This window comes from Diplotaxodon limnothrissa, linkage group LG1, assembly GCF_057381915.1.
Source record: "Diplotaxodon limnothrissa isolate DT_005_m linkage group LG1, D_limnothrissa_male_GT1.1, whole genome shotgun sequence".
Taxonomy (NCBI): Eukaryota; Metazoa; Chordata; class Actinopteri; order Cichliformes; family Cichlidae; genus Diplotaxodon; species Diplotaxodon limnothrissa.
Window position 1 is genome coordinate 14968286 of NC_140596.1, and position 1153433 is coordinate 16121718.

The window sequence follows — 1153433 nt, forward strand, 5'->3', positions numbered from 1 at the left end:
TAGTAACAAGCAGGGTAGGTCTCCAAGGATGACCATATCTGTTTTAAACTCAAAGTCCTGTAAAGTGCTAATGTGTGGCAGCTTTGCACTGATCACACCAACAATGGTGTTTCGAAGGCCAGTTTTGGTGCTATTTAACCTCACACACACAGACATACATATATGTGCATGTGTGCGGACGTTTGTGTGTATTGCTTCACTATATGTGTGTGTTTTATTCCTGTATCCCAGTATATCAGTGGTGGAGTTCCCTTGGGTTTCACAGGCCTAGTGACACAGACTCACGGTGGTAATGGCCTTTCGAAAACATCAAACTCCCCTGACATACACTCGAAAAGAAACTGATAAAGAGACCAACACTCCAATATGAGCATGTCTACACAAAACAATCAAACAAATATTTATATGTTGGAGTGTAATAAATGAGGAAATTCAATGTTAATTGAGTCAGTCTCTTTTTTACTACTTTTCTTCTCCTTGATCCTCTCTCCCTCAAAATGCATGGAGTTTACATTAATACCAGCAGACCAGACTGCTTGCAATATTTTAACAAATGTTCAATCATTTACTTTTTCTCTGTTCTTTTGCTACTCTCATTTTGCTCATTTTACATTATATGCCTCTCTCATTCACTCATTCGTTTACTTCGTCCTATGCTCACTCTTACTATAAATCACATGCCTCACTTCTATCTCTCGCTTCTTTCAATTTTTTTCCAACATCCCATCCACTTGTGTCATCCCATTGTCCGTCCTTTTCCCTCTCTTTTCCCATTCTCTCCCCCATCCCTCAATCACACAGGGTGTAAAGTGGCTTGGTGGCTGCGTGCATTTGCGCTGCATGTGCAAGCTATAAGAGGGTCAGCTGTCTATTTGCACTTTTAACGTCTTAACTCTATACGATGGGCCATTTATTTTCACTCTCATTTCTCTCACTCCCTCTCTCTGGTCCTATTGCCATCCTCTTTCTCTGTCTATTGCTCTCTATCTCTCTCTTAGGACAGTAAATGTTTTAACTCTCCATTCTATGGGCCATTCATTAAGTTAGTGTACTTTAATAAATAGTCTGATGTGTCACTGGCCAGTGAATTAGTGGCACTTTAAATCCCCCACCAGTGGCCAATAGATAGCTGGAAGGTTTGATATACAGCAGTAACTCTTTTCAGAAAACTAATTAGAGCTTAGAAGGGTTGATATTTACATTAACATGTGTAGTATTAAAAGCACAAATTCTTATTACTGTATAGAAACATGATTTCTAAATTCTAAATTCTCTATATGTTCCATATTCTGCACAGAACAGCTGACAGATTAGACAGACAGCTGAGAAGTGGATATTGAAGTGCATTAAACTTAAATGCTGTTTAATGGCCACCAGAGGGCTACTTCTGCAGCTGCAAAAAAACCCCAAAATTTTGTAGAGGTCTAATGGAAAACAAACCCTTAGCCTTCTTGATCCATATCAATAATTTCCCGATGAGTTTATGCACTCAGCTGCAAACTTTGTTAAATATGGTCTCCATCAGTGTCCACAAGTACAAAAAAGCAGGGTTTGCTTTAGTGTGGGCAAGTCTTGAGATGGACACGTCACTCCCATATAAATGTATAGTTACTTGGCTTTTCACATTCAGACCCACCTCAAACTTACTATCCTACCATATACAAAAGCCAAAATGTTAAGGTTTAGATGAAGCTTTTAACCTAACAGCTTTTACCTTAACAGTTGCCTTTAGCTTAGTTCAGTTCAGTGTTCAGTTTTGTTGGGCTGGGGTTGGCATACACTCACCTTTAACATCTCTCTGGATTCTTGACTAGATTTGCTTTAGCATGCTTCCTGTGCCTGTGGTATCTCAATTCTGTTAGACGCATTATGCAGCTGTTTCCATCTTGTATGCAGTTTGCATTTCTCCATTTTCCTCTTTTGTGAAATAAAAATTTCTACATCTCCACTTCTTTTGTTTTCCACACTTTATGCAGATGACTAAAAATGTGATTACAGTTACAACCTGTTACTTTGGAATGTGTTACACCCGACACTGCTCACCATCCTGTATATGTAAGTAAATGAGAGTCTTTCGTAACCAACAGCTTTGCGTAATCTTCATATAGTTTTCATACTATTTGCATACTGCCCCATGCCCATTTCTTTAGCTAGGTTAACACGTTTACCTCCATGTGAAGCAGACAAAGTGGTGGCAGTGTTGTAAGAGAGATGTCTGTACCTCTAAGTTAAACCATAAAGGAAAAGTCTGTAAAAGACTGTAAAAAATTGAATAATACTGCCTGAAGTCCAAACAGGAATCCAGAAGAGAGGCAGCTTTCCAAAGTGTTGTCATGGTCCTTGGTCTGGTGACCCAGTGTTTATGTTTGGACACTTGGGTCCTTCTCTCACCACTCCACACGTCTGCAACTGCAGCTCTGACGAGTGTTTCCAGAAAATTTGGACTCAAAGAAGAAAAGGAACCAAACAAGTGAAAGACAAGGACCATTTAAGATAAGATGAAATAACCAATAAAAGAATAAGTTTACATTTTTAAAAGTTCAAGCTTTTCCATATTTTGTTTTCTTTACATGCATTTTTCAGATTGTAATTCTTGTATACAAATACTGATACAGTTACAGATTTTTGCATGCAACTGTCATATGCATAATTTACACACAGATTTGTCGATATGTATTGTTTTTAAATGAGACCCATTGAGAGATGATTGCAATTGTTAAACTTGCAATCAACTCCAGATTTTCTTTTATCTGTTTGTCATGGAATCAAAAGGGAACTGGTCAGAAATTAAGAAAAATCTCCAAACAAAATGACATAACTCACAGGAGTATACTTAGCTAGGCACTGAGAGGGAGAACAGATGCTCTGACAAAGACTAAAGGAAAGGCAGCACTATATATAAACACAGAAGGGCAATCAGGGGAGTTAAAATAGCCGGCGAAAATGAGACACAGCTCAGCGGAATCAGATGACAAGACAAAGGACGTAAAACTTAAAGCAAAGCAAGCTACGAATAACTATAAAATAAGTAAATAAACACAGACATGAATGAACTTAATACCAGGGAATTGATATGAGAGGGGTGGAAAAAACACAGAGGAAGCTAAATTCTAATAGTAACACAACAAAGAACAAGGCTGAGTACATTAAAGGATACGTGGGAATACATGAAGCAAATATAAACACTAAACAAACCAAATATCATATAGAATATTAAAATGCACTAATATTAAAAAAAGAAGAAGAACAACAAAAGAGATGAAAGCTTTTAAAGTGTCTTTTCCTCTATGTTTCTTTCAAATCTGGACTCTTACAGTTACTTGTCACATTTATTCTGTCATTCTTTTTAAGAAATAAAAAAATTATGTGCATTTACAGCATACTGGGTTGATTTTAATAGGTGACTAAAAGTGTTGATAGTTTTTGATGTGCCTCAAGCTAATATTATAGCCTTGATGGGGGAAAGGTGACAAAATGTGTGTGTGTGTTTGTGTGTGTGCGCGCACGTGCATGCACTTGTGTATGTGTGTCTGAGACTGAATGATTATATGTATGTGCATTGTCAAGAGAGGCAGGAGGTTAATTCAATCCTATAGAAACACAGCATGGACGGGATTGGACAGCACAGCCCTGAGGGTGTCACTGGCCTTAACCCCAATAGGGGACAGAAAGCGTGCCCACACACACACATGCACACACAATATGGACACTATGACTTGAGGGTATGAAATGTGAAAAGCTTGGGAAAAGCCAAATTGTTTTTATATCTACTTTCTGGTGCATTTCATTTGGAGGCTAGGAGGATAAATGATGAACATGGATTAAAATATATATTTCTATTTATAGAAAATGCTGCATAAAACAAGGACAAGAAAGAAGAGGACATTTAGAGAGAAGCGGTGATGGAGAGCGGTAAGAGGGTTTGAGGGCATGGGGAGGGGACAGGGAAATGGAGAGATGAAGAAAAGAATGAGTGGTGCCTGCGGAGAGTTGGATGTGTGGGATAGGTGCATGGGTGTAGCAGAGAAGTGACCGAAATAGCGAGTATAGACAGCAGGATGACGCAAGCGTCAGAGGAAAATGGAAGAGATAGCCTAAAAATAAGCAAAGCATCAGCACAGCAAACTACATTTTCACTCACACCAGCAAATGTGCCAGCAGTGCATGTTGCTTTGGGAGTTTTTTTTATGAGATTAGATGAATATGCATTGTTTCATGACAGCTACTTTAAATAAGATTTGACAAATGGACTAAAAAGACTACAAAAAATTTGGTGAAGAATTTTAATGCTTTAAAAAAAGGTATTACATCGCGCTGGTGCCAAATTACTGTGGAGCCTGAATTTTTTTTTAGAGCTTCTAAAAGAAGATGCTGCGAATTTTGATTATCACTGTGATCATATGAGTCATGGGGCCTTGGAAGTGTGACCAGCCAGTGACCAGTACTTTTTCACAGATGATAGGTGTTGATTTCAGGGGGTACAGAGAATACGTTTCCCAAAATGTTTAGAAAACGTTACCGTTACCACCAACAATCGTTTTTGAAAGAAATATTAAAAAACTTTTGTGATAAAAATTAATTATCACTGGCATACATACTTGCACACTAAGTGTTGTAATCAAAGCTGGCATATGCACAACAGGCCTTTGTTTTTTTGCCAAAAAAACTTTAAAACCTACTAAGTTATGAGACTTGATTTCACTGCGTGTTCCTGAATGGTAATGTTAAACTTTGTATTTATCTTTTTTTTTTTCTACATTACACAGAAGAAGTAGGTCCACTATTTGGTTGTACTGGAAACTATTGGGCTGTACTAAATAAGCCTGGTGTTAAATCGCACCAAATCACAACAACAGTTATCTCAAGGCACTTTATTGCTTAATTGCATTGAGCAAAATTCATATTTGAAATAAACCAGAGGAAAAAAAAAATAGTTGGTGTTGACAGGACATCAAGAAAGGGATAATGCTATAATGAATTTTTGGTGTTGATGCCTTCTATTTGGTGAAGTCTCACTACTCTGTGAGGACTGTAAAAGATTTGTCACCTAATCTAAAGTATGGTGATCTGACTGTCCAACACGACTGTCTACTGAAGGTACTGGGTGTTTTGGCTCAATAATGCCACAAAAGACATCTTCTGAATATTTTGTCAATGTGGTATTCCTTGAAAGACAAAGAAAAACATGATGATTGAAAACTGTGCTTTTTTTTTTTCATAAACCCCTATTTTTTTTCCCCCTTGTTGTGACCAACTGGAAAAAATGTTAATTACAACAAAAATATACAACAAACACAGATATACAACCGTATATCTGTGGAGATCAGCAAAGTCTTAAAGCTGCAAGTTAGCTTTATGGGTCCAATGAAGGAGCGCTACAGGGCCATTATGAAACAAAGGGACCGAAGGACCGAATTACTGAAACAAAGGACGATCCTTTGGAGCTGTAGCCCCATTATCATGATCCTGTCATCACTGGGTGGGTTACCAAATATCATATGTATGGGAGAACTGCGCCCAATGAACAAGGTGAAGTGAAGTACCATTTGAGGCACTACACACATCCACAAGTTTTTTCAGTGTATGAGCATAAATATGAGGAGAGAGATGTTTGTAATTCTAAAAAAAATGATCTAAAAATAAATAAATAAAATAGGATTTGTGTTGATTATTGGGGTTAAATGATGGAATAAGGCTGACATAGATATTAAAATGCACGACTGTTATTTGTTTTTTTAAAAGACTAATTCAATCATTTAATTTAGTTGTTGTTTTTCTCTTTTCTTCTGATGTTAGCTTTAATGAGAACAATGTACAGTTGGCATACAAAGTATAAGTATTGCTTCTGCATGAGCATCTGCAGTCACTGCTAGTGATGTGTCATAGTAGATTGTATGCTTTGTGTCATTTACAGTGTGTATGTTATATGTGATGACTAAATAAAATACTTGCACTAATTTCTGTGTGAGAATTGAATGACCATGCATATGTTTTCATTTATTTTCCTTAATATCACGTGGCTGAGCTGCAATAAATATGTTGATTTTTTTTTTAACTTCCATCTGCTGAACAGTTATTTCAGCTTGGAGGCAAACCTGTTGTCATAATCATTTTCACTACAAAAAAGTGATTAAAAAATAAAACTAGAATTCTAGTAAGCACTGAGAGCTCATCAGGGAAGGGTATATTTAAAGCTTGTGCAGTTTGTGCAGAACTGACTCACTGTGAAAGGAGCCCTTTTGCAATGAAAATGAGCTGAGTTTTATTATATTTTAAAAACACTGTAATAAAGATAATGATGGGGCAGAAATCTGATTTTAACTGAGTTATGCAGTGTGTGGCAGGGTTATAAGTAGAGTAGCACAAAAACAGTGAAATACAAAAGTCGTGATTCCACTAATTAATATTTTAAATGTTTTCTAAAAACAAAAATCAAATTACTTTTAAAAAAAGTAAAAGTAAAGTAAGATTTGTATATTCAGGTCAAAATAAATTTAACTCAATAAAAACGGACAGTTTGTAAACTTTTTTAAATCTCTTATCTGCTATAACAGTTAGCAGTTGATTAGTTACTCATTCAAGTTTTTTCGAGGGTTTTTTGGTTTTGTGTTTTTTTTCCCAGCTAAACAAATCTGTTAGTACTATTAATTATCTGTGTTGGTGTGCTCCACGTTTTTATCATGGTTCTTCTTTGAACTTGCTTCGGTGGTTTCTTGTTTCTCTAGTATCTTATAGAAAACTAAAGCCGGTGTTATAGTCTCCCAAACAAAGTATGAGCATGAGATGTTTGAAGAACCATGTTGAGTAGACATTTACACCATGTCTTAAAGTTTGTCATATAATAGGTTTGGGTTTTTTAAATTGTTTTTTCAAGACAAAAATAAACAATGCTGTAATGCTCATTGTGGTGTTAGAAAAATAACTCACACAGTATAATATATACTGAACCATGAACTGGGACCTTATGATGTGTCTACTGCTCTGTGTGTGTGTGTGTGTAACATTTGTATATGGAAAACCTAATATTCTGCTCGGCTTAAAGAGAAACATGCAGCCCATCCACCAATTTATTCCACTTTTTCTAATCAGCAGCCAGGCCAAGGATGTCTCCATACATATTCATGCTGCTCTGAAGATTCGGAGACATGATACATTTACAGCCTACATTTAGCATATTAGCCTTAATGTTATTAGACCAGCAAACACAATTTAGCGAAATATAAGTCATACACAAGTAATTTTGAAAATGAGACAATATTAATTGTGCAATTGTCATCCAGTTTTAATCCCGCTTGTGTGATAGCACTTCAATCTCTCGAACTGAACGCGCCTGGCTGAATAAATTAGTACAATCAATGTATGACTAGATTCTTTGTCATGTGGACACACTCTGTGCAAATCTATGCAAATGTCTTATGAGGAGAGGATAAGAGAAACTCTTCTTGGCTAACAAAGCTCTTGATGATCACCGTCTATCTGACACTATGGTGTAATGTCATTTTCACCCTCTCAAAGGAGAAGAAAATGAAAAAGAGTAGGAAAATAAGAGGGATGGAAAACGTCAAGGTTCCAAATCATATATGTGCATGTTTGCCTTTATACTGATGCACAGGATATTTCTGGATGTAACAGTACATTTTATTTTGATACCTTTTAAGCTTTATTTTATATATTTACTTTGTTAAACTACTTGAGAAAACCAGGTAATCCACAAATCTGCCATCATGACAACCTCTTCATAAAAAAAAGAGCAAGTTCCTCAACCCTCCATCCCCCACAATTTCTTTCTTTCTTCCTCCTTTCCTCCATTCACTTTTTATTGTTCTACCACCGTCTTTTCCCTCTTCTTTCCTTACCCACCCCTTTTCCTCCCTACCTCTATCCTATAGCCCCTAGCCACCACCCCTCTCCTCCTTTCCCCTCCCTTTGCTCCTCTCTGCCTGGTATTGATTAGAAGGCGAACCTCTAATCTCCTTAAGGTCATTAGGAACACTTAATTAAAACCTAGTTAGAATGCCTTTGTTCAACCAAAGCAAATTGCAGCTGTTCAAACGCGATTAGTATGATAACGCAAAAACTTGTCGGCAGGGAAAATTATAAGAGAGGATTCTTTTTTTTGGTGGAAATGTTTACACAATTTAAATGCAGAGCTCTTCAGTACACAAGTCTAAACTACTGTATACTTGAGTTTGTGCCTCGGCTTCTGCTGTGTGTGCGTTAAGGGGATTGTTCATAGTTTGCTGGTGGGTGGACTACGGGATGTTTTACATATAACTGGCTTAGACTCGCCTATAGGACTAAAATGTAAAAATGCAACGAACAGAATTTGTTGTGCAGGCCCGAAGAACCGTTTCTGTTGTTCTTTTTACTGTCATACGTGAACATTGTCAGTATTATTCTCTGCCACTCCACCCCACCAACGAACCCCGCCCCTACGGCCTTTTCATCTTGTGCATTTGAACCGGAAATAGAAAATACTCAGAAACTTCACTTTTTATTTATTGCTTATCAAAATTGAATCAGACTCGTTTATCTACATTTTCTCTATATTTTTTTATTTTAAAATGTGATATTTAAATTTGAATTATGACATAAAATGAGATAAAATGACATGAGTCAGCAATGCACATGCACTTTTTGTATGTAAATTACTACCATATCACATATACAGTTAAATATAAACTACGCAATTTGGTTACTTTTGAATCCATGGCTTCATGATAGACCTACTGGGATAATCAACTACTGTTGATATTTATCAAGAGTCACTCAGTGTTAGTGTGGATCCCCGCTGAGTCGAACTGCTGAACAACCCCTCAACAGCCTTGTTTTTTTTTTTTCTCAAAATTAATGCGTCTCGTTTTCATTATTCTTCATAATTTCCTTCCTTTATTTCAACTGGGGGGCCGGCTAAGTGACCTACGCTACAGGGCTTATTAGTAAATAATAATAATAATAATAATAATGATAATGATATACTAAACTTGGAACTAAGCTGAACAATGCTGATCCATATTTAAACTAAGGTTTACTGAGATGGTTAGCAAAATCATTTATACGATTTTAATGGCTTGTTTATTTTCCTGATTGATTGGTTTATTTGTGAGAGACTGCATTAAATACTTATATAGCGATTTGGCACATAGGTTGAATATGTACATAAATGAATAATATATGAACGACATGAGATTATAAATGATTTCCTGCAATTCTTTAAGTGGCCGGAGCAAATCAGCGTTGCCTAGCGACCTTGATAGCGTTCCTCTTTTCCTGTGAGAGCCACTTGTCTGCAACCCAGACGCATCCCACGTAGGTGGGGGGTAAAACATTACTACCAGGCAGGGGGTAATTATTTAAATCGCAAATTAATGCCTTGCTGTCAAAGACAATCTTTGGTGTTCTGTAACAGATGCAAAACGGATATGTCGCACTGTTTGCTCTCATGCCGCCTCCGGGGCTCTCAAGTTTCCGTTACTTGGTTCACAACAGTGTAACGTTTCACCGCCGTTACTTTGTGCCCGGTATCCTGCCGCCTCGGGCGCTGCTGGCCAGATGGCAGCTCGCGGTAATCTGCTTAGCAGCGCGCGCCGCATGTTCTGAATGAGAGAGGTAAGACAGAGAGGAAAAAACAAAACAAAAGCGGAGCTCTGTCAAGTTCAGTTTTTGGTTTGGCTTTTTTCTGTTGAACTGTAACAGGCAAAAAATAATTCAAGTCATGTTTGGAAAGGACTATTTTTTCTTCTGGAGCGGCGTCTGTTACCGCTGACAGACAGGTGTGTGGAGGAACAGGTAGCTTGTTTTGTACGACTCATGTCAGAGCAACAGGTTGAATGTTTGTTGGCGCTGCACTTGTGATGGGGAGAGAGCTTTGTGCGGGGAGTCCGCAACGACAGGTAAATCTCATAGACGTACCACATATTTTAGGCTGTTATCTGCATAGGTTTACAAATTTGCGCAGCACATAGTCTTGTAGGCGGTTTTAGATAAAGTGTAAGCTTTTCTATCTCCTAACGGATAGTATAGATTGAAGCCTGGACCAAGTAATCTAACACTAGAGATGACTGCACTGCTGGCCTCTTTTTGTGCGTCTAAATGCGAAATTGAAGCTGCTAAGTATTGTAATGAAGAGAGCTTTCCGCTAAGCCTCAATTTCCAACAAACTTGTGTGAAAGCCCGTTTGGTTGGATAAAACCTGGGAGCCAGATGCCAGAGGAAAAAGGGCATGTTTAATTCAATGGGAAATGAAGAAAAGGAAAAAGCAATGTAGCAGTATCAGCTGAGCTGTGCCTCCATCAAGCTGTACATGATAGTGTAGGCTTTGGCTAGGGAATAGCCTGCATGGCATTTCACTCTCCCCAGATTTGTCTCATGTTGGATTTTGGTCTGACCAGGTCTCTCTTTCCTTCTCTCCTTCTCTCTTTTCCCTCTCTAGATTGTAAAATCCTACCTATCATGTGAGGGCTTTGGTTACGGTTTTTGTGTGCATGTGTGTGTGTGTATATGTGTGTGCCTGTGAGGGACAGTGTAACAGAGAGCTAAGAGTCATAGCTTCACCCCAGGAGCACTGGCCTGTAAAAAAATGTTACTGTTACCCTTAAAGCATGAAAGCATGACAGTCATCACTTATTCAAATCCTGCTAGAACTCTTCCAAAAGAAATCCAAATTCAGAAACATCTCTCTGCCTGCAGGAATGTTCCAAAGTCCAGACCTGAGATGCTGGATCCCTCGGAGAAACTGATTCTGGAATGTTGTGGAGCGAAAGGCCTGAGATGGACTGAAGAGAAGGGAGACTGGAAAACAGAGGCAGGGGCGAAGGGAGACAATGTGCAAAGGGAAAGGCAAACATGGGGCATAGGACACAACAAATGGAGAATGAACGGAGGTAGAGAATCACTTCGTAAGTTATGTAATGACAGCAAGTGGGGAAATAGAAATGATATGCACAGAAGTTGGAAGGACAAGACAGATGCCTCTGGGATGTTGTCAGTTGCAGAAAAAGAGGGTGAAATTGCACAAAGGGAGAGGGAAAATAATCTCTGGCCTATCTTTCTGTGGCTGTTGTCCCTGAAGAACATCAGTGAACAAAAGATGAAAAGGCAGAACATCATGAGGATGAGGTGGCGTCATATTCTTTTCTGGTTACCTCTCCTCTTCCTCAGCCTCTGTCCAAAACCTGCTTCTTCACAGGTAAGAGCTGCTTAAAGATTATCATTTCTGATTCAGATGCTGTTTAGAAGTCAGGCTAGGGTTACCCTAACCCATTAATAATAGTTCTGTCCGGGTAAGTTGAGGCACTGCTGCAGTGAGTCAAAATAAATCTGAAGAAAAAAAATTATTACATCATTATTAATTTCATCATGTAAACCTATGCTTTTTCCACATTTGTATCTCAAAACATCTTCAGATACATCATTTGCAAAGAGTACATTTTCCAGTTGAACTAATTCAAATAATATGCCTATATATTTTAATTATTTTGCTTGTAAAGGTCTTAATCTTGATAAATACATCACATGCAATTGTAAGAGTTTTCTATACAAAGTTTTTTGTGTTACATTGTGATTGATATTGTTATTATTTCTTTGAAGTAGATTCAAATACAGTATATGGCCTTACAAGTTATTATTGTATCCAAATGTTTGTGGCTGCAGTCCCCAAAGCTACAAAAACATGGCAAGACACCAGGATTAAAGGGATTATCAGACTTTCTCAATCTTTCACAGGGACACTTCCCACGAATGGAGAACATTGCTGCCTTTAAACCCGTGTCGACCTCGCCGCCTCGTTACACCTGTGGCTTTCCAGAGCGGAGCAGCTACTGTCAGTCACCTTCTTCTCAGGCTGAACTGCTCACATGTTATCAGGCCTTCTGTGTCCAAGAGTGTCCCTATAGATCCTCCACGCCTCCGTATGCTCCGCTGCTGCTGGCTGCACACAGGTAGCTTCATTAAGTTCAGAGTAATGTCAGGTATTTTATTAGTTATTTTCTGTCGAAACCTTTAAGGCAAAGCAAAATGAATCAATTAAAAAAATAAAACAATTGACTTATTTATTAAATTGTGTTAATGACATTACAATCGGTGTCTTGCTAATAACTGCAAGTTATTTGGTTTCTTAGGGAGAACATACTGACATGCCTGCACTTCATTCCATCAGGGGTATCTGTGTAACTGAAGACACTAACGACACTCGCCCTGGTACTCAGAGAGAAGCTGGAACCTCTAACAGTTTCGATGGGATTTCTAGTGGATCCAGCAGTTTGTTGTTTCAGCCAGGCCAGGATGGGTGCCTGGTCACTCCCCCTTCACAGAAACTTGGAGCAATGGGTTCCCTCACCTTGGCATTGTGGATAAAACCAAGCTCTGCTAGGGAAATGTGAGTCTGAATTTTGTAAGCTGTAAGAATACAGTTGTCATTGCATAATTGGAGATAAGAATCCTTCTTTAAATCGAATCATCCACTGAGTACTGCTTTTGTTAAAATTGATTAATTATTAGTCTTATCATACAGTTCATTGTGCAGTACAAAATGTTTAGATGGCTTGACAGACAATGATTGTTTACTTCTTAACTCATAAGAAGCAAAAGACAGATGATAGCTGTGTGTGCATGTACATGGCAGCTATTTAATTGTGTGTGTGTGTGTGTGTGTGTGTGTGTGTGTGTGTGTGTGTGTGTGTGTGCGTGCGTGTTATCATATATGTTTTCTATTACTTGAGGTTTGGCTAATCTTTCAGTTGCATCATCCCTTCAAACCCTCTCCTTCTTCTGTAAAGTGCTGCAGTTCTGGTAGTTGTTGGAAACAAAAAAAATATTTAGCAAAATGCATTAGGTTTTGATTGAAATGTTTTCCGTTTGATTGAAAGCCATGTTTACAGTCAGCAAAGAAGCCAATTAAATCAGGTGGAAAAAAGGAATTGGAAAGGCTAGTTCATGAAAAAGAGAAGCCAATCAGATGAAATAGAGGCAGAACATGAGAAGATGGCGTGGCTGTTTTCTTGACAAATCCTATTTAAAAAAAACAAAACAAAAACCTAAATGGTGAAATTTGTTTTGGGAAAAACACCATCACCATTGCAGTAAGTCAGTAAAAGGACAGGTAGGTCTGTGCCCGATGATTGCAACAGGTGAAAAAGACTGAATATCTATTTGATCCAATTCAGGTTTTATTTAGATTGTTCCAAATAACAGCAACAGCCACCTCAAAGCACTTTATATTGTAAAGTAAAGATCCCAGACAATCAGACAACACCCTATGAGCAACCATTTGATTACAGTGGGAAGGAAAAACTTCCTTTTAAGAGGTAGAAACCTCCAGCAGAACCAGCCTCAAGGAGGGGTAGCCATCTGACGAGATTGGTTGGGGTTGAGGGGAGAAAGACAGGACAAAATACTAGGAATGGGTGAAACACACATGAATATTAAAATTTTATACAACCTCCTAGGACCTGGCGTCCACGTATGTGGACATCACATTTTGGGTTATTTAGACCAAAATACTAAATTTTTCTCTACAAGGGCCTGATATCCACTTACGAGGACATTATACTGCTACTGTTCTATCAAAATTTTAGACGAATACCCTCATTTGTGGCTCTTATTTTTCTTAAAAACAAAAATAAGGTAAAAAAAAAAAAATCTGGTAATTCTTTGTTTTTACATTCATCAGGCCCCAATATGCCCAAATATCAAAGAAAAATTAAAAATACATGTAGTGGAAGAGTTCGGGTCTTAGGAGGATAATGTATTTAAATATAGTCAATTATTAGTACTGGGTCTCAAATACTGTTATATAGCATCAGAGTAGTGCTACACTATCCTGTTGTAGCGATGACATATAAACCACTCCTTCTAGACCACTGTGAAGTTTAGTCAAAATGTATATATATGATGATAGTATGACATTAAATATGATTTACAAATATTTACATGAAAGAGAAAGCCCTGTGATATCGATCCAATAACAAGGAGCAGGTCAGGTCTGGTGAGATCAGTATAACCATCAGGAAACAATTAGCTGTCATGTCACAGATATGTTGTGTGTAAGAGACAGTGGATGAGAGTGTGCTGGTATGTTCCAGGCAAGGGTAGCGTGGTGCAGAGTTACACACTCTCAGATCAGCTTGCAATCACATACACATGCACACACTCACATAGACAAGGCGCTTGCCCACACTCAAAGAGGTCAGCTGGCTTTACTCCGCAACCCTATCTCTTCCTACATACAGCAACACTTAAGGCAGGTGATTTGAACAACATGGCATGTCAAGAAATTGAAAGTAAGCTAAAAAAAAAAATACATAATGCCTTTGTTTAAATTCAAAAATTTAGCTGATAAAGCAGGACTAAATTGATTTGGCAGTGAGCTGTTTTTACACTGTCAGACTAGGGATGGACAGCTTAAAATAAAAGTATCAAACTAAATTCAGCTTCAGTTGCAGAGAAACCATCTTATCTTAACTGTAAAAATGTAGTGTCTGCATTAACCACAGGTTAACAAAATTATGTTATGCTAGTAGTGGAAAATGCAGCCTTGAGTTGATGGGCTCGGTCTCACGTTTGTAGTGTTCAAATGCATCTGACACTCAGGTAATGTCAAAGCAATAAAAAGCTTTACATAACTTTATTATATAACTACAGTAGTATTCAAAAGACTTGTAATATTAATTTATCTCATCAAGAAACATAAAATGATCTGGTGAAGTGTCATTATATTGTTTTTTTAATATGATCAGGAACAGTTTGCACCATTTTCACAAACAAGGACAGGTTTCCTGTTTTGTGGATTACTTGGAAATTTTGAGTGAGCTGTTAAGAATATTTGGAGATTTCCAGACATACTGCATTCACTTATTCAGCAGTGTACCAAAAAGATAAGTGTGACCAGGATCTTTACACTAGTGATAGCTCTGAAGGAGCTTTAGTCTAACACCAGACAGGCTACATACATGTTGTACAAACTCTGTGGATGTTCAGTTAAATGTCAGTGTCTGTTAAGTTTAACTCAGATGGAGAATCATTCAGAGATCAAATCTCTCCTTTAAATTTCACGCTGTGATTTTTGTTTGTGAAGTTGTCTGTCTCGGGATTCAAATGACAGACAAGTCTTGTCTTGGTCTGTGGAACATGACACCTGTATGGCTGAATGCAACTGAATGGAAGTAATATCTCCCCCCCTTCACTCACTCTTTCTCTCTCCGTTGCTCTCTTTCTGCTGCTGTCGTTGGCTATCATTCTTTTGTAGTAGAGATGATCATGGCTGCCATCAAAGAAGCCAGATGAAAGGAGGTCTCTATCCTCACCTCTGTCCATCTTTCCTCACCCCACTCTCTGTGTCCCTCCCCCTCTTTGTGATTTCACATCCCTCCCCTCTGAACAATGAACAGACCCAGCCACCTGTTCTTCCAGACGATGGTTTTTACAACACTGTGGCTTTGCTTTATAGAAACAGATTATGGTGATAGTAGTAGCAGTGTGTATGTTGAGTATTGTGATGTACAGTTAGGTACATAGGTATTTGGACAGCGATGCTTTTTTTTCCTCCTCTCTGCATACTACCAAAGTGGATTTTAAGTCCAGCAATAAAGATGTGATTAAAATTCAAACTTTCAACTTCAACAAAATGTTGTAATAACTATTCAGGAATTCAACCATTTTTAGACAAACAAAAGGGCTGGACAAGTTGTAAAGATAAGGATTGTTTGTAGTACTTGAAAATCCTAGAAGTGTGGTACTAACTTGGCTATTGTAGAGTGTTTCTATGTCTTGAGAAACTCTTGGTTTGCTTTTGCAGTATGCCTACTTTTATTATCCATTTGCACTACAAATTGCTGTCCAATCGGTTTTGCAGCAGTTGGCTGAATCTGAGCCCTGCACACCTCAGAATTCATGCTGCTACTTCTTTCAACAGTCACATCCTCAATAAAGAACAGTGATCCAGTTCTACTGGCAGCTATACATTTGACATGTAGTTGATAAGATACTCCTAAACTAATGTAATGTTATCTGTCTGAGATTTTTTTCTCACTAGGTGTTTTTTTTTTTTTCTTTCAGCTTATTGACACTGACCTCAACTTTTCTTTGGACCTCATATTGAGAGCTTTAGTCAATTGCTACCAAATACAAGTTCCATCCTTAGAAATTCACTCCAGAACTTTTATCTGTTTAATTTGTCATTGAATTATGAGTCATGTGGACATGAAGTGGACATGAAATTGACATAAAACCGGTTGTCGGTTACTTGTCAAATTATTTTACCTCTGATAATAGGGGCCATGTATTTAAAATATTTGTATTTTGTTTTTGTTAAAACTCCTTCAATTAAAGCTGAAAATATGCACTCCAGATATCTGGATTGTCTTTATTAAAATTCACTGTGGTGGTCAAATGAGAAAATTACAAAATTGTCTTGTTATCCAATAAACCAATAGGTTGACAGTCTAAAAATTGCTTAATTTTAAGTAAGCATATAGCTTTAAAACAAAGAAGCAAACATTTTTTACTGGTTTTCTGAAATGTGTGTATTTTTTTCCCCACATATATCATTCTTAATATCAGACTGCTGCTCACATAAAATTAAGTTGGACTCTGTGATGTTCAGGTCAATATGTATGGCCAGTAATAATTGCATACCTTCCTTAATAGACACTTTTATGTGTGTGTTAAAGGAAAAGTACTTGAAATAATTTCTGACTCGTGTTGTACTTATAGCAATTTACCTATTGGTGTTTTTTTTTTTTATATTTGTTTTCTTTAGCCTGTCTTTCTATCTTTCTCTCCACAGAGACTCACTTTTATACCTACGTGCTTGTACAGACATACATTCAAATGCTCTTTTTCTCTTGCATGTACCTAACTGTGATTTATAGGGTTTCCTGCTCTGGGTTCATAAAAGCCATGATTTCCCATAAAATGTCAGTGATGGTGGTTAATATGACACGTAGAGAGTGTGTGCGTCTGCGCCTCAGCGTAGCAGCGGAAACCTTACAGTCATGTAAAATATTGATATTCCATGTGAAAATGTCAGAATGAGAGACTGTGTGTAGTGTTGCTCAGCTTCATGGGTGTTAGAGTCCATTCTTCCCTTTGTTTCCTGAGGTGAAGCTTTAAAATTCTTACTGCTAAATATTCATGTGAACCTTTTTGGACTGTCAACTGATGCAGACATAATTGAATCCTTTATTGTTTATGTGTGTTTTTTGTTTCTCTCAGGATGCTCCTGGAGAAAAGTTCAGAGCAGCGGCTGTTTTTTTCTCTGACTGTGTCTGGGGAAGCTATCATTCTGCGATATGGTCAGTCCAACAATCAGACTTCTATGAACAGCTTTAGAACAGAGGGCAGACTAGGACTGGAGAGCTGGACACATCTTGTTTTGCAGGTGAGTAATACATAGTTTAAGTATCCCCATGGTGAGTCGTGTTAAAGATGCTATGGTTGGACACTGTCAGAGGTACATGAATTTGATCGTGTATATTTACACCCAGCCCGCTTGTAATCATTCTACCATGAGTTTTGTTTGTAGCTGCAGTACTTAGGGCTGTGAAAGCGGAATTGTCTCTTTTTATTATAATCTGATTTTCTCTGTCATCCTCTGTGTCTGTTTTACTCTTTCATTCTCTGTCCATCTTTTTCTCATCCACTCTGTGAGCTGGTGGTAATTATACTGGAAAACATCTGTTTTGGAACAGCTGCTGGGGCCAGGGGCATACACATTACTTCAGACACACAGACACAAATGCTTTCCTTACACTTTCAACACAATATTTCAAAAGTCTATGGCCTGAATGAAAACAAAAGCAAACAAGCAAACAAAAAACAAAGCTGCTGAATTTTAGTTACTTAAGTTATTTGGGACTTTTTTCCGTGATTTGTACAATATAACAAAGAAAGTACAGTCTTGCCTATACAACTGTATCATTTTTATTTTACTTAAATATTTTTCTAATTGTTGATTCTTTTAATATTTTTTTTAGATAGCAGTACTTTAGTGCATGTGCTTTTGTACATAAAATTTGATGTATTGGTTGATAATTCTTAACTAAATACATTTGTCTAATTAAGTTATCAATATTTTTTCCCAGCTAAACTTGGCATCTATCGGTACAATTCAAGTGAACTTGTGAGTTTCTCAATGCAGTGCCTTTTTCTGTCTAAATATTTTACATATATATGTACTGTGTGTTTTCTTTGGGTTTCTTTGGTTTTATTCATTTTTATTTCTTTTTTCCACACTATGAGTTGATGTAAGTTTTATATGAAGTAGAAATTTTAGGAAACATTCAGTAAGAAATACAAGGTGGTCTGGACAAAATGAGGCTTTCATTAGCACTGATCACACTAAAATGGCAGGTAGTGAAGTGGAGAGAGTTTTGAGGCCCCAAATGGATCCCTATGTGTGTTGATGTGAGTGTTTCTGGTCCGTTGAAGGGTATCATTTTACAGATTACTCCACTGGACAATCTCTCTCTTTCAGGATCTCTGAATAACACTAAGGCTAGTGTAGGGGGAAAATATGGTTAACATGGTAAGCCTTAAATTCTTGCAACCTAAGTTGTATTTTTTTTCTGTAAAAACAGAACAAAACACAAATTTTAACAGGCATTAGTAGAATTTATCCTGTTAGCAATATGATCTGAAATTTAGCTGTTGAGTACAGCTGGCATACATTTTAGGCAATCCAGGAAAACATCTTCAGACATCAGATAAAGGCCTCAGATGTCTGACCATAAACAAAAAAGCATAACTTTTCCCATCAAACCTCCCATCAGACCTTTGACAAAACAGCATCAGACTAAAAACGGAAAAAAAACGCATCAGGCGATATAGTCTCAGAAAAAATGCATCAGACTAAAGGGTCTCAGAAAAATCAGCACCAGATTAAAAAGGTCTCAGAAAAAGCGACATTGGACTAAAAGGTCTCAGAAAAAAAGGGCATCAGACTAAATAGGTCCCAGAAAAAATGGCATTGGACTAAAGGTTCCATGCTTCTGACTAAAAGGTCTCAGTCAAAACGACATCAGGTTAAAGGGGCTCAAAAAATGGCATCAGATGATATGGTCTCAGAAAAAAACGCCATCAGACTAAAAGGCTTCAGAAAAACCACATCAGACGACACAGTCTCAGAAAAAAGTGAGAAGCTTCCTGCCAGCCAAATTATTTTCCAAGTGATCAGTGTGCGAGACTGGCAGAACATGGCTGTGTCCAAATTCAGGGGCTGCTTCCTTCAAAAGCCACATTTGAAGACCGATTATGTCAGAGTGAAATGATGAAAGCTGTCCAGTGTCATCCAAATGTGGCCAACAAATGCGTCCTACTTTCCTCAGTTTTGGAGGATGGGTCGCACCTATGCTTCGTCCTCCCTATACCAGGATTCATTGCAAATCAAGGTTGAAGGAATTTTTGGGGAAAAATGGTGGATGGTCAAACGAAGTGGTCCAGAAATAAACTTTTAAAAGTAAGTGCTGAGTTTTATCGCCCTCAAATATTCAGCGGAACAATTGTGAGTATAACAAAGACTCACTTTCGGCCAAGTTATGTGACATTACTGATATTGCCACTAAATGTGGGTTAGGTCCTCCATGATTTGGTTGGTTGGTCAGTTAGTTTGTTAAGTTAGTTTCTGGCCAAGCTGAGTCTGTTTGGCGATGTGAAGCCAAATGTACTTAAAGGTTTTGGGAAAAAATGAGCAGACAGTTCACTTTTGACCTGTGGATTTTGTTAAGGAAACAGACAGACTTAACCATGACATGCGGAAGTCATAGTTACATGAGCTCTCATCTTGTAATGAGCAACTGATAATAAGACAGACAGTAAATGGATAAGTCCTCATTTTGTTTCTGCTGTTTTTGGCATGCTTATATTATACAACCTGAGACCGTTACCTTTCTTATAAAGCCCAAGATATCTGCAGGATTCTGTCCTGTTTCCCCTTTTTTAGTTTTTTTTTTCTCTCTGATATATAAAATATTTCCATGTAATTCTAAGAGAAAATTGTGTTTTGATCTGATAGTTAACAGATATTTAACAAAGTTATCTGATTTTGTTGTTAAGTGGCATGGTTAATTTCCTTCCGCAAGTATTCAGAGTCAGGAGAGACTGAAAAACCCACCAGTGAGAGGTGATGAGACAGAGGCTTTCCACCCCTGATGAAACAGCCGGAAAATTCAGCAATGCGAGGAAGATGATGAGGAAGAGGAGCCAGCAGCAGCTCAGAGAAGATGAGAACAAATAGCGGTTCTCTGTAGTTTAGAAAATGGTGGAATCATTTAAAAGAATTTCTAGATGTTTGTTTCTTGTTTGCAGAGGTATCGCCAACACAAAATATAACAGCTTCATTCAGGGAATGACAAAAATAAATTTGTGATGAATCACTGATGTTTTTCCTGCAGGAAAGGACAGGGGAAAGAAGGAAAAATAAAGGCAAGCACAGACAACTTTGACAATGCTTTGATGTATCCAGAATATATTTAGTTAAAAAATGTTCTTAACGAAGTGGGATTGTGTTGGTTTTAGTGGAAAACGTATGCAGCTGACTTAAATAAAATATTCAAAAGAATTGCAAAAAGTTGTTTTTGCAGTTCTTGTCATGAAGTTGTCTAAGTATTTTATAAGGATGTCATGTGTCTGTATCCTCTCTCCTATTAGACCCTATTACCCAAAAAACATCAGCCTGTTTTAATGCTCTTATATCTTTAAAATCTTAAGAAAATTATGATATTGGAACTTTTCATCCAGTATAAGAATATTTACTACATCAGTTTACATTTCATTTTATTTGAAATCTACAAAAGGATCAAATCTTTTTAGTCTACTTTTAGCTGTTACTGTGATATTGCCCTTTAATATAACTAAGTAAAGCTTTCAGACAGTCATACAGGTATAAAGTAATATGAAATAGAAATAAATGCCTTAAATTTGAACTAAAATGTAATATTTGAGACAACAGAGTTAAATTCCACCACTGATAACTTTTTAATGTATAAAAGTATATATAATATAACATAAGACCTATTATATTTGTATCGTCAAAATGAAAAGAGACTAGTTTCATGAGCTACTCTAGAAAACTAGTTTACTAGCTAAAGTTAACATTACTGTTGGCTAAAGGGACTCAGGCCATGGCTGTGGCGTTCTAACATACACCTCTGATGAAACATCACAATTTTCTCCAATAAAAGTAAAATAAATTGCATAAAATAAAGACTTTCTCTATTTCGGTCGTCCACGGCTGTAGCTGCTACTGTCGCGGTTGCTAGGCAACAGGAGGTGCATTGTAGGCTTGGTTAGACCGTCTAATTTAACAGTCAGCTAGTCTTCGCAGGTCCTTCCTTTGCATTACCCGGCCTACTTAGACCAGTCCTTTGAAGGATGCAGGCCCTGACCTGATAACAGCGTCACCTGCTGGAAGCTTCTCTCTGAGGCACTTTAATCAGTAGCATAAACTCAGCCACTTACAACATCTCGAAACACCTTGCTACCATCCTAGCACCTCTTGTGGGGAACACCCCACATCACATCAAGAACTACACCGACTTCACCGACAAGGTCCAGAAACCTACCCTGGACCCAGATGAAACCATGGTGTCCTTTGATGTAGTCTCCCTCTTCACTTGCATACCTACCACGGAGGCAGTGGACACTGTCAGAAAACGACTACAAGAAGACGGCTCCTTGGAAGACAGGACCAACTTCACACCCGATCAGATTTGCACACTGTTAGACCTCTGCCTTACCACTACATATTTCAAATACAACGAGGGTTTCTACAGACAAAAACATGGCTGTGCCATGGGCTCCTCCGTGTCACCTCTTTTAAAGGGAGAGTACCCAGCCATTGGTACAGATATGTAGACAACACCTGGGTCAAAATCAAAACACGAGAAGTGGAATCTTTCACTGTGCACATTAACGCCGTGGATAAAAGCATCAAGTTCACCAGGGAAGACACAAAGGACAACTGTTTGCCCTTCCTGGACTGCGCTGTGCACATTGAAGAGAATGGCAACCTCAACATTGAAGTTTACCGGAAGCCCACAAACACGGACCAGTACCTCCTCTTTGACTCCCATCACCCTCTGGAACACAAACTTGGGGTAATCAGGACCCTACACCACCACCCTACACCCTCTAAGCCTGAAGGGAAAAAGAAGGAACACACACATGTAAAGGAAGCACTTAAAACATGCGGCTATCCTAATTGGGCGTTTATAAAGTCAGCAAAGAGGCACGGAAAAGAAGATCAGACACTAGCGAGGGAGGATAAGAAAGACAGACGCAACAACATTTTCATCCCCTATGTAGCTGGTGTATCAGAGAAACTCAGGAGAGTTTTTCTCCAAGCATGACATCCCGGTGCATTTCAGACCCAGCAACACACTCAGACAAAAACTGGTTCACCCGAAAGACAAAACTCCTAAACACAAACTTAACAACGTGGTGTATGCTGTACAGTGCAGCGAGGAATGCCCAGATCTCTACATCGGAGAGACCAAACAGCCACTTCACAAGCGCATGGCACAACGTAGAAGAGCCACCTCCACGGGACAAGACTCAGCAGTTCATCTGCATCTTAAGGACAAAGGTCACTCTTTCGAGGATGCCAATGTTCACATTTTGGACAGAGAGGACAAATGGTTTGAAAGAGGAGTGAAAGAAGCCATTTATGTCCACTGTGAGCGACCATCTTTGAACAGAGGCGGTGGTTTACGACACCAACTGTCTGCCATCTATAAGCCAGTTTGGAGATCCCTTCCCAGACGCCTTAACGACCACTCACATCCTGGGCCATCTGACCTCAGGAAATCACATGATAGGGTGGGGCCAGGTTTCACAATGAGCTCACCAGAAACCCGGGCTGATTGTGACCCACACCCGCTTTCACACCTTGGCTCATGTGATTAGGTAGAGGATCATCAGGGGGTCCTTTGTCCCTCTTTGGGGGGAAACTCCCACTGGGTTTAAATCTGGGACTCTCCACCATTTGACCTTAGAACTGAAGAAGCTTCTTGGATGAGAGGTGAAACGTCTTCAAGCAACTCAAAGAAGTCCAGACGCTTTTCTTTCCAAGCTCCTTAGACTACGATGACCTGGATGACTGAGAACCTTCACAGACACATTTTATCGGAGACATTTTAGTCTGATGCCATTTGTTCTAAGACCATATTGTCTGATAATGTTTTGTCAAAAGTCTGATGGGTTTTTCAATGGAACATTATGCTTTTTTGTTTATGGTCTGACAATGTTTTCCTGAGACTTGAGGATTTCCTAAAATGTACACTTTAATATATGCAGCTCCATATATCTCTTGGCAGTGTTCAGATGGTTTCCCCCAAGGATTTGTGTCTTCTCCCAGGAAGGCAAATGTGTAAACCACAATTCTATGCCATAAGACACCATACAGTAACTGTTAACAATGGAGAAAAATCTACCGTGGTCACCTTTCTATGTAAACTCAGCACTTCGAGCCTAGATTTTACTGTAAATGAGCGCACGCCGAAAAATGCTGAAAAGGGTTTTATGATGAAGCACATGGCAGGTATAATGAGGTTGTATCTAAAGTAAACACAAATGGCTTAAAATATAAAAGTGGAGGGGACCATGTACAGCTTAAAGTATTAGACAATAAAACAGGATAATACTCAAAAGTCCAGTCTCCAGTTTCAAATAAAATTATAAAAGATTTAACACTAGAAACGGCAAAGGGGTTACTTGGACTCCTTTGGTATTTAAAAATTATGCAACTTTGTTAAAAGAAAATCCATCATCTCATATTTCATGACTTTTCCTAAATTGGTTTTATTCATCATATGGTGAGTATTGGGGTGTATGGGATAAAAAGAAAAAAAATATGACCATTTATGCCTAGAAGTGCTGAAGAAATCGTTTTGACCCTCATACAAATCAGTGTAAAATCCTGTGCTCAACAGTTACTGTGCCTCATATGCATCTTTTGATATGAAGGTTGCTACAGTTTTATTCAGAGCAAGCTATATGTAAATGATGATTGAATAAAGAGAACTGTAGTTGGATAAAAGATAAATAATTATTGTAGTGGTGAATAAGTCGGGAATGGGATATTGAACTGGTGTGCAGTTGAGGAAGGTGGATTACTGGATGCAGAAGCTGTGCTGAAATTATTGTCTAACTGAGAGCAGACTGCAGATACCAGTTTATTTTCAGATTCTAAAATATATTTTATTTTTTCAAATCTATAATGAAATAATCTGAGTCATTTGTTAAGCCCAGAATTGTTTTAGATGCTAATAAAATGTTTTGGAATTTTGTTTATTGATGACCTTGCTTTTCATATTTTTAAAAAGATATATCTAAAATTTTCTTTGTTAATACCATGTGTTCTCAAAACACAGTAAAATAAGTTCCATAATAACTAAAGTGGATGAGTGCTTTAAAGTGAGCTAACAGTGTCAAATGTAACTACATTAATGAATGTACATTAATAGCACCTTCGTTTTGCATTTAAATGGTTGGGAAACCAGGAGTTCTGAGTACGTTATCCATAATGTGCACTGCTTTAAAATGAAAATCATTGTGTCTAGCCTGAAAATTTGACTTGACAGTCTAGTTTACAAGCTTGCTGACTGGTGTTGATGGAACAGTACTTTGGCAGTCTAACATGTTGTTGGCTAAATGTAGTTTTGCTGATGGCTCAGTTGGTTGCTAGCGTGTGTACAGGATGCCTGCCTCTGGAGGTACAGTTGTCATATATGCCTTTGTACAGTATGCTTTATATGTTTGTTGCATATTAGTGTAGGCATGGGAGAGTACAGTAATTTACTAAAAGTGTGTTACGTTGGTGCCCCTTGAAGGTGTTTCAAAACTTTGTATGCGTTTGTTTTTGTGAATTCTCTGTGAATCAGTCTGCCTTTTGTTTAATGGTATGGTGATGTGATCTGCTTTGACCATTCAGAAGAATAACATAATCATACTTGACACTTAAACACCATTCGCATACCCCTGTTCTCCTGCACACACATACACTTATCTACTGGCTTGCTACACAGACACATACTCACAATTCAGACACACACACACACACACACACACACACACACACACACACACACACACACCCGTCATCTGTCGGTTTGTAAAGATCAAAACACCAAAAAAGACAGTCAAAAGGGATGCGGGTTTCCAAGCGCCAGGAGCAATTCACACACACACACACACAGGGGTGCCAGGAGCAAGGTGCTGTAGGGATGCTGGTGCTCCCTAGGTAGTTGTCTTATCTGATTATGGTAACGATGTAGAGAATAGCGGAGGAAAATGTTGCCTGGGGGAGGGAGGGAATGACAGAGGAAGAGAAATGGGGGAAGCGGGGATGTGGCTCAGTGTAGTTAAGTGATAGCTGTAAAGTCAGTCTATCATTGGACTCACCTTTCAGTGAATTTTTGCAGGATATACTAATAATTGATAGTTGTCCATAGAAAAGCATCTGCTCTACAGCTGTGGATGAAGAGTTCAGTACAACTAGTCTCACACTGACTGATCTGTGTATAAGAATAATTTGGTGTGGTTGGTCTTTTGTGTCACAATGTCAAACTTAAATGAATTATTAGAGTCATGGAGCTCTTTACTTTTTTTTTTTTCTTTACTTTTACTTACTCTTTTGTGCAAATAAATTATGTCAGTCTTGAGGTGGATCTACTATAGGAACTGAGATCTTGAGAAAATGCACTTGTTTTCAAAATCTGGAAATGTTACTCGTGCACCATAAATTGTGTTTTTTGTTTACTGAGTTATCGCTGTTGCTTGTTACGTCTGTGTTAGGAAGTCTGCAAGTGTTATCTTTATATGATAAAATGTTGTTATATTGATGACACAGTTTTTAATTGCTTCTACTCAGACACAGGTTCTGTTGTAGCTTCAGAGTGCTTTCATGTTTTTCAGCAATCTCTGCATGGTCTAAGCTTACGTTAAGTAAGAACAAAGTCAGCTGAGTTTGGAAATCCGGGGAAGTGGCTTTTAAAACCCACTGAATTTGTTCTAAGCAAAGTCTTTCCTTTTAACCTCTCTTTAAAGAGCTTGTTAAAGAGCTAAAGCCTAAATTTGCGTCCTCTATGGAGAGGCTTTCTTATGCTGCATTTCTGTTTATGATTGATAGAAATTAGGGCATTTTGTACATGAATGCATCATCTTGGGATCCAAAGAACATAAGCACTGTTTATCAAGGTGCAATAACATTAATTAGGAACACAAAGGCATTCAGTAATTAATCCACAGTGTATGCTTGGGTTGGTTGGCCTTATTTATGAATTGTCAGTTTCACCACCATATCTCTTTCAGTGTGTTTTATTCTTGTAGAAAGCTCTGTTCACATGGAGAGAGAAAACTGCTCATCACACCTACAGATTCATATTGTGGTGAGCAATGGTGAGTGGTGGGACATATTTCAACAATGAATAGTTGCAACAACAAAAAAAGGATCTGATTCTGCCCTGATACTACCGATCTGTCCAAAGTGTACCCCACCTCACGCCCTATGGTAGCCCTATGGTAGCCCTATGGCACCGAACCCCCCTCAACCCTGATAAGCAGAAGAAAATGAATGGATGGGTTGATGGATCTGATTCTTTATGTAGACATTAAAAGTAAATGTTTACAGAGAAAATAATACATAGCAATTATTTATCTTTTAATCCTTTTGGCCTGTAGCACCTTAGCCTTACTGGGCTTACTTGGATTGTTTTGGAATTTACATTGTCTGTAGGTTGATTTGGGTTGCAAGAGAGAAAACGATTTTTAAAAATGCTTTTAGACAATTAACCTTCCTTAATCTGAACAAATGCTAAATGAATGATTGAAGTTCACCAAATTTATGTCCCAGTGTCATAAGTCGTGTGGGAAATTCAGTAGTAGCTGAGCATGATGAAGAAGAATTGTGAGATAAATCAGATACCAATAATATTAAAATTGTGAACTCTTGTCCTTCCTCGCATGGACAACCAGTCACACTGGAAACTTTCATTTCTTGCTATTAAATATAGTAATATATGAAAGTAGAGGATGCACACATTGGCTCAACATATACTTAGAGAGTCCCAGCCATAAAGACAGAGAAAAAAAGTGGGGAAACTGACAAGTTAAGTATGTGTCTGGGTGTCATTCTAAGTTAAGGCCCAGTCAGGATTACAAGGACACACATGCAGACACACATCTGTATCAATGTATTTATTGGAGGGAAAGAACTAGTTGTTCCCATTGCTCTCCAATTTATTCTAAGGACTGTGACAGCTCATCTGTTTCACTAATCTGCTCTTAGACACTTTGGCTGCTAAAACTTCTACTGCATGTCATAATACCCTTAATGAATGTTTTCATGCGCAATTAGACTCTGGCCTGTGTCTTTGTGTGTATATGGACTGGTGTAGACTTGGCAGAGAGCTGCTATTTTGAACTAACTCGCCTGATAACACCACAGTCTTTGGAAACACCCACCTTTATTACCTACACCAAGGAGGTTATGCTTTTGGTAGCGTTTGCATGCACGTCTTTCTTTCTGTAAATGTGATAGTGTGAAAAATCTTAAATGAATTCTGATAAAAGTTCGGTTCATGTAACAATCTATTAAAATTTGGCCTACATCCACCAAGGTCTGCAAGATTAACTTAATTATTTATTGATCAACAGTTGACAGCCTTATAACTTTGAAATTATGATTTTTACAAGTGTTGCGTGTATTGTCAACATATAGAAAGTATCATGTCACACGATACTTTAAAGTAATGTGCAATTTTTGTACATTGCGCTTTATGTAGTCCTGTGTTGTCTACTATATGTCATATGTAGCAGTATGGTCTTGGAGGAAGGTTGTCTCGTTTCTGTGGGGGGGACACAATAAACCTTTGGTCAATATATTGCTATATATATTTTTAGAATGAATAGAATTTCTCCTTTTAAACATCTGATAGTACAGGACTTTGGGCAAAATCTGCTGTTTGTTTAAATCTGACTTAATACAAAAATCCTTTATAATGTTAGTTAATATTATGCGCTTAAAATAAATGTAGAAGTTATGACATGTTATCTATATGTTATCTATATGACATGAAGAAGGCCTTACATGTCATATAGATACAAGCAGATTCACCACACTCTGTCCAATTAGCTTCTCCTGGTTTTGGTTTTGTCTCTGTACCACCTAGAATGGCAGAGAAAGATAGAGATACGCACTGAAGGTTACTTTGTGTTAGTTTATACTTTGCATAAGCATACACTATGTGTACATGCAAGGGAGCGTTTTATGCACCCTTTTGTATGCTCTCTGCATGTGTTTGTGTGCACCAGATTACATGCATTTATGTGTGCTTGTCTGTATGTGTGTGAAGGTGAGGCAAGGTTGTTATGCAGGGGTGAAGTGGACACCTCTATGGTAGCCCTCTGCCTGCTGGCACTGGAGGCAAAAGGGCACAAGACTGGCATCAATTACATAGAGAGAAAGGTGTGTGTGTGCATGCCCATTGTAGATTTTTTTTAGCCTGAAATTAATTAATTAATTTAACATCAGTGGTTTAAGTTAGTGTGTAGTGTGGTCCAGCTTAGTGGTGAGAGCAAGGCATTAATAGAAGCAGGGTTAGAGGTTTCATTCCCATTGGAGCTTGGAGATATGAGAGCTAAAAATGCATCCGGCTAGGGTTCTGCAAGGTGCTTTAGATTTAAAAAAGAAAAGAAAAAGCTTTTCAACCTTGTTAGAGTAAAAGGAGCTGTTTGTTTAATTCGGTTTTATTTAATTCAGGTTTATCGGTATAGCGCCAAATCACAACAATAGTCAAAGTATTCTTTACTGTAAGGTAAAGACCCAACAGTATTCTGGAGAAAACCTTAACAATCAAGCAACCTCCTATTAGAAAGCTCTTTGCAATGGTGAGAAGGAAAAACTCCCTTTTAACAGTTAGAAACCTCCAGCAGAACGAGGCTCAGAGAGGGGCAGCTATCTGCTATGATTATCTTCAACTTTCTTACATTTTAGTGTGGTTCTGTATCTGCCCTCTTGCACCATCATCTAGGTGTCACAAGTAGCAGGGAGAGGAAGCAGTTAGTAGAGGTTTATTCCCAATAAGAGAAAATGTGTTGGAGAAATTTCAAGCTCAACATGGCCCAAACTTAACCTGGTCACAATTCACTGGTGCATCCATGGCTTCTCAGCGAAAACAAGAATATCTTCTTTATTTAGTCTCTAACTGGGCTAAATATAAACAAGGAAGAATTTATTAATTTCTTTTTTAAAATTTTGATAAAACAAGAAAAAACTACATTGAACAGACCATTTTGAGGAAAAAATGTATTTGATTTGTCTCATTTCAGCATCTCTCCATTTTTTACAGAGTAAATTCTCAGTATGTTCTCGTGAATGTTTTTTGTTAAAGGGATCCACTTTGCTTTTTGCTCTGAAAGAAAAAGTCTGAGAATTATGGTCTTTATTAAAAGGTTGGTGTGTCACCCTCTCTCTCTTTTTTCCTCTTTGTCTTTTTTTTTTACCAGAAGATAATTTTCTTTTCCTCCCTTTCTCATTCTCTCTCGCTACCTCATCTATCTCTCATTCTCTCCCCCTTTCATTGTCTTCCCTCTCCACCTTCTTTGCCCTTCCCTCTTTCCCTCTCATTTTACTCACACACAGTCTCTCCCTCTCTCACTCTCCATCTCCCTGGGGACAATTTTCTTTTCTTAAATAAACTGTCATAGCTAGTGTTAAAATATGGGCCTTACATGGGGTGAGCGCGGCAAGGCAAAGGCATGGGGCCCTGGGATGGTATAAAACATGGATAATATGCTGTGAGAGGTAATTGTATCTTTTAGCGCTGAGATGAGTAGAACAAATGTGTCTCCTCCCCATCTTTTCTCTCTCTCTCTCTCTTTTCCATCTCTCCTTCTTTTCCTATCTCTTCCTTTACACACTTCAGCCGTGCTAATATGATAGAGAGAATATTGGCCGTACATCAGAGCTGCTAACAGTTCATAGTGAGTAAGGGCAAGCATAGAGGGGGGATGTGGGACTAAAGAGGGTGGGAGAGGATTGGAGAGTGAATAACAAGGAAAGGGAGGGTGATAACAGAAGAGACGGACTGAGAGAAATGGAGAGAGGAAAGGTGAAAATGTGCCTGAAGATGCAAAAGTGACATGCTGATGACACACAAAGTCAAAATCCACTTACTGATTTCACGTTGCTTGTTTTGCGTGTGAAGGGTGAGAACAGGGATAGCTTGGAATATGGAATTAATCAGTTTCCAAAATATTAAGTTAAGAAAGAGATCTGAGAGCATCTAGTCACACAACACCATGACAAGGCCTCGGTCCCTTTGGTCCAAATGAAAACTTGAACACCTACTGTCTTAAGCTTAATTGTAAGTTAGCCAGCTGGATCCAATCAAGTAATCAGATTTTGATTAAATGAGCTCTTAGGAGCTCTCGCTTCTGCAGAGAGACACCTCTGGCTGCTATCTCCATATCATATATAGAATCAATACATTTTCATGGTAATGTGAAAACATTACTTTGAATTTGACAATTTTAAAGTCACCTTTGGTGGAGTTTTTTTTTTTTTTTCCAATTTTGTCTTCTTCTTCTTAGTCTTTGTTGACCTGACCCAACTGCTCTTCCTCTCTGTGCCCCTATTTTTTTTTTGTTTTTTGTCCTTTTTATCTCATGTCTTTTACATGATGCTCAACTGTAGAATTTTGACAGCACCCAAGCATTACGTTATATTGAACTTGATTCTGTTTAACTGATGGTGACTCAAAACCATCATCCAGCATCATTAGTTTTAACCATTTAAAAACTATTACTATTACTAGGCTGTTTAAATAAGACTGAGCTATAAATAGTAATAGTTATATATTTTTTTCCTTTTATATTGACTTGAATCGCAGTATCTTATGCTAAATATCTTCACCACTGGAGTTACTGGGACTCCTACTTTTGCAACCATATTACATGTGCTCTAATCATGGCCATTACTCTTCCGTATTCACACCAGTTTATTTTATTCTTTGTAATTTTAGTTGCTTATTCCTTCCTTCCTTCCTTTTTTCCTTCTTAATATTAAGAATAATTTTGCCACATACATCTCCTTTCTGGTGATGCCTTTATATACTTTACAAAACATCTCCTGTTATGTGTCACTTATTCTCGCCTGCTACTTTTCTCTAGTCAACAACAGTATTGTTCTCTCATTCACTAAACTCTTCACTCCAAACTCATAATATCTCTTGTTATTTCTCTTTCTCTCATTTTGTTTTTTATGTCATTCTCACTGTCTTTATTCTTTATGTCTCTGTCTTTATTCTCCTCCCCCCCCCCCCCATGTCCATGGCTGTGGAATGAGGTGTGTTATCAGTGAGTGGCATGTCAGTCAGTCACAGGGCAACATAGCCCAGAGGAGAGATGCAGGGGGAATAGAGCCTGGTGAAGTAGGATGTGTGGGGGCTGTGGCAGGAAGTCAGGGATTAGAGGAGGTAGAAAGAAGAGGATGAGGTATAAGAGGAGGAGACAGTGAAGCATAAGCTAAGCAACATGATTGGATTGTCCAAGAAACAAAAAGAAAAGCCAGGAGAGTATAATTCAAGTGAGCAGGGTGGAGAGATCAGGGTAAAAAGTAAAGATTTAAGGTATAAAGAATGATGAGAGCAAAAGAGTTGATGGGAGGGAAGTGTAAAATGTGGGAGAGGGGTAAGGTGGGATTCTGTGTGAGAAAGGTCAAACAGTAACAGTGCAGTGTATATAAACTAGTGTCTGTGAAAAACTTGCATTCAAACACCCATGTGCTCATGTGTACTATCACGCTCAGCTCTGCATAAAGCTTAGCATTCCTCTAGTTGTTAATAGAATAATCTGACAGCAGTAAAATAGGTTTCTCTCTTAAAATACTTTCTTTTTTGAATCATCATACTTTTTATGCTATGCCCTACCTTTGACCCTAAGCATCTTAGGGCATCAAATACATGTTAGCATCAAATACATGTTCTTTTTTATAATAACAAATATATATATAAGCTATGGTAAGGAAGGGCTGCTGACCTGAAAGATAGGATAATGGTGAAGCTGGAAACCTAGACTCTCTGTAGCCGATTACCAAGACTATGTGAAGTACCCTCTGAAGGTCTACTAAAAGATGTGAATGCAGCAATACTTAAAATCCCTACTGTGACCATCCCCCAAACCAACCAGCTGATCTATACACAGCAGCAGTCCTCACAGAGATGTTTGGCTGTAAGATGAACAGCCACAAGGAGCAGTGTCCTACATGGAGAAGGAGACTAGAGGCTAAGGTAGCACAGAGGGAAATTAGCCAACTATCGGAGCTACAGAAAGGTGCGATGAAGAAGGTGCCTAAGAAGTACAGTAAGCTGCCCATATCTGAGGCCTTGGAAACTGCCAAGGAAAGACTCACAGCCTTAGCCAGCCAATTGAAAAGGTATACCAAAGAGATAGAAAGCAGGAGAATAAACTAGCTGTACTTTGCTGAACCATCTAGGGTGTACTCTCAGTGGCAGGGGAACAACATGAGAACAGCCCCACCAAGGCTGGAGATGGAGTAATACTAGAAGAGCATCTGGAAAAATGATGCAACCCATAACTGCAATGCTCAGTGCTAGCTAGTGGAGCTAGGAGCAGACCACAGCAACCTCCTTGAACATGGCCCAGTATCCATCACAGTGGCAAACATCCAAGAAAGGGTCCCAGGTATAGATAATTGGACAGCACCAGGCCCAACAGGATTCACACCTATTGGCTGAAGAAACTGACTGCACTCCATGAGCATCTGGCAGCACAAATGAACCAGCTGCTAATCAACGAGAGACACCCAGAATGGCTAACTGACAGCCAGACAGTCCTGATCCGCAAGGATCCCCAGAAGGGAGTGGGCCCATCCAACTACTGGCCAGTAACCTGCCTCATACCACATGGAAGCTCCTGTCAGGCATCATAGCGGCTAAGATGAACAGGCACATGGGTCAATACACGAGTAGGGCAAGTAACTGGAATTGGCAAGAATAACAGAGGGGCAAAATACCAGCTACTGGTAGACAGAGCAGTCGCTCGAGATTGCAAGAGCACCACCAACCTGTTCACTGTCTGGATTGACTATAAGAAATCCTATGACTTAATGCCCCTCACGTGGATGGAATGCCTAGAACTATACAAGATCAACAGGACCCTAATAACTTTCATCAAAAACTCAATAGGGATGTGACAAACAACACTAGAGGCCAACTTCAAGCGAATTGTACCATCAAGTGCAGGATCTACCAAGAAGATGCTCTGTCTCCACTGCTCTTCTGTACAGGCCTGAATCCCTTCAGTGAGAGCATTTGCAAGACTACGGATACCTACTACAGAATGGAGCATTTGTCAACCACCTCCTCTATATGGGTGCCATCAAGCAGTATGCCAGAAGTGAACGAGACATGGATTCATTCATCCACACAACTAGGGTATATAGCAATGACATCAGAATGTCATTTGGACTGGAGAAGTATAATTGGATGGTAACAAAGAGAGGGAAGGCCGTCAGAACTGAGGGGAATGAACTACCAGAAGGGAACATTGCAGATATCAAGGATAGCTACAAATACCTGAAAATCCCACAGGTAAATAGGAATGATGAAGAAGCCACTAGTGAATCCACAACCACCAAATACCTGCAGAGGGTCAGGCATGTCCTGAAGAGTCAGCTGAATGGGAAGAACAAGATCTACCCCCTGATCAGGTATCCTGCTGAATACAGAAGGAGATAGAAGCCACCAACATCAAGACAATAAAGCTCCTGACCATGCATGGAGGGTATAGCCCCAAATCCAGCACCCTGAGACTGTATGCTAAGCAACAGGTCGGAGGTTGAGTATTAGTGAGTGTCAGAACCACTGTCCAGGATGAGACAACGAATATCCATGATTACATCAGGAAGATGGCCACAACTGACCATGTGCTTAGTGGATACCTGAGGCAGACGAACCCTGAGAAAGAAGAAGAGCAAGGAGAAGAACCCTCGTGGAAGGATAGGCCCCTTTACGGTTTGTACCACCGGCAGATAGAAGAAGTGTCTGACATTCAGAAATCCTACCAGTAGCTGGACAAAGCTGGACTGAAAGACAGCACAGAGGCACTAATCATGGCAGCACAGATACAAGCTCTCGGCACAAGATTGTTAGAGGCTGGGGTCTGTCCCACCAGGCAAAATCCCAGGTGCAGGCTGTGTAAAGATGCACCTGAGGCAATCCAGCACATAACAGTAGGGTACAAGATAGTAGCAGGCAAAGCATACATGGAACGCCATAACCAAGTGGCCGGAACATCTGTGCCAAGTAGTGATAGATATAGCTATACTGATGGATAGCAACATGAGGAAGAATAAACAGGGGAAGCTTGAAAAATACCAAGGCCTGAGAGAAGAACTTGAGAACATGTGGAGGGTGAAGGCAATAGTGGTCCCAGTGGTAATTGGAGCACTTGGTGCAGTGACCCCCAAGCTAGACGAGAGGCTCTAGCAGATCCTAGGACAACATCTGAGATCTCTGTCCAAAAGAGTACAGTCCTAGGAGGGTATAATAGATTTCAAAATTCTGCCGTTTTGCTCATGGTTTCTGTATCATGATGAGCTAAACCTTTAATCTGTGACAGCTGTCTATTTGTAACACCATTTTGAGTATGGTAGACCATACTCAAAATAGTAGACCTTCTAAGCTACAGCCATGGGGTGGCAGAGCAGGTCAGCCACTAATCAGAAGGTCGGTGGTTCGATCCCAGGCTGCCTCCTGGCTGCATGCCAAATATCCTTGGGCAAGATACTAACCCCATGTTTGCCTACTGGTGGTGGTCAGAGGGCCCGATGGCGCCAGTGTCCGGCAACCTCGCCTCTGTCAGTGTGCCCCAGGGCAGCTGTGGCTACAGTGTGTGAATGTGTGTGTGAATGGGTGAATGACTGAATGTAGTGTAAAGCACTTTGGGGTCCTTAGGGACTAGAAAAGCGCTATACAAATGCAGGCCATTTATATAATCATCTAAAAATGTAAAGTTTATATAAAATTAAGGAAATTTGTCTTTCATTTATTATTTTTGTTTAACAATGCTTCTTGGCAATAAATCCTATACCATTTGAAAGCCTTTTTATTTTCCCCCTAAATGGTGTCACATTTGTAAGGAAAATACATTTGTGGGTTGACCAGCAGAGCTGAGCGTGTGGGTTGCACCGATGAAAACTACCAATGCCAAACATCTTATTTTGTTGTTGGCTTCTGGTACCCCAAGTGATGAAAATCAGTTGCCTTATTAGTGCTGTTCAGCAATGAATCCATATTGTGCCTATGACAGTTGGATCGTAGGATCAAAGTGTGGAGAAGACCCTGATTGCTCCACTGATAGGGTACCAAGCTTGGTGGAGGCAATGTGGTGGTGTTGGACAGAATCTACCTCACTGGAAAAACAGGCGTTGTCATCATTGGAGGCATTGAAGAATTTCATCTTGATATCTCCAATCAGTGACAGTCCCATATCTCCAAAGTCTTGACCTCAACCCTAGTGAGCACTTGTGGGGTCAGCTTGGGTGTGCTGTTTGTGCCAGAGTGATGGTTCTTCTACATGCTGCTGAGGCCCCCGTATGTTAAATTTCCGATATGTCTTTTTCCTCTGAGACATCTAGTCATCCAATCCAGTGACACCAAAATAGCAGAATAGGCTGTTTGGCATTGGCAGAGAAGAGTTGACAAGTTGTTGTTTTTTTTTTACTCAACTCTGTTGCTCATTGTACACATGCATTTTCCTTACATATGTGGCACCACTTAAGGGAAAAATAAACAGGCTTTCAAGTGGTAAAAGATTTATTTCCAAGAAGCATTAATGACAAATACAGCACCAAGAGAATGACAAATACAGCATTAAATATGGAATATGTGCAGTGTATATATTTCAAAGGGACATGTTTCAATACATTGCTGATAATTTTACATTAAAACAGGGGTTTTAAACTTTTTTTATCATGCCTCCCACCTGCACCCCCTGCAGAAATTGAACCATACCAGAAAAGAAAGAAAGAAATAGCAGGTTAAACAGGTAATATCACTTGAATGCATGTGGATGTGATGTAATGAATATTTTACAGCTGACTTTTTAAAAAACTTTTTTTGCTGATCCTTATGTTTGGTATTGGTTGCAGGTATTATATTGATATAAAATGAGAATTATTTACAATGGGTAATGTTTTTATATGACCAGAATAGCAACTTTGAGATGTTTTTTACTAGTACTTTCTTAACTGCCTTTACTTTTGTGGCCCACAGCTACGAATTCAGCTTAGGAGAAACACTGCTGTCCACACTGTGTACTGACCCATGGCTTGGCAGGAGTGTGAAAATCGAGAAGAGCTTTAGTCAAAATGCCAGTATACAGATCACTAAAAGCTTTCCACTCAGGGTGTTTCTGGGCTTTTAGAAAGGCTTAGGTGGTACTGTTGCCAGTGGGGTGAGTTTTGCGCCATGAAAGGGCGCTTAAAACTCCCAAAGAGGGCAAAAAATAAATATCACAGTTAAAAAAAACTATTTAATAAATGTAAATTATGAAAGTCAGACTAAAGAGCTATAGAACTCTTTGATATATGTTTTAGGGGAAATATAGTACCTGGAAATCCTTTAAGGCCAACTAAACTAAGGCAATCAGTTTTACCACTGCAGTGAAAATGGGGATAATACAATGTAAAATAAGAATAAATAAAGAAAATGTGCTGTTTCTGTTTTATTATAGTTTAATTTTCATCTAACATCAACTGTGGCATTTTGATCAATGTAGCAGAAGAAGCAGTTTTCACACTGAAGGTATACAGGCCAAAAACTAATGATGCTTCTGCAGCTATAAGTAGTTGCATGGACCACAGTTGGTGCAGAGTTTGAGTTTTAATATTCAGTTTAGTTTAGGACTGAAACTTGCTGAAATCATATATCTTTACAGTTTCAGCTTTGATCTTAATGTGGCAGTTTGAGTTTGCAGGATAGGGAAATAAAACCCATAGTTATCTTTTCAACCAGTCTTTGTAACCATTTTACAATTAATAATTGTTATAGTCGAAAAATTGGTTAGTCGCTTTGTTGAATAAATTGTTATACAGTATAACCCTGGGACATTCAGTTACAGTATGATGCCAAATCAGGTAATTGCTATTCTTGTAAATACATAATTAACTAAAAATAGTAGCTGCTACTTGTGGATTACACTGTATAAATGGATATGCAAGTAGTGGCAATACCTTATGGTGCTTGTCCTCTGTGTAATAGAAAGAGAACAGGTAGAGTTTCAAATGCATCTTTCTTCTGGACACAGTCCAAATGAGACTAGTTATCAACACAAGAATTCAAGAAGTCCTTTTTCTGTTTACCCATATGCTGAAAGAACTCTGAAGTTACACTGGCTAAAAGAGACGAAGAAAGGTGGAGGAAAGGATGAGGTAAAAATACAGATGGGCAGGGAAAAGGAAAACTGGAGAAAAAGTGTTTGTGAAAGCTAACAAAGGGGAGTTGGCTGTGTTTCAAAAGGGCGCATGGCGGCTAAGGAGGATGAAGTGCTTCAGGATTCATTTACATCAGGCCTGACAACTGCCTCACATCATCCCAAGAGCAACACAGCTCTGGCTTAGAGATTCCTAAAGAGGGCCCTTCTTCTAGCTTCCTCTCTTACAGCCACGCTCAGACTTTTCTTTCTCTTCCCCCTGTCTCTTTTTCCCTCTTTTCTTTTTTTCCACTCCCTTACTCTCCTGCGCTCTCTCTTGTGCTCTCATGCGTTTGCCAGTCTTCAATCAGCTATCATGAAAGTGTCTGTCTGGGTGTCTTAACTATCCTCTGAGAGGCAGACACTTGTCTGGGCCTGCCTTCATCCCCTAAAGGCGTTTTTTGACTTGGACTTATTTCTCTCCTCACACCTTTTCAACTTCCCTAAAGAGCTGACAACAAGTGAGAACGACGGGGCAAGATAAACATGAGGGGAAGAGACAGGAAGGGAGATGAGAGGAGGAAGTCATCAAGTGAGAGGGACGAGAAAGTAAAAATGGTTTTGGAAAAGGGGTAGAAAATGGAGAAAATGAAAATGAGGTGAGGAGACTGAAAAACTGAAAAAAAGGTGAAGGAATCAAATGACCTCATGAAGAGGAGAAAGGACAAAGCAAGGAGGACCAGAGTGGAAGAGACGAGAAAGATGAAACAGGAGAAGGAGGGCTCTAGTAAGACAGAGACTGTCACGTCTATCAGTGGTCCCACAGTGTGTTTCCCAAACACAGGATTTGGAGATTGCAGTAAAGGGAGAAAGTGGGACAGGACACATTAAAGTTTTTTTGGTGAGCGGAAGAGGGGTGGGTGGGTGTGTGTGTGAGGCGGGGATGGGGGAGTGATGTCCCTTTTTTGGAAGTATCTTTCTTTTGGCCTGGGTTTGATGTGAAAGCGAACTGGTCCTGCTTTGACGGTGTTGTCTGCTGTGCAGTTTTTAATATTCATGCAGCAGATCAGGAAAGGAGAGGGGAAAGGAGTGGAGAGGAGATTTTTGGTCAAACAGAAAGCTAATTTGCAGCTGAGGCAGTTTAGCCTGAGGCACTTTCTGCTACTGGGGAAATGAGCTGGAAGATTAGCCGTATGTATAATTCACACACACGTAGTCACACACACACGCGCATAGATATGCACTGATGGTGTTTGCACACACTTTTGCACAAAGATGAACAGGCGAACACAGAGCAGCTGCCGCTTTCTAAGATGCTGTGTTACAGTAGTAACCTGCTGCTATGTCTGTACAGCTGCATGTGCCCTTCTGGCCACTCCCTGCAATAAAACTTTTAATGTGATCACTTTTGCACTGTCCTATATATAAAGCTTGGTGTAAAATATACATAGACATTATTTTAAAACATCGGTCAGTTTTCGTTTCTCAATCAAATCCTCAAGCTACTACTAGGTGTTTTTCATTTTTTTAAATATAACTCAGTTATCCGAGTCAGCGTAGTGTACTAGTCACAGTTTTGTGACACTTTTGACATTTTTGTGACCCTACCCTAGTTAATATACACCAGGGGGCTCAGATTTGCAGTTTTGTCATCTTCTACAACAAATGAAATTTAAAAAAACAAACACAACACTACATTTTCAGAAACATTTGTGGCTTTTTTCTTGTTTGTTTGTTTTTTTGTTATTTGTACTACTTGAACACTAAAGTAGCCCCAAATGAGATGGCAGTGCCAGCAGTGGCCCACAGCTTATTTAGGTTTGAAACCCCTCATACACACAGTTCACTGCACAGAGCTGTAAACATACAAGGTAAATATAAAGAATGATTTCATTCTGCTCATCAAGGATATATGTATCTCCCTTTGATGGAAATTGCAGATCCATGACAGACATGCAAATCTTTTCCTGGATGGCCTCAAAGAGGATGGAACACCATTTGACACACAACAACTGACCACCAGGCTTTCTGATGTCAGTGAGGATGGTGCCATGTGGGTGGGACTCAGCTCTAAGGGTAAATATGACTGTTTTTTGTTTTTTTAAGTATTTTGATTTGGGTTGTTTTTTTTAATACATTTTCATGAAATGCATTTGATAAATTTCTTTACTTCAGCACCACATTACAGCCAGATGTTTTAGATGCTTTACTTCCTCTGTTGTGTTGTTTTAAATGTCTATGATGTCCAAACTGTAAAAACACTGCTTTAAGAATAAAGAATAAGCTTCACCTTTATTATCTGAGCCAGTACCACCATCTGGTTTTTTTTTCAGTCCAAGAAGAGAAAAATTACTTCTTAGTTTATCATGTCAGTATATCTTAATATGGTGTCAATGACTGCTTCACCTTTATTTTCCTGTGATTGATTTGTAGTGCCTCCGAGCTGTCTAACAGTCAATAGCAGAGAAATTGAGAGAAAAATGATATCCGTTCATCTCCAGGGTGATAAACGAGTGTTTTTCTTCTCGTTTATCAGTCATTGATCCGTAGTTCACAGCAGGTAGCAGCTGATCAGCTGAAGATCACAACAGAGAGGATGATCAATGCAAGTGATTGGCTTGAGGGAGTGAGAGAGAATCAGAGATGTTGTGCGTGTGGTAGACGGAGAGGGAGAAGGGTTGTTGAACCCAGAGGCTGTGTCTAGAATTCTTATCAGTGGATTGATTATGTAAATACTGATCAGATGTATTGATTAACAGCTATGTCTGTTTTTGGATGGGAAAGTACTAACCGAAAACTGTAAGTACAGCGAAAAGATCTTTAAAGGCCAACTACCAACTCAAATGTTGTTAAGGAAGTGTGATCACTTGTCAAGAAAGTCCTAAATCAGCTGTTAATAATACATTATTAATAACTTTAAGGAGCTAACTTGGTGCAGAGGTGTGAATAATATGTGTCCATATGGTACTGAAAATCTTTATCATAAATCCGTGTAATCCCTAAGATTTTCATGAAACCAAACCAAGGTTTTCCTCACTGTTCAGGGTCAGCATTTTTCATTCAGCGCATTTACATTGGCTAATTACCTTGTTTTTATAAGCTAAGGTTTTTATAATAACAATGAATCTTACTACTCTCTTTATCAAGAATTTTGGGTCGGGTTAACTAACTAACAAGTATCATTATGTTTACATAATGTTGATATCAATATGTATTTTAAGTATTAGTTCTAACAAGTTTCAGTCCTAAATCTGGTTCTAATGTAAACATATTAAAAAAGGTTTTGTTTTGGTTTTTTTTAAATATTTTATTTTTTGCTTTTAAATTAAACACAGCATGCTTATACAGATTCAACTGAGGACAATTACTATATTTAGCATTTGTGAACTTATAAGCATGAAAAAAGGAAAAAGAAGGAGAAAAAAAGAAGAAGAAAAAATTATAACAATATTAACTAACTAAAATAAGAAAACTCACGCGGAGTGTGAGGCATGAATTATGATCAGTTAATTTTTAAAAATTCTAGAAATGGCTGCCAAATCGTACAAAAACTTGCCAGTTTCCCCTTTCGACCAATTTGTATCTGTTCCACCCTAGCCACAGACACCATCTCATTAATCCACCTTTTAAAACACTGTAAAAGAATACGTTTCTTTGCAGCCAGCATACCCATTGTAATTATCTGTTTTTGTGAAAAGGAAAAAGATTCGATTGATGCAAATGATCCAAGTATAGCCAGTCTACCATCGAGTGGCACTTTTTTCCTAAATTGGTTTGAAAACCACGTAAAAATCTGGCTCCAAAAAGCTTTCAAGACAGGGCAATGCCAAAATAGATGTGCAAGGGAACCTTCACCGATATTACATCTGTCACATAAGGGGGATACAGAATTATAGATCCGTTAAGTTTAAGTTTAGAAAAGTGTAATCTGTGAATGACTTTAAACTGGATTAGTTTATATCTGGTGTTTATTGAGCCTTTCTGAATATTGAACAAACAATTTGACCATTGGTCCTCAGACAGAGGAACACCGAGGTCTTCAGTCCGTGTATTCTTAATTCGATCAGAATCAACTGGGATTGTAAAGCACTTTAAAATCAGCTTTCCGAATTATATCAAAGTAAGTATGACTTAGTGGCTTCAGTGAAAAGTCTGAAAAGTTTTGTTGCACAAAATTCATTATTTGAAGAAAACGAAAAAAATGTGATTGAGGTAACTGAAACTTTTGTTGAAGTTGAAGAAAAGACATAAATTTGTCATCTATATAAGTCCTCAATGCATTTCAATCCCTTTTCTCCCCATTCTAAAAACACCCTATCCACTTTACCTGGTTTAAACAAGTAGTTATGTATTATTGGCATTCTTACTGAAAAGTCAGGTAGTAGAGATTTTCTAATTTGACTTAATATCTTTAAGGAGTGTTTAACAACAAAATTACGACTGATCGAATTATTAGAAGAACCCGTGTTAGAAAACAATAAGACCGGTAATGAGGCTTCAGATACTTTTGCTGCCTCTACCTGGAGCCAGATCGGAAGCTTATCATAACAATAATCAGTAGGCAAACCCCACTGCCAGTGCAATAGAGCTCTTGAATTTGCTGCCCAGTAATAATGTCTAAACACAGGAAGACCCAACCCCCCACTGGAAGTATTTTTTTTGATATCGTCTTTGAGCTTGTCCAGCATTTCCAAAAAATTCAATTTATAGAGGAGTTTGGGATTTTTAGAGATCTTAAGGCCAAGATAGGTAAAAGATGTAGTCACTAATTTGAATGGGAGTGAGCTGAGAAACTTTGGGCATAGATTATCTGTTATTGGCATAAATTCAGATTTGTCCCAATTGATCATATATCCTGATAATTTCCCAAAGGGTTTAATGCAATTTAAAAGATTAGGGAATGAAATTTCTGGTTCGGAAAGGCAGATCAGTAAATCATCTGCATGCATATTAACAAGACTTTCAACATTCCCAAATTTAACTCCCTGTATACCAGGGTGGTTTCTTATGTTAATGGCAAGGGGCTCCAGAGCTATATCAAAAAGAAGCGGTGAGAGGGGATCCCCCTGTCTCACTCTGCGTTGTAATTGAAAGGGGGAGGATTTATCTGCGTTAGTGAGAATGCAGGACACCGGACACAGATAAATCATTTTAATCCAATCCCTAAAATATTCCCCAAAACCAAATTGTTTTAGAGTCTCAAATATATAAATGGCCTGGTAAATGGCCTGTATTTATATAGCGCTTTACTAGTCCCTAAGGACCCCAAAGCGCTTTACACATCCAGTCATCCACCCATTCACACACACATTCACACACTGGTGATGGCAAGCTACATTGTAGCCACAGCCACCCTGGGGCGCACTGACAGAGGCGAGGCTGCCGGACACTGGCGCCACCGGGCCCTCTGACCACCACCAGTAGGCAAACACGGGTGAAGTGTCTTGCCCAAGGACACAACGACCGAGACTGTCCAAGCCGGGGCTCGAACCGGCAACCTTCTGATTACAAGGCAAACTCCTAACTCTTGAGCCACGATTGCCCATATAAGACCATTCAATCTGATCAAACGCTTTTTGGGCATCCAGAGAAAGTACTGCTGTTTTAGCCTCTTTTCCATAACCTGAGTAAATTGTATTTAATAATAAACAGACATTATTGAATGACCATCTACCAGGAATAAATCCTGTTTGATTAGGATGTATAATTGTTGAAATATGTTTGCTCAATCTTGTAGCTAAGACTTTGGTTATGATATTAAAAACTTGCTTGGTTGCTGCTTTCTTCTGTGTGCATATATTGGAAAAAGGAATGGTGGCAAACTGCTGTAAGCTGGTTAAGGAATGTTTGCTGTGTTTGGTATCCTGGGACTTGTAGTATTTAACATTGGCTGGTATTGCTGCAGCCAGGACTGTCACTGTTATTTAACCAGTAAGAAATTATGGACTCAGAAACGTAGTAAATATGATAATTGATGCTTTAATCTACTCTATTAAAAGACAGAGAGGAAAAACACATACCTGTTATGGCCTGTTATTAAACTGCCATCAGTTGTTATACCATAAAAACAAAGAATAAGAAGAGAAATGGCTGTAAGTAAGTTAAACACACAGAAAGAAGAGAGAGACACACAGAGAAGAGAGAATTAAGGCTTATACCTTGCATCATCCCAGTAACAATAGGAAGAGTGCTTTTCAGAGGAAGGCATAATCCCATTTCCACATGCTAAAGAAATCCTCAGCCAAAGCCTAAGGCTGCACAACCACACACTGATCTAACACACTTACATCCCATAACACTTCCTCACTTTCCTTCTGTTTTACATGCACATGCACCCTCCCAAAGCACACACACTCAAACACACAATACTGTGGTTGGGCCAAACACACCAAAGCCTCTCTGAGCAGCAAATACAAATACACATACACACATACACAAGCATTTGCACACAGACACTTTCACAGGCAAAGCTAGACATGGCAGGGGTTCTGTCGATGTTTAGAGACGTTATCCATCTTCTAAGAGTTATTGTCGAACCAGACAAAAGTTGGTTGGATACTAAAAGACTCCAGCCTTCTTTTTTGGACAGATTTCATCTTCTTATGTTCTGTCCAACATTGTCACATATGTATGGTTATGTATGGAGAAGATGATGTGTTTGAACTTTACTGTGCTTATGTGTTTGATTTCTTTGTCTTTGGTGTTCAGTCCAGTATGTCCATGTGTGTTTGATGTATTCCAGCATATCTATGCTTGTTAAAGACACTTTGAAGCTTGAGAGGCTGTGTCCACAATTTTTTAACTCTTTGCATGAGATAAAATGTTTTTTGTTTGTTTTGCCGATATTTCTGATAGAATGTATTAAATATAGTAATATCTGAGCTTTAAATTGGCAGTGAATTTAGTTCCAGTCTCACTGTTGATAAGATTTCTTCCTTCAACTTGAGCCATATGCAGGAGATAAGCAGTGAAGTTCTGCTCAGTAATAGTGCTATCTGCAGCCAGCCTGTGATGGTCTTTTCTGCTAATCTGTGTCATTGGCAGCTAAAATCATGTCTTTCTTTGCTGTAGACAGTAGAGAAAACTCCTTTGTTGCTTCTGCTGAATCTCTCTGTGTGAAACTAAACTTCAGATCACTGTGTTCCTGTGTTTGTACTTTTCAATATGAGCCATAGTTTACTGTTTGCTGACTTCTTTCTGTTTACTTAAACCATTAAGTTAACTTTTCCTCCTGTTGCTGCTTCAAAATGAAAGCTTTCTGGTTGCAAACCAGTATCCGTCGCTATGTTTGTGGAGCGTTACTAGCGTTGCACATGTGATCTACCTGATTTGGACATGGTCTCTTCCTGTTTCATGAGTAGATCAGCTTTAAATAAGCTGGGAGGAACAGTACTAACAGTTGTACTCACATTAAAAGTACTCACATCTCCTAGTCTAAGTGACTGGGAACTTAAATTTTTTTTGTTTTCTCTATTTATGAACATTTATTGTTTAAAAGTACTATTTTTTTTAACTTAATTAAATTAATTTGTCATTTACAACTTTATGGCCTTACAAATATCCAGTTTTTTATAGTTCAGAAAATAATTCAAGGTGCAATATGCAACATTTATTTCCAAACATCCTCGTAATACCACGTTGTGTCTCCAGAGGTTATGGTGAGTCACTCCAACAGTCAGTCTGGACTCTGATGAAAAAAAAGTAGCAATACAAAGTAAACAAGTTTTTCTTTTTTGATGCAGTCTATGATTTTGACCATAATAAACTACTGAGCAGTAGAACTGAAAGGTGAGACAGCTGACTAGCAATTGCTTGTTTTATGTACTCCTCGATCTGCCACCACAATCACTACAGCTACCTGCAGCAATTGTGTATCATACATTTTATTATAAAATTTATATTTTATATATAATTGCCACTTGGTTTTATATTGCACTGATTTAAGTACCTTTAAAATCAGTTGTAAAATAAAACACGCATATCACAGCAGAAGAGCTGCTGCATTGTAGCAATTAATGGTTATCTTAATATATTAAACTAAAGGGAATTATTGTAAAAAGCCTGGATACATGCTCTTAAGGTTTCCACAGCAGGTTCATACAAAGAGTGTCCAGTTTAGAGTAAACAATCATTAACCAATTAAAGCCATGCTTTAGCTTTAGCTGCTCTCTAGTGGAGACACGTAAAGACTGGCAGATGTAGTTCGGCTTGTACTGTGAACTTGGCCATTATAAGCAGCTGTGGGCAGCCTCACTTAGCTGGTATCAAGAACCTGATAAGATAATCTACTAAATACTGTGAAATCCTCTCACTCAGTGCCTTCAGTGCAAACCCATTAACACCTTCTTTATGTCATTTCCTACTCCCCTTTCATCTCTCCAGGGTCTAATCAGTTCATTGGACGAATGCAGGACTTTAGATTCTATCCTACCACTTTGACTAACAGGTGAGTTGGACAGAAGGAAGCTGAGAGACAGGTAATGACTGGCTAGTGGGAAAGGAGGGAGGAGTCATAAAATGACCACTGAAAATTAGTTTTTAGGAAAAGAGCTATAAATTATAGCACATACGAAAAGCATTCAATGTCTGTTTAGAGACTGAATAAAGAAAAAAGATTTAGAAATCGTGAGAAATACACAAATACTGAACAGATTAACATAACAAGGAAGTAGAAGTATCATAAAGTGTTAAAGTGAAATAAGGAGGGGGCTTATCATTGCATCTTAAAATCCATACTGCTTCCAGAGGATTTTCCTGAGACTTCAATACAAAGCAATTAGTCTTTTGGTTACCAGTGATGTACTCCACACAGGGAGCAGCTGACAAGATTAGAGATGCACTAAACAAAAGGCTGAAGTTTCAAATTATGGCTTTGATTAACCAGTTTAAGCTAAATGTTTAGTCGAAAGGACATTAACAGGTGCTTTGAGATTTTTTCTTAAAATGGAAATCCATCAGATTTTTGTTTTACAGCGTTAAGTATATATATAAAGCAGTTATATAGTTTAATTTAACACAATTTAATAAAGAATGCTGTTAACTTATATTTTGGTTTCAATTTTGGTTGTTTTCTTCTTTTTTCATATCCCCAGTTTAGTCTGCATGCAATGACATTCTGTGTTCAGAATTTAGGTTTAATGTATAGTTTCTTCCTTTACCAGGGAAATAGTAGAGCTGTATTCAGGAGTCCTCCCTGAGCTCCATGTCCAGTCTGAGTGTCGATGTCCTCCCACTCACCCAAGGGTGCACCCTCTAATTGAGAGGTACAGTATCACAGTTTTTATTTACTCTGTACATTTTTTCAAAACTGAATATTATAGCTGGAGTTACTTTGTAATACCAAAACTAATAATAAATTAGTTTTCCTCTATTTAAAACACTAGTTTTATATTATGCTACCATTAACAGATATTGTATCCCCAATGCGGTTGAGGACACCACCAATGACAGAGTCTTAAGACTGAACCTTAATGCCCATCCACTAAGTTATATCAACGATCAGGACATGGGTACCACATGGGTATCTAAGATCATGACTGCACAGGAACTGGATGAAGGAGTCACTATTACAGTAGATTTGGCTAATGGACAGTACCAGGTAATGCACCTCATTTCAGCCATGAGCCCACTATGTTTTGAGAAACATCCAATTTAAATATTGTAATTTATTTGTAATTTTGGCTTCATTTGGCAAACATGAGACTGTTTTTGAGAGTTTCCCTTATTTTTCCCGTGTTACTGTACTTTTGCAGCAACTATGACAAAGACTGTACAGACATCTGCCTGCACAGAATCTATAGGCCTGGTACCAAATGTTTTTCTTTTGTAGTTTAAGACCAGACCTGCTGTCTGGCTACACTGAAAGGCTAATTCATTCAATAATTTTCATCAGGCACAGCAAAAGTATTGGATAGGTGCATCAGGTTTACTGTAAACTTATTTTTACTTTGAGATTTAGTGCTTGCTATGGATAGTCTAAGTAATGTGATGACCTTATAAGAAATCATTTTATTTGAACAGTCAACTAAATGCCATTGTTGTCTAGTATAAATTTGAAAAGCTGCAATTCAAACACCACAATATGTATCTGCACTTGCACCTGTGTGTGTGCAGTGGACAGTTCTGTCTAAGCTCTTCAATGCCACACACACAGAGGGGCAGAGAGGGAGAAAGAGAGGAAGACTGCTAGATTTTGGCTCTGTTGACGCTGGGGTTGTCAAAAGACTAATTCCTCTTCTCTCTGAACTGTGTATGTGAGTGTGGGCAGGATTTTGGGAGCTGTCCTGATGTGGTCGCCCAACTCAAGTCCCTAGATAAAAGCCACTCTCTGAGGTTTCAAGTATTTATGTTAGTAAGTGGGGTGGGTGTGGGGATTGTGCCGTAGTGGTGGCTTAGTCCACTCCCTACTGTGTAACCCAGTGTCCCAACCCACTCTGTAGTTCTAGATAACACTTAAAGAGAGACACACCTACTGTACACACAGGCACACACGTGGTTTGTATGTGATAAGAGACTACTTCTGGGTGTCTTTTTGAAAAGGTGGAAGTGATGGCTGTCTATTTTCTGCTAAAGTCCTTAATTATAATTTAGATTGTTCATATTGGAAACTCAATAACGACTTTGAACAAAATTGCATTGTTTTAATCTGAACACAGATACAGATTATATTCTTATGTGAGCATGAGTTGTTGAGTTCCATGTTGCATCAGCAAACTGGCATTTTCCTGTGGTGTATTGGGGTAGCTTTGATATCTTAGTGTCTGATGGTATGCCCCAGTGGGAGGAGAAGAACAGTAGAGGGAGTAGAATGAATGACTTTACCTTGTCATGCTGCTTTTTTTTGAGGTTTGCTAACTACTTGCTCAGATGTATTTGTATTTAGCTGAATTTCCCTTTCAGTGCGCAAATTACAAAAAATGTAATTATTAACATTTGTTAAACGCGATGCAACAGAGCACCTGACTAATGTCTTTTAGTGTTTCATTTGTTATCTGTGAAAATGCAGAAAATTAGTTATACCTTTTAATATAGCACGGTGCAAGATGACAGAATTTTTGTGGCAAAAACTGAGGCTTCACCGTGGTAAGCTTTGCTAAATGCTTTCAACTGTATTAGAGTCTACAAGTGAACTGGTGTTCCAAGTCGTATTCTGTTCACGTCAACTCTTACGCCTCTCTCCTTCAGGTATTTTATGTTATTGTTCAGTTTAGTGGCTTCATGCCTGAGTCAGTTGTGATCCAGAGAAGAAAGGCTGACCTCACAGACACTGAGAATAACACCAACACAGAGCAGTCATGGCTGGACTGGCAGTATATGGCCAGAAACTGCAATGTGTTTGAAATGGAGAACAATGGGCCTTTACTAAGACCGGACTCAGTCAACTGTTTGCAGCTGTCCAGGTAGGTTGGATGAAAAGTTCATATTGTTTACTATAAGGAGAGCTTTTTACAGGAAAGCTCAATATCTATTTTTAGATGTTGATAACTGAAGTGAAATTAATTGTACTGCCCACTCCTCATAAAACCCTTTGAAAACCTTCTGAACCATCATAACTGTGTCCCTTCACAGAGGTAAAGGGACACAGGACACCAGGAGGCAGAATAAAAGTCCAAAAATGTAAATCTGTAATTCAAAAGCAGGATCTGATCATATCCAAGAGATCAGTCAACATAGAAAATAATCCATAGGGGCAGGCAAAAAGCAGTCAATTAAACAGTCTAAAAGGTCATATACAAGGAGAACCCAACAAATGAAGTGAAAAACAAAACATTGACAAAAAGTGCAAGACACTGTAGCAAATCAGAAGTGTAACATAGGAGATATATATATACAGGGCCGTGTGACTGGCTAATTGAAAACAGGTGTGAAGGACAACACAGGTGAGACTAATGTGGGCCTGGCATATAGTCATAAAGGAAGGAAAATTAACAAATACAGGAAGTAAAACTGACAATTTCAAAATGAAACAGGAAGTGATGCAATAGAAACCCAACATCATGAATAGGCTCAACAGCATTATAAGTGCTTACATATTTTTTTCAAGGACTGACCACGTAGTAGTGTTGGTCCATGAAGAATGAAAGAGCGTAGACACATATTTACTGGGTTACATCACATTTAGTTCCATTTCTTTTATTATGAGCTTGATAAATACAGCAGATAACTTGTTGAATAATACACATGTAGTAAATTTAAATCCATGCATTCAAAATAAACTAGGCCATTCCTGTTTTGGGGCATTTTTCCTAGTGCACAGGAAATTGCTGGCTGGGCTAGATTAGTATATTAAGAAATACAAACACATATAAAAATACATTTTTGTATACATGTCTCACACGCTGTCAGTTGGCAGTGGATGTACAACTGGAGTTGGAACATAGTCTAACATACACCGTCGGACTAAATCTTGGCATAGCTTCTCGCATCTGGGGCTTATTTGGCATTAGACAGAACAAGCATGAATAGATCACATGTGGCCATTACTTGTTTTTTTACTTGACTTGGCAAATTATATCACATACAACCTTTAGAGTTATTCGTATTACAAAGTTTGGCATGAGATCAGTTTAAATATGTATATAACTATGTTGTTTAATCTAGTATGCTTTTATCATGCTAGATTGAATTAATCTTACAAAACATCTGAGTCCATTGGAGTGTTTGGCTGGATACATTTAGACATGCCTTAGTCAGTTTAGATAATCCTTAAATCGTGTCATTACGAACAGGTAAACAATTATTTTTCTTGATGAGACACCAAAAAAACAAAAGGCAAGTGAGAGGTGGCACAAAATGATTTTGGTAGAAACTCTGATGTGAAGTGTTTTATTAGGCATTAATGAATTGTGTTGTCATTTTGGCAATTCCTTTGTAAAGGCCTAGATTTCTTTCATACTTGTATATTTACATATCAGTAATATGCAGTTTTCTGGGTTATTCATTATCTCATTAGTAACAACTGAAATATTGCTACTAATCTACAAGGATCTCAAATACTGTAGATTGTTTAATACTAGAATTTTATGACAGTATTTTCTTGCAGCCTTCTTGTTTATTGCTATGAACAAACCTTGTCATGTTGCTGGCAACACAACTTAAAACACTGACATTCAAAGATGAAGAGCTTTTGCCCAATGCTTCTCCATATAGTGTTTACAGAAAGATTTGTAGACTTTAAAATGTAGAAGTAACTGTTCTCCAGAAGGCAGCTTTAGGATTGTACTCTATTACTTGGGCCTCGGACCAAATTTGGTGTTTGTGTTCTGTAGTTTCCTGGTAGATGTAATCAATCAATCAATCAATGATTTGTTAGTGCAGCTTTGTTTGTTAGTGATATAGATCTAAACAGTGCTTTACAGCTACTCACAAATATAAATTTTGATTATGTGATTGTGTTTTTATTTTAAAAAAAATCTAATATTTTCTTGGTTTTTTTTTTCTAATTTTGTGTAATGTTTATGTGCATCAGTGACGTGCCCTTCTCAGGAGGTAACATCACATTCAGCCTGCTGACCCCTCAGCCACCCCTGAGGCCAGGTTACAATGACTTCTACAACACACCTATCCTACAGGAGATGGTACAAGCTGCCCAGGTCAGAATACATATGAGTGGACAATACTACACCAGAGCAGTTGGAGTGAACCAGCGACATAGATCCATTGGCATCAGTGAAATCACCATCAGTGGCAGGTGAAAATTTATAAATACTTATGCAGGCAGGCTAATGGAGATCAAGTAATTATATGGATTTGTAAATCATTGGTAGAGCATAGAAACTAAATGACTGGTAAATGTGACATTTGTATGATATTTCTGGTAAGCTGGCATCACACTGAATTTAGAAGTCCTAGCATGTTTTTTTGCAAATTCACAAATTAATATAGAGGACTACTATAAGTGGCATACTTCTAATTGTGATCCTGTTACATCCCAAATTTTACATACTTACGTGGCATAATTGGTTGAAAGAACTATTTAACTATCTTCCCAGTGTTTCTTTGTAAAAGTGAGTGAGAGCTTATATTATGACAAACACAGACCGCTGAGTTTCAGCAGAGCTTTCTGAGAGTAATTGTGAACACATCTCTTCATTAGACTGACAGAGTGACTGTTTTTCATGACTGTGGTAATTATAGGATTATGCAGGAGGCAATCATCTCTAACTCTTTCTCCCCCTCCCCCTCCCTCTAAGCTCTTTTAATTAGTAGCTTGTTACAGTGAAGTAGGAGAAACAGAGATTTAGCTGAAATCTCATCTGTGCATTCTTTATCTCTTCCTGTCTCTCACATCTTTCATTCTTCTTCCATCTCTCCACTGTCGTCATTCTTTATAGAGCAAGTAAATAAGTATGTTGAGAGGAATCATTTTAGCATGCGTGTTTTGTGAATGTTGGCTTTTTTAAGCCCTGTATGTTAGACTTCTCTTAGATTATTGTATTGCATTACATTGTAGCACAGACATAACAATCCTATATTACAATACATCTAAATACAGAAACATTATCACCATGGTGACAGTTTAGAAACCCCAATATTTTTCTGTTCTCTGTTGTAGAAATAAAAGAAATATCTCTTATCTTATATTTTTGCAACATACTGGCTATTATTATATACCTGCACTAGTTACTTTATAGTATGTTATGCCATTTGAAGGATATTGTTTCTAGTGTATTTATTTAATTTAAATATTTTGTATCATTAGAAGAGCAAAAAAAAATTTGAACCAAAAATTTTCAGCAAGTGTTGCAGAACAGAACATAAAAAACATTTCAGTAAGATGTGCCTGTTGCCTACAATTTTACATGTGCATTGCAGACATACGCATTTCATTAAAATCATACATATCAAACTCATTTGCACTGGAAATTAATTTAGCCTCTCAGGATCCAAGTGTAAAGTACATGTAGTATTCCTTCTTAGATACAGTGACAACAAGTAAGCCATAGTGAATAAGTAGTTGTCCTTTGTCAAGCCTCCTTGATGCTCTACTAAGTCACTTCCATCTGCTAAAACCAAAGAGTATTTCCAGTAGTCAGAACACATCAGACATGGACTATGTCCTGTTTTGTGTTAAAATCGAGGAAATGCAACTTTGGGTAGTGCATGGACCTGATTCTTCTGTCTTTGGAGTTCATCTGTGAAAGTGGTTTAGGAGTCCCGCTTAAAGCTTCTTGAGTTTTAGCTTGCTCATCTTCCAGCATTAGTTGTAGTTTTTCCTCTCAGCTGTAAAAGGGTTATGGGCTGTTGTCCTCCTCCCAGCCAGGTGAGCAATACAATAACTCAAGAACAAGGCAACGTTGGCTTTTGAAATTGATACCGTAGGTTCTTCTACTAAAAGTCTTGGACGAAGTTCTAATCTTGAGGTCACGGTCAGAGATCAAATTTTCTAAAAATTTTATCGATGCAATAACTCAAGAAGGAAGTCATCAAGGATTTTCAAGTTGATATCACAGGTGCATCTACTACAAATCTCAGATGGGTTTGAATTCCAGTGACGCTGACCTCTGACCTTGACCTCAAGTTTTCTAAAAATCTTGTGAATGAATCGATGTAGGATTTTCAAACTGATACCATAGGTGCTTCGACCAAAAGTCTTGGATGAGTTCAAATCCCAGTGACCTTGACTTCAAGGTTAAGATGAATACTGAAAATCTTGTGAATGTGATAACTTATGACTAAATTGGTGTAGGATTTTCAGATTTATTAGGAGGGTGAGGGGTAGTACTGGTGGCCATCAGTTTCTTTTTTTCTGCTGTTTTTGAAACAAGACAATTGGCTTTTAAAATGTGAAATGGTAGGCTTCAGGCTGAAGTTTGTTTATTTGTATGCCAACAAAGAAAATTGGATAGGTTACATGGCTGTTTGGTCAAAATGTGGCCCAACTGCAATCCTACTTTGGAAGTTCTCATCAGTTCAGGCTTCATTTGCTTAAAAAAACTGTTTAAATATATTTATTAAGCTTGATATTTTTGGTAAGTTTTTTTTAGTATATATTTTAATTTATTTTATTTTTTATTTTATTTTAAGACAGATCTCCAAAGCAATGAAGCTAAAAAGTGTGTTCTACCACAAATCAAAAATAGTGTATAAAAAGGCTTGGTCAGGGGGAAATGATAGAGATACTTTTATATATATTTCTTATTTGATTAATAAAGTCACCTTTTAACAGAAAGTGGCATTAAGAGAACAAGAGGTGAAAGGATACACAGAGAGAAGAATGAAAGAGAGAAAGCAACTGAATATCTGAATGAATAATTAAATGACTGTCGTGTGCACACGTGTGCGCATGTGTCTGCTACCTGTTATGTTGCTTTAATGATTCTCAGGATGGCATTTATAAATGTTGAATGGAAACTTCCCAGTAGCACTAAGGAGCTCTTGACTGAAGCATTCGGGGAGGGAGAGCTTTTCTCATGATGTTTCTTTGCTTTTTCTTGTCACATTTCATAAGGGAATTAAAAATTTTCATCATCAAAGTTTTAAAACACAGTTTCAGTTTGTTTATTTTCAATGTTTCTCTCTGTCTTTGGGAAGGTGTGAGTGTCACGGCCATGCAGATCATTGTGATACCAGTGTGACACTATACAGATGCCTGTGTTTGCCAGAGAGCCACACAAAGGGGAACAATGTAAGTAACAAACAAACTCTTATATGACAAATCACAACTACTCTTTTAGTAGTATCTTGTGGGTAGTGCTTTATAAATAGTGTATTGTGAAGTCATTAGAATTTCATGTTGACAAGTCCTACATATTTTGGCTCAACATTTGTGGATGGGTTTGATTTCACAATAATTAATATCTACATTTGATCCAGGCACACAGCACATATCATGTTTAAACTTAAAAACACATACACACATACAAACACACACACTCATCACAGAGGAATCCCCTGGGGGAAAACCTCCTCGTGGTCCTAATTAAGCACTTTCCTTCTTAATGACAAAGAACTTCTTTAATAAATTATACAAAGATGTACGTAAGCACGCACACACACACACACACACACACACACACACACACACACACGCGCGCCTACCGTAGCACAAGTATTTATTTGAACACTTTTCTTTCCATCTTGATTATATTTATTCTAATGGTTTTTAAGAGGTTTGGAGGGACTGTTGAGCTTTTTCATCTTTCTCAGAAAATTGTTGAGTAAGCCATCTTGTTTTTGGAATCATGCAAAACCAGGCAGCAACGGTCAGCAGTCAGTGCTTAACAACTCATGATTTTCATGACAGAAAATTAGACCAAAAGTGGATAACAAGTAGAAAAGGAACAGATGAGATCCAAATGTTAGTATGCATGCCTGAAATGAAATCCAGCTTGTTTAAATGCTGACCACAATGCTAATAGTGATGATTGATAAAACTCATTTGATATTTAAGTTCATTTAGAAACGTTTTCATTTCATCACCATATGTAATGGAGAATTGCCTTTATCAATAATTATAGTCTGAAGATTATGACAGAAGTTTAGTTTCTGTGATTATGATTAAACTGATTAAACTGTGTATTCATTTATATCCACTAAAACAAATGGACCTAAAGTCTGCCTAAAGTTGTTTTCATAAAATTTTAGAGAAAATGGTTTTATGTGTATGTGAATTACTGGAATGCTACTTGCAGCAGTTAGCTGGGTAGTTGCTACATAAGTTGTTAAGTAAAATGTAGAGTCTTTTTTGCAGTCTGTAGAGTTTCTGGTTATAGTTGCCAATCATTTAAGGTGAAACCAAAAGTACCTTGTGAGTATTCACACACTGGTAACAGAAGGAGTAGTTTGACCTAAACCATCACTGTGTGACCAGATGTTAGTTTGACTGGAAGCTAATACAACTTGTAAGGTAGTAGTAGGCATCACCCTAAGAAAAACCCCTTGTAGTCTGCAGTGAAATGTTCGATATGACGGCTTCACCTCACTGTAGCACAGGACAGCCTGCATTATTCACTACTTATGTATCATTCATACACCTGTGTCTGTGCATTAGTTTTTGCATGGAGACGCACAGCTGTCAGCTAGCAGCTGTTAAAAATAACAGACAGCCTCCTACACACACACGCATGTATTTAATAATTTTACTCTTACATGAACCTCACACTAAAATAAAAGTTATCACAGAAAGTGCTCTACACACACACACACACACACACACACACACACACACACACACACACACACACAGAAACTAAACTTCAGTCATAATCTTCAGACTATGACAAAAAATTTCCCCCTTTTTTTTCTCCTTTTCTCTATTTTATACACCACATTTGTCGTTCCACTCTTAGGTCCCTGTCCCACCTCCGCCCTCTTCTCTTTGTCGATCGCTCCCTCTCTCACACACTCTGTCTTTCTCTCTCGGGTCTCACTTTAAATAATGTCTCAAATCGACTAGAACAATTACATTCCCTCAGCATGCATCTCTAATCAGTTCTCTTTCTTTTTCTGTTTGTATTTCGCTTCATTTCACTCAGCTGTTTTTTTCTATTCCCTCTCACTCTTTATTGCCTCACTTTTTAAGTATTTAATTCATTCCTATTTGGCTCTGTTTTTCATTTTTCATTCTGTATTTCCTCCTTTTTTTCTTCCTGTCTCAGGTTGATCCATCCTCCCAAGCTGCTTCTTTCCTTTTCTCTCGTACATACATTACTTCTTTTGTGTTGGAGAGATGTAGTGGAATAAGCATGGATATATTTTATGTAAATTAATCTCTACAGAAGCTACACTTCTGTGAAATACATTAGTGTGTAATATGTGCACGTGTCTTTATAGAGTCATTTTTTGTGTGTGAGCCTGTGTGCACTTTCTTTTTTCCCGAACCTGTCCATGTCATCTCTCTGAGTGAATATTCAGGGCCTTTCTTCTGTCTCTGTAATATTGGAGCATAAAAGGCTGTGGGGAATATTAGCGTTTAATATTGCATGCGTTCTGTTGACTTGGATCGGGCTAGCACCATGACGGATGTTGTACTAATCTGCAGAATTTCCACAGTGACATTAAAGTGACAGAAATGCTCAGACATGTGTCAAGATGATCAACAGGGGCCTTAGAAAGCACACTTAAACTCTTTCTCCATCTCACACACACACACTTAAACACTTGTGCGCACTAACGGACACACATGCACTCTCCTTTTGATTCTTTCTTATGTGCACTCTGTGTCAGACTTGATCTCTCATTCTGTCACTCTGTCTCTGTTTGTCTACATAACTGATGGATTCCATCACATCTGAAAGTTATACCATATACTGCATTGTACATCAGATTACTCGGTTTTAACTTGCAAAATGCCTGTGTCAGTTAATGGTTCTTGAACTCCAAATTCAATTTTTGCACATTTATTTTGTCTGAACCGTCCTCTTTTATTGGCACCTGAAATCATGAGGGAAAGTTAAATCGAACTTGATTCAGGACAAGTGAACTAACTTTGTGACTGTGTGCATGTGTGTGTGTCTTGGAAGAGTTAAAGAAAATGTTCTTTAACAATTAGTTTTTACCCCCCTCTACATATTTTTTGAATACAGTTAGGACCTGGTAAAAGGTGATCACAGTGCAGAGTAGTAGTTCATCCATCCTTGCATCTATCCATTTTATTTGGAGGCAGCAATCTGAGTTGAGACGCCTAGACCTCCCTGTGCCCACCCATCAAGACCTTCTGCATTACTGCAGGTTCTGCACCTCTCTGTCTCAGTATCTGCTCCTTTCTATCCTCACTTGTGAACAAAGTTCAGAGATACTTCCACTTGGGGCAGCTTCTCATTCCAAACCAAGATTGGACACTCTACTCTTTTGTGACCGAGAACTGTGGCCTCAGACTTGAAACTGCTAATTCTCATCCTATCCATTTCACACTCAGCTGCAAATTGCCCCAATGAAAGGTGCAAGATGTCAATTGATGAATCTAAAACACACACACACACATCATCTGCAAAAAGCAGAAACAAGATCCTAAGGCAACCAAACTGGACACTGTCCACCTCTTCACTGCACCTAGAAACTCTGTCCATAAAAAGTAATAACTTAGTGGATAGGAGCATCCCTGGCAGAGTCCAAGACCCACTGGAAATGAGTCCAGCGACGCAAACCAGTTTCTTACGGAACATATACAGGAACTGAAATATCCCCATTGCAATGGGCCCAGTACCCAATTCTTCCTAAGCACTCCTCACATAAGACCCCAAGAAATGAGGTCAAAAACGTTTTCCAAGTCCACAAAACACAGGTACATATGTTCTTCCCTTGAATATCCATTGGAGCAGTGTTTCATGCCCAAGATGAAAATTGATCCTAATGAATCTAAGCACTGTCCCAAACTTCCACAAAATGTTGCAGTGGCACATCAACTAGAACAGCCCCAAAACATCCCTCAGTGTGATGTTGAAATTCTGCTTTTTTGGATGGATGTTGAAGATGTCTTGGATCAGGCTTTTTGCCAGATGCTCTATAATATATTTGTCTATACCAAGCCAATTGACATCTTACACTGCCACTGGTCCAACTATGTATCCCTATGTGGTGATCGGTTAACAGCTCAGCGCTCTTCTCTTTTCTCAAGCCATACAGCTATAGATGTGATGAAATTATTACGAAATCAATCATCAACCTGCGACCTAGATTGTTCTGTTGCAGGATATGCTCAAACATAATTTTTGTAGTAGAAAAACTGTGATTAGAATAGAAGTTGCCATCCTGGAAACTGTAAAATTGTTTTGTATTTATATATAATATGTGCCCTCTGAATTGGACATTGAACATGTTTTTCTGTTTCTATCCATGTGTCTGAGAGATATTGATGGCTAGTGACATTAAGTGGCATTGTCCAGGATCTCTGTGGCTCAAGTGTGCCTCAGCAGCAGATTTTCACCTGCACAGGGGTTAACTGGGTTAACTTTAGATACACACAACGTGGATATGTACACACAAATTTGCTCACACATACACAAGCCAGTGCCACGACCTTTCCAGTGAGAGCGTGAAATTGGTCATGGCATTTAGGATAAGATGAGTTGTCCCAGCAGCTTTACACATACACATATAGACACACACTAGCCTACACACACACACACACACACACACACACACACACACACACACACACACACACACACACACACACACACACATACATACACACACATACATACATACACAAACATACACAGTTGCCTATGACAGGCCATCTAAATGTCCACACATCCATTAGAGTAGTCTCCTCACTCAGCAGGTTTTGTCCAAACATTCAAGAGTGAAAATAAGATGTTATCCTCTCCTTGGCTTCACAGTCCAAAACACACACATTCATTCATACTCACACACTCGCACCCCTTAGCTTAACTCTGTTTTTTCTTTTTGCATTAAGAATAAATGTTCTGTCATGAAACTGTTGAAAAAGAAAAACAGTGACATTAAAGAGTCACTGACAGAAATGCCAAACTCAAAAATTAGCTTAGTAAATAACTTTTTTCTGTTGTTTTGGGTTCACAGTGCAGCGACTATGTGCAGAAGATTAAAGCAAATAGAATTAAAGGAACTTAAACTCAGTTTTACTTATGTGCTGTTCTTTTTTTTGCTGTGAGTACTGTGTGCAGATGATGGAGCGCCATCAAAACCTTTTGTATGAGGAAGAGAATGAGCGTTTGCGCTCTTCTTTTAACTGCCAAACACCAGTCCCTCAACTAATTAGCAGGCAGGGAGAGAGAGAAGGTAACGCAATGTTGAATGAAAAGAAAAGAGAAGAAAGAAAAACTCCCCCTTTCATTTGGTATGGTAATATTTCCTGCTCACATACTCACTGTGGCTATGAGAACAAGCAGTTGGGGGACAGTAGAGACAGGGGGAAGGGAGAGAGGAATCGGAGAGGTGGGAAGCAGGGAGAGATGTACAGAGTGATTTGTTTTTCAGATAGAGGGGAAATGAAGGAAGGAAGTGTGGGAAGATAGAGGAGACACAGAGCTAGAGGAGGCAAAAAGAGGAATGAAAGAGTGATAGAAGAGTGGAAAACTCCCGCTCTTGGACTTATCCCCAGCGGATAAGACGAAGAGTGAGATGTAGTGAGGTTTTTCTATTTGGAGTGCAGAAAGAAAAGTACCTTTGATATGTGAAACGGTTTGCTGATAGACCGGCAGAAAAGCACAGACAGATGGGCAGAAAGAGGAAAAAAAAGCATGGACAGACGTACAGGAGGGAACTTATTGTAGGTAAGACATCAGATAGACCTCAGGCCAAACAGCATGGCAGACAGATGAGCAGGCAGAGTGACAGAACAAACAGGAACATGCAAACAGCTCAGTGCTCCTGTGGAATTATGTGTCCCAAGACGTGCCCCTGCCTGTGTGTAGTTGTGTCTCTGTGTGTGTCTTTGTAGACTTGTTTCTTTTTGTCTCTTGTTGTTTCTGTGTTGATGCTTGAATGCATACATCGCATTTCAAGAGAATTTTCTTGCTGTTTCACTAAGTTGTGCCAATAATCAGCCAATCAAGCAGTCAGCAGTCCTCTTGATGCTGACTGCAAACATTTATTTGTTTTAATTGTTAGATGTAATCTAAAAATTTAATGACTAAATATAAAAATACCAAACTGCAAGGGTGCAGACCACAGCAGAACTACAAAGCACTTTTTTGATAAGTGGATCCTTGTGCGGACCTTGTGCATGTTGTAATTATGCTGGCATTAATTTTATTCATGTATCCATTGCTTTTTGTTTTTTGTCTCCTTTTGTGCCCCACATTGTCCCCTGCTTATGGATTATTTCTGGCCTTTGCTTCCTCTTCTGTTTCCATCAGTTTTTCGGTTCCTTTTTACTTGTACTCCGTTCTCTCGCATGCAGCACGAAATAGGAACCTCTTTCCCCATTTTGATCTACTCTCTCCCCCTCCCTCTCGCTTCCCCTGGCTTCCCTCCTCCTCTGTGTGTCATACATAATAGGACCAGTGCAGGTCTGCATGTGTCACACATGGGAGGAACTCCTGTGTTTTTTAATACATTTTTAATCCCACCATTTGAAGCCCCCCTTGTCCACTATAATTTGTACTGACTGCTGAACAAAATCAAAGGGCTTGTACTTGCTGCTTCTCGCCTCTGCTGCACTCTGCTACAAAAAAATGCATATTTTATCACACACACACACACACACACACACATACAACCACACACACCTTGGTATGTTTATTTTGACATGAAAGTGGGACTCTGAGAGAGCGCTGACAGTTACAAGTCATTCCTCATTAGTAGCAGTGATTTCCCTATGCTCTCTGCGTGTGTGTGTGTGGTTGAATGTAGTGTTTTTATTTCTAATATAGCAGAGAATACATCAGTATTATGTGCCATTATGTGTATTATTCTTCTCTCGTTAGATTAAAAATTTCAGTGGGCCTTCGATTTTACAGTTTTTTTACATTTTCTCCACTTGCTCATTTATTTCTCCAGTTTTTACCATCCTGATATCACTCTTTGTTTTATAAAAGCAAACATTTCTTTTCTGGGATGATTTTTCTGTACAGTTTTGTTTTGTTTTAGTTTGTTTTATGTATTTTGTATTTTCACGCTATGACAGCTGTGTAGGTTTTAAGTTTCTGTTAATAAATAATTTTTTTACATGGGTATGATATTAAATGTATTATATTACTTATATGTACAGTTTAAAGTATGTCACCGTACACAAATAAAAAATGTACATCCATATATATTTACGCAATGTAATTGTTTTTCACAGTGCGAAAGCTGTGCACCACTCTACAATGACAAGCCATTCAGGTCAGGTGATCAGCTCCAACCTATGAACTGCCGACCTTGTCAGTGTCACAGCCACGCCCTCTCCTGTCATTATGATGCCTTAGCTGATGACCATCCAGATGAGCATTATCGAGGAGGAGGAGGTGTCTGCGACAACTGCATGCACAACACCACAGGTACAGATTTAGCAAAGGCAAATTATATGCTATATGGCTAATGCAGAGGCCTAGGTTTGAATCCACCCCAATGCTGTTTGGTGCATGTCTACCACAGGTCTTTCTCCCAGTCTTCTCTCCAATATAAACGAATCAATGAAACATTTACAAATGCAGATATTGAAAACCCAGTTAATTTTACCAAAAGATGAGATAAGACACTATGAGTGTTGTGAAGGGCCACTGCAATAAGTTGAACTCAGTTCTTCTCAATATTTATCTCTTTACATCTCTTTATAAGATTATTGGTGTGGTCCTCCACGAGTCCCAGTTTCTAACGTGGCCCCTTGGGAAAATGACTTTCCCATGCCCATAGTAGATTTAAAAAGTGAGGAAAAGATTGTAGAAACACCCTTCAAGTGCATTATGTTGATGTTGTTTAATTACATAGCCTAATCTGAGCAGAGCTAAGGCGAGTGTAAATGAGTAACCCACAATTTGTTGTAACAGTAAAACAATCTAACTCTCGTGTCTTTTGTTACATTAGAGTTGTATAATCAGATGATTCCAGTGATAACCTAAAGCATACTCTGCTTTATTCTCTTGAAAAATAAATAAATAATAAATAAAAGGAAATTAATGTTGTATTCAATACCTAAAACTATTGATTAATACTGAGAAGTCATCTGGAATTTGTTTACTGAGGTCATTTCACTGTGTTTTCTTCATGTCGATGCATTTTACTAATTTGCATGGGCTGTCTTAAATTCCACTTTGTTTTTGTCCTTATAGATACTAATAAACGTAAAGACACTGGTAAATTTAATCGTTCTTATCCCTTTTGGTTCGGACTTATAGCCTCAAATCCCTCCTATGTGTAAATTCAATCATGCAGTAGTTATATTTTTTCGTCAGGCTAAAAAGCATCTTACCATTTAAACAATTATGGTTAAACTGGACATTTTCAGCAGAGGTATCTCTTTTGTGCTCTGTGTGATTTCTATCTATTGACTTTTTTTCACCCTTTATCGCCTTGTTTCTCCATGTTTCCTATCAGGTAAGAACTGTGAGCAGTGTATAAGTGGGTTTTTCAGGCTCGAGGACTGTGATCCCACTTCAGTTGATGTGTGCCAGCCTTGTGACTGTTACACTGCTGGAACGGTCAACGGCAGAATGGACTGTGTGCAGGTAGACACCATTACATTCAATATAGAACGATCTTAATAATCAATACAGGATGTGTATATTAAGACTATTGTAATTATAAATACACTCTTTGAAGTAGTAATTTTACAATAAACATTGCAACACCTATTATGATTGCTGTTAAGGAAATAGCATGCTATTGGTGATACCTTTTAAGCGTCAGCAAATACAACGCAATGGACAAATTCACTTCAACCATGATCCGTCTGTGCAAAGTGAAGAGATATGGTTCTTTGACTCTGTTTTGAAATGCGTAACTTTCACGTTTATAATCTCAGAATACTTACATTTTATTATTTTATATTCACATTTTTATTAGAAAAATTAGAAAAGAAGAAGAAAGTAAAATACCGCTTTACCACGTTAATCTATGATTAAAATCTTTCCCTCTTTCTCCGTTTGTCACTTTCAGATAGGAGGTCAGTGTCACTGTAAAGCTGCAGTAACAGGCCGTCAGTGTGCAGACTGTTTGCCTGGTTGGTTTGGTCTCACAGCCTCAAATCCAAATGGTTGCAGTTCCTGTAACTGCAATGGCATGGGTGTCATGAGAACCTCTACAGGGGCAGTTTCCAGCTGCAACCGTTACACAGGACAGTGCCATTGTAAACCCCATGTCACAGGTAAAAAGATCTCAAACCACTGAAGAAAGCTTAGTTTTTACAGGTGTAAATGGTGAAGGTCTTGTTTTTGAAAGAAATCAAAATCTTGCGTTTAAAGTTGTTTGTGTGTGCATCTGTCAAAGGAGACTGTTGGAGCTGCTTCTTTCAACAGCACTCTTTATATGTAGGTGTAAAACATGAGTTTTTTAGGCATCTTCCTAGATTCCTAGATCCTTTTCCTGAAAGTCAAGCATTGAAGTTGAATGTTGAGTTAAGATAATACGCTGAAAAGGGTAAGATCAGCTATCGTTTGACCTTGGTATGTTAACACAACAGCAAATCACATCGGCTAAAAAAAAAAATTTTTTTTCACAAAATCTCCTTAATAACTTTTTGTTAATAACTTTTTGAGTTTTTGTTATTCCAATGGTTATTTAATTGTCCAGTAGCAGCGTACATAGGAGTGCTCATTGAGGTGTACGCAAAAGCAAAAAAAGTGGGGATACTGGGTCCAGATGAAAAACATGCACACTGATGAACACACACACACACACACTCATATCCCAAACTGTTGTGGCAGCCAAAATAAACAGGCTTTTCTGCTGGCGGTGCTTCCAGCCGTCGTGCTTCTCTTTGTGATAAATGGTTTCACTCTCTCCCCTGTGTGTCTTTGAAGACCAGGCTCATATGAAATGCAAAACCGGCCAACGCTCCTCAACTCAACGCATCGTGGTTATTGCTAAGCCTTGCTATCAAGGGTCCACATTGCGTGTGTGAGTGCGGGCATGTGTATAAGTGTGTGTTTGTTTGTGTTTATGTGTATGTTTAAAAAAAAAATGTATGAATGTGTTCATGCACTTTTGTCTTTGCTTAGCTATGTATTGTAAATTGTAAGAGTTTCTTTGTGTGTGTGTGTGTGTGTGTGTGTGTGTGTGTGTGTGTGTGTGTGTGTGTGTGTGTGTGTGTGTGTGTGTGTGTGTGTGTGTACACACGCAACCCATCAAGGACTAAGCTGGTATTTAAATCTCTAATTCAATGCCAAGTTGATTAAAACAAACTGCTGCAGCCCCTTGTATTTTTCACACTCCTTCTTACAAGACCCATTTAGGTTTTTTTTCTGTCCTTGTTTGTTTGGTTGCTCCCACAGGTATTTTTCAGAAATGAGATTTGATTATGGCAATTTATTATCGCCAAGCTGATACTTTGAGTAGAGCAATGGCAGGCAAGCTTCAGAAGGACGGAATTGAAATGTGTGCACGGAGACTCAGATACACACATGCAGAAACACATGCACACTCATAACAAGGTGCCAGAGTGCAGTGTGTACATAATAGTGTTTGAAATGGTGATGCATGAGCCTGTTAACCAGCTGGCTACTGATAAAAGGGCTGGCCATGTCCCGAACAACACACACACACATATGCACACGTGGACACCTCAGAACAAAATTACATCCTTTCTGTTCTGATCTAATATCTTCTAACACAGGCTGTTCTCTAATGTTCTCACTTTTCGGTCCCTTTTATTGATCTCTTTTTGCCCCCCTTTTTTCTGTTTGTTTATCAAAAGTCTAATTGCGAAAATATGATTCGTAAATGGTGAGTTGGTCAGGTCACTGCTCTAAAAGAGAACACTTTGTAAGTGATGTTTTTGTTGTAAGTGTATGATTCGTTATAAATTATATCATTTTTGGGGGGAAATCTACCTTGAGTACAATATATCAAATCATTGTTAGGTTTCTAACCATCAGTCTGCCAGCCTGCATATTTACCTGCTAATACACTCAGTTGGACATTTGTACTCTACACACACTGACACATATCTTCATTTCACTACTGTAAAATATGATATATGGAGAGAGATATATTCATATCTATAAAATCATTAAAATGGGCAGACCAGGGGAAATGCCAAGTGTCTACCCCACACAGAATAGGCCCCACACACGCACACACATTAACACAGATGTACAGGTATGTTATTATTAATGTGTGTGTGCGCACACACTTTCATACCCACCCACATATGAACACCCGCTCCCTTATAAACGGCTATGGTGACTGCTTTGCCCCCGAGCATCCATTTAGGGACAGATTGCCTGTCATGGAATACGTATGGCGTATTCAAATAAGCCCTGCATGCACACACTGCATAGTTTAACTAGTCGTATAGCCTAAGATTGTTTTTTCTATAAAAACATGCAAATGTATGGACTTTGTGTTTACTAGTATTTGTAATTATTATATGCAGTAATAAACTGCAAAAGAGTGAAAGGAGTAATATTTAATAATGGTGTAATGAAATGCTGACCTAATCAAGTTGAAAGTTAATTAAGACTAATAACTAAACTGAAATGTTAATTTTGCATATGTTACTCTATAGCTCTTTTTGGCCTTTAAAGATAACTCAACTTTTCCTGTTTTACAAAAGATCATATTTTTAAAATTATTTTTCATATCCATCCTTCCATTTCCTATTTTTCCCCCCTTCATTCTTTTCTTGTAGTTGCTTAATTTATTTATTTTCTGCTCAGTAAAATTAAGTGTTTGGCCTTAGGTAAGTGATCCATCATATGTAGAGGGCCTGGCCCTAATGATGGCAGTTTTATACACTCACCCACCATTTCTCTTGCTCTCTCTCGCTTAGACAGACACATACACTTACTCTCTCATACAAAGGTCTGCAAACAGAGGAGTGCTAACTGCTAGTTGGTGAACAAGCGATCATCAATTTGTTTTCTTGTTTCCCATTTTTCTTTCTTAATCTCCCTTTCTCACTCCTGTTTTCATCGCAGGCCTTTCATGTGACCGCTGTGAGTTTGGTTATTGGAACCTTTCCCACCCAGACGGCTGCATGCCATGTGACTGTGACCCTCTGGGTTCCCTCAGTCCATTCTGTGAACCTGAGGGGGGCCAGTGTGAGTGCAAACCTGGCGTCGGTGGCCTGCGATGTGACTCATGCGGTAGAGGCCTGTTTGGTTTGAACCTGGAAGGATCTTGTGCCCCCTGCGACTGCTCACAGGAGGGGACAGTACCCGGGACAGACTGTGATCCTTACACAGGGCAGTGTGTGTGTAAGGCATGTATGACATTTTTACAATGTTTTAGACACTGACTTCCATAAAAATGGAAATAAAGCACAAATTGGAGTTAAAATTCAGTATTTTCTGTTGTAAAATGTTCTGCTTTGATCTTCTGATTATTAATATAATACTAATATAGATTAAATGATAGAAGCACAAAAAGGAAAATAATGCATTATTGCTAGTGTGTGTGTGTGTGTGTGTGTGTGTGTGTGTGGTCAGACAGACCGGTTTAATCCTTGGCTCCTGGCAAATTTTTTGTCCAATCCTGATACTTTAAGTTACAAGTTTAGTATGAAATCTTTTCTTTCCACATTTGTTCCATCTTTCTTTCTTCAGGAACATGTTGAAGGCCGTCGCTGTGATTCTTGCCGTCATAATTTTCACACCCTGGAGCAGCGAAACTCTCTGGGCTGTCTGCCGTGTGTGTGTGACATCAGTGGAACGGTTTCAGGGGGTGTGTGTGATATGCAGACCGGACAGTGCCCATGCAAGGAGGGAGTAGAGGGAGTGCAGTGCACCAACTGTGCTCACAACTACTATAACCAGACTTTAGACGTTGAGAGTAAGAGAACCCCAAACTGCAACTTAAATCCATGATTAGTTACACATTTATTTTTCACTCAATAATAAAACACTCAAATGAAACAAAATTGTTAACAAATTATTTAAAAAGTGCAAATTCATTCAGCCCTACTGATTTTGTTTTGTGTCCTATTAGAGGGCTTGTCCCACGGCTGTGTACCCTGTATGTGTCACCCTAAAGGAACAGTCAGCGGGTCAGTCTGCGACAGTGCCACAGGTCAATGTGTTTGTATCCCAACACGCTATGGAAAGGACTGCAGTAGCTGCCGACCTGGTGAGTTCAAAAGAAGGGATGAAAAAATGATAAGAAACTTTCACAAATAACTGTAGCATAAAAGTTCACCAATAAAATGACTCTGAATTTTGAAAAGGGGGGATGGGTGTTTCCGGTCTAAAGCTTTTGCGTTTTTCAGCCACTCTCTGCCAGGAATCAACCATAAGCATCACAGCGAATAAAATGAAGGAAAAAGCATCCTTCAGTTGTGCACCTGTTTGGGTTAGTGTTGCAGGACAAGAGGTTGCAGTTTACGTATAGTGTCAGTGAAGAAGAAGAGCCTTCATATCATTTTACAATGACAAGTTGGGAATTGATGTGTTGATTAAAATGTGTAAAAATAATGAATAAATAGATAATAAAGTAGACATAAAGATAGAAGCTGTCACATTCTTTGTGGGTATAAGGAAACAGATGTATAATTGTGCTATAATGTCTGATCATGCTGATATTTCAATGCATTTCCGCTTCCATTCCTGCAAGCTGACTGTTTTAATTTCCTTAACTGCCAACTCATGGCAGCCATTCAGTATTTCTTGCCCAAGTGGCTAAATAGAATATCTAATTTGTTTATCATCTGGCCGGCCTTGAGAAAAATAAACTGAATTGATTTGTGATTTGGAACCTTAGTGCTTAATGCAACCTCAGACACAGTTATTGGTTTTGTGTTAAATATTATTACAAATAAATGACAAACGGTGACTCAGTTTAGTTATTAGCAGTGGCACCAAGTGGTTATTTCAAAATGATAGCAGTTGTGCTCAAAATCAATGAAATTTTGATGTCATTAGTGTAGTTCTGAAAAAAAATGAATCACAGTTGACATTGTTTGGCATATGCAACAGACAATTGTGCTCTTACAGGGTTTCTACCATTGTCTGTTTCTGTTTCTCACCGGAGTATCTCTCTATCAAAAAACTTTTGGGAAACAAATAAAAGGCGATAAAGGTCTGGATTAATTATTTTCGATGCAATATAACATGAATGCTTGAAGTTAAATCTTCCAATAGCAGATCCTGGTCTTAGAATGACAAATGTTGATGATGTTTTATAAAACATCAAGCATTATCATGTGGATTTTCAAAAAAGTAAAAAGAAAATTAAGCAAAGAATAAAGAAGCTAAATATTTTTTTACATTTCTGTTTACATTACATTTGTGGCAGCAGTAGCTGAATAGCTGATCAATAGCTGAGTCCATGGACTATTATACCACCTAGGGACCGACTGGGGTTCCAGCACAGGAGCTGTTAAGGCAATCATCATGAGGAATATGAAATGTTTGAAAAATAATATCAACAGGGATGCGTTCAATTACACCGCCAATAGGACAAATCCAGAAAATCTTTGCCATCTCATACCACAATAACTGCATTCATTTTAGATTTAACCTCTACATTGTATCATATTTCAACCCAATATTCAATTCAATTCAATTTTATTTATACAGCACAAAAATCACAACAACAGTCACCTCAAGGTGCTTTATATTTTAAGGTAGACCCTACAATAATACATACTGAAAGAAAACTAACAATCATATGACGCCTTATGAGCAAGCACTTTGGTAACTGTGGGAAGGAAAAACTCCCTTTTAACAGGAGGAAACCTCCGGCAGAACCAGGCTCAGGGAGGGGCGGGGCCATCTTCAACGACAGGTTGGGAAGAGAGAAGGAAGACGGGATAAAAGGCATGCTGTGGAGCCAGAGATTAATAACAAGTATGATTCAATGCAGAGAGGTCTATTAACACATAGTAAGTGAGAAAGGTGACTGAAGAAGAAATACTCAGTGAATCATGGGAATCCCCCAGCAGCCTACACCTATTGCAACATAACTAAGGGAGGATTCAGGGTCATCTGATCCAGCTCTAACTATATGCTTTAGCAAAAATGAAAGTTTTAAGCCTGATCTTAAAAGTAGAGAGAACTGGAAGCTGGTTCCATTGAAGAGGGGCCTGAAAACTTAAGGCTCTGCCTTTTAAATATTCTAGGAACAACAGGTAAGCCTGCACAGATATCACAGGAAAGCATGTAATAGACACACTGGTCCACTGCATGTATTTCGCGCTTTGTTCCACTTTGTTGTGTTTAAATACGTTTCCTTTTTTAGTATAATTTTTTTACCTTTATCTATTTTGGTCTTTTAGTTATTGTATCAATGAGTTATATCTTGACTGCTGTAAGTCTCAACAAACTTTTAGGATAAATGAAGTTTCTTATTCTCAGTTTTGTTTATTATTCTTATTAAGGAAATGACCCTTGAGCTGTCAGACTCATATCAAAAGACTGCAGTGTATAATTAATTGCATGCTCATTACTTTATGTTATACTTATCTTTTCGCAGGCTACTACTTTTCTCCGGATCAGGATACATGTTTGGAATGTGACTGCCACCCCATTGGAGCTTTGCATCGCAGTTGTGAAAGCCAGACTGGACAGTGTGTGTGTGCCCATCCCTCAGTGGGAGGCCGACGTTGTGACCAGTGTCGTGAGATGTTTTTTGGATTCAACCCTGGTCTGGGCACGTAAGTATAAGTTTGTTTCTATTAATTGCACCACTTGTATAAACACACACATCTCATGCACAAATTCAAACACAACAGCAGATGCAGTGTCTGTGAAGACAGTTTACAGATTGCTAGGCAGACATATGACTTACATGAGTTAAGAGCTGCTTTGACCTTTACCGCTCATGTCTCTACCTGCGGGCTGTCTTGCACGCACTCACACACACACACACACACACACACACACACACACACACACACACACACACACACACACACCTCAAACACTTATACACAAATGTTACTTTACACTTAACCTCCATGTGATGGTGGTACGCACATGCACATCCGGTCCTCTCGACAGGGTGTCACAGCAGATAGATGGTGCGCAAACTGTTTGACTAGTGATCCAGTATGTATGTGTTTGTGTGTGTGTTAGCTGACCTTGCCTGATTGCTGTATTCTCCAGTGTTAAAACATTAAAGGATGAGATCAGGCTGTGGCTGAGATCTCCTCACAGTAGAGAGGGATCGGACGATGGAGGGAGGAAAAGCAACAGTAATAGAGTTTACTTTGCAAGGACACTTGAAAAGAAAATCACATGGAAGAAAAGACTTGACTAATAAAACATAAGAGAGAAAAGCAGGGTTGGTGATGTGAGTTGAGTGGGTAATATCAGCGATGCGAAAAGAAAATCAGAGATGCTCAGACAGATTTTGCAAACGGCATTAATGAACAAAATCCAGAATTATCATTTAAACTGGTGTTGTTTGGTTGCTGGTTGTTTGTTTTTTTTCCGTATCACACTTGTAGAGAAAAAAAAGACTAGCCAAGTCATGAGTTATTACTCGTTAATCTTCTGCTGGTCTCTCCACTTGATAAATATCAAGTAACACATGTATTTTTACATGTGTTTAAATATGGATGCTCTTAAGCAAGACTTCTTGGATTTTTTTTTTTTTTTTTGAAGTAGTCTTCAGAAATAGTTCCCCTTGATTCTTAAAGAACAATCCAAAACTCTTGTTTAGATGTTCACTACCTTTTGTTCCATTCTCTGTCAGGATTATGGCACACTACTTGAATAATGTTGATTCCAGCTGTTGAGTAAGTCCAGGCTCAGGGGAGGCAAAAGGATCATCATCATGCTCAAAAATGAATCCACGTGGTTTCAGAATCTGACCGTATTTTTTTGTGTTTGTAATTCCATCCACTTTATTAATATCCACAACACCCCAGACTGAAATGTAGCTCCACAGCATCACAGAGCTTCCACTGTGTTTCACAGATGGCTGCAGACACTCACTGTTGTACCTCTTTCCTAATTTAAGGCAGTTACACGGGGTTGCAAAAAACCCAAAACAAAAAACGAAATTCAGAATTTCCAGGGTCTGAACTTGCCGTGTAACCTGTATGCACAACTTTTTTGCTGAAAATTGGTCCCTGAAAAACTGTGGAAAAAAATGGAATTGGCGTTATAACGTTAAATATAACTTATAACTTATTATTGATTCATAGGTCAGTATATAGTGGCTTAACAAACTGCAAAACATTCTACTGAAACAATCCAGAGGAAAATCTCCAGAAAGTTTGCAAACCTATTGCTGAAAAGCACTAGAAAAAAATTTAAATGGTCAAAAAAATCAGGCCCCTTTAAAAAAATGACAAAAAAATTAGGTATAGCTCAAGGTTTTTGCAAAGTACTATATGTAAATGCAGAATCTCATGGTGATGCGAAGATATTTGGTACCATAAATTTTTTTGGTACTGCCTATGTACCTGTCTCATGTTTGAGACTGGTTGCATAAAAGTAAACAAATGTCTCAATGACATTGTGCATGTTGCTGGAACATTTTCTCAAAAATTAAATAAATTGTACTTCTTTTTGCTATTCTGTTATTTATTTTTTACACAAACACCTTACTGTGTTAAAAATCTGGTTGAATGATATATGTTATATGCCGGTACTCTTAAATACTCTCTCTCTCAGTAACGCACACATCCGGTACTTTGAAGGCTGATGAAAAAAGAAAGACTGGGTGTGATGTTGGTGTTTTCTTTCTCCTTGGGAATGGAGTGAAGGTCGAGTCACTATGGCATTTGTATGTGTGTGTATTTGTGCCTCCGTGTGTGTTTGTGGGAGCACCAGTTGACAGGACAAATTTGCGGCTCGTTATGAAGCTGTGGCTTTTCACACGGCAATAAAGAAGGTGTAGTGTTGTGTGTGCGTGCGTGCGTGCGTGCGTGCATGCGTGTGTGTGTAGTTTTGGGGGGGGGGGTCGACAGAGGGAGAGCAACTGAGAACATATGAGTACAATATGCTGTAGAATTAAAAAAAAAGCACACATGGATAATGTCTGTATGTGTGTGACAGTAACATGGTTTGTACAGTTTTACTCTGCTGGAGCGCTGTGCATGTGTGTGTGCATAAAATCCTCCTGCAAGCAGACTATTGTAAGTGTGTGTGTGTGTGTGTGTGTGTGTGTGTGTGTGTGTGTGTGTGTGTGCACGCGCGCGCACGGTCTGAGGTGTGAGGTAGCTGGCCGGATGATCACCCACTTCCCATCCCCTGTGAGGGTAACACCACACTGCTGACCCAGACACATGCACCGCCAGACACACACACACACATATAGTCACAAGCGCTCACACTTCGACAACTTGAGGAGAAATGCAGCTTTTTTGGCAAAGTTAGCTTCACAGCTACTATATAAGGTGGTGGGTGGGCTAGATGGCAGTGAGAGTCTCGCTCACAGTGTTAGGGAAAAGATCCACCACCTTTCATTCTCACACATGCCCAGTTGTCTTTGAGCAAACTTTTGCAGCTAGATTTAACAATGCACTTTGCTTTCTTTTGTACCCCACCCCAATACAGAAACACACCCGGTCAATAGTATTAACAAAATTACATTTTTTTTCCTACTGTGCAGTTATCAAACTACAGAGTGTGAATTTTATTATGTCACTTAAAATCATTTTAATGATCAAGAGGTTTTTTATGCCAGTGGTTATGTTGTGTATTGATTTTTTTTGTCTTTGCATGTTACTGTGAACCATATCTTTTTAGTTATAAAAGAAAGTGAGATTTCTTTGTTTTTCTTCTCTTTTTAATAAACAGATGCCATCCTTGTGCATGTGATCCAGTGGGGAGCATCAATGGTTCGTGCCATCCGGACACAGGGATCTGTGCATGTAAGCTGTTGGTAACTGGAGATAAATGTGATTTATGTCAACTTGGGGCAAGTCATTTCGATCCTGGGAACCACTTTGGCTGCACTAAAGGTCTGTTTTACGTGTTAATAAACACACACATCAGAGCACCAACATGCCAGTAATCAGCCAGTAATCCTCAGTACATCAGTGTGAAAGTTAACATAGTACTTTTTCTAAGTTTTAATTTGTATTTTGTGTGTTTATTTATATACTTGTTTTTGTCTCTTTCTGGGCAGCACCCTCCCAGCAGCCTGCACCAGTAGGTGATGCACTCAGTTACTCATCTATTCGTCTTTCTTGGCATCCACCGGACTCCCCAAACTCTCACATACTCAACTACACACTCATTAGGGATGGACAGTCAGTGCATACTGTCCAAAGTCGCTATCCTTTTAGTATGTATCGACACAGCGTATCACACACATGTAAATATTCTCTGGTCTTTCTCCTCCCTAAATTAATTTCCTACCTATTCCTTTGTTCTTTCCATTTTAAGGCCCTGAATCTTTTGAAGACATTAGTCTGTCTCCCTTCACCAACTACTCTTACTGGCTTCTAACAGCTAATGTAGCTGGTGCGACAACAAGTGCATCAGCTTCATATCGAACTTTAGGTGCACCACCTGAAGCAGACCAGCTCCATTTAAATCTTGTGGGAAGACCAGGTCCAACTAGTGCTAGCTTTAACTGGAGCACACCACGAAATGATACAGGCCCAGTGGAGAGGTAAGTAAAAAGGGGAAAAGAGGGAGGTGTGGTTAAAGACTTAGAGGCATACCGCTTAGGATGGAAAAGAAACATATGAGTCTTTAAATGCACAAACCATTTTCAGCTGTCACAAATGTGGTAGGAGAAACTGGGATGTGATTTGCACCAGCAGCCTGCTTCCATAGCTTTAAATCACTGTCTTTATTTTGAACCAGTGACCGTACAGTTTACGTGGTATGCATCTTATCCTGTAGGCCTCTGTGATGTTCCAGCACTAGTTTTAACTGAAAGATGTTGAGTGATTGTGAGCAATGAAGAAATACAGACAAAAAGAAATACTTATTACTGTTGTTGTCACACATAGGTTTGTGTTATCCTCCATGGAGTCATCCAGTGAAGCAGAGCCTGCCATTCACTACACAGGCTTATCTACAGAAGCTGTGTCAAGTGGTTTAAAGCCCTTCACCCAATATACTGTAATACTAGAGGTAGGTATGACAAATGTCCACTGTTTATGGCACAACTGAGTACAAAGATATGTATTAATCAGCGACAATGTTACAACCACCTGACTAATGTGGTGTAGGTCCTCCTCATGTTCCCAAAAAAGGTCTAAACTGTGATGCAATCCCATATGTCCCATTGTATCAGGCAACTGGTCCTGTAACTTTGGAGTTGAGGCACCCAATGATTAGACTCCTTGAACTCTTTGTCTTGTCCTATTTTATTACCCTGCTGTAAAAAACAATCAGAAAACAACATTTCCAAGAAGGGGTATTCATAGAATCCAGTCATTAGGGATTGGTTTTACAAAACCTTTGAAAACTTTTCAATTCAATTCAGTTTTATTTAAATAGTGCCAAATCACAACAACAGTTGTCTCAAGGCACTTTACATTGTAATGTAAAGACCGTACAATAATACAAAGAAAACAGAGAAAACCCCATTTTACCCCCTATGAGCAAGCGCTTTGGCGATAGTGGGAGGGAAAACCTCCCTTTTGACAGGAAGACACCTCCCACCGAACCAGGCTCAGGGAGGGGCAGCTCTCTGCTACATCTGCTTCACATTTCTTTGCTCTCAAATAGGAGCACCTTTTTCCCTTTTTATGTTGAGTGTCACTGGTTAATCAGTTTTTGTGAAGCAGTCTGCATTAAACTAAACAAGAAACAGGTGTAACCTTAGAAACCAGTTATTATTGTGAAACCGGCCCCCGATTTTGCTACCTTCTTCCATTTCCATTATTCTTTCAAGATACTTACATGCCTGTAACGGTGCTTTCAGTGGGACAGCGTTCTGACACCATTCTGTCTTAGCCAGTATTAAGGGTTTCTGTCATTTGTGCAGTTCCTCTGTGAGATTGAACCACTTATGTCAGCCTTTACTTCACACATGAATCAATGGGACTTCTATGCCAGTGACACAGTCACTGGTTCATCAGTTGGAGCACCATGGTAGTTACTACACACTGCATTTACGGACCACCACACAAGGCTTGCTATTTAAATATACCGTACTCTTTCCCAGAACCATCACAGTTGTTCACCCATCTGTGTTTTTAATGTTGTGGCTGATGGTAGCTATAGCTTTAAAATAATATAGAAAGTAAGCTTGAACTACTTTTTAAAAATATTTATATTTACATATTTACATTATTTACAGACTAAAAAATAACAATGAAAACTGTTTAACCTTTTCAACAGGCGTGTTCTTCTGGGGGATGCACTTCTAGCCCACCACTGTCTCTTCTGACAGCCTCTGCCCCCCCACAAAACCAGCCCCCTCCTAGAATCACTGCCATAGGACCTCATACTCTGCATGCTTCTTGGGAGCCCCCCAGTGAGCCTAATGGTATGACCACAAATATACACACTCGTATGGTAATCTCATCTAATGTGTAATACTTACTTTTCTGCTTTTTATCCATTTTACATTATTCCTTGTTCTTCTGTCACACCAACTCTCTTCTTGTACTCTTTCACTTTATCTATAACTCTTCTCTGTGATTTTCTCTTGTCCATCCTGGTCACTCCCAACGTAACCCTTAGCATTCTGCAGCAGTATCACTGTCTACATACCATGCATCATAGAAGGTCTCACTGCCAAGAGAAAAAAATTGCTTATAGCTTTGCAATTAAGAATACATTGTTTATTTTAAGTAAATAACAATTGCATTATAATGTTAATGCCTGTTTCAAAATTAATAATACAGTAGAATAAATGACACACATTTTGTACATGAAACACTTACCTAGTGGCAAAGCTTCAGGGCTGTGTCATTCAAGACACATGAGAGTCAACTTAAACCAACTCACACACACACAAATGCACACACACACACAGAAATACACACTGAACTGGAACTGCCTTTTGTAAATCCAGAGAGCTTTGTATTGGCTCTAAGGCTCAGTGTAAAACAAAGCCCTCTAACCTGGGTTTCTCTCTGCCTGTGTCTCTTTTTTCCCTCCCCATCTGTTGATCTGTTTCCCTCGCAGTGTCATATAAAGCTCACTTAATATGGTTTTGTGTGTCATTTCATTGTCATTAGTTAATCATTTAGCATCCTTCTCACCTCTCCATTTTGATTTTGTTCTCTGTCCTTATCAGGCAATCTTTATGTTAGTTCTCCATTTCAGTCGTCCCAGCTCCGTGCATTCAAAGTGAAGCATTCAATGAGAAGTCAAGTTAAAGTAACTCTTTTATAATACGGCTATTCTTGCCTGTGTGGTCAGTGCTTCTGTGAAAATAATAAGAAACTGAAGTGGTGTTCGGGTGGAAATGATCAGTTTTAAAATGCACACATCTGCCTACACCAGTTTTTGTTTTTCCTCATTGAGTTGAGGGACAGACATCATAACGTGCATCTGGTTAGCAGTATTGCTAAGACCTGCTCAGTACTTATTTGCAAATGTGGAGCCTCTCCATAATGGTGGGTTTGTACCTTATTTTTTGCTGTGTAACATGTCTTCTGCTTTTTGGCGCTTTTTGGCACTACTTTTTGCACAAGTTTTTCATTTTTATTTAATTTTATAATTGTATATAAGCTTTTAATTTTTTCAATGAACTTGGAGAGTAAATACTGCTAAAGAATGAATATATCTATTATAGATTTTCTATTTTCCAACATTTAATGATCTACTAGTGATGCAGAGGGATTTTCAGTAAAGTTATTAGGAGTTCCAGAGAGTAGTTTGATTGGCTAAGGATAGTTAACTGTTGTTAAGATTTCTAATAAACTAAATTTGTTGCAGTTGTAGAAGCTACACTTTTTATATAATACATAATACCTAATCATTTAAAGTATAAAGAATAAAAACCTACGTGACATCAAAGAACAGTAAAGGAAAGAAGTAAGAGCATGTTAAGCTCAGGGCAAACAAAGCTGCCAAAACAGACATTTGCATTACCGTATTTGTTTTTATTTATAATTTATATTTCTATCATTTGAAGTGTTATTTTATAACCACAACAATTGAAAACCTTTAATCGTACACAGAGGATTTGTAGATTTCATACTTGTTTTCATGGTGCTCTCTCCTCATTTTAACACAATGTTGTTTTCATTTCAACAAGTCGTCAACAAAACTGCATTGCATCCATTACTATTTACTAATTGTATTCTATGTTTGTTTTTTTTACTTCAACATTTGTAGTAATCACGATATGAATTTGAAAGGACTATTGTTACTATTACTAACAATAACTAAAGTGTTGTGTTAGAGCACAAATAAACTGTGCAGACAGTATTTTCTTAACAAACCCTGCAGCTGCAGCTGTTGCTTTCCTTCTTTAATTTCCTAAATAATTGTTTCGATGAAGAGCTTTTGTTTTAGCAGACATCAGAGGTAATCTCAGAGACTGATTTAACATTTGTTTTCTTTTTGTACAGGTGTTATCACAAAGTATGAGGTCTTTCTCCGTGGGCCAGTGGAGTCACAGAACCTTTCGAGTCTTGCTATTGAAAAGAGGGTGTTTTTCAGCTCTGGTTGGCTGGATCCAAGTGTCTCCTTAAGTTCCAACATAGCCAATAAAAGCTTAATGTCACCCCCTGAGACCAGTACTAATGTAACTGGTCTAGAGGCTTTTTCAACATACCAGATGAGAGTTGTAAGCACCAATATTGCAGGAAGTTGTACATCTGGGTGGACCTCAGCACGCACCATGGAGGGAGGTTTGTATATCTCGTGTTCATGATTTCAACAGCTGACTTTTACTCACTGGGTGTATTTACAGTAAGTTAAGGAATCAGGGAAATAACCAAGTAAAATGTAGTTAGGCACTGTAGCTGTGTGAAACAAAAGCCTTCAGTGGTTAATGTTTTCTGGGCAATTATCAGAAAGGGGCTTGCCCAAAGATGGCAGTTCCATTTCAGTGTTAACGGGCTGACTTTTATCCAGCTGGCAACCATCAATGACTCAGTGGTGTGTCCAGTATGGATTTTTTAAGCTAGGTTTTCCTTTCATGGCCTTCCATGGCTGAATCAGAAAAATCCGATTCTGTATTACACCTATATTCAGACAAAATGATTCGCATTCAGACACTCCAAAGAGCTTGCTTAAAATTTAAATGAGTTAAATTTTTAACTTATGATGTTAAATTAAGGCCTGTCAATAACTGATGGACCCCAGATCTAAAAACAAATTGGAATTGAGTGACATTTTGGTTAAAATGTAGCTACACACCAGATGCCATTGCTGTTGGTTAAATGATCTTTTGTACTATATTAAAATTAGTGAGTATTTGTGAGATAGATTGTAGAAAAAGAAAGCAGGGAAGGAAGGAGGAAAGAAAAACTGTGTGTGGGGGAGGGGAAACTCATTAAGGTATTTGAATTTCAAAGGGATGATATGGCTCATTAGGACTAAATGATTGCCTCCAACGTCACTCTAAGCTATGTGTCTGGATAACAAGCATATGATAACACCATTTTGAATGTGGGATGTGTGTCAGTGTTGGTGCGCGTACATGGGCTGAGTTAGAAAGAAAGAATATGACTGTGGTTATGTCTACCGTGAATCACATTTCACAGCATATTTCACAGTTAGATGGCATCAACAGCAGAATAAAGAATCCTTCTCTCTAATCTGTCATGTAATAGTGGCTATCACAACCATAGAATTATGAAATACTTAAATCCATTAAGACCACATAATATCCACTAACCTCTCTGAATATGTCTTTTTGTTAGAATACAGAAGTTCATGTGAGGCAGCAGTGCTAACCCCTGCATCACTATGCCACTTCAAGAGTTGGCTTAATAAACATAAAAGGCTGTTAATGAATACCTAAAAGTGACTTTAGAAGCAAACCTAAAATTAGATAACAAGTGATATAAGTTGGGGCTTGATTTGTTAAGAACAGAAACACAAAGCCAAGGTATTTATAAAACACTTGTTCCTAATCTTACAAACAAAGACATAACTATAACCAAACACCAGCACTACACATACAATAAAAGAAGCAGCAAATGAATGAATGAATTACTAAAAAAGCAGTAGTTGCACAGAAAATATCCATCATATCAAGCGGTTTGGAATTGTATTTGTACTGATATAATACAGAACAAGGTTAGTTACCACTTGCATGTCTGAGAGGCAAAATCATGAATTTTTCAAAACCATCCTGAGGAGGACAGACCTTTGACCGTTGTTATCCTGGAGTATTGTGTTCTCCATGTTTGTTGGGAAAGTGATGCAACAGTGTATTTAAACTTTCAAACACATGTTACAGGTCTAACAAACTTGAAAATGAATATTTACTATGGCCACCTTTATTTCTCAAAGCAGCCTGAGCTCTCTTAGGTAAGCGTCCTTGTTATTTCTTGAAGCAAACTTCAGGAATTGCTTTCCAGGCTTCTTGAAGGACTTTCCAAAGTTCTTCTTTGGATGTTGGCAGCTTTTTGTTCCGTTCTCTATCATGATGATCCCACACTGCTTCATTAATGTTGAGGTCCAGGCTCTGGGGAGGCCAGTCCATGACTGATAGTATTCCACTGTGTGTTTTTCTAGGCAGGCATGCTTTTACAGCATTGGCCGTGTTTGGGATCATTGTCATACTAAAAAATGAAGTGTTTGCCAATCAGAGGCTTTCCAGATGGTATTGCATGCTTGATCAAAATCTGATGGTACTTTTCTGCATTCAGCACCACTGACTGGATTGCAGCCCCAGACCATGACAGAACCCAGGCTTATCGCCAAGATTCTGATTTTGGATGGGCTAGCGTAATTTGGGCTTTTAATTAAGGTAGTTAATGTTTTTAATACTACTGATTCTATTTATTACAAGCAGGTACATGTATGTGTATAAATTAAGAAAATATTGCTTGATCTTGATTATAATTTTTCATGGGTTTTATATATAGCAAGATAGCCTATCCAATCATTTAAACAGAATTCCAGTTGTAATAAGATAAAAAAAAATATTTGAATGATCACCGTCATATAAAGAAGAGAGAAACAAGGAGAGGACAAAAGAGACTATTGAGTGAGCTACAGTACATTGACTCAAAGGGAGCAGTACACTGTGTTGTAATTTTCAGCACTAACCACGATGTACTTGCCCCCCCCACACACACACACAGATTTTTTTTTTTATATAGATTCAACTAAAGAAATTGGACAAATTATGTCTTTTGTGACAGGCTCCTTGTAACAAAGTGTCTAAAGATACTTTTTATATATTGGGTTATGTTTAGCTAAGTTGCCTACCTGTGTAGACACAACTCTGGTTCATCCCTTCAGTTAGGTGCCTTTTTATGATTGAATCAGGTCATTGTTAAGTGGGTTAGAAACGAGAAATATTCCTATAAAAATGGTCATGTGCAAGGAGTGTACTGAAAATTAGTGAAAAATTAGTGAAACCCCCTCACTTGAAACTGTACTTGCTGTGCTGCAAATTGCTGATTTGCTAAGTATTTACCCTGCTGTAAAATTATTTTTTTGCATTGGTGACTTTGTTTTCAGTTTGTTACAAGTTTGTAAGCTACATAAGAAGAAATTAGCAGGAAAGAGCTGTTGTTCAGAGAGCAGGTTGCGGTCTTCCTCGGTGTAAATGTCTCTGATTAAAACCTTTATAATGCTGCTTTATACATAATTTTGGCTGCATTGAAATTAAATCTGTATACAGATAGACAAATGCCTAATCTACAGACCCCCTGAAAAGTCACAATGTGTATTAGAGTGTTAGCTTGCAATCAGATTTACTTTACCCTGTAATAACTTGTGTGTTAGCTTAGGATATGCTTATGCTCTTTGTGCTCTCTGTAAATAGCTGATCTGTGGCATGGAGGTCTGATAATGAAAACGGTGCAATATGTGTTTCCAGTGCCAGAGTTTATGGCTCCTCCAGAAGTGTCCGCACTGTCGTCTACCAGTCTTAAAGTAACCTGGAGCACTGCTGAAGACCACGGGGTCATCGCCAGAGGACAGGTGACAGAATATCGAGTCAACCTGGTAACCGAACAGACCAACAATCCATATGCCCCTCCGGTTATTAGTCAGGTAAGCACATTCACACATAAAATTGGAAATAATTGCCAGGACAACCTACCAAAAAAAAAAAGAGCTTACCTGGCAGAAATGTAATATACAGCAAATGACATTTATTTTGAAGATAAATGCTTTCGTATTAGGTCATTTTCACTAACTTTTCACAATGTAGGGATTTTCTAAAAACAAAAAAAAAAAGGGATAGTCTCTTTGTTCTCTTCTGTTTCTGTTTTTATATTCCTTGTCCCTGTGTTTTGCAGGTGTTGCATAGAGTGGGCCCATCATCCCATCCAGTTTACGTAGTGAAAGGATTGAAACCTTATCACGTGTACAACTTCACTGTTACACTCTGCACAAAAGCAGGTTGCATTACCAGTCTGCCAAGCACTGGATGGACCTTACCAGCAGGTAGAGCATAAAGATTTATGCAAAACACACACAGACATAAACAAATGCACGCTTCTCGGCAATAATGAAATACTGATAGTTCCCAAATATTGTCCTTTTTAAAGTATAATAGTAGTTATTTTACATAGTGTGGTGTTTGCATAACAACTGCAAAACAAACCTCTGACATATGCACACACAAACAGACACACACACCCAAAAGCACTCAGTCAGTCATCGGGTACTTGAGTGGCGACAGCATTGGTCATGTTAACTAGGGGGGATATTCATGGTGCACGGCAGTAAAAACAATTTACTGTTAATTACAAGGAGAAAAATGTGGCGTAGCACACACTTCCTGCTGGCCATGAATCAAACACACACAGAATTACAGAAACACATATACAATCCCTCTCGCTCTTCTGTGGATTTATAACCTTTATGGAAGTAGGATGAATTAGCTATGTTTAATAACTCAGGCACAAATCTCTGGTGCCTAGATGAGCACTAATTGATCAGTGGACGGTGACATGGACACACACAGAATACTGATTTAATGTCTTTTTCTGTCTGTCTTGATAGTCTGTTGCTTTCTCAGCCCCCCCCCCTGTCCATCTTTCACTTGCTATCTGCTGGGCTCTTTCACTCACACACAAATAGCACATAGCAGCAGAGGAACATGAATCACTCTGAAATATACATATTGCACTCAGAGGCGCACTTGACCGTGCAACACACTTTTCCATCTGTTCACTCACGGTGTCTACGCTTGCTGCTCATGCTATGTTTTTGTCTTTTTTGTTTTGTTTATCTCTTTAGGTGAATAGACAATGGGCGCGCAGAGTTGTAAAACAAAAACCTTTCATCTATAAATACTTGCTTAGGGAATTCAGCTTTTGAACATATTCTGAACAGCTACATCTGTTGACATAGGGAATATTTTCATTTCATACAATTCTCAAAAAGTCATTCCTTGTGTTTATTGTGATGAATGATGCTTCATATTGTAATTGGTGGACTTTTTAAATGTATTTTTAATGGCTACATCTGTTGACACAGTGACAATGTTTGTTTTAAGTGATTCCAAAGACTTCTCTTGACTGTAATACAGTACAGTTCAATATGGCTTATTGTACCCAGTTGACTTTTTGAATGTATTTTTAACAGCCACATCTGTTGCCACCGTTTTGTTTCATCCAACGCCAAAGATGTCTTTTGTTTCAACTATAAGAAATGATAATGGCATATGCCGTTTAGCAGATTTTTTTTTTTTTTAATCTCAAAACAATTTGCATAGCGTTTGCTCCTCCACTGGGTGTTAAGCTTCTGCTGCATCAGATTACTTTTTTTCTTCTTTCAGTTTAGCAATAATCTTTGCACTTGACAAAAAATATTTAACAATAATCTTTAAGACCTCAATCTAACATGCACTGGGCGAATACTGTTACATTCCTTTATAAAAACATGGTAGCATATCAGTAGGGAGTTGTAATTAGAAGAATTATACAAATTCTGAAAAGCTGCTGGCGTCTTTTTATTTTTGTTTGGTTTTACTTCAAATGCATCTGTTGGAAAAGCCTCTTTTTGCATGCTGTTGTTAGTTGTCTACAGTTATGTACTTTTTGGACCACTAATAACCCCATTAGAAGTCTACTGCCAAAATAAAGAGGTTTTTATAAGGCTGGTGGGGTATTGTCGTCAAACATATGGACACCCACGTTTGTCAATATGATAACTTGAGAATGAGGCAGCGTAGGATTTTGGTAGGTGCAGCTACTAAAAGTCTTGAACAAGTTCAAGTCAGAGTGACCTTAACCTCAAGGTCAGAGGTCAAGTTTTCTGAAAATCTTGTGAACACAATAAATTGAGAAAGATGCCATCTAGGATTTTCTAATTGACACTATAGGTAGATCTAATAAAAATCTCAGACGAGTTCAAATCTCAGTGACCTCAACCTCAAGGTCAGAGGTCAACTTTTCTGAAAATCACCTAGAATCTTTAAATTTATGTCATAGATGCTGGAGAGGCTGGGGGTTAGCACTTTTTTATTCATCTTTTTTTTTTTCGTCATTGGAGCTCTTTCCCAGCCTGTAAAATCTGGATTGACTCATTGCTTTCTGCTCTGCTTCTTGTATCCCCCTGCAGAGACAATCTTGGATTATACATATGTGCACATCTTAAAATGTGCCCTTCTAATAAAGAAGTGCCTCAGCACTGGCTACAGCACAATTAATAAAAACCCTTCCTATTTGGGACACCAAACTGTTTGTTGACTGAAACCTTCTTTAGTCAACAAAAAGGTCTCCAGCTTTTCTCTTGCAAGCTGAATGAAAGGAACATGACCTGAAAAAACCTCTGTAGTAGAAATATCTTCACATTCAGTGGTACTCCTCATAAGGTGTACTTGAGCATGATACAGATGCTCTGATAAATCTTCCACACATGACGCTGGGCCATTAGAGCCAGCTACCATCTGCTGTAAGTGAACAGACAGCATCTGTGAATCCACCGGAGTTACACCGAAGCACATGACTAAACATTAGCGCGCACACTGAGACAGACGTAACGACTCAAGGAAAGAGGTCTCCTGTCCACCTGTGTTGATGCATTTGCAATTGTTTCAGTGTGTGTGTATCTTCCCACAAAGTTATTGATCACAAAGTAAAGTGAGTGGCTAATCAGGGTCTGATGGTGATGTTTTATGTATCCTACATCCATAAAGTCTTGTTCTACAAGACATGCACACAGAGACACATACACACGTGCACTCACACTGTAACACCACTCAACAGAACAGGAACTTTATTGATTTACGCATAATTGGCCTGAGGCCCTTCTTGAGAAGAGAAATATGCATGGCAAGGGATCGCCATGTCAATAAGTGGTGTGCTTATGTGCGTGGTGTAACTGTATGCTAAGAGCCTGTTAAGACATGTCAGTTGCTGTAAAAACAGGAAACACACACACACACGCACACGCACAATTGCTCCTGGGAGCTGGCCCATGATTTAGCTGCTTCATTACCATGTCGGCAGCTAAAATTAACCTTTCTGGTGGACTGTTAACCTTGTGTGTGTATGTGTGGTGTGTTTTTCCGTATACTCATCATAAAGCAAGTGGGTTTTGTCAAACTTGATGTGTCATAATGTTAAGTTAATTTCACTAAATGAACAAGCAGATACAATAAATGAATACATGACATGCAGAAAATATACAACCAGATTGTACAATCAGCCTGGTCAGTAAGAAAGAAACTGTCTTTCATGATTCAAACATGAACACACACTCAAACTCTATCAACAACGATAACACTATCCTATAGTTCTGTCACATTTGAAATGTTTTTCTCTAATATGGACATCTGTGTCCAGGTTTTATTGTGTTTTAGACTTGTGTCGAAATACAACCCGGTCATTGCTGGGAACTAATATTAATTTATGCTAGTAGATATTATCCCCAGTAATGCAATAACTGATTAAGTGATCAAAGAACATAAGCTGCTGGATGACATTTGACATGTTGGTGCACAAATAGAGAGAGCATGTTAACTGGCTGCTACCTCTAACCTGCCTGTTAAACACGCATTTCAAGAAGAAGAAACGTGGGTCATATATAAGGAGGAAGGTGCATTCAGGTAAATTATGTCTACATTATCTGGGGGAAATGTAGCTAGGCAGCATCAGATGTTAGTCTGTATGATGGCTCTAGGTATCAAGAAGAGGAAGCGAGTGAAGGCAGAGGAAGAATGTCGTTCAGAGTTTGGCGAGTAGTTGATACAGGCTCTGTGTGGTAAGGAAGAGTCACCAGATGACAAAGAAAGCATAGTCAGGGGTGCACATAAGTGGTTCGCAGGTGCACATGTGCTGTCAAAATAAAAGACGCGCACCAGATAAGAAGTTGCAACGCGCGTTTGCGTACATAAGATTTTCTGGAGAAGGACAGACATTTGTTTAGAACTCTTAAAGATGTCGAAGAAGCAAGCTCCTTTAAGCAATTACTTTGGTGTTCCTCCACCTCCAAAGAAATGTCAGAAGGAGTCCGAACCGCAAAGGAAGCGCGAATTCTCGGAAAAGTGGTTGCAGGAGGTGAGCTGGCTTCAAACAAATGCCAGCTCACCTCCTGCAACCACTTTTCCGAGAATACACATTCTGTCAAATGGACAGAAAGGAAACAGAAGACAATGAGATTTGGCAGTGGAATGAGGAAGTACAAGAACTTATTCAAATGAAGAGGTTAGCAAATAAACAGTGGGATAGTCAAGGGGATGAAGAAAGTAGCAGGAGGTGACAAAGGCTTACAGTGGGTTGTATGTGAAGCTGGACACTGAAAGAAAAACAAGAGAAGAGGAAATGGAAACGTCTAAGAGGGAGGGCAGTGGACTTTTTAACTAGATTTTTGAATACTGTGTGAATTTTGACGGGATAGCAGCAAGGGTAAAGGGTTTATAAGTTGTGAGACCTGTTATAATGTGTAGTTTGGAGATAGTGACACAAAAAAAGACAAGAAGCCAAACTGGAGGTGGCAAAGTTGAAGATGCAAAAATTTTCATTGGGAGTGAACAAAACGGACAAGGCTAGAAATGAGTATAGACAATGTAGGAGAAGCAAGGTTGAGATGGTTTGGACATGTATAAGATGGCGCCGGTGAGGTCGGCTGCCGTCACGACTGCTCCGACCACTTTTTCTTTGTCTTTGTTTTTTAAGTTAGTTTTCAGCGTTTCTAAATCGGCAAAATCATCACCATTGGGTACATTAGGTATGACAGTGACACTCTTGTTTCTATTGGTATACAATGTACTCACAATTCGAAGTTTTTAACTCCGGATCCGAGCTGGCCGAGTGAGATCTCGAGGGAGAACAAAGGGAAGCGGCGGCGGCCTAGAGGGAAGCGAGCCGGCGTCAGGAACAGGCTGAGAGCTCGTGCACACCGCACACCTCTGCCTAGCATCCTGCTCGCCAACGTCCAGTCACTGGAGAACAAGCTTGACGACCTCAGGGCCAGGATAAAGTTCCAGAGAGACATTCGGGACTGCAATCTCCTCTGCTTCACCGAGACATGGCTGAACCCAGCGGTGCCGGACCACGCCATCCAGCCGGCCGAGTTCTTCTCGGTTCACCGCATGGACAGGACATGGGACTCGGGGAAGTCAAGGGGAGGCGGCGTGTGTTTAATGGTGAACAACAACTGGTGCAACAGTGCGAACGTTGTTCCTCTCACAAGCTCCTGCACACCAAATCTGGAACTACTGTCCATCATGTGTCGTCCTTTTTATCTACCTCGGGAATTTACATCGGTCATTGTAAGTGCCGTTTATATTCCACCACAAGCGGACACGGTCACCGCCTTATGCGAGCTGCATGAGGCACTCACACAGCACCAGACACAACACCGGGACGCTGCGCTTATTGTGACGGGGGACTTTAATAGCGCCAACCTCAAACGCGCAGCGCCGAACTTTTATCAACACATCACCTGCCCCACCAGGGGTGAAAGGACACTGGACCACTGCTACACTACGGTCAAGGACGGCTACAAGGCACAATCCCGCCCCCCGTTTGGCAAATCTGATCACGCCGCCATCTTCCTCATGCCAAAATACAAACAAAGGCTAAAACAGGAAGTTCCGGTTCAGAGGAAGGTCGCGCGCTGGACGGATCAATCGGTGGCCGCGTTACAGGACGCACTCGATGACGCAGACTGGGGCATGTTCAGAAACAGCTCCGACGATGACGTCAACGTGTTTACGGAAGCGGTTGTGGGATTCATCGGGAAACTAGCGGATGATACCGTGGAGACAAAGACTATCACAACGTTTCCCAACCAGAAGCCGTGGGTGGATAAAACCATCCGCAACGCTCTGAGATCCCGCACCGCTGCCTACAACACGGGACTCATGACGGGGGACATGGACCCGTACAAAGCCGCGTCATATAACGCGCGGAGGGCGGTGAAAGAGGCGAAGCAGCGCTACGGGAGGAAACTAGAGTCACAACTCCAACAGAGTGACTCTAGGAGCCTGTGGCGGGGACTAAGGACAATAACGGACTATAAAGCACCAACAACCGGTATGACGAACGCGGCCGTGACTCTGGCAGACGAGCTGAACACTTTCTATGCTCGCTTCGAGGCTGCAGCTAAGGTCTCCAACAATGCTAGTGTTAGCGGCGCTAACGGCTGCAGACAGGAAGATACTGCCAGCACGTGCTCGTCATCTCCGAGCATGAAGTAAGGAGAGCCTTCAAGAGAGTGAACACCAGGAAAGCAGCAGGACCAGACGGCATCCCAGGTCGTATCCTAAGAGACTGCGCATACCAGCTAGCTCCTGTGTTCACTGAGATATTCAACATCTCTTTATCTCAGTCGGTGATCCCCACATGCTTCAAAGAGTCCATCATTGTTCCTGTCCCGAAGAAACCCCACCCTGCTTCTCTCAATGACTATCGCCCTGTAGCCCTCACCTCAGTAGTGATGAAGTGCTTTGAACGCCTGGTCAGAGACTTCATCATTTCTTCACTACCAGACACACTGGACCCACTACAGTTCGCTTACCGTCCAAATCGTTCCACAGACGATGCCATCTCTCATCTCCTCCACACATCACTCACTCACTTGGACACTATGCTCTTCATAGACTACAGCTCTGCATTTAACACCATAATTCCCTCCACACTCACCACCAAGCTGGAGCATCTGGGACTCAGCTCATCTATGTGTCAGTGGATCTCCAACTTCCTAACTGGCAGACCACAGGCAGTAAGGATGGGCGGACATGTCTCAGCCTCCACCACTCTCAGCACTGGAGCCCCCCAGGGGTGTGTTCTGAGCCCCCTGCTGTACTCTTTGTACACATATGACTGTGTGGCCACTACCAGCTCCACCACCATCATCAAGTTTGCTGACGACACCGTCGTGGTGGGCCTGATCTCTGATAACAACGAGACGGCCTACCTGAAGGAGATTAGGAATCTGGAGAACTGGTGCCAGAGGAACAACCTCCTTCTAAACGTCAGTAAGACAAAGGAGCTGATAGTGGACTTCAGCACTAAGCAGGAGAGGAACTACCAGACCCCCGTCATCAACGAGTGCCCAGTGGAGAGAGTGGACAGCTTCAAATACCTCGGAGTTCACATCACGCAGGACCTGTCATGGTCCTGTCACATCAACACCGTGGTGAAAAAGGCCCGACAGCGTCTCTACCACCTCAGACGCTTGAGAGACTTCCAACTGCCCTCCAAGGTGCTCAGGAACTTTTACTCGTGCACCATAGAGAGCATCCTGGCGGGAAACATCTTAACCTGGTTCGGGAACAGCACCATGCAGGACAGACGAGCTCTACAGAGGGTTGTGCGGTCAGCTGAGCGCACCATCCGCTCCGAGCTCCCTGACCTGCACTCAATCTACAGCAGGCGGTGCTGGACCAAGGCCAGGAAGATCGTGAAGGACCTCAGCCATCCCAACAACAGACTGTTCTCTCTGTTGAGGTCAGGAAAGCGATTCCGCTCCCTGAAGACCAACACAGAGAGACTGAGGAGGAGCTTCTTCCCGCAGGCGATACGGTCTCTCAATCACACCACCACACAGTACTGACCCACACATATGGTTCTTACACACACACTGGACTTTCTGGACATTGTTTTTGCACAACACTGGTCACTATATTCTTCATTTCCGGTTAATACTTGTACAGCTGCTGTTATTGTGTATATATTTATTTATATTTAGATTTCTTCATACATTCTTATATAGTTCTATATTGTGTATTGTGTATTTTGTTGTACAGTTATTTTATTTTCAACTTTAATTTATATATTTATCTTTATCTTATTCTTCCCAGTTAAATTTACCCTTCATTCTAATTTGTGTTGTACAGTTATTTCATTTTTAACCTTAATTTATATTTTATTCCTTCCTAGTTAAATTTACCCTTTTTAATTTTTCATATTTATTTCCTTTCTTATTCATAGCCTTTTCCTTTTTTGTTTTCTTTAGGTCACGAGCAGTTGTCCAAGCATTTCACTACATATCGTACTGTGTATGACTGTGTACGTGACAAATAAAAATTTGAATTTGAATTTGAATTTATAGAGAAGAGTTAATGGGTATAAAGGTGACTTAAGTGGCTTTGAACATTGCATGGTTTTTGATGTCAGAAGGGCTTTTCTGAGTACTGCTAATTTACTGTGATTTTTATGCAAAATAACTTCTTGGATTCACAGAGAATGGTCAGAAAGAGAGAGAATATCCAGTGAGTGGCAGTCCTCTGGGTGAAAATGCCTTGATGATTCCAGAGGATCATTAAACTTACTTTCATATTGATGTTGTGCTGTTTTGCTGCTAATGTACAAATCTTTTTATTAACATAAAGTTGGTCCTCCTTAGTTGGAGGTGGGCTAAAAAATTGACAGTTGCCACTTTTTGATAAGATATAAGACAGACCAACAATTCACACTTAGAATAATAAGCATGCCTTTTGATTGTGGCAGGAATTACCAGAGCCACAGGAAGAACATGGAAGCTCTGCGCAGAAAGGCAGGCAGATTCAAACCCCTGCATCACTATTCTACCCACTCATATCAAGAAGGAAAATTTATTTACCAACATGGCATACATAAAAAAAGTATTAATTAATTAATAGTACACCACAGTGTAAAGCAAGGGCCATGTTGTATATGTGTGTGCCACTGACAGTGTTCTAAATGTCACACTAGCTCAATATCAATAGACTGGTAAGCTATCGATTGGCAGTAATTTATGGTTTGATGTGCCAAGATGAGGCGCCAAACAAGCTGTCCACTTTGCTTTTAAGGGCTCTGTTAGAAGTCACACTAAAGATAATCCGCATGGTTGTCACTGAAAGCTAATTTACTCCTACCACGAACCATTTAGACAATTACTGAAACACACCCACACATCTAAAGAGAAACACTACAATGAAAGGACACTTAATGCACACACACACACACATCTTTCCCATCTCTACACCGGTCTATCACTTGCTATGCTTTTCCTCCATTCCTATAAATCTGTCCTCCCTATATCAGCTAGTCTCTGGTAGATTTATTTATGTTATGTATTAAAACTGCTTCTCCAGTACCTTACAGTATGTTTCAAAGAGACATTTAATTTAACACCTTGAGTGAGCGAAGGAAATTAAATTGATCTTCTATTAAATGAAAATGGGACTTTTGTGTAGCCTGAAAGAAATAAGCTTCTACTGAAGGAAAGCCCAATCACACAAGGTGTATGAATGTTTTTTGGGTAAATTAGCTGTGGTTAGCTTTTTACATAGACATTTTTTTGCAGAGAAACAATGTATTACAACACCACAGCTCTGTAGTAAAAGAGCACTGATACTGAACTGGCCTGCCTTCAGTCCAAACCTGCCACCCGTTGAGAACATTTAGTTTAATTTGCAAATAAAAAACTTGACAGAAGATGCCCTGACTGTTGAGCAACTGAAATTCTATATCAAGCAAGAGTGGGAAACCATTTCGCTTTCAAAACCACACCAATTGTCTTCTTCATTATTAAACACTTGGAAAATGTTCAAAGAAGAGGTCCTACCAAATAAAAAATAAGCACACACCTTTTTCAAATTTTTTTGAAAAGTTTCATCATTTACAATACAATGGCTTCATATTTCATTGATTTAACATTCACTTTCTGTTCATCCTTTCCGTTTCTTTACTTTCTGCTTCTTAGCACCTTCAGGATTGTCTTCACCTCGATTATATCCAGAAAATGAAACTACCATTCAGATAGAGTGGGACCCCCCTGCCCAACTTAATGGACCATACCCTCTATATCAGGTAAGAGCACTGCCCTACACTCAATTCAATTTTATTTATACAACGCAAAAATCACAACAACAGTAGTGTCAAGGTTCTTTATATTGTATAGTAAAGACCCCACAATAATACAAAGAAAACAGAGAAAATCCCAACAATCATATGACCCCCTATAAGCAAGCACTTTGGCGACAGTGGGAAGGAAAAACTCCCTTTTAACAAGAAGACACCTCTGGCAGAACCAGGCTCAGGGAGGGGCGGCCATCTGCCACGACCGGTTGGGGGTGATTGGATAAAGACAGGACAAAAAATATGCTGTCGAAGAGAGACAGAGATTAACAATAACTAATAATTAAATGCAGAGAGGTTTATAAACACACTCAAGAAGAAGAAGGACTCAGTGCATCATGGGAATCCCACAGCAACCTAGACACATGATCCAACCCTAACTACATGCTTTATCAAAAAGGAAAGTTTTAAGCCTAATCTTAAAAATAGAGAGGGTTTCAGTCTCTCGAATCCAAACTGGAAGCTGGTTCCACAGAAAGGGGACCTAAAGCCTGAAGGCTCTCACTCCTATTCTACTTTTACATACTCCAGGAACCACAAGTACGCCTGCAGGTTATATGATACTATGAGGTCATCAAGGGTGTCTGTCTTTGTTTGCAGCTAAACAGAAATTCACAGTAATAAATAACTGTTTTCATCTATTGCCTTGCCTAGACCCATGCTAGCCACAAGCATGACTGTAGATATGGCCTAAATTAAGTTGAAAAGTTGGCACTCATGTGTGTGGTTCCCAGGGGCTAAAGCTAATGCTAACAGCATGTCAGTGTTTTAAAGTCTAAATCATTCCATACTTGAACAAAGTTAGCTAAGATTCTGTGTTTTCTCACTGGCACAGACTACATTACTTTCTTTTCATGCTGGAAGTGAGAAATAACCCCAGTGTGTGTCTTTGTTTGTCATCTCATCATTCACACTGTGTGTACGTAGAAATCATGAGAACTTCCTGCCTATGATTCCACTGTTTATTCTCTGCCACACAGGTTATGTCTAAAATAGAGGAATAATATTTCTGATACTGAGATTCATGGGAAGTAGTAAGAAAGAGGATCTGTGCCATGTTGAGAGTGCAAGCCCACATGGCCCTAAGTGTTTTAATGGATTTGATATACACATGGTCATCTAAAAACAAAAAAAATCTGCTCAGTTTATTATTTTTGGAAAATTTTAGTATGTGATTTTATACTAAACATAATTAACTACAATTTATGACTGCAGTTATAATTTGAGTACTACCACTATGCTAGATACCAGATATTTATACTTTATCATATTTTGGTTTTTTGAGGTGGAAAGGTCAGATGTCTCTCTCTCTGACCCGCAAGATCCAGTTGTCAGAGGAACAAGATTTTCTGGAAACAGTTACTATCAGTTCCCCAGTGACATCCTTCCCAGCAACACCGATTTTACAGGTAAGAAATTATGTTTAGATGAGTGCAGGTGTCTGTCTATTAGTAAATAGACGGTATGTATATGTGCATTTCTGTGTACTGTGCATGGGAGTATGTGACAGGGTGTGTACATACGTCCCTGTGTTTTTTAGTGTACAGTGACTGCACTGTCTCTTCTTCTCAGTGTTCAAGTGACATTCCTTTAGAATGACTTCCCCAGTCATCTTAAAGGACAATTATCTTTCTGTTTACCAGCATCATTAGAGGGCTGAGCTGCACAGCCAAACATGTTCTGCTTCATCTGAGAACATCACCCAGTCTGACGCTCATAATTAATGACTGCTGATACTAATCAGTGGGATTTGAGCAAGCAAAGCTCTATGATGCCACTTGAGATTACTTCACTGTCCCACACAAACCTTTTGTCACCAGTAATGTATTTTGGTGTTAAGAGAATACCTTTCCAAGATATTTTAATACTGTGTCATAAAAAGTAAAGAAAAAAAAATCTGTGGCCAAGCAGTTTTTCCTAAATGTATGACATATTTCTGGCTTTGAGTAGATTAAAGTTTTCAAATGTGATTCCCTCTATAATCCAATTTTGCTTGATCTAAAATACCAAAGTACAGTATGTTTGCAGTCCATAAAGTAGGCATCCATGTACTCCACATCTTCCATGTTCATGTTCTGAATCTGAAGTTTTAATAGACTTTGTTATGGAGACATATCATATGAAACACTCAGAGAGCAGGCTGGTGTTGCTTTTGCCTTCACTTCAATACTAAATAAGTAGTAACTCAATCCTAGAAGTAAGCTTAATTATTGTGATTGATCAACAAATTCGGCAATCATTTAACATGAAATTCACATTTCCCACAACATTTAATTTCTTATAATGGTTGATTAGACTACTGTGAGAAGGATGTTCTGTTTAGGCTGTACACATTTGTAAAAATTCAAATATTATAAGCTATTTTAGTATATATATATATTTTTTTGATTTTGTAATTGCTTGTTCTTTCCATGCATATACTAAAAGGATGAGTAGTCTCTAAATGTTATGACTAATGCCGGTGTTAACATAGATGTGGCTGAACACAGTGTAAGTAAAACAATATTTATTAAATATAATTTATAAAGCTCACAGTTCAGACAGGATATTTTAAGTATATCTCTGGTCTCCTTTTTGACTTCTGCTGCTTTAATTTACTTCCTTAACATGTCATTTTGTGTACTGTGTTTTATTTTTGCAAACAATTGGTTATTAATATTAATACTGCTTTATTTCATGTTTTTCATGAAAGGCAATTGAATTCTTAAAATACTGAGCGAGTGCGCGGTCAGAAAAACCCGACCAACCTGTCTCCTATATTGTTTTGTTGCTTCTTAATTTTACTTACTGAGTCGTGTATTTTTATCCCAAAGCAAGGAATTCAAATTTTTGATCTCATCATTGCTTCTCCAGTACAAAGGTAAATAGATCTCTCTAAATGCTGCCAGCAAATAGATGATGACTTTTTGTTATTGAGGGGCGCTTCTCATCTCCTCTGCTCTCCTCCTTCATAAAGGGTAATGGATCAGACAATCACTTTCAGACCGGATCTATTCTGGACCATCAATGTGTCGGCAGTCCTCAAACCATCGCCCTTTTACAACCATCAATACTAATAGCATCATCTACAGACAATTATTCCCATCGAAGCGCACGGAACAGCGAACAAATCAAAGCCAAATTAGATTATGAATGTAATGCAGTGTAATGCCCCCTCGAGAGTCAATTGATCAAAAAGGGGAGACTCGTCAATCGTTTTGTCTTGTGGAAACCTTGCAACTCAAGCAATGACAAATGTAACATTTTTCTATGTGCTGAATGTTTGCACAATATTTATCTGTTCAGGTGGACTGCGCCATACCCCACGACGCATGTCACAAAGATTTTATAAAGTGTTCCTTAGAATTGACGTCCTTTTACATCTAAAGGGAACTTTTTGTTTTGGCCTAGCAGCATTGATGCCTCAGAAGATCGTGATGTGCCTTCTATATGAAACAACAAATCATCATTTTTCTCTGTCAGCGTCATACATCATCTTAGGAATATTAATATTTATTGAGGTTCCTCAAGCTTTCTATATCCTACATGCAAACTAAGGGCACATCATTGAGCAGGGTCAATATTCTACATGTTAAATCTTAGTTAAGGTTGAGGTTATCTAGCATGTATTTGCCCTTTCACCTGTTACCTTATGGCCACTTTATTAAAAAATATAAAGATATATTTTTGCCAAATAGGTTCTTTTCCATGTGCAATTACTGTGATAGGAGTGCATGTTTCCATAAATGAAGTCTGGTCACGTGTGTTTAAAGATGCTTCTTAAAGCTTAATAAGAAGCATTAAGTCAATATTTCCCTCACTGAATCTTACTTTAGATAAAACAAGATTATAACTATATGCAGTCATGCTACAATATGAATAACCTCGTAAGTGCTTGTTTCAAGAAATCCATGTTACTTCATTCATCTTATTTATTATGTTTCTGTGTCTAGAACTCTCCTGACTTTCTGCTGTCCATGCTTATATTTGAATTAAGGACATTGGCTCTCAGTTAAGACAGGCATATGTTATTATTTATAAAATAATGTATTTAAATTGAAATGGGTCAAAATAGATTACACAGTCCTCTCTCCTCACTTTAGTAATTCTTCATTGGGCCTGAAATGGGCTGTTTGAAATGCAGATGACGTTCTGCTTATATTTTTGCTAATCCAGATGCATTTCTTTAACCCACATTAAATGAAGAGAGATGAAACATCACACAAATATGTTAGGGGAAAAAACATTAAAAAATGAATGCAGGAACAAATAGACTTGGATAATATCCAGACACATCTTAAACAGCACATTGTTGCAATAGCTGCTACTGCAACAACTAAGCAGGAAAGAGGGAAATGTTAAATGATACAAATTATTTTTCCCTAATTAATATGATTGATTGCCAGGCACTGACGTTGAGAAGGAGAGGGGGAGAAATGTGTGAAGGGAAAGTTTGCACAGACATCATTAGTTTTTCCCCATTTAAAGATTAATCAGAAGAGGCTGGGCTCTTTAATTCTGTCATTTGTATATTTAATGGGCTGCTGCAGAATCTATGGGTGTAATTAGCTAGCTGCCGCGCTCTCATTAATACGCCAGGCTCTGATTAATGCCAGCAGAGAGCTAACATGACTGGAGTTATTCAGGTTATGTTGTGTAGATGATTACACACAACCTCCACTGTTTACTGAGACAGAGAGGAGAAACAATGCACATGAAAGAATACTACCTAATAAATAAAACTACTTAAAACTGTAAATGGCTCAACATAACTAAGTGTTAATGTTTCATATTGTGGAATATAACATGAATCTTCTCGTTTGATTAGGTAACGAGAGTACAACACAGTGCACTGTTTAGAATTAATAATTCATTTTGAAATGCTCCTTTAGTTTTAATTGATTTAAGAGTCGGTTTAAAAAACCGAACTATAACTCTTATTACTTAACATCAAGTTGATTGTGTAAATGTGGCTGGTTGTATGTGCTTATAGTTCACAAAATGTTTCTTGTTTCACTTGTGAAAAAACTGCTGTGTTTTTTGATCAAAGCAGCATTTTAGTTCTCGTATTCAGCATGTTGTAGAAAACGGTGAGGGAGCCTTTTGAGAGTGTGTTTCTTCCTTCGGGCAAACTTTATGACTGGCTCTTTACCTGGTCTTAGAGAAAAACCAAGTTGTCAGTGTGTTTGCACTCATTTTTGCATTGCAGAGTGGAATGAACATACTGTGTTTATGGTCCACTAGTAGGGTCCAACACCTTTCTCTGGTTTAATAAATTTGGATTTTTATGCTTCCAGTGAAAAGGAAATTTATAGTCAGAAACCCACTGAGCACACAGTGGGGAGAACCTTTCAAGTGCTGTTTTTTGCTTTGAGAAAAGACAACTAGAGAGGGGGTTCTTATCCCCCACTGCCCTCTCCGGAAAACAGTTTTGACAATAAATGCTTCATAACAAAGATCCCCTTTCTGTAGTACCTAAACTTCTAAACTTGAAATGTGTTATATAACAGGACTGGACCAAAACAATAAGTATTCACATAACGTAAAAACGTAAAAATAATTACTTTTCGGGGGAAAAAAGCACATTAGAAATATTAAGTAATTCATGTTGGAGTATATTAGTCGTCTTAACATTTCATTAACTGAAGTCGTTGCCTTAAAAATTGTGTGTATACTATTGTAAAACATAAACAGCAACAATTTTTCTGTGCATGTGTTTGACCGTGTGTGGCTTTATTATGCATTCTCTGTAAGTGCTTGCTGGGGTATTGTGTTTGTTCGATCGCACAGTGAAAGCGCTTGTGTGTATATGTGCCGCTTTGTCTATAAGTGTGTGTCTCTCTGTGTGTGTCATTGTGCTGTATGCGTAACAAAATCACCTGTCATGGTGTGTGCTCAGGTTTGTCTGTTGATGGCTCCAAAGTGGTTGTCAGTGTGAAGTAGCACAAGTCCTGTGGGGAAATCTGAAGGAAGTATTGCTGAGCATGAGCAGTGTCACAGATGCTTTACATTTGAGCATGCTTGGATAACACTTTGACTATCACAAAAATGCAGACTCACACAAAAACTGTGTACAAAATCTGTACATACCCTTAATTTTCCTTACACGTTTACTTCCATGTATGGCTTCAGGAATTTATTGACACACTATATGAATTATCAGATTTTTTTATGTAATTTATCCATCCATCCATCCATCCTCATCCGCTTTGTCCGGGGCCGGGTCGCGGGGGCAGCAGCCTAAGCAAAGAGGCCCAGACCTCCCTCTCCCCAGCCACCTCCTCCAGCTTATCCGGGGGAATACCAAGGCGTTCCCAGGCCAGCCGAGAGATATAATCTCTCCAGCGTGTCCTGGGTCTGCCCCGGGGCCTCCTCCCGGTGGGACATGCCTGGAACACCTCACCCAGGAGGCGCCCAGGGGGCATCCTTGTCAGATGCCCGAACCACCTCAGCTGGCTCCTTTCGATGTGGAGCAGCAGCTGCTCTACTCTGAGCCCCTCCCGGATGGCCGAACTTCTCACCCTATCTCTAAGGGAGAGGCCAGCCACCCTTCGGAGGAAGCTCATTTCTGCCGCTTGTATCCGCGATCTCCTTCCTTTGGTCACTACCCACAGCTCGTGGCCATAGGTGAGGGTAGGGACGTAGATCGACCGGTAAATTGAGAGCTTCGCTTTTACACTCAGCTCCCTCTTCACCACGACGGACCGGTGCAGCGTCCGCATTACTGCAGCTGCAGCCCCAATCCGTCTGTCGATCTCCGGCTCCCTTCTCCCATCACTCGCGAACAAGACCCCGAGATACTTGAACTCCTCCACTTGGGGCAGGAACTCATCCCCGACCCGGAGTGGGCACTCCACCCTTTTCCGGCTGAGAACCATGGCCTCAGATTTGGAGGTGCTGATCCTCATTCCCGCTGCTTCACACTCAGCTGCGAACCGTTCCAGTGCGAGCTGGAGGCCCTCACCCGATGAAGCCAACAGAACCACATCATCTGCAAAAATCAGAGATGAGATTCTGAGGCCACCAAAGCGAAAGCCCTCCGCCACTTGGCTGCGCCTAGAAATCCTGTCCATAAAAATTATGAACAGAACCGGAGACAAAGGGCAGCCCTGGCGGAGCCCATCACCCACCGGGAACGAGTCCGACTTATTGCCGGCAATGCGAACCAAGCTCTTGCAACGGTTGTATAGGGATCGAATGGCCCGTAGAAATGGGCCAGACACCCCATATTCCCGCAACACCTCCCACAGGACACCCCGAGGGACACGGTCGAATGCCTTCTCCAAGTCCACAAAACACATGTAGACTGGTTGGGCAAACTCCCATGCACCCTCAAGTATCCTGGAGAGGATAAAGAGCTGGTCCAGTGTTCCGCGACCAGGATGAAAACCGCATTGTTCCTCCTGTATCCGAGGTTCGACTAACGGACGAACTCTCCTTTCCAGCACCCTGGCATAGACTTTCCCAGGGAGGCTGAGGAGTGTGATCCCCCTGTAGTTGGAACACACCCTCCGGTCCCCTTTCTTAAAGATGGGGACCACCACCCCGGTCTGCCAGTCCACAGGTACTGCCCCTGATCTCCACGCAACATTGCAGAGGCATGTCAACCAGGACAGCCCTACAACGTCCAGAGCCTTCAGGAACTCGGGGCGGACCTCATCAACACCAGGGGCTCTGCCACCAAGGAGTTGTTTAACTGCCTCAGTGACCTCGCCCCCGGAAATTGGCGGGTCATTCCCCTCATCCCCAGACTCTGCTTCCTCCTCGGAAGACGTGTCAGTGGGATTAAGGAGGTCCTCGAAGTATTCCTTCCACCGCCTGACAATTTTCTCAGTCGACGTCAGCAGCGCTCCGCCAGCACTATACACAGTGCAGGTAGAGCACCACTTTCCCCTCCTGAGACGTCTGACGGTTTGCCAGAATCTCTTCGAGGCAGTCCGAAAGTCTTTTTCCATGGCCTCTCCGAACTCCTCCCACACCCGAGTTTTTGCTTCAGCCACTGCCCGAGCCGCATTCCGCTTGGCCTGTCGATACCTGTCGGCTGCCTCCGGAGTCCCACAGGCTAACCAAGCCCGATAGGACTCCTTCTTCAGCCTAGTGGCTCCCTTCACCTCTGGTGTCCACCATTTGGTTCGGGGATTACCACCACGGCAGGCACCAACCACCTTGCGGCCGCAGCTCAATGCAGCAGCTTCGGCAATGGAGACGCTGAACATGGTCCATTCGGACTCAATGTCCCCAGTCTCCCTCGGAATGCTGTTGAAGCTCTGCCGGAGGTGTGCGTTGAAGATCTCGCGGACTGGGGCCTCTGCTAGACGTTCCCAGCACACCCTCACTACGCGTTTAGGTGCACCAGGTCTGTCCAGCGTCTTCCCCCGCCACCTGATCCAACTCACCACCAGGTGGTGATCAGTTGACAGCTCAGCCCCTCTCTTTACCCGAGTGTCCAGAACATATGGTCGCAGGTCTGCTGATACGATTACAAAATCGATCATCGACCTACGGCCTAGAGCGTCCTGGTGCCACGTGCACTTATGGACACTCTTATGTTCGAACAGGGTGTTCGTTATGGCCAAACTGTGATTAGCACAGAAGTCCAATAACAGAGCACCGCTCGGGTTCAGATCAGGGAGGCCGTTCCTCCCAATCACGCCCCTCCAGGTCTCGCTGTCGTTACCCACGTGAGCATTGAAGTCTCCCAGCAGGACAACAGAGTCTCCAGGTGGAGCACCCTTTATGTAATTTAAAAAAGAAAAAATTATTTCATTTATTTCATTTAACAGCCCCTAAATCAGAAGAATTACAGTTTCGCTACACTGATATCTTTCACTCAGTAGGATTTTCTGGCATTTTTAGATCTGTGTTTTTTAACTGTGCTTTCACCAACACATAGTATGAAAGCATGTTTGGCCCTTGAGTCTGTCTCCTCTCCATAGGACTGGTGGAGAGTGGGTGTATATATGCAATAACTATGTACTATGTAAAACACACATTTATATTGTCTACATTTTTTTGTATATTGTCTACACTTTTGTATGCACAAAACTGCAGCATTAGAGAAGTTTTTTTTTTTTTTTTTTTTCTAAATGACATCAGAAACAGCAGTATGCGACATTACGTGATGGCAGAGCTTCAGTTCATCCTTTGTCATTTATTTTATTTTTTTTTTTTTTTTAATAAATAGGACAGGGGGAATGAATGAGAGAGAGAGGGGGAGAGAAAGAAAGAAAACCAAAGGGGAGAAGAGACGGTGAGAAGGGGGGGGGAAGAGAGACAAAAAAAAAAAAAAAAAACTCCTGGGTCACCTGTATGGAGAAAAAAAAAAAACAAACAAACAAACAAACAAACAAACAGAGACAGCAAACAACAAAGAGCAACATAATAATAGAGAAAACAAAGCACCATCACAATAAACTAGCTAGTCATAGATATCAGTATTTACTAAGTAATAAACGATATTGTGCAGCACGCAAGATAGACAGCGCACAGTGTGCTTTGAGGCAGCAGCCAAGAAAGCTTTAGTCCGCGTCTGTGAATACCCATGTGTGCATACCTGTGTGGATCAGCATGCTTGCATTCCAAAGGTTTCTCCATGTAATGATCTGCTAGGGAGTGTGGGGGGGCCTCAGCCCCGTCCTCCAGGGTGTGAAGCGGGTATGGAGGAGATCAAAACTCCAGACATCCAGAGGCCCCCAGAACACAAGAGACCATGGAAGACCAACAGAGGGGCAGCCGCGCCACTGTTCCAGTAAGAGCTGAGGAGAGTCCCAGATGAGGGCTCACTCAGCAGCCGCGGAGCAGAAGCCAGGGGGGGTTGCAGTGACGCGCCCGTGAGCTCCGCCGGCCCCCAGCTGCGCCTGAGTGACCGAGCCCTAGGCCGAGAGGCCGGGGGCACCCCACCTCCAAAGGGGGCCCGAGCGAGCCCCAGGCCCCGACAAGCGGCCGCCAAGGAGTGAGCCGGTGTGTACCCGGACGCCCACCCCCAGACACAAAGAACCACCAACACACCGACACCTGAGGGAGTCCGCCACCGGCAGGGGAAGTGGTGGTGGGTGGAGATAGGCCTCCAAACCTTGGAGGGCCTGAGGTGTCCCCAGAGAGGTGGCGTCTGATACCCAACCTGACATATAGACACAGACATACAGGCACACACAGACACAAACATCCATTCCCACCCTCATGCTCTCATATGCACTCACTCCACACTCAACCAACGTGGAGACAGACATAAAGAGACGCTGTACACACAATCACACTCCCCAAGTGTACTCTACAATCCAGGTCTAGGTACCCTTGCCCCTGGAGGGGGGAAGTGCACCCAGACCCAGGTGGTGTTACCCTTTTCCCTGCGGTGGGGAGAGGCAGACCACCCCGACTCCGCAGCAGCAGGGAGGCCCCATACCCCAGACCGCAGTCGGACGGCCAACTCCTCCTACTAGCCCTCCCGCTCCAGCAGGCCGCAGAGAATGGGGGTGGGAGAAGACTCCAAACCTCCCTCCACCCGCTCATTGTAGTGTTGATGCATATGTGTTCTAAGGTGCAATTAAAACCCAGGAGGGCATGGAGCTACCTGCCAAGGAGCAGCAGGTAAGCGCATAGTCCCTCCTGCTAACCCTCAATGACTAAGTGTATTTAAAATTGAGAGGTGGGCAACGACGTCAGGGGTGAGGTATACACCCTGATGGTGATTTGGACTCCGTGATTGTGCCCACCCCCAAGATCCTATATGTATGTGTAATGAGAGTGTGAATAATGTGAATGTCTAAGTTGTGGGATAAAATTGAGGCAGAGGCAGCCAGAAGGGGACAGGGGGGGGGGTAGCCTCCTCTGCACCCTGGTGACATACCCCCACTCCAAGGCCCTGCATGTGTGGGTGGTTGTGGAGGAGCGGGAAGAGGGAGGCAGCTGGAGATGGGGAGGGAAGGAAGGGAGGGGCAGGTAACCCCTCCCTGGGGCCAGCTCCCCCGCTGACCCCAGTAGGCACTCCCACCCTCCGCGACCCGCCAGGGAAGGGGGGCCCAGGCCCATCAGACCGGGGCCCAGTGCAGTAGCGCCCCCCGGCTCCACAGAGCCCTGGACAGTCCACCCAACCCCACCACAGAGAAAACTGCACCCACCCCACCAACCACACATCTTCCAGACTACATAAGACGGTAAACGCCCAGGCTGAGATCTTCCTCCACCTCTCCTGTATCTCCCCCTCCTGCAGAGAGTTCCTGAGAGAAGAAAGCTCCTGCCAGATGTGACCATCCCCCCCACCAGTTGAAGAGCCCCCCAGGCGGCTCGATGCACCGGCGGCACCCTGCTCCAGGGCCGGGCCCCCATGCACCCACCCGCCCACAACCCCGGCAACACACCAACCAGGACCCGAGCCCCCGAGGCCCGGCCCGGGCCCCCGCCCAGAGACGGAGCACCCCCAGAACCCCACGCCCATCCCGGACCCACCCAGGGGCAGCCAGGTTGCCAGGTCAGTAACCCACGTCCGTCAGCACAGACCCTCCCCTAGCCCCGCTGCACGCAGCCGCGAGGAAACAGTCACCTGAGAGCCAACAGAGCCCTCAACCGGACGTGACCGCTACCCCGGGTTGAGCCCCCCAAGGAAGATGCCTCCGGGGAACCCCCCGACGCCCTAAGCCTGTCCCTACCCCCTCACCAATCACAACAGTGAAGGCGGGACCAAACTATGACCCCCCACCCCCACTAGGTGATAGAGCTGATAAAAGGGGCCCAGAGCAATTGATCTGATGTGGTGGCAGAGGCTGTGTCAAGACTAATGTAATCTAATAGATAATTTCTATATTGGTTAGAATTAAGATTATTTTTATTTTTCCAGTTCATGAGGACTGTTTTCTTGGCTATGCATAGGGCAGTGAAAACCATATGGGCGATATTCTTTTCTGAAGTGACATTATCTAAGCTGCCCAACAAACACACTAAGGGGGAGGTTGGAATGTTACATTTCAGACATTTTGATAAGTCTTCACATATCTCGCGCCAAAACTTTTGCACTGGTGGACAGAACCAAAGAGCGTGGATGTAATTGTCTGGTGTATTGCCTTGACAGTGTGAGCAGTTGTTGGAAGATGTAAAGCCCATCTTGAACATCCGATGACCTGTATAGTGCACTCTATGAAGTATTTTGTATTGTATTAATTGCAGACTGGGATTTTTAATTAATTTAAAAGTTTTTAAGCAAATCTGAGACCAGAAGTTTTGGTCTAGGTTGACTGATAAATCTGCTTCCCACTTTGCAGTAGGAAGGGATATTGATTCATCTAATTTAGAAAGTGTTCTGTATATTTTAGATAATAATTTGGGGGATTTAAGAGTAAGAAAATGTGCCGCACTTAGTGGTGTTTGTAATTCAACTTGACTGAGGTTAAATTTCTTTTTTACTATGGATTTAATTTGTTGATATTCTAAAAACCTTGTCTTGTTGATCCCATATTGTTCAACTAGTCTGTCAAATGGAATAAATTCTGTTCCCTCTAATATATGTTCTAAGTATTTAATTCCTTTACAACTCCATTCTGGGAAATTAATCATATTATTGTTTTGTAATATGTCAGGGTTATTCCAGATAGGTGTACGTTTGCATGGGATTAATGAAGACTCCGTTATTTTTAGAAACTCCCACCATGCTGTTAGAGAAAAGCTGATGTTGATACTTTTAAAGCATTCATGTCTTTTGATGTTTGAGCTAATAAATGGTAGGTCTGAAATCTCTAGATCCTTGCATAGTGCCTGTTCAACATCTAGCCAGGGCTCAACTAAGAAGGTATGTTTTAACCATTCTGAGATGAACTGAAGCCTGTTGGCTAAGAAGTATTGGTGAAAATTAGGCAGATCTAATCCTCCTCTATCCTTGGTTCTTTGTAGCGTTTTTAAGCTAATACGCGGGGGTTTATCTTTCCAAAGGAATTTGGAAATATATGAATCCAGAGATCTGAACCAATCTTGTGATGGTTTGTTAGGGATCATCAAAAATAAGTAATTTATTTTTGGCAAGATCATCATTTTTATAGTGGCGACCCTTCCCATGAGTGATATGGGTAAAGATTTCCATCTAGTCAGATCGCCTTCTACTTTCTTTAGAAGTGGGATGTGGTTTAGTTTAGTTAAGTCTGAAAGCTTAGGAGAGATATTAATACCTAAATATTTAATGTTTCCGGATTGCAGTGGGGCAGAGGAAGAATTATGGAAGGAGCAGTTAATGGGGAGAACTGTAGATTTTGGCCAGTTAATTGAATAATCTGAAACTCTTGAAAACCAGTTTATTAAAGTAATTACCTCAGAGAGGTTGGTTTGTGTGTTTTGCAGAAAAAGCAACACATCATCCGCATAGAGACTGATTTTATGTTCTATGTTCTTACATTTTATGCCCTTAATTGTTGTAGCCTGTCTAAATGCTGCTGCTAGAGGTTCGATAAAAATTGCAAAAAGTGAGGGGGAGAGTGGGCATCCCTGTCTGGTGCCCCTCAGGAGACAGAAGCTGGAGGATGTCTGGTCATTTGTTCTGATACGAGCCGTTGGGGAATTGTATAATATTCTTATCCAGTTTATGAAAGAGTTTCCAAAACCAAATTTGTGTAAAGTTGCGAATAAAAATTTCCAGTTAACTCTGTCAAATGCTTTTTCTGCATCTAGAGATAATATTATGGCTTCGATGTTTTTATCGTATGAGTAGTCTATTAAATTAAGTAATCTACGAGTGTTTGTTGAGGAGTGCCGACCTTTTATGAAACCAGTTTGGTCAGGATGAATTAAGAGGGGGGTCATTTTCTCTAATCTCTTTGAGAGAGCTTTGCAGATTATTTTAAGGTCTACATTTAAAAGAGAAATTGGACGATAGCTTGAGGGAAATAAAGGGTCTTTGCCTGGTTTTAGCAGGAGACTAATGTTGGCAGAATTCATATTTGGTGGTAGTCTGCCCTTTTCCTCGATTTCCTGCAACATGCTGTGGAATACTGGTGCCAAAATTGTCCAGAATTCTTTGTAGAATTCTGCAGGGAAGCCGTCTGGACCTGGAGCCTTATTATTGGGCATACTTATCAGGGCTTCCTGGAGTTCACTTGGCGTCAGTGGCGAATCCAATTCCATTGCTTGACTGTCTAGTAATTTTGGAAGAGTTACGTTGTCAAGAAACAGATCAATTTCATTTTTAGATGGGTTTATTTGTGGTGAGTATAAAGTTTCATAGAAATCCCTAAAAATGTTGTTTATTCTTCCAGGATCATATATTGTGTTCCCCGATAAATCTTTAGCAGCACATATAGTTGTTTTTTCTTTATTTATTTTTAGCTGGTTAGCTAGAAATCGACCTGATTTGTTACTGTGTTCAAAATTCTGCAAGCGAAGTCTTTGTATAAGGAATTGTGTTTTTTTATTAATAGTTTCATTTAATTCTAGTTTTGTTTTGCATATTTTGTTCAATGTTTCCTGATCTTGGTGGGACGCGTAGGCTTCTTCTAGTGATTTGATGTTTTTTTCTAATTCCTGAATATTTTTGTTTTCTTCTTTCTTTTTGTGTGATGAGAAAGAAATTATTTTACCTCTCATCACAGCTTTCCCTGCTTCCCATAGAACAGAAGCAGATATTCCGGGAGTGTCATTAAAGTCTAAATATGAAGTCCATTCCTTTTTAAAGTATTTAATAAAGTCTTCATCTTTAAGTAGTGATATATTAAATCTCCAGTTTTTACTTGGCGTAGTATTATTCTTGTGCATTAGTGTTAAAGATACAGGAGCATGATCGCTGACAGCTATAGGATGAATCTCAGTGTCTGAAATGTCACACAGCAGTGAGCTGCTGACCAAAAAATAATCCAGACGAGAGTAAGAGTGATGAACATGCGAGAAAAAAGTATATTCCTTACTGGTGGGGTGAAGAGAGCGCCATGCATCGCAAAGACCAAAGTCGTTCATATACTGTTTGATTATATTTGTGGACTGCCAATTACGCTGAGTTCCTGTTGTGTTGAGCCTATCCATTTCTTCATTTAGTCCAAGGTTGAGGTCACCGCCAAGAATGAGTGTGCAATCAAGGTGTTCAGAGAGTGCACTAAAAAAACCGTGGAAGAATGAGGGTTCATCAACATTTGGACCATATATACTAACAATACATAGTTTTTTGTTCAATATTGATAGTTTAATAATTAGAAATCTACCCTCTGGATCTATAACTGTATCGAGTACTGTAAAATTAACATTTTTATGTATTAAAATTGCTACTCCCCGTTGTCTAGAATTATAACCGGCTGCAAACACGTTAGGAAACTCAGGTGTTTTAAGTTCATTTAAACCTGTGACAGGTTTGTGAGTTTCTTGTAATAAAACAACATCTGCCTGTAGTTTTTTAAGCTGGTTAAATATTTTTAACCTCTTTCCTCTGGTGCCAGCTCCATTTACATTCCATGTGACAAACCTCAGCATGCCCTTAATTGTGCGTGTATGTTTAATGATGTATGCTGGGTGTTTCGTTTAGACAGGTGGAGAGAATGTGGAAACATCCCTTGTTTGTAAATAGAAAGAGAAAAAGAAGTGTGGTGAGAGACTCCATAAGTCTGACTATGTGTGTGAATATTCACTAATATGAACAAGCGTGGCTTGCTTATGTGTCCTGCAAGTCTGTGCGTGCTGTGAGGCTGTTGTGAATGTGCTGCCGTTGAGCTGATGTGTTTGCGTGATCGTGTTGTGAAAATATGTAGAAATAGAGGGTGTTGTTTGTAGGTGAGTGGGGAAGTAGGTGATCACAGCAGTGAAAGACAAGAGAAAGAAAGAAACCACATGAACTGTGAGCGACAACAAAAAAAAAAAGAGACGAAACGGAAACATTCCAATTAAAGCAATGACGGAGGGTGACGGTGTTATATCTGCTATGACATCCTACTGATATTACTAGGTTAAACACATTTTAAAGGAGAAAGTGTGAATGAATAAGAAAAGAGTGTAGCGGGTTCTTATCTGGAGTGCAGTCAGTATAACCACGGTGTGGTGCCGGGGTCGCGGTACAGCTGTCCGTCCACGTAGAGCCGGTCCACAGCGATGACAGCACGGGAGCCTTTCTGGATAAAGCTACGTCGAACTGGGAACAGGACCTTGCGTCGTTCCAGGATCTCTTTGGGGAACTGGTCGTTCACGCTGAAGTCCGTTCCTTTCAGCTCTCTGCCGCGACTCTTCACCTGTTCCTTTTGTTTGAATTGGCTGAATTTGGCCACAATAGGCCGTGGTCTCCCGGTCCGCGACCGCACGCCCCCCAAGCGATGTACTCTATCGAAGTCGATGTTCTTTACGGTGTCCTCCGGCAGCTTCAGGTGGATTTTAATGAAGCTTTTCACCGTTGCCTCTGCGTCCTCTCCGGCAGTTTCTGGAATACCAGAAAACACAAGATTATCTCTCATGCTACGGGCTTGTAAATCGATAACGGACTCTTTTATTTTTTTATTTTCAATGTTTAGCTGGGTCACGTTATCGGTGAGAGATTTAACCGACTCCCGTAGCGTGGTATTTTCAGCGGCAAGCGTTTCCACCTGCCGCTGGCTGAATTCCAGGGATTCTCTCAGAGATTTAAATTCCCGGTGTAAGATCTCCACCAGGGACAGCCTCGCATCGAAACTGGACAATCGCTTGTCGATGGACTCCAGGATTTCTGCGATGTCTTTGCCGGCAGGCGATGTTGTACCGGGGGAGTCTGCCTGGCGACTTCTCTTCGATGACGGCGTCTCGATTTTGGCCGGGGAAGATGCACTCTGGGCCTTATGCATTACTAAATCTTGAAAACAGCGGTCGATGTAATCTTGGAGAGCGTCTAAACTCTCCCCGTTGTCCTCCAGGGTGTTAGAGATGATAAAATAGATGTTGTTAGTTATATGACAATTGATTAGTATATTTGGTAATACTGAAGCTTGGAAAACCTTTGTTAAACTCTATGCTACCATTTGCTTTTTCTCCGCCAAAATCTCCGGCGTCTGACGTCACCTACAACATCACTTCCGTCACTTACCTCTCACTTCCGTCACTTACCTCTCGGCTTTCTCACCCGACGGCCTTAGCATTAGAGAAGTTAAACAGGTACACAAGCAAGATGCAGGAAAAAGCATGATTGAAAAAAATGTGTGTGTGAGTGTGTGTGTGTGTTTTAGATGCAAGGTTAAAGAAAATACTGAGAGGGGGTAATATCTGTAGAAAAGGAGAAAGAAAAGGTAATAAAGAAGGAGAGAGGTTAAAAGCAGAAGAAGGAAAAAGGGTTTACGAGAGTAGGTTAAGGAGGGGTAATGTAATGGTCGTGAATGTAAATGACACATGCCTGCTTGATGTACAAAATGCCCGTCCACTGTGAAGAAGTTTTATTAATTTTCTTTGGATACTGCTACAGTCTTTACTGGGTTTATGTCTGTGTAGAGTAATTCATGATTATCATCAAATTCTTAATCAATATGTGGATGGACCTCCACACACGGCGTTGCACGTTGAAGGCTGTTTATTTTCATTGTGTTCCACAATACGCTTTCTTTGGTAGAGCTTTCCAGCTGTGTCCTTCTACTCTGCACACACCGCTCTCTCGTCAGGTCCCAGTATCGTACTGAAATAGGGATTGCATGACCAGGCGATGAAGAATAGCTGTGTGGGTCACCCTCTCCTGACACCACACCCTGAACCAACTGCTACACCCCTCCCCTACAGCTGAGCCAGATACCACACCCCGCCACATACCCCCATCACCCACCTTAGGCCAGTAAGCCATCTGCACCTGGTCCATCAGGCGCTAGAAGGTGGCTGGGGCTACAAACAAGCTGAACGGAAGTGTGAGAAACTGGTAAAAACTGTATGAAATGGAGAAGGCTGTTTTTCCTTAAATACTCTAGACACTGGAATTTGCCAGTAGCCCTTGGTAAAATCCAGCGTCATGAAAAAGCAATTATTGTCTAACCAGTCCAGGCAGCTTATGAGAGATGAGATGGTCATCACAATGGAGGGAGGTGGGAATAGTGGAGTTTGGCACCTCCAGCCCCAACTCATCTCTCTCCTTTACCCTTTACCACTCACCAGAGAAGTGGTTTCAAGCTCTCTCTGTGCTTTGAGGAGGTTGAGGTGATATATTTGTGTGCCTCCTCCCCTGTTAGACCATACCACTTCATAGCCTACATCCCCCACCTGCCATGTGATCACAAAGCCTCCTTGCCATTTGCCAAGTAACTTTGAGCTAGTAGAGGGGAGTAATATAAGCACTTTGTCTCATAGTGAAAATTGTCTGACTCTAGTCTTATCCACCCGCTCCACCAGCCAGTCAGTCTGAGGGTGGTAGATGCTGGTCCAAACAGATTTAATGCCCAGTAATTCATACAGCTATTTAAGTGTGCGAGACATGAACGAAGTGCCTCTGTCAGTCAGTATCTCTTTTGGGATGCCAACTTGGGAGATGACCTGAAACAGCCAAATGAGGTCCATGCTAATGCACTCAAGGTGCAAAGGCACTTTTGGGAAGGCCAGCTGAGTGTGTTCCTCTTCTGTGTGAGCATCACGACTCACTCAATAAAGCCTATCTTTAATCAATATAAAATGTGGGTAGGCCGACGCCGTGTCAGGGTGCACCATGTGACCATCAGTTCTTATCACTTGGTCAAAGGCTGAGTGTACAGTAAGGTGCCATCACAAGGCTGCTCTAGTGAAAAATCTTCGGTGGAGTGAATCACTGAAGCCGGTGGGGCCTCATGAGGAGGCCCTGCCATCTCCTTCTCTCCAGAGTCAGAGTCACCGCTGAGTGCAGTGCAGACACTACACACCACTAAAGGTTGTGAACACATGCCCACACACTGCCCCAACAGGTTATTAAACCCCGGCCAATCTGTTCTCAAGTTGAGAGCGCCACCTGGGCTTTGCCAGACAGCAGCACCCACTCCTCCTCAGGTCAGCGGCATGCTTCTGCTGTATCCTGAAAGACATTTCCCTCTACATGGGGGAGTAGATGCGGGACAGAGGAACCAGCCCAACACATTTGTCTGGCGCTCAGACTGGTCATGTAGCTATTCCAACACCGCTGCTTGCTCCCAGTACATGGCCACCTGCTCCTATAGTTCATCTGTTTTTCAGATTCTACATGACATGATATTTTCATTTCTGATTTGAACCACTTTTGTATATTAAGTCAGATGCAGCTCACACAGTTTTCCAATGTGGCCTCAGTCCAAACAATCCAATTAGAAGGTAAATGTTTCCGACTGTCATCTGACCAAAGTGCTTTGCCACAAGTGGAGATGTGCTGGCAGATGTAGCACTTGACATTCTCAAATTTATTTCAGGAAAACTCCTCACGTTGTGATCCCAACACGCTCCAGCTCCACATCTGCATAAACCTCCATATCAACTAATGCATGAAACCCTACAGATTGACTTCAATGGCTCCTTCTATGGTTATTTCTACATAACAGCTAGTTCGGGCTACCTTTATTTTTGTTTTGTTTTTTTCTATAGTCATGTGTGGTATACTTGTGTTTTTAAGATATATAAAAACAACTCAAGTCTTTCTTTTTGCTTCTTGCAACCATCTACAGGATAACAATAGATCCAGTTACAAAAAGCAAGAAAAGACTTCAAAACTGTGTAAAAAGGTTGAGATCTGAGCTCTGATAATCTGTATTCATTTTGAGTTTTCTGTATAGTGTCTGACTTCTCTCTGTTTTAAGAGAATTCACACACTAATTATTTTGCAAACACTTGCTTCTGATGAACCCTGGACTGACTGCATTGGTCTCCTCAGATCTTCCCACATGTCTGTTCTCTACTGAGACAGACAGAGCTGAAGAAACACACATACTCACAGACACACACATAAACCTTCTTGGTTTATGTGGTTATGTGGATCTAGTAGTGGATTAAGATCAAATCTCTGATCCATGGTAACATGACAAGGCAGCACGCTGGATGAATGTTTCGTGTGTGTGTGTGCACGTGTGTCTTAAAGGCTCTGCTGGCCTAAGAACCTCCAAATTTCCCACATTACTAAAATGCAAGGATTAATTCTGAATATTCCTCATCATTTGTTTTGTCAGATCCCAAATCCATTGTCATTTTAGGTGATATGATTTTTTAGGCTTCTCCAATTGAAAATAGCGTAACTGAGAATTATCTGAAAAAGGTAGAATTCAGACATTTTAGCAGTTTAGCATTTCCCTATGAGTTTTTAAGTTCTGAGCCACCAATCTTCTGACAGATTAATGCTACATGTATAACTTGAAAATGTAGGAAAGCAATAGAAACTTTTCCTAACACAATTATTGATAAAATGCTGTTTTGAAGGTGGCAACTAAACCGGCCAAAAATTTGGGGATTCAGAAAATGATCAATTTAATTTCATGTTTAATTTCTATCAAAACTTCAGTTTGTTGTGTTATCATATTTTCTCTCTTAACCCTAGTCTTTGACACTTTAAAGACTTCTCTGTTAACTACTTTATCCTACAAGGATAAAGAAAGGAAGGCTGTGGTATCATGAGATAAAAGCAAGACATTACAAGTGAAAGCTTCCAAAACTGTGGAAGCAGGTGTGTCTTCTAAGATCAATCTTCATGTTTTCCCTGAAGTATCTTAGTGGTAAGATTATCCTAGACGGCTGGCTTACACAGGAAATGAGGTCAGCTTAGAGATTTAGTGCTGTTGGGAAACAGTTATTTTGATAGAAATGTACATTTATCAGTCTTCCTCTTTCTTTTTTACTTAATGGTAAGCATTATGTGAGTACATGACGTCTCAGACTGGGGTTTAAACAATCCCTGCAGAGTCCTGTTGGTTCTTGTGACAGTGTGCGTGTATATATACAGCTGTGAAAAAGAAAGACTTCACAAGACTCTTTTGTATGTGATATGGTAAAAAGCTAAGCACGCCACCTGATTCAGTAGTTTGTAGAACCACTTTTGGCAACAAAACACTGTAAAAACAATGTAACTGTAGTCTGTATGAATTTTTGGCTCATTCTTCTTGACAGCATTATCTCAGTTCATAGAGATTTATGGGCATTCGTCTATGGACAGCATTTCAGTTGACTTAAGTTCTGGACTTTGGACTCTGCCATTGCAACATTTCGATTATTTTCTTTTCAGTGATTCTATTGTAGATTCATTAGTGTGCTTGGGATGACTTTAAAATACTTTAATATACAGTTCATGGTCAATGAGTCCTCAGTTCCGCTGGCTCCACTCCCACCGTGCTTGATATTTGGTATATGATGTGCATTATGGCCAAACATCTCACACCTGAAGCCTTTAAACCAGGAAATTGCCCAAACGTCTGCTTTTATAGAGATGACCACACTTACTGATGATCAGTTAATCAAGTGCATTTAATTAATTTAATGACCCTCTTTATCTTGATGCAAGCAGTGAGGGTTTTATATAAAATACATGCTGTAGGCAACCTGAACTTTCTGTGGTCAGCTTTAACACTGAGATAATGTGTAACTCGGAATTAAAATCCTCTTTTAGGCTGTCTCTCTCTTTTACTAAATGTCCATCTCCCCCATCTTGTTCCTTGTCTCCCTTTGTATCAGGTGTTGAGCTGAGTTTTAAGACTCGGGCCCCTGATGGCCTGCTACTCTGCAGCTTCTCTCCAGGAAATCAGGAAGAGTTTTTGGCTGTTCAGATAAAAAATGGACGGCCCTACTTTTTGTTTGACCCACAGGTAGGTAATGTGTTTCAAAAGCGTCTCTGCATAATTGAAACATTTAAATTACGCCGTACTACAACATACATTTTGTTTGCTGCTGTATTTATCTGTATTTACTGATTGTGCATTTTTGTCTAACACCTGATTTTTTTTCCCATTTAATTCTACTCCTTATACCTACTCACTTTTCTCACCTGTGTTTTTCTTTCCTTCTGTATTGCTCTCTCTCCAAGTCTCTTCCATTTTCTCTCTCACTTTCTCTCATCTAATAAATGTGATCTGTAGCCCCTCATTGGTTTCTGTCAGGGAGGCAGGGAAAGGGGAAAAACTTTGAAAGTGTGTCAACGTTTGAATTGGACTGCAATTAACTCATTCCCTGCAGTCACCACGCGCGAATACCAATTGCAAGCTAATTAAGCTTTGCACCCATGCACGCACACATACACACACTCATACACATGCACACAGCCACACAGCCTGACTTTCCTTATCCATCCATACAGACGCATGTAGAAGGGTTAAAGAGTCAACGACTTCGATGATGAAAGTGATGATGGGAGATGATTACACATACTTCCATCAGGCCACCAACTAATTACACACTCAAACAAACATGCACATACACACTTTAGTTTCTCATTAGTATCATTGTGCAATATTTTATCAAAAACTCTTCATCAAAATGTAACTATGGGTTATATCTGTCTATGCAGATGGGTGTATGTCACTGAACAGATCATTGACTATCACTGTTGATTAGTGTGTCTGTGGTTATGTTGCTAGATGTGTGATGGAGTGTATGTGTATCTTCTCCAACTGGGTTGATTCCTTTGTTTAGGCTAGTTTGGAGTAATTAACAGTAGGAGTGGAGTCATGGCTTATTAGTGTTCCCCTAGATACATATAGCTGGGCCCATTACTTCCCCCTATTAGCCTGTTGAGCTAGCCTAATGGGATTACCAATGCAGGGGGGAGGGGGTAATTTAGCATGACACAGGCAGGTGATATGCTCATAAATGCGTGCACATGTGAGCTGCCACACATGCACTTATATCGCAGCTCAAGAACATTTAAGAAAGCATTCACTCAAAATGTAAAAGAGGCAGTTTATACTTTATTGATGCAGGTGAGTAGTGGTTAATGTGTCAGCAACTAGCTATAAATGTACAAGTGCATCCATGCATGGAGCTGTGGTGTCTGTCACATAATGCCAAACATGCGGCGTTTTTCAGACTCAGACTGGTTTAAAGGCAAGAGGTGTTTCTTTGCAATGGCCATAAAAAATTATGGCAAGTTATGACTTTATTCTTTGTTGCTGATTATTATTGTTTTGTCCGATATCACTTATTTGATAGGTCTAGTCATTTTATTATCAGGGCAGGAATCCTGGCAGTTTAGTAATATTATCAACAAAAGAGGAAATGAAATAACTAAAGATTTACTGACATAATGGAGTAAAAAGTCGATCAACAGATGTTTTCAAATTTCAATTTAAGCTTGTGATTTATCCAGGTTTTTCTACACTGAAAACGGGTCTCATAAACTAAAAATCCAAACAATATTATTTTACAGCAACAAATGTCCAGGTAGCGTCTCTCAGTCTCTCAAAGTGTGCAAGTGTAGAGGCCCCACAAGTCATCTATGAGGTGCAGCACATCCAGATAAACCCTCTTTCGATCAGATGGTGACTAAAGGAAAAAGAAAAAAACTCAGAGCAACTTGTCTTCAGGTCAAACTTTATTCTCCCCACATATGCACTCCTTAGTTGTGAGCTAGTGAGACCATCAGACTTGAACTTGAGATGACAAAACTGTGTGAGGCTTTCTTTGACCATTTGTTCCATCTGTTCTTAAAAAAAAAAAAGGTTAAATGCCAGTTTTAGTGTGTGAAGACTTGACTGACATGAGGACAGTAAGAAAGTTTAAACACAGATCTAAATGTCATCTGATGTAGAAGTGACAAACCACTTCATCCTTTGTCGCCTCCTCTCTGTTGAGAGATGGCCACACATGCACACACACCCCACACACATTTCCTTTTCATTCTGTCTGTCTCTTACATGTATTCAGAACACACATAAACACACCAAAACGTCATGCTCATATTGTGTTATAAGCTGCCAAGTATTTGCAGGAAAGTCACAGATGCAGCACTTTGGATAAGTGCTTTATATTATGTGTGTGTGTTGACTTCTTCTATCACATACTGTATATTAAAGAGATTGGGCATTGGGGCATCCAACAGTGGACACACACAAATCAAAGGATGACACCACCTCATCACCAGACCTTTGTTTCATCAAACTATTTGCTTTTAGCACACATATTGTCTGATCCTATAATTTTCCTCACAATATAAAATATCAGTGCTTTTCAGTAAAACCATCTTAAATCGAATGGTATTTATAAATTTATCTCAATATTACTATCCAGAAGAGTTGAGTGCCAATTGCTTCCACTACTATTTTACTATTCTTTGGGCAGGTGCTTGTTTTGTGTGTGTGTGTGTGTGTGTGTGTGTGTGTGTGTGTGTGTGTGTGTGTGTGTGTGTGTGTGTGTGTGCGTGCGCGCGTTAGGAGTTTTAAAAAAATCAAGTAAATAGACTCCTCCCCCATTGTCTTGTTAAGTAGAGCTGTCTAGCAAAGATAGTAAAGATGTCCGAGTCTGATATACTTTGGCATTCATACATTTATTGATCTCATCATTAAATCTTCATCACCACATGTGCGTCTGTGTAGATGTGTGCATCTACCCATACTTTTCTTTTACTACATTACTCTTTGGCTGCTTGCTAAAAGCTGATCACAACAATGACGTCATACTTAATAGGTAGCAAAAAGCCTTGTAACAACACTTTGATGGTTATATGTGCATGTTTGTGTCCTTTTGAAGATGATGTGTGTCTGTGTGATTGGTATCGCTGATCCTTGATTTTTAGTTAGAGTTTAAAGATTTACCTCATCCACGTGTTTTGCTATAGCTCGATCTGTGTCTTTTGAGCCAGCAATCTTAGGTTGTGTTAACTGATCTGTGATAGTTTGGAAAAAAATGTAAGTCAGTGGATATCCTCACACCATCAGTTCATTTGTGCTTGTGTCATGGGTTTCATGCGTGCTTGTGTTTATGTGTGTAGGGTTCAGCGGTGGCTGTGAGCGTACAGGGTGATGGAGGGCACCGCTACAATGATGGACAATGGCATAGTATTAGAGCAACGAGGCAAGGGGCCGTGGGAACAATCGTTGTAAACGATCAATACAGAGGTAACTCTCCTTGTATTCATACTGACCACTGTGTGCATCTGCTCCGTGTGTGGGTGTGTGTGTAATATGCTTATCTACATACATATATCTGGATGTGAATCTTGTGAGGCTGATGTTGATTGTCTGTGTTTTTCTATGTATATATTCTGTAAATCCCCCCACCCTGACTAGGAGATATTATCCAGGTTAATTCCACCCAGTCTGTGTATGATAACAAAAATATTACTGTATCGTATGTGACTAACCAGTTTCACAGCAATGCTCTTTGCTTGTCTGTTAAGCCACTTAGCACTGATCTATAAATATTTCAGTTATAGAAAGCACACCCAATCAAGTGATGAAATAATGTTGGGTTTACAGATGAGAGAAATTTTATTTAAAAAATTAAATCTATCTTTAGGCACTTTGTTACTAGCAGGCTGTTGCATATATGCATTCATTCACATTCATTTATTTTTGTAACAACAAAGTGATTTACGAAAAGCTATTAGCTGGAAACTTGGCGTGGTGTGCAGTGGCTTCTTAAAAATTCAGAGGAAATTGGACAAGTGGAGGACAAAAGAAGGAAAAACGATATCTATAGCAGAGGAACAGTCTCTGAAAGTCAGCAAAGACCTGAAGAATAAACATGGTTGCACCAAATATTGACTTTACTCATTAGAATTGTGCAAAATCTGTTTTTACCTTATATGCTTCCCTTATATGAGAGGTACATCTACATTTTCTTTCCATATATTTCACTGTTCCCCCTGTGCTTTTGTGTCTTAAATTATTCAATATAATAATATAATATTATGTATTCTTTTTATTCTCCACTTCCTCTCTTTTGCTTCTTATTTTCACCACCATCAGGAAGTGCAACAGCTTTAAGTGGTAGCACAATGATTGGTGAGAACATGGGAGTGTTCATTGGAGGGCTGCCAGAAAATTTCATTCTACTAAGACAGGATTCAGGTGGGTTTTCACCTACATATTAAAATCTTTCATGTGGCCACTGGATTATATGCATGTTTTCTGGCTATCTGATATATAATTTAGCGAGGTATACTGTAAGATGACTAGAGGTTTCTGGATCTGATTGAGAGTTGAGCTCATATTCATGCACAAATACTGTGTCTTCTTCCTCATGAAAATCCCTTATTTGACCTTGTGCCTCAAAATGTTGAATAGTCTTTGATTGGAAGTAACAAGTAAACATTTTTAATGTAATCTTATGACTTTTGTTTTTGCTTGTCTCACCAGGAGATGCCAGACTTGTGCGAAAGCGCTTCTCTGGTTGCCTCAGAGATGTGAGTTTTAAGATGTCCGACAGCCCCTCAGAGGAATGGCAAAGTCTTGACTGGGCAAAAGCCACAAAGAAAGTTGCAGTGTATGAAAGCTGGGAGGGATGTCCTCTTCAAACTGTGGATGGAGCCCATTTTCTGGGTCATGGTAGGACCGTAAAGTGCAAAAATAGCATACTGCTATGTTGAAAACCACATGATGTAGCAGCGTATCAGTTACAATAAGCATGAAGTGCTTGGTGCTGTGCAAATATGTGTTCAGATACAACTTTACACTCTTTTTAGTGCTCCTAATGCACTGTCAACACAACATATCTTAATAAGATGCTTGCCGCTGATGTTGGTGGTAATGAGTTTGTTTCATGTTGATAAATATGATGATAAGTTAATTGGCCTCTGTGTGAAAGATCAGGTTCATTAGTGTACATTTCCTCCATTACTGCTGTCTAAAAAGGCCAGCTCATACAGTCTTTCGTCTGTCACTTATGAATAGATGACGGGAAATTTAAATACCTTTTGCACGTTTTAAATTTGACTCGTTCTGCTGGTAAAACTGACACTTTTCTCCTCCTGGTTTCAGGTTACTTGGAATTGGACTCAGGTGTATTTACTGGAGGGCAGATCTTTGATATTTCTATGGACTTTAGGACAGACCAGCTGAATGCGCTGTTGCTCTTCACATACAACACACAAACTGAAGACTTTATGCTGGTAAAAGCAGAGACGTGTTTCAAATTATCGTACTAATGCTGAAAATACTCAAATGAATCTAATGACAGACTTTAACGTTTTCTTTACTGGTTTATATTTTTTAAGGTGGAGCTGGAAGCTGGTCTCTTGTCCTTCATTCTCTCCTCTGAAGGTCATGTGATTGAACTCAGCATGTGGGTGGGGCTTAGCTACTGCGATGGAGACTGGAAACAACTGTCATTGGCAAAACGCGGCTCGCTTATCTCAGCTGCTGTCAATGACTGGGCAGAGGAAGCAAGGGGAATGGGAGGAGCAGTGACGCTGAGAGTTGATTCACCATTATATTTGGGGGGCGTGCCACCAGAGCTCATACATTCTGCTCTAGACAGGCGAAGTCACAAACATGGTGAGATAACATGCACTGAGGTAGTATTTGCATGTCGCTCATTAAAGTGGCAGATGCCAAACCAAGAAAAATGTCTCATTTAGCTACAGTCTCCTATACAGTTCCTTGAATCTCATCATCAAGCATAGTATTTACATATTTTGAGCTCATTGTTTGGCTTTCTTTTCAGTTGGACAAGTTAAAGTACATTTATTTGCAGTTATAACTTGCCTGCTCTTCTGTGTAGCAGAAGAATCACTAAATTAATTAACTTTGACGCATAGCAATCATACTATTTGCTAACATTTGACTAAAATTTAAGAGCATTGTAAATTTGGCATCAGTAAACCTGTGGCATAATTATATGAGTCGGGAAATCCCATTTGACATGTAAAAAAATGGAAAATGCAATTTCCCTGATATAATAAAGATTCCTTCTCACTTTTGCTTCTACTTTTTATACTCTCTCTCTCTGCTTTATGTTTCCTTTTCTTACGTTTCACAGGTCTAGGAGGGTGTTTAAAGGATCTTACTATAAGAAGTGGTAACAGAAACCCTCCCATCAGCCAAAGTGTTAATCTCTCTGTTGCCTCACGCCGTTCTGTCAGAGTCTACTTAGATGGTTGTCCTACCAGTGAAAGCCGGTACAACTGCAGAGGAAACGATTCAGTCCTGGTGTACAGTGGAAAAAAGACTCAAGCCACAGATTATAATCTACAGCCTTTCACTGGTAACACCGCACAGTATACATACACAGTGTCAGCATTACGTTTGTAGGTGTGCTCAATCTTCAGGGAATGCATTAAAAAATAAGAATTATGAGAGTTTTTAAGTACTAAGTTACCAGTAGAGATATTGAGGTTCTATTTCATAACATATTTCATTGTTGAGTGTGTCACATTGAGAAAGCTTTGCCACAGTGTTGTTTTCATTCAAAAGTCTGTTGCTTTTTGTGTCACTGTATAGTTGCTTGATACATGAAGACCTATTTTTATGGCTTTGAGGCACAGCTTCCAGCTATACCATGTTAGCAGCTCACTCTAATTAGTAGTAATTGCTTTTACATCATCATGTTCTCTGATTAAAGCTTACACTGGGGGTATTACTGTGTTGCAACATTATATTACTGACACAGAGATGAATACAAGCTAACCATCCAAGAAGTTCAAATAGAATTTACAGCTGGAAATTACATCACATTAGCTTTAAGAACATGTTATACTTTTAGTGCACTTTTTGTCAAACACAGTTTTGACTAAAACAGTTTTGCCTTGCCTCTGTTTTTTCCTCCCCCTATCCCTAATCCCTTTTCCTGTGTATGAAAACACACATACACATATATTTTAAGAGTACTTGTACAGGTTTGTGGCCTTGGCTGCAGGAGGCTGGGCGGCCGGACCTTGGGAAAGAGGACGCAGCCGAGGCAAAGGTAAAATGTCATTGTGTATGAGATCCTTATTATCATGCTGATATGCTGGCAGATGTTAGCAACAAAATGCATCCAAACACCCAAACTCTACAAGTGCAGTTATAGAATATAACCAGAGTCCTTTAAACGTGGTATCTGCTATAGTATTTTAGTTTGTTCAATGAGTTCTGTCTTGGAATTATATTCCAAAGACAAAGTTACTTGCAAAATGTTAAAAATTTTCCCTGACAGTCTGAAACAGAAGCTTAATTTTCTAACACTGATTTTCATGTTAAGCATGGTGAGGTGTGTTACTGTATGTTCACTTTGTTGTACTTTGTTCAGTAGAGTAAGTCTTTGATCTTGAGAGATTTTGGCTGTAAAACCACTGCTATGTTGTACAGTATGTGAGTAATCCAAAGCCAGTGAGTGATATTACATGTGCCTGACGGTATGAGAGATTGATAAGGCCTCTATAAAGGGCATCACAGTAAAAGGCTGTTAACCCAGAATGGCCTGTGTGGTCCCTTGTGTAATATAAAGCTCCTCGTTAGTAGTGAACAATACACTGGTAGGTCTCGGTACACCATACTATGACCAGAAAGAGGAATGGAGGATCAGGAGGGAGGAAGTGCTAAAAAACATTAAGAAATTAAGAGAGAGCTGGGGATTGAGGGCAAGGGATAAGTGGAAAAGCAGGAGAAGGGAAGAGCAAAGAGTCATAAACGAATTAAAAGAAAAGTGAGAAAATGCAAGGAGATGAAGAAATATGCACAGTGACTGGATATTAAAGGGAGAAAGAAAAGGATAAGAATGCAAGAAAATGGTAAAATTGGTGAATGAAGGTGAAAGTAGAAAAAAACATGAACTTCATAACACAAAATAACTAAAGGTTTACACAAAATAGAACATACAGCCCAAAATAAAATAAATAAATAGCCGAATATCCAGCACAGCTGGCCTCATTTTGTGATATTAAAGATACGAATGATATGTGGATACATTTTCAGATACCGAAGAATGTGTGAGCCTTATGGTGTGTAATAATGTATCTATAATTTCAGTTATTTGACTATTTTAAAAGTTTGCACGGAAGATGACTGGTGACAGAAAATGAAGGTGATTGTAATGCAGAGGATGGAAGTGGGATGGGAGTTGGGCCACCAGAGCTGCTGAGGGTATCAGAGAGAGAAATAAGGGGAGTGTTAGAGAGAAAGAGGGAGGCTGATTGCTGTGAAATATAGCCCAGAATGAATGGCTGGCTGTATTAAATCAGCGCTGAAAAAGTTACTACTCTCATAAATACTATTTATGCTAATGGCGAGGTATGATTTACTGGGCCTATTAAAACACAGAGAGATGGGGAATGCTTTTTCTTTATTCTCATGTCCGCCCATCTTGTTGTTTTGCTTTTCGTGCATATTTTTTCATGTATATTTTCCTGTTTAGATTTTATTTTGACATTTGTTTGCCCTGAACTAATTCCTGTATTTCTTTTTTTATTATTATTCTTAAGATGTATTTTGTTAAGTTTAACTATTGTATGTGATTGTTTTCTTTCTTTAATACCATGGGATTTTTTTTCCTACACAGTCTCATTTTGCATCTCTCTTCCTTTTGGCCTTTCAAGTACCTACATCTGTACCACCTCCAATAAAGGTTCAGAGTTTAAACGCCTACAGTGCCAAGGTGAGCTGGGTGCCACCCACTGGTGACATAAGGGGACTGATTGACAGATATGAGCTAAAGGCCTACAACAGAGACTACCGAGAACTACCACCTGTCAGAGCCACATTCCTGGCTAACGGAAACTTCACAGGTAAAAAATGCACGAAACTATTGTAGTCATAAATATAATGCATACAACGTAGCTTGCCATTGCCAGTGTGTGAATGTGTGTGTGAATGGATGGATGACTGAATGTAGTGTAAAGCGCTTTGGGGTCCTTGGGGACTGAGTAAAGCGCTATACAAATGCAGGCCATTTACAAAGACACATTTTAAAATTTATTTAAGCTCTACACCTCCCCAAAAGTATGTCATCCTTTGCTCTTTGCATTTTTACTCACTATGTGCACTATGTTGCAGAACGTTTTACTGCTTGCACTTTTGTTTTGGATGTTATACTGCATTCTTTTGAGCACTTAACAATCAAACTTAAAACAACAAACAATAGACATCACTTTACATACAGGTAAATTTAGCTTTAGTTCTGTTTGCCTTATTGCACCTGTTGTCCTTTACATTTTAGCCTTTACTAAAAAAGCATTCATAATGTCTCCTTTGCTTACTTTCTTCCTTTTTCAGATTTGTATTTCAGACAAAACATACTAGTGCATGTACTCACTGTCCTGGCCAACCCTGTTAATTTCTCCTTGGCAAGTCCCCAGGTTTAGGAGACTGTCTCCATTTGGAACAAGACACTCAGGACTACCCCAATGATGTCATACCCTGGCATTGCTCCTTTTTCTCTCTCTCTAGCTGTTGCTCACTTTTCGATCTTTCCCCACTTCATCTTTTATGATGATGATGATGTCTGCGTCCGCTGCTGCTATTCGTCCCCCCTCTCATCCACTTCGCCATGTCTCTAGGCAAATATGAAGATGAGCTCTCTGTCTCAGTCTTTCTCAGTGTCTCTCTCGCTGCTTCTCATTCACTCCCCCTCTCTTTGCCAGACATTAAGTCCACCCTGATAAGGCTTCTTCTTAATTTATGATGGCCTCAACACCTGACTGCAGAATTACACCAATGGCTAAAAAACACAGAAAAGCAAATGAGGGTGTAATGGCAGCCGAGTGGGGCCCTGGCCCCTAATTGAATTAAAAGACATGGGTAACAGTAAGGGAGAGTGAAAAAGAGAGACAAGTGCAGCGTGATTGGACACAACGGTGGGGAGACTTGGGAGGGGGTGGAAGAGAAGAGAGGGTGACTTAGAAAATACAGAGAAGGGTGGAGAGGGCCAAGACGGTGAGGACAAAAAACATCCAAAGAGAGACGGCTGAAGCTTTACAATTAGAATAGACTCTCTGTTTGCCAAGCACAGTAGATTTGCTTAGCAACAGCAGCCCATAGTTACAAGTAAAGCATTTAAATTGTGTTGTTGATGCTTGTTGATAAAGACTCAAGTAAAGGATACAAATAGGCCTGATTTGTCACAAAGGACTTACAAAGGATATTTTTACAATCTTTCAGGGCTTGTGTCGAGCAATACTCTATACCCATAGTGTATGTACACTGCAAATATGCATTCTGACATGTAGCTGAGTTAACAAAATTGAGTTTGTATTCTTCAAAGTTATTCTTTTTTAAACGGTGTAATGCGTAAACCTTATTCATTGACATTTATATGCTCCTCTTAAGGTGTGCTGTCGGGTCTCACTCCGTCTACTCGGTACATTGTCACCGTGAGTGCCTGTTCTCCTGTTGGTTGCACTGAGAGCCTTCGTAACAACAATGGTGATAATGATTTGAGATGGAGTATCGCAACCCCAGAGGAAGGTAAGCAACAAACACATGCAAACTTTCACAGATTCATGCACCTATGAACAGAACTTCAGTGTCAGCGTCCTTACCAGTAGAAGAAATGTATGATTCTTTATGCACAGAGACACAGAGCGCAGAGACTTCTAAACACACTTAGATATGTTCAACCTGTTTCCTGCATGAGATACATAGCATATGAAAAAAGGAGAGGAGTGCTGGCACAAGAAAGGAGGAGACAAAAGAGAGGGTAAAAAGCAAAGAGAGGTTATTTGCCAGCTTGTTAAGTCATATAAAAACATGCATGAAGAAAGAAAAAGTAAAAGAGGAAAAGACATATTTTTATGTTATATGTTACTTTAATCTGTACTGGACTAACAGGCCTTGTTGGGGAGATAATGTGACGGCAGAGGTCAGTACAGAGACAGCAAAAATCAATCTGAAGTTAAAGAAAAAAACAGATTACTGTATTGATTTTCACTGAGCACAGAGTTAAGACACTGAAACATGTTAGAGAGACTGGAGAAAGAATTAATTTAAAACACACACAAATGCAGCACAGACACTTTTTTTACTCACTTATCCTTGAGTACAGGCACATTTTTCTTCACCTTATTTGAGATCAGTGAACATGAGATCATAAAATTTTCACGTTTCTCTCTTGGTGAAAACCTTTTGAAAAGTAATCCAAAGCGATGTCACTGTCTAACACCATATGAAATACTGAATTATTTATCGGTGACATTTGATGATATAGAATGATAACCTCTATAAAGCTAAGGCTTGCCATAGTTTTTCTTCACTGTTACTTAAAAGATACACTACGTGTTCATATTTACTCTAGTTCCTTATGCCGATCACTATATTTGTGTTAACATAAAAACTTGATTTTATTCTTCTATGCATCAGTTCCCGATGCTGTGTCTCCTCCAGCTGCAGTCTCATCCCCCACAGCACTCTATGTTAACTGGGAACCTCCAGCAAGGTAACAAAAAATACAGTTTTTACCTGTCCTCTCTCACCTCCATGCTGCATATTAATATTTAACTCAAGAACCTTCACCAATGACGAGGAAGTAATAAGTACATTCTGAATTAGTAGTAAATGGACAGTATTGTAAAACAGGAACAGAATTTGGTTCTGTATTGCTTATATTTTCCCCCAGCTTGAATAAATGTGTAGCCAACATAGATTTTGGCACAAAAACAATATATGGTATAGTGTACACAATATAATAATATTACCTTCATCTCACTTTTTTGTTCCACTGATAGGCCCAATGGAGGCATTACAGAGTACCTCCTCTATCACAACAACCAAATGGTCTACAGAGGGAAAAACAGACAACACAACATCACTGGTAAAGAGGAGAGAGTGCATGTGAGGTTGTGTGTGTGTGCTCCAGCGTAACTGTGACTGTAGAGGGATGGGGCCTCGGAGTAAAGAGAAGGGGAACACTGAAGAAAGGCAAAATGGAGTGGAGGATTAGCATTTGAAAGCAGGAAGAGTGTCTGAGTCCTCACCAAGGGAATAGCACTTTGAAAAAGACGGCTAAACACACACACACATGAAAATGAAGCAGCGGAGAAACAAAGAAAACTAAACATTAGCGCACGTGCATACACACAATTTGCTTTGAAGGCTCTCACTAAAGAGATCTAAATAAGGTATGAAACACATGTCACACAACTGAGCCATGCGCCGGATAGACTCACACATTAATACAATACACATATACACATGGAATGCAGAAATGTGCATAAACACACATACAAACACATGAACAGGACACTCATCCTATACAGCTTTACTGCCCAGCAATGAGTGTCTTTCTAGGTTAATGAAGGCATGAGAGCACATATCATCCCTGCTGGGTTAATAATGCACAGTGTCTGATTGGAAGGATTATGAATATAGTAATTATACATTATTTGGAAGAATTGAATGTGTAACACAGAGTGAGATTACAAAAGATGGTAAATGGAGAATAGGTTTGAAACAAAGAAAGATCCTTAAAGAGAAAGAACAGTGAAGATACAGTCAGGGAAGAGGAGTATTGATGGTTGTAGGTGCAACACAAGTTAATCGTTTTGAACTATCGCTTCTCTCTTTCACTTTTTGGGTGTGTGCATTTGTGTTGCAGGTCTTGGTGTATACACCACTCATGTCCTGATATTGAGTGCATGCACTTCAGTGGGTTGCACCAACAGTTCACAAGTTACAATGCTGACTTCACAGCTTCCTCCTGGACCTCTGCAAGCACCAACTCTTACCCCGCTAGACTCTCGAACTATTTTTGTAGAGTAAGTACACACACACACACACACACACACACACACACGTGTATTAGTATTTGATGGTAATATCTAAGCATATATACGCACAGAACTAGGGTGCACTCACATTTTTAAATTATTCAAAATGTATAAAACCTTTATTTGTATTTTATAAGTTTTGCCTGGGCAGTATACAAGGACAGAGAGAGACTAAGCAAGAGCGAGTCAGTGACCTTCTGCAGTTGTGTTTACCATGCAGAATATTCTTCTACGCTTGACCTTTCACCATTAGAGGGAGGTGACAAGGGAAGATAGATCTCTGTACTTTTTTTTATAATGTTCCCAGTTTTTCTGTATATGTGTGTGAAAGTGTGTGAGCCATTAGCGTTATCCGCTGCAGAAAAAATACATTACTACTCATATGCATGCAGGGCCCTGACCTTAGTCATGATTATGCTGCCCTGTGCCCAAAAAAGTAAAACATGCTATAATTTGCAAATCACTTAAGCCTTATATTTATTTTTAGTTAATCCAGCTGAAAAAGACAGAATGTTTTTTTAATTTCTGTTTGATATACTATATGTTTATATAATAATAATAATATTTTATACAGTGGGGCAAAAAAGTATTTAGTCAGCCACCGATTGTGCAAGTTCCCCCACTTAAAATGATGACAGAGGTCAGTAATTTGCACCAGAGGTACACTTCAACTGTGAGAGACAGAATGTGAAAAAAAAATCCATGAATTCACATGGTAGGATTTGTAAAGAATTAATTCGTAAATTAGGGTGGAAAATAAGTATTTGGTCACCTCAAACAAGGAAAATCTCTGGCTCTCACAGACCTGTAACGTCTTCTGTAAGAAGCTTTTCTGTCCCCCACTCGTTACCTGTATGAATGGCACCTGTTTGAACTCATCATCTGTATAAAAGACACCTGTCCACAGCCTCAAACAGTCAGACTCCAAACTCCGCCATGGCCAAGACCAAAGAGCTTTCGAAGGACACCAGGAAAAGTATTGTAGACCTGCACCAGACTGGGAAGAGTGAATCTACAATAGGCAAGCAGCTTGGTGTGAAAAAAATCAACTGTGGGAGCAATCATCAGAAAATGGAAGACATACAAGACCACTGATAATCTCCCTCGATCTGGGGCTCCACGCAAGATCTCATCCCGTGGGGTCAAAATGATCATGAGAACGATGAGCAAAGATCCCAGAACCACATGGGGGGACCTGGTGAATGACCTGCAGAGAGCTGGGACCAAAGTAACAAAGGTCACCATCAGTAACACACTACAACGGCAGGGAATCAAATCCCGCAGTGCCAGACGTGTTCCGCTGCTGAAGCCAGTGCATGTCCAGGCCCGTCTGAAGTTTGCCAGAGAGCACATGGATGATACAGCAGAGGATTGGGAGAATGTCATGTGGTCAGATGAAACCAAAGTAGAACTTTTTGGTATAAACTCAACTCGTCGTGTTTGGAGGAAGAAGAATACTGAGTTGCATCCCAAGAACACCATACCTACTGTGAAGCATGGGGGTGGAAACATCATGCTATGGGGCTGTTTTTCTGCCAAGGGGACAGGACGACTGATCCGTGTTAAGGACAGAATGAATGGGGCCATGTATCGTGAGATTTTGAGCCAAAACCTCCTTCCATCAGTGAGAACTTTGAAGATGAAACGAGGCTGGGTCTTCCAACATGACAATGATCCAAAACACACTGCCCGGGCAACAAAGGAGTGGCTCCGTAAGAAGCATTTGAAAGTCCTGGAGTGGCCTAGCCAGTCTCCAGACCTCAACCCCATAGAAAATCTGTGGCGGGAGTTGAAAGTCCGTGTTGCTCGGCGACAGCCCCAAAACATCACTGCTCTCGAGAAGATCTGCATGGAGGAATGGGCCAAAATACCAGCTGCTGTGTGTGCAAACCTGGTAAAGACCTATAGTAAACGTTTGACCTCTGTTATTGCCAACAAAGGTTATGTTACAAAGTATTGAGTTGTATTTTTGTTATTGACCAAATACTTATTTTCCACCCTGATTTACGAATAAATTCTTTACAAATCCTACCATGTGAATTCATGGATTTTTTTTTCACATTCTGTCTCTCACAGTTGAAGTGTACCTCTGGTGCAAATTACTGACCTCTGTCATCATTTTAGGTGGGGGAACTTGCACAATCGGTGGCTGACTAAATACTTTTTTGCCCCACTGTACGTGATCCCCGTGGGGAAATTGCTCTCTGCATTTAACCCATTCACTCAGTGAAGCAGTGGGCAGTGTGTTGGGACAGTACCTTGCTCAGAGGTACCTCAGGGTAGCCGTTCAGTGGATTTGAATCCTCGACCTTCCGATCATGGGGCCACCACTCTACCTACTGAGCTATCCCTCATAAATAAACATTCACATATATATATAAATGTTTATTAATCTCGCTGTCACCCCCAGAGTGTGGTATGTATGTGTTCCTCAAGCTTGGATCTTCTACAAGCGGCCTGAGAGTTTGAATGTTTTGTGCAGTATCTTAGCTGTTCCTAGGATTGCACTCTTTTTCCACATCAGAAACCTCTAATGTTGTACCTGGAGTCTGGTGGGTCCTCTCTTCCAGTTTCAGGTTTACAGCTTCTAATGCTCAATGCAGTCAAAGTGTGGAAATGATGAGCCAAACCTTGGCAGAAGAGAACAGTGGAACTAAATGAGCCCCTTACAATGACAAATGCATCTACTAAGCTGATGATGATTGTTTCCAGACTCAAGTTAGACACATTACCAAATGATCTATGACTACCCCAACTCATTGACAGAGTATCGTCAGATGAGATGCTTGCAGATGTAAACACTGCTCTACGCACCATCCCCACAATTGGTATCACTGAAACCAGCGAGCTAATATACACCACTGCCACAGTAATCCTAGAAGCACTTGGGTAAGAAGATCAAGCCAAAATCAGAGAAACCTGGAGAAACATGTTAGTCAGTAAACTGAGGTGCAGTTGGCATCATATACTTGTATTTGATTGTTTAGCATTGTTTTTGTTTTTTAAAATAAAAATGCACTGCAAAAAGATTTCTTACAAAATATTCGTTCTGTGAACCTGTTTAAACTACAGGTCCAGGTAGTTTATACAGGTTGGCTGTTGAAAAGGAAAATTAAATTACCTGACAGAATGCATTGACCGCCACAGTATTCCTATATAGAGTGGGGGAGTGTATTGTTTCATTTCCTGAGCCTTTAAAATGCTTTTGATCAACATATTCACTAGGTGTGGGAAGGCTGTATATTGCCTTGTTAGCACATTGGTAATAGGCAAAGGTTGAGAGATCAGACCTAGTCAATATTACTCTATTGTGTCTGTGAGAAAAGTAAGATAGCTAGGAAAAAATGTAAAGAAATAGTAAAGAGAATGAAATAATTTTTTTTGTTGTTGTTTAAAAAAAACACAGAGAAAAAATCTCTTAAAGAAAATGGGATAGGTGAAGAGAAGGGTGAGAGACTGTGAGAAAGGTTGAAGAAGGCTGCTGGAGGCAAACAAAACAGTATCAGCAGATTTATATCCTGCCCTCACCAAACACTGCCTGACTCATACACATTCATACACAACCAAGCAGACATAGGATCATATGAATACCTATACTGTCAGATATGCACATGGTCACAAATGAAAAGAACCTGATAAAACATTCTGAAACAATCTGAAGTGAATTCATTGATGCATAGATTGTGACTGGAATCATTTTCTGTCGTGTGTGCGTGTGTGTGTGCATATGTGTCTGTGCGTGTTTTGATGCATTTGAAACACCTACTGTAGCATGAAGTACCAGAAAGACTTTTGGCAAAAAAAATATTGCCAACAAGTTCCAAAAAGTTTATGCAGATAAGCTCAAAATGAGCATGTTTAAAGATGAGTGTGGTCACACACACGAGTACTGATATGGGGAGAGCCGATACATAAAAACATGTAATGATGTCCTTCTGAGGACCCAAAAAAGGTCCGATCCCACTGTAAAATTCTCTGTAGTTTATGTTGTTGTGTTGCTTGTACAATTTAGAGAGCAAAAGGAAATATGCAAGAGAACAAAAGTGCAGAAGGCAGGTTAACAGTACACTCAAACCTTCATCATCTCAAATGTTTGCTTTTAAATTTAACATTCAGAGAGGGCACCTGGCTTTTTCACACTACTTTCAAAACGCACTTTTAAAACAATTACCATAGTGAATTATTATACAGATTATTACAATTCCCCTTTGATTCAGTTTTTCAAAAGTGGACATATATCACGCTGCCAATCGACAGCATATAAATCTTATAATAAATGTGATAGATTAGCCACAGTGGCTAATTGTGTGCTAACACACACTCATCAGTCATTCAAAAAATGGCTTTTAATGGGAGGACCCAAGAAAGGAATCCATCACTTTTTAAAATGGCCTCCCTTCGCGACCATGCCAGGTGGGTTGTACTGCCTTCAGGGATTTGTAAGAATTGCAGGACAATTTATAAAGTGTATTTTAGTGCTCCTTTTTTATGACTTTTTTTTTTTTTACTTCATACTTCAGAAAATCTTAGTTATCAAATATCTTATCAGAGGGATTTTTACTTATAAAATGTGTAATAGTTAGTGAACACACTTCACTGCCAGCTTAAAACAGATTTAATTTAGTATATTTGAGTTTGCAAAAAAAACCAAAACATTTTGGCAAATAAGATTTTATCTTTTCTGAACAAAATCATTGTAAAGATGGAACATCTCATTTATGTTGCAGAATCCAAACACATCAAATCTGTTTAGTCATTAGTATTCAAACTTAGAACCAACAAAAGTACAGCAGTAATTATATAAATATATTTTCCTGAGTCGTGCTCTTTCACATTGGCCCCCTTTTTATAACAGCGCTAGATAGTTGACATGTCTTGATTTCCTAATGCCATTTCTGGTCTTTTTTTCTCCTCTTTGCTGGGGATGACCTTCCTGTTCTAAATATAGAAAAGGAGACACCTCAGCCTGACTGTTGAAGGAAACTGTGTGCGCAGTGTGCTGTACGTGTGTGTACGTGCCTCTGTGCACATGTAAGGAAGCCTACCACTGCACTGTGTTTACTTCAGCTGACAGAAGAAACATGGTGATGAAGGCAGACACTGACATGCAGATACTCAGAGCAGTCTGTTTCAGTCGGGACTGCCACAGACACAGACACACATTTCACTCCTTTTTCGCGTCTTATTTTTATCTTGATGTTTTAATTCGAGCGTTGTGCAGACCTCTGCACTTAATGGTAATGTATTCATAAAGTTTGGCATTGCTCACCTGGTCGAGCAGGCAAGCCATATGACAAAGCCTTACTGCAGGGGCCTGGGTTCAAGTCTCCCCAGGATGTTACCCATGTGCTATCACCCCCACTCTCTCCTTCCTTTCTTGTCTCTTACTATCCTGACCATCAACATTAAAAAATGCCAAACATATTTATACGAGTTTACAAATCAAATACTATTATTTATTTAAAAAAAACAAACAGGCATTATTAGATACTAACAGACAGTCAAGACGATTCAAGACGTCCTTGAACCTCATGAGGGTTGCAGTTTAGTTTCATTTGTGAAAAACTCGAAAAGTTGATTCTGTTCATCTGGACATAGCGTTTTCTTAGCGAACAGAATCAGGTTTTGGACATTTACTTGCCTGGATGATTGAGCATGCATCAATTTGTGAAAAACCAAAATGTAAAATGTTTTGATCAAATGTTAACAAAAGCCAATACTTCTATATATTTAAAGTACCAGGTTTTTGCAACACGATGAAAAAAAAAACGTTAAGCAGAGAAGTGATGCAACTAAGTCTACAGGGGTTTTTTTTCTGTTGTATAAAGTCCTAAACTATATTAGATTTTAGGTAAATAGGGAAAAAAAACATAAGTAAATGATTAATAGGAAATAACTGGGAACTGGCTGAATTATAAGTATAGTCATATTAAAAGTGTTTCCCACTGGGCTACAGTAAAGTTTTCACACTAGGATTTTTGAAAAGCAGAAAAGTGAAAGGTCGAATTTATTTTATGTTTATTTTTCTCTTCATTTCTAGGTGGTCACATCCCTCTCAGATAAATGGTGTTTTGGAGTTTTATTTGATCTTCCTGTCTCATGACAGTGCAGAGCGTGTGCTAGCCTATAACAGCTCTGAAGTTTTTGAAGACTACACGCTCCGCAACCTAACCCCTGGAACTCTTTACACCATCACAGTAGCTGTAAGTCCATTGCGCCTTAATTTTGACTTTCAATTTGTTCGTTTGTATCATATTCATTCTTATGTTATTGTTTATGTGTGTGCATGTGTATGTGTGTGCATGGCAGGCTTGTACAGGAGGTGGATGTACTTTAAGTCCACCAAGCCAGGCTCAGACTGAAGAGAGCACCCCTGAAAATGTCCCTGCACCACTGGTCACTCCTTTGTCCCCCAATGCGCTCAATGTCACCTGGACTCCTCCTGACACTCCAAATGGTGAGAGGGTACACACCTACACAAAAATACAAAACCATTGATTTTTTTAAAATAAATTGTTATCAAGAATAACATGAGCATTGAATGAAGTGGAAGAAGAAGAAGAATGTCATGATGATAACAGCATGTGATATTAATAGACCTGAAGAACTGATTAAAAGGTGATGCTATTTACCATAACCCTGTGTCTATGACATAAATACAGATATAAAGGTTTGTCCGTGTTTCAAGGATGCTGTTCCTGTTACCGTGAAACAGAAGATCATTTACATGTGAGTGAGAGGAATCAGTTGAGTCTCCAGGAGTAGAGAAGAAGAAGAGGGAAACAGAAAGAGGAACTAAAAAGAGAGAGCACAAAGGACTCATAACGAAAAGAGAAAGAGACAGAGACAGGGTGAGAGAACAAACAATTTGAGATCGAGACTAATAGAGACCGAGAGGGAGAGGACAGCGCTTCACCAAGCTCCTTTAAGTGGATGAAAAGTGCTCCCTTTTGACTAAAGAGAGAACTGCAGGCTGAAAGAGCGTAGACTCGCTGTGATGGCCTTTCTCTCTGTTTTCTCTACTCCTCTACTCTCTCCTCTTCTCACCTTTGTCTTCTTCACCTGTCCCCAGTTAAAATCTGGGGGGAAAGTGTATTTTAAGAGTCTAAGGTGTCTATTTAAAACAGAATTTAAAGAGTTAAAGTGATCAAAAAAGGAGCAGCGTAACTACATAAGCTGTGTGGTTTATTTAGAGAAGGCAACGAGTGATCCGTATTCTATTAGTGTGATTCTCTCTCGTAATCAAAATTTGCAAAAGACTGATATAATCTTCTGAAAGGGAAATAATAGATATGGATTTGTATTTCTTTCTTTTTTTTTAAATGTTTCAGAATTTAATTCTGTTTTCATCGTCCCACATCCTATAAATCAAAAATCAGTGCATGTATGTCTTCAGTCTAAGGACAGAATGCAGAATTCACCTGTAGGTAGAAAAGAAACATGGGGCATCCCAGTTTGTAGAGGTTAAGAAGTAACGTCTGCATTCTCTCTTGTGAACTGTTAATGCAGCTGTGTTGCATCTCTTTTACTTTTTCCCGATATCGTCCATGGCCTGCTAATTGTTGTTGTGTGTTCCAATGAAAATACACATTAATCAGCATAAGCTAAAACGCTGTCTTTGATAAAAGCACAGAAATACTCCCAAAGACGTGAAATGCATTATGAAATACGTTAGTAGTTACTGTAAAAGAGATTGGCCCCACTTTTTTAAACGGTTTATCTTGATTTCTGAATCGACATAGGTCAAGTCAGCAGATGTTTGCTTTGAAATGAACTCATGTGTTTTAATACAACTCTTAAAGGTAAGTAGTTAAATAGCCGTGAAAATACAGTAAGTTTAAGTAACATTATGTATGACATGGTGCACTGAAAATTATGTATTTATCGATAATCTCAAGGACTATATCAACAAATAGTATATCTCATGAAACCAAATTAATTAAGCGAAGAAAACCCCTTGATCCCCTCCCATTTCACAGTCTCTTGACATACCACACACACTACCACATATTATCAAATGTTACTGTCATGCTCGTTAAAGTATGTGTAATTCCACAATGTGTGTGTGTGTGGAATGTGAATCGTGTGTGTTTTACGCTTAATGCCACATGAGTGCATTTTGCACCATAAACCCTGTGATGTGTGAGCATATTAGCCTGGATAAATTACTTAAAGCTTTTCTCAGTTGATGACAGAAATTTATAACAAGGGAAACACTTAATCATGATTACCCGATTATCTCGTGCTTAAAAAGCTTTAATTTTTGCTCAGAAAAGAAGAAGAGATCAGTACGTTTTTCCTCACTAACTCCTTTTTTTATACAAATGGATGGCAACAACCACGATGATGATGGTGATGGGTTCCAGAAGACCTAGATCCTATGTTATTTTCTCTTTCTCTCTTCCTTCCTCTCACTCTTTCTCCCCCCTTCTCCCCAATTCCGCAGGGATTTGTGGGGGATAATCCTCTCGGGGATTAGGTCGGGGCAACACGCAGACAAAGAGGGGAAATAAGCCTGTTATGCATTCGCTGCTTCATTTCCCAACCTGTCTTTATTACAGCCTATACTGATATGGGCTTATTCACACACACAAGCACATACAGATGTCCGCGCACATATGCACACGCTCTCACACGCATGTGATTGGCCACATTAAGAGCTCCCCAGATGTAGCTTGTGTCTGTGGGTTTTTTCGTGTCTTCGTTTTCCTGATAGGTGTGTATATCTCTATTGAGCAATAATAAAACCCACACATGATTAAAGCAGAATAGACTCTTAGTTCTTAGCGCTGATCTTTTGAGCCCCCTGTATGCATTTTTATTAAGGAAAAGCACATTTGGCACCTTACTGTTTCATTTTTTTATTAGGTGGATGTAATGTAATGTAATGATTGTGCTGGTGTGTGTGGGTATGGATACGTGTGTACAAACTACATATGTGCAGTTTGTCCGTGTGCAGGTTAGAGTGTGCACACCTATTTGCACCCTTATTTGTGTGTGTGTGTGTGCGCCCATTCATCGTAGTACAACTGTCCTTCTTAGGGCTTTTATCCTCCTAACACTCATGGTTACATTTGTCATTTCAGTGCTGTTTCTATCATTGGATCACTCTACCTGACTGGCAGGTCTGCAGCCCCTAAGTCAGTTTTCATTTGCATTGTAATCCAGTGACCCAGACTGCATCCCGTCATAGTAAAGCTCTCTTTATGATTGTAATGCCTCACACTATGGATGCAGTATTATTGCATATGAGTGACCAATCCAAACAGAGTGTAAAACTATCTCAGTATAACTATCTTCTGAAAACCTACAGGAAATGATCTCGATGAAAGCTTGTAATGGTTATGATTAGTTGTGATACTTAACATCACTGTCTAAATCGTTGCTCTTGGTCAGAGGTTATTCAGGGCAGGGGATGTGAGCAGAATGTGACAAGGAGCGGGAATTCCATGTTCAATAGACTTCTTTTATTGTAATAAATACTAAGGATTGTTAAGAAATGTCAGTTCTATTGTTGCCTGGGGTATTTTTTCCCTGTTATTTAAATTTTTATTCTGTCATGTTCTAATCAGATGTGTTCTTTTCCCAGGTATTATAACTAGCTACGGTCTCTGGCTGGATGGAGTTCTCATTTTAAACACCAGTTCCTCCCAGAGGTTCTTCTTGGTGGAGGGACTCTCTCCTTGGAGCCGGCATGTACTCAGGCTGCAGGCCTGCACAGCACGAGGCTGTGGCAAGGGACCGATGGTCAGTCAGTGTTATAGCATATAGTATAACAAACTGTAAGATGCTTTGTCATATAGTAATGCCTTATAAATAATTGTGTTGTTGGTGTTACTGACCGAATATTGGCTTTTGAACTTATTTTTAAGAGATACTTGAGAAAGATTTATATCCAGGGTATGGAAGTAGGCAAAACTGACCGGATCTAATGATCTGACAAAGAAAAAGGGAACAACGGGACTGTTATTGACACACAGGGGAGATTGGTGATGAGAGGTGGAATTAATTAAATTATGTGGGTAAGAAGCAGAAACAAAAGCAGGAAGTAACCACAGCTAGAAACATGAGAAAACTGAACTTTAAAGTAAAACCTCCAACAGCTATTGCTGAAACACTGAAATATGAATACTAATTAAGATGATAGAGACAGTTGAACACAGAAGGCACAAGCAGAAAATAAAACAAGAAACAACTAAAAACTGGTGAGTACCACAGGGACCATGACATGAAACAGCAGAGTATTTTTCAACATGAATTCTAGTTTCTACCAAAAGTATGAAACACAAAACACAACATTACATTTTTGTCAAATACACCCGTCAAATTTAGCGTAGCAAAAGTTTTATAAAATTATGCATGAATTATTTTCATGAGTTTCATTAGCGCTTTAACTAATGCACAAAATCATATGTGGCAATGCCTGCACACACGTGTGTCTGTGTGTACGTGTGTGTCATTGGGAGTCATAAAGGTGATCGATTCTCTCGGCTCAATAACGAGGGTTGGTGTGGCCACGGTGACATTTGGTAGGAAATGCCACTTCATTTTCAACGACGCCTCTGACAACAGGCCATATTTTGGGGCACTTTTCCAATACAGATGCCATGTTTAGTCAAACACCAGGAGAACTGCTGACCTAGCAGAAAAAGAGAAGAGGAGGGTGGGCAGGTGAAGGAGGGTGAAACAGGATGAAGTGGAGAAGAGGAAGAGGTGATAGGATGGGCAGGAAAAGGAGAAAAGGAGTCGGAGAAGAAGGGAATTTCAGGCAAAAAGAGTAAATGATGAGGACAGAGTAAATGGCCAGAGCAAAGTGAGAGATGAGGTGGAAGGGAATCGAAGGCAGCAGAGGAGAGTCAGACAGGAAGAAATGAGACAGAAGAAGACTGTAATGATGAAAGAGGACGGAAAAATGGTGGCAGAGATAATGCCGGCCACTTGTGTAGAGTGGTTTCATCTGAAAATGCTTAGTTTTAACATTTCAGACAGGTTGTATCAGACTGAGAGAGGCATTATTTTCAGTTTTTTGTATTTCTCCAATAGCTGTTGGATGAATGAGTGTTAGTGGAGCTATGATAAAAATGCTACATATCTGTATTCTTCTATGCATTTTGATATCTGTGTTCTTCTAAGGTGGATGTGCGTACATTAGAGATGGCCCCAGAAGGTCCTATACTGTTGGAGCTGGCCAATCAGAGTTCAAGATCTCTCAGAGCACATTGGACAGCCCCTCCTAGAGCGAATGGGAACCTTAGCTACACAATATACTACAAAAGCAAAGGTAACAGCGAAAAGCTACATCTTTATCTTTACACATGCACAGGTCTCATATAGTATTTGCCAGGCAACAAACCCAACTTTATCTGTAAAACATTCACATCACAACTGTGGAAGTTGTAAAATGTGAAAGCCTCATTTTCTGAATAAAGATATGGATATGTTAATAATACACAGTCATTCCTACCGGGGTAAAAAGTAACATATAGATAGTAACATATCTGTTTTGCTTGAGACTCTGCCTATTGTGTAGACATATCCGCACTGTTTTTGGAGGGGTGGGGTAGGGTCAAAAAGGCTTTACAAAGACGTAAAGCCTTTTTATCAAGACCCATAGATAGAAATGGACATGTCAGTACAAATGCAAATTGGAATACACAATCACACTTCTCACTCACAAAGTCAGCTTGCACTGAAAGTCAGCCATGTAATGGGGAAGTAATCAAGAAGTAATCAGTATACAGTAGCATAGAAATGACAAGTTGTTGTTTCTTTTTGATACTGTGTCAATGATTTGAGGAAATGACATGGGAGTATAGACTATAAAAGTGGTATGAAGATAGGAGGAGGAACAAAGTCAAGTTGCAATTCAATAATAGTATAAAGAAAAAAGGGAGATGAGAAGCTCATATTTCCATAGATGGATTAGAAAAGACAGTAAAAACAATGTAAGATATGAGGAGCAGCAATACCACGGGGAGACAACAAAAGCAACAGATAGACTGGACATGGCGAGAAAAGAGAACACGCATATTCTCATTTTTTCAGTTACGCATATTCACAAAGTCTCTCCCTGTCATACACACTCACTGTCAGGCACTTTGATCTATGCCTCACAGAGAACCCAACAGATGAGTGGAGAGAAGGATAGAAGCAGTGTGGAAGGAAAAGAGAGACAGTGTTTCGCTCTAGTTGCCCATAACCTCCTGTTTCTTTGATACAAACGGCCTTCATCAATCCACACAGAATTACGTGTGTGTGGGTGTGTCTGTATAAATATATTGGATAGGCTTGCTTACTATGATTTTCTGATCCCTTTTCTTTGACTATCCTTGCATAACCTCAATATGGAGACCTCTCTCTTTCGATTACTCTCAAGTTAATCTCAGTGGGGGTTTTTCTCTCTCACGACCTCTCTCTCGTTCCTCTTTCCTTTTTCTTTCTTTTTTTATGCATCTCTTACAAGTCACTTTTCTGTCTTTAGAGTGGTAACACTAATAAAAAACATTCACTGTTTTTCATTATCTTTAGCTATACATTGCTTGGCCTAAGACCTTACATGTCTTTCTTTCTCTGTCTCTTAGATGGTGATGGTGCATTGGATGGAGGTACAGCAGCAGGCGTCTGGTTGTCTGTGACAGACCTGCAGCCTTACACTAGCTACAGCTTCTGGATCAGAGGCTGTAATACACAGGGTTGTATTGAGAGCCTGCCACTCAGTGTTACTACACTGCCAGCAGGTACTCACACGCCAAAGACTTTCTTATCATTATTAATTTGATCATTACTAGAACTGCATAATTTTTTCACTGTGTCACAGTTTCAAATATCATGATCATCCATCGAAAGGCTCTAAAGGTTTATCCAACAGGTGCTCTTCATTGCTTCAGTTTACATCGTTCTTGACCTGCTCTTAGCTGGTTACACAAAAACCTGAACTTGCTATGCTAGATCAGCAAAGTTTAGCAGGGGCACCAAGGAACTGTGTCACTCCTTTGAGCAAGAAACTCATATAGCGAAATGCTACTGCCTGGTGAGGTATAGTTCAGAGTAGGGGTGAGGGAACTCCAGGCCTCAAGGGCCAGTGTCCTGCAGGTTTTAGATATCACCCTGGGTCAACACACAAGAATCAAATGATTAGTTCATTACCAAGCCTCTGGAGAACTTTAAGACATGTTGAAGAGGAAATGCAGCCATTTAAATCAGCTGTGTTGGATCAAGTCTAAAACCTACAGGACACCGGCCCTTGAGACCTGGAATTCCCCACCCCTGGTTTAGAGACTTGAACTGCCTGAGTTTGAGTCCACTTCAGACCATTAACTGAGTATCATTGTCCCTACTCTCTCCCTGCTTTCATGCCCACTGTCTGCATTGTCTATTTAAAAAAGGCTGAAACTATCAAAGGTAGATTCTCATAGGTGCAGTTTTCTCATTGCTTTCAACATCCCTGCAATTTTTACCAAATTATTAAACATTATTTATTTTCTCAATAATACTATTTGTTTTTTTCCTCATTTTTTTGCATTTTGAAATTATTTAATCCTTTAATTTAAGTCACAGTTGATCTACAACAAATTAAAATTAAAATCCTTAGAAAAAAAATGATGATAATAGTATGACTGTGGTATTGAAATTTTTCTAAGGTCTTAATTAAATGACTGTTCTAGTAGATTTGTTTCTCACGCCACACACAAAACATGAACTGTGGCGATATTTTTAAGATTACTTTGATTTTAATTGCTGTTCTTGTGAACTGGAAAAGTTTATTTTTATAGCTTGCTATGCAAAGGAAAAAAAAACAATTATTCACTGGAGTCGACATACACATCATTGACTTGACTTAATGATGTGAAAACATATTTCTGATTTACACAGCCTGTGTGTGTGTGTGTGTGTGTGTGTGTGTGTGTGTGTGTGTGTGTGTGTGTGTGTGTGTGTGTGTGTGTGTGTGTATTGTAATCGTGTAGAATAGAGACTGATTGTGCATACTGATAAATGTCAAAGCTGATCAGAGCAGTCTGGAGATAATTGTAACATGCACACACACATACAAACACACACACACACCTATAGACACACATTTTACCACTTTAGCTAATGTTATCAAAAGGGTTGAATATGTACACCCTTGCACATACCACACCCATGTCTTAGTGAGTCAACAACAAAAGACAGACTTAGGAAAGTTCTCCTGTTCAAGTTCAAAACAAAGGCATAAGAAAGTATAAATTTTAAATACCAGACGTTTCCTCTCTTTCTACCTCTATGCCTCTGGCATCTCTTTAGACTTCTATAAGGCAAACTGTCTTGATGCGTCCTTGTTCTATGAAAGAACAGAGAGAAGATAGCAGAGCAAGAGACAGAGGAGCTGAGGAGGAGGAGAGCAGAGAGAGAGAAGTGAACATAAAAGTGCATAGTTTAAAACGATTAGTGACACCTCTGATATTGTACCTACTAACACAGCATGAGAGAGACACAGGCTCACCAACAGTGTGTTTTGCGTGTGCATATCTGTACGTATATGTGTGTGTGTGTATGTCAGAGAAGCAGGAATCATCTTTTGATGAATTAGCTAAATACACACACTCAAGGAATGAACTGGGTCATTAAAAAATCCACTGAATCTCTGAATGCAAATCAGAGGGTCATTTTAATCTAAATCTAAGTTCAGGTGTATCGTATCAATTCAGTAATTTGTTAAATGCTTGTTTGACTGTAAAAGAGCAGGATCTCCATTTCCGCGCTTTCCGTGTATTTTCCTACTAATCGACTGCTCACTCCATTCTGATAGCATTGTGGTGCCTTTCGAGTGACAGGATGTTCACTTGACCTATCCTAATTTGCTTATAATGCTGCCTCTTGAAACTCAGCAGGCTTTTACCCAACTACTGTTGATCTAAAATGAAGACGTGTTTTTTCAGGTGTTTTTTCATAAACACGGGTAAAATAAGAGCAGCCAATTTGGTCTGGTTTGAAATGGAGAGCCTACGAGAAGCAGTCATTAAGTCAAGTGCAGGTGATTGTTTGCACAGTTGTAGGAGAGGTCGACTAAGACTGGTGGTACAGAATATATAAGGTTGATAAAAACTGATTAGAAATAAAGGCCAAAGTTGGTATTAAATAGCCAATTAAGGTAATCCTCTGATATCTGTTGTGTTACACTCATATTTTGTTTTCTGTTTCTTAGTTTTCTGTTTTCCAAGCTTCCTTTCCTCTAAGGACTTAGTAAATCTTGTGAGCGAGAACTGGATAAGGATAGTGACACAATTGCAAACATAGCCACAAATAAGCCTTTAAAAAAATGGACAAGTCACATCTGACACACATACATGGTGATTCTTTAGTTGTTTTGTTTTTTGTTTTTAAAAAGGGCTTTTGTGTCATGTTTTTAAAATCGATGTGCTTTGTGTATGCATTAATATAATGAATGTATACTAGAGGGTTGAGTTATGTTGATGGACCACCACTAAATTATTCTGAATCCACATTGAAAGTGTTATTTTAGGCTTTTCTCACACATCGTGTATGCCTGTGTGCAGTTGTAACAGCCATCTTTAGAATAAGATGTCTTCAGCAATCAGTCTTGTTGAAGTGGACATCGCACAATTTTTGATTGAAGGGTCACTTTATACATCGGAGGGCCTGCTCTTATTTCACATAGTCAACAGTGCAGTCACTCTGATTTCCATCATGTACTTGTTGTTTGCAGCTTATCTCATTTTATTCTGTCTTTGCACAAATGTTCTGTGTTTCTGTTCAGCTATCATATTGATTCTGGCTTGTTTACTGATTTTCCAACACTAAGACTTTACTGTCACACTGAGCTAAGAAGACGTGGACTTTGTGGATTTAATGCAGTGTGTGTATTTGTATGAATGTGAGACTGATGAGTATATCTGGTTGTGCTTTTTATACTCCACACTGTGAGAGGTGTCATTGCGTTACAGTGAAGTTGATCAGTTAGATGAAATGGACATACCTTTTTATGTTTTTTTTGTTTTTTTTTCTTACTCTCTAAATGTCTAATCTTTTCATTTCACCGACTGACTTCCTCCATATTTTTGTACTCCCCTGCTCCTTCTTCTTGTCTTCTTCTCAACATACTTTCTTCCTTCTTAGCCCCTGATGGATTGTCACCTCCAACTCTAGCCCATGCAACTAATGCCAGTCTGAACGTGTCCTGGTCCGCCCCTGTCAACTCTAATGCACCAGGCCCACTCTACTACAGTCTGCAAATGAGGACATCCCCACAGAGGCCTATCATAAGGTGAGAGACACCATAAAATGCAGAGTCAAAGCAGATGGACAAGTTTGCAAACCGTTTTCCACAATGCATAAAAGTTTTCTGAGAAGAGTAGCAATAAAGTAACTGGACACACACACAACAAAGTACACATATTACATACTCTAAATATCAGAAAATGTGCATGTGCACATAGCCTACACATGCACATATAAAGGAGCACATTATACAGCACAACTGTGAATATGTCACTTCAGTAGGACATAACATCAGAAATCCAGAGAGGGAATGACAGGATGTAGAGTCAGAAAGACAAAAAAAACCAAAGACATGGAAGAGAGAGGGAGACACGGGCAAAGAAAGTGTGATAGAATAAAAAGAGGGAGAGAGGGTGTGCATCTGATATGTATTCATTACATGCTTCCTGACAACAAATTGCAATTTAATCCAAGAAGAGGAGGCTCTCATTCTGTGGTAATAAATAAATGACTAGCTACATGTATTATATATCAGACAGCCATGCCCTCCTCCTCCTCTGCTATGGAAATCTCATTGTTCTCTGATTTATTCATTCATTCATCCCTTCTATCCATCTGAAGCTAAATGGTCAACGGTCGCTCATTTATGACAATATTCTTTTACTTTGTCCTAGATTCCTTTGTATGATTATATGATGGGCCAGGTAAGGCATGGGAATAAGATAAAAGGCTATGGAAAAAACTGTACATAATGCATAGGCAGCCAGTGTTTAGGAACCCTATGAAATTTGGGCATTATTATAATGTTTTACTTAAAATATATTTGAATTTACACTTTGGAATCTATTTAAGAAACAAACCATTTTTTTTAAGTATAATGAAATTGTTTTTTTCAGAAACCTTTTGCTTTGACACCTGTAACTTTTCCCACTGAAGTATGAATTACATACTTTGTGACTATTCATGTTATATCTTCACTCCGGGTTACTAGTATAACAATGATACTCGGACCACGACGTAACTTGCGGTATTTATTATAACGGAGCAACTTAACATGGAGCTAGCCCGAGCAACAGCCGAAAAGCATCATTTCCCCTAATGCATCGGGGCAAGCCCACTACGGATCCTGTTATAACCCAAAATACACAACATCTCCTCCCCTCTTACAAAGGATGTACTATGAAATAAACAGGTGATCTACTCACAAACTTCAGTCTTCACTGGCACATGACAGTAATAGCCTCACAAACATTTCACCTCTTATTAACTGTAAGGTTACAACACCAACTCTTTTAATTGCTATCTTGGGGAGTGAGGGTGGACTACCTCAACCTCCCCCATGACCCATGGGGATTATTCTGCCCCGTTCATTTGGGTCAGGTGCCATCTAATAACTCAGACGAACAGGAGGCCGCCGCTCTCTATTGGGGTATCGGCGGTCTGTGGTAACGTCAGTCTGTGTGCTCTCTTGTGGAGCCTTTGTTCCTGACACCGAAGATGTCTCAGTCTCTCTTACAGTCTCCTTTACAGGTGGAACCACTGTTCCTGATGTGGTGGAGTTCTCTACTTGTGTGTGTGAAGGGGCTGACGAGTCGATGAGTGCATTTTCAAGATCTCCGCAAGACCCTTCTGCAGACACTGGTGCGGACCGGAGTAGCTGATCCACGTGTCTTCTCCAGACTCCATCGGCCACCTGAACTGTATATGAAACTGGACCAGTTTGAGCAATGACAGTTGCAGGAACCCACTTGTGTACTCCTCGGTAGTTCCTGGCCTGCACTGACTCGCCGGTGCTGAAGACTCTGCCCTTGACCTTTTGACCCCTGTACATGATTTGTTTCTCTTGTTGTTTTTGTACAGTGTCCTTCACAGTTGAGGGTTTCAAAAGATCAAAGGTAGTGCGCAGATCTCTTTTGAACATTGCGTTGGCAGGAGATGTCCTTGTGGTCGCATGTGGACTATTCCGGTAGTTAAGCAGAAACTTGTGCAGTCTCTGATGCAGTGTTCCTTGGCCTTGTGATGTTTTCAGTGCATGTTTCATTGTCTGAACAAACCTTTCTGCAAGACCATTCGTTGCAGGATGGTATGGAGCTGACGTAATGTGCTGCACTCCATTAGCCTGTAGGAAAGCCTCCATTTCCTGTGAAACCAGTTGAGGTCCATTGTCAGAGACTATCTGAGTAGGAGATCCAAACCTACTGCACATTTCTCCTAGAGCTTCTATGGTCTTTTCAGTGGTGGCTGATTTCATGATGGTCACTTCAGGCCATTTACTGTGTGCATCAACAGCTACAAGAAACATTTTGTCCTCGTATGGACCTGCAAAGTCAATGTGTACCCGATGCCATGGCTCCTGTGGGAACTCCCAGGGATGAAGAGGAGCAAGTGGTGGGTTGTTCCGGACCATCTGACACGAAGAGCAGTTCTTAGCAATCTCCTCGATCTGTTTGTCCATATTTGGCCACCAAAAATAGCTTCTCGCTATTTCCTTCATTCTCACTATTCCACTATGTCCTGCATGCAGTTGCTTCAACAGTTTTGGTCGCAGTGACATGGGAATGATGACTCTCCTCCCCCACAGCAAACATCCCGCCTGAACAGAAAGCTCCGCCCGCTTTCCCAGGAAAGCCTTCAGGTCTACACCCTTACTTGCAGGCAGACCCTTAATGATCCAGTCCAGCACTGCTGCCAACACAGGGTCATTTCTGGACGCCTTTTTCACCTGCACAGCCGAAACAGGTGCTGTCTCTACCTCCCTGAAGTAGAGGATCTCAACTGTGTCAGAGACGGGTTTTTTAACAGGAAGGGGTAACCTGGACAACCCATCTGCATTGCAATGAGACTCCGATTTGCGATACTTGATGTCATAAGAATGTCCTGACAATATCAACGCCCACCTCTGGAGACGTGAAGCAGCAAGAGATGGAATCCCTGTATAGGGTCCCAGGATGGTTGTGAGAGGCCTATGGTCAGTAAACAGTGTAAACTTCCTACCGTACAGGTACTGGTGGAATTTCCGAACACCGAATACAATGCTCAGCGCCTCTCGTTCCAGCTGAGCATAGTTGGACTCTGCTGTGTTTAATGTCCTTGATGCGAATGCAATTGGCCTTTCTTCGCCATTTGGGAGAATGTGGGAAATCACTGCCCCCACCCCATAGGGAGAAGCATCACAAGCAAGCTGAATTGGGAACTTGGGATTGAAGTGGGTTAGCACCTCAGATGCAGTCAGTGAATCCTTTGCCTTTTGAAAGGCGTCTTGGCCGCTTGCTGTCCACTCCCATGCTTCTTCCTTGCGTAGCAGGTTGTGCAGTGGTTTCAGGAGTGATGCCAAGTTGGGTATGAACCGTCCGTAGTAGTTCAACAGCCCTAAGAAAGACTTTAACTGACTGACATTTCGTGGTGGGGGTGCATCCACGATTGCTGTGATCTTCGAAGGTGCAGTGTGAAGTCCATTTGCATCAATCACGTGCCCTAGATATTCCACAGATGACTGGAAAAAGTCACATTTCTCCTTACGGACTCTCAATCCGTATTCCTTCAGCCTCTGAAGGGTCGCATCCAAGTTGCGCAGATGCTCTTCATCATCTGCTCCTGTACACAGGATATCATCCAGATAGCATTGCACACCAGGTAATCCGCTCAGGATTTGATCAATCGCTCGTTGAAACAATGCTGGAGCTGATGTGATGCCAAAAGGCAACCTGCAAAATCTGAAAAGTCCCTTATGTGTGTTAATAGTCAACATGTCACGTGACTGCTCTTCAACGTGCATTTGCAGGTAAGCTTGGTTGAGATCTATTTTGCTGAACTTTTGTCCTCCACTCAGACCAGCAAATAAGTCATCAATCAGTGGAAGGGGATACTGCTCTGCTGTTAATACAGGATTCACGGATACCTTGAAGTCTCCGCAGATCCGGATTCCGCCGTCCTTTTTGGGAACTGGAACGATGGGCGTGGCCCACTCGCTGGTCGTAACCGGCTCCAGAACACCATTCTTGACCAATGCGTCTAAATTAGACTCCACCTTGGGCCGAATGGCGTACGGCACAGGTCTAGCCTTCATAAAGACTGGCTTGGAGTCAGGCTTGAGATGCAGCTTCACTGTAATTTTTTTCATGCTGCCCAGCTCCTCACGAAAAACCTCCTGGTGTTTTCCCAGTATCGCCTGTAGCTGAGAGGAACCATGCGACAGCTTTCTCACCTCTTGCCAGTTGAGTCTGATTGTTTTGAGCCACACACGTCCCATTATAGCAGGGCAGTTCTTCTGCGTAACATACACAGGCAGCTTAGCAGTTTGGCCATTGTATTGAACAGTCACCTCTGCCATTCCTTTCATAGGCACTCGATGTCCAGTATATCCTTTAAATACTGTGTCGGAGGGTTTGAGTGGAAGGTGCTTCAGACATGTCCTATAGACATTATATGACACTAGTGATGCTTTTGACCCAGTGTCAATCTGCATTTTTACAACATGTCCCTCCAGTTTGGGCGTGACCCAAAAGCCGTCTGAGGTTTCGTCCACCTTCAGTATTCGCACAGTATTTATTGCAGACAACACTTCTTCATCTGAGGAGTCATTTGCTCTATCCTCATGAAGCTTAACTGTGTGAACATGTCTTTCTTTTTTGAATCTTGCAGTGCCTCTTTTATTCCCAGGCTTTGAGCCCTTATCCTTGCACCTTTTGTTCCTGCATGCCCGTGCTACATGACCTTTTTTTCCACAGTTGTTGCAATCCATTTCTTTGCACCAGCAATCACTAGCAAGGTGTCCTAACTTGCCACAGCGGAAGCATGGTCCCTGTGCATTTGCTTTACCATTGTCTAGTTTGTGTACTCTGTCTGTAGCATGTAGCGCATGGGCTTCTTTTGATGCCATTTCCATGGTCACACTGATATTAATTGCCTTCTCAAGAGTCAAATCACTTTCCGTGAGCAATTTCTTCTGTGCAGCTTCATTTCTTAAACCACACACGAGTCTGTCTCTTAATGTGTCATTTAAAACATCTTTAAACTCACAGTGTTCAGCTAATTTGCGTAACGATGCAACGAACATTGTGACAGACTCACCCTCTTCTTGGTTTCGCTTGTGAAACTTGAACCGTTCAGCGATCACGAGGGGCTTGGGCGAGAAGTGTTTGGTCAGTGTGTCCACGATCTCTGTGAAACTTTTACTGCCTGGCTTTGCTGGCTGTAGCAGGCTCCTTAGCAGGGTAAAAGTCTTTGGGCCTATCACACTCAAAAAAATGGGCACCAGTTTAGCATCCTGTATGTCGTTAGCCGCAACGAAATATCCAAAACGCTCCGTATATGAGCTCCATTGCTCCGTGCTTTCGTCGAAGGGACCGATAGGGCCAGTAACTCCAGCCATTACTCGGCTCCTGGTTGAATGGCACTCTTCCCCTCACAACTGTTCCTTTTCGTAACGTCTCTTTTATCCGTTTATGTTTTGGTTAACGTCACTTACGGAGTCTGCCCTCGTCGTCCTGTCCGCTGTACATTCCTCCCCGTTTCGCTGAGGAGAAAAAAAAAACGGCATCCACCTTCGCACACCGGTAGCGTCGTCCTACCTCCGGCGCCGTCTAACACCAGGTTAGCGCGAGGCATCAGCAGGAAAAAAAAATGTAAAACTCCAAAGCGGACTGCAGCGTCGGTCCAGACGTCCTCGTCGCCACTTTTGTTATATCTTCACTCCGGGTTACTAGTATAACAATGATACTCGGACCACGACGTAACTTGCGGTATTTATTATAACGGAGCAACTTAACATGGAGCTAGCCCGAGCAACAGCCGAAAAGCATCATTTCCCCTAATGCATCGGGGCAAGCCCACTACGGATCCTGTTATAACCCAAAATACACAACAATTCAGATCCTTTTTTTTTTCACTTCTCACATGCACATCTCTCTGGCCTTAAGTGTACGCTTAAAGGGATTTAATAACTACGTACAATGTTGACATGATTAACCTAAGGAACGTAAGAAGCTGTCCGGTGCTGAATCTCTCTGATGAAGCATTAAAGAGTAACATTTGGTCTAAGGTAGAAAGTATGGTGTTGCATATGTTTTTATTTAAAAAAAATGGTAACTCCTGCAACAGTAAAGCTTTGCTAGTAATTCAGGAAATTTTCCAGATTGGTTTCTTCATCAGAAAATCTGAAAATGAAGTTTTGTAACATCAGATTTGTGTCCACTAAAACACAAGAGCATGCAAAGTGCAAGATCAGCATATTTAAATCTGCTGTCACTCTGTGACCACCAGGTAACAGAGCACATCACAGACCCAAATACATGTCCATGAATGAATTTGTGCTTGTGTCCATCCACTTCTAGGCTTTTGGAAAATGCAACAGACACCTTTTCCTATTACTTAGAGGGCTTATCACCATACACGCCTTACCTGTTTAGAGTGGTGGTCTCGCATACACACGGGAAGACGGCAAGCCTCTGGACAACCCTTCGCACTGCAGAGGACAGTAAGTGGACATACTCACACACACTAGTGCCCAAAACATTTTACATAGATTTGTACAGACAGCTTCAATGCGCATAAACTATGCAAATATAATTTAAAAAAATAAATAAATGTTTCCAATAAATAACCATGAAAACAGTAATAATTTCTTTAAATAAACATGTTACGGGTCAGTGAAACTGCTGTACTGCTTTTTTGTAGGTTACCTATTGGTACTGGTTTCTGGTATTGTTTTGTTGTATTTCAAGGTGTATCTTGTGTCAAGTCCTTCCAAGTTGTGCGACTGACTGCGAAGTGGTTGGCAGTGATAGGCTTCTGCGGTCCACCTGTTTTGCTGTGTTAAAGTTAAACTCAAGGAGTCTGACAGATCATTAGATGATCATCTAAGCAATAGACTCATTAGACAATAAACATGTGGCTTCGGCTTAGTTCTCTTTTTTGCGACTCCCTCCAAGGTTTATTTTATAAAAGTATAAATGTTTTTTCAGTGGAGGTGTGAAATGAGAGGGAGAGAGAACAACTAAAGCTGCAGAAGGTGGTGAAAACACGGGCTCAAACAGCGCTGGGTGAAACACACAGACATGGGGAGTTTCACATACTGTAAGGTGTGTGTCTGTGTGTGAGTGACCTAGCCAGTGTCATTGTGGGCTAATTGCTGTAATAGAATCATATTAGCCACTGGAACAGCCTCCTCAGTGCAAAGTTATAAATTAATTAGTACCACGCTATTATCACATACATTATCATTAAGCAGGTGAGATTTGCATACATTGATACGCACACAAACACAAATGTGTACAAAACATGTATGTGTAGTGTACGTATACATACGCAGTGACACGAAGACAAGTGCAGTTACACATATACCATGACATACCATGCACGCACACACCTATTCATACACACACAACTGCAGCCATTTAGGATGCATTAAATTATGGCCCTGCGCTTTTCTCATTGCTATGCAGAATTGAATTCCCTCTAGCAAACACACACTCACATGCACTCACACACACACAGGGCTTTTGTTACACTTGTTTTTGTTGCACTCGTGTTTCTGTTTGTGTCTTGACTATTAATGCAAGAATGAAAACATTCTTAGTGTCTCTCTGTCTCACGCTGAGAACGTATGTGTCATGCACATGCATAAGTCCTTGGCCTTCTCATCGATAACAGACCTCCTGATGCTCAGTTACGACACTTCATGCAGAGATGCAACACAAGGCTTTGGGATGCTACCTAAACTGCACCCAGTTGCCACAAAGATCAGACAGATTTGTGTATTTATTTTGACAATAAGCATGTATGTAATGGAGCAATCTCTTTGCACTAATGATACCAGCCATTTATAAGCATTTATTCCTGTTCACGACTTTTGGTGTCATATTGGATTCAAGTAATTATTAATAAATAAATGTCACATTTGACATGAATTTTCAATTCTGCATCCTTTAAATGTAAAAATGTACATTTTTAAAATATTCATTAAAATTGTTTTACCATAATAATGAATACAGAATAGGTGTAAAAGTTCTTAATAAAAAAGGGATTTAAACCTATGATGGGAGCAAGCCACATTCAGGCAGATTGGATTTCCCTTACACTGATGTGTAATTTGTCACCGTAAACCATCTTCTTATCATCCTAGCAGGGAAAGAAAAGAGGGGCTACATTCTCTGCTTAATCTCGTCTCTCTCTCATACAAGAATAAATGACAACCTTTTGCATTTCATTTGGTGATGTAACGTATAGTAAGGCTAATAGTTTGAATTTTATATTTGTTGTCCTGCATTTGTGGAATTCATACACGCAGCGTTCATTCTGACATAAATCTCAAATCTGAACACAGCGACAGACATATATACATTCACTGAAAGTCACACACACATTCACACAGTCGCTCAAGTGACATATACTGTACATTTGATCTTAACACACTCAGTCATTCTTTATAGAGTGGTCCTTTGGGTTTATCCTTTTGAAGGAGATCATTCTAACCTGATCTCTATGTGCAAGTGTGAGCTGTAACCTTGTAAGTTTTTCACTTTGGCAGAACACTGTATATAATATAGCGTGTGTCGACACGAACCATTTTTAACACTATGGATATGATCTCACTTTATCCACATTTATATACTGTTACTTCTTTCTCTTACTTCTTAATTTCTGGGTTTTTTTCTGTCTTTTTCTTCTTCTGTTGTAATTCCTTTTCCTTTCTCCTTCTTTCTCTTTTTTTTTTACATTTTTTACAGAATTGTTTCACTTTTTGAGGGTGATCAAGGAAAAAATAGCATAAAAAAGGGGTGAAAAAGTAAAGAGAGGAAAAATAGAAAGAGAAGAAGGTAAAATGAGTAACTGAGGGGAAGAGTGAAGAAAGGAGAAGGCTAATGATAGAACAGAGAAAGAGAGAGAGACTCGTGCTTCCTCCTTTCCTTTTTATCATTCCATTAAAGTTTTATATCTATCTTTTTAATGTAATTTGGTCCCTATGAATTCCTGCTGCTGCAGAACAGACAGACGGCTCCTGTGAACATAAACTCTAGCTGTGTTGGACAGCTCCCTTTCCTCTGTCTACTCCCATGTTCACACCAGCTAAGTGATCTAAGAGTGTGTGTATGTGTGTGTGGGTGTCTGTGTGTGAGTGTGTTATAGAGCGTTATTGTGAGAGTATGACTAAAGAGCCATTTGAATAAAACGATCTTGACCAAGTAGTCTTAGAAATGAAAAGTGCACATGTGTGAACAAAAACATTAAACAACAATAGAGGTTTTTAAAAAAACATTTTTTATTTTTTTTTACAAAGGTAAGTGTGATCAAAAAGTGAAATAAGAAGTGTAAAGCAGGAACCACAACAGGAGTAAGGTTAGGGTAAATGACAGAAAGCAAAAAATCATGTTACTTAATTATTCAGCGGCTACATTAATAAAATATTATCCTACCTTAATTCTCCTGTATTTTGGTCAGTTTGCATTTCCAAGAAATTCTGAAACAATGTTAGCACAATCCTGCTTTAAATTTTACATATCAAAAGCTAACCAATGAATAAATACATGTTCACCACCTGAACTTGTATTTAGATATGCTTTTTGATTGGCTTTCTTTTACATATGGTGTCACAAACAGTAGGAATGCTTATGTAACAGAATTTCTATACTGAATGATTTCTCACCGATTTGAATAACTTGCCAACATAGTTTCACTTTACAGTTTGAAAAGCCAAATGTTGCTTTTCAGTTTGCCTACTCTCTGTATGAATTATGAGGATATACTAGAAGGTTACCTGAAATAAATTAATCACTCCCAGGATCTGAAAAATGTGGAAAATCACAAATGACTGATAAGTTAAAAGTATCATGATGCTTTTAGTAACTTAAAGGCTAATGTGCATCTCATATACTAGTGATGTTATGAGTACAAATCAAGCTTGTGACCTTGGTCATGTATTATCCTACTTCTCATAGCCTCTTCATTGAATTCTAAGGCAGAAATGACATTAAATAATCTGTGGAAAAAGTAAAGATATCAAATGCAGCATACTTTATTTCTTGTCACGTTTTGACACCATGTCGTAAGCATCTTGATAACAGTAAAGCTCAGCGTTTGTCCTCATTATGACTCCTAGGAGCCTCGATTCACCTTCAAAAGCCCAGTCACCCACATACACACATGCCCCCAAACACACACACACAAACACAAGCATGCATGGGACCCTGCGCAAGACTAAAAATAATACCCTTCCTCATCTCTTCACATGGATACACACAAATGTACACACTTAAATATACATGGACTGACCGTTAGCTGCACAGAAACACACATACATACACAAGAAGCAGCATATCACCTACACACCCACAAGTAGACATGCATACACACACCCTCCTCCCTCCCTTTCTCCAAGCCCTTGTCAGTTGATTGTGTTATTACTATGCTAACCAAATCCTTATAAATGTGATTTAAGGCTTGGCGGCCCTGCACTCCTGTTTTAGCCTTCTGCTACTGTGTTTTACTGGAGAGAGGAGGAGTGATAGTGGGAGGTGTGGAGAAAGGTATGAGAGGGGGGAGGGGTGGGGGGCATAGGGAATGAAGAGATTAGAGGAAGGGTAGGATGAGAGATGGAAAGACAGAAGGGTGAGAGGGAGAGAGAATGAAGGATAAGGAGTCAGGGAACCAGAGAGGCAAGTATGCATTCCCTCAACGCTCGTTCCCTTTCTGTCCAGAGAGCTGTAAAGCGTCAGTAAAAAAGAAAAAATAAAATGGAAAAAAGCATCACATGCATCTTAAATGAAAATTTCAATTGAAAAACTTAACAGCCCTTCAAATTGCAGAATTTTACACGCGCCAGTAAAGCCTAAATAACACTCAACACTTAGAGGGAAAAGGGTGGTATGGAGGAGGGGAGGAGAGAGGGATTGAGGGAGGAATGGGGGTAACAACAGGGGTTATTTTGGTTAGTTGATAGGGATTGAATCAAGGTGACTGGATTGTGTTTTGTGGCGAGATTATTTGCAGTTTAGGAATTTCTATTTGTTTACCTTTAGGTGCATATTCAGTCCATGTTTTTAAGTGTCAGTTTTTTAAACAGACATCTTAAGGATAAAAAAAGAGGGCAACATTATATTTAAAAAGACAGAAAGATACAGATTGTCTAATTAGACATTCAACAAACAGGTAGGTTTACATCCCAACCCTCCGCAAAGACAATGCAAGCATGCAGCAAGGCACACATGCATACGCGTAGGCAGACAGAGAGACGGGCTCTTGGTTATTCGTGGGGTTCACTGGACCTTTGGTGGTAATTGAATCAGTGTGAGTGCTGAGTAGAGCTAGCATAAAAACCTGTTAACCCAAAAGGTCAACTCCCTGCATTGTTTATTTAGCAGGGGGACCAGAGAGAGAGAAGAAGCAAGAGAAAAAGAGAGAGACCTAGACACAAGGCATGAGTGGGGGGTCGAGAATGAAGAGAAAATGGGAGCGGTGGTAGAGAAGAGGGAGAGGGAGGGAGAACGGTCAGTGAAAGGAAGAGAGAAGAAGGAAACGGGACACAGACTGAGGGAGGGAGCATTTGTGATCTGTAAAAATCACCCAAGCTTTACATCACTGTTTTTATGCTGTTGTTTATTTGTGTGGGCGATAGAGTGTGTGTGTGTGTGTGTGTGTGTGTGTGTGTGTGTGTGTGTGTGTGTGTGTGTGTGTGTGTGAGTGAGAGAGGGAGAGATTTGCCATCTCAGTGCAGCTATGTTTTTACTTGTGATGGGCCTTTGTCTAACTTGTTTGTGTGTGTTCAAGATTTTAAGTCATTTATTCTCATTCCAAAACATGAGGTAGTGTGAGCGGAAACAAACCTAAGCAATGAGCAGGTGAGATAGCACTATAGTTGTTAATAACTAACAAGTAAATCCGTAATATGCATTATAAAATTTCGTGTGTAATGATATTGCGAAGTTGTGAAACTCACAAGGTCCAAATTCACTATCAAAAACATTTTAAGAAATTGTTGAACTCCTGAAAACGCTTCACCTGCTTCCTACACCTTGTAATAATAGCAACCACGTCAAAATGTAATGCTAAATAGTACTTGATTTGTTCATGTACAAAAGAGATTACTGTCAGACTATTTAATACACGAGAAACAAAAATGAAGTCAAATGCAAGCAAGGTATGAAACGTGGTAGAGGGTATCTCTAATCTTACTTCCCATATTTTTATTCGTGGAGTAGCTTTGAGTGATTAAAAGTTCAAAATCATCCTTATTTATCTTGCGCTGGGCCATGGTGCAGACCTTCAGTTTATCCACTGTCTGAAACAAGATGTTTTAGTTCCAGGAGTCTATTACTTTCAATAGGCTCCTTCTCACAGGAGGTTTGAACGGCAGGTGGGTGGGGCTGCTGGCTAACAGCTACAGCTATATGTCGGATATGGCCGTGTTAAGGATATCCCCTTTCACTGGCATCATACAGAGCCAAGAGTAGAAAAAAACAGTCCAAGAGCAAGACTTTAGAGCAGTCTGGTGTGTGAGCTTTTGCCTCACAGATAGTATTTGTGCATACGTTCACCTGAATAATAAGCACACTAAAATCATAATTGGTCAACTTTAAGATTTGCCTAAAAGACATTCAAAATCTTTTGAACTTTAGTAAGAAATAGGACATCCCAGTCCAGTTACTAGATGTTAGCTTGCATTTAACTCTGTGGGAAGCAAGGCCTCTCAGTTAGTGTGCACATACTGTACTTATACAGCTGTTATCTACATGACTACATGCATGCTGACATACACATATACATGCTTGCACACTTTATCTCTCATACAGTCATGCCTGCATACTCTTAGCCTCTCATCTTCATTCACTCTCCCTCTCTGTCTCTCCCTTACACACAAACATACACACCGCCATCTGGGAAAGCCGTTAGCGGTTAGCGGTAGCACTTAGCGACGCAGCACGCTCCCTCAGTCCGCTCAGTCACCTTGATCTGCTTGCCCTTCACACAGCACCATTACTGCTATACTGCATCGCAGTGGGTGTGGGCATGTGAGTGTGTGCGTTAAGAAGGACATGTCTATGTATATGGACATGCAAAGGTGCATGTCCATATACATACTGCCCTATAATGGACACACAAAGGTGTGTGTCCATTATAGGGCAGTACAGTGGGATATAAATGCCCAGTAAGGAGGGGGGAGGGGGCATTTCCTTCAAATGAGCTACCATAAAGTGAAGTGTCACTCTGAATATCTTCTGTACGTCTTGTATAGGTTCATGTGATGTGATCCGTGTTTGCCATTAGTCTACTGATGTGAACAGCTACCTGGATATTTTGAATATGATGATTTGGGGTCTTGGTGGCACTCACACTTAATGAGAATGACAGTGGACATAAATTTCCTGTCCTGTCCTGTCTCTATCACTCAGTTTGGTTCTCCTGACCTTATGTTTGGTGAATACTGCAAGATTTTCTTAATTAGATGGATGGATGGATGGATGGATGGATGGATGGATGGATGGATAGATAGGGGATTCCCCTGCAAGTTTTGTCATTTCAGAAATGCTAGAACCCAGTTCTGATCATTACAAAGCAGTCTGTGTAAAAGTTGCTCAAGTCTTTACCCCTTGCCGTTCTAAGATTCTATTGCTTCATCCATGATGGTCAGTATAATTAATCAAATTTATCTTTTTACAACATTTATTGCTCATTGTTAAGCTAGAATGTTCCTTGCAGTCCAGTCTAGCCTAAATATCTCACTACTGAAAGATGCAGAATCAAATTTATTCAATCATAAGTACCACAAAATCTATAAATACAACCTTAGTTTGCTCTTGGGAGGAAATTGAGAGAGAAAGAGAATTTTCATGTTAATCCCTTGGATAGGGATGGCAAAATCACTCTTTGTCCTTCTGATGTCATTCTTGATGTTACTAGTCAAATAATTCTTTTGAAATCCCCCCTCCTTGCTTTTTTACAGTCTTTTAAAAGGTTTCTTGTCTTTTCTTTTCCACTCCATCTCTTATTATCATTATTTTTCCTCTTTCTGCAGGTCCAGGACCAGTAGACACCCCAACTGTATCAGGGCTTCAACCTCGTAGTGTATCAATTACCTGGGTTCCTCCCACACAACCAAATGGAATTATCACAAATTATACCCTTTATCTTTACCCCACCTCTGTCACTTCTTTACACTATAAACCCAGTTCATTCTCCAGCATCAGGTGGACTCCTAACCCAAGTCTGCTTCCCAGTACAAAGGGTGCATATCTAAACTCAGGTCATAACCCCAGACCATCATCCAGTCTAACCACCCACCAAGACTCGAGCCACATCGCCATCTTGAAACCTGGCATTGCAGATAACCAGAATGAATCCACTCATGTTGTTGATGTGAGCGAAGGCACCAGTACCTTCTCATTCCACCCCACTGAACCTGATATCACCAGTGTATCTGCCATCCTCTCGGTGTCAACACCACAGTATAGTGCAGTAAACTTTAATACTGAACATTTTATAGAAGATGGTCCATTCCATAGTGCCCCTTCTAGTGCAGCTTCAAGATCAACACCTCTTTCAGTCACTGTTCTAGGGAATACCACCAATTACACCTTCCTCAGTCTACTTCCCTACCAAGCCTACAGCTTCCAGGTACTACATTTTAGTTAATAAACTGCTTTATGGTGTTTTGCATGTAATAAATATGCTAGCTTAGCAGTTAAAAGTGCCAGATTTACAGATTAAAATTCTTGGTCTTACACTGATAACCTTGTAGTCATAACACGTTATGATGTTTTAAAATTTGCTTTCCAATGTCAAGGTGGAAGCGTGCACTAATGCAGGTTGTTCAGTGTCTGAGAGGTCTCAGCATATTCGCACCCTCCCAGCTCCGCCTGAAGGGGTTCCTGCACCTCATCTTTACTCAGATACACCCACATCTGTCCTCTTGTCGTGGGGTACAGCAGAGCAGAGTAATGGACCATTAGAACGGTAAGACAAAATGACATAAACTCTGAAACACTTATAAACTCTTTGCAAAAATACAATATGCATTATTTTTCAAATGTATCTTGTTCTGGCTCTAGGTGGGTGATTGAGCGCAGAGTTGCTGGGACCAAACAAGTCTCCACAGTGGGTCATCTTCTGCCTGATCCTTCGCCTCTTTCTTTCCTGGACTCTTCATCAGCTCTCAGTCCCTGGACTACTTACCAGTATCGACTTGTGCTCCATAATCAAGCGGGCAACACCACAGGTAAGGTTTTGATAACAAGCTTGAGTAAAAGTAAATTCAGTCTGCCCAAGAAGGGACTAGTGCTGCAGCTTTTAAATTGCACAAAAAATGTTTGTTGTTACAGGGCCCTGGGTCAGTATTACCACCAGACCTTCTCGACCCGCTGGCCTCAGTCCACCAAGGATTAAGGTCTTGGGACCAGCAACACTTCAGGTAAGGGCAACGTTTTTTTAAACTGGCTCCTCAGAGTTTCACCAAAATCTTGTGGCTCTGTTATGAGAGGACAGGAGCTCTGAAATATGGCCCGCAGCACACAGTTATTATCCAAATCAGGCATGGTGTTACTGATCCTGAATTACAATATCTCTTAATACATTCAGCTGATAGAAGGTGTCAGAATCATAGAATGTGCTTTTAGAATTTATAGTGTTTATGTTTCAAAGAAATAGTCAGCGTCATTGAGAATCTCTTCAGTTACCCTATGTTTGACAGCGTGGAAAAGACAAAGCAATGTCACGCCGGTTCTTCCGTCTTTCCCTTTTCGGATTTAATGAGAAAGAAAAACATTCAACTCAAGGTCCCCTTCAGAAATGGGAGGGGCTCTGCCCCTGTCTGAGGATGCTTCCTTCCTGTCTGCCATTTTGAAGGAGGGACTAGAGTTAAATTCCACCACTGGCTAATCTCACATCAAGGCCTATCCATGAAAGCCACTGAAACAATATGGCATGCATGCCAATACAGACAGACGCACACACCCATGCACTCACAGACCTACACTAATGCTAACTGGAGAAAAATGCTAATGCCTGTCATCATTTCAGAACCACCCCTGTCATCTATGCAGCAGCACAGCTTTAGGGGTCACAGGTGCAAGAAGGAAAGCGTTCCTTCCTGGTTGTTGCTAATTGGACAGACAGACATGGGGCTTCCTGGTTACCAATTGACCTTGAAAACTAAAAGAAGGATTCTGAGCATCTTGATTCTTTTTTCATTCATTTTTTGTCAATTGCTTTCTACATTTCAATCTGCTACATGGAGAAGAGGCTACTGTAAACCATAACACATAAGGTTTCTCTTAATCAGTATCCTGGTTATGTTTTATTAAATTTGATTTTCTTTTTTTTGAAAGTGTTTGTTTTAAGTTGTGATTCTGTGGTCACGATCTACAAAATCTACAAAAGAAGGACTGAAAAAAGATACACTATAATGTTAGACATTATTCTCTCTCACTTCCAACTGTATCATAGGTCTCTCTCCCATTTAAATATACAAAAATACATATACAAAGGCACGCACACACATATACACACACATTCTGTACTGGCCTTAGCCCTATTGCTCTGTGTCAGCTCGGGGTCTCTGCTGTCTTCACCATCTCCAGATTACATCAAGCTATTCAATCTGTAAATGACTTCCACCACAAAGCACACCCAACACACACTTTGGGAAATGAGCTACCTAACTCAAAATGACCCTGCCCATATGTGGTTGTGTGTATGTGTTTTAAGTTGTGTGTGTTGGTAGGTGTCTTTCTGTGTTAGTGGATGTGTTACTAGGAGTGTGTTGTGTGTGTCCTGTATAACCTCACAGTGTCACTTGTTAAATGAATATCAAGGTTGCATGAGAAATAATTATGCTTGACATTCATTCATAATACTCTCATCAACAGTGACCACTTAATCACCAAAACTCATAAGTCTCAGCCAGCTCTGAACTGATCAGTTATTGTACATGACAGTTCGTATGTAGGTGTTTTAGATTGTACAGTTCATAAATTCGCAAGTGTGTATGTGTTTACAGTGTGTGTTTATACGTGAATGCGTCAACAAAATATCATCGTAAAGAAAGCTGTAATTTCGTATTACGTGAGTGTGTTTGTAAGTAAATGTGTGTGTATTACCATTTGTGTGTGTGCCAGTTACCTTCTTCCTCACCCTGAAATGCTGACAGACTGAACTGTTTCCAAATCAGATGCAGTGCTCAACAGCAGCAGGCTTTTGTTTTTGCATGCAGCAATTCCATTACCAGCTGCTTTCATTATTTTAGCATGGTGTTTGTGCATGTGCGCGCGTCTCTGTGTGCCCTGTTTTAAATGTGATGAAAGGCATCTTCTGCTCAAGTCAAAGTCAGGTTATCTTTACCCACATGACAGCTCAACACACACACACAGAGACAGAGTGACCACCTAAATACTGTTTTCTCACTTATGCAGGTGACTAGTGTCACACCTGAAGACACATGCATTCATTTGCACTCTGTCTGCATCTTTGCACGAGCACACGCTGCAAGAACACATAAATAAACACACACCCTACATCATGACTTCCTGTAGTTCATCCATCTAAAAGCTTTTTTTTTCTTCCTATCGAGAACGTTTAAATGCCCAGTCAGTTAGGACAGCATGGCAGTTGGAAAGGATTAGACAAATTTTCTCAGCACTGTTCAATTGTATCTGAATATACCATGAGAAACACAATGCTTATATCATATACCATTTTTTGTGTTGCAGGTCACATGGTCACCCCCTCTTATTCCTAATGGAGAAATTCACAGCTATGAGATCCGCCTCCCAGAACCCCGTATCACATTCAGCACTAACAATACTTCTGAGCTTAACGCCACTGTAACGGACCTTGTTCCATATACAAATTACAGTATCACTGTGTTAGCATGCTCTGAGGGTGGAGGACATATTGGGGGATGCACAGAAAGCCTGCCAACTCAAGCTACCACATTACCCACAAGACCTGAAGGGCTTTCACCGCTATCAGTAGTAGCAGTCAGTGAATCTTTCCTAGCCATTTCATGGGAACCACCGACCAGGCCCAATGGACCTAATATAAGGTAACATCCATATCTCTTTTTTGCCCCCTTTTTTAACCAGTGATGGCAAAGTAAAAATGTATGTCTTATATCACTTTAAGTCCACATTTGCTTACACGATAATATCCAGCACACAAATGTGGCATTTGGATATGTGAGGTGCTGTTCTACATCAACATCAGGTTAGGTTTATGTCAACTGACCCATTCCTATATGAAATTATATGAAGCAGAAAAAAAACTTTTATAATGTCATTGTCACCAACATTGACAAGCTGAGACTTTGCACCTAAATAGTCTTCTAAGTCGTCATAAAGTTTTTATAGAAAAACATTAGAGGTAGCAGCAGAAGTATAATAGTCATTTTAAACATATTAAAGAACTGTTGCTTTTACTATTAAATTAAGTTATGATTTTTTGTTTTGGATACCCCTCCTGTTTCACAACACACATATAAACTAAGAGCCACTCCACCTGAGCAATATAGTAGCTGCTTTGAAGCAATACAAACCAATTACATCCATTAAAATACTGTCAGTTTAAGGTCACAGAGGGCTGGAGCTATCAGATGGCAGGGACGGTTGCTACTCTGTTGCAGGGCGACAGACAACCTTTCACATTTACAATCAAACCAACAGTCAATTTATAGTCATTGTTAAACCTAACATGCGTGTGTTTGAACTGTGGGTGGAAGCCAGAGTACCCAGAGGAAACCCATGCAGGCAGAAAGAGACCGTGCAAACCCACACAAAAAGACCCCAGATGGCCTTTGGATTAAACCCAGGACCTTTTTGCTGTTATCTTCTGTTTCAAAGTACTTAATAGAAAAACATGAACATTTAATCAGCATTTATGCTATGGATCAGTCGTATAATCCATAGGAATGTAACTAAGTGAACAGAAAGTAAAAAAGGGAAATTCTTTAAATTGCCCTGCACAGAAACATCAGTACATCATTAATTATGTGAAGGACCCAAATCTGTGTAACCACCATTAACTTTACATAATCTGACTTACCCCTGTGTTTTTATTCATTAGCTAGCTTTAGCCCAAAGTTGGAAACCAGACTATAAGAACTAAAATCAGCATGTCGATAATGAGAGACACATTCTGGTGATGTTCAATTGCTGCTGAAAAACTTAAGCAAACAAGCAGATAGGAACACGTTAACAAGCTGCTAACATGAGTGTGCTGGTAATGAGCTAAGTGTTCGGCATTTTTTAATCAGTGTTTTCTCAGTCCTAATGCACATTCTGGTTCATTTTGTTCTGTCCTGTTCTAGTCTGTCGGCGATTAGGCCTAAAATAAAGGTCCATTTTCCTAGTGGGTGATTAAAATGCATGAGCCTGTCTCTCTGTTCTGCTCTGCTCAGCTCTGTGTGTTTGTCTAAGTGGGTTGGTTAAAAGGCGGCATTAAGCCCTTCTCTTCTGATTACAGCAGAAATTAGCATCACTGTAGGGAGAGGAAAACACAAACCCCGCAGAAAAAAAAAACAACGGATGGAGGGGTGTAGAGAGGGAGGGATGAGATGCAGTGAAAGAAGAATAGAAGAGGAGGGAATGAGTGATAAGGATAAGAACCAGTTGAAAATGTGCGTTTAAGTGTGTGTGTGTGTCTGCAAGCATCCATGGGCAGGTTTGTGTGTACAGAGGGTACAGTAGGTGTCTTTATGCTCAAATTAGCTAATGTTGGAGTTAATGGATTCCTAAATATCCAACCGTGTGTGTATGTGTGTGTGTGTGTGTGTTTTCTTTTATTCAAATTTCCCTTTCAGATACAAGTTGCTCAGACGTAAAACCAACCAGCCCCTGGCCATCACCACAGTTCCCACATTAACAGCCCAGTCTCCACCCCCCTCCGAAGATCTCCATCGCTGGCTCCATGTTTACTCCGGCACCAAATTGTTCTACCAAGATAAAGGCCTAAGCAGGTGAGATTACTGAAATGAGCTCTAGAGCAAACGGCAGCGCTGCAGCAAACCGTGTGTGCAGAGCCGATCGGCGAGCTGCTGCTGATGCCGATCTTTTAATACCGCTCAAAGATACATTAAGCAAATATCCCAAAGAATTAAATTGTTTTTCACACAGCGTCCCCTAATCTCAGTTTGGCACTTGGTGGAAGCACTTTTTTTTCCACCGTGCTTGCTAAACAGCTCTGGGTTTATGTCTCCACTGTGCTTTATTCAAGGAGTAAACTGAAAAACTTTTGAGTGTGTCAGCACTTTTCATTTGGCAGGACTTTTTCATGTGATGCAAGAAGAAATACAAGTTACTATTTTAGCACAACTATCAGATAAACATATTTTACTTTATTCTACCAGTATGTGGTTGATTTCCAGTTTAAACTAATGTTTGCACTACAAAGAGTGATGCTGCATCTCTACAGATTCACCCGTTTCCAGTACCAGTTAGAGGTTCATAATGATGTGGGAAACACGTCAGGAGAGATCGTTACAGCAGTGACCATGGCTGGGGTTCCCCTCCACCCTCCATCTCTGTCTGCCTCTACTATCAATCACACTGCTATACAGGTCAACTGGACACAACCATGTAAGATTAACTTTCTTCTTTTACACACTGTTCAGGAGAGGTGTTGAAACTCACAGCGTCTTGCACAGGGTCATGCTTTTATTGTATGATGTCTGTGCTGTCCTGTCTGTTTAAAAGAAAGTGACACCAGAGACTGAAAGTATCTTTTTACTTTCACTGACCTATCACTCTTTTCCATTTCTCTTGATATCTATTTTAGCTTTACAAGACCTACAGGGAGAAGTGGAATATTTCTTTCTCACAGTGGAGTCTCCAGAGCCAAGTCTGATCTTAACTTTCACCCCTGAGATCACCTCTGCAGTGATAAGTGACCTCTGGCCCAGTACCACATATCTGGTGTCATTACAAGTGTCCAACGGAGCTTATAATACATCTAAGGCAGTGGTTAATGTCACCACAGCAGATGGAAGTATGTGTATATTTTACTATTATCTTTGGCAAACAATATTTCTGTTTTGTTTTTTCATTCAGCACATGTTCTTCTGAGGTTGTGATTGTCTGTTTTTGAGCCATGGAGAAACCCGAATTGGGTCATGTACAGTTTCTTAGGACTTTCTGCATTCTTGTGAGAAATTGATTCAGGTTAAAGATCAATTTTTAGCAGCAATGAGTTGAACTAATCATTTTTGGTATGACCAGTTTCTCACATGGCTGTGGAGGAATTTTCAGAGGTTCTTTTGTGGCAATCTGACTAGCAAGCAATATTTCTTCAGTCTTTTTCTAATTGAACTCTCATGAACTTCAATAATTAGCATGAAACTTATATGCATGTTCAACAAGGAAGATCTGTAATCACTCATCTGGCAGCTTTACTGGGTACTTTTCTGTTTACACGTCAACCACTTTCCCACGGTGTCAGTCTCAACACTGACATCATTATTCTAGTCCAATCATTGTCTCGCCTGCCTTCTTTGAGCACATCAGCTCTGCTTTGCATGGTTTAAATCTGTACTCTCTGTCATTCTCCCTTTCAGATTGTTTTTCGTGTAACCCACCTTCTCCCCATCTCCACCTCAGACATCTCAGCCAGAGCTTTATTCAAGCCTCAGTCTTCATCTTCACCACCACCAGCATCTAGACTCTGGGGGGTCCTGTCCCAAATCTGTTCTGCCCTGATTTCTAATCGACAAATACATTAATTTCTTTATCTCTATAGATCATTTCTTCCAAGTGATCTCTCCTTATTGAAATGCTAACTGAGGAAAGGGTCTGAGATGTAGCTCTTGGATTTTTTTGGAGTTTCTTGGAGTGTTGTGTGATCTTGGGATGACTTTGTGGAAGCTTCCACTCTTGAGAGGACTGTGGTATTGTGTTACGTATCTGAATACTCCACACCAGCAAGCTACCAAAACTTCTTCGTTTATAGACGTGATCACACTTGCTGATGATCAATTAATTAAGCACATTTGATTAGCAGCACCTAACAGCTACTTCCTCTCTTAATTCCTATGGAAGCAGTAAAGGTGTACTTAGATTCTCAGAGGACTGTGGAGAAAAAACTTTTCTTTTCACATGACTGTACATTGCTTCAATTCAGCACACTTAAGTGTTGTGCCTGGGTTAACATGGATTTCTCTGCGACATTGTGCTTCACAGGAGATGTTAAACACATCATGTAGTCAGGCATGAAATCAATACAAAGTGTGTGAGGCAGATTTAAGGTGTTGTGAATTGCTTGTTTGCACCATAAGCAAACAAACACACAAAAATTGCACACATGCTATAGAAACACAAGCTTTGTTCTACCACTAACAAAAAAGAGTTCGAATTACTGTACTTTGCAATACAATTAACAGTTTACAATTCACAAGAACGAAGTGAAAAGTCAGGTAGAAGTAACAATGATTTGCCAAAATTAAATACATTTAATTTTTAATTTATACCAAATACCAACATTTACGGTAAGAGACACACAGACATATTACCTGTTGATGCAGTTAAAAACCCGATGTGGGACAATAGGATCACATAAACAATACATCAGAATGCAAAGCAGCAAGTATTCTATTGGTTATTCCATCGAGTAATCAGATAAGAAATACTTTTACCTTCTAATGAGCAATAACAAATATTGAAAAAAGAAAAAACACATCTGTCAAAATAAACTGCTCATTGGTTTCTATTTTAGACATTACAGTATTTTAATAATGTTACTGCATACGACATCGGTATTTACATGCCATATTAAAATTTAATTTAAAAAATAAATAAATAAATGATCATAAATATGTTATTATCAAATAATATAAGTTAGACATGGAACCTAAACTAATTTTAGTTTATAATAATTCAGTGTCCAACCTAAAAGCCCCAACTCAGTGGCTTAGAACTTTACTGGCCCATTTCGTTCTGTAAATATAACAAATTTTTCCCAGGATGGAAAAAAATCTTTTATATTTATATTTTAAAATGTTAATAGAGTTCCATTAATATAATATTATATATTATTTTCTTTTATTATATATTATTTATTACTTTAAATCTGATCTGAAAAATAATGTTATGAAAGCTTTGAAATAAACATTGTGTAGTACACCTCATGCCTCCCTATAGATTCACCCCTGTTTATTGCAGGTGTTGCAGGTCAATGCAAAGTGGTCTCACTTTCTATTGCATTGACCTACTGTCAGCAAGCAGCCTAATTTAAACATGTGTCAGACTAAGTTAACACTTCATTGCCATGTTTTATAGTAGCTTTACTTCTGTTGCTTTACTGTAGATTTTCACTGTGTAAAACAAACAGCGGGTGATGAAGCAGCTACAAAGTTCACTTTTCTTCACATTGGAGTTTGTTAAACAGGTGCTTTGATTAACGGCTGTTGCCGTACATTATGGAAAACCATAACCACCAGAACATTGATTGACATCATTACAATACAACTCTAATACTGCATCATCTGTTCCCGGAGCTTTAGCTGTCTGCATAATCTGTTAATATTTGTAAAATGAACAACTGGCACTCCTTATCAGGATATAAAATCTGGTGCTTTGAGAGAGGGTATTAAGTGGAATATGATTATATCAGTTCTTGGATCTACTGGTATTTCCCTTTTCAATCAGGGTCAGCTTTTAATACTTTTAACCATGAATTGTTCAGGCTATCCAACTGTCATCCCTACTTTTCTCTCCATTTCCTCTTCAACTTTCAGCCCAGTCTCTTAGCATTCAAGAGTTATCTTTCAAATCACTCTGTGTAATCATATGTCAGAGGCCACTTACCACTGTCTATAGTTTTATTTCCATCTTCACTTCCCTCTTTGAAAATCTTTCCATTTCTTTTTTTTTTTTTTCCCATATATTTTTATTGAAATTTTTTATAGTACAATACAAACAAATGTTGAACACCCTCACATTCACACATCCATCCATACATCAAACCTGCCTACATCACATTCAAATGTAGAAATGAGCATAGTTCTCACAGCAATACAAAAATACAATGGGTTTGGATAGACAAGATTCTCCCCTCCTTTCCTTCTTCTTTTCCTTTTTGTTCATAAATGTCCTTCACCTCCACTCCCTAAAATAGTCATATATGGCTTCCACATATTCACAAAGTCCCATTGTTTGCCCTTGGCAATATATGTCAGTCTTTCCAGGCCTAGAGAGATTGCAATTTCCTTCTTCCAGAGTCCCATGGAGGGAGCATCCATACTCTTCCAACATAGCGCAATGGCTCTTCTGGCTTGAAGTAGTCCGTAGTCCAGTAATTTAGTTTTTTTCCCCGATTGCTTAAATTCCCTTGGATATATTCCAAGTACACAGAGTTTTCCTATTAAAGGGATTTTTACCTTAAACACTTCAGACAGATATTTGATAACATCTTTCCAAAAGTCCTGGATTTTAGGACACTCCCATAGACAATGAAGAAGAGTTCCTTTTTCAACTAGACATTTAGTACAGATGTCCGGAATATCATTGGACATATGATGAAGCTTGACAGGTGTTATATAGGTTCTCATGAGCCATTTATATTGCAGTAGTTTAAAGCGTGTGTTTATTGTTTGTTTTTGTGCTTTTAAGCAAGCCTGGTTCCAGTCATTTTCATCTATGTCCTCTTGGATCTCCCTTCTCCAAGCATCCAGTTTATCTGCTGCTGAGTCTTTGGAGGAAAGCACCAGTAAATTATAATATATAGAGAGAAAACCTTTCCCTTTTGTATTCTTAACACATACCTCCTCTATTTTTGTCAATGGTGGAAGTTCAGCAATCCTTTGCAGTTTTGATGACAAATAGTTTTTCAATTGTAAATATTTAAAAAAATGCTTTGGGGGTATTAAATATTTTTACACAACTGATCAAATGTGAGCAGTATGCCATCTGCATATAGGTCTTTAATTTTTTGAATGCCTTTATTTTTCCATATTTTAAATCCCCCATCACTTTTACCAGGCGTGAACTTTTCATTTCCCCAAATAGGGGTAAATTGCGAAAGCGATGGAGGATCGCCCACATATTTATGAGCTGCATGCCAAATTATAATTGTATTTTTCAAGAAAGGGTTCCTTGTAGTTTTTTTTAATATCTTAGTGTCTGAAGAATATAGAAAAGTGTGTAAGGGAAGATCTGGAACAGATTTTTGCTCGATGTCAACCCAGGCTGGAGGTGTTGTTGGGCAGAAATAATGGGTGGCTGATGTTAGTTGGGCAGCCATATAATACCATCTGAGGTTGGGGACTTGGAGACCTCCTCTTTCATAGGGCAAGTAAAGTAGTTGTAAGCGGAGCCTTGCCTTCTTATTATTCCAAATAAATTGGTTAAATAGTTTGTTTAAACTGTCAAAAAATGAAGTTGGTAGAGGCAACGGAAGTGTTTGGAAGTAATATAAAAATTTGGGTAAAATTGTCATTTTTAGGATATTTATCCGGCCTATCATAGATACAGGCAGGTTTGTCCAACGGTTTAGCATTTCCGTGACCTCTCCTACAAGGGGATCATAATTTATTGAGGTTATGTCCTTGAGGCTTGGAGTGATCCTAATGCCTAAATATTTAAAGCCTGTTGTAGTTGTCTTAAATGGGGTGGCCACCACAGGGCTTCTTCTTTCTTCCTCATTAAGAAACATTAATTCTGATTTAGAATTGTTAATTTTGTATCCTGAAAATTCTCCAAATGTTTTTATTAATGTTACTAAATTAGGGATACTATCTTTCAGATTAGTCAAAAAAAATATAATATCATCTGCAAATAAAGAAATTAGATGGTCTCTTCCTCCAATTCTTGTCCCTGATATTCCTGCATTTGCTCTCACAGCTATGGCCAGAGGTTCTATTGCTAACACAAAGAGAATTGGTGACAGAGGGCAGCCCTGCCTGGTTGATCGCTGTAAATTAAAGGGTTTTGATACGTTATTATTAGTTAAAACTTGTGCTGTTGGATGTGTATACAATAATCGGATCCATTTCAGGAATGTTTCACCTAGTCCATATCTGGGGAGCACTTGTAAGAGATAATTCCATTCTATTCTATCGAAGGCTTTGCACGCATCTAGTGATAGCAGCGCAGTGTCCTCCCTATTGTTTTTCTCATAAAGTACATTGAGGACACGTCTTATATTATGATAGCCTTGTCTCGTTTTAACAAAACCTTGTTGATCGTCTGTTATCAAATTAGGCACACATTTATCTAGTCTTCTAGAGAGTGCTTTACACAAAATCTTCGTATCACATCCCATAAGACTAATTCCCCTATAAGAGGAGCATTCAGTCGGAGGCTTATTTGGCTTCAATAAAAGGGTTATTGTAGCTAATCTCAGTGAGTCTGGGAGTATTCCGGACTTATATGACTCCTCATACATGTTAAGAAGTGGCAGTATTAATTTATTTTTAAATGTTTTATAGAATTCCATTGAAAGTCCATCAGGACCAGGCGTTTTACCGCTATTCAGGTCGTCTATGGCTTCTGACAGGTCTTTTATTGTTAAATGACTATCAAGGGCTGTTTTATCCTCTTCTGAGAGGGTTTGAAATTTTAACTGATCAAGAAATGCATCTTGTGTTTCTCTGTTTCCCGTATATTCAGATTGGTATAAAGATTGATAAAACTCTCTGAAATTTTCATTTATTTTTAAAGGGTCTGTTGTTATAATACCCGATTTGGACTTTATGTGGGTGATGGCCTTTTCTGCTTGCATCTTTTTTATCCTCCAGGCCAATAATTTTCCTGCCTTCTCTCCTTGGTCATAAAATAATTGTTTGGTCCACATTAAACTTTTTGCCACTTTCTCTGCTGTTAATTTATCATACCTGGCTCTTAGAATAGTCAGATTGTTTAGTTTAGTGGGATCATTGCTCTGGTAAAATTCTGTTTCATTAGATTTAATTTGCCTTTCTAATGATTTTAATTCTTGGTTATATTGCTTACTCTTGTTGCTACTGTAGCTTATAATTTCCCCTCTTATGTAAGCTTTAAATGCTTCCCACCTAATACTAGCTGTGGTTTCATCTTTATTTATTTGAAAATATTGATCAATGCAAGTTTCTATAAATTTGACAAATGATGGGTCCTTTAACAAAAATGTTTGCATCCTCCATCGCTTTACACCTTGATCAACTTCGCCCAATCTAACTGATAGACATACTGCTGCGTGATCACTAATCACAATACTGTTATACCAACAGTTCTCAACACAAGGTAATAACTCTGTAGAGATAAGAAAGTAGTCTATCCGCGAATGACTTTGATACGAACTAGAATAACATGAAAATTCCCTGTTATTTGGATTCCTTGTTCTCCAGACCTCATTTAATCTCAAATCTTTCATATAGTTAAAAAGTATTTTTCTAGTCTGGGTATGAGTAGTGTCAGTTTGAGACGACCTATCCAGGTTAGGGTCCAGGGCGCAATTGAAGTCCCCTCCTATGATATAAAGGCCCTCCAAGGTTGATATTGTGAGAAATAGATTTTCATAGAAGGATGGGTTATCCTCGTTGGGGCCATAGATATTTATCAGGTTTATTTCTAACATGGAGATACGGCCCTGCACAATTACATATCTCCCGTTTGGATCTGTAATCACCCTCGTAGTTTGAAATGGGATTGACTTATGTATAAGAGTAATGACTCCTCTGGCATGTCTAGTAAAAGAAGAGAAATATACCTGACCCTGCCATCTTTTGGTTAATAAATGTATCTCTGATGCAGTAAGATGAGATTCCTGTAGGAAAATAATCCTAGAGTTAAAATGTTTTAGTCGGTTTAATACTTGTTTCAGTTTAGCTAACTTCCGTATCCCCCTAACGTTCCAGGTCGTAATGTTAACCTTCAAAATGTTCTCTTTAGTTGTCCTCTCCATAAAATATTGTCAGACTGTTCACTTAAATAAACAAAGTAAAGGGAAAATTGAAGAAGCAGGTTTGCACATACATTCACACACTCACACATACCAGATAAAGAACTTGTAAACAATTTCTGATTGAACATTTGCATTTCCTTGTTGGAAATGTCTCCCCCCTCCCTTGAACAAATTATTTGGAGGGCGTTAATCCACATCACTGAGGAGTAACTAGTCAACGCGACCTCTCCAAAACCCCATAAATCAGACAGTGTACACTAACCATACAATGATACTGATTCTTCCCCCACAATAAAGCAAAGTTTACCCTTGGTAGGACAAAACAAAACAAAACAAAAAAGACTTGGGTGAGGTTCAGCTGTTAATCTACAACCCAAAAACGATTGCAATCAAACTTAGAACGAATATGCGCTTAAAAACACCCAGTTATGGTAACATAAGTCCCACATAAATTCGAGCTCAAAATTTTATCTGTCTCTTATCAGTGACTCAATTACTGGTCGGTTATGTTGAAGCAGAGGCAGTCTTATGGAGTGTCTTAATGGTTAACCTGTTGTTTAACCAACTCACTGGTGATGAGCATCCTCTGCTGTTTCCTTCGGCAGATTCTTGTAGAATTTTTCGGCTTCTTGAGGTGTTGAGAAGAGGTGGATCTTCCCACCGTACAGGATTCTGAGTCTGCATGGGTTGTGCTGGAATCCACGGAAGGCATTGATATCAATAAACAGTTTGACAACCGGGTGAAATCCCCGTCGGATCCGAACCGTCTCCGCAGACAGATCCTGTGCAAATGTGATCTTGGCCCCATCATGTGTAATTTGTTGTTTTCTTGCTTCCCGATATACAAGTTCCTTCTCTTGGAATTTTAAGAAACGAATAAGCACCGCTCTGCTCTGGTTTGGTTTCCCGGAGGCAAGCGTGCGATGCACTCGCTCCAGTGTGAATGACTTGTCGGGCGCTAGCCCCAGCCACTTAGGTAGCATGATGTTAATAAAGTCGAAGAGTGATTGTTGCCCCTCTGCTCCCTCTTTTATGCCGAAGATGCGCAGGTTCTTTCGTCGTCCGCGGTTTTCCAAATCATCTGTTTTGGCTTCAAGAAGTGCGATTCGTTTGATAGCCGAGTTCAGTGACGTTTCTGTTTTCTCAAGTGTGCTTTCAACTTCGGCAATGCGGGCTTCGGCCTCTTCGATATGAGCCCCCTGGTTCAATATGTCTTGCTTTACCTCCGAGACTTTACCCTCCAGTGCAGTCACTGCGCTCGCCATCCCAGTCAGTCTTATATCGATGCTGTCCAACTTGGCTCCAAAATCCGACCGGAGTGATTTGAGTTCATCCAAAACCTCGGCTATGCTAGCCATGTTAGCATCTGTGTCGGACGTTGATGGTATAGCGCCTGTCTTGCGTCTTCGGGTAAAGATGTCACACTGTTTCACAGATGAAGCTTTTGACATGTCAGTGCCGTATATTCCAGACCACACTAACAGCATATGCAAGGGTTTTTTATAGAAAGTTTGTACACTGTCCTGAGAGCGACCTCGCTAAGCTGCCATCTTAATGCTTGGCCACGTGACCCCCCCCCTTTCCATTTCTTTTTCCTTTCTCACACATCTCTTCCTTTCTCACTATAATCATATGTCAGGAGCCTCTTTCTTTCGCTCTAATCTGAGTAGTATAATAAAAAGTGCATTAAAAACATTAGAAAATCATTAGGTGCTAAAGGCAAAGCATGGCTCGTTTAACTGAGGGGGCTCCGGAGGTAATTTCATTATTTTACAGCCATAAGAGTGCAAGCTCACACACACACACAGACACACCAAGGAGGTCTGATATATTTTAACTAATGCAGCTCAGCCCTACCAACCATCTTAACACCGCTTGCAGTCTATAGGGCAATGCTAACATCAGAACTAATTGGCAAGAAAAGTGCATGCTTGTCTGTGTGTGTATGAGTGAAAGAGCGCCTGTGTTCAGTATTGCGTTGATAATACCATCCTGCAGTAAATGAAATGTAGAGCTGCAGTTTGGGCTGAGGTAAGTGCTTTGGCAGCAAATGAATTGGGATAACGTCTCGGAGCTGGGTGCATTTTTACTTAGAATAATAAATGGAGTCTATATGATCACCCCTCTGACACACAACCCGTTTCTCTTATCAAATTCCTTTTCCTTCTTTTTTATTTTTCTCTCACACTCTGGTGTTTCTCTCTTTGATTTTGAATTTTGCTCACTGCGTCTGTGATTAATTCTTCCATAGATACTCTTCTTTCTGCATAATTCACTCCTCTCTTTTGTCCCACACTCTCTGAAACCCATTTCTTATACTCTAGTTTACCATCCTTTATTAATCACCATGCAGTAGGAGTTTTACATTTGCTAGAAGAGAATTTTTTTTAAAAAGTCAGCTAAATGAATTACGGAAAGGAATTAAGGGAATTACATGGAAGAGCCACTAAAGAAGAGAAACTATAATAACAGAATACAGAAAGAGGCAGTTATTCTGAGTGAGTGAGGTGATCGTATTGAATCTATTGTTCTTAGTGAAAATGCATTCAGCTAAGACAAGTTAACCCAATTCATTTGCAGCCAATGCACTTATCTAAACCCAGCCCACTGCTCTACATTTCATTTACTGCTACACAGCATTATCTACGCAATACTGCACACATGCAGACACACAGGTGGTCACCCTGCCTCTAAAACACAGTCACAGTTCCCTGTCATGTATGGATATATGGATAGTCTCTGCTTCTCTCTTTTCTCTCTCTTACACACAGACACACAAAGACCTCTAGAGTTGTATGAAAGCAAATATGATATTCATACAATGTTCCTAATTAACATGCATTTTAAAATGTTCACCATGAGGAACACATAATTTTACCATTTATGTCACTGACTAGAATTTTTAGAATTTTAGAATTTGAATTTTTTTACCATTTTAATGGTGTTTTTTTTGTAAAAATAAATAAATAAATACAAGCCCTTTACAAGCAATCATCAAATGAGTTTCGTTGTGAAAGATTAGCACTGATATACTCTTTTACAGCTCTGTCCATCTATTTTCATAACAGGTGGTATGTAAAAATTTACGTGTGTTGCCAAAATTCTTGCTATAATTTTATCAAACATGGTTTCACGATGACATGTCTTGTGTCATGTTTACAGTTTTCATGATCTGAAATAGTTTGTTTTCATAAATGGAGTCAATCATTGTGTGTACCTCACAGAGCCAGAGGGGATGTCTGCCCCAGAGGTGGTTACAGTAAACAGCAGCACAGCACGTGTCCTCTGGATCCCTCCTCTTCGACCCAATGGTGCAGTCACTGGTTACAACATCTATGTTAATGATCGCCTTCATGGCAATGTAGACAACAGCTCAGGGTCATACCTGCTGGGGGACCTACTGCCTTTTACTGTCTACAACATACAGGTACTCATACAAACAAGTGCAAATATGCAAAGAGAGACATCTACTGTAAACATATGCATCGTGTTTTTCTGTTGATGTGCTTTTTAGGTGGAGGTGTGCACAGTATATGCATGCGTACGGAGCAAGGTTACCAGAACTACTACTGTGGAGGACCTGCCTGCTGACTTGGCAACACCACATGCCCAAGTGATAAGTCCCAGGTAATTTACAAATGTACTGCCATTTTTTCATGATAGTAATTTTTTTTCTTTAACTTTCTTTGACAGCAAAACTTTTCTGGCACAACTTCACCTGCTTCCAAGGTGCATGGAGAGGATGAAAGAATTCACAAAGCAGGAACTCCAGCAACACTTGAGGGAAGATAAACAACTTTAATAATTGACCAACGCGTTTTGGTTCATCATGCCATGACCCTGATGAAGGCCACAAGCCGAAACGCATTGGTCAATTATTAAAGTTGTTCATCTTCCCTCAAGTGTTGCTGGAGTTCCTGCTTTGTTTAACTTTCTTGAAAAATTAAAAAAACATTGCTATTTTGTACTGTAAAACTAGATTTAGTGGACAAACTTTAAAGATTGCGATTAGTCTCTCAATTCTACCTTAAAATGAAAATAATCTACTACATTTTCCTCATTATAAAATTTGTTTAGATCATTGACATTTTATTTGTAGCCAGTTAATGGCATATGAAATGTTTGTTTCTCATGTGTGATGCAAACCACATTGTTGCAAATCTTGCACTTGCAGAAAAATGCTGATTTGTGGCTTATTTTTCTTCTAGGAAACTGAGCAAGTTATAACTCTGTATGTTGCTAAAAAGGTCTTTCCTCTGCCAGATGTCAAGAGATTAAAAAAAGGGGGGGAAATCAATAGTGTGAAGTGTATAAAGATACACACACCCTGACACGTAACTCAACTTTGTCAGGCATTAACCATGCATGAACGCGTGTGTATGTTTCAAAGTTTATGTGTGACTGTGTGGGTACAATTGTGTGAAAGGAGTGTGAAGGAGAGCATACCCCTGCCTATCGCTTTCATTTTGTTCTGGTTGCCCCCCTTCTCTCTCTGTCAGGGTGGTGAGATTAGATTGGTCCCATCCAGGCAGACCCAGTGGGATCATGCTGGGCTTTGAGGTTTTAAGACGTACCCTCAGATCATGTGCTGGTGGGTCAACAGGGATCACATCCGCCATGGGGGAGGAGTTAAATGGCACAGGTGGTTTAAGGTTTAGATGTTCCTACCTGCAGTGTCCGGCAAGTCATGGTGTGTGCAGCACATCCTGCTTCCATCCAGACATACAGGTGATTATGCTGCCATCATTTTCTACTCATAAAAATATCTATTCTTTTTTCCAACCATGTTTTGAAGAAGGTCAGGTTAAAACAGTTTTATTCATATTGACATTTGTTTAGGGTTTTTTTTTTCCAGTGTTCACTTTTTTCATCTTTTTTCTGCTATAATCGTCTCTCCCCTGCCCTTTCCACTTCAGTACTTTAGTCTCTTTTAACTAGAAGTTGCCATGAGTAAACATTAAAAAATTTGCTGTACAACAACAATGTGCAAAAGGAGATAGATGTCCAGGGTCTTGGCTGCTGATCTGAAGGGGAGAATGCATAATCCCTCAGGATAGTATGGTCGTCACCACAGAGACCAATAGGGAAGTGCGAACACTTCCTTTTCCATACACCCACTTTTATAAGGGATTCAGAATCAACCTCTCAGTGATTAATTTCTCTAAACAGATTAACTTGTCATCTGCATTGACTTCCATCCTTATGTCATTGAATGCCAGCCAAGTTGGCACAGTGAATGCCTGCTATACATTTCTCCCCACATTACCCAGGGGCAGAAACAGTATCAACAACATATTTACAAGTACACCCACTTATGTACTGCAGGAGAATATGCTGAGATTTAGCACATGCAACATATGTGCTTAAAGAGAAGGGCTTTATTTTACAAATGTGTACACAACACACACACACACACAGGCTGACAGAGGCCTCTCTGCACAGCTAGTCATGTGAGCAATATAAAGGAGTATGGATACATACTGTATTCGTCCTTGTTTAATAGAACCACATAAGTTATTTCCTTAATGTAGTCCCGAGTCCCAAGTAAGAAAAACAAAATGTCAGTGGGTTTTTTATATAAACAAGGAGTGATGGAAAACGTGGAGTTTCTGACTTGATTATGTGAATATAATAATAGAAAGTGCTAACTTGTGCACCATGAGCTCCCAGTCAGGATTGAGCTCCCAAAAAGTACCACTGTACCTTTTAGTCAGTCTAGAATTCATAAAGTTACAGATGTTATATGTTGAAAAGGTTATTTAGAGTCATGGCGTATTTGAAGAAACCCTGAAACTGTTAATTTTGGCATGAGTATTTCATTACAATCATCCTAAAATAAATATCCCCCGCCAAAAAGTTTTAATGGCCTCCTATTTGACTTGCAGTGCCACAGTCAATAATCTCAACTTTAAGTATTTGTTTGAGTTGATTTTATTTACATATCATCTTATACGTTTTTTTCAATTGCGTATTAAACAGGTTTGCTGCAGTGGAGTAATTTACACAAAGAAGCCACATCATCACTGCTGTGAGGACAGCTATTTGAGTTTGAATAACTCCTCCAACCCAGTCTGCTGCAATGGCAAACTAGTCCCATCTCTTCCTGACCATCAGTGCTGTGGAGGATATTATGTCCATGTGAAAACCAGTGAGTTCCAAATTACTTTATGTAGTGTGTTTCCACTAACCTCAAATCTATTGTGTTCTGCTTTCATGGGGTTTGCTCTTCTTCGTGTTGCTCAAGTGTTTACTTCATTTGTCCTTGTCTTTGTAGATGAATACTGCTGTCCTGACCACTCGCAGGGCCGGGTCTCTGTGGGGCTGGGTGACAGCTGCTGTGGGGGGGTTCCTTACTCAGTGACAGGCGGCCAGCTCTGCTGTAGTGGGACCCTTCATGATGGCTATGGGGTCCAATGCTGTGGAGGCCAAATCGTGGATAAAACACTGGTGTGCTGTGGTGATGCTGAGAGGGGTGCAGTGCATAAATATGCTCCAGGTGAGTAAAGAAACACATGGGTCAAAATGTAAGCTAGCATTAGCTGTTGTTTGAGTGTTTTTTTTCCCAGTGTTGAAGACACGGTTGTTTAAGTCTGACAGCCTGATGAGTTGTCGTCGTATCAAATTTTGTCTGGAGACAAAGTAAAGGCCCTTTTAAAAGAAAACTAGTTGCTGTGGTGTAAGAAGGATTTTGTCAAAGTGAAGTTGGTGGTTATGACTTAACGTCTACCTAGGGAAAAAGCGACAGGAGAGTTGAGCAGAAGAAAAAGGTTGAGAGATAGACACATGGTGCAGGAACGTAGGGTCGTTTCCCTTTCTTTCTCTCCCGCAGTGTCCCAAAGCACCCGGATACCATGGCACAGATGGGACTGTGCGCGTGTGTCGGTGTGTTGGTGTGTGTAAATGTGTGTGCCATTAGACATCTTTGTCATGGCAGATGATGATGAAACACACTCAGGATGGCACCGTTGAGGGCACTGCCAAGCACACAGCAGGAGAAATACACACTCATTCTCTCTCATACGCACACACTTTTACACATTTAGACGTTTTTCAGGCGCCCCCCATACACACACACAGAGTCAACAGGGTGCTCTCGGCAGGGTTTGCTTGAGTGTTGAGTGCCAGAGAAAAACACGTGGACTCTATTCATCACACATAAACAATGGCCCCATATGGGCTGGCCTATAGTACTCTGTTAGCCTATCCATACACACACTCACACACAAAAGCTCTACTTACGCAGAAATATATAAATTGCTGATTAAAAAAATTAATAGAAAAGAGTTATTTTTCTTTCTTGGCTGTTCTTTTTTTTTTATTTTTACCCCCAACCTGTAGTTTTTATTGATTGTCAGTAAGACTCTTTTGGAAAGTTGTTAAGTGTTAACTTTCTTCCTAGTAATCCTTTGTAATTTAACATATATTATTATATTCCACCTCATCATGCCATTGCCCATTTTGTCTCATCTTTCTTTTCTTCTCCTCCACTGGATCCTCTGTTATCTCTTCCAGCTGAGCAGGCTATATGGTCATCCTTCATTTGAGGAGGCCTCCCAAGGAGTGCATATGCTCCCTACCTCTTCTTCCTCTCCATCTTCTCTTATTTCTCATCTCCTCTCCAACTCTGTCATCTTGTTTTACTCAACTCGTTTCCCCAAACTCTTCTGCTTCATCCTCTGGTCTCTTGCTCTTCCTTTTTATTCTCTTACCACGTTTTCTTCTAACTTTTCCTCCTCTCTCCCCTCCCTTCCTTTATGTGCCCCCTTCCCATCCACTCATCAGTCATTAGCGTTAGCTTCCCCATTGAGAACATATGGTATGATGGATCGTAGGGCTAGCGGCGCTAGCAAGGCTAAGGGCCATTTGCCGGGTGCATTGCGCTGTCGGGGAGCCCTGGGGCCAGCTATGCAACCTCGACCCCACACGTCTGTTTCAAGACAGTCACACACAACATGCGCACAGCAACACTATTATAGGATAGGCTACTTAACCTTGGCACCACACACTCTCATTTCTCTTTCTCATTGAGTGCAAGGTTTGCTATTTTTAATGATGCAGAGAGACAAATTAATGTGTAAAAGACAGAGAAATGGAAAGACGGAATCAGAGAAACTAACAACATCAGAATATATGCAGGTCACTTTTTTAAAGTGAGTGAGAAACAAAAAGTAACTAACTCTATATTGTATAACATTTTGGTATAAACACTTGCATTGAATGAAAAAATGTCAAATTAAACAACTGATGCAGAAAGAAATGTAAGAGAAGGAGAAAGTATTAAAGAATAAAAAATACTGAGTTAAATGCAAACACACAAAAAAGATCGGAAGTGAGTAATAGAGAAAGTACAAGGAAAAACCCCCCAGAGGAGTGGTGAAGAGCTAGATGGAGCAGATTAAAGGAGGAGTGAAGGGTATCCCATTGTGCCCAGCTGATAGACTAGGTTAGGCTGATGTGATTATGGGGTCCCTGAAGTGCGATCTATCACACATTACCGTCCACACTGTCAACAACCATACACACACACTGCAGGGGAACAGCAATGCCAGGAGACAGCCGTCTGGCAACGGATACGTGTACCGGCTTGTGTGCACATGTGCACACGTAGATAAACACACAAGCATTCAAACACAAACACAGCAACAATCAAGCATCAGTACACACACACCTGTATAAAAACTTGCATGTGATGACACACAGAGTTGCATGTGCTTGCACATTCATCCAAAAATATACACATGGACACATGTGCTTTGGGCTGGACTATTTGATTTAAAATGGGAAAGCTCCCAGTGTAAATCAAATGAAATTGAAGTGGGTCAGAAACTTACCTCATCCAACCCTTCTCAAACACAAGAAATCAACACAACAACACACATCAGTGAGCAGGGTTCAGTCTTTCTTTCTGGTTGTCCTGCAGTAAAAGATTTGGCATCAGTCTTACTTTCATTTTCTGAATTGTCTTCCACTCATTTCCGCTTGGGTATCATTATTTATTATTTCAGTGGCTCATACTGAAATGTTTTAAAGCTGCAGTGACTTGCATGTGTTTTTGTTTACTTGTTTGTTTGTTTGTTTGTTTGTTTGTTTGTTTGTTTGTTTGTTTTCCAACTCAAGCTCCTCTCTAGTGTTACTATCAAATTATTATATACTAATATTCTTTTTCCAGCTTATGACTATGATAATAATAGCACATCTGGAATGTATTCACAATACTTGACATTCCGTATTTTGTCATAATCCACCCTTATTTCTAAAAACATCAAATTAATTTTGACCTCATAATTCTTCACACAATACCCCATATTGACAAAGTGAAAAAAGTTTGCTTAAAATTATTGCAAATGTATTAAAAAAATTAAAAAAATATATATATATTGTAGTTTCTCCCATTTCCAGAACTCATCAGTAGGGATAGGTATCGTTTAGGTTTTATCCGATACCAGTACCAAACCGGTACTTTTGAAACGGTGCCGGTGCTTAAACGGTGCTCGAAACGGTGCTTAAAGAATGAAGAACACAAAATTGGTCCAAAAACCTCTCATGTTCAGCTGTTTTTTTTTGTAAAAAGATAACAATGTTAGCCTTTTCTGCAGCTATAGGGGATTTATGGCATCACTCTTGGCTGGAAGCAGTGCTTAAACAATGGAAAAAACACAAACTTTGTCCAAAAACCTCTCATGTTTAGCTGTTTCCCTCTTTTTCTTTGGTCATTTCAGCCTTTTTGGCCAGGGTGAAGGGAGTATCTGCCATCAAACAAGAAGACAGCCGCATGTAACTACGACAGTGTTTGCTAGTTCACCTTACATGCATTAATTTAATAACGTGGTTAGTGTACTCAACGTAAATTACACACGAACAATATTAAGCTACTCACACAGAGAAGAACGGCTGCTGCTGCCATCATCATCCTTCATCATTTCTGCTACACTGGCAGGGCTAGGGGCCAGGACTCTAATCTTCGGGTTTTTGGGGGATGTTGCTAACTCCGGGTCCGATAACAGGCAGCACACCCGCAGTAGATGTGCTCGGTGTGAGGTCTCGCAGCAAGCTATCAAATACGGCACATTTTTCGGTTTTTAACAAAATGCTATACGTTGCCAGGTGTTTCATCAGATTCCAGGTGTTACCTCCTTTGCACAGTATCGCGTTAAAGCACTTGTTGCAGGCTGCTGAGTTTTTGCTGTGAAGTACAGCCAGACTTTGACCGCTTCACCTTGGGCATTTTTAATCTGTAGCTCTGCTCTAAAAGAACGTACATACCTGGACCCGCTTACTATCCTCAGAAACGTAAAATGATTGGCTAGAATCCAAAGTGTATGACGTCTCAGAAAAAAAAAGCACCGAAATAAAGCACCGAAATAAAGCACCGAAATGTGCGCTGCTTTTCGGTCTGATTACTACCGTTTATGTCAGAACCAGTGCCCATCCCTACTGATCAGTTGGGATGGGGAGCATCAGTGCATGGACATTTTTAGACCTCTCTAGAGATGTTCAGTTGGGTTCAAGTCTTTGTGCTGGCTGGGCCACTAAATTGTCCCAAAGCCACTCCTTGGCTATGTGCTTAGGGTCTTTGTCCTGTTGGAAGATGAACTCTTTCCCCAGTCCAAGGTCCAGACTCCTCTAGATCAGGTCATAGCAAGAATGACTCACAATACATTGCTACAGTCTCCTAGCTCCTGCTGACAAAAAACCTCCCCACAGCATGATGCTGCCACCATCATGTTTCACTGTAGGGATGATACTAGCCAGGTGATGAGTGGTACCTGGTTTCCTATTTATTACATCAGACCAGAAAATGTTGTTTCTTGTGGTCTTGGAGTCCTTTTGGAAAACTCCATGTGGGCTGTCATGTGCCTTTTACTGAGGAGTGGCTTCCATTGACCATTCTACCATAGAGGCCTGATTGGTTGAGTGCTGCAGAAAAGGTTGTCCTATTGGAAGGTTCTTTTAACCTCCTAGGACCTGGATGTGGACATCACATTTTGGGCTGTCTAGACCAAAATACTACATTTGCCTCTACAAGGGCCTGATATCCACTTACGAGGACATTATACTGCCACTGCTCTATTGAAATTTTAAACAAATATCCTCATATGTGGATCTCATTTTTCTCAGAAACAAAAATTAGGTGAAAAAAAATCTGGTAATTCTTTGTTTTTACATTCATTATGTGCCAATCAGCCCAAATGTCAAAGAGAAATTAAAAATGCATGCCATGGAAGAGTTCGGGTCTTAAGAGGTTAAAGTGACCATCGTGTTTTTAGTCACCTCCCCGACTAAGGCCCTTCTACCCTAATTTTCCAGATTTGCCTGGAGGCCAGCTCAAGGAAAAGTCCTGTTGGGATGATGGAGCCCACTGTGCTCATTGAGACCTTCAATTCTGCAGAATATTTTTCGTACCCTTGCCCAGATCTGTGTCCCTGTCTCAAAGGTCCACAGACAATTACAGTACTTGGACTTTATGGGTTGGTTTGTACTCTGACATGCACTGTTAGCTATGGGACGTTAGACTGGTGTGTGGCTTTCCAAATCATGTCTAGTCAACTGAATTTACCACAGGTGGATTCCAGTCAAGGTCTAGAAATATCTGACTGAGCATCTGTGGAAATGAATGGGCTTGAGCTGAGCTGAGTATAAATGCAAAGGCTGTGAATACATATGTACGTTTTATCTTAGTTTTTTAATTTTAATACGTTTTCAAGAATTTCAAGCAAACTTGTTTCACTTTGTTCTTTTGGTGTATTGTGTATAGAATGTTTTGGTGAAAAATAAGTTTAACCCTATTTGGAATAAGGCTGTAACATGACAAAAAAACAAGTGAAGTGCTGTGAATACTCTCTGGATTCAATGTACATTAGTTTTGTGGTGGGAATGTTTCTTGTGGTTGAGAAGATCCAGTCTGTCACCAATGTGGATCCACTGGAGCTTATTGTCCGTCTTGTTTTGTTTTTTTTTGTTTGTTTTTTATCTATCTGTTCAAATAACACTTACAGTATACACCTACAGTATATACCATCAGTAACAGCCAGCCTAATTTCTACTCTGGGCAATTTTGTAGTTTGATGTATTATTGTGATGGGCCATAATCCTTTCCTCAGTGTCCTGAGTTGTTACACAATAACACAAAGTCTCTGTGCTAAATCCTTCTCTTCCAAATCTGCTGGTTTGTTTAAACAGCTTCCATTTCACTTTCAAGTAGATTAAACACTGTTTGTTTTTGGACAAGAGAGCCTCAGTTTTCCCACAGTATTTCCTCCTGTGCTGCAGGTTCGAGACCAACTTTTAAGCTTTGCTCCTCTTTTCTTCTTTTCCTGAGTTTGTATGTAAGATGTTTAGCTAAGACTTAGGTGAGATTAGATGGAGTTTAAAGGAACTGAGTTTGGCGTCTTTGGCCTCCCGTTGGTTCCTGACTCTCCTTAAGTCCCATGCCTCACTGGGCTCTATCATTTAACCTTTATACTTTTTCATTATCATGTCCAGATCTGCCCTTCAACCCCATCAAATCCATCTCTCACTGTGGGTGCTACCATAAATGCCCTCCCCACTTCAATTTTTCTGCAAGTGAGTGAATCTTAAAAAATGTGTGCATTTCTTTAACTCCTTCTCTTACTCCCTCCCTCTGTCCCAGCCCAGCAGGCCCCATCCAGACGTTCAAGGACAAATCTGAATATCCCTTTTCACCGTTTAAGTGTTAAAAGCCTGCCGGTGCCGGGGTGTTATCTTAACGCGCCTTGCCGTGCCATCATCAGAGCGCGTGATGAAAATGGCTGTGATGATGCTAAAAGAAAAAAAGAGGAGGGGGAGAAAAAGTAATAATCAAATATGTTTTTCAAGGGCACAGTGACCATTTGCTGGAGGGAAATTATCCCAGTAGTTAAGCTAGCTCACTCTGAGCCTGGTGGAGTTGTGAGAGTGGATTCGTTTGTGTGTGTAAGTGTGTGCAAATGTGCAAGGTGTATTACTTCAACTTAGTGCATGCATCCTTTCCTTCTTCTCTGTTGCTGAGTGTTTTTGTATCTGTGTGAACATGTGGTTGCTTTTTTACATATATCTTTATGCACAGAGGCATAGATTCTTTGCATGTCCTTTGATTGTTTATGCCAAGAGATTCTCATCACTTTCTCTGTGTGTATGTATTTCGGTTTGTGTATGTGTGTTTATCATTGCCAAAAGCCCCTCATCAATGATGGGTAGCAAATGGCCAACGGTAGTGCATTCCAAACAGCAGCGTCTGGCTGCTTTAGAAGATCGAGTACTCTCTGAACACAGGAAGACATTTCTCTCTCTGTTAATGTATTTATGATGATGGCTTTTCTATTAGGTTTACTTTAATGACTGGCAAGAATAAAACCAGAGGCTGTCAGGAACACAGCACACAGATGAGGTGTGTGTGCGTGCGTGTGTTTGTGTGATTGTGTCTATGTTGTATTTGCGTTATTATATTTTGTTTGTGTTACTCTTGTTGTTACATGTTTTGGATACATTAAAGTTGTAATTTAAAAGTATGCACACACATGCAGATTTACATTTACAGGAAGTGATTACTATTGTATGAAATTAAATATGCTTATCTGATACAAAGATGGACATCGTTGCATTTAAAATAGTTTTATATCAGTACCCTTGAATAACCTTGAACAAGTCCAATAGGCAAATTGGCATTTCCGAGTTTGCCCTGTAATGCACATCTACTAAAAATCTCAGATGAGTTTGAATCTCAGTCCAGGCCAGAGGTCAAGTTTCCTGAAAAGCTTGTGAATGCAATAACTTGAGAACAAGACGTTGTGTGATTTACAAAATGATACCATAGGTGCATGTACTAGAAGGCTGTGGAAAATGAGAATGTCTTTATATTTTTCCCATCCACTCTAAAGGGGGCTATTTTATGTATCATAAAGATCCTGAAAACTTTTTGGCCAGCAGATCGCATCCATTCAACACAGTGCTTGTGATTCCAGTAGATACACCAAGGGGTATTTCAGAAGCATCGCAGAAGGAGCTCTTCACTCTGTATCACCTAAAGTAGCACACATCAAGCTCCACAGAGCAAGTAAATAGTGCAGGAAGTCAAGCACAGGAATGGCATAACGACTCCTGAAGTCAGAGCTGGTGTATTCTTAGAATTGAAGTTGAGGAGAAAACTGGTGGATTAGTAGAAAGGCTTTGATATAATAAAAAAAAAAAGAAAAGTTAAAAAAAAAAAAAAAAGAAAGGTGGGTGGGTGGGTGGCAAAGAGGTGTAAGAGTAAGTAATTGAGTAATTCAAATCCATCAGGACTCTCTTGTGGGGTGTTTTCATATTCTCCGTGTACAGGTTTCCTCCAGATACTTCCTCCAGTTTCCTCTTATAGTCCAGAGTCATGCATGTTAGTTTAACTGGGGATTTTAAATTGACCAGTGGTGTCTAAGCAGAAGAAAACGGAGGAATGGATAGATATTAATTATCATTAGTTGTAATCAGTATGTACTTTAAACCATACAAACAAAAATTTTATATTTACTGATTCTGTCATGAAATTTGTTTTATTTTAGAAGATCTCACTGCATACAAAAAAGAAAATCTTGCTCATTTCATATCATTTAGTTGTTCTTTTTTGTGTTGTAAATCTGTTTAAGTCTTTTAGTTGTTGGTGTCTCCTAGTCCTCATCTCATTCTGTGTCCTTCTGACATATCGTTTAAGCACACATGAACAGCTGCTTCCTGTGTTTCAGTCTTTAGTGAATCCCTGTTGGGTTTTGAAATTTTAACTACTAGCAATCCATTCATTTGAGCTTAGCACTCACACAAACACTTAAAGCGTTTATATGCAAAGATGCATGTACAAGCACACGCCCAGCTGGTAATATTGCTGAGATTAGAAAAAAAGAAAAGAAAGATGTCGGAAAGGCAAGAGGACATCCCGTCAGCTGGGAAAAGAGTATGTGTGTGTGTGTGGATTTGATTATGTGTACGCTTGCTGCCTCAACATCCAGATGTGTGCGTTCCAGGGGAATACTGTGCACTGTGTGAGAAAGTCAATTCACAGTGATTTCATCTCTTGACATGGCATATAGTTTGGCCTCTATGGAGCAGAAAGTACACACACACACGTTTTTTTGTATTTCAAGTTGAAAGAGTTGCTCTTTCTTTGACTGTGATCAGCACAGAGCTGAAAGAGAACGTTTTCATAGGGCTCTGTGCAGTTCTGTGAAAAACTAAGTTCACCCCACAATTCACTAGCCTGCACTTTCAGCGGTATTAACATGAATTTAACGGTTTCTTTATGACTAAATCAGTGTTTCACATCATTCTGGACGAATTTTGGCCCACCCTTCTTTATGATGGTGCTTCAGTTAATTGACATTTGCAGGCATTTTTTAATGCAGAGATCACTTAAGGTCCCGCCACAGTATTTTGAATCAGGTTCAGGTCTGGACTTGGGCTGCGCCATTGCAAGCACTTGATTCTTTAACCCTTCTAATTTATACTTGGTGCTGTGCTTGGGATCATTGTCCTGTTGAATGACCCATCCAGGTTTTAGGCGTCAGTCAGATGGTCGCAGATTTTACTATAGAATACTTTGGTATACAAAGGAGTTCGACTCAGTGACTGAACGGTGTCTACGTCATACGGCTGAAAAACAAGCCCACCCGATCACCCCTCCATTACCATGTTTGGCAGCTAGTAAGGTGCTTGTGTTGAATTACTGCATTTGTTTTTTGCCACTAATATTTGATTAAGTCTTATTACCCTGCATACAAGTGCAAAATTACCATTGTATTCGCTACCCTTCCATTTCTGTATATAAGCAAGAGAAAGTCTGACCGAAGAAACTGAAATAATAATGTCACAAAGGATTAGGCTGAGTCAAGTATGACTTTAAAAAATATTTGTAGCTTCCTAGTAAAGTCAGAAAAAACGAATTCTGCCTTTAGTGCGACCATCACCTAAAATTCAAGAAATAAAAAATTTCTAAAAGTATTTGTCTTTCTAACTATAAATGTGTTCAAATCAGCCACAAATATAAAACCATTGGAGTGAAGATCACCTATCATCTTGTGGTATTGCAGTTCTCTGCTAAGAAGGTTTTTTTTATTCATGCTATACATCTAAAACCTTCTCATGGCATCATGGGGAACAACCCAACAGCAGTAGCTGCCTCCCCAAAAGGACTGTTCGTTGCATTACGTCACAAAACTGCGAATGCTCACCTCGGACATCCCGGAAACCTTTGTGGTCAAGATTTTGGTTTTCTCAGGTTAAATCTACAAGAAAGATTATTCTACTCTTACTTTCATAATAGAATAAATCTCAAATCAAAGACATATTTTAAAATATTTCAGTGGTTTTCCTATTGTAGTTTCATGTAGCCAGTATGTATCTGTCATGATCTATAATTTTAAGTAGCACACGATTTTTTTTCTCCATGAAACCTGCTTCAGCTTAAGTGTGTGCTGTTGTGCATAAACACAAATATGTGTATGTGTACATTCGCTGTGCACTTTGTGCCAAACCCCTTGTAATATATTCAGGTATTTAAAAGTGTTTGGTTTGTTTAAAGTTGTAGAGGGGTTTTGGTCTCCTAGAGAGCTCGGATAACCCTAATCCACAACACACATTTTTATCAGTAGTTCATTGGCAGGACTAAATATTGACTTATCATTAAGTGGAATGACTGAAACCCTAATAATAATTCACGTTGTCTAAGCACCTTGTGTTGACGCGGCGCTCCCGACGCTATTAACGAATGTATGCAAATCCTGCGTAAATCTGAAGATTAGGGCTGAAGCATTCTGTGATGCAAGAGAGAAAACAAGAGGTGTGTGATAAAATGTTGTCTGCACATACACAGCCATGCAAAAAAAAAAAAAAAACACAACCCACACAGCTTATAGAGAGGAAGAGAAAATAGGGGTGTGCGTTTCAAATGTTAACACAAATGAACAGGGATGTCACACATACCCATACACAGATAACGCGTATAGAGACAGGGATTGAATTCCTGCTGAATGCATGATAATACAATAGTGAAGTTTAGCTGCAGAACAGTAAACAAGAGATTCAGACCTATGAACGGTGTGAATACAGAGAGAGTGATAGAGTAATAGTGCAAGGAAAATGGGGTAAGAGGAAGGCAGAGACAGGAGGAAGACATGGAGATGATAAAGAGAAAAGGTAGCAAGTTAAGGAAGTACATGCATGAGGACCAGAGAAATGTGAACATTCAGGGGAAACCAGCAGTTCGTGCAGGAGTTTGCTCACCTTTAGAGAGAAAAAGAAGGTAGATTATTAAAGGTAATATAAGATTAGACAGAATGTGGGGTCAGGAAAAGAAATTCATCAGTGATGATGAAGAAGATGTAAATCCTGAACTTCAGGTCACAACTGATAAACATGGCATTTCTTAGAGTAGGTGAAAGACTTATGTGTTTGAACAGAACCATGTTCGATGACGCAGAGAATGACGGTTCGATTGCTGCAGAGGAGCTATAAGTAAAGCAAATGATTGAAAACTGTGAGATGCAGAGGGCCTGGCGTCCGGATGGAAAGAAGGAGAAGAGGTGAGGATGCTGAGAGGACGACGGATGAGTAGAGAGAAGCTATTTTGGAAAAGTGTTGAGCTGTTTATTTGCGCGTCATTGAAGCTGAAGTAAGGCGCTGGGGGAATTGGCCACCAAGCCCCCGCTCCGCAACAGCTGCCGCTGCTAAGTGAGTTACTAGCCGTCAGACTGCTTTTATGTCACACAATCACATACACATGCGCTTTCCTGTCACATTGTGCCTGTGATGGATGCTTTGAGCATATAATGCACTGCAGCGGCGCAATGGAAAATATGTGCCATTCTGCACTTTTGGCCTTTAAGTGAACTGATTGCTTAAATTAACAGAATTTAATGTGCTGAAAGTGTAAATGCTGATTAGAGTGTTAAATAATAAGTTATTTATCACTCCACAACAAGCTGCATTCCCATTAAAGAGTGAAGCTGTGTTACAAAGCAATGACTTAGTGTTTAATGTGTGCTGTCAAATAAAATGGGCATCACAGCTGGGGGTAGATAGAGCTACAGATCAGCATGTCATCAACTGTTAGGATACATTTGCTAAATACCTCATAACATATAGATTATTTTCACAATAAACTAAATAACCAGTAAGACTGTGGCTTCTTCCGGTCTATCGCTCTGTAATTCAAAATTAGGCGCTTTTACTTTGGGAGCGCTCTCATTAAACTGTGATTAAAATCGGTCTATTTTTTTATCATTGCAGTTAGATCTTTTTCGTCAGCCTGGCCATCCTTTGCTCATTTGTATTTCTAATGCTCCTTCACAGCAGGGAGTTACTGACTCAGCATTATAGTGGGACGTTATTATAACCTTTAATTCATTGCAAAGCCAGAGCTTGCCAGTCTAAACTATCGTCTAAAGCTAATCCATCCAAGCAGCCAGGTTGACTGAATGGTTATCAGGGCCACTAGAAAAAAGGCAGAGTGGAAATTCACTCCGGTATCCTCAGCTGCTGTTAGGTTCGTCTCTCCTACATGCTGCTGTCGGGTTTGCCCTCCTCTCCGTGACCTAACATTCATCAGATCCACGAAAGTGTCAGTAATTTTCAATTTGTATGATTTATGTATGCCAAGTCAAAACAAGTTGATTTAGTTGTTATAGTATCAAAAGATGGCGGTTTTGGAGGAACCCCATGAGCTTAGGGGTTAGACAGCAACCAAGATTCTCCACCTCTCCCTCGGACTGTCATCTTTTTATCATTGCTGTCTAACAAAGACCATAGAGAACCCTTATCAGTGCTCATTGGTGTCTTTTCTAAGTAAAACAAAAATTTTGGGCTTCCTAATTATGCTTCAACATTGGAATACAAACATCTTGTTAAGAAATATTAGGAGAGTTTTCAATGTACCATTAGTCTTTAAATATCCCAACTATTCTTTAACAAGCATAAGCTATTTTTATTGGATCATTTCTTGCTCCACTAGGAATTTCTCCCTTGAATCTCCGTGTACTGCCAAAGTTTTAATTTGTCTGTCATCGAAACCAACTCACGTTATTTCAGTTTGAAATGTGAAGTGCCGGAGATTGTGAAGAAACATACTTGAAATTTGATATTCAGCTGCAAAACATTTACAGGTAAATGGAGTGATAGCATGCATTTTAAATGTCACCTTGCTGCTGAAGGTGAAGTGGTGGCAGACAGACATCACCTATCACTGTCAGAAATGGCAGCTCTCAGAAAAACGCACTTCCTTTCCCGTTGCAGTCTTTAGACAGCATAGCCTGAATATTACTGCTCAGAGAGGAGAAATAGTATGCAGGGGAGGAGGGGATGGAGGAAAGAGGAAGAGGATACGTGGATAAGAGTTGATAAGAAGAGAGGCACAATAATATTCAGAGCAGCCTAAATACTCTTTCTGTTCATATCGGAAAACATAGATTAAGGAGTGAAGGAAAGGGGAGTTTAGAAAAGGAGGAAGGACGAGGACTGAGGCAGTAAGAAAGGTTACAGAGGGAAGAGGATGACAGAAAAGATGAAAAAACTAAGAAGCCCGAATAGTATTACAGAATATCCTTTTTAGTGTAGAGTGATAGATGACCAGGAAAAGAAAATGTGTTTTATGTTATAGAAAAACAGAAAAGCTGATTTTAGACATCAGACATCACAGCAAAGCTGTTATATAGAAAGATAAAGAGAAATATCCAATAAATCACAGAGACGATGCCAGGAGGCCAGCTGAATCCTGGGAGTGTGGGAAGACCTTTGATGGATTTGTATGTTTCTTAAACAGCTGTTCAGACTTAAGAAATGTGGGAATGTCGTTTTATTAAAAATAAATAAATTAATAATTATCACACCATATATATTTTCAGTACCTAAATTTGCACAGCACACTGTAGTGTGAAGTGGATCCAAGATAAATCATTTCCTGGTATGTTAAGATCAGAATGAAAGTGGAACAAAATAATGGCATGATGCATATTCTCTCTTGCTTCAGGTTTCATCTGCTGTGGTCACGAGTATGTAAGCTCTTCAACAACTCTTTGCTGTGTGGGCAATGAGGGATATCCCACAATGCACCCTGCTGGCAATGCCACAGTGACACTCCGCTGCTGTGGTTCAAAGGTCATACATCAGGATCAGGAATGCTGCAGTGGGATTGGCTTTGACCCCCGACGACATGTGTGTGCAGACAGACCCACGCCTGGTCTGGTAATAGAGGTGTGTGATTACGTGAGACAATGTGTTTTTAGTGTGTGTTTTCTTGTTTTCCACGTCATTAACCTTAGACGGGGAAATCTGAAGCACACTGATCATTCAGTCAACCAGTATTTGGCAGCTGTGACCATTTCTTTCTACATCTGTATTACAGATAGCAAAATAAAGGAAAAACCTGATCTGGTTGAATGGTTTAAGTTCACTTTCCCCTTAGAAGGAAGAGTGTAAAACAGGTTCTGAGTGATCACCTTTATTAAAGATGAAGCATTTATATGTCGATCTTTAGCCACAGGTAATCACTGAATGATTGGATAAGTATGAAATAGTTGACAATCACATGCTGACACAAGATGTCAGTTCTTTTAAAAACCGCTGCAGTTCGATTGTCAAGTATTTAAGGTGTGATATTGCGAGCTAGAAAAAATGGCAGGTGGACTTCTGTAGGTTGCCTCCTTTTAAGCTCTTAAAACTACCATGACCTTGTTGACTGAGAACTGAAAGGTTTCAGGTGTTTAGCATCTTCAAGTAGTGTTTCTTCTGAAAGTTTATTAGTGGACGAGAAATTGTAGGATCACATGTAGAAAATAATGTCATAAATAAACAAAAACGTTAAATATTGATCTTATATTATCTGAAAATTGTAGGTGTCACATTTACAAACTGACCTACCCAAAAATAGAAATGGAAATGGAGAGGATAAGACTGCTACACATTAGATGCCCCAATTAAGCATTTGCTAAAAGCCTTGCAGATTGGCTGAAATTACATGAAGGAGCTGATCATCTCCAGCAGCCCAGTGGACATTAGACAGAATTTCTGGGGTTTTTTGTCTATCAAACTTGCTCTCATTGTCGCATCAGGAGTTGGGGACTGGCCCATCCTCCATTTATCAACTGAGGTCCTGTGGCGTTTGTGTGTTCCTAAGCCAGCATGAGATGGCACATGCATGCACACATACACACACGCAAGCAGTGACAAAGGGTAGGAACTCTCATTAGCTCTAATGATGTCATTAAGAGCCATGTATGCAACACAGACACACACACGCTGTATATAGTGATTTTCTCCTTCAGAATATAACAGCAAATAAGAGGATCGTAAGCTTTCATGAGGTACGTTTCTGTTCTAGTTCACTTAAACAAAGTTTTCTTTTCTCTTCTCCTTCATTCATTCTGTCTGTCTCTCCTTTTTCTCTGTGCAGCACCAGTGTTTGCAGGGCGCTGTGTGTCCTGTGGCTGCAGCATCTACAGCTTACTGCGGCTCCTGTGGCCTTGATCCATCTATGACTGCGTGCACATGGGTCCTGTCTGCGCACACACACCCTGAGACACAATCCACAACATACTCACCGTTCATCAGCATCACGCAGGAAGCTCTCACTGCGGACCTGTCTGCACATACAAACAGAAGTAATGACAGTTACAAAATGTTTGACTCACGCAGTCACGCACACACTGACAACAAGCAGCTGAAGGGAAGCATGTGCCCATCGCATGAGGAGGTAGTGTACAGTGGAGATGCCACCGTATATACATTTACAGGTAACTGATGAGCATGTATGTATGTGTCTTTTTATTAGCAATTTAAAAGTTCCTGGGTATGTGCCAGGTTAGTGTCTAGAGCAAGGGTGTTAAACATACAGCCCGGGGATCAGACTAGGCCTGGCGAAGACTCCAATCTGGCCCACTAACCAGTTTTAGTTAATGCAACAACATAAATTTAGGAATTGTTTTGATTGTATTTTTATGTTTTTATAGCTTTTCCTCTTGAAAAATTATTGTTTCATAATTACAGGACTACCAATTTTGTGATGACAAATTTGTTTCATTTTGCTTCTTCTTTAGAGTCCCTGGTCCAGAGTATCTAATGTCTGTTTTACAGAGGGTTTTTTTTGTTAACTGTTGAAGTTTTACCAGCTTTTGGTTTTCTTGTCACATCCTGATTATCACTTAGAGTCCCCCGAGAGCAGCAGTGCCCAGCCTTCTACCTTTCTACCTTTAAAACCCACCTTCCAGCCAAATGGCTGGTAGGCTTTTAGCTAGGCTTTAGCTTCAGCCAAGTGGAAGCTAAATTGTCTAGTCATTCATATGTAAATTAGGTTGTTATCTGGGAATTCTGGAGGGGAGTGGGGGTGTGTGAATGAGGGGGTGGGGGAGCTGCTAAAAGCTGTGAACTTCCTTTTGTGTTCGTCTTGATGCATTCTCAATCATCCAGGGAAATAAATCTCCAAAAGTCACCAACTTGGAGTGCTTCAGTTTGCCATCTTAGGGAGAAATCAACACACATGGGTGTATTTCATTTGTTGCTGAGATTTATTGATAAAAACAGTACAAAAAACCAACCATTTGTACACATATTTACAAATAATAATAAAAAGTGAGTGAGTACATTTCAACATTTTCAGCAATCACTCACAATCCTGGCACTGCCATGGTATCTGTAGTCTGCATTTACCACATGTGTATCTGTAGCAGTGAACACATCGCACAGTGGCATGATTGTTCTTGCATTTGTGTTTGACCTGACACATGGCTCTTTTTCCAGGGCTAGGTGTGGAGGGTTGTGTCCAAAGCAACTGTTCTTTTCTTGCCTTCTTCCCAGCTACATGAGAGTGAGCCAACTCTCATCTGGTCCATCACATCTACGCCACACTTTGTTTTGTTGTAAAGGGTGACAGTGTTTGGCTTCCTTTTGGTAGTGTTGGGAAGCTGGGAAGAAGGCAAGAAAAGAACAGTTGCTTTGGACACAACCCTCCACACCTAGCCCTGGAAAAAGAGCCATGTGTCAGGTCAAACACAAATGCAAGAACAATCATGCCACTGTGCGATGTGTTCACTGCTACAGATACACATGTGGTAAATGCAGACTACAGATACCATGGCAGTGCCAGGATTGTGAGTGATTGCTGAAAATGTTGAAATGTACTCACTCACTTTTTATTATTATTTGTAAATATGTGTGCAAATGGTTGGTTTTTTGTACTGTTTTTATCAATAAATCTCAGCAACAAAGGAAATACACCCATGTGTGTTGATTTCTCCCTAAGATGGCAAACTGAAACACTCCAAGTTTCCTTGTGGCTCAGGAAACTAACCACTCCAAGTTGGTGACTTTTGGAGATTTATTTCCCTGGATGATTGAGAATGCATCAAGACGAACACAAAAGGAAGTTCACAGCTTTTAGCAGCTCCCCCACCCCCTCATTCACACACCCCCACTCCCCTCCAGAATTCTCAGGTAACAACCTAATTTACATATGAATGACTAGACAATTTAGCTTCCACTTGGCTGAAGCTAAAGCCTAGCTAAACACCTACCAGCCATTTGGCTGGAAGGCGGGTTTTAAAGGTAGAAAAGCCAAATGGCTGCTCTCGGGGGCTCTAAGTTTATGCGTCTGATTATACCTTAAACATGTATGTAGTTTTTTATTTGTAGCTAAAGTTATAGCTCCATGTGAGTCACTGTCACGGCGAGTGAGGTGAGCCGTGTGGAAAATAGAGGAGGATCCAAATGCAGGCAGTCGTGAAGGTGTGAAGGTGGTTTATTGAACATGAAAGTAAATACAAACGGCAAATGGAGCTAGAACTAAACTATACTGGGATAAACTAAACTACAGAACACAAACCTTAATGAGAATGACCAGAGGAGAATGATGATGGACAGCAGGGAGAACACACGGGTGAGACATAGTAGATACACAGATGAGGCAGGGTGGAATACACAGACGGACCAGCAACAACAATGACGGAAGACATGACTTAAATACACAGAGAACCACAGGGGAATTACACACAGGTGGTGGACACAGCTGGGAATAATCAACAAGACGAGACAAAGGTAAAACTGAACACACTCACATGAGACCCAGACCTTCACAATAAAACAGGAAATGAGAACACCACACCAAGACGCAGACCTGACACTGAGAGACAGACAGGAAATGACATATGAAACTAAACCCACATCGTAAACCCAGATAAACAGAAACATGGAACTCTAATAATAGAAATCATAATCATCACCAAGACACGACAAGAGAACAAGAACACAATCCCTGATGCAAACTAAAATCAAAACACAATAAACTCAAAATACTGGGTCCAACGGACCCAGAACCGTGACAGTACCCCCCCTCAAAGGGCTGGCTCCCGACAGCCCCAAACAAAAAGCACAAGCACCAAGCCAGGGCGGGCGGAGGGGGCCCAGGAAGGAGGGCCCGAAACACAAAAAACCAGGAGCACGAGAGTCCAGAACCAAAACACGACTGTTCACTAGTCCATAACACAGTCAGGGGGCCGACCATGCACACAGCAATGGCGGCGACGGGCAAACAGTTCTGGGGACCGACCGTGCACACGGCAACGGCGGCGACGGGCAAACAGTTCTGGAGGCTGACCACTTGGAAGGTAGTGGCGGCCACCGAGCAGGTCCGGAGGACGGCCGCGATGCCAGCGGCGGCGACGAACTCTTTCCGGAGGCCGTCCCCGAAGGCCATGATGCCATCTTAGAGGCCCGGAAAACGGCCGGCAGAGGCGAGGCAGAACGGGTCGAGCTGGCTCCGACGGCGGTGTGGCAACCGCAGGATCAGACGAGGCGGGACCAGACGAAGGCGGAGCCGAGGCCGGACCAGACGAGACTGAAGACACGGAGGCCGGACCAGACGAAGGCGGAGCCGAGGCCGGACCAGACGAGACTGAAGACACGGAGGCCGGACCAGACGAAGCTGAAGACACGGAGGCCGGACCAGACGAAGCTGAAGACACGGAGGCCGGACCAGGCGAGACTGAGGTTGAAGCGGAGGCCGGTCCAGGTGAGACTGAGGTTGAAGCGGAGGCCGGACCAGGCGAGACTGAGGTTGAAGCGGAGGCCGGACCAGGCGTGGATGACGGCGACGAGACAGAAGCGGAGGCTGGACCAGGCGTGGATGACGGCAGCGGGACGGCTGCGGAACCTGACGGCAGCGGGACGGCTGCGGAACCTGACGGCAGCGACGCTGCAGGAGGTGATGTGGAGATGTGCTGGCTGGGTCCTCCAGGACCGTCAGCAGGTGTGAGGATGTGCTGGCTGGGTCCTCCAGGACCCTCAGCTAACGAGGCGTGGTGCTGGGTGGGCTCCTCGGGCCCTCCAGCAGACGACACTTGAGGCTGGCTGGGTTCTCCTAAACCCCCAGCAGAAGACACTTGAGGCTGGCTGGGTTCTCCTAAACCCCCAGCAGACGAAACATGAGGCTGGACGGGCTCCTCAGGCCCTCCAGCAGACGAAGCATGGGGCTGGCTGGGTTCTCCCGAACCCCCAGCAGACGAAACATGAGGCTGGACGGGCTCCTCGGGCCCTCCAGCTGAGATTGACGGCTGAATGGGTCCCTCTGGTCCTCCAGCAGAGGACAGGGGTAGAGGGGCGGACTCACTGGAGCTCTCAGCAGGGGATGACGGCTGAGACTGCGCAGTAAAGTCCTCTAATGAAGCCACTGGTGCTGGCATCTCGACCTCTAGGGGTCCAGAGGTGGCTGGTGACTGGCACCCAGCCTCTGGGGAGGCCCTAGAGGGAGCAACTGCCTCTGAAATGGCCAGCTTAAGTGAACCAGCTAAAGTTTGTATGAAGTGTGTTCCCTGCTTGTGATGAGGCTTCGAGGATGATGGCTGGGTTAATGAGTGGGCAGACAGCTGAACTGGTGGCAACAGAGCTATAGGCAGTGAAGCGGCTACAGACTGAACTGAGGGCAGCTGGGCTACAGACTGAACTGAGGGCAGCTGGGCTACAGACTGAACTGAGGGCAGCTGGGCTACAGACTGAACTGAGGGCAGCTGGGCTACAGACTGAACTGAGGGCAGCTGGGCTACAGACTGAACTGAGGGCAGCTGGGCTACAGACTGAACTGAGGGCAGCTGGGCTACAGACTGAGGTGAAAGTAAGGATGGAACAATATGGTCAGAAAAACCAGTTTCAGAAAGGTTTATAGCTTTCCCTGAAGGAACTGACAGAGACAAGAAAGCTTCCCTGACACTTAAATTCCCTATGTTCGTAGTGCTAGGCTCAGCTACTCCGGGCATGGGAACAACAGCGTGAACATAGTCATTAGCACGAAAAGTCGGCTCAACAAAGGCAGTCTTAGGAGCAATGGTCATGGGTGAGACGGAGAAATCCTTATCATGTTTAGAGGAGACACAAAAAAATAGCTCCAGAAGAAATAGACCTAGCATCTGGGTAAAAAGGAACAAAAAGAGTGTCTGCTTCACCCACCACAGCCGACTGTTTTGACATCCTGAAGTCCGGCTGTGGGGTGCCGCGCCGGTGACGCGAACGTCGCTTCCTCCCTGCCGACTGCACCGGCGGGCCGGGCAAAACCTCCGGCGGGCCGGGCAAAACCTCCGGCGGGCCGGGCAAAACCTCCGGCGGGCCGGGCAAAACCTCCGGCAGGAGAAGCTGACGTGACTGTTCCGGGGCGGCCGTAGTCCGCTGCTGCTGGACAAAGTCTGTGGATTCCCGAGCTCGCACCACCCCCCGGGCTTTATGCAAGTTGCAGATTAAGCCTGAAACTCCCTTAAGCTGGCAGAGGTAGGGATTTCCTTCCAGGATTGCCTCGATGGCTTTTAACCCCACCACTCTTGCCCTTGCGTTGGTGGTGTGGGTTACCCAGTCCATCAGGCGTCGGATGCGTGCGAGGTCGCTCTCTCCAGACAAAGCTGCTGGATCCATCTTGTGGCTGGTCCGTACTGTCACGGCGAGTGAGGTGAGCCGTGTGGAAAATAGAGGAGGATCCAAATGCAGGCAGTCGTGAAGGTGTGAAGGTGGTTTATTGAACATGAAAGTAAATACAAACGGCAAATGGAGCTAGAACTAAACTATACTGGGATAAACTAAACTACAGAACACAAACCTTAATGAGAACGACCAGAGGAGAATGATGATGGACAGCAGGGAGAACACACGGGTGAGACATAGTAGATACACAGATGAGGCAGGGTGGAATACACAGACGGACCAGCAACAACAATGACGGAAGACATGACTTAAATACACAGAGAACCACAGGGGAATTACACACAGGTGGTGGACACAGCTGGGAATAATCAACAAGACGAGACAAAGGTAAAACTGAACACACTCACATGAGACCCAGACCTTCACAATAAAACAGGAAATGAGAACACCACACCAAGACGCAGACCTGACACTGAGAGACAGACAGGAAATGACATATGAAACTAAACCCACATCGTAAACCCAGATAAACAGAAACATGGAACTCTAATAATAGAAATCATAATCATCACCAAGACACGACAAGAGAACAAGAACACAATCCCTGATGCAAACTAAAATCAAAACACAATAAACTCAAAATACTGGGTCCAACGGACCCAGAACCGTGACAGTCAGTAAGCAATCTGAACAGCCAGGAAGATTATACCTACTTTTTTTAAGACAAATCTGTAGATGGCCAAGTACCAAGTCAAGTTGCATAAGTTAACTCATTCACTGCCAGCCATTGGCAGTGAATGAGTTAAACCCATTGACTCATTCACTGCAATTGACGGCTATAGACGTCAATGGCAGTGAATGAGTTAAAAGACACAATCAGTTTTGCCACTTGATGAAATTTGATTGTGGTCCAAATATAAGATGACAAATGAATGCATAAAGTCAGCCACATCGCCCTCTAGTTCCCTAGAAATTTAAGTTAACTAGTCTTTAGTATCAGTACTTTTCTATAGGCTTAATGTGTTTTAGTTATAAACATCAAGTATTTGCAGCCCTGCATTGAAATTATTACTTTTCTTCCACTTCAGTTCTCTAAGTCACAATGAAGAATAAGTAAAACGTTACAGCCATCTGTAAAACATGGCGTTCACAGAAACTGCAAGCCTGCAGAAGCCAGTTCTGCATTTACTCTAAATGTGTCAGCCGCTACAATCAAAGGGCTTTACAGACAGATGCCCTTCTGCACACACTCCCTCTGTCACACACACGCACCAAGACAGCTGCTGCAGTGCACGCTAATAGCTCTAACATGGTAACTCTGTCTGCGCTGTACACTTGCGTGTTATTAAAACTTAGAGATGGGCGTTTAAATGCCATTTTCACATTCTCCACTATTTATCAGCCCAAAGGGAGCAGGAACGTGTTTGTGTTTGTGGGCGTGTGTGTCGTGATTTTCAGTCTGTCCACACATTATTTATCTGGGTAGTTATGTCTGTTAAATCAAGACTAATTGTGGTTGTGGATATGTGTGTGTGTGGGTGGTTGTGTCCTCATAAATGATATGTGTTTTTGCATCCAGTTAGTTACTATTTTAGTGTGGCTCTGGAGTGTAGCTCTGCGTATGTGTTTTCATTACTTTGTCTGTGTATGTGTGCATGTGGCATGGGGTGGTTAGGATAAGAGTTTCTAGGCGATGCTGTGACACCATCTGGGCAGAGGCACATAAAGCTGTCGCCACCCACCATACACCAGATGTTTCTCAAGCACACACACGCATGCACACACGCATTCATGCGCAGAGTATCATGCTATACTTCTCTGGGAGAAAAAAAGAAAGAAGTTAGATCACGCCCAGATAGCTCCACATGTGAAGTGGGTGACATAAGTGTAAGCTGTATTATCCACAAGAGCTTTGTATTAACTTAGCTTTTCAATATCTTACAATCAAACACAGAAAAACAGATTGTATTATATTTCTAGGCAAACCTCACTGCTGTTTTTTTCATCTGTACATTTTTTTCTATTTTAATTATTCCAGAAGTACAGACAAGAATCCCAGACTGGTAGTTTACAAGAGACCATTTACACTCCTAAAAGTAATGCACAAATGTGTGCAAGTACAACTATATGTATAAATACTACTGTGCCTGTACCTTTGCAATAGGGTTGTAATAACCTGTCTGTCATAGTGCTTCGTGGCCTGACATTCACACTGGTGATAGTGCTTATATATAGCCAGGGAGCTGCTCCTGACTGTTGTTTGCACTTACGCACCGAACGACAGTTGAGTTTGCTTGGAGTCCGTGGTTGGGGTGCTCGAGAGTGCTCCATCGCTTGGAGTGAAGTGGAGATCTGGGGCACTGCCTCTGGATTGGCAGACTATGGTGGTGATTATCTTTAAGAAGGTTGACCGCAGGGTGTGGATCACATTTTTCAGCCTGACCGGGATTTGTCCATTAGTTGAACCTTGGATTCTAGAGGAACAATGCACTTTTTGTACTGGTCATGGACCAATTAACCAGCTCTTTAGCCTTTCAGGAATATTAGAACTTGCTTGGGAGCTTCCCCATCCAGTCTACACATGTTTTGTGGACTTGGAGAAGGCATTCAACCGCATCCCTCAGGGTTGCCTGTGGGAAGGAGTGCTGCAGGAGTATGGGGTGTCTGGCCCATTGTTAACAGCCATTCAATCCCTGTACAATTAAAATGAAAGTTTAGTCCGCATTGATGCCACTAAGTCAGACCCATTTCTAGTGGGAGTTGGACTCTGCCAGGCCTGCTCTTTGTCACCGATTCTCTTCATAATCATCATGGACAGAATTTCTACGTGTAATCATCTGCTGTAAAGCTTCTGACCTCAAAATCTCATCTCTGAAAATTAGCACCTCCAAGTCTGAGGTCCTCAGACAGGAAAGGGTGGAGTGCCCACTCTGGTTCAGGGATGATCTGCTGCCCCAAATAGAATAATTTCTAATCGTCTTTTTCACAAGAGAGGAAAGAGGAAAGAGGGGCGAAAGAGATTGACAGAAAGATGTGGGGTGTGGCTGGAGCAGTTATTTGGACATGAGAGCTGAACATGAAAGCAAAGGTGTCAGTCTACATTCCTACCTTCAACTGTGGTCACAAGCTTTGGGTAATAACTGAAAGAACAAAATAGTAGAAACAAGCAGAAGAGTGGCCGGCCTCTTCCTTAGAGATAGGGTGATGAGTGCAGTCCTTCGAGAGAGGCTACTTCTCCACATCGAAAGGAGCCAGTTGAGGTGGTTCGGCCATCTAACTATAATGCCTCCTTTACATGTCCTTCCTTGGTTGGCCTAGGAATGCCTCGGTGTCCCCCAGACAAGCTTCAGGAGGTGGCCGAGGAGAGGGAGCTCTTGGTTTCTGTGCTTAGGCTGCTGCCCGCACGACCATGGGGTGGAGAAGCATTCACTTTTTATTTTATAATAGAGATGCACTTTGAGACTTTTAAGTAAAATGGAGAGGTGAGGGGTTTATATGGAATTAATAAACTTTTAATAATGCATTTTTGTCTTTCCCTTGCCCCCTTACTGTCCTCCCGTTTTTTTGACACTTACTGGGAAATAGACAATGACCTGGAGCCTTTTACCACCTATGAGTACAGAGTGAGAGGCTGGAACAGCTTTGGTCGAGGCTCCAGCAATGTTACAACAGTGACGACTACTGAGGACAAACCATGGGGAGTGGCAACACCCCGCTGGAGCCGCCTAGGTGAAAGAGATGATATTATCCAGTTGCAATGGCAAGCACCTGCCCGGAGTAATGGTTTGTATATGTGCATGGATATTACTACTTTAGGTTAGATCCAGTGATTAAAAGTCTTTCTCTGTGTTTGGAGTTCAGCTTGAGTAATTAAATTAATGCAGAGGCAGAAAAATCTAACAGTGGTTACCCAATTATCTTTAAAACTTCACCAGGGGAGATTACCCACTATGCTATACTGCGTGATGGACAAGAGCGTTACCGTGGGGATGAAAACAGCTTTACTGACGTTGGTGGGATCAGGCCTTTCCAGGAATACAGTTACCAGCTGAGGGTCTGTAACCGGGCTGGTTGCACTGATAGTACACAGGTAAGAATTTGTGTGGTTTGATGTCTTGTGATGGTTTAGAGTCGCTACATTTCAACATCACATGTTTCATCATAGCAAAATAAATATAATTTTGAGCCAAAAAAAGGAATGTGCCTTTGATTTAACAGGAAATACTCTCTATTCTGTTGTCTGTTCCAACTCAGTGCTATTTTTCTCTTCTACCAACTTTTCATGTAAAATTTTCTTACTTTCACACAGCAGCACACATACACACACTTTCTAAAACCATACTCTATTGTAGCACCCCATTTCAAAATGACATTATTCCACTGTATGATTATCTAATGGCTACTCTAAAAATGGCCTTAGCTTCACTGAACTAAGTACCACTTTACACTGTAGTTAAGTTCACTTCTTTAATTTTGCTTGAACACTTAAAGGTTTGTAAAAAATGATGAAAGTTAATTTTAGAGAGAGCATTACTTCTTCTTGAGAGAAAGTAGAAATGTAAATGAATGTTGTCAATGTCTGATCACGAACATACATTGCACTTGCAATTGATGGAATAAAATTACCTTAGTGTCAGGCAGGTTTATTCTTGTCCTTGTCACCTGTCTGAATACAAATATGCATTTTTGTATTTTCTCTTAAGAAAATTGTGTATTTACATTTAAACCCTTAACTTCACTTAGGGTTAATTTTTAAAAACTAGCTAAAAGCAATGGCCTGCAGTTGACTACTCTTCTGACTTGATGTTTGACCAGTGAATATCTTTTTACCGTCTCATTAAACCCACGTCAGATGCTGATTTGCAATCATTGTTTACATCATGAAGGTGGTGCAGTCCACAGTTGTTCTGCCAAGCGATATTTTACTAGCCCTGTCTGACCTTTGTTGTTATGAAATTATATTGTATGATGTTTCTACACTGCTTGAACTCTGTTCTGTTCTGCTGCAGGAACAAGCTGTTATTTAGCCATGTTTCCGCTCTCCCCCTGAATGCAAGGCTCTGGATTTGCTGAGCCTACCTGATGGTTCTGATAGTACCCATAATACCTTCACACAACTCCCCCTCCCTGCTATCTCGCTGGCTGTGAGCTGATATCACCACAACAATTAATTTCTCTGGCTTAGTGACGATGAAAGCTCATATTAAAAAATGTCTTTCTGGGTTTTTTAAAGTTAATTTAGCATCTCATTATTGTGACAAGCACATCCTTACATAAAGAGAAATCCTATGGCTGTGCTGCTGCAGGCGTGGATTGAGCGGAGCGGCTAAGATCAAGGAAAAATTGGCTAAATTGTTTGTGAGGGATTGATGGCATATCAATCCCTATTTGTGATATACTGATTTATTTAAGTACATCATAAATTAATTTCTTTGAAAAATAAGACTGGAAAAGGACAAGAGGAATGGTAAATGGTAACAGAGAGATACATGGGATACATAACGTATGGTTATATATGGCAATTATGTTACTGTTGCAAGCATTTCCTGCTGTCTGTAAACAGACTAAAACACATTGTAGTTTGTTAATACTAATGCAACACCATTCACCTCCTACTAAGGACTGATGTTTTTTAATTCACTGGTTCATTTGTTGGCTCTTGTATCCTTACAGAACTTAACAAATAATAGTTGGCATATTGATGATTAATCTGCTAACTGTAAATAGCCAGTAAAGATTTATGGTAATTAAAATTTTTAAAGCCAGAGCAGTTCCTGTCAAACCCTATCAAACAGTGGCTACACAACACAAGACTGCAGACTTTGACTGTGAACCATTAGATTTGTCCTTTTTGTCCTACTGACAAAAATAAACATATTACATAAATATACAATTTCAGTTTCTGCCTGGTGTCTCGTTTGCACTTTTGCAAGCATGCTTTCAGTTCTCTTTGTCTTTCTGTTTGTCAGCACGATTAAACTTGGTGGCAAGGTTGAGCTGAGACAGAAGAAGTCCAGATCTTAAAGAGAAAGACTTTTTAATTGTAGGTTTAGTTCTGGGCCATGAAATAGGACATTGGCCTTGGAGGATGATGATAATGCTAAACTGCCACCATGCATCTTACAGTGATGTGATTTAGTTTTTTCTTCTTTTCTATATTTATCTTACTTACATGGGTGGAGAAGGTTAGGATAGCTAGGATAAATAAAATAATCATTTAAAAAAGTGCATTTTGTATTTACTAGGGTTATCTTTTTCTAATAAAAATTTTTAAAAAATAAAATAAAATTAGGAATGCTGAAACACTATTTATAGTACTTTTCCTGTCTGTGAGTTATGTAGGCTTAAATCACAAATAATAAATTATTGTTTTAAAACAAAATTTTTATACCAGTAAAATCTAAATGTCTGCATGATATTGGATTGTTCTCCTGTAAAAGTATAAAAAAGTAAACCACAAAAATTAAACAAAATAAGTAACTTTAGCGTCACACTGAAGATGTGAGATGTTTTACATGTAGTTAAATGTAGAAAACCTTTACAGATTAATCACTTTTGCTTTCATGCTTCCTTTCCGTAACCACTAAGATAATTAATTCTCACAGTTTACACCTAAGAGCTCAAATTCTTACTGGGGACTGTAGTGCAAATCTGTAGACAGTATCAGTGATGTATAAAATGTACCTTATGTTAGCACTGCTTTAGCTTCGGAGCCAGTTTAAATCTTAACAAGCAAAAGGTCGCTGGTTTGGTTTCAGTTGAAAACACTTGAAACTCTGCCAGTTCAAAAACCTTCATAGCGACCTGCTGTAGCGACCCCTAATAAGAAGTTTTATAAATTCCTTTTATAAAACTTTTTAAACTCATTGGATCATCCTGCATGAAAGCTACTAAGAACCCTTTATACATACAAGTACCATCAGACTACAAGCCCAGTCTTCCATGCTCTCTTTGTCTAACTCTCTTCCTCACACACACACATACATATGTTCACACAAACAAGCGCGCACACACTCGCGGCAGAGGGTAGGAAGGGAGTGAGTTGGATTAGTTTGTACACCAGTGAAAATTGGCCAAACAGTCCCAATTATGGGATAACTTGAGCTAACCTAATATACCACTGCAATTACCTGGCATCAGCCTCCTCACATACACACAAACACACACAGGCACAGACAAAGAAACACAGGCACTCAGGAACGCACACCTGCTGTGACAACAGAAGGTCCTGATCTAATATGGTTGGTCACTTAGAAAGGGAGGAAGAGCGATTGGTCCCTCTCTGTCTTCAAATCCTTTTGTCCTGTTCTTGCTGCTATTTGTCTCCTGTCATTTCCTTGATCTTAACATTGTAGTCCTCAGTTTCTCCCAGCTGTTGTCTCTGCTTTCTTATCCTTACTCTTTCTCACCATCTCATTTTCCTGAGGCTCACAAGTTTCTACTTTTTAATATGAAAAAAGATGGGATGAATGACAAATATTCTTTTCATTTAGCCAAGTAGGTTTATTGCATAATCTGTAATCTCTGCTTCTTTGTATACCCTACACTGTTGATCAGTCATGTTGGGACATATTTTGACTGTATGTGAAGAATTAAACCATTAGTTATTAGCTGATAATTTAGCTTCTTGTTGGCTTTTTGATGTAATTTTATGTATTTGAATTTGTAAAGAGTGACACAAAAACTAACTTCTGAAACCAGATATCATTTATCCACTATCTGGATATTCGTTTCAAATGGGAACGCCCCCTAATGCTAAGTCAAAAGACAAGCCAGTTGTTTGATCTATCACTCCTTTCAGTGAACTATAAAAAATACAAATCAGTGATTATAAGCCAGATGTAATTAATAAGAAAAACTAGCATCACGGGTCACTTAGCTGCTTCCTGAAGGGATCCCACATTATCCATCTGTCTCATCAAGTCTGAGTGCTAATTTTTGTTTGCCAGTAAAGATATGTGACATTCACGGATTAAGTTTTCATTTTTTTTACATTCAAGGAAAATATTGGCAAACACTTGACTGAAGCACACTCTGACTGATACTACACCTCCCCTGCATCCTCCTTCTTCTCTGCTTACTTTGCTGTTTTGTTCTGCCTCTGTCTGTTTACATGTGTACACCTGCATGCACCTGTGTGTGTTTATCTGTGTGCACGCACTTGTGTGTCTCTTTAGTTGTAGTTGCTGTGCTCTAATTGCATAGCACTGTGTGGGACAGGTGGTGGAAGTGCTAGTGACAGTCTATTAAGGCAGGATATCCCTGTTGCCATTAGCAGCAGATTGCCCTGTGATTCTGTGGTCTCCGCATTCACTCAGCGTTCACATGAGCTCACAGATACTACACTACGAATGTACAATACAATGGTCACTCTTATTACTGTACTAAGAAGCAGTAATTTTTTAACTTGGCCTATTAACAGATTGTTTAGTGATTTGTTTTAGTATGGTAGCAGTGATCAGTAGTAAGACATTTTGCACATCCTTTATAATTATTGCATTTCCTACACATTGCATTGCTTGAACAGCTTCCAGTCGGATCCTCTGTCCTACTGGAACGCTAAAGGAAATGATTGGGGGAGTAAAGGCTCAGGATGGAAGCAATACTCTGGTGCTGCTGTAGTTCACTTAGTCAAGCAGGCAGCCCATATGCTGAAAGGCTGCAGGAGTCTGGGTTTGATTCTGCCCTGGGTCTGCCCCTCGTTTCCTCCCTACTTTTGTGTTTGCTCTCTGCTGTCTGTCCTCTCGAATAAAATCCAAGATCCAAAAAGAATTTGAGTTATATTCTAAAGGGAGATTTCTCTGGAAACAAGTTCATGTTCAAGTACAGTAGTAACATTTTATTTTTTAAGTCTTTCTGTCAAAATTATTCAGTTTCACTATATAAATTATATTATTTTATTGTACATGAGTTCATACCAGTAACAGTTCGCAGGAATCACTGCTCTTCCTACAGTATTGTTCAGATTTGAATGAAACCTAGTTGGGTCTTCAGTCAAACTGTGCTCAAGGTCAAGTTCACATTTGTCACTGGGGTCAGTAACCTGTAAATTGTGATGGATCTTGAACTGGATGACCTACTATGTCATTGATATTCTGGTTATTTTCTATAATGCAAGTTATGAATAATTTCTTTTTTGCAGTTTCATTTACAACACAGTAATTTGTGTCTGTCTATAAACATGCTAGTTTTCTTCATTTTTTCTTTATTTTTTTATTAAGTTGCTTGCTTAATGCATTTGTATATTAAAGATCTTCCTCTGTTATTAAAAGACTAGGAATCTTAGAAACAGGACCCTTTTTTGGTTGAAGTTGAAGTAAAATATTTCAAAATTGTTTTATATTTCAGCAACTTTTTCAGTTTTTCTTTCTTTGTGTTTTCTCTGGCTGTTTTTGTTTGTATGTTTCTGAACCTGTGTTTATGTGACGTGCATGTGTGTGTTTTTAGGTGGTGGCAGTAACAGTCCAGGGCGTCCCAGAGGACGTGCAACCTCCCGTGGTAACAGCTGTAAGCCCCTCCTCCCTCCACGTGAACTGGTCTGAACCTACTTTTCAAAATGGAAAAATACAGCGGTACCACCTGAACCAGACTGGTGTTGGAACTATATTCACGCACATCGATGGACCCAGAAATTTCACAGTGACTGGTAGGACATGGCGTATCCTTCTCCTCACTTTTCCTTACTTGTTCATACTCTCTTCCTGTTTTTTTTTCTTGTTACAGTCTTAATTGTACTTTCCTTTTTCTTCAGCTTTGTCCTCCATTGTCACGCTTCTTGTCCCTTCTTCTCTGTCGTGTGTTATTTTGCGTACCGGTTTGTAGAAGCTGTGTAATGACTGAATTTACACCTGATTGCTGCCACATGCTCTCTGTCCTAATGGCCTACACAAACAGAAACATACTGGCATGTATGCACATAAAAGAAAGAAAAATACACGATACATAGAAGCACAATCAAACACAACATGGTTAGAAAGATCACAACACAAGCTGAGGGTCACGTAATTTCACAGTTGAGAGAACAAGTGAATCCACAAACAATCAGATAAATCTACCAAAAGATTGACTCAATGGAAAAAGTCTCAAAAGGGAAAAACAGACATGTTGACTTACCTTCATACTACAGATTTGCACATGAATATGATGGTGTCAGGGCTGGGCGATGTGTGAGTCTTGTTTTATCTACTCCAAGGGGGAGCAGTGTTGTTGGCCTCCTGCCATGAGTTACAACACACATATACACACACACGCAAAATCAAACATCTGTATAAAACACTGTAAAGAAAACATTTACTGTCTCTTATAAAACAGATTATATTAGTGACAAAGGAAAATACAAATCGAATATCATCACTGTGGGTGTAGTAAAGTGTATTTTGGGACTGAAATAGCACTATCTGAAAAATGTTGAGTCTTTCAAAGCTGATTGCATTACCCCCTTTTAAATTTTTATGTATAGGAGTCAAGTGATGACATCTTTTGAAGCTGAATTTCTGTGGCATTTTCTCTTCACAGTTCTCTACTGTGCTCTGTGTTGGATTCAGACCAAGCATCAGCTTTGCCAGTAGCCAATAGACTATTCCCATGGTGCCTGTGGTTGGCTTGTATGGTCAGGAGTTGTGTGCATGTGTGTTTGTATGTGTAGGCACGAAGCAAAGCAAACAATGCCAAATAGAGATGGTAATGTGCTGTAATACTGTACCAGCCCCGTGTGCCAGTGTAAGCAACCAGCGTGTGTGTGTGTGAAATTCCCCTGTCCCCCAGTGAGACACTGGAAAACTTTCAGCCAAAATCACTACTGGGGCAGTCTTTTTCTCTCCTCCTTTATTCCTCTCTCTTTTTATCTCTGAACTTTGCAGCTCTCCTTTTGGAGCACATCCATTTTTTAGGAAGTCAGTGCAATTTACTGGAGTGTTTTTTTGTTTTGTTTTTTACAGCAGTTAGAAGATAAGATTAAAGATCTAAGAACTTTATTATTTGCAAAATAATCCTTATACACGACCACGAGTAGCTCAATAAATAGAAAATAGAGAATTACATGTAACTCAGTGGCTAGTACTTAGTGTGACCCTCATTTTCCCATCAAAAAACTGCCAGACTTCTTGAATAGATTTTACAAGAACCATTCCTCAGAGATTTTGGTGATTTAAGCTTTGTGACATGGCGCATGCTGAACAGCGTATACTGTGGTCCAAAAGGATGGATGTGGATGGAAATAGTTAACAGCAGTTCTCAGGTATGCTATGTCGCTTAAACTGTGCTCAGTTGGTATTAAGGGGCCCAAAATATCCTCCACAGTATTACACCATCAGCAGCAGCCTGAACACTTGATACAAGGCAGGCTTGATTTATGCTTTCATGTTTTCACCAGACCCCCACCAGACAACATCATCCTCTGTTGTCCAATTTTGAGTCCGTGTGAATTATAGTTTCCTGTCCTTAGCTGACAAGAGTGCCACCCGATGTGATCTTCTGCTGCTGTAGCCCACCTGCTTCAAGATTCAACATGTTGTGTGTTCAAAGATGCTCTTCTGCATACTTTGGCTGTGATGAGTGGTTGAGTTAGTGTTACCTTCCTGTTTGCTCTGTCTGACTATTCTCCTCCGACCTCTGGCATCAACACGACATTTTCACCCAGAGGACTGCCGCTGACTGGATATTTTCTCTTTTCGGATCATTCTCTGTAAAACCCTAGAGATGGTTGTGTGGGAAAATCCTAGAAATACTCAGATGAGCTAAAGTTATAACAGTAATTATTGCACATGAAAAAATAAAGTGGCCTGTTATAACGAGAAGGGGATATAACAGGGATAGTGAGATAAATGATATCCAGTGTTACAGATATCACTGACTCTTACAGAAGGAGGAGGAGCTGAACAAAGTGCTGGTCGCTGGTAGAAACAAACTCCTCCTTTCATATTACTCCACAGTGTGGTGTGCAGGGAATGAGATGTATTGTCTGTAATACTGAATAGTTTCCTCAGCATTGTCTCTCTGACATCTCCACCAAAAAATCTGAACAGAATCTAAACATTTTTCAGGCTACAAATAGCTTTAAAATAGTTTTCATGTATTTGTTCATATTTCAGGTTAACTTGTATATTTCATTTGGTATTATTATTATTATTATTATCTTTTTTATTATTATTATTCTTGTGTAAAGCTTTGAGTTTTGTTTTATTTTGTCCTTATTATCCTGTATGGACTAATCTTCAGCCAGTCATAAACAGACAGGCTTAAAATGTTTTACTTTGTAACTAAGCAAAAACTAATATAGAAAAAGCGAAACGGTGAGTTCAAGGAAGACTGAGGCAAAGATGTTCAACAGAAAAAAAAATTAACAGAAGACTGAAGAGAGAAAGGATCCGAGGAGTGACATGTTTTAAAAGGGAGTGAAGGAGAAACAGAGGAAGGAGTGAAACAGATAAAAAGATGGATGGGCGAATCTAAGTGTTTTCAGTGAAATATGAACAGAAATAATTGCTGTGCTATTCCCTCATCCTTAATGTTTAATACGCTATTATTCATCTTCTCTGCATCTCACCACTGTCAGACAGACACTTCAGGATCTTTGTCACACACACGCTCACTGAAACCACAGAAACTGCTTTTTTTTTTAGCTACAACACTTACGATTTTAAATCTTTTTTTATGCAGGATTGTAACTGGATCTGATGAATTCCTCAGACCAAAAATGGCCTCTCTTATTATTTTGGTATGAGAGGTGTACATTTATCAATGAAAGCTCAAATGAAAACTTCCATGTGAGCTTTTTTTAAAAAACAGTCAAGTTCAAATTCATTCCAGCTGCTTGTACCTGTTGCTTTTGAATTAAGATACAAAAATTCTGAGATGTATTTGTTGCCCAAAGCGTCACCCTTTTGGCTTAAAATACACATATATATATACATACATATATATCAGACATTTTAGGAATTTTTTGTTTGCTTGCAGAAAAATCTTCACCGTGATAAAGTGGAGCACTGAATAACAGCACCGTGAGTCTAATAAACCACTATGATGACAGAAATTAAAATTATAGAAAAAAAGCGACTTCCCCCATTTCTTGTTTATCCTTTTTTGCCACAGGAAAAGCAACAAACAGACTTGCATTAATGGCATCCAGAGCTGTTTTAAAAAGTGACACTTTATAGAGAGAATTAAGTACAACTGTACAAAGACACCCCATGTGAATCAATATTAAGTATTGCTATCATTAGCTCACAATGAATTATTGCCTGCAATTATATAGATTATGGCATTAATCATGTGTTTAATTGGTCTTTTGTAGGCTCGTTATTAATTCAGAACTGCAGGGAATAGAGTATGTTCTTTTATTTATTAATGCATTTTCCTCACAGTCCACTCTGTGACTGGTACGCGCTATAGGTACAAGTACGTAGACACCGAAGTACCTTTGTTTAAATGCCGAATATGTCTCAGAAGTCTCATTGTTATAGTATGCAGAAAGTGTTCGATCAAGCCATTTAGCAGCAACACACTATAACCTTCTCAAGAAGTTAAGAATAATTATATGAGGGAAATTGTGGAAAGATTCTTTTAGATACTGTTGATTTATTCAGATGCTGAGTGGCTCGATGCTGCTTCTCTGTTTTTCTTTTGTTGGTGTTTACTTAATAAAAGAAAGGCACAGTTAAGTAAAGTCAGAGTACTAATCAAAAGATAATCAAGCAAAATGAATGTATGTTTCAACATTCACTCTAAGCTATGTTAATTAATGCCAATAAAACTCCATGATGGATTGTGTGTGTGTGTGTGTGTGTGTGTGTGTGTGTGTGTGTGTGTGTGTGTGTGTGTGTGTGTGTGTGTGTGTGTGTGTGTGTGTGTGTGTGTGTGTGTGTGTGTGTGTGTGTGACAGAGAGAGTGAGAACCTGATCTCACTGTTCCATCCCAGACGGTCTCTGCATTAGGGAGCCACAGACAGGAAGTCAAATTCTTAATTATTTAGGAGAGGTGTTATCAAAGCTCTCTTCTCTCCCTCCTCTCTTTTGCGCTCTCTTTTCTTTCATTCTCTGCATCAACTCTTTTTTCTTTCCCATGATAATTTGTTTTTCTTTCCAGTCTCAAGTTTTGTTGTACCACCACGCTCTCTCTCTTTTTCTCTCTTTAAATTCCTTCTCAGCCGTCCTTGCATTTCTTTCTTCTGCGATTTTCCTGTTTGGTTTTTCCACTTTCTCTGCATCTACTCTTTCACTTTTCAATCCCCACCACCCCCGCTCTCTCAGTCTCTCTCTTTCTCTCTGTATCAGGTGACAGGCATGGTATTGCGGCCTGCGCCCATCATCCTATCATATTCTCTAATGCAAACAGAGAATGGCAACCTGTCAATAAAATGCCGTTTTCAATCAGTTATTTTTACTGCAACACACACACCCAACAGCAGTCTCACATTTGTGTCACTTGTTTGCTCTCTTTCACACGTCCAGTCTCTCTCCTTGACATTTTGCTCGAACACCAACTCTCTATCTTACTTCCAGCGTCTCTTAGTCTGCGTTTCCCTCAAACACAAACACCCAGTGTGTCCAACTCTTACGACGACAGGAACAACTCTTTGTCAGTGAGCCGCTGGCTTCTCGCATCCAGACCCCCTCCACCTGTTTTTCACTTCCTAGTGATCACTGCTATAATGATTGAAGCTTCCTCTGTCTTTCCATAATCAAGCACTCGAGCGCATGCATGGCTACACACACATGCATACAAGTATGCGCACACACCAGTATGCGCAGACATGGCATCGTTTCTCCAGCAGATCAACACTGCCCTCTTCAGGACCAGAGTTATAGCTAATTTAAAACATAGCAAGAAACATCAAAGGGGTTCTTCTTTAGGTTTAAATGTATGTGCACATGCAAATCTATGAAATGACAAGTGCATCTGCACTTATTTTTGCCTTATATAGAAAATGGAAGAAGGAACAAGAGAGTCAAGTGATGCTAGACTTTGTAATTGTTTACGTTCAAGGGTGGAATTGATTCATTCGTTTTCACAAGCACGTTCTCCGATCACTCCACACTCCTTCATGGCACGATAATAGGCTGTAATTAATAGGCAAAACTTGAGAATTCTGATGAACTTGTGAGACATTTTGTTACCTCTGAAGCCAACACCACGCCAACAGAAAGTTCTCTCCTCATGGTCTGCCGTAAATTGTTACAATTTTTAGCTCATGTAGGCAGACCGCATCTGTTTGTGTGTGAAAAAATGTAGCAAAAGGTTACCGGTTTTTTTCAGCGTTGCGACAAATGACATCATTGGCACCGTAGATATCATTTACTATGGTAGAGTGCACACATGCAGATACACACGCTTAGTTGCACAGTTAAATAGTGTAACAGAACCTTACGCTTCGGCCCTGGTTCTTTCGTATGGCTGGCAGATTTCCTTTATTTAACCCAAACACAGGGCAACATTGCGAGAACATTGGCACACAGACACATTGATTAGAGCTTGGGTTAAGCGTGGCAGGCTGCGAAGCATGTTAAGCAGGGTAAGTAGTAGAAAGAGACGTGAGGAAGACGCGGTGAAGGCTTCCACTGTGTGTGTGTGTGTGTGTGTGTGTGTGTGTGTGTGTGTGTGTGTGTGTGTGTGTGTGTGTGTGTGTGTGTGTGTGTTGGTGCACATTTTCTTTTCTGTATGTAGTCAACACTGGGTGGGTATTGTATTGTAATGCATACAGCAGCTGGGATACACAGTAAGGTTTCTCTTTCTTTCTCTCACCCTCCAAATATACACAGTTGGAGACAGATTTTGATTATCAACAAAATCACAACAAAAAGATGTTTATTTAAACATTATTTCTACTAAATTACAGATTTAATCTTTGTGTAGTTTAATTGTAATATCTGCATCATTAGTTTATAGAGTTGTCTTTGAACTTTCGTATTAATCATACACATATCGCTCCTTTTACTACAAGAAATTTTAAATCTTTCCATGGAAAAAGTTATGATTCGGTTATTTCTAACTCTAAATGCATTTGTAATATTGTAATAAATGGGATTACTAAATAAATTGTATAGATGTTTATTACTATAAAAACACTTTTAATGACAAATGATATTAAATCAATTCTTCCTCACCTAAAATAACGTGCAAATAAAGAATTCAGCACACTACATTATGCAGTCATCCTTTTGAAATAAAGTCATTTTAGTTCTTTCATTTTCCTTTGGATTTGATTTGCAAGCTGTTGTATGCTGTCAGCTAAGTGAATGACCATAAAACATCCAGTCAATCCCCAATGTCAACACTTAGGATTTGCATTCATCCTCACACTCGCACCTTACATCAGCAATCAGGCAGGAAATATATCTGAAGGAAAAACAGGTTTCCAAAGAGTAGGAAAAAGAACTTTGTTTAGGTACGTGGAGGATTTTTACATTTGCTTCTACTTTTTAAATCCTATTATAAAAGCTGATTTCCTGTGGTTGCAGCTAAAGGACCACTCAGTTGCGATGTGATTTCTTTTAGACTGCATAGCAGGTGCCTATAAATAAATCATGTCTGGACACAGTAGCCTAAACGCATACAGAGGTATCATAATTATCATAGATCAAAAGCTGATGACATTACAGCGTTGGGCCGGTCCTATCCCGTGTCAGTTCCGCGGCTTCCCATCTTTACGTTGTTTCATTATTGAGTTATGGCATGCATAATTTAACACCGACAGATATGGATCCATCCATTGAGAGAGTGTGGAAAGAACAGAGGGAGAGAGAGGGAGAAAAAACAGTCAGGAAGAAAATGAGTGATATCATCTGAGCAAGCATTCCCTTTTTTCTTTCCCTGTTCCATTCTCCCTGTTTTCCAGTTTACTGTTTCCCTTCTTACCCACTTTATCCCTCTCAGTTTATATTTGTGGATTTCATTTTTTGTTGCAAATGTGCAGTTTATTAAAATGGGAAAATGTTTAAAAATGTGGACATGGGTTTACTAAGGCATTGATTTTAGCACATGCTCACACATATCTGTGTGTTACAGGTTTGCAGCCATACACAGAGTATAGTTTTGTGCTTGTGGCCTGTACGTCTGTGGGATGTGGAGCCAGCTTACCATCCACAGGATGCACCCTGCAAGCCAAGCCTGCTGGTATACGCACACGCGTGTGCACACACACACACACACACACACACACACAAATCCTCTAGTATTTCAAATGTATTTTTCAAATGTATGTCTAATTTACAACCCAATGGTTGGATATTTTTTGTTGTTTGACACAGAACAATATCACAGCTTGTTATAATTTTAATAAATACTGAAATGAAGTATGTCTGACTTTTAGTATTTTTGTTTTTACAGTGTACCTTGTCTCTTTTTGATTTCTTCTTTACATCTATGCTCTTTTTTCTGCTCTGATTTCTGCATCTAATTAGTTGTCCCCTGTGCTTCCTCACTGTGCAGTATTTCGTAAACCCTTTAGCTTTTGGCTTTTTCATTGTATCAAGTGTGGACACTTTATATCGTTGAAGTTTGTTGTTGTTGTTTATTTGATTTTTTTTTTTTTATTTGATTCTTGATTCTTCTTGAAATGCATTGCACATCTCTTCTCTTAGATTTCCTGCTATTTCTTTTCTATTTAAATAGGATTTTTTTCTCTTTTCTGCACTTTTTAAGCTATTGTTTGTTGTACATTTGTCCAGTCTCCTTATTTCTTTTATTTGGAGCTACTATTTCTTGTTTTTTGGGCTCACATTTCCTTGCACTTATGCTTGTGTCTCATTCTTACGTAGTCTTTCATCATCTTAAATATACCAATCTTGGTAGTTGGACTGAATATATGGACAAAATATTTAAGCTGATAAAAAACTAGATTTTGAACCATCAGTGTTGCTCATTTTAAGTCGTGAAATTATAATTTGATCATATATATTGTGCATAGCATTTCAGTGCTTTACTTGTTAAACAAACAGTGCCCTTAGTTAACGAACAATAAGCTTTAATAAACAGCCTGGTTTCTCTACACAAAGTGATGCTATTTACTTTTTTGGAACAGAAGTAGGACTGCTGACTAATTATAGATGCAAATTAATTATTTAAGGAGGCTCTCATTTGTTCTTCTTTTCTTTTTTTATACTCCAGGTGTGTGGTCGAAGCGCAGACACCTAGTAATAAACACATCTGCAGTGGAGCTGTACTGGGATGAGCCATCCCAACCTAATGGACACATCTCCCAGTACAGGCTGAACAGAGACAGTCAAACTATTTTTACCGGAGACCACCGTGACCGGAATTTTACGGACACTGGACTCTTGCCAAATCGCAGGTAAAGAGGATGAACTCGCGCTCATTTATACATGCAGGAATATAAAAACGTGTGTCCATGTAGACGTCACACATACAAAAACACTTGACATGCAGCTTCACAATTAATCATCACCGCGTTTGTGTCTTTATACGTGGATCACCCTAATTTAAAAGCATTCCTATCGCCCAATCCACGCCTCTCTCAGGACTGCACTCTGCACATGTCTGTTTGTGTCATTTAATGAGCAAATATTTGACATGCCAATGACTGATGCAAACATTGCCACGCACACAAATTAAAATCACGAATCAGATCTGGCTTTTGCTTGCAGACAGCAGTGAAGCGTTGATTTTGTTTATCTGTTTATTTTCATTTAACCTTTATTAATCCATGTCTTTTTTCCAGTGCGGATGTTCTGTTTTAAATATGGGAACGATACCTTCCACTCCCTATTATTTTGACTCTCCTGTTTCTCCTCGAGCTTCTCTCTCCCAAGACAATTTCTCCTTACCCCAAATAGAATTCCTGGGATAACACCCTGCAGTACTCCAATCTCCTCTATGTGTGAGTGAAAGAGAAAGAAGAGCGAAAGAAGATAGCACTGTATGTGTGTGTGACGTTTAATTTTCCTTAATTCCAGATAGTCTGCCAGGAGGCATACCTGCTCCGACCCTTCGCTTCTCATCGCTTGTCTCGCTTCTGATTCCTTTCTCTTCCTTCTCACCCTCCCTCCCCTCCTATCCTTTCCTTCTTACCTCATTCCCTTCCTCTTCCCCTTCTTTTCCCAATTTAGCCCTGCGCCAAGAATTACACAGGGAGCACCGGCCCCATTATCCAGACAGACTTGTGTGTGCATGTGCAAGTGCGCACGCTCACATGACTTTGTGTGTGTGCGTGTGTACGTGCGTGAGACTGCTCAAAGTGGCCATTGATTATTTATGACAATGTTGATTAGCTGTCACTTTGCTTCAGCAGCCCAGGAAGTGTCTAAGATGACGAGAGAATTAACCTATTCCCTCTGGCTGGCCCCGCAGGACACACTCACACACACACACACACACACACACACACACACACACACACACACACACACACACACACACACACAGAACCAGATTCACAGCCAAACAGATGCAAATGCCTCACTGACCGATTACCTTCTCCACACACACACAATTTTACTTTTGATATCCCAAGGCGCTGTTTACATTTAAGTAAATATCTTCCAGTGATGAAGTGTTTAACTTCATTCTCCCACTGAAACCTTATGCCATCATAAAATTCTCCCTCTCCATCACTCTCAGTCTCTTCTTCACTCTCTTCCTCTCAGGATTTCTGTCCCTCTGTCTTTCTATCTCTCCTTGACATAGTCGGTGTGTCTCAGTGAGCCACATTTATTTATGTTTTGTGTGTGTGTGTGTGCATCTGTGAGAGTAACATATGAGTAGTTTTAATACCTTTTCCTGAGTGCGTTCTAACCCAGTGCAGAGGCACTAATGGCCTCCTGTTTAAAATGCTCTGTACAGGAACAATAACCCAACACCCGCTGCCTATTAACACATGTGTGCTAGAGTTTATAGCAAATTAAAGGCTTTTAATGCTAAATGGTGGCCCACTTACACAGCTAATGTAGGCTTTAGCACCAACCAGCCACACGCTCTTAAAAGGGAAATCTATCTTATGATGTCATTGTCAAAAGAAGTAGAGAGTGGGTCGCGAGCGGCAGCGAGACAAATGAAATCGAGAGAGCAAAGGTGTATAACAAATGTGAAGAACAGCACAATGATAGTTATTACAGATAAATAGAACCTTTAAAGTGTTGAAAACTAAACTTTGCTAGCCTTTCTTCTTTATAGAGTTTGTTGTTTATGTAGTTTAATCAATATATTTATTACAACTTTTAACCTTCATGTTTGTATTTTTTTGTTTTTTATTGATATTTATAATTTATTTATTATTTTTTTATCTTCCATTTCTGAATTGGCTTCATAGTGTAGTAGTTTAGCCAGTCACCCAAAACATCCCCTTGCATATCAAATCGAAATCGAGGCATCGAATGTAAAAAGCTGTGGTGACCTCTCGCAAATAAGAAATCGGCTAAAATAAGCTACTTCCTTCAAATATCTCTACTGTAACCAAACAAATACTTGTGGACTTAATAAAAAATATTTGCACATTTGACTTACTAGATGAAGATGAAGAAAATAATGCATGTGATGACAAATTTCCTGTTGGTCTGAACATACAGAGCACAGATTTTCTTATGAAGTTCATAATCTAGTAAGATGAAATCAATAGGCTTAACTCAAAAAAATAGTTGAGATGATATTATCAGGATAATTAAGGGCTGGTCATATTGCATATACATTAGTAGAGGTTTTCCATTTGTGACTAGAAACATTGGGGAGAAGAGTACTGAAACAAACTGCGATTCACTGTGATTTTCAGGATTTGGTATCCAGCAGTCCTTCTGGCTTTTCAACTTTCTTCTTCCTTCAGCCCAAAAGTATATTTTAACTTGTCTTGTGCTCCATATGGGTGTGGTAGTTCTTGCTAGAAAGAGGTATGACTCTGAGAAGAGAGAAGGCGTGGTAAAAGAGAGACTTTGCACTACTTGTGCAAATTTTTTTCGATTTTTGATGTGTCCGAGAAGCACATTATCAGATATCAGTCATCTCATCAATTGGTCTCTGCTTTAAACCAAGGTGTGAAGGAGGCCTTTATTACATGTTATAAGGCTTATAAGTCCTCTTAGCAAGCAGTGTTTTAATAAAAGTCTTACATTCTTCTGCTAATGCCTCCAGTTCTACCACATAAAAATGCTTCTCCTTAGACTGCACTTGCATGCTGTTTCCTGAGAATAAAACCTACACTTACGTTTGTCATATTAAAAGTAACAAATTGCCCCTGTGGTGTTAGGAGATTAGCGATATGCTCGGTTCATGAGTTGTGTTTGTTCGTGGCTCTTTGTTAATTTGTGCTGCTCTTAGTAGATTGCACTGGTCATTATTGAAATGAACAGGTTGCATTTGCTTTAATGTTAACAGCTTTGTACTGTTAGTAGATCATCCACAGAATTTTCCACTTCAATTGTGGCTTCACACTGATTTACTATGAGCAGAGATTTTGTTGTACATCAGTGAGACCATTGCGTTTGCACAGCTGGGCTGATTTTCATTATAAAAATGCAGGGCAGCTGAACTATCCAAAGTTTGTTCTGGCTGTAATTTTCTTCTACTGCACAACATGCACCGCATCGCTAAGTAGATGCAAATGAACAACCATGTAGTATGTTTTGTAGCATGTGAGTAAGACTTGAGTTGATTGGATGCTTATAAAGGACAAAAGATCACTGCCACAGATGGAAGAAAAGTACAAATAGAAATGTTGCAAAGTGGAAGTTGCTTAGTAGATAAATACACTTGAATACTTGATGTATGGGAATACATAAAGTAAACAAATTTCAGGTCATATACTGACAAATGCTAAGAAATGTTATGGTATATCAGCCTTACACTGTAATGTCTGTGTTGCTTTCTCCACACCCTTCTTTGCCCCACTTATCTATTTAGGTACTTGTATGAGCTGGAGGCTAGTACGGGGGGTGGGACTGGTGTGAGTGACAAATATGTTATACAAACACCAGTCTCATGCCCCTCTGGGATCCCACCTCCGCACAATGTGACAGTGTCAGGCCCCTACTCCATATCTCTTGCCTGGTCCCCTCCTGGTAAGTAGCAATCTGAATGAAAGGACACATGGATGGATGAAAGGCTGGATGGCCCTAAGTGATTTTCTGTAGAGTGTATTAAGTTATTTCACTCAGAATGGTGTCAAAGATTAGACATTTATTTTAAGTTCTAGTTGTTCTCTATCATTTGTATATTTAAATTTGCTCCTTGGAAATACTATTTATATTTTTTAGACATTCCAACTCAGAAACCATGCTTAGCTTGTTACAACTCGTGATTCTTTAGTGCAGTGAATTTAAGTGCTAGCTTTCTTTACAAGGGACATTAAAGGTATTGTTTCATGAAATCAGAAAAAGGGTGGCTCACACCCACAAAAAAGCTCTGAGTACTCACCTTCTGGCCTCTCAAGACCTGGGCACATACACAGGCATACATGAGCATACACATAGGGCTGAGTTTCATGCTTATGGGGCAGTGATTGTCTGCCCTAACCCATCTATCATTGACTATTACTCTCTCATTAGGCTGATTTCCTATCTCAGAAACCGCTTAAAGGGCCAACTAGCAAAGACACTTCACTTAGTAGTGTGTGTGGGTTTGTGTGTCTTTTGTTTTTGTATATTTTTGTCTGTGTTTATTTATGCAACTTTATACGTATTTCATTGTGTATGTGCATGCGTGAATGTGTGTGCGTGTGTGTGTTTGTGTGCACCATTGCAAGATATTTCCATAGGCAGGCCTATTCTATCGTCATTATGGGTTGATTTTAAAGGTGAGGAAATATCGGCTGGGTTCTCACGCTTGGTTAACTCCCTGAGCCCAGAGTCTGGAGTGTTTTCGTCTTGTGTGTGCATGGGTGTGTGTGCATACCTGAGTCTCTTGACAGTGTGTGTGTGTATGTGTCTGTGTACATGCACCTGTGTTCATGTCTTCAAATGCATACACTGACTGCCAAAGCACTGACTTATGGCTATTAAAAAGGCATTTACTCGAGGATCAATTTCTCCATCGCGGTGTTGGTGCCTGTATGTGCGTGCATGTGTGTGTGAGAAAATGTATTGAATGCAGGCTTTTAGCTGTATGGAAGAGAACATGCATGAATTGTATGTGTGTGTGTACACCGTGTGTGTTAAATACAAGATGATAATGCAAGTGATAGGTTTTGAATTAAACCTTTACGGCATTATCACGCCATTATCGCTCACACATAAACACCTCCACGCACATGTGTGTATTATGTGAAGGTGTCTTACCTCAAAGTGTGTCCATTTAAAAACCTGAATGTGCTGAAGTCAGAGATGTGTGTGCAAAGGTTTGTGTGTGCATATGTGAGTTGGGGGGTGAATAATTGAAGTCTTTCATTTGTCTGGTAATCAGTTCGTTCTCGAGATATCCAGAGTTCATGAATGTTGAATAACCCATCACAATACAGTTGGCCTGAATTATGGAAAAACCTCCTGTGAGAATATTAACAAAGTCCAGGGGCATGTGTGTATGGGCGTGTGAGTGTTATCTGTATGTATACATTTGTGTGTTTTTGTCTGGTTCTAAGGCCCACAGTGCTGGGATTGTAAAGCCAAAACTTCAGAAAAAATTGGGGAAAAAACAGCGAAAAAAGTTCTCAGAATATTTTTTTCTTCTTTTTTTCTTATAAATCTATCCCAGTAAATGACATAACCACCTAAAGGTTATCATATTGTTTCTCTTTGCACAGGTCAACTAAATAACAGCCAGTCTGTGAACTACAACATCCTGTTAAATCCAGGGAGTGAAGATGCAATAATACAGCATGCTGGACAAGACCTGCACCTCACTGTGACAGATCTAAAGCCTTTCACTATTTACTACATAAGAGTGCAAGCCTGTCAGATAGGTATATATTTTTTAAGTGCATGAAGTACCGATCAGGTAGATTGATAAAAACTTTATGGCCATTTTACTTAGTTAAGGTGTTTGCTGTTGTGTCTCTAACCATGTACCAGAATTATTTCTGATTGTTTTGTTTCATATAGAGGGCTGTGGAGTAGGAGATGGTGTCTTTGTGCGGACTTTAGAGGCCACCCCAGAAAATCTGCTGCCCCCCAAAGTAAAGGCAAGTGAAGCCAATGTTCTGGAGATTCACTGGTCAGCCCCCAAGAAACCAAATGGACTCATCACCTCCTACCATATATACAGGTAACAGATGAACAAATATAGTACACTGAGACATATGGCCTGGCTTTGCCTTCTTATAAATACCTGTTCTTTTCTCCTTCGGTATTAGGATGTAGTTGTGCTATGAGACTGTGCTTTGTCCAAAGGTAGTCTTGTAGGTTGAAAAAGTGTACAGTGCATTTTTGAGGCATGTCATTGTTCTATATATCGACTCTTCGCCAGTATCATCAGTACTTACACCTAAAGTGACTTTATCAAGTTATAGTGTTATAGTGGTATTCGAGTTTTTTAAACCCTTCTGAATTTTCTATATGTTCCCATAAATGTATCACATAAAATAGAATCAGATTTCAAGTCCTGCTGGTGGATCTATGATTAAAACACAAGAACATGCAGAAGCCACATGCAAGGCTTTTTTTTCACATTCTCATACCTACACTGTGTTCATGTGCTCAGAGTACCAATTCAAACTGTTGAACCAGAAGTAGCACACATGTATCACATACGATTATTACATATAAGATACATAACAATATACATATTTGCCTTTCTATGCAGTAATGGATAAAAGTTTTAGTGATTATACTTTCAGATAAATGTCTACTTAAAACTCTATTTATTGTAACCGTGTGTGTGTGTGTGTGTAGGTGTGTGTGAATGTGCATCATTAATACATGCTGAAGGTCGTGGTCTGCTTGTTGACCAAAGAGTTTGTGATCTGTATGCAGGGTCAGACCAGACTAAGCCCTTTAAGTCCTCAGGAAACACACATTAGCATAGCAGTACACACACACACTCAGTGACACATCTGGCATGATCAGACTCAGGCAGACAGGGACTTGGATAAAACAGGAAAATCTCTCTCTTTCCGTCTCTCATGCACACACCTGAAACCCTACGTAATCAGACAAATGGGCTTACCAAAGACATCAGGGTGCTTGCATCAGCTCATGGCTTATACAGAGTGTTTAAGATGTGATGATCCATTTTTTATCTGAATTCCACACAAACTTAGTGTCTTTATCTTTAGAAAACTGACGTAAATATGTGCAAAATTAAAATTGATTTGATATAGTTGATGTTTAATTAAAAAAAAAGAAACATCACCAAAAAATTGAATATTTACATTTTTAATGAGGTGTATATAGTATGAAAGTATTTAAAGGAAACTGATGAAAAGCTAATACAAGTGTTTATTTTCTCTTAGGCGTCCATTAGGAACAGAGGAGGAGCTGCTGGTTTTCATCTGGTCTAGTGGGCCTCTTGAATTTTTTGACGCGAGTCCTGCTCTTCAGCCCTTCAGCTACTATCAGTACAGAGTTCGTGCCCACAACTCTAGAGGCTCAATTCTGAGTCACTGGGCTTTGGGCCAGACATTAGAGGCAAAACCACAAGATATGGCCGTTCCCATTGTCACTCCTTCGGGTAGGTTCAACAAGTCACATGAAAACCAGTATTTATTAGAGATGACCTCATTACGATTTTCTTTTGCCAGTTTCAATTTACAATTATTTTGTGTTTTCTTTTTAATAAGTATAACTGAGATCATAGTATAGCATCAAGTAAATATCTGAGATATTGATCTGGTTGGTAGTAGTGGAGGGGTTTGTTTATCACTTTTAGCTGCTTTAGTGTTGATGAACTTAACAACAGGCAAATTAGAGGGGAAACAATGAGACAACCATCAAACAGGAATGATTTTACAAGTGGAGGTCACTGGCATTTTTCCCTTCTGATCTTTTCTGGGGGTTTTTTTCTAGTTTTGGATTTAGCTAAATTCATTGTCAGTACTGGTATCACAAGGTGAGACCCCTACAAAACCCTACAGCATCTTGCAGCCCACTGGTGTGAATGTCTCTGACAAAATAGTCAGACTTCATTTGGGTGGTCTGACATCCTCCAGTGGGCCCTTTGCTCTCTGCCAGCACCGTGGAGTCCAGTTGACATTTTCCATAGAATACAAGAATTGGCAGGTTCACCGCTGGTACCCTGGGCTTGTCAAGAATAACAGCAGGTTCACAGTGAGCACATATGACATATCTGAAAGGATCAGTAGAAGGCATGGAGAACAATATGCTGCCTGTATCATCGTTCATCATGGCCGTTTTGGTGCTGGGTCAGCGATGGTCTGTGGAAGCATATCCATGAAGGGACATACAAACCTAGGCAACAGCACCCTGACTATGATTAGGCTGAAATCCTCTGACCCACTGTCAGACCCTACGCTGGTGCAGTGGTGCCTGTGGTCCTCCTAGTTCATGATAATGCCCAGCCTCATGTGGTGAGAGTATGTAGACAGTTTTTGGAGGATGAAGGACTTGATACCTTTCACTAGGCCCACCCTCGCCTGACCTAAATCCAATACAGGGGTGGCCAACTCCAGGCCTCGAAAGCCGCTGTCCTGCAGGTTTCAGATATCACCCTGGGTCAACACACCTGAATCAAATGATTAGTTCATTACCAGGCCTCTGGAGAACTTCAAGACATGTTGAGGAGGTAATGTAACCATTATATCAGCTGTGATGGATCAAGGACACATGTAAAACCTGCAGGACACCAGCTCTCGAGGCCTGGAGTTGGCCACCCCTGATCCAATAGAACCCCTCTGGGCCATTGTGTTTTGGTCCATCCGATGCCAGCAGGTTAAAACTCAGATTGTCCAGGAGCTCAGTGATGCCCTGTTCCAGTTCTGGGAGGAGGAGGACCCCATCCATCATCTCAAGCCATGTAAACAAACAAACTACTGAGTATTTTCAGGGTCTTTGAATTCAGCCCTCTGTAGGTTGATAATTTTCACTTCTATCAAACGATATGGTGTCCTTTCATTCTTAACACATAACCCAGTCCATATCAGTGTTTTGTGTTCATTGAATTTTTTTATTCAGTGTATTTCACCTTACCAAACAAAAGCAAGTGCAACAGATTTGTATAACAAAACAAATTTCCGGTGTATGTTTATGACTTCACCAGGTAACAGGACGTGAACCCTTTTCTCTTTTTCGCTCTTCTCCAAAATTTTCTTTGTAACTGCGTTCATCCTCCGCTCATACCGAGGCTGCTGGGTTGTAGCTGGCTCTAAGCTCTGGATAGTTTCATCCAGTTTTCCTTTGTTACCTCCTTTAAAATGTCCGTGTTCAGTTAGATGACGGTCAAGTGTCTGATTAGGTTTGTTGTCACATATGTTTTCGTGGCTCTCTGTCCCTATGATGTACTTTAGCAAACTTTGTGTCTTGACTCACATTTGCATGACTAACACGTATAAAATTATCTTGTATTGATTTATTGTAACAGTTCACCATGCTACTTTGACAGGTGCGTATTCAGTCCACCTAAAATGGAGTGAACCAGGACAGCCCAATGGTCTCATTTCCCATTATAGGCTGGTTTACAGGAAGCACCAAAAGGACCCTACGCTCAACTCAACTATTGTTACTGCTCTCACTGTAGAGGTAATCACACACACACACACACGTGCATGTCACATGTCATTCATACAATAAATGTAAAGAAATTTGGACTGTACCTGTGGTGCTTGTGCCATCTGTTTGCCAGTGAGGGGCCTGAATAGACATAAACACACGCTGCCCATGGTCTGCTATTCCCAAGATCACTTCCATAATTCTGTATCATGCTGGATGATCTAACATATCAGAAATACCAGTATGAGCATGTTTCCTGATACCAAACACACAAACACACACACATATACAAACACCTTCATTCCCATATATATGTATATTATACATTAACAGCTGCCATCTACTCTCAATGTGAACTGGCAGCTCAGCACTTGCTGGCATCCCCTATCCACCATACATCTATACGTGTGTGTGTGTGTGTGTGTGTCTGTCTGTCTGTCTGTCTGTCTGTCTGTCTGTCTGTCTATAATATAATAATCTGTTTGTGAAAAATTTCAGTTAGTTATCCATTTAAAAATCAAAATTAATTCAAGAGCAACCTGGTTTTAGATAGCTGGGTTGCTTACCACACATAGGAGTGAGTTGTGGTTTAATTCCCAGTTGCCCAGACCTGCATCTTCCTGTTTTTATGCTCTTTCCAGTCTATAGACACAAATACCACAAAATAATCTTTAAGAAGAAGCTAAAATATAAACAACTTGAAAACATTTTAACATAAAATTTTGTATAAAAGGAAGGAAGGAGAAACAGACTGAAAGAATATGGTCAACATTAAAGCAACAAGAGATCAAAGAGGTAGATACAGTAGCTGTTAAAGAAGTTAAGAATGAAAAGAGCTAGAATGAGTGAGATGAAAAAGAGAGGGGGAAGGGATAAAAAGACAAGTAAATGAACAAGCAGGGAACGAGACAGAGTGATAGATAGGAAGGTAAGGAGGAGAGCAAAAGAGAGACAAGGTAGAAGTATAGATCTATATTCTGTCCATATGTGTGGCCTCTTCTCCCTCTGTGACCTTTGGCTTGTCACTCATAATTAATACAAGATGTAAATGGAGACCTTTCACCTTCTCATTGATATGGAACACTCTGTGTTTGTGTGTGCCTGTGTGAGATTGTGTGTGTGTGTGCAGGAGGCTCATTGACATGGCATAGACTTATTTTGGTGGCGGTCATTTGTCACGCAGTTGTCTTCACCACATGCACTGCGTTGTTTAGGAATACACAAAGAGTGTGAAAATTAGAAAGCCTTTAGCTGATTCAGGAAGAGCAGACTTTATCTGAAGGATTACAATTTGTGTTTTGACTTTGTTCGCTTTAGCATCATTAATCAAGGATTCAATGGCAAAAAAAATGCCTAAGTCAGGGGTGTCCTGCGGGACAGAACCAGCCTGTTAGAGTCCACTGGATGGCTTTGCAAACTTTGTTTCTGTCTGAAATGTTAATTTTATCCAACCCAGATGTCTGAATCTTTATTAGTTTTAGAGCCTTCTGACTGACAAAATCATTCCCTGACATGGTCGGGTCAAAGATCTGTGTTGAGGTGTGTCTTCAATTTGCAACAATTTGTGTAGTGTTTTTGTATTATGTAACAATGGTTTCATCTTTGCGAACAGCTGCAGCATCTATTTGTACTTCTAACATTAAAAGAAATGTAGGTTCCTCTGACTTTATTTTACTATTTAATTTTCACCCCTCAGCTGTAAAAGACTGTTGGGTATTGGAATCTTACTGACCTTGCTCTCAAGGTCAAAGGTCAAGTTTTTTGAAAGTCTTGTGAATGCATTATCTCGAGAAGAAAATCACGTAGCTGGATCTTCTAGAAGGCTGAGTGGTAGCACTGGCAATATTTTTTTTCATTGAAATTTAATTTAGATTAAATCGGGTTGATCTAAAATAAGTTTGACAGCCCTGCTAGATTAATTGTAAAATATGGGTCATAACATTAATGTGAAGCACATGAACAGCTTATATTTTGTTTTCATATTAAACAGTCACAAACCAGTCTAGCACTTCTCCCTGTAATATTTTGTTTCAACCCTTATTTAAGTTTTTTCCTCTAAAAAGGGATCCAGTCTTTCACACTCTTCATCCACTTCAATTTCTTTTGTGCATGTAGTAATTGTGCATATGTGCGTGTGTGTGTGTATCCATTTGGTATGTGTCTATTTGTGTGTGTATTGATCTCAGGCTGGGCTGGGAACCCTGCTCTGTGCCAGCTTGGCTGATTAATGGGGTCGTCATGGCAATCGGACGGAATGAGGGTACGAAGCGCAGGCGGCCTGCCTCGCTAGACACCTACACGCCGCTTGGCACACACACTGTCTCGCGCGCACACAGAAATTCACTCTCCATGCTTTACACCTTTCTGACAAACATGCTTGTCACTCATTCTACCCTGTCAGGTTGTTTTTATTGCACGGTGCTTCATGTTTTGGTTTTGGTCGGGTTTTTTTGTTCTCCTTCTTTTCTCTCAAGTTTCTCCTTCTTTGTGTTCATGTGCTGTTGCTACTGCTTCATTTTTTGACAATATCACTTGAGATTCTGGCCACCGGTAATCATTTTGCCCTCAATAGCTCTGGACAAATGCTTTATCGAGTAGATAAAACTCTATTTTCGCTCGTGTTCAAGCTTTCCACCTCAACCTCCCCACAGCTTACTTCTTTTTCTTCTTCTGATCACATCTGTCACTATTTTAATCTCTTTTGCTTTTTTCTGTCTGTTCCTGTGCGTTTTCTTCTTCAAAACTTCCAGTCTCTTCTGTGGCTGATTTTCTTGTTTCTCTTTAGTGTCTCAACATCGTCGTTCACCTTACTCTTATGTCTTCATTTCCCCAGCTCGTCTCTCCACTCTGCCTTCGTCTCTTTCCAGTTTTACTACCTCTTTTATGCCTTTCACCCTTTAACCCTTCTGTATTGCACTCTTTCTTTAGCTACTTCCCATACTCCCTTTGCCCCTCCTTTTCCTCTTTTTCCTGTATTTCTCTCGTGTTTCCCTGCCTACCAACTCCCTCTTTCTCCTCCTTTACTCTGCTGTCCTTTCCTCCCTCCCTTGGCTATTCCAGATGTTACACTGTGGCCCTTGGGATCGCTGGTGAAGAGAGACCACAGGCATATGTGTATTCAAATGTGTGTGTGCGCATTACTTTGTGTGCATACATATGTTTGAATATGGTTGTGTGTGCTTGTGCGCACGCACAACATATCTGTTTGTGTGTGTATAATGCAACAGTGTATGTGAGTGTGTGCGCGTGTGTGCTGTATTAATACATCCCATTGATCAGAGCAGGACCCCTGACAGTCATCATCCCTGAGAACCATCTGGCCGACGCCTGACGCTCCCTCACCCAAACAGAAGCTGACACCCTATTAATCTGCTACCGCCATGCATACATACGTGTGCGTGCGTGTTTCTGTGTGTGTGAATGAATGAATCTGTGACAGTATGTGGAAGAGACTGTGTAAAAGGTTATGTGTTGCGTACACGTGAACATTTTTTCCATGTCTGTGTTTCTGCGTACATGCTTGTGCGTGTCTGTGCTCCACAACTCCACACCGTGCACACACATACGGAGGTATACACGCACCACTCTGCCATCCGCCAACAACAGCCGGCGCTGAAGGGAGCTGAAGGGTGCTTGGAAATTAAGGTTATTACACAAATTGAGCCATATGGTCTAAATATTTCAGAGCTGAAATTTACTAGGCAATAAAAATGGCCCCTACCTCGGTAATGGTGTAAATTACAGCTTAACCACCAGCGCTAATGATGTCCTTCTGTACGCCCCGTAACCAACCGTACATGAAGGACACATTGTTTAAAAAATACCCCAGGAAAAGCGAGGGAGAGAGAGGAAAAGGGAAGAAGGGATGGGGATAGATGGGGAAGGATGAAGTGAAGGGGGGTAAGGAGGAAGTAAAGGAACTGAAGGAAGACAAGACTGAGGGAAAGAGAAATAAAGAGAGGAGTGTAAGAAAGTAAGAAAGTGATTAATATAGAGAGTGGAGAAACAGAGAGAGAGAGAGAGAGCTAGCAGCATGTTTACAATCTGTTAGTTTACCATTAAGAACCCGTCAGAGAGTGTGGGACAGCGAGGGCCAGCCGGCGAACTGTGTCTTAAAGCCGATATGAGGTTTCACAGGGTCTGTGTGTGTGTGTGTGTGTGTGTGTGTGTGTGTGTGTGTGTGTGTGAGTGGGTGGGTGTGTTTGTGTGTGTGTGTTAGGTATGCCATCAGCATGTGTGTATTTAGGCAAGTGTAGTCAAAAGATGTAGAAGGATGGACGTTATCAGAACATGCGGTGTGTTTGTCTCCAAACATGTTGAATATTACATTACAGGTCAAAAAAGAAACAACCCTAAACTCCTGATGTGAGTATGTTCTATGAATTCAATCATTTAGAAATATTTAAGCATTTCAGTGCGTTGGCACTGAGTTTGAGATGAACATATCAGTTTGCAAAGTTCTTAGGTCAGTGGTTCCCAGCATAATCTAAAAGGTCTCCCCTTGATCAACATGACCACCCGTTTGTCCAGTACTTGGAGAGTACTCTAGTTATTTCATTGATTATGTTTAATGAACATTTTCAACTGTATATTTGTTATTTTTAGCTTATAATTTCAACTGTCAATCCGTACATTTAACAATTTCCTGTACTTATTGGCTACTTTCAACTAAAAAATGACTTACTTTTTAAAAATGTTAGCTACCTGTTTATCTAGTATGTTTAGCTAACAGTTTCTTTTTGTTTATCTCATTAAACTAACAATGCCTGCTTTTGGCAAGATATTTTAGCAGTTTTTTCACTTTTGGACTTTTATTTATATATTTGAATCATATTCATTAATTTTCTCTGCCTATTACAAATAGGCTTTCTTTTAGTTAACTGTTAACGTTTCTGCTCCAATATGTTCAGGTCAACTCAGCTCCTCAGGTGAAATGAAAATGTTTTTGGGCTAAAGCTCCACAGGATCCCTGGACTATCTTGCCCCCATAAGGATTTCTGCGTTGTGCTTTTGCCAGCTAATATCTAAAGCAAACATGTGAATGCAATAGGTTTAGCGTCACCAAATGGAGGCTTACTTCCTGATTGTCATGTAGAAGATATAATCAGAAGCACAGGATTCACCTCTGCTTACATTTTATAAATATAGAGGAAGTTTAGAGATTACTAAATCAGCTTAACATAAAGACCAAGCAGAATATTCAAGCTGATTTGGCTCCTAGTAACAAAATTAGCCTACCAACAGTTGTAACACTCACAAATTAAACCTTTCTACTTCCTTTGTATATTTATTTATAAATGCAAGTTAAAAAAAAAAAACATTCTCTCTCACAAAGTGGCTTTGAGACGGTAGTGACTTTTAGGTCTCCAGTGTGACCTTAAATTTGCAACAAGAGAAGCAAATAAACTCTTTAAGATTCGTTCTCAGTCCATGTACCAGAGAAACAAAAACAAAAAAAACACAGTTACGTGAAAGGCTAGCAGTACCTTACGTGCCTGACCTCTTATGATATGTGGCTGTTCTTTAATGTGTATGTGTTACACGTTTTCTAAAGTAACTGTCCAGTTAAGTTTTTCAGCCACAGTCATGAAAAGGAAAGATTCTCCATCTTACTGCAGTTTTATCCTTGAAAGGGTATACTTTTATTCAATTAATGTAGAAGACATACAGATGTTCATACGTGATGGTAAATCTAAAAACAAATAAGTTACATATAAACGGGCAAAAAGCTTTACTTGTTGCATTTAACCCTCTTTTAACTTGCTGCTCAGCAATCCTTTTTGCATCACTTTAACCATAAACCAGCAAAAGAATGTGGCCGAATAGGGATAACAAGGCTTTGCCCTTGCGCTCAGTGACACCCTTTAACAAATGAGGAAGAGAAAAGAGAGGAGGGAAGAGAGAAATGCAGAGCTGAGTGTGCAGAGAGTGAGGAGAGAGGCATGAGGAGGTTAAGAGAGGAGGAGGAGACAGGTGAAGTGAGGAACAAAGGATTAGAGGAGAGAATAAGGAGACTCATATGCAGAGTTTGTTAGGCCCTCGGCCTATCAGACCTCTTAGTTAGAGGTCTCCATCTCTGATTGGAGGGCTCTCAGCATTCTGGATAAACAGCCAAATAATCAGGCTGCAACACTCCCTCCTCTCCTTTCTGCAATCTTTGTTTCTACTCGTGGGTTGTTTTTTTGTTTTTTTTGCAGCTCCTCCCTCTATCATTCCATACTGCCCATTCCTTCATCACTGCATGTCCATCTGGAGTTTCCCTGCTTCTGTGTAAAATTACAGTTTTTATCTTATGCTCATCCACAATGCTTGCCCCTTCATTCCCTCTTCTTCTAGCTTCCTCAAGTGATTTTTTTTTTCAAGTGAGTTTACGTTCTTACTTCCCTATCTCTTCCTGCTCCGTCGCTCCTACACACACACCCTCTTTCGCTGGGTAATGATAGGTTGGTGTTATTGTGTGTCTGTCTGTGAAGAGGCCACACCACCCAGTGTAGTACTCTCCACTTTGAGTCGGTGTTTAGTACTGCAACCACAATATGATGGTCATCACTTTAAAGGAATGCTGAGAGGGTGCGAATGCATGAGAAAAAGAGAAAAGGACTTGCTATATTTGTGATTATTGAGTCCATTCAAATCTGGAGCATGTGGGAGTGTGACAAGTAACTGAATATTTGTGTTTGCTTTGGAAGTGGGGACCATTTAGTTTTGAGGAGTCCTTCCTACCTCTCTGATGCTGTCTCACACCATGGGCATATATATATTTGACACTTAGCATAATGTCTATCGATTGGTAGGGAAAAGATGGCGGGGTTGCCAAAAAGCCTGTAGGATTTTTGTGATTCTGGTCAGTCTGCTGTCTCCATCAAGTGGATTTTTAAAGCGCTCCCATTCACCTCGCAACAAACAATCATTTCATTACTTTTGATGTCTTTTGTAAAGTTGCGATAAAGAAATATTATTTCCTGAAACATCCTCTAATTTAATTATTATTATGTTTGCCAACAAGCAACAATCCCCTCATTTAAAATTGTGTGTATAAAAAAAATATTTTTTACTTTTTTCCCATTTTTTTAACTAGCTTTAAAACATAAAACAAGAGACATTTTTCTATTGCCTTGTTTTATGGAATAAAGCTTATCTGAAAATATATCATTAACATGTTCTCTTATTTTAATTTCACAAGAAATCTGTGGATTTTTAGCATGCTGACCATTACTCATTATAATTTGTCCACTGGTCTTTGGCTGCATAACACACACAAATATAAACACGCGCACACACAAGAATATATATACACACTAAATATGCTGTTCCCGGGGTCCAGAGATGCCAGAGCCAATCATGAATGTCTGTGTGAAGTGGGCATGCCTGTTCCAGACCCCTGCAGTCCCTCTCTACATCTGTGCTGGCCACAGACATAACACATGCCTAATGGCCACTCCGTGTGTCTGTGTGGTGTGTTTGTGTATGTGTGTGTTTGTGTACGTGTCGCACAAAGGTCTCTATGTGTCAGGGTTTGTCTAACGCACCCTGACTAGCAGGGACACCCATGCAGGGCATTTTGCAAACAGACACAGGGCAATTGTTCCAGCAGCATTGAATTAGGCATGCACGCATAAATATGCACACACACACACACACACACACAAACTTGGCTTGAGAGCTTGGCATGGGGTGCAAGAGATCAGTGTGTGGTGTACTGGCTCACCTCAGAAACCTCTGAAAACAATTACTGCTCTCACAGGGCTGGTCAGGGCACAGCTTGTACTAATAGGCTGGACAATTGAATTGAATTGAATGGAACTGAACTGGATGAGATGAAGTGATTTGAGCTGAATTAAGATCATTTAAGTCAAATCTGATGTTAACATGTTTTATCACATACATGAAAGAAGTAAGACACACAATAAAAAAGCTGAAACAGCGTGGTGCTTTATTATCTCTGCAGGAATTAATATGACCGAGCAGAGAAGCCAGAGAAGGCCTGTAGAGACAAACGTCCTAAAGGCAGACCAGTTGGACCCCATTCATCTGTCACTAGGCATTGTTCTTTGATGTATTTTCTTGGGCGCTCATCTTACGTTTACCTATTCTTTTATCATGCGTGGGTTCGATACAAGGAGTGAAATGAAGTGTTTGTGTATGTGCATGCATGTGTGTAGCCATATGCTAATGCTGGTCTGTCTCTGTCTCTCTGCGGGGCCTAGAACTGTGGCCTTTGTGAGATAATCAGCATAATTCTTTTGACAAATACACATGGTTATTCTTAATTAGTATCACACACTGTCCCCCTGGCTGCGGAATGCCTCTCTACCTGAATATCACGCATATCCACAGATGTGCAGTCTCACACACACACACACGTGCGTGAACAGTTCTCGGGACACATTGGTACATACAAAACAAGACGCTCCACATGTGGCCTTACTTGAGTAAATAAAAACAGATACCAGTACATGTGCACACACATGCAGGCTGGCACTTTAATTTAGGCACTCAGTCCACAGGGCCTCTTCTTTAGCTCACACACACACACAGGAGAAGTCAGAAGAAAGATACAGAAGATTGAATAGATTGCTTCTTTGCAGTCAATGTTAAGTTGTGTTGAACCATCTAAGATCCAAGAGCTCTTTAATGTATAAATTAACAAGACCTCTTCCTTTCTTTTCTCTTCTTTCCTGATCATTGTCTCCATTTCTGTACTTCTGTCTTGTTTACGCTGCCTCCCTGTCTCTCTTTCTTTCTCTTGACCTCCCTTTCCCCCTCTCTGTTCTTTTGCATTTTGTATGATTAATTGGTGACTTTGATCATCCGCACACATATGCACCAGCCCATGCAGAGTGAATTTAGCTTGACAAGAACCTTTTCCTTTCATATCTTAGATTGCAGCTTCCCCCGTGGTCCTTGATAGGTTGGCTGTGGGTTTGGGTGGTTTTTGTTGGCAGTTTTACTTCTACAGTATGTAGAAGTATGAGTGTAATACTTCAGTGTTTCACAAAGTGGAATACTTTATATTTTGTGAAGCACTTGATACATGCAGATTACTTACCATTTGGAAGCTGGCCCCAACATTGAAATGAGGTTATAAATACCTATTGCTGAATTGGAAGAAGCAGGTTGGGAACTACAGTCCCAGCTGTATGGTTTTCAGTATTTTCATATATGTGCTCCCACTGATTTATCTAGTGGATTAAATTAAATTTACCTGGTAACTTTCAGTTCATGTCATGATTTATTTTGTAGTTTTTCATGTATGCCATTACCTACGCATTGTCAGATACCTTAAAAGTATTTGCTCGGTGTGGCTGTGTTTGTCTTTGTGTGGCTTTGCACGCTGTGTGTGTATGTGAAAGTGCATGTATGAGAGAGGAATAGTTATTGAGGGAGCTGTTAATGTAATGTAATAGTTGTGTGTTTCAGTGCTACACTGTTTGATTACAGCCTGTCTGCGTGCCTGTGTGTGTGAATTTCACAGTGCTTGATTTTTGAGTGTGTGCGTGTGATGTAGCGAGCAGGCCGTTAATGTGGTGTGTTTCAGTGATAAAGTGTTTGAATGTATTGCCATCTAGAGGCATGTAGCAGAGTCTCCACGCTCCTATAAAATCTGCCAGCGCCAGATGCTGCTATTGACAATGTGCATATGTTAACCGCTTTATAGGCCACATGCCTCACATATTTCACTGGCTTTTAAGGTAGAGAGATCTCTCATTCCTGCTCACTTAATCTGTCTCTCCCTTTTGCCACATCTATCTTTTTTTTTCTCACCCGCTTTAGCTTTCTCCCCTCTTTTTCCACTTCACTCAATCTCTCCATGTCTTACTCTTTCTCTCACCCCCCTTCCTCTGTCTCACCTTCTTTTATTTGCTTCATCAGTTATTAACTTACTCACCTCTTACTTTTTCTCTTTTAACTCTCTGCCCTACATTACTCTACTGACACATACTTTTTTTTTAAATTCCACTGTCTTTTTTTCCTTTGTCTCCATTTCTCTCTCCCACCACCCGTTTCTCTTTCTATCTCTTCCCATCCTTTCCCCACCCTTTCTCGCTCTGTCCCTCCCTCCCTCTGTCTACTGAGAAGTGCTGTGATTTGCAGGAGGATTTAGCTTGTGTCTAGGTGTCTAGGGGCTTATTAATCCTATTTTGCTGTGGATGAAAAATATGTTGGCTTCCAGACATGAAAACAGTGAATACATGCATTCTGGTTCATCCTTGGTGCCAAGCTACGGTGATTTGTCTGGGTTTTCATTTGACTCAGTTTGAATCTGAGTCTTTTTGATCCCTTTGACGCTGCATTGAAGTGGGTTACCAGTTAATCTCTTTACATATGCTCGGTTATGTGAAAGCATACAGTCCTGAACAGACAATTTTAACTGCAGACTCAACTCTTGAAAGAAGTGTAATCTCCTGTGTTGTATATCCACACAAATATGTTCACACACACACTGAAAAACATCACTCTCATACCTGCTTCAAAGCGCACAGTCATAAACAAACACAAAATCAAATAGGCAATGCTACATCCTGGAGCCTGGTGCTCCCAGACTACCATGTCATCGCACGCTAGGGCCTTTTGAAACAACAGTGTGTCTCTTATCAATTAGTAAATGGTGTTCCCTCTGTATCACACACACGCATACACACTGCCCCTGTGTCTGCCAGGGTGTTGGGCTAGGTCCCACTGCCTAAAGCTACTGGCAGACATCCTGTGCCTGTCTCTGTTTGTGTATGTGATATGAAAGGGTGCATGTGTGACATAAACACACAATCTGGAAGCTTTGAATTCACCCATAAGGGACAGCTGTCTGCCTGCCAGTCTCTCTCTCAGTCTCTGCCACTTTTCTGGTGTCTGCTTACCACTGCAGAGGATGTATGTTGAAATGTTGATATGGCAAATCCCAAGTTATGTCATCTTAGCTTGCCATTGTTTCAATGCTCCTTTTCATTCCATGTTTTAATGAGTAATGCTCTGGTTTTTATTCATGCAGGATTTGTTTGTGTAACTAATTTTGTCTCTCCCGTCTCTTGCTTTGGCTCTCTACCCGCTTCCATGTTAGCCTTTATGTATCTGCCATTTTTTTTCCTTCTTAACGCCTGACCAATTATTCTGTTGTCTTCACCCAACCATGTCTTGACCCCACTATTCTTCTTCCCTGTTATCTCTTTCTCCAACCTTTTCTCTCATGATGTTACCTTTTTATCTCCTATCTTTTTATATCACACACTGCTCTTTTTGTCTCTCTCAGGATTCACAGCTAGAGGCAATAGTCTATGGTCTTGAACCATACAGTCAGTACAGTCTACGAATAGAAGCTTTGAATCGGGCAGGTAGGTTGAATTTGTTGAGAAACTAATTTAAAAGATGATTTAGACCAGCTACTGAACACCCCCAATGAATCTGTCCTGTAACTTTTCAGGCAGCGTGTCCAGTCCGTGGGTGGACATTAGGACCCTGGAGGCTTCTCCAGCCGGCGTGCCTAACTTCACAGTGAAGCAGAGAGAGCAGGGCAGGGCGTTACTGCTCAGCTGGGATCCACCACAGTCTCCAAATGGAGTCATCACGGTACATCGATACACATAAGAAAATCACTGAGCATATACCAAATAGTGCAGTCCACCTAAGATAAGATGCAATAGTAACAAGGTAGTTACGGCAATATAGCATACATAGACCCACATGTGAAAGTCCACAAGACCCCCAGAAACATGAAGCACAATATCTCAGTGTAGTTTATATGTGCACAACTTGGTGTATGCTACATGTGCAACCTGCAACTAAAGTCAGTGCTGTTCGCATGTCCTACTTAAACCCATATGTTTCATATTTGTCTTGAAATTTCTCTTCTTTCTCTTGTCTCCTTTTGCAGATGTATAACTTGTACAGTGAGGGGAACCTAGAGTTCAGTGGTTTGTCACGTAGTTTCCTTTTTCGGCGTTTGGAGCCATGGACCGTTTATACGCTGACTCTTGAAGCTTGTACCTCAGCAGGCTGCACACGCACCCCTCCTCAGCGCATTGCCACAGCAGCAGCACCACCTGCTTCCCAGTCTCCCCCTAGGCCTCTCTTTGTTGGCTCAGACCAGGTGTCACTTACCTGGGGCCCTCCTTCTCAACCCAACGGGCCAATTAAAGAATATTTCTTACTTGGGAGGCGTTTGGAAGAAGAAGGGAGTGGGAGAAGTAAAGAAGAGGATATTGAAAGGGGGAAAGTAGGTGAAACTCTTAAAATGTCTAAATTTAGAGTCAATCTGACCAGTTGTAGGAGGGCTTGGTAGAATATACTAGAGCTCCCAGTTTATAAAATATTGTTTTATGTCCTGTTTTTTTATTGATATATATATTTAAAAAATATCACAGTTTACGAGGTTAACAATTAAAATTGCATTAATATTGTGCTGCCAACAGATCCTCTTCAGAGAAGCGTCCCCACGACAGGCTGAAACCTACTCCTATACAGTATATGGTTTGCGTCCATGGACACAGTATGAGTTCAGTGTCTGTACTTATAACCCAGCTGGGCACACTTGCAGCCCTTGGGTAACAGTAATGACCAGACAGGCCCCCCCTCGTGGCTTAGCCCCCCCAACAGTGAGTCATCTCCAGGGCCGGCCCAGTGAGGTAGTGGTGTCCTGGACTCCTCCTTTGGAGCCTAATGGAGTACTTCAGTCTTACAGGATTAAGAGAAACAACATCAGTTTCTCTTTCAGTTTTGACCCCACTGTTCTCAGCTACACAGATGACGACCTCCTGCCTTTTTCAGCATACAGGTATTGCTTTTTTTGTTTGTTTTTTGTAGCCATACTATTTTGTAGTTTCTGGTTAACAACTTTATAAATGTGAAGACCAAACTTCATTTTATTTTGCTTTTGTACACAGCTACTCAGTCATAGCCTGCACGTCTGAGGGATGTATCACCAGTCCTCATACAAACATCACAACTCTAGAGGCTCCTCCTGCCATAGTGGAAGCTCCCAGAGTGGACAAAATCACATTCAATAGTATGCATGTTTCCTGGAGTAAACCACTGACACAGAATGGAGAGGTGACTCAATATGTGCTGAAACTTAACAACGAACAGGTTTATCGTGGAAGAGACCTAAATACAGTGTTATCAGGCCTGCAGCCACATACATCATATACACTGGTTCTGCTGGCTTGTACTAGTGGTGGATGTACTGCCAGTCTCACAATGTCCACTTCAACAGAGGAAGCTCCTCCCACTGGCCTGTCTGCCCCGACACTTAAGGTTGTGTGTTTATCTTTGACTTGTATTTAAAACCTTTATTGCCAGCGTTTATTTTCTGCTAGCGTTGGTTATTTTCTATTTTATAAATTGAATTATTTACCAAATATTAAACACAACTGGGGAATCTGCTTGATGTGCTTTTATGTTTCATTTGAAGGTTACTGGCCCAGAGTCAGTGGAGATTAGCTGGAGACCACCAGAGCACCCTAATGGCATCATCACAGGGTACGAACTCCGCCGAGATGGAGAAGTTATCTATGTTGGCACGGAGACGCATTACCACGACTTCATACTTTTGCCAAGCGTGGAATACAATTATGTTGTCAGGGCCAACAACAGCAGAGGCGCTGTGAGCAGCACAGTAGCCACTGCAAAGACGCATCCATCAGCTCCGTCTGGTGTGGGTCTCCCAACATTAACACCTGTAGGACCAAACCAGGCAAGTCGTCGTTTATTTAGTCATTGTGAGTGAAGCTGAATCAAGATCTTGTTAATGAAAGTTTTTTATGCTGTTCTTTATCTTACTAGGTGAGAGTAGAGTGGCAACCTCCAGCCCGTCCTAATGGAGACCTAGTGAGTTACACTGTTTATCAAAGAGATCCAGTCCAGCTCAGCATCATCAGCAGTGATTTCACTCCACAAGATAGTGCCTTCTCAGAAAGACACACTATTCTTCATGGGCTGGCTCCTTACCACAGGTCAGTCAGTCTCCACGACTCTCCAACCTTTAGGCAGTAAAACACATTTATTTATTATTATAACTGTGTGTTTTTAGATCAAGTTTGACAGGTAGCTATATATGCTCAGTGTAGCTTTTGCTGGTGTTATAGTTCTTTGTTCCCCAAACTGGTTGCAGAAATGTTTCGCAACTCAGTTTGACATTTCAATGGACAATGCTAACAGTAAAACTTCAAAAATTTCCAAAACTGAGGGAATCATGTACAAGCGATTAGTCGCTACAAGGAACAGTTTCACTTGGTTTTACTTTAAAAAAATAATAATAATTTAAAATTCTAAGAATCTATTATGTTTATTTAAGTCTCTATATTATTATTTACGTTCACATGGACAATTAAGCGTACAAACCACAAAACAAAAAACGTTACAGTGTAATGTGAAATGGACAGAATCAGTGATGGTGGCTTTTCAAAGCAGGAAATCAAAAAAAAAAGAAAAGAAAGACAGTCAACTTTTAACATTTTGACAACAGTGTGGACCTACCATTGTACTATGTATTTCTGATTCTGCAGTTGGCTGGCTATTTCTGTGTACACATAATGTGTGTGAACCCACAGGACTCAAAACATGTGAGCTCATCAGCCTTTTCTATATGATGTCTCCATGTTAATGTTCTGTTTGTCCCCTGTTTCTGTTTTCTATTTGTGGGCAGGTATGAGGTGAGGGTGGAAGCTTGCACAGAACTAGGTTGTTCCTCCAGTGACTGGTCATCTATACTCACGCTGGAGGCTCCCCCTACTGGACAGACAGCACCACTGTTAGACCTCCAACCTGACAAAGATACTAAACTACAGACCAGCTTTCTACTCACCTGGTCCCCTCCAGCTCAGCCAAATGGTAGAATCCTGTATTATGAGGTGCACCGCAGACTGGATAGTCCCACGGCCACCCACAACAGTGATGCAGTAACAGCTGTTTACAGGAATTCCTCTACTACGTGGAAAGATAATGGACTCCACCCATACACTGTATACCAGTACCAGGTATGTTATTTGTTTTGGGTAGAAAAGAAGGTTTGAAAGTGTTGACAGTAGACATTAGTAGCCACTAGAATCACAAACATAAAGTATCTTTTAACATTTTCAAATGATTTTTTTTAAATATAGAGGTTGAAGGCTTGATTCTGCAGAGCATGAGTGCCCTGCTTTTTGTCTTCTGCACAAGTCAGAACACACACACGCACACATAAAGCAAAAAGACCACTCTCATGCATCAACTGGTATGACATCCATATACTCGAACAATCGCAGACACACAAACACACGAGTAATCAGACAGGTGTTAAATGGAGTGGTCCATATTCATGCTGTTGTGCTCGTGCATTGGTACACTAATTGACAGGTTAGCCCTTTGGAAGCAACAATAACATTAGCATTCCTGCCTGTCAGACATATGAGCTGAGGCCAGAGAACCGGTGTAATTGATTGAGTTTGCCTGATTGTAGCACCGTCTTTATTTACGAGGGTCCTAATTTATGACATGAGGAGGGAGGGAGGGAGGAGCTTTGGGAGATGACGAGCGGGCAACAGAGCCATTAATCACTGGGCCCTCTGAGCACCCCACTTCCTGATTACCAGCCAGCCAATCGAATTAACTGTTAGCCTCCTTGGTAACAGAGCTTGTACTGGAAAGACCTTTTAATGGTGACCGCTACACGTCCCCTGAGGATTTTCCTCTGGGGAATTGGGATGCATGAACAATGCGGTGTTGAGTATTGGTGAAGTCATGTGTTTTTTGTTTGGGATTTTTTCTGTCCACGTGAACATAAGTGAGTGTCTCAGAGTGCATAGAAACTGTAAACATTTATAGATATTTCATCTCACCATGCGTTTCTCTGTTTTTCTAAGCACTAAGTGATGTTTTCTTAGTCAGTGTATTGATCTGTCTTTCTGTACACACTGTACCACTTACCTGCTTGGTTGTTTTACTCTCTGTCTGCCTGACTTTATTTAGCTGTTATGTTGTGTCTGTTACCGGGACCTCATCCTTTCTCTCTGTGTTTCAGGCGTACACAAGGACAAGTCAGTTCAGTTTAGCACACCACAGCACAGAGAGAGAAATCATATTAGGCTAATTACACTGGGTCATAAGCTTCTATTGACAGCTTTATGCTTGGTTTTAATTACTGCCCGCTTTCACACAACTTAGCCCCTTCACCTCAACTAGATGCACCCGCCAAGTAGTACCGTCAGCCTATCAGAGCACAAAGTTTGATTCCGCAGTCCAGCCTTCCAATAAAAAGGCTGGAATACTATCTGGAAGTTTCCTGAAGTCGTTTGTTGCCATGGTGGCTCATTTGCTGCCACGGAAACTAACAGGGTATATTTTTATTTTTTGTCTAATAAACCAAATCATGGCCCAATGGACGAGGGGAGGACAAGAGAGGAGAGGAAGCAGTAAAAAGTCTGTAGATGATATAGGGACAAGGAGATTAGTTCTGTCTTTTAGCAGTGGATCAAGTGCAAGGTGATCTGGGCTGACTTTAGCTGTGAACTTTTTCTGTCTATGTGGCACAAACTTTTTAATCAAACCACAAAAACCATGCATCTCATTGAAGCATACACTGTGTTGCTACCAGGGTAGGGAAAAGATGGTTGTTGCTGGGTAGAAGTATTTTATTGCTGCAGTTCATAATTTCTTATGGCAGCAGTAGCAAATTTGATTTATACCATCTCAAGCAACAAGTCATGTGACAGTTCCTGCGCAGGATCTAAAAATGCTGCTAAGAAAATCCATTTAGCTGATGCTATTGCTCTTTTTTTCAGCTTGTTTAAGTGTGCTTTCTTTGTTCCAAATCCAAATTTTTATAACAGTATGAGTAAATGTGACTGGCCACAGGTAACACCGTTGCAGGAGAACATGCAATCAAGGCCATAATTAATGTACAGTAGAGAACTAATTACTTCTCAGTTCCCCTCTGTACGCTACTAAAATTTTACAACAGCACATACATTTGTTCATTTACAGTAATAATACTTAGGAACCATTCATATTTACATATATAGATACATACATATATGCTTTAGGATTTGTATATGCAACATTTATCCTATTAAAGTTTTTTTATCTTTCAGTTCTCCAGCAGTTTCTCTTTTTTCATCAGTATCAAAGGATTTGTAACACATAAACACATAAAGTATCAGTATGATGTCAATAACCTAAATAAACATGATCTACTAGTGTGTTTCTATCTTTTTAAAAGATATTTGGACTTTCATTGCATTTTCCTACATATTTAGTGTATTGTTTTCAAATTCGGAGAACATATATCTAAATATGTTTTTTGAAAATGAAGTTTACATATGGCTGCATTTTCTAATGAGTTTGTCGATTCAGAAATATAACCACTGAGCTACACCTTTTGTGTCACTTATAATAACCATGTTTTATCTAAAAACATGCAGTTTAATTGCAAGAGGAGAGCAGCTGCCAGTCTGAAAACACTATCAGTAAAGTGTTAATTTCATATGAAAAGTTTTGATATTCTTGAGAAATCTGTTAGCAGAGCAGGTGATGAAAGCCCAGAAGTTTGCTCTAACATATATTGTGTGTCGTGGGAAATAACTACAATCTAAACATAATCTTATCTGTAGAACTAAACATATCTGTATCTATATACAAAAGAACACCAAGTTTAAATTTCTCCTGATTCCTCTGTTTGCTACCCTGCATCTTGCCCACCTTTCATCCTATCTTCCTTCCCCCCTGATCCCCAGTCGCTCCATCCTCCATTCTTCCTTCCTCTCTCCATCTTGGTCCATCTGTGCTGTCACTTAGATCAATCAGTCTGATTGATCACGGCCTAATTGACTATTATTGAGGTTAATTCAACTCGTAACACCCCTGCATGCACATGCATGCACGCAGAAATCTTGCAATCATACCCACAAACAAAAAACCCACACGCACAGACACACACTTTCAACACTAAAGCTCAGACCCATCCATCTGCCTTCTGCACTACTTCTGACAGGCTACAGATGACTTACACATGCAAATCTCCACCCTGCCTGACCCTGTGCTGTGTACACCTTCTAATTATACCCAAAACAACCACACAAATAAGATTACTCTATGGTGTGTGTGTGTGTGTGTGTGTGTGTGTGTGTGTGTGTGTGTGTGTGTGTGTGTGTGTGTGTGTGTGTGTGTGTGTGTGTGTGTGTGTGTGTGACTCCTTGATGAAGGTGAAAAGTAATTGTCATGCAGATATGTTAGTGGTGAGTTGCATGGTGAAAAGGTTTTGCTCTGACTGCTGATGGTAGTTTTGATGGATGGTCCAGTGAATTGATGTATAACTTTCTGTTGGTCTGGCGAATACTGGGTAATTATGAAAAGCCGTCTTCATCATGAAGAGTTCATAAAATGCATCTGAAATCCTAATGTTTGGGGTAAATAGTCTGTATCACATGTTCTCATTTGCTTTTATACATCAGTTATTGACTTGTGCTTGCATAATGTGCAAACTGAAAAGTTACCACATAACTGATAAATGTGCGGTCTTATCTGACAGGTGTGGGCAGTTAATTCAGCTGGTCATTCAGCCAGTCCATGGGTGAATGGAAGAACAGGGCCTGCCCCACCTCAGGGTGTAGGACCCCCTATTTTTCTGCACGTTTCAGCAACGTCAGCTGTAGTGGACATCCATGCTCCTGCCCAACCCAATGGGATTATTAGTCTTTACAGAGTGTTCTCGCTGGACCACAACAACCACACTCTGGTAAAGAGTCTTCTACTATATTCAGTAATACACTTAATAATAACTTGTCCTTGTTATGTTAACTTAAACACATTTTACCCCTCTCCGTCCTCTCCCTGTAGCTCTCAGAGGGTACATCGCATCCGCAGACACTCCACGATTTACGTCCCTATACCCAGTACTGGGTAGGAGTGGAGGCCTGTACTTGCTATCAGGTAATAATACTAAATGTAGGTTAGGCATTATACTCAGGGTCTATACAACTATACTCGGTCATTAAAGTTGAATACTATCTGGTAATATGTGGTATCTTTGTTGATAGTCTGTGCAGAGTTTGGATGTTCTCTCTCGGTCTGTGTGGGTTATCTTCAGGTCCTTCAGCTTCAGCTGCAGACCAAAGACATGCTTGGGGTTTAGTTAATAAGGGATTCTAAATTGGGTGTAGGCTTGAGTGTTTGTCTGTCTCATTGTGTTAGCCCTGCAACAGATTGGCGACCTGTCCAGGGTGTACCCTGCCTCTTGCCCTGTGACAGCTGGGATAGGTACAAGTCCCTGTTGCCAATCTGATTTAGATAACTGGAAGAAAATGGATGGGAAATATTTATGATTACCTCACCTATTGGTCAAATTTCAAATGCAGATTCAAATACTTACATCTCTTTTGCTGATTGAAAGTCATTCCCGAGTATTGTAGTTGCAAGTGAGGCCATATTTTTTAACACTTTTAAAATCTCTTCTTTGTGAACCATCATCAGTGCTGTAGCCGTGGTCCGCTGAGTGAGCTCCACACTCTTGCTGCTGCCCCAGCCCACCAGCCTCCTCCTCGCCTTGTCACTGTGACCTCCCGCTCTGTTCAGATGGAATGGGATGAGCCTTTGTCGCCCAATGGACTCATCGAAAGGTAAGAGAAAATCTTGAATTACATTTTGTTCTTGAAAAGTGGCGTGAGGCAACTGAAGTTGTGATGTAGCACTATATAAATAAAAATTAACCAAATGGATTTGGCTTAAATAAACCTGTACTTCCTTACTTATTTGAAAAGTGCACATACAAACTAAAAGAAAGAAACCCTATCATCTTGCTTTCACTTACACTCCTTTACTCTTTGTACCCAGCTGTGAGCTTCACTTCAGATCGCCTTGCCCTCAGCCCTCCCAGCCTATACCCCTACCTTGTATTGAAGGACCAACAGAAATCAGTTTTTTTGGTAAAAAGCGGAGCTACAATGTTACAGGTGAATATAAAGAAATATCATGCACCAGTGCCACTGAAAAGTAACACATACAGTAAGAAAGAATCGTAAAATCAATGTTAGGTGATTTAAAATAATAGTTTTTATTCTGTAAGTCTTGATTATGCTGGGATAACTGTTTTGAAACGTTTTTCTGCTTTATGAGTTTTCTGTGACTAACAAACTGCGCAGGTCTCGAGCCGTACTCCACATATGAGCTCAGAGCTGCCTGCTTTAATAACATGGGCAGCACTGCCTCCAACTGGACTACTGTCCACACTCTCAGTGAAGGTAACACATTTATTACTGCTTAAGCAGTCAGTAATATCTAGTTTTAAGAATGATAAAAACCACATTCAGATTTTCTCTTACCATCATTCTTTCTCCCTTCAGCCCCCCAGTATGTATCCCCCTTCTCAGTAGACAGTAACCTGACTGTTATTTGGCTGGACTGGACTGGGTCTTTCTCCCTGAACGGATACCTGAAGGAGTACAGTGTGACTGAGAGCCAGCTGAGGATCTATACTGGCTTCTACAGCTATCTCCATGTTCCACGCATCTCACAGAAAAGTAAGAGCAACATACAGCATACATAACACAACATGTGCACTTAGAGAAAAAAGAACTAAAGCAAGCAGTAAACTATAAATCTTGTAAAAAAAATTTGAATACAGAATGAAGAGCTTTTTGATTAGAGTAGGTATGCTGAAAAAGCTTTGAGAACTGAATAAGCTTCAATTTTAAATCTCTTTCTGTTTCAGTTTGGTCCTTTGTATGAATGTTTCTCACCCACTCTGATTTTATTTGAGTTGCATATTGTAATTAGCCCTACAGGGGACAGAGAGCCTGGTTACCATCATCTATACATGCTTATTTTATTGTAACCCAGAGTTGTTTTCTTTTCTGTCTTTCCCTCTCTGTTCCTCTAAGCTCTGTCATTTCAGGTGACTTGTACCACAAACAGTGGCAGTGCCAGCACTCCCACCATCAGATATAGCCCAGCCACAGGCCTTGGTAACGCGCGCGCGCGCGCGCGCACACACACACACACACACACACACACACACACACACACACACACACACACACACACACACACATTCTTCAATGATTCAGAATCTTGTTGTCTCTCAGATTCTGATGTTGTGAAGAAAATATATATATTAAAAATACAGATAAATCTAGAAAGCTAATTTATTAATAACTTATTCATGTTGTTTTCTTTGTGCAGCTCCTCTTGACCCTGTAGACAGTGGTAAACAGGGTGTGAGCATGTCAGCCACGCCAGTCTACTCTGAACTGTGGTTCATCCTGCTGTTAGCCCTACTGGGTCTATTTTTGCTAGCCATACTGCTGGGCTTAGTGCTACAAAGGTAAATGTGATTCTTGTAAAAGGTTTAGGGCAGCCATAGCACAGAATTTATTCTTCTCTCTTGTGAAATTCAAAGTGCACTAAAATGTACAAGTTAGCATAACTTGTGCAAATAAAACACAGCACGCTTCCTGCAAACAGAATGTATTTTCTGAAACTCCCTTACAGAGCCTTGAGGAAGAATCCATCAGCCAGAGAGCGCCCTCCGCTGGTTATGCTTCAGAAGACAAGAAAAGCTGGGGGAGAGACTTACATGGTGAGAAAAGGACAGGAGATGCAGCACAAAAACATAAAACGCAATTGAGAAAGAAAAAATGACCTAAAGTTTGGAATACGTAAGAGGAAAAAGCAAAGAAGTAAATGAAAGATTTAAAAAAAAAAATAGGTTAAAAGGGTTAAAAACTTTTAAAATCTCTTCTTTGTGAACCATCATCAGTGCTGTAGCCGTGGTCCGCTGAGTGAGCTCCACACTCTTGCTGCTGCCCCAGCCCACCAGCCTCCTCCTCGCCTTGTCACTGTGACCTCCCGCTCTGTTAAAAAATAGGTTAAAAGGGTTAAAAACCCAGGAACTATAAATTCAGTTTCTTAACAGGTTATCCAACTTATGGTTATCTGGGTCTGGAGTGTATCCCAGTTGTCACAGGGCAAGAGGCAGGGTCCTCACCTGAACAGGTTACCAGTGGATCACAGGGCCAGCAGAGAAATAGAACCACAGACTCTCACAGCTAAATTTGAATGACTAACAAACATGCCTGTATACCGGTAAATTTGGTCCACAGTAGGTGATTCATCCATCAACATGCACATTTTGTAAAGAATTACAGACAACAAAGAACAGATAAGCACAATACCGTATAATTGCACTTTTAAAAGTAAAAGTGCTGACCACTCTGAAAATGGTTTTGGGTTTCTTTTTTTTACATACATGCAACTCACGTTTCATTGGTTGTGACTTTAGATCCAAACAACATCTGTTTCATAAAGACGACTAATCATTTTTATCCACTGCTCTGTTATTTTGGTTATTCGTTGTAATTATTTTTTACACCTTAATGTTTTTCCATCATAATACTTTAATTTCTTTCTCCATTCTCTGTCAACCTTTCTTCCTTTAATTTTTGATATTTATCTTCTCTGCTTCCACTTCTTTCTGCACTTCTCTGCGTATACGCTCTGTTTCCCTGCCTCCCTCTGTCTCTCTATGTATCTCCCTCTCAGAGACCCTGTCCTGAGCTGTGCTCTAAGCATCACTCCGGCTCTGTGCTCCTCCCTGATCTTCCCACAGTAAGATTATTTTCTGTTCTTGCTCTCAAAGCCTTAAATGTTTATCTTACTGTCCCCCTGCAGTTTGACACTGTAGCAGACTGTGTTGAGATCAGCAGCGTTATACTTAAAAGCTACACTGTGTACACTGAGGTATGGGATGCTTGATTTAAAAGGGATGCCTGTTTGCGTATGTCCGCCTTGCTTGTGTAAGCATGCTTTGTGTGTGTGTGTGTGTGTGTGTGTGTGTGTGTGTGTGTGTGTGTGTGTGTGTGTGTGTGTGTGTGTGTGTGTGTGCGTGCATGTTACACACTGTCATATGACAGTGGTTGGCTTGTTGTGGTGTGTGAAGGTCTCTTCGTCTGTCCTCAGTACAATGTTGACTTTCTTACATGTAATGAATACAATGATCATTGAAAAAAAAAATTCAGCAAAGAAGGTAAATCAGCAACTGAATATTGTGTCATAGTGTCTCTTAAGGGTTTTATGGCTCCAGCAAAATTACACCTACGGCAACTATTCAGCCATGGAAACCCACCCATGCCATGAAGCTTATGCCAATTCTTTCTGCTGATGTTAATGCCAGAGGAGGTGGGGAACTTTGCGTACTCTATCACTGAGTTGCTCCAGTTCTTTAACACTTCCACTGCAATAATAGCGCTGACAGCTTCTAATGTCTAAGAGGGAAGACATTTCACAAACTGACTTGTTGCAATGGTGGCATCCTGTTACAGTAAGATGCTGAAATTGAGAAAACTCTTAGAATAACAAATTATCTCAAAAATCTTTATAAAGGCAGATTGCAAGGTTAGGTGCCTGATTTTATACACTTCTGAAAATGGGACTGAAAGCAACCTAATTCAAAAATTAAGAGGTCTGGCACAATATTTTTGGCTATATGGTGTAATACCAACAAACTCCCATGTGTTTATTCCTCCCACAATAAACATATTCAGCTGACTTAATTTCACTCCTTGTTTTTGCTGATGTGGCTCCTAATCAAAAAGAAATCCATACCATTGAATATTAGATCTAGAAGTATTCTCTAAGTATGTGATTTGTATAAAAGGCTTTAAACCCCCAAATCAGCCTCTGAATAAAACTCTACTCCTCAGGGTCTGACAGACACAAAGATAGTGAGCAGCAACTCACAGTTCAGCCCCATCTCTGTCCTGCGGGTTCCCAGCCAAGCAGACCTCAGCCAGGCCTACTCCCAGCATTCCTTGCACCGCAGTGTAAGTCAGCTAATTGACAGGAAGTCAATGATGATGGAGGAAGGAAGCTGGGACAACCCACTGGCACACGATTCTGGACTGGTGAGTATGGAGTTATGTTTATTATGAATTTCATTTGTTAACTACAAGTACAGAAGAGAGTAGTGATGAGAATACAAACATTTTATGCTAATTATTCACCAGCCTCCTCTTTTACTATAAAGTCATAAGAATTTACAATATTATGTGTTTAAAGTTTTCATTAGTATCATTGCCTAGAAAATATATGATAAGACTTTAATAAAGTTGCTTTGGGATTGTGGGTTTGACTTGCTCAATTCCTAGATGGATGCAGAATCAGTGAAATTGTACCAGAAAACAGAAATATGGACAGCTGAAAATTGCTTACTTTATTGTTTCTCTGATTGTTTTCCCCTCTTCTTTGATTCAGACCTAAATTTTGCGATCTTGTGTGTGTTTTTTTTTTTCCAGTATGTGGAGGAAGATGAGCTTGTGGATGCCATCAAGGCCTTAAGTTCTGTGAAAAAGGAGCACACCATGTTCACTGACACTCATCTTTAAGACCTGTCAGGTTTCACAGTTGCCATTCAGACCTAGTTGTAAAACAAACTAGTAAAACACTGTTACATGCTATTTGCACAGGCGGTGCTAAATACGGTCTACTCAATTTAAGCTATAAGTTAAACAACACGTGTTATGAGGTATTAATTAAAGCATCATCATAAACTTTCTGTCACTTCATTAGGTATACCTTTTCAACTTCTCATTAACTCACTAAATATTTAATCAGGCAATCATATGGCAGCAGTCAATGCATTTAGACACGTAGACACAGACAAGATGAGCTGCTGAAGTTCAAACTGGCATCAGAATGTGGAAGAAAGGGGATTTAGGTGAGAATGAATGGTTGTTTGTTGTGGTAAAAAATTGTCTGCTGCACAGACAAATCTGCAACAACATTGTGTTTTGCTATCATGTCAATATGGACCAAAATCTCTTAGGAATGATTCCAGCACCTTGTTGAATCTATGCCATGAAGAGTTAATGTAGTTCTAAAAGCAAAAGAGGGTTCCACTCATTACTCGTAAGGTGTACCTAATGAAGCAGCCAGTGAGTGGATATAAGTAATATATATTAATATTTTGACAAATTTCAGGTTCAGAGTTGTACAGATAACCAAACATAATGTGGGAAAGAGAATATAATACAAGTATAATAAGTATAATTTTAGCCCACTTTGTGTATGACTTGAATACAGTTCACATGTGGACACAGTCAGCAGTGACATAAAATCGGTCATTATTCCGAGTCTGTTCGTGATTGTTATCCAGTATGTAGTATCGGACCGTACTTATATTACGGTCCAGAAGAGCCCTTAAAGGACTGTTCTGATTGTATTATGATACACTGTTTGCCAACTGTTAGAGGTTTAGTCGTTTTTGAAAAGTGCAGATTTACTTTAGCTTTTACCACCTGAGACCACCATAGAAATGAATGTTAATTAATCTGAGTCTATTCTTCGTCAACCAGTAATTATGCCTAGTAAGCTTTCCCAGTATAGGAGCTGTAGTTGTAATGAGAAACATGGGCTTGATGTAGTTTTATTATTAAAAAAAATGCCAACTGTTTTCTTTTATGTGTTGAATGTGGCTGGGAATCACAGATGTGCCGTCTGATTGTTGCGATTATGTGAACTTGAAAGCTCAGTCTGAAATTCGGTCAGTTGTGTGTGTGCCGTTCAGTGCAATTTCAGTTTTGAGGAAGTGGCAGTAATGTAGTCAAGTCTTTCTTAGCTGTAAGTCAAGATACACTTTTGGGTTTCAAAGTGCATTCGTCTGGATTCTGTGTTATTTGTGGCTTTTGGTAATTTTCATCCTGCTATTAAGAAGATCAAAATAAAAGTGGCAATTTAATTGTTTAGTTGAGTTTTTTTTAATGCAGAAATGAAACATCGCTTATATTAGATTGAACATAGAGACAGTATTTATTAATAAGAGGTGTTGGCTTTATGTGTAATATTGATGAGTTTGATGTTTTGTGTACAATATTGAAGCCTATTGTATTATTACAAAATTATTTTTCTTCTTTTTTTACATGATGACAGTATTATTTATGATTGTTGTATTTACAAAAGTCTTATTTATAGATGATTCATTTGTCTGTGGTTGTGTTTTTATCTGGTAAATGATAAATTTGACTATCAAAAAAATATTCTTCTAGTGTTCTTGCCTCTCATTTTCTTTTATTTTTTTTACCATAAATAAATGCAGTATTCTTGTGTCAAGCAAATTATGAACCAAATTTTTAAAGAATCAGACCTCTTGTAGCATTTAAAAGATCCACAAATGTACCAGATTAATCTTCAAGCTAATGAGGTTTAAATATGAATAAAATAATGTAGAAATACAGTTCCAAAAAGCAAAATAGCTTGCTTAGAAATAATCCTTAAAATGTATGTAGCACTTTAAATGTGCCTCAGTTGCTGCTTAAACACAGTATTAACAATGGTTAAATACTACTGGATGTTACATAATGAATGAAGTCACTCTATTAAAAGGGGCTCCATGGTGATCTAGCTGAAATGTAGATTTAGGAATCCTCTTTTCTGCTGAGTTAGTATAACACAGAATTGTGCCACCAGCTGCACAGGGACTCAGTTACCACACACACAGAGTCAAAAACACAAGCACAAATACACACAGGGCCGGTGTCTCCATCAAAACTATGCAGCAGTAATTTAGTTTTGCTCCTGCGTCCCTTGAGGGGACATCAAGACAAGTTTGAAATTAACAAAGTGGCAGTAACAAGCATGCCCTCGCTCAAGGACACCAATCTGACAAGGGCACTTCTAAAACATTCACAGCCACATTCACAGCTATTGTCAGCCACAGAGTAGGGGGGAGAGGCTGTGAAAAGAGAGCTTGTGGAGTGATTGTAAGGAACAGTATGGCCCTGAGCCCCACACACACACACACACACACACACACACACACACACACACACTTAGGGTTTTATTAAACTCATAAATCACAATGACGACAGACGCCATCGCAGAGAGGAGACTGTCTGAACAGGAAGGTTAGTGAAATGAGCGCGCTGGGGAGACACACATACACACCTTTGTGACACTCAGACAAAACAACAATTGCGCACTCTTAGTTATCCATGCAAACCTTACCCAGACGTGACTGACTTACGATGTATAGTATTAAAAAAAATAGTGTCAAAATTTTAAGTGGTAAAACTATCAGAAATTCACTTTCCTTTCAAGGATCTCATAATTTTTGTACATTTAGGAATATCAAATCCTAAAAAACACCCAAACAGCATTTGTTATAAGATTAATCCTGATATCACTTTGATGATATCTGCCCAGAAATCTCGACTGAAATGGTTCAAGACCGATGAAACATGATTCGTATGCACTGATAAATAAAGTAAATTGGAATAAAAAGGTATGTTTCTATCTAAATATAAATGTAAATTATGTAAATAGTTGAATATTTTTTAAGAATAACAATGTGAACTTATAAAAATGAAAAAAAATCTGTAATTTTAAGAAAGAAGCGAAACATGCTGAGTATAATCAGACGTTTTAGTGAACACAGTGGTAGTTTCAATTGCACGAACAATGTGACTCTATAGCAACTTAATATTTGATCATTACTCAATGCAGTGGTAAATAATATAGCATAATGCATACACAATGTAGAAAACAAGAATGCACAGGCCTTTTTAAATAAACAGATATGTATTTCTTTGAGCTCATTAGCATCTGGCTGCCATATAATGTAAACATAGCCAGGGGAGGTTAAGGAGCAACAGATAAGAGACACTGCAGAAGATAAACAAATAACTATGTGCAGAAATACTCATTTAACTCCATGTTCCTATAGAAAATATACATTAGCAGGTTAGGTCCGATAGCATGATTATATTAATATAGGCCTTATGTTTGTATGAACAGCGTATACATCAACACACCATTAGACAAATCAATGCATCCGCATCAGGATTTTGTTCTGATTACACGTCCACATTGCACACACTTAATGTATCAAAATGTTACATCTTTGTACAAGCCGTTAGCACACGGTCAGTTCTGTCGTCATTCAGAAATGATTACCAATGAAACATGTTACATTGCTGCTGCTTTTGGAAAAGTGTGATTAATATTTCAGGACATGGTTATGCTAATTAAGGTTGTCACTCACAGATATTTTTTTGTTTCCAACCTATATGGTATGCTTAAAACTAAAAGTACAAGTTACATTTTAAAAAAATATATAAAATCCCCCATCTTGGGAGGAAGTTTCGACTTTCCGATCTTAATGCATGTGAGGGTTATGTGCAATGTAGTCTGCTAATGTAATGTTAAGTGCCCATGTATCAACCACAACATCCGTATCGGACATTTACTGTTCTCAGTGTTGTAATGTTTATATGTTGCCAGTGCTGGCTAAAGACAGTGTGATGAAGAGCTGAAAGACTTTAAAACAGTTCACTTACTTTTTTCATATTCAAGATTTCTTTGTTTCCCTGGAACAAATTGGGGAATTTAAAAAAAAAGCAAAAAAAAAAGCAACCACAACATAATAAACATCAGTATCACTGTCGATCCAGAATTTCACAGTACACTCATCGGTAAATCCCTAATTACTTAATATTTAATGCCACTCTTTACATCTATTTTATCCCGCTGTAAAATCATAACACAATTCTAGCCAACAGCGACGTGGGCAGGTCTGTAACGTGCCTCCACAATGAGCTCCGTCTTCACAAGCATTTGGTCACAATTTCTTTCAATTAAAACACATTAACGGACTGATAACCGCCAAACAAGTTACATAAGGCACTGCAACAGTCATTCAACACAACACACATTTTATACCTGTTTCAAAGGGAGTAAAGTGATGTAGTGTAGGTCCTTGTTTTAGCATGAGTGTAGTGTGAAAATAAAAAAATAAATAATCAGAGTGATCTCACACAGGCACCACTGTGAAAATAATAATAATGATAAAGCAGGAACACAAACGGTTCCTCTTACTTGTGAACTATAACAACAAGCTGACAATAAAATGTGTTCTTTCTCTCTGTTGAGACAAGAACTTGACTATCTATACCACAAAATACTAAAAAGACATTTGCTTTTACTATTTTGTGTAAATATAATTTTTTTTAGCTTCGAGCACTGAATTATCTTCTTTGAATTCCACATATAGATCGTCTAATAAAATACCTCACATTTTTTAACATTGCAGTCCAACGCTTCACACAACTGTTTCAATTTTTGTCTTGTTTGAGGATCAAAGAGCCTGTTGAAACACAATTAGCATCAAAGGAGATTAACAGCGTAACTTGACTGGAACTAACGGGTAAAACTGTGCCAGCTGGAGTGAAAAGCAGTCACTCATCCACACGGGGGTTCGACGTTTTTGCAGGCTGTTATCCACGTAGATTTCAGTTTGAATCGCCCGGGAACCAGAGTTATTCATTTCTGGTGTGCATGATAAATCCACTGTTGCATAGTACTGAGCTGTCATACAACTCTGTAAAGTTGTATCGCCTGCTTGAACTGCTCGCTCTCTATTGGCTTTTTAGTGTTGTTGCTTTAACAACAATAATTACTGTGTCCCAAAGTATTCTAGGATCCAAGTATCTGCCTAGAATTCTAGTGAAGGTAACACATTTAAGGTAAGTAAAAATCGATTGCACGACAAATTGCACATAGTGTCAGAGATGCTTGATATAATCGTGGTCTGCTCAATTCCACTGCTCTAGTGCTGAACGGATGAGTCAGCCAATCAGGTGATCAATCACCAAATGGGGTCTAGTTTTACTGATTTGTTCCCTTTTTATACCATTATAAGTGAAATAGTTTGTGATAGGTAACATGTTATGACACTGTTTTAGACTAAAACATCTAAAATGACTTATATGATAATAGAAGTAACTGTTAGTTACAGATATGAAGATCAGTTTAGATCAGGTTCTGAACAAAGTAATGCACACCTGATATAGGTTATTAGAAACACTTTGAAATATCTTGGTAAATGGTTACTGTTAGTGCTGTGGTATGTTATTAATGTTAATTAGTTCATGTTTTCACATTTAGAAGTGACCGACCACTCCTTTAACCGTACCTCGTCAAACAGACTTTTGTCCTGTTCTTGTAGTGGCTGTGTGTTCCTTAAGATGTTGCGTGAGCAACATCATAAAAGGAAGAAAAACGCATTTTTCTTTCCAGGACTGAGCCAGCAAACGATCTGATTCATGCCTAAAACTTAAAGTGCTAAAAAGATTATCAGAAATCTGTTAAGACAGCCTAAAATAAACACAAACAGAGACAGGAGGAGCATTACTGGCACCTGGCAGATTTTTACGAGGGTGAGTGATCTAAGAAAAAAAAAGAAAAGCATTCCTGCCATGACAGTGATGTTAGCGTTGGGATGTTGTATATTTATGTTGCGCTCAGTATAACATGGCAGCACTCCTGTTGTGTGGGATTTGAAGAGAAACAAACATCCTGAACCATACTTTAACAAGGCTGTTGTGGAGGCGGAAAGGGCCGTCGCTGCTTTTTTGCTTCGTGTTCCTCTTTTGCTCTTAAATTCTGTTATCATGATCACCTAGAGAGTGTACCTCTACGAGATAACTTCCACCGAGAGCAAGAGAAAAGGCGCCCTTCACAGGCTGCTGTCCTGGCTGGATGGCTCAGGTACCAGCTTCCTGTGTCGTGGTGAGGTGGACAGTTTGGTGGGGGAAGGAGAGGCATTTGAAGAAGAGTCGCTCCCACCGCCTTCTGATCCAGAGGGGACAGAGGCAAGGTGTGGAACTGGAGGAGCCCTCTTTCTCCCAAGAAAGCTTCCTTCCAGTACTCCTCTTTTCCTCACACCTCCATCAACCTTCACCGCGTCTCCTCCCGATGCAGGAGCCTCTCCTTCTTCTGACTGAGCATGTACCTTTCGCCTGACGTCACCTCCTGGAATTGGGCTGTCTGGAGGCTGCCGTGCAGATTCCTGACTGGATTCAGCTTTTGTGGCAGATACTCCAGACGCTCCAGCTGTTGTGTTACAGCTTGCACTTGTGGTACGGGAAGCCCACAGCTCCAAGACTGAGGCTCTCCTCTCACTGTCTTCAGGCCCAAAGTCACAAAGAGAGCGGCGGGCATCAGGGGTCTGCCCTGTGCTGTCCAGGACACCTCGAGTCAGGCTGAAGTTCTGGAAGTCTCTATGAAAGCATGATAATATAGACAGTCACCGCTAGATAGATAATGGAACATAATGCAAACAGGGACAACTCAGCATTTCCTGAACTTACATTAGTAGAGCATAATCAAATTACTATGTTATTGAAATGCCAAGCAAAGCGACTATAAAGCCAAGTGCTTCTGTTATTGTAAGGCACCACAAAGTTTCCATCTCTCCCTGCTCTGTCATCAGCCAGAGCTCTTCTTTGGCGAAACACAGCATTGTGGGTGAAGAACAACTGATTTAGAAAGTGGTTAAATCGCACAAGAAAAACACTCAATCTTGCTTACTAGTCTCAATATTGGGTTTTGTTTTTTTGGGGGGGTTTAAGTTTTGAAATCCTAAAGTTATCACCTTAGTATACTCTTATTTGAACCCTTCTAGTATAAGTGTTTGATAAATGATATTTCACCGGTAGCTGTGGAAGGACTCAGTTCGACGAGCACGGGCCAGCAGGGGGCTCTCTCTGTAGGGTCGCACAGCTCCATATGTAGCCTGGGTCTCGGGAATGGGCTCCGGTGCCTGTAACTGCAGACTGATGACAGAAAAAGAAGAAGTCTTTTATGTTCCTTCAAACACATCTTCTGATAATTCAGACGGCATATATAGGCTTGTAACCTCAATAAATGAGTGCTGCCTTTCTAACCTCGAACAGGACTCTCGGAGGCGTGTGTGGTGTAGCAGAGAGGGGGCGGGGCTAATGTTAGGTGTCGCACAGCGGGAGGTGCTCAGGTCGCACTGGTCCAACAGCTGTAGCAGCTCCTCCTCTGTAGGCCCACCTATATCTATCAGAAACGAGAGGAGCCTCATTAAAAACTTACTGTTTCATTAAAACAAACACAACATTCGCCTTCACATTTCTGGCTTTTCACTAATCTCTCTCCTTCCTCACCCTCTTTCTTCCTCTCTTCTCCTTTATTGGCGGTGTCCATCGCAGTGGTCAGGTCCCACATTTGGATGCTGCCATTGCCGTGACCTGTGAACAGATAACGGCGAGGTCGGGACCCCATTCGACTGGAGCCCTCACACTCCCGTACCATGAAGCAAGTGATGGTGGTCCCATCCACTGACTGCACTTCGCAGATCCTGAGACACAAATATGTCATTTACCGGTAGTAAATTTTAAAAAGAAGTGCCAAGATCCTAAAGGGACATTTAATGAAAGAAAAAAAATATCATGTATGTCAGATAATAGGAAACAAAGTCAGATAAAGGTCAGGGGAGCAGAGAGGCAGGACATTGTACCTTTTCCCAGTTGACGAGAGCCTCACAAACAGTTTGTTGGTGATGGGGATCACCTTCTGGATAAAAACTTGCTGATCATCTCTCTCTCCAAAAGGACCTGAAAATAAAAAGCCAACTCAGTGATGTTAAGATACTGCACAAATACTGCAAAAGCCACTACGTAAGGTGGTTAATCATAATTAAATTTTATTCTTTTTCAGTGTCAGCTTCACCAACATATAGATACATTTTCAGTTAAGGTTAATAACGATGATGATGATGACCGGTAACTCTAACCCTATTTTGCACAGGGTGGGATTTGTTGTTTATCTTATCAGTGGTGGATTAAAGAAATTCATGTGTATTACAGTGCAAACACACTTTTTAACTCTCTCACCTATATCATTCCCAGAGCCGTAGCTCCCGTGACTCTCTGCTTCCTCCAGAGACAGAATCTTGAAGGAAGCTAGAGGGGTGGAGCCTGGCTGTGTGGAGATCATCCCTCTGAAACGGGTTACTGTCCACGTCCGAACGTGGTTGTTATCTGCACACACTGACAGACACAAATACACAACCACATAAGATGCAGGCAGCTGTTATCCTATAAAATCCTCTATAGCCCACACATAGACAGGGATACTGCCTGCAACACCTTCCTCACCTGATACCAAATGTTTCTCAGACAGCATGATCTTTGTCACTGGGCTCCTGTGCACAGTGAAGGTCTGAAAGAGCTGGGGTCCTGATCCTACTGTCTCTGGGTGTTGCACGATCACTCTCACTGCTCCACTACTAGTCCCATAGGCTATCTCGATCCAGTTCCCACTCACACCTGAGAGTAGGAGCAGTGGAAAAACAAAAAGCACAATATAAATATGTACAACTAAGTAACGGTAGTTTTTCTGTGGGAAGAAAAACTTGCCCACTCACTGGTTTTAGGTGTGAGGTAGACAGACAGTGCAGTGATGGCGTCATTGGATGGGTCGTGATAAAGCTCGGTCACCAAAAGATCGTTGTCTTTCATCCTCAGAGGAAATTTTTGCATGTCTGAAAAGAAGAAGAAGGTTACATGTTAGCGTGTCTTTGTTGGGGTTTTATAAGCCCTTCACTGAATCATTCACTGACTCAGATCCTGGAATGAATCCTCTTAGTAAATTTCTATCTTTTAGATGGGGGGGGGGGTGGAGGCCATGGTTGTTTTATAAGCATTTCATAGAGAATGATGAATGCATGAAGCAAAAAGACATCTGTGTTTATTAGAACTGTTCCAGAATATTTTACTATTTTGGGGTTTTTTTAGGTATTCATTTTTAATCTGCTTCAGTGCCTGAAATGTTTGATAGGCACAACAGTGATCATCATGGATCAAAGTTACCAAGTTGCTCCTGGTTTGAAGAGAAAAAGCAAGGGCAGTACTGCTTGGCTCACACAGAGAGGAACACCTCTGTCTGTGGCATTTGACAAGAGGTTTAAATGGAATAATGGAATAAAAAAAAAATCCATAAACTGTGTGACAGACAGAGAAAACATAAACCTGTCTGTGTGTACCTATGTAGTAGATAGAGCCATTGTTACAGCCCAGTAGCAGGAAGGATCCTGCAGTGTCACAACTGGTGATGGGAACCACATCTTGAACCTAACAAGAAAAAAAAGGGAACTAAAAATCAGTTCAGTACTGGTGCCTCTCACTGGGAAGCAAATCTAAGTTAAACAAATGCACAATTCAATTATTCAGTATATCATTTTTAATAAACACAAACAAGGAAAATCACAAGCACTCAGCCCGCTCTGTGTTTTACTCACATACGCTCTCCTACCTGCCAGTGTTGTGTGACAGCGTTCCACACTCCAACCTTTCCTGTATGACTGGTAGCCACCAGCTGGTTCCCGATAAAGAAGAGATCGTCAACAGGTACGCCGAGACTGAAAACCCCTGGGGCAGCGCGTGGAGAGAATGAACTTTAACAAAGTTGTAGAAAGCTGGAAAACGTGAATGTAGACTAAAGGTGGAGTCAGAGATTGAAGGAAGTTACGGGTGATACAAAATGGTATGTATGTATACCTATTAAAAAAATCTAGCCTGAAGCTTTAAAATGGGGGGGGGGTTCTGTTTATTTGTTTTTTGTTAGCCTACCTATCTCATTACCGCTGCCTCCATCTTGGATACTCCAGAGGATGATACTGCTTTCAGAGGCGGCAGCCACCATCTTGTCTTTATCTCCGTGTGGGCCGCCCACCACCTTTGCATTCAGTGCAATACGTTCAATGGTCCAGTCAAGGTAGGGAGAGGAAAACACCTGCTGCCATCCAGAGGATTCCTTTATCCTGCAGAGAAAAGAACACAGAAATACTTTTTACCCTCTGATTATTTTTATGCCTTTCTCGTTAAGTTTTTAAATCGAGAGTGACAAACATGCACCTCTGCACTGGAACAGTTGGATTTGGTTAAGATTAAAGAAGTCTGATATATGAGCTTTCATAAATGTGAGCGTACATACCCACTCTTATTACACCTAATAAAATTTTTACCAGGTTGTCCATGTTGTAAAAAATGGATATTCGCAAAAAGAAATAATATTTTACTCTCAGTGTGGACTGTTTGCTTCAGCTATAATTAATATTTGAATCAATTTAACTCGAATAAAACCAAAGATGACAGCTTGAATGCTGGCACTCAGAAACACGAGACATAAAAGACAATGAATGCATGTGTGCATTATAAATTATTTAATGTGTCCCACTTTTGAGCTAGAGCTGTATGAGAAATGTTGTAATATTACCTGTAGCAGATTACAAAGTGCGCATAGGCTGCTACAATCCAGTTGTGGTGTCCTGCTATAATCAGCACCTTCCTAGGGTCAACCATGGGACCTGCACACACAAACAAAACACCATTAACCTCATGTCTGTCATGATACGTTGTGTGGCAGGCAGGGGAAGGACCCAAGATGCAGATTCGCAGACACGGGGATAAACTCAAAAACACAGCTTTATTGCTGGCCACGGGAGGCAATACAAATAAACTAAAACTGGGAAAACTAAAGCATGAACTGTACAAGGGAACCGAACCACGGGGAGAATTACACACAACATGAGGGAGAACACGACGCCGAACAGAGGGAGACTCAGACAGAAATACACAGAGGGTAAACGAGGAAAGTGGGCACACACGGGGAACACAGGTGACACTGATAATCATAACGAGACAGGGCGGGGTGAACTGAACATGACATGTAGAGGCACAGAGGTTCCGACAGGAGGAGAGAGAGCACGGGGAAAACACAGACATAACGGGCTGGGGAAACATGAAACAACCACAAAGGGAGACGAGGGCTCATCAATACATAGAGGGCACACAGGGGGGAGAGAGCCATGAAGGGAAAACACTTAGGGAACAACACAACAGGGCAACTCAGAAGACATGGCCTAAATAAGGAACGAAATACAAAAATACAAAGAACTAAGAATACTGGGCCCACATGGCCCAGGACCATGACAATGTCTTTCACAGCATGCTTAGCAAGACTTTTTTTCTGCCTAATTACTCATTTATTGGTTTCTAAATTACCTAAAATGTGATTCAGATCTCTAAAAGCAGCCAGACACTCTACTCTCTGTTTATTACCTCTAATATGTACATCACATGATACCATCATTAGCAAGGAGCAGACCAATTTGAAACTAGGCTACTTCAGTGAGTGCTACTAACGCGCTAAAAGGATGTCAGGTCATATTAGCTCCAGCAGTGATGCACACACACACACAAACACACTGTACATGAACTGAACTCTCTTACTGGCATATAGATACTGATGTGCCACACATACGACTGTATCATAACTGTCCTTGCTCCTTCACATGCAGTAGATGCACAGTTGTTGGGGAAGGCAGAAGGCAGATTCCTGTTTCTACTGACAAGTCACTTACTACAGTTCCTGCTTGTTTTTTATTCTGAGATTACGCCTACAGTATATTCCACAACTGAGTTTTCACAATTTGCTATAATAGATGTAAGCACATGCAAAATCTTCAGATTATGACTATTATTCATCTTCTGTATTCAGAGAGATGTCGCAGGCTACTTGCCCAGTTTGTGGCCGTCATCTGTTCCAGGCGAGGCAGAGAAGGATGGGTGAGAAAGGGGGCCAACGCGGGTGAAGCCCTCTGCTCCACTAGGGCCTGGCCGTTCATCTGAAGCAGAGCCAATGGGTGCTGATGCGGGGCTTGATTTTCGTGCAGGGATGGCTGTCAAGATTAACAGAAATTTATAAATAAAAATTCCTGCTGACTTTCACTTTTGTGCTGTTCTAGAACTTAAAAGCAGGTTATTTCCATTTTTAAGATATTTTTAAATAAAACCTCAGAAGGATGATCTTTCAGTTCAGTTTCAGTGTCGCTCAGTTTCACGTCTTTACCTGGGGGTGGCAGGTAACCATGGAAGAGAACACTACCACATGATGAGCGGTCCAGTTCCTCACACAACAGCAGGCGACGCACTGCACATGTATGCACGCACACAAAGACAGAGGGGCAGACAAAAAAACAAAGCAAAAAGCAACAATATGCAAATTAGTATTAGGTCATTATCATAATAACATTAATATGGGTTACTTAATATAGTTACTGCTGCTGATTTTCTTTTTCTTTACTGATGGAAATTTTCCTCAGGATCTCGTTCTTTAGTTTGTTTTGCCAAAGTTCATGTCCACTTTGATTCAAATTAGATCCAAGTACTTTGTTCTGTATATACGAAGGTGATCAGCTTTCACTGAGGTAAGCTTCCCATTTGAGTACAGAGACAATGCAGGGAAGTTACAAACACTGAAACAGGATGTAAAACAACATTAGAGTACGTGGAACTAACACTATTACAGCTGCGAGGTTGGTTAAATTGAGCCTCAAAAAAAACATTCACTAAAGAGCAACATTTCACATTAACGACAGCAGCTCTTTGTACTATACTCGTTCCAAAATAAACCCCAACCTACTCAACTATTATGCAATACCTGCTGATATTGGAGACATGGAGTGAACACTGCAAAATGTATTGGCTGCAAAACAGGTTTATTATAAGCTTTCCACAATGTTTGTACTCATACTTGGCTGACTCGGTTTCCTGTTAAAACTTTGTTCCACAACATACCCAGAGGAGTAATCCCATAAAACTCTGCTTCATGTCTCAGGACGCTGATGTTGACACCCCTGCAGAGAGAAACAAACAGCATATTTGTTCTGTAAGTTACGAGGAACAAAGCGACAGAATTACACCAAAAAATAGATATTTTCTGAACATCATTAAGACTGCTCACCGCAGGTCCAGTTCTTTGGTTCGGAGGAAATTCAATATTGGTGCAAAAGCTGTCGGGTCTCTGTCAATAAATATCTGAAAGGCAGAAAATCAGTTGGTGAGGACTGAAGATCCAGTAGTTTGTCGCAAACAAAAGCTGACTAACTATTAAGTCACTTGATTGGAGAGTTAATGAAAATGTCACGGCTCTGGAGAGTTACAGTGAACATTTCTGTTTATTTTCTAACACTTTTCAGAATCCACAACAAATTCTGCAACTAAAGTTATGAAGTCAGAAGTGGCCTTGCAAAAACAGCGCGTCATCCAACAGCAGAGAAGTGGATGTCAGCTCATCTGCTCATCTCAGCATCATGTATCGTACTTCAGAACAGTAATGTGTAACAGACAAAATGTCATGTCCTTTTTTCCCCCTGATGTTGGATGGTGCCTGCAGATGCTGCCCCAGTTTGGAAGCAACAGCTACTCACAGCTCCAGTTTCATCCCGAAGAGTGGAGATCCTTCCACTCAGTAAACTGGAAAAGAGACACACACAAGAGTTCTCCAGTTAGCTAAAGCACATCTCTATTTCCACTTACCACCAGTGTCACCACAACAAGCAATTATTTTACAATAACAAACACTTGGCTAGCCTGTTGACACTGAAATACAAATTATTACCATGTCAGTGTGTGCTGTTATTAACTATGACTATTAAGCTGAAAGAGTCTGCATGAAAAAGAAAAAAAAAAACTTCAGACAGCTGGCAGCAGAGCAGATAGACTGACAGACGGGCAGACAGACAGGTGCCTTGGCAGGCATTTACACTACTTGGTCAGCTGTTGTCAAACTGTGAGCCAGTCCAGTGTTTTGAGTTTGTTACGACTCTGGTATCTGCCTAGCCCCAATCAGCTGTTTAGCCTTAGAGGGTAGGATTCCCTCTAAGGCTAAAATCTGATTTTAAAAAAGCCACACATTCCAATACCTTTATTATAACATTTACATTGAACACTTTTGCACTGAGGACTACTTTATTATGAACCTTTTTCCGGTAATAGTGAATAGTAATTCTAATCCCCTGATATTTACCATCACTGGGATTGTAGCGGGATGAAGTAGGGCAGAAATGACATAATGTAACATCCATACTTAACATTAATTATGTAATATGAATGAGTGCATAGTAATATGCTCACTGAGTCTGACTGCTATATGCATTTAGATCATTTTCTACACAGCAGCTGTAGACAATACAGAGAAGTCACACAATTTACAACTAAAGTGGAGCTTCTTATTTGGTAGCAGCAGTAAGGGAAGAGCAGTAACGCAATCAGCTCCGTGTATTAACCAAATATATCCCATGTGCTTTACAAGAGTCTGGCAGCATTTACAAACCTTGAAAAGAAAGAGTCTGGGATCCACATCAGAGTCTGTCTGGAGGTGCTGAACCTGCAGTATGAATTATAACAAAACACAGTATTGTGAAAAAATAGAAAGTTGCATCATTAAAATCGTTGTGACCACTATAATTAGTGGTCACAACAATGACTGGTGTGGCTAAAAGAAGAAAAAAAAACCTGCCTTTATTATTAAACTAATATATTGTGTATTTTCAGTGTGTACATTATCCCTCGTGTGTAAGAAAGTAGGAGTAACGATCAAGTAAACAAGCTTGTGTCTACTCGAGCTACATCCGTGGCTGTTTGTCCATGTAAACACACATCATTACCCACAGGAGCTCAAATTTCACAAATAATTGCCATCATCTTTTGAGGTGTCCCACTGACGAAGCTTACCTCGTCCCACCGACGTTTAACTGAATGATCTCTCCCATCGCAGGCGTTAAACTGTTACCATTTGTGGCCATGATGAAGTGAACCAGCGAACAGTCGCTGCTCCGTTATGAACGTTTCTGTCACGAAGGCTAGCTTGCTAACGCTCCAGTCCCCAGCTCAGCTGATGCCCCGACTCCTCAGCCTCACAGCCTCTCCTGCTTCCACCTTCCATAAAATATCAGTTATACACGACCTATGTGAATCGCGTTGCTATCATGAAGCCTCCGCATAGTGAGCGAAGACGGGCTGGGAGTGTTTTTTAATCAAAAAGGCAGCCACACAATAATTCCTTTATTTCCCTGCGCGCTTGTTTGCATCACTGCATAGATGTAAATCGTGGATACTAGGTTGCGCAGGATTTTAGCAACGTGAAACAGCTGTACGAGCCAGCTAAAAAAAAAAAAAAAAAAAGGCAAGAGAGTTCCCCTCTAGCAACTTCCGCTTTCGATGAAACCACGTGGTGCCAATCGCTAAAACAATGTTTTAAGGGGAAAATTATTTTTAATTTATAATTAATTTAGTATTGCTAACCGGCACGAGATACGTACGTTTAATTAATTACTAAAATAGTCGTATGACATACAAGCACATATTTATGAAATTACAATGCCCAGTGAGAACTTTTGAACTTGTATCTCATATTAAGGGATCTATCTGGATTGTTGTTCAACACAAGTCGCCAGAGCAAAATGCATTTTATTTTGCACGGTAAAAAAAAAAAAAGTGCAGCATAAAAATAAATACAAAACTGTATACTTGGTAGGTTGAAAATTTGAGATACCTAACTCGGAATTTTCCGATTACTCGATTTTTTTTTTTCAGTTGCGGAAATATGAATATGAAATAGCTCAAATTCAAATAATCACACAGTTTTAATGGTGTTTAGCCTCAACGATCGTGTGATGGAGTAAAAACAAAATCAAAGTATATATCCATCTATATCTATATGTAACCATCCATTCATCTATTATATATATATTTTTTTCCATGTATATTTATATATTTATTTATTTTATTTATTTTTTCTAAAATATTAAAAATCTATATATTGTTCTTCTTTTTTTTATTATTTAATTTGTTTTATCAGACACAACATTTTGTTTCTTTCTTTGTGTGTGTCTGTTAGATCATGCGTTGTTAAGTTTGGATAAAAATATTAACCACTCCCACACAACATCGAGGGGAATTATGGACCCAGACACAGCTAAATTTCGAACTCCGGCCTAGTGCTTTGGACAAAAATAATGTAGCCTTTTTGTGTAACATTTTTAAATTGCGTTATTCGACGTACTCACCGCTCTGCGTTTTCTGTGCGCAAGCAAGCGCTCCTCAAGTGTTGCCCCGCCCCTCCCACTTATGCTGTGCGAAAGGGACTTGAAACCCTGCAACATTTTTTATGGCGAACTAACATTTTTTATATTGCCGTCTCTTTGCAGCTTTTCCATCAGTATGTAACCCTGGGCTGTTTGTTAACTTTGCGGTGCTCTCGTGATCTACGGTAAGACGTTAGTATGTTGCTGTTCAACTTTTTATGTTGGCAATCTGTTTATTTACCTTTCATTAGCTTGTTAGCCTGGGGAAAGTTAGCCAAGGAGTGGGTGGTTGAACTTTAAGCTAACATTGAACACTAGCAGGAACCTAACCAAATAAGTTCACTTACACGAGTTATTTAGTCTCCTGTAACAGTAATGTCATTTTGCGTCTAAGCTATCAGTAAAGCGCAGGGCTTCCTCTCTCAGTAACTTAAACACACAATTATAGGTAAAGAAACTAGAGTCGGAGAGGAAATGTGAATTACAAATTTTGCTAATGCATCCTGAATGCATCTTAACTTCTTACTACTTGGAAAGAATTGTAGCTAATTTATTAGCACTAACGACTCATCCATTCTTCGTGAAAACACCTTTGGATGTTGAACAGCCATTTTTAATCAATACAGATGTTATTAACACACGATATGGACATAAATGGGAATGATTCTCAACTCTTCTACCTCTTAGAACACGTTGTCCTTGTTATATAAAAAAAAAAAAAAACCATAGAAGCCCTCTCACGTTCTATACATATGTGTTATTGTTTACAGTCCTCCCTTCTGATCGCTACGTTGTTGAAAAGCCTGCCTGAGAAGAAGATGGATGTGTGACTCGTTCAAACAGAGAAAGGAGAAACAAGAAAGAGACATTGTGTCACTTGTTTCAACTCAGAACCTGTGTGTTATGATGTCTGAGTCAGAGGAGAGGGGAACTCCCTGTACTGAGGGAAAGCCAGAGCTCACATCAGGAAACATGTCCAGTACTACCCACCAGGTACAAAGTGGACCCTCTGTGTCTCCATCTGTGTCCTCTGTCCAGCCTAGTACTATCTCAGCGACAGAGGATGAGGACGAAAGTGAAGATGAATCATATATTCTGGAAGAGAGCCCTTGTGGCCGCTGGCAGAAACGTAAAGAAGAGGTAAGGGTGGATCATTGAGGTAAACTATAAAATGAGGCATAGATGAAAACAAAATGCTGGAGAGAATAAAAAAAGATGACGAAAACACAAAACTTGAGGAAGGTGTTTTTGATATCTGCTTCATTTTGGTAGTAAAACATCTGACCTCATGAGCCGCTCTTCCCTTTAAATGTAGGTGAATCAGCGTAACGTCCCAGGGATTGATGCTGCATACTTGGCTATGGACACAGAAGAAGGAGTGGAAGTAGTTTGGAATGAAGTTAAGATCTCAGAGAGGAAAAATTTCAAAATGCTGGAGGTGAGGCACATTGTTACAAAGTGATCAGGCACATTGTTACAAAGTGATCAGGCACATTGTTACAAAGTGATCAGGCACATTGTTACAAAGTTCATAGTGACGCTGTGGCATTTTTTGAATTCTATGAGTGATGTCATCGGGAGCTACTTTACAGGAACTCTCTATGAGCAAGTGGAAAAGCAACATTTTGTACTATTTTATTATAACTGCTATGCTTTCTGTCCTTTATTCTTGGATTTAGGAGAAGGTAGAGGCTGTATTTGATAACCTGATCCATTTGGAGCATGCCAACATTGTCAAGTTTCACAAATACTGGGCTGACAAAAAGGACAACGGGGCCAGGGTGAGTCTCAGGCTTTTGGAGACATTGTTTCATATTCTGTCAACTCCATAAGAATTATTACTATTGCCCTGAAATAATCACAGTTTACATTTGAACAATGTCTCTCTTTGTGTTTTCTACACACTTCTTTATCTCCCTAAGGTGATTTTTATTACTGAATATATGTCATCTGGAAGCTTGAAGCAGTTTCTGAAAAAGACAAAGAAGAATCACAAGACCATGAATGAAAAGGTAAAAAAAAAGACTTTATAATACTGCATATGTACTAGAATATATGAAAAGTCTTCTCTAAAGGTAAAAAGTAACTGTGTTTAAAGCCAGAATGTGGGACTGTCTTTCTGGAGCAAAGCGTAGTTTTCATATTATAGTAACAAATATGTGCTTCTTATTATTTGGTTAAATGTCAAGCCATTTTGGAAACCAACTAGAAATTGCTCTGATAAATTGTATGATCCTATAGGCTTGGAAGAGATGGTGCACGCAGATTCTTTCAGCTCTAAGGTCATTTTTAAAAATGTTCTTTTATTTTAATATACACTCACATTGATAGAAATCCAGTACATTGTATGTAATTGTAATTTCTTTTTCTTTTTTTCCTGATATGCAGTTATCTTCACTCCTGTGATCCTCCCATCATCCATGGCAACCTGACCTGTGACACTGTCTTCATTCAGCACAACGGCCTCATCAAGATTGGATCAGGTATAAAATTACACAGGTTTCATCCCCTGCGTTTTAGGTAGTGAAGGCAAAGCAACAGTAAAGGAGTCAAATTATAATAAATTATGGATTAAGAACCAAAGTTTTCGTAGAATTAAACAGGAAATTTATGTGATTTTATGTACAAAAGAACAAGAAACAATGTTCAAGTGTTCAAGTCTTGCCAGTGTTAAATGTATATTTAATACACAGCCCCTATTATTGCTTTTAGTTTGCAAGCTGAGCAGGAAATAGACTTTGAGGAGTTCAGACTTCTTATATAATGGTCAAATCTTTGCCTTGTTCTTGTACAAACCAGTCCTGCACATCATATGAGGGAACAAAAGTTGTGCATAATGTGGTTTAGAAAACCAATTTTCTGAGTGTAAATATGGCTACAGTGACTCAAGTGTAACCACAAAGCCTCCAGACAATCCCACACTAAAGTTTAAACAACAGAAGGTAATATTTACATCGCTAGTTTATGAATTTGGTTCATCTTTTCATCGCTTATCTTTCTTGTTTTTGTTTTTTTGTTTCATTACTTTTTTTTTCAGTTTGCAGTTTTGCTTCTTCCTATCCTATGCTTACTTTTCAGACTTTTCTTACTTTTTCTCTCATCCTTCTGTGTATTCTGAAAATAATTGTCCTTATCTCATTTGCAGTTGCTCCAGACACCATTAACAACCACGTAAAGACTTGTACCGAGGAACAGAAAAATTTGCACTTCTTTGCTCCGGAATATGGAGGTAGATTTTCTCTTATTACTGATATTAGCAATTTATACCTATGATACAGCTCTGTTGGAAAACATGTTTAAACACATGAACTTCAGCTTTCTCACAAAAATATTTTTATTATAGTAACATGATTGAAAAGTCAGGGTGTTCCATATTTCATTTTCTTTGCTTTAGTTTAAGAGAGTACACGTTTTTCTCTTCAAAACCCTTTCTGTTAAATAAAATATGGCAAGCTTGTATTTTTATACAAACAGTATTTTATGTAAATGTATATAACATCAAAGTATTAGAACAATATAAAATGTAAGGAAGAGGTCCTTGGAGGCATACTAAATTCTTATGCCCTATTCTAATATTTTTGCTTATTGCACAGTTATTTTTCCATTGAAATTGCAAGCACAAAGTACTTCATGCAACAGGATCATGTATGCTCTTATTAATATCTCTTTTTGGGTTGGGGTTTTTTTTTTGTTTTTTTTTTTGGTTTTTGGGGGTTTTTTGGTCAGCTGTCAAAGACGCACTTTTGATTATTGGATCATAGGTCTTAGTCTAGATTACGATGTAATATATGTACATGCTGTCTTTTCCCATTGTAGATGTTGATGTTACTACAGCCGCAGACATCTACTCCTTTGGCATGTGTGCCTTAGAGGTGAGATGGGACCCGTAGTATATGATATATAAGAGCTTAAACTGTTTCCCAGAGCTGTCTGTTAATGAGTGCTGATGTGTTGCAGATGGCACTGTTGGAGATTCAGGGGAATGGAGACTCTTCTCATGTTTCTCAGGAGGCCATCAACAATGCCATACAGTTACTGGAGGACCCACTGCAGAGGGTGAGATTCAGTATATTGTGTGTTTGTAGGCATCAGCATCTTTATTCAGTCATGATCAAAAGTTTAACACCTCTTAAAAAAATAGCAAAAAATCATATTTTGCATGGTTGGATCTTAACAAGGTTCCAAGTAGAGCTTCAACATACTGCAACAAGAAATGGGAGTAAGACAAAACATTTTTCTGGACATAACCAGTGGCCGTCTTGAAGCTCCATTGTTCCACTGAAGGAAAAAGCACCTCACACCATTTTTTTGAAGGCCTTCAGTCTCAGATGCTGTCTGATGTTTATGGGGCTGCAGTCTGCACCAGTAACAGCCTTAATTTGGGTTGAGGACCATCCAGTGTCTTGAACGACAGCCAATTAGATCCTCCGGCTCAGTGCTGGTGAAATTTTTTTTTTTGGTTCTTCCAATTAACCACAACCCTCAGGATCATTTAAGAAATTCCAAATGACTGTCTTACTGCGTCCCACCTCAGCAGTGATGGCGTGCTGCGAGAGGCCCTGTTTATGCAGTTCAACAACCTCACCGTGTTCAAAAAGGGAACGTTTTTATTTTTTTTTTGCCTTTGCCATCAGAACGTCATGACAGTGTGAGTATCTGACAGAAAATGACATTGAATCCACATTTTTGCACAGATTTGGCCTCGTGGTCCTAAACATTTGGTCCTAAACTTTTGATGAGGTGTTTCAGTTTAAGCATTACTTTCATTAAATTGCATGCTCAAAAAATGCTTTGTCTCATTCCCATTTCTTCTGTATATTATAGTTTTTGTTTCCTTTTCCTGCCTCCCTCCCTCACCCTCAACCGGTTGCGGCAGATGTATGCCCCTCCCTCTCCTGGTTCTGCCAAATGTTTTCTACCTGTTAAAAGGGAGTTTTTCCTTCCCACTGTTGCCAAGTGCTTGCACACAGGAGATCACCTAATTGTTGGGTTTTTTCTTATGTTATATAGGAATTAATCCAGAAGTGCCTGGAATGTGACCCTCTTGCCAGACCTACAGCCCGGGAGCTTCTTTTTAACCAGGCTCTCTTTGAAGTACCGCTCTTAAAACTGCTGGCTGCACACTGTATTGTCAGCCATCAACGTAAGTCCCTTCCCCCCACCAAAAACAAAGTTTTATCAGGCTTAAAACTTGCAAACCTCTCATGAAGAAGACATTTTTTTAAAACTGAACAAGCAAATTTAGAAACATAACTTTAAACTGCATTGTTAACAGTGTGATAAACATATTGCACTGCAAGTTTCATAAGGTTTTTTTCTGCTAATTCATTATCATCTTTTTGTGGTGTGGTACTGAGCAAAACAGGTCGCAAGCTAGTGTGACTAATGGTGTCATTTCCTGCCTCTTGAACAGATGCAGCAACAAGCATGTATGCAAGTGTAAATTTAAAGATATTTACTTTTATGTTAATTTAATTGCCCAGACATGATTCCTGAGAATGCCCTCGAGGAGATCACTAAGAAACTGGACCCAAACCTGGTTGTTGCCGAGACCAAAGAGGATGTTCAGCTCAAGTAAGTGCCAAAGGCTGATATTCGTGTTGTAGTTTAACTGAACATCTAAAATTATGTTTTTATTTTGCACCTTATAGCAGTAACATCAGTGATATAAAGTATTCTCTAGGTTGTGTAGTAGTAGAACCTACTGCTTATTCAGCAATATAATATAATAGCTGAAGGGTTGTCAAATAACCCCCCGCTATATATATATATATATATATATATATGTATATGTGTATATATATATATATATATATATATATATATATATATATATATATATATATATGTATATGTGTATATATATATATATGTATATGTGTATATATATATATATGTATATGTGTATATATATATATATGTATATGTGTATATATATATATATGTATATGTGTATATATATATATATATGTATATGTGTATATATATATATATATATATATATATATATGTGTATATATATATATATATATATTAGTTTTTTGTATTTTTCATTAATCATTATAATATATTAAATATTTTCTCAAATGGTTCAAAAAAGTACTATTCCCTTTTTTTCTGTAGGCTTTCACAGTTTCCAGCTTTGGAGCTGGACAAGTTTTTGGAGGATGTGAGGTAAATGCACAGCTACTGCTATTAACCCTGTGCTCAAAAATGGGTCTGGCCACAAGGAGGCAGCAGTGGGCCATCTGACTGTTTTTTGTACTGCCTCCACTTATCTTTTAAAGTACTATATGATGTGATACTATTTTTGATATTTTCAGTATCTTAGATTTTGTGGCTATTATTTGTTAAAAAAATAAAATGTTGTGTTTTGGGCCTTTGTCTTCAACTATTAACCATATTTATTGTCAAAGGAGCTTGCAAAGAAAATAAATACACTGATTTATCCAATTCCCATTCTTATTCCATTGTCTTATCAGTTCACTTTGTTTCTTTTTTATGTTTTCTCCACATTTTCCTTTCTTTTTTCTCTCTTTTGATCAGGAATGGTATTTATCCAATGACGGCATTTGGGCTGCCCTGTCCACATCAGACTCAGAAGGAGACTATTAAATCTCCTGTAGTCATCCCTCCAGTCAAATCCCCAACGCCTGAACCTTCAGAGCTTGAGACACGGAAGGTGTGTAAAACAACTTATACCGGCATAATGGACATTGAACTGGCCACTGAATGAAGACACAGCGCATCATATAAAGTTCTATTGTGACTGCTCTTCTTTTTCTGCAGATTATTCAGATGCAGTGCAGCTTTGAGCCTGTCGAAGAGGGAGCAAAGTATCATGTAAGAGTTATAACATTAGCAGTTTTCTCTTTTTATTTTTAAAATAATTCAAAATACAACAACCCTGCTGCAACAACTTGAAATGAAAATAACCTTTTCTCAATCTGTTTCTGTCCTTTTAGCTTACATTACTGCTGAAAATGGAGGATAAACTGAATAGACATCTAAGCTGTGACATGTTACCTCGTAAGATCAACATATTTCATATCTTATTATCAGTTCATATGACATGGTGACACATGTGTAATGAGCTTGAAAAAGCTCAACGCTGTTGTCGGTCAAGTATAGAAAATTTGGAAGACTTGCTTTATAAACACACAAAAAAAAACAATATTTAAAATTTCCATCAGCTAAACCTTAATGGCCTCTGGTAGAGGTTGTAAACATGTCAGACTTCAGAGTGAGGTTTTTATAAAGAATAAGTATTTTGTCGATAGGTTTGCATTTAGGGTTAATGATAGAATTTCATTTGCATGTATTGGTAAACAAGGTTGACGAGGTTGTAAATATCTGAGTGTGATTTTTATTACTTTTAACATGAAGTATCTGTCTCCACGTGTTTGTACTGAGGCATGTAGGAAAGTGAGAGTAAAGTTCCAGAGAGAGCTTGAATGGCGTCACAATGTATACAGTGTGCATGACTATTTTAGGCTGGAAGACTAGCTGTCGCTTGTGTGTCATGAAAATCTTGTGCTTATTTTAAAATTTTATTTGACGTGCTTTTATTAGATGGTTGCCTTACTGGCTTTACAAATGCTGAAATCTGATCAGTCTTCATTATGGAAAAAGAAAAGGGTTTTGTTTTTGTTTTTTTAATTTTGCTAGTTTTTGAAAGACAAGTAGAAGCTTGAAGGGAGGCAAATGAGAATATAACATACAACTGGCAGTGTGATCTGATCTAATGCACATGCACAAACAGGTATGGTAGGCATGTGTAATGTTGCAGGCGTGTGGAGAATGTCAGGCCTGTGAAAGGCTGCAGCTGACAGCTGTCACCTCCTGTGTCAAGATCTGCTCATTTCTTCCCGGGCTTTCATCCCCCTGTCTCTCATTTACAGACTCAGTTTGTCACAGACTCAGTTTGTCACATACTCGCATGCATTCACTTTACTCTATCTCTTTAGCATTTTCTGTTTCTCACACCATATGTCTTCTTTTGGACACTTGCACCCAAATGCCACTGAAATACTTGATGAAACTTTACCTCCACGCGCACCCACACTTACTAATCATGCCTTGTTCTTGCAAGCTCTAACTCACATTGAGCCACTCAGATTTCACCACCTTGCATTTTGCATGGTTAAATCCTGCTACAACATATATACAAGTAAAGCATGTTTACATTAAAGGTAAATGGGTGCTAATTTTGTTAAATGACTTAATACCAGACCACAAGGAGCAAACAAGTGAGGAAGCCTCACCCTGAACTTGAATATCAAGCCCCTCTTCATGTAGCTGGGGCCCATGGGTGTGTTTGTTAATGTCAAAGTTATTGGATCCTCTATCTCCTCCTGCAGCTTGTGTTGTCCCAGCCACATTCCTGGTATAGTTATAAATTGACAGCTGTGTTATTAAAAATTGACAGACCATGACAAACCACACAAAGCACAGAGTAGTGCAGCCACTATAGCGATAATGGAAAAAGTTTCAAAACATTAGGTTATAACCAAACAGGTGGTCTTGGAAGGAAGTAGGCAACAAAATTTGTGATAATACTTTGTTCTGAACATTTTACCAATGTCTTAATGTATTCTGAGCAACCTAGCAATTATGTAAGCACCTTTATCTGACATTTTCTGCCAGTTTTTAGGTAAACAGTGTGTATAGTCGCATATTGCTGTGAAAAAGAAAGAACGGGAGTAGATGTTGACAAACTAGATAAAACTAGATTAGATTTGTTTTTGTTTTTTATGGCTGTAGAAAGAAGAGTTGGGAGATACTAAGACTTCAAAAAGAGACAAACATGGTTTAACAGTTTTTGACCTGGCAGAACCACTTTTGTCCTTTTCTTCTAATTTGATAAATCTCTTCCGGCCCCCTCAATACTAGATGCTTGTTGCCTTATAACATTTAAAATTTGCACAGCCATACCACAAAAATGTTTTAGTGGTGCAAAGAGCAACCAGAGTAGTTGTTGTTTTTTTAATTCATCTTATGTGGTGTGTGTGTGGGGGTACTTAACACTTTTATTAGCTTTAGCTTCATGGGTGTGTGTGCTGAAGTTGTGACTGTGAATTACTGTTACAAACTACATTGGTATGTCTTTCAGATGAGAACTTTCAAGACTTGTCCGTAGAGTTGGTGCAACTGGGCTTAATCAGTGAGGTGGGTTTTTTTTTCCTGTGTTTAAAAAAAAAAAAATCAGTGTGTGTGTGTGTGTGTGTGTGTGTGTGTGTGTGTGTGTGTGTTATTTCCAGTGTTTGAAAGTGGCAGCTGATCATTATTAATATACTCTCCCACACGGAGACATTTTTTTTTTTTACTTTTTTGACAACATTTCTTACTTCCTGACACAGTTTCTGTTATATATTTATTTATTTGTATGTATGTGTGATTATAACATCCTGGGTTGTTGTCATTGTCTTTATGTTCTCTGCAGGTGGACCAAAACACAGTAGCCATTCAACTAGAAGAATCATTCAACCAAGTTCCTCACTAGCAATGGCTTACCAGACCATCGCTCTCAGCCTTGTTACATGTTCTTTTTTGTTACTCAACACAGTGACTACCTGGTTTGCTTGTTTCATTTTTATTTTATTTTTTTAACGAAGCCTTAAGCGATGATGTGACCAAAGGAGAAGCGCTTTCTTACTTCAGGGAATAACATTTCCTAAAAGCTCCCAAATATTAAAAGTAAAGCCAGATGACTCCACGCAAACCTTCAGTAGTAATTTGAAGTTTTTTTATTTTAAAAGTCAAATACATACACGCCTACAATATGTTCATGCCAGATCCTTTTGAATGATTTGGCTATTAAGTTAGGTATGTCGAATTGCAAGCTAAACTTAATCAGTGCTGGAACATTGATCAAGTTTATCACACTTAGTTGCAGTTTTATATTGAAAGCTACACTTTCCTCACAGTTGTATTTCAGGGCAGGGTGTTTACATAATGATTTGCCTGACCTGTTTGTGTTCTGGGAGGAGATGGTGTAAAACTTCATCAGACCTCATTCTGGCCTTTAAGAGTCACACGGTTTTCTTGCTCCTGTTTTACAGTAGAATCTAACACCTGTTGACAGTCAGCAAAATTGTGACTTGGAGGGAGGTGGAGGGATGCTTTTCCACACCAAGGAAATCTAGAAAACAACTTACATCAGTTTCTTCTCGTTTGGCCCCTCGTTACATGATAGAGCATTCCCACCTCTTTGAATTTCAGTGTTTTGTTAGACCAACCAAGTGCCTGTTGCGTTAAATATGTGGAATAGTTTGAAACTGGGTAACAGACACTTGCTTTATTTCACTTGATAGTTAAAAAAAAATCTATGTAATTTAAAAGGCCTTTGGTACACAACAAAATGTGTGTGCATTTCACATTTTGAGAAGCCATCTTACCCTCTTTCTCTGAAAGATGATCTCTTGGTTACTTTAAGATACTGTGAACTCAGTGTTACTGAATTTCTCTTTTATTTTTTTATGGGTTTGCTTTACTGTAGGCGCTCTTGCCTGTAATTCCTTCTTTCATATTGTTTTTATGTTGTTTGGTTTTACCATTTGCTGCTTGTTGGGTTCGCACACGGTACTCTTCCCTTAAGTCGTTCAGAGAGACTTGTGTACTAAACTCATCTGCCATATCTTGTAGAGAGATGACCCAGGCTTTTCTTTGTGTGTTTTATACATGTTAATCCGAAATAGCATGTGTTTTTCTTTATTTGTTTACAGCAACAGCACAGACACCACGCTGATAGTCTCAGCCAATACACAACCCGTTGTGTTTCCGTTGTTTTCTTTGCTAAACAGTGATTTTTGCTAAAACTCGGACCTGTTGCATTGAGCACAGACACTTGTGTAAACACCTTTTACATCATACAGGTCTTGTTTAGACCTGTGTTGTGACCAGGGAGTTAATTGTGGCCTTTTTGTGACATTGTGGCACAAAACTCTTTTTGAACTACTGGTACTGCTGTCTGAAAGCTCAAACAATTTAGGAACTTAAACAGGTAGTAAAATTGCTAGAAAAACAACTGTTGCGTACGATAACTTCTGCTGTGCTGGTATTTTATTAAAAATATACTTCTAAGTGTATTGTAACTAGTCTAGCAATCCGATGAAAAGTTGTTTGCGCTTTCAGACTGATATTTAATCCAATGCTGGTTATTGAGCTATAATATTTAAGCTGTACACCTCTCTGTTGAGATGATAATCCAGTGATTTCAGTGGTCTTTTTCACCAAGTTCAGGTCACTATTTTTCTCCCACCTTCTTTTGTACATAAGTGTTCTGTCCTATTCCATTATTTTCCAATGTCTACATGTGTGTTTGTGAACTGGCAAGGTTGTATTTTCCAAAGAGTTGTTCTCATGCCAGCCAGGAGAATGTAAATGCAACACATGTAGAAGTGGTTTAAAAAAAAACAACCAATGTGATGCACCTGAGTTTTATACTGACTCTCTCTCCCCTGCACCTCTGTTCTCTCTTACTTTTGTACCTTTCCAGCCAGTTTGTGATGAAACTGGTTAATAAGTTATTGTACAGGGTGTGCAGCTTTAGCCAGTTACTCCATGATACCAGCTTTTGGTTATATTTTGAAATTCCTACATTTTGTATTTCAAAGAATACTGGTTCTTACGAATAAATGTGTGAACTGCATCATGACCTTGTGTTTTTGGAGTCGTTTACGAATCAGAGTTTCACAGTTTTGTGCCGGATACACCATTAGTGAGAATTACACACAACAAAGATGCAATGAATAGTCTGAAATGACTGCTGCGCCCTTCCGCGTCCACAGAGGTGCAGATTGTACACAGGTGAGATCGGTGACGTCATACAGGAAGTACTATAGGGGCATACGTGTGGTTTGGAGTTTCTGCTATCGTGCTGTTGAACTGTAGCCCGAAAACTCTGGACATTATTCACAGAAAAACGTCGTTCCCTGCTGAGAGATGTGCACTTTTGGTGAGTTTGCCTGCGATTGTATTCAGGTGCTGTAAAAACCACCGTAGACTGCATAGTAACGACTTCCTCCCGATGTTATTTTCCATCTTACCTGCGGGTATATACCTGACCACCAGGCCTACAGCTGCTGTGTGGATTCATTTGTAAAAGTTTGCCTAATCTATATATTAGCCACCAGTTTCTCTATTGCTTTATTTTAACTTATTAATAGTGGAAATTGGCTTTTTAAACAATCAGAGAAGTGATGGCAACTCGAATAAGTAATCGAGTAAAAGGAAGCACGTCGTTCGTCCGCGCTAACTCCAATCTCTGGCCCAGTGGTCGCTCACAGTTCTTGTTTCACCCGTGTTTGCTGTTACTCGTTATGACGTACAGAATGTATAATAATAATAATAAATGTTTTAGTTGGGGGGGGGGGCAGTTTTCACCACATGTGTATAAAACGCACGAAGAGGTAAATGGGTCGATAAAAGGGTTTAAAAAATGGGTGAGACTTTACAGACATTACATTGTGAAGAGAGACACAAAGAGCTGCACAGCCACACCAGTGTTAGCTGTTTTAGCTCAGATTGTTTTGTCAAAAGAAACCGCATTAACATTAAACATTAAAGTACTTAGTTTGTCCACCAGAGAGAGCTGACAGGTTGATTAACTAACTGATTTATCGGCTTTGTATGCATATTATCCAAGTCATTTATTTATAAATATTTTTTTAATTGTGAAGCTGTAAAAAATGTAAATTTATATACTACAGTTAAAAGCAGGTTCTCTGACATAACTGTGGACGAGTAATACTCAAAGGGTAGGTTTAATCTGAATGCCACGCATACAACAAAAGGAATATATTGTAACGTTCACAAGAACCAGACGGTTGGGGTCTCAGTTTGTCCGTTTATTCGGCACATAAGCCAGCGGGTTGTTAACTCAGGGGGAAGCGCTCTCGAACTACACCTCTCTTCAGCCTGGCACACACACAGAACAACCAGGTCCCCCCCACCCCTTCCTGTACACCACCCTCACTACTTCCTGCAGCCCAACCAAACATGAATCTTAAAGGAACAACAACAGTGTGCAGAGAAAACCAACATGTCACTGTCCAGTAACACTTAACCATCGTTACACTGCCCCCCCAGCAATAAGTTCCTCGTCCCCGAGGGAACGACACAGTCTCTGAGGCGGGGCGGTAGCCTACGTTCCCTCCTTGACCTCCTGAGCCCCTGAGGAGGACGCGGAGCTTCGGGGCTTTGGGGTGAAGAGTCCAAGGGGGGGGGAACGCAGCCCCGGTCGGGGGCCCCTCTGAGCAGGGTCATGGACGCTCTGTACACGTCCCTCTGGAAAGGAGGGGAGGGACTGTCCTCTGTAGGGGGCCATCCGGTCTCTGTGCAGCGCTACTATCCTCCCCCTAGGAGGCAACTGCACCCTGTAAACAACCTCCCCCACTCGCTCTAGGACGCTGCAAGGCCCCACCCAGCTGCTATCCAGTTTAGGACACCGTCCCTTCTTCCTCTTTGGGCTGTAGACCCACACCAGCTCCCCAGCACGGAAGTGCCTCCCTTTAGTGGTGATGTCGTAATTCCTCTTTTGGCGCAGGCCTGCCTTCGCCAGCTGCTCTCGGGCGTAGGAATGTGCAGAATCCAGCCGGTCCTGCAGCTTCCTTGCGTAGTCCCGGCCCGGTGGTGCCTCTGGCGCGTCCGGGGGTTTCCCAAAAGCCAACTCTGCAGGAGTTCTCAGCTCTCTCCCTAACATGAGCAGGGCAGGCGTACATTGGGTGGAGTCCTGCACTGCCGACCTGTAGGCCATGAGGGTAAGGGGAAGATGGTAATCCCAGTCCCGTTGGTGTTCTGAGGTAAGGATGGCTAGCTGCTGGGCCAGCGTCCTGTTAAACCTTTCCACCAGCCCATCGCTTTGGGGGTGAAGTGGGGTGGTGCGGGTTTTCTTAGTCCCAAGGCGTTCACACATGGCAGCAAATACCTTGGACTCAAAGTTACGCCCCTGGTCACTGTGTAGGGTCTCTGCTGTTCCAAAGCGGCTGAACATCCCCTCCACTAATACATCAGCGACCGTCTCAGCCTCCTGATCTGGGATGGCGTATGCTTCCGGCCACTTGGTAAAATAGTCCATGGCCACAAGAACATAGCGGTTTCCTCTGTCTGTGCGAGGAAATGGGCCCATGACGTCCACAGCTACTCGCTCCATTGGGGCTCCTGCTGGTTGCTGCTGAAGCTGAGCCCGGGACTGGTCTTGTGGCCCTTTGTGTGAGGAACATGCATCACAGCTGCGGCAAAAGTCCTCCACATCCCTCCGCTGTTGACCCCAGTAATAGCCCTGGCGGAGGCGGCGAAGAGTCTTGGAGACCCCAAAGTGGCCAGAGCCAGTGCTCCCATGGCAGGCTCCCAGCACAGCTGACCTCAGCGACCTTGGCACCACAACCTGCCACCTCTCCTCCCCCGTGGCAGGATCCTTCCAGGCACGCTCCAACACCCCCTCCTTCAGCCTGAGAGCTGCAAACTTGGCCCACAGCCCTCTGGTACAGATGGAAAACCCAGTGACCTCATCCCAAAGGGGTTGCTCCCCCTTCTCCAGCCACTGCAGGACCGGCAGCAGGTCTGTGTCTTGTTCCTGCCGTGCCCTCCACTCCGCTGCATCCACCACCAGAAGAACCCTGCAGGCGAGCTGTGCTGCTCCGTCTATTGTCGTGAGTTCCCGCTCTATTTCCTCTCGCTTCTCACAGTAACGGCAGCCAGCTGCAGCACATGGGCGGCGAGAGAGGGCGTCTGCGTTAGAATGGTGCGTCCCTGCTCTGTGCTCCACGGTGAAATTGAAGGCTTGGAGCTCCTCCAGCCAGCGAGCCACCTGTCCCTCTGGCTCCCTGAAAGACATCAGCCACTGAAGGGCAGCATGATCAGTTCTGACAACAAATGCTGTGCCGCACAGGTAGTATTTAAAGTGTCTCACCCCCGCCACCACAGCCAACAGCTCTCGTCGTGTGACACAGTAGCGCCGCTCGCTCCTGTTCAGGACCCGGCTGAAGTACGCCACCACCTTCTCCCCTTCCGGTCCAACCTGCGACAACACCGCTCCCAGCCCCACATTACTTGCGTCAGTGTCCAGGACAAAAGGCAGGGCGGGGTCAGGGGGGGCAAGGACTGGGGACTCTGTCAGCGATCTGCGGAGGGTGTCGAACGCCTGCTGACAGTCCTGGGTCCAGATGAAGTCACGGTCCTTCTGCAGCAGGTGGAAGAGTGGTGCGGCTATGGAGGAAAAGCCCTTCACAAACCTCCTGTAATAAGACGCCAGTCCTAGGAAGCTTTTGAGCTGTTTCTGGTCTGCTGGTGTGGGCCACTCGGTAATGGTGTGAATTTTTTCCTCCAAAGTGCTGATGCCCTCACGACCCAGCTTGTGGCCCAGAAACTCCACCTCCCTCCTCATGAAGTGGCACTTGTCGGGATGCAGCTTCAGGCCTGCAGCCGCCACCCTCTCCAACACTTGTCTCAGGGCATCCAGGGCAGCATCAAAGGAGCTCCCGTGCACTAGAAGATCATCCAGGTAAACCAGACACCGTTGCCGTGGGACGCCAGCCAGCACACTGTCCATGAGCCTCTCGAAGGTCGCAGGAGCGTTGCAAAGGCCAAAACTCAGGACTTTGAACTGCCATAGTCCCCTGTTAGTGCAGAAGGCTGTCTTCGGTCTGGATTCCGGGGACAGTGGCACCTGCCAGTAGCCACTCCGCAGGTCCAGGGTGGAAAACCAGGAGGACCCGGCTACTAAGTTGAGGGACTCATCAATCCTGGGAAGGGGGTAAGAGTCTTTCTTCGTCACTTTGTTGAGTGGTCTGTAGTCCACACAGAAACGCATCCTAGGACTTTTTTTCTTAGGCACCATCACCACCGCGGAGGCCCACGGGCTATCAGATGGTTCTATGATGCCCGCCTTCATCATTTCACACAGCTCCCTGTCTGCAGCCTCCTGATGAGCCAGGGGCAGGCGGCGGGGGCGCACTTTAATAGGCTGGGCATCCCCGGTCTCAATGACGTGCTCTACCAAGTGTGTCAAGCCAACATCACTTTCTTTCAGGGCAAAAATGTCACTAAACTCTTTTAGTACCTGCCATAGACTCTCTTGCTGCTGTGGAGTCAGCCCCTCACAGTTCTTTGACCAGATACTCCTCACTGCTGAGAGCCTCTCCTCCTCCTCCTCCTCCTCCTCCGCTCGCTGTTCTGCTGGCGGGTCTGCAGGGGTCTCTGCGGTGGAGGTGGACGCCGCGGCAGATGCTGTGCAGACCGGGGGAGGAATAAGCGGCACCTTCTTCCCATCAGGGAGTACGAGGAGGCCTTTGCCTAAGTCCAGTACACCACCAATGGCTCGTAAAAAATCCAGCCCAAGGATGCAGGCGTCCTGCACGTCAGCCACCCAGGCAGCATAAGACACACCGAGGTCCCCCACCTTGAACTGGAACACTCCCTTCCCTCTCATTGGGGCCAGATCACCGGTCACAGTCTTAAGTTGCACGTTAGTCGGTTGTACAGCAGCTCCGGTTGGGACAATATCGGGTCGGACCAGCGTTGCATTGGATCCCGTGTCCAGCAGGGCCGTACAGGACACCCCCGCAATCGTCACTGGAACATGGCAAAAGCCGCCAACCTGGGTCCAGCCCACAGTGATGGCCGCACCGGGTGGAGGTGGCGGTGGTGTGGGGATGTCGTTCTCCCAGGCCCGTGTACTCCCGCCTACACGGGCCCGTGGGCGTTTCCCTGAACCGCTGCAAGCTTGGGGCACTGCCTGATGAGGTGTCCGACTTGTCCACATCCCCAGCAGCTCTGAGGTCGGCGGTGTGGGCCAGCCCGAGGGGAAGGCGACTGCAGCGAAGCTGTCTGCACCAAACTGCACAGGCCCGCTGGCGTCTCCATCTGTTCCACAGGTGCTGACACAGCCCTCACCACGTGTGCGTCGTCAGCGCCCCCAGAGGATCCTGCAAGCATCTCCCTCTCCAACGCTAGCTCCAGGGCTGCACTGAGTGTGGCCGGCCGAGCAAGCTGAGTTTGCATGCGGAGCTCTTTAGGGCTCAGGGCCTGCAGGAACTGGTCCCGAGCTAACTCCGCCTGCACTGATGGTGGCATGCTGTCATACGCCCTCCGGCAAAGGCACTCGACTTCATGGGCCAAAATGCGGAGGGGCTCACCTGGCAATCTGCGTCTGTTGTGGAACTCCGACCTCAGCAGCACTGGTTGGTTATACTGCCCGAAGCGCCTCTGAAGTGCTCCGACCAGAGCATTATAATCTCCCCTCTGCTCCTCGGTCAGCAGCAGCAGGCATGCAGCTGCATCCTCACACAGGCACAAAGCCAATTGGAGAGCTTTATGTTCCTCAGACCAGCCAGCTGCAACAGCTAACAGCTCGAACTGTGCGATAAACACTTCCCATGGCGTCTTGCCGCTGAACTTAGGCGTTTTTATATTCGCTGCAGCTTGCTGGGCGCCGCCATGTTTGTTTACATCACGTGACGGCGCGCCAAGCGAGGTCGACTCCTTCCCGCCGGAATCGCGGCCGCTGTGCGAACAGTTCCCGAGCCTAGTCAAACCTGGAGAAAATCCAGCCTCGGCAGACAGCCGCAGCGCCGTTTCCCTCACTCCATGGGCGGGCGAGCGCGGACGAACCTCCCTCTCCTCCGTCTCCTTCTTAATCCTGCCCGGCAACATCCTCGTCTCGTAACGGCAAGCGTCGCCGGCAACAGGGTCTCGGGCGTTCTGGGGTTCTTTTTTCTTTCTTCACTTCTGACACCAATGTAACGTTCACAAGAACCAGACGGTTGGGGTCTCAGTTTGTCAGTTTATTCGGCACATAAGCCAGCGGGTTGTTAACTCAGGGGGAAGCGCTCTCGAACTACACCTCTCTTCAGCCTGGCACACACACAGAACAACCAGGTCCCCCCACCCCTTCCTGTACACCACCCTCACTACTTCCTGCAGCCCAACCAAACATGAATCTTAAAGGAACAACAACAGTGTGCAGAGAAAACCAACATGTCACTGTCCAGTAACACTTAACCATCGTTACAATATACATGAAGTAATGAATTTGCTAGCTAGAAAATAAAATAGTTCACATGTAATAGAATCATGTAAAATTAAGTCTGTTAGAATGAGTTTTAAGAAGCAATTTAAAGGAAGTCACTGATTCTGCAAGCCTGATATCCTCAGGTAGGCTAAAGACAAGAGGCCCTGATGACAAAAGTGTCATCTGCAAGTATGCTAATCTGGGGTCAGCGGAAGTAACCCGGGGCCAAACTGAGGCAAGCTTTAAAATAACTGTAAAGATCAATTCTAAAACGTATAGGAAGCCAGGATGGAAGCCTTTCTCCAGGCCTGAGTGTCACAGTAGGTTTTATTCTAGAGATGGTTGTAATTTTAGCAAAACCAAGACTGGACAGCATTTCTATGTGATATAACAAGTCTATTGTTTTTGTATGGAATAGGTAGATTCATCTCCCATAAGTTATATTAACAATCAAACCACCCACTGTTACGTTTCTGTACGTGCCAGTTAGTAATCGAAAGTTTTACTTTCAGATAAGGACAAAGGGCCAAGGAGGCTGATGAGGAAGGGGTTGGCCCTTATAATCATCGGCCATATAAACTTCATCTTTGGCGCCATTGTCCATGGCAGCATTCTCCGCCACATTTCCAAACCCAGCCAGCAAATTTCTACTGAATACACCGTGACCAACATCATCTCCGTCACCTCGGGCTTGCTGGTGAGTCAGTGGTTTTCTTTTTGTGTTTTAAAGTCAACTTGGCACTTCAAATGAGCATGTTGTGAACCAAGCGACATTAAACCTCCAGGAGTTTCTGCCTTCATCAAAACATTTTACTTTAAAGTTTTTATCACACAGAGCTATCTGCAATCACTTTTATATCAGCAGTTCCGCTTGTTTGATGCATGAGAACATCAAAAGCTCACTCGGGTGATTTATTTTTATTTCTTTTTTAACTTTACCTCAGTGATAGTGTTGAGTATGTTTCTAAGCAATCAAGACTGAACTTGCTGATTACAGGAGAGCCGGTTCTTCAAAACAGCTACTTGTCCCTTCGGGGCAGACCTCATTACAATTACAGTCATGTACCACATAAACTTGTTGGGGATAAGAAGATATTAACTTTGTTTTCTTTCATATTTTAAGAGTGTACAAGTAAGACAGGAAGTAGAAGTTACCAGATATTTTTTACTTTTTAATAATGGGCCTAACTTCTGTTAAAGAGCCTGTTTGTTTTAAATTTTAAGTTCTTCTTCTACAGGATTTAATGCATTCATTTAATTGCTGGTAACTTAATAAACCCTGTACTGTGCAAAGCTTAAAGACTGATCTCATCTTATCTCATGATTTGAATGTTACAGAGTATTGCAACTGGGATTATTGCCATTGTGGTGTCAAGGAACCTTAATGTGCTCAAAGTGGTAAGAATTTAATTTGACTTCATCTACCAATATGATCACTTCAGTCACTGACACTTTGCACATCCCCTCATATATGTAATTTCTTTGTACTATCTATTTTCAGCAAATAGGCCTCCTGACTGCATCAATCCTGAATGCTTTGCTCTCAGCAGCATGTTGTGTCGGACTTCTCTTTGCCATTGGTGTCACAATTGCCCACGATGGGAAGGGTTTGATGGTCGGTTGCAGTGACACACAGGTGCCCATCAATGCTCGGTCACCTATTGGTGTCCGATGTCCATTTGATACTACAAGGATCTATGTGAGTTTGAAGTCCCCTTCCCTCAGTGTAAAACATGATTTTATTTTATTTTTTAAAGCATGACATGAGAAAGGATCAACATTTATCTCACATTTTCTCCTTTCCACCACCTCCCATCTCTCAGGACACCACCCTGGCTCTGTGGATCCCCTGTGCAGTGTTTTCGGCAGTTGAAGTGGGACTGTCAGTGTGGTGCTTCATGGTGGGACTGGCTCTCAGGGGGCTGCCACCCTGCAAGAACAACTACATCAAAGAGCAGGTGTGTATCTTTGTGTGGGCCAGATGAATATGCTTGAGGGGTATAACTTTGTTGTGTGACTCAAACATACACACACATACTTGGTCTAAGTCTGACACAGAAGTTATTCATTGTTACTCCTTCTCACTCAGCCATCCTTTAAATAAAGGCTACCTGTAGACATCCGCGCTCACTCTGTCATATTGCAAAAACCAAAACCGCTCATACTCGTCTCATCATGCCTCGTCTTTTGTGTCATTCTCTGTTCTAGTTGGAGGAAGAGGCCCAGTGCTCTCCTCACAGCCGACACCTGATTGGAGAGCGTGCGAATTCCGAACTGTAACTAAACAACAAGTAGCAAGCACATCTAAGAAGGCTAAATCCCAAAAAGCATGACTGCATCTCTGCACAGACTGAACTATTTCTTCTACAGTCATTTAGGGTAGTGTTACTCCAGTAATGTAGTGCAGGAATGGAATGAGTTTACTACAGTTGGCTGCTCACAGCTCCACTTTGTGTGCCTAATTAATGTTAATTTAGTGAACACATCACAAAAAAAAACCCCTATTGACTGATAGGATTCAGCGTTCATGCCAATGTAAGAGACAATATATACAGGTACAAAGTAAGATATAAAGAATGATTTCAGTCCTGTACCCCTACTTGACTGTTTGGGTTTTAAGTGTGCCAATACGATGAAACCTTTGTTCATGAAGGAAAAACCAGCAACAATGTTTTTAGATTAACTCAAGTATGTTTTAGCATGTATGCTTATTTCAGAGACATATAGCTTTTCGCAATATATTTAGTGTTTTACTGTTTGTACAGATGAATTAATCCACTGTGCTGCATTTAAGATGCCTTCAGCGGACCACAGAAAATGAAGTCTTGCTGTTTATGCAAATTGGAAACCTATGATGAAGATGTTATGTAGATTGGAAATTTGTTGTATTGAAAGATAATTGTAAAGGTAACTGAAATGAGCATCTTGGGATGGAGAACCCTATTTGCTTGCTGAACATGCCATTGGTGTGGTTGTATTGTATTTAATATGCATTATAAAGTGTTTTTATATATTCTTTTTCTAATTACATTATTATTTGTCAGCTTTTTGCTTAAATTCTGAGAAAACATGTTTCAAAGAGATTTTAAACTAAAACTGTAGTGAGATTAAATTGAGTATGCTTTTTTTTTAAAAAAGTAAACTTTTTATTGGTGGTCATACATTTGAAGTAAGCAGTAATCATTTTAAGTAGTGTCCAGAATTTTTTTTAAGCCCATGCATTTCACACACATACTTTATTCTGTATCAATTAAACATAATGTGGACTTAAAGCTGTGTGCTTGGACTGTCTTTGTGCATTTAGAGTACTCTGGTTATATGTTAAGTAGTGTTATATTAGGAGCTGAAAGCCAGAATGTGGGCCAGCAGTCTAAGCTGCACACACTGACTCAACGACAGAGGGAATCAGATCAGATCAACCATGAAACTGTTAATCCACTGGCATGTTCAATTGTGTGGAAGGGAATCATAGCTCACTAATCCTGAGGCTATCGGGGATAAATATTGACACTGTGTTGACTGATACAATCAAAACAAATCTGCGTGTGTCACACCGGACACATAGGCTTATATGAAACCACGAGATTAACACGAAGAGTAATAATCTTTGTTGTTTGTTAGCTTCATGTTTGAATTGTGGCGAATACAACAGTTTAAAAAAAAAACTCATTACAATTCAGATTTTTTTTTTTAAATTTCAATGCATTTTGTTTCTAAACTTAGCATACTGTCTTCATGAGGTGTTTTGTACCATTTAGTTCTACATCTGCAGAAAGCCCACACGCACAGCCTCCTGTGGGGCCAATTTAGTCGAGTCTTTGCGCGGTCACGTCGAATCCGCGGTCCCGACATGTCGACTGCGCGCCGCAGTCAAACCAGCTGCAAACAGGGAAACAAACGAGCTGCTGCAGTGAACGGAGCCGGTGGAGCAGAGGACCGCTCGGTGTTTTACACACAAGGTAAATCATTTATTACTGTGATGTTAGACCGTAACTGTGCTGCCGACTCATAATTGAGTGTTCACGAGCAAGGCAGGCAGACTTCAAGGAAAATGCGTTAATTAGAGGAAGCGCCCTACTGCTGCTGCTGGGCTGAAGACACTGCGGTGACAAACGGATTGATAAGCTGTGATCCTGGCGTGTCACCACCGTGTGAGCGCTTTGCCTTAACGCGGCGAAGATGCCGCACTGAAGCCCACCTTTAAAGATTTGTTCCCCCCTTAAAAACAGCCAGCTTTTCCACCCGGCGTGGAGGAGAAGGAAGCTAACGTTAAGGGCAGTGCCCCACGGTTACACAGGTGTTCGCTTGAAGTAGTTACCAATTTAATAGCGATAACGCTAGCTAGCTATGAGCGTTGAAGCAAGTTAGCTCGTGCCTAACGACCGACTGGGAGCAATTCACGCACGTGCGAATTAAAAGGCGCGATGCTGGGTTCTGCTTTATTTGAATGATGCGTGTCTGAAGTTTACTGTGTGCGCGTGTGAAACATCGCAGGTGTGCGTTACTGTTGCCCGGCCAACCTCTCACAAACACTGCAGTGGGGGCGGGGGGAGTGTCAGATGTTCTGCAGGTGTAACGTTCGCATTAGCGGCTTTGAACGAGAGTAACTACCGAGGTTTGCTTTGAACGTGTTTTCAGTTGTCTGCAGCGTAAACACACTGACAGAACACTCATAGACGAAAATCACTAAAAACACAGAGACAAGCCAAGACACTATCTCTAAATTATACTATCACTCATTGTGTCAGGAAAACACAACAATCCTGCACATATTAGTGGATTTTATGAGATATTTAAACCTCGACGCTTGTATAGAGTAGGGTGTGGCTGGTGAGGGACAATACCAGATTTTAATTAAAATCTTTGTATTTTTATTCTGCAGGACCTGCTTGATGGATCTAAACCAGTGTGGCAATTTATTTTTGAAATAACAAAATTTTCTCTGGCTAATGAATTAAAAAACAACAACAAAACAATTCCATGTTATTTGTCATAGAAAGGGTTGGTTTGTTCTTTGAAATGTGTCTGGAAATGAATTAAGAAGCTGAACATTTTCAAGGGCGAAAGAAGAATAAAAGAGACCTCCAGCAGAAGGCTGAGAGTGGGACATACTCTCCGTTTGGAGGTGGGATTTGTTTTTGACAATGGAACCATCAGGTGGTGGAGGAAAATCATATAATGATTTTTAAGTGACAGTTCAGACCCAGAAGAGCACATACAACAGTTGCCGGCAAATGTGAAGACTGTGAGAAAGAGCAGCACCATACGGGAGCGTACCCATTTTGTGGATTTTTCGTTCTCTAATGTGGATCTATTGCTTTAGCACCACTACTGGCACAAAAAATGGACCTATTTCCTTCACAGATTGACTGTGTAATGGTTTACTGCATTATAATATCATTGCTCTGAGATGCTGTGGAGAAATGTCTACATTTAAGATGCAAACACCTCTTGGAAGAGGATATGTAAGAAACACCTTTCCAAAAACTGCAACGACTGATTGCATACTAAGGTTTCCAATCCATTATTTCTTCATGCCTGTCTTCCTGCTGGTCTTCTCCCTGGTTACACCTGCCTATGCCATTCATGTGGAGTCCATCGAGAGCCACAGTGAGTTTACCTGTGAGCCCATCAGACTGAGAATGTGCCAGGATCTGCCTTACAACACAACATTCATGCCCAATCTTCTGAACCACTATGACCAGCAGACTGCTGCACTAGCAATGGAGGTATGCTTATATATGTGTGTGTCTGTGTGTGAGAGTCCTTCATTTGTGTCACAATACACAGGGAAATTGGTTATCTGATGCAGTAAATTAGAGATTTGAGATTACATGATTTTTTTTTTTTTTGTTTTGTTTTGTTTTTTTTGGGGGGGGGGGGGTTTGCTTTTTTTTTTTGGTATAGATTGTCCTAACATGTAGCACAGGTCTTGTTGACAAGGTGTAAAATGCTAAATGGCTACAAAGCAACAGCTGGTAGTTTCACACTGTGGTGTGATGTCAGGCTCAGGACAAAAGGATTTCACACACAGTATAACGAGCATCATTGTCAAGTAAAGGTATTTTTGTATGGTCAGTGAAACAAACCAACTTGGGCAGTTTATTTATTCATCCATCTATCTTCCATGTTTCACTGTTTATCTGGAGTCAGATGGCTGCAGGCTAAATGATCTGTGCAGATGTTCCTGTCACAATCAATGTTTCCAGCTCCTCTTGGGGAACCCCGAGGTGTTCCCAGGCAATTTAATGATTTTTATTTCCTTAATCAAAGTATAAAGGAAAATTGTGCATTATTTGCAAACACAACTCTACCCAAATTGTGAACCAAAAACAGTTGTGCAATTTACCTATTTCCTTTATCATCCAGCTACAGTAACACACAGGTACTCTGGACAGTACTGAAAGCCGTTCCACGTAGAGACAGATGATGAATGCATATTGCATTGTCACACAGGCACTCTGAGTAGTAGCTGAGAGACAAAAGGTGCTATCTGATCCGCTGTACTGCTAACCAATACAGCTTATTTTCATTGTCCTGTCAGTATAAACATTCTCAATAAACACCTCGCAAAATGCAGTCTAAAATGCAGTGAATAAGAGCAGTAATTTTCATTCACACGCTCCATGCATTCACATTTTTCTTTCATATATATATAAAAAATTATTTATTTATTTATTTTTTAATTAATTTTTTTAATTCACTTGTTATAGGCTTTTCAATGTTTGGGATCAGTTAGACATACAAACTGGTCAGCTAATATGCACACTATATATAATGAGAATCATGTCACCATTACAAAGTTTTCCTTACATCATACAGGCATAATTAGCAGCAATAAAATATATTTCAATATGGTGGTTATGGAATTTATTTCCAAAGAAATACTTCTTTGTTTAAGGGCATCGGTTTTAAGCAATAGAGTGGCAAAGAGTACTGTGTTACACACTGTCTGAGAGCAATAGTAGACTCACACTATCCATCTGTATCGTGTTACCTCCCTTTCCTACTCTTTTGTTACTCCCGAAGAGCAAGAAAGGTGTTTCTTGGTGACTACACAATTACTTGCTTGTAGCAACTATTTTTTTTTAGTACCACAGGCAACATATACCACTGTACTTGGGATGTGGACTTGTTTGGGTATATTAAATTGCTTTAGTGCTGCTTAGTAATTCCCTGTTAAAAAGAGGAATGATGAAAAGGATAATTTACTGCAAACAAAAAGGTAAAATCCTTATAGACATGTTCAAGTCTCTTTTAGGGGAAAATTCAGGCCAAGTCGTTATACTCTGCAGTCCTTTGGTCGGTTTGGGGTTTTTACAAATTTCCAGGGCTGTAGAATGAAATCCCATTACACGTGCTGTTTGGCATACTTTTACCCATGTTTTGGCTGCCTTGCAACTGGTGGTCTGTGGTTTAAAAACATGGAACAGTAATGCATACAATCAGTTGAATTAAATCTGCCTCCAGCTGTTCATAGTTGGCGTATTAAATTACCCCTGTTGAAAAGCAGATGAATTTGAAGAAGGCCTATGCTGGCTGTGCTTTTTGCATGTTTAATCTTTGGGGATTTTTATTTTTAGTTCATGTTTAGTTAATATTTTCCCATGTCAAAACAAGATGAATGTCAGGCAAAAGCGCAAGCCCAAATTCTCTGTTTTGCCCTCTTAATATTAGATCAAAGAAAGGGATTTCTGGTGTATTTTATGTCAGGATATGTTGTGCAGGAGACTGTCAGACTCGCTGCTGTCATACGCTTGTTATTTCTCTTTAAAAGAATAAGGGGATTAGGAAAAACAGCTTTATTCTGGATTGACAGAAATGTGTTTTGAATGGATTCTAATACTCCTACAGTCATAGGATTCATTCAGCACATTAAGGAGCATGCAACTGTTTATATCAAGTCAACTCCCAAGCATCATGTCAAAACATGCTGTGTTAAAGATTGTGAGAAGCGTCTGTTGTTGAACTTGATTTGACCCAGATGAAGGAGCCAAGTAACTGACACCCTCAGTCTCCCTGCAGTCATGGAAGAGACAGCTTTCTGAAGATGGTTGAGTAGCAACATGAGCCCTGTTAGCTTCCCTTCTCTGGTCTGCTGTGACCAGGCATGGTAGTCCTGGTGGGATCCCTGGAGGTAATTTAATAATATCTCGTTGGACACTGGCTGCATAATACAAACGTGTGTGCTCACAGGGATATATATGCATATGCTGGTGTTTATGGGCATGTGTGTTAGTGCTCAGTTTGTGAGCCATCTTGAAATTGCATTTGTACTTTATTTGGTAGTGATTACAATTTTTGATTGTGTGCTTTGGTTAGTCTAGTATCGTGATATATAAAACTGGAGTACCAGAACTTGATGGTGAATTTTGTGTTGCATTTCCACTCCTCAAATGTTCCTATTGTTCCAATGCTGGCATCCTTATTTGAAAGCTATAACGTGTTGGCACATTAAGTCATTTTACAGACTCTATGAAATTCTTAAAATTTGAAGTAATAAACACAATTTCTGCAGATTCTTGAGTGCCCACATACCTTACAGCCACTACAGCTTTTCTCTTTTCCAAGAAAACCCTTACTGGGATGATTAAATTACCCTGCCATTTGTGTTATAGCATTATTAGTTGAACTTTCTGCTCTCAGCAGCTGTTCACCAGCAGCAAAACAGTGGGGTAAACACATGAATGTTCTTTGTCTGCATAATTATATTTATACTAAAAGGATGCTTAAAGAGAGAATCCCTGGGCCAGTTTACCATTTTCCAGCTTTACACCAAATTTATTGGGTTTCTCTTTCTTTTGCCTATGCTTCACCACTCCAAGTAGTTTTGTGAAATGTAACTTTGTAGCTTTTGTGTAATCCTTCTGGCAAACAAACTGCAAAGACCAAAGAGAAAACTGGGGGTCTTTTTTGGCACTTGAAGAGGTTTTAAGGCTCAAGTATCTGCCTAATTTGGCATTTTCCTTCCTGCATAGCATCAGTACATTTTAACAAAGATTAGACGACCAGAACTAGTTCTGGTTTCAGGCTTTTGCAAGAGTTCAGAAATTATTTAATAACTGGACAAGTAGAAGTGATTCATTAAGAAGCATCATCAGGTGTGTGTCCATTTGGGATTTTTTTTTTTCTTGTAACAAAATGTAAAATAAACAACTGCTGCCAAAGCTGCGTGAAGCACTTCAGATGCCTTAATGAAACTGGAGCCATTCTAAGCAGCTGTTGTAGTCATTTTTTCGGGTCAAATCACATGATGAATGTTTTCTCTGCCTCAGTGGCAAAGCTTTCGTGTCTTGGCTTTCTTGCAAAGCAGACAAGCAGTGAGCTGTCATGTTATGATCCTGTCTGTTGTCAGTCAAGCTTCTCTGAGTCACAGAGCTGGATTTTAGAGACATTTTTGTATTTGAAATGGTCCTCTGTTGTACATTCGGAGAGTCTGGAGACTTGATTGACGCTGAAAATATAACCTTTTCCTTCCTTTTTAAGTTAAAAGCAGAGCCGTAAAAGGATCTTCCCAGAATGTGTTCATGATAAATCCAGGACACATTTATTTAGCGCTTCATTGACAAGCTCTAAGTACTGATCAGTCTGTTTCATGTGTATAATTGCTGAGCCTGGCTAAGGGCTGATTCAACTCCAGCATTTCCTGTTTGAGTGTGTGTGAGAGAGGGGGGAGGTTAACCGCGCCAGCTGTCATCTCTCACTAGTGCTAACTAACTGCTAATCTCTCGCTCAGTTCCACAATGATGACATTGAGTCCCACAGACCGTCGGCCATCCCATCTGCCACAATAGTCAATTAAACATGATCAAACTTGATGGGAAAGTCAGAATATAAGGAGGGTTTTTTTAAGAGTAAGGAGATGAATTTTAAAATGGGAAAAGGGTGCTTGGGTAACAAATGAAAATATTTCATTGGGAGTGTTGTTGCATGCGCTCACATGTTTCCATGCTTTTGTGTCTGCATTGTCACTTAGGAATCCAATCTATACTGTCCATCTGCCGCAGCATGATAGGGCTCCCAGAGGACGTGGTACTTGAGGTCTGTGCATGTTAGACACAGTTCAGACATATGACATCACAGGGATTGAGTATCATCACTAAGAGATGGAAACTGATAACATGGCTCTAACTTAATCTGGGGTTTTCCTTAAAAGTGGAGATTTATTTCCTGAAAAAGTCTCCCTAAAATTACAGACACGTTATAAATTACAGGAAAAAACAACATCTGCAATCTTAGTAAGGTGTTGGGTTACCATTTGCTGCCCGAGCTGCTTCATTGCACCAGTGATGAAGTCACTACCCGACCATCCTTAGGTTTTTAACTGGGTTGAGCAGTAGTGACTATGAAGGGCAGTTCAAATTCTGGCTTTACATATTAAGGCTTTTTTGACACTCTGTCTCTATGTAGGGGGCATTGATAACCTGCAAGAGACTACTTCCACCATTATAGAAATGTTTCATTATTAAATGAAAGTGATCAGTTAGAAAAACATTTTGCTTTCCAGCGAACCTTCACATTGAGGGGACAAGTGGAACCATCCCATAACAGACCCACCAGATCCCCTTACTGAAGCAGTCAAGGCTGGGATTATATTTGCTTGTGGACATACAGGGGGACAGCTGTGGACACCACAGATTAATAGTTGTTTTCATAACTGTTTTTATGCACACTCGGAGGAGACATAAATTGTTGGGGAATTTTAGTGCATTTCTGCATTGACAAGTCTGCGTGGTCATAACAGATTGGGCGGCCCATGGATGTCTTCTCATTTACCCAAGCACATCCTCCTTACTTTCAGACATGGAAACTATGACACTGCAAAGTGGGTTAAAACTATATTATTTCTACAGACTTTATGTTGATTTGTATATAGTATATCTGCTGTGGATGTAAAGAAAGGTGGCATGACAGAGAGGCTGTTTGGTTGCAGCTAAAGAAAACTGAGCTGGCCATGAAACAGATCTTTTGTTATATATATAAATAAATAACTATGCCTCATAATACAACTGCTGTGCCTGAGGCCGTCAGAGCTCAGATGTCTCTCTGATGCTTGATCAGAGAGTTACCCTTCAAGTTATTAGTTTTGCATTTAATTTTGATGGAATTTAGGTCAGAGGTCATTCACGTCTATCAGCAGTTTTCAATATCAAAATGATTCTTTTTTTTTTTTACTAAATGTAAAGTTAAAACAAGAAATGTCAAAACACTCAGTCCGGCATTTTTGTTATTTTATAACATGGTCAGTAATTGCACGGTGAGAAGAAGGAGCAGAGTGCGTGCAGCTGACTGTGCTTCATGTTGCCACACTCACAAATTGCCAGACCAGAGTGTGACTGTACCTGGCTTCGGGATTTTTTGGGTGACATAGAACATTATTCTGAGTGGTAAAAATAAATGTGGAGTAATTGCTCTAGTTGCCACTGAAATTCAGTGTAATCACAGAGATGTTACTAAGAATTTGCGTTTCTGAGGTCTGAATATTGAATTACTAGCTGTTGGAAAACATCCATGTTAACTCACTGGGGGAACTTGTCATTGCTGATGCTGCATGAATCAACACACTGTCTGACACAGAGGTCATCAAATGGCCGTGGCTGTGGTGAATGGCTATGGATAATTAATGGATAATGTAGACCTTCTGCACACTGAACACTTAATCTAACATCAGTTTCAGCTCCAGTGCCACAACAATAGAAAATCTTTATCGCCTCTTACCTACTATACCTATTTAACTTTTAATTCTGTCCTATTATTGTAGGGTCTTTACCTTTTCAAAATAAAGCACCTTGAGGCGACTACTATTGTAATTTGTTGCTATATCAATAAAATTGATATTGATTGCTATTTGATTTATTATAACTGACCCCTGTCTGCCCTGTTTTATTCTGTGATATTGTATTTGTTTTATTGTTTTGTTGTTTTCTTATCCTCCTACTTACATCATCTAATTTTCTTTTTTGTTCCTGTTGTATAGAATCACTTTTAAGTTAGTAAAGCTCATGCAATATCATTCGATATATTTAATTTTAAGAGAGATTTAAAGAAAGCCTTGTTTTACTCTACAGTATAGCATAGTGCATCTAAAGCAAAATTATATTGGTCGTTTAGTAGGTTTACACCACAAAATCATGCATTTTGGAGAAATCACTTTTAGGCAGAGAACTTGTTTTTATTTACTTCAGTTTTATTACACTTCTTAGTATGCAACTGACCAGAAGTCACTTTTCTTTGCTACAGCAAATGACATTTATGAACTAGTGCTGACATCTTAAACGTATTACCGATAAAAGCTGGTGGAGCGTTTTTGGGTTTTTCTTTTTTCACTCCTCAGGGTTATGCAGCATTCAGACTGAGAAGAGAGAGAGGCTGAATAGTTGCTAAGCACTGAATTCCTTTTAATCCACTGCTGAATCCAGCTTATTTAGACAGGTATTTAAAAAATGTCCAACAATGTTAAGAACTACTATTTGACTGGAGTTTGGGTTGTTAATATATTCTGTGTAATCTGTAAAACATATATTCAAGCATGAGGTCAGTTGTAAGCTCAAAGGCAACAATAGTGTGAATATGATGAAGTGACAAGCAGGTCTTTGCATACTTAATTATTACGAAAAGATGCTTAAGAGCTTTTCCTATACCACAACAACACCTTTGTTTTATAACCTAGTTCAGGAGGGCAGCCAGTTTGAAATGATCTAATGCTTATATACATGCATCCATGTGGGGTTAAATTCCCATTTTACACCTTTATCATGATACCCTAAACTCAGATGTGGTGAGCAAACATTTGGGCGCATGTGTGCTGCAGAGGTAGTTTAATCCGTTGAGGTCACCAAAAGAACTGGAGGTAGAAGAAAGGGATAAAGGGTTAAAGAAGAAAATATGTGGGGCAGTAGAGCAGAAAGAGAATGTCAGAAACTAAATGGAGGGAAATTCTGACAGAGTGACGGGTTGTGTAAAGACTTTAGACTCTACTGTCTCCGCTGTTTGTGTTTCTCTCACCATGGGGTCCTGTCGTTCAAAATAAGACTGCTCTGTTTAAGAACGACCACACTGGGGCTACCAGGTCCCTGCAACAGAAAGTGTGTGTGTGCATGCCAAATCTAGTGAGTTGGAGGCTTGTTGTGCTTAAGTGCGAGCTGTTTTTTTGTTTTGTTTTTTAAACTTTGTGCATATGTGAATACGAAAGAGGGAATTAGTTGTTATAGAAGTGCGTTTGTGAGCATGTGATGGGTTGGTTGAGTTTGTGCTATGCCGTGTGTGTTAGTGTGTGCATGTTCAGAGCATTTGAAGAGGCTTATTACCCTATTCACTCCCCAAGAGAGAGACAGATCCTCATTCAGTTTAAAAGTTCCTGTTTGTTTCAATTGAACACTTGATTATGTTGCTTGTTCTGACAGTCTATTGAAGCCACCAGCCTAAATGAAGCAATCATTTATTTATGTGCAGAACAAAGGCACTGCCTGGCCCTGTTTTTTGGCACAATGTTCCCATCTACATAGCTTCCACTATGCTTATTCACCCTCACAATGCCTCACAATGCTTTGTAAAGAAAGATTTAAGGAGAGATTGGAGAGATTTTCCCGTTTCTCAAACGCTGCTCTGTACCCTGCTGTAAATATAGTAAAACAGATTTTTGCAATGAAAATAAGAACCATAATTGTTTGAATTCCCTAACCTAATAACATTGTCTGTGTGTTACACCAATAATGCTGTTTTAAAATGAAGCTGAAAAAGTTTTAAAGTATCAGGCAAGAAAAAAAAAAAAGAAAACCATATTGCCTAACAATTATCATTCTCTTTTTAAAGGACTTCTATCACCTTTACCATAAGGTTTTACATTTTTATAATGATTTTGTCCTTTTAATAAAAATAAAAAAGGCAATGGTGTAATCTGTAATAAGCTAAAACATATAAAATCATTTTTCCCCTTAAATCCATCTTTCTCCCCCTTTCTTTCCATGTTTATGACAACCATCTGTTGTTTCTTCCAGACCTTCCAGATGATTATGTAATATCAGCTTTGGGGTACTTGCATGGTTTGTTAATCCATCACCTCCACTGCATGTATGCCTCAGTGCACATCATCCTATTTCTGTGTGTGGGTTCTGTACTGAGGTCTATCAGTTCAGTTGACATGTTTCCCTTGGAATTAACACATTAATATAGGTTATCCATGTCTTATGGACTTAATCTGAATGCATGACCCAGCTACAGAACTGTGTGTGGAAATGTGTGTGTGCAACTAGCGAGAGATATTTAACCCAGCTTCACACTAACATACACACATACACAAACACACCAGCATTGATCCCTTTCTCACGAAAAGCCACTCAACACGAGGCAGCTCTAGTGTTTTCAGCTCACTGCAGGTCAGCATTAAAAGCTCTAGCGCTACTAATTGTGCACTTATGTGAGCCACATTCAGCTCTCAATCCTCCAAAAATAGCTCTCTTATACATAAAATATATACAGGATTATTGAATAGTTTTGTAACTATAAAGAACAACTGAACTGCTTTTCAGACATTCTACCATGTTTTGTCATAAAAAGTACGCTCGTGTGTATTGCTGCCTATAGAACTACCAACCTACAAAAAATTGTAGCCTTTTTTTATGCGCACTTTTTAAAAACTGAATGGTATAAAATAATTTTTAAAAAAGCATGTTCTAAGATCACATACTAATGCTAACAAGCAATAACTTGCACTTCGCTTCTGTTTGCTGTATTTTCAACCTCAAAATTCCACTCAATCTGATACCAAGTTAATCCCTCTTCCGCTCCTTCTCATTTTTCCAGGATCTTTTAGAGGTCAGCGTCTTTTACATTGCTGTATCACTTGTAATCAATATACCTGTGCTGTGATCATTATTGTTTTTTCTGCTTCTATGTGGTGTTCTCATGTACATTTTTTTTTTAATTAATTAAAAAAATGCACTGATAGATGCAAGTTGTAGCAGATGGATGCACAGGCGGCTTAGATGGTGTTAGGACATGTGTGGGTGATCTTCTTCAGCTCCATTGTCACACTCTTGGCTCCCCACCTACATCTCTATCATTTCATTTGACCCTCTCTCCTACGCTTCTCAGTTTCTTTTGTTCTCACTTTCACACTTTCTCTGTGTCGCTCCTCGTGCGAGCGTTGCTATACTTTCTGGATGGTTCGCCGATCGAAAGAGTCCTGCCACAATGTGAGTGTGGGTGAACGTGTGTTTGCATTATCTGCAATGAGACATGGTCTTGTGAGAGTCTCTACATCACCTGTTGCCATGGTAGTTAAATAGGCAGAGAAGGAAAGGGAGGAATGGAGGGAGCCAGGCAGGCAGAGGAAGGGAGCAGAGGGAAATTAGATGAGTGCATGCTCTAAAATAAACTGAGGGGAAGGACTGCAAATAACAGGGAAAAGGGAGGAAATTGGAGATTCATACTTGTAGCTAAGTCATTTGGTTGAACAATACAAATTGCCCTGGAGTGCTATTTGTCTTTGAAGATTGGACGAGTCATCGGAAGTCTTAAAAATCTGTGATGTTTACAGTCAGAGCAGTGTAATCACTGAGAAACATGGTGTAGCTGCGTCTCTCCACCCACACTAATGAAACAGCAGTTGCCGGTAATATAATGCATAAGGCAAAGACAACCCATAATTTTCTCTTTCTCCAGTCAGCCATGTCTGCCTTTGCTAGACATCACTGAAGAAAGATGTAATTTCAAGTAATTTTAGACTGTCATAGATAATTTAATGGATCTCTTCTTAGCATAGGTAATACCAGTAACCCTTTCCAACAGCTGATTATATGAAAGATGTGTCTACTCCTTTTTCTTCTTCTCAGTTTGTCTTGCAAGAAATTTGTTCACCATGTTCAGAAAGAGACAGTGTTGTGTTTTGTCTCATCTAATTTGTTGTAAGTGAGATGGGAATTTGCTATAAGTTTACAGTAGGAAAAGCTGTGGATAAAGAAATTGAGCAAAACATGACTGTTTCTGTTAATATAAATATACAGAAACAGCCATATATATTTTTTATATATATATATATGGCTATAATATAAATATGAATATAACATTTAAAGATTGTTGAGGTTTTAAGTGGATAGAAAATGCTTAAATCCATGTTCATTGATTGCGCCGACATATCTTGTGCAAGGCATAAATAATTTAGCACCTTTTCCTGCACATTACAATAAAATGTTAGCAGGTTGATTGAAAAGAAATCAAGGAATGTGCACCACTGGATTATTCACACAGAGGAGATATTGGATGTTTATAGTTTGGTTAAATAGTTTTTGTTGAACATAAAATGAAGGGGGGTGGGGGAGTCGATGAATGCTGATGTTGGAAGAGTAAAAAAGGAAAAGGAGAGGTAGAGGTGGACAAGTGCGTGTCAGCGTAATTGCAGGGAGTAAATGGGAGGCAAGAAAAATAAGAGATGAATACGGGAGAAAGAAGATGGGAGGAGAGGAGGAGGGGAAGTGAACGTGAAGGGGAATGCCATTTGCGGCTTTGTCTGGTCCTCCCGAGCGAACGACGGATAGACATGGATAAACGAACAACTGAATGAAAAGAGGAGAGGGTGTGAGAGAACGCTGCCCCTTCTTTAACTGTCTTTTCAGAGATTAGGGAGGAGAGCATCACAGTGTGTGCAGTTCATCTATTCATGGCCAACGCCTGCGTCTCTCACAAGCATGTGAAAGAAGAGAGGGAGCAGGGACTTAGCCGCAGAGAGACTGTGTGTGTGGATTTCTTTATGAACGCATTAATCACGCGTACATTTTTATCAGATAGCTATGGGATTAATTCTGTCTGGTAAAAGTGGAGAAAAACTAGGCGTCAGTAAGAAAACAGGAGGTGAGCTGATACAAGGAGAGGGAGTATGTAGTCTACGTGACTGTGAACTGCAATAATGCACTTCTCTTGCACAATAGAGCAAGAGAGACAGTGTGATTGGCTTTAATGTATGGGAGCATTAAAGGAGAATGCTGTTAACAGTCTTGAGTATGTGGAGGGATCAAGTGGCAGGAAGAGAGGCTGACGCAAACAGGAGCTTTTTAGTTCCCGCAGTAAGCAGGAGAGAAATACACGATTTAGTTCTCATAGCTTAGTGGAGTGGGGATGTTGCAGGGATGTTATGTTTAAGATGGCTAATGGAAGTAGAGCCGATGTGGTCTGACAGCAATTTGTGCTGCAGGGCCTGCCTGGCTCATTTGAGAGTGAGTTGTGTGTGAGACAGAGATTGGAAGAGAGGAAGGAAAAGAAATCCAGAGCGTGTGATGGTGATGTGTCCAGATGGGCTTTGCTAAGGTTTAGTAGGCAAAAGCTTGATTTGTCTTCTCTAAATTCCCTCTCGTGCATCAGAGGTGAAAGAAGTCATATCTTCTAGCAGTGCATCAAAAGATCAGCATTTTAGTACTGTTAATTTACAGGCAGATTGAGGTGGCTTTATAGAGAAAGTGCGTATAAAAATGACACATTAGTAAAACATATAATCTACAAGTTTCTTAGAGAATTTATTACTAAATGTAAAAATGCATTAATATTAGATATTTCTGGGTTTAACAGCCGTGTAACCAATTTTTTGCCATCACGATTAATATCTAAAAGCTTGTTATTGAGCATTATGTATCCCAATATAACTATTCTGTGGTGAGGGCGGGGGGAAAAACAAAACTCTTTGTGTAAGCTAAGAACTAAATTAATTATTGTGCATTTGTTAGTCACGCATGTCAGAAGGTTAAATTAGACCCTATATAAAAGTATAGGGTATTTGGGGGGAGGGGTTAGAAAAAAGCATTACTTGCCAGTTCAGAAGCCATTTCATTGGAGGCTTTTGCTCACCAGCCTGTCACCTTGATTTGACCACAACACAAAGCTGGTGACAGTTTCAGGAAGTGTGCGTGTGTTCGTCTGGGCTTCTCACACTCTAAACACTCTTTCCAATCCATTTGACTCCCTAATCCACCGAGAAACCGCCGCTCTTTTTCCCATTCCACTTTTTTTTTCTTTTCCCTCTACCCCTCCCTCAACAGTTGACGAAGTGTCTGAGTTTCTGCAAAGTTGGCTAACTGGATTTTCTACAAAATCCACATACGCACACACACATAGACTGGCTAAACTGACTACTCAAAGATATTAGAGATTCAAAAACCAAATGTTCATATTTGGATATGAATCCTGTTTCCTGTTAACTGTTCTTGGCTGCTTTGGAGGGGGAGAGGAAAAGTAAGGAAAAAAAGGGAGTTGGGCAACGAAAACAAATTTAATTAGTTGAATGGCCAGTTGGGAATATTGGACGGCAAGGGTGTTAACTCGTTTGTAATGAGTTGTGGTAAGGCCAGCTTTATTGACATTGTGGTAGAACAATGTTAAGATATTTGAAAAATGTAAGGGCACAAAGCAGCTCACCATCTGATTGTGTATCATTCACAAAAGACATGTTAGTGTGTCATAAGGAAAATAAATGAGAAAAACGGAAATATGTAATGGCTCTAAATTTTTGACCATGGACCATGAGCTTCATATTTCAGTAGCCTAAGGCAGAAGTTTATATAATGTATATATAACACATTGTCACCATTTTATTGAGCTTTCTTGCCGTGCATTCACCAGGTAAGCCCCTTTTCCTTCCCAAGGGACATGATTGGTTGGTGAGCGTGAGGAAGGAAGTGCTTTGATCAGCTATAAAGATTCCAGTTTCCCTTCAATCCTATATTTTTTCCTACTTTTTGATTTTGCACTTTTGTCTTTTTTTTTCTTTCACTTACATCTTTAAATTAGTTTTTGCTGTCGATCTGCTGTTTACCAAAAGTATTGCCTGCATTAGGTGAAGGTTTATCACATGCCTCTTTCTTTCTCTCAGTTTTTCCTTTTTCTTTCTTTCTTTTTTCTTTCCGAAGCTTTTTTAGTCTCCTTTCATTTCTTTCCCTCTCCCTCCCCCGGCTTTCTTTTGAGAGAGAGAGTAAAGAGAAAGAAACTTAATCCCTCTATTGAAAAAGAGGTGGACCAGTCAGGGGCCTTTTTTCTTATTTTGCTCAAAAACCCACTCTGGTTCTCATTCTTTTCTTTGTGAATACTCAAAGTTGCCTGTCCTGAGCACTTGCTCACACACATGTGATTTTTTTTTTTTTCAATTGATTTTCCCCACCATTGTCTGTTTTTGATGGATGGCTAAATTCTGCATGTTGTTCTTACTGTTAAGACTGTAATGTACAGTTTAAATTAAAAATATTGTTATATTTGATTTTAGGGACTTTAAACTATACCAGTGGGGGTGCCACAAATTCAGAAAGCATAAGTTTCCCATGCACAGCCATTGGTTCAGCGGCACTCATGCTGCACTAAGGGCTATGATGAAAGCCAAATTTGTGAATGTTAAAATGTTTCTCACAAATACAGATACTCTGTGACTGAGGTCAAACCAGCATTCATACCATTTTAAAGCTGTGTGGGGGAGATGTCAAATTGAAGTATTGCATGATGGATGGGGTTCTGGAATTATGTTTGGTGACCATTTGATAACTGTAGACTTTTTTTAAGCTATACGCTTTGTTCAACTATGTTCTTTACTGGACACAGTAATTTTTTATAACCTACATTAGCCTTGATTATTCATTACAATATTTTAAATTCATCTAGTGACTGCTGTGTCAGGTTTTTTTTAAAAACCTTTAGGGACTGAGCATAAAATGTTTTTGCACATCTCCAGTTATAATTCACAAGTGTTCAAGTGTGATCTGATCTTCATGTAATTCACAAATATAGAAGACACAGTCTGAAATTGTTTTATTACTTTAGTTAATCAAAGTTAATTGAAAATCAAGTACATAAACATTCTGCTGACAGTGAAGCATTATGAAAGGAGTGTCAAGGTCAGAGTCTAAAGGAACAGCAATTTAAAATTGTATCCAGACGTTTTACAGGGGAGAGTCAGGGCACCAGTGTATGATGTGTATGACAGTGTATGAAGCTTAGGAGAGATTGTGTGATGCAAAAAAAACAATTATTCAAAGTACACAACTAAATCGACACAATGATTGACAAAGATAATTAATATTATCTTTTCTACCCAGGCTAAAGCAATGACCTAAAACCAATTGCGATGCTGCTGGATGACCTAAATAGTGCAGCTTAATTGAGACATGATGAACTAAAACAGTTTTGTGGGGGAGGAATGATTCAAAATTCCTCTTGCTTGTTGTCTGTGAAGCAGCTACAGGGAACATTTTGTTTTTGTATCTTGTACTGTGTGTGTCTTTGTCCCTGTGTGAGTGGCTGTTAAATGAGTTTGTCACATTATGTTTTCTGTAATTGTGGCTCAGTTATCTAAGGTCGGACTGCATTTTAGAATCCATTCGGAAATGGTGGTAATGCCAGAGTTTTCACAAATTTGTTTTCCAGTAGGTGTGCTACTAAGGATTGACATATAGCTGCCATTTAAGGATATAAAAACAAAATGAAAGGAAACATATAAAATATATATATAGAAAAAATAGATTAAAAAAGGACACCACAAACTCTTTAGATTTTTAAATGACGTCAGCATTTTTCCAGCAGCTGCAGACAGCAGTCTGTTGCACAGAGTGCTTGCTCACTCGTGGATGATATGTTTGTATGCATTAAATTGCATATTTCCCAGCAAATTTACTTGGGCAGAAACATGGCAGTAGTTTAAATAATCTGCTTTTCTAAAGTATTGGACTGCAACTGTTAGTTTATTTGTGATATCTCAATAACTTAGCTAACTGGGATATGTAATGGATAAGACTATATGCTGGTATACTGCAGATTTCAATGGAGGTGCATTGTACATTTACTTTGTTTTTCGTGTTTTGTTTTTTTTTAAAGGTAGGTACCTGTTTTCTTAATAGTGTGACTTTATTCTTGCTTCATCATCCTTCCACTATAGACTAAAATAAATAAAACAATGCAGGAAGCAGATTCACTGCAATGGTTGTATCCTCTTTTCCCCACCCTACTCATTCTTCCACATCTTTCCATGTCTTAATAGGCTGTCCTCTCCCCCAAGGCAGATTTGTGGGCTATTCTACTTTCCTTTCCCTGTTCCTCCATCACAACTGACACACAAAATGCCAAGCAATTCACTCAAGTTGCCCACCATGGAAGGCTGATTGCCATCCCCCTTCTCTCTTGCTGGGTGGCACAGTTAGACCACTTAATATCAATATTCTCTTTGTGGTAGGAGATGTGGGGGCAATTGCCCTGACTGCCAAAATAGTTGTGCACACACACACGCTGACTTTTTCAGGCACGCAAGCCTAGCATAAGCACACACACTGGAAACGCAATAAGTGGGACATAGGCTAAATACAAGAACACTGACACATACACACAAGTGCACATGTAAACCTACACGCACTGGCAAAATGGGCAGAATGGGGACATGTAGAAAAGGAGTTGCACACACATTTGCTGTAGAGTTAGTATGAGGAGAAGAAAGCCTCCAGTCGCCCATGCAGTCAGACACACACTCATGCAGAAAGCAGATACTCGTTGTCTAAGTGTGGCCTTAGGCTCGCTGAGTGAGGTGGGAGTTGAAACTGAGGACCAGAACACTTTCAGATTTTATTTGGGTTTTTTTTTTTTAATGGCTTGGAAAGAATTATACTGCACTTTACTGAAAGAGTGCACCAGTACAGAAACGGAGAACGCAAATGGTGAAGTGATACATTCAAGTAAATTTAAAAATTCATTTGAGGAATTTACAACGTACTTGGAGTCACATCACAGAACACTTATCATAAACATTCAAATTAGCAGTGATATTTGTGGCAGTGAGCCACAGTACCATATGAGCCGAATCAAATCCTGAACTGTTTTTTGCAGTCGCTACATCTCCAACTGCAGAAGTGAGGGAGAGGTTTTAAGCTGCTGACAGTTACAGCTTGTCTTGTTTGTCTGTCTTCTATATTAAGCATGAATAGATGTGTCACGATCCTGGGTCTTATGACCCAGTGTTTTGAGTTTTAGTTCATTTTGATGTTTTAGTTTATGTAAGCCCTTCAGGTTCCTAAGTTCATTTGTTATCATGCTTAAGTGTTTCTAGTTCTTATTATTTCCCCCTCGTGTTTCCAACTATGGTAAATCTCCCCTGCTTTTCATGTGTTTCATGTCTGTGTCTTACATTGTGAAGTTTGGGTTGTCATGTCTACGTCTCATTATGTTTCCTGTTTTATTGTGAAGAGGTCTGGTGTTTCTGTGTTCATCGTGTTCAGTTTTACTCTTCCCCTGTGGCGTTGTTATGTTCATGTTGATCTACTGTGCCTTTCTGTTCCATGTTTCAGATCCCTATGTTCTGTCTCCCCCAGTCTGTTAAGTCCACATGTCTTGAGTTCCGTCAGTGTGTTTCCTTTTTTACTTTCACAGTCTGTTCTATGTTAATGTTTCTAGTTTTGCTTCCCTTGCCTCGTCCTGCTCAATTACTCTCAGCTGTGCTCTCCTCCTGTGGCTCATTCCCCCTCGTTATCCCTCAGTGTATTTAAGCCCCATGTTTCTCTTTGTCAGTGTTGCGTCCTCCCTCATAGCTGTGTGATTTCTCCCCGTGCTTTAGTCTCCCCAGTTTAAGTTCAGTACTGTTTTTTGTGTTTCACTTTATGCCAGCATTAAAGCTGTGTTTTTGAGTTTACGTTTCGTCTCCGTGAGTTTGCGTTTGGGTCCTACTTTTGCCTGCACACAGCCGTACTGTGACAGAAGGACGCAACCAGACAATGGACCCAGCAACTCATAATCCCTCCGCTGAACTCCGGGAGGACATGATCTATGCGGTGGAGTTTCTATGCCAGGAATGGTTTGCGCTGCCCTTTGAAGAGTACCAGGAGGAGTTAGCCATCCGTCTGCAGAGGATGGTTTCTGGACTTCCCTGGCTATTTGGCACGCTAAACCCTCTCATCCAGGACTTCCTCGTTTCCACCGTACACATCCGCCCGGATCGGCCTCTCCACTATGAAGACTCGGAGGAGGTTCAGCCCGGTCCGCTGGAGGATTCGCGGGCTGGCACGTCTCCTCCCCCTCCTTCCCGGAGAAAACGGCGTTCACGCCGTCAGCGATCCCGAGCAGCGGAGCAGTTTTCTTCCACTGCTGGAGGGCCCGAGGAGCCCGTCCAGCTTCATGCCACGTCAGCTGGAGGGCCCGAGGAGCCCGTCCAGCCTCAAGTCACGTCAGCTGGAGGGCCCGAGGAGCCCATCCAGCCTCATGCCTCGTCAGCTGGAGGGCCCGGGGAGCCCATCCAGCCTCATGCCTCGTCAGCTGGAGGGCCCGAGGAGCCCATCCAGCCTCATGCCACGTCAGCTGGGGGTTCAGGAGAACCGCACCAGCCTCATGCCACGTCTGCTGGAGGGCCCGAGGAGCCCTTCCGGCCTCATGCCACGTCTGCTGGAGGGCCCGAGGAGCCCTTCCGGCCTCACGCCACGTCTGCTGGGGGGCCCGAGGAGCCCTTCCGGCCTCACGCCACGTCTGCTGGGGGGCCCGAGGAGCCCTTCCGGCCTCACGCCACGTCTGCTGGGGGGCCCGAGGAGCCCTTCCGGCCTCACGCCACGTCTGCTGGGGGGCCCGAGGAGCCCGTTCAGCCTCGTGCTTCGTCAGCTGGAGGGCATGAGGAGCCCGTCTGGCCACCTTCTGCTTCACCACCTGTGGCTGCCTCACTGTCACCTGGTTCTGCCTGTGCTTCGTCAGCCGCAGCTCCAGCCTGTGCTTCGTCAGCCGCAGCTCCAGCCTGTGCTTCGTCAGCCGCAGCTCCAGCCTGTGCTTCGTCAGCTGCAGCCTCAGAGCCTTCATCCTCGCCCGGTCCGGCCTCTGCATCAGCTGCTCCTGCTCCACCTGGTCCGGCTCCGGCTTCAGTCTCAGAGTCTTCAGCCTCGTCTGGCCCGGCCTCGTCAGAGTCTTCAGCCTCGTCTGGTCCGGCCTCGTCAGAGTCTTCAGCCTCGTCTGGTCCGGCCTCGTCAGAGTCTTCAGCCTCGTCGGGTCCGGCCTCTGCCTGTGCTTCTGCTACGCCTGGTCCGGCCTCTGCCTGTGCTTCTGCTACGCCTGGTCCGGCCTGTGCTTCTGCTACGCCTGGTCCGGCCTGTGCTTCTGCTACGCCTGGTCCGGCCTGTGCTTCTGCTACGCCTGGTCCGGCCTCAGCCTCTGCTTCAGCGTCACCTGGTCCTGTGCCCTCCAAGCCTCGGCCGGTACGCCTGACACTTGGGCGCCGCCGCCGCCTTCCGCACGGCCGGCCCCCTGAACGGTTCCCGCCCCGTCGCCTTCCGCACGGCCGGCCCCCTGAACCGTTTCCGTGTCGCCGCCGTTGCCGTCCGCACGGACGGCCCCCTGATCACATGAACTATGACTTTCTGGACCGTCACCCTCCGGGTCGGCCCCCTGAGGAGTCATGAACTGTTCCCTGCGCTCCTGTGATTTTGATGGACATTTTGTTTGTTTTTTTGTTTTTTGGCCTTGTTTCTAGTTTTGCTTCCCTTGCCTCGTCCTGCTCAATTACTCTCAGCTGTGCTCTCCTCCTGTGGCTCATTCCCCCTCGTTATCCCTCAGTGTATTTAAGCCCCATGTTTCTCTTTGTCAGTGTTGCGTCCTCCCTCATAGCTGTGTGATTTCTCCCCGTGCTTTAGTCTCCCCAGTTTAAGTTCAGTACTGTTTTTTGTGTTTCACTTTATGCCAGCATTAAAGCTGTGTTTTTGAGTTTACGTTTCGTCTCCGTGAGTTTGCGTTTGGGTCCTACTTTTGCCTGCACACAGCCGTACTGTGACAAGATGTTTTGCTACATTAATAAGGATACCTGTTAACACTGTCATTATTATCAGTTAACATCGGAGATAGCATTAGATGGCGTTAAAGAATTTTAGAAGAGTGTCAGTCCATTATATCACTATCTCAAATAACATCTTATTTCTGAGTAAAATCCTTGCAGTGAACATGACTCATGTCAGACACTTGAAACTCTCCAGTTTCAGCTGGCACCACCTGAACATATGTACTGTGGGGGTTTTTTGGGGGGGGGGGGTTGTTTGTTTTTAAACGCAGTACAAAAAAGAAATTGAACGCTCTCACACAGTCATTAAACTTCATATCCTCCTTTTAAGGCCTAGAAATTTTTGCAGGCAAAGTTACCACTTGCAAGTTGCAAATACAAGTGTGTGTGTGTGTGTGTGTGTGTGTGTGTGTGTGTGTGTGTGTGTGTGTGTGTGTGTGTGTGTCTTTTTACGACATCTCAATGTAGACGATGCAAGTGTGTGTCATAATTATTTTTGTAAATTGTATATTAATCCGTTTGATTGCTGTAAACACAAAACTGCTGAAGTGATACTCATGCGCTGTCTAATATCACACAGCTGAGGCATGGTACCCCTCCCAGGCAGGTGAAATTGGTGCAATCTCCCTCTGGCTGAATGTTCATGCACTTTGACTCCAACAGTTTCAAGAGATGCCTGCTGATCCTGTGATCATGTTTTTGGCTTTCTTGGAGATTTTTCTTTTTACACAAAGAATTACTGTATCTTAAATTGTCTGCCAGGTTCTAATTATTTGCACCTAACCCTTTTATTCCAGTGTGGCGAACTTAAAAGTGTGATAAATACTTTTTTTTCATTTTAGAATAAGAACATCTCCTAATAGTTCTGCCTTCAGTCTGATGTGTAGTTTGGTAGATGCAATTTGTATACAAATCTGTCTATAATTTATTGATTAATCCTGGTAACATCATACAATGTCCTTAGCAGAGGAAATAAACAGCACAACTAAAATCCAGTTCCTATATTTCCACTGGCTGGACATATTTGATTGGTTAGATATTTAGCCGAGCCTTCACTCTGGACTTCCCCATCATGTCTTGAGGTTTGCACACTATTCAAACAGAAGTGTGTGCTCCTGTATGGCTCCTGAATCATCTTAGAAAACACTGAAGAGGCAAGATTATGTGAGAATTTCTTAAATATTATTACAGCCAAATAAAAGGATCATTTTTCTAGATCAGTTTTCATACCATTGGGCACAATGCATGCTGCTCATTAAATAGATTTTTTTTAAAAAGAAAAGGAAAAAGAAGCATTGGTTGCAAAATTCATGAAGTTGAGTGGTGGCGTGTGCACACACTCACATTTGTCTTTGTGCAATACGCAAAACTGTGTCACACGTCTCATGCACCACTGCATCCATTTACTGGTGGAACATCTCCAGTGTGCAGATCTAGAACACGGCAATTGAGAACGATCAAAACATACTCGTAAGGCCTGACCTCACACAGAAATGAGCATAAAGCACACACTCGCATTTACTGGTGCATGGATATTTTCACAAATGCTCCCTATATGAGGATGCACTGTAGTTGTTATGATAAGCAATCAATGTAAATTTACTGTTTTGTGTCACACAAACACATTTTTTCCTTTACGCATATGCACAATGCAGTGTTATGTGCTGTCAAGCAAGTGTCAAGCACAATGTTATTAAAACTTGAGTGCATCTGTGAAATAGTATTAAGTGCACAAGTTATAATGTGATTGTTTTAATATGCAAGTAATAAGTAAGTAAGTATGAGTTAAATTTTCCTTGTAATTTGTTTTGAGATCTTCTAACAGCACCATGAAGGTCAAAAGTCATCCTTAAACCGTTAAGTCTGTCCCTACAGGGAACAGGGTATATAATCTCCCATGTGTGAAAAGCCCTGCTGTTTGTTTGCTCATTTTACTGACAAATGGCTGTAGCTCCAGCCTTCAGTAGTCTGCCTTTGCTGTCCCCAACTTCAAAGAGATCTGTGGTAATATGATTGCAGCTGTACATATTTCATAAGCCTCTAACTGCTGATGAAATACTGAGTAGTAGTGTAAGTTGCATCTGAAAGATTATTTGCTATCCTTCTCGCTTTCCCTCCATGCCCTTTGATATCTATTTCTGGCTAAATATGAGCCTTCTCGTGTGTGCTGCCGATAGCATTTAACGTCCTGAGCCTGTGTGTAAATGTATATTTATAAGACACTGCATGTGTGTTAGGATCATCCACATACACGTCATGTTTAATAACAAGCTTTTCATGCTGATTAACACTGACTTTAGTGTTGAATACCAGCAGCACGAAATGTCAGTGTTTAGAGGTATTGCTCTGAGAGTAGGATATCACTTATCATTTACTTTGCACAGTCAGTGTTTTTATGTCATAGAGCTTTGCATAGATAAAAATATTGGTGTCAACATTTTATTTATGCATTTTTTGTTCTTTTTCTCCTCCAAAGCCTTTTCATCCAATGGTAAACCTGGTGTGCAGTGCTGATCTGAGGATGTTCCTGTGTGCACTATACGCTCCAGTCTGCACTGTGTACGGCCACGTTTCCATGCCATGCCGATCCCTTTGCCAGCGGGCCAAGGATGAGTGCCACAAACTCATGGAAATTTTTGGCATAGCCTGGCCAGATGATATGGAGTGCAGCAGGTATGAATCTGCTATATTTAAAAAAAAAAAAAAAAAAAATTAATTTAGCTTTATTGTCATTTTAGACTTGCTGAGATGAGGTACATCTGACTGAAACTTATGCTTGATCTATAGTCCTGCATTAAGTCTACAGCATATAGGCTACAGGGTACAGGTTTAGAGCAATGTCATAACCTAGATAACTCTATGTAGTGATTTCTTACCTTGATGTAGATTATAATATTTTTCCTGAAACTGCTGTGTTGATGTAGCCGTAAGGTCATTGTGGAGGCTGTTGTCTTTATATAATTTCTTTTACTTTTTTGGGGGCAGGTTCCCAGATTGTGACGAGCCCTATCCTCGTCTAGAGGACCTGCTAACAGGCTCTGAACCCACTGACCAATCATCAATGACCGTCCAAAGAGATTATGGTTTCTGGTGCCCCAGAGAGCTCAAGGTCGACCCAGACCTGGGTTACACTTTTATGGGCAGGAAGGACTGTTCTGCCCCATGCCCCTCAATGTTCTTCAACCAGCAGGAGCTCACCTTCATCCGATACTTCATTGGAGTTGTTTCCATTGTTTGTCTGTCTGCAACACTCTTCACCTTCCTGACATTCCTGATTGATGTTACAAGGTTTGAAAAGCTGAATGTAACTTCTTTGAAAGTATTAGTATCGTTGCAGTGGAGAAAGACACAAAGTCATTTTCTTTTATCTTCCTCGATAGGTTTCGGTACCCTGAGCGACCAATCATCTTCTATGCTGTGTGTTACGTCATGGTGTCGCTGGTGTTTTTCCTGGGTTTCCTGCTGGAAGGCAGGGTCGCGTGCAACCCTGTCAGCCCTTCCCAGTTCAGAGCATCCACCATAACACAGGGCTCACACAACAAGGTTTTTGCTCATTTTTATGGAATCTGGGGGAGAAAACTGCCTGATTTAAAATTGTCAGCACATTAGTGATGATTTACTGGGCTAAAAACTTCTAAACTAGATTTTAAATTATTTATTTTGTGGTTGAATGATGAGGTTGACGGATGTTTATTTAGCAATTAATAAAAATAACTATGCTACACTTTAAAAATGCTGTCTTATTAACTTCATTACTTTATCTTTATTACACAGTGCAATTATCTATTTACTGACTTAGAGCGCACACGTGTCATGAATTTACTTTTTACTACTCTATAGTTGCAGATTTACAGTTTTGATGACCTTTCCCAAATGATTAATTGATCAGAGGTTTTTCCTCCTGTGTTTCTCTCTCAGGCATGCACCCTGTTCTTCATGGTTTTGTATTTTTTCACTATGGCCGGCAGTGTGTGGTGGGTCATACTGACAATCACTTGGTTCTTGGCTGCTGTGCCTAAATGGGGCAGCGAGGCCATTGAGAAGAAAGCCCTCCTCTTCCATGCGATTGCCTGGGGCCTCCCAGGGGCCCTGACCGTCACCCTGTTGGCCCTGAATAAAATCGAGGGAGATGGGATCAGTGGAGTGTGTTTCATAGGGCTGTATGACATAGACGCCCTGAGGTGGTTTGTTCTGGCACCGCTCTGTGTCAATGTGGCGGTGAGTACAGTTCAGGAGATAAATGAGTGAGTGGGTGGATGAAAGAAGTGGTGAGTAGGATGGATGTGGTGTGAACCGATTAATGACTGCATGAAATAATACAAGTGTGGACATTGGGAGAGATGGATTGGTTAGTAATGATGGGTGGGTCATTAAATGTCTTTTAGACCTGTCTGTCAGTCACCCAACCTTTAAAAGAGTTTTTTAAAGGTTCACTGAGCCTTAACTTCTTGTCTGTCTTCTGTCAGGTTGGCGTCTCCCTGCTTTTAGTGGGCATTGTCGCTCTGAACAGGGTGCGCATGGAAATTCCTCTGGAGAAGGAGAACCAGACCAAACTAGTCAAGTTCATGATCCGGATGGGAGTGTTCTCTGTGCTGTATCTGGCTCCCTTGTTCACTGTGATTGGCTGCTACATATACGAGCACACATACCGGAAGATCTGGGAGAAAACATGGATGGAGAACAACTGCAGGCGTTATCACATCCCATGCCCATACAAGGTAAAAGGATGAAAATAAGAAAGTGCACGATGTGATGGTGTTAACCTCACTAGACAAACTATGTTTCATTTCTTACTAGATGATGTAATAATATAGTGAAACTTTAGAGAAGACACTATCTGTGCTTGTTAAGACGGTGCATGTGTAAATCATTTTTACAGCTGCCAGCTGTTGTGCTGCAACTTTATACTTGGATAGCCTGTCTTAAGAAAAAAAAGTGTCAGAGTAGCTAATCAAATCTGGTAGTCTACAGTCTGAAAGCACATGCTGCCTGTTTTCTCAGCTGCAAACAAATATCAGAGCTCTGTCACTCACAGTTTGTCTGTGCTGTCATACTGCAAAAGTTGAATGGTGAAAATCCGCAGGTGCTCTGTTTTGAGGAATCTGTGTTTTTCTTTCCTTATTGGGGAGGGAGCTTGTCTGTGTCTCAGGAAAGAAAAGTGTAAGACTACTAAACATATCATAAATAATGAGTGAACAAGATACTTCTCCAGTGGAAGGAGTTAACATCAATATAGCTTCCATTCATGCACTCCTCAAATGGTCAGGATTCCCAAGTTGTGAAGTCATCGCACCAACTTAATTGTGTTCGTGTGCTTTTTTTAAGTCAGACTGAGGGGACAACATGGACCGGGAAAAGGCAAAGTACTGCAAAACAAACAATAAAGTGTTCATAGCTGATTTTGATATATAGTTACTTAACCTGTCTGACAAAGATTATCTCTAGAATTATCATTTTTTTAACTAGTTGGTGTATTTGAAGAGTACCTATGCATTGTCTCACAACCTGGCTCACAGGTAGTAACTAGTAAAGGATCATTTTTTTATGGAACATAATTAAAAAGAACATGTTTGTCAGCTAGTCAGTAGTGGGTGTGTGGCAGAGTCTGTAGAAGGCAAATAACCCAAGAATACGTGCTGTAGCTAAGTGGATCTACCGGTAGTTCAGGAAGCTAGTATTCAAATCAGGGCAGTGAGCAAAAGAGACCTGAAAGGATGGAGCTTTTATAACCAAGCTCACTGGGCCCAGGTTTAGCTCATACAGCCAGTTACTTCGATCAGCACCTGTAGAACAAATCACAGCACAAACCACAAAACACAGACACATTCACCACCCAGGGGCCATCGCAGTTACTGTTAGAAAATAACTAATATGCAATAAAGGAATGAATCAAACTTTTCTTACAACTATTTTCAGCAAGTTATTTACTTTTATCTGCCGGATTTTAAGAAAATGCAACTCACTTAGCCAAAAAAAAGGAAAATCATGTCTGTTTTCTCGGTCTGAAACTCAGTTTTTCCGATTATCTGACCTCACATGAATACACAATTACTCAAGAATGGAGCTCAACGGGTTTTTTTGTTTTTTACCTTTTTTACAAGTTAAGTCTTGCCATGTTCTGTAGGCCAGAAATGTATGAAAACACGAGGGAAAAACAAAGTCTCATTTAAAAAAAAAAAAAAAGTCCAATCATATAATTTTTCTGGTTAGCCAACATTTTAGCTAGTTTATGTTAGCCACTCGGTTCTGAGAAATAAAAACAAAAATGTACAATTACTAGTTTAACGTGAAGATGATTTTTAATTGGTATCTGGAATTTAACCAGGTTTTATTCAGATGAGCTCTTACCTTTGTTGTAGCCGGTGACGTCAGAATTGATTACAGTAGTGGGAAGACATTTAGGAACTACAACAAGAACTCCCATGCTTACTTTATGAAAGAAAGCATTGTGGTGAAGTGGTTAGCACTTTCTCTGCACATGTCCTGATTGGCTGGTGCCTTTCACTGTACAGTTGGCATGTTCTCCCTGCATGGGCTTCTTCCCACATTCCAAAGAGACACACGTCACATTAACTGGTGATCCTAAACTGGCCGTAGGTGTGGATGTGAGACCCTGTGGTCACCTGTCTCTCTGTGTTAGCGACCTGTCCAAAATGTACCCTGCCTCTTCTCCGATGACTGCTGGGATAGGCTCCAGCCCCCCGCGTCCCTAAGTTAAGCCGTTAGATGGATGGATAGATGGATTATTTCATGATCAAAGGCCCAATCTCAATTCTCCCCTTCCATTTTTCACTGCAGCTTAGGGCAAGGTGGTCCTCCACGCTTTGTTTGGGGGGCTAGATGACCACTATCCTTCAATTTCCCAAAGAAATGGGATACCTAGGGGCCAAGGGTGGGAGCTGGGATTTGGCCAAAGATGCTGAGTGCTTGGTTGAGAGTGGGTAAGAGCTGGCACTTAGTTGTGTGTGCGGCTGAGTGAGTAGGTATTTGTGAGGGAGGGGAGCAGAGTGTGGCATGCATCATTAGCTCAGCTAATATAGCTCTCAAGACCAATTCCACAAAAAAAAACCAACCTCTCCCATCTTTGTTTTGCTCCGTTTCCTTTTCTCTTTGTATTTCAGTTAATTTTCTCATGCATCTTTCAGCCCCTCTGCTCCCTGGGCTGCTTAGTCACGGTCTGCTGCCAGTCCTCCATAAGGGCTTTATCCTGTTTATGAAGATGGGTGGGAATGCAGTGATTCATATAGTCCAGTGCTAAATTATTAACCAGATAATTGTGCACAGTGCAGACGCTAACATACTCCATCCCTACCTGTGTGTCAGTCAGTTGGATGTGTGCACACACACACATACACCTTTACTTCATAAGGCTTTGTCATTGTTTCCATCACATGTCAAATTGTGTGAGTGTGTCTGTGTGTTTGTGAAGATCATGAAGATCCCCTTTACGTCCTATTACAGCTCTGGAATTTCAATATTGCTGTGTGTTATGTGATCTTTGCCTGGGGGTTTTCTGTGTGTTCTGGGAGAGGGCGCAGTTGCTTGTTCTTGGATAATTGAAGATTCTTTTGTGGTGTCAAAGTTCATTTGAGTTTCTTTCTTTGTGTGTGTTCACGGGTGATAATTTACTGAAGACCCAGGGCTTCTCGTTTTATCTGATGATCTAAATAAGACACATTTCATCTCAGCATGGGTGACAGAGACTTAAGCTAATTAATAAATGGAAATTCTTCTGGGCCCGGGTTTCAAAAACAATAAATCTCTTATCTCACTAAAAGGCTCAGCTGCTCATGGATTTTACCCTCACTGTAGTGAGGGTCAATTGCTTTAATAGCATCTTTAGGAAGATTTTTATCTTAATTTAAAAAGAAAATTTAAAGAATTTGATATCTTAAAGACCACCTAAAGTACAATATAATGGTTTTCCACAAAAACTTTTTAACACAGTACTCAGTGTGTTTGATGGTTTCCCATAGTGAAATTTTATCGGACAGATGAAACCATGATTTGGGATTGAACGACACAGCGTTCTGTTTGTTGTATTTCTTAAAAATCTGGGATTTATATTCAATAAAAAGAGGACCAAGAACCAAATCTCTGCCCTCTGCTAGGAGATCCATCAAACAGCTCGGTTTGTCTAGATTATGTTTGAGGATTTTAGTTTGTTAAATGTTGGTGGATCCAAAGCTTTTAGCATATCTTTCATGTTTAGTTGTCGAGGAAATATTCTACTGCACAATTAGTCTGCCTACATTATAATCGAAGCCTTTGTTCTCTTCCTCTCTCTCCTCTGCTTCACTTTACTCTGTGTTTTTAAAAACTCCATGCTGTGCTGATTAGATGATTGCATCATTAACGTGTGCATTTTATTTTATTTTCAGGTTGAGGAGACCAGCAGACCGGCCATGGTTTTGTTCCTAATTAAATATCTGATGATGCTCGTGGTGGGGATCCCCTCTGTTTTCTGGGTGGGCAGCAAGAAGACCTGTTTTGAGTGGGCCAGTTTCCTACATGGACGCAGGCGCAAAGAGTAAGAAGAGACTGTGTGTCTTTTAATGTTCGAGAGAACTAAATTGAGTTTATCACAACTAATTATGCACTTAGAAGTATCTTGTACTTTGTTTCACATGCAATTTTCCTTCCCTCTCAGTTGTTCAGGGGTTTAGTATCTCTACTGTATTTCCTTTTGTGGTGACACGTTGCTATACAACAGCACATTAATCATTAATCTTCCCTATCCTGTCCTTATCAACTGTTTTCTTGTCTCTTTCCCGTATTTCTTCTTGAATCCTAAATGTCTTCCTACTCCTTCCCCCCCAATCTGTCTCTTGGTTCCAATTTTATCTGCGACTTGTCCCCTGTCTGTAAAAACATCCCACCTCTGACCTCCTTCACCTTTTTCTTTCTGCAGCAGTGGGGTGAATGAGTCTCGCCAGGTGCTGCAAGAGCAGCCGGACTTTGCTCAGTCTCTGCTGCGTGAGCCCAACACCCCCATCGTTAGGAAGTCCAGAGGGACATCCACTCAGGTAGGACTGCAAAGACAACAGCAAAAAGAAAAGCAGGATGGAATTATTTATAAGTGCCGTGGGAGTAAAGTCCAAACATGAATGTCCACAGGTTACGGCTCTGAGCTCTTTTGAAACTGATGAAAGGAAGAGAAGACTGAAATGAAAGATCGTATCTTGTATGCCTGTTTTTTTTTGTCAGCATCTAGAAGCTTTGATAAAGGTTTAATCAGACTGGTGTTTTCATGTACATATTTCTTCATTGATAATATTTAGCCGCATCATCAATGAAGCTTTTCAACCCCTGTGAACCTGGCTAGGTGTCTATCATAATAATAAAAGTAATAACCTGAGGCATAATCTTGTCATTAGATTTGAGTCAAGATCCAAAAGATATGAATGTCTTATGCTGGAGTAATGTACACAGAGCCTTGAGCAAGATGTAGCCTTTTGGATTTGAATATTTACACGTTGTGCAAAGGTGTCGGGTGTTAAATTAAATCTTTAATCTCAGCGGTTTCAGCGCTACATGTGTTTGATCTCTCCTCCTGTAGGGCACTTCCACACACGCCTCCTCCACCCACTTAGCTGTTCTAGACGACCTTGATGAACCAGTTAGAACTCACCACGGGCACCCCTCCTCCACCAGGAGTAAGGCCAGCAGCGTCCACAGCAAGGCCAGCTACCACAGCAGCCTGCGGCGCACTCGAGATGACAGGTAGACCAGGAAATCCACGATGCTCTCGCTTCCTCTCAGACGATGTGAATCAGTCGAAGCTCAGCTTTTCTTTCATTGCTTCTCCCCCATTAGGAGCGATACCGTGGTTTACCGAGGTACAGAGGACCGCAGTTTCCATGGCAGCAATCCACGTCTCGACCATCCGCTCTCCACTCACAGCAGCCTCCATCAGATAGACAGCCACTCGAGGCACAGCAGCCAGCGAGACGTGTCTGTGGCCCCACCTACCCTCATCACACATGGAACGACGGCGAGTGACGGCCGAGCGGCTGAGAACGAAGGCACCAACGCCTGAGACACTGGATCAGTGAAAGGATGGAGACGTGAAGCAGATACACAGCAGTCTGTTTGTTTTCTTTTTTGAGGATGGGGAATGTGTCTCTGAGTGCTGTGTTGGTAATCTGTGGTTGTTTGTGAGCAGTAACCATGACTCCTCTAAATTTTGATGGAGTTTGGCTGTAAGGTGGACCAGTTTGCTCACTGAATTATTTTGAGTTTACACCTGGTCTGCTTGATTCAACAGGCTGAGCCAACAGGAATAAATCCCCGTCCTCTTTTGGTGACACTCGAGACATTATTCAGGGAAAGCTAGCAATGGAAACAAACAGACACTGACAAAGGTGTCTCTCAGTCTGGTTGATAGTGGCATCATCCATATATTGGTGATCATCTTTCAGGACCTATATGAATATAATGTTAAATACCCGAACACTGCCGACTCCACTGCTCTGGATTGCAGCTCTTAATGAGTGATGTTTGTCTTTGCGTGGCTTCAGAAAATGGAAAAAAAAAAATGGGCCTAATGTGAAATTATGGACCTCTCTGTGGTTTGAGTTATTTTTATACTGTGAAGTTTGTCTTCTGCTGCTGGAAGCTTCATTGTGTGTGTGTGTGTGTGTGTGTGTGTGTGTGTGTGTGTGTGTGTGTGTGTGTGTGAGAGTGAAAGTGGGAAAGTGGGAAATGGAGACATGACTAGTGATGTGTTTTTAAATTTTAATTCTCCCCTGGAGCTTGAAGGAGGGAGCTGAAAGACGAAACGTTTTCCACCCATGAATGTAAAAGGGTTGTTTCAGAGAGTGATAAAATATGGCCATGGCTGTAATGGATGATCTGTGCTCTTATTTACATGCACAGATATTTATTTCAAGTCAGCCAAAAAAGTATTTTAGTACTGACATATACAATATAAAAGATGGACATAGCTACCATGTAATCACCCTCTAGTTTGTGAAGTCCCACCTTGAAGCTTCGATGAGCCATCTTGCTGTTGAAACTGGATGTGATGGAAGAAAGCCGGTTTGACTGTGAAACTACACTCATTGGCTAACATCCTGTCAATCACAAGTTATCATTATTATTATTATATCACAAGTTATTTTTATTCAGCGTTATCTCAAATAAGTGGCTGAAACAATAAACCCAGCAGGAAAGTGTTTCCAGAGGTCAGCTCAGAAAGCCCCAAGTTTTTTTTTTTGGCCACCACAGCTATCGCCCCCTGGTGACCGTAAAACAGATTGCAGGTTTAAGGCATTCACAACTGGAAGCCACGTCCATCTTTTATACTGTCTTCTGAACTGTCTGCACTGAGACTTGAACCTGGCAAAGAAGCGATAAGGCAACTTTTTAAACAAGCGAGATAATAATTTACAAAACAAATGCATGCTCAGTGTTTTATAAGAATAAACGAAATAGCAGGTAAAAATCTAAAATATGCCTCCTGTGGCTTTACAATCAGATTAACATACAACCCCGTGTTTTTTACCCTCTGAAAAAGAAAGCTGATTGACGTTAGGTAAGAACAAAATCTGTGCATTCAAACCCCATGACTGCACAGATAGGACTGTAATTTTAAATGGAAACAGATAGCATGGGTTTCCTTTAGGAAGGAAGTGGATTTTTTTTTTAAATGCAATAATCACCAATGTACTATATAAACACCAAAACTGCTCCTGTACATGCTCTGTGATCATCTGTAGTCCTGTTCCTCAGGCTCAAACTTGCCCAAAGAGGTGCAGACAACTGACAGTCCAACATTAGAAAAAGAAATGTTCAGTCATTGTGCTTCTTGTTCTCTGACATTTATTTTCTACTCTGAGCAAAAAGAAATGAATATTGTTTCATGTTCATGCAGCTCCGTTTGGTCCCTAATCCTAGAAACCTGATTAACCTACCTCACCTGGACCCTCAGCTTTCTCTGTAACTGTACATTCATGTTACTGGGTGCTGTTTTTGGAAAGGAAGATACTGATCCTAAACCTAACATGATCAGTTCTGATAAAAAATAACATGTGGTGCTTATTTGTGAAGAATCTAATCTCTCCTCGCAGTAGAATATCTGTAACTGTCTGTCTATCCCACAGTCTACCTCTTCAGTTGAAGCCAGGCTTATCCTCTGCCTTTCGCCGTTGCCTCGCTCCTCTCATCTCTGTCTTGTTTTAAATTTCTCATGAGCAGCTATGTGCTGTCAGCTTGTCTGCCTGCATATTTCTTGTACATAGATTTTTTTTTTTTATAAATTCTGTACTGTGTGATGACTAATCTGCCTCACATCTGCCTCCTCCTGTAAATGTGCCCACGCTAATCTTTTTTTGGACCTACAGCAACTGTCTGTACTCTTACAAGTCGTGACTGCTTACAAACATCAACCGTTGTGCTTTTTACCTCCAAATTAGACGTTGCAGTGAGAGACGCTGTCGTAAATATGTCATAAACTCAACATAAGGAGAGACGATCTCGCTCAGCTGTTTGACGTCTTTTTCTTGTTCACTTACGTTAACATTAATCCCCCCACAGTGAGACACGAGGAAGATTTCTGTCATCCAGTGATACAGCTTCAAAGTGAACTACATTAGCTTGAAAACACAATGGATTTTTAATGATGCTTAAAAAAAATGTGTACCGGTAAGAATTTTGTGAATTTTGAAACTTGAGCTGTCTTTGCCTTTTAATTTATTTGCAGTTTGGAACTGTAACGATGTCTTATACATGCAGTCTAATAAACTTTTTTTAAACAGACTTCACTTGTAGTTACTCTTAATAGTAGACTTGCATATACATTGTTGTTAACCAAGCGTACTAAAAGAATAATCCACCGGAATAAACTTCATTTTACAGACAAAAAGTAAGAAGGAAGTATTACAGAAAATATGGTGAATACTTTTATGTATAAACTGTGTTGAACATGGTCCACTGTGCATGTAGTGTTCATTAATGGGAACTAATTCTAATCTGTTAGGCCTCATTTCTAACCCCATGCTCTCATTCTTAAACTCCATTAGAGTAGCTTTTCATGATTTCTATTTCAAAACAGCCCCTTTTGATTTCACTGAGCGTTTGTAGCCCCTCAGTCAATTTGACTGTTAAAACAAGTGAGTGGAGCTGCTGTGCCTCAGATATTAGATATTCGGGATATCTGCTCTCGGTGACATCCTTCAGAGCTAAGAGTAGAAAGGCTTTTGGCTCTCAGGTACCTCATTATCTCAATGGCTTTTCCAGCTTTAACACAAGCATGTACCATTTGAAAAGTGTATATGACAGAAAATGAGGAACATCATAACAGATCCCCGTCATGTTTATTTACCCAAACAAAGAATTTAGTTTGTAAGAACCTGGTTCTGCTCATTTCATACCCTCAACCGGAATATCTGCAGAGTTGCGAAATTAAAGTGTCAACATAAATGTATACTTTCCTAAAAAATAAAAACCCTGGTCAAGACCAGATTCCTGATCGTTCTCGTTTCCGGCGGACGATGGCGGCCACATCTTGTTTGAGCGTAGAGACGTTCTGTTCCAGCTGCTCCGAGAAGTCTCTCAGCAAATGACTCTGCTCATCCACAAACAGTCTGAGCCCCAGCAGGTCTGACTCCTCCTGGAAAGCACGCACATTAACATCCTGCATGATGTGCAAACAGGAGTGTTATATCCATGGGCAGGATTCAATCTGTTCAAGTGCAATTTATCAGACGTTTTGGTAAATTGCTATGACATCAGCTCCAGTTCTCGGAACCATATTCCTAATGTTTAAAGTCAATAATTCTTTTGGCCAGACCTTAAACAGTTTTCACAACAATAACACTTGCAGATCCTTCACAGTGCTTCAGTTATCATGCATCTATTGGAGGCATAAGCCAAATAACTACAGCACAGATGTAATTTTCTAAACGCAGCAGCTCAAAATTGTTCACTCTTGGAGCTAATAATGTGATGAAACAGGTCAATATTTCATTCTGTGCGGATTCACTATATTAAGGATTTTAAGCATGTCCACATTGTAGTAACACTAACTCATGCTAAGACAGAAGATAACACGTGAATACGTACGCTGGGCCTGTGTCTGCGCAGGCGCTGCAGCTGACCTCTTACTGAAGTCATGCTGTGATAGAAAACCTTCAGAGCGCGGGCAAACTCTGCATCACAGCTGGGACGCACCGAGCGACTACGCGCACCCTCGCCACCTAAAACCAGAAGAGAGAAATGTGTGTGTGTGTGTTTCTGAAAGAGCAAGTCAAAAGCTTCCAAAGTCATATGTGTGGTAGTTTTTTCAGTTCTTTGGAATAGAAACCACAAACTCGTGTATGTTTTTGTTACCATTCCTGGCTGTGTTGAGTTGTTCCCTCAGATTGTGATTCTCTTTCCTCAGTGATTCATTAACACTCTTTAGTTCATCTAAGTCCTGCTGAAGAGCTCTTACTGAACAACTGAGGTCTGAGGGGTCTACAGGCTGTGATAAAACACACACACACTGAATAAATAAGACAATAAATAACTCATGTCAACGTAAACAATTACTCCTAAACGTCTAACTCACTGTGTTTTCTGTTGGACTCGACTCATCAATGATGAAGATGCCATCTGCAGTCATCCGCACACCTTCCAGTGAAGACTTCAACTGAGTGCAGCCCTCTGGGATAGAAAACAAGCACTGAGCAGCAATCTTTAAAGAAACTTTCTATTTCAGCTGTGGCTTTTCTTAAACCTGCATGAGAAATTTAATAATGTGATGTATAATGTACACACGATGAAATTAAAATCCAGTTTAAATGTTTAAATCCCACGCGGTTCATTAAAAAAAAATTAAGCATGTCTTGTTGTTATAATAGCTATCACCGAGTTCACTTACTTCAGGCATAAATAAAAAAAATGTCCATCCTCACCTTGAAGGCCCCAGAGCTCCAGCACCACAGCGCTGCTCTGCAGGAAGTCTAGCAGACGCTGGGAGGTGTGGAGGGAGGCAAAGTGGACTCTGTGATCCAGCAGAGGATTCACGTTGTGCCAAACAGCTGGAGTGTACAGAGGCTGGCTGCAGTCAAATAACCTGAAACTAACAGAGTAAGGAGATTAAGTAATGTCGGAGAGAAGAAAGCATTTCACAACTCTCTTCTTTTAGAAGACGACACGACTGGAGACTTCACGCTTGAGTCCACGGTACCTTTTCAAAAGCTAAAATTATTAACAGCTTCCTCTATGTGCCAGTAAATATATACCAGGTTTCCATCTCCAAGTTCAATAGGATTTAATGCAGTGTACTCTACACCGAGCCACATGTGCCTTACCCAATTTGAACACCTCGATTGCGGGCCTCTCTGATCCAGCGTAAGCCACAACACTGATCCAGGACCAGCTGGAAGTCTAGTCGTCTACCCAGTATCTCTGATGGGTCAATCAGGATGTCATCCTCACCCAGAGGGCTGGGAAGTGCGAACATCTAGTTACTGATATACCTGTGCACTGAAGGTTTGTGTGTCTGTGCATGTGTGACATACAGTCCAGTTGAAGAGCAGGGGACCAGCTGTGTTTGTAGAATGCCTTCCTCTGTGCCCTCTGACCCCAACACCTGCAGACCGGGATCATCACCCACTGACTTTATTTAACTGTCATCTGAAAATACTTTTAGATGAAGATGCCAGTGTGTATGGAGTATATCAGTTTGTACCTCTAGCTGCTCTTCCAGAGGGATGCGGAAGGCCAACGATTGGAGCCAAAGGTGGGCAGTGCCCAGGAGAAGAGGCTCAATTGGATCCCAGAATGGGTCTTTATCTCTGGGTAATGTTACTGTTGACAGCCCGGCTACTTCCTAAAAACATAAAAGTCTTAATAATAGAGTTACTGGTCTGGAAAGGTTTATGCTTTAGGAAGTGCTGACCATCCTAACAATATGTGATGTCAATATAGCGAATATGCACATGTTTTATTTAGCTTAAACATCTGCAGAGATGTAAAGGTAAATACAAGCCAACAAACATCAACATTGTTCTTTCAGCTAACATACATTGTCTCCGCTCTGCTCTGCCAAATGCTGCTGGTAAACCTCTTCCATCAGAAACTTGCGGTTAATAAACTTGGCTTTGGACCACATCCAGACCTGCAGAGTGCATGCAAAGATTGTAATCTTTCAAAGTGACGCTGCAGTTTACACAAGTGACAAAACACCCCATACAGGGACAGACCAACCTGCTTGGTTCCCTTGGAGGTGACTCTGACAACGATGTCTTTCTCTAGATCGTGGCCTTTTGAATCTGACAGTGCCAGATTTTTAATCTCCAGCTTGAACTCCACATCCTGCAAACACAATGCAACACATGGCCAGAATCTGATGACGCACAGGAAACCAAAGATATTTGCTTTCTAGGAACACGTTAAATACAGAATTTTTCACCCTGAGGCCGTGCGTTACCTTGCTCAATTCCTGGCTCATCTGGTTGGCCTCAGCCACCATGGGCATCAATTTGATGTAATCAAAGAAGACAGCTAGCAGACTGGGGTCTGTCTGACTCGATCCAGCACTGGACTCACCTAAACACATGCATGTGAATAATATAATGAGTTCAGTGAGTTTCCTTCAAAAAATAAGAGCCCTTCATGTGGAGTTATTCACGCTCCCGCTCACCCAGGTGGATGCCCTCAGCTGCAGCCAGTTCAGACTGGAAGTAATCGTAATCATAGCGACTCCAGTCATCCCCGCATCTCTCTGATGGATAACCAATGAACAGGTAGGTGCAGTTGGAACCCAGAATGAGGCGATCCTGATAAAAATAGAAAATAAAAAAAATTTATATTTATATATATATATATATATATATATATATATATATATATATATATATATATATATATATGGGTGCAACGATACACAAAATTCACGGTTCGGTTCGATATTTTTTCGATACAAAAAAAATGTTCATGCCTTTTTAATTTGTCATTTATTAAAATTATAAATATATATTTTAACTCAAAAGTACAGTTTTTAAATTTAATGTTGCTGAAACAAAAGTAATTAAAAAAATAAATATCTCTCAGGGCTCTCAAAATTTCAAAATCCCTGGTAGCCCATTGGGCAGGGACTCTTCAGTTTTTGGTAGCCCAAAATTAATGTAAGTAGCCCGAATAAAAAAAGAGAGCAATTTTTTGATTGATGTTTTGTTTCCTTTACAATATTATACATTAAAGCATAATATTGTAAAGGAAACAAAACATTAATCAAAAAATTGTTGAAAAACAAATTACAACATTGTATAAAAATTACAATCATCAACTCAAATACTTGGTTCTAATTGAACATAAATTTCTATGAACTTGTAAGAACTGTGTAGGACATGAATCAGTCTGTGTCAGATCCTGAATTTGAAATTTCCGCTGAAGTCACGGATAAGAGGCAAGTGGAACCAAGATCGAGGCCATTTGCTTTTTGAAGTTTGCAAAGACTGCTAAATTTTGCCAGTGGTAGTTCACTCTTTGCAACATAGTACGCTGTTCTAAACAGATTTTTCAGGTTTATTTTTAGTATGTTATTTGCAATTGGTGTTTGTTCTGGGAAAGATATTGCAGACTGAGCAATAATGCATTTCTTGCATTTCTCATGGGTTCTAATGGGGGCCTTTCTTAAAATGACTGGTCCCAGTAACAAAGGCGCTTGTCGACTCAGAAATCGAGAGAAAACCAACAACACACCCGGCAGAACATTATGTTATTTACACGGGTGCACATAAGTGCTCCGCATGTGCGCATTCGCTGTCAAAATAAAAGACGCGCACCAGATAAGAAGTTGCAACGCGCGTTTGCGTCCATATAAAAAGCACTGTTTTTGTCCGCTAGAGTGGGATTTTCACGGCACATTCCGCACCACATCTCTGTGCGTTCATCATTTGTTTGAAGCCAGCTCACCTCCTGCAACCACTTTTCCGAGAATACGCGCTTCTTTTGTGGTTCGGACTCCTTCTGACATTTGTTTGGAGGTGGAGGAACACCAAAGTAATTGCTTAAAGGAGCTTCTTCGACATCTTTAAGAGTTTTAAACAAATGTCTGTCCTCCTCCAGAAAATCTTATGTCTGCAAACACGCGTTGCAACTTCATATCTTGTGTGCGTTTTTTTTTTTTTTTTTTTTTTTTTTACTGCGAATGCGCACCTGCGGACCACTTATGTGCAGCCCCGGTTATATAGCTCGTCATATTGCAGCCACAGAAATTCTTTTGTCCATGAAACCATAAAGCTGCACTTTCTTTTTGCCTTATAGTCTGATTTGTCATAACTTTTCCGTTTTGTGGTAAGCTTTTCTTTGGCTGTCACTTCTTCACCCTGACCTGTCTTATTTGGCTCAGCAGAACTAAAATATAGATCCTGCTGCTTTTACACATACTCACATAACGGTCAGCGATTCTCTGCGCGATCAACCTCTCATATGTTTAAGCTTGCTGCGGGAGATTTCACTTGTCATGTTTGCATAGTAAGCTAACGATTGATAAGACGATGTCAGAGGAATTGGTGCGCAAATTATCATCACTCACAGATCAGTGCTGTCGCTCTCTATACACAGTTCACGGGATTGCAAAGTGAAAGCAAAAAACAAGCGCAAATTCAAACGCGATTTCAATATGTCACATATTGACAGTGGCTCACCGATGCCAATGACATAATTACCCAGCTACATTTCTGAAAGAATGCAAAAGCATTGACATATATTTTTCCTACAATAGCCCGACGGGCAGGGCAGAGATAGATTTTGGTAGCCCGACTGGCAAAATCGCTAGCCCCGGGACGTCGGGCTAGTGATTTTGCAAGCCCTGTATCTGATTGAGGAATCACTCATCTTTGGAAAAGAGAGTTTATTACAGAGAAATGGCTCTTTCTAAAATAAAAGCAATACTATACGCTTCTTCTGGGCTATATTCTCAGCAGCATATTGTAGCGGGTCAGGGCTGTTCAGGGTTCTGTTTGTACAGTTATGTTTTGTTTATGTTGCCATAGTGACGGGTGACGCCCTCTCGCTGCGACGGTGTGTCCTTCCGGGGTCAGAGGGCGCCCTGTGTGTTGTTGTTGTTGTTGCTATGCGGTTGCCGCTGAGCAGTTAGCTAGCGGCAGTGTTCTTCTGCAGATGTCAATAAACGGCTGTGCTCCCTGGCTAGCTCACGGGAAGCAAGACCAAAGACACCTCCGTCTCCTCCTTGTCTGAGCTCACCACACTGGTGTCAGAAGTGGGATGATGGTGGCACCCCATGTTCTGACCCGAGTGACTTTTCCAGAAGGCACCTGGACATTTGCAGGACTTTGTGTGGGGTAATGGGGTCGTCGGGGACGACTGACCCCCGATTGTTCAGTCTGACGTCACTAGCCGTGTCTGGGTCTAAACTCAGCTGCAGGTCCATATATCAAGCGATCACTATGGCATTACTGAGAGTTGAAAAACTGTCTAAAGTCTTTCATCTTTAATAAAATGATCATCGTTCTGCTCTACCAGGTGTAACAATTGAGTTTAACATCCGGGCATCCATGAAAACGGAATTTATGACATTTTTAACGGAGTTAGAAGTTAGCAGGGAGTTAGCTCGCTAGCTTCTATCTAAATACAATATAGCATGTCCTGACTGCGGGGTTTTGGAAACAAATTAAAACGTACAGCTCTGCTATCACTTCCAGCATAAATGAAGACAGAAAACTAAACAGCAGTGACGTTTGTAGGGTTACTGAAGTTTGGCTAGCTGGTATATAATGATGTGCTACGTGACCGCTTGCGACACAGCTATGTTAGCATAATATAAACAAGCTAACTTTTTTTCCACTCGATAAAAGTTAACGTGAGTGTTCTCGGTGGTCAGGAACAAATGTAATCGCATGGCAGGATGCTGTAAAAGGACCAAACTTCAGCCAGGAGAACAACTGAGATAATCCATCCACAATACGAGGTTAGTCATTCATATACTGCTGCATGGGCTGGGCTGTAGTTACATCCTAAGGTTTTAAAAACTGAGCTTAAATAAATGATTAGTGGTAATAAAAGCCGAGGGAGGTCAACAGGGATCACTGACTGTTTTAGGAGCTTTTTGAGATCAAATAGAAGAAAATGCATAACATTAAACATGTTAACAACACAAAAGTCATATTAAACGCAGACTACTTTAGACCCGGAAGTAGGATTCGTCGCGTCATCACTGAACAACCGGGTAGCTGTTCAGGGTTCTGTTTGTACAATTATGTTTTGTTTATGTTGCCATAGTGACGGGTGACGCCCTCTCGCTGCGACGGTGTGTCCTTCCGGGGTCAGAGGGCGCCCTGTGTGTTGTTGTTGTTGTTGCTGCTATGCGGTTGCTGCGCTGAGCAGTTAGCTAGCGGCAGTGTTCTTCTGCAGATGTCAATAAACGGCTGTGCTCCTTGGCTAGCTCACGGAAAGCAAGACCAAACGACACCTCCGTCTCCTCCTTGTCTGAGCTCGCCACATTGGTGTCAGAAGTGGGATGATGGTGGCACCCCATGTTTTGACCCGAGTGACTTTTCCCCCGCCGGTCGTGACCGGCCGGTGCGCCAAAAGAAGGCACCTGGACATTTGCAGGACTTTGTGTGGGGTAATGGGGTCGTCGGGGACGACTGACCCCTTAGGTGGGGGTTATGTAGCCAGTCAGGGCTGTTCGGGGTTCTGTTTGTTTATGTTGCCATAGTGACGGGTGACGCCCTCTCGCTGCGACGGTGTGTCCTTCCGGGGTCAGAGGGCGCCCTGTGTGTTGTTGCTGTGCGGTTGCCGCGCTGAGCAGTTAGCTAGCGGCAGTGTTCTTCTGCAGATGTCAATAAACGGCTGTGCTCTCTGGCTAGCTCACGGGAAGCAAGACCAAACGACACCTCCGTCTCTTCCTTGTCTGAGCTCGCCACAATATTAAACATATCAGGTCCCCATAAGGAGAATCATGTGCTAACGGCTGTCTAAATGACTCGGGTAAAGTTTGTAGCATGCATGCTTGTTGTTTTTGTCTGCTTCCACTTGTCTTTGCACTAGGATGATGTCGGCGTAAATGTGCAGTCATATTCGTTGTGTTCCCACTAGAGCTGTCAGCGTTAATCTCGTTGAAATGACGTTCACGCCACAACGTGGCAAATCTCCGTTAACGAGCTACCCCTGATCGCCCGTGCGTGGGGCTAGACGGCTAACACGTTAATGAGCTAACTGCACTAACACACTAGTTCCCACCCATGTAATTGAGCATTGCGTGGCACATCCAACATACTGTTTTACTTTAGTCCATGATGCGCTTACCTTCAGGGTCATACGTCACATGAAAACCAAAATAATTCCAAACGCCAGATCTGAATAAGGGTGGGGGAGGTTCAATTTGCCATGTTGCAAGGAGAGCTTAACTTCTGTCTGCTAGCTTGCCCTGCGCTCTTCCTTCTGACTATGCTGTCTACGTTGAACGCTCAGTGGATCTGCGCTCGACAGTGCAGCCTAGGCGGAGTAGTCGAACGCTGATTCACTGAGCGCTCAACACAGACAGCATCGTCAGAAGGAAAGTTGATAAAATAAATTACAAATGTTGTATTGTTCGATACATATGCGTACCGAACCGAAAGCACTGTATCGAACGGTTCAATATCGATACGAGTATCGTTGCTCCCCTAATACATATATATATACATATATAGTGTATACTTTAACAGCATGTCACACAACCACATCATATAATTGAGGTTTGAGTCAAGACCCACCAGGTGCTGCAGCTCTGTTGCCTGGGAAACAGGATTGCCATTTACAATAACCTTTGTTCCTGTCATCGGGGTCAGCGTTACCCTGCGCTGTTCATTCCTGAACACAGCATGACGTTCCTGGATCCTAACGCACATAAAAACAAAAAAGGGGACTGATCCGACTTCTTCCCAGCTCCGTATATTTTTAGTATTGGACTCTGCTGCAGTCTGTTTGCATTATTCACACATCAAGATAATCCTTACTTATGTTATTAATGGATCTCCTCTCATTTTATGGATACCCAGCCTTTAACAGCTTTTGATTGGCTGCCCCTCACAAACAATTTTATGTAAGACAGAAAACTGATGTAAAGAATATTTAGACCCCATCAGTGTATATGCATACAGACGAAAAGACAATTTTCTTATTCTTTGCAATGATGGCAAACTCACCCTAGACCCTTGATACAAATGGACCGTGGGGAGGAGTCACACAGTCCGATGTCCCATTCCCCTAAAGATAAAAAGATTAACATTTCACCAAACATGTTAAAATCTGCGGGACATGTTTGTTACATTAAGCTGTTTAAGCCATTTAACTATCTGGTATTGTCCACCTTTAGTAGCTTCTTCTATCAGGGAGAGAACCATACATCTCGTGGCACAGATACAGAGAGATTCAGATGGACTAACCCTCCTGGATGAAAAGCTTCACCACCCCTGACAGCTGAGCATCCTCGTTGATGTTCAGGATGTAGGGATGCATCTGCATCATCCTCCTCTCCTGCCAGTGAGGACGAGGGAAACAAGAAACATCCATTTAAAGACACTACATACAAAACCTCCATCAAATGCATTTGCAGCCTTTGCTTGTGTGTTTTGCATGTCTGCATCTACGTATGTATCTATGCATGCACCTGTGTGATGTTAGCATACTGTTGCTCCCAATCTTTCAGGGCCTCCTGCACATGCTGCTCCCATAGAGTCTGAATGGCTCTGATCTGAAGCTCATTGTGGGTCAGCAGCTGACGGAGCTCCTCTGAACACACAAAGATACGAGACGACCTGTCAACAGCTCTGAATCCCATTCTGCTGCATTCAAACGCTGATTCTTACTGGTCTCGTCATTCGCCCTGCGTCCCTCCTGGCCCAGACGGCTCAGACGCTGCAACAGTCTGGCGTTCTCTGCCTTTAGTTCTTTAACGAGACGCTCGGTGGGGCTCTCGTTCACCACTGCACGGTTCTGGATACGCTTTGCCCTGAAGAAGTGGAAAAGGTGGAGGGACAAGAAGTTAGGTGTAGAACGACATAAAGGAGAGGCCAAAAAGAACTAAAGTATAAAACGTATATTAAATATGTTACTTATAGAGCAGAAGGGAAATATCCAGAAGACTTTACAGTGCTTATTGTACCTCTCAGCATAGCGCAGCGTGGAGAGAGACTCCTCATAGCAGATATCAGCAGGGCTCAATGTGGCAATCTCAAAAACAAATATATTCAATTTACTTTAAAAGCATCTTCCAATGACTCAACCTCGTATCAAATGAGTGTCCGATACCATAACAGTGCGACTGTTGCCTCCCAGTGCAGACTGCAGCAACTTTGTGAGGGCCGAGTCTCTGTAAGGAATATGGACAACCTTCTTCCCCACCGCAACATCAGCCAGGGAGCTGGAGGAGAGATGAGGGAAGAGTGTCAAAAATACTAAAGTAAATGCAAAGTAAATCAAGTCAAACAGCAGGTCACCTGATGACATTGCCCAGGGTGGTGAGGCTCAGGTTGATGGCCGTGCCCTCTTTGAGCCTATCAGCTTCTGACCCCGATGAACGCTGACGCTCACTGCCAGCCAGGTCCACCAGGTTTATGTTGGACTGCTTCGTGATGCTCTCTTTAGAGAAGATCTGACAGGAATAATATAACTTACATAAATGTAGATTTATACAACATATGTTTGTTCTTGTATTAATTATGTTAACAAATTGGAAAAGTGTGCACAGAACCTCTTTACCTGTTTGAGCTGGAGGATAATGAGCATGTGCGATCGACTGCTGTTGGCGTTCATGTGGGTGGCGGCAGTGGTTCGAGTCCTCGTCCCCTGCTCCATCAACTGCTCCACCTGCAAACACATTTTTCTGAACAAAAATATATTTTTTGGTTTTTAGATTAAACAGCAGCATGTCCCTTTGTATGCTTCGACATCGCCCAGTGTGGTGGGGCTCAGACTGATGGCCGTATCGTCTTTAACTCTGTTAGTTTCTGACTCTGATGAATGCTGATGCTCACTGCCAGACGAGTCCAACAGATTCATGCTGGACTGCTTCGTGAGGCTCTCTTTGAAGAAGATCACAAAGCATTTAATTCCCTAAAAATTCTAATATTAACTGCACATGACTGCAACCTTAGCCTTTGGCTACTGCAGTTGATTGGTTTGGTTTGTATCCTTTTTCCATTCATCTCTCTACCTGAGCTGCAGTCTCGCAGGGGACTGTGCGGAGACCCTCCACATAGAAACCTCGTTGCTGCTCCTCTCTGACTCTGAGCCCGCCCGGAGTCCGAGACGCCCGAGACAGCAAGTCAACCACCTGGACAGAGAGGGGAGGAAAAGGAAGAGTCAGGAAACATAATAGCATCGTAGCATGTATCATATCCAGAGAAACGAATTTGCTCCAAACACCACCTGCTCATTATAGATTTCCAACATACTGAAAAAGACCTGCAGGGACATGAAGAAGAAACACATTTTAGATCATTTACACACTGAATCATTCACAGCATTCTGCATCGTCTTGTGCTTTTCCTTCACCTGACATTGTCTGTTCTCCTGGTTTTCTTTGATGGCTTGAAACAACCGGTCGCAGAGTTTAGGAATCAGGCCTTTGTTAGGCCCATAACCCATCATCGAGTAACTCTTCCCTGAGCCGGTCTGACCGTAGGCTAACAATGTGGCATTATAACCCTGCGCATGTAATTTTAGAACATTTGTTATTAAGAGTTGAGACGTGAGATAGAGAGTATCAGATAAAGACTGAGTGCTACCTGCAGCGCATTTTCCAATATTCCTTCTCCCAAATCTTGGAACACGCTGTCCTGGGAATGGATGATATCTCATGAGATGTAAATTAATTCTTATTAATCTTATAACTCACTTCATATCCATTCAGATTTATTCTGCCCAAACCATCTAGATTTTATCTTGCACAACACACTCCCAGCTCATTTATGACCTGACCTGGTCAGCGTATCTCCCTCCTGGCTCTTCAGGCACATAGATACCCCTGTGGTCTCTTGTGAAACCGCTGTGGGACCAATAGGCATAATCGAAACAGAAAGACCGTCGGTTCTGGGAATCCCGTGGATCCTGGATGGTGATGGAGCTCGAAACCATGGATATGATACAGCGACTGCCCGCATCCCTCTCTCTCTGAGTGAAGGAAGAAAACGAAAGAAGATGAAATGATGGAGAGAGACTAAAAAGAGCTGGGAGAGCAAATGGTTTATAAAAGCATTTATTTTAGATTTCAAGGAAAACGTGAGGGTAAGTGCAAGGGAAGGTAGGAGACACAATAACACACAATTTGAATTTTGAATTTTATATTTACTGTTGTAAATGTTAAAAGAAGCAACAGGATTTATCAGGGTAAATAAAGTATGCAGTATATCAGTGTGGGTCACACCTTAAGAATACAAAATATGAGTATTTAAAAAGCAGACAGCAAAGGCTTACAAAAGAAAAATAAATAGTGGTTATTATAGAAAACATCAGCACACTGACCTTGTTGAACGGTCGGACTCTGACAGCCACTTTGACACAGTCCTTACTGTGCATGTCTGAGACTTTAGCCCTCATGGTGCAGCAGGCGAGTATCGGCACAGGACACGGGCAGACCGACTGATCAGCTCCCTCACTCAGAACAACACAATGCTGTGTCGAGTTACACGGTAACATGAGCGCAGTCGGGGCTGTGTGACAGGAACGCTGGTGTACACTTTAACCTGTTTAACTGAAAACATGGATCGGTTTGCTAAAAGATGGAAGCAATTTTAAGAATGGAAATGAAAACAGAATGGCATTTAAACAGATCCTTGTCTAATGTTATTGATTACTAAAGCACTTCATACAGCTCTAAAAACATAACAGATGTGTAGAAAGTACTGCTACACATTTTATGATCTCCGACTATTCACTAAAGTAATGATCATGAGAGTTGTTATGGGTAGAAATATGCTTTTCTTTCTTTCTTTTTTTTACCCTCTCCTAGCCTCTCTCAGCAAGATGGACCAGAAGAGAAAAGGCTGGTTTCACTTTCACCTCATCTACACTATAAATTATAAAAGAGACACAAAAGCCCTGGGGGAGTACACACAACACACTTACACATGCTTTTATACCAACATCTAAGCCTTCTGTGAGATCAAATTTCACAGCAACAGCTCATGGCAAGTGCCAGTGTAAAGATGCCAAAATCATCCCTTTTTTGTTGTGGTGTTGTGGTGGTGAGGGTGTAAAGCTCGACTGACTTCCAACCTCTGAGGGACCACAGGATGTCGCCTGTGTTATTTTTGTTTTTATTTTTTGCTTTCAGCTCCTGTCAGTAGCTGTCAGCAGTGTAAACTGACATAAACAGGATTTCTGTTTTCTGTGGTTATTTCATTCATGCATTCAAAGACACTTTCCGCAAATTGTCTTTCAAAATAAATTAAATCCAAAATGAGCTGAAGCTATCAGGAGAATGTGAAAAAACCCTTCTGTTGCTTTATCCAAAATGTATATGTGTGTGTTACACTGATACAGACTGAAACTGAAGGGCTGTATCGTAGTGTGTAATACCCATTTCTGCCACAAGATGGTGGAACAAGCCAGGCAAGACGTTTAAAACATGTTCTTGTAAAAATTTGGGGTTGCGGAAGAAGATAGGGATAGTACGGTAGCCCTGAGAGGCCAAACGGACTGCAACTTCAGAAAACAGGTGTTTTCTTTTTACAGCATTTTTCTTTTTGCAGTCCGTTTGGCCTCTCAGGGCCACCGTAGTGATAGGTCTAAAAATCAGCATCAAAAGCTAAAAGCACAGTAATGCTACAGTCACACCCAGGAAGACTGTGGTTGGACGCTGGCGCGACCACGTGCAACGAACATATGAACTTCTCGGCTTTGAAATGGTTGATTTGAAAATGGGGGCCAGGTTAGCAGCAGCTTTCGGTCATTTGCTGTGTTCAAAGTGATTTTAGTGCAACCAAACAGAAATCAAAGTAAGCCTGCTATCAGTTTACAAATGCACGGCTGGTAAACAGCCTCACACCTTTAATGGCTTACATTCAGAAATCAGCCAGAACCTCGTAGACCGAAACAGAAATGGAAAAATTCCTCCATAAACAGTGTGGTAGTTGTTCCAGGATAGCAATTTAACTGCAAAATTACAAAGGTACTTGGCAACAATCTTACAACAAAACCAGTATACAACAAATTGAGTCAAATCCTCCGTTTGAAAGACCCCCGTTGCAGACAAGTTGCTCTGATTGGTGCAGACTGACTGATTGCAACATGCATTTATAAATGTGACAGCAGTCATTTGCAAACTTTTGCCAAACTGTCTGAGAACCTGGCTGGCTGCAGTGCACCTTGCAAACAAAAGTGGTTTCCAGTGATTGCGGGTGTTGCATTCCAATCAAGAGACTCAAACAGGAACCACCGATTTTTCCTGGCCATAAGGAGGCTGACATTCAATTCTTACTCCATCACTGAGCTGCAACATATCCCAAAAAAACCACCTTTCTGGTAATACCAAATAGTACCTTTATGTTGGTGAATTGCACTGAATTGAAAGACGCAACACAAATATTCAAGCTTTGCCATATTTATCAAAGAGCAGTCATCAAAAATAAGACATTCTACTACATTCATCAGAAAATAGCCTATGTGTCAGATGTTGATTACGATGAATTTAATCAAACCTATTAACATGTCCCAAATCAAGTTTTACATAAGCAAACCGTTGTGCAAGTTTGTTTTGTGTTTTAGACAATATACAACACCCCATAACATTTTACAGTCCAAACGTGCTAACAGTGCTGTCTTTCACAGAATATCTCTTAAATCAAGTTTAATTTAAGACTAGGGCATAGGCAGTATGATTAGATGACCAAATGCATTCAAGAGACACTTAAAAATTCAGAATCAACATAACTGTTTATTATTTATTTATTAACTTTATTTGGAACATAGCAAAAAAACCAAAATACTATATACAAATTTAGCAGTAGAAATGTATCTCCACTGGGTTGGTTGCTTTTCTTCTTAAATAGAAAAAACAGCAGGCCTTGAACTTTTAAAAGTAAAACAACAACAAATTTTAAAAGAATGTAAATAAAACCTCTTTAAATCAGAGGCAAGTTCGTTTCAGTCTCTGGTTGTATTAATGGGAGCCTTTAAAAATCCACAATGATTGCTTTCCCTTGAGTCATTCTGCGTGGAGAGAATCAGGCCGAGGGCTGCAGCAGAACATCGAGCACAAAATGGCCACAGACGTAAAAGCGAATGAAATCAAGTTAAAGAAGTACATGTAAACTCCAAAAATATAGTCTCTCACACGCTGCTAACCACCAGCGTGCCTAGTCCCAAAAATAGATTTTTCTGCCTGCATTGCTTTTTTGATTTCCTCCCAACAGGGAAGTCAATCTTGAATCTGCAGCGCTGTGAGGCTTTTGAGGAAATGCGACTGTCTCGAGTTCGGGCATACATTTTTATTTGACAGCTCACAGCTGAGGTGGTTGAAATGTCCATGCAGCCGTCTGAGGTTCACTGGTTAAAAACCGCCGCAAACCTTCCTATAGTTTCTTCCTCCGCGTGACAGGTTTTGTAAAAACTGTGTCCAAGACACGTTTACGTCGAAGGTTCCTGCTGGTGGTCGGTTCCTCTCCCTCTTTAACCCTCCTCGGTGCTCGTGGCATCGAATCGACTGGACTGGGCAGAGGCGAGATCAGTTCGACTTCTGCAAAGGGAAGCGGCGTTGCGACAGCTTTGGATCTGGGGGGATGGAAATTTCAGTTAAAATAAAACCTGCCAATGTGATGTATAATCCGTATTAATGCCAAGACTCAGATTACCGAAAAGCACCACTGAAAGACACAGGAAATCATTCCTGCCTGTGGCCATCTCCCTGTGCAACTCATCCACTTAACACACTGTTTACTGCAACAGCTACACCCTTCTTGCACATTTTCTTTGTTAATATGTGACTTTTATGTATATATATGCCTGTATATACTGTGCTATTCTTAGTTAGTGTATTGTCTGTCTTTGTTAATGTTTGTTTATAATGGAGCACTGTAACAAAAAATTATTTCCCCTAGGGATCAATAAAGTATTCTGATTCTGATATAGATGTTAAATAAACAAAATAGAAAAATACACAGATACAACTGACATACATATGAATATAAATTAAATAATTTATAATAATAATAATAAATTTTCCTTCTTGGTGACCTGTGTATGCAAGTATTTTTACTTGTTTTGCTAACTCGGTCATTAACACCACCACAGTACAGACTTGTAACAGGAAACCTCAGCCTCTATTTACTATTTATGAACATTACTTTATATATATGCGGCATTTCCTGCACCTATCTAGATCTATCTCTCTATATCTATATATCTCTCTGTCTCTATCTATGACAGATATCTAGATATATCCATCTATAGTTTACTTTCATTTTATGACGCTGTATTTTTGCCCGTGTTTCGGTGTAGGATGTAGTTTCTTACTTGGCAGTTCGCTTGTTTGTTTTGCTGCTTTTAGTAGCACCTGCGTCTCTCTCGACTTCTACATTATGTTCTGAAGACATTTCATCCTGGAAAAAAGAGAAAAATGGCATCTTCAAAAGAGCTTTCATTTCATTCATCAGTACTTCTGTTACAACCCTTAGTTATCTAGCTTCTGTAGAGCAGTGGTTTAAACTCTTGTGTGCGCTGCGTCCAACATCCTGGTTCAAAGGCTCATAACTGATAGAATAACTATGACGGGGGAGATATATAAAAACAAAATAAACAAATGCAAAGAGAGAGAGAGAAAAAAAAAAGAGATTCGTTATCTTTAGGATAGAAAAAGAAATCAAGTGTGAACAAAGTTGAAGTTCCTACCTGCACTTTGACTCTGCTGCGAGTGACGGGCGCCTCACGTTGTTCAGAGGAATCTGCTCTTCGGGCTGACACAGACACAACAAAGGGTTACAACCATTTACAGAAAAATAAATAAATATGAAGAAACTGATACTCGGCTCACCTCTTGTTCGTCTTCGCGAGGGGGAATAGATGAATGAATTCTCGCCTGGACTGGATTCATCATCCTCAGGTTGTGGGACCAGCCAGTCTTTCCCCGGGGAGTGAACCTGCTCCACTGATGACTTTTTATTCCTCTTGCTTGTTCTCAGCGCCTTCTTAACCATGGCATCATCTGTTTAAGAGGTTACACTTTTAGATCAACACATTTTGAATTCTACATGCACATCATACAAGTTAAACCAGCATGCAGTAGAATAAATTCAGTCTCTTTGTAATCTTCACTAATTTGAACTCGTTGGTACATACAGCTTCACACCGACTGTTCTTTTCTTCTCCCACACAGCCATATTTTAAGTTAAATTCATACCTTCCTGCTTCTCTTCCTCATCTTTAAGTCTCTTGATAAGGGCATCAGCAACAGGAGTCTTAGAGTCCACCTCCAACGGTGAGTTCAAAAGGGGAAGATCTTCCTCTGGGTGGTCCCAAAGTTTGCTTCTAGTGGGGCGACGGGAGTTGGTTCGACTCGCACTTCTGGGCGGTTCGGGCTCGTGTAAATCTCCTGTCTCTGTTGCGTTTTCAGCAGTCGTCTCTCCTTGTGTCTTTTCTGGACTCTTAGAAAGCGACACAGGAACCAGTTTCACCTGGAAATGTTAAATGTAAAAAATGAACGATGGATGGATTGGGATTGCAACATGTAATATGAAAAAATATATATATAAAAAGGCATGCATGATAACTAGAGGTGAAAATCAAAAATGAAAATAAAAGCATTTCATGAAATATGCTTCAAATATTAAGATCATACTTGAGCAGCCTATCTGCAAACATAATCTGTGCAGTTTTGTAGTCCTGGTGTTAAATAAATATAATCTACAAGGTTCAGCATATCAGTTTTACAGATTATAGACAGCTTTCTGAATTCTTACCTGTGGATATACAGTTAGGCTAATCTGGCTTGAGTGTCGAGTTGTCCGGCCAGGGCTAGGAAGCTGCTCTTCTTTGTCTTCTACTTTCTCCAGCACAGTGGACAAAGTCTCTGATGCTTCCGTCTTTGTCCTTCTGGAGCTCCGTCTTACAGGAGAGGCAAACACCTCATCCTGTTCGTGTTCTTCTTTCACGATCTCAAGCGGCGTCGCCACCACTTCAGTGCTACTCGTAATCCTTCGGCTGGACCTCCTCGGAGTCTTTACCTGAGATGCTGCGTGTTTGGATGGGGTTGGAATCTTTGAGCTTGTTCGTCGACTTGGTTTTATTACGTTAACTTCCTCCTCGTGTTTGACTTCATCATCTGTGGCTGTAGACACCTCACTGCCACTTTGAGTCCTTTGACTGGTCCTTGTTGCAGCCACCCTCTGCGAACGTCTGGATGGAGACGATGCCTTGGAGGTTGACGCAACTGAAGTATTGTTATCCATGACCTCAACCTCTTCGTCCTCTTCTTTTGGAAGCTCTGGCTGTGTTTTGCGGGTACTTCTTCGAGGTGTGCTGGCTGGGACTTTGGTTTCTTTAGCCTGTTTACCTTTCCTAGGTGTACGACTCGGTGACGCAGGGACCAGAGTGCTTGTTTTTGTGTCCTCCATTTCCCTGTCGTCCTCTGGCTCATTTGCTTCCTCTGACAGAGGAGAGATAAAAGTTACCATCCTCCCCCTCGTCATCCTCCGTGTTGGAGTGGAAGGAGTCTTCTTCCTCTGAGAGGTAGTAGGCTCTTGTACAGGCTCTTCATCCAGCTCACTGTTTAAGCTCAAAGCCTGCTTTACAGGTTTCTCTTCAACACTTTCATCTGTTCTCGTGCTTCCCTCACCTATCTGCTGCGTTTCCTTCTCCGTTTTAATTTCTTCATCTTTTTCCTCGTCTGCCTCCATTGATGATTTGCGGTCCTGCAGCTCCTCTTCTTCCGTGATAGGCTCCGTTTCTGCACTAGTGCCATTCTCCTCAGGCTCTTCCCACTCCTCAGCAGGATGGTGTTTGTCCTTTGCTTCCACTGCTACATCAGCAGCTTCTACCTGTGCCAGAGATTCCACGGCTGCAAGACATTCTTCCAATGTAGCTGGGACAGAGACTGAAACAGCAGCAGACTCATGGTCTTCAGTCAACATTACCAACTCTGCAGCCTTCTGCTTTTTAGCATCATCTGACTCTTGGTTTGCTTCAGTAGATTCAGTTTCAAAGTCAGCTTGGAGTTGAACAATTTCTGTGCCATCTATATAGTTCCCATCAACCATTTCAATCTCTTCTTGTGAGGCTTCTTCACACTGGGTGATATCCTGGTCCTCTGTGCTCAAAAGAATAACCTCAGGTTTGGCCAGAATTTCATTAGCATCCATAACCTGATACTGAATCGAAGGGTCACACGATTGCAAATTATTCTCCATAGGTAGTATGCCTATCCCTTTATCTCCATCCTCATCCACATCCAACATCAAGGAGAAACTGCCGTGACTTTCATCAGCCACAACAGTTGGACGAAGCTCAGGAAGATCCATCTGAGCTCCATCAACCAGGCCGTGCTGTCCCTCCACGAGCTCCACGGGTACCAAAAGGGTGGTAGAAGGTTTGAGCTCCATGTATGGCAATCCTTGCTCTACCGCTTCATCTGGATCCATCATTCCATCATCTGCCCCAAGTCTCACCATAACCACTTCACCCTCTATGTCCTCATCTACCATCTATAAATAAGCAAACACAGAAAGTGAGTTTTTATGAAAGATTTTAAGTACAAAATTAAAAAACAAACAAGACGTATTCAAACATTTTGTTCTGTCTGACGAAAATGAAAAAAAAATCCTCAAATGAAAAAGTCGCAAATGTGTCTAAATATTTACACATGACTACATTTTTAAAATAATCAAATGAATTTCCACTTGCTCAGATTGTATACCATCTACTACACGACACACAAAACCCTTCAGGCCTACATTTGTTACCTTCATCTCTGCATTTGGGGTGATCAGAGACAACACAGCAGCCTCCTGCTCCGCTTGTGTTTGCAAGAAGTGTGTGTGGCTCTGCTGTACAAAGGATGGACTGGGTTGGAGGGATGGCAGCTTGTCAGTACCCGGGACCTCCTCAATGATCTCCACCTCACTACCAGAATCTTCTTCTTCCTCTTCCTCCTCCTCATCTTCTTGGTCTGACACTTCCTCCTCATCTTCATCCTCCTCGTCTTCAGACCCAGAGCTAGAAAGGTCTTCACTGTCGTTGACGCTCACAACAGCTATGAGATATTAAACAGAAGCAGAGAAGAAATTTGTAAAACAGCACTGTAATATTAATAGCACCACTGTTGATGTGAAATGCGTGTACAGTTTTCCTCACAGTGGGAATCGGTGCCAGTTGGCTCTGAGGAGGTTACAGAAGCAGCAGACTTTTGGGTGGTAAACATCGGGGGAGCTTCAGCATCGGCCTGCGTCTCCTCTTCATCTTTACCTAAAGGCTCACTGAGAGAGAGTGAGAACAACAGCCATTTTTAACTTCTTGAAAACAACAAGACCGAGTTACATAACATCCTACTGTGAAACAAACTCATGCTAGCAGTACACCGACTGGTAAACAGATTGTGATCATTCTTGTTCCTTTAGAACAGTCAAGATTTAATTCTCAAAACCTGGATAAACTACAGCTTTGGTCCTGGCACCAAAACAACAATTCAGTACTTAAGCAAATGAAACAAGTTATGTTCCTAAAAACATTTCCTTCTCCTCTGGTAAAAAACACAGAACTGAATGTTTGAACCAACGACTAAAAATCTAGTATGATCGGTTTTACAGTTAATCTTTATTGTATCGTATCCTTATGGGTTATGTACGGAGGTGTATAAGGGCCACATCAAGAAAAAAATATATCATTGATCATTTTGAGAATAAAGCTGAAATGTGCAAACTGCCACGTTTGCTACATCCTCTACAAAATTGTTTGTTTAGAGCATTTAGTGAAACAAATTGATCAGCCGTCTTGTGATACAACATACATCCTCTTAATTGCACAAGGGTCTAACCGTCGCTAACCTCACAACTGTCCATTACCAACCCACTCTTGCAAGTTTGTGTTTTTCCGACTGCACCATCTTTTCAGCGTCCTTATACTGATCACTAGTGGTGCAACGGATCACGGTTGATCCGTAATTCGAACCGATCCCACTCCACGGTTCGGTACGCACGTGATCCGAAGATTCGAAAAAGAAGAAAAAAAAAAAGTATGTGTATGGTGCGCGTGGTCAGTCTGTCAAGCGATCGTTATGGCCAGCGCTAGCGGTCCAAGTGGAGGAGCAGAGGAGTTTGCGGCACTTAAGCAGCCCTTTGCTGCCCACTCCGACCGGGCTAAAGCTATTACAAAAGCTACTGGGGTGTTTAGCTGCAGACGGGAGACCGTATTCCCTTGTACAAAACAAGGGGTTTAAACTATGATGAACGTGCTTGAGCCATGCTATGATATCCCGTTGCGCGTCCACTTCAGTGACAAGATCGTACCCAGGCATGTATGAGCAGGAAAAGTTTAAAGTTATGGCTGAACTGTCCCAGGCATCTTCTGTTGCGCAACTACAAATGGGTGGACCTCCAGGTCAACGGAAAGCCACATGACCGTGACCACTCATTATATCACAGCGGAGTGGTAGATACAAAGCCCTGCCCTATACTGCACCTTAATTTGATTTTATATAATTCCGTGGAATGAGTCTTGAGTTGAACGTTTTAATAGGCAAAAAATACTTAAATAAGTTAATAAGTAAATGTTAAAATTTTGTCTTTTTCTTTTTTTGCTGATCCGAAAATTGATCCGATCCGTGACTTAAAACCGTAATCCGATCCGAACCGTGAGATTTTTGATCCGTTGCGCCACTACTGATCACCCTGCTGTGTTAATGTGCTAAAAGAGACATCATTTCCTTCCTTGTCACTAAAACCGATTCTGAAGTACGATTTCACTAACTCAGAGCCTATAGCAATTTTAATTCTCAGAATTTTGACTTTATTCTCAACATGATCAATAATATTTCTTTTCTTAATGTGACCCTAAATACTCCTTCGTAGCTATGACTTTAAACGGCTCTCTTGTTTCTCTTGTTTTTTTTTTTATGTTTACCTGTTGAAGGAAGGCTGGTTCTGTGATGTATTGTGGATTGCTGAGCGGGTGAGTGGAGGAGACAGATCACTACCAAACAGATGCCTCTGAACAAACTCTGTCAGATCTGATGGAAGGAAAAACAGCAACTTTATTAAACTTTAAAGAAACAACACAAAAAGACAGTAATCACCATCATTATCATGTAGTTGCCCAAGAAAAAAAATCATTATTCAATATAATAAAAATCTGGAATCTGAAGTAATTTTAATTTGAAACCAACAGATAAAAGTAATTAGTATGTCTTCAACAATTTTTAGAAGACTTTCTTCACACCTTTTACCACCTCGAGTATCGCGAATCCTTATAGTCTAATCTAATGTGGTAAAATCGTTTAACTTTATCAGTTACAATATAGATTAATAAGTTGAAATGTGGACCTGTTGATTGTTCCAGATCTGCCTCTTCACTTGTCGTTTCAGTTAGTCCAGGAGGTTCAGCATGCTCGCTGAACTCTGTGGCCTCTGATTGGACATCCCGGCCCTCGTCTCTAACTGGGAGATCTTGAGATTCAGCGTCAGTGCTAGAGTCTGCGCTGTCAGTTCCCTGGTCACGATCTAGTAGAATACATGTTTTGTCAAGCAATGTTTGAGAGAAGTACTGCCAAACGTATTTTCAAAATCATGATTTTGGATTTCGGTGCAGTGCAACCTGCTCCAAAAATCAGTTCTGAAAAAACAAACTATAAAAACAAATAAGAATAAATTACCTTGAAGATGAATAGATGTCTCATTTTGGTCAACAATGGCAGCATCTTGCTTGGTGCTTGACTCAACGTCCAGATCATCTTCTTTATTAGACTGAATTTCTTCCTCAGTTTTAGCCTCCTGGTCAAGATCAACTTCCATCACATCCTCTGGTGTATTTTCTTCCCTTACGTCATCTTCTTCCTTTTCTGAATCCTCTGACGTCAGAGGAAGGGTTTGCTCAGTTGCTGGTGAGGCCATTACCTCGGCTGTTGCCGCGGGTTCTTTTTCAGCCAAGAATTTAACATTCACCGTCACTACATCATCATCATCATCATCATCTTTCTCTGTACTGACATGTCCATCCTTTTCCTCATTGTTTATTGAAAGAGGAGCATCAAAATACTCTAGAGTGGTGTCTGTTGACCGAACAGATGTTGTGCTGGTGTCAAGGTTAAAACTAAGATGTGTTTGTGTTGCATCCGATTGTTTTTGTTCTGCAGCGCCTTCAAGGGCGGAGGATAACTCGCTCTCGGAGCGTTTCAGCTGTGAGGGAATTCCACCTTCTGAAGGCAAGAACTTTACATGTGGTTGTTCCCCTTCCTCATCTCCATCTTCTTCCTCTTCAGCAGGCTGTAATGACCAGGTCTTACGTGTGGCCTTGGACAGTGCCGAGCTTCTGGTCAGCCGACTAATCTCACTGTCTGCTGCCATCTACAGAAAAAACAGAGATGATTGGAAGACACAGTTTATTTATTAGACCATCATAATGCACAATTAGTTTTTTTTTTCTTGTTTAAGATAATTAAAAAAAAAAAAAAAAGGAGCCAGGTGGTTCCCCTATTAACATGCTCAGCTAAAATTAGCTGCAACCTCACAAATGGAAAAAAGAGGTTCTGTGTGTTCCACGTGTGCCTTTTTTTTCTTACCCCATTAGTCCATCGGATGCCCTTCTCAACTTCTGGGGATTCTGACTCTTCAATAAAGGTGATACGGTTCTCTTTGCTGCGGATAGGAGGTGTAATAGAGCGACCTGGTGAAGCAGAAGGCGTGGCAACGGGTGTGGGCCTCAGGCTGCTGCGCAGGATGGACTGGGGAGTGAAGGCTGAGAAGACTGGGCCAGAAGCAGCCAAGGCCCGGGCTCGCTGACGAGGAAAACACATGAAAAGTGTGAGTAACAAAATACTAAAGATACTCCACAGTATTATCATAAACTATTAAATATCACAAAAAGCATAGAAAATATGAATACTGTAATCCTGGACTACATAACAACAAGCAATTCTAAATTCATCTACTGACCTTGACAACCTGAGGTGTTTGCAGCAAACAGAGTTCAGGTGCTTTGCTAACACTCTTGGGTGAAACCCAGGCACTGGGAGGTCTGGGAGGGCTGAGAAGAGGCCGAGGTGTTTGACAGGAAGGATGAACCACCAAATCGATCAGCCTGGGAGGAGGAACACAAACATGAATTTAGGATACTGTCTTACCAAAATTTTACATTACGTGGAGTACAATAACCAGATATTTTAATATTTATACAACATATTTTAATATTAACATCTTTATAAAATAAGAAATGAAAAAATAAATTAGAAAGTCAACTTTGTGTCAGATGGACAAACACGTCAAGTTAATATCAACGTTTCCCCCTCATGATCGGTAAAATCCGTATTATACGATTCAGTTTCACTGATGTACCTTGACTTTCGTTTGGAGGTCATGGTGATTGGAGTTCCAAGGAATGGTTCAGGAAGGCCAATGGAGGATGGCTTAGAGCTAGAGCTAGGAACCTCAGCTGCCCTGGGGCTGGAAAAAATGACCAGGCAACAATTTGCAATAAGCAAATTAAATAAATCAAAATGCAAATTATTTTTTTTTTAAAAAGTTAATTTCAAGATGCAATTTTAGTATTTTATATTGACCTGTTAGCAGGAGAGCACTGTGGTGTAGCTCCTTTGCCTAACCACACTTCTTCAATCTTGCTCAGGACATTGTTGATAAAACCAGCCCTGGACATTACCTTCTCTTTAGCAGTGTGTTTGGTGATGGTTGACAGTGGCTGTGGCCGGGACACTGGGACAGAGAAAGAAAAAACATTGTGCATTTGCTGAATAACCCTCTTCGGGATTATTATGATACTCTGTAAATGCTTCAACACAGTCCTGTGAAAACAGGTTTCCACTGAGGTGAACTGCTACAAACATGAAGCGTCTCATTACCTTCTCTGTGGATGGTGTTGGGATGTTGGTAGGGCTTAGCTCTCTCCATTGCCAGTTTCCTCTGAACTCTCGGCAAAACTTTGCCATACAGATCCAGGATGGTGTTCCTGGTGTTGGATCGTTCTTTAAGCTTTGGGTCTCGTTCGTTCTATGATTAAAAAACAAAAGCACAAACAAGAGAACATGGTTAGAAAAAGCTTATTTCTATATAAATCTAATAGTCACAGAATTTCTACCATTTCCATTTTATTAGCTTCTATATGTCAAACATACCACTAAGTTCATTCTCAGGGTGTGGTTGAGCTGCAGAGCAGGGATGTAGTTTGCTTGCTGAAGGTAGTGAACCATCAGTAGTTCTCTGTTCTGGAGACCACCTGTCCCCTGGAGAAACTTCTCCAAACATTCCTAAAACACAAACCAATAACCAGGGATTTAAGCAATAATTTAAAAATACAAAGGTGAAACAATTACAATGTAATTAAAAATAAATAAATAAGAAAACAAATCAGAAATCTCACAACCAACTTTTTATCAGTGCTTTCACCATCTCTCTACCTGTTCATTGAGGCCCAGGGGCAGCTTGAGCAGCTCCTTGATGAGGCCCAACTCCTGGCAGCTTTCATACAGGAAACCGAGCAGCTCAGTCATGTTGAGGCGATTAGAGTGCTGCCGGAGGAGGTACCATGCTTCTATGAGACACCTGGCGGGAGGGCAAACAGATTGGTTAATGAAGATCAAGCAGCTGCTGCATACTTGTAAAGAGATTAAAAGAATTAATAAATACTTTAATGCATTAAACGTACCTGTTGTGCAACAGCACAGACAGGCAAAGCTTGGCCTGTGAAGTGTTGGAAACCGCAGGTTTTGTGACATGGAAGTATCGTAGAGCCACTGACTGTTGGCCCTGGCACATCAGCGCTTGCAGAACGCGCTCATGCTGCCACTCAAAGTGAAACTGAGAAGCGGCTGGGTGCAAAAGAAGCTCAAACGAACTCTGATGAGGAAAAAACGAAGGAATTAACATTACACTTACTGAAGGATAAACATAAAAAAAACCTGTCACATCATGAGGTCTGATTATACATGCACATGTCTCTGAGTTAGCAAAGGCCTTTTCACATAGGACGCAGCACGCAAACCCATTCTTTTCTATTGCTTACGATGCATAATAATGGTTTCCAATCAATGCTTTTACCTGATGGTCATGATGGTCCAGGAGCCATAGGCCTTGTACTAGTTTAATGAGTCCAATAGGGATAGCAAAAGCTGTGGGGAAAGACTCCACTGATGCGCCGTCCTTATTGGGGAAGGAGTACATGACATCTAACAAGAGGTAAATCACCTGGAACAACAGGTCAAGGCTCATACAAGCAAAAGGAATCAAGTTAAAATCTCACTATAATGATCACAGCGTGTGTCCGTTCCCCCAATTTCTAGATGTGCTGATGAAATATACCATATAAACTACCTGGGATAGCAGGATTATCAACGTCAATATAGCCACTGGGAACTATTTTTATAAATCGCTCAAATCCTTAGAAACTATATATATTATTTGGAATAAAATTAAAATCAAAATTAACTGCAACATTAGGTCTATGTTATGTGTATGTTGTTGTTTGTAAATACATTTTTAGTGCATTGCCACTTTAGGGTCACTGGAATGTATTGTCTAACTGTAAATAAGTGTTTAAACAGCAGCATAACAGTGCCTATAATTCATTACTTTGTCATATCCTCCTGAGACCCGACCAATTCATTTTGTCCTCTGCAGTGGACAATAAAAATTAAACTGAAAGATACTTTTTTCCTTCAGTTCTCAGGAGGATATACAATGAATGTGTAGCATACAAAGCATAAGAATAAAGATATGAAAATATGAACAGCGTTTTCACCATCTCACTCTATAAAGTGAAAATGTTTGAATACATGAGTGAAATAAACAAATGATGATAGCCTGTTTTGCTAGTTCAAATTAGTGCTTAAGATGGTCATCTGTGTTAATATTTACTGAAGTTGACTGAAGTTAATGGTCTAAAAATAATCACTAACAATCTAACAGTTGTGTATATAGTGTTAAAATGCATACATGCTGAAGATATATGATTCTGTAAACAGACAGTATGAGTTGAAGGATACAATCGCATGTTTTGCAGCCTCATCAATGTTGTCCAGCAGATATATGTCAAGCAAGGCCTGCAAAATCACACAATTGAGAATCTTAAAAATTATAAAAGCATATTAAATAATAAGTATTGTTTGTTTAAAAATAAAATGAATAAAGTAAAATATAGATTTAAATTCTTACATGCAGCGTAGGTGGTGGGTATTGCCCCGTTCCACCTTCATCCCTTTTCCACAGGTTCGTCAAGCGTTCGCCACACTGGCCAACTAAACCGTCGATCATCAGGCAGTCTGCGCACCACTTGCCCCTGAGAAAACAGCAGGTGGTCAGCATAATCAAAGGAAAACAGGAGACAACTCGTAAACCTGGAACGGGCACATCTCATAGACGTTTGCGTTTGTTATAAAGGAGGCCTAGATTTTAATGCATGTACACCCAAACTCCTTTTGTTACTCACTTGGCCAGCCTGGTCAGCTCCTCCCTGCGTATGGTGTAATAGTTGCTGATGACCGAGTGAGTATAGAAAGGCCTGGAAATCTGAAGAGCATCATCATCTAGTAAAGTAAGGAGAAACATTTTTTAAATAAATACAGCAATAATTTTCTAGTCGTTGCAAATAATTTGAAAATAAAGTTCAAATAAACAAACTAATGAAGACATGTGGACTAGTTACTCCAAGAACCTAGTCCTCCTTGTTTGCTTAAATAACCAGGGGTTAGTTATAACGGACATGTTTCTTTGCAGAAATAAACAAAACCAGTCGTTTTTTTAAGTGCTCTCACATTTATTATATTCACTTATTTAGTGACACGTTGTTAATTGGTCTTAAATGTGTTTCTCTTGAAAAATATATGCTTTTCCATTTTTTCATAGGGGTTTCATTTGATACATTTTCAGATTACGTATGACAGCATCACTTTACCTGAACCCTCAGGGAGCAAGCCAGTACGACAGAACCAAAGGACCACCTGAGCATACTTGGAGATGAGACTGGACACCATATTCTTGTTCATTAAACCCACCAGACCTGAAACAAGAACATAAATGAATGTTAGTGACAAAGGAGCTCACGATCCATGACAAATCATAGTTTATTACAAAGTGTAAAGTATGAAAAGAAAGTGTTGTATATGTTGTTGTCATCACTGTTTGGCTCTATTTCACAATCTAATGAAAATCAAAATCCCATCCATCCATTCTCTTCCTTGGATCACAAATGCAGGTCACACTCGGGACAAAATAATCTCCCTACACCAAAACCACAACTGTGTGTCAAAAGGCTTTGATAAATCAATAAAAAGAACTGCAGGCATTTTTTGCAGTCCATTAAATAAGGTTGTTGACCACACTACGGCAGCAGTTATTCTACTTTTAGTTATTCTACTCTAGATATGGACCTGTAGTCATGGACAAAGTCAAAGATTCACTAAAATCTGATCAACACTCCAGGAGGAGTAGTAATTCTTGTGGCTGGATGGAGACTTTTAAGGTACAGTGCTCATTGGACCTTCGGCCAGAAGAGCTAACCAATCAAAATACACAAATGGCTAAACTTCATAAAAGCTTTCTAAACAAAACTAATCAAAGGATATCGCATTACAACTTAAAAGTACCAATAAGTACCAATATGTGTTGACGTGTCAGTTAAAGCAGTTTCAACAACACGACAGCAAAATATAAAAGTTGTACATGCAACTGTGTGGACAGGGCACCTTTTTGTGTGAGCTCCTGAGCTTCACTGAGCAGACAGTGGAAAATGGCACTGAGGTTACTCAGCAGTCTTTGAGTGTGCTGCAGCAGCTGCATGGTCTGAGGGTCTGTGAAGTTAGATGAGCTGTCAAACAGCGGTGAACCTGCAGAGGATCACATAAATGGATCTATTAAAAATACATTTGCAAACACAAGCACAGGAATGTAAATAAATAAATAAATATTCATTCACAAATAATGTAAAATTCTGACAAGGAATAGAGCAAACATGTACCGGTATCTAATGAAAGGTGCTGCACAGATGGGTTATGCAAACATATGAATTCAAATCTATTCAAATGTATTAAAGGGAATGGAGAAGATTTATACACATATAGTTTTAGTTTATCACTAGTACACATTGAAGGTTGAGAAACTTTTGAAATGTAGTTAAACATCCGGTTTGTAAAAGTAACTTTCTAATTTAATAGAACATGTTTAAAAAACAAAAACAAACAAACAAACAAAAAAAAACATACAGATGCCATCCAGTTCCTCCTTGGTCTGAACTACTTTGTTCCAGGCCCAATCCAGGATGTAGCGCAGATTCAATGCAGAGCCTGGTTGTTCTGTTGAAGGAGAAGAGAATTTGGAGGCGTTAACATCAATATAGGTGGTTACAATTTGTACAGAGAAGAGTTTAGCACAGATTTAATAGAACATACAAGTATGCAACAGGTAAATGTATCTTTGTGAATAACTATCATGTATGCCGTGAAACTGGGTGACATGAGCAGTTTAAATAAATCTTATTTTTAGTTGTACCTTCTGCAGTCCACTGCTTAATGCAACCAGTTATCAGTCCCAAGGAACTAGTCTCCACCGCTGTAGACAAGATGGCATCAAGCTGCTCTTCCTGAAGAACAAAGATGAGAATACAAACGAATAAAAAAAAAAAAAAAGAATATTTCACTTGTAAATTTTTAAGAAAATCTTTTTTCAAATAATCTATACAAAAAGAGGAAGTAAAAAAGTGGGGTCCACGTGACGCTCACAAGTCTGCATGTACCTGAGACAGGCTGGATGGCTGGGTGTCAGCCAGACGGGATGAAAGTAGGCCGGACATAAGGCAGTGAGAGTAGCTAGTGGAGATGGTGTCACTGGAACAAGGAGCAGCTTTCTTCAAAAAACCCAGGGTCTGGTTTTAATGACAAAAATGAAATGATTGTGGGTTTAAAATAAGTTTAACTTCAATGTATGCCTATATATTTAAGAGAGAGAGAAAGAAAACAAACAACACCAACAAAAAAAACCCAAAACAATGATGAGGTGAACAACAAGAAACTTGCCTCTTTCTGATACCCAGAGCATGTTAAGTGCACAATTCCAGAGTTGAGCAAACAAGTAGCATCTGAAATGGAAGAAAGGAAGAAGAGAGAGGGAGAAAAGCAAACCAAACTCATTTGTCATATTATAATTCAAAAAGAAGCATTTTAGAGGCTAATACAAGCTTACATTTTTGCATGTTTCCAAGCCAAGGCTGTGGTGCATGTGTTGTGTTAAACCTACCAAAGTTATAAGTGGTGGGGTTAAAGTACTGTTCTGGTGGAGGGCAAGTGAAGGGAAGGCCCCTGCTCAGGCTGCGCTCATGTACCACCACATCTAGGAAGACATGTGGAGATACCATCTGCACCACTGGATCCAGAGACCAAGCAGCAAGGTATGGACACATCTGCAGAGACTCTCCCGTTCTGCCATAAAACAACGAGTACAAAAATGCATTACATTAATATACTAAACTAAAACATGCATAAAATAAAAAAATGAAAACACAACAAATGTTTTGAAATCACTTACCTTAAAGAGTCTGGCATTTGTGCGTGGTACCAGCGGTTGATGTCAAAAACCCCGATGTAGGTAGACAGACTTCCTTGGCCGTAGGCCTTGACTTGCCAGGTAAAGATGGACACACTGGTGTCTGGAGATGCAACTGGAAAGGGAAAGAACAGAGGATAGATGAAAAGTGTGGTGTGAAGTGATTGAAGAAAGTAATAAAGACGATAAAGTTTAGATACGCTGTGTAAAGAAGGGTTCAGTGCTTTTAAATACCTTCATTCATGCTGTCGTCCCTGTCAGGATGAGGTCTGAATTTCTCAATAGTCTGGCAGCTCAGGAGGCGGGTGTTTGTGGCCTGTGCCCGGAGAGGGAAAGCCGTGCCACTTAAATCCTGACTGTAACGTTCCTCACAATACTCGAGACCCTGTGTGAGTGTAAGATAAAAAAAATGTTTTAAAAAAGGATGTAACAGTTATTAATAGTTAGTATGAGGAATACACTGTGCATTTGCTGGGATCTGCCCAGTATAGGATTCACTATTTGAAATCAATATACATTTATTTCTTATATGCAATACAGACCTCATAGAGGATCTTTCCAGAAGTTAAACACTTTCTTTCACTGAAGGCCAACTGAAGCAAGCGCAGGGTGACCACGTCTCCCTCACTGTGTGGGAGTAAAAGGATGCAGAGGAAAATAAGAACTTGAAATAAACACAAACAAACAAATGCACACACACAGTCTGGCTGGAAGCAGTTCTTAAAAATACTTGTTTGTAAACTAAAGCAGAGTTAAAGGCAAAACTTACAGATCCTGCGAAGACTGGATCGCCCAGAGGTAGCAGCAGTTCCTGGGGTCGTTCTCTGGCTCCTGGAAAGTGAAGGCATATACAGGCACCCTGCCACCCTCTAACTGTGAGTGGTATCTGCAATAAACAATGGAAGAAAGGCAAATGCAAATATAAATATATATATATATATATATATATATATATATATATATATATATATATATATATATATATATATATATATATATATATATATATATATATATATATGCTAAACATGCTATTCTTACTGTTTTGACTCTAGTGGGAACTACAACTTGCAAAATAAACACATCTTTTACACAAAGTCTACGGATAGAAGTCGGAAGAAATACTAGCACTCACTCTTTCTTTAAAGTCTTCATGTTCCACAGCTGTAAGTATCCATCTGAAAATCCTACTGCCAGGTGGTTGGTCCTAGAGATGTACTGCAGAGCTGTGGCTCCAACTCCACTGGGTCCATTCAGCTGGAGACAAAGATGTCTGCCCTCTCTTGTGCTGACTTCTCTTAGCTTGGGGATTTCTGCAGGAGATTTAGTCACTACCTGCAGGTCTGCAAACAGAATAAATATAAAGGGAGAGATTCTTTAAGAAAAAAAAGGACAATCTTTAGTTACCAGAATATGTTTGCATACAATGAAAAGGTGAAATGGGAACAGAAAGTACAGACATCCACAAAAGTATGAAAGCATAGTACACGTCACTTCCTCGTTGAAACTTCTCACCTGAAGCATCAAGTTCACTCTGGTTGCAGGAAAGATCATCGAGACAGAGGTCCACAAGGAGTACGTGACCGAGATCCGTTACTACGGCCGCAATTCCAAAGAACCAGCGCAAACCCTGGTGAAGGTGTTGTGTTGACGTGCTTGCTCCGCCATAATTCACTAATGGCTCAATAGCTGTGATCTAGATGCAAGAGAGTTTTAGAAAAGAAAAACAGAAAATGTTCACGTTAACTAAAGTTCTAGAAACTTGAGTCTAAATGTTAAAATAGTAAAAACTATGGTCAACCCACTCTGCCTGGTATGACAACAGCCTTCACCACTCTTGACAGTCCCAAGTCATAAAGACACAGCACGCTGCCTTCTGTTTCCTCCAAGCCAACCAGCAAACCAGACCTGTTAAAATTAACCAGCAGAGGACTTAACATTTGCACTGTCATTATTTTTATTATGTATGCACTTCATAGTGAACTTTCACTGATTACATCCACATCCAAATGAGCCAAATAAATCATGAAATAAAGCCCGAACCGTTTCAGCCAGCTGAAGTCTCTGGCGGCAAGGACATTGGGTGGGTGCTCCCCTCCGCCACTGAAGCAGTATGCAGACAGCCGTTCTCCTGTCACTGCATGGACCACCTCCAAATGGGGTCCACAGGCCAGCCAGGCCAACCCGCTGCGACCTACATACACAGACAAGGACAGAAAAGTTAAAAGCTGCAGGTCATTGTGCAGTTTAAGCTGAAAGCTAGCCTTGTGATGATAAAGCAGGAAATTACTACAAAAAAATAAACATTTTTAAAAAGGCTTTTGGTATGTCTGATTTTGAGGTGATTTTCTTCCTCCCTTTTAATTACCCGATGTTGCAACATCAGTAACTTATTTACACGGTAAAAGAATTATGTGAAGCAAAATAATTAACAAAAAAAATACTAAAAACAACAAAAGAAATGAAAACCTATGTGTGTGTATGAATGGATTTTTATATTTAAGAAACAATCAGCTTTAACATCTGGATCGCTGTCTGCCTTTATTTTATGATGTTGCAAGTTCTTGAAATTCTTATTGTCCTGCAAAGTGAAAGTTGGTTCATGGATGGAAGCCTGGAAAGATGAGTTACCATTTGCGCTTCCATTCATAACTTATCTGCTCTTTTATTTGTTTGCAAGAACATGCTGAAATTCTTTTCAAACCAAAAATCCATCCAATAGTAAAGTGTGTCAAAGTCAAAGGTCAGACAATATACACCACATGTCCTAAACATGCAGATTAAGCAGTGACTTGGACAAAAAGAAAAAAAAATGTTTTTCTTGATGTCAGACTGTCATAAACCAAGTAGCTCATCAGATTTATTTTCATGTATTATTTAGTGATTCTTTTCCCACCGGGTGATATAGTTTCAATAGTTCATTATATAACATGTTTTCATATGACGATGATGGTATTGTATTTCATATCCTTTATTTGCTATTACAAATAAGAGAGAAGAAAAAAAGGCTGTTAAATGCTTAAAATAATAATGAAATATTCTTACCAACGGTAAACCTCCCATGAAGAACAGAATCTAGCGTAATCTCATCTTCCCCCAGAGCGTCTACAGTCACTCCTGAGAAAGGCAGCAAGCTGCTGGTGACTTGTGCAGTCAGGTCATGCATTGTTCACTGCATAAAAATAAAAAGGAAATAAATAAATGTTAAAAAGATTATTTTATTTACATTTCACCCAATCTTTTGGCCAAATATGATAAAACTATTATTAGATTTTTTTGGGGGGCAGCTTACAAAATGGGCAGAGCCAAAAGGAAAATTATAAAACCAATTTTGTTAATTTGGGTTGAATTTACACAAAAAAGATAGACATTTTATTTATCAAAGGGGTCAGAAATAAAATGCACATATTTATGTCAAATAAGGAAACAAACTCAGGCTTGATTTGTATGTATTCATCTCCCACAGGCGCATTCTGAGCCAGTAAAAACCCTGTCAATAGTCAAAAACATCTATTTCCCTCCTTCCATATTACCCTAGCCAAGCTATTCGCTCATTAAGTAAACACAAATTAAAACAAATTAAAAAGTCCTCCTGAACCCTTACTAATCCCTAAAACCACTTTGGGGTTTATGTGCTTGACCAGGTTTCTACACAAAAGAGGTCTTTCTTTCAAAACACTGCCTGCGCCCCCCCAGTTGTCAGGAAATATGCTGTCAGCAAACTTTTGGACAGCTGGGGCTGAGAATGGGCTTGCTTTCCAATCCACAACTCGTGGCATACAGCTGCACATCTGTTAGCACATTCTTCTCACAGTGAGATGAGAAGTAAAGCGCTATTACAATAATAGAGTAGCCAACCTGCTCAAGTGGCCTTTTCCCCCCTGTTCATAATAACTGACACTACCAAAACATGTAAATTCACAGGTCTACATCAACAGCACTGTAAACTAGAGATTTCAAGGTCATTTTATTTTGTGGTTCAAAAGCTGTATACTCCAATTTCCTCTACATAGTGCAGACCACTCCTAAAACTTTACTCGTGTCAGATTTTTTTTAATGTTTAGTTCATGTTATTACCATGACTAACACAAGTACGCTCATGTATATGCCGTCGACTGGCCCCGTCATTGCACTAGTGCTCCACTAAGATAGCATTATCTGCGTTACTATGTTGTGTATACAGTGCTGACAAAAATTCGTCTGTTACGTTTAGTTTGCACAATAGTACCCAATACCGCCCCCTGTGGCCACATAAGGAAACACGTTGGATTCAAGTGAACTCCCGCGCAACAAGCCTGTAGTCCAGCAGCCACATGCCAGGGCATGAGTTTGAACACACAGATATAACATTTACAAAATAATAAATATATATTCTCTGTCGGAGGCAAATGTTTTTAGAACAACAAAACACTATTGAAAAGCACGTATGGGTTCAACAAACAAACATATAGCGATCACGTGTGTCAACATTTGTCAAGTCTGTGTGACACCTATATGCATTTCTAACATTTTCAACTTTCTACGAGACAGAACATGTACATATAGCGATGATGAAAAATGTGAGACAACATAAAAACATTATATAGCTCCATAAACCACAGTAACCACATGTTGTCTGGCTCGTTAGCGTCTACATGGTATCAAAACATTTGTTTACATTGCTAAGTAACGCACAATGGTGATAAAATTAAAAAGATAAATGAAACAATGCAAGTGTTATCTAGTGCTGGACAATAAGTAGTAGCCTTGATACACTTGCATTAGCAGGTTACCGAGTTAGCTTGCAAGGTTATGCAGGATTACAGTTTATTCAATTTCACCCTTAAAGTTAAGAAAGCTAACTCTAAGGTTAGCCATCTGCATAACTAACTATTTGGAAGTTGTTGCCATTTCATGTAGACTATCAGGTCTGTGCTACAACAAGTCAACTACAGCGGTGACTGAAACTAAAACCATCACGTTTTAACCACTAGTCGAAGGTAAAGTAAGGGTGGCTAGCTAAACTAGCCCGAGGTACAGCAATACTTTCGCTAACGCAGCTAACTTTGTGCTAGCAGTGTGCGTCTAACTTGCGGTATGTTTGTTTTTTCCACCCCAGCTAATAACTATAACTGGCATTTATCATTGTTGACATCTTAGCAAAAACACAGCTCTGTCAGCGACGAGTCTTGTTTTACTTCAATCTGAGTATATAGGTGGACTGATGTCCTTTTGGTGGTTTAGCTTCAGTTAAAACGTAACGCCAGACAGCGCAGTTAGCTTGTAGCTTCTGGCAGCACCGCAGCAGAGTTAGTTTCTATTTAACACAAGTGACGCCCGCATTGTGAATCTGTGTGGGGATTTACTCGGCATAAACTCATTTAGTGAGCCGAGCTGGCCCGATTACATCTTTCCAAGCTGACCTGGAAAACGTGAGGCAATGTGCCGCTAGCTTTTGCTACCAACGTTTACACTACCTGTGCGAGAATGTTGATGGCTATATCAGAGCCACAATTGGTTCGTTTTCCTTTATAATTATCTCGATTCCTTTCTTCCTCTGTCATAATCCGTTGCTTTTTAAAGTACCTCTCCTACCGATAGCCCTCTAGGAGATTCACCTGACAAACAAGCACGAAAGGATCCTCTGACTTCAGGCTCCAACAACGCAGAGCGCCATTTCCACAGTCGAAAAGTGCTCTGACGCATTTCTTCCTCGCTGTGGTTCCGACAGAATAGACACACATCGAGGACGCACTGCTGCCCCCCTCAGTCTGGGCATTGCTTCTGTTTGAACAATAGAAACCAAAACCGGAAAGATCATGACTTTGCAATATCAAACGTCTTCTTTTTCTTTTTTTAGCTGCAGGGTCAACACACGGATCATATGCCGTGTGGTGAAAATGCTCCAATGCGGAGGCAGAAAGGCAAAGCAAAAGCTCTATAATAACAGTTAAGCTCCAAGGAAAGGTAGTGAAGATACATGATTTTGCTGGCATCAAGTCAGGGTGGAGTGGGTGGAGACGAGTGTCAGTTGTGCCTCTGACAAAAAGACAGCAGGGACAAATACTTCGTTACTGTACATAGGTAGACTATTCGGGTATCTCTACTTTACTTGAGTATTTTTGTCCTGACACATTTTTACTTTTACTCCCTACATTTTAAAGCAATTATCTGTGCTTTCTACTCCTTACATTTTCAAAACAGGCTGTTACTTTTAGTTTCACAGATTTGCGGGAAGTTATTGACGTCACTGCGAGCATTCAAATATCAAACTGATTTGAACCTAAACTGTAACACATGAAAGCAGTCCTGTTCGTGTATTATTCACCAGGTAAAAAGAGATGAACGAGGCAAAGTGGTCCGGTGTCTTAATTTATCGATATTTAATGACTGCATGTACCAATAATTAGCTGTTGCGGCCCTTCGGCATCTAGGAGCAAGGGGCATAAAGGGAGTAATATTTTTAAGTGTCACTTAATTTCAAATGCAGTTTCTATCAGCTCAACATCAGCAAACACACAAACTGTATGTACTGTACTGTTTATTATTGCTGGTGTGACGAAGTCTGTTGGCATTTGGCCTTTTATTGAGACGTGTCCATAGAGCAACTGTCAATTACTGGCATGGAAATTATAAACGCTCCAGGATCCGATTGCCTCCAATTCATTTTCCACCCCATCATATGTGAATCAGGGGTATCCTTCTCTCTCATTGGTGGTTGCTTCATTTGCTCACCTTGATGTGGGGGAATGTTTATTACCACTTTCTTCACCATTGCAGAGGGTTTTTTGCCTTTCTATGGTCTCTGTGTGACTGTCCCTTTAGTGTTTATGAGAACCTTCACAGTTCAACAAAAAGTTTTATAACACTTTTTATTTTATGTAAAACTCTGATAAAAGCACATGCAGACAGATCATTAATACTTGAGCTGCTTGAGAAGCGATTTGGCCATGTGTACATTTCCACTTACGGAATAAAGTTAGGTGATGAAACTGCCTTTCATGATTACATTTCATGGCCTGTTTTTAGGTTTTATTATATGCTTGATATTCACTTTTTACAAGTATACAAAAACAAACAAAAAAAACAAACAAACAAAAACAAAACAGTGCAGTGATTGATTGCAAGGCACACCGGTTATGGCTGCATTACTTATAAACAAAACTTAAAACACTCAAAATGTCACAAATCTTGACACTCAGACCGACAGTCAGAGAATAATGGAAGTGTTTGGATGCGATTTCTTCCTCATTTGCTGCTCAATCTTTAAATCAAACTGCTGCCTTTCTCTGAAACAACAACAACAAAAAAAAATTAGTATTTATCAATGAAGTCATTCTTTTTAAAAATTTAACATATGAAAGTCTTACCTGTTACTTATACGCCGCCCCCTGAGGTATTTTTCTTCTGCTGTTTTTACTGAAATGTTGTCCACTCCAGCAATGGCATAAATAATGGCCTGCACAGAAACAAACTCATAACACCTGGACTACAGAAACTGAACTGCATATCAGGAAACATTGCAAACAAAACCTGTGAGCACTCATGCAGGCTTTAGCTCACCTCAGGAAGAAGCACATCCAGGACAAAAGGGACACGATCCATGGATTTCACATCAGCTACGCAGGGGGCGTTGGCCACAGCTGCTGTATAGAGCTCATTTAGGTAGCAGTAGACTTGGTCGAGCTGATGGTCATCTTCAAGGTATATGTTCACCACTCGTCTACGATTGTCACTTAAGAAGGAGCGAAGCCACCTGGACTTCTCCTGTCCATGGATCACAGCCTGTAGGAAGTGTGATACAATGGGAAGAGATTTATTCAATCAATTATAGTTTCTTATGCCATCACATCTTAGTGTGGCGCAGCTCAGATGTCAGATTTTAAAAAGAACTGCAACTGAAATTTTTTTTTATTTTTTATTTTTTATAGCATTCATATGCAAATACTTTCAATATTCATCCATATGTTTGTTTAATTTTTGCATGCTCTGGCACACTCTTTGCATAACTGGTTGAGCTCCTGAAAGTATTGGACATTACTGGGGTGAACTTAAATTTGTAAGTACGGTATACTAAAATCGAGGTCAGCTTACATTCGTTGTGGCCTCTACCACCCGTACTTTATTCAAATAAATCTCCACGTCTTAACAGAGACGGCTTTTGACTTTGCTCTGGTGTCATACTAACAGAGCGCGCAATTCAGAAACGTATAAGAGCATAGGACACCTGGTCTTGATAAATAGTTAGGACAAACAAAATATTGGTACTCACTTATAAGTACCTCTTTGCGTTTACCTAATGGCAAACTAGGGCATTTCAGCTATAAACAGTTATCAGCATCAGCAAATAATAGCATATAATCATGAGTGGTATGTCATCAATCAAGGTAAAACATTAACCTTTATAACAGAAAAATAATATGCATTTGTTGATGATAACCATAGTATTGTACTATATAAATGAAATTAAAAAAAAGTGTTAATAAAAATCTATCCCGATCCTTCTTTCCATTACTATAACAAGGAACTAAGAAGAACATAAATGATGGCAAGTTGAATTTAAATGTCTAGTCTTTGACTATCTTTAATTTCCAGACCTATGTAACTGTGGCAAATGTGATGCTATGGCCAAAGGAGACGTGCATTTGTTTCCACACACTGGAAATAAGTTTAAAATAAAAAACAAAACAAAAAACAAATTGTTGTTTATGATTTAGTTGTTGAAATCCACATTTGGGCTGGTATATGCTGTGAAAACTAATCAAGATTTATTAAAACAAAAACAAACAAACAGACACAAAAAAAAGGATCTCTGCACATAAAAGCAACTAAAGGAATTCAGATGAAAGGTCACCAGTGGCTACATGTTTTAAGTCAGCTGGTCATCATGTGTTTTTTCTAAACTTCCAAGATGGTAACGCCAGCTAAAAGAGGAAGTCAAAGTCAAGGCATATTTGGTTTCCACGAAGAATTACAGTTGAAAGGCTTTTGTTTGGATCTATTGTAACTTCATTAGTAGGGCAGAACAGGGCTCTTCTCTTGCAGCACTTCAAAGCCCTTGTTGTTGATTGGTGTTTCAACCTCACCCAGTCTTTATATGTATTGTGATTCTGTATTGTAAAAACAGATGAAAACCGTGGCCTACAAACGTGCTTGTGCAGTGGGTGAACTGTGAAGCTGTGTGGGTTGGGGCAAACCCACACATTTCTCACGTGGGTCTCACAGTTGGGTGTTCCCACACAGGGCTGGCAGCAGTTTTACCTTTTGGGGGCCCCTTTATGGGCTTTTTAAATGGGCAAACCCACTACCCCCAGTACTGGCGTACCCACACAGCCCACAATGGGCAGCCCACAGTGGGGTCAGGTTAGCGGTGCACTAGATCCGGCACTGTTGCAGTCAATAACTCAAAAGCTGAAAAGTTACATAATTTGAGCAGGAAAGTTTCAAGCCTAAGTTGAGCCACAGAAACCAAATATGAGTTTTCATCTCATAAAACTTTGGTGGCATAAAGGAAAACAAATAGTCCAAATTACTCAGAATATTAAATTATTTTGAGCTGGTAAAAAACTCTGCTTTCTGCTTCTGTTTCAGTTTGGGCTGTCCTAAAAGATCAAAGCAGCACTCATTACTCAGCACTGCTGCAACATTTACATAATTTTAGTGAAGTGACACCAGAACTGTAGCTTTTTGAGGAACACAAACAATCACCCCCTAAAACTCTATCGGCCAAGTCACTGCTATGCACACTGAACAGTTTCTTGGTATACCTATATTGGATTAAATGATATGGAACAAGAATTACACCAGCAGAAAAGCAACAGAGTCATTCATACCAGGAGGTGTGCGTCGACCATGTGTTGCTTGACAATGAAATGTACGAGCTTCTCATTTGCGCGGTTGTGGGCAGCATGGGTCCGATCTGGCAGCAACCTCTTTGAACACCTTATTTCCTTCTGCTGTTCACTAAAGCTGTCCTCCTTAACATCACATGGCTCCTCCATTGTTGAATCACTGATGATGGTTAGTCTCTCTGAAGCTGCCTTTGGATACCTCCTCCTCACAGGATAACCTAAACCAATTCAGACCAGCAGTCAAGAGCAACATCGGGGCCTAGCGAATCTGTAGGTGTATTCAACTTTTTAATTCTGTGCTAGCCTCGTTGAAATTTCTGATTCCAGGTCAAGGATGAAACTTACTCATATCGTGATCAAAGTACTGTATGAAGGAGCCAGAAAATGAGCCACATGCTACAAAGATAAAACATGATTAGTACTGCAGCTAATTCAGTGATATCATCCCAATATTGTTTAAACAACATATCACACACAACAGTGTTTCTGCTTGCTGAGGCATTACATAAGCAACTCACCAATCCGAAATCTGTAGTCGGTTATGAGATCCAGGGACCATGATATTGCAGCATCATAGCTTTCTTTGGCTTTACACTGTTTAAAACCAACAAAAAAGCAAAAACAGTTTACCGTTGTGTCAAGTGAACATTTTCAGAAATCCGAACATACTCTGTGAGCAGTTCTTACCATGAGTTCATTAGCTTCTTCACAGTCAAAAGGTTTCAAGCATTTTAGAGCCACAGCAAACCTTTAGAAACACAAACACCCAACTGAAACGTTTATTTAAATAACATAAATGTAACAACACTAAGTAATGTGCATACACTAATCAGCCACTTCATTGGATACAGTTCAAATTCTTAATGCAAATATCTAATTAGCTAATCACATGGCAATAACCCGATGCATTTAGGCATGTAGACATGACCAAGACAACCTGCTGAAATTCAGACTGAGCATTAGAATGGGGAACAAAGGTGATTTAAATGTCTTTAAATGGATGTTGCTGCCAGTTGGACTGCCATGAATATTTTATAAACTGGACTTTCCCACACAATGATTGCTAGGATTTACTAGGCAGCAGTGGGTGCCACTACTATCAGCTAAGAACAGGAAACCTAGGCTACAAATCACAACGGCTCACCAAAAATTGTACATTTCCAACTGGAGAAATAGAAGATGGGAAAAATGGTGCCTGGTCTGTTGACCATTATTCAGATAGTAGAATCAGAATTTGGCATAAACGACATGAAAGCATGGATCTATCCTGCCTTGTCTCAATGGCTCAGGCTGCTAGTGGTGATGCAATAGTGAGGATTGATATTTTCATGCCACATTTTAGGACCCTTAGTACCACTTTAGCATTGTTTAAATGCCCCAGCCTACTTGAGCATTGTTACTGACCATGTCCATCACCCTTTATCCCTTCCAGAAAGATAAAGCACCATTTCGCAAAGCTCAAATAATCTCAAAGTACTTTCTTGAACATGACAGTGGGTTCACGGTTCTCAAATGACCTTTGGAGTATGGTGTAAAGGGAGATCCACATTGTGGACCTACATGTCCAACCAAGGTGTACTTTGTAAAGTGGCTGGTGAGTGTATGTATCACCTAAAGACAAGCAAGAAACAACAAAGCAAAAAGAGAAAACATCCTACCCTTTCTTTTTCTCAATGATTGAGTCATCAATGAAGATGATACTGGCTTTTCTGTGCTTTCTGTTCACACTTTTTACCTACAGCAAACAAAACAACAAATAAAAAACAAAACAAAAGGTGAGTCAATGTTTTTCATGGGCAATTATTGTCATTTTAACAGTGAACACTTTTTTTGATTCATCATCTAGTAAATTCAAGATATACAATAGTAGGCTGACTGACAGCACGTATCAAAAAAGCATTTAAGGCATTGATTCAATAAAAGAAAAGGAAAACATTAACCAGAATCTGCTAAATTGTGATTTTATCACATGTCACCATTATGTACTCACCAATGCAGGCCAATATGGATAGTTTCTATATTTGTGCCACACAAATGCTCCTTCGGTAATGGATGGGGGCTCTGAAAGTCAAAACAAAAATAAACAAATCAACTCAGTGTCCTGTACCGTCACAGACTCCAGTTATCCTTGTGGTCTCGCTCACTTTCGTCTGTCCGCATCAGGAAACTTGGGAGCTCTTCCTCGTCCTCCTCATCACTTATGTCATCCTTCTGGTAGGACAAAGTAGACAGCTGTTCTTCATGATGACTCAGTTCTATTGAAAGATCCGAAGACATCATGGAGTCATCTATTGTGGAGTTAAGAAGAGACAGAATTAGAGCACACCTTCAGCTCTCCATGCCAATTAAAAACACATGACATGCAAGACAGACTGTGCAAAATAAAAAACAAATGTAAAAAATGTGGCTTCACAGAACTGGCTGTGCTTGGGGACAACAGTACTGAATAATACACTACCTTGACTTTCTGCTTCAGCCTTCTGGAGTTCAAATCTTGGCCTGGAGCGGGAGGATGATTTCTCTTTATTTAAATTCCCAGTCTCTCTTTTTGGCTTCCTACCACGCCGGCACTTGACTGGAGAATCATCGGTTTTACCATCGGTCTGCGTTTGCGTCTTTGTCTGTCTTTGTTTAACCGGTCTCTTACGCTTACGTTGAGGTTTTGACTGTGAATCTACCGCTGTTGTCTAAATCAGAATCAGAATACTTTATTAATCCCGAAGGAAATTAGGACATAAAACAGAACATAACAAAAGGAAACTGAATTCACTGAAGCTATGTGGGATTATAAAAATATATAAATTTCACTTTTATACCATACCTTTATCTGAGTGATGAACTCAGTGTATTGTAGCTCCCCTTCAGGAGGGGAGCCTGAAATGGTTGACGGGACATCATAGGTGGTGCTGTAGACTGGTGTGGAGGTCAAGCAGGCTTCTTGTGCAAACCTCATTTTCTCCCTTTCATTTTTTGGAGTACTAGCCTCTATTGAAAAGACAAGGCCGCAGTCGCTGCAGTTGCCGCTGCCTGGCACAGCACTTGAATCATCTGTGCTGGGAAACAAAACCGCATCTGAGGGGTCTTTCTCTGGCGACTTCTTTTTAGGTTCCTTTTTCCTTGTTTTTCCAGGTGCACCTAGGGGGGGAGAGAAAAAAAAAATCACGTGGTCATTTTTCTACTGTCATTTTGAGTAAATTTGTGTGTTCATATAAAAACATCTGGCTGTCTCAACGACTTTCTAAAATGTAACTCAGAGTTCTCGTTCATAAAAGTTTTGATTACCTTTCATTGCTGTAATATTTGGTGTATTCCTCCTTGTGGAAAGCTTTCCCTGGAGTTCATTGGGACACCGGAATACCAGCGATCTGACATTAATCGGGGCTTATTTTCTTTATTTGGGGGAGTTGAAGGTCCGTAGTAGGCGCCAGGGTGGATAAACCGGTAGCCGCAGTAGCTTTATGCCTGATTTAAAAAAAAAAAAAAGTAAAGTAAGGCGATGTTGCTCAATCGGCATGCTTAGTAGGCCGTACTTTCGCCTTGGATGAGTTTGGCACTAAACGCGATATTCGCAGGTTATTCTTGACATGCGTAGTGAATTCACAAATATGCGGAAAAGCTGTTGTCACGGAGACAACAGTGTCCTGGAACTGGGCGTCTAAGTACCTTTTTAACGGGAAACTCTACCATTTATGAATTTGGGTTTTAAGAAAACCATACATGTGCAAACGGCACAACAAACATTTGAAAAACAAAGTTTAACGGTGCAGTAACAGCGCAACGCCCAAGATGTGCTGCAGGTCAACCAGATAAGAGCGATCGCTTGCTAACAAGACTTGCTCGCTAGTAAACAGGCATAAAAACCTAGTTTCTAACAAATCACAAAGTTGTTCACGGGGGTTTACACAGTTCCGTATTGTAGTTGCGCCACTTGTCACACTAAAGCCATGTCACTATTCCGCCCTTTATATAATGCAATAACGTTGACGTACGGATCAACTAAAACAAGCAATGCAACAAATTAACTGCCGCCAAACTACGACGTAGACCCATAAAAAATAGCGACTGACTGACCACCTCTTCCCGAGTCAAGCGAAGTAATGACAAGAGCTACAACTAGCCACTTACCTTAGGAACCCTAAACTCGGTATTTTTGTGCCACTCGCTAGCTTTTAGCTCCAGTTAAAACCCTTGACATAGTTGTTGCATGTAAACATTCACCGTTACCAAAAGTTGCACGAAAAAAAGGAGTTCCTAACCCCGAAACAAAACCTGCAGTCAATAGTGAAAGCAATGCGTCGTGCAGACAATTCCTGTTAACAAATGTTTGTTATTTCTCGTGGACTGTATACCACACTAAAAGATTTGCCGCCACCATCTGGACCGGAGGGCGTGATTTTATGTCTGAAAAAGCGAGAAGGACACGCTTGGCTGTTCACGGATTTAGTGTTGTGGTTGAGCACAGGATGTGTGCACAACTTGCAGCTATATACTGTTTAGAAGAGATTTTAATAGGCTTATGCATGGGTAGGAGGCAAGAATTAAATAATTCAAATAAAAATGTAATATGAAAAAAATGCCACCCAAACATACCGGGTTTAATTTTGAATTTTTTGAAACTGCCCCCATTTTTTGCTGTATTAACTCTAAAGCGACATTGTCTTCCAATCTCACAAAAAGCTACCAAATTCAATAAGTTATATATATACACACATAGAAAAAAAGACAGTCATGTGACTTTTTTTTTTTTACTGTAACTTGCTTCCAGATCCACAGAGTTTTACAGAGACACATAAAAAAGCTTGTTTTGCTATTCGTGTAATCCTTTTTATTTGTATTTATTTCGTTTTATTCTATTTATTTATTTATTATTTACTGCTGTGCTCTAATTCAGCGTTGAAGCTTATCTAGTTTATCATAGGGGTAGCAGAGTACAACCTGCTTGTCCAAATTCTCGCAGAGCGAAAACCTAGAGACAACCACACAAGTCCACTTTCACAATTATGGGCAGGGAGAACATGCAGACTATACAAAGCAAGGCTACACAACCCCGGATTTGAGCCCAGGACTTTTGTCCTGTTAGACGTGCTAACCATTTGCAAAATTAAAAACAGCATGCCTGTAGGTTTTTTGTTTGTTTGTTTCTTTTTGAAATTTCTGTGTTAAAAGTGTAAGTCAAAGCGACACTACCCAACTGCAGAGCGCTCACAATACCACTTCTTTCTCTAAAATCGACACTCACCTTTAGTGCAGCAAAATCTCTTCTGGTAAAAAAGTGTGAAAGACTAAGCAAGAAAGAAAAAAAGCAAAATCTTCTCTGATTACGCAGTCATTAAAAAGGAAAAAGAGTGGGAAAGGATGGGAAACAGGTCTGTTCAACAGTCTACTTTCACTTACCTGTTGGTGTCTGGTTTCAACCGCAATGCCTTCCTGGGAACAAAAGAGGGCACTGTGTGACCACTCATCCTGTGTTCACATGGGTTTCCTAAACCTTTCCATCACGTAGAAGTATTGCTGCTGCTCATGCTTGGATCTTAATGCTACAGTCCTAGCTTTGCTTTCTACAGATATTTTCTTCAATTAGGGGCTCACCACCCTACAGCTTTACCTGCTGAAAAGTCACAATTGACACTTTTTTTATTTGTTTTTGTTTCTGTTTGACTGACAGAGGTCAAAGGCCGGTGGTTAAGCTTACAGCAACAGGGCTGAGATGTCTTTGACACTGAGTACACAGTTATTTAACATTTTTTAGTCTCGTTGTAATTTGATGATTTTCTTCATCCATTTTATTCTATCTGATACCACTGCCTGCTTGATTGAGAGGTTTTCGGGGCTGTAATCAGGAATTAAAATCCAAGTACTTCCAAGACACCAAACTAAAAAAAATAAAATACAAATAAATAAGTAAAGTCTTTGAAATGCCTCCATTCGTTGGATTTTCCTCATAGAAAATCGGTTTAATTGTTATTTATATGTAAGTATATTTTTTCTCAGTCCATACTGTCCAAAAATGAATCTCGCATAAATACAAAGTTTTTATAGCTTTGGTCAAAATGACTTGAAAGCTTACAATTTTTTTTTAAACACCTTAAAGTTATGTTCCTAAACTCCACCACTTTCCACTTTAATCAGGCAGAAATCCACCTGTCACTCAACTGGCACCTTTGGACGTGCATTGGCCTGAGGCAGATGAGGGATAAATTGGCCCCGCCTTCATCCAGATGTGCGTTCTTGCTCCTGTCTCTTCAGTCAACTGCTGGCTTCGGCGGAGCCGCAGGAAGTCAAGAGGAGGGCGCAGATAGTAACACTCAAAGTACAAACAACGAGGAGATGACTTCTGTAGCAGTGGTCTGAACCAGCCGAATCTCACACGGTCTAGTTAGAGAAGGAGACCTGCGCCGTGCGTCGGAATTTCAGCTACCCCCTGAGGGGGGTGGGGGTGTTTGCTTTACCTGGCCAGCCTGAGACGCAGAGCTGATGGAGAGAGGCTGGGCTGAGTGCGGTGCCACTCTAGAGCGCTGTTGAACAGAGAGCTTCATTCAGCTCATAGACTCTGCTGAAGGGGAGCGGTCTTTTTCACCGACCTGTGTGATTCTTGTGTGCTTTTAGGAGTAATTCGAGGGCTATTTTAGACGCAACAAACCGTGCGGTTTGTTAAGAAGAGACCGAAACCATCTGTGATTTTTTATTGTGTGTCTCTTAGACGCAGCATGGGGATGTAACTGGGTTCATCATGCATCTGGAAGTGGCGTGAGGTTACCACCAGCCCGAGAAGAGCAAACTGCTGGGGCGTGTGGTTAATTGAAATTGATCCGGTGGTCTTTATTTTTTATTTTTTATTTTATTTATTTTTGGATGTGAAGCTGTAGCAGAGGTTCTTTCTCCTCTCCTCTCCTCCTCCCCATTCCTCTCACCTCCAACATGACTTCACTGTCGGGGACTAAGGAGAGGTCTGTGAGCAGCCGGAGCAGAAAATATGGGGTAGGTTATTCATTCCAGCAGCCGAGGGGTGGACACACCTCTGTTCCCAATCAGCCTGGTAAACATTAAAACTTATCATCCGTTCACTGCTGCATGCACTTCATCTCACACTCCACCCATTTTTATAGGAGACTGCCGTTTGCTTCGTTTTCAGGGTGACATAAACATGAAACTTGAAGGTTCTTGTAAGATTTGTGTTCCTACTGCTGATTGCTTTGTGAAGATCACACTTCAAATATCAGTGCTTATGGTGTTATGGTGTCACAACGCTGGCATGCATTTTCACTGAATGATCCCCAGAAGTAGCACTTGCTGAGCACCAAAGTGCTAAATCAGTGAAGACTATTATAGTCACACCTGTGTCACTGCCTATCATCTACAAAGACTAATTAACAATAATTTATAACACGCCGTTTGGCACAATATAACCACCTCTTCATTTGGAGATGATTGAGCGTTCCCATTTATCAGCCTCAACTCTTTGCTGCCTTATTATAGCCCTCGAGAGAAAGATCACAGGAGTGCCCAACCTTTACAGCCTCCACCACATCAATGGGTCTGTTCTCTGACTGGATTTACCCAGCCGCAAAAGATCAAATTCTCCACTCTTTGCTGCTTGTTTGATGTTCCCATGTGGTTGAGTAGAACAAAATAACAGGTCTATCCTGGCTTAATCCTATTTAGTGGTTTATGGAAGCACTCAGTAGGATGACTTGTCGTTCCATTGCAGGAAATGTTTAATGTCATTCTCTGTTTGTAGGTTTTTAACTGAATGTCTGTCTAATTTAATGTCCTAATGTTAGGTAAGACTCCGTCTAATCTTGATCCCTGATCACACATTTCCTGTGTGGGTTATTCACAGGACACTCTGTGTCTGCTTAGCCTTTTTTCTTTTAAGAGAAATCAACATTTTTAGTGTTGATTGTGGAATAACAATGGATGCTGAATCTGTGATTTGGGTATTCATTTTTTTGTTAAAGCAGAACAATTAGTTGTTGAATTTTTAATTAAAGAAATGTTTACTTGCTTTAACTTTATTTCAGAAACATATCTCTATATTAGTACACAAAGGCAGGTGCAGATTGATATACTGGCCATGTGCTGTCGGTGTAATGCACATAAACACAATGATTATATTATATACATATTTTGACTTTCCTGCAGTGACTGTAAAAATTTGCATCTTGGAAATACACCATCATTAATTTTTTCTCTTCGGAAAATTTTTTCTTAGGTCCCTGACACATCGCCGACCAAATCTTCCTCCTTCTTCCCGGACACATGGTACCGAAAAGCCTATGATGAGACCACCCGCTCCGGTACACGCCCCGCCCCGGAGGGTGCTGGCTCCATGCCCAGCTCCACGGGAACACCATCCCCAGGCTCAGGAATCTCCTCACCAGGATCCTTCTCTGGGTCACCTGGGACCATCTCCCCAGGCATTGGGACAGGATCACCCGGTTCGCTAGGTGGCTCACCAGGTTTTGGGACAGGATCGCCGGCCTCAGGCAGTGGAAGTTCCCCTGGAAGTGAAAGAGGGATATGGTGTGAGAACTGCAATGCAAGGCTGACAGAGCTGAAACGACAGGCACTAAAACTGCTCATCCCTGGACCTTATTCCAGCAAGGTAAATTTCTTAGTTTTGTTTGTCCTTCTGTCTTATAGCGTATCTGAAAAAGTGTGTAGGAAGTCACACACAAGTGGTTATGCTCAGTTTCATAGCGTCCAAAAATAACTTGCTCCTTCATTAACTGTGGCATTTGGTCACTGGCACTTATTAACTTTGTTGCTCATGAAAGAGGGGACTTGTAATCATGCTCTTGCTTACTGTGTTGGTGTGTCGTCAGCATTATTGTTGCCATAAATCATAAGGATGCTGTAATTTGTCCAACCCCCATTTGACCAGCTGCAAAGAAAAAGGAGCAGAAACCAAAGAGCCTTTGGGATTTGGGATCATAATTGTATGTGAAGCTGTTTATCCAATACTGTCACTGCCAAAACAAAATGAAAAACATAGGCGAGATCATTTTGATTTCTGTCTTGGAGTTTCCCATTTTGCCTGATTGAACATATTACCAAAATCAATGAGCTCGCTTTAGTCTATATTGCTTTTCTTCTTTTGAGGGAATTAATGTGATGGATTACTGTAAGACACTAACCTCAAAGACTAGTATTAATCCACTTGGACTCCTGCCTTTTCTCATTTTCTTTGACAGGTGTATCATTTGTTTCTGTGGGTAGTCTATATAATCAGTTTTATTTTCATTAGTGCAGCATTTCTCAATAGCCAGGATATTTCCAGGAGTCCCAGAGTGTACATTCACCTGGGCGTACAAATGCATCATATATACAGATATGCAGCTCACATTTCTTACCTTTTCTACACTGAATAGGTTTTCTTATTATTGTTTGTTTTTAAAACTTGATTATGAATTAATGTGACATTACTTATCACTAGACGAATTTAACTTTTGACTGCTCTTTGCCTTTGGGTCTGATGTCCTTCTGCTACAGCTGACTGAATTTTAGTTATAAAACAATGGGCCTCATATCAGACATTGAGTTAATTGGTAACAAATAGGCTTAAATTATATGCCACGGGGCTGATAAGGCAAAGCTGTTGAGTCAGATGTAGACTTAGAGTGGCATAGTGGAATTTGCTGTAAAGACTGTAAGACAACAAGTGGTGTGGAAATGCTGTATTTTTATTAGTTCGAGAGTATGACAGTTGGAAATTGTTAGGAACAGCAGGGGTTAGTTGGGAGTCTCAGTTGCCAGACCACTAATTAAAGCGTCATTTGTGAGGCTGGGTTCATTTCAGGCTGATTAAAGTTCCCATTGTGGCTAACTTTATTGCAGCGTAGAAAAAACGCATGCACAACAATCAGCATTATAACTAGTTTAGGTAGTGTGTATGTCTTCATTTAAAAGCTGTCTCAATATAGACATAAAATAGTATGACCTTACTGGAAGAGGATATGGAAATGAGGATGGCATATAGTGTGTGGGCAATAGTTAGCAATAAGATTGTGGGTGTTCACCTTATTACTTGGATGGGGACTTTCTAAGTGGAGTTTGCCTGTGTGAATTTCCTCTCGGTGATCTAGTTCCTCCCACAGTCCAAAGACATGCATGTTAGGTTATTTGGTGAATCTAAATTGGCAGTAGAGATGAATTTGAGTGTGAATGGTGGTCTGTCTCCCTGTGAGAGACTGGTGACCTGTCCTGGGTGTACTACACCTCTTGCCCAATGTCAGCTGAATTGTCTCCAGCCTGCCTGTGACCCTGAATTGGATAAGTAATTAAAATGGATTGATGAAGACGTGGAAATGAGCTCAATAGTATCAATGAATCTAGTGCAGAAATCTTGGGGTCATTGAATTTCAAAATATCTCATGTGGCTCAAGGGTCTGTTAATAAAAAATAGATTTTATTGACTTGTCCCAATTTGCTTCACTGATTTAACCTTCAAAGTATGAACAGGAGTGGAATTTGACATTGGAAAAAATGTGTTGTATTACATTATTTTACACTGTGGATGCAACACCTTGAAGACTGTGATAGTAGTTTCACACTAAGAAGAGAAAACACGTGTCTCTGTACTTTTAAATCTGTTGTTTGCATTTTTATTTTTAAGAAGTTTCTCATGTGTGAAGTGACTCAAGTCGCTCCAGCGGTTCTTGCATAAATTAGTTATTTTGACTCTTTTTCCTTGGGGTTGGTTCTTTTTATAGTATTAGAGTGTTCGATCCTCGAGTTCAAACAGACACCTGACACTACTTCTTGAAAAGTGTTGATTCAACAGTACAATACCCACAGCTAATGAAGTGCATTAAATCAATATAATAATTTTTTAATAACACCTATTATCAGTAAAATGAATACGTTTCATGTAAGTAGAGAAGTGGTTAAATCCTGAGAAACTTAAAACAACATGTAAGTCAAATCAGTTTATTATAAACACATTTAAAGACAGCAGGTTGACCATAGTGCTGGATAGCTAAAGTATTAAGATAATTTTTAATTAAACCCAAAAAAAAGAAAGAATTTGCACTGTCTTGCTGAATGCCCAGCAGGAAAAATATCAAATTACAAATGTAACCTGCTCTCTTCCTTTCAGCTTGTTTTTACTCATGAGATGAAGTTATGCACGTTATAAAGAAACTTTAATTGGAAGTTGCTAATTCAAGTGTCTTACCTATATTACACGTGTTTTCTGCTCTTGTCTGCGCAGAAACTCCACTGCAAGAGCAGAGGTTAGTTTCATTGATGGAAAAAAAACCCTCTGGGCTGTTACTGAAAAATTTAATGGTTCAGGTATTTTAACCATCTAGAATTTCCTGACTGGTTTTCTTCTTTTTTTTTAAACCCAGACACGTTTTACAAGAATGGTTTAAACTACGCAGGTGTTCTGCATCATGAAACGCTGAACTAAAGTCATTAGTTTGACCTAATAATCCTTCTCCTTCTCCAAATATGCCAGTGCAGCAATTTGGCTTGTGTATTTTGTGTGGGTGTATGGGTTCCTGATGCACTGTCAGCGTGAGACCCCGTGTTAGTCCCACAGGACACTGTGACATATGTGACCCACCGCACAGCTAAAACACAAACACACATCAACCATCTGATTAAACAGCTAACACACACACACACACACACACACACACACACACACACACACACACGTTCACATGCCTTTGTCTGTGTCATGGATCTGACTACACAACGTTATGCAAGTTATGCTTGACCCACACACACAAAGAGTCGTATTACCATTTCTTTAGCCATTGCATACATTGCATTCAATTTCCATAGATTTACCCTTATTGTAGCCTTCAAATCAAATTACTCACTTTGAAATTTAATGATTTTTTTTTCACTCTTCATCCCCATAAAACATAAAAAAAGTCCTCACACTGTGACTGTGTAAACACATTTGTGAGTAGTGTGTGAGTAATACAAGTGCTCAGACATTCACACACAGGGTCGTTAATACTATGCTAATGATGACCTTCGCCGTGCTTACCTTTTGAATATTTTCCTGTCTGGATGTCTGCAGTTCAATGTGTAGGTGTGTGCAAGTCTGCTCACAAACACGCATAAAAACAAGCATCCATAAAATGATTTGTCATTGTGCTTAAATGTCAAGATAATATATTGCTGAAGACAAACCACGGTTTGAATGCTCATCCACTTATAGACTGTGTACGCAGCTATCAGTTAATGTAAACAAGCTGCTTTGTTTGAGGTCCCCCCCCCCCTTCATCTTATTGAAAATGCCTCATTAATGCATTAAATAATTCAAGAGCAGCCTTATTGCTCTTGGCGCAAAGGAGACATGACGGTTTGCAGATGAGGAGAGGGAAGTGAAACTAAGATAAACGAGTATTTGAAAAGTAGGAAAATCTTTTTATTGTCTGATTGTCTTTGTCATTCGACTTAAACGTCCTCATTTAAATCTAAATTCATTTCAGGTCAGCTCGAGAAATTAGAAAGAAAGGCAGGGGGCAGTACAAGCAATGTGTAGTAAAACAGTGCAGTGTAATACATGCATGCTTGTAACTAGGACTCTAAAGCACATCTGGCTACACAGCTGCACTCACTTAAGGCCTCTGTCCTTATTGCAGTGGTGTGTATATCTACATGTCTGACTTGTGTTTGTGTATTCATCCTTTATATACACACCCAAATCATAAATGGATGGAGGGTGATCTGTTTTTGCTTGTCCAGTTTAGCTCAGGAAAGTGGGTCACTATGTGTGTGTATGTTTAAGTCACTAGCAAAGTGACTGTTTTAGATCAGTGGAAAGTTAAAACCATCCATGTTTATAAAGTGAAACGTATACAGTTTCCCACGAGACATAAGAATAGAGCCAAAGAAGGATATGTTTGTGAATATATATGCCCTCCCCAAGGACCTCTTGATGTCAGTATGAGATTTATTAAGATTGCTTTTATCTGTACTTTTTTTTTGTCAATTAGAACATGTTATGTCAAGTACAGTGCACTTAACCGTTGGAGTTTCTTCTGGATATAAATGCCTTATGCACTTAAAATGTTTGTATTAACAGATTCATTGATGTGTCTGCCTAGATGTGGTTGTAGATTAAACATCTGTCAGCAGCTACCAAGGCGGGGATCATTGCAGTTAGCGTGCAGTCAGATTGAAAAAGTAAAGCTTTCTATGATCCTGACATGCAGTGGTTATTTTTTTACTTAGCCTATTCGCTTGTTCACGCCCAAGTTATCATAACTCAGCCAGAAAGTGCAAGCCCGGAGTTATTATCTAAAAATATCCCAGTTCTCTGCTAACTGCACTCTATTTAATTTGTAAAATATGTGTACACACACACACACACACACACACACACACACACACACACACACACACACACACACACACACACACACACACACACACACACACACACACACACACACGTAGAAAAATATTTAGTATACACATCCAGAAATGCATATACTATTATATATTGTACATATATTTATTAGTTTCAGATGTAGCCATTCTTGTATTTTGCTTGTTTACATTATTGTATTTTGCACAACTCTGTTGCTTGTGAAGCTTGCACACAAGAATTTCACTCACATGTGCTGTACCAATGTACCTGCACATGTAATGTGACAATAAAAGTGATTTGATTTGATTTGATTTTCAAAAAATTTGAAAACCTGATAACCTAGCACGTGTTGTGCACATTTGAAGGTACCTAGAATTCATGTATCCATCATTTCAGTGTTTACATATAATTTAGATGTCAAAGCTTTGAAAAATTAACAAGAAAATAAATCAGAAAAGGTGTGAGGTTGTCATGTAAGGGGATATAAAGACCACTTTAGGAGCAGCTTTATGGTGCTTGAAAGGGTGTTTAAAATACACCAATACATCCTATACATTATTTTGTATGGTATAGTATTTGGAACATACATTGGTTCAGTCCTGACTCAACACACTGTATCATATGAATAAAAATAATGGATTTCTTTCACACCGTGTTAACAATAGCTAACTTATAATGTTTGAGGCTAACAGCAAAGCGTCGCATATGCATTTGCTGACCTCAATATTTGAAAGTCTGCTCCTGTTTTATATAAGCAGCCACCATTGTAAAAGTAAATACAGAAAATACAACCCCAATTCCACAAAAGTTGGGACAGAATGCAGTTGTCTGCAAATTTTGTGATCCCCTCTCTTTTTAGAATCAGTTTTCTCTAAAATCAGTTTTGCGCTTTTTCCAGATGTGAAAGCTGCCAGTTCCATAGGCACTACTCCACTCCCAAACTGTGTGAACTGAAGGATTTGAATAGAGGAATGATAACAATCCAGATGAGATCAGCCCGTTTTAATTTTAGCACCAATGAAGATGGTGGTGTTTCTGCGTCTTGATCACATATAGGTTAGCATGCTAGAAGCTAACAGCAAAGCACCACATACGCATTCACTGACCTCAGTATTTGAAAGGTCTATGATTCTTTGCATCATAGAGCTTTAAAGTGCATTTGTGGATGGCACAGTAAACTGTGTTTATGGGTAGTGGTTTGTGGAAGTGTCCCATGCTTAATGCAGTCCCGCCTAAGGGTCAAAGATCACAAGCATCAAAAACTTATTTTCAGTCTTTTCTTTAGAACACAGAGATTTCTTCAGATTCTCCGAATCCGTTGATTATATTATGTATGTTAGAACCCTCATTTTATGTTGAGGAACACTATTCTGAAGTTGTTCCTTAATTTGTAGATGCAGTTTTGGGCAGAGGTTCAGCAATCTGAACACATCTGACACAAAGGATGGAAATGCTAATGCTGTATCAGTAGGAGTGTAAAACGTGTAGATGATGAGAGGTTTATTTGACCATCAGGTGACCTGGAGATTTGAAGCTTATTGTTTTGTCTGCCATTGCCGCCTTTCCAATCCATGAACACAAGTGATGTCGATACACTTGTGGATCTAATCATCTTAACTAATCCCAGTCACCAAGTAATTGTCACCTACAACCAGTGATTAGTCTGTAATTAGTCCACTTATCAGATCAAATGGTGGAGTATCATTGCTCAGCAATCTGTCCTCAAAGGGATATTTTTCTGCACACAGGTAGCTAGCTATCCTATAATAACCAAATCCCATAACACTACAGAAGCAGGCCTCCGGTAACCACGGCAGCTGGTGTTGCCACGGCAGCGACATGTGACAGATGTGAGCGGCATACATATCTCCATCAGTGTTAATGGGTTCCTCGTAGTTGTTTGTGTGTGTGTGTGTGTGTGTGTGTGTGTGTGTGTGTGTGTGTGTTTGAGAGAGATTGATGGGAGAGAAAGTGTTGGGAGAGAGGGTGAAATTATATGAGTTCACATGAATAATAGTGCGTCTTAGTGTGTGTTTTTGGCATATATATATATATATATATATATATATATATATATATATATTAGGGGTGCAACGATACACAAAATTCACGGTTCGGTTCGGTTCGATACTTTGGTGTCACGGTTCGATATTTTTTCGATACAAAAAAAATGTTCATGCCTTTTTAATTTGTCATTTATTAAAATTATAAATATATATTTTAACTCAAAAGTACAGTTTTTAAATTTAACCCTAACCCTTGTGCGTGTTTTTTATTTTGACAGCGAATGCGCACCTGCGGACCACTTATGTGCAGCCCTGGTTATTTAGCTCGTCATATTGCAGCCACAGAAATTCTTTTGTCCATGAAACCATAAAGCTGCACTTTCTTTTTGCCTTATAGTCTGATTTGTCATAACTTCTCCATTTTGTGGTAAGCTTTTCTTTGGCTGTCACTTCTTCACCCTGACCTGTCTTATTTGGCTCAGCAGAACTAAAATATATATACTGCTGCTTTTACACACGGACTCACATAAGCTCAGCGATTCTCTGCGCGATCAACCTCTCACATGTTTAAGCTTGCTGCGGGAGATTTCACTTGTCATGTTTGCATAGTAAGCTAACGATTAATAAGACGATGTCAGAGGAATTGGTGCACAAATTATCATCACTCACAGATCAGTGCTGTCGCTCTCTATACACAGTTCGCACGATTGCAAAGTGAAATCAAAAAACAAGCGCAAATTCAAACGCAATTTCAATATGTCACATATTGACAGTGGCTCACCGATGCCAATGACATAATTACCCAGCTACATTTCTGAAAGAATGCAAAAGCATTGACATATATTTTTCCTTCCTACAATAGCCCGACGGGCAGGGTAGCCCGTCTGAAAAAAATCGCTAGCCCCCGGACGTCGGGCTAGCGATTTTGCGAGCCCTGTATCTGATTGAGGAATCACTCATCTTTGGAAAAGAGAGTTTATTACAGAGAAATGTCTCTTTCCAAAATAAAAGCTATACTATCCGCTTCTTCTGGGCTATATTATCAGCAGCATAAGGAGAATCATGTGCTAACAGCTGTCTAAATGACTCGGCTAAAGTTAGTAGCATGCTTATTGTTTTTGTCTTTGCACTAGGATGATGTCGGCGTAAATGTGCAGTCATATTCGTTGTGTTCCCACTAGTGCTTTCAGGTTAATCTCGTTGAAATGACCTTAACGCCACAACACGGCAAATCTCCGTTAACGAGCTACCGCCGATCGCCCCGTGCATGGGGCTAGACGGCTAACACGTTAACGAGCTAACTGCGCTAACACACTAGTTCCCACCCATGTAATTGAGCATTGCATGGCACATCCAACATACTGTTTTACTTTAGTCCATGACTCGCTTACCTTCAGGGTCATACGTCACATGAAAACCAAAATAATTCCAAACGCCAGATCTGAATGAGGGGTGGGGGAGGTGCCCTGCGCTCTTCCTTCTGACTATGCTGTCTGTGTTGAGCGCTCAGTGGATCTGCGCTCGACAGTGCAGCCTAGGCGGAGTAGTCGAACGCAGATTCACTGAGCGCTCAACACAGACAGCATCGTCAGAAGGAAAGTTGATAAAATAAATTACAAATGTTGTATTGTTCGATACATATGCGTACCGAACCGAAAGCACTGTATCGAACGGTTCAATATCGATACGAATATCGTTGCACCCCTAATATATATATATATATATATATATATATATATATATATATATATATATATATATATATATATATATGTAGTTTTGTGTGTGAGAGAGAGCGATCATGCCCTCCTGATGCCTTTCAGGTGTGAAAGACATTACCATATAAAGAGGGGACTTTATCAATAACAGCAAGATGATGTGGATGGAGGGATATGTGTGTGAAGAGAGGGAGAGATGCTGATGCAGGCTGAATTGTAGAGGTTCTCACTGGGTTTGTGTCAATTTGCCACCATACTCTCCCACCCGCACATTGCAGACATACACATACAGACAGACTCTCTATGCCAATTCAGTAACTTCACTCCTGTGTTTCTAAGAAAGCACTTGTCCTGACATGACATGTATTTTAATATTTAAGTATTTTGGTTGATTAAAATTTGGTTGATATTTATTTCTATCATACATTTTGTTTATACAGGGAGTGCGGAATTATTAGGCAAATGAGTATTTTGTCCACATCATCCTCTTCATGCATGTTGTCTTACTCCAAGCTGTATAGGCTCGAAAGCCTACTACCAATTAAGCATATTAGGTGATGTGCATCTCTGTAATGAGAAGGGGTGTGGTCTAATGACATCAACACCGTATATCAGGTGTGCATAATTATTAGGCAACGTCCTTTCCTTTGGCAAAATGGGTCAAAAGAAGGACTTGACAGGCTCAGAAAAGTCAAAAATAGTGAGATATCTTGCAGAGGGATGCAGCAGTCTCAAAATTGCAAAGCTTCTGAAGCGTGATCATCGAACAATCAAGCGTTTCATTCAAAATAGTCAACAGGGTCGCAAGAAGCGTGTGGAAAAACCAAGGCGCAAAATAACTACCCATGAACTGAGAAAAGTCAAGCGTGCAGCTGCCAAGATGCCACTTGCCACCAGTTTGGCCATATTTCAGAGCTGCAACATCACTGGAGTGCCCAAAAGCACAAGGTGTGCAATACTCAGAGACATGGCCAAGGTAAGAAAGGCTGAAAGACGAGCACCACTGAACAAGACACGCAAGCTGAAACGTCAAGACTGGGCCAAGAAATATCTCAAGACTGGTTTTTCTAAGGTTTTATGGACTGATGAAATGAGAGTGAGTCTTGATGGGCCAGATGGATGGGCCCGTGGCTGGATTGGTAAAGGGCAGAGAGCTCCAGTCCGACTCAGACGCCAGCAAGGTGGAGGTGGAGTACTGGTTTGGGCTGGTATCATCAAAGATGAGCTTGTGGGGCCTTTTCGGGTTGAGGATGGAGTCAAGCTCAACTCCCAGTCCTACTGCCAGTTTCTGGAAGACACCTTCTTCAAGCAGTGGTACAGGAAGAAGTCTGCATCCTTCAAGAAAAACATGATTTTCATGCAGGACAATGCTCCATCACACGCGTCCAAGTACTCCACAGCGTGGCTGGCAAGAAAGGGTATAAAAGAAGAACAACTAATGACATGGCCACCTTGTTCACCTGATCTGAACCCCATTGAGAACCTGTGGTCCATCATCAAATGTGAGATTTACAAGGAGGGAAAACAGTACACCTCTCTGAACAGTGTCTGGGAGGCTGTGGTTGCTGCTGCACGCAATGTTGATGGTGAACAGATCAAAACACTGACAGAATCCATGGATGGCAGGCTTTTGAGTGTCCTTGCAAAGAAAGGTGGCTATATTGGTCGCTGATTTGTTTTTGTTTTGTTTTTGAATGTCAGAAATGTATATTTGTGAATGTGGAGATGTTATATTGGTTTCACTGGTAAAAATAAATAATTGAAATGGGTATATATTTGTTTTTTGTTAAGTTGCCTAATAATTATGCACAGTAATAGTCACCTGCACACACAGATATCCCCCTAAAATAGCTAAAACTAAAAACTACTTCCAAAAACATTCAGCTTTGATATTAATGAGTTTTTTGGGTTCATTGAGAACATGGTTGTTGTTCAATAATAAAATTATTCCTCAAAAATACAACTTGCCTAATAATTCTGCACTCCCTGTATGTTAAATGACCTGAAAAACTAATGCACTTATATCCTACATGGACTGTGCAGTGTTTAGAATTTACAGACAAAGGCACACCAAAGAAAAGTCGCCCACAGAGGTCAAGAAATCTCCCCATATTCTTGTTTTCTATATTCTCTTTCTGTTCACCCCCAAAATGGTGAGGGCAGACAGCTGCTTCTCCTGGAGTCTGGTTCTTCCTTCCTACCCTCATCAAGTGCATGCTCATACAGCATTGTTTGATCATAATAGTTCTTTCTACTGTAGGACTTTGCCTAACAGTTTAAAGTGCCTTGAGGTAACATAAATACAACTAAATCTTTTCAAGAGCTGGGTCATAAATAATCACTATAAACTGATAACAGCTTTGGATGATGGACGTTTTCTGGTTTCCATTTGTAATCCAAGTTCGGTTCATCAATCACGTGAGTAGGCTTTGATTGTGTTCAGGTACATTGCATTTATCTGCATGAATAAACAAGGATGGGCAGAAAAACAGGAAGTCATAAAACAAAAGTGTGTTTCTTAAGCAGGAAGCTGTAAAATATTGACCATTGGCCCTAGAGGCTAAGTCAGCAGACAAGCCAGTAAGTCAGGAGACTGTAGAACTCCTTTCAGCTAACAGATTGAATGCATGCAAATATGTAAAATAACAAAAATAAGTGATGAGCAGGTGTCAGTAAATGTATTGGCAAGGTCTCTTCTAGGAAAATAAATCTATTAATTAAAAAAGTTGGTATTAGAAAGTTGGTATTTCATGTGTGTTAAATTCAAATGAGTGTGAATAATGGTGGAGTACACTTGGAGGCTTGAACAGGATTTCTGACCATGTGTATCTCATTAGGACAATTGCCAGCCCTTTTGAAATAGACCCCTCTGCTATGGGAAAAGCTGGAACCAGCATAAATGTGCTGATTAAGATCCAGCAGGGATAAAGGGTATGGAGACAAAGTGGTCCAACGCAGCACCCAGCAACCATTGTCTGTACTTGCTGTTTCCTTCTCTTATGCCTCCCTTTGCTTGTACTCTGAATCCCCCCCCATCTCATTATGCCTACAAATGTTGCCTTGCAGAGATGAGATACCAGCAACCAGAGGTGGGACCAAGTCATTGTTTTGCAAGTCTCAAGTAAGTCTCAAGTCTTTATCCTCAAGTCTCAAGTCAAGTCTCAAGTAATGTCAGGCAAGTCAGAGTCGAGTCTCAAGTCACTGGTGTAAAAGTCAGAGTCAAGTCACAAGTCTGAAACTTTGAATTTCAAGTCCTTTCGAGTCTTTAAAAAAAAAAAATGAAAAAAAAATGTTGCAGTTATATGCTAAATGTAAATATTAGACCATGTAATTTTTAAATCTGTGTTTTTCTCAACACATGACAAAATAGTGAACTTAGAAAATATACACAAATTGTGAAATTGCACCTCTTTAAAATGCAGCTCAATTAAACCTAGCTCCAAGAATAATTTTCACCGACAGTTCTGAGATAAGCTGCATGTTATTCTTGGATGCGGTTGTAGGACCGGCTTTAAAATCGCATGACAAAAATATCATACACATTAAAAAAAACTGTATCACCAACGTAGCCTGGACAACATTTGCTAGTTAGATGAAGTCAGCTATCTCATCGTAGCATATTTATATGCATATTTATAATTATACGCTTCTTGGAGTGAGTGCATACACTCATGAAGTTTAGTAACTTCAGGTCACTGCAACAAGCCCAGGTACAGTTTACCGACGGATGGGTGCAGGACCTTGAAATGCACCGTGTAGAAAGTAAAGACCATCGTAAGTATCATAAGTTTACCAGTCTCACAAATCGTCGTCATAAATACACATTCGTTAACCGTTTATTAATAGGACCTTTGAGCTCAATGGTAATTAATTAGCAGTGGAAATCATTTCTGGTAGCATCACAGAAATGTAGCAGTGACAATAATACTGTATGCTGTAATCGTACTGGGCAATTAGTGATACAAAACAACTGTTTTATCCTGTGAATAAAAGTATATGTTTTTGTCAATGTACCATAATAACAGAAGCGAAACGCAATATTGTGTCAGGACAATTCACTATTTATGCACAATAAATAAAGGAGCATAGCGCGACAATTTCTGATATAGGTTACTTGCTTGTAACCTATATCACTAATTATGTTAAGAAAAATGACGCATTAACTACAACAGCAGACTGACCTTTGTGTAAATGCTTGGAGCAGACTAACCTGTGAGCTGGAGTGTTCTGGGACGTTATAATGGGTCTTTGAATGGCTGCAATCCAGGCCATCCGTCGCCTCTTTGTTACTTCGGAAACACGGCTTGAACAATTTCTCTTCAACGACGTAATCCGATAACAACCGATCTCTTTACCCGTCGGCTTCCCGTGGCTGTCATGCGACCGGCTATTGCAGTTAATAATACAACAGCTTCTTGACATTTTTGTGTTTCTTTTTATCGCTGTATAACTGATTTTAATTGAAAGCCTGCGTGCGCTAGTACCGCTTGACCGCTTGCCACGAGTTCCCAGAATCCTTTGCGGTTCTACCCGTGAATGACGTCACATTTTCAATCTCTATATAATATGCATGTTAAATTTTATATTTGGGGTAAAATATCAAGTCTTTTCAAGTAAACCGGTTCAAGTCCAATTCAAGTCCCAAGTCATTGGTGTAAAAGTCCAAGTCAAGTCACAAGTCTTAGAACATTTTTTCAAGTCAAGTCTAAAGTCATAAAATTAATGACTCGAGTCTGACTCGAGTCCAAGTCATGTGACTCGAGTCCACACCTCTGCCAGCAACACAGACACACTAACATACAAGCTCTCTCTCTTTTTTTCCAGATGTCACCTACACTTAACAGAAAACATCCCCTAACCTTAGCTTAGCTACAACTAAAGGTCAAACCTCAGCTCTTGCCCTAACCCCAACCTAAACCTACATGTAACCTTAAAGCTGAATCAGAGTCTTAACCCCAAAACAGTCCTTTTAAGTTCAAAGTGGCCGAAACACTGGCATACACACACTCACAGATGTGCTTTGTTTTTTTCTGCAAAACGAGGCTCTAGACTAGAGAAATGAAGATGAGAGAAACAAATATTTAAATTTACGAAAGGAAGGCGAGGAAGAAACCACTCTTGCTCTTGAAGACTGCTCTTGCTAATATTGCTATTATTGTCATTATTGTCACTGACCCAGAGTGGACACACTTAATTAGACTAACTACCCCTGCCAGTAGGCTGCTACATTCAGCAAACTGTGTCTGCGTGGTGACTCCATCCCCTGCAGCCAGAGAAGCTGCATAAAGGTCTGCCTGCTCCGAAATAGGGCACACGATGAATCTGAGTTTGCCAATGTGAATTAAAAAGGAAACTAGTAGGAAAATATGCACATTTTAAAATCCAGCAGATGGATGTGCAAAGTGTTAGTACAGCAGATGCCACTTTGACTCTTGAACTGCAGCCACGGGCTAATTTAAAAAGCAAGTTTGGGAAGTTTTTCCCTAGGGAATTTCTTTTTTTTACTTGGCAAGGCTGTTTCCCTCTGTTTTGTAAAGCATTTGCATTACTTTGTACTAGCAATGGTTTAAAAAAAATTCCAAATTAAGATTCAGTTATGCTTCCTGAAGTTTGGGTGTTTTTATTTGGGTTTCCCCTTATTCCATCTTTTTGTTCACTGTGATTTAAAACAATCTATTTTCTAATAAAGGCCAAAATGAGAAAACATATGTTTAAATGTAAAAATCAGCAGAAATAGAACCAAATTTTACATTTCTAGTACCTCAGTATTCCTCTCAGAACAAACATACTCACCATTTCCACACACTGGCAAAATTGCAACAACAGGCAAATCATATGCATGAGTGCACATACCCAAACACAGCCTGGCACACAACTGGACGGATGCAAACTAATACTAACGTGCACACACCAAAGTACACGGAGATTCATATGAAAACACACACAAATGAACACAAACTGGCATGTGTGAGCGGGTTATTGAGGACAAGTGTGCATTGCAACAGCACCTGCTGCCATGGGGCCCACAGCTACCATGGCAACTGCCTCTCTGTCACCGAGTAGTTAAGCAGCCATCTTTCTGTCTGTCTTGTCCTGATTCTATATATTGGGCATTTGTGTGAGTGTTGAAAGAAAATGTGACATTCTACCTGTGTGTTGTTTACAAACTGCAACCATGGATCTGTGGAAAAATGGCATATATTGCAAAGTATAGCATCTATCATGTATGCATGTATCCATCTGTCTCTATCAGTCTGTTTGTCTGTGTAAAAAAACCCAAAACATGCTGTACCTGTTCTGACACTGTTTATATCTAAGTTGAAAACTTTTCGATTCCATCATCAAGAGCCAAGATGAAAAGTGAAAATGTTCCAGTGTTCCAGCAGCAGCAGGTGCCAGCGCCAGCTCTCTCTGACGCTGTGAAGTCTCGCTCGCTGAACGGTTTATTTGAAGACCTGCTAACCACACTTCTAACATTAGCCAACCTGCTGTCACAAGCTGATAAATCACACAGAAGCATACACATTCACTCATGCAAACACACACCCATACCAACAGTCACAGGCTATCACACAGTTACACATAGCACATCTATCTTCAGCATCTCGCACTAGGAAAATCTCATGACAGACTGAGGTGTGGGTGATAGGGATGGTTTGTATGTGTGTGTGTGTGTGTGTGTGTGTGGGTGTTTCTGTGTGCATGTCTGTGTGTTTTAGTTCTGAACTTTTGAAGTAGGGGCAGTTAACTTTGGCTATATCTCTTCTACTGGCAACTTTACTAGCTAAAATGTGAAAATATACATCTACCGAACTATGATTATGGTATTCAAATCCCATTGTTACATCATTTTAACTTCAATAAAATACTGAGTGTAATTAAAGATATTCTGCTGCCCTCTTTTTTGTAGTTTCTGCATAAGGAGTCATGTGGTTCAGACAGGCATGTCTATGTATTTATTCCTGATGCCGACATTTCAATGATTAGAACTGTGGTCTGGCTATAAAGTGAAGTCATTATAATTCACCTGAACAATACAGATGAAACTAGAGAAGCTTAAAGCAGTATTCAAAGGAGAAAGGATTAGCTTGTTTTCTGTCTCACACACACACACACACACACACACACACACACACACACACACACACACACACACACACACACACACACACACACACATGAAATACAGTAAACTATATTCATGTTTCACTACAGTGCTTGCACTGGCTTGCAGGTTTATATTTAGAATATGAGCTCACCAGTATCTGATCTGTTAACAATCCCTGCTTTTTTAGCCATATGAGATCACACAGTGTCATTTCTGGCTTAAAAATAACAACAAAACAGCTAAACATGGCTTTCAGTTTTTTTGTTTTTTTTACTTTGGCAACAGATTTTCTTTCCCGAGGCCACAATTTTGAAACAGTACACTGACTTTAAACGAATTGACAAATTTGTTTGATCAAGAGTCTCACAAATTTACATTTGAAAATGGACCTTCTCAAGTATATTATGTTTCTCTTTTATTATTTCTCTAATTATGCCCCAGGGAATATTTTTCATTAACATAAACAGGGGAATAGTGTAGACTTTAATAGTGAATGTAATTTAACCTAAAAAAAAAGTCGTCTCTCCCTCACTGTAAATGATCTGCACTCACATTAAATGCCTTACAACCTTAGCCAGAATCTACAAAGTGCTTTACAATATTGTTCTCCTTCAAACACACACACACACACACCAGTGGAGCCTACTGTGCATGCTGCTCACAATGAAGCATATTGAAAGCTGAAAGTATAGATGTGGGAAACTGAAGAGGAGTGGGATGTAGAGAGAGGAGCAGAAAGGATAGAAGAAAAGATGAGTGTGTGGGAAGAGGCGACAGAGTTGCCTACAAAAAGCTGCGGTGACCTTGTGTACTGTGTGACTGTGATTGTGAGTCCCTACAGTGCCAACATGCCTGCCTTTTAGGGTGAAAACTAGAAGCAGGGCTCTGAGGGTCAGCTGGTCGTCTTTTACAAGTACAGTAATGGCATTCCTGTTTTAAATACACTGCACTGTTGGCCTGCAAAATTAGTGCCTATGAGTATTTACATACATTCCTAGCTGAGCTATATACTGTAAGTTAAGAGGCTGACGAATGCCAAAGACAGGATGACAGGAGAACCCAGTGTGTGTGTGTATTTTAAGCAGGACTGTGAGTGTATTGCGTCAGAGGATTTTAAAGGGCAGGAGGTGCAACCAGAACAAGGATGACATTTAAGCAGCAGACAGTTTTCATTCTGGTTCTCATGGTAGATTTCACTGAAATAGTTGTTGTGGCGGAGGCGTGGCCCCGGGCGCAGCTGCAGGGGAGGAGTGGAGCGGAAGGCTCAACGGGGCGGCGCCGCGAGGCTGGTAAGAACAGCTGATATTGTTTATGGACTAATGATGGTCTCCTCCGCTGTGTTTATAGTGAGACGAGGAGGAGCGGCCAAAAAAGATCAGCTGGGCTCGAGCTGACAGACGGTGCGACTGAGTCAGCTGTCAAACTACAAATATATCAATAAACGTGGAAGTTGGCTATACCTGCCTGTGTGTGCGTGCGTCTGTGCTGGGTGTACTCTACAAGTGGTGCCGAAACCCAGGAGTGGGGTGGGGGAATGTCCGACCCACAGGCCACGCCACCCGCCCAGCCTCTGCAATTCTTGGCGCAGATGCTGGCGGAGATGGCGACGATGAGCCGGGATCAGGCGGCCGACCAGCGTGCCCACCTGGCCGCGCTGCGGGAGCAGACGGACCGACAGACGCAAGTTCTGGAACGGCTGGTCGGGGCCGCTGCCACGCCAAAGCCCTCGCCGCTGTCGGTGTCGGTGCCCCGGATGGGGGACGGGGACGACCCACAAGTTTTTTTGGAGACCTTCCGTGCTACGGCGGAGGCTTGCCAATGGCCGCGGGAGGAGTGGGCTCCGCGGCTGCTCCCCCTGCTGTCTGGGGAGGCACAAACAGCGGCCCTGAGTCTGCCTCCGGCGTCGAGGTGCAGCTTCCCGGACGTGAGCCGGGCGGTGGTGGACAGGCTGGGGCTCACCGCCGAAGACCATCGCCGGCGGTTCCGGGCCAGTCGGCTGGCTCCAACGGACCGACCATTCGCCTGGGCCCGGCAGCTGCGCGACGCGGCGGTTCGCTGGCTGCAACCGGGACCGTCGGAGGGCGAGACGAAGCTGGTGGACAAGGTGGTGCTGGAACAGTTCACGGAGGGATTGCCAGCGGAGACGGCGAGGTGGGTCCGGTGCCACCGGCCCGCAAGCCTGGAGGTAGCGGTGACGCTAGCAGAAGACCACCTTGCCGCTGGAGCCGGGGAACCCGGGGACGCCGGACGGAGGCCGAACAAACAGGCCCCAGTGCCGGCCCCGAGACGCCGTGTGCCGGCACCAGGGCAGGCAGAGCGGCTGCCGGCGCTGAGCCCCACTAACCCTTTCGCGGCGTTGGTGCCGTCCAGGGCAGCCGAGCCAAGTGGAGCCGCCCCCGAGCCACGGAGAGCAGCACAGACGCCGGGGCCGGAGTGTTGGAAGTGCGGGCAGCCGGGGCACCTGAGGAGGGATTGTCCGCTTATGGAAGTGGGGCAGGTGTTTCGTGTTGCTGGCGCCCCAGCACCCTCCCCCGGTCCAGGAGGGACATACCGTATTCCGGTAAGGACTCGAGGGGGTATACGCCAGGCGTTGGTGGACACGGGCTGCACGCAGACCCTCGTACACCAAAGCTTGGTTCGCCCCGGGGCATTGCTGGAGGCAGAATGGGTGGAGGTGAGGTGTGTGCATGGTGACGTTCACAGGTATCCCATTGTGCCGCTGTTATTAAAGTATAAGGGCAAAACGCATAGAGTAACGGCGGCGGTTAGCCCGCGCCTGTCGCACCCCCTGATTCTGGGTACCAATTGGCCGGGGTTTCATCAGCTACTGGGGCAGTACGCGGGGGTGCGATCACGACCGGAAGCGGGGTGTAGCGTGTGCGCGGCATTCAGCGGTGACGCGGGGTCGTCCGACACCGACTCCGGGGGGGAGGAGCCGGCGGGTCCCTCACGGGACGTCCCGCCGGCCCCGGAAGTGTCCCCCATGGGTGATTTCCCACTGGAGCAGTCTCGTGACGGCACCCTACGCTCAGCCTTTGACCAAGTGATGGCTATTGATGGTCACGTGGTGCGCCCTGAGGCCGCGCAGACCTACCCGCGTTTCGTCTTATTAAACGACCGGTTATATCGAGTGAGTCGTGACACTCAGACCGAGGAAACACACACCCAGTTGTTGGTGCCGCAGGGCCGCCGGGAAACGCTTTTCCAGGCGGCCCACTATAACCCCATGGCAGGGCATATGGGCTACGAGAAAACTCTGGAGCGAATAACGGCCCGATTTTATTGGCCGGGCATCCGAGCGGATGTGTGCCGCTGGTGCGCGTCCTGCCCGGACTGCCAACTTGTTAACCAGCCGGCCATACCGAAGGCGCCGCTGCGCCCTCTCCCCCTCATTGAGGTCCCGTTTGAGCGCATCGGCATGGACCTCATCGGGCCGTTTCACCGGAGTGCACGCGGCTACCGCTTTGTGTTAGTCCTGGTGGATTACGCAACGCGGTACCCGGAAGCAGTTCCGCTGCGCACCATCTCTGCAAAGAGTGTGGCGCAGGCACTGTTTCAGGTCATCTCCCGAGTCGGAATCCCGAAAGAGATACTGACTGACCAGGGCACGTCGTTTATGTCTCGTACACTGCGGGAACTGTACGAATTACTGGGCATTAAATCTATTCGGACCAGCGTCTACCACCCTCAGACTGACGGGCTGGTGGAGCGGCTGAATAAGACCTTAAAGTCCATGATTCGGAAGTTCATTAACGAGGATGAACGCAATTGGGATCACTGGCTAGACCCTCTGTTATTCGCAGTGCGGGAGGTGCCCCAGGCCTCCACGGGATTTTCTCCCTTTGAACTGCTGTTCGGCAGGAGGCCACGTGGGGTGCTCGACCTGATTAAAGAAAGCTGGGAGGACGGTCCGAGCCCCGCCAAAAATGAGATTCAGTACGTGTTGGACCTGAGAGCAAAACTCCACACTTTGGGGAGGTTGTCACGGGAGAATTTGCTCCAGGCTCAGCAGCGTCAGCAACGCCTGTATGACAGAGGGGCTAGGCTCAGGCAATTCTCACCGGGAGATAAAGTGCTTGTGTTACTCCCTACTTCCAGCTCGAAGTTGCTCGCCAAGTGGCAAGGACCCTTTGTGGTCACACGGCGAGTCGGGGACGTGGACTATGAGGTCGCTCGGTCGGACAGGGGAGGAGCCACGCAGATTTATCACCTCAATCTCCTCAAACTGTGGCGTGAGGTTGAAACCGCTTCTCTGGTGAGCTTGGTGAAGGAGAGAGATGAGTTGGGGCCGGAGGTGCCAAATTCTATCATTCCCGCCTCCCTCCCTTGTGATGACCATCTCACACAGGCCCAGAGAGCGGATGTTGTCGCGTTGCAACAGCGTTTTGCGGACGTGTTCTCCCCCCTGCCCGGCCGGACGTCCCTCATCGAGCACCATTTCGTGACGCAGCCTGGCGTGACGGTGCGTTCACGGCCCTACAGGCTCCCGGAGCACAAGCGAAAAATCGTGCAGAGGGAATTGGCGGAAATGCTGAGGATGGGAGTAATAGAAGAGTCGCACAGCGCCTGGTGTAGCCCCATCGTTCTGGTGGCGAAGAAGGATGGGTCTATACGGTTCTGTGTCGACTATCGCAGGGTGAACGACGTGTCACGCTTTGATGCCTACCCCATGCCTCGGGTCGACGAGCTCCTGGACCGGTTAGGCACGGCCCGCTTTTTCACGACACTGGACTTAACCAAGGGCTATTGGCAGATTCCCTTGTCTGCCGAGGCCAGGGAGAAAACGGCCTTCTCCACTCCGTACGGTTTGTACCAGTTCGTGACACTTCCGTTCGGCCTGTTCGGGGCCCCGGCCACTTTCCAGCGTCTCATGGACCGGGTACTGCGTCCGCACGCAGCGTATGCTGCCGCCTACCTGGATGACGTGATCATCCACAGCGACACCTGGGCGGAGCATGTGCTGCGGGTGGCCGCGGTCCTGGAGTCCCTGAGGGGGGCGGGGCTCACGGCCAATCCGAAGAAGTGCGCGGTTGGACGGAGGGAGGTGCAGTATCTGGGGTACCACCTGGGGGGCGGGCAGGTGCGTCCACAGGTGGAGAAGACGGCGGCTATCGCATCCTGCCCGCGCCCCAGGACGAAAAAGGAGGTGAGACGGTTCTTGGGGTTGGCGGGTTACTATCGTCGCTTTGTGCCGGGGTTTGCGCAGCTAACCAGCCCCCTGACCGATCTCACTCGAAAGGGTGCCCCGGATCTGGTCCAGTGGACGGGGCCGTGCCAGGCGGCGTTTGTGCAGGTGAAAAAGGCTCTCTGTGGGGAGCCGCTGCTTCACACTCCTAACTTTTCCCTCCCTTTTGTTCTGCAGACTGACGCCTCGGACAGAGGGCTGGGAGCCGTTTTGTCCCAGCAGGTAAGGGGGGCCGACCGCCCTGTCCTATACATCAGCCGGAAGCTGGCGGAGCGCGAGCGCCGGTACAGCACCGTGGAGAAGGAGTGCCTGGCCATCCGGTGGGCGGTCGGCTCCCTGCGCTATTACCTCCTGGGACGCTCATTCACCCTCTGTTCGGACCACGCCCCGCTGCAGTGGCTCCACCGCATGAAGGATGCCAACGCCCGGATCACCCGGTGGTATCTGGCGTTGCAGCCCTTTAAGTTCAAGGTGATCCATAGGCCGGGGGCGCAGATGGCAGTGGCCGATTTCCTCTCTCGCTCGCGGGGGGGGGAGTTGGCTCGGCCGGACGGCTCCCCGGCCTCGAACGGGCGGTGGGGGTGTGTGGCGGAGGCGTGGCCCCGGGCGCAGCTGCAGGGGAGGAGTGGAGCGGAAGGCTCAACGGGGCGGCGCCGCGAGGCTGGTAAGAACAGCTGATATTGTTTATGGACTAATGATGGTCTCCTCCGCTGTGTTTATAGTGAGACGAGGAGGAGCGGCCAAAAAAGATCAGCTGGGCTCGAGCTGACAGACGGTGCGACTGAGTCAGCTGTCAAACTACAAATATATCAATAAACGTGGAAGTTGGCTATACCTGCCTGTGTGTGCGTGCGTCTGTGCTGGGTGTACTCTACAGTTGTGTATCAGCTACTGTAGTATTTTTAAAGGCTTTTGATCAAGAACCTCTTTGAATAGGACTTCAATATAACCTAGCAGATTCTTAAAACTAAATCTTAAGTAGCAGATTTTTCCTCTGCTGTCCTTTTTTGTCCTCTCCTTCTTTTCTGTTATCACCCTCTCAAGCCTACTGACCAACAGACATAAATATCATCCACTTCCTCCTAATACTTATCATCCATCTCATCATAACAGCACTCCCTCTGACCTCACATCACTCCTCTCCCATTCCTCCTCTTATCACATGATGGAGGGGGTGAAAGATTAAAAAAATAGATAGGAAAGGCTGGGGAAAAGAAAAGAGAGAATAAAAACCTAGTCAAAACAGAGTTTAAAGAAAGGGAGAGGCAATAATGCTTATAGACTGGACAAGGGTGAAAGAGGGAAAGTGTGTGTATGTGTGTTTGCTTTTTGGAGAGAGAGAGAAGAGAGTGAGAAAGTAAATTGGCTGTTTGTTCCCAGTCTGCGCTTCAATCAGACACAGAGAATAGCCTCTAGCCGTTAAACTTTCCAATTACCTTGAGCAGATGGAGGCTGTGGGCTCGGTTTAGAGAGGTTGTTGTGGTTGTTGTTGTTGTTTACTGTTATCTGCTATTGACTGTACGTCTACCTACATACATTGTCAGAAAAAGGGACAGGGCTGCCATAGAAAAGCAGGGTTCTCCCTTTTTAATCTTTACCTTCACATATCTCTCCAGTTCTTATTTTACTCCTTGTTTCATCTCTGATTGATCATATCTGGTTGGGCAAGAGTAGTTTAGCTGTTCATATTACAGCCTTGTGACTGAATGGTTGTCATTACGAATTCAGGTTTGGTGACCTTGTGAAATGCGGATGAAGTCTTCCCACTCTCAGTAACAACTGTGCTCTTGAGCAAAGCTCTCCAGCCCCAGCTGTTCCCTTTGAGGACCTCGTTGGGCAACAGTGTAGCACTGTGCTTTGCTTTGCAGAAGTGTATGAATGAGTGCTACTGTGCAAGAATGAAGCCTGGAGAAGAGCAAGCACACTCAGTTGACTTTCGTGAATCTTGGCATATTAAATAGCGTTAGCAGGCTGATTGATATACAGTATATGATATATATGATTATAAAGCTGAGTAAACTAACAAACTGGCTTAATCTTTCTGCATTATTTGTTGTTCAAAGTGCAGTTAGCTTTTTCTACCAAAAACATTTCTAACAATTTTAGCTGTTTAAAATGTGTCCTTGTTTTTCCATATTGTTAAACAGAAATATTTTAACAAATGAGTTGGTTGGTCCTGAGTGAAATATATAATCACTAGTTAGATATATTTTCCACAATGAAATGTCTTCACCGGTATATAGAGGTATTGCCCATGTCTGCTGAGGGTAACCTGTAAAGCAGCTGGCTTATGTGTTCTCAAAATCATTTGTAGTTTGTAGGATATATCCAGCTCAGGGAAAACAGATCTACAAAAACTGCCTCTCCAGGGAGATGTTCGCAGTGTTGTTGAAGAGTGCCAAAGATAGTTGTTTAATAGTTAATTAATACAAGAGAAGCAGAGACAGTGAGACATATTAATGTTGGATTATCAGTTTCAGAAAATTATAGTACAGACACATGAACCTCCAGCTTAGGTGATTGTCAAACCTGCATATGTGTCAGTCCTTTGCAAATTGTAACAACATCCTTAGATGTGCTTTATATTCAGAGCTAATATATTGTGCTAAAGAAAGAAAAAAAGCTGAAAATGGTTCTTAAAATCAGTCTATTTTTATTCATCCTGATATTAGTGTTTCTCTTAATTCCTTGTGTCTAATAAGAACTTAACAGAGCTACTTGCACAGCTGCAGACTATTAGTCATGTAGGCAATTTTCCATTTGGCCTTTTTTGTGCTGTTTTTGTAGAGGAGGAACACCAAAAATAGAGGGTAAAAGGGAGGGGTTGACACAAATGACATGAAACCAAAGATGTTGCAACTGGGCTAAATGGTACATATGAACTCACTATCAGGTCACCAGGACACCCTAGTTATCACCACTTTACTTCGTCTGAAATTAGGGGCAGCTGAGTGATAGTCTGGAGCTCTGTAACTAAAAATTGACAATACTGACTGAAGACCTGCTAATCACACTTCTAACATTCAACATGTGCGATTTTTTTTATTTTATTTAAAAAAGGATAGTAATTAAAGTCTTGGTTGTTCATAATAAATGACTTGATATACTGCCTTTCTGCCACACTATTAGAGAGGAAAACTCATGCCATCCACTGGTGATGTGACTTTATATATTGTATCATTTGCCTGCGAAACACATGTGTTTACCTGTTTTTCTCATGTGTGTGCACATACTGTGTAAAGGTATAAATGGAGGTTATTGGGCAGATCTTTACCTTCAGCTCCTCCGGTGCTTCACTAACCTTGGAATGAAAGGATACTAGGGGGGAAAGAACGGATGGATAGGAAAAGTGGAGGAAAAGAGGGGAGCAGAGGAGGAGTGAGAGGGCGTCGGAGAGTGTGTATTCACGTGTGGGATACGGCAAGATGGATTACCCAACCCGACGGGCAATTTATCACTGTCACAGAGAGAGAGAGGGGGCAAAAGAGAGGGATTCAGAAGAGAGGGGAAAGGAAAGAGAGGCAGCAAGAGGATGGGATGAAGAGCTTGGGGAAAGACAGTTAAAAACTAGGTGGAGGACAAAAAGAGGAGAATAAACAATTATGAGCGAATACTTTATTTTGTGCTCAGTCAGACACATTTTTACAACTAATCAAGACAAGGTGTAACCCCATGCCTGGAAAGGGTGAAAACAGAACAGAGAAAAGACGGAAAAGGATTTGCTGTGTGGCTCCTGAAGCATAAGCACATCCTTTAAATGTCCTATATTCTTAGTGACTGAAGCTGGAAAAAAGTATAGTTGTGCAGTCTCTATGTAGTGCACGTCATAAGGCTTGGATCCTTTTGATCTTAATATGGAGCATATTAGCAATATAATGTAAAATCAGAGATTTCTCACCAGGGATAGTGAAGACCTGGCATTTTATTGTCAAGCTCTGATGAGTTCCAATCAGTCAGAACAATAAAACATCCTTCATGCTGCTGTACACGTATCCCCTTGTGTTGCCTAACAGCATTGACCCATTGAAGTGGAAATTCTGTCGTCCCTGGCATCCTTTTGGGGCTGATGGTTGATGGCTTATTTTAGAGCATCCCATACATAGATGTTTGGAGACTAAAGCTATCACAGAGCACCATTTCTGTGGTAGATCTACTAGAGGTGTGCCACAATGTTTACACCTGTTCTCTGTTTGTTTAATCGTTTCTTTCTTTCTGATGTGAACAGAGCGGGGTGTGAAATTTTGCCTTGCTTGCAGATATCCAATGTGAAACAGGCATTCACATAGAATACATTCTCACCTAAATTAACTAGCCATGTTCCCTCATCTATATTCAGGTGCAAACAACTAGCTAATTGGTAGCTAGCTAGCACAGTGAAGAAGATTATTTTTGCATATACCTCATTTACAGTGCAGATGGTGGACTAATTTTAAAAAAAAACAGACTGCAGAGTTTATATGCAGTTCATTTACAGTCAGGAAGCACCATCGATAGCCAGATAATTTAAAAACAGGCACCAGCGAGTAACTTTCACATTTAAAAAAAAGAGGCAGCAATTTAAACAGCTATTTCATTTATAGCACTGGGCACTGTTGTGGATGGGCAGCTAATAAAAAAGCCAGGCTGTCTTCCAGCCAGCTAGCTCATTTACACTAGCAGGGAGCCCGACTGTAAACTTAACTCTGTACAGGCCGGGACAAGATCTGCAGCTCGGGCTGTTAATGAGAAGGCAGCATGCATAACAAACAGTGGATGTACAGATACACGGGCTGAAATATTGATGAAGCAAAAATGTAAAAAGTCTCTTTTAATTCACATAAACACTTGTCCTGTTTGCGTGTGAGAAGGACACAGACAGAGAAAGAGATCTCATCTGTCTGTAGCATCTGTTTCCAGTATTTTACATCCTCTTTGATTGACATTACACACACATACACACACACACGCAGGTCAAGCAAGGCTATTTTGGGACATTATATGTTTGTGGGTGAAGAAAAAAACAACTTTGTAACTGATGAGCACTTAACCTAAGCTAATTCATGGCAGCATGCAGACAGCCAATTAATTATGGTTGTCAATCCCGAAGAGTGACTGCATGAATGGCTGGCTGCAGACACAAATGTGTCATCAACATGGTCTGTCTCTTGAGAGTGTTTTGCCCACAACATTTCAAAGGAAAGTAAGATTTCAAAGAAAAATCCATAAAGACAAACAGATAAAAGCATCAAAAGTTTGTCCTCTTTGAATGAACCCACCCTGCTTTCTTTGTCTCAGAGACGGACTACTCACGGCAAGTCTGGCTAACTAAAGGGCTAATGATGGCGGTGACGCTGATATACACGTGCTCCACTGAAAAATGCGCAGAAATTAAATTTCATGTTGTATCATCAACTTGATTTGATGTTTTATGCATGTTTTAAAATTTTGATTGGTTGGTTGATTGCTCTAGAAGCATGTCTTGGCACTCTACAGCCATCTTTAAATGCACATTTCTTTGGACTGTTATTTTGAAGTATCTTCTAAATTAATACATAATATTTTTTATGTCACCAAGACATAAAAACTGGATATGTAGGATTGCGAGGAAATTCTGTTAAGACCTGCTTAGAAAGTTTGGCATAACATAAGGTTTTACAAAGTGTTTGCTTCCTCTGAAAGTTATGTTTCCACTGCAGTTTTTACTCTTCTGGAATATGTTTTATGACATTGAACACTGTATAAATTGTCAGTCATACAGTAAGAAGCCTTGAAGCCATAACATTATACAATCAAACGTCGGGCAGCACAAACATCCACATAAAAAAATGAACAAGAAAACCCCGAAAGTATCAAGGAAAATTTTGCAGCAAGTAATTTACACCAGAAGTATGTAGGCACATGCTTATGCTAATTAATTTTCACACTGCTGTGACAACACAAACTTTCTAATGCATTTCTCTTTGTTATTAACATGTGTCAACAACACAAGCGAGTGTGTAAATGTGTGCAGGCAAACTGTGTGTCTGTTCATTTAAATGAATGCTTCACAGGATTTATGCACATGTGCTGGTACGCATTTGTGTGTTAGTGTAATAGGTCACAGTTATGTCCTAACCAATCTAACTCCTACTACCATTATTGGATCATCTGAGGGAATGACCAATTAAAAAGGTGATTAAAGGAGACATACTTCAGAGAGGGAAAGAGAGGAGGAAGAGGGGCTGGAGGTAATAAATGAGCGAGAAAGAGGAAACCTTCCGGGGTTCTTTAGTTATTTGTCACAGAGGGGAAACAAAGAAAGAGAAAAGTCTGTGCAGGCAGCGGTTGGTTTGCTTAATATTCTGGCACTTGCGAACATGCTATTAAAGAACAACTTCTGCTAAGGGTTATTTCTGATGTGTGCTACAAAAACACTAATCTTCCACTTAGGTAGCTTTTAAACACAAGGAGTTAATGTAGCTTTTATTAAGTGTAGTGCATTTCAACGTTTTTATCTATCTGCACTGAATTGTTGGTGTGGTTTTTTATGGATTCTTTACGCAGGCTCTATTTGTCATCATGAAGTATTCCCTGCACAAATATTCTTGTTACTTTACCTGTGTATTTTCTTCTCACATTTATAGTTAAGTCTCAGTGGTGTCATAATCGTTTAAGCGGTATATTTTTTTAGGATTAATACAATCCAATATCACATATAGTTAAATTAATTATTGACATTAATAATATTTTCTTTGTCTTGATTTAGAATTTCTGTTTCTATCATTTTCTATCCGTTACTTTTTCTTTTTTACTTTTCCTTGTGTTCCATTATCTGTTTAAGTTCTGGTTTTTAGTCATTTCCAGTGATTTTCGCAGTGATTTTCTCAAATGGACTTCCACTCCTCTTTGTTTTTGTTTGTTGGTTTGTTTGGTTTTCACTTGTGTCTTGTTTGGTTCTCTTAAATTTGGATTTAATCTGCTTTTTGGAAGTTGTCTTTTTCTCCTGTCCCCACTTGATATTTCTGAAATTTGGGGATTTTCTTCCACTTGTATGTTTTGTATCTTGCGTTTTGGTCCATGATGATGATCCATACTGACATTTACATTGACCACTGATTGATTCTTTAATGTTTCTTGGTATAAGTTAGGTAAAAACTACAGTTTCAGCAGCTTTGGTTCAGCTTCTTTGTTGTTGTTTTTATAAATGATTTTTTTTTCTCCTTACAGTGAAGCTATGAATTTGAACTACTATTCAACTGTATAATTTTGGAGTGTGATACCTTTGTGTATGTAACACAAACATACACAGTGCACACTTTTTTAAGGTATACTTTACCTTTTTACCTTCGTTACCTTCAGGACTGCCTTAATTCTTCGTAGCATAGATTCAACAAGGTGCTGGAAACAGTCCTCAGAGACTGCCACTTGCTGGATATTGTCTCGTTATTGGACCGTTTTCTGTAAACCCCAGACATGGTTGTGCAGAAACCCACTCGGAGCATCAGCAATTTCTGAAATACTCAGCCCAGCCCAACTAGCACATTCAAAGTCACTCAAATAACCTTTCTTCCCCATTAAGATGCTCAATTTGAACTTCAGCAGATCATATTTACCTAATCTGCCTAAATGCAATAAGTTCTCACCATGTTACTGGCTGTTTACATACTTGCATTAATGAGTAGTTGAACAAGTGTCCGGAGAGTGTATGTATATGTACAAGAGAGAAAAAAGATGGTATATGTTTTAGACATAATGGTGTGTGAGACCTGTGCTTGACCTTGGTCACTGCAACATTGGGTAAATATACCGTATATGTGCCTATCCATGGGTTTGATGTGTGTGATGTCATTTATAACCTGTGTGTTATTGACCTTCATCCTGCGAAGACGTCAGACTCAATCATTCACACACATGCACACAGTCTCCATCATAACTGCGATTATGGGCTGCCAACAGAGTTGAAATTTATAATATTTTTATCAGTCTCTTATCTGCTCCATGTCTTTGCTAGTTTACATTATTTGAGTGTGTGCTTACATAGAAGTATATGAGCTTATATAATGTGTATGCTCGCTTGTTGTCAGAGCAGGTGCAAGAGACCGTCTGCATCTCTTCTGCATGAATTCACTGATTCCTGACCTGCTGAGAAGTGCCTGTGTGTCTGTGATAGGGTAAATACAGGAGCAAATAGTGGAGAAATGGATGAGCAGAGGGATGAGTGAAGGCATGGGAAGGAAAGATTTATTCTGCTTTGTCACTCATATGGAACTGATCACATACATTCTCCAGAATAAACTGGCAAACAACAATGAAGACTACACATATAATACACGTCAGTCAGTTTTCTGTCTGTCTTCTCTTCCCACCTTTTCTGTTTTCTTAGTTTTGAATGTGATATGATGCTATGAACTGATGCTAAATATAGACGTGGAATCAGTTACAGACAGAAAATAGGAATACAGTAAAGGAGGTGGGTCAAAGTGTTGTCTCATAGTCAGTGGTGGAAAGAGTATTTTTCCATGTATTTGTGTGTGTGTGTGTGTGTGCTTATGAAAGGGATGTGTCTTGTTGAGCTTGACAGCCTATTTTCCTGAATCCTTTACCTCCTGCACACTCACAGACACACACACACACACACAAACAGTGAGGGCGAGCTGTCTCTTTTCATCAAATCTCAGTAATAGCATCCTTCTGTGTCCAGTCTGCACTCATCCACCCACACACACACATATAAACGCACACAGTCAAACACACTGACTGTCAGCCACTAAGAGTTGCTGAGGTCACTTTTCAGTTACGATGGACTCAATCGCCATCTCTCTCTGCTTTTCCCTTATTCTGTCACTCCATCTTTGCAGCGTAGAGCCGAGGATGCGTTTGTCTCCCATGTAGGAGGAAATGAATCACACTCGCACACACATATAGACTATCTGTGATGCTGCGAGTGATTGAGTCACTCACAGAATACTGATGAAGTCAGAGGTGAAGAGATGGGTTGAAGAGATGAATAGGTGTGATGAAAGAAGGAGGGGAAGTGAGGAGAGCAGAGAATATGACAGTTCACAGCGAGAAGTTATTATCAAACTGTGCAAAACACTAAAAATCTCTGTTAATCTGCAGAGTGTTTCATATTGGTGGAATTCAAAATTTCCTTTGAATAGAGCCTACCTTGTCTGGTAAGATACTTAACTCAGCTCAAAGTTATGCTGTTCTAATGAAAGATGAGCTGAATATAACAAAAAAAATGCAGTATTAGTAGGGGGAAAATTGCAGAAATGGGGTCATCGAGCAGGCACAGAAAGTATATTTGCATTTTGTGTGTACAAGGTGTTGTGTTCATGGTCAGCGTTTGCAAAAGCTGCCTGTTTTTTCATCCCCCCTCCCCATCTTTCCCCTCGGAAACCACAGCTCTCCTTTTTTTCAGTCAGGCAGCTTGGCTGCTTCTCAAATCTTAGCTAATTGGGAAAAACAAGACCCTCATCTCAAGGACCATACAACGTGTCCACTTTAATGCTGCTTTAGTCGCCTGTCTGCTGTGCTCTCACAGTTAAGTGTGTGCATGTGTGACAGGGTGATAGAGAAGGGTCAAAAGATGCCAAAAGAGATTAAATGTTCCCTTTTTGCCAATTTTTGGCAAAGATAGGACTTTTCCAATTCAGTACAAACAGGAAAAGCGGAAAGCAGGGTTATTGTTTTGGCACCGATGAGAAGAATGCTTCACAATTTGTTCACAGTGGTTTATTTTATCTGTCTCCCTCAATCATATTTTATAACTAACATGAACAGTCTGGTCTAGTCACAATAATTAGAATGTTTATGTAAAGGCTGTAATGGGAAGATATTACTTATAACATATATAAGAAATGAGAATTTCCATTCTAGAGTCATCCCTATCCCATTTCACGCATGTTTTTACTTAAATGTGTTTAAATGCTCGACAATTCTCTCCTTTTCATTTTGAGTTTGTCATTCTTTGTTTTCTTTTATTGCTTTGTGCTGATTAACTCAGTGGCCAACGCTATTTGACATTGACATGGCATTACACTTTTCTTGGACATCTACAATAAGTTTGAGAGTACAGCAGTTTTCTTCCATTTACCAAAAAGTCCTTTTGGTGATGATCTCAGGGACGAAGAGAAATAGACTCTGTCTAGAGTGAAAATTTGAGCTGCACAGGGAGAATTTAGGGTTCTTACATAAGCATTAATAAAAGTAATGTAATTTGAAACCATAAGTCACTACATTAAGAATACCTAATGTTATCATTTTTATGACTATTAATCATTATTAATGCTTTCCCCCTTCAGTCAAAGCACTTCCCATGCAAAGAAAAAGAAAATTAAAACTGTCAACCTGTATTTATAAATCTCATTGATGATTTACATGTTTGATTTGGCGAATATACCAGGCAAAGGATGTTGAATATGGAGCTGCCCGGCAGGAGGAAAAGAGGAAGACCACAGAGAGGATTCACGGATGTAGTGAAGGAGGACATGCAGAGGGTTTATGTGATGGAAGAGGATACTTCAGAAGGGATAGAGCTGCTGTGGCAATCCCTATAGGAAGCAGCTAACAAGAAGAAGTTGTATTTACTGTTAGGCTTCACCTCAACTTTCTCCTTACAGTCTCACTCCAGTAGTCTATTTATTGCCGCTTGAAGTGTGCTATTATTGTCTCACGTCAGGCAGGAGTATGTTTGTATAATGCTATTACTGCATGTGTGTGTATGTGTATGTTTAACAGCATGTTCTGTTCATTATGCTGCTTAGTTTTCACAAGAACAAGTTACCCTTTATCCATAAACACACATGCACACGCTCACATACTCAGCAGGATTTGAACTCATGCCGCGTGTGTGTGTGTGTATCTTGTGGTCTAGTGGTTTGTTGACATAGTCAAGCAGGCAGTTCTCACATTGAGAGGGTACGTTTTACTTTAAAATGAACACACACACACACACATACACACACATACATACATACAGTGTATTGATTGTAAAGCTACAAGCTTGTCATTGAGAGAGGCTTATTAGGTGTGGCAGACAGGATGTTACATTTATTTTATTTTTTTTCCTTTTTCTAATAGTCTCCTATTATGTTATTAGCATAATAAGAGCCACCAAAGAAGCTGACCACACACACACAGATATACAGTTGGGAAGCCTTTGTGTTAAAGCAGTATTATTTGTCAGTAATGTGATAAACAGCCCATTAACTGTTAATAACACCAGTATGATGTATTGAGCGGCTTGATAGATCCAGAAGGGTTGTTCTGCATGTTTTTATCTCTTCTCTGTCAATCATCTGTCTCAATCTTAATGTCTAAATCTGCTAAGAGATATCCATCGCATGAATATTGATTGGATGCACATATACACATGGACATAGAAATTCTGCATCTCCACAACTCGTGTATTGATTAAACTTCAGTAAACAAAGAATGCCCCCTCATCTCTTTGGTAAATACTGTGCATACACATCTTCTTGGCATGATGTACTGTGATGTTCAGACAAAGGTCCCAGCTGTTGAGACTGAAGTGTTTGCGCATACATTACTGTGTCTTGGGTTATTTAAACAGCTGTATGAATCTTTACCAAAAACGAGATTTGAAAGCAATGGCTCTGAGATGCTGCAGTGCTTGGTAATAGCATCCTTTAGAAAAGATTCATGCTAGGGTGAGTACATCCCGAGGCACATAAAATAGCAGAGAAGTGATGCTCTCGGTTCTTATTCAATCTTTTCTAAGTTAAAATGCCATGAGATGGTTTTTACATTTAACCATGCACTCAGTCTGTAACTATCACTTAGGCAGAAAAGGGAACGAGGATGCGCATCCTGTTACACAAGAGGTGGGCTAGTTGAAAGCAGGAAGGTTGCACTTTGTAGCACCATCTACCACAGGTGTTTAATTGAATTACAGAGCTCTGAAGCAGACATGCACACCACACCTGCATTTGGGTGAATAATAAGCTCACAAAATCACAGTCATTTGAATCCTACCATAAGTCTCAAGGGTCCTAAGCAAAGCTAAATTTTATGAGGAAAAGCCATTTCTATTTAATGACCTTTGCAAGATAAAGACCTTAATGCTTTATGGAAAACCTAAAAAAAAAAAAATTTCACCAGGGTCAAATGAGGTTTAGATGCAGATCTGTATCAGGGTGTGCGTGTGCTTGTTAACTTTGATATTGAGTCCAAAGAGTCATGGCAGGAGATTTAAAGTGGCTTTGCTCTATCCAAGTGGTTCCAATTAGTCTGGAAAAACATATACAGGCTCAACACGCACCTTTTAATATACAAATATCTATGCACAAATGCACAGATAAGTCCACAGAGATTGGATGAATATCGTGATTCTGCACACAATAATTGTTCTCACACACGCATCCACAAAGAGTAACCGGAAAAAAGTTTAAAAAGAGAGATATGAAGGATATAAAAGAGAAAAATAAACAAACTGACCCGTGTTACTTTGGTTTTTTCTTCCATTGCTCATGTTTAACTGTTGGTTTACATTGTGCGCAATATAAATATGTAAGTATTGACTCAACCTATAGTATGAGTCTCTTTTTCTTCACATTTTTTTCTAACCAAAAAAGGCACAACACACTGTTTTTACACCTCAGTGCCTTTAATGCTGACATTTTTCATATGTGGTGTCTGTGTCAGGTTAACTTACCTAAAGAGCTGATTTATCTATTTATCTGTATACTTATTACAGAATCATATCAATCATGATGTTAAAAGTAAGGCTTTTTGTTTGGGTGAACAGGTTGAACAAAGTATAGAGAAAAGGAGCACTGTTTTTCTATAGAAGCTACTTTAGTATAAAGGTGTTAAGAGGACTATCTTTAGAGGAGCACTCTTAAATGGTATCCCAACAGGAAGTGATTTGTAGTAATGTGGCAACCAGATACACTGTATAGTGAGTGACATCCAGTGACTTAAAAGTTTCATGCCAATGGGCTTAAGTGTGACAAGTGAATCTCTTCCTGTGTGGACACCCCTACACCCCCACTGTGTGGTGTTAAGCTATGTGCATGTATGTTTTTGCCTACAGAATCTACTAACATCTAGTGTGCCTTCTTAATGAAATAAAGTTACTTAATGAAAAGGTTATTTATGTATAGTAAGAAGTGTAGTGTCAAAACTGAAGATGCTTTGCATACATATACAGTATAGTTTGCCTTTTTCAACAGCATGTGTACTGATTGGAGTTTTGGGTATTTGATTCAGGAGATATAGTTATTTTCTGCCGGTCTGCTGCTAAATGACCAAAGATTGATGTGTTGATCCTCCCATGGTGTGCTTACTTTTTTAATGTATATGATCATACTTTAAATACAATTAATATTACCCCTGATCTGTTTTTTTTTTTTGTTTGTTGTTGTTGTTAAAAATCACAGATGAACTTTGTTCTGGGTTGTAGTCTCATTTTCCCACTGAAAATATAATGTTTGGATCCCGCTATTTTTATTTCCGATTGTATACATATAATCTGTATACAAATCTTCATTGTATCTCTAGACAATTACCATTTAATGTTATGGTTTATCCATTATATGGCATAAAACAGATGAAATATGTCAAAAAAAAAGAAGGTAAAGAGCTGGTGGCAGTGGAAAAAACCACTGGAAAAAAAAGTGGGTTTTATTTGTTTGAAATTGTATTAATTTAAATGCTATTCCATCTAGTGTGCAATAAATACATTCATTCAACTCTATTATGAGACATAAATATAAAAGAAACAGTCACAATTTTATTTTTTATTGTTTTTCTTATTGCTAAAACTGATGGTTAACTAAACCTTAATGAATAGAAAAGTGGTTGTTTTTAAAATTTAGCAATAAATTAAGTTATTCCTAATTGATAGAAATTAATAATCAAACACCTAACTTTATGTAATAATAAGTGGCTGCTTGTTTATTAAGCAAATATGCTAACAGATGATTCAAAGGTGCAAAGTCACATTATGCATTTCACTTACAACATACACATCAGACTGAACTAGCAAAATTCAGTAAAAGAAAGAAAAAGGGAGGGTGGGGGGGATCGTATAAGGTCAGTTGCTTTCATTCCTGTATGAGACAACGTTTTGCTGCTAGCTTCTGTCATACTTTTATCCTTTAGACCCCGAGGACATAGTGTGTGTCTGTCTGTGTTTTTGTGTGTACTTGTTTGTTCACTTGGTGTGTCTGTCTTACTACACTCCTTCCCTGAGGCTGAATAACATGCTTCTTGGTTTTTCTATAAATATTCATAGTAAAGACTTGTTCAACATGGCTATGATTTCCTCCTGTCTTATCCTTCGTTATCTTAAAGGTTTTCTTAACATATCTCACTCCCAGCTGTTCTTGTTCATTTTGCTTTCATTCAAACCTTCAGTCATGAGTCTAAATGTTTCCTTTTGTTTTTCTCTCCCTCCTTCCAGGATCCCTCATTCTCGCTCCTTCTCCACGATAAACTTCAGGTGCCCAACAGTTCTCGCCGGGCGTGGAACGAGCGTGACAGTCGATGCGATGTCTGCGCCACCCACCTTACTCAGCTCAAACAGGAAGCTGTGCGGATGGTTCTGACTCTCGACCAGTGGGATTTATCTCCAGCCTCTTCCCCTCCAGCCCTGAGTGGACGATATGGGTCTCAAGCACCTCCGGGTCCGTCATCAGGAGCACCAGGAGGGCCTCTGTCACGTGAATGGCCTCCCTTTCTCCCTTCCTCTTCCTCCCCCTCAGCTGCTGCTGCTGCTGCTTCTCAGCCTGCCCACACATCCTCTCAATCCCCTTCTCCGGTTCCCAGCCAGACCCCAACACCAAGCCCTAGCCATGGATCATGCAGTCCGCAATCTCAAGGTGCAGGGCATAGACTGGGGTCCAAGCCCAGCTCTCTGGGCCTCGGAGGTGGAGTGGACAGAAGAAACGGGTCCCCTAGTTCAGGAAAGACATCTGGTGGGCAGCAGCAGCCAGTGACTGGAGTAAACAGCCCTGGAAATAATGGTGGTAGCAGCAGTAATAATGGGACTGGAGCAGTACTGAGCACGGCAGCTCTGCAGGCACATCAGCACCTGAACAGAACGAATGGAGGAGTCACACTCTATCCATATCAGGTAAAACACCTATAGATGTGTGTATTTTGGCGGTGGGAACGTATGTGTCTGTGCGTGTGTGTATCTTGGACTATCTGGACCGATTCTTCCCACAAGTGCATTGCAAATATCACCATGGAAACAGCAGAACTATATCATTATATGATCAAATGATGACAGGCAAGATGGCTAGTCTCTATATGTGAGTCTGACAGATTAGGCAGGAGTTCGGTACATTTACACTGGTCATTTTGCAGGTTTGACTTAACATCCGTAACTTACGTGAAATGTTTGTTCTTGTACTTCAGAAAGAGCTAAGGACAATTTAAACTAAAAGTTTTCTCCTCCATTATAATAAATATATGACTGACTGTCTAGCAAACACAAAAAATGTTATGACTGGGATGTAGATACTGTTAAAAATGTACTTTTTTATAGAGATTTTTGCTGTCAGGGCTTAATATGCTCTAAAAGGACATTTTTCAGCTGTGACACATGCCTCCTGAGTGGGATACATGCATGCTAAGGAGAGAAGGAGAGATAGGAACCAAACACACTGAGTGATGTTAAAAGAAATTCAATTACTTTAAAATCCTTACCACTCAGTTTCTGGAATATTTGTTGATCATATCTCAGTCTGACCCGAGCACAGAGACCCTATTCACACTTGGTTTTGAGATGCGTCCTAGCTGATATGATTACATCCATGTTTATCGTGTGTCTCTATCGAGGCTACTTCTGTTTAGATTTTCTCACTGTCTGCAGCTCAAAGAACCCAGCTCACACATATTTTATCTGACGTTGGTTCGAGTGATTTGGCCTCACAGCATCTCATGGTGGATTTACATTTATGTTTTGCACTTTTGGTCTGATCACCAGCCGAGTTTAAACGTAAAGTATATTAGAAATTCAGTTTGCAGTCCAGTTTGTAGACAGATGACAACATTATACTTTATGTTTTTCAAAGCATTGCCATTCCCAAACAAAGAGATTGTAAATAAGAAGAATATTTATTTATTTAGTCCATATTTGCAAAGACAAACGGTAGCTGTAAACAAACCACGGCAGACCCGATGACAAGTTCATGCTTTTCAGCATCTTTATTGACTCGCTTTCATCAACGGTTGTCGTTTCCACATGGCTGGAGCTTTTCAGCCACCAGCCGAACACACAAACACCAACAACAACAATCATGACAGGAGTTAGCCCACACTTTAAGCAGGCGAGGCGTGGTTGCCGATGCCACTCAGGTGCGTCCGTCTCCCCTGCAGTGGCACCACAGACCACACCCCGCCACAGTAGCAAATTTCTTTATGTGTTTATTTCTACTCAAATATTAGAATGCTAGTTTCTGATGGTTGTGTCTTCTAAAATTGCAAAAACACGTTGTGCAATTAGTTTTTTGCATGCCAAAAAAACACTCTTACTAAGGAGACAAGAGGGAAGCAAAACATGTTGATATCAAGCATTAAGTTAGCACCAAGCAAGATTCAAGATTCAAGTGGAAAATAGAGATAAAAGAAAATGTTTTAGGAGGATACAGGAAGGGAAGAAGCACAACTTCACAAAAAAAGGAGGATGGTAGGAGGGAGAAATCGCCTTAGGTGAACAGTGGTCTAGAGGTGTGTGGAGAGAGGCAGTGGTGCTGAGACTCCAGGGGAAATCCAGAGGTGTGTGTGTGTGTGTGCATGTGTGTGTTAACATGAACGTGTTATACAGATGTAATAATTCATACAGTGATAATTAGGACTCCGGGGACTCTATGTCATACACCCCCAGTCCCTCTTCACTCTTTCATTCTCATTCATTTTCTTTCACACGTACTCTCCCCTTACTTCGCCCCTATTATCTCTCCTGCCGTTCTCACACTTTGTCTGCTTCATATCATTTCATCCGCTCTTCTATCTTGCTGTTATCCCATCTGCTTTTACATTTTTTTATTCAACCCACGACTAGAATCAGATACAGAGAGATGGAGTTATAGATGGAAATGACTTTGTACACTCTCTTGAATTGTTTCGTTATCATGTTCTACCGGTCAGAATAAATTAGGTTTGCAGGCTTTTATGTATTCTGGTATGTCTTTGTGGGAATTACAGTCAAAGAGTTCAGATTTGAAAGAGCATTTCTCTTTTGCTAAATTTCATTTTCTCAGAAAATAAAAAGGCGTTCATTTTTTTTTAGGTTATGAGGTTTAGGTTTGTCTGTCTGTTAGCAGGATTGTGCAGAAAGTTATGCATGAAGATTCCAGCACATGTGGGGGCTTGGCTCAACCTAGAAGTCCGTCCTGCCATCTATTCTCTTCTGCTCATCCTTATCAGGGTGGGCTGGAGCCTATCGCAGCTGTATTAGGGCGAGAGGCGGGGTAAACCCTGGACAGGTCGCCAGTCTATCGCAGGGTCAAAGAAGAAGTCATTAATGTTTTTGAGTTGATCTGGATAACGATCCAGGAGTCTTTGGAAGAATTCTTCACTATTGTGAGACTGAAAAAAAAATCAGATATTTCACATCATATGTACATTTATACACCATCTTTATGTTCAATAAACTGTTGAAACATGGTGTTCAGGGCAGTTTGCATCACTTTTTTCATCCGCTACTTCAATTTTACACATCATTTCATAGTTTCATCGTTTCATGTAGCTTTTTTGACCGTGCTCCACTTAAAAAAATGTTCTTTGATTTCAACTTAGCCAGCATGAAAGCAGGAAGGTGTTTTGCTTTTTATGTGCCTGCGTCACATTTGTTGTTTCCCCATTCATGTGTATGCACATCTCAGTCCTTTGAAAGCTGCCTGAACAAAGGAAATTCTAGAAACTGTTCACAAACGTTCACTTCGACTCAACCATGAACAGATTAGATTTTGGTGGTCAGAGATAAAGATCCCTGTAATGTTATAAAAACATTTTGGTTCAGATGCACATTTTATTTTACCACTTCATAGTGATATCATAAAATTCAGGAAAGAAAATGTGGACATTGCTTAAGATAATAACGTACTTGACAATGGGTCAGATGCTAAATTGGTAATGCTAATCCTGGGTGTCCAAAATTTAAATCCTTTAAAAGTGTTTACCACATCCATTCCCTTCAGGCTACTTTTTGTCTGTTTTGTAATTTGCATTTAGATACACTTTTGAGTATATTTGTGTGTGAGTGTGCCTTGTTGTGTGTGCAAAGGGTTTGGGCTATAAGAGTGTGTCAGCCAGCATGCATACTTGCACATCATTGTGTGCAAACGGCGTATTTTGAAGCTCTGTGTAGATGTGTAGGAACTTCTTTACATGATCTCATTCTGTATTCTGTATATGAATTAGTATGTGCGCTGGGAATTGTAAAATCCTAGTGAGCCTTTGTGTTTCTGGCGAGGCGTCTGCAGTAATGGTGCTTCAGTAGGAAAGGAGAAACGCGATAATAAATCACCCTCATTTAGACTAACGCCTGCCAGAGAAGGTGATGGGGGGAGGAGCTGAATGGAGACATAATCAAGAAAATGAAAATTGGGAATAAAGATGAAGAAATGAAGAGACTAGATTTAAAGAGCAGAATGATGAAGAGAAGGTTTAAAGCAGGACACAAGCGATAATAAGCCGTCGCACGTGACATTTTAACATCACTATGTTTAAACAAACTTAATTCTGGGACATAAGGGTTTGCAGGGAGACAAACTCTGCATTTCTTCTTTGCCTGAGAATTTGATCTGCTTTGCTGCTTGCACCACAAAACAGAGCCATAGCTTCATGTTTTAGCATCAGTGGAGCTTTCATTGGGTCTTACAATAGGAGATGATTGAATGCAGGCCAAATGAGAATTCTCCTCCAACATGCTCGCGCTCTTCAGCAAAGTGAGGGAGACAACAAATTGTTAGGTGTGGCTGTGTGCAGGCAGGAATAGGACCCAAGGTGCAGACTCCGGAGACAGACGTGAACTCAAAAAGGCTTTACTTTGGTACTCAAAAATATAACATAACTGAAAAAAACTCAAAACAAACTTAAACTGGAGGAATGACAGAACACACAGCTAGGAAAACGGTAGATCGCGACACGGACACAGAGAAACACAGGGCTTAAATACACAGAGGGGGCAATCAGGGAATGGGTAACAGGAGGGAAACACAGCTGGGGCAAATCAGAACTGACGAGACCAAAGAAGCATAAACTGAACACACTGAGAAAAGACAGAGACCTTCAAAGTAAAACAGGAAACACATAACACAGACTGAACAAAGACACGGACTCACATGCAGGCACTACAAAGGGAACAGAGACGTGGGAACAGGGCAGACACAAACACTGACTGAACACGGGGATATAGGAACTTAAGATACACATAGACGCGAACTAGACAAGGGGATGCAGGTGATAGGGGAGACAGAGCAACTAAAGACGACAGAGACATAAGCCATAAGACGGAACTCAAAGAAACCAAAAACTAGGAAGTATAAATAATATCAAAAACTCAAAAACCCTGGGTCGACGACCCAGGCATCCTAACACAAATACGTACACCGACAGCAGGGAATGTAAAGCATTTCTGTGCTCAAATGCTGCAGCAGGAATCGGTGGGATTTATGAGAATCGTGTGTCCCATTGTTCAGAAACATTACTCACAACAGCGCATTAAAGTGAATTATTGGTTTAATTCATTTTAATTATTAAAATCTCCAGTAAAGTCTATAGTCAGGGGTTGCACAACAAGAGATGAATTGAGAGAGGGAGGGAGCGGTTGTAGGTAGACAGAGAAAAGAAGCCGCCTGTCTGCCGGCATAGCTGACATAAAATTCTTGCTGGGTCAGCAGTCTAAGAGGTGACTGCTGCCACGTTTTATATTTATTAGGATTGTTTTTCAGTTCCATGGGAAGTCCAGGACAAAAGGAGAAACGAATTCAGTGAAAACAAGTGGAATTTCTTTACTAGGCTGTAATGATGCCTGGGTTATGGAGCCATGGTTTTGAATTTTCTGTGAGTTCATAGTTCATTTTGCTTTGAGTATGTTTTATGATTTCTTTTTTCTTTGTTGAGTCTCCAGTTCTTAGTTCTTCCCTCTGTTCATTCCTGTCCCTCCATCAGTCTTGTCTCTGTTTCTTAGTTCAGTTGTGGCTTACTTCATGTTTTATTTTGGTAGCTGTTGGATTTTTATCTCACTTTACTTCCTTTGTCATTTTCTTAGGTTTAGCTGCATCCTTTTACCACAGGCTTTTTCACCATCCCTAATTACCTCTTGTATAGCAATGTATATTTATATATCCCCAATCAGAGTGTCTGTGTCCCTTGCATTTGTTTTGCTATTTAAAGCTGTTGAATTTTGTTATGTTTGGGTTATTTTCATAGACTTTGTCTCCTGACTCAAAAGGTCAGATTTTACATTACACTGTTTTGTCTGCGCGCCCTGCATTTGGGTCATGCACATAGATGGCAACAACAGACATTTTCACATGGACAGATAATGTTATATTCTTGATTAACACACTTTTTATTTAGCCAAGTTCAGTCTTGTAGACTTGCTCTGCGCTGGTAGACTCACTAACTTTTTAAGTGCACTGACTGTATGTCATAAGTTACAGGCTGAGGACTCAGTGCGGACTTGAGAGACAAATGGAATAAACTGAAAACACGCCTTTAGTTGGGAGATAAAGTAAAACAAAATAACAGAGCCCATTCAAAATCCACCCTAAGGGAAGAAATCCAAAATGCTACACAAAAGGCCAGAAGAGTATACTACAAATGAAGTTCAGACTACCTAGGCTTTCTTCGCTGTAGCTATCAACAGAACCTAAAACTCTGTTTGGAGATGGATCTCACAAAGGTGGTCTACAGAAGTGGGCTCTGTCAGGCTCTGTGTGCAGACACATAAAAATTGTGGGTTTTGTGGATCAAAATGATGGAATGATCCCTGCGAGTGCCACCAGTCAGTTTCTACAAGAAAATCATAAAACCTAAAGAGAGAAAAGCTTCAATAAAAATCACAATTTTAAAATCTTGAATAACAAAAGGACATAAAAGTTGGGGCAATTACACTAACTTTTTCAGTTTGATAATTTTTTAACTTTGATGGATCTCTATTGTTGTAAGGGAAAAAGGTGACCAGTAACATATAATGGTCTAAAGGTCTTTATTTATTTATGTTTTTTATAAGCTGCTCAGTGTCTGAAGTAAATGTCTGAGCCTCTAAATTAAAAGCAGAGTTCAGTGACATGTGGTCCTTTAATTAGTTTGTAGACAGAGCTTCTCATTCTGTGACAAACCAAACTGTCTATAAAAATCACGTCCATATCAAAGGCTCACTTTAGCTTTGCAGGCTTGCTATGGGAGTGTTTTGGTAGAATGAATCTGTGTGTCTCACTCCTCTCTCTAGCATGAAAACGCTAATCCAACATTACCTCTGCCCTCGTGCTGTCCTTCAAGCAGCTAATTGAAAACAGGTTTATACAGTGTGGTGTGTGCGCCTCTGTGTGCGCTTCTGTGTGATTCCAACAGTGGTTAGATTAGCTTTTCTAATTTACCGTGAATCTGTTGCGCCTATTGTGTATGGATTGTTTCCGTTTATCTGAGAGAAACAGGATGTCAAATAAAGAACACGCTTGCAATCATATTGTTTTGTATAAAATATGTTTTTATTGCCAGACTATAATAATAGTTGGTCTACGCATTAGAGAAGTTTGTGAACTGAAGGTTTGACCTACTGTGTAAATCTGGATGGTAGGAGTGGGCAATAGAGCCTCAAAATGATATCATAACATTTCAAGAAAATTTCCAATAACATATATGAAGATATTACAAAAAAAGTTGCCAACAGTAGAAGAAGCATTACAATATAGTAGTGACAGAACATAAGTCAAATGTAAGCACAAAGTAGCCTAGGGAATGTTATCCCAGGGACTTTTAAATGAAATTATACAATAACTACAGTGGCCTTGAGAGGCCAAATGGACTGCAACTTAAGAAAACACCAACAATAAGAAAAACGCTGCAAAAGCACACAAAACACAACGGAAATAGGAAAAACGAAAACAGAAATAGGAAAAAACACAAAGGAAGTGTTTCTGGGGAGACAATAACCCGACGGACCAGTTGGAGAAACCCAAAACATGGTAGGCGTCTTTTTTTTTATGATTCATATAATACTGATGACAGATATTTAGGCTAATAGTTAAGCTAACACACTTACCTCTCATCTTTTCTTTCCTCACAAAACACAAAATAGATCCTCCACTTCTTTTAAGTGTCTCCCAGCGCAATTCTTGGCATATTTTGGTTCCTGCAATTGGACCGTCGCATTATTGTCTCCCCAGAAACACTTGTGTTTTTGGAAATCTGTTTTTTCCTATTTCCACTGTAATTTTTCCTAATACCGTTGTGTTTTGTGTGCTTTTGCAGCATTTTTTGTTATTGCTGGTTTTTTTCTTAAATTGCAGTCCGTTTGGCCTCTCAGGGCTACCATAAATAACAGCCTAATACTGTTGCCTATAGCTTTTTATTTACAGAACTCATTTTTCGCCATGTAACTGCATCTGTGATTTACATCCACCATATGGAGTGTAACTAGTGAGTGCTCCAGCGATGCTCAGTCATTTTATTTGTTTAATTTTGGGTCGCACATAAGCAGCTGTTCGCATATCAACAGATGAAAGAAGATTGTTGTTGCTACCTTAACAGGAACCATGTTCTTGCACATTTTGCGAAGTATTATGCTTTGTTGGGGGTAACCAAACCACTTCCTTCCTGTTAAAGCGACTCCCTCTTTAGGTATTAATCAGCAGCAGCAGCTGACATGCTGCTCTCACTTTCAGACATTTTTGGGCTTGTGTCGTGTGTCCTTGAGAAGATAAATGCATGGCATTGCTATATGACTGATATCACAATATGACACTTTTATATCGTGTACAGATTTAGGCTGGTATTATCTAGTGTGGTATGATATGGCAAAGTCCTACTGGGTGGAAAGAGAAGAGCCAGCTCTTACCTTTAAATGTCAGAGCTTGATAGAGAGTAAGCACAGCTAATAGTCTTCATATTATATGTTTTCCTGTATAAAATAAACCTACATTGCTCTCAGTTTACTTGCTGTTCTTTTAACTGGTTTTCATTTTCAAGCATACTGGCCTCTAGTATGTAGCCTTGACAGTGTTTCTGTGTTTCTGATTTGATTATGTAATATATCATATAACTAAACAGATCTCATTTTCATCTCCTCTCTCCTTCTCTCACAGTCGCTTTCTATCTCTCATGCATTCTCTGGCCAAATTATTAGGAACACCTACATCAGAGTAGAACAACTCTGGCGTCAAATTTACTACATTAAAAATGTGTTTCCAATATTTTCTTGCCCTTTGACATTAAGGACACTTGAGCCTTTAACCCCCTTGCCTCATTATGGGTGTTAAGGATTCAGGTTTACAAATATATCGATAATTTACTCCCTCTCAACATCCATTTCTGTCATTTCCCTTTATGTATTGCCTACGTTTCATGACTGGGTTTCTGTTTCCTCCAAGCTTACTTTCTTTTCCTTCATAGTTTGACACATAAACTCCTGCTTCTGTAACTCTACCACCTCTGTGAGAAATAAATAAACATCCTTCTCCGTGTGCTCACTTCTTTATTTTTTCGCATTTCCTCCCCCACTTTAATTTTGAACAAGCGGCCTCTTTCTCTCTTCCGCCAAACCACTCAAGTAAGTGCTTAGATGGTTTTACAGATTGTGTTTATTGCACCGATAAGATCAGACAGGACCACACACGCGTGTGGACACACAACACACAATTTCTATTCCCCTTATACAAAACTGAAGGTGCAGATTGTATTTTGGGCGCCTGTAATATGAGAAAGAATAAAATAAGAGAGACTGATGAGTAAGGTAAATGCTGGGGAAATGGTGTTTGTGATGTAATGAAGATGAATTGGTCAGCTGTTATTGTTTTCCGAGAGGGGAGTGAGAGATGTGGATTACTGAAATAATATAGAGGAAAAGTGTAAAAGTTACAGAAGTATAGTGTGCTATTGTATTTTTTTTTAATTTAATAACCTGGAAAATCTAATATCACATTTGTCAAAGTCCCGCATTGACTGATACAGTCATAGGATCAGGCTATTTTGTAAAAACACAGTCAGATGCTGTGTTTTTCATTGATTAGCTGCATTATTTTCACCTCTGGCTGTTGCATTATCCTCAGTCATCTCAATTTGTCCTGCTGTTATCTATTTCCTTTTATCTGCTGCTGTGACCTAATATCCCCACAGGAATCATTAAAGTTTCATTCAATGTAGGATAACCTAATTTATTGTAAAGTATAGAGACAGCAGCTCAGCCTTTGTGTCCTGTGGGGAAATCTGAATGGGACATAATTTACTTTAATGAGTACTTTATCCAAAATGCTATGTAAATGCTTTAGCCAGGTGACCATCAATTTTCTGTATGCGCAGCACTCATGTAGGATTAATATGACAGCTCTCAAATAGTGACTGGCTTAATGACAGAGATAAGGCACCCATTACCACACCACTGCTACAGAGAAACACAGCAAAACTGTTGAAATCTCATGATGATTTTAGCCCTGACGGTAGTTTAATTAGTAGTTAATTAATAGTAAATGTTTGATTAATAATTAGGAGGTAATTCAAATAAATGACACTAACAACGCAAGAGGACGAGTTCAAGAGGTGAAGCTTAGCAGACAGATATCAGCTACAGCTGCCTACATCTGTGCACCTGTCAGTCAAAGCTCAGACTCTGTTACAGCTCTGTCTAGACATGAGGAAGCACAACGGAAAGATATAAAGGAGGGTCCTGCCCCAGCTGCCAGTTCAGAGTGTCAACACGAATTTCAAGTGTAATATTTATTCAGCCATGAACATGTAAAAAGAAAGGTTACAATAACTGAAAGAAATTTACTTGCGATTGCATCAAGTGCAAAATAACTAAAGAAACAGATCCGTCTTCTGAGAAACAGATGAGAAAATTGTGTAAAAGAAAAGGTAGTTCACTGCTTCTGCTTCAGTGGTACAATAAAACTGAATTAGTCTATTTGCACAGATGCAGTCACACACACACACACACACACACACACACACACACACACACACACACACACACACACACACACACACAAAAAAAAAAAATCCCATTACAAACCAATAACAGCACTTGGCAAAGTCTCAGATGTAACACAAGGGAACACACAGTCAGCTACAAAAAAGGTGTGGAGGCTGAGGACAGAAGTATAATGCTGTTGTTAACAGTTGCTGAGACCAGACAGTGAGCTGAACCAAGCAAACCCAAGAGTGTGAGCCAATTAAGAGGAGAGGTTCAGATGGACAACACAAAAATCCTCAGACGTGGAGAGAGCAAACTAGTAGATTATGTGATGCTTAGACCTTAAAATACATGCAGCTGCTACAAAGGGAGGAAATTAGCTACACAGACAATAACCTTTTTTAATACCAGGCTATAAACATATAATTTCCATTGTAAAGTTGGGCATTTTAACAGGAATGTCCAAGGATTGACTCACTTTTATAGCCAGCCTTAGGTGGCAATTTGAGGAAAGGCACTTTCACTGTTACTTTAGCTCTGGAATTTGCTGCTTTTTGGAAATTACATGTTAATGAAAAGGGTAGATTACAAAGAACATCAGTGCAAACAGCTCAGCTATACCACATTTGGTGATAGTCAGGGGCTCTGCTGTGATTAGTGTGAATGGCAGTAAAGTGTAAGTGGTATTGCAACATGACAATATTTTAAAGAAAGGGTCTGCTTTAAAAGTTAAATGGTCACCGTAAAGAACTTTCTTCCTGTTAATGCCAGCATGTCTGGCCAAAACTTACAGGTCACCTGAGCACTAATTTAGTAAAAGAAGAGCAATGCCTAACCCGACCAAAGACACACCACATTTGGTGAGAGGTGAGATTGGGTAAGTTCAAAAGGGACATTTTTATCAGCCTCAGCTATACTTGTGTTTACCCACACTAACATTAACATTAACCTGCTACACATTAGCACTGCCATTGTCAACATGTTTCCATGATTTAGGCTTTTAGATCATAGCACCACTAAACATATTGCACACTCTCAGTAGACTCTCCCTGAGCCAGTATCATAGCTGTGGACTCTTAAATCATATGCAGTGACTGTAGGCTATAAACTGGTGTCTCTATGTCTGTCCAGCCTTGGTGGTCTGAACTGCAGCACCAGCACTCAAAGCTATACATTATTAAACCACCTAGTTTGCATAATAACATTGTGTGGGACAGTGGGTTTTTTTTTACATTGTGTTAGTAGTTTTCCTTATTTTATTCATCAGAATTTATGAGTAGCCAGTACAAAAGCGCAGGTAGTCCTGTAGCTCGCTGGACCTTCATTTCATATGTTCGCAGCTCGTTTAATAATGCAGGAGCACCAAGCCAGGTCAGAGCTTTTGAAGCAGCTGTAAATGTACAAAGGTGTGTGGTATATAAACTATAGAGGCATCTCATTTACAATAGGTAATTTATCAAGGCAGCAGGTGGTGAGCTTGGACCCCAGCAGCCCTCAGCAATAAATATAAACACGTTGGAGCTGATTTAAGCGCACAGGTACACACATATGCAGAGACACGCATGGCAAGAGCACATATAGACATATTCAAAGGGACTTCCATTAACACACACAAAAGCTATAATTCCTTTATTGGAGTGTGTGGTCATGATTTAGGTGCTTTGCTGTCTTGATGTAGGCAGCACATAAAGAACTATAATCAATAATCCATATCTGTGTCATGAATGATTTGCTTTAACACACGCATGCATGCACAAACCCATAAACACATACGGCATAGAGTACATGCAGCTGTAACAAACTCACATTCAAATCAGTTAATTGTGCTATATCAGTTCTTCTTAACGTGTGTGTGTGTGTGTGTGTGTGTGTGAGTGAGAGAGAGAGAGAGAGAGAGAGAGAGAGAGAGAGAAAGAGAGAAATAAAGAGAGACTTATTTTTTGTCTCAAGCAACTACCGTACATCAATTTTTTGTGATGGACATGACAACACTCAGTGCAGAACTGTACTGCTGTAAGGTAGCTTGAAAAGTTTCCACAGATACCATGTGAACCCTGAAACAAAACATTAGATATCTAATATATCTAACTGATTAGATATGGCAGGTTAGCTATGTAAATGTATTTTTTGTAGTTATCAGAAGTAAAAAGCCTTACTGCCACTCCAAGAGGAGTGCTAAAGTAACTATTTTAGCAACCATTCCACCTCAATAAGTGTATTTTCATTTCAGATTCTGTATCTTACACATTACATCAAGTTTGTCTTGTGCACTTGATAAAAACAGTAACTCAGTCAAGAAAGCAAATGTAATTTATTTAGAGCATTATGAGTACAAAGGGCTTTCCCTTTTTATCCACGCTGTCTTTCTTCTGTCTAATAAAAGGCAAATGGTACGAGCGTTGATCTAATAATAAATCACAAATATGGATATAGCTTATGATGGCACAACAACCCTGCAGAGAGAATGCAGCTAGATATGTTAAGATTATTAATAAAAACAGGGAGTAGCGAGGAGAAGAAGGAAGGGTCGATCTGACAAAAGTATACATGAGGTTGAAAGAAAGAAACCAAGGAGAGAGTGTCTTTGTTTCTTTGTTTATGTCTGTTTAGGATGCAGACAACATTCTGCTGCTGGTTCACTTTGATCACTAGAGAGGTTTTCTGTACACACACACACACACACACACACACACACACACACACACACACACACATAGGGGCATGCAATAAGTTATCCTTCAACAGGAAACAAAATGGGTGGGGAAAACCAGACTGTGTTCTCATATCTGACCATCTGGAAAAGACAAGGGTAGAGATAAATAGCAGTCATGTGTGTGTGTGTGTGTGTGTGTGTGTGTGTGTGTGTGTGTGTGTGTGTGTGTGTGTGTGTGTGTGTGTGTGTGTGTGTGTGTGTGTGTGTGTGTGTGTGTGTGCGTGCAGTTTGTTTGTCATGAAGTACATGCACAAAGTTAGCACAATCAAAGTATTCATGAGACAAAGTCTTATCACGTCTGACTGGGTGGGAGAAGCGAGCAGCAAATACTGACTCTGCTGCCAGTCTTTGTTTCTGATTTTCCTTCAGTCGTCTGTTCTTGTTCTCTTTCACTGTGTCTTTGATGGGTTTTTACATTTTCACATTTCAGCCACTGCTGTGAAAATTATTGTTAGCGCTCACTGTTAACACTAATGTTGTTAATTGCACACAATCTTTCCAAATCTCTATGAAATTTTGTCCAGTCTCCACTAAAGTCATAATTTCTGTGTGTGACAGCAACACGTTAATACCAGCCTCGGAGCAGTGCCTCCCAAAAATTGGAAATTGTCTCATTCCTACTGCATAATTTATCATGTAATGAAATGTGAAGTTCCCATCAACAGTGTCTAAGTCTCCAGGCCCTGTGGATATTGTTAATTAATTAGTATTTTTATTTATTATTTAACTCTTGTTGGTTTTGTCAATTATAGTAAAAAAGTCTTTCTCTCTCATCAGATCTCCCAGATGATCTCAGAAGTCTCCAGAGAGGGAATTACCGAAGCTGCCCTGAACCGCTACAACACACACTCGCCCTCACACACAAATTCATCATCACATACAAACTCTCCCTCTCACACTCCAGCTGCAACCACCACAGCAGCGACTGCCACCTCCGCCGCTGCCTCTTTCTTTGCCAGGTAAGATTCACTTTACGCACTGAGTGAAAGCCAAGAAGATCACCTCTCTCATCTGATCCATACACTCCACGAATCATTCCAACAAGCAGGCATTGTAATTAAACGTGATCAGGTGCAGTATTGAATTTCTCTCCAGAGCTGTAAATATATCTGAACATCTGCTGCGTTTGTTCTTTTGTATTTAAATTTGACTAAAGCACGGAAAGCCAGGGAATCTGCATACTCACAGCTAGGGCTGCCACGATTAGTCGACTAGTCACGATTACGTCGACTATCAAAATCGTCGACGACTGATTTAATAGTCGACGCGTCGTTTGAAGCTTTGTAAGATCACAAAAGACGCATGAATAAGTAGTAGTATTTAAGAGTGTAATAACGGACTGAAACAGAAGATGGCAGCACTGCATGTACAAGGATGCCAGATGCCGTTAAACCCCGAAGAAGAAGAAGCTGTGTCCCACAATTCATAGTGTGGCCCAGCGCAGTTCAGAATCAGAATCAGAAACTTTATTGTCATTGTCATGAGAACAACGAAATTAAGAATGGTCCCCGATCATTGCATCATCCCTAGCAATATCAAAATATAAATAAAACAATAAAATTCAATAAATAAAATAGATAGAATACTTAAAATACTAATAAGATATAACAGTAAAACATTCACATACATTCCCACACACATGCTTCAGACCGTGCATAGATTAACACAAGAGTGGCGTGATGGACATTTTTTTGTAGTATTCAGATGTGTTATTGCAGTTGGATAACAGCTGTGTTTGAGTCTATTAGTCCTTGCTCTGATTGCCCTGTACCGTCTGCCTGAGGGCAACAGTTCGAACAGGGAGTGGCCAGGATGTGAGGTGTCTTTTATGATGTTTTGGGCCTTTTTAAAACAGTGGGCGTTGTGTAGAACTTCCAGTGTGGGGAGAGGGCAGCCAGTGATCTTTTGGGCGGTGTTAATGATCCCTTGGAGTGCTTTCCTCTGAGCCCCTGTGCAGCTAGTGTACCAGATGCATATGCAGTAAGTTAGAACACTCTCAATGGTGGCTCTGTAGAAGGACACCAGCAGTCTCTGTGTGATGTTATTCCTCCTGAGAATTCTCAGGAAGTACAGTCTCTGTTGGGCCTTTTTCAGCAGCTCGGAGGTGTTCACACTCCAGGAAAGGTTCTCCTCTATATTGACTCCCAGGAAGCGGAAGCTTGCCACCCTTTCTACACAGTCCCCATTTATGAATAGTGGTTGGATCTCTGCCTTTTTCCTTCTGAAGTCTATTATGAGTTCTTTGGTTTTTGAAGTGTTGAGGAGGAGGTTATTGGCCTTACACCATGACGTCAGCTGCTCCACCTCGTCTCTGTACGTAGACTCGTCTCCCTTGGAAATGAGCCCCACCACTGTGGTGTCATCTGCAAATTTCACAAAGATGTTGCTGTGGTGGCGAGGAGTGCAGTCGTGTGTGTAGAGAGAGTAGAGCAGTGGACTGAGCACACAGCCCTGGGGTGAGCCAGTGCTGAGACTCAGGGCTGAGGATGTGTGATGGCCAACTCTGACTCTCTGTCTACGGCCCGAGAGGAAGCTATTGATCCACATGCAGGTGCTGTATGGAAGCCCCAGGTCTTGTAGCCAGTTGCCAACAATGGCTAGTTAGTTTTAATATTACTCTTATTATTCTTTTTGGGTCACAAAATAAAGTTTAACATATTTTCATGCGATAATGTAGCTGTGTAAACCTCAAATATCTGCTCAGTTTATCAAGACACCACATATTTTCAAAAGCGCTCCGACGTTTTCGGAGACATCTGTTACCCACTAGCTTGATAGTTAGCCGGGGTTCAAGGCTCACTAGAGCCCGTGAGAACACCGGACTCCCTGCAAATCGTTTTCAAAGCCACCGCCGTCTTTCGCTACTCAGGTTAAACACGATATATGAGTCACTTAGATAACGTAGAAATGTTATTGTTTGGCTTTTTTTTGTATTTTATTTATTCCTGAGTAAATCGGTTTGGCTGAGAAATAAAGTTATAGTTTTTACACAGCTGAATAAACGTCAAGCAGACAACTGATTATCAGAAGTGTGAGATGCTCGAGAATATACTCCGGTGTCCTGTTATATTTTAGATAGCAAGGAGCAAACGAGACTGAGTTTATTAAACTCCAACGAAACAATCTGCAGATTTCATTAAACTTTAATAAACTATCATCTTGTCTTTATTTTTAGTTAGCACATACCGTAAACACTTCAAGCTGTAAGCTAATGATATTTATATAAGAGCAGATGCTGCTGGTGCAATAAGCTGTACGTTTTACTTCCAATGGATGCATGATCTCATTAGTCGACTAATCGCAAAAATAATCGGTGACTAGTCGACTATCAAAATAATTGTTTGTGGCAGCCCTACTCACAGCACTACCGATCTCATTTAATCGCACAACCATCACTTTCTTGGGATTCAGTGGCATTTTGTAGAGTAGTAGATTTATTGTTGCACAGAAATGGCAAACTCATTAGTTCATTTATGCAAGTCTCATCATTTAGTTTAGTTTGTTCTGAGTTTAAAGGTCCAGAAATCCCCTCATTCAGGACGTCGCCTCTTTATTCTCAATTGGTTCAATGAAGCAGGAGGAATTAAAATAATGGGCTGACAAATAATCTCATTGTAAGATAAAGGTGATGAGAAAATGGAATACTATTATACAGTATAATGCACAAAAGAGTACTCACTTATCTCTTGGTTGGGTTGTGTGTCTATCAACGATCCAGTCATCAGTCTTCGATGAACTGTGTAATCAAATCTGGAGAAATGCAGAGCAGCACAACATAAATAAGACACGGGTAATATGGGTAAATTATTGATGAAAAAACATGGCAAGCTCAAAATGAACGAGTAAATTATTCATGGGTGACACCGCACCATGAGTGTGTCACAGTGTCTGAAGCATTGCTGACATGTCGTATCTAATGAGCTGCCTTAAATCACATTTTAAATGATACTGATGGTTTTCCTTCTCACTCCCTCACACGCGTCTTCTCCCCTCTAAATCTGCAGATAATGAAATGTGTGTGCCTGTGTTTGATATATAAGTGTCGGGCATCAGTGGTGCAGACATAATGCTGTCTATCTTTCAAAGCACTAGCAACCGGTCGTAAATTGTACTGGAAGACACCCAAACACATGCACGCGCTCCCTTCTTTGACCCCATGAACTGCCGAGTATCAAGGCCATATTACACAAACCCACGCACATCTGGTTGACATTACAAACATAAAGCCAGCTGTCTTTGGTCAATTTATGAGCGTGAACCTTGTAAGTGAAAGAATCCAGTTTGTTTAATGGTTTGCCGGGATGTGTTTGTAGATGTCAGTGTCAGTGGGTCTGTTTTATTTGTGTATTTTGTGTCTGTGAAGGAATTCGGTTTAATTGGCAGAGAAATACCAATGTGCTCACCTGGTGTCACCTCTGATTTTTGACTCTGTGTGTGTTTACCTTCAGTGGATGCAGCCATGCAGTGGTGGTAAATCCTTTGCCTATCTTGGTCTTTACTCTCAGATGTGAACTGCATACAGACACTCTTATCAGACACACAGACACACACACACAGGTATACACGCACACAATTTCCCCCTTGCTCACTGTCTGCACATGGCAAAATCCCTGTGTCCGCTATATCTCCACTCACCTGATCCCCTATCTTCCTTCAGGCTCCTCTTTCTGTCGCCTCTCTTTTTTCTCTCCCTTAATTGCTCTCTTCTTCCTCTATCCCCTTCCTTCCTCTCCTATTGTTCTTTCACAACTCTCCTGTTCTCCCCGTTTTATTAACAGTTTCTCAGTTTCTACATTGACCTTTCCTTTACCTTTGCTAATGTGCATGTGAGTAATATCTTTCATTAGTAGCAATCTGTCTGTGAATATGTCACACTCACGCAGTAGCACTACATCTTCCCTGTGCTGCATTGTCCCCAGAGGGTTGCTGGGCCAGAGGATAGAGACATGCGGTGGTGTGTGCATGCTCTTAGTCACTGGGGGAAGGGAGTTTCTATCAGTGAAGGAATTTTTTACTGCATGCTCCGGGGATTGGATCTTTGGGGATTTTGGCTGGCTGTGTGTGTGTGTGCTGGAGGTAGCCGATTAAATGAATAGGTCCCAGGTGAATTGGTGAATTGGTAGGGCGTTGTTATTTTGGATGGAGGATAGCAGTGAGACTGGGGGGGGGGGGGGGCTGTCTCATTTACATCTCACTATCTCTCTTCTGTATTCTTTAAAAAGAAGTGCTCCATCAAATGATAACTGGGGACCAATTAGACATCACAATGGTAGATTGATGATTAAAATATGAGTATAGTGGTAAACAAATTAACATATCAGCTGTCTCACTTTGGGACCACATTTTATGGTTTCTGTTTTGCTCGTGTGTGTTTTAAACTTTTATTTTGACATATGGAGGAAGAGGCCTATTTGCTCTAAAGTGTCGTCACTAGCCCACATTCTTGCCTTTCATTCCTTCCGTTTAAGGCCCGACAGCTTGCAAACAGTGATTTAACACACCATATTATTAACACACTGAAACGAGGCGTAGTGCTAAAACTCTTTATATGTCCTTCAGGCAAACAAAGACTTGATGAGCTAATGAACTAATAAGCAGTGTATGACCTTGGAAACCTCTATAGACCTTTATGTAAAATGCATTTTTTTCTGTGTAGCAGAAGCTACATATTCTTCATTTCATAGCTGAAGGTGGGCATTTTAACAAAGGAGGCTTTGGTTGCTTGGTTAGGAGACACAATACAGAAGAGCAGCAGACATCATAAATTCATTCATCATCTTTCCATTGACCTATACAAATGAACTGACTTGACTTGTCTTCATGTCTTGACTTGAACACAATGTGTATTGATATTTTATAATGCAGCCTTGCGTGCTAATACAGTCGCCTGGGTTAGTCATCTAAAGCAACAGACAGTGCAGGCAGGGTAGAGTGGGTGGAGCGAGTGTTAGGGTGATTTGTGACAGAACGATAGCAGCAAGGGTGAAAGGGAAGGTTTACAAGATGGTACTGAGACCTGCTTTGATGTATAATTTGGAGATGGAGGCACTAATAAAAAAAACAGGAGGCCAAGCTGGAGGTGGCTGAGCTGAAAATGTTAAGGTTTTTATTGGCAGTGACCAGTATGGACACGATTAGGAGTGAGTATATCAGAGGGAGAGCTCAGGTGGTGAGAGGCAAGGCTGAGATGGTTTGGACATGTGCAGAGGAGGGATGGTGGCTATAATGGGGAAACAATGTTGAACATGGAGCTGCCAGGCAGAAGGACAAGTGGAAAAGCCACAGAGGGTTGGTGTGACAGAGGACAATGATAGACTGATATAGAAGAGGAGAGTCATCTGTGGCAACCCAAAAAGGGAGCAGTCAAAAGAAGAAGAAGAAAAAGATGTGCAAAAAGAAGTGATAATACACTGCAGATTATATGGCAGTGTCTTAATTGAGAGCAAGGAGTGTGTCAGTCGTGGATTGCATGTACGTGTCAATAGATAACGTCGGTAAAGCCAGTCTCCTGTCCCTCTTAGCCAGTGCTCTCACACTTTCGCCATCGCTCTCTGTCTCTCCCTGTATCGTCTTCTACTGACAGTCTGCTAAAAAGAATGTAATTAGCCACTCAACCAACAACACAGTCAGAGGGACAGCAGCCATAAATCAGCTGTGTGTGCATTTCAATTGAAAGTTTTTGTAGTTGTGTGAAAGGAAGGGGGTGAAAAAGGCAAAAGCAGCAGCATGTTATTAGCTGGGCTGTTTGTGACCTGTGCTGCTTTTTAACAAGGGACCTAGAGGATGAGAGGCATGGGTGGCTGAGAGAATCAATACATGTGAGGAAGGCTGAATGGATGGTGGGATGGATGGGTGGCTATATAGAGGGCAGAGAATAAGACAGCAAAGCATGAAGGATAAAAAATAATGAGAGAGGAATAAAATAAAGGGTAAGGTATAGGGAATGGTTTAGAGCGAGCGGGATTGAAGTAATAGGAGGGAAGCGAAAGCCGGAGAAGAGTGGAGGAATTAAGGTAATGGAAAAGAGGATGAAGGGATGTAACAGCTGATGGATGGAAAACAAGTGCCCTTCACTTTAGGGTTAGATCGAAATAGATCCACTTAGACAAATCCCAGGCCACTTGTCATTAAATGGCACCAGTTAGGTGTGTCCACCATGCTTCAGTTGTGCCACAGATTAAACTAGTCAGGGTGAGAGGATATAATAAGAGGGTAATAGCACTGATACAAACATGTCAATAGATGCATGTGTGCATTTTGAAACTGATGTGGCTGGAGGATTTAAGGGATGCATTATAAAAACAGTCAAAAAAAAGAAAAGAATTAAGAATAAATCCTTTGTCCAAGAAGCAGCCCTTTCACAAATGAGCATTTAGGCACAGAAGAAGAAAAAAAAAGTTCATCTGCGAGCACTGTGTGTTACAAGTAGGCAGCAGAGTAACCATGCATAAATCCATCATTGTCGTGTCGCATCCTGCAACTCATCCAGCTTCTTCTTACAGTTGTTTTCCTGTGAAAATTACAAGATAGTTTTTTCCCCCAAAAAATCATTTCATGCCACCATATAAACAGAATGGATCCACAGTTTTGAGTCCATTATTACTTTTATCACACAGTAAATCATTTTATGTAATCTTCTGCATTTTACACGGGCAGTACACTGTTATATTGATATCATGAGAAAACCTGTAATTATTTATGATTGCATTTGCTGTAGTATGTAAGCTTAACTTTCACACAGTGTAAAACCAATTAGGAGTCTTCTCATGGAGGTTTATTGCAAACAGTATGCATTCACACACATATTCAAAGTCAGGAACACAGACACACAGCTTCCCACCCAAATCTCCAGGGAGTTAGTCAAATGGTGAAATGCTTCATCGTTCTACGGGTCACCGAATCTCTCCTCTCTCTCTCAGTCTCTCTCTTTTCGCTGACTCTCCCCCTTGCTCTCATTTCTGTAACCTGCCGCAGTTAATTGAAAGCCAATGGTGTGAGAATATGGCTCTTTGACAGAGAGCGTGCCAGAGTGCAAGGTCTCTCATTCTCTTTTTCTCTCTTTTTATTATCTTGGAAATATATATGAAGATAGATTGAATAAAAACTGAGCAGAAATCTCTGCCTGTGGCCCTTTGGAGGTCTTTAATTTGTATCACATTATTAATGCTGTTAGGTAATCTGCCAGTTTCAGTTGTGGCTTGTTGAATTGAAGTTAAAGAAGCAAAAGCTCAAACTCAAGAATTTCTTTCTTTACTAATCCAAATGTAGATCACGTAAATCACTCGAGCACATTTTTGCTTGGAGACTTGCTCAGTTTTCTCTCAAAATGACTCTCACATAACCTCTCTTCTGCCTTTAAGCTCAGCCCAGGTTATATTGAAGCTCTTTGGCTTTAGAAAAATATACTAAATATACATCTGCATTAGGAAATATGAATATGTAGAACAGGTCTTTTGCACAGGACTCTGACCAAGTAGAAACAGTTATTTGACAGAGATTGGTGCTCATCAGTTGTTAATAATGACGTAATTACATTCATTATAAATCAGCAAACGTATATTTTCAAGCTAAATTTATTCAGATAAACAATTTGACTTGATTTGACGCGACTGTCTTGACAAAGACGAAAAAACGAGTGAAAGTTGCTGTGCTTCATATAGAAATCCAGACTGTTATATATGTATATGAGGTATTTCTGCTAGGAAATGAAGCATGAGAGGAGTGTTAGAAACGTTTCAGACGAGAAACAATTGTTCTGAAAGAAGCAGACAGGTAGAAAAATGAGAGCAAGAGCAGAAGTAGAGGAGAAAGAGAGTGAAAGTGAGATTTAGAAGTTTAGAAGTTAAAGCTACAAACGAGAGGAAAGAGGAGAGGAGATAGAGTATATATAAATATAATTTCTGGTGGCTTCTTTTGAGCTGAATGCCGCAGGGAATTGTGTAGCAAGAAGGGAAATGAACCACTCCCCATCCAGATGCTGCTACATATGTAAACAGCAATGTGAATATGCTTGTGTGTACATGTGTTCATGACTTTGTGTGTGCATGAGCTGAAGGATATCGGTTGGGTTTTGCATATTTGTTTTACTTTGGATCAGGATGTGTGCAGAGTCACACTGTATGTGCATGCATGCGTGCCCCCATCCCTCCTCTCCTTTCACCATCCATCTCCTGAAAATATTTGCTGTTTGTTTTGACTTTGTCACAGTGTAGTTTAAGCATAATAATGTGACAGGTTGACTGCTGTCTCTCCTTCTCTTTCTTCCTTTTGTTCTCTGCTTTTCTCTCTCTCAGAGCTGCTCAGAAGTTGAGCTTAGCGTCCAAAAAGAAGAAGCAGAAGACGGCTGCGCTCACAGCTACAGTGACATCATCGCCATCATGTGACCCACCCCTATTTCCCACCAATTTTAGCTCCACCCTGTTGATGGCTCCTCCCCCAGCTCCACCTTGTCTCCTCCGTGCAGCAAACAAGATCAAAGATACTCCTGGACTTGGAAAGGTAACAGTAAAAGAATGTAGTGTGGTCATAAAGGGAAGGAAATGGTCAGCAACAACACTCAGATAGCGTGTAGTGTTTGAATGACGCTTAGTTGGTACTACAGGGTATAGAGTGTGCCAAGGAAATATTCCCCAAACCACTACCTGAGCTCTTGATAGAAGATTTGAATCAAGCATGTAGTTTACGATTGTGGCCTAAGAGTTGGGAGTTCGCCTTGTAATCAGAAGGTTGCCGGTTCGAGCCCCGGCTTGAACAGTCTCGGTCGTTGTGTCCTTGGCCAAGACACTTCACCCGTTGCCTACTGGTGGTGGTCAGAGGGCCCGGTGGCGCCAGTGTTCGGCAGCCTCGCCTCTGTCAGTGCGCCCCAGGGTGGCTGTGGCTACATGTAGCTTGCCATCACCTGTGTGTGAATGTGTGGATGATTGAATGTGTAAAGCGCTTTGGGGTCCTTAGGGACTAGTAAAGCACTATACAAATACAGGCCATTTACCATTTTACACCAAATTCTGACCAGACCATCTAAATGTTGCAGCTGAAATTGAGACTCATCGGACCAAGCAAAATTTTTCTGTCCTATTGTCTGAATTTGCTGGGCCTGTGCACATTGTAGCCTAAGTTTTCTGTTCTTATCTGACAGGAATGGCAGCGGTTGTGGTCTTCTGTAGCCCGTGTGCTTGAAGGTTCAGTGTGTTATAGTTAAATGATGCTTTTCTGCATACCGTGGTTTCTGTCACTACTGTCTTGTACCACTCTGTCTGTAAACTCTACAGATGATTGTGTGGGGGGCCGTTTCCAGTAGGTTAGCAGATCATGAAGCACTGAGAGCAGCCCATCTGGCACCAACAACTATGATCAAAGCCACTTAAATGACCTTTTCTTCCCCAATCTGATGCTCGGCTTGAGCTTCAGGAGATTGTCTTCATGCCTAAATGCAGTTTCTTTTAGGTCACATTCACTAGAAGGTCCCAGGGTATTGTGCACAGTCATAACATCCATCTCTCAACAGTCAAGTGAGGAAGAGCAGAGACAACAAAATGCTTAATGAACTGTAATAATAATAATACCAGCCCACCTACACTAACAGCATTTACTTGTTATATCTTTATTGGGGATGCATCGGGACCTATTAGTGATTACATTACAAAAGATATGCAGTGAATGTGTCCCCGACCACCTTGGCAAGTGGTTTAAGCGATCACATCACAGTCCATTTTGCAGATTGTTTACACTTGTATTTAGTGCTTCCCACTTGTGATCTGATTGCCCAAAACAAAAAAAGGGTCAGAGATCCCAGGGGAGGTATTTGTAAGTATTAATTTTCTTTTTTTTTCATGTTTAGTTGCATTGACATTTGTGTTGGCAACTGTAAAACGATCTGGTTTTAAGAGCTAGTTCAGTCCTCAAAGTATTCAAATTTGATCAAATATTAAGCTGCTGTATTTTATCGTGACCTTGCCTCATTTATCTAAATGTGTCTACTGGCATGCGTGTGTGTGTCTCCTCTGCTGTAACATACCAAAATGTAACCTACCGGTTACCACGGTAACACATATCAGGCTGACAAAAGTCATCTGTCATTGTTGCCAGCATGGTATGTGTATGTGTGTGCGCACATGTGTGCATTGTGGATGCAGTAGAGGGGGCAAACACACACTCGGTTCTCAAGTGTGTGCAATATTGATCGTCCATGTAATGAGTTTTTAGTGCCCCCTCCTCCACAGTTTGAGTGAGAGGCGTGTATGTGTGTGTCCTTCCTGCTAGAAAATGAATGACTATGGAGGACAAAATCAGACATCAAGCAGCAGTGTCCATTACCACACGCAGAGAAAGAAAGAGACCCCACTTGTCCCATTGTGCTTTTGAGTGTGCGCTCACCAGACACAAGCATAAAATCGGTGTGCAGCACAACTGGATGTGCATATTTTTTCTACCAGGTCTTATCTGTTTATTAATCTGTTATACATTTGTGCATGTGTGACATAATTTGTAGGATGATGCAGGTGTAGGAAGACAGAAAGGAGGGTTATAAATGCCTTTACCAAACCAGGGACCTTCAATAATGTGCCATGGGCTGCAACCATTTGGGCACTCTGCCATCGTGTCATTTTAACTCTGTGTGACATTCATATCAAATACCAGATGAGACCCAAGCCCAGTGTCTCAAGTCAGTTCCATTACATTTATAATGAGGCAATAAAATTTTACTTTGTGAAATTAATGCAGGATACTACTTACACCCATTTAGTCAGAAAAACCATAAAATACTGAGAACTCGAACCCTTTCCTACAGTCTAAAATTCAAAAACTCTCAGTACTGTGGTATTCTCATTTCTCGTCTTTGGTATCAAATAAAAGATGGGAAACACCAATAATTAAAAAGAAGCTTTCTCTAAACTTTAAAGATAAAAATATAAAAATATCTAAATATATAATTTTTAATTGTTCTAACTGATTATTTTGTGTTCTCTGTTTTCTACTTTGTCCCTCCTTTGAATCTTTCTCTCTGTTTCTCTCCATATGGAGATGGCAGATGTCTTCTCAGTTGTCAAGGAGATGGATTCATGCTCACATATTTACAGCCATAGTCACAAACATAACAAATGATTATAAGATCGACCCCTGAACAGAAGCCTCATACAAAGTGTACATCAGAAAGCACGTACACCAAAACCTTCTTCACAGCCTCTGTGACATTTTTTTATATGCTCAATATATTTTCTGCCATTTCACCCCACTTTGATATTCTTTTACCTCATGATAGATGTGTACAAACTGTGTTCTATTACAACTAATTTAAACCAACTATGAGCCCCCTACCACGTACGGTATGTAGGGTTTCTTCTGTTGTGAAATACCTTTCCTTAAGGTGTTTAGTGGGGCTTTCACAAGAACAATTTTTTACAACAAGATTACTGCTGCTAAATAAATAAATGAACAAACAAACATAATGGTATTAATGCAATATCTCTAAACTATTAAAAATATCTCATGGTTTATTGTTTTCTCTTGGGACTTAAGTTACACTCAAACTACAAGTGCAGGAAGATGCAAACAGAGTCAGTCAGCAGCAGATAGACATGCCATCATCATGTGATGTACTGGTTTGTTCACTCCACATTTTTGAGGGTTGTTTTTTTTGGAGCCATATTTAGATGGGAAGGCTGTACAAGTTTATTACACAAGTTCGGATACCTTCTAATAAGTGCTGAAGCAACAGACTAATGAAATGCTAGCATTTCGAATCAAAACCGAAGCACAAACTGCCACAGTTATTTGATTTGATTTATTTAATAACAATTTTAAATGTGTATTCACTCACTTGAGCCAGCCTTAAGTGGTCACGAGATGAAATGCAGTATTAAGCACTGCCATGCTGGCTTCACATATATATTTGTATAGAATTCTGGTTATTTCCATTTAACACAAGTAGAAACCAGCATTAAGCTGCAGTACTACCTATTATGTTGAAGTGGGAAAATTGGTGCTGGATGAATCAGTAATCATATCTTTGTTATCATATCAAAATCACAGTCAGCCTTCCTAAACGTCCTTTTCCTTATGAAATTGATCACCGTCTCTTTGGACTAAATTCACATTCAGAAGAAGATAATTCCTCCCCATCACTAATACAGCCAACCACTGCAAAATCGTTAGTGTTTCTGTAGGTGGTATGACCTGGAGGGGAGTTGTACTGAAGTCTGAGGTGTACAAGGTGAACAGGAATAGAGACAGAGCAGTCTTCTGTGGACCTCCTTTACCATCAGAAACATGCCACTGGAAGAACAGTGATTACTATTAGAAACCTGTATCTATTCCTGGAGCTCTACAATCAGACTACCTGCTTTGATTCAACTCTGATAATCTATTAGATCAGTGTCCACCGTATACTTACTAAGTTTGCACCAGGAGATAGGAGTTAGCTTAGCTCAGGATAAAGCAACAGAGGAGGAGAACAATTTCTCATAACCAAGAAAATGAATGGAAGTTGAACCACAAGTGTTTGACTTACATCTTAGTTTCCATACACATGAAACAACCAATTCTGTGTTTTTTGCAAAGATAAACCTCTTTTCTCTTATCTGCTTTTTTGTTTAGGATAAAAATGGGTTATAAAAAAAGAAGGAAAATGGTACAAAAGCAAGGCAATATTCTAATATTTGGAGTATAACAAGCCTCTCCTTTGAAATTAATTGCAGCTTGCCAAGACCTAATCAAACATACAGTCATTCATATTCTGACACTAACAAACACACACACACTTGCGTGCACACATGCTCACGCAAACATATGGGAAGAAAATGGCTGTGGTGACATTTCTCTAGTAAAAATGTCACCTGCGGTGGGGGTTGGTTCCCTGCTGAAATGGCATTTGCACACATTCACGCTCACACATGGGCTTGCATGCTCACATATTCATGGGATTATAGTGTACAATGAAAGCTGTCAAGGAAGCAGCATAGCCCCTGGTGGAAACGTGTACGATACATCCTGCAGAATACATGGGCCTGCCCGTGAGTGTTATGGGGGGTTAGTGTTCTCCCCGATGTTAATATGGCACCAAACAGATTGAGACATCACATTTAAGGCCAGGGGAAATCAACCTGTGCAGGTCAGAAGTACGTGTGTGCTGCAGAAAGAAAGACAGAGAGAGGGGTCCGGCTTGCTCTATCTAGGGATGTCATATTGTTTCTATACACGGTGCTTCTGTACATGTTGGTAAGCTCCATCTCATTTTAATCAAATCAGTCTGTTGGGAACTTTCCATTCAGAGCACTAACAGCAAGGAGAGATGTATATCGGTAGGAAATTAAACTATATATGCTTTATCACTTAGGAAACAATCTATAGAGTACACTGACATTCAGCAGAGACTGAAACATTATCATCTTTGAAGCTGTCAGATGAAAAGCAAAGATAAAAAAATTGCAGAGGAGTTCCAGCGATTGGATAAAAAGGATTTTCATCTATAATTAAGAAAGATAAGTTACACTAAAAAGACTTTCTATGCATCTTAAATTGACTATCCAAAATTAGTTTTATAAGCTGTGAGTTTCATGATGGATTTATCACCAGCTGTCATCAGAAGTGTCGTTTAGCAGTTGAGATAAGCTAATGCTTGTATCGCTGCTAGATTATGGAATCATAATTCTCCACTTCTAAACTGCGTGCATTCGCTGTCTTTTTAGTTTTCGGGAAGAATCTGAAAATATTGGACCTTTTCTTTTTTTTGTTTTTGCAGTCGAGTCTGGAGAAAATATTCTTGTGTGTCATATGTCTGTTTCCTTAGCCACGTGAGCAGCATTCAAAGCCGTACTGTTACTCTTAGAAATACATGAGTATGTCAGAATCAGAATCAGAATCAGAATCAGAATACTTTATTGATCCCTGGGGGAAATTATTTTTTGTTACAGTGCTCCATTTTAAACCAACATTAAGACAAGACAGACAATACGCTAACTAAGAATAGTACAATATATACATATATATACATACATACATACATAAGTCACTTATAAATAAATATTTGGAAAAGAAACATGTGTAGTTGTAGCAGCAAACAGTGTGTTAAGTGGATGCGTTGTACAGGGAGATGGCCACAGGCAGGAATGATTTCCTGTGTCGTTCAGTGGTGCTTTTCGGTAATCTCAGTCTCTCACTGAACGAGCTCCTGTGGCTGACCAACATGTCATGGAGTGGGTGGGAGGTGTTATCCAACATTGTCTTTATCTTGGACAGCATCCGCCTCTCCGACACCACCTTGAGGGAGTCCAGCTCCATCCCCACAACATTGCTGGCCTTACGGATCAGTTTATTAAGTCTGTTGGCATCTGCGACCCTCAGCCTGCTCCCCCAGCATGCAACAGCATAGAGGATCGCACTGGCCACCACAGACTCATAGAAAATCCTCAGCATTTTCTGGCAGATGTTGAAGGACCTCAGTCGCCTCAAAAAATAGAGACGACTCTGGCCCTTCCTGTAAAGTGCTGTGGTGTTTTTAGCCCAGTCCAGTTTATTGTCAATGTGTACTCCAAGGTATTTATAGTCCTCCACAATGTCAACATTGACCCCCTGGATTGAAACAGGGGTCAAGTGTTTCCTGGTCTTCCTGAAGTCCACGATCAGTTCCTTGGTCTTTGCCACGTTGAGCTGCAGATGATTCTGCTCACACCACGTGACAAAGGAGTCGACCACAGCCCGGTACTCTGTCTCATCATCCCTGCTGATGCATCCAACCACCGCAGAGTCATCAGAAAACTTCTGAAGATGGCAGGTCTCTGTGCAGTGGCTGAAGTCTGTGGTGTAGAGGGTGAAGAGGAAGGGGGAGAGGACAGTCCCCTGTGGTGCCCCTGTGTTGCTAATCACCTTGTCAGACACACACTGTGGGAGACGTACATATTGTGGTCTTCCTGTCAGGTAATCAACAATCCAGGACACCAGAGAAGCATCCACCTGCATCGCTGCTAACTTATCACCCAGGAGGGTCGGCCTGATGGTGTTGAAAGCACTGGAAAAGTCAAAAAACATGACCCTCACAGTGCTCGCCGGCTGGTCCAGATGGGTGTAGACACGATTGAGCAGGTAGATGATGGCGTCCTCTGTTCCGATGGCGTCCTCTGTCACAGTTGCCCCAGGGGTACATATCCTCTTTTGAGCTGCCTATTGCACTTCATTCACAGTTTTATATGTGATCTACATAGAGTTACCTGAAGAAGGATAAGAAATTTTATTAGAAGTGTTACAAAGGCTAATATGGGAAGCTTTCACTTGTCTACTCCTTCCCCGTCTCTAACCCATCTTCGTCTCATCTCTTATCTAGTGAAGGAAAAGCCTTATCTTATTCCCACTTTTATATCTACTCTTCTCTGTATCTGAATGACAATGAAGGACTGAGATTTTTTTTCCTTCTCTTTAATCTCTGTATCCAGCATTTTGCACATGTGCTCACTCACAGATTGTGAGTTGACCTTGGGGTGAAATAATAGTCCGACAGCTAATCAATTTTTAATAGCAGCCACGATTCCCCACAGGCCACAAACTGTGTTCGTCTATGTCATGAGTAAGCACGTGGAAGCGCATTTCCGTGGGCCTTTGCATGTCTTTGCACCTATCTGAGTGTCCGGGCTTTTGTATCTAGGTGAGTGAGTCTGTTATGGGAATCCAGTACAGTATCCACTTTGTTCCACCTACTAGCTGAAATATTAATGCTGTCAGTATTGGCAAGCCTGAAGAACACGAGACTCAGACACACACACACACAAACCCACACAGTTAGCATGGGTGTATAACACTCTCGAGGCTATATAATTTAAATTGATGTGTCTTAAATTTGATGATAGACAAGAGAGCCAGTCAGGTAATTCCTTTCCTCAGTAAGAAACGTTCATTTTTACTCCTGACGGATCAATTTTTTTTAAGAAATGCTTGACACACAGCATATTAGATGAATGTTCTCCTCATGCCTGTGCAGGTTTTTTCCCCAGGAAACACAATTTCACAATTTCATCAAAAAACATGATGCCGGGTTTGGCAAAGGATACTTTTAAAGAGTCCTTTTTTCCTGGTTCAGTGAAGCTTACAAGCAGTAATATGACCATTAGAAAGCATATGTATCAGCTGCTATGGATAGTGACTGTCACCCAAGAGCGGTATCGTCCTTCAGTGTTTCATAATGTTTGTAAATATGCAAGTGATTTCTAGTTTAACTTTGTCCCTAGTCAAATATTAAAATAATTAATTAAAATAATCTAACATTGGTATCATATTAAAATGCACATAAGATAATATTGTAAATAATACAACAGCAGTAACGAAATCATTGAAACTCCAGCACAGTAGCTTGTGTTTAATGCACTGTAACAGCAGAAGGTGGAAAGAATAATAAGACAATGAATTAGTAAGCAGCAACCTGCAATCACATTGTGGCTACTACTGCTATGCTAAATGACAGAGCAGTGCTTTTTGATCCTGTTGTTAAGCTATGGCTCAGTCAGAGTCAGATAAACTTAATTTATCCCCAAGGGGCAAATTCCAAAAATTGCTACATTTTATGTAGAAAGAGAAATTTTGGAGAAGTTAAAAGCGTGTTGTAATTCCTCTGTGGCCCATAAGCTAAATAAAGCAGTAAATGTTCTTTAGGTACCTGCACCACAGGCACCTAAAGAAAATCCAGAAGTGCCTAAAGGTGAACATAGAAGTCTTATGTGATTCCAAAACATTAAATTGCTTCATTATTTCACAGTTTCTGGTACAGCAGAGCTCATTTATGTATATATCAAACCTCAGGGTTGTAATATCTCGGCAGTACATCCAAAAGAGAACAGCTAACATGAATGTTCTGAGTCTGCGAGCCGAGGTGAAATGAATAAATTAGTTCAGATTAGAATTGATTGAAGCCTGAACTTTCTGTTCCTATATTGTACTTGTATCGCTCTCTTTGTACATGTGTTTGCACAAATGTCTGTTTCTGCAGTCTTAGGGAACCAATTAGAGCTCAGTCTCGGTCTCTTATTGATTTTCCGGCCAATAGCGATGAAGCTCTGCTGTAAGGGGGCTATCGAGCAATGGTCTCTAAGCTCAGGGTTAGTTGTTTAATTCCTTTCCTTAAATTGGCTCAAAGACTTAATTGTGGTATTTAAAGTGGAGGATCAGGAAGACCTGTGAAGGCCAGTTTTCAGAAATATGTCCTCTTCTTTCTTTTCTCTGTAAATGTGAATCAAACATAAACTCTGACACGTTCGAAAGATGTTCAACCATTTAAGAATTTCTGTTTCAGGATAAAAAAAGAGCAAAGTATTGATGACGTTTAAGGTAAGGAAAGGCGAGCGAGATGAGATGAGAAAATGGAGTGGGCTGAGATATTGAGCATTATGATTTTTTTTTTCAAATAAAGAGACACCGAAGACAGTAGATGGTTTTCCGTCTTGCAAAAGGGAATAACAGACAGAGCAGGATAAAGAGAATATTTAAGGTGAAAAAAGAAGAGAGGAAGTGAGGGTTGCTTCCAAAGAGGGAGATGGACAGAGTTTGAGAGCACCGTGACAGCCGCGTTAGTGTCTGGAGAGTCATTAGTGACCCATTTCTCTCTCAGGCTACATCTTTCTTTCTCTCCCTTCTTTTTCATTAAACAGAGCAAAGAGCCCATTAGCTTTGTGTTCCTCCTGCAAATCTCATATTGGCTGCGCCACATTTATTGATTCACCAGAGCGAGTAGTCCAAGGATCCTCTGAGATTATTGTGGGTGTGGGTTTTTATAAAACATGCAGACAAATGATTTCACTACAGATCTCATCTCAGATTAAATGCCTTAAACTGAGTGCTGAGCCCAAATGTTTCTGAAAAACAAAGCTGGTGATTAAAAGTTGAACTACACTGTATGTAGTGGTACAAAGGGACCTTAATTATTGTGGTATATTTTTTATATTTTACTTAGAAATAGTTTCCCTCTTGATGTTCACCATCATTACTGCAGAGCTTTTTATTGTTGGTATAAAAGGTAAGTGAGGTTAATGGCCCTTGGTGGGTCTTGCGATTTCATTTAATCTTTTGAAAAACATATAGGAACATCATTTTGGCCCCACTTATACCTCAGTCTCACACACATACACGCATACATGAACACCTTCCACACTCTTGGACGTGAGGAGGAAATGGGCTCTTAGGGGGGAAGACTTTATGAGTTACGCCTTGTAAAGCATGCGTTGGTGAAATCCTTCCCCCTAGGCTCTTACTCATGTGATGGGCTCTTTTATTGGGGTCAGGAGAGGGCTTAGTACTGAAGCTAAGACTGTGTGGGAGAGATTGAGCTTGTGTGTGTTGTAGGTATAGATGTTTATTTATTTTATTTGATTTTTTTGGCACAAACATTAACCCAACTTTAAGGCTCAGTATGTTCAGTTTTCTTAAGGTCATCAAACGTTACACATTTATTGCATTTGGTATCTCGCTTCATTTCACGCCCTCACCTATAGACAGGCTTTAAGGTTTAACCACATGTGCTATTAACTTCATATGAGAAAGCTGGTAACAGCCACACTCTTTGATCGACACTCACAAAATTGGTTGAACCGACTCTTAAAAGGTCTGTGGTCATTTGGTGATGCAACCGAGAGAAAGCCTGGCAGCGTGCTTTTATTTTTAATAAATCGGGGTGGGTTTGTTCAGTCTAACATGACTTTGTTCTGATTACTTTTAGCTCTTTCACCCTTGGCTAAAAGTTATTATTTAAAAAAATGATAGCAGCAGAAATAACCTCCCTTGGCAGAAAATTTACTTTATATAGGTAAGGTTGATATTATCTCACAGCACAGAAATGTAATGGATGACAATTTTCACTTGAAATTTTTTAATTTTTTGAAATTTTCACAGCCAGGGACCCCTACTTAGCGTGCTAACACACTTATTAGACCACCTGGCAGAAAATTACAATTTTTATATGAAACAAAGCCATGGCATGATGAAGGTTTCGTGCTTTTCAGCATACTTTTATTAACTCTAACGGTTGCTGTCACGCTACACACACAGCTGCAGCTTTTCAGCTCGTAGCTGAGCACTCCACTACCAACAACACCATGACAGGGTCCAGTTCACAGTTTAAACCCGGCGATTGCGGCATGACACCGGCATGATTGCGGATGCCGCTCAGGTGCGTCCGCTCGCCTGCAGTGGCACTGCAGACCACGCCCCGCCACATATTTTTAGAAATCTGTTAAAAATTATATTATTTGTTAGGCAAATAACAAACTGAAAACAAACCTAACTAACCTCTTTGTCTAGAATTCCTTCTTAAGGTTCAGTGTCTTACCTAAATATACGTTGACATGCAGACTGGAGTGGCCAGGGAATCTATCCATCCTGCTTCTGATTGGTAAACAACCTGTTCTACCTCCTGAGCCACAGCTGCCCAACTAAAGACCTTGTGCATACTGCTGGGGTTACCATTATAGTAAAAAAATATATTTATATATATATATATAGTTTGGTAATTACCAACACTGTTAATTTAGAGAACCTGTGGCATGAACCTGGTAGTCGTTTAAGCACCGCACATAAATGCATTGTTGACTTTACTTGTAGTAAGCTAATACTCAGCAGGATTTGGAGTTTTGGGGATTACTGTGTGATGGGTAATCCCATGGTTACGTTTAACTGAAAGCACACTTCAGGCGATGATTCATCTGTGCTAACAAGCACAAACAGACAAATGATTTCTCTCCTGCTCTCTCTCCCTCACAGGAGCCACATCTTTTTCATGTGTCCGGCACCTTTGTGCCTCGTAGATATAAAATATGACAGGGTATGACACACATAAAAACAGAGTTCACTGAATTTTTTTTTCTTACTAAGTGCCTCAGTGCAATATGAAGTACTGAAAGCTTAGCACACTTTGTAACTATTATCATAATATAATTGATATTGTCCTGCAAATTCTCAGCTTATGACATCAGGTGTTGAAATACTCACACTCTGCCCCATTGCATGTAATTCATGTGTTATATTTGTATTACCTTGACGTACAGCTGAAAGTCTGCACTTTAACCATCTCCTGTTTGTTTGATATAAAATCCACTGTGTTGGTGTAAAGAGGCAAATAACAAAAAGACACAAAAACAAAACAGTTTCATTGTTCAAAAGGACGTAACTATACCTGTTATATTGCACGGGGGGTGAAGTTAGATGCTTAATCCTGTTTCAGTGTTTGAATCCAGTTCTTGACTTAACCAGTAGCTGCTTCTCAGATTCTGCCTGTCATTAGCTGATCTGATGTTTGCTACATCTGTCATGCCGTTTGCCATAAACTGTCACGGTGTCCAAGGTTTTTGGAAATTTCTGATACTGTGACTTTGTCTATTAACACTATTAACATGTTGTGAAGAGAATGACTGCAAATGAACAAAATGTAACATCCATCCATTTTCTTCTGCTTATCTGGGGCCGGGTCGTGGGGGCAGCAGCCTAAGCAGAGAAGCCCAGACCTTTCTCTCCCCAGCCACCTCCTCCAGCTTGTCCAGGGGAACACCAAGGTGTTCCCAGGTCAGCCGAGAGATATAATCTCTACAGCGGGTCTGCCCCGGGGCCCTTCTCCCGGAGGGACATTCCCAGAACACCTCACCCAGGAGGCGCCCAGGAGGCATCCTTGTCAGATGCCCAAACCACCTGAACTGGCTCCTTTTGATGGAATCGCTACCTCATTGTGGCGGAGGGGTTTGTGTGTCCCAGAGCTTCCAGTGGCTATGTTGTCCGGGGGCTTCTGCTCCCTGGTAGGGTGTCCCATTGCAAATTGGTCCTGGGTGAGGGACCAGACAAAGAAAGATTCAGAAGACCCCTATGAGCAGAACACCAAGCGAACAGTTCACCCTACCCAAAGTAGGGTTACCGGGGCCCCGCCCTGGAGCCAGGCCCGGGGAGGGTGCCCGAAAACAAGCGTCTAGTGGCCGGGCCCAAAAAAGGGACATAGGCCCATCCTCCTGCAGGCCCACCACCCACACGTGGCGCAGTGGGGGTCGGGTGCATTGTGTGCCAGGCGGCAGCCAGGAGTGGAGGCTCCGGCGGACCAATCACTGGCTACCAAGGATATCAAAATGTAACATTCACACTAATATAACTGATTATATCTAAACTAAATAGTTCTCATTTTTCACACTTACATTTTAAGGTACAGGAAGAATTCCAGGCAGCTTGTACTACCAGTTCAATGAAAGGCATCTGACATTGACCGAGACATAAATTCTGTATCAAAGCAACAGAGACACAAAACATCTGTGATATTTGAATAGATATAAGACATTAAGGATGGCACACACTTCCCACACAGTTCATCCAATGTCACAGTGAAAATATCAAATGCATTTAATAATCAGGTTGGCTCCTATCACCCGCTGAGACAGTTGGTGTGGTTAACACTGAGTCATAAGAGCACCTGACACCCAGTGCCAATCATCCGCTTCAACCGAGTCTCTCTCCCGATTGTCAAAGGAGAAGTGTGATGTAAATCTTCAGGATAATCCTGTACTGCATCGCAGGGAGGAAGATTTAGTGACAGACATGAAAAGAGGAAGACAGACGGGCTGAATCAGAGAGCGATATAGTCAGCGAGACATCAAACAAGAAAGAGAGACAAAAACACCTTTTACCGACAGAGACCAGGGCTGTTTATATGTTAAAATGTTCTGGAGCTCAGTCAGATTCGATGACGCTGCGTTTTGCAGCCGCTGATATCACAGAAAACAACAACAGCTGCCAGGCGGCAAATTGCGGCTGCTAACAGTTTGTGACAGGAGTGGGAGGAAAGGACGAAGGAGAGGAGGAGTGAAAGCTAAAATAGAATTCCTGCAATTCAGGCTTTTGATGTGCGGCAGTGAAGTGGAAGTAGAGAAGAGGTGTGAACAGAGAGAAAAAAGGAAGGGATTTAGGATAGAAGGAGAAAGAGATAGCGAAAGAGTGACAGGTAAAGGAGGGGAAGGGATGAGGGAGGTAAAAGTACTTAGAGGGAGTAAAGTGATGAGAGGGAGAGAGAGCATGTTACGACTTGTATAAGCGCAGAACTAAAAAGCGGAATTTTTGTGACTCTGGTTTTGTGGCTCTATGTCGTTTGTAGCTAACATGAAGATGTCTTCCAGCAACTCTACTTCACAGTAATACATACAAGGTCTGCTCATGGCTTTGACACAGGCAGATTTCTTTAGCGGGGAAAAAGTGTTCATGCTTTAAAAGTGAAATAGAAATGGGTGGTTGGCATGAGGAGAACCCGAAACTCAACAGAAGCTTGTCAGACTGCTTCATGTTTCATGACAAGTGATCTCAGACACCGGCAAAGTTTTCTAAACTATCTCAGAAAGTGTGACTGTATCAATGTACTTTCACACTGCTGTTTGTCTGAGTGCCCTGCTGACTTTCTTGTTTTTGTTGGATCAAAAGAAATCCACCCCTGCAGAAAAATTGCAAACAAACAAGCTGATTCCCAAACGCACGGTGGGAATCAAGCTTTGACTGATAATCCTGCATTTACCTTTAGCCTCCTGTCTAAAAAACAACCTCTGTTTTCGCTTATTGTCTTACCCTCAGGTGAAAGTGATGGTGAGAGTTTGCCCGGTGTCTCAGTCTGATGCAGCCGAGTCCAGTTCCTTTCTCAAAGTGGATCCCAGGAAGAAACAAATCACCATCATGGACCCATCAGCAAATCAGACGCAAAGTGCTGCCTCTCAGAAAAGGGCCGGAGCCAATCAGGTCCCACCAAAGATGTTCACTTTTGATGCAGCGTTCCCTCCTGATGCATCACAGGTCAGAGACATTTTATGTGACAAAGTCTGGTAAAATGACTATAAATAAAAACAAAATTATGAACTTCACGCTCTTCTTAAATTTTGTTAAGAACTGGATACCATGCTGGTAGATAAAATGTGCGGTTGCAATGCAAACAAACACTGTTGTTAGTAACAGACTAATAAAATACAGAAATTTCTTTTCAAAAACTGAGTTATGAGCTTCTTGGACAGGCTCTACCATAGCTGCTATTTTATTTGTCACATCTTTGCATTAAAATGCTCTAAAAAGCAACAGTTTCACAAACAGTGTCATGAGGATGTGAGCTGGGGGATTTAACAGAGAAGTCTGGAGACTAAAACAGTGAAGTTGCAAAGAATAGAGGTAGTAAGTGGGGACAAGTTTAAACACCTGGAATCATTGATCCAAAGAAACGGACAGTGCACAAGAGAGTGAAGAAGAGAGTGCAGGCAGAGTGGAGTGGATGAAGACAAGTATCGGGTGATTTGTGACAGAATGACAGCAGCAGGAGTGAAAGGGAAGCTTTCCAAGACGGCACTGACACCCGCTATGATGTATGGTTTGGAGACGGTGGCAGTAACAAACTGACAGGAGTCAGAACTCACTAAGATGGATGAGATTAAAAATGAGGAGGCACAGCTCAGATGCTTTGGAGAAGAAGTTAGAGAGTCAGGCAGAAGAGGGATAGTGGATATTTTGGAAAAAGGATGTTAAAGATGGAGCTGCCAAGCAGGAGGAAAAGAGAAAGACCAAAAAGGTGACATGGATGTAGAGAAGGAGGTCATGCAGAGTTGGTTGGTGTGACAGAGGAGGATGCTAAGCATAAGGTAGGACTGAGACACATGATCTGAAAGAAGTCTTTGACTTGCACATTACCTTTACTTTTGAGCCGCAGAGGTCGCTGCTTGGTCGGTATGTGCATTTGCATGAATCTAGGCGAGATGTGTTCCCCTGGATAAGCCAGTGAGATAAGCTTCAAAGAAAATGCTGATTCTTTAAGACATTTATAGAACCAGAACACAGTAATACTGACAATTACAGGGAAGTTGCCCGTCATCTCCTCCACACCAACAGTCAGATGTTTAAAAAATCAAAACAAAACAGCAGAATCCTAGCTCCAGCGCGAGTTTGAATAATGTTTGTCTAAAATTGAATGTATTTCTGATTTACTTGACCCTGTTTATTCCTCTGTCTTCCTGTGTTAGGCGGAAGTGTGTGCAGGAACAGTTGCTGAGGTCATTCAGTCGGTAGTGAACGGAGCAGATGGCTGTGTCTTCTGCTTTGGACACTCTAAACTGGGTAAAATTCTCACACACGCACACACACACACACAAAAACTACAAAATCAGAGCTTGGCTCGTGAGTCTTCTTTAGTGAGTGTGACCATCGGTGTGTCGGCTCTTCACTTGGCCGTCGCTCCACTAGCCCTCATCTATCAGAGAGAGAAAGAAGAGGATTAGTGTCTGCTGAAGCTGAAAGCATTCTCGGTCTGCTCTGTCTGTGTTTCTGCATTGTGCAACATGTCTGATCCCAGACATACACTGAGACAAACAAAGACCCACCACAAACACGCAGACACACACACGAATAAGGCTTCATCGACTGTGGGTCAGCCGCTGCTGTGTTTGTCCTTGTAAACACAAGCAGCATTTCCCCTTCTCAGTTTGTGAGCCTTCAGCTTGAGTTTCTAAGTCTCCTTGAACTGCAGAGCATGACAACAGCAGAGATGTGACACTTCGACTGGCGCTGCAGTGCAAAGATCAACATGTAAACCGCTGTTTGGTTGCTGTGAAGCAAAATCTTGCCAAATCTGAAGAAAAAGTCAGCTCAACTCAAACCACAGTCAGTCAGCAAGATTGTGTAAACACTACCCAGCTGAATTTCATAAAACTTGGTGAGGATGTGGAGAATGGGCAAACGATCGCTTTCTTTAAAATGGCAAAATACAGCAAATATTTCGATAACTTTTAATTTGTCTTTTTTTTTCTATTGATGGTGGTTGATTGGTTCCCTTGCTGCAAATATGGCGTGAACAGTGTTGTCAATGTCTTTATATGGACCACAGGAACTACTTAATGGAAGCTAGTAGGAATTCAATTAAGAAAATAAAGTTGGAGAGACTTTAAAAAATCAAGTGTATATACAAATTTGATGAAGCATCATCATGATCTAAAGGTTGTGACTCAGATGATGAGCTGCTGACTTCCTGTTTTCTTCTTAAACACATGACAGAGTAGGTCTGACTATACAAGATGTCATTGCAAAACAAATATATTCAACACTCTACTTCTTCATATTTTACCACTTTTTGTTTATGGTGAATGTAAGAATGGTCACTATACGGACATCTTTGAGCAGTCCATCACAACTCCCGGTGGCCCAATATCCTATCTAATGAAATAGCATTAAAAATAGATCATGCACATAAAAAATGTGAAAACCACCACTAGGGTTTACACAGTCAGCACAGAATGATAGCAGAAATAGGATCCAGGACAGATCAATCAAACAGATGCACATGTAATCGTCACACTCCCAGGACAGAAACAACATGGTGCACAGTGCACATACGACAGCTTGTCTAGATCCACGTTTGTCATTTTAACATGAATACATATTTTCATTCAGCTGTCAAATATTGACATGCAAAATACAGACTGTCTCGTGATTTATGATGCTTGTGATTCATCCTGTGTAATATGGCTAAGACTGAAGCTAATATCCTGCTGCCGGCGTTTGATTATGTTAATAACACTGCAAACTCTTTTATTTGATTGAAATCAATTTCTCAATCAGTTTTACTGCTATATTAATGCCGTGACCTCACTCGTATATGTTCAAACGGCTGCTGCTGTAGCAGCAGATGAGTTAATTCTTTGTGATCCAGCTCACCTAAGGCCATGGATTTTAATGAGACTGCATTATAATGGCATTACCTTTTTACTAATTAAAATGGGGAAAGTAACACAACGAGCATTTACCTTCGGCTCTGTGGCCCTTGGCTGTAGACACATGTGGGGATTCTGGCACAGACCAGCTACTACACACTCATGCACATTTTTGCAGTGAGCAAAAGGGAATTCATTAAAAAGGAAAAATTAAATAAAAGTCTAAATGATCCTGAACAAATGGATGAACTTCAGGAATTGAATCCTCTTGCTTTGAGTCATGTGTGATGGATTTTGTTATCGTTATTAGAGTAGTGTCCGTCCTTAGTAATGATGAATGCGCGTGTCTGCATAAGCTCGTGTGTGGATGTCTTTGAACTCCTGAAACAGCTCTGCCATGTTCCCTCACACATATTCACTTTCTCTCTGATAGCAAAGGTATATTAACCTGATGAGACCAATTCACAGAAATATGCATAAACTGCACATACGTGGATACAAACGCATTATGATAAGTCAGTGGAGTAGGCAGCTATATGAGCACAATTTGCAGTTTTCAGTAGTCAGAACAGAAGGACGCATTATAGAGCCACATATAAACTCCCACAGATGTGTGTTTTAATGTGTTCTTTGTCACTTGCACACAGGCTTTAAAGGCAAAAAAGAGAAAGGGTGGTTGTTCAAGTGCTCTGTGGTTATGTTAGTGGTACTACACAGAGCCGTTATGAGTCAGGGAATCCATCTGATCTGCTAAATGAAAAGAAATCAACTGGTAAATCTGATAAATCAAAGTAAATGACCCACTGTTGCTTTAAAAGAGCTCTTTAACATAGCGGGTGGCAACATTTTATATAATCTTTAACATGTGTTTAAAAGCTTTCTTTATGTTTTATCTGGAAAACTGAGCATTGTGAATTATAAATACTACTACAACAGCACCAGCTTTCGGATACTTAATACAACTCTCTTTGTTGTATTTTTTATCACATTTTTGGGACAAGTCATCATTTTTGACAGTAGTCTAGATGCTCCAGGAAACACTGAGTGCAGAACAATGTAAAATTACATTGTAGATGACAACTTCCCCTCCGTGCTTTCTCGGAACAAATCAGACACATTTCTCTGCGCTGCATCACAGGAGTCAGGCTTTTGATGTCGTCTGTCTTTCGTGCAAGTGTTCCCACCGGTGTGATTGTTAGGTGTGACATATGGCTTTGTTTAGGTGTGTGTTTGATCTCCAACTTCTGACAGCCGGAGCAGGTGTGGGAAAGGGATAATCATCATCTTGTGACTGAAAGGGACAGACACGTGCATTTCACACACACATCTATTCACACTTATTTCTGTTGATGTTCTTTTTGATAGATCTTCAGCTTATTTCCCGTTCACCATTGTCTTTCTGGCTTTCTCATTCAGGTAAATCTTACACGATGATCGGCCGCGATGACTCTCTTCAGACTCTGGGTATAATCCCCTGTGCCATTTCCTGGTTGTTTAAGCTCATCAACGAGCGAAAAGAGAAAACTGGTGCACGCTTCTCCGTCCGCGTCTCTGCAGTTGAGGTCAGTGATCACAATGAAACCTTAATTTGAAACATTCCCTGCAGAAAAAAACGAGTGCAAATCCTGATGCAGACATTTGACAAATCAGGGCACTGATAGTCTCTAAAAAGCACTGGCAGTAGCTGTCAACTATCTTTAGTATCTGTCTTCTCTCAGTGAAGTAAAATTTTAATTTAAGATTCTTCTGGCCAGATTTAATCCTAGACAGATGTTAAGAAAACTGAGAAAATAAAATGAGGAAGCTACTGTTGTTGAAATAATCTGTGCTTTTGTGCAGGTTTGGGGAAAAGAGGAGAACCTTAAAGACTTGTTATCTGAAGTGGCTACAGGCAGCTTACAGGATGGGCAGTCACCTGGGGTCTACCTGTGTGAGGACCCCATTTGTGGCATGCAGGTACACATGCACAAACACACAATTAAAAACATCACGGCTTACCTTGGAACTGGTTCATGTCACTTGTACCTGTGGGTTTAAACCTTACAGATTCAGACTCTGTATAAATGTGTTTTCACATCAAACAGCTCTCTGCAGTCTTGGCTTGCATGTGAACCCACAGACACTCGTCTTGGAGATGATCTAGTATCATTTACATTAAGCTCAATAACCACAACTGATAAATGAACATAAAAATAGTTTTATATGGATACATTTGAATATGGGCGATGTTATTGATGATGGGGCTCTTGAGTCCATCTGGCAGTACTGTGGATGTGCATCAAATGAAAAAAAGGGACTTTGATCATTCAGCATCCTGTTTTTATCCAACAATGCCAAAATGAGGTATTTTTAAAGAGATGATTCAGAAACAGTCGGATGATTCATTCACCTGATTGTGAAAACGATGCCAAGAGAAAAACACTTGACACAAACAAAACTGGAAAAATAACCAGAACTCTCAAAAGGCTCATTGTCTATTCAAACTTTTGTTTTTTTAAGTGACTTTTCAAAATTACATGCAGCTAAACAAACACCTTTAATAACCAAGATTCAGAAAACAAAAGACGGCTTATGTGAATAAAATTCTAATGAACATCACTATTATTAACACCCTTTGCAGGTATCTGCACAGCAGTAGTCTCAGTAACGTGTCAATGTAAAAAGAACACCAAAAACAAATGAGCAACAATGGGTTAGCAGCCGTATATGTGTGTGTGTTCAGTCATACTGTATGTTTATAGGATTAGAGGGTCTGATACAAACACATCTGTGTAATCCTTAACTAATCTGACATAATCTCATCAGTAATGATATCCTGCAGTACCACACACACACACACACACTCTCACTTCCCTCCTCTCTCTCTATTACTCACGTCTGCTTCCCTCTATTTCTCACATACCTGCAGACAAATTAGAAATGATTTATTAAAAATATGCCAATCAGTCTTCCGCCACGCTGAATCCTCACAGTACACAATATTATCAGCGTTTAAACACTTCTCCCTCGGTAAACCAAATCCCTCAAGCTAAGGTGAAGTAGTGTCTTTCGGCATGTCTGACTGCCTGTCCTCTGGCTACTCACGGTTGCTTCCTTATCACGTCTATAAAAGTGCAATATTGTTATGCTTTTTTTTCTTCCCCAAACTCTTCCAGCTGCAGAACCAGTCTGAGCTCCGCGCTCCAACACCAGAAAAGGCAGCCTGGTTCCTGGATGCAGCCATAGCAGCTCGCCATAGTAGCCAACGCTCCAACACCACTGAAGAAGAGCACAGGAATTCACATATGCTCTTTACATTACACATATATCAGTATCGCATGGAAAAGACGGGAAAAGGAGGAAGTAAGCAGTGCATGCTTAAACCCTGATGTTTCAAACTGTTATTACTGGTGCAACAATTAAATGTCTCAATAGCAACATTTAACGATTACTTCTACTGCGCTCACCTTTGCAGGAAAATAGTTGTTGTTTGTTGTGACTATGATAATCACAGTAGGATAAAAGCAGACAGAAACATATTGTTTGCTATGAATAAATTGTGGAACACTGGAGACCAAAGTAAGGAGTGAACAATGAAGGACAGATCAATATGCAGATCGATCTAAATGCTTCCTATTATGGTTGCTACAAATAAACTGCAGCAACAGAGATGCACATGCACCTTTTACTGAACGCACAATCCCTTAATATATTAATCAAAGTCATTTCCAACAGTTATTTTTGGTCTTTATAACAAATCACATAGCATATGAGTGGTTTTATTTATGCCTGAGAGATGTTTGACCAAATTATGTCTGATTATGGCCATTTATGTTACACACAAGTGTGTGTATGAAATAAACTGTAATGTGTGTGCATCTGTGTATGTATGAGAGAAATGTGAATGCTTAAGAATGATAACTGTAATGACATTTGTTACACTTGCATGTTTCTTTCAATCAAACACATTTAATATTAGAGAACAATAACCTAAGTAAATGCAAAAATACAGTTTTAAAATGATGATTTAATTTATTAAGGGGAAACGTTACCCAGACCTACCTGGTCCTGTGTGAAAAGGTGATTATCCCCTAAACCTTTAAACCTTCATTTAATTATTTTGAGCCGCTCAGATCGAGATTTGCAGTGTTTCAAATTACTGTCCTGCTGCATAACCCTGCATCAGTTTTTGGCCTGCATGAGCTTCAGGGTTGTCCTGTAGACAGCAGAATTTATTGTTCCACAAATTACGAAGTCATCCACATCCAGAAGCTACAAAGCAGCCCCCGACCATCACACTACCACCACCGTGTTTGATTGTATGTTCTTCTTATGAAGTACTATATCAGTTTTATGTCAGATCTAATGGGATGTAAACCTTGTAAAAAGTAAAAGTCATGTCTTTATTGGTCAGCAGTGGTTTTCTCCCATGGATGCCATTTTTGCCCAGTCTCCTTCTTATTGTTGAATCATGAACACTGACCTTAAATAAGCTAAGTGAGGCCTGCAGTTCTTTAGGTGTTGTTCTGTGTTATTTTGTGACCTTCTGGTTGGGTTATCAATTCAATCTTGGAGTAATTTTAGTAGGTCAGCCACCTCAGTGAAAGTTCACCACTGTTCCAAGTTTCCTCCATTTGTGGATAATAGCTCTCACTATGGTTCACTGAAGTCCCAGAGCCGTAAGAATGCCTTTTTAACCCTTTCCAGACTGATAGATGTTAGTGACTTAGTTTCTCGTCTGTTCTTGAATTTCTTTAAATTGTAGCATCATGTGTTGATTTTGTAGCCTTTTTTCATGTAACCTTTTCATGTTCTTCATATTCTGTAATTGCTTAATTCAACAGAAAGTAATCTGGCCAGAGTGTGGCTAAGAAACTGAGCTCAGCTTTTCCAAAAATGCGGTTAATCATCATTAATTCATGATTTAACAAGGGGGCAATTACTTTATATACTTACTAACTTTAAATAGGGCCAGGTAGGTCTGCATAGTTTTTCTTCTACTTTATAAATTAAATAATCCTTCAAAAACTACATTTTGCATTTATTTGGGTTATCTTTGTCAAATATTAAGATTTGTTTGATGTTAGGAAACGTTTATCTTCATATTATTACTGTCACTGTTAATATAGATTTCTTACAGATGCAGTATACTGTATTAACAACTCTAAGTTGTCCTTCAATCTTGAGCCATCTTTTCTCGTCTGCTAGTGTCAGGAGGTCGCAGTCGCCTCCACCTGCTGGACCTGGGCAGCTGTGATGTTAAAGTACTCGGAGGAGGAGGAGGTGGGAAAAGCAGGGAGAACTCTTCACCCAGCTCGGCTCCTCTGTGCCTTTCGCTGTCTGCACTCGGCAATGTGATTCTGGCCCTGGTCAATGGAAGCAAACACATCCCATATAAGTACGTTCGTGTGGGTGGGTGTGTTTGTGTTTATGGGTGGGTGTGGGTGAGTGGGAGTATGACTAATTAATGCATAAATTTAAGAGGAGAATAAAGATAAATTCAGAAACTGGTGAACTAAACTGTTGAGAAGAGTGAACGGTAGGCTGAGGTGGAAAGCAGGATCTTGATGTGAGAGGTAAAAAGGAAAGGATAGTAGCAGATTTCATAAGTTGCTTCAGGTTTGGGGGATTTACTGTCATAAACAACAGCAGCTGGTGTTACATATTCATCACATTCATTTTGTTGGTTAACTGACTGCCAATGACAGCAAAGGAGAGAGGAAAAGGCAAAGATGATAGAGCCAGTAACTCTAGCCAGAAGAAATTGTTTGAAAATAAAAATACTTGAACCAGGGGAAAAGAAATCATAACAGCTAAAGTGATGCATAGTCCTGCTCTGGCAGTAAGAATACGGGATGTGAAACTGTAAATGCCCTCCTTTTTTCTAATTTCTCTCTGCTTCCCTTCTGCTCTTCCACTCTGCTCAAGGCTGTGTAGCATTTACATTGCAAAACAACCTGCTACTTAGCATTGAAGCTCTAAGCACAGCTTTGCTGTCTCTGATTTGGCATTGGTGACTCAGACACTTTTGGAGTGTGATGGGATTTGACTGGTTTTTAACAATCCATGCTGTGTTACTGACACATTTTTATAAATCCAGGAAGTAAGAGTTTTTTTGATTGAACTAAGACTGTTGAAGTTGGGCTTGTGGAGGATATATATTAAAAATATAATGAAGGTATTTATTTATAAGGTAAAATAATGGTGTCTTGTGCATAAACTGTATATAAAGGACGAACACAGACATTGTGACGTCACTAATTAGTTAGAGAGTTAAAACCTTGAGCTGAGGGTTTTCACCCTCGTCCGATTGACCCTTTGAAAGTGGACGTGACGAGCAAACACACTCATAAGGTAGTCAGTAACACTGGATTTTTTGGAGACCACTTTACAAAATAAAGTGAAAATCATGTTAGATGTCTGAGAAAGTCCCAAATAAGGTCCCAGACAAAGGAACCAAAGGACCATTTACAGACTAAGATAAGATAAGATAACCTTTATTAGTCCCACACGTGGGAAATTTGTTTTGTCACAGCAGGAAGTGGACAGTGCAAAAGTTATGAGGCAAAAATTAGAATACAATAAGAATAAATACAGTACACAACTGTACAGAATAGAATAAAATAAAATACTATATACAGTAGAATAAAATAAAATAAATATACAATAAGATAAAAATAGAATACAAATACAAATACTATATACAACTGAGTAAAAATACAACGATGACAGAAAGGATTATTGCATATGTATGGACTAAAGGAATTCCCACCTGATTGCCCTCAGGCACTTCTCCAGAATCTTCAGATCCAGAAGCTACATCCATCTTTTCTATACAGTCTATAGTCCTGTTGTGTCAGGTACCAGGATGTTGGCAGTGGTCCCTGTAGAGTTGTTCCAGCTGGCACCACCTTCTGATGCTTGATCAGACTGGGATCTACGGCACACTCTGTCACTTTCCATCTGCTGATCCTGAACCATTTCAGTGGCGTGGTTAGGTGCATTGCCCTGCTAATGGAGGCTGCTACCAAATCCCAAGGTCCACCAGAAGAACATAATTTACTTCACCTCTCTCTAGTTTTAATGTTGTGACTGATGAGTGTATTTCACCCCAGAGGTGGGACCAAGTCATTGTTTTGCAAGTCTCAAGTAAGTCTCAAGTCTTTATCCTCAAGTCTCAAGTCAAGTCTCAAGTAATGTCAGGCAAGTCAGAGTCGAGTCTCAAGTCACTGGTGTAAAAGTCAGAGTCAAGTCACAAGTCTGAAATTTTGAATTTCAAGTCCTTTCGAGTCTTTAAAAAAAAAAAAACGAAAAAGCATGTTGCAGTTATGCTAAATGTAAATATTAGACCATGTAATTTTTAAATCTGTGTTTTTCTCAACACATGACAAAATAGTGAACTTAGAAAATATACACAAATTGTGAAATTGCACCTCTTTAGAATGCAGCTCAATTAAACTTAGCTCCTGGAATAATTTTCACCGACAGTTCTGAGATAAGCTGCATGTTATTCTTGGATGCGGTTGTAGGACCGGCTTTAAAATCGCATGACAAAAATATCATACATATTAAAAAAAAACTGTATCACCAACGTAGCCTGGACACCATTTGCTAGTTAGATGAAGTCAGCTATCTCATCGTAGCATATTTATATGCATATTTATAATCATACGGTTCTTGGAGTGAGTGCATACACTCATGAAGTTTAGTAACTTCAGGTCACTGCAACAAGCCCAGGTACAGTTTACCGCCGGATGGGTGCAGGACCTTGAAATGCACCGTGTAGAACGAAAGACCATCGTACGTATCATAAGTTTACCAGTCTCACAAATCGTCGTCATAAATACACATTCGTTAACCGTTTATTAATAGGACCTTTAAGCTCAACGGTAATTAATTAGCAGTGGAAATAATTTCTGGTAGCATTACAGAAATGTAGCAGTGACAATAATATTGTATGCTGTAATCGTACTGGGCAATTAGTGATACAAAACAACTGTTTTATCCTGTGAATAAAAGTATATGTTTTTGTCAATGTACCATAATAACAGAAGCGAAACACAATATTGTGTCAGGACAATTCACTATTTATGCACAATAAATAAAGGAGCATAGCGCGACAATTTCTGTTCAGCACCAGACTTGCTTGTAACCTATATCACCAATTATGTTATGAAAATGACGCATTAACTACAACAGCAGACTGACCTTTGTGGAAATGCTTGGAGCAGACTAACCTGTGAGCTGGAGTGTTCTGGGACGTTATAATTGGTCTTTGAATGGCTGCAATCCAGGCCATCCGTCGCCTCTTTGTTACTTCGGAAACATGGCTCGAACAATTTCTCTTCAACGACGTAATCCGATAACAACCGATCTCTTTACCCGTCGGCTTCCCGTGGCTGTCATGCGACCGGCTATTGCAGTTAATAATACAACAGCTTCTTGACATTTTTGTGTTTCTTTTTATCGCTGTGTGACTGGTTTCAATTGAAAGCCTGCGTGCGCTAGTACCTCTTGCCACGAGTTCCCAGAATCCTTTGCGGTTCTACCCCTGAATGACGTCATATTTTCAATCTATATAATATGCATGTTAAATTTTATATTTGGGGTAAAATATCAAGTCTTTTCAAGTAAACCGGTTCAAGTCCAATTCAAGTCCCAAGTCATTGGTTTAAAAGTCCAAGTCAAGTCACAAGTCTTAGAACATTTTTTCAAGTCAAGTCTAAAGTCATAAAATTAATGACTCGAGTCTGACTCGAGTCCAAGTCATGTGACTCGAGTCCACACCTCTGTTTCACCCACAACCAAACTGATTGATCAGCTGAATTTCCTATCACCTTTCTCATCCCTAGAAACCAAAGCAATCATATAGCAGGCTGTTTCCTTTGAGGGGAAAATATTCGACTCAAACGAAACACGCTTAAAGTCCGGCTGCTCATTTTCTTTCATCACAGTTGCTGAGCCTGTCTTGCAATGCTTCACTGCTTCCAGGATAGGGTCCCATCCTGTTTTTATAATCCCAGTCCTGTTCCAGTACTGTTGCTAGGTAACCAGTGAATCTACCATTTATCAGTACACTTTTGGACTTTGTAGCTTCCCAGTTCACAAAAAGAGTCAGACTGTTCAACCAGCACTGCCTTCTGTAAGAATCCAAGCGTCTCGGCACGATTCAGCAGTCAACATGCTTGAAAGACCCATGTTTCAGTCACAATATGCTCTTGCAAAGACCCTTAACACATTTACTAAACATTCCCTTTCCTCATCGTGGATGCTGCACAACTTCTTGTCCAAAAAATGTTTTCTCTTTCCCACTCATGTCTTTCTGTCAATCAAGACACTCAAAGGGCAGTTTTTTCCTCTTCTCGCCAAAATCTCTTTGACACTAGAACTCTAGATTTTCTCAGTTTATTAGTTTAGTTAAGTAGAAATTTGTGAGCAAAGCTGTACCACAGTGCTGCTTATTCAATGCCTTAATATGAATTTTCTGAAACAGTGGTGATCCAGGAATTTAGATGACAGAAAGTGTCATATTACATATACGATGTTCCTGCCTGGTAAAGCTTGTAATAAATCTAGCACAGGCTGATAGGTAAGACCCAATCCAACATCCCCAGCACTTGAATTAACATCCAAATGAATACTTCATGAGTCATGAGTTTACCTACATTAATCTCAGGAAGATATGCAGAGATAGCTCGAAAGAGAGAGACAGAGACTGGAGGATTTGTTGAAGCCCGAGGCAGCAAACTGAGAAATCAGAAAAGAAAAAAAGAAAGCAATAATGAAAAAGAGGAGGCGGTCAGATAGGAGCGTGTACGTACTTTGCGTATGTACACTGTTGTGTACATACACGCATGTGAATGTACACATACGTGTGCAAGACTTGACTGCGGGCTGTGTTTTTAGAAAAGGGGGACAGCAGCATGAGGTATCGGGCCACAGAGGAGCTGTACTCACTGTCAGCCTGCAGGCCTCAGCACACACACAAACATTATGAATGATTGCAGTAGCCCACCCAGGAGAAAGTCTTTTCTTAAACACACAGCCTAGTTTTACTCTCCCATCTGCTCGTTTAATCTCTCTGGGACATAGACCATCTCCCAATATTAGACTTTATCATACCCTGAGCGCCTCTTTTAAAGGGACTGTTCACCCAAAAATCAAATGTATATATTTTACTACTGGTCTGGAGTGCTGCTTATCCATCTAGATTGTTTTGTGATGAGCTGCACTGTCTTGGAGATATTAGAAAATTCTGTTGTGAGCAGTTTCATGCAGGACTTCATCTCTTTCCACTAAACTACACCCATCAACTGTATTGCTATCCAGAGTGAAGCGTGCATGCACATGTGACACAGTATGACAGGAGTTGAACATTAAGGGTGTGTGTCCACAAACTCTAGTTTTTGAACTGGAAGCTCTTTTGGGCTCATTTTCAGAGCAAGAAGCACTTATTTTTGCAAAGTTACAGGACTGCTGTTTTTGTTATTAGATTATAGATAACTGTCCGGACAGTTTTATTTTTTAATAGATGCTACAATTTCACATTGAAAACCATCAGTCTAACAAGGCGATATAAGTAACACTTGGTGACATTGGGAAAGAAGAACCCCCTTTTAACAGGAAGAGACAGGGTTCAAAGAGTGTCAGACATCTGTCAAGACTGGTTAGGTGTGAGGGCAAAACAGAAGAGAACAAATAGAGTGAATATAAAGACAAGGACACAAACTATAGCAGAAAGCAGTTTCTTCCCACTCCCTTTCAACATGTAAATTAATCAGAATGTTTTTATGTATGTAATTTGTATAGTATTTTTTTTCTCTCTTATTTCTTTTCTAAATGTACTTGTATATTGTTCACATGTTGAAATAAATTGCCAATCAATCAATCAATCAATCAATCAATCAAGCAGTAGTGACATACAAAAGTACTGAGAGTGAAGAGGGAAAGAAAATAGTTCCTATATTAAACTGCTCACAAAAAAGTTTGCAGATACTTTGAAGTCACCAGATCATGCAACTGAGTGTTTCATAACTGAAAGATAAGTACTATCTGCATCTAGCAAATATCTCAAAAGCTGCACAACCTACACCAAAAGATGGATTAAAAAGTGCTACAGGTCAGAGGATAAATATTAAATAGGTGAACTGTGAGCTTTAATTAGCAAATTGTTTGTCTCTTTTTGCATTAATAATCGGAAAAATAACTAATGATTATAAGTACTTTTTTCATTTAAATTTCATGTTAGCCTTGTGTTGTGTTAATGTTGCAGACTCTCTAACTTGTGGAAAATGCTCTACCTGACCAAGAAGAGTTATTAATACCCTTTAGCCAAAACATACGTGGGCATTTGTGAGAAAATCGACCAGTTTTGTCACACCTTTAAGTGACTGTGCGTATTTACAACATGTCTTCAATGCTCACGTCTCGGTGTATATGTGTAACCAGGGACAGAAAGCTGACCATGTTGCTAAGGGAGTCGCTAGGCAACATGAACTGCCGGACCACCATGATTGCTCACATCTCTGCCTCACCTAGAGATTTCTCAGAAACCCTCTCCACTATTCAGATTGCTTCCCGGGTGCTCCGCATGAAAAAGAAGAAAACTAAAGTCACAGTGGTGAGTTTTATTTCATTCTTCGTGCTTCATTAAAATAATAAAACTATCCAGATATAGACAAGTAAAGTGCCAGGTATAATGTCTTAAACAAACATAAATTACTTTTTTGACGGTTCGTTTTATGCTGAAACACACATTGCCCTGACAGTGCACTGCAGTGTTTTAATTTTTGGAGTTTAGGTGAAAATCTTTTATAGAAGTTGAAACTAGTTATACAAAATATTTAACCTTCTTGTCTCCGTTTGCTGCTGACACAAATTGACTTCTTGCGCTCACAGATGTCAAAAGTGTTCTGCAGAAGACAAAAGGTTAAAATGAGGGCTTCAGCTCTAAAAATAAAGAAGACATTTCAAGCCACAAGATACTCTATTACTAATATGCTAGACAAATAGGAGGAATTAAGTTAAACTGAACTGCAATGAAGTGAAGTTCTTATCTTCTGCCTTGGGTCCATATTAGTTATCCCCTCATCTCCTTCTTTCTGGTCTCTAACCGTCAATTAAAAGGAAAAGAAAAAAAGGACAATCTCACTCTGCAAATCTCAAAAGGAAATCATTTCTCTCTCATCGCTCTTCTCTGCTTCCACTTTCCTTATTATCTGGGCTCTTCTCAGCAATACACATCCAGCTCCTCTGGGGGAGAAAGCTCCTGCGAGGAGGGTCGCATGCGTCGTCCGACCCACCTGCGACCTTTCCATCACCGTGGTGACCCTGACTCTGACCTTCCGCTGCTGCGACTCTCCAGTGACCCCGACGAATACTCCAGCAGCGAGCAGTCATGCGACACAGTCATCTACGTGGGTCCGAATGGAGCAGCTGTGTCAGACAGAGAGCTAACGGACAATGAGGAACCCCCAGAATTTGTACCAATTATTCCTGCGTTGCTTCGAGGTAAAACTTCAGAGCAAAGCCAAAATCAGGCAGCAGGGGCACAGAACAAGGTAATTTGAAAATATGTGCATTTAAAGATTAGACACTTAGCATTATTAAGTAGAATATTTGTGATGAAGAATAATTCTATAACAGGTGCAGTCTCAGCCAGACGAGCAGCCCAGTGGCCCCTCACAACCTTTGTCTCAAGCCTCTCAGTCTCTACTTGGTCAGCCGCTGGCTCCTGTCCCAGAGGAAGGAGCTGAATGCCTGAAGTGCAACACCTTTGCTGAGCTGCAGGAGAGATTGGACTGCATCGATGGCAGCGAGGAGGTGAAGAACTGTCTTCTGCTCTTGTTTTTGTTGTGATTGTGCAAATAAAAATCTTAGATACAAATAGGATGACATAGTATGATGGGATCTGTAATAGGGGGTCTATTGAAAGCTTGATAGCTATTTTTGTCAATTTATTCAGATGAAAAAGAAGCGTTCTGTTTGTATCTACTTAGCATTTTGTTCATTGCGTGTCCGGCTTTTTTATTGTTGTTACAGCTGCTGTTTGTGGTGGCAATTTTCTGTGCCTTTCAATACTCATGTATTTCCATTTGTGTTTGGATATAACACATTCAAATTACTTTTCACAAATTACCTTATTGTGAAAATATTTATACAGAACCCCAATATTTGCACGGCAATAGCGCAGGTTGTTTGGAGCTCAAGTGATCTTTTTTATTCTCTTCCACCATCACTGAAGTTGTGATTAACGGTGTACTGTAATTTAGAAATAAAAGCGACATAATTTCAGAATTTTCCCTTTGATGATAGTCTGTTACTCTTCTGTTCCCCATCGCTCTGTTCATTTTTGCAGGTGGCAAAGTTTCCCTTTGAAGAGGCTCCAGCTATCAAACAAGGGGTCAAACAAGAGGCATGTCCATCTTCATCTGTTCCAGCTGCTGCTCCTGCTCCAGCCCCTCCAGCTGTGTTGGATACAGAAGCCAAAACAGGTTCAATTATTATTAGGAATAATGATGATGCTTCCGTTCATATTTTGCATGTGCTGTATGTTAACGTGTAAATCACCTTTGGGTCTTCTGTTTCTAGAACCTGCGTGTGATGTAGGAGGGGCTGTGCAGGTGTCCAGGAGGAGGACCAATGACCAGCAGCTGCAGGAGATCAAGGAGGTGGTGGAGGAGGCTGAGCTGGCCCAGACAATGATCCACAGCTTGACTCAGAGTTCTGGCTGCCCAACAGTTACGAGTACCAGAAGCATTACAGGAAGCAGCAGCATCACCTCTAACCCACTGCACAGAGCCAAGAACTCCCACCTACATGACAGGTAAGACCAGGTGGTTTAGATTCAGTACTCTTTTTCATATGTTACCCTTAGCCTTTAGGAAATATGTTTATATGTTTAATTCATGATTTATTGCTTTTACTGTCTCTCATTTGTGCAGTCATGAGAATCTGAATGTGGCGGGCGGCAATTGTGAGGGGAAGTCACGACCTCTAGGATCACCACGTCTTGGAATTGCCAGCCTGACCAAAACCTCAGAGTACAGGTGAAGCAAATATACAGTGAAGCATAGTGCTGATGGCAAAAATCTTCATTTTGTTTTGAGCAAAACTTGGAAAGTGTTAAATAAAGCTATGTACTAGAACTCTCAAGTGCTCTGATGTGTAAATGTTCAGCGCCAAAAATTCAGTTTGCGCAATCTAATTCATTTTTATCTTGCTTCTCAGGCCTCCATCATCCCCATCCCAGCGGTGCAAAGTGTATACCCAAAAGGGTGTCATTCCAGCAATGCAGCCTGTATCCTCAAACACTCAGGAAGGCCAGGCCCCGGATGCTTTGACGTCAGACAGTATGCTTTTCTTTCTTTTACACAGTTACGCTTTAGAACTGTGTTAATTTTTTTTTTTTAATGTATACATATATATGCTATATATGGATATTACATTTAATTATTTTTACTTTTCCATTTCACTCCTTTGTCTTTTTATTTTCTTATCTCAGTTTAAGTTTCAGTTTAAATCTAAATTTTCCTTTTTTTAGGTTAAATAGTAACATTTCATTACAACTACCTGTCACCACCCATCATACTCATCTACTTCAAGTAAAAATATCAGAAATAAGCTACAGTGAATTCTTGGCTGGTCAGTTCTAGAGTATCCTTTAGGGTGTATATGAGTTTCTTTTAAGATTACAAAAATAATTTTTGTATAGTGCTCCAATTTCACTAAAAAAGTGAATTTGTTCTCTCCATTTAATGTTGCATCCATTTGGATGAGATAAAGACTAGAAGAATATTGGAAAAAAAAAAATTTTCGTTTTAAATGCAAGAAGTCTTACAAATACTGGCGAGTTGAGAAAAATCAGTAAGCAATTTGCAACTGATGCTTGAAACATTTGATGACATGTTTCAAGCATCATGATGAGAAACATTTGTTCTTATGTGCATCTCCCCGTTCATTAATGGTGAATTCTTCCCGGGTAATGTTACTGCTGTTTTATATATGCTGGATGCATAAAAGACACATGCTGAGTCACCTGTGTATGACACAGTTTATCTGCATAATAATCACTGGTTTGAACTTGTCTTCTCAGCGTGATGCCAATTTCCCTGCACTTGGAAAACAAAATAAATTACAATGCCAGATGTTTCTGATTCTACAGACAGTTTGGCTGCAGACAGTGGTCGTTCCTCCACAGAGTCCCTGCTGTCCAGGAGTTCTCCTGCAGGGATGAGCCCACAAGTCCGTGAGCCAACTCCATCGTTATCTGCCAGCCTGGGCTCAGCTGAGACGCTCTGCGATGATGATGTACCACCAATACCTTTGGATAGCAAGGATGGTAAGTTCCAGTAAACACAGCTTGTTTTAACACGAGGAAAAGTGGTGAGAAAGTACATTGTGGGTAATCCTTGCAGTTTTAATGACAATAAGGCGCTCTATCAAAACCACATGCAGAAATGTTGAAACAGCTGTAACCTGTTAAGACTCAGGGGTTGTTCTAAAGTGTCTGGAACTGGATTGTTGGCGGGAGATCTCTTGATTATTGTGAGTTGTGTCAGAGAGGTTTTAAGGATCAGTTTACTTCTGGAGCATCCCTCAAATGCTTGATTGAATGTGGAGATCTGGAGACCAAGGGGAGTTTTTCAAACTCTCAGTGCAGCAGGTAGCTACTGCCATCAGGGATGGATATTTGCATGTGAGGTGTGCTTGGTCTGCAGGAGTCATGGGTCTGAAGGTTATGTCCACATGATTGTAGGGACCCAGCATTTCCTAGAATAACACTGCATCGTAACTGAATGACTCTTTTCCACTTTTTTTTTTTTTTAACTGATCGGCATATACATAAAGACCATGAAGAACTGAGAAATTAACTTTCGCTTTTTTCTATCTTTATATTTTCTTCCAGGAGTCTCAGGTTCAGCAGCATCTGCAGTAACACTTGGACCTCTTGTACTTGGGGATGATGAACTGGTGTACACTGTGGTTACTGGAGGTGAGGAGGACCTTGACATTACTGCTCTCATTGAGAATGAAGGCTTGGCTGGTCGTCCAGTAAGCATCATCAGCTTCAACAGTGACTGTGGCTCTGCAGCTGCCCTCGCTACTGGCTCTCAACCCATTTGTACTGCTTTAGATGGAGTTGTGGAGGATCACATGCTTGTAGGTCCTGCAGCATCTTCGGGGGTTTCAGATGTTGTTGCCATGGCAGAGGTTAGTGCTACTTTGATCGTTTGGTTTGAATTTGCATAAATAAAATAGATTTGACATTATTTAAACTTTAACAGCCACATTTTATAATTGTTTCTGGATTTCAAGATGTCATACTTGATTGGTTTTAGGTGGCAATGGCCAAGCTGCGGACAGAAGGTGAATCCTTAGCCACAGGAATGTCAAACTGTGGTTCACCCAACTCTTCCTGGGTGAGTGATCTGAGCGCGGGCAGCGAAGCTGATCAGTCTCTTCATAGCTTCAGCCAGTCCCAGAGCCAGCAAGGGGAGGCACTGGCTGATCCTGATCCCAACTTTGGAATCGAGACGCTGGATGGTTATGAAAATGGTGGTACCCCAAGAAGAGGGAGTCTGGAAGGAGAAATGGTTCTGTCAGAGAAACAGAGTGATAAGGGTACTCCAACTAAAGAAAGGCTGAGAAAACTGCCTCCTTCCATGGCTAAAACTAACATACAAATTCTGGCAGGACCTGGCAACATGGCTCCTTTCAAGACCAACATCCTTGTTCACCCATGTGCAGCTGTCAAACCCATGGTTGTCCAGGAAGCCACCATCCTCTCCTCACCTACAAAGGCCAACTTTATGAAAGATCCAGTCAAATCCAGTGCAGCATTTATAGCATCTATTTCAAGTGAGATGAGCTTTGAAGACCCCTGGCTGAAACGTGGTACAGAAGAAGGAAAGTCCAAGGAACTAGTGTGTGAAAGGAAACTGGAGAAGAGGGAGGCAGAGCATTCGAAGGGCCACTCAATAGATAAGGCAAATGGTGGGGGTGGTGATCGTGGCAGTTCAAGTTCAGGTGGTGAGGTGGTGTCATCGCCAGACTCTTTTAAGCGAGTGGTGGATGGTTGTGAGATGGTGGCTGTTGTTGCCCAAGGTGAATGCTTGACTAGTATTTATAACCCAGATATCCACCGTACCGCTAGTCTACCACGCGGATGGCACCGTGTCAACCGCCATGACGGCTTAGACAATGGAAGCGAGTACCGTAATCTTGGAGTCACCACTTCAACTCCTTGTAGTCCCCGTGCCACACTTGATCGCTGGGGATCCAATGGAAAGCAGGGCTTTTTCTCTCATAAAAAAGGGGGAATCCCACCGCTGCCGCCTGTACGAAAGTCCAGTCTAGACCAGCGGAACAGGGCAGCCAGCCCTCTCCAGCAAACCACACATGGAGTCTCATCGCAGGGGAACTCGGCAGATGATGCAGGGGTATCTGGCTGTGGCCCTGCAGGAGTAACTCGACAGCGAGGCTCCAGCATAGACAGTAGTAGGCTTTTCAGTGCCAAGTTGGAGCAGCTTGCCAACAGAACCAACTCTCTGGGCCGAGTCCACAGCTCACACAGTGGTTCCCATCATTATGACTGCTTTTCCTTGGAGAGAGGTGAGAGTCTTAGAGGGGGAGGGGGAGTGAAGGGAGACAGCACCATGCCTCGCACTGGACGCAGCCTCAACCGTGCTGGATCACTATCTTCTTCTTCTGGAAACACCAGCAGCCTTTTTAGTGGCAGTACCAGTCCAAACAGCGCTCCACAGTCACCAGCTAAGACCAGCAGCCAGTCAAAGATATCAGCAGTTAGTAAGCTGCTGATGACCAGCAGTCCCAAGGCCAGGAGTCTGTCTGCCTCCAGCACCAAGACTCTGAGCTTCTCTACTAAGTCTTTAAGCCAAAGCTCCAGCCGGAGCTCCAGCCTTCCTCCTAATGGAAAGGTAGGAATAAATATTTCTTCAAAGTAAATGATCCGCGCTCACTTTCTTTAACATCTGTAAACCACAAGCTCATCAGACAAAATTAGCTAAAATTATTTAAGGACCTTCCTCAAACTGTGTTTAGCTTTAACGTCCATCCTTTAAAGCAGGGTCCCCAATCTCAGTCCACGAGGGCCGGTGTCCCTGCAGGTTTCAGATCTCACCCTGGGTCAACACACCTGAATCACATGATAAGTTCATTACCAGGCCTCTGGAGAACTTCAAGACATGTTGAGAAGGTAATTTATCCATTTAAATTAGCTGTGATGGATCAAGGACACATCTAAAACCTGCAGGGAAACCGGCCCACGTGGACTGGGATTGCTGCTTTAAAGTAATTAAAGGATGTTGGCTTACATTTCTCCTTCCATCCACCTAAACCACTTTACTTGTCTTTTTAGCCCCAGAGTTCAGTCCCGGCCCCTGTGCAGCAGCAGGGACCTGCCCCTGGGTCCTGGTCTACCCAGTCTCTGAGTCGAAGTCGAGGGGGAAGTCTGGCTGCTAAGCTTCCTCTCCGAGCTGTTAACGGTCGAATCTCAGAGCTACTCCAGGGGAGTGCTGGCTCCCGTTCCAGGAGTCATGTTCAGGGAGGAGGCACAGATCCAACAGAGGAAAGAGGGACAAGGTTTGTTAGTTTTATATCATAAAAGTATATTTACATATACTGTACACCTATTTAGTGGTTCCTATGGAAGCATTTTTCATTTATTCATAGGACAGCTAATATAAAATGCAAGATTAGATCCATATATTATGCAAGAGTAACTTTGGCAAGTCGTGATAATGTAAGGTGCAAACTGTAAGGCAAAGTGACATTTAAGTTCATTCAGATAATAATCTGTTCGAAGTTATTTACTGCTTCCTATTTCCTTGTTCTCAGTGGAGGAGGAGGTGGAGCAGGAGGCGGTGGGGGAGATAGCCTGGGAGAGGAGAGGGCAGCAGTGGTACAAACACTGCCTTCTCCCTACAGCAAGATTACAGCTCCCAGAAAACCACACCGCTGCAGTAGCGGCCATGCTAGTGACAACAGGTACAAGCTTTAGGGCTCTGAGGAATTTGAAACTTAAATTTCACAAAATAAAACATGTATTTTTTCTGTATTTTGCTTCATCTCTAACTGTGATCTCATAATGCCTCTAACAGCAGTGTGTTGAGTGGTGAGCTCCCTCCGGCAATGGGGAAGACGGCTTTGTTTTACCACAGTGGAGGCAGCAGTGGGTATGAGAGCATGCTGAGAGACAGCAGTGAGAACACAGGAAGTACCTCCTCTGCTCAGGACTCCCTCAGTGAGCACAGCTCAGCCACCACCTCCTCCCGACGGAGCTCCAGAAGCAGCAAGAAGAGCAGGAGCAACACAGGTCACGACACAAATTTTCAAAATCGCGTTTTATAAACATCTTCACCCCTCAACTAAAACCTGATAATCCGCTTGCTATTCTTTATAGGAAGGCAAATTTAGGATTTTCCTCAACATAACTAGTGGTAATTTCTTCTGAACAAGTCGAAGTGTCTTAGCACTCCTAATTAAGCTGGCACAAGCACAAGCGTTAAAAACATGAAATTAAATACACCCTGCGCTAAAACCACCCAGATGGCTAGTTTTTATAATTACATGAATAAATATATATCCAACATCTGTACCATTTCTATTCAATGTATCCTCAATGTGTGATGCTTGCCCACTTTTACCATATTAACTTTTACAAACAAATTTTTAGGCGTGAAATTTTGATCATATATTTTTCAAAACAACAGTAACATAGAAGTGCTGGAAATAGAAATAGACACCTTTGTGATGTTGAAAAGCACTGTAACAAAAGAAGCGAACAGTTAAGGGAAATGTGAAGAAAGCTGTGGCTACAGGAGGTGCTGGGTAAGGTAAGGTGACCCTGACCAGTCATCTGTGAAATGGTAAAAGGGAATCTGCTGGTGTAGGCTGTAATGAATATATATTCACCAGAACAGAACACAGAGAGCTTGCTAATGTGCCTGCCAAATTACTGTCTATTGGTTAAGCATGAGGATTGATATGTGCATAAAAAATCAGATTGAAGAGAGGCAGCTCCTTCCAGTGTGTGTCTAATTATTGATTCGAAAGGGAATTAGCCTTTCCATCCAAGTGTGCGGGAAGCAGTCTCACCTCCTGCCATGCAGCGTAAATTCCGGGTTTACTCTCATTTTGCTTTCACCACAACCGATTCTGTGGATCAAAGAGCCACGACAGTGCCACAAGATGACACAAAGGTGTGAAGGATTATTCTGTGTTTGTTGTGAATCAAGGTGAAGCCAGTAAGCGAGGAACGATTGATACAGTTGAGCCCCGGTGATAGAAAACTGATTATACTCTTAATAATAAAATGGCAGAAAGAGCATGTGTATAAAGGACCGAGGCAATATCCAGCTGAAATGTTAATTACATCTCCAGCTGAGTCTCTCTTTTTATCCTTGATTTTCATTAGGCTGGATTCATGTGCTTACCTCTCTCCTCATATTCCACGTATTCACCCCATCTCTCTGTCATTCATCCAGCTCGCTTCCCTCGCATCTTCCTCTCCCCGCAGACTCAATCTTTCTCTGTCCCGTTCTATGCTGCTTCCTAATGAAATACAAATGTCTCTGCTTGACCTTTATGCGCTGCTTCGAGACCAAAAGACAGCTGCAACCTTATTAAAATCAGCACTTCCTCTCCCCTCTCTCACACATACCTTATCACTGACTTTCTGGTGAATCTGATAACTCTCATTCCTGTTGACATGTCTGGAAATTTCCATGCAAAGCGGACGTGTGTTCAGTGTTGCGCAGTGGTTAGATTAGAGACTGACCCGCTGCTATTATCTATGAGCTCTACCTGCTTTTTTATTTATCTCACTTCACTTCTCCATTATCAATTTCACATTCTGTCTCGCGCGACAGTTTTCTTTTGTCCCCTCCTTTATGTCTCTCTCCAGTGAGTCTTTTATCTGTCTTCCTCCCCACTCCCACCGATCATGTCTGTGCAAAACAAGAAAGGTATGCCCACTGAGTGAACCGACACTTAAGGGGTTTTATTGCGTTCAAGGAAGAATCTGAAATTTGGAAAGATGTCTTTTTTCTTAGCAGAGAGATGTCAGATATATTGCAGTTCAATGTAAGACTAAAGCTTGTAGCTAAACTGCTGTACTATAAAATAGTTCCAGTAATGTCTCCCAGTTTTTTTTCTTCATTGCTACACAACAAATATGATTTAACAGAAATGTAAGAATGTGTCAAATATGTTAAATCAAAAAAGATCATATAGCTCATATGGGGCGATCGTGGCTCAAGAGTTGGGAGGTCGCCTTGTAATCGGAAGGTTACTGGTTCGAGCCCCGGCTTGGACAGTCTCGGTCGTTGTGTCCTTGGGCAAGACACTTCACCCGTTGCCTACTGGTGGTGGTCAGAGGGCCCGGTGGCGCCAGTGTCAGGCAGCCTCGCCTCTGTCAGTGCGCCCCAGGGTGGCTGTGGCTACAATGTAGCTTGCCATCACCAGTGTGTGAATGGGTGGATGACTGGATATGTAAAGCGCTTTGGGGTCCTTAGGGACTAGTAAAGCGCTATATAAATACAGGCCATTTAGCTATGTCTGAAGACCCCGAGGGTGAATATTGGTCATTTCATTGCTGTAGTTTCACATTGTTAGTACAGGGTTGGGCCTGTCTTTGCCTTCAGAGCTTTTTAATTCTTCATGACGAAGAGTCAACAAGGTCCTGGAAACATTCCTCACAGATTTTAATTCATATTGACATGATATCGTCACAAATTAGCTTGAGATCTGGTGTACGTGAAGGGTGCTTGACTACACTAAATTCATTGTTGTGTTCAGGAAACGCATTAAAGATGATTTTAACTTTGTAGTGTGATATCCTGCTGGAATCAGCTATTAGAAGAAGTGTACAGTGTGATCATAAAGGGATAAACATGGTCAGCTACAATAGTCAGGTAGGCTGTGTCATTTAAGTTATACTAAATGGGTGCTGTCACTACCACCAGCAGCTTGAACCATTGATGCACAGCAGGAAGGATCTATGCTTTCGTGTTGTTCACACCAAACTCTGACCCAGCAGCAGTTTTCTGATCTTCTATTGCCCGATTTCTGTGAGTCTGGGTGATTTACAGCCTCAGTTTTCCGTTCTTAGCTGACAGAAGTAGCACCCGGTGTGGTTTTCTGCCATCTGCTTCAGGATTTGACATGTGCATTTGGACATGCACTTCTGGATACATTGGTTATAACAACTGGTTATTTGAGTTACTGCGTTCTTATTAGCTCAAAGCAGTTCAGTTATTCTCTTCTCTGTGGGTTCTGGGTTTTTTTGACCATTATCTATAAACTCTAGAGATAGTTGTATGGGAAAACTCCAGTAGGACCATTAAAGGTTCTCAGTCATCCAGGTCATCGTAGTCTAAGAAGTTTGGAAAGAAAAAGGCGTCTGGATTTCTTTAAGTTGCTTGAAGACGTTTCACCTCTCATCCGAGAAGCTTCTTCAGTTCTAGGGTCAAATGGTGGAGAGTCCCAGATTTAAGCCCTGTGGGGGTATCCCACCAAGAGGGACAAATATCCATCATTGCATATGCCACATGTTCCTTTACTAAAATGATATGCTGCTTCCTAAATGTGAAGTTTTGTTTTCCTGCAAACTGCCCAATAACAATGCACCTTGTGTCCCTCTTGGGGGAATACTCCCACAGGGCTTAAATCTGGGACTCCCCACCATTTGACCTTAGAACTGAAGAAACTTCTCGGATGAGAGGTGAAACGTCTTCAAGCAACTTAAAGAAGTCCAGACTTTTTTTTTCCTTTCCCAGCTCCTTAGACTTAGGTAGGACCAGTACATCTGGCAGGATCTCACTGAGTCACTTCAGACCTCCTTTGTCCCCATTCTGATAGTTGGTTTGAACCTCATCACTTTTGGGTATTACTACACCCTAGAATTATTTTAGTGAATAATAAAGTTCAGCACTATAATATCAGTATTTGTTTTTCCCATTTTCATTTAGCTTAGTTTCATTTAGCATTTTTCTTCTGTTCATCCACACCCCACCTGTGGTGGCTCTGTGCCACACCACTAGGGACTGATGCACTGTTTGAGGATTATGGAGCTAAACTAATGGTGATCTTGAGAGTAAAACGCACTGCAAGCAAACTAAGCATATGAATGAGATAAAACAAGCAGAGTTGAAAAATTCTTTGGCACTTTGTATATTTAGGAAAAAACTGCATCAGATCGGCTCAGATCAGTTATTTTTTAAACATATTCAGCTTTTTTTGCACTCTATAACCTGGCACTTCAATGCTATATAAAATGCACCAAAAAGTAGAATGTATATAACTCCAAACATGCGATATTTCTTCAATTAGAATTAAAAGACACTTTTTATTCTGCCGTTCATATGAACAGTTTATCGTCTTAGCTCAAAACTTCACTATTCCTGTCATCAGTGTGTAACAGTCTTTCTGTAATCTTCTTTTTATTTGTTCTTTTAGGTCTCCAGCGTCGACGTCTGATCCCAGCACTAACCTTGGACTCCTCTTCATCATCGCCTTCTCACCGTTCCTCCAAACAAGCCATCACGTCCTCGTCTTCCTCCTCCTCCAGCCCTGGTGCATGCTGGGTCGACGGGCCACTTGGGCCACCTGCACCCTCAAACCTCCGGGCAGTGACCGCAACAACAGAAACCTTTGAGATCAAGGTGTACGAGATAGATGATGTTGAACGGCTGCAGAAAAGGAAGGACAAAGGAGGGAGCAAGGTGAGAGGGAGGAGGGAGGAAAGACACCTGAGCTGCACAGCTGTTGTAGGTCAAGTGGTGGAGCAGGTCAACAAATTGCAGGGTTGGAAATTTGATCCTTATCTCTTCCTGCCCGTATGTCAACACGTCCTTGAGCAAAAACCTAAATGGGTGATGGGCAAAAGGTAAAAAATTCAGGCATATATGTGTCATCACAGGGTGCGTTGTTATTGGGCAGTTTGCAGGAAAACAAAACTTCAAATTTAGGAAGCAGCATATCATTTTAGTAAAGGAACATGTGGCGTATGTAAAGATGGATATTGATAATATCACTCAGTGAGTTTGCATTAGAGCTAAACTGAAGCCTAGAGAATAATGTTAATGTCTGGTGCTATCTTGTCTCCTTGGAGCCAGGCAAGGCTCCAAATATTAGCAGGGTGGAGGAGGCGAGTGTAGCTAGAAGCTAACAGACGAGTTACATTTAAAGCAGTTTACTTAATGTGACAGTTTGTGCATTAAGATTTAAAACCATAAAGAAAATATATTTTCACTTTCTTGGATAGTGGAATCCCCTGAGGGTCTACTGGTATTACTTTCAAAGAACAGGACAAAATTACAGTGAACCCAAAACTGATTAAGACACGCTGATGAAAAGCAAAACCATCTATGGAAAAGTTCTGCATACACCACCAGCAAGTGAGGACAAAAGAAAATTAAACGTTATTACAACATATCATAATCTAAGCAAGATTTTATTGTTGTCAATGCCATTATCAGTTCTGCCTACAGATCTCATTGGTTGTCAGTTCCTCCTTTCCAGCATTAACGTAGCACTTTATTATGACTGACTCTGAATACAGGGTAGAATCAGAGTAGAAAAACAGGCTAAATCGGACTTGGTTCTGCTGAAACCTCAGTAATGAGATCAACCATGTCAGGAAGTGATTTATTATTCAGATGAACCAGACAATTTGGCACCAGTTCTCAACTAAAACAGGTTCTTGGATTCCAGCTTTACTTCCGGCTTGCCTCATCCAAACAGTATCTCTCATTCTCTCTCTAAAGCCTAAAAATAGCCACTAATACACTGATTAGGAAGAGTGAACTAATGACACCAGAGTGACTAGAACATTTAATTGAATTTGTAATGGAAGTTGATACTGGGAGTGTTTTTGGAGCCACCACTCAGCAATCCTCGGTTACGATGGTTGTTGCCACTTGATATTTGTACATGCGGTGTTCAGAGCTTCATTTCGACACATTTTAAAAATATCTAGTTCCCACCGGACTACAGTTATGTAGGAGGCTGACTAGGAAGCACGTGTAAAAGAGGGAGGAAGAAGAAAATAGCAAAAAACTTTTAGGATTTATTATGGTTGACTGAAGGGGAAGGATGAATGGATGTCTTTAGAAGAGTGAAGGAGAAGGAGAGCAGAAGTGCAAGATGGCTATTGCTCTTGATTCCAGTGACACTGATTTGATGAATAATGATGGTGAAGCACATTAAAAAACAATAAGTGTTGGACACTGCTGCTAATGGAAACCCAGAAGAGGAAGCTGGTGGTTGGGCAATGGATGAAAAAGGATTTGTGTTGTTGTGACAGTGTGGAAAGAAACCAAAAGGTTTTAAAAAATACAACAGCAAGGATTTTCAGAACATGAATAGCTCAACATTAGCATTTAGTTCTGTGTGAACAGTGAACTTTTTAAATAAATCTACATATCTTGGCTTACTTAAAAAAATGATTCTAAATTCTGAGGACTTTGCAGAATAAAATTGTTAAACTTAGGAAATTGTTGTAAATGAATGCAGGTTTTGGGGGGGTTTCCACTGTTAAACCTTTATGTGATCAGAGGAGAGAGCACTGTGAGCACTGGAAAAGAGAAATGGAGAAAAAGCATGAAATATAGATTTTCCCTGCAGCAACCTTAAGAAAGCCACAATCGTGTTCCAGTGAAAGCTGCTCAGTGTCCGAAGGCGCTCAGCTGCAGCCACAGTGGGAGACGATGAGGTGCGAATGTATTTAACTGTGTGAATTTTAAGCGTGCTGCTGCTGAAGGAGACCCACCTGTGTTTCACAACACGCTCCTCTGAAAAAATAAAGCTAAATAAAATCCGTGTCTATCTGTCTGCCTTCTCTGTGTGTCAGGAGGTGGTGTATGTCAGTGCCAAGCTTCGTCTGTTGGAGCACCGCCAGCAGCGAATCAGTGAAGTCAGAGCCAAGTACCAGTGTCTCAAGAAAGAACTGGAACAAACCAAACAGTACTTGATGCTGGAGCCACACAAGTGGACCACTGAGTGTAAGTGTGGACCTCTGACACATCAGGGAATACAGGTCTGTGTGTGAGAGAGCAAAGGAGGTTAGAAACTGTTTAGGATTTTAGTGGAGGATTATTCTGAAATAAATAAGTCTATTATGTTTAAGTTATGATGCATATTTTTATATTTTATATGACTCATGTTAATTACTAATGCTGTGCTACATGACTGCTGGTTCATTCTTCAGACAAATACATTCTGTCATTTCATTATTAAAATATGAAGTGACTGGGCATTATAGATTTTACTTCAATAGACACAAATGCATTTGTGGGAAGGATTGTGTTGTTGCAGATTGATGCATCTGATGGGGCAAACTTTCACGATACGAAATAATGTTTTGCTTTGTTGTGTTTTTTTGTAAGGGTGTGGCTTAATTGCCCTCAATTGCACTGTAAGGACATTTTCTTACTACTGTACAATTTAGTAAATCAGAATCATCTAAACAGGCTTTTGCATACAATCAGCATGCTGCCATGCCCTAATCTTCTTTTTAAGAAAACACATTTAATAATAATAATAATTATCAATAAGTAGTAGTGATTTAATACAGCTGTGTTTAAATTCGCTAAGATAGCTAGCTGTCATTTCTTTGAATAAATGGTCAGAGGCACTTTTTGTACATTTTTTGCAAAGTACAAACAAACTCGGGTATGAAAAAATGGATAAATCTCTGATTTATGTGTGAATTGTGATGTGAATCCTAATCGTAACAGTTCTTGGATAATAATGCAGATTTTACATAAGTAGCAATAGGCTACATCAGACTTAATTATTCAGTTATGTACCTATTGGGCTGTATATGAAATAAAAGTGCAACCAACATAATGAATCATGCAACCATAAAAGAAGGGCTGGAGTTCCTATTGATCCTCTGAGATCTTATTCTACGCTGTCCCACAGATGGGGGAGGGTGGTCTTGAAGATTCTCTCAGCTAACAGACCACCTGCTTGGTGCAACTAACCATCCAGGTGTTGATATTCCCACTCAAGATGCAGGTGTAGAAGTTCCTGTGCACCCTGAGTGGGAGTTTAAAGTCTCTTAGGTACCTGAGATGCTATAGGTGCTGATGGGCTTTCTTCACCAGGGATTTCATGTGTCAGGACCATGACAGGTCCTTTGTGATGTAAACACTACCGTGTTTAAAGTTATCTACCCTCTTCACATGGGCCCCAAATATGCAGAGAGGGCCAAATTTCCTCTGCTACTCTCTCGTAAAGTCCATTATGAGGTCCTTGGACTTGCAGGGATTTAGCTGGAAGTTTTTCTCTTTACATTATTCGATAATCTGAGACCAGCAGGCAATGCCATCACTGTTTGATATCAAGCCTATTACAGCTATGATGTTGGAGTCTGAGGTGCTCACAACAGTGACCGGTGTAGAGAGAGTGATGATTAACTCATCGGCCGCCTTCTTTTTTCTTAAATCATAATTGTTATAAATTATTATTATGACATTTATCATTATTCCATTTTAACAATAACATGTAAAATATAACCAGTGGCACCTTTTTAATTATTAAACCCACATTCAACAGCACTTTATCAAGGAATGATGTATTTTCTCCACCTTTCTATTTGTGTCCAGTTGAGCTGCAGCAGGCCTATGAAGTGGACTCATTGGAGTATTTGGAGGCTCTGGAAACAGTGACAGACAAACTGGAGACCAGAGTCAACTTCTGCAAAGCCCATCTTATGATGATCACCTGCTTTGATGTGTCCTCAAGGCATCAGTAGACAGATGGAGGCGGAGAAGTGGCCTCGACGATGTCAATGTCTAGACCATTCCCCTGACTAATCAAACACATTTAGAAAATCTTTAACTGCAGCTCGACAGTTGGAAGGATGAACACAGGAATAGACCGACCGCATGATCCTGCATATTATTCCAGCGTCTTGTCCAGATGTGAGTAAGCAGAAGGCCAGGTGGCCGGAAAAATCAAAAGAAGATTTACGGAGAAAAATTAACAGAAAAACAGAGACAAGATTTGTAGATTTGTTTGCTGGGGCTTGGAAACAACCTCAGAAACTATCTAATGGACGGGCTACTTTCAATCAGAGAAAATATGGCTGCCCAAATAGTGTATGAGAGTCTAAAAAGACATGTCAAACCAAGTAACCAGAGAACAAAATAATTGGACCGCAGTGACACGCAGTGAGTCAAACTTTGAAAGAATGTACCGAGAGCAAAAAAAAAGGCTATAGCTGAACAAAAACTGCCATTTTTTAAGAAGGAGAAAGCTGAAGTTGAAGTGCAAGAGAAGAATAATTTCACATCTAACACATTTTGGAAGAACATTTTTTACATGGTTAAAAGCCTTTGGCTGTAAATACGGAGTGCTGACTACAGAGTGGCCTGGTATTGTTGTGCAGCGACTAGAAGAGACTAACCGAGAGAGAATGACAAGAGGACGAAGGAAACGATTTAGAAGTGCCTTGTGAACATTTCAACAATACCAAGACCAAGTCTCCTTCTCTCTAAATTTGTGTACAAGTAAGTATGGTGCTAGTATAGAAACATCCAGAAAAGATCAGTGTCCTTGGAAGCAGTTTTCATTTTCTTTTCTAAATGTGATGTTTTACTGTGGGTCAGTGTTTCACTATATGATAAACAAACTAATAATGTGTGTTTCAATGTATGGTCTTTGGTACATTGATTAGAGATCAGAGAAACAACGTTAAAGTGGACCTGTTATGCTCTTTATTTTTACTCTCGGACTCCACAGGAGCCGCTTTGCATGAGCAACAGATCAAAATAATCCTTATTTATTTTATACTGGGCCTCAGTGAAGTGCTCTCAGTTGATCCTCTGTGAAACACCATTTTAGTTCTTCGTACTTATTCCCAACAGGAAAAGCATAATAGGTCCCCTTTAAAGGAAAACTACAGATTAACTTAATTAAACTTGGAAGGACCAAAAACCTAAAGTTAAAAGCATTAAACATTTTTCCTGGACACAAAGTTATGTGTGTTTAAACAAAAACACTGAATCTGGTATCCTGTGGTGTCGTTTTTACTTTGGCTTTACTCACAAACTGAGCACATGTGACTCTTGGCCCTCCGGGGCATTCATACACGATGTTTCCCTCGATAGAAATTTTTAATGTTCACAAAGCTATGAAATGTCAGAAGGTAGTAGAGGTGAAAACACTTCTCTCTGATCTGGTGTTAAATACAACCAACGACTGACTCCCTGCCTCCCTGCCTGACTCACAGGCAGTCTGTCTGTTATTCGTATCTGTGTTGTTCTGCTCTATTCTAAAAGAAACTGAATGATTTGTCATTGTGTGTGTTTTATAATAAGGTATCCTTTTTTTATTTGAGTGCAATGGGACCATGTAGAGACTATGTACGATAGTAGCATTGAGCAGGATAATCGAAATCTGAAGACATATTTATAGATAAATTGTGAGGGACACGCAGGTGCGTCAATATACTGTGTTTAACATTTAATTATAATGAAACAAGGTAGTAGATTTAATCAATATTTTGGGACTACAGCTATAGGGTGTTTAAACACTTTTAATATCCCCTATATTGTAAAGGACAATTAAATTATATAAAAAAAATTAAAGGAACCTAATTAAAAAGGGAGGAGACGAGCTTAAGACATAGATCTCTGCCTGGTTCCACTTTTTGGATGGATAGCAACTCCTAAGATTTGTTAGTATTATTATCTATGGTGCTTGAGATACTTATGATCTAAATGTTTGTACAAATATAAATATACGAAAGAGTCCATTTCCCCCTGAAACACAAAACAACGCCTTTCAAATGCTTCTTCTACATCACTGTCATCGTGTCTGTTGTTGTCGAGCAGAGAGCATTATGGGAGAGCGACATGAGAGCAGTGGAAATGATGTCACCGTATTGGTGTAATTTGTCAAAAGCGTTGTAGTGCTGATTTTTTCCTCCACTAAGAGCAAAAAACCAGAACGTGCTGTCGCTGAAACAGAAAATACAGTTAATTCAGTGAAGTTTTTATCTTCACGTGGATCTGAATCAGCTAATGATTTCATGTAGTGCATACTGGCGGGGATAGCCAAGAGATAATCTAGTGAGAAATTACCCCTGAGAGCAAGACGCTTTTGACAAACTTGAGAGGCTTTTTTTGTTTTTTAAGAGCATCTCTGATCATTTCCTGTTTTTATCCCCGTGTTCATTGTGCAAGTCATGAATGAAAGTTTATTTATTTGAGTTGCTACTTAATGTTCTTATTTACGTACACCTCATGATCTTACAAAGTTACTATGCATTGATGAAAAAGAAAAATAACTGTACATACTTTGCTGAGCCCATGTCATATATAAATATATATACTGTGCACATAGCATATATGCCATCATTTTTATTTTAGATATTTTTTTTGTTGTTGGTTTCATTTGCTCCTGTTGTTCCTCTTGAGGATTTCAATGGGTTTGGTTCCCCAAACATTCACATGCAGAACAGGGATGCTAGTTGATTACATGCAAATCAGAAGCCTTCCAGTATGAAGGCAGCTGTGTTGCTTTAAGAGAAATGTCTGTGTCTTATGAACTGCAGCCCTGTGTAATTAGCAGCGAGTGTTTTGGGAAATCTAACCTCTAAATGAGCTAATGGCTTGTATTGAACTATCCTTTTTAAGATGCTATGTGGGAGGTTTCTTCCTTGATATGTTACTGCCAAATCTAATGGGATATCCCTTTATTATTGTAGTAATAATCAAAAATTGCTAGAAACTATTACAGCTAAAAGAATAGCGGGGTGTTTTAAATCAAGTTATTCACAGATTTCCATCTGCAAAGTCACTCTGCACAACATAAGCATCACATGATCTATGGAATAAACTGACAAATATGCTGTGCTGGTGCATATTTTGTAGACACATTTAAGAATTATAATGTGCTATCTGTAAATCTCATACAAGGCATCTTAGGGAGCATTGTGTGTTAAAGTCCGGGTCAGACCACATTTACCAAAAACAGATGTTATCATTAGCATTAGGAGTCAACTTCTGCTTTGCTCAGTTGTAAGACACAGGGTCAGTTGTTTGAAGATCTCTGGATAACTAAAAATAAAAAAATCACTTTTCTGTTCCAGTCTCTTGATAAAAATGCCAGTTGTGAGACATATTCATGCTAAATACCCTCAGTAATTCTATTTAAAACAACACATTATCAGTGTAAATGTGGAACAAATGGTGCACAGGAGTCTCGCTGTGCTCATATTGTCCACTGCAGATTTACCGTTTTTGTGAAATCTGGTCTGACATATGGTAAAGACGGAAGAAAAAGATGGAGGGATGTAAATAAAGGAATGTATTAAAAGAGTTTCACACCTGATGCTTCATTCTTTGCACACAGAATAGACGAAGTAGTGTGCAGATGTCCAGAAGGCGTGCTGTTTCACTTCTGATGAACTAAAAATCTTTTGCATTACGACTCAAACTCATCAGAAATTTAAATGATGTAACATGGAACACGTAACATTGTACGTTATTGCATTGGGCTGTTAGATTTACATAAACAAGGGACTGGGACAACTCAAAAATATCATTTAGTTTCCAGAGCATGTGTAAATGTGGACCTTGAGTACCCTGTAGGCAGCTTTTCTGTGACATACAGTAATGCCCTGTTGAGCCTGCTTTGATCATCAGTGCACGGCAGGGAACAGGAAGGAGGAGAAGGCAGGAATGGGAGCGAGGAGAAATAATAGATTAGAGACGAGAGAAGAATAAAGGTAGCAAAGGGGGAAATGCAAGAAGAAAGGAAGACAAGTGAGAAAGAAGACGAGTACAGGACTGCTTTTTATCCAAGAAGAGAGGAGTGACAAGAAGAAGCACCAAAACTGTACAAGAGAAATAAAGTAGGTGAAATTATTCAATATAAGATTACACTGTACTGTATTTTAAAAGTGTAGCAAAAGAAGGATCCTTTAGGTGATTTGTAACTAATACTATGAGATAACTGCAGAAGAGCTCAACTCAATACTACAACTCTTGTAGCTGCAACATAAGCCCACCGTGCTTGACAGCTGATAAGAGTGCGTTGAATTATGTCCATCAGCATGTCCACTTTGGTCTCATCTAAGCACATTGTTGTAGAAGTGGTTTGTTAATTAATTATAATCTTACAAAAACTGGCCATGTTTTTTTTGTTGTTTTTAGAGAGAAGAACCTTTCTTGTGGCAAACCTTCCAAACAAGTGACACCTGTTCAGTCTTTAATTTTACTATCGTGAACTTAACATGCTAACTGAGGCCTGTCGACTCTGAGCTGTAGCTCTTAGGTTTTTGTGGAGTGTACACACAGCCTAAGAAATTGGGAACCAATGAATGCAAGAATAGTGACTCTAGCATAGCTAAAAATCCTCAAAAAGCAAGTGTGCAACTTTTAGTCAACATGCAGAGAACAGGTTTAAGTGTTTTCAGGTGACTGCAGTAATGGTAGTTACTATTAAGCTTCACAGTCCTTTGATTTAAGTCTGCTCTTAAATCAAAGGACTGAAAAAGCCACAGCGTTCTCATCCTCACAGCCTCAAATACTGTATTTTGGCAAAGCTGCTAGCATCGCCAAATTACATGTGACTACTAACTTGTCACATGTGGACACTTAAAGGACCTCTTGGTCTTTCATTTAAACACACTGGGTAAGCATCATTTTGCTGCAAGGTTAATGCTTGGTTTTTTTGCTTTTAATTACCTAAATATAATCAAGTACTGAAGCAAAAGTGAGTAAAAGCAAACATCAGTGAGCCAAAACCAAATAAGACACAAATCCCACAGTTCTGGTAGGAAAACTTCTGACTTTTGTATCTTTAAGAAAAGGTAAATTATGGAGAGGAGAGTTATTAAGATGGAGCGAGAGGAAATGAATAATATTAGCAGATAGCGAGTAAGGTGACAGTAAAGGTGAGGTAGTGCAGGGGGAGGAACAGTGACATAGAGTGTCTCTGAAAATGAGAATGAAAATGTGAAAATTAAAAAATGGGGCTGAGTAAATGGTAGAGGGGGGAATGAATTGAGGTGGTGAAAGAAAGAAAAAAACATTTGGTGTTCTTTATTTCTGTGTGGTCAGGTTGCCTGCAGAGACGTGCAGTGAAAGAGAAAGAGAGACTCCGGCAAATAGAGAATTTCATTTGAAAGCCTTTGGAGAGAGAGAGATATAAATGGGGAAGAGAGACAGTGAGTGACAGAGAGGGAGAGACAGGAGGTTATAGCTAAGAAACACTAAATCTCATTTGATGGATGTTATATGGGAAAAGTGAGCGAGTGAAGGACTGAAAGCAACAAAACCAATGAAGTGAGTAATGTAGGTAGGAGCGGTGCAGCAGCACAGACGGCTCCCACAGGCCATTCACTCCACTAGGGTCCACTCAGTCTTTGAAACACAGTAAGCTTGCATCGTTTCTCTCTTCAAAGTTGAAAAATAATCTGTTGATACCTCGTTTCTACAGTTTTTTTTTCTATAATTACAAAAAATATTTTGAGCCAAAAGGAAAAAAATCAGCTCAGTTTTTTGAGAAGACTGAGAAAGATGGCAGAAAAACACCCATTCGTGCACACACGCCCCTAGGACATAGTGTCATCAGTTTGCATATGGCAGAATTTTGGGATTAACATGGGAAAACTGTGTGTGTGTGCAGAGAAACAAAAACAGGGATTAACATGGGAAGTATGTGTGATGGAAATACACAGAGGGTGATGTATGTACTTTACTAAACCAACACACACACACACACCCTAGGATCACTCATCACAATGGAATCTACAGATTACAGAGGAGACCGGGGCCAACAGGGGCTTTCCTCCCTCCCTCTGCTTCTTCCTCTCCAGTTCTCAAACAAGGACAGGATGCAGAAACTTTAGGATTAATGGGATTAATTGTGCTTAAATGTTTCCATAAACCTAATTTAAACAGGATAACAGGCTGGCTACAAAACTGCAGAAATATCACTGGCGTTTCATGGAATTCTGGGAAAAGCAGGTTCTTGGATATCATTAATGAGATGTTTTATGGCTAGAATTTATGAAAGCGATTAACGTAAAACTGCACCAAACCAAAGCTAAAAAGGTTTTATTTGCCACGAGAAAGTATAAAGAGGAGCCTGAAGTGTTGCTGGAGCTGTTTTAACAACAGTTCCTTACTTTAAGACTGTTGAGACAATAAAGGTCAGGTATGGATGGCAAAATAACAAATCCATTTATTCAGGTTGATGAATAAAAAGAACGTAAGGCAGTGAAATCAGTTACATGAAGACGTTTCTTTCGCCTTCGTCTTAGCGTCTGCTGGAGGAATGATGATCCATCTCACTGTGACATTCCTTCATCTTCATCGTTAGTTCGGTCATCAATGGGTGATCTTCACCATGGGTGAACTTTACGATTCCATAAGACTGGAATAGGAGACATAAGCATAACTAGCTTTCTTCCCTGTTAGTACCAGAACAATCTTGTATGGCGATGTAATGAAACGGGATCATCACATAATGCTACACAATCTATTCTATAAAGGAAACTGAAAGTAACTGTTTTCATGACATTTTACTTAAAGATTAAGTACTTTAGAGATTATTGTAAAACTAACCAAAGATGTTTTTAATCCTGCCTGATCATCTCTGCTGTTACATGTCTCCACACGATCTTAGGTGCCTGACATGAAGGCAACTGGTCTTCGTTTTTGGTTCGTAAAAGAAGTCCCGTTGCCTTCATTTCGAGGGCTTAAGACTAACATGACCTGGTACAAAGACATGTCTCCAGACTTGTTCTATTAGCTAATAATAAAGTTTAAAATGTAAAAATTGTCCTTGTTGATATTTAGTCCTTCAAACCTGTTTGAATGTGTCCAAAGCATCTTCGATGTTTTCCAGGTAATGCTGCAGCTTTCCAACTCTCATCAGCTGTATCCCATGGACTGGATGGGGATCGGGGTAGTACTGTCTTTAGGAAGAAAGACAACATGTACATGTAATTAGATTTCACCACAACAAGTGAAAAGTTCCATTATTGTTTTCATTTCTTTCAGGGTGTTGTTCTTCTGGTATCATTTGCACTGTAATTTTCCTTTACATTTATTCTATCTATTCTATTTTTGCTTGAAAATGCTCCACACTGCTCTTACGGGAGCAGTTAATGCTTCTTCTTATGCAAAAAATGGCTGCAATACTAAACAGAGAATTAGTATTCATAAAACCGCTCTGCCCCTGGATGTGGATGGCTGGCTGGGTTAAATCAACAGCAGAGTCCTGCGCAGGAAACCCTGAGGGACATGTTCACAAGCCCTCTGCCAGTTTATAGAAAACATGTACACTGGATGCACAAACTCACATGGCTCTTCCAATATCGGTACAAAGAGTAAATAATTAGTTCATCGCTGCCCAATCATGATAAAGCTCACATTACGCCTGCTACATCCTAGGTTCATCAATCATCCCCAATTTCCTGTCTAGCATCTAAGCATTTCCAGGGACGTTAACCAGTGTGGTGCCCACTCCTTGGTCATACTTTTTAAATATACACATTGAAACTGAAATGGAAGTCGGGAAACAATAGCATACACATTTGTATGCTATAATATCCCATGTAGACAAACTTATGCAAGACCAGCTACTTAATTGTTTCACAAGTCACTTAAAAGAAATCAGTCACTACATAATGAGGTTAAATCAACTTCATTTATCAGCAGGGACATACATGATATAACATTAAGGGTTTCCTTTAATTCATCAGTTTGATTTCTAAAGTCTGAGGCAATCCACTGACATTCACAGCATGGAACCAAACAGCAAGAGCCACAAACAAGACTAAGAAAATCTGCTTTTCCTGTTAGTGTCTCAGTGCATGTGTAATGCATAAACAAGTATGCATGAGTGAGAAAAAGAACAGCAAGGGGGGAAAGTAGAATATTTAGAGTTTCTACAAGTGTGCAAAAAGCTTGCCTCCATGTTTGTTTGACTATACTTCCTTGAATACACAAGTGTGACTAAATATGTTTTTTTGCACGCTTGTATGTCAAAGCTTATACTTATTTACTCTATTTGGCATTAACGATAAAAGCATAAAAAACACTGATACTAATGCATATATATGTCCAAATTTCAATCCGCTGCAAGGTAATGCATTAAAGTTGCACGTTACTATAATCTCATTCCATTTATCAGAGAGGGGTACACCCTAAGTGAGGACTCAAATGCATCATGCCGACGCAAATGCAGATGTTCGTAAGGAAGGTCTGATCACAGCTGATCAGTCAGACAGGACAAACAAAACAAGAGGGAGCTGCCAGACAAGAGAGAGGACACTGGAACACTCAGCGTGAGGTATGAAGGTGATTAGCCACTGAAAGAGAGAGAGACACACAGTTGGAGGACAATAAGGCAAAAACAGAAGGAAGGAAGAGGAAACACAGGAGGACAAGTACAAAAGAAAAAAAGAAGAGAAAGAACACAAGCATAACTCATGAGCTAGGATGGGAACTTGTGATGAGGGAGTGATGTGAAATATTAGCTTACTAATCCGTACACAGTAATTACATCACAGCCCCTGTCTTTAAATCTGAGGCAGTATAGAGTCTACTGGCAGTCCTCTTCTCCTTCTTGTTTCAGCTCCTTCCCTTACGGTTCGCCACAGTGGATCATCGTCCTCCATCTCACCCTATCATCTTCTTCTGTCACACCAACCGTCTCCATGTCCTCCTTCACTACATCCATGAACCTCTTAAGTCTTCCTCTTCCTCCTGCTTGGTAGCTCCATCGTCAGTGTCCTCTGTCTCTCCATTCTGATCACTCCCTACCTGCACTCTCTTCTTCCTCTTTGCTATCCACTGTTCACCTGTTTGGATGACTGACCCCATATATTTATTGTCTTCCTTCTATTGACTTTCATTCCTTTTCTGCCCACCTCTCCAGACTCTCTATCACTGATTTCATGTCCTCACCCTCACATAGTTCTCTACCCCTCCTAACTTCCCCAGGTAGTCCCACAGTTTCTCTCTTGGCACCCTACAAAGACACAGTGCAACTCCTTGTTACCTTCTCTGTAGATCTTTACCAGCACATATGTGTGCTGTTATACGGGAAATGCACAGTTTATTATACTGTTAACTAGAAATGACGGCACATCACATCTGAGGTCATGCATTGTAATGCAAAGATAATTCAACAAAAAAGGTAAGAAATTAAAGAGAGTAGATGGGTAATAACAAGTAATGTGCCATTCAAAACCCAATGTTGCTGCCTGCATAAAAATACACACAGCCAAGGAGACAAATTACCACCTTTCAGTCCTTCTGTCTCTAGAAGGGAACGTTCCAGTGACAGAAAACGACGCAGTTTGTGTATCAGCAGTGACAGATTCAGAGCTGTCATCAAGCCAATCAATGATTTTGACATCAAGAGACTCCCACATCTCTCACAGAGACACACACACAGACACACACAGCTCAGCAACTCTGGTGTACTTCAATGCAAAACTAATAAAATCCATCTAACAGCAGCAGCTGTTTTAAAATAAACACAGGGCCTATTAAACATATTAAAAAACACACTCTTGTTTTGCGTTCTACATGGACATATTTAATGCAAGATCTGCAAATAAGAAAATGTGCTGTCAAATTAATTAGAGGGATTTCTTCTTTTTCCTCTAAATGCATTTAATTATAATTCGTATCTGTGGAGCAAATGGATTTAGATGCACATATGCGTAAAAATGGATGAGCTTGACTGCTTATTGATATGTGTGCATGACACTGACTGTAAATGTTTACAAATACATGTGCTACAGTGAAAGTTCACACACACACATGCTGAACTGGGACATTGCTCATCCTATAAAGATAAATACACACTAGGGACTGTTAGGAAACAGCTTTGTTGTTGGCAAACACTGGAGTTCTCAAACACTCATTTACCCGGCTCTTCTTTCCCTTTATTCTCCTTTCTTTTCCATCCCCCTCCTCTAATCTCTCATTCCTTTTTCCCGCTTCACATCTCCTTCCTCTGCTTCTCCCCGTTTATATTTGTGCTTTTTACCCCGCTAGCTGCAGGGATTAAAGTTGCCAATGTTGTTCAGCTGTTTCCCGCCCTCTTCGGCTGCTCTCCATTCATTTCTCTTCTGCACTCTACCTCTGCAGCCCTCTTTAATCTTCCTTCTATTTATTTGTTCTGTCCTCCTTTCTCTTGATTACATATTTTAAAGAACTGTGCACCGATAAAGCTCGAGCCCTTCTCCATTTCCTCCACTTCTCCGTCTCTGACAAACAAACAAAAAGAGCTGTGAGTAAACACATATACATGAATGCACACGCGCATCGGCATTAATGTATGAGCGTGCGCACACAAAGATAAGGTCGATACAAATCCACTTCACCCTGTTCGACCCGGCATATTTGCCAGTTTTCACTTCTCTCCAGAGTAAAGACACCAGAAGGGGATTCAATACGCGCTATAATAGAAACAGCACCTGATGTTAACCGGGCATTACTCTTAATTATTTCTTTATGGGCAGCAGCTTCCCCCGGCTAAGTTTTCCACTCTTGTTTAACAATAAAATCTGTTCTGGTAATAAAGAGAAATCCAAAATGAATTTCCATGTAGTGGCCACAGCTGGAGTCATTTCAAACTCTATAGTTTCCTAATTTTTCACCACTTTTTACCCACAATGCTAACAGCCCATTTGTTTGAACCTCAAAGCCAAACTAAACTATCAACTGACAAGCCAACCAATTAATGAGGTGGCCCCTTATCCTCTGGTTAAAATTTAATTATTAAACAGAAAGTTCAAAGAATAAACCAACAAAATTAGTAGCCCATGAATAATAAGTTACAATATTGGTTTAATCACCAAGCCAGTGATTCTGACTTCCACGACATACAAACACACACATCAAGCCCACAATCCAATTATAATTCCTCTCATATAGAACCGCAAAACAATTAGAGTAATTTAATTAATTTGCTGTCTCCTGATTTATCCCCTATTTTTTTTTCTCCTCGGAAGAGTAAATTGAAGAGAAATACGGTCTCATAGTCATACGGAGCTAGTTACAAAGCTATAGCTCTCGGCTATGCATACGAGAGGCAGTGAGAAGAAGAAATTAATAGTTGTGGAAAAGTGTAGCATTTCCAGGCAAATGCAGTGGAACTAATGAGGCACTTGTTTGGAACAAAAAGATCCACGGCCTGCTGTTTGTGAGAGGGAAACAAAGATTATCTTACTAAGTAGAAGTAACTGAAGGAGAAGGTCAGATTTGCTGCAAGTATTTAGCTTAATTGCGTTTTTGTTTTTTGTCAAATGCAACAGTAATTTCAGTTGTACATTTAAGGGAAATTGCAACAACTATGCAAGACAAAGAACATTTAAATCACAGTTAGTCAGCCGTCTTTGCAGACAAAGTCACCAATTAACTACTGCATCTAAAGAAGGTCTTTGCCCGAGTCTCGTAAGCTAGCAGACAACAGGACCACAGCGATCGATAACACTGACTTCCAACCTTTCTGGTTTGCTTAAAGCTAAGTGATGCCTGCACAGGATCCTTCGATCCAAGCTGCATAGCTACAAGCAGCCTTATCGAAAAGAGTAAACAATCTGAGAAAAGTCTAAATTATCCACAGAAACACATTTCTTCAGTTACTTTATTCACCTTGTAACTTTGCCTATAGGTTAGAACGACCAACATCTTCTCATTGGATTAGGTATTTATAAAAGTAGCCTTTCATTAAATATTATATTAAACCAGTTTGTGGTTTTTAGACAAATCTACGCTGTCTGCTAGTCTCATTTGTCTGCAACATTTTAAACAAACTTCAATTTCATACGCTGACAGCAGGACTCATAAAGACTGACACCACGGGTGCACTTGGCTGGTCCATCAAGGCCACTGCTGATGCAGAAATCTTATGCAAGAGATTTGTCCCTGTGATACTGCTGAATGTTAATGCAAATACAGACAGAGAAAAAAGGTCTGGGCATTTAAAAATCAAAAACTGAATGATGTAAAAAAGGAAGTATCAAGCTGATGCTATTATTCCACATTCGTGCTGACCTGTAGGTCTGAGAAGATTGTCAGTACTTGTGTTTAAGAAATGGAGAAACAACACTAAGCTACAAAATGTGTCCAGAGATGCTTTTTGCTTTACTTTATGCATAAAAAGTCATCAGAGCATCTACTGAAAGAAAGATATCTGGATGCATTCGTGAACAGAATAATCTGGGTATGTGTGTGTGTGCATATCTATAGCAGTAAAATATGTGCAGTACAGAAGGGGTTCAATAGGCCTGGTGTGCACAGCCTGCAGCAGGTGAGCATTATTCGCAGGGAAAACCTTCTCCATATATCACAAACTGAATAGAGTAACTCTGAAAAGACCTGCAGTGGGAGAGTGTGAAAGAAAAAAGGAATACAGAATGAGGGGAAGGACAGGAGAAATGGAGTGATCGAGAACTCCTGCAGCTATCTTTCTTGCATCTGAAGAGCCCAGAGGAAGATAGGAGATGAATATGGAGGATCCTCCTCCCACTCACTTCTCACTTTTTTCTCCTGAATTCCTTCCACTCTTTTTTTCTTTCAACATTTTCACTCGTCCGTGTCCATTTCATTCATTATACCTGTTTTTAACCCTTCCCTTCCTGTACGTTACCTTTACTCTTCTTTTCCTTGTGATCCCATCACTCATGTTTTATTTCCATCATTTCTGCAGATCTTTTTTCCCTCCTCTCTCTTCTGTCAAGCTGTTGATCACCCTGCAGCCCCCCCACCCCACCTCTCATTTTTCATTAATTTCCTGCTTATATCTTTTATACAGAGCCTAAAGCCCCCGCACCCACCCCTCTCACTGGCTTTGTCTTTGATTCTTTGACACACGTTTTACAGCAGTTCTCTCCATCCCCTTGTACACATCACCATCTCTTTCTTTCTGCTGCCCTGTGTCTGCTTATTTATTTATAGGCCGTTGCCGTTTCTCTCCTGTGGATATGCTGTTGCGGGAGCGTGTGTGTGTGTGTGTGAGCACAGCTATCCCAGTAGAGCGCTGCCCTTCACACAAGATCAATTAGTCTTTCTTTCTCTGCATCTCTCTCACACATACTGACACAAACACACACACACACACTTGCTGAAGTGCGTAGGTATAATGTTGAGTTTGTACAAACTGAACTGCAAAAAAAGAAGAGACAGAGTGATGGTTGGACAATCGAAGCTGGGAACTGTTGATGCAATTTACTGTAAATTCAGACGTAGATTTAAAGATTTTTGGATTTGGAATCCAACTCTCTCACCATCATTTCACTATTTTTTCCCTTGTTCATTGCGTTTACTTGATTCACTTAGGGTTTTTACTCTTTTATTAATTAAAAATGCTGTACTTATTAGATAAAAATATTTGAGGACTTAACAGTTGCCCTGTTGGTTTAGACATCACATTGCATTCCCAGATTTGAGGGTGATTACCTGCATATACAGAAATCTCAGTTTAGATTTAAATTTTTCTATGAATGGCATAAACATTTTGCTCTGATCTTACAAATTATTTGTTTTAAGCACATTTGCCTGCATGCAAAGCTGAAAATAAGATTCATTTTCACAACAAAAGTTTAAGCTCACTTGAAAAATGGCAAAAAAAATCATATTTTGCATGGTTTCAACATGCAACAAGAAGAAATGGGAGTGAGAAAAAACATTTTTTGAGCATGCAAGTTATTGAAATCAACGCTTCAACTGAAACAGGCTGTTTTACAGCTGATCAAAAGTTTAGGACCACACCTCCAAAGAAACCTGTAACCTGTAAACTTCCCTTGCCATCCATCCCCAAAAGTTCTCAATTGGATTTAGATCAGGGGAACATGCAGGATGACCCAAAAGAGTGATGTTATTCTCCTGGAAGAAGTCCCCTGTCCTGCAGGTATTGTGTACTGTACCATTGTCCTGTTGTCCTGTTGAAAAACCTGCAGTCGTTACCACATAGACGAGGGCCCTCAGTCATGAAGGATGCTCTCTGCAACATCTGGACATAGCCAGCCACCGTTTGACGCCCCTGCACCTCCTGAAGCTCCATTGTTCCAAGGAAAAAGCACCTCAGACCATTATGGCGCCCCCTCCACCGTGGTGCATTGAAAACATCACTTCAGTCTCAGATGCCGTCTGATGTTTATGGCGCTGCAGTCAGCACCAGTAATGGCCTTAATTTGGGTTGAGGATTGTCCAGTGTCTTGATGGACAGCCAATTGGATCCTCTGGCTCAGTGCTGGTGAAAGTTTTTTGGGGTCTTCCACTTGACTTTTTTGTTCCATAACCCTCTGGATCATTTAACAAATTCCAAATGACTGTCTTACTGCGTCCAGCTCGGCAGCGATGGCACTTTGCGAGAGACCCTGCTTATGCAGTTCAACAACCTGACCACGTTCAAAAAGGGAACGTTTTTTTTGCTTTTGCCATCAGAACGTCATGACAGTGTGACTGCCTGACAGAAAATGACAATGAATCCTCATTTTTGCACAGATTTGGCCTTTTAAAAGCATGAGGTCCTACACTTTTGATCAGGTGTTTCAGTTTAAGCGTTGTTTTCAATAAATTGCATGCTCAAATTTTTTTTTTGTCTCACTCCCATTTCTTCTTGTTGCATGTTGAAGCTCTATTTGGAACCTTGTTAACCATACAAAATATGATTTTTTGCCATTTTTTAAGTGGTCTTAAACTTTTGATCGAGACTGTATGGAGCCTATGTGGTCTTTCATTTTTGAATTAGCAACACAATGGAATAAAATGCGAAGATCAGAAAACCAGTAACTCAAGGGTTGTCATTGTGGTTATTTTCCCATGTTTTGAATATTTAATTATGATGGTAAAAAAATATGCATTGATCTTCCTGCTGCAGTGATAAACTCGGACATTTTCACTGTGATGTGTTTTATTATGCGAGCTTGCTAAATTGCTAACTAAATCTAATAATCTTTAATCTCTGCTTCAAGAAAATAACAAAAGGAAATTCAGTGCAGAAAAACTAAGAAATAAAACCAAAAAAACATAAATTTTATGTTAACCTAACACACTATCATACCTGTTCATATATGATCAGCACAATGTTGTGAGACTCAGCTCAGGACCTTGTCTGAAATCTCACATGCAGCACACAGCAGGAGTCTGCATCACACACAGACTCCTGCAGGAAGATGCCAATTACCTGCCCTATTCTCACATGGCTGCACGGGCACAGAGATCATGCAGAGTTTGAAGAAGAGCTGGCAGGTTAAAGATAGGTTTCTTTGGACATTTGGGTTCTCTCATCCACCTCTTTGAGTATTATATTTATTCATTTTTAGTTAACATTTATTTTACCATGACATCAAAATTCTCTTTACAAGACAGACTAGCCTGATATTAAAAACCAACAAATACAACAGGAAGTGTTATGATAAAAAGAGAAAAGGAAAACTGAGTTTGAAAGCAAAGCTGAAGATTTACTGGTCTGTGTACATTTCTACCCTCATCTATGGCTATGAGCTGTGGGTAGTGACCAAAAGAATAAGATGGCTAAGCCAAGCTGCAAAAGTAAGTTTTCTCTGAAAGGTGTCTAGGTTCACTCATAAGGACAGGATGAGGAGCTCTGTGAGAGTCATTTGTGAGAGGGTCAGAGTAGAGCCACTACTCCTCATACTGAAAGGAACCACTTGAGGTGATTCAGACATCCGACTGCGATGCCTTCATGACGCCTCCCAAGTGAGGTGTTTCTGACATGTCCAACTGGGAAGGGGCCCCGGGGCAAATTCAAGACACGCTGGAGAGATTATGTCTCTCAGTTGGCTTGGGAACGCTTCAGTGTCCCCCCCAGAAGAGTTGACGGAGGTGACTAAAGAGAGAGATCTGGGCCTTTCTACTTTCAGACTGCTGCTGCCATGACCCAGACTCAGATAGGCTGCAGAAAATGGATGGATGGATGATAATATCTACTAAAGTCTAGGACTACATCAAGTAACTTAATCTTCCCTAATCCCCATGGTAGCAATTGAACACTCTCCGACTCGCTTTCTTAGTATTAAAAACAGTAAAGATTGATCTATACTAAAATTAAACACAATCCAGAAGTTTTGAGATGACTATAAAAGGCATCAGGACGGTTAAATAAACCCATATCTCTGTACTAATTTATACTGGTAAGGTTATGCAATCCTCCCTCATCTCAGTGAACAGCACTTTGAATGCACTCAGACTTTATGCTTATCCTAAAACCAGGTCTGATAAACGCCCTGAATCCAGGCACACATACACAAATATAGGGAACTGATTTCTTTCTTTCTTTCTTTACATCTGATGACATATTAGTCATTCATGGGTGAAACGCAGATTGTTTAGTTTCCTTGACAGTGTACTGCCTGAGCCAAACAGAAACAGGCACACAGTGACTCACCTGTATGCTGGAAGTGTCGTCACCCCGTAACTCATAGCTTCCTCCCAGCGTCCCAGGTGAACTGAAGCATCTAAAGCCATGTCTGTAATTCTGAGCTTGTATAGATTTTCCTCAGAAATTTCACCACCAACGCTTGATAACAGATGCCTACTGCTCTCCAACAGCATTTCCCAATCTGGAAGGTGAATTAAGGAAAAGTAACATTTATCCTGCATCCCCGAAAATATGATTAAAGCTGCAGACTCCTCAGGGAAATCTTAAGGATTTATGAAAACAACATTGCATAAATTAGTTTACTTCTCTGCGCTGAATGATATAAACTATCTGATGTTTGTCTCTCTCCCTCCTTTGTGTTGTTTTATGATGAAAATGGTTACGCCAGCTTTATGGTGATGAAAGCACAGAATCTCAATCCACTTTTAATTAGACTCTTAATTACTCGGAGCTGCCAACCAACCAGTGAAGCCACCACCATCATCATTTGTACATCAGTACATGAAGTTCTGATCTAATCTGATCAGCACCAAAGTAATTCGATCTTACTTACGACCTAACTTAAGACAGTCGAGTTACAGTATCATGTTTCATTAAGCAACTAAACTCTCATTACTTGATGCTTGTCTTTTCAGTTACATGAAATATGAACAGCAGACAATTACAAGAAGTTCTCATAGAGATTCGGTGTCCACTGGCTTTAGAGGAACTTGACAGAGACAAAGGATACTGGACTCGGCTTTCAGCCCTTCCAGTCTTGGTAGAGCCTCCTTCAGCAGGCGCCATTTTCCTTCTTCACCCGAGAGCATGAGTCCATCCTGAGCAAAGACATTAGTAAGGAGGGACTACTTTAACATCCACACTGATGAGCAGAAATCTATGTCTAAAACAACCAAACGATCTCGTGAACATACAAGGTCTGATCAACAAATTCTGGGAATCAATCAAAAACTTTTAAGTTTAACAACTTAGATTCTCCATAGAGTAGTGGTTTACACATTCACCTAAAAAACGAAAAACAAAATCCCCAGTTCAATTTTGGGAGGAGACAAAAAAATCTTTGGGTTTGTGACAGGAAGGGCATCCGGTATAAAAATCTGCCATTTCCAATATGTGGAGCTACTCGCTGTAGCAATCCGTAGTGAACAAGGGAGGAGCTGAAAGGAGCTTTAAGTTTCATAACCTTTAAAATAACTTCTTGTGTAGATCACTCCCTGAAGGTCACATTATGAACAACACAATTATCACTCACCACCAGCCCTGCTCGCCAGAACTGTCTCCCCGTGGCTTTGACCTCCAAAACATAAAAATCAAGTTGAAGAAAAACTATTTTGATAGTACAGCTGATTTCAGCACACAGTGCAGAAGTTAAGGGGACAGAATGGGGCCTCCAGAGATCCATCTATGCATAACCGCTGTGGTGTGATGGAATAAATAAACACTAGATTAAGTTTATTAAAAACCCATTGTGTGATTCACAGTGACCTAGTGACCTGTGACCCGTTTCAGGCCAGGAAGGAAAAGGTTACAAGATTAAAGGGAATGAGAAAGAGAAATCTATCCTAAAACGTAGCTTTTTTCTTTAAAATTATGAGTAAAATTTTGTAAAATAAGCGTGCAATTTGTGTAAATCCTAACACATGCACAGAGAGAAAACAGCCATGCGCTGGTTTGATGTCGAGATTAAAGACAAGTAGAATGAAAGAGAAAGTGTGTGTTTCTGTCACTACTGTGTGCAGAACAAAGGTCGGTGGCAAAAAATGAATCAATGCCATTGTTCCAGAGAGTCAACTGAGTGCTCCGTCTTAACTCGTCTCAAACAAACACAGAAGCATAAAAAGCGCAGTGCTAGAGTAAGAGTGAAGTGCCATATAAAGCACAGAGAGAACAAAGCTAGAGGCTGAAGTCGCAGCAGTGACAAAAAGATGATATGAGTGAGAGAAAAGAAAACAGACACATCGAAAGAAAGCGCAGGAGGAAGATGGAGCAGATTAAGATGGATGGAAAAGAAAACTGCAGCCGCAAGACAAGATAATTTTTCTCATTTTTCAGTAGGTGGTCAGAGAGTGAGAGTGGATGTGACGAGGTGGAGCGTGACCGAGTGACAGAGGGGAAGACGAGGAGGAGAGCAGGAGATAACACAGGATGTGTGAGAGAGTGACGGAGGGAAAGGGAGAGGAGGACAGGAAAGGGTACACCGAAACACGTTACGCACCGATACACTCTAACAGAAAGTGTGTGTGTGTGTGTGTGTGTGTGTGTGTGTGTGTGTGTCTGTGAAACAGAGAGAGAGACAGGCAGTAAGGAGGTACGGTTGAAATTCCACAAATATCTTTTACAAAGTTAAAAACGATCACGATAAGGTGCAAAATCATCATCCACACACAGAAGTGTGTGAAAGAGTGTGTTTCTGCACTTTGAAAGTGGCTAACCATGTGCACACTATGGACTCAGTTATAATGATAAGAGGACAAAAGGATCAATACAGACTTTTAACCAGTTTATTGGAGCTGTTCTTATTGGAAAATGATATAGACGTTTCAAAATGATCTGTCATGAATGAAACAGTGACATTTCCACCACTACATCCATCGCAGGCACTCACTCACTCAACAAATATATTTTCGCCCGTGTCGTTCTACACTCATCGTAGAGTAAAAATATAATATTCGAGCTATGGCGACAGCGATATGTGCAAGTCTCAAATGTGACCCCTCATCAAAAAAGATCAGGTATGATTTGGAAGAGTCTGGAAATCTAGAGGGCTACCACCTTTGGTGATGATAGCTGCTTTGCTCTGATTGTTGGACATATGAGGGGGGAAAAACACCCAAATAAATAGCTGTAATCCTGATTAGAAGTGAATGAAGGCCGCAATTTAATTTGTTTGCCTCTGACCTTGTCTCGCGAGTCACATCGCTGGCAGTGACAGGTAAAATGGTACTGCTCCTCCAGCTGCCTCTGCCGATCTTCAGTCAGTGACAACGTCTCGATGTAACTTATAGTTAGCTGGACAGAGAGAGAGAGAGAGCGGCTTAGTTTGAGAAACAAACAGTTTGCTCAAATTTAATTTTCACTTTTACCTACAGCACTTAAATAAATTTGAGGCCATATTTTGAGGATCAGTGTTAAGCACATATCTATATTAGACATTTGGAAAACAGACTAAAAAGAAGAAATGTGATACTGTAGAAGTAATGCGCGCGTGTGTGTGTTTGTGTGTGTTTGTGTGTCTTGTAGGACAGATGGCTTGGATTAATCTCATTATATATAGTCACAAGGGATGATGAAGTACGGAAAATTGGAGAAAACACTGCCAAGTTAGGAGCTGTGATCCGGCTTGTGTTGCTATGAAATTTCACTTGGCTACATCTTGTAATAATTCTTTAATAACATTTAATTCAGTGTACATCTATCAAATACTGGATAAGTATACAGTATTTGTTACTTGCATAATAAAATTCACTTCATGGCAGATATAGTTCTTGGTTTCAGATTCTATATCGTTCAAAAGCCATACTGTGAGGTTATTTTCTTCATCATACCTCATCTTCAGGGTCGATATCCCGAACAGCTCTGAGCTCCAGTTTCGTCCCCTCAAACACCATCACGCAGTTTGGCCGGCAGTCGTGGTTTAACAGAGATAAACTGAAAGATGGCAAACAGAGAGCGGGAGGAGAATGAATTGAGGGAAAAGTGAAAGAGAGAAAAGAGATGGACAAAAAGTTGGAGGAAGCCTGAGAGATGTGTGATAAAATGTTTAACTTGCAAATAAACTCTAACAAAGTTTGTATGTGTTTGTGTCGCCCTCCTTAAACGATGACTGGCAGCCCTTTCTCCTAAATACTCGTACACCGAGAGGAAACAGCATGAGATAAAGGATGAGAAACTGTTTACTTGTGGTGTTTGGAAAATATAAGAAGTGACTCATTCCTGCTGAGCCGCCAGCTGCTACATGTCCAACTGTTTTGGGGTTTCAGTCAGTCCGGTGCTGACTGTAATGCTACTTTGTGGCAGCATAATGATGAGAGAAAAAACACACGCTGGGTGACATTTCTCCCTAAAGATAAAAAGATCCCGACTCCAAGGTGCTGTTAGGGGCTTAAAAATCATCTGGCAATGTTACCTTTAATTCTGCACATTTAAGACGGAGCTCTCAAACAAAACACTCACGCAAGCAAAAAGTTACATGCACACACACATATGTACACACAAAATTCCCTGCACAGTGTGACAAAATGAGTAGTCTGCTTCTGTCATAACAAATGTCACTCTTTATTTCTTTCTGTTGGTCTATCTGCCTCTCAGACAGGCGCACAATAAATCAGGAAACGATGGGTACTCCACTTCTGTCACAACAAAGGCTTTTATCTCATTTCCCAATTTTATTACCGACACAAATCAGCTTCCTGCTCATTCACTCCCAAATTTATTTTGACAGCATCTTGATGGAGACACTGATACCACATATAAGTGGTTTTACTTACAGTTTTTATTTACAATACACAAGTGTTTTTTTTTCCCTTTAAAATTAACCAGTATCCACAAACAAGCTACTTTAGGAACTGTACGAACGTTTTCCACATGTGATGCATTTCCCACTGACATGTAGGTACAATCGAATGGAGACAACCATGAGAGGTGAGATGTTTAAATTATGGATGTACTAGATAAAAGTAAAAATATTCTTGGCAGGTTATTGGCTGAATTGCCTACAAAGTGTCACATAAGATTGTTGTACTGAAAATTCCCTGTAGCAAAACTTTATTAGCTAGTAGATCCTGGTAGCACGCTGACTGTTCCTGTCCAACTGTGGTTTTCTAAAGGTTAAAGAACTTGAAGCATGGAAAGATGGATTCTCTCATGATTGTAATCTTGCACATCTCAAGAGAATCCAACTGCTTTGCAAGCTGAACTAATTAACTGAAAGACCTGATGTGCATCGTTCTCATGCTGAGCATGTAACTGTGCGTGTTGATATTGTGCTTTTTAAAGAAGTACTTGACGACCTCTGTGACCCATAAAAAGACATTTAATGTCACTGCACACATGGCCGTGAAAAATACTGAAGAGGCTTGTCTGTTTTTATGACCCCTTCCATTACCGCTGCACTCGTTTATCATATTCAGCAAAACAATAGGTCCAACAGATAAAGTGCGTGTGTGTGTGCGCGTGTGTTCAGTCTTTGTAAAAGTAACCCCCTGGCTTTGTTCTACAGTGAAGAAGTTGCAGGTTGAATATCAACTAGGAATCAAGCGCTCCAAACGATGCTTTTATCTGATAGAAGGAGGCTCATTAGCATACTAATTAGATTAATTAACTAAACCACATCTCACATTAACAGTATCGGCTCACACTAACTGAGACTAAGTGTTGCATTAGCAGGGCGGAGAGCGAAATATTGTGTGAGATTGCAGATAGTAAAGGTCTATTATCCTTAATTATAACTGGTATTAAATTATGGAAAAGGCTTAGATATGTCATCTCTTTGTTTCTATTGTGAGCATCTTTCTTTCACAATTGATTCTTTTCTCAGCTTCGAGGTGGTTCACTGCTGTACTAACACAGGAGCATTAAACGCTAAACCCAAAATGTATATACCTTTTTAGTTAGACTTGAACCAGAATCTGTGGGGTTGGGAATCGAGAATCGGTTCCCAGTAGTTCAGTTACTTGGAAATGTTAGTCTGCTTGCCTACTGATTCTGCTTTTCGGTTCCATTTGCGCTTGTGCTAGAATCAGCTTATTTCAGTCTGTGTACTGGAGGAGGAATGCAATGGTAAAATGGAAAGAAACAACTAGATTATGCTGCTAAATGAACTTTGGCTTTTTGCAAACATCTACACCGACTGCCAGCCAAGAACCCAGAGTGATGTTAAAGCTGAGTGTGAATGAATGCCGACCACGAGTCCAGCAACCAGACATTGAATGTAAACAGGTAACAAACAGATGAGCAGTCAGGCTGTTGTTTCCATGACTGCAAACAGCTTCCGCAGTTTACCTGCTCATCTCTCTAAAGTAGCATCACTGCGGCTTTCATCGCTTTGAAATCTCTTTTGTGCCGGTTATTTCTGCATTGTGTTCATACCCAAATACCAAGAGAAAGATTGCATGTGTGTCTCTTTATGATACAGATTTGTGTTAGTGTGTGGGACTGTAGCCTCAGTTTATATTGTTAACTGGCAATTATGAGAGAGTGTGTTACAAGTCATTTTACGGAGAAACTAGAATATAATGTAACGAATAATGTAACAAATTACTTCTCTTTGGAGTAATTGAGTAACATACTGCATTACTTTAAAGAAAAGTGTTCTGTGTATTACAGGTAATAATTACTTTTTTTGAGTAATGACCCAAACACTGATCACAACAAAAGGGGGAAATAATCAATCATCAATAATGGAATCAGGAATTGCTAAACCCCTAATCACCTGCTTTAAATACACTTGCTTTATAAAGAAGTTGTTTTTTGCTATGATTCATTTGAGAACATTGACTGTGGTGAGGATTAAAGCGATCTAGCAATAGAGAAGTTGTATTGGCTGAAGCCTACCTGGCTACCATTGGGCGAGAGGCAGGGTAAAGACCTGGAGAGGTCACCAATCTGACACAGGGCCACTATCAATCCATGTAACCAAGCGGAAACTGATGTCATCCCATAGAGGCTGAGAAAATTTGATCTAATTTTTGATTTCCAACACAGTCAAGTGATTCCATTTTCTAAAAAGTGTGCTCCTCATAAACATCTCTCAGGTCTGCATGTTATACTGTTAAGTAATTTCTTTTCCCTGCTTTTGCTGCACTGCACCCCTGGGAGGATTTCCTTGCATCCACATGGGGGTTAAAACGAGGTAATATAAAATGTATGGTTGAGGAGGATTACAACACGTAATCTGTGCTATCAATTCAACTCTGAATCATTTTGCTTTTGATAGAGCGCTCTGAGGATTTCACATCATGTTGTCAATAGGCCAATTAGAATAGAATTAGAATAGAATAGAATTCAACTTTATTGTCATTGCACATGCACAGGTACAGGGCAACGAAATGCAATTAGCAGTGAAAGAGGGTTATGCTACGGATGAGTGCAGGTGAGAGGAGAACGAGAAAGTCAGCTAATGAGAAAAAGAGTTTTTGAAATATAACAGAGACAGAAAATGAGCAGAAAGCGGTGAGATGAACGGAGGTGTAGTCTCACCACAGTAATCCCCCTCTCTTCGGCAAACCCATGGTTGCTAGGCAACCCAAAATATGAATAGGCAGGGGGACCATTCTGAGAACGGGCCCATTATTTATGGATGAGTTACAACACAAATCGCACATAGACCCACGTGGTTTGGCTGAGCTTTGGTAATGCCACTGCGACCATCTGACATCTCAACATGAACCAGATAAACTGGCAGGGATACCTGTGGTGTGTGTGTGTGTGTGTCTGTGTGTGTGACAACACTAACGACATGTACAACACCAGGCCAAATCCCACCCCATTCACCCGGGATTCAATACATGGATTACAGTGCATACAGTACTGCACTGCTGTGTGTGTCTCAGTGTGTATTCGTGTGTATTTTATGAGGACCATTTCAAGTTTTGGACCATGTGAGTGAGGGCCATGCTCACATCCCTAAATCAGGTCAAGGGGTTTATCAACACTTATGCACATGTGTGTAACCTGTGAGGTCTGTGTACACAGTTACAGTATTTCCACTATGATAGGTAGACATATCAGAATGAATGTGAATAAAACTGAGGCAGATATTCAAAATCTACATAACACCAGAGGTTGCCTTTCCTGAGCTATAGAGTAACTGTGACAGGAAGATTTTTAGTCTTTCGGTGAGTCTCTGCAGTGATACGAAAAGGCAAAAATATGCCAGTGCAAGGCTGTATACGGCCTTCATTCCACTTTCTAGGACAGCAGAGAGAGTGAATAATATTTTGTTAACTGCTCTACTAAAAATGGACGTACTTACTAGGGGTGCAACGATACTCGTATCGATATTGAACCGTTCGATACAGTGCTTTCGGTTCGGTACGCATATGTATCGAACAATACAAAATTTGTAATTTATTTTATCAACTTTCCTTCTGACGATGCTGTCTGTGTTGAGCGCTCAGTGAATCAGCGTTCGACTACTCCGCCTAGGCTGCACTGCCGAGCGCAGATCCACTGAGCGTTCAACACAGACAGCATTGTCAGAAGGAAGAGTGCAGGGCAAGCTAGCAGACAGAAGTTAAGCTCTCCTTGCAACATGGCAAATTGAACCTCCCCCACCCTCATTCAGATCTGGCGTTTGGAATTATTTTGGTTTTCATGTGACGTATGACCCTGAAGGTAAGCGCGTCATAGACTAAAGTAAAACAGTATGTTGGATGTGCCACGCAATGCTCAATTACATGGGTGGGAAGTAGTGTGTTAGTGCAGTTAGCTCATTAACGTGTTAGCCGTCTAGCCCCACGCACGGGGCGATCAGGGGTAGCTCGTTAACGGAGATTTGCCGTGTTGTGGCGTTAACGTCATTTCAACGAGATTAACGCTGACAGCACTAGTGGGAACACAACGAATATGACTGCACATTTACACCGACATCATCCTAGTGCAAAGACAAGTGGAAGCAGACAAAAACAACAAGCATGCATGCTACAAACTTTACCTGAGTCATTTAGACAGCCGTTAGCACATGATTCTCCTTATGGGGACCTGATATGTTTAATATTGTGGCGAGCTCAGACAAGGAGGAGACGGAGGTGTTGTTTGGTCTTGCTTCCCGTGAGCTAGCCAGGGAGCACAGCCGTTTATTGACATATGCAGAAGAACACTGCCGCTAGCTAACTGCTCAGCGCGGCAACCGCACAGCAACAACAACAACAACACACAGGGCGCCCTCTGACCCCGGAAGGACACACCGTCGCAGCGAGAGGGCGTCACCCGTCACTATGGCAACATAAACAAAACATAACTGTACAAACAGAACCCCGAACAGCCCTTACCCGCTACATAGCCCCCACCTAAGGGGTCAGTCATCCCTGACGACCCCACTACCCCACACAAAGTCCTGCAAATGTCCAGGTGCCTTCTTTTGGCGCACCGGCCGGTCACGACCGGGGGAAAAGTCACTCGGGTCAGAACATGGGGTGCCACCATCATCCCACTTCTGACACCAATGTGGCGAGCTCAGACAAGGAGGAGACGGAGGTGTGGTTTGGTCTTGCTTTCCGTGAGCTAGCCAGGGAGCACAGCCGTTTATTGACATCTGCAGAAGAACACTGCCGCTAGCTAACTGCTCAGCGCGGCAACCGCATAGCAGCAACAACAACAACAACAACAACAACACACAGGGCGCCCTCTGACCCCGGAAGGACACACCGTCGCAGCGAGAGGGCGTCACCCGTCACTATGGCAACATAAACAAAACATAACTGTACAAACAGAACCCCGAACAGCCCTGACCCGCTACAATATGCTGCTGAGAATATAGCCCAGAAGAAGCGTATAGTATAGCTTTTATTTTGGAAAGAGCCATTTCTCTGTAATAAACTCTCTTTTCCAAAGATGAGTGATTCCTCAATCAGATACAGGGCTCGCAAAATCGCTAGCCCGACGTCCCGGGGCTAGCGATTTTTCCAGTCGGGCTACCAAAATCTATCTCTGCCCTGCCCGTCGGGCTATTGTAGGAAGGAAAAATATATGTCAATGCTTTTGCATTCTTTCGGAAATGTAGCAATGTAGCAATTTTAAATACACTTAGTCATTGAGGGTTAGCAGGAGGGACTATGCGCTTACCTGCTGCTCCTTGGCAGGTAGCTCCATGCCCTCCTGGGTTTTAATTGCACCTTAGAACACATATGCATCAACACTACAATGAGCGGGTGGAGGGAGGTTTGGAGTCTTCTCCCACCCCCATTCTCTGCGGCCTGCTGGAGCGGGAGGGCTAGTAGGAGGAGTTGGCCGTCCGACTGCGGTCTGGGGTGTGGGGCCTCCCTGCTGCTGCGGAGTCGGGGTGGTCTGCCTCTCCCCACCGCAGGGAAAAGGGTAACACCACCTGGGTCTGGGTGCAATTCCCCCCTCCAGGGGCAAGGGTACCTAGACCCGGATTGTAGAGTACGCTTGGGGAGTGTGATTGTGTGTACAGCGTCTCTTTATGTCTGTCTCCACGTTGGTTGAGTGTGGAGTGAGTGCATATGAGAGCATGAGGGTGGGAATGGATGTTTGTGTCTGTGTGTGCCTGTATGTCTGTGTCTATATGTCAGGTTGGGTATCAGACGCCACCTCTCTGGGGACACCTCAGGCCCTCCAAGGTTTGGAGGCCTATCTCCACCCACCACCACTTCCCCTGCCGGTGGCGGACTCCCTCAGGTGTCGGTGTGTTGGTGGTTCTTTGTGTCTGGGGGTGGGCGTCCGGGTACACACCGGCTCACTCCTTGGCGGCCGCTTGTCGGGGCCTGGGGCCTGGGGCTCGCTCGGGCCCCCTTTGGAGGTGGGGTGCCCCCGGCCTCTCGGCCTAGGGCTCGGTCACTCAGGCGCAGCTGGGGGCCGGCGGAGCTCACGGGCGCGTCACTGCAACCCCCCCTGGCTTCTGCTCCGCGGCTGCTGAGTGAGCCCTCATCTGGGACTCTCCTCAGCTCTTACTGGAACAGTGGCGCGGCTGCCCCTCTGTTGGTCTTCCATGGTCTTTTGTGTTCTGGGGGCCTCTGGATGTCTGGAGTTTTGATCTCCTCCATACCCGCTTCACACCCTGGAGGACGGGGCTGAGGCCCCCCCACACTCCCTAGCAGATCATTACATGGAGAAACCTTTGGAATGCAAGCATGCTGATCCACACAGGTATGCACACATGGGTATTCACAGACGCAGACTAAAGCTTTCTTGGCTGCTGCCTCAAAGCACACTGTGCGCTGTCTATCTTGCGTGCTGCACAATATTGTTTATTACTTAGTAAATACTGATATCTATGACTAGCTAGTTTATTGTGATGGTGCTTTGTTTTCTCTATTATTATGTTGCTCTTTGTTGTTTGCTGTCTCCTCTGTTTGTTTGTTTGTTTGTTTGTTTGTTTTTTCTCCATACAGGTGACCCAGGAGTTTTTTTTTTTTTTGTCTCTCTTCCCCCCCCTTCTCACCGTCTCTTCTCCCCTTTGGTTTTCTTTCTTTCTCTCCCCCTCTCTCTCTCATTCATTCCCCCTGTCCTATTTATTAAAAAAAAAAAAAAAAAAAAAAAAAAAAAAAAAATGACAAAGGATGAACTGAAGCTCTGCCATCACGTAATGTCGCATACTGCTGTTTCTGATGTCATGAGAAAAAAAAAAAAAAAAAAAAAAAAAAAAGGAAATGTAGCTGGGTAATTATGTCATTGGCATCGGTGAGCCACTGTCAATATGTGACATATTGAAATCGCGTTTGAATTTGCGCTTGTTTTTTGCTTTCACTTTGCAATCGCGCGAACTGTGTATAGAGAGCGACAGCACTGATTGGTGAGTGATGATAATTTGCGCACCAATTCCTCTGACATCGTCTTATCAATCGTTAGCTTACTATGCAAACATGACAAGTGAAATCTCCCGCAGCAAGCTTAAACATATGAGAGGTTGATCGCGCAGAGAATCACTGACCGTTATGTGAGTGTGTGTAAAAGCAGCAGGATCTATATTTTAGTTCTGCTGAGCCAAATAAGACAGGTCAGGGTGAAGAAGTGACAGCCAAAGAAAAGCTTACCACAAAACGGAAAAGTTATGACAAATCAGACTATAAGGCAAAAAGAAAGTGCAGCTTTATGGTTTCATGGACAAAAGAATTTCTGTGGCTGCAATATGACGAGCTATATAACCGGGGCTGCACATAAGTGGTCCGCAGGTGCGCATTCGCAGTCAAAAAAAAAACAAAAAAAAAACGCGCACAAGATATGAAGTTGCAACGCGTGTTTGCATACATAAGATTTTCTGGAGGAGGACAGACATTTGTTTAGAACTCTTAAAGATGTCGAAGAAGCTCCTTTAAGCAATTACTTTGGTGTTCCTCCACCTCCAAACAAATGTCAGAAGGAGTCCGAACCACAAAAGAAGCACGTATTCTCGGAAAATACAGGCCCACCACCAGGCCCACCACCGTCGTGGTGGGCCTGATCTCTGATAACAACGAGACGGCCTACCTGAAGGAGATTAGGAATCTGGAGAACTGGTGCCAGAGGAACAACCTCCTTCTAAACGTCAGTAAGACAAAGGAGCTGATAGTGGACTTCAGCACTAAGCAGGAGAGGAACTACCAGACCCCCGTCATCAACGAGTGCCCAGTGGAGAGAGTGGACAGCTTCAAATACCTCGGAGTTCACATCACGCAGGACCTGTCATGGTCCTGTCACATCAACACCGTGGTGAAAAAGGCCCGACAGTGTCTCTACCACCTCAGACGCTTGAGAGACTTCCAACTGCCCTCCAAGGTGCTCAGGAACTTTTACTCGTGCACCATAGAGAGCATCCTGGCGGGAAACATCTTAACCTGGTTCGGGAACAGCACCATGCAGGACAGACGAGCTCTACAGAGGGTTGTGCGGTCAGCTGAGCGCACCATCCGCTCCGAGCTCCCTGACCTGCACTCAATCTACAGCAGGCGGTGCTGGACCAAGGCCAGGAAGATCGTGAAGGACCTCAGCCATCCCAACAACAGACTGTTCTCTCTGTTGAGGTCAGGAAAGCGATTCCGCTCCCTGAAGACCAACACAGAGAGACTGAGGAGGAGCTTCTTCCCGCAGGCGATACGGTCTCTCAATCACACCACCACACAGTACTGACCCACACATATGGTTCTTACACACACACTGGACTTTCTGGACTTTGGTTTTGCACAACACTGGTCACTATATTCTTCATTTCCGGTTAATACTTGTACAGCTGCTGTTATTGTGTATATATTTATTTATATTTAGATTTCTTCATACATTCTTATATAGTTCTATATTGTGTATTGTGTATTTTGTTGTACAGTTATTTTATTTTCAACTTTAATTTATATATTTATCTTTATCTTATTCTTCCCAGTTAAATTTACCCTTCATTCTAATTTGTGTTGTACAGTTATTTCATTTTTAACCTTAATTTATATTTTATTCCTTCCTAGTTAAATTTACCCTTTTTAATTTTTCATATTTATTTCCTTTCTTATTCATAGCCTTTTCCTTTTTTTGTTCTCTTTAGGTCACGAGCAGTTGTCCAAGCATTTCACTACATATCGTACTGTGTATGACTGTGTACGTGACAAATAAAATTTGAATTTGAATTTGAATTTGAATTTGAAAAGTGTTTGCAGGAGGTGAGCTGGCTTCAAACAAATGATGAACGCACAGAGATGTGGTGCGGAATGTGCCGTGAAAATTCCACTCTAGCGGACAAAAACAGTGCTTTTTATATGGACGCAAACGCGCGTTGCAACTTCTTATCTGGTGCGCGTCTTTTATTTTGACAGCGAATGCGCACATGCGGACCACTTATGTGCACCCCTGTAAATAACATAATGTTCTGCCGGGTGTGTTGTTGGTTTTCTCTCGATTTCTGAGTCGACAAGCGCCTTTGTTACTGGGACCAGTCATTTTAAGAAAGGCCCCCATTAGAACCCATGAGAAATGCAAGAAATGCATTATTGCTCAGTCTGCAATATCTTTCCCAGAACAAACACCAATTGCAAATAACATACTAAAAATAAACCTGAAAAATCTGTTTAGAACAGCGTACTATGTTGCAAAGAGTGAACTACCACTGGCAAAATTTAGCAGTCTTTGCAAACTTCAAAAAGCAAATGCCCTCGATCTTGGTTCCACTTGCCTCTTACCCGTGACTTCAGTGGAAATTTCAAATTCAGGATCTGACACAGACTGATTCATGTCCTACACAGTTCTTACAAGTTCATAGAAATTTATGTTCAATTAGAACCAAGTATTTGAGTTGATGATTGTAATTTTTATACAATGTTGTAATTTGTTTTTCAACAATTTTTTGATTAATGTTTTGTTTCCTTTACAATATTATACTTTAATGTATAATATTGTAAAGGAAACAAAACATCAATCAAAAAATTGCTCTCTTTTTTTATTCGGGCTACTTAGATTTACTTTGGGCTACCAAAAACTGAAGAGTCCCTGCCCGAAGGGCTACCAGGGATTTTGAAATTTTGAGAGCCCTGAGAGATATTTATTTTTTTAATTACTTTTGTTTCAGCAACATTAAATTTAAAAACTGTACTTTTGAGTTAAAATATATATTTATAATTTTAATAAATGACAAATTAAAAAGGCATGAACATTTTTTTGTATCGAAAAAATATCGAACCGTGACACCAAAGTATCGAACCGAACCGAACCGAACCGTGAATTTTGTGTATCGTTGCACCCCTAGTACTTACACACTTTATGACTGGTTAATGTTACAGTCACACAACGAAATCTACTCAAACTACAGAAATTAACACTAATTACTTACATTGCACGAATAATGTGCCCCCTATTCTACACAACAAACACATTATCAATCCCACATCAGTTGGGAGCCAAACCTAGCATTTCTCTATGAATTCCAGCTTTCCTTTTCCGTCTGTCTTCCCCTAACAGCATTATAATATATACAGTCAACATTCATTTTCAGGTTTTTGCCTTACAGCAAAAATTGACTCCCTTGAGTCCCCCCTTTTTCCTGCTACTTCAAAGAACTGTCAGGAAAACATCGAGAAGCGCAGGCAGGGCTTTAAAAGCGAGCAGGTGCAAGGACAGGTGGGGTTGGTTAGGGCGCAGTGATCGGGCAGGTAAGTCTACGCAGCTTTTAAATTTTGTGGCTTTTTTATAAGTAAGAGTGGCATCTAACAAAGATTACGAGCAAGATTGAAATTAATGATGCTTTTTAGATGTGCATGCTCTCCACGCTGCCCTTTGTTACCTTGGATACAGGCCAACTCCAATCTCCTGCAGCTCCCCATCACTGATGGTGAAGCAATTACACGTCACCTAAAGGAGAGGGTGAAGATGTGGAGACAAAAGAGTGAGTGATTATTTGTTAAATTGCTTCAGGAAATGAACAATACCTTTCATCCTATGTTCTGAACACCTCTACATAGCTTTGACACCTGCAAAACTCCAGCGGCACTGAAACATGACATGCTATGCGATTGTGTAAAATTACCGCCTGGTTATTTCTGAGCCAGTAAAAGTCTTTTTTTTTTAATGAAAAACAAAATAGTTTTGAAATAATAAGACATGCTTAGAGAGAAACACTTTGTTTCAAATGTTGATCTGTACATAATATTTCGTGTAGCGAATGAAATAATTTTGTTTCCCCACATGTCTGTGACAAAAAAATGCAATTATAATAAAAATAATAACAGTTACCTCTGTCAGTAAATATAATTAAACCCCAGTGCTACTAGGAAATCAGAGGAACTTTTCTACCAACAATAGTAGTGATACACTTTTTTCCCACGAAAGCAGCACGACTCTACGGTGTTAAATTGTTGATTATTAACAATTTTAGAAATTCTGAGAAAGATATGATCAAAAAAGTGATCATAAAGTTCTACAGCTGAGCTCACTCCCTGGTCACGACCACTTTCTTGTGTACGTCAAACTTCAGAATCACAGCTATGTCAAACTGACCCAAATTCAATGTCGAGTATCATCACTGGTGATGAGACATAGATCTTCAGCTACAACTCAGATTATTAAAACTCTTATTTTTCAGTGGAAGAACCTGAGTGTGCAACCTCCAAGATGATCCATCAAGTCAATAGCTGGCGCTCTATTTTTTTGACATTTATGGGATTGTGCACGGTGAAGTCGACTCCAGGGTTGGACTGTCAGCAGATTCTGCCGTGATGACCTGAGCTATGCCATATTTCATTGCTCCATCATACACTCTCACAACACATTGCACAGGAGTTTCTGGCCACACCAACAAAATCCTCACTTAGCACCAGCGCTACTCACTGTATTTGGCTACCCGTGACTTCGTCCTCTTTCCAAATTCAACATTCAACATAAAAGGTCATCATATTGACATAGTAAACAGATACATATTTGCAGGAGGTCAGAATGATCGTTGCAAACTGTGATAAAACCTTAGCAGAAGGACTAGAAGTGGTACAGTGTCTCACAAAGAGACAACTTTGAAGGAGGCAGTGAGGCTCTCTCTGGGTAATCCAGCCCAATGATACGGATGTTAGGCTAACCGGTGATTCTAAATCGACCACAGATGTGAACGTGAGGGTGAATGGTTTGTCTCTTTGTGTTAGCCCTGTGACAGACCTATCCAGGATGTACTTGCCCACTTCCCCTATGATGACTGAGACAGGCTCAAGCCCCCTGTTACCCCAACTGGATAAAAGGTTAAGTAAATGTATGCATGGAAGGCAACATGAGATTTTGCATCTGCATCAGCAAATCTCATGTTTTCAGCCCCAGTTATACTTTGTATCTGAAATGCAAAACTTAGCATAAGAAACATATAATTACATTACGATGGTCATTTTGAGCTTGGTAATATGTGGATGGTAGCATGTAAGTGGAGGAATTTTTTTTCTCCATAAAAAACACTTTTTGACCAGTTAAAGTTGGATTTAATTAATCAATTATAATCTTTTGGGTTTGTTAAATGGCCTTTACAGAAACCCCCCACTTTTGACAACTAAGGTAACACTGACTTAACCTCCTAAGACCCAAACTCTTTCATGGCATGCATTTTTAATTTCTCTTTGCCAGTTGGGACTGATTGGAACCTGATGAATGTAAAAACAAAGAATTACCAGATTTTTTTTCTACCTGATTTTTGTTTCTGGGAAAAATAGGATCCACACATAAGGACATACGTTTTAAATTTTGGTAGAACAGTGGCAGTATAATTTCCTCGTAAGTGGATATCAGGCCCTTGTAGAGCCAAATTTAGTATTTTGGTCTAAACAACCCAAAATGTGATGTCCACATATGTCGACGCCAGGTCCTAGGAGGTTATATATGTGTGTGTTTATATGCAGAATCCCCCCCCCCCCAAAGGCCCATTTTGAAAGGCATAAGAAACCCTGTAGTCCTGTTATTATTCTGGGCTTTGTTTTCTTCCAGGAAATCATAATGTCTGATTCAGCCTCTGATATCTTCTGTGGGGTGATGTTTATGCTGGTGTGGTGTCCACTGCTGGTATACCATATTATTCCCCACCTCGCATACTATTGGGTATATATACAAGTTTCAGACGCACAAAAAAAAAAAAATCTCTGCACACTAAATATTACTTTAGTATGAAATTTTGGACAGCTCAGGATATGCTTTAGCACTTGTGTATATAAACCTCTCACAATGCACTGGGGTGGTCTGCATGATATAAAGGACGTATGTCAGAACAAATGAATTAACAGGCCAAGACTTTCAGGCGACAGAGGAGAAATTTCAAACTAGGGAGAGGGATGGTTTGTTTCTTTCAGCTAGCAGAGTTGGCGCAGACATGGTTTGAATAATAACATGCCTGAAGAAGTTGTTTAAAAGAGAAAGACACAGTTGATGAGGGAGAAAACACTAATAAACACTCTAAAACAAAAGAAGTTAGCAACGAACTGAAAGCTAAAAAACAGAAAATCAGCACAGCTGTCTTTGATGTGTCAATTACTGAGCCGGTGCTGGTAAACAAGTGTGTTTGTGCATGTGTTGGTGGTCGTGGTGCATTTGTGTGAGTTAGGTTTGTTTCTCTACTCTGTGCACAAAGCAGATAAATAAGTCTAACATTGGTAATATTAGGACTAGGGAAAATTAAAGGGAAGTAGAGATGTGCAGGGAGGGAGGGTGAAATTTAAAGTGAGCCCCAGACAGATGGTTCCCATCCTACTGATATTCAAACCAGTCAACACGTCAAATTGATTCGATTTGAATCTGCAGTTGTAATAAACACCATTAGAGTCAGGCCTCATGGGAAATGATGGTTTTTACTCAATGGATTCACCACAAAATGAAAAATCCTGCTCTAAATCTTCCTCCCTCACTCCTCTCTTTCACACACACACAACACACAAATTGTTCTTTCATCATCTCACACACAGTATTGTTATTCGCACACATTTATCATCTGCACTGTAAAGCACAGAGTACAGATGCATCTTACAGCAGAGCCACATGTTCTGTATGAATTCCAATACATCAAGAGAGAACAACAGTTACATACTTTCATTAGATTTTCATTTAATGAATTAAACAGTGCATATAAGAAAATAATAGTCCTCTTGGCTTTGGTTTCTTTGTTCTTATTCACAATAGTTGGCAAATGCATGTGTAGAAAATAGTGCAATATGTAATGCTTTTTGCTAAACAATGGTGTTTATGTGTGTAACCAAAAAAGCCCATTATTCCAAACACACACACATACCCCATTCATAAAATAAACCACCAGGACAGCAACTAAGACTCTGGTTATTGATGAAGTTATTTTTCTCATTATTCCTCTACTCTATGACATATCATATCATGCTGTCCAGTAAAAAAAAACACCCAAACCCCAAAATCACATAAACACAGCGCACTTTGTCCAAAATCCAAGGATATTCAGTTTACAGTGATGTAAACAGAGCAACAAAGTTTGCTGTTTGTGGAGCTGGAACCAGAAAGTGTTTGTCATTTTTGCTAGAAAAACTTCCAAACACCATTCCCTTAAAACTCATTCAGAAACTAACAATTTCATATCCGTTCACACGAGGCTCAGAGCTTTATCTGGGTTTGACTATTCATTTAATGTCAATGCAAAAGGACAGCAACCTCTTTGTGACTAGGAAAAATTGGTGGTTGCTTGGTGAAACTTTTTTCTTATTTGGCAACCATCTGCAAGCAGTTGTGAGACCAGGTTGTCCAAAGGTTGAGCGTACAACACCCTCAACCTCTGGTTTAGCACTTTCAATCACAAGTTGACTGCACGGGTCACCTGGTGGTAGGTGACCTGTCCTCAAACGATCGCTGTCAGATTGACTGGAATCAGTGACAGATTGGGGAAGGTTTGCAAACCTAATTTTGAAGTTAAACTGTCATTGTGCAGCAACTATGTAACTACTTGAGGAGCACTTTCTGAATTTGTGTTTGACTTTCTGAACTTTCTGAATTCTGAATGTAAAAACTTCATGGGAATTTTTGTATGTAGACTGCTACAGATTTGCGATTTTCACAGAGTTATCACATTTATAGTTGCAGTATTATCATAAACAGATTGCATGCAATTGCCAGCTTCACCACATTAAGTCAAAACCTGATAGCAGACTATCTTAGTGCGGTTTTATCTTGATGCACCAAAGGCACTCTGAAAATGGAAACCGACTGTGAGTGTTAACAGACCTTGGTCCCTGTTTTCAAAGCAACCATGTCAAAGGCAACATCATAATTTTGGTTGTGCTGTGGTCTACAACCACAGTTTTCTTGAGTGTGACAGTAGCATTAAACAGATCACATACGTAAACCTATGAGTAAGAGAGGGTAAAAGCAAATGTAAGTGTCATCCTGTCTTCTAACAGAAAGAGGGTATTTGAGTACCTTGCCGTTTTCACCTTATTAGGAAAAGGCAACACCGGTTACTGACAGCAGAGATAGAGGGAAGAACATTTAAACAAACAGTAGTAGGGCACTGAGCTGGGCATAAATCTTTCTCTGTCTTACACTCACCATCTCCCTCCCTGAGGGAAACAATCAATCTTGGAGAAAAGCCACATCTGCAGCAGCGGCTATTGGACATCTTTTGCATCCCAAACAGCAACACGTACACACAAGCTTAAGAATCAAGTCCTGCCTTTTCCAAAAATCGACCTCCTCTGATTCTCAGACTCTCTGCCTCTTTCCTTGTTCTCTTACTCTTCTACAGATGCAGAAGCTATTATCAGAAAGAAAGAGATCTGAGTCAGGAAACTGAAACATTCAGTGTAACTGTCACTATAACATGTTCTTTAGTCTCAACAAACAGTTCTTCAGTCTGAAATGTGAAACGCTGCTGGTACTCTGCTACCTCTCAAATATAAAGATTTAGATCTTGCAAAATGTATTTGCTGGTTTTAATTATATAGCGTTGAAATTAATCATTTAATTGATACACCACTAGCGGAAGATCATCCCAAAACTCGTAGCATCTTTTCAATTGTCAGCATTTACAGACTTTTCTGAATATCTGCTTTGAAGTTCATTGGGCAAATTAAATATATCATCTTGAGCCGTGAGAGAGTGGGTGAGGCACAGAGCTGGAGACTGACATAAGCATCGATCTGGTGTCGGCAGTGACACTGTGGAAGTCTGTTGCAGTGGAGAGAGCACTGAGTGAGAAGACAAAGCTGCTGATTTACCGGTCGATCTGCATTCCTACAATCGCCTATTGCCGCGAGCAGAGCTGTGTGGCTGAAAGAATGAGATCCTGCAGGTAAGCTGTGGAAATGAGCTTCTTTTAAAGAGTGTTTAGGCTCAGCCTTTCAGATGGGATGGGGAGCTCAGTCATTTGGGAGGTGCTCACAGTAAAACCACAGCTCCTTAGTGTGGAAAGGAGCCAATTCAGGTGGTTCAAGAACCTGTCTAGAATCTCTCTAAGATGTCTTTCAAGCACGATGCTTCAGACATATTCTAACAGTACAAGAACTCAAAGCAGAGCAGGACACAGTGGACTGTCTCTCCTGACTGGTCGGACACATTAGTACCACCCTGGAAGGAGGCGGTGGACGAGGAGAGGGAGGATGCAGCTCTGTTTAGACTGCCTGGACCTGGTTCAGTGGTACATGAGGATCGATGGAACATCTTTGCTCTCTTATATGACACCTTAAAGTGTCATGGTCACAGGACTTTCTGTGTATTTGAGTTTCAATTACCAGGTTTATATATGTGAGCTTGTTTTTATTGCTATATTTGAGTTTGAAGTTTGAGTTTTGTTTTGTTGCATTTCTGTTTTGGTTACTTTTTCCCTAGCAGAAAAATCTGTTTATGTTTAGTTCACTGACTCCTTTATTTTAGTTTTCCCTTTATTACTATTTTAGTGATGATTTTCAGGTTTGCAATTCCATGTTTAGGTTATTATTTAGATTTCTGTTAGCTGTAGCCTTTACTTCCCTCAGTGTTTCTCTCTTCTATCCTCCATCTCTCTCATTTCAGGATTAATGTCCTGTGTGCCCTATGTTCTGTAGTCTGACATCTTGTAAAGCCTTAATATTCATGTCTGTAATACTTTTAGTTTTACTTTGAAGGATACATGGTATGCATTTTAGTTACTTCATGTGTTATGAATATCCTGACTGTCTTCATTTATATAAACTAATGCTTTTTGTCTTTTTGTGTCATCAGTGAACATACCCGTTACTTTCCCATGAATGTTTTCTGTGTGCAGCCCTGCATTAGTCCTAGTCCCTCAGGATTCCGGATACTGTGTTTTTCCCCTCATTCCTTGGACTTTGTATCAACAATAAAGCTCACTTCAGCTCAGCTTCAGCTCCCTGCCCCCTGCATCCTGCATTTAGGTCTTCACTTCAACACAGTAATCCATCACTGTGTAACATAAGGACTAACCAGTAATAATAACACAAATTAAATTCTATTTTAATAATTATTTCTAGCTTTTCTAACTGCCTAGAGGAAATATTATTAGCTTTAGAGATGTTATTCATATGCAAAGGAACAGCAGGTACTGTGACTACACGGCTATGCATACACACTGTCTATCAGTAACCATGGTGATGATTGTATCACTCTGAGAGATGGTGAGGGACTCCCACAATTTACCTGCTTATTTATGTCCTTACTGATAATAATGAGACCCATTTACAGCTGTGAGTGAGTGCGGGTTGATATGAGTTGACATTGTGGTCGAGTGTGTGTGAGGAGGACCCAGTTTGGGGGAGATGAAACACTGAGAGATGTTACAGTGTCTACAGGGCTACTTTCTATCTGAAGCAAATGAATTGTATTTCAGAAAATGAATTGAAAGGAGCTCTTAATGGGGATTAGAGGCCTGGTAGGATTCAGATATTGGCATACCCACTGTGGAGAATTACACAATTACCAAAGCATAGATTTTGCCCCGAGGCGTTTTCTTCCAAATTAAAGTTGGTTACTTTTGTTTAATATCTTTTAGGGAATTGTCTCTGTGTCTGTGGCAAAAGGGTGCAGAAAATCTCAATCTGCATCCATTTATTTGTTTGACCATTTATTTCTCTTACTGTCGAAACATTTCTGTTGATTCGTTTTGGATCATGAAACCTGGAGAAATTATAAATGTGAGAAAGAAACAGAAGCGTAGACAGATGAGTGTGGAAGAAGGGTGTGGTTAGTGATGTGGAAAATAGAAAATAAGATCAAAGATGTCACAGTCTGTGTGTGTGCACAAATTCTAGATTCCATATTTTAGGAGCCTACCAGTAAGGTAATGAATAGCGCTCGCAAAGACACACATATTCAGAGATAAGTAATTACGCCACTGAAGTAAAGTTAATTTGCATCTATTTCCAAGTGACTATTCTTTTAGTCAGATCACACATGCAATTCACAAATCCATTCAACTCTTTTAAGATATAAAACCATTTTTTCAGTCAATGGCTTAACTTCCAGGTGAATCTGGTTCTATAACTAAACCTCAAAATATTAAAAACCTTTCAAAGGTAAAACCCAAGAATGGCATCACTAGTCCAGCACATGCAACCTTTTGAGATATAAAGACTAACCTGTACAACTACTTTAAATTACAGTCAGCTGCAGGACTCCACTGTGAATTTCTGTGCAACATTAAGTATTCAGGCAGGAGGGGCAGATCAAAATGATTCCAGTGACATTTTGGAAACGTATACGGATAGCACATCTCTAAGTGGATGGGTGGGGGAGGCTGGGATGGTGGAGAGTGGGAGGTCCTGTCATTTCACATCGAGGCATTGCATTGGTTTGCTTTCTCCTGTCATGTTGCCTCAAAAAACTTGTGACTGGGTGGTTTATGTCTCTAATGTCATTGGAATCGGTTCAATTACTGTCACTCTGGGGACTACTACAAAGGCCATCAGACCCAATCAAAGGCCGTATCTGAGTGCCTTCTGTGCATTTGTGTGTATGCGTGCGTGTGTGTGTGTGTGTGTACGGACTATCGATGCTTTGATAAAGTATTTATGACCTAATCATGGTTCTTTCATCTCTCAATAGACAGGCAGACAAACTCGGTGGAAATATGACGGGGGAGAAACAGCGCTACACATCTTTTTCCTCATTGTGACACTGTTGCATGCACATAGAGAAACAGTCAAATGTCTGGGCACCTCCGCTCGTTTAGTGGTTTTACCACACTGAAAATTGAAATTATGAAATAATAAACTTTAACTTTTTTTAAATGAAGTTAAACAATTCTTTAAAGTAGCCAGCGTTTGCACAAACTCATTGTATTGCCTAACCAATCCAAATTTTCTGAACCAAAGCAGTTCGGTTTTTCAACTAATAACCTTCAGAAGTGACTTCTTTGCAGCAATTTAGCCATGAAAGCCTGATTAGTTGATGCTGAGAAGCGTCTGCTACTTGAACTCTGGGATGCATTGATGTGAGCTCTAATCTGAGGTGTCATTAATTGGGGATCTCTGGTGACTCTAATGAGCTTATCCTCTGCAGAAAAGGAAAGTCTTGGATCTTCCTTTTGTGAAATGATTCTCATCCACTTGAATAGTTTTTTCAGACCAGATTCTGTCAGACAAGAATTTTTAACAGCTCTTAAACAGGACTGACTTCCATCTCCTCAAGTATACACAAGTATCCCCTAAAGTGCTTTTTATAAAAATCAATAAAATTTCATCTTAGGCAGGCTTTTGCATTGTGTTGTTTTTTAGATTTTTTTTTTTTATTGTTCAGATAAAATCAATTCAGATTCGTATCAAAAATACACAGGACTGCAGTACAGTGTAGCTGGTGTTAGTGTGAGGTTACCTCAGAAGTAGTCAACTGTGTGCACCAGCAGCTACAACTACAGAGTACACTGTATGCCAAAAGTCTGTCAGCTGTGTTCTGACACTGCAGGCAGAAATCACCATGGAGGAGCAACATTATGTTATAGCTTAAAGTCCGAGTTTGAGCCACAGTACTAGTTGATGTCCGGCTTCAGTGGTGACTGCAAAACTGACAGTGCAGTTTAATCAGTTATGATCAGAGTGCACAGCGTTACATCTGGAGCTCCATGCGTGTATTCAGCTTCATTAGCTTTATTTTAGGTTACATGCAGTGATTATTTCTGCCTGACTGCTGTCACTAAATCTGACTGCTTAACTTGTTCTGTGTTCAAACAAAGTTAGACAGTTTTGCTGGATTTGCGTGTTGAAAAATAAGTGATAGTTTCTCTCCCTTGGTTTTCTTTCTTCTTTATTTTGTAGTTGCACTAACAAAGGTATACTGTGTATAATGTCTCTAACCTGGTGTGGCTGTTGGTGCCAGACATGCTGGTCTGAGTATACATCTAAAACATCCCGTGAGCGGCAGTTCTCTGAGTGAAAACGCATTGTTTATGTCAGACGACAGAGCAGAACGGCCAAACTCCTTCAAGCTGATAGGTAGACAGCAGTAAATCAAATAACCACTTAATACTACCAAGTTATGCAAGAGCTTCTCTGAGCCAGCAAAATGTCAAAACTCAAGGGAGGTGGGCTACAGCAGCAGAGGATCAACTAAGAACATGAAACTAACACTAGAATTCACACAGGCTCATCAAAACTGAACAATAGAAGATTTTAGTGTGGGGGATACTTTCCTGGCACACTTTGTGCCCCTTAGTACCTGTCATTTTCCTGAGCACAACCATCCCTTTATGACCACAGTGTACCCATCTTGATCATCTTCTGGATGTTTCCAGGAACATAACACACCATGTCTTAAGGCTCACATTATCTCAAACTGGTTTCTTGTACATGACAATGAGTTCCCTGAACTCAAATAGCCTCCACATTCACAGATCTCAATCCAGTTGAGCACCGTTGGGATGTACTGGAGCTGGAAATTCACATCATGGATGTGCTGCTAACAAATCTGCAATAACTGTGCGATGCTATCGTTTCAATGAGCCAAAATCTCGGAGGAATGTTTCTAGCACCTTGTTGTATCTGTGCCACAGAGAATTACAGCAGTTCGGAAAGAAAAAAGTGGGCCAACCTGCTATTAGGAAGGTCTAGCTAATATAAGAGAGCAGGGCAGGTTAATGTTTAGATAGTATGTGGGTGTACGGCTATATTTCATGGTCTTCTTTGCAAAGAAAAGGAAAAAAACAAATGTAAAATATAATAATATATAGTGATGATATGATAACAGCCATGATACTCATTTTTAAATTCACACTTTTGCATATTTTTCTCAATTTTTTATTCTTTTATTTGTATGCATGAGGAGCACATGTCCCAACAATGTGACTGTCTAAAGTGATTTCTGGGTTGAAACAAACTATGTGCTCATTTGCAAGCCAGTATAATACTAGTCTTATTTAAGAGAGTTACTAACCCTTTACCGCAACCACTACTTGCTAAGCTTTATACCAAGTCTTCGCCCTAGAGATTAATGACAGATTTACATGAGGGATTTGTTTTGTTCTCTAAGAGGAAGACGAGTTACCACAATGTTCCAGACTTACGCCACCACAACATGAGTAATGCAAGTGCACACATAAACACACACCCCAGGAGTCCATCTCTGTTTAAACAAGCATAAAACAGCCAACTGCAGATGGAGAATGAGAGAAAGGAAAGAGAGGAGCGGAAGCTATAACAGATGAAGACAGATTAAAGTGGCAGCTTGAAAGTTTGAGGGTAGGAGAAACAATTCGAAAATCGAGAGTGAGGGAGAGAGATCAAGGATCAATGTAATGAATCCTCTCAAGTCTCCCTGATAAGATGTGGAGTTGAATGCAATTAAAAGTGGAGGAAGAAAATATTCAAAACAAGTCTGTGCATCTTCTAAGTGTGCCAGAGTCATACTTAGTAATCTCTTTAAACAATTTCTTTATTGGAGGAGATATAAGTGCCACAGGCCTGTGATCATTACATGAATTTGGAGTGTAAAAAAGAAAACAAACTATACCGTCTAGTTGTGCAGCACAGTTCATAAGCATTCAGGCTTTCCTGTCCTTGATCCCCCTGGAAAAGAATTCACATGGTAACCTGCAAACATCTTTTCCGAGAGCTACATTTTGAAAAACCGACTGCTTTCTACTAAAATGATGATGTTAAAATGAATATTAAAGATGTTCTTAGACTCTATCCTCATCAATGATTATATCTTTATAACTGTATTTACCAAGCTTGAGTTCTTCTTCAACCTTCTTCTGTGCCTCCCTGTATTTATCCACATGCCCTTGGTTCAAACTTACATTTCACTGAATAATTGAGGCTTTAACAGATTAGAAGATCCATGATTTATTATTTGGATAAATGATAAATCTTCACAAGATATAATGTATGCAGACAGTTCTCTGTTATTCCAGGCCAACACAGGCACTTTCAAACAAGTTCGTTTAGGGGCGATTTGCAGGACGTGCAGAGTGGAGCTTTATGATAGGATTTTAATTCCCCTTTACAAATCAGTAGCAAAGATTCAGACAGATTGAGAGTTGTGTTGGACAAGAAATGTACTGTTAAAGTTACTTAAGATTTTAATGGTTTGATGCAATTAAAATCATGCAAAAAAAAAAAAAAAGTTGAATAATTGGTGTCAACCCTGGCTTTCAGCTGAATATATACAAAAGGGTCGCAGGGATACAAACATGAGTTCAATTTCAGCTGTGCATAGTCTCCCTGATAATCAGTGTTGCACCAGTTTTTATTGCCATAGAGACACAAGCCTCCACTGAGTGATTTACTAGTTTCTGAAGAGTCTCTGACCAAGAGAAAGCGTTTCCCAAAGCCATCAACTTCCAACTCGGAATCAGTCTTGTTCCGAAGTAAAGTTTTTGTTAAAGCAAGGACACAGGGGCTGTTACACTGGATTAGAAACTTGCCACTTGCCCAGAGCTCATCAACTTGCAGAGTAACTGAACACCGGTGAGCATAACTGTGGAAGAGGCATCCAACAGCGGCCCTGTTTCACAAACCTCTCCCACACACCGACACATCTCCTGCACACCAAATATCTTGGATGCCCGGCAGCAATTCCCCACAGAAGCGACTGGCTGAGATGCAGAGGAATCCATGATTCCCACACCGGTGATGAGCAAAAGCAGAAGGAACTCACAAATATAATGGTGCTTGAAATCGTCATGTAAACGGGGCATAAAAACATAAAAATTAGGATAAAACTCCAACTGAGGTGAGTCACTGTTGATACTTGATACTGTCACCAACAGATCTCATAAGAAATACATTAATAGAGAGAATAAAAACAAGTCAAGAGACGTGTGAAACAAGAAGGAGGGAGGAGAAGAAATTTGCCTAAACATGTTAGTCAACTCATTAGTAAAGTTGCTGAGTGTGACCAAAAACAGGCGGGCTGAGCTAGAGTGGTGCACTCTGGGAAAACATTTACTGAACGCTGCAGTGGAAGGAAAAGCGCTCTAAGCAACAGCTTTGGAAAGTGCACTGTACTGTACAGACACACACAGACACATGCACATCTGTGTGTGTGCACATAATCGCAATGAAATACACAGTATTCATGTGGTGTGTGCACACAAAATTTCTCATCCGCACACACGCACACAGACACCATTAGCTTCAATCTGTGTGCAATCGAACACGAGATTGCCTCCTGCTCTATAATGACTTATTTCCATTACGATACCCAATCATATCTGAAATAAAATAGTAGAGAAAGTCTGCATGTGTTTTTGTCAAGTTGGCACATTTTCAGCCGATGAGCTACTAAGCTGAAACAACCATTTCCACACCCACCCACACATTCAGATCACAAGTGTACATTTAAATGGAAGCACATTTATGGAGCATACCATTTATAACTCACACATGCAAACACACTAGCTTGTTTCTGGTTGTGTTACTTTGTATTTTACGGCAAAATACTAGAGCTAGTGAGTTGGTAAAAGTATCGTGCGCTTGTGTGTGCATGTGTTATAATTATATGTGCTTCTTTTTCTCCATAGGGTATTCTCCTCTTCTACATGCGCCAGGCATGGGCTCCTCCAATTCAAGGTCCTACACCGATTACATATCTCCAAGGAAAAGTTAGCCAAGTTCTATCCGGGAGCTGACCCCCTGTGTAACAGATGTAAAGCAGAAACAGGGTCACTCCTTCGGACTTTTTTTTGGGATGCCCCAATCCTCATAACTACTGGGTGTCTATATTCAACACCTTTTCAGAGATATATAACGTTAAATATGATCCTTCTGCTCTAATGGCTATCTTTGCGGTGATACCTTAAACCGTCATTCTGCCAAAATACTATTCGAATTCTATTCCTTTGCTTCACTCGTTGCAAGGTGCCTGGAAGCAGGAAGCTCCTCCCACACATGAACAGTGGCTTGCAGAGCTCATGAGGTTTTTGCATTTGAAAAAGATGAGATATACACTGACAGGTTCAATCAATAATTTCTTAAGGCATGGCAGCCATTACTAATGTACATGGAAACATTTAAAATGACCACCTTATCATGACCGGATACCAAATCTCTATATCACTAGCGTAGTTAGCTGTACACTGAATCTCCCTTATACATTTTATTTTTATATTTGTGTTTGTTGTTGGTGTTTTTTTTGTTTGTTTGTTTGTTTTTCTTCTCTCTTTCCGTTATCTTTTGGGGTATTGTAAATATTGAACAGCAAATTACTGTATGTTCAAGGTTTTGCTATTAACATGCTGCTGTGACTGAAAATATAATTATTTAAAAAAAATTATATGTGCTTCAAGAGCAGTCAAAGCAACACTAAATCTTCTCTGACAGAGAAGATTATGATTGTTTTCACACACTTTCCTCTAACATTTTATAAATTACATCCCTGACTCAGCTGCCTGGTGACGGTAAACTGTCACCTTATTAAAAACCTAAAATGATTTAGGCGGCCCAGTGTGTTCTGGTGGTAGAGACGAACCAAATTAGAGGAGAGACCAAAACGTTATTTAGGCTGCTGCCAAAGCTCTCTAATCTTACCTTCTATCATTAGCTATGTAATATAAGACAAACTAAATAAGGAGTCAATTGTGTCAGGAAAGCCGTTGGGCACCAGTACAACACCAGAAAATATAATAAAAAATCTCTCCAAGGTGAAACATTTCCTTCTTTTTTTTTAAACTGGTAAAGGTTACATGACACTGATTTTTAAACGATTACATGCTGCACATGCCGATTCAGTCGTCTTTATCCCAAAATCATAGCTTAGTGTGGCCTACAGCTGCAAAACGTACGGTATTACTGTTGCTTTCGACGTGACCTGTGAGGTCATTCCAGTTTCTGTTTCTTTCTGCTCCATCTCTTGCTACTCCCTTTATAAAAGTACTGGGGTTTTTTTTTTTTGGCAGAGCAGTGATGAAAGAAAAGTAAGAAAAAAGGAAGCAAGATATTAATCATGTAAACAAGGAACTAAGAAAACTAAAAAAGAAAAAAAAGTTTAGCCTGGCAGACAGTCTGCTGGCTGGTTCTAGAGGTGGGTAATGATAAAAAGAGCAGGTTATTGTTTTCAGAGCAGTGTTCTTTGTAGAAAAATCAGTTTTTACTGCTTGACTGCTCTGCCGTGGACTGAATCAAAGGGTGGTTCACGAGGGAATAGCAATTCCTCCTCCACTCTGAAGGCAGCAGTTAGTCAGCTCTGAATGGCTTTTCCTCCGTACATTTACCGCACCCATAACTTTTATCTAAAACACCTTTTTTATTCTCAGCCCTCGGGGAACGCAAAGGCATTCACAAGCTAAGATTTGAATCTTTAGTGTGAAGCTTATTACATTTAAATCAATTAAAATGATTTTGCAAAAAGCGTCTGAATATTCCTGAATAGGTCTGGCCGTATAATGCTGCCTGTTACCTTAGCTACGCATCTCACATGTTGAGAAGCAGTGACTTGGTGTTTACTGTTTGTTTACAGCAATAAACACAATAAAAGTACGTGCAAGTATTTGAAATGTGTATCCTAAGGGTACTGGTGTGTGAAAGCAAGCATTTCATTTTGAAAGCAAAGATCACTTTTCTTATACTATCAAAGTACTGAATAATAACAGGACTGAAGGAAATTAAAATTACTTCAGGTTGGGAATTTGATAGTTTTGTGATAGTTCCTGACTTTTCTGTGTTTTTGCCTCCTTCTGTCTATTCTCTTTGCTAAACGTCAGCACTAATGCCTAGAGACACGTCAGCAACCTCCTGAAGACCTCCAGTTTCAAGGGAAAAATGTGTATTTGCTGATCAGTTGCCGAGTGGATACTGGAGGTTGCCAGGTGAAATCGGTTAAAAAGAGGGTGCTGAACCAAAAACCTCTTTGTGATTGCTTTGTTCACCAGCAGACTGCCGCATTTCCATTTGCCGTTTACTCTCAGAGTTGTGCAAACCGGACACAGACAACTTTCTACTTCAAAGTAAAAGTTGAGAAATTGCTGCAACAACCTAATTCCACAAGGTGCAAGTTTTATTTGAAAGAGATGCAAACAGTTTTCAGTTTGCATTTTTCTTTCTTTCAGGTTTTATTACAGCTCAGTCGAGTGAGTACAAATCATTCAGCATCTTTCAAGCAACCTGCTAGCAACTAAAGCAATCGCAAGGAGGTTTTGGTGCAGCACCCTTTATGCAACCAAATTCATGTAACAACTAACTTGGATTTGCTAGATGACAGATGTGCACCAGGGGTCTTTGACTGGTGTACAGGTCTGCATGAATGGGGCTTAATCAATTGATTACAAAGCAACTCCCAGCAACCTCCAACCACTTGCAACCATACTAATTTACCAATACTAAACCAATACCAATGTTTCTTCTCACAATCAGCTGCCAGATGGCTGCAGGCATGTTTTTAAGCCTGTGTGACTCAAGCCTTTTGAGTCTCAGTTCCCGTCTGGTAGTTATCACCTGTGTTGACTGCTTTCACCTTCATCATACATCTCATTTGTATCTCAATCATGATTGGTCAAATTTTCTTGCCCTTTGTCAAGACATCTGTTTTTGCTCCAGCTTTTTTCTCCTTGTTATTCCCTTGCTTCTAATGTCATTTTGGACTTTTGATTTGCTCCTCTTTTGGACATTTTTTATTTTGGGCTTTGTTTGTGGCCAATGGGTTACACTGCTGTTGACTGCTTGGGTTACAAGCAGCCCGAAGGGCTACCAGGGATTTTGAAATTTTGAGAGCCCTGGTTAGTGTCAGTGTCACGTTTGTAACCACTGAATATGTGCCCTTGGGGAAGGCCCGAGGCATGAAAGTTTTGAGTTTGGACATTTTGGGGGACAAATAAGTAACAGGTTTTTAGCAATGTAGTGGAAGCTGAGAGGCAGGTAACTGGACACTCAGCCATTCCAATAATCATATCCAGAGTCACCACAGCTGAAATGCCAGTTTATTTTTAACCTGTAAAGCAACATGACTTTCTAAGCCTTTTCGAACAACTTCCCATTTTTCAGCTATAATATGTAACTGTATGCACTTTGCTTTAATTTGTTTTGATGAAAGCTGTTTGTAAAAAGACGACATGACACAGTAAAACTCTGCTTTACATTAATGCGACAGCTGTTAAACTTTTCCTAGCGTGACCGTTACCATGGCTGCACAAATAGACGGTTACAAAAGCAATTTTTAAAGTGTAATTTGGGAAATTTATGGCGCGTTGTCATGTAAGAAGCAAATAATAATTCTGTGGTAAATAATAAAGGTTAGTACGAATATTCAAATTCAGGAGAGGCCCTCAGTCTAATGATCCACATAAATAACAGCTTTTCTACTTCTGGATTTCACATGCTCTCTCTCTCACACACAAACACCCACACACGTGTTCCCTGAGGTTGTAAAAGTTCAATTATCTCCCACTCCAGGACGGCCATCAGGTTATAGGCCAAATGCTTCCTCCAATTATCCGTGCGCATACCTCTCTGAGTTGTTTTGTGTGTGCTTGAGCGTTCAGGCGTGATTAAATGCTTACACATAACAATCACTGCAACAAAAGCAGCTCGTCCATTTATACACCGCATGTGCGTTTCTTCACATTTGAGGAGAATCGAATGTAATGATAATGGTGATTTTATGGCACAGATAGTATTTAATCAATAGTTACCTACCGACGCAATGCGGTTTCAGCTGTGCGTGTGCATTATCACACGAGCACGTGTGTAGTTTTTTTGGATGCCACACAATGGTTCAGAGGATAAATAAACAGTATCTGTGGGGTTTTTTTTTACTTGTAGCATCATAATGACAAATAATAACATGTTGAATGGAATAATTGCACAAGCTCTTTTCTTCCCTTTAACCGATTACTTTTTCATGTCTTTCATGTTACCCGTGTTAAACAGGTGCCTTAGTATTTACAACCAGCCTTCATAATCTTTTTCTTTCCAGCAGAATTCAATGCAGACTTGTTTATGGGACTCTATCCAACCTAAAGTCTGTCTGCCACTTTTCATCTTACATGAAAACCTGCCATATTTTTATTTATTTTTTGCAAAGCATGCGGTGCAAAGCAAAGAAGTGACTTCATATTAGAAACAGAATATAGTGCAGCACAGAGAGCTTTACTGTAGACACATAAGGGATTGGAGATTTATCCCGCACAGTTAAGTGTGCCTCCTCCTCGTGTAAATGTGATTTAGAGCAGCGGTCCCCAACCCCCGGGCCACGGACCACGGACCAGTACCGGTCCGTGAGTCGTTTGGTACCGGGCCGCGAGAGTTGAGGTCCGGGTGTGAAATGTATGGTTTTCAGGGTTTTTAGCGTTAGTTTGTTATCGTTTTTGTCGTTTACTCTGTTTTTCTGGGTCGTTTCACGTGTGTTATGAATAAATCTTCTTTTTTTCTGTAGCGGTACTAGTTTTATTTTGTTGTATTTATCTGCAACACCTTAAAGGCCGGTCTGTGAAAATGTTGTCGGGGATAAACCGGTCCGTGGCGCAAAAACCGCTGATTTGGAGGATAGTTTTAACAGTCAGTGAGGCAGAAAGTTCACTACTACCACAAGCTGCTTGGTAACACAGATAATCGACTGAAACACTGACTTTCCAAACACAGATTTTCAGATGTATTTTCAGATTTTTGTTTCTACTCAAGTGATGTGGGTTAAGATCTGTTCAGTATTTAAATGGTAATATCTTTCATTATTGTAACTTAAGTGATTAACTTAACCTTTATTTTGATTTCAGTGAGCCAAGAGCACAAATCTGTGACATTTAAATAAATCAAATAAAATAATAGCACGTTTTTGTTAATGGGAACAGGCAAATCAGGCAGTGAGGAAAGTAAGAATAGATGCTTGATGAAAAGAATTAAATGAAACTCTTTTTGTTATTCTCACTCAATTGGTTAGGTACCCAGTTTAACAGCAAGCAAATGCTCCATGTCAGAATATTTTCTCAGAATAAATAAGGATTTTATGTTCATGGATTCATGTTCATGGAGTTCATGGATTTTAGTTATTTATTTATTTGACTATTTTGCCAAAAATAGCATGCTAAACTTGGCAAAGACTTGTCTGACGACCCTCCTGAGGCAACTCTTCATTTATCCAGGCTTTTGTCACCTGCCCAAACCCCCCAGATTTGTCTGAAAATGTGTTATTTGGTTACTGGATATATTGGACAAAGAATTTTGAATATGGAGCTGCCAGGCAGGAGGAAAAGGGGGTTGCTGTGACAGAAGATGATGCTAGGGAGAGGGTTAGATGGAGGCAGATGATCTGCTGTGGCGAGGTTGCCTTGGATTCTAAAAGCACATTTTAAATAACTCTTTAAGACCGGTAATGCAAAGACCAAATTTATATGTAATGTTTCAGAGGTGAAGCAGATAATGGCAACTTCAGAGAAGATTTAGCAATAAAAGAACAAATGTTAAAAAAAAAGAATTCTTTCCAGACTGATTAAACTTCATAATCAAAGGAAAAACTGTACCAGTTATTCTGATTGCTATCTGGCTGTGCTCTTCATGAACATGCCCTCAGTTTTGCCCGTATGTGTGTGGAGATACAAGTTTCTGCTTCTCAACCGGTCATCTGCTGAGTTTATTTTTATTTGAAATGCTTCAAGGTTAGAGGTTTTAAGAAAAAAAAATAACAGGGACTACTTCACTGAATAGATGAAAGGATACATGTTCAGAGAAATAACCAAGCACGTACCAAAGACACAGGACAGCTGTCGAGGAAGATGGATGCAGGACGTATTCATTATTTTTGTGCATGTTTCACTGTTTCCATTAAATGCGTCAGTGCTTATAAACACAGTAAAATCACATCCTGTATAGAGTTGACTGAAAATTTCAATAAGAATGAAAAAAAAAACCCCAAACGTCCACACGTAGGTGCATCCACCACTGGAGCGCATGTTTGTGACTGTGGCTCCAATCCATGCACCTTAAGTGTCCATGCGCCCTGAACACGAAAGAGTGTGAAGTCCCATTTCAACATTTGTGTGTCCATGTGTATGTGTGCCTGCCTGGCTGTGACATGTATAGGGGTGTAATGTAATCTGCTTTTGATTTAAAACCCTGTTTGTTTCCTATAGTGATAAAGTAGTGCCTTGGGCCATGTGTGTATGTATAAACAATATGTGTGCACACACTATAGTGATAAAGCAGTGCCTAGGCCAATGGAAATTACGCTCATCCATCTCCTACAGTGCACAGGCACGTGCACACACCACACACACACACACACATGTTGGAAAAGACAGAACAAGAAGATGAGGCGCTGCTAAAATAACGACAGCCACTGAGGCCCAGTGGAGTAAATGCCTCCACAACACTGTGAAGTTAAAAATATTACCAGAAAAACTAATAAAACTCGATGAAAAAAACATTTAAAACGTCATGCTCAGATCTTAAACTAAGGGAGAAAACTCCTGTAAATGTCAATGCGAGTGCTAATTAAGATGGAAAACAGCACATAAACAACTAATTATGCAAGTTCAAGGTTTAAGCATACTCATGTTGGTGAATAGTTTCTTTCTCATGTTTAACGTCACTACTTCTAATACCTAGTTCCAGGGCTAAACCGATTTAGTAGCTCATGTTACGGGGATGTTATTGCCCATAAAACAACAAATGCGAGCCTGACTGTGAGCGCATTGCGTATGTTTACTTAAATTCTGACTAATACTGTAGGATTTGCAGTTCTGAATCAGAGAAGTGCTGAAAACTGCAGCTTGTAGAACGGCCACTGGAGGGAGCATTAAAAAAAAGTGAAAGGTTCTCATTTTTAAAATCCACAAACATTTGGCTCTATGAATGGTTCCACCCTTGTTAACACAGGGGAGCTAAGAGTGTGGCCACTTTGCCAGGTGTCCAGGTGGCTGCAGCCAACTATGCATGCTAGAGCTCACCTCCACTAACTGGAGTCACTAAACATGTTTGTCATGTTGGTTCTTTTGGAGCATTTTAGCAACCGACCATCGAGGAAATCTGTTTAATGAGTGAAACGCGAGAACATTATTAGTCTGTGGGTAAAGTGTTAGCGGTTAACACATTCACCTGGGTGCTAGGTTGCTAGTTTGAGTCTAACCAGAGATGCAAATGCCCTTTAATTAGCATGTGTGCCTGTGCATTGCATCTGTAGCTAACTAACAATCTGGCACTTCAGAAACTTTTGGCTTAGAAAAATTATCTCAAAAGAGTAAATGGAAGATGTGGAATTCAAAACCAGTGGGTGACATCTATTACACTTCTTTCTCTTTAAACAATTTACTGAAGTAATAGGAACTGACATGTTAGTCTACAAATAACAAAATAAAGTCTGCATGTTCTTGGGAAGTACAGAAGCGTCCGAACATGTGATTAACTGTGAATTTGGTGGCTCGGTGGTGTAGTGGTTAACACAACTGCCTGACATGAAAAAGATCCCTGATCTGAGACTAGGAACCTAGCCTCAGTGGTCACAAGATAGTGTCCTCCTAGCCTTGGTCCCAAGTCAGTTCAGGAATGGCATCCAGTCTAAAAACATCTGAGCCATATCATGGAAAATAAGGAAGCAGATAAAAGTACATGCCTGTGTAAATGACTGAATTACTGAAATGAACTGCTGACACATTAATGCTAATTAAAGCAAATCTGCAAAGTAAATTACAGTCGGGTAATTTACTGAAAATGTATGTTAACTACCAAAAATCAATAATTAAATTAATTAATTAATAATTAAATGTAAAGGGATCATTAAACAATCAATATAAAGACAAACATATGGAACTGATAAATACATTTAAGACTGATCTGACAAATAAGACGGGAAGTCTTGTATGTAGTTTTTTTATTTCAGACTCTGCTGACAGCAGAGTTGTTTAACAAAATTTAAATAATACATGACTATTTCTATAATTAAAAAGCAAGAAGTGAGCGCAAAAACCTCATCAAGGCTTTAATTAAATCGACCTCTGAATATACTTTTGAACTCATTTCTGTTTACCTCCGTCTGTGATGAATATTATTATTGTTATCTTTTTGATTTATTAATTTTTGTCTGTCAGTTCTTAAACTTGCCAAATCAGTTAATCTAATATATCAGAATAGCCTGATCATCACAGCTCTAATAAAGACAATGTTTCTCTCCACTGCTGGTCTGGGTCACATGCACTCACCATCCTCACAAACTCGCCTCAAATCAGCACCACAACATTCATTCCTTCGTAAATGGACAACAGGCCTGTTTGTTTCCAGTGTTACAAAAACAAGCGTTTATCATTATTGTGTAACTAAAGAGCTAAGCAAAAGTTCATTATTCATTCCACTGTGCGTGATGTTGTGTGTATAGAAACGCCAGCCCAGTTATAATTCATATCGTTCAATAATTCGTTTATTTATTCCCACTTATTTATTAAATTCCACAGAACAAATACAACAAACAGAACTAACCTCTCACTGATTGCTACCCTGGGAAGAGAAAGAGAGAGAGTCACATCGGGACAACACACACACACACACACACACACACACACACACACACACACACACACACACACACACACTGAACTTGAAGTAGTTCATTAGTGAAACTCCATGGCTGATATTTTTGTCTCAGGAACAAACCACGAGCCTCAGGGGCAGGAAAAAAAAAAAGAGTTGGGGGAGACAGAGAATATTACAAAAAGAAAGATGAGGAAAGAGAAGGGGAAAGTGAGAACTGATGATGAGAGAGAGCAGAGAGAAAATAGACAAGACCAAGACAAACAGAAAGGGAACAAAAACAAGGGTTGAGGAAGGAGTGGGAAATGAGAAAAACATGATAATCAAGCAGAGAAAAGGAGGAAGATTACAGATATAGGCCATGAAAGAGCAGCAGTGTTACTCAGTTTGCTGGAAATGGAACTGGAGCGATGTCCTGAACATCTTCAGCCAGTAATTTATTGGGCTGTAACACTTCGCTTGGAAAATTTGTACTTTTCATCAATGCCTTGCCTGTAAAAGCAGTCTGTTTAAAATTAGTAAATAAGCCACACACTGAAGATAAAATTTCCATATAAAATCACAGAAATTATAGACAAATGTCTTATCATAGTTTTTGAGCTCAGGATCCATTTATTCGAATGGTTCAGTGACTGCAGAAAATACTGAATTTAAACTCCCACTGCAGGATACTCACCCATCCTTCTCACCCACTTGACCCAAGCAACGTAAATTAGGTATGGTTTATATTTGCTTTTGAAAGATAAAATTCCCTACAAATGAACCACACTCTCAGCTCTTTCAAAAACCATCACCATCTCAATTTCCACAAGTCACGCATGACAACAAAAAAAACGTAAATAACATTAATCGTAAATGCAGTGATAAATACACTGATCGTCTTGTTAAAACGCATCCTGGTTCGGGGCGGGCAACATAGACTCAAAATTATTAGGCTACTAACAGAATATTTCAAGAAAACTTGCAATAATATTTCTAACAACAGCATTTAAGTAAGTAAACGATGGGCATTTTCCAGCCATCTTTCCCAATGAGCTACTGTCACTGATGACACTGCTGCCATTTCCAGTTTCAGCACAGTTTTCTTGAACATTTTGCAAAGTATTGCTCTTTGCTGGATGTTGTTTATGTAGCTCCTGTTTAAATCGGACACAGTAGTCTCACAGCTCGCAGACATATCCGGGCATTTCTTGTTGCGCATAGGACGGAACGTAATTGCATGGCGTTGCTATAGCAATTATATCACACTGTGGCATTTTTATATCACGGAAAATGTATACTGGTATTATTACGTAAGATATGATATGACAAAGCCCTTATACTGGTGTGTGGCTCTTATGTTGAAATATACTACACAACTAAATCCTGCTGCAGATCAAAAGACCCTCTTATGGAAATTGCGCTTCCCGACCGTAGTGCTCCACCCCTGGAGGACATTACAACCAGCCATACAATAAATCCTACTGGATTTGAATGCTAAAGAAAGACATGAGGAGCCCCATTTGTTTACATTGTGTTGAAACTCCAAGATTCAAACCTGAGAGACCAGGAAACACTGGTACACAGTTCCATCCACGGAGGATCCACCACACAAACACAGTCCCAAGCACACCGGGATATGCTCCAAACCACCTGCTGATTTACATTAGTGGAGTGCTGTAGTAACACGTACCTTATCAAAACCAGTTTTGCAAACCACCTCTGTAAGCCTGTAATTTTGATCTAAAGAGCTGAAGAAAAAGGAAACTGTAGTGTCACATGGGTCAGGCAGATAAAAGGTGGTTGGACGTTTCTTAATCGGTTGTCAATTACAATCAAAAATGATTAACTACATCATTTAAGTCACCATCTACCCTCTGAAAATAAGATTCAAGATCGAACGGGTCATCTGGGATCTGCTGATCCTCTTCACTCTAATCTGATTTGTTTGGTTGCTCAAAGGCACGAGAGAGTTCGATTAGAAAAGATGGATTCGATGGTCCGAAAATGATTATCTGCTCTCGTGGTCATCCAACTGATACATATCAATACTGGAAACTATCATCGCCAGCACCTCTGTTACTGGTTGAATGATAAATGAGCGGGCAGCAGAGTGAGACCTTTGCTTTTAGAGCTAGAAGTGATTTACCGAGACGATACTAAATAAAAGCAATATTTTAAAACAAAGTATAAAGATGTGCCACAAAAATCAAAATAAAGGATAATATGAGAGAAAAAAGGCCATTTTTATTTGTATCTATCAAAACCTTTGTGCTTCCAATACATTACTCATTAAAGCTGGATATCCAGGCCAGTGGCAGTAAATGTCGTCACACGTATCACCTTATTTGTCTCCAGAGTTAATAATCTACATACTGTATTGTGTTCTTCTACTTCCTACTTTTAGAAGCAGTACCTCTCTAACAGAAACGAGTCAGAGAACTCCAAGTTGTGCTGCCATCCGTGCTCCTACCACAACAACGAAGCAGCATGACATGGTTTTGCTGCTAAAGTCAGTCATTTAATCTTGACTGGATCAAATCAAGCAGATTTGTCCATAAGATTATGTTGCTTTGACACTAACCAGCATCTGCTATAAAGACCTGGGGGGGGGGGGGGGGGGGGGGGGGGGGGAAGCTATCAAGCCAGCAAGTTTAAAAAAAAAAGTCCATGTTTTTTTGTTTGTTTGTCTTTTTTAATTTTATGAATCTTTATGAGTCATCTGAGGCAGCTTAAGGAAATCTGGGCATCGTTAGAGTGAAAGATGATGGAAATACAATAAAAGAAGAAGGAGGGAGAGCTAAGGGGAGAAACAATGAGGCGAGCAATGAAAGGCGAAAGGGGGAAAAAACAAAGAATGAACACACATATACAATCACTCACATACACTGAGGGTGTTGTGGGGTTGAAGTCAACAACAGCAGGTGATGTCTGGAGGCTAGTTTTTACCAGCAGCTTCAAACAGCACGGATGGAAATATGACACAGTCATTCCTGCAGGGAGGCTCTGCCTATAGCTTTTGCTCGCAGTGGTCAGATAAATAACCCTTCAGTCCCAGCACCACAGAATCACAGCTTCCATCCTCTTCCAGAAAATAAGGCTATACATCTCTATCTCTATTTGCTTCCTTTCTCAACATAATGAAATCGCCTGTCAGTTGTTGGAAGCTTTTTCCTCAGTAAAAAAAAACCCTCATGAGATTTTACAGTAGGTGGCAGGAGGTGTTTTAAGCTAAACATCCAGTTTTGCTGGTTACTTTTCGCGTTATAGTGTAGTGACACTAGAAATAGAAGACACTGCCTGCCAGCATCAGAGCAACCAGTGCATCTGTTGTGCAGTGTACTGGAAGAGCATTTTTTCTGCTCAGTGGAGCTGACACACACCAGCTGTACCTGGCACTGAGGTGGCTGCCGTGGCTAACCATGTCATTACCATGAATGGTGGGAAAGTGTGTGCGCCTGTGTGTGCCTGATGGCTTAGCGATCCACTGTGACGGCATTTAAAAACTGTGGGCAGTGACGACGACAGTATACACAAAGCATAACGGGACACAGGTGAGCGAGAAGGAAAGGAAAGGAAAAGTATCATGGAGCGAGACTGTCAGCCCCTGCTTTTTAGTGTGTGTCTGTTTGTGTGAGTTATTGACTCACAGATCTCCCTAAAGGAAGAGGATATTAATGGTGACCTCAACAGAGAAAAGTCAGAAAGCGTGAGGACAGCAGGGATATGTGTGGAGAAACGACAACAAACAGGCAGTGCATGACGGCAGATGAAAGGTTAACACACACACATAGGTAATACTTTTAAAACCCTACTCACAAGTGACATAAATCATCATTTCTGCTGTCAGATATCAAAACACATGCATTCAAACAAAGAAGGCTTTCATTTCTCAGACCCCTGTTGGATTACAGGCTATGTGGATGTGGCAGAGCAATGCTGCACACAATTACAGATCGGGGTTCTTGTTATCCCTAACCGCGGCAGCGCACGCGACAGTTGTCCACGTTTCATCAAGTTTTCATCTAACAGGCAAAAAGACAGGACAAACTGGGGGGGGGGATTAATTAGTTTTTAAAGTACCGTGCCTTTCGCCCTATGACAGCTGGGATAGGCTCCAGCGCCCCCCGCGACCCTGAAAAGGATAAGCGGAAGCGAATGGATGGATGGATGGATAGTTTTTAAAGTGAAAGAAAGCTAAATTTCACCATTATGGTTAAAAAAAAGAAAAAAAGAAGTATCTCCAGCTCAACATCCGAACCTCCATCTGATTCCACCTTCCCCCAACCTTTCCCCTCCATTACCCCTTCCATAATCAACTCATCTTACGTTTCTCTCATCTTTCCCCATGCATCCCCTTCTTCATCTTCTTCGTCTTGTTCCCCCCCCCACTCTGCTCTTCACCAGCTCATTGCCCATTCCTTCAGAGAGGTGTCGGCCTTTCCAGCAGTACAACCATAGGATGATGAAAGCATGAGGGAGTAAAAGGATGGTAGGGTAGAGAGAGGGGGGAGGCAGCAAAAAGGGTGTGGTGAGCAGAGATTGTGATGTGAAATGAAAGATCAAAACCCTCTAATCTCTGAAATGTCAGCTAACTGGGGAGAAAACACCCACCCGCAGACACACAGAGAGAGACAGAGGGAGCGAGCGCTAGTCTTACATTCCCACTTCAAGTTTAGCTTAAGGGTTTAATGCTTTCCAGGGTTGCAGACGTTCCACTGGTTAATCAGAAATTAAGCACGCAACGGTGACTCTGTTTGTCTGCAAATTTTAGACAATAATCTGATTTGGTGTGACTCACGACTAAGTCTAAGCAGGAGCTTGCGAACAGCTCGCGAACCTCTCTTTTCCAGCTGAAAGTAGGACACGAGAATTTCAGGTCAACGAGGTGGCATATTCCTGGAAAGATCTCTTATTCATTATTTGTAGGTAATTTTTTTTAAACCTCCAACTTCATCTGTTCACCTACTACACTAATCCTCATTTTCTTCTCTCTCCTTGTCCTCTTCCTCTCTATTTTGTTCTTCGCTCAGTGTCAGAATCAGTCTGTGTTTCCTCACCTGTGAAACTAGGAGATGTCCTTGACTTACAAGGACAGTAGTGCACTCTGTGTGTGCATATGTGTGTGTGTATTCTGTACAAGGGAGCTGAAAAAAGTACATAACACACCTCTCTCCATCTGTCGTGACACTTACACTAGAAGAACAGTCGATATCAGAGCGACTGTCATTATGAGACATCATTGCCATGCGGTAAAATTGGATTACATGTAGCCTGAAGCTAATGACATTCGCAAGACTGATGAATGCAACTGAAAACTAGCAACAACCGATTCAATACAACTGATGAGCACACACACTTTGCCTGTAGGGCTGACCATTCATCAGCTATAGCATTCAGTTCACTAACACGCCGCTGTGAATACATTGTGCTCAGTTCGCCCGAAATTAGGAACAATTTAATTTCCTTTGATTAGAGTAAAGGTAGATATGAACCACAGGGAAGCATCATGTGATGTAAGATACCAAAATTGACCTTTATGGTAAGGGAGACAAAAAAAAGTCGGGCTCAGCTCAAACAAACCCAGTGCGACAAGGGTCACAGACAAAGAAGCTAAACTAGGCTGTTGTAGGATACGTAAACAGTATTTGGTACACGTTAAGGTCAAGGTCAAGATCAAGGCCAAATTTATTTATATAGCACATTTCCAGGCAGACAATGCTGCACAAAGTGTTTAACAATATAAAAATGCCATTAAAAAGAAACAATATAAACAATATAAAACAATAATAACGATATAAAACAATGATAGGACAATAAAAGAATTAAAACAGGGTTGTCAGGTCATTGTGTGATGTCAGGATGTCATCGACATAAGCATCTTCTTCCAGCACACGTTTCTCCTCTGTGAAGTGACTGAATGAAGGTAGGTTTGCAGTTTCTCTCATGGCGACTTGGGCTATGCAACCAGCAGGTTTGTCTCCAATGTTGACTCTTGTTATGGCATAGTCTTCTATGTCTGCATCTTCTGTGTCACGCCACAAGAATCTGTGCAAGTGGACTTCTCGATCTTCCAGCCAGACTGAGTTGTACATCTTGCGGATGTCACCAAGGGCGGCGTAGACACCAGCTCGGAACCTCAGCAGGACAGCTCTTATCGGGTTCAGGACATCAGGACCTTTGATGAGGATGTCATTCAGGCTGAGGCCTCTGTACTTCTGGCTGCTGTTCCACACCAACCTCACTGGGGTAGAGACAGAGTGTGGATTTGGCGCGATGAGGTGGCTTATGTACCATACTGGCCCAGTCCAACTCTGCAGGACTTCTTTGGACAGCTTCACTGCAGCTCTGCGGTTTACCATCTCATGAACTTGTGCAGCATAGGCCTTCTTCCATTCAGGTTCTTTAGATAGCTTCATCTCGGTTCTGATGAATGTTGCTTCTACTGCTCTCCTGTTATTTGGCAAGGTTGCTGGATCTTCTACCCATGGGTACTTGGCATGCCAATGCGGTTCACTGTTGTGGTCATCTCCAGTTGAGTAAGTCAGGCCGTTCCTCACGATCTCCATCTCCCTCTCTTCTGCAAGCGTCATTTCTTTACCCCCTGGCTGGCAGCTCCCACAACGACACCCTCCACATCTCGGCTGGCAAGCGGCTCCGATGCTTTCCCACCTCCACCACTTCAGAAAGTCTCTGCTGCTGGTAGCTGTGGTGGATAGAGTCTCAGGGTGATCAGGGTGCTGACAGGAAGCTAGGTCTTTAGTGAACTCTTGGTACTTGAGTGCAGCAGCTCTCATTGATCTTGCGAAGTGAGTTTTGGAGGTGTGGGCCATCAAAGTGACTTCCTCAAAGAGGTCTGGATGTGCGCCCCCAATTGTCTTGCCAAGTGGACCGTCCCAAAGAACCAGGTCACCGATGGAACGGATCTTTTGGGGCACCAGCTGGCCTTCTTTATGGCTGATTAGAAGCTGGATCTCTCTGGGTCTGATGAGGTCTTGGAGAGGGATGTCAGGGAAGATCTTCTGTAGCTTTTGAGGTGGAACATGTCTTGTCACTTCAGCAATCTTGTCAAGACCATAGCAAACTAACTGGTGAGGCTTTAAAGTTCCTCTTGAGGTGTTGACACGGATCTTGAGAAGGTAGCGCTTGGTTGCCACAGACACCTTCATACCTCCGATACCCTGGATGACAAGCATGACATCTTCACTGCGAAGGTTGAGCTTACTTGCAGCTTTATGGGTTATGTAGTTTGTGTCAGATGCTAGATCAATTAGTGTCCCAATTCTCTGCCCATCATTGGCGATGACGTCAAGGAGCATCAGGATCACAGGGTACTCTTTTAGACCAGTCTCCTCCAGTAGACCTCTCTCTGCTGCCATGGAGTTGAAGGCTCGTGATGAGACGTTGCAGAAAGCTTTTCGACACTCCTGCGCTAGCTCTGGCGATAGTTTAGAGATGAACTCTTCTTGAACCTCTGTATAACTCCTCCCCTCAGCTCTCGCCGGACCAGACTTGGGCCTTTGGGATAAGGGTCGTGGCAAGGGACAAAGAAGGTAATGATGCTGGTCTTTGCACTCTGGTTTTCCACACAGGTAAGTAGTCTTTCTGCAGGGTTCATCGTGGATCTCGAGGCATCTCTTGCAGGCTCCAAGTTGCTGCACTGCATCCTCTTTCTCCTGTAACTTTGTGTTGGTTCTAAACCGTCTGCAGATGTAGAGCTTTCTCTTGTGCTTTGGGTCCCTACAGATGATGCAGCCTGCTGGATCAGTACTGGATTTAACTGACTTGGTACGGGCATACTTTACTGGGAACTTTATTCTCTCCTTGGCAGGGTCGATGTCTCTCAGCTGGTCTAACTGCTCGTAGATGGACTCTTGAGATTGGAGGTATGCGAGCAGCTTGTCAAACCGGTTCTGATGAGTCACAGCATTCTTTGGATCAGCAGCGTGGGTAAGCCAGTCTTTCTTTAGGGACTCAGGCAGCTTGCTTTCAATAGACTTTATTACTAAGAGGTTCTTTATGGCATTTGCTTCATCCAGCTCACTCAAATCATAGAGGGCCTTTTCAACTGCGTGGATAAGCTCTATAATTCTTCTAGGCTGGTTGCTACGGACAGGAGGGATAGTTTGAAGCTCCTCAATGATTTCAATGGCGATGGTGGCTTGATTTCCATAGCGGTTCTCGAGGACTCTGAAGATCTCATCGGCCGAGGTGTATGTGGACAGGCGCAGATCTTTGGCCACTTTATCATCGAGGCTATCAAGAAGTTGAAATTTCTTTACTTCCACGGACCCGGTTGGTTCACCTTGCTTTTGCAGAGCCTCCCATTCCTTCCGCCATCTGTAGAACTCACGCTGGCTGCCGGTGAACTTTGGTAAAGCTGTGGCTTTCAGTTTTATGGCTGCGACCGAGGCTGCGTTGCGGACTGTGACAACTGCTTTGTCGGCATCTCTTTTAATCCTCTCTGCTTTGATCAGGACTGCCTTCCCTGACACCAGCTTTGGAAGGCAGGTTTCGAGCTCCATCAGTCGACGATCACAATCTCGCCTCTCAGCAGGTGGAGCCCAGCGGTTCCATGTCTGGTGTGCCTGCTTAGCTTTCTTCACCAGTTCTTCTAGATGGTGGAGCATAAAATCATATGCCTCCAGCGGTGTATCAGGCTGAGTGGATGTGACGTTCTCACACGCCATTTCTGCTGATTTTAGAGCAAGGGTCAGTTCTTTTTCACCATATGATGTCCACAGTGTCTCTCTGATCAGGTGCTTCACCTCCTTCAACTTCTGCTCACATTCTTTCTCCGTTTTTTCGACGTCTGCTCTCTGTTGGCCCATCAGCTCCGGTGTGCCCTCTGCTTCACACTGCGTGATGTAGGCGGCTTCAAGCTCCTCGTTCACGTCAATCACTTTGGAGCCCTCTGCTGTGAGTCTCTTGAAGGAATCCTGCAGCTCCTCTACAGACATATCCATGTGGGTCCTTATTATATGGTTGGTGAGTCTGGAAAACAGTCTCTTTGCAGTGGTTCGCTCTATTTTCAGCTCTTCGAGTGACTTGGACTCAGCCATGCTGTTTTCTCGGTTGTTGATTGGACTGGCAAACGGCGTGCGATTTCCTCCAGGCCCCCAGGTGGAGTCTTCTCCGTCTTTGTGGTGAGCTTTTGTGGAGTCTTCACTGGTCAAGGCCGGTTTCTCTACTGGCCAGGCCGGTTTTTTACTGTCAAGTGTTTTCTGACTGTGAGGTGCCCACACTTGAAAAAGACCAGACTTTGAATTTCACTCAACTTTATTTTGACCAGGTAGATAGGTAGGTAGCAGCAGGTAAAAACCGATAGCCCGTCTTGTTCAAAGTCTTCCTCACAGTGGAAAAGTGGATCGTACTTTGTTTGCTGTCCTCTCAGTATGTTGCTCACGGGTCAAATGACTGCTGCATGCATTTTAAGGTCTACTAGGCACGCCCACCCTTGATTGCTCTAATGTGGCTCACCTGGCAGGGCGCCGCACACCAGGCCGCGCTTAGTTGTTGATTGCACCCAAGGTCTAAACAGCGGCCATGCGCAAGCAGCAGCACCGAACAGGTAGTGGGCAGGAGGAGGAAGAGAGGAATAACAGCCACACCTACTAGGTCAGCACGACAATAACTAAAACTATTAAATAAGTTAAATGGAATGGTTCTTATACAGCGCTTTTCTGCTCTACTTGAGCGCTGAAAGCACTTTATACATCAACATCCACCCATTTACACGCCCATTGATACAAGGCTGGAGTTGCCAGAGATCAAGCCACCAACCTTCCGTTTAGTCGACGCCCTGCTCTGCGTTCTGAGCCACATCTAACCCTCAAGGTCAGATGGTTCTGCACTAAAAACTCTTAATGGCTATAATGGCTATATTAGCTCCATGCACATGCACACTTAGACTTTAATTTAGTGCATGTTTGTGTGGTAGCACTACTGTGGCAGTGTCTTTGCAGGCATTGTTCTACTGAAAGAGCTGCAGGGTGGGGTCCTACCACAAGAATAGCACGAGCACAGGATTTGTTTCTGAGACTGCTGGTTAGAAGCAGTAACTTGAAGCAATTCTGAGGTTTACAACTTAGTTCATTTCTGAATTTGTTTAGTAAACAAATTCCCAAACCCACGTCTGACTAAAACCAATCAAGTGAATCAAGTGGAACCAAAAACTACTGACAGAATATATTTGGGTTTTATAAGACTTCAAAAAGATGTGCAGTATACCCTTGATTATCGCAGGGGCTACGTTTCTGGACCCCCCATGATAGGTGAAAATCCGCATAGTGTTTGATTATTTTTATATATATCTCGACCAGGTGGTGCAGGGCGTTTTGCATATAAAGTGCGTGAATAGAGCCTTGAGCCATAGGTGGATCAACGATTCGGTGTTTGGTGGTAACAATTCAATTTGTACACCTTCAAACGACACATCAATTGTAGTTTGATTTAATATCTGTTTAATATAATTAATTTATATCGTTTTTAATTTTTTAGGCTAGAAAATGCTCATTTTACCACAAAAATAATTGAAAAACACGTATTAGTTAGAAAAAAAATGTAATATCTTTGGGCTGCAGAAACCTGCCATATAATGAAATTCCTCCAATATAAATTTAGAGCTAAATCTGTGATGTGGTGAGTTTGCGAAAGTTGAATGGCAATATGACGTGAGAATAATGACACGCAGATTTAAAGCAAAGATTGAAAATGTGTTTGGTGACTTAAACTGTGTTTCTTTTTTTATACTAAATTAAAATGCTTATTTTTAATTTTGCATAATAGCAAACACCCAGCTGGTATTATTTTGACTCATCTGGTATTGTTACAGCATAGCAGTTGTCTCACTGCCGCTGTATATTGTACTGTACATACACAAATACATTCTTATTTAAATAAAATATATCCATAAAAACACAATACTATGAGCGACGGAGAGCTGCATTACAATATTTGTTCGTATTGATGGACTCTCATATATACTCTCATTGCAGACTCCAGGGGTTTGCAGTAGGAGTCAATTAAAGACACTCCCCATTGTAATTACACAATGTTAGATATACTAGGCCACAGGGACACAAGTGTTTGTGTGTTTGTCCTTCCTCCCCTTGTCATCTTCCCCTCCCACTCCTTTACACTCTTTTCATCTCCACCTGGGGGTGTTTTCAGGGAGGGGTTCATTAAATTCGAAATCCCCCTTTGGTCTCTCTAAGAGGTGAAATACACAAATCACTTAACTGCGATGATATGTGAGGTTGAATGTAAATTAAAGAAAGACAATTGCTTGATAGATATTTTGTATGCCAACTTAGCAAGTAAGTCAATTTTAGAAAATCATTTTATCATAATCTGCAAAAAAAAAAAGAAATGAAAAACTGAAATGAAAAGAAGATAATACAAAAAAATAAAAAAATACTGTCTCCGATTTGTCTACTTGCCATCATTCCTCTGTGGTTTTGTCTCTTTTTGTATCTGGCTGGCTTCGGGTGAACAAAACTGCTGACACATAGGAAACCTGCTCTGCCAGATTCAATCAATAGAAAGACACCATCTCGCTCTCTCTCACTCTCTCTCTCTATAACACACACACACACACACACACACACACACACACACACAGGAACACTTGCCGACATATACAGAAGAAAAAGCCTGGGCAAACAACAAACACAGATACCTTCACACAGCTGAGGCGTCTGATACAATAAAGTAATTAGCAACCTATCGGGCTCTGTCCATAAAAATGACTAATTTATTTCTATATTTCTCATGGTGGCACCAAGAACACTCAAAGTGATACTGAAACTAAGTTCATGTTTAGGGCACGGCTTGGAGAAGTCCGGCCAGAAGTATTGCTTCAAAGCAAATTACGAATTGAGATGTATTGGAAAGACAACAGCACACAGAGTCACAACTGGTGGTCAGTGGTGCACGTTTAATGCCCTGGTGCTTGTGCATTAGGATAATATGCAAAAACCTCTACAAGACTGTTAATGTAAGACCTGGTGAGAATGCCTCAGTAACAGCAGTCTGATAGTTATTATAGAGGAACGTCAAGTATGTATTCATAAAGTACACATTACATATGTGTGCTTAAAGGCGCAAAACCAACAGCAGCAGTCTACAGAGAAGCAGAGAAAAGTGATATGATCTTACAAGTATTTCTTAACCAAAGTGAGCGAATGCTTAGATGTCATACAGTTCTGGATGTCTGACTCCTACAGTGAGGTGACCACAAAGCTCTGTTCAGTGTGGGAGGCATTTTGCTGGTGACCCGTTATTCTTGTCCCCTTAGAGTGAGGGGTCAAAACTCAATAAATCAATACAAAGTTGTAGCGACTGATCCCCATTATGCTGAGATGAAACATTTGTATCCTTTTGTATTCTTACTGAGCCTTTCAAGCACTTTTTGCATTAATCTTATGATTAACGAATAACTCATTCTCCTCTTCAAAACATCATCTGTGTCACATCTGTATGGGATGAGTGAAAACTGGATGGTTTGATGAATATGAAAATCATGTGCTATGGCCTCTGCAGGCACTAGATCTTAACCCAACTGAACACCTGTTGGAAAACTTGGACTGCTTTTCTTATTTAGAATAAAAATATTTGGTCTGTTACAATGGTCACTGTTTTAGGTGAAGTTATAGAGTCATAAACTATATTTTCATGACAGAGACATAAGAGAGCACACACCTCTACTCAATCAGTCAGGCTTGCTGGCTCTGAAAATGTGCAAAATCTTTGGGAATGAGGTGTTTGCAACTTTGAGAAAACATGACCAAAATTTCTGCAACCACAAGCTTGGAGTCCTGTTGCCTTTGAGGTTGTTTCAAAGACAGGGACCCAAACACACGGAGTCAGTATGCGATCCGTTTTCTATCACTTTCCCATGAAATGGCGTCAACTTGGCCATTACGTGCAATCTGTTTGTGATAATACGACATTTAACTGTGATAAACTGGAGAAAATCACAAATCTGTTGCTCTCTACATACACTGAAATTCACATTGCTACTTTCATCTGAAATCTAGCCAATACCTCATAGTTTGGTAACAGAAATTCAAAAATTCCTCCTCAATAACTACTGACATAGCTGCCGCAGGACAGTGGTTTAACCACAAAATCACATAGGCACTTGGCAACCTTGTTTTTAAACAGGAATATAACCAGAATAAAACCAGTTGAGCGGGGTCCCCTACTGCAAAAGGACACACTGTAGACCAGGGGTCTCCAACTCCAGTCCTTGAGAGCTGTTCTGCAGCTTTTAGATGCATTCCTACTCCAACACAGCTGAATCAAATGGTTGAAATACCTCTTCAGGATGCCATCAAGCTTAGCAAAGGCCTGGTAAGTTGCTGTAGACCGGTTGGTTGCAATGTGCTACCATCAATTTTTCCTAGCGGTAGTGAGGTTGTCATCCTATTTTAGTCTGTTTATTCTTAAAACTGGATCAATTTACTATTGGCTTTTGTAAAATCTACATAGAAAAGTGTTACCATTTAGAATGAAAAGTGTGCATGTAATAAGCTTAAGCATTAGCCTACAACTTTTCGGTCAATAATCTGTGCTCTTCCCATTGAATTCTTGATTGCTGAGATTTATTTATTTATATAACACCCAATTTTGGGGGGGGAAAGAAAATGTTAATATAAATATGAGTTCCAATAATTACAATCATTACTCAAGTCTGACTAAGTAAGGCAGTTGGATGTAAATGCATATTTAGTCTGCAGACATGATACCACCACAAACTTTCTTATCAGCACCAAGTTGAATAACTCTAAGTGCAAATATATAACCCCATTTCCAAAATGCTGGGACTTTTAATTATTTACAATTAAAAACCAGGTTTCAGTTCAAAACTGAATTTACATTTACCACAGTACCTGGCCTATCCGGTTGTTCAGTCTGACGTCACTAGCCGTGTCTGGGTCTAAACTCCGCTGCAGGTCCATATATCAAACGATCACTATGGCATTACTGAGAGTTGAAAAACTATCTAAAGTTTTTCATCTTTAATAAAATGATCAGCGTTCTGCTCTACCAGGTGTAACAATTGAGTTTAACATCCAGGCATCCATGAAAACGGAATTTATGACATTTAACAGAGTTAGAAGTTAGCAGGGAGTTAGCTCGCTAGCTTCTATCTAAATACAATATAGCATGTCCTGACTGCGGGGTTTTGGAAACAAATTAAAACGTACAGCTCTGCTATCACTTCCAGCATAAATGAAGAAAGAAAACTAAAAAGCAGTGATGTTTGTAGGGTTACTGAAGTTGGGCTAGCTGGTATATAATGATGTGCTACGTGATCCCTAGCGACACAGCTATGTTAGCATAATATAAACAAGCTAACTTTTTTCCCACTCGATAAAAGTTACCGTGAGTGTTCTCGGTGGTCAGGAACAAATGTAATCGCACGGCAGGATGCTGTAAAAGGACCAAACTTCAGCCAGGAGAACAACTGAGATAATCCATCCACAATACGAGGTTAGTCATTCATATACTGCTGCATGGGCTGGGCTGTAGTTACATCCTAAGGTAAAAACTGAGCTTAAATAAATGATTAGTGGTAATAAAAGCCGAGGGAGGTCAACAGTGATCACTGACTGTTTTAGGAGCTTTTTGAGATCAAATAGAAGAAAATACATAACATTAAACATGTTAACAACACAAAAGCCATATTAAACGCAGACTACTTTAGACCCAGAAGTAGGATTCGTCGCGTCATCACTGAACAACCGGATAGTGTGGAAGTGGGCTACACAAATGATTATCTTTGTCTTGTGCAAGAAAGTTCACAAAGTTTTAATGTTATCATTAAAAAAAACTACTGCAACTTAGTGTTTAGGAAGAAATTATAGCCTACAATATAAGTTGTTTTTGTTTTGTTTTTTTATAACAGCATGTCTAATTTGTGCTCCTTTGTTTATGCACGGGAAGCAGAGATGACACAATGGAGAGAATAAAACGTGTGCCTGTTTATCTGCATCCACACACACAAAGTCTTATTTGTGTTCCTGACGAGTTGCTGATGTTTAACAAGAGGAAGCACAGCATGAATGCCCATTAAAGGGAAAATAACAGAAACCAGAAACAAAATGATACCGAGCTCTCATCCACTATGGGACAACAAATAAGTGCACATAAAAAACACAAACACGCGATTATTTCCTGTCCCTGACTCTAAAAATAATCCTCTTCATAATAAGTTACAGCAAATAGGCTTTTTGGGTTTCTGAGAAAATTCATGCTCATTTCCACTTAAAAAGATTGCAGGAACACAAATGTTACCCATACAAACACACACACAGAAGAGTGAGAAGTTGATAGTCAGGGAAGGTGTGACTCACTGTCCCTGAACAGCACTCGCTGTTTCATGCTTGGCTGTGGTTTAAGAGGAGACTGAGAAAGAAAGAGATGAGAGACAGATGAGAGGGAGACTGAGGGAACGAAGCCTGCAGAAACTCATTTATATTCAGGATGGAAATAAAAGGACTGATGGTTAAGCATTCTTCCGCTGGATACTTTACAGGCTGCAGTTGCCCTCCCCCAGCCTCCACAAGACAAGGAAGTTTTACCTAACCCGCTAATGACCTGCAGACAGGTGAACAGGAAGAGAGGATGGGTGGGTGGACGAGTGCGTACTTGAACCCTGTATTGTAGCTGTACCATTAGAAATTCTATATTTACAGCCGTATTTCATGAACCAAAGCACCGATTGCAAACCTGATCACCATTTCTGAGGCTAACACTTTGCTCTTAGCTTTTTCGTCCTGTAAAAGGATTTCTTAGACTCAGATATACAGGCCATTTAGCTAAGGGACAGAAAATGTGTGGCCTTTAAGCACAGTGATGTTAATATTATCACTCCTTATCATCCAAATTAACTGTAAAAGCTGAAAATAACTTTCATGTACACGGTGCCATTAAATCCCTGCAAACAGCAGGGGACATGGGAAATTGACAATTAACCAAAGCGAAAATATACCGTTTACCCCATGACATCACTGATTAAAGGTTTCACCTGCATATTGCAGTATATGGAAACCTGGGACTGTTCAAAGAATTTAGTCATAGCTTTGCTACTACCCCATATGGAAAAGAAATAGTAAAAAAAAAAAAAGTGGCCACTTTCTCATTACTTTCATATATTGTTTTAGTAAGTATCCAAAACATACAAGTTTCATTATATAATTTTTCAAGGGATCTTATATCTGTTTTCACTCTTGTATGCTTTTCATACAAGTTTCACACAAGACAGATACAAACTTTATAAGATTTATATATATCTTTTCCATATGGGACTTTTTGCAAGAAAATGGTCAAACTGTTAGTCGATACATGCTAACAACAGTGTAAACAACAATTTTCTCCATGTATTTTTCTTTTAATATGATGCCCTTATACTATTTTTTTGCACTTATTAAGGCGACAGCGCCGGGATCTTAAATAGAGGAAAATCCAAATTATACATTTCTCAGTGTTTTTAATTATGTGACAAATAATCCACACAGTGGGGAACAGCACAAAAAAGCTAATTCCAAATTACTGTGTATATGACTGAATGTATGCAAAAGTAACCTGCACAATGTGCTCTAAGTGTTAAGGCTTCTAAACAGGGCACAGCCTCACCCAGGAAACATCATGTAACCTACAAGGCAGATGACCAGAGAAATTTACCCAAATACACGGTTTGGGAAAATGGCTTAAAATACTCACAATTATTTAGCCAACACCCAAACATAAGCTCCAAATTATAACAAAAAAAAAAAAAGCTACTTTCAGTGGCAGACTGGCCATCTGGCATACCTACAGTCTGCTTCCCAAGGGGGCAGGAGAACTGTTATAACCAGATTAAACAATTTCCCAAAGCTGTTTGGTCTCATATTTGTCTGTCCAATCAGTTACAAACAAATGTGTGCCTGTGTGTGTGTGTGTGTGTGTGTGTGTGTGTGTGTGTGTGTGTGTGTGTGTGTGTGTGTGTGTGTGTGCATGTGTGTGTTAGCAGTCTTTATTATTATTTTTAAAAAGCGGTAAATAAGGAATCAGACTGTATGTCTTTAAAATATTTAGAGTTAATTTGAAACATTTTAAGAAAACTATATCCATGTAGGCAGAAAACGTTAGTATTATAGTATTCGTATTATAATATCAGTGATATTAATGTGTTGCAGATAGTGTGGTTTTGGCCCAGGTATTTGAAATGAGATCAGATAACGGTGTGAATAAAATAATGCAATTACCCTATAAAAGCACATTTTTTATGACACAGAGTATTTTAAAATTGAACAGGCAACATGGTTCACCATTTAATAGTAGGCTGATCCTTCATTTAACACATAGTCTTTATATGTCCTGTGTGAGATAACTAATAAAAGCATCATGAGTACAGGAGTGATGATGATTAGCGATGATAAACCCACAGGTTAATGGAAGGCAAGTGACCAATCAGTGCAAGAAAAATGTCAACATGTACGCATATAATTATGCTGCCCTCTGTTTTCAACCTTAATGCAAAACAAATACATCACAAATCATTTAATTTTTCACAAGGGATTAAAAAGGTGTAACAGCCAAAGATTTAAGGATTTCCCTCCCTTCTTTCACAGACATTTTTGTGTAAATAGAAAATCTTTACTCTGATTAAACATGTGAAATATATTTTCATTTGAGAGAGGATTGTGTAACATGACAACAACATGCTAAACTACAATTCACTATTGAAATATCCCATTAAAAAACCCTTTTATTACAGAGCTGAGCAGACTGAGCAGGCTGAAATGCTTGGTGGAAGGTCAGGATGCGATCCATGACCTCATGTTGGAACACATGCACAGAACGTTTTACTTCAACAGGTCTTTGCCAGGTCACTGTGCTGGTGTGAAAGGCTAATCTGCGAGAGACAGCTTAGGAAACACACTTCCTGGAACATCCCTCTAGAGGAAAGTCTGGAGGAAATTAAACAAAATACACAAATACTCACACTTTGGCACGTTATCGCGCTCTATCCCCGTCTACATTCCTCTTAACCACCAAAGAACAGTAATTACTGTAGATGCCGGAGCGACAGAGGAGAGAGCAGTGCCAGTATGAGGGATGATAAAGGAGACGAGAGAGAGAGATAGCGGCTGCTGCAGCCAAAAGCTTCTCATTAAGCTAACCCTACCCCCAGCTCAAACATGTAGCATACATCCCCGTCTTCTACAGCACACTGCAGGTCAAATCAGTTTGCAGAATTTTAAATCTGGCATGCAGATTTATCAAAAACTCAAAACAATTTATAGTCGGTCCTTTCAGATTGTCCCTTTTTTCTGTGTCCTCCACTCTTCTTCTCCAAATCTCCTCAACCCTGTTTCTGATCTTGATTGTTGAAATCTTTTTCCTCACAAGCTCTCTTTTTTTCTGCATCTTCTCCTGTTTCCTTCCCTTTCCCATGGCCCGCCAGTCATTTCAGCGCCTTGTTTTCTTTCCTTCCCCCCTTCTTCATCTTCTTCTCCTCACCTCTTCCCCACGAGAGCCCACACACATGCAGCCAATCTAAGTCAATTAAACAAATGGTTTTTTGCTCTCTTTTCACATTATACTGTCTGTGACTTCATCCATGATGATGGACTCCAAGTCATTACACAAAGCTGTACGTGTGTGTGAGATTTTGCAAAGCCTAAGCTAATTAGGTAGAACCCATGGCACTGGCAGCTACAATAGCAGATCAGGGAAATGCTGAAGAGATAAGGCCGAGCATACTAAGACATACACAAGAGGATTATTTTAATGATTTCACACGCCGGATACAGGCAAACATGCATCCATAAGAGCAAAAGGAAACATTATGGTACAGGCAAAAACATTAAAATGCAATATTCTCATTTATATACATCCCCTCTCCTTCCTGCATACATGCATCTGCATTCCTTAGTCGATCCATTTAGAAAAAATGTGAAGTTTTACTTCATTCTCCCATGCAAAAAGTTTGGTAAGTGACAACCTTTCCATTTGTTACAGTACCGTAGTTTGATGGCGTCTGCATCCCACTTAGCTGCTCAACAGATGGCCAATAAATATAAGGAAAAGCCGTACGAGTAAATTACTCCTACACAGAAACAACAAGTTACACTCACACACCTACAGCGCACATCTGTCTACACGCAGATTTACTCCTACACACAGATATACACAAGTTACATTACAGCAAGCAAACAGACCAAAAATTATAACGACCAAAAAATAAGAATCAACACAAACACACACACACACACTGAGGATTACGCCGGCACACACACACACGCTCCTCATTCCTGCTTCTATAATTGAAGGTGAAGCAGTTTCAGCAGGGGTGTAAATTTATTGGCGCCACAGTCCACACATGACATCAGGTGGTGGTGATGTGTGTGTGTGTGTGTGTGTGTGTGTGTTTCCCAGGAGTCTCAGTTACGGCCTCATGCACACAGAGCCATAAATACAGCTACTTCAAACCTTTTATCAAGCAGAGTAGGTGCGAGTAGGTACATGTTCCTATCCCTCTTCTGCTCGTTTCTGACGTTTTCTTTTCACATTCTTCTTACCCCCCCCCCCCCAATATTCCATCTACAGCTTTTATTCTTGTTTTTTAACACTCTCTCAATAGATGAGCCAGTTTTTTCTTTAAGCTCACGTCAAATAAAAGACAGAACAGCCAGAATGGAGCTCCAACAGTAAGGAGGTCTTAAAGGTTCCTCTGATAAACAGTTGTATGCACCATATTAGGGACACAGCCCAAAGTACTGCAGACAAACACAAACACCTGCTGTGTCCCGGAGACATGTGTGAAGCTGGATTCATGGTCCCACAGTGATGTTTCTTGTAGCTTTTTGGCTATGCAGAAAAGATTATGGGAATTCACCCAATGCAGGGACTACAGTAACGCGCTTGTGTGCAAAGCGTACAGTGTGTCACCTCAACACAGGGATGCTATGCACAGTTTGATTACAGAATACTTGAAGCGGGTAGCTTGAACAAGTAAGGAAATGGGAGTGGAGATTTCCAGCAATCAAAAAAGGATCCACAGACGATTGTTTTCAACACTCCATTTCACTTCACTGCAAAAGACATTCTTTTCTGTTCGGCAGCAGCAAAACAGCCTCTGAAGCTTCCACCATTTCCCTAAACCAAACAGAGTGCTTCCAGTAGTTCGAACACATTTGAAGTAAACTGCATCTATGTATTTAAGGGCAACTTCTCCCCCCTCCACTGTGTAACAATGTCTCCAGGTAGCTACTATAGATGAGGCATTTTTAGCTCATGTTTCAGCACTTCCCCCATTATTAATACTAAAATATTATATTTTCATCAAGCAGGAACTGCATATTCACTAATAATTATCTTCAGATTACACATTAAACCACCCACTCATCTCTGTGCATAATGCTACAGTAAGCATTACTGTATGCACACTGCTCAAAATCATTAACATCATCTTAAAGTACAAACTGTATTTTTATGCTTTAAAGCGTGAGACTTTTCTATGATGTTTCTGAGTTACTTTAAGTCAAGATTTTAAAATTCAAAAGGTGGCACTGGACTGTTAGAACAGCCCTGTGAGGTGTCTTTAAAGAGCTATTTATAACCCTCATATCAAAAGCTAAACTTGGGCAGAGAGGGAACGAGAAGGGCGAATGTCAATGAAGAAGAGAAATGATAGGTGGCGCGGAGCAAACGGGTGAGGCCGAGAGAGGGAAAAAACAAGACGCACAGAGCCAGGTTCAGGAAGACAGAGAGGGGTGAGGGAGTGTGTTTTTTATGGGGTAACATGTCGGTCATGTAAGGAGTTTGTGTGAGAAATGGGTCTCAGTGCAGCGAGGGCTGATGCAGCATAACAATAAGTTCACACGCAGGCTCGCAGGCTGGTTAGAGAACACACACACATTTACCTAAGCAATACACACAAGTATAGGCAAAGACGAACTAACCACATAAGCACAAAAAGAAATTCACACATAAATCCAAATATGTGCAAGTATCTAAGATGAGACGCACACAGTGAGATCTAAAGATACACACACACACACTGCAGAGTGGGGAAGTTGCTTTAAAGAAACAATGAAAGCAGCACAGTTAGAGCTCCATGTTTGCGCTTATTATACTGCTGCAGTCTGATAAAAAAACAGCACATGGACAGACACGATGCATGCCCACTGCAGTCTTCCTGCACGCAGACCTTCTACTGAGGAGGCGTTCCTGAAGATGTTGCTCTTCTGTTTCCATGTTTGTCGTCACCATCGTGCTGCAGAAAGAATCTGATAAGCTGCTCCGTGATAGTGTTACGAGAACACGTTAGGTGTCTAAAACCTTTCCCCAGCACTGTGAATACGCAGACCGTACACAGTACACAGTAGTAGCACACACAAATACAACTCTCCCTACTTCCCTCCTTGCTCCTCTTGGGGGTATTAAGAGCAGTAATGATGATGTGGGACTGCTTCCTTGTGTGCGTCAGCGTGCGTGCATATATGTTTCTGTACGACACTATTAGCACACGGGATAGAGCAGCTATTAGCCTAAAGAATGCTTTTATGGCACAAAAGAAAACAAACCCCCACACGAGAGGAACTCCAACACACACGTATACATACACAAATGCCCATACACGCACACACAGCACACTCACAGTAATGACCTGTTTTGTTAAGCACAGTGAATGCTCCAAGTACACAATAATAAACTCCTCATTTGTTATGTACTAGGACCATTAAAGAGAGCGACCACAAGAGGAGGAGACGGGAAGAAGAAAGGGCTGCATTAAAAAGAATAATGAGCAAAGAGAGAGACAAAAATATAAGGACAGACAGAAGTACACAGAGTAGGTCTGACTGTCCTTACATTGTTGTAAACATAAAGTAGGTAGAAACAACAGAGGCAGGGGAGGTAAAGCAAATATGAAACATAAGAGAGCAAAAGTGAAATGAAGGACTCCTTTGCACTACAAATACAGACTGTTGGCCATGCAATCACAGTGCCCCCTATTGGCAGACGATAAGTCACCATTTTGGATAGTGGCACATTTATTTATTAGCCCATCTTATTGAAGGTGATATTTTAAATTAATCAGTCAATCTATCAATCAATCAATCAATCAAAGGTAGTTAAAAAGGTTTACCATCAGTATGCAGCACATTACAGATAATGCACGCTGCAGGACAGCCATTTCTCCCTGATATTTCTCAGACACACTAAACCACTGCTTTCTGTGCCACCTCGTCTGGTTTCATAGACAGCTCATGTGGCATTAGGAAGGACGCCACACTTATGTGTTTCTATCATGGTTTCATTTTAAGCTTGGCGCAGTGTTTTAAAATCCAACTGAATAATATGTCAGGAACAGCGCAGTCACAGATGCATAATGCTTGATTCATGATTATGAATGATTGATAACCCAACTGTACCAGACCCAAAGATTTAGTCCAATGGATCACATATGACCACATCAGTATATGATGGCAGTGTATGATTTAGTACATAAGAGATGCAGAGAGTGTAAATAAGCGGCGTTAGCGATTACTCAACCGTCATTTCACAGCCTCGTAAGATCTGATCACGTGTATATTACCAAGGTAAAAGGTGTGAGCATGAGTGGCTTTACTCTTAAAATTTAATGACTACATAGTGAATTTCATTGACATTATAAACTCTTTACGAATAAGTCATATCCAACAAAACTCAGCTGTTATACGAGGCACAGGTCTGCATGCCAAATATCCAGATTTGCAGGCTTCAAGTGATTGTTTTGAAGATGGTACTTGGCCTTGAGGCGACTGATGTTGTGAATTGGTGCTATACAGAGGCGGAGCCAGACATTTGAAACACCCGGGGCTTAGCCCTAAAGGGTAGTATGCATGTGGGATTTTTTATTTTATTTTATTTTTTTTTGGGGGGGGGGGGGGGGGGGGGTGTTTAGAAATGACTGAAAAATTAATTGGCTCTGTTTTGAGTTAGGGAAAAATAAATACCACATATGCAGGACACCTTAAACTAGTTTTTTAATTAAGCAGCGAGGCAGAACACAGTCGGGGCTGTATCAAGACACAGGGACTGAACCCCAATTCAACCAGACCCAGAACTGATCCAGAATTAAAACAGGACTACAACAGTTCAAAATCAGGACTACTGAGGACTTAACCAAGACAGAACCAGAATCAGAACTAGATGATAGTAGCACTAAAAATCATCATAGACCTGCACTACACTTATTTTTTAATTCTACCAAAGTCCACTATTTAGATTGAGAAAAGTTTATATAATTATTTAGCCTTGTTGTGCAAACAAGCTGCAAAACTTAATAAATGTAGAATTTGAAAAGTAACAAACCTAAAAAGAAACACGAGATACATGAGGACCTATGATACGGTGATACTTTTGGTAAACAACCATTTGACTAACATGTGAGTCTCACCTGCTCTTGTTCATCTGTTCTGTCCTCATTCTCCATCTCCCTCTCTGTTCCTCTCTTTCTCTTTGTGCTGACAATCATCAAATATACAGTTGAAACCACATATTTACTCTTCAGATAAAAACACTTTTTTAATTGTAACATCAAATCAGACTAAAAGTTTATTTTTTTTAGATTGATAAATATAAAAAAACATATTTGTTAACTTTAAGAGTAAAGAGAGAAACTATCTGTATTTCTTAATTGAAAATGGCACCAAATTGTATTCAAACTGAGCCACACTTATGGAGCTCCACAACTCTCTTCCTGGTGTTTTGTTGACATCTCTTGATGTTCCCATGTCACAGAAACAGGCTCTGTGTTTTGCCTTATATGCATCCACAGCTGTGCCACCAATTTACTCACATGGACTCTACGAACCAATCAGAAGCTTCTTCAGCTCAGAATGGAATCGTCTGCAGTTTCTTATTAATTAACAATAAACTTAGTGTATATACTCCTAAATTTGATGAAAGTGATGATAAATAGAAGCTCTGTCTCTCTTTATTCTGACATTTAACTAATTCAAAAGATATTTCAATATTTATCCAAAACAAAACAAGTTTACTCTAAATGACGTTGTACAGTAAAAAAATGTTCTTGTGTTTTCCATAAAGTGTAAATATCTGGTTTCAACTGTGAATACACACATGTAAGCTGAGACTCTCCAAAGAAACAGCATTGTTGTTGTTCGGCTTTTCATTTCGCCATTTGTTGATTCACTTGAAGAGCAATAACGTAATATTGGTCAAGTGATCAGTTTGATATCAATCTTTCGTGATGCACCGTCATATTTACATTATTTGTACGGTACGAATGATTTGCTTTGGTACCTGGTCAAACTTAAGCTCTCCTTAGTATGGCTGGCTCTGTTTCTCCAACAGCGCACTCACAGGCAGCAGCTGCCCCGCCCCCTCGCTCAGTCGCTTAGTGCCTGAGCTCGGATCATACCAATATCAGGGGGGATTCACGCACAGTCGTAAATTCCCACAGTGTGCACTATGTGCTTCGACTATTGTGTGTACTTTTTGTTTTATACAGTTGTCAGCCAGACATCTAACTATGAAAAAATTACACCCCAAAAGACCCCGGGCTTCTGACAAAACAACCCGGGCTTAAGCCCAGTAAGCCACCCCCACGCTCCGCCACTGGTGCTATATAAATAAAATTGAATTGAATTAGACACTTCAGACTTCTTTATTTTACTTTATAATTTAAGCTTTTAAAGGTCAGTGAGCACTGGCTGTCGAAATCTTGTGTTTTCTAGACAAACATGTCGCATGCAGAGGCTCAACCAAGGAAAAGAGAGCAAAACAAATTGATGGACATAAAGGCGACGTCTGATCTGACAGCCATTTTAACACAAAGTGCTTCTACAAAAACAAGGCACTCCTGTACTTTACATTCCTCTCCATTAGCCAATCTTTTGAATACAGGCCTTTGTGGCTGGGCTTACAAAGGAGAAAAAAGCCTGTTGTCTGTCTGTAGGTTGCTGGTGTCTCCAGTCAGACGCTGAGTCACTGCACTGTGGCACAAATGCTCTAATTGTAAACACCCCCCGGTGGGTGAACCTGGTGAGTGACCTGTGAGCGACCCTAACCAAAGGAAAACTTTCCACTAAGAAGGATTACCAGTAATAATACGTGTCACATATACCGGTGATGAGATCACCTTAAACAACATTCACAGCAGCAATTTCTGCAACTAAATATCACCAGTCACAGCTGATCACTCTTTTATATCAGCTTAGAGGAAATTAAATCATTCTGAAGTTTAGAACATGTGCAACTCTGGGTTTTTGTGGGTTTTCTCAAGTAAACAGCTAATTTCTCTTGAATTAACGTCATAAGTGAGATTTTTCCATACATCTCTCACCACTCTTGTGTGCGTTGTACCACTCAGCTTGAGTTTCTGTTTCTGGAGGTGCTGACATCTTGTTCTTCGTGCATGATTCTAAATGTATTGCTCTTTCAATGATGCCGAGACTTTTTCGCCCACTGACAACAAAACAGGAACAAGCAGTGTTTTTCCCACCGCTTTTCATAAATGGGGAAGACTCTTATACTGGTATGTGAAGCTTTCCCTTCTCCAAACATGAAGCTTCTGATTTACACCAAAACCTCCATCTTAGCCACACGTGTCCACAGAACAGTCTACTAACAGCAGTCTGATTTGTTTATACGATCTTCAGTGAAACGTAAAAGAGCAACAAAAAAACCCCAAAACACTTTTGCCCTTTCTCGCCTTACGAGTACAGTATTTGAAATACATCCACAGCTATCTGTTGAAAGAAAACAACCACTGATTAAATCTGACTTCCTTTGAGTCGAATGTAAATGACGCTTTATATGTAGAAAAGTTGGATGAAGAAAGTTGGTGTATTTTGTTTCGATCATGACAGTTTTTTGTAAGAAGTGCTTATTTGCACCTTTGTGTTATCAAAAGGCTCATAATCATTCGAGAAACACGCATGCAATCACTGTGGTGGGAAAAACACAATGAACACGCGCACAAGATGGAATTCAAACACAATGAAATGACGAGGAGTCACACAAGCTAACAGAAAACAGAGGAAGAGCAAATTGCAGATAAACACACAGGAGTTTGTGGTTTCAGTTCCACCGAAGACAGCTGGTACGTTTTAAGAGAGTGAGACCTGAAGTTGTTCTGGGAATACATAAACACAGGGGATCTGATTACGAATGCTCGGAAGATCTCAGACGTGCGGTGGGATAAGTCAAGGAGGAGGTGATGTGTCTTTTTATGGAGGTACACGGGATTTGATTGCGTATTCATGTGCATGATGAGGTGTTCTTACTATGCAGAAAAGCAAATGTGCATTTAGCTGACCTTGGCAATGAGGCTGAGGGGTTCTTGGCAGGAAGGTGGCAGTGCTGATCCCATTTCCTGTAACAGGTCAGGTACTTCCTGTTGCAGGTACAGCTCTAACATGGACGCCAGCTGAGAAAGACCTTGTTTCTTCTTCTCAGGCATAGAAGTTAGATCTGTAAAAACATTTTTTTTAAAAAAATCATACAAATGTAGTTGAAACACTTCATAAAATCCAGGTATTCTGGTGTAAAAATGTAATGTTCTTTAAAGGTGATGATGTGAGGACTCCTAAAATTTGCCTGTAAATGGACCTAAATTGATATTTTATAACATATGATGCAGGTTTTCACTTATTTCTAGTATCTAACAGTCGTATTTGTTAATGTGTAAAGTAGGTAGAATGTTTGACGCCATCTGCTAAATCACATTTGTAAAGGGACTTTCAATCTCAATGAGACTTTTGCCAGATAAATGCAGAATATCGTTAAACCCGTCACACTGTCCTGCATCATATTCGCTGTATAAAATCTAACATTTGTTTTAAAAAAATCCATTTTGCTCTATCGCATCATGTTTTTTGACGAGTGGCATCCTCTGCTTATTTTGGTATGAAACTGGGTAATCAAGACAAGCCATGGGCATCTCATTCAGTTTGTCAGGTGTGTGTTGAAAATCTCAGAATAATGGAAAGAAAAAGAGCTTTCTAGTGGTACAGAGGGAACCACAGGATCACTTTGATGGCTGCTCCGTCTGTTTAGTCAGTATTTCTGGATACAGTTCCAACACTAAATCACCTGCCAGTTACCCAAATCTGCCATCAGCAACGAGACCTGCACCGCATTCAGATGAAATACTGCCTGTTGTTTTACTGGCTTAGTTGATGAGAGAGAAAAGTCTGATGTTTTGTTTCTAGATGCACAACTTTTTAGTGATCCATCTTCTAGTAGCTCATCTGTCCCCCAGTTCTTCCCTCAGCCACAGTTAAAACTTGTCTTTGCCACAGGAAGCGGCCCAGTTGCTTGGGGCTAGGCTCAGTGAGAAAAACCTACTGGCTCCAGGAACCACATTGTCTTTTTATAAAAATCCATTCTCTGAGATGAATTATTACTTTTTCTATTATGTTGATACTGAAGGTCTTTTGGGTGCATAATGAGAATTGCTTTGCATCCGATTCAATTCAATTTTATTTATACAGCAACAAATCACAACCACAGTTCCCTCAAGGACATTTATATTGTAGTAACACAACAGAGAAACCTCAACAATCATGCGACCCACTAAGAGCAAGCACTTTGGCAACAGTGGGAAAGAAAAACTCCCTTTTAACAAGAAGAAACCTCCAGCAAAACACTGTGCAGGTATTCAGTGGACTAACTTATTGTTAAAAAGCCATTAAAAGCCATTTAATTATAATCACTGTCAAATTCCAGAAAACATAAGTGCACTAAGCAGGTCACTGCCTGAATGTTGGAGATTTCTCCGGTAGCCGAGAGGGTTGTTGCCCTGCACCGTTTTGTCTCGACTATCTGTAGTTGCCGAACAAAAGTTCAGAGTACGCAGCCTTCTTGGAGTCACTGGGTGGCATGTTGCAAGGTGCTCCTGCTGGAGGAATTTGAGAATGTCGGATTAGTACAGTAGTGGTTCGTTGTGGTGAAGAGAGAGCTGAGCATGAGTGGCAATTTACTGGTCAAGCAATGTCCCTACACTCAATTACGGATGCAAGCTCTGGGTGGTGACTGAAAGAATGATGTCACGGATAGAAGCAGCGGAAACGAGTTTCCTCAAAAAGGCGGCCGGGCCCCTCTCCCTTAGAGAGAGAGTAAGGAGTTCAGCCTTTTAGGAGGGACTAAGAGTAGAGCTTCTACTCTTCCACACTGAAAAGAGTCAGTTGAGGTGGTTCAGGGATCTAGCAAGGATGCCACCAGGTGGCAAGTGAAATGTCCTGGGCATGTCTTACCTGGGGTAGACCCAAGACTACATGTCTTAGCTCACCTAGAAACACCTGATAAGCTGAAAAAGGTGGGTGGAGAGAGGGAGCTCTGGACTTCTCTGCTTTTCAGTATTTAAAATAATCTAATTTGCAAATTTAGAGCTCTTATGATACACTTACAATAAGTGTAACAAGACATGTCAACATCATTTTGCCTGTTCTGTAAAGGTTCAAATCAGTGATTTTGGTTTTTTAAAGAAAACCTTATAGCATCTAAAACAGGAATGAGCCCAGCTGAAAATAAAAAGTTTGCATTTGGCTACGACTGGATTATATATACACATGCGCTCGCTCTCTATATATATATATAAATAAACACACAGGTGAAAGAGCAAACATTTTCTAATAACCTTTATTACAGTGAGGTAAAACGCACACAGACACTTGCAAGACAAACTTACGCGATTCATGCTCCTCTAGAGTGTAGAGCTCCTCACTGCTGCTCTTAGACGGACTTAACTGCATAGAAAAAGAGCAGTTCACTCTGGTGTTACTGAAATATCGTTCTCCTATCGATGCGCATTATGTGCTGTATTTATTGTTGCTCCCAGATAAAGTCCTTGAAACTTTCATACACTGAGAAACATGACATGGATTTCTTTAAAGTCTGGTTTTTCTGAGAGCAGGAATGCCCGCCTGTTATGGTGCATAAAAGGAAAGGTATTAAGCAGCTTTCTTTGAGCACATTTAGTTTAACTGAGTTGAACAGTGGGAAAGTCCAGCAACATACCAAGGCAAAGATGAGTCTTGCAGCTAGACGGACTGAGTCAGTGGGAAGTCTGGGTAGGAGGCTCTGCAGACATTTACACTCTCTCTTATGGCCTGACCATGCTTGTTTCTGCAGAAGGAGGATATAAATACACTGATGTATACAGACACATCCATCATAGCCATTATTACCCCAGCTACAAGCCATAAACAAAGTGTACACTTTAAAATGTAATGATTTACATTATGAGAACTTGATTTTTGTCCCCAAAAGATTAAAACACACAAACACACACACTGTACCTGGCACGCGGTATTGCAGTAGTGAGCCGTCTTGCACTGGGAACACCTCAACAAGCTCTCACGTCTGGACAGAAGGAATTTTTGAAAAGTTGTGTTAATTCTGCGCACATTCTTAACTAAAAAGAAGAAAGTGTGGCATTAAAGACATAAAATATTCAAAGGCTGAATCACTGTCTTTAAAAACAAACAAACAAAAACGCTCCAGCTGAGAGAAGAAAATGCTAGAGATGACTTAAAAGGTCTTGGTGGCCTGGAATGGGACCAGGATTTTAGATTTCAAAACTTGCGATGCCAGTCTTCCTGTACTGACAGATAGTTGTAGTGTTTGAACAAAAACATTCAGCTGTTCCATATATGTTAAACACTTTTTGAGACGGTTAAAATTCAGCATCACCAAACAAATCCCTAAATCAGCTCAAGCATACTTCTGTCATTGTACTGACCTTTCACCGTGAAAGGATGTCGTCTTATCCTTTTCTATTCATCGCATTAAACTGACTGTGTGCGTCCATTATCTCATTTTATCTGTCTACCCAGCTCCAATTCGATTGTCGTTTAAGGGCAATACTTTAGGTGCACTCTCCTCACCGTCACCATCGGTTAGTCTCACCACATCACATAACTTGCCTGTGTCGGAATGGCGACATGTGACAGCTGTGCGTCCACTTGTGGTGGTGTTTGTGTGTATTTTTGTGAGTATGCGTATGCCTCCGAGGTCTGCTGTGTTTCTCTGAGTGATACTGCTGTCCTTTCCACTTTGTCTGTCAGCCTGATAACAAGCCGGAGCACCGCAGTGTCAGCCTGCTTCATGAGGCCAATTACAGCCAGTAGTGGGGGCATCACTAAAACACACAAGTTGTGACTCACAGGAATCTTTTCAGTGTGTGTGTGTATGAGTGCATACACATAAGTCAATGTAGGCTATTCAAATCAATTATTTATTATACTTGCAAATGTCTTGAGCCATCCCTCATTTCTTTATGTTTTACTAGGAAAATGAGAAATAGGTGCAGTGATTTATTTTTTAACCCTTTAAGATCTAGCATAGAACCAAGTCCGCCAGAGCTTATATTATATTTTTTCATGTTGTAGTGCCATTTTTGGGAGCATTTCAAGTTGATATACATCAATACAAGTATTATAGCCCACATTTTAATAATATGTCTGCATTAAGTGCATAGTAATTACATAAATTGCAAAAAATGCAATAAACTACAAAAAAATTGAAAATCGTTTTTGTTTTTTAACATATATTTCTAGTTAGAGAAATTTAAGAGGCTTATCCCTCAAAACTGTAAATACAAAAAAGTTGCACAAAATAGTTTCCCACCACAGGAAATTTAATTTAAGTGTCTTCATAGTTTTATTTTTGAAATACACCAATTTTTATATACTGCAGGAAAAACGAAAATAAATATTATAATGCAAATTTGCAAAAAAACAGCATATGCATCAAAATAAACTATTTCCAGCAGTGCAATGTGAGTCCTAAGCATCCCAGAAACGACACAGAAAGTCATAAAGTCAAACATAACTTTTAAAAACACAAGTATAGGCTCATAAGGCCCTGATGGTAAAAAAAACTACATTTCCGCAAAATAACGTCACTTCCGGTTTCGGGCAGGTCATGTCGTACATGCGATCGTTCGCACTGACGTCTATTTCAATGTAGGAAGTGTTACGAACAGCTGATCGGATTGGCAAAGCGTGTTTCTGGAATATTATGTTTTTGTTGCTGCAAGTGCTTTTTATGCAGTTTTTGCAAAGCTATATGTGGAAGGAAACTGTGATCTAGGACAAGCTGATGGCATAAGATGTAAGTACAACTCCTCCGGTTTCATATGCAAAAAAAATTATTGCGCTAGCTTATGTGGTTGCAGTGCTACTGGGATTTAAAAATAGTTGCGCAAAACGGAGCGTGCCCGCTCCGACCGGCTTTAAAGGGTTAAGTAGTTTTCAGGAAAAGTTCTCCAGGTTTCTTGGAGGACATTCAAAGCTCTTCTTTGAATGTTGATGCCTTTTGTTCTGTTCTCTGTCAAGATGATTGCAATGCTTGAGCAATATTGCGGTCTGGTGTAGCCCAGATGAAAAAAATCATACTTATTCTCTTTATATTAACTGTCCACATCAACAAGCGTCGTATTTCCTATCACCATTGAATGCACCTCTCAGTTCACCCCACGTGAGGGCACCTAGCTCAGCAACCAATCAGAGCCTACCCAGGCCGCATTGACCCTGTCAGCCAGGAAGTGAGGTGGAGGTGCATGGTGTCCCGGGTTTTTCTTATCTCAGCAAGAGGAGTGGAGGCATCTGCTACTCAAACCGAGAAATCCACGGACAAAAGAGAGGAAAACTCAGGATTGAGAGGAAGGAAAGCCAGCCTACTTACCTGCTGGAAGTCCGGAGTCGAGTGGCTGGATGAAGGAGAGAGGCAACGTCGGTAAGACGAGTGTTGTTCTGATGGAAAAAACTTGTAGAGACTTACCATCGCGATCATGCTAATGCTAGCTCGGTGTCTCACAGGCTAACCACTCACCTTTCATCCGGAGAGCTGCTGCAATTCCAACGCCAATGTGTGTTGGGCTTTTGTGAAACAGAGCAACGGTGAGCAACATGTTCTTAGCTGCTCTAAAGCTAAATTTTGTCAGTTCACTGTGAGTTTAAAGTAATCTAGAGGGTAATTTTTAGTGCATTTCTCTCTCACGAATAGGCCTATAGCGTGGAGAAATTAAGCACACTGCTTTAATGCCTCTGAACTGAACTCATATGTATATTTTGTTGCTTATTTGCACATAGTTCTGAATTTGTTATGGTGTATTGTATTTTGAGTGTCAATGGTTACTTACCATAAGTATTGTTTAATTAATGTTTACATGAATAGAGAAATATTTGAGCAACTTAGATGTTTAGTTCTCATATTTGATATGCTTGAAAATTGAATGTTGTACAACAGAACTGTGAGATTTGATAAGATTTAAGATGTTGATGCAATGAATATGAGGTGATGCAATATTTTGATTTTGTATTTTAACCTTAAACAATGCATCTGAAACAGACTGATTAGAATGTACATTTTATGACCTGGATTATAGGTCAGGTTTTTTGGAGAGGACGGAAAAGTCCAAGGACCAGGACGATATTCTGGTTGTGATAGATGGCGAGCCAACCACTTTGAGGACGATCTACCCCAAAGAAGATACACACCACACACTCATACATTCCAGTTACACTCACAAGGACCTTTGAAGTTGGCTATCGCCAGCTTAACTCTAAATTCTTAAAGGGCCCCAACGAGTACTTTTATTTTGTTGAGTGTGCACACTATTTATTTTATTTTATACTTTATCTGTACAAATTGGACAAATACCTGTTATACTTTGTAACAATACAAGAGTGGCTACTCAAAAGTTAACATTGTGTCCAGGTCATTATTGCTGCTCAATACTTTGGCTCCATACGAATTTGGTGTCTTCTGATTCTGGCCAGGGTCTTATTACGAGCCCAAGTAATTATTGCGCTGTAATTCACCTTTATACCTTAAAGTTGGTTACAGAAGTGGCGAGCCAGCCAGGAGCCAATTGATTTGAGCATCAATATTGAGGCAATGACCAGCATGGATTTCATACAAAAGTCTGGTGTCAAAATACCTAATGCGGTTGTTGTCGCTGGGATAACACAGGTATCTGAGAAAGATGAACAGGTCATTGACTTTCTGAAACAGTATGGTAAAATCACAAGAGTCCTTTTTGTTGATGATTCACTGTCCAACTTCTACCAAAACCTGATCGTAGAATACTCTAGCAGTTCAGCCTTAGAAGGTTTAGAACCTCGTTTACCATACACATACACAGCACAAGCTGATCCCAGCGTTGTCTATGAAATTAAAACACTCAGTAGCATGTACACTACCACGGTTGGGAGTAATGTTACAAAAACCTACTTGGCGGAACTCAAGGAACTAGCCAAGCTGAGTGGCAAAGACTACGGTGAGGTGCTGAAGGAGATGATGTGTCAGATTGGGGAGGATGTTGAAGCCATGCGACCTACCACTGAAGAACCTTCTCCCACGTATGTCGAGACCACTGTTGTATCTCCGCCCGCTTCTAAAGAGCGACAGTGTCACACCTCACATTCAGATGTTACACCAAGTGATACTGGTGCCACTGATGATGTTCCCCTCACTAATGGAAGGAGAGCAGCGTCCCTCTCAGTAAGTGACTTGAACCCACCTGACATTCAGAAGGTTGTGGTAGAGCATATCGTACGAAGGCAAGATCTTGTCCCACACATCCAGTCCCAGGTGAGACTCCGTTCCTTCTCCGGTAAGGTTCCCAGACCTAACAATGAAACTGATTATGACACATGGCGCACACAAATTGAACTGCTCCAAAATGATCCCAGCATGTCCCCCCTGCAAATATCCAGAAAGATCCATGAGAGCCTGCTCCCACCAGCAGCTGATATAGTTAAGAGTTTGCGGCCTGAGTCACCACCTGTGACTTATTTGCAGCTTCTAGATTCAGCCTTTGGCACTGTAGAAGATGGCGAGGAACTTTTCGCTCAATTCCTGAACACCCTTCAAGATCCAGGTGAGAAGTCATCCACTTACCTTCACCGGCTACAGCTAGCATTAAACAGAGCCATGAAGAGGGGGGGAGTCGCATGTGAAGAAGTGGACAAACATCTACTTAAACAGTTCTGCAGGGGATGTTGGGACAACGACCTACTCAGCGCCCTGCAACTTGAGCAAAAGAAGAGCAGCCCACCCCAATTCTCAGACCTGTTGTTAATGATTCGCTCTGAGGAAGATCGACAGCAAGCAAAAACTAACCGTATGAGAAAACACATTGGCACCACAAAGCAGAGAACTCAGTTACAGTTCCAGGGTGCACATGTTTGTGAACCAGAGGAGAAACATGGGAGTAGCATTGCTGCTATTGAGGATCTGCGAAAGCAGGTGGCGAGTCTGCAAAGTCAACTAACTACATTCATGTCACAGAAAAAAACAAAGTTTGCAAACAGCAAGGACCCTGCAGGGAAGCCGCAGAGTAAGATGTCAAAGCCACATGGTGTAGATGGACGTATGCAAAGACAGACTTCAAAGAGGCAAAGGGGCAGACCCAAGCCCTGGTATTGTTTCAACTGCGGTGAAGATGGACATATCGCTCCATGCTGTGTTGACCCCGCTAACCCCAACCTAGTAGCAGAAAAAAAGAAGCAGTTGGAGGAGAAACAACGCCAGTGGGAAGCGCGAGATTGTACAGATTCACCTTTAAACATCTAACAGTTCCTGTTGTGGGACAAACAGGAGCTGAGGAGAGTCAACAACGTCCCTCAGACGTAAACAATGGTGACAAAATCACAGCTGAGGTTAACAAAGTAAGTACCCCAGCAAAGACTGTCAAAGCACAAACATGTTCTGGCTTAAACCATTCAGAGCAGAACCAATCTTTCCAACTCCCTAAACAGTTGATTGGTACCAGAAGTACAGCTCAAGTGACTGTGAGAGGTGAAGAAGTCAACTGTCTTCTTGACTCAGGCTCCCAAGTTACCACTGTTCCTGAGTCATTTTACCAGCAGCACCTTTCAGAGCAAAAGATCAAGCCACTACATGACCTCTTAGAAGTGGAAGGTGCTAATGGCCAGCTAGTGCCTTACTTTGGCTATATAGAAATGACCATAACTTTTCCAAAGGACTTTATAGGTGTTCCAGTAGATGTAAACACACTTGCTTTAATCGTCCCTGACACTTCACAATCCCTCATGCTCATAGGCACAAACACCCTAGATGTACTGTTCGACATCTACTCAGAGACTGACTTAGCCAATCGTCAACCCCTCCCACATGGCTACAAAGTAGTCTTCAAAATCATTGAGTTGAGACGGAAGCAGACAAGTGACACCCATCAGGGGGTAGTGAAGCTACTTGGCAAGATGCCTCAAGTCATTCCAGCTGGTTCAACTGTAGTGGTGGAGGGAGTCGCCCTTGGCGAGGGCCTTCAGGATGAAAAATCAGTTGTAATTGAGTACCCATCATCGTCCCCCTTGCCCGGTGGCCTGCTACTTAAAGCCGGTCTGGTGGACTTTCCCCAGCGGCGGCCCCACAAGTTGCCAGTTGTTATAAGCAACGAGTCTGACCACGACATTGTCATCCCTGCCAAGTGTACTATTGCAGAGGTTAGTGCTTATCAGACCATCCTATTAAAGGAACACAACAAGACCAAACAGTCAGAACTATCCCAGAGAAATCCAGAGACTCCGTCTTTCCAAGAGCCCACCATAACCTTCAATTTTGGTGACTCCCCAGTTCCATTGGAATGGAAACAGCGCATCACTCAGCAGCTCAGCGGCATGCCTGAGGTGTTTGCACAGCACGACCTGGATTTTGGCCGGACGGACCAGGTGCGACATCATATAAAACTTTCGGATGGCACGCCTTTCAAACTACGTGCCCGGCCAATCCACCCACGGGACATTGAGGCTGTCCGGAAGCACATTCAGGAACTCCTTGATGCAGGAGTTATTAGAGAGTCAGAGTCCCCATTTGCGTCACCCATAGTGGTAGTCCGGAAAAAGAACGGCCAAGTCCGGTTGTGCATCGATTATAGGCGTCTAAACCTTCAGACTATAAAAGATGCGTACAGCCTTCCGAAGCTAGAGGACACATTCTCAGCCCTCAATGGTTCACAGTGGTTCTCTGTTCTTGATCTAAAATCAGGGTACTACCAGATCGAGGTCGAAGAAGCAGACAAACCGAAGACGGCCTTTGTGTGCCCTCTCGGCTTCTGGGAGTTCAACAGAATGCCTCAGGGTGTAACGAACGCCCCTAGCACGTTCCAGCGGTTAATGGAGCGGTGCATGGGGGATATGCATTTGAAGGATGCATTGGTCTTTCTTGATGACGTGATAGTATTCTCCCGAACCCTTGAGGAACACGAAGAAAGACTCATGAAAGTGCTCACTCGTCTAAAAGAGTTTGGGTTAAAACTGTCACCAGAGAAATGTGTCTTCTTTCAGACTTCAGTCCGTTATCTGGGACATGTGGTCTCCAGAAATGGAGTTCGGACTGACCCTGAGAAGATTTCGGCCCTTAAAACATGGCCTGTCCCACAGACCCTGCGAGAGTTAAAGTCGTTCCTTGGTTTTGCTGGGTATTATAGAAGGTTCGTTAAGGGGTATTCCAGCATTGTGAAACCTCTCCACAACTTAACTTCGGGGTACCCACCTAGCCACAAGAAATCAAAAGTAAACGCAAGACAAAGTACACATCAGTACCATGACCCAAAAGACCCTTTCGGAGGTCGCTGGACGCCAGCTTGCCAGGAAGCCTTCGAGTCAGTCATCCAAAGTCTCACCACTGCCCCTGTACTTGCCTTCGCTGACCCCCAGAAACCCTATATACTGCACACCGACGCCAGTACCACCGGGCTTGGTGCTGTATTGTATCAGGAGCAAGAGGGACAACTTAGAGTCATAGGCTATGCAAGTAGAGGGCTGTCACGGAGCGAAAATCGCTATCCAGCGCACAAGTTGGAGTTTCTGGCGCTCAAGTGGTCAGTTACAGAAAAGTTCAGCGACTATCTCTACGGCAACCACTTCACTGTTGTAACGGATAGTAATCCGCTGACTTACATTCTGACTTCAGCAAAACTTGACGCAACTAGCTATAGGTGGCTAGCAGCACTGTCCACATTCTCTTTCAAACTCCTCTATCGTCCAGGGAAGCAGAATGGAGATGCGGATGGATTATCACGCAGACCACACGGAGGGCTAGCGGACGACCTGAAATCACAAAAAGAGATTGAACGCATACAACAGTTCACTCAAGATCACCTTTGTGATCCAGACAACATCAATGCTGTAAATCAGTCTGTGGTGAAAGCAATCTGTGAGAGGCAGTTCACCTACAGCGTCAGTCCTGACAATGAAAGAGAGGCAGATGCAGATTGTGTTGCCTTGGTGGAGGTGCTTGCTGTGTCTCCTAGTGCTGTACCTGATAGCTATGGGCAAGAGGAACAGTTTGGAGGTCTGCCAACCATTCCCCATCTAACTGAGGCAGAGCTGGCAGACGAGCAAAGAGCCGATCAGTGTATAAAGCATGTTATTTCTCAGATCGAATATGGGGACACACCACCTCCAACCGTGCACACACAGCTCCCTGAGCTTCCACTGCTCCTCCGAGAGCTTAACCGTCTTGAGCTCCGCAACAATGTCTTGTACCGGCGACGCCAAGAGGGGTCCCAGAAAACCTACCAGCTTGTACTTCCAGCTGAGCTTCGCAACACAGTTCTCACCAGCCTGCATGACCATATGGGTCACATGGGAGTCGACCGTACACTGGACCTTGTAAGGTCAAGATTTTATTGGCCAAGGATGGCTTTGGACGTGGAAAGGAAAGTGAAGACGTGTGGCAGGTGCGTGCGGAGGAAGGCACGGCCTGAAAGAGCGGCCCCCTTGGTCAACATTAATACGACACGACCTCTTGAACTCTTGTGCATGGACTTCTTGTCCCTGGAAGCTGACAGGAGTGGAACCAAAGATATATTGGTGATCACGGACCACTTCACTAAATTTGCAGTTGCTATCCCAACACCTAATCAAAAGGCCCGCACAGTGGCAAGGTGTCTGTGGGAGAACTTTATGGTACACTATGGCATCCCAGAAAAATTGCATAGTGACCAGGGTCCAGATTTCGAGTCCCGCACAATCAAGGAGCTCTGTCAGGTGGCTGGTATCCACAAGGTGAGGACAACCCCATACCATCCTAGGGGCAATCCTGTGGAACGATTTAATCGTACCTTGCTTGATATGTTGGGAACTCTCCGTGATCAAGATAAGTCCTGTTGGCGTGACCATGTAAGACCCCTGGTCCACGCTTATAACTGCACCAGGAATGAAGTGACTGGTTTCTCCCCGTACGAACTGATGTTCGGACGCCAACCTCGGTTGCCAGTTGACCTTGCATTCAACCTGCCAGTGCAAGAGGAACAACACTCATCTCACTCTGAATATGTGCAAAAACTCAAGTCACGTCTCAAAGAAAGCTACAAGTTAGCTATGGACAAGGCTGCAAAGATGGCTCACAAGAACAAAATGAGGTTTGACAGACACGTAACTGCCTCAGACTTGGAAGCTGGAGATCGGGTATTGGTCAGGAATGTCCGTATCTGGGGCAAACATAAGATTTCAGACAAGTGGGAACACACTGTGCATGTAGTGGTGAGAAGGGCAGGCAACCTCCCAGTATATACAGTTAAGCCTGAAAACAAAGATGGTCCCCTAAGAACACTACACCGGGATCTGTTGCTACCATGTGGCTACCTACCTGTGGAGGAAAGCAGTGAGCATGTACAGAAGCCAGTGTCACGCAGGCCAAGAACCCGTGCAAATCCAGCGCTAGAGGAAGAGAACTCCTCAGACGAAGAAGATGATTTGCTCATTCCTGTTTGGTTGAGTTCCCCTGTCCACACAGTGAGTGAGAGTCCTGTAAATGTTCCTGATATTGACAACCCACCTGTTTTTGACAGCCAATCTGATTTTGGCAACATACCTGATATGCCTAACAGTACTACAGATGATACTGAGTACTTATCTACCAATGGAGTCACACCGACCGAACAAGTGGATGAAATAACCTTAACTGAAACTGACTCACCTGTTGATGACCCAGACGTCCAAGAAAGGCAACTTCCATTTCAGGAGGCTGGCACCAGAGGTGCGAATTCTGAGGAGAGAGTGGAGGAGATAGTCCCAGTGGATACAAGGGAAAACATGGATACAAATGATTCTGTAAGGAGATCTGAGAGAAACCGTCGTCCGCCACGACGGCTTGACTATACGGAGCTAGGCAATCCTCTGATCACTGCAGCAAAATCATTCTTGCAAGGACTGTCTTCAGCTTGGGCCGATGTCATCAGTGATGGTGAAGAGCCTGCTTCGCCCTCTTCCTTGACCCGTCAAATAATCATCATTTAACTGTCTACCATGCACAGGGACGTGCATGAGTTCAGGAGGGGAGGGTGTAGCCCAGATGAAAAAAATCATACTTATTCTCTTTATATTAACTGTCCACATCAACAAGCATCGTATTTCCTATGACCATTGAATGCACCTCTCAGTTCACCCCACGTGAGGGCACCTAGCTCAGCAACCAATCAGAGCCTACCCAGGCCGCATTGACCCTGTCAGCCAGGAAGTGAGGTGGAGGTGCATGGTGTCCCGGGTTTTTCTTATCTCAGCAAGAGGAGTGGAGGCATCTGCTACTCAAACCGAGAAATCCACGGACAAAAGAGAGGAAAACTCAGGATTGAGAGGAAGGAAAGCCAGCCTACTTACCTGCTGGAAGTCCGGAGTCGAGTGGCTGGATGAAGGAGAGAGGCAACGTCGGTAAGACGAGTGTTGTTCTGATGGAAAAAACTTGTAGAGACTTACCATCGCGATCATGCTAATGCTAGCTCGGTGTCTCACAGGCTAACCACTCACCTTTCATCCGGAGAGCTGCTGCAATTCCAACGCCAGTGTGTGTTGGGCTTTTGTGAAACAGAGCAACGGTGAGCAACATGTTCTTAGCTGCTCTAAAGCTAAATTTTGTCAGTTCACTGTGAGTTTAAAGTAATCTAGAGGGTAATTTTTAGTGCATTTCTCTCTCACGAATAGGCCTATAGCGTGGAGAAATTAAGCACACTGCTTTAATGCCTCTGAACTGAACTCATATGTATATTTTGTTGCTTATTTGCACATAGTTCTGAATTTGTTATGGTGTATTGTATTTTGAGTGTCAATGGTTACTTACCATAAGTATTGTTTAATTAATGTTTACATGAATAGAGAAATATTTGAGCAACTTAGATGTTTAGTTCTCATATTTGATATGCTTGAAAATTGAATGTTGTACAACAGAACTGTGAGATTTGATAAGATTTAAGATGTTGATGCAATGAATATGAGGTGATGCAATATTTTGATTTTGTATTTTAACCTTAAACAATGCATCTGAAACAGACTGATTAGAATGTACATTTTATGACCTGGATTATAGGTCAGGTTTTTTGGAGAGGACGGAAAAGTCCAAGGACCAGGACGATATTCTGGTTGTGATAGATGGCGAGCCAACCACTTTGAGGACGATCTACCCCAAAGAAGATACACACCACACACTCATACATTCCAGTTACACTCACAAGGACCTTTGAAGTTGGCTATCGCCAGCTTAACTCTAAATTCTTAAAGGGCCCCAACGAGTACTTTTATTTTGTTGAGTGTGCACACTATTTATTTTATTTTATACTTTATCTGTACAAATTGGACAAATACCTGTTATACTTTGTAACAATACAAGAGTGGCTACTCAAAAGTTAACATTGTGTCCAGGTCATTATTGCTGCTCAATACTTTGGCTCCATACGAATTTGGTGTCTTCTGATTCTGGCCAGGGTCTTATTACGAGCCCAAGTAATTATTGCGCTGTAATTCACCTTTATACCTTAAAGTTGGTTACACTGGGCTCTGGAGAGGCCAATCCATGACTTACAGTGTCCCCTTATGTTTTTTCTATCCAAGTATGGTTTTATTGAATTAGCACAGTGTGTTTGGGATCATTGTCATACTGAAAAATCTTTTTTATAAATATCTTGTGTAATTTTATTATTTAATTCCAGTGCACACCACTTTGTGTTTTAAGGTGCTTTATAAATAAGGATGGATGGAAAATTTAAGCTGTTGCCAATCAGATCCTTCCCAGATGGTTTTGCATGGTGGATCAAAACCTGACAGAACTATTCTGCATTCAAAATTCCAGCATCAGTGGCTGAAATTCAGCCCAAACCATCACAGACCCTCAGTTTTGCAGACACTCACAGTTGTAGCTCTCTCCTGACCTCCTCTGTAGATATGGATGATTTGAACCAAACATTTCTAAATGTATCACTTCATGAGTTCTTGTGTGCATACTGCCCCCTTTTCTAACCATTTCCCTTCCTTAACAAAAGGTGGTTTCTTGACAGTCACCGTTCCACTGAGACATTTTTGATGACGCTTCAGTAAACAGCAAACTGAAGGGCCAGATGCATCTCTCAGGTCCTCTGTCAGGTTTTTAATGGATTTCTTTAGTATTTCTTAAGGACATGACCTTCAGATAGTGTTCATCTGCTGTACGTAGCTTTTTAGACCTGCCTCTTTTGTCCTCCACTTGACCAGTTTCCAAGGTCAGCAAGCTTGGTTAGCAAGATGTATTGATAAACTGTATGGCTGCAATGCACAGACACAGATACCTGTTAATAAGTGCTAAGTATTTCATGTCGGGGAAAATGGATCAAAAAGTAAAATACCTGCCTGACCTGTCACATGGGAGGGAAACAGATTGAAGTGAGTCTCAGAAAACAGCCATCAGCACCAGAGAAGGTTTCTACACGGTGCTACAGATTTTTAATCCCACTGAAAGAAAGTCTTTGTTTCACATCTTATACTTAAAGGCGCAGGTTTATTCACACTGTAGTTTTCAGACTTCTACGCAGGATTAATTTTACAGCCAAGGAGCTCATCGCTTATTTTCTACAAAAGAAAAGAAAATTTAAAAAAAAGACAGAGACAGTAAAAAAAAAAAAAAACCCCACGAAAAACCCTCTAACTCCATGGTAGACCACTGTATGACAGACACATGCTTCATGAAATCATGAAACAAATGACAAAGCAGAGTGCTTAGAACCTAGCATTCATTTCATTCGCTAAAGAATTTCTTCACATTACCAACAATGGAGCATAAGCACTGACAGCCGAACACCCCAAGGCTGGTTTAGCGTGAGCTAATATACAATAATAAGTTGCAAGTCTTTATGGATTTATCATATAATAAGGAAAGAAAATAGAGAAAATAATAAAAATCCTACTAATTAAATCTGACAGCGGATGGTATTATGAGCTCACACACGAAATATGAGATAATGGAAAAAAAATGTTATGATGGATTTAAATACATTAAGCCGTGGGCTTATCTTACTGAAAACGGCACATTTGATTAGATTGGACATGCTGGACCTATGAATGCAGTAGATGACATTAGAAAGAGCTTAAAGGCAAAATCTGAAATGTAATATAAACAAATGCGGCGCAGGTCTGACCAAAGGCTGTACAGCGTCAACATTAGTGACAGAAGTTAAGTGTTTCCTGTGAGCGTTTCATCTATCAGCGTGTGACCAGACTCGATTGTTGTATTTGGCTCAAGGCGCCTTCAGTCTTGTACAAGTTTCCAAAACACTCTTTTCTTTCCTGTTCTTCCCTCCCTGCTCTCTAGATTCTGCATTTTACAGCTGTCCTTCCCATCTGTCTTCCCCCCCCCACCCGTTTTTTGTTATGCTGCTGTGTCCTATTTGCCTTTCCAGCTTGGAACTCAACCCTAAATTTATAGTTTCACCCTGGGACAGAGTTTCGTGAAAGCAGAGTTATTCTTGTCATGTTGAGACCAACCAGAAACACGGAAGCCACCCACAGTTCATGAAACACATGCCTGGAGTCTGAGACACAGAGTAACAACAGATAGGATAAGGGCAAACCTAAACACAGACAGATCATAACTAAAAGCTGCAAGGCACAGGAAATCCATCCATCTTCCACAGGCCAGAGAGCAATCCTGGTGACAATCCCATTTTTTTAAACTTCGTTACTTGTTTCCTTTCACTGTGACCCCTCGGACGCTGCACATTGTAGAAGCTACACTGCATGTTCATGTACAGCATATATTAGGCAATTTTCCATTAGAAGGTAAACAATGACATCATGTGTTCAATATCTGTTTCAAATTGAATTCCATTATAATCATGTAACCAAATTATTTATTATGTGATTTGTTCATATTTTTGCAGGCTAGAAAACCATTGAATATGCTAAACAATCTCTGGGAAGGATTGGTTTCTGAATTATTATATTAGATGATTTTTTTTGTCTTTTAAAATTTCATTTCACCTGCTTTGTGCTGGGAAACAATAACATCTTGATTAAAAAAAGAAGAGAAAACTGTTTTAAGGAGGACCTGTTGTGATTTTCAGCTCTATATTTTTATTCTTAGACTTGGATCAGAGCAGGTTTGCATTACTCACAGCTCAAAATAAGTCTTATACATCTTATACTTGGCCTTGGGGCAGCCCCTCAGTTCATCCTCTCATTTTTTAATTTTTTTTTTCTGCCCCCTTCACCCTTCTTTAAAGCCAGACTTCTTCTGATTGGCTACCACAAACAAACAAAGGAAAACACAGAAAACCAAAAGGCCTCTTTAAGTCTTTTAACACTTCATCGTACTATGTTTGAATCTTAAGTCAGAACAAAATTTATAGTGACAACAGATAAAACACTGGCCACTGACATGCTTAAATCTAAAACAATGATGTGATTTTTGCTACTTTACATTTTTACACCAACACACAAAGTCAAATGATTAAGATGTGTTTGAAGCAACAAAAGCACTGAATTAACGGTTTAGGAATTACAGACATTTTTATGCATAACCACCAATTTTTAGCATCTCAAAAGTAATTTGACTACAGACTGAAACTGTTCGAAAGCATACTCCAAAAAGCAAAATGACACCAGAATTTCTTACAGCAAAAAAATGGGCTATTCTTCAACAGCCAGGTCAGTCATCTGATCTCAGCCCAATAAAACATGCTTTTCAGATACTTAAGACAAAGCTGAAGGCAGAGAATCGTAAACAAGCAGCAGCTGCAGGCGTCTGCAGTAAAGGCCTCGCAGAAATCTTAAGGGAGGAAAACACAGCAATTGGTGATGTCCATGACTATTAAAAATATTTCTTATAATTAAAATGCTGCTAGTTTGTTCAATTACTTTTGTACCTCAGAAATTGGGGGACTATTTATAAAAATGGCTGTAATCCCGAAACATCTAATTAAATATTTGATTAGACCTCTTCAATTAAAGCTGTCTGTATTGCGATCACGTTTTGATTGATTTTAATGTGTAGTGATGTAGAAAGGCAGAATTACAAAAAGATCCATATGGGCCTCTCTGAATACATCAATACACAATCCTAAAATTTAGAGAGTACATTTGGGCACAAAGGTTGGTAGTTTGATACTGTACTGTAAGATGAAAAGGAATACCATTTCAAATGACCAATATCAACATAAAAATCTGTCAAACAAAACGAGACAAAAGGTCACTGAGAAAAGAGAACCGCATGCAGAGATGGGACAACAGATAGAAATCCAGACAGCTTATCAGTAGCAGTATAAATGTACAGCTGCAGCACAGAAACTGCTGTTATGGTGATCGCCTAAAGGCTGATAAACACTTAGCACTGACTCAGACATGAGCACCAAGAACAGATACGGTCACATGATCCAGGTATTCCAGCAGGACTGAAGACGCTTTATCTTGGCTAAAGGTAACTGAATATTTCCTCTCTTTAAGGAGTTGTATGACACTCATGAAGACGAATACTTTCGCCCTTTACTCGTTTCACATCAGAGAACTGGGCAACGAAAATCCAATCATAGAACAAAGATCGCGTAAAAGACGTGAACCTTCTGAAATTTCTACCACCACGCCATCAAAAACTTTGAAGTTTATCAGTTTCAGCAAGTGTTGTATTCGGGATCATTCGGTTCATACACCCACCCACACGCATACTTTACATTTTCTACACAGTATTTCATGATTCAAATACAAAGATGGCGCTGCTCTAGCCTCCAGGCAACAAGCAATACAAGTTCAAGAACATATGCTCCTTGACGCAGTACAATGTGTGACATCAACTGATTTAACATGGTCTAAATATAGATGTGCACAACAAGAACAGACCGAGAAGGTCAAAAAAACAAAAAGCATAGAAACTGATAATAAATGACAAGGATACGACATTCCTTAGTCTTCATCAGCTAGTTACTCAGCAAAATAACCCTATTCCATTGTTTAATAGAAGTGACTCATTTTCATACAGAGATTATGATTCCCCCTAGGAAGCACATCCATCTCATCTCCAGCCATGCTCTGTTATTATTATGCTTCCTCTTTTCCTCTGTCAACCGCTCCTTCCCTTTATCCCTTTCCTAACTCTTTCTTCCAGCTGCCTTTTTTCTGCTCTTCGTCTCCCTCTGTGTCTCTGTCAGATGTTGTGTGAAGTGATAGTCTTCTGGATGGCAGCTCCATGGCTGGACTGCAGGCACAGTAGGAAAACTCATGAATAATATTAGATGGTTTTCATTAGTAGCACGTAGGAAAAAAAGCAGACTCTCTCTCTCTCTGCATGACTCACTTCCTGCTCTCAATGTCATTTTTTCTCCCCTAACATCATCATTTGACTCCTTCGTTCGCATATTTTCTCTTTTTAAAGCCACCTGTCAGTGTCATATCTAATAATGTATACATTCAGGGGCCACTTTATTAGGTACACGCTGCTAGTACCGGATGTGGACATGGTCAGCAGCAATGCTCAGGTAGACTGTGGCATTCAAACAGTGCTTATGTGGTATTAATGGGGGCCAAAGTGTGCCCAGAAAATATCCTCCACACCATTACACCAGCCTGAGCCATTGAAACCAAGCCAGGATGGATCCTTGCTTTCATGTTGTTTATGCAAAATTCTGACCCTACCATCTGAATGTCACAACAGAAATTAGGATTCATCAGACCACACGATGATTTTCCAGTCTTGTAGCCTTAGCTACCTGTTCTTGGCTTTCTGCTGCTATAACCCTGTATGCTTTGATATATTGTGCTTCCAGAGATGATCTTCTGCATACCTCCGTTGTATGAATAGTTAGTTGAGTTATAGCTGCTTTCCGATCAGCTGGAAGATGTCTGGCTGTTCTCCTCTGACCTCTGACATCAAAGCATTTTTGCCCAGTGACCTGCTGTAAACCCCAGAAATTTATGTGCAGAAAAATCCCAGAACATCAGCAGTTTCTGAAATGCTCAGACCAGCCCATCTGATGCCATGTTCAAAGTCACTTAAATCACCTTTCTTATTCATTCTGATATTCAGTTTTTAACTTCAGAAGGTTGTCTTGACCATGTCTACATGACTAAGCTGCTGAGATGTGATGAGTGCCCTAACTTACATCCTGTTTATCATTCTTTATGAACATAATAGGGATCATTCATGATGTATTCAATAAAGGGGCGTCCCCTGGGAAGTGAAACGCTCATCTCCTGCTGCTGTCGCACTTTCAGGCATGGTTACCAGGGTAACCCTATAATGCATTTACCACATATGGCAATCACTGATGTTCTTCCCTGAATGTTGTTGACTTTCAGTGTATTCTTGCTGCCATGTCACTGTAAACCGCTTCCTGTGTAGATTCCACCTAACACTCGTTTCCCATAGATTTATACTCAACAGACTTCTTTTAGAAACAAACAGTAGCCCCCGTTTGCCAATAAAAAGAATGCAGCTTTAAAGGACTTGATATTTTACTTTGTCCATCTTTTATATACAGTATATTAGTGCTGGGCATCACTATAATTCTGAACAGATAAAATGTCAACTGTGGCTTTTCAAGTGGACTGAATAGATTGTAATACTTCCTACTGACGAACGAGGGGTCTGTATAAATTTAACTCACACAGTTCATTAATATACAACAACAACAATAATAATCCATCACTAAATCTGTTTAACAGGGCAAAGGTACACAATCACTTAACACTACTAACACTCTAACATTACTGCCAGCACATTTGTAAAATTGCACTGCTGAATGGCTCAATGGCTAATGGTAATTAGCAAGAACACTCTTAAGAACTGGGAGGGTTACAGCGACAGCAAAGACAGATGACGAATAAATAGAAGCAACCACAGAAAACACCTTTACCAACAGTGGAGCTGTGTCTGCCGTTTGAAGGTTTTTCACTTCATTTGCGCCACAAAGTTTGGAAGAACAAGTTCAAAAGGACTTTGTTTCAAAGCTGCACCTCACATCTTCGCTGTGGAAACAACGAACGCATCCCATCGTACCGAACACAACAACAAGCAGCCTTTTAAGGGTGGACCCTATAATCCTCTGGGAAATCTGTAACTTTAGTCAGCATTGTTTTGTGATTTTATTTTAAGGTTTATTTGTTTATTATGATTGAAAAGCTCACTTGTGCAGAAATAATAATAATAATAGTATTGTGACAACTGGGAACTGGCCAGAGTTTTAAGAAACAAAATGCAAAATTACCCGTTTTTGGAAAAAATGCAATTGGGATTTTCCTGACATGAATCAACAATCAATCACAAAACAGTCAAAATAACTTTTTTTACTCAAAGGGGGCACACACAGACTCGAAAGACATCAAAAGAGACGGTTAATCAAGACAATGCTTCGTCATAAGGTTCCCTTTCATCTTGCAGAGAATTTTTCCCCCCTTCACAGTAGAATATGTTCAGTAATTTTAATAGTCATCAAATTCTAGATCAAATTAAACTGAATGTGTAACAATAAGTATTTTTACAAGAAAAAAAATCCTTTTTTTTTCTACATAGTTTACAATGAACGCCATTTAAAAAGAAATGAGCAGAGTCAGTGAAGTATAACGTATAGAATGTGGTGCCTACTTTAATTTTTTTCCTCCAAACAACAGCGATATGCTTTTATGACTTTGTAGATCAGGAAAGCACAAACACAAGCATGTTTTGTTTTTAACACAAACGCCTCGTCTATGACACAGATGTGGATAAAATAGAAATTAGCGAAGAATTAAAAAATCCAGAAGTGAAAGAAATACAACAGGGAGAAACATCAACATTAGAAAAAAAGAAATAATAAAACGATGTCACTCAAAATTAGGTGAAGTGACTGAAAAATGCTGGATTTCTCCATTGATATGCAGGAGGATAGATCGCTGCGCTCACATGGGCGTATATGTGGTCAATTTTGTTAAGTCTACGCTATCAGACACCTAATTAGGCCTACCTCAGCATTCCTCTGTTGGTGTGTGTAGCATGATAATTAATTTCCCGCGAGTATTGGCTGCTACATGGCATCCATGAGATTTCGTTTGTGTGTGCGTGTGCGTTTGTGTATGTTAATAATTAGTGGTATTCTCGTCTCTGGGCTGTCCAGTCGTGCCTGAGTGAGTTTTCTCATTTTCAGGCTGAGCGGTCAACACAGCGTGGTACGTCTCACTCCAACATGACAAGTAATGGTGTGTGAGTATATATGTAAAATAAAAATATTAACATAAATCCACTGCCATGGACTGTCATGATACCTCCGTTATTAACTTATCGTCCAATTTATGAGCATGACTGTAATTTTTTTAGTCTGAGCCACTTTTATTTTATTTTCCTAGGGTAGTCTGTAATGGCTACAAACATTAAATGGTAGGGGTGCAACGATACTCGTATCGATATTGAACCGTTTGATACAGTGCTTTCGGTTCGGTACGCATATGTATCGAACAATACAATTTTTTTTTATTTTTTTTTATCAACTTTCCTTCTGAAGATGCTGTCTGTGTTAAGCGCTCAGTGGATCTGCGCTCGACAGTGCAGCCTAGGCGGAGTAGTCGAACGCAGATTCACTGAGCGCAGGGCAAGCTAGCGAGACAGAAGTTAAGCTCTCATTGCAACATGGCAAATTGAACCTCCCCCACCCTCATTCAGATCTGGCGTTTGGAACTATTTTGGTCTTCATGTGAGGTATGACCCTGAAGGTAAGCGTGTCATGGACAAAAGTAAAACAGTATGTTGGATGTGCCATGCAATGCTCAATTACATGGGTGGGAACTAGTGCGTTAGCGCAGTTAGCTCGTTAACGTGTTGACGCCGTCCAACCCCACGCACGGGGCGATCTGCGGTAGCTCGTTAACGGAGATTTGCCGTGTTGTGGCGTTGACGTCATTTCAACGAGATTAACGCTGACAGCACTAGTGGGAACACAACGAATATGACTGCACATTTACTCCGACATCATCCTAGTGCAAAGACAAGTGGAAGCAGACAAAAGCAACAACAAAGCAACATTAAATTTAAAAACTGTACGTTTGAGTTAAAATATATATTTATAATTTTAATAAATGACAAATTAAAAAAGCATGAACATTTTTTTGTATCGAAAAAATATCGAACCGTGACACCAAAGTATCGAACCGAACCGTGAATTTTGTGTATCGTTGCACCCCTAATAATATGGCCATATTTTCTTTTGGAAATATGTTAAAGTCTGGTTTTATAAGTCTGCTTGTGTTTTTGTCTTCACATTATGCTCTGGGCAGTATATTTACTGCCATTTCTATTGCCTGGAGCAAAGCCTGCGATTCCTGAAGGAGCTGTGAAGGAGACGATGGAGTTTCAGAGCTGGAGCTGTTCATGCGATCACCATGGTGAATATGAGCTGTTTGTATGATAATATGGATGAGCTTCGTGAGCTGATTTAGGTTTAGAGGGAAGACAGTGGGGGAAGTTTGATGTGTTTCATTGAGCACTGCAGTGTTGCAGCGACATATGTCACACTCACTTCCAGGACCACACTGTGACTCTATCTGGCTTCGGGACTTGTTGGACAGACCGAGACATTAATCTAAACAGCAAAAAGAAATGTGGAGCGACTCCACAAGTATAAGATAAGATAAGATCACCTTTATTAGTCCCACAGGTGGGAAATTTCGTTCGTTACAGCAAAAGTGCAAAGTTATGTAGCAGAAATTAGAAAACACTGGAATGAAATAAAATAAAATACTATATACAACTGAGTAAGAAAATACAAAAGTACAACTTTGTCAGAATCAACTGAAACGTAATCCCCGGACATGTTGTTGCTAGGAGATGTTTCTGTAGCCTTAAAATTGAAATGATATCAATGCAAACAGATTATTTGCTGAGGTAATTTGTCATTGTTGCTGATTTAACACACTGTTTGTGTCTCCTGATGGAGGAATCCAGAGTTAATCTGAAATGGTTCTGTACAATCACTATCCACTTCATTAGGTACACCTGTCGAATTACTTGTTAACACAAACATATAATCAGCCAATCAAATGGTAGCTACTCGATTAATTTAGGGATGTAGGCATGATCAAGATAACCTGCAAGTTCAAGGCAGGCACCAGAATGGGTAAATGGTAAATGGCCTGTATTTGTATAGCACTTTACTAGCGCTTTACACATCCAGTCATCCACCCATTCACACACACATTCACACACTGGTGATGGCAAGCTACATTGTAGCCACAGCCACCCTGGGGCGCACTGACTTTAAACTGGATTGTTGCAGCAAAACAGGCTGGTTTTAGTCAACTGCTGCTCTTTTGGGATTTTCCTGCATTCTAAGTGAATAGTCCAAAAATGAGACATCCAGTAAGTGGCAGTTTTCTGAGGGAGAATTGAATTCCTTGTTGACCACTTGTTATGGCTAAGGTATGCAGAAGAGCCTCCCTGAAGGTTCACAATGTTGAATCTTGAAGCAGACTGGCTATAGCAATAGAAGACCATACCACATGCTGCTCTTGCCAGCTAAAACTGGAAACTGTGGCCAAAATTTAGACAGGGTGATGAAATTGGACTATAGAAGATTGGAAAAACGTTGCCCGCTCTAATGAGTCTTAATTTCTGCTGCAACATTTGGATGACAGAGTCAGAACAGAGTCAGAACAGCATAAACAACATGAAAGCACGGATCCCTGATGCCTTGTGTCAACGGTTCAGGCTAGTGGTGATGTAATGATATGGGGAATATTTTCTCCCTTTAGTATCAACTGAGCATCATTTAAACACAACAGCCAACCTGAGTGTAGTTGCTGACCATGTCCATCCCTTTATGGCCACGGTGTACCCATCTTCTCCTGGCTGCTTCCAGCAGGATAAAACCCCCATGTCTCAACACCAAGCTCACATTACCTCAAACTGGTTTCTTGAGTTCATTCTACTCAAACGGCCTCCACCATTCCCAGATCCCTATCCCAAAAGCATCTTAGGGATTTGATGGAAAGGGAGATATCACATCAGGTTAATTTCAAATGAACTAAAATCTGAAGAATGTTTCCAGCATGTTGCTGAATCTATCCTGCAAAGAATTAAGGCAGTTCTGAAGGCATAAAGGGGTCCAACCTGGTACTAACCAGCTGTATCTAATAAAGTGATCAGTGAGTGTATCATTTTTGCATGCTGACCATCCTCTGCACCATTTACAAAACACGCAGCTGAACAGTTTGTGTAACATTTGTTCTGGCTCTGCTCCCAAATGGACAGAAAAGGAAACCATTCATTTTAAGCTCCTTAATGTTTAATGTTTAGATTTTGATTCATTGAATAATTATTTGTAAGTTTTTGGCTGCTGCTTTTTTGGCTTAAATATTTCTTTTTTCTTAATTTACTTAAAAAAATTTAAATATATGTCAATATGTTGTCATCTGGAATTATTATACCCTGTTCACCATTACTATCCAGGAAAGACAGCTCCTGTGAAAGGTCTCTACTGCTCCACACGTTGGAGTAATAAAGCAAACATTTTCATGATCTTCTTAAGAAACTTTTTTCTTGTCTGCAGTGCTTGGAAGTGTGAAGACAACGTGAAACACATCCCTCTCGAAAGTGCTTGACAAATGAGCTCTTCCAGCAAAGGCAACAGAGCCAATTCCAGCAGAAACTCACTGCCAGCACTGTTACTGCTGTGTATTAGAATGCAAAGACTGTGCAAGTCTTGAGCTTTTTCTCATTTCTTTATATTTTACTAGAAAAGAGGGAAGCAGGTGCAACCTATAAAAAGGTGCAAACATGCATGGGAATACAGTATAAAAGGTAAAAAAAAAATTTATTTTTTAAAAAAAAAGTGTTTCCAAAGTGTAGGATTCTATTAAGGTTGAAGGTGAACACAGCCTGAACTCTCTTTGGCAAGCTTTTTTGTAATTTCTTTAAGTAGTCTAGAATAATTCTCCAGGCTTGTTGAAAGACATTTAGAGCTTTTCTTTGGATGTTGGTAGGGCTGCTCGATTATGGCAAAAATGATAATCACGATTATTTTCACTGAAATTGAGATCTCGATTATTTGACGATATTTATTTAACAATAACAATGTATTGAATAATGACTTTAAAGATTGTCAAAAAATAATATAAAATAGTGTGCAAATACTGATAACAGTGCAAATGTTTGCAATATAAAAAATAAATGAAAAATGCAAACATCTATGTTTAGTGAACTTTGCAGTGTTGCTCTGTGGTGCAGCTACGACACTGTAGCAAAGTTTACACAATATTTCTACTTGATCCACGTCTGACTCCACGAACCCATAATGTTTCCACACCACTGAAGTTTTTTTTACCTCTCTTTTCAACCAACGGCAGTCACTCTCCTCTCCAAATAACTTCTGCTTAGCTTTCTGAGCTTCCCTCGGGTCCTCTTAATTGTTGTGACGCGTGTTCGAAATGCAGAGAGGTGCGCTCGATTTGCCACACGGAGCAGCGCAAGAGTAAAGCACGAGGGAGGGGCTAATAATCGGCTCAGTCATTTTTAATGATCGTTGAAAGCCCAGATCGTAATCGTGATTAAAATTCGATTAATTGAGCAGCCCTAGATGGCTGCCTTTCTTTCCGTTCTCTGTCAAGATGATCTCACACTGCTTCAATAATCTTGAGGTCTGGGCTCTGGGGAGGCCAGTTTTCAACTGATAGTGATCCATTGTGTGCCTTCTATCCAGGTATGCTTTTACAGCATTGCCAGTGTGTTTGGGATCATTGTCATACTGAAAAACGAAACTGTTGCCAATGGTACTGCATGATGGACTAAAACCTCTCAGTAGTTTCCTGTGTTGTGAGTTCCACCAATTTTGAAGAAATCTCCAACACCAAGGCTGAAAGGCACCCCGAACAATGGCAGAGTCTCCACTGTATTTTAAAGATGGCTGTGGACATTGTTGCACCTCTCTCCTGACCATATTGACAATGACTGGAAGCAAAAACTTCATATTTGGACTCATCACTCAACAGACCTACTGCGCATCGCTTTCAGTCGAGTTCTTGTATAATTACGCAAACCTCAGCCTTTTCTCCCCAAGGTTGGCAAATAGTACATGAATCAATTGAAGGTCCAGACACAACTCCCACGTAATGTGTCAGGTCTTTGCTTAATTTTTCCCAATTTCTCACGGATATGACTTTCGGATTCTGGTTATCTGCTATAGATAGTGTTTTAGGCCTGCCTCTTTTTATGTCCTCTACCTGTCGAGTTTCCATATCATGTCATGATTTGTCAAAGATCTAATAGTGCAAAAATACCTTTATTTTTTGTAATCATTTTTCATTGATTCAACTAAAGAAATAGGAACAAATGATGTGTTTTTGTGTCAGGCTGATAATAATAAAGTGCCTAAAGACACAATTTAAATTGGCTCTTTGCTAAGTCTGTCATGTGTTTCCACAACAATGGTTCATCCCTTGAAGGACATTTCATGCTTGAATGAGTCATAGGTCAGTGTTAATTGGCTTAAATAAAAACATTCCTCTGTAACTGGTCAGGTACAAGGACTGGATTAAAAAGAAAAGCTTTGAGAAACCTCCAGAAAGTCTGGAGAACTACTGATCAAGACCACTTTAAAGAAATGAGAGGTGGCTCAAGACTTTTGTACACTAATGTAATGTTAGACAAAGCATCCATGAGTGTTAAACACTTTCTGAAGGTATCTGACTGCCATCTACTGTGTTCACCTATGCAATAACAGCACAGTCTGCACAGTTCATCCAATCATTACCCTGCAGGCATCTGCAGCTACACGGATTTAAGTGTGTGTTTTGTGTGTGTGTGTTTCACAGAGAGAGTTGGAGGGAACAGCTGCATCTTGAGATGTCTGAGTACCCTTGATGAATTCTTAATGGTTGTTTAGAAGATGATTCACTGACACCTGAGGGGTCTCACACAGGATGATGAGGCATCACCTTCTTGTTGCCTCATTACCATAGTTAACAGATATTCTGTACAAAGGAAAAACACAGATACAAACCTAAAATACGGCCTTTGTGCTCCTAGTCCAGGTTTGGTCATTATTACTTCCTTCAGAGTTACTCAGAATCATGTTTAAATTAAGAATGGATAAAATAATCACAATAATTAAATAATGTCAAGACAAAAGCAAAAGTTGAAAATGTAGAGATCTATTAATTTAAAAAAAACAAAACAAGAAAAGAAAACAAGGATAGAATCGGTTAGGATAAAAACCCCATCTGGAAAGATTACAGGTGGCATTATATTAACAATAATTTCAAAGTGTAGGAGTATATTTGCATTTCCACAATGATAAAACATATACGATCATACATAAGCATTGGAGCTAAATAGGTGTAGTAAATTTGAAGGTGATAAGAATTTTAAAAGCAAATATAAATCATAAAACCAATGGTTGTAAAGGGAATAAAGCCATTAGAAACATGCATAGTTGTGGTTTGATCTCACAGTAATGTCTGACGGCCAAATCTTGAACAACCTGAATTTACATTTGACAAAAGAAGTGTGCTGATATCGACTAAAATTAATTTTCGACTGTGAAACGTAGCCGTGTAGTACGTCTGCACTACAGATGCTCACATGGCTCCATAAAAACCCAATTCAACGTCAGAAAAACTGCAGGACTGGATTTCACAACCAGTAATTATCGGAAAGAAAAAACTCATCCAAACTGGTCAGAGACAGCAACTCAAATATTTTCTGGTTGAGTAAATGAATGAGTTAAGTACATGAATGCTTGCAATTTTATCTCAGATGGTTCTCAGAAAACTAATTTTACCCACATTGGTCTTTTTCTAGTTTTTGTCCCTTTATGCCAAAGAGAGACATCAGAATCCACAAGTAACAGATGCACCATCTATGATCACAATAATGTGAATCAACAGGGAGCTTTGTGGATTTATCCAGATTTCTTCAGAATACAAACACACTCACACAAACACTGTGAACTACGCACATGCTGGAAAAACACAGGGTTTCATTAATTGTCTTGCAAAATACAAACTATGCCAGAAAAAACTAAGTAATCATCCCCCAGAGGATCGAATAAAATTTCTGTGTGTGCATGTGGTCCCCACAAGTACAGCAAAAAATGATAAACAGATGTGCTTGCTAGATGAATAATACCAAGCATTACACACATGGGAAGGTGTGTTCCCAGTTTATAGCAAATCACTTGGTTTGCAAATGATACAGCTGTGTGTGTGCGTGTGCATGTTTTGAGACACCTGGGTATCCAACTGCAGGAGATGAAGAACAGAGGGGAGGAGGAGGAGAGGAGTGAGAAGCAGATGCAAGCAAAATAATCTACCCCGGGAGTGAAGCAGGGAGCAGAGGCAGGTGGGACAAAATAAATGCTTCTGAACGATAAGGAATGAGAAGATGGAGGATACGGGTGAGGAAAAACTGAGAGAGAAGAAAGGGGGAGCAGATGGGAAGAAAAAAAATGTGGAAGGAGGGAAGAGAGGTAGGGAGACATATGTCGGAATGAGCATATGGAAGAATGAATAAAAATGAGGGAGCAGGTTAAGAGAGGAGGAGGAGGAAGAAGAGCGGTGACTTGCCTTTTGAACCATTTCCCTCCTCTCATGTGCTCCTCTCTCTGTAGCCCTGTCAAAATGCATCTAAAGAGGTAATCTGTATGCTTCATATACCACTGCATTCACATACTCTTATCCGTGTGTGTGTGTGTGTGTGTGTGTGTGTGTGTGTGTGTGTGTGTGTGTGTGTGTGTGTGTAAACTGCTCTTAAAATGTATTTAAAGAGAACTTATGCTCATTTCCAACTCCATATTTTTCCTTGGAGCAGCTTAATATGCTGTTCAAAATAAACCTTATTCATTTTGCACTGGACCTAAGTACAGCTCTTTACCTCATCCTGTGTCTGAAACAGGCAGAAGATGAAGGCCAACCACTGTTTTTGTACTTATAATGCAGATGTTTATAATAGTACAAGCAAGTCCAAACCCTAAATGAAAAAACGGCCCCAAATTCCTGGAGTGAGATTACTAAAAGTACAACAATATCATATTTGAATATATTTTAAAAAAACAAACAAACACAGAGCAGGGACAAAGAGGAGAAAAATGTCCCAGCATTTTATTTGTTTCTATTGTGGCTGGTACTGCTTGTGAAACACCAGGACACAACAACAAGGTAATTAACCCACCAACAGCATGAATGCTGGTAACTGAGTCAGTCACTTACATCAGAGGTTCTACAAAGATTCAGCACAGAAGTCGAAATCAGCTGTAAACCATTACGGGGCGTGGTAATTTCACAGCTGGCGTGTGCAACAACCAATGTGGCGACCATAAACTAAGCCTAACAATTTATACTGGCGGTTGGGATGTGTTGGAATCGCTGCAGTCCTCTGCTAAACAACAGGCGTCGTCATTTGGTGGTGGTATAGAAATAGAAGCAATCATTTCATCTTTTCTGTTGCAGCATCTTCCTCTCTATGATGTAAGAATCTCTGTGCTTATATAACACTGAAGTGCCAGTAAAGACCAACACAACTATACACGTCTTCAACAGGCTGGCACTAGCAAGCTTGGTTAGCAAGCTGCACCTACAAAATAAAGGAGTGGGACACAGGCAAAGCATAATAAAGTTTCATTTAACAAAACTGAAGCACAAACCTCTTGGATGGTCTGTACCACATACCAGGCCACACCATTTGTCAGATCCCTTAGGAGAAGCATAAAGCATAATAATCCACCAAATCACGCAGAGCTACCTGCTGTGTAGACCCCTTGTGAATAAGTGAGCAGCCAAATGTAGCTTCTTCTTCTTCTTCTACAATGTAAAAAGCTTCCACGGTCCTGAACAGCACAAACACAGTGGGGCGGTCCAGATTAGTGAAGCAAGTTAAGGCTGAGGTTTGGAACCATGTGGCTATTAGATGGAAGGTTAAGCCACCTTTCTTCTTATTGGCTGTCCCTCGCAAACACAAGGTGGGGCCAAAAGCAGAAAACTGAAACAGAGCATTTAGATCAGTCTGAAGCCTGACCTTTTTCCCCAAACAGAGATTACCTGCACATAAGCTTACCTCATTATCTGATGTATTTAATGAGGATTCATCTCAAGAGCATTTAAGAAATGTTTTTAAGACCATAACAAGCTTTCTCTTCTGTTTTTTTTTCTCCATACAGGTGATCCAGGTGTTTTGTTTGTTTTTCTTTCTTTCTTCCCCCCTTTCTCACCGTCTCTTCTCCCCTCTGGTTTTCTTTCTCTCCCTCTCTTTCTTTCATTCTTTCTCCCTGTCCTATCCCCCAGTCATGTCTGTCCCGTTTGTAGCAATCGAAAATAAAATAAATACATAATTATAATAAAGGTCAATCAAATGGACTAATATGGCAAGGCCATGATGATCCACTTGGTAAAATAAATCTGCTTGGCATCTTTCTTGGCCTTAAGACAACAATTCTGATGGCTAAAGATCCAAACGGGACACACAAAAAAAAAAAAAGGACCATAACAAGACTATTTAGTACAAAATACGGATTTCATAATAGAAAGCTGGCAAAATGAAGAACACTAAACGTCTAATCAAACTACATCCATTTGCACACACATGCACCTCTGTTGGGTAACATCTAAAAATGTTCTGCGGTGCATGTGTGAAAAAGGTTTTTGTTTTCTTTGTACTGGCTTCCCTGTAACGCTGAAAGCAGAACAAAACTCTAACGTCAACTGTCAATATTCCTTATGTGCCTTGAAATGCGTAAGACCCCAAGAAAACTGGTTCATCTATCTTTCAATCAAAAGTTTCCCTCTATAAATAAGACAAAAGCTTTAGCAGTTTTGTTATTGTTGTTTTCACTCTTCTACAGTGTGCATGTGTGGTCCAAAGAGACAATGAGTGAGAGATTGGTGTCACATATAAAGACTTCATCTGACAGAGATAATGCTGCCCTGCCCCCCTCACCTAACACACACACACACACACACACACACACACACACACACACACACACACACACACACACACACACACACACACACACACACACACACACCAGCCTCACTGCAGAAAGAACATATTTGAGCTCTTCTTTGGTCTGTCAAGCAAAGAGAAAAATCCTTTAAAGTGGGTGTATGTTTGATGTGTTATCTGTCCATGAGAGATCGAGTCGTGTCTTTCATATTTCCATCTTTTTCTGGAACTTCCTCTTTTATTTTTTCACCCATCAAAACAAACAGCCTGCACGAGTGTGATCATTTACCGTTCAGATCAGAGCAGTGACCATTCCTGTAAATGGCAACTCAACTGGAACTGTAAAAAACACCATGCTTGGGAACTATAAATTACAGAGGTACGCCTAAACTATATCACTCTATCCCACACATTTAGCTCAGCATTGGGTTACCGGAGTAGATCGAACCCACTCAAGACAATTGTTGTGATCCCACCAGGCATGCCGCAGCATGTTTAATAAACAGCTCTCCTTTCTGCAGCACTAAAATTCACACCAGGTCTATTTTTTCCTGCTATTTTTTCCTGCACCTAAGCTACAGGGGTGGCTGTAGCTTAGGTGGCAGAGCAGGTCAGCCACTAATCAGAAGGTCGGTGGTTCGATCCCAGGCTGCCTCCTGGCTGCATGCCAAATATCCTTGGGCAAGATACTAACCCCGTGTTTGCCTACTGGTGGTGGTCAGGGGGCCCGGTGGCGCCAGTGTCCGGCAGCCTCGCCTCTGTCAGTGCGCCCCAGGGCAGCTGTGGCTATAATGTAGCTTGCCATCGCCAGTGTGTGAATGTGTGTGTGAATGGGTGAATGACTGAATGTAGTGTGAAGCGCTTTGGGGTCCTTAGGGACTAGAAAAGCGCTATACAAATGCAGGCCATTTACCATTTACCATAAACAGATAACGAGGACAGGATTGACACAGAGAATGTGGTTGATTTTCACGATAAAAAGACTCTTTGCAGAATAAACACTTCACACTCTGAAACACTCCCAGTGTGATAGGACAGAGCAAAATGGCCAAAATGACCAAAGACATTTCTGATTTATCTTTTAAACTACAGACTAAAAGCCATTAAGCACAGAGCACATTGCGAAGAAACCAAGAAAAATTATGAATTTTCTGATGCAAATTTGTCGTGTAATGTATCTGCACACACTGAACGCACCGCAAAAAGTCACCAGCAAGCAATGATGATCTGGTCCGGATGTTTTTAAACAAAAAAAACAAAGAAACTGAGATTCTGGGTTCATCAAATTCTCACAAGGCAGCAGCAGGGAGAATTTCAAGGCTTGATCCAGGAGTTGAAGCTGTATCATGACATGATTTCAGGATTTCAGTGGGAATGTTTAAACTCTTTTTAGCACAGTTGGAACCACATCCAAGGAGGTAAAGAAATATTTTCCGAGAGCTGACCCAGAGCAGAATCTAGATGTGTGTCTGAAGTAAAATACCATATAACTGTATATTCAGTACTGGTGCACATTTTCAACCAACCCATGGCTGCCAAATGCAGGTCTGATTGGTCAGATATGTGAAGACAAATCAAGCTTGATCCCAAAAAATAAATGCCTCACAAACGTCCAGTGAAATTCCACAGTCAGTGTGAATGGCTGCATTAAGAACAGGTGATAAAGTCTGATAAATATTTTTAATGCATGAAATAGTCACACATATTTTATGTGTCCTGTGTTTTTTTTTGTTGTTTTTTTTTTATATTATTTATATAAACCTTCATGACATAAAACACAAGTGACGTGTAAAATCATTAGCCAGATGAGCAACGACAGAATTATTAGATATTAATATATAGGAATCCCTGTTGCATCTGTATCTGTATACATAGGCTGCTGAGTCTCATTTTCTGCTATGAAATTCGGATGACAGGGTCAGAATATAATGTAAACACAATGAAAGCAGGGATCCACCCTGCCTCCTATCAACGGTTCAATCTAGTAGTGGTATAACAGTCTGGTGGATTTTTTCTAAGTTGGGTCCCTTAGCACCAGTTGAGTAAAGCTTACACTCCACAACCTTCCTGAGTATTCTTGCTGATCATGTCCATCCCTTCATGATCACAGATGGCTGCTTCCAGCTGGATAACGCACCAAGTGACAAAGCTCAAATCATCTAAAGCTAGTTTCTTGAACATGACAGTTCACCGTTATCAAATGCCCTCTACAGTCACCAGATCTCGATCCAATAGGGCGCCTTTGGGATGTGGTTTAAAATGAAATTCACATCAGTGGTCAACAAATCCGCAGCAACTGTGTGACGCTATCGTGTAAATATGAACCACAATCTCTGAGGAGTGTTTCCAGCACACTGTTCAATCTCTGCCACAAAAAACCCTGACACTTCAGAAGACAAAGGGGTCCAAATATAATGTATAACATTATTATAAAGAGTTAAACTATTGAGATTTCCAATAAAAACTTTCCACCTCTGATGAATTTCAAAGTCTCTTCAGCTTTCCAAAAAGGAAAAACCTGGAGACAAAGAGATTGTTACACCTTGTTTTCTAGTTAATTGGCGAGCAATGTGGCTGCATTTCAAATGTGGTTTGAATTTGCATTTGTGCCGTGTGAATGGTAAGAAATTCTTCTAACTATAAAAAAACACTTCTCTTTATTTCCTGCCTTTGTTCTCCCCACCATCCCTCCTCACCCCCTCCTCACTCTCTGTCAGTCTGAGAACCTCTAGTTGTTTGTTTGTTGACCTCTGGCGATTTGATCCTACTGAGATGTGTGTGCTTCTTTGTGTGTGTTTGTGTGTGCGTATGTACTCCCTCGGCATTTATCAGTCATTACTTACATACAGCCTTCAAGGCCTGTAATTAACTTCAGCTTTGAAGCCCCCTACCCCACCACCTGCTCATTTCCTGCACGCACGCACGCACGCACAAACATAAAGTACGTCTCTCTGTTCTTGCATACAGTTGCACAAATAATTGCACACTTGCACACATTCTTCAACACTCAGTCATGCTGTGAAGACTAATTGTGTTTTTAGTGAAAACAGGGAAAACACACCTCACATCTCTGAGGCCAAACTCTGCCTGTGCGTGCGCACGAGGCGTCCCTAATGTTTTTTGGTGATAACACAATTTGCAGATCTCTCACTAATGCTAAAAATCAATAATAAGATTCACACACTCGGGTTGATGAATGTCCACCTCACGACAAGCTGATGTAGCAAAAAGCACTTATTCGATACCTCAAAAACATGATCAACATGACCTATGGCCTGTGTCCTATTCTAAATCATCCCACACGCGCCCACACAAACCTGTGTTTGCCCACAGCACAGAGAAAAATAGCTGAACTCTGCAGAGACATGAACTCTAATTCTTTATTGATTTTATCTTGTTATAACTCTGTGTTCTTGTGTCTTTTGACACAACTGAACTGAATACATGTCAAGTTACAATGTTAAAGCTTGTAGCCAGAAGTCCTGAAACAGCGTGTAAAACAAAGAGACCGTCATGCCAGAAAATAAACAATCCCATATTTTTTTTGTCCAACTTTTTATCACAACCAATAGACACTTTTGATTAATAAGCAACTGCTACCGGCTGTGTGAAAAAGACAGATTGCACATCAAAAACACATGTTCCTACTGAAACAGCACCACTTGTTTTGTAGCCTTGAGTTAAAAACTATGCCTGTTCTTCAGACTCTTTAGACTTGGACCGAGGGCTACAAAGTACAAACTTTCACATACTGAAGTCCAAAGAAGGTGTTTTTACTCGTTCTATGGTCATGTGATAAGCTGGAGGAATTTTAGGAAAGGGTTCGTGGAATTATACGCGAGATTTCAGAGATTCCAGTAAAGCTTAGCTCAAGATTGTTTGTTTTAGGGGACGGGTCAGTCTGGATCGGCGGTGATAAACAAATTAGAAGCTGGGTTCAATCCAGCATTTCAATAGCAAGACTGGGCTTGTGAGATGGCTAGAGCTACAGCATTTGAAAAACTGTCATAAGAGACTTGCAAAGTTCAAGAATTATTATAGAAAATTGGCAAATATTGACATTTTTTTGCAGTGCGTTGAGAGAACAATATGCTATTTTGAAGAATCTACAATATAAATTCCTGTTTTTAATTATTTCACATTTTTTTGTTTACTACATAAACATGTATGTGTGTTCATTCTTAGTTTTGATGCCTCCAGTGAGAATCTACAATGAAAATAGTCAAGAAAATAAAGAAAAAACATGAAATGAGAAAGTGTGTCCAGACTTTTGACTGGTAGTGTATATAGTGAACCCTTCACTCAAAGAGGTCATGCCCTCCTAACGATACATCATCTTTTGTCTCAATACAATTTAAATGTACGAGTTGTTAAATTGAACAAAAATGGAAGAATTAAGTCAAGTGAAAAAAACTGCAGTTCCTCCAGTGACCACTTGGAGCTTGTTCCATAACCAAGACAACAGCCATAGATTTCTGTGCTAAAATGTCCAATTTTATATTATAAAGTTTGCTGCTGGATACTGCCATGAAGACTTATGATGTCCCATGGTAGATTCCTCTTAACAAACACCCATTACTCAAGGTTTTGTGTGAGACTCAAAGGAGCAGTCTCCAAGTTAGATTTTGAAAGAAACGTACCTCCCACTGCCAGTCGTTCCACTGTGGATGACAGATATTTTCGACCTCAGCCATGCTTTTGATTACATGGTGTTGGGACATGATTAAACAGTCCTCTGGGATTCCTGACCATCAACATAGTAGGATGGAATTAGGATGTATATGACTCCATAACAGCTTTATAACTTATATAGAGGGCACACTAGTCCATTTTTTTTGGAGGATGGTTAAATCAATTAAATTAAAGTCAATTTGCTGACAATCTGTCAACAAAATTAAATATTTCTGTCCCATCGGTTATGGTTTTAAACGATTTGCACCAATTGCAACTGCATAAGGTGCAGAAACGTGTTCTTAGCTGGTTTGACGAGTGCTGCAAAGTTGGCCGCCACAAGGTAGAAACAGCATCAGTTGCTTACTCAGCAGCGATGGCTGCCTACTTTCTATGATGTCACTTGTTTTATCTGTCCACAATTTGAATGCAGGGATCTAAGGAAGACACAATGATACGTTGGGCTGTGGAGGAACTTAAATCTGTACTGTATTATGAGTCACCCCTCCCACTTCTTGCTCTCTGGCTGTTTATCTTTCTCTTACTTTCCTCTTGCCTCATTTCTATGGTTCTCTATTTTCCCTTTATTGTACTTTTACTTGTTATATGTTATGTTTACATATAAACACTAGTTTTTATTTTATATAACCTTTGCATTCCCTCTTATCTGCTGGCTGATTCATCTTCATCTTGTCACTATGCATAGGAAGCAGCTCGGAAAAAAGAAACAATAGAGAAAATAAACAGCCCTGTCCTGAAGTTAGTTCATGTAGCATATTTACATTCCAGCAGAGTGTTTATTATCTCTTTACTATTATTCTATTATCTAAGCTTTTATTTGAGTAACTAACGGAGGAGGCATACACTGCAGCTATTGGCACACGGCGACAGTCTTCTGCTGCTCTAACAAAGCAGTGTGAGGTGCAGCGTGTATCTCTGGGGCACTTGGACAGTTAAGTGAATAGAATTGTTCCATCCCCCACATTAACGTCATTAACCGTGGATAAAGTGGATGTGCTGCGGTGCCAAATGTACTGATCATTGACTGTCACTGCTGTGTCACAACTGGAGCCTGCACAGTGATGACCCACTCTTTCCTTAACAAGGCAGCGATGAGACAGAAATCCAAGAAAGATAACTGTCCTACTTAAGTTCAAATGGATTGCTCCACATTTGGCACATACAACTTGGTCCTCAGTGTGTTTTTGGCCATTTTCCCCCAAAAAACAGGTATTCCATACATATATATATGTATATTTATATTTATATATACACTAGGGGTGCAACGATACACAAAATTCACGGTTCGGTTCGGTTCGATACTTTGGTGTCACGGTTCGATATTTTTTCGATACAAAAAAAATTTTCATGCCTTTTTAATTTGTCATTTATTAAAATTATAAATATATATTTTAACTCAAAAGTACAGTTTTTAAATTTAATGATGCTGAAACAAAAGTAATTAAAAAAATAAATCTGATTGAGGAATCACTCATCTTTGGAAAAGAGAGTTTATTACAGAGAAATGGCTCTTTCCAAAATAAAAGCAATACTATACGCTTCTTCTGGGCTATATTCTCAGCAGCATATTGTAGCGGGTCAGGGCTGTTCGGGGTTCTGTTTGTACAGTTATGTTTTGTTTATGTTGCCATAGTGACGGGTGACGCCCTCTCGCTGCGACGGTGTGTCCTTCCGGGGTCAGAGGGCGTCCTGTGTGTTGTTGTTGTTGTTGCTATGCGGTTTCCGCGCTGAGCAGTTAGCTAGCGGCAGTGTTCTTCTGCAGATGTCAATAAACGGCTGTGCTCCTTGGCTAGCTCACGGAAAGCAAGACCAAACCACACCTCCGTCTCCTCCTTGTCTGAGCTCGCCACATTGGTGTCAGAAGTGGGATGATGGTGGCACCCCATGTTCTGACCCGAGTGACTTTTCCCCCGCCGGTCGTGACCGGCCGGTGCGCCAAAAGAAGGCACCTGGACATTTGCAGGACTTTGTGTGGGGTAATGGCGTCGTCGGGGACGACTGACCCCTTAGGTGGGGGCTATGTAGCGGGTCAGGGCTGTTCAGGGTTCTGTTTGTACAGTTATGTTTTGTTTATGTTGCCATAGTGACGGGTGACGCCCTCTCGCTGCGACGGCGTGTCCTTCCGGGGTCAGAGGGCGCCCTGTGTGTTGTTGTTGTTGTTGCTGTGCGGTTGCTGCGCTGAGCAGTTAGCTAGCGGCAGTGTTCTTCTGCAGATGTCAATAAACGGCTGTGCTCCCTGGCTAGCTCACGGGAAGCAAGACCAAACGACACCTCCGTCTCCTCCTTGTCTGAGCTCGCCACAATATTAAACATATCAGGTCCCCATGAGGAGAATCATGTGCTAACGGCTATCTAAATGACTCGGGTAAAGTTTGTAGCATGCATGCTTGTTGTTTTTGTCTGCTTCCACTTGTCTTTGCACTAGGATGATGTCGGCGTAAATGTGCAGTCATATTCGTTGTGTTCCCACTAGTGCTGTCAGCGTTAATCTCGTTGAAATGACGTTAACGCCACAACACGGCAAATCTCCGTTAACGAGCTACCCCTGATCGCCCCGTGCGTGGGGCTAGACGGCTAACACGTTAATGAGCTAACTGCACTAACACACTACTTCCCACCCATGTAATTGAGCATTGCGTGGCACATCCAACATACTGTTTTACTTTAGTCCATGACGCGCTTACCTTCAGGGTCATACGTCACATGAAAACCAAAATAATTCCAAACGCCAGATCTGAATGAGGGTGGGGGAGGTTCAATTTGCCATGTTGCAAGGAGAGCTTAACTTCTGTCTGCTAGCTTGCCCTGCGCTCTTCCTTCTGACAATGCTGTCTGTGTTGAACGCTCAGTGGATCTGCGCTCGACAGTGCAACCTAGGCGGAGTAGTCGAACGCAGATTCACTGAGCGCTCAACACAGACAGCATCGTCAGAAGGAAAGTTGATAAAATAAATTACAAATTTTGTATTGTTCGATACCGAACCGAAAGCACTGTATCGAACGGTTCAATATCGATACGAGTATCGTTGCACCCCTAATATACACATATTCTATATATTCTGTGGACTGACGAGACAAAAGTTGAACGTTTTAGAAAGATTAACTCCTGTTACATCTGCTGTAAAATGAACACAGCATCTCATAAACAGAACATCACAGCAACAGTCAAACATGGTGGTGGTAGTATTATGGTCTAGGGCTGCCTTGCTGCTGAAAACAAAATGAATCGAAATGCAGACTTAAATCAGATTGAAATGCTTTGGCATGAAACATGTGGTTCATCCTCAAAAATCATTAAATGCAGCTGAAATAAAACAATTCTGCACACAAGACCAGGCCAAAATTCTCCATAGCGATGTGAAAGACTCACTGCCAGTTATCACAAACGATTTTTTCCTTAACAAATGAAATCAAAATTTAAAACCTGCATTTGGTGTTTACTTGGGTTATCTTTGTCTCATATTTAAATTTATTTGAGCTGTAATAACAAATATGAAACTATGTGACAAATATGCAAAATTAATACAAAATCAGAAAGGGTGAGCCCAGACCGTTTTTCACAGCACTGCAGAGACTTTTACCCACACATCTACGTGTATGTGTTGATGGTGGGGTACAGATCAGGAGATTTCATTTTCATTGACCATGAAACTGAATACTATTTATTATTTCATCAGATACATATTACAGTGTGAGAAGAGATAGTAATTTTGACTGCAGTATTAAAGAGTGAGTACACTCTCTAAAAAGCATTACTTTCTTGTTTAAACATGTGTATTTTAATATTCTCTCAGAAGATGTCTGCAATAACTTCTTGTGTTGATCATTGCAACCAGCCATGACAGGAAGGCTAGTTTTGGACAAGTCTGTCAACACAATACAACACAAAAACAGAGGCCCAGGCTGAACGCGAGTGCTGTCCACTGATGAGAGTCACTGGCATCACGGCTGATGTGATCCCGTTGCTAGACTGTCTCTATTCATTTGTTTCCTAGGCTCATATATGTACTGTTTATAGCCCACAGTAATTAACCTATCACTTTGCACCAGAAATTAGCACACTTGTTTCTCTCCTTAGCAGCCTCATTAAATTCACATACGTCCATTTAGCCTGATTAAGTAGGTTTGGCTACAGTAGAGAAAACCACAGTGCTATCATTAAGCATCAAACTGAAAAAAAAAAAAAAAATAACAGCAGCAAATGAGATGAAACCAAGGACAAGTCATCAGATTGATGCAAATAAAGGATAATGTGTACCTTCCCACATATAATCAGGAAAAATGGAAAAAAAATTATGAATTTGATATGAGAAACTATTTATAATTTCAAGAGAATAACTTGGTCAGTACAAAAAACAATCTGAGGCTAATTTAGTGCTGTATACATGTGGACAAACATCACACCGCAGTAAGTTTGCTGCTTGGTATCCCAATGACAAATTAATTTAGCAGCATAAAGGACAGAGCTTCAGAATCAGGCAGTAATAAAGGACCCAACATGAGGCCCCATATCAACTGATAGTGCATACTAACTCTTAATGCATATTCTATATCTAAACAAGAGTACATGTTTAGATCATACAACCAACAAAAGCCACAACAGGTATTACTGGCTTTGAGTCCTTGGTCATGAACGCAAAGATAATAACATTTCCAAGTTTTCTAACACAATATGGTTCATCCTCTCTCCAAAGGTCATTATTCCAGAAGTCTTGTCATTTATTCAGATGCAGCGTTGCAATCCTAAGCCATACTGCCGTGTACTTTTATATAGAGAGAGGAGACTTTCTACCATAACCCCTTCCAAAAAAGTCACACATATTCAGCCTTTCTCTAACTGAACTTCAACATTTAACATGCTAAGTGAGGCCTGTAGAGTCTGAGGCATGGCTCTTTGGTTTTTTTGCACTTACTCTGTGCACTTACTGTGAATTTGCTGGGAAGTCCACTCTTGGGAAACTGCGGCATTGTGTCAACACAGACTTGAATGCTCCAGACTAGGAAACTGTCTAAATGTCTGCTTTTATAAAAGTGCTTAAAACAGAGGCTGACCTCAATCATATACATTTTTTTGATAAGCACACCTGTGCACCTATATTTAATTCCTATCGTAGCAGTAGGGGTGCACTTAATTTTCCCCAGGATTGCATATAGTCCTGTGAAAACTTGTAACTCTATACTAAGTCAGTTATTGCACGCCTTAGACAAATTCACTGTAATTTTATTTTAGTGCAACCCTTTATACATTATGCCAAGTTAAATCAGAAATATGCTCCAAATATGCAGACACTAAAAGATTAATAACACTATGGGCTGAGGTCAGAGTGACATGAGAAAATTATCTCAAAAGTAATTCCAGAACTCCATTTACTTGGACTGTATTCGTAAGAAGAAAGTCACAGTCAAAACAAATCAATATTGATCTATCATAAAGATCTTATAGACCAAATGTTGTGTCGTGGATGGGACAAATGATGTTAAACATTTCACTAGAAAAATTTACATATATTGAAAGTGAAGCTGAACTTTGGATCAGAAAGTCCGTCTAAACCATGAAGTGCTTGGTTTGATATTCGTTCCCCCATTAACAAAGAAGGGGTTCATGGTTGTTGATATTGTTGATATTATTGTTTTTACAGCACTTATAAAGATTTTTTCCTGTTATAAATTTCACTGTCAGATTATCATAACTGAAGTCTGCCTCCTCCATGAAGGAGCCTTGCTACCATCTCGTGGCCGGTTGAAGAACTACATCTACTAATGTTATCATTTAGCAGCTATTATGAACAAGAAATATCCATAGTACCCATGCACCCACTTATATATAAAGACTATACAGTCTATGATATACAGTAGACCGTATAGACCACCTTCGGTAAACTCAAACTAACATAGATGGGAATCATTTACCTATTTAATCTTCCCACAAGCACAGAGCGAGTCCTCAACCATCACACTGCCTCCACTTTAACTAAACACACTACTAACCACCCAGCAGCGTTTCCTTTCCACAAAGGGCTGTTCGCACACTGACAGAGCGAGCACACCCGGTCTTCTTACCGAGTGAAGCAGTGGTGGCAGACCTCTTTGGCCAGTCTGTTGGACACGCAGCAGGCCAGCGGCTCGGCAGAGATCACCAGCTCTCCTTTGCGTATCCTGCCCGTTGCCCGGAGACCGTTACCTTTCCCGGGGCTGACGAAACGCTCGAGAATCGGTGCCATCATTGATTTTCCCTCCACGTGAAACAAACTTCCGTGTTTACATCCGCGATAAACGCTGCGTCATGACGTCACATGAACGTACACACGCTTTTACTACATATAAATGCAAAACGATTGTTTCGTATTTTTTGTATTTCTTTTTTTATTATTATTTCTTTCCAAACTGTATGTGCACCTCACAGTTTATTATTTTGAACACTTGGTTTTTATTTAGTGTTTTTGCTTTTCTTTAGATATAACACAGACGGTATTTGTAAATGGCATAGAAATGTCAATAAACATTATTAATAATAATATGTTAATATCACTAATATAATAAACCAATGCCTTCCCTTTTAATTTTAGTTTGGTTTTAGGTAATGCTGTGTATGGTTGTTATTAGATTTATTAATATGAACTAATGAAGTATGCACTATCAAATGTGATTTCTGAATTCTCTATTGTGTAATATTTGTGCACTTTTAGCAAAACTTTGGAGAGTCCCAGATGAAGGGTCACTCAGCAGCCGCGGAGCAGAAGCCAGGGGGGGTTTCAGTGACACGCCCGTGAGCTCCGCCGGCAGCCAGCTGTGCCTGAGTGACCGAGCCGGCTGGCTGACCTTGGTAAAACTGCTACTCTTAAGTTGTCCAGGCTGACATTAGCAGTCTTAGGAAAGGTGAGTTCAGGTGGAGTCACAGGTGCTGGAGAATTCATACAAGCGGTGTCTGAATAAACTGGGTGTGAAGCAACATTAAACACAGTCTTACAAAATGCAGCCTGGGAAGTTGCACACACAGTTCCCAGGACTACTGGCTGAAAAGCATGGAGCACAGATTTATACAGACATGATCGTGGAACTAAAACTTTAACTTGAGCAACCAACTCTGCAGTGTTCAAACCAAGTATTTTTGCCAGCTTGTTAACAGCAGATGACACCTTGTTGCTCTTAACCTGGACAATCACAGAACGCACAGTCTTGAAGAGTTCACAATGAGCAACGCAAACAGTCTTTGAATGAGCATACTCTGGGCTTGTGAAATTTAACTCAGGAGATAATGGAAACATGAGGTTTATCACAGGCAGCCTCAGAATGAACTGGCTGGTGAGCCGCGTAACACATGGGTGAAGCAACACCAACAACAGTCTCATGAGGTGTAGCCTGAACAGTATCTGGCTGGGAAATTGAACTGTCCCTGTTTAGTTCAGCAGTAGGAGAAATTGTCTTTTGAGCAGAGCAGCAAATAGTCTTTTGAACAGCATTTTTAATGTCTTGAGTGAGATTATGATTGTCCAAGTCAGAAAATTTCATAACAGATTCACACATGTAATCTACATCTGAAAGCTCACTATTAATTAGTACTACCGAAGCCTTCCCTGTACTATTAACTGATCCAAAAACAGGTGGCTCGGGATCAACATAACTTGGCTGAGAAGTGAAAACAGAAACTCCAGTTTTTTCAGAGTTACATCCAGAAACTCCAGTCTTAGTTACAGAACACAAAACTTCATTCAACTCTGGTGAAATAAGCTCATTTGACTCCTGAATTTTCTCAAACTTGGAAGAAACAAAAAATGGATCATTAGACAGTGACAGTGAGAGAAAACCTCCAGGCAGCATATATTTTTACTTCTATTTCACCACAGATTATACGGTTCCACTGTACCTTAACATTAAGTTAATAACATATTTCATGGTCCCATGGAGTATGGTAACAACTTCAACTGCGATCTCCCCTCTTTCCCCCATCAGCTTGAGTGTCAGTCCAAGAAAAAAGGAGCAGAAAATCAGGCCAAGCGTGTTGACATCATCAACGTAGTGAGCCACCAAATGAATTTCAGCGGTATTCTGAAGCAAGAGGGGGAGCACAGTAAGAGAAGTGGCCTGACAGTTATTTGATGTATTATTATTTGAAAAAGTAAGCTCACAAAATCGCATAGATCGCATAAATATTACATTTCACCCTTTATTGAAAACAAACAAGGGAGTGGTGTGTGCATAGCATGAGGAAAGGTAAAATACCTGCTGGACACAGGCCCGAAACAAATTCTGTGGCACCATGTTTCTGTTAAGAAACGAATTAACCTTCATAAATATTTTCATTTCCTCATGCTGACCATCTACAAAAATCATGGCAGTCTTTACTGCAATTTGTTGTTGCTTGTATATACAGTCACCTTATTAAATCCAACAAAGCATCAATAGTGGAGAAATTTTCTTCATCTCCTTCTTTGATATCTTGAGTGTTGTAAGTAGCTCCTTGCTTGATTATCAGCACCAGAGCTAATCCTGCAAGACATACACAGAGATACAGAACCACAAATAAGACGCGAAAGTAAGTCTTGCTAAACACACCCAACTTCTGGGCACGTCCTTATTGGTCATTTTGAAGCATTTTGTGAATTAACATTAATTTACACAGTAATAAAACTACATATATTTAAATCTGACTTTCTTTTGCTTCCAGAATTGCATTAATTCTTGGTGGCATAAATTCAGTAAGGTGCTGGAAAGATGCTTCAAGCTTCAGATTAGATTATATCTACTTACTACAACAGTCACAGATATACAGACATTCCTATTTTCAATTATGTCCACAAAAAATCTGAAAGTAACTGGCTTCTTGTTTTATAGTTTTGTCTTTTACCCGTAATCACAGCCACAATTGATGTCAAGCTATAGTATACTGCTGCACGTATACTTATTTTTCTGGAGGCAGAAGCAGTCAAACCAGCAACTCCTGTAAAAGTATAAAACACAAGACAATACAGTAATCAGCAGATAGACACAGCAGACTTTCAAACAAACCATACCCAGATTAGAGATACTACATTTAAGCAGCCATAATTAAAATCCAGATATTCAATACCTGATGGTAATTTAGTTTGAATGTTAAAATGGCATAAAACAGGTTTTACAACGTACATGAGTAATATTTATAATGCTGTCCAAATACCTTTTTATTTTTTTTATTTGTATGTAATTCAAATGTGACTAAATTAAGTTTGTAATGTGACTAAAAATGATAATGCTGTTTATTGAAAGTGATATTGATGAAGTGACGTCTTTTGTAAATATAGCTTTAGACAAATAAATGTGAGTTATAAATGCTTCGCAACTATTTTGTAATCACTACTTTTGTATATATTACATCCATTGAAAGTGTCAGTTCTTTTAAATTGCAAAAAAAATAATTTTTAACATTTATTTTTAGATATATATCAGTGCATTTAGCGATATTGAGTTATGTGCTAGTGAGGCTTATGCAGACACAGTATTCAAGATACTCTAAATAATCAGCAGTCACCACTGCGACTATTTTCAAGAAACTGCCTTTGTAATTATAATTTTATGTTTTATTAGGACTTTGTGTATAGGACAGTACAGTACTATGCAAATGTGTTGAAAGTAAATAAGGGGGAAATTTTAATGAGCTTGAAAGTCAAGATTTATTTTTTTATTCTTCAGCACAACCTGAACTCTCATAGGAAGCTTTCTTGTAATTTCTTTAACTCAAAGTAGTTTTCAGGAGTAGTTCTCCAGGCTTCTTGCTGGACATCACACAGGCCTTCTGTGGATGTCGGCGCCCGTTTATTCTGTTCTCTGTTCAGATGATCTCACACTGCCTCAATAATGTTGAGCTCTAGACTCTGGGGAGGCCAAGCCATGACAGACAGTTTTCCATTATGCGTTGTCCTATCCAGGTATGGTTTTACTGTACTGGCAGTGTGCTTGAGATCACATCATTAAATCTTCCATCAATTTTGACATCACTGGCTAAAAAGCAGCTGAAAACTGTGACAGAGCCTCCACCATGCTGCACAAAATATCAAATTTGAATTCATTCATTTCTCTTGCTTAAGAAAGGCAGCTTCTTGACATCCACCTTTCCACTGAGACTGTGTGTGTGTGTGTGTGTGTGTGTGTGTGTGTGTGTGTGTGTTATACAGTGTTTACGTGGCTGAGCAAACAAAAAACCATTCCTCTGAAAATAGTACTGATCACTGGACTGAAAATGAGTGAAAAAGCCACCAATGTCCAAAGAAATCCTCCGAAAGCAGAGAGAACTACTGCTCAAGACCACTTTAAAATTACAAGCAAGTCTGGCTCCTTGGAAACTATATCTGAAAAATGAGATGTGGCTCAAGACGTCTGCACAGCACTTTAGATATCCAGAATATATCAGTTAATTTGGTGAGAAATGATCCACTATCTTACTTATTATCACAGAGGTCACAATAAGAGGAACAGTAATGAATTGAAGCATCTGCATGAGTATTTCTCCTGGAAAGCCGAGGTAGTTTTTTCTACCTCTGCAAGAGTGTTGACACTCCTGATGACCAAGCCAACAGCAAGTCCTGCATAAAAGTAATACATAAACAGCTCATGAATGTTTTGAAAATGAATGAGTGCAGGAATAATACAAAAGCCATGCAAAAACACAACTTTAATATTTTTTTATGAAAGAGAAAAAAAGAGTATAATTTCATCTTATAAAAAAATCGTATAGTGAAAAATGATCAAGGACATCTTTTTAAAAATTTCTTATTTGAAATTCTTCTTTTTTACTTTGATTTAAAAAGAAAATGTGAATTTAAACACAACAAAACACTGACCAGTTAAAACAAAATATGACAATTTTATTTATTCTCAATAACAAAATAAACAACCTAATTTCTCAAACATGTACAGATGCCAAGTTAAAGATTAATCATTAACAAATATTATTTTGCTTTTGGATTAGTGTTTAATAAGCTATTGTACCATTTCTTCTAAATATAATTCGTGCTTGGGCTTGTTTTCCCCTTTTCTTCTCTTTCTCGCTCTCTGTTGTCTCTCAGGTAGAGAAGTGGGGCAGCCTTTTGGTTTGCCCACCCATTGGCAGGTTTTCCAGTCTTTTCTGCCAGATTGTTGCCTCTTCTGTGGCGGTAATCAGGCTCTCCATTGGAGGACATGGTGCCGGGGAACCAATGGGACCCAGTCAGGTTCAGCCTGAATTAGCCACATACGTTCTCGTGGGGGCCCACCACCTACAGGAGGAGCCATAGGGTTTTGTTGCTTTGTGGATTGAGCAGTGGTTGAAGTCAGATGCCCCCCCACTGGAGGGATTAAGTCTCCCAGCTGGATAGGAAATGGATTGGTGTCCATCCAAAAGAGCTGGAGGAGCTGGCTTTGGAGAGGAACCCAGACCTCAATGAGCAACAGAAAACAGATGGATAAGTGGACAGATGGGGGCAGGAGGACCATGAGAGAGGAGGCAGAAATCAGAGAAAGAGGAAAAATCTGAGAAAAACTGGAGAAAGTTGAATAGTGAAGCCAAAACAAGAGCCAAAAACATAACAATACCATAGAATATGGAATATAAATCAAACACATTGCCAACATTTGTTGGGGTTTTTTTGATTACAAACATTTACTTCTTTACTGAAAAATGTACTAATGACTTATACATACTTATACATGACTTACATAATACAATTCATAATTGTTGGTTAAAAAGACACCTTGTAGGGGATGTGTGTTGTCATTTATCTGTTTCCTACATACTAGTTGAAGATGAATATTCTCCACTGAATTAACCTGCTGCTGATACACTGTGCTCAACAGGAGGAGCAGATTATATGACACTGTCCATTCCACTACTATAAAACTTTTTTAAAAGAATGAACCAGCCTTTGTTTTCTACATCTTGTTAGTGTTCAAGCTTTATTTACCAAATTTTACTCTTATTTTCTCATTTGTATTTTTTTTAACCCATTTCTTCAACCTCCAATATTTTATTTAAGGTAAAGATGATTATGCCTAGTAAACTTTAGATATGTCTGTAGTGTAGATCTGTTTTGGATTGTTATATTGTTGTTGTACTTCCGTGTATACTTCATAAATAAAGAGATAAAAAACATCCCATGTTTTTTTAAACTATTTATTTATGTAGTTATTCTTAAGTTCTGTTATTGAAGTTTAAAATGAAATAAATAAAAATTGTTGATGACAAAAAAAAAAACAAAAAAAAAACATCTCATGTGTGTGGAGGATCTGTTCAGTGTCCATGCCTGTTGATAAGATCTGGGGTCACATAGATCAGGTCCAGTGGATGGTGCTGTTACACCCACAGTTATTTTATGGCTAACTCTCAGCACTGCTAGCAGTTACCGTAGTTTGTTATAAGCATGTTACAAAACTGGAAAAAAATCTCAAGGCACCCTTTAAACTCTGGGGGTGCAAATAATAATAATAATAATAATAATAATAATAATAATAATAATAATAATAATAATAATATATCAGAAATAGCAGTGCTAGGAGGCCCAGCTAACACAGGGAGGCTTGATTAGCCCAGCAACCAAAGGTGTAGGCAGCAAAAAGGCCTGTTTAGTTGTTGAGGTTACCTGTATAAACAATCTTCATTTTGTATTAGAAAATCGGTTTAATAAATTAATGTTGTTAAAGCACAAATATTAAAAATGACTTTGTGGTTGTTTTGTTAACTGTGTTCCACAAGTCCTAATTAACTACCATATTGTTTTAAAGAAAGTTAGCTAGAGCATGTTAACAGTCTCAAATCAAGTGTAACTCACCGAGGACAACAGCCGCCAAACTCGCAAACATAAATTTGTTCTGGAAAACATAGTTGCAGCAGTTCCTCCAGTTTCTGCAAAAGTTTCTGACGTTAACCTCTTCCCGAGTTTCCTCCATTTTTGTTGAGCTCAACTAGCTAAAACAACCCCCTCCAGGACAACCACCTCCAGCTGAACGTCGGCAAGACCAAGGAGCTGGTGGTGGACTTCAGAAGGGGTCAGCACAGAGACTACAAGCCCATTATCATCAATGGAGCTCCAGTGGAGAGGGTGCAGTCCTTCAAGTATCTTGGTGTCCACATCTCCTCAGACCTGACATGGGCTGCCCACATTCAGGTCCAGACCAAAAGGGCTAGGCAGCGCCTGTATCACCTACGACAACTGAGGAAGTTCAGGGTCTCTCCAAAGATCCTCAGGATTTTCTATACAGGCGCTGTGGAGAGCATCCTCACACAGAACATGACATCGTGGTTTGGGAACAGCTGTGTGAAGGACCAAAAAGCTCTCCAGAGAGTGATCCGTACAGCAGAACGCTGCTGCAGGATTGCTCTCCCCCCGCTTCAGGACACCTACACCAGGAGATGCCGGACTAGAGCAGCGCAGATACTTTAGGACCCGTCCCATCCTGGCAACAAACAGTTCCAACTTCTGCAATCTGGTAGAAGGTTCCGCATCTTCCGGGCAAGGACAGAGAGACTCAAGAGGAGCTTCTATCCCCAAGCCATCCGTGCCCTAAACACACACACCCGCCCGCTCACATCATCTCACATCATCTATAATTGACTGAGACAGGACTCTCTTCCAGACACTAAACCAAGGAACAATGTACATTTCAAATTCCTTTAATTTTAAACATGTTTATATTGTCTATCCAGTAAAATAGTCAGATGTCTATTCATATTAATGTACAGAATTCACCTGCTTGCTGCTACTACTGCACATTCACCCAATGTGTGTGTGTGTGTGTATATATATATATATATATATATATATATATATATGTATGTATGGAAGGACAGGCCCCTGCACGGTATGTACCACCGGCAGATAGAGGAGGTGGCTGATATCCAGAAATCCTACCAGTGGCTGGACAAAGCTGGACTGAAAGACAGCACAGAGGCACTAATCATGGCAGCACAAGAACAAGCTCTGAGCACAACATCCATAGAGGCTGGGGTCTATCACACCAGGCAAGACCCCAGGTGCAAGCTGTGTAAAGATGCTCCAGAGACAATCCAGCACATAACAGCAGGGTGCAAGATGCTAGCAGGCAAGGCATACATGGAACGCCATAACCAAGTGGCCGGCATAGTGTACAGGAACATCTGTGCCGAGTATAACCTGGAAGTCCCGGGGTCAAAATGGGAGATGCCCCCAAGGGTGGTGGAGAATGACCGAGCTAAGATCCTGTGGGACTTCCAGATACAGACGGACAAAATGGTGGTGGCTAACCAACCGGACATAGTGGTGGTAGACAAACAGAAGAAGACGGCCGTAGTGATCGATGTAGCGGTTCCGAATAACAGCAATATCAGGAAGAAGGAACACGAGAAGCTGGAGAAATACCAAGGGCTCAGAGAAGAGCTCGAGAGGATGTGGAGGGTGAAGGTAACGGTGGTCCCCGTGGTAATCGGAGCACTAGGTGCGGTGACTCCCAAGCTAGGCGAGTGGCTCCAGCAGATCCCGGGAACAACATCGGAGATCTCTGTCCAGAAGAGCGCAGTCCTGGGAACAGCTAAGATACTGCGCAGGACCCTCAAGCTCCCAGGCCTCTGGTAGAGGACCCGAGCTTGAAGGATAAACCGCCCGCAGGGGCGTGCTGGGTGTTATATATATATATATGTATAATGTTCCTCCTCTACAGCCCCCCCCCCAATTTTTGCACATGTCGAGGAGTGTGTCAGGCTACATTTCACTGTGTTATACCTGTATAACTATGCATGTGACAAATAAAGAACCTTGAACCTAAAAGAAGGATTAGCAAACTATGAAAACGGTTGATCTAATTTGTCCTTTAACGGCCAAAGAGCGTGATGCCTTTATCTTTATGTTAATGTAGTTTTAAATAAGCAGTAAGTTGCATGAAAATAAGCAACCGGTGTGTGTGTGTGCATATTTTTAAAAAGAAAAACACCTTTTGGTTTGACTGGTGTCTCTATACATATTGCTTCTATGTGCAATTTGGGACCATAAAAACTTTAATGAATTTATAATAATGCTTTAAAATAAAATAAAAAATTAACTATTGTTACAACACAGAGATAAACACTTATTGTTATTATTTGTTTAGTTATTTTATTGAAATGGAGAAACTTTCACCACATCTGGCACACTAGCATTTTGTTGTTCTCCTTAAAAAAGAAGCCAAAAATGGAAGCTCTCATAAAAACTCTTTTAAATGAATATAACATGTGGGCTAACAAGGAAGAGATGTTCTTTGTTTTTAAACAAAAACAAAAATCTGTGAGAATAAAATAAGAGACTCAAATGATCCATAAAAATGTTTTTAGTGGGACAAAATTCATGCACAGAACTGTGGAATTTCATTCATCTGTTTTATAAGATTTTTCTGCAAAACCAACAGGGAAAAAAAGACATGATTATTCATATCATGCTTACAGATGAAACATCTGTACCAATCGTTGCATCAAAAAGGTGATACTGACAGCAGTAGGACAAACTGCGGGGCAAAATAATAAAAACAGAAACAATCTTCGGCCTAGATGATGGTGTTCAGAAGCATTTGGGAATACATTTTTCTGTGGAATCAGGTAATCTGATGCAAGCTGACAACATGGAGGGGGAAAAGATGCATTTGTTTCTCTTAGCCACTTACACACGAAATCCCTAATTTTATTTTAATTATAAATAATTAAACTCATCTGAAAGATTAAATAAGATGATTTCTGAGTGATCATCATCTGAACCAGCCAGATGACATGTGCAAATAAAAACAAGAGTGAGTCTGCTACCCCCTGTGTCCTGGAAAAATATCCCCATATCCTTAAAAATCAATCATCAGGGTTTTGTGAGTGACATAAAGGACAGAGAATATTGTTTTGTCTATTAGGGATGCATAGGTAAGGTAGGAATCGAATTGTCCGCCTTAAACAGAGATTTGCTTTCTTCACTTCCTGAAAAGATTTTAGGATATGTGGTTTTTCCAGGACTTTTATGGCATCCACTACTACAATAACCAAAAAGAAAAACAGCCAATAAACAAAACACCAAACATTGCATGTACACATTGAAATAACAAGGCAAAATTGAAATTAAGCTGTAAAACTGATTTCAGTAAGACTAAAATGTGCTTTACAATGAGCAGAACATAAGAGTTAAAGCACTGGTGTGAGAATAAAGGGTTGGTTTCATTCACAAATTTCTCTCCATGTCAAACCAGGACTCAAAGTCATCAAATGAAATGGCAAAAATGTTATCTAGTGGACTATTACGGAAGACTGAGAGTAGTTAAGTTATTTTGGAAGATAAGGGGAAAAAACCCCTGAAAAAATAACAGAGCGTGATGCCCAGAATCCCTAAAAACACACAGGCAGACAGTGCTTCATATGATCCCATCAAAACCAAGGCCTGAACAAATTACATACACTGAGCAATTATTGTTTTCCACATAATTATAAAAAGGTCTCCTTGTTTACTTAAATATTTCCACACCCACTTAGCAGTCGAGTGTTTTCTGTTCAAGTGGTCTGTGCAAATATTTAGTGGATATTTTGTTTTATTAAATCAAGTCTGCATTTAGAACTGAGAGAATAATGCCTGTAGAAATATTGCAATATCTTAAAAAAAAAATTGTACCGATCTTATGTGCAACAAGTTAGACATCCATTCAACAATATGTACAGAGGCGCACTGTGTTTCTGTACATGTGCTACACAGTGACAGATCTGCCTCAATTAAGTCCGCAAACTGATGTCTGCTCACTGTTAACCCGCTGTTGGTATTTTACACAGAAGAGGGTGGCAACAGGACAACCACATCAAATATGTACAGGGAGAAATAGAAAGCTGCACAGCTAACAAAGATGCAGGACTCAACCCATGAAAATATATATCTACATTTTTCATTCATAGCATGAAGGCAAACATTTTGCTTACCCTTCATTTAAATACACTAAAGTCAATGCAATAAAAAGGACATGTGAGGGGGTCAGGAGGGTCATTTTTTTTGACTGATTTATGCCATTTTCCTAATAGAACATAGTTGATGTGACTGTTTCCCATTAGCAGCTCAGTTATGACAAATACCAAAATACCCCTTCCTCTCAGCATATTTTCTGACAATATTCAAATATCTATACATTCATTCAAAACTTTAAGACATAATTAAGACGTAAAGATTTCATTCCAAGTAGGAGACCACAGAAAAATTTGTTCTTGATAAAATTTTAAAAAAGAAAGAAAGAAAGAAAGAATAAAAGAATAAAAGCAACAGCAGTGGTTGCAATGTTATTAAAAATACCCACTGGGCCTCTTCCCATTTGTGCAGTGTGTCGAGGGCATCTATGTGCTCCCTAGTTAACAAACTGCATGTGTGTCTATGCAATATTTACATTTACATGTGTTACGTGTCTCAGGGAACTGATTTTGGGAGAGCAGTGTGAGCAAGTTTGTATCCAGTCATGGTTGATTATCTGTCAGTAATTTTTAAATGGAAGTATTCTAGCTCTCTGCAATTTTATTTTTAGCTTGATAAATTAGTACATATTTAATTTGGAAAAGATTGTGAAGGGCTGCAGTTCAGTTATTTTTCTGTTCAGAAATAAAACTGACAACTTTATTTTGCAGTCTCACTCTGTCTGATCACCTTTTCAATCTAGTGTTTTAAAGAGACATTCGACCTATGACTGAGTGAACTCTGGATCTGTAGTCACAGAGCATTAAAAATGCAGTGGAGCAGGCTTAGAAACGCCAGCTGTATCTGATATAGATGTTCAGACAATAACAGTCACTTTCCGCAGATAAATAACAGATAAATAGTGACTGCCTGGCACCATGACCACAAAAACATTGTTTTAGGAAGTAGCAGAGACTACATTGAACCTACAGTGACAAACACTAAGGTCAGTGGCTCCACATTTTCTGCTATGACCCAGGAGCAAACCAGTGTTGGATCTGAGCTATCCCACGCTGTATCTGGTTAATGTAGAAGTCTGCATTTCTGGAGAAGTCCTGACAGACCGAAGACTGGGCATCGCCCAAAGCACAGTAAAGGGCGGTGCCCCCCACACTGATAAAAACAGTAACCAGGCAAAGCAGGAAGAGGAGCAGGCAGGAGTCGCCACTGCCGACATCTACAGAGAAAGAGATACAGAGAGTTATAGAGATAAATACACAGGATTAATGTGTGCTGGAAATTTGCTGGAATTCGTCAACTATTTTAAACACTCTCACAATGGACTGCCACAGCTGGTGTAATTTAACCTGTCCAGTATTAGAAATGCAGCCACTGCTCTCTTACACTATTTCTGTGTTTATAGAGCGATACGAAACTTTAACCGTCAACAATAAAAGACAAAAAACATACCAGGCTCATAGTGGTCATCAGGAACTTTAAAGCGGACACGTCGTTTGGCAGTGGGCTTCTCAGGTCGAGGGTCTGAGCTAGAAGAAGCACTCACGTCGTCTACGCAGACCTTTCGCTTCTTTAATATGGAGACAAGGCCAGAGGCGGGTGATACCTGAGAAACATAAGAACAACCAGAAATGTTAGCCTGGGTAGACACATCAATCAGTATAAGCACAACTTATATTTACATCATTAAATCTTTTCATACTCTCAGACTGAGTCTTACAGAGCGTGCACCACACCAGCCATGTCCACCAGGTGGCAGCACACCACACAATCAGCAGTGCTGAGTTTTGAACCTTTTTGTCAGTGCTTCCTTGTGACAGAAGTTAAGCACATTAGAGCTTAGATGTTGCCAAGTACAGTGCAAAAGCTGTTCAAATACAGATTACAGTGGCAAATTAATTTTCATCCAGCAGTTGTGCTTATCGACGAGGTAATAATTATATCATCCAAAAGGGTGTGGTTCATGTAGGTCAAATGTTACAATTCTGCCATGAATGATAAATGTCTCATTTCATATCACCCCCACAGATAAGTAGTTTTTATTTTTATATGCATTATTTTTGGCGCTGGAACAAAAAGACATTGTATTAAATCAAACTAAAAAAACATAACAAGGTGTTGCCCTCACTACTGCCTCTGTTTTTTTCTTGGTGGAGAGTAGTTAAATGTCAAACTGGGTTTCACATCAACAAAATAAATCCATCATGGGTATCAGTAATGGTTAGGCAATGGCATTAGCTTTGTTTCAACATAGCAACATGCCTCTGACAATGGAGGGCCTAGAAGGGCAAACACAAACTGAGTCAATCCACACAGACGAGAATGTAAAATGTCCAGCAGACAAAATCTGTTTACAGCCTGGTGTTTCCACCTAATTTAACCTTTAATAAGACTGAACACAGATGCATTTTTTAAATTCAGCCTTTAGGGAGAAGTTAAGTTGCTGATTTGAATGATAGGAATTACATGACAATAACATGCCTTTCTTTTCATCCTATTGGACTAACAGAGTGTCCAAGAATTATCCAATTTAAGTTAAATGCCAACATTACATTTGTATACTACATAACCTAATGTACAAAGGCATCTGTATGTGTGCAATGCATCTGTACATTCTATCAAACTAAACTTGCTAGCATTAACTGATGCTTATAATACACCACACTGTTATCCAAATTTGCTCAGCGCTGGTTTCATCAAATCAAGATTTCAAAAAGCAGGGGGTGATTTGATGTTCGCCATGTCCATCTTTAATATACAGTCCATGCACAGTCACCGAAGACATAAGGAAATAGTGAATCTACTAACAACATGTACTCACCTCCTCTACAGTGATGAGTTTTGCCATTGCATCCAAAGAGGGAGCTTCTCTAATGATGTCAGCTTGGTCTAGATCATAGTCCTCCTCCTCTTCCACTTCCTTCATCTCTGCATGTGGTTCCGGCTGCTTCATGTGAGCCTCGTGAGGAAGGGTTACCTCGTGGTGCAGGGAGGCTTTAGTGCTCTCCTGCAGTAATAGGATACAGATATAACTTAAATGTCAATATACAGTTATGAAGCTGTAATCCATTTTGTTGCTCTGCTCTCTGGTGTAACACACTCTGCTGTAACACTGACTGAGTCCTATGAAAGCAGTGAAAACTGTTCCATTTGCTTTCGTTTTTGAATACTATTGTCCCCATAAACAAAGACAAAGGAGGCTGCATTTGCTTTAAAACAGGTTTTTATGGGGTTTTTTTGTTTGTTTATGTTTTTTTTTTATGTTTGATCTTATTGAAACTGAATTGGCCAACACAAAGTACCAAAAGCAATGCAAACTTCATCAACGGAAGAAAACAGGTACTGACTGGGCCTTTTAACAGTGATACATTTTAGCAACCAAAGAAGGAACTCCTAGATAATATTAATAACAGATACTGACTGAACTGTGTAGTTCCTTTAACTGTTTCTTTAAATATATGTAATAAAAATATGTTAAAGCTAAATGAAGTGAGTCTTAAGTAGCCAAAATCATATATACCTGCGTCTCCACATGTAGCCTCTCCTGAGCTCGGGTATCCTGATACAGCTGTTGTATCTCCACCTCTGCCCCGCTGCACACAGTCTCTACTGGGAGAGTTTTCTGACTCACGGAGGACACCCCTTCCCTTTTCTTCTCTTCCCCTTCTTCCTCCTCTCCCTCATCTTCCATTTCCAAAGCCTCCGTTGCCTCTTCCACGTCACCCCCCTCTTCTTGCTCTTCTGCCTCTGTTTCCTGTGCTGGACCTAAATCTTGTCCCTGCTGCTCTGCAGGTTTGGACTGATCCAACTCTTCAGCTGTAGAGGGGTGCAGCCCGTTTCCTGAAATGGTGCATCCTGCCCCTCCTTCTGCCTCTCTTCCCTCTCTGTCATTGCCTTGCTCATCAGTGAGCTGAGATCCATGGAAACCATTTCTCCCCTCTGACTCCATTGGTGGGTGTTCCCTGTCCTTGCCGGAGATCTCAGGGGAACTGAGACCATCAGTCAAATTAACGGAGGGCATGACTGAACAAGAGGTGTCTTCAGCTCTTTGCTCCATCCCTCCTTCAACCTGATGGTCTGCATCAGAGAACACAGTTTTAACAGAAATGAATAAAACCAGGCATCAGTAACACACTTAAAACCAACTTAAGACCAACCCAAAGCCTCTAATAAACTAATATAAATACTCATAAATAAGAATAGACTTTAAGTGTATACTGAAGTGGAAGCTCCTTGTATCTGACTTTTTACCTTAGAGTAATTGTTTCTTCAATAAGAATTCAACAACAGCTACACTAAACAGGTTTTCTTGATCTGATAACAACATTTTCATCCTTGCATTGTATCTCCTGTTTGAGTGTGTCACAATCGCAACTATGTCCAGTTTCTCTCTTTTCAATAGGATGATGTCAATACTTTGGAAATGACGGTTTTTAAATTTAAATTAATTCCTAGGACCTTTTGAAACACAGTAGAAGCAGAATAGAGATTTCTGCTTCTACAATTTAATCTGCTTTCATAATGTTTGAGGAAGAAAGGAAATCCTAACAATGGGAACACTTGTATGATAGAAACACTTGTATGTCACACACACACACACACACACACACACACACACACACACACACACACACACACACACACACACACACACACACTTTTTGAAATTCACACAGTAAAAAATTAAAACTAGGCGACACTTTACCCTAATGTCTTATTAGTAACACAACAGTAAGTTGAGAATAATACTTTAAAGAGAATTTAAAGAGAGCCACTAGCAACATAACAGTGGTTATTCATATCATAGCTTAATACCAAACAGCATTCAAGTTAAATTATAACCATGCAGCTAATAGTCACTGACCTGACGTACATGAATGCAGAGCACCAACTTCCTCAAATTCAGCTCTCACGAAGTTCAGAGAAGCACACTATTTGAAACCGCATACACAAATTCTTATTAAAAAAATAATACACGTGTAATTTGTAACTTTATTTAACATTGTATTCTTTATCAATTTTACAAATTAAACACAGAACACGACAATGTGCGCCCTAAATACATAAAATGGATATTTCACTGATATCGCTCAGTCTGTGCAAAATATACATAACTTGCACATTCACTACCTGTCACTGACACACATACCAAAAATTACACGTCTTACCTCAGCATCTCTACTCCTTGGTCTATTAAAAAAAGGAGAGAAACAAAGGAGCACTGACGATTAGTTCTTGTTTTTAGTAAATGAAAACGCAAAATACGGATGACCCTTCTCTACTCTCAGTCTAATATTAGCCTGGACACATTTCCCTTGCTATTACAACGTGTGTTAGTAATACTGCATGTTCTTCTGTGTGTGTGTGTGTGTGTGTGTGTGTGTGTGTGTGTGTGTGTGTGTGTGTGTGTGTGTGTGTGTGTGTGTGTGTGTGTGTGTGTGTGTGTGTGTGTGTGTTAAGCAGAGTGAAACCCTAGCAGTGTGATGGCTCAAATGTCTGAAAGTGCAGCAGCAGCAGCGGACAGGGGCCATATGTTTTATCTATCACTGCAGTGCACATCACACACTAACATATTCATGCTCATAGTGATTCAAGCAGACACGTATATACACAGTCATATAATGTAAAAGGCTGTGTGTCCTGCAAGCATTCTACTCTGAGTAAAAAACTAAACAGCAAGAAGGGGTTTCATTTCTCTGGTGAGGGACACTTACATGAGCCAATAGCACTGCAGGACATATTTTACACAGTCCTCCGCTAATAAAAAAAGAACTCAAACAAAACACACACTCATTATCACAGAGGCGCAGACGATAATAATGTCTGCGCCTCTGATTTGGAATTTGATTTGGAATCAACTGATAATTGTATTGTGAATTGTACTGCGTGTACTGGCTGTGTTGTTATTGAGTTTTTGTGACATCATTGCATCGTCTAGACTTAGCTGACTAGATCAATCAGGGCTGATGTAGTTCTAAACAGAACACCTAGTTTAGATGACATCAAAGACGAAGCTAAAAATACAAATATCATGAAAAGAAGTGCATACTGACCGATTGTGTGTCTGGCAAATGTGTTTAAGACTGTCCAGATGTTGAGCTGCCAGGTCAGAGGGCGTCGTTTTAAACTGACTCTCTAAGATGGAAGAACACACAGAGATAGAGTTAGTACCAGCGTGTTACTAGCAATATATGCTATGTAAGAAAACAAATAAAAAACCGGCTTATAACTCTACATGTGACTTGATATTATGGTGACTGAATCTATATTAAATATGTATTACTGTATATGACTGAAGTTTCCTGGATTTCATGACAGTACAGACAATGCTCCTGCTCAGCTCAACCAGGACACATGTGTGCCTACTCTTCAGTGCTTAGGTTGAGGGCAACTGGACTTTTTTTTTTTAAATGTTCATGAAGATGTTTTGCTTCCCTTTCAAGAACCTTCTTCACTTCTGTACAATCCACCATATTGTATTAAATATGCAGATAAGTGTACTTACACGTTAGAGAAGCTAAGTCTTTCGAAAAGGTTAACTACTTTAGTGAAATGAGACAGATTTAAATTTAAAAAGACGGCAATTTAAATTACAGCTCTCTTCCCATTTTTTTTTAGATGAGTCTGCCTAAAGCACTGCTCAGAGGCATTACCAACATGGCTCCTGAGTGGCAAGACCTGTTCTTATGAGGACTTTAAATCATACTGTGAGGCTGTTTTAAGCATGCGTGTTGATGCATGCAGTGACAAACACAATATTCAGTAATACAGCAACCTTGCATGTCTCCATGTTCATTTTTAAACATTATGAGCACTACTTTATTACAGCTTCTTCCCTGATGCTTAGGATTGAAGAAAGTGTTTATTACTAGCATGACCCTACAGGTCAACAGGTGTGTGCGTTGTGTGTTACCCCACTGCTGCTGAAGTGCATTCAGGTTATCCAATACTCTCTGGTGATAGTCTCTCTCTAGCTGGATGCACCATAACGCCCGCTGGTCTGAACACCACAGGTTAAGAAATGTAAAAAATAAGTAAATCAAAATTCCGCACATGCACATCATCACACCACACTGGGAACGCTGAAAATTGCAGTAACTTTTAAACTCTTGTGGCTATCTGTTTGAAAACCATTAGAGTTGACAAAAGGGTATTTCTGGGGGAAAAAAAGGACGACAGAGAGACAGAGAGACGAGGACGGAGAGGAAGGCCACGAGAGACAGAGGGGGAACGCAGTGCACGATTCTGTCTCATGTTTATGGATATGAGCAGCGAAAACACAATCCTTCTTTGACGTGGCTCAATGCTTTCTCTCTCTCTCTTTCTAACTAACCCTCTATACATGCATGACATAGCTAAGCTGGCTTCCCTACTCTTTGACACTTTCTGGTTTTCCCTCCCACTGTGTATCTTTCATCAGATTAAACCTCCAGTTCTTTCTCAGTCATGCTCTTCTGCCTTTCATCTTCCTCTTACTGTTTGACACTCAATCGTCATTGACTCCAAGTGCATTTTTGAGTTTTCTGTCGGTGAAGTATTCCCTGTGTATATGTGCTATATGGAACTTATTCAGTCCACGTCTTGAAAAACAGGCCAACTGTCTGCACAATGAACCACTACAATAATAAGCAACCATAACGAGTATTTTCAATGAGTAAGCAAAAAAAAAAAAAGACAAGAAAATGAAGAAAACATAATTATAAAATACAGACTTGACACTCAAACAATCCTGAAATTAAATTGTAGTAATAGTAGAAGTTCCACTGCTGCAAAGTTAGCAAAAAAAATTTTAAGTGGTTTTTAATCAGGTTTGAATGATTCTGAATTCTGAATATGCTGTTTTATATCACAGCGACCATTGAAATTAAAGTCATTTCACAAATGCTTCAATAACTAGAAAAAAGCATAAAAATGGCTGACACGTGGCGAAACTTGCTTCTTTCTTCTTCTTCTTTTTTTTTTTTAAACTAAAAGTGCTCTTCTTATCCCTCAAAAATCTTATGGCGTCATGCACTAGCGTAAAAATGATCAGCCAATTAGAAAACTTACAATGCTATAGTTTTTCTAACTCTATAGTATGTTTGTGCTTAGAAACTTGGATGCAGCACATTGACAGGTAGAGCCTGGTCAGTGCTCTGTATACGGTTTCTTTGAAGAGGCACAAATACACAGCAATGGTAGCCCAGATGACAAGTTTTACTACTGTCCATGCTGTTCTTAAATTGTGAAGTTGGGAGGCTGGTAGAGATGCTATAACTTCATGAGTGGGAAATTTGACCCGAGTGGGTGTTCCCATTGAAAATTATGACTCAGAATTTGGGATTTCCCACTTCAAATGTGTGAGCTGCATGTGCAGCAGACTGAGGTCAATAAAAAATAATTACTAAATGAAAGACTGAAAGATGGTGAAAGACTTCCCATTTATTCATAAATAAAAAACAATGCAAAAATGGAAACTAGTAAAAACTCATCTGTCCTTCTCTGAAAAGAATATTCTTCCAGCATTACATTTTTCTTGTCATGTCATGAAAGGCGACTGAAGTTTAAAATTTAGAGCTAATCTTTCTTTGTGTTTATCTACCTCGTAAACCTTGAGGCTTTCTTTGAAAGCCAGCTCAGATTTAAGCACGATTTCACTCTGATTCCTCCACACTTCCTCTTTTCATTTTTGCCTCATTTAATCTGTCTCTTCCTTCCTTCTTACTGTTGAGTCACATCTGCCCGGACAAGCAGGCAAGAAGCACACAGGAGAAAAGTGTGAGAAACATTTTGCACAAGTCAAAATAAAACCTGGCCACCCCATCAACACACCAACAGGACCACAAGGATACAATCTCCATGAAGGACAAAGGCCTCAGCAATCTGTAGAGAGAGAGATTACAGCTTTTAATAAAGTGCATGTTGAGGAAACAGGTTAAATTAAGGTTTAAAACCAGACTGAAACTAATCCTCACGTAGAGGGATTCCTCAACATGACACAAGTGTCAAAAATTTCCATATAGAAAACTAGAAAAAAATTATACAAATATGTAATTTAGAAACACAATACAGTACAGAGCTGTCCTTCTACTGCAGCAATAAATTCTATAATCATTAACCATGCCATTGAAGAAAAACATATAATCTGCTCTTTGTGACACACAACAAAGTAAGCTGTTAGGTCAGTCACACAAGTGAGTGAAAATGAGAGAGAAAAGAAAAACAGCAAGGGAGAAAAAACGAGAGACCATGGTCGACACTCTACCTCTTTTCAGTGTCTCTTGTTCAGCTGATAACAGAACAGGAGAAGTGTGTAAGAGAAAGAGAGAGCGCGAGAGGAGGAGGAGGAAAGGAGGGCACAAAAAGCTCTCGCATTTCTAATGAAGTGCGGGGTGGTGACGACTCAGTGACCTTTTCTAGGTAACTGTGCCGGGATGGTTTAGATACAAGAGGAGCTTAAAGCTGTTTCCAGTCTCTTCTGCAAATAACCATCCGTTGCACCAAAAATACGGATCAATTTAAAATGGATTTATTTGTCCCCGCATCAATTATGACTAATATATAACATATTCACTGACATAAATAATTAAAATATACTTCTCCTTAAGTTTTCATTGTTCTACTTTGTGAGCAAACAAAGAGCGTTTAAAGATTATACATATACTGGACTGTCTAGAAATTACTCCAAGGATGTTTCTCTGTGGTTAACACACACACAGTCATCTTTAGACTTTGAGCCTCATTTGTTTCTCCTCATTGCTCGCTGCTTTCCTTTTCTGTTTGTTGTCCTACAATTCATATTTATGCTAATGACACTGGTTTCAAAGCTGGCAGTCATTCATGACCCCAGCCTTTCTCTCCCTCCCTCATTTTTACACCACCAATGATGTAAATCTCCCACTACAGAGGCATGTTTGCTATGCCATTCCTCCATTTGTCCCTCCCCAACAAAGCCAGAGTATGTTCCCCTTTAGTAATTCTGTTGATCTGTCAGCAGGGCAACACAAAAACCAATAAAGTGGCGCATGACCATTGTGGCAACACTAGATATTGCTCTTTAGAATTATGGGATAGGGTAAATGACTTAATGGAGTACTGCACTCTTCAAGCGCCCTTTCAGTTTGCCAATCCAGTTTTATCTTAATCAGCAGCTAAAACTTTGAGCGGCTTTATAGTTTATAAATTGAACAAAGACAAATTTAAGATGTTTAAAATAGTAACTTCTATAATCATTTTCCCAGTGGGTGTTATTTTTGTAATGTAGACAAAAGGTGTGTGCTCATGAATGAAGTGACATTAAGTGTGAGCTCGCCCATGAAAAGCCTAAGAACTTTTCCATAGCAAGTCCAAAGGGGTAGCGATGCCCTGATTGACCAACAAATGACCTGAATTTGCAGATTCTGAGCATTCTCAGACCTGACTGCTGATCGGCCAGTCAGCCTCACGTGTCCAATGGCATGCTAGTCCCTTTCATTTATGTGTGATTGTCGTGTACACACTCACAGTCATCTACTAACATGTTGTGGAAGCTCTTCACTGTAAGCGAAGACACAAAGTTCAAGAAACTAAGGTGTAGGGCAACCACCACAATAACGTTCGTACCAACAAACCTAATCAGACTAAAGAGGCTATCAAAGGAAAGCTATCCAAAGCTCAGAAACAGCCACAAGCCAGCAGCCTCAGCACGAGCAACAGATCAAAGCAGTAGTGATGAAAATGACAAAAACCGAGTTTATCACTTCACCAGATGCCCCGATATCTGGAGAAGTAAGAAACATACGGGTGATGTAAGTAGCTGATATTTGTTTTGCTATATAAATCTGCTGCACCTGCTTTTGTTTGTTTTGTTCATAGGAAGCAAAACAAATGGTCCCCACTTACTCACTGTGAATGGTTTTGACCTTTACCTGATCCATTCGTACACGGGCGTGATCAGTCTCAAACTTTGGACTATGTAACTAGCAGGGTAAAGGCCACTTAATGTTTGATCCACCTGCTTCTTCACTGCAACTGCCAAGAAGTGATGTCTAAAAAAGTTTGAGGCTCCAGTGAATGTGTGAACGCAGATGTAGACACCTGTTTGCCTGGAAGTAAAAATAGGCTGGGTGTGCCTTTTAGAGATATTTAATAATCAAACTGACAGAAATATTCAAACATTCACACACCCTCAGGAGCCGCATGTTCAATCATGCAGGTCTGTGAGGGAGCATCTATGAAGATAGAAACACTCAGGATTTGTGTGTTTATCTAGTGTGCATGAAGCTTTTTAGTGTACTTAAATGCATACCTGAATTTTAGTTTGTGTGTCACTGAACACACCCCTGCTTTAGGGTACAAAGTGCCACTGCAATTATGAGGTTGAGTGATTTATTAACAACTGTGAGAGCAAAAGTTTAGAGAGACTCGAATGAGAGAAAGCAACAAAGTATTTAAGAGCAGTGAGTTCAAATGAGACGCAATCAGTGATGGTAAGTGGCAGTAGTGTTTGCAGTACCTGGTGAAGGGACTGTGGAAGGTGGCTGTCATCTCCTCTTTGTGCCAACTGCTCAAGGGACTCCAACAGAGCACAGCCTGGAATAGATCCTGAGGCACAAGCGGGAACTGAGAAACAAGTGGCCACTGGAGTGGAGGTAATGTATTCCTGATTTGATAATGAAGGTCCTGTGATGGAGGTGGAGTCTGTTCCAGTAGTTGTAATCCCCATGGTGAAGTTGAGGGGCTCTTGGGATGCACTCACAGCGGATGAGGCAGTGGAAGTGTTAAACTTTGCTAACTCAGTTAACGTAAATGTCTCTGTAGCTGAGGTGTTATATCCTGCATGTGAACCGGTAGACCCTCTAGCACCTTTTGGCCCACAGTTTAAGGCAGGCTCCGTGGATGAGGTAAGTTGTTCTGTAGTGAAGTTTGTATTTTTTGCTATTATTTTAGTAGTTGCTGTGACACATGTAGGCTCAGTGCCTGAGGTTAATATTTGCGATGTACAATCCATCGGCCCCGTACTGAAAGCAGATCCATGTGTGCAGGTGATAGACGCCGTGGAGTAGGCACCTGATCCAGTTTTTGACATACGAGTGTCCATTTCAGCATCATTCTGGATCGATTCCACTGAACCGATGGGATATACGGTTTCTGGACTGCCCGCTGGAATGACTGGGGATGTAGGCTCTGGACTGGTTCCAGGACTAAAAGGATAAGGATTCTCCAACAGGCTCCCTGTGGATGTAAATAAAGAAATTAGCAAACAGGAAGAAAGATAAGAGGAAAACAGACAATTACTGAGGAACTGCAAATATGCCAGTGTGTAAAAAAATTTAAAATCAACACGTTCCTCCAGAGAAGCAAACTGATTATGAGTATATAACCACAGTCATATTTTAATCACTTCAGAAGACATTAAGTTCCTTGAGACTTACCCTAATGACTTCTTCCCTAATCTTAATTCTAACTCTAAAGACAACCATATTATCTTATTTACTGAGTCTTCATCTTAAAATTTAATGATTGACATTATAGGAACTGTTATATCCTTACAAAGCAACTATATAAACAGACTGTTTCCCCACAATTTACATAATACAAATACATTATGGCAATATATTATCCCTGTTATTATTCCATCAGTGCATGAACACACACACACACACACACGCACGCACACACACACAGTTGTAGATAAGTCAATGCTGGCTGCTAGCAGGCCTTAAGGCTTACAACCAATAAACACACAAATGTAAATATGGGAGCTGTGCTAAGCTCACAGTTTTGCAGTGGCTTGCCGACACAGCTGTTTGTGTGTTTGCAGCATGTGTGTGTACGCCAATGCAGGAGTGAACAGGAGTGAACTTGTGAGCTATCAAGTGGTGTTACTCTGTTTTGACACAGACAGTGGCAGAAACTTTAAGTGTGCTTATGCCTTACTCTCTATTTGGAAGAGGATCATCTATTCTCTAATGTTAAGGCCAAGGCACTGTCTACTACACTTCATAGTTTGTTTTTCTGAGCCACTTTAAGGTCATCTTCCATTTGATATGCTTGTTTTTTTGTTTGCTTGTTTTTTACATGTCAGAGTTCTTATTTCCTTTTGTTTAATGTGAGCCATTTGATTTATTTCACTTTACTGTATTCGACTACACTTTTCACACAAGTTTTGTATTTTATTTAATATTTTACTTTTACTTGCCTTTAATTTTTCTATTTAATTGAACTCTTGTTGTGTAGCGTTACCCTTATTGCCATGTTTTATTTTATATATTATACTATTTTTTAACATTATTTATTTGATCTATTCTATTGTATTTAAGCAATTTTGGGATTCAATATTTTGTCTTCTACTTCTTTTGTCTTTCTCTTAACTTATTCCTCTACTCAGATACCCTCCTCGCTCTACATGCAGCCGCCCTCAATTAGATTTGTTCAGGTTCACTTTCTTGAGTCACTTTTTCTAGTTACATGATCGATGACATCATCACCCCCAGACAGACTGACCTCAATCCAATATGCTGACCACTTAATGCATTACACCAAAGGCATTTAAACAGTAAGCCTGATCCTGAGCAGAACGCTGGATTCTTCTTGAATTGTTACGCAGTAATACTTCAAACACAGCCTCTACACACTAATATTACTGAGTGTTTAGTTAGCATTTGTGAAGAAGTGTTGCACACCTAGCATTTACATGCTGAGATTGTAGGCAGGAAAACATTTAACAAACTAGATTACACTTCTAATTAAATAACTACTTTTTATAATACTTAATTTGTGTGTCACACTGTAAACTGGAAATTTTTTTTAATCAATTACGTGCATAACTTTAAAAAAAAGATATTCCTGGATTGTTAACATGTTGGAATTTCTGTATTTTTTTCATTATTTGTTAAGTAGCTTCTTTAAACAAACTGAAGGATACACTAGTGGCTGTGATTTGACCTTTTGGGAGTAGACATTGACTTACATTAGTGTGGCCAGGTTTTAAAGTTTAATAATAATTTTTAACAGTAAATAGAAAAAAATTCTGTAAAAATAGACTAATGTCAGCAAAATCATAAATAAAAATATAAATAAAATGTATCCTCTTTGTTCTGATTTTTCATTTAGTCACTCCCTCTGCCTACAGTCTTGCTTCCAGCAGCTGCATGCTGCGTTACCAATTTTACTTGAGTGATGCCACCACGGTGATGAATCCTGTTTAGACCTGAAGTGCCTTCCTGGTGAAGGCTGAGGACACTGTTCTCAGGAACAGAAATAAGATTCTGTGATTATGTGTGCAGCTCATTGAGTCTCCTACCAGTTTCTGAATATGAAGAGTCTGTCATGGGAGTGTCTGGAGACTGGCAGCGATTTAAACAGCTCGACTCCGCCGATTCCTCCTCGTCATCGTCTTCCTTCATCGCTTCATCAATATCATCTTCCTCTTCCTTCTCTTGGTTTCTTCCTATGCATCCCTCCTTTCCCAGTCCCATTTCCTCTTCCTTCTCATTGTTGTTAAGACCGATTTTTTGGATGGAACCACATCTTCCCTCATCCCCATTTTGTGAAAGAGAGACACTTTGAGTTGGCGTGAGTGTGTTTGTCTCATTGAGGTTTCGGGTTTGAGCAGTGAGGGCTTCAGAGTTGGGTAGGTTATCACAGAGGTCCACCCCGCCCCCCTGAATCTGTGACATTGCTCCACCCTCCCTCTCAAACTGATCTAAGAGGATAAAGATAAATCAAAAATCAGCTGAAATTCTTACACAAAACAACTGAATTCTGCACAGTATGAACCTCTACACTGGTTCATCACATCCAATTTGTTGAACTTGTTGGACAAGAAAAGAATTTTAACCTTCATCACCATGATCCATTGAGCTCCACCCAAACAATGCTTGACCTTTGAGTTTGAGGGCCAGTGCCACCTTTTGGAACAAGCCCTTCTTCAAGCCTGCAGAGATAAAGGAGATAAGACAGAGAATAGGCATAAAGTTAAAGAAGCAGAGACCATGTTAAACTCCACTGACAGTGAAAGCGAGGAACGGCAAAGGGATAGACACAAACAAGTTTGTCATCATTCCCAAAGATTCAAACAAGCCATACGGCTTAAACAGGAATGCGTCAGATGCAACACTCCTGTGTACACCTACGTGTACGGTGGTAGATTAGATGCGTACAAACAAATACATTCATTTACATAGCGATTACACGATATGAGTTGGAAGACTGCTCCCTTTTCCCTTTAAGAGACAAAAACCTGACAGAAAAAGCTGAAAACTTAAATAGAGAAACAAAAATGTGTCCTGCCACTGGGTGGCTTGAACTCAAGATCTCTTCCAGGGCCTGCTTCTCGTCCTGCTGAGGTAACAGACTTCATGTATCACTGGGTTTATAATGCTGACATGAGGAGCAGACTTAGGGTGCCTGTTAACAGCCTGACAAATTATTTTTGCCATGCAACAGATGAACGAAGACCTGGATAAATGCAGCTTAAAGTTGTTGTTTATATATATATTTTTCAAATGAATTAATGAAAAAGCTGGTGACACTAATGTGTGTTCGTAGAGAAGACGCATTGCTGTCCATTCACAATATGACATAATTTGGTTATTAAGACATCCAAACAAATACAGCTGCATTTAATTCCTTCATTACAATAATCTGATCTACACCGCACACTTCGTAAGACACAGCCTCTAGGTCTCTATGTGGAAACTACAAATTTGTTTGTCTATGGTTCATTTATTGCCCTTGTGCTGTGACCAGTTTTGATCCACAACACGACATCTGGGTTTCAGCTATGAGAAAACTCTAGAAAGAAAAAAATGCCCAACTAGGGATTTAAATGCTAAATTATTAGGATTAAGGTGTAAAAATCTCACAATCTGACAGTTCTTCAAATACCAATTAAAATTGGACAACAACTGAGACACCAAGTGCAGACTAGAAAAAGAGAATAGAAAAGACACAATAACATTTACACAAGAGCCGGAACAAATGGAATAAAGGATAAATATCCCAATCCCATAACATATATAAGGTCTATATGAGGCAAATCAAGCTGCAGAGAAATCCAAAGAATAGTAACACTACAAATGGCCCAAAAGAATGACCCCTTTCTGACAGCGTTTTACAGATTTCTGGTTTATTGTTGTATGCACTTCTGAATCGATGTACAGTGGCAGGCGACTTAGTTTTACTAGCTTATGCATGTTTAGACGGGAACAAGACAAACAGGCATGTGTGACTCGTATATTTGTTGTTACTTTGCCATGTTTTGACCACAAATAACAGTATTGTCTGCAAACAAAACAGCCACTAATACTTGTTTCGTACCCTTCCTGTTTGGCACGCGTTTCAACTACAAGCTCAATACAACCAATCTCTGGATATTATCTATACTCTCTAATGTCAACATAAGAGGTCAGCATTCAAATACTGTGAGAAAACAGCTCACACAGAGCAAAAGTACTGATAAATTGACATTATTAGATGATCTAGAGTCAGGAAGTGTGAATAAGGAGCAAAAACTGACTATGAGAGAAAAAGTCTGACTAGCAAAAAGAAATTTTGAGCACATATTTCTTATTATTTTCATATAAATTGAAAAAAAAAAAATGGCGCCCCTTAAGGCATTACTGGATGGGCAGCAACTTTGCCTCTGGTCACCAACCAACATTTTTCACCATTTTTTGACTCAGCAGAAAGATAAAATCTCAAACCTCAACAAAATGGCTAATAAAAGCCTATCTCAGTGGAATAAGGCTGTCCTGGTTTCCTGCAGCACTAATTATTCTTCCTGTAATTCTGCATTACTCTGGCAAAGACCAAACATTTAGAGAGTTAAAAGGGAATGCGTGGATAGACACACCAAACATAACTCTGATTCCCTTCTTCCATGAAATTCCTCATGGACGTGTGTGTAAAATATGGTAACAAAGAAGAAGCATGAGTGAACCAATCAGCACCGCGATGTGCTTTCTACAGATAGAGGTGAAATCCTATGGGATGCTGCACCACCCTGTCTTTATGTTGCATCCGCTCTGTATATTTAATCAAGAAAAGAAACCTTCTGTATGGGAAACAAAGTGTGCTTTAATATCTCTAAAAATAATAAAACTCCTTAAAATCACACTGAGACACAAACAGCGCTGTTACATAATTGTTGAAAGCTCTGAATGTCCCTTTGGTATACAGCGTTAATGCCCATGTACGGTCTTAATGTTTTCATGCTTCAAACAAACATCTGAGGCATTAAAAGATAAAACAATCACCAGCCTAGAGAGAAACATGGATAGCTGATGATGTTTAAAAAAACAAGAGTTGCCTTTTTTTTAATCACTATCTGTTAATGCACCTCTCCCACTGAGTCATTTAGCCATAAAACCATCCATCCTCTCCTCCTTTGTTTGGGCCTTACTCCACAGGGGGACCATGAATTATGAAAGACAAACGGAAAAGGGAATTCAGCCAAAAGGACAAACACAAAGGTGTAAGAAGACACAGACCCTGTCCTGTGAAAGGACCACTGCAAAGACATGAGACCTGCAGCAGTGATAGAGACAGGGGAGGCAGATGGCCAATTATGTTGACCTATAGGTTTTGTATACAATGTAGCTAAATGCATCTAGTCACCAAAAGTTGGGGATTAGTGCTGGCCACTTTTCCAGTTCAGAGCAGTCTCTTTGACCTGCGACTGAAACACTTTAGGGACCAGCCCAGGCCACTGGATAGATTTGCAATGGAATTGTAATAATTTCGTTTCGTTCATTGGTTACCTGTTGGTTAATAATTTTAGAATGGACTTTAAGTTTTTTTTTAAGAAGGCCCGCTCCGAGCTTGTACAGAAGTATATTTCAGATCTTCTGACACTACACACCCCTCATCATAACCTCCATTCTGGCCATCCCACAATTTCGGCTGAGATCAACAAGGGTAATAGAGATTTTTCTGTTTGAACAACTATTCTTTAGAAGAACCTCACTGTTTGTCGAGCTCACTGTCATCTTTTAAATTCCTCTAAATGACATCTTTTTATAAACAAGCTTTTCCCACTATGAGTTATCATTTTTAATTTATTTATTTATTTGCTTTTAAACCTACTTGCTTTTTACCTATTATTCATTTGTAATTGCATCTATTTCCCCTTTAGGTTTGTGCTGCACGTTTCCCTTTTATCTTTTCTTAAGTGTTTTATTTGTCGTTTGTTTCCTAGCTTGTCCTGTAAACCTTTTTATTTTTGAAGGTGCTAAATAAAGACAATATGCTTATCAATATGCAATTATTACTTAGTATTATTTCTAAATAGAAAGTTAAAAGTATTTCCAGAGTTTTTTTTAATGAATTGTTTGAAATATAAACAGCACAATAAAATAGTTCTAAATACAAAACTTTACATGTGAGTGTTTTGTTCCTTTTTTATTTTTTAGATAAACTTTGGTCTGCAATGCATTTACTTTTTAAAGGTATCGCATCCTATTGATCAATTATTCGTTTGTTTGTTTTTTAATATATGTTTTTCATCGGATTACATGGGGGGGAAAGCAGGTCTGGGTCGCCTTAGCGATGTGTATATGTATATATGTGGCCCTATAGGTGAAAATGAGTTGGACGAGCCTGCTTTAACCAATGTGTTGTTAGCAGCTAACCTAATTAAACCTAGCTCGACAAGTTGGTTAATATTATACCCCCAGATATTTAAGCTAATGTTATCCAGGCAAGACATAAAATAACGTGGAGCACATGAACTGCCAGCAGACAGGAACAGTCACTTCCCGTTTTGACACGGACTTCGTAAAAATTAGCTGATTAGCAATTGTAAGTTGGTTATTTAACCGAATATTAGATGGGTTAGATGACAGGCTAGCACACGTTAAATGTAAATTAGCTCGGTGGCAATGGTTACACTTGATTTGATGTTAACGTTACGCTTCATTGCGGACTAGTGCCGCTTCGCCAAACTGCTCGAAAATGAGAACAGCTTATAACCAACTGTTTGTGTTAGACCCACAGACTGTTAATATGCAGTAACTAGTTAGACCCGTTTGCTATCGATACTTGATGCTGATGTGACAGATTGGTTTTCGTACATGTTGCTATTAAGCTAACGTCAGCTAGCGCAAGCAGAGTACATTAGATCACCTTTGAAACGCACACATACGTTGACGTTACATAAAGGAGCTAGCTTGTAAATCAGCTGACATTAGAAACAGCGACGGCACAGAAGAGAGACATGACACTTACGGCTGAAAAGGGTGGCCGAACGATAAAAACTAACATCTGACACCTTGCCGGAGATGTTGTGAAGACTGTGTCACCCACAGGCAGCAGCAGCCAGGGGTCGTTGCTAACGCTGTCATCGTCGGGCCTGTGCTGCATTGTCGCCATCTCGTGTCTTTTCACTGTTAGCACAGTTCTGTCCACTATCTTCTGCTCTTGTTTTCATCCACAGCTACCTGACTGCATCGAACTGTAGACTCGGTAATAAAATAAAATCTCTTGTACCTCGTCCTACACAATGAGAAAAATCCCCCCCCTCCCTTTTCTGTCTCAAAAAGCTGAAAATGTCATCTGAAATAGCACCTAACATTTTTATGTTATTGTGATAGATGAAAAAGTATGTGCACAAAGACTGACGCTTTTTGCCATAAAAAACAAAAAACAAAACAATTTTAGCTTCAATTCATGCTCATCAGTTGGGAAAAAAAAATACTGTAAAATTATTTATTTCATTTTTTTGCTACAGATGTATTACATAAAACCAGACACTTGTATGAGGTATTAGCACATTATTGTATAAACAAAACTAAAATCAACAGGTTTTCAATGATCAGGATAGCAAAGTAATTAATTTAGTCAGCCCAAAGCATCTACACTGGTCCAAAAATAAAACAACACTTAAGCTATTTTTTTTTCCTCCACATGTGAAAATTCTGATTTAATGATCAGTTTAGAAATCATCACATTCACAGCTCACACAGTCCTGAAAACATGGCATTACACACATTTTAGCTTATGGACTTGCAACTGATTACACAAAAATATACAAGACAGACGCCACTCAGCACTCCTTGATTATGTATCAAAACCTTGGGGGTTTTGTTCAGTAAAACTGCAGCGGTACTAGTCGTCGATTACAGCACATGCAAAATTAAGAAATTTTGTATCCTCTTTTGAACGAACCCATTTGGGTGTTAACAGAGATTCTGGTGATAACGCAGAAACGTAACTGTTAAGACCGTTTTTTTTACTTTAATTACAGTAGCATTTTTCCCCTTCTCTCATTGCTAAAGACCAAGTGTCATATTTAAGTGCGTTTCTCTGAAATCGCCCCTCTTGAGAATCTCACTTTATCGAAACATTTGACGTCCTTCCTCTGCGGCCCTGAAGTTTGTGGAGTTTGTCACAGTCACGTTTAAATCATTTCAGTAACAAATACAACTGTGATAACATCACAACTGCATCTCCAAGTTCTGCCACATATTATATTATTATCATCATCTATATTACATAATCAGTATAGCACACGTGTTTGTATGCACACTGTAAATCTATACATATATGGTCTGTTTGTCTAGGTTTTAGCCCCAACCCTCCCTCTGTGTGTTCTCCAAGATTTCTTCGTAAAGCCAGCTCTGTGTGAATTCCTGGCTCTTGTCCATCAGCTGGAACAGTCTAAGATACTCCTCTGGAAAAACGTGGCCTGTCAGTATGTCCTCCGACATGCCCATCTCTGATAACAGTTTACTGCCACTGTCTGGTGACCAGAGACTAGAAAACAAAAAAATAAGAGACACAGTAAGGAATAGCAAAAGAAGCTTAAAACCACTCACCAATGATTGGCAACTAACAGATTCTGTCCACTGTTGTTTTCTTTAAATGGAAATGGTCCTAACTTCTGTAAGAAGCACTAAAGGCATGGTGTATTACAGTTGAAGAGACTGCACAGATAATACTTGCTCAAACTGTCCTAAATGTTTCCCCCTCTCAAGACAAAAACCATCCTGTGTAGCTTATAAATCCTGGAACTGCCCAAATATTTGAAACGTTCAAAGACATTTAAGACTTTGACAAAGATTCTGCAGAAACTGATATCTCTGGATTAAATTATGGTACTTTTCTAAGGTAAGAGCATCCACCCTGGAATAATCAAATAATCAGTACACTTTGGTTTATGTTATTAATAGCACAAAGGCTTGTTTTGTTGAATTGGAAAGAACGTTGGCAACAACAAAAAAAACAAACAAAAAAACAAAAGCTCTCAAATATGTGGAAATGTAGGGTTTTTTTCAAAGTAACTAGACCGGTGTTAAACTGGTGTGTGTACAGTTGTTACAGTAAGAGCACATCTCTAATACATGTGCAATATTTTGGCTATTTAATCTAGACAATTCAGTGTGTGCACTGCTTACTTGAGCCTGTCAATGAGCTTGACCTTCCTCTTTGCCAGACACTGTTTGATCATCATCAGTAGAGTTGATGCGTTGGAGGGAGTCAGTCCTGCAGAGAACAGATCTGCCCGTGGGCGCAGGCGCACCAGGCACAGGTGATCATTTGGAAGCTGAGGAGAGGACGAGGGGAAATGTCAGTGCGCCCCAGGGCAGCTGTGGCTACAATGTAGCTTGCCATCACCAGTGTGTGAATGGATGGATGACTGAATGTAGTGTAAAGCGCTTTGGGGTACATAGGAACTAATTAAAGGGCTATACAAATACAGGCCATTTACCATAAATATAAAATACAATCAAGGTTACCCAATTACAGTTATTGAGCCTATTCCCTTCCTTACCTTGCCTTTAGAGCTAGGTACGCCTTGCTTTGATGACACCACAAATGACTCCCACGGCACCTACACAGAGACAAAAATAACAAACATTTCTATAAAACATCTGTTTAAATCACTGGTTTTTGCCCAACTGCATTAACAGAAAGTGCTCTGCCTCATACTGTACCTTATGCAGTAGCTCAATCTCACAGGCCATCTGCCAGAGGACGCCAAAGGCTCTGTAGTACATCATTTCACCAGGGCGCGCCACCAGTTTCTGATGGAGAGATAACCGTTGTTGGATATTTTACACAAAGATTAAAGAAAGTCAGATTAATGATTAATGAGTGAGCAGACACTCGTCGCAACTACAGGTTGTGTTATCAGCATAAATATGATAATGCAGGGAAGACTAGTACAGATGCAACTTAGCTTAAAGCTGCCCCTGAAAAACATCAGGAAGTACAAGAATATGTTTAATCTACATCATCCATCCAATTAACACAAAAATACAGGCTAATTTGTACTCTAACAGTCATTTCTACACAGCTTAAAATACTGTTGTTCAATTACCAGGTATTCCTTCTCGCTTACGAAGAGGTTGAGCTCTATTCTTCCATATCTGTAGACAGACAGCCGCTCAAACAAAGCATAAACCATCTTCAGCAGCATGCCACGCTCATTACGCTGCGGCAGGATACCCACCACCTTCACTGGGATGTCTAGACAAAGGCATTTTACCAAAAGACACACTTTAATGGGCTGGTACAAAACTCATGCAATGCTGTAAAATGTGTTAAAAGCTGTAAACAAAGTATGAGCTTATTCCTTTTTTAAAAATATATATTTCAAGACTGAAAAAGTTCCTGTTATGAAATTTTTAAATTTTGTCTGCTCCAATTAGGATTCAAGGCACTATTGAGCACAAAAGTAAGTAGTTTGCAGTGAGAGGGGGAGGGATAAAAATCCTTTATGTTTTTCCTCACCATCAGTCCAAGCAGATTCTGAGATTCCCAGGTCAGTGAAGAGTTTATCGGTGAACATAGCTGGGGGTTTCACATTGCCAAGACCAATGGGGTCTAGTTTAAAGTAGTCACAGTGAACTACTTCCAGCTGACCATCAAGCCGGCCTTCTAGCTCCTAGAAAGGGGAACATTTATTTGTGTGGATTATACATCAACGAGAAATATTAACTGTTGACATATGACACTTTACAATTTTTAGGTTAATACAAGGGACTTTGTAAAGATACAAAAACCAGTATTATGAGATGGAGATGTTAAAGTTACCTGCAGGTCATGTAGAAAAGACCTATCACCTTCAAGAGCAACAACTCTCTGAGCTCCAGCATTTAACAGAGTCCTAGTCAATACCCCAGGACCTGAAAAAGACAAGCACAAATGCATCAATAATAAGAAAGTATAACATTTGAATATATCAATGTGTTTAAAAAATTACAAAAACAAACAAACAAAAAACACTAAGTTTGTCGTCATCATCTGTGCAGAGATGGAAGAATGCTGCACAACACTGTAGAGATAAACCCATACCTGGATTACATTCAAAGATAACAGTTTTAGCATCTTGTAGATCAGGTCCTAGATGCTGTGCTACCAGATTAGCCAGGTCCGGGTCCACTATGAAGTGTCTGATTTTTTTGCAGCCCTGAGCCCGTCGTACATTCTCCTCTACCTCCCCAAGGTCCAGGAAATCATACTGGCACAGAGGACGACACTGGCCCTGTAAGAACACACAAATGCACACAGTGGGTGAACAGCACTGTCAGTATAAAGAGCTCAAGTTATACTAAAAAACTTGAGTTGTTTTCAGGGCTGAGTTGTTTTTCATTATTTTATGAAAAAAAACAAAACAAAAAGCAACTGATGTATGCATGCATTTTCCAGGAACGCATACTTTTTTGTACACATTGAGTGGATCAAGTAGCCTTAAAAAGCTACAACAACCTCAAATCCAGCAAAATATGCTGATTTTGTGCAGATTGTATTGTACCTACAGGAATGCAGATACTGTCAGATAATAGCAGTAAAAAAATAAAGTTGATCATAGACTACAATGCTACATATAAGTATAATAGATACAAGTATGAAAGTGAAACATACAATTACAACCAATATAAATGCAGTATACGGCTATCGTCTTCAATCAGAGCCGAAATAAATTATCTACCTGTACAGCTACAGCAGACAGGTTCCTGTGTGCGAGTGCAGAAGAAGGGGACGTCCTTTCTGAACGGGGCTGTTGAGAGTTTGGACCAAGTGAGGGCCGACCAGGACCCAAAGACAGGGAGTCCAGACTGTAGGCCCTCCTTTGAAGCACAGACACACCAGAGGCACAGAGGCTAGAGGGACCCACAGGGGTCCACACTGCCTTGCTCAAACAAGATTGACCTCTGACAGTATGGCAGCAAGCAGAGCGGAGCAGTAGCTCCACCACTCTGCAAATCTGGGTGGACATGGTGGATGACCTTTATGAGAGGCTACAGCACAGAAGGAGAAAAGAAGAATCACAATAACTATAATGACATGAAATATTATTAAAGGCAATAACACATTTGATTTTAGGGCACACTCAAGGTCACCTTATGCAGAAGAGTTAAACACATAAGTATAAAAAAAAGAAAATATCAAATCAATAAAACAAGTTAACATATAAAAAGGTGGAAGACATTAAGAGTAAATATGCTCGTTTAAACAGGTGCATTTTCAGACAGGAAAGGGAATGGCATGGATGGACTTCAGAGGAAAACCAAAGTAATGAGTTGCAGTAATCGATGCCAGACGTTTCCAAGGTGTGAACACTCAGGCTCTTAACCCCACAGGGATGAAGGAACTGAGAAGTTTTCAAAGGGGAGGGAAAAAGTGTAACATTTGGAAAAAAGTCGGATTTGGTGCCTCTCAAAGACGCTGGAGAACAAGGATTAGATTTCCTGAAGGCAAATACACTGGGGCGTGGGTGAGAGACCGGTGGGAGGTTTGGTAGACCGTTAGAGCTTTGTCAGAAACATAACTATGGAAATTGATATTAAGTTTAGGGAAGATGAGACAATAAGGGGAGAAGAAAACAAAAAACATACGTACAAACACGAATACGTTGTAAGACTAAATGTCATTTCTCACACATTCTTCTTTTACCTACTCTTGCTCAGCTTGGTGGTCAAATACCCAATTTCAAGAGTGTATAATAAAATAATCGACCGCTAGCATAGACAATTTCACGATTGCACTGGCAAACACCGGTGCACCCTAGTCAGAACAATTCCATCTGATAGCACGTGGGTGGGTTTTCATAAGCAAGAACACGTGCTGACTATTACTTAACTTTATCAACATCACAGTAGAGTTTACAGTGGAGCTCACACATATTGTTTAATTGTCAAAAGGGCGCAAAACAACCTGAACCCGAGAGACATTTTTAAAACCTAAAGTTGTTAGCCGAGAGGCTAGTAGTGCGCTAGCTACCTCTCTTAAAGCTATCATATCAAACGGTTATGTAATAGTGAAAAACGCGAGCATACCTCACTGCAGATTATCCAGCAGTTGCTTCAAATCTGAAGACATCCAGACTTTAACGTTTACTCTCGTCTATCTGCTCGCTGGAAAAACTCTGTGACATTGAGCCCACCGCATCCTGACCTAACCCTGCGTGCCTTGTTTTTGCAACACTCGTGGTGTTAAAGACGCAGCTGCTTTCGTCACTGACAGGCGACTACTGCGTAGGCCAATCAGAACAATCGCGGAAGTAGTCGGCCTAATATGGCTAGCGTAGAAACACTTTCAAAAACAGGAATAAATCAATATAAGTTACACATATTTCGCAGAAAACTAAACAATACATAGAATTTTGTCCTAAATATAATATAATAACTCCAGTTCCTTTGGAAGAAATTGTTTAAACAGCTAAAAACTCCCACTGCTGTCAATATCTACTAGCATATTAGCATATTATCCTGCTACGGAAGTAGACCAAGGAGCGCCGTAAAAACGCACGCAGTCTGCCAGGCTGTCAGACTGGATCCAGGATCCTGGTGCAAGGGCTGTAGGTGTCTGTGCGAGCTTGTCTGCTGTCACTATGGCGCGTGTAGAAACATCTTCAAGCAGGCCGTACCATCTGGTTATCTTCGGAGCCTCCGGGTTCACGGGCCAGTTTGTGGTGGAAGAGGTAGCCCGGACGGCGTCCGAGGGTCCAAAGGGGGGCTTGAAGTGGGCCGTGGCCGGTAGGAGCAAACAGAAGCTGGAAAAAGTTCTGGAGCAGGCCGCCGGAGCACTCAGTATGTATCCGATTGATCCCATAAGCTGTGCATATACAAGCAAATAGTCACTAAAATAAGGGTATTCTTGTTGACTTAAACATTTTAATTAAATGAAATGAAAATTAAAACTGGAAAAACACAAATCCGTACTTACAGACTGTTTACATAATAAAATAAAGATATAGATGAAATGCATGCACTACTTCAATTTGTTACCGCAAGAAGCCTGAGGAGGAGAAATGAGCGCATATGCTTATTGACGCTGGAATGTCTTCACAAAGGGTTGTTTGTGTTGTTTGCAATTTAAAAATAATAATAAAAAATGCAGGGCTACAGTTATTGTTTTCTTAAAACATGGTTACATTGCCAGGGTTACATTGAATTTGCTGTGACTTTGACCCTCAACTCAAAGTACAGTAAAGCTGATGTTGCAACCAAAGGTTAATCCTTAATAATTCTTCTTCTACTATAGATAAGATACGTTACTCTGTTAAAATTCAAAATCTATGACTATATTTTGTTACATGCTTAAATCAACTTGCAAATAATCAAATGAAAGTGTTTATGAAGTAGTTTTGCCAGTTGTTGAAACAGTAAGCTGTAAATTGTTCTTATCTCAGCCTCTTATTGCTTGATCAACTAAATAAACATTATTTTAATTAACATTTCAAACAAAATAGTGCAGTTTAATTCCTTCAGAGGAAGAAACTAGGAATGCATCGCATGATTATTTTCTTATCTAACAGAATGTCTTATTTTCCCAAACAGAAAATCCAAGTAAAATATCATCAGTTTATATGTCAAATAATCAATAGCACGTGGAATTCTGCCATTGCTGCTGCAGTCACAGAGCAGAAATAGAAATACTATTCACAGGAATATATTCAAAAATGTGGTGTGGAATAACAGATATATACTAAACATATTTAGAATGGCAGTAAGTTTCCAGGTTGATGATTTGTATCTATGCAACACGCTAAACATGGATAATTGAGTCCATCACTAGCTGAAGATCAGGGAGCTATTCTGTTGTTGTTATAGTGATTCAAGTTTCCAAAGGATTAGATTGTTATTCTATTGTCCAATCCTCTTCGGCTTTCTCTTCAGGGAGTGTGCAACAGCTGATGGAACATACCAGTTCGCTGTACTATCCCCGTCCATGACAGCACTCTAGTCCAGCCTCTCAGTGAGCACTGAAGATGGCTTATGTGTTTGTTTGTCTTCTAGAGGCTTTCTATAGTTACAGTGGCACATTTTAAAATTACTCATGCTGTTTAATGTCTTAGTTATTCAAGATATTTCTTCCAGCCTGTGCAGCATCTGCATTCTTTTACACTATGTTGTCCTCGTTTTCACTCGAATGCTGTACAGAGTTCTCACACATTTGCACGTCTATTGGTTAAAACTCAAACTCAGGAATAACAAAACAGTATATTTTACACATAAGTAATATTTTTCATCTTCATTCTCCACAGATGTGTGTCTGTGACCACTTGCTCTTCTGTCAGACTGTAAAATGACTTGGGGCTTTTTATATTCATTTGACTAAACTAGGCTAATCTCATCAGGGCAAAACTTTTAATATTCCTTTAGGAGGCTGGCTTCATTTTTTTTACCTGTTATAATCATTTACAAGTTCATGTTTTTATTCATAGACTTTACTAGAGTAGCTTTTTCCTGATTCCCAGTTAACACAGTTCATGTTCTGGACCTTTATGCAGTCCCTCATTTCATCCAGTTTGAAACAATCATCATAGCTCCTTGTAATTTTAACAGTATGACAGAAAATGTTTACACAGACAAAAATAAGTGACCGACTTTGCATATTTGCTCGGATAGTAGTGTGATAGCTGGGGTGTAATAGCACTGCCTGTGAATATGCTGCCAGACGTATTCATTGGACTTCCATATAAACCAATGAAAGTCCAGTGAACTGGACTTTCATTGGTTTATATGAAACGAATGAAAATGCTGTTACTTATGTGACTTTGTGTGTGTGTAGGTAAGCCTGAGCTGAGGGCGGAGGTGGACATCATCGTCGCAGATGTCGGGGAACCAGACTCCCTTGCAGCCATGTGCAAACAGGCTGTGATTGTTCTCAACTGCGTCGGGCCTGTAAGTTGACAGTTCCACAGAAGCTTGTGTTTGTGTATTATTACTTGCTCCATGTCATGACATAAACTAGTTTTCTCTCACACAAACTGCCAAGATTAGTGTGATGGCATCCTGCTTTGGCATAAGAATAAGTTATCACCCCCATCTCTTTCTCTTTCTCCTTCTTTGAATCTCTCTTTCTTTCTCTCTCTCTCTCTCTCTCTCTCACACACACACACTCACTCACTCACTCACTCACTCAGAGCAGCGTTCACTTCAGCTTACATTCACACAATGAAGGCTACTGACGTGTAGCACACAATAGCTAGCATTATGTTAAAGTTGGAATGAAGAGTGGGTTCCCAGCACCACTGAATTGCATCCTGTGCATCATTCAGGTTTGTTTGTATTATTTAATCAAATTCTTCGACTACAGTAACCACAATTGTAATGCACAGCAGCACCCTGCCAGCTTTCTTCAAACTCAGACACAGAAGCCTGTTGTTTTTATATTAGGTTTTGCTTGCGTATCTAAAATAAACCAGTGTGTTAACACCTGGCAACGAAGTGAACACGTTCAACAGGATTTGCTGCAAATTGTTTTTGTGTGGAAAGCCAGGGAGGGATCGTTTCATGTTGAACAATTAAGGGGAGCAAAGACACTGGTACCTGAGAGCAAATGCTACGTGATGTGTGTTGGAGAAGATGGATTTTCACCTGTGTAGCACAAGGATTTCGCAGTGGGGAAAATGGCCAATTTTTAAAATTGTGAAAATTAAGTAATTCAATTAGTTTCTGTCTGTGTTTATAGTACAGATTCTATGGGGAGCCAGTGGTCAAAGCCTGCGTGGAAAATGGAGCACACCATATTGACATCAGTGGGGAGCCTCAGGTTTGTACTGTAATGTATGAAGGTTTCCTCGGGTTTGATGTTTGCTTGAGGAAAACACAGACACACACACACACACACTGGTAAACATGATTTAGAACTGTGCACTAGGGGTGGGGGAAAAAATCGATACTGTGTAGTATCGTGATATTTTGTTTGCTAATAATGTATCGATACAGGGACAGCAGAAATCGATATTTTGTTACAAAAAAGGTTTTTGTGCTCTGACTTCAGAGCATGTTGATCCTTTTTCTGAGCAAGAATCCTGACATTCCTTCACTGTCCAAATGTGTTTAACTTTTTTTTGGCAGCAATAAACATGACAGTTTACTTATTTTAAATTAAGACATGTTTTATTTTAATTAAGTTTAAAACTTTTTTATTTAATGTAAAATTATATTTTGTTTTAATTTACTTTCAAATTCTTCAGTTGCTGAATGGGCTGCATAGTTTTCATAAATAAATAATAATAATATAATATATTAAATAATAATAATAATAATAATAATAATAATAATAATAATAATAAAAAAAAAATAAAATTGCAATAATATTGTATCGTGCGTTAAGTATTGTGATAATATCGTATCGTGGGATGTATGGTGATTCCCACCTCTACTGTGCACAAAGCTAACATTCAGCTCTTGTTTAGAAATAAATGGGAGATGTGCTGAGTGTGATGCTGCAGCTAGTTAGACAAAATTATTTCTCACTGGGTCCCATGACAGCAACAGCTGCCTTACTGTCAGGTGCTCATGTGTGACGCAATAAGTCCTACTGCAACACAGATGCAGACGCTTTGGTGATCCGAATTTAGTTTTTATTAGGTTTATGTGTATTCCCTGACTATTTATCATTTCCAAAAGGTTGCATGAAAGCTACATGAAATATAACCCTCCTTAAGAATTGAGAACATGGTGTTTTTTGCATTTGTAAAAATAAAAAAATCTTTCCTCCAGTGACAGTATATTTAGGTGTTTTTGGCAAATTGTCTTGTTCATGCTTTAATTAAGAAAATGCAAAAAGGTTTTTAAAAAAAATCGTAGAAATGTAAGACTTTTTGTGCGTGCGTGCGTGCATGTGCATGCGTGCGCGTGTCTGCGTGCGCCTTAACTTGAGTTTCTTTCTGCTGTTATCTAGTTTCTGGAGGGCATGCAATTGAACTACAGCAGCCAGGCAGCTGAAAAAGGTGTGTACATCATTGGGAGCTGTGGATTTGACTCCATTCCTGCAGACATGGGGGTCCTCTACACCAGAGACCAGTTCAAGGGTATGCAAATAGTGACACAGTCTACACATTCAGTATACATGTTCATATACACAATATTATTCAAATTTAAGCTCTCTTTGACAGGGCTATGGAGTTAATGATTTAATGATATAAACTTGTGTATTTGTTTATCCACAGGCACACTGACTGCCGTGGAGAGCTTCCTGACTGTCAGTGCAGGAGCTGAGGTATGAATCTGTGAACCAGCTTGTTGTTTAAGCTTCATTACACACGTTCTTCTGTACTTGTGCTCAGTAATTCTTACGTATGGTCTCCATATTTTCTTATTTCACGTGTGTGTGTGCGCGTGTTTCTGTTTTCTTCTGACAGGGTGGGTGTATCCATGATGGCACATGGCAGTCAGCCATCTATGGATTTGCTGACAGCCAGAAGCTTCAGAATCTTAGGAGAAAGTTTAATCACAAACCTCTCCCCACGGTTGGCACAAAGCTTAAACGCAGGTACACAAAGCTAATTTAAAGTATTTTTTTGATTTGCATCAAATTGCCTGCCTCAGAGTAAATATTGCAGTGGATGAACATAAAAAAACAGTCTGGAGACAGTATGAAGGATGGTTGTTAGAATTTTATTCATTCTTATGTCAATACCAGTACTTATCAGTACTCCGAAGCTGATACTATTCAGCAGTATGTGTTACCTTGACTTGAGGCTGAGATGGCTTCATGTGGAGGTATGAGGCTGCATGGAAGATGCCGGTACAGCATCCATGTTCAGATATTAAAAAAATGCAGTACTTGGGGCGTTTCTACATTTATTGTGTGCAACTACATTTTTTCACAGAGGATACTAAATACTTCTGTCTGCCGCACAGCATCTTTAAATGTTATCGCTCAACCATATCATAACCATGTTAAATGAATTAACATTACATATAAATCTTTAGCAACACCATTTGGATAAGGGATTAGCAATACTTTGGTACTGATTAGTATATACCAGTATTAATTTGTTACCTGTCCCATTTCAAGAGCATAGCTGGCAGCAGTTATGAGCCACTGTGTGCATGCAAGCAGCTAATAACACAGATGTGATGATCCCACTGATAGGATGTAAACTGATGTGTAGATGCATATATGAGCGTGTGTTTGATATAACAGAAAGATCATTTCTGTTAGATTCTACAGTCCCATAGTGCACAAATGCATGTATTACACCTTGCCCCACACATAATTTTGTGTAATCCCTGAAATGCTTGTATTTGTAGGGGAGCGCTGTTCTACTGTAATGAGCTCCAGCAGTACTCTGTGCCCTTCATGGGCTCAGATCCCTCTGTTGTGAAGAGAACTCAGCGCTTCCTGACAGAGGAATGTCAAGCCACTCCGGTCAGTCTTTTATTTATTTACTAGCTAGTTTCTCTTTAATATCTTTTATTTTTTATTTTTTAATTAAATTTAACATCCGGGGACCGCTTTACACACATTGTACTTGTGTTAAATGTCTGCTGATTCACTTGTAAAATCTCATGTGACGACGTGGTGTCCAGGACACAACAACTTTGTTTTTTCACATTTGTGCCGCTTGTATTTCACTGCCTCTCATCATAAACTGCAGGTCCAGTATGGCGCGTATGCAGGAATAGGAGGTATCGGAAACATCATCAAAATGTTGTTTGCTGGCATGATGTTCTTGTTCTTGGTCAAGTTCAGTTTTGGACGGAATCTGCTCATCAAAGTAAGCTAACACAAAATGTGGTTTACTGCATTTATAATATCAGTCGACCGTAACTGTACAGTATAAAATACATCATGGGTGTTTGGAAATGCTGTGACACTCATCTGTTTTTAATCTTTGCCTTTAGTACCCGGAGTTCTTCTCCTTTGGAATGTTTTCGAAGGCTGGACCAACTAGGAAGCAGGTAAAGCACAAACAGTCTACAGTTAATCTTAAATCCATGTGAAAATAAAAACAGAACAAAAAAGGTTATGTCTGCTAAAGAAAGTGTTCTGTTTTCTGGCATGTTTTAGATGGAGGCTTCATCCTTCCAGTTCACCTTCTATGGAGAGGGCTACACTGAGGAACAGGACACCTCCCAAGAAAAACCTAGCGCCAAAATCCGCACACGGGTTCAAGGACCAGGTAATCTGAAATTAAGGGTCATCAAAGACAAGATTTTGTCTTTGATGCAATCACCATGCAGCAGACTCTTAAAAGTCCTTGAAAACAGGAAACATGGCACCGTTTCTCTGGAGTGAAAGGAATACAAATTAGCCCAGGTAGCCAGCCTGGCCTTTCTTTGCAATCCAAGTCTAATCCAAGTAATTTTTCTTTCTGTTATTCAGAGGCTGGATACGTGGCCACGCCCATCGCCATGGTTCAGGCTGCTCTAACCCTTCTCAACGAAGCTGCAGCCTTGCCTAAAAAGTGAGTCAACACTCCCCCACATCTACCGCCTGACCTGGATGTGACTTCACACTCAATTACAAAGCACAACATTCATCCACCCAACCTCCCTCTCCAGCTTATAAAATTCAGGGTCACAGGGAGGGGCTTAAGCCTATACCACCTGGCATAGGATAACTAAGAGAGACAGACAACCATTAATAGTCATATTCACATGTAAGGTCAATTTAGAGCACATGGGGAACATGCAAACTTCGCACAGGAAGCAGTGCAGCATCACTGTGCTGCTCACTCTCTGTGATAGCCCTGCAATAGACTGGTGATCTCTCCAGGATGTACTCTGCCTTTATCACATGACAAAACATCAAGTATATCTTACCAGTCTATGTAAATAATAATTTAAACTCACTCCCAAATAAAATGGATGACTGAATTTACTCATAAACCAGATGGAAGTCTGCATGCTGTTAAATGCTGCTGTGAAATGTGAGTGTGTATTAGTGTAAAACGGCTTCAAAGTTCAAAATGTGTGCGTGAGAATGTGAAAAATGTCATATATTGCTTCACCATTTGAGTCACTGTCATGATTCAATATTAGTCAATGCACAAGCGTAGTGGTTTTATGTATAAGTGAATCTCACTTGGTGACATTTCTGGGACTTGGTCTAATACAGTTAATTTTGTACATTCTCCAGGGGAGGAGTATATACTCCAGGAGCTGCGTTTGCGAAGACCACACTAGTCGACCGCCTCAACAAGCACGGCATCCAGTTCTCTGTCATCTAAAGTTTGTTCTCTCCCTGCTGCCGTTCTCCAGGTTTTTGTGAGCACTTACTAATATGCATAACAGGAAGTAAAAAGTTTCCAACATTGGAAGAGAGCTGTTTAATCACAAGACAGATGAGTTTCAGATGAAGTCCTGGTATTGTTTTTTGGGTTTTTTTTCTAGTGTTATTTTTGACATTTATTCTTTTCACTTAGTCAGAAACTTGCCTGTCTCTTTTCAGCTTGAATGTATTAAAGTTCTGCTTGCAAAACAAAAAAGCACAACTGTGGCAGTGTTTTCTAGCCAAGGGCAGTAAAACAAATGGGTTTCGCATGGTCCTCCACTAACACAATTTCTGGCGACTTGAAAAAGGAATTCTGGGAAGAACCGGATTTACTTCACATCTTTAAACACAAATGGTAAAGAAAGCATGTTAAATTATAATCAGACTAAGAGAAATTGGTTAGACACATTTTCTATGTGCAACAAATGGAATAAAAAGAGTCTTGTTTAAGTTGCCACACAACTGGGATTCACTTTAAACAGAATGGGACTAATTGGACACGAGGAAAGGGGAAAAACTGCATGCTCCCTTCAGTTTAAAACAAAGTATTACTATTTGCAGTAGATTTGTAATGATTTTCAAGGACTGCAGCTGTTGTGAACTTCATGAAACACCTCTTTCTTGGAAAGTCAACTTCTGCACTCTAAGCGTTGTAGCATACAGTAGCTTTATATGTACAGCAGTAATACTAAGTAGCATTAACATGATAGCTGTACATATTTTGCTCTGGTTGTGTGAAGTAAAGCCAATAGTAGAGGACAGAGACCTGCTGTGTGTTTATGTACACGCCTGCCTTTCCTGGCCTGTCACTGTAGATAAAATCTTCCTTGCTTGTTGGACTAATTGCTTGTTTTATTTTTTTAAAAGGCTAGTTCCTTTTAGCCTGAATTTCCAGGGGTTCACCTTCAAAACGGTTACCTTTGAGCATTGTCAGAATAATGAATCCAGCTGCCTGTGCATCAAACAGCATGAGTTACTCCATGAAACCAAACAGGGCTTGTAAACATCTTTTCCTTGCTCCTTTGACTGGATTAGTTTCACCTGCAGTGATGATTTTTGTCAGCGTAGACTTGTTTTTCATGTTTGGGCGTTATGTGCACGTGGCAAGCTGTTTTGGGGTTGTTTTGGTGTGCTTTGCTCAGAAATAAAGCCAACTCCGCAAATAATTACAAGTCTTGTATCTTTTTCATGCGTCACAGAAACATCATCTGCATTTCCTGTGAAGTCAGTTTACATTGTAGAGTATGCACTAGTAGTACAAGAAAGTTTAAGAGCTCTTCTACGAGCAAGTCCTGCCACTTGGCAACTATCGTGAAATGTCTTGAGATGCCTATTTGGGCAGTTAAGTATTTTCTAAATTACATTTAACTTCAGAGACTGGAATCACAAGTGAATCCTGATTTTAAAAAAACTGAACTGATACCACCACACTTTGGAGAGTTCTCTCATAGACTATCTTTGCCACACAAGTTCACTGTCTCTCTTGTGTATCTGGAGGTTTAGTTACATACAAAGTGATCAGTTTTATTACAGCGGTCTTCTAGTACACAAACATCCCTCAAAAACCTGAAATAATGCAGGTGATTCTGATGGGCTTTAGGTATATTCAATTATTTTTACTATTGGTACAGTAATGTCTAAAATATGTATTATGATTGTTAGAAAAGCAAAGTTTTCATGCAGTAAACCTCATGTGGTTAACTTTTTTTTTTTTTTTTAAATTTAAGCAAGACCTGAGCTCAGTGCTGCGTACTGTATTTAATGTGATCTGACAGATGATATTGGTATTAACTAAAGAAAAACACCCCTGACAGGGGAAAGGAGATGACAAAGCTCATCTCCTTTCTTTCTGTCCTTGCTTCAGATGTCTGTCTTGTCAGCATCTGTTCATAAGAAACCGGACAATTTAATAAGAAAACCTCAACAGGACTGTAGCTTGTGTAGTGATGTCAGTGATAAAAATCTAATGTGGAGTGGGATTAAAGAGAAAAGAAGTTTGTGCGATTTCAAACACCTTAAACGGCAAAAGGTTTAAACAAACAATCACAAAAGGCATTTATTCATAAAAAAAATCCAATTATCCTGTTTAAACAGCGACATATTCACAATTCCAAATTGTAGGAATGTGAATTATTTTACAAACATGTGTTCATCTCAACTATTGCTTCAGTCAAGGTGGAGCATACAGTTTTGTACACGCCACCTCACATTAGGCGGTTGGTATTTCAGTTTGAGCCGTCTTCCCTTGATCTTTTTCAGACCCATGCAGTCTCTGGGTTCAGCAGCTGATGAGAGTAGATGGCATCTTCATAGTGGTATTTTTCTGCTATGGCCATGATGGAGTCGTGGCATCTGATTGTACTCAAAACCTTTAGTAGGTCAACCACAGCAGCCCTATAGCAGAAACACATGATTCTGATTACAACATTTGTTGGGTGGGGGTGGGGAACATCTGCACAAACGTATGAAGATAATGACTTTATAGAAATATTGCTGTCACACTGCAGGAAAGTCTCCAATAGCTTGTGTATCAAGTGAAACAAAAAAATCTAGCAATATAAAATTAATTTAAAAAGGGCATCTATTTGATGTTGACTTATCTTACTGTTTTCTACAAAAACATGCTTTATTACCTGGTGTTGGGATCTGTGGGAGGCTGCTGTTTACAGATGGCATGAACTTTCTGAACTATGTGGTTTCTGAAATTGTGGAGCTGAGGCAAACAGGTGCTCTCCCCTTTAAACCAAGACGGGGGTAAACCATCTGCTATCTGAGGAGGGAGCGAGGAGTGATAAAGCATCATTATCAACGTCAAACTAATATGTAGAACACCAACAACTGTGATGCATTCAAATACCTTTTTGCATGCATAAACAGCATTGTTGGACAACGTGTGACTGCACAGTGTGGTCATGAGGTATCGGTTCAACAGCTTGTCCAGCATCAGTTCCTTCAATACAGACTCGGGGAGCAGTAAATCCCACTTCCCCATATTGCCTAAGAGCTAAATGAAAAGCAATGCAATTGATATTAGCTTGAGAAGTTTCAAAATACAGTCAAAATCTGACACAACACAAATGTCTGAGCAGTACTTTTACAGCTGTCCAGAACCGCTGATCTCTGAAGTGACGCTGAGGTGAAGACGCCTCTTCAAGAAACCTGAATAGAAGATCAGACAGTATAAATAAAGTGCAAATACAACAGGTTTAAATGACCATATCTGACTATTATCTGACAATTTTATCTAATGACTGAAGAGAGTTTTAGATACATTTCCTTATTTAATACAAGGAAGTACTATACTTTGTATCAAATAAGGAACAAAAGGATACAAAATGCAGGTGTTGTACTCAACACCTGATATTCATTTTTAAACACATCAAACAGAAACTCACTTTTTGGGGTACAGGGGAATAAAGACATCTTCATCTACACAGCTTCTCAGCCTGCGAACCAGAGCCTCTGTGAATGCCTGAGTGGGAGACAAATACACAAAATATGTATCTGAAAGTACGACCCAGTAAATAATAGGCACGTTTTAAATGGTAAAAGACAACAGCAAAGGTGAGTTTTGTTTTGAAAAATGTGTAAGTGTTGGCTTTACCTTGACTGGCTTGCTATGCTCTCCTTCAAAGACAGAATAGTCCTCCTTCAGACTGTGGCACACATCAGTCAGACAGACAGACTGTTGGTGGGACATGGGATCCCACACCAGCTCCACATAAGCTGGAAACAAAGACACACAAAGACAGGCAGGGTCAGTATTTGACACATCTCGTGTCTGTAGTTGAGGTCATTATAATGTGCATATGGATTTTTCAAAGACCAGCAGAGAGCAATCAATATAAAAGGCTAAGAGGAATTCAAGGCAAACCTTCGTTCCAATATAACTATACCAGGCAAGGGAGACCACTGTAAAATATTAGTTATAGGCAGAGTGACTTGGTAATTCATTTGGTATGGACTGTTAATTTTGCTGCATAAAGCTATTCTAAATCCCTAAGACGATTCATACATTCTGGACCTAAAAAATGATTTAGATTTGATTATCCACAGCACCTGAAAAGCTGAACCAAAAAGCAAAGTAAAAGAAAAAAATGCTCAGATAATACTGCCTCAGATTAAATCATGAAATGGATTTTAGTTTAAAAATGAAAAAGCAATGACCCCTATGCAGTCCTGTACTTGGATGTTTTTGCTTCTTAAATTATGGGGAGCACAGATCATTGAGTCCACAGTACCAGTCATTTTGGGTACGACGGTCCTCTCTATGACGCTGGACAGCGTCTGTCTGTCTGTGTGCTCCAGCTCTTCGTGGCCATGTCCATGACAAAAGGTCTCCACTGCTGTGAACCATGGGAGGTTTTCAAAGTCTCCACTGGTATCCTGAGACACAACAATAAATCTATGGTTATTGCTGCATATTATAACATCATAACTAATGGCAGCTGTGTTTACAGTTCAATTCCCCAGACATGGATTAAGCCTAGTCCTGGACCACAAACTTTTTTTTTTTTTTTTTTTTTTAAATGCAGGTCTTAGTCTGGGAGTAGCGTTAATCCATGTCTAAAACCTCAAACCCTCTGTATGCGTACACAAGTTCAAGTACTTTTAAAGGGTTCCACGCCAGCAGCTGATGCCTGATGATGGGGTTCAGCAACTTGGGCAGACACAGAGAGATATAAGCATTGTGGTAGGACTCCGAGTAGCATTCCCTCCATTCTTCAAAGCGAGACAGAATCTTTTTAACACTGCAGAAGTCTTCTTGGACATCAGAAAATACTGCCTTAGACCTCAACAGTATGTCAGCTGGAGCAGACACAGAAAGGGGAAGAAAAGAGAGACAGATAAATACACAGGCATCAAGCAAATCAGGATTTTCTCAAGTTTATAGCCTAGAAACTAAAAGAGAAAGCCACAAAGAGAGAAGAGAGTTGCCGTAATAAATAGAAAATATTTATATTGCAGTCTTGCAGAATTTAATTGTATTATACTTCACTGTGTTTAAGGTACACCGTTTTAGCAAAGCCTTCGCCTACAAATTGATGCTCATACAGAGAGCTGAACAACCACGCCTCACCTATGTTCTTCTGCAGCTGCTCCTGCTCTTCTGCTGAAGGTTGTGTGTCTTCAGCCATATCAAAGTCTTCCTCAGTTTTAACACCGACGTTTACCTCACTGGAACACAGAGACAAATATTAAACCCATATCTGTGCAAGACTAGAATGGAGTACCTGCTCAAATGCATGCATATACTTCCTTTTTCTAATACATGAACAGAATAAATTAGAAAAGTAACAAAGCAAACCAGGAAATGTAATCTTGAAAGGTATTTCATTACACTCACCACTGAGTTTCTGATCCATTGGCTGAACTTGCACTCTGCTCTGCTATGTTATCTACAAATTACATACAGTTAATTTAAATATTACATCCTGAGACACACTGCACAGTAGGTTTTAATATACGTGGAGAGACACACACACACACACACACACACTTCACTCACAGCTAAGCTGCTGCAGGTGGTCTGCCTGCTCCTTAATCTTCTCTCGTCTCTGAGCCAACAGCGCCTCCATCTGGTCAGACAGCAGAGTGTGCAACTCCAGCTCCAGAGAGTTTATCTCAACAACCTTCAGCAAATAAAAGGAGAGTCACCTAAATTATTGTGGGATTATTTATCTGGGATAATTTAGTCAAGTATTGAGAAAAAAAAAACAGATAATGCTGTACTGGTTTATATCATATGAATACACAGTAGAACAATTTAAAGCTTAAAGATAAACTACTCTTTTTTCAGTTGTTGCTTTAAATGTTAACTTTTCTTTTCTGACCTTCTCCTGCAAACACTCCACCATGTTGTGGGCATAAGTCGTCATGGTCCTGTAAAACTTAAGCTGCTTCTCTGAGGAGCTTTCCTCCAGATTCTCCAACGAGGTTTTAGCACCCTCAACATCGCCCTCCATCCTTCTGAGCTCTGCCTGGCGTGCTCTGTACACCTCCTTCAACGAATCAAGTCTAGGAAGAAAAAAAATATTACAAAGTGGAGGAGTTAAGTGTACAATGGGGGGAAATGTGTGTTGCATGTTTTGGCAGCATGCAGTAATAAAAGCACAGTGTATAAATGTAATGTTTATTGGCCTCTGGAATCATGCTAATAGGAATTACTACTGCTGTACAGTGTATCATTTAAACATTTAATCCTAATCTGTTCTGTCATTAATATTTTAAATCGTTATAGTGTGTGGAATAAAGAGCAAACTAACTTTCCAGCGATCCTTCTCTTGACCGTTGAGACAGTGACAGGGGGAAGCATCTTTGGAACTTTGACTCCTGCAGATTTCTTCTTCTGTCTTCCTCTATCTCGCCTGCTTATGCTACTGCTGCTGTAGCTGCTGGACTCACTGCCAGATGGGCTCTAATGAAAAATATCAGGATAAAAGGAGGATAAAAAGACAAAAAGCAATGACAGCAGAACAATGCAAAAAGACACACATAAAGGTATAAAACAGGTGCATAACTTACAGTAACAGCATTTATAGATATGTGCTAACAGAATAATGAGAATCAAAAACAAGATGTTAATTGGCCCTCATACCTGCTCCCCTGGTCGTCTTTTGACTCCCTTCCCAATTTGTGTCTCTTCCCAGAGTTCCTGCTCCTCCCCATCAGTCCCTGACCGACTGCCATCACTTTCTCCTAAAACACACAGAATAGGACAATTAAAATTCACGGTTTGGTTAAAATCCATACGAACTATTCAGACAGGCCTATTATGACAAATTTCACCTTTCTTTTTTAACTTAAACAGCTTTCACATTTTCATGCTTCCCCACCGTTCTTCTTCTCTCTACACCTGCCATTTCTCTCTCTCTTTCTCACCTCCTCATACTATTTTTTCTGTATCCCGCCCTCTCATACCAAGTTTCTCAGCAATTCTTTCCCTGATGCTCCTCATCCGTGGGGCAAACTCGATTCTCCTCTCATGATCATCCAGCTCATTATCATCATCATCGACTCTGTCATCTTCATCCTCCCTGCTGTAGTGATCTGGTGTGCTGCCAGCTGAACTCTGGCCATCTCTACTGAGGGGAATGAATTCTTTCTGGGTTCGATTGGCACGACGCCGTCTCTTGGCTGCCTCGATCTCTCTAGCATTGGGGATATTTACTGCAGGCACAAACAAAGCAGAAGAAATTTAAAAACACAGCCATGAATCCAGATTAACAACTGATGATTTTAATCATATCATGTAGTCCTAACAATCTGAGAGTCCTTCTCTTTGACAAAACATACCGGGCGTATAAGAAGAACTGCTAGAGTCTGAGGCTGAGCTGGCTGAAGGAGATCCCACTCCACGTTCATTGCTATCACTGTCATCATTGCTCCCATTATCCTTGTCATCATCATCATCATCTTCGTCGTCATCATCCACAGAATGTGGTGACGCCTGACTGCTATAATCTTGCCTGGGTGAAGCAGATGATGAGACAGCACCACCAGCCCCTGAAGGTGGAAGAGAGAACAGGAAGCCATTGATTTTAGCTAAAAGGCATAAAAATGTTTATTCTGTCTACTCACCAAAAATGTGTTCTGGTATACATTAGATATTGCAAAGAATCTATATATGTAAACCCTTAACAGTATAATCTTAAGATTAGAAAGGATTAGAAAAATAGTCATTTTGGTTTATTTATGACCAAAAGGGATTTGAAAACACATCAATTTCTGTCAAATAAGTTATCACAGCCTCATTGCCTCTACCAAAATCATCTCTAAACTGCAGAGACTAAACCAGGAAAAAACCTGTGAACACATGGATCTGTTGCTGTCACTTCCCTACTCATCACCTCCTATGGAATGGATGCATTCTTTTGGATACACATATCACACCTGTCCAGTGAGTGTATTTAATGCACATATACTGTATTCAAGATCTGTTTCTAAGAGTTCTTGTTCCCATCATGGACCTACCTGTGCTGACGATGGTCTTGGCAGGCGGAGCCTCCTTCTTCCTAATTTGGAACAGAACTGTTTTCTCAGATGACTTCTTCAATTTAAACGTAGACTCCTCAGCTATGAGAAGGTGAAACAAACCAGAATTATATGCCGTTACATTGGGCAATCACCGCCAACCGCCATCCTCTGTTAGGATGATCAGACCACTACAAACTAAATGTTGGGTATTCCAGCTGCAGCTCTGTTAGATAATCCTCACTGGGTTTCAATATGGATTCCCCCATAGATCAGCTTTTCTTCATAAGTCACACGTTTTTAGGGGGGAATCGTATGTTTTTACTTTTGCAAAGTAGAGCCACACAAAATGTGTGACATTGTCTCAATATGTGGGAAATGGTGTCTATTGTCACCTTCGGGTCCAATAAAGTAAAACACATGGGGTTCAAGAGGCATCTGGGCAGATGATGTGGACAGATGACAGGGAAAGCACTGACAGTGGATAAAATCATTTAGGAACTCTATGAACTGTCACTGTATCTTTGAGGTTTAGGTTCTTCACCTCTTTTACCAACAGATAACAGGAGATTAATATTTCCAAATTCCTAACGTTGCTCTAAAGTTGTCAGTGAGCTGAGGAGTCAAAGATATTTACCTTAAAGCGCCTCGTTTACATTTACTTACCTTCCTTATCATCGGAGAAACTCAAAACAGAGGTTTCTTTCTTTTTGGTCCCCTCCTGGTCTTTCTTTCTCTCTTCTCTTTCTTCTGTCATTTCCACGCTCTCCCCGTCTTCTCCGTCACTGGAATCCGGCTTCGGAGGCGTCGCTTCCCGCTTGGAGCTGCAAGTGATGCCGCGGCTCTGCGCGGCTTTAAGGGGCTTATTTACCACAGCTGGAGCGGTTTTCTCCGGGTTTTCCTCTCCTTCTTCGCTCTTCTTTGGCTGGTCCTCATCATCGCTGGAGCAGTCTTTTCTTTGCCGAAAGTTTCTCCGGGGTTTCTTGTTGAACATTTTGCTCCACTCACCATGGAGGTAGCAAAGTTGTAAACTAGCCGTAAACCGCGAAAATCGTTTGGAAATGTCGCAAAGCTGCCGCAAGTACGCCTCAAGGGAATATGGGTAATAGAGTACATGTTTAGTTTTTCAGAAGAAAAACGCTTGCACATTATAGTAAACTAAACACAAACGATGATATTCCACAGAAATAAATAATAATAATTAACAATAGTTAGTCATCTCATTAAAATTACTACATAAAGCAGCGCTCTGTGGGAATAAACTGGAGTCAAAACAGAACCTGGGATGAAAATAGCACTTTTTTAAAACTTTACTAGGTTAGAGGAACCACACGGACACAAACAGAAAAACACAAACTATTGACAATGTGTAGCAGTGAATGATATACACAGCATCGCTATTATAGTTTTGTATTATTTATTAAGTTTTTTTTAGATATCAGTTAAATAAAAATTCGTTGTACTTCTTAGCTGAGTTTTCCATGACCACAGTAACCAGTCATGTTCTTGCGTATATCCACTGAAGCAGTTTTAAATAACATTACATGAATTAATGTTAAAGAACATCACATGAAGTAAAAACTATTGGTTTAACTGTAGGTGGAAAAATATATGTTTGTAGGTTTTAGAAGATAGACTCCTTATGTCCTTCACAGTGGTCCACTGCCTATTATTCCCCATATTTTGCAAACGATATACAAAAGACCAGACTATAATTCATTGTCTTAGTTACTTAGTTACTGGGATTAAATCGTGTTTTTAAATGCAACTGCTATATCAGTAGTGGGCATGTATGGTACGTAATGAGTGTTCATGGAGGCAGGAGATCTGTTAACATTAAAATTATCATCCACTGAATTTTCTATAATTTAAAAAAAATCTCTTTGCAGCCATCATGCATTCCCTCAGAGCTTGTGATCTCGTCCCACTGAAGCAGCCAAATCTGGCCAAATTACAGTCCAGGTAAGTTACTAAGAAATTTCCAACCAGTTTTGGAAATGACTGATTGCTGGACACCCAACTGCCACCCACATTAAACAAGATGTCTAATTTAAGGCAACAGTGTCCCTTCAAAGTCTGGATTATTTGGGTGTTATCCCAATTCTGAGCTTTGGAAATTTACACAGCTAAACCCGGTTAAAAACAGGCAATGATTTGATTTACCGATCTAATACAGTACATTATTAGTTGGCTATATAGGCTGATCCAAATTTCCAAAGTGAGCTACTCTTTGTGACTTTAATCGCAGAGGATTTCTGAATTGTTTCTTGCAAATGTGCAATTGTGTAATCTCAGAATATATGACTATATAATCTCAGAGTGTATGGCTGTATAATCTCAGAACACATGACTGTATAATCACAGAACGTGTACCTATATAATTTCAAAATATATGACTGTATACTGTCAGAATATCCTTATCTCATAATTTGTCATGAATAATCTCCAAGTCATACAAGGATTTTAATCTCTTCTCCATTATTCTCCTAGTCTGGCTCCATATTGTATAATATTACCCTCACTTGTCTCTTATCTGCCTCCCATCCCATCGATTGTTCTCCTTCTCCATCTGTTCCACTTTTATTCCTCCCTTTCTCTCTCCTCCCACTTGCCGGACGTTAGCAGCGCCTCACAGGCTCCAATCACTCGTCGTCAGCCATGTTGTTGGTGTGACACACCGAGCTGTCAGCAACAGGTTCTCTTGAGCAGAAACGTTAACAAACTTAACATATCTCCTGAAAACGGCAGCTCTCCGCGGATACTAAACTTTGAGAGCGTGTGTGGGAAACCGTCCAGAAGTGGTGGCTCGTCATTTGCGGCCTCTCGAAAGCTCAGAAGTTGATGTTTTTGAACCGTAGCGGTGAGAGAGGTAGGCAAGCGAAACTGCTTATCTAAGCATGACCGTAAGTTTGATGTTCTCATAATAATCCTTTATAGACTCCCTGTTGACTTTTCGATATTTTTAATGACTTTTCCGTGTTCGTGTTTCCTTGTGTACCTTGTTTAATTTGAAAATTTGAAAATATGAAAGGAAAAAGTGTTCAGAGGTGATGCTTCACCGTGGGTGCCAAACAACCTGGGACCGTCAGAGTTGGGTTAGCTTGCTAAGTTGTGTGTTTTCATTAAATGTTTTTTGTGGACAATCAGATGAGGAGTGTTTGTTGGCGCTTATTTTATGGCGAAAGTGTATCTGGGAGGTTTGTGAGAGCAGATTTGCAGGAAAGTCTCCTAAATTCCTTTTGGTTCAAACTAGTTGAGCAGGTTGCAGGCAGGTCTCAATGACTGGTGACAAGTGATCAGGGAATGCGACTCTTTCGGTTTATCTAGAGACACATAAACAGAGATGAAGGTTGTAAATGACGTTACCGTCCCCAAGTGGAAATGTTTGTATGAATTATTGGCCTGCTCGGTCTCAATTGTGCAAAGTGACCTAATTGGTGAAAGCCGAGGCCCACACAAATATATTTAATGAAAGAATTCAAAATATATTTCTTGTGTTAATTCCAACTCAATAGCTGACAGGGTTACTTCACCATATTTATTATAGGCTACTGTAGATTGGTGCTGCTGCACCCAATCGTTCTTCCCTGCGAAATCTCTGTTTTTACAATTAATTAAGACCATGAACAGTGAGCTTGGGGGGAGCTAACTGAAATAGTATTGGGATTGTAGAAAACTATTATCCACACATCTATGCATTTTCTGAATTGCTTATCCAATTCAGGATCGTGGGGGTTCTGGAGCATGTCCCGGCTGTAATAAGATCAGAGGTGGGGTGCACCCTGGACAGGTCGCCAGTCTACCACAGGGCTAACATTAACACCTACAGCCAGTTTACAATCAACAATTAACCTAACATACAAGTCCTTGGGCTGTGAGAGAAAACTCACGCAGAAGGGTCCCAAGCCTGGAGGGTAATCCCATTCCTTCTTGCTGGGAAGTGCTAATCACTGCACTACTATGCCGCTCACTAATAATAAAAATTATTAAAAATTAAAATATAATGAGGGAAAATTCTTTTAGTTTTTATAAGTCTGGTCAAACTGGGTCAACAAAACTTAAACCAGGAGGTATTCGTGCATATGATCAACTATAACTAAAGTGAAGGTAATAAAAACTTAACTGAAATAAGGGAACACAATGTGGAAAGTAACTGAACTGAAATAAAAATTAATCTGGAAACATGATACAATCTACAAATAATATGAACTACTGTGAGTGATGATTGCAAATAAGTTTAATTAAAAAACTTGGGGGGAAAATGCAGGATAACATATTGCAGCATTTATCTTTCTAACTTGGCAGGATGTTGTTTAAAAACCACATCAGCACAAAAAATTATCATCATTTGCTCCGGTGCTGTCTATTTCAGTGCAAATATTTTGTTATTGCATAACACTGATAAGTTGAGAGATAGTTCTTTTAGCTTTTTTTTTTTTTTTTTAAAAAGAGTCTTTTACCCGAAGGCCAACCTTATTAGAGAGTTGCTTGGAAAAAAAATAAGTGACAGAGATTTAGAGAAAATGCTTGAAAGGTCTGGAATGAAGTGCATGCTGAGTGTATCTGCTGTTCTTTTCTTTTGAGAAAAGCAATATTCCACCAGTGTAGCGTTTATCCTACCAGCACTGGGTAGTCATTTTGTTCCCCTAAATTGACAGGAAAATGCACAAATGTCTCTCTAATAAGGTAACAAAGACTTATGGCCTTTAATATATGTGGGCACATCATGTTTGCGTACATCATCACCTACCAGAGTTCTGTTGTAGGCTATTAAAACCCTGAAATCAGCAAAATATTAAAGTGGTTAACATGCTGAGTTAGTACAGGGAGGAGTCTTACCAAGCTGCAGCTCTTTGTGTCCAATCCTAACTTGATGCTTGTCATTTTAATACTGGACACTAAGCAGCAGCCTACCGTTTTCCTCATCCAACTTCCATTTATTATATAAATATTGGTCCGACATTAACTTGTCAGTCAAACCAGACTCGCAGTCTTTTTTAAGTTGGCAGTGGTGAAGCATTGCCATGTTCCCACTGAGCCACATGCACAAGCCAAACAACAAATTTAGAAGTGTACGTTCTCCAGCCCTGTCATATTCAGATAGATGGACAAATCAAGGTGAGTCAAACCCAGGCTAAAAGAGGGAGAGGTGTGCCATGCCTCTTAAGAAAACAAAATCTGGCATTGCAAACATAGTTAATCAAACCCAATCTGAAACGCTGCTGGTTTGCTTTGCAGCCCTGAGCGTGGTAGATGGGTGTTTACTGCAGAGCGGGTGGATGCTGAAGTATCACTTTAATAAAACTACCCGTTAGTTGTCTCTGTATTGTGGGAAGGAATTGAAAATACACATTAAAAACAGCTGAAGAGAAAGCTTGGGTAATTTTACTGTACACAAAGGAGGACACAGAGGGGAAGAAAGGGTGTCATCGGGCAGAAACAGAACTGTGGATGGAGTTGATGTCATTGGTGTGAGGTCAGTGAGCGAGGCGGCAGAAAATCAATCATTCCTTAGAACGGCATTCACGCAGTGTTTGTCTCTGAAAAGAGCAGTGATGATGACAGGACTGGCAGGGTGCAGTTTTACATGCAAAGTTATGAGAGTTGGTGAGAAAGTTGGGGGGGGGTTGCTCAAAAGATGGTCACGAATGAGGAACTTGAGCAAGGAGAATATGTTTCTGTTCTCAGTCTCATCCCTATCCCTGACAGTGTTACGTCATGTTTGTTATTTCTTGATTCACTCTAAGCAAGGGTGGAATGGCAGTGAGGTACACAGTAGCACAAAGCAAAAGGTATAAACAGACAGAAAGAAAGGCACATATGGTTCAAAGTGTCTACTGAAGAAGCTAAGGTCAGAAACAGTCATGCCATTTATCCAACAGGTTTCACTGTTGTGTATGCTAACTGATAGACAAGCAGGTCCACAGCAGAACTCCAAAGAGCAAATTGATATGCATATAAACACAAAAACTCTTGATTGTAGTTTGTAAAGAAAAGCTCTTTCCGCAATGGAATTTAGACTGTTATGGTCGAAGAAAAATAAGATCTAATGTCCCACTGTTCATTTTGATTATTTCTTTCAGTATACAGTGGTTATGTGGTGTTATGGACATCAGTGTTACTGTTTTGCTGGCTGTTAGCAAGTATACTACAGTGTTTCACCACCTCTCCACCATTGTGAAAGAGCTGTTTCATGAACTGCAGGTTGGGACACTGAGTCACATGTCTATTTATGTACCGAACTATGACAAAAGCAATGGCTATTGCATGTGTGTTCACACCAAGATGAGTGGACACATTAGGCAGACTTATGTGTTTTGCTACCCAGGGGTTTATCATATTTTCCACTTCTCAGAATTCTAGTTATACAGACAAGCTGTATAACAGCTGTTCTTTTTTGGGTTGTTTTATTTTTAAATCCAGAACTACACAAGGTTTTTAAAAAATATTGTTCATGCACACACTGTAACTCAAAAACAGCATCACACACAAATAGAGCTAGAATTAGGAGGAAGTCAAAGTGTTGGGCATAGGAACATCAGTAGCTTGGATTCTTGCTGTTATTCAGATTTGAAGACATGCATTGCGGTTGCTGCTCTATTGTCATTACAGAGAGCTTCTGTTCACTACTACTGTAGTGCATTCAGAGGTTTTTAGACATTCAAGTTTTTATTTCAGTTTTTTTACAGAACTATGTACATTACGCCACACTTATTGTAAACTTTGGTAAATCAATGAAAATATCAAATTTTCTTTTTCATTTATATGTTGATTATAGCAGCAGTAACAGCCTCAGTCCTTTGTGGGAATTATCACATATGTTTGACACACCTTTCTTTTGGACGTTTCTACGTTTTCTATCGTTTTTCAAACTCAACACAACTCATAAGGAGTGTTGGTCCACAGTAAATTCACAGTCTGAGAGCTTTGTTGGGTTTGTGCCCAGATTGTGGCAGGGTCAGTTCAAGATTGTCAGTGGGGAGCCACCCTGTGTTTTCTTGGCAGGATCCTTAAGGTTGTTGTCTTGTTGAAAACCACAGATCCTGAGCGCCCAGTCTCTGCCTGGTGTCTCCTGCAAATGCTGTTGGGAACTGTGGCTTTATTTAAAAGTTCATATTTCAAACCATAGACAGTATAAAAGACCTACCAGGATGTCACCTTTTGAAGTTTTGTTTTGAAGCCTTGAGATGAACGTCAATAAAGGTAGCTGTTTTCCTAATAGATCAGGGGTGTCAAACTCAAATACACAGTGGGCCAAAATTCAAAACTAGAACAAGGTCGCGGGCTAACATTAATATTTATTGAAAAATATCTTCCTCCAGATTTAAGAATGAATCTCTTCTTATGGACTCAAACAAGTTTTGCTGAAAAACTGAATGTGGAACAAGCAAAGCTTAATACTAAACAATGTATATATTAGCTGTATAATACCAGTAGGCCAGCTCTAATAGTAATTTGGTATGGCTTCGCGGGCCAAATGTAATTAGGCTGCGGGCCAGAGTTTGACACCTATGTAATAGACTTTTATAGGATTAGAAGTTTTTTGCAACTACAGCTATCGCCATCTGGTGGCCACTAGGTAAAATCCACATTTTTTTTAGGGGCTTCTTATTTTTGTAACAAGGAAGCTATGTCCATCCTCTTTATGCTCTCTGAGTTAAATTCAACAAACATAAGTAGAATAATATATAGCTCACTTAACTTGTCACGGTTTCCATTGGATCTTTTTTTCTTTTGGTTTCACAAGACTTTTTTTCAGCTTTGCGAGTTTCTCTTGTTTGTCTGGTACTAAGCTCACCACCTTTCACAAATTGTATCTGCCTGCCTGTCTCCTAAATGTAGTTAGAGGTGCATTTTTCTGCTTTCGTATTTGATAACTATCAGCACATGGCTTCTAGGTGAGTTATTTCGCCTGCTTGCAGTAATGGCACATTCCATCTACAAGGCAGCTGTCTCCTTGATAGAGCGATTCAGTTGTGTCAAAACAGTGCATCTAGCTTAGAATCTGTTTTTGCTTTTCCTTTTCCTACTTGTTTTTAGATGTTTTTAAAAGGTTCTGTATCACTGGTTAAGTATAGATGAGGTTAGTTTTTAAGTTAGGTGGAGCTCTGGTTGTTGATCTTCACTCTGATTTTACCTTCGGGGAGTCTATGCAAATGGTGGTGCAGAGGTATTCATTTAGCAGCACAAGGCTTCTACTGAGGCAGTGTGTATTTATGTGGAGGGCGACTCCAGAAGGTATTTGCATGAAGTTTGCAAAGCTGACTCTGCCACTGAGGTCACTCCTTTGTGCTAGCCAAGTCCGACGTTCAGTCGGTCAGTTGGTCAGGCAGCCGCCCTGTGAGGAAAGTTAGACTGCTTGCTTACTGTGGAAACAGTAAACCTTAAAGCCAACAGTCTGCTGCTTTCTTTCACTTATTCATTCAGATTCCTGTAGTGTTGGGTTACCAGACATTAGATTCCATGACTTCAGTGTCAGTGGCTTTCAAATACCTCCATAAGTAAGTACATTTCTTGAAAGGAACAACCAAACCATCCATTGTCACTGCTGATGGCAATATAGAGAGTACAATGATATGCTCTAAATTCATTTAAAACTAGTACGATTGTATTTGATGCTCTCCATCTAAACAGCTAGGAAAATAGATGGGAGAAGCAGAGGAAAGAATGGATGATCAGAGATATCGAATAAGAGTATGGTCTGACTCGGGAAAGGAAGGAGAGAGGGAGAGTGACAGATGGCAGGCAGTAGATTAGCCCTCTCTTGTTATTCTCTGCCCTTGTAAGAGTGTCAGCCAGGCACTTTCTTTCTGTTTTTTTTCTCTCCCTCATTCATATTCTCATGCACAGGCTTCTTGTCACCAGATATGTCAGTAATCACCTATAAATGACTCTTTAATCTGGAATACTGTGTCAGTTTCAACCACAGCTCTCACGCTTATTTTTTAGGACATTAAAAGCTGCCTCTCTCTCGCCAAGATCTGTGATCACTTCCTGTCAACTGATGTTGATTAAGGAAATGCTTCTGTTCGTAGGTTAGGCAGGAAGTGCTGAGCGGAATGATTAGAATTTCTCTCCTGCTTTTCCTCCTCCACCTTCATCATGTGAATCTGAGCGGCCGATGGCAGTGTGATGATAACAGGGAAAGTTGTCATTCTAAAGATGCGAATATGAAATGAAAAGAGAAAATGTGAAGAAAATAGTTGACGTACCAGTCGGACAGTTAAAGATTACATCTGTATTCAGTGTTGCATTACTACTGTTATTAATGGTTCTATAAATAAGTTCACACGACATTCATAACTGTCTCAGATCTAAACAATTCTGTTCTGTTGTGCATGTTGTAATGATCATTTAACAGGAAGAGTGCTACAGCAGCCACAGATAAGACCTATAACTATTTCTCCAACCCAGCATAAAGCTACTTACCGCCTTCTGTCAACAAGGAGTTCATATGTGATACATGAGACAGAGTCTGCTACATTTACCCTGTTATTTACATTACAATCAACCCCTGTGGACTGTCCCTATATAATAATATTTTAGTCTGGACCAAAGTACTGGGACAGACCTGCCTGATCACACAATCACATGCAATTACTTGAAACTTATAAACCCCAACCTTCAAGAAGAAGCTGAGCCTCCTACTACATAAAACAGGTTTATGCAACAATAGGCCAATTCCCACACTTTGTTTGCAAGTGCATGACTCAACAAGAGCGGTTTCAAAGCCTGATGAGATAGAGAAAGAGTCATAGTCACTGCTAACAGGAAGGCAGGTTTAAAGTCATTGAGAGTATTGGTTTGTCGCTTTAGTGTAGTAGCTTGTCTTTACTCATTTTCAACAGTTGAATGTTGAGCTACAACTTTACTCTAGATGGACATATTGTAATCGTATCTATAGCTACAAATTGTGGACAAAGACTGAAAGTGTATAAGCAGCAAAACAACATCTGGGCTTAGTCTTAAAGGGCGTTCACACAGGAAACAGTGTGCTTGTTGAGCGTTGGTTTGTTGCTGAATATTGGTAACCAGTGGAGTTCGTTTTGTGGTTGTCTAGGTAAAACTCGAAGGCAGGACTGGGTAATTTTCCCCAGGGGTCACACAAGAAGCTTGCACCATTGTAGAGGATAAACTCATTCCTGGTGGATATTAACTTTAAAAATTAATTACCCACCCCTGTGCTAAGGTGTCTTTCACTGTCGTATTTCAACTAATGCTATTCTTTGATTAGACTGTTGCCTTCATGACCTGGACCCACATAAGCTTTAGAAAATAGAGAGCTGGAAATATCCTAACAGGATTGATTCTTGTATTGTGAAACTTATAGATTTTTCAAGAGTCTACAAAAACCTTTCTTCTATTGCTCTTAGGAAAAAAAAATGTAAATGGTTGTAAGTTTAACATTTGCTATAATTAAGTAGTCCTATCATGGACTGCAGTTGAACAAAAACTTTGTGTCTATAATAATAACTTGATGGTGTTTGCATCACACTGGGGAATAAACATGAACAAAGTATAACATCGGTACATCAAACGTGGGCAGTTTTTTGAAGAAGTGGTGTCTGTTTAACACCAAAGGGCTGTAGATCCTTTGTTCAGTCTACATTAGCTGATCAAACAGAACTGAACAAGGGTTTGTATTCCTGGACACAGTAAATGTTAATAAGTGCGTGTCGGTTTAGCTTTAGTAGTAGCATGGATTGCACTCTGGCCGCTACGACGTCAGTGTTGATAGTACTGAAAAAAGTCCATGTGGTTGAAAAGATTTGGGATGCGGCCAAAGTGAACAGGAGAAGCCCTGTTTGACTCTGCTGACCGACCAGAATCGCTCTCTCTCTCTCTCTCTCTCTCTGCCTGGTCTGTCTCTGTACCTCTCTCTGCCTTTTTATCTTCCTGCTCTCTATGACAGTACTGTCCTCTCTTAGCTACAGTATTGACTGATTACTGGACCGTGCTTATGTGTGTTTTGCAGATGACTGTGAACAGTAGCTGAGGACGTCACTGGGAGTTCTCCACCTGCGAAAATGAATGGTAAGATCACTGCGTTTTGTGTGTATAAAGGACAGTGTTAAATCTGTGTGGAGAATGAAAGAAAGAGGGGTGTGTGAATGTGGCTCTGCAGAGCTGCTGAGGCCAACATAAGGCTAGTTTTAGTGATAATTGCTGGGTTGTGTTTGGCCTACGTTTGTGTACATATTCTTGACCAGCTTCTTTATAGTTTGACACAGTTGTGCTAATTTTGAAGTCTGGTCCATATATTTTCTTTTCTTTTCTTTCTTTCTTTCTTTTTTTTTTTTTTTAAAACCCACCAGGTTTACTGATAGCTTCAGTGACAGGATTAAAGTACCCAGATTAGTATATTTTTGGTGTTGGTGCAGGTTATATATGTTGTAGGGCTGTGCGATATGACCAAAATCTCATATCCCGATATAAGAATTCTATCGTCCCGATAACGATATAAATCACAAAAATGTAACATTTTCTGTAAATTATGTGAATCTCGTGCAGCTCGACTTGCGGGAAGTGTTTCCAGCTGCGCGTCATGTAGCTGGAGTCGAGTGTTTTAATAGATGCATGAAACTATACATTTTTAGACATAAGTTGTAACGGCCGCTGTTTTCTTTGTGAGTATTTATTACACAGCGTGGTGCGGGGAAAAGCCTGTTCTAACGTTTGAGTCTAAGGTTTATTTTTTAACACCTGGCGGCTCTTTTTTACTTCTCTTCCGTAAATAATCTGCTCTTTCACGTGATTCAGTTTATTTTGAAAAGTCTCAACAGGATCTTGAGCTTTATTGTGAAAGGTTTATGTGGAACATAAACAAGCGGACATGCGATGGTGTTACCGTTGTGGAGCAGGGAAATTATTTTACTGCTATTGTTAAATAATTGTCATCATTACCATTGCATTAATAATATAATCTGGAGTTTATATTGCGTTTAGAGGTTTAAACAGTGTGTCTTTCAGAAAGGCTAAAAGTAACAGGACAGGAAACAGGCTTGGAGAGTTTTGCAGAAGTGAAAGTTATTTTGAGCAGCAGGCTAAGACGAGGCTTTAACAATGTAACAGATAGCTTTAAGAAGGCCTTAAGATGTTATGCATACAGTTATTATGTTGACCTTGTATTTCAGGTGCAGTTATGACTATTTTATACACAATGCATATCTGTGCTTATTAAAGAGTTGGAGCTCGGTCAATTAATTGGGGGTTGGAAGCTTTGTTCGGCGCGATGTCCGGACAATCTATTGTGCAAGTGACTTGGAGCCATAGAAGGAATTGCAATACATGCTTACAAAACACTTATATCAGGTCATTTTATATTAAGGTTTTAGTAGAAGTTCTTGGTTAAAACATTTATTTAGTAGAAGACATACATATAGTCTCAGTGAGCCTCTGGTCTGGTGAAAGGTCAGAAGTGCAACAGGTGAATTGAGAAAGAGCATTTGAGGACGAGACACAGACAGTTAGTAGGTGAAGAGGTGACACAAAGAGCATGTGAGGTCAACATACACACACACATGAGTTAGATTTATTTAGAGGAGAGATTAGTCATGTCTCGGCAAGAAAGAGGAACAATTCACTTTAAGACAAGAACGGAAAGTACCAGCCATGAAAATAGAAGATGATCTTCTGGGTTAAAAGTCATTGTGGTGTTGATCTGATCTATGTATAAAATGTATTTGTGACGCATGAAGGGGCGTCAGTAAATCAAACCCTGATGCTATAAAATATCTGTTCATGCTTTGATTAAGTTGAAGCTCAACTGCTGTCGGCATACAGAGTTGTCTTCCCACACGTGTGTGTTCATTAAAATCATTGTTGGACCAAGAGCTTCTGGACCCAGGGTGGTTTGTACTCTCCCTCCTCAATTTTGAACCTTAACACCGTCCTTGTTGCTAACCACAAGGCATAAAAACAGGCGCTTGTCCGTCTGTAGTGTGGTTATATTAAATATAAGAGAAAGAGAGAACTTTAAGAAATTAATATAGCCACTACAGTGACCATCAAAACGATGAAAAAATATTGCGGTAAACAGTTTATTTTGCAACATCACGAAACAAACGATAGCGTCAAATGAAACGATAGACGTTTTTATATCGTCATCCGATATATATCGTTATATCGAACAGCCCTAATATGTTGGTGTTGTTGATATATCGTGGAGTAAACAGCCTTGGTGAAGAGCAGTAAAAGTGTCTTGTTTTGCACTTAACAAAGTGAAATTTGAGCTTCATTATCACTTTGTCAATACTGGTGGATTCCCAGTGTCTGACTGCTGCTGAGGCTGACGTCAGGGTACTCTTTATCTGTGTCAGTTGGTCTGTGTGTGTGCACCTGTCTTCCTGTTTCCTTTTTTTTTACGCCTGTGTAATCTTGTGAAGTGAACTGAATATCTGATAAATTAGCTGACATTAATTAGAAAAATTAAGCCTGCTACTTCTTGGGGTCTATTTGCCTGGTATTATTTAATCTCACTGGCTATGACTGAAACTTTACATTTCCTTTCCCCCCTCAGGTGGTCCAAGTGTGTGGGCAATCTCCCCAGAGGAGAGGGACAAACATGATCAGATGTTTGACTCCCTCTCCCCAACGATGGGCTACGTCACAGGTACAGACATTTAAACATGCTGTTTGTCCATGATTCACACAGTGACTGGATGCTGGTTTTCAGAGTGCTATTTTATCATGATGAAACTGGAAATTGCAAATGGCTGTGACTCAGTTGGTATCCCTAATCCCCAGCCCCTCCCCATGCTGAAGTGTCCTGGTGCAAGACATTGAATACTAGGTTCCTTCAGATGGCATGCCAGTGCCTGTGTATGGAAGTAGAAAACATTGTAAAGCGCTTTGTAGCACCAATAAAGTTGAAAAGTGCTTTATTAATGAAAACATGTGGCCCGAGGACCAGAACCGGCCTGTGAGCCATCTCAGTTTGCCCTGCAACATCCTAAAAGGAAAAAAACAGGTTTATCTATGCAGTGCTAAACATTAAATAACTGGCAAGATGCATATAAATTTTGATGAAATATTTGGATGGAATTTTAGTGAGTGTCTAAACGAGGGTGGCCTGCTGGAGAAAATGTTACCCACCTGTGATTTACAGTAATAAACAGACACGTACAAATACAGACGCGACGAGGCACATGTAAATATAACCAATATAACATATGTATTAAAGTCCAGATAGTGATGTACAACCTCATACTTGTAAACTGACACTTTTTTGTTTTCTTCCCTCTCTGTCTTTTTATAGGAGACCAGGCAAAGAGGTTTTTCCTTCAGTCACGGCTGCCTGCATCAGTGTTGGCTGATATATGGTGAGAGAAACACAGACTCACAGTGGATAAGATGCTGTGCTTGAGAAGATCTTCCTGAGAACCCATCACCGTTTCCTTGCTTATGTTTTGTGTTCTGTCTCCCAGGAGCCTGGCCGATATGAATAAAGATGGAAAGATGGACCGGCTGGAGTTTTCTGTTGCTATGAAGCTTATAAAGCTAAAACTTACGGGTACACCACTTCCCTCATCGCTTCCAATCATCATGAAGCAGCCTCCAGTGCGTGCTCCCACCATGAACAACCCCACCAACCCTGCCTATGGTACGATATTATTATTATATCGTACACTATAGCAGTGAATTTGTTAGAAAATTAACATTTTACTATTGGCAAATATGTGGAGTTTTCCTTTAATGGACATGGCCCACAAAAACGGGAAAGAACGAGCCGCTATGGCTCCTAGGTAGAAGCGAAAATATGATTTTTTTTTAAAAAAAATGTTTAAATGAAGATCCTCCATTCAAAGATTTCGGAGCACTTAGACTAATCTAAACTGTGTCTGACTGATTGTTTCCATGCATGCATTTAGTCACTGTGATCAAAAATGGTGTATCTAATTGTGTCATAGGAATTGGCTCTATGGTGCATGGAACAAACCTTGCCATGTTGACTCCTATGGCCGTGTCACCTATGACACCAATGACGGGCCTCAGCCCAATGGTTCCTTCATCATCAGGAATGAACCCACTAATGATGTCCACTGCCCCCACGCCCCTGGTTCCAATTATGGGAAATACCACAGTACCAAATGGCACCATGGGTCTCCTCCAGCCAATTTCTTCTGGAGGTTTGAATACTGGTATGTGTAATTCTCTTATCCATTAATCAGTTAGCTGTCATTTTTGTCTTTTTCATCTTGTATCTGAGAGACTTCTAACAGGAAATCTATTAGGATATTATTAAATATGCTACACTTTAAATATTCCAGGTTATCATAGCGCTTTGTGTTATCTGATCAATGTTTATCATGCTAGTTGATCAGGTTGTCACGGCTGAAAACTAACTAAAGAAGCAAGTCCATGAAGCAGCAGAACTTTGTTCTGAAGATTTTCAAAGTTTTTCTGTTTTAAGAGAAGGTTTTGTCCAACAACTTGAACAACTTTGGTTTTGTTTATTTTTTTTTAAAGATTAGTACATTTGGAAAAAAGTGTATTAAATATTCTGTCAGCTTTTGAACATGATAAACTTGCATTAGCTAATAGTGAGCAGGATTTGTATGCAAACTTGACCTGGATTGGAGTTTGGCCCAAGCAGCTTGGTAGTGCTTAAGTTTTGGAGTCCACTTAAAACTAGATCTAGATCCACAAATTTTGCATCACGTCGATGCTCTTAAGAAAATACCTCAAACTAATCAGAAACTAGATATTGGTTGGGGGACTCGAATAATGCATGTTATGGAGGGAATGTTCATCTTTGTGTGTGATCTGTTAGACAGCTCTTGTTTGTCTTTTTGGTTATTGCTTTCTTGATGCTTATCTGCTGTTTGTTGTAGTATGAAAACTGCTGAGGAGAAATGCTGGCTGTTCTCTCATATTAAATACTGTATATTTGCTGACAATGAAGCAGTTCTGGGTATTTTAAGGGAAAACCAGGAAAATGGAATGGCTCCTGTCCTGTTTTGCAGAGTCAGGTTTCTGTCTCATCTCCATACAAATGGCCTCCCTGTCCTTGACAAGGTTACAACAGTGATCACAGTACAGGCATCTGCCATTTAAGAAAACTGTAAAGACAGAACCCTCAACTTTTCCACCAAGTGAAAAAAAGAACATCACATTTTGTAATTGTGGTTAAGTGTGTGAATAACATTTTGTGCCCTATTGTTGAAATATGATTAACGCGCATGTGTGTCTCTGCTTCAGGCCTACCTCTATCTGCGACCTCTTACGCCTCTCCGCTTGGACGCGCCTCTTCGCCTGCTGGTATAAACATGGCCCCAACACTGCTAGACCTGGGATCTGGCAGGTAAGACCTGCACATATACGTAAGCATGTCTGGGCAACCTCTGACTTGTTTACCTTGTCAGTTTCTTTTAGCCCTTTTCAACTAGTACCTGCTCATCTCGACTGGGTCTGTAGGGTTTCCATTAAGTGTTAGAACTCGGTTCTAGGTACTTTTTTAGTAACTACTCAACCAGGGTCCCAAGTGATCTGAGTCGACACGAAAAATGTGACAACAACAGCAACAGACTGCCTGCCACTGACTGCCGATTCAATGGTGTCAAAAGCGACTACTCACAAAAATCCACTCCGTGATGCATACAAATGACATTACAGGACTTCTGGCTGCATTGCTATATGTCAGAAAAATAAAATTTCAGAAATTGAGTTGAGTCAAGCTGAGTAGGTATTAATGGGAAAGGGCTATTATCTGTACAAACATAAACATTTGGTGTATTGTTTTTCAGCTCCGGTTCTTCAACCCCATCTGTGATGTCCCCCATGAATGCTGTTCCCAGTGACTGGGCTGTGCCACATGCTTCCAGACTTAAATACAGACAGCAGTTCAACAGCTTGGATAAACAGATGATTGGATACCTCACTGGTATAATGCATTTATGTGTATGCTCACTGTATAGGTTATATAAAACCAAACTATTTATGGAATTTAGGTGTGGAGACAGTCACTGATGACTTCATTTTCCTCCCTCTTTTTTTTCCCCTGTATCAACCTTTAGTTAGCTTTAAGTAGTGGAGGCTATAGTAGCGGGTGTGTTCAGTCACAGTGTTTCTCAACACACACATGCACACAGTCAAGTATTTGTTTGTCCTTTTGTTCTGCAAACCTTGTAAAACCTGTTCTTATGAAAAAACAAAGATTTATTGAAATGACAATGAAGGTCAGATTTTTTCCCCCCAATTTTCTTAGTAATGCAACTTGACTGTTATTACGCAGTCTGTATGGTAACAAAATTACACAAAGGGCTTCTTTTATTCCTTCAAATTTTGTGTCCTTGTAGACCTTTGTAAAAAGCTGAGTGTTTTCATGCTGTCACAGACTGTTTACCATCATCTGCTTTTTAGAATTTTGAAACTTTGTACAATGTCACTCTAGGAAAAATTGGTTATGGTGTTGCAACTGCTTCCTGTCTTCACCACACGTTATATGTAGATTAATTCATATATCATCAGCCACTGTACTATTTCACACACACCACTCCTTTCTTCTTCCACACCCCCACACCTCTGTGCTCCACAGCTCTGACATTTGTTCCTCTTCTTACCAGGTCTGCAGGTGAAGGGTGTGATGGAAAGTACGATGCTGACAAAAATACAACTGGCCTCCATCTGGTAGGATTATGTGTGTATTTTGGTGTGTCTGAACATGTCTTTTGATTACTACAGTCAGGTTTGGCAGCCAGAAGTATGAAAGGTCATGCAGTTGTAGCATTATCACAATACCGCTTTCATTATTAAGGAAGTAATTGTTTTTTGTTTTAAGAATGCTGTTCCCAGTATCTATTACTTGTTAAAATGGGTTAAAAAATCTGACAATAGATTTGCTGGTTTTTTTTCTTTGTTTTTCTTTTGTTCTACAATATTTTTTACGCAACTGAATACAGCAGGATTTATCAAATCAAATGGACATGTTTTCTACAGTTAGCTACTTAATGCTATAACTGTTAATTGTTTTTATTGAATTTGGTTGAGTTAGTTTTATATGATCATGCATCTTGTGCTTCAACACCTAGTCTGGTTATGTCAGAGCAGCAAGTCCAATAGCTGTAATATTGATGTTGTAATTGTAAATATGAGGTCCAAATATTCCTGAGTAACAATATTTATTTCCCATGAATATTATTCTGCTGAATTTAAGTATGATAAGTGTACATTATGTTCTATAAAAGTCCAACTTGCAAATTTCCTGCAGGAATTTAGCAGATGTGGATAAAGATGGCAAGCTACAAGCGGAGGAGTTTATTCTGGCAATGCACCTCGTGGATTTGGCAAAGAGTGGTCAACCACTGCCATTAACACTGCCAACTGAGCTGGTACCACCCTCACAGAGGTATGTGGACACACATGTTCTGCTTGACCAAAACCTCTCCAACATTCTCTATATATAAATGCGTGACGTAACGTTTTTTGCACAAAACCTTGTTATTATGTGAGTGATGTTGCATGCTGTATTTTCAAAGAAACTGATTGAAATCTGTATTGCAGGAGTGCCACGAATGGCCTCAGCTCTTCCCTGATTGATAACTTGGAAATTGAACCGCCACAGAAACCAAAAATGAACAGTCAGTACTACCAATAAACACAACCAACTCACACAGGCAGCAGCCTTTTTAAACTGAGGGTTCATGTGCAGCCAGCAGCTATGGATCATAAATATTTATTTTATTTTTTTGAACACTGAGAAATACTAATATAATGGGTGTAGTTTGAGTTTCCCCTCTTCTTGTAACTGCATTTCACATCTCAGCTTTAACCCTCTTTTTTTCTCTCTCTGTTTCCTTGGTTCACTACTATGGACTTCAAATAAGATGAGTTACAAAACTTGCAGCTCATCTGTGTGTTTCCCATGTAGTGCATAGATTTGACTACCAAAAATACAAAAGAAAATGATGCACAGATTAAAATGATTTTATCATAAATATGAGAGAAGCTGCGCATAGTAAAATGGAAACAGTCGGTCAAACTCTAGTAATAAGTCTGAGTCTTTAAAGAACAGAATCTGGAATGTGGTGCACGTATTGGTGACTTAGGCTACAAGTAGCAGCTGGAATGTTTGGACGTTGTTAAATGCTAATCCTCCAAATCTTATAAAAATCATTCACAATTTTTTTTTTTTTTAAGACATGATCTCAAATAAATAATCAGTATTTAGTCACATACATGTTCACAATTCTTTTCTTAATGTTACATGAAAAGTACAGTGATCTGTCATGTCTTCCTACTTTATTTTTAGTATCATTTGAAGATAAATTCAAAGCAAACTTGGAACGAGGGAATGCAGAGTTGGAGAAAAGACGACAGGCCCTACTGGACGCTGAGAGGAGGGAGCAGGAGCGGCGTGCTCAGAAAGAGAAAGAAGAGCGAGAGAAGAGAGAGAAAGAGGCTTGGGAGGCTGAGGAGAGAAGGAGGAAAGAGGAGGAGAGGAGGCTCGAGCTCCAAAGAGAGCTGGAGAGACAGAAAGAGGAAGAACGGCAGAGGGAGATAGAGAGGAAAGAGGTGAGGTGAACGTCTCTGAATGAGTTGGTTTGTTCGCAGTGATGCGTGGTGTACTTACTTCTGTGTGTCCGTTTATTCTAGGCTGCACAGCGGGAGCTCGAGCGTCAGAGAAAAGAGGAGTGGGAGAGGAGGAGGAAAGGAGAGCTCCAGTTAAAGAAGGAACAAGAGCAGGATGAAATCACCAAACTGAAAGCTAAGAAGAGGAGCCTGGAGTTGGAGTTGGAGGCAGTGGTGAGTGCTGAAGAGACATTTCAGTCCAACATAGAGCAAAAATACTTTCTGTCTACATGTTGTGGAGGTTTTTTAAGCTATCTCATCTCTGTTCTTCTGTCTCTACCTCTTTTAGGGTGACAAGCACCGTCAGATCTCGGACCGCCTGCGTGACTTTCAGAACAAGAAAAAACTTCAGAAGACTGAGCTTGATCTTAACAATCAAAGGAAGGAGGCACGTCAGCAGGATATTAACAATCTGCAGAAACAAATTGAGGTCTGTGCTTTTTTTCTTCCCCATTTTTTTTCTGAGATCATTTCTGAGTTTCATTCAGTTCCTTGTGTATTTCTATAATATCCTAATATTATGACATTTAGTGCTGAAAGTAGCAAGGATAGTTGTTTAGTAGTTTACCTATGTATATGAGTATTGCTTTATTGAGAGGGTGTGTGTCTGTTAATCTTTTTTTGAAACTCCGCCCCCCTCCAGTGATGCATTTTTTTTTCTTTTTTCTTCTTTTTTTTTTATCCATTAGGAGTTCCAGAGAAAGTTGTCCCACTTGACTCCGGAGCAGAAAAGACTGACTGAAAAGCTGAAAAATATGTCTCTGAATAACCTGCCTGGTTAGTAGTGAAAAATTAACATGCCAAGCTTTGGACCATCAATCATAAAAAAATGGAAAATAAAATGAAAAGAATACCTCTTATATGGCAAATTGACTCATTTTAATTATCACGGTTTTCATTATACCTGTTGTAATTATAATTACTTAATACATGCAACCAGAAGAAGTAAATGCAAACAATTTATGGATTGTTGTCTGATAGATGTACCACCAGTTACCGCAGTGACTGTATTTTATCTGCTTGTAGCATCGACAGTGTCCACCCTAAAAGTGAGCATGACGGAGAAAAAAGGGACGTGTATGAAACTGCGAGAACAGCTTGAAGTTCTGGAGAAAGAGACGGCTGCCAAACTAGCAGAAATGGACCAGTATAACAAAGACATGCAGGTAGGAATCTGTCACTACTTCAGTCTGCTTTTTGGCCAGATGCGTGTGGAGCAGCAGCAACACAGTAAATACAGGTAGAAGGTGCTGTGTTCTCGTCTTGTGGCTAATAAACTAAGCAAGCCCTTAGTTTATTTTACAGCTAGTAGGTACAGTTTGTGTTCTTTGCATGTGTGTGGTACCGAGTTATGTTGGATTTAAACGGACTAAACACTGCAGGTGTGAAAACAGCCTTAGAATACTCTCATGAAAAAATGTTGAATGCTTGCTTTTGCAGTCGTTGAGGTTCATGGCAGCCGTGTCAGGGAACAATAGTTAATGTCTTCTTGCAGTTCTTCTGGAATGTGTAGGATGGTTTCCATCCTTGATCAGTTAAGGGCCAGAATCTCAAGCTCTGTGGATTATATTATTTTTTTGTACTTATTCTCAGCAGTGCAAAATCGTAGAACTGTAAAGCTTTGATAAAAAGGGGCTGCTAGTTTGGATCGACTTCCTTGAAACATATTTATTTTAATTTTTAAGGAGACTGTTTTCCTAATATAAATTTAAAAGCAGTGATTTATCAAATTGAATATTAGACTGTGTCCTTTACAGCTGATCACTAATATTGCTTCCTGGCCCTTGAGGCCTTTTTTGTCTTTCTCCTTCCCTGCCATACTTCCTACTTTGGCATCTGATACGACATCTTAAACTTTGATTCCTCTTTTTCCTCGTCTTCTGGACATTTCTGCTCTTCCCTACACTGGATCCTTTCCTCTCTTCCCATTCGCCCATTTCATTCCCCTTTTCAGTGTGTGGGTGCTGAGGAGTCAATACTCCAGGCTCTCCTCTCTCTGCTGGCCTGCCTCCGTAACCTCTTCTACCTACTAAAGGTTTTTGCTTTAGGTCTCATTATTGTTCTTGCCTTGTTGTATCTTGTGTTTTGGTCCCCTAATTTATCTCTTTCTTTTCTACTTTTTCATAATTTTTAGTCAGGTGTTGGATGCTGTTTGTTTATAGGCCTTAGACTGTGCCCATGTCCGTCTTGCATCCTTTAATTCAGCCATTTATCTTTCAGACTGCTAGTAATTATGTGAACTATCTTTGTTTACACCAGGAACTGAGAGAGAGCCAAAGAAATCAGCAGGCTGCACTGGAGAAACTGCGCAGCATAAAAGAAGACAAACAGCGTGAACTCATGCGAAAGAAGGAGCAAGAAGAGGAGATGAGGAGGAAGGAAGAAGAGAGGAAACGACAAGAGGAGGAAAGGAGGCGCAGGGAGGAAGAGGAAGAAGCTCAGAGGTACACTTTGAATTTACATTTGTGTGTTATAAATATTAGTCATCAGTTATACAGCAGATGCCATATGCTCTTTTTCCAACCAACACAAAACGTATTAAGATGTTATTGAATACTGGATATAATTTGTTATTCAGTCAAGTTTGATGATGTTGTTTACTTAAAAAATAACCTTTTTTGTCATGATCAAAAAGATAAAGAGACCAATAGAAAAAAATGTAACAACTCCATATACTGATAATTCACACAATTCCGAGATGAAAATAATGTCATCAGTTCAAAAAACAAAACCCCAAAATAGGCAGGATCCATATCGAACAATTTACGCTGAGATTGACACTTTAGTACAGCGGTCCCCAACCTTTTTTGCGCCACGGACCGGTTTATGCCTGACAATATTTTCACGGACCGGCCTTTAAGGTGTCGCGGATAAATACAACAAAATAAAACTAGTACCGGTACCAAAAAAAGAAGATTTATTCATAACACACATGAAAAGACCCAGGAAAACCGAGTTAATGATAAAAACGATAACAAAATAATGCTGAAAACCGATAAAAACCCTGAAAACCATACATTTCACACCCGAGCCCCAACTCTCGCGGCCCGGTACCGGTCCGAGGCCCGGGAGTTGGGGACCGCTGCTTTAGTAGATCCAAAACTTTTAGCCTAGAAAAGGTTCCCGTGCCATGGCCAGCGTCTTCTGTTTGTCCTCAGACGTTTTTTGCAATTATGTTCTTCAAACCAGTTGAAATAGCTTTGGATTAACTTTTGAGATATTTTTCCTACATGGCCTCTTCTCAAAACATTTAAATCTTTCTGCCTTTTCTTCAGTTATCTTTATATCAGTTTAACTTAGTAATAGTTAAATACATATGTTGTATGTAAAACGAATCTGTGAAATGCTAGAAAGAGTAACTGAGGAAAACAAAGACATGTTTTTATTAGGAGACTTTAATATTAATTGGTCGGCTCCTTCTTGTCTTTTAAAGAAAAAGATAAGTTCATCAGCGTCGGCTTGTTGCCTGTCTCAGATGATCACTATTCCCACCCGGGTCACGGTCAACGCAGGAGGTCATAGGTCATCATCATGTATTGATCATATATATACAAATGTTCCTGAGCATTGCTCTAATATTGTTTCTATTCCAGTTGGCTATAGTGACCATAATCTTGTAGGTTTGACTAAGAAAATGAAACCACTGAAAACTGCACAAAAGATTATTTTTCATAGATCTTACAAAAATTTCAATGCAGATAAGTATATTAATGACGTAAAAGAAATTCACTGGACTGACATCTGCCTCGAGAATGACCCTGATAGGGCATTATCTATGTTTATTGAAAACTTTTGCTACCTGGCTGATAAACATGCCCCCTTAAAAAGATTTACTGTTAAAAAGAACTATGCACCTTGGTTAGATAACGAACTTAAGGTTGCAATGTCAGAGAGGGATATAGCAAAAGCAAAAGCACATAAGTCTATCAGTCCACAAGAGTGGGCAAGATATCGCGAGTTAAGAAATCAAGTAACTAAATTGAATAGGCGTAAAAAGAAAGAATATTATCAACTTAAGCTCAAAGAGGCCAATAAGGACAGCAAAAAGGTGTGGAAAGTTTTAAATAATATAATGGGTAGAGATCTTGCTCCGGTGATGCCTCACATCCACACGGGTGGTACGTTTATAAGTAAAGCCAAGGATATTGCCAATTATTTTGTGAATTATTACAGCAATAAAATAACAAATTTAAAATCTAATATGAGCAAAGGCGATCCCACCTTATCCTGTCGTCTTATACAGGATGTTATCATGAATAATAAACCATGCCAATTTAAGTTTGAGGCAGTGAACGTGCAGATGGTAGAGCGCTTATTGACATCACTTCCTGATGATACATCCTCCGGTTCTGATAACATAGACAGTAAACTGCTCAAAGTTGCAGCCAAGTTTGTGTCCCTTCCTATATGTCACATATTTAATAAATCTCTGGCATGCAGCTTATTTCCATCGCAGTGGAAAGAATCGAAAATAATTCCGATTCCTAAAAACAAGAATGACATTTTTAATGGTGTCAACAGCAGACCTATCAGTCTGCTACCCATTTTAAGTAAAATTATGGAAAGGATTGTCTACGAACAAATTCAACATTATCTAATAGAAAATCAGTTACTCACTCAGTTTCAACATGCCTACAAACCTGGTTATTCCACCAGTTCAGCTCTCATTCACATGACAGATAACTGGTACAAATACCTAGATAAAGGGAATTTGGCCGGGGTGGTATTTCTGGATTTTAGTGCTGCATTTGATTTAATAAATCATGATCTACTGATAGATAAACTAAAATGTTATGGATTTTCACCAGCTGCTTTGTGCTGGATGGAAAGTTATCTGTCTGGAAGAAGGCAAAAGGTTTATTATAATGGTTATTTCTCGGAGGGCCGCGAAATGAACTGTGGTCTACCCCAAGGCAGCTGCCTCGGTCCACTTCTCTACTCAGTTTTTACAAATGATTTGCCGTATGTCCTGGATAAATCTCATCTTGTAATGTACGCTGATGATTCCACCATGTTTTATTCAGCCAGTAGCCACTCTGAATTGACAAGCGTATTACAACTAGATTTGCTGAATGTGTTTGATTGGATAAGTAAAAACAACATGATTATAAATGTGACTAAATCCAAATCCATGTTAATAGGAAGTAGAGCACGTTTAATCAACAGTCCACAACTAAATCTTTCCATAGCTGGATCGGCATTAGAACAGGTCACCCAGATTAAATTACTTGGTGTTACCATAAACCACCACCTTTCATGGTCTCAGCACATCAATTCTGTTATTAAGAAAATGGGACAGGGCATAGCTATAGCTAGGAAATGCTCCTTTTATATTACTTCTTCAGTTATGAAAGATGTCATTAACGCATTAGTATTATCTCATCTAGAGTACTGCTCAATCATCTGGTCTGCAGCTAATAAGACAGATCTGAATAGACTTCAGTTAGTCCAAAATAGGGCGACCAGATTAGTGTTAAGGTGTTCATACTATACAAGTATTGACAAAATGCATGATAAACTTTCTTGGCTTTCTGTACAAGCTAAATTATACTATGGCTTACTTGTATTTTTAAAGAAAACAATACTGTTAAACACACCACACTTTTTTTGTGCTCAGTTGCAGTATCCAGATGAAATTCATAATCATGCCACACGATTCTCAACCAACCACAATTTAGTAATTCCTCGTGTTAAAAGTAACTTTTTGAAAAACTCTGTTATATTCAGAGCATCGTTTCAGTGGAATAAGTTGCCTGAGGCAATAAGAGAATTGGCTTCAATTCATAATTTTAAAAATCACCTAAAAGCCTATTTAGGCAGTTTTTAATGTATTTGTAAAAATTGTAGAGGGTAATATCACTTGTAATGGAAATTGTGTATTTTGTTTGAGTGTTTTGTTTTGTTTTTCTGCTTTTATATAATTTTTAATATTCACATGTTTACATTTCAGTATTGTAAAACTTTACTGTAGATCTAATTGTTGTAACATTTTATTTGGAGATATTTGATGGCTTGGGCCCCAGGAAGACTAGCAACCACTGTTGTGGAAGCTAATGGGGTTCCTTATAAATAAACAAATAAACAAATAATGACCAGTTAATAGTGCATTAATTTGAGGTGTGTATGCCTTATAAACTCAACTTTCCAGTCCTCTGATCAAATTCTTCTGGGCTGGGGTGGAAGGTGTGGTGCACCCTGATATATTGGTGGTTGTGAGAAATAGCTTGGTTGTTTTGAATATTTTCTCACATCATCACAAATAACTTTTTCATTTTAATGTTCAGACTTTTAAAGCTTGTTTTTTTTTCTCACTTACAGGCGTATTAGGATGGAAAGGGAGCGTCAGAGAAAGCTTCAGGAAGAGAGGGAGGCCAAACAGAGGGAAGAGGAGGAGAGACAGAGACAGGCTCTCATCCAGGCTGCCAAGGAGCAGGCAGAACGAGAGCTCAGAGCAAGGGAGGAGGCAGAGCGGAGAAAACGAGAGGAAGAGGAGAGAAGGAAAAGAGAAGAAGAAGAGCGCCAGCGCCAAGCAGAGAGGCGGAGGCAGGAGGAGGAGAGGCGAAAGCTGGAGGAGGAGAAGAGGAAGCTAGAAGAAGAGAGGAGAAAACTGGAGGAGGAGAGGAGGCAAGAGGAGAAGAGAAGGAGAGAAGAGGAGGAACGACGCAGAAGGGAGGAGGAGGAGAGGAAGAGGTTAGAGGAGGAGCGGAAAAGGTTAGAAGAGGTGCGAAGGGAAGAGGAGCGCCGAAGGGAGAGAGAGGAGGAGGAGAGGAGAAGACAGAGGGCTGCTGAAGCAGCTTTCCGAGACGCAGAGGAAAGGCGAAAGCAGGAGGAGGAGGAGAAGAGGAAGCGGGAAGAAGAGAGGAGAAGGCTTCATCAGCAGCACGAGGAGGAGAGGAAGAGGCGTGAGGAGGAGAGAAAAAGGGCAGAAGAGGAGAGGAAGAGAAAGGAGGAGGAAGAAAAGAGGAGGAAAGCTGAAGAGGAGAGAAAGCGGAAGGAGGAGGCGTCTCGTCAGCAGAAGCAGCAGCAGCAACCACCTAAAACAGGAGGGAAGATTGATATTCAAGCTCTGCTGAGAGGGCTGGAGGAGCGGAAAGGTGTGAGGGACAGTTGCATGTTTTGAAACCTTTATCAGCTTCTGTTGTCTTTGTTTTATAGATCACTTCACTTTATGATGTCTGATTTGGTGCTACAGGCGGGCAGCCGAGGGCCAAGCAGCACAGGAAGTCAGCATCGCTCACATCCTTCAAAGCAGTCTACCCATTTACTGCACGAAACAACGAAGAGCTCAGCCTGGAAACAGATGACATCATCGAGGTAGGAATAAAATCAGGGGTTCACTCTTTTCTTTTCTTTTTTTTTTCTTTCTTTTTTTTTTTCTTGTTGTTGTTGTTTTTTTGACCCTCAGCTTTTAACTTTCCTGTCTCAAACCTTCTCTCCTCTGCTCAGGTTGATGAGACGACAGAGCGAGAGGAAGGCTGGCTGTATGGCAGCAAGCAGGGGACGATGGGCTGGTTCCCAGAGAGCTACGTCGAGAGAGTGGGCCCATCGAATACAGCTGATAGCACTGCTCCTGCTCCTCCTGCTAAACTACCGCTGCAGTCACAGCTTAGTAATGCTCTTAAGGCTGCCAAAGTGTCCGGGACAAAATCCGCCTTCACACCAACACATTCTCCAAACCCTGCAACTTCTGAGAGTCAGGAACAGGTGAGGGCTTCACACAGCACTTACTGCTCCTTACAACTGTATAATTATTATGTGGATAGGTTCAACCTCTCTGTGCTGTTATCTTTTCATCAGCGGGTGGTGGGTACCCTGTTAGCCCAGGCGCTCTGTTCCTGGACAGCAAAGACAGATAGTCATCTGAACTTTAATAAGGACGATGTGATTCAGGTATTGGAGCAGCAGGAGAACTGGTGGCTGGGAAAACTGAACGACGAACAGGGCTGGTTCCCCAAAACATATGTGAAACCTATTGGAGAAGATGAGGGTTCAAAGTAAGTACTTGCTTATGTGTGGATCTTTACTTTTTCTAAGACATCAGCAGCTTTTTCCTTCTTGGATTTGGATTCAAAATCTCAACAGTCTTTTATAGCCTTGGAAATGGAAACGCTTACTGTTATTTTAGTTTCTGATAATACTAACAAGCCTCATTGAGAATGATTTTTTTTTTTTTCCCTTTCCTTTTAGGAGACACTTTCTTCCTGAAACTTTACTGTAATGAAATACGCAGCTTAAAGAGTAATTCAGGCTGCAAAAATGTTAATATTTGGTTTATTATGGTTTACTCTTTAAAAATGACTCTTATTACTATATCACTCTTATTACCATCACTATATATATGTATAAAAGGGGAAAACACATCTCTTCTTGTTTAACATTAATCATTTTAGCATTTTAACTTTTAGTTTTGAAGCAGATTTAATCTGAACTTCAGCCTTCATGACAATCTGAGGTTGTACACTTTGTATAATTTAGACCTCTTTTAGACCACTAATAAGCAGAAAATTCCTGTGTGGATGAACATTATTCACTACTGACACACGGCTGAATTCAAGTCTTAGTGATCATGTGAAAAATACAGTTTTTCACCTTTCACGTTCAATCAAATGTAAACATAAGGAGATATGTTTTCAAGGGTTGGCCAGCCTGATTTAGACAGTCTGTTGTATGGTGGGAACGTTGGCTTTGTGTACTTATGTAAAATCAGTAAAACAGAAAAACATACTTCATTGTCTTTTGTTTAATTAATTAATCTCCATTAATTTGCATAAACTCTGTAATCCTGTGTGCCTTCCATATGTAAACTTTGGTGCCATTATCTCAAACTAAATCAGTCAAGTCAAGCCGCATGATAACATGACCAGTCACCTACATTCACAGGTGCAGCAGGATATGCACTTTGATTCCAGCTGGTATTGTAGGAAACTGAGCCTGAAGTTTAAGCTCTTGATTTACTAGTCAGTCAAGTGCAGGTTCATCTGTGTTTGTGACATTTGGCTGGTGACCAAAACAATGAGACAGCAGGTTTACGAAGGCCTGAGCAGATTCCCCAATGACTAGAAAGGTTTGCATTTCTTTAGTTAAACTTTGCGTGTGGCGTCATAAGTTTTGGGAGATGCATGGGTGGATTGCCAGACTACTATGCATGTATGTATTGTAATATTGTCTCTGTCTTTACAGTGTGAAGAGCTCCTCTGCTGATGCTCCTGATGGGGATAGCCTGCAGCTTGAAGGTAAAGTAAAAAGTCTTGTGAAATGTAAACTGCGCTTCCTGATATTGAATACAACTAAGAGTCCAAACTGTATGCAGTCTGTTTGACAGTCTGTTTGAGGAAGTCACTTGGATAAGCAAAGAAACGTTTCTCCCACTGAAAACTCAACGTCCAGATGAACAGAATCAACTTTTTGGGATCATATTTTAACATTTTATAAAGATTAAATGATTGAACAGCCTAAACTACACAATTTTTCCCTCCTTGGTGTCGATTTGTTTAGCTTTTCACATTTATTTAGATAATATATGCTTCATTCAAAATTCAACATTACTGTTCATCTGCTATCATTCAGGATTTGTTGACTCTTTTAATTGGACTATGATGGAGGTTAGTTTATCGATGTAAACAACACGTGGGCCTATAGCTGTATTGTTGTGTTTTAGTCTTTTTGATTCTTTTTCTTTTCCAGAATTTGTGGCCTTGTACACCTACGAGTCTCCACAGTCCGGTGATCTGACATTCAAAGAGGGAGATGTGATCCTGGTGAGCAAGAGAGATGGAGAGTGGTGGAACGGCTCGATAGGAAACCGCACGGGCGTCTTCCCCAGCAACTACGTCAAACCTAAAGAGACAGATGTAAGAACACTCAACATAACACACACGGGGCATGAACTGGTCTGCTGCAATAAATAATTTGGGAAGGTCTTATTTAAGACTTCAGTTTGTGACAATTTCATAATAGATTGCATTATAACATAAAGGGTTATAAAAGAACACATACTAAAATATAAACCCATCTTTTATTTTCAGACATCGAGCACATCTGGAAAGAAAAAGCAAGGTAACGTTCTAAATTTCAAACATGTTTTGTTGAAGTCCTGATTGTACATTTTTCTGAAATAAGTTGTTTGTGTTTTATGTCCACAGAGGTCGCTCAGGTTACTAGACCTCACGCTTCTACTGGTCCTGAGCAGCTGAATCTGGAAAATGGCCAGCTCATCCTCATCCTCAGCAAGGATGTCTCAGGCTGGTGGCTTGGTGAACTGCAGGTCAGCGTTTAGGGGTTTTTAAAGTTATAGTCTTTTTTTTTTTTTTTTTTTTAACTAGGCTACCACAAGCCCAAAACAGATTCATCCTTGCTGACACAAAGGCACAAAGACAACTCGAATGTCTATAAGCACGAACAACGGTGAGAAGCCCATTAACCACAGGTCCTCACAGACTGAGTGGATTGGTCACCGTATAACAAGCACACTCATTTATAAAATTCCTCATTATTTAGCTTATAGATATTTCACACACACATATTCCACTATGAGTACATATTTCCAACATATAAGAAGTGTTTCAGTCACTCATCTTCCTCTTTCAGGCCTTGCACTCAACAAAGTCATTGACAGCACTCATCTCCAAAGTTGTGGCTGTACTCATTCTGCCTACGTTTCTCCTTCCTCCTTAGAGAACCACTTTTATCTTTTTCTTTGCTAAACATAATTTATTATACTGCTGGACAACAAACACACAATGATCACACAAGCTGTTGCACTGTTGACTTCAACAGGTTCCTGCACATTTTCCACATTCCTGCACATTAGAATTCCCAGCATGCCCACCTGCCTTGTTCAAAGATACTTGGTATCTGTGATACTGGGCCTATTTACTTGGTTCAAATCAGTACCAAGTTTTGCAGTATTGTACACAACTAGTCGCTGGATGTTGTGTTAGTAAAATGAACTGTGCAGCAAATCACATTATTTGTCAGATAATTTAACCAAAAGCTTCTAAAAGGTACCAGCAGTGAAAAGCAGACTGAGAGGTCTGTTTTATTGACTCTGACTAGCAGAGGTGTTTTTTTCTTTGGGAGAAAAATGAAATGATTATTTGCTCGGACATAAACATTCCTTTTGTTTTGGCATAACACTCAAGCAATCATGAACTTTGGAAAAAAAATTGTGAGTCTGATTAAAACCTCACTGAAAGCCAGTGACTGTTTGTATTTTCTGACTCCAGGCTCGTGGTAAAAAGCGTCAGAAGGGCTGGTTCCCTGCTACTCATGTTAAAGTACTGGAATCCAGCAGTGGCAAGTCCACACCAGCACCTCAACCAGGTAACGCAGACACACACAGACACCACTTTAAGTCACTGGGGGAGGGCAAAAGTCAAAGCAGCATGCATTTTACAGCATTAATAAAATACCAGCGTGGACTAGGCAAAAATAATAACCTCACTGTCCTCTTCATATTCAGTCTGCCAGGTGATCGCCATATATGATTACACAGCCGCCAATGGGGAAGAGATGAGCTTCTCTAAAGGGCAACTGATCAACGTTTTAGACAAGAGTAACCCTGACTGGTGGAAAGGAGAATCCAACGGGGTTACTGGATTGTTCCCCACCAATTATGTTCAGATGACCACGGCGGACGTTGACCCCAGTCAGCAGTGTATGTAAATCTCTCTTCCATGTTGCTTCAAACCTGTATGACTAACTATTCTTAAGTGTTTGTTCATTTACCCGTACCTGCCTATCTGCGACCCTTGATAGTTTATTATCAGCTCGTCTGTCACACTTTTCTTCACACTGACCGTCTTCCCCCCCTCCCAATCTGTATTTCTCCCTCTCTCTTGTTCTTCGTTTGTTTCTCTTTTTAGGGTGGTAGAAAGACTCTTCCTCCTCCACCTCTTCTCCCTCTTCACCTCCCGACTTCAGAGAGACCCACTATCACACTCTGCTCTGACAGGCTGAAGTGATTGGACACTTATCTTCTAACTTCTCCCATTAAGCAAATTTCATTTTGTTCACTATATTTAAGACAACCTCAAGCAGCAGGTGAAAAATTAAAAATGAGGGGGGCTTGAGTAAATTAACTTGGGAGTGAAGCTAGTTTTTCATGACTCTTTGTGGTGATTCTGTGACTTTTTGATTCCTTCGGTTTTTTGTTTTTTTTTTTATTGTAAAAGTTGACGCTGAGTGATAGTGGGTTTCTCTGTGGCTTCTTCTTCCTTCGGTAGACACATTTCCTCCCTCATTCAGCCCAAACCTGTCTCTGTCATATGTTTCTCTTTTCCGTTATTGGCTCTCCAGTTTCTGGAGTTCTGCTCACACAAACCTAACTGTTCCTCAGAGATGTGTCTTTAATCAGACATGATGGTAAAGTGTTACTGCAGCTGCCTTAACTCTTGTTTCATACTAAAGATTGAGATCATGATAAACCTCAAAAATGTGAATAATTTTGAGGAGGATTGAAAAGGTCCGACTGCTGTCCTTCCAGTGAAATGTTATAAAGTCTGACCTGCTGTCTTAATGAAAGTGATTCAAAAAGGGAACAAAGAATCCAGTATGAGCATATCTGCATCAAACTTAGACTACAGCAGCAAACGTTTCTAGGACTTGCCTCACCGAGGTGCATTAGATGGTGCAAACTGCAAAGCTGATGGTGGGTGTCATGTTTCTACCTCCTGCATGCTTTTTACAGGCAGTTCACTCACTTAAATCACACCAAATATGGACTCATCTGAAGAAAAATATTTCCTGGAGTGTGCCATATGTGAGAAAGGAAAATATTCTGACTTAATTCTTGCTAAATTTCCCAAAGTTCATGTGGGAAAACAGCTTTAGAGTGAGTAAACCATTAAAGACATGGCCTGTTGTCACGCATGAACTCCAGATTGAAATGTTGTCCCTTGAAGTTTTCTTTCTTTCTTGTAGCACACAACAGAAAATGTTTCCTTCAGATGTGTTTGCACTGTCTGTTATCTCTCTGCTGGTGTTATTCCTACAAACATCAAGTGTCCAATCACATTTTTGTGATGTCTCGGTCTTGTAACTGGGGAAAAAGTTTTTTTGTTTGTTTGTTTGTTTTTTATGGGTTTCATTTGTTTGTTTGTTTTTGGTTTTACAATGCTAAACCGGTTTGTTTATCCTAAACTTAACCAAAGTGTGAAACTAATAAGTCCATATATCTAAAAGCAATAATTTCATGTTTTCTTTTGTTTTCTCAGAGTTAAGTAGTGTCAGTTTAATCCTTTCAATGGCCACAACTTCATCTTTAGATGTTTTTTGTCAATACTTTTTCCACTTTATTGATTCAAAGTTTCAGTGTCATAACAACCTGATGATTCATTTGCATTTAAGGTGTTACAGGTGTTTTGTTTCAGTTGATGGTACAACCATCTGGTTAAAGACCAGTTTATGTTCAATCCAGCTGCATTTGGATTTTGCATTTTCACATAGTTAAGGTCTAGAAAGGTTCAGGACTGCGGTGCATGTGTAAAAATGGTGTTACAGTAAGCCTTGTTTTTAGAGGTGATATTTAAAGATGAGTGCTGCACTTTATATTAATGAATGCTGCTTTTCTGCTGCTGCTCAGGGTGATTTTATTGTGGAAGGGAGTGAATGCATGTCTGCTGATAGTGTTAACCACAGGTTACATATTAAAATAAATAAAGAGGTACTGGTTAATGTTGGGATTGGGGATAAATTCAGATCAATGGGTGAAAGACTTTATATCCTGTGGATGCTCTCTTGGTGCACTGACTCCAGGGAGAAATTAGAAATGGTACAAAAGAGTTTGATGACCTGTAATGCAAGAAGAGCTAATCATTGTTAAAGGGTTTTTTACGTTTTTGGGAGTGGGGAGAGCCTGTATTTGTTTTATCACAGTTTATTTGTTGGGATTTCAGGTGAAAGGCTGCCATAGAGAACAACACTAACAGTGTTTGCACAACTGACTTTAAAGATATACCAAACATTTGTGCTACAAAGGTGATGGAAGATCTGTGTGGTATATTTTCTGAATCTGAAATAAAATAAATAAAATAAAGATTGTGTGAGTTGTGCTCAGTGTTTACATGTTCAATAAAATCCACACGATTAAGATGACCGAATAGATGAAAACCATCTCACCTTGTTTTTGTGATTTTTTTTTTTTTTTTTTTTTTTTTTTTTTTTTTTTTTTTCCCTCTGTTTACCTGCATGGATCTGATTTGTAATTTAGTCCCAAAGGATTGCTTCTTGAATAGTTGGGATTTGTTTCTCTGCTTTTGTTTAATGTTATCTATGTGACTTTGGCCAACCTGTACTGGGCTACCTTATCTAAAAACATGTGAATATCCACAGTTTTATAGACTTATTAATGGATGAAGGTGCAGAAAAATAGGAGAAGGTCAGGTTTATCCACCTTCTTCTCCCCCCCCCCCCCCCCCCCCAATTCAAGGTTGGGAAAGGAAAAAAAAAAAGGACTCCCTTTCCTGTTTTGGTACAAACGGATTTATCCCAGCAAGAAGATAACGGCACAGAAAGAGCCAAACTTGACAGGAGAGACAGAGTACAATCACACTGAGCGAACAGCCAGACAGCTACAATCAGTCGTAGCAATGGATTCACAGAACAGATTTCACTTTCTAAACCTTTGGGATGACACAGCAGATGAGAGTGAAACAAGAGAGGGAGAGGAAAGAAAGGAGTTTATAGGGGATGAGCAGTCAGTTTGCATGGGATCCTCACAGTGGATGAATGGGCGCCCTGTATCAGGTAAGTGTGTGTTAGACGGTTGTCGTCTGCCACCTGCTTTTTTTTTTAAACCTTTCTGAAAGTAATGTATGAGAGGGTACAGAGGAGGAATCATTTTTGTTTTCCTGTGCAGACACTTCCAGCAGGAGGCAGTAAACGCAAACCTGGGCTATCGGTACAAGCAGTCATTTGTGGGTTTTGTTGAAGTGGATGGACTGGTTGGCTGGTTTTCTTTTTCATGCAAACCTCTCCTCTGGGTGTTGCTCCTGTTTTGCAGGGTGTGCGGACTTGAACAGCCTGGATTCACTGAGCCCTCAAGAGAAGAAGAGGCAAGGTTACATCCATGAGCTGATAGAAACTGAGGAAAAATATGTGGAAGATTTGCAGATAGTGCTGGAGGTAATTTCACACAAATCTGCTGAATAATACATGTAAAAGCAAAAAGTAGCGTTCTCAAAAATCACACCAAGAAAAGTTACACGCTGCAGTTCTTACGGTGTTGTGTGTGTGAGTTGGGACTTGGTGTGTTTTGTAATATTTGTGGCTTTTTCCTCTGCTTGTGTAGGTTTTCTGCAAGCCCATGTCTGCGTCGGGCCGGCTGAATGAGTCAGAGATGAGCATGATTTTTGTCAACTGGAAGGAACTGCTGGCCTGCAACTCAAAATTTGTCAAGTAAATACCTTGTGGGCAGAGAAGAGGCGACAGTGTTTCTGATAGCGTGAGGAAATGCTGTGAAGAGTGTTTGTGCAGATTTTTTTTTTCAGTGTAAAAAAGCATGTTGGGGGTTTGTCTTGTGTATGTGTGCAGGGCGCTCCGCGTTCGTAAGAAGACGGGTGGAGAGAACAATCCAGTGGGGATGATTGGAGATATCCTGGCTGCCGAGCTGTCCCACATGCAGCCCTACATCCGTTTCTGCTCATCCCAGTTCAACGGCGCCACACTGCTGCAGACTCGCACTGACAATGATTCAGACTTTAAGGACTTCATGAGGGTAGGAGGGATTCCCACATCCTGTCCGCTTCCAATGAGAGCTTCATGTTTTCCATTTAGAGTTTGGGAATTTTAGGGGTTCCGGTTTTGTTGAAAGACAAGAATGTATCTGTTAATCTTTTAATGTTGTCTTTTTTCTCTTAGAAAATCGCCACAGACTACAGGTGTAAAGGAATGCCGCTGTCCAGCTTCCTGCTGAAACCAATGCAGAGGATCACTCGCTACCCACTGCACATCAAAAACGTAGGCCATCGTTTTCAAGTGTGGCCTTAACTGGCTGCATTTGACTTTCTGGTTGTTTTATAAATTCTGTCATAATTGTATCTATTATTTTATTGTTAGCTGTTTTAAATATTTAGACTCACATTAATATACAAAAACAGAATTTATAAGGGTGTGGAGAGTGACGGACTATGCAAGCGCTTTTTTCCAGTTCTACGATACTTTTACTTTAAGTATGAATGTTCTCCCTGGAGAGTATTTTCAGCCAGAGCTTTACATTCAGGGACGTGATCAGAAGTTATCACGGTAAGCTCTCATTCTGCACCAGGTATCAGCTTCCACTGCCAGAAGTAGTCAAAATTACGCTCCAATATCTTTGCAGTGCATGTTCATCGACAGAGTATCCAATGAAAGACACTCTTCAGTGATGGAAAATAGTTGTTAATAAAATTAACGTCAAATGTGAGCACGATTAGCTTATTAGTGTATTTACTTGTGCAGATCCTGGAGTGCACTGCAGAGGGTCATGCTGACCGAGGTCCTTTGAAAGAGGCGCTGGAGAGGGCGGAGGAGCTCTGTAAACAGGTTTTTATGATCATCATTTCCTTTATTAATGAACCCAGTGAGTCGCTTAATTAGAAAGTCTCTGTGTTGTGGTTGAAAGAATCTGATGTGGTGTTTCTGGGCGATTACCTTGTGCAGGTGAACGAGGGTGTAAGAGAGAAGGAGAACTCCGACAGACTGGAGTGGATTCAGAGCCACGTTAATTGTGACGGTCCTGTCGAGGTATTGAGATTTACGGTTTTTCCTTCACGGATCTTTGTGTGAAAACATTGAAACGTTGTTTTAAACTTTCTCGCTTTTTACAGCATTTGGTCTTTAATTCCCTTACCAACTGTTTGGGCCCCAGAAAACTGCTCCACAGCGGCAAGGTGAGTTTCACTGCAGGTTCTCATATTGGCTGGCAGGATGGGGCATAACAGATGATGAAATTTGAAACTTAATGGTTCAAATCCCAGGAAGTAGTGTTACTGGTTACAAGCCTCATACCACAAAGTAAAATCTTCAGACACCAGTAAGCTTTAAATAATTTAAAGTCGTGTTTTGCTGAAGATTTGCGAAAGTAAATCAGTTAATGTTGTTAGTTTTTTAAGTGTTTAATCATACATGTGCGGGTGTATCACTCTATCGTCACAGTTGTACAAGGCAAAGAGCAGCAAGGAACTCTGGGCTTTCCTCTTCAACGACTTCCTGCTTTTAACGTACGCGGCTAAACAGTTCACCTCATCTGGACCTGATAAACTGTTCAGCAACAAGAATAACGTACAGCTAAAGATCTACAAACCAGTAAGAGATGCACACGAGTGGAAATCTCCTTTGAGGCAACGTTAGACTTTGTGTTTGTGCCCGACCGTGTTTCATCTTGTGTTTCCTGTAGCCCGTCCTCCTGAACGAAGCTCTGGTCAAGCTTCCAGATCCTTCCAGCGATGAGCCCATCTTCCACATCTCACACATTGACAAAGTCTACATGCTCAGAACAGACAACATTAATGAACGGTATGTGCACACGTCGGCGTACGCACAGAGAAATGTGCCAGTGAATCAGTGGCTTGTACGAATTCCTGCGTGTTTGTGTTTTTTCAGGACGGCGTGGGTTCAGAAGATTAAGGTGGCGTCTGAGGAATTTATTGAGACTGAAAAGAAAAAAAGGGACAAGGTTTATCAAGGTTTGTGTCTACACTCCAAGAGCCACATTCGTGTCACCTAAACGCAATAATCTCAAACAATCATTTAAGCTTTCTGTGCACGTGTTTACAGCACGCTCTATGAAAGGCAGTGGAATCGGCAGACTGCTCGTCACCATCCTAGAAGCCACTGAACTCAAGGCAGCAAAACCCAACGGTGAGCATGAATGCACTAAAAACAAATCATCAGCTTTTTTTTCTTTTCTTTTTGTTTCTTTGTTTTATACTTTTACACTTTTATTTTTACTTCTTCCTTTTTTTCCTTGACTCTCCTTTTTCCTTTTTTTTTTTTTTTTTTTGATTATCTGAATCAATCCTCAACTTGCTTTCTCTTTACCTGCTCTTACATCCTCCTCATGCCTGTCTGCTGTCTTTCCCTCCTGCAGGTAAAAGTAACCCTTACTGTGAAGTGACCATGGGAGCTCAGATCTTCACATCCAGAGTAATCAACGACACCCTGAACCCCAAATGGAACTTCAACTGTCAGTTTCACATCAAAGACATCTACCAGGACGTCCTCTGCATTGCCATCAACGAAAAAGACCAGTTTTCACCAGACGGTTAGCTACCGGCTAATTACATTATTTCATTTTATTAATATTGCTAAAGTTTGTTCAGAACTCTTTCCTTAAAAGCCCATAAAATAGTTAGATTATGGTGTAAATGTATACAAATTAAATTATTATTAACACTTGTTTGTAAGAAAACAGTGGAGTTCCCACTCCAGGTTGGGAATGAGCTGCTGCTCCAAGTGCAGAAAAGTATCTTGGGGGTCTTGTCTTTGAGTGAGGAGAGGGTGGAGTGGGAGATTAGTGTGGATGCTGTACCGGTCTGTTGTGGTGAAGAGAGAACTGGCCGTGAAAGTAATGCTGCTGTTTTACACTTCAGTCTACATTCCCACCTTCACCTACGGTCACTATCTCTGAGTCACGACTGAAAGTTTAAGGTTGTGGATAGCTGGAGCTGGTTAAGTCGTCTGATTAAGTTGCCTCCCGAACACAAACTATGAAATGGAGAACCCAACACATGTCATGGAGCAAGCTAAGTATTTATTTACGGCAATTTTCTCTATAAATTCATCTACAACTGAGTCACTTTCCAGCAACTCTCCCCTCTGAGCTGGGTCGGCACGCTTGTTAGCATTAGCTTCCTGTCTGGACTGCCCTCTTCTCCGGGTCACGGCATCCTCCTGAAATAGAGGAGGCATGATTAGATGATGATTACTGGCTGTTCCCAGCCTCCCCTGACACTCTCTGAGCCCACTACTCCACCCCTCCCTGCAGCTAAGCCACAAACCACACCCCGCCACAGTGAACTACCAGGACGTAGCCCCAGGACAAACCAAGGACACAGCTGACAGATTATTTCTCTGCTCTGGCTTGGGAATGCCTCACATAAGCTTGAGGAGGTAGCTAGAGACAGGGGGGGCTAGGTGTGCCTCCTGCCCCCATGACACGAATAAGCTGTAGAAAATAGATAAATGGTTATTTTATTCAGTGGCAGAATGACAAATCCTCTTAAGACATGGGTGTAGGGTGGGAGTGTCAAACACGAGGTCAGAGGTCCACACCAGCACATGGATCAATCGGGGGGACTGTGTGAAATTAGTTGAACACACTGCTGTGGGGTTTAAAAGAAATATTAAAAGAGCATCCCATGTGTCACTGAAACTGTCTCAACAACCCCACTGGTTAAACGTTGGCTGTTGTTGGTGAATATTTTAGTTAAACTGTACACAGGATAATTACAAAAAGTATAAAAAGTTAAACATGGTTTTCTTCTTTAAAAACAGAAAAATAAATAAATATAACTTCCTCCGAACTCATGTGCTGTTCTGTTTTCTCGTGTCAGAGTTCCTGGGCCGGACCGAGGTTCCAGTGGCGACCATAAAGAAAGAGTTCGAGAACAAGGGACCAGCGACGCGTCGGCTTCTGCTGCACGAGGTCCCAACAGGGGAAGTGTGGGTCCAGCTCGACCTACAGCTCTATGGACACAAGTAGCCGCAAAGGAAGAACTGAAACAAGAAACTACATCCTCTGTAGAGACTTTCAAATAAGAACAGTTAACCAAATTTTAAAAGGCTGCTTGTTTTCACATTAACAAACTAAGATGGTTTCTCCTCTAAGCTGTAAGGAGAGACGGTCTCATTCATCAAGCCTTAATTAATTTAATATTAACCAGCAGTAATAATACCTCTTCTGATGTCATCCAAGTCCTGCAGTAGAGATGGCCTTTCAACAATTCAAGCCACGAAATAGGAATTGGAGCTCATCTTTTGTTCCTCGGGATGACTTTAGATGGAAAGGGAAACTTGTTCACCTGCTCAGTATGGAGACTTGGTGTGTCCCACAGTTGAATGCGAGTCCTATGTAAAATTTACAACCTTCAGATGGAGTTAGGACCAGACAAAAGCTGCTGAGAAGCAGATAATTCAAAGCAATAAAACTACATGTGCTCTCCTTTAGACTCTCAGAGCTCTGTATCTCAGTCGGTTTTTATTAAGTATTCACTTTGCCAAGTCTGCTCAGCCGAGGCCATTAAACGAGACACTGAACTAACTAGTGTTTTATCTTAACTGTCAAGAGATACAAGTTGACTCTTTATATTATTTTCTTCTTCTTTTTTTCTGAGGAGATCATGACTGACTGCTTTTTAGAGACTTTGCTGGCCTGCTTTGTGGCTGTCGCCAATCATAAACTGTCTGGGCTCACTTCTCACAGTGACATCAGAGACAGTAGATGGCAAATGATGGACAGTGACAGCTTGGAGAATAAGTCTGTAGAGCTGGACTGAAGTCAGTTTACTACTGTAGATCTCAGGATACGTTGTTCTGGGTTGAGTCTGTGTCACTGTAGCAACACTGAACACTCGTTTTGTTGTTTTGTGTGTATGTTGGGATTCGTGAGTACATATCTTTGGAGAATAGAAGTATAACGATAGAGAAGCGAACAGATCCTGCAACTTTGGGAGGATACAACTTCTTGCCTTAATAAAAGTCATTTTTGACCTTTTTTTTTTTTTTTAAATATATGATTAAAATAATTTACTCTTCATTGGGATGATGCTGGGCTTGACTGTAGACTATTTTTGCTTTTTCTTTAACGTGTGAAATCAGCTACGGCCGAGTAATTTCAAGTGAGTTTAAGATGATTAAGGTGAGAGTTTTGTGTTTTTATGCAAACAGTTTTGATGGCGTTAACTTTTTGAAGTAACTCAGATCGAGAGCAATAACAAACAGTATTTTCCCACTTGTATTTTTTTATGCTTTTTCAAACTGCCGACACATTTTAAGGCTCACCCCTCTCGTCCCTGCCTGCTTACAGTAATATTGTGACCTCAAAAAGTTAAAGTTGGCGCGTACGAACGTCAGCCATGAAGACGCTACAAAGATAAAGGGTGTAAAAGCTGCGTATTTGTGTTGTTGTTGTTTTTACTCTTACTCAGTGTGCTCAGATTATTTTCTAACTCTGCATTTAAACGAAATGTGTTGTATTTATTTCTTAATTTATGCGTGTGACTATCCAAAGTTTAGAGCGCCTTTCTGTTTCATCGTGGAGAATCGGTCGGTAATCGCTGAGTTTGTTTTGTGAGAAAGCCGGCTCAGTATCTTAAGACTTTCCACACATGAACTTCTGAGTCCAGTCAGAATATTTTCCACAGACTTCCTTTCTCACATGTAGCACACAGCAGGAAATGGTCTGCTTCAGATTCATTCGCACTACTGGAAATGTGGAAATGTTCCTTTTGGGTCAGAGGTGCAAACTTCAGTCCAGCGTCACATAGACTTTTTACTTGGGAGCACACAAGAAAAGTAAAGACGAGCTAACGTCTGATCCGACTGCATCAGATATTTGTGTTGTTCATTCACCTCTGCTGGGTGATGTCTAGACGTCCAGCGCTGAAGTGCATGTGTGGAAATGGATTCATATACATTTTTTCCCCCTTGATTGAGTTTTACTGTAAGGAGACGAAGTTGTTCATTGTTTTCTTAGGTCTGATATTTTGTGCTCTTGTACTCCACTGAGTTGCCCTTTTTTTTTTAATCAACGAGGTTGTTTTTAAGTCTTGTTGTTAACTCCTGTTCTTTTTTTTCTTTTTCTTTTTTAATTTGTGGAAGGTGTGAGACTTCCTCGTCTGCGTAGGGCTGTGAAAGCTTGTTTTCCTCTTTCATTTTCAGCCTCCTGCACTGACTGCTGAGTTTATGACCTCTCTAACCCTGACTTGCCTGTTCACAGCTGACCGGATTCTGTAACCTGCTGTTTGTACTCACCTTGGCCTTTATATGGCACTCGCTGTATCAGGGTTTCTTAAAGCAAATTAAAGATATTAAAAGTGATCAAACTGTCAATTTAATTGTCCGGTCAAACAAAAAGGACCAATTAAAATAACTAAACTGAGCGAACATCCTCCTGCAGACTATGCAGTTGAGCACACCATCCTGCTGTTGTGCTTTTTCCAACTACAGTGTTATGTGCAGCATTTTTTACTAAACTACAACAGATTTTACAGTTTTCATAAAGCCGGACGTGATTTGAAGATAAATTCTCATGTTTGAACAAGTGAAATATATATTTTTGGGGGGTAGTTAACTCTTGGTTTGCCTGGTTTCTCGTGGTGTCCGGCCACAGAGTCCGTAGAGTTCAGTGCAGAGTTGTCAGTGCGCACCAATAGCTCTCATTAAGTCCTCCTTCACCCTCCACTGGCTCTGGGGCCACAGGAGCAGCAGCCATTATGTAACCACGCTGAGTGGGTCTGTGAAGAGATGACAGCAACGTGACTGGGTCGAGAAAGTCAGCTGAACTCTACCTACTAATGCATTTAATGCAGCGGGATATGTGATGATATAACTAAAGGGATTAAATGTAATTTATACTTATTTAAGTAAGTGTCATAGCATTGCCTGAAGATTTTTATTTATTTATTTTTAAATACAAATACGATTCACTTGAAAAATCAGTCAAATGTTTGCATTTTGTGACAGTGGCGTTCCACATCTTAAAAACCTTGGAACACCTAACGGTGGAAATCCCAGAGGAGACCCAGAACTCAATGGACACGTACATTGACTGCCCTGTGTACTTCTCCCAACTGGAGAGTGTGGCTGGGGTTAAGGATGTCTGGAATTCCTTGCCTTAGCATGCTTCCAGCACGGTCCAACCTCAGATAAGCAGAAGACAATAGACGGAATGTGTTTAGTGAAGGTGACCCAATTTAAAATTCACATATTCAGTAAAATAAAAGAAGCTGTAATAGCTTGCCAAAATGCATACACTGACGTTTGTGGTGGTTCTTGCTGTCGTGGGTATCTCCAGGTCCTCATTCTTGCCATGATGGCACAGACTAAGAGTGAAAACAATAGTGGATAAAATAGTTTCTGTCCAAACAGATTCACTGAAAAAACATGTTATGTTGTTTTTTTTCTCTTCCCTTAAGTCTCTTAAAGGAGGCTTTGGGCTACAACATGGTGCCAGAACAGTTGCAGTGGGCCTTGGTATTGATTCCACAAGTCTTATTCTGTGTTTTCATTGTGATGGGAATGAATGCTGTCGATCAGTCCAAAATCTCCCGCTGGCATTCTTCTGAAGGTCATCGATGAGTCACACTAATCAAACCATTCGGTGCTCCCCATAATAATGTATACAATCATTCAAAACAACTTTGTATGGATTTGAAGACAAGAAACATGCCAGAGAAAAAAGTCCTGCCACAGCCTGTGTAGGTACTGCAGGTTGGCCAAAAGAAGACGTTTACAATAAACAATTTTTTTTTTTTAATGTTTACTTAAATTTCTAAATATATGCACTCACAGGTCACCTCATTAGTTACACCTCATCAGCTGCTTGTTAACATATAAATCACATGGCAGCAAGTTAAGTGAATTTGAATATTGGATGTTTGTTGGTGCCAAACAGGCTGTTCTGAGTACTTCAGATGATCTACTGGAATTTTTCCACAAAACCATCTCTAGAAACAAGAAAATATCCAGTGAGCAGCATTTTGTTTTGGTGCCAGAGGTCACAGCCTGCATGAAGCTGATAGAAAGGCAACAGTAACTCAAATATCGCACCTCTGAACACACAACACTTTAAACCTTGAAGCAGATCGGCTACAGCAGCAGACAACCACACCTGTAAGTTCATGCAGGAACACCAAAACTGAACAATGGAAAATTAGGAGGCCGCTTCCTGATCTGAGGAGTCTCAATTTCTGCTGTGACATTTGCATGGTCAGGTCAGAATTTGGCGAAAAAACACACAAGCATGGCTCCTGCCTTGTATTAAACGTTCAGGCTGCTTTTTATGCTTCCCATTTCCATCTCTATGACCACAGGGACATGGTGGAACAGGAATTTGTCATTATGGGTGTGCAGCTGACAAATGTGCAACAACTGTGAGATGCAGCCATGTCAATATGGACCAAAATCTCAGAGGAATGTTTTCAGAACCTTGCTGAAACTACTGCATGAAGAAGGAAGGCAATTTAAAAGGAAAAATGGGGCACAAGTGAGTAGTGAGTGTATGTCAGCTATGAGAAAAAGGTCAGTCATGAGGCTGGTTTGACTTCAAGATACTCTTAAAGGATTTTTTCCTTATAGAAAAAGGTATAGTAAAGGTTCAGAGGCAGACAGAAATAGAAATGGCAAATGAAGAGCCAGAGGGAGAGAGTGTGCATGAGACAAAGTGAAAAGGAAAAGTGCAGCAAAGCAGAAGAAAAGAACAGTTTAGAGGTGGGAGGAGAAAAACAGAGACAGAGGAGAATAAACACACATGGAGACAGAAAGAGAGCGTGGAGGGAGAGAGTGACATCTGCATACAGGATGAGTCTGAGAGGCCCTCAGTTCCACTTGAGTTAGTCATGGGAATGATTTGATTATCACCACATGAACAGTTGTCTTATGTAACACACACATACACACAAATACCCTCACAAAGAAAACACAGAAATAATGAGGGATTTGTGTCCTGACCAAAAACCTACACTGAGTAAAGGTGCCCTGAAGCAGCAGACAGACAAGAGGGTGAAAGAGAAAGACCACGTCCACGTCATACAGGTCTTTTCCTAGACATTAAAACACTGAAACTCTCCACCAAAACGAGCACAAATCAGCTTTTTGCTATTGTGTTGATTTCTGATCATGTTCATCAGAACATGACGCCTAGCTAAAAATAAAATAAATAAATAAATTGAGGACTCACCTAAACGCTGTCGATGAACTGATGTTGAACTGAATTAAGGTCGTGATTGTTATTATTATTTTTTCAATCATTACCAAAATTGGAACAACAAGCCTCGCAAAAGTTGTCATTTTTCCATCACAGTGGGCCCAAAATCAGTGGCACACCCACAGAAACGCATAAAAAACGATAAGCAAACTTTACTTCACGGCAGGTTATTTTTTCTGTAGTGGGAAACGATGAAACTGTTTCCACAAATGCCTTTAAACACATCAGTGCAGCACTCGGTGAGATGTTAATCTGTTCCAATAACTTACAAACTGCTCAAATGTGTGTTAGTGCACATCTGAAAATAGTTCCCACTAAAGCTAAGGTACCCAGCTGTTTTATGAAATTGTTTAGTCATTTGTAAAGCTGAAAGTACAGATTTGTGGCCCATTTGGGGTTTAAGGTTAAGAGCCAAAAGACCGCTGAATATGTCCAGGTTAACCAAAGCCAGCACACGCGAATCTTGGGACATCTTTAGCTTGGCCGACTTGTGTTTATATTGATCAGTAAATATGAATTACTCCCATCTATGATGAAGTTGATGGTGTTTTATTTTGCTGATGTGCTGAGATGAGATTGCCTACACTGACCTGAAATTTCACCCCTGAAGCTTCTTAAATAATGAAGTGAAGCACCAGTGGAGCAAAGACCCCAGTGTGGCGCAGACCCAACATCCCCCCTCAGCACCTGAAACTCACAGCTATTTCAAAGAGGGTTGACAATAATTCCTGACAGAAAACACTCCACGGCTTTAAGAGAGTTAATATTTCAGCACCCTGAGCAGGAAGTGCAGAAATACATGCATTATGGATTTAAAGTGGTCTGTGTGTTGTGTATTCTGCAAAAAGAACAATGTTTAGACATTAAAATCGCAAACATAAGGCGATGCTTGGTTTATTTAATATCTATTAACCTTAATTCTGCTATATCAGCGCTATAAATAACCTTCACATGTGGCAAGGAAAAAAAGATGCGTGGATTCATTTTATTTATTTCTCTCCAGTAATTGTGCAAGAGAGGGGAGTTTGCATGTAAATGTGCTGAGATTTCAGATTGTGCAGACCTGAACACAACCAGTAACACAAGGCTTTTGTGTGATATTAAGTGTTAAACAAGCCATTAAAGAATTACAGAAATGTGAAGATGCTGATTTAATAACTTGTGCACGTGTGGGCGTAGAACGGAAAACGTGATCGCAGTTTTACAAAGAGCAACGGAAAGATCCAGCAAATTTTCGACAACACGGTTGTGTCAAATCTGAAACAGATATTCCTGACAGAAGTGGAGAAATAGAAATGAGATTTTTTTTTGTTTTAGATGTGAAACCACAGAAGTGAAACTGAGCCTATCACATGTGTAAGTGCAGAGCTAAGGCCTGTAACAGTCAGCACTTGGACTAAAAGACAAAAAAAGCATAATCCACTGTAACATCTGTTTGTATCACTGAGAAATAAGTTCGTAAATGGTAAATCACACCTAATAATACAGGTGAGTGTGCGCATGAATGCAAAACATACATGCAATAGACTACAAATATAAGCTCAAGCTCTATGAAACGGGATGTTGTGTTGTATCTAAAAAAAAAAGGTTATGCATGGTCAGTAGTAGGCCTGAGGTAGACACACTCACCCTCAGTGCACACTCTTTCTTTATGAAAACCAGCTTATGTATGGAGAAAAGCTGTAGGCATGCATTCTGTGCATGCACATCATTTATTCATGCAGCTCCTGATGATGTAAAACAAACATGAAGAGACAAACAGACCAAATAAAATTAATTTTAGTTGTCAGTTACTTGTAGCCATGTAGGTGCTACCAGGCGTTCCATATCTTCGCTTCAGACCGAAATGCCATGAAACTTTTTCATGTCAAACTTTTGTGGATTCCAGGGGATCAACAGCATTTTGGATTGTTGGATTGTATATTGCAGCACTGGGTTGATCTTCAGATTTGTAACAGGTTTTGCTGATGCATTAACATTTCTTCCGTTTTTATCTTATTTTGACCAATATTCAGGCCCAGGGATCAAAATACAACAGGAGCAATTCTGATATTTCCACCATGAAATATTAGCTTATTAACAGCATCACAGACTGCATATAAAAGTATAAAAAGGATCACCCAGTGTTTTGCAAAGTCCTGTTTGTGAAGACTTAAACTTTTTTGTGGTATCCGCTTTAGTTTTTTGAAACCAAATGTCACAAGGGTGTGGTTCACCTAACGAAAACCGAAAAACACAGAATTCCTAAATGCAGCACATGCAGATAATTTGAATGAAAAGCAAACTGTTAATTGGTTGTTATCAACACCTCATAAACAAAAGAAAACATGTATTTAATAGTGTGAGGGGATGGATGACAGAAACACTGGGGAGAATACTTCTAAATAATATTAAAAGAAGAACAGAAATAAAACAGAAAACAAGGATCCAAACAACAACATGACAGTACTTTAAGACTTCCCTGTGGAAGCACCTGTTTTCCCACAGACACATGTGTATTAATTAAACTAGTTGTGAGAAATACTCTAAAACTTCTGGGCTCTTTTTCATGTCTGCATATCTGACCTGTCACATCCTGCTTTTGGTCTCCAGCTGAGACCATAATTTACAAAGAGTAGACTTTCAATTCGCCCCCTGCTGGCTTTTAAAAAGAACCAAGGTGTAGCTCCACTCACATATCTTTTATATACGGTATATGGTCAGCATTAGGTGGGGGTTCACAAGACCACTGGATTGGCTTTTAGTGATGATGTCATTATCTGTAAGCATCAACTGCCTGTTATTTATCAATGATATAGTCATGACCTTCTGACCTTTTGCAGGCAGTGGTAGAAGTTTGACTTCTGGACCTTTTCAGGTTTCTCTGGTCGATTTTAGGCAATAAAACTATGTAGCATGAGGTTTAGGATGAGGAGGTCATGGTTCAGGTTAAAGTACACATCTTGGAGAGCCTGTCTGGGTGAAAGGCTTAAACCATGTCTGCACAGACACGCAGCAAAAGAATGAGCAAAATACTGACAGCTTAAATATACCTCAGTGATTTAATGGGTGTGTAAGACTAGTGTTGCAGTGAGATGAGTGTCATATGAGTGTGCAGCAGCGCACTACAGCTGGCTGCCTGAACAAGTTTGAGTTTTATTGTTTACACTCAGAATTGTTTTGCTGCACGTTAGGAAGTCTGGCACCTTTCTGAAGAAGTGAAAAGCCAGCATCTTTGTCCAGAGTTAACATGACTAATAGCAGTAACAGTAACTTTAACTAAGAGCAAAGGTTTACCAACGATACCACTGCATGTTTTTATTTCCCTACATACCTGTTGAGTGCTTAGTACCTTGTTTAACTCAGTCACCCTCCCCAACCACAGCCCTCGAGGGTTTTTCAAACTTTTCCCCTTGCGTAACATCAGCACAAAAATAACCTGCCAAGCTGATGGGGTAGCTAATGAAATTTTCATCAGTGTTAATCTGATATAAAGTTGTTTTTGATCTTTTAGAAAAGTGTTGATTTGGTGCTAAAATATCAGCTATAAGTATTACTGTAAGGGCACATGGTCCGACTGCAGTATAAATAAATAATAATAATAATAATAATAATAATAATAATAATAATAATATCCAAAGTGTGCCCATGCAGTGAGAAGGTGACTTCACAGGTGACTGAAATCCTCATCTGTCACAGCCACTCACTGTCATCTCTGCGCATGTGAAACACTGTGCTGCTCAGTTTTGAATTTTATCTCATGCCTCTTTTACTGATTAGTGACTATATATACAAATATATATATATATATATATATATATATATATATATATTTACACATTTAAAAAAAGCTTAGCTTTACAGGGTGCAGGCGTGATGTGATTTTCTGAAATTTCATGTGATGCGTCTAAATTATAGCACTTTTTTTTCAACACTGCACATGAAATATTGTATTCTGCTTGGTTTCCTGCCCCACTGTCCCTCTTCTTCTCCTCTCCTCAGTGTTTCTCTCTCCTCCCTCCTGCTGAGCGCTCCACATGAAAAACAGACCAAGAGCAAATGAGGAGAGGCAGCGAGTCTTCATTTACAACTGCACATGTGTCCTGCTGTGTGTGCGTTGTTGAGCGAAAGAGGAAAAAGCAGCAGAGTCAGAGAGGAGGGCATGCAGACGTTTGGGAAAGGGAGAGAGAGGAGAGAGATTCGGCAGACCTGTCGGGGTCTCTCATGTCACATTTCTGCCCCGAGGAGCTGACCTATGTCTCGCTCTAAAAAGAAAACTAAAACGGAATAAAGGAAAGCTGCACTCTGGAAAACAGTCGGAGCAGTGTACCTTCTCCTCCTGCTGCTACGGCATTAAAGAAAGAAGAACTGAGGGCATGAAAGGAGAATGACTGACATTTTTAATTTGTATCTACATAAGAAAGAGAAGAGGAGACGGAGGCTTTTGGGCCTGTCTGACAACTGTGGGAGGGCAGAGGAGATTTATACTTATAATTGTACTGTTAGTCTTCTTTTGGTATTCTTTGAGAGAAAGGCAAAGAGAAGAGTGGAGATAATAGGAGAGGAGAAAAAAGGGGAGGAGAGAGTCGAGCACAGAGTATTGGAGTACCGAGAGGAGGAGAAAAGAGAAGACCAGAGTAAAGAGGAAAGGAGGAATGAGAGGACAGGAGAGCAGATGGGCTCTTCAGATTATTAACATGTAAGTAAAAACATTTTATTTACATGTGCTGATAACTGCTCATGGTGACACCACTGCTGGTTTTTATATCTGCTTATAATTATTATGATTTTGTAGGAAGTCTCAAATCTGTCTTTCTCACTGCTCGATTACTTTTCCCTCCATATAATTACTCTTTGTGCCGCCAAGTAATTTTTTTCCTTTCTTTAATTTTCTGTCTTGTTTCCGTTTTTTGTTTTTTTTTCTAAATCTGCGTGCACACTCTCGCTCCGGTGCAGCAGCAGAGGGAAAGGCCAGTGTCACGTTAGATTAGTATCAGCAGTCACACACACGGGGGAAGAAATATGCTTAAAGTGTGATGAGCATGATGTGGAGGATTGAGCCTGTGCAGGAAGAGCTTTTGTATGTTCTGTTAGTGTCGTGGTGGACTACACCACGGGTCGGAGGAACTATATAGTTTTCTCAACCACATGGAGGAAAACAAAGAGCTATTGTGCCACATAAGAATTTGGCCAGACATGCAAAAAAAGAAAAGAGAGAAGAGCATCAGTGTGTATGAAAACAAAGGCGCAACATGTTTTACACCTCGGGCTGGAGTCTAGGAGACTTCACTCGAAAAAAATTAATATATAAGGAGCTTGATATATGCCTTTATTGCTTTCATTGCAGTGATGGGACTAAAAAGATTTAAAATATAACCCTGTGGACTCTGGATAATATCTGGGAAAGGTATCACATGTATGGACTGCAGTGACACACAGAGATGTGATCACTGAAACTTTGCATCCCCATAGAGTAAATGACTGAGCCATAGGTAGCCATTGATTGCCACACCTATTCTTACAAACTGAAGCATCATCACCGAACAAAGCTGGGAATAACTGCCCAACAAAATACCTGAAGAAAAGCACACTTTATTCTGCCGGCTTCACCTCTGTTATCCAATACTTTGGGCAAAAATGTTCAAATGTTTAGGAAAATAAAAAATGGTTCAGTTAAAGTTTAAATATGTGTTTTAAATTTCTTGTCGGCACAACACAGCGATTAGAGCCGCCCTTGTAGGTAATGCCTGAGCTCTGCTCCCGAATACAGTGGGAGCAGATGTGGGCATCAAATAGGTTAAAGTCGACCTATTTGAGGGGATAAAGCTGAAACCCAGTCAAAGCAGTGAAAGCATCATGGACATCCAGTAATCTAAAAGGAGATCAAGAACTCAGGCATGTACTGTTTAAAAAGCAGTGATGGCCAACCATTGCTCTTGTGTGCCAGATGCCCAGTCCTTGGCTAACTCCACTAACTCCTCTGTCTGGGAGGAGGGAGCTGTGTCCCAGCTGTGTCCCACGATTGCCAAAAACTGCCTCCAATAACTGATGGACTGGTGTCCTATCTCTTGCACTGCATGCTGTGGGGGTCATGTAGGCACTTTATTCTAACGATCAGCATCAAAAAGATAAATATCCAGGGCTGAAATGTTGAATGTCTCTAACATATCAGCATACAATTCAATAAGTATGAAAAAAGACCTTGCAAGGTAAACAAAAAGTGTGGTGAGCACATGAACCTCACATGAACACTTCCACATCAGCAGAAGGAATTTCATGCCTTGTACGTGCACTGCGTTCATTGAGTATTCTGCATTTCTTGGAAAGAAAAAGTTCCCACCAGAGATTTTTTGCCCTAAGCAACACTCCTCCAGAAACTAGGCTTTCTCTGATCATGTGCACCATACAGAAGATGGCTGAATCCCCAAATACCTCCTCTGTGAACCTTGAAGAAACACTCACCAGGGCGGCCACACCATCACCACAAAGACATATTAGCTACAAACATGCTCATAAAGCCGCCAATATTGACATGGTCACTTGAAATGCTTGAAATGTAGTTGGGTCAGGAGAGCTTCAAAGAAAAACATCTGCTTCAGTGGGATGAAAAGACGAAAGATGGCACGCACAAGTGCAAAAAGCCTGACTGAAAGACCGGCCACTGCCTAAATCTGTGAACAGTGCCCAAAGGACTGCCACGCCTTTGTACGACTTCACATTCACATGCACACAAGAGCACTGATCCAATGGTTCTGCAGGACTTCGGGTTCCCTACGGGCTTCATATTTATTGGACAAACAATCAGAAAAAAAGTGCTTTTAAGGAAGAAAGCAAAGAAGAGCATCGCAAATCTTAGTTTTGCAGTGCGATCGACCGACTGTGAAGTACAGAGTGAGAAAAAGCCTTTCGCATGTAGTTGAGTCATCAGAGTAAACAGCTTATTATTTCTAGACTGCTGAACAGAGTGTGACTGACTGTAATGAGCTGGCAGCAGGCCAACCGTCTCATACTAATGTCATTACATAACTGTGGCGATCAGCTGGCTGATAGGAATTTATTGCATGACTTTTCATTCACCACTCAACTCTAATACTGATGAACATCTGCTTTTTGTCCCGCGGCTTGTTTGTGAAGGTAGATAGGTGTTACATTTTTTTAAAAGGTGTGATTAATACCCATAACTATAAATTATTAATGATGGTATAATGCTATTTTTTTTTTGTAACATACAGGAAGCTATACTGTCATATTTAAAGACAGAAAGAAAGAGTAAGCAGGGGAGTGGGCGAGAGAAGGGCAGTCACGTCCTGCAGCATTTACACACAACATCACAAAATGACCCTGACAGTCAGTGACTTTAGAAGGGCTTGGAGGTTGTGTTATGTTTGCTCGTGTTATGTTGCACTTTAATGAAATGCGATTTGCCTTTTTTGTTTTTTTATTCTTTGCTTCTGTATGTCCCGTGATGACAAGTTGCTTTTCGACTCTTCAGTTTGTTTTCTAACATAATTAAAAGCGCGAGGTGTGTGTTTTTTATGCCTAACAGTAAGTAAGGAGGGGACAAAAATGACTCTCGCTTGGCCCATATTTCCAGAAACGTGACAGATAAAATGCAGATTTGTTCTCTAGTGTCCTCTTAGTTTCTCCCGACAGGTCAAGAGCACTGCGCTTCAGCGTTTTTACAGCTGAAAACATCCAGAGAAATTAGGCCAGTTTGATCTTCTCTCAGAGCTTCATCCATTTTTCATCTGTTCAAGTTTAAATTTCAGTGCCGTGTCTTTACAGCTGTGCAGCTCAAGAGCACAACATTCTGTATTTGGCATCTTTGTATTTCTACACAGTTCAGATTTACATGTTTAAAAGTGTCATTGTTCATTTTTATAAACGCTGCCTTTTCATAGGCTGATATCTTTACTGTTGTTTGGCATTAAGAAAAGAGTCTTCGTGAAGTAATCTGATGGAGAACACACAACGTGTATTAAATCTGTGGGGAAATCACATTTATGAAATTAAATAAAGTTTATTTACAGCAAGATTTTATTTGAAGAAGATGCTAGAAAAGAAAAGTCTTACTGAGGTGCTTTGCACATTTTCTGTGTAAGCATTAAGCATTGTTCAGATTTAATATGTCATTTCTGGAAATTTTGCTTAATCATTATCGTCATCATTTTTTGCAGCTACAGAGAATAAGAGTATCTTAGGACACAAGTTTTCATTTATCTCTAACAAGACTGTAAATGTCTGCAGGGCTGCGGGTGTTAATGTATAAATTCAGTTTTCTTACACTCTAGGATTATCTTTAGGAAGAGGGAGCTTTTATTAGATGGCCTAGCTGATGGGGACAGGTTTATTCTTGGTGCTGTACAAGTAAAGTCATTCAAACTCCATCATACACATTATAAGAATCATGTGAACCATTAAAACTGCAGTCTGCAGAAATACAGAAAAAAAAAGAAAAGAAAAACACTGCTGGAATAGACAGCCCACTCGTGCAGTCATACTTCTACGCTTTAAGCAATGCACGTCCTCCATATGTGTCCTCCATATGTGCTAGGAACATGTCAGAGCTGATTTTTGGCTTCACGCAAGATATAAACTGTGCTCTGAAGGTCTTCTGTTTAACCCACTGCATCTTATTTCCAACACTGAATCATAAATGATCTGTTCTGATATGAAAAGACCTGTGAGTCTTTTGTAACAGGCGAGACTGTGCAAAGTATTTTAGAAACGTCCAGACCATTTCAGACTTGAATTTGAATTACAATATTCTGAAAGGTTATTCAGATTTTTTTTGACACCAAATGACACCAAAAGCCACTCGAGCTTTGAGTTCAGTAACACTGATAACACAGGGGCTATGAAATTTAAATACAGAACTAAACTAGTTCAAACACAATGATTTGTAATTTAAGCTGGTTATTCTAAAGAGTTATTGTTGTATTTCTTCTTACTATTAATTACTATTAATATTGCTTTATTGTAACTTAATAATTTCTCCCCCTGAGATTTAGCTACTCATTTCAGTGTTTAATAATCATCACTTACTGTATATGACACCAACCATCATGTCATACTCTTTATGCTTGAGCTTAAAGAAATGCCCCGGATAGTCTAAGTTTGGATCTTTATGTCCAGACCAAAGGCCGTATATAATACACTCTATTCTGTGGCCTAGATAAAAATAAAACCCCCCTTACACTTCTTGTTAGTGTGGATAATTTATGACATTCTCTGAAGCCCGGACTTGATGGACTGTCTCTCTGAAACAAGCACATTTCCAGGTCAGCGCCAAATGTGCGCATGTTAAAAACCACTTTCATGTTTTCAGCTCACTGACAAGAGACGGTAATAAACCGTAGAGTAAATGTAGACAATTTAAAGGAACAATTCACCACCACTACATTTATTTTTGCTCTGGCTTGTAATTCCTATGCATCCGGCTGAACTGTTCTTCAAAGCAAACAAAAAATACATGTGGGGGAAAATAAACTTCCCAGAAATCGGTTACTCAAAAACAAACGTTGTTGTAAGCCCTTTCATGTAGAAATCATTTTCTCTGTAAAAAGAAGCGCATCTGTCTGTGCGAAGAGACTCATGCTCATGACAGCATGACAGGAACTAAACATTAACAATGTCCCCTTCGGCTGAGCTGCAATATTAGGTAGCAGCAAAGATTTTAGCTGGAGGATGTAGTTCAGGCTGATACACTAAAACAATCTAAAAGCACGAATAGCACTGTCTGCAAGCCAAAAACATGAGCTTGATTCTAGGCTGTGCTTCTTTTAGGCTTTAAAAGGCACAGCATTAAAGCTGAAAGTTAACGTGATTTAAGTTACAATTCAGTGTGCTCAAAGCCAAACATCCATCTATGCAGAGCTACAGCCAAGCTGTTTAAGTCCTGAGACATTACTGCAACCTTCTTATGCTTTTATTTTCTTTCCACACATCTGCATTGCAACTTTAGCACATTTGAAATGAGCGCTTTTCAGCACTAAAGTTGCTTTGTCAGTTATAAGCTGGTGCACGGCAGCATGTGTGCTTGAGTCTGTTGCCAGGTTCGCAAAGTCTTAATGGGAAGCCTTGAACTCCTGAGCTTTCAGCAACACTCGCAGCTGTTTGTTGCCACCTAGTGGTCGACAAAGTAAGAAATTATTCTGAATCAAATCCTTGATGTTCAATCTTCACGTTTAAAACAATGTCCACGTCTATGAACTGTTTTGTGTAAAAATACTTGGTTTTGAAAATCTCCACGCTGGCTTTCCTTTACTTCCAAACACCCTCTCTCAAGTGAATGAGCTCTGCACTAAATCGTGTGTGTTCATGTCTGTGTGCTGCACAGATATTGCAAAACTGACTTAAGTGCACAAAAGAATGTGTGAATACATGCGTGTTTTTTGTGCCAAAAACAAAATATTATCTGAGGTATGGATGCCTAATTATTGTTTTTTTTTTCCCTTTTAAACGCTGCAGGAAAACAGCTCAGGCATGTTGATAATGATGGTGAAAACTGGGAGGGAGGTACAGATTGATGGGTAAGGCATCAGTGTTTTCAAAGTCCTCTGTGATTAACTTTCATTTGTTAAATGACAGTTTAACCACTTTGACTTGTCTCCATAAAGCCACAGTTTTGATTGTTGATAAACTGAAAAGGGGTTACCAGGGGTACCTTTATTTTCCACCCTTCCCCTGTACTCACTTTAATGTGGACAACTGGCTCACATGAACGTGTGAAACGTGGTAGATTTGCTGCTCTGCTTGGTACCATTGTTCTATTTCATGATCCATTTGTGGCCAGGATTTAGGGCTAATTATCACTCCTCCACCACCGTGCTTGACACATGCGTTGTTTGCCCTGACATGCATGTTTGGTTTTCAACAAGCATGCTATTGTACATCATCTCCAACTTTGGTCTCTTCTGTCCAAACAACATTGTTTGTTTTGAGGTTTGTTCAGGTGGGGCAAACCTAAGCCCTGCTGCCTTGCTTAGTCATTTTCTAACTGTATTGTCACAAAATGTAATATCATGTTAACTGAGGCCAGCAAAGTATGAGCTGTAACTCTTTTTTTTGCAGTTTCACTGAGCATTGCATGGCCTTCGGTGAATTTGCTGGGACCTCCACACTTGGGAAGATCGTTGCATTGTGTTAGCACTCATTTAAATGCTCTCAACCAGCAAACTGGCAAAACTATAGCGGTGCTCACATTTTCTGACGATCAATCATGTGCATTTGATTAGCAACACCTATTTGCTACTTTCCCTCTTAATTCCTGTAGTGAGGGTATACTTGTTTTTTCTTCTTCTGAGGATTGCATGCAGTCCTGAGAAAACAAACTTTTTCACATGAATGTAGTTTAGCTTTAGTACATGACTTATTGAAGTTACTTACGCTATTCATTTTCTAATTTGTTTCTCATTCTTATGTTTTAGGGTATTTACAGGTTTAAGAATTCAGGGAAAATCCTCCTTATCATGAGGTGCTGAACTGACTTCTGCAGGAAAAATAGTAACCACAACATGAGCGCTCCAACAACAGGAAGCCCAAATATGGAAGTGAAGGTGGTGTCCCAGGAGATGGCATTGCTTAGCAACATACTGGCTGCTTACACCTTCATTGCAGGTACAGTAGGTCCAATTGAAAGAAAGAAAAAAGAAGCTTTTATGTGGGATTGATGTGATGAGCAAATATTATGTGCTAATTTCTTTAACTTAGCACATAATATTAGCACATAAACCTACTAGGGGTATGAAACAAAGAGCAAGAACAGGTCTGTTAAAAGTTTGACATCTGCCTTCAGAACATGTGAAAACTGCAGAAAAAAAGGAATCATTTATCACACTTTGACTGTATTTTCCCACATAGGATGGATTGTGTATCAAATCATGAAGAAAGGATTAGTTCATGAGAGTGTTTGTCTGCATTGTTAGTTTAATCTGAGCCACATGTTTCACAGCTTTCTAACTGACAAAAATATTACTGCTGCTCTGTTACATTACACTGAACCAAGATGGTTCTTTGATTTACGGCAGTAATATTTCTTTGTAATAACAGTAGACTGACTCATTTTGAAAAAAGCAAGACCTATTATTGATTTCTTTTTTCTTTTTACATGGGAACATACATGCATTTTTACACTATATAAAAGAAGGAAAAGGTTTCACTGGTCTGATCTTCTAGAGACCAAACTAGGGGCTTTAGGGCCCATGCACTAAAATTAATTTGATCTAGAAAACACAAAGCAGATACAAACATGTCAAACATTTTTCTGGCATTGAAAGCTGAAAAGGGATCAGCGACGTTGGCCCACTGGCTCAAAGACAGATGTGTGGAGGTCAGAAGGTGGAAACAGTGTAAAGACAACAGACAGGTGAGGGATGTCTGAAAACGTAGTACATAAAGACTAAAGACTGTGCAGGGAGGGACTGAGAGAAGGATGAAACAGCAGTTAATTTATTTGTTAATTTATCCTGCCTCTCTTACAGACCAGCCCGAGAGGACAGCGCTTGTGTTTCTTGGCGGCGTGTGCGTTGGCCTTCTTGTCACACTGTGCGCCATCGTCTTCCAAATACACTGTCGAGCAGACTGCCACTATGGCAACACTAACAATCTTCCCCATCGCCCAAGGAACAGACTCCAACATCGTCGGCATCACAGCTGTCACCACCATCAGCCCGCAGACAGTAACCCAGACAATACTGCCGTCGTCCCCTCTGGAGAGACTGGGCCCACTGGGGAAAGTGAGTCTGAGGACTGGGATGACACAACTGATCCATCAGCCCGGAGACGCAGACGCTTTGAGAGATCCCTAATGCACGCCACCATGTTCACATCGGCTGAGGGTATCTGTGGCAGACACTGACGCACACCAATGTCACCATCCACACACTAAGACATCATTCACACATCCAGCAAGCTGTTTCCTTTAAAATAAGGTCTGGGGTCAGCGGGGGAGCTGGCCCCAGGGAGGGGTTACCTGCCCCTCCCTTCCTTCCCTCCCCATCTCCAGCTGCCTCCCTCTTCCCGCTCCTCCACAACCACCCACACATGCAGGGCCTTGGAGTGGGGGTATGTCACCAGGGTGCAGAGGAGGCTACCCCCCCCCCCCCCCCCCGTCCCCTTCTGGCTGCCTCTGCCTCAATTTTATCCCACAACTTAGACATTCACATTACTCACACTCTCATTACACATACATATAGGATCTTGGGGGTGGGCACAATCACGGAGTCCAAATTACCATCAGGGTGTATACCTCACCCCTGACGTTGTTGCCCACCTCTCAATTTTAAATACACTTAGTCATTGAGGGCTAGCAGGAGGGACTATGCGCTTACCTGCTGCTCCTTGGCAGGTAGCTCCATGCCCTCCTGGGTTTTAATTGCACCTTAGAACACATATGCATCAACACTACAATGAGCGGGTGGAGGGAGGTTTGGAGTCTTCTCCCACCCCCATTCTCTGCGGCCTGCTGGAGCGGGGGGGCTAGCAGGAGGAGTTGGCCGTCCGACTGCGGTCTGGGGTGTGGGGCCTCCCTGCTGCTGCGGAGTCGGGGTGGTCTGCCTCTCCCCACCGCAGGGAAAAGGGTAACACCACCTGGGTCTGGGTGCAATTCCCCCCTCCAGGGGCAAGGGTACCTAGACCCGGTTTGTAGAGTACGCTTGGGGAGTGTGATTGTGTGTACAGCGTCTCTTTATGTCTGTCTCCACGTTGGTTGAGTGTGGAGTGAGTGCATATGAGAGCATGAGGGTGGGAATGGATGTTTGTGTCTGTGTGTGCCTGTATGTCTGTGTCTATATGTCAGGTTGGGTATCAGACGCCACCTCTCTGGGGACACCTCAGGCCCTCCAAGGTTTGGAGGCCTATCTCCACCCACCACCACTTCCCCTGCCGGTGGCGGACTCCCTCAGGTGTCGGTGTGTTGGTGGTTCTTTGTGTCTGGGGGTGGGCGTCCGGGTACACACCGGCTCACTCCTTGGCGGCCGCTTGTCGGGGCCTGGGGCCTGGGGCTCGCTCGGGCCCCTTTGGAGGTGGGGTGCCCCCGGCCTCTCGGCCTGGGGCTCGGTCACTCAGGCACAGCTGGGGGCCGGCGGAGCTCACGGGCGCGTCACTGCAACTCCCCCTGACTTCTGCTCCGCGGCTGCTGGGCGAGCCCTCATCTGGGACTCTCCTCAGCTCTTACTGGAACAGTGGCGCGGCTGCCCCGCTGTTGGTCTTCCATGGTCTCTTGTGTTCTGGGGGCCTCTGGATGTCTGGAGTTTTGATCTCCTCCATACCCGCTTCACACCCTGGAGGACGGGGCTGTGGCCCCCCCACACTCCCTAGCAGATCATTACATGGAGAAACCTTTGGAATGCAAGCATGCTGATCCACACAGGTATGCACACATGGGTATTCACAGACGCGGACTAAAGCTTTCTTGGCTGCTGCCTCAAAGCACACTGTGCGCTGTCTATCTTGCGTGCTGCACAATATCGTTTATTATTTAGTAAATATTGATATCTATGACTAGCTAGTTTATTGTGATGGTGCTTTGTTTTCTCTATTATTATGTTGCTCTTTGTTGTTTGCTGTCTCCTCTGTTTGTTTTTTTTGTTTGTTTGTTTTTTTTTCTCCATACAGGTGACCCAGGAGTTCTTTTTTTTTTTTTCTCTCTCTTCCCCCCCCTTCTCACCGTCTCTTCTCCCCTTTGGTTTTCTTTCTTTCTCTCCCCCTCTTTCTCTCATTCATTCCCCCTGTCCTATTTATTAAAAAAAAAAAAAAAAAATGACAAAGGATGAACTGAAGCTCTGCCATCACGTAATGTCGCATACTGCTGTTTCTGATGTCATTTAAAAAAAAAAAAAAAAAAAAAATAAGGTCTCCTAATTTGATAACCCACACATCATATGACATCATAGTATTGCTGTGATTCAGATGATCCGATCCTTTAGATATGAATCGTAGTCCAGTGAAATGTTTTAATAAAAAGCAGTTTTGAAAGTACATTTACTCAAATAGCAGACTTAACATAAAGTTATTGTGTTGTGCTTCTTTTAACACATGCTCCTCTGTATTTATGATTCATTATGCATCATTTTACTGCAACACAAACATCAGACAGGCATGCACTCCTAAATTTTTCTCAGCTAGCTGCATGGCAATTTGATTTATTTATTCATTTTATTGGTGAAAACAAGCTTCTATAGGACGTAGACACATAAAGGCAGACTCGGTGTTTATAACTTATTGGTGGATTAGAAGCCCAATAACATAGTCCACAAACTAGCTAACAGAAACCCAGACATAACACTCATCTGGAAAGTGTTTACCAAAGTCTACAAAAGACTAATTTTCTCATAGACTTCAATACCAACAGCCTTCTTTTGCAACCAAAGGTCACCCCTGCTGGATTAGAATGCAAGTTTAAAGCACGTCTGGTTTCCCCTTTCAGACCTGGAAGCCATCTTTTATATACTGTTTGTTCACCCATGTTGCACAGTGTCCACAGCAATGAATTAATTAGAATAAGACTGCTGAAATCTCACACTGTGTTGGTGTGACGCTCTGGTTATGTCTCTATGAGCACGGCAGCCAGACATAATCACACACACATGCTCCTATCTTCAAATAGAATAATAAATAAATAATAAATCTGACAGTAACATGAATGGACAGTGTCCATAAAACTTATTCTGTGTGTGTGTGTCATCAGAGCTGGACCGGGCCCAGAGGCTAGAAGAGCGGGAGAGGATCCTCCGAGAGATCTGGATGAACGGACAACCAGACATCAGTACAGTCACTCAAAGTCTTAACAGATATTATTGAAACAACAGTAAACAGAGAGATGCGCAGACTGAGATACAGACTGAAAAAAGAAGGAAACAAACATACAGCTGATGGATGGAAACGGATCTAATAGCTATATAGGTGAATAAATACTATATGACATGAATAGCCATCAGCTTACTGGACTGATGTATTGTGCCAATGTGACTCTTGTGAAACTGTCACTGACAGAAATGCCTGGAGAAGTCCCTCTACTGTGTAAATTAATGAAAACATATGAGCTGCGATAGTTCAGTCATCCAACAAGAGACAGCAATGACATTTTTGGAAGAAGAATGCCCCGAAACATCAACTGGTAGAGACACAAAGAGCACAGATGACCACCACTGCTGCCAGCCGTAGCAGATATTTCAGAGAATCTGCGATATGTAGCTGCTGCCATAAAGTCGCTGGGATTTTCTAACTTTTCTATTATTAACAAGTGCTTTGAGAAGTATAGCAAACAGGGGGCATAACAGAGGCTACAGCTGTGTGTGAGTGTACAGTCTGAAATGAAATGATGAGATTAAGCAAGCTTTTAGCTGCTTTCTTATTCACACGGGGTCACCAAAGCAAGGATCTTGGCTTGTTAAACTGATCACAATCCAACCATCTGTACTGGAAAGTATCAGCTTTTTAACAGCCACTTTTCTATCGGTGCATTAGATTACCAATTTACTAATGGGAATGTTTTTTATTTATTCTGTCAACTTAATTTAATGATGACTGAATTTAAACAGAATCTAATGAAAGATTTTAAACAATAACTTATTGTTTAATTATTGTCAATACTATTCTCTTTAGTACTTTGTTTTAAGGCCAAATAAAAGCAAAAACATTTGCATAACATTTGGATTAATTTTCAATCAGTGGTTCTCAAACCTTTTCTGGCACGCCCCACTTAATCCTACTCCACTAACATTGGGTGATTGTCATCCATGTAACTATAGTCACATGATTTTCATTGTATTGCTTTAGAGCCTTTTTATAGGGTCCCCATGATACCTTTTTTCGTTTTAATGCAGTAACTCAATGCCCCACAAGTGGCATCTACCCACAGTCTGAGAACTACTGTCTTAAACACTGGTATCAAGATATGGTCCACATTTTAGAGTTTTTGCACTTTTCTCATCTACTCTTATTTGTTTGTGAACCTGCTATAATCCCACTGTGAGTTCTGGAAACTGTAAAATTAAAGGCAACAGAAGGGAAAAAGTGTAAATGTGGTGAGATAGATGTAAAACTTCCACTCTACAGAGCAGCATAATAACTCGATGCACAGATGGAGATATACTGGTGCTTATATTGCTAGAATTCTGAATCTCCTAATGACTGTGTACTAATAATTATGACAGAAATGGCTTAGGATGGCAGCTAATCAGCTGCAGGTCTTTCTGCATATCACACAATGTATTAGCAGCTCATGCTCCATTTAAATCTGTGTTGAAGAGTTGAAAAAGTGAATAAACTTTAATTTCAGTGGTTTTTTTGGTCTGTTTTGGGTCCGTGGTACACACCTCTACTAAGTTTGTTGGCAGAATCCATGATGGTGAGGGTTACAGTTTGAATGTACACTGTTGAATCGTGCCAATAAGAATAACATAACGAGGGCATGTGGTCCGGGGAAATGGTGTGTACAGTCACCTTTAACGACTGGAAAGAGTCTAATTGTAATTTGAACAAAATAATTTGAACAAAAATTTTTTATGTTCCTACAGTGCATGAAATTAATTTTAGTTAAATTTATTATTGTTGAGATGATACGATCTAGCAAGGGTGGTTGGTGATTCTAAATTACCCATATGTGAGTGCAAGAGGCCATACGGTGTTATTTGTGATAGACTTGTCCAGGGTGTATCCTGGCTCTCGCCCTCTGACAGCTGGGATAGGCTCCAGCCCACCTACTATTATACTACTAGTTATAAAACCATATGAATTTTATAAATCCATTAAATTGGAGGGCAAAAGATGTCCATGACAAGTTTTATGTTGACCAGACTATATTTTGTTGAACACTCCAAAAAATAACTCTTTAAATGAACCTAAAATAATCATGGAACAGAGTTACACTTTAATAAATGGCTTTCTATTCTGGACTTGACTGCAGCAAATAAGTTTATTCAACATTAATCGATTAAGTTGGTCCAACTCAAGTACATTAAGTTGGAATAACAGCATTGCATGATGGTAAAATAAAGCAATTTAATCATGTGGAAATCCTTTCCATGATTTTTTTTATGTTCATTCAAGTAATTATTTGAATGAACACCAAAGCCCAAACACCACAACCCTCGGCTTTGAGTGTAAGCCAAGGGTTGTGGTGGACAGGGAAGTGGTTTGACAAAGAAGAAAAGCTCTGAATGTAGGGCATAAAGCATGACAGAATCACCTATAGAAAGGTTTTGACCTTGATATCGCCACTGCAGGTACCCACACACTTAGTTGCACAAAAACGTGATCATTTAATGGACAAAAACCAGTGCAAGCAGTGTACTCTATTATTTACTGTGACGCTGTCTCTACTGCCATCTGGTGTCCAAAATATGCCTCTGCAGCTCATCTTGGAAAACTCAGCCATAACCATTCACCCCATTATTTATGTACAGCTGTACAAATGTAATAAATAAATAAATAAATAAATAAATAAATAAAGTGAAAGGCAAAATTAAATTAACCCAAAACAGGATAACTGTACAGTAAGCTGAAAAATATATGTCTAACATAAATGCGCAAAGCTATCATTTCACCATCATAAGATCACCCTACCTAATGCATTAATTCAGGTCAAGTGGCTTTATTGTCATTTCAACCATGTACAGTGGTAGAGTACACAGTGAAGCAAGACAACGTTCCTTCAAGACCATGGGGAAACCTATAATATATAACAGACGATCAACACAGGACTACACAAAGTGCAAAGACAGTGCAACACCAGACAGAACGATACAGACACAAGACACAATTCTTGACCTATGAAGTTTTATGTCTTGAATGACAAAATGTCAAAACAAAAATGACTGAGCAGAAGATTGCAGGGAAAAATCATTTCGCTTTTACAATTTCAGTCCAAAATCTTAGCTTAGAGAACAACTTCATATTTATCTGATTTGACTGTATAAAAATCTAGGCAATACCAATGCATCTTACTAAGTCCTGAAACATCGGTGCTATCGCTTTAACGGGACGAGCGCTGACGCCGGGACGTGGACACGGGGCTGGGAGAGCGGGTTGCTGCAGCTACACTCCCGACCGAGACCAGAACAGCACGGACCGGCCTGAAGACTAGCACGCTGTTATTCCCGAAAACCTCCCTTTTCAGGGTTTAATTCCACGATGCGAGACTATTCGGCCACCCCCAGTAATGGAGGGGCCTGCATGCCGTGCTGCCAAGTTTGCGTCTTCTTCTTTACCGCATTTCTCCTGGTTGCAGAGAGGACGGCGCGTGAGTCCTACCTGGGACACATACACCTACATCCATACATGCAAAACATATGCACACACACACACACATAACTGAGCATTATGCCTCAGTCGCTGTTTTGGCCGATTGTGATCACCTACCTGTGCAAAACGCTGCCCCTTTTTTTTTACTTTATTGTGTGTGCGTGCGCGTTTGTGCGTGCTTTTCTGGCCACGGCGTGTGGATGTGCAGTGTGAGGACTACAGTGGATGCAGAGGGATGCCTGGATGAGACAGGGGGGGTTAGGGTGACATCTTGTTCTACGTTAAAATACAAAGTTGTGCATTTGTTTTTACTTCAGCGTCTCCGTTGTGCTGTCATGAATAATAGAGCCTCAGCAGAAGTCCGCAGTCACAGCGTCTCTTTCCTATTTTTGTACACCGCTCGTTATGAAATCCTGTATGCGGCAGGACTGCTGACTCATGTCAGACTTTTCCTATAATTTGAACTGTGCCTTTTCTTGGTCTGGGTGATGTTTTCTGCATAAAAACAAAGGGGAGCCATGTTGTCATATTTCAGCGCTCTTTTTTGGAGGTACATGAATGGACGGAGGGGATGGGCGTACCCCAGGACGGGGCCTAGTCTGTCCGGACAGCCCGCCTGTTTCGGAGCTGAAACGATTCAGATTACATGTATGCAGGGATGGAGGGAGGCAGAGCTGCAGAGCCTCAGAGAGTGTGATGTGGAGAGGAGAGGCATCAGCCGGCCTGTTGTCAATGAAACTTGGATGGGATGAAGTGCACAACAGAGGTCAATGAGAAAGTGTGGAGACACACTGCAGACTGAAATGTGCATGTTTTGGCAATGATCCACTGATCACATGCTTTAGGTTAGTCCTGACATAAACAATCCTATAGAAGAGAGTGCAACGTTTGCATTAACACATGCACACAATATATCTAAAATCAGAGTCAGTGTAATGCCAAGAGATCAGCTGTTCTTAGAATGGGTGTATGTGGGTGTATGCACTGCAGTAATGTTGTAGTTTATGAGGTTGGTATAATCACTCTGCCCTTCTATTCAAGACTAGGGTGGTACAGCAAGCAACAAAGCTGCCCCCAAAATATGAATCCCAGCAAAGAACACAAGAAAAAAACAACAACACTGAACCATTATTCTGTGTGGCAAAGATTAAAATTTATTAACCAAGTACCAACAAAGAGGATCCAGCAATGTTACAGATGCAAGAAGAAAGCAAATGCCATGTAAAAAATAAAAATAGGAATTTTCTTAGTATTAGAAGTTCAGTTATCTCCACAAAACATTTAAGAAAGTAATTAAAATAAATGGGAGAGAATCATTACAGAGCTTCCTTAGCTTTATTAAAAAATAATAATAATAACACTTGCAAAAACTGGAAACAGTTTGAAAAACTGAGCTTCACAGAGCTGCAACAGGTTACCTGCAGGACACATAACTGTAGTAAAGCAGAACAAACAGAAAGCTCAGCGGCACAATGAGGAGGAACACTTGATCTCAGGATTTAGATGCATCTCCACTGCTGAGCAGATGGTGTTCAGGTGTCTGAGATCAGACAGTCAGTGAATGCAACAATCATGCTAATCATATAATTGCATGTGCTGGTGAGGCTCATCCAAATAACATCTGGTTTAGGCAGTATCACTCACTCATGTGAAAGTAAAGATATGAGATTTGAAAGGACAAGGACATGGGGAATTCTACTTAATTAAATGTTTCTTACATGTACTTATTACGCCGGAGAGCAGAACCATGTTACTGTGCACTGTGTTTTGTTTCAATGACCATTTGAATTTGGCAAAGTTGATCTTATTTTAACAACTTTCTGTACTGTTTGATTTGTGAGTTAGTTGTTATATTTTATTTAAAAAAATGTCAAGCGTGTTGTGTGCAAAGTCATAATCAGCTGAGTGCATGTTCATGTCAGAAAAGAATTTAGGTAGAAATGGATCAGTATACTGACCAGTGATGATTGATTGGCTGATGTTGATATAATGGCCAACTGGAATTCTTTTACCAGTATTTATCTGTTCTTTCACATTAATTTTGCTCTGGCCAAATATTCAAAGAAAGGAGAAGAAGAGATGAATGCTGTGAAAACAAAATAAGCAAAAAGGGAAAAATATTGGTATTTTTATTTTACTGTTAGGTTTGTGGGATAAATTATTATTTTTAACATCTAACATCCCTGAGTTTCACAGTTTCACAGTTCATTGTTAAACCTAAGAGCACTTTATGTCATGTTATGTAAGGCCACTGTGAGATGTAGCCTATTTTACAAAACAGTTTATTTAAGTAACACTCTTAAATATACTTCACTCACTACTTAAATAAATGCATGTAGTGCCTGCATGTGTATTTCAGGATGTATGGCAAGTTTTTTTTGTCTGAGTGTTTGCAGCCTGTAAGCGTGACATGCTATAGGTAACATCTTTCCCTTTCTCCTCAGTGATCTACTGCTTCGTGTACTATCTGTGGATCGGTCACAACTACAACTATGGCTATCTTGCTGGCTTCACTGCCCTGTTCCTGCTGCCAGGTGACAACATCTACAACAAACAGATCAATAAATAACTCTAGAAGAACAAATTGTTATTCATTTTTATAATTCTTTATGATCAGGTTGGGGTCCCCAGTGGCTGAGTTACCTTTGGTACCTGTCAGATGGACGAATTCGCAGGAAGTCTCTCACCTGGACACACATACTGCATCTGGGACTTTTCAAAAGGTAATAATTAATTAATTTAATCAGTCAGTGTCCAATAATCAGGTTTAAGTTCCAGATTTGTATGATCATAAATGAGAAAGGTCTCTCTCTCTCTCTTTGTATAACTCTTAATTTATTTTCATCTTTGGTTTTCACAGGCTGTGGGAGTGCATGCGCCTGCCAGATGAGGATAAGTACAGTGAGATCATGCAGCAGGCTGATGCATCTGCCATACGTCTGTTCGAAGCCTTGGTCGTCACCCTCCCCGAGACGCTACTCCACGCTTATGTGCTAATTTGTACTGATATAGGAGTCAAATCTCCAGGTAGTCAGAAACCAGAAAGCGTGTGTTCAAGTTTGATAATAAGATCAGAAAAAGGACATTTAATTAAACTTTAACTCTTTATTGTCATTGCACAGTCATACTTTCTACAATAGTACATGGAGTAGGAGTACTGTCTCAGATTGGCGGTAAAAGAAAAGCAAGTAATAATCACAATAAATAACATATTTACAGAATAGAATGTGTAATATGTGCAGAATAAAATACACAAAATATGGATAGATAAAAATATATAATGAAAAAATAAAAGGAGGTAATCAGTTGTTGTAAATTTGGATAGTATTTGTTGGTGGTGATGTTACTGGCTACCAGTAACATCACCACTTACTGTCGGAGTGTACCTATGCCTATCTTACAGCAGTGGATAGGTTCATAATGCCTCTCTTATGGCCTTTGGCTATGCAATCAAGATGAAATAAAAGTTTAATGTGAAAGTGCTGCAACAGGACTAACAACCTTCAGCTATAAAAAAATCTCAGTGTTGGATAATTGTTGTAGTCTTTTCTAGCTTAGTCTGCCTGTTCATTTTTTTGTATTATTTCCAGATGGAACATTGAGCTATTAGTGAAATAAATCCAGTGTGTGCTAACTACTCACTGCTAAGCAGCGGATAAACAAATTTACTCTCAGATAGTTTTGAGAAGATGGTAGGGACTTAAATTAAGATGAATAAGAGAGACCTTAGCTGGCTGTAAGGTCTCTCTTATTCAGGGAGTTTTGAGATTAATGTAGTTTTTTTTTAATAAAAAATATTCAAATTGTTAGCTTTGAGAATAAAGAAAGGTGTGCAACAGGGCTCTTTTCTAGGACCACTTTTATTCTCAAGTTAAGTGATCTAAGGTTAAATTTAGAAAATGTACAGTTTAAGTGTTGCTTCATGGTGTAGTCATTTACACTTCGGCCTATCACATCAGAAAATATCCCCAGTTCCTGAACTGGAGGAGACAGATTCGTTAGGGGTTAGATCACAAAGAGCATGTGCTCTAAAAGTCATCTACTATGATCTACTATGGCTTGTGTATAAGGGAAGAGCTGAAATAAATCTTTAAATAAACAGTGTCATTTAGTTTTTGACAGTACCCTCAGCTGACCAGGTAGTTCATAACATACTTGTTTTGTGATTTATTTAAAATAATAATGTTAAAGTAAATGTTAACAGAGAACTAATTCAGAATATACCCTTTTAACTGGTATTGCTGCTGTAAATCTGATTCCAGCATTATGCCTGTGACAGTTTTGTATCTTGAAGTCTTGTGTGATTCAGTATTTCAGTGTACTCATATTTCTTGTCCTTGTTCTCTTTCTCTCTCTCTCTCTCTCTCTCTGTCTCATTCTGACACACACTGTTTCTCTCTCTCGCCAGCCTCAGTGTGTTTTGCAGTGTGTTTGGTTTCTCTTGGCTGGGCCTTAGTGCTCTATGCCAGAGCCTGTTCACTCATCAGACCAGGACACTTGCAAATGACACCAGCTGCCATGCTCTGTCGACTGCTGTGGAGGGTGGGCATGTTTAACAGCTTTCGCAACAAGCAGTGTTTACAACATAGTATCTAACAGTATCAGTAATGCTACTGCATCTGTGTTTGGCATGTCATAAGCATGTGTTTTGTTGTTTTGCTTGTGTTTTTGGTACACGTATGGTTTCTCTTTCTGCAGGTCAGTATGTTGGGATCCAGGTTTGCCATTCTCATGCTCTTCACACGTATCTTCAAACAGTGGATCCTCGGGGTCATCGGTGAGTCTTCACAGCCAGTTGTGGGCAGCTAGGGATAGCCTCTGTCTTTGACATCACACAGAATGAACAGTAGAAAAACTGTTTGAAACTTTGACCCTGTTTAATATGAGCATCCATCACTGTAACAGTGTACAAAAAAAAAAGAAAAAGCATAAGAGGACTGTGTCTGTTTCAGGTGTCCACTGGCTGGGAGCAACTTTTTGGATGGTGTCCCAGCAGACAGATATCATAAGGTCAACAAGCCGATGGAGGCTCTTCAATCTTGTTCTGGGAGCTATTCACATCTTCCTCTTCCTCAACGTGAAGTACGGTCAATCTAGATACCGCATGGCTGGGTTTTATCTGGTATGTGTGTTTGTGTTCACTTCAAGCTTGTCTGCTCATGATATTGTGGGTTTAATATGCCGGGGGCTCTGACAAAACAGAGACACTGTAACAAATTACATTTGAAAAAGAAAAGCTGTAAGTTTAGTACATCATCAGAAACCTGAAAGCATACATAATATTTGAAAATGACTTTGAAAATGATTGCATTTCAGCTGTGCAGAGCTTTGCTTTTTACTTTAGCGTTTAGGTGGAATACATAAAATGCTGAAAATTTCACATTAGTACTTTTTTCACAGACGGCTTTTTACCGTGCTAACAAAGATAGTTACTCGCATTATTGGGATCATAGAGTGTTTTTCATATTATTTGAGGGGAAAAACATCCAGCAGATGCCATGCATTAGCTATAAACGATTCAAATGTCAAATCAGTGTAATCTTGATTTGGGATTGGATGTCTGTTTATTCTTCCTCAGGTTATGTTCTTAGAGAACGCTTTTCTTCTTCTGGCATCCTCCTGGATGTTTGCCATGGTTTCCTGGGATACTGTGGGAATCCCAGCTGCAGTGTTCTGCAGCTTCCTCATTGGTGAGACGCAGAACATGTGCAAATTCAAGTTATAAAAAGGGAACACAACAACTTTTTCAAGGCCTCAATGTTCCTCTTCCTGACACTTGGTTTTTTTGTCTTTAGGAGTGATAGCATTGGTGCTGTACTATCGTTTCCTCCATCCAAAGTCTTTTGAAATCTTCCAGAGTATTCGTCACAGGGGAATAGCCGGGGCCTGCATGGAGCGTGGCTCTACACTCTCATTAGAGGAGAAAGTCACGCCCACTTTTCATCGACATGCAACACTGTCTGGTCTGTTGCTATCTATCTATCTATCTATCTATCTATCTATCTATCTATCTATCTATCTATCTATCTATCTATCTATCTATCTGAAGAATGACTGTGCATCTTCTGTTAAGGAGGTGGGACTCTCATGGACCTTCCTATCCAATGGGAGGGCTGGAAGCATCACCACTGGCTGCTGATTCGCTTAGCTCTGAAGACAGGGGATGTTTCAAGGATCTGGTCTGCATATGGTGAGGGGGGACTGGCTGGACTGATGGGTCTGTCTGAAGAAGTTCACTCCCCTGATGACCTACGTGTCCATCAGGTTAGTTGTCTTTTTGAGTTTTACATCTTAGTAGCTGGACTTCCTAAAACTTACTGTTTTGTTTTGCTTTGTTTTAAGGTGTGACTTTGATCAGTATGATAAAATTTTGTTTTTCCAAACCTGGCCCCAATGCTAAGAAAATGTGATTATATAAAAAGGAGTTTATTTTCATACTTTTGATGTGATTTGTCAGATTCCACCAATTCAGCCACAGCTTTCTTACCACGCACAACCAGCTTCTCAACCTGCTGCTGCTGCTGCTGCTCAACCTCCTCCTCCACCAGCTCCTTCACAGGTTTCAGAGGCAAGAGTTTTGTTTAACATCTTATCTAGACCACCACAAAGGGGGACTGTGTCTATTCTAAACTAAGAATACAGTACATTGCTTATTTAAGCCACTTATGAGCTGAAACCTGGTGGGTTAGTTCAGTAGGACAGTAGGCATTTAGTGTGGTCATGAGAATAAATATCAGGAGTATCAGTAGACATCAGGATAACTACTAAAAGGCTTGTTTTTCTGTAAAGGATACATTATGTTTGCTTGTTGTAGTCTGAGGCTCACGTGTCTGTAATGTATCCAGGTGAGAGAGGTGGTCCAGCCACCAAAGCCAGCTCACTGCACTATAGTGGCCCGACCAGTGAGAAAAGCTCCTCCCACAACTATTCAGGATATGAGAAGGTTTCCAGAGATCATCCCAGTCCAGGAGGTCATCTTTGAAGAAACTGCAGAAGAAGACTCTAGCGTGGCACTATCAGAGGGAAAAGGTTAAATTACTTTATATTATACACAGTTTTCTATGGTTTGTCTTCAAAAATCAAAACAATAAACACTTTCTTCGGGGACATGGGAACCTAGGTTGGCTAAGCATTTGACTTGACCTTCATTGTTAGTGCCCAAGGTCGAAGTTGACCTTGAAAAAAAGTACAAAAAGCCATATCAAGTAATATTTCATATGAAAAAGCATGGACAGAGCTGTACAACAAACTTTCCTTTTTCTTTTGCCCTACGACACAAAAGTGATAATTATGCCATAAATGACTGTATTTTAAAATTTTAAGTAACAGCTTATAGAAGTTAAAGATTTCAGCCAATTCTGCTCCAATCACGTGGGTAAAGATGATAAAATGCACCATTTTAGTATGTAATGCATCAAGGTCAAAGGTCAGACATCAGCTTGTTAATCTAAAAGCAGGCTAACGTCAGCATGTTGCAATACAGACAGACTGACGTCAGCATGTTGTAACAAAAACATAATAAAACATCGATGTTTTAGTGTAGTCTCTGCGCGTTGGGGAATTTTGCTCTAGAGTGCTTCTGTTTTCTTTTGTCGGAGGGTTAGATCAACTCTAATGACAAATATCGATCTCTTTAGCAGCTCAATGCTCTGCTGTGTTCACTGGCAAGCGGAGCTATTATAGTTTTTTTTATTTTTGTTTTTATTTCAGTTTAGTTTGTGTTAGTTTCCACAGTGGGTTTTCTCATTTCTGTTTAGTTTTTATTCTTTGAAAATTTCACCAAACTGACCTGACAACGACTAAAATTAAGAACACCTCCTCAATGTTTTCTTTTTATTTTAGTTTTCTAAGATCCCAAATGCACATATTTGTTTAGTTTTTAGTTTAGTTTTACGTAACTATAAGAATCTTGCCAGAAAGTTAGTAACAGTGTCTGTCTGCTGTTTGGAGCTGAGCAGAAAGTGTGCAGTAGTGTGTAAAGCAGGAGAGCAGTGCAGCACTCTGTGTCTTTGTAGAGTCAGATTTCTCTACACTATGTCTATACCCTGAACATACCAGAGTTACGTTGTTCATTCTTAGCTAAAAGAAAAATTAGGATATTACAGGCATTATAAGCTATGACCTTTAGTACAGTGCATTTATTATTTATCACAGAGACAGCAAATATATAGACTGCACTATGTTTCTTACCTCTAGCACTGACTCCCCTGCAGTATACGTGTGTATTGTTTTAAACTGACTTTTCTTTCCAATGTTTTATTTTTTTAAGGTGATGAGGAGTTCCAAAGCGCTGCTTATGGCTCACCGTCGCTCTCGTCTCCTCAACAACCAGGAAGCCTCCGCCACATCGACAGCAAAGAGGCGTCTCTGACTGAGGCCTCTTCGGTGGGTTCTTTAGACATCAAGACTCCCGGCTGGTCACCTGAGCGGCGTTCCCCCCTCCTGATTAGTTCCCCAGATAAAAAATCAGGGGTCCCTGGAGAGTCAAGCACTACATTGTATTTTAGTGCAGATGTGCAGTCTCCCTCCAGTGGGAGCTATCTTGGCTGGGGCTCAGAGCTGTCACCCATTTCCACCTACCGAAGTCCCTACCGGATCAGGGAGGCCCGATTTGTCACATCCACACCCAGATTGGAGCCCCGTGTAGAACAAGAAAGCCTGGGCCCCACCCCTGTCATCGTCATCCCTGCCACTCCTGGTACAACACCGGGTGCTACCCCAGATGGGACCCCTAGTGCTTCAACTCCTGTAAGTTCAACTACTGCAGCATCAACTCCTGTAGGTTCAACTCCTGCGGCTTCGACTCCTGCCGCTTCGACTCCTGCCGCTTCAACTCCCGGTGCTTCAACTCCTGGTGCAATTACACCTGGTACACCCATTGTTCCTCTCACTCCAGTTATCTCCCACGCTCGCAAACAGATGGTCCAGTTTGTGGACAGCAGAGAGAGGGCAGTGTAAGTAGGATGGGGGTACAAGGAAAAGAAAAGCCTGGGTGGAGGATGGTGTATTTTCCAGTTTTGCTGTTCTCAGCATTAGAATCTTTTAAGTTAACTTATAACTGTCATAGAAAGAGATTGGTATAATATTGCTCATGTTTTCCCCTTGTGTGCAGCTAGACAGGAAATAATTGCTGAAAGTGTGTCACATTGACCAAAATATCAATCAAAAGAGACAAATCTTCAGTTTTAATAGCAGGACTTTGAAGGATTTGTATTAAAGTATATTCCTATGCAAGCCATGAGAGCAATTTGAGGAAACATCTGATATGTGAGAGGGTGAGTTGAAATTTTGTAGATTACAGAAGTTAAAATCTGGACTACTTGTCAAAATAAAATAATAATCCTTCAAACTACATTTTTAACTATTACTCTATAAAAATAAAAAACCTACACCTAAGTGTCAACTGAGGTAACCTTGGATAGGATGTAAGAGAAATCAAAATGACTATAAAGTAGCTATGGCTTGTAATTAAAATTTAAAGCATGAGCAGTTATTGAGCTGTTGGATCCTTTATACCAAAAGAAAATACAAAATCACCAGTTTACAATAACTCAACATGCTGTCTGCCAGGCTGCTGTGCAGAATTTCTTATAACATGACACACCAATGCAAAAATCTTAATGTAAATCAACTCAGCTTCAGGCAAACATTTACGTTTCTTGACGTTTCTTTTCTGTCTTTCCTTTTCTTAATCACAAGGCGATTGATGTTGGATGTCTCATCCACTTTTTAAGAAACTACTTATACTTGCAGTGAAGTACATATTAGTATTTACCTACATCACATACACACTGAAACAGGCCAATTCAGGAAGGGAGAGTAATTAGATAGAATATTGAATGAGTAAAATAGTGATTATGAAGGGATTATGTTTCATTTATTAGATGCATTTAATTTTTTATATAACTTGCTTTTGGGTTTTACTAATCAAATATCTTTGTGCACTGATTATAACAACACTTTTTGAGCTCTGAACCTTTGCAGACGAAAGAAGGGAAGTGCGATAAAATATGTGTGACGCAGGATAAGGAACTAGAGGAAACTTTACCATTTCTGTGCACTGTTAAGATCAATGATGAAGAAGATATATTTTCTGTGTGGGAGTTAAACTTGCACAGTTCGAGCTAACACTTCAGATTAATACAAGTACTTTCAAGTTTTACATTTTAATTTCAAATCTTAAATCTCGCTTCACTGCCTACTTATTAACTGGTGTAATATCAAAATGTACTGTGTGCTGTCCTGTGGAGTGTATTCAAAATGCAAGACAGATTATGCGCTTCATAAAAGGGTACACAGTCCTTGTTAGCAAAGACCCGCTTTGTTATGAAATTATACACAGCACTGAAACTAATTTTTCATACCTGTCCTACCTGAATAGCTGCACCTCTACTTGTGCTACAAAGGATTAACTATATCTAGTAATCTGTGTCACTCCTCAGTCTGTCCATCAGTTAAACCACCTACCTCAATACAGTTGAACTTCCGTGTTGCAATTTTATCTTAAAACATTAAATAATGGACAACCAAATCAGAGCAGTGGTGAAGTCCAGTTTTTATCATTTAAGGCGACTGGCAAGACTAAAATCTTTTCTTTCGAGGCAGCACCTTGAAACAGTGATCCATGCTTTTATTTCTTCCCGCCTGGACTACTGTAACTCACTTTATGTGGGGGTCAGTCAGTCATTGCTCTCACGTCTGCAGCTGGTTCAAAATGCGGCTGCACGACTCCTAACAGGAACTCGAAAAAGAGAGCATATAACCCCCGTGCTGGCCTCTCTGCACTGGCTGCCTGTGTCTTTTAGAGTTAATTTTAAAATTCTTATGTTTGTTTTTAAATGTCTACACAGTCTTGCCCCGCCTTACCTCTCTGAGCTTCTTCATCCCCACATACCCTGTCGGTCTCTCAGGTCAGCTGACCAGCTGCTCCTGGAGGTACCGAGATCCAGGAGGAAGCTCAGAGGGGACAGGGCCTTCTCTATTGTGGCTCCAAAATTATGGAATAATTTGCCCATGCATGTTAGAGAGGCCCCTTCACTGTCCACTTTTAAATCACGTCTTAAAACCCACTTTTATTCCTTGGCTTTTAACCTCAGTGAGACTTAGTTTCTTTTTTAATGCAGTAGTTATTTAATTAATGATTTCACTCTTCTTTTATTTGTTTTTTATTTATATCTCATGTAATTTTATTTTACAGTTCCAATGTACAGCACTTTGTGTCAGCTGTGGTTGTTTTAAAGTGCTTTATAAATAAAGTTGATGATGATGATGATGAATGTAGCTAACAGAAGAAGAAAAATTAGCTGTGGCACAGTCAAAAGTAATTCGAAATTATGCGCTGCTATTAGTCTGAAGTGGTCAGTACCTGTATTAACGTCATGAAAGCTGTGTGCGAAGTTAAACTGTAATCGCAGAATAATGTTTGTGACTATGTCAGTCTTCCATGTGACTTTATCTATTTTTCTTTTTTTTTTTTTACTGTGCTGGATTACTTTGTGTCAAAACAAAACAATAACTGTGCAGTAGTAACTATGAGGTCTGTTAATGTTTTTCTTTAATGTGCAGGAAGGAGAGGAAACACAAGCAGCACTTTAGGATACTGAGAAACTGAGTTCATTGAGCAAAGTAGTGATTTTAAAACTAGAAACTTGATTTTGGTAGAAACTGCTTTTTCAAACTGGTGTCCATTTACTGCAGCTTTCTGATAGTTAAGTCACTGCATGATGCTCATTCATACAGGCAGACTGAGAGTTATATCTACTCCCATAGAGAAAGAAGCACTCACATTACCTACACGTTACTTAATGTAACTGCACATTACCGTTTTTTTAACACATGCTAGAATGTAGCAATAAGCTAGCTAACGTATTTAGTGCACTTATGAAAAAATATCCACACTCATGCTTTAAATGCGTCATCGCTTTGCCTTGTACGAAGACAGCTTTAGCTGCCACGCTTGCCTCATGTATGCATATCGCTTTGAAATAGAAATAACATGCTTTGCTTTGTGTACGCGATGTATACGATAATATCTACTTGTGTTTGTAATTTGATTCATTTTGTACTTTTAAAAGGTTCTTTTATATTTGATCACATTTACTGTTCATGAAATGATCTGGACAAGGTTTTGTGTTAAAGTTTGAGGATGTTTAGAGAGCAGATAGTTATCACTGACAGACTTGAGTTAGTTTGCTGATTCATTATAACCTCGTCACCTTGTCACTGGACGACCTCCTTTCATTAGTACAAATCACCTCATCTCTGAGAGGATTTCCACAAAAGAGCTGTGGATGGTAGTCGTGTCATTAAGTGTGCTGTTGATATGACAAAAATAAAGCCATTTGCCATGATCAAAGTCCAGTGTGCTGGGTTTTATTGCTTACCAGTGATTAATTTATCATCACTATGATTCTGAGAAATAGACACATATCAGTGGAAGTGCAGCAGCACGAGCTTTATCCTAGCACATCTCTGGAAACTTTCTCAAAGGTCATCAAATATAAAGATCAAAACATCTCATACACTCATCAAAGCATTATAAATAACGTGCAAAAGGCTATAGCTTGTTCAAACCTTTAATTTCATGTGTCAAAATCAAGTTTTGGTGCCAAAATATAAATCACTGCTGCAAAATGAAACATTTCTTTGACACTGTGTAAACAAAGATGCTCAAGATGTTTAAATAATTCATCAGAATGACAGCAGACTCAAGAAGTGCAACCCTTGAGTGCGTATTTTCTCTGAGAGTGCATACCTACTGTATCAGACTGTTATTTATCTCAGGCTAACCCACTGCTGTTGAGCTTTACAGTGAATACTTTTGAAAAGTAAAAGGTTTTACTCTCTACTTTTTAAAGAAATAGAGCGCTTACATTTTTTCATAATGGAAGGGCCTACGGTGTGTAGTCCAGTTATAAAACAGATTACTGGACAGCCTGTTTCTGTTATCTCTCTGGACACTGACCAAGTCCTCACACAGTTTTGTACCTTGTAGCCTAGCATGCACGCTATTGCTCAATAAAATGGATGTTTGAGTCGCTCCTCAATGCACCCAAATTGTTGTAACCCTGTTGTAACACAAGAAGGATAACTATGCTTTACAATACTCATAGTCCTGACATACACCCCTTCAATGAGCAGGTTTTTTTTTAACTACATGAATTGTTCTTCATGTGCAGACTTATAAAATAAAGCAATGCTGGCACATTTTGGAGTGGTCTCTATTTTGCACTCAAAGACATTTGTAAATATTATTTGTTCAAATTGTGGCCAATTTTACTTAGTCATTTTCTAAACTTTTCTTTTTAAACTTCAAATTGTTGTAAAATATTTTACATAAAGTTCTAAAAACTTTGGCTGTCATTCAAGAATTTAGCCAAAGGAGCTGAGAAGTGAGATCTATGTCAACAAGCAGTTCCATAATAGACGGTTTCATCATAATATCATAAAAATATGATTGCTCTGAATTATTAATGCACAAAAACATAATTATTTTCAAAACTAGATAGTCCTTTGACAAACTGTAACGTGACCCTAGACTGTTCCTTAATACAGTCTAATATTCCTATGTGAAACTGAGTCACCTGCTCTGGTGAAAGCACTTTTTTGTTAGAATTAGGATGTGCTCTTACGCCACTTGGTAAAAAAAAATAATTACATTTGATGTGGTGTGCTTGCGTTTTTTTTCCCAACTCATCACTTTCAAAGTCAGATGACAGTCATAAAAGGAAGAGAAAGCAGCTGGACAATCATCTCTTTCTCTGTGGTCAGTGATCAAAAGCACAATCAGGGTCAAATCACAGGACACTACTCAGATGAATAAAACTAGATGTAAAAATCACATGAAAACCAATGTTGGCTCAAAAACACATCCACATGCAGTACAGAGATAATATAGGGAAAAAAAGATAATTTACACAGTCTGTGTATTTATTGCAGACTTTCTTAAACAGATAAATAACAAATGGTTATTTGAGCTTGAAAAAATCTCACTGGTCCCAGTTAACTGTGTTTTGACCAAATGTAATCATCTTTTCCTGATACCAGCACAGCACCAAGGTTTCCTGGGCCCAGTACTCTTTCTCTGGAAATTATATCACAGTTTTCAGTTCAGTTTTTATTTGACCACCATGCACATCTCCATTAAAAGTTTTGCGCAGCTTGCTTACAAATGCATTACAGTTATATTACATTTCATTTTCATTTAGATTGCAGCTGTTCTACTTTTTATTCCTGTAGCACCTTGGCAGTACTACCTTTATATATAAGGATGATAATTTGGGTGTTTTACTATACTACACAACGCAAAGACAAAGACAAATACCTCAAAACTCACAAATCACTTTTGTAATACCATGATATAATAAAGGTATATCAAAATCAAAATCTAATATCGAAGTCAGTTTCAGTTACAATAAATAGAATATCATCTAAGTAAAAAAAAAAAAATGCGTCCAAATAAATTTTTAAACTGCAGGGTTTTCATTCTGATTAAGTTCCAAAAAAAAAAAAAAAACTAACACAGCACAACCCAGCGGTTCTTCCACATTTTCATTAATAAAATAAAATAAATAAATAAATGCATATATTAACATTAAAATAAAAATATTTATATTTATATATCGTTTTTCATGGATTCTAATTCAGATGGTTGACTTTATCTGTAAGAAGTCAGGACTGGTTTAAACTAACGGAAGAGCTCGATGACCGCGTGAATGACGGTTAGATCACATGCTTTGAGTTCATGTGATCAGTTCACGTGCTATCAGGAGTAAATAAAAGCTGAAAGGGGCCGTTTTTAACGCCCGAATACTCTTTTGTACTTACGTTAGCCGGCTGAGGTTGGGGACCTGGAGCTGTAGAGCTGATCAAACTCATCGGTTGAAAAACATACTGCCGGTAAATATTTGTTGTTATTTATTGTTTTCTTCCGATTTTAGCCGCTACATCGTTTACACGGAGAGCTGACCGCTAGCTAAATCGGTCACATAAACTCATAGAAACCAGGTTAAAAAAAGGCCAAGTATAGCTCATATTTTCATCACTAGTCGTCACCAATAACATGCTAAAACCGATTTTGAGCTTCTGGGTGCCAGTTAGCTTATTTGATTGCATGGATTGAATGTTGTTTATGACTGGGTGACCCGTTTTAGCTTCACGGTCAGATGTTTTGAAACGGGTGAAGCCATTTCCCCCCCAAAGAAACACACATGACTTATTCTTATCATTCGTTATTGATTATTCTGTGCGTTTTGGTATAGGCAGGCAGTATTTCGATAACATAAAAAGGGATTTTGGGGGGGTTAGAATATTGTGTAATATAATCCTGAATTCAGTCGGGGAAATGGAAAGTGAAACTGTGTTTCATAAGAGCGTCCTCTGAGCCATCCTTTTTCTTTCAAAAAGAAGAGGAAAAAAACTGGAAACAAATTATATACTGAAGCTTTGTTTAGTTAGTTGTGAACATGTGAGCTGCATACAGAGGCTCCCAGGTGGAGGGGTTAACCAGAGAGAAGTGAAATTATTCTAAGGACTATAGCGGTGTATTGTTCAGAACAAAGAAAGGTTTACTTCTACTGTCACGTACCTCAAACACCTCAGCGTTGTAGGAAGGAATAAGGAAGTGATCAAGAGTAAAGTATGTAGTCCGATATGTTTGTTACCACACCTTGTGGGCATAAAACTGTGTGACAATTTAAAGGAAAAACCCACAACGTTTGCTCCCCCACTAGTGTGTAGATCTGGTGGCTCAGTTATCGACAGGGGAAAAACTACACAAACTAGTTGTAACTGAACACCTTTATACTATGATGAAATGTTATCCTATAATTTCCTTCCAGGAAAGCAATGCCCCTGTCAGATTGTTTGAATATGAAAAACATGAGTCGTATGCTTTGACCTCCAGTAAAATCTCGCTATGTCAACAGCCGTGGCAAGTTTTGGACCTGCACACTTTAAACAGTAGGAAATGAAATACTATCTTTTGAAAGGGTGTCGAGGTACACTAACTATTCCAGCAGCTTGGTAAAAGGACCTTAAGAAGGCCATAAGTTTTTTTTTTGTTTGTTTTTTTTAAGTTTAAGTAGACAAGAGGGAGCATAAATAGTTTCAAATGATTGAATTGCCTTCAGAGGTTGGTTCTTATCTAAAAGGAAGATAAGAAACTGAAGAAAAGATTTAGAAACTAAAGTTTTCCTTTCTCCTGTATGTCTTTCGATGGCTTTGGCTTTGACTCATCAGTTTTTTTTGTCTTTCGCTTAAACCACACAGGGGAACATTTATGGCCTCTTGGCCTTTAACAATGTGTTAATATCAACGCTAAACTGTCATCAAACTTAATGTGGAGGGTTTTCTTTACATGAACAGAACTGTGCCTAAACAAAGGTCTCAGTATGACTCAGCAGCTTAACTCAACTGTGGCATGAGTGCATTCAAAGGTACTGACTTAGTACTTGGAAAAGACAGCTCAGCGGGTTTCTCATCCACTTCCTCAAAAAAAAAAAAAAAATCTTTTGATAGAAAGAAACCACTTCTCTAGAGAATTAACCAAAAAACCATTTGGTGTCTTTCAAACATGTTCTACCATTCAAATTTGTCTTGTCCTTAATAAGATTTTTGTGTGTGTGTGTGTGTGTGTGTGTGTGTGTGTGTGTAATATTACACTGTACTTAGTTTGCACACATGGAATGGTTTCTTTAGCATAACAGTTATTGTTTTTATAGCACATGCACAAGAATTCAAAATAATCCAAAAACTGGAGGACACTCAGAAATCTCTCTGCACATGACCTGTAAACATGCTGTCTTTTATTGAGCAGCAAGGCAGTGCTTTGGTGTGATCTCAGAGCGAATGTGTCATTCTGCTACGGGAAACTGCCTGTTCTTACTTCCTTTTTGATATGCTTTTTTTTTTTTTTTTTTTTTTTTTTTCATAATCCATCATGTGATAGAAACCAGCTTCACAGAAATTCACATGTTCTGTTTCTCAAGCAGGCTTGTGGTTTTGTTTTTAAAACAGGACCTGTCTGAGCAGGTGTGGGGATTTCACGTATTCAACAACATAACTGACTTCTGTTTTCAATGGAATGTTTACTCTGGCTTACTGGCACAGTAAGCCAGAGTAAACATTTTTGGCTGGATGCATTCATGTACAAGCCTTTGTTCTTTACTTTTGCTTGTAAAATAATTTTGGGGCACAGTCTCATCAGATTAAATAGTTTGTAGTTAGATCATCTGATCCCAGAAGAAGCAGAGTGTCTGCACTGGTATTGATTTCTCTGGACTTCCTGCTATTACCGAGCACTCTCCACTCCTCTTTTTAGTAGGCTACGTTATCTGTCTGTAATGGAACTAATTTCGGCTCACCCCATTGCATTTTACTTTCTATAATGTGGCCTGTATTATTCACACACTGGAGCCAGTTTCCTGTATCGTTGGTCCTGTCGTCTGTGCCATATGAACTGAAACCCAGAATCTTTAACAGTGGGGGGAGTGCAAAGGAATTTTTTTTTTTTCTTCCTTTACAGCGTGGCTGCTTATCAAAATCGACTAAAATCGTTGAAATCATTGGAGCATTTGCTGAGGCAGCATCTTTAACCACTGAAGGGGACTTTGACGCATGACTGACTCTAAGAGGTCTTTCTCCGCTCTCTCTGCATCATTTTTTTTTTCCACTCGTAGCTTCAAGCAGTGTGATGGTGTTCAATCAGCTGTGACCTTTTAAGTGGTGATGTAGTTTCAGGAGTCTATCTTAAAGGGTGAATATCATACTGTGTGTAGCTGCAGCAGTGTATTGACTACAAATGTGAAAATCCAGCAGAGCTGGAGAACAGCTGAGGATTTTAAAATACAAATAAACCTCTACTTCCTGTTTTTGAACTCTAGCTAGACTTGTGAATGTTCAAGAAAATCAAAAGGCTCATTTAGCCGGTTACTGAAATGAAGTCTTTGTTTATGACATGATGCAGTAACAGAATAAATTACCACAGCTAAACCAAACTTATTAACTTGTCTTTCAGGCAAGATGTGGCATGCAGCCTTCCTCCTGTTGGCTGCCAGCTTGTCAGTGAGCCTGGCCAGACCCCACCTCCATCCACTGTCTAGTGAGATGGTCAATCACATCAATAAACTGAATACTACCTGGAAGGTGAGTGAATTGTTTTTTAATTTATGACAGACCTCTGAGAGTAAAAGTGTTTGACTAAATCTCCTCCCTGTCTTGCAGGCTGGCCACAACTTCCATAACGTCGATTATAGTTATGTGCGCAAGCTGTGTGGTACAATGCTGAAGGGACCCAAACTGCCAGTCATGTGAGTCTTAGTCATATGTTCTGTGGTTGCGAAACAAGTCCTCTAACGATCCCTGACATCAGAATATTTCAACCTACGCTGACCACAGGATAGTTGACTGTACTTTCACATTATTCTCAGTGTCACTGGAAACTTACCAATAGGGCTACATGATTATGGCTAAAATGCTAATCACTTATTTTGAGTAATGAAATCAAAATTATTTGTTTTAATTTTTACATTGTGCCACATTCTTGTTAAATAAAACTTCTTTAATAAAATTAAATAATGTGCTTATTCACCTGAGAGCATCTCTTGGAAGCTGAATTTAAAGTCTTTCACTTCATTCATCGTAGCTGCATAATTAAAGTGAATATAAATCATAGTACTCGACAGCTGTGGGTCCCTTTCCCCTGGAGTGTTTTTCATACAGCGTGGGTATTTCCACTGCTTAAGGCAGTAATCTTTTGTTTAGGAAGGTAACTGTTTTCTTGAAGCCTTCAGTACTCTCTGTTTATTGGACAAGTCTGTGGTGATTTCAGTATGCCTTTGTGAGCCGGAGGAATAGGCTTGTTGTTATGGATGTCTGTAGGATGCAGGTCGATTCACATTAGCAGCTCTTGCATCACATACAAGTCTTCCTGCAGTCATTATGCTGCATTTTCTGATGGGTTTTCAGGGAGTTGAATAAGTTGAGTTGTGATGCAGATACAACTCTATGGCACTCGCTGCATATGAGTTCTTCTAGTTAGGATTAGGGATGGGTATTGATAAGATTTTCACGATTCCGATTCCATTTTCGATTCTGTTTAACGATTCGATTCTCTTATCAATTCTTTTTAAAAAAGGAGAACACTAAGGTCGATTAGCTTAGAACTTTGTTTTATATCTTCTCTTTGAACAAGATAGAAATTTAGGAGTAACATGGCCTTACAAACCCAACAGTGAGATCTTAAGAGATCCTTAAGAGATCCAGCCTACGGCTCTTCAATGGGGTGTCACAGGGTCCCCGGAAAAAAAAATTGTAAATGTAAAATAATAAAATCAATATTCTTCTGTAGTAATAACAAAGTATAACATAAATTATTCTGTAGCAATTACACAAGAATATCCAGCAATGTCCCTGCCTACAATTAAACACATTCACTTACCGTAAATCGGGGCATCTGCTGTGGCAAATGGGTGCAAGCCTTTGACCACAAACTTAGTCACTGCTCGGTGACATTCGTCTATCCTGGCCTGAAAGGAGACGCTACCGGTAGACTGCAGCGAGAACTGCCAGCATCTGAGCCAGCCAGACTCTGTCTGTCTCTCTCATCATGGTCACCTAAATGCACAGTAATGGCAGGTTTTGTAATAAGGCAGATCGCGCTAACATAATATGCACTGTTAGTTGAATATTTATCTGCCGCATTAACGGGAGAGGATGTGCAAACGTTACCGCTGCTGCTGGGTTGAGATTCACTAGTCCAGAGCGGAATTAAAAACATGGCATTCATTTAAGGTCATCGTGTGTTTTGTGAGCAAATGCTTTTGCATATTCGTAGTGTTTCCTCCCTTAAATGAAAGATCTACTTTGCAAGTATTGCAAGTTGCTCTGTCGTCATCCGTTCTCGTAAAGTATAATCAAGCGTGTTTGAGCCGCCATGTTTCCTGCCAGGTAAATGACGCTCCGCAACGTGGTGATGTCATTCAGGGCGACTGGCAAAAATGGCAAACAATTCCAAGGAATTGAACCGGTGGGAACCGGTTCTCAACAAGAACCGGTTTTCGATACCCATCCCTAGTTAGGATCACCCGTGCCAAATCCAAAATGTTTCCAAAGAGTGTATGATCTGCTTTCAGGGCTGAGTTCTGGAAGGCATCTGACTTTTCTTGCATTTATATTTTATTGTGGTGTTGCTCGTCCAGAGTAGTACAGTCAACTTTAACCTCTGCAGTGCAGGGAACGGCTGTGATTGGCTCATGTAGGCACGTATTTAAGCGGTGGTTTAGGGTATGTTTAATTTGCTTTTGGTTGGATTGATGGAGCATGCATATTCAGTTTTGCACAATCATTAATTGTGCAGCCCTACTTTACTAAAACAATAGTAAGTAAAACTTCTGGTTTCCTCTGCAGGGTTCAATATGCTGGAGATTTGAAGCTGCCAAAAGAATTTGATGCTAGACAGCAGTGGCCTAACTGTCCCACTCTGAAAGAGATCAGAGACCAGGGCTCCTGTGGATCCTGCTGGGTGAGAAGCTGCTCAATGTCACCACATGTAGCTAGACTCTTCAAGAGCTCTGTAATCTGAAATTGCCTAAGAAACTTAAAAAAAACAAAAACAAACCCTCATTAAGGAAGAGAATGGAGCTCAGCTCTTAGGACAAGAATGAAACCTTTGCTTTTCAAATTTTGCGATGATCTGTTTCCCTGCTTCATGTCTTTGTTGTTGTGGGTCCAGGCGTTTGGTGCTGCAGAGGCCATCTCTGATCGTGTATGCATTCACAGCAATGGGAAGGTCAATGTGGAGATCTCCTCAGAGGATCTGCTGACCTGCTGTGACAGCTGTGGCATGGGGTGAGCAGTTCTTACCCATCAGATAACTGAAATCACTAAAATATTAAAGATCAAGCTATTAAGATTATAATTATTTACCAGGATCACTGAACTTTGATAATTAAATATAATGAACCAAACTATGACATAAAAACCTTAATCTGGGGAAAAGAGCAGCAGATATAGATGATACAATTGGTACTAAGAGAGGGAAAGAAAGTTTGGCGCTTTCCTTAAATAAGTTCATTTTTAGTAAGTAATGTTTTGTTTTTCTGTGTGTGTGTTTTTTAGATGTAATGGTGGCTACCCTTCAGCTGCCTGGGACTTCTGGGCAAATGAAGGGCTGGTCTCTGGGGGTCTCTATGATTCCCACATTGGTGAGTGTGTTTCTGATAGATTGATGCAGTTATGCGCATGTTGGGTGTGATTACAGTAGAGACACTATATCCTTGTGTCTGCAGGCTGCAGGCCCTACACCATCGCCCCCTGTGAGCACCATGTGAATGGCAGCAGACCTCCCTGCACTGGGGAGGGTGGTGACACACCAGAGTGTGTCCGCCAGTGTGAGTCTGGATACACACCAAGCTATACACAGGACAAGCACTATGGTAAGAGCAGCAGAAAGAAATGTATATTTATCATAAATAAGGTTTGTAATATTGTCTCAGTCTGCATAATTATGAGTAATAATTGCAACGTAACAAAACAAATTGTTATTGAATTATAACAAATGGATATTATATGAAATCTGAGGGAACTCCTTATCCTGATATTCAAATAGCTATTGTGCAGATGAACTTTGATTTTCTGGTTGTTGTTTTTTTTTTTTTTTTTTAATTACACATATTATAAACTTCTACATGCAATATTTTATTATTATTTTTTTTATGTTGGTGAACAAGGCTGTATGCACACATATCTTGACTCTGTGTGTTGCAGGTAAAACATCTTACAGCGTGCCATCAGACGAACAGCAGATTCAGTATGAGATCTACAAGAACGGCCCTGTAGAGGGAGCGTTTACAGTCTATGACGACTTTGTTCTGTACAAGACTGGTAAGAACACATGAACTCATCACACATGTAATGGTCACCCTGCCTGCCATTTCACAAATTCACTTTTACTTTGTGGCTGAAGCATAAGCATATAGTGTGGGATTGTGTCCTCTTAACATTGATTTGAACTGAAGCTCCTCTTTGTTTAGCTTTTGCAGAGGTTTGTGTGTGAAAAGTTAACAGGCTTTCATGCTGGAAATCTCCAACTGCAGCTAGATGCAGTTTGATATTCTAGTATTTAAGGTGCCTTGAATGTGACTTAGTATGAAATAGACACTATTAGAATACACACCCAGTCTCTTCACTATATTGTACTAAAAAAAAAAAAAACAACTTTAGGTGAGCTCTAATGGATTTGTTCTGTCTTATCCAGGTGTTTATCAACATGTGTCTGGTTCTGCTGTCGGTGGTCACGCCATCAAGATCCTGGGCTGGGGAGAGGAAAATGGCACTCCCTACTGGCTCTGTGCCAACTCCTGGAACACTGATTGGGGTGATAATGGTGAGCAGAGGCAGTTTAATACTGTTAACACACGTAGTCATCATGCTATGCAAGGGGAGTCACTACTGAAAATACTACAGTATAATCCTGTAAAATGGAATGGGGAGTCTTATAGCTGAATCAGTATTTTGTTCAGAATCGCAAGGACTTGATCTTCATTAAGACAGATGTATTATTTTTAATTATACATTATTTATATCAGGAGCACACACTTCTATATTTGACTTTATTTTACATGTAAAACAGACTGACTTCATGACACCAAAGCTGAAACCCTGTTCGCTCTATTTTTTTTATTCATTTATTTATTTTTTTAAACAATAATCATTAAATGCTCTGAAAGGGGGTCTTTACGTCTTTAACTTTTACAAATGTTTTCTTGACATTGTTCTAGCTCGTTTACACAACTCTACCAGTAAATGAGAAATTCTTCTCTTACAGTAAATTATAGTAATACTCCCTCACTCAAAATGGGCAAATGGTGCTGTTTATAGATGTTCACGTGTTTTCTTCAGTTTAGGAAATTGAAGTAAATTCTGTTTTTGTTTTTTTGTTTTTTAGGATACTTTAAATTCCTGCGTGGTTCAGATCACTGTGGTATTGAATCTGAGATTGTGGCAGGGATTCCCAAATAAAAACTAAGGTAAGATGGTAAACAGATGGATTTTATGTGTGAGGTTTTTTTGTTGTTTTTTTTTTTTGTTTTTTTTTTTAAATTATTATTATTATTATTTTTAAGTATGGATTTAAAAGATTATTCATAATGTACTTCTGACTTTTCTTACATGCATAATTCAGAAATGGATTCAGATTTTCTTCTGCTGTCAGTTACATGTAGACCCACATTAACTCGATGCAAGTCCAGCAGGCTGGTGTGCCAACTTTAAGAGTCATCCTTGCTTTAATTTCCCATTTTTCTCCTTTTGTACCTGCAGGTTTTCAGCTGCAGCATCATTACACTATCACTAGAGGGCGATGCACTCCACTGACCAGAAGACACAGCTGACAAAATTAACTGCTTTTAGTCCTTTTTACCTAAAGCGCGCTGATCACTTTGCACACCGGCTTTAAAAACTAAAGCGAGGTGAATTTGCAGATGGGATGTGACAGAAATGTGATGAACCTGAGGAGAAAGTGCTGGAGTTGATGTTTTCACCTCTTAGACAGACAGGAGAAATTTTATTTTAGACAGGCATTAGCATTTGGTTGCTTCAAAACAGGCTATTACTGTTGTAGAAGTGATTAAATTTATTTTGACAGCATGGATTGTTTTAGAACAGCGCAGTGTCATTTTGACGAATGTGTCTAATTTGTAATGATCACAGCTTTTATATTGAATTTATAATTTCTCAGTGCTACTCCATAATGTCAGGATGGACTGTCACAGGTGCCAGTTAGTGTTTTTAAACTTGGTTGGAAATTAAATGCAGTGTTGGCTGCCTGTTATAACTATAATATTGGCGCATAACTGTTATGTTTTGAAATAAAAAAAAAAAAAAGTGTGTGTGTGTGTGTGTGTGTGTGTGTGTGTGCTATTACAAAATCTTTTTCCTGGATTAAGCAGATAATAGAGAAACTTGAGCTATCACAAATGTAAAGTTTTGATGTTGTTAATTCTCAAGTGATTACACATGACAATATGATTCATAACTTTCCGCCAGTAACTCTTAAATGATTTATTATTTTTAATGCAATTATGACTCCCTGCATCTCGGTTTTGGTTGTAATTTATATACCAGAAAAAGCAACATCCAATTGATTAAAAATACAAAATTTGACAATCACATTTTCCGTCCCACCAATGAATTTGAAGCAAAATGCAAAATTATTTGTGTAAAATACACACTTCTGGGACAAAATGTAAACCTAGTTGTTAAAGTTATTCCAAACCATTTAAAATACAAAACTGCCTTACAAGCATATCAATTAAAGTTGGTAATAAAGGTGCTTCTTTCATATTTGCTCTGTTTACACATCTCTTTTAATTGTTAATTAACTTCTTTTAACATTTACATATAAGATCACTGCACTGCAATTTGTCTCAGCATACATGAAATGCTCTTACCAAAACTTATTTTCAAAAAGGGTGGCATGGCAAAAGTGTGGGGTTTTTTTTTTTTTTTTTTTTTTTTGCGTGTGTGTGTGTGTGTGTGTGTGTGTGTGTGTGTGTGTGTGTGTGTGTGTGTGTCTCTGACTGACTGGATTCAGTGTCGCTAACAGCACAGTGTCACTAACCAACTTTACCAAAAGAATATGGATTCATTTCAATGTTTCCTTATGTGTATACATAAAACTACATTTAGCCTTCATTTTCAGTCCATTACTTTCCCCAACTTGGATCATTTTCTGAGGAAAAAACAACAACACTAGTACCAATTTGCAATCCTGTGGACATCCATATGAAACAAATATTGCATATATAAGTAAACAGTATTAACATTTGTGGACCTGAATATTTATTTGTAATAATCTACAAACACAAATGATATATTTATCTATTCTACTCTGATATCATATGCAACTCTGCTATTCAAATTTTAACAATGGCACCATATAACTTTTTATAAAATAGTTAGAAAAGTATAATTTTGATTACTTATTAATTTTCTTGTCTCCATAACAGAAAATTATAAAATAACGGATCCATTATCCAATTCATGAAGCTTTTTAATAGATTTGGAAAAAACATATTTAGGATCGTTTTCGCCGCAATAATTGTGTAGTGAACTTTTAATCAAAGGCTAAACTGTTAAACTGAAAAAAGACAAACGAGCCACTTCCGCCTTGTCAGCAAAAACAAACCCGTCCACGTCCCTCCCCTCATTAGTTTTCCACGTAAGCGTTTCCCGTTCCCCAACTAAACAGCACCTCTTAAAACAGAATTTGAAGCGACGATTTTGTTTGTTTGTTTGTTTTTTTTGGGGGGGGGGGGGTATTTGTAAAAGAGACAAGAATGCAGTTGAAGTGATTTTTCTTAGTATCGCAGAAAATCCACTGTTCGGTATCCGCCCCATTAAGGTACATCCGGGACACTCGGGCGACCAAAACAGACAACCTAGAGCACAGCTTTTCAGCGGCAGCGCAGGGGGAGAGAGCGCTTGTACACAGAGCAAGAGAGCGAGCGATGGAGGCGGGAGGCAGGGTACCGTGGGTGAAATATGGGTCTGTCGTGTCCTTATTTGTGGTTGTGTTGGCCCTCTGGTTCCGGTCACCCCAGAATGCAGTGCTGGACGACCGACTGGACACAGTCCTTTCCTCCCTGCTCCGGGCTGAGCAGAAAGTGGGGATGAATAACGTCGCCAGACCCAGAGTAGCGATTGGTAAGCGTTACGAGCTAGCTAACGGTGGCTAGCCTAACCATAGACTGTATGAGTGCAACCTAATTTCAGGGGTTTGTGGATTAATGATCGATCAGGTAAACGGCGCCAGAATAACAGTAACATTAGTCACTGCCCGCATTCACTAACAGAAAATAAGTTGTTAACGCAGTGGATAATATTTGCCTCATATTTAATGTCAAACTTTAGTAAACTGAGAAAAGTACATTTAGGGGTTTCTTATGGAAATAAATAAGGTTGTGTGTTGAAGCCTGAATAGATGGTGCGGAGGGGCAATAACCATGAAAGGTGGTCACCAGATAAGATGATTAGTTCCAGCTTAGAAATAAAGTCTCAATGAGTGTGCTCCGGGTTACAGGTTTGGCGTTTGGCATATAAAGGAAAATATATTTAATTAAAATACAACTTTTCCACTTTCTTTTAAACAGAAGATCAGTTTTTTTGTGTGTGTTTTAGCTGTTTTCCTGTTTGGTAATTATCTTCCAGTAAGGATGCATCCAATGATTTCAATAATGACTTGAGCCAATTATGACATTCACTTCAGTAATGTGTAAGGTGGGGCAGTATCTGCAGTTATCAGTAATATATACACTACTTAACTAGCAAAGGAAGCTTAATATTTTTTGGAGCTTGGGTTTTTTTTTCTGGATGAAAACAGATGGTTTGGGGAGATTATGAATATAATGACAACTTCTCTGCATGACATTAAGGAAGAGTGTTTGTGTTATCTTAAATAACAGATGTCTGTCCACTTTCCTCTTATTTTTGGCCTTTTTATAATAAAGATATATTAGAGTATTTATTTATTTATGCTTGAGTAAACAAACCCCACTTAGAAATAAATAGTTAAGATGTTTTGAACAGTCTTGTGAGTTTACCTGACAGACGTTTATAAGCAGCAAAACCCTTGGTTGTACTTTGAACTTCTTAAAAACAACTGTGCAGGCTCATGTGATGTAAGCTCTGGTATTCTTATAGTAATCCAGTGTTTTGTCTCGTGAGCAAGTCCTAAAACCTTGTGCTTTGGACCATCGCACAGACACTCAATAAGAATCAACTTGTCTGTCCAGCCTTTACCCAATAGGTTACCAATAAGCTCAGCAACAGTACAACCTGATGTAAATGCGATTATAAGAAATTTCTGCCAAAAGATCAGAATCAGCCTTGTTGTTGCCTTGTTGTTGTTTTTGTTGCTGTTGTTGACTAGTTGCATGTGTTTGTGTGTCACATCAAATTAGAACAAACTATAAGTAAAAGCTTGTTTTCATGGTGCCAAAAGGGTTCATAAATAACCAGAAAAATAAACAACAACATACTGGCAACATGTGCTGTATTTAGTATTTTAGTATTTATTTATTTATTGTCACTGTCAAGAACAATGAAATTGCGTTTGGGGCTTCCATACAACCCAAAAAAAAGAAGAAAATAATAAATACCCCTTAAAACCCAAGTGTACATATTTAACCCAGTGTGACTCCAATGCAATAAGACAATCCTTAGCAATAATGTTCGTAGAAATTCAGACAAAGACCTGAGAAACATGACAAAATACAACAATGCAACCCATTCAATATTATTGTACTGTGAGATATGATATCAGATATGGTAGTTATCTATTTAAGAAAGAGGGGGAGGGCAGGAGGGGGAAGAGAATAAAGATATGATGCACCAATGCAGACCAGTTCATTGCTATTAAGAAGTTGGATATGGTTATTGTCCGTGAGAGGGGGGCAGAGAGTTCAGGAGCCTCACAGCCTGTGGATACAGGCTGTTGGCCAGTCTGGATGTTCTGGCCTGTATAGACCTGTACCTTCTCCCTGAGGGCAGCAGATGGAAAAGGTGGCGCGCAGGGTGATGTTGGTCCCGCAGGATACTGTGCACCCTCCTCAGACAGCGAGTGGGGAAGATATTACTGATCTCTGGCAGACTTGTTCCAATAATTCTGCCAGCTTCTTTCACCACCCGCTGGAGTGCTTGCTGATCGGCCTTGGTGCAGCTGGGGAACCACACTAGAAATCCATACGTCAGAACGCTGCTGATGGCACAGTTGTAGAAGTTCAACATCAGAGATCTGGGAATGTGTGCGCTCCGCAGTCTCCTCAGGTAGTAGAGGCGCTGTTGGGCCTTCCGTACAACTGAGGTGATATGGTTGCCCCAGGACAGGTCCTCGGTCACAGTTACCCCCAAGAATTTAAAACTGCTCACCCTCTCCACCGCCTCACTGCCAATGAAGAGAGGCAGATGGTTGTTATGACCCCTCTTCCGGAAATCTACAATGATCTCCTTGGTCTTTTTGGTGTTTAAGACCAAGTTATTGTCGTGGCACCATGACTCTAGTTGTTGCACCTCTGTCCTATAGTTTGTCTCATCATTGTTGGATATAAGTCCGAGCACTGTAGTGTCATCTGCAAACTTAACAATGAGATTGGACGCGCAGGAGGAAATACAGTCATGGGTGAAGAGAGTGTATAGCAGAGGGCTCAGAACACACCCCTGAGGGGCACCGGTGTTGACCACAAGGGTGGAAGAGGTGTTCTTACCCACTCTGACACTCTGTCTACGGTTAGTGAGGAAGTCCACAATCCAGTTGCACAGAGAGGAGTTAAGTCCCAGTTGGTGGAGTTTGGGACGGAGTTTGTATGGCCGGATGGTATTAAAAGCCGAGCTGTAGTCTACAAAGAGGAGCCGTGCATAGGTGTTCCTGTGTTCCAAGTGCTTCAGTAATGTGTGCAGCACTGTGGCGATCGCATCCTCGGTTGACCGGTTCTCCCTGTATGCAAACTGGTGCGAGTCCAGGGATGGTGGAAAAGCAGCTCTGATGTGTTTAATGACCAGTCTCTCCAGGCATTTGGCGGGAATGGGGGTGAGTGCCACAGGTCTGAAATCGTTCAGACATGTGACATTTGACTGTTTTGGGATGGGAACGATGGTTGCTGCTTTGAAACAGGATGGTACCAGTGAACAGGACAACGAGGTGTTATATATAGAGGTGAAGACGTCCGCCAGGTCCGCAGCACAGTCTTTTAGCACCCGGCCCAGCACTCCATCCGGCCCGGCCGCCTTCCTGGTGTTAATGCTCCGGAACACACGCCTCAGCTCATGAGTGCTCAGGACCGGAGCAGGGTCGGTTGAGGGGACAGGACAGGGTCGGTGTTCTCCCTGTCAAAACGGGCATAAAAGAGATTTAGATCCTCAGCCAGAGTAGAACTGTCGGCTGAGGGTGATGGTGTTCTTCTTTTGTAGTCCGTGATAGCCCTGATGCCCTCCCAGACCTGCCTTGGGTTTGTGTTGTTCTCAAACCTGGCCTCGATACGCCTCCTGTGCTGCTGCTTGGCAGTCTTGATGCCTCTTCTCAGGTTGGCCCTGGCAGCACTGTATGCCTCCTGGTCCCCGGATTTGAAAGCGTTGTTCCTTGTTCGAATAAGTTGTTGAACTCCGTGTGTCATCCAGGGTGGATTATTAGGGAACACACGGAATCGTTTCCAAGTTGTTACATTGTCCACACAGAAACAGATGTAGTCCAAGACAGTGGAGGTGTAACTGTCCAATGCGACACGATTGTCAGTGTCCTGCACCTTGAATACATCCCAGTCTGTGCAGTGGAAACAGTCCTGAAGCATCGGAATAGCATCCTGCGGCCATGTTCTCACGGTTTTGGTTGTAATCCCAGTGCTCTTGATCTTTTGTGTGTATATTGGGTGTAGCAGAAGGGAGAGATGGTCTGACAGACCCAGGTGGGGATAAGCCTGGGCTCTGTACGCATTCGCCATGTTGGTGTACACCTGGTCCAACGTTCTATCTCCTCTGGTAGCACACTTCACATTACGGTGGAAATTGTGAAGTACAGATTTCAGGTCCGCGTGGTTAAAATCCCCAGCCGCAATAAAGACACTGTCCGGGTGTGCTACCAGGCTGTTATTGATGCTGCTGCTCAATTGTGCTAACGCTAAATAAAGTGCTGGAGTCTGTTATTTTGAGCACTCGTATCAGAGCAGAGTTGGCCATGAGGGATGGATTAACGTTTATTGCTATTAGTTGCAGGATTGAACAGTACAACATAAATAATGGCTTACTGACACTTAACCTGAGCCCTGACCCAGAAACAGGTTTGACAAATGCTAACTCTAAATTCTGTCTTAATTAACTCTTTGAGTTTTCAGCTCCAGAAATAGATGAAACTTCAACCAGTCCACTCAGTCATCAGTTACCCACTCTTGATTTTTCATAGACAGATAAATGGTTAAAAATGTGACCAAATATGACATTTTACATTTCTTAAATATAATTATTCAGCTGTAAACTGACTTTTGGATTTCCACAGCACAAGGAAGACAGATTTTTGTTGATTTAGTGGTGCAAATCCTTTTCGGATATTGCAGCTTTTCAAAATGTTGCTCAACATCCAGTCTTTAGCCTGTTTTTAAAATCTCACTTTAAACTGCATTTAGTCCCATTTAAGAATCTTAAGTGGCGCAGACAACAACAGTAGCATCATTTATTCCAGCATGAGAAATTATTGATCTTTGATCTTTTTTGGCTTTTTTTTCTTTCTTTTTTTTTGCCTAAAGTGCAATAAAAGTTAGTTTTATTGTAACAGGGATTACAAAATGTGCAGTGCAAGTTAACTAACAATTGGGCAACTTCTTTATTTTATTCTGAGCTAATCCACAGTGCCCATTGATGTCCACTGTTATCCTTACATTCATGATTGATTTAATAAGAAGATTAACCAGCATTTAACTGTTTGTAAAGATGTAAACAGCTTTGACATTGACTGTAATAATGGGGGAAATGAAATGGTGTCATAGAGATGGTGCAGGTGCAGCATGAGGGAACATTCAGAGAGAAGCTCTGTTCAATAAAATATATAGGGGAACAGGTTAGGTTAAGTTGGCTCTGTTTCAGGAACAGTAAACTCACTCATCTCCTCTCAGGGTTAACAAACTCTGAGTTTCCACTAAACCTGCTTTCTGTGACAGGGTCCTGAAGGACTATAAAATGCACCATATTCATATTAACCTTATGAAAGCAAATCTAACTGTATCCCAAAAGGTTATTTTATATTTTTTATATGAAGCTACAGCAGGAAAAAAAGATAGGGTTGCAAATTCAGACAAAGGAGCATGAGTAAAGTTTACGCCAGCGTCATGCAAAATTTATTCAAATCTTAAACAAGTTGCCTGCCTGCCTGAAGCGTTGGCCCCTGTTCAGACATGACCGGCATCTGTGAAGCTCAGAGCTTCTATATCTGCTGATGGGACATATGATTGATCCAGCAGCTGAAACTCTGACAGTGTGTCACTATTTCAGCTGTGATTGGAGATAAATGCAGCCGTACTGGGCACAGCAGCTGCAGGTTGTGTGGATTTCTCACTATTTAGTATGTTTTATTTTCAAACAAAATTGTATATATTTAGCACATTTTGTTTCAGGCGGAAAAACACACGTACTTCATACGGCATATGCTATCACAGAAATCGTAGCATGGCACCATGTTTATAACGTAAAACTTCATCAATACAAAAAAACAGCAATGATATAGTAAAAAGGAAAATTATTATTGTTATTATAAACAGTGATAGAAAAAACAAAAAACACTGGTTATAACCTGTAAAAGGAAGAGAAATGACACTGTCAAGTGTAGTCCAGTAACAATAGAAAAGGCCTAAAATTTAAAAATGAATTCAACCTGCAACTAAACTCAAGGGCTAAGCAGGAATGTTGTCTAGTTTGCTTTTAAATGCTGATGAAGTTGGGGCACACCTTACATGATTTGTGAGGTTATTTTAGTGGCTTTGGAGCACAAAGGTAAAAGCAGTGTGACTAGTCATACCAGTGTTCTCCCTGTCCTGATTTCCAAATGAATATTGCCTCTTTGAGTTTCTTTCTCTCTTTTTCATTCACAGGTTTTGGAGGTTGTGTTGACCTGATAGTAGACAGTGTGTCACTGCTTAATAAAACAGGCATCCAGCCCACAGACCAGCCCCTGCATCATGACTACCTAGAAAATGTGGAGCAGCTGGCTCAGAGCTTTGCATATTTCTTTGCACCAGGAGCAGCTGCAGAGTAAGTGATGTCTGTGTGAAGATGAGCCCATTTAAAAGTAGAGGTCCAGATCTGGAAGCAAATTTTGAGTATATACACATAGATACACATGTACTTTGAATAAATAAAATTGTGGCTATTCAAATATTTGCAGTCCTATCGGTGCTCTGAGTTTTTTCTTCTGAATTTTCCTTTTAATCTTAAACTGGAATTTGAGGTGTTTGTACTGAAAGTATACAGTTTTTTTTGTTTTTGTTTTTTTTTTCATTTTTGCTGCTGTTTATGTTTGAAAAGGCTTTTTAAGTCTTGAGAATACAGTTGAATTAATCTCCCTGATCTGCTCAGTCATTGCTGACTGCTCGTGTTCTGGCGCCTGTGAGCTCTTGTTCATTGTCTGGAATAAAACACCCTAAGGGCAACAAGACTACAGAATCAGCAGGAACCCACATAGAAAAAGAATGCGCGCTAACATGAATTAAGACTTTTCTGTTAGAGACAGAAACTGTGTCTTTTTTAACATTTAAACTTATTTCTCTGGTCCTTATACTGCCCGTTTGGGGGATTGTACGTTCTTAATGGCAGCCAAATGACTGAATGTATTTAGACTTTGTGTAAATACCATGCAGAGTCATTCTGAAGCATCTAATCTAAATGAATAAATGTCTAATAATATGTTCAAAGAACAAGAGAAAATTGTTTTTTATCTGGATAAAGATGCTTATTTTGAAAGGGTGCTTTGTTATTACGGCTGTTTGTTCTACCTATCATTGGAGATGTGCATTTAAAAAAAAAATGTTTTAACAAGTATTTATATTTGTGACTTCAGGCTATAAGAAAGCTGCTGTGTGAGCGTTAACTCAGCAGTCCCCAACCCCCGGGCCACGGACTGGTACCGGGCCGCGAGAGTTGAGACTCGGGTGTGAAATGTATGGTTTTCAGGGTTTTTATCGGTTTTTAGCGTTATTTTGTTATCGTTTTTTTCGTTAACTCGGTTTTCCTGGGTCTTTTCACGTGTGTTATGAATCAATCTTTTTTTTCAGTATCGGTACTAGTTTTATTTTGTTGTATTTATCCGCGACACCTTAAAGGCCGGTCCGTGAAAATATTGTCAGGCACAAACCGGTCCGTGGCGCAAAAAAGGTTGGGGACCGCTGCGTTAACTGATAAGCAAGAATGAGATGCAATTATCTGGCAACCAAGCCGAGTCCTCATGCTGTTTCATTCTGATATCCAGCATTCTGGCATCCTGAGGGTGATCATATTGTATGTTTAGTGAGGGTCCTACTGCACTTTTCTTTATGATCACCCCACTTTTAATGCTCAAAAGGATGGATATAGAAGTAATATATTTCAGCCTTCGTGCAGTGGGAGTACTGGGAGTCTAGGTGTTTAGGAAGAGAGAGGTGGCATAGGAGGTGGAAAGGAAAAGATCCAGGTGGAAAGGATGTGCACTGTTTCAGGATTGTGGAGGATACAGATAGAAATGTACTAATGACTGAAGAGAGTGTGTTGAAGACTGAAAGAGGTACTTTAAGGAGCAGAGAGAGAAGACAGCAAGAGTGTGTGGGGAATTGCAAAGAATTAGTAAGGAGGAAGTGAGGGAACCTTTGAAGAGGATGAAGAGAGGAAAGGCAGTTGGTCCAGATAAAACACTTGTGGAGGTATGGAGATGTTGAGTAGAGATGGCAGTGGAACGATACCAACTTTCAAGAACTTGGGCGATTTGTAAAGCTGTAGCAACTACAGAGGGATAAAGCTGGTGAGCCATACGATGAAGCTATGAGAAAGAGTTCTTGAAAGTGGGTTAAGATGGTGATGATCAGACAGCAGCAGTATCGTCTCATATTGACAGAGAGCACTGAAGATGTGATGTTTGAGAGTGTTGATGGAAAAGTATAGAGAAGGTCAGAATGGGTTTCTCTATGACTTTTGGGATGCCAAGAGACTTATGTGAGGATAAATGGTAAATAGGCTGGTTCTTATATAGAGCTTTGCTAGCGCTGGAACAATCAAAGCACACTCATAAACACATTCATACTCCGATGAAATCATCGTAAATGGTAAATGGCCTGTATTTGTATAGCACTTTACTAGTCCCTAAGGACCCCAAAGCGCTTTACACATCCATCCAGTCATCCACCCATTCACACACACATTCACACACTAGAGCACTAGATCGTAGAGCAACTTGGGGTTCAGTCTCTTAACCCAGGGTGGTGCAGGACATATCAATATGCAGGAAAGAAGTTAAGCGATCATATTAGTGGCAGATGCTGTTGTTTTGTTTTTTTCATTCTGTGGAAAGTTAATTATTAATGTAATTTAAGCACCATAAATCACAGTAATGTCAGTTTTCACTTTCACAGTTTAAACCAAAGTTTTTTTTCTTCTCCCACAGGCGTTTTATGCTAAATGAAACCCTCTTTAGCGAGCTGGTCGAGGGGGCCCGTGACTTACCTGGAAACAGATGGTCAGTTGGCGGCAATGCTCCAGTAATGGCTAGTCGCATGGCAACCGAGGGATGTGATGTGTTGCTAGGGGGAACTTTCAGCACCGATTTTACTGATGTCCTGTCGCAGCACATTACAGGTACTCGAAATAAGACAAAGTGATGCATCCATTTTACTTTGAATGAAATTTCCGTTTTGTAATTTTTATGTACTTTGTGATATTCCTTTTATCTCCTCAGTGGCAGGTAAAGTGATAGATGAGCCAGACATTCATCTGATTCTGGAGTATCCAACTGGTGCCCGCTGGGGGCGCTATACCTCACGTAGAGCCAATAGGTAGGTGTCATACAGATGCATCAGAAGCGTGGAGTGCGTGTGTACACGGTGCTCTGAGGTGATAGTTGTTCACTTCGTTTGTGTGTTTGTGTTCTGTAGATACATCATTCACAGCGATGCCAATAACCCCTACCTGTCCTCTATGGAGGAGTTTGCTCAGAAACTTATAGACTTCAAACCTGACCTACTGGTGGTGGGAGGGCTCCAAATGATGGACAACTTCCCTTTCCGGTCAGGTAAGAAAGGTGTTCCCTTCTTTCTGATGCACAGTTGGGCTCGCTGACATTGAACGTATTATCCTGGGTTAACCAAAGCAGTTTGAGGTTAGCGTTACTCTCTCATATCACCTGGAGATTAAAATTCTACTAATTGTAGTTATCAAAAGGAAAGAGGTTTCACCTTAAATATGAACTCTGGACAAAGTTGGTAGATAATTTGGGTCATTGTCTGGAGTTGAGATTGTCAACTCTCACTACTGGAAATGCTCAAATTTGTTTACACGAGGGTGGTGTCTGAGTAGAGCGTGCTAGAGGCAGGACACGAAATGTCCCAGCTGTGTATCACTGTTACCTGGAGCTGTTCTCACAGTGACGCAAATTGTTGAGGGTTTGTAATCAGGAGATTGTGGATATATGATCCCATGCACCTTTATCAGGTAGTGTCTATGAAAGCTCAGGGCTTTAAGCATAGTTAAGCATACTGACCAGTGACACTTGAAGTTGGCTGGATTTTGGCCACATTTGGTGATAGCTGTACAGTGGGGCAAAAAAGTATTTAGTCAGCCACCGATTGTGCAAGTTCCCCCACCTAAAATGATGACAGAGGTCAGTAATTTGCACCAGAGGTACACTTCAACTGTGAGAGACAGAATGTGGAAAAAAAAAAAATCCATGAATCCACATGGTAGGATTTGTAAAGAATTTATTCGTAAATCAGGGTGGAAAATAAGTATTTGGTCAATAACAAAAATACAACTCAATACTTTGTAACATAACCTTTGTTGGCAATAACAGAGGTCAAACGTTTACTATAGGTCTTTACCAGGTTTGCACACACAGTAGCTGGTATTTTGGCCCATTCCTCCATGCAGATCTTCTCGAGAGCAGTGATGTTTTGGGGCTGTCGCCGAGCAACACGGACTTTCAACTCCCGCCACAGATTTTCTATGGGGTTGAGGTCTGGAGACTGGCTAGGCCACTCCAGGACTTCCAAATGCTTCTTACGGAGCCACTCCTTTGTTGCCCGGGCGGTGTGTTTTGGATCATTGTCATGTTGGAAGACCCAGCCTCGTTTCATCTTCAAAGTTCTCACTGATGGAAGGAGGTTTTGGCTCAAAATCTCACGATACATGGCCCCATTCATTCTGTCCTTAACACGGATCAGTCGTCCTGTCCCCTTGGCAGAAAAACAGCCCCATAGCATGATGTTTCCACCCCCATGCTTCACAGTAGGTATGGTGTTCTTGGGATGCAACTCAGTATTCTTCTTCCTCCAAACACGACGAGTTGAGTTTATACCAAAAAGTTCTACTTTGGTTTCATCTGACCACATGACATTCTCCCAATCCTCTGCTGTATCATCCATGTGCTCTCTGGCAAACTTCAGACAGGCCTGGACATGCACTGGCTTCAGCAGCGGAACACGTCTGGCACTGCGGGATTTGATTCCCTGCCGTTGTAGTGTGTTACTGATGGTGACCTTTGTTACTTTGGTCCCAGCTCTCTGCAGGTCATTCACCAGGTCCCCCCGTGTGGTTCTGGGATCTTTGCTCACCGTTCTCATGATCATTTTGACCCCACGGGATGAGATCTTGCGTGGAGCCCCAGATCGAGGGAGATTATCAGTGGTCTTGTATGTCTTCCATTTTCTGATGATTGCTCCCACAGTTGATTTTTTCACACCAAGCTGCTTGCCTATTGTAGATTCACTCTTCCCAGTCTGGTGCAGGTCTACAATACTTTTCCTGGTGTCCTTCGAAAGCTCTTTGGTCTTGGCCATGGCTGTTTGGAGTCTGACTGTTTGAGGCTGTGGACAGGTGTCTTTTATACAGATGATGAGTTCAAACAGGTGCCATTCATACAGGTAACGAGTGGGGGACAGAAAAGCTTCTTACAGAAGACGTTACAGGTCTGTGAGAGCCAGAGATTTTCCTTGTTTGAGGTGACCAAATACTTATTTTCCACCCTAATTTCCGAATAAATTCTTTACAAATCCTACCATGTGGATTCATGGATTTATTTTTCACATTCTGTCTCTCACAGTTGAAGTGTACCTCTGGTGCAAATTACTGACCTCTGTCATCATTTTAAGTGGGGGAACTTGCACAATCGGTGGCTGACTAAATACTTTTTTGCCCCACTGTATGTAAGAACTGATGTCAAAAGAAGAACAAAACACAGAGGTAGTATCATAGGCTGATAACCAGCTTCCCCCTCTGAGCCAGGCTGTTTGCACAGCAGATCAGCTGTGTGTTATTTGATCTGACAGTACCTTTGTCTTCTGGTCTGCTGTTTTCCCCCATGTCTCTGCTGTTTTTCCACTCTTTCATTACCCTTTTGTCTTTCCTGTTGAGTTGCTCCTTCCTTTAACATCACTGTACCCTTTCGCTTCTCTTTGTTTTTGTTTTTTTTGTTTGTTTGTTTGTTTTGTTCTGTTTTGTTTTTGACACCCTGCGATCTGCCTGACAGCGTCTACAACTCTTCTTTAATCTTCCACCTATTTTGGATCATTTCAGGTGAGAGAGAAGCCCTCCTCTCCCGTCTGGGACACCTGCTTTCCTCCTCATCCCCTCAAATTGGAATTCATTTTGAAATGGCAAGTTTTGTGGAAGAGAGCATCATGGAAGACCTGCTCCACTACGTCATTCCCCATGTATGTTTGACTGATCAATGAGCAAAATGATATCACCAACACTGAAGAAGTAAAATGTTTATTTACAGAAACAGAATGAGTCAGCTTTGTGAAAATAGATGGATGCCAGGAAGATTTGCTTAGTTAAACTCAAAGCAAAGCAGGCTGACTCAGTGGGAGCTGTATTTGCTTTCCACTTTTGCATAATCATATTTTGAAGAAATGCGATGTTCTGCTGCTTTCAAAGGTGCAAATTTTGCCCCATAATCAAGCCTCTTCAATACTGTAAACACATAATGAATATTGTTGTGGCTAGACCTCAAAGCCATGGTTTTCTTTGTGCACTCAACACAAAGGCTGTAGTTTATTCCACTCAGCATAACAAAGCAGCCAACACACATGTGCAGACCTGATGAAAATGTAAAAGTAGTAAATAGTAAAATCGGTTTTAACGAGTTACCTTAATTCTGCTTTTCCAGGCGGACTCTTTGGGGATGAATGAGCAGGAACTTCCAAACCTGCTTAGCTCGCTCAAAGGCTCCAACATCACCGTATTGTCAGACCCAAACCCTCGTGTAGCTACTGTTCTTGACCAGATGAGGGAGGTCTATCGCATTTTGAACCAGCGCCACAAGGAAGCCAGTGCAGAAAGTCGGGCAAATGGTGCCCGAGCTACAGTCAAACCACTGACCCGACTCCATGTCCACACGCTGGCTTTTCAAGCCATGATTGTGACTCGTGGCTCCAAGTGGAAGAACACCATGTCAGCCACTGCCAAGGCTTCGCTCACAGCTAACCGCCACGTCTGTGGCTCTAATGACATTGATCCCAGCAAGGCGAGGCTCATAATGGACGACTCTTTCTCCGTTAGCCGACAGGAGGGAAGCCAGCGTATCCCTTTACAGGAGACCAGGCCTGTCAGCTGTTGGAGTGAAGAGGACTATGACATCTGTGTAGCACCAGTGCTGGTGTGCACTGAGGTTTATCAGACTGCAGGTGGAGGGGACAACGTCTCAGCTGCTGGCCTGGTTCTGCAAATCTAGAGAAGGACAGACACCAAGTGGTCTGTCTGTGTGTATGTTTGTGTGTGTGTGTCGTGCTGATCAGATGTTAGTGAACCGCGTGATTCTGGAAACTTGATCTAGGTGTGATGCACACTAGCCTTCAGAAACTGACGCAGGTATCAGGCTGATGAGTCGTCCTTTGTGTCTCACAGCCTGAGGTGCACATTAAGGAAAATTGTTATCCTTCATAGTTGGAGTCAGATGATGGAGAACAGTGGTTATCTATCAGGTTAGGCCTTCAAATGTTTGATTTTTGAAAACGATACAAAGAAAAGGCAATCAAAAATTATACTTAAGTAATTAAGTGAAATATCTGCTAACTAGACTTATTGTAGTTTATCAGTTAGGTTAAACCATCACTGATTTAATCTCTCCTTGTCTTTTTCTGCGTGTGAAACCCATGCACATCACCTCAATTGGATTTCTTTTTTCTTTTTTTCTTTTTCTTTTTTTTTAAACAAAATCAGTCCTGCTGTTTCTTACTTGGATTTCCATGTCAACTCATCCATCATCTGACTCCGTTGATTTTAAATCAGCTGCCCTCTATTTATCCAATGCCTTACAAGAAGATGTTCAGTCAATATGAGATAAAGAGGAACGAGGTATGGATAAAGTCAGATGCCAAACTGTAGGTTGTGGAGGGTTTTAAGTTTCTTTTTAAATAGTACAGCATTTTTAGTAGCCTTTTTAATTGTTTTGCACAACTTCTGCTGAAGGATAAAATCCTCCTTAAGTCATGTAAATGCAGGGCTTCACTATGCAGAAAACGGATTCAGAAGAATCAGAAGTAGGTGGATCTTGTCAACCACTTGAACTCTACAACTCAGACCAGTGAACAAGCTTTAGACTTCACCTGCCTTTGTGCAACACACATTTTCAGATGAACTTGAACCTACCTATGACTGAAAATATCTGAAGCATTTTAATGAAAAATTACGAAGTTTTTTGAAACTAGGACCAAATCTGCGGTCCTTTGGTGTAGTAGGGATAAAATATATATATTGACCGCTAAATAGCTGCAAAGTAATCCCAGGTGCAGGTTTAAAGACACCAAAATGTTCTTTTAATGACAGGCTATCCTTCCTCTTCCCCCTACTATTGCATTAAAAAGGCAAAGAAAGGCCCTGTTCCTCCCTGTGTATGTGAAAAGTGTGCTTAGTGGTTTGGGTGTGTTTGTGTGTGGATTGTCATTCCTCTGTGGTTCCGTTGCAGTGCAATAATGCAAAATCAATGTTAAGAGACCACTTTTGGTAGCTGCACATGATGTCAAACATCTTCCTCTCTACCTCCATGCTCTGATTTTCCTTTCCTTTTTCCATCTCCTGTCGCTCTTTTGTTAGTTCGTCATACCTGTTTTACATCCTCTTTCTAATTATTTTTTGTTCTTCTGTTTTTTATGGCTCTTTAAAGACCAAATAACCAGTGTGGACTATCCTAGCCAATGTTGTTGCAACAGTGAAGTTCCTGACATGTGTGTCACGTGATATGACTGAATATAGTGGAACACTTGTTATTTAAAGGGGCATTAACAATCTACTTGAATCCATGCTGTTGCGCATCATGAATACCCCCAATGTCTGGAATACTGGACCACTCAAATCATATTTTCTTCATGTAGTCTTTGCGTCACGTATTGGATTTAGAGTCAAGATATTAATCCCTGTTACTTTAAACCCCCACTGAGATGATCTTTTGGTGAAAGGGGGACCCAGCCTCTCCACAATCATCTAATTACCTTCTGGGATTGGACTCAAACCTGTATTTACTGATGCAGCTGGAGTTAACTGGGATCATAGCCAGCTATTTTTCTCTCTCTCACTCACACACACACATATTCCTTCCACAGATCCACCTTCACTTTCACAGGTAAACTTCAACATGCAAGTGGACTTTTTGTCATTCTTGATTAATCTATTTGTTCGTTTATCAATTTTACCAAACATGCTTTTTTTTTTTTTTAAGAGGAACACATTTATTTTGTTACAGAGTGTGAAAAAGGGAAATGTAGAGAACAGGATATCCCTTTAAATCTTTTCTCTGTATCACGGCTGTAATGATTTCATGGTGTTTTGTTATTGATTGATTGACTGAAAGATAATGAGCCTTATTCTGTTTTTACATTTGGGGTTTAGCGAAAAGGGAACCTTTAATACAGACTTTTTCTATCACTATAGGCTGATCTTTCCTTATGTCTTAAAGAGTAACGGGTTGTGTTTTTACTGTGAATGGAAACCATAGCATGTGTTCATGCTCACATAGTGAAGTGGTTGTTTTCACCACCGCATTGCTTATCTAACCTCTAGATAAGTCATGTCATCCATGTTTCAATGTTGTGTTTAACTATTTCATGCATGTTTGACTATTTGATGCAGAATCGCCTGATAAAATGCTGATTAAGCAATCATTGATTTGTTGTTTTTCTTATTTTTAGGGGTCATTTATTGAAAATGTTCACAATCATTTTGACTGCAAACTACATTTTAGACAAGAAGATAATCTACTTCTTTCTTTAAAAAAAAATCAATTCTAAGAACAAAGTCTGCTGAATTCAGAAGTTATTTTAGACACTAGTTAACAAATACTGTTGGATGTAACATCACAGCTTCTTTGTCACAACATAATTCACTGCGATGAAGGTTGTTTCCTCTCCTCACATTTAACACATTTCATTTCATTTGGTATTTAAACATTATGCTTTCATATTTTGTCCACTGGCTGCACCAACAGGCCCACATTTAAACAACAGGCAAGTTTAGCATGGATCCCGCCTGGTACCAAATGTTTGCTGGTGGTGCAATGACGTGGAGGATATTTTCTTGGCACTCTCTGGGCCTCTTGGTCCTAACTGAGCACCATTTAAACTCCACAGACAACCTTTATGACTACAGCGTACCTGTCTTCTGATGGCTGTTTCAGCAGGATAACGTATGTCACAAAGCTCAAATCATTTCAGTTCTCTAATTTCTTTAACATGACCACAAGTTCACTGTACTCAAATAGCTTCCCCAGTCACCAGATCTCAGTCCGACAGAGAACCTTTGGCATGTGGTGAAACAGAAGAGTCACATCATGGATGTGCTGCCAACAAATCTGCAGCAACTGTGTTATGCTATCATATCAATATGCCCAAATCTCTGAGGAATGTTTCTAGTGATTTAATGAATCTATGCCACAAACAATTAAGGCAGTTCTGAAAGCAAAACAAAGTCCAACCCAATAACTACAAGGTTTCTGTCTATGAACAAATGATTAAAAATGAATGTTGTCCATGCAAAAGAAGTGTTGCATACTTGCAGTCCACTGCAGAGATGGTGAGGAGCCTGTGCTATTTTTATAACCCAGCATGTTCCCTCACCCTCTATTTTGGGCGCACGTTCTGAAAGCAGCAAGCCTTCAGCTTTCTTAAATACAGCTTCTTCAGCTGTAGCTCATTTCTGTAACTCCAGATTACCTCAGAAAAACATTTGAACAGCACCAGTGGTACCATGATTTCTTTTATGTCTGCACAGAAACCCAACATAAGCCATTTTAGTGATTGTTTTTTTAACATTCACAGAGACTGGAGTGCATCACACCAGTAATTTCATACTGTACTGGACTTTCCTTTAATGTCAAACTGGAGAAACCTTTTAACATTTCTTAAATAAGGAACGAGGGCTTGAGCATTCAAACTCTTATGGTATTCTTATCTGAATCCAGTTGAAGTATGCACATTTAATTTCTTTATCACAACAGACATAAAGATTATATTGTATAACAGTTTTGGTGACATACAGACTGCCTACATACATTTCATTTGGCATTTGTACATTATGCTTTCATACTTGGCTGCACCAACAGGCTGATTAAGCAACCTTTGTTTCGCTGCCTACATTTTACGCTCTAGAGTCAGATGTGGGATAACATCTTTATAATAGATATGTTTCTTCTCTTCGTCAGTGAACGCTGTCAGCATCTCATCCATCTCCTCCTGAGTGAACGGCTCACCTGATATGATATGGAGAAAAATCAAGTCACAAACGTGCTGATCTACCTGAGAAAAAACAGATGTTTGTTCCAATCTACACACAAACACCAAGCAATCTGAACACAAAATTATTTTACAATTGTGTACATCAAAACTGGTATAAATAATTCAACTTAACAAATTCAAACAATCCGTGCATATCAAGTGATCTGTACACACGCAATTAACATTGTGTAAGTAAAACTAAATGGAATGCCAATTATTTTTAAGCAAACATAGGAAGCCATGGACCAATCTATTGTATTTACTGTGAAGTACACACAAATTGTTGCCTACATTGATTCAGTTTTATTCATATAGCACCAAATTACAACAGCAGTCACCTAAAGGTGCTATATATTGTAATGCAGAGGCCCCAGAATGATATGCAGAAAACCCCAATTATCAAATAACCCCCTTTAAGCAAGGACTTGTTGACGGTGGGAAGGAAAAACTCCCTTTTAACAGGAAGAAAGCTCTGGCAGAACCTGACTCAAGGAGGGGACGACCAGTGGGATGTTAAAAGAGAAAGACAGGATTAAAGAGAGGGGTGGAAGAGAGGCACGATCTGATATCCTCGTGTTGGTGTTGTTCCCAGATCAACATAGTAAATGTTGTTCCAGGATCAACATTGCAAGTGACCAATCAGAATGTTGTGACGTCATACTTTTGTGACTTCCAGAAAAACCGCCATAAAACAAAAAACTGTACTTAAGCTGCGTGAAACCGCCTCTGTCCGCCGATCAACGGACCCTGACCCTGACCCTTTAATAAACACTAAGCAGCATTGATATTGTCCTTGCAACATTGGAATTTCATAAATGCACAAATGGCTTGGTGCGCCAAAGAATAACGTCACAAGAATGTGATTGGTCACTTGCAATGTTGATCCTGGAACAACATTTACTATGCTGTTCCAGGAACAACACCAACACGACGATATCAGATCATCCGGAAGAGAGACAGAGTTTAATAATAACTAATGAGTCAATAGAGAGTGGTTGTATGCACATAGTGAGTGAAGCATTGCAGCGTAATTAAGGGGCACCTGGTCCAGCCCTAACTATAAGCTTTAGCAAAAAGGAAAGTTTTAAGCCTAATCTTAAAAGTAGAGAGGGTGTCTGTCTTCCAAATCCAAACTGGGAGCTGGTTCCACAGAAGATGTTCCTGAAGTCTGAAGGCTCTGCCTCTCATTCTACTATTAACATTATCACTTCAATAATTATCACATTTGTAAAGCTGATTTTTCGCTTGCAGATCACATCATTTCTCAGTAAGAAATCTCTATTGCTGTTGTCACTGTGTCATTGTAATCTACTTCTAATTGCACACAAAAACAAAACCCTCAGTTTTACCTTCCTTTGTCATGTAATTTGTCAGCTCCTCAGGCTCAAGGTATCCCCTCTTTTCTTTGTCTAGAACCTGCAAACAGAGTGTAAGTGCCTTTGTGTTTTAGCAAATATCACATGCCTATACTGCCAGACTAGCGTCCCTATGCAAAAAGTGGACAATATGAGGAACAAGGAAACAGCAGGAAATTTCACCTCAAAGGCCTGAAGCAGAAGCTCATCAGAGATGGGAGGGAACCTAACAGACAATAACACAGCAGTAATGAAATGATGACAAGCCAAATACTGCAAACAGTGAGTTTAATGTCCAAATCATTACATCAGTGATGTAGCACTGGCTGTTCTTTGCTTCTTTGTTTAAGAGTTTAAGGCTAACACTGGTCTGAATCTAAACTTCAGCAGCTTCAGGCACAGAAAAGCTCACGTGTAAAAGCAAGAGATATAAATTATTTAAACAAGGCTGACATGTAGTATTTCCTGAGTGGTGAACAAACCCGACCTGAAACACCACTGATCAAAAATAGAGTACTGAGGTTTACACAATGTTTACCAGACTGATCACAAAACTCTTAGTAATGAAATGCATTCATGTGTGCCTTCAGTATAAGAGAAAAATACATTGTATAATAGATAATTTGATTTAACTTAACTCCTATTTGCATCTCAGCCTTCTTCTCATACACAGAAATCAGAAATTTCTTTATACAATGATATAACTGAACTGTCTTACTTGTCCTCCAGTAGTACTTTAGTCATGGCTGGGAGGAATCTGTCCCAGTGGATATATCCTGAGCGCTCATCTTCCACCTGGTTGCACAGGAATAGGCTGTTGGGGTTTGCTTTGAATTTTCTAACAAAAACAATGCTTCTAATGTTACCTAGGATTTTATAACAGTCACATAATGGCACAGGAGATTCTGTAACATTACTGAAATGCACAATGTCAGAACCCTGTTTGCACACCCCATTACTGATCTTCCAAAATAGAACCAGACTACGGGAGGATGCTGTGCTGACCTCAGATGTGAACTTCTGTAGGTCTGCCTGAGTGGGAAAGAAACCTAGTGAATAGAAGATGGTGCCAATCTCCCTAGAAAACAATGACAAGAAGTGCATTAAAAGTATTTAAAAGGACAGTTTCAGTTAGTTTCACTAATTCCTGTGTGCTATGAACCATCTCACCGCAATGTCCTACGGCCCACTCAGCCAGTGGAAAGCCTTGAGACAAACCACAAACTTTATTTCTCACAGCCAGTGTCCAAATAACCCACTTCAACCAAACAATTTACCAGTGGAAACAGCTGCGTAATCTCAACTGCACAGCATTTTGTATGTCTTGAGACTGAGTCCCACATTTTCATTGCCTCTAATATTCAGAAGTCCACACTGCAGGATGGACACCTATGCTATATCTAACAGGGAAACTCACAAGTTATGTAGATCTCAGCAAATGTGATGGACATAAAACAAAGAAAAGGAAGTGTGGCTACAATAAAGACTGGAATCCTGGCTCCAGGAGTAGTCAGCTCTCAGAGATTGGGCCACTTGACTTTCAAGTTCATGTTATTTATGTAGAAATGAAGTTAGAAACGCAAATACTTGTTTTTGTCAAACTAAATGCCAAATCTCTAACCTAAATAATTCGTTTTTCCCTGGACAGACCAACAATTTTAGATTAGCAAAATGTCCTAAACTGTCCAAGTCCACGTTTAGTTTGTCAGACTGTATAAAAGATATACAGACTGTTTATATACAGACATCGACTTGGATCTGGTTACTTTAGCAGGGAGGACACATTGTGTGCAGTTTCCACTCTATTTAAAACCTCCAGTGAGAAATTCAAAAACTTACAGACAGGAAACCTACTGAGAGCAGATTTAAATAAACAGCTGTGTTTCGACCTTTCTGCATCTGCGTAAGTTAGTAAAAAAAAATACCTAGGAATTAAAGTTGCTGTGACCTCTAATAATGCTAATTAAAAATATTCTACTCTACCATTTAGTTTAATTTTACATAGAAATCACACACTTGGCTTAGAAAACACGCTGCACTGTCGCTGAAAAGAAAGGACATGCACATTTGTTTGCCAGATGTTTTCATCTGTGTGGCTGATTAGAGCTCCTCAGGTTGCACAAGGCTCTGGTGAGATTTTAAGGATATTTCTTACAGCAATTTATTGAAACATGTACATTCATAAGTGGAAATAAAGACACTGTGTAATTCTCTCTTGAAAGTTAGTGTTTAGTATGACCATTTTCATTCTTCAGCCTGAGTTCTCTGTGGCAAGCATTCTTGTAATTTTGTAATTCTGTAGTCTTCAGGAATAGTTCTCCAGGCAGACAGTGTTTCATTTTGTGTTTTTCTATCCAGGTATGCTGTTACTGCATCGGCTGTGTTTGGGGTTAGACTCGTTGATGAAAAATGGGACCTCTTACCAATCAGATGTTATTCCATGTTGAATCAAAATCTGTCAGTACTTTTCTTTATTCATAATTTCAGGAATTTTGCCACTGACTGAAATACAGCTGTACTTGCTTATGATTGCCACCGATGTTTGGCCCAGTTCTTTCAAAAACATCAAAAATATCTATGGCACTTCTGTTTTCAAAATAAAACTAAGATCCCTGTTTTTTTTTTGCTGATTCAACTAAAGAAATGGGAAAAACATTATGTGTTTTTGCAACAGTCTGCTAATAAAAGGTGACCAGTAAATTTTAAAACAGGTTCTTTGCTGAATTGTTTTGAGTTTGCTGAGTTCTTTGGTGTTGACACAACACTGGTCTTGTCCCTTGAGGGAGTTGTCTTGTTTATGCTAAAGGCAAGTGTTACGTGGGGTGGCAAAAAAAGTGCAACACTGGAATAAAAATGAAAGAGCTATTGCTAAAAATTAACAAACAACAACAAAATGCAAAGAATTGAGGGGTGGCTCAAGATTTTCTCACAAAACTGCATCTTGTGCACTTGTTAAAACGTTTAAGGTCCTTTGGATTTTCATAGTAATCAGCTTCATAGTACCTATTAAGTATCTTTACAGTAATAAAGTAAATGGCTTGTCTTGTTTTACCCACTTGATATCCACTGTGTTGTCAGACTTTGTGTCAAACGCTTGAAAAGCGCCTTTGAGCTTCTTGAGGACCTTGGTATTAAGCACGGTGGCCTCTGGCAGACAAAATTAAGAAAACATAGAGAAGCATTAGCTTAGCTGGCTTAGTTCTGGAGAAAATAATGACAATACTTTCATCAAAGATCAGCCACTATGACGGGTCACCACAGAGTTTCAGCTAGACTGAAACTTTCACTGTGGTCTCAATATTTTCAATTTGTAAACAAACTGAAAATGAAAGTTACTATTACCAACCTGCACTTTTGCTGTTCTCCGCCATGTTTGTCCGGTCGCCTTTCTGTTGCCCAGCAACCGTATGGCAGGGCACCTATTCAACGCCTCTGACGTTTGCCATCTTTTTGTCGCCAGAAACCCTTCATTGTCGAATTACACAGAGCTACTAATAACACAATATTAATTAGTTAATTTATTTTTTTCCGTCATGCTGAAGAAGTCGTTAAAAAAAAGCCTTCCAACAACGTGACCCCGTCAGAAGTTCCTGATATAATGAAGCCACGTAAATGTATTTTCATACTATAACGGTTTTTTCCCAAGGATTTTGTTACTATTCTACGAATTAATCTATAAGTATCACATTTAAACATAAGACAGACTGAAAACAAACAAAGAGAGCAGAGAAATACTTGTTTCTTATTTATTTTCTTCCGCCGTATAAATGCATAAAATGGTTTTTAAAAAATTAACAAAAAAAAACACTTATTTTTTTTTTAATTAACAAATAGTACACTCTTTCACACTAAAAACATTTCAAGTATGTAGATAATGATAGCATTTTACATTACTTTTCATTTTATTTCAATGGGGCCACCATAAAGATTATTTTCTTTCATACTCCTTGTCTAGTGAATTCAATATGTACTCATTTTTCTTGCTGATATAATATTAAGGAGAGCGAATTTTCATTTCAGCTGAACTAACTGTGAATCTGAAACATTAAAAAAAACCAAGCTAAAAGTGCAGCAAGTCCACCATCCACATGTACGTGAATCCACAGTGCCTACTGACATCTGGGGAGGAGGAAACATCCATAAACTGGTGGTATAAAGCAAACAAATGCATAAAATAATCATGGCAGAAAATGGTAAATAAATGGTAAATAAATTCAATTAAAGTAATAACACATTTTCCAACTTAGAAAAAATGCATTAAAAGGTCTCTTTTAATCATGGCTTCAGTTTTATTGTTGCAACTAATATTACATTCTGCCTTTAACCCCTTAAAAGCTCTGGGAATCATTGAGCATCCCAATACAGTGGCAGGAATATTTTGACCAGAAAGACCTTTTGACCACCCATCTACATGTTTAACAGTCCAGTGAATTGTGCATTAGCAGAAACTCAGAACTCAGATCCAGAAGGGGACCATTTTTGGGGATGCTGATTAAGAAGCTCTCCCATACAGTACATAAGAGACTGAGGCCTAGATGACAGTGGTGTTTTCTCCAGTGTGTTTATGTGTGTGTGTTTTATATCTCTGGTTGGCCCTGATGTACAGGAATATTGTGGTCCTGCCCCAGATCTTCTATTGTGACTTCTGGGATTTGATGTCTCTCATATTCATCCATTTGCTTTATGGGTTCAACTTCCTTTCCTTGTACGTCCTCTTGAAGCTGAATCTCTTCATGAATCTGTTCCTTTCTCTGCTCCACTGCTCCGGCACTGTCCACGTTAGCAATAGCGTTTGATAGCTGTTCCTCCACTACTGCTTCCTGCTCCTGCTGAGGTGCATTGTTGTTGCTTGGGTCCTTTAAGGTAGAAAGTTATGATGAGGTGTTGTTTTTGCAGCCAAATATAATGAAAGTGTGAATAAAACGACATAAAGCTTTAACAGTATTAACAGTATTTCCAATACATTTGCAGTACCTGTGTGTGGGTGATTGAAGGGGAGAGCAGTTCAGATAGAGCCAGCAGACCATCCTGGTTTAGATCCTGAGTCTGTAGTAAGAAATCTACCATAGAAACCACCTGAAAGCAACATGCAAACATACACAAATATCGCCGACTGAATGAAAAAGGCCAACACCTTGTCAGTTCAAATACACACATACATAGAGTCGCTCCTGCTAACCTGCTCACTGGCCTCTGCTCCAGGTATATGATGGGAGTTAAAATCTGAGAGGAGCTTCATCATCTCCAAGCCATCTAAGAACCCACTGCGATCATAATCATAAAGGCCAAACAGGAAGAATACCTCTGGAACATAGCACAGCACAATTCACAATTATACGATCAAATAAAAAGACTTTATTAGATTCTGACTAATAAAGGCTACATTATTTGGCAATGGTGATCCTAGTCAGAACCCATCAGTGTAATATCTACTGGTAAGAGGCACTGTTTACCTTGCTCCCAGGTGGTGATTTCTGGTCCTCCTTGTCCTCTATTCTTCAGGCTTGATTGAATGTAACTCTGTCTCAAACTGTAGTACACACAACACAAAGCACAGTTTATAAAAAATGTTACAAAGCAGATTGGTAGTGCAACTGCTATGTGCTACAGACTCTTTCCACCCTTGTGCCATCTGGTAGAGGGTATAACACTCAAGCACCCTGTGCCAGACTCTTCAAGCTCCTAAACCCCACGCTCCCGTCTCCAAAAACTTGGACTTCACTATTTCAGTTCAGATGCACACAGACTTCTGCTCACAGAGCCTGTTTTAGCTCTTTAAATCATTTATAAGATGTTTAAAAGAAGTTAAAGATCCCCTTCAATCATGTTCAGTGATGTACAAAACATCTTGTGTCTCATGTTGTGAGAAGAGGTTAGAAGAGAAATCAATACTTCTATTAACTGCTTTAGATGGCAGCTGATCGCAGGTGACACAAGGTGAGATGCAGGGTACACCCTGGATATAAACAGACAGATAACCATAAACTTGCACAGTTAAAGGACTGACAGAGCGTGAAGTCATTAAAAGGTGGGGAGCACCAAAAAAAAGAATAAGAAAAAGGAAATTAAGGAAATTAAACAATGAGTTTCCTGACATCACTGTACACACTTTTATTAAACTTCAATTCAGCTCCGGTTCTTTTTTATTGTTAATGACTGATGAAAAATTCTGCAATGTGATTTTTTTTCAATCAATAAGAATAAACTAATTAACCTAAAATTCATGTTGCTGGACTGTGGAAGGAATTTGGGGCCAAACATATGATTTTCTTGCTGTGAAACAACAGATGTAGCCACTGCGCTACCGTGTTGCTCGGCAATGTTATTATTGACACATATATATATTTTTTAAATATATTCACCTTGCTGGAAAGAATATGAAAAATTCATCCATAGAAGTCCAGTAGCACTGTTTTGTTAAATCAAGGCTTTGAGTCTTTATATTACACTGGTTTAAGCTTCTATTACTTTTAAAATGGTTGTGAAGTGAGAAACGTTCATTGGCACATGCCTTAAACTCATATTTTAGGTACATGTGCTGTGTACTTGTATATGTAATCTTAAGTAAAGCAGATGGCAGATGTGTACTTGTAAATGTTTTCCTATATTTGTAAATAGACTCTTGACAAATAGTGAACGTGTATTAAACTGGTTACACACGCTTAATATAATAATAGAAACTTCTTTACATTCTTAACACATAACACGTCGTAGCAGTGGTTCTACCTTTCATAATCTTACATGAACTAGATGGTAACAATGACAAAATTCAGGCCAAAGGTGTTTTCTTTAGAGCACAACTGAGGTGCCTTCAACACAGCTGCTTCAATCAAAATCTGTCACAGATCATCATCAGCTATGAGTCATGAGCTTTACATGAGACTTAAAAGGGTATTAAGGCAAGATCTGGTGGTAAGAACTGAGACTACTCTCGGGGCATCATTTGTTTTAACATCTTAAACTTCATGCACTCCATCACATACCATAAATGAAGCAATGTTGCAACAGTGAGAGGTTCTAAATGCTTGAATAATCCTTTTACAAATGTTGATTCAGCACAAAGGCCTGCTTTGAGCCAACATGTGGTGTAAATTCCAACTGCTATTCCATACAGCTAACAAGCATTTATCTGGTCTTTCATGCAATACCCTTAAGATGAAAGTATGATAGCGTGTACACATTATCTTAATCTTACCAACAAATGGAAAGAAGCTGCATCTGTCGTGTGGTTATATTTCTTCTTTTGTTCTCTGAACAATTTATTACAGGCAAGTTCAAACTATTCCAGTACAGTAGCAGCTATGTGTGGTGAGATAATATTTGCAGTATGGTGAGGAGAGCCCCATAAAGGAAATTAATGCAGCATAAATGAGCTCTTAGGTACATGTAATCTTATCATTTTATAGTACAGGCCACATCATTAGCGCGACGGAGGAGCCAAAGTCCACAGCCAAGTCAGAAAGCTGCTGTTGAGTGAAATGATTTCAGATGTTCAATAACAGCAGACTGTACATGTGCCACTCACCTGCGTTCCTCCTCTCCAGAGCCAAAGGGATTGGGTAGTGCTGCAGAAGGGGGATGGGCAGCTACTGATTCCTCCCTGTGGAATAAATAAGCAAACAAATCATTCAAAGAGCTTCTTCCTGCATCACTGCTTTTGTTTTTGGTTTAATTTCTTTATTTTGTTCTGCTAAACAGCAACAGAGTGTATCTGCTAGCCTCATATATAACATTTATATCCAATGGGAATAAGGAATAATCAATTATAGAATAAAATCAAATCAAGCAGCATATTTATGAAAGCCTGAGAATATTTATGCCTTTATATGAATTAAAAAGAAGAGAAAGTGAAACTTGATGAGAGAAGGGGCGTTACCTCTGTGTTCCTGGAAGACCTGGTGCAGCCAGGCACAGGTGTACCAGCAGGGTCAGAGACAGAACACGCGGAACCAGCTGGTCCAGGTGACACTCCAAGAGCACACCTAAAATTAAACAGCTATGTTACTACCTTTGTGCAAGCTCTTCCCAAACCATTTCATCACTGATTTTAATTCATATAAATAAGAATGGTTGAGTTTTTACAGTGCACAGAATTACTAATTCTGATTGTGTTAATGAAACTAGAGGAAACTTTTATGGGCATTGCAGTGGTCACACAATGCAGCAATTGCTGCCTTACAGAAAAAAAAAAACACAAACAAACCTCACAAAAACCAGTCCCTTCAGTAATATTGCAGAGCTGCAGTCATACAGCTTTCACTCGTCACATAGATGAGAAACTTCCTGGTCCATTATGGAAAAATCATTTGAAATCTTTCTATCTATTTATAGCTCATTGCAGCCCTTTCATGCTGTCTCCATGAATCATTTCTCTGTGACTCGCCAGACCTTTTAGACCAGCAAACATTAGATTTTTGAACTAAAATTCGTTGCTGTGAGCTGAATGGCCTGTTTAAGAGATCCCAGAGATGCGCAGACTAATAACCGGCAGCTTCCTCCTCCTGTGGAGCAGCAGCGATGCTAGTCTGGCACAGCACGCAAGACTACACCATCAACTCATTGTTACTGCCTGATCACACAGCCTCCTTTAAAGGCACGTTGACATCACAGTCTTATATTAAATAAAACACATTTATAAAGAAAGCTGTGAAAGAATAGTATCGTTAACTAAGAAGCGCATCGTAACCGCTGCAGCTGATGAAAACAGCTCAAATCTCTCCTCACAGTGACAACGAGCCTACCTGTCTGCATAGTTGATGTATGAGCAGCAAAAGGCATTAATTCCGACACCTTACGGGTTCATATCTGGAGATCACCTCTATCCCGCACCGCCCTGCTCGCGCCTCCGTGTGGTCTGCACTGCGCAAAGGCGACTGCGTGCGCGCCCCCAGGCTGCCACGGAGTACAGTAGTGTGTTTTGGTCAATGACAGGGTCCACGTGGAAGAACTCAGCCGCTGTCGTGTCAGTGAGTTTGCGCAAGCTTTGTCGATCTCTTTGTGCTTCTCCGTCCGGTTTTTCCGCCACGCCTTGTCCACGTCCTCAGCGATCCCAGTCGTCGGGGTGGAGCAATCACTCACGGCGTTTATAGTCAGGGTTATTTCATGTTTCGTGTCAATGAGCCGCATTACCTCATAAAGGGCTGGCCAGACCCCAGTAAAGAGTATGTTTGTGTGGGGCGTTAAGTTAAAGCTGAAAGACGGTCTGAAGTCTGATAGTGTGGCTTTCATCGTATGAAGGGCAAATACTTTATTTTACATTGCTGCATTTGTTTTCCCAACAAACATAAAAAGGAAGTAATATATTTTATACTCCTATGCGACAGGCTTATATACCGTCTTTTGCAACTGCCAATTGTTGTCTCAGCATCCATAGATAAACTTGATCCAGTCAACATGTGGTTAAATGTCTTAGTGTTTGGGTATTGGCAATTGTTTTATTTCCAGGCTTAGTGCAGCTTTATCCAACAACAAAACACACACCTCCAAATACTGTGTAAAATTAGGAAACCAGCTTTATTGCATATTTCTGTTTAAAACCTTACACACATCAAGCAAGACACAGTATAAGCCACACTATTCACTGCACTCCTGGTATTTGACCACAAGATGTCACTGCAACATTTTATTTTAATTGATTCTTATGATCCTGATGTGATGCTTATGATATATAATATTAATAGGCTATTAAACATCATGATGAAGGAGAGGTATTAAGGTATTAATAAAAAAAAAAGATGTATTAACGTAGTGTAAAAAATAAAAACATTATATATTTTTTAACCCCTGCTTTTATTCAGACATGTTCAGAGTTGATATTATGGGAGGATGCTGAAGATGAAAACAGGAAAGTGGAGGTTTATGGATGTGGTGACAACGTGCAGGTGGTCAGGTGGTTGGTGCTGTGAAGATGGAAACAGATCATCTCTTCATCCTTAAGAGGAGCAGCTGTTCAGAACCCCACCCCCACCCCAAAGCGCGCGCGCGCGCGCACGCACACACACACACAGGTCAAGGTAAGTTAAGCAATCTGTATTAGCTGTGGGGTGTTATTGAATACATATGCCATCCATCCATCCATCCATTCGCTTCCGCTTATCCTTTTCAGGGTCGCGGGGGGCGCTGGAGCCTATCCCAGCTGTCATGGGGCGAGAGGCGGGGTACACCCTGGACAGGTCGCCAGTCTGTCGCAGGGCCAACACACAGGGACAGACAACCATTCGTACTCACATTCACTCGCACATTCAAACCTAGTGGCAATTTGGATTATCCAATTAACCTATCCCCACAAGTTGCATGTCTTTGGACAGTGGGAGGAAGCCGGAGTACCCGGAGGGAACCCACGCAAACACGGGGAGAACATGCAAACTCCACACAGAAAGACCCCGGCCTGATGATGGAATTGAACTCAGGACCTTCTTGCTGTGCAGCAACAGTGCTAACCACCGTGCTCCCCAAAACATATGCCTTCAATGTTAAAATGGAATTTCCAGATGTTTTGAATGATGTATTTTGCATTTAACCATCAGTTATTGTTCATCTCTGGCTCTCTCTCACAGTGTGTGTATTGCCCTGTCTTCCTTCTGAGTTTTCCTGAGTTTTTCCTTCCTATTGTCACCAAGTGCTTGCTCATAAGGGGTTGCCCGATTGTTGGGATTTTCAATCATTGTAGGTTCTTTACTTTACTATGTAAAAATGACTGTTGTTGTGATTTGGTGCTATGTACATAAATTTAAATGAAATTTGTTATTGTGTTTATTGACCTTTAAAACAACTACTTTATTACAAAATAGAGCAATATGGATTACTAACCAGTTAAGATCACACTGTTTAGTGTGATCTCAGGTGCACAATGAACCCACGCACCTCCTGTTCAAAGCATCTATTTCTGAAGTTAATACTCAATCAGGAGAAACTTGGCATAAAATTAGGACATCCTGGCAAAGAGCGACATCTAAAATAGTTTTTTTTCTAGACAGTACGTCATCTGAGGGGCTGCATCAAGGCCCAGTGTACGATCTACGGATTATTATTGAATTATTAAAAGCAACTCTAGTACCATCCAAGAATAATGTATGGAACTGGAAATGGGGAAATAGGTGTTCTTTGGAAAAAACAATATTAGTGGAAATCTGTTCTATTTCAGGCAGGATATAATTGATATAATTTGTTGAAAATACAGTGGAAACACTTTGAAGGTTTGATGAGCTGCACAACTACATCACCCACTCTTAACCTGTAATTAATCCCAGTGGGTTAAGATGCTAAAATTAGATTCATATATTATATTCATTTATCGCCCTAATATTTTGTGTGTCAATCATCCTTTGAGATGTTACACTTAAACGTCTCAACAGCTGGTTAGCCACACACGTCTGCTTGTTTCCATAATCCATTCGCTTCCGCTTATCCTTTTCAGGGTCGCGGGGGGCGCTGGAGCCTATCCCAGCTGTCATAGGGCGAGAGGCGGGGTACACCCTGGACAGGTCGCCAGTCTGTCGCAGGGCTAACACACAGGGACAGACAACCATTCGCACTCACATTCATTCACACATTCACACCTAGTGGCAATTTGGATTTTCCAATTAACCTATCCCCACAAGCTGCATGTCTTTGGACGGTGGGAGGAAGCCGGAGTACCCGTCTGCTTGTTTGCTCAGATGTAATTGAGTTGTGGTCTTACTCAACTGAAGGACGGGATGATTACACATGGAAATGCCCTCATACAAACAAACATTCCCACACCACCGGGATGTTCATTGATCTTTAAGGAGAAATCCATCTTTCTGAGGCTTTGACTATGTGGTTGAAGGACAGTATCAACCCCCTTTAGCTATTTATGCACATGTATGGAGCCTACAATGTGGCTTTGGGTCAAAACATCTGCAATATTGGCCATCTTATTTAGACGAATGCATTTGAGGGCCAATGCAAACTCTATATAGATGTGATTAATTACTAAGATAATTATGTAAGTGGTCATGTTTGCAAAGCTGCATGTTTTGACCACATAATAGGAAAACATTATCTTCTGTACATCTGTGTAAGGCCTCTGTAAGAAATGCTTCATAGCTTGAAGTATTTATATCGTATTTAAAAATACAAATTTCAGTCTCCATCACAACACACACACACACACACACACACACACACACACACACACACACACACACACACACACACACACACACACACACACACACACACACACACACACAGAGTCCTAAATATAAAAGCAGCTAAAGTTTGTTCAAGTGGATTTTAGACACGAGAAACTCGCAAGCTTCCAGACTCGGAGAGAAAAAACAAATCTTCAAACAGAAACAAAACACACTCAATCATATGCAGTTACACACATATTAACAAAGGTCAAAAGGGTAAGTATTTGGTATTCCAGTGAAAGGGTGAGTGGAAAAGACCAGCCATAACATTACATAACCAGACTTAAAGCAGTCATAGTCATGTAAGCACATAAATAAGCTCCAACATCTCGTGACCCACTGAGTGGCTTAGCACCGTAGTAGCTCGTTATTTCACAGCTGGTTGGTACACAAACATCCCTCTGACACTCACTTACAGGAAGAGAGATTAGTGTATAATTGTTACCATGAGCTGCTGAACAGTATCTGTGTGCATGCGTGTAATTGTAATGCAATTCAGTGAGAAAGCACGTTTTATATATGTGGCAGACAGGCTGTGTTGTTGCTCTTACACCACAGAGATGGTGTTGGTGATCTTATTGTTAACACGAGTCTCCCATTCTCACTCTGTGCATTCTTTGGCTGAATAGAAAATGCATGAGTAAAAGAGTAACAAGCCCTACTGCCCAGTGCTGCTGTGTATCTGTGTCGTGACTTAGGGAAGCTGTTTGCTGTTCACAGCAGTGGCACTTACTTACTAACAAAGCAATATTTCTATATCTGTGTGATCTATTTCTATCTCTGCTCATCTTTTTAAATTGTGTTTCAAGTTTTTTTTTGCAATATCAGCCGCCATTTTTCCCCTTCATATATATATTTACATATTTCACACTTCACAGAGAGGTTTTGGTGTAATTTATTGGAGGTAATAACTTTGAGTATACAGGATACAGAGTCTTTGGTGCCAAAGAAAAACGATTACAGGTCACCAGAGAACTTCAATCTATACACCTAAAAACCACAAACCAGGTGAGAAATTTGGGTGTAGTGATGGATGCAGACCTAAACTTAGAAAAACACATTAAGACAATAACAAAGTTAGCTTACTATCACCTCAAGAATATTTCAAGGATAAAAGATCTGATGTCTCAACAGGACCTGGAAAAACTAGTCCATGCATTCATCTTTAGTAGGCTTGATTACTGTAACAGCATCTTTACAGGTCTACCTAAAAAATCAGTCAGACAACTACAGCTCATTCAGAACTCTGCTGCTCGAGTCCTCACTAAGACCAAAAAAGTGGACCACATCAGTCCAGCTCTGAGGTCTTTACACTGGCTGCCTGTCCGTCAGAGGATAGACTTTAAAGTTCTGATGCTGGTCTATAAAGCTCTGAATGGTTTAGGACCAAAATACATCAGTGACCTCCTGACCCAGTATGAACCTTCCAGATCCCTCAGGTCATCTGGATCCGGTCTTTTATCAGTTCCCAGAGTCAGAACCAGACACGGAGAAGCTCCATTCAGCTTTTATGCTCCTTATATCTGGAACAAACTCCCAGAAAGCCTCAGATCAGCTGAAACACTCAGTTTATTTAAATCCAGGTTGAAGACTCACTTATTCTCAGCTGCATTTAAACAAAGCACCAAATCCGCACTTAAGCTTAAATTTCAAAACTTACATTTTAACTACTGATTTGATCTACTGTTCTGATTTTATCTGTTTTGATTTTTGATTTTATATACTGTTTTGTTTGTTTGTTTGTTTGTTTGTTAGTTAGTTAGTTAGTTTGCTTGTTTTAATCAATTTTAAATCGTGCTTTTTATTCGTTTTTGTTTCTAATGTCTCTGTAAAGCACTTTGAATCACCCTGTTGTTTATACAAGTTTATACAAATAAACTTGCCTTGCCTGCTAAACCTGTGAGCTAAACCAGCACCTGATCAACAATTCCCTGATGAAGGTTAATACTGAATTCAGTCTCTCTTAAAATGAGTTTCTGTGACTGAGAGTGTCCTTATTTCGCTTCAGTCATATGCTCACTGTACTTTGTTTCTTCTTCTAGTTTTCATTCTGAGTTGACTTTTAAACCCATTAGATGACATTAAGATGAATAAACGTCTTTTGTGACAATTTGCCCCTAAAGCAGCGTTTAAGACTGAAACCACCCCAGTAACTGAACCCCCCTCTTCATTCCCCCCCCCCCCCCCCCCCCCCCCCCCCCTCTTATTTTGACTGAAAACACAAGGTAAACTTAAGAGGCCACAGATTATTTTTAAGACGCTCCATAATGAAAGAATCTGAATTTGGTTGTGTACACTCACATAATTTGAGATGCTGCTTTTTTCCCTCAGAGAAAAAACTGACATGTCGCAGTAATAAAAGCTCAGGTGCAACTGGCGCAATTACTGATGATCAAATTACCTTATTTTCTTTTCACAGTTGTGGTATTGTTGATGCTGACTCACTGTACCACTTCAATGTCACTTCACTTAACACCTGTGCTGTTTTTACTGTGCTGTGAGTCTGTTACGTAATGCCACCAGTCGTTATGCTTTAAGAAGAATTATCTGCAGCGAGTCTCACAGGAAAGTCAGCCCAGCGAAGTGCTCCCACACGCTGCCGGCAGAGTAAATAAAACACCTGTGTGGGTCCAAATGTAAATATAAGTGTACACGTTCTCTGTTCTCTTTCCTCCAAACAAATCTGTGGCTGTGTATGACCTCGTGTGTTATCACATGAAGGTGAGTACTGCGGCTCTTTTAACCACACGGTTCTATTTTTAACACAAAATGTTTCTCTTGTGTGTACTTTGATCGCCATCCCTGTAAAAGCAGATGGCAATGCTGCATTTTCTCTCGCTCTCCTCACCCGTCCTGCCCCCATATCCTCTCATAGCTTCTCTTTCTGCATTCTCTAGTTTTCAGCTGTAACACTCAGTTAACCAACTCTTGTTTCATTTAAAGCTAGATTTATTTATTGACTAATTTTTATTTATTTTTTATTGAATAACATCTGAGAATGAAGAGGGGAGGAAACAAAAAGTATTTGCTTATTCAGTTATTTGCACAAAGTGAATCTAAATTAATAATGAGATGTAAGGAGAATAAAGAAAAAGTGATGACAGGAGAAGGAAAACTGTATAAAGAGTAAAGACACAAGCGGCACTTTAGAACTGGAAACTCTATATAGTGTTGTAGTTATGTCAGTGATGGAGCCCAGTGTCCAAATAATGTTATTAAAGTAATCTCTTTACAAGAACAATCAGGTAACTAAAACCTCAATTCCCAAGAAATTCGCGTGAAAGCAATGCTTTCCAAATCTTATAAACCCATATTTTATTTATAATAGAGCACAGAGAACATATCTAATATTTACACTGAGACATTTAACAACTTCATGGAAAATCTGATTTTGATTGTAGCAGCATGTCTCAGAAAAGTTGCGACAGGAGGCAACAAAAGGCTGGAAAAGTAAGCAGACTTAAAAAGAAACAGCTGGAGGAAAGACTAAATAGTTTAATTGGCAACAAGTCGGTAACATCATTGGGTATAAAAAAAGAACATCTCAGAGAGGCACAGTTCCTCAGAAGTAAAGGTAGGCTGAGTTTCAGAAGTCTGCAAAAAACAAATCTACAAGCTGTCAGATAATTTCACAATAATGTTCTTCAGTGTAAAAATGAGAAGAGCTGGAATATCTCATCATCTGCAGCACAAAATCATCAAAAATGTCATATTTTCTATGGAAATCACTGCATGGACTCAGACTCTGCGTAAAGCACGTTGCAATATTACATAGCAAAGACGTGGCCATATGGACCAAAGCTATTTTTTAGAGCAACATGTGTTCCCATCTGGACAATATTTATTTCAGGAAAGGCCTTCCTTGCATACTTCAGGAATATGATTTTAAACCACACACTGCATCTATTACAGGAGTGTGGGAGCTGATCTGGAAGCTAAAACAGTTGCAAATCAATGCATGATGGTTTTAGTTACAATTTAAACAGAACCCAAATTTTGAGGGAATTGGAGTTGAACACAACCAACATCCAGCAGGAAATCTTAAAAAATATTATTTATTTTTATCTACTTAAAGAAATAATCTGGCTTCAGTTCTCTCAAGTTCATTAAATTCAAGAGATATATAGTTTTGTGAACAAATCAATATAAAAGTCACGGCTTTAGCATCACTGACAACCCATCTACAGTTGGGAGTGGGGTCAGATTTTGCTAAACATGTGAATATTCTGAAACTAGAAGATCTGAACAATGAACTTTAATGAAGTGCAGACATTAGAGATGAGTTAATAATGGTTTTAATTTTTCAGCTAAAGTTGTACTGAACATTGATCTTGGATGGTAACTTCCGAGGGAGAAGAGAAGTTCTGTGGTAATGCTCCTGTGGACTTGGTGATGTGCGGTCTGCGTGATGTAACTGCAGAATATACAGTTTCCCTTTCAAATTTGACAAAATTACCTGTTGTTTTCTGACGGCTGTTCTCACTTCCCAGCAGCAAGTCACGCAACAGCATGAGTCTGTTTGTCTTTAGCATAACCCAAGTGTAATCAAATGCATACTCACACGAGCACGTGCACTGGCAGACACGCATGTCCCCTTCAGAAGCCTTTCCTCCATTCAGTTATGTAACAAGGATTAGGTTCCACTATTTTGGGGCCCCCAACCATCCAAACTGAGTGAACTATTTTTAACCCTGGACCCCAGTGTAATATCAACAGATGCTTACCACAATAACAACTACATTAACAGTCACTGCTGCTTATGTAGACATGTCCTCCTAACAATATTCGCTGCACGGGCTTCCCACAACAACATCAACCATTGTCACTTCATGGATAACAGCTCAGAACCTCTCTGAGGCACCATCTAGAAATGCTTTAGGCCGATCTGCAAGACTCTTTTTACTTCTTGGAGCTGAAACCTTTTGCTGAGGGATGTTGTTTAATCAATATCGTGCAGTAAAAAGAGTTTACAAGTGACAATCGGTGAGCAGAAATGTGCTTCATGCCAAGAAAGAGGACTACAGAGAACTATGTTTGCTTTGAGAGTGTTGATGCAGACGAGGTCAGGCAGCAGTTTAGTGGACGATGATGTTCGCAGACAGAATTGTGAGAGAAGGCTGGACAGGTGATGGTATGTGCCGGAGAGAAGAGGAATGACAGTCAGTAGAGGTGAGAGGATATACGTGTGTGAATGAGAGGAAGACAGATGAAAAAGAGAGTGCAGGCAGGGTGGAGTAGATGGTGGTGAGTGTAAGAGGTGATTAGTGACAGATGGATAGTGTGAAAGGGATGGTAGTGAGACCTGTTTATAATGTGTGGTTTAAAGACAATTGTATGAACAGAAAGACAAGAGGCACAGCTGGAGGTAGTAAGAGTTTCTTTAGGAGAGCCCAAAATAAATAAGATTAGAAATGAGTACATCAGAGGTACACCTCTAACTCTCATCCATCACCTCTTGTACACAATTGTTGGTACTGTTTCAGCCTTTGGCTCACTCTGGTCATGTCTAACTGAAATGAAAGAAGTTAAATGATTAAATAAAATGTTTTGTTTCTTTTCTAGTGTTTTCACATTCTATACCTGTTGAATTCTACAGTCTGAATTCTGCATCCTGTATTGTTAGTTTTCATGTTTCACTGTTAATTAACTACTCTTCCATTAATTTAGCATAGAATAGAATAGAATAGAATAGAATAGAATAGAATAACTGTATTATCCATATCGTGGAGCATTGTATTTGGTTCCCCAAGCCATAAACAAATCAATCAAATCACTTCACATTACCCTACATTCATACAGACACACATACAAAAATTCAATACAACAACAATAAAAACTTCCCTTGTTACTGATTGGCTGCCCGACCATCATTCAGTTCACCCATGTTTGATGGGCTCCACCTGTGTATCCTTTTACAATCAGCCCACAGTGTGTGCAGTTGGGTGCAGTCAAATGGTCCAAAAACGTACCCGCTACACCCTTTTCCTAATCACTTTCTCTTAACTTGGCCCTTATTAAGAGGTCACGGGAAGCTTTGAAGCTTTAATGTGATGGCAGATGTCTGCAGCATTGACATTACACTGTCCACAAGATGAGTTAAAATCATCACAGTGCGTTCTTACTGTGCTGTTTCTGCAAGTCATTTGAAGGACAGCAGTAGAAAAATAAATGTGAAAAGCTGGAACTAAAGCTGGAAGTAAATTATCCTTTAAAATTGAATATCCCAATTTTTTTATTTTTCCCTGCCAGGTGAGAATGAGCTGTGAGCTCATTTCCTTCTCTTTGTTTAGGATTTTTATGACCAATGTAAAATTCCTTAGGAACATTACTTATCCCTGGTGGCACAAAGAGGAAAATTAATTCATGATATTCCTAAAGGCTAGCAATACAACAATAAACCTTATTAATGCAAACTGAACTATAGCCTACCCTAAACACACTTTAATCAAATAATATATATCTTAAGCTTGATATGGAGAGTTTCTATAAATCTATGTTCTTCATGCAAGGCAACAACTCGATAGGAAGCAGATTTTATCACAGTACTTCTTTTCACACAACACTTCTGAGCTGAAAGTTCAAAGCATATCAGCAGGTTATGGAAATGTCATGTTTGTGGTCTGTGTTCATGAATGGACAGATGGTGAGTGTTATGATTTATGGGATGGAATGATCTCATTTCCTTTTATAAAGGATGATCTACTGTATTCTCTACTAAAGGAGGTAATAAAGGAAGCACTGAAGCACCTTTCCTTACTATTTACAGAATCTCTCATGGTCGTCACACAGATACTACCACGTCCTTTCCATTAATTAGGAACCTTCCAATGGAAAACTGACTGATTTCAACACAAACATAATCTTGAGTTTCCCTTTGTCTGCTTATTTGTATGTTTCCCTTGTGCTCTACTGGTGGATTTGCTGGTGACTTTTACCTCTTTGGATTTTCTTTCCTCAATTGTGAGCTCATTTTTCCTGCCTCTGTATCCTGATCGATCCTTTTCCCACAACCACCTTCCAAAACAGGTTCGATAGTTTGGTTCAGGTAATGGAAGCTGGTGTTTTTGCAATTCAGGAAAAACTGTGTAGCCCAAAATGCTGTTTATAATGTGAAGAGTTGCACCGACATTATTTATCAATTTTAAGTGAGGTAGATGTTACTTTGTTTTGGGAGTGGTCTAATTTTAGGAATAACTAATTAATAGACTTCCACACTCCTACCACAGGAGTGTAGCATTCAAACCAACTTCAATTTACTTAAGAATGCCAATAGCAGTCATTCAAGACTAATGTGACACAGAGAAAACATTTAGAACAAAATTGATGTAACATACTACTTCTTTTAATTGAAGTAGTTATTTAATTAATGATTTCACTCTTCTTTTATTTGGTTTTTATTTATATCTCATGTAATTTTATTTTACAGTTCCAATGTACAGCACTTTGTGTCAGCTGTGGTTGTTTTAAAGTGCTTTATAAATAAAGTTGATGATGATGATGACTGGCAGATCTGGACAAAATGTTTGCATCCTGCAAGTTAAAGGTTTTGTGTGACTTGCACTGCACACTCATACAAACACTAACATACACAGGACAGCTCCATACTATGAGTTTGTTTGAAATAGTTGCTGTCACATTCCACAAGCTAATTCCTCTGGGTTTCACATCAACCAGAGGAAGCACTTCACACACACACACACACACACACACACACACACACACACACACACACACACACACACACACACACACACACACACACACACACACACAAGGGGCTGTTCCGCTTTAGGGACATTTAATTGCAAACTTTGGTCCAATCACCACATGATGTCCTGAGGACCCAGGGTCATTTCTCCACAGGCAACTGAGAGGGCACCACACTGTCACGACCAATCACCTTAAATACTTCCTCACAAACATACAGTATGTTTATGTCAGCCCACTTACTGTTCTGCACAGTACCTACACAGGCTGTGTCATGCACAGTGGCACACACACGTACACATGTGACCTTCACTTACTAACACAACTTAAGAACACGTGCAAGACAAAAAGGATGAAGTAGTAATGGAGCGTGTAGCTTAATACCTTTTTAATATCTCCCTTTCTTGTCCAATGTTCTCTACCTTTTCTTCTACTTTCTCCCTTGTTTTTTTAGCTGAATCAGGCTAATTTAAGAAATCTCTGTCTATATTTATGTTCTTTGCGTCGTTAGTTCTGTCTCGGGTGTATTGGTGCAGACCCAAGTGCTGAATTTGTCAATGAATTCATTCACTTTCACTTAACCTAGAATTCTAACTTTGACCAGGTCTTAACCCTCAAACAGGGTGTGAAAGTGTAAAAGTTGCATGCGTTACTTCAAATTCAAGTTATTGATTACTAAAAGTTATTATTGCTAAAGGTGGATTTACAAGCTACTGAATAATGGAGTGTTTTTAACTTTTCACAGTCTGTTGAAAACTTTTTTCACAAGTTTGTCAGATTTCATTTTTGTCATCAATGTGTTCCTGTCATAATCTGTTCTGCATCGCCACATTTTAAACAGACATGATCACACACATGTGTATCCTTTCAGCTGTCCTCTTTTCAGATCATTGAATTTCTTTTATGCGTTTTATAGAAATTATACATAAAAAAAGTAACCTGGCCTACACTCTCCATGAGCAGGCTGTGCATTAGTACAAAAACAGCAATGACTCTTTTTTGTACAGTATTATTACAGCAGTACTTTTTAACATTACCAAAAGACTAAATGCTACAAAAAGGAACCAAGCGGAATCTTATTTAAATAAATAAACTATTCAGGTCATAATATAAATAAGCTCGTTTCAGTTTTCTCTACACAAATCATATTGATACTCAAGTTCTACTTCACATTTTTAGCTGGTTAGCAAAACCCACAAAATATTATGGAGCTAAAATCTGATTGTGCTTAACGACTGGAAGTTAGAGGTCACCATTTCCAATTAAGCGTGTTTAATTTTAGACTGATGGAGAAAGATATCATCTGAACACAATTAAAAAATTACAAGTGTTGCGTGAAGTTGTTGTTTTTTCCTTGTTAATTCCATAATTAAAGGTCTTCATGATTCCTCGTGTTTCACGATCCGCAAAATTGTAAAACTAACAACAATTAATTGAAAAATGCTATTTCAACAGGATCTTGTTTCCACATCAGCAGAGAGCGAGTTATTAGCAAGTTCATTGAGACAAGACTTAATTCCATAGCAGGAGAATATTTGCATTTGTATTATTTTTACCCTTCAGACAGACTGCATATCAGTAACAACAAACAAAATGGTAAAATGAGCTAAAGTGAGACGCCTATATTTGGTCACAGCTATGCAAATTGGCTGTGACTAAGCATCGGCATCCCTGATTATCAGACATCAGACTGACTCCTATCATTATTTTATCATCAATTTCTAAATATTCGGCTGCAGCACGAGACACAACTCACAGATAATCAGACACACAGGCACGTAAGACGCAACTGAAATAATATTTCTATCAAGCCGTGATCATCAGTACCACCCTGCAGCAGACTTATAAATTAACTGACAAAAAGAAAATATGGAAGCATGTGCATGATGAATTAGTTTGAGCTGCCGAAAAGTATTTCAGAACTATTTTTAGCTAAATAAATGTTGGGTAAGATATAAATGAGGATAAAAGCAATAAATGAGGACATAAATAAAAAAGAGGACCAGAACTGTATAAATGGTAACAACTTGTTGTTACTATTTATAAATATTAGGTCAATAAAAGAATGAAGAAGACATGAGCAGTTCAAGTGACTGAGGTGACTTCCAGTGGCAGAAAAAGGATGCGTGACAGGATCCTAATTTAATCCTAAGTATTTATTGGAGTATTGGAAAAATCATTTCAGATGGTGACAATAACGTACATGGCAGGTAGTTAGAAACACTTTTTAACCCCCTTTGCGCCATGACACAAGGTAGGGAAAACCCAAACAAATGTCATTGCAGCACTTTTAGAAATGAACAGTTGGGTCTTTGGTTCTGAAACAAGCTTTTCATCAGTGTAATGACAGTGAGGCTGGAGAAGTGGAAAACACTCTGATGATTTCTGTGACTTAGTTGAGTTTATAATAAGATTTTTAATAATAATTGGGTTGAGGTCTGGTGCCTGTGGAGGCCATTTGTGTACAATGAATATATTTCAAACTGATGTTCAGGAAGTCAGTTTGAAATTATTTGAGCTTTGTGACATGGTGTGTTGGCCATTAGAAGGTGTGTGCACTGTGGTCATTAATGGACTGAAACAATTCTCAGGTAGGCTCGTCAGTCAGTACTAAGAGGCCTAGGAGACATCAGACCACTACTGTTGTGGGTTGTTTGCCTTCCTCTAAACGTAAAGCAGTCTGGCCATTCTCCTCTGACCTCCAACATCAAGAAGGCATTTCAACCAAGAGAACTGCTGCTCAGTGGAGCTGATCACAGCCACAGAAACAGCAATTCGTAACAACAGTATTGCAGAAGTGGAAGCAGAGCAACTACGGACGAAAGTTTCGGCCTGTCTCAGCAATGCAAAGCCCCCAGCATCCAACATCACCATGGAGGAGAGCAAGGCACTCACATCATTTAGCGATGACAACAACATTATCATCCTTCCGGCAGACAAGGGTAGGTGCAGAGTATTGCTAAACCAGAAAGACTATCATGAGAAAATTTTGTTGCTACTCAGTGATGAAAATACTTATGAGCCCCTGAAACGAGACCCAGAAAGTTGCTACAGGAAGAGGGTGATAGACTGTCTGAAGCAGTTAGAACAAGACAAGGCTATTGACCGGACCTCATACCACAGGCTGTACCCAGGGGAATCTACACCAAAGCTGTATGGTTTACCAAAAATACATAAACAGGGTGCACCTTTAAGACCAATTGTCTTCATGATCAACTCTGTCACCTATAACATCTCCAAGTTTCTGGCTTCGATCCTCAACCCGCTGGTGGGCAGCTCTGAACACCACATCCAGAACACCCTGGATTTTGTTGAGAAGGTGAGAGATGTCATTATGGAGGCAGACGAAACCATGGTCTCGTACGACGTTACAGCTCTCTTCACTTGCATCCCAGTCACAGAAGCGTTGGAGGTAGTCCGTAAGAGATTACAGGATGACCCCAACCTCAGCAGCAGGACCACTCTCAGCATCGACCAAGTGTGTTTGCTTTTGGAACTGTGTCTTCATTCCACCTACTTCACATACAAGGGTCAGTTCTACAGGCAGAAACATGGGTGTGCCATGGGCTCCCCAGTTTCACCCATCGTGGCCAATTTGTACATGGAAGAAGTGGAAAAGAGGGCTTTGCTATCCTACCCTGGAACACCACCAAGTCACTGGTTCAGATATGTGGATGACACCTGGGTGAAAACGCGTTTTTGGTTTATTACAGGATGATAGCGAGGCACGTTACATCTGTGTAACACAGCGCAGCGTGACTTTTTTTGACTTAATGAATTTAGACAGGTGAAAAGCGTGTGTGAGGTTTGGTTGTGCACACTCACACACACTATATGCACGTTCATACACACATAAACCACAAGCTACATATGCATGTTACCTCATCTTAAGTTATGGAACGCACACGCACACACCACAGGGTATCCAAGTTTATCTAGCTGTGTAATTAAAGTGTAACTGTTAGAGTCATGGGGTGGAGAAATGAACATTTAAACTACTATTAATTTCTCATCAGTGTCTGGGAGACAGAGAGCGAACAGAGAGACCAGAGGAACATGAGAGATCGGGAAAAGAGAAGGTAGTTTTTATTACACTTTAAATTTAAAAAAGCTCCTGAGCACAGTCAAAAATGCTGAACTTTGCACCTCCAGGGCCTTAATTAGTGTGTGAACAGCAGCTTGACCCACATCAACACAGGAACCTTCACCTCAAGAAGCTGCCAAATTTAGTTTCTGTAAACTTAACTCCCTACAGAGAAGAAAGCAGCTTCCTCCATGTGCAATATTAGCCATTTTCTGCCTATTTGATCACCTGAGCAGCCTCAATAACTTAAATTTGGTTCAATCTCCACAATATTTGTGTGTCTCCTCTGGATATTCTCTAGATTCTCTTTGTATTTTTCTTTGTAGACGACATAAACCAAAGAAGTCAGAATAATTGTGACCATAGCAACACGAGTAAGTATTCTAAAGACAATCTCATGTGTCTGATTGCGGGGAATGAGACTGATAATAATGTTCCTGCTAATGTGTTTTATAGCAGGTCAGTTCATGCATTACATGCCACAAATTACATATTTCAGGTTCAGTGAATATTACAGATTAATTAATTAATTATTATTATTATTATTATTATTATTATTATTAATTATACTGAAACCTATAGAAAATAACCTAAAATACTGAAACCATTCACATGTTTTATGTATAAACTATTTTTTATGTCAGCTTATAGCATCCAATTGACCAGCAAATATCCCAACCTCAAATGTGAATGACAAACATTTATTAATAACGGACCAACAAGCTAGGCAAGAGGCAGTGGTGGCCTTTGAGAGAGGATGACAAGATCAAATGGGTGTGTGGTGCAAGTAGATATTTATTTTAAATGTGTGGCTGGTTGGGGGAGTGTTTGAGGCACTGCCCTGCTCCTCAAATTCAGATAGATTATCTCCAATCCCTTTAGCTTTTACACAACTAATAAGAAAAATATACAATGAAAACACAGCATTTCAACTTTGTTTTTTTAATCTTCTCACAGCCTTTAAATAAAAGATGGAAGTTGTCATTGTGATGATGGTTTTGAAACCCTCAGCTGAGTGTGTTCGGGACACTCTGCACTCTTATATAAATTATCAGTAACCAGGTAGGCAGGCAATCTTTTGCAATCTTGTGGCAGCTATAATGCACAAAGTAATGTATTCAATAAGACTGAAATCATAATGAATGAGACTATGGATTTTTACTGAGTTCATAAAGCAAGAAGCTGTTTTCCCTAAGGCTTCTGTACAATCAGACCTCTTTTTGAAATGAAAGGAGTCGCCCCCTGCTGGACATTAGAAATACTCCAGGTTTATGGTGCCTCCGCTCTGACTTCACCACTCAGATTCCTTATGCCTGCATCCATCGTTTGCCAACAGTGCATACTTCATCACCTCTTTTATCCACCTGTTTGATGAAGCATATTACTTCACTCTGGCAGCTAAACTATAGTGAAACTTCCCTACTGAGAAATCAGGTCTGGTCACTAAAGATCATTCGGACTACCTTGTGCAAAGCATTTGTTAATAATAAACACTTTTTGGAGGTTTGTCCAACATGATTTTATTTCTGTGTGAATACTATAGACTTTATATAAAAGATGGATTTGCATGGGGTTAGGTTGATTGGTGATTCTAAACTGACCATAAGTGTTATGGTTGCCTGTCTCTATTAGCCCTTTCCCATTAGTGACTACTTGGATTGGGTCAGTGTGACTCAGCTCAGCTCTACTGGAATTCCATTACAATTGAGTCCCACCTAATGTGCTGGGGTCATTATAGAAACGCGGGCAAATGTCTTGTGATGTAATTTGGATGCATCATGAACACCACAAGAAAGTAAGATGAGGCGATGGTATACCTGCTGCTCGGTGCTTTGCTATTTGTCAGACACAGGGACCACGGTGTTGGTTTTTTGTGTAGCTATTACCTACTTTGCCAGGTAAATGTGGTTTTGATTTTCATGAAGGAAACGCTCTCATGAGCAATGCCACTGATCAGCCAATCGTGGCATGCAGTCTGTTGACATCACATTTATGATTGCGTCAGATTGCTTGGAACACTTGCTGAGTGGTTACTAAAAAGGTACCTGTTACCAGGTACTATTACCTAATGCAGGGGTAGGGAACTCCAGGCCTCAAGGGCAGGTGTCCTGCAGGTTTTTAGATGTGTCCTTGATCCTCGATCCAGTACAGCTGATTTACATGGTTAAATTTCCTACTCAGCGTGTCTCTAAGTTCTCCAGAGGCCTGGCAATGAACTAATCATTTGATTCAGGTGTGTTGACCCAGGGTGATATCTAAAGCCTGCTAAACACCGGCCCTTGAGGCCTGGAGTTGGAGTCAAAAACAGTTAACTGAATTTAGTTACTCAAATTAGCAGAAGTGAGGCCTCACCTACCATTATGAAGGGGAAAAAACTGTCTATAAAGAAATGTATCTTATCTTGTACCAGGTTGTAGGGAGCAAAGAAGTAATTCTGCTTTTCTTTTCTTTTTCTTACTTTAGTTTTTCAGCCCCAGGGAATCACCACATGGCCATCACCAGGCAGCGTCTGCCTTTTGTGCATAAGCTTCAGGCATGTTGCTCCGGTATCGATCAGCAGTCAGAATCATGACAAAAAAAAAAAAAAAACGTGCAGCAGATTCGCTGCACATTTACTGGAACTCCTCAAATCCTCTAGAAACCTCCCTGGGCAGTAAGCACCTCCCTGTGTCCTGCACATCCACCCCTGTCCTTACTCCACCCCACTCCAACCCCTCCTTTCTCTCGGTGTTATTCCGCCGGTCCAGCGGTGCGCTCAAAAAGCCAGAGCGCAGACAGAGCGCAGTGGATGCTCCAGAGCAGAAACAGCAGCGAGAATAACAAACGACAAAGACACACCGGAGGAAACCCTTTGGAATTGCGCGCGGAGACAGTAAGAGAAAGGTGCAGACTCAACACTATCGTCCCATCAGCGGTAAAAGTAGAACAGCAGAGGGAAAACGGAGCGCCAGTTCGTCCCCCCTCTTCAGCACCGCAGGGAGGAGACACGCAGAAGAGGAAAGATTCCCCCGAACGCAGTGAGAGCCTCGGACGAGGAGAAGAGGAGAGCGGAGGGCATCGGATAGGCAACAAGGAGTAAGTGAATTCACAGTTTGTATGGGAGAAAACTTATCCTGAAACTTCTTCATAACCTCATGAAGTTTGTGAAAAAAAAAATGTTACACCAGCATCACCCACACCTCAGATTCACCCCAAATTTCACAAAAACTAACTCGGAGTCCCAAAACTTACGCAAAACTCGGCAGACTGTTCTTAATTATCCACCTACAGTGAGAGGAGAGGCTGAAGTGTGTGTTTATGAGTTCCTATGTGTGACTAAGTCTTGACTCCTTCCTGCACAGCTGCATGCACGTGTTTGCTTTGTTTCACTAAATATTTATTCAGCTAAACTGTCTCAGCTTGCCAGAAAAAAGGCTTTTTGAATTCCTTTTTTATTTCGAAAACTAATCCCGTCAAAGAGAATCCATGATTCATGTGTTCACTGCTAACATTATATTAACAAACCCTACACTGATGATCACAGAGAGGGGGATGGTTTAACTTTTGCCTAAGACACTATCGGAAGGAAGAGGAGTGCTTCTAAGATAAACGGTAGGTCAGCAGTGCACGTGATCAGGATGGACGCTTCTGACCTTTTTATTTTTAATATATTTTATTTTTCTCCTGATACAGTTTTTGTTTATAAATCTATATATAAAGAAAAACATTTAAAAGAATTTGAAAATGTTGCAGTTTTGTCTGATTTCATCTATTTTTGTTGTATTTGTGTGAACTGCAATTATTTGAGGAACTATTAATGAACTTTTCTTAACATTTTTAATATTTCCAGTAGAAAATGTGCCTAAACCAGTCTTGCCTTCTCTTCTCTTCAGCTCCGTGCTCTTTAACCCAGAACATACTTTCCTTGCCAATTATTAGGACTGTTAAGTGTAGTAAAGAACCAAGACAATGAACATTTTAAGTGGATATCACATTTTGTAATGTAGTTTTAGGTCCTGTGTATTAACTGTTATGTTAGATAGGAATAGAGAAAATATATATTATTCATCTGCTTGTTGTCTTATTTTATAAGATTTGTTTTGTAACTACATATCATTTAAGATGAATGTTAAATGTGAGGCGTATTCCATTCTGTGTGGGAAATAATTACATTTACAAATGCCATTGTCCTGGTCACAAAAGAAAAAGGAAAGGAAGCTGCTTTCGGCTGCTCCTTTATTCACAGTGGGTCACTACAGTGTTTGATTTGGCAGAGCTTTTACCCCAGATGCCCTTCCTGACTCAAACCCAGTGGGATTTGTGTCTCCTCCCGGGAGACAAGAAAGCAAAGTTTGGAAAGAAAAAGAATGTATTATCTTTGCAATTACAGCATAATCAATCAGGACTTATTACCCCTTATTTTAGCCATCCATTTATCCATTTTCTTAACTGTTTTCATGGTTGCTTGACCCAGCTGTCACAAGGCAAGAGGCAGAGTACACTCTGGAGAGGTCACATCAGAGTTGTCTTAATTCTTTATGGCATTGATTCAACAAGCTGCTGGAAACACTCCTCGTGTTGGTCCATATTGACATGATAGTGTCTCGAAGGTGCTCTAGTGGATTGAGATCTGGTGACTGTGGAGGGCTTTTGAGTACAGTGTCATGTTCAAGAAACCAGTTTGACATGATTTGAACTCTGGTACGCTATCTTGCTCGAAGCAGCCATTAAAAGATGGCTGTGATCATGAAGGAATATTTTTAGGACATAGTTAAGAACAATACTCGGGTATGCAGTGCCATTTAATCTCTAGGGTTTACACATAATGTTTGTACCAACTTGTTTAAACAGTTGGTACTAAGGGGCCCAAAGTGTGCCAGGGAAATTTCTCCACACACCATCCCCCCACCACCAGCTTGAATTCATGATACACTGCATGATGGATCCATGTTTTCATCCAAAGGTTGCAGCAGAAATCATTTTCCCAATCATATTAGAACTGTAGCCTCGATTTTCTGTTCTTAGCTGACAGGAGTGATACCTGGTGCAGTCTTCTGCTGCTATAGCCCTTTGGCTTCAAGGTTTGACATGTTGTACATGTTCTTCTGCATACCTTGGTTGCTGTTACATTCTCCTCTGACCTCTGGCATCATATAGGTATTTTTGTCCTGAGAACTGACAATCACTTTTTTCTTTTTTAAACTATTCTCTATAAACCCAAGAGATTGGGAAAATCCCAGTATATCAGCAGCTGAATCAGTCAGACCAGCTCAACAGCTCAGATTTTAAACTTGGCATCCAGTTCAAGACAGTGTTTTTTGGGTTTGGGTCTAAATAACGCCACAGAGAGAGGATATCCCTAATATGGTCCTCCCCAGCACACTGCTCTGGCCATGAGTACAACAGCTGTGAATCATGAAACTCTACTTTGATCGTGGCTCAAGAGTTGGGAGTTCGCCTTGTAATCGGAAGGTTGCCGGTTTGAGCCCCGGCTTGGACAGTCTCGGTCGTTGTGTCCTTGGGCAAGACACTTCACCTACCGCCTACTGGTGTTGGCCAGAAGGGCCGATGGCGCGACATGGCAGCCTTGCTTCTGTCAGTCTTCTGTCAGTCTGGCAGCTGTAGCTACAACTGTAGTTTGCCTCCACCAGTGTGTGAATGGGTGGATGACTGGGTGTGTAAAACGCTTTGGGGTCCCTAGAGGGGACTAGTAAAAGCGCTATACAAATACAGGCCATTTACCATTTACTTTAGGAGAGTCCAGGTATAAAAATACTGTAGGGTGGGAAACCATTAGAATAGGTCCCCTTTATAGGAAATTAAAGAAACATGCAAAGTGCATACAAACTACAGCAGAATAAAACAGCTGATACAACAATGGTTTTATGCTAATTCTTTCAGGATTTGCAGAGTGAATTGATTTTACGTACATTTCATAATTTAAAACACTTCTTCTACAAAGGCCTCAGCACCTTTTTTTCCTCTTGCGGTATCTTTAGCAACATTCGCCCTTGCTTTTCTATTGCTCTTTTAGAAAGTCATAGCCTTCATACTCTCACCATATTTGTCTATATTTAAGATGCACATCACTCATCATATGTTAGATTTTATAAAAGCACAGATACGTGTTACACACGCGGGTGTAGCTAAACTCAACTTAAGGGCCCGACTCAGCCCTTTTCCAGTGTTAGCATGTAGCAACCACTTCAAAGTTTTGCTGGTGATTTATTCATAAGGCTTTCTAAAATTAACAAGCTAAATCTGTTGACTGGAGCATGTATGAGCAGAGACAGGCAGGGAGAAAAGTGCATGGGAGGGAAAATAATTGAATGCCATTTTCTCATTTCCCCTGGTAGTGGCAGCTCCAGACTTATTGGACCCTAAATCCGCCACTCACAACACTAAGCCCCGCCTCTCCTTCTCCACAAAGCCAATGACACTGACGCCTCCGGAGGAGAGCGAGGTGAGGACAAATGAGATGTTTTCACAGGATTTTTGTTACACCCTGTGGTGTCATTGTAGTTTATTTTGGGACACCTCTTGCATGCAGGTATGTATATGGTTTGATTAACAAGCTGAAGTGTTGCAGGTGGTTGCCACAGTGATGAAGTGGAAGACGGTGACAGCCATCTTTCTTTTGGTGGTTCTGTACCTGGTGATGGGAGCAGCAGTCTTCAGATCCCTGGAGCAGCCCCATGAGAGGTAAGCAGGTTAAAGAGAGGTAGGCCAGTCATCCATCCATCTATTTAGCTGTCCCACGACTCGCATAACTGCTCCTCTCCAATCTGTGGCAATGAACGCAAAGGTTAAGACCCTACAAATAAGTACGGTGTGCTTGATCTTCTATGAATATTTATTTAAAGTAAAAATATATTAAATGTTATGTTTATTAAAGTCATAAATGTTTAGATGTAAACTTTTAGCTTTATGTATTTTCAGCTCACCACTGGGTACCCTGTAGTGCACTCCTGAAACAGCCCTAGTTTAATGCAGTCTTCAACACAGATGACTAAAGAATATATACAAGTCTGTGCTAGTACTTTCTGCTCTTGATTGGGAGCATGAAACTGACTGAGTCATTAAAACATGTACAATTCTACTACACTTAATTTTTGGGCTTCTGTGTTAGTTTCATATCACGTGTTTGGATTTCTGTGTTTTCACTTCCTGTTATATTTTGAAATATCTGTTTGTCATACACTTCCTGCTTCCAGCTTTTGCTCACTTTCCAGCTCTTTATCTCTGTTCAGTCACTTACCTTGGTATCCGTAGCCCAACTTCTTTACTTCCCATTTTCCAGACTGTGCTGTCTTCATAAAAACAACCCTTGTAGACACGCCCTGCTGCTCCTCGTGTTTTGTTGTACTCTTTGTGCCTTTGTGTTCTTACTACTTCTGACCGGATGTGAGTGATCTTTTGCCTATTTTGTTGGATCTTGCTTCTGATCTTCTATCTGCCAGATTTGTTTGCCAGAGTGACTGACCTTCCATGTATGGCCTCAGCCTGGTAATAAAGATTTGATTTTTCCCAGTATCCTGTGCTGTATATTTGGCTGTGAACTCTTCGTTTCCCACAGTTAACAAAGACACGACTGAGATTATTTATTTCACCAAAGTAGGAAAGCCCCCAAATGATTCCCATGAGCAATACAGAAATACTGAGCATATTAGTCCTACTCTAAAATATTTAGGCTGTCATATATATAATTCCATTAGTCTTTGATGTTTATAAACCAAATCAAACTTTGTTCAGTTGACATAATAGTACTTTTCCTCTTTCTAATAGTGAACAGCGTTTGGCCATCCTGTCCCAGAAGCTGCAGTTCCTTTCCAGACACTCCTGTGTCAACCAGAGCCAGCTGGAGGAGCTGGTTAAGGTAAGACTAACCTGACATTAATATTAATGTTAAAACTCATGCATTAAGTAGAGCAGCGTATGTACTGTACCCTACTATGATTCAGCACAGCAGCACTGGTTTCAGCACCATGGACAGCTCCTTCAGCTTTAAAAGGAAGAGCGTCTGAGATACCGAGAGTTTCTGCTCTGTTTCAGACTCTTGCTGTTTGCTTGGTCTTCCAGCTATGGCCCAACAAAATCAGAAATTCTTAAATTCACTCAAGATAATGTATTTTCTTTATCACTTGTAGATATTTGCGTCATTTACAATGATATTTCATATATTTTCCTTCTTTAATTTGTTACACAGGTAAGCACAAAAACACATTCCTGCACATCTGTAAAGAAAAGTGTCTTATAGTAGGTTTTTAATTTACGGATGTCTGAGAGGAGGATGCTGATGAAACTCTTCAGCATTAGGGACAATCCAACAATGCATGGGACCCTGATTGGTCATTGCAGCACTCACAGTAAGAGGCTGCTTTGACGTGCAGGTTTGAGCGCTACAGGAGATCTTTTCTGCCTGTGGCTTTTAGACTGAATGACTCCTCATTCTGCAGGGATGATGTTTAAATACATTTTAAAGCTGTGCCCACACACAACAACACTTTATCATGTATAATACTCGAATGCCATCCCAGCTTACCAGACAGGAGATCTGCAATATCACCTCTAATTAATTCACCCTGTTATCGCTTACTCCATCTGCTGATGTAAACTGTAAACAATCATATTTATGTTTATATTCATAATCTTATTTCCCCGTATCTTGTATTTTAATAGTCGTACTTTATTTTGTTGCTGTCTGTGACTCTGGCTGTCTTTTTCTTTCTCTCTACCTTTTAGCAAGTTGTGTCCGCCATCCGTTCAGGAGTAAACCCTGCAGGAACAATGACCAACAACAGCAGCCTGTGGGACCTGAGCTCTGCCTTCTTCTTTGCTGGGACTGTCATCACAACCATTGGTAGGAAACACACACATACACTCACACAAAGAGCATCTATGTTCAGACCGAAAGAACCACATTGTATATTTTCCGTTTTTAATTAATTTATGTTTACTTTTGAGTTGACAGTCCTCTAAATATAGCTCTTATAGTTAGCTACATAACAGTGACCTTTCTTTAGTTATTGATTATACATCTGCTTTGTGGATATAATCAAACTAGCACACTTACTTTCCCCATACATTTACTTTGTGCATGCATGTGTATAGATTTCTTAAACTCTCCTCACTTTCAACACAGTGGCCATTTCTACTTGCATGACACTGTAATTCCACCTTAGTTGAGTTATATTAACTCTTTTTTGTAATTAGATAGAATATATTCAAAAATGGAAAAAATTGAAACATGCAGTGTTATAGAAGTGTAATTTAAAAACGCAGCTAATATATTTCACTATCTATCCAGCAGTGTTTCGAGTGTAGTGGTTGGATATCTTCCAAACAAATTCACAAATGCAGTCTTCATGCAGCGAATACCGGGATTCAAATCATCAAATCACTGGTGATGTGTCCTCTTCGCAGGTTTTGGGAACATCTCTCCCCACACCGAAGGCGGGAGAATATTCTGCATTGTCTATGCTTTGTTAGGGATACCGCTGTTTGGCTTCCTTTTGGCCGGTGTAGGAGACCAGCTCGGCACCATATTTGGCAAGGGCATTGACAAAGTGGAGAAGATGTTCGTGGTGAGTGTGGAGCATCAAACACAATCACATTAAACTTTCAAAGCCTGAACCAGAAAATAATTCCCAGAAAATGTAAATATTTTGAAGAGCTTTTACTGAACCTTCTCACAAAACAATAATTCAGTATTAATTTGCATATATGAGTTTGATTTTGTATCATATTCGCAACATCTGGCTCTTCTTTTTTGCAATTTATTGCTTAAAAATGACCTGAAAAAACAGAAAAGTTTTGAACTGTTTCTTTCAAAGACTTCACAGAGTCAGACAAACAGAGCTGGATTGGTAAACTGTTCCAGAGCCTTGGTGCCACAGACTGAAAGGCTCTATCCACCACAGTCCTCACTTTTGTATGAGGGGACAGCTAATAGATTTTAAGCTTGTGAACGAAGACAGTGAACAGCAGTTTGTTTAGGAAGAAGTTGAGATATGCAGTCTGGAGCTTGTCCATTTAGTGCAAGGAATTAGAAAGACTTCAATCCTCTTCAGAGCTGATGTTGCAAGCATCATAACGTTTGCCACGGCATCTCCAGGCCTTTTTTTATGCCTGTCACATATGCTCAGTGTGAACCTGCTGTCATTTCTGAAGAGTCATTTCTCATTTCTAGCAGTGCCTTTTCCTGTTCCTGCTCACGCAGTGGAGTAGATAACGGTCCTGCTGCTGGGTTGATGCCATGTCTCCATGTGTTATTTCATTAACGGCCCGTCTTCTGGTATTTTCCTGGTATTTTTGTCTACTCTGTGCTGAGGGACACAGCAAACCTTCTCGCAATGGCTGGACTCTCTGTATAAGATGAATGGGCAGCAGGTTCAGTCTCATCCTACCAGCATTAAAAAAGACACTAACAACACAAGAATAACACTAGAGAAAACTGAATCAGGAATAAAGATAGAGCAAGCACCTGCAAAATCACTCCCTTTTGGGGGGTTTTGTTCTTGTTGTCTCTTAGGAGCATCTTTGTTGCTTCATTTGCACCGAAGGAGATAAATTCACAATGGTTTGTGCCATCCCTCAAGTTTAACTAACTTGTGTTTTTAAGTGTTAAAACACTTACTAAGAAGTTAGGGACAGGGGAATGCAGAAGAAGGCACACACATGAACACAAACAAATCATTTCCTTTATTTTGGAGTCGGTGCTCATTAAAACACCTGATGCTCATCCAAATTAGAAAAAGATCTCTTTGTATTTGTCGTTGCAGGGCACTCATTTTCAAGCTGATTCGTTCATTTATCGTGTTGTCACATTCTTCTCACATGTTGCAAAAAAAGCCTGCAGATCTATTAAGAGAGACAAAGGTGACTCAGCTCGCAGTCACGTCTTCAAAGTTCAAGTAGCTGGTGTGAATAATATGTTTTGTAGTCTTGAAGGAGCAGAAATCTGAAAACAGAAACATACTTTGGAATGATTTCCTCCTCCCGCTGCTCTCAGGGCACCCGAGGGACTGAGTAATGAATATTGTGATTAAGGAAAGAAGACAAAAGTTCATTGTGTAAGTGCCTGTGTGACTATGAAAGCCTGATTGCTCAGTGCAGACTGTGTGAGACTGCAGCATTATCCTCAGTGAATGTCTTTTCTCTTCAGCTGCACCCACGGGACCAATTTATGGAATAATGCCATTACTGCTAACAGCGTCAGGCTAATTTGGCATTTCACTTCAGAGTATTCTGTTTAACAGTCTGTTTTATTATTATTATCAGTCAGTCCTCCACTTTGGTCCCACCTTAAACATCTCAACTCTGCAAACATTAATGCTTACCAGATAATAATCCTTATAATAATCCTTAATGACTTTAGCTGTTTAACCTGAGAGAGAAACACGTTGTCTTTTATTTTATATGAAATATTGTCATTACACAGGTTTCCACAGAATTAACATTTTCGACTGAGTAATACTACAGCTTAATTCTGACTAAATGCAGTTTCACAGGTAGACTGGAGTAATTAGAAGTAACTGGAGCCAGCCTTGTGTACATAGATTAACACAACCTCCACATCAACATCTACTGAGTTCTTTCATTTTTCATCTTTTCCTTTGGTGACACTTTTGTACTTTTATTTGAGTGTGATGTCAAGTGCAGGAATCGAATCCAGTATTATACCTTTGAGATCTGAATACTTAATGTCTGGATTCTCCCTGCCTGCAGACACACAAAGTTTATGTTGAGTATTTGAATGATGTCCTTTTCTTTCCCGTGTAGCATGGGGAGATCAGTCAGACAAAGATCTGGGTCATATCCACGCTGCTGTTCGTGCTGTTTGGCTGCCTGCTGTTTGTGGCCCTCCCGGCAGCCATCTTTAAACACATCGAGGGCTGGTCTGCGCTGGAGTCCCTGTACTTTGTCGTCATCACCTTGACTACTATTGGTTTTGGGGACTTTGTGGCAGGTAAAAAGCACAACCAGTGATTTAATGCTAAGACACAGTTTGGACCTGGTTCTCTGAGTCATGTTGATCCGTCTCGTTAATCTGTGTGTGTGTGTGTGTGTGTGTGTGTGTAGGTGGGTCAGATATTGAGTACATGGACTACTACAAACCAGTCGTGTGGTTCTGGATTCTGGTTGGGCTGGCCTACTTTGCTGCTATCCTCAGTATGATTGGAGACTGGCTGAAAGTCATCTCCAAGAGAACAAAAGAAGAGGTACGATACCCTCGGTTTCTATTTTCTGCTTCATCTAACTTTTTGCAGCTTGTTTTTGTTCCTTTTATCAGCTTTATGTGTACCTGTCACCATGTGCCTTTTTCTGTACAATGACACTCATTATTCGAGCTACATTATGCCATATCGCCACTTCAACTTTTGCCCTCTGTTTAACGTTATTTCAGTGATACGACTGTTTTCTAATCCAATCGACTCACTGCCATCAAAACACAAGCACTGGATCTTATTGTGATCATCCCCAGAGGGAAATAGAGATCATTTAGACAATGTGTGATGATGAAGCTTAATATCAAATGACTTTAATACTAAATATAACAGAGATTATCAAAATAAATCCAACCTTGTTTCCAAAAAGGAACTTCTGGACATTTCCAGCCTTTTATTAAAAAACTGTCAGGGTCTCCTTCTGAGTGATACAGCTGTGTTCTTTGTGCTACCTGAATTTTGCTGGTGAGCATGAATAAAGAATTTTTCATACATTTTTACCAGTTATTATCAAAAACATCCTCTGGAGTGTGAAAGTCACATTTTTGTCAAGAGCACAATTACATAATCACATCTTGCAGTCCTGCTGTGATATGCCATCTCACTGGTCTGTAGATGCAGGCGTGTTATTATCATAAGTCACCGCAGATGCAGTTAGACGCACAGACATTATCACTATCTTCAAGAGATTTCACACTGACACAAAGACTGAAGGCAGGACTATTTATACACAGCTGGTATAAATGAGGAATTTGTGCTGACAAATCAAGACAGTCGTGGGGAGAAGTAAAAGCAAGGCTCCAGAGACGACTAACTATCAAAGTAAAACAGGAAATAACCAAAAAGATAACCAGTAAGAGACAAAAAACTAAGAATAACATGATACAGAGAAACTCTTTGGAGGCATCAATAACAAAGTCAAGACAGAAACCCGACCATAATATTGTAACACTAAATTAAAACTCAGTGTTAGCAGAACTAAGATTCACAGTACTAGAATAGTAAACAAGAATCTGGAAATACAACAAAGACGAACATCTGAGCTTTAAACATCAGAATGATCAGAAAACAACAAACATGCACTCACACTTGTAATGAATATAGAATAAACACACAGAAAGAAAGTGAGCTATACTTTGCAGTCGAAAAGAGCTATCAAAGAATCACAACAGCAACTCTGTAGTAAATATACATGAAGATGAGTCCTGTTTATATCAGCAACACAAAATACATGCTTGATTATATATTACAGGGGTCTCCAACTCCAGGCCTCGAGGGCTGGTGTCCTGCAGGTTTTAGATGTGTCCTTGGTCCAACACAGCCCATTCAAATGGCTAAATTACCTCCTCAACATGTCCTGAAGTTCTCCAGAGGCCTGGTAACAAACTAATCATGTGACTCAGGTGTGTTGACCCACGGTTATATCTAAAACCTGCAGGACACCGGCCCTCGAGGCCTGGAGTTGGAGACCCCTGATATATTAGATACACCTGAGGATGAGACGGTGATGGTGAAGTATATTTTAAATAGGTGTGCAAATATTACCTTCATTGTTATCAGATAAAAACCACAAAAGTAAACCTGTGAAAGTCTTTTTGTTGCTGGCTTTCATGTGTCTCCTGTCATCCTAATGCATTTCTACTGACCTCTTTATATCTTTGTGTCATTGCAGGTTGGAGAGATCCGGGCGCATGCTGCAGAGTGGACGGCAAATGTCTCTGCAGAGTTCAAAGAAACCCGTCGTCGTGTTAGCATTGAGATCCATGACAAGTTCCAGCGTGCTGCATCAATCAAACGCAAGCTGTCCTCAGAGCTGGGATTTAGCCCGGCTCCCGAGGTCACCCTGCCCAAGCGGGTTGTGTCTGTCAATTTCAACAATGAACGGGACAAAAACGAGAAGGAGGCCGGACTGCACGTATCGACACCTTCGGCCATAAATGGCGCTTTGGTCTTGAACGGACCGGATCTGGAGAGAGGCGAGATCTCAATTATTGAGCACCTCAAGTAGCAGAAGGACTGTCGGCACCTCTCAAGATCCTTCCAAGGTCTCTCTGTTTGTCATAACTGGTGGTACAAGGCATTGCTTGAGAATTCAGAAATCAAAATATTGAAAGTGGCCCCAGCAGAAGACATCTTCAACGTGAAAGAGGAGTCAAAGCCTTGCTTGATAACACTTGCACACATATTCCACTTTACCATCCTCAACCCCAACAATGAAAGAGCGTGAACAACATACAGAACTGTATTTTTTGGTGTTTGTCAACTAAATCTTACAGAAGTTACATTTAAGGACATACTGAAAAGCTAGGAAATCTGGAAATCTGCATCTGTCTGTCTTCATAACTGAAACAACTAAACATATTTGTTTTTGCTTTGTTTTTTTCACTATTGCTCAGTCAGTCTAGAGGCAAGCAGGCGTTAATGAGAGACAGAGGAGTATAATATCCAACAAAGGTCCCTGGCTCGTAATAAACCCAGGACGTAGTTAGTCACTGTGCTGCTGTTATGATAATGACAATCACAGCCTGCTGTTAACAAAGACCATGAACACCATTTAAGAGGCGTATATTTAGAAAAACATACTGGCATTAGAATTGTAAAAGTCAGTCAATCTGATGAGAAGGATGTCTGTAGATTGTAGTAGGGGCCTTCTGTATTTAGAAGTAAATCCCTATGGGAGCATGTTTGTGTAATTTTCTACTATTGTTGTCAAGAGTGAAATATTTGCAGTTTTAATTCTGCACAAAAAGGTACTTAAAAGCATGTACAGCGTATTTTTTAATCCGAAGCTTTAGCTGACTATGTATGTTTTAAAGAGCAGCTCAGGCAGGCATGACTGTGACTATGATCATTCAACTATTACAGTGGAGTCACTGTAATACCAAAAAGCAGTACTGTTACTTGATCAGTGTTATTGATTCCACATGATGTTGTTAAATGTATAAATGTATTTTGCATGTTTAGTTCAGTTCGTTCAGTTTAATAATTACCCACAAGCCATTACTTTTTCCACGATTTTTAATTGCAGTTTTTTAAAAAAATCGCGATAGCCAGTTATTTGTGGTTCGGTCTTGACTTTTACTGCTAATCTTTATATGATGCTTTCATGTTAATGATGTGTTTTAATAGAGGGCATGCTTTGTACTTACGAAGCTCCTCTCATTTTTAAGGAAAGGGCATAAAAATAATGCAGTGATTTTACAGCAGATGTATTTTTTTCAAAACAAGTGGCTCTATGAAGATTTATCAGACCACTGCAGTGCCTCAAACTCTTCACTTTGCCCACAAGACCAAACACAACACAAAGTGAAGTGAAGAGGACTATCGATTTTGCACCAGTTCAGTGAGTTGCATGGTGATATGTTAAAGACTGGACGCTTTATCTGCAGCAGTAAGCCATTCCAAACTGGTAAACTCCATTTAAGGAACATTGCTACATATGGAGTACAGAGCTCGGTCATTCGCCATCACATTCATCCAGTCTGTCTTCTGTATCAGTAGAATTTGTATCTGTGTTTGGATGTGGAAAATATTCATATGTTATGGTGTACTGTACCAGTTACTTTTCAATGATGCAATGCCCACATAGTTGTAACCGTAAATATATATACGCATAGAGTAAGGTCCAAAAGTATTTGGAGACAGCTTTGTTATTCTGCCTCTGTACATCACCTCTGGATTTTAAATTCAACACTAAAGATGTGATTGAAGTGCAGACTTTAATTTAAGAGGTTTACAAAACTTTTACTCTTTAGGAACTACAGCCATTTTTCTACAGTCTTTTTTAATAGTTGGATGAAAGTCTTTGCAGTCAATGAGTGCCTAAAGTGTAGAACTCATGAACATCTTCAAACACTGTGTTTTTTTTCCTGGAGATGTTCTGCTGTGCCTTTACTGCAACTACCTTCAGTTGCTGATTGTTTGTGGGTCTTTTGTGCATTTCGTTTTGCATTTACTTATTAAAAGCTAAAAGCACCTGCTGCTGGGTTGAGATCAGAGCAGTTGCATTGTCAATAAACACTAGTGATCAGGTTCCACTAGCAGACATTCATGCCAATGCCCCGTGTCTGGCAGATAATGTGCTACGCTTCAGACCATGAGCCATTTCTCTCTTTCTCCTTACTTTTATCTTCCTACCTCTTCTCTTTTGTTTAGTTAATCTATTAATCTAAGTCCATTTTGTGGGGTTAGGGAGTCCAATGTGGCTTTCCTATCCTTGCAATCAGTGATTTGCACCTTAAAAGCATCTCTTGAGTTTACACTCTGAAAGTAATATCTACTTGAAAGTTGTTTTTCTTAATCAAAGAAATAATTCTGTCATCATACATGTTAGTTATCTTTTGGTGTTGCTGAGATGGCCAGTGCATGCCTTCTGTACCAGATTGTTGATTTGGCCAGTAGTAAAGTTTTTGCGATCTCTCCGAGAGGTAAATTTTTACCTAACGATGGCAACACTTGGAGTCAAATCCAAATCTTTTATTTTCTGGAGATGTAAAGAAATAATTAAGAAAATTTCCTCACCTGGCCATTAAATAACTGGGTTATCCCATTATTTTTGAACCTCTGAAAATCTTCTAAAAAATTTTGAAACTCCTAAACAGTTAATGTATTTGTTAAACCCCTTGAATTAAAGCTGAAAGTCAGTCAGATGCTGGTTATTTGATTTAAAATCCGCTGTGGTGGTGTACCAAGAAATACATATGGAGCTAACCGTATGCGACACAGTTCCCCCAAATACTGGTGATTCTTTTGTTTTCAATCAGGTAATTGTGTATTTTATTTTATTGTCAAACAACATACATTTTTTTCTGATGACGTATTGGGGTGACAATCCAAAGCTAACATAATTCACAGTGAATGCCTTTTTTTTATACTGCATGTGTCAAAACCTTTCTTGCAGACAACTGTTAGACTGCAAAAAGTGTTAATCATCTTTATTTGTGTGCAAGACATATATTGTGTTTGCAATTTTAAAGATATAATTTAACGTGGATATGTGTGAGCTCTTAAATAGGAAAAGTGGAAATTGTTTTTGAGGCATGAAATATCAAACCATTTGTGTTTACACTGTAGCGATGTAATGGAAGTGAATTTGCCTTGTTGAGGACAAGATGAAGGTTTTGGAGTGAATGTGCACAGTGCTTTTTCCATGTGTGTACACCTGCCATTGAAAATGCACTTTTATGCTGCTGCCTTTGAACGTAACACTGTGCTGCAGGCTTGAGAGCAAACCTATCCATCCGGTCAGAAGGTGGTGACTGTTATTGTGAAGTGGCATTAGTGACAACTGCATGGTTTAACACACGAACTTCTCACTCACAAATAATCCAAGTAAGAGGACTTAATTCTCAGATTGTTGTAACATACAAGAAGAGCATGAAAAACAAAACATACAGATAAACTGGGTTGAAATAATAATCAGACAAATAAGATCGAACAATTAAGTGAGTTTGAATTGAGCTAATAATTGTGACAAGAAAAAGATTATGATTCTGTAACCCAGCCTGCAATTTCTGTATTACCAAAGATAAACTGTGACTGTTAGATAAAAGTGTAATACCAGAATATATTAGATTATATCTGCTACAATAATCTAGCAAAGTACCAATTATTAGATTTTTTTTGGAGTCCTAAGAAGCTTGTATTAATAAATAATATGGATTGTCTTTAGAGATTATGTAAGGACTTTGGTTATACACCCACTGGACATGCTAGTGGAACAGATTAAGAAAATGTTTTGAATTTTCTATAGATGTGTTTTTGTTTCTGTACTAACCTAAAATCTGTGTAGTTAGGTACTAACAGTGAACGGAAGTAGTAATCTGATGTTGCCTCATCTGTTTGCTTTGTCTTTTTTTTGTGTTTTTAAATAAACTAACCTTTACATTGTTTTTATTCAATTCTAGATATGTTCATCTTTTTATGATGATGAATGTATTTTTCTACACTCTGGTGAAATTACTCGACACTAATGAGTCTGGAAGAACACAATGTTATAACAAGAAAATGTCTGTAGAATTAATCTCGAATGTGACAAAGATTTTTGTATGACATACGAAGTGAAAATATACCGACTTTCAACAATTACTCTGTCCAGTGTGTAATTCAAGGTGCTCAGCTTTTGTAGCCAATTCTGTGAATATATATGTGTACATATATATATATATATTTATTTTCTGCACTATAAGGCGCACTTAATTTTCTCAAACATCGACGGTGTGCCTTATATTCCGGTGCGCCTTATGTATAACTTCAGGTTGTGCTTACTGACCTCGAACCGTTTTTATGCGGTACACGGCGCGCAAAAATCTGTCAAAAAATGTTTTAGTACGACTTTGGTAAGCTACGAAGCCGCACCGCTTTGTGGATTGTCTGAGAATTAAGCAGATGTGGTTAGTTATTTGTCAATTTGATATAATTGAAGCTTGAAAAAACATTTGTTAAATTCTAAGCTACCATTCGCTTTCTTTCCACCAGTTCTCTGGCATCTGACATCACCTACAGCATTACCCTTCATTCATTCAGACAAAACATAGAACAGACCGGTTGCACAGGCAATTTTAAGTGTAAAGAAAAGCCCATGTATCTGATAAGTCAGTCTCATACAATTATGCACCACTGGGGCAACAGAGTCAGTAAGTGCCATGCAGCTGCATGAAAAAGCACAAGCTGAATCTCAAAATGAAGCAACTGTAAAGAGGAAATGTCAGGTGAATCATTCAGTTTAAGTTCGGCATCTGGTTTTTATGTCTGTTTATCTTTCTGCAAATGTGCACATTTTTATGTGCACCAAATAACTGTATACAAGACGTAAAGTAAATGGCGAAATATCTTCATTGTTCTCCCAACACAACCATTCATTTTTTGTATTCAGTCTTATGAAACTGACTGAGTGAAACTTTAAGAAACGTGCACAAGGACAATATTAAGGTTTTTTTTTTCTTTGACTAAGGGGCTGAATTCCTATCGAGCCCCTTATGGGGATTATATGTAACTGTATTATTCAGGATGTTTTTATTTTTAGATTAAATTACAGCATGTCATTAATCTAAACATGTCTAGGTTCATTTCCCAGTGTGGTCCTTAGTGAAATTGAGTTTGACACCCCCGCAGTAGTTGTGTGCACATCATCAGGTAAAAGTAATTTAGAACTGAAAACAGCTGCAGGGTGCAAAGTACATTAAGCCTATGCATTCAAGTTTGTTTGTTTTTTCACACATACAACCTGAATTTGATGCTCAGTGAGTAACCCTTTCTCTACTACACTGTGGACTTTTGGGCAGTTGAACACTGGGAAAGGTCACATCCTGCTCAAAAAGGGTGTAGCTTTATAGGTCAACTTACACATGAAAACACACAAAACAAAACTGTTTATGCTACTGTAAGTTGAAGGAATAATCTGCATTAATCAGCACATTGCATTTAGAAAGACACTGTGCTCGTCAGTTTCCTATACAATATGTCTCTGCAGCTAACACCCTCCCCAAATAAAACCAGACCAAATTCTTCAGAAATCAAAGAAACCGAACTACCCATCCTGCACTATGTAGCAACAAAGAAACCACTAATTAACCATTGCTGTAATTTGCCATATCAAAAAAGAAAATGCATATTCTAAAATTAATTTGTCCCCATCTGTTTAAAAGTAGTTCCTCTGCATGTGTTACATTTGAGAGTAAAAGTTAAATTCTCAAGAAATCAACAAAACCTTGGGTCATTGTTAAATACAACACATATCTACAGAGCACGTAGGTCCAGTGTAAATGTTGTTCTAATTCTTTCGTTGAAGGTGCTTCAAAACATTAAATCTACAGAAGTCCGATGAACCGGAGCATCCACTGGCTTTTATGTTAATTCTGTTCTAATGGTTTCCATTTTTAGCTCTCCTCGTGCACAGGCAATTATTTGCTTAGAAAGGTGCTGTAAAAAAAGGGACCCAGTGATGGTGGCTGTTAAAAATAGCTCACACACTCTGTGTCTAGGTGAACGTATTATCCTCGTCCAAGAGGAGCACAGAGACACCTCAGTGAAAGCCAACACGTGCAAATTTTCTCTCTAAGAAAAACCTAAGTGGAAACATGTAAGACATTTATGATCAAGCCATTTATTAGTTTGACTTCATTTTTATTTCTTTGCTTTCCTCTTTTATATCTATTTTCATTTCCTGTATTACTGTCTTTAGAAGACTTAGGTTGGCTCCAGTGGCTTCTTTTCCCACCACTTAACCAGGACATATGCTTCATTTAGCTCACTACCAATGCCAGTAGTAAAAGAAAAATGATCTATACCTTTCAGCCATAAACATAGGGTATTAATAACCCTGTGAGAAACTCTCAGGTGCTTTTTTAAAATTCATTTGAAACTTCAACCTTGAACATAAAGTTTGTTTAACTGGGGTTGTGGAGTTTAAAGGTGGTGGGTGTTTACCGGCTTGGAGAGAAAGTGAGCATTGTACTGGAATAGATTATAAGTGTCTGAGTCCTGGCTAAATGGCATAATAAAATGCATGGATGGCTGGCTGCATGAAAATGTTGTCATACACGCACTTTCAGGTTTTACATATCAGGGTATAATTTTTTTTTAAAAATCATCTTTACAGAGGACATTTGTTTAACCACAGCACTCTTCAGAGTCCCGCCAAAGTCTGGACTTTCATTGAACCATTGCAATACGAAGTGGTTTGCAAACACACAGGGAGTGAAAAAAAATTAGTATTTTCACTCTTATGTTCGCTGTTTCCTGCACAATAAAAGTCTGTCTATCTAAACAAGAAACACTTTATGCATTATAGGAAATCCCCAGCACTCTAATCCTACTGCAGTATAACAAAGGGATAGATCAGGATCACCTGATCCAGCCATAACTATAAGAATATTAGAAGTCATCCAGATCTTTATGTATATAAAACGTGGCTACATTAACTAGTTGATTTTTTTATCATCTGGTTTCATGGATAAATAAAACTGGGTATCATCTGCATAGCAATGAAAATGTATAGAGTCTGTTCTAATGTTGCCAAAGGGAAGAATCTATAAAGTAAAAAGTATTGGTCCCAGTACAGAACCCTGTGGAACTAACTTTTGTTTGTGAAGAAGACCCCACATTAGCATGCACAAAGTTAAATTTATCAGATATGATTCAAACCACTGCAGTGCAGTTTGTTTAATGCCAAGAATATCTTCTTATTTCTGTAGTATAATAAATTTAGCGCAAAAAGCTAAGACATTTGTGTTTGGTTGACAAATTCTTTGTTGTAACAGCGCTTCTTGGCAATAAATCTTTTTCCTCTTAAATGGCCCCACATTTGTAAGGAAGATTTATGTCCATGTCAAAATTGCTAAATCTCTGCTAATGCTAAACAGCTTGTTCTGCAACCGAATCTTTTTTTGAGTTTCTGGTTCTCCAGGTGTTGGCCATCAGCAATGCGTCCCGATTCTGCCTACGTCAGTTGGATTGTAGGGTCAAAGTGTGAAGAAGACGTGGAGAATGCTATGCTGATTGGTGCACTGATAGGGTAACAGCTATGATGCACTCTAAATCCTGACTAGAACTCTTCAAATGAACCATTCATTTGCAAGTAATCAGTTAGCGATTTTCTATAATTAGCTACGAGGGCTAATTAATAATTGCTTTGCTTTTTGCTTCACTGGGTTGTATTTCAGCACTTCAGACACAAAATTTAGTTTTAAACCACTGACTGTTAAACTCTTCTTCTCTGTCCTGTTCATACACACCAGGCGACACTTCCTGCCAGTGATTCTCCTCTGCCTCTGAGAGCTGCTGCTTACACAGTGTTGCCGGGTAAAGAATGGGACAAATCATGCATACAGCGGAGGGATCGACAGTCAGTCAGTCTGTCAGTTTTACAGACAGACACACACACACATGCATAAACAAACACACACTCTCCAGTCCGAGTGCCAGTGATAACATAGCTCAGCGGACCCATCTACTCACTTCCCGTGTCCTGGGCCAGAGTTGGTTCTGGCACTGCAGCTTCCGCTAACAGCTCCAGCCAGAGACATCAGAGCAGGACTGTATCCGCTCTGAGATGTGTGACTGTGTCATCTGCTCTCAGTTCCCATAACCCAGCATGCCCTACTGTTCCCTCACCCGCTGCCAGGCAGACAGATGAATGAACTAACCAGGTGAATGAAGGAGTTCCCAAACGCCACAAGGCAAGTCCAGGTGTGCTCTGGAATTTTCCATACACACGTGTTATTACTGTAATATGCAACTGTACAGAGAACTATGAACAAAGTAATTTTCAAAATCAGTACTTTGTACAGTCTTTCCCCTTAAAAACTTTCATAAAAGGAAACCCAGTGTGCTGAATGATTGGGAGTATAACTAATGGTGGCTGTAACTCAGCAGGTAGAGCCGGTCATCTACTGATTAGAAGGTTGGTGGTTCGATGCCATATATTCATGTTCAAGATTCTAACCCCAAGTTGCTCTCTGATGAATGTGTGTGAACGTTAGCAAGAGAGCACTTAAAAAAGCACAGCAGAATGTTATGCTAGGTGCAGATTCATAAGAATTGCCAAATGTGCCTTTCAAGAGCAAGAGAATCAAAAGAAATGACGGCATATCTGATGCACAGATTTGAATACAGTATAACCCCGCGCGCCCCCAAAAGGGAATGGTTTTGTTGGAGGTGGCCACAGACCATTGCTCTGTCAGTATTCTTCCTGACTGATTTTTCTCTAGTTTTGCTTTTGCTAGTGTCCTTGTAACTGCTGCTATCATGAGACAAATGTATGGGCATGCTCAATGAATGGCGTCTTCTGCTTCCTTCCACTGTATTCCAAGGAGAACTGACGAATACCTCATGTGTCCTTTCTTAATGTGTCTTTACAGGATCTTAGAGGACCAATAGGTCAAAAGGTCGCCACACATCAATACCTCAAAAACTAAATTCTAAAGAGAAGATCAATAATATTGATTCAAAGCATTTCTTTTCTAATATGTCCTAAAGCTTCAAATCCCAAAGAATTACTGTACTGCTTGTCAGCTGTTTCACCAACAGGAGCGCCTGAAGAAGTCAGGAAACAAAATATCAACACAGATACTTCAACATGTTTTTACCATGAATCCTCAAGGACAGTTCTGACTCTGTTTAATGAACCGAAATGACTAAAATCTGTTCGGTATGGCAGGAGTAAGAAAATATGGAAAGAACACATCACAACTACCCCTGTGAACATGGAGACCTAATGAAGCCATTTTGAAGAAGAATGTGACACCAGTGCACAAATTGAATTAATCACTGTACCTTAGCAAGACAATGATCCCAACCACATGTCCACACAAGTCAAAGCCTGGTTAAGGAATTGATCCAAGAATATCCTCGAGTGACCCTCTCAACAGTGCACCCTACCCATTAATAATATTAAGATCAGGGGTGTTCCCAGGGCTTTCAGGGGTGAGGAGTAATCCGAAGCAAACACAGCAGCCATCCTGCCCAGCGCTACCATTGAATTAATCACTGGTAAAAGATGTGCTCAACACCTTCTGAGGATTGAAGATATGAACAATACTTTTATTGCACAAAAGGACAAGAGCGCGATATTAAAATGTAAAATTGGATCCAAGGAAAAAAACAGCAACTGCGTTATGCTCCTGATACGTTCTCCTGCTCCTCACATACAAGGTCTTAAATAATCAGGCCTCATCTTATCTTAATAACCCTATAGTACCATATCACCCCATTAGGGTGTTAATCATTAGTTATTATTAATCTTTGGCTGTCTTCCTCCCTTTACCCCAAAAGATCGCAGCAGATGGCCCTCCTTCAGTCTGATAAGATTAAGGGAGCTTCTCCTTCCCACTTTTGCCAAAGTGCTTGCACATAGGGGGTTGTTGAGATTCTCCTTGTATTATTATAAAGCACCTTGAAGCGACTGTTGTTGTGATTTGGTGCTGTTTGAATTAAAACACGCTCACACAGAGCACGGTACCACAAAGCTAGCGAAAGACTCAGACTAATGTTGAAGTTGAGTGTATGCCAACCCCAGTCCTGCAGCCAGAGCCTGAACTTCACCAGGTAACAAAGGCAATGATTACTCATGGCAATTGGTTAGTTTATAAAGTCCTGACCATTTTTGCCAATGTTGTCTTGGTGTTATGAAATCAATGTGATAATAAAGGAGAGGTTCAGGCTTTGAAACTACATGCATAATCCTTTGTGAAACACAGAATGACCAAAATTCACACAGCTGACTGTCAGAAAATTTGTTCCCCAGAAGACTTTTTCCAATCATAACTATCACCCACTGATGGCCACTAAAAAAGGAAAGCAAGTTTAAAGCACTCCCCCATTTGGTTAATTTTTCCGAACTGGAAGCTACGTCCATCTTCTGTACTGTCTGTGGTCTAAATTTGAGGCAGTTTGACTGGCCATGATCCAATTTCACCCTGGTAAGTAGTATTTGGTATATTTGTTGCTGAAATCAGAAGTCACCTGAACACTGCAGATGCCGTAGAAACCACAATATCATGATAATTTCCAAACTTTGTCATTAGGAAATTAGTTTGTGTCCCAGTTGTCCCCTGTAAAGTTACTCATTCTAATTAGGCTTTGAAATTTGCATCTGAGTTAAGCTATACATTATTTAAAGGGCCTATACAAATGAGCTAAATAATGTGTCTCACTTTTAAAATAATTTACAGTTTTGTGGCTTCGGTCCTTGCCTGAAAAACTGACTGGTGATATTTAAGAGAACAGATCTTTTATTTCTTCCTGTTCTGATTATATTTGTTATGGCCAGTGTTGGGACTAACGTGTTATTAAGTAACGCGTTACAGTAACTACGTTATTATTGTGGTAACGAGCACGGTAACTAGTTATTATGCCAAAATCAGGAACGCGTTAGTCGTTACTGGGATTTAGATTGGCTCGTTACTCGTTACTTCGTGTGGTGGCTATCGCGGAGCTTCCACAGATTCAGTAACATTAGCAAGTGGTGGAGGCCAGCAGGTGGATGAAGGAAAGGGGGCGCAGAAGGAAAAGAGACCCGAGGCGGCCGCCGGTCCAAGTGTGAACTGAACTTCAGGTAAGAAGTTATGACCTGCAGTCTCTCTGGGTCAGATATGAACCAAGTTTAGGTGGAGTTTATTTTTGTTATTCTGACGTTTTCCGTACTGCGTGCTAGCTAGCATGACGGAGTTTCTATACAGCTGGGTGGTGCTATGATGTTACTGATGTTGAACTTTATTTTGTTTATAAGTTATTAGAGTTGCCAACCGTCCCGTCTGGTATTCAGAGAAAATATTACGCGTTTCTTATTGAGGTGAAAAGGAACAGTTTGTCCCGTAATTCAGCTACAATGAAAAAGGCACAAAGCTGGAGTTATTCTGTGTTTACGCTGCACAGCTGCCTCTTCTTCTTTCATTCTCCCCCCTCCCTCTCCTGTTTCTACTTCAGTCATGAAAACTGATCAATGATCAGCTGATCGGCTCTCTTGTTTGTTTATCGCTCACTTTGCGCCGAAAGAGGAAACCAGCGGATGTCGCGCTAAACAACAGCAGCACTTTTAAGCTTGATCAGCTGTTGTTAGAATTTATTTAATATTAATTTCTAGTATCAGCTGATGTTTGCTGGAGCCACAGCTGTAAAGCTGCTGGTCATGATGTCGGTTTGGATATGTGGTGAGAGGGAAACATGAAGATGAAACCAGGAGATGTCCTTACTGAATCATCAGAGCTGAACAGGTGATGGAGAAACAGGTTTACCTTTTAGGTGACATGAATGAGTTGAAGGGAAGTTATGAACTGTTTCTGAGAGACAAATAACACCAGGATCCTTTTCTACTGACAGCTGGTAACTGTGCAGGGGCGGGTCTAGCAAAGTGTTGCCAGGGGGCCAGGTAGGGCATTAACAGGGAAAGGGGGGCACAAAGAAATACTTTTCTTTCTTATTCTCATTTAAAATGTCTAGCTTTTAAAAAAATAATTATCTGAATCTTACAACAAACGATTGATAGATTGATGCATATATACCATCAAAACAGTGTACATCACTGTCACAACAGTGTTTATTTTCATTCAAAGGCTTTATGATTTTTCCTATAATGGTGGGCCGGTCTCTAGTCAAAATGTCCGGGCCAATTTTCTGTCCCAGTCCAGCTCTGTATGCAGCTCACCTGCAGTCTGGTGTTACCTACATCTTCCTATTCAGAAGGCAGAATTTCCGAGTACAATCGAAAGCACCACGACTGCAGTTTTTGTGTTGGATGTAAAAGGTGCACATGACGCTGTGACGTAGGCTAGAATCATGGCAGCAGTCAATGACGGTCCAGGCGTGGGATTTCTCTCGTGGAAATATGCACATTATCTTTTCCTTTCTATTGGTAGGTGGCACAGTGCACTTGTGGCAAGTAAGCAAGCTAGAAGACTGGCAAAGTTATGGAAGAAACACATTAACAAGAGAATTCTGAGTAAAACCAAAGTTACTTTCCCTAGTAACTAGTTACTTTGAAAGTAACGAGTAACTTGAAGTAACTGAGTTACTTTTGAGAGAAGTAACTAGTAATGTAACTAAGTTACTATTTTAAAGTAACTTACCCAACACTGGTTATGGCATACCATGTGGATCTCAAAGTGATTTCTAGACTGTACAAGGGTCTACAAAAGCTTAAGAATTTGAATACAATCTACATTAAACAAAAATGGGAAAGACACAAATATGGTAATCTCAAATGACACTTGGTATCAGCAATGTGCTTTTCAGTGGAGAATCTCTAGCTCTAATATATGGAGATGTTTAGGCTGGAAGAGTCTTTGTAGATTTTTTATTACACCTGCACAAAATAAACATTATTCTAACTCCTCCAGCTGCTGGAGAAACTGTGGGGCCCAAGGAGTAAAGCGCTTCCACTTGTTTTGGTCTTGTCCATTGATAAACACCTTCCGAGTTTCGATCCATTCTGAGTTAGACTATTCTCAGTATGCAACTTCCCTTTAATTGGGATGAACTACTGTTTGGATATTTATACTCAGTAAATGTGGATAAAGTGACCAAGCTGTTATATTGTATTTTGAGTCTGCCTGAAAGACTATCACTAAGAAATGGCTAAGTGTTAAAATTCCATCACCAAATGACTGTATGGGTTGTTTAAATAGAAAAAATTTCATTCTCTAACAGCTTTCAATACGACACATTTGATTGGATTTGGGATAAATGGAAACATATTTTTTCAAGGCGACCTGAATTTGTTTAAACCTCTGTAATCCTGTATATGTTAACTAGTTGGTACACCCGTTTGTTTACTTTTGTTCATACAGGTTGTTTTATTTTATGTTCCTTTTTTTTATGTATATTTTTGTCTTTGATAAATTCTAATGAAAAAAAAAAGAAAGAAAAAGTGAGGGGCATCCTGCACTAACTGGTATTCTTCACAATCCTGCAGACCTACATTGTGACTGGTTCAGGTTCCCCACCCTGTGGTAGCACAGTGTATTGTGTGGACTCTGGTCATGTTACCCTTTACAGCAGTTTTCGATCAGTTAAGACAGGACACATGAGATCACACAAGTCAAGCAGTAAAAATGATTTAGTAAAAAAGCCTTTATGCATTACTAACTATTTACACTGGTCAATAAGACCTAAGTCTAAAAAAGAGAAACAAAGATTATTAAGCAAGGAAAGGAGTCAAAAACCTGTTTTCATATTTGTTCTAATTTTGGAATAGAAAATCTAGAAAATCTTAGCTGCCATTGACATTCAGCTTTTTACAAGACAGATCAATGAAACAGGTGCATTTACTATAGATATAGCATTCGGAATAATAAAAGACATAAAACAATATTTATCTACAAACATAAAGAACAGTACAAAAGAAAATAAGTAAGTTCCATGAGAAAACTGTTAGGAAGATAAAAAGGGAAGACGATATGACAGGAATGAACATTTCTACAAAGACAATCAGTGCATGTGTACATATTAAACTGCCTCGACACCTTACTGGAGTTAGTGCTTTGTTTTCTTGAGCAACCTGAAGAGAACAACACCTAGGAAGTAATTTAATGTTATAAAGTTCTGGCAGAAAAACATTTACCAGCAAATGTGACTCACAGCCCCGCAAACCCAAAAGGAAAAGTGCATTTTAGGAAGGAGTACACCTTTAAAATAAACATGTCTTTAAAGATCCGTGTAACTTTACAAACATGGATCGTTAACATTTTGTGACGTACATGTGTGTGTTTCTAAGTGGAAGGCTGTGTACGTGCAAGTCCAGGCTGATCTACTGAACGTGACAGTTGTCTCCTTGCTGTGTTTGCTCTCTTAGTTGTTTTTCTGGTGTCTTCCGAGAACTCGGGGAACACTTCCTGTTGGCGGTGTCTGTTGCCATAGCAGCAGAGGGACTCTGCAGAGGTATGGGCCCCAAACCCTGAGAGGGAAAAAAAAAGTAGACGACAGATGAAAGAGTGAATAAGTGAATCAGAAAGTAGGATTTATGCTGCAGGACGATTCCATGAAAAACAAGCGAGTGGCTCCCATTTGTGTGTTAAAAGTGATTAGACTGAAAATTATTGACAGAGAAGGAATCAAAGTTAGAAGACACACTGATCAAAACGTAAAGACGACTTTTATATGTCATAACGTATTTTGAGCAGCCACCTATCCCAATGGTGGCATCATTTTTTAGAAATTGTGACTTATTACAATGCATGCTTCTATTACTGTGTTGCTAACATAAAATGGGTGCAGATTCGTTTAAAACTATGTTATTTCCCACGATACTAACAGATATAATAGTGCTTACAGAAGAAATTGTGCTATAATGAAAATGTGTTTTCAAATGGTTACTCTTTGAATGTGTGTAAAATTGATTTGGTTCCATTTTTTTTTTTTTTTAAGAGCTTGAATGTGTTTTTCAGTTATGAGCTGAAAGTACTGGAAAAAAATGATCTGAATAAAAAAAGCACCAAATGTCATCCCACTCCTTCAAGGGGCTATAACTCAGTAAATTTCCATAATATGAAGGTAAAATTTGACATGGCCTCATTAAACATACCAAATATATAAAGGGTGGGAACTTAATTCAGATTCAGTTGATTTCATATGGTATGACCCTCGAGTCACACTTCAGTTACTCTGATACTGTGGTGTACAGCAGAGGTTCAGTAAAGCAGGGGAAATCCTTTCGCTTTTAACAATTTGACCTGAAATCTTTACAGTCTTTTAATCTCCTGCTGCTTCACTGACCTGACGTGATGTGACAACAACTTGAAGGAGACGAGGGGGGCCGGACATTCTGTGGCCATATTAGGGGCCACTGCAACCTAAATTATACACATAATGACCCTTGGTGGAAGATTCTTGTTTCTCCCACTCTGGCCTCCCTGTCCACTTTCTTGGATGCCAATGATGTCAGTAGAAATGACACACAAAGTTTAAATTTGCTTTTTTTTTAAAAAAATCCATCATTACATTTTGTTCTTTATTAACTGTGACATACACACTGTATCTAAAAGTTCAGCTGATGTCCGACAATTAGAGGTTCTTACAGCTCCTCACAGATAATAAGCTGCAGTGCCGAACACCTTTCACATTATTCATCACATTATTCAACTTTGCCTGTTTACAGTGCATTAATATACCATGTGGCGTCAATACCAGAGTAGAGACACAATAAAGTGCCCATTGAGAGTATGGCTTGTGAAACTAACTAAAGGAAACAAGTAGCAAAAAACGCGCTGTGTCTGTAAAAAAATAAAGAGATTCCTGCATTACTCACCTTGCCATCAGATGCAGTTTGTTTGGCAGCCAGCCGAGGGCTGCAGCGCCTCACTGTGGTTCTCCTGATGATGAAAGGACTGGCCTCCCCCAGAGGAATATCAGCAAAACCTAAGGAACAAATAATGATTTTATTTCACTGCACAGAGAATAAATGTATACATGAATATTGATTTTTGTTTCTGTTGTGTAACTGCACCTGTGCTTACTCAGCTAATTGAAAGAGACACACGCAGACACACACACTCACAAACTGATGGTGGTGTATTTAAATACAAGGATAAAGCTGTAGGATCTCTGTAACAAAGCAGAGCACACTTTCAGCCACTAACCTCTCTGTACCAACTCAGGAAGTCCCTCTGGTCTGAACTCTTCATCTTCCTGTTCAGGTCTTGATTTGGGTGTGGTCGTGGCGTTGGCTTTGATCCTCTTTGTCACATTGTGTAGGGCCTCCTGGGCGCTGTCTCGAGTGCTGATTTCACAGTGACCTCGTTTCCCTGAGCCCGGGGGAGATCTCTGAGTAGTCGAAGGAGCAATGTTTTCGGTATTGTCGTCGATTTTTATTTCCTGATGTCTGGTGGAAGACTTCCTCCCTGAACGCTGGCGGCCTTCGGTGCTGCTGGAGTGGCTGTCATTAGCATTTTGGCTAGCACCAATCAGCTCCAGTCGGGTTTTCAAAGCCTCGTTGGTCTTTTCCAGTTTGTGAACCTCAAGCATCAGGCTGCAGTATTTCTCCATGCTCTCATCTGCCTCTTTGCTTTTCTCTTCCAGAAGTTTGTTCACTTCTTCCAACTCAGTCTTCATCTCCTCCAGCTCTTTAACCTTCTCCTCTAATTCCTTTCTCTTTCCATCAAGTGCAGCACTAAGTTTGTTCACCTCTTGGTCTTTTTCTTGAGACGCCATCAATCTTTCTTCAGCCTCCGTCATCTTCTGCTCCAAGGCTGACTTTAGGTTTTCCACTTCTTCCTTTAGTTTCTCTGCATCCTTCCTCAGCTGGGTCAGCTCAGTCGGCCCTTCCTCACTGCTCTTCCCTGCCCCTGAAACATAAATGTACCCCATATTCAAAACAAAACAAAACACTTCATGAAAATTGTCAGAAAAGAAAGTAACATGAAAGTGAAATCTTCACTGTGATAACCTTAACAAATATTAAAACAAGCTTTAAAACTTGTTGGCATTTAAGTTAATATAAGCAAAAAAAGGCTGTCAGTAGCACAGATAATTACACCTTTGAACTACAGCCTACCAACAACAGACTTAAAAACAGATTCAAACAGCCAGAGTTTCATAGGTCATACACTTAAGAAACAATCCATCACCTCGAGACATCGACTAATCTGCATATACACACAAAACAGATGAGGCAAAAAGTGTTAAGAGTTCAATTCAAGCCATTAAACAGGAATAAAAAGGACTGCTATAATAAAATCAAAAACTGCATTTAACTTTAAGGGTTTGATCAATGTAAGGACAACTTAATCTGACAATAAAAGGCTGAACACATAACAGAAAACACAAAGGTAAATCTGTTAAATGGATGCACACCTGAGCCGTTTAACATCATTTCCTTCTCCTGCTCCAGCTGTTTGCAGGTCTTCATCCAAAGACTCATCTTGCTCAGGGCAGAGTTTTTGTCTTTAGTCAGACGAGCTGCACGCGATGTTAGCTCTGAGACCTGGAGGGGACGGAGAGATTGAGGCAAAGAAAAATTATTTTCATATGCAGTGTTATCATACAAATGTCAGTTCCAAACATTTTTGGCTCATCTTTTTCATACAATACTGGATATTTTAGATTTAAAAACTGACATCTGCTGAGTGATTGCAAACCTGTCTGGACAGAGAGTTGTATTTTAGATAAGGGTGGGAATTTAACGTGTTAATTGCAATTAATTAATTTTTTAAAAAAAAATAAAGCGTTAACAAAAATTGATGCATTTAATCACACTTGCGTTCCAAGCAAAGGGGAACTTTTGTCAATGCACAATTTCCTGGTATACCAATTACACTGATACACACAGCTAGCTAGTGTGTTGCTAGGATTGATTGGAAGAAAATTTCAAGACTACTCAATGGAAGCCTTGATAAAAGCATGGTTTTGTGCCAACTGTACAAAAAGAAGTTCTTCGGTTATGGTACCATCTTAATGCACAACATGTTACAGCGGGCACAAAAACTGTGGGAGCTGTTAGCGCTACCAGTTCGAGTACCAACAAAAGGTGTTGCCAGCCCAAACTTGATGAAATGACTGGCTTTAGGGCCAAAATTAGTAAGTCAACATCAGACAAACTTACAAACTCTCTTGCAAAATGGATTGCTTTGGACTGTAGACCACTATCAGTGGTAGAAGATAGGGAGATAGAAAATGTGCTACAGATTCAGATAAGGAAGCCCTGAGTTTGTACAGAGCAGAATCCACCATCAGCGAGACAGACTCCCCGCTGCAGTGGTGGTCCAGTCGAGCAGGGACCCACCCACAGCTGTCTGTCCTGGCCTGCACGTATTTGATTAGTCCTGCCACTTCTGTCCCATGTGACAGACTGTTCTTACTTGCAGGTCACATAGTAACAAAAAAGAGAGCTGCCTTGGGCTCTGAAAATGTGAACAGGCTAGTTTGTCTAAGTAACTGGCTGAAAGAGACGGACATTTAATAAGCATATTGTGAGTCCAATAAGTTTGTAATTTTTTGCACTAAAATGTTGGAGGATGATCACACTGTTTTAGCCCAATGTACAAAATAATTTTTTCTAAGATTACTCAGAGTTTAAAAGGTAAAGCTGTTCAAATAAGCTTTTATGTTTCTGTGCTGTTTTGTTAAGAAGAGAAACTGCACTTTATGTTGAAATTAATATTATTATTTAAAGACAATACCATTTTGAAAATGTACTTAAAATAACACTTTATTTTTAAGTCTGCTAAATTTTGGCCAGGGATGTTTTTTTTTCTCAGTTTTGCAGTGAAATGCAGTTTAAATGCTTTCCCCCCCCCCATAAATTAAAAGAGCTTGAGTTTACAATATTCATGTCCATGTCTATTATTTATTCTGTTTCCCATTAAAAACCCTTTAAAATTACAATAACATTTGCACTTTGGGGCAAATTTTCTTGTGCGATTAAATGTGATTAATTAATTACGAAGCCTCTAATTAATTCGATTAATTATTTTAATCGAGCCCCACCCCCTTTTTTTTTAGAGTGTTTCAACCTCTAAAAAAGGAGCATAGAGTGAGTACTACCAGTCCTTTTTTCTTCCATTTTATTGTGACCTAAATAAATCTGGGTATTTCTCTCCATATACCTGTTCACTGAGTTGTGAGATGGACACTTTGTGTGTTTCCAGCTCCTTCTCCATGGAGGTCACTGCTGTCTTAAGATGCTCGTGCTCTTCTGCGAGTTTCTCCTTCTCTTGTTCCAGTGAAAGCAGAGCTGAAGACAGGTTCTTTTTCTCTTCTTCCATCAAAGACACAGAAGACTTCAGTTCCTGTTTTTCAGCTTCTATCTTTTGCTTTTCCTCCTCCTCTCTCTCCTTCTCTTGATTTAAGAAAGAGAGCTTTTGCTGCAAGTCGTGCTTCTCTTTATCTAACAAGGAGAGACTCGACTGAAGCTCTTCTCTCTCGCTGGCTAACGCACTTCTCCCCTGATCTAATCTCTCCTTTTCATCTTCTACAGATAACAGAGAGGAGCGCAGCTTATCTCTCTCTTGTTCTAATGATAAAAGAGCTGTGCGCAGTTCTTCTTTTTCCTGTACAAGTCGTCCATTTTCTCCCTCGATCTGTTCTTTCTCTGCCATAACAGAGGAGACGGATCTTTCCAAGGCCTGCTTAAGATCTCTGTCCTCCTCCTTCTCCTTTTCTAAAACCTCCATCTTGTCCTCAGTAGTTTTTATGAGTGTTTTAAGCTCTTGTATTTCTTCTTCCAGAGCTTCAGTTTGGGTCCTCAGGCTGTTTCTTTCTGTCTCCCACTCCTCTCCATGAGAGCGGAGCTTCTCTCCTTCTGTCTGTGACTCCTGTAGTGAACTCAGCAGATGTTTTTTCTCCTCCTCTAACTGCACCAGGAGAGCCTGCATCCTCTCTTTCTCTACTTCCCCTTCTGTGCCCTTTTGTTCAAGTGAAATTTCTCTTTGCCGAGAGGCTTCCAGCTGTGCTTGAAGGTCATCCAACACTCTAATCTGTCTCTCTGCTTCCCCTTTCATCTCTTTCTCCAGTTCTTCTAATCTGCATTTCTGTCTTTCCTCTTCCTCCTTTCTTTCTGCCTCTGCCTTCTCCAGTCCTCTCTCCAGCTCCTCCTTAGCTGCCTTCAGTTCCTTGATTTCTCTGTTTTTTATTTCCAGCTGTCTCTCCATGTGTTCTTTCTCAGACCTCAAACTTTCCAGAGTGGTAGAGAGCTCTGAGATTTTCGCACTAAGCTCTTTTTTCTCTTCCTCCACCTGAAGCAAGAAAGACAAAGGCAGGAGAAGCAGATTAACAGTCTGTTTGGATTGCAGTCACATTTTATAATTAGAAGACAAAAATCATCACAGATAGAGGGAAAAAGTCTTAATACAAGGTTACCATTCTCCTTTCCTCCTCCAGCTCAGCTTTAGCCATTTCCGCCTGCGGGAGAGCGCAGCAGAATCGGATTCTGAGTCAGCATCAGTAAGATATAATCATAATTTTTTGACTGTTTGTGAGACTAAATACCTGCAGCACTGCTTCTTCTAAACTTTGCTCTACATCTTCCTTCTCTCGCTCCAGGGAATCAATGCGATCTTGCAGTGAGTCAGACTTTCTCTGGGCGGCTGCAAGGATATAGTCACATTTAGACAAAACATAACAAAACTGTGGAGGTTATATAATTTACACTTTTCTTTCCATCAGGAACAAAAGTGTTAAGAGTCACCTTTAAGGAGCTCTCCCATCTTCTTTTTCTTCCTCTCATCCGACTCAATGCGGACTTGGAGTTTTTCGATACCAGTTCTCATCTGCTGGACCTCATCTTGGGTGGAATTCAGGCGAGAGGCAATCTCTCCTTTCTCTAATAAAGACGACTCTAAAGACTGGGAAAGGCGAAACACTTCTCCCTCTAAAGCCTGAGGTGGGAATCAGGAAAAACAAGTGGAGTTATGACCAAATGCTTTTGACTCCACTTCCCACATACAGGGACATACTTCATAATACACTTCCTCCTCACCTTTATCTTTCCAGCCATGGACTCTGTGTTTTGACTGGAGGAACTGTGGTCCTCCTTTATCTGGTTAAGATGGCCAATCAGCTCCTCTCTTTCTCCACAGTGCTGGGAGATTGTCCGCTCTAGCTCTTTAACTTGCTCCACCAGCTTCATGTGAAGGAAAATAGATGAAGTTTTAGTAGGAAACAACAAAAAACACAACAAACAAGCCCCCCCCCAAAAAAAAATCTGTTTAAAAGAAAAGTAATTTAACATATCGTAAGTTTCATAAGGATCTAGCATAAATCAGACCTGGGAATCTATTCAAAACTACAGGAGGATTAGGTGATCATTGCTTTGATCTGATTCAGCTGGCTAAAGCAAGTCTTGTCACTGTTAGATGCATCCATATAAGTCAAAAGTCGTAACTGGGGCGTAACCATGTCTAACCAGTCTCCCCTTCTGTGGAAATTTCCATGTGTACCTGTTGCCTCTCTGTCCTCAGTTTGTCTGTGTTGCTTTGCAGGGCTTCATACTCCTTCCTTCCTGCTCTGATGTCATCCTCCAGGATGGAAATGAGGTTTCTTGTGTCACAATTATTTTTCTCCAGACTGTGAACTTTCTCCCTCCAGTGGCTCAAGGATTGGCTCAACTCATCTCGCTCTTCAGTGCAAGACACCAGTTCAGATCTCAGCTGAGTTGTCTGCAGATATAAGATTTATAAGTACCTTTGGGTATTCTGCAAGATGAAAGCTTACAACAACAGAAGACAACAAGCTTACAACAGAACATAGACCAAAGCTTTGGTCTATATTTCTGTACAAGGGGAAACTGAAGGGGATTTGAGAGCAAATTCTGTTTTAGTTTATTTTATTTTATTGGTCCCCAAAAGGTTCACATAAATTTGGCCTTTAAATACACAGTATTGTGTTGTTTTAGCTTGCAGGCTTTGCTCACCTCAGTAATGAGTGTTTCTATCTTTTGCTCCATGCCTGAAAAAGTCCTCCTCTGAGTCTCCATCTCACCCTTCAGTCTGGCCCCCTCAGCCTGCATAGTCTCCAGTTCAGACTCCATTCCCAGGATGTGCTGTTCCAGGTTAGCTTTCTCCGAGCGAACCCTCTTAAGCTCGCTCTCTTGCTGAAGAAACTTCTCATCCCATCCACCTACAGAACCAAGCAAAAACAACCTTTAATCTAATAGCATGACCTTAAATGGAAACTCTCAGGGGTATCTTTACTTCTGAGAGTTGTGGTGATTTTTCTAATATAAAGTAAAAAGAAACCTTTGGCCATCTCAAGTCCTTCCAGCATCTCCATAACATCAGTCAGCTGGCACTTAGTGGTTTGTAGCTGTAGAGTTAAAGTTTCCTTCTCCTCGGACAGCTGGGTCAGCTAAATATGAGCACATGGTATTAACGTAAAAGAAACACAAAAAACTGGTTCCATTATTTGACAAATCTTCATCCTACCTCATGAGAAAGATTTTTCTTTGAATCCAAAGCAATTTTCAGCTGACAGGATGCACTGTGGGCTTCTTCCTCGGCAGCATGAACTTTCTGCTCCAGGTTTTGAACCTGGACTTCCAGTTCAGAGGTCAGCTCCTTTCTCAGTTCCAGGTCAGAGCTCAGCAGGTCGAACTCTGAGCGCAGAGTCTCAAGTTCCTTTTCTTGTTTTCTGATCATTTCCTTGTAACGTTCGAGTTCATCATTTACCAGGGATGACTCTGTTGATGGACAGATGTGTCTGAATGCCATTTGAATATTTATATTCAGCCTAAGCTGAATAAGCATTTGTTATTTTATTCCATAAACAAAAGAAAAATGCATTCAAATAAGGACAAACCTAAATGAAGTATGAACTCAATGCAAAACAATAAATAATAAATAAACAAAACAGTTTTTAGATATTTGATTTACTCACCAAACGATTTTGTGTCTCTTTTCTCACTGAAGGAGGAAGGTTGTGGAGACACGTCATGGATTACAGACTCATCTACAAGAACATCTCTGGAGTTGGAGCTTTCTTCAGAAACCTGTACAAAATAAATAAAAATAATGAAAACATTGCTCCATTATGAACCTCATGTATTCCCAAAGAAATTAACAATTTTCCTAACAATCTGAATATACAACAGACAACGAATACAACATATTAACAAAGATTAATGATGTACCATGCACGACTGAAGGAAAAGTGACTATTACAGCGGTTTTAACCTGTTCAGGAAGTAGCTGCTCCTCCTCATTCGTCTTCGTTTCCTCTACATCTGCTACAAACGCCTCCCCATCCTCCTCTGACTGTTCCTGCGTCACCTCCTGCTTGGTGGTGTCCACCTTAAAGACCAGCTTGACCTCGCTAACATGACAGAGGGGAGGTTAGCTTTGTTTTTCATTGCATACAAACAGTCAACACAAAACAGAAGGCGGCATAAAACTCACTGCACCTGAAAGCATCAGCAAATTCAGTCGGTTCAGACACCATAAGTTCCTCCTCTACTGGAAGGGACTCCGAACTGGTGCAGAGGCTTGAATTAACTGCTGGTTCTACCTGACTCTCGGCTGCTGCTTCAGCTGGGTAAACTAAACAGATAAATATAAATATATGTACTCAAGGAAAGTGGAAATCTGTTTTTTATGAAGGAAAAAAAAACATTTCCTCACTCACCATCAGTTTCTGCCTCCTCCATGTTGTTTCTGTCTGCTGGGCTCTTGAATTCTGACAGCTGCTGAATGAGGCTGTGCTGCTGGCCCACTTGTTCCAGCAGTGATTCATACTGTTGCTTAAACACAGTCAGCTCCTTCTGCAAGCCCGCCAGCTTCTGGTGCAGTTCAGCCTGCTCTGCTGTAAACCACTCGCTCCTGTGATACAAAATAAAACACACTGTGATTTCAGCCATTATATAGATAGCAGAGCAAACAGCTAAAAAGCTAATACAAACTTCAAAGCAGACACAGCCATGTAGACATACTGCTCTTTATTCGTCGCCTCAGTCCTCTCCTCCATCAGCTCAAGCTGCTCCTTCAGTCTCTGGCGCTCCTGTTCTGAGGTCAGCAGGGAGTGCTGGATGCACTCGCTCTCCTCTCTGAGAGAAGCAACCTCATCTCCATGGCCCTTTATGAGTTCCTGTAACTGCAGCTTCTCCTCAGTTATTTGATTCACATTAGACTGTAGTTTGATGTTTTCTTCAGAGAGTTGATTATAGCTCAATTCCAGCTGAACCTTTTCCTCTACTACTTGATTCAATTTAGTAACCAGGTCATTTTTCTCAGAAGTTAATGCATGCAGTTCATCTGCAAGTTGAACGTTTTCTTCATTCGTCTTTTTCAGGATATCATCTAACTGGGCTTTTGCTTCAGTGAGCTGACTAAGGGCAGATTCAGCCTCATGTTTCCGAGCAGTTATTTCATTAATCTTGGCTTCTGTTTGCTGCTTTTCCTCAGTTACCTGTTCAATATTAGACTGCAGTTGTTTGTTCTCCTCAGACAGTGCGTCTACAGTGACTTCGAGCAGTTTCTTTTCTGCATTTACGTGCACCATTTCACCTTCGACTTGCTCTTTGTCGTTCATTAGCTGTTTCAGAGAAGTCTCGAGGTTGTTTTTCTCCTGGAGAAGCTGATTTAGACTGCTCTCTTTGTCCTGAATGGTTTCCCCGAGAGTTGTCTCCAGCTTTTCGTTGTCTTGTGTCATCTGACTGAGTTTAGCCTCTAATGTAGCAACACTCTCTTCCAGTTCGTGACGTCGGATAGCTTCCTCTTCCATACGAGTTATTTCACAGGTTCTCTCAAATAACTCCTCCTTAGCTGTGACATACTTTGACTCCAAGAGAGAGTTCTGCGACTGGACCTCATCTAAGCGGGCTTCCAAGACAGAGACCTGAAAATAGAGCCGCTGATTAGTGAAAGCATGCTGATGACAAAGACAGAAGACAACAGTGAATCAGCAAACACTGTGTGTGAGTGAAGCACTTTTGAGAAGAACAATTATCCAACCTGGGCTCTGCCCTCATCCAGCATGGCCTCCATTTCAGACATCTGGGTCTGGCTCTGAGCAAGCATGGCCTCCAGTGACTCTATAGTTCCTTTAAGCTGCTCCACCTGACTGTCAAAGGAGGTCATGGCTGTCTCGTTGTCCTCCAAGTCCATCTGGAGCATCTCTAGCTGAACCTTAATTGTTTGGAGGGGGATAATTAATAACTCAGAACATGCAACTAAAAGATTTGCTACACTATCCAACAGTACACTTCCTTTGTGTCTAAGAATATTGTAATAAACAAGAACATAAACAGGAACACATTTGGAACCAACCTTGATTTTATTCATGGCGACCACCTTCTCCTTCAGGAGTTCTGAGGTTTTGGTCTGTTCTGCCTCAGCTTTATTCAGCTTTTCCTTCAGATCTTTTATGGTGCTGTCTCTCTCTTCCAGGCCGCGTGACGCTGCAGACAGAGTCGCCTTCATGGTCCGGATCTCCTCCCGACGTGAACTCGACTCTGCTTTGGCAGCACTGACTGATTTCTTTGTGGCTTCGAGCTGTTCGTCAAGGCTCTTTTCTTTTTTGAGGAAGTTTTCAATCTCCAAAGCGTGACGCTCTAACTCTTTACCCATCTTCTCTGTGAGATCTTTTACTTCATTCTCCAAAGCAGAGATAAGATTCATCTTCTCGGCCAGAGTGCTCTCCAGGTTAGACTTAATTTCTATAGTGGAGGAGTGATTCTCCTCAAGAGCTTGTAGTGACTTCTTAAGGTCAGTGTTGGACTGAGTGGCTACATCCAGTTCATTCTTCAAGACGGGAAGCTTCTCCGCTGCATCTTTGTTCACATCGACCTTTTCTTCTAAGGATGAAATCTGCTCCAGGAGGCTGCTGATCTTCTCGGTCTGACTGTGCTGAATGATCTTAATTAAAAAGGTTTCATTTATATTTGGTAAGAAAAAATAGGCAAGTAAATAAATTAATTATGAACATAATTAAAATATCCGCACATAACCAGACAACAAAGCAAAGATTTTTAGATTTTACCTTTGATTCTTTCTTCAAATCTTGAATTTCATTTTCCAGCTCGGCTTTTTGTTTCTCCACAGACGATATCTGAACTTCAGCTTCTCTGAGCTGCTTCTCCTTCTTCTCTGTTTGTTTCCGCTGATCACTGAGATCCATTTCTAATTGTTTGAGTTCTTCTGATTTTTTGTTGTACATCCGAATTTGTTCCTCTTCCTGCTCTGTCATTGTCTTAATTTGTTTCTGCAGCTCTGCTCCCAGTTGCTCCTGGACCTTCAGGAACTGCTCTAAGGAACTGATCTAAGAGGAAGAAGAAGAGGAGGACAATTAATTTAAAAAAGCAGTAACAACACAATTACACCAAATGCTCAGCAAAGTTTTTATAGTGATTAAATGTACTACTAAATGTAGGACAGCAAAAACTACTTAATATCTCAACATATGCAGAAATATATCAGAGCATCACCTAAAGCCTCATAACTGGATTTCACGCAACTACTTCCTGTCCATACAGTGGATACAGACACCAGTTGGACGGTGGTTTGAGTTCAGGCCTGTTGATATGGCAAAGTATCCTTTCCAAAGTGACAAGATAAAAATAACCCAAAAAGCAACCAAAGGTAGACTAGCACAGGTCAGATTTTACTCTAGAGAAGTCTTATTTTCCTGTTTAATTCTCCTGCACTTTTCAGTTTCCCAACTTTATTCACTTATTGAAGTAAAAGTTTGAGAATAAATAGAAGTCTCTTAAAAAAAAGCTTCCACTGCAGTTTAACTAAAGCAGACCTGGTTTTTGGTGAGCAGCAGCTCCTGCTGGGCCTCCTCTAACTGCAGCTTGATGTGCTCAGTCTCTTCAGCCTTTGCTGAAACACGTTCTTCACACTGCTTTAGGAAGTCTGCCTTCTCCTCTGCTAACCTAAGTGAAATTACAAATCAAAGACAGAGAATAGACATTAAAACCAAAGCTCAGCTGATATTGTCAGCAGTTACTGGACATTCCATATGGAATGGGCGTTAATGAATATATATATATATATATATATATATATATATATATATATAAAGAACATTTATTTGTTGTTGATTCAGGACATAATGCTGAAAAAATGCAGGTAGATGGTGTCAACACAGCTTGTCCAGAAAAGCAGCTCTGACTCAGTGTTTTGCACTCTGACCACCTGTAGCATGGTACATATCACAACTGAGCAGATGGAAGGTATGAGTCAAACAGTGTTTTCATGTCTTCATGCAACTTGCTTCTAAAAACAGTGTTGGAAAGTTAATATGCCACGACGTACATTGCTGTCTTTCTCACAATGTTTTCTTCGATCTTATACCAAAGCTAAGACAGGACATAATGTGTCATTCCACAGCTCTACCTTATTTCAATTATCATAGTTTTTACCAATATTGCACGAAAAACTCCCACCTGGCATTTTGCTCCTCCTGCTGTGCAATTGTCTGAGCAAGGCTTTCCCTCAGCTGGCTGATCTCAGCCCTCCCCAGCTCTACCAGCTGCTCTTTGGAGCGGACCAGATCACAGGTTGCCTTGTGCTCATCCTGCAGGTCGGTGTTCATCCTCTCAGCGAGTTCGGCTCGAGTGATTTCCTTCTGCAAACGCAACTCCAGATCTTTGACCTAGTTAAGTTATTAAAAAATGAAATCGTATTAAGAAAGAGAGATTCAGCAAGTGCTGACAATGGATTTTACTAGTTTATGTACTCCTTTATATCGAGTACAGTTATTAGAATTACTAATAATTAGAAAAAACATTTATTAGAAAAACTAATAAAAAAAACTTTATGGGTTTGCTGTGTTGTTACCAGAACGAAAATATGAAGCACGGTGCATAGCACATCAGTGGATTACAAAAGAGAGAGATACGCTATATTTTTGTATTACCACTTTCAAAATTTCACTTTCCTATAGAACATTTCTCGTAAAAATGGAGCCTAAGAAGCAGCTTTCATTAGGGGTCGGATGTTTGTCCATGATTTATTCCAATAATGGTTGCTAATGAAATTGAAATAAATATTTTAAAGACTATAAAAAATAAATAACTATAAGTCACCTGTGCTTCAAGCTGAGCCACCTGCACTCCTATGTTCTCCAAGTCTTTAGCATGTTTCTGTCCAGCCTCAGAGAACTGAGACTGAAGCTCCTTGTACTGATGCGCCTTCTCCTCCAGATCTGTGCACTTGTTGAGGAGTTCTCCCTTCAGGGAATCAATGTGAGCAGACAGACTGGCCTTTTCTCCCTCTACACACGTGAGCTTCTTCTGCAGTAATGAAAGAAAACGTATTCAGGGTGAGGGATAATCTACTTCAAGGCTGCTGCTACAGTAGATTTTGTACTGTGGTTATTCTTGACACTAAGTAAAAAATTAGTTTAATTAAAGCTATTTATCAGAATATCAGCAAAAAACTTAATTCTGACACCAGGCAATCGAATTTTCTACTTTTCAGTTAAAACAAGAGTCTAGAAACCACTGCTCCTTACCTGAAGTTCATCATTAGCCTCGTTTAGGGAGCCCAGACTACTCTCCAAGCTGGTAATTTTGTCTGCGAACTCCTTTTGCACAGCTTCAGTTTCATTAATTAAGCTCTCCTTCTCATTCTTCCAGTCCAGCAGAGCTTGATGTTCTCGTTTCAGTTCCTTACATTCATTCTGACTCGCAGAGAGGTTGGATTTCAACTCTTGGCTCTCCTTCTCTAGCACCGTCACCCTGTTGCTCAGCCTCTCTGACTCTTGTTTCTGTTTCTGGAGTTCATTCTGAGATCTACAGTGAAATTAAATATTTACAAGGATTAATAACAAAATGTATTATTCCTACTCCACAATGCTGATTATGAAAATGAAATGATGATTACCTGTCATTTCTGGTCTCTGCATCAGAAAGTGTTTTCTTTAAGTTTTCCTGTTCACGTGCTGAAGTCTGAGCCTGCTGCTCCAGTTTACACTGAAGTTTCTTCAGCTCCTCTGCCTGCCCTTCAGATTTAGCTAAAGATCCAAAAGACAAATCAGTTTAAGATTAAAATAACCTCAGATTAATTCTCAAGACTAACCGCTACTTCTGACATCCCTAAAACAAATTTACCTTTGAGATCATCTAGCAGTCCCTGGGTACGTTTGAGGCTCTGGTTTGAACTCTTCTTCTCTTCTTCCAGCTGAGAGAGGCGCCTGTTGCTCTGGTCCAACTGGACAGTCATACTGTTCTTCTCTTTCTGCAGCTCCTGGAGGGATGAAGAAATGAGTGGATAACATGAATCCATGCCCTACAATGATGAGAAGTGCACTAAAAGCAGAACTGCAAATTCACAATTACAGCAAACGGATTTTCAGCCCACCTCCATTTTCTTGCGGAGGTCCTGCTCTTTGGTCTGACAGGCCTGAAGGCTTTGTTCTGACCTCAGCAGCTTCTGTTTCTGCTCCTCCATCTCCTTCTCCATCTGCTTCTTCTGGAAGCACATCTAAAAAGGAGCAGTGTGATACAAATTAAGGTCAAGGCAATTAAGATACATTAAATACTTTTCCTCTAGGGTTGTGGCTTTCGCTCCTCTCTGAAAGCCTAAACACACTCAGGATGTGGTGGGTTTTTTTCATTACACATCTTTTTGTTAACTTAAAAACTGACTACTAAAAATACAACTAAAAACAAAATTAAAGTTGCATCTTCAGCAGTTCATCAAATGCACAACATTCACAAAGTCAGTGAGCACTAATTTTACACGACTCACACTTATAAAAAGATTTTAATTAGGCCTCGTCCAACAAAATCACCAAGTAGAAATGCTTTAATCTTTTAATAAATGTGCTGGTGCGATGTTACAAATCTACCTTCTCCATGTCTGCCTGCAGTATGTTGTGGTCTTTTTTGGCCTGTTGGATCTCTTGGGTCAGCTTGGTTCTGGTCTGGTTTAGCTGCTGATCCAAAGCATGATGGGAACTCTGCAGCTGGGCAAGTTCCTACACAAAATATAACAGGTACGAACACAATTCATAAACCAAATTCTAAAAACTTCATTATTAATAAAAATCTTAAAAGACTAAAATATTTCCCACTGTTGTACCTTCTGACTGTCTCTCTCTTGGTCCTTGAGTTTCTGCTCCAGTGCCCGTCTGCAGCTTTCAGCATTGTGCCTCTGGCAACTCATCTCCTCAGTGACTTGTTTTAGTTTCTGCTCAACCGATGAACACTAAAAACAACTCAAATCATTAGACAACTTTGCTAGTGATTAACTTGTGCTCTTTACTGCTAAGCAGAATAAAATAATGTCGCCTACCTTGGACTCGACCTGCTGGTGTCGGTCTGTGGCCTGACTCAGCTCGTGTTTGGCCTTGGTCAGGTCTCTGTCCCGCTCGCTGAGGTCTTTGCGGGCCTGGTTCAGCTGCGTTTGAAGGTCCTGCAGTTTGGACGCTTGGTTACGAATTTCCTTCTCCTGATTGGCTAAGTTCCTCTCTAGTTCTGACACATGGCCACGCAGCTCTGTTAAAAGAACAACAACCACAAAAAAAGAAGTGTAAAGCAAAAGTTACTAAACACCGAACAATACCCAACATACTAATTATAAAATACTTTATAACAAAATACCTTGGTTCAAAGTCTTTAGCTGCTCCATCTGTTGAGAGGATCCACTGGGACTCGGTGCTGCTCTGGAAGAGCTCATCCGCTGGCTGGGTTTGATCGGCGTCTCCTCATGGGCGTCCCAAAGGGATGTCCCTCGCCTCTTTAGAGGTGTTTCCATTATGTCCTGAGACTGGCGGCGATGGGCAGAATCCTGCTGTTGCCATGGGAAAATGGAAGACCCGGCTTGTCGGGCAGCAATGTCCTTGTGACTTACACTGACTGAAGACTGATTCAACAGCTAGAGAAGATGAGAAATATTAAAACTACTAAGAAATAAATGCTCATAATTATAAAAATAGATTTATTTATAGCACTTACTTTGACCTGCAAGACTTTGAGTTCACTTTCCAGTCTTTTTCTTTCTTCTACCTCTTGGTTGTATTTCTCCTGCAGCTCCTCTAGTCTATTATCTATGGAAGACACACAATTCAAATCCAAAGTAAACTTATTCAGTCATTTAGAAAACAGTGACTCCTTAACAGATGGAGCTTAAAAAAAAAAGACGTCTGAATGCAAAAATGATTCTATATACATTTTTAGAGACAGAGACACTCTAGAAATAACTGCGATAAGCCTACACATGAACACAGAAATGTATATTAAAAGAAAAGTGAGAAAAGTCTGTAAATCAAATGTTTACTTGCTTATAAATAAATAAATAAATAAATAAATAAATAAGAACACAGAATGAATTGCAGACTCCCTGAAGATAAAAACACATTTTAATACCATGCTGTCTGTAGGCTGGGATCGATGCTGGTGTCTGAAAACTCTTCTGTGGAGTGGCGTAGGTCTGCAGCTCACAGGAGGAGGATGACAGTGAGGAAGAGCCAGCAGGCTGGGAACGATCCAGTTCATTTTTGTGCCTGAGCAGATATAAGGTGCTCATCAAGGTCTTGATAAATCACTGAATTTATCACTCTGAGTCATACAACAGCACAGAGAGAGACGCATAACTGAACTCACTTCTTGAGCTCCTGTTCGAGTCGTTCAATGGTTTTTCTGCAGGAGTTAAGCTGACCTTCCAGGTAGCTCACCTACGTTTAGGAAGACAATTCAGTTAGACAAAAACATTAGTTGGATATCAGGCTTGTGAGCTTGTCACTTGAGTACCATTTATGCAAATCTGTACTCCCAAGCTGAAAAATAAATAATTCCTCCGTAACATAAGTTGTTTTTAAAGTTTTATCTTCAGATATAACTTGCTCACAAATAAAAAGGGCGGGACACACTAACAGGAAAACACACTTCAATATGAGCGTCTGTAATTATACATGTGATGAACAGTGGCTATTAACTAACACCTTTCAGCTTTACTGTTGAATACATGTTAATCTAGATCTGAAACTAGGTTTATCCTGCAATGATCAAATGCTTCTTCCTCTCATCAGAAACTGACCTGCTGTTCTTTGACTCCAAGATCATGTACAACCTTTTGCCGAGCTTTCTCTAGAGAGTCACATGACTCTAATAAAGACTGGTTTTCTCTCTTCAAAGCAGACGTCTCTGTACGTTCACTGTCCACCTGGAGAAATAGACTCATATGAGTAGGAGAAGTATTTCTCAAGCTTATTTTAAATGTTTTGATTGGGTATCTTTTCAAATAGATGTGTCAGTTTGTTTCTCACAAAACACATTTGTTCAAGCACTTCTGATAAATGTTGACCTTTTGCTTTTGTTTTTGGAGTGCAGCTTCTAAGGAGTCCAACTGAAACTGCTTTTGTGTCTTCTCCTTCTTCAGTTTATCCAGCTGGACTTCCATCTCCTGGATCTTCTGCAGGGCTTTCCCTGGAAGTCCATCCTTCCACTCCTCCACCGCCCAGCTCATGGTTTAACCTTACTAAAACATATATCCATTTATATAAAAGTAATGAATTGATGACGAGCTGATAAATATACCTAGTTTAAAATTTAAAAACATTTTTAGGGAATCAAGGACTGATACTGGCCTAGCTGACTGCCCTATAAGTAAATAATAATATTTACTGGCAGTGACCAATGATCAGATCAACAAATGTTTGCTAATCAATATTTATCTTCCTTCGGTACATATAACAATAATAGCAATATACAAAGAAGAAAAAGCATCAGTTTAGACACGAAAAAGGCTAAATGTCCATTTTAAACATTGGTAGTGCCACAGAAATTCACACTATGCTTTGTTATGCAGACATAATGAAACGTTTTCGTCTTCAGTGTGAACAGACAGTTCACATGAGGCTAAAGTCCCTTCAAAGCTGTGTCTTCTATCAACGCTGACAGTCAAAGCAACTAAGTGTAGCTATAACTACGTAAAGTTAACCTCAGATTTTATAACAAGAAATGAGTATTAATAGTTATACCGGTGAAAAGAAAATTACAGCCCATCATCTGACCTGAGCAGGTTTTAGTTTAATATTAAAGATTAGCTAGCTAGAAGCTACTTTACAGAGTTTACGTAGTAAATGATGCCCGATTAAATTACTGAATACAACCACAAAACACGTATTAGAAGTCAATTTATTTAAAAGCTGGATATGATCAAAACATAGCTTAGTTTCTGTTTAACGTTAGCTTTCTGAAGAGCATGCTCTCAGCAAATATGACATCGATATATATTTTTTATTTAAATCGTAAATTATCCAGACAGGGGCTAAAGATTAGTGCAGATTCTATATTAGTATATTAGACAGTTAACTCGAAATTGAAATAAATCACATAGCAGTAACGACTCAGGCTGGCTGCACTTACTTTGGGCGCGATGCTCCTTTATCAAATTCTCCTACTGTTTGGGTCGCTCTCGTTGAAAAATTCAAAATTCAACAGAGGAAACGGCAAGCCGCGAAGCTCCATGTCGATTGGCTGTCTGTTACGTCGTCAGCTGCGCCACGAACGCGGATTGGTTCGCTACTCTTTGTGTCCACAGCGACACCAAGTAGTAGGAGTTTGTAAATACTCACTAAGCGCACGTCCCACTCGTGTGTAAAATACACCTCTTAGCATGAAACACTTTTTTTGTTTTTGTTTTTGTTTTTACTTCTGTGTAGAAATTTGCTGCAAAATGAAGTCGTCCTACAAATGATTCTGATTATGCTGTAAATAAAGTGTTACAGTAGTGTAACCTGCTTGAGATGAATGCATGGACCTGTTCCTCAGATTCAGTTTGAAATAATCCTTTTCCAACCTTAGATATATTTTATAAGTGGTAGAAAGCAGTTCTGGTCTTGTTAATTTGATTATCAAAATTGAGATCACTGTCCAAAATAATTCCAAGACTCCTGACTTGCTCACTGTGTTTTAGAGAACGGGATAAATATGAACACATTTTTCACAAATAAGAGCAAACATTTTCATCTCACTCAGTTTGAAAAGGTTTTGAGACAGTAGTTTATGTTATCAGTGCAGGTTATTAGCTTGAACAGGGGTTAGATCATCAAAGGAAAATTTTAGTACAACTACATATCACCTCCATAAGAATGGTAGAATATATTATGATTATTTATGACAGTACTATGTAGGAACAAGTAAAGGTTAAAGAGTAATGGACCAAGTACTGACCCTTGAGGAACACCTGTTTGAATAATTTCAGTATATCTAAAATTACTAACATAGACACAGAATCTATTATCCTATAGATGTGATAAAAATCAGCTTAATAATAAAGCCTTTGAGTTAAAATGTCATGGTGAGCAGTGTTGAAGGCAGCAGGGAACAAAGAGGACCTGCAGATCAATCACTGTTGATCTTCTGGTCATAAGAGCCGTTTCTGTGCTATGGTTGATTCTGAAACCTGACTGGTACTCGTCATATATATTGTGACTTGAAAAATATCAGTTCAGTTGTTTCCAAACAAAAATCTTTTTAAACATGTCGCTTAAAAAGGCAAATTCTAAAAGAAATATGTCTAGCAGTATTTCTAACCTAACCTAGATGCCACAGCTTCATACCAGGTGAAGTTTTTAGCCTAGTCCTCAAATAAAAGACAAATTCAACAAAGATTTCTACTGGAAAAAAGTTTTTAGTCTAACTTGCATCACTACTGCTTCCACAGACAGACTTAATCAGGCCAGCGTCTGTTCTATGAATCAGATTAGTCCCTTCTGTTAACATATCTGCTTTCTTTATGCAATCAGGACATGTAGCTTTAGATGTGCTGCTTAAAAAAAGATTCAGAAGAAAATGTTAGAATACAGAACAAAGTGCGATACTGTCATTTATTGATTTCCACTGACACGGTACAGAAAGAGCCAGAGGCTTGATTTTTTTCGATTATGCATTCCAATAGAATAATATTCATGCCTGATAAAGATAACAGTTCATTACAGAAAGAAGAGAAAACAGTGTGCAGGTGGCCTTCCAATTACCCTTTGCCTGGCTTACATGCCGTTTCAATATTGGTGCCACAGGTTTTATCTTTACTGACAGAGTAAAAACACAAAATATATAACTGTATTTTCGAAGTCTTTGACCAAAATTAAACACAATGCTCAATTCTGGCCAATAGAAAGTTTAGATACATAGGTTACTGACCTGTGCAAACAAGCCTACAACCTATCTTTACATTGTGTTTTTCTTTTAGCAGTAAGACAAAAATAAAGAAGGTGAAATTGCTCAAACTGTGTTTTTGGGTTACCAAGGCAAAACTGTAAGGCAGGCACCTTTTAGATGCATTTTTGCAGGTGACAGAGTCACATTTGCACAGCTTGCTACAAAAATGACTTTCAAATGGTTTATTTCCAACTATCAGTTTGCCACCTTTATGTTAAGCATTAAACTGTTTCCATAGTAAACGAGATAGAGTGAAGCTACATGCATTTAAAGAACGACAGAACTGAATCGTTTCTGGCAGTGCAAAATGAAGACGGCAGCAAGGCCAAGCGTCCACTTGCAGAAACTGCTTAAATGAAATAAAATGTGCTTACATTTTTGCCATTTGACATCATTGTGTCATAAAAACAATACAAAATCTGAGTGCAACAAAGGCCCTGGTGATAATCTTTGCATTAATTACTTTTAAGTCTTCCTCCCAACAACACACCTTAAACACAGCCACCTAGTATTTCTATACATTTTAGTCAACCCTAAAGCAGAAGTACAGTTTGGTGATCTATAACAGCTCCCATTTGGGGGTTTAAACTCCAACTACTGTTTTAATGACCCACAGATGCTTTTACAACACGCATTCTTGCTAAAGGTAGCACTTCCTAAAATGTGGAACTGTTACCATCGGTTTTAAACTACGGTTTGAATTAGCTTACAAGTGTGCACAAATTAGATTAAAAGACGCACTTCTCTTTGTATGAAATATTACACCAATTCTTGACAATAAAATGTAGAAGTTAAGGATGCCACCCTCTACTTTATTACTGTAAAAGCTATACACCTTGCTATCTTAGTGTATTTTACCATCCTGTCTACAACTGTATAGGTCATTTCTGCATCGATGCTGCGTCTGGAAGAAGAAAATACCAACAAAGTTTAATAATGCATCTCTTGACAAAAAGGCAATAAAAGCTACTGTGCTGCCCCCTTTTATTCCTGAGAGCAAAGGGACTCTGATCCAGGATCATAGTACCAATGTCTTCACTGTGACTTAAGAGGCAAACTGGTCACATATCAGCACCCAGATTTAATGATACACTGAACAGACTGAATAGCTGGTTCCTTGCCAGTTTAACCTGTGGCCTATTTGGTCAACAAGCCCCAGTAGAAGACACAGAAAAGAAAAGAAAAGAAAAGAAAAAGCCACACACAAAGAAAACATGAACAGTCAAACATGCAACACTTCCTGCTTCTTTTAAACGAGCAAAAGATACTTGTTATTCATTAAGGAATAGTTCTTTGCATTCTCCTCTCTGGTGCTACAGAGTACACGATGCATGGTCACATTTTCACAGTTTAGACATGAACGAAAGAAGCCAGAATATCTGAGGATTTAAAAATGCATCAGCTGTGAGTAACAACTGTTCACTTTTTTGTACAAAATTTTAAATCATGAACAACTGCCCGGGGCGACGCTGCGTAGCCATAACTGCTGCCAAAGAAAAAGGATAGGAAACTGTTAATTGACAGGTCCACAAAACAGTGAATGAATCAGACTCACCAGGAAAAGGACAAAAAAAAATTAAATTGGGCTTCAGAAAATAGACCGTTCACATAAAAGCTTTGTATCTTAAGAAAGGCTGCATAAAAAAATGTTTTCATCTTTCTAATGGTGGGATTTTGTTTTTATGCAATGTATGAAAAGAAACCAAAACCAACATTTTAAATGTAGTTCAAGTTTGGATGAGAAACAAATCAGATGCTGTATTCCTCTCATTCAAACAATGCAACCCCAATGTGTCTCCATTTTTTATCCAGGTCTGACAGGAAGTAGGCGGCTGTAGATACAAAACGTGGTCCTCATCCATGAGTTAAGGAGTGAAGACTGCTCACAGAGAAGCAGAAGAAACGGAGTGAACAAAAATATTTAAAAACTGAAGAGGTAAACAATGCATGCCATGCATTTGTGATGTGTATTTTGTTGTTGCTGCTTTTGGAGAGGTCCCTCATTGCGGACTCTCGTTACTCTTTTTGCTCCTTCAGCTCCTCTTTTTTACTTCTGCTCCTCAATTTCACGTTTGACTTCAGCTACATAATGGTGATCTTTTCCATGAGCCACCTCCATGACAGCGAGAGCCTGAAGACAGAAAAACAGATTAGATGCACGTTTGCCTTGACAGCTGATCAAATGTTGAATGTAATAGCATTTGAATGTCAATACAGTGACGTAGCTTCAGACACCAAAGTTAAAATCAATGTATCAAAACATTTACTGCTTCCGCTAGATTTAAGAGGGTAAGTAGCAGCCAGGTCCTGCTGCTCAACTGTACTTGATTAACTGATGATGAACAAGTGTGGCTGCTTCTATAAAACAAATAGTTTTGGCAGTTTACTGGTCTGGAGTGATCTTTCCAGGAGTGGAGGTCCTTTCAAATTCACCAGAAGTCAGATCATTCACTGCTCACCAAAACTGCAAAAAACCTAAGAGCTATATGGCTCAGATGCTACAGACCCCAGGTAGCATGTTAAATGCTAAAGTACACTCAGAAATAAAACGAACAAGTATGGTTGGAGAAAGGGTGATTATTTACAGCCACAAGCTAGAGGACCAGGGCACCTTGCGGTCTCCGGTTGACTGTGACCAACATATTCTAGAGTCATATGTGAGACCATCTGCCCAATAGTCAAAGCCTTACTATCAGACTGTCATGAAACAGGACAATGATTCCAAGCACAGCAGCAAATCTCAAACTGGAATGTTGTGCAGGGACCTTAAGAGAGCTGTGCATAAACAAATGTCCACAAACCTCAAGCAACACTGTAACAGAGTGGGTTCAAATTCCTTACTTCAGGTTACCACTGTTAAACATTGCCCAACAGACCACTGAATCATGAATCATGGGGTTTACTTAGTTGCTCACGGGACTACGTCTACTCCATTTCCACCCTGACTTAGTTCTAGTACATGCAGAGACGCTCATAAGACACAAAAACAGGACAAAGAATGAACAACTGTCCACTCATCGGTCTCTCCGTGGTCGCTTGTTGCATTTCAAATGCTTTTGCAGCCAACTGCTTACGCAATTGATCTTTTAATACACCAAATATTTATACATGCATTCACCTTCTTCAGAGCTTTGACTCCTTGGGTCTTCTTCTCGAGCCCCAAATACAGACGCCCTAGCTTCAGATACATAGACGCCACATTCAGGGAATACGCTGGATAGTGAACACTGCAGAAAGAACATAATCATCAAAATGAGCTGAAAACATCATCGTAAAAAAAAAAAAGTTAAAACCACATTTTTGGTAGTTTACTGTACATGTACCCAGCTTAAAGGAATAAGAATAAAAGGTGGTTATGGGAGTGGATAACTTAGTTAAGGTGACAAATCAAGAAAGACCCATAGCAACTGGTAAAATACAATCAGAGAAAGAGAGGAACAAAGTGTCTGCTTTATCTCCAAGACTCTTAGTGCAGGGCTTACAAGATAAAAACAAGTTTTTCTTCTTTTTATGCAATACGAAAACAACTTTGATACAGTTACAAATTATAATGTACCATTGTAGACAGTGATTGAATTAATCTAGTCTTTATGACTTGAATTTCCAACAGATCGATTTACCTGTACGGTTGAACGATCTTCTCTCCGTAGCTCATAGCGCCATCCCAGTCCTGCATGTACAGGCACACCCCCATGGCCTGATACATCATGTGCAGCATGTAGACATTTGTGTCTGCAAATATAGCTCCCATCTTCTCCAGGCTGAGCTCACACATTTCTAGCAGCTCACTGGGGGGTGCAAGAGAGTCAAGAAATAATGACACAGAAAAGGCAGCGCAAGAAGAGGAGGCAGCAAAGCTGTCAGAGATCAGGAGAAAGACGAGAATACATTATAATAAGAGAAGGATATTTTTGTAGTGTTTGGCACGCCTGAATTCTTCAATGACATTTTTGGCATAACGGACCATGGATCGGATTTCCTCAGTTTCTGGCGGAGGGTTCAGCTTCCTGATCTCCATTTTTGCCTTGTCCTAAAGACAGAGTGAAAAAAAATAATACCGAGTTTTATAACATTGCATCTTATACAAGACAGTCTTTGGGGGAAGCTATGTTAAAACATAAGAGTACCAAATATAAACAGCTGTACTGTCTGACAACAGCACACTGGGAAAGAAACAAAATTAGACATACAAATATCTCAGTATGCATTAACCAGTAGTTCTGCTTGGATTTTAGAGCACAACATTAAGTCACTGCTTCATAATGCAGTGCATAAAGTAAGCTAATTACAGTCAGATATCATTAAAAGGCAATTCCAGTAAAACCAAAAAAGACCTAAGGAGGGATTTTAGTTTTTCTGAAACTTTCAGATTTCATTCCAAATGTAAAAATGTGCAGAAGTCAAAATGATGCAAAAACATCTTGTCACATGCTAAGTACCATTTCTATTCTAAACAGAACATGCTATGAAGACTGACGCATATAAACAAAAGACTGCATTAGTACCCATACAGTACACTAGTTTATAATGTGGAACTGGGACACAGCCACCACATCTCTGACAGTGTAAGGTGTCGTTTGAAACAAAGGTGGGAGGAAGCACAGGTTGGCACAATGAGGACAATGATCCTGCTGCATTTCCCCAACACACAGCTAATAACTGACCCAGATAATGTACTTGCTGTTTTAGTCCTCAAACTAAATTGTTTGTTGGTACCAGACTCCCATTCAAGATATCAAAAATATATGCGCTCCTAAGAGATAAACTCACAGTACCTTAGACTTGGAGGTGCACTCTGTGCACTGGCATGTGAAAAAATAGGAATCCAGCAACCTCTCCTTCCTGTCCTCTGTGGGGTAGAGCAGGTCTATGTAGCTGTTAAATATCTACAGAGAGAGACATGACAAAAACAACCTACAATAAGAGACTTTTACACTTCTGTAATTGAAGGTTTCAAAATGATGTATTTACTTGCCTCTTCTCCAGGGTTTATCTCTTTAACAGCTCTGACCTCAGCTACTGTGCCTTTGTAGGTCACTATGACATTGGGACTACAGCTATGATTCATCAGTGCTACACTGGAAGGAAGAAGGAGTGAGAGAGACAAGTGAGAGAAAAGCTGTAAAATTAAAAAGACACTGATAAAACACTACATTTAGCAGCTTTGTGACACTGGTACTACAGCTCTGTGGGGTATCACATGCAGTTCTGCCATGAATACTTTTATTTTTTGTAAACTGTATTCAAGAGGGCAGCCAAGTGTGAGCACTATTCGCTTTTCCAAGTTTTTAAGGTATTTTAGTGGCTGATCAGATACCTCTTGGTAGAATTGTTGTCAGCTATGAAGTAGTAATATGTAAAATGACCATAAACAGTTGCTTGTACATGCTTCACATAGCATGAAATAAACAGACAAAATAAATAAAGTGATCTATAAATATAAAAACCTCCTATAAAACAGGCGAACTGTCACTGAGAAAGTGGGATGACATATTCAGGGGAATGAAAAGAGGAATTTATTTTGAATTTAATCTCCTAAAATGTCCACACAGAGCGCTGAATGATGACGACATGTTAGCTGCTTACTCAGGAAAAACAGCTGATCCCAGATGTGAGAGTTCCTCGTCCTCTATGGTAAAACCATTACAATTAACCTGAAGGAAAAAAAAAAGCAGGGTTCAGCAACACGAAAACACAACTTGCATCAGCCTCGGCTGTGCCGTGCCACCCACTTCAGTGAGGAAGAGGAAATTCTGGTAGTGGAGATTAAATGCAGCTGTGTGATAACAGGCCAAAGAGGTTTCCATTGATGTAGCTTGAAGAGGTGGGACACAGCCCACTGCCAGACAGATAAAATTAAAGCGCTCAAAGCTGCAGAGTTAAATGGCAAAGAATCAGTGGGCGTGTGATACAGAGCCTAGTTAAAACAAACATATGTCTTTCTGCCTACAAGTGCAGGACAACTGAGAATGGATGGAGGGCTGAAAGATGAAGAGATGGTTCCAAGTTCCCCTAACCCCCAAACAGTATGAAATAAAGATTCTTAGTGGGAGAAGGCTTGAAATCAACTGATGTTAAGCTAGTGTTCAAGTACGGATTATCAGGTGTTTGGGAAAAGCGCTGCCATACGAACAAGGTACAAATTCAGAAACAGGGCAGCTGCATCTGCGTCAGGGTGTCCAGGTTAAAGTGCACACCACTAACTGTAACCTGAATCTCCACCATTTGAGACCAGCTGTGCTGCATGTTTCCAGTCTCTCTGCACTGTTGACTGTCAAAAAGGCCAACCAGTTCAGTGTAGTGATGTCATGCAGACATATGTTTAGTACCATAAAAATAATGGAAAATAATGCAGACTGTGGGCAGGGAATGGCTGATGTAGCAGTCTCAGTGATAAAGGTAAACACTGCATTGGCGCCGCCATGAGATTTTAGTTTTTGGATCCATTGGTTCACTGACAACTCGAACAGCCATCTGGTGTTTCTTCATTGATACCTGTGCAAATAGCTCCGTGAGAGCCTGTTCATCAGGAAGGTTACTGATGTGTCTGGAGTAGAAGTGATGCAGCGCTGCTATGTCTGTCTGGTTCATCTCCTCCTTTTCGCTGTCCATCTTATCTAAATCTGTCAAAGAGAAAAAGATTAAAAAGAATAAGGGACAAAGGGCTGACAAAGAAGTGAGAAAATTAATAATTACATGAAAAGCAACTGACAATATAACAGACCAGACATTGGGCTTAACATTACTGAGATTTATTTAATTAAATTTATTCACATTTATTTAAAAGAGAACCAAACATGTAAATAATAAACATGTACTACTGAGTTGTCTCTCATTGGCAGGAAAAAGTGAACAAGCAGCTGACTTAAAGTTTGATATTGAAGTCAGCAAAACGTAAATATCAATATAACATTTGACCATTCAGTTACACTGGACCTCTTGCAAAACATTTGATCTTTTTTTCCAAGCATAAAGAAATATATGCATTAAACTGATGATTCAAATAATAATAATAATAATAATAATAATAATAATAATCTGGTTCCAAACGGTAAGCAGATGAGAACACCTCAGTGTTAATAAGTGTTAAACACAGCACCACTATGAGCCGTCTGTCTTTGCCAATCACACAAACCCACTCAGACACAGACGAGTAGCAGCAGGCAGCAGCTGGCCAACCATTTGTTTGGTTCGCATGAGGGACAAGTATGAAGGTTAATTCTCTAACAATCCCGTGGTGACACATCTGAGCCGGAAACAACAGTTCAGACTAAATAATAATCCCAAATGGAGCACAGGAAACCGTTTGTTGGCACTTCGGGGAAACCAGAGCTCGTGCATGTGTGAGATTACGACCAATGGGACCTGTTTCACTGTGTTTAACTTCATTAAAACCTGAAAGTTGCACATTAGTAAAGCAGTTAGAACAACTGCAGAAAACAGAAACAAAAATGCCCTGTAAATCTTGCTGCTCGAAAACAGGCTCAGCAGAGTTTAGTTTCTTAATTATGAGCTAAAACTGAGTTATATTAACAGATAAGTGCATCTCAGCATAATCACAGTTTCCCAGTGACGATAGATGAGTTTATTGCTCAAGGGCACAGTGGCAGTAGTTGTTAAAGGAAGGGAGAGAACATGAAATTACAGAAGCCAGAAGCTTGGGATTTAGATCCCCAGTGCTTTGCACACTTGGAGTGAATGAAAGCGACAGAACCAGGACTGGAGGCTACAGCTGAGGATATTAATAGACACACTGCCACAACTGCAGAGACATAGATAGCGCGCGCGCGCACACACACACACACACACACACACACACACACACACACACTAACTAAAAGTGCATGAATGTCTAACTAAAGTGTATGCTTATGTATTCACACTCACACACAAACGTTAACTTACGAGCTTCAAACTCTTTAAGCAGTAGCAGCCTTTCTGAGGGAGTTCGCTCTGTTGTGGCTCTCTGCAAAATGACAGTGTTTAATGAAAAAACCTGAATCATAGCGATCGCATAATGATGTAACGATATAAACTAAACTTAATTTTCCCTTTACGCTGAATTAAATTACCTGCAGACAGTTCTAGTATAAACGTTCAGCTGAGTTTAGACATTAAAGATCTTTATGGTAATACAGCAGCTTCCAAGCACAGCTCAGGGACAGCAGTGTTCATGAGCATTGTCATCAACCAAGATAAGACCTACATTTAAATGCTGTGGTCAAATTACGACACAAGAAGGCCATGTTAACACTGCACAACGACTGTTCATTTTAATCTAAACTACATGTGTGATTACACTGCGCATGGAAAACTATGTAAATTAAAGTGATGAGTCGAGTCAGATTATTGTGAAGACCCAGATCATATTTCACTCAGATATTTATTTTAAGGTTTGCTTGTTGCTCCTTCCTCTTCTTGCTGTGTTATTCATCCAAATGGTAATTACGGCGTCTTAACCATAACTCTTTATTTTTGTTATGTCGTAATATGTAGAGAACATCTATATCTCTCATAGTTTTTTTTTCCTTTTTCATTTTAGTGTTCATCTCTGAGTATTCTCTGGATACTGAAACATTACTTCTCCTGCTTCTTTGTGTCACTTCACCTGTTTCATGATGATTCTTGCCACCAGTCTGACCGTTTCTGATGGACACCAGTTTTCCCCGTAGGAACACATCGCTACACACTCCAGCTTGTGCATGGGCCAATCACCTCTCTGTGCAAACACACAAACACAGTAAGTGGTAAATTATCCTTTTCTGAATAAGTGTTATAAAAGGAAAAACAACAAGATACGCAAAATTAAGACAGCAAAGAAAAGGAGAATTAAACGGACATTTCTGTCATCAAAGAGTAAATCACTGATAAATTAATGACCGAGGCAAACGTCATTCTGTCTCTGTCTGTACTTTACTGCAGTGTACAGAGTTTGATTTGTACCATCACACTAGAACTAAACAGATCGTCAATAACTGAACATTTGTCAATAACTCAGTAATGTAATGTGTTACTACACTAAATTCAGCAATCACATTACAGCTGCAGTTATGTTGCTACTTGTCTTACAAAGGTTCTTCATTGAGGACAAATAGAAAACATCTAACTGGAGCCTCTGTTGGTCTTGCACTGATGTTAGTTGATGTGCAGGGAAGGAAAATGTTGGAGTGGAGATACAGTCATTAATTTTATTGCACTAAAGAATAAGAGAGCACTGTTAAAGTGCAAACTGCTTACAGGACAGACACAGCTGCATCATGCTGCTAATGCATTATTGGCTCTTTGCAGGCATCTGCACAAGAGAGCATGCTAATGTTAAGCTAGCAAAAGGAGCACTTTTTTGAACATAAAGTACCAACTGACACCTAGTCCTAGTCAGTTCCTTGAGCTGACTTTTGAAACTTACAAAAAGACTTCAAAATCTCCATTAAAAAGACCAAAATGACCATCTTACCTGACAGTCAACATTGCAGTAGTAGGCCTGCTTACATTTACCACACTTAAAAAGGTCTTCTCTCCTGTAATGACACGAAGATGCAATACATTCAGATACTGCTGTACGTAAAAGGGACACTTTCTTTTAAACTACATGAAGAAACAACATGACACACCTGGATGGTGGATACGGGAATAAACTTTATAGTGACAGCCTTCAACTTCTTAAAAAAATGACAATAATAAAAATTCAACCTGGTATTGAACGAGAAGGCCGTGACAGTTTGTTATCGTCTGGGACATAATAGGGAACATAAAGATGTTTAGAGTGTAATTTTAATCACATCTGGGTCACATGCATTGGATCTTAATTTCAGATTAAATTCTCAGGAGCGTCTACAAACATTTTCAGTTCACTAATTATGTCAGATAAGGCACAAGGTACAACACGGGGCAAATATACACACTTGCGTACATGCCTTCCAGTGCACGCCTGTCCTGGACTTGACTTCTCATCTCATGGCTCCTCCTCTTTTGGGACACACGGACGCCTATATTTAGCACCCTAACCTTTCAATGCTCTACAAACCTTTTAATGGCTTCTTTGGTAGGACGCATGTGTGTGTAAGAAAGTGTCAGTAAGAGTGTCACAGAGAGTGAGTTCATATAATGCTATAAAGTGTTGTGAAGGGATTTTAAAATTAAACTGAATCTAATTTCCTGTCATGTTTTTGATAAAGTGTGCCTACACACTCCTCCTACACATGATGCTCTCTGAATGCTGTAGGCCACTCAACAGCCTACACGGTTACTGGTGCAAGCGTGCTAGCTTTGGCAGTCTGATATTACAAAGGCAGCGCTTTGTCAAGTGTGTGCATGGACACAGTCCCTCCCACCCTCCAGAATTAATCCCCAAAAAGTTGCAAAACAACAAATATAAACGAAGACAAAAAATAAGACAAGACATAGTGCAGAAAATCTAAATTAAATAGAAAAGTCTAAGAAACACAAATAATAACTATGAGACACAATACACCCATGTAGAGAGAGGAAATGACTACAAATTACCATAAAGCCACACAACATTATACAGACATCCGCTACATGCACAGCTGGAGACACAAAAACAACATTATGTAGTTCGTTCTGGGGGGACAAGTGAGGATCTTTAACAGGTCTGTGCCCAGAGCACGTGTTGTATAAGACAAGCAGACACGTTATACTATGGCATCAATAGGGCTGCAAATTTACCAAGTGGTCCTTTAACCAAGTATGCGACCTGTAAATACTGATAACCTATTTAAGACTATATAGGGTATATACACAGTACTTAAAAAGCACTGTATCGTTTTAAAATCCACTCGTGTTTTACTCTCTTGACTCCGCAGTGCTACAAACAAAAGCTGCAGCATCTGTCAGGTGAGCTGGCTCGTCTCACTGACCCACTTTAATCAGCTGAGTAGGTGCACAGGGGTTTAACTGCTAACGTAGCTGTAATGAGGTTAGCTGGCGGTGAACTGGACGTTACCCGCTCCACTCAGTTCTCCTTTTCACAGAGGAAGGCGCCTGCTCGTAACTACCTGTTACAAGAGGGGTCTGTCAGCTGTTTGAGTGAGGTGAGGTGCAGTTTTACCTGGTGAAGCAGTGTTCACAGTGCGCTCCCCTCTCATTCACGGTCAGCACGTAGGAGTAGGCAGGACACGCGAACACCAGCTCCCCCACCGCGAAGTGTCTCAACGCCCGCAGGCCCCTGCCTTTATCCGGGCTCAGAAACCTCTCCGTCCCTTCTATGCCTTCGTTCTTCATGGTATATTTTGTAACGATTCTCCGGTCCCTTACACAGACCACCACCTGTGACTGCTGACCGCTTTAATCAGCCTCTGTCTGAGCTCCTTCTTCCTCCCTGCCCCTCCATGTGTCCGGAGCGACTGCCATCGCCCCCTGCTGGAGAGGCGACGGTAAGGACAGTGCGGCTGCACTTCTGTCGTGAAACGCTTGAATATTTAAAAATATATCTGGTGAATTAAAGATTGTATAAGAAGAAAAATCAAACTGCATAAAAGCACTTACACCATACTGTCTTATTTAAAACTTTCAACAATGTAACATAAAGCAACAAACTAAAGAAGACCTGGGAAAAAGATGTTGTCTCTGCATCTGAAAATGAGTCATGGGAAAACAATATTTAAAAAATTAGTCAGGGATACCACGGGCAAATTTATTCAGGATAAAATCATTAATCGGTATTACTACGCTCCTTTCAGATTACATGAAATTGGTTTAATTAAAGATGTGTCATGCTGGAAATGTAGGACAGAAAGATGGACTTATGTGCATGCATTATGGAATCGCGCCAAAGTTTTTCATTTTTAGAGCGATGATTTGGATTGTATGGGCCAATAATTTAAGTCTGATTTGCCAACGTCACCACAGATGTCTCCCCTTGAAGATGGAGGTCCTTTAGCACAGTTAAACAAGTGCGTAATAAGAGTATTGATAGTGGATCTAGTTACTTGTACCTCACTAATCCCTAAGCTTTGGAAAGAATCTCAAATTCTGACAATGAAAATGTGGATGCTGAAATGTTGGGAAGGCTTAATTGTAAAAATGAGATGCCAGAGAGGAGTGGAGCAGTTTATTATGAGTCCTTATCTAAAGAAAAAAACAAAGTATAATTTGATGCAACTCCAATTGCATGTATTGGAGTTTAGCAAGTGAATATTACCCACTAACTTATTGTAAATTGTCTCATACACCTCACTCACATCTGTGTCTTTGAAATGCCATTTTCTTTACTTTCTTTTTTCCTGTGATGCTTCCTGTTTTGATGTTTCTATCTGCTCCAGTTATTCCCTCACCCCCTGGTACTTCTCTATTTTACTGTCCTCCTTCTTTCTGATGCTGCTGTCCACTGGGACTGCCACATCAATCTGTGGTCTTCTGCTCCTTGTCAACCACCAACATGTCTGTTTGGTTGGCCAGCAGCTGCTTGTCTGTCTGGAACTGGAAGTCCCACAGGATCTTAGTCCTGCTGTTCTCAACCACCTTTAGTGAGGTCTCCCACTGGGACTTGGGGACTTTCATTCCAAATGTGGCACAGATGTTCCTGTACACTATGGTAAATGGCCTGTATTTGTATAGTGCTTTACTTAGTCCCTAAGGACCCCAAAGCGCTTTACACTACATTCAGTGATTCACCCATTCACACACTGGTGATGGCAAGCTACATAGCCACAGCTGCCTGGGGCGCACTGACAGAGGTGAGGCGCTCTGACTATCCCAGCCACTAAATTGTGCCTCTCAGTGTATGCTGTCCCAGCTTGGATCTTGATGCTATGTGTAATCTCCAGGGGGACCATTGCACAGTTTGCATATCTTGGGTCCTGTCAGCTGTGGTAGATCTGGTCCTTAGCTCGTGATCAGAACTTCTGTACTGTCCTTAAAATTGACCTCTTAAGCCACTGGTAGGATTTCTTGATGTCAGCCACTTCCTCTCTCTGTCGATAATACATCCCACGCAAGGGAGTGATTGTCCATGATTGTTCCTCTTCCTGTTCCTCATCAGTATCCATCTTCAGCTGCTTGAAGCATTCTTGGAGATCTTCCTGATCTATTTGCAAATGTGTCATCTTTCATCCTGGATTGTAGTGACATGCACTAATCCTTGCCCTCCCTCTTTCTGTTGCTCTTAGAGCCTCAGGATACTGGACTGGACTTCAGGTGGAGACCTCTGTGCATTGTGACGAGTTTTTGTGTCTTGACATCAGTAGCATCTATCTCTTCCTGTGGACGTCTTATTATTTCAGGTGGCTATCTGATGACCTTATGTATTAATGACTTGGCTCTTATTCCTCCATTCAGCTGGCTTCTCAGTACCTGGCAAGAGGGATCAGGGAATTGATGTTTCGCTCACTCTTGGTGTGCAGCTTGATGTCATGATGTCTTGATCCTACCTCAATAATCCAGGTAAGAAAATCCTGGATGATGACTTATTCGGTGTCTCCAGACTAAAGAAGTCACATGGATTACTGATGAAACATTTCTCCCACTGAAAAGACTGCATCCAGATGAACACGATCAACTTTCTGGGATTTTAAATGGAAAAGTTTGTTTTATGGTCTTATTTAATAGTTTTTGCGCACTCTTACCCTGTTTGATCTTAATAACTACTAAAATTGTAAACTTTTTTTTTCCAGGAGGGAAGCAGTCATAGATGTGAACAGATGCAGAGGGCCTGCATCAGGTTACTATAATAGTGTGAGTTACAACTAGATAAGCAGTCTTCAGCAAGGTAACAGCACACTGGTATAATAAGGACTGTCTTTAAATAAATAATATTCTAAATTTGATTGCAAACAAACGCAAGGCTGCAACCCATCAACACCTGGAACTCAGTGGTCGAGTGAGAGACTAAATAAGCTTGAATGAGAGTAAATCTGGGAAGGTCAGCTCCAAAATCCTGCCAGAAGACTTTCCAAGAGTTGGGGGTGTCAGCGTCCATTAAGTTTAAGAAGGCTAAATAGATGCAAGCATGCAAGCTTTGGTGGTCTTATGCTGCTCTGATTCAAGAAAAACAGCATTTTGTCAGCTGTGCGTATGTACAGTTTGCTAATCTGTCCAATGTAGCACAGCTCCAGGAGCTCCAAAGGTTCAGGAAGACCTGGTTACACATCCAAAATATATATAAGGTAATAATGTATAACATGACATGGACACGAAGCAAGAGATGTAAATGAAAACACACATTACTGAGAAAAACCGAGCAATCAGATGATCCCCTGTAAGGAACCTCTTGGGAAAAGCTGGGAGGAAGGATTGCTGTTTAACAGGAAGAACCAGGCTCAGGGAGAGGCAGCCATCTGCATCGAGTTGTTGGAGGGTGAGAAGAAAGAAAAGAGAAGCACCAAGAAAACCACAAAGTCAATGACTTCTTGTGGTGCTAAACATACATAGGGCCTAAAATATATTTATCTCAAAGGTTTAGGATGAACACAGTCTGGATATATTTATATTTGTCATCATCTTATATAGATCAGTAAGTCCATATACACCTCTCAAAAGAATTAAAGAAACACTTTTTAATCAGAGTATAACATCTTCTGGGATATTTATCTGGTCAGTTAAGTAGCAGAGGAGGTTGTTAATCAGTTTCAGCTGCTTTAGTGTTAATGAAATTAACAACAGGTGCACTTTGAGGGGCAACAGTGAGACAAAAATAAACATGCTGATTTTACAGGCAAAATCACTGACATTTTTTTTTTCCCCTCATCTTTTCTGACTTTTTTTTCCCTACTAGTTTTGGATTTAGCTAGGTTCAGTGTCATTTTTGGTAGCATGAGGCGATACCTGGACCCTACAGAGGTTGCAAAGATAATCCAACTCCTCCAAGATGATGCATTAATACGTGCCATGGCCAGAAGGTTTGCTGTGTCTCCCAGCACTGTCAGAAGTATGGAGAAGATTCCAGGAGAGCTGGACAAGGCCAAAGGTGGTCCTCAACCCATAAGAAGGATGGGTATCTAGAGTTAAAGATGAGCACTGTCAGAGCTACAAAATGACCTCCAACAGACCACTGGTGTGAATGTCTCTGACCAAACAATCAGAAACAGACTTCATGAGGGTGGTCTGAAGTCCCAGCATCCTCTAGTGGGACCTGCCTGACATCATGGAGCCAGATTGGCATTTACCATAGAATACCATAATTGGCAGGTCCACTACTGGCACCCTGTGCTTTTCACAGATGAGAGCAGGTTCACTCTGAACACATTTGAGAGACGTGAAAGCGCCTGGAAAAGCCATGGGGAATGTTGCTGCCTGTAATATCTTTAATCATCAGTGGTGGTGGGTCAGCGTTGGTCTGGGGAAACGCATCCATGGAGCGACGCACAGGCCTCGACAGGCCTGGCAACAGCTCCTTGGACCTTCCTTCAGACAATCTATCGTCTCATTAAGAGCATGCATACATACAAGCACATGGGGGCCATACAAACAAATGGGAACTATTTTGAGTTGCTGCAATAAAATGTATTAACCTTCTGGAACATTTTTTTCCACTTTGATTTTTGGGGTGACTTTGAATTCAGTCCTTTGTAAGTTGATAATTTTAATTCCCATTAAACAATGTGGCACTCCTTTATTCCTGACACATTACTCAGTCCATATCAGTATAGGTATCCAGCATCTTATTTCCCATTGAGATCTGATGTCTTTTCAAAATGTTCCCTTAATTTTTTGAGTAGTGTAATATACAGTCATATTTTTAGGCTGTACATCTGATTTGGGGCAGACTAATGGAAGAAATATAAGTCTTCATTTTGTTAAAATTCAAGGGATGCTTTATAATGTACATAATATACACTCACGAGACACTTTATTTTGTCAGTCTTGCTAGTATCGGGTTGCATTTAGCAAGGTGCTGGAAATATTCCTCTGAGATTTTGGTCCATAGTGACATAATAGCATCACACAGTAACTGCAGATTTGTTGTCTACACACCCATGATTCCAGCACATCTGAAAGGTGCTCTATTGGATTGAGTTGTATTGGATTGTCATCTTGAAGAAACCTGTTTCTATATTTGTCAGCTGCATGGCCACGCTGCTAATCATGATGCACTCAATCCTGATGGCAGCAGGCATCAGAAGATGGTAAACTGTGGTCAATAAATCCTTTGACCCATAATCAATAGTCAAAGTTAATACTAAGGGGCTCAAAGTGTCACGGTAGAAATCTAGAGACATCAGCTGTACCTAATAAAGTGACTGGTAGTAGATTATCTGTCATTATCTATTAGAGTCACACTGTGCTGCCAAATCATTCATTTCTAAAAGTCTTGCATTAATTTTGCTTTGTCACTCATATGCTGCCTTGTAGCACAATACTCACACTAATGCACTCGGCCAGCGCGCTACAATGCTTGACTGACGGATGGAAAACTTTTCTTCTTTAAATATTAAAGCCTAAGAATACATGTAAAATTCATGCACAGCTGCCACACTGCAAATCGCTAAAAGATCAACCAATGAAGGAAAACTTGAGAGAACTGGATTTACTTCCAGCTGACAGATGGATTCAACAACACTTAACCTTTTAATCCCTGTACATATGGTGCATGTTTAGGGTTGTCGACTGTCAAAACTTGAACAGCAAAAATAAAAAGGCAAAACACGTCACACACTTTTGTTTATATATATAAATGTATTTATTTAAGTTAATCATTTCTCCTCATTCAAAGTTGAATTTCTGCATTATCTATAAAACAGGGAACAGTTAGAAGCGCTGTACAGTCTGACAACAAAACTAGGAACTGCAGCTGAGTACACTGTGTATATATGTACATACTGTACACACACTGATGTAGGTATATACAAAAATATACACTTTTACATGTGTGAACCCTCGGGTTGCATCAGCCACCTCGTAATGTGAATACCAGCCATTCAGAGCCACATGCCTCTCAGAAAACACATTAACCCACCAGCTCACACCCCACCCCATATCCCACCCATATTGATTACTGTTATTATCTGTCATTACCAGTTGATGAGACTTTTACAGTGTATTGTCTGCTGTGCATGATCTGCCCCTATTGTGCCCCGACTCATTTACATTGGCACAGCCGCTTGTAGAAGACGGAGAAGCTTAAGCAGTCCTGAGCTGGATGTCTCAGCAGGGCTTTTCACTTATTAGAGAGAGGGCCCTTCTTCTGTTAATCCTATGAGGGGATTTGAGGTGGGCCGATAGGGGGAAAACGTCCCAGGTTTTTGACAAGTCGTGACTGAACTTTTCTCCGTTTAAAGGAAAAGCTGAACGAACACAAAGATTTTGCTTCAAGCTTCCTTTTCTTGTTTAACTCTAGCAAATAACCCCTTGTTTCCCTCCACAGCGAAATAAATAATGTCTAGTGGCTCAGTGGGTAGGATGCTCTTATTTACTGACTCAAGCTCACGTTTTATGTTATTAAAGAAGACGACCATCTGCAGGATTGTCAGTAATATTCTTCTTACTCGATGTTTTCCCTTGTAAATTTATTTCAATAGGCATTTTTTGGTTTGTGCGTCATCATTTTGGCTCATATCTAAAATTATTTTTTATACGCACAAGATCACTTGGTCATAATTGGATCACAACCAAAACAAAATGTTCTGCATTATTGTGATGCAGCCTAGCACGCTTTAACTTTTGATTAAATGGCTCCAAACAGGTAAACGCACTACGAAAAGATGGAACCATGATATGATACTGGGGATGACTTTTGTTGAGCTATGTTTCAGAGTTGTTACTCTAATGGATATTTTAAAGAATATTTTAAAGTTTTTAAGACATGGAAACACGCAAACGACCATTTTTAATCCCCTCTCTATCATAAAACTGACACAAGACCAGCAGATAACAGCAGTCCTGCCCACAGTGGCTTCTACAAGTTGAGACTGGAGGGAAGATACTCATTACACTGCAAGCAACCTGTCACGGAACAAGTCCTCCGAGACTGTTTTCCAAAGACTTTCACCCCTTCTTATTCTTCATCATACAGCAAATTCGGAAAAGGAAATTTGGCACGTTGTGCAAAAGATGTAAACATTTAACCATCCTTTTGAAATGAGGCGCTGCACTTAAGTGTTACAGTCATTTCTTCTGTGTGTAACATAAAAAAAGATTAAGAAATAAAATAGCAAACCTTATGACAAGTATAAGACTAGCTTTAAAAAGAAAAGGCTTCAGACAACACGGGAACTGTTGCAGACAGGACTGACATGGTCACTCAGGTGAGCACAGTCTGCTTCTGCGGAGTAGCAAACTCACATGGAGATCTTATAAAGCAAAGACAGAAACTACCTCAAGTCCTTCTTCCTTTTTTTGTTTCGCAGCTGATCATGTGTGGCAATAGAGGGCGCTAAAAACTACTAAATAAAACCTCAGCATGTTGGAAACCTTCACTTATTCTATGCAGACTGAGATATCACCACTACTCAAGAGGCTGCACAATTTCTGCAATAATCTAGACGATAAGGCGATGAAAAAGTAAATGAACTAACTACTAAAATGTGTACTTGCACACATCTAAACCGAGACAGATTTTGCATGTATCCTATGACAGAACTTCAATGGTGCCCTTTCAAGAATACATCTAAATTAAACATTTTTATATTTTTCTACTTTTAATAAGATTATTTCTCCTGTAACCTGCCTTTAAAATCTCCACTGAAGCGTCTGATTTCACAGCACACACTGAAATGGAAAACTGATGTTCAAACCTAAATTTCACTTAATGCTTCTCCTGTATTGCAACCATGCTTACTTAAGACACTGAAAGTGTTTCATTTTGTTTTGCATTTTCCAAACCAAACCAGACTTTTCCATGTTTAAAGTAACACATCATCATGAAATCAGATTTGGGCCTTTGGATTTAGCATCAAAGGCAACACCAAATTTTTCTAAGCAGGGCCTTGCCTGAGTTTCTCTCTGGCCTCGTGCCATGTTGTGGGTCCCCTGCCCTGCAGCACAATGCAGCAACCTGTCAAGTCACAGGATAGGCTTTTCAAACCAGCTGCAGCTTCAGCTGACCTTCTCAGCTCCACTCACCCCACTTATAAATGAACATATAAGACAAGGCAAACAGGTACACAGAAAAAAAAAAAGTATCAGACAGCAAAGCAACCGAGGCCAGCTGTCTTTGTCAGTTGGCGGCTCAATAAAATAAAACCAAAGGAGTTTCGGATGCGAGTGTGCACGAGAGCGGGAAGGACTGAGAAAAGCAGAGAGCGCACGACTTTAAAGATGACTTGAGATTTCAGCTTTCCTGTACCCAAACTGTACATCTGTTCAGAAATATTTTGTGTTCCTGTAGTTGCCTTGAGGTCGCCAAGTGATGAGTCACACTAAATTTAATCAAGCGCAATTTTCCCAAACTCCACTGTCATTACTCATCGGTGACTAACAGCACAGGAGACCATAGCAGTGAAGATGAGGAAGTGATGTGAAAGCCTAAAGGAGATTAGAAACAAAACATAACAAACAAACTATTTAAAAGGCAAGAGTTAATGGACTCAGAAACAGATAAATGTACTGCAAATTGTATCAGTAACACCACCTGGTAACAAAAACTGCACCGTTTCATGACACCAAGATATTGTTGATCTGCATAGTAGTGTGGCAGGAAAAAAGAAAGAAAGAAAGAAAGAGTATTCTTATTTCTACTTTGCATCAGCAAAAGCTGCGCAGTCCTGCTTGTGCAATCAGAAAAATCTGCTCTCCTCTTGCAGAAACAGAGTGAGGACAAACAGTAAAACCTTGTTTACTGCAGTTCCAAACTTCAGAACAGATGGCTCATCTAACAGGAAAGTTAGAGGAAAAAAAATATGTTGATGTAAATCACTGTGACTCAGTGCAACGCTGGAAACATGTCGGCGATACATGCAGTCAGAAGTTGCTTCGCTACTTGTCGAGACTTTTCTTTTTGCATGAAATCTGCTCTCAGGCTGGAATAAGCACAGTTTGCCGTTGTCAATAGAGAGACGGACGTCTGACACCTCGATGAATTAAAAAAACCCAAACAAACCCCACTTTACTTTGCTGCAGGGTTGCATTGTTCCTCCTGCAAGGTCTAAGTGTAGTTTTCTTCTTTAACTTTGTAAAAGTGCTGGAAGAGGAGAAGCAATCATCTCAGTCACATCTATGCAAACTCTACATTACTGGTAATCTCATTACTGTGTTATTAGAAATGCCACATTAGCAGGCAACACCTGTTGGCTCTGGAGAACAAGCTGCAACATGAATCCAGTTTAGATGTGATTGTTAGACAGTAAACGTTCCACAATGGCAACATATAGACACAGGCAAAGGAAAGCAGCTGTGCAGGAAAAACAAAGAAAAAAAAAAAAAGATTAAAACTGAGCCTCTCCACGGGGAGCAGGCACAGAGCAGCGAGAGTATGTAAAGAAAACCATTTTAATCACTGGTCTTTCTGAAACTCAAAACATCCTTTTAAAAGTTGGTTCCATTTTTTGATTAGAAAGTAAACCAAAATAAAAGAAAAAGGAAAAAAAAGAGAGACTGGTGACTTATTCTCTGGGTATTTTCTCTGTGGAAGTATTGGAGGCTGCAGCAGCCAGTACTACAGCCCAAAGACAGAAAAATCTTCAGGGAGGCATTCACAACACTTCTGAGGGGGGAAAAAAACCCCATGCAAAGCAGCGAAAACCCTCCCAGATTGTCTTCACCTCCACCAAGAAAGAGTCTGTAGAAAAACTGCATTCTTTGCCTCTTTTCTCTCGGTTGACTCTGTAAACCAGTGAGAATAAACGAGAGGAAAAGCTCAAGGCCTCGAGTCCATTTCCTCCCTTCACATCACTCAACAACCCACACCTCCCCGAAACCACAACCTGAAGGCTCCATCTGCCATTACAGGATGCTTCCAAGAAGAAGAAGAAGGAAAAAAAGCAAGTCTCTGTGGACAGTTAACAGCAAGAAATAAAAAAATATGAATAAGAAAATAAAACAAGTACACCAAAAAATTCTCTTTCCACCAGCATTAAAGAAAGGAGAAGAACAATTTCGCCGTTTGCAGCTGGAACCATCAATGAGAAAACACTGAGGTATGTATTTTTGAAACAAAAGCCTCTTCGTCTCCTTTATCCTCGTGATCGCCACCATCCATCCACCACATGCAGTCAGGTTCCTGTTAACTCCATTTGGGTCTCCCGGCCCCTCCCTTCATTACGCGTGGCTCATCGTTTAGGGAGATGGGTGAGAGAAGGGTGCGCACGTGACTGGCTGTACCTCTGTGGAGGAGGAAGGAGGAGAAGGAGGAAGAGTTTGTCTTTCTTCTTGAGTCTATTCATCTTTTTAGCCGCATCTCAGGAGTCTGTAGGTGTTTCTCTTCGCTATACCGAGTCTTCCGGGGATCTGGAGCGCCCCCTACGATTGTAAATTGAGAGTGAACTTCCACTGCTGGGTGAGGCTCGGGCTGCAGACCTCCACAGTGAGTCCGCCCATCCTGGCGCTGCGGCTGTCCAGGCAGAGGTTACTGCCCACGTGACGAAGCTTCGAGTTGGACTCGATCTGCTCCCATTTCTGGACGACAAACAACACAATGTCACAAATATTGAACGCTGTACCTTTTTTGGGGTATAAACAACAATAAAGGCGATTTCAGTGTGTGTTTACCTGTCTGCTGTCATTCTCTCTACAGCCTTGTAGTTTGATGAGGGAACCAGCTGTTCTGTCCACCACAGTCAGACACAGGTCCATATGTTTTACCGATTTATCCTTGGTTAGAGCCCATTCCTTTATAAAAATGGATACACGTAAAATATTAGTACACGTAAAGCATGCTGGGATGTTCTCAGCAAGGCTTTATCTAATAACACGTCTTTTATATCAAGTAATGATCATGTTTTCCTCTTATTTACACAGGAAAAATAACAAAAATGTATTTTGCAAAATGGGCACCATGGGCAGCATCGTGATAGAGAGAATCTGGAGCTCCCTGTGGAAATCTCACAAGCAGGACTCTGATTGCTCTGAGAACACAGTGCCCATGTTAAAGCCACATTAAGGCCATTAAATAAACCCAGCAGGTAAAGCTTGGTGGCTGAGAAAATCTCTGTATATTTTAAATAAATTTTAGAAAGTATACAAACCCATAATAATAACAACAATAACAACAATAATAATTGGCCGTTAGTTTAGTAAAGAGACTGCCTGGTATGAGTGTGAATAAAATGGAGACATTATTTGTGGTACTTCACTTCTATTGTGTCTCTTTGAGAATGGCTAGAACGGATTGAATGACATCACAGCGAATGACTTGTTTGCAGTTTTCATTATGTGGGATTAAAAATCAATAACCAAGTTTTTCAGTTTTCCACTTCCGCTTGGTGATAAAATTGCATTTTAAAATTCTCCCCAGTCTCTCATACCCCCCAAAATCCAAGGTTGTTCATTTTGCCCTCCCAGCACCGCAGCTGTTACTGACTACATTCACAATTTTGTTTGTTTTTTGCCCCTGGTAGAAATAAAAAAAAATAAATTCATTCATTCATTTACTATTCATTTTAAAAAATGAATAGTAAAAACAAAGTACACCCTCTTCCAATTCTAACGTTTTTCATATAAGAGGATAATAAAGCACCATGTTTGCTTTTTGCCAAATGTGGCCCTGTGAATTACAGCAAAGCGTCTCCTCTTCTGTCTCGTCTTCTAAAGGATGTTGCACAACCATTAATATTTCACGGTTTGACCTTGGGAATACTGGTACATGTCCTGAACATTTTCCACTTGTGAGCAGATATGTTTCTTAGCTGTATTTGCTGTATTTATGAAGCAACACTGGAAACAGTAAAGACCTGCAAATCCACGAGGGTAAAACAAGACACGTAAATCCAAAAAAAGCCAGCGATCGCTGACTCGAAGCGACAGCAGTTTTCTTCTCTACACCTGTCATTCTATTTCAGGATTCAACTATTTGAGAAACTGCTGACAGAAACACTCCCCACAAACTTACACACACAGACATAGTGTGTATCCTCCTCAAGGTACTCCAAGAGCTGTACATTTCCTCTAAGAACAATGTTAAAATGCTGTTATGCACTACTCTATATTTAAGTTAAAGTTTCAATAGATCTGCTCTACTCTTGTCTTAACAACCTCGTGTTTAAACATCTTTGTCCTTTTGATTACAATACATTTACTTTAAGTATGGCACTGTGACCTTAAATACGTAAATCCTTTATCATACCCCCTGTGCTTTCACCATATGTACACCACTTGCCACTCACGAGTCTCTAAGGTTAGGATTTTACAAGCTGACCTGGGTGTCCCCTCGCCGTAACGCTACCTGGTTTCCCCCTGCATTGTGACATTCATAGACGCCGACCACACCATCAGCAAAGTGACCCAAGGTGTCCAGACAGTTTCCTCCCTGCTGCAGGGCTCCGAAAGCAATGTCCTGGTGATCTGGGACCCTGAACACACACACGAAAAAGTGTTAGTGAAGCGTGTATTCAGTTTTTCAAGCTGTTAAAAAGCCAAACAAAGAAAGCGTACAGGCCGAGATACAGCAAGAGAGGAAAATAGTCAATTTTCTTCTGACAAAACAGGACAATGGGGCTTTAATGTTTCTGTAAAAGTTAAATTATTCAAATTAGAAGCATTAAAAAGGTGCAATTTTAATGTTCTTCCCCCTGTGAAAACATAAAAGCAAGAAGTATGCCTGAGATTTAATGTGGTTTTTATGCTTTTAAAGATTGTTTCACTGTGCAGTGATACACCATGCCCCAGGCTCATGCTAAATTTGAATACGCTCTCTGAAAGTCCCACTCTGACCAGTTGCACATGTGCATTTCACAGATATGCAGAAAGCCCATGAACCTATCAGCAGTAGTTCTACTTTATTATCCTGAGACATGTGATGGAGAAGATTTGGTACAAACAACCTGAACTGTTCCAGTGTGCGATGGTGATTCTGGTGTGTTAAAAATAAGGGTTTTTTTGGTAATCCTCAAAAAAATCTTTGTTTCTCACCAACGCTGCTCAACAGATTTAGATGTAAGCAACTTTGTACTTACTTAAAAGTACATTCAAGCTCAAGGTTTGCCTATCTGACAACCTGGAAGAGTACCAGAGTCTGTGACAGCGGTCATAACTTGACCTTCAGGCAAAATGTAGCAAAAACGCTGGGAGTGGTGCAATCTAGCAGTCAGATTTAAATCAGAGGTGCTCTCTGCTGAACTTGTGGACTCATTCACATCAGCCACTAATTGCGAACCTGAGAACCTTGTGAAAATGTAATAATGACCTTGAATCATAACTCCTGGTTGGGCATTAGCGTCACTGCAGTCTCATTTGTGTATAAAACATCCCGCCACACATTAGCACAAAGTCATATTTCAAACTTCTGGCTGAGGAGTGGTCTCCTAACAATTTGGTAAATGCAATTTAGTTTTGATTATACAACATTACATGTCATGCAGTGTAACACTGGCTCCATCATATTGCACAGACTGCCCTCATTTTCTTACCTCAGCTCAGGGTAGACATTCTCCAGGTACCATTTGAATGGCTTACAGTTTAATCTCTTCTTCATCTCCAAACGACTCTGGATACTGAGGGAGAGGAAGGAGATGGAGGAAGAGAATTAAAGGGTTGAATCAGCTGTGGTTTCATGTTTAAATTATACGCCTCGTCAGTCGCTTTGTAAGGGGAGAGAGTGGAGGCTCGGGGCATGTCTGAGTCTAGATCCTTTGGGGAAAATATAACTGTTTGGACTGACACTAGAGGGGAGATGCCAAGTCTGTTCCCACAAGGTCACATAATAAGCATATATAGTGCTGTCTAGCTACTCTGGTTGAATGCGAAAGTGCTTATTGCTGTGTAGACTTCTGGATGTGTGGCATAAAGCAGAAGGAAACTAGTATAAGGGTGAAAAGCATTCCTTAACACACTTACAGTACTTACTTTGTCCTGCTGGTGGCATAAAACTAAGAGGATCACAAAGTCAGCAGGTGTCACCCCCTAAAGAACATGAATGTCAATCCATTCAGCAGCTGTAGGTATTTTTTTTTAATGGCGGATGACTGACGCTGTCACTACGCTTGAAACAATCCTGCGCCAACCTTTTTAAGGAGCGTTGTCATCCCTTTAGGGCATAAATAACAGCAGCGTTTCCGGTATTGTAAATCAGCCACTGACTTTTTGTCCTCTTCTGAGCTACATTAACATCCTCACTTAAGTATAAAAGGGAAAAATTACACCTTTTATGGCTTACATTCTGCTAATTGGCAGTACAATTATAATTATTATGTCCATTCAAGTGGCTTCCTTTGTAATTTTATGATCCAGCTCCATTATTATGTTCAACTCCCACAGGGCTAATACTTCATAGTACTTACTTCCCATAGGGGACATTTCTTGCTGAGGGGACAGCGGCATAGTAGAAGTTTTTATACTCGTCCATCCACACCTCTGCTGCTCTCCTTGTGTTCCTGATGGATGGGTGAGAAGAAGAAAATGCACAAAGGCGAGGGAGACAATGGGTGAGGATAAGACCGAGAGTCGGTGAGGATTTAAAAAAAAAAAAAAGACAGAAAGGTATGTGGCACACTGCACGACTCCTGAATGGACGTGTCTGTTTGGTGGTTGTGACACACTCACTGCCTGCTCATACACCCCCCGACAGCCATCAGAGGGCACAGTTATCCTGGCTGTACAAATGTGAATGTGTGTTTATTTTCCCTGTTATTGCAGCCGTTGGTCAACAGCGTGTGCATGCTGCCAAACAAAGTGTTGACGTGTGACATTTGACAATTTGTCAGATTTTTATTTTTCGAGTGATGTAACGGACTTCTGACAGACTACGTGTCGGCTGGAGTCAATAAAATACAACTCAATCTTTGCAGTCCAGAGCAGCTCAAAGTATGACACTAACAGTCCTTCCTTAGACCGAATCAAGACAAGAGAAAGAGTGCAATGATGATTATAGCAACGGGGGGTAACACTGAGACCTTAGTAGCTTCTGTTGCTCTCCCAGTTTGCAAACCTCAGTACTGGAACCAGTTTATATCGGCCTCACTGTTTATGGATTGCACAAACACTATTTTTGCAATCCAGTTTCTTAGGAACAGATATGCTCCTCTGGTTCATGCAGTGTCTCATAAAGTAGGATAACATAGTGAGAAAGTTAAACAAGCACTCCAATTACTATTTTTGTGAATTTTCAGGCAATTATTTCACAGTTCAGACTTAAAAATAGGGTTAAAACTGCTAGCAGGGTTAATTATAGCCATAACTGCAGTACAATCAGCTTCATTATGTTTACCTGTGAATCCCTAAAGTGTAAATGCTTTGACCAAATTATAGGGAAACTAAGTGCCTCTTTATGTGATGTCAAAAGCAAAAGTTATGACGCGCTTGCCGGAAGCCTTTCATATTCTGCAGAAATTCTCTATAACCCATGAGTTGCGCAGTTTTAAATAGCGAGCAGTGGTTTTGTCTTAGTGAGGCTCACATATTTCTAGACATTTCCAAACTCGGCTTCCACTTACTGGAAGAGAAGCTTCAAGAAAACAACTCTTCTAACATCTGAAGGTTACCAGCGACCGTGGTGACACTAGATGCCCTATCATTATTACGGTATTTTAAGGGTTTATTTTGATGTGCAGTCTCTTTGTCTTGCAGGATTTTTTTACTCTCATGCACCTGCATCCCAAAAATACAGACACCACACACTGCAAACTTTATTTAGGTCCACAGGGGCTTTTTGTCACATAGCAAGCTGCTGCTGCCACAACACGCCTATTATAACTCTGCTGTGAAATGCTGCTCCCTGAAGAACAATTACAATGTCATCCAGGCAGACAAAACAGGTGCCGTCTCCGAGGTCCCCAGAGTCACTGCAGCAGCCACAGGGATGCTGTCTGGGACTTGATTCAGGCTGAAGGGCAAGGCGCTGCCTCAGAGCACAGATGAAGCTGCTCTGCTCTGTAATAGAGAACTCCACTGCACCCACTGATTAATAAGTGATGTCTTCGATTGTTAGGAATGGTTGTGCAACTAATATGAGACTGTGTTCAGTGTTATGAAACTGATGAAAACATTAGCAGTCCACCGGTGGTGTCTAATCTTTGACACTGTTTGAATAAATGTTGGTTTAATGTTGAATTTCATCCACAGTTTTTTCCCCTCTAAGGGTTCTACCGAGCTATGAATTAAATCTCTTCAGGTATTTGTATGTAACTAACTGATAAGAAATGAGGGGCTGAAGTCAACTAATAGCCCCGACTCAAAAATAGGAGCTACTGCAGAATAGGCACCACATGTCACCCTGACATGCTCTTTATTTCTTGCTCCCCCTTAAAAATATTACCGTAATCACAGCCAATACCAGAGTAACCACAGTCATTTCAAGCTCCTTGTTATCTGTTTGTTTATCCTCCCACATGTTTACCAATCGGGAGACTGAAGGTTTGTTGGGCTCATTACCAAGGGTGGTTACTCATGGTTTCAAGAGACAGATCCATATCTGCCCATGTATCACATTCTCCACTACTCGTGTTCAATGTTTATGGTGCCGCATATATCTCAGCTCTAAAGGGCAGCACATGGAAAAAACAGATTTTCTTCACTTTTAGTTTTTATTTTTTTTTATTTTTGAAGGAAATATTCATGAACTTGTTTAATTGATGGTACTTTGTTTTAATTACTCAACACTGATTTAATTCTCAGAGCATTAGTAAAACTCACAAACTTACAAACCGCAGCCACAGAAAATAATGAACCGAAAGAGACTACTATACACATGATCTGTGCTCATTTCCAGCTCCATAGTTTTACTCCAGGACTCAGGGGAGTAATTCACACAACTCACAAAGAGAAGTCTCTTTTATCCTACACACTCGGTCTTGGTGCAGCCCCTCAGGTCACCTGCTGTCTGAATTAAGCCTTTTTAATTAAGCCTTTTTATCTCTATTCCTCCTTGATTCCTCTCAGACCGTGTACAGAGAGTTAAAGTGGGGCCTCATCTTTCCTCAGCCCTCAGCCTCAACACCGGCTCTCCACAAGGCTGTGTACTGAGTCCCCTACTGTACACTCTGTACACACATGACTGTGTTAGTTCCCACCCAGACAACACAGTCATCAAGTTTGCAGATGATACCACTGTGGTGGGGCTCATCTCAGGGGGAGATGAGACTGCATACAGAGCTGAAGTTCAGAGGCTGTCAGATTGGTGTGCAGACAACAACCTGGACCTCAATACCACCAAAACAAAAGAACTGGTAGTTGACTTCAGAAGGAGGAAGTCCGAGCTGCAGCCTGTCAGCATCAACGGGGAGTGCGTGGAAAGGGTCTCCAGTTTCAAGTTTCTGGGTGTGCACATAGACACAGACCTCCAATGGAGCTCTAACACCTCTGCGGTCTTAAAGAAGGCCCAACAGCGTCTCCACTTTCTGAGAATCCTCAGAAAAATGGACCTGAAGAAGGAGCTGCTGACCGTCTTCTACCGCTGCTCCATTGAAAGTGTGCTGACATATTGCATCGGTGTGTGGTTCTCCAGCTGCACCACAGCACACAGAAAGGCACTCCAGAGGGTCATCAACATGGCCCAAAAAATCATTGGACATCCTCTTCCCTCCCTGAAGGACCTGTACAGCACTCGCTGTCTCAAGAGGGCACGCAGCATCCTACGGGACTGCACACACCCAGGACACCGGGTGTTTAAGCTGCTGCCGTCTGGCAGGAGGTTCAGGCTGCTGAGGTCCCGAACAAATAGACTCAAGGACAGCTTTTACAACAGGGCAATAGCCCTGATCAATGTAAATAGCTGACCTGACTGGATACCTCCCTGGACTTTTTAGGGGGAGGTAACAATGTTTAAAACGATAACAATAATATTTATATTTATAACAAGGTGCAATAATAATTAATGTGCAATAATAACAGTGTGCAATACACATACACTTATTCTTCTTTTTTATACTAAGTTAATATACTGTGTTGTGTTGTTTGTTACGTTGTGATGTGTCATATCGTGTCGTGTTGTGTTATATGTAGTGCCGACGTAGGACAGTTTTTCCAATTTCATTGTACTACTGTACTATGTATGACTGTGCAATGACAATAAAGAGTTATCTTATCTTATCTTATCTTGTTTAAGGGTCTAAGCTGCAGGTGGGTGGAGCTGTTGTGCTCAAAGGCAGAGATGAGCATAGCACCGATATGCCCTCTCTTTGTTATCACAGAGAGCCAAGATTAGAAAAAACTGTCTGAAAAGGCAGAGATGAGAGCAAACGGACATCTGAGCTTTGGCTTGCAGAGACTATTTGACGGTACCCTAACCTTATAAATATGAGGAGCTAACATTATAACTGTATATTAGGCTATAATATATATTAGTATATTGCTTTTAAGCAAATAAGTACATTACTGAAATTCAAAGTGCTTTAAAAAGAAAATCCAGTATAAATATTGAAAAACCATCATCAAAATGGAAAGGAAGAGCTTAAACTGCTTCTATGGTAAAAAGTATCATAAAATGACAAGGTTTTTCTGAGACTGCTAGGTCACTTAAACATCAGCTGATTGACTGTATTAGCTGTCAGTGAACCGCAGATTTAAAACAAACAAACAAAAAAGTCTTCCTAACCCTGTTAAAGTTGGAACACGCTCAGCTAGTCCTTTTCTGTGCGGTTGTTCTGCTGCACAGAAAAGTGTAAATCAAAAATCTTCAGTTTCAAGCTAAACAGCAAACTCATCTGCTGATGAAAATCACGTGACAAGACAAAAAGGCCCCGGAGGATCCAGTAAATGAACCTTGTGGTGGGAATGTTTTCTCAAAGGCTGTTTCCACATTAAATTTAGTGAGTGAAATTTGAACCTCAGGATAAACATCCTCAGTATTTGGTCTTGAAATGTCACTACAGTTGAGTCAAACTGTCTCCAAACTTTAACTGACTCTTAGAAATGAAGAGTGGGTTGTGTTAGAGCAGGTCACCATTTGACAGAAAGGTCAGGGGTTCAATCATCGTCTTCTCCGGTCTGCATGTTTTAAGTGCCCTTGGGCAAAATTCTGTAAACATAATTGCTCCCTATGCATGTGCGTGATCAATAAAAGCAATATGGCTTGTACTGTAAAAGTGCTTTGAGTGGTCATTAAGACTAGAAAAGCATTATATATAAAGGACAGTCCATTTAGCCTCCACATTTCTTGTGATTTACAGTGAAACTACTTAAATAGAGATTTTCCCTCCCATATTTTATGTAAGGAGAAAACAAGTTTTTTTATATATGCTCAGCAGCAATAATAATAAATAAATAGAATGAATTCAAGTACTGCTATTATCCAAAGCTCTTTGCATTTGATTACCCATTCACATACTGATGATATGGAAGGCTGGGCCTAACCTCAGAATGCATTTGGGCTTTGGTGTGTTTTTGGATATGACAAATAGAGAACTGTGTGGCTTCACCTTCTGAGCTAAAGTCACCAAATAAACCCAAATGCATTAACTGTAGTGTCATTATGGAGATGCACAGGCTGCAACATGGGGAATTTTGATGAACTATGTGATGCGTGTAACCTGACTGGTTAAATGAGTGTTCGGTCCTCTTGTATGTGTGTGTCTGCATGTGTGTCACCTTGCAAACACAGTGCCACTGCCACCCGGGAAGGTATAAGGATGCTGCTTTCTGAAGACGTGGCCAACTCTGCTGCAGGGGATGATCTCCAGACTGCCGCCACATTGCCACACACGGAATGAGATCTCTAAAAACACAGACAGACACGCAGGCGGAAAAAATGAATAAAAACAGGTAAGTTAATTACTACAAGCCAAGAAAAAGTAGTTAAGTTAATCCACATCTGCATATCATGAATGTTTGGAGTGTGTTGACATTGTTAGATTTGCTCTCCAGCATTTGAATGAGCGTTCTTTAAATGAGCACAGCAATGTCTGAACTGTCAATCCAGTTCTGATTCATTGGACCGCCTCGAGAGGAGCCTGAATCACTCCGTCAGCTGTTTATTCTTACCGATTTCCCAAGTGCATTCAGACAAAAGCAAAAGGGAGACACAGCTGCTATTATATCATTGTACTGTTTGCAAATGAGCTCTATTGTGCACACTCTGCACTGACTCTAAACATTATTACACTGCCACTGTAATTTCCTAAGATCAACTGTACTAAGGAAGACATCTTTTACCTAGATATGACAACCAAATTACTGAAGGATTTTCTATTATCTCGTTGTTGGCATGGGCACCCAGATGATCTCATGAGTTGATCACAGTGTGAGGCAAATCCACGTTGCTGCTTTAGCACCAGATCTCACAGGGGAGTGGAGATTTTATAACTGGGCAGGAATTTGTGGTTTTCTGAGCCAAAAGTGCAGCATTTATGAGGGAAAGAGATTACAGTTGCAAGCTCATTTAAGTCTTAAAGATATAGTTCAACATTTTGGAGAGACATGTATTAGGTTTTCTGCAGAGAATGAGATCAGAGGTTTGATACAATTATCACAGTTACATGTCAAGTATAACGATGCAGCCAGTAATCACGTAGCTTATCATTGAGAGTACAAACAACAGGAAACAGCAAACCCAGCTCTATCCAAAGCTCACAAAATCCTCCATTGTTTGTTTAGCCAAATCACTGTCCGGCATATAAGGATGTGCAAACATAACGTCAACAAAACAGCAAAAAAATTGACTGCCTGTTGGATGCATAGAATCAGCAGACTCAGTAAACCGGTTCTTGATGTGTTTATGGCTTCAATTACTAATTTCAAGTCTTTTTAAACATAAAATTACAAAAACAAAAAGTAAATAAATCAGGCTATGTTTTAGTGCAAGGTTATTTCGTTATTTAAAGTCGCTACTGAATGATCAGATGACAGCAGCAAAATGCTTGGCTTGAGCTTTAAAAGAAAAAGAAAAAGGGACTTCAATTTATTTGTCATCACTGAGTTTCATTGAGAAATATAGCTGGGTGTCATCTGCATAGAAATGAAAGTGTATGGAGGGCAGTTCTAATAATATTACCTAAGGGAAGCATGTATACGGTAAAAAGGACCGGCCCCAACACGGAACCCTGTGGAACACCGTGGCTAACTTTAATGTGTAAAGAAGACAAAAACATTTAAATGCACAAATTTGGTTTGATATGATTCAAACCAATGCAGCACATGCCCTTGAATGCAAACAGACTGCTCTAGTCTCTGTATTAAAAGTTTATAACATTTTATACATTTATCATTTCATAATGATATAACATCATTATACTCAATGGACATATAGGACTGTGCTATTAAACCTGCTCAAAGAAAGTGAATGAGTGTATTTTCCAAAACACTCATTAAAACCTTAAAAGCCTGGAGACAAAACGGGAAACCCAGGACATGCCTGCGACTTCACTTGACTTTCCACTTTTAATACCTGTGTTTTATGCAATTTTTGATTCTTTCACTAATCAAGACTTTCTATTCTTGCGACATCCATTAGACACTTTCTTCAGTCTACCATGAGCTTCTAAATTGCACCACTCACCGAGATTTTCCCCTCCCCATACATCCATCATCATGTCATACTTTCCCAGCTGCTCAAAGTACTCTTTATCCATGACAAAGAGGCCACCTGCTATCATTGGTGTCCTGGAGGGGCAGAAAAAAACCAAAAAAATACAAGAAACAAGAAAATTGAGAAGGCATTGGTAAAAATTGAGTAGATTAATACTCTGTTAGTTGCATATGATACAACCTGTAACTTTTGAAAGTGTGTTTGTCTTACTTTATAGGAGCGATCGGGTTGCCTTGTCTGGCTCGTCTCTGCTCCAGAGTCATGTAGTCCCATTTAAACACCAAATTCCAGTCAAAGCCTGCCAACATAAACACACAGACAAAAAAACACTGCACAATTACGACCATTAGCTGGGATTAAGTAGCAGTCTGGTTGTATAATTGGATTTGGCAGGTTCATATTAGATGACTGGGTAAATCAGCAGTTGCCTGACTTCAAAGGCAACTGCTGTAACTGTTTAAGTGTTAGCAGAGAGAGTTAAACTAGTGTAACTGGCATGTATCTGTTCTACAATACACTGCAATCAGCACAGCCAATACACCACTTTGGCTTTTACATTAATATACCTCACAGACCCACACAAAAAAGAGAAATGTTGCAATGCAAGTGCCAACACTTGCTAATCCAGCCAAATTAAGAATTCAGAACACTAAATTTTTTATTATGTGAAGTCGTTAATTAATTATTAATATAAAAAAGAGTGGGGGGTTTTTAAGCTATGAGTAGTTCTTCCATTTCCAGTGTGCATTGCACCGTATGTAAGTTATATCCATCAGCATCACAGTGGACAAAAAAAGGATATTTAATGCGTAAAATTACATATATGACACCAATTATTTAATTAACTTGAATTCATTAATGTCCTTTCTGGATATCATCTACTGGAGTTATACTCAAGAAGGCACATGCCCAAATCAGTTGGATTGGACATTAAACTGTCTTTAACCCACCAGCTCTCCAGTACAAAGTAGGCGTGATGTTCCATTCAGCCTATGTCAGAATAAAAGAAGGAACTGTCTAAAAGATTTAACTGTTTAAGTGTTAGCAGAGAGAGTTAAACTAGTGTAACTGGCATGTATCTGTTCTACAATACACTGCAATCAGCACAGCCAGTACACCACTTTGGCTTTTACATTAATATACCTCACAGACCCACACAAAAAAGAGAAATGTTGCAATGCAAGTGCCAACACTTGCTAATTCAGCCAAATTAAGAATGCGACTGCACGGCAGTTTCACATTCAGAACATTAAATTTTTTATTATGTGAAGTCGTTAATTAATTATTAATATAAAAAAGAGTGGGGGGTTTTTAAGCTATGAGTAGTTCTTCCATTTCCAGTGTGCATTGCACCGTATGTAAGCTATATCCATCAGCATCACAGTGGACAAAAAAAGGATATTTAATGCGTAAAATTACATATATGACACCAATTATTTAATTAACTTGAATTCATTAATGTCCTTTCTGGATATCATCTACTGGAGTTATACTCAAGAAGGCACATGCCCAAATCAGTTGGATTGGACATTAAACTGTCTTTAACCCACCAGCTCTCCAGTACAAAGTAGGCGTGATGTTCCATTCAGCCTATGTCAGAATAAAAGAAGGAACTGTCTAAAAGATTTATGATGAACAAGTGGGGGATCATGTGTGCTGCCTCATGAGATAATAAGATAATATCTGCAATACTTTGAAGAGGAGGCACTGTTCAGTGAACATTTCCTGGTGAGAAACAGTTTGAAATATACCATGTTCCTCAGGAGGCCTCGCCTTAAGTATGAGAAATACCTGGAGAGAACAGTTTATGAGCTACAGCACTGGATGGCAAAACACCTGGTCTTAATGCGGCTGTGAGATAACAACGTCAATTCATTGTAAATGAAAAGCATTAAAAAGCAAATCCTCTAAAACCGTAATAAATGCAAAGCCTCGCTGTCAAGCTCGACTGACTAGACTACACAGGAGTCGAGTGTGTCTTTTGTGTACTTTACCTCCTTTCAGATCGGCAGAGGCGCCGACATATTGAAAGTTGTCCATGTTGATGACATCAATGATGGGAGAAACTACTCGTGTCTTATCCTGAGAAGGAAACACGGAGACAGTAATTAAACAAAGCCACTTCAAGGACGGATGCAGGTTTGGAATATCATCAATAAATATTTACTACAAGTTAATTAAAAAGGACAAAATTATGCAGAACTACAAAGGACTCAGAGCACTTAACTGTGTTTGCGAAATTTTAGAGCGTAAGTAAATATTCCCATCTGCAAGCTTATTTTATGTTCTATATTTAGTTTACTGCCACGTTTATGACGTAAAACTGAACGTTAATCAGCCATTTCCTACCAACACCAAAACAAACCCAAGCTTTAAAAATCACAGAGCCACATCACCCGGCAGTTCGAAGAAAGGATTACTCAAGCGGCCCGAATGACAAAAACAGAAACAGCTTGCAGATATTGGGGAGTTCATTTGTTTGAGCCTGAGACATTTTTATAAGACAAGGTTTCACAGTGTATGGTGGGATTCATTATTTAGAGAAGCAGCTAAAGCAAAAGAAAAACAAAGTGAATTACTCTGACAGCGCAGCGTTTCAGACTTGGCTCCAGGCATTTATTAACGAGGGAACAACAAAACAGCACATTCGGGAGGATCAAATGCAGAATCAGACTGTTTTAAGTCAACTCAGATACATTTTTAAAGAACAACAGTGTCCCATTTCAGATTAAGATTACAGTCAATCATGAAGCTCCTTTTTGAAGTCTTTATTTTAAAAAAAGGCTTCGCTCTAAATATCACCAGACTGTATCTGTAAGAGAGCTCGGTTTGCGTTTATAAAGTTTTTCCTTTAATGGAAATAAAAATCAAATTGCCAGCCCCAAAAGATAAAAGATCTTGTCACCCATCAAGATCTGCATGTCTCACACTGTCAGGTTTAGCTGTGATAATGGGCTTTTATAATGAAAACAGGCCCAACATTCCTGTGTGAATGAAATGTAGTCATGCGCTCCTTGTTTCTCACATGAATGTTAACAAGACACTGACTGATTATAAGCTCAGAGGTGCTGCTTTGTAGCCAACCCCAGCCTCCGTGTAAAGGATTAGATGGAAAAAAACATGAATTGCATCAATTTTATGCGTATTTTACTGGGATACACTGGTCAGGGAAATTATCAGGTCAACCTTGCTATTTTGGGAATGGATCCACTTTTGTCTCCAGAGCTGCTTTAATTTCTCGTGGCACAGATTCGACAGGGTGCTGGACATTGCTCAAAGATTTTATTCCACACTGACATGACAGCATCACAGTTTTTCAACTGCATTTCCATGATGGGAATCTCCACTGTTAGGTTTTGTATTGTTGATTGTCATTTATGCTTAGAAATATTTAACCATATATGCTTAGAGGTGTATAATCAATTGTGTAGTGATAGGATGTGTGATCTTTAGCAGGCTACAAAGGCTTGGTGTGGAATGCACACCTACATCCTGGGAGTATGGGAAGAGGTCGTACCTTGTCTTATTGTGTTATGGTAGGATTAACGTAGCTATATCTGTCTTAGTCTAAGTGCCTTTTGGTTTGATGAACTGTTGGATTTCCAGACCAGCAGGTTTAGGGAAGTTATTTATGGGGTCACACTCTGACCACACACACACACACACACACACACACACACACACACACACACACACACACACACACACACACACACGCAAGGTACTCTTTGTGTGTATGTAGACGTCATATGTTAATGAACCTATGCATATTCATGTAACCTCAATAAAAGAGCAGTGTTACGGGAGAACGGACGAGAGCAACTGGGGTCAGGCGAAGGAACGGCGTTTGTCCGGTTCTCTCCCGTGCACGAGAAACATGAAGAACTTTGCCTACTTCGTGTCTTGCTTGCTGTGTAATTATATTGCCTTCAACGTTCCAGCGAATAGGTTCAAGCTACAAACCTATCATCCACAATATATCCTAAAGTTGCTCTATTTGAATAAAAATCTGGGGATTGTTGAGGCCCACTGAGAACTTGTGAACTGTGGTCATAAGGGGTCAGCACCAATACTTAGACAAGCCATGGTGTCCAAACAATGCTCAGTTGGTAGTAAAAGGTCCAAAACTCTGCCATTACACTACCACCAGCCTAAACTGTTGATACAAGGCAGAATGGATCCATCCTTTGACCAGATTTTGACTCCAACATCTGAATGTTGCAACATTTTTCCAATCTTCTATTTTCCAATTTTAGTGAGCCCGTCTGAACTGTAGCCTCAGTTTCCTGCTCTCAGCTGACAGGAGTGGCACCCAGTGCGGTCTTTTGCTTGGTGTAGCCCATCTGCTTCAAGGCAAATGTGTTGTTCAGAGATGCTTTTTTGCATATCTTGGTTGTTACAAGCGGTTATTTGAGTTACTGTAGTTTTGGGCCATTCCCTATAAACCCTAGAGATGGCTCTGTTGTTAAATCCCAGTAGATTAGTAGTTTATGAGATACTTAGGCCACTCCCCCTGGCATCAACTACCACGCTACATTCAACGTTGAAAGTTAGCGGGTTGTCTTGACTGTATCTACAAACCTAAATCCACTGAGCTGCTGCCATGTGATTGGCTAAATGGATATTTTCAATGAGTTGTAGGTAAGACGAGTACCTAATAATAAAGTGACTGTGAGTGTTCGGAAACTTTCCCCCTAAAAGATTTATTTTGTTTCCAGCGTTTTTGTTATTTTTAAATGAGCATTTTGTAGTTTTTTGGCCGTTTTCTTTTTAGATCAAACTATGGTATCATCATTTAAACCATTTATGAGCACAATTACAACATGTGAACTGTTTTTCACTTATCAATGGTATATGGACTGATTATTATAGATTGTATTTGAGCGCTCAAAGCACTTTAAACAACATGCTCCTTTCACACACATTCATACAAGCATTTTTGTCTACACTAAATAGTGTCTAACAATTACACGGTGATACTTTGGCATGCAGACCGGAGCAGCCAAGAACCGAACCGCTACATATCTACGATATTTTCCCCCACTCTGACTAAAGATAACAGGTCAGTGCACAAGAAATTGGGCTGAATCCAGTGTAGTGTTTACACGTGTCAATCAATGCACAGTGACATAACTGACTGCCTTTGTTTCCTTCTATTGGTCTATTAAATGGTTTACTCTGTCCCTCTGAAACCAATTAAAATTTCAACAGGTTTTCTGGGCATTTTCACTATGAATGAGTTGTTTATGTCACACTTTTGCTTTGGAATGGCTCCACAGTGTAGTGGCTTACACATTCTCCCAACAAGCAAAAGATACAAAGTTTGTATCTTTCCCGGGAGGAGAAACAAATCCCTTTTGGGTTGTGTCGGCAAGGTGTACAAACTTGTAGAGCAACACACCATGGTGACCCCTTTAGAATAAGGGATTAGTTGAAAGTAGCTTCTTTTTTTTTTATTATTCTGCTTTAGATTTTAAACCAATTAGAATCAAAAACAAGGCTATATGCAAACATAACTCAGTTAAAAGGGCACTTTTCATTTCAAGCTGTCGTATTAGAAGAAAGATGGCCAAAGTGCAACAATTTCACTGTCTGGCGAGATCTTCTTCAGAGCGTGCCCTGACTGATAAAACTGAAAATTCAATGCCAGTCTTTAAGAGGAAACCTCCCCCCATCTAATTTGTATCTTAACTATTGTTTTTCACTTGTTTGTTCACTGGGATATGTGCTCAAATGTATTATAATGATATTAAGATACGAAGTTGTACGCTGTGTGCGCGCGTACCTCAGCCACTCTTTCAAGCAGCGGCTCTAGCCAGTGGTCATTACATTCACAGTGAGAGTCCAGGAAGGTGAGGACTGGTGCTGTGGCAGCATCTGCACCACGAACTCTTGATCGCATCAAGCCTGAGGGAAGTTAAGAAAAGAAGTGTGATTAAAAACAACAGTCCTGCTGCCAGACTGAACACTTTCATCCCACATGGTGTGCAGCAGCACTGAGATTTCTTTCGGGCATAAAAGTTATGATAAAACCTTCTTCTTCTAAAGTACCTTCTCTGCGGTCATTTCTCAACACGCGTACTTTCTCAATCTTCCCCAGCAGCGCTCCATCCTCAGCTGGAACACACACAGACACACACAGAGCAGTGATGTTTATTTGTATTTTCACACTGATGATGCTAGCTTTGTTTGCGTGTGTTCACACAACTCACGATTATCACTGTAGTCATCAACCAGAATGATCTCTTTGACCAAGTGAGGTGGACTTTTCTTCAGGACACTAAACAGAGTGAGATCATATAAAAATACAGCACATCTGCCTCAGAATTTGAAAGTACACAAAGCTCAGTATACACGCCTACCTGACCACAGTCCGCAGCAGAGCAGAGCGAGCCTCATTGTGGAAGGTGATGACAACGCTCGAGGCCGGCAGGTCTGACTTCCACTGCTTATGTCTGCAACTGCACAAAAACAAGACAAAACCCCCCAAAGACATAAAAATTAGGGAAAAAAAGAGAAAAAAATGGTTAAAGTATGAATGCTTACATGCGTAGACAAACACGCCCACACACACAAACAATCACGTCACCGAATGTGTGAGCCAAGCTGTGAGCTGGAACTGGTCAGTAAAGCGATTTTGAACACAATAAATACGATGGCGCACATAGTGACACTGACACACACACAGAGGATGCAATGACACACACTCTCATGGAGTAATGCTCTGCTGCAGCTGGGATTGACACTGGGTTTATCATACCGTGAGGCAAAAATCCCATGAGATGACGGGTGTGCCTGTGTATGCGTGTATTTGTGTGTGCGAGCATACCCAAAAAGACAAATCCTGCACCGAATTTAAAGTAAGGAACATGAGTGATAGGGCACTACATGAGAGGAGAGTGACAAGACAGAGAGGAGAAGGAGGAGGAGGAGGGAGCCAATAAGGGCATGAAGAAAACTTTCTATTCCATCTGTCACTTAACTACAGCCACTCTGTCAAACCTGGAGGTAAAAACCCAGAACAGATACGTTTTACAAGATCACGTGTGAAGGTGTGCCATTAGTATTGGCTGTCACACTTGTATAGTTGCTGTATTCGTGTTCATTTCTACTGGGGGGAAAAAGCATCAGAGATTCAAGTCATTTTGATCCTGCGTTGAAAACAACTAGGTGCTTTTGCTGAAACAAAAACAACTGGGCTATTTTTTCCTCCTGGAAATGTTTCACAATGATTGCTGCAGCACGCTCACAAATTACAAAGACATCGATACCAGATCAATAGGAGACACATCCTTGCTCTTTTTAGTAGGCTAATGGCTCCAACTGTCTACTTTTGACCAACATATAAGTAAGGCCAGGTGACTACTTTAACTATGGCAGCTGGACTAATCATTTAGACTATTATGGAGTAGGTCAGTAACATGTTTGGAATCATGTTCTTTTTATATAAATAACATCAAAAAAGTCTAATATCAACATATTTCAAGGTATTTCACAAGCAAAGTATGGAGGGGTCTTTAAAATTCTATAAGATTATGAAAAATAAAACCACAGAGAATTTGAAGAACTTATGCACGGTAGATTGCAATTATCTATGGAGCAAAATAAAAGCTTGGTACTTGTCATGCCTATGACTTTCATGGCTTCAGGGAGCACTGGATGAAAACAAGCAATTCTGTAGTGGAAATATCTGCACGGCCTCGGGGACTCGAGCAAGAATCAGCATCACTGAATGCAGTTTCTCTCTGCATTAATAAAAACAACTTTAAACTCTCCCTTTGCAAAGAAATAAAACAGCGATCGGAGGAGCAACTGAGGCGGAGAGGAAAACTGGAGGCTATTTTCTGTACGATATGGAAAAAAGGACTTGTTTTGGAGCAACGTCTGTGGTCATGGAGATTTTCTGGGCTGACTTGCTCGTTTCAGCAAGACCATGGTAAACCACAACCTGCGCGTACTGCAGCGGCACAGCTCCACTGTAAGTGTTCACGTGATAAAGCCCGTAGTCTCGGTTTTTCACTCGCTCAAAGTATTTGGTGCATCATGAAATTTAAAAACCATAAGAAACCAAAACTGTTCCTCAGTTCTTACATGCTTACAGTGGTGTTTAAAGACAAGATGACGCTGCACCCTGTCACAACTTCACTGAAATGTGTTTAAAGGGAACAAATTGAATGAGAATATGCATTAATAAATATCTTAGTTTAAACAAGTGATATGGAATGTTTGTATTAATCATTTAAACCCTATATCATACCAAATATAGAGGACTTAAACTTTCACCATGACGTTTTGTTTATGCTTGCTTCTTAAGAAGTTATTTGTTAGTATTGCTTAGTCCATGTGAGATATATCCAAGATAAAGAAGTCTCTACAAGTCCAGGAAATGGTGTTCCAAATATTTTGGATACTACATATATAAATCCCTTTTTCTGCTGCTGTATTAGAAAAAGTAAAAACTTGCTCTTTAATATTTCAACACTTCAGCGGTGCCTGTTCTCTAGGTGTAAGGCCTTTCTGCTGACATTTTTTCACACAATCCAGCGATTTGGTCTTTATTAACAAAAGGGTAGCACCAGAAGTTAGGACATGCAACCAGACTTATACAACGCTAATGGACTTTTCACTGCCAAAAAGGCCTGTTGAGCTGACTAAAACCTAATATTCTTCTAATAAAAGAATCCAAACGAAGTCATTTTATGATTTTGTTCTGTCTGTTACAACAAGCAGAACAATACGCAGCTTTTACAGCCTGTGGGTTTATTTTAGCACTAAGGCAGACAGTGTCTGCTCCACTGCTACTTCCTGGTTTCCACTGTAACCACAATAGCGAGAGTTCCTGAGAGATCTTATCCAGTCTGGGATCAATTAGTCAAATCAACGAATGTGATAAGACAGCATGTATTCGCAAAAAAAAAAACCCCTTTCGATCACCCATGAAAAAGCAGAAGTTAAGAGGGATGTCATTGTGTTTCACATATTAGCTGTGTGTGTGTGCAGTGACACAGGTACGTACTGATCATGTCTCGTGTCTGGTACAGCTCTGTCCATTCGGAGTTTGTCACTTTCCACCTGGTTGAACTTGTTTCTGGCGTAGGGGTCTTGACCTGGCCGGACCACCGTGGCTCCAACATACAGATCCTGGTCAAAATCCTGCCAGCGCACCTTACCTGGATGGACACACACACACAAACACACACACATTAGGCACATCTCCAACCAGAGATATCCACAATAGATGCGCGGCACACACTGCTTCCCAGTCAGTTCTGTGACCACTTGACCAGGCTCATTCATTTGAAGGTGCCATTTCCTTCAAGGTCACCTTTTTGTGCACCAGCAGTGACTTGATTTTGGGTTTGATGTGGCCAAAAAGCAGCATGCAGCACGGGTCAGATTGTTTCTCTCAAATGTTTTCACTTCATGTGCCTCGGGACATTACAGCAGAACTTTGTGTTGACAGTCTGGCGCAAAAGCCACTGTGACTGTCCACGCTCCTACTTCAGCTGAAAACTACTCTTTGATCTCTCGGTCATAGCCAGAGACACAGCTCTCATCACAAGCAGCGCTTCTTCACAGGACATTTGGGTCATTTTGAAAGAGAAGTTGATGTTTGTATTGCCAGGGTGCAGCCTAAAGATAGCAACCCTAAAAGGAGCGCAGGTGTGTGCGTGAGAAGACAACATTCAAAAGGTAAAACTGGGTAAATTTAAATCAGGTTTGCTTTATGATTCTAACCTCAGATCTTTTTGTAAAAGCGCCGTCTATAATATGATGCTATAAACCCACAAAAGTGGTATATTAAATATTCAAATGCACAAATATTAAAAACACTGGTGGTAAAAAACTGGTGAACCTAGGTTTTAATACGAAATATTTTCTCGTGTGAATTTCTGGGAAATCACGTTAAATAAATACAGCACATCCAAAAATAAAAGCCACCACCAAACGCGATATTAAAACCTTCAACAAAGGCTGCAAATGCGTCTGACGAATGAATGGGATTACAGATCAGTGGGAATATGAAATGTAGGAGGCAGCCTGGCTGATGCAAGAATCCTTCACGACTGACAGCGAGGAAACCTGGCTGCTTCAAGCTGCTGCTTGACGAGGCAGCGACATGGCACTGAGGAAAGCTGACATGAAATTTATGCCGCCTGTATGCGAAAATACGCGGGAGACAACTCAGCCGACAGGGCGAGACTACTTTGGTAAAGCCAGGAAACACAAAAGAACATTTAATATGCACCGCAGACAGTCAGGGAGGGAGCACTTGTTAATTTGTTGCAGTTTAGAAACATGATTTATAAGATCAGTATAAATAAAAATATTTTTTAGTGTTTTGTGTCGTGTCAGTTTGACCAAAATACTGAAACGCTGCAGAATAAACAGAGAAAGCCGTCACGTTTAGTTTCACAGTTTATCTCCGACTATTGAGACGCAGACACACACCAATAATAACGCAACTAATTAGCTGGGTGCAGCTGTGGCAGTGAGAGATTACGCCATCTCCCAGCATAGATGAGCGCGTGCATGGCAGAGAAGTTGAAGAGCGCGTGTGCGTCTGCGCGCGTCTCCTGTGGCAGCACGTGAACGTGGTTCGCGTGTCAATTAACCGAAACTCGCGACTATGATCCGCTCGCGACTGTGTAACGGTGCCTCGGAGACGCGTGCGTCAGAGTGTGTGATGTCCTTGCTGATATCTGTGTTTAGTGGCAGCGAGTAAGCGATGTGGTGAAATGAATGTTAAACCCGGGGTTGATTACTCCGCTTCCTTCAGCGGATTAACGCTCCGCTCTCTCCGGGTTTGCCCCGTTTTTCTGCTGTGTTCGCGATACCGCGAGGCCTCTTCGGCAGGTACATCTATGTGCGCTCAGCCTCTGTCATGCAGTACTGGTCAATGATGCGATCAGCTGGCTGAAATTATAGCTGTTTGAACAGCTTTCACTCTCACTCCGACTCTCGGTCGCTGAACTGGTTGTTGTTTTTGTTTGTTGCCGCATTTTGTAGAAATCCCTCATCACGTTTCTAAGTGATGCTAACTGCCAAAAAGGATTCAAGCTCAGTGTCATTCCCCCAGTCTGTGCTGAACCATGAGCCCTCACTGCCTAGCAGACAGCTCAGAGGGCACCAGTGCTCGATGTGTATTTAATGGATGCGTTTCAATTGAGATGCATCCTGATCCCACTGCCTGAACTCCAGCACCAATCTGTGCCACTGCTCCCGTGCACCAAGTGATGCATTCACGAACCTGCCACTTAGTCACTGTAGTCACTGAGAAGGATGTTGATTAATATGCAAAAGCTAAAAGATTCCCAAGTTATTGAGTTTGGCGTTACTGAAGCTGTGTTACTATTTTAGTAGGGAAAAGACTGCTTCCCCATGTGCTACAAAACACTCCGTAGATTCATAGGACTGCGACTGCTGAAAATGCGCCCACATAGAGTCATTTATCAAGACTCACTACGGCACTTCATCTATAAATAAATGAATACTCTGACCAACACTGCCACTGTCTGCGTCTTATTCAGCAAATAGCTAGAAAGAAGTAGATAAATGGAAGGGCGTCAAATCTGAATTTTTATAACGCGTTTTCAGCAGATTTAGAAACTAAAATCGCAGCAGAGAATTGGATCGCTCCACTTGCAGGGACTGAGATTAACACACCACAGTTGGCTAAAGCTTGTGACAAGTTAAATCACTATAATAACAGAAATATGCGCTAAACACACAGACTGAAACAACTCTGTTGTTTCACTGGCACAAAGACTAAAACGTTTTGGGAAGAGGTCGAGGTGACGCGTGAGAAAATTTGTTCAGAAAGAAATTCCACTGGACTCTGAGCCGCTTCGACTCCTTTGCATCCACAAGAACATAAATATGAAAAGTAAACAAAGTGGCGTCAGCTAAAGTTCTAGCCAAAAATCTATAAAAGCATCATTTTAAATAACTACACTCAGCAGCCACTTTATTAGGCCCACCTAATCAGCAAATCACATGGCTGCAGTTCAATGAATTTAGGCATGTTGACATGGTCAAGGTGATTGGGGAAATAATTATTTGATCCCCTGCTGAATTTGTAAGTTTGCTCACAAAGAATTGAACCCCCCCCCACCCCGCATCACATATCTGGCTAATCACACAAACAGGTGTCACCTTCTAACTGAACTTCTTACTGATAACGTTGTAGCCTGTTCCAGCCTCATTCACGTCTACAGTCCTGTCCCTCGACATCATCTGACAGCTCTTTAGTCTCACACATGGTGGTGGAGAAGTTGGACTGAAAGAAACTGATTTTGTAGACAGGTGTACTAGTTAAATACTTTAACTTGTGTAATGCGTTTTTTTCCTGGTATTTTGTTTTTTAAATCTGTTTCAATTTTAAAAAAAAATAGAGATTGTTCATTTCCCTGGAAGTGAGCAAACTTACAAATTCAGCAGGGGATGAAATAATTATATACCCCACTGTGAGTCTGAATGTGGGATGGTTGTTGGTGGCAGACTTGAATACAGCAATATTTCCCAGCACTTTGGCGAATCGAAGCTATGAGGAATTAAGGGAGTTCTGAAGGCAAAGAGGGATCAGCCTGGTACTGACGAAGTAGCCGGCGAGCGCAAATAAATGTTTAGTACCAGACAAGACAAATGATGCCAAACGTTCACTAGAAAGAATAACACATACTGAGAGCTTTGAGGAGTTTTTTCTTCACTTTGTAAAGGATTCGGATCTGGAAGAGGGCCAGTGCAGGCTTGTTTTGACTTCTCTGAAAAAAAATTTTTCTTCTTGTTTCAGAGGATTTGGATGTGTTGAATGGAAGGAGCATGCTGTTGCTCCCTCCCCATCTTAGTCATTTTTTCCCCTTGTTTGAATAAAACATATTTTTGGCATGCTCAAACGGTAAAACGATAACAAAACGCTTAAAAACAACCATGAAAAATAACAAGGCGTCAGTGCAACAATGAAACATTTCTAACATACTCAGAGTGACACAGTTTAGTACATTTTATGCTTTAATTTTTTTTAAAAATGAAGATCTGAGGTATCGCCTCACCTTTTTACTTTATAATGACTGTCTGAGTAGGATTAGATAGAAAACAAAACATAACCAGCACCCATCTTTGACGAACCCAAAGACTTACTTATTTACTCTGTTTTTATTAGTAAATCTTTTACTCTTCCACGTATCTCTTAGGCTCCATCTCCTTGTTCTCTTGCTTTCTCAACACTTTCCTTCTGTTTTCTTTCTGCTCTTCTTAAGTGTCCTTGTGTGCTCTGGGTGATGTTGTGATACGCTGTCATTGCTGAGTGTAATGTCACCCTGAAATTGAAATGCCCTCACTTCAACATTCAAATTGGATAGCATTGCTGGATCAGATAAGAGAGTGTGTGTTGAGCGTTCGCAGGTCACGGGCCTGTGAAGGAGGGGCGTTGGCTGCTTCTGCTGCTTTGAGTCAGCCTGACGATGGGTGCTGAATGAGAAATCAGATTCTCCTCCTGCTCTCCTCTTGGCTGCTGGACACTGAAACAATGTCTCTCAGAGTTTGGGTGGAGACGCATAGTTGGTTTGTGGGAAGATCGAAATTGGCTGCCTGGATTATTTTGGACAGGCAATCGGCTCCAACCTGTTTTTAAGTTGGGATCATACAGATGTGCGTATTTCATTGGGTTCCCTCGCTGTGGTTATTCAAACACGATGAGGTTAAGGATGTTCATGTTCTACTGGTAATAAAACAAACTATGCTGCTGTGTTACCGCGTTTTGAAAAAGGAAATGGTTTCGGTTGTGGGAACATGATGCGGAATACTCTCTGGATACATGAATGTGGTTTACAGTGACTGCAGTGCACATGCTCTGCAGCTGGTATGCATTTGTGTCGTGCCTTTTCCTAGAGTTCAGTCACAACTGCAAGCAATGAGAAAGCGAACTCCACAGATCCTGAAGGATCAAGAATAAAAGATAAATTTGACACACATGTGCCTCAGACATGAATCGTTCCTGCCAGTTAAAGGGAACTACTACACTACTTTTACAGGACAGCAGGTCTCGGGAGCACTACTGCAAATGTACCACTACGTTAGCTACAAGTTTAAGAAGTTAAGAAGAAGACAGCTTACCAGAGCTCTGAAGCTCCATTCCCATGTCTGCACAGGACAAATTAAGCGTTATTAGGACAACACAACCAATGGCTGTCAAGATGCATTGTGAGCAATAAACTGTATATAAAAGCTGCCAAGCCTGACAAGTTAAGTAAATGTGATTTTTTTTCTAACAATGTGTGCTTGCAAAGATAAGAAGAAGTCTACTTCTTGCATGATTTATTACCCTTGCAAACACTTTATTAACAAGTATGTCATCTCAATTGCTCATATCAAACCTTAATTATGTATGATTTTTTTTAAATTATGGCCTCATTTTAAGTAAATACAGACAGTAAGCCACAGCTTGCTTTTGGCTCCACTAATTTACAAGTCACTACTGTATAAGAGTGAGCATCCACAGTTTTTACAGTCAGATCCACTCCTCCTCCTGTGATGTGTGGTTTAAAAAACAAAAACAACAATATACTGAAAGCAGGACTCCACTCCCCAATAGCTGAGGCCACGGTGGCTACATCCAAAACTGATATATGGTGTGTGGTTTTAACAAGGAGAAACAGCATCTGGAATAAAAACAGATGTTTCTCAGCCTGTTGCATTGACTCTATTGAAGTTGTAGCACCTCAGAGGTTTGCTCTCTGAATGTCCCCATTTAGCCGTGTAACTGGGCCAGAGAGGTTGTGATATATGATTTGTGGGGACGTTTCCTACCTGGTGGCAGTGTCTCCGGGCCGTGGGCTTTGTCGTCAGAGTTGTGACCTTTGGTCCTACCAGACAAGTCCCTGGACACCCAGTCATCCTGAAAACATTAAGAAAGGCGGTTAGTCACAGTTCTCACACTGTGAGCTTGGGTACAAACAGCAAACAAACCTGAAGCAAGGCAAACAGAAGTGAGTTGAATGTATGAACATCTGATTTGTTTGTATTTGGAAGCGCTGTGAAGATTACAGAGAGAAATGTGCAAGGAAAGACAAAATAGGACCTCACAATGCAACGTAACATGCAGAATGGAAAGAGCTCATTTTAGCTTCACTAGTTCAAGTCTTGGACACCGCTAGAGTAGCTCTGCGTGAGTCCCAGCTCGTAAATGATCCCCATTTATCTTCTACTGGACCTTGATGGACATTTTAGCTCTTCTATCTTTATAAGCCAACTTTGATCTGATTGGCTTTCCTTCAGAAAAAGGTTTAAACAGCAGGTGGGTGGCTGTGTGAGCAGAGCTGTACGCATGAGAGCACATTAAGGATATTCCCTCCCTTTGACATCAAACAGAGCAGTTTGAAACCGAGCGTTTAGACTTTTCTGGAGCCTGAGAAGCACCTCCAGTTTGAGCACTCCTTTTTTCAGTGAAACCTCATGAAATCAAATTCACTATTTAGATAACAGGATGTCCAGCAAACATGGCTCTACTGGTCAAAGATGTTGAACGGTCAAAGCACTTAAAAATCAATAAATTATCCAGTCAACGTGTGCTTTAGAGCGGTTTCATCATCAGTTAAAATACGCACACTCCCGTGATCATCTGCAGCCTGTCAGTTTCTCTCCGTTAGCCATTTAAAATCAATGCTGGCAGCGATTCAGAGGTCGACTCGTTCGTTATTTCACTCACTAATTTGGCTGTTCCTTTCCTCCTCTTCTGTTCATGATTCCATAATTTCACTCATTCATTTTATCCCTGTAAAGTCATCTTCTGAGCCCTTCTGAGAAACACCGTCATTGTCTTGCCCACACCATTTGTACAAATGAACAGATGACCGAGCCACCCATCCATCCTCTTGTCCACATAAGTTACAATTAAAACCCACCGGATCGATACGCTGGCAGGGAACACAATTAGCAGCATTCACTCTGGGTCCAGGCTGCTGCCCTTGACTTCAGAAATACTATTATTCAGCTTTCTTATTTGCTCTGTAGCCCGCATTTCACCTTCAGCCTCTCCAAAATGTGTTATTGATCCGTTTTCTTTATGCCTTCAGGACAGGCAATAACGACGTGATGTCACAAACCACCGCAGACCGTACTCAGCTGTTAATTTCTACCTCTGACAGAAGGGCTAATAGGGATTTTCACAGCTTTTTTATGCATTAATATTAGCAAAAACAACTGCTGTTGTTTTCTGTGACTGTTGCCCATCATTTAACTGTATGCCAAATTTTTAAATCATCTGCTGTGGACAGAGTCTCAGTCTGTTCTGAAACCACAACCTTTTCTCAGTGACTGCAATAAGATTAGACCGTCCACTACCTGCAACAACTATATATAAAAAAATCCTACATAAAATCAATTTCTATAAGTGCTCAGGACAGATGAGTGTGCGCACAGTTAGAGAGTAATGTTCGGCGTAGGATAAAGACTAAAGCTGGCAGTGTACTTCCTGTGCAAACACAGTCTGACAGGTTCTGAGGGGTAAGAATAAAACATGGGGGCTGATTTTCTGGTAAAATAAAGCAACAAATTGGTGCAGGACTTCTTCCTGGTGAAGCAGTTTTCTGAAAAGGAAACAACTTGCAGACATTTTACTATCAACTCTTCAAATGCTGGCTGCATTATGAGCAAATAATAAGCCACCTTTCATTATAATAAGTGATTGAGAAGAGATCAAATTAAGATTATACTTGTTATAAAGGAACACACCCCCTTCTTGAATTCTCATTAGTTTTGATGATCTGTATTCTTTGCAGTCGCTGATCATACTCGTGTTTGCACAAGTCTTTCAAGTACGACCAAACACTTCAACGTGATTATAAGACAATTATTCATATCAGCCAAGGTGTCTCTTTGTCTCTGTCAAGACAAATTTGATGGCATCTATCACATCTTCACTCTCTCCCAGCACGCCCACCCCCACCAGGAAACTGTCATCTGTTTCTTTATACGTCTGGATGCCTCCCAGTCCACCGCGCAGACCCACTACAGAAGCAGTTACATGCTGAAACGCTGCTGTGAAAAGACCTCCATCTAAAGCATCTGTGCTTATGTGCAGCAGCATCATGCACAACATCAAATGTGCAAAGCAGACCTAGGCCAGTGCACAAAGACACTGGATAACCAGGGGATCTAACCTAACACAGCTGATATAAACCTTACCAGAGGACTTTATATATCATGAAATGAAAAAAAGAAAAGAAAAAAAAACTTCTAAATGAAGTCCTCATTTTTAATAAACACTTCTCCTAGCCCTTACAATTTGTGGAGGTAAAGTGACCTACACCCCGTAGATTCTACTGATATTTAATCGCATCAGTAAAGCAGAAGGCCATTGTACAGTACACCATTAAACACTATGTCGTGCACTAGAGACATTTTTACACGTTTCTTTGCTACAGCAGGAAAAGTACAGGTGCTGATAATACTGAGTCTGTTAGAGTGATTAGTTCCAATTTTTTTCTTCATTAGTTTCCATTTTTAATTCATCTCAAGATTTTTGTTTCAGTTCAATTTAACTCCATTCGCTTGCTTCAGTTTAGCTTTTAGTATCTGGAAATGTAGGTTTAGGTTTTATGAGTTTCTATGTTAGTCTTTTATTACTATACTGTGGGGTAGCGGGGTATTACAAAAGATCTTAGTCACATACAACATATACACCAAAGCCTCCGATTGGCTGCTGTGCTGACAAACCTGAGGAAAGTGAAAAAGACTAAAACTGAGGACATCTATTTTCTTCTGCTTATCCAACTCTGGGTCATAGGGGGCGGAGTCTATCACAGCTGTCATGAGGTGAACACCCTGGACAGGGCTTACAGAGAGAGAGAGAGACAACCATTCAATTTAATGATTTAGAAGTGCCAGTTAACCTAAAATGCATGTTTTTTGACCTAAAGAGGGGAAGAGGGTACCGAGATTGAACCCACACAGGGACAGACTCCACAACGAGGCCAACGGTTTTTAGTTACATCTCTTCTTTTTTCAGCGATTCACTGTGGAAATGTCTTTACACTGACACAACAGGAAGTTTCGCCGGTCTGGCCCACTTACGGTCGAGGTGGGCTGTATGTGGCCTACGATGTAAAAGGAGTCCAACATCCCTGATCTATCAGGAGTGTAGCTTGGCTTATTTGAATAATGAAGGCGGTTCCTTGTTCCACACGGATATCTTCTCGCTCCAAATCTGTGACCTTGCAACCTCTTTAGCCATCTCACAACATACCCAGCAGGTCTGAACAAACTCAATCTCGCTCTCTCTTTCTTTGTCCCCAAAAGGATTCGTTTGTTTGTTTGTTTGTTTTTTTAAACAAAGAAGACAGTTGGAGATGGAGGTGAGCAAAAAGGCAAGAAATACTCTTAAAATAATAGCTGGAAGATGAAAGAGGAGTCAACCAGAGAAAAGGTAATTGGAGATAAAGTTGGGGGAAAATAAATCCCTGGTACATTTGAGCTACGTGCTTCCCGTGTAAACTTCTCTCTGACTTATGGGAAGTACTCTCCATCACAGATCACACCAAGATAGAAAACGTTAGGAGATAATGAGAACAATGCAGTGCTGTAAGGAGCCAGGCATGTGATTTATCAACAAATGGTTACTATAAATATGACAAATCGCTGATTGAGACATGATTTAAACAAGTAAGTAGGGAGCAGATGTTGACGAGCTATTTTTATAGCTCACATCATATGAACGGCTTGAAAACCTCTTAGTGAAAGTGGCCTCAGCCCCTCTTTGGCTCTCCTCAAAGCACAAAAAAATGACTGATTAGAATGATGTCCACTTAAAGAGAAATAAAATCAACCTCAGTGATGCACTGTGGGCTTTTGGAAACAGAGAAAGGCACGATGTTGAGCAACTGTTAACCCCTTGATGTCGGGTTCATGTGGTTTGTTCTGACTGTTAATTGAATCTCAATGATTTTTCCACAGCATCAAACTAAGCTGCAACCTCTGGGGCTAAAAAATAAAGCCAACACAAAGTGCTAAGAACTCCAGTTCCTCTAATAGCTTCACGAGGCAGGCTCCAAAAGCTAATTTCCCCTTCATAACAACTGTACTGGGGTGATTTTCTTTTCTGTCCCAACAACACATTTGGATTTTGTTAAGGCTCACTACAATGTTTAAAACTGACGCCTCACAGCATGAAGACTCCTCGTGTGAACCCTGGCTAGAACCATCCTGTACCTTCACTGGATTGCTTTCACAATCCATTCAAGCGAGTCTGACAGTGGTCAAACTGTGCTGGCTAGACGACTGGGTCAGAGCATCTCCAAAACTGCGGCTCTTGTGGAGTATTCCTGGTCTTTATGGTTAGTATCTAACAAAAGTGTTCCAAGGAAGGTGAACAGCAGTGAACCTGGTCATGAGCAGCCAAGGCTCATTGATGCACGTGATTGATGCACAAGGCTGACCCACGTAGTCCGATCCAACAGATGAGCTACTGTAGCTTAAACAGCCAAACAGGTTAATGCATATTCTGATTGAAAGTGTCAGAATAAACCGTGCATCATAGTTTGTTGCATGTGGGACTGCAAAGCTGCAGGCCAGTCAGGGTGCCCCATGAAGGTGCCAATAAGGGCCATGTGAACATCAGAACTGGACAACAGAGTGATGGAAAAAGACAGCCTGATGAATCACGTTTTCTTTTAGATCACGTGGATGACCAGCTGCGTTGTTTATCTGGGGAGAAGCTGGCATCCGGATGCACTATGAGTAGAAGTCAAGCAGGCGGAGGCACTGTAATGTTTTGGGCAGTGTCCTGCCATCCATGTGGATATTAGTTTGACATGTACCACCTAAGCACTGTTGCGATGCATGCACATCCTTTGATAGAAAGAATACTCCCTCATGGCTGTGGCCTCTTTCAGCAGGATAATGTGACCTGCCACAAAGAAAAATGTTTCAGGAAGGAGCAGAGTATTAAGTTTGAGGTGCTGACCTGGGCTTCAAATCCTCTAGATTTCAATCCAATCGAGCATCTGTGGGATGTGTTAGACAAACAATTCCGATCCATGGAGCTCCCACCTAACAACTGATGAGCTTACAGAATCGGTTGGTGACATCTTGGTGGCAGATACCAAAGCACACCTTCAGGGGTCTAGTGGAATTCATGCGTCATTGGGTCAGAGGTGTTTGGGAGGAAAAGGGGGGACCAACACAACATTTGGCAGGTGGTTAAAATGTAATGGCTGATCTGTATAAACTGGCCGTGGATTTTAATCAGATGAAGTGCTATGTGGGTCTGTGGGTAAATGTGGCTTGTAGCAGTTCGAGGGGTCAATAAGATCAGGAAAAGTGCCAGGCCAGGCCTAAAATTAGGTGCTGCTTTGAGAAATGTGCTGACACAGGCAGCTGGTCCGGTAACTGTCTCCTTGTCCTCACCTCTGCTACCTGCAGTCACTGAACAGGACCTGTCGACTACGTTTGTCCTGTTGGCATCTCCTTTTTCATGCAAGTATCGGACAAATAAGACAGCCTGCAGCAGGGGACGAACCAGTCCAAGACTTCTGTGCTTCAGTTCTGATGAGTGAAATTCTATTATTTTATTAGTAGAGTCTATTGCTAATCAACAATAAATAATACCAACAATAAGAATCCAAATCTGACATCCAAGGTGACATCACAGTGGCTACATCCACTTTTTATATACAGGCTATGATTACAGCTCACACTCTGTCATGGCTGCAATGTTTCATCAAATGGAAATATTGTTTGTGTGCAGAATCTTCCTCATTTCCTCAAAAGTTCAGATGATCTCCACTAGAATTTTAAAACAATGTTCAAGTGGCTTCAAGAGCCAGACCCTTTCTTGGCCGGGATCAATTTTCCGGTTGTTAATCTAAGCTAAGTGAGTCCTGGCTGTAGATACACATTTACTGGACGGATGTGAGAAAGATATTAATCTTGTCATCTAGCTCATGAGAAGATAACAACAAACCTTATAAGTGGATTTCTATTTTTCATTTCTCGCTCTTTGGTCCCGGCCTGTGAGCAGCTCTCTTCCTGTCTGTCTTTCACTTTCTTTGTGTGTGTCTCTCACTTCATTTTTCTGTTTTGCATCGCGTCACTTGGGCAGCCGTTTGCTTATTCTGCCATCGGACAGATGGTCATGACACAGAGTCAAAAAAGGGACTTTATACACACAAGCAAACACACACACACACAGACACACACACAAAGGAATGAGTCATGGTGTAAAGCCAGCTTGTGTCCAGCTCTATATCTATCCACGACACTCCTGTCTCCTGAGACGGGATAATGTTACATTTATGTTTAAAACACCTTCTGCTTGTCATACTGTCCTTTGTTGTTCTTCACAGAGCTGCTGCTAACATGTCTTTAAGTGTCTAAGAGGTTTAACCCATTTTTGTTTGGTTTTTCTGTTTTTCTTTTGCGGTGATTGGTTTGTTCTTTTTGCTTTAAGCCACCAAACAGCGTGCGTTTATCTCTGTACTTCGCTGGTGGTTTATAAAGAGCAGGATTAAGCATCTTACCACACACTGAGCAATGTAGAAAACATATTGATTGAGAAAAGTCAGTGTGTGTGTGGGTTTTTTCTTTAATTTTTTTATGTCAGGCTTTAACACAGAGAGACAGGCAGCTGGATGGGGTGGCGAGGAAATGACACCTGGCGGGATGTGAGCAGCATTTTCACAACGTGACGAGAACACGCTGTATGTCAAAGCACTGAAGTCGGCAATATAATGAACACACACTGAGACTGTCAAAACCAATATCATGTTCGAAAACAGCAGTTTCTTTTCTTTGGTGTGAAGGGAATCGCGAGCGCTGCTTCTAAATAACCACAGGGTGTCAATCAACTCAAACATGCCGTCCTCTCACATTTTAACATCAAAATATAGCCAGACACCAACTTCAAGAAACAATATGACTTTATAAACTTTTTGTTACCTGCAGACTGAAGCATCTACCTGTGCACACCAGAGCCATCACACCTGCTTTTCTAATAGTGGGATGGACTTTAAGCCTCCGTCAGATCAGGCCAACTGTGCATGTGTGTCTTAACAAGTGTCAGCTCATATTTATTATGTGGGGTTCTCAGAGCTTACATGCATTACTGTGTCAGTTTGGTTATCGTGCGCTCATCTGAAAGTCTGCAAGTGTGTATGTGAGTGTGTCATGCAGTCTTGGTAGAACCTCAGTCAGTATAATCCACAGTAATCTGATCACATCCACGGATAGATTAACTCGGAAAGCAGCCAAGAGGTCAACAACAACAACACACACACGCGCGCGCGCACACACACACACACAGTACTCTCGCTGCGGTGAGACACATGAATGGCTGATATATCCAAATACATATTTACAGAAATCACTTCTTGTGAAGTTATCTGAAGAGTTCATGACTCTGGCTACAGTTGGGATCTATGGCCACAGCTGCACGCACGCGACTATGAACTCGATAACCCCATGCACCAACACGTTATTTCTGTGTTCTCAGTTCTCAACAGATGAATTCTGACACAGAATTTGCATGTCACACCCAGGTTTAGTTGCCATTATTGAAACAACTTTAGCTCCATTTGTGGGGGAAACATTTAGTCAATCTTTATATGTTCACTTTTATTCCTCCTTTGAAATAGAAGTCCTCCAACGAGTTGTGATCTGCAAGGTCTCCAGTTGGGCGTGACCAGAAAGTCTCCAAGGTAAGGCTCCCAGGTGATGTCTTGATTGGACTGCTTAACCACCTGAACTGGATGCTTTTGTACTCCAAGCTCCCTGATGATGCTCAAGCTCCTCACTCAGTTTATATGGAGGCTGTAAGCTACTAAGGTTGGTTCACTGGACAATTATGGAGTCCAACACTGGTTGTCTTTTGGGGTTGATTGAAATGGACCAGCTGTTAATTGGATGGGTGAATGGATGGATGGAGGTTTGCCACCTTGATAATTTAAATCTGTAAACAGGTAAATTTTAAATCCAGTTGCCCATGCACACCTTAAACTGTAAACGCATGATAATTGTTATCAGTTGGACATGGCCATTTAGAAAATGCTCACATATCACCCAACCATACCAGCTTCCCTACTAAGAAAATTCATTGTGGCTGTTTCTATCTGCAATCTTAGTCATTCGGCCGTTATCTGGAGCTCATGACCATGTGTGACAGTTTGAGCATGGCTTACAGCAGCATGTGCTGTTCCTGATTAAACAAAACGTCCTTCAACTGGACGACTGTGACAGGCTGCATCTGTCTTCCCGAAGTGTCCTTAAGCAGGATGCTGATCCTAATCAGCTCCAGGCAGGGCAGTCAGCAGCTGAGCCTGACCTTTAACCTCCCTGAGGAGTGGAAGAAATATCACTGTAAGGGGCTCAAAGCAAAAATCTAGATATCATGCAGCTCTGCCTGTCCCAGAGGGAATCAAACTAGTTTCCCTCAGTGTCTGTGAGCTGGTTTTTAAAGTGTGTCTTTACTTTTCTATTAGTTTAAATAAAATGCAGGCTGTCTAGTTAGATAAACATAAAAAAAAAAGAAGATTCTCACAAGTCACAACAGTCTCTGCCCAGCTAGCATCACAGCACATGGAAATTTCATCTTTTTAAACAAGTACCTCACATCACCCTGTGAATCATATTTCCTCCTCTCGTGCAACTCAAGTTAGATCTCCTACAAGCTGCTTCTGACTTACTGAGTTTAGACGAGGTTAGCATCCATGCACTGTGGCCTTAAGTACAGAGTATAACTGAACCGGACCACATATGAGACAAGAACACTTCTGGAAGAATCAGCTGCATAAAATGTTAATACGTCGCCAGACTTGAACTGGACATGAACTCTCAAATGTTTCGCGAAAGTCTTAGAGACACAGTTACATTATATGTGTAATTTCATGGTTACACTCTGTGGGTACTCCAGTAGATAATACTTCTCAGAAGGGTGAGAACAAATTTCAGTATATAAAAGATGGCCATCGCAATTCAGGGTCTGAAAAGCAAAGCCAGCTTTTAAGTGAAGCTTTAAACATGCATTCTTGTTAGTGACCAGCAGGGGGCAACTACTCTGCTTCCAGAAAGAAGCGTGATTGTATGTCTATGAGAAAATGACCCTACTTCTGTCTTAAAGTAACAAGCATGTAAACACAGTCTTGATAAATGTGTGCTTTCGGTCGTTAATTTTAAGCTTGATTTATCACAGCATGCTGTTGATTTTATAAATTACTGTCCCATTTACAGCACAATAGATGATTAACAGGAAATGCTTGATGGTGAGCCTAGCTTGTTACTGAGGTGGCTACGGCGTAAGCATGCGGTGTCCCTTTTCTCAGTAAGATTGTGGTAGCAGGGTCTGATTTTGGCTCAGCTGCAGTGCAGGGGGTGAAGCTGAGGGTTCAGGGGGCAGTGCCAGGAGAGATTGGCTGCCACAGCTGTCAGTCATCATCTAATGATGTCTCTCCTATTTATGCAATAACATACTGGGACCAAAATGTGTGTGTTGTGTAGGGGAGGGGGGTGTAAACCTGGACTGGCAGCAGCTGATGAACCGAGCTGACTGAGCACAGTGTGAAACACACAAATTTCCAGTATCCAGGTGAATCCACCTGGATACTGATGTGGCCTCTTCTGTCACACAACCCCCGGCATGTCCTCCGTCACTACATCATCCTATTTTCCTCCAGCTCGGCATTTATATCCAACATCCTTTGTCCCCTGTTTCCAACCATCCCTCCTCTGCACATGTCCAAGCTGTCCCTCTGATAAACTCATTTCTAATACTGACCACCCTGGGTACAAATCCGCTACCTCCAGCTCCACCTCCCGCCTTTTTGTCAGTGCTGCTCTCTCCAAACCATAGCAGGTCTCACTACCCTCCCCCCTGCATATATCCTTCTGTCACAAATCACCCCCGACACTCATCTCCACCCACTCCACCCTGCCTGCACTCTATTCTTCACCTCATCTGCATTAATTACATTTTCTCCTTTTAGTTTCACTGTTACACTCGTCAACTTGTCCACAATTAAAATGTCTTTCTGTAAAGTCCAAATGAAGTGTAAAGCGATCATCTGCTTCCCTTTCTGTCACACCATGCGGTTTTATGCAATACATTTTAACATGGTAATCTATATGGGTCGATTTGCTTTTGGAACAAGTAATACTTTTAGGAAATGTGTGAGTTGGCTTCATTTTTCAGGCCTGCAGTTTCCCTTTGGTGCTGAAGTGAATGATAAAGGGAGGGATTACATGCAGTACAGAGACATGGACATCTATAGATGCCATGGATTAGTCCACGCAGTCTCCTCCAGGCACACAGCCTCGTACCCATCTGATGACGCTCTGGCTAAAGCAAACTAAAGCATACTCCAAAGTTAGAACTATAACTGGCCTCTTAAGATTTACATTGACAATGAAAACCAAATTAAGAGCTGTGCTTTCTGGAAGACAATACGTTGGGTGACCAAATTTAGCTTCGTCTACAGTACAATCCCTCCTCTCCCAAATAAATCAATTGTCACAAAATTCTGACATCTTCATCTACACGAGACTCAGAGAGACTGCATGTGTTCACACAGCGACCACGTTAAAATCCCAGACTCCCTGCAGCGATGCCCCCCTCTCCGGCTCGAGCTGCAAGTCGTTTATCCAGGAAAAGAAAGAATCTTTAACAAGTCCCGTTTCTTCCCTCCTCTTTAATCACAACTCTGCATCCTCAGGCCCCTCACACATGCACGCTAACACACAGTGTCTTCTGGCAGCAGTTCAATCGAATTTCCCAGAAGAACCCACCCGAGGGATTAATAAAGTTCTATCTTATCTTATCTTCAACATCAAAGATGAAAGCAGTGAAAGTAGCTTGTTGCTCAAAACAAGTCTTACAAAAAACAGCCATAGCTGGAATATCATTACAAACACAGGGGGAGAGCGAGGTTCGATAAGGAGGGAGGATGCAGATGGAAGCTTCTGGCGTTTGCGGGCAGTTTTGTTTCCAGTAAAACGATTTTGAGGCTCAGGTTTCTGCGCCTCTGCAGCAACAAACTTTAAAATCAAACTGTCAAATTACGCACACGACTGAACTCTTCACCTGTGAACACCCCCTCTTTCCTCTTTCTCCTTACTTCATTTTATTTTAATGCATCTCATCTCCGTTCTCATCGACCTGCCTCCCTGCAGCTCTTTGTCATGCCGCACCTTCCCCTGTCATCTCTGCCTGTCTCCTTTTATTTCTCCCCTACATATACCAACCCCCACCGACGAGCCCTCATCTCATCTCCCACATTTTGCTCTTCTCTTTCTCCTTTTGTTCCCCTCAGTCATTAGCGCTACATTTTTAATTTTAGTTTGCACTTGAAGATGCTGCAGCACCACAAAGAAAAAAAAAAGGCCTCATCCTCATCATCATTGGTGTCTTCATCACACCAAACTAATTTGAGACTCTGCTTGAGCACTAAACGCTTTGAATTATCTAACTGCTCGTGCTAAATAGCGCTGAAGGGAAACACAGCAGAACAATTTGCACATCACTGATTAAACTCTCACACAACTGTTGGCAGAAATGCTTGATCCTCTCTTTATAAGAGCAACAAAGAGAGCAAACTGCAAATCAAGAGACATTAGAGAGGGCTAAAAGGACACCAAAGTCAGTCAGTAGGAGGTTTATCCAGCTCTTTTCAGTCGCACCGGTCTGAGTGGACCGTGTGATCTCTGTCCTGTCATTTAAGAGTGATTACTCTCACTGCATTAACGGATCTTCACCTACTGTGCTGTCTGAATAACGCTGCACAGGGTGACTGATGGAGAGCAAGTTGGCCCAAGGCGGAGGTGTGTGCTCAGACCAATTTTCTACTGATGTCGGGCTAAAAGGAAAATAGTCTGCTATCCAAAAATCAGATTAGAACAATAATGATTTTATCAGAACAAACAATCTTGCTGGAGCTGCTTTAAGAGAGCCAGTTATGCTCATTTCCAGCTCCATACTAGAGAAGGTGTGTGTGTGTGTGTGTGTGTGTGTGTGTGTGTGTGTGTGTGTGTGTGTGTGTGTGTGTGTATCCTGCTAGTAAATAAAAATAAGGTTCAGGTTAACTATCTACCACTGCAACAGTACTCACAGTATAGTGTTTTGTGCTGTATACCATTAAAAAATAAAATAAAAGAATAAAAAATCAAATCTAATCAAATAATTTTCAAATATCACCCCAAACTGATCTTAAATCACTACAAATAGTCCTAGTAGGCTTGGGGCATGCTAGCTTAAACTGGAACAAGTCACATCGTGTCAATTTATTACTTAAATGAGTCTCACACAAAACCTTCTGATGGATGTGATGGAGTCATCTTTGTCTTTCAATGTTTCATCTATTTCTATAAGTCTATGTAATTACACAGCATTTCATGCGGTTTATTGGTCTGACACCTGGTAGCAGTTAGCCACTTTATCTCCACCTTCTTGCAGCATTATACCCTATCCAAGGCTGTTAATAAGATAAGGAAATAAGGCAATGAATAATAAATATGTAGACACTTTGATTGATTACAAAAGCACATAAAAAACAGGGGGGGAAAAGTAGGGCTGGGCAATTAATTGAACATTCAGAACCTCATTAATCAATGTAATCTTGGCCATGTTGGTTACTTTGTTTCTTTTTCCTGTTAATAATTCACCCATTATTGTACTACTGTGAGTTGTCACATGACTCGGCCTTGTCAAGTCCAAGCAAATCATCCATCCATTCGCTTCCACTTATCCTTTTCAGGGTCGTGGGGGGCGCTGGAGCCTATCCCAGCTGTCATAGGGCGAGAGGCGGGGTACGCCCTGGACAGGTCGCCAGTCCGTCGCAGGGCTAACGCACAGGGACAGAAAACCATTCGCACATTCACTCCCGCATTCACACCTATGGGCAATTTAGATTTTTCAATTAACCTATCCCCACAAAGTGCATGTCTTTGGACTGTGGGAGGAAGCCGGAGTACCCGGAGGGAACCCACGGGGGAAAACATGCAAACTCCACACAGAAAGACCCTGCTGGCCTGATGGTGGAATTGAACTCGGGACCTTCTTGCTGTGAGGCAACCACCGTGCCACCGTGCTGCCCCCAAGCAAATCAATAAACTAGTTTTCTGATGTATGAATATACCCAAACTTTCAATCAGTTCTCCAACAGAGAGAAGCTTGAATTCATTCCCCAAAAAAGTGCTTCTGCTTCCCCTCTGCCCGAGGGGAATAAGGCATGACTGAGGGAAAAAAGTGTCTCACACACACACACACACACACACACACACACACACACACACACACACACACACGGCTCTGGGAAATGATTGCTTAACTTCAAATGCAGGGTGCGCCCATTTTGTTGTAACTGTAATAATGTCATAACTTTTGTCGCCTGAATAAAAAAAATGCTCTGTGAGAGAAAGGGGGGGGGGGGGGGGGGGGGGGGGGCAGAATAATATGTTAAAAACCACAACACAACCCTGAAGCCTCTTTGACTTCAGTCGGCTCAGAATTCAGACTGCTCAGTGCAAACTGTGACAAGTCTCACCAGGGTGTGTGTGTGTGTGCGCGAGTGGTTGTGTGTGTCTACATATGAGAGAGAATGAGAGAGACTCAGGGGGTGTAAGACGGCTCAATGGACCAATTGTGTTTGCTGGCTTCCTTCCCAAAACCCCATCTGCATCCTACACACACACTCACACACACAAACATGCAAGGAAAGATGCACATTCACACAAACACACACACACAAAGACAAAAAAATCTAAAGAATTCTCATCAGCTCCTCAGTTTTCAGCAGCAGCCACGGCAGGTCACTTCTGCCGCCCAGAAGCAAATTTCAGAACAGGTGAAAACTCCCCACATTAACGCCACAGCATCTAGGAAAGGATTAAAAGAACACGGTCTACTGAAAACCTGTTGCTCTAACAAAAGAGTGTTTACTGGAAAGGCACAAAATTGTGCACCACCCGCTGTTTGTCATTTATTAGAAAACAAATTACCACCACACTTCCAGTGCTGAGAAAATGTCCACCATGTGGAACATCTTTGCCCGAGGGGAAAAAAATCGAGTTTTAAGCATTTAAGCTTCCTGCTGCTGCGATTTACCACAGCTGCAGCTCAACAAACCCTGGAGAGGAAAGTAAGAAACTCCTGTCGACCGTGCCAAACAAGTGAAGTCTTTCTTCACTAAAGCTGAAACAATTTGATAGTCACACTTATTGTGAAAACGCATGTGCCAAACATTTGTTTCTAGGATTCATTGATTTTCTGTGCCGTATGTGATAGACTGCTAGCACCTCAGACAATAATCAAATATTTAATATGCATAAACCTGATCAAGGCGTCTCTGAGGCATGCTGCGCACTTCTGTTGCCAGAGGTACTAATGGAAATCAATGTACCGAAAGAGTCATTATCTATCCATCTATGACTAAAAGCTTATCCAGGAGGCGGCTCTGGAGGAGGATTTCAAAAAGTAGGCACGTGAAGCTCGCTCGGGAAGACATTTAGCCAAAAAATAATCTGTGAGGCCAGTTTGTGAAACACTTCATAGGAAAAGCAACTGTCCACTCAGTGTCAGTGTCTGGGCTGAAATGTCTTCTTAATGGTGTTGCTTCAGTTCTCTGTGGGTTTGCGGGCATTCATTTACATACAGCTCTTTTAAGGTCCACATCGTAGAGCTCTGCAGTTCATCTGGGCCATTGAAACATCTTGATTCTTTAGAGTCCCCGCTGTGCTGTTATCACTGTCCTGTTCCATGATCCATTTCTGGGCAAGCTTTAGCTTCTGGACACGTGGCGATACGGTTGAAGTAGGGCTGAACGATATATCGCATTTGCGATAATATCGCGACATGATCAAGTGCAATTTTCTAACCGCAAAGGCTGCGATTATACTCTGGACATGTCCAAATTCATGGGCTGCATCCTCCTGAGGCCGCATTTGTAGACCGATTACGTCACAGCGACGCGCCGAAGGCTGTCCAAATTACTACCATATCCCAGAATTCATAGCGCGGCCCAGCCAAACTCCAGTTTCCAGCAATGGCGGCCGCTACTAAGTTTTAAAATTACTCATACTAATCTTTCAGGGTCACAAAATAAACTTTTAACATATTTTCAGGCGAGAAAGTAGTTGTGTAAACATCAAATATCTGCTCGGTTTATCAAGATATCCCATATTTGCAAAAGTGCTTCGACGTTTTCAGAGGCGTCTGCTACCCACCAGCTCGACAGCTAGCCGGGAGCTCGAGGATTACTGATGCGGCCGAGAACGGCACAACTCCCGGCACATCATTTTCAGATCACCGCGGAGTTTCGCTGCTCGGGTTAAACGTAATATATAAGTCACTTAGACAACCTAAAAATGTTATTGTTGGGTTTTTTTCAGTGTTTTGTTTGTTCGTGAGTAAATCGGTTTGGCTGAGATTAAAGTTATTAGATTAGATAAAATAAAACTTTATTAATCCCCCGGGTGGGTTCCTCCTTGGTTTTCACACAGCTGACTAAACGTCAAACAGAAAACTTATTAAACAGAAGTATGAGACAGTCGAGAATTTACACCAGTGTCTGGTTATATTTTAGATAGCAAGAAGCAGACGGCCGAGTTTATTAAACTCCACCGAGACAGCGGTGACGCTAATCAGAACTAGACCGTCCAATTTCACGCCTTTAAACTTTAAAGGCGTGTTTGTGTGTGTGTTTATACAATTGCTATTATGTTTGAACTTTATGTGTAATGTTACTGACTGCAGAGATCAGTAAGATGTGTGTATTTTTTATTTATTAGTTTTATTTATTTAATATTATTTTTTAATTGAATGACTGTCTAGTAGTTCACAGATGTCGAAAAACTGAGTGTGGTAAAGCCACTGATTTTGTTTATGTATATTTCTGCAATCTGCACATTGTACTGACTTTCATTTTAATGTTTACACCAGGGTTCCTTGTCAGCACTTTATGCTCAGATGTTTGTAAGCTAAAAATAAACTATTGTGTATGTTCAAATATACTGTTGTGATTGAAGAAGTTAAATAAAAATGTCAGTCATCAATTCATGCATCACCTCATGTCATCATAACAGAGGTCTGTCTTCCAGGAAAGAACAATATAGTATTGGCCATACTATATGATGTATTGCTTGTCTTTGTTTAATAATACAGAAGACAAAGACCTTAAAAAATAATCGCATATCGCATCGCAATCGCAATATTGGGGGAAAAAAATCGCAATTAGATTATTTTCCATAATCGTTCAGCCCTAGGTTGAAGAAGTCTTTTTTTTTTAAATTGTACGGCCAAAATTTAACATGCTAACCGAAGCCTGTGGACTCTGAGATGTGGCACTACTGTGTAGTACACAGTCTGATGTTAGGGTGAATTTCCTTGGAAGACTGTGGCATTGTGTTAAAATATACTTGAATGCTAGCAACAAGGCTCCTTGGCCTTTTAGTTCCTACGGAAGCAGTGAGGGTGTGCTGAACTTTGATTTCCACTTTGTAGGAAATCTACGTCCTAACTTCCAACGTAACTGGAAACCCCTCTCAACTGTTCACTGCATCCTTCCACGCCATTCAACTTGTGACGGGCTGTGTCGACCCGATGTGGATTGTGTGCATGAGATTGGGTGGAAGGTTACAATGTAGGTTTAAAAGGAGTTTCTGGTAACATCATACATTACAACTAAATTTAAAAAATAATAATTAAAAAATAAATAAATTAGATTTCCTGCTTATGGATAACTCAGGCGTTAGTTTTAACAGGACTGCAAAGAGTCCTTTGACAACTTTCTTTGACTTTTGGTGTTCTTTAAATCTAATGTTGTACCTTTTATCTTTTAGGACACAGTTTTTTTTATACTGTGTTTGAGGGGTCAGAGACTGGACCTTGTGTGCTTCTGTCCAGGACAACAGCGGGACATGAAAAGAGTGAGATTAAAAAAGTGAGAGCGAGATAAGGTGAGAAAGAAGACATAAAAGAAAGCTGGAGAGGTGATTCACACTCACTGACAGAAGCAGCTGGGGCTGAAAAACAAAAGGCTGGGGATGTAAACAAGCCGCAGCATCCTGTACAACCATGTGGTTTATATCCCTGCACCATCTATCCTTTATCTGCTGACCGAGCAGCACTCAAGTCATAACAACCTCGACTTTATGACATTACACGGCCAGAAACAGAAACTCAGGCGGCTCTGTGGCTCGACGTGTAGAATACGTGCCCCGGGTTTGAGCCCTCTCTGGTTTTCCTTTGCTCCCTTCTCTCAGCACCTTCCTGCCTCTGCCTCGCTCTCTCTGTGCTGTACAATAGAGGCAAAATGCCAAAATTAAATAAATAAAACACAGACACACACAATTACCAGTCTGAAAACAAAATGTTCTCTTCCAAGCCATGAAATCTTTTCAAAATGTCACATTTCTACATGGCGGCAGTGATTATCCAGCGTTGTGAAAGCTGCTTATTCCCCCCGCTGTTAGTTGGTAGGAGTTGAAACAAATGACTCCCGATAATGGGCGAGTTCAGGTTCAATTTTCAGAAAAGAGGGAAGGCGCTGCTGGAGACACCGAAAGACAGGAAGCAAAAAAAAAAAAAAACAAAGACAGCGAGAGGGAGAAGGAGAGAAATGTCAAGTGTGAGGGTGAAAGATGAGGCGGGGAGGGAGATGGAGTGAAGTGCTGAATCATCTGAGTGTGTTTCAGCAGAGGGGGGGGGGGGGGGGGGGGGGGGAAGTAGGTCAGAGTGGTTGGGTGCAGCGGGTGGGGATGTTAAAATCTCCAGCTCACTTGTAGTAACTCTTTCATCAACTACTTGTTTCCTCTCTTTTTCTTTCCATTCACTGCCCCCCTCTTCCTCCATCGTGTCTTTTATGACCCCTCCTCCTCCTCCTCCTTCTTCTTCTTCTCCCTCCTAACAGTAATTGATTGTTCCTACTCTACCACCAGTGGAGGTCTGTGATTACTGCCACCAAAAAGGGTTTCAGACTGCGTTAAGCAAATCTGCCCTTCATTACCATGTTCATTATGAGAAATCAGTGAAAACTGCAGCCCCTGGCGTGTTTTTTTAAAGATATATTGCAGCACAAAATGCAGAATTTTACTGTCTGGATGAATTTACAGTAAGATCCTCAAAGTATGCTCGGGCAATCCGTGTTTTACGTTGCTGATAGCAACTGATATCGCACATTACCTCATACCATAGGAGTGTATGTGTGTGTATGTGTAAGGGAACACGAAGGAGCTTTAAGTCTATAAATATTTACTTTGCCATACAAGGAGAAAAGTTTGCGCTTAAAGTCAGAAGGGAAAGGTGTGCTTTTTGTGGATGTGGCTTACATATGGATGAAGCGGCACATAAAGAGTGTGTGTATGTTGTTCAGTGTGCATGCTGAGGACAAAGTAAAGCAACATCAGGTCCCTCTATAAGGCTATGCTGCCACATCTACTGCGAGCATAGAAGTGTGCACATTACTCTTTACCGTCTGTATGTTCTATTACATCCTATACTCAGTGATTAGCTTTTTAAAGCAGGTTTTCTCTTACGTCGATGTATTAATTGAAGTTAAGATGCTCCTTTTAGACAGAAGACTTAAAAGCTCTTGTTGGATGCATGATTTTTGACTATTAACACAACTTCAATCTGTACCATCTTCCGCTCATCTGTGATGCTAAACTCTTCGTGATTCAACTTGGTGTTGGGAACAGTCCTCTGATTTTAGCCCATATTGACGTGACAGCATTACACTATTCCTGCAGATTTGTGGGCTGCACATCATCTGTAGCCTCAGTTTCCTGAAACCTGGTGTGGTCTTCTGTGGTTTGTAGGCCATCTGCTTCAAGGTTTGACATGTTATCTGTAATGAGTGGTTATGTTTGCCTCTTTTTTTGCTCTTGCCCTTTTACTCTGACGTCAATAAAGCATTTTGACCCAGTAAACTGCTATAGTTCATCTAATAGATGATTTTGTGAGGAAAATGTCAGTAAAATACTCAGACTCGCCCGTCTTCCACCGACAGCCACACCATGCTCAGCGCCACTTAAATCACACTTCAGGAGGTTGCGTTGACCCAAATTGCTGCCCTATGATTTGCTTCCATTTATAAGTACTCAAACAGGTGTAACTGTTGAATAAAGTAACTGGTGAGTTTATAAATCTGTGCCATTAACCAGTAAAACCCTCAGCATAGCTAATGTAAAATGAAATTGTTGGTGAAACTTCCTCATAAAGTGTGTAATCATGCCGCCCTGTTCCTTGCGTCTGTTCGAGTTTTCGTGTATAATGTGACACATGTCTTCTTCTATCTGTGTCACTGACACATGTAGCCCTGATGTGCCCTCTTTGATGTATGCGCGTCACGTTTCTGTGCGAGTCTTAAACGCGGCAGGATCGTGACACCAGCTCTGGCTTGTGTTACCGTAAAACTGTACCGACAAGTTCAACAGGCTGGAGTTACAGAAGGGGAACAGATGTAAGGCCTTTAATGAAGGCTAATTACACACCCAGCTCTTGTTCTGTAGCTTTTTCTGGCACACACACAAACTTTTTTCCCTTCTTTTAAACAAATTGCTGCTCTCATCGTGCGGCTCTCCCCGAGGACATTTATGTGTCTCATTTTGAGTGATGACCTATAGTTTTAGTAACCGGACTGTGACTTATTACAGACATTTATCAAACCGTTTATATGACCTGCTGTGGAGGTTTTTGGGGGTTGTTCTGCTTTGAGAGTGTATTGTTCACACTTTGGTTCAGTTATTATGAAAATTTGCCCGAGGACTCGTGGATGAGTGCTCATCATCCCTTCTTATGTGTGTAAATAGGTTAAACAGCTTAAAACTGCCCTTGAGCTTTTTTCTTTTTTAAAGATCATATAAATTGATATTTGAAATGTAAACTATCTAACAGTACAACCAAACCTTCAGAAAGTTTCGCATCTTGTAAAGGGATTATATTTCAAAAGTCTCATTTATAACAGCATCTACAGGCCATTATTATGATGGGGCTACGACAATAACTCCCAGCATGACCAACAAAACTAATCAAGGCTTTGCTCAACAACCCCAAAACCACTTCACCACCAACTGATCATCAGCAAAGACATTATAAAATAGAACTCAAAGAATCCTGTCGAGCTTCAGTTATTCTTCCGTGTTGGCTCTATAGATCCTACAAAGTCGCCTACGCAAACAGTCGATGCCTTAGCCAGCATTTATGCGTGTGCATGGTGTGCCTGCGCTGCTCTGCAATTTTGGGCCCAAAAATACTAGTTGGCAGCGGAGTTTCTTTCTTTGGATTGATCCGCTCTCTTCCAGTTGATTGGAAAAATGTTGGAAGCAGAAAAGTCACTGAAGGAAACAACCGCACCAAATGAGCCGATCACACCCATTACATCACATTTTACCTTTCCTTTATTTGTATTCATGTAGCACTTTTCCAAACAAAGCTTAAATGCTACAAAAAAAAAAAAACGTTTAAAAAAATTGAATATATTAAAAGGGAATTAAAAACAGCAATTACTAACCAGCACACATAATACCAAGAGGTAGATAAAAACATTAGATGTCATGAAAAGAAACACAATAAAAATCGGTTTTAAGAAGAAATCTAAAACAGGCTACAGAGTTTGCCCATCTGTGAGTTTCACCATTGCAGAGCACAACCTGCAAAGGCTCGATCATCTTTAATGACTAGACAAAACTTTGGGACCTATGACGAGGCCACGCTTGCAGCCAGGCTCATAGGAAGTCAGCAGCCCTGCTTAACTGCAGAGATGTCAATTGTCCCATCTCTTTGACCTAAATAGGCCAGCAAGGTTGTGCATTGGTTCGAAGCAGAGCCTACACGCAGCTTTGCAGACCATCATCTAACATGTTGTTTGTTATTGTTCGTTTCACCAGAACAACCATTTTTTCACATTTAAAAAACAACCTGCGGGCTTTTTAAATGGCTTCCCTTTTATGTTTGTGCTGTTTTTGGTCCTTATTTTCAGTTCCTGCCCAAAGTCATAACAGACAAAGAACTTCTTTGTACTGAAGTGAGAGAACTGAGCTCCTCGTGCCTCCTTTTGCTGCCCTTTTTATCTTCGATGGATTTTTCGCGCCTCTCCCTCTTCATGGTGAACTCCGCTATCGTTCTCGTTCCTGTGCAAACCCACTTTTCAGCCAATCAGCATTTGATCTGCACATACAATCATCACTGTGGTCACTGTTGACTTGTGAAGCACTTCGCTGGAGCACGTAGGTTGTATTTGCAAAATACTTCAATCTGCATAGCCAGACACTTTACCGTGACCCGCATTGATGATCCAAACTGAAAAACATGAACCCATCATGTTTACACAGCAGAGATTGCTGTATGGTGGCAAATATATCGATTTATTATGGCATGAATTAGCCCAGCTTTTATTCAGAACCCTGGTAAGTTGAAGACCGTGGGAGGATTCTGGACTTGGCCACGTAATGTTGTTTGCTGTGCTCCTTTCTAGCAAGAATCCACGAAGATGTGGGAGAAAACAGTACTGCATCTGCACGGGAAGGGTCGACAGTCTTAGTTCAGCTACAAGTTAAATAATTCAGTGTCAGCGAGCGTACAGACATTTTACTTTCAACACCAAGATCCAACAGCAGAGCAATAACAAGTTTAATTTCATTTCTAGTGTGCTGCTGTGTGAGACCTCAGTGATCTGCCAACAATAGAAAGCCAGAGTAAAAAAAATGAAAAATTCTCGGGGGCCACAATTTATCTCAATCCTTCCATTTGACTTTTGAAACTATAATTCCATTTTGCTTGCTCATACATTTTAATCAGTCAGCTAACAGTATCTGCGCACACAGACTTCGCTGCCGGCTCTTTACGGCCGCAGATCCTTGTGCCCGTGAGTGAATCATTCACTGGCAGGGTGGGACGGTGAACTCTGGCCCTCGAGAACGTCACTCACTCCGCATCTGCCGTGTTGTTAATAGCTGACAGGTGAGACGTGTGTATCAGGAGCAAACAAAGCTGACGGACAAAAGGTGGATGCTGCTATAAGGAAACAGTCCACGTATCCATGGAAAGAGGATGACGCAGACGCAGCTTCAACGAGGACACCACCCGAAAAACAAGTATTCAAACCGCTTCCCAGAGCTTGGCACCAGGCAGCTACCTGCAGCTCTAACAGCACATTTGGCCTCGTCTCAAACATGACGTTACGCTCCAGAGCTTCATAACATGCAAGCGAGATGGCATTAAACAATCCATTTTAAACCTAAGTTAAGGTGTGAGATGGCTTCAGCTATTCTTAGCCACTCTTGATGGGGTCTGACATAATCACGTCTGCTCCACCCCCACCGAGCTGAAAGCACAGATAAATCAAACCTACCTTTTAAGGCAGAAACGCACAGTGAGACAGAAAAAAAAAAGGCACAATGCCTGCTGGCCCAAGAGCTCGGGGTATTTTGTTACCGTGGTTTCCAAAGCTCTGGGTTAAGGCCCCAAAGTGGGTCACAAGCCTGCTTATGGTGGGTCTCTGCACGCTTGAAATATTGTATCGTGCTGTCTAATTGACTCCCAGGGTGACTTACTGAAATTCTGGCATACTTCAAAAGAACAAACAAACTAAATAAATAAAAAACTAAAACAAATGGCACGAGAAAGAAAGCATGCGTGCGGACAGATAAGAGTGAGAACGCAGAATCACAAAGAGCAAATAATCCTGAGGGGAAAAGAAATGATGGAGAAGGAGAGAAATGGAGGGTGTTAGAGGCCGAGGGAAATGAATACACTCCCATATGGCTTGTTGGAGGGAAAGTGAAATATGGCCCGAGTCAGGACAACGCACGCACACACACAAACACACACATACACACATCTTTGTGAGAATGTTTCAAAGCTCAGCCTGCAAATTTACAGGATAAAGGAAACATTGACTGCTGAAAGTTTTACAAATTACCTCTAAATTGTGATGAGAACAATTCTCTCTGTATTTCTCATTATTGCTCAGCCTGCACAGTTCACCCTTCTCACACACACAGAGTCAGTTTACACTGATAAACAGTAAATGGGCTGGCATCACAATAGTGCTTGTCTAGACTTTTGCGCCACTCAAAGAGCTTCACGCTGCAATCCACACCGACACATTTACACACACAGTCATACACTGTCTGTGACACAGAGCGATACATGGGGGAAGTTTGGAGTTCTCAGTGACACTTCGACACGGAAGCTGGTGCAGACAGGGACTGAACCACCAACCTGCTGATTACTGGCTCTCCTTTAGCCGCCTCAGTCCTCCGTGACAACTGTGGAAGATTTACAGTAAATCCATTATTGATGGCTGAAATTAATTAGCTTGGCAGGTTGGTTTCAATTCATTTTCACCCATAAAACTTTAAGATAAATATATAAAAAGTCATGAGTGGGATTCGGCGAATGACTTCAATCACTTAAGCCCACATTCAATCATATTTTTAAATTCTGGAATCCAGTAGAGCAGGCTTGATTAATTCACTTAAAAATAATCTTCATTTATCTTGTACTGGGCTTTTGTAGAGTCCCAGAGTTTATCCACTGTCTAAAATGAGCTACTTTAGCTCCATTAAGGCCTGATTCTTGCCTGATGTCTCAGTCACACAGACTAGTCTGTGACCGCCCTGAAAACCTCCAGTCGCAAAGAAGAAATGTTTATTCCCTGATTAGTTGACAATTGGTTGCTGGCAATCAAATTGAAATTTACTCCACAACTCCAGCCACACAGGGCTGGAGACCGGTATTGGTTTGTCACTGGATGAAACTGGTTGCAAAAGGGTGCCAGCAATCACTTGCCAGTTACTTAGGGAATTCACAATCTTCCCTAACGAGCGGAGGTCACTGACTGGTCTCTAGACCTGCATGAATAGGTTCCGAGGTGGTATTAAGTATATAACACTTATTATAAAACTTAATAAGTACACTTAATACGTATATCACCTCTATATGCCATGCTGCAGAGAGAGGAGGAGAAAAATAAAGCGTTTAGACGAGTCTGAAGCCTGAGCTTCTGCTTCAAAGGATTACAAAATGTACAGAGCTCATTATTTCAACAAGTTTAAAATGAGCACCAAGAGTTGAAAGAGGATAAAACTGATTTCTTCACGGTGGACAAAATTTATTAGAAAAAAGAAAAAGGCATAAAATGAAAGCTAAAAACTTCAAATGTCATGATATGACGCAAAGTGTCCTTCAGCTGAGAACCACAATTAAAAAGATAACGATTGGAGAATACTGTGTGACACTGAGCTGAAGAACTACAGTGTCATTCTATACATTGCACCGTATTAATGCAGCAATGCGAACTTAGCCTCGTTTGATATAGTATGAACTAGGCAGTAATGCTACTGTGCACATTACACACAGTTTAATGTATTCAGTCCAAGCTGACGCGTCTGCTTTTGTAAAGGGGGGGATTCTTCAGGTTTAGTGTTTGCCACTCAACTACAATGTTTTCCAGCAATGCTCATATTCCTGACTGGACCTGACGGATACAGCAGCTTATTTGCAGCAACAAAGAATTTCCTACCATGAATCACTGCGCATGAACACACAGTTACGATTGGCACAGGTCCCACAGTCCTAAGTCAGCAGAATTAGAGGGAGAAGCTGTTACATATAAACCTCTGCTGGCATGAACTTTGGACAGAGTTTGTGTTAAAATTGAAGGTTTGTGTTAAAACAGAGGCATACTTCAGCATTATGTTAAATGCAGCTATTTTTACAGGACCGCCGGCCAAGGTATGCATCACCAGAGGAGCATGCCGTACGGTCTGTTTTTAAACACCCGACTAGCACCGCTGTCTCTGTGGGCTTTTTATTTTTTAAATGATGTGATTTTCAGACTTCAGATTTTTAACCACTTAAAGGGATAACTCCTATTCTTGCTACTTTTGAGCTCCCTTTTCACTGTTTTACTTTGGGAGCCTGGATTATCCAGCTCAGATACAGACACTTAACTTCAGGGATGAGTGGTAATATTATTTTATGAAAGAAAAAAGAAAAATCAGATTGCGTAATACATCGTAAAAACAAACATCTACTAACGCACCCTTGTCATTTCGCCCGAAAACTGCTTTAAGACTCTTTATATATGAACGTATTAGATTCTAACATGATGTAAATACAGGAATTTAATTTTGGACAGCGGGAAAAATCTTTCCGACAGTGGTTAACGTCTGTTATTCTGGTTAAGAGCAGTGAGAAGGAGCTGGTAGAGCCGAGTCAGCACCTCTGCTTCCTGAAGCCCATTTCAACATACTGCAAAAAGACACTTTACAACCTTCTACTATTGGCCAATAACACAGCAAACTTTATAGCGGATCCTTTTTTATAAGCGTCTCTGTTCAGCAGTGTGTTCACTTCAGCCTCTCAGACAGAGCCACGAGGGTGGAGAGGTGATGAGAAGCAGCAGCAGCAGCACTTCTGACAAAGTGCTGTAATCTACCTGCAAGCTGCACAAGCAGCTGCACCCTATTCTCATCCACAGTTAGGAAACCGGTCATGTCTGTATTTCCTTCCCTGTGTGCAACACGAAAGAAAGCCTCATTCATTCAAACATATCTTTTCAGTTCTATTTTTTTCCATATAGCACCAAATCACAGTCACCTCAATGTGCTTTACAGTGTAAAGGTAAAGACCCTAAAACTGAAGACAGCAGTAAGAGAGTAAAAGCATAAATAAAATGCAGATAAAAACAAGAAAAATCAATTAATGCAACATCTCAGGGCCAGAGTGCATCATGAGCACTTTTAAGAGAACAATATTTTAAGTGAGTACAGCTAAAACAAATGCCAGTTGATTATTAAATGGCCATAATGTGATGCAGAGTGAGAAATTAACACCTCCTACAAAGCACTGTTATAAAAAAATCTCTCTACCCACCACTTTGGCAGGTGGCCAGACATTATTTGGACACTCGGCCCATTTCAAAAGTCAGTTTCAGCGCAGGAGGAGCCTCTCTGCTCTTCAAGGTATCGTCGGGGTCTCGGTCACTTCTTTCTTTCTTTTAATGAAGCAGCTCGTAACAAAGTGTTCACACAGTGCACTGAATAAAAGTCTTCTTTCCCGTCACCCTCAGGAGATCCTTCATTTTCCTTCGTCTTTTCACTTCCATCAGACTCAATCACATCTTCTTGCTCACTAACTGCTAGAAAGAGACTTCTACAAGGGTGAAGGATACAGGATTGACATTAGCACCCTAATGTGGTTTCAGGCTTTTTGGAGCGACAGCACATCAGAGGTAAACCAGCTCATCAGTGTATTCCATAATAAATGAAAATAATGTGTTAAGAGTATATAAAATGCATTTATTGAATTAGGTTTATGATAAAAGACAGTTTTTCTAGTGTTGTTGGGATGTTACTGAACCAAAAACTTACAGATATCATATACTGTAGTCTAATGTTCTTGGTGTCCTCTTTGATGACTTCTGATCTCTGCTCTTTGCCAATGATGTGGTTCTTTTTGGCACCGTCACATGGTGATCTCCAGCTCTCACTGGGTTGGTAAAGTGTCAGTTAGCACCTAAAAATTCTGAGGCCATGGTTTGCAGGTAGAAAGGGGTGGAGTATGCACTCCCGAGTCTAAGATGAGGTGCAGAAACCTCCATGGAGGTCTTGTTCACGACTGAGGGGAGAGTGGAGCGGGAGACTGACAGACAGATTTGTGCAGGATCAGCAGCGATGTGGGTGTCTAAAGCAACTTTATGTTAGTGTTGCTATAATTTCAGTTTAATCTTCTAGTACAAACGACTGCTTGGACTAACTTTTATTTACTGTAATATCAGCTCACCTCGTGTCACATGATCCGGAGAGTGACTTGCTGCTTCACTCTCTGGCTTTTCTGATATTAAGAGTCATGCTTGTAACAGGGTCACAGTGTAAAGCTGTGCTATTGACTTTGATAGATAAAGTGCCACATCCTCATTGGCTCACTTCCTTTAACAACTGATGGTAGCTAAACCATTCTTAATCTACCAATAGTGGTTTTCTCCTCTTGCTTTTGAAAGCAGCTGAGTTTCTCTCAGTCGCCTTTCTGTCTTCCCTTTATGATGAGATGCACATTAAAAGTCACTTACATGACTCATCATCTAGGTAGACTAAACCATTGTGCATCGTTTGTAAGGGGTGAAAGTACCATCAGACAGCCTTCACTAGTTTTGGGGATCAAAGTTCAGACGCTCAACCGATTTAGACGGTTTATTTCTCAATAATTACTTGGAAAAATAAATAATAAGAAAATGTAAATAAAAACAAACTTTTCATTCCAGGCCTGCAATGGCCCCACCCACCAATGAGACCCTGCATAGTCAGTCCCACTTTTGACCCCACCATGAGGCCTCTCTTCACATAAACCACAGCTACCCACTGACTCTCTCTCGCCGCGTCTCTGTGTTTCACTGAGGTCAATGCATCATTGGGCAATATTACATTTTAGCATTATTATTAATTAACGGCATAAAAAAACATCTGATCTAAATTGGAGACAGTATTTCTTGCATCAAATTGGATTTTTAATCTCCATGTCAGCAGTCTTTAAACAAAATTAATTTACTGTTATAATAACTGTGATATTAGTTTTCCAGATGTTCCCCAAATATTTGAGAAAAAAAAATTGCCTGCAGCTTATTTGGGGCTGAGGAACGATGGCAGCATCGGGATCCTGTCACCCAAATGTGACAGACCTCAAACCACACACATCTACTGTAAACGCTTACAGATGAGGAAGAGCTGGATGGCTACAATAAAAGTTTGCCTGTATTTCAATCCAACCTGGGTTGCATTTAAAATTTGATTTGTAATAGACAGAATCTAACAACCAAAATCAAAGCAAAAAAACCCCAAAATAAGCAAAACTAAAATCTAATCTACACACCTGCCACACACTTCCCTGATAAGAACACAGTTTTTCTTCTATTTCCTTCCATTTTTAAATATGTCAGAGATGCATACATGAATGAATTTATGGATAAGATCATAGACGGAAGTTCTTTACTCTTAAAAAGGCAATTACAGGTTGAGAAGTCAAACTAAACATGTCAAAAAGAAACGGTAGCACGCTTCACTCAGGCAGCATCTCAGTTTGAATCCAGGAAAGGAAGGCATTTAATTCAACAGGGTTAAAGAGCAGCAACATTAAAACAGAAACATCAGAAAGCTTACAGATGATCTGAGTCCAGATCATTTACTCTGCAAATATATGCAAAAATATAAACACGGAGCATCATTAAAACATTATTACAGTCCAGTGCAGCAGCTAAAATGCCATAAAGGGTTTTTCATTTTGTTACATTTCCATTTATGTAATACCTGTAAAATATATTTGAATATCTCTGACACAAAAATATGGCCAAAGGCTAAATGCCATGATCGTCTGAGCTCCACATCAGGCCTGTTTGGCCAGACAACCAGATTACACATTAAAGACTTGCGGTCCTGAAAACATCAACTTAATGTTGTGACGCAGCTTCAATCTCTCTGTGACATACTGAATAAAAGTGGAGGGGGGGTAAGGGGGGGCTGCTCTCTTTTCTCTTGATGTTCAAATAAAAACCAGCTCTTTGAAAAGCTCTCGTCTCAGAGCTGGTCCCCCGAACAATGGATATCTTCATTCCTTTCAACTTTTCCGTAAAAGCTCGTTGTCTGCCAGTGAAAAGAAAATCATCATAAGGAGAAAACAATCCAGTTTTGGAGCACACACGCAGATGCAACATGCTGTTGTGCTGAACCACAGGACCCTACTAATCACCGAGGGGGGCAATACAAAAAGATGAAAACAGACCTTATGCCACAGATCAGGTTGTAATGAAGCTATCTGCCAACTAGGGCTGCCACAAACGATTATTCTGATAGTCAACTAGTCACCGATTATTTTTGCGATTAGTCGACTAATCAGATCATCATCCATTGGACATACAGCGTACAGCTTATTGCACCAGCAGCATCTGCTCTTATATAACTATCATTAGCTTACAGCTTTAAGTGTTTAAGGTGCTAACTAAAAATAAAGACAAGATGATAGTTTATTAAATTTTAATGAAATTTGCAGATTGTTTCGGTGAAGTTTAATAAACTCCTTGCTATCTAAAATATAACAGGACACCGGAGTATATTCTGGAGCATCTCACACTTCTGATGATCAGCTGTCTGCTTGACGTTTATTCAGCTGTGTAAAAACTATAACTTTAATCTCAGCCAAACTGATTTACTCAGGAACAAATAAAATACTACAAAAAGTCAAACAATAACATTTTTAAGTTATCTAAGTGACTCATATATCATGTTTAACCTGAGTAGCGAAAGACAGCAGTGGGTTTGAAAACGATGAAAACGAGTCCGGTGTTCTCACGGCTCTAGTGAGCCTAGCTCCCGGCTAGCTATCGAGCTAGTGGGTAACAGACGTCTCCGAAAACGTCGGAGCGCTTTTGAAAATATGTGGTGTCTTGATAAACTGAGCCGATATTTGAGGTTTACACAGCTACATTCTCGCCTGAAAATATGTTAAACGTTTATTTTGTGACCCAGAAAGAATAATAAGAGTAATATTAAAACTAACTAGCTGCCGCCATTGTTGGAAACTGAGCTGGGCCGCGCTATGAATTCTGGGACAGTTTCTTCTTCTTCGGGGTTTAACGGCAGCTGGCATCCTTGTACATGCAGTGCTGCCATCTTCTGTTTCAGTCCGTTATTACACTCTTAAATCCTACTACTTATTCCTGCATCTTTTGTGATCTTACAAAGCTTCAAACGACACGTCGACTATTAAATCAGTCGTCGACGATTTTGATAGTCGACGTAATCGTGACTAGTCGACTAATCGTGGCAGCCCTACTGCCAACAGACGAATAACCACTTTAAATCGACAGATATAAACTGCTTTGCCACTGCAGTGCTGTTAAGAAAGCTTTTTTACTTTTTTTGATGGCCATCACTTTTTCTCCTTGTATCACCACAGCTGTCTGGCTATTCCCTGCAGTCTTTAGTCAGGCTTTCAGAGTTTACACGTCATGACTAAACCCTTCTGAGTGGGATAAAATAAAAGCTGCTTTTCCACTTGTATCATCAGTCTTCTTCTTCCATCTCTCCATAATCACTCCCTTTTCTTTGTCCTTTGGGAAGGATTTAAGCTCGTTCTTTACGAATGCTACGCCTATCAGGAGTTTCCATTCTCACGTGGCACATGTGCAACTTCAAACAATAATTTATGCTGGCTCGGGGCTTTTGGGAAATGAAAACCACAGTTTACTTGACTCCATGTATAACTGGCAGTCAGCAGCGATCGGTAAGTTGAAATCTTACTGAATGCTTCAGCAATATGATTCTGAAATATTTGAGTGGAATTACATAATCAGAAATCAGACACACAAATAAACTGTCAGACGGTAAATGTAGCGTACTGTAGGAAATAAACATAAACACAGCCGTGGGCATTTATGGGACAACGGAAGAGTTTGACAGAAAGGCAACTGTTGCTGTGGTGAATGCTGCAAAAGGTTTATGAGGAGAAGTTTCCAAAGAAAGCTGTTGGGAGCTTTGTGTGTTTGTCAGACTTTGAGTATTTATCTAAGGGAGGCGTAGTTTTTTTTAACTGTGTTTAACGAGCGGAAGCTAATGTAAACTCCAGTGTAGTAACTCCAGATGGTGGAGCTTCTAAGAAGTGACAAAATAATACAGACAGTGGACCTGGTTCAGTCAATGAGGCTCAACTAAAAGTCCAGCTGCTCACACCTTTCTGTGGCATGTTTTATACTTATCACTTAAGGATAAATAGGTGACAGGTGTATCCGCCTATTTTTGGACAAAGATGTTTCCCATCATTCAACACTTCACAGGCGTGCCACTAGATAGCATCACAACAGATGACTGTAAGTGCTCTCCATCATCTACACACACAAACAGGCAGTTTCACCTGATTGGACAAATGCTTGAAGAGGGCTGCCTGTTCCTAAATTTCATTGCTGGCCCAAATGGAGTACCTTATTATTTACAAACTTTCCACCTCATTAGAAAAGTAGTTTTCCCTTTATTTAAACAGGAAGTTTAACTTCAAATCACATTTTCCTGCTCCAAAATGGGGAACATTAATCTAATGTGTTTTTTCAATGGAGAGAGAAAAACCAGATTTCCTGAGTAGAGCGTGCAAACTCCACCCAGAATGGCCCAGGTTCAAACTCAGGATGCACAGTGGTGCCATACGGTCACACTGAAATGTGTTTCTGGAAACATTTGATGTGTTATGCTGGATTCATGGTGTCTGTTTGTGTAGGTACTTAGCTACACAGGGTGAAGGAATACAGGGGTGCTTGTGCTCAGTTCTTCAAAGAACCAGCAGCACTTAGCTCAGTGTGGATGCGTGGGTCAAATGCTGATTGGTTGAAGAGTGGGCCGGAACAGGAAAGGCAGTGAGAGCAGAGGGTGAAGCGTGAAAGAACATCTGAGATCCTAAAAACATCATGAAACTGGTTGTTCCACATATTTTTATGTGGCCCAGATGGCACTAAACAGTAGGGGTGCAACGATACACGTATCAATATTGAACCGTTCGATACAGTGCTTTCGGTTCGGTAGGCATATGTATCGAACAATACAAAATTTTTAATTTATTTTATCAACTTTTCTTCTGACGATGCTGTCTGTGTGGAGCGCTCAGTGGATCTGCATTCGACTACTCCGCCTAGGCTGCACTGTCGAGCGCAGATCCACTGAGCGCAGCGCAAGCTAGCAAGACAGAAGCTAAGCTCGTTGCAACATGGCTACTGCCTCAACGCTACCTGAAACTGAACCTCCCCCACCATCATTCAGATCTGGCATTTGGAACTATCTTGGTTTTTATGTGAAGCATGACCCTGATGGTAAGCGCATCATGGACAAAAGTAAAACAGTATGTTGGATGTGCCATGCAATGCTCAATTGGTGGGAACTTAAATCACTTTAAGCATATTTGCACTGCACAAGACATAATGTGGATTGCACAACACTGGACATTATATTCTTCATTTCCAGTTAATACTTGTACAGCTGCTGTTATTGTGTATATATATATTTATATTTCTTCATACATTCTTATATAGTTCTATATTGTGTATTTTGTTGTACAGTTATTTTATTTTCAACTTTAATTTATATATTTTATCTTATTCTTTCCCAGTTAAATTTACCCTTCATTCTAATTTGTGTTGTACAGTTATTTCATTTTTAACCTTAATTTATATTTTATTCCTTCCTAGTTAAATTTACCCTTTTTAATTTTTCATATTTATTTCCTATCTTATTCATAGCCTTTTCCTTTTTTGTTTTCTTTAGGTCACGAGCAGTTGTCCAAGAATTTCACTACATATCGTACTGTGTATGACTGTGTACGTGACAAATAAAATTTGAATTTGAACTAGTGCGTTAGTGCAGTTAGCTTGTTAACGTGTTGACACCATCCAGCCCCACGCACGGGGCGATCCGCGGTAAGTCGTTAACGGAGATTTGCCACGTTATGGCATTAATGTCATTTTAACGAGATTAACGCCGACAGCACTAGCAATGAGTATGACTGCACATTTATGCCGACATCATCGTAGTACAAAGACAAGTGAAAGCAGACAAAAACAACAAGCACGCATGCTACAAAATTTACCCGAGTCATTTAGACAGCCGTTAGCACATGATTCTCCTTATGGGGACCTGATATGTTTAATATGCTGCTGAGAATATAGCCCAGAAGAAGCGTATAGTATAGCTTTTATTTTGGAAAGAGCCATTTCTCTGTAATAAACTCTCTTTTCCAAAGATGAGTGACTTCCCGATCGGATAGATTTATTATTTTGTTGTTTCAGCAACATTAAATTTAAAAACTGTACTTTTGAGTTAAAATATATATTTATAATTTTAATAAATGACAAATTAAAAAGGCATGAACATTTTTTTGTATCGAAAAAATATCGAACCGTGACACCAGTATCGAGCCGAACCGAACCGTGAATTTTGCGTATGCACAACTATCTACAACTATGCCCGTTCATGCTGGAGCTAAATCATCTTTGTTTTTGATCAACTGTGGTTGGTTTCAAACAGTTTCTGGATCCTCCTGTTGCAATGCAAACTCAGATTTGCCTACAAGCACAGTGAGATGCTACCAGAGTGTACTGCACAGCTCAAAGGTTTGAGATCCAACTAATTTTCATATTAGATGAAGAAAACCCAAGTAAATATAAAATGCAGTTTTTAAAATTATGATTTCATCTATTAAGGGGGGGGGGGGATATGCAAACCTTCCTGGCCCTGTGTGAAAAAATAATTGCCTCCTAAACTTAATAACCGATTGTGCTACCATTGGCAGCAACGACTGCAGTCAAGCATTTGTGAATACTGGCAACGGGTTTTTCACATCACTGTGGAGAATTTTGGCCCACTCTTTGCAGAATTCTTTTAATTCAGCCACACTGGAGGGTTTGAGAATGAACAGCCTGCTTAAGGTCACGCCAAAGCATCTCAACCAAACTTCATTTAGTTTGAAGTGTTTTTGGGCAAATGTAAGACAAGCCTTTGTGTTCTCTCTCTCTCTCTCTTTATTGTTCAATGGTGAACTCTGACCATAACAGTGGCGAGTGAGGCCTGCAGTTCTTTAAATGTTATTCTGGGTTCTGTTTGTGACCTCCCAGATGCATCAATGAGCTCTCAGGGAGTGAATCTAACGCTCTTGGGACAGGTAGGTATGGATAGCTTTTTCCCCTTAATAAATGAAATCATCATTTAAAAACTGCACTGAAATACACTGTATTTACTCAAGTTATCTTTGACCACTATTGACATTTGTTTGCTCAGAAACATGTAAGTGTGACAAATATACAAAAAAAGTAACAACACTAAGAAATCAGGAAGGGGGCAAATACATTTTCACATCCTTGTATCTGTGGATGTGTTCTGCTACAGCAACACTTTCTCTCCTGAGACTCTAAACGTGTAAGCTTAACGTGATTAAAACTGCTTTGGTTCAAAGAGTGTTTGTATTTGACGGTTCCCTCAGAAAATAAACCCACAAAAAACTTCTTTGGTGTTTCTATTTCCACCCCGAATCACTTGAGCACCTGTCAGAAGTGATCATTATTTAAAAAGAGAGCTCACTCGGTCAATACTTCAAACAAAAACCGTATATTTGAAAAGCATTCGGTACCCAGGGATTCCCGGCTTAATTTAAGCCTTTTATCGATTGCTCTATGGAACTGCATTTAGTTAGTTAGCAATAACAGATCTGCACGCTGGCTGAAATTACATTGTATTTTGGCATTATAAAAATATCGAGCTGCCTCAAGTGGTTTCAAATCCACAGGGCTTTAAGCTAGATGATTGTATTGCAGTTATATAAAGCAGCAGGAACTCCAACGCGTTATCATTATTATGAGGGACGCAGCGTGTGTGCACGCAGATTTCCCTAAATCTTATGTTACAGATGCTGGTCTGTTTACGTGTGCGTGCAGTGTTGTGTCTTCAGCAGACGGTGCGGGCTCGTGCGCTGCAGAGCAGAGGTCAGCGTCTTTCATCTGTATATGAAGACAAAACACAAGTGCGATCCAACATCATCGCCATCTTCGCCCTCGCCAAAAGCGTGATTTGCCTCTTCTCCATTTTTTTTCTTCTAGCGTTTCCCGCTTTAAAAACAACAAAGCGCTCAGAGCGAGTGAAGCAAAGCTTACCCTCGATGAGAGACAGACGCATTGATAAAGCCGAAGTTTGAAACAGGCACAGACAGGCAGAGGCTGAACGCCTACAGCTGCAGATAGCAGAGACTGCAACCTTCAGTCAGCCGCGATACCCGCTGAGCTAATTCATTTAGGTTCGCTGGAGGAATAACTCTTTCCAAAAGGCTACCTGCACGTCTCAAGGCCCGATGCACCTTTGGGTAAAAACCGAGCTCCATAGCAACTGTGTCGATGTGCGGATGAATGAATCTGGCATTACTGTTTACAGCATGTGTTTGTGATTTGCTCCCACACAGTCCCTCTTCTGCTTTTCCCCTGTTCTGTCACTAATTTAAGACAAACAGGTTGAACCGTTTCGATAGGTGCGGGTCACAGACTTCATCTGAAGAACAACTCTTTGATAAATCCAATTACCGTCTGTCTGGAGCTTTTCTCCAACAGATAATAACTTCCTTAATAAAGCCCGCGTTTGCTGCTTTTTCCTGCAGTGCGGTGCCACCCTCCTCTATCAGCCATTTAGCTCTGCTCGCACCTCACTGATTAGCAGGAAAACAAGACTCGGTAAGAAGCTGGCTCCTCGAGAGCTGGCAGGAAGAAAAATCTTAGGTCTGTCCAACAGAGAAGACTTTAATGGGGTATCCTGGTGAGGCAGCAGGCTCGTATTTGCAACATTATCCTCCTGTGTGCAACAATGCGCTCGCAGATATGAGGGTTTGTACCACATCCAGCTGCTAGGAGACCCCTGAGGTTCCCCGCCGTAGTACATACTGTAGTGAGTGAGTATGGGAAAAGAAAAGAGTACCCGCTATGCTACAAACTAGGAGAAGAGAGATTTCACAGTTATTATCATCACAGAAAAAGCAGATTTTTTTTTCATTTCCAACTGTAGGAGGCTGATAACACAAATTACTACACTTTTCCAGAAATAACAGGATAATACTTTTAAAGTACAAATGAGGTTGTACAACGTTCATGGGAGAGTAGCACGTAGCAGCTTCCTGTCAGCTCCTCAGTGCTGACACTTTTCTGACATGTTGATTACACACTGCAAAACAAAGACGTCAGACGCATAGAAGTGGAGTTTGTGCACACCTGAATCACATGCACGCCCCCTTTTTTTCCTCTGCTCTGTGCCTCAGACATAATAATCAGCTGTGATGACGCCGAGTATTTCCCTCTCTCCCTTCAAACAACTCGGCTCAATACGAGCAGACTCGCTAATGGCTGAATATTAAAAGAAAAATCAATGTTCCCTAAGATAGACCACAATATCTTTGATCAAAAAAAAAAAAAAACAACAGGAACATTTTGTCCAAAGGTTTTTCTATTGGAACACTGTGAAATTTCAGGGGTTTTTTGTTTTTTTTTTGCTCTATCAAATAATGCAGACAATTTGTCAGAGATGGCCACATTAATTTTTGCCTCCAACACCGTGATGTTAGCTTACAGGCACTGATACTGTGCTCAGAAAGTCTTTAAACTGTCATACACGAGCCGACAAGAGACACATTCTTCCAAATACGGGACTTTTCAGCTGATAATAGAGGAAATGCTATTTGCCAAGAGCTTTGATCTACACCACAGTATCATGACAGAGCTGAAGAAGCCAGCTGAACTAATTCTTCTGGCAGAGACGTGGTCTTTCAGATTATTCAAGAGTGGGCATTTGAAATAGCTGCCATGATAGTCCGAGTCCTACTCTTCATGCTGGCAGGATGCTGAATTCACCTCAAGGTGTTTGTGAGCACCAATAACACAATAAAGTGTAGCTTGTTGGATGCAAGCAGTATGTGTTACAAATAAGAGGGGGTGGTGAGATGCATATAAATATCTTGTGTTTTTGTGAGCTATAAAGGTTGCTCTGAAGTCTCACGCTGCACCACTCAACACTGCATCGACATCTGCCGGTTGCCCTTATCTCAATTTAATTAAAAACGTGACCCAAAGAAACACCAGCAGGTACCGAGGAAGTCACTGACATTTTATAAAGCGATTGCAGGTTAATTGGCAACACTTTGCAATCAGCACTTTGGGCTCTCTGATCATAATTATTAAGCATTTTATGTGTTTTTAAACACGCTTCACACGCAAAAAAAATGATATGATCCTGGAAGTTAATAAGAGCAGTTACAAATTTCAAAATCACAGCTAAGAAAACATCCATGGTCTTGTTAGCAATTTGCTGCCACCTCCATTAGTCTCTTCTTTTGTCACAAAGAGGTGACATACAGGTTTAGCCACTCCCTGCATGAGTCTACTCAAACACCAACCAGAACAAGTGTTTTATGGCCATGGCGGAGAAATGAGGAGAAGGCTTGATAGCTGCAGCCTTCAGGGGCACTACTTTGTAGTTATATACACAGTTTAACACAGGGTCTGTTTTGTATTGGTGTAAACAGCCTTTCAGCAAATATAGGCTGAATAATAGCCTTAGGTAAATGCATTAAAATCATATGCTAATTAGCAATGTGTCCATCTAGCTTTTGTTTATTTAACCATGAGAAGCTGCTGGCTCCGGGTTACAGCATGCTAGTCTGATTAAAGCTATAATACTGAAGAGATATGTCAAGTTAGAGGTGTCACGATAGCTGTGTACTGCATGATATTTGAAACTAAAAGATAAGTGCCATTGATGTACATATAATGTAACTACGTTTTTGTATAAATTTGTAAAGCCCAGTTCAATTATTCCATTTTATTTTATTTCATTTTATTTAAATGTCACCAAATCTCAACAAACGTCACCTCAAGCCTCTGCATATTGCAAAGTAGCCTTAACCGGGGATTTACAGCTCTGTGGTAAATTTACACCATAGGTACACTGTAACTGCAAAACCCTCTGAAACTCTGCGCCTTAACCTCACGTGCACCACACCAGAAACTGTCGATTCTTCCCGTGCATTTCTGGATACTACTTCACCACAGTTTTTGAATTGATTAGTAGAGAACAGCAATCAATGCCTCATATATAAGAAAAGATATTTACAGTACCAGTACAAGGACTCACATGTGTCAGCAAATTCCGAGGGACATTCACAAAAATCAGAATAGATGTGAGGCAATGTACAAAGATGTGGAAAAACTTGAGGGACAAATGTGTTTCTCTAAGAAAAAAAAAAGACCACAACAAAGAGCGAGGACCCAGAAGGCAAGAGAGTCCCAGCTTTCTATTTATTGTATTGTTGCTGGCACTGCATATGAAACATGACCACACAGTAATTAACACATAGAAATGGCCCCGAAGAGAAAACCCCAACCATCAGACAATTACCACATCCGTCAGCAACACTTGGGGATAGTGGGGAGGAAGAACTCCCTTTTGACAGGGAGAAACCTCCAGCAGAACCAGGGTGGGGCGACCATCTGCCGAGACCAATTGCCGGTGAGGGGAGGACAACAGGACAAAAGACACACTGTGGAAATGCAAAGTGGTGTATGAACATACAGAGTGAAGAAGAAACACTGCATTGTGGGAAGGCTCCAGCAGCCTAGGCCTATTGCAGCGTAACTAAGGGAAGATTTAGAGTCACCTGATCTAACCTTAACTATACGCTTTATCGAAAAGGAAAGTTTTAAGCCTGATCTTAAAAAAAAGAGTTAATGAACAATATTAAGGTTTAACTAGGATGAATTCTCTACACATGTGGCTACATTATCATTTTTGTGAAGCCAAATGCTGACATCAGGAGAGCCCCGAGTTGAAATAATTGATTACATCTGCGGAAAATTGATTTTTCCATCTTTTCCTCCATTAATGGACTGAAACCAGTGCCCAAAAATCACTAATAAACCTAACTGTGGATTTGGGGAATTATTGCACCCCGGCCGGTAACTGTAAAATCTATGAATGTGTTATTCAGTTGGTTACAAAAAGCACATCCATGAAATTTAGTCAATCTTTTGAGAGTCTTGATGAAGCGTCGAGTCCATTTATTACGGAGTTTATTCCATGACAGCAAAGCGGGGGAGAGAGATCATTAAATGCTTCCGCTTTCTCAGACTGAGACGGGGGGAGATGCGATGGAAAAAACAACACTTCACCTGTGCAGCACCGCTTTTGTTTAACCAGATTAAATGTCCCTCTGTGTAAAGACACCAACCTGGTGGAGGCCATCATCCATATTAATGCCACCTGCAACCCAACGCCAGTGAAAGTTGCTTATTGTGGAGTGTCTCTTTGACCCCTCTAGGAACTACACACACACACACACACACACACACACACACACACACACACACACACACACACACACACACACAGAGTGAGGAAAGCTATCAGCCTAATGGAAAGGTAAAAGTGCTGCTAGGGTTGACTGATGCAAAGCAAACACAGAGAGACAGATAGGACAAGACAAGAGAAAGGTGGGATACACACAGGACATTCACACACATATACTCACACACACAGCCTGGAGAGGTAATAAAGGCAGTGTACTGTGCACACAACCACCCATGCAGACCACACCTCACTCACTCACACACCAGAATTCACTGACTTACATTAGCACACAGGTACACACACATACACGCTAGGTGCTCTCCCAAGGCAAAACCCAGTGTCTCACATCTATCTCAGAAGATATGTGTAAGTTTAGCTTTGCCGTGCCTTACTCTTCATGAACACCTGGAGGCTATTTAACCTGGATTATGTACTGCTTGCATATACGGGCCAGATACTGAAATCCATGGCTCCTAAACATGCACAGAGTCACCCCACCAGCTGTGATGTTTCACCTTTATTGTCCGGCTGAACAGACAGCTACATGTCTTCAGGTTATTATAGAAAATCTAGTCTAATAGCTGCTGTAATGGAGGTTATAATGTTCAGGTTTTTATCAAAGTGTGTGTAGAAGTGTGCCAGTTCAACTGTGTGGTCACTTTGGAGGAGGCAGTTTGGGTTCATTTGCACTGCCTTATACTGAGAGGTGCTTCTATTAATACCAATATCAATTATCTTCTTTATTGATTAATCTGGCAGGTCATTTCTCAAGTAATCGTCTGATCCATAACACCAGACCTGAGCTGGCCAGTTGGAGAGGTGATGTCTTTATGCTGTTGCCCAAGTCAAGAACTCAAACCTTTTATAATATGTTAGGAAAAGGAGAAAGCAGCAAATTCCCATATTTGTTTCCCACTAAATATTATTTTTCATTATTGATGAACCTGCTGAAGTTTGGACTGTCACAGCATCTAGTGACTTTATCCGGACAGCATTCCGGGACAAGGACGTGAAAAAGAGAATTTTGAGGAACTTTTAAGATTTTTAAACTAGAAAAGTCAGAATATTTAATATCTCCTTTCATCTCCAACCTCTAATATTTAACCCTCTCTGATAGGCAAGAGGTGGACAGAATATGAGCCACATAAAGATAAATCTCTGGAGATTCACCGCAGGGCTGATAGACCGCGTTGCATCGGCTTAATTCAGTGTAAAAATGTTTTAACAAGGGGGGATCTGTGCAGCACAAAGTCTAAAATCAGAAGAAGAAATGTGTTTTAAAGACGCCGCTTTAAAAGAAAATCTCCTCCTGACAGCACAGTGCACGTAGAGCTTTAACCCGGCGTTAATCTGCACACTTCCTGATCTCTACCTAGTTATCGGAGCAGCAGCAGCTTGTGCTGACGTGCTCTATAGGCTAACCCCCACCACCACCGGTACCTCCACCTCCCCCGGCCCTGCGAGACAGGCCAGCAGCCTTATATTAATTACAACCCCCCTGTATGCTTGATTCCGCTGTCACATCAGCCGGCACCGTGAAGTGGTGAGCTGGGCTGCCTGGTGCAGACGCGCTCCGAGCCCCGGCACAGCGGGAGGTCTGTGTACGCCGACCAGCCAGGGAGTGAGCGAGCCATCCAGCCCCGCTACCCTTGTCCACACTCATCTCCAACCAAATCAATGCCTCGCCACTGATACAAGCAGGCCTTTCCCCCCCTTTTTTTTTCTTTAAAAAAACTAATTCCTCTCCGCATCGTGCAGCCGCAACCCCCCCGAGCCCCCAGAAAGGAAGAAAAGAGGCTCAACAGCGCCGAACCACAGCGCTCCATCTTCGCTTTGTCCTGGAAGAAAACCTCCACACGGACACAAAAAAAGCAGTCGAGGAAAGGAAATCCTACCTTTCGACTCAACGCTGTCCCCGAGTAGAAGTAGTAGGCTATCCCCAGCACCCACAGCACAGCAAAGCACAACAATATCCTTGATTTCCTCCGCATGGCTGCCTGGTTTTTGCGTCCCCCCGCCCGTGTGTGCGCTTCGCGGCTCCCCCTGCTCGGCTCTCCTTTCGGCTGTGAGCGGCGGCTTGTCCCGGTCTGCTGTGTCCGTGCAGGGCGCTTCGCCGAGCGGCTTCGGCAGGCTTCGTCAGTCGATCAGGCGGAGCGGAGCGAGCAGGAAGCAGCAAGCAAACATCAGCGAGGTTAGAGGGCAAAGGCTAGCCGACTCTAATCCAATCAAAACACCGGCCTGGAAGAGGGCCGGAGCCGTCAGCGAGTCAAGCTGTACCGAGCGGTTCCTTACTGAAACCGAGAAACAGGGGCTGGATAGTCCCCGAAGGAAATGACTTGTAAACGTTCAGTTATGTGTCTGTGGGAGCTGTGAGAGAGGACGTGTGATCATCGTGATTTCACTCTGTGTGGAGCCGCATACGCTCTAAGGAGTCGGTAGGGGCGCCAGAGATATCCTCCCTGCTGCAAACCGGGTATAAAAACTGAAAACGAAAGCTTCCCGTTTAAACCTTTCATTGCCCTGACATGAACTGACCCATTAAAGGTAGAGACGGATTAAACAGCGCAGAGGTTTTGTTTGTTTGTTTGTTTTTGGGGGGGTTGAAGAGTTACTTCTTTTCCATGTCTCCTTCCTGCCCATGATGTTGCACATCGAAATAGGTTTATTTCAGTAAAAAGATCTGGGACAGCAAAGGAACAATGGGAACTGCATCCATTCCTTTAGATTGGTGTGAAATCCATAAAAATGAATCCCACAGTGGAACCTTTCGTGTCATTTCTCACTCATATTCGTATTTAATCTAATGAATGGTCAGAAAATAACAATACTGAGCTATTTTACTGTAAAATTAATTATTAATAATATTTTTTTCCATTAAAAATGCCAGACTTCTTCCCTTTGTAAACTTAAACTGTGACTATTTACTGCTTTTCCATCACTTGTATCCTAAAGCAAAAATCTTGAGTTCCTCAACATGTGGAGCCACTTTACAATATTGAAGTGGTTAAGATCTTCCTACCTTTGATCCTCCCAGGAACATTAAAGTTCATAATTGACGCCTCTTGGTCTAACAATAGGTTTTTGATTTTGAACTGCAGACAAACAATCAATTAATCCACTGATTAATCAATAAAGAGATTAATGAGTTTAAGTAGAACGTTAAAGCAGACAGTCACAGTCATTCTAAGCTTGTTAGCTGTGTCTTACCTCTGTGCTCAGACCAGTCTGGATGTAGCTGGTTGGTCCTGATAAGCTGTTGAAGTTAAAATCTGGTGTTTGAAAACAACTTATCGGTTCTTTTAAATCAGTAATCAGTGCTCATAGTGGCCTGGCTGCTTCCCAAAGGACATGTACTATAAATATAAACATGTCCATGGAAACCTCAGACGCCTGTCTGCATTTATAAAGTGACTAACTATCACATCATCCATGCATTCAGTGACAAAAGATAAATCATGCTTAACTGGTTTTATTGAAAAAGCTAATAAATTTTGTCTCCTGTATTAGCCAGAGTTTCTTTTTTTTTCCCCAGCAAGGGCAGGAAAAGCGGGAAAGACTAATTTATTTTCTTCCTCGTTTAAGGAGCGGAGGTATTGTGCAGCTAATGCATGTGCATGTGTCCTAGAGGAACTTGACCTCATCCATCCACTCATGCATCCATTCATCCGTCTTATTATTTTGTAAGCACGATTCACGTACAGTATGATTTTCAGTATGGTCTTTCTTAAATAGGAAGAACAATTTCAATCTTTTATATTTTCCTTTTTTGCATGTCAGATATTCTGAAATGGTAAATGTATTGGTTCCCATGTTGCACTTTTCTAATCTACTTGAGCACTTAGAGCACTTTATACAACATGCCTCATTCACAAGCTCTTCTGAGCGGCTGCACCAAGCCCAGCAAGACGAATAAGGGTTTTGTGAGGCATGCAAAGCTGCTTTAGTAGAGTCCAACAACAAGAATATGGATCTGGAAATGAGTATCATAGGTTTCCTTTAAATTTCCTCAAATGTGCAGTATGTCATCACCTCCCCAGTATCTTTAGACTAATGAGAGGAGCAGTGAAAAACGTGACAACGATGGAAGAAAATCGTGCGCTTAGACTCCTTTGCTCACAGTAAAACGCTTTCAGAGGCTTTAAGCAGTCGAAATCCATAAAACTGCAAAACTTTCAGACACAAAGAAAAGGAAACATTCGTCCTGCCTAAAATTGTTAACATTTTTAAAACACAGTTGAAATAGACTTTTCTATGATCTGCAGCACTCAGACCAACTCTCTCTGACATCGAGCTCAGCTGGAACACCCCTGGCTAAACTAAAAGGTCTAGCTCATGTTCTGCGTGGTTCAATCTGCCTCTGACATTTTTCATTTTAATGGTGACAAAATGAGATTTTGACTGGAGAGCAAAATGCTTCTCGGTCCAAGAAAAGAAAAAAAGAAAAAAGAAAGAGATCCTATCAATACACACACTGTGCTTTTCTCCAAAGATGTCCCAGCAGATGTCCCAGCAGTACACACAGAGACAGACGCACATGCAGAAAAACACACATTTACTCAGCGCTGCTCTCGCTATGGTGGTCTGAGAAGAGACTCGGTGTGTTTATGTTACCTACAGTAGTTTTAAAGTATGGATGGATGGAAGTCAAACTGAGAGAATGGGGAGGAGGACTAAGAAGCACAGAAACAGATGTGCTTATTTAGCAGCACTGAAGTAAAAGAGGTTTTTATGTTTTGCCCTTTTGCCTCCGATGCCCTGATTAGCTCTTATGAGAATCTCAAGTTACCCCCGAAGGGGTCAGTTTGGCTCTAGGATTTCAGATAAAGATCAGCAGCAACAAGTGACATCTTTTTGGCTTTGATCATGGCTGTGAAGCTGTTATGCAGCAAGAAAATGTCATGTCTAACTTTGTTAAATCATGTTGTTGTCTTCTTGGTCTTATTTTTTTAAAGGCCTGTGCAGCAGCCATTAAACAAGAACAAGTGTGGTGTATTTTATCATTTTATGTTATGATAATATATATACACAGGAACTTAATTATATGCAAATTACAGTCTGTTTTGGCTTTTGGATTAAAGCTGAAATCTAAAAACTGTAATTAAAGGGTCAGTGAAACATGACGAAACCATCCGAGGGAAGTTTTTAATTTTACAAAATAAGCCACATTTAATGGGCAAATTTCCAAAGATGGCAACAATATGATAACAGGAAGTAGAATCCCAGGCTTTCTGAGACTCTGTGCAAATTTGTTAGTTAAATCTAACGTTATAAACACAGAGGAGAAAGAGTTGCACGGAGAATAACAGTCAGAGGAATATTTTGGCAGCGGAATATGAGCTCATTCACTTAAAGTGCAGGTGGTTCAACATTAGCTGAGCTGGGAGGACTGTTTAAAAGTCACTGCTGCCAAGAAAAAAAGGGATTTTCTTCCCCAGGTCTGGAACATGGAGGAATGGATCCAGTTTTGAAATTTCCCAGTGCAACTGCCAACTATTTGTCAGACTCAGAGATGAATTGTGCAAGTATTTTTCAAGCTGTGGTGACCGGGGACTGCTTTCTTGATGACAAAGTTTCCAGATCCATCGTACTTTACGATTAGTGTGTACCGATCCTTCAAGCTGACTTGCCAGAGATAAACTAAGGCCATCAGTTACTTTCAGTGTCAGCTGGCTCTTTGGGCATCGCTAGAGTCATTACAGAGTCTGCTTTTCTTCCAGACATATATGCAGTATTTAGACAGCGATTACACGAAAAACCTGAATGCTTGACTCCCACAGTGAGGTCACATACTGCGAGGCCATGTCGTACACCTCTTCAACTGCTTGTTAACTCAAATATCTAATTAGATAATCACACGGTTGCAACTCAGTGCGTTTAGACATGCAGACATAGTCCAGACAACCTGCTCAAGTTCAAACCAAGAATAGGAAAGAAAGGTGATGTCAGTGCCTTTTGAATGTAGGCTGTTGGTGCCAAAGTCTGAGTACTTCAGAATCTGCTGATTTGCAGGGATTTTCCAACATAACCATCTCTAAGGTTTATGGAGATGGTTAATATCCTGTTAGCGCCACTTCTTTGGGTGAAAATGCCTATTTGATTTGAAGGCCTAGTTTGCCTTGTATCAGTAGTTCAGGCAGATGGTGGTGGTGTAATAGTGTGAGGAATATTCTCTTGATAGACTTTGGGCCCCATAGTACCAATTGAGCACCATATACAGCTTGTCTGAGTATAGTTGCTGACCATATCCATCCTGTTACGACCACAGTGTACCGATCTTCCGATGCCTGCAGCAGGATGGCGTTCCATGCATCATGATTGGCATCATTGCTGTGCAGCTGACAGAGCTGCAGCAACTGTGTGATGCTGTTATGTTAGTATGTTGAATTTATGGTTCTGAAGGAAAAAGAGGGTACAACCTAACCCTAATGACCTAATGAAGCAGCTTTTGAGTGTATATTAAGATGCGGTGAATCCTACAGTGAGGCGATCCAGTGGCTGTCTTATGCTGTGGGGGTCATACAGTTAGCCTTTACTCCAGGGCGAATCATTTCTGTTCTGCACAAACACCTTTGTTCTATATATAGACCCTAAAAGCAAACTTGCTCTGACACGCTGCTGGTTTGCAAAATCTAGTGACCCACACATTTTTTTTAAAAGGTGCGGCCTCTTCAGACTTCATACCTCACACCTTCAGAGCTTTCAAGGAGCCAGAAGAAGTCAGAAAGAGCCAAAACAACAGCATCCAGTGTTTCTGAGAACAGCTGAAGACGTGCACGGGAAAACCTTTAACAAGACATTTCCTGTCTCCGTTGTTACCTGCAGTTTATGCCTCATTTGTGAAGCTTTTACCGAGGCAAGCGGCACCTCAAGGGAACGAGGTTTTTTTTTCTTCCTTTTTTTTGTGTCCCGTTTGGATCTTTAGCCATCAGAATTGTTGTCTTAAGGCCAAGAAAGATGCCAAGCGGATTTATTTTACCAAGTGGATCATCATGGCCTTGCCATATTGGTCCATTTGATTGACCTTTATTATAATTATGAATTTATTTTATTTTCAGTTGCTACAAACGGGACAGACATGACTGGGGGATAGGACAGGGAGAAAGAATGAAAGAAAGAGAGGGAGAGAAAGAAAACCAAAGGGGAGAAGAGGTTTATAAAAAAAACAATTCTCTTGATCTGCGCTGTGACACTCCTGTAAATAAAAACGTTTTCCATTTATGCCATTAACGCAGAACCTGGAAGACGGGAGTTTTCAGACTGATCGATGCATTATGAGAGGGTAAGTTCTGTACACGCAGGCACAGTGATGACGAGTCCATTTATTACTTTTAAAAACACGTATATCTGACTACTTAGGGTTGTAAGAAAAAAAATGTTTTCGATTAATTTCTCCCCCCCCCCCCCCCAACATTTAAAAACTGAGCACTTCCAGTTTTAAGAGACATCAAAGCTCCAGATCTGTTATTCAAGCACAAGTCACGCCAATATGTACAGTATATCTCTGTAAATACTGAAAGAGTTCGACTCTAGCCCCCCCACCCTTTTTTTCTTGACAGTTTTGCATTAATGTTTACAAACACTGTCAGTTTAAACACTCGCTCCAAAGCATGAAAATCCTAGCTGTCACTTACTGCCAGTCTTTGTAGCGCGGCTGATGTATTGAAAGATAGAAATATTAAAAGAACAAAACAAAAAAACTGTTAGATCAGTGTTTCTAAGAGGAGGGAGGGTCACACAATGGCAGATTTAAACTGCTCTTCATACACTTTTAATGGTAAATAGGCATGCTTTCATCGTTAGATGAACAGTTTTAGCAGCTGCAAACAAACAGAGCATGTACGATGAAAGCGTGTGTCTAGATGAAAGCTGCGATCATATAATAGCAATATCTGTCTTGCCAAAAAAGTGCCCACCGTGCACTATAAATCCAAATAATGAGTATCACTTTTTTCCCATTGTAAAACAGCTACAAATCCTATAGATCGAATCAACATTTGGTCTTTTTTTAAACGGTTAATTCATCAGCTTTTCCATCAATAGGCAGCGTTTTTTCCTGGAGCTCTTCTTATATGTATAACTGAAACGTCTCCTTTTTCTCTTGCTTTACTCTTTATTAAATTCTGGATGTTTATCCACCCAATTTCCACCTGACAATCAACATTCTTGACGCCGACCTTCACTTTGCATCTTTTCTTTTATCCAGCCCAGTTTTGTGTCTGTTTTCATTCAGGCATGTGTTGCTCTGGCTCACCTGTGAAGTGTGTAGATTTATTGCACTAAGTTGAAGCCTCTACACTAGAAACGACAATAAAAAGTGGGCTCAACACTGAGCCTAGCAGTCTGAAAGACACGCGGATAACCTGCAGCATCTCCCCTTTGAATCGGTCTCTGTAGAATACCAGCCTTTCAGATCTTCCCACACATTTCCTGTCTGATCCGCTTCTATATTCAACTGAATAAAGGCAAAAAATGCGCACAGAATTTTGCGACACATGAAATATCGAGCCCTTTGAATGTTTCACAAGCATTTGTCCCCCTAAAATCTGCAACAATGTCATATTTTGACTGAGCTTCTGGTTTTCAAACACGGTGTTAAGATTTCCTGTACTGACGTGATCACACCGGCGGTTAATAGCCACAGAGGACACAGGGTTGATTTCAGAAGTAGAGGGGCAAATCGGCAACCAACGCAAAGTCACTGCTGCAGGGGCTTGAAGATCTGCAGACTATATTAAGAAACATCATATCATCATGTAAGCCGCAGCACCAGTATGATTTCTATGTTTCAGTGTCGGTGCTTTGTTACCATTGCGAAACAGCTGCAAAACACAATGATATGATCTGTGCAAATGAATAAATTTACTTTAAAATGGTAGAAATATATCCAAAAATTGCATGTGGTGATTTAAAAGTTTCAAACTCCAGCAACATATTTCCTGCCATTGCTCATAAAGATGCTGAAGGGTGGAAGAATTTTGAGGAAGCATTTTTAATAAACTTACAAACTTAAAATTAATATATTTGTTACCATGCAATGATTGAAACGCAAAAAGAATACAGGACAAAGGAGTCATTTAAAGTCCTGCAATCACACATGTGCTGTGTCTTTAGGGTTCAGGGTGTAACTAAAGTGATCTCCTTGCAGTTTTGTATGCATTAAACAGATATTTATATGAGGTGCAACTGTGTTTGTGGTACCTGCAGGTCTGGTTACAACCCTCCTCAGGCCACTCCACGCAACTGCTTTACTTTACATAATCCTTGTAACTCTGCTAGTTCGAGCTGTTTAAATGTTCACAAAGGTGATGGTAGTCAGCTGTGGTGGTGCATAATACATCATGGAGCCAACACACACTCGAGACGCCGATCAAATAAAAAAGAAAGTTTCTTCTCTGTCCTCTAAAATATAAAAGGTATGATTTTATACATCTGATGACTTTGGAGGTTAAAGGTGCTTCTACACCACGCTGTTTTATTCTTTTTGAATAAAAACCTTCATCCAAAAGAAAGCAGCTGAATCTAACTTTTCAAAGGTTTGAAGTTTAAGTGAGTCAGTTAACTCTTTGGTATCCAGGGATGCTTGCTTGAGTTAACAATCTGTACATGTGATTTACAGGCAGGTATCCAACCATGAAACCAACATAAACAAAGTATGAGACGGCTTCACATTCCCATGAAATTTCAGAGATATTTATAAAACTGGACAATTTAAACTATCTGATCATCAATGGATGTGAACTATTGTGCAAGAACATGTCTTCTAAATTCAACTGTCAGATACATTATCATATATATTAATATTCAACAAGCTACTGGAAGGATTCCTGTTTTTTGGAGGGTGTAATGTCAGTCTATCACTGAATGTGTTCCTGTGACTGGTCAGCACTTCGTGGAGTGGGTGGGAAGTATTATTCAGCATTGTCTTTATCTTGAAAAACATCCAACACTCTAATACCACCAGCTCCACCCCCACAATGCTACAGGCCCTGCAGATCAGTTTATTGAGTCTGTTGGCATTCGCCACCCTCAACCTTCTGCCGCAGCATACAACAGTATAGAAAATGGGACTGACCATGACTTGTAGACAATCCTGAGCATGTTAAATGACCTCCGCCACCTCAGAAAATAGAGACGGCTCCGAGGTATTTATAGTCCTCCGCTACGTCCACCTTGACCCTCTGGATTTCTGGTCTACTTAAAGTCTGCAATTATTTTCTTGGTTTTTGTTGCACCACATGACAAAGGAGTCCACCAAAGCCCGGTACTCTGTCACATCACTGCCACTGATGCATCCAACCACCTCAGTCATCAGAAAACCTCTGTAGATGGCAGGTCTCTGTTCAGTGGCTGAACTCCATAAAGAGATGGATAATACTGGATATAATCAGTAAATGATGCTCAGTTGGTATTAAGGGGACCAAAGTGTGGCAAGAAAATATCCCTACACCATTACACCACCATCAGACTGATCCACTGATACAAGGCAGGATGGATTCATGCCGTTTATGCCAGCTTTCTGCCAAATGTTGCACCAGAAATCCAGACTTATGAAACCAGGCAACCTTTCTCCAAACTTCTATTTTTAACAGGTTTAATATCTCTTCACACCTAAATGAAGGACAGGTGTGTAGGGGGAAAACATCTTTACACAGATAAACTTCACACACTGTCTTGCATAAATTGCATTTTAATCCAATTTAACTTCATCGAGTGAATTAAAGGTCACGAAGGTCAATTTAAGTCCAGGTTTTGTGAGCGTGAGTGAACTGTAGGCTTAGTTTCCTTCTTTTTAGATGGCAGGAGTGGCGCCCAGTGTGTTCTGCTGCTGCTGTAGCCCATCCAGGCTTTAAGGTTTGACAAGCGTTGCTGGAGTGTGGTTCAGAGATGTTCTTCTGGATTGTATTAAGTGGTTATTAATTCAAGCATTCTAGCCATTTTTCTGTCACTCCTGACATCAACAAAGCTTTTTCATCGATAGATCTGCTGCTAACCGGACATTTTCTCTTTCTCCGTTTCTCTGGAGAAAGCAGTGTGGGAAGATCCCAGTAGATCAGCAGCTTCTGAAATACTCAGACCAACAACCGTGCCACATTCAAAATCACTTAAATCAGTTTTCTTCCCCATTCTGATGTTGGGCTTGAGCTTCAGCAGCTCATCTTGACCATGTCTACATGCCTAAATGTATTGAACTGCTGTCATGTGATCGCTTGATTAGATTAGTGGAGGTGTATCTAATAAAGTGGACAGGGAGTGTATTTTGTCTTGGTTTTGAAGACAGGACTTCTCACAACATTTAACAAAATTGCAGAAATCATATATTTATTGTCTTAGGTACAAAATCCACCGTCTTAATTTTACAATAAACTCCGAGGAGCAAGAACATCAACAGTGACATCATATGGTATACAAAACTGATTTTCTACTTAAAAATAATCAAACATAAGCAGAAAATCTACTTTTGTATAATTAAACTGAAACCTAAACTGAAACCAAAGGCGATTTGGGCAGTTAAACAGTGTACTTTTCCTCTCCTTGCCTCTGTGCTTTGTGATAGTGGGTGTAGCTGCCGTACAGCTCGTTGAAGACCTCCCTGACTCCCATCGGCAGTCCTGCCCTCAGAAACTTGATATCCTGCTCCTTGCACAGGTCCAGTATCAGATAGATGCCCTCAGTAAGATGCAGCTTCACGTCTGGTCGCAGAGTAACCTGGAGAGGTCATTTATGAAAGAGGACGAGACAGCAGAGACAATAAGAGATACAAGAAGAATTTATATGAATCTGAGGTCAGACATCATTTGCTCATTTCATAAATCACATCTGTGTTCCAGCGAAATGATGATCCTGTGTACACACATCTCTTCCTCTCTGTTTTGCACTTAACAAGGTCAAATTTGCATAGGAATATGATACCGTATGCTGCAATATCCATCAACCCGATGTCAACATTTCAAACCGGAAATTATGCGCCGAAACAGTTAAATACACATTTAAGTCGTTAGTTCAGCCATAAGTTTCAATTAGAGAGACATCAAAGGACAGATATAATCATTTATACTGACAAAAACTATATTACTGCAAATGCTCAGAGTAGGACTACAAAAATTCAACAATGAAGATCAATTAATTCCCCAGAAACCCAGAAAATATCTAAATACAGAGCAGTCCATAGCAACGGTCCACAAACCTAGATTCAAACTTCCAGGTGCATCCCAAAAAGAGTTTCTCAAATAGGATCGATAAACATCACAACTTAAAAAAACACAACATGATCTACATTAATTTGCAGTTTGACACCTCATGACAGCAGATTTTATAGTAATAATCAGCAGTTTGCGTCACTGTTGCTCCAAAATGCGCTAAAAATGTAAAAAGTTGTATTTTTAATCCCACGCTGTAGTTTACATATGAAATTCAGTACAGGGTTTTGCCTGGGGGATCAAGTATACGTGGCGTCACACTGCTGCAGAGGATTTTTTAGTTTTCTGAAAATAGGAAGGTCTTACACGTTTCATCTGCACCTGAGTGACAGAAGCAGAGCAACGTGTTCAGCCAACGACGGGTGGAGCTGTCTTACTCTAATAACACGTAAAATAGTCAAACAACAATGATTGTGCTCAGTGGACCCTGCACAACGAGCCAAGTGGATATTCAATATCGTCTGGTTATTCATCTCTGTTACACTACACTGCCACAGACGCACAGGTGTAACACACCATGACCTGATGCTATCAGCGGTGACCGCAGTCTACAGACCTCTGACAATGAGCGAGGAGGTGATGGCTGCTCTGTGCTGCTGACTGTACCTGTTTAACGATTAGATAAAACCTGAGTCACATAATGATAGGCTTCACACATGAAGGAAACAACCCACCATGGGGATTTCTGCAAACAAAGCAGTCAGCAGCACATAGTAACTGCTTTGTGTGCAGAAAAATACGAAACTGAGACAGAAGAGGCAGAAAATGAACATGATAACCAAAGCTATGTAAAGCACTCGTCTATTTCCGCTTTTTATATTTACATTCAGTGTTTACTTATAAAGCACTACTTGTTTTTGCTCGAAAATAATACAATTATATTCAATTTTTTATGGTCCAACAAGCGTAACAGAAAACCCCCAACATGTGTTTATTTTTCAGGTGATGATAGGATAAGATTTCCTGTTCTGTTTTCTGGTCCTTGTTTCAAAATACTAAATTTTTTTTGGTATTTTCGGCTTCTCGTTTATATGTTTTATTTTACTTCCTGACAGAGTCCAGCTGATGGCTAGGTGTGCGTGTGTGCTCAAACCGGGGATCCTTCATGCATAAGACAAAAGTGTTAACGACTACATGCAGAGCGACAACTGCACAAAACAACCGATGGTTTTGAGATTGCATTTTGGCAAACAAACGGCCTCTTTTGGCCTCAGCACAGGACTGTTTACTGGCAACCAAATCCTGCTCATCATATAACTCTACATAGAAGAAGGGCAAACAAACAGAAACCACAAAGCAGAAAATCACCAAAATCATGCTCCTTGTGACCAGATTTTACGCATTCATACGCATGCAAATATCTGTTTAAACCTAGATCAGTCTACCCTGTGACTGATAAGTTCGAATCGCCCCTTTGCTCATCACGTGAGGTTTGGAGCTTTGCTCAAATCTACAATTCAGCACTTTGCACACCGACGAGTAGTCTCACAGTGGATTGCACATTTGTGCAAATACTGTCTCGATCTTCACTGGTCCTAACCGAGGGGAAACAAAACTGCAGTTCCTCCAGGTGTCACTTGAGGCTTTCTGCAAAAGCGAGTCAATCCCCATAGATTCCCGTATTAAAATGCCTTAATGTTACAGTATTAAAAAGCATATTTACAGGGTGATATGAAATCATAGCTTTCCCACTCATACAAACTCCATGTTTGGTGATTTAATTTAATAAACTGTTGATAAAATGTTGCTTTGCTGCTCCACAGGAGGTTTGCTTCAAAGAGCCACGAGGAGAAGCTCTGACACAGAGGCAGCTAAATTACAAAGAGCACAGAGTCTTTAAACTATTCCCATAAGTCCAATTTTAGGATTATTAGATGATTTACGGAGTACAAAGAATCCCAAATATGACTTCCACGCTATTTCTGTCTGTCTGTCTGCCCGCCGGTTTGCTCATTTTCTTTTTCCCAGTATGCGACTCGACTGGAAACTGCTGAGTCAGGCTGGCGTCATGTTAAATACAGTCTGGCTCCTGAGAGCGGCTGCTCTCAGGAGCCAGACGTGACTCACTGTACTGAGGGAGCTTCACTCCAGCACTCAGAGTTACAGTAATCCTGGACCTGTTCACTGAGATTTGTGAACATCTACAGTTTGGCCAATGGAAATCACCGCTTCTGAGCGTCAGCGCCTCCATCGCTCAGCTCAACGGCTACCAGACAAACTGGGCTGGATCAAAGGATCATCTGAGATCCTGCTGCCTCTTCCATACATCAATGTCTGTGTGTGTGTGTCACTCACAGCTGTAGAAAATCACAGGGGATGACAGATGGGGAACTGTCTTGGCTTTCTGTAATACTATGAGTGTGTGTGTGTGTGTGTGTGTGTGTGTGTGTGTCTGGCATTTCATTGCTCTGTCACCAAATTGTAAAAACCATCAGAAAGAATATGTTTCCAGTACAAATATTAGTAAATCAAGACACAGAGAACATTCATACTGTGTGTGTGTGTGTGTGTGTGTGTGTGTGTGTGTGTGTACCTTCTGCAGCTCTGTGACGTACTGAGCCACCATGAAGGCTGAGAGCGCGGTGAAGCTCTGAGCGGCTGCAGCAATGTGAGAGTACATCCTCTCTACGAGCCTGGAGCACTGGAAATACACATCACTGTCTGGACCTTCAGAAAACAGAGAAAGGTGTTCATGTTATTCAGATGTTCATATGTGGAATGTAAAGATATTCTTTACTTTACAAGATTCTTATTTTATGTTACCCAAACCAAACTAATGATCAATAGATAAACTGGAGCGTAACACTGCATTGACCGGCCGGATGTTTTCAATGACAGCTGGAGATACAAAGCTGCAAATCCATGATCTGTATATAAAAGATGGACATTAGTAATGGCTCGTGTCACAAGCAAATTGAGCTGTTTTAGCTTCTAGGTGATCTTTTAAGAGCATTGCCTTCTTAGTGTCTTGAAAGCAGATTTGATGATACAGCACTTTATCCTCCATTTTGACTCTAACTGGGGCCATAATTTGCAAAATGAGCACCACGTTGCACTTACAAAACTCAATAATCTCATAATGAAAATGTTTAATGAACAAAAAAACCAAAGAGACATTTGAGAGCACGCCGAAAATGTCGTCAAATTTTGCTAACGTGGCCTGTCGTTTTGGTGGCCGATCGTGCGCCTCTCAATTTTTGCAACTTGCCATATTATGGTTGAAGACACGAGCGTAACAGTGCAGAAGCCCAGAGAGTGACAAATTATACAGAGGATGTTGCAGCGACTTCCTGTGAGCTAACAGCGGTGTAAATAGAAGTGACAGTGCGATGATGTTGCGCACCACACAAAGCGGCCAATCCGGTGGCGTACCCGCACCTTAAACTTGAAAACAAGGTGACAACAAGCCAATCTATGTGCTTTTCTATTCTGTTATTCTGTTCAGCTTCATTCACACAGCTAAAATCATTAAGGGAAACACTTGATCATCAACCTGTGCGCACACTAAAGCCTTTTTTGGGGAGTTGTCTGCCACCAATGCAGGGAAATGGATTCACAATAGTTTATGTTACCTAACTGATCAGGTGTCCCCTTAAAATCTCTGATTAGTATATTGTTGTATCACACTGAAAGAAGCTGGATAGGTACATCCCTAGAAATGTCCAGTTCTTATATACAGTCTGTGCTTCAGCCTTTTTTCCATTTCTTTAATTACACAGTGAAGCATTAATCAATCATACATGTTTATTTCTACAGATACAAGAGCCTGAGGACAATATCATCATGGTGTGATTGCAGCATTAAGACAGCTGAAAATTTAAAGCTAAACCCCAGAGTGCTCATGCAGCACTCTTATTGGTACAGAGAATAGTTCCTATGGTGACTAAGTAGGAGGTTACTGCAAACAGAGGTCTTAAATTTACAGTGGATTTAAAATGAGAAAATGAGCCTGTAACCTTCTCTACTTCTGGGAGGCTACTGCCAGAAGTGTTGAAACATGTGTGGGCATAGCACAAAGTTTGTGTCAGCTCCAGATTACACAACGCAATTTATTATTCTTCAGTAATCTGCAGTGTTATTTTTTGTTGGGAGGACGGTAACAAAACACAAGCCACATCTGTAGTGAACAGTGAACGCTAGTACAGCCCCTTCATCAGAGTAAAGCAGACTGTTTTTCTGGGCCTTGAAGACATGATAACGTTTCCTGTTATGTCTTTCACCTACAACTTTACACTGTGCAGTCCTAACAGCCTGACTGAGCTGGTTTGGCCACATTAGTGAACGATGTTAATGTTACCTGCGTCACCGTCTCCTCTTTGCCGACCTTCCTGCACAATAGAAGCCACTAGACGGTAGAAGACATTTAAGAAGGAGGGAGCTGCGTTTAACATCGCCTGGAAACACACACAAAAAGTAAACAGTCAGTAACATATATCTTAATAGGTCATACTTCTGCCTGATAAAACACTGTTATACTGCAATTGCTGAAAAGCAATAGATCCTGGCAGAAAACTGTAGACTCTTAAATTCCCAGAAGAGTCATTAGATTTATTCTTGAGGATTTGCAACTGACTTTGGATTATGTTACATTCCATTCACACCACTAATACAGCATTAACATGAATTGTGCTCAACCCGACCTAAACTCATGAAATACTGTCATATGTGTGGTAAAACACTCAAAGGAGGACAAATGTTACATGTTTTTAGGATCTGACAAACACAGAGCAGAGAACTGAATCCAAGACGGTTTAAAAAAAAAAATGGACTAAGCAGTCCTGACAGATCCATCTGTTACATCGCTTTCACAGAGTTGTAACGGAGCAGCCATAAACTTACAGCTCGCAAAATGACTGAGGTAAAAGTTGGATTCCCGCGAGAGCTACGCATGCATTTTTGTCTGTACCTTGCTCCCTTCGGGGAGACTGAGGCAGGGAAGGAGAGACGGGAAGAATATAAATGAGGAAGGGATGATGTCACCAGCTCTGGTTGGAGCTCAGCAACGGTTTCCATCGACTTAAACCTGCTCCATGCCAACCTACCCGGCCTGCCAGCTCCCCGACCTCTCCCTGCTGAGCCTCCTCCCTCACACCTCTCTGACATAACCCTCTTTTCTATTTTGTCTTGAAACTTCCCTCATGTATCACGTTCTCCATCTCCGGTTTTATCCTTTAGTCTCTTTATCGCTTATCTTTTACTCCTGTCTCTTTCTCACTCTGCTTTCCTTCACTGCCTCCTTTTTCCTCCCCTCTTCCCCCTTCTCTTAGTCGTCTTTTGTCCTTGCAAACATCTGATATCACTTAGCTCGTTCATGGCTGGCTTTATTTAACACAGCTGCCCCATTTCAGCCCGGCTTTGTCGCTGTTACTGAACAACAAACTGTCAACATTTTAGATTCAGAAAAACTGAAAAAATTATCGCATTAACAAAGCCGGAGCAGAATAAAGCGTGTGGGCCGGGATGTAGATGGCTCCATTTCTTCAGGATAAAAAAAAAAGTTCATTTTTACGACCTTTTGGGTGCAAAGTGAACACTCCCAGTACAAGGCAGAAAAAGTAGACATCGTGATGTTTTCCATGCAGCTGGTGAGCTGCAATATCCTTTTGTTGAAAGCGGAATTCCTTCGAGGCATCCTGTGAGCTCAGCGGCACCACATACCACATTTTCTTCAAATCAAGGATTCAAACCAGCAGCCTTGACCTACAGAGACCTTCATTATACAAGTGTGTAGGTCTGATTTCATAAGTCGGGGGCAGAGTGCAGGAACAGCTTTTAAAAAGTACCTTTTTAATGTTCTTTAGCTGTACAAAAGCATCTTGTAGAAATTTATTAGAAAATTATCTATGAGAATTAAACTGCTCATTCAGCTTTTTGTAATAATAATGTAAGCGAGCAGCCGCACCCAGCAGCCTGGCTGCGCATTACAGGCAGCAAAGCCAAATAAAAACCTGTTTGGTCAGAATGCATTATGAATGTGGTGACAAGGAGTTTGCAAAGTATTTTAAGGTCTAGATTTACGAGTGAAACTGGGCGGTAGCTGGATGGTTACACAGGATCTTTGCCTGTTTTATGAAGTAGACAATGATGGCAGAGTTCATGTTTGGAGACAGAGCCTGATGGTTCAGAATTTGAGTGACCATTCTAAAAAAAAAAGTAGGCGCTACCTTAGGCCATAAGTCTTTGTAGAAGTGTACTGGAAAAACTTCTGGTGCTGAGAATTAATTGTTTGGGAGATGCTGTAGAGCTTCGTGGAATTAAGATATTGAAAGAGGTGAATCCAGAGCCGCAATCTGTTCATCATTTAGTTTCACTAGATTTATATTGTTAAGAAATTCTGAAATATCAGCGTCGGTGGGATTAATCTGTGATGAGTATAAAGCTTCATAAAAGTCTTTAAAAGATTTATTTATTTGTTGTGGATCATGAGTAATGTTCCCAGTGGAATCCTTTATAGAATGAATAACTGTTTTTTTCACCTAAACGTTGAAATAAAGTCTTATTTGATATCAGAGCGGTGTGACACTTTGATCTTGTTGTCGGTACTAAAGTAGATCAGCAGCGAAGAGTGGCCTCACATCAAGGAGGTCATTCAGTGTTTGGAGTCCAGCTGCAGTTTACATAAACCTTACCTGCTGCTGAGTTATGGCTGAAAAACGATCTGTGTTTCTGCAGTAAATTAATTAACTGCTCATCTTTTTGCATAAAACACCAGGAGCACATAAACTCTTGAGTCAAGGCTAAAAACATCTTGTAACAGGTTAAACTGATCCTGAACTTTGGACACTGAAATCTAATCAGCTCATCTGCAATTCAAAGAGAAAGTTTGTTTGCAATTTGAAAATTCCCTTTAAGACATTCCAGAGAAACTTTCATTACTGTTCGCATGTCTCTGCCCAGGACACCAAGATGTTCCCAAGCCCATCGTGAGATCCTGGGATCTCCAGTCCCTAACAGATCAGCACAGCATCAGTATCACTGGTACCAATCCATCCATCCATCTCCTGCTCCATTCTCCCCTCCCCTGACCCAGAGTGAGCACTCCACCCTTTTCCAGCTGACAACTATGGTCTCAGATTGGTGCTTATTCTGGTCCCAGTCACTTCACACTCTGCTGCAAACTGCCTTAATGCACACTGAAGGTTATCACCTGATGAGCCCAGAAGAACCATGTCATCTGCATACAGCAGCGATATGATCCCAAGGGTGGCAAAGTGGAAACCCTCTGCTGCTTGGCTGCAACTAGAGCTTTGCACAATGTGAACAAAGCTCTTGGCACGCCTGTACAGGAACTGTAGGCAAGTGCAGTTTAAAGAACATACTTTTTCCACATTTCCAAAGCCACTGTCATGTGCATTACAATGTTCAGTGTCTATTTACACGCACAACACCTTGACATGGTCAACTATTTTAGAGCTAAGCAGCAGTGAAACACATTTTATATAATTTAACTGAATAAGTTCTCACTTATTAAAAAGCAATCCCCTATGCCAGACTGGACCCTCTTACACACTGCATGTTTCACACCCCTGCACCACTTCTTTTACCTGTCCCTTCATACCTGAGGATGACACTGGATGATGGCGAACAGCGCCTCGTGAACAGCCAAGAAAGCTGAATGATAGACTGTTGGGGTCATGTGGTCAAGGGGGACTGACTGGAGCGCTCCAAGAATCAAAGTCACATGATGAGGGCTGGTGATTTGCCCCTCCCCCTGTCGAAGCAGTGATGTCATCGACATTATCGTGGGAATGGTAAAGGGAAGGGTCAGCGAGACGTCCTGACTGGATAATCTCACTAAGAACTGTAACACAGAAAGACAAAGACACAGTAAAGGTTCGATAGATGAACACGTACAAACAATGAGAGCAAGAAGCTACAAAAATCCAAGCCTTCCAAACATTAAAGTATTTCCTTCACAACTCATCTTTTTTTTTTTTTTTCTTTTTTTTTTTAAAGCTTTCTGGATGTAATGAATACCGAAAATACATATTTAACAAAACTGACAACAAAAGGCTGTTTCACAGCAGACATGACTTCCCACAGCAGCACAGGTGTGCCTAACAATATTAACAATGGACCTGTTCATCGTATTTTAAGGTCCCATTAAATCAAGTCAGTGACAATGAGCCAGCATGCAAAGCAACAGAGTCCACATTCACAAAGTACTTGGCTCAGAGTAACTCCCAGAAATGAAATTCCAAGTGTCAATGTTTTCTAAGGACTGAAAGTTTGAACTAAACCCTGCAAAATAACAGCTATTTACAAATATCTCAAACACCCAGGAAAGCCCTTAAGGTGAAAAACCATTAGGAGTACTGAGGATGATTTTTAAGAGAGCAAAGGCCACGGCCACAGCAACCCCCGCCCACGCCTTCTAGCAAGGACATTACATATTTGCAGTTTGCATTTGTTGACTGATTCATGGTGTCAGCTCATGCAAAAAACACAGTCCACCGAGTAGACAGGTAGAGCTGGAGATGAGGCTGGAGAGATGGATGACCTCATGAACTATTCATGCAGTGAGATTTTGATCACGTGGTTATAGGTGACTAACGGTGATTACATAACTGCAGAAACGACTCAGTGCATGCATGCAGGCACGCCTCACTGGTGGGCTCTGGGAATTGGTTTAAGAAGGAGAAATGTTTTCCAAACCCTGGAGTAGTCGTTATTTTGCACTTTTCCATATTACAAGCCTACATTCACACACAGTTACACAGCACTTTATTGTATGACATTAAAAGCTTTCTACCTACCACACACATAATAAATAAAGAATAAATAAAGAATAAATAATATAATTTTAAGATTTCTAAAATACTTGTGTTTCCTATGTTTTTAACTGGTGGTCTAATACATTTGTTAAGCATTGTAATACTGTACTAAATAAATGCAAACAAAAATATAACAATCGGCATGTAAATTAAAGTAGTTTTGTGTATTTCCAAAGAGAAATCGTGACAAGTAACCACCATTAAAGAGCTGAAGAAAAAAAGATTTTAATAAAATTCTGCCTCTTCACTTAAAAGAAGAATTTAATTAGAATATTTTATGCTTTTGAACAGGCTCTCTCTCACATGTATAAAAATACAGACTTGACAGATAACAAAAGCGTGAGTGAGGGGATGTGTGTCTATCAGAGCACTCCGTGTGAGTGGGTGGGGGTCTTGATGAAAAGGCCAAAAGAGCATAAGTGAAAATTACAAAGAAGATGAACAAAAGACTGTGGCTGTCTTTGGGCGCTGGTGGCTGTCAAGCATTAAAAAATTACAGGCATTTTTATTGAATAAAAGAATAAAAAAGGTCCCATGTACTTCCAGCGCATGGTCGCTAAAACCATCACAGATGATGAGCCGGAGATCGGACTGTCGCGTCTCATCATCATGGCCCAGTATCTGCTTGTCTTCACTATAATGTGAATGTTAAACTGATTATTCTTGTTTAATGGCTTTTACCTAAATAATAATAAAAAAAAACCATAAATCCTAAACATGTAAGCAGTCATTTAACTTGTAGTTTGAAGCCAGTTCATTTTCCAGTCACAGTTTCTGACTCTGGCCTCAAAACAAAGCTGGCTTCATTTCGAGGCGTGCCCCACACCCATAACCCCGTTTGTCATCATTCCAGTGATTCCACACCAGGTGTGCAAACTGATTTAACCGTCTTTTTTTGTGAAACAAACAACTGAGCAATGACACACAGCATTCCCGCAATAACACAAAAGGTTTTATATTCTTTTAGCCTGGACAGCAGCTCCTCCCGACAGGCAGGCAGGGAAACTACGAGCGTGAAATGCATTTTGTTTCTAAAACACTGTCCTCACTCTCTTCATGGTGATCTGGGACATTTTGGTGGTCTGGCAGAGATTTTAATACCAATTTTAAAAATTACCGCAGTAACCCAAAGTAGGTCGTTAAAATTAGGGGAAAAAATCATAATAATTTTAAACACAGTTCAAACCAGCATGCTATTGAACTGAAAAATGTGCATACATACAGGGGATGCGATTAAACTTTAAATATGATTGAGATTAGACAGAAGGATCAGAAGAAGCACATGTTTTGGAGCATAAACACCATGATGTAATCAACTGATATTCCTGATGGTTTACAGCTTCCACCTCAGCCTCTCTGCAGGTGCAGGTGGGGCCAATAAGAGACCCAGGAAGCATTTGACTTGCACGTCTCAAGAGGAAACCACTTGGGAAACAAAGCTGACGGTAGCTAACACCGAGCGCCGCCAGAGGCAGTCCAGTCGACTGACACAGGCAATGCAGAGAAAAAGGCAGCTGCAGGCAACAGTTAACAAGCCTACCAGAGGTTGCCTACAGTCTCTCTTACTGTCTTTATTGTACATTTAAGGGGCCCCTTTTAAGTACTGTATATATGTGCATGAGTAAAGTGGTGCTTTTGTGTGTGTGTATTCTCACTGCATTAAACTCTGTATGTGTTCGAGTGTGAGTGTTTGGTTTTCTCACCACCACAGCAGATATAATCTGTGGTGCAATGAGCCACAGAGCTCTGGAGCAGGTTTCAGGCAGCTGACAACAGGACAGCAGCTTAATGGTGATTACTGCAGATAGCGCCTCCTGGAGAGCAGCAAACAGATAGAAGAGTTTGAAAAAACAGTTAACACAGAGTATTAAACATTCTTATTCACTGTGGGGGAAAAAAAAAACCAAAATCACAACCTCCCATTTGTCAGGTAGATAAAGAGAAAGCCTCTCATCTAAAACATTGTATTAACAACACAGAAAAATCTAAATTGTGCAGATTCTACAGGTTTTAAGATCATGAAATCTGAAATAGGAAAATTCAGTCTCAGCCTCACCCTGCAGTTTCCTGCCCTCAGCTTGCTAATGTCCAGTCCTTCCCTGATCGTCATCAGCAGTAGATTAAATCGACTTGTGGTACTTTTCGCCACCAAGTGGCGCAACAGCTCCTGCACAGCCGGCTCCAGCTCACTGAGGTCAGTTGAAGGCAGCCAGGGAGCTGAAATCAAAGAGATCGAAAGAGATTTTAGCAAGAAAACAGAATCATTAATGTGCTGCATTAATAATAAATCAGTCCATTCAATAACACGATGGATGCAAGCAATGGTTGCTTCACTGAGTGAATGGGTTAAATGCAGAGAGGAATTCCCCCACAGGGAACAATAAAGTACACATAAAATATACTGATCCAAACAGAAATGTTGTCACTAAAACTGACAAAGGCAACAGGGAGACTGGTTTCATAAAAAGGGGTTTATCAGGCTTTCTCTTTTATTATTTTATTACTTTTTGATCTGTGTGATGTCAACCAGAACAGATATTCTTAATTAAATATTCTTAATTGTGTTTGCAAGGAGCAGCCAATCAGAAGAAAGTTGCACCAAGGCCCCAGGATAAGTTGTCGAACTAAGCATCATGTAAAGCTGCTCTAGTGGAGCCCAAGAATCCTCTGCAACAGAATTCAAATTCAAACAACTTGAAATTTAACTAGCTGGGTTGAATCTGACTGTCGTACGTGCGACAGAGAAAAGCTCATTTTCTTTAACAGATGGCATGAAATACTCCCTTAGTTGTATTCCTGTGTCAATGTGTGCGATGTGCAGAGGTAATTACTGAAAGGACAACACTGACTGATTGCACAGGTGAATGAGATGTTTGTTTTTAATATGGTTGCATATACCTGTCAGTAGCCTGTGCACAGTCTGCAGTATCTGAATGTAAAGGTCATCCAGCTCATTTCTTCCCTTCTTCATCCCTCCTTCCTCCTCCGTGTCTTTTCCCTCCACCATCTGCACAGCTTGGTAAAAGGAGGACAGGAAGCGGAGAGAGGAAACCAGGAAGTCCATGGGCCTGGGGGCAGAGCTTATTTCTTTAAGGATCTGCTGGCAGAAGCCCTGATAAAGGCTCATATGAGTGAGCCTGGTGCCACTGTGCTTGTTCTCATCCTCCACTGAGAGTGAGGACAGCTCAGACTGCAGCATGACTGTTACGACATCTACTAGAAAAGCTTGACCGAGGATGCTGGCGGGCTGGTTCACCCCCTCACTGAGAGTTTGGGGCTTTAGGACAAACTCGACAGCTGGTACCAGCGAAGCAGTTATTTTTGCAAGTATTTGGGTTAAAATCTGATCCAGTGCCTTGCTTCTTCCCAAATTGGAGATCATCACTTGGGAGAAAGAAGTCACAGATGCCAGCAAAAGATGAACTGATGACAAGGAAGCCCCTGAACTGGATTCAGCATTTTGTATGCTTGTCACTTCCTCGCTAGTAAGATAGGAAGCAAACTGGTCCAGGTTGAGTCGAACACTACTGTTTCTGATAATTATCAAACTGACTAAGGTCTGTATGAAGACCTGCACCGCTTTGATAAAATCCAACCAATCAGTGCTGCATGTGGCTTGAGCTCTCGCACTACTTCTATGCCACAGGAGAGACGACAAAGCGGCCTGCAGCAAAGTACTACCGTGCATGAGCTTCAGAACACTTTGGAAATTCTTACTCTCTAGGAGATGAGTGAGAACCCCGAGCAGCTTTCCTAGGAACAGAGCATCACCTCCAGATTCTGTCATCCTCTCTGGCTTACAGGAGGTGGAGGTGAGCATAAAGAAAAGCAGGAGGAACACACAGGAGAGATCCTCGGAGCTCAATCCATCTGGATGTAGGATTGTTAAGATTTGAAGTAAGCCTACCAGCTCCCTGCTTTCTGTTTCAGTCAGCAGTACAAAAATCTCTCCAGTTTTAGAGGATGTCAAAATATCCTCAACTATAGTCTCTTTCTTCACCAGCGTGGGCAGAGGCTGACTGGCATCTCTCTGTGAAGAGACTGCCTCTCTTTCCTGAAATGTCAGAAGTGTGGAACAAACCTCGGGTGTATGTGCTGCCCCGAGCACACAGATAATCCTTTGTGTGAGCGACCAAACTGTGGCGGAGAACAGTGAAGGCAACTCAGCAAGCATTGGGCTTTGAAGAAGCTGCGAAGATATGAGGGAGACGGTCAGAGAGTCGGGCGGCAAGTCTTCTGATCCGTCTGTCCGTCTGTTCAGAAATGAGCTGATAAGTACGTCAGCTATGCAGCGCACGTCTTCGCTGCTCAGGTGGCAAAGGATCAAAGGTAAGTTGGTCGTAACAAGATACCAGTGCGCTGCAAAGTAGGAGCTGGTGGTCACGCTGCTGATCTGCCTGTCCCACGCCTGCTCTCCATCCAGACTCACCTCCAGCTCAGATGTAGCTAAAATAAACTGTGCTGACCTTTTTAGAAGCGCTGCGGTGCTGGATTCGCCTAATAACACGTCGTCCAGCAAAATCTTCTTCATCTGCTGTAAAGTGAGGAGCTTGAGCAGCATGCAGCTCATTGGGCTGTAGGAGGGGGACGGACGGTGACAAGCAGGTAAGATGTCACCTGATAAAAGACTCTCTATGTCAGAGATTGGAGAACTAGAAGGAGCTTCATCAGGAGATGCATATTTGTAGCAGTGCATGTGGAAGAGTGTATCCACCTCCACCCAGGTGTATCTGAGCAGGAGAGCTGCCTCCAGGGTCTTCTGCTCCCACAGTGCTCCAGTTTTAGACTCTGAAGGTTTCTCTTTGAGGTTCAGACTTTTTCTGCCTTTCTTTGAGGCCTTCTGAACTGAACTTGTATTTCTATTCTTCTTCTCTGTTGAAACCACACGTAGTAACTCCTTTATCAAGCTCTGAAACCCCTTCATTAGGTCCTGACTCTGCCTCACCAAGGGAACAGGAGAGGCATTGTCTAGAGTCTTCAGATTGAATAAAACAGCATGAAGCAGCTGACTGAGGGGGAGGAGTTTGAGAGAAGCATCTTTTCTCTCTTGGTCCTCATGTTCTCCATCAGTCTCCATTCGCTCTCCCTCTGTTTTCTCCTTCACCAGGTCAGGCAGTATGTATTTCCTAATGGCCTCCATCACCGATGAACAGATCTCTAAAACTTGGGATGGAGGTGTGTCCAGAAGGCAGGTCCTGAGAGAGGTGGAGATGCTTTCAGGCAGAAGAGGAGGTCGAAGGTCATCCAGAGCAGGCTGGCAGATCACTGACACGAGCTCAGAGAACAGACGAGGCAGCTGACGGAGCTTAGTGTAGGTCTGGAGGAGGCTGCACACCATGAGCTGTTGGCAAGTAAAGTTTCATTAAAACATCACCATCTGAATATTCATAAATTAAAATGAATAAACTCAATTCTTAAAAAGTTGGTGGTGCTGTATAAAATGTATATTAAAACAGAACACAATGATCTGCAGATTTTATAAACTCACAGAAAAAACACAAAAACATATCAAATGCTTACATTTAGACATTTTCACATGTCATGACAAACATCAGCTTATTAAAACATTAAAAAAGCAAAGAGTTTTAATCTCATAATCTATAATACATAATTTCAAAAATTCAGGGATTTTGGAGAAATCTAACAAATCAACACTGGATGACTGAACTTTGGACCGTCAGTTAGCCATCATTCTGTCATGGAAATAAGGAACACTTCCAGAAATCCAGAAAACTATTTTGTGGTCAAACAAATCCAAATTTGAAATTCTTTCTAGAAAACACGAACACTGCGTCCTCTATACTAAAGAGGAGAAGGGACCATCTGGCTTGTTATCACCGCTCAGTTCGAAAGCCTCCATCTCTGAGAATATGAGTGTGCATTAATGCCTATAGTATTGGCAGCTTGCACATCTTGAAAGGCAGCATAAGGGCTGAAATGTATATACAGGTTTTAGAGAAGCATGACCCATCTAGGTGACATCTGTTTCAGGGAAAGACTTCCTTGTCTTCCTTCCATATTTCAGCAGGTTAATCTGCAATATGCAGTTTAGCAATGCTACAACTTTATTACAGCAGCATGGCTTCATAGGAGAAGAGGGTCCAGGTGCTGAGCTGGCCTGCCTGCCTGCACTCCACACCTTTCATTAAGGGAAAACATTTGCACATAATGAAATGAAAAATATGACAAAGAAAACCTGGGACTGTTGAGCAGCTAAAATCCAATATGAGGATATACAAAGGTACTTTTTCTCAGTTTAAACAGTTAATATGTTTTCTGTGTTCTATTGTAAATAAAATATGGGGTTATGAGATTTGCAGATCACAGCATCTCAACTTTTAAGAACTGAGTTTGTAATTAAAAACACTGATTTATTGTCCTTTTTTTTTTTAATTTGTAAAATATAAAAGTTAAATGAAGACCTGTCTGGCGCGTTGCACTCGTGCTTCCATGCATTCGGCATTAATCCAGGCTGAAGATAAAAGCTGGTCCAGATCTGGCTCGAGAATCAGATGATTGAGACTCAAAAGCACTTTCAAACAGCGGTACCACGATGGAATGCTGAAAGTCAAGACGGGAAATTTTTCTATCATAAGAAAAGAAAATTATTCTGTAATTTTATTGGAATAAAAATGTTTTACAGAGAAGTTGTTCTTTACCTCGGCTGGGCCTCGTTGAAGAGCAGTTGTCCCACGGCTCTGTAAAAGTTGAGCTGGACGTCTTTGTGTCGTATCCTGTCTGCGGCCACATTATAAATACCGGTCGACAGCGCCTGGCTTAGCAGGGACTCCACAGCCAGCAGAGCCAGGTTCCAGTTCTCTGGGGAGCTCATGGAAGCTGGAGGTGACTTCTGCTCACCAAGATGAAGATCTAAAGTTGGAACTAATCTGCTTAGAAAGTAGAAACACAGCATCCTCTGCTCCTCCTCATCTTCTACCCTCGCTTTCCCGTACTTTTCCAGAAAAAACTTAAACAACAGACACAAAGCACTGGACTTCACAGGGTAATGTAGTGATGGCTCACAGTAACCCCGGTCGCTCAGTTTGGAAAGTACAGCGTTGACAGGCTTGAAAGGCCCCTTTGTCCCTCTTGAACCACGTTTCCCAGAATCCTCTTTAGGTGGAAGGAGCTCCTCCTTGTACAAGTTCAGGTGCTCAGAGGGGAAGAGTGCCAACTGAAGGATGGAGTCCATCTTCATGCGGATGTCTCTACAAAGCTGTTGACGGAGACGCAGGTGAGCGAGACGCGCTGCAAATTCTCCCGAGGTCAGCAGGTGCCGGAGCAGGACGAAGGGTTGGAGTAGGTGGTTTGTCACCATACTAGAGACTCTGCTAGGATTGGCTTGTTGTCGCTGCACTGACAAATACGATGACAGCACCTGAAGCAACACCTCAAATAGGTTAGCTGAATGGAGGTTTTCCTTCGGCTTGGAAGAGGATTTGTCAACGTCCGACTGTGGCTGATCTACTGAACTGCCATTCAGCATGTCCATCTGGGAAGACTCCATATTTGTTGCAGGTTCAGTCTGAAGACACTCGGCCATCGATTCATCGTGACTTGTGACAGGCTCCTTCTTTAGGTATTCCATGGGCAACTGCTCCTGCAGCTCACGACAGGCCAGCGAGCAGAGCTTGGCCAGCAGATCAACCATAAGTTCATACTTAGATGTAAAAACAGATGAGAGTGCAGGAGAAGAGAAAATGCACTGACACACGCTCAGTATATAGGACACACACCCCGACAACTTGGAGCCAACGTGTGCGCACTTCTGCAGCTGGTCAAGCAGCTGGAAGCAAAGAGAAAAAGCTGTGAGTAAAACTTCCACTTGTCAAGTTAGTAATTCTGGGACCTTTTAGTATAATTGCGTCTTTATCAATTCATGCTACAACTGTAGTATTAACCCAGAACTGTGCAGGACATGCTCTTACTATCTTCTAATGACACAAGACAGAGTCAGAGGAGATCACATGTGCTGTTATATCACAGACATGATTTCTGATTTAACTGCTGGAGTACCTGTGCCATGTTGAGCTTGAGAGTGATGGTCTTTCCCTGCTTGAGGAAAGACTGGAGCTTCCGGCTGTGAAGCACATCATCAAGGTAGCACCACAGGCCTTCCAAGAAATCCTGGGAAAACTCCACCTTTTTACTGTAGTAGAGTGAGAGGGCATGGGTGCACCAGTCCAACAGCACCTACAGACAGATTTAGGTTAGCTGCTGCTTAATACACGCCAAAAAAGAAATTACCGCGCTACAAACATTCACAAGCTTCCACTTTTACCTGTTCTTTGTTGGGCAGCAGGCACTGTGAGGAGATCCAGGCAAAACGTGCCAGCTTCAGCTTGTTATCCCATGGAGTCTGTGGGCTCTTTAGTTTCAGGTGGATACCCGAGTAGATGGCAGCCATCGCTGCAGCTGCTGATGCAAAAGGTCTGGAAAGACAGGAAGAAGACAAGGAGTGAGCGGTTACACAGAGGAGAAGAAAGAGGAAACCTGGATATTCCTGATAATCATTAGTGATGGTGAAACCAGCTAGCTGGGATTATATAAGACAGACAAGGAAACAGAAAGAGATAAGTAAGGCTTTTCCTGACTCTTATTTTATGCAACAATAATTGGAAGTTTTACTTCATTTTATTTTTATAAATAGATGCTATAGAAGTATGTAACTGTCTGTCAGTTATAAAGTAATATTCAGATCCTGTTTTTTATATAAAAGGGAAAAAACTATTCCATCCATTTTTTTAGTTTATTAGCATCCTCCAAATAGCTGCGATAAAATGAAAAGAATTACTATACACATGAAGTAGTTTAGTGACAAGCAAATTAAGTTTGGCACAGTGTTTAAACAAGCTGTCTGAAACAGTTAACCACATCATTTTAACTTCAAAGCTTTTTATATGTAATTGTCAATACCCTGAACTTCACCTACTCCTACTTAAATAACAGGAAATAGTGTCAAGAGTGAGGGGATATAGTGTTCTATAGAAGTGGCTGCTTGACTTTATTTTAGCACCAATGCGTGTCTTAGTATTTGTGACATATGTTGTAATGTATATATACACATATATATGTAATGACACTGTGAGTTTTACCTATGAACAAACAGCAAAACAGTTGTGTTAGGCTTCATCTAAATTATCAGACATCAGTTATCCCCATCATTGCAAACTCTCTGTACTCACTAGACTGCTCCCCATCTGTCTAACATCTGGATTACAACCGGATGTGACTACATTCAAGGCGGGGGGTTTTTTCACTTTATTGATCAAACAACTGATTATTTATATCTATTAAACTAATTATGAGCACAAAAAAAGACTGGAAATAAGCTGGCTGGTCTGACGAGTCTCAATTTTCTGCTGTGAACTGCTGTGATCAGCTCTCAATTCAATATGGTCCCCTTTGGGATGTGGTGGAAGACGAGATTCACACAGTGGTGAGGAAATGCACCTGACACATCTGCAGCTGTTGTGTAATACTATTATGTCAACATGGATCAAAATCTCTGAGGAATGTTTTCAAGATGAATCCACGAAGATTTAAGGAAGCTCTCAATGAAAAGGGGATCAAATCCGATATTAGCAAGGTGCTCCTAGTGAAGTGGCCTGAGAGTGTATCGCTTTGCACTATTTATAAGCAGCCCGAGAAGTCTTTACAGCAGTGATAAATTTTTCTTTACCGTTTTAAACAAAAGTCATCAATTCATAATCTAGAACTGATCGTTTTTATGCATTCTGTCGTTTTATATTATAGAGTACTTGTTGTTCCGAGTTTATTTGCCCATCTGTCGGAGTTACTTTAACTTATAAAGTAAAAAAAAAATCATTTATAAGAATGATAAACCAGTAGAAGTCCCATCACAGAAACACACACTGACATGCTTAATGCTAACGGCTAGCTACGCAGCATATATTGATACTAACATGGACTAATCCCGGTGCTGCTAGCCGCCTGCACGCATACAAATCAGCTCAGAACGTCTGATTTACTTGATTATTACCATCGACCCACATCTGACAAATTTAGGTCTTTCAACTTACTGCTTTGGAATCCGCACGTGTCTCCTGTTTTCTGATTTGAACGACCCCTCAACTTTCACCCTGCCGGCCCAGGCACAAGCAATCGAGAGACGATATGAACCTGTCGGCCAACGGAGACTGGAGCTGTGTCCCAATTCAGGGTCTGCACGCTTGAAGTACGCGCACTACGCGTACTACGTACGGTGCGTACTATAAGTACGAGAAGTGCGGAAGTGAGAGGCTTGTGAAATGGGACGGTATACGCTTCGTCGCGCTGTTCAGGTTGCCTAGCAACCATGATACTAACCGCGAGACACCTTACATACAGCATTGTTTGACAGAAATGAAGGAGAAAAATGTTTTGTTGGTCATTCATTTTTGTCATGACATCACTTTGATTAGTTGAGTATCTGAGGCTGAGACCACGGGACTGTAAAACATGATTGTTGGGCTTCATTTCTGTGCTGAACAGTCATTTAAGATTAGTTAGTAAATAACAATTAGTTAATGTTGTTCATGAGACTAAAATCATCTCACTGTGGTAATGTAAATATAATATGGCCAATATTATAGTATTGTCAGATTATTATGATATATATATATATATATATATATATATATATATATATATATATATATATATATATATATATATATATATATACATATACATATATATATACATATACATATAAATAAAGTACAAAGTATAAAGTACAAAGTTGTTATGAAGTCTGTCACCCTTTTTTTCTTTTTTCCCTTTATTTATTTATCCTTTATTTATCTTCTTATTTCATTGTACTGTATATTGTTACTCTTATTTGCCTTGTATGTCTACTGTACAAACTGAACTGGAATGACTGACTGTTCGCTTTATAATTTCAATAAAGTTTGGAGAAAAAAAACCTCTTCGGCTGCTCCCTTCTGGCAAAATTCTCCACACCCACCGCCGCGCTATGAATTGTGGGATATATGGGACCACGAAGCGTGCACCGGACCACGCTTGATATTTGGGGAAATCGACGGCACATTTTGAGTATGCATTTGATCACGCAAAATCGTCAACAATCTAATCCAGCTAACTTACTTAGCGAGGTACGAAGAACAGGCCCCAGGTCAGCCCCTAATCAGAAGGTCGGTGGTTCGATCCCAGGCTGCATCCTGGCTGCATGCCAAATATCCTTGGGCAAGATACTAACCCCGTGTTTGCCTACTGGTGGTGGTCAGAGGGCCCGATGGCGCCTGTGTCCGGCAGCCTCGCCTCTGTCAGTGCGCCCCAGGGCAGCTGTGGCTACAATGTAGCTTGCTATCACCAGTGTGTGAATGTGTGTGTGAATGGGTGAATGACTGAATGTAGTGTAAAGCGCTTTGGGGTCCTATGGACTAGAAAAGCGCTATACAAATGCAGGCCATTTTACCATTTACCATTAAAAAGATGAGCATAAATCAAGGACTTGGCTGGAATAGCTCAGGGTAATTTAATCAACCCACTGCTCGTTCTAATCATGACTAATGATATATTTAATCAGGTATCAGGGGACATAGATAAATCAGTTTTCACTGACAACACAGCCACCTGGAAGAGAGGAAGGGAGCCTGCAGCAGGTTTCAAATAAATTACAGGAAATAGGCAGATACAGATGTGGGCAGCTATGTGGTGATTCCTTTTTTCTCTGGAGAAAATGAAAATGATGCAATTAACCAGAAAGCACACGAGAGAGGACTGTTTTACCCATACAAAGCAGATATGACAGCAATAATCATGTTACTATGGTGAACAATCTCACAGAAAGAAAAGTTTTGTTTTACATAATCTCAGTTCTGACAGTCAGTCAGATTTACTATACAAAGCACCCCCCACTATATTATTGCCTAGAAGAGAAGGGGAGGGAAATTAATTTGTACTGGAAAATGTGGGTACGAGAGGAAATGGACGAGGTGGAGGTGTCACTAGGTAAACTGGCATATTTCAGCAAATACTATGCTAAACTGCCTACTGCAGCAGTTTGGATTCATAGTAGAATAGTACAGGTGCTGCAGTGCCCTGCCTTCAGTCCAGACTTTTCACCAACTGAAAACATTTGGAGCATCATGAAATGAAGAATACAGCAAAAAAGGACTTTTAAGCAGGTAGCAACCTCTATCAGACAAGAATAGGACAGTATTCTGCTCCCAGAAGTCCAGCAGTGGGTCTCCTGTTACCAGATGTTTACAGATGGTTGTTAAAAGAAGAGGGGATGCTACACAGTGATAAACACGGTTCTATCCCAGATTATTGAAACCTGTTGCTGCCTTCAAAATTAAAACGAACTCTTATTTTTGACAAGATGAAACATATTCACAGAATAGTAAAATGTCTCTTTAAAAAAAAAAAGTTTTATACATCTTCTATGTTCTATAAAGGGTGAATTTATGAGATGAGATTTATGAGCCACCATGTGCGAGTGATCTGGGATTGTTTGGTTATGTCTGGGAAAGTTTATATCGTCAGCCATTGAAGTCGGCGTTGAGTTGGAAGAGGTATCTTGTGTACGCGAGACAAATCAGGGTCACCGTTCCTGTTTATATCTTTTACCCTCTTCGTTAAAGTAGGTCTATCCTTTCCAGCGGACTTTCTGTTGGTCAGTATTTGGCAGCTGGTGTTTTCACTTCACCCGCCTGCCAAACGGACTTTTAGCGGCAGATGAGAGCGACAGGCGGGGTGTTGGTAGCTGTTCGGTGATAAGAGATAAAGTGGGTAAAAGGTGGCTGTCAGGAACAGATAAAATTGACAGCAACGGTCTAAAAGCGACAATGTAGCGGTTACAAGCTGTACGGGAGGACACGGTGTGTTGGCAGACCGGCTGGATGTCCAAAAATGTTTCTCCTGGTGGACTTACTGAACCAGAAACACATCGACACCCTCAAAGACTGAGTCCGGAGAAAGCAATACAAAGAGATTTATTTATATTTTTTGACGAAATCATCAAGTATCATATATTATCTGGTAAATAGCTGTGAAATAGGACGATGTGTCTTTTAATACGCGTGCCAGGCTGCACACACAAAGTGCATCTATCCAGGTTGAAGCTAATGCATTCTAGGTTGTTATGGCTGGAGCATCGTCCGACCTTCTCAGCTGCCCTCCGGAGGACGAGGCAGTCATCCGGGCTCAAATCCTCACTCCATCCGACCCTGGCATTCCCTGTGTGGGCTCCCAGGCCCTACATTACGGTCCTACCGCGCAGCCCCCTCACGGGTGTCCCTGTGCTCTGCGCACACAGCCGGACTCTCGCTCGCACACCTGTTGCCTTTGCTAGCTCTTCAGCGGCCTCTACACCCTCACCTGCCGGATCAGTGAAGACCCAGGCGGACACAGAAAGAAGCCAGGCCCCCACCACGGTCCCCCTGGAGGATGTTAAAAGGATTTTGAGACTGGCTCACCCGGAGAGAGGAAGACTGGCAGGTAAACTTTATGTGACCTTTTACCTTAAGGTGTAGCCATTAACAAAAACCATCAACAACATAACTGGATCATTAACTTTAGGTGTTTCACTGACAGAGTAAAAAACATTTCTTATTTTTAAAGTGCTTTAACCTTAATAAAAACAAGGTGTCACTTTTATTGTAATTTTAGAAAACTGTGTCTGATACTCCCTTTTGTGGGAAATATACGTTGATTTTGCATTTTATAATTTAAATATCACTGACTCGCAAAATGTGGACTGCTGTAGGTGATTTACAATCCTTAAAAAAAATGTAAATTTATTTTTAAACTTGACATGACGTGAATGTATTTTTAAACTTAAAAAAGCAGTGCTAGGGATTTAAAAGGAAAAAAGAAAGAAATAATAGTAGGCTTGAACAGTAGGAAAGACTTCAAATAAAACAGGTGCCCAAAGTAAATGTGTTACTGTGGAATCAGTTCGTTTTTGTTTTTTTTTAGTTATGTTGAGTGCCAAACACATTATATGCATGACAAACCCCACACTCTAGTCTGTGAGCTGTGATGCTACTCTGTGACATGTGCTGCAGAGTCCTAAAGCGTTGTAAACAATGATTTTGGTGCCCGGCTGATAGTGTCTCTATCTGCTGACACACTTTATCAGTTACCTTTAGGATATTTACAGCATTATGAAAGTTGATCCTTTCCTTCTTTTTTCCCGATGCCCACAAAAAACGTGTTAGCCTTCTGCTCAGTTTAAATTTCAGTTTTGTTCACAAAATGGGCAGCAATGTCAGAAAATGGACAGATGTCTATTAACCAAGGCAATATAGACTTGCTGTCCTAACCATACACAGCTCATTCACACTTATGTGCATAGCTGACACCATTAGGTCCATTTTAAGCCTGGAAAACCCCTGCTTATGTTGTGTAAATAGCTGTGGATTATTATTATTATTATTATTATTATTATTATTATTATTGGTCTGAAAACCTTCAAGCTCCCCTGGAGGTTTTTGCGTGTCGGGTTAAGTTTCAGAGCTGATGGTGTTCTGGCACACTTCATTTCTTCTGTTCTCTGGATTGATGATGGCACAAATATTACAAAAATAAAATCACAAATCTATTTCTGCTTGCCAAAGCTGACCTCACACATTAAACAAGAGGTTACTTCCTGTTTCTGTAGAAGTTTATTTGTAGTTTTATAAGGTTTTCGTAAGTCCTCCTGTTTCCCAACCCTCATGTCATGTGCATGCAAGCGTAACAATCAGTTGAAGTAAAACAGTGTCTACACTTTTACCATGTTTTTTGTAATCAGTGACAACCGGTCACCTCACTGTACTTTACAAAGTGGTCATTGTATTTTCTTTTAGGTTAGGGTTGCATTTCTTTAGGGTTCATAGTTCTTTAGTATCTCTGGCTTACATTAACCTCATCTGATCTCATGTCGAGACTGCAGCTGTACATGTTGAAGTCAAATGGTATTCATTGCCTACTATAAACCTTTCTTGCTCCTCTTTGCTCTGTTTAAAATATCTGTGACATTAGAAAAACCTCCCATAGTAGTTGTGTTGGTATAACTCTTTCAAAGAAGAAGATAAGACTTTGTTTAATAATTTCTAGCCCTGGGTTTTTATTTTTCACACACATTTAAAGTGTCACATTTTTGCTTTGGTTCTGATTTTTCTCTCTTTTTGTTGTTTTATCCACCACAGCTGCTATAGGCTTCCTGACTGTCTCCAGTGCAGTAACGATGTCAGCTCCCTTCTTCCTGGGCAGAGTGATTGACACCATTTACGCCAGTGCATCAGACGCCGAGACGATGACGGCCTCGTTGACGTCGCTGTGTATCATGCTGGCGGGGGTGTTTCTGTGTGGTGGAGCGTGTAATGCCGCCAGAGTCTACCTCATGCAGTCCTCAGGTGAGATTTACTCACCTGACGTAAACGAAGGCACTTAATTGGGTAACTATTAAAAAATTAAAAACACTGGACAGCTGAGACTACAGTTAAATTTGAGCTCTCTCCTCATGGTCTGTGCTTTAATCTTCATAGTTCAGGGAAATAATCCAAACAACCATTTAAGGAATTATTTATTTAAGAGATTGTTTGCAAAGAGTTGGATCTAAAGGTCAGTCTTACAGTGTGACCTGAAGGCTTTGATGTGATTGTGTTACCACAGAGAGCCTCGTGTCTTGCCCTGTTTATTTATTCAAAAACATAAATGTCACAACTACAAAGAGGTGGTTTTATGGAAAACTTAGAAGCTGTAGTTACTTTTGCCAGCCATTATCCCAGCACAGAGACTTCCTGGAGTCTCTGCTTCTTTTTCTTTCTCAGCCAAGAGTAACATTAGAGTGTTGGGGGGTGGGATGAAGAGCAGGACGTCCCAACCTCCTGTCTGGCTGAGGCTGTGTGGCTTCTTTTCATACTTGGAAATCTAAATTGGCTGTAGATGTGAGCATGTGTGTTACAGGATTTACCCAACCTCTCAATGGATGGATGGACATGAATGAGGGAATCTCCCAAAATGTTATTCTATCTCTTTAGTTAATTAATAACACCTGTAAACATTGAATTTACAATTGGCCAAATACTTACCCAAACATAATCAAGTGTGAAGCAGACGTTTTTCTGGCATGGCCAAGTGCATGTAATTTTGCACAGCAGCAGTTGCTTTCTCCCTCTCTGATCACGTTTCCCATCTCTCTGCAGGGCAACAGATTGTTCGTAATCTCCGTGCCTCCGTCTTCTCCTCCATTCTCAGACAGGAAGTGGCATTCTTTGACAAGAATAGGACTGGCGAGCTTATAAACCGTCTCTCTGCTGACACGGCCGTGGTGGGCCGCTCAATCACAGACAACTTGTCAGATGGGCTGAGAGCTGTTGCCCAGGCAGCTGCTGGTGTCAGCATGATGGTGAGTACATCCCCTCCGAGTGTGTTGCTCTTGTCCCTCAGGTCATATCTGAACCCTCTATTATTGTTTTTTGTTTGTTTGTTTGTTTTAATTCTTTATTTGCAGTTGATATTCATAAATGCAAATTCGGAGCCAGTACGATCTCATATCTTCTGTTGGCTTTTACAGAAATATGAAAGTCTCATGTAATCTATTCTGGGAGGGATGGAGTGCACACACAAAGTTATGAAGAATTTTCAGAGCGACTTCGAATTGATGATATAATATATCTATCTACTCATGAATTGTGGGTGCTTTAGGCAGCAACCAATGTCTTTAGTGAGTGCTTTTTTTTTTTTTTTTTTTTTTTTTTTTTGCAGGCAGAATATCAAATATGTATTCATTAGAGTGTATCAGAGGAGAGCTGCAAAGGTAGATGAGTGTTAAGTATGTGTTTCAGCCCTTTGTGAGAAGTGAATTAGTGAATGTCTGCGTCATAGGGCCTCATCAGCCGACATTCCCAGAATATATGCCAGTGATTGGTTTCCTGGAACCCACACAGCCACGTTTAGAATCTCCTCCTGCAAAATGGGCTTTCTGTTGTGGTGGGATAAACAAACAAATTAAATATGCCAATTCAAGTTCTTTCACTATCCGAGAATATGTATATTTCCACTGAAATTTAATACATTCAACTAGTTCTCATTGGATATTAAGAAATTGCTCCTTTTTTCCCTGCATTTCTCTTTAATGATTCCATGGTGTGAATATATTTATTTAATTATTTGGTCAAATGCTTTTTTTTTTTTTATAAATTTTAGAGATGTTGCCCTTAGTTGAATCACTTTGGTAAGCATCAAGGAATATTTTCAATATTGGGTCATTAAGATCTAGTCTGTGTCTAATGGTGTGTTCAAATATCTGAAAAAGTCCTGTTTTTCACAGTGACAGACCTTCCTCAAACTTGATCCATTTCATTAGGCTTAACCTCAGCATGTATTTGTAAATTATCCTCTAGTTTATCTTCTCTTCTTAAAATATCCCAGACTTTCAGCTGAACCTTGATCCATGGATCTGTACATTATTTATAAGTCAGGTTTTATATGCCACTAGTGCACGCACCAAATCCAGTGGTATATAAAAAAAATAATACGTAAAACAGTTGGGCTTACACCAAAGGAAAATCACAATGTGATGTTTTAAAAATAGGTTTTAAGTTGCTCAGTCATAAATATTTTTTGTCATAAAGTGTCAAAAAACAACAGAAAAATGCTAAAGTGTATTTTATATAATATAAAAAATACTGTACGTCTACATGAAGACCAGCTGGGAACCTGGAAAAACCCTGTGAATGAGGGAGGAAGCATAAAAAATTGCTGATTAAATAACTGTGTAATGATTACTATGGATATAAATATTATAAAGTCAATGTCCTGGAGCCACAAAGATAATTATCCTCCTCAGAATGAGCCTTTTGAAAAGGCACACACACAGCGGTGAAGTATTTTGCTCTTATCCGTGTGACTTCTGGAAGCAAAGAATTGTTGGAAATGTCATCTTCAAGCTGAAATGTCACGTAGTTCCTGTTTTAAAAAACCTTCCTTGTATATCTCTCACGCTCTCTCTTACATTAAAGCTCTGTTTTAGTCATTGAGCAGCACTGGAGCAGAGCATGTCTGCTTTTGAAGTGTCTTATTATTATTTTTTCTGTGTCTGATCTGCAGCTTCTCATTCTCTGCTGCGTGCTTGTGGTCACAATGCTATTGTTAGACTATAAAACTGTTGTACAGCAGGTTTACCAAAATAATTATTAGCATGAGGAAATGAGTGTGAGGAGCTGCCACGTCTCTGACAAACAATGCTCATTACTAAAGTCACAAAATGTGTATATGTGAATATAAATCATGTAGAGTTTTGACAGAGAGGTTGCTAAATTGTTGCTTGCTTACTGGCCTTTTAATAAACTGGTTTATCAATAGTTCATTCTACCCATTTTCATACTTTATAAGATTTTCTTCATGGTTTAACCTCTCCCCCTTTACAAGGTGTTTTTACTTCTTGTAAGGAAGTAAATGTATTTCCACTTTTTGTAAATGGTCAAGGAAATGAATGGAAGTAATTACCGTAATCAGCTGTTAAACTGGGTGGATCAGAGTATCACAGATCACAATAGCTCCATTAGCTGTCTAAGTCTTGTGATGTGTCACTGTGACCTCACTGATTTAAATGCTTTCACGCTTAACAACAAAAATGCACCCAGATTTCCGCACAGTGGCTTCTACAGTGGATTCAATCAGATCAGAGCGAAACCGGCAACTTTTTAAAATTTTAACACAAGTTTAACTTTTACTATTTGAAGAAGAAAAGATTTTCTTCCTTGTCAAGTGAGCTATAACTGAGGTTTTAATGTTGCTGATTAACTCGATTAAACTTTTCAGTAGTAATACTGAAACAACGCCAAAATAAAATAACACTCTGTCTTCTTGTGGTTGGTGTAGATTGTGTATTGGCCCTTGATGTTTGGTGTGGAGTATTATCGTGACTTAGGATGGTAAATGAGTAAATATATTTTCTTTCATGTTTTGCATCTTTATCAAACTCTTAAAGGTCATCAGCTGTGTTGTTACTGTGAAACCATTTTCTTTTTTTTTTTTTTTTTTTTTTCTTTTTTTCTTTTTTTAAATGACATCAGAAACAGCAGTATGCGACATTACGTGATGGCAGAGCTTCAGTTCATCCTTTGTCATTTTTTTTTTTTTTTTTTTTTTTTTTTTAATAAATAGGACAGGGGGAATGAATGAGAGAGAGAGGGGGAGAGAAAGAAAGAAAACCCAAGGGGAGAAGAGACGGTGAGAAGGGGGGGGAAGAGAGACAAAAAAAAAAAAAAAAAAAAAAAAAAAAAAAAACAAACTCCTGGGTCACCTGTATGGAGAAAAAACAAACAAACAAACAAACAAACAAACAGAGGAGACAGCAAACAACAAAGAGCAACATAATAATAGAGAAAACAAAGCACCATCACAATAAACTAGCTAGTCATAGATATCAGTATTTACTAAGTAATAAACGATATTGTGCAGCACGCAAGATAGACAGCGCACAGTGTGCTTTGAGGCAGCAGCCAAGAAAGCTTTAGTCCGCGTCTGTGAATACCCATGTGTGCATACCTGTGTGGATCAGCATGCTTGCATTCCAAAGGTTTCTCCATGTAATGATCTGCTAGGGAGTGTGGGGGGGCCACAGCCCCGTCCTCCAGGGTGTGAAGCGGGTATGGAGGAGATCAAAACTCCAGACATCCAGAGGCCCCCAGAACACAAGAGACCATGGAAGACCAACAGAGGGGCAGCCGCGCCACTGTTCCAGTAAGAGCTGAGGAGAGTCCCAGATGAGGGCTCACTCAGCAGCCGCGGAGCAGAAGCCAGGGGGGGTTGCAGTGACGCGCCCGTGAGCTCCGCCGGCCCCCAGCTGCGCCTGAGTGACCGAGCCCTAGGCCGAGAGGCCGGGGGCACCCCACCTCCAAAGGGGCCCGAGCGAGCCCCAGGCCCCAGGCCCCGACAAGCGGCCGCCAAGGAGTGAGCCGGTGTGTACCCGGACGCCCACCCCCAGACACAAAGAACCACCAACACACCGACACCTGAGGGAGTCCGCCACCGGCAGGGGAAGTGGTGGTGGGTGGAGATAGGCCTCCAAACCTTGGAGGGCCTGAGGTGTCCCCAGAGAGGTGGCGTCTGATACCCAACCTGACATATAGACACAGACATACAGGCACACACAGACACAAACATCCATTCCCACCCTCATGCTCTCATATGCACTCACTCTACACTCAACCAACGTGGAGACAGACATAAAGAGACGCTGTACACACAATCACACTCCCCAAGCGTACTCTACAAACCGGGTCTAGGTACCCTTGCCCCTGGAGGGGGGAATTGCACCCAGACCCAGGTGGTGTTACCCTTTTCCCTGCGGTGGGGAGAGGCAGACCACCCCGACTCCGCAGCAGCAGGGAGGCCCCACACCCCAGACCGCAGTCGGACGGCCAACTCCTCCTACTAGCCCTCCCGCTCCAGCAGGCCGCAGAGAATGGGGGTGGGAGAAGACTCCAAACCTCCCTCCACCCGCTCATTGTAGTGTTGATGCATATGTGTTCTAAGGTGCAATTAAAACCCAGGAGGGCATGGAGCTACCTGCCAAGGAGCAGCAGGTAAGCGCATAGTCCCTCCTGCTAACCCTCAATGACTAAGTGTATTTAAAATTGAGAGGTGGGCAACGACGTCAGGGGTGAGGTATACACCCTGATGGTGATTTGGACTCCGTGATTGTGCCCACCCCCAAGATCCTATATGTATGTGTAATGAGAGTGTGAATAATGTGAATGTCTAAGTTGTGGGATAAAATTGAGGCAGAGGCAGCCAGAAGGGGACGGGGGGGGGGGGGGGGGGGGTAGCCTCCTCTGCACCCTGGTGACATACCCCCACTCCAAGGCCCTGCATGTGTGGGTGGTTGTGGAGGAGCGAGAAGAGGGAGGCAGCTGGAGATGGGGAGGGAAGGAAGGGAGGGGCAGGTAACCCCTCCCTGGGGCCAGCTCCCCCGCTGACCCCAGTAGGCACTCCCACCCTCCGCGACCCGCCAGGGAAGGGGGGCCCAGGCCCATCAGACCGGGGCCCAGTGCAGTAGCGCCCCCCGGCTCCACAGAGCCCTGGACAGTCCACCCAACCCCACCACAGAGAAAACTGCACCCACCCCACCAACCACACATCTTCCAGACTACATAAGACAGTAAACGCCCAGGCTGAGATCTTCCTCCACCTCTCCTGTATCTCCCCCTCCTGCAGAGAGTTCCTGAGAGAAGAAAGCTCCTGCCAGATGTGACCATCCCCCCCACCAGTTGAAGAGCCCCCCAGGCGGCACAGTGACAGTGAAACCATTTTCTATAAACTTCCTTCACCAGAACTCCTGTTTTCGCTTCTTTCTCTCTTCTTCTAGTTCTACGTCTCGCCCAGTCTTGCGAGCTTTGTGTTGCTGATTGTTCCTCCTATGGCCGGTCTTGCTGTCATCTATGGCAGATACCTTCGCTCAATCTCCAAGCGCACACAGGACGCACTCGCACAAGCCACACAGGTACGCAAACAGACCGACACCGCATCTGGGTTAAACAGCTTGAATTTATATTACTAGGATTATTGTTATGATCCAGTGTTTTGGTTTTTAAGGGTAGTTACCTAGTGTTTTTGGCCTTTTCAAAAAAGATCCCATGTAAGTCCTACAAATAAAGTTTTCAATTCTTCACAAAATAAATATTATTAAATATAACAATAATTTGATAGGTTAAATAATAAAAAGATACAATAAAAGTAAAAAATAAGTTGAAAATGTATAATAAAGATAAACTACAATATAGAGCCATGTAAATATATGACTATAGTGCATAGCTTAAATAGTTTACTAAGTGTGGTGAATGTAATTCAAAGTGGCTTTGAAGGCAGTCAGTATAACAGAGTGTTGTGCAGTAGATCCTTAGTTTTGTGTACATGTCATATAAGTGCTTTACTTCCTTAGGTAACTTAATTAAATAGGCAGACAGAGTAAATTTTCTTGTTGATAATTTGATTTTCAATCAGTGAAGTCCTAATAAAATCACGTTCGTGTGTAGTTGGCAGAGGAGCGAATCAGCAACATGCGGACAGTCAGAGCTTTCGGTAAGGAGCTGTCAGAAGTCGACAAATACACACAGAAGACTGACCACGTCCTCGGCCTGGCTAAGAAGGAGGCTGTGATGCGGGCTGGTTTCTTTGGAGTGGTGAGTACGTTTGTGTCCTTTCAGTGATGCAAATCAAATACGTTAGCAAATGAGGTGTTGCACTCAAGCTTCTGCTTTTTGCCCCATAGTTTGAGCTTGTCACAATCAAGGAGGTGTTGCACCATAATTGCCGTTTGATTCAGTTCTCCATGCAACGACGGAGAATATTTAAACCAGCCTGTGTGCATTAAAAGTTAGATAAAGCGCAACGCAGCATGTCCAGCGTTATAGCTTTTAAACAGTTACGTAGTCTATAAAACCTGCACGTCTTCTCTTTTCATAGCTTGGATTACTCTCCTTCTTTTATGAACGTGATCATATATAAAGCATTTAATCAACACCATGTGATGCACTGTCAACAATAAACATGCACTGTGTGTTACCTTTTATTGCAGGGCTGATGAGTTTGTTTGTTGTGAGGCACCAGATAAATGTGCAATATTTGTAACAGGCATTAAGACAGAGACTGGTGAGAAAACTCAACATTTAGCTCGTTGTGCTGGTTCCCTAATAGATGATTATCAGTGTAATTGAGGAGCAGTGGTCCCAAATGTTATGTTAATTAGATAACATGTGATCGGTGTGTGTGTGCGTGCGTGTGTATTTCAGACTGGTCTGAGTGGTAACATGATGATCCTGTCGGTGCTCTACAAAGGAGGCCTTCTGATGGCCAGTCAGCACATGACTGTGGGAGAGCTCTCATCCTTCCTCATGTACACCTTTTGGGTGGGCATCAGTATCGCAGGTAAGATGTACATATTCATACATACATACCAGTGTATGTAGCATGTGGATGTGCAGTTGCTGACAGCACGCTGGTTTTGTGTTTTACTTGCAGGTCTGAGTTCGTTCTACTCTGAGCTGATGAAGGGTTTTGGAGCCGGGGCCAGGCTCTGGGAGCTGCTGGACAGAAAGCCTGAGTTTCCTCTAAATGGTCAGTACACACAACATTTTATTATTCTGATTTATACCTGCACGTGTTATGTTGTACTACTACTCACTCAAAGTGTATTTGTATAATGCCTGAGCACATTTTACCTCTAAAGTCAAGTTCAAGTGAGTCTTGGACCAGGTCCATTATACCAGAGATGCCACATACAGACCATTGAAACTCTCCTTTCTGTCAGTGTAAAGAAGTGCAATTTAACAGTGCCTCTCAGTTTTCCTACATTATAAAGTCAGAGTCAGCACGACTCTTTGTGCTTAAAGTTTTAAGAAATAAATACAAATAAAAGAAAAGGCTCTGGTAGTTCATAGCCCAGACTGTGCTGTAATTATAAATCATAAAGAAAATATCTTTTTTTTAAAAAAAAAAATTTTTATCCTCATTGTGGACCCAATGTCGATAGTGGAAAAACAGGAACTTAATTGTTTATATTGTTTATCTATTGCTTAATTACATTGGTTCCCTATGAGTGGCCATGGGGAGGTCTTACCGTGTGTGCGTGGAAAGAGAGGAGTTGAGATGGTTAACGAAGTGCAGGCCAGCAGGAGAGCGGGGAGGAGGGACGATCAATTTAATGGGTCTCTGGTTTGTTTGGGGAGCTGAGCAATAACTGCTCTGAAACCTGAGTACGTGATCTTAGCCTGGCCACAGAACTCTCGAGTGGTTTTGTTTGTGGCCGCAACTTAATCTAACATCGAACTGATTCGACTACCAGGTCTGCTCCTCGAGTTTGAGCTAAACGGCTCCTGTTGTCAGGTGTGCTTTAAAATCTGGGGCAAACTGGAGCAAACAAATTGTAGCAACCTGCCTAGTTGTGCTAATGTTTCTCTCACTGTTGTCTGAACTGAAAACACAGGCCCCTAATTTATTTACAGGCCACAACTGAGCTTCAAGTACAGTAAAACTTCTCAGATGGAGAAGCGTCAGAAATGCAAATCCTGACACGTTTAGCATTTTGCTTTCATTTTTCCTTAATGAAATAAATAACCTAAAGCAAGTTTTCAGACTCTTTTCAAACCAGAACAAACTGTAGGTCAGAAACACAAAAAGTGGTACAGATGCTTTTATAAGCAAAGTATGACGTTGTTGCATAGAAGTGCGTTTACGCTGTATATTAATTTTCAGAGGTTTTATTGATAGTTTCAAGTTGCTACTATAAAACACAAGTTGATTTAACATTTCGAACATCTCTCCTAGAAACATTCATCTCACATTTACGTGTTTAAATGTACGATTTCTGTTTAAAATCAATCTCGAGTCGAGTTTTAAGCTTTGTCTGGTTTAATACAATAAAATCCTCTGCTCCTCCACAGAAGGTAAAATCCTCCCAGCGGACCAGCTGAAAGGCCAGCTCAAGTTCTGTGATGTCTCTTTTGCCTACCCGACACGTAAAGAAGCCCCCATTTTCCAGAATCTGAATCTCTTGGTCCCGGCCGGTAGCATCATGGCTGTGGTGGGGGCGAGTGGATCTGGGAAATCATCCATGGTTTCACTTCTTCTCAGGCTGTACGACCCCGATGCTGGTGAGAACGAGCTCGTTCTGTCCTCTCCGCCGTGACTGTAACACTTGAAGCTACTGATAAAGTGGATTTGACATGAATGTTTTTGTTCAGGTGTGATCACCATCGACGGTCATGACATCAGGGATTTAAATGCTTACTGGCTCAGAAGTCACATTGGAACTGTTAGCCAGGTAATACTTTAATGGTTAACTTGTTTTATACAGCAGATATAACGCACACCACACAAGTTAAATACGGCAAAAGCAATGCATAATGTATTACAATACATGACCTCTCACCCCTGCTGCACTTTTCGCCTCCCTCTTGCAGGAGCCGGTGCTCTTTTCCTGCTCTATCAGAGAGAATATCGCTTATGGAGCGACGGATCCAGATGCTGTAACCACAGAGGACGTCTACAGAGCAGCCAAAGTAGCCAACGCCTATGACTTCATCCAGACGTTTCCTAAAGGCTTTGACACTGTGGTGGGGGAGAAAGGAGTGCTGCTGTCAGGTGAGGAACCAAATCAACTATTTATGAGCCGACACTACAGAAAGTTTTATTTGTGAGACTTAAATGGGAACTATTTTTTCATCTGTCCAATTCCTTAGACATTTATTTGTGCTTTCACTGTAGTGCCTTAGACTGCTCTAAATGCTCCCAGTATAAGATAAATTTAAAAAATATATATTTAGTGCCATGAATTAAATATTTAAGAGTAAAAATATGGAGCTGAACATGAACACAATAGACCTCATTTAATTTGTTTTAATTACTGAGGAAGCATGTTCAAAATTCTCATCATGAATGGATGGATTTAAACTCCAAAATCATTTTATGTTTTAATATTTGATACTACCTGTTCAGAAGCTCTATCTTTAGACTTTAAACTCCTTAAATGGGCGCAGGTTTCTTTTTTGAAAGCTCGCGCTATCAGAGCATCATTTCATTATTTCTTTCTGGGGTTTTTAGCTGCTGTTGACTAACTTGACTCTGACTGTGTACATAATTACCTTGTGTCTGTTTGTCAGGTGGTCAGAAGCAGAGGATAGCCATAGCCAGAGCTCTACTCAAGGTAAATAGACCGTAATTGTTTTACGCATCTAGAATCATTGCATTCACCGAAGAACTTGAGTAGATTTATTTTGACTAGAATCTTCTACTCTTTTTCCAGATTTCCTTTTTGTGTGAAATGGTGTCTTTTAATCATATTTGTGGTTTCTTTCCACAGAATCCAAAGATCCTGCTTTTAGATGAGGCTACCAGGTGAGAGACGGGGAATGAATTATAACTTATCATACTTTGTTGATTTGTTTGTCATTGTTTGCTCATCTGAACATGAATACGGATTGTAAGTAACCTGTGATAGAAACTTAGTTTAAAGGTGGATATTAATTTATTTTAATCTTCATTTTTCTGTAGTGCGCTGGATGCTGAGAATGAGTTTCTTGTCCAGGAGGCTTTGGAGCGTCTGATGGAAGGTACACTTTACCCGCTTTGCTTTCCCTGCCTTTCCTGTTGCGTCACACATACGTAACCACACTTATATTTTATTTCGTGCTGTTGTCGTCCTTTTAACAGGGAGGACAGTCGTGATCATCGCTCACCGTCTCTCTACGATTAAGAACGCGGACGCTGTTGCTGTGCTGGACCAGCGGCGCATAGCTGAGTGTGGCCAGCCTACTGAGCTGCTAGGAAACAGGCAAGGACTATTCAGGAAGCTGATGGAGAAACAGGCGTTTCTACAGGAAGAGCAGCAGCGAGCACTTATCTGATAGGACAGGGAGCACGGATGCGTGAATGATAGAGAAATCAGGAGGTGAGGTCACTGTCTGTGATAACCTTTGAACTCCAGTTGAAGGGAAGCCACTGGAAAAAATCAAATTTTATTTAAGGCTGAAGCTTTTCTTTCTGTCTCGTTGCTGAAAAGACTGCCGTACATAGCATCACATGTGGATCACTCAGTACTTTTTGAAAATATCTCATCTTATGCTGAAGAAGGTGAGATTAAGAGAAAGGACTTATAACTACAGTTTTAGGGGAAAAGCTCAAATCCTGTTTTCTATCATTCAGACGTTCAGGAGGAATTTTGAAGAATTTAAATGTGACACTGTGTCTGCATCTGGATTTCTTTTTTTTCTTTTTTTTTTTGGTCAAGTTACCAAAACAGTCCAGATTGATTTTTACAACTCTGCTAAATGTATATTTGTTTTTGTCTCTCTACAGCTGATTTTTTTTTTCTATAAAGACTTGAAGCCTTTTACTGTCATATTAGAGTCTAAAGAACTAATGAAACAAATGAGCAGCTATATATATATATATTTATATATATGTATGTGGTGTTTACACCCTTGTAAAACAGGACTGAACACTATTTTAATACATTTTGATTAATGTAAGCACATTTGTCAGTTTTAGTCTAAACCAGTTACACTCGTGTAACTGTTTGTGTTCAGGATTTAACTGACAGCCTTGAAACTGTTGAACTCTACTGTCTTTGTTTGTCAAATGTAATACAAATGAGTTCAGATGCAGGGTAAAGCTGACTGAGGCTGCTGAGCAGACACTTTTATGTTTGGAGATCTGCTGCTCTCAAGGAGGAAGGACACTGGAGTCAAGTCAATAGCGTCTGTGCAGGTCTGCGTATCATCAAAACGTCTATTTCACTGTCAGAAATCCACATTTTCATCATCTTATATTGTTTTCAGAAAGCTATGCAGCGCAGATGAGAGTTTAACCTTTTAACTTGGAAAAGCCGAAAACGGCATTGCACCTTTAGACATGTGAGTGTACATGTGAGCACAGATGACGCTGCTTAAAACTGCCTATGTGGCACAATCGTCTCCTCTGTGCACAGCCGGGTGTTTACTGGATGTGCACTTGGCTGGCTTTAAGTTCTCTATAGACATGTAACCATCTACATGTAGCTACAGTGCTGAAGCTTATAAGACACAGACTCAGAAGCGATGACACTCCTGCATAAATATTAGGTTCATAAATGCCCTCTTCATGTCTCACTGAGATTCTGTTTGAGAGGATATTCCTTCATTTTTAACCCAGACATGTAAATGTCCTGAGGCCAAATTCCCTGCTTCTCTATCAGAAACGGCTCCTTTTGATTTGTCGCTGTAGAGCCCAGTTAACCTTTGTAACGAGTAGCTGGGAACATTACTGATGACAAGTCTGCATTAGTTACTAAACTCCTTTTATATTTCAGTGAGTGAGAAAAAACAAGCAACATGAAGGACTCGTATAATTTATCACGTATCATTAATATAGATGTTATAGTGCTGTCTTACACATATTTGCTGTTTGTTACATTTGGACACTCTGGTCCATTTTGAACTAATTAATCGTTGGAAACTGTCTATGACAACTGGCTAAAATATCAATTTAGCTCACAGTTTGTAGGCAGTGATGTGAGGTGGCTCATAAGTGACACTAATGCAGATGTCGTTTTAGGGGAAATTAATCCGGCATTGATCTGCAGTGACTTATCACTTTTAGAGTTATTTATTTATTCATTGCAGCGTGTAGCCTGTGTTTCAGGTGGATTTTATCTGTGTGTTCTTTATGTTAAGTATATTGAACACAAGGTGGTTTATTGTGGACCCGTTTCTTCTTTATCATTTTTTTTTTCACTTTAGAAGGAAAAACAATTTTACTCAAATCACATTAGAGTTTCACATCATTGCAACATGTTAGTCCACATTTTAGAGCTAAGTTTACTTGAAAAGTTGCCTTGAATGTCTTTTTGCGAAACTGGAGAAGCTGGAGAGTAAATTCACTCCACACTAAAGTAAATGCTGAACGTCCAGCTGACAGCAGGTCAATGTGCTCACACAACTCACAGCTGCAAGTTTCTTTTTCTTTTTCTAACTTGTAAATAGTGACATATAAATATGACACGGTGGGTTTATTATGATACTTCTATGTAAAGATAAATAAAGTAAAATACTAATAAATTGCTGTGTGTGTGTGTGAGTTATGTGAATTTTTTGTAAGTGGTTTGTTATCATACACAGCTACTAGTCCCCATAGAATCAAATTACACCAAAAGTCACCCCAGGGTGCTTAATATTGTAAAGTAAAAAAAACATAGAAAACCCTAACAATCAGATGAACCCCTATGAGCAAGTACTTGGTAACAGTAGGAAGGAAAAACGTCCTCGTAACAGAAAGAAACCTCCTGTAGAACCAGGCTTGGGGAGGGGCGGCCGTCTGCCACGACAGGTTTGGGGATCTGGGGAGGGAGATGGGACAAAAAGACACTGTGAAGAGAACCAGAGCTTAGTAACCAATGATTAACCTTTTATGTTGCGGGTCAAACTGGCCTGTTTTAAAGTTAAAAAAAAATTTTCCCTTCGATTTTTTAAAGTATTTTTTAACCCCCACATGTTTATATCACATAGATAGTGTTTGGGTCAGTTCGACCTGGCATTCAAAGTGGTTGTTAAAGGGGTCAAAATCTATTTGTTTTATGTGCAGCTGTGAGACACATTTCACCACACGCACAACACTCCCTACATGAGGTTCTATTGACCTCGTGTAAACCGCGTGAATGCAGGTGGCGTTATGACTTCTTCTCCACCCACATTGAGGGGACACTCGCCAGCAAGAGAGCAAAACGTGTAAAGAATCTCTGCAGTGGAGTCCTGACAACATTCCACAGCTACATATGAGACATTCTCCTGTCAGAGTTTTACCGAATGAGCAGCAGAATAAAGGGTCATAGCCCTGAAAGCTCTAAAATTCAACTTTGATCATAGAGGAGGAGGATCTGTCTGCAGATGAAGACCATCGTGAAGTTAATTCTGAATGTGAACCAAATAAAGAAACTGATTTATATTTCTCCAATCATGACAATAACATCAAAATGGTGAAATAGTCATCTTCATCCTCAAATATACATCAGGCAAAACTGCAACATAAAGATGGCCTTTTTGGCTCCCAGAAACAAATCTAAACAAAACCACATGCGTAGCATAGAGGAGAGAAGGGACATATTTTAAACAATCAGCCACGTGGTGACAGGTGTGCTTCCTCTTAAGCCCCGTGTCACACGGGTTGCCCACCTCCAAACCAAACCGAGAGAGTTGAATGAGTTGAATGGTCATCACACTAGTATTTAAACAGTTTACAAAGAAGCTGTTACACTCCCACTCTTCAATTGACTTTCCACTACAGTTCCAGCAGAAACCATGTGATGATGAATCAAGCAGTCCCAGCTGCTCTGCCGTTCTGTCATTATATCACATTTGTTCATCCATATTACATAAGTATCTGGATGATTACATTTTCAGCCTCAATTCAAGGAGTTTAATAAAAGTGTTGCACTAACTTGCAATGTAATATCCACAGGAAATAATTCTGTAGTTATCCACTATAGGTGCCTCTCAGGGCTTTTGGTGTTGCTGACTGAGAAGTGCCTTTATTCTTGAATGTATGCGGTCCGTGATTTGACCACTGTTAAAGTCTCTCTGATTGGTTTATTTTGGTTAATGATGAGCTCCTTCATTTGCATTGACATCACTTCACTTCATATTGAGAGTTCAGGTGAACAGCCTCTATATTGTTAACACTTGGGGGGGGGGGAATCCAGATGTTTTATCAGCTAAATTTGTCATGAAAAAACTCAGTTGTCCAACTACTTTGTGCAAAACGGCAGTAATTCTCCTCATGTTCATTGACCTAACCGCGTTTCAGTGCGTGCCTGTGCAGGGTTTCAGGCTCTCACTAGGTGGCACTGCTGCTTCATACACTGAGCTACCTTCCTGCTGTGAGGCTCTCACTTCAGGTTTCTGGTTCAGTCCTTCATACCAGACTGAAACCTCATGGTTGTTATATGATTAATGTGTATTCAGCTGCTGGTAGGTTGTGGTGACAGTGCTGTGAGCTTTGCTGCAAATAGACCGTTGTCCCATCTGCTGGCACACAGACAGGTCGTGGCATTGAAGGGATGCAGTCGATATATTTATCCTTGTAAAACGTTTGTTACACCTGGGGGGCAGCTTAAAAGTCCATGAAGATGAATCAAGTCTTTAAAATTTGAAATTTGTCAGTTCTGCTTTGTAAATGACAGGTTTTATAGCACATCCACACAAGACTGAACCACACTGAAAACATCTGGAATAAAACAATGATTTGATGAATAGTTTTATTAATTCTTGACCTTAGTGACCAAATAATGCTGTAAAAAAGACTATCTAATTTAAAGTCTAAATATCTGATCTTGGAATATTTCTGACATATTGCTCAAGACTTTGATGTCTTGCTGCTTCCATTAGTTGGCATTCAGCTTAAGACTATAGACTTTGGGTTCGCCCCTGCACCAGACCAGGTCTCCAATTCCAGCTCCATGTGCTGCAGCTCCCCTCACCGATCCCCACGTGACTACACTGAGCTATTTGAGGAACGCCAAGAAAAGAGGTCCTGACCCTTCTTGGCCTTACACAGCAGCATTCAAAGTCTTTATTTGTCACTTGGAAACACCACACAGAGCCTTACATTGCTAAAAAACAAACAAACAGGAATATAACTATATAATATATAATAATAAATATAACTAAATAACCAGAATAATTTACGTTGCGTTTTGAATCTCAGTCATGCCAAAGCACCATATGGAGGAATCTCAGGAGAATTTCTACAGTCACATAAAGCAGAGAAGACTCAATATAATTTTGAGAAATCCACCGAATAGGTAGCCATGCATCAACCTCTGCCTGTCTTTGGCATGTCACACCGCCCATCATCTTCCATAACACTGCCCACATGGTGACATTTTACCATCTTCATGTTATGCTCACCCCGAGCACTGGAGGGTGATTCCATGAGCTGATTGAATCAAAATGAAGAGAAACAAGAGCTGATAAAGGAGCTGATATTTTATGGTTGTGTTCGATTTTTACCTGTCCACTTACAACATCCTCAGTATCCTCAGCCACTCCTCACAGCAGCAAAATGGACAGCAAGTTCATTTAAATCTCCAACATCAAGTCCTGCCTATTCGCTCTTAAAATAAAGAAAGATCTACTGTACATGTCGAGCATGCTGCCACACTTTAAAAGGTAGCACGCTCATGTACAGCAAGAGTATTGGTTCCAGCTACTGAATGCCTGAGCTTGTGCTATTCTTACACGTTCCCTGTCACTCTCGCCCTCTGTGCTCCCATGATAGTCCTGAAACTTTCAGCTGAAGAAAGCCTCACTAGAAAAGTTGCAGGTAGGCAGCCACAGAGACTGAGGGAGCTTTTACAAAGAAAATACCCTTTTCCTTCAGCCTATTCACGTCTAAAAAGTGTCCAAAATGCTCTCTGTCACCAAACTACATCTAATTTTCAAAACACACAAACCCCCCAAAATATTCTACCCTTTCCAAAGTCTCTGTCTCTCTTCAGCTGCCTCGGTCACACATCTTCCGACCAACTGCACTCATCTTTTCTGCCACCTGCTGCACACACCCTTTCATCTCCATCTTCCTCCTCCCTCTATGCTCCAGGCTTGCTCTCTCTAATCTCCTCCCCCTCGGCCCCTCTGACCTCCTCTTGCGCGTCTCCCTCTTGCGCTCCCCAACAACTGCCCGTCCCTTTACATTTTAGGTGTTTCACTGGCCCCCGGATCCAAAATGGTTCACAGCAAGTGCATAAAAGTAGCTCAACCTTGCTCTGCAGCTCCTCCACCCCTTCAGCCCCCCCACACACACGCAAACACATTCCCTAATCCACATTCTCTCTACTTTCGGCCTGTACCCAAGGAGGCCCTGCTCATTTGCTCTCATCCACCAAGGCATCCAAGATTTTGTCAGCCTACCTCCTCTTTTCCTATTTTCATTGACATATCAGTGAGCACAGGTGCTGCAGAAATGCATTTTAAGTTCAGGAAGGAACCACTGAATTACTGAATGCAATTAAAAATTACCTGATTAAGTCCTCTGTTTACACAGGCAATCAATTCATTACCTCCAACCTCTTGCAGGCCATAGTTAGGAGCTGTAATGACAGTCCAGGTTATGTAAGACTATGTGTTGATATTTCTCTCTTCCCATTGAAACCCAGCTCGATAAGTAAAATATAGAGCAACCCCTTTTTATCAGTCAATATGTCCATTATTGATAAATTACCCATCATGATATATTTCAAAATATTTGCAATTAGATGTGTACAAACAGCCACAGTCAACACAAATAATCTACAAAGAAATCCTTGATCTAAGATCTGAATATTAAAAAAATAAATAAATGAATAATTAGTCATGTTAATGCTGTCCTGCTTTCTGTATGCTGCTTTCAGGTAGGAATTCCAGGAGTTGCCAGACCCATTGTGATTTTTTTTCTGTCTGATTGATCAGTTCACCATAAATATGGTTCTCTTCTCTCCTGCTTTAGATCCATCTCTGTTTTTGTTTTGTTTGTTTTTTTGTTTCTACTCTAATCTAATCCTCTCTCACTCCTCCTATGGAGTTATTATAACCACCTTGGCACCTCCTCTTTCATTCCTTTCGGTGTATCCGTCAGTAATACACACTAACATGCATGTACACACACACACGCACGCACACACTCTCCATTTGTCACACACGCACCAGCTCCCCTCCTCCATTGGAGTTATAATTAATCCAACTGCTTCACTGACAGAGCAGAGTAGCCCCTTCAAATAAGGTTTCAGCTGCTGGCTACTTCGAACTTAGAGCTCCGTGAATTTGAAGCCACATGGGCTGCAGGATCCGATTTTGAGTTTAATTCATTGCACGTCTTGATACACGATTTAATGCATCTTAATACATTTGTGGATGCAGTTATAACTGAGAAGGGGGGGTTACGTTTGCAATCTCCTAATTCTGATTGGTTCTCTGTACATTGATCAATATGTTTAGTATTTAGTGTTTTAAAAAAAAAAGAGTATATTTAAACTAGCAATCAATGAATAAAAAGTACACTTTTATAGCAACACTGTAAGTTAATTCTACTCTAATTAATGTGATTAATTAGAAATAAAGGGTTAATTCTGACATATGATGGCTGAAATAATGCAGTACATATTTAGCTGTTATATACAGAATTTCCAACTTCAGCTTTTGTCCGTTGACCTTTAATAAACCTGTATTAATTGAGTTATTAATTGGCCCTGTACAGCTCTCTTCCTGGTTGACCTGTCAGTCACTGCTTCAAGCCCTGGCCCTCACCGTGGCCTAAATCTGTTCAGATGAGGGAAGCATATTCCCATTTTAAGGCTGGATGAGGCCTACTAGCAACAAATCTATAACCCTGCTTGGTAGCAATTGGCGTCTCCCCTAGAAACACTCCCCAGTGGTCCGCATGGTCCTTATACGGCCCTCGAGGTGGGACCGCGAGCCTTGATGGGAGGTCAGAGCGACAGTTCCATATATGGCGCGCGCTCTCTCCACGTCGGGGGCGCGCAGCGTCACTTGTGATCCCCTCCTGAAATCCGATTGATGGAGTGCCCTCCTTGCCTTCACGTCGGCACCCCACCTCCACCCACTCCCTAGCCTCGGCCTGTCAGTATCCTAATATGGCAGAGGGCCGGGATGGGGGCCAGTGCTGAGGTTTGTGAATGGTGGACGTTCGGTATAAAAGGTGGACAGGCAGCAGTAAGGACTGTAGCTGGTTCAGCAGCAGCACTGGTTGGGTCGTTCTCTCCGAGCCGCAGACACACCCCTAAGGTAAGACCCTGCTAGGACCTGACACTCCTGAAGCCACTCATCCAGGCTGGGACACTAGACTAAGCCTTAACCGGGGAGCCACTGCAATTACTTAGGGGCAAAAATTAGGAAGGACCACCGGGGACAGGAGGCATAGGACTTGAGGCTGATTTGGGGCAACACGACTGCTGGAGGATAGCTAGACCATAGGAGAGACCTGAAGGAAGAAGAACTGTTTACAGTTGAGGAGGCAGAACACAAACACTGTGCTTGACAGGAGAAGCCTAAACTATCAGATCTGTAATTAAATAGACTAAATAATTGATAAATTGATAGATAGGTAGATAAAACATTTGGACTGAGTTTCTGGTCTGATCTTAAGCTGTTCTACTTTATGACAATTTAAAAACGAGAGAAATTTACCTGAGGGAGGATTGGTGAGACAATGGGAATACTAGGGATTTTGGTTCAACTTTAGCTTATTTTAGAGCCTTGATTTCTTCTAAGATTAAATAAAAAGTAAATCTTAGACAAGTCTGGCCAAATTCCAATAGAAAATTTAAAAATAATATCAGTTACTTTTAATAAGATTTAATTGACGTTTACAAAAGATACTCATCACGCGTTGGTTTGTTAATGCACCATAGATTTATATAGCGCAAGCAGTGGACTTGAACAGGTTCATGCTCCGTGAAATTATTTTTAGTCTTTTTAGCCACACGTAGGATGAGAATACAAAATAATGATAGAGTTAATCAACGCCTTACTGTGTAATTCATTTCTGTCACATACATTATGGATTTGATGTGATTTAAACTCAAATATTTTGTCTTCCTCTCCTCTCTTACAGAAGCCAACATGTGTGACGACGATGAGACTACCGCCCTTGTGTGCGACAACGGCTCCGGCCTGGTGAAGGCTGGCTTCGCCGGAGACGATGCCCCCAGGGCCGTGTTCCCCTCTATCGTCGGCCGTCCCCGCCACCAGGTAAACAGCGAAGAAAATTAACCGATAGACTTGATATTAGCCTGGACTAATTGGCGGCAGTCATTATTTCACACTCACGAATTGTCACACCTCACCCATCACACCGTTCAATATCAAGAAATACAATTAACCTTCCAAAAAATAAATTAAAATCAAAATGCAATAAACAAAAACAATAAATTAACATTTTGGATTGTTAAAACATTTAACATTTATTGCTAAAAATGATTGTAAAAGTTCAGCTGCTTGCGCAGCTGATATCAGCGCAGTCACAATATTTTTGGCTTCTTTTACCTGGAGCAGCCTTTAAATTAGTAACAGATGAAGTGCCAACTTCACAACTGCTCTGTCTGTCTCTGTGACTGATATGTGGCACATTTACGCAATGGTCACTGTGTCTGTCCGAAGACTTTAATCTGTCCAGGAAAGGTCGCACATCTGTATGGATCAGTTGACGTCCCCGGCTAACCTTCCTTTTGTCTTCCCCTCTCTCCTCCCTTCAGGGTGTCATGGTCGGTATGGGTCAGAAGGACTCCTACGTCGGTGACGAGGCCCAGAGCAAGAGGGGTATCCTGACTCTGAAGTACCCCATTGAGCACGGCATCATCACCAACTGGGACGATATGGAGAAGATCTGGCACCACACCTTCTACAACGAGCTGAGAGTGGCCCCCGAGGAGCACCCCACCCTGCTCACTGAGGCCCCACTGAACCCCAAGGCCAACAGGGAGAAGATGACCCAGATCATGTTTGAGACCTTCAACGTCCCTGCCATGTATGTGGCCATCCAGGCTGTGCTGTCCCTGTACGCTTCCGGCCGTACCACTGGTAAGACTGACATAAAACAAATAAACAAACATAGCTTACTAAACACATAAAACACATATAGCTAGTTTACCTTATTACTTAATAATATGTTACTGACATAGTCAATCGATCTAACATAAATGACAATAACTATTGAGGGAGCAATTTCACAACAAAACGCTTTTACGCACAACTTTTACGCACACTCGACCAGCCTTTCTGGAACTGTTCATGTAGGTTTATTTGACTTTATCTCGTAAATTCACCCCCAAAGCACCCACTTTACCCATGATTTTACGCACAAAACGTATTTTTTAACCTTTTTTTTTTTTTTCGTTTTTTGTCGCTCGGACTTTACTAAATTTTCTCCGTGGCTCTCTATAGGTATTGTGCTGGATGCTGGTGATGGTGTGACCCACAACGTCCCAGTCTATGAGGGTTACGCCCTGCCCCACGCCATCATGCGTCTGGACCTGGCTGGTCGCGATCTGACCGACTACCTGATGAAGATCCTGACTGAGCGTGGCTACTCCTTCGTGACCACTGGTGAGCAATTGAACAATAATCAACACGGCCTGAAAGAAAGAGGAAAAAGAAAGAAGGAAACTAACATTTTCTAGCAAGACGTTATCTGGGCGAAGACGAGTCTAAATTGTCAGTTAGCGTTCACTTTTATTAGCAGTGTTTGGGATAATTTGCTATGACATGCTTTGATCAAAGATTTACCCATACAGATAAAAAGGCGCAGCAAATAATTGTCACACTTTGTGAGGCCTATTAATGCCCACATGCGAGCATATTGATACTTAAATGTAAAGATATTGTTTTAAATAGAGTGAAAATAAGATGTGTACATGTTCACAACAGCGAAGAATTTGTGTAGTTTAGCCCATTAAATCCGTGTTATTACGCACATTAGTATTTCACGCTTCACGCTTTTGGCACTCTGAATAATAACTTATCAACTTATAACTCCACAGCCGAGCGTGAGATCGTGCGTGACATCAAGGAGAAGCTGTGCTATGTGGCTCTGGACTTCGAGAACGAGATGGCCACCGCTGCCTCCTCCTCCTCCCTGGAGAAGAGCTACGAGCTTCCCGACGGTCAGGTCATCACCATTGGTAACGAGAGGTTCCGTTGCCCCGAGACCCTCTTCCAGCCTTCCTTCATCGGTACTTCAAAGAATCAGTTCTTTAAAAAAAAAAGTTTTTGCCACCAAATAGACTTATGGAGGCTACTGGTACATACCGGGTAATAATTTCTTAACACTTTTTCATCTCATCTGAACAGGTATGGAGTCTGCTGGTATTCATGAGACTGCCTACAACAGCATCATGAAGTGCGATATTGACATCCGTAAGGATCTGTACGCCAACAATGTGCTCTCCGGCGGTACCACCATGTACCCTGGTATTGCTGACCGTATGCAGAAGGAGATCACTGCCCTGGCTCCCAGCACCATGAAGATCAAGGTACTTGAAATTGAACTCAAATCAGAGAAGCAAAAGCTTCAGAGTTTACAAGAAGATTGAAATATTTTATGCATAAATTGGCAAATACGCACCCGATTTCACTGAACACTTGTTTACTTATAGAAACCGGCACTTTACTAATCCACTCTTTCCTCCTCCAGATCATTGCTCCTCCCGAGAGGAAGTACTCCGTCTGGATCGGTGGCTCCATCCTGGCTTCCCTGTCCACCTTCCAGCAGATGTGGATCTCCAAGCAGGAGTACGACGAGGCCGGCCCCAGCATTGTCCACAGGAAGTGCTTCTAAATCCTTCATCTTTTTCTCCAGCTTCTCCATCATCTCAATCATTTTTACCACCAGCCGTCTGGAGATCAAGCAAGGAGGAGGATCGACCTCTGCGGCACGACAACACTCTGCTGTCGATGGACTGTTTGTCCGCGCTGCTGACATTCATATGCATTTTTTAATCCTTTCAAAAATGTGCATATTTTATGGCTGTCTGTTGTCTGTGTTGCACGGAGAAAGGCTGTGAAAACCACCACTGAACCATGCATCCACCAAAAAAACTTTAATAAAAAAATAAGAACAACATGTTGCCCAACACATGTGAATGTAAGTGTATATACATATTGATAATTTATTAAAGTCCATTATTTGGTAACTTTGCCCCTGGTCTTGTTTTTCCGGTATTGGCAGAGGATGACAAACAAAAGCGCAGGGAAATCAGACGATAATATATATTTTTATCTCTTAAAAGATAAATTTGCCATAAGCCAACAATGCAATATTACAGTATTCAACAAATCCTGCAAGAACTGTGGGAAATAAACCGGGATAACCACTAAACGAAACATAGTGCGGCTAATTGTTCCACGAAAGACCAGGTGCAGGGCGCATTCATGGACATCTAAACGCGAGCTGGCACTAATGTCTGGATCATATTTGGATGGACGAGAGGCAGGGGGAGGGGCTGCTAGGTGAAAGAGGTATTGAAGGGCGACGCCTTCGAGCAGTTGCCGACAGTCGGTGTTTGACTTGCCAGGAATGCGCGAAGGCAGCAGCAGCAGCTCAGCCTTTTAGACTGACTGGATTAGTAGCATATCCGACACCTGACACCCTCCCTGCACGACCATAGGAGCTCACCCACCGGCCCCCAGACCATCTTTAGACACAACCAGACTCCGGGTACCGTGGGTCATCTCCGCAGGATTATACCTTATATGCATATAAGCTCACAGGTTATGTAGATGTAGGTTTGGGAGTAGGCTGCAGGCGCGCACATCATTTATAGCACCCGAGTAGCCTATTGTAAGACAACATGTTTCCTGTTTTCCCCCCTACAGAGCACCATTTATCTTAACAAGTTGGCCTAGGTGTAATCACTGAAGCCTAAACGGCTCATACCTTATACGACAAAAACAAACTGTATTTCCATCCTCTTTTGCCATTTTGTACAAGTTCCATGGCCGCACAGACGGCATTCCTGACACCCCGGCGCGGGGCCACCTGTTGCGGGTGTGTTTGGCTTTTTAAAAACGTCTTCAGGTGGGCGGAGCTAAGCTCGGAGACGCAGTCCCGTGTGTGATTACAGCAGCGGCACTGTGAACGCCATCTGTCCTGCTCTGCTTCCGTGAAATCCGACCCCGATGTGAGTATATTTACTGTACGCAAAATTAGACAGTTACAGCCCCGAATTTCTCCGTGCCAGGCGCGCACTGCTGTTGAGTAGTGACAATGGATGGTCTGTGACATTTAACGTTTACTGCGCTTCACCTGCTGGCGCTGACAGGCTATTATCGCTGCCCTGTGTCAGTATTAGCGCCATATGATTAATAATGGAGGTTTATAAATAACACATTTGTCATGAGGAGGTAATAGCTATAAAAGCTACAGGCAATAAATAGCCAGCTCACTGATTCTCAGTTACAGCCTAATGGCGTATGGTACACTTGTGCTTTCTGTACGCAGGTGTTGATTAGCTGGACTACGGAACAGCATTTTTCAGCAGTGAGGACAGGCTTGTAGAGCTGTAGCTGAATGCGTTTCACAGCCTGTCGTGTTTTTTTGTTTCTTGTTTCCTTTTTTCACACTGATTTGTATCCGACCTGTAAATTGGAATACTCAAGAGCAGTTTACACCTCTGCGGCCAATCAGAGGAGAAGGTGGCACTTACGTCATCGCGTTCAGGAACTTTCTGCTCTTAACGATGTAACGGTTTTTACCGGAGGCCATTTAAAAAAACGAAACGCCGATTAAATGAATTAAAAATGGATCATTTACTATGTAATTGTCCCCAGATTTGTCTTTTGTCCTCTTTCCTAACACAAGGAAGCAAACTGCCCCCGCCTGCATCCGCCTTCGACAGGATGTAGGCGGGCTCCTTAGAGGAGGGGGAACCCCTCGTGCTGCTCCGTCATTGGTTTTAACGGCTTCCCCATTATCTTTTAAATGTCTGGCGGTGCTAACAAACACGGAGCTGTGTGTAAAGGGGCGTGGAGGCTGTTTAGGCGTGTTCTGCTTGAGTAACAACAAGCTGTTTTTTCAGTTTATAGAGTTTTCAGAGGAGCAAGATGGTGGCGAAGAGGATCCGCTCGGAGTACATGAAGAAGTTTAAAGATCCCAAATGGGACACGTACACTAAATGTTACGAGGAGATGTTGAAGTACAGGCTGACCCGCAGGCTGCTGGAACACACGCACAACCCCTGGTTCTGGGGCGGCTCCGATACTGACTCGGACTCGGGAGGTAGAAGTCCTCCTATTCCTCCAAGCAAGAACCAGGTACGGGACCAGGAGGATACCGGTGGCCGCGCGGAGGCTGAGCTAGAGGAGTGTGGGGGTGCGAGGACGGACACACAGCAGGAGCAGAGCAGAACCTCGGGGCCCGTACCCAGGCTTCCTATTCAAAAAGAGGAGGAGGATACAGGGCCTGCTGCACAGTCTGCACTTCATGGTAACCTGTATAAAACCCTTAATAACATACTGGGATGTATCATTTTAAATATTATGTATTAAAGCCACCGAAAATATAATAATAATAATAATAAAGATAAGATAAGACTTTATTGATCCCACAACGGGTAAATTTTTGCATCACCTCAGTTCAGGTACAGATATCAGAAGGAAATACAAAAATACAAATAAGTACAATCAATGAAAAAAAGTAAGATAATACACTATATACAATGGTAGCATACACAGTATGTGATTATGGATATGGTTGGAAATATGGAAGACATAAAGTATATAGCTTGATATAGCTATTGTACCACTACTATTCCTATTTATAGACATGTACACACACACATGTAGACACTAAATATACATATGTATACATATACATACATATATACCTGCAAATGTCCATACACATGGAAGGTCCATTATGCATGAAGTGGTGACCGTGGATGTTCACAGTGTCCAGTGACTTATGACATTGTGATTGAGGAGTTATAGAGTCTAACTGCTGTTGGGATAAATGATCGGCGAAAGCGCTCCTTCCTGCAGCGAGGGTGTTTCAGTCTGTGACTAAAGGAGCTGCTCAGCCCACTCAAATACTCATGCAGTGGGTGATGTGGGTTGTTCATAATAATAATAATAATAATAATAATAATAATAATAATAGTAATAATAATGTTCCTGGAAAAATTCTTAAGTCTTTGACTCAAAGCTTTTGGTTGTCAAGTTTATTCTCCAAATTTGAGCCCTCTTGTCCAGCTCCTTTATTTCTTTTTCATTCAGTTGCCCTATTACTGCATTGTAGGGATACATGCTTGATACTTTACTGTAACTTACGATTTTCTTTGCTCTTTTGGCCCAGCATCTGATGCTATGAGGGAGACAAAGGTACTACAAGAGGAGCAGAGAGCCAGCAACAGAGGTAATAAGTAATTAACAGTTGCTGAGTCAATTAAAAATAAATAAATAAATGAAAAAGCCTTATAATAAACACTGTTAATGAAATGATGAACTGAAAGTTGATTAAAGTTAAATCAATTTGTATTTTGCTTTTAGCAAACAACTCTCTGTTATAAGCAACGTCCATAGATAGTTTATAGTGCCTCTGGTTTATTTTGTGAGTTCCTCTTCCATGTTGGTGGTGCTTTAGCCCGTTTGCTTCTTCTGTTTATAGAGAGAGACTCTGAAGGACCCCGACCACAGCAGAGTAAACCCTCAAAGTCCTTGAGGCAACCCCGGCGATCACAGCGGGTCAGGCCTGCACCATCTCGACTGCCCAGAGAGGACAGTAAGGAGAGCAGACATCCTTTCGCCTTGTATGGGTCGGGGGAGAAAGATGCAGACACTGCAGGAAGGAAGACGCACAACGTCGGCCCAGTGGCTTCGACTAATGAGGTTATTTTACTGTCATAGTGGATTTGTTGACAGGTACATACAGAAGCTTGTTGTTACATTGGATTTTTGTTTACCTGATAGATCTATGAATCAGCTCTGCGTGCTAAGACCAGGCGGGAGGTGGAGCGTCATATCCAGACTCAGCGGTCTGAGCGGCGGAGAGCCAAGTCTGCTGACCTGGACAAGGCCAGAAAAGTGGTCCAACCTGAGTTCAACCCCTGGCTAACTGAGTACATGCGTTGCTTTTCGGCTCGCTCGCGATAGGACACAAACCGGAAAAAAGACCCTCTACATCAGGATGACTCTAGACAACAAACACAAAACTGAAGCCATCACTGCCTCTCACCTCTAAAGTTTAAACTTCAAGTGGCCGAGTAGGACTATATTTATACTGGGATTACTTTAATGTTCCCTACTATGAATTTGATAGTTACTTCATCTAGAGTTTTCTGCAGTTCCTTTTTTAAATGTTCTTTTCCCCTAAATTTTAGAGTTAAAATTGGCATGCTGTAAAACAAACATACCTCAAGGTTTAAAATGAATCTTTTTTTCCCCTAGTATTATTGAAACAAAGAAAATAGTTTTAATAGAAGTAACAGACAGACAATAAGGTCTGTTTTTTGCATAAACAATGCAAAAGAGCATAAAAAGCATTATTGAATGATATTAGAGCACAAGCACTAACAGAGCCCTTTAAAAAAAAAAGAGTTCTTGCATATAATATAATAGGGTCATAAATGACCACACTTGGTCATTTTAGTGGCTAAAGGAGCATGGTCACTTGAGGGTTAAACACCGACACATGTAAATGATAACATGAAATGGATTCAAACAGATTCTCAGGATGGAAGCTGACTTTCCTTCAATGTTAAGTTTCACTGTGTGGCTTATTCCTCCATGTTTCTATAAACCGCTTTTACTAAGACAGTACAATAATATGTATTTTACAGAGTAAGATACTTTATAACAAATGTAAAAATAATGGATACGTCTGTAATACACAAGTTTAGTTGAGGATGAGGAGTCCCAAACGTATGTCAAAGCCATACTTTGATGCAGCCCCTTTAAATACATGCTGTATAAGATGTACCCATATTTTTATACATAGATCTCAAACTACAGTGGGACATGTCGAAAAGATAGAGCCTTGTTCTTCTGAGGTAAAGTGAACAATGGTGTGAACGTATATAATAATACGTCATTTCCTGTGTGCGCACACAGACACACAAATTTATGCCAAGAACTCGGAGTAGTTTAATCAGATGAAAGTTTTATTTCAAATTCACTTGACTTTTAATGTGCATATTTTCCTATTTGTGCAGAGTACAGCTGAGTACACTTAATTGATGTATAGATATATTGATATGTAAGAGTGGATTTTTAATGCTGGGAGCTGCTTCACGTTTGTGTCCCTCCTGATGGTTCAGACGTGGTTGTTAGGTAGTGACTCACTTTATGCTGACAGTGAAAATCACACGTGTTTTGTGACATTGCATTTTCAAGTATTTTCATGAACTCTGATGCGTTAGTGACTTAAAGTGGTTTTATAACTGATAGCATTGCTTTGTTCTTAATCATTTTGGTGCTAAGGTCTCAACGGTATTGTGGATACTGCGGACTTTCCTTCATACATCCACACACGCAAGTAGCAGCAGCATCAGAGAGAGTTGAACACACTGCAGTTTTTTTGTTTTAAAAGCACAGGTAAATAGAAAAAACACAAGCAGATTTAGAAACATTCAGAGAAAATAACCAACTACAGAGAAGTGCTGCACAGACAACACCTGAAAGATTTACAGGGGACGCAAAAACGATAGACTGTGTTTGGCTAACGGAGCACAGTCTATCGACTTGCAGCTGACTTGCTGCTGACTTCAATAACTTAAGTCACAAAAACAACAAGCATGTATGGAAGCTGTATGGACAACAAACATTTTTTGGCATCCATGAGTAAAATCTTTGACTAACTTCTGAGAAAATAACTTGAAATTGAAATAAATACATTTTTTACTTACGGCTCAAAACTAGGGTTGTCAACATTAATGCAGATTAATCCGTCATCACACTTAACGCGATTAAAATTTTATGCAATTCACCCATCTGAATTGCAGAATGACTCAAAATCCCTGAAATGTCTCCGTCAATGTATTTCGGGCAGTTTGTCCAAAGTTTGTCCATTCTGACCGCCAAAGATTTTAATCACATTAATCATGATGATGCGTTAATGTTGAGAGTCCTAGTCAAAATGTATGTATGTTTGTTTGTTTTTGGTGTGGTGGCAAAAAAGCTTCCTTATGGTTTGGTTTATCACCTCTTTGTGTCCTCTAGAAATATTTCCAGTTTTTGAATAGGCCTTTGTGAGGGTTTGACTAGTACCTATGTAAGCACATACATGAAAGGCAACCAAAATCTGTGTTGTCCTGTTGCTTTCAACAATTTAATATTTGATATTTAGCAAAACTAAATATCAGAATATTTTAATCTACGTGATTTGGCTCCGTTTTAAGCCTCTGTATTTAAAACCTTCTGTCTGATTGAGTGTTGGATTTGCAGTTGATGCGCTGGCAGATGGAAGATACTTAAAAAAATTAATTGCTACTTGCATGCATGTCATTAAACTAGAGCGTGTTGAGCTCCCTTTGGTTTGTTGTTGAGGCCAAACGTCTTTATCGTTATTAATTTAGAGTCAGTTACAGCTTAAATAACCATTAACAGGAAATGCATACAAACACATTATGCTGATGTACTGTTTGGTTTTCAGCCAGTCAAGAAGCGCTTTGATCATTTAATCACTGTGTTGTTTTCATGTAATTAATTTATGAACATTAGACAAAAGTATGTAAACTCAAATAATGACTGTTCAAACCACAAGAAGTCAGATCTAGTAATGTAACAAAGATAAAATATGTTGGTGTAAATATTTTGCAGATGATAGTTTGGTTAGTGGCCCCGCTTTTACTTTTGTTTTTACTTTTTCACACTTGATTTCTGTGAATGTTGAAACTTTGAGTTCAGTATTACATTAAGATTTGCTTTTAAGTTATAATGAAATGCAGGTTGGTGCAATATTTTGATGCTTTAAAAGTCGGTTTTGAGCCTTTGTGATTTTAGATGTGATGAACTTTGACAATCTCAAAAAACAGGAGGGAAGCAGGACGATACATTCCTTACTTCTTTGTTAGTTATTGGGACAAAGCTTTATAGTCGACTTAGACTGTTTAGACGTGTACCTCTAGTCAGGAGATATTTTACTCACTATGTGTTTTTCTTAGGTTTACATGATAATGTGTGGCAGAAATCCACCAAGCCAAAACATTCCTGACACGTTACTCATTCACGCTTCACAGTGCAGGATGATGTTAGTGAAAAATGAGTTTCACGTGATTGTGAAGGCACTTGCATGACAAATAACTGATGTACTTGGTCTAGTTTACTAACAACAGATGTAACAACTGTAAAACTGCTTAATTCTGTACATTCTTTGTTTACATATTGAGCTTTGAACAAGCTTCATTGTCATAATTAAAGGATTTAAAACAGGTGGGCTTACGTGGTGTTACGCTGAGCTTTTAATAAAATACATTTACATCTGTGATTATTCTCAAGACTTATTTAATATTAACAGGCTATTTTCATTGTCTTAATCCTGATTCTTGCAGTGACATGGTGTGGTCTCTCAGTACATTATCAAGCACCTGCTGTATACTGAAATAAGTCTGTTTACACTAAGTTTTTGTACAATAAATTTAGCATATTTAATAAGGCCATGTACAATTTTAAAGGTCCTGCAAATAAATAAATAAATATATATATATATATATATATATATATATATATATATATATATATATATATATATATATATATATATATAAAAAATACATTTTCAAGGCTTTTATTACCATTTGGGTTAGGTGGATCGCATGAAAGATCTGTTTTACCTACTGTTTGATAACCAGGCTCATCTCCTAGCTTTGCTCTGGACATACTCTCTCATCTGATTTCAGAAGCTAAGCAGGCTTTTCAACATTGACACTAGACATCTAAAGTTCCATAAGTGGTCAAGAAGATTAGAGGACTGCTATTGAAATGCAGTAAATATGCACATGCAGTACTGTACATTACAGCTGTGAAACTGAGAAACTTCACTGGTGTTCACACGTTCTATATCATTGTTGCAACATTTCAGATTAAATCCAAAACAAGTTTGTCAAAGTGGGAACGTTTTTCATACTTGATTGATTTTATATTGAATGACCCTTTACTGAATCTATGACTGTTGCAAATAAAAGGAATCCTCTGATTTTACGTTTGACTATACTCCATCCATCAGAGCTCACAGAGCTCATTGAAATGGTTTCTGCTTGGTCAAAGATTGTAAGTAAAAAAGTCTCGTTTAGTGAAGACAATGCTGGATTTGTAGTAGTATTTATTTTAAAAACATATGCCTTTATCATACATAATAAATTATAAATCTATGATATTCATAATGACAGGAAAAAAGGACACACGTAAATACAAACAAATGACCTGATGAGAAAAACACATGATAGAGAACAACCAAAGCCACCATCAGATATCAAACACCGAAGGATGGGAAACATTTGAAGTGTCTGATTCAAAATCCGCGTTTTAAAATGGCTAATATCATCTAAAGCGGGGAAGGTGAACGTATGGCCCGGGGGCCAGAGAAGGCCCCTCGTATGGCTTTGGAAAATGTGAAATCTTCACAAGGGCATAAACTTTGGACTCTCTTATTATTGTTAGATTCCATCACATAACAGAAAACCTTTTTTCCATGCTTCCTTATAGAAATTAAAACATATCGTAAGTTAACAGAAAATGTCTGTTTTTTTAATTAAATGATAAGTAGATAACTGGGAGGTAATGAACTGCCAGTGGTTTTCCTGTATCAGAATCAGAATCAGAAACTTTATTGTCATTGTCATGAGAACAACGAAATTAAGAATGGTCCCCGATCATTTACACCTTTATTTTTTCAACTGTAAGCCTATATGTTATTAGTCGATAGTTTTACTGGTCTGACCTAATTGATATCAAATTGAGCTATATGTGGCCCAAAATGTAAAATGGGTTTGATACCCCTGATCTAAAGTATATCTGAGCTGATGCGACGCGTGAATGCTCTGATGCAAAACACGCCTCATAATCGTTTCCTCCGACTTAACACGGTCAAAGTTAACAACAGGAGATAACAAGGAGTAAAGCACACACTGGATAAGCCTCAAACCATCGTTAAAACTTAAAAACCAACAAGTTAGTATGACCCCACATCTGGCAGCAGTCAGCACTCATGTAAACAGGCAACATTTATGTACGACAGGTCAGTCATTAGACTTGAGTGGAAAACTTTGGATAAAGAAAGTTTTACACCAACATTTTAGTCAGTTGCGGTTGCTGACTTGTGAATTCAAAGATGTACCTTCATTTAACACAAATGAAAGCCCAGTGTCTACACAGAACATGTCAGGCTACCTCTGTTTATTATCTGTGAGCTTGTCAAAAAAACCCCAAAAACAACAAATAAAAATTTGTTTCAGAATCTTTCCCCTCATAATTCATAATAAAATCTGAATCAGCTTGTCCTGTTTAACAAAAAAAATAAAAATACTGAGTACTGCCCATCACTAGTATCCTGCTACAAGTTGCCAGTGTATAGTTGCTTCAAATGATAATGATGCAGTGGAGCACGAAGCAGATGCTGAATATGATATCTATTATAATATACACGTAATATCTCTTCATAATGAAATACTCTGATATTTTGTTTGAGAAAACATGCGTCAAACTATTTACAGAAACACTGTACAGGTACAGGGATGCTTTAGGGGAGAGGAGGAGAGAAAAAGGGGGATGTAAAAGTGTGTGTGTATTTCCTGCAATATCATATCAATATTAAGGTGTTGCCCTGGGACCATCACTGTTACTGATTAGTCATGCTTTTTAATAGAGAAATAACATCGTTAAAGACTCTGTTTTAGGAAAAGATCCATGTTTCTGCTAATTTTAATAAAATACGGTATTTTTCCCCTTTCTCAAAACACATTTTTACAATGAAAATGTAACAGGTCATGGAAGTACAAATATTTCCATGTTTGCTTTTGCTTGAAAGAAACAAATTAAGTGTTTCTCATCCACTCATTTCCTGCTGAAGGCCATGAGAGCAGCAGTGTAAGCAGAGATGCCTAGACCTCCCTGTTCCCAGCATCCACAGTTTTTAATGGTCCAGCTGAGAGATGCAATCTCAACAGCTTGTCTGACAACAGCCCATAGGACATGCATCAAACACCTCAACATGGAGGAGCAGTGTTTCTACTGACTGAGATCCTTACTCTATCTCTAACAGACCCCATACACTACAGCTGGGGATTGTTCGTCCACTAATTCTTTAGTTCAACACCCGCAGCTTGTGGCCACAGGTGAGGACAGGTAGATTAATCTGCTTCAGTCTCAGCTGAGAGCGGGTAATTCACCCTTTTACAGCCTGGGGTCTGATCTGAGGGTGCCAATTCTCATCCCATCCACTTCAACACTCAGATTTGAGCCATTCATCCACCACAACCTCATCTTTTTTTCCTCCTGTGACATCAAACCCATGACATCACATCCTATGCATAATTATTCAGTTGCAATGATGGTCTGGATATTTTAAGAAGAATACAAACAGTGATATCAGGTGAAGAAAGGGAGTGGAGGTGGCACACAAGAAGTGCAAACTGCACAGCTACACAGGATACTGTTAGTGGTGTGTTTGCAAATGCAAGCATGGAGTTAGCAGATAATTAGAGCAAGAGAAGCAGAAGACCTGTGGAAGGGAAGGGACTTAAATTAGCATGTGGTCGAAGGAATATTTCCACAAGACGAGAAATTTTTTTTTCTGAGAAAATCAAGACCACGCATCAGTGCACTAAGTATCAAACTGGAGCCAGGGGGCAGTTAGTTTAGCTCAATCTAAAGGTCTGTGGAGCTTGCTCCAAAAATCTGTATTTAGTATGTCTGTTTAAGTAGCTGGAGGGTCGACTGGGAAATCTAAAATGTGGTAATCTGGGTTGGCAGGTGTGTGGACGAGAGAAGTGTTGGGGGTGGTCTTGGTTGGAGGGACAGTTTGGTCCAATAGAAGAGCAGACTGTTGGCTGATCTCTGGTTACCTTGGAGATCTTTAAGTTCTGGGAGGGGGCGTGACAGGGAAGTCTTTTGAGCTATCTGCATGGCAACAAGGTTCTGAGGGGTCCGTGCAAAGGTTAGGGGTCAAAGGTCGGGGAGAAGTCACCAGCGTAGCGATCTGAACCCCACGTTATCAGGTCTCACATGGCTGTTTTTCTCCTGGTCTTCACAAACCTGCATATAAAACACACAGATGTTGCAGAAATATACAAAAGCTTATCAATATCAGGCTGTCCACCCAGTAATTAACAAATTTCCCTCTTGTGGGACTAATAAAGGTTAATAAAGGTTATCTTAATCATCTCTCATCATTATGAAGCAAGAAAGAATTACAGAGCTTTGACCAACTAGCTATTACAAAAAAAACTGAATCTGCCACTGAAAAAAACAAACATTACGTCTAAATTGAATTAAGGTTATTCTCTCAAATTATTTTTTGACTCATTGTAAAACACCAGCAGTTCCAGAAAAAGAGGCTCCAGTAACTTTAAAGACCCAGCAGAGCAGAACCACAAGACTCAGTGATCGTTTCTCCCTGGAGTCTCTTCAGCTCTGGTGATCCTCAGCTACAATCCACCGCACACAATCTGACACTTGGAAACTGACTTGTCATTTACACTGTAAATATACTTCTTGCTCTTGTTTCTGTCGCTCTTGATGTGTTTTATCCTCATTGGCCTGAACAGGGACCAAAAATAAAAACTGTAATTCCACTTCATGTAAATACATGTGCTGGAATGAGAATTTAAAAAAAAAAAAAAAAAAACAAGAAAACTTGAATCATTAAACATTTCCACTTACTCGAGAGTCATAGATGAGATCATCACAATTAATCAAGCTATTTTAAATATCTGCCGCTGGTCTGGTTTTTAGCGCCCTGAGGAGTGCTTACTGGACTTCATGTAGGTATCAGCAAAACTGCTTCATAGTGTTCTGATGCTAATAATAATAATAATAACAACAACAATAACAATAACAACAACAACAACAATAATAATAATATCTAGGCAAAAGCAATAATCTGACATGTAAACAGGGAAAACTGTCAGACTGCAGCTGGAACTGTGGTGTAATGACTTTCTATCAGCGATCAGGCATCAGTGCAGCCAAAGTCTGGTGCAAATGGTTATGGACACCAGAATTTCTACGTTCATCTTATTGTGTAATATGTAGGTAATAACATACATCCACCTTTTACTTTATGCCACTATTTAATGATTACAGCCTTCATGATTACTGTCTTGGACAATCATAATAAAGGCTTCCTTTCAAATGATGGGTGGATCAAGTGCGCAGAAGCAAAAATGGGCACTGACTAAATATAGAATTACTGAGTCTGCACATCTGAGAGACACTGCGGGGAGCAGAAGGCATAATTTCAGCTTCTAAACACAGGTTCTCCTTATTTGAAAGCCCTCAGACACCTTTTCATTTTAATGCTGTGTAGACAGTACAGACTCAGGACCCCCTCACCTCGTCTGTATGTGTTACAGGACACGTCCACTAGCAGCCGCATTCTTGGGTGCCCTGTGGCTGAGCACGACGAGGAGAGCGAAGCTGTCGTAAAGCAGCGTCGCCGTATTGGATACCTGAGCCCATCCTTTCTGGATCCAGCTCCCCTGAAACACAAGAGATCACATGAGTGAACAGTCAGCGAGATAACCAACTTACACCTATTGTGCTTAGTTTACTGACAGTTAAGAAAAGGCTTTAATCATCTATATAAGTTTGCAAAAGGCTTTTGTTAAAGTTCGATTCTTCCTGGAACAATGCTGTAGGCCAGCTAGTTGATGGGTTAGCTGTCTGGGCTTCTGAATGATATAAAAATATTTTGTTTCTGACTGAGGTAGTGGTGTTAAGAGGTATACAGAATCATGTGGTTTGACAGAATAAGCGCTGGGGCACACACAGGTAAGGGTGTTGACTACAGCTCATACCTGACTCTATCTTGTTGAGGATTTTCCGAGCACACTGGACAAAGGCCTCTTCGACGTTCTCCCCTGTTAGAGCGCTGGTTTCCAGGAACATCAGTTCTGTTACATCAGTTTACAATGAACACATTATAATAAATAACAATTCAATAATTCTTTGAAGTTGATGGTCTACACATCTAACAACAACAACAGGAATCGTTCCCAATAATCAGCTGCTGGTCTTACCGTTCTCCTGAGCGAAGCGGGAAGCCTCCAGAAAGGTGACCTCCCTGTCAGCATCCAGGTCCTTCTTGTTCCCACACAGGATTATGACGATGTTCTGACTCGCCAGCATCCTCGCGTCACTCAGCCATGTGGTCAGAGCGTTGTACGTCTCTCGACTGCAACAAAAAATAATAATAAAAAGGATGGCAGGTAATGACATGTTACAGTTTGGAATAGATGTGGAAGCTAATTAGAAAACAAAAATAAATTAGAGGCTTGAAACACAGAGCCTATCATATTTCTCAGTTTGTGCATCCTCAATTCCTTTTAGTCTTAGGCAAGAGGGTGGAGAGAGGAGAGGAGGAGGAACAAATTAGAGAAATGTGAAAAGTCTAGCATCACATTGTGTGATACCTGGTGATGTCATAGACCAGCAGGGCTCCTGCTGCTCCTCTGTAGTAGCTCCTGGTCACAGACCTAACACACAGACACACACAGATTAGTAGACATACATTGAGAACAATCAGGAAGTATACAATACATTCCCCCTGAAGAAAAGAAAAAACATCAATGCATGTGTGAAAAACCATTTAACTCCTGAACTTTGTAGAGACCTACTTAAATGTCTGCTGCAGTTTAATCAGGTTGGTCTTTAACTTGCTAGCTCTACAGTCCACGTGAGCTGGATTGTGGCAATGCACAGACAGACCTAACCGTCTGGGGCATGCATCACTAGTGAGTGGGTGTCATGTTTGCTGCTCAGTGCACCCTCTGTTCAGACAGCTGCATTTAGCCAGGACAAAACAACAGAACCAATTCCTGGCGTGTGCTACCTCAAAAAAAAAAAAAAAAGCAATTCTGGAAAATATCTTCACCAGATTCGCCTTAAATTGTTATAGCAGCTATAGCAGAAAATTGAATAAATAAAATAATCAGAAGCAACAAAACTATTCCTGTTTTACTCAGGACATCAATTAGGCAGCAGAGTTTAATAACAGCTTTTTGAGCTCTCCGTTACCTTCCAAAACTCCCGTGTCTGTTACTCTGGTCTTTAAGCTATAGTACTGCTAGCTGAATGTCTGCAGCATAACAGAGATGACTTGTGTGCCAAGTGCATATTCACGTTGGGCTTTTTTCCTACCTGAACCTCTCTTGTCCTGCGGTGTCCCAAATCTGAAGCTTGACCATTTTGTTGACCACGCTGATGATCTTAGAGCCAAACTCGACTCCGATTGTGTGGTTAGATTCATCCTTGACTAGAAAAAAAATAAATACATAAAACATGCAAATGCATTAATATTATTAAATAAGGGGGATTAATAGGGATGATATGATTATCACTGTGTGGCTGTAAGGAAAACAACTGTTGCTTCTGCACTTCAATGAAAAATAAGCCAATTTCAGCATGTGTAGATGAGACAATGATTTTCTTTGAAGTTTTTCTCCTGAAGTCTGGTTGTAGGTTTTGGTTTCACCCTTAAAAAACAGAACCAATCATAAAAATCACACATTTAGAAGTTGTTTTTTCATAAATGTATCCCTTCATGCCTTAAAATGTGGTTCAACCTGGTGTAAAATGTGATGTAGCTTGATGTCACTCACACTTTTGCCTCCTTTCGCATCTGTGAATATGAAATTTCATTCCAATCTCTACTGACACCCACTCCTCCCCTGCTGCTGCGCAGTTCCAGTAAATCGGTTCACCTCTGACTCTGCTCACACACTAACACTGCTCTACTTTACACAATGGCAAGTTGACACTGGAGTATTTGAGCTCTACATGTTTGAACTGGAAAGTCATTCTGAAGAAAAACAAGGGGAAATTGACCACATGTCAATATATCAGATTGGCTCAGACTGGCAAATTTCACATACACTATATTGCCGATAGCATTCACTCCCCCATCACAATCATTGAATGTAGGTGTTTCAGTCATTTCAAATCCCACTGGTGTATAAATATCAAGCACCTATGCCTGCAGACTGCTTCTACACACATTTATAAAAATGGGTTGATCTCAGGAGCTCACTGAATTCCAGCGTGGTACTGTGATAGGATGCCACCTGCCCAACAAGTCCAGTCTGAAATTTTCTCACTACTAAATTTTACACAGTCAACTGTTAGTTGTATTATAACAAAGTGGAAGCATTTAAGAACGACAGCAACTCACACACACAGTGTCTAGAAATAAAAAAGTCAATTTTGTCAATCACTGCAGACCTCCAAACTACATGTGGCCTTTAGATCAGCTCAAGGACAGTGCATAGATAGCTTCATGGCCACACAGCTGCATCCAAGCGATGCATCACCAAACACAACTTAAAGCGTCGGTTGCAGTGGTGTAAAGAGCACACTGCCACTGGACACTAGAGCAGTGGACAAGTATGAGTTTGGTGGTTGCCAAGAGAACAGCACTTGTCTGACTGCAAACTCTTAATGCTTCAGCATATCAAGACACTTTGGACCATTTCATGATCCCTATTTTGTGGAAACAGTTTGGGGATAGCCCCTTCCTGCTCCAACATGACTGCACATGTTTACTTACAAAGTAAGGTACATAAATGATTAAGTTTGGCATGGAAGCATTTGACTGGCCTGTAGAGTCCTGACCTCAACCCAACAGAGCACCTTTAGGATGAATTAGAGCAGAGACTGCAAGCCAGGCCTCCTCAAACCACATAAGTGTCTGACTTCACAAATGCACTTCTGGAAGAATGATCAGAAATTCCCATGAACACACACCTAGATCTTGTGGAAGAGATCTGGAGCTGTTATAGCTGCAAAGGGTGGGCTGACATATTAAACGCAATGGATTAAGAATGGGATGAGACTCAAGTTTATATGAGTGTGAAGGTGGACGAGCAAATAGTTTTGTCATTACAGTGGATCATCCTCAACAATATTAGAAATGTAAATGCTTTTCTTATCTAACACAACCCCCTTTCCAGCGTGTCAGCTCTGAGAAGCTTAGCTTTAACCCAAAGTTAACAGGACAGATTTCTTAGTTTTGCCTATAAAACTCAGAATGCAAGTATAAATGCACACAGTTAAATCCATGGATTAAGAATGCAGTCATATCCATTAATTTCACTGCTTATTTCACTCATGAAATATTGACTTAAAATGTTGAAATCTTGATTTCCATCCTAGGAATCTTTAACATGTGGAAATTACTGGCATATTTACTGTCTCATTTGCCTGAAGAAATTCCCTGATGTAGTGCTGTAGTTTGCAGTAAACAGTCAGGAGTGTAATGGATCTTTCAGACTTACACCTCTTCTCTATGAACTGGTGCAGAAGACAGGATTTTCCCGTTCCAGCATTCCCAATCACCAGGAATTTAAAGAGGAAATCTGCAAAGGGAAAAGCAAGGACACACATTACATCAGTTGGGCTATTATTATCAGACTATATGAAACTAGTTGCTATAGACGGTAGCTAAAACGACAGGAAATTACAAGAAAAATGTGGGAAAAGCTCAGTTACTGTAGTCTTAGTTTGGTATATCCAGCTCGTTTTTCTTGTCAATTTAGTTTCATTTCCACAGTGAGTTTGCTCGTTTCATTTTAGTGTTTAGCTTCAGTGCTAGCTTTCTTATTTATTGTAATCTGGGTTGTGCTTTTCAGGGGTTCAGAACAGATATTATAATACAAACACAGGCAGTTAGCTCACAGTCATTCCAAGCCTTAATAACCAAATGTACCAAGGCCTAATGAAGCTACATGTGACAACAAACTAAATAAGTTTAGTTTAATTAGTCAATGTCATGTCAGTTAGTCCATCTTTAAAAAACAGTTTTATTTTTTTAGTTTAGTTTTAGTGAACTGTAATAACTTGACCTGAGAGATAAAACTCATCCTTCAGTTGATCCATCTACAAACTCAGTTGTTCTTAAGGAAAGGAAACAGGGAGAAAAGGTTGAGGTATGCCAAATTACACAAGAACTGGAGTGAAACTCAGTGGCAGTTTGGGATCATCCTGATAGAAATCAGAAATAAAGGCAGTCAAAATCCAATGAAGAGCTTTGAATGTCCTTTGAGAAGTCCAGTGAACTATTCCTGAAGACTACTTAAAGAAATTACAAAAACCTGTCTAACAGAGTTCAGGCTGTGCTGAAGAATACCAAATCCTGACTTTCACACTCATTACAAACTCTGTTTTTGCCTTATATTCTGTATTTCCATATATTTTTGCATGTTTCAAAGAAAGTGCTGCACCTATTTCTTATTTTCCTTGCAAAATATAAACAAATGAGGGTGTGGCTCAAGTTCCGTAAACATGACCTTTCAAAATATTCTAGAGAAATCAGAAACTGTAGCTTCATATATTTTGTAGCTCATTTAAATTTAGTTTTCCCCCCACTTGAGTGGTGAGAGTTACCGTCACTGTTATGAAGTCCAGTAAATCCAGTAATCTCTGCAGTAGCCTTGCAAACACCCACATTTACCAGCATATACTCCTGTAGTATTATTATAGCTAAAGAGGACAAGTACATTTTTTCATACGAGACAGAAAAGAATCACCTGCGATAAAATACAATGCAAAAATCAAGGTGCAGACAAATCATATCACCACATCACCACAGTCCAGCACAGACTAAATTGTGGATTACAGAATGATTTTAAGAGTAGTAAACTAGAAATTTGATTTTTGTCTTTAATTTTCTTGGCAGGTGTTCTAAATGGGTTTCAGATATATAACTGTGACAAACTGTGCACATCGGCTCCCAAAATCAATTTATCAGTCAGGCTCAAGCATATGCTGCACAATACTGTGATGCTTTGGCCATAATAAACTGATGTTTAACAACAAACAGCGCATGGCTTTACTTGCTTGATTTTATAGCTTTCAAATATTGATATAGGTATCATCCTAATGAAAAACAAACAAAAAATTAAGTACCCCCCCCCCCCTCACAAAGAAAATATTGTGGAGGCTTTGATGTAGGCAAACAAAAACTACAGTCAGCTGTTCTGTGCAGCGGAGGAATTTCTCCACTATTAAACCACTAAACTAGCAAAATAATCATTATTTTGGTGTAAAATGGTCAAGCTAAGAAAACAATGCCTCATATATGACTGTAATGTTGCAGCTCAGTCAGATATTACAGCTGCACCAAGCCCCAGCCAGGTGTCAGCTTCCCTTGTCTTTTACGATACCCTCCGGGGAGCTTTGTAACCTTGTACCGTGGGTACGTTTTTTGCACACGGCGACACTAAACTCTGCTGTACAGCCTTTGTGGGTTTCCTTACGCTGACGAGGCAACTTTTAAGGCCAGCAGCCTTCAGCGGCGGCTCGGTTAGCCTGTCAGCTATCTGTTTACGATGAGAAAAAGCTCTCTGGGCACACCTGCCCCATCCCATCTCTGAGGCTACGGGAGGATGATAACGGTGGCCACAGGTCAAAAGTGCAATCTTACCGTACGACTCCGACATCGCCAGTGTGGCGGTTTGACAGCAATAAAGAATGGAGGGAGAAATGGGAGTTGACAGATGGTTAGCTAGCTAAATAAAAGGAAAATACTCCTGTTGGTGATTTCCGCGGAGTCCAGCTGATTTTCCCCTCCGACTTCCCGTACGCGGTTTGTTTCAAAATAAAAGCCGTCTGTGCTCCTAACCGAAGAACCGTTGGATCACTGTAAAGTCTTCAGGCAGCCGCAGGGTGGCGCTGTGTCTGCTTGAGACTTTTGACACAGACTGCTGTTTGGGTCAATTTTTACATGTGACTAAACGAATAAATATTAATTATTTTATTTTGAAATTGGATGACTTTTCCTAAGGTATAAAAAATATTTATTTTTTATGTTTTAGGGATCCTAAAACTTAAAAAATAAATATTTTTTAAAATTTATGTGCTACATATTTCTGTACACTGAGACTGCTCCAATCAAATTTGACCTGTCCCGACTGAAATTAACTTTAAATCCACCAGTGTAGGTCAAATCAAGGAAAATGTCATACCTGTGTGCATTATTAATGGGACAGTGGTAAAGGTAAAACTATATGTGTTCCCATCACTCCTGTCCCAAATCTCTTCACTCCCAAGTGAAGATGCACTGTTGCCTCACAGCTGGCTTAAATCCTGGTTTGGGCTTAGCTGTGTGGAGTTCACATATTTTTCTTTGGGTACTCCAGCTTCTTCCCTTACTCTGAAGACATGCATGTTCGTGCACTGGTGATTCTAAACAGATCACGGATGTAAGGAAGTTGAAGTTTATAGAATAAAGTCCTGCATAAATGTGTAGTTGAAAGTGTTTTGAATCATCAATAAGACTAGAAAAGCATTATATAAATGCAAGTGTATTATCTGAAAGTGCTTTGCACCTGCAAGCATAGTACACAACGTAAGTTAACAATGCAACAATACAAAAATAATTAAATAAATCAATCTGTGGAAGCTCTACTTGAGACTAAGAGCAAAATGGTTAAGCAGAAAAAAGCAGAAATTAGACCACAAAACTAACTGAGGGTTTCATATGATTTACAATTTCACCTAGTCTAGCAACAGAAACCATATGAAGTCCCTCAAGAGTGTTCCTGACCACTGGACTGCTTAACGAAGTATCAGGAAAGGGAAAAAAATTGATCTAATGTGAGCAATCTTAACATGGAAAAACTTCCAAAACCTCTCACAGCCATTAGTTACAGCTTCAATGTCAGACAGATTCAGGATTCCCCTCACTGTTCTGAATGCACAGAGTAGTTTCTGCTCTAAATAAAAATAGTACTCATGGGGGTGGGGGGGGGGGGGGGGGGGGGGTGACACAGAAGTCAAGACAATGTTTAACACTAGTAATTTTATACATGTTTATATAATAATAAATTTATATTGCTGTTATGTTATCACATCTTTGGTAAAACAAGACATGATATTGCATGACAGTAAATGTTTTGAGTTTTTATAAACCCAAAAATGAGTTTTTATAAACCCCAAAAAAGAAACTCTTCTTATATCAGACAGGCATTCCAAAGTAAAAGTAACATGCCCATGTTGGAGCTCTTATAATTTGATGTAGAGAATTTTTTTACTTTCAACAATAATAAAATAACATAATAAAAAATTATGTTAAAGATTTTTTTTAAAGTAAGTGAAAAGAGTGACATAAAAATAATATGTACAGGGTGGGCCATTTATATACACCGTAATAACATGGGAATGGTTGGTGATATTAAAGTCCTGTTTGTGGCACATTAGTATATGTGAGGGGGCAAACTCATCAAGATGGGTGGTGACCATGGTGGCCATTTAGAAGTCGGCCATCTTGGATACAACTTTCGTTTTTTCAATAGGAAGAGGGCCATGTGACACATCAAACTTAGTGGTAATGTCACAAGAAAAACAATGGTGTGCTTGGTTTCAACGTAACTTTATTCTTTCATGAGTTATTTACAAGTTTCTTTTTGTTCACAGCCATTGACATGTCGAAGAGGTTAACACGTGAGGAGCGGATTGAAATTGTGTTGATATCTGGTGAACGCAGTAACCGGGTCATTGCAGCAGATTTCAATGCAAGACACCCTACGAGACCACCAATCTCCCATGCTACAGTTAGCAAACTGCTTGCAAAGTTTCATGAAACTGGTTTAGTGTTGGATTTGCCAAAATGTGGACGCAAGAAAACTGTCACTAATGAAGAAGCATCAGTGGCTGTCTAGCTTCATTCAGCAAAAGCCCACAGCGTAGCACTCACCGCATGTCACTGGAGAGTGGCATTAGTTGGTACAACTAATTCCTCAATGGAAACCTCAAGGCCACTGGATATTTGAAATTGTTACATGATGATTTGTTTCCCTCTTTATGCACTGAAGCTGGCACGTTCCCTGAGTTTTTCCAGCAAGATGGTGCACCACCCCATTATGGGTGCCAGGTCGGAGCATTCCTAGAGGAACAGTTTCCTGGAAAGTGGATTGGTCGTTGTCGGCCAGTTGAATGGCCCCCAAGGTCTCCCGATCTGACCCCCTTAGACTTTTATCTTTGGGATCATCTGAAGGCAGTTCTCTATGGTGTGAAGATACGAGATGTGCAGCACCTAAAACTATGGATACTGGATGCCTGTGCTGGCATTTCTCCTGTGGTGTTGCTATCAGTGTGTGAAGAGTGGGAGAAGAGGGTTGCACTGACAATCCAACACAATGGGCAGCACATTGAACACATTTTACAAGTGGTCAGAAACTTGTAAATAACTCATGAAAGAATAAAGTTACGTTGAAACCAAGCACACCATTGTTTTTCTTGTGACATTACCACTAAGTTTGATGTGTCACATGGCCCTCTTCCTATTGAAAAAGCAAAAGTTGTATCCAAGGGCGTAGATTTGGTTTTGGCATTGGTAGGGACGGATGATTCAACCACCGAACTCTGCCCTGTTTCTTTTTTTTTCCTTTTTGTTTTTGCTTCTTAATAAAAAGAGGAGAAATATACTTGCCTACATATGCTATTCTACATGCTTTTAAACCATTTAAAATCACAATTCATAGTTGAATTATTAAACAAATGACTGACTAAGTATTTTAGGCTTTAGTTTACTTCAGCCATATTCCATATAAATCAGGTATCATACAAAAATAAAAATATCTTCAAATACAGTCATGACAATAAAAGAATATGACTTTAAGGACTTAACATCATTACTTCAGTTATAGTACACCAACATGTCTTATACATTAGCACTAAGGGAAAACTGAATGACCTGGTGGTTTTTGTCCATAAAACTACTCATCTAAGATTACCACAAAGTAAAAGATCTCTCAGCAAAATTATGCAACATTTTAGGCACTATTGCCCCGATCAAATCAGTGAGCTGAGATTTTCTATTCTAAACATGAACTACTGTTACAGCAACAGACATTAATACTACTGGTGTCCCACACAACAACTCAATGTCCACTATGTGAAGGAGCCAAACACATGCCTGCTCCTCTCGTTAACTGAGATAAACTGCTGGCATATTTGTTTTACATCTATACTGTCCAGTCTCTCCTGGTGGACATGGCATACAGCAGCATTGTTTAATCTCATTTGAGTCATTGTTAACCTTAGCCATCTTTTTAGTCTTCTGAGAGCACTGAAGCTTCTTTCAGCCTCAGTACATGCGTTTTATCCTCAGATTACAATTATTATTCTGTGCTTGATGTGCCTCACCTTTGGCCCTGGCTCTTCCCCTCTGACTGCACTAGGACATATTGCCACCTGATAAAATAACACATTGATTCGTGCCATATAAAAAGTGAGACATGTCAATTCAGATTCTTTGTCAAGTATACACTAATGAATCAGTTTACATCAGCAGCCTAACAATTGTCATGATAATAAATACTATTTAATCTATAGCACCAAATCATCAGTCAGTCACCTGTGACCTTGCCTCTTCACCTCTGTCTGAGCTACAACATGGCAGAGCTGCCTCTGTCACCTGATAAATAACAGTGAGACATTCCAAATACATGCAGTCACACATGTGCTTCAAATACAGTAATGAACCAACAAGTCATCATCCAATTTCACCTGTGATCTTGTATCACCATTGCTCTCTGAGCTTTGTGTTGGTTCTTCTGTCACCTGACAAATAGGACATACATGACAATAAGAATAAAATGTGGAGCTGCTTCAGTGTTTCTGTCAATTTGTGCAGATCTTGACTCATCAGTAATGGTTGTAGGGTGAGTGCATTTTTAAAACAATTTGTGCAAACTGCACTACAAGGTGGATATTTGCAAAATCATGACTACCTCATGACATTTTGTCTCAAAAATTAACCCTATGAATATGTCAGTACCATTAGGATGAAATTATTGTGTCACCAACATTTTAATGTTAGACATATAATTTTACCAGCCTCTGTAAACTAATATCCTGGCTTGCTCAAAGCTGCCGTTTTCTCTTACAGTTTCAATCAAAATTAGAAATGCTACTCTGGGAGACTGAGAAAACTAATAGTGCTGCCTGTCGTGCAGTTAGTTTCCAAAACACGTTATTCGTTGTTACATACAATTTTAGACTGATGTGGGCCAAAGCCTAGCATAGCCTGTAACGTTATTATACCGCGGTAAAGTGAGCCGTCATTTGTGAGCCGCGGTCAAGCCAGCCGCCTCCTATCCGCCGCATAAATTTCCTTGCGCTTTTACACCAGTCTTTACGGTAGCGCCTTTTCGCTTTATGTGCCGATTGAAAGCCTATACCCGCGCACACGTGCACGCGCGCGAACAGTCGCGCGCGCACAAATTACAATGTAACAGCCCGATACAGTCAATACAATTATGGAAATGTCAGAAATTCATTAAAAATTATCCTGAGTAGTTGAGGTCCAACTTTCAACACATCCCCCCTCTGGGACACCTACTGTACCTGTGTGCCAGGTTTCACCCAGATTTACTGTAGAATTCCTCAGAAATTAAAGGGTACTTGTATTCAATGCAATACAGTCAATACAATAGAATTATGTCAATTTTCAGAAATTCATTAAAAATCATCCTGAGTAGTTGATGTCCAACTTTCAACAAATTCCCCCTCTGGGACACCTACTGTACCTGTGTGCCAAGTTTCATCCAGATTTACTGTAGAATTCCTCAGAAATTAATGGAAACATTTATTCAATCTAATACAGCCAATGCACTACAATTGTGTCAATTTTCAAAAATTCATTAAAAATCATCCTGAGTAGTTGATGTCCAACTTTCAACACATCCCCCCTCTGGGACACCTACTGTACCTGTGTGCCAAGTTTCATCCAGATTTACTGTAGAATTCCTCAGAAATTAAAGGGTACTTTATTCAATTCAATACAGTCAATACAATAGAATTATGTCAATTTTCAAAAATTCATTAAAAATCATCCTGAGTAGTTGATGTCCAACTTTCAACACATCCCTCCTCTGGGACACCTACTGTACCTGTGTGCCAAGTTTCATCCAGATTTACTGTAGAATTCCTCAGAAATTAAAGGGTACTTTATTCAATTCAATACAGTCAATACAATAGAATTATGTCAATTTTCAAAAATTCATTAAAAATCATCCTGAGTAGTTGATGTCCAACTTTCAACAGATTCCTTCTCTGGGACACCTACTGTACCTGTGTGCCAGGTTTCAGCCAGATTTACTGTAGAATTCCTCAGAAATTAAAGGGTACTGGTATTCAATGCAATACAGCCAATACACTATAATTATGTCAATTTTCAAAAATTCATTAAAAATCATCCTGAGTAGTTGATGTCCAACTTTCAACACATCCCCCCTCTGGGACACCTACTGTACCTGTGTGCCAAGTTTCATCCAGATTTACTGTAGAATTCCTCAGAAATTAATGGAAACATTTATTCAATCTAATACAGCCAATGCACTACAATTGTGTCAATTTTCAAAAATTCATTAAAAATCATCCTGAGTAGTTGAGGTCCAACTTTCAACACATTCCTTCTCTGGGACACCTACTGTACCTGTGTGCCAAGTTTCATCCAGATTTACTGTAGAATTCCTCAGAAATTAATGGAAACATTTATTCAATCTAATACAGCCAATGCACTACAATTGTGTCAATTTTCAAAAATTCATTAAAAATCATCCTGAGTAGTTGATGTCCAACTTTCAACACATTCCTTCTCTGGGACACCTACTGTACCTGTGTGCCAGGTTTCATCCAGATTCACTGTAAAATTCCTCAGAAATTAAAGGACATTTATATGCAATTCAATACAGCCAATACACTACAATTATGGAAATTTCAAAAATTCATTAAAAATCATCCTTAATAGTTGAGGTCCAACTTTCAACACTTTCTTACTCTGGGCGTCCTACCGTACCTCTGGGCCAAGTTACATCTCAATTCACTGTAATCTTTATCAAAAATTGAAAGAACAATTATATGTCAATGCTGGATGTGTGTCCTTTCAAAGTGACACTAAATAACAGAACTCAGGCACATCAGGGAATAATCCAAAAGGCGGATTTATTAAACAAAAACAACATACAAAATATCTCTAACCCATACTACATAACCTAAAAAGAAACAAAGGGACACTTAGAAGCACAAGGAAACAATACTGAAAGGGCAAGAGACACAGTCCAAACATAATCCACAACTAAAATGCCAAAAGAACAAGTCATCCCACATAGCAGACGGGTCTTGCCTGGATCTGGTGTCAAGCCGGCACTGCTGGCTGACTTCTGGCATGGTAAGATGGCACTGTTTATGTGATGGCATGCCACATTTGGCCTGATTGGGTGAATGTGACATGTTGTATAGAGCACTTTGAGTAATATGGGTGAGTAAAAAAGTGCTGTATAAGAATCAGTCCATTCACTGTCTGAACAGAGTTTCGTCATGTTACTTTTGCACTATTATGTTCCAGCACATGTTGTTATTATTACATGGCTTACATGGCTAAGGTACACATTAGGCTGACATCTGGGGCCAGAGCTGAAACTGTTCTGGGCCAGCACAGGGCCAGCAGTGTGTCTGCAACTGGCCTTGTGCTGGCTCATGTGTGGGCCACCTCTGGTAAACCAGATCTGGGCCACCATAGGGCCGTCATTCTTTGCGGTACGCAGGCCATGTGTAAGCACATTGTGTGGGACAGATCCAGGCCATACCAATTTTGCTATGTGGGAGGAATTATGTAAAAATAGAAACATCATAAAAATGAAAATGAACATAAAGTAAAATGTACTGAAAAGAACATCAGTATGGCCATCATTATTTGCTTGGAAAGTCTAAAGTTCCATGGCTTTGAACAGCCAGAGAACGCAATGCCCAGCTTAGAATGACTAAAAGTAACTTCTTTTAACATTCTGTCATTCTGCTTCTATATCAAAAATCCACTAAAAATAGTCATTTGAAAAAAAATATTCGCCACTTTTCATCAGTTTGGGTTCCTCTGTTTATAGCAATTAGAAAAGAACCCAATACCTTTGTCACTATACAGTTGTACAGTGAGATACAGAGCATCTCCTACTCATTGCAAACATGCTGGGAGGGTGGCTCTATCCGCCTTAGTGCAGCTGCTGTACCATACTGTGATGCAGTAAGTTAGTAGGCTCTCAATGGGCGAGTGGTGGAAGGGTGAGCTGTAGTCCACAAAGAGCATTCTGGCGTAGCTCTGCCGCTGTTCTAGGTGACTCAGCACCGAGTGGAGGGTGATGGCATCTTCTGTGAATCTGTTTGCACGGTATGCAAACTGGTGGGGGTCGAATTCTGGGGGGAGGTAATCCTTGGTGTGCTGAAGGACTAGTCTCTCAAAGCATTTCATGATTACCGGTGTGAGGGCCACAGGGCAATAATAGTTCAGGCTGGTGATGGGAGACTTCTTTGGTACTGGGATGATTGTGGCTGATTTTAGACAGGATGGGATGGCTGCTTCATCCAGTGAGAGGTTGAAGATTCTGGTGGAGATGAGGGTGAGCTGGTGGGCACATGGTCTTAGCACTTTACCACGTATTCCGTCTGGACGCCTTCCTGGGGTTCACTGCTAGAAACACTCATCTGACATCGTGCTCCGTTACAGTGAATGGAGCGGTGCAGGAACCAGGTGAGGATGAGGATGGGAGCAGGGCTGAGGCAGATGAATGCTGCTGTTGTGGTGTTTCAAAGCGGGCAAAGAAGCTGTTTATGTCCTCTGCTAGCTGCACACTCAGGTTTTCTGTTTTCACAGTTCTGCCTCTGTGGTTTATGATGTCTATTATTCCATGCCATGTGTTGTTGCTGGACAGGTGGGACCCCTTTTCAGGTCAGCTCGAGTAGACCTGTACAGAGCTCTGTCAACAGACCTACAGGGAGTGCAGAATTATTAGGCAAGTTGTATTTTTGAGGAATAATTTTATTATTGAACAACAACCATGTTCTCAATGAACCCAAAAAACTCATTAATATCAAAGCTGAATGTTTTTGGAAGTAGTTTTTAGTTTGTTTTTAGTTTTAGTTATTTTAGGGGGATATCTGTGTGTGAAGGTGACTATTAATAATAATAATAATAATAATGGATACTTTATTGATCCCCATGGGGAAATTACTTGTTTTTCTCTGCATTTGACCCATTCACTCAGTGAAGCAGTGGGCAGCCCACTAAGCAGGCGCCCAGGGAGCAGTGTGTAGGGACGGTACCTTGCTCAGGGGTACCTCAGGGTAGCCGTTAAGTGGATTCGAACCGCCGACCTTCCGATCATGGGGCGACCACTTTACCTACTGAGCTATCCCTATTACTGTGCATAATTATTAGGCAACTTAACAAAAAACAAATATATACCCATTTCAATTATTTATTTTTACCAGTGAAACCAATATAACATCTCCACATTCACAAATATACATCTCAGAATCAGAATCAGAATCAGAATCGTGTTTATTGGCCAAGTATATGTGCAGACACATACAGGGAATTTGGTTCCGGTAGATGGTGGCTCTCAAGCACAGCAATGTAAATCTCACACACACACACACACGTGTCTATATATACACATTACACATACATACACAAAGCTATGTAAACCAACTATAAATAACGAATCTAAACTTATATACATAAAATACAGAAATGAATGAGGTGGAATGAATACTACAAAATGTACATATGGTGCAGCTGCAGTCTGGCAGTGGGAGCAGTGTGACAGGTCAACTGTTAAGAAGGGAGATGGCGAGGGGAAAGAAACTGTTCCTGTGTCGGGTGGTCCTGGTCTGCAGGCTTCTGTACCGTCTGCCAGAGGGCAGCAGATCAAAAAGTCTGTGTGCAGGGTGTGAGGGGTCTGTGATGATTTTCCCTGCCTGTTTCCTGGTTCTTGAGAGGTACAGATCCTGGATGGAGGGCAGGGGGGCGCTGATGATCCTTTCTGCTGCCCGTACAGTCCGCTGCAGTCTGCTCCTGTCCTGTTTAGTGGCTGCTCCATACCAGACTGTGATGGAGGAGCACAGGACAGACTCAATGACCGCAGTGTAGAACTGGATCAGCAGCTCCTGTGGAAGACTGTACTTCCCCAGTTGTCTCAGGAAGTACATCCTCTGCTGGGTCTTTTTGAGGATGGAGTTGATGTTGGTCTCCCACTTCAGGTCCTGGGAGATGGTTGTACCCAGGAACTTGAAGATCTTCACAGTCGACACAGGGCTGTCTGATATGGTGAGGGGGAGCAGAGTTGAGGGATGTCTCCTGAAGTCCACTGTCATCTCTACAGTCTTAAGAGTGTTCAGCTCCAGATTGTGCTGACTGCACCAGAGTACCAGCCGCTCAACTTCCTGCCGGTATGCAGACTCATCACTATCTTGAATGAGGCCAATGACAGTGGTGTCATCTGCAAACTTTAGGAGTTTGACAGCAGAGTTATTGGAGGTGCAGTCGTTAGTGTAGAAGGAGAACAGTAGTGGTGAGAGGACACATCCTTGAGGGGCACCAATACTGAGGGACCGGGTTTCAGAGGTGATCTCCCCCAGCCTCACTTGTTGCTTTCTGTCTGTCAGGAAGCTGGTGATCCACTGACAGGTAGCTGGTGACACGCTGAGCTGGGAGAGTTTGGAGGAAAGAAGTTCAGGCACAATGGTGTTAAAAGCCGAACTAAAGTCCACAAACAGGACCCTGGCATAAGTTCCCGGGCAGTCAAGGTGTTGCAGGATGTAATGCAGCCCCATGTTCACTGCATCATCCACTGACCTGTTTGCCCGGTAGGCAAACTGCAGAGGGTCCAGCTGGTGGCCTGTAATGTCTTTCAGATGGGCTAACACCAGTCGTTCGAAGGATTTCATGACCACAGACGTCAAGGCGACAGGTCTGTAGTCATCCAGTCCTGTGATGGTGGGTTTCTTGGGAACAGGGATGATGGTGGAGCGTTTGAAGCAGGAGGGAACTTCACACAGCTCCAGGGATCTGTTGAAGATGCGAGTAAAGATGGGAGCCAGCTGTTCAGCACAGGTTTTGAGGCAGGAGGGTGAGACGCCATCTGGTCCGGGGGCTTTCCTGGGCTTCTGTTTCTGGAATAGTCGGCTCACATCCTGAGTGTGTATTCTTAGTTTCAGGGAGGAGGAAAGGGGGGTGAGAGGTGTGGTGGAGGTCGTTGAGTCTGGGTTGGAAAGGGTGGTGGTGGTCGTTGAGTCTGGATTGGGGAGGGTGGGGGTGGTTGTTGAGTCTTGATTGGGGAGGGGCAGGGTGAAGGGGGGAGAGGTGGAAGGTGTGTTGGGGGTCAATGTCTGAAGCAATGTCCCTGGGGAGGGGAGGGTGGGGCGTGGGAGTCTGTCCGTCTCAAACCTGCAATAGAAAGTGTTTAACTCGTTGGCCAGGTCTTTGTTTGCTTCAATAGTGGGTGGGGGGCGTCTGTAGCTGGTGATTTCCTGCAGGCCCCTCCACACTGATGCAGGGTCGTTGGCTGAGAGCCGTTCTTCCAGCTTCTGGGAGTAGATCCTTTTAGCTGCTTTGATCTCCTTGGTCAGTGTGTTCCTGGCTTGCTTGTACAGGACCCTGTCACCACTTCTGTAGGCGTCCTCCTTGGCCTTGCGAAGATGTTGGAGTTTAGGAGTGAACCATGGTTTATTGTTGTTGTATGTGCAAAAGGTCTTTGTTGGCACACACACGTCTTCACAGAAACTGATGTATGATGTCACAGTGTCCGTGAGCTCATCTAGGTTCTCAGATGCAGCTTCAAAAACAGTCCAATCAGTGGAGTCAAAACAGTCCTGCAGTTCCTGCTTTGCTGCGTTAGTCCACTTCTTCACAGTTTTGACTACAGGCTTGGCACGTTTGAGTTTTTGCCTATAAACTGGAATAAGATGGACCATGCAGTGATCAGAATGTCCCAAAGCTGCCCGGGGCACAGAGCGATAGGCATCTTTTAGAGTGGTGTAGCAGTGATCCAGTATGATGTTGTCCCTGGTGGGGCAGTCTATATGCTGTCTGTATTTAGGGAGTTCGTAGTTTAGGTTTGCTCTGTTAAAATCCCCAAGAATAATTGTAAAGGAATCCGGGAATTTCCTCTCCAGGGTAGTAATCTGGTCAGCCAGCTCGCACAGTGCGTTGTTCGCGTTGGCCTGTGGAGGGATGTAAACTCCGACCAGCATGAAGGAAGAAAACTCCCGCGGTGAATAAAAAGGTTTACAGTTGATGAGAAAACTTTCCAAGTGTGGGCTGCAGTGTTTCTGTAACACTGTGACATCAGTACACCAACCTTCATTAATGTAGAAGCAGACTCCACCACCCTTTGTTTTCCCTGAGAGCTCTGTTTCGCGGTCCGCCCGGTGAAGTTGGAAGCCCGGCAGATTTAAGACAGCGTCTGGGACTCGCTCACTGAGCCAGGTTTCAGTGAAGCAGAGGGCAGCAGAGCGTGCAAAGTCCTTGTTAGTCCGGTTTAAGAGCAGTAATTCGTCGACTTTGTTTGGAAGAGAGCGGAGATTCGCGAGGTGAATGGAGGGGAGTGCCGTGCGGAATCCTCGCCGACATTCAAAAACAAAACAACAACAAATCAGCGACCAATATAGCCACCTTTCTTTGCAAGGACACTCAAAAGCCTGTCATCCATGGATTCTGTCAGTGTTTTGATCTGTTCACCATTAACATTGCGTGCAGCAGCAACCACAGCCTCCCAGACACTGTTTAGAGAGGTGTACTGTTTTCCCTCCTTGTAAATCTCACATTTGATGATGGACCACAGGTTCTCAATGGGGTTCAGATCAGGTGAACAAGGTGGCCATGTCATTAGTTTTTCTTCTTTTATACCCTTTCTTGCCAGCCACGCTGTGGAGTACTTGGACGCGTGTGATGGAGCATTGTCCTGCATGAGAATCATGTTTTTCTTGAAGGATGCAGACTTCTTCCTGTACCACTGCTTGAAGAAGGTGTCTTCCAGAAACTGGCAGTAGGACTGGGAGTTGAGCTTGACTCCATCCTCAACCCGAAAAGGCCCCACAAGCTCATCTTTGATGATACCAGCCCAAACCAGTACTCCACCTCCACCTTGCTGGCGTCTGAGTCGGACTGGAGCTCTCTGCCCTTTACCAATCCAGCCACGGGCCCATCCATCTGGCCCATCAAGACTCACTCTCATTTCATCAGTCCATAAAACCTTAGAAAAACCAGTCTTGAGATATTTCTTGGCCCAGTCTTGACGTTTCAGCTTGTGTGTCTTGTTCAGTGGTGGTCGTCTTTCAGCCTTTCTTGCACTGAACATAAGTTCCCTGCAATTTCTGAAGAATATTACAGTAAATCTGGCTGAAACTTGGCCCAGACGTACAGCAGGTTTCCCGGAGGAGGGATGTGTTGAAAGTTGGACCTCAACTACTCAGGATGATTTTTAACGAATTTCTGAAATTTCCATAATTGTAGTGTATTGGCTGTATTGAATTGCATATAAATGTCCATTAATTTCTGAGGAATTTTACAGTGAATCTGGCTGAAACTTGGCACACAGGTACAGTAGGTGTCCCAGAGAAGGAATGTGTTGAAAGTTGGACCTCAACTATTCAGGATGACTTTTAATGAATTTTTGAAATAAACATAATTGTAGTGCATTGACTGTATTGCACTGAATATGAGTTTACTGTGATTTCTGAGTAATATTACAGTAAATCTGGCCCAGAGGTAAAGTAGGTGTCCGAGAAGAGGATTGTGTTGAAAGCTTGGCATCAACTTTTAAGAATGATTTGTAATGAATTTTTGAATATGCAACCAGACTGTCACGATGGCTGTATTGGGCTGTTCCATTGTAATTTGTGTGCGCGCGTGCGTGTGACTGTTCACGCGCGTGCGTGTGTGCGCGAGTCTAGGCTTTCAATCAGGATATAAAGCGAAAAGGCGCTACCGTAAAGACTGGTGTAAAAGCGCAAGGAAATTCATGCGGCGGATAGGAGGCGGCTGGCTTGACCGCGGCTCACAAATGACGGCTCACTTTACCGCAGTGTTATTATGACGGACACATTTTATGAGTTCATTTGGATTCTTCCTTTTTGCTGCCATCATCCTCTCCTGGCAGCGCAGGCTTGCCGCTGCTAAAACTAAACAGAGCTCCCTAAAAGGCACAGCCAATCACATTGGCCATATTTGTCACATGAGGTAGGACTCCAGTAGAGGACGTAATTTAACTCTTTCTGCACCGCTGGGTGAATGAGACGTTGACAGATCGTTTTTTTTTTTTTCTTTCTATCGGGTTTGATTTTCTTTACTGTGTCACAACCCGGCTCATAGGAAGTGACAAACAAATGGGAGACCACACACAGGCTTTTAAAGACTGTAAGACACATTTAATGAAAAATAAGGTAAAGCAACTTAAACACAAGTTAAAGGACATAACAGCCATAACTGACACTTCCAAATAAACATAACACGTGCCAGAGGGAGCCAAAAGCCAGCCACCCTGGTTCAGTCAAGGTGTCTTTATATACACTGGGACTGGCCTCTCAGGTGTGCTGCATCAATAATTGGGTCAGCTCCACCTACCTGCAAGAAACAGGAAAAGGAAAAAGAAAAACACAAGGCCAGCCCACTGGCCGTCACAACTGGAATAGATCAAATTATTGGTGGGGACAATTTAATAATCGCTGAATATTGGTGGGGACATGTCCCTTCCGTTCATGTCAAATCTACGCCCTTGGATTTAATAATAACGAATTAAATCATAGATAAGAAATGTTTGTCCACTTTTCGCGCATAGAATTTCGAAAAAACATCGGTGAAAATTATAAGTATGTATTATCACGCCCCCATCACGATTTTGCCCTGGGCAACCGCCCATGTCGCCTATATCAAACCCCGCTACTGTGTGGATCAAAATTCGTTGTAGGTACTTTTTATGAGGGAATTCTTGGCCTATGTCAAAACTGGCCTAAACCACGTTGTCAAAGAAATGACACGTGAACAGCGTCAGCATGTAAGGGTTAATATAACTCAAACTTGTTCAAACTTCTCATCAAACGTAGTTTTAATTTATGCAGACTGTAACGACCATGAATTCACTTTAACTGTCTATAATAATTAAGATAAATCGAGATTATACCACACAGTCCCAGTCCTGTCCTGAAGTCACGCGTCCAGTCCAGCAGGTGTCGGCCATGTTTCAACGCTCGCCAACAGCCGCGAAACTTCACCAACGAAGGAGTAACGAGCTAGTATGCTAGCCTAGCTGCAGAAATCATTTAGCAAAAAATATGGCTGCTGTGCTCCCCGTCAGGCCGCCCTGCGATAGCAACCCCGCTACCCCCGGAGCACAATCCATAAAGGTGACATTTGTACGCCATAACAATATTAATAATACTAATAATAAAAACACGAGTCACTGTTTGCTCAGTTCCCTCGGCTCTGTACGGCTATAGCCTGAGCTAATAGCTAACTGGCCATTTATGGGACACTTTAGTCCATGATTGATGATCAGTAGCCACATTAGCGTCCCTCCTTTGTTTTCAGCTGTGTAGTAATTGGTTAGTTAGCTCGTTCGGTTTGAATTTCCTCGTTTTATGTATCTGCATTGATCTGGTCTGTGTACGTTTTGAATGATCTAAGTAAAAACGCGACGTTTAATGTCGTAATATTATAAGTGATTTGACAATTTGTGCTCCTTCTGTCAGCCAGTTCTGGCGTGTAAACTCATACATGTTTTGGTCTGTATTTAGCATAAAAAGTAATTATAATCTAACTCTATAATCTAACCGTCAATAATATTGAATAAAGCTTCGTGTTGATGTAAGAGGGAAAATATCCTTATCTGAAATCATTTTTTAGTGTGTTTCAAAATGAACCCTCTGTATTAAACTGGCTAAATCTCTGAATGTTAACTTTTGCAGTTGTTTAAAAAGTTTTCATCAGGCCGGGAAATACTATCATGTCTAAAATAGCAGTAGTGTGCACTGTGTGTGATTTTTATCTCATGCCTGTGGAGCATATACAGAAAATCACACTCGGTTTAAATACACTGTGATTCATTAATAGTAAAAGTATGCACTGCTCAGCCATTAAGTGGGCCTGATTTGTGGATACAGCAGGCTGAGCAGAGATGCCCAGACCTCTCTCTCCCTGGCCCCCTCTTCTATCTTTTCTTGGTGGGATACTAAGCTGTTACCAGGCCAGCTGAGAGAAGTAATCTTTCCAGCACATCCTGGGTCTTATCTTAGAATATGAAACAACTCATCTAGGAGGTGTCGTAGTCCCTCCATGAATTGTCACATTAACATGGTGTCAACCAAGTGATCCTGGGAGCCTCTAGTGGGGTCTCTCAAGGCAAATTGGTCTTAAGCGATGATAGAATGGAAACTCTTTCAGGAACCAAGTGGGTCAGATGGGCCCCCCACTTGGAGAATCACATGTTAAAATTTGTTGTAGCAACAGGAAGATGAATCCTGCAATTATGAGTCCTAGGGTTCAGGTTTACCAAGCAAAAATGAATTTGGGCTCTATTCATTTCTGTGTCATAAAAGTGTCCAATACAAAATCAGAAAGCTCCTAAAAGCTTTGTGGATATACTTCATGCTCTGGAGTTTTCAAACATCACATTATGTAATGTTAAAAATTAATTCTGATTTTTCTTTTCCTCTGAAGGAGGATGTCATAGAAGAAGTGTCCAATGATGGCAGCCAACCTCCCAAGAGAAGGAGAATGGGTTCAGGGGACAGCTCTCGAAGCTGTGATACCTCAAGTCAAGATCTTGGGTAAGCTGGTTTGGCATTCGGCAAGAAACATCCACTGGCATAATTTTCAAGCATTCTTGACAACCAAGTAGGACAGAAAATTTGTTGTTACCATATGTCACATTCTTTTTATTTTAATATATATCCCCAAAATATACTTGTATATGATAAACCCTAAAAGCTGTAACTGTCAGTATTGATGTCTATTTAGTTCTTCCAATGGCGATTTTTTTGTCTATATCAGCAAAGATTAATCTTACAAAATCTTGTCCAATCATCAAACTCTGTTGTCCCTCCAACCTTCCTTTCCAGTCCGACGTATTTCCCAGCAGAAAACCTGACGGAATACAAATGGCCACCAGACGATACAGGAGAGTACTATATGCTGCAGGAGCAGGTCAGCGAGTATCTGGGAGTCACATCGTTCAAGAGGAAGTATCCTGGTAAGAAGTGAGATTTTTTTGTGTTTACCTGTTTTTTGTTGTAAAGAGTTACTCTAAGATATTAACTGGTGGTGTTGGTTTGTGCTTTTCTGTTTCTTTTTAGATATGGAGAGGAGAGACTTGTCCCACAAAGAGAAGCTCTACCTTCGTGAACAGAATGTCATCACTGAGACACAATGCACTCTGGGTAGAAACCAGTCCTTCAAACTCAGACTCGACCGCTGTTCCAGTTGTGATATTAGAAGGTAACATCTTTCCGTTTCTTTCCTGTTCTTCAGGTTTGACAGCTCTGAGGAGTGATGAGGTGATCGATCTGATGATAAAGGAATATCCCACTAAACATTCAGAGTATTCTGTCATACTGCAGGAGAGGGAGCGACAGAGAATAGCAAAAGAGTACTCCGTAAGTTCACAAGCAACAAAAAAAGATCCTGTAGAAGTAGGGCCACATTATTTTCATCTAAAGTGTAATGAAAATCTTCTGCATACATCTCCAAATATATTTCTAACATTCTTTATTCTTTCATAGCAAATGCAACAGCAGAACCCTCAGAAGGTGGAGGCCAGCAAAGTCCCCGAGTACATAAAGAAGGCAGCAAAAAAAGCTGCCGAGTTCAACAGTAACTTCAACAGGGAGCGCATGGAAGAGAGGAGAGCTTACTTTGACCTCCAGACACATGTAAATCCAAACTAAAGTTGTTGTTTTTTTCAGGGTTTTAGTAATAGCCCAATAGATGACTTAATTTAAATTTCAGGCATTTATCAAAAAAAGAAAGCAGAGCGGATGTCTGTCTCCCAAAACCAAAAACAGCTTGCAAAGCTTTTTTTGGCTTCCTCTTTGGAGGCTATTGTTTCACTTACTTCAACTGGAAATTCTCCAGTTTTATGCCCTAGCGGTGCAGGTTTTTCTCTTAAAACATCATTACTTCTTTCTCTGTGATGTTTCTCTATAAAGAGAAAATCCGTGTATGGCACTATGTAGTTTAAAATGACTCGTGATACACTGATATATTCACATTGGTTAGATCAAAATTTGTTAGATGGTGCACAGGTGTCAAAAAAGTAAAATTGAATGACATAATTGTATATGTGGTTATAGCTGATTAGAGGCTTATGAATGCCACAACAAACTGTCTTTTTTGTTGTTGAGGTTTTTTGTTTTTTTTTTAATTTTCTTATATGTGTTGTGTTTTGTTGTCCCAGATCATCCAGGTGCCCCAGGGCAGGTTTAAGGTGCTGGCTCCAGAGCTAACCAGGACAGGGCCCTACCCTGTGGCTCTTATACCAGGACAGTTCCAAGACTATTACAAAAAGTACGGCACCCACTAAAATAAGTACTTTCACTTCTAATTACTGTTCGGTGCAATGTATCAAAGGTTTCGCCCTGATCCTCTGTTATTTTGATGTATGACAGATACTCTCCCAATGAGCTGCGGTACTTGCCGCTGAACACAGCTCTGTTCGAACCTCCACTGGATCCAGAGCTTCCTGCACCGGACTCAGAGCCTGACTCAGACGACGCTGAGGATGGCAAGGATGACAAGAAGATCAAGAACTCATCTGTAAGACAGTATTTTGTGCACAGCTATATGAATTTGTTATGGGAGTAATATTAATCCGATGAAAGAGGTTTAGTTTATTGTATAGATTTTCTATTTAACCAGATATTCACAAAAAGAAAATCAGAAGTATAGAGTAACTGGATGCTACTTTAACCAAAAAGTTAACTAAAACAAAGAGTGACTTCTATTGTAGGTGTCACTGCTGTCCATGAATATTTTGATTAATCACAAGGCAAACTACCCAAGCTTTCATTAGTCATAAATGAGCCAATCTAGTTGCCTCTTACTCATGTTTGTATGTGATTACTCACTCTTCATTTTACATCGCCCTGTTGGGTATTTTCACAGAGTGATTTGATTGGCTGGGAAGGGAGAAGTTAAACCTTTCTAAGCTTTTTAACACAAACAGTGCAAGGAAAGTGAAGCAATGGATCCACATTACAGTTTGGTAACACACTGAAGTCTGAAATGCCCAACTGTGAGACTGATCCTAGGTCTCATGTCAAAGTCACTAACCTCCATCACAGTTACCTCGTCATGGATATGCTCTCTCGCACAGCAGTGCTATATCATTTGTCCTTCACTGATCCTCCACCTGTTTAATTCTTTTAATCTATAGGACAGTTCTTCCGGCAACACATCTGATGTGGAGAGCCAGGAGGGTGTGGGGAGACAGAGCCACAAGTCCAAGGCCAAAGACAGGACATCAACAACGGGAAAAGACGGCAGCCAGCGCCACTCTGCATCCCAGAAAGCCACCGCAGGGTACAAGGTAGAGGACAAAACCACCTGAACTCTTCTCCAACAACAGCAGCAGCACTTTTCTACCCCCTCCTCCTCTTTCTACTACTACCACTCCCTTACTCCATCCATCCCGCCACCCCTCCCTAGCTTTCTTCACTTTTTTTCTCCAGCTTCTACAGTTTGTCAGTTTTTCAGCTGGGACAGCCTGGTCCACACAAACACACAAACACACACACAAACACACACTGGGAGTCCCATCTTCAGGTTTTTTGTTGTTGTTGTTTTTAGGATTGCCACGTGGCTTTCCCCCCCCCGTTTTTTTGTTCCTCTTTGTACAAGACTGTGAGCAATAAGAACTTTTAAAGGAACAGTTCACGTTTCTTTCACCGCACTTTCACTTTTTTGATGATTTTATGTTTTTTTGGTGAAGACAAAGTTTTGCTTTTTGATCGTCTTCAGTATACCTCTTGTCTGTCCTCACTTGTCAGAAAAAATACTTCCAAGACAAGTAAGTGGATGTTTTTGGCTGCTAGTTTCTTCCTTTTTGGTCAAAAATGATAAAATGATTTTGTTAATCTAATATAGAAAATATAAACCACATATAGTTTGTAGTTGCTTTTAAAAAGTAGTTAATGTTAACACTAAAGAATTTTAACATTTATCTCCTTAAGTCTAGAAGGCACTTAACCCTACTGTTTTAAGTGTGTATCGGTAAAGTAACATACTTTGTTTATACACTCTGTGATGTACTGTTAATAAGTATCAGACAGCTGTTTTGACAAGGGCATTACCTGCCCCTGTGATGTCATCATGGCGTGACGAGGCCTTGCTGACCTTATTCACACTGTCGCTGAGCTGAGCTAGAAGTAGACTGACACACAGTCGTGGAATATCCTCATTTTAAACTAAAAGTCTTTGAACTTGATGCAAATGCACCACTTTGCTTCCCCACAGCTCATTGTGCACTTTCCATTTGTCTGTAGTTTTCCAATCCAACTTTATAGGACTATTCAGATGTTAAAATGGACCTGGGTATGTCCAGTTGAGTTCAGCTCAGCTTTGTGGTGTGGGCATGGTCCTTTTGATAGTGTAAGACCTGTTAAGACTTTCAGTGTTTGTTTGTTTTTTTTTAAAGTTTGCTTTAATTGACATTTTTATCATCACAACTTTCTGCATAAGAGCGTCCAAATGTGGCATGGCATGTTGGTAGCCAGAATCAACTAGAGGTAGTCAGCTAATAAAAGTATATGATATAGTATGACCTATCATTTTGTTAAGTAAAAATATGCCTGCTTCCTGTTAAGTGATGAAGAATTTATTTTTTTCCCCAGTGGATGAAAAGTTTGAGTGATTTTTTTTAAATGACTGTTACTGTTTTTCAAATGTCACCACATGTGAAAGGCTGCTAGCTGATTAACGTTACTTCGCTCTGGTTTGGCTACCATCTACTGGACATGCAGTGCTTAATGGTGACCTCACTTGAAAGCTGTTTTATAAGCAACTCACAAATAAAAGCTAATTATGAACACCAAAGATGGAATTAGATTGTTGAATACCTGGCTCTACAGCAGACTTTTGTTCAGGTTTTGCACGTTTAATATTTAGCGTAATATAAACAAAGTAAGTGTAGTGAGTAAAAGAGAAAAATCCTACTGAAGCTTTGGCTCTAGAGCCTTTCGGTAGCTTACACGTTGTTTCAGTCCTTAAATACGTGGCTCAGAGGAACCTAAAATATGTGACGCACTACACTGCTGCATTTTAAGCATTTTAAAGATGCAAACAAACACAAATAAGTGAGACTGGAGCCCCGGCAAAAGCAAACGAAAGAGTAACAATGCAAACCAACCCCACAATAGTTAGATTCAGCATTTCTCCTCATTTAATAAACAAAAATAATAAAACTAACATTAAAAACAAGACTGCTTATAAATCCAAACCAAACTAATAATTAATAGTGCGAGTCGAACCCCATGCCTTCCCTTCTCTGGCTTCTTATGCATGCAGGTGACGCAAGCCAATCAGTCAAGAGTCAACAGGTTAATAAGGATGATAGTAAATTATTATTATTAACCGTTATTTAACCAGGAAAAAAATTAACTCTTGAGCTAAAAATATATATATTTTTTTGAGATTGGGATTAAAAATGTGCCTGCACATCAAGGCACCGCCCTGCTGGTTCACTTGTATTGGCATTAATTGCATTAACATAACAATCAATCAGTAGATTGTATTAACAGTAAATCCAGCAGTTATAATGCAATAAAAAAACGAAAGTAGATTAAGTGTCATGATTGCTCTTATTCATTTTTGCTGTGTGAAAGTTAAAAAATTATGCTTCACCGTAACATATGACGTAACCGGAAACCCCTCTTAACTCCACGCTGTAATCTTCTACGTAACCTGACGTAACCCGACCTCCTGGGAAATGTAACTACCTGTCAGGCAGATGACTTAATATTAAAGTTACGGCGTAGGGGTAAGAAAGGTTTCCTTTTGTGTCGTAAGTTTCCACCCAGATTTCCCGCCTAAGCAAAATGCAGGCATGACTTATCTACAACCAACAAATACGTTTAAAGAGTCCGTTTTAAATGGCAGTATAGATGTTACTGGTGACATCAGTAATCCAGCCAGACCAAACACATAATCAGCGGGGCTCAGTTCAAGAGACTACTCTTAGTTTTTTCTCGTTTCCTTCTCCTGCTGCTGTTTCACTCTTAGTTTTCTTCTCTGCTCTGTTTCTAGTTTTTGATTGCCACCATTAGTAAGCCACGCCTTTTGTATAGTCTAATCTAATCTGTCAGGGGATATTTTTAATGATGGATGTCACGCTGTATCTTCAGGCATTTGAAGTAATTGGACATAATGCTATGAGTTTATAAGGATAAATAAATATAATAATAGTAATAAAGGGCTACATGTGATTAATGGGATGTTTCCATTAGCTCAGTTCATCTTTATAAGAATTTCATCCTCTTTAGATACTTGCTGAGTTGACTTTTACTCAACTTTTTGTTTTTAGAGCTGTGGCTCTACCCTCAGATGTTTATTTCTTCAGCTTCCTGTACAGTTACATCAAGATTCATAAGTTTTAAATGGTTGTCCATTTGTGTGATGTCTGGACTTAAATGTCCCCGAGCCACTTTTTTTCTGCTCTTTCTGTTTCTTTACTCTCTGCCATCTTTTGAACTAGACGGTGAATTCACAGGGTGGTCGTTCCATGTAAAATCAGTCAGTTCAGGAAAAGACCTGACTCCCCAGAATTGGCTGGTTTGATGTTTGTTTGTTTGTATTTATACAATAACTTAAGCATATCTAATAAGGTCAGGTGAACTTTATCCTCATACTGTGAAAACTGTCAGTTACATGCCCTTAGAAAGTACATTGTTATGGGTTGCAATTTGCCGCCATTTGTCGTCTATTTTGAGTCCTTTTAGCTTCCCCAGTAAAGGAGATATCCACATGAGTTAAAACGACCTTTAAGATCCTTTCAGAACTGCAACCCAATCAATATAACACTACCGGGGTCAAAATCTAAAGCTTATAATATAATGGGATGTCAGTTTCACCCTGTCTGTGATGTAGAGTAAAAAGTAACAGAAACAAGCATTGGTACCCTGGATGCTTGATTTGATGTCTAATAGTACACTGGAGAAAAACTTTAAAAAGTGCATTTTGGGGTCAACTTTATCGAAACAAGTTACAACATATGAAAGGTCCCATATTTTCTTACATTTTGACAACTGGCTAAAATCCTTTTAACCCACTCCTGTGTATGTCCAAAGCCTGTAGTTCGGGGAGTTATATAGGATAGGATTCTCAAATCTTCTAGGAGGCTGATGGGTAGCACTGCCAGCCACCAGTATTTTTATAGTTTGCATGGTGTCATTAGATATGCTAAAGTTACTAGAAGTTCCTACATTAAAAATCAGGTGATTCTCAGGGGGTCAGGTGGGGGTAACTCACTGATTTTCTATGGAATGAGTCAGGTACTTCATATTTCCACATTCATAAGTCATCATGAGAGAGTTTGCACACTCGTGGGGAGGACAGAAGTTATGTTAGGGTCAAAGCATTCATTAGTCAGAGTGTATAAATGTTTTTCAAATTTATTGAACATTTTAACATCATAAAGGGTAACTTTGTGTGGTGCTGCAGCTGATTGATCAGATGATATTTTAGGGCCATCCTGGGGTCACTTTTATTTAAAGATCACATTTATAGTTAAATAAGAAACATAATAAAATCTATGTTCACCAAAACCTTAAATGCAGCTTTGACACCAAATATTGAAAGTTTTGTTTCTAATTACACCCATGACTGCAGGATGCTCGTGTGTGATTTTTATAGCATTATTCTGCCCTTGCAGCCTAAGGTCATTCCCAGTGATATATGTGGCATTTGCCAGAAGGGTAAAGAGGCCAACAAGAAAGGCAAGCCAGAGGCTCTCATTCACTGCTCCGAGTGTGAAAACAGCGGTAAGTTCACACACTCAACTCCAGAGGGCAGTTTAATCACATCTGTTTGTATTTTGCTACAAATTGTCTAGTTAGTCATCAGCAGTTAACATGTATTAAGTCACCTCCATATTTAGTCAAAGGAAACTTTTAGTTAAGTGTTAAACAGCTGGCTAACCTTATATACCTGTGTGTAAGCATGATTTAAAGTATTTGTACTGTTTATGATACTGTATGTAAGAGAGTTTAGCTTGTGTGGTTCAAAGTCATCTGTCAATTGAATTAGCAGGTATTTGGATGAAGGCTGTTTAATTGGTAGAAAAATTCAGCATCTTATTTATTATACCTGAAAATGTTCTAATGTCACAAATATTACTGTTTTAGATGATGGGCTTTAGTATGTCGGTGGATAAATGCCTTACTGGGGTCAGTAAAATATCAGGGCGGTATTTTGCCTGTCTTTTCCATGTGTCATGTATTTATCTGGGTTCGTGTGTGTCTCTCCGGCTCTTCTGCTTCTTTGCACATGTCCGTGAACTTCAGGCCACCCATCCTGCTTGGATATGAGCGAGGAGCTGGTGAGCATGATCCAGACGTACCGCTGGCAGTGCATGGAGTGTAAGACCTGCACCGTGTGCCAGCAGCCCCACCACGAGGACGAGATGATGTTCTGCGACATGTGCGATCGAGGATATCACACCTTCTGCGTGGGCATGGATTCCATACCTACAGGTGAGTAGATGGACCTACAAAGGCGATTTTTAGACCAACAAATACCTGAGGCTTGTACTGCGAAACACGATTTGGGGCTTAGCCAAGTAACCTTCAGGTTTAATCCCAGATTTTTAGGTTTGCAAAGGAAGTTCACTTCTTGAGCTGAGTGTAGTTTTTTTCATGTTTTTGATTAATTCTCTCTGTCTCCTCAGGTCTTTGGATATGTGAAGTTTGCGACAAAAATTTCACCACGCCCAAGAAGAAAGGAGGAGCTAAAACACCCAAAAAGAACAAGTCAGCTCAGAAATGATCAGCGGTTCCATTAATCATAACAATCCTGTTATCACATTCTAGACAAATGCACTGCTATTAGAAGCTGTGGAACTGGAAAATGACAGATAAGTGTTTGGCCAAACAGCTTTGACGGAAAAAGATAAATGCACAGTTTGTGATCCATTTAAAAAGAAAAAAAAAGCAAACACAGTAGTGAAGCTTCCTTCCTAATATTAAAAAATCCAAACTGAATGTTTAACCTGCTGTTGCTGTTTGGTGTGTCTTTAATATACAGACTAAGACTTTTCTGCTACAGGCCTATAATTTAAAACATAATTAATTCCCACCAATAAACACGATCAGTGCATTACGGTTTTATTAACTTATGTATGTGTCCACATTAGGGATTACCTTCAACAGAGCAGCTCGGGAGAATGACCTCCACATACATAAATAATGTAGAAGCTAAACTGGAACTCGGATCCATCCAGATTTGCTGCACTGAATCCTTTGACCAAACCACTAACAGTGTCGCCTGTTCATTGTTAAATCGTGCAGTTTGTGCCTCGTTATGTTGCTGCAGTGATAACTTGTTTGCTGGGAAAATGGTGCTTTTGATCGTTTTACTACTGAAACAGCTGATCTTTTTTTCTCTCAAAATTCTGTCTTTGTCTTTGTTTTTTTGGTGTGTTTTTATTTTTTTTTATATCTTTTGAATTACAGTTTGTATGTTGATAATGTGTGATTCACAGAGGCGGGCCAGTAAAATCTTATTCAAGTGAATAATGACATGGTGCTTATGTAAAAGACACTGGCTGTCAGACCTCATAGCTGCAGGAGTTTTCAAGTTTTGGGAGTGAGTCTTTATTAACGAAACAAAGTCTCAGAAAAATGGAACCACTCGTAATTACATTGAATTGTGATTACATTGAATTTAGCGTCCATCACCTCGATGGTTAATTGATGTTTCTGCAATTAACTTGAAAAGTTTCCTGCTGTCCTGCAATAAGCAGGTTGTTAATGGGATATTTGTTGTTGAATATAATGCTTTGGTTATTGAAGTTAAATGTGTTTTTTGTTGTTTTTTTAAATAAAGCTTTTTTTTTTTTAAAAAAAAGAACAGTTTATCTTTTTTTCTATCAGTATTTTATGATGTTAAAAGGAGCCCCTGGCAGTCATGTGTCCTCCTGCTTTACCTTTCCATTTATTTTTTTCACAGGCTGAGCAGAAAAAACTGTCTCAGTTCAGCATTGCATTATTTTATCTCTTAAATATCAGAGCCAAACAGCTTTACCACCGCATAGACAGATGGCAATTTAGTTAATACTGTAAGGTTATATTGTGTACATTGCATTATTTATAGAGAAGTACATCCATAGTTCATATATTACTGATAAAATTTTCAGTATGTACTAACAGGTGTGCTTTTATCGCTAAGTGTGATTTTAATTTAGGTATTTTGTGCAGAAACTATAAATTTGAGATGCATGCTCACAGCAGTTCAGCAGTGTGATGAGGCTGAAGTAATCTGATTCAGCCACTGAGCCATGTTGGAGAAAGTGGCCTGCCACAGCACCATACAGGATAACTTTTTTTTTTTTTTTTAACTCTCCCAGAGAAAATCATCCTGGATCAGGCAACTGCTGCACTAAAATGTCACACACAGACTTAAGAATAGGTGATAATTAAAAAACAACTAACTTTAAAAAACCTCGACACTTCTCTGTCATTCACTCATGACCTGCTCATTTATCAGTTTAATTGACAGTGGAACAAATAATGTTTACAACAGTTATACTTACACTGGGGACTTGGTTCCTTCTGCCAGAGTTCATCAACTCTGAGAACAGGACGTGTGAGGGGTCGGATAAAATCCTGGTAGCCTGCTCAAAAGCAGGCAAAAATATCTTGGTGACTGAGTGTTGTTGCTGTGATTTTTTTCTCTCCTGCCGTTTTAATCAAATTAAAATTTGATCTTGAGTGGTAAATTTCCAAACCAGTTGCTGATGCCATAAATTTAAGACAAACTTTGTAGTAGTTCTATAAAAAATTGACACAGTGTTGCAGCAGACCCCAAAAACTCAGTCTCCAGTGAAAATGAAGCTGCTGATGAACTCTGACACATATACTTTTCACATGTATGTTCCAGGTAAGTGCATTATGAATTTGCACCCCTAAGTATTTGTACATTATAAGCTGTCTAATGGCATTACCATGTATATTAATATGGGTCAAATCTCCAACTGATTTTAGATTCTTATTAATTTCTTCCTGTTTCTTTACATTAATATGCAAGTGATGCACAAAAGTTCCAAGAAGCCAGTATCCCCAGTATTTCAAGCCTAAAATAAACTAAAACTGTAATTGCTCAAAAAGAAATGCGCTTCAAGTCAATTCAGACTCTTAAGATTCTGAAGTATCTTATTTCAAAAAAAAAAAAACGGAGCAAATTTGATCTTTCGATTACAATTTGTCTTTCTTCAATTTCAGAGATATTTTTTTGGCTAGTGAAAGCATTAAACGTGTGGTGTGCATTACTTCGAGCGGCCTGTGGAGGCGCTGTCACGCGGAGGCGCTTTGAGGACTCGGTTGTGACGACCGTAAAAGAAGAGGCTGCCATATTGCAGTGATACAGCGAGTTTATCTGAAAGAAGCTTCAGCGCCGTCGGCCTTTTCCTTCAATTATGCTTTCTTCTCAGCATTTCGGGGATCCTGGGAAGATGAAAGATTATCATTATACTGGTCCAGTAGAGCACAAGTTCTCTCCATACGCCTTCAACGGAGGGTGAGGGCTTATTTTCAATTCCTGTGTAGTTAGCTTGCTTCTTTGCTAACGTTTACATCCTATTACATTGGACTCAAGCTAACCCGCTCCGAAAATGAATTGTCAACAAAGCAGTTGTTGAGTTAATGAAAAGTTTCTGATCCTGTCTGCGATATAACTGTATACCTATATATTTATCTAACCTTAGTGGAAAAAAGTTATATTGTGAGCGAGAGATTTTTGTTAGAAATTAGTTAAACCTACAGTTTCAGTTTCGGATCAGTAGCCTGTAGCTGCCATTTGCAGTTTCCTGGTGCAGCAGACTTTTTTCCGCTCTTGTGAGGTGAACAGGCTGACCTCTGTGGTGTATTTCCTCAGAACTGTACTGGCTGTTGCCGGAGAAGACTTTGCCATTGTAGCCTCAGACACCAGGCTGAGTGAAGGCTACTCAATCCACAGCCGGGACTCCCCAAAATGCTATAAGCTGTAAGTGCACTGTCATCTCTCTGTGAAGCCACTGGGAAACAACAGGTTATGAATTATGGGTAGAGCCCCGTGAGACCTTTAATAGTGTGTACATTTTTTCTTTTTTGTGCCAAAAATGAGCTGTTGTTTTCTGGGGATAAAGCTACCAGATAAATAATATATTGATCAGAATGTTCTCCTCTTGCAGGACTGACACAACTGTAATTGGCTGCAGTGGTTTCCATGGCGACTGCCTGACTCTGACAAAAATAATTGATGCCAGACTAAAGGTGAAGTGGTACAGAAAGACTTCACATTGCATGATGGATAATATAACAGGCTATCATCCACACCCACTTCAGGACTCTCAGTCAGCATCGTCTTGCTAAAACACAGCTGTTCTAATGCTTTCTCTCCTTTCAGATGTACAAACACTCGAACAACAAGACGATGACCAGCGGAGCCATTGCAGCCATGTTGTCCACCATCCTGTACAGCAGAAGATTCTTTCCTTACTACGTCTACAACATCATTGGAGGATTGGATGAAGAGGGTGGGTGCTGATATTATGATGACTACATTTTTTTTTTAAACTGTTTGGGCTGCAGATCTTTTTTTCTTGCTATGGTTATAGATTATTTTTTGTGCAGAAGACACATTTAAGTGAAAGTTTGTGAGACTACATTAGTTTGTATAACAACTTTGGGAAACAAACTAAAAGTTGCCAAGAGACTTCATTAAACAACTTTTATTAACATGGTAAAATAATTGAGCTAAAGCTTGAGTGGACAAGCTATGATGAGCATTTCCACTGTAATGTGTCTATATATTAAAAAAGCAATTATTGTAGATATCAAGTCAGTTGGATATCAGACCTCTCTTAGCATACATAGCCATGAAAGATGGGTAACAAGAACTTGGGAGCCTTCATCCACTAGTGTGTGAACTTACCTGGCACATAGTCTAACACTCAGAATTTTTAGTCCGGTAAAAATGTCAGGAAAGATCACAGAGAAAACAACATACTTTTATTCTAAAGGCATTTTTGGAGCAGTCCACTGTTTGGCAGGCTAACTGGATTTTAACAGCATGTCTTGAACTCTGAATTTGTGCTAATGAACTCGGTAAAAGGTACAGGATACAGTTAAATACGTTTTTACTCTCTCAGTTAAACTGATAAATGAAAATGTCTTGCAGGATAGACAAAGAAGGAGGGAGGTTTTGATCTGATCACACTTTTTTAACCAAAACTTCAAGGTTTACTTACTTTAGTGTTCATATTTAAGAACTTTATTATTATTCTCTCTAATCCACCACTATAATCTAATGACAACATGCACAAAATAATAAGAACAAACGGGCATCTCTCCCCCCCCCCCCCCCGCGCGCCAAAAAAAAAAACAAAAAAAAACGACAATGATCCCAAAGAGGTGACAGTCTACAAAAAATAAAATAATTCATGTGTAGTGTAGTGCTGGGTGAGGTGTTATTTTTAATGTTACTCTTATGTCATACTGTTAGTTTGTGTTATGTTTAAAACTATTAAGATTTTACTGTGTTACTGTATGTAAAATCCTGTTTCTGTTTGTAATATTGTGTAATTGTAATACAGGTAAGGGAGCAGTGTACAGCTTTGACCCAGTGGGTTCCTACCAGAGAGACACCTACAAGGCCGGAGGATCAGCCAGCGCCATGCTACAGCCACTACTAGATAACCAGGTTTTTTAAAACGCGCGTGTACTAACCTGATGTTTCCATATTAACATTACTATATTCATGTGCTTGTATCTTGGGTGTGTATTTTTAAGCTTATTTAGCCTCCCAGTATCCACCAAGTCATGACAAACCACTTCATAGCCACATTTTAAGTTTCAGAATCTCGACCTTCCAGTTATTCTGTTATAAGACCTGCATTGAGGTATGCCATATGGAAAAAAAAAAACCCATTCTGTATAAAGGAGAAAAGGCAAACCTGAACTTAGGTCTAAACAGGGTGCTGGTGACCTGGTGGATGGTAAGGGTGGACCTGCTCAGAGACTGCAGGTGGAAGGGAGCCTAATCTGGTCTCTGGACCCTTTTTTCTCTCGCTCGCTCACTCAAGATTTTTTTTGTACTTGGGTCCTTTCTAAACAAAAAATCAACTAAACATATTTTTCTGAGAATACAGACAAATACAGGACTCGGTCTTCTCTCTCTCTCCACAGATTGGTTTCAAGAACATGGAGGGTGTTGAGCATGTTCCTCTGACTAAGGATAAGGCAGTTCAGCTGGTCAAAGACGTCTTCATCTCAGCCGCAGAGAGAGATGTCTACACCGGAGATGCCCTTCGGGTCTGTGTCATCACTAAGGAGGGCATTAATGAGGAGACTATACCTCTGAGGAAAGACTGAGGAGGAAACGTATTGTTTCCATCTGCCTCTAGTTTTTCTGTTTGGTGCACATTCATTTTATGGCTTTGGCACCTTTACGTCAGGTTTCTCAAAACAGGAGTGTTGATTCAAGTAGCCACCTTAGTGGCTAACTGGGGAGCTAGTTTCCTTCCCCCTGTTTCCCAGATACTCCAGTTCTCCTGTTCACATGCTCTTTTATGTGGTCTGGCAGGCTGATCCTGGATCAGCACTCCTATTCTGAGAAGTAAGTTCTTCACTCGCCCATACCTAGACCCTGCCTCTGTTATGATTTTTCATTATGTTTTCAAAGGAGATCCTCTCTGCTATTCTTTTTACATTCTTAATAAATGTAAAGAATTTAAAAGTCTGCTCTGCTTGTTCATTGCACATTCCACCTCAGATAGACCTGTCTTTTATGACCAAAAGAATACAAATGGAAACAGTATCTTAATACAATATCTTGTTAAATAATAAAATTGGTTTGTTTTTTTGGTTTTGTTTTGTTTTGCTTTTTCCATTTAGAACCATCGGTTAGCATAGTAGGCATAAATAATTCATACACATCATCAGTGGATTAAAATCATTTTAGTTTGTTGGCTATGTACAACCCAAGTGATCTCATGTGACTGTATAATAAAATAAATGAAGCACCCAGTGAACAGTCAGCTATTGAAACTGATGTGCTTGAAACCAATAAAATGAGTTAGGTCAACTTTGACAAGGGCCAAATTGTAAAAACTGAGCTTGTCACATTAAGTACTTGTAAAAGTATTTCAAAGAAATGTATGACATCATCGTAGGCTGATGTATAAAAGGGTTGTGTGGCTGTAGAACAGTTGGAGCGCTCAGTGTGTGTCTATATGGTTGTCAAATTAAAAGCATGACTCATGTCGTGATCAGAACAAGTGTGTGTATAGGAAAAGAAAATCTAAAATGTGAACAGCCAGCATGTATTCATTGATCCATCCATTTTCTTCCACTTGGTATACAGTCGATCCAGGGTTCGGTATTCATGGATTTTTCTGTGGAAAGCAACTCCAAAATATTTGCAGATTATTTCATGGATTTTTAATGTAATTTTTCTGACTAAATACATTTTTTATGATAAAAAATGTACTTTTCAGATTTGATTATTAATGTAAACACAGCAAAATATCATTCAAATTGGGTTTTTTTTTCTTAACAAAAGATGCGCAAATTCCAAACACAAAGATTCCGAAAAGATTGAAATAGGTAGTTCTAAGCATTTTTAGAGGGGGTACTGAGTATTTGTGGATTTCAGATATTCATAGGGAGTTGTGGTCCCTAACCCCGGGTAATACGGGGGTTGACTGTACAAAATTGTTGGAATAATGAAGGACTACCTCCAAATTCTTCCACTTCACTTTAGATTAACAGCAAAATAGTTGAAACTTGGAGACAGTTGGACAATGATCCCAAACGTGTTAAAACTGATTAAGGAAAGGATAAACCAGGCTGATGCTGAGCTTCTGAAATGGCCTTTCCAAAACTCCAGTCTCAACCCTTTTGAAAATTTCTGGACTATGCTTAACAGCCAAGTCAAAAGACCGGAAACCAACCAATATAAATTAACTCTACCATTCCCCAGAATTTTTACTAAAGAACATTAAACGAAATATTAGTGTGTGTGTGTGTGTGTGTGTTTTGACCACAACTGTATGTTGAACCCTGCCATCTATTCTTAACTTTAACTGCTTTAAGTTAAGAATAAATTCATGACTACTATGCAATTCCAGATGTGCAGCTTCTAAATAGCACCAGGTACCCTTACATTATTTTTTTTTAAATTGTTAGCGGAAATAACAAAAGATACTCGAGGCATTTTATTTATTTTATTGACTCAAGATAATGAGAAATCATAACATGTGTTTTCTCAACAGCTTTTAATAGTAATCAAAGACTCTCACACACAAATACACAGACACAGGTAGTGTCCTCAGGCATAGTACTGAAGGTTAGCCTTCTTCTTAGCTTGGACCTCCAGGATTCCCTCCATGTAATCCTCATGGTTCAGCTCTGTGGCTCCGCGGCGCAGCGCGATCATACCGGCCTCCACGCACACAGCTTTGCACTGAGCGCCGTTGAAGTCGTCGGTGCAGCGGGCCAGCTCCTCATAGTTGACGTCGGGGCTGACATTCATCTTACGAGAGTGAATTTGCATGATGCGAGCCCTGGCCTCTTCGTTTGGCATGGGGAACTCGATCTTCCTGTCCAGACGACCTGAACGGAGCAGGGCAGGATCCAGGATGTCCACTCTGTTGGTGGCAGCAATCACCTAAATAATAAAGACAGTATCATTGCAATAAACTCCAGTCATCATAAAAGTATTAATGTGGGGGTTTGGATATTGATGAAATTTTAACGTTTTTCTTAATGAATTGTTGTACAAATTCACTTTAAGTGCCTCAGATCTACTCAGATGTAGTTTAAAATGTTTTATCAGTATTGAACATTAAATAACAGTGAAGTGGTAGCAGAATTGAGGTGCACTTTTGCTGTATTCAAGAGTAAAAAGGCAAATTTACCTTGACCAGCATGTTTGGCTGAAATCCATCCAGCTGGTTGAGCAGCTCCAGCATGGTCCTCTGCACCTCCCTGTCTCCAGCCTTCTCGCTGTCAAACCTCTTGGTTCCAATGGCGTCCAACTCATCTATGAAGATGATGGATGGGGCCTTCTCTTTAGCCAGGGCGAAGGCATCTCTCACCAGCTTGGCACCGTCTCCAATGAACATCTGCACCAGCTGTGGACCTGCAAGCTTCAGGAATGTGGCTTTGGTTTGAGCGGCACATGCCCTGGCCAGTAGGGTCTTCCCGGTGCCAGGGGGTCCATACATGAGGACTCCCTTTGGGGGCTGGATGCCCAGGTTTTCAAACTTCTCCTTGTGGTTCATCGGCAGCACTATCGCCTCCACCAGCTCCTGGATCTGCTTATCCAGACCTCCAATGTCGCTGTACTGCTCTGTGGGGCGCTCATCCACCTCCATGGCCTTGACTCTGGAGTCATACTCGGTTGGTAAGGTCTCCAGGATCAGGTAGGAGTCTTTGTTAACACCTACGAGGTCTCCCGGTTTTAGCTTCTCGGCGTCCACCAGCCCGATCACCGGCAGGAAGTAGGTCTGCCGGGTTGAAGTTTTGATAACTGCGCACTTTCCTTTTCTCTGGGAGTCCAGGTCCACGTTAGCCCCGTCCTCCTCCTGGTCGTTGGGGTCCACATCCAGCAGCTCGATCACGTTAGACACCAGGTAGGGCAGCGTTTTGTTCACCTTTATCTTCTCCGTGTTTTCTTTAATTTTATCCTTCATAGCCTGAAGCTCGTGGGTTACTCTCAGCACTTCGCTCTTCATTATCTTTATCTCGCTGTCGAGGAGACGAGTGCGCTGAACTATCTCCTCTGTGGACATTTTTAACACTTCTTCGCCGATCCCATCCTCCACTTCATCCCAAACTGATTTGTCACTCAGCGACGCCATCTTTGCTGTGTCTGCGGTGAACTGTGACACGACGGAAGAAGAAGAAGCTTCCGGAAGTAGGTCGTGAGCGCCCAAGAACAAGTCCGGGGTAGTTACGGAGCTAGAGCTGAATTTATGCTGTTCGTGTGTTGATTTTAACAGCGACATCTTGATTGTAAGCTAAAGAATGATTTTCTGGTTCATGCGGACAGATTTTCGAGTTATTTGCAGTTGTTTTTACCGCATAAATCCGAAATTTTTAAACGTTTAGCTTGCAGATTCATGATTGCTAAATTTGCTAATGCTAACTTCAGCTAGCCCGTGTGCTTACACGTTTCATTTTGTGCGAGGAATGTTTGGTAACTTTATTAGCGGCATTTTGCACGCTTAACTGGTTAAAGGACACCTCATGTACTGGGCAAGATATGAACGAGAGAGTTAAAGTAATGTTAGAAAAGGTTAAAGTTATTTAAATGAGTTCGCGCCACCGCTTGCTGCTGCACGATTTTGGTTTCATTCATTTGCATGTTGTTTACGCCACTTTGTTTGAGTTTTATCTGAGTAAAGTGTGCTTCTTGTCATCTTTTCAGCCAAGACACTACTGCCAGGGGTAAAAAGAAGAGTGCAGTGTTTGCGTCTGGTGTTTGACATTGTAGGCTGGAGGTTTAAAGAGCCCTGCTGGGTTAGTTATCACGCTTTTACTGCCTTCTACTGGGTGGCAGTGAAGTAACGTGGGAATCTAAAGGGATGGACCAGAACAACAGCATACCAGCCTTCCAAGGGCTGGTGGCTTCCCCTCAGGTAACATGGGCTTTGTGTTTCATCATTAAGACTTTTTGAAAATTAAGTCACAGATTTAGCCATCCGTTGTTTCTTTATATTTATGCATCCAAGGAGCCACGTTTTCTTCTATTTTTGAAGTGGTCTTAAACAATAGTTCTTCAGGCTTTCTAAAGTTCTTAAAATGGGTGCTTTTCTCCACATTTTCAGTTCAGTCCCTGTTTTCATAGAAATCTTTTTTGTTTGTTAAACCACTTAAAATGACGTATGAGTCATTAAAGCATTAAAAAGGTACCTAATTCAAGGCATGTACCAGTGTTGTGTCTTGTGCTTCACTTCATTCATACATCTGCTGTATACTGAAGCCTCATCAGAAATGGTCTTAGTGGAACAATTATGGTCAAGAAGCCTTTCTTAAGAAAGGGAAACTGGAGGGGGAAATGCTACAACAAATTACACAAGAACTGGATTGAAAATCAGTGGTGAAGGGAAGAGGTCTAGAGCCATTCCCTGCAGGAAGTGAATTACTGTGATGACCTAAGACCATATACAATCAGGGATATTCAAAGACTTAAATCGATACAGGGTGAAATAGGTGTTGGTGATGCAAAGTGGGTGGACACAAAGTTTTACGTTTCTCAAATTTGAGGTGACTGATTGAAGTGACTCCCAATGAGAATGAGGGATACTGCTGATGAATGTATGTTACTTATGCAACTGGAGCCTGCTTTCCAGTGATGAACCATTAGCGACAAAGTGATGGATGATGAGTAATTTCCTCCCTGTGTCAACACCCCTTAAATCATCTTATGTGTTATTAAATATTAAGGTTGGGTGATTGGACAATATATTGACTATTGACGATAGGCTGAGCCTTTCACCGATCATTTTTACAAGAATGATTGATTTATTTATTTGCCTATGAGTAAGTTTGCTAATGATGTTGGTTAAAGCTAAGACAAGCAGTCAACGGAAAAAATAATTTAACTCAAACTCATAATAGAAAAAGGCAGTAGCCTATGTTCAGAAGAAAAAAACAACAATCATATTTTTAAAAAATTAAAAAAAAACCCACACACAATGGTGGGGAGGGAAACGGAGATACTGGCTAATAATCCAAAAAGTAGCTGTAATAATACTGAAACAAACAAGAAAAGAAGGTGAACTATTCCCTCCAAACAAAACATATAAATTCTAAATGCGCAAATCAGATTACATTACATCAAAAAGCCTGCACCTGCGTGAATATATTGTATATCGTTATTTATCGGGCCGACGATTGTCGTTTGGAAAATTTTACATATCATCCAACCTTACTAAGTATGATTTATTTCTAAAGTTACGTCTTTATTTCATGAAAAAAAGACACCTTGAGCTGTCACAGTTGTGATCTTTTCTGTTCTTTCACTGGTCGGAAATGGCTGTACTTCCAACAGAACCGACATATTCTTCATGGGTTTAAAGTCCGTGGAGAGACTGCTGTCATTTAGATTTTTCGTTTTATTTGTGTAAAGAGAAGAATCAGACCTAAAAACAAGAATATTAACACTGAGGGAACTGTCTTATATCTCTAGTTAGTTTCTGCTTCATTACGCCCTTCTTTTTGCTTTATCCCCATGCAGGGAGCCATGACTCCAGGCATGCCGCTCTTCAGCCCCATGATGCCATATGGCTCTGGTCTGACACCCCAGCCAGTGCAGAACACCAACAGTTTGTCAATACTGGAGGAACAGCAGAGGCAACAGCAGGCTCAGCAACAGCAGCAACAGGCACAACAACAGGCACAACAGGCCAGCTCAGGTACTCCACAAGCTGTCATTTTTTTATCTTCCACATTTATTATGAGAAATCTTGCTTTTATTTAGCCGTGGTGGAAGTTAATCTCCGGTTACACATAAATAACCACCTTTTTTTTTTTTTTTTCCCCTTCGCAGGGACATCAGGGCAGACCCCTCAACTTTTCCACTCCCAGGCAGTGGGAGGCTCGACCACAACTGCACTGCCAGGAAACACCCCCCTCTTTACCACCCCGCTGACCCCCATGACCCCCATCACGCCGGCCACCCCTTCTTCAGAAACCTCTGGCATAGTACCGCAGCTACAGTATGTTTCACATCTCATCCCACCCACCCCCATTTTTGGTGATAACTGCTTTAAAAGGAAAGAAATTCCTGCACATATATTGAACCAAATTGTACTTTAAGGGAATGAAATTTTTAATTGTTTGTATGTCCTTCACTCAGTTGTTTTCTCTTGTTCTTTTCTCCCCTTCACTTTTAGAAATATAGTATCTACTGTAAACTTAGGCTGTAAACTGGATTTGAAGACCATTGCCCTGAGAGCCAGAAATGCAGAGTACAACCCAAAGGTGAGGCTCTTGGCTTTTTATTGCTCTACAGCTTACTGATGTGACTTTACTGGCTGCAGGCTACAAATTACAAATTGTGGATGTTCCTGGTAATTAATTTACTAGAAAGGCCTAAAGTCAAGAGTGCTGTGGCCCACTTGAAAACCAGGAATTCTGACAGGGCCCAAATCTTAAATATCCACTCTAATCAAAATAAAAGACAGAGTGGCGTATTTCCTTGATAATTGTATTCAAAAACTTAAACAACACAGGCCATTGGCTATAAATTGCTAATGCTACCCAATCATATGCAAAGTGACACAAACTTCAGTACAAGAGGAGTAAATTAAGGTCAGTGTAATGATTAATATAACAAATGAACTACCTCATATTTCCAGTTTTTAATTCATTTTTATATAATTAAATTCATTAATACAAATATGTAACTATAAATACTTGTGAGTGATTACAAACTGAATTTCTGTTATTACTTCGACGCACACTCTGGAATCCACTGTACTAGATAATAAACCAGAGAGAGAAACTCTCATCAGCTGATTAGTCTAAATTGGTCAAAAGAGACAGGGTGTGCTGTCTTTATATATATATATATATATATATATATATATATATATATATATATATTCTGTGGGTTTTTAAGATCCAGCTGAAACAGTTAGGTACATTTTGTTGCACAATGATTGGTCGTGTAGATTTGCACTACTACACACAGCTGTCAGCTACCTAATTTCCACCCTGTTTACAACTTCTCATCACATAGAGATATTGCAGAAAGTGATGTCATTACATATTACAACTAACGGTTATCTGGTGTTGTAAATCCATCCAGCTGTCCATAGCGTTCATTTTCTGCCTGTGATCTGGGTGTGGGACTCAGGGGCGGCAGTCTAAGCAGGGATGCCTTCTTCTGAGTCAGCCACCACCTCTAGAAGAGCTGTAAGAGATGGCTGGTGGGAGGAGAGTTAAACTGCTTTTGAAACTGAAAAAACACGTTAACAGACTTGTGTTCTTGTTTATTCTTGTAGTCGACTAGTTGCACACAGCTCTAGTCTCAACATCTTTCCTTCTTCAGCCCCCTGTTTAACTCACTTTTAAAAAATAAATATTTAAACATGTCTCCTCTACCGAACTCAAATATCTATATAGAATTAAAATCCCAGCTTGGATCAAATTCAAGCAGAAATTATTGTATTTTAAAAGTAACGTGTGTAATAATGGTCAGCCTCGCTGTCTCCGTTCATTAGCGTTTTGCTGCTGTCATCATGAGAATACGAGAGCCCAGGACCACTGCTCTGATCTTCAGCTCTGGAAAGATGGTCTGCACAGGAGCCAAGAGGTCAGATTACAGTTAAATTTTTTTATTTTATTTTTTTTACAAAAAAGGGGGGAAAAGTCTTTCTGCTTTACTTTACTAATATTTGACTGCTCCCCTGGGCTCTCGATGACATTTATCTTTCTAGTGAGGAGCAGTCGAGGTTAGCAGCCAGAAAATATGCGCGTGTTGTGCAGAAGCTCGGTTTTCCCGCCAAGTTCCTGGACTTCAAGATTCAGAACATGGTGGGCAGCTGTGATGTGAAGTTCCCCATTCGGCTGGAGGGATTGGTCCTCACACATCAGCAGTTTAGCAGGTAGTTTTTGTTTGTTTTAAAATGACTGAAAGCATGTGAATTGCAAAATTAAAAATGATTGTTAATGATTTTGTACTCTTTGCTTTTTAAGAACTAAAATAACCGACTTGTGTTTTGCAGCTACGAGCCGGAGCTGTTTCCAGGACTCATTTACAGAATGATCAAACCCCGAATTGTCCTGCTCATCTTTGTGTCTGGGAAAGTTGTACTCACAGGTAAGAGCCCATCCTGTCTGCTTAAAAAAACAAAAATTTCTCTTTTGTGTGTATTAAACACAGGAGAAGTTTGTTAGTCTTGTTTTCTAAATGTCCTCATGTCCTTGCCACTCATCGTAAATAAGATAAATTATTTTGATGTATGAGCCATACAAAAGAAATCGCGAGTCCAAGAATTAAACATGGAGTTGATGATACATTTAAAGTTGATACTGAACTGGACATTTTGTAGTTGGGAAAATGTTTCACACAGAATCTCTGCACAGTCGAATGATATACTGACTGTCGGAGAGACAGAAAGGATTTGATTTAATAGCTTCTCCAGTCGTAAATGATAAAGTTTGAGGGAGTTCCAGTCAGTTGATTTGTGTAGTTGGCGAAAATCAAATTAACAAAATATCTTCAAATAACCTCCTTGAACCCATGATCCAATGAATCTATAATAAAACTATATAAAACTATAATAGTACTAAACGTTGATCAATAGATGCTTTTTTTTTTTTTTGATTTCGTAACAGGAAATTGTTTTAAAGTGGATCGGGATAAAAATAATACAATAAATCTATAATAAACAAACAACAGTTAAAGTGCCACAGTGCATAGTGAGGACGTTATTCTGTGAGGGTGCAAACATTTTAAATTCAGTTTTCAAACTCTGTTAATGATTGTTGTGAATTAACTTTTGTAACTTACTGTACTCCCTGTTTTTGTTTAAGGTGCCAAAGTGAGAGGAGAGATCTACGACGCTTTTGAAAACATATACCCCATCCTCAAAGGCTTTCGGAAGACAACATAGACCCTGCATCTCTTCTTTTATCATCCCCACAACCCTGTTTCAAACATTGTTTTTTCTTTTTTAAGCTTCACATCAAGCATCAGCCTTACGCTGACCTCTTCATGTGGACCTCTGTAAGAGATGTGCTACAATGAAGTGATTCCCTCACTTTTACTTTTTGTCCCTACAGTATTTCATGTTATCTTAAAAGCAGGGTTTTAAGGATTGTCTTTTCTGTGTTATGATCTCACAAGTTTCTATATTTAAAAGTCAGTTTATTTCATACACATTTTAAGTCCTCTTTCGATTGTACATAAGATTGTAAGAAAGTGTAAAAACTGCTAATTAGAAAAGGGGCAGTCCTGGACTGTTTTATTTTATTTTTTGTTTTTTTGCAGTTAGTTTTCTACTTCTGGTTTTTATTAATTGCTCATATTTTATTTTGACATAATCAGCTCTGTAAGCCCCAAATCAGAGAGAGAGACTTCAAAACCGAACTCGCCTACTTTGCAAAGGTAGATTTCTTTCTAAATTTAAGGCCGGTAAGTTCAGCAGTTATTGACAGTGAATTCTCTTAAAGTTTGAAACACTTAAAGTTGAACTAAACTGATCCAAATCCTACAGCTGAAGTTGAGTAGTTCATCAGTTTGGTTTCCTGTTGCAATCCTGCTTAATTCTTTAATAGTTTGGAGTCGGTCTAAAATTTTCTCTGGAGCAGATAACATGTTGTAATTTTTGAAAGAAGTGTTTTAATGCTCAAACTTTCATGTGTATGTACATATAGAAATATTTTTTCTACTGTAAATAAGTGATTCCGACCTTGAAGGAGATGCTGCTCTGCAGATATTCTTTTTGTTTCTTTGACTAACAGGACAGCGTGTTTGTAAGATCACTGGCATTTAAGTTTAGCCAGGATTGAAATGTGATCTGCAAGAAAGACGCTATTAGCTTTGAGTACAAGAAGCGGCTGCCAACCTAATCCTGAATTTACATCTAGTGATTGATGGCAGGTAAAATATGCATCACGTTGCTGCATATTTTTAATATTTTTAATTTTAATAATTTGTTTTTGGCTAATCAAACCTATATTTAAAAGTTTTTTTTAGGTACGTTTTACAAACAGAAAAATATGACTCTGTCCTGGTTACTAGTGAACTGTGCTCAGACACACAGCTGGGGAAAAAAGCCGTTTAAATGTGTTTTAATTCTGGTCACGTTTTGATGTGCTTGTGTATCTCATGCAGGTTCAGCTGGGCACATCCTTCACACCAGTGTTAACATGTAGTTCTTAACCGGTTCAGAATATTTGATTGGCAGATCGTTTGGTTCACATGTTCAGTTAAGCCACTTTTATCAACTGTATGTATGGAAATCAATCAGGAACCTGTCGCATCTACATGCTTCTTAAACTGTTAATGTACTTCTCAGTGCGTTAATAAACTTGTACATACGAACTCCTTTGTTGGATCTGGGTCTTCTGTTGGATTAAGCACCGTTTTTGTTTGGTTAACCCCCTGTGTTTTGAATTCAATGTTATTTATGTCACCTCAAAGTGCTTTAATATTGCAAGCTAAGCACCCTACAATATTAAAAATACAAAAGCAACAATCGTGACTTACTATGAGGAAGCACTTGGTGATGGTGGGAAAGGAAAACTTCCTTTTAACAGGAAGAAACCTCTGGCAGAACCAGGCTCAGGGAGGGGCCTCGGACTATAGCAGAATCAGAATCAGAAAGGGGTTTATTGCCAAATGTTGAGCAGGTTTACAACATTAGGAAATTGCTGCGGTGCTTCAGTGCAAACATAGTGTCATAAATAGCACTTAAATAGACATGAAAAAATAAAAGTAGGGATAAGAATTAAAAGTGCTACGTAGAAAGATATGTGCATGAGCGTAACTGCGTAGTGTTGTTCAGGGTCACTCAATTCAGCCATAATTGTAAACTTTAAAAGTTTTAATTCTAGAGAGGGTTTCCTGATTCCCAACCTGGGAGCTGGTTCCACAGAGGCGTCTGATAACTGAAGGCTTTGCCTCCCATTTTACTTTTGGAAATTCTAGGAACCACAAATGAGCCAGCAGTTTGAGAGGGAAGAGCTCTTACTAGGATAATATGGTACTAATTTTAGGTTAAATCCACAGCTGTAAACAGGTTTGGCAGTGGCTTCATCCTTGTTTCATATTATATAGCAGTAAAGGAGCATGCATCATAGCATACTGTAGCTGGTATCAAGTATTTGATGTGTTTTTCCTGTGCAGCCCTTTATCAGACTCGTTCATTAAAACATTCGGTTTTCTGTATCTGAATACATTTTAATTACTTAAATGTTCTGGCTAAGATACTTAACCTGAACTATGAATAGAGTTTGAAAGACGTAGTCAGTAACTTGAGGTGAGTCTTGCTGGTAAATGTCAGAATTTGTCTCAATTGGTGACTTATTGCTGTGGTTATTAAACTGTGTGGGTGGACGCTGGTGAGCCGCTGTGAGGTGATTAGTGGAAAAATCCAGATGTTTCTTTAAACATTGTTTTGCTAAATTTGTTTTTAATGATGCAACACACGTCTTTTTGCACACACGTCGTTTATACATTTGGAGATGGCATTTTACACTGATGTTTATGTTTGCACAAAGTTTATGATTAGTTAAATCTCCAGTCCATTTAATAGGGAGAGGCAGCATTACTCCCATGTGATTAGCTCAGTCAGCATAAGTAGTCAGCTCTTACCTGCAGCACCACGCAGCTTTTTGACTGAATGACAAGTTCAGGTGAAACATTTGGATATGTCAACATCAGGTGTCCCACCAAGCCACGTGGGTGAACGAACACACTGAAGCGGAGTCACCTAAACATATTAATGAAATCAGCACCACCTGTGCTTTTCCTGCTATGCATGAAACAAGGGACGCCCATCATCTTCGTTCAGTCTGCGTGTGTTGATCTGAGCTGAAGTCCTGCTTCCAGATGAACTCGGGGCAGTACTGGTCGCTGCGTTCACAGCTGGCAGAGCACGTGTAGACAGCCGCAGTCCCCCAGTCAATGCTAGCTCCAGTCGAGTCCACGCTTAGACTGTTTAACAGCTGCGGCATCACCTACACGCACACAGGATAGCAACAGCACAAACTTGTGAATAAATCAACCATTAGCGAAAGATTAAAGACCCGAGCAGGTCTTCAACAGATCGATTACCTGGAACTCAAACGTCCTCTTGGCACCACAGGTGCATGGTGGGATATCCTCATCTGAAGGGATGTGCTGAGAGGAGACCCACAAGGGAGAGCCCCCTCGACTGTAACGTATCACCTAGAAATGACAAACACTGTGAGATATGGACAGAAGAAAACAACCGTCTGGATCTTTTCAGCTCTTCTATTTTCTACCTGGTGAGGTTCAGGTGCGATCTTCTTCTTAAACCTCTGGAACACTTTACTGTCTTCAGTCTCATGCATTGCCATCTCGTCCAGGTCGCTCTCTGCCAGGGCTGATAGAGAACAGAAGGGTCAGGATTGGTTATAAATTATAATGAAATAAATATACAGTGGGGCAAAAAAGTATTTAGTCAGCCACCGATTGTGCAAGTTCCCCCACTTAAAATGATGACAGAGGTCAGTAATTTGCACCAGAGGTACACTTCAACTGTGAGAGACAGAATGTGAGAAAAAAATCCATGAATCCACATGGTAGGATTTGTAAAGAATTTATTCGTAAATTAGGGTGGAAAATAAGTATTTGGTCACCTCAAACAAGGAAAATCTCTGGCTCTCACAGACCTGTAACGTCTTCTGTAAGAAGCTTTTCTGTCCCCCACTCGTTACCTGTATGAATGGCACCTGTTTGAACTCATCATCTGTATAAAAGACACCTGTCCACAGCCTCAAACAGTCAGACTCCAAACTCCGCCATGGCCAAGACCAAAGAGCTTTCGAAGGACACCAGGAAAAGTATTGTAGACCTGCACCAGACTGGGAAGAGTGAATCTACAATAGGCAAGCAGCTTGGTGTGAAAAACCAACTGTGGGAGCAATCATCAGAAAATGGAAGACATACAAGACCACTGATAATCTCCCTCGATCTGGGGCTCCACGCAAGATCTCATCCCGTGGGGTCAAAATGATCATGAGAACGGTGAGCAAAGATCCCAGAACCACACGGGGGGACCTGGTGAATGACCTGCAGAGAGCTGGGACCAAAGTAACAAAGGTCACCATCAGTAACACACTACAACGGCAGGGAATCAAATCCCGCAGTGCCAGACGTGTTCCGCTGCTGAAGCCAGTGCATGTCCAGGCCCGTCTGAAGTTTGCCAGAGAGCACATGGATGATACAGCAGAGGATTGGGAGAATGTCATGTGGTCAGATGAAACCAAAGTAGAACTTTTTGGTATAAACTCAACTCGTCGTGTTTGGAGGAAGAAGAATACTGAGTTGCATCCCAAGAACACCATACCTACTGTGAAGCATGGGGGTGGAAACATCATGCTATGGGGCCGTTTTTCTGCCAAGGGGACAGGACGACTGATCCGTGTTAAGGACAGAATGAATGGGGCCATGTATCGTGAGATTTTGAGCCAAAACCTCCTTCCATCAGTGAGAACTTTGAAGATGAAACGAGGCTGGGTCTTCCAACATGACAATGATCCAAAACACACCGCCCGGGCAACAAAGGAGTGGCTCCGTAAGAAGCATTTGAAAGTCCTGGAGTGGCCTAGCCAGTCTCCAGACCTCAACCCCATAGAAAATCTGTGGCGGGAGTTGAAAGTCCGTGTTGCTCGGCGACAGCCCCAAAACATCACTGCTCTCGAGAAGATCTGCATGGAGGAATGGGCCAAAATACCAGCTACTGTGTGTGCAAACCTGGTAAAGACCTATAGTAAACGTTTGACCTCTGTTATTGCCAACAAAGGTTATGTTACAAAGTATTGAGTTGTATTTTTGTTATTGACCAAATACTTATTTTCCACCCTGATTTACGAATAAATTCTTTACAAATCCTACCATGTGGAGTCATGGATTTTTTTTTTTCACATTCTGTCTCTCACAGTTGAAGTGTACCTCTGGTGCAAATTACTGACCTCTGTCATCATTTTAAGTGGGGGAACTTGCACAATCGGTGGCTGACTAAATACTTTTTTGCCCCACTGTATACATCACTAAGACTGGACTTTTCTACATAAAAGTTCACTTTTCAATTGAAAACTGAGAAAAACTTTAACCTTTAACCTTACATTCTGCCAAGGCGGGACAATCCACACTCCTCTGAGTAATGATCCCTCCACCGTCCTCTTCTTCTTGTTCTCCTTCAGCCTCTTTGACATCTTTCTCCTCCTCCTCTGGCTCAGTGACCAGCTCAGTCTCAGGAAAGAGGAGCGGGGAGGGTGTAACAGGAGACCCTTCTAGACAGAGACGGACAAGTTTAGTCTTTCTAGTGATGAGAAATGACGGTCATAATTCTCTTAACTCAGGGAAAAGGATTATGGACCACTTCTCTTTTTATCCATCGCTTTTCTAAATATAGATACACTCTGGATCAGATCGGCTGCCCACTAAAGGGCTAACACCCATTTTACAATCACCAATTAATCTAAATGTACCGAGGGCTGTGAAAGTACTCAAATATTATTTTCAATTACAACCTTAGCTTCCATCAATTAATAAAAGGTTTATTGTGCTGTTTTATGATTTTGAACTCATCACCTTTCTTTACTTTTGCCTCTTTATAAAAATCCAAATTCACTCCTTTCATTTTTTTTTTACTCTAAATTCATTTTATGTATTCATCTATTAAAATTTCAGAACCAGATTTCTTCTTTGGAAGGTTTAATGAACACAATCATTAAACTCAACACTGAAAAAATGTGATTACGATTTTTGCAGCTCCAGTAAATATCCCACACACACACCTTGGCTGCAACACTCCTTCTTGTGAGATTGTTTCCAGTGGAGGGTCTGGTGGTGTTTTCCACAGTAGGTCACAGTGTGGCACCGAGAGCAGGCTTTGTTACCGGGGCATCCGCACACCCAACACAGTTTAACTCCCGAAACGGGCAACACACTCTGGCCCTCCTCAGCATCACAGGGTGGTTCATCCTCTAAAGGGAAGATGATAATTTTATATTTGTTGATATACAGTTTTGGTCAAAGGTTCACATACATACACATTTTTATACTCCACACAGGGTGAAAAGTATAGTATAAGGTTCAAATATATACATACACACTCTGTATATTTTGTTAAATGTTCTTTAGCAAATTGCACCTCAACCAGAAACTTTTGGTAGCTGGAAGGAACATCCAAGTGTGACAAAGTGGTTAAACTGGTATTCCATTCCTTCATTATTTCATCCACTTTGTGGAACCACCAGCACTACTAACAACAAAACAGTCCCAGAGTATGATGCTACCACCACCATATTCTTCTACAAATACTCAGAAATTGAATCTTGAATACTTCATTAAGAGTTAGGCAGCAAAAATTCACAAACCTGCTGGAGGGTCATAGGGGTAGAACTCGTTCCTCCTCTGTAACTGGTTTCTGAAAACTGGCATGAAGGAAAACACAGCTTTTTAAGAAATACTGCAAAATCTATTGAGAAAAATTAGTAGAATCAGACAACAACTCACAACATCACCCCTGGGAAGTGACAGACATCAAACAGTGAAGAACTACCTTTCATGCAGCGGCTGTCATTTCGCGTGTAGCACTCTGGAGTTTTGCAGCAGAAGAGAAAGAGCGTTCGGTGAAAACTTCTGTCCTGACCGGATATTGGTGCATACACCTGCAACAAGTCAGGTAAATCTAGTATTTATTTATTTATAGTGAATAAGGCTGAGGTGGGATGCAGAAGTTAAATTGGAGTTGACCCAGATTTGAGTATGTGTGCACTTAGGTATAGGGTGGGTGGGTGGGTGTGTGTGTGTGTGTGTGTGTGTGAGAGAGATCAGGCTTGTAAAAAGTACTTAATTAAAGTTGAAAAATACTCACACATTGTACACCACCTGGGTAATATGTTCAGATTCTTATATCAGAATATATATCAATAACCAGCCGGCTAATGAAGGTCTAGTACCTAAACCATGCAATTAAATATATTTTGGGGGATTCTAATTTATTAAGGATATATTTCAGTATGTACCTTTTTAGGAGGCTTATAAAATACAAATGTTTGATATGTGTGCCACTTTCCTTTCTTTGTGTTTATGCTGCTAAAAATGTTGTGTTAATATGTTTACTGTTTGTCTGTGAAGGTTCTCAGTCATCCAGGTCATCGTAGTCAAAGGAGCTTGCAAAGAAAAGCGTCTGGACTTCTTTAAGTTTACTGTTTAACTCTTTATACAGGACACCAAAACTGTAGTCTAAAAGTTATTTCAGTCTTTATATTATACTGTCAGCACATCTCTCTATACCACAGTACAGTACAGTGAAGTAAATATTTTTATGAAGTAGGATAACATGGCTCCTGGAGATTCACCTGCAGCAGGAAAACCATAGGCAGACGGCATATCTCACACTCCAGTCCGGGCAGAGAGGGCAGGCCTCTCTGGCTGAGCCACGCCGGCTTCCCTCCGACTTTACTCGGGAACTGAGGAGACCGAAGCCGCCACGGCTCCGCATCCTCCAGGAAACCCAGAACTACCTCCGCCGAGGACATACTGGTATTACAGAATATTTAACGAACAGACTCTAACCCTTACTAACGGAGCGTCTTCTACATCTCACAACCAAAACACATGCTGCTACAGTTCTGAAACTCGTCCGTGAGGAAACACAGCCCAGACTTTTGTTCCGTGGGCCTCGAAACTGTCACTCTGTTGGTAAATACTCATAAATATATGATAGTGCTTGGTGGCTTGAATTAACACGTTTGACTGCTATTCTACAAGTAGAGTTTTAATATGTTTTAATAAGTTTAACTTTAGTTGTATTTTGTTGTGTCCACCAGATGGCGCAAATGTCACACCTGTAGTCTAAAAAGTTTTACAAAAAGTCACGTTTGAATAATATAATTTCACGTTATTACAATATACATAATTATAACGTTCGTACATTATAATATTTATATTGTACTTTTCACGTTATAACGTGATATAGCTCTATTTTTCTTTCCCGAGGCTCCCCTCAATATTTATATTTTGCTTTAAATTGGAATTGGAGGGACTATGCTAGGAGGCTATTTCAGCTGTCATAAGGCTGGAATAGCAAGGCTAATAAGTAAGGCTAATAAAGCAAGAGGCAGAGGGGGGGAAAAAAAGAAAAAAAAATCCCATCCATGTTCTTAAGACACAGTTCTCTGGGTTTTCTGGGGGTCTTTCAAAGTTTTTGTTAAGCTACTTAACACTTCCCTATGAGTCAGGCAAGCATAAAAACAACAGAATACAAGGGATGAATCAATGTTGTGTCTGGCCCTTCATCCACGCACTGTTCACTAATGCCTCATTCATTCATTCTCATTCTTAAGAAGGGGAAATAAGGGGGGGTTAAGGCAGAGGTATTAATAATTACACAAGAACTGGACTCAAAATCAGTAGCAGCGGATCTGATGGAGTGATGAATCATCATCAATGGAGGAGTTCAAGAGAGTTGAATGTCTACAGCCAACTGTAAAACACAGTGGAGGTACTGTTATGTTTTACAGCTGCATTTCAGCCTTGGTGTTGGGATCTTGTCAAAATTGATGAAATTATGAACGCAGAAAAGCACCATCAGTTTTGAAAAGCATCTGATTGGTAGCAGCTACAGTTCTTTTCTTTTTTTTAGCATAGTAATGATCCCACTAAAAATGCAGCATATGCATACCTGGATAGAAAAACACACAATAGTCTCCCCAGAACCTGGACCCTAACATTACTGAAGAAGTGTGGGATCATTCAGTTCAGTTAAATTTTATATAGTGCCAAATTGCAACAGTCATCCCATGGTGCTTTATAACTATTTTAAGGTGAAGACCTTACAATAATACAGAAGGAAACAACAAAAATCAGATGACCCTCTATAGACAAGAACTTGGTGACAGTGGGAAGGAAAAACTCCCTTTTAAGACAAAGAAACATCCAGCAAAACCAGGCTCAGGGAGGGGCAACCGTTTGGGGGTGAGAGGAAGGTGACAGGACAAAAGACACACTGTGGAAATGAGCCAGATATTAATTATAAGTAATGATTAAATGCAAAGTGGTGTATCAATACACAGAAAGTGAAAAGAGATGAGTGAAAAAGAAATGCTCAGTACATCGTGGGAAGCCCCCATCAGCTTAGACTTGGTGTAAATAAGGGAGGGTTCAGCATCACTTGATCGTCTTGACAGAAAATGGAACAAAAGGCAGCCAATGTCCAAAAAAGAACTTTGAATGTCCTACAAGAAGCCTATAGAACTATTCTTGAAGACCACTTAAAGAAATCACAAGAAAGCTGGCTATGAGAGTTCAGACTGTGTTGAAGAATAGAGGTGGTCACACCAAATATTGACTTTCAACTCATTACAATTGGACAAAACTCCCCCCCCCCCCCTCATATACTGTGTATCCATGTGTGTGTGTATATATATATATATATGCAAACCACAAGGCATTTGTGTCTCTGTGAACTGGGGATCTTTTGTTCCTCTATGTTTGACTTCAGTTTGTTTTTAAGTTCCAGTAGTAAAGTACATAATAGGCTACCAGTAAACCAGCTTTGCTGTGGTGTGATAAGATGTGGTATGCGATTTGCAGTAAGTACTCCAGAATAGACAAAAAGAAGAGAAAACCACATACCATGGTTTTCATTTCAAAAAATGAAAATAAAGATGTTAGACTATAATGCTGATATTTCATACAAGGAAAACGCCACTATAATGCTTGATGAAAGCAGCAGAGCATTTTCAAAAGAAAGAAAACAAAAGCAACAGGAAAAAAAGAGGGAAAAAATAGATCAAATTTCAGTCTATGAAACCATCGTCTACTACTTTTTTTACTTAGTTAACACCAACATCAATCTAAACCTTAATGGATTTGTAAGACATCCGAAGAGTTTGTCCTCCGAAGAGTTGCAAGTCCATACAGTGTGAGTGCGTGCAACCGCTATGTGTCCCCACAACACCTGTAATCCAAGCACACACACACACACACACACACACACACACACACACACACACACACACACACACACACACACACAGGCACCGTGATGTCACTGAAGGGGAGTTAGCGGCGGGTCTGTCCGTTGGACGTCTGGACGGACATAGACTCAGACCAGCGGCCAACGTTAATTCATCCTCCGCTCTTAGAATCGGACTCTCATTAATAATTTAATAAATCATGACGCTTAAAGGGGCTGTGTTGGGTGAGCCTCGGGTCCAACCTTGGTGATTTAACCATGGTAACTAAAAGGAAGAGGGCTTCGGCTACCACATAAAGTCAGTTGACAAACTGTGGCGGACGTTAACGGAAGAATGGACGGAGTGAAAACTGGCCCTCAACAGGACTGAACCTCCCGCCCGGGTCTCCTCGGGCTCCATGTCACCCTCCTCTCCGTGCCAGATGCCCCAGCGGGGCGATGGCTGCTACAAGCCGGCACCGGTGTCCCCTGCTCCGCCTGTGCCCCCGCGGAGGGTCCGGAGCCGGGACAGAGGCTCGGGCAGGACGCGGCGATCCGCGGCAGGGTCAGCGGGAGCCGGAGCAGCGGAGAAGCGGGTGAAGTGCGTCCTGGTCGGGGACGGGGCTGTGGGGAAAACCAGCCTGGTGGTCAGCTACACCACCAACGGCTATCCAACCGAGTACGTCCCGACTGCGTTTGACAACTTCTCAGGTAAAAAATAGGAGAAACTCATGACATGGTTCATAGGATCCAATAAATCCAATGATCTAAGTTTCAGTTCATCAAGTGTTAGAAATGATATCTTTGGCTTTAATGGTCCTATTTCACACAGCCACAGTTTTGCCTACTAGATGCTGTCTCAAGGGATTGATTTATGTGTTTACTTGACTTATTTAATATATTAAATATTTTAATTCATATTCTTTTAATTTTTTTTATCATACTGACTTTTTTGCCAGTTTGTGTTGTCATCAAAGTCAAAGTTTGTCATTTTATTACAACAGTAAACTTTACATTGGTGATACTAACCTCAAGATGATGTGTGTGTGTGTGTGTGTGTGTGTGTGTGTGTGTGTGTGTGTGTGTGTGTGTGTGTGTGTGTGTGTGCATGTAGCGGTGGTATCAGTGGACGGGCAGCCAGTTAAACTACAACTCTGTGACACAGCTGGACAGGTCAGTGACCTCTGTACAAACTAACACTAGACACTCAGAGGGCAGTGTTTCATGTTGGACACAATGCCTCTCCCAAGGAAATCATTCTTTCTTACTTTCTTGCCTGTCTGAGTAGCATCCAGTAAGACAAATGCCTTTTTTTGTTGTTGCCTGAGCTACAAAGGAAATGGGAGGGAAGAGGGGTAAGACGTGCTAAAGAGGCTGCATTGAAACAGGACAATGCACGTCCTAGCCCTAGTCAGTGGGATAACATGTAAACAGGTTAAAACATGAAGTTCATTAGGTTCTACATTGCAGGGATGTTTCATAGATGACAGGAACATAGATTAGGATTACTCACAGACTAAAGATAAATCAGTGTTTTGTGTATCTCTAGGTCTTTCCTTGGAATAACTCTCTGGCACACAGGAAGTGATGTAATTCTGTCTACATTTGCGAAGGAGTAGATGTTTGTTTGAAGATAGTGGAAGATGTAGAACACTGTGATAAGCTACAACTGGTTAAACATCAAACAGAGGGTATATGCTGATAGAGATAAAACAAATATGGTAAAACAAAATCACCACACATGCAGTATAATCACATAATCATGCACCAGAGTTATTATAGTCTTTTTTTTTCTAATGAGTTTTTATTTTTACTTCATTTTGACTTTTTGTTTTTAATTCAGTTTAGTTTCAGTAAGTTTCCAGAGTGGATTTTCTTATTTCAGTTTAGTTTTTATTGTTCAAAAATGTTTAGTTTTAATTTATGTTTTATTAGTTTCAGTGTTAGTTTTTTAAGCATTATTTTTGAGGGCATAATAATAATAATCAGAGGCAAGATTTAGGAAAATTACTATAGGTATAACAAAAACCCCCAAAACATTTTAACTCACAGTCAGCTCACAGTCTTGTAAATAGAGTCTCAAAAAAACAAGTCTATCAGTGACTCATCAGGCAAGTTGTAATACATTTATTTGATCCAAAGTAACAAATACTCAAACATTAAAACTAAAAATGGACATTTCCTCTATGTTTTTATTTTATTTTTGTTAGTTTAAGTTTACAAAATCATTTCATTTGGTTCTAGTTTTTATTTTTTATTTTAGTTTCACATCTAGTTTTAGTTTTTAAGTTTCGTTTTAGTTAGCTGTAATAACCTTGACATGTAACATGTAAAAAACATTATAATCACCATTTTTCAGCTCACTTCAGCTGTATTTATATGTAAGACAGTTTGTAGTATCTGGAAACTGCAACCATCAGCTGATGCCCTATGAGAAAGGATTTGGTGACAATGGGGAGAAAGAACTTATTTTTAGCAGGAAGAGAAACAGTAAAGTAAATCAGTAAGTAAAAGTTTATTTATATAGCACTTTTCACAGACATATGTCACAAAGTGTTTCACAAGAGAGGTAACAAAAACTCAATACAATCACAAATACATCATAAAAGCCCTGGTCTAATTAAAAGCTTTTTGAAATAAAAATGTCCTTAGCTGCTTTTTGAAGGTCTCCACAGAGTCTGAACGCTGTAGAAATATAGGAAGTGCATTCCACAGTCTGGATGCAAGGAAAGGTCAGTCCCCTCAAGCTCTGAAATGAGTGTGGGGGAACACCGTGGTCCCCCGGAGTGTATATGTGAATCAAATCAGCAATATAGGGAGGGGCCTGTCCATGTAGTGCTCTAAAGGTTAAAACAAAAATTTTAAAATGCAACCTAGATCTGATTAGTAGCCAGTGAAAGTGGTAGCCTTCTGGTACAACCAGATAAAGAATGAGGGGAAAGAGAAGAGTAAGGAGAAAGGAGGAACAGACAAACAAAAAACAGCAGAAAATACAAACTCTGGGAGAGAGAAGACAAACATTAATGACATGTAGCATCATCAGTTGTACAATCACCCTGGTTCTATAGCAAATGGCAAGAAACAAAAGTTAAACCTGCACTTCCAGAGAAAAGTGCACTGCTGGGATAATATGGTAGATTATCACTACAATGATCAGCTGCCCTCAAAAACAGTGGGACATTGAATGAGAGAGGAAAGATAAAGTTGGAGATCAAGGAAAAACAGAAAGACAATTTTTAGGTTTTGATAAAATGTGCTTCTCAAACTTTTTCTGATAGGCTTCACCCCAGAAGCAGAAATAAAGTTCACACTCTTCTACCAATTATTATCTATCATGAACAGTAAAATGGGATCTGAGGTGAACTTTAATAAACTAAAGGTTAGCATGATAGCTTAAGTATGCTATATATTAAAACCAAAATCACATTAATTGAACATTGTGTTACTCCTAGTCCTCATCATCCCACCTGCAGTGGGGCCCGTCCTTTAGTTTAAGAACCACTGCCTTGAAGCAGAGGTAGGCAGTGATGAATCACAGTATCTCTGTGTGAACACTCTCGGTCTCTCACAACCTTTCCAGGATGAGTTCGACAAGCTGCGCCCTCTGTGTTACACCAGTGCAGATGTGTTCCTGCTGTGCTTCAGCGTCGTCAGCCCTGCCTCATTTCAGAACGTTCCTGAAAAGTGGGTACCAGAGATTCGGAAACACGCCCCCTTTGCGCCGCTGGTTCTTGTCGGGACGCAGTGTGATCTCAGAGAGGATGTCAAGGTGTTGATTTTTATTCTGTACATAAATCACAATTTATGTAATTCTATTGCCTGTTTCTCTCTCTTATCATTCTTATCATTGTGTAAACCAATGACACCATGCACAAACTAAATGGAAGCGTTATTATAGTTATTGCACAGCTTGGTTGTGAATCTAGAATTAAACTGTAACATTTTGAAGGTTATGACGTTCAGCTGGTGTTGATTCTCTTGTAGAGAAATATTTATTCACCTTTATGGTCATTTTGGCAGCCTTAGTTATACCACTGTCGAGGTTTATACATTTTGTCTGCTCCATTTAAATCAGTCAGGGTAGAGTAAATATTAGAAACACAGCATCGTTCAGCAGCACCACAAACTGGAGCCTTGTAAATGTCCAAGTCTCCGTGCTGTCTGGATGTTTTTTTGTGACCACAGAGAAGAGTTGTCGCAATGTCACAAGTTGGTAATGTTGCAACTTTCGACATTATGACCAAATGCAATTTTGGCATTGCATAATGTGTTTGTAGGAAAAAGCACATGCATGTATACTCAGGGGCTGTAGCTGTTTGGATTATAAAACCTTTTTGTGCAACTTACCCAGTGCATAAAAACGCTAAAGCCTGTACAGATGCATCTTTCCTGTCTCCTCAACTGATTGTGCGCTGAGGTCAGTACTGTCACTTTACAGCAAGCAGGTTCCTGCAAATGTGTTCCTGCTATACATCAGTGTTGTCAGATTCTAATCTTTCTGGCTTCGTCCCACAGTAAAAAGATATGTGAGTTTAACTGGCAATTCTAAAATTGACCATGGATGCAATTTACCCTTAATGAAAGTATGAAGATGCAATCTGATATCAAAGCGTGTAATAAACACGCTGGTCCACCGTGTCCATTTTCATGTCCACTTCATGTTTTGACCGTCGTAGATTTCACGTTTTTGCTTACACGTTTTTCGATGATGCTGGGTATATATATATATCTGTTGTAGTCTAAAGCACTTTGAATGATCAGTACAAATGTCAGTCCATTTCCAGCAAGTAGCAATTGGAAAAAACACAAGACTAATTCATTTAAGAAAAAGAGACAAACAAGAGCTTAGACGAAAAACATACAAAACAGGCAAAAAATGTAAAAAATTATAAAAAGGAAGACTAAAAGCAGGCAATACAGATTAAGAGGACCGAAAAGGGAAAACAATAACTAACTCTGTGAGAAGGATCTCCTCAGGCCGGTGCTCATGTAAACATGCAGTCACCCTCTTGACTTTAAAACAGCCACAAGGGCCACACCTGGATCTACTTTTATGCTGTATGTCTTTCCCCCATAAAGATGAGATTTGACTCTAATAGGCATCCAAGGGGGAAAGAGATATAACTTAAAGTCAGATCCAGATATACCTTAAAAGGCTCAATTAAAATGTAAAAAGCAATTCTAAGACAAATAGTATTGGGGTGATGTGATGCTATTTGCTTAAACTAGTAAGTATATTTATTTCATATTTTTGTAATTTTCTTTAGGTCCTCATTGATCTGGCGAAGTACCGTGAAAGACCCGTGGACCCAGTGGATGCCCAGAACTGTGCGATGGAGATTGGAGCAGTGGCCTACTTAGAGTGCTCTTCGCTGACCCAAAAAAATCTCAAGGAAGTGTTTGACACAGCCATATTGGCCAGCCTGCAGAACTACAGCTCCCATAAGCACCAAAGGGGGAAAAAGAAACGCAGAAAAAAGCAAAGACAGACACCGGACAAGATGAAAAGTCTGTCAAAGTCGTGGTGGAGAAGGTACTGTTGTGTGGCTTAGAGGAGACTTTATTCTTGTCTGATTCAGCTGGGTTTTAGTTGACAAGCACAGAAAGGTGGTTTTCTCTTTAAAAGGAGACGGATACAGGACCTCTCCTGGACTGCGGCTGGGAAGTGTCACAGATGTAAAATATTTTGTTTTTAGCCCCCATTCTGGATTCTGGATGAGATTTACTACTGAGCCTCCCTGCAGGAGAAGGTGGTGCTGTGTCTCCTGGAATTAAACTGGCATGAACCAGTTCTATTGTGGGACTAGCAGAAGATGTGATAATATTGTTCAGGATTAGACTGGTACAGATTTGAACAGGAACTTGGAACTGTGTTTTCTCTGGAGTTAGATCCAACCTATAATGGATTTATGCAGCCTGGTTACGAACCCTGGAGGGGAACTGGACTGTCTTCAGAATATAATTGTTATTATTGGTGGCTTAAAAACTGTGCGTCCAATTCCTGGTCCTTTTTTTAAATTGCTTCTAAATTTAGTCTGGTTTCAGATGCCCATGATTAGAAAGAACTGCTAACTGAAATAGACCGGACCAGACCAAACGTTGTCATTTTGGAGTTTCTGACCCAGACAATGATCAGTGGCTATAATTATAGTCAGAACAAGTCCAACCCTCAGTTAATTTTAGAGCTGCTTTTTATAACTGGGGCCATTGTTATTCATAATGAAAAAAAAAAACTTTATTAAACTGTTAAGTATTTCCTGGTGACACACATGTTTAGTCTATAACCTGGATCAGGTTTTCCCCTTTTATTATAGTGCTGATCTGGACAATTATGCTGTTAGATCTGGCATGAAATTAAGCATAGTTTTCAGCGTGTCCTGACAGAAAAAGGTTCGGTGAGGCTTAGGCTTTGGATAGGTGCCAATCATGTCTTTCTTCTTGTGCTTTGATCAAAAGTGAGATTTCAAAGAATAAGGAGCCAGATAATGAAGAAAAAATCATAATATGTTAAAAAGCATGTCTGAATATCCACTGCTCTCTAATAGCAAGTTGTATCTTTAGTCAAGAAGATACAACCTGGATCCAGGACTCAGTGACCCACTTTGGGTTTCCACTGGTAGCTGTGGTATTTTATCATCTTCATCTAGCCCCCATTATCACTGAAAGACTGAACAATCTGTTAAAATAGAGTGGTACCAGTGTGGCGTGGTTAAATATAAATCTCTGCACTGTGCTGGTGACTGGTGCTTGACCTTAATCGGGCAGGAGGACATTTTGTAATTCATGATCGCATTGTTCCACAAACGAGAACGTTGCTCAGTGCAGTACTCAAGTGGCTCTTTTCACATGGAAATGAAGAATTCAGTTTAAAACTGAGACATTCGAATCTAAATCATCTACAGGCACAAGCTGCAAGGCAGGCAAATAAAAGCCAATTGATGTTAGATATTTGTTCTGCTTGATGTGGGTTTGATTTATCTTTGCAGACACTTAAACAACCTTAACTATGAGCACGTAATGTAATTAAACCCACGCAGTGCTCTTTGCATGTGCTTGTTTCTGTAAGTTTGCAAAAAAAAAGAAAAAAAAGAAAGTGACTTCACCTTTTTTTTTTAAAATGCAATTAAGACTGTGAAGTTTGAATTTTCTACTAGCAATGTTAACCATCCGTTTTTCTGCCCTCACTGTTATAGCCAACCCTGTGTTTACTGTTTTCTGTGATAGTGCTTGCAGGCTGTCCTCTCTCAAATAGATGTAGCTTTATGTGTTGTAAAGCAGCAATAAAAACAAAAGTGAAGATGGAAAACATGTGGCTGTCACACACTCAGCTGCCACACCTTCCTTCGTACACCATAGTTACTAAACCGAGAGCACAGACCAGCAGGGTCTGTTTTATTTTTCTTCAGTGTCTCCGTCTAAAAAGGCCCGTTGTATTAAAGTCACTGCAGCAGACAGGAAAGAGCACAATGTTTGTTATGCCATTTTGTAGCATAAAACACAATTATTCATAGAGATCAGACATGAACACTGTCATAGCTGCATTTCAAAATTTGGAAGTTTTATCTAACTTCCCAGTTAAATGTCAGAATTTATTAGAAAAAAAAAGATAATTATATTATGAAAAACAGATTTATTATTTGACTGACGCATTTCAGCTTGCGGCCTTCATAAAACATATCACAGACCAGATTCTAAACAGCACAGAGTAAAGATATATACAAGAGCCAGCATACATATCCACCAATGAGGCACCAAAAAGGATGGCCTGGGCAAATGGTTTAAAGCTCAGGGTCTTAAAATTGTTTAAAAGATTTGATTTAATGACATATTTTCCTTCTTGTATTGTTAGTAACATAAAAATAACTGAGGCTGTGGATGTGTGAAGTTACAATGATATCAGGCCCATGTAAGATGTAACTGACAGGTATTTTGGCTTTTAAGCGTGGTGTGAAAACCTTGTACAGTTCTCAAAAATAAGCATTTTCCCCCAAAGAACTACCCCGCATCACATCTGTGGCCATTGGGTTCTTTACTGGTGTGAAGCAGAGTAAGCCATGTTGTGCCTGGGAAGTTCAATTCATTTTAATAATGAGACTTTTATTTAGATTAAAATATCCACAGTTTGGAATCCACGTAGTGTTTTCTGTCAGAGTTGCATATTTTCAGCCAATTAGTAAATTACACTCTTGTGCTCATTTTCAGCTTCATAATTATTCTTGGACTCTAGAGTAGCTTTGCATGAGTCACAGTTCAAAATAATCCTTATGTTTCTTGCACTGGGCCTTCTGTCATCTTCTGTCTGAAACAAACTGTTTTTAGGCCCTTTCAACCTTTTTTGGATTCCTCTTGTAAACAGAAGGTCTGAAAAGTTTGGCAGGTGGGTGGAGCTTCTGTGCTCAGAAATTACCATATTAAAGTCATCACCTCTCAGTGACATCATAAAGATCCAAGAGTAAAAAAACAGCCTCAGCCTTTGGGCTCACAGGGATATCTGATGTCATTATTTGAAAATTTGCCTGTGTTTAATACGACCATCCATGAGTGTAACAGTTGATGTATAACAGAAAATAAGAAAAAGCAAAACAGATCAGCTTTAGAATGGGTTTTACTAGAGCTGCTTGGTAGCTTTCTATTGAAGATGTTACAGTGGAGACTGAATGGTTTCACTGTTTCACGGTGTTTTAGGCTTGATAGCAAACGCATTGTTTCTTGCAGGGGAAAAGGCATAATAGGTTACTTGTCTTGCTGTTTGTGTGCAGTCTTGGCTGATGGTGCAGTAAAGTAGGCTAAAGGTCATGCAGAGTCTTTATCATAGCTTGTGTTTCCCTTTATCAGCTTTTACCTAGTTTAAATTTTCTGGAAAGTAGGATGTTTGCTCACTGCAGTCTTTCAGTAAATATACTTTTTTTTTTTTTAAATGTATACCTACTGAAATACATTAAATCAACATATTCTTACATAGGTCTGAGTTGGATTTGAGGATAAATCCTCCTTGATGATTTTTTCTCCTCCTTATACATTAAAATTTGATTCCATAAAGCATGCAAATTATGCCACTCTGTTCATGACTGACTGATTAATAGGATATTACAATTCAAACTGCTGTCATGTGATACAACTTTTAATGTGTAAGACTGACTGTGCTACCAGAAAACAGCATAGATTAAGTTTTACTTCTTTTAGCTGCCCCCTCCCCCCTTTCCCCCCAAGTGTTCAACAGCAGCATGCACCCTGCACTGTATGATGGATGTAAGGCATTGCAATGTAGAACAGATCGGTCTCGGGAAGTGAGCAGTGTTTAAAGACAGTCAGAGAAGACATGTGGTGTGCTGGTATTCTTCTAAAGCTAAGACAGAAATGTTCTGTGTTTGGAGCAGGTCCAAAGTCAGGAGTTTTATAGGTGTTATTGAGCTATGAGTTTTCAGAGATGTGGTTGAGTTTAGCTATTGCAGTAGATTTGGTGCTGGAACTGGATTCCAGAGTGACCTAATTATCCCTGCTGAGGACACTTATCAATAAGTAACTTGTGTAGTGCTATTGGATAGCAAGTTAAAGTCATCCAATAGGAAAATGTTTGAGTCAGACTACAACAAGAACTGATCCTCTGTTTACTTTAGGTCTAAATGTGCAACTTCATGCACATTTAGACCTAACTGGGCACTAAATGCCCATGTTGACCTAATTTCTGATTGCACAAGACTGCACCACGTGGTTATGTGAGTGTAAACAGAAGCATTGCCAAACAGAAGGTCTCATTTTTGAGGTTCAATTGTTTTACTGAGGTTGATACCCCCTAGAGGACACCTGAGCTCACTCACATGAGACACCAGCTGAAAGCTTCTCTTAGGAAACTAGTCCACTGAGCCTGTGTGAAGCGCCAGTGTTTTCATTTTCTCTGCATATAAAAACACTGCTACAATTCTCTGTTTAACCGAGGGCTTTGGTTTGTGTTTGATATATTTGTACAGATGTTTTATACCCTGAGAAATAAAGAATATTTGGTATAAAAATATGTTGTGTTTGAGTGCTTAGTGGCAGACTGAGAATGTGTGTGTATATAAACTCTACTCCCACAGGCTGTAAACAAGACTGAGGTTTCATTTTAAGGTGCATGCATGTTTGAAATGAGGGCAGTAGGGCATGCAGCATTTTAGCACCATTGCTTGAATGCAGAACGGTTTTGAGTTTGACAAAAGTCCAAACTCCACAGAAAGTACCTGAAGTCCAGAAAATAACTACGAGCACCAAAAAGGCATGAAAACCCTTAGGAATACTGGAAAGCTTGAAGGAGACAACACACTCTGGCAGGTAAGAAGAACAAATTCAGGTATATATGCTGAGGAGACTGATGGCTATCTGTAAACATGTGTGAAGGACCACACGGCTGAGATATTTGGCGGGATGGAACATGCAAACTAACAAGGCCAGGAAATAAAACTGACAACAGTGTAAACAGACTAAGAATCATAAAGTAAAACAGCACATGACTTATTATTGCTTTCTTTGGCTTCCTCTCAGAGTCCCAATACATGCTTTTGAGGTTAAATGGTGATTCCAAACTGTCTACATGTGTGTGGAGGTGAGAGTGTGTGATGGTCAGTCTCTTTGTGTTAGCCCAATGATGGACTGGCACCCTCCTGCCCTCGCCTTGTGCCAGCTGGGTTAGATCCCAGCCTCTCTATGACCCTGAGTTAAATAAGCAGTCAAGAAAACAGGCCAGTGGTGTCAAGCGTGCATTCACTCAAGCCCACTGGATAGCTTTGCCACTGATTAATCATTAGTCATTAATATTTTGGGGTTTTTCAATAAAATCCACTGCTACTCCTAGTGGGCACTTGTATGGGTGAGAAAATGCATGGAAAGTTAAAAGCATTTCTAGAGTTGATTGCCTGGATGGGTGGCATCTTGTGTAGTCAATCTTTTGTGTCTTTAACTTTATATCAAGCTTTCTTAACATTAAAGGAAATCTAAGCTATGGAATTTTTTAATGGAATCAAACTGAGCTTCATACGGCCCATTAACTGAAGGGAGTTTAACACCCCTGAAGTATGAAATAGTTCGTTTACAACATGTGGTTTATATTTGTGTGTTTTGTCAAAAAGGAGGTTTATAGTTAACTTTCTAAGTTAACTTTTAAATAAGCAGACCCTCAACTACTTTGTTAGAAAGTACGAGCGCCTACTAACATGTTTGTTCATGTTGTTTTTGCTGATGTCATGTTCCAGCTTGCTTTGTAATGTTACGCTCAGCTGATGAACATCAGGACAGTGAGATGAAAGATGTGAGCAACGTCTGAGGGCATAGAGACCAAACACAGATACAGACAAATACACACACACACAAAGAAAGCCTACAGAAAGTCATCCAAATTCAGACTGGATCATTGTAAACAGACTCTCTGCTTCCAGGCCCTTACGGTTATGCAAGAGCTTTATTTTGAAGGCTGTCATGTGACATTTGGTTAGTGGTCTGTCTCAGCTCTTGGAGACTCTGTGTGTGTGTATAGGAGAAAGTGATTGTAAATCTTACTGAGATACAAACTGCTTTGCTCCACATGACAACACAGTTAGTGAATAAAGAGGCGGCCGACTTTGTTCTCCTTAGGTCAGCTGCTCTGTGACTCGAGCAGTGCCAGGTCCTGTTGGATGATCAGCTCCTGACACAAATTACAGCCTGTTTTCCAAAATGCAATAATGTTATTCCCTTATTTCATGTCAGTTCTGTAATTCTGCAATCGTAGTCAAAATGTAATACAATACCCCCATTAACTATGCTTATGATAAAATGCACAACTGACTAAAAACACATGTCACGAAGGCTGACACATCACTAGTTTTATAAAGCCACTGACCTCATGATGAGGTCTTAAAAGTGTTGGTGATGCCAGTTCTCAGAGGTTCCCAAAGCTTTCCGTGTTTTTGTTGCATTAGTCTTATCGAATTGCTCAAGTTTCAGATTTGTTTGGTTTACCATTCATAGCCACATCCTGTGTCCAGCTGGTGTTTTTAAGACTTAAAATGATTAAAATTGTACACTGTGAAATTAGTATAAAACTGCTGGTTAACTTAATAAGGTGCAAAATAAGATCATGCTGCAGTTGCATTAATGTTACTGTATTAGGCAGATGTTTTATCAATATGATGATATTCACACAAGAAGCAATAAGAATGGAAATCGGTAATACACATGAGAGTGCATTTATGCTAATAAATGTTACAGTCACATGTTCACAAAGCTGCCAGTATAGTCAATGGTTTAAGTGTTGGCTCCAATTCATTTTATAATTTTATAGCCCTCTCTGTGTGCGTGCGTGCGTGCATGCGCGTGCGTGTGTGTTATGTAACCAAAAAAGGAGCCAAAGTGACATCAGTGCTGACTCTTAATGAGCAGAGCTGAAATATGATCTCCACTTTCCTAACAAGCTATAAACCCAATCAATGTGTGTTCTGACAGCTGCTGTATGTATGTGTGTGTGTGTGTGGGCACGCGCATGTGCTAAAGAGTGTTAAGAGAAAGTACAGAACAGGAAGTTCAGGGGAAAAACAGATGGGCAGGAGTAGATAGAAAAACACAAATAAATACTTGATCAGTTAGTGACAGAGTGAGAATTAGAGATCTTTAAAATCCAGTTTTAATACATTAGAAAACTTTATGTAAAATTAAGAAATAAGAGATGCCTCCTGCCACATTAATCAGACTCACTAAACTATCTCCAGAGATGCAGGCTTGATAACAAGCTGGACTGTCCCTCTTCTCTTTAGTCTGGAGGACACGGCGTCCATGATTTCTGATTACTGAACACTTTTTCTCTGAGATACTCGTCCTCTCCAACATGCTCTTTTTAGACCCAATCATATAAACCCAATCAACTGCCAGTTAGCATAACATTAGTTGCAAAATGTTCCTACGGCTTGTCTCTTTTTTTAGTACCACTTACTTTTACAACCCTTTAATTGCCCTGTCTGAGCTTTCTTTGTTTTAAGTGTTTATGTCATCAAATTCAAAAGAATTTACATGAAATGATAAATGTCACAGTTTAAACGTTTTTGTTTTCTATATTCTTTTGTGAAACAATATAGGTATATGAGATTTGCAAATCACTGAATTCTGTTTTTAGTTGCATTTCACACAGCATCCAGTGGGATTGTGTATTATGGAGACAATAGTAATGACAGGGCAATCTTCAAAGATAACATTTTTTGTACTGAATAAAGAAACAGGACATAATCTGGACTGCATTAAGCAATCCTTTAAAACTTACTTGCTGCGGTAAATGATTTTTATTTTAATGTAATTTCTAGCAAAGTTGATAACAACCAGCTGCTTTCGTTTTGAGTGCTCAGCTTGTCTTTGTTAAGTAACACTAATAGTGTTGCCTTGCTGACAACATTATTAGTGTTACTTATTTTTTATACTGAATCCAGGTGTTATCCATAAGAAAACATCTTGCAACTAGCTGACTCAATAGTTTACAATCATGAGAGGCTATCATTTTTACTGAAGGGTTTTGACCTTTTTCCACAGAGTGCAGTCACAATCAGAAAAGCACAAGAGTGAGGCTGAATGGCTGATTTATATTTAGCGTTGCTGTTTTTGTTTCAGATTCTTGGTAGGGTGGATGCTGGCCTGCTGACCATGACCATGACTCATGACATTGTTAGTTACACCTGTGTTTTTCCTGCCATGGCGAGTCAAAATATCTTCTGTAAGTAAAGCTCTTCTGTTATCTGCATCAGACAGGAAAACAGCTCAAAAAGAACCAGATGTTGTATCCATCTACACTGATTACTGGAACTAAAAAATAGATTATGACTATGGCTTATACCCAGCAGCTGTTAGTCAGACATTAGTAAGACATCTACGTACAGAAATGTAAAAATGAAAATTTTCATAGAGCTCCATGCACTACTGTGAAACTGTGAAAAACTAAGCATAACCATAGTAAGGTTGGTCTTCTGCACTATTTGTGATACTGTTCACCCATTTACACATCCATCATTTAGGTGTCTCCAGCACCAATTGACAATGGACGGTGGTAGAAAACCTTTGCAGGCACAGAGGGAACATGCAAATGTCATACAAAAAGGCCAGAGGAGATCACAAAATACACAGCAACAACTTAATCTACACATTGTGACAATGAGTGGATTTTCCCCTCACAATGATCCGCACAGACCCACTGTTCAAACACGCTGACACACACTCCTGGAATCTTTACTGAACGAGTGAAACTGCTGCCTGAATGGACTTTATCTCTGGCCATTCACCTGCTCTCAAACAAATATGCTCTTTCCTTTTTTTTTCTCCCTTTCCGTATCACTTTCCAGTCAAATACACTCTCTCCTCTCTTGGTCTCTCTCTGCCCTCTTGCTCACATAGTTTATGAGGATAACCCATGAGGGAGAAGGTGCCATATAGCATTTGAGTTGAGAAACAGTGTGACACACATTCAGTGTATACACCTTCCTCCCACTTTCCAACTCTTCACATTAATACAGCTCATCTGTGAACTGCTAACAACAGCTGACGACTGTAACCGCCATAAAATCCCTGTAACCGCCCTGGAAATGCTGTGTATTTAATAAATGTGTTATTTCAAATGCCACTAAGCCTTTATATCATGGCCTCCATGATATAAAGGCTTAGGGGTCACCAGCACTGTGAAAACTTGAAGAAACACTTTTAGCTTGAAGTAATTGTTTTCTGCATGACTTCATCAGTCCCTCACATCCTTGCTGGGGAACTCTGGCCTGCTCTTCTTTACAACACGGCTGTAGGTCATTGAGGTTTGTTGGGATTTGTTTATGCATAGCTCTCAGTCCCACCACCGCATTTTAATCGGCTTGAAGTCTGAACTGTCATTGCAACACCTTGAGTCTTTTTTTAATTTAGCCGTTTTGTTTTAGATTTGTTGGCATACTTGGACTCATTGTCCTATTCCAGTTTCAGCTAGGCTTTAGTTGTCAGACAGATGACCTCACAATGAATACTCTGGCATACAAAGGAGTTCATGGAGGACCCAATGATTTCAAGGTTCCCAGATCCTGTGTCTGTGAAACACATCCGAATTATCACCCCTCCCTCCACCACTCTATTTCACAGTTGGTGTCAGGTATTTGGTTTTAACCAAGCGGGGTTCTATGCATTATGACCAAACATCTCCACTTATTGGTCTAAAATACATTGCTACTGAAAGTCTTGTGGTTTGTTCAGCTTTTATAGAGGCTCTGATGATCAGTTAATCAGATACATTGATTAGACACAGTAGACCTAAACTGGATAAACGTTTAAGGACATGGACAGATTAATGCTGTATTTAATTTTTCACAGGACTGTACACAATTGACACTCAGCTATTTTGAAAACAAATTATTATTTTCATGTTTTACATTTTCCCATAAACAGCCGCAACCAAAAAGTACTGCAGGGGGACTGATTAGGATTTTCCTTATTTTCTGTATATAGACTGCAACAATAATGAATGCTCATATTACAAAGTTTCAAAGACTGAGGTATGTGCTGTTAATAACTATGACTTAAGCTTTAAAATGTTTGTTTTGTGTTTTTTAACTCTTGCTTCTAGATGATCAGTTAATCAGGGACAGGATATCTCTAATATGATCATCTCATAGCAGCTCCACCTGTCTGACCATCAAACTTTCTGTTTGAGACATAAAACAGCTCGTTTCAGGGAGTCGATGACTTTGAGGGGCTATATTAATGCTCCATACAGGATTGACGAGTATTATTTTTAAATTTGAGTCGTGTAAGTATAGAATAAAACTGTGAAGAAAGAAATGAGCACAGCAGGTTCTCTTTAAATTAAAAAACAAACAAACAAACAAAAAAACTTTTTGCAGCAGTTTAGCCTTGATTTTTGACAGGATATGAGAGCAGATAGACACACAGGAAATGGCAGGGGTGGACTCAAATGTGGGTGCCTGGAAAAATCTTTCAGTATATGGGTCACATGCTCAACTAAGTAAGCTATACTGGCAGCCCAACAGGTCCTCTTTATGAAAGATTTAACTAAATGGTACAATTGGTGTTTTAATACTCAATAAACCATAATAAAATACAAAAATACTCAAAGTCCTTATAATCCAAAGTCCTTTAGTAATCTGTTATATGAATGTAAATGCCTTGTAATAAAACTATAAATGTTTTATTAATAATCATTATACTGGCACATACTAATTATTAATAAGCATGTTATAAGGACTTTTACAATTTTTACCACCAATTAAGTAACACCTATTACAAGGACCTTACAAGTATTACCCAAGTCTCTTTTTGGCGTATGCATAAAACGTGGTATTTGCATACTTCTCGTTTGTCAAGATAAACCTCTTGTTATCAAAGGCATGTGGTTTCATATCATTGCTTGTTCTGACTTAATATATCTCATCTAATTAGTCGCTGCTCGAGTGTGTTTACTGGAAAAGATAAAAGCTCTCGGTAATGAAGTCTGCAGGGTGCGTTTCAGTCTGCAGCAGCTGCAGCTGACACCACAGCTGATTCACAAGGAAGCTTTAAACTCTGAATCGGACACTCAAACAGCGTGAATCAGCCCAGCATTACACTTGTTTTTCAGTTTTAAAGAACATACTTTTTCTAACAATGTCAGGGTTCACTACGTCAATGAAAGTAAAAATACTAGCCTCAGTATTTTGCATGTGATACACATTAACTTTAAGCATATAATAGCAAACTGTACATGATGTTTTTGCTGAATTTACTTCACCTGAGAAGCTCCACAGGGGTCAGTGGACTTCATGCACCACTAAGAACAATAAAGGTGTAATTTTTCATTTGTCATGCCACAGATGATATCAATTAAATACAGTATATCCACACAGTCCAGAGGGAGACATGCTGATCTGAAAGCAGATGTCGAGCTATAATGTTGAGTTAATAGACTTGAATTTTGAGCTAAAAATGCAATAAAACTAAGTAGAAAATAATCTCTTTTTCTTACATAGACTCATGAGCAAAGCCTTATTTAATGACCTTTTTTCTGTCACACCTCTGAAAACCTGTCGTGTGTTTGATTCGCTCAGCTGAAGTTTATTTGCAAAATGCAAGTTTATACAGGGATGCTATTCTGTTTCACTTCATTCATTAATTGAGTGAAACTGGAGCTGTGAGAAGTCTGGAAGTAGGAGCTTTGACAAATCTCATTTAGAGGAGAGCAGATCAGTCTTAAATTGCTCACAAATCAGTGCCTCAGCAAGAGTCAGAAATTCCTAATAATTATAAGAATGCCTAACATCTGGGCAAAGTCTGCTGATGCTTTCCATCGGTCGTGTGTTTCCATGTTATCAGTAAACGGGACATACTGACAGGTTTTTCCAACTGCTCATTTCATGGCGTAGATAAGACCTTCAAGAACAAAGCGGAAAATGGCTCATAATTTCTGGATTATCGTGGAGCGAATAACCAAATGTCAGTTGATCCCGAGCCTGTTAGATGTAATTAGATGTACTAGGCTTTGTTGCAGAGCTGTATTATAAGACTGAGATTTAATGCTCATGGGTGTTTTTTAATGTGACACTCTTTAACATTGTTAAGTTGACTGGTTTGATGCAGTTTCTTAGTACAGGAACGTGTAGGATCCCAGTTTGAGAAACATTAGAAGACAGCTTTGTGTTTGTTGGGCTTCAGCTGTAGTGGAAGAAAAGAAGTGCAAGAAACCGTGATACACAGCTACACCTACACATGTTTTTTATGGTTGGAAAAATCCAGGTGTGACTAATAATATTAACGACTTCACTTCTCAATTAAGTGTCCCAATGAGCCATGACAGAAAGTCTGCAATAGCAGGAAGCAGGAATGAAGTGGAAGCATCATTAAAACTATTAATTACATGAATGGCTTTCCAGCTATAATTTGGCAATAAGTGAAAAAGGTGCATTGACCACTCACTTTTAAAGGTGAAGGTCAGTGCTAAGAGCTGAAGCATGTGAATTTTCACACGCACTTTAGTAAATTACAACACAGTGACTAAGGTCAGGATTCAAGACTCTGTAGTCCTTTACACGTTGACAGTTTGTAACAGAGTCGTGCTTTGTTGCAGATGCAGCAGTTGGAGACTCAGCATGTCTGTTTGCTTCATCCTCTTCTTTTCTTTCTTTCTGTTCCTTTTCTTTTTCTATTCTTCCGCTTCGCCTATTTTCACTAACCTGGCCTTCACCTCCTGTCTGCTGCAGCAGAATATCCACACAGATGATAATATGAATAACAAAATAAAATAAACAAGCAGAATAAAAACATTACAGTGCTCCCTTTTAGCAGGAAGAATATTTTAAAAATTTTCCAGTTTTATTTTGAACTTTGTTTATACGTTTTCCAAATTCTACTTTTACTTCCTGTCTTTTCCAGCTTTTGAGACCTCATGCTCATAGCTTGGCAGGAAAATTTTCTTTGTTTACTTAAGAGTCTCTTCTGGAACAAATGGTTAGCATTTTAAGTGTTGTCTTTATTAATTTATACAATATAATAAATGTATTTTTAAGTAAAATTTGCTGTTAGCCAAATTTAGGTTGCTCATGTTAGCTTGCTAAAAGCATTAGCTACTTTTTTGGCTAATGCTGACTGAATGCTCAGAAAATGTCATTGGTTAACTGCAATGTTGATCGTGGACCAACATTATTATGAAGATGTAGGAACAACACTAACACAGAGATATTATACTGTACATACGCACACATAGCTCTGTGTTTCCTTCGTCTGTGCTAGTTTGTATGCTAGCTCTTTGTGTTCCTGCAGTCACTTTAAACTTCTTGGGACTTTGTTCATTTTCAAGTTTCTCATTAGCCTCAATAAAAGCGTGCCTTTTGTCATTAATTGTGCTTGGATTATAACTGTACAGTAAACACAGTGAACTGTGGCAAACATATGCTATGATATTGGTGCTCAAGTTATACTAAAAAAATATGCCGATTGTGGCTTTAAGCTAAAGAATAAAAGGCTTAAATGCAAGATTTCAACCCACCCTTATGTACTTTGTGTGGTTGTAACTTGAAAAATATTCATAGTATGAATAACTATTTACAGAGCTTTGTTAAATATGATTCTGAGTCGGTCAGTGGGAGGTAATGATTGATCACACTGATGAAACCGACAGGTGAATGAGACAGGTGAATATAGCGTCTGCCACCTTGACAGTTTGTAATTGGATTTCATGCTCTGTCACAGTTCTCAGGATTTACAGTATCTTAACATTTTAAAATGAACACATTTTGTGAGTCTCTCTCTTTCACATACAGACACACATAAACACTGTTCTGGGAAATGGGGATTAGTTACTGATACTGAGAGGTGGGAGTAATCAGCCTCCCTGTGTAGCCTCTGAAACCAGATGTAACCAGCTGGCACACACACACACACACACACACACACACACACACACACACACACACACACACACACACACACACACACACACACTGTGACCAACAGGCTCATGGCCAGAACTTTTGTCCTTTTCTCAACTGTGTGAGCTGACACACAATGAGGAGAGAGGGAGGCCTAGTTTCAGCTGTGCAGAGTTCAGAGACGCTGCTTCAAATGAATCTTTGTGATCGAGGACAAATGTTCTTCAAAGGTCTGGAACACTTGGACTTTATTACCTTTCCGTGCTGCCGCTTTAATTAAACGCTTTAATCTTTATCTTCACATTAAAATCACGGGCAAGTGAAAGTTGCACATGAGCTTGGATAAGTGTGTGTTTTTTTGGAAAGAAGCACAAGTGCATGTGTGAAGTGCACCTTGCAGGACTTGCATGTCTGTTTGTTTAACCCAGAACAGGCAGCAGGGGAGAGACTGGGTGTGCAGTGTTGAGGCAGTAACTGAAGGGAGTAGGATTCATCCAATACAATGAGTCATGAGAGACTGATCCTTAAAGCAAAGGGAGGATGATTTTGCACAGTTTGTGTTTTTCTGGACAAATTATGCTGAATCTAGATTATCACAGAAGCCTCACCTCTATAAATAGCAAACCTTTTATTTATTTAAATTTAGATAGCTTTAATAGAAAACCCTGAATATGATACCTATTTTAAGCTCTTCTGTCAATAATTGAAGACCTTTGGGACTTAACGTATATGGAACACACTGTTCTGATTTATTGATAGCAGGTTGCCACTTTGAAAACCTACCTGTCAATATAATAGTATACATAAAGCAACAGAAGACTAGCTTATTAATGTCCTGTAATAACAAGTATGTAGTTTATCAAGGAAAAAAATGTCCCATGCTCCCCCCCCCCCCCCCCCCCCACCACACACACACACACACACACAAAACTGAACTATTTCTTAAGGTTTTGGGTGAATCCCCAAGCGAATCATGAATCATACAACCTTTCAACAATTCCTTGAGTAAGCCCTTGGTGACAGTGGAGAGAAAAACCTCCCTTTCATTAGGAAGAAATGCCGGATTCAGAGTGGACAGGGTTTGTTGAGGGCAGATAAGCAGAAAAGAAAAAGCAGAGCGTGGAGAGGCAACAGACTGTAAACACTGAGCCTGTTGCTCTGATCAGCAAATGTAGATTTGAGACGGTCAGCTCCACCAGCATCAGAGCAAAGATGTAAAGAGACAGAGAGAATCAGAAGAAAAGGGATAAACTACAGTGGAGAGAAGATACAGTTTTAAAAAATAAGCAATAGTAGCAAGTAAATACGTGAGACTGAAGTGGAGGAGAGGTGCTCAGTGCTTCATGGGAACTCCCTCTGCACCGTGGGCCTGCAGCAGCACATTTAAGGAATGGATCAACCCAAAACTGGGAGCTGTTTTCACACTGAGGAGCCTGATAGTTGAAGATAAGCTAAGATATACTTTATTTATCCCAAGAGTTGGGAAATGTTTGCATCACGGCAGCCAAAACTTTAAACACAACCTTTAACAACAGAGCTTAAATGAAGTATCCTTCCATCGATCTTCTTATACCTACCTAATTCAGGGTTGCCACAGTGCTGGAGCTGATCCCAGCTGTTAGGGGCCGAGAGCCAGGGTACACCCTCGATGGTTTGCCAGTCTATCATAGGGATAACACAGATACAGATAACCATTAATGCTCACATTTACATGTATGTTCAATGTATAATCACCAGTTAAAGTCAGATGCATGTCTTTGGACTGTGGGAGGAAGGTGGAGGACTAGAGCCCAGACCCTCTTGCGGTTTGTTTGTTGTTTGTTTCAGAAACTCATCGACGTGTCTTTAACACCCTTTACGAATTAGATTTCTCGGGGATGTTTAGTTAGCAGCAGAGGCTTTAAGGTTGTAAACCTTGTGCTAAAAACTTGCACATGAGCCTAGTGTTTTAGACACAGATCAATAACCAACCTCCCTTTTATTTTAGAAAGTTATAGCCTCATAACATAAAAAAGCCCCTCTCTGAGCTAGAACTGCATAGCATTCATCAGCTCAGCAGTCATGAGCTCAGACAATTGTTCATATGATCCAGTTGTGCTGCATATAGACTGCAGAGCCTCTGATGCAGCAATGAGATGGCTATCAACCCAGTCACAAGATAAAACAGCTGTGGGGAAAATCAAGATTGCTCCAGTCACGAGATCTTCAAACCACCTTCAGATGTATCTATTCTTCCTTTAAGATGTCAGCGTTTATTTTTAATCGGTGTCACAAACATGTTTTACTTGAAGAACGGCCTTTCTTTGCTGTAATGTCTATGACAGCTGAACAAATTCTCTTTCACTGGTAAACACGCAGATGACAGGAAGTGTTGTCTGCTCCACACTATAATGAGACCTCTTGGCCATTAAACACTCTCCGTAATGGCATTAAATGTCCTCACTGCGGACGCTCGCTCATGGGGGCTTCAGATTGATAGAAGGAATTAGGTCTGGTTAAACTAAACGTTTGACTTGCACACGTGTGATATCACATATACAAACATGTACACACATACGGTGGCCTTGGCTGTCTTTGAGTTATCACTAAACTACCAGTTATTCAACTATTATTTACTGAAGGTGCAGCTTTGACTTTTTCATCTTTGTATGTTTTTCTCTTTTTTTCCCCATCAGCACCCCGTTACTAAATCCATCCATCCTTTTTCTTAACCATGTATCCAATTCAGGATCAAGGTGGGGCTGGAGCCTATCCCAGCTGTCCTAGGGTGAAAGACACACAAGTTTCTGGAAGGTGGGAAGAAGCCGGAGTACCCGGAGAAGACCTCCACACAGAAAGGTTAGAGATTTGAGGCTTAGAGGTTATCACTTCACTGCTTTTGCATCTTTGGATTAAACCTTTAAATTCAGAAGTGTCTCAGCTGCATTTTGCTGATCCCTTTGCATTGTTTTCTTTTTCCTGTAACCTTGCCGTGCTAATACAGTAATGCTGTTTTTGTGAGATTCATAGTTGTGCTACCAAATTTTTAACCATGATGAGGTTGGGGGGTCCAAATCTGGCAGTGCTCAGAAGATTTAGATAAAAGTCAAACTTGACATTGACACCAAATGAATATCTGTAAAGCCAAAGGCTGCTTATTCATCACAGCTTTGCCCTTCATGCCTGCTTAAAGAGCCATTAAAATGACACGCTCATGACAAGGTTAGAAGAACAAAATGTTCTGCTTCTATTATATCTGATTTACTTTGACTACTGTGAGATAATCCTTACAGTTATCTATTTACAGGAATGCTCAGTTTTACTTTTCTGTTTGATGATAAACAGTTTGAGTAAGAAATGGGAGATAAGGGAGGAAAGAAACCAGAGAAGGAAAAATATCTTTGAGGAAAACAGGCGGGTATGCTGATTTTTAAAAATGGAGTTAAAGGAGGAGAATCTGTGGCTGGGAAAGAGTGAATAAATGAGACGGTGAAGAAATGCGTGGTGATGTAAGGGCAGCAGTATGTCCGCTGATCAGACAGCAGCTTGTTTCCTCATTCTCTTATCTCTGACCTCACCGCTCTGGTGTGTGAGTGTTTGCCTACTGTACATACTGATGTCCTGATATATGTGTAGTAGTTCCTGCATGCACACTTTTCTTTGTGTGTCTATGTAGGCAAACAATCATCTGTGTGGTATGTGCTACCCTGATATAGTGGGCTTTCTATTTATATTTAGCATGTCTTGTATCTTACTGTGTACACTCATTTGCTAGCATTTATTTTTTATTTAACCTTTATTTAACCAGGAATGTCCCGTTGAGATCAAAGACCTCTTTTTCAAGGGAGTCCTGGCCAAGAGCATGTATGCACAGTGCTGTGAAAAGGTTTTTTTTTTGCACATACACCTTTTAGATCATCAGATTAGACAAAAACTAACCTGCGTAAATACAAAATGCACTATTTTGAAACGAGTTCATTTATTTAGGTTAAAAAAATTGAGCGAAACCTACCTGACCCTGTGTGAAAAAGTAATTATCTCTTAAACTGGCTGTGCCACCTTTGGTAGCAAGAACTGCAGTCAAGTGTTTGTGATGGCAGTGAGGTTTTCACATCGCTGTGGAGAAATACCGGCCCAATGTTCTTTTCAGAATTGTTTTAAATCAGCCACATTGGAGGTTTTTCTTATAACAACCTGTTTGAGGTCATGCCAAAGCATCTCAATCTGGTTTAAGTCCAGACTTTGACTAGGCCACTCCAAAACCTTTGTGTTATTGTTGTTGTTTTTTAAAGCCATTCAGCGATGGACTGTGTTTTGGATCATTGTGCTACTGATGGCCGGACATTCTCCTTCAGGATTTTCTGGTAGAGAGCAAAATTTATGGTTCCTCCATTTACACCGCAGACCATCACACTACCGCGACCATTCTTTAACTGTTGGTATGATGTTTTCTTTTTAGGAAATGCTGTGTTAGTTATATGTCAGATGTAAGAGGATTCAAACCTTTCAAAAAGAGCCACAGAATTATTTTCTAATTTTTTTGATCATCAAAATGTCTTCAGGCAAATGTGAGACAAGTCATATTTTTCTTTGTGGTCAGCGTGTTTTTCTCCTTTGAGCTCTCTCATGGATGCCATTTTTGCCCAGTCTCTTTCTTATTGTTGAATCATGAACTCTGACCTTAAATGAGGCAAGTGAGGCCTACAGGTCTTTAGATGATGATCCATTCTTGGATTAATTTTGGTGGGTTGGGGAATCCTGGGAATTTTCACCCTCATTCCAAGTTTTTTCTTTTTTTGGACAATGGCTTTCACTGTGGAGCCCCAAAGCCTCAGAAATGGCTTTGTAAGACTGGTAGATATAATTGATTTTGTTTCTCATCTGTCCTTCGAGTTTCTTTAGATCGTGACATGATGTGTTACGTGTTGAGATCTTTTAGCCTGCTTCTTTTTGTCACACTGGTTCTGTTTAAGTGATTTCTTCTTCTAGCCTTGGTGTGGCTAGTGAAATTAAACTCACTGACCTTTCTAATCACTTTATTTCATTTGAGTGTCACTTGATCATGTTTTGCTTCTAATTTTTTAATATTTAAATCATCTACAGATAAACAGTTTAAAACATTTAATATCTAACATAAAGTATCTTAAAGGAAATTACTGAGAGTGAAATCATTGTGTTGGTGATTTGGTGATTTTATTTGAGGGTTGCAGTACAAACATCTTTCTTATCTTTCGTATATTTAAATTAGCTTTACACTAGGGTTGTTTCAGTAAGGGCATCTGATGCTGTCCACTGTGGTAAGGCCTTGGGAATACAGAATATGGAATATAAGTTAGAGGTTAATGAAACCTACAAATTAACCCGTGCTGTGCTACAAGTCTACAAATCTGTTGAAATCTGTGAAAACTGAACACGAGAACAGGAAGGGAGCGAACGGGACATGAGACAAAGTTATCACAGTGAAGAGGAAAGATCAGAAGACAGGGAGGAAGGGAAAAAAGAGGAAGTGGAGTGAAGAGGTGACAGGAAGTAGGAGTGGGTGGAGGAGAAAATGGAAAAAAGGGAGGTGAAAGGGACAAGAGGAAAAGAAAAGGAAAAAAAGGATGTGAGGAGTTCTTTTTACTATCAGTTTGTTCAATGTGCTTAGGCTGAAAACACACAAACACTCACAGAGGATGTATCTGGAACTGACACGCTGGTACTTCCTGCAAAAGAACAGCTGACTGTGACATATGTGTGTGTCTGCGTTATCAGCTACGCTCATGCTGATAGGACAGTCCTGTGATTTGTGGTGGACATACGTCTTCAGAGGTCAATTTGTGGACTTTTTGTGTGCCCTTTATTTATCACATAATTTACACAAACAAAAAAATGCACATGAATGTAACACCCTCTCGTTTAGCTCTGGTTTTAGTCTTCCTGGGGAAATTTTTGGCTTTGTTGGTTCAGGTTTTTCAAATAACCTTTTCACAGAAAAGAGGTGCTGACAAAAGAGTGACGTCAAACTAAAAATTGAAGAGTTCACAGATTGAACTCCTTACCCCTAACCGGTCTCAGCAGATGACCGCCCCTCACTGAGCTTGGTTCTGCAGGAGTTTTCTTCCTGTTAAAAATGAGTTTTTCCCCTCACTGTCGCTTGGTGGGGTTGTCTCTGCATTATTGTGGGGTCTTTACCTTGCAGTATAAAGTGCTTTTAGGTGACAGTTGTTGTGATTTGGTGATATATAAATTAAATTGAAATTTACCATCTACCAGCTTGTGGAGGATCCCGTATCTGGGCCACATGGGTTTTACAGGATGAGAGGCTATAAGTGGCATGGAAGACATATGCACTTGGCTTCCTGTTCACAGCTAGCCAGTGGTGAAACTGGAATGAAAGTTTACAAGCGCAGACACCAATGCACCCACACTGTACACATGCCACAATCTTCTGGTAGACATACCAGGGTGAAATGACAAATGGACAATCAAGATCTGAGCTACACAGGCTCTGCTAAAACACCCATCAAAAAGGGTCCTTATGGGGCTGTTATTATGTAGTTTTAATCATCCTCTATCATGTGTAGCATCAATGCACAGGGACACGAATGCAGATTAGAAGTGTCTGCCTTTAAAAAGACCTTGCAGTTAACCGTTTTTGGTCGCTGCCCATATTTTAATTGCACTACTGTGACCACTGGAATGTGTGTGTCTGTGTGTGTGTGTTTGCTGGGAAACAGCTAAACTCTACAGCGTGAGGGCAACAAGGCCAATGCAGTTTTAGAGCATGAGATCGAAAAAGACTGTGCAAGTCTAGATGAATGCCTACAGTGTCTGGCTACAACCTGCTATTGTGGTCTAGCTTTCTATATAGGACCTGTTGGCTAGACTACCCACACACAGACACACACACGAACGCACGGTTCTATATGTACAATTGCAGGTCTCCTGTGGTTCTCTTCCACAGTCATCAGTCAAGTTTAAGAGTCTACAGACAGAAACAGCTCCCCCAGCACGCACACAGCTGGACAAGGCCACCATTGAGCTCCATGGCCGTAGCCTTTAAAGAAACTTTTTTACACCTAAAGCAGGGAAGAAAAAACTAGCAGCAGCTTTGGACAGTGGCCTGAGTATTTGAGAAACTGCCAAAACATAAAATCTTGTGCAGAAAATCCTGGAAATTATGGGACTGGTTTTCAGAAGCAACAACAAAAGTCACATTCACACTGATAGAGACACAAAATCTTGTGTGTTTCGGTCTGTATTTCTGTCCTTTAGTCCAATAATGATACCCCCCCCACACACACACACACACAAACTAATAAACTTTGCACGCACTCTCTGTACACACAGCACAGTGCTAATCTGGACTACCAGAACAAAAAACATCCTGCCTGGTAAAGACCCGGAGAAATCGCGTGTATTTGTGTCTGCAAAAACATTTTTAGATTCCAAGGACAGTGTGTGTTTCCTCTCTTGCTTTCTATTGTTCCTGCAGCAACTATGATCATCGGGGAGCTGCACAGCCACCAGAACTGAAGGGCTTCGACCAATGACGAGGCAGGAACAGAGAAGCCCCGAGGCTAGCGAGGAGTCAAGTCTGTCCTCCTTTGCTTTGCTGTTCCTGTGGGGGTTTAAAGTATAACACATTTTGTCTTCCATAGAAGGCCTGGAACTGTGTACTATGGACGAAGGACAAACTGTATGAAGGGTTTTTCATTCAATACAGAGAATGTGATCTACATGATTAGTTGTTCCACCTGGTTAAAGTCCACGAACATCAGCAGGGCATGAAACCCCCTGCCTCTTTGCCCTTCATGGAACATAGATTTATATACACTACATTGTCTTTTAACTTTATCACATGGCAGAAACACAGTGCAGATGTGGTAAACGACCTGCTAAAGTTCAAATCGAACATCCGAATGGGGAAGAAAGAGAAACTGAGCGACTTTTAACAGGGATTTTTCCACTCAACTATCTCTACGGTTTACAGAGAATGGTCTAGAAGAAAAGAGAAGAAAAGTCCAGTGAGCAGCAGTTCTCTGGGTGAAAAAGTATTGTTGATGTCAGAGGTCAGAGAATGGTCAGACCACTTCGAGCTGATAGGAAGGCAACAGTAACTCAAATAACCACTTGTAACAACACGTCGACCCTTGAAGCAGATGGTCTACAATAACCCACACTAGGTGCTATTCCTGACAACTGAGGCTACAATTCACACAGCTTCACCAAAACTGGACAATAAGGTTGAAAAAAATGTTGCCTGGTCTGATGAGTCTCAATTTCTGCTGTGACATTCACATGGAGGGTCAGGATTTGGTGTAAACAACGTGCATCCTGCCTTAATCAACAGTTCAGGCTGCTGGTGGTCTAACAGCGTGTGGGATATTTTCTTGGCATACTTTGAGCTCCTTAATACCAACTGAGCATCATTTTAACATCTTCTGATGACTACTGATGTCACAAAGTGCCAGTCATCTCAAACTGGTTTCTTAAACATCACAATAGAGCACCTCTAGGATGTGGTGGAACAGGAAATTCACACGACGGACAGGTGATACGCGTATGATGCTGTCAAATCAATATGGACCATAAGGACAATATAGATCTGAGGAATGTTTCTAGCACCTTGTTAGTTCTGTGTGATAAAGAATTAAAGGCAAAAGAGTGGCCAACCCAATAATAAAAAGGTGTTCCTATTAGTGTCCTGGTACCTCTGTATCAAATCAAGTCTATTGTCTGCTGCCATCTGCAGGACTTTCTGAGAATTACCTTTAAGACTGGTACCTCCACAACTGGATATTTCTAACTGGTAGCAAAAAAAGATTTTTCTCTGTTCAGCTTCTATATGGATAATTTAAGAATTAAAGCATTTGGGTATTTAGTGTGTGCCTTTTGTGAATTTAAGAACTTACTAAAACGCTGATTGCAGGGGCTGAAGCAATGGGTCCAATTATTTTTACATTGTATGCAGTAAATACTTTAGTGCAGGATGGCTGCATGGCACTATGGGTTCATAATCTAAAAATCTTGTTAATAATTTTACCGACTCTGGATACTGTAGCTCCTGTGAAAACTAAGGTCTCTAATCAGAAGTACCTGACTCCGTGGTATAATTCTTAAACACGTACCCTAAAGCAGATGACTCGTAATCTGGAGAGGAAATGGCGTGTCACAAATTTAGAGGATCATCATTTAGCCTGGAGAAATAGTTTGCTGCTTTATAAGAAAGCCCTCCGCAAAGCCAGAACATCTTACTATTCATCACTGATTGAAGAAAATAAGAACAACCCCAGGTTTCTCTTCAGCACTGTAGCCAGGCTGACAAAAGGTCAGAGCTCTGTTGAGCCAACAATCCCTTTAACGTTAACTAGTAATGACTCCATGAACTTCTTCACAAATAAAATTTTAATCATTAGACAAAAAAAAAATTACCAGTAATCATCCCACAGATGTAATATTATCTACAGCTACTCTTAGTACCATTGATGTTAAGTTAGACTATTTTTCTCCAATTGATCTTTCTGAGTTAACTTCAATAATTACTTCCTCCAAACCATCAACGTGTCTTTTAGACCCCATTCCTACAAAACTGCTCAAAGAAGTCCTGCCATTAATTAATTCTTCGATCTTAAATATGATCAACCTATCTCTAATAATCGGCTATGTACCACAGGCCTTCAAGCTGGCTGTAGTTAAACCTTTACTCAAAAAGCCATCTCTAGACCCAGCAGTCTTAGCTAATTATAGGCCAATCTCCAACCTTCCTTTCATATCAAAAATCCTTGAAGTTGTCAAACAGCTAACAGATCATCTGCAGAGGAATGGCTTATTTGAAGAGTTTCAGTCAGGTTTCAGAGCTCAGCACAGCACAGAAACAGCTTTAGTGAAGGTTACAAATGATCTTCTTATGGCCTCTGACAGTGGACTCATCTCTGTGCTTGTCCTGCTAGACCTTAGTGCAGCGTTCGATACTGTTGACCATAATATCCTATTAGAGCGATTAGAACAGCGTTCTTCCATTTGCGCAACATCTCTAAAGTTAGAAATATCCTGTCTCAGAGTGACGCTGAAAAACTAGTTCATGCATTTATTACTTCCAGGCTGGACTACTGTAATTCATTATTATCAGGATGTCCTAAAAATTCCCCGAAAGCCTTCAATTAATCCAAAATGCTGCAGCAAGAGTCCTGACAGGGACTAGAAAGAGAGAGCATATTTCTCCTGTTTTGGCTTCCTGTTAAATCCAGAATTGAATTCAAAATCCTGCTCCTCACATACAAGGTCTTAAATAATCAGGCCCCATCTTATCTTAAGGACCTTGTAGTACCATATCACCCTATTAGAGCACTTCGCTCTCGCTCTGCAGGCCTACTTGTTGTTCCTACAGTATTTAAAAGTAGAATGGGAGGGAGAGCCTTCAGTTTTCAGGCCCCTCTTCTGTGGAACCAGCTTCCAGTTTGGATTCGGGAGACAGACACTATCTCTACTTTTAAGATTAGGCTTAAAACTTTCCTTTTTGCTAAAGCATATAGTTAGGGCTGGACCAGGTGACCCTGAATCCTCCCTTAGTTATGCTGCAATAGACGTAGGCTGCCGGGGATTCCCATGATGCACTGAGTTTTTCCTTTCCAGTCACCTTTCTCACTCACTATGTATTAACAGACCTCTCTGCATTGAATCATATCTGTTATTAACCTCTGTTTCTCTTCCACAGCATGTCTTTATCCTGTCTTCCTTCTCTCACCCCAACCGGTTGCAGCAGATGGCCGCCCCTCCCTGAACCTGGTTCTGCTGGAGGTTTCTTCCTGTTAAAAGGGAATTTTTCCTTCCCACTGTCGCCAAAGTGCTTGCTCATAGGGGGTCATATGATTGTTGGGTTTTTCTCTGTATCTATGAAGCGCCTTGAGGCGACTTTTGTTGTGATTTGGCGCTATATAAATAAAATTGAATTGAATTAAAAAGGACTACCTGAAATTAATGAAAACCAAAAACCCACAAATATTTCCAGTGACCTCAGCTTGACCACCTTAAATGTTTGGAAAAAACCCCAAAAAAACAAAAACCCAAACAAACATGAATCTGGTTTTAACAATAAATAACAGGCGCACACACACAAATACGGTTGATTATTTAAAAAAATGTATTTGTATGTACTTACATACTGGTGTCAAAAGAGTATGCACCAAAATGTCACACCGACTCACAATTACAAAGAAAAAGCATTTTCCATTTCTTCAATTACAAGTATTGAAAAAAAACTATGTACAGAAAAAAGGGCATGGTGACGAGATAGGACACTGGAAACAACTTTACAGTCACACGATGTCTTAAATGAGACTGGGGAAAAAAAAAAAAAAGTCTACACCGTTTTCTTAACCTCAATTTGTATTTCCACTCAGGAAAAAAAACCTTGTGCATCCTTCCCCCAGTCCAGCGTCAAGGAGATTTCAGAGTGTGCTCACAAAAAGACTTTAATTTTTTTAATTGTTAGAAAAACTGCCAGAGGACTGATTATCATAAATGAAAAACAAACAGCTGAGTGGAAATACTTTTTACTTAAAACGCATCCTAAAGATATCCTTAAAAATTAGTTATAGTGGGAATGAGACAGGCGGCGTGCGAGTAGCTGAGGTGAAGATAGGTCCCGGGCTCTAATCGCCACTTCTCTCTGGATGGACATTAAAGGCCTCGGTTCCCCTGCTATCAAATCTTACTGATGGAAAGCACACAAGCTCAAAAACCCTGGCTGGAAACAGAATTGAAATGAACCAAAACACAAAACCAGGAATGAAGAAAGGCAAGATAAGGTGAGGTGTTGGGCTGTTGCATCAGCAGCAAGACTGAAATTAAAAAATATATATATCTTTATCCTTACTTGTGAAAGAGTGCTAAAGGGAGAAAAATATAAATGGCAAATTAGAGCAACTGGACAAGAGTCTGTGTGGTCCTCATCCTGATGGGCAGAGCTACACAAACTGACAGAGCTAAACCAGCACATCCATTCTCACTGCATCCTGAAGCTTCACTTTGGGAGTCCTCTCGTTCAATTCATTCTTATACAGTTACAGCGTAGCAACCAGCATCCATTCCAGCACTCTGGGTTCAGTGTGTCTGAAGAGGATGTGAAACAAGAATTCATGGTTGGCAACATCTGAGTCTAAAACGGCAAAATTTACACTGCAAAGCCACAATGGAAGTGCATGTGTCACACACGTGAACATGAATTAGACTCATAACTTCACAAACTGATCAAAATTTTACCAAAACAACCTGCTACGTGAAAAGTGATTTAAAAAACAAAACAAAAAAAACAACAGTGCCGCATTTGTCTGCAGGGATCTACACATCTGACTCTTTAGACTGGTTCCCCCCCTGCAGCATCCTACTGGTTGGAAAATGATGTGGTATTTCGTGTGTGCCTTTTGTGAATTTAAGAATCTCTTTCCAGCTGAATCAATCAAAAGAAACTACTGCAGGGTGTGTCTTAATTGAAAATCCACCAAGAACAGAGCACAGGAAAAAAAACGAACTTCTCATGGTCTCAGTTCGGCAGAGCTTTTCTAATGTCTGCTTCAGGGTGAAATGACGTTTGTGAGGTCAGGATTTAATTTTGAACAGAATGTGTCTCTGTGTTGTGTCTGGGGTAGCGTGGGACCAGCTGCTCCGTCTGGGACAGTTTCTCTCGTCTCCTCTTTAGTCACTTTTTGCCTTTTTGCTGTCATTTCCATTCTCCTCCTGCTCAGTCCCTTCTCCCTCTGCATGCTTCCTCTTCTTTGTGTCGTCCGAATCTGTGGAAGACGGGTGTGCCTGGAAGGTGACTATGACGCAAGTCATGTTATCACATCCTGTCCCATCTCCAGATGTGTCGGGGGCCAAACAGTGGTCCAACAGCTGTCAGGAGGACATGTGAAACTTGAAATTGAAGACTGAGACCTTGGACAATATTTTTTAGGCAATTAAGGCAGTAAGACAGACAACAGTGATTACTTGTGATTTTCCTGGTAACTAATTTACTTGTCACTTAAATGTGAAGAAAAAGACTAGTCTAAGAATAAATTATCAATTAAAAGGAAGAGATCGAACATTGTACAAATGCCACATTATAGATCAGTTTAACCCCTGCATGCATGAGGATGATAATGACAAGGGTGAGCGGTTATAGGTTTGTTCCTGAAAGGTGCGCTCTTTCACAGGAATATCGTAGGCCATACTTATTTCCAACTCCCTGTCACTGACGAGACAGAACCCTGACGCGACATGGATGGATGTGAAAAAATTTATTAAGCTGGCATGATGGTGTGTTGGTAGCAGGCAGGCGATACACAGTACTTTGTCACATGATGACAGAGCCTGAAATACTGGCGATGGCCAATGCTACCCCTCAGCCTCCCAGTAGACACATCTATGGTACTGATATGAAAATACATAACCTTGTTCTCAAGTTATTGCATTCACAAGATTTTCAGAAAACTTGGCCTCTGACCTTGAGGTCAAGGTCACTGAGATTCGAACTCATTCACAAACTGGGGTGACAGCAATACCCCATCAGCCTTTTACAGCTGAGGGATAAAAACCCCAATAGCTACATCTCAGACACTACAGGCCTCACTTAGCATGTTAAATATTAAAGTTCATGACAGCACAATTGGAATTGGAACAGGTTTGGTTGGGCTGCCAGGACAAAGCGTCTTCTCTCTATGGTAGCATGGCTTAGGTTTGGAAAGGTGCGTCTGAACAAACCTCAAGATTTCTGGAACAATATCAATTGGACAGACAAGATAAGTGGAGATGTTTGGAGGGGATGCGCAGCACCACATTCGGTGAAAATATCAGCACAAACACCTCACATTAACTATTAAGCACGGTGGTGGAGGGGTGAGGATTTGGGCTGTTTTGGAGCCACAGGACCTGAACACCTTCTAGTCACTGAGACAACCATGAACTTTTCTGCATACCAAAGTATTCTAGAGCCAGATGTGAGGCCAGGACAATGAACCCAATCACAGCAGCAAATCGAAAAAGGAGCCCAATCTGTTTAAAATGTTGTGGCAGGACCTTAAAAGAGCTGTGCATGAACAAATCTCTATGAACTGAAGCAGCATTTTAAAGAGGAGCGAGCATAAATTGCTCTAAAATGATGTGAGAGACGAATCGTTCAGAAAATAATTACTTCCAAGTTCCTGCTGCTGAAGGTGTTTGTAACAGTTCCTGAATCACGGGATGTACTTTGTGGAACTGTGAAGAACCGAGTCCCGTGAAAACTGTTTCACATGACTGTACACAATGTTGGCTTCTGAGAACTGCACAAGTGTTTTTTAAGCTACTGCATGGATTAAATTTCCACAATCTTATCTCTGTGTGGCAGAAGAACTAATAGTTCTAAGAGCAAATGCTATGTGATTAGTTCTAATGCTCTACTCTTAGATCTAATTGTTTACAAAAACTGTATATCTATCGCTTATCCATTTAGTTTTTGCCCTGCTGCTGAGTAGAGCATTGTTTAATCCCTGATGACTACACTGTACTTCAATATAAAATCTGAGTTTTTCCTTCATGCTCACCTCTTCCACAATCGAGGAAAGTGCTCTGGTTTTGCCATTCTGGTCTGGTTTGATCTTCTCGCTGATGAAGTCCACCACCTCCTGACTGCTCAACACATTCCTGCAAACACACAGAAGCACAAACGGGATTTAAACAGCTGAATCAAAACATGGTAACTTTGGTGTCCGTTTTTTTTTGTCTCAAATTACAAAATTATTTGACTAGCTCCAGTTTTGGACATCATTTTACTAACACCCCTGAAATTAGTTACCGGTAATGGGGCAAATAACCATTTACACTCACCAGATGCCGTCGCACGCAATAACCATAAAGTCGTGGTCCTCGTTAAGTGTCAGAACTTTAACATCGGGCATTGCAGAAATCATCTGCTCCTCTGGTGGCAGAGACTTGTTCCTCTTATAGAAGTGGTCACCTGAGAGTCAGAGTTCAGACTAAGTTTGGTCACTGCAGTTGAGAACATGCAAACACTGGACATCAATGAAGAACTGCTACTATATTCAAAAGAAAATGAATAGGAGTGATTCCAAGAACCCGAATATTAATAATCTGAAGGTTTCAGAGTCACCTACCAATGGCTCTGGAAAGGTTCAGTCCACCATTGACACGCCCATCCATCGTCACCTTCCCTCCAGCGTTTTTGATGCGAGCTAACTCCACCTCGTCCTCTGGCTTGTGGTCATAGGACATGTCAACAGCTTTGCCTGCAGTCACACAGAAACAGAGTGCTCACAAATTAGATAAAGACTGTGCAGAAATCCACCTTTACTCCAAGTCTGATCCTTCAACAAACTGTTCAGTAAAACATCAGAGAATAAATAAGAGAAGCAAGGTCAAGGTTCCTGCTGCTGGAGGAGGTACCACAACAACTGATTTAGCTAAGAGGTTTTCAATCTTTATCGTGGCACTGGAGAAATCCTGGGTCCTATTTCTTACGTAACACACAATATAAACATACTGTATGCTGCACATTAGCAGTGGGGAGAGTCACTACTATGCCAGAAACCCTCAGCTTTGACAACTGTTTTATAACTCAGTGCTTGAATCAGATAGTTTGGACCTACCGCGTTCAGACACCACGCAGCGAGAGTCTCCAGCATTGGCCACAATCAGCTGTTTCCCTCGGATCAGAGCCACGACGGCCGTGGTTCCGCTGTCTGAGCCAGGCTGTAAACACAAACACGTGAGCTGTAACACGCTGCCAAAACTACGAGGGCTTATAACGATGTAACCGAACCACCGTCTTTCATATGAATGAGACTATTTGATTTGATTCAAATCAAATGGTCTGTGTCATGTCCACTCAGGCATGTGATACGTAATTTTTGCCATCAGACATGGATGTCCAGCTTTCGGTCTGTTTTCTGTGACCAAGAGAATTAACATTACAATGCACCAACTATCCACGTGCCCCAGGCGGCAGACTTCAAACAAGTATAACAAGAATGACTGATAAGCTGCCGGGTCTCTAGCTGTCCGTGTCTGCAACAGAGTATAACCAAGGCTTGAGGCAGTCATCAAAATTTCTTCCACTTAACAAGATGTACAAATGACCATTTGTTGAAAACAAACCTCATTTTTGGTTTAATAAAACCAATAAAAAAATACATCAAACAGCAAAAATAAAACTTAAGTCTTTACAACACACCTCTTCTTTGCCATCCATTCCAGGTAGACACATTTCCTCCTCCTCTTCATCCTCAGAGTCTTCTTCTCCCTCTTCTGTATCCTCCTCTTCTTCCAGCTCACTGCTGTCACCATCTTCATCTTCACTGACATCCTGAGTTAAAACAGTGATTACACTGGCGTTTCAGAGTAAAGTTTCACAGCCCAAAAAATTCCAATATTCTACTCCCTTAGTCTCACCTCTTCCTCACTAGCCTCCTCCTCCTCTCCTTCAGACTCGCTATCATCAAAAAACCTGGACTTCGAATCTCCTGAAGCCTTTGAGGATGAAGAGGAGCAGGAAGGGCCTGCATCTCCTTCTGCTTTACTGGCCTTTTCCTCACCATTGGAGCTTCCTGAATCAGCTCCACTGTCAGCTGTAGGAACGAGAAAAGAAAAATGTATAAGAGAGTGAAAATAAATACACTGAGAGAGCACTGACTGATACATCTACTTTTGAGCAGACTAGACTGCAGCTGGGAACCGACATCTTTGTTCACGCGGCACGTTCTGATTACAATGACCTCAGCAGATTTCTGGTGAAGGAGGCCCACCACCAGCTACAGTCCAATGCCTGTTTTCCACCAGCATCTACTCAGCTTGATATTCTACTTTACTCTGTTTCGGTCATTTTGGAATACAAAGAGCACCACCTAAATGTGTGTGGGATGGTTCCAGCAAGGTGGCCCGAAAGTCCTGTGATGTAATTTGTATGCAACACAAACAAAAATGGAGGATACTGAGGTGACGGTACACTGTGGCTCTGTGTCAGACTCAGGGTGTGAAAGAAGAGATCAGAAAAGGCTAAAAGCAGCAAGAAGAAACACTCTGAAAAAGTTGCTCAAATTAGTGATATTTGTGATTTGTAGACGAAAGGATGTTGCTATGACATAAGCTCAATGGTCATAAGGCTAGAAGGGCTAACAAAAAAGAAAAAAAAAAAAACAATTAAAAAAACCCCAACACAATTAAGTTGTCCAATATACTTATATGGCTGATACAACTGCAAAATCCATGTGTGCTTAACACTGAGTGAAAACACAGACACTCATATGCATTTAACATGTTAAAATTGGATCTGCAGTTCTAGAATTTCTGCAATAGACCGACTGAACATCTCTGTACCTGAGCCACTGCCTTCGCCACCTCCTCTTCGCCGACAGGCTCGTAGCTTAGACCCGCACGCTGCTCCTTCGCCTTCCTTTGTTTCCTCATTGCTTTCCTCCACTTCTCCATTTAGCCCCTCTTTCTTCTGCTCCTCCAAACCGTCCCCCTTATCTCCTGAGGACTCAGGCTGCGAACTGGAGCCCTTCTTAGCTGAAACACTAAGATTTAAAACAAAACAAAATTCATTCTTGCAGCTTCTAATTGTGCCGACCAACATGAAACAAGTAGCTGAACCATCCAGACTGTTGGATATCATGAATTTCTGACCCGCTGAAAAGGTGGCAAGAGGAGAACAATTGTGAGATATCTGACACCAGTATCGATTAACTTGCATGACATGACCTCTTGCAGTAACATTTCTATTTTTTTTTTTATTTCTACTTTCTTCAGGTGAAAACTTCACACATAAATCATAACAACTTTAATGATGTACCTCATGGCGGCCGCATGTTTGATAGCATTGCGGTTTTGGCCGTATCGTACCAGCAGCTCCTCTATAGTCATCGTGGCCTCCTCGTGGAGCAAAGCTGCCTCCTCTGTGTCCACTGAGAAAAGGAAAAGAAAACAGAATTACTTGTATTATCATTTGACGTCAGAGATTCAAGCTACAAATAGTGCACGCACTCTAAGCATATAATTTACTTGCTGTATTCCCACAAATTTTTTGGTTTGATTTTTATTGCTGGTGATCATTTGAGTAGTTACAGTCAATGCACTTTGAATAAATACAGAAGGGCAAACAAAACAAGATGAATGCTGTTGTGCCAAAAGTTTACGGTTAAAACATTAAGTTGTTGAAGTGACAATAAAATTATAATCGCATAAACACAAATCCAGGCACAAGTACACTTGCACATGACCTTCATCTTTCATATGGGCCCAATCGTAATGACCACCTCAAGGTCTATAAGCACTAAATCCTCAAAGACTTAAATGATGTCATCTGTCTGCACAGCTGTAGGCATGAATGAGAATTCAAAAAAGCACAACATGGCAGAAACCGGAGAGCATTTTGTGACAAATGACAAAATAAGCAAAGAAAAAACAACTTTCTTTGCACTCGGGGAACTTAAAGCACCAAATGTCTTTCAAACTTGTGCTTTTTAGAGGGGACCATAAATCACTGTCCAAAAAATAATTAACCTATTTTTAAAACACAGAATAATCTTGGCTTGCAGCAAAGCACACGTTGCATTCCTTTGATTTTATTTAACCTTTTTTCCCTAAATTTCCAGATTGCTGCTTCTCCTTTTTCAAGTGCTTTTGTCTAAAGAGGGATCCAAACAGGATGTGAACAGTAGTGACCAGAGATAATGACATTAAGCGATTTAAGGCCTTGACGTGGAAAGTTACTGCTGATGACATGAAACACACAAGTCTCAACTTGCAAGTGAGCACTTGAAGCAAAGCAACGTACTACTTATGAAGATGTGATAGATATGTTATGATGCGTTCACATCAAATGTAACATTTTTGCTCAGTGTGATTATAAACAAAGTCTAAAGTGTAACTAGCTATCAGCTGCAGTCCTCCCACTACATTGGCTGCTGGAGGCACACGTTTTAAGTAGTGAGAGTTAAAACTTCACTTTGCGTTTGTTGTGAACATACCATTAATTAAAAGTTTCAGCCCTGCAAAGGAGGAGAGGGGTTTTCACCCACTCAAGATGCGCTCCCGTGCAGTACTCCAAGACCCCGACTAAGCCTATAATGTATGTGATTGCTGAATATTGATTGCACAAGTGGGCTGGAATAGAGAAGTGAGTGATAGTGGAATTCACCGGGAACGGGAGAAGCGCAAAACAAATGTCAAAGATAAAATATTACAGTATGAAACTGTGACTGTGGGACAGCTGTAAGCCCTTATACACTTAGCAGGAGCACACCGCGAAATGTGAGTGTAGACATCAATTTTTCTGTTGTGTAACTTCAGGCTCGGACAGATTTTATCTATGGTAAGAATAACATTGTTCCTGGTTTATTATATTGTAATTTATGTCATATACTAACAATTCTGCATTATCATTCAAAAAGGATAAGCATTTATTATGTGTTCACTGACACTAGAATCCACATGAAATGTCACAAGCAGTGGTGTACTCACAATCGTCCTCCTCTGCCACCTTTTCAGTGGGTGGCTCCTCGGTGGGCCGTCCAGCGATCTGGACAAGCTCTTTAATGACTTCCTCTGTGGTTATCCTGCCGTCGATGGCCAAGAAGGCATCCTCCAGTGCCTGGAAAACGAAATTCAAACATGTTGATACTGTAAGAGCAGAGAAGAGGCAACCATGCCCTCATAATACACCGTTTCTAATATGGCTTTAAGTATACCACAGCCAAGCAGCATGTGGTCATGGGCATTTTTCTTCAAACTCATTTAAGTCCTGCAAACATTTCTTGATGCATCTCACCTTTTGAAGTTTGCCATCTTTGTAGGCTTTCTGCTCCTTGATGATGTCAGGAAGGTACTTTGAACAGTACAGCGCTACCTCTTCACCTAAAATGGAAAATAAGTAATATAAATGAACTGAAGTGTGTGCACATAGTACTCTGATGTGCAAACAAACAAACAAACTTCAAATCAGTGCGTTACCTCCGTGTCCATCATACACGGCAAACATGGCAGTATCCTCATCGAAGTCTGGGATACTGTTGTGAGCATCCTGTGACAAAGAAAGATGGGGATAAAAATCAAAATCACAGTGAACATGAAATTTAGGTGAGACCAATGTATTTTATATTTGTTAAGCAACAAAGTTTCTTTTCTTTAAAAAAACAAAAAACCCCCAAAACAAAACAAAAAACCCACTTAAAATAAGAACAACCTCAGTCCAGGGAGCATTTTCATCTGCAAATTCCATGAAGCAATTACAGATTTATTTGCACGTGCTGATAATGAGGTGGAGCGGTTACAGAAAGTAAAGTAACTGAGAGTTGTTGCAAAGCAAATATGTTAACAGCGCCATAGGAAGTCCCAACTAGAATGAAATAATTAAAAGGTAGATAAGATAATATCTATCAATCTATCCAGGGAATGGTCATGAGGGGACACCGATTAAACAGTAAATCAACAGTTTAACTTTTAAACTCAGGTTTCATCACTGCAGCCTCTGTCCCAATCCATCTGTTGATGATCTGGTCCCCTGTCCTCTAACTTGTGAACAAAATCCTGAGATACTTAAACTCCTCCACCTGGGGCAGCAAATTGTCCCTGACTCTCCACACATTTCTGCCTATGAACCATGGCCTCAGACTCAATGGCGCTATTTCCCATTCCTAGAGATGACCACCTGATGAAGCTAACAGAACCACATCATCCACAAAAAGCAGAGATGGGACTCTTGGGCAATCAAAGTGGAGAGTGGAGCTAAAATATGTATAAGCTTAATTTGGATGACCCAGCAAGAAGGTTAGAGGTTTTGAGCTCCGCGCAAGCAAACAAACAAAACAGAAATGTCTTGCAGTTCTCATTTATAACCCAGTAAAATGTTTTTCGCTTCGTTTCATTTGGCAAACACAGCAGCAACACCACTGTCTCTGATGCGTTTATTCATTTTCCGCCTCACCTCCATGGAGACCCGCCAGCCCTGCATGGCAGAGAAACCGTAGCTCATGTTGCTGTTGCCGCCATCTGAAGAGGTCTTGGTGGTGCTAGGCTGAGACAGATATGCCCCCATGGTGGTCCGTTTCTATGGCTTTACACCTGGAGGGAAGACAACAGGAGAAAGAAGCGTCACATTTTTTTATGTTCACGTTACATTTTACATTACCCTGTCCCTACTAGCTGCGGGTGCTAGCTGGCTAACGTTAGCAACACCACAACAAAAAGTAGGCGCAGCGGCTAGCTAATACCACCATGCTAAACCCGGCTAAACTTCCAGCGGTAACCTCTGCCCCCGCGCGAGCGGCTGCGCAGCTGCGGGGAAAATCAAACGCCTAACACCGACGGCTGATTTACCTGTTGTGACGGCGCAGGAAAAGTTTAAAAGCGGCTCCAAACAGAAAGAGATTCACATAGGAATGATTGCACGTGTGGAAGCAAAAGCCGCTATCAACACACACAGAGAAGAGAGAAGCACGAGCCGCGAAGGAAGTGAATGCGCGCGCATGCCCCTTTCGCTCGAACAAGGTGGGCGTGTCAGAGGGCCACGTCACACGCTTTGGTCATGCGCATTGTTTAATCAACAGAAAATCTTTTCAACTTTTTGTTTGTTTGTTTGTTTTTTAAATTTGAATAAGCGGAGTTATTAACTAAAACTAAAGTTGAAAATAAATTTAATAAATTTAAATTAAAAAGAAATTATTTTATTTATTATTTATTTTTTTTAGACGTTATACTTTATTTTTTTAAGATGATAAAAAAACAATACAAAAATGAAACTGTCAACAGCAGGGGTGTCGAACTCCAGGCCTCGAGGGGCAGTGTCCTGCAGGTTTTAGATATCACCCTGGGTCAACACACCCAAATCACATGATTAGTTTATTAGCAGGTTTCTGGAGAACTACAAGACATGTTGAGGAGGTAGTTTAGCAATTTGAACCAGCTGTGTTGGATCAAGGAAACATCTAAAACCTGCAGGACACCGGCCCTCCAGGCCTGGAGTTCGACACATGTGGTCTACAGGCTCTAGAAAGGACCAGTTTTAACATCACATCATCTGCAGATGTATACCCCTCACCCCAACCGAAACTTTTTCCACACAGCTAGCATAAGGAGGGATTAATGCCTACGTTTATTGCTACTACAATAAAAACATATACTTTGGCTGTGAGTGAAGTGTTTGTATTTTATGTGGTATTTCCAAAAGTGTGAAATTTTTATAAATAAAAAAGACCCCTAGATTAAAATTAAGAATTTCCTATTTGTCATTAACAACTTCTATCGGTTGGTGGCGGTAAAGATCCATTTCTACATTTGCTGCCCGAAAACATCTCAACTATGACCAGGAAGAAGAAGGACAATTCGTTCCAGACCATACTCCATACCAGTTGGTGGCGGTAATGCACCTTTCACTTGTTTGCCAACCGCCAATATAACTGTAAGAAAGAAAGAAAGAAAGAAGGACAATTAGCGATTGAACATGGCGCGGGAAACCCGGGAAGCAGAGGTAATGGATGTCAACGGAGAGGACGTCTCAGAGGCGGACAGTCTCTCTCCGGCTCAGCTAAAACTGTATGAGACGCAGTTTTTCGGCTTCACCCCGCAGACCTGCATGATCCGTGTTCACAGTGCTTTTCTGGATTGTTTGTACGAAATTTTGCCCGTTGTGGAGAAGGTTTGCGTGCGGCAGTTGAGTAAAGGGGAACCGGACGGGACTGAGGAACTGCTCCGGTCCCGGGCTAGAGAGTGCAGCCGAAAGCTGCAGCAGTTCCTCGAAGAGCGGTTCAAACAGCTGTCAAAGCGGATGGATGGGCTGCTGGTTAGCCACTGTTTCTCCGTGCCGCCAAACGTCCTGCTACCCGAGGATCAGTCGCACAAAAACAACCCCCAAGACATCCAGGTGGGTGGGGAGGCCAATGGAGTTGATTATTTTTTTAGGGCTCTGTATGTCTAAGATAATGTTAAAACCCTAACCCTGGCACATTTTCGTTCCATTAATCTCTATTTAAGTCGGAAAACCTCAAGTTAAACATCTGGGTGTTGACCTAGGCAACGCATGTTTGTTTATATAGCACGTTTATTTATATAGCAGGTTTCAAACACTAGCTAAAACCAATAGCTAAAATCGGAGAAGATCTGGGTAGTTGGTTTCAGCAATTGACAGCATAACTTCTAAATGCCGTATTCTCTTTAATTTCCCAATAATTTCAATTATTGAAAAGTATGCTCTCTTGGGTTGAGATCAGGTGATTGACCTGGCCACTGAAGAATTAAGAAACTCTGAAGTTCTGTCCTATCAGTTTTGCAGTTCTGCATTTGATAGTGGAAATGTACAAGCACAAAATTATACAAGTGTGTAGATCAAAAACCTATGGACCTAACTGTGTTTAATTGCAGTAAGTGTTAAAAATCAACTTAAATGCAGTAAAACTAAAACCCAGACTTTTGTGGGAAAAAAGAGGAAGGAAAATCAGGAAGGTTTACTAAGTGGACACCGAGTTATGAATATCTGTGAAATTTCAAGAATACGAGCAACTTTTTAATGGCATTAAACCTGTTCTAACTTCATTTTAACATTGAATTCATCATGATTGTTCAAAGCATGATTAAAACTGATATTTCTCCCCCTTGCTTTGAATGGGATCTTGCATGGTCCAGGAGGTACTGAAGCTGGAGTCCTCCCTGGTGGACCTCCAGAGAGCCTATGAAGCAGAAGTCTGTGCCAGACAGGCCCTGCTAGCTGAGCTAGAAGAGCAGAGGGAGGTGCAGAAACAGCTGGACGAGATCCTGACATGGGTCAGTGAGCTCCAGGAAGCCTGGGTGAGGGAAGGTAACGGCAACTTCCATGAAAGTTTTCGACTGGTGATGGAGTCTGTAAAGAAACTGCAGGAGGCCATAAGGGCGGTGCTGGTCTGCAGCACAGCTCCTCAATGAACCGAACTCATATTTAAAGTCTGTCGCCCAAATTAATAAGTTCTTCAATTGTTTGTCAATTCATTTTGGTCACCACTGGTCATAAATAAATGGAAATATTGTGAAAACACAAATAAAACCCCACTTGTTATCCTTAAAAAGACACTGCAACTCTGAGAAGGCGCAGACAGCTTTATCACCTTTTCCCCATAAAAGTGTAATGTAAATAATAAAGCCCATATATGCAGTTGAGTCTGTTTAATAACCTTTTAGTTAATATTCAAAGGGGTTGTATTGTATGGGAGCAGTTCTCAAAGTTTTACTGCCAGGCTCTCCTGCAGAAGCTAAAAAAAAGTTCAGAAAAGAAAAAATAAATTGTAAAGCTACATTCAGTTGCTTCCTTTTTCCACAAATTGTAGATTTCTAAATTGGATTTCCTTCATGACACAACCCAAATATCTTTTCTTTTCTCCCAGAAGGAGAGTCAAATATCATTGTCATTTTTGCCTGTCAGGCGAATATTATTGAAAAATCCATATTTTTTTCCCCCTGCTTGTCCAATAATCATACCTACATCCTCAACATGAAGACTGCAGCCTTAATGATGTACTGCTTTGTTTTTCTTTCATCATATGTGTCTTTAGCTCTTTTATCAGGTTAACCAGTTGATTAAGATTAACGCTGTCCAGCAGATGGCGCTGTCTGCATGTTAATGTCAGGGAATCACTATTCACTTAAGCAGAAATAACAAATACGCTGGTCTGAGCTTCTTACGTGTCATTATTTGATGTATTTCTCTGTACAGTATGACGGCAAACTGAATAACTTTTTGTCTTGCATAAGACATTGTCACATTGTTCAGATATTTTAGATTAAAAACTGTTTTGAGAAAGAAACTTAGAGTAAATTTACTCACCAGCAATGAAAACATTCAGTGTTGGGAAGCACAGGATAAAAATTACTGGCCTTGTGTTGTAAAGAATAAATGTTTGTTTACAGAGTAAAAGCTGCTTCTTGGGGTTTTTTTTTTCTTCACATAATAACTCTTTACTGCATGATTAAGAAATACATTAAGACAGTTTTTCAGAGCAAATTACCAACAGAAAGAAACACAAAATTGTTTGTGTCATTAATGCTAACACATTTAAGATATGCACAATAATTTATTGATCTCAACATTTCTAAAAAAATTTCTTGAGATAAACATATATGTTATCTCTGTTTTGGTTTATTGTGGTGTCTTTACCTGTTGTTGTGATTTGGCCTTATATAAATAAAACTAAATTGAATTGAATGTTCTGCAGACCGTCCACCAGCAGTGATAAAACCTGCAGTAAAACTGGTGTATACTGATGGCTGAACTCCTGCATTCAAGGGCTTTCTCTTCAAAGACTCTGTCACTCAATCACGATTCAGTGGGACACTTTAAATAATATGTTTACTGAAACAGAGGAGTGGGTTATGCTGTGAGAAGGTCTTTGAGCAGTTTTTATTGATGATTGTTTTCCCCCATAACTGTGTTGTAATTTGAATACGCCCTACCCCCCCCAAGGGCCACCTTGGTTATTGTCAATAGCATTGTAATTCAGAAGTTTCTCATAATATTTTTTTCTGCTAACCAGCCTCCCCACCCCCTGCAAAAAAAGAACTTAATACTTTCTAATCAGTAGGGGGCAGTACCTCTCTGTGATTTAATGCAAAAGTGGGGTTACTTGTGTTTAATGACTACAAGTTTTTCTGACAGTTTTCACATTAATAATAATAACTTTATTTATAAAGCGCTTTCAAACAAAGTGCTGTACAACTAAAGAGATAAATAAAATAAAAGCGATACATAGCAATACAGGTAAAAGACATAATACAAGTTAAAAACAATAAAAATTAAAAAATTAAAAGCCATAGAATTAAGACATGTAGGATAGGGTGAACAAATGTGTCTTCAACTTAGTTTTAAAAACCTCCACAGAGCGTGCCTGCCGAATATCTTGAGGGAGGTTGTTCCACAGAAATGGGGCACGAAAAGAAAAAGCACGCTCTCCAATTGTCTTTTTTCTGGCTCTAGGAACTTTTAGAAGGCCAGAGCCCTGAGACAAGTCCATTAACAAAAAATTAGTTTATTCCTGAATCACAACACTTTTTTTTTTTTAAATATCCACACTGTAACAGGTTGAACACATGTGTTTGATGTTTGATATTTGTCATTATAGTAAGATACAACACAATTTAATTTGGTGACTATCAATAATTATTGTGATATAATCAAAGGTAACTGCAGATGAATGTGGTCAGTGGAAGCTTATATTCTAATGGTTAATAGAATTAGCAGTGTTGCTGCAGGCAGAAGCTGTGATTGGTGTTGCCGTTGTCTGATTTACAGCCCTAAAAATAACAAGCGGACCTGAAAGAAAGTGCATAAACAACAACAGGTTGAGTGTAAACAGTCAACATTTGTTTTGCGCATTCTTTGAATGTGTGTGTCTGTCTCCTTGAGAAATGATCGGTCCAAATGGAGAGGTGTGAGAACTGCTCTGTTTTACTTTGCTAATGAGACCAGCAGCGGGAATGATGAAAACCCAACACGTTGTAACTTGATTTTTACCAAGCAGAAGACATTCGTGTAGGAATCAGACTTCAAAGACTTTGTTTAAAAAATATCCATTAATCTTTACTTTTTATGTTTACATGCATTTATTATAACAGCGGTGGGGTAAAGGCAGTCATATTTCCAGTAATTTCTACAAGAGCTGCTCTTACATACAGCCCAGACTATACAGACTTTTCTTCTTGCTATTAAGACTTTTAAGGAAATTCAGATTTAGAATGGGCCAAGTTTCAGTTTTAATGAGTATGTTTGTATCAGTACAGTGGAAAAAAAACATTAAAAGTAAAAAAAAATAACAAAAATCATCCTTTGCAGGCGTGCACTGCTTGAACTCTTCGAAACACAAACCTCACCGTCTCTGTATTGTCCCCACTGATGATCTCACAGGCTTAACCACAGCCACACACAGCTCCTGCTTGCTGTGGGGTCTCTGCCTTTAGGCTGCTCTTCAGCAGGTGGAATTCAGATTAAGTTCAGGCCATTGGTGTGGCCTGCTAAAGGTATTTCACCTCTTCACCCTTAACCCTGAACATTTACACCAGTTCCATTCATACATGTCTGTGTTTGACGTTGTATGAGGATGTGCCGGTTCTTAAGCTGTTCTTCATCAGTTTATTGAGCTATTATTCCAAAACCCACTGGTACACATGTTTTTGAACTCCTGGCTTGTTTTTCTTTTTGAGACTTACCAGCTGGTTTCCATCTCGTGGTAGTTCCTCTAATTTGGGGTCATGAACTTTTCTCTCAGTCATTAAAATTTTGCCTCCATCGTGGACATCATTGCTGACTTGCTGGTTAGTTGTAATGGAGGCTTTTATTGCACATTTTCAGGCCTGTAGGCCAAACCTACAGCGTCTAATACCACTGTATTAAAAGCTGTAGGTTTATAGTGTTTACTATTGATTTCATGAATCTGAGATATCTTGCAGATGACCTTTGAACTGATCTGATGTGGACAGAAAAGAAGGAAATTACACTACCCTTCTCAGTTGGTGCTAAAAATTCCAGCACCAGCACCTGCATTACAAATCTGCTGGGTCTAAAGTTGGAGGCACCAATGTCAGTGGCTTTTGTAAGAAATTCATCAGTGGTCGGCAGATGCAGCTCACCTCACAATGATTTCCTTACCATAGAAATGACTCCAAATATAATCAGTTTTCATACCTGTTCAAATGCCGGCTGATACTATGAAAGGCACCAGAGAAGAACTGTCCCTGCAGCAGGTAACAGTGACAGGGTGGAGATTAACACTTAGCTTCATTTTTGCATCTTCTTGTTCTTGTTCTTGTTCAGGACTTCCTCACAGGTTCATATGGGAACAAAGTTTGTGGCAGTATATTAAAAGTCAAACCCTGCCCTTCTACTGTGTATGTGTTGACACAGCCAGGCTCAAAGAGGGTGAGAGACAACATGAGCAGCTCATGTGTATATATGAAGAAACAAGACATGCATGCAGTAACAGAGCTGCCCAGAGAGTCACTGAAAGAGTGCAGGGAAGAGGGAGTGTCTATAGGTGAGCATTACCTCTAGGCCATCTTTTGCATCTTGCAAATTATATTTTAAACAGTATACGGACACAGCTGCATGCAACTGGCAGCACACAGAGTTTATGTCTCAAGGGTCTGAATTATGTTCACTGTCTGAAGGCAGAGAGAGAATAAAGCAATACAGCAAGATTCTAATCTAATCAACATGGAGTCAGACAAGTTTGAGAGAGTATGTTTTAAAAAGTGAATGTGTTTGTATTTGAAGGGTGAGGGGACAAAATAGAGACAGGAGGTCGAGGAGGAAAGTGTCCAGCAGAGTCTCAAGATTTCACACTGATGTCCTAAACTGTTTTATCACTCACACTGCATCTACGTAGCAGCTGTCTGAAGATGTCATAAATCAACATGCTGCTTCTGTCCATCTGCAAAAAGAAACATACCGCCCTCTCTTTATCTGAAAACGGCGCATAACATGTAGCGGTTCGACTTCTGCTCTCGCTTCACATTTCATAAAAAAAATCAGGAGGCAGAGCCTTCAGCTTTCTGTGGAACCAGCTCCCAGTTTGGATTCGGGAGACAATCAACTTTTCCTTTTGAGATTGTGCTAAAAACATTACATTTTAGATAAAAGCATACAGTTAGGGTTAAATCAGGGGACTTGGCTGCCACTCTGCATTTAACCATTAGTTATTAATCTTAATAATTGACCAGTCTGTCTTTCATCCTGTATCCCTCTCCTCATCCCCATTAAATCCCCTTTTCTTCCTGTTTAGAGGATGTTCTTTTGTCCCACTGTTGCCAAGTGTTTGCTCACAGTGGTTTGTTTGATTGTTGGGGTTTTCTCTGTGTTTTATCTTTATCCTACAATATAAAGCAGCTTGAGGAAACAGTTGTGATTTGGAGCTATACAAATAACAGTGAATTGAACTGAACTTTGGGTAAAATATCACAATATGTAGTTCTTCTAAATTTAGGGTGTTCTAGTTGTCATTTACTATGAAATACTTACGGAATAACAATGAACTTTCAGAGAGAGACTTTTAAATGACAAGAATTTTTTTTATCTAATGAAAGAAAGTTTATTTAAACTACAGTCTAAGGTATTTTTAATGTAATATCTATGTAATAATGAACTCCAGGGTATTTCACAGGAGATTGCAAATAATATTTCTCTTTCTTACATTGTTATTACACATTACCATTAGGGCCGCTGGTTGTATACTGAAGTGCTACTCATTTATTCATTTATTTACAAACTTTGACTTATCACAACAGTAATCAGTTGTCATTGATTTTGTGCATTTAACCCTTTCATGCATGAATTACGACAACCTCAATCAGGATTTTTTTCTTAAGTATTTTTATTCATCTGTAGGCATGAAAAAAAGATTTTTGAACTTTTAGACATGTATTTTTCAAATAGTTTTTTGCATGTACACTTAGGTGGACAACATCCTTTTTGGAGTGGGTGGCAGGGTATGGAGTTACACATCAGTGTCCAATGTGGTGGTTTATGCGCAAGTATACCATCAACACTGACACAAATACAAGATAACAGCCTTTGAATAGCTGTCCACTGTAGTGTCCACAATGCGTGAAAAGGGTTCAATTCATTAGGTCACAGCAGGCTTTCATCTGGAAAAAGAAATCTTAACTCAAGGTCCACCTTTTAACCTTTTTGGGGGCTTTTAGATTCGTCTGACTGTGTTTCTCAGTGAAATGATGTATAGTTCTTTGGTCAACTTAAAATGAACTGGGTCCTGTCAACCATCTTAGTCTGGTCGGTAATGTCCTAAAGAGGAAAACAACCAAATCTTCAGAAATCGTCATTAAGTTGAATAATCTCGAGTGATTCTTCTCCCTCGGAGCACTCAAAGCGCTTTATATATCATGCCTCATTCACTCAGTCATACAAGCACTTTTTCTAGCAGACTGGGGCGGCCAGGAATCAAACTACTAACCTTTCTATTAGTAGATGACCTGCTAACTGGACTTGGTCTTAGGTATTTTTTTTAATGTTAATATTTTCATTTTGACCGTTGGCATAGCTCTGAGGGTTTCATTTTATGTTATTAGATGTTAATAACATAAAATACACACCAATTCTGGCCCTATTATCTCCTCACAAAGACAAGCATGAAGTGTGTGTTTGTGCTGGAAAAACTGTGCACCAATTGTTTACACTGGGTGATCTGAACATTCGTTGTATAATGTGAGTCCTGCTGTTTTTCATGCATGTGTCTGCATACTTGCAGGAGCTCATGTATGTACCTGCTGGAACGTGTGACTGTACCGATCTCTGCTCTGTTTTTTTTTTCCAAGTGTGTGTGAATCTGCATGTGTTTGTGTGAGTGAAGACAGCATATGGACAGTGCCCTCCTTCCTGTTGGGAGGGGAACAACGTGGCTCTCTGTGAACCACAGCTTGAACTCTGACCTTTTAGGATCACACACAAAGAAAGACACACACACACAAACTCAGATACCTTCACACACGTATGCAGATATACATCCACTGTCATCCAGCCAGCCAGCTGTCCTCATTGACTTTTGGAGTCCCACACAGAGGCAGGAGGAGAGAGGAGGTGAGAGTGACAGTCGGGCCCACAGACTCCATTGTTTTTTCAGGCTGTGAGAGAGTGACTGTGATTTTTTTAAACCCACGTGTCACACAGCAGGGAGACCAATACATCAGCGGAGCCTCTTTTCCTATTATACACAACTGTAGGACTCTGTGATGTCACCAGTTTGGAGAAAAGTAAATATCCTTAAACAGCTGTAAACGATCACATGTACTAGCTGCCATTTGCCTAAGGTGAACCAAAAGTCTTCCCATTAACCTTGGTGAAATTTTAAAGGTGACACTTTTTTTCCCCCCTTTTTGTGTTGACTGCCAGTAGTTTATATATATTTAATATATAATAGATATTAGAGACGGACCGATCCGATATTACGTATCGGTATCGGTCCGATACTGACTTGACTGGATCGGATATCGGAGAGAAATAAAAAATGTAATCGATCCGAAGTATCACAAAATCACCTCACAAAACGCGCTAATTGGCATAACCCAGCTCGGCGCATCGGAGCAGTATGTGTCACGTGATAGAGCAGCTGTTGGAGCCTCCCTACATGCTTCCTAACTGGGTATTTCATCTCGGCGAAAACTATCCCAGAGAAGTAAAGCAAGTGTGTAAGTTCATCCCCGAATGTTTGCATAGTATTTCCACATTAAGCTTAACAACTGATATATTGAGCCACAGCTGGACTGGCCATCGGAGATCCATATTGAGGTGAAAAGGAAGCGATTTGTCCCGTACTTCAGCTAGAATTAAAAAATAGACACAAAGCTGGAGCTATTCTGTCTTTGCTGCGCAGTTGCATCTACTTCTCTCATTCACTCCCCCTTCCTCTCCTGTTATTACTTCAAACATGAAACTGATCACTGATCAGCTGATCGGCTTTTCTGCCACAAGTCCGTCTTTTTTGTTTGTTTATCGCCCACTTTGCGCTAGAAAGAGGAGACCAGCGGATAAACAACAACAGCAGCACATTTAAGCTTGATAAGCTGTTGTTAGAATGTATTTAATATTACTTTCTAGTATCAGCTGAGGTTTGCTGAAGCCACGCCTGTAAAAGCTGCTGGTCATTATATCCGTTTGGATATGTGGTGAGAGGGAAACATGAAGATGAAACCAGGAGATGTCCTTACTGAATCATCAGAGCTGAACAGGTGATGGAGAAACAGGTTTACCTTTTAGTTAACATGAATGAGTTGAAGGGAAGTTATGAACTGTTTCTGAGAGACAAATAACACCAGGATCCTTTTCTAGGTAGCTGACGGCTGGTAACTGTGCAGGGGCGGGTTTAGCAAAGTTTTGTCGGGGGCCAGGTAGGACATTAACAGGGAAAGGGGGGCACAAAGAAATATTTTTCTTTGTTATGTCATTTAAAAACTTTGAATAAATAATTATCTGAATCTTACAACAAAAGTGGTCATCTGATTAAATGTATAGAAATCCATTATTGTATATAGTAACTAATAAGTCTAATATACACCCTTGTAAGCTGTAGTACGTTTTCCTTTGGGAAGGTACCATCTGTGCAGTCTGCAATTCTGTTGAAGAAAGATGTTGAATCTATTTAAATATTGTAGAAAAATAATTGATTTCTGTGCATTTGTTTTACACATGCATTAAATTAAAGTTGATTACATCGATTAAGGGTGGGGGGTGGTTCCCTAATATTTTTGCTGGGAGTTGGCAACCCTATTAGTTAGGTAGGTAAGTACTCTTTAAAATACCAGAATAGGGAGGATGGTGTAGGTTTAAATTTATTAAATTGATCAGTGTTGCTGAACTATAAAATGTTTTGGGTGGAGTTTTATTTTTTGCATACAGGTATAACAGAATAGCTTCAGTCTCTTGTTTTTTAAAACTTGAGTATGAACTTATACAAAATGCAGCAAGATATTTATAAAAAACAGTTTTATTGATTACAAATCACTGCGCTGTATCGGATTCATATCGGTATCGGCAGATATCCAAATTTATGATATCGGTATCAGACATTAAAAAGTGATATCGTGCCATCTCTAATAGATATAAAGGAATACCGTTGGTGGGGAAACTACTTTACATTCTTTGGCAAACTATCAACTGCAGTCATGTGAAAGAGATGTTTTCACATGACCAAGTGCAGCTTTAGTGCTTCCTTTCCTAAAGGAAACTAATGTACTTAACAATTAGTCAGTTGCTTGGTCTTGCCAAGTATCATAAACTTGAGTCAAATGTTATTTTTCCTCATTTAAGAACTTGAATTGTTTGTTAAAAAGTACTTTACTTATATTGAAAAGATGAATATAGTTGAACACTGGAAAATTAAGTTAAACTATTAATTTCCTTTCTTGTTGTACTGCACGGCAATGCCAGTTGCCCAGTGTGTGAATGTTTAAAACTGTGACAGTGTAATTTGTAACTGGATGAGATGCAGATGAAATGATGGCAGAGAGGCTTACTGGACACTGAACAAACTTTAGTTTTTCGTTGTTTTGTGATCTTTTGTGATCTTTTCGTCGTTATTCTGGTGCCCTTTTCGGTTACTTGAGGTTGTGGTCTATGACAATGGGATTATGTTTTCTCTGTGTACAGCTATATACATTTTTATTTGCATATCATAGAGTATAATAAGTAGTTGATCCCTGGTGGAGAAAACATTTTTGGCACGCGTAGCGGTACAATGTTTCTTGTAGTTGCTCACCAGTTATCTCATATCTACATATCTCAGAAGGACTTTGGGTCCACTTCTCTAAATCATTTAGATTTCTGCAACCTGGCAATATGAAGCTTCATCTACACAGTTTTTCTAAATTACTGAGCTTTGGAGACTGGCTAGGCAACTCCATGACTTTAATGTGTTTCTTCTTCAACCAGTCCTTTGTTGCCATGGTGGTATGTTTTGGGTCACACTACATCCACACTAGCCCGGATAGATTTGAAAACGGCGTTTTCGTCCACACTAGCATTTATAGTTGTTTGCACAGAGTTGTGCGTCCACATTGAAATGGCTGAAAACGCTGCGCGTGTGTGAAACGCAAGAAGATTCGGCCTGCCTCATTCCTGTCTGCCGTTTATTTATTTTCTGGCTCGTTGAAACGTTGCGGCAAAATGTCGAGGAAAAGCACCGAGTTTTTTAAATGGACTAACAATGAGGTGGAGTTGTTGCTGCGAGTAACACAAAAGTACAAAGTTGCAAAAGTGAGTGAGAATTAAAGAAACGCTATCTGGAGCATGTACAGATTGATATTAATCTCTAATAGGGCTGTCAAAATTGAGAGCAAACAAAACAACTGCTGTATAATGCCCTCCGCTATCTTTGTTTAATTGGTCACATGACTGCATCTGACTAACGCGTGTCATCGTTTTCAAAAAGTCTCCGTTTTCACTGTCCACATTGCGATGCTAAAAGCACCGTTTTCAAATGTATGTGTTTTCAAGAGCGTTTTCAAAACGCTGCATTTTCCTTCAGCGAAAACGCAGTCTCAGTGTGGACAGGAGGCCAAAACGGAGAGAAAACAGTGCATTTTCAAACTAAAACACATTAGTGTGGACGTAGCCTCAATGTTCTTGCCAAGGGAAGGAAGCTCTCATCTAAGATTTTGTGTTACAGTGGACCTCAATGAGGTGAAGTTGTCCTGCATCCTTAGCAGAAGAACAGCCCAAAGCACAATGTCTGCACTCCCGCGCTTGACTGTGAGGTGTTCTTTGGGTCATACTCAGCATTTCTCTTCCTCCTTCTTCCTACACAGTGGCTTGAGTTGATGCAAAAGAGCTCAATTTTGATTTCACCTGACCATAGCATTTTCTTCTAGATCAGACATGTCAAACATTAGGCACAGGGGCCAAAATTGGCCTGGCAAAGACTTCAATCTGCCCGCTGGACCACTATGGAAAATTGATTGACTTATTGTAATCTGTGTACTACATGGGAACAACTAATCTGTGTGAACCGGAGTGAACAAACTTGTAAATTCATCAGGGATCAATTTTGGAAGTTTGTTTTTTTTTAAGTTAAAGTTTGGGGGGTTTTTTTAGTCTCAAAAACTAAACAGTTAAGACTTATGCATAGCAAAGAAAACAGAAAAAAAAAAGGAAAATTTCAGAGTTGGAAATAAGGTTATAGGTTTTATTTTCTGAACTTTTTTTAAAAAAGTTTATTGTTGAGAAAGAGCTTCCTTAACAAAAACAGCTTTGTGCAGAAGCTGATTTTTGTTGTTTTCATGGCATTTGTTGTTTGCGCTCCAAATCCAAACAAAAATATCTGCAGCAGAGAGCCAAGATTCTTTAAAACACCTCAAACACCTGCGATCACAACCCTCAAACCTCATTTGGCATTTGTATAAACCTTTCCTTTCCAAAATGGAATGGGTGTTTCCAATTTCATTCACTCTGAAGAGGGCGAAACATGTGTTCTTGCTGGTTAAAAACAGAGGCTTAAAGAGGACATGAACATATAAAAAGATCAGCTTTTAACATTTCAGATTTAGCCCCATGTGTTTGGAAGGGTGAGGGTGGTTTGTAAGTGCGATCGCACTAAAACTCGATCAGTGACTCCATTTAAGTAACAGTGGCCTTCGAGTTTTATAAAACTTTCCTTAAAAGCATCTTTTTTGAGGAATCTGAACCTGAAATCTTATTTCTATATGCTATCAATGTCTAGTAATGACATGACGATGTTGTTTGAAATAATTATCTGATAATCTCGATTCAGTTTAAAAATATAGCAAAAACATCATTAACTTTGCTAAATATGAAAACAAATGATATTACCTAATACCTACTTCAAGATTTGGCCTGTCAAACCCAAATACCCTCACAGATCTCCAGATGTCCTGGATTCCTTCCACTTTCTTATTTATGTGATCTTTAAAGGACAGAGAAACAAAGAAATAGTGATCACACCTCCTTCCTCCTTCTGCTCTTATATGATCATCTAAATGTCTTTGCAGTGAAGAGTGGCTACAATTAGAGGACACAAAGGAAGAAAGGAGCAGTGAACGTAACAAAGAGGGAGAAAAAAGGGAAGAAGTGAGGTGAGAGGAGAGTGGAAAAGAAAAGAGGAGGTGAGGAGGAGCACAGCAGCAGCTGGCAGGTGTCAGGAGTCACAAAGGGCCATCTGTCCATCGAGTACCATCTCTACACACACACACACACACACACACACACACACACACACACACACACACACACACACACTGCATTAAACTTTCCTCCACACAACCTGAAACAACAAAGCTTTTTCTTCATTTCTTGTCTTGACGGATTTCATCATAGCTTAAAAATTGAACTTGTAGAAATTCCTGCCCTCTGGATGATTGAGTCTATGTTTACAGTAAAATGCACGTTTTGAATACCAGTCTTGTATAGTTTTTGGCTTTGGCACCACAGGTCTCCACCTGTGGAGAAAGAAGCGTCATGATGACAAAATAGGGAATGTAGTGAAAACAGCACCTTTCGTATCCACACATGTGGTAAAGCCTCTCTGAACACTGAAAACTCAAATATCTCAGCTATTTACAAGAAAGACTTGTATGTGGGCATAGACACACACACACACACACATGGTGCTGACCCCTGACCTTTCACCTCAAATGATCTCTCCCTTGGGAGATTTTAAGAGTGTGAGGAACGCTGGGTGAACACATGTTAAAAACTTCATGCATGCAACGGCTACTGTCTCAAGGCAGAGTTCACAGGGACAGTGTGAGGGCGCTTCAAGGATAGGAACAGCTCTTCACCTGTTTTGTAGTTGACAATGATGTGTGCTACAAGCAAAAACATAAATGGGGCTATATCTTTAAGTAAATCCTTAAGTAAATCACAGTAAAGAACAAACAAACAAAAAACTCCCCAAACAAACAAAACCTGTTCAATTACGTTGCAGCAACTCAGTGCATTTAAGCATTTAGGCAGCATTAAGATCAGAGTCAGAAACATTTAATAATCCCTAAGGATTATGTGAAGATCAAGTTCAAATCAAGTGTCTGGAGGGTGACGAACTGTGGTTTAAGTGACTTTGAACATGGAGTGGTTGTAGGTGCCAGATAGGTTTGTCTGAGTATTTCAGAAACTGATCTACTGGAATTTCTACTGGAACTCATCCTTAGAGTTAACAGAAAATGATCCAAACAAGGGAAAATATCCAGTGAGCGACAGGTCTCTGGTCGAAAATGTCTTGTTGATCCCAGAGGTCAGAGGCGAATGGTCAGACTTTGAGCCGATAGTAAGACAACAGTAATTCACATAACCACTCATTATAACCAAAATATGCAGAAGATCTCTGAAGGAACAATGTGTTGAACCTTGAGGCAGATGGGCTATAGCAGCAGGAAACCACAATTGGACCAAAATTGGACAATAGAAGATTGGAAAAACATTGCCTGGTATGTCTCAATTTCTGCTGCAACATTGCCTGCTAGGGTCAGAATTTGGCGTAAACTACATGAAAGTATGGGCCACAGTGACCACAATGTACCCATCTTCTGATGGCTGCTTCCACCAGACTCTATCTATCCACCCTCACATGATCATTTGCATAATGTCAATATATGGCGAAATCTCTATATGCAAAACACAAGGCCAATACCCGGCGCTGAGTGGGTATGATCTTTAGGCCCTCAGGCAACACTGCATTCAGAACACAGATGGAAATCGCTGCATATGCTCAGGAACACTTCTCAGAACTCTTGTTAGAAAAATGGTTTGATGCTACATCTACAAATGCAAATTAAAACTCTACCAGACAAAGGAATGAGCATGGTCAAATAGTTCCAGAATTGCTGTCTACTTTGAGTACTACTTTTGTAAGATTGAGGAAAAGTGGAAAACTGTGGTCCTGTGGTTGCACCAATCAAAACGCAAAGACGGTCGGACTGCACTGGTGTCGGCTGTTTTGAGGCACTAGTGAAGTTCTGCGCCATAGTAAGGCCATTTTATTCAATTTTCAATTCAATTTTATTTATATAGCCCCAAATCCCAACAACAGTCGCCTCAAGGCGCTTAGAGTAAGGTCTTAATTTTAAGACCTTAAAATTAAGACCTTAATTAAGACCTTACTCTTGGGTGTATTATCATTTATGTTTGCAATCATGTCATTTTCTGTACTATAATCTTACTGACAGTATTTTGGTTGGATCTGTACCAGTGGCACCAGCTACATCCTTGAAAGTGGACCTCTCCTTTGTTGTTTATCTTGAGTTTTCTTTAATTCATTTTCTTTAAAAAAAAAAAAGGGGGGGGGGGGGGGGGGCGAATCCTTTGTTCAAATTCAAACTAAACTACATTCTCATCACCGCTATATACAGTACAGACAAACGTGACGACGAGGCTCCAGTTACAGCAGTGCAAAAAAACAAACAATAAATATAAGAAGAGTAAGAAAGCAAATATACACTTTAGGACTGGGGGTAAAAGGATCAATAACATTTTAAAATTTTTGTTGCCTCTGGTTCAGGGGTATAAGGACAGATGATAACATATGCTGTACAGATTGTATAGCTGCTATATAACTGACGTTTACCTAAGTTGACAGCAAAGAGTCCTCCCAAAGTTGTTGCCAAAATGTTAAAACCACAGTTTTACATAACTAAGAGAACAAATATGCAGACAAAGTTGGGCTGTATAACTAAAAACTCAACAGCACAATTTCCATCTTAACAACGTGCTTGATCTCCATTTTGTGGGTTTGAGTATTTATGTTTTGTCTTTTATCAAAGGTTCCTGGTGTTATCAGAGTTATAGTTTGGGAAACATTAAAGCAGCTTTCACACATGCGTTGCAGTCCTGAACCTTTCTAGGCAATAGGCTTACACAATGAAGGTGAATGTAGGAATGGAAATGTCTGACACCGTGCTGATTTGAATCAATGTGAGAGTAGCACAGGTAATAGTAAGTTTAGTTTAATGTTATCGAGCGGTCACCCTGCCTCCTGTATGTTTCAGGCAGCTCCCTCATCTAAACCAGATGGAGTATTTCTAGTATATGGACCATAAGAGCTTCACACCTTGAGAAATGTAACACTGACCCGAACTGATGTAAGTCTTACCTCATTAAAAAGTCATTTTCTGTCTTCTAACACTGCCTCTGTGATGTGTGGTGTACCTAATATTTTGTTCTTGGTCCAATTCTCCTTGCGCTGTATATAGACTTGAGTCTATGTTTTAAGGACATCATATTGCAAACCACTTCTATGTCGTCGATACCCAGATATACCTACCGCTCAACCCAGACACCAACTCTTCTGCAATTTCCGTAACTTACTGTTTAGCTGATGATAACACATGGCTCTTACAAAAGTTCCTGTATCTTTGAAATATGATAGAAATATTAGTGATGCATCCCACCCAATGGCAGGCAATTACACTTTTTATACTCGATCATATCTTGTGTCACTGGTATCCTATCCTCAACCTCGGGTAAAACATTTTGGTGTTCTCTTCGACTATTTTCTTAAATTTGACTTACAGACAGTAAACTTTTTCTTTTTTTCAATTAAAACCTGACTAAATTTAAACAATTTCTTCCAGTTCATTTATACTTTCATTGCATCTAGATAAGATTATTACAGTTTGTTACAAGAAAACACTAAAATCACATTTGCAGTTGGTTCAAAATGCTAGATTGAATACATCCTTTCTTAAATCTTCATACTGGCTTTCTGTGACGTGCTGCATTCATTTTAAAATACTGTTCCTTACGTATAAGTGCTTGCTCCAAGTTATTTATCAGATCTCTTACAATGCTGTGCTCATGGCACTCATTCAGAAACTTTTAGCAATTAAGGATCCCCAATTTTCCCAGTTTTAAAAAATTAACTGTGGTTTTCCTTTTAACTGTTAATGGGTTTATTTGCTGTGCAGCACTGCTTAAGTGTTAGCCCATCTGGTGACTCAGGAATGAATCAGTTGTAGAGGGTGCAGTCAGATGCCATATAACATTCCCCAGCTTGTAAAAAAGTGTGTGTGTTTGTGTTTTTTTAACTGCATTGGCATGTGGAACATCTGAGACACAGAAAGAAGGACTTCTGCTGAAGACAGCAGCTAAAAGTTGTTTTTCAGGGCAGCTCAGACGTCATCTGGATCTCCCTCACAGTCTCTAGCAGCGCTGCCGCTCTGCCTCTCTTCTTCCTAAAACAACTTTATTTCATTCTCCCTCTTCCTCTGGCCCTCACTACCCCTCTCCCTCCTTCCTTCCACATCCAGCAGACAGAGGGCGGATGCTGGCAAACACTTCCCCTCTCCACGAAGTTACTTCCTGTCTCTGGGAATCTATTTCCTGCCCGCAGATACTACAACAGCACTAAGAGCATTCCTCAGGAATCTCTCACTCTCTCTCTTGCGCGTGCGCGTGCGCGCACACACACACACACACAATATAAGTATAGCTCTTACTGTGCAAATGTCAGAAATGATCAGTATGTTCTGATAATATTGATACTGATATATTGTGCTGCATATTTAGAATGAAAACATCTACTACTGTTTATGCCCCAGAAGTGCTTAAGACTGGTTTGATTTAAAGATCATCCTGTGTGTTTGTGTGTATCCTTGTTTTTCTTGAATTGGAGACATTAGTGTGTGTTTGCTCAGCAATCTTCTCCTGTTGTCAGATGTTTTTCCTCAGAGCTCAGGTATTCTTAGCAAGTTTTCCCCTCCTTCTACTGTTTGAGGTGACAATGAGAACTGCTCAAAAGTGATAAATTTTCACCAGCTTTGTTCTATCAGAGGGATTCGACCTAAAAAAAACTGCAAGTAAATATGATGTTTGTGTCATTAAATGGAGCATAACAGTAAAAATAATGAAAGTAAGAATGAAAAATTAAAAAGCGGTAGGTGGCAGGAAACAGGCATAGTTTCCTGGGGTGTTAATGCCCAGTGGAGCTCTCTAATACACAAACACAAATACGCACAGTTTTGTCTCTAATCAGTGGCAACGTTATCTAGACTTACAAGGAGGAAGTGTTTGTATTTGTGTAAAAGGTTGGACCTCCACTCAGAGCTGGAAATGACACACAAAAGCAAAACTGATCAGCAGAGACGCCCTCCTCCACAGTCTGTCACACACTGTAACACTCAGAACATACTGTAAATGTATTTTGTGTCTAACCACGTAAACGGTGAGCGTGCACACAGCTACCCTCATGTCCCAATGTCTTTATTCCCTCTCTCAGTACTTTCTTTAGATGTAATGGTCTTAATCTAAAGGCTACTGAAACACAGGAAACTGCTGCAGGATTTATTGCTCCGACTTTCTGTTGTGTTTGGGAGCGAGGTGTGAGTTCAGCAACATGTCTTAAGTTAAGTCACTACAGCCAAACAAAATGTTTTAACATATACGACCTTGGGTGAGCTTACCTTTATTAAACTTAAATCACTTTAGGGTAGTTTCACATTAATGCCACCATTATATTGTTTGAATGTTTATCATAAACATGCTGGTTACTTTAATACAGGGGTGCCCAATCCCGGTCCTCGAGAGCTACCGTCCTGCAGCTTTTAGATGCATCCCTACTCCAACACAGCTGAATCAAATGGTTTGATTACCTCTTCAGCATGCCATCGTGTTTGGCAAAGGCCTGATAACAAGCCATTCATTTGATTCAGCTGTGTTGGAGTAGGGATGCATCTAAAAGCTGCAGGATAGTAGCTCTCGAGGACTGGGATTGGGCAGCCCTGCTTTAATACTTCTAATAGAAGTGTTCTAATGTCATTAATTATCTCATTCAATCATTTTTATCATTTTACTTCACAGCTCTATAAGTTTGGGGCCACAGGCGGAATCTTCCACGGCATGCATTTTTAATTTCTCTTTGATATTTGGGCATATTGGGGCCCGATGAATGTAAAAGCAAAAAATTAAAAGATTTTTTTTTTACCTTAATTTTATTTTTAAGAAAAATAAGAGCCACATATGAGGATATTCGTTTAAAGTTTTGATAGAACAGTAGTAGTATAATGTCCTTGTAAGTCGATATCAGGCCTTTGCAGAGCAAAATGGAGTATTTTGGTCTAAATAACCCAAAATGTGATGTCCACATATATGGACGCCAGGTCCTAGGAGGTTAAATTTAAAATTTCAGACTGGACCAGAACACCTGAACCTTTTGTTGTGGCTTTTTCCGTGAGTGGCCGTGAATTTGGTTTCAGTTAAAAATGGTGAAAATAACAGGATCACCATGTGTGTCAATAATAAAATTAGACGTGTAGCCAGATGTATTGTTAGTGGGACCAACTTGCCTCTTTACACCTAGATCTTTGCACATGTACCATAAATACACAAATCCTCAGTATTTCATATTATGCAGACGTTTATGTATCTCATGTACATAACTGTTCACACACACAAAGACACAACAAGCACACAGCTACGTGAAAAAGAAAAATCCCAGGACTCTGCAAAGTCCTGTTGAAAAGTAAGTGCACCCCATGACCGAGAAGCTTGTAGAACCACATTTAGCAGCAGTAATGTGACATAATTATTTTCTTTATAACTTTATCAAACTCACATTGTTGAAGAGGAATTTTGTCTGACTCCTGTTTGCAACATTGCTTTAGTAAATTGAGGCTTGTGGGTATTTATTGACTTTTGGAAATGGAGCAAAATTAATGTATATCTTAAATGTATATTTTTATTAATTCATAGACTTGTGAATGTACTGGCATTTGTATAACTGTTATCTAGAGATTTATCTTTTTTTTAAATCATATTTGCTCCTACATACAACCTAGAATGATCAGTTAAGCTGAGATGTGTGTCTTTGAATTATGAGAAACCCCATTAGTACCACTGAATCCTGTCAGTGTATTAAATGCTTTATATTTGACTTAGAGGAAACTGGAAAACCTTAAAATAATGGGTAAAAGAAAAATACCTGAATAACCTTTGGACTTGTGCATGTACTTTTAACTGACTGGAAACACATACTGTACATGCATATCTTTTTTACCCTGGAAAAATAAGCATACTTAAAAATATGTCAAAACATTAACCAGTACGGGTCAAATTTGTTATAATTAGTCACTAGAATATGTGTACAGAAATATAGAAGCCCTGTTTTCTGAGATAATCATAGTGCTTAAATGCACATATGTAAATAAAACAGTTTTTACCAATGTAAACAGAATGTAAACCCAAAATCATGAATACAGTGATGTTCTTTTCCTATTTTTTTTTACATATATATCACACTTAAATGTTTCAGATCATCAAACAAATTTTAATATTAATACTGTTACTGTTGGTTTGATGTTCTTTTTATTAAACGGTGTGTTAGCTTTATGATTTAACAGGACTCAAGCCTTCTAAAAAATCCCTGTTTTTGTCTCATCAGTCCACAGAATATTTTTGAGAGATCATCAAGATGTCTTTTGGCAAACATGAGATGAGTCTTTTTGTTCTTTTTGTTCAGCAGTGACTGAGGCAACTTTGACCTGCATTTCTTTAGATGTTGTTCTGGGTTCTTTTATGACCTCCTGGATGGGTCGTCATTGCACTCTTGGTTGTTGCTTGTTTGCTTTTTTCCCCTTAATACAGGGAGTGCAGAATTATTAGGCAAGTTGTATTTTTGAGGAATAATTTTATTATTGAACAACAACCATGTTCTCAATGAACCCAAAAAAACTCATTAATATCAAAGCTGAATGTTTTTGGAAGTAGTTTGTAGTTTGTTTTTAGTTTTAGCTATTTTAGGGGGATATCTGTGTGTGCAGGTGACTATTACTGTGCATAATTATTAGGCAACTTAACAAAAAACAAATATATACCCATTTCAATTATTTATTTTTACCAGTGAAACCAATATAACATCTCCACATTCACAAATATATATTTCTGACATTCAAAAACAAAACAAAAACAAATCAGCGACCAATATAGCCACCTTTCTTTGCAAGGACACTCAAAAGCCTGTCATCCATGGATTCTGTCAGTGTTTTGATCTGTTCACCATCAACATTGCGTGCAGCAGCAACCACAGCCTCCCAGACACTGTTCAGAGAGGTGTACTGTTTTCCCTCCTTGTAAATCTCACATTTGATGATGGACCACAGGTTCTCAATGGGGTTCAGATCAGGTGAACAAGGTGGCCATGTCATTAGTTTTTCTTCTTTTATACCCTTTCTTGCCAGCCATGCTGTGGAGTACTTGGACGCGTGTGATGGAGCATTGTCCTGCATGAAAATCATGTTTTTCTTGAAGGATGCAGACTTCTTCCTGTACCACTGCTTGAAGAAGGTGTCTTCCAGAAACTGGCAGTAGGACTGGGAGTTGAGCTTGACTCCATCCTCAACCCGAAAAGGCCCCACAAGCTCATCTTTGATGATACCAGCCCAAACCAGTACTCCACCTCCACCTTGCTGGCGTCTGAGTCGGACTGGAGCTCTCTGCCCTTTACCAATCCAGCCACGGGCCCATCCATCTGGCCCATCAAGACTCACTCTCATTTCATCAGTCCATAAAACCTTAGAAAAACCAGTCTTGAGATATTTCTTGGCCCAGTCTTGACGTTTCAGCTTGTGTGTCTTGTTCAGTGGTGGTCGTCTTTCAGCCTTTCTTACCTTGGCCATGTCTCTGAGTATTGCACACCTTGTGCTTTTGGGCACTCCAGTGATGTTGCAGCTCTGAAATATGGCCAAACTGGTGGCAAGTGGCATCTTGGCAGCTGCACGCTTGACTTTTCTCAGTTCATGGGTAGTTATTTTGCGCCTTGGTTTTTCCACACGCTTCTTGCGACCCTGTTGACTATTTTGAATGAAACGCTTGATTGTTCGATGATCACGCTTCAGAAGCTTTGCAATTTTGAGACTGCTGCATCCCTCTGCAAGATATCTCACTATTTTTGACTTTTCTGAGCCTGTCAAGTCCTTCTTTTGACCCATTTTGCCAAAGGAAAGGACGTTGCCTAATAATTATGCACACCTGATATAGGGTGTTGATGTCATTAGACCACACCCCTTCTCATTACAGAGATGCACATCACCTAATATGCTTAATTGGTAGTAGGCTTTCGGGCCTATACAGCTTGGAGTAAGACAACATGCATGAAGAGGATGATGTGGACAAAATACTCATTTGCCTAATAATTCTGCACTCCCTGTAGTGAAATTTCTTTTGAAAACTACATGCTGTATTTGTCTAATATTAAAGTTTGTTGATGATCTGAACAAATGTGACATATACCCAAAAAAACCTAAGGGGGTAAAAACTTTTTCACAGTATGTTCTTACAGGGAGTACATGGTGTGTAGCTCCAGTAAATATTGAAAAATAAACATGTTTCAATCACTCTAGTGCCTGTGTTACACTCCAAAGAATCCATCAGTTTTAGCCATAAGCTGTAGTGTCTTGTTTGCTGATATTAGCATCCCAACATGCGATGATTAAAATGAAGACAGAGTTGACGGGATTCAGTGTTTAGATTCTCCAGCCAACAAAAAGAAAGGTCATAATATCAGAGTGTTCGTCTGGGAGGAAACACACCATACAGGAGGGTCTGTTTGGTCTTTTTTTTAGTTGTACGGCTGCTGGTGCGTTTGTTCATTGTTGGTCCGGCCTCCTCTCTCCCATCTGCCGCTACTCATTAGCATGGAAACAGGACCAGGAGCTTTTTCACACATACACACATTGGCCATTAATCAACAAGTCAGGCCAGGGTCCATTCCCACACATACACACCACACACATGAAAACAAAGACCATACAGACACAGCGCCTAATCACAGAAATATCCCAGAGCACACTTTACTAGATTTCAACCACTCCTCATGTCTCAGAGGATCAGACCTGGCAACCCAATTTTCTTTTCTCTCAAATCTGCCAACATAGTGACGTCTCAATTGCTTTATATTTAAGTGATGACTGCTCCCTCGTGGCTCTGTGAGCGAACACGAGAAGATTTGTTCCCATCAGCTGTTCTCCCTTTTGTCTTGAAGGGATGAATTGGCAAGTATTATTGTGTGAATTTGCTATCTAATTTGTCTGGCCATCATGAATGGCCGCATTGAAAGGAAGAGTGTATTCCCATGAACTGACAATGTAAGTCTGAGTGGTGCGTAAAGGCTAACTCCATGGCTGACGTAAATGTCGACTATGTTGGGATATAAAAACGTGTCAGGACCATGAATGTAACTGACCAAATGTAGATTTAGTCCAAGGACATAAAAAACAAGAATTGTAAAAGTTTTGAAAGCACAGAGATCCTTAGAAATGAGATCATGGGAGCATCAGGAAAAGGCACAAAGACACAAAAACAGTCTCTATTTAGGTTCTTGTAGATGAACCTAAATAGTGATTGTTATTATTTACAGCATCAATATGGGAATAATATAGGACATTAAAAGAGAAATTAGAGATTGAAGTGTTAACTGAGAACATTTCATAATTAGTTACGACTGCTATTTAGGTATGTAATGTTGAACTTTCTGAAAGCAACTACTTTGTGTAATTAAAATAAAATGAATAAAAGTCACTTTATTAAATCTGTATTTAACATTCTATTTAACATTTGTTCAGTGAACTCGTCCTCATTCATAGGGTGTCAAAGTCGCAGTCGTCTCATTTATATACATGAGTGAGTGAGTCATGAGTCGTGGAAATAATGAGACACGTCTCTTATTCCAGTTCATTGTATTTTAATCCAAAACACAATCTTTTCTTAAACCTAAACAGGCTGTTTTTGTACGTACACAAAGCACCAGCAAGTAGCAAAAGAAAATAATGAAAACACAAAGTTAACAGTCTTCTAACTGACACCAATAACACCCCACTCCTGCCTGCTTATACCTTCTTTAAACGACTTTCATTTCTCAAAGTATCGAGCAAATAGTTATTGATATTAATTATTTTTATTATATCCTAATTTTCAATACTTTTGCTTAACCTACACTTAGTGTTTCTTCTTTCCAAGTAATCTGCTCAGAAATCCAATTTGCAACCAACTCTCTAATAACAATTACACATGGATTACATATTGCAGTCTTCATCCCTGCACTGAAAAACACATGTAATATCTGCTCAAAATGGTAAAATCAAGTTTACAGGAACAAGATTTTGGCTTTATAACAATCCAAAGCCAACATTTTGATTTTTCCTCTAAAAGCAACTTTGAGCATGAACATCACAGATTACATCATATTTTAAATACCAGTTTAAGGTATATGAAACAGAAAGAAGTAACATCATGGATGTTTCATTCATGTTTTCTGCTGATTCACTGAAGAAAACTTGAAAAGTGTGTCTTGAGTAAACTTTATTTAACTCATGTTACCTATGTGACATGAGTTAAATTAAGCCATTGGTCCACTTCTTTTTATCTGACTCGTCTTCTAGCAGGGTCGAAGCTAGATTTTTAATATACTTTTACAACATTCTGGGGGTTTTTTCCAGTAGATTTTGCAAACCTGCCAACTTTCAACTTTCACTTTCCAACCAGTTCACATAGCCCTCATTCGGTGTTTATCACTGTGCCGAAGAGCAGGAACACATCAGTCATGGTTGTAATTGTGCCCAGAGCGCGATTTTTATGATTTCTATACTCTCAAACACTGTTACACACCGTTTAGTGATTTTGCGTGCCTTCTTTTGCGCTATCTGCACTTCTTGTTTCTCCATCCATGCATTTTAGGGTTTGCCTTTGAAGTAAGGAGCAGTCACAAGATGTCTTATAGGGCAAACAAAGCCAATTTTGGAAGAAATCCGAGGAGACTTTGACCACCCTTGCGTGTTCTGGGCTTTAAAAATCGTTATTCTGTCAAAAAAAGCAGGTAAAACTTCTGTTTTTTCTCACCTGATGCAAAAAAATAAAGCAAAGCCTTCAGAGAGAGAGATAGAGAGACATCTGCCATATCTCTATCTCTCTCTCCCTCCCCTCCTGTGGGTCCTCTGTGGCAACATCTGCTTCCTCTGCTGCTCTTTCCCATCATGCGGTGGGCGTGTCCTTTGTATTGCCCCCCAACTTCATTGTTCTAGCCAATCATTGTACTCGCCAAGCTGTTCCCACGATGCACCAGTAATGACCAGAAGGTGCTGATGGGAGCTGGTGTCTCTGAAGGAATGACTCTGTCTTTACAACCGGTTTAACCCCCAGGGAGAGATGACAATAAACAAAATACAAACAAAAACAGTGCTCTCAAAGAGAACCGAGAAATGTGGTTGGCTTTAATTGCGTTGACTTGCAACTATACCCTAAAATTATGATTTAAAAAGGCAACACATGAAAGGGGAAACAAAAGTATATTAAAGGCATGTTGTGCAAATAGAGTTAGAGATTGATAATCAGGAAAAAAAGAGGAAAGAGGGGGTGAACTGAGTGAAAGAGAGAGGTAGAGCTCTGGGAAAAGATCAGAGCCTGGTCCCTGGGGAGCTGCAACAGATGAAGTAGCTGAATAAGCTGTCTGTCATTGTGTGACTCAGGCTGCTGTGGTCACTTCGTTTGTTCAGACTCAACAATGGAGGATGACTGAGAGAGAAATCTCTGTTTTCCCACAAGATTTAGCCCCAAAAATCTCTAGTCAGAGATGCTCTGTGAGCATGGGGATTTGTGACAAATTGAAATGCTAATAACAGACAGAGTGGAGAGGGATGTAAAATCAGCGGGACACTGTTATGATGCTGCTCTCTGAGGCTGCGAATCAGCAAAAAAGTCTGGAGATGTTGAGAGAAAAGGCTCTGTGTTTACTTTGTGTGCAGTAAAATTAGTGCAACAAGTGATCAGGTGGTATTTAAAAGTGGTAAATATACTCAAAAATAGACCTAAACTACATACAGGCTGTCTACATTCTCATTATATACACATAACAATAATAATAATCAAACAAGCCAAACGACTTATTGCCTGGGCCAGTTCTTCCTCATATTTACTTAGGCTCAAAATAAGTCACATAATAATTTGCATTGTTAGCTGTTACATTTTTCTTTGTATACAGGCCATGATGAGCTGACTTTTTCTGTTATATTAGTTAAGTGAATTCAATAAGGTAAGAGTCAGGATCAAATGTAGCAATAGTCTAACTGGCATCATGAGCTTCAGTTTAAATTGATGTCTCCTGTCTTTGATGTAGCCTAGCATTGACCCTGAACACCACAGCCTGCTTTGCACCACTCCAGCATTACTGCAAACTTCCCCACAATACTGAAACTACGGTCAGTTCAGCCTGCTCTGAATTGTACTAAATAACACACATTATCATTCAATTTATTTTTTTAAATCACATTTCACAATATGAAAAAAAACATCTGAATGTTTTGTCCCAAGAGGACACAAAAGCCATCGTCACAGTAGCTGAAGTTCAAACCAAGCATCAGAAGGCTGATTAAGTGACTTTGAACATGGCATGGTCATTGGTTCTAGAGGGTCTGGTCTCAGTATAATAATAATGATAATATGACATATTATAAACCTGCTAAAGCTCTTAGGTCATCTGGAACAGGCTGTCAGTTAGTTCTCCCAGGATTCCCAAAACTTTGAAACTGTATTTACTTCATATGTGTTTTAGTATTTTATACTTAATTATTATCTTATTATCAACAAATGTCTGTGAAAATATTGTCGGGCATAAACCGGTCCGTGGCGCAAAAAATGTTGGGGACCGCTGTACTAGACTAGGGGTGTCAAACATAAGGTGTGTGGGCCAGAATCAGCCCAGCAAAGACCCCAGTCTAGCCCATTGGACAGCTCTGGAAAATGTAAAGGAGTGCATAGATTTTGAAGTTTAAACTGTATTTCCGTAGGCTTTACTGCTTTTCCTGTTTATAAAGACCCCAAAACATCACCACCAACTGTCATTCATGCTACACCGAAGTAATTAAGTAATGGCCGAAAGTTCCTGTTTTTTTCACCATCTACTATAGGAATTTACATTTTTACAGATGGTTCACAGAAAAAAAAGGACATTTTCTATGAATTACCAAGACCTTTATACTTTAGGATTGAAGGACAGTCTTGGCAATGAAATACCAGAACATGTTCTGAAATTTTACACATTTTTCATGTAGAGTTTGACATCTCTGTGGGACAGCATAACATTTTTATCCATTGTCCCTCTGTCGCACATATTCAGGGGGACCAAAGACAACATTTTGACAGGTTCTAATGTCTAATAGTTCGTTTGTTTTAATTATAGACTGTTCTAAAACCTGGTTTTTATTGATCATTATCAGTAGCTCGGGAGGTAGAGCAGGGCATCTGCTAATTGGAAGGTTGGTGGTTCAATCCTTGGCTGCTCTCAGTCTTTATGCCAAATATCCTTGGGCAAAGTTGCTCTCTGATGCATCCATTGGAGTATTAATGTGTGTGAATGTTACATAGAAAGTACTTCCATAGAAAAAATGTGCTTGTGTCAATGAGGCAAGTTGTATAAACTGCTTTTAGTGCTCAGCTAGAGTAGAAAAGCGCTATATAAGAACCAGTCTGTTTATGTGCCACATCTTTTGCTGCCTGTGCTACAATGTGGAAAAATGACTTTCACTTCATCATCACAAAGTCAAAGACCACACAGATTTTTGTAAAATATGGTAATAATGACCGTAATTAAAGGGAAATACAGATATGTGTCACGTAATGGAGTGCAAAAAGTGAGGACCCAAATACAGAAGTTCAAAAACAAAAAGTGAAACATTTATTTGTCTGATGAAAGTTCAAAGTAAAAATGTTCCAAGATACAAAGTAACAAAACCTGGACAGCACAGAGAAATACACAGGGAAGAAGGCAGGCACGTAAACAGTACGACACAAAGTTTAACTGGAAGACAAGGCTGTGTATACACACAGAGGGTTAACAAGGGGAGTGGAAATAACTGGGGAACAAGAAACAGGTGAAACTAATAAAAGATGAAGACAAAGTAAAACTGAAGATGAGAAGCAAATGACTTTCAAAATAAAACAGGAAGTAATCTAAATAGAGAGCCTTAACAGAAATGAAGACTTCACAAAATTTAAGAAGACACTAAGGTTGTTCTTATGCTTGCCCTGTCACTTGTGTTGCGTTTGCCGTCACAGCTGGATTGAAGACAGAAATGTAGGATGGTCCCAGTTTTTACCCCCATTTTAATGATAATACTGCACAGAAGCTCAGAGATGTACTGACACACAGATGTTGTAACTATTTGAAACTTGAGTTTTTGGGAATAACATGGGAGACAAACACTTGTGGCTTTTTGGCCTTTTGACTTCTGTGCCTTAACAGCAGGTATAAATGGCTACATGTGTCTGATGACGACATGGCGGTGAGCATATAGGGTATATTGGGACCTCAAGGAAGCTACTCAAATACACCAGATCAAAAATATAAACACGCTTTTTTTATTCCCAAAAATCTCTTTCTGTCCATCCATCTATCCAACACATGCACACACCAGCCAAGATGTTTACACACACACACACACACACACACACACACACACACACACACTTATACATTCAAACAGATCTGTGAGAGGAGAGGAGTGTATGAATGGACAGATTAATCAGATTATAGCTGAGACACACTTAAACAGCCTGTTCTGTGGATTAGCTACGGTCCTGCCTACTCCCTGTCAGAATAAAAATTGTATTAGAAGAGAGAGGTGTGTGTGTGGGGGGGGGAGGCTGAACCAGACAATATATCATCCTACACACGCACACAGATGTATAGATTTGTGTTCACATTTTTCTGTTGTGTTATTTAGAATATGAGTGATGGTACATCTTGGACTTCTTTAAGAACTAAAAAAAGAAAATGTTCAGGATTTAGGTGAACGATAAGAAAAAGGAATGAGCTCATGTGAAGTGTGGACTGACTGGATAAACGTTTCTCTATAGATTTGACCATGAAGAAGTTTCGATTTCCCCCTTTCAGAAGTTCAAAGAGTTGCTGTTCTTTATGTGCAGCAGGACAGCAAATGGCAGCCAGTCACTGGGGCTTTGTCTGACTATTGACACCAGAGAGATGCCGAGAGGGAGGACGCGAGTGTGTGCGACTGTTCAGGGGCTGGAGGACAGCCTGACAACAACAAAGGACCAGCTTTAAGCCTGTCTCCTGTGATTTTCCAACTCAGCGAAAAGCTATTGTGGCACAGAAAAAAAGTTAAGTTAAAAAGCTTAGCATGGTATGTGCTAACAACTGCCTGCCGCTTGTGTAATACAAGCAAATACTTTTTGAGTAGCCACAGTTGCAGTCTTTGGAAGGGCAACCGTCGCTGTGTCTGCAGCCTGTGGGCAGGTCAGTGGTGTGATCTGCTGCTCTGTACCATCAGTTAGGGTGTGAAAGATTCATCCCTTAATGTGGCTCTGTGTCAATATTGGAAAGGAATTGTGAACTTTCTTTCTACTCCATCATTCAAATCTTACTTCAGTCAGCCAGTCCATGACCTCTCCTGGAGTGTGTGTTTGTGTGTGTTATTGTGCTCCATGTCGACACTTAATGCAGTGTGTCCTCTGTAATTGCAGTAAATTTCTGATCATCTGTCATCCAATTTCACCGTCCTGTGTATGTGGTGTGTGTGTTTATATAAGACTGCAAACCAGATGAGTTTCTTTGATGACTACTTCTGTGCTCCCAGTGGTCGCTGAATGACACACACACACTTAAACACACACGGAGTAGTGCAGGCAGGGGCAACTGGGACTAAATCCAGACTGGTGGTTTCTCTCTTCAGCTATAAATACCCCTGTGCTTAAAACAAGATCACACACACACACACACACACACACACACCAATAGTCCTGGACTCTGAGGAGCATAGAAAAAAAACATTAATTCAGAAACACAGAAAGATGCAGACTAAAGTAAATACACACATGCACATATGCAATCCCTCTCTCTTTCATTCATGCACACACACACACACACACACACACACACACATTACAATACACACAAGGAGATGGGTCTGGCCTCAGAGGAGGCTAGCTAAGCGTTCTATGATTATGGGGTGTGTCTTTGTCTCATTTAGTGGTTCCACAAGGAGACAGTCTTCTGCTGTGTCAGACAAACACACACATACACACTCTCTCTCTCTCTCTCTCTCTGTCTCTCTCACACACACACACACACACACACACGCAAAACACTTATAGTATCACTAAGTGACATCAAATCCCTCAGCTTCAATTTTCCAGATTACTTTTTTTAAAATAACCTACAAATGTAAGAACGGGCGAGTATTCATGCTTTGCTAATTTACACAGCTTTTAAGAGCATGTTGCGTACTTCTCATAATCCCTTGTTAAGCAGAAAGGGAAAAACAAGCATTCAACACCAGATGTGCCATATTTCATTCCTTTTTTTTTTTTATTTTGGAAAAATATTGCGCCTTTTTTCCAGTATTAAAAATGACAGGCTCTGTACATCAGATTTTCTCTTAAATACAACACAGTCACAGTGGTCTCAAGTGCCTAACACATACATGCATACATACTTACATACATACATTATCTGCCAGATTAAAAAAAAAAAAAAAAAAAATCCAACTTAAATTATAACAGGATTAATTAAAAAAAAAACACAATGAAATGGAGCACAAATAATTACATAATTAAATTAAAAGAATACAGCTTTCTTTAGATAACAAATAAAATAAAAACAAATGATCTCAACCAATGGCAGGCAGGGTGATGGTGTCCTTGAACTGGCTAACAGTGGAAGAGTGAAGGGAGTGGAAGTGAGCAGTGCATTCAATGACACAGGCGTGAACTCTCCTACATGCACACACAAACACACATACAACCACACACTCGTGCTGTCTCACACACATGCACGCTCACGTCTATAGTGCAATGAGGTCTTGGCAGTTGAGACGAGTCCTTTAAAGTTCAGCCTACTTGGAAAAATCAACAGCATCACTAGAGGTCAGGAAGAAAAAGACCAAACTGTCAATTTGAGCTGCTGATGCAATTTCACAAAATTCTGGAAATGTTCTGGAAAGGGATGTGCAGCAAATTCAAACAGAAATCATACACGAACTGATAACTAAACTTCAAATATGTTTGTTTTGAGTTCTTTCATCTAGATTTTTTCTTCTTGGTTCGTCCTCTAATGCCAAAAGTGTTTCCTAAGTTGCTCTGCCCAAAACATTTCCCTGTGTGTCACAACTTTCAGGGGTCAGAGGCCAGTATGGCCCAACAGAATCCATGTTGGATCGATCTGCAGTCACTACTGGAGTCTTTAGTTCTTTAGTTTGTGCTGAGAACCAGCTCAGCATTGTTTCTGTCAGTGCTGCAGAGGAAAAGCTGTTGAGCTGCTACAGAAGTAGTCCCACAGTTTTATTTGTGTCAAGAAAGCTCAGACTGTGATTTATATTTAATGAATAGATTGTAGCAGTTTAATGTTTCTACAACTCTGCTCTCTGCTCTGCAGCACTGCACAGAACTCGAACTACTCATTATCCATGACAGATTTTACACTGCATTGTAAAACACAGCACATAACAGTACTACAACAGTACTTTAAAAATTCTCTGTACTCCAAAGGTACTTCACTGTTCATTCAATCAGTACCCCATGGTACTACAATATCAACTGTTGACATACAAGTCCATATTCCACTGATTGGAGTTCATCCTGTTACAAGCAGTAAATCATCTTGAACTGCAGAAGACGTCTTCATCAGTTTGCCAACAGTCTTCACTGGACTAGACAAGTACTCAGCCAGCGCTGTTTCTGTACAAAGTCTGTACAAGCGCTCGCATTGCCTCCTGGTACTCCGTCCGTAGTGTTGAGTCAACATTAGACCTACATCCATCCAAGAAATATCCAGAATTCACCCGTAGTACTACCGTAGTACTACCGTAGTACTAAGTCCTTGCCAAGTGGGCTCATCAGCACCTTGGCTCAAAGTCCTCTGGTAAATCCGAGGGAACAGCAGCAAACAGCAGGAGTAAAACCTCCTGGAGACAAGCTGAGCTCTACTGCTCAGGGCTGGTGTATGTGGACCACCACCTGGTTTTCACTGGTATCATACCTGTAATACAGAAGGGACAAAGTCAGTCTTTGGAACTGCAGTTTTTGTGTGTGTTATGGGCGTTTGGGTCTATTTTTGCGTACTCACCTCTGTGGCAATGATGCATTCATCTTTCTGGTCTGATATGACGTAAACAGACTGGTATTTGGTGTCACTGGTGCACTGGTACCTGCTGTCACTGGGATCGTTGTATTCAACATCACTGGTTGACTGGAATTTAACGTCGCTGGTCGACTGATATTTAAGATCGCTCGCTGCGTGACAGTTCAAATCGGTGGATGAGTGATATTTTGCTTCACTGCAGCTCGGTGACTCGGCCACAGGGTTCTTTTCTGATGCATCACTGTGGGATAAAAGAGGACAGAGAAATTCTGAAATGCTGTTCTTCATGCAACAAATGCTTTCACAGTGATTAAGGGGACATCTGCATGAAATAATTCCAACCATTAAGAATGTATTTTGATTGGTTGTGTACCTGTTTTTCCTCTTCCTGTATCTTTCCTCTGTATCTGACTCATCCAGCATTTCACATTTGGCCTCTGGCTCTTGGTGACCCTCCTCTTTACATGGTGGCAACTCCTCAGGTTGAAGCTCATGGACCAGGTTGTACTCCACGCTAGGGTACCGAGATTTAAAGCCATTCTTCTCTGTTCCGTTGAGCCCACCGATTCCACTCAGACCTCCAAGAGATCCAGTGAGATCCGAATGATAATCTGCCTTCTTGTTGGTGTTTTTAACTGATGTTGTCATCAGAACTCCCAGTTCCTTGTCGCTGCGGAGACAGTTGTTGGTGGTTGTCAAGTTGTTCATGGTCTCGTGGCTGTCACTGTGGACACTGTCACTGTGATGACTGTGCCGCTCCTGCAGTTTTACCCGAATGTAGACCACCAGCACAGAGCATCCGATCAAGATCACAAGAACCAGGAAGACGCCGGCACACACGGCCGCCCAAGGGAATCCTCCATTGTCATCCTCCTCATCATCAGGATTTTCACTTCCAGAGTATATTCGATCGGGTCGATCCACAATCTCTGGTAAGAGGAACTGACAGTTGTGACCGCCATAGCCGGGCACACAGGCACACATATAGCGGCTGCCTCGCTCATGACAGGTGGCTCCATTGTGGCAGGGGTTGTGTTTGCATCGGGAGACAGGGGAGCTGCAGTTTTTGCCAGTATAGCCTGTGAAAATGGTATGGTTTAAGAATCTGAGAAAATGACACTAAGCTGCATAAAAATTCATGTAAACATCAACAAATTTGTCAAAAGTTGTCATACCTGGGGGGCAACTACAGGTGTAGCCACTTCCTGTTTCCTGGCATGTCCCACCATTCTGACAAGGGAAGGAGAGACAATATCCAGAGACGCTACTCCCGCTTTCCTCACAGTTAGGACCTGAAAACCCTTCAGAACACTGACAGAGGTAGGAGTTCACCAGATCCACACATTCTGCACCTGCAGAGGGGAGAGGGATTAAGAGAAAGACCAGTGATTAGTCTCTGGATGTTTTAACCCTGGGTTCAATTGTAGGTTTAGGTGAAGTTAAAATCAGTAAATGTACCATTTAAACAGGGGTTGGACGAGCAGTGGTCAATTTTCTTCTCGCAGTTGAAGCCAGCATATCCTGTCGGGCACTGACAGAAGTAGCCACCTTCCGGATTGTCGACACAATGTCCGCTGTTGAAGCAAGGCCCGTCTGCACAGGTGTTGGCGCTTAACTCACAGTTGTTACCATAAAAACCAGGTGGGCATGTGCACTTATATCCATTGTCATTGTCCTATATTGGAAAGAATGTAAACAGTCACACACAGGTTTCTTGTTTCCACATCATCTCTCTTTCTGTCTTCCTCTCCTGTGATACTCACAGTGCAGCTGCCTCCGTTGCGACATGGACTTCCGGAACATTCACTGACTTGGATCTCACAGCTGGCGCCTGTGTATCCAGGTAGGCAGGAACAAGTGTAGCTGCCCTGGCCAGTGTTAGTGCAGGTGGCTCCGTTAAGACAGGGTTTGTGGTGTGTACAGTAGTTCAGATCTGGAAACACGAACAATAACAAACCGTTACAAAAAATATACTTTAAACCTAAAGCAAAGAGGGTCCAAGCGGGAATCAAGCATGTAGTAAATGTGTCAGTAAACTCACCCTGGTTGCAGAAAAGCCCACCCCAGCCCTCCTGGCAGTTACACTGCCAAGGCTGTTGGCAGGTGCCATGGAGGCAGCCAGGGTAACGGATGCAGTCATCACAGTAACGCCCACTAAAGCCCACACGACACCTGTGAACACGACAGTTATTTAACACTAATAGTAACAGAAGAAAATATATTGAAACGCTGTCATATTAATTTATGGAAACTTAAAAATGCTTTTCTGGACTTACTTGCACTCTCCTGGTTTATCACAGAAACCGTGTTCCTCATCACATCCAGGAAGGCAGATTGCTAAAGAGAGTAAACATGCACGGTTAGGTAACCCACTGGAAATGAGGCGTGTTTGCACTCCATCAATCTTCCAATCACTTTAATTCCTTTTCAAGTCACTGACAGCTTGTCTGACAGTCCATCTGGTTGGCCCTCAGGCCTTCTTATCTATTTGGTGGAGTCATTCATCTTGTCTGGTGCCATGTTTGTCTGCCGAATACGTTCACCTGCTCAGGCATGTTTCTAGAGTATTTTTATTCTCTATTATTAAGAGGCTTAATCCACCAGTCTTTATGGTTAAATGTCTTCTGGAGGTCTTCTTAGCACTTATAATGCAAAAGAGTAAAATTTGGAGGGTAATTGGTGTCACTGGGTCACTCTTGTGAACAGGCTGACATTTGCTGGTTTCTTCATTGCTTCAAAAGTTGTTGAAAATGCTACCGTTTTGGCCTTAATACCCACACAAGGAGCTACGTCAGTTTTGGTCACCAAACGAGGGGGATGCAGCCAACAAGCCCTCTCTTTTAACATGGTTGTTCTCCCATACAAAAGCCTCCCACACAAAGCCTCCTTTCTCCCCTTGACTGTGGGTCAGAAGTCCTTTTTCTCACCCTCAGCCCCTCTCTTTCCATATCCCTCCCTCTTCTTTCTGATCCTCCTTTTTCCTCGTTTACTCTCCCATCCACCTATCCCCTCCTCTCATCTTCCTCTCCTATCCTTTCCCTTCTTCTGCTCATCCTGTCTCTCCTCACTCCCCCCCCCCCTCCTCCTCCTCCCCCAAGGGCCAGCTGGTCTGTGTGGAACTAACCACCAGACAGCTGCTCCATTGTCTCCTCTCACCGAGCAGCTGCCCCCTCCACAACAATACACAACCGTGCTCGGCCAATCAACAGCCTGAACCACAACAATACAGGACCCCCACTTGGCCAATCGGGGAGGAGGTTTTGGGCGAGGAGGCCCCAGTGGTCTAATGGAAGGCACGCGGCGTGTGAATTACTGAGGAGCCACTGCGGCTCATTAGAATGGAGGCCTCTGGTGCTATGGGATAACTAACTGACGCCTGTTGCACACGGGCCCCGCATTATGAGGTGAAAAAAAAAGTCCCCAAACAATACAGAGAGGCAAATGACTGTTGGGAAAATTAACTTTGAAAAGTAGTTTATAAACTGTAGAAACTTAAAACCCCTTAAAGCTTATGTGTTTTTCATTTTAAAAGTTAAAGAACTGTTTTTTTTAAGATGGCAGTAATTCCAGACTAAGCCGGAACTAGTGTTAACACGTCTCACTTGTGAGGCAGTATTTTGGAATCAGGCACTTTGTGTAAACATCACCGCTTGCTGCTAATGATTGTGCCACTCCTTCAGCTTATCTAAGCAGCTGCCATTGGACTGAAATTTTAACTACTGCATTACCACTAACCTGAAGGTGTTTGTGCTTGCCAACTATATCTCTCAGTTATGGATATTCCTCACATTGCTCCATACAGACCTACTGACATTGTTTGATTAAAACCAAAACCACTCACGTTCAGTGCAGTATTGTCCCTTCCAGCCAGAGTTGCATATAATCTCTCCACGCTCGCCGCAAGTGAAGTGTCCAAAAGCATCATCTCGCGGGCGGCAGAAAACAGAGCAGCCTTCGCCGTAGTAGTACTCATCACACAGGAAGCGGTAAGAGTATCGCAGCTCAGTCTTGCCAGCTGTCTGCACATCACTGAACCACTCTTCTCCCACACTGAGGTGACGCTGAGTGGCGATCCTGCTGATCAGACGCTCTGGGTTGTCTGAAAAAGTAAATCACACAGCTTGTTGTGAGTCACATGTTGTTGTGAAGCATGGCTTTTCTGCAGAGCGTAGGACAGGGTAGGACCCTTTCATTCACATGAAGCTGTCAGTTATATTCCTTTGTTTACTAAAGATTTCAGGTCTTGCGGAAGCATGTGTGCTTACGCTCCTGCAGAATGACAGCCACACATGTTTTTGAAAATGAGTCTGTCATGCAGTGAAAAATAAAAGGCCAAGGGGTGAAATCTGCTGTCTGGCTTGCAACAATGCTTTTCTTGTGAACTGTTTTTTCCAAATAGAGACAGATTACACCATAAAACCTCAGTGCAATGATAAGATGATGGCTTAAAGATGACAACAGTAAATCTCACCACAGAAACAAATCTGAGAATGCCTATTATCAAGAGACAAGTGAACCCACACAGGAAATTGTGCCATTATATGCAAAAACACAAATTTTATGCAAGAACATGGCTATGTAATCAAAAACACACTGGACGTTTGCCTCACTGAGATGTAGTATTAGCTGATTCCCCACACTACAATCAGCAGATGTTTAGAAATGGTTAACCCTTATTTACTTTTCAAGGGAAGGTGTGTGCCTCAAAAAGTTGGATCTTAATTCTTATAAAAATGGCTGAAAAGAAAAAAAGATGACCTGACATTTGAAAGAAAACCAGGAAAACCTATTTGCCTTCTGCTCTGTCTTTGAGATACACTACTGCCCTTTCTTGCTGTCACCCACCTGTTGTCAGGTCGTCCAGGGAGTCGGTGTGGAGAGCTTCAATGATCAGTGAAAACGTCCCCTGAGGAGAGACAGAGAGAGAATCAACAGCTGCTTAGCCTACAGGCCTCCCTCCCTTCAGAGCAGGCGGGCCATTAGCAGGCCTCCCAATAAACTTCACAGCCTAATTCTCGTGTTGATTAGGTGCCTAATAAGGCCCGGTACCTGCTCCCCTTTTCACACCCCTGCCCATATCACACTCTGACACCGCTGTAAAACCAAACGAGGCGGAATTTCACGCTGTGCTGCCAATGATGTGCCAACTCAGAGGATGTTAAATTTCCCACCACGGCTGGTCGGAGGAGAGAGACGTTTGACACACACACACACACACACACACACACACACACACACACACACACACACCCTCCCCTTCCCGTTTTATCCAACCAAAGAGCACAGAAATACTACAATAGCCCCTCTCACACACTGCTGACAAAGACCCTCACAAGTGTGGAGTTTGAGAGCATCTGTTGCGTTCTGCACTCTTCAAAGCTAATACATCTCAGTCTGTCAAGGCCCTTCATTACTCAAAGTTTATCGGACAGAGAATACCTCAAAACTACGACTTCAAGTTTTTTTTTTTTCGGGGGTGGGGGTAACTGTATAATTACCAACAGTGAAAATTGACGCATTGGGCCCGAAAAAACAAACAAACAAACAAACAAAAACAGTAAATGCACAAAACTGAGCTCTAGACTGCAGCTTATCATTATTTCCACAATATTATTAATAATATTACCGATTATATGTCCTGCTTTTACTTACTGGCCATGTGAAACCGAAGGAAAAGCGGATCGGGTTGGTGAAGCTGTCCGCGTTGGTCTCCGGGACCTGGAAGGAGTTGGAGCCGAGGACGGGAGTCACAGTCCCCCCATACGTGCAGGGAGGCTCTGGGGAGACGTTGGCCTGATAATGCTTCAGACAGACCCGAAAGAAAGTCTTGCACTCACACTGCTGCTGGCCCTGCAGGTGAGTGGGGCAGCAGTTGGCATTCCCAGTTATCCCCTTCTTGTTGAGGAACTCCTGCAACTTCAGCTCAAACACGCCCGAGCACAGAACCTATAACACACACGCGCGCGTAATCAATCAATCGAGAGTATTTAAGGCAGGACCCGTGAGAATCAATCTTAAGCTGTTTGTATTCAAAAATATGTGCAGAGGGTATTTCAATACCCTTTAATGTTAAAGCTTGCTTTCATCGGACCTACCTGGCAGGTGAGTACGGTGAGACTGACAGCCAGGAGCAGACACAGGCGTCCCATTGTGTTGACAGCCCCTCAAAACCAGTGAAAGCTCCACAAGTCCGTGCAGCCCGGCTCAAACACTCATGGAGAAAGTCCTGTAAAACCTTCCCAGTGTCTCGCAGTCAAGGTGAGTCTTTGACGCGCAGTGGGGGTGGGAAGAGGAAGTTGTAGTGAAACTTTTCCTTTTGGTGCGTCTGTCTTCCGCCTCTATATTTTCCAATACACTGCGAAAGTTTGTGACAGAAAGGCTGTTGCAGTGCAAAGTAATCCCCAGCAGACTGATCCACTCGAAGAAACGTGAATGAAATCCCTGATGGAAAGAGTTAATTCCAATCAGTCGGTGAAGAAGCAACTCTTGATGGGCTTGTTTGTTTTTCCACTTGATTGATCATGATATGCTGATCATAAACACAGAAAACAAATCTGCGGTCCTCTCCGTTTTCCTTGGTGTGGCAGTGCGTGTGTCTGATGGGTCTACTGCCCCGTGCAGGGTTTTATACGGGGCCAGCAGGCGAAGGGTAATAAGATGCAAATGAGCCCCTCTGCTCCTCTTCTTCCCCTCCCTCCACCACCACCACAAGTCCGCCCAGGGGCCATCACAAAGAAAGGGAAGGGGGAGGTAGGGGGTGCACACAACTTTTCTAAACCCGCCCCCCTCCTCTCTTTTTCTCAAAGGGATGGACCAAATGGCTAGTGAGCTGTTAAATGTGCAACAACCCCATGCTTCCCCCGATGCCTCCCTCTTCTAGGACGCACTGGGCCCATTTACATTCCGACAAATTATTTTACCTCTGGACAAAATCCTCCATCAAGCGATTTATACACATGGTGCAGCCAGACGCACCATGACTTCTTATATTTGAGGGGCCATGGTAAAGGTTTGGCCTGGCTCGTTCCTTGGATGGCCAGCCGGCCAGCCAGCCGTCCCAACTGCGTTACAACGACCATCTGCTCCGCTGCATTCCTATGGTGTTACCCCTGCCGTGGTTTTCACAATGCCACACCCCCAAAACAAGTCGCTCTATTCTTATTATTTTATCTTTATTTCTTGGCTTAGAGACCTACAGCCTTTCTCCCCACTTGCGCCCTCATTATAAAAACATTGCTGCTGTTTTCCTAATGTAGGCTGCACCAAGTGTGCTGTTATTTTAATACCCACGTCTTGATAAAAATGTGACTGACGAGTCTCTTCTTCAAAACAGCATTGAATATTAGAGCTGTGATACCGAGAAAGAGCTTCATTTTAACTCATTACGATTTTTCAATGAATACAATCGATTTCCTCTAATCGTTAATAGATTTTGAACCATTTTGAGTGGATAATGACCAGTTTTAGGTGCTCGAGAATATAAAAAAAATCTCCGAGAGTGCGCTCAGTGGCCTCAGGCGATCACACCAACTGTATTTGTAGGCATGCCTGTGTATTTCCCTTACTTGCAGTTTGATAGAGACAGTAAAAAAAAACCAAAAAAAAAAAAAACAAAACTTGGTGGTGTGTCACTCGCGTGGCTGTCATTAAGGGACTTTATGGGGGAAAGGAGGGGGAATATGAGGCGGGGGGAGGGGGGAGTCATACTAGGAGTAAAGTTTTTTTTCTCTTTGTGCTTTCAGCTGTATGGTAATTGGGACGGCAGCACCTGCTCTCCCACAATAATACAGCACCAGAGAGAGAGAGGGAGAGAGAGAACGAAGGGGAAAACATGGCCGGGTGCATAAACAATAATCTTACAATGTGTTTTATAATAAAACATCATATTAACGAAATACAGTCAGATTATATTAGATGCTGCAGACCATCACCCTATTCACGCTACAGTGTAAGTCAGAGAGTGTGCTCGCTATACACCAGGTTGGCAACACAACTCGCGCAGGGTCCACTGTCTAATTTGCATATGTGTGTATATCCGCAGAGAAATGTGGGCAAGAATGCGCACTTGTTGGCGTGATTTATTCTGAGCTTATCTCTGGCATTCCCAACTGTGCTGAGATTCTTTACCAAGTCATTAATGTCTCACGGGATTACATATATATCTAAAACAAAATTAGCAACCCTGCAGGAAAGCAGTAATTAAGCAATTGTTTTTCAATATAGATAGAAATGAAAGGCTCCAAAGATAGCTGTTGTGTAAAAAGACGATTTCCGATGTGATTTTATATCCAATATGTTTACTTACATTGATACATAGACCACAGTCATCAGGATTTACGAAGGAATTATACATAAAATAAAGAAATTACATGTTTCACAATTTTTACTCTATTTAATGTACCTATATTATTATCAGCCCAGCCCTTATTGAACTGTTATGTTGTGTTTGTTGAAAATTATGCTGCCCTCTTTGCCAGAAGTCTGTTGAAAAAGACATTTTAATGTCATTGATACTTTTTACTTAGATAAAAGAAGTTTATATAAAAATCATTTGGCTAAAAACTGATTGCAGCTTCTACTGTACCGTACATGGTGTTACATATGAGAGATATGTTTGGCAGACTAAATACCGACTTTTACTTATCTATTTATTTTTGGACATTTCAGTTCATTCACTTTAGGTTCCGCCCGTTTTATGTAACACCACATTTTCAAAAAAAATGAAAACCTTTAAATGAGGTTTGAGCAGCAGTCAGACTCAATGAAGAACTGTGTCCTCTTCTAATGTTTACAGACAGTAGCGCGCACTCACAAGGGCGCGCGCACTGGGAGATTTTTAAGGGGGGGGGGGGGGGACTTAATTAAAAACTCTAATGGAAGCTACTCCGTCTGCATATCATTACTGCTTTGGTTTGCCGCGGTACACAAACAAGGCCTTCATTCACACTCCACAGATAACATATGCACAACTTTCGGCCTGTCATGTCAGGCGCGCAAGGCGCTGACGGGCTGCTGCGGGAGCGCCGCAGTGCCACCATGCACAAGTTTGATGACCCTGCTTGGTTCTCCCCTCCGGGTCAGTGTATACATGTCTGATGTGGTTGCGTGTCCGCGATATGCTCTTTACACCCCTTGAAAATGATTGAAAGGCCTTTAACCTTAAGCTTTAACGCTATTATCCCTGCCTGCCACCATCTTTCCACATACCCGTATGTGTGTTTAGCTGTAGGACGCTGCTCAGAGCTGCTCATTTCATTTAGCCAGTTGATTTCAACCCCCTTTAATAGCCTGTGATGCGTCTATGTGGCGTGGCGTAAAATCCCCCCTTCTCTAGGCCTTTTATTTACACTCATCCCGACTTTCAGAGGTCCCTGGTGCTCTCTTTCCCTCTGTGTATCAGGCCAATATACCATCAGTCATTCATCACCATGACATGGCACACATTTTCCGATTACGCCAGCAAAGCGTGACTGAAAGGCATGGTTACATGGAAAGTGACCCCCCCTCCATCGTTCACCAGCATCAAGACAACATTTTACCCTAAAACGTAATTTATGCCGAGAGCTTCTCTAATTGTGTCTTAAGGAAACAGCAGAAAGTAGAAACTCCTCCCTCTTCTGATCCCCCTTTGTGTGTGCGTGACCGTGCGTGCACGCGTGTACGTGTGGGGTTAAAAAATAGTTTAACTGGAGGTCGATTGTTTAACTGAAGTGCTTTCCTGTTGTCTGTGTGTGTGCGTGTATGTGTGTGTGTTTGTGTACGCGCGCGCGAGCAGGAGCTCCGTGACACATAGTGGAACAACAAAGGAAGAGGTCTCGCGCCCCGCCGCCCATTCATCCCTTTCTCTTGCGAAGTAATTCCCATTGATTCCTATTGAACGGCGAGTCGCGAGCCCCTCGGGGGAGAACCGTGTGATTTGTGAAGGGTCGCGAGGACAAGGCACGCCCCTCCTCGAGCCCGGCCATCTGCTCACCAAACACCACAACACCAACCAAGTACCAAATGGCTTCCTTCATCTCTGTCTCTGCGTAGTCTCTTAATTTCTCCGTTTACGTTCACTCATCTACTCCATCTCTCCGCCACCATTCCACCTCTCACTCCATTTCTCTCATCTCTCTTGGGTGAGAGTAGGTGGCCTCCGTAGGTGGATCAAGGCCTACTGGATGCCAAATCACAGTGGAGGCATGCAACGGGTATGAGGTGGCCATATGGCCTGTGCGTGTGTGTGTGCGTGTGTGTGCCAAGAAATGGATGGATGGATGGCCGTCGTGGGAACCTCCACATCATCACCATCACACCGACCGTAAACATTAACGCACACATGCTGGGACTGCTGTAGGAGAGATAGATAGATTATCTCATTAACAGCAGCATTGTGATCAGGAGGCTCACCTCACCTGGGCCAGGAATATACCGACTTACACCATCTGTCAGCCTCATTGCGACACTCTGTGTAATCTGCATATACATTTATCATTTGAACCGGTTCAAACGTCAAAATGTGCCCTTCTATAGAATATACATCACATAAAAATACTGCCTGCTCCAGAGCTTGTGTTTAAGTAACAGGAAAAGTAAATGAATTAGTAAACAGAAAATAAAGCAATTGTTACCAGTTTCACACATTTCCAAAGATTACTTGGAAAACGTTTTATTTTTTAGCTTATATTTTGTAACATAATGGTTATCGTACAATGTGACAAAAATCTGACAGAAATGTGAAAGTAAAGAAAAAATACCAGTGTCTGTGGGTGTGTCTGTGTGTCAGAACATGTGCTGCTATGTAGATATGTGAAGCTCTATTCACTCCAAATTATTATTATTACTATTATTATTGTAATAATTGGATTGTTGGTTGCTTTAAATAAGACATTTGAAGACATTCTCATAATTTTAGGGAATCTTATAAAAACATTTCAGTAACACAAAAATATTTTTCATGAAATATTGATATGAAATATTCAGATTTTTTCAAACAATATCTCTTTCATTACACCGAGTGGAATTTAATTTGTCTTTTTTTGTTGCATTTTCTTGCATCGTTTTACAATAAAAATGTTTACAATCTTATGGGTGACCACAAAACGTGAGTTACAAATAAATCTACTCCAGAAATGGGACAAAGCCTACAATATCCTGCTATTTGCTGTTTGTTATGTTTGATGTAATGTTTGATTTATAAAGAGCAACCAAACAAACAAACAAACAACCCCTGCTTGCACTTTGAACAAAGTGAACACCCCCCACCAAAAAAAAAAAAAAAACTCCCTCAGAGGAGGGGTTTGCCTTTAGTTTGAGAAGCACCCTCCAGCAGCAGCAGGATTAGCCAGGCCAGCTGCCCACAGAGACCATGAGCCCTGAACACTGACATCAGGCGTGACCCTAGAGTGGTGACTATCAGAGACCCTGAGGGGATCTGGACAGCACTCTGTATGAGTGTGTGTGTGTTGTTCATTCAGTTGGACAACTGTTGAGCCTGTATAGATTTTGCCAGCGGTGTTCTTTGTACGAGTGTGTGCGTGCTTGTATGGTCAATTCTTTCCGGGGGTTAACTGCTTATCCAGTACAAATGGGAGGTGTAGGGGTGGGGGCGCAGTTGTGTGCTCCTGGAACATCTGCCTCTGTTTCTCCTGAGTCAAGCTGTGGTCAGGAGAGGAGGGGAGAGGGGGAGGCAAAAAGAGGGGAGCAACTCAAGGGGAAAGACATGGAAGCAGAGAAGGGAGAGTCAGCGCAGAAGAATGAGGAAGCTGAAATTATCCAAGAGGCACAGGTCAAAAACACTGAGTGCTAAAATGGGGACTGGACTGGTTACTGTGTTTTTATCTACCTATCTAATTTTACTATCATGTTTAGGTACTACTACTGGGTTTATTATTGCCCGCTCAGTTCACAACAGTAACAGTATATATGTGAGAGAAATTATGGAAAAGTAGAAATGGTCCACTCAATGCTGCTCACAGACTCATTCATTCACTGTCAGAATGAGCCACAGTAACTGGATGATATTAGTATGAGCCAGATTTGATAATACGTCAAGTTTTCTTATAATGATTTTTATGGTTACATTGACCATTAGAAACAGCAAGTGTGAGAAAGAGATAGCTAAAGCCTGAAAGAGTGAGTAGGTGGGTGAATGTGCTGCTTCAGCGCAGTCTCTGTTTCACCGCTGCACAAGTTAATATTGTTTACACCTGGTCTCATGGCTTACTTCAGGTTAAGGCACAATAATAACAATAAAGTTAAATTGCGTAATGCTCTAATTTATACACTGATTTGTAAAACTAATGTGAAAATTACAGGCTGATTGGACTATTGTGATATTTAGCTTGATTTTGTGTCATTGATGTAGCTGACAGTGTCAGTGATGTAGTATTATTATCTGTGATGTTTGTCTGGAGGCACTCATATCGACACCTTCAGTTACAGGTCATAAACATAGACCTAAACTAAACCCTTGCAATGCTGAGAGTTTAAAATGTAGCACATTTCTTCAAACCCACAGTTAGCAGATGTTGCCCTTATAAAACTTTCAAAGATTGTAGAAAAACAGTACAAAGACATATTAGAACACAGAAACTGTGTGTTACAGGTTCTCACACGTAAACATTTGATCATTTTTGTGCTCTTCTATGAAAGTAAACATCTTACATTTTGGGTTTTGGTATGCTGACCCATTCAGGGAACATCACTTTTTGTCTTTGGTCAACTAATGTATATAAATTAACTGTAATGAAGCACTGAGACATTTTCATGTAATTCAGTCTAAAAAATATATCTTATCATTTGACTTGTCCTGTAATCTGTTGAAACGCTTAAAAGATAAAAAAAAAAAAAAAAAAAAAGCTCAGGAATTCTGAACAATAATCTGCAGCAAAAAGCTACAGACTTAAAACAAAAAACGAATAAATAAATGAATAAATAAAAAGGGATATGCTGCCGTCATTTTAGCTCCAGGTGCATTTGGGAAAGGTGCCCAGAGCCTGTAGGCCAAGTTCTGGGTGACATCAAAATGCCTTCACAAGCCCAAAGGTCATAACTCTCGAGTGGGTGATTGGAAATGAAAGTGGGCAGATTTACAACACAGCTCCTCCCTCCTTGAAGATTAGGTTTTGGGGTTTTTTTCTGGAAAGCGTAGATTATTGTCCTCTCAGTCCACAGAGCATCTGGCTGTAGAGCGACAGATGCTGACAGCTGCACTGACGGCCAGCATATGTCCCCTCCTTTTATTCCTGCTCTGGTCACACAATGGAGTGGAAGGTACCGGGGGCGCTTTGTGTGGAGAAGGTAGACCTAATGGCTTTCAGCAAAAGACTGCCCACTCTCCAGGAGAGCAATTAGCCCTCCTCTTATCCTGTGCTGGAGTGAAGTCTTACGAGCCCACACAAACACAAAGGCTCATTCTCATTCATGACATTCAGGATGTTCGCTAGTAAGAAGCGCCGTGCCACGTTTTTATTTTATTTTTGTCTCTGCTCACTCTTTGTTTTAATGAATGCGCGGTGGTCTCCATGCGCCGAGCACGTGCGTTTTGTTTTGTAACGTGATGACGCCACGCATAGATTATAGGAAGTAGTTTGAATTTACACCAAGTAAACACAGCAGGGACCAATGCTGCTCAGTGTCCAGCGACATTTCAAAGTGAGTTTTTTTTTCTCCTTTTTTTGCCATGTGAAGCGATACTAGAGTAGTTGTAGTAGCATTTGCTGTGACGTATCATCCGTGATACGAGTTTGCTGGCAACGGCACGAAACGGGGCTAAAAGCGAAGCTAACAGTTAGCATTCGTGTCAGTTCTCATTAAAATCAACTCCCCACAGTGACGGTGTTACACCAAAACAGATCCACCCGATTAAAAGTTAACCCTCTGATGCATAGTGGTCACTGGAGTGGACAGCTACTAAAACGTACATATCTCTTTAATGCATTGGTTTCTATGGTGGAACTGCATATTAGCCTCTAGAGTGCTCTCTGCTGCCATGCTCCATTGAGGTCAATTCAGTGTTCAGTTAGTGCAACTGCAAGTAAATTTCCTCTGAATCAAAGATGGCAGACAAACTGTCACCCCTGCCGACCACTGCTGGCATATCCTGTCAATCCTTCTATGCTAAAAGAGCCCAACAGGTAAAAAAAATATGATGATATGCAGTAACATCTAGGGAAGGATATTATCTGTTTGGAATAAGAAATTGTTATGTCTAATATGTAGAAAACTACGATTAACCATGTGTCCACTGTAGTGGACATCATGCATTACCCACTATATTTTTTTAACATAAGTCATAAATTGTCTCACTGTTTTTTGGGACTGTTTTGGTTATAAGTAAGCATATAATTGTTACATTTATAAGCTACTCATTTAAAATGTATATTTCTGTGCAGATCAGCTGTAGTTTGAGTTACTATAATAATTATTTTATCATATTTTGTAGACTTCAAATGCAGCAAAGAATAAGGCAGCGTACAGAATAGTCCAGGAAATTCCATCCAGCTCCAGTGATGATGATTTCATTGATGAGTGCAGTGATGATGAGTTCAGTGATAAGTCCAGTGATGATGAGAGTGGCTGCCAGAGCAGAACAGAGACATAGGAACTACGGACAGCCTAGGTGTGATGAACACAGAAGTGTTTGGAGATGCAGAGACTAAGATGTCAGTTTGTGTTTTCTTCCAGCATGCTACTAAGGGCTTGGTAATACTGTCCTGCATCGTTATAGAACTGTGTAGACTCAAAAATGTTTCTCTTGTTGGAGATAGTTTGCCATATTCAGGTGTAGGATTCACAGCTAGGACTGTTGATTGGTTTTGTTATTTACGTCTAAACATTGGGGCCTTATGAGTTGAAAGTTCCAAAAAAATTGCTGAGATGTTTTTCAAAGGATACAAGCAAACAAGTGTTTGTATATTTACAATAGAACACAAGGTAATTAATTTTTATAGTAAATTCACAGTATTTCATGCTAAGTGCTCAGGCGCATGTAGTCCACTGGAGTGGACAAGTTTATAACTTTATAAAAAAACATATTTTGGGGGAAAAAAGAGTTGAACATTTTTTTTCATGTCCTGAGAAGAATAAAAGCACTTAAGAAAAAAATCTTGACCAAGGCTTTCATAATTCATGCATCAGAGGGTTAAAGTACACGCTATTTGGAAAGACGTGAAATGCTTCCTCCCGTAGCTCCCTGTGTGTTTCTGCTCAATAGGAATGGGCGTGAAGGGTCTACAGTACTTCATGGACCGCTGCTGTCCAGAAGCCTGTGTGACAGTGAACCTGAGAGAGATGGCCAGACAGCAGCAGGCCTCCGCAACCGCACCTCACACCAGCAGTTGAGTTTATTTCTGTGTGCAGCCAGTGTGACAGTGGCTCTGTGTCATTCATGAAATGGTAATATTAGCAGACTCCCCCAGAAGCTCCAGCTTTCTCCACTGGTGTGCATGATTATGTAAAGTAATGTGAGGAAACAGCTTTTCAGCTCTCAGCTTTTCAGATGTGTGTACAATATTTGGCTTTATTAACCTGCTAAAGCAGTGGTTCTCTATTTAAGGATGCAATTTTTTTTGGAGTAGAGCAAAGGTGGAAGATCCAAACACAGATTTCAGAGACAGACTTGAAAAGAAAAAAACGAACCCTTTATTATGGCTGATAAAGTCCAAAAGCAGAGGAAAAACAGAGTCCTGACATCCAGGCAACCGAATTGAAAATGACAAGGGACCAGCGAAACGCACACAAAGACAGCAGTAGGACACAACATAGTTTAACTGAAATACAAGGGGTATAAATACAGACAGAACAAACTGTGGGATAACAAGGAGATTGGAAACAGGTGGGTAACAAGAAACAGGTTAAACATATCAATGAGACAGTGAAAGTAAAACCAAATATAAGACACATTGGACAAGAGACAACCAAAAACAAACCAACCCAAAACTGGAATAACATAATAATAATGAGCCTATAATAAGCCATAATCACTCTAACTCAGAGATGGAGACTTAACAAATCCAGGAAGACACAAGGAAATCCAGGCTAGTTAAAAACACAAGTGGGCCATGGATGACCAAACTCCCATACTGCAAAGCAGTACTAGTACTACAAAGGGGAATCACTTCTTACCTAGGTAGATCACCATGGTAACTTATACTGCAAACCTAACTTGCTCTGGAGCAAGTCTCAGAATAGAGATCGAGGGATATAAAAGTCAGTTCCCTGCAAAATAGTGCAACCATTCTTGGAAGATCCCTTGGTCTTCTGTTATATAATTCCGCCATTGTGTCTGCTCTTATATTTGAGTCAATTTAAAGGAGATGTTTATCCAAATGATCAAAGCCAATGGCAGCTGCAAGGAAAACTGTAATTAAAAACTGACTAAGGACTGAAACACCCACAAGACAGTGATTGAGGAAAAAAGTCATAATAACTTTAATTATTAAAATAAGCCAACTTGCTCCAACATTGCTGGCTTGGAAATGTTCCTATGATTATATATAGAGAGATTTTCTTTTAGCTTTTGGCTGAAGGAAATAGTTTGTTCTGGCTTTTGCCTAATCGTCAGTTTTTAATGTTCTTAATGTTTAAAAAAAGCAAAATAAAACATCTATTTAAAAAACTAACAAAAATCTGTGGCTTGTAAACGAGACAGAGAGAACACTACAACAACATAGGTGGTGGACAGGTGCGTGCAGTTTAATGAAAGTACTGCTTCATCAAGTAAATACTGTTTACACCTGTTCAGTCTTTATTTCAGGGCGTGACATGGTAGTAACAATAGTTATTATCATGCTTGTACTTACAGATGTATTTGAAAATGTGTAGTAAAAGTTATGGCCTACTGACAGAAAAAAATATTTAGCTTAATTTGAAGTACATGTTTTCCTAACAGTAATTTTAATAGTATATTATTAGTTGTGATATTTTTAGCTGTTTTCTGGTGGTAGTCATATGTACACCTTTGCTTACTAGTCATAACAACAGACCTAAACAAAGGCCATGCAATGCTAGGAGTTTAAAAGGTAGCACTTTTCTTTAAACCCATACTTAGTATATGCTATGCCTTTAAGCATGTTTATTCGGTGGATTGTAACACAGTACAGTGTAGTTGGTGGAAGCTAAAACAGTGCTTTTAATGGCATCTCTAAAACTTACAGAACAGGACATGTTCATGTTCCTTTGAAAATATCTTATGACTTTTATATGCTTCTACTTTATTTTCCCATATTGGTTTACTGTACTACTATGTGTATACCCACATCAGCAAGAACCAAGGCAGACAGTACACAACGGTGATCATTGTCTGGGTTATCATGCAGGTCTGCTGTATGTTACATTTTGATTTCACTTACTTGCAGACCCCACACTTGTTGTCGATGGTATGGCCTGCTTGTGCTACTGGTATTCATGTAAGGACTGGGCATGTGGGGGCCAGTGGAGGGAGTACTTGGATATCCTAAAGAGATGGGTTGAGGCATTTACGTCTGCAGGCATCCGACTGGTCTTTTTCTTTGATGGAGTAGTGGAGGAGCAGAAGAGGCAAGAGTGGGTGAGAACATAACCTTAATAAATAACACCTTGGCAGGTTTCTACATACCTCAAATTGTCAGTGGTACAAAGGGTAGCTAAGTCACAAAATGTGCTACAAAAACATCATAAATTTTTTTATATTGGTCTCTTATTTTTGCGTGACTACAAAAAACCTTGGTTCTGGTCTACAGGTGAAGAGGAGACGCAGAGTGAACGGGAAGATTTCAAAGATATTTTGTCACATAAAAGAGCATGGAGATCAGCCGGGTAGAGAGCTTTTTTGTCTGCCCTCAGGATTGGCGACATTCACACCCTTTGCTCTCCGGTCTGTTTGCAAGACAGGACAGAATATATGCACCATAATTATAAAGCCAGTAATTCTAGTTCTTATACATTTGTTTTGTTTTGTTTTACAGGTCATTAGGTCAGGAAGTGTTTTGCTCAGTGCGGGAGGCAGACTATGAGATTGCCAGCTATGCTCGCCAACATGGCAGCATGGGTATTCTGGGAGAGGATTCAGACTTCATCATATATGACAGGTTTGTAAAATCAATCTCATAATTGCAAATTAACTTAATTTTATTGACAAGTGTGGTCAAACTGTCTGATTGGAACATTTTGTTTTAACCCTTATCTCTAAAGTGCCCCTTATTTGTCTGTGGCAAAGCTGCGGATAAACAGCCTCACCACTGTCATGTACGACCGACAGAGGCTCTGCCTAACCATTGGACTGGCTGTTACCCAGCTACCACTGCTGGCCTGTCTCCTGGGTAATGATGTGGTGTCAGAGGAGAAGATGCGTGATGTCAGGAACAATGCGATGGCAGCTTACAGGTGCATATCTGCAGCCGTATTGAATAGAATTAATAGAACATTGGATTTTTCAGTCTTATTTACTACTAAATCAAAGCTATATTTGTTGCTGGCTACATTTAGTTACATAATATACCCCTTTTATGTTAAAGAGTTCCTTGACTTCATTCTCTAAGCTTTTCTTTGACAGATTTTTTTTTCAGTGTCTGTTTAAAAAATACACACTTATTAAAAATAATAGTAAGTGTGAAACCTGTGGACTTTGAGATCATAAACATGTTTAAGTTTGTTTTTCCAACACCTCAGCCCTGCACTTAAATGCAAGTTCAGCCCACTCAGGTTATCTTTTCCTTATCTTGCTTCACTTACCCTAACATCAGCAATCAGGCTAAAGTGACACATGAAAGTGGTAATCCCAAGGTTTCCTAACTTATCTTTGAGCATGTTCACGTGAAAGGGATGGACTTAGCTCCCCTCTAATGTATAAGCCTAGAGGGTCAAGGTCAAGGTCAGATTTATTTATATAGCACATTTCCAACAGCCGATGCTGCACAAAGTGCTTAACAATAACAATAAAATTAAAAACTACAGTGTAATACAATAATAACAATAGAAACAATAAAATAGAAGAATTGAAACAATACTAACTAATTCAGATAAATCCAAAATGCTTGGGTCATAATGTGTTAAAAGCCAGAGCGTAAAAGTGTGTCTTTAGTAAAGATTTAAATTGCTCAAGAGTTTGAGCAGATCTAATATTAAAGGGGAGACTATTCCAAAGTCTGGGACCTGCCACAGAGAAGGATCTATCACCACGAGATTTGAGGTTAGTCCGTGGAATGGACAACAATAGTTTTGAACTAGATCTCGTGGGTTTTCCTGGAGCATAGGCAGAGAGGAGCTCTGACAAGTAGGGGGGGGGCTCGGGCGTTGAGTGACTTAAAAACAAAAAGTAAGAGTTTAAATTGGATCCTGTAGGGAACAGGGAGCCAGTGTAAAGAGGCTAAAATTGGGGTTATATGCTCTCTCCGTTTGGTACCGGTTAGCAGGCGAGCAGCAGCATTTTGAACCATCTGAAGGCGATGGATGGTGGCATGATCTAGGCCATAATACAATGAATTGCAGTAGTCTAATCTGCAAGTAAGAAAAAGGTGGATGATACGCTCGAAGACGTCAGCCGGAAGGTAAGGCTTTATCCTGGCTAGCTGTCTTAGCTGAAAAAAACAGGACTGAACTACTGCACTCACCTGCTTATTCAATTTAAAAGAACCATCAATGTAAACTCCGAGGTTTTTTACATGTGTTTTACAATACGAGGAGAGGGTACCCAACGTGCTGTCGATATGATTGAAATTGCCAAAAATGACAACCTCAGTTTTGTTGTCGTTTAGCTGTAAAAAATTTAATGATAACCACTGTTTAACATCGTCAAGGCAGCGTAATAAGAGCTGCGGTTGATCTGATCCTGATTTTAAAGGTAGATAAATCTGTAGATCATCCGCAAAGCAATGAAATGAAATGCTGTACCGCGAGAAGATGGAGCCCAATGGCAGCAAATAGAGTGCGAAGAGGGCGGGACCCAAAATAGAGCCTTGAGGAACGCCGTATTTAAGAGGAGCTAATTTGGAGTTGTGGGGGCCCATATTGACATAAAAGAACCTTTCTGTCAAGTAGGAGCGAAACCACTGAAGGGCAGATCCTTTTAGGCCAGCATGCGATTCTAGCCGTGATAATAGAATGTCGTGGTCAACCGTGTCAAAAGCTGCTGACAAGTCCAACAGTAAAAGGGCAGCAGGGCTGCCAGAATCCATAGAGGGAGCAGAGTGACTGATTATACAAAGGATAAAAATATAATTTGATAAAAATATTAAGAGCAACAGAGCTTCAGTAAAAAAAAAAAGTGCTCTAAAAATGTATGTGGGCTTTATGTACTATGGTCAGGGAAACTGGAAGAGTCTGTCTGGTCTGTTCGAGGCCAGGAAGGAAAGCCGGAAAAATGCAGTCTGTGTGAATAAATGCACTTATCAGTATCACAGCACTATCATTAACGCACGGCTCAGCAACTCTGGCAGGTTTCGGTTGGATGATGCAAGTAGAAGAGCAAATATGAAAAAAGAATGCATGCATAGACTTACTTTACAGTCATATTTGATGTTCGGCACACAGTTATGAACAGTTGTCCAAAATTGATCTAAAATTTCATCCAGCCAACTGTGAAATAAAAAAAGGAATAACGTGGGAAAACCGTGAGTGGTGATGCTATTTTCAACAGAACTTGTTGTTCAGTATTTCATATCTTACTGTCAGCTTAACATGCTTCAAAGCAGGTTAGGTCTGCTGCATTAAGTTACCATGGTGAGCTACCTTGGTAACCCTAGAAACGTGACGTTAAACCTGAAGTTACCTCAATAAGCCTGTGGTGATAGATCTTTTAGAGCGGTGGTCCCCAGGTTGTGGAATGCTCTCCCTCATTACGTTGCCTTGATTGTGTTTATTCTTTTAAAAAGCAGCTTAAGACTCATTTATTTAGATTGGCTTTTAATTAGATTTGTGCTGTTTGTTTTATTATTAATGTATTTTATGTATTTCTGTTTTATATTACTGTGAAGCACTTTGTGGTTTTTATCCTGTGAAAAGTGCTATATAAATAAATTGATTTGATTTGATTTAAGCCCAAATCCTTCTTTATTATACAGAACTCAGATCAACATGCGGTACCAACCCATCACTCTTTATTTTTGTCTGCAAAGAAAAACACTAATCTTGTTTGCGTTTGTCAATGAGCCAAAATAGTTAAAATTCTTCATTTTATTGTTCCCAGGAAAAACAGTCCTGCACCACATTATGGTGCTCCGCAGGGGCAGGTGGTGCTAGCAGTGTCCCAACTTGTGAGCTCTCTGTGGAGTACAGAGGACGAGGAAGCTGAACTGGTTCCACAGTCTCTGAATCTCTCGACTCCTCGTAGAGAGCTACTGAAGAAAGGTGTTTGCTTATACACACTACCTGGACAGAAACGTCCCGAGCTGTGTGAAATCTCCTCACTTCCCTCTGCTTTTGAAAAATATGTTAGTCCAGAAATCCTAAAGGTATGTTATAGTCATATATGTGATTTTGTTCTTTAGAGCTCCCTGCAGACTGGAATAAATGTTTCTTTACTGTGTGGTTTTCCACAGGCATGTAGAGAGAAGCATGCAGCAGCAGAGGGTTTCATGGTTTACACTGTCTTGTGTGTGGGTGTCACTGAGTGTAGCAACACTCTGGAGGATGAGGAGGACACAGAGTTAGTGCCTCAAGCCCTCGTCTACAAGCCCTGCAGACAACTCATCTATGGTCTCCTCCTTCTGCTTGGTCACAATGGTAAAACAGTTAATACATAAGACAATGAGAACAGAAGCATACACGAATGAAAAAAGTCAGCAAGAAATGCCAAAAACTACAGTTTTTCTAGTGGTGAAATGAGTCTGACTCCAACAGCAATTTAATCCCCATAGACTCCAGTGTTAAAATACCCAGAAAAAACAACATATTATTATCCTATTAGAACTATGCAATGAGTTAGTTATTTATTATAATCATTTGGATTTTGCTTAAAAGGTTACAGGGATACTCACTTTGGCTAAGAGGCGTGTTGATAGCCAGTAGGTGTCTATCAGGTCTTATTTTCCCAACTCACCAAGCTGGAACTTTCCATTCATATTTGTGCCTTTGGTCTTTTTTTTTTGATCAATTAAATGTAATTATCTGATAAATATGGCCTGCTTAGTAATACAGAGGCCCAACTTTTATTTTGAAGACAAACTGCCTTTGTTTCGTGGTTAGTTTGCAAGCATTTGCAGTCGGCAATTTCAGCATCCACCACTGTTGACGTCTTCTATGCAAACTGTGGGCAAGTGCAGCAATCTGCTAGTGACTAAAGCAATCAAAAGGAGGTTTTTGGTGCAGCACCCTTTTTGTAACGGATTTCACCTGCCAGTCAGGATATACACTTAGCAACCAGTTACCAGGGGGTTACCGATTGGTTTCCAAGTCTGTTGAGGTCTCATTTAACATTAATCAACAGACATCTGGGTCTGAGTGATTTCACAGTGGCTTTGTCTGTCTTCATATATAGTCTGTGGTAGACGCATGTAGATTCTGGCAACATCAAAAATATATCTTCAGTGGAGAGGCAAAGGGATTACGAACCGTGCAGACACACACACGTCAGCGGAGTTTGTGCCGTTAGTTTTTATGTAAAGTGAGGAGAATGATGATGTTCTTTGCAGGAAATCAAGTAAATCTAATCCAAGCATAACCCTGACAATGTTGTGCTTTTTCAGGAAGGATTGTGGACCCTCCAGCAATCAGGGAATGGTTTGTCTTCCCCGGAAACCTTTTGAAGGAACCTGATATCGTCCACCCTCTCCCAGTCAGCCTGCCCTGTACTGTACCTTCTGTTTTTCATATACTTATCTCTGTATCTTTGGACACAAAATAAAACACGATTTCAGTACAGTTACACCACCAATACAAGATTTTATTTGATTTATTTTTTTAATCCCTGAGATGATAAAACGACAACTATGTCCATGATTCTTGGTTTATGCACTATAGGACTAAATTGCTCCCAAATAAGCAGCAACCAAATGAGTCCTGTGGTTATAAGTGATTGTTTCCTGGGAATTATGTTTTCTCTGTAATTAAAATCATTGTAGACTAACCCTGAGGCACCAGCGGCTTTAAGACTCACGTTGAAAAGCTGGCTCTGGTTACGTTTAACACATGAAAGAGATATTGTGCCATATTTTTCCATCTAAAATCCATAGTATTTTTCTCTTTTGCTCGAATCTGTAGGTGATCAACCCAGTCTGGACTTGTTATGGTTCAGCACGGGTCCTGACGTGGCTGCTCTTCGCCTGACAGCCTTCCTCACAATTTTTGGCTGTCCTGAGTTTTCGGAGCTGCATGGAGTTATTGAAGACTCTCTCCTGGCTGCTCTCTGCCTGGTCACATATTTAGTCCTACAGGTAGTGTAGATGCGTTTATCTGGTAGCGATCAGAGAATGAAAATAGTTAATTAAGTTAATTAAAGTTATTTAAAGAGGAAAAAAGCAGAAATATTTGTATGATTCTCTGGGAAAAGGATGTGATTTAATTATTAATGAATCAATAGCAAATGTAACTTATTTTTATTTGCAAATAGGAAAAAATCGAGGTGCTTTTTGTTTGTTACACATGTTTTACAGTCTTCTCTGGTGTCATGTTGATCGATTCTGCCCCACAAAACATAAAAATAATATTAACAGCTGTACTTTACAAATGATTGTATCTGCAGCATGATTGGTCTTTCCTCTTTTGGTTGTTATTGGTCAGGGCGCATGTTTGGCTTGGGCTCCGGTTAAGCTGTTAGATGAAAGGGGATGATACCTACAGCTGGCGGTTCATGTAAACAAAGAAATGAAAGACAAAATATGTTTGATGACAGTTTAACGTACGAGTCAGCTTTTGATTTGGGATTTACATCTATAACACGTACACAACAATTATTCTGCTCTTTTGTCACCGTGTGATGTAAAGTCAAACATCGCTTGTTGATGGCTTGACGGTAACCATTATCATTCACTGGGGGCCCAGTTTAGACACAGACACCGGCCTTTGTAACTTCAGCTCTTACGTCAACAAGTCCTGATAACCATCCAGGGGTTTTGAATAACTCAGGAGACAATTCTCAAACCACCTCAGAACTCGTATTACTGTATTTTGATTGTAAATCTAAGAGTGTATCAATCTGAGCTGCTTTTGATCCTGTTGTAATGCCCTGTGATCACTAATTCGTATGTGAAAGAAGCCGAGATTTGTGCTTTTGGTTTGGGTATTTTGCATTGACGTCTTCTGACTGAGCTTTAACACAACATTAGATCGCGTGACAGGATAACCGTGTGTGCGTCATGTTATAGAAGCGAAACATAAATTATACCTTTTATTAACTCTTTTTCAGAGACACTTGAATCACTTATTAATGCGTTTCTAACAAAGATACATTTTCAAAGAAAAGCTCAGATGTCTTGTTTTTGTGTAACATGTTATTTGCTGTCTTTAAAGTATGCTTAGAGTACTGCTTTCTTTTTTCTTTTCTAATACATTTAACACACGCCAACTGAAAAACACCAAAAGTTCGGTCATAGATTTAGTCTTATTTAGATCGGAGTAACTGTTTCCTCATGTTTGCCCCACCTGGAGAGACAGAGCTGAATGCTTTAATACTAAAATCGACAGGCAGCCTTTCAGACTGGTTTTCAGTCAGGCGCTGGCTGGCTGGCAGGCAGTGATTTAAATGAATGAAGGCCCTGACAGACAGGACAGTAGCTTGTTAGAAGGAGGCTAGACGAGCAGATGATTAAAGATGAGCAGACAGCATGACAGACAATAGTAGCTGTTGTCTGATCACTGCAGCATTCACATTCCCCTCTCGCTCTTCTATTTAAATAACTTCAGGGTTTGTTTGTTTTGTACACACAACCGGGCAGCCTAGTCTCTGTAGCGGCCATTGTTTCTTTTTGTGTTGACTTGTTGCACAGCGAGCAGACAAAACAGACTGACCCACAAAGAAGACACACTGGGATGTGATTGAACTGACTAACCACGCATTTTCCCTTGTGTGTTTGGTTTGTGCGCATGTTTTCAGGTACAAACTTTATCTCTAGAAGACGTGGATTCCTACCTGAGTCAAGCTGTGTGTCTGAGACTGAAATCCTCTCAGGAGCTTCAACAGATCGAGGTCTGTCACAAACGCATTTAGATCATTTGTAAAAGATGCTTTTGATATTTTATAGTTGTTTTCAGATTTTCACCCCCACGTTTTTTTAACGGTGAAGCCAAACATTGTGTATCCTGCTGCAAGAAGACAATGTTCGCTGACGTTTACAGTAAACAAAGTCCTCTTGGGGTAAACACAGCTCTGAAAATGTTTCCATTAATAGAAAGTGAAGAGAAAGTGGAGAGAAAACATAAATAAGCTGCTGATTGACGGTCTTTCCAAGAAAGCATACAACAATCTTGAAAAAATAAGCAGTTATGATAAACTGCAGGGTGTTTTTGTTGTTGGAAATAGAAATTTTGAACCTTATTTTTAAAATCCGGTCGTCAGGAATGTCTTAAAAGTGCACATACACTGGTGGATATTTATTCTTTTTTGCATTTTCTGTGCAATTAAATTTATGTAAAATGTTTATACTTGCTTAGCTAACAATTTAATTGTCCAGGATTTTTAAAGTTTACTTTCATTGTTTAGTTTTGAAACTTCACTCAGTTTGGGCAGCTTTATTTTTTTGCATTTTAATTGGAAGGCTTGCAGAGTAGATGGAGGAAACGCATGAAAAGAGGTCCACAACATAGCACAGAGGACATTGTGGTTAGGTAGTATGAACCTGACCCACAAAGGTCACACCAGAAACACTTTCATTTTTAAAATCCTCTCCCTGATTCTCATTTACACAAGATCGTCTTAAGATCAAAACTTGGTTTTCAAATACTAGCATCCCCAAAGCAGCATCATTATGCAGAAATTAAAGAAAACTGAACCTATTATTGCTAATTTCCAGCTCCTTACTCTCCACAGCACCAGAGTCAAAATAATCCATACCTGTCTTGGATTAGGCCTGGGTTCAGCCCCTGTGTCTGAAGTACATAAGAATATCCCCTCTCTTTGACATCATACAGAGCCAAAGCATTCAGAGCAGTGTGAAGTGTGAGGTTTTAGCTCACAGGGATTATTTGTACACACACTCACATCATCGTTCGAAACTTTAGGCATGTTTAAGTCCAGCATCCACCATTGAAATTTTATAAATACACTAGATGGATAAAAGTAATGGGCCACTTACATATTACGCCTACAGGAGCTTTATGGCATCCTATTCTAAATCCATAGGCATCAGTATGGAATTTATCCCAGTATGAAGTTTATCCAATTTTGCAACTCTTACATCTTCCGCTCTTTTGGAAAGGCTTTCTGCAAGATTTTGGAGTGTGTCTGTGGGAATTTTCCCCCATTCAACCAGAAGAAAATTGATTAGGTCAGACAATGGTGTTGGACGAGAGGTCCTGCTCGTAATATCTGTTCTACTAAAGGTGTTCAGTGGGACATGCAGCTGGAAACCCATGCCATGAAGCTCCCGCTGCACAGTTGTTGTGCTGATGTTAATGCAAGATGACAGACGGTCAGACACAAGAATGACAAATCACTCTGTTCAAGGGTATTTTTGCTTGACTCTTCTTGTCAAATTTATTGTTTAAAGAGTTTTCTTATTGTTTATTAGAAATATCCACCATTGTAACAATGAGTACATGGCTTATTGCACAGGAAAAGCAAAATAGTTTAAATTTAAATTTGAGACGATTAAGAATGATACATTTTTAGAACAGATTGGTATAAAAACAGAGTGAACCAAAGTCCTCATCAGACATGTATTAACAAGGCAGTGGATACTGCTACTTTATAATTTCAATCTTCAGTGAAGGGGCATCGTGGGACTTGTGAGTTCTCTCAGATGCGAGCGTCTGAGAGTCAGCTGTGCATTTCCATTCTCTGGGAAAACGACCGTTGTGTTTGCTGCCTCTTTGTAGCCCCATTTATTTTTACTGCTTAATTACCATACTTATGTCTAGTAATTTGTATTTGTGCTGCTCATCTGTTTTCTACACAATAATTAGGGCTGGGCGTTGATTTGAATATGTCGTATGGGAGAGGTTCAGAGCTGCAGGAGGGGTTTTAACTGAGTGACTAGTGTACGGATTAAATATGCACATAAACACAAACAGACAAAGTGTTATTGATGTGCGTATGGTATTCATTTCTGCAAGTTCATATCTGTGTGTGTGTGTTTGCACAGTTTACAGACAGCTACAGATTCACATACATCACACATCAGAGCAGGAAGTAAAAATCACAAAGATTTTCTTTATTAAAAGATTAATTTATGAGAGAGAAGTGTCTGTTTGTGAAAAAGTGTCACCCAGTGTGTGTGTAGGAGAGAGGGGCTGTGGGTCATAGGTTTTTGGATGCGTTGGTTGTGTGGGACAGTGATTTTGGCGTGTGTGTTTGTGTGTGCGACAGAGAGTAAGCTGGCGACAGTCGCCTGTCTGTCCTGGCTGACGCTCACCACATGGAGCTATTTACACCATGCACACTCCGCCCCACTGGACACACACATGCACACACACATTTCTGTCTTTGTCTCTCTGTCTTTTGTGTGTGTGTGTGTTCTCACGTTCTTATCCTTTTTGCACTCGACCACTCTTTCTCTCTCCCTCGTGTTGCTCTGTATCTCTTTTCTGTCTTTGTGTCTGTGTGTGCCTTCAGGCTTGTGTGTCTGTCCAGTGTTTCATTGTTTTCAGAAGGTGAAGCTGTGTTTGACTGGAAGCAGGTGGCAGGCAGGGATGAGTGTATGTGTGTGTCTGTGTACACGTAATCACTGTTATCAGTGCTATCTGAGGGACAGGTGAGAGCAGACACACACACAGAACATCTGCCTGCTGTTACAATCAGCTTGTGCTCCACTTCTTCATCCTCCTCTTATTCTTTATTCTTCTCCCGCAGTTTGTTTTTGTTCTCTCAGTTACACAAAACAGCTGTAAGATATATTATAATTTTGCCTGATTTTTTTTATTATTTACTCAGGAGAAACTTATCTTTATTAGGGCATTTACAGCACCGTGCAAAAGTCTTGAGTGCCTCATTTATTGATGTTTTGCTTCCAAGGAGACAGACTTTCTAGAATTTTTATTAAGTGGTGTTACAAAGTTTCCCTTTGTCCAGCCCTCGGGCTGTTTCCAGAGGAATGGCTTTTATTTTGTTTTCAATGACCTACGAATGATTCAAGCATAAGAAGTTGTGCAACTCAAAGGATGAACCAATGTGTCTACACACAGAAGACAACTGACCAAAAAACAAGTTTTAATAGTATCTTTAGCCACTTTGATACCAACAGGCTGTCATAAAAAACATAATTTATTCCAGTTTGTTATGGGTTTTTCTTTTTTAAAATAACACATAACAGTTTGAAAGTCATAAAAATCATCAATAAGCTGATTCCCAAAGAACTGCTAACAGAAAAGTTGGCATATCTGAGCCTGATGTGCAAAAAAATTGAGGGTACAAGTGGAATGCAAAAGAAATTGCTGCAGTATCGTAAATGACCTGAAGGTCATGCCTTTAAGAAAAATTTAGCAAATACCTGAGAGGTGTGATCCATCAGCTGATCCATCTAGTGTCTACTGAAGGATCACCAGAAATGACTTGATGCATGCTTGGTGGAGCATGCAACTTCCAGATGAACTGAATCAGATTTCTCGGATTTCATCACAAATGATCTCAGTGGAAGTGTGGCTGTCAAGAAGCATTTCTTAAGGAAGGGAAGCAGGAAAGAAAGGCTGGGGCATGCCCGGCGTTTAAACATTATTGATGCAGTGTGGGCTCATCCTGACTGAAAAGGGCAGCCAAAATCCAAAAAAGGAGCTTTGAATGTCCTTCATAAAGCCCGGAGACCTGGCTGCACCTATTTCCCAATTTTCTGGCTAAATATAAAGAAATGAGGGAAGGGTGAAGACTTTTGAAAAGTAAATGGGGAGATTTACTCTTGTTTGCTGCAGTATAAGAGCAGGTTCACTCTGAGATATCTTTCCGGTTTTCATTTTACTTTGTTCATCCTCATCATTCAAAATGTCCTCAAGCATAGTTATATCCAGAAAAAAATGTAATTATGGTCTTAGTTTAAAAGCCAATTTGAGTCCATCTAAGCAAAGAAGTTTCACCATCACATGCAGCCAACAAATAGGAAGATATACAGAGATGCTTCACTGTCATCTGGCAGTGAGCACGAGGAAACCAAGTGAAGTAACAGTGAAGTGGGTGGCCTGAGGAGTATTTTAATTTTCTGATTTATGAGTCAGTGCAGAGCAGATATGTTTGTGCAAATTGGGGTTGGGAGACAACAATGTTCAGGAATTTATTGCGGACGGTGACGCTAAACATTGAAGGAACAGATGGTTCTGTGCAGCAGGACTTTTAAATCTGCTGCAGTTCAGAAAAGACACTAATGCGACAATCAGTGCTGCAGTTGATCTCAGTGTATATTTATCTATTGATGTTAGCAGCATTTGACAGTCAAAGAGCGATTAAAAGCTCTTAAATACTAGACAGGTGATTTTTGCATTTAAAAAGGGAAATAATCAACATCAAAGAAGTCTCTCTTTGTGCTGAAAAAAAATCTTCTCCTACATGTGGTAAGCTCAAACCCAACCCACTGGCAGGATTGCAAAGAGTTGTGTTTGTGTCGTCGGTATCTATTAGGTGACTGACAATGGCCTGTAGCAAAATATTAGATTTTACTGTAAAGAAGTTACACAGTCTAAATATACAACCAAGTGATTTTTTTGTTTTCAGCTGCCTTTGTTTTCGAGTCGTGCGGTGCAGTTGGGATCTCTGTACGTCCGAGGGCTGAGCCACCTGCTGGGTGCTAACTGTGCCAGCGGCTGCCCGCTGCCCAGCGCTGCTCTAATGCCCTGGCACAGCTTCGATGGACGGCTGTTCCACTCAAAGTACCTGCTGGCTCACAGCGGCACAGAGAAAACTGAGCTGCTGGACCACGATGTGAGTGGAGATGGGACAAGAAAAATGGGGCATTTATGAATCTGTCAATACTTCAGAGGAACAAAGAAGTGACTTCTTATTCCAGCTAGTCTGGTTTTGCTTCTGTTTATTAATTCAAACGAATATCTTTGGTAGTGATAAGTAAATTAATCTGTGGGTGTGTAATCTTACGTTTGTCTCTTTCTCCCAGTCATCCAGCCTGTCTCTGTTCCTCCAGTTAAGGGAGAAACTTACAGAAACTTGCAACAAGAAAGGCAGAGTCCTGCAGTCCAGACCCAACGCACCACAGTCACGTCCTAAAACCACAACACAAACCGGATACAGACACAGACACTCGGGTGAGACACACACACTTGATACCTGCTTTTATCTGATTATCTCTGTACATGTGAATCCTGGCTCGTCACTTAAAGTTTCCATTAACTCTTTCTCTTCTTTAGGACCTTTTGGTACAAAGTTTCCCTGTAAACACGTTGCTTAATTTGTCTGAAGCATAAAAAATGATATGAATATGCGTTCTGCATGTTCAGATGATGATGATGGTTTAAGTTGCTTTGCCTCTTTTTGTGCTGGTCTGTGGTATTAGTATTTCTTAACACTTTAGCTTTATTTGTCAGCTTTCCAAACACTTAGTCTGCTCTGAAAGCGATAATCGAAGAGTTAAAATCACACGGAAATGCGCACTTGGCCTTGTTCTGTGCTGTTATATCACAGCAGAATACAAACTGTAGAAAGTACACTGATGTTGGTAGCGCTGGCTCACAGGACAGCTGATGTGGTGTGCACATTTAAACGTGAGATCCAGAAAGTCGTTCCAAAATATTTATTATGACAATGATGATTTAGTAGATTTAACAGATGAATGCATGCATGATTTTCTCAACACATTCAAATAACAACAAAAAAATTTACAATTAAGGACCAAACCAAGTCACAGTGCTTTCATGCTACTGAAAGGACTGAAGAGATTAGAATGTCAACTTACGTCACTAATGCATCCACCATCATAAGATTTCTATTTATTTAAAGTTAATACAGAGCTCTCGTGTAACTACTATACATTTAAGTCAGGAAATATCTATTTACATTGCATGGCAATCAGATTTAATGTTAAACAGTCTTCTTAACTTACAGGTTCTTTGTTCTCAGTCTTTTGGTTAGGAGGTTAAAGGCCTACCAGGCCAAAGGGGTGGAGTTGTGCTGTGTGCTGGTGTAGAGAAGTTGATTTTAACACAAATGGAGCTTACTGTGCCTTTCCTTGTTTGGGCATCAAACATGGGATTCTACTGTCAACATACGCATAAGTAATGCCCCTGGGCTGACAGCTCATTATAAAAGAGAGCAGGTATCCTCAATATGATCATCTCATCTCTGGATGTGAGCACAAAAGCACTTTTACATCTGCTGTTTAAACCTTGTGTTAATGAGGGGCAGCCAATCAGAAGAGAGTTAGGTTAAAGGTAGAAGCGCTAAAGTGGTTTCAGTGAGAGCTGAGAAGCTACGCTGAGATACAGTACAAAATAATTTAAGGCTGTTTAAATTGCTTCTCTAGACAGTCCTGGGATAGAAATGTGGGGAAATAAATTATTGTAATAAGTCGTCGACTTTTTTTGCCCTTACCATTCACTTTGTGTGTGTTGTTTTCGTGCTGTATAATTTTGCTCCCATTTGATCCATGACTCTTTGGAAAAAGATGTTTGATCTAAAGACCATCCTAAATGAGGATCAGAAAGAGAAAACCCTTCTGACTGAATGTTACAGTGTTTCTGGTGTGCTCTGGTAACCTCGTGGTTCAGATGCATACCATTTAACCATAATGTCCTCTGTGCTATGCTGGGGACCTTTGTTGCACATCAGACCAATTTTCTTTTCATGTGTTTCCCGTATCTGCATCTACTCTGGAAACAAAACAAAAAAGAAAAGAAAAGAAAGAAGCCCCAAAAAGAGATGCCACGATGTCTCTATTATTTTTTACGCTTCAGTTGTTTTTATATTTTAAGCTAATCACTGTCCAAAAGTATCGAGTGCTGAAGAGGCCCCTAGTGATCCGATGAGTGCAATCTGTCTGCGAGCTCACATGAAAAACTAATAAAAAATCCTCCTGGAGCTGAACAGAGAAGCATCATTTTAATCTGACAGTTGATCTGCGGTTGTAGTTCTTTGGGGCCCTCATGGAACCACATTACCCAGAGGGCCATGCTGTAATGAGCTCCATGTGTGCTGCGGCCTCATCACATACCGCCGTGCTCATTTGCACGCACACACACACACACACGCTTGGATCCGAGACTTGCTTTGTCAGTGCACTAGTAATAGTGGGTTTCTGTTTATAGGCTGGGAGAGCTCTATTTTAGGACTCACAACAACTGATTACAGACTCCTCTCGTCTGTCTCTCCCCTCTTTCTGCTCCCCTTCCCCTCGGTTGTTCCCCTCTGTTTTACTTTTTCTATTCATCATCTTAACTTCTATCAGTGGGGTAATTTTCTTCCAGCTTCCAGACTCTTCAAAACCATTTGCTGTTTCTTGAACCTTTTTACACGCCTCCTGTTTTGTCATGAAGGAGCATTAATGCATCGTTATACGACGGTCTTGACTGCAGTGTGCAGGCTGTAGGCCAACTTCACCTCTTGCCTGGAGTTTGCAGACCCCATCACAAAAGCCGACTTAGCGGGAGCTTATGAAATATGAACCAGCAGTTTCTCTTCAACCCTGTGACTTATAAACCTTTTGCGACCGTTGCGCTGCATGCCATGTTGGCGCAGATCCTCCAGTTTGCGCCGAACTGTCTGCTTTCTGCCCAAGTCAACCCTTGTGGGTCTCATGAGGATGTTTCTGGTTTTATAGATGGAAGGCTATACACTCTTTATACCTCAGTGTTTCATTTCTGCCAGACACAGACACTGATCATTACTACAGAGCTGTGGGGAAATGAGTGTGAGTGTGTGTGTGTGTGTGAGCCGCAGAGAGAGCATGCATGTGCGTGAGAGTAGCGGTGGCGCTATGTGGTATCGTTGAGGACCCGGGTTTGGTTTTTGTTTGAATCAGGCCTGATGTTTAGTCTCCTCAGCAAATATCTCCTCAGCCCGCCTGCCCTCGCAATTACAGTGAATCCAGTGTAGCTCCTCTTCCACGTCTCTCCAGCTTATATCTGTTCAAAAAGACAAGATGTTGTAAACAACCTTATTTTCATGCATTCTTATCAGAGCTACACATATTCGCAATAAAATATTTACCCTAACTTCTAATGTTTCCCTTCTTTAGCTCCTCCTTTTTTCTGCAAGACATAAAACACCTTTAAAAAGATTGTGATCCTTGTGGCCTCGCTGACGCATTACTCTCGTGCTCATGGCATGTGTTACATACTCTTTTTCTGCACCTTCACATTCAGGCACAGGATGGATGTGAAGATGGCGGTCTGATTTAGCCAAATGCGCCGCTCCCGTTTGGTAAACTCTAAAGTTGGACTTGATGTTTTATTTTGAGCACTTTGTAATTGGCATAAAACGTTCCACATCTGTCAGAGTTTCATAAGTGTATGGCAAGTCCCAGGCTTCTGTGAATCCAACAATAGATTTTAGTGGCAGCTGAACACACCCAGAGAAACTGTTCCTGCCAGCAGATCAATTTCATAATCAGTCGTGCAGCAATAAAAAGCTGCTCCTGCTCTGTTATTTGTAAGGAAAGCTGTATAAACTCTCAGTGCGATGAAAGTATTCTGTCCTATCATAATTCGGCTGTCGACACAGTTAATGCAAACTTGATGATTGTGTGCGTCCTGCCTGAAATTTTTAATTTTTGCTGTTTTGTGGGCTGTTGTCACATAATTGTGGGAAGACTTGAAAGGCAAGATGGATATCTGTGTATGTTTGAGAGAGGACGAGACGAATGTTGATACAGTTCGAACTGATTAACATTTACATTTAAGACTGCTGATTTCAAGCATTAGTCAAAGTTATTATCATTTACTGGTTTCAGTAAAGTCCTATCACAGACTCTAAATAAACTCTTATTAAAACACAGAATGTATATGAAAGATCGTCGTCTCTGGATCTGAAAAAAAAAAGCCGTTCCCAAGGAGCTCCTCCTCTCAGTCTAATTGTTTAGAAGTCTACAAGTAAATGGCCCTCCTCCTCATGACACTTTCCTCATGAGTTTATGGTCTCAATAAACTCTTTTAAAGTATTTTTAGTACAACATGATGTTTCTTTTGTGGTCCCATTTATTTATATGTTTTATTTGAGAGTTTTTTTCTCTTTTATGTGATAGAACAGTGGCGATTAGACAGGAAAACTGGGAGAGGGGGAAGACATGCAGTCAGACTCAAAAGCTTTTGGCTGCTTTCAGCCTTGCGGTACATGCTCACCTGCTTCACCAGGTGAGTTAAGCTGGTGCCCAAATTGTCATCCTAATTTAAATAAATGTCAGGTGGCAGGTGCAGACTGGACGTCACTTTGACGGTGGCGTAAGGATAATTGTGGTCTGCTTTCAATTTGGCACAGATAGCCTTAGGATATCTGGAGAACTTGGGCTTGTCTTGTAATCTGGATAACTTTCATTCCAGGCTCAGTTGAGTTGCTTTATATCTGCCAGTATCAAAGAGAACCATGTTATTAAAAATGAAGTATCATGCTAATGTAGCTCATATAATATTCTAATAAAAATATTTTTTGTACATCTTTTGTACAGTCATGGCGTCATAAAGACTCTCTGGACCTTTCTTCACTCTTATTTTAAGCTCTCATTCATTTGCTAAAAACACACAACTTACTGATTTCTAAACTATTTTCTACACTAGACTTCCAATCACATCATTTAAGTGATTGCTTTAATCATATAGAGACAATCTGATATGGTGATTGCCTCCCAAAACACATGGTTAGCCTGAGTGACCCAGGGTGGAGTCAGATTTCCAGCCTGCTACCATATAAGAAAGTTAGACATCAGCAGCTGAAATGTGCACCTCAGTGCTTCAAAAGAGTACACATCATGTCACTGTGGGCTCATCTATTTTTTGGATACAGTCTGTGAATTATAAAATGAGGTAAACGGCAACTGTTCTCGAATTCGTCAAAACAACATAAAAGGTGATAAAATGCCAGAGTTTTGTTAATGCCCTCCAGTGACCAAGAATCACTCGAAGCAATTTAATGAATTAATAACTCGCACGTCCAAATCTCTGGACTGAATGTGTCTAAAACCTGTTTGCTGCATTTTTGGATGTTACAGAAGCACGGTGTACGGAGATTTGTGTCTTACCCTCAGGTTGGGCTCCCAGTGGTGGTACGTGTTGGAGGGAAAGAGAGGAGACGACGGGTGGCCATTGGCGTGGACGGGGACGGAGGGAGCGAGAGGAAGAAACAGAAGCTCGAAGAGAATATGAAAGCACAGACGGGCCGTGGGCGAGAGGAGGACACAGCGAAGGAGGTCGTCATTTTCACTCATTTTATCCTGACGACCACGATCGAGGAAATCAGAACACAAGACGCCCTCCGAAGCCCAGAGGTCGAGCGTATAACAACAGAGGGAAATACTAGCTGGCTCCGAGGTAGCAGCAGAATATGGCACAAAAATGTCAATTTACAGTTTCCTCTTCTCTAACTCATCTCCTCTCCTCTCAGATGGCCGCAACCTCCGGCTCCAGGAACATAACTCGACAAGGATTAGAGGGGAGGACTTTGGCAGTTAAGAGGATGGGAAAGACACGGTGAAAGAAGAGGAGGAATCTAATTTCTCTGAACAAACTGCTTAGTGAATGAGCTGTCAGGAGTATTTGTCCAAAGGATGCAGGAGGTAAATGAATGGGGATTTAGAGAGGGAGGAATGAAGAGGTTTGGAATGTGTCTGACGTTTCATTTGTCAGTTTTGTCCGTCACCAGCCTCGGCTTAATCTCAGGAAAACCTGTTTTACTATTACACAAAATGAACAGCATGAAGCCATCAAACAAGCAGTAAATGAGACTCTTCCATCTTACATCTGAGAGGTGGATTAACAGGTAACCCTTGAGGCTGTTTTTATGTCTTATCTCAAACAATAAAAAGGCGAAGATCTTAAAAGCTGTTTGTGTACAGTGCCTTAATCCTTTCAAAGGAATGGGATTAACTAGAGAAACAGTAATACTGGTATCAAATATCAAATGAGATGGGACATCAGTGGCACACGGCTTCATACAGTTCAGTAATGGGATACCATAGGTGAGGTGTGAGAAACAAAGCGAGGCCACTGGAGAGCCTGTTTTTAAGACACACGCACTTCTGTTGGTTTGCTCTAATGGAGTGTTAGAGATTTTCTACATTATACATTATAACCAAATCTCTATAATACAATATAATCAAGTAAGCCTTATATTCTAACCAAGTAAACCTTATATTCTAACCAAGTATGCCTTATATTTTGTGTGTTCATATATTTTCACATAACCAAGCCTATTGTTAAAGGAAAACTGATGCATTCCTTACCTCAGTGTCTGAGATGTTTGACAGCATGATATAATGATGCATTCTTTTCCTTTAGTGTCTGTGATGTCAGATAAAGCATGATATACTTCTGTATTCTTATCCCAGTGTGTGAAAGATCAGATAAGCTGATTTAATGTTTAACCTCTTCCCTGACAGTTAAAAGAGGAAGTACTATGTAACCCATTTTTGCCTTATAAATAAAGCAAGCGAGCCTGTGCTCGGTGTGTTTTGTCTTCTCAGAGACATTCACCCGTGTGGGTGTCTTCTCAGAGACATTCACCCGTGCGCACGTTTTCTAATTACACTCTGAGTCGGTCTGCAGTTGTCTCATTTCTCTTACTTGTGTTTGAACAAATGTCTACCCCTGACATGGAGAAATATGGAAAACTCTTGGAGAAGCTTTCAGAAAGTGTGCTGTAGCAAAGCAAAGGTCTTGACAGTCGTGTGATTCTTTAATCAGATTTAAATTTCTCTTAATGCCAGCACGGTTTTCCAGTTTTAGACCTTGTGTACGTAGGATTTAACATATGACCTGTGAACATGAACCTGAAATTTGTTCTAAAGATCTCAGGGCTGCTGGTGCTCCTCTGAGACATCACTGCACTGTGGTGAAGCTGACCTCTCAGGGCTTATTTGCACCACTTAGAAACAGCTTAAAGTATTTTCCCACTCAGTGAGAATACCATCATCAGTACTGAGTGTGTGCAGATCAAATTGCTGTTGCATCTGTGTCTGTGTGTGTGAAGTTGTTGAGGAATGTATAGTCAGCTTGCCCACCTTCCTGTAGGACCATAATTGTTGTAAAACCCAGCAGAGAGGAAAAGGATGCAGAGAAAGTTCCCCAGGCCTGAGTGCTCTCATTCCTGTGTGTGCGCATTCATGTGCTCATAAGCAGATCATAAAAGAAGCGTGACGTTAGTCAGTAAATGGAAAAAAATAGAAGGAAATCAAAGTATAGATACAAAAGCTCAATCCATTTCATATTCAGATTACTACTGTGAACGGTGTGTTTTAAAGGAACCGACTGACGGTAATAAAGGTGCGATAAATTGTGCTACCTTGTTTTAAAGCCTGTGGGACATATGGGTCAAAGATTATGTGTGCATACACAAGAAACCTTAGTCAAGGTTTCAAAACCTTTGGGTCTTGCATGTGGGCTAGATCGGAGATGTCAAACACAAGGCCCGGGGGCCAGAACTGGCCCGGCACAGAGATCAATCTGGCCCACTGAACAATATAAATCTTGTGAATTTAACTTTATTTTAGTAGGTTTTACATCTTTTCCTCCCTCATGGCCATCTTTCACTACACCAAAGAAATTAAGTAATAGATAAACGATTAAATGACAGAACAAAACCTTTTCTTTTTTTAATATCTACCATGGAAATGTATGTTTTTTTGCAATGTGTTCCAAGTTGGGGGAAAAAAAAGCTATTTTCTGTGAATTAAAAACTTTCAGCTTTATAATTGCAGAACAGTCCGGGAAATGAGCTACTAGAAATAATGCTAATAATGTAATTTCACACATTCATTTCTTACAATTTTAGCCCAAGTCGTCGTACTGATTTCTTTCTTTAATACAGCTCAGTTTCTTTATCAGAAACAAAAACGGAGACATAAAGTATAAATTGCACTTCTTTATTTTAAGATATCTCTGGAGATAAATCTGTAGTTAAACATCCTTGCATTGATGGAGGGAGTTTCATTGGTGCGACTCATTTAAAATCAAAGTG

The 1153433-nt window shown here is 40.5% G+C and overlaps 40 protein-coding genes across 49 annotated transcripts; 21 read left to right on the forward strand and 19 right to left on the reverse strand.

Moving 5' to 3' along the window:
- Positions 1–10714: 10714 nt before the first annotated feature.
- On the forward strand, positions 10715–248520 carry ush2a (Usher syndrome 2A (autosomal recessive, mild)). Its single transcript, XM_085369549.1, has 93 exons — positions 10715–11188; positions 11725–11939; positions 12158–12376; positions 17212–17377; positions 39369–39504; positions 45811–45874; positions 46590–46691; positions 46837–47026; positions 48613–48827; positions 50897–51118; positions 53962–54055; positions 61142–61337; positions 62374–62504; positions 62935–63142; positions 65916–66199; positions 66543–66768; positions 66925–67062; positions 69406–69586; positions 72684–72847; positions 73015–73173; positions 73275–73503; positions 73850–73973; positions 75189–75336; positions 77375–77656; positions 80809–80984; positions 81233–81380; positions 91062–91168; positions 92502–92625; positions 112736–112866; positions 115983–116109; positions 116962–117063; positions 117352–117540; positions 117973–118103; positions 118209–118488; positions 118973–119197; positions 119816–119896; positions 121506–121694; positions 123235–123372; positions 124264–124339; positions 124629–124714; positions 125498–125657; positions 131710–131872; positions 131979–132126; positions 135259–135416; positions 136803–136950; positions 138251–138406; positions 141786–141933; positions 148220–148362; positions 155896–156494; positions 156664–156833; positions 156929–157095; positions 157199–157287; positions 159584–159918; positions 161671–161826; positions 162282–162445; positions 162645–162854; positions 172964–173166; positions 173254–173366; positions 174239–174467; positions 175719–175887; positions 176014–176235; positions 189724–189947; positions 191146–191485; positions 200232–200429; positions 200582–200736; positions 206094–206292; positions 213648–213755; positions 214749–214932; positions 218487–218644; positions 220321–220479; positions 220619–220781; positions 221968–222185; positions 224073–224209; positions 235425–235506; positions 235596–235741; positions 236046–236387; positions 236584–236945; positions 237055–237424; positions 237582–237863; positions 237953–238122; positions 238815–239145; positions 242673–242879; positions 242981–243073; positions 243614–243759; positions 243974–244092; positions 244282–244380; positions 244483–244659; positions 245020–245103; positions 245321–245462; positions 245630–245717; positions 246680–246745; positions 247840–248040; positions 248431–248520. The coding sequence occupies exons 1-93, from the start codon at positions 10715–10717 to the stop codon at positions 248518–248520; spliced, it is 16767 nt and encodes a 5588-aa protein (XP_085225675.1).
- A 5892-nt stretch (positions 248521–254412) lies between these two features.
- kctd3 (potassium channel tetramerization domain containing 3) lies at positions 254413–263585 on the reverse strand. 2 transcript variants are annotated; one of them, XM_085353423.1, is made up of 19 exons: positions 263515–263585; positions 263114–263167; positions 262209–262254; positions 261743–261816; positions 261577–261635; positions 260849–260929; positions 260520–260678; positions 259214–259304; positions 258568–258758; positions 258251–258366; positions 257982–258069; positions 257364–257480; positions 257095–257265; positions 256831–256986; positions 256455–256551; positions 256102–256295; positions 255856–255994; positions 255622–255744; positions 254413–255189 (listed from the first exon to the last, which is right to left on the reverse strand). In XM_085353423.1, the coding sequence occupies exons 1-19, from the start codon at positions 263583–263585 to the stop codon at positions 254646–254648; spliced, it is 2571 nt and encodes an 856-aa protein (XP_085209549.1). In that variant the 3' UTR covers positions 254413–254645. The 2 variants fall into 2 exon arrangements, with proteins under 2 accessions (XP_085209549.1, XP_085209540.1); XM_085353414.1 differs by having other exon boundaries at positions 257095–257316.
- Positions 263586–264927: 1342 nt separating this feature from the next.
- Positions 264928–275915, forward strand: LOC146639548 (nuclear receptor-binding protein-like). The gene is made up of 18 exons (XM_085369660.1): positions 264928–265051; positions 265637–266006; positions 266182–266304; positions 266546–266647; positions 266789–266878; positions 267108–267148; positions 267255–267349; positions 268012–268095; positions 268683–268738; positions 268824–268922; positions 269877–270009; positions 270350–270440; positions 270990–271040; positions 271413–271548; positions 271656–271709; positions 271832–271895; positions 273979–274034; positions 274309–275915. The coding sequence occupies exons 2-18, from the start codon at positions 265689–265691 to the stop codon at positions 274366–274368; spliced, it is 1653 nt and encodes a 550-aa protein (XP_085225786.1). The 5' UTR covers positions 264928–265051; positions 265637–265688; the 3' UTR covers positions 274369–275915.
- A 799-nt stretch (positions 275916–276714) lies between these two features.
- Positions 276715–285537, forward strand: krtcap3 (keratinocyte associated protein 3). The gene is made up of 6 exons (XM_085370298.1): positions 276715–276822; positions 283389–283573; positions 284215–284274; positions 284378–284575; positions 284700–284834; positions 285085–285537. The coding sequence occupies exons 1-6, from the start codon at positions 276810–276812 to the stop codon at positions 285154–285156; spliced, it is 663 nt and encodes a 220-aa protein (XP_085226424.1). The 5' UTR covers positions 276715–276809; the 3' UTR covers positions 285157–285537.
- Positions 285538–288299: 2762 nt separating this feature from the next.
- Positions 288300–317669, forward strand: LOC146639550 (frizzled-3-like). 2 transcript variants are annotated; one of them, XM_085370094.1, is made up of 10 exons: positions 288300–288605; positions 310107–310303; positions 310616–310918; positions 311011–311173; positions 311549–311848; positions 312097–312348; positions 316012–316160; positions 316542–316656; positions 317190–317353; positions 317447–317669. In XM_085370094.1, the coding sequence occupies exons 1-10, from the start codon at positions 288300–288302 to the stop codon at positions 317667–317669; spliced, it is 2172 nt and encodes a 723-aa protein (XP_085226220.1). The 2 variants fall into 2 exon arrangements, with proteins under 2 accessions (XP_085226220.1, XP_085226270.1); XM_085370144.1 differs by having other exon boundaries at positions 317450–317669.
- A 3414-nt stretch (positions 317670–321083) lies between these two features.
- On the reverse strand, positions 321084–333166 carry kif28 (kinesin family member 28). Its single transcript, XM_085351181.1, has 27 exons — positions 333092–333166; positions 332549–332740; positions 332356–332406; positions 332123–332275; positions 331997–332032; positions 331782–331901; positions 331328–331435; positions 331066–331220; positions 330878–330989; positions 330732–330799; positions 330436–330578; positions 330237–330358; positions 330013–330103; positions 329773–329833; positions 329341–329464; positions 324261–324396; positions 324048–324166; positions 323825–323932; positions 323643–323735; positions 323307–323447; positions 323137–323207; positions 322927–323061; positions 322528–322688; positions 322182–322276; positions 321962–322094; positions 321695–321828; positions 321084–321266 (listed from the first exon to the last, which is right to left on the reverse strand). Exons 1-27 carry the CDS (start codon positions 333164–333166, stop codon positions 321084–321086), a joined length of 3120 nt encoding a protein of 1039 aa, XP_085207307.1.
- A 2533-nt stretch (positions 333167–335699) lies between these two features.
- ahctf1 (AT hook containing transcription factor 1) lies at positions 335700–356972 on the reverse strand. The gene is made up of 40 exons (XM_085369778.1): positions 356769–356972; positions 354358–354484; positions 353356–353506; positions 353118–353220; positions 352828–353008; positions 352448–352655; positions 352082–352198; positions 351855–351939; positions 351547–351697; positions 351295–351427; positions 351007–351188; positions 350787–350848; positions 350507–350635; positions 350263–350353; positions 349977–350066; positions 349461–349601; positions 348671–348775; positions 348206–348302; positions 347932–348055; positions 347763–347819; positions 346819–346965; positions 346427–346617; positions 346179–346323; positions 345897–346028; positions 345624–345771; positions 345327–345477; positions 345103–345210; positions 344704–344848; positions 344331–344546; positions 343425–344115; positions 343096–343272; positions 342677–342782; positions 340913–341034; positions 340522–340811; positions 338524–340263; positions 337965–338238; positions 337599–337769; positions 337457–337521; positions 337082–337167; positions 335700–336340 (listed from the first exon to the last, which is right to left on the reverse strand). The coding sequence occupies exons 2-40, from the start codon at positions 354476–354478 to the stop codon at positions 336142–336144; spliced, it is 7632 nt and encodes a 2543-aa protein (XP_085225904.1). The 5' UTR covers positions 354479–354484; positions 356769–356972; the 3' UTR covers positions 335700–336141.
- A 1212-nt stretch (positions 356973–358184) lies between these two features.
- Positions 358185–365449, reverse strand: LOC146639553 (PWWP domain-containing DNA repair factor 3A). Its single transcript, XM_085353436.1, has 14 exons — positions 365268–365449; positions 364425–364604; positions 363964–364277; positions 363601–363829; positions 363287–363430; positions 363133–363203; positions 362801–362877; positions 361830–361890; positions 361661–361736; positions 361488–361538; positions 361125–361360; positions 358855–359076; positions 358662–358750; positions 358185–358580 (listed from the first exon to the last, which is right to left on the reverse strand). Exons 2-14 carry the CDS (start codon positions 364429–364431, stop codon positions 358502–358504), a joined length of 1656 nt encoding a protein of 551 aa, XP_085209562.1. The 5' UTR covers positions 364432–364604; positions 365268–365449; the 3' UTR covers positions 358185–358501.
- A 2611-nt stretch (positions 365450–368060) lies between these two features.
- Positions 368061–472706, forward strand: kif26ba (kinesin family member 26Ba). 4 transcript variants are annotated; one of them, XM_085369874.1, is made up of 27 exons: positions 368061–368120; positions 369355–369747; positions 404885–405556; positions 419058–419239; positions 427574–427778; positions 441840–442055; positions 443264–443357; positions 446363–446508; positions 446786–446902; positions 448102–448288; positions 450134–450323; positions 456374–456545; positions 457159–457485; positions 457571–457747; positions 458283–458418; positions 458516–458750; positions 458869–458973; positions 459155–459276; positions 460089–460265; positions 460833–461137; positions 461266–462864; positions 463305–463528; positions 463784–463933; positions 464047–464261; positions 468404–468669; positions 470799–470949; positions 472558–472706. In XM_085369874.1, the coding sequence occupies exons 1-27, from the start codon at positions 368061–368063 to the stop codon at positions 472704–472706; spliced, it is 6972 nt and encodes a 2323-aa protein (XP_085226000.1). The 4 variants fall into 4 exon arrangements, with proteins under 4 accessions (XP_085226000.1, XP_085226073.1, XP_085226132.1 ...); XM_085369947.1 differs by having other exon boundaries at positions 460836–461137; XM_085370006.1 differs by having other exon boundaries at positions 457577–457747; positions 458534–458750; positions 460848–461137; positions 463311–463528; positions 470802–470949.
- A 6518-nt stretch (positions 472707–479224) lies between these two features.
- smyd3 (SET and MYND domain containing 3) lies at positions 479225–595402 on the reverse strand. The gene is made up of 12 exons (XM_085370218.1): positions 595215–595402; positions 555600–555663; positions 555319–555426; positions 554990–555047; positions 552617–552771; positions 504252–504319; positions 492883–492985; positions 492236–492346; positions 490068–490155; positions 489344–489518; positions 479777–479885; positions 479225–479341 (listed from the first exon to the last, which is right to left on the reverse strand). The coding sequence occupies exons 1-12, from the start codon at positions 595376–595378 to the stop codon at positions 479225–479227; spliced, it is 1320 nt and encodes a 439-aa protein (XP_085226344.1). The 5' UTR covers positions 595379–595402.
- An 8945-nt stretch (positions 595403–604347) lies between these two features.
- cnsta (consortin, connexin sorting protein a) lies at positions 604348–625255 on the reverse strand. 2 transcript variants are annotated; one of them, XM_085370504.1, is made up of 13 exons: positions 625211–625255; positions 620823–620918; positions 620286–620687; positions 617496–618214; positions 614854–614884; positions 612936–613022; positions 612076–612157; positions 611191–611212; positions 610887–610953; positions 609543–610099; positions 608844–609029; positions 607475–607628; positions 604348–607241 (listed from the first exon to the last, which is right to left on the reverse strand). In XM_085370504.1, the coding sequence occupies exons 2-13, from the start codon at positions 620839–620841 to the stop codon at positions 607033–607035; spliced, it is 2535 nt and encodes an 844-aa protein (XP_085226630.1). In that variant the 5' UTR covers positions 620842–620918; positions 625211–625255; the 3' UTR covers positions 604348–607032. The 2 variants fall into 2 exon arrangements, with proteins under 2 accessions (XP_085226630.1, XP_085226549.1); XM_085370423.1 differs by lacking the exon at positions 625211–625255 and having other exon boundaries at positions 610896–610953; positions 620823–620893.
- Positions 625256–625852: 597 nt separating this feature from the next.
- On the reverse strand, positions 625853–631400 carry tfb2m (transcription factor B2, mitochondrial). The gene is made up of 10 exons (XM_085353448.1): positions 631267–631400; positions 629919–630228; positions 629282–629471; positions 629021–629112; positions 628718–628871; positions 628305–628453; positions 627919–628008; positions 627756–627815; positions 627379–627527; positions 625853–626737 (listed from the first exon to the last, which is right to left on the reverse strand). Exons 2-10 carry the CDS (start codon positions 630204–630206, stop codon positions 626548–626550), a joined length of 1362 nt encoding a protein of 453 aa, XP_085209574.1. The 5' UTR covers positions 630207–630228; positions 631267–631400; the 3' UTR covers positions 625853–626547.
- A 339-nt stretch (positions 631401–631739) lies between these two features.
- Positions 631740–640600, forward strand: LOC146639558 (saccharopine dehydrogenase-like oxidoreductase). Its single transcript, XM_085353474.1, has 12 exons — positions 631740–632019; positions 634004–634116; positions 634907–634987; positions 636125–636254; positions 636393–636442; positions 636585–636715; positions 637480–637597; positions 637827–637946; positions 638074–638130; positions 638240–638351; positions 638555–638636; positions 639311–640600. Exons 1-12 carry the CDS (start codon positions 631821–631823, stop codon positions 639399–639401), a joined length of 1284 nt encoding a protein of 427 aa, XP_085209600.1. The 5' UTR covers positions 631740–631820; the 3' UTR covers positions 639402–640600.
- A 944-nt stretch (positions 640601–641544) lies between these two features.
- On the reverse strand, positions 641545–648423 carry gcfc2 (GC-rich sequence DNA-binding factor 2). The gene is made up of 18 exons (XM_085353462.1): positions 648086–648423; positions 647420–647521; positions 646742–646951; positions 646367–646615; positions 646044–646144; positions 645712–645863; positions 645280–645463; positions 644955–645078; positions 644793–644844; positions 644526–644623; positions 644055–644254; positions 643687–643831; positions 643050–643171; positions 642841–642917; positions 642538–642604; positions 642303–642449; positions 642079–642215; positions 641545–641839 (listed from the first exon to the last, which is right to left on the reverse strand). The coding sequence occupies exons 1-18, from the start codon at positions 648411–648413 to the stop codon at positions 641701–641703; spliced, it is 2634 nt and encodes an 877-aa protein (XP_085209588.1). The 5' UTR covers positions 648414–648423; the 3' UTR covers positions 641545–641700.
- Positions 648424–650080: 1657 nt separating this feature from the next.
- Positions 650081–688939, forward strand: itsn2b (intersectin 2b). Its single transcript, XM_085370624.1, has 40 exons — positions 650081–650288; positions 658395–658453; positions 660939–661031; positions 661677–661740; positions 661846–662021; positions 662329–662559; positions 663620–663722; positions 664165–664301; positions 664984–665047; positions 665628–665765; positions 665921–665997; positions 666669–666931; positions 667013–667162; positions 667278–667418; positions 667678–667765; positions 668015–668154; positions 669248–669432; positions 673307–674082; positions 674181–674302; positions 674435–674692; positions 674786–674982; positions 676169–676221; positions 676673–676839; positions 677014–677044; positions 677131–677252; positions 678214–678310; positions 678450–678644; positions 681990–682111; positions 682278–682384; positions 682520–682703; positions 682847–682945; positions 683426–683509; positions 683627–683710; positions 683794–683856; positions 684122–684271; positions 684363–684481; positions 684569–684651; positions 684743–684826; positions 685056–685229; positions 686521–688939. Exons 2-40 carry the CDS (start codon positions 658447–658449, stop codon positions 686667–686669), a joined length of 5577 nt encoding a protein of 1858 aa, XP_085226750.1. The 5' UTR covers positions 650081–650288; positions 658395–658446; the 3' UTR covers positions 686670–688939.
- A 14448-nt stretch (positions 688940–703387) lies between these two features.
- On the forward strand, positions 703388–707672 carry eva1ab (eva-1 homolog A, regulator of programmed cell death b). The gene is made up of 3 exons (XM_085353486.1): positions 703388–703490; positions 704354–704710; positions 707560–707672. The coding sequence occupies exons 1-3, from the start codon at positions 703388–703390 to the stop codon at positions 707670–707672; spliced, it is 573 nt and encodes a 190-aa protein (XP_085209612.1).
- Positions 707673–711005: 3333 nt separating this feature from the next.
- xkr5b (XK related 5b) lies at positions 711006–720074 on the forward strand. Its single transcript, XM_085353499.1, has 13 exons — positions 711006–711114; positions 713561–713650; positions 713734–713839; positions 713977–714143; positions 715525–715658; positions 715815–715893; positions 716069–716238; positions 716695–716806; positions 716912–717079; positions 717190–717380; positions 717574–717684; positions 717962–718145; positions 719386–720074. The coding sequence occupies exons 1-13, from the start codon at positions 711006–711008 to the stop codon at positions 720072–720074; spliced, it is 2310 nt and encodes a 769-aa protein (XP_085209625.1).
- A 5793-nt stretch (positions 720075–725867) lies between these two features.
- ctsba (cathepsin Ba) lies at positions 725868–735006 on the forward strand. Its single transcript, XM_085370743.1, has 11 exons — positions 725868–726014; positions 729133–729260; positions 729339–729424; positions 731523–731637; positions 731848–731963; positions 732234–732319; positions 732404–732550; positions 732882–732998; positions 733372–733500; positions 734062–734143; positions 734436–735006. The coding sequence occupies exons 2-10, from the start codon at positions 729138–729140 to the stop codon at positions 734133–734135; spliced, it is 993 nt and encodes a 330-aa protein (XP_085226869.1). The 5' UTR covers positions 725868–726014; positions 729133–729137; the 3' UTR covers positions 734136–734143; positions 734436–735006.
- A 1539-nt stretch (positions 735007–736545) lies between these two features.
- Positions 736546–751958, forward strand: adpgk2 (ADP-dependent glucokinase 2). The gene is made up of 7 exons (XM_085353507.1): positions 736546–736820; positions 742745–742904; positions 745282–745472; positions 745573–745669; positions 745769–745905; positions 748404–748540; positions 748999–751958. The coding sequence occupies exons 1-7, from the start codon at positions 736625–736627 to the stop codon at positions 749560–749562; spliced, it is 1482 nt and encodes a 493-aa protein (XP_085209633.1). The 5' UTR covers positions 736546–736624; the 3' UTR covers positions 749563–751958.
- Positions 751959–753451: 1493 nt separating this feature from the next.
- Positions 753452–758321, reverse strand: drc8 (dynein regulatory complex subunit 8). The gene is made up of 7 exons (XM_085353517.1): positions 758297–758321; positions 758007–758097; positions 755956–756028; positions 755669–755745; positions 755134–755176; positions 754945–755011; positions 753452–753570 (listed from the first exon to the last, which is right to left on the reverse strand). Exons 1-7 carry the CDS (start codon positions 758319–758321, stop codon positions 753452–753454), a joined length of 495 nt encoding a protein of 164 aa, XP_085209643.1.
- A 944-nt stretch (positions 758322–759265) lies between these two features.
- cgref1 (cell growth regulator with EF-hand domain 1) lies at positions 759266–763730 on the reverse strand. Its single transcript, XM_085353527.1, has 7 exons — positions 763692–763730; positions 762827–762932; positions 762476–762550; positions 760404–760480; positions 760130–760254; positions 759925–760026; positions 759266–759806 (listed from the first exon to the last, which is right to left on the reverse strand). Exons 1-7 carry the CDS (start codon positions 763726–763728, stop codon positions 759528–759530), a joined length of 801 nt encoding a protein of 266 aa, XP_085209653.1. The 5' UTR covers positions 763729–763730; the 3' UTR covers positions 759266–759527.
- A 13957-nt stretch (positions 763731–777687) lies between these two features.
- On the forward strand, positions 777688–793113 carry kcnk2a (potassium channel, subfamily K, member 2a). The gene is made up of 10 exons (XM_085351182.1): positions 777688–778083; positions 781538–781964; positions 785235–785341; positions 785468–785580; positions 786664–786754; positions 787621–787738; positions 788302–788462; positions 790660–790846; positions 790960–791099; positions 792778–793113. The coding sequence occupies exons 1-10, from the start codon at positions 777688–777690 to the stop codon at positions 793111–793113; spliced, it is 2076 nt and encodes a 691-aa protein (XP_085207308.1).
- A 14235-nt stretch (positions 793114–807348) lies between these two features.
- Positions 807349–825436, reverse strand: cenpf (centromere protein F). 2 transcript variants are annotated; one of them, XM_085353538.1, is made up of 37 exons: positions 825275–825436; positions 825008–825133; positions 824575–824645; positions 824338–824474; positions 823927–824018; positions 823573–823846; positions 823265–823467; positions 823052–823177; positions 822819–822947; positions 822329–822451; positions 822079–822214; positions 821852–821981; positions 821481–821760; positions 821053–821259; positions 820411–820619; positions 819768–819897; positions 819003–819281; positions 818291–818878; positions 817976–818149; positions 816955–817859; positions 816651–816844; positions 816430–816556; positions 816203–816341; positions 815907–816018; positions 815456–815709; positions 815270–815378; positions 814945–815150; positions 814472–814690; positions 814012–814155; positions 813721–813910; positions 813522–813619; positions 813393–813434; positions 812141–813268; positions 810390–810519; positions 809177–809881; positions 808846–808955; positions 807349–807495 (listed from the first exon to the last, which is right to left on the reverse strand). In XM_085353538.1, the coding sequence occupies exons 1-37, from the start codon at positions 825434–825436 to the stop codon at positions 807349–807351; spliced, it is 8535 nt and encodes a 2844-aa protein (XP_085209664.1). The 2 variants fall into 2 exon arrangements, with proteins under 2 accessions (XP_085209664.1, XP_085209658.1); XM_085353532.1 differs by having other exon boundaries at positions 816430–816565.
- Positions 825437–827792: 2356 nt separating this feature from the next.
- Positions 827793–839449, reverse strand: smyd2a (SET and MYND domain containing 2a). The gene is made up of 12 exons (XM_085353549.1): positions 839204–839449; positions 837590–837653; positions 836744–836854; positions 836041–836101; positions 834631–834758; positions 833722–833789; positions 833111–833213; positions 832911–833021; positions 832045–832165; positions 831756–831930; positions 831254–831362; positions 827793–830266 (listed from the first exon to the last, which is right to left on the reverse strand). Exons 1-12 carry the CDS (start codon positions 839374–839376, stop codon positions 830183–830185), a joined length of 1308 nt encoding a protein of 435 aa, XP_085209675.1. The 5' UTR covers positions 839377–839449; the 3' UTR covers positions 827793–830182.
- Positions 839450–849022: 9573 nt separating this feature from the next.
- Positions 849023–916654, reverse strand: galnt2 (UDP-N-acetyl-alpha-D-galactosamine:polypeptide N-acetylgalactosaminyltransferase 2). 2 transcript variants are annotated; one of them, XM_085370864.1, is made up of 16 exons: positions 916411–916654; positions 875447–875534; positions 869655–869808; positions 867001–867099; positions 866851–866918; positions 866690–866755; positions 866424–866545; positions 862633–862720; positions 860849–860936; positions 860609–860712; positions 858703–858829; positions 853461–853553; positions 852591–852674; positions 851408–851534; positions 849736–849855; positions 849023–849642 (listed from the first exon to the last, which is right to left on the reverse strand). In XM_085370864.1, the coding sequence occupies exons 1-16, from the start codon at positions 916504–916506 to the stop codon at positions 849487–849489; spliced, it is 1680 nt and encodes a 559-aa protein (XP_085226990.1). In that variant the 5' UTR covers positions 916507–916654; the 3' UTR covers positions 849023–849486. The 2 variants fall into 2 exon arrangements, with proteins under 2 accessions (XP_085226990.1, XP_085227065.1); XM_085370939.1 differs by having other exon boundaries at positions 851381–851534.
- A 9369-nt stretch (positions 916655–926023) lies between these two features.
- Positions 926024–945586, reverse strand: urb2 (URB2 ribosome biogenesis homolog). Its single transcript, XM_085353558.1, has 12 exons — positions 945530–945586; positions 943768–943918; positions 943503–943679; positions 942146–943272; positions 941909–942047; positions 938385–940827; positions 937543–937703; positions 937190–937300; positions 934271–934513; positions 931010–931106; positions 929246–929379; positions 926024–926221 (listed from the first exon to the last, which is right to left on the reverse strand). The coding sequence occupies exons 2-12, from the start codon at positions 943891–943893 to the stop codon at positions 926024–926026; spliced, it is 4956 nt and encodes a 1651-aa protein (XP_085209684.1). The 5' UTR covers positions 943894–943918; positions 945530–945586.
- A 2398-nt stretch (positions 945587–947984) lies between these two features.
- abcb10 (ATP-binding cassette, sub-family B (MDR/TAP), member 10) lies at positions 947985–962153 on the forward strand. The gene is made up of 14 exons (XM_085353567.1): positions 947985–948953; positions 950648–950854; positions 951647–951849; positions 956818–956952; positions 957485–957631; positions 958241–958376; positions 958470–958565; positions 959891–960100; positions 960191–960270; positions 960410–960590; positions 961109–961152; positions 961309–961343; positions 961500–961558; positions 961659–962153. The coding sequence occupies exons 1-14, from the start codon at positions 948518–948520 to the stop codon at positions 961850–961852; spliced, it is 2163 nt and encodes a 720-aa protein (XP_085209693.1). The 5' UTR covers positions 947985–948517; the 3' UTR covers positions 961853–962153.
- Positions 962154–969673: 7520 nt separating this feature from the next.
- On the forward strand, positions 969674–973662 carry acta1b (actin alpha 1, skeletal muscle b). The gene is made up of 7 exons (XM_085371055.1): positions 969674–969757; positions 970587–970723; positions 971227–971551; positions 971915–972076; positions 972511–972702; positions 972821–973002; positions 973164–973662. The coding sequence occupies exons 2-7, from the start codon at positions 970595–970597 to the stop codon at positions 973305–973307; spliced, it is 1134 nt and encodes a 377-aa protein (XP_085227181.1). The 5' UTR covers positions 969674–969757; positions 970587–970594; the 3' UTR covers positions 973308–973662.
- A 935-nt stretch (positions 973663–974597) lies between these two features.
- ccsapb (centriole, cilia and spindle-associated protein b) lies at positions 974598–977719 on the forward strand. The gene is made up of 5 exons (XM_085353578.1): positions 974598–974649; positions 975547–975953; positions 976821–976880; positions 977133–977353; positions 977435–977719. The coding sequence occupies exons 2-5, from the start codon at positions 975572–975574 to the stop codon at positions 977615–977617; spliced, it is 846 nt and encodes a 281-aa protein (XP_085209704.1). The 5' UTR covers positions 974598–974649; positions 975547–975571; the 3' UTR covers positions 977618–977719.
- Positions 977720–982879: 5160 nt separating this feature from the next.
- Positions 982880–992209, reverse strand: rab4a (RAB4a, member RAS oncogene family). Its single transcript, XM_085353587.1, has 8 exons — positions 992097–992209; positions 989950–990030; positions 987818–987932; positions 987091–987153; positions 986698–986852; positions 986476–986571; positions 986012–986157; positions 982880–984712 (listed from the first exon to the last, which is right to left on the reverse strand). Exons 1-7 carry the CDS (start codon positions 992110–992112, stop codon positions 986042–986044), a joined length of 642 nt encoding a protein of 213 aa, XP_085209713.1. The 5' UTR covers positions 992113–992209; the 3' UTR covers positions 982880–984712; positions 986012–986041.
- Positions 992210–1006737: 14528 nt separating this feature from the next.
- phf10 (PHD finger protein 10) lies at positions 1006738–1016481 on the forward strand. Its single transcript, XM_085353594.1, has 12 exons — positions 1006738–1006852; positions 1008165–1008274; positions 1008566–1008696; positions 1008800–1008883; positions 1008975–1009099; positions 1009226–1009375; positions 1009900–1010009; positions 1010111–1010258; positions 1010878–1011030; positions 1015369–1015477; positions 1016000–1016188; positions 1016383–1016481. The coding sequence occupies exons 1-12, from the start codon at positions 1006781–1006783 to the stop codon at positions 1016478–1016480; spliced, it is 1479 nt and encodes a 492-aa protein (XP_085209720.1). The 5' UTR covers positions 1006738–1006780; the 3' UTR covers position 1016481.
- Positions 1016482–1019062: 2581 nt separating this feature from the next.
- Positions 1019063–1022380, forward strand: psmb1 (proteasome 20S subunit beta 1). Its single transcript, XM_085353606.1, has 6 exons — positions 1019063–1019228; positions 1019586–1019693; positions 1019881–1019962; positions 1020096–1020225; positions 1021285–1021391; positions 1021877–1022380. Exons 1-6 carry the CDS (start codon positions 1019128–1019130, stop codon positions 1022060–1022062), a joined length of 714 nt encoding a protein of 237 aa, XP_085209732.1. The 5' UTR covers positions 1019063–1019127; the 3' UTR covers positions 1022063–1022380.
- Positions 1022381–1023906: 1526 nt separating this feature from the next.
- psmc3 (proteasome 26S subunit, ATPase 3) lies at positions 1023907–1025564 on the reverse strand. The gene is made up of 2 exons (XM_085353617.1): positions 1024609–1025564; positions 1023907–1024358 (listed from the first exon to the last, which is right to left on the reverse strand). The coding sequence occupies exons 1-2, from the start codon at positions 1025551–1025553 to the stop codon at positions 1024020–1024022; spliced, it is 1284 nt and encodes a 427-aa protein (XP_085209743.1). The 5' UTR covers positions 1025554–1025564; the 3' UTR covers positions 1023907–1024019.
- A 70-nt stretch (positions 1025565–1025634) lies between these two features.
- tbp (TATA box binding protein) lies at positions 1025635–1031543 on the forward strand. The gene is made up of 9 exons (XM_085353630.1): positions 1025635–1025707; positions 1026123–1026333; positions 1027935–1028112; positions 1028247–1028415; positions 1028593–1028680; positions 1029925–1030016; positions 1030141–1030308; positions 1030429–1030523; positions 1031240–1031543. Exons 2-9 carry the CDS (start codon positions 1026280–1026282, stop codon positions 1031317–1031319), a joined length of 924 nt encoding a protein of 307 aa, XP_085209756.1. The 5' UTR covers positions 1025635–1025707; positions 1026123–1026279; the 3' UTR covers positions 1031320–1031543.
- A 2311-nt stretch (positions 1031544–1033854) lies between these two features.
- On the reverse strand, positions 1033855–1039025 carry pdcd2 (programmed cell death 2). Of its 2 annotated transcripts, none has more exons than XM_085353649.1 (8): positions 1038767–1039025; positions 1037965–1038073; positions 1037780–1037836; positions 1037198–1037386; positions 1036523–1036687; positions 1034678–1034778; positions 1034487–1034600; positions 1033855–1034389 (listed from the first exon to the last, which is right to left on the reverse strand). In XM_085353649.1, exons 1-8 carry the CDS (start codon positions 1038944–1038946, stop codon positions 1034210–1034212), a joined length of 1095 nt encoding a protein of 364 aa, XP_085209775.1. In that variant the 5' UTR covers positions 1038947–1039025; the 3' UTR covers positions 1033855–1034209. The 2 variants fall into 2 exon arrangements, with proteins under 2 accessions (XP_085209775.1, XP_085209767.1); XM_085353641.1 differs by having other exon boundaries at positions 1036523–1036690.
- A 2468-nt stretch (positions 1039026–1041493) lies between these two features.
- rhoua (ras homolog family member Ua) lies at positions 1041494–1051364 on the forward strand. The gene is made up of 4 exons (XM_085371171.1): positions 1041494–1042077; positions 1042481–1042539; positions 1044947–1045135; positions 1046634–1051364. The coding sequence occupies exons 1-4, from the start codon at positions 1041786–1041788 to the stop codon at positions 1046916–1046918; spliced, it is 825 nt and encodes a 274-aa protein (XP_085227297.1). The 5' UTR covers positions 1041494–1041785; the 3' UTR covers positions 1046919–1051364.
- Positions 1051365–1071892: 20528 nt separating this feature from the next.
- On the reverse strand, positions 1071893–1082176 carry ppm1g (protein phosphatase, Mg2+/Mn2+ dependent, 1G). Its single transcript, XM_085353660.1, has 14 exons — positions 1082055–1082176; positions 1081663–1081799; positions 1080690–1080759; positions 1080508–1080593; positions 1080201–1080330; positions 1078531–1078642; positions 1078056–1078255; positions 1077132–1077307; positions 1076914–1077045; positions 1076330–1076432; positions 1075838–1075969; positions 1075551–1075680; positions 1075268–1075367; positions 1071893–1073597 (listed from the first exon to the last, which is right to left on the reverse strand). The coding sequence occupies exons 2-14, from the start codon at positions 1081771–1081773 to the stop codon at positions 1073400–1073402; spliced, it is 1680 nt and encodes a 559-aa protein (XP_085209786.1). The 5' UTR covers positions 1081774–1081799; positions 1082055–1082176; the 3' UTR covers positions 1071893–1073399.
- A 1001-nt stretch (positions 1082177–1083177) lies between these two features.
- mis12 (MIS12 kinetochore complex component) lies at positions 1083178–1084631 on the forward strand. Its single transcript, XM_085353670.1, has 2 exons — positions 1083178–1083597; positions 1084356–1084631. The coding sequence occupies exons 1-2, from the start codon at positions 1083178–1083180 to the stop codon at positions 1084629–1084631; spliced, it is 696 nt and encodes a 231-aa protein (XP_085209796.1).
- Positions 1084632–1115179: 30548 nt separating this feature from the next.
- On the reverse strand, positions 1115180–1121436 carry dldh (dihydrolipoamide dehydrogenase). Its single transcript, XM_085351183.1, has 12 exons — positions 1121383–1121436; positions 1120940–1121233; positions 1120133–1120193; positions 1119129–1119386; positions 1117564–1117624; positions 1117329–1117459; positions 1117051–1117220; positions 1116746–1116962; positions 1116463–1116639; positions 1115661–1116366; positions 1115273–1115528; positions 1115180–1115185 (listed from the first exon to the last, which is right to left on the reverse strand). Exons 1-12 carry the CDS (start codon positions 1121434–1121436, stop codon positions 1115180–1115182), a joined length of 2391 nt encoding a protein of 796 aa, XP_085207309.1.
- A 7428-nt stretch (positions 1121437–1128864) lies between these two features.
- fam120b (family with sequence similarity 120 member B) lies at positions 1128865–1152004 on the forward strand. The gene is made up of 15 exons (XM_085371284.1): positions 1128865–1128925; positions 1130487–1130609; positions 1132630–1132820; positions 1132993–1133126; positions 1133218–1133340; positions 1133444–1133635; positions 1136436–1136700; positions 1136788–1136971; positions 1137934–1138035; positions 1138448–1138620; positions 1140279–1140371; positions 1145037–1145243; positions 1145434–1145581; positions 1150507–1150789; positions 1150863–1152004. Exons 2-14 carry the CDS (start codon positions 1130489–1130491, stop codon positions 1150776–1150778), a joined length of 2205 nt encoding a protein of 734 aa, XP_085227410.1. The 5' UTR covers positions 1128865–1128925; positions 1130487–1130488; the 3' UTR covers positions 1150779–1150789; positions 1150863–1152004.
- The last annotated feature ends 1429 nt before the right edge of the window (positions 1152005–1153433 follow it).

Coding starts and splice junctions, on each gene's coding strand:
- ush2a (XM_085369549.1), top strand. CDS start 10,715: ATGCTGGATCCCTCGGAGAAACTGATTCTGGAATGTTGTGGAGCGAAA. Junction 116,110..116,961: donor TGTAAACGATCAATACAGAG/GTAACTCTCCTT, acceptor CACCACCATCAG/GAAGTGCAACAGCTTTAAGT. Junction 238,123..238,814: donor GGGCTGGCTCCTTACCACAG/GTCAGTCAGTCT, acceptor ATTTGTGGGCAG/GTATGAGGTGAGGGTGGAAG.
- kctd3 (XM_085353414.1), bottom strand. CDS start 263,585: ATGGCCACAAATGGTAACAGTTTAACGCCTGCGATGGGAGAGATCATT. Junction 256,296..256,454: donor CTCTCGTCAACTGGGAAAAG/GTACAATGTCCT, acceptor TTTGTGTCTCAG/GATCTGCGAAGTGCAGTCAG. Junction 255,995..256,101: donor AGAAGAGAGGAAGAAAGAGG/GTGAGGAAGGAG, acceptor CGTTTCTGATAG/ATATAGGTGGGCCTACAGAG.
- LOC146639548 (XM_085369660.1), top strand. CDS start 265,689: ATGTGTGACTCGTTCAAACAGAGAAAGGAGAAACAAGAAAGAGACATT. Junction 267,350..268,011: donor CCTCATCAAGATTGGATCAG/GTATAAAATTAC, acceptor TCTCATTTGCAG/TTGCTCCAGACACCATTAAC. Junction 271,896..273,978: donor AAGCTGTGACATGTTACCTC/GTAAGATCAACA, acceptor TATGTCTTTCAG/ATGAGAACTTTCAAGACTTG.
- krtcap3 (XM_085370298.1), top strand. Junction 283,574..284,214: donor CCGTCACCTCGGGCTTGCTG/GTGAGTCAGTGG, acceptor TGAATGTTACAG/AGTATTGCAACTGGGATTAT. Junction 284,576..284,699: donor TTGATACTACAAGGATCTAT/GTGAGTTTGAAG, acceptor CCCATCTCTCAG/GACACCACCCTGGCTCTGTG.
- LOC146639550 (XM_085370094.1), top strand. CDS start 288,300: ATGTCTACATTTAAGATGCAAACACCTCTTGGAAGAGGATATGTAAGA. Junction 311,174..311,548: donor CACAGGGCTCACACAACAAG/GTTTTTGCTCAT, acceptor TTTCTCTCTCAG/GCATGCACCCTGTTCTTCAT. Junction 316,657..317,189: donor CCAGAGGGACATCCACTCAG/GTAGGACTGCAA, acceptor CTCCTCCTGTAG/GGCACTTCCACACACGCCTC.
- kif28 (XM_085351181.1), bottom strand. CDS start 333,166: ATGAGGGCTAAAGTCTCAGACATGCACAGTAAGGACTGTGTCAAAGTG. Junction 332,276..332,355: donor TATTGGAAAATGCGCTGCAG/GTAGCACTCAGT, acceptor TTACATGCGCAG/GGTTATAATGCCACATTGTT. Junction 322,095..322,181: donor CGAGTCCAACAGAAAACACA/GTGAGTTAGACG, acceptor GTTTTATCACAG/CCTGTAGACCCCTCAGACCT.
- ahctf1 (XM_085369778.1), bottom strand. CDS start 354,478: ATGCATGACCTGACTGCACAAGTCACCAGCAGCTTGCTGCCTTTCTCA. Junction 337,770..337,964: donor TGAGGAAGAGAAGCAGGAAG/GTATGAATTTAA, acceptor CCTCTTAAACAG/ATGATGCCATGGTTAAGAAG. Junction 337,168..337,456: donor GCAGCAGAGTCAAAGTGCAG/GTAGGAACTTCA, acceptor TCTTTTTTCCAG/GATGAAATGTCTTCAGAACA.
- LOC146639553 (XM_085353436.1), bottom strand. Junction 361,737..361,829: donor AAGAAGCTAATGAACTCATG/GTAAGAACTGCT, acceptor GGTTTTAAACAG/TGTAAAGCCAAAGAAAGCTA. Junction 358,581..358,661: donor GGGCGGCGTATAAGTAACAG/GTAAGACTTTCA, acceptor TTGTTGTTTCAG/AGAAAGGCAGCAGTTTGATT.
- kif26ba (XM_085369874.1), top strand. CDS start 368,061: ATGACTTCACTGTCGGGGACTAAGGAGAGGTCTGTGAGCAGCCGGAGC. Junction 456,546..457,158: donor AGAAAACTAAAGTCACAGTG/GTGAGTTTTATT, acceptor GGCTCTTCTCAG/CAATACACATCCAGCTCCTC. Junction 462,865..463,304: donor GCCTTCCTCCTAATGGAAAG/GTAGGAATAAAT, acceptor TTGTCTTTTTAG/CCCCAGAGTTCAGTCCCGGC.
- smyd3 (XM_085370218.1), bottom strand. CDS start 595,378: ATGATGGCACCGATTCTCGAGCGTTTCGTCAGCCCCGGGAAAGGTAAC. Junction 555,664..595,214: donor TGCCACCACTGCTTCACTCG/GTAAGAAGACCG, acceptor CCTTCTGTCCAG/ACGTGAGAGCTTGTTGAGGT. Junction 489,519..490,067: donor AGGGCTGAAAGCCGAGTCCA/GTATCCTTTGTC, acceptor TTCACCTTCCAG/ATTGGGAAATGCTGTTGGAG.
- cnsta (XM_085370504.1), bottom strand. Junction 614,885..617,495: donor TTCCACAGTCCCTTCACCAG/GTACTGCAAACA, acceptor CTCTCTCTACAG/ATTGCTGAGGCCTTTGTCCT. Junction 610,954..611,190: donor CAAGGAGTAGAGATGCTGAG/GTAAGACGTGTA, acceptor GGTTTCAAATAG/TGTGCTTCTCTGAACTTCGT.
- tfb2m (XM_085353448.1), bottom strand. CDS start 630,206: ATGTCCACCCAGATTTGCAGAGTGGTGGAGCTACTGCTCCGCTCTGCT. Junction 627,528..627,755: donor TACCTAGCTCTAAAGGCAAG/GTAAGGAAGGGA, acceptor TCCTCTCCTCAG/CTTCCAAATGATCACCTGTG. Junction 626,738..627,378: donor AAGCTCATTGACAGGCTCAA/GTAAGCAGTGCA, acceptor TTTGTTTTCTAG/TCTCTGGTCACCAGACAGTG.
- LOC146639558 (XM_085353474.1), top strand. CDS start 631,821: ATGGCGCGTGTAGAAACATCTTCAAGCAGGCCGTACCATCTGGTTATC. Junction 634,117..634,906: donor TTCTCAACTGCGTCGGGCCT/GTAAGTTGACAG, acceptor CTGTGTTTATAG/TACAGATTCTATGGGGAGCC. Junction 637,598..637,826: donor AGGAATGTCAAGCCACTCCG/GTCAGTCTTTTA, acceptor CATAAACTGCAG/GTCCAGTATGGCGCGTATGC.
- gcfc2 (XM_085353462.1), bottom strand. CDS start 648,413: ATGTTCAACAAGAAACCCCGGAGAAACTTTCGGCAAAGAAAAGACTGC. Junction 647,522..648,085: donor TTTCTCCGATGATAAGGAAG/GTAAGTAAATGT, acceptor ACCTTCTCATAG/CTGAGGAGTCTACGTTTAAA. Junction 642,450..642,537: donor GGTTCTGGACAGCTGTAAAA/GTACTGCTCAGA, acceptor CTTTTCATTTAG/CTCTTAGGCAATATGGGGAA.
- itsn2b (XM_085370624.1), top strand. Junction 683,857..684,121: donor AACTGCTCCACAGCGGCAAG/GTGAGTTTCACT, acceptor CTATCGTCACAG/TTGTACAAGGCAAAGAGCAG. Junction 685,230..686,520: donor AGACCAGTTTTCACCAGACG/GTTAGCTACCGG, acceptor TTCTCGTGTCAG/AGTTCCTGGGCCGGACCGAG.
- eva1ab (XM_085353486.1), top strand. CDS start 703,388: ATGAGCGCTCCAACAACAGGAAGCCCAAATATGGAAGTGAAGGTGGTG. Junction 703,491..704,353: donor TGCTTACACCTTCATTGCAG/GTACAGTAGGTC, acceptor CCTCTCTTACAG/ACCAGCCCGAGAGGACAGCG. Junction 704,711..707,559: donor CATGTTCACATCGGCTGAGG/GTATCTGTGGCA, acceptor GTGTGTCATCAG/AGCTGGACCGGGCCCAGAGG.
- xkr5b (XM_085353499.1), top strand. CDS start 711,006: ATGCGAGACTATTCGGCCACCCCCAGTAATGGAGGGGCCTGCATGCCG. Junction 716,239..716,694: donor GCATGGCTGGGTTTTATCTG/GTATGTGTGTTT, acceptor ATTCTTCCTCAG/GTTATGTTCTTAGAGAACGC. Junction 718,146..719,385: donor GGCACTATCAGAGGGAAAAG/GTTAAATTACTT, acceptor TATTTTTTTAAG/GTGATGAGGAGTTCCAAAGC.
- ctsba (XM_085370743.1), top strand. CDS start 729,138: ATGTGGCATGCAGCCTTCCTCCTGTTGGCTGCCAGCTTGTCAGTGAGC. Junction 731,964..732,233: donor TGTGACAGCTGTGGCATGGG/GTGAGCAGTTCT, acceptor TGTGTTTTTTAG/ATGTAATGGTGGCTACCCTT. Junction 732,320..732,403: donor TCTCTATGATTCCCACATTG/GTGAGTGTGTTT, acceptor TTGTGTCTGCAG/GCTGCAGGCCCTACACCATC.
- adpgk2 (XM_085353507.1), top strand. CDS start 736,625: ATGGAGGCGGGAGGCAGGGTACCGTGGGTGAAATATGGGTCTGTCGTG. Junction 742,905..745,281: donor GCACCAGGAGCAGCTGCAGA/GTAAGTGATGTC, acceptor CTTCTCCCACAG/GCGTTTTATGCTAAATGAAA. Junction 745,906..748,403: donor CAACTTCCCTTTCCGGTCAG/GTAAGAAAGGTG, acceptor GGATCATTTCAG/GTGAGAGAGAAGCCCTCCTC.
- drc8 (XM_085353517.1), bottom strand. CDS start 758,321: ATGGCGGAGAACAGCAAAAGTGCAG. Junction 756,029..758,006: donor GACAACACAGTGGATATCAA/GTGGGTAAAACA, acceptor ATTGTTTTCTAG/GGAGATTGGCACCATCTTCT. Junction 755,012..755,133: donor TTCTGCTTCAGGCCTTTGAG/GTGAAATTTCCT, acceptor CTCTGTTTGCAG/GTTCTAGACAAAGAAAAGAG.
- cgref1 (XM_085353527.1), bottom strand. CDS start 763,728: ATGCCTTTTGCTGCTCATACATCAACTATGCAGACAG. Junction 760,255..760,403: donor AATCACCACCTGGGAGCAAG/GTAAACAGTGCC, acceptor GCTATGTTCCAG/AGGTATTCTTCCTGTTTGGC. Junction 759,807..759,924: donor CTTCAATCACCCACACACAG/GTACTGCAAATG, acceptor TCTACCTTAAAG/GACCCAAGCAACAACAATGC.
- kcnk2a (XM_085351182.1), top strand. CDS start 777,688: ATGGAGGAGAGCAAGGCACTCACATCATTTAGCGATGACAACAACATT. Junction 785,581..786,663: donor CTGGAGCAGCCCCATGAGAG/GTAAGCAGGTTA, acceptor TCTTTCTAATAG/TGAACAGCGTTTGGCCATCC. Junction 788,463..790,659: donor AAGTGGAGAAGATGTTCGTG/GTGAGTGTGGAG, acceptor TTTCCCGTGTAG/CATGGGGAGATCAGTCAGAC.
- cenpf (XM_085353532.1), bottom strand. CDS start 825,436: ATGAGCTGGGCGGTGGAGGAGTGGAAGGATGGACTTCCAGGGAAAGCC. Junction 815,379..815,455: donor AGAAAAATCTTTCTCATGAG/GTAGGATGAAGA, acceptor GCTCATATTTAG/CTGACCCAGCTGTCCGAGGA. Junction 813,435..813,521: donor TAGAAGAAGCAGTGCTGCAG/GTATTTAGTCTC, acceptor GCTCTCCCGCAG/GCGGAAATGGCTAAAGCTGA.
- smyd2a (XM_085353549.1), bottom strand. CDS start 839,376: ATGAAGAACGAAGGCATAGAAGGGACGGAGAGGTTTCTGAGCCCGGAT. Junction 833,790..834,630: donor TCACGGAGCTATTTGCACAG/GTATCAATGAAG, acceptor TTTTTCCTTCAG/GTTAATTGTAATGGTTTTAC. Junction 831,363..831,755: donor AAGATCGTTCAACCGTACAG/GTAAATCGATCT, acceptor TTCTTTCTGCAG/TGTTCACTATCCAGCGTATT.
- galnt2 (XM_085370939.1), bottom strand. CDS start 916,506: ATGCGGAGGAAATCAAGGATATTGTTGTGCTTTGCTGTGCTGTGGGTG. Junction 866,546..866,689: donor GAGAAATGACCGCAGAGAAG/GTACTTTAGAAG, acceptor AACTTCCCTCAG/GCTTGATGCGATCAAGAGTT. Junction 853,554..858,702: donor AGTGGCACTGTGTTTGCAAG/GTGACACACATG, acceptor CCCATCCATCAG/GAACACAAGGAGAGCAGCAG.
- urb2 (XM_085353558.1), bottom strand. CDS start 943,893: ATGGCTGCCATCTACTCGGGTATCCACCTGAAACTAAAGAGCCCACAG. Junction 937,704..938,384: donor TGTGCACAGGCTACTGACAG/GTATATGCAACC, acceptor CTTTGATTTCAG/CTCCCTGGCTGCCTTCAACT. Junction 926,222..929,245: donor ACGTCACAGAGCTGCAGAAG/GTACACACACAC, acceptor TGACCTCTCCAG/GTTACTCTGCGACCAGACGT.
- abcb10 (XM_085353567.1), top strand. CDS start 948,518: ATGTGTCTTTTAATACGCGTGCCAGGCTGCACACACAAAGTGCATCTA. Junction 960,591..961,108: donor GAAAGGAGTGCTGCTGTCAG/GTGAGGAACCAA, acceptor TCTGTTTGTCAG/GTGGTCAGAAGCAGAGGATA. Junction 961,344..961,499: donor CTTTTAGATGAGGCTACCAG/GTGAGAGACGGG, acceptor ATTTTTCTGTAG/TGCGCTGGATGCTGAGAATG.
- acta1b (XM_085371055.1), top strand. CDS start 970,595: ATGTGTGACGACGATGAGACTACCGCCCTTGTGTGCGACAACGGCTCC. Junction 972,077..972,510: donor CTACTCCTTCGTGACCACTG/GTGAGCAATTGA, acceptor ATAACTCCACAG/CCGAGCGTGAGATCGTGCGT. Junction 973,003..973,163: donor CCAGCACCATGAAGATCAAG/GTACTTGAAATT, acceptor TTCCTCCTCCAG/ATCATTGCTCCTCCCGAGAG.
- ccsapb (XM_085353578.1), top strand. CDS start 975,572: ATGGTGGCGAAGAGGATCCGCTCGGAGTACATGAAGAAGTTTAAAGAT. Junction 975,954..976,820: donor TGCACAGTCTGCACTTCATG/GTAACCTGTATA, acceptor CTTTTGGCCCAG/CATCTGATGCTATGAGGGAG. Junction 977,354..977,434: donor CAGTGGCTTCGACTAATGAG/GTTATTTTACTG, acceptor TTTACCTGATAG/ATCTATGAATCAGCTCTGCG.
- rab4a (XM_085353587.1), bottom strand. Junction 987,154..987,817: donor GCAGGACAAGAGAGGTTCAG/GTAGGAAAAAAG, acceptor TCTGTGTGTTAG/GTCTGTGACCAGGAGCTACT. Junction 986,158..986,475: donor CCTCAACAAGATAGAGTCAG/GTATGAGCTGTA, acceptor CTTGTGTTTCAG/GGGAGCTGGATCCAGAAAGG.
- phf10 (XM_085353594.1), top strand. CDS start 1,006,781: ATGGCTGCTGTGCTCCCCGTCAGGCCGCCCTGCGATAGCAACCCCGCT. Junction 1,006,853..1,008,164: donor CCGGAGCACAATCCATAAAG/GTGACATTTGTA, acceptor TTTCCTCTGAAG/GAGGATGTCATAGAAGAAGT. Junction 1,010,259..1,010,877: donor AGAAGATCAAGAACTCATCT/GTAAGACAGTAT, acceptor TTTAATCTATAG/GACAGTTCTTCCGGCAACAC.
- psmb1 (XM_085353606.1), top strand. CDS start 1,019,128: ATGCTTTCTTCTCAGCATTTCGGGGATCCTGGGAAGATGAAAGATTAT. Junction 1,019,229..1,019,585: donor CCATACGCCTTCAACGGAGG/GTGAGGGCTTAT, acceptor GTATTTCCTCAG/AACTGTACTGGCTGTTGCCG. Junction 1,019,694..1,019,880: donor TCCCCAAAATGCTATAAGCT/GTAAGTGCACTG, acceptor CTCCTCTTGCAG/GACTGACACAACTGTAATTG.
- psmc3 (XM_085353617.1), bottom strand. CDS start 1,025,553: ATGGCGTCGCTGAGTGACAAATCAGTTTGGGATGAAGTGGAGGATGGG. Junction 1,024,359..1,024,608: donor AGCCAAACATGCTGGTCAAG/GTAAATTTGCCT, acceptor TTTATTATTTAG/GTGATTGCTGCCACCAACAG.
- tbp (XM_085353630.1), top strand. CDS start 1,026,280: ATGGACCAGAACAACAGCATACCAGCCTTCCAAGGGCTGGTGGCTTCC. Junction 1,026,334..1,027,934: donor GGCTGGTGGCTTCCCCTCAG/GTAACATGGGCT, acceptor ATCCCCATGCAG/GGAGCCATGACTCCAGGCAT. Junction 1,028,416..1,028,592: donor GGCATAGTACCGCAGCTACA/GTATGTTTCACA, acceptor CTTCACTTTTAG/AAATATAGTATCTACTGTAA.
- pdcd2 (XM_085353641.1), bottom strand. CDS start 1,038,946: ATGTCCTCGGCGGAGGTAGTTCTGGGTTTCCTGGAGGATGCGGAGCCG. Junction 1,038,074..1,038,766: donor CTATGGTTTTCCTGCTGCAG/GTGAATCTCCAG, acceptor GACTTGTTGCAG/GTGTATGCACCAATATCCGG. Junction 1,034,779..1,036,522: donor TTGTCCCGCCTTGGCAGAAT/GTAAGGTTAAAG, acceptor GTTCTCTATCAG/CCCTGGCAGAGAGCGACCTG.
- rhoua (XM_085371171.1), top strand. CDS start 1,041,786: ATGTCACCCTCCTCTCCGTGCCAGATGCCCCAGCGGGGCGATGGCTGC. Junction 1,042,078..1,042,480: donor TGCGTTTGACAACTTCTCAG/GTAAAAAATAGG, acceptor GTGTGCATGTAG/CGGTGGTATCAGTGGACGGG. Junction 1,045,136..1,046,633: donor ATCTCAGAGAGGATGTCAAG/GTGTTGATTTTT, acceptor AATTTTCTTTAG/GTCCTCATTGATCTGGCGAA.
- ppm1g (XM_085353660.1), bottom strand. CDS start 1,081,773: ATGGGGGCATATCTGTCTCAGCCTAGCACCACCAAGACCTCTTCAGAT. Junction 1,080,760..1,081,662: donor GCTGGCGGGTCTCCATGGAG/GTGAGGCGGAAA, acceptor TCTTTGTCACAG/GATGCTCACAACAGTATCCC. Junction 1,080,331..1,080,507: donor AAGATGGCAAACTTCAAAAG/GTGAGATGCATC, acceptor TTCGTTTTCCAG/GCACTGGAGGATGCCTTCTT.
- mis12 (XM_085353670.1), top strand. CDS start 1,083,178: ATGGCGCGGGAAACCCGGGAAGCAGAGGTAATGGATGTCAACGGAGAG. Junction 1,083,598..1,084,355: donor ACAACCCCCAAGACATCCAG/GTGGGTGGGGAG, acceptor TGCATGGTCCAG/GAGGTACTGAAGCTGGAGTC.
- dldh (XM_085351183.1), bottom strand. CDS start 1,121,436: ATGGGACGCCTGTGTCTGCTCCTGGCTGTCAGTCTCACCGTACTCACC. Junction 1,121,234..1,121,382: donor TCACCGTACTCACCTGCCAG/GTAGGTCCGATG, acceptor TGTGTGTTATAG/GTTCTGTGCTCGGGCGTGTT. Junction 1,115,529..1,115,660: donor TACAGGAAGAGGAAAAACAG/GTACACAACCAA, acceptor TTTATCCCACAG/TGATGCATCAGAAAAGAACC.
- fam120b (XM_085371284.1), top strand. CDS start 1,130,489: ATGGGCGTGAAGGGTCTACAGTACTTCATGGACCGCTGCTGTCCAGAA. Junction 1,132,821..1,132,992: donor AGCAGAAGAGGCAAGAGTGG/GTGAGAACATAA, acceptor TCTGGTCTACAG/GTGAAGAGGAGACGCAGAGT. Junction 1,140,372..1,145,036: donor AGGAGCTTCAACAGATCGAG/GTCTGTCACAAA, acceptor TTTTGTTTTCAG/CTGCCTTTGTTTTCGAGTCG.